Source organism: Dermochelys coriacea, chromosome 6 (genome assembly GCF_009764565.3).
Source record: "Dermochelys coriacea isolate rDerCor1 chromosome 6, rDerCor1.pri.v4, whole genome shotgun sequence".
NCBI classification, from domain to species: domain Eukaryota; kingdom Metazoa; phylum Chordata; order Testudines; family Dermochelyidae; genus Dermochelys; species Dermochelys coriacea.
This window is the reverse complement of record NC_050073.1, coordinates 21,444,899-22,553,287: the sequence shown is the minus strand read 5'-3', so window position 1 is coordinate 22,553,287 and position 1,108,389 is coordinate 21,444,899. Positions and strand designations below refer to the sequence as shown.

At 42.1% G+C, this 1,108,389-nt stretch overlaps 8 protein-coding genes, 3 long non-coding RNA genes and 1 other non-coding gene across 24 annotated transcripts; 5 read left to right on the top strand and 7 right to left on the bottom strand.

Annotated features, from left to right (window-relative positions):
* The first annotated feature begins 28,106 nt into the window (after nucleotides 1–28,106).
* PHLDA2 (pleckstrin homology like domain family A member 2) lies at nucleotides 28,107–30,718 on the top strand. Of its 2 annotated transcripts, XM_043515865.1 has the most exons (4): nucleotides 28,107–28,111; nucleotides 28,340–28,401; nucleotides 28,459–28,891; nucleotides 30,292–30,718. In XM_043515865.1, the coding sequence occupies exon 3, from the start codon at nucleotides 28,459–28,461 to the stop codon at nucleotides 28,855–28,857; it is 399 nt and encodes a 132-aa protein (XP_043371800.1). In that variant the 5' UTR covers nucleotides 28,107–28,111; nucleotides 28,340–28,401; the 3' UTR covers nucleotides 28,858–28,891; nucleotides 30,292–30,718. The 2 variants fall into 2 exon arrangements, with proteins under 2 accessions (XP_043371800.1, XP_038264024.1); XM_038408096.2 differs by lacking the exons at nucleotides 28,107–28,111; nucleotides 28,340–28,401 and having other exon boundaries at nucleotides 28,413–28,891.
* A 1,833-nt stretch (nucleotides 30,719–32,551) lies between these two features.
* Nucleotides 32,552–145,329, bottom strand: SLC22A18 (solute carrier family 22 member 18). 4 transcript variants are annotated; one of them, XM_038408085.2, is made up of 12 exons: nucleotides 145,247–145,296; nucleotides 145,063–145,121; nucleotides 142,255–142,457; nucleotides 138,476–138,573; nucleotides 136,065–136,210; nucleotides 132,807–132,939; nucleotides 77,089–77,204; nucleotides 73,927–74,037; nucleotides 69,263–69,363; nucleotides 44,051–44,152; nucleotides 38,692–38,812; nucleotides 32,552–32,869 (listed from the first exon to the last, which is right to left on the bottom strand). In XM_038408085.2, the coding sequence occupies exons 1-12, from the start codon at nucleotides 145,279–145,281 to the stop codon at nucleotides 32,682–32,684; spliced, it is 1,413 nt and encodes a 470-aa protein (XP_038264013.1). In that variant the 5' UTR covers nucleotides 145,282–145,296; the 3' UTR covers nucleotides 32,552–32,681. The 4 variants fall into 4 exon arrangements, 3 of the variants coding, with proteins under 3 accessions (XP_038264013.1, XP_038264015.1, XP_038264019.1); XR_006281875.1 differs by lacking the exon at nucleotides 32,552–32,869 and adding an exon at nucleotides 40,885–41,047; XM_038408087.2 differs by lacking the exon at nucleotides 145,063–145,121 and having other exon boundaries at nucleotides 145,247–145,329.
* A 27,345-nt stretch (nucleotides 145,330–172,674) lies between these two features.
* Nucleotides 172,675–175,314, top strand: CDKN1C (cyclin dependent kinase inhibitor 1C). The gene is made up of 3 exons (XM_038408094.2): nucleotides 172,675–173,613; nucleotides 173,990–174,116; nucleotides 174,629–175,314. Exons 1-2 carry the CDS (start codon nucleotides 173,019–173,021, stop codon nucleotides 174,109–174,111), a joined length of 717 nt encoding a protein of 238 aa, XP_038264022.1. The 5' UTR covers nucleotides 172,675–173,018; the 3' UTR covers nucleotides 174,112–174,116; nucleotides 174,629–175,314.
* A 62,585-nt stretch (nucleotides 175,315–237,899) lies between these two features.
* Nucleotides 237,900–790,999, bottom strand: KCNQ1 (potassium voltage-gated channel subfamily Q member 1). 2 transcript variants are annotated; one of them, XM_038406492.2, is made up of 17 exons: nucleotides 790,290–790,999; nucleotides 692,543–692,633; nucleotides 632,769–632,895; nucleotides 630,009–630,087; nucleotides 628,827–628,923; nucleotides 627,623–627,763; nucleotides 612,279–612,389; nucleotides 610,288–610,383; nucleotides 609,034–609,162; nucleotides 604,813–604,951; nucleotides 600,227–600,292; nucleotides 593,064–593,184; nucleotides 393,042–393,117; nucleotides 381,814–381,908; nucleotides 381,134–381,180; nucleotides 379,975–380,036; nucleotides 237,900–239,598 (listed from the first exon to the last, which is right to left on the bottom strand). In XM_038406492.2, exons 1-17 carry the CDS (start codon nucleotides 790,997–790,999, stop codon nucleotides 239,398–239,400), a joined length of 2,388 nt encoding a protein of 795 aa, XP_038262420.2. In that variant the 3' UTR covers nucleotides 237,900–239,397. The 2 variants fall into 2 exon arrangements, with proteins under 2 accessions (XP_038262420.2, XP_038262421.2); XM_038406493.2 differs by lacking the exon at nucleotides 600,227–600,292.
* LOC122460637 lies at nucleotides 452,031–463,545 on the bottom strand. The gene is made up of 3 exons (XR_006282076.1): nucleotides 463,530–463,545; nucleotides 463,184–463,194; nucleotides 452,031–452,172 (listed from the first exon to the last, which is right to left on the bottom strand). It is a non-coding gene; the product is annotated as an uncharacterized LOC122460637 (long non-coding RNA).
* Nucleotides 791,000–791,076: 77 nt separating the features above from the next.
* On the top strand, nucleotides 791,077–802,896 carry LOC119857480. The gene is made up of 3 exons (XR_006282075.1): nucleotides 791,077–791,213; nucleotides 794,399–794,515; nucleotides 802,331–802,896. It is a non-coding gene; the product is annotated as an uncharacterized LOC119857480 (long non-coding RNA).
* A 15,278-nt stretch (nucleotides 802,897–818,174) lies between these two features.
* On the top strand, nucleotides 818,175–888,996 carry TRPM5 (transient receptor potential cation channel subfamily M member 5). Its single transcript, XM_043516574.1, is given in 29 exon segments — nucleotides 818,175–818,320; nucleotides 831,282–831,412; nucleotides 833,854–834,007; nucleotides 836,085–836,265; nucleotides 838,139–838,305; nucleotides 840,596–840,776; nucleotides 844,141–844,205; nucleotides 847,305–847,496; nucleotides 848,866–848,968; nucleotides 851,209–851,327; nucleotides 851,965–852,315; nucleotides 853,417–853,548; nucleotides 854,384–854,507; nucleotides 857,151–857,296; nucleotide 857,970; nucleotides 858,468–858,579; nucleotides 859,459–859,554; nucleotides 862,526–862,724; nucleotides 863,920–863,928; nucleotides 864,990–865,040; nucleotides 866,591–866,709; nucleotides 867,517–867,653; nucleotides 872,001–872,176; nucleotides 874,709–874,854; nucleotides 875,671–875,849; nucleotides 878,630–878,762; nucleotides 884,316–884,388; nucleotides 885,888–885,978; nucleotides 887,271–888,996. Coding segments are annotated over 27 exon segments (3,504 nt in total). The 5' UTR covers nucleotides 818,175–818,320; nucleotides 831,282–831,412; nucleotides 833,854–833,890; the 3' UTR covers nucleotides 887,375–888,996.
* Nucleotides 888,997–891,777: 2,781 nt separating this feature from the next.
* Nucleotides 891,778–897,599, bottom strand: TSSC4 (tumor suppressing subtransferable candidate 4). 3 transcript variants are annotated; one of them, XM_038407233.1, is made up of 4 exons: nucleotides 897,339–897,599; nucleotides 896,556–896,685; nucleotides 894,603–894,675; nucleotides 891,778–893,941 (listed from the first exon to the last, which is right to left on the bottom strand). In XM_038407233.1, exon 4 carries the CDS (start codon nucleotides 893,854–893,856, stop codon nucleotides 892,813–892,815), a length of 1,044 nt encoding a protein of 347 aa, XP_038263161.1. In that variant the 5' UTR covers nucleotides 893,857–893,941; nucleotides 894,603–894,675; nucleotides 896,556–896,685; nucleotides 897,339–897,599; the 3' UTR covers nucleotides 891,778–892,812. The 3 variants fall into 3 exon arrangements, with proteins under 3 accessions (XP_038263161.1, XP_043372508.1, XP_038263163.1); XM_043516573.1 differs by having other exon boundaries at nucleotides 896,793–897,345; XM_038407235.2 differs by lacking the exon at nucleotides 894,603–894,675 and having other exon boundaries at nucleotides 897,339–897,567.
* A 12,961-nt stretch (nucleotides 897,600–910,560) lies between these two features.
* CD81 (CD81 molecule) lies at nucleotides 910,561–997,536 on the bottom strand. 2 transcript variants are annotated; one of them, XM_038404882.2, is made up of 8 exons: nucleotides 997,339–997,536; nucleotides 963,206–963,320; nucleotides 927,828–927,925; nucleotides 922,535–922,609; nucleotides 917,686–917,802; nucleotides 916,647–916,748; nucleotides 915,929–916,027; nucleotides 910,561–914,454 (listed from the first exon to the last, which is right to left on the bottom strand). In XM_038404882.2, exons 3-8 carry the CDS (start codon nucleotides 927,891–927,893, stop codon nucleotides 914,392–914,394), a joined length of 522 nt encoding a protein of 173 aa, XP_038260810.1. In that variant the 5' UTR covers nucleotides 927,894–927,925; nucleotides 963,206–963,320; nucleotides 997,339–997,536; the 3' UTR covers nucleotides 910,561–914,391. The 2 variants fall into 2 exon arrangements, with proteins under 2 accessions (XP_038260810.1, XP_038260809.1); XM_038404881.2 differs by lacking the exon at nucleotides 997,339–997,536 and adding an exon at nucleotides 995,784–996,242.
* On the bottom strand, nucleotides 968,843–969,052 carry LOC119858125. The gene has a single exon (XR_005293787.1). It is a non-coding gene; the product is annotated as a small nucleolar RNA U3 (small nucleolar RNA).
* Nucleotides 996,099–1,013,451, top strand: LOC122460635. Its single transcript, XR_006282074.1, has 3 exons — nucleotides 996,099–996,455; nucleotides 1,005,040–1,005,144; nucleotides 1,012,859–1,013,451. It is a non-coding gene; the product is annotated as an uncharacterized LOC122460635 (long non-coding RNA).
* Nucleotides 1,013,452–1,021,569: 8,118 nt separating this feature from the next.
* TSPAN32 (tetraspanin 32) lies at nucleotides 1,021,570–1,099,336 on the bottom strand. Of its 5 annotated transcripts, XR_006282073.1 has the most exons (9): nucleotides 1,099,189–1,099,336; nucleotides 1,093,654–1,093,768; nucleotides 1,091,337–1,091,434; nucleotides 1,074,703–1,074,777; nucleotides 1,046,657–1,046,758; nucleotides 1,031,464–1,031,556; nucleotides 1,029,941–1,029,969; nucleotides 1,028,695–1,028,778; nucleotides 1,021,570–1,025,269 (listed from the first exon to the last, which is right to left on the bottom strand). XR_006282073.1 is itself a non-coding variant. In XM_038405291.2 (8 exons), the coding sequence occupies exons 1-8, from the start codon at nucleotides 1,099,252–1,099,254 to the stop codon at nucleotides 1,025,174–1,025,176; spliced, it is 729 nt and encodes a 242-aa protein (XP_038261219.1). In that variant the 5' UTR covers nucleotides 1,099,255–1,099,336; the 3' UTR covers nucleotides 1,021,570–1,025,173. The 5 variants fall into 5 exon arrangements, 4 of the variants coding, with proteins under 4 accessions (XP_038261219.1, XP_043372506.1, XP_043372507.1 ...); XM_038405291.2 differs by lacking the exon at nucleotides 1,029,941–1,029,969; XM_043516571.1 differs by lacking the exon at nucleotides 1,021,570–1,025,269 and having other exon boundaries at nucleotides 1,028,012–1,028,778.
* Nucleotides 1,099,337–1,108,389: the final 9,053 nt, after the last annotated feature.

Here is a 1,108,389-nt window from a genome sequence, read left to right as displayed (position 1 = left end):
TCAGGGTGAAGAATGGCTGACCCTGCTCAATCAGAAGGTTGTGTTGCTTGAGGACAAGAAGCCTAAAAACTACATTTAATCGGGAGTCGAATTTCAAAGCCAACACTGATTAAAAGGTTGGACTAAGGCAAAGCAAACCGACACCTTAATTGCGATGAGCTTTCTCATCTTTCCTGGAAGCTGAACAAGGTGCTGCCTCTTCCCATGTCAGCTTCACTCTAGTTTGCTTTAATTAAGCGAGACAATGAAATAATTTCATAGGGGAGAGGGAAGCCCCACCTTTAAACTGTGTTCCTAGCCCAACAGGGAATTTTGTGTGTGCAGGCTGTGGTCAGGCCTTTTGGGGCTGGGAACTGTTCACTTTCAAGAAGAAGAAAGCTTTACAGGATCTCCAGCCTCCCCCAGCACAGAGCCCCTGAGTCCTCACCACTTATACTTGGCTGAGCTGGTGTCATCGCTATTGACCAAGTTGGTCAAAAGTGACTAGTGATTTTGGGTGGCCACCCTGCGTCTCCTTAGAAGGGCCAAATTTCAGAGCGTGGATGCTCAGCACTTTCTGAAAATCAGCTCCCCTCCCCCCGATGGCTCAAATTGGACATACCTAGTCACTCTTGAATATCTTGGCTTCAGTATCAGCCAATCTCACTGTTCATAATGATGGTGCCAGTTACTCTGATACAAACTGGCACCTTTATGGCAGGTGTCACCAGGTGGTGCTGTTACACATAATCTGCCATGTTTCAGAGTAGCAGCCCTGTTAGTCTGTATTCGCAAAAAGAAAAGGAGTACTTGTGGCACCTTAGAGACTAACAAATTTATTTGAGCATAAGCTTTCGTGAGCTACAGCTCACTTCATCGGATGCATCTGCTATGTTCTTTTTTCTTAGGGCTGTTCTACACTAGGTCAGCCGAGCTACCTCACTCAGATGTGAAAACGTCACTCCCCTGAGAAATGTAGTTAAGCAGAGGGGTGACAGTAGTACCAGAACAGGATAATAGGTGCAACCTTCTAGTTTTCCCCGGGGTGCTCCACCCCCGCTCTGCCCCAAGGCCCCACCCCCATTCTGGCCCTTCTCCGGAGGCTCCACCTTTGCTTCGCTTCTTCCTGCCCCCCCCCACTCCACCCCAGCTCAAATAGTTGTGAAGACACAGGATAGTGAGTATTTGTGATCAACCCATGATTTAACAAATAAAAAGTGAAAAGGCACTTGCATAACAAATATATTTCAGGCAATTGTTTTTGCCTGACAGACACTCCATGAGTGAAAAAGAGAGCACATTCATTAAAAATATGGCGCATTGTGCATATATTCACTCAGCAATAATTAGCCTTAAAAAAATCATGGCTTTCTACTCATGCCTAACTTGGGCAAGGAAAGTCAAGCCCTGTCCTGATATTTTATCACAAGCTTTCTTAAAAAGGCAATGTTCAGTAACAAGCACAAACAGGTTTCCACACAGCATGCAGCCCAGCTTTGTCTCCATTGGTTCCATTTGCCATGCCCCGGCTGGAATGCTCTACGACTGACAGCTCTAGTGTCTGAAAAATGAACTTCAAGTAATCACAGCTACTATTAATGAGGCTGGGCGTTTTGCCTAGCTACTCCATGTGGATTACACTCATGGCCACCTGAGTAGTTCCCTTACTGTGCATTTATCCCAGGGCAGAATCTGGCCCTTCGTAACAAAGATTTTCCTTGGATCACATGTACCTATTGGCTTAAAACGTATATGACCCTGACGCTATTCTGACAGCACAGTCCCCAGAGATATCCTCATCCAGTGAATAGGACACTGGACAGAATCAGGGGATCTAGGTTCTGTTCCCCAGGTCTGCCACTCAGCTGTTCGTGACCTTGGGGGAGTAACTTGGCCTCGCGTACTTCTGTTTCCCCATCTGTCCTTAGTGTGCCAGGTCTATCTAGGCTGTAAGAGTTCTTTGAGCTAAAACCTGGCTCTTACAATGTGTTTGTACAGGGTCTAGCGCAGTGGAGCTCTGATGAAAGTCCGGGTCTCAGTAATTTGATTCCCACTTCATGCAGATGCATATCTCTGGGTCTCAGTAAATCATCCTTGAAACAGATTGCACATAAAACAAGTATTACATTGCCAATATGAGCCATAGATTAGCATGAGAACAGAGCCAGAAAAATCAGGTACAAGGTTCTTTGCTTGAAATAACTGATTCACATGCTATACAAACACATCTTCAGTAATATCAGAAGCTGTTCTGTGGGTGGGCTGAGTCATACAGATCCTGCCACTTGGACTTTGAGCTTTGTGCCAGATGGAGAAGCAGGGTTTCTTTTAAATCAGCTTCATAAAATCAAACCTGCTTTTCATATCTGATTGGAAGCAAATTCAGAGCTGAGCTAGATGCAATAGCTGAAATCCCAAACCCTCCCAACCTCGAAACCTCTGGAGTTTGATCCTGTTTCAGGCTTTACAACCGTCCCTGGCTGAAATCCTGATCCCATCAAAGTCAATGCAAAACGCCCACTGACCTCACTGGGGCCAGGACTTCAAGCCTAGCTAGAATGGGTCAAATTAAAGCAACTGTCATGGCTATACAAATAATGATGCCTACAAATCCGATAAACTTTGACGGAGTTCAGATCTGAATCTTTATAGCTGAGGCCCATCTTTAATTGTAAAATGCCAGCCACAAGAAGGGTTAATATATTAATTTTTTAAACAGGACTAATGGAAGGGGCGCCAGAGAAGAGAGAGGGGCTGAGGCTGCAATGAAAGTTTCAGTGGGTGGGATTATTTTACTGGAACTGATTTGCCCCTGTGTTGAACAAATTCCATGTGGTTGCCTGCAGGGCCATCCTGAGCTATTTTGGTGCCCTATGGAGCCCCTCCTTGGGGGGGGGCTGTGTGGGGCCCCAGGCCTCCACAGGGAGGAGTGTGGGGAAGGACTGGCCCCAGGCCTCCGTGGGGGGGCTGTGTGGGGCCTCGCCCCAGGCCTCCATGGGGGGGGGCCCACAGAGGGATGGGGAGGAAGGGGGGCTAGCCACTTCCTGTGGGAAGTGGAGTGACCCCGCCCCAGCCTGCTCCGCTCCCCTGGCTCCCAGGCTTGGGGGGAACCACGCCCAGCACGCGTCGGCAGCGCGGCTGGGAGCCAGGGAAGTGGAGCAGGCTGGGGCTAGGTCGCTCCACTTACCGGTGAGCGCAGGGAGCCCGACCGCTTCTGGAGTCCTCAGAGGAATCGGGGATGTGGCTGGGGCGGAGCAGGGGCAGGGCCTGGGGAAGAGCCGGAGCAGGGGCTGGAGCAGCACCAGGAGCTGCCCTATGCAGCTGCGTACTTTGGGTATGCGTAAGGACGGCCCTGGTTGCCTGCCAGGGAGAGGTTGAAGGAGGGGGAAGACATTGGTGGAACAAAAACTCAGTTCAAGGAGACTGTCGGCACTGCATGCCATTTACATGTTCCCTTAAAAATGCACCCCTCAGCTGTCTGTGAGCAGTAGATACTATCTGCTCAGTATGGGGCTACCTGCTGCTTGGGGTTTGAGCAGCACCATCCAGTCCTAAACCAGTTGCAGATTCATTGCTACATAGCATGCTGTCATATAGCTCTCTCCTTTCGCCAAGGGTTAGGCTCATTTATTTCCTCTTTGCTCTTTGATGAAATATCTTTTATGATTCAAGATAATTTGAGGAAATAGCTTTCTCATAATCCTTTGCCTATCAGTATGAAGTTCTTCTTAATCACGGTTACTCTACTGCCTTTCTCTGGGTCTGGACTGTGCTTTGTTCCGCCCAGTTTCCACCTTTTATTTATGGCCAATGATTTCATATTTGGTGAGCATCTGTCTTAGTTCTGCACATTGTGTTGTGGTGAGGTGGTCTGCTGGGGCAGGGGATAATTCTGTGCAGGGATCTGAAACCATCTAGCTTGTTGTTGCTTTTGGTTTGTGGCACGTTTGTTGCTGTTTTAATTGCTGCGCTAGCATCTTGAAACTGTAGCATCATAGTTTATCTTTCAGATTCTGCTGTGTGGGTGAGATGCTGAATTTTGAATAGATGGATGATCATTTTATTTTACAAAGTCCAGAAGCGAGCAGGGCATCTCTCATTACAAATAAATAGCATAGAGTCCCTGCCTGAAAAGGTTACAATCCAAATGAAACATGGACAACAACACATCAGTTTGGGGGAGACGAGACAGTGGACACGGTAACAAGATTGTGTGGTCTCTCCGCAAAGCCATGCACACAGCATTGATGGAGCTGGGAGGGTGGGGGCGGGAAGTCCTCAGCTGGTGTAAACTGTGTGTGTGTGTGTGTGTTTGTGTGTGTGATCTATAAAATAAATAGATGTCTTAGAAAAGAGGAGGAAACATTCTTGGCATTAACTCAACTGTGGTCATTTTGCAGAGGTGGCCACCACCTAATGGCTATTAGGCAGGCGAGAGCACTCGCTGTGGCTGCTCTCCAGCTGTGGAGAGCATCTGCTTCCTTTGGGTGAGATACCTGGTGGTGAGTTAGGAAGGAAAGGTGGCTTGGCTCCTGGAATTACATGATGGTCTGTGCACAGGAAACCAAAGGGACTGTCACCACCTGGCAAAACTGCCCTGTGCCAGTACATGGTAAAATCCTGAGACCATCTCCTGGAGTTCTGGTGGCTTTCCATGACTAACCCCTAGCCCAAGGGCAAGAACTGCACTGAACGGTTGTGCAAATGGTACGAATCATCAAGCATTCTCTGGTGTGGGTATTACTTCTCTTGGCAACCCAACAGTGCATGTGTTCTCCACCCAGGGCTTGAGACTTGACCTTTGATGGGTTTTCATTCTGCCTAGTTTTACAATGGGATGTGTGTGTGTGTGTGTGTGTGTGTGTGTGTGTGTGTGTGTGTGAGAGAGAGAGAGAGAGAGAGAGAGAGAGAGAGAGGAGATCTGAGGCAGAGAGGAGCAGAGAGTCAGCAATGCAGTGTGAGATGCATGAGGAAAAATGGCTGTAGAGAACTCACCTAACTCATTCCAGGAAAAGTTCACCCAATGCCTGGAGTTTCATTCAGCAATGGAGCAACACTGATTTACAGCAGTTGAGGATGTTTGATCCATTGAGTCTAAAGATTGCTACAGGTAAACTCTTTTCCTTTTAAGGAAGAGTACCGCTTGCTGCTCAAGAGAAACCATTTTAGGTTATGGGTTCTCATGCAAGGGATGCTTTGGCACTATTGCATATCTAAGGGTATGTCTTCTCTTGCAACATTAAAGCGTTATCGCGGCAGCGCTTTTAACTCTCTCCCAGCGCTGTAAAAAAACCCACCCACGAAGGAAGTAGCTCCCAGTGCTGGGAGTTGCACTGTCTACACTGGCACATTACAGCGCTGAAACTTGCAGCATTCAGGGGGGTGTTTTTTCATACCCCTGAGCGAGGAAGTTGCAGCGCTGTGAAGTGGCAGTGTAGACAAGGCCTAAGGCTCAAGCACCTGATGCATTGAAGTGAGCCTTGCAATTCAAAGATATACTAGTGTTTGTAATAAGTGAATAGTGTCACATTGTCTGTGTGTAAATTCTGGATGGACATGCCATTGTTATGGATGCTGTACAGAGCTTCCAGGAAAGCAACATATTAATCAGTCTCAGATTTGCAATGTTTGAGCTTATGCTCAAATAAATTTGTTAGTCTCTAAGGTGCCACAAGTACTCCTTTTCTTTTTGCGAATACAGACTAACACGGCTGCTACTCTGAAACCTGAGATTTGCAATGATCTTTCTTCCCAGATTTCAACTACAGTAGAGCCCAGCACAAGATGTATTTTTCCCTGATCGACCTGGAAATATTTCATTACACCTGAAAGTGTCCTGCTGCTGACATTTCCAATGTTGTTGATTTTTATTTATTATTGTTGGTATTATGGTAATGGCTATGGTAAAGACCCCAACCAAGATCAGACTCCTGTTGTTCTAGGCACTGAACATCCACAAAGAGACAGCCCATGCCTCTACAGCTAGCAACTCATTCATTATTGCCTATGAAGATACTATACCCATCCTTAACACACCTCATTGTGCCTGTGTGACCCAGCTTACCTTGTTCAAAAGACTACACTGGAACTGCCAGATTGGAATAACAGGGATGTTGCAGGACAGGACTGAAATGCATTGGAAGATCTGTGTGGGGAAAATGTGAATGCTGCCTGCCTATAGCAAGCCTAGCTCCAGCCATTGCCATGAATATCTCATATAACCTAGCCCAGTTTAAATGCCATTAGACCAAACTGTTTCATATATCAGCTCTTAGCAGGCAAAGTCCATTTTGTACTGGACAGGTCCATACACCCCCCACCCCCACCCCATCGCTGCCTCGGCAGAGAAGGCAAAGGCAGAATTAGCCAGCAGACAGAATGACCCTTTCCCCAGCAGAGGTGGAGCCCCTCCAGCACACAGGGTATGTGGGGCAGTGGGAGAAGCTTGCACTTGCCATGTACACTTCATTGTCTAAGGGTGTCCATCTGGCATCTTTCATCAGCACTAAAAATAGCATTTAAATAATGCCAAAAAATGCACAAAGGAATGGTTTAACACAAGGGCTCCCTGTGAGTAGAGTGCCAACTGAGCAGCATCTTATTCAAGCAGAGGGACCACAGAAGAGTCAGAGAGAGATTTCCTGAAAGTCATTTCGAAGTGACTAGAAATAACAATACTGACTAAGGCACTTCGAACCAGATTCTGCCACCCTTACTCACACTGAATGGCACCTTGTTCTGCAGTTAGTCCCATTGACTTCTGGTCTGTGCTATTCAGGTTCTCACACTGTGCCCATTACCATGGTATCCAAGGATCTTCCAATAGTATTCTAAACAACATGAATCTGTTACTTATGGTTCCTTCCTTTGTTGCTAATGGGACTACTTGTGGCATTAGATGGTACTCATTATAAGGACATCGAAATTTGCCTGCTACAAACTAGAGTAGATGCCATGGAAACAGGTTAGTAAGGCTTTATTTGTACTGCAGGGGTTCCTGGAGTCCCGGGTTTGGCAATTCTTCCTTCTTAGCCCGAGTGATAGGAAATGCAATCTGGGTCCATTCTTTCAGTCACCTTCCCCCCTCTCCTAACCCCCTGTTGAGAACAACCATAAATGCCTGGGGAAACCTGCCTGCTAATCACAGCACCCGGCTGTATTTCCTAGTGCTAGACGCAGAGTGCGGATGGGCAAGCCCTGATGAAGTACCCTGATATTTGGACACCTAATTGTGATGCATCAGGCTGCTCCTCAGGCAAGAGGACCGGCCTCTGAGTTTTCATCATTGGAATTGCTGCCTTAGGCCTTGGCTACATGGAAGCATTTATTTCTGTACAACTTAAGAGGCAAATTTAAACCAACAATTATACTCGTATAGCCCCCACTTCCCATGTGGGTTTTCTTATTCTGGTATAAGGTGGCCATTTTCCAGTTATCTTATATCATTTGGTGAGGGGTTTAACTTTAAGCTAAAGCACACAAAACCATTCTAATACCTAAATATGAGTGTCCACACAGGGTGTTATACTGATATAAAGGTCTCAATATAACTATATCAGCATTACTGGTAAAATGTTCCAGACAAGGCCTTCCCTTCTAATAGGGACAGATGAAGCTGTCCAGAATAAATAAACAACTCATTAAATGAGTGATTTGTGTCTGCTGAAGAGAGATCTGCTTTATCTTTGCGTGGGGAGGGATCTGTGGAAGGTGGTGGGGTTTTGAGCCCCCACTACTCAAATCTTCCTTCTTGTGTTTACTAGTTAGAGCATTTAAATGGATTCAGCAAAGGACAACCAGGGGGAACTTGAGTTTAAAGCATATGAGAAGCAGAGGAATTAATGAGTCACCAGAGATAAGAGGTCAGCATCCTTCTCTTATCAGCTTGCATAGTGCTAAGATATGTAAAAAGGTGAGGGCCACAAGGTGATGTGCCTTTAAAATTCCAGGGGCATGAGATCAGTGGGGAACTGAGCCACACCCCACTGAAATCAATGAAAAGACTCCCATTAACTTCAGTGGGCTTTGGATCAGGCCTTGGGAGTCACATCTTGAACTGCTATAGTAAATGTCTAGCCTTCTCTTATCCATTCAGTGACACTTTTTTGCCAGTATCTGACCAAGCCAACGCCCATTGAGAACTTCCAGTTACACTACAAGTCAGTTCAGAAAGTTAGCATAGTTAAATAAACTGCAGGTGATAAAACAGCTGTGCGGCCACATGAAAAGCATTTGGGTGTTGCCACATATTCTGCATTACTGATATAACTGTAGAGAAATCACCTCCAGAAAGGGTAAGTTGAACTGTACTGAGCAACTTATCTTGACTCTCCGAAGGTCTTTTGAGGTGCAATTAAGTGATACAGTAATGTGTGTATATACATGTACCCCAGTGCATGTTCCCCTACTATTACAGCTACCTCTAACCCTCTCAATAAAATGAATCTCTTCAGTGATACATAAACTGCTCAAGGATCAAAAGGATTCGGCATTTCCTGAGCACTGTAACACTTGAATCACATGGACCCAGCTTTCTTAGCTGGCCCAGTACCTCTTCCACCCAGACTTCATACCCACCCCACCCACAGCACACAGCTTCCTTAATTCCTGCTGGAACAGCAGGTTTAGGTACAGATTATTAGCTTCCCACAGGTATTTCCCAATGTGGCCTTCCCTTCCGTTTTATGACTGATCATTTTTACAATAAGGATTACCGAATGAGAATGCTACTTAGTCATTCTAGCCACATACCACAGGTGCTTAACTCATTCCGCTCTTCTTGGAGGTTCTTTGTTCCACCATCCAGTAATGATAACTGAGCAGCTAAGCAGAGAACCATTTATTAATGCTTTCTGATCCTCAGGGATCTACAATGGTTCAAGCACCCCAATAAACAAGTAGTTGGGAGTTTCAAGGCTTTATTCTAGTAAGGATTTTGATACAATATCACATTTCCCTCCAAATTAACCTCTCTGGTTATTGTCTTTCCAACATAAACCTGATTCCTTCCCTGGATAATCCTGTCAGAGTCACTCAGGTACATACTGCTTAGAGTTTTATATTAGGTTTCCACCAGTGACAGAAATTATTATTATTGGTATTACCATAGCATCTAGGGTCCTTAGTCCTGGACCAGGGCTCAGTTGTGCTAGGCGCTGTACAAATACAGAACAAAAAGACAGCCCTACCCCAAAGAGCTTATAGACTAAGTACATTATTCCTCTTTTTAAAAAAATCCATTGCTTTTGGGTTATTAATCTGCAATTTTGTGACATGAAGGGAAAACTGTTGGAGTATTCACAGATTAAAGAGCAAGGGGATGTCCTTCTACATTTTTGTATTATACTTTCAATAAGATCAATTAGAAGAAAAGGTTCATTGTATGTACATTTTATGTGTTTACTGATTTGAGGCCCAATCCTGCATTTCTGACTTCCAAACTCCCACTGAAGTCAATGGAATGCCCAATAATAAATAAATAACATCAGTAGATCTGAAAGCAAAGGATTGTGTTCTTGATTTGTATCACTTCAGTGCCGCAAGATCACCTTTTCCCCTCTTCCTTGTGAACAATTAGTCACCACTGAGGAATAATTTTTTCATACGGTCTAATCCATAGAACTGTATGGTTTTAGGCCATATGCACATTTCCTGACTAGATATAGTGTGAGTCAGGTTTAAATGAGTAGTGTTTGAAAGAGGTCAAGGTTAAAACTAAAAACTTTTTTCTGTAGGAGAAAACTGTTAACACATCAGCCCCAATGACACCGCCAGAGATGGGAGGTTTTTACTATGGAGCGAAAGAATTCGTGAGAAAATCACCCACACATAAAGCTGCAGCTCAGGTTAAGTGTGACCTTCGAAACCAGAAAAGGATAATGTTGAGACTCAGTACTTTAGTGCATGCAGTTGATGTTTTCATCACCCACTCACAGCCTTAAATGATGGACATTGAAAAATGACTTTTGCTTAGATCCCCATGAATATAAGGGACCAGATGTTGCTGCCAGTCACAGCAGTGTAAACCTGGAGTAATTGCACTGGCTTCAGTCGGATTATTCTTGATTTACACCAGGGTATCTGAGCAGAACCTGACCTAAGGTTATTTTTCTAACATGCCCATTTCCTCTATGTTTATTGCCTTCCTGCTTTATCACTGATTAAAGGACACAATCTTTTTCCATTCATAAAAATGCCTTGCAGGCTTTATACACCTCAGAGTAGATTTCCTAGACATCCTAACTAGAAGGTGATTTTTCCTGGGACATTTCTCACTGTCTCAGAGAATACTTTCTCAAGTGTCTCACTGGTGGGTCTTGCCCACATGCTCAGGGTCTAACTAATTGCCATATTTGGGGTCATGAAGGAATTTCCCCCCATATCAGATTGGCAGAGACCCTGGAGATTTTTTGCCTTCCTCTGCAGTATGGGGCACGGGTCTCTTCCAGGTTTAAACTAGTGTAAATGGTAGATTCTCTGTAACTTGAAGTCTTTAAATCATGATTTGAGGACTTCAGTAATTTAGCGAGAGGTTAGGGGTCTATTACAGGAAAGGCGGGGTGAGGTTTTGCGGCCTGCGATGTGCAGGAGGTCAGACTAGATCAGTGGGTCTCAAATGTATTTGATCGGGCCTCCTGTCCATAGTCATTTACACCTCCCCCAAACCCCAAGTATATATACCGCCACCTAGCTCTGAAGGCAGAGTGGAGAGCAGCGGCTGCTGGCTGGGCTCCCAGCTCTGAAGGCGGCACCACACCAGCAGCAGCACAGAAGTAAGGTTGGGTGGTGATGTGAAAACTAGAAAAAGAGGACTTGTGGCACCTTAGAGACTAACAAATTTATTTGAGCATAGGCTTTCGTGAGCTACAGCTACAGCTCACGAAAACCTATGATCAAATAAATTTGTTAGTCTCTAAGGTGCCACAAGTCCTCCTTTTCTTTTTTGCGAATACAGACTAAGACAGCTGCTACTCGGAAAGATGCGAAAACTGATATTTGTCAGTATTGCTTTTCACAGCAGACTTAGCGCACCATTGCCACCCTTACTTCTGTGCTGCTGCTGCCACCCCGGGGCTGACAACTGGAGCCCAGCCACCTCCTGGTGAGGGATGGGGGGGTGGGGGGAGGAGAGCCTGAGTGGTGGGGCTCTCTGGCTGTCAGCCCCAGGGCGGTGGGGTTCCCGCTGTCTCCTTTATCCCTGCCTCCCGGGAGTGCACAGCCCTTCTGTACAAGCCCCAGCCACCTGGGGCTGACAGCCAGAGCAGTTCTCAACCAAAAAGAAAAAGAAAAAAAAAAGCACACAGCTCACACCTCCCTTGACACATTCCCATGCCTCCATTGAGAGGCCCACCCCATAGTTTGAGAAGCACGGGACAAGATGATCATGATGGTCCCTTCTGACCTTAAAGTCTATGAGACTTTCCTAGAGTGAGAAATTGTTATTTTGTTAGGACTGGGTGGTTATGCTCCATATTGTTTCCCAGGCAGTCTCAGTTCCCAAAGTGGCCAGGAAAGGACCTTGAGCCACAAAGTTCAGATCTGGACCAGAACTTTTTGAAAGCTTAGAGGTGTTTGGTACTAGGGTTTTGGTGTGGGGTAAGCCAGCCTGCCAGCCACCAAATTTGAATTCAGATGAGAAGTTCCCCAATATTTGTTTTGAGAATGGGAAATAGGGAGGTATCTGTTCTGGGGTTTGGAGATGGGTCTGTCTCTAAATGCAGCATGATGGTGCTACATAAGAATTACACAAGCAGAAAGTCGGTCTTGATTTTTTTTTACATACATGCCTTTTTGGATCTCGAACCATTCACATTAAATCATCAAGTTGCTGTGGCCTTCTAACGGTTATTTCCCCTTTCTTACAAAAAAAAGTGACCTCTGCCTTTTATGACTTGTTCCCACTGTCCCTTCCTCACCTTAGATGATTCAGCCCTTAGATGATTCAGCCCATATATAGTAAAGTCCTGCTGAGACATATCCCGTGGACTGTGAGAAAGTGAATAACCTCAGCACTGACGATAACTACATTTTTCAGCCCTTAAGTTACGAAAGATTACATCAGAACAATTAGAATCACCCAGCAGAACTTAAGCCAGTGACATGCTTAGAGATGCTTTTTGTATTATTTGCCAAGGTGGGGCCAGGTGTTCAGAAAGAATCCAAATAACTGACAGAGGAAAAAAAAGGGGCTAACCTGTTTGAGTTGCAATATCAGTAAATATTAACATAGTAATGCAAAGCAGCCAAACCTGCATTACCCACCTACAGTCTGAAACAAAAGACAATGGATAAGAGCAATCATATGGCACCTGGGCCTTGTAAATGCCAGATATCAGAGCTACTGCTCAAACGTATTAAGTTCACCTGTGGGGGAAAAGTTCACCTGGGGGGGATTCAAATTTGGGAGGGATGGGGGAAACAAACAGAAAAATGGTAGATTTACCTCTCGTCCCACCTCAATCAGTTCCATTCCTGAGCTTCTCCATCATCTTAGAATCTGGTTTGAAATGTATACTTTCTGCCACTGGTTGGGCAGCTGCTGCAGTTGATCCACTGGATGCAACTGCTGTTCTGCATAGCAGCAAATATGTTTATTACCCCAGCATGACTTGAGAAACTAACAGCTTCACTCCATCATTCCCTTTGTGTTGCCAGTTAGTTTGATTGACATCTATAGCTGTCCCTTCTACTAATGGAGACTTCAGTTGCTTTATTTTTTAGTTAAAATGACTGGTTTGGGGATTATAACTATTACGATTAAAATGTTACTTAAAGCAGCTTGGAAACTGTAGCCAGCTAATGGGCATGAAGATTGTACATTAAAGTAAGGGGAAAGCATCAAACTTTGGAGACGAGAGGGGATAGAGGAATTTGAAATCTTGTCTTTAAACATGGCATACCACCATATCCTGTACATAAAAGAGAACTACAGTGGTAGCAGCAAAATGAAAATTAAATATGGTACCAGCCCCATGGCCTGTCATCTTGCAACATCTGGTCTATGTAGACAAAGGAAACAGAGAAAGAATATACCTCTGCACTTCCTGGTTCTGGCCACAACTGGAAGTATACATTTGAGAAATTTTTCTTTTGCTATCTCTAGCCAGAAGCAAAAAATCCTGGAAATCTCACAGGATCACCAGATCCTGTGAGATATCCACCTAGTTCTGCAGAATCCAAGAAGCTGGAATAGTTTTTCAAGGGGTTGGGTAAGTGCTCAGTCTTTGAGGCATTTATTTGAGCTTATTTTGAAATTCACCCATGGCTAATAAAAACTGATAGCTAACTTTATAACTTTCACAGAATCATAGAAGATTAGGGTTGGAAAAGACTTCAGGAGGTCATCTAGTCCAATCCCCTGCTCAAAGCAAGACCAACACCAACTAAATCATCCTAGCCAGGGCTTTGTCAAGCCAGGCCTTAAAAACCTCTAGGTATGGAGATTCCATCACCTCTCTAGGTAACCCATTCCAGTGCTTCACCACCCTTCTAGTGAAACAGTTTTTCCTAATATCCAACCTAGACCTCCCCCACTGCAACTTGAGACCATTGCTTCTTGTTCTGTCATCTGCTGCTGCCACCACTGAGAACAGCCGAGCTCCATCCTCTTTGGAACCTCCCTTCAAGTAGTTGAAGGCTGCTATCAATTCCCCCCCTTGCTCTTCTCTTCTGCAGACTAAATATGCCCAGTTCCCTCAGCCTTTCCTCATAAGTCATGTGCCCCAGTCCCCTAATCATTTTCGTTGCCCTCCACTGGACTCTCCAATATGTCCACATCCTTTCTGTAGTAGGGGGCCCAAAACTGGACGCAATACTCCAGGTGTGGCCTCGCCAGTGTCGAATAGTGGGGAATAATCACTTCCCTCAATCTGCTGGCAATGCTCCTACTAATGCAGCCCAATATGCCATTAGCCTTCTTGGCAACAAGGGCAAACTGTTGACTCATATTCAGCTTCTCATCCACTGTAATCCCCAGGTCCTTTTCTGCAGAACTGCTACTTCATCAGTCAGTTCTCACCCCGTAGCAGTGCATGGGATTCTTCTGTCCTAAGTGCAGGACTCTTCATTTGTCCTTGTGGGACCTCATCAAATTTCTTTTGGCCCAATCCTCCAATTTGTCTAGGTCACTCTGGACCCTATCCCTACCCTCCAGTGTGTCTACCTCTCCTCCCAGCTTAGTGTCACCCACAAACTTGCTGAGGATACAATCCATCCCATCATCCAGATCATTAATGAAGATGTTGAACAAAACCAGCCCCAGGACCAACCCCTGGGGCACTCCACTTGATACTGGCTGCCAACTAGACATCGAGCCATCTATCACTACATGTTGAGCCCAACAATCTAGCCGGCTTTTTATCCACCATATAGTCCATTCATCCAATCCATACTTTAACTTGCTGGCAAGAATACTGTGGGCAGACTGTTTGGGGTCTTTAATTCAGCATGTGCGGTCGACTTATTACTACATTGCCCAGCTTTTACAGTAATTTCTAGCAAATGCTGTAGCTGTAACCCTGAACAGCACACCACTGTCATAAACGGTTAGCAGTCTGGAGAAAAACAATTGGCATGATTTTTAACCAACGTGAACTAATTATGCATTCAAGGGCAGAGCCAGCACTGAAGTCAAAGATGTTTATTACTGTTCCTGTAAAATAAATGTACCCAAATATTTATACTGAACAAACATGGCCTTGGAGACTAAACATATTGGGATGTCACTTTAAAATGGAGAGCTACAGTTAAATCATTTTCTGATCTCATTAAACAAGAGTACGTTTTCAATGTATTCTGTGGGACTGCAAAAAAACCAATACTTTGTTCATCTCAGGAAAGCATTAGTAAGCCTATGGGGTTTGTATGGCATGTTCCAAGCAGAAGGAAAGTCAGGTTTTTTGTTTTTTTTAGGATAAATAGGGAGTCAGTGGCCCATCCTATGGGGAAGCATTATAATCCAGCTCTGTCATCTCTGAGGGCTGTGGTTGTGGTCAGGTTGAAAAACTGAATCAAAAGCTGTAGCCGGATGTCAAAATTATTAAGCAACATCACAAAGAAGATCTAGCTATAAGCCTAAGAAAGGAAAAGCTTATTGGAAATGGCTCATTTCTTCCCAGCCCTACCTCACTGTTGAATTACAGTGTAGCAGTTTACAGTATATAATAGTGACACCTCTGGTTAGCATCGATGAGACATTTAAAAAACTGTTTAGGAACAACGAATCTACATCAGGTAAATATTAATAAATTAAGCAATAAAATCTACTTTATATTGTTGATTAATGCATTGATGTGTATGGAGTGAGAACTTTTCATAGACTGGGCAAATAAACTGCTGTCATTTCCCTTGTTTTCATGATGCCAAAAATCAAATTTTTGCAGTGTATAAATCCAAAAAGATTCAGTCTATGGGTATTTAAATCACTGTATTCATTAAATAAATATTAAGTATCTCCTACCTCGCCCGCTAGCAGTCTTTCAGATCAGTTGTGAAGGGGAAGACCTATGAGAAAAATATAATTGAACACTATTTAGATATATTCTGGAATGGGTTTTTCCTTAATTAATTTGAAATTAAAAAAAAAAAGACATTTACTAAAAACATTCACAACTCTCACAGAAATCATCATGTCTATATTACATCTACTTATATTATTTTGAACACAAAAGCCCTAGGAGGTCAGCCATTACACTCTGATCTGCATTTCTATCTCTTTGTGTGTATATACAGAGAGACAAGGTGGGTGAGAATCTTTTATAGGACCAGCTTCTGTTGAGGAAAAGACAGCCTTTCTAGCTACACAGAGCTTTTCTTCAGGCCTGGGAAAGGCACTCAGTTTCACAGCGACATAGAAGGTGGAACAAATTGTTTAGCATAAGTAGTTAAAACATATTGTAAGAGACCATTCAAGGTGAAGAGGCCAGTTAATAGCTCAATGCAGTTGTGATGTAGCTGGCTGGTTCCAGGATTTTAGAGAGACAAGATGGGTGAGGTAACATCTTTTATTGGACCAACTTCTGTTTGTGAGAGAGAAAAGCTTTCGACCTTGCACAGAGCTCTTCAGAAGAAGTTGGTCCAATAATAGATATTACCTCACCCACCTTGTCTTGCTAATTAATAGCTTGGCAGTCATAAGACAAAAAGGGCAGTTAGGGGTTTACAGCTGGTTGTAATAAGCCATAAATCCAGTATCTGTATTAAGACCATGACTTTTGGTGTCTAGCAAAATTATGCATTTAAGCTTCCAGGCCTGACCCATCTGAGGGGTCAGACATGGAGTGATCATTTTGGGAAAAATGGTCATCCAGGGGTGATATGGTGTCTTTGTCTTTTATCATTTTTCTGTGAAAGTTCACTCAAGAGTGTACTGAGTGGCTTGTTATTGAGGCATCTAGTGCACTGGATGAGGTGTGTACACACACTAATTTATTTATGCTACACTGGCCATGTGAACCAGGGAATAAAACCTTTGTTTCTCCAAGAATGGAATAAACTGAAAAGCAGGGAATAAACTGCATTCACTCTTCACCTTAAACTTTCTCGCTTGCACTGTGCCCACTAACATAACTCAGATGAGACTTCCGTAATTCCAATCCCGTGAGCAATTCCCTCCTGCCCCCCCCCGTCCACAACTGCCCTTTAAAAAAAAAATGGGGATGAGGGATCAGCTGGGCCCGATTCTCCATTTACTTACACCAATGACAATCAGGAGTAACTCCAGTGCAATGAATGGTGTTTCACCAGGTACAAAACTAATGTGAGAGGAAATTCAGGTCCTTAAATAGGCAGAAGATGAGGTGAAAGCAAGGATTAAAAATTACCCTGGTAGAAACTGCAGGGCCCTGAGGAATGTGAGTAATTTTCTAAATGCATCCAATGAAGTGAGCTGTAGCTCACGAAAGCTTATGCTCTAATAAATGTGTTAGTCTCTAAGGTGCCACAAGTACTCCTTTTCTTTTTGCGAATACAGACTAACACGGCTGCTACTCTGAAACCAGTAATTTCTAGAGCAGTCAGTGGGGGTTATTTGTATCCCCTGGGATGGGAAGGAGAGACAGGGCCATTGAAGGCATTTAGGTGCCTAATTCCCATTAAAATCAGTGGCTAAATACTGAGTTTGATGTTCTTGGCCAAAATATTTTTAGTGAGGTGGTGGACCAGAAATCCCTACAAATCCATGCAATGCTGTATCCCATTGGAGAGTTGGAAATCATAGCTGAATGGTATGTAGCCTGTGGGAAGATCTGGAGCTGTTGCAAATTGTTATAGCTCCATAGACAACGTATACCAGCGGAAGATCTGCCTCTTAGGGATAAAAACTATCAGGTTACAAAATAGCAGCCTTGAACTTATATTACGGTCAGCAGAAAAATCTATTTTTTGTGCTATTTCCCCACCCCCCTCACAACACCACCCGTATAGCTGGTTTGCTTTACTTACTGTGACTCCTGGTAACTAAGGGTAGGTCTACACTACCCGCCGGATCGGTGGGCAGCGATCAATCCGGCGGGGATCGATTTATCGTGTCTAGTCTAGTCATGATAAATTGACCCCCGAGCGCTCTCCCGCTGACTCCTGTACTCCAGCTCCACAAGAGGGGCAGGCGGAGTTGATGGAGGAGCAGCAGCAGTCAACTCACCATGGTGAAGACACCACGGTAAGTCGATTTAAGTATGTCAACTTCAGCAACGTTATTCATGTAGCTGAAGTTGCGTAACTTAGATCGATCCCCCCCAGTGTAGACCAGGGCTAAGACAACCAGGTTGTGCAGGCAGAAGGATGCAAAAAGGAGTATCAACGTAAGTGTTTAAAACTGTAAAACTATTACAAAAATACCTTTCCTCTAATATCCATTAAATAAAAAATATGTGATAGAGAGGGGAGTAAAAGATTTTATGGGCAGTTGTATGGGATGAGCTACATAACACACTTTTGCTTTCATCGTTCAGGAATAATGCATCCACACCAAATTCACAACAGTAAAAGCAAACTACACTCCCATGCATTTCAATGGGATTTTCCCCATTGACTTCAATAGAAGATGGTTTGGGTCCCAGTATATAACCAACTTTTTAAAATCCTGCTGTTCTGCAGAACAAAAATTGCTTTAGAAGATAGTTTCAGGGAATTCTGAAAATGTGTGAGGGTCAAAGACAATGGTGACTTGCTATTTAATTTATGAGATAACAGAGAATTTTTTTTTTAAAGTGTGTGTTAAACTAGGGGAAGCACACATGGAAACAAAATTATATATTATTGAATGAATGTCTGTATGTTTCACAATGCCTTCTGCTGAAAAGTAAACTTTTGCCAACAGTTAAAATGCTTCTAACTTGTTACCAGTTATTTCCTAATCTCAGTATAGGGACAAACTGCTATAGTTCAGATCGCATTTGCCAAGAGTTCTCAGACATTGTATCTAAAATACAGCAGTTTTCCACTATACTTGGAATACAGAATAATGCTGAATGTGGCTAATGCTGTCTATTTAATGGCAATTACTGTACTTACATTATAGTACTCTATAGACTGTAGACATAGAGGCTTGATAGGATGGATGGTTGAAGATATAAGACTAATAAACCCAGTTCAGTCTTGTAAAGAAACAAATTCCCATATCAAGTTTACAGGCCCTGAATGATGAGTAGAAAAGTGGGAAACAATGGGCTTCTTTCTCAGCCAAAAAGTAGCCTTGCATTTCCCGTATCCAGTCCAGCAGTGATGATCTGAACTGCAGTTATCCCAAATTTACTGTTATCTGAAATAGGGTCATGTCCTCCAACATGAAAATTCCCTCTATTAGCCAAATCTATTTAAATCCCCCATGACATTTGGAAAAATCCAGATTGTACTGTACCAGTTAATGATAAGTAGTTGCATTGTATTTGCTACCCCAAGCACTGAAAATGAAATTAACATTACGTTGTTATAAACAAAAGCCTTTTGATAAAAAAAAAGCTCACACAGCCTGATATTTTAACCTCTGATTAAAATAGATTATAGTAAGTAGCAATGACATGTTTTTTTCATTATTCAATAATTTAAATCTATGCCACACAGGTATTACACCTATTAATGTTACGTGAAAGCAAAGCCATATAGCAGGGTTAAGGCTGTTATTTATTTTGAAATAATTGATTATTGTTTCCCATATCCTTTCAAATAGTTGATTTCCCTGTTGCTCTTGCTGAGGCTTGTATCTTTAAGATTTATTCAGACTGGGTTAAACTATACAACCTGTTGTGGTTCTAATACAGTCCATGCCATCAGGAATGCCTTTTTCTTTTTTAAAAGCTAGTCTTAAGAAATAATACAAAAGTTTTTATACCCATTTTATGAAACGTTTTTCAATGCCAAAAACACACTGATATTTTAGGAACAATAATTTCCAATATGCCCTCTCATGTGTGCCTGTTACTTCTGCCTAAAAGCTTTGTGTTAATTGACATGACAATATTACATAAAAATAAGAGTTCTTGTAATTTACATTGATCGCAAGCTAGGACCCCAGTCCTGCAAAGACTTGTGTGTAACTTTATGCACTGTGAGTAATCCCACTGGAGTCTCATTTCATGATCAGCGGCTAGCACATTTTCTATTGAGCAGATCTGTCCATTCAGAGCCAAAACCTGCTATGGTTAGTGCTGCAAAAGGCCACACTTTCTATTGAACAAGCACACGGAGGCCTGGTCTACACTAGAAAATTAAGTTGGCATAACTACGCCGCTCAGGGGTGAGAAAAATCCACACCCCAATTGGTGTAGTTAAGACAACCTAAGTCCACGGGTAGCCAGTGCTAGGCTGATGGAAGAATTCTTCTGTCGTCTTAGCTACTGCCTCCCAGGGAGGTGGAATATCTATGCCAACGGAGAATCTCTCCGGCAAAGGTAGGGTCTACACTGAAGGGCCACACTGGTGCAGCAGAGCAGCTGTGCGGCCATAGTATTTTAAGTATAGAGTAGCATTTACATAGACACAAAACTCATATATTTAAAAAAGCGTGTAAGTTCCTGTTACTAAATCACTTCTAATCCAAGAATCTCAAAGCACTTCACATGTAACTAATTATATACATCACAACACCCTTGTGAGTTAAATAAAGTATTACTTTACTGTTGTCTACTTCACACACTGAGGCACAGAGAAGTTAAGTGACTTATCCAAATTCACAAAGAGATGGGATAGACCAGGGGTCTCAAACACGCAGACCGCTGGGTTATTTTCTGCGGCCCACCATCTCCCTGCGGCACCCCCGCCCCCCCCCTCCAGCATTTACCTAGAGCGGCTCCAGCCCGGCGCACACCGGGGGCAGGGCAGGATCCCTGCCTGCCTGCCTTGCCCCCACGCCGCTCCAGGAAGCAGCCGGGACCTGGGGGGGGGACAGGTTCCCCGTTCCCGGCCAATGGGAGATTAGGGGAGGTACCTGGAGGAGCGGCCAGGGCAACATACAGAGACCCCTGTGCCCCCCCACCCCCAGGTTCTGTCCGTTTCCTGGAGCAGCGCGGGGGCAGGGCAGGCAGGGAGCCTTCCCTGCCCCCAGTGCACGCCAGGTCGGATCCGCCCCCCAAACACCTCCTGCAGCCAAACCCCCTGCCCTAAGCTGCCTGCCGCACCCCTCCTGCACCCCAACCCCCTGCCCTGAGCCCCCGATGCACCCTGCACCCCTCCTGCACCCCAATTCCCTGCCCTGAGCCCCTTGCCACACCCTGCACCCCTCCGGGGGCAGGAGGGGGTGGAGTTGGGGTGGGGATTTCAGGGAGGGGGTTGGAATGGGAGCAGGGAAGGGGTGGGAAGAGGCAAGGCAGGGGCGGGGCCTCACAGAAGGGGTGGAGTGGGGGAGGAGCTGGAGCAGCGGAGGGGGGTAGTCAGTGGTGCGGCCTTTGGGCAGATGTACTAATCCTCATGTGGCCCTGGTGATCATTTGAGTTTGAGACCCCTGGGCTAGACTGACTAGTCCTATGCTTGGACTTCTGAATGTTAAGCAAGAGTCAAATAATCTTGGACAAATTGAGTAGGGCTCCTTTTTAGCTCAGGTGCCTGTCATGTCTGTCCTAACAGCTTTTATTGTTCACTTTTCATTTTAGCAGTGCCAACAAGATGACAACATGCTGCTTGTATATGTTTCATTATATATACACACATTTCCAGTTGGGCAAGGCCCTGCCTTTTTAAAATGACAAACCCGTGGGAAACAACTCCATTAAGAAAACAGAAAGGCAGTACTGAGTGTGTATCTGCAGAAGTGAGTTTCACTGATGGAGTGAGCTGTAGCTCATGAAAGCTTATGTTCAAATAAATTTGTTAGTCTCTAAGGTGCCACAAATCCTCCTTTTCTTTTTGCGGATACAGACTAACACTGCTGCTACTCTGAAACCTGTCATTGAAAACCAAGTACATGTTCTATTTTTAGAAATCTGAAGTAGGGTACTTGCAAACATGTACCTTCCTGCAGGCCTGATGTTATTTGAACCTCCTCCCAGGTGCTCCTTTTCCCACTGCTGACTTGATGTCTTTTTCAGGTTGCTCTTCTCTTCCTGGAGCATGTCGCATTTCCTGTATGCAAGGCTAATTCCCTCTCCTACTTCACAGCCATTCTTAAAACTGCTTTGTGCTTAGCTGTCCAGCTTTGATTTCCTCCCACTTGGAGTCAGCCCGCCCTCCATCCTCCTTATTAGTCTGTGTTGTAGTTTTACGAAGTAGTCTATGAACTCTTGTTGGACAGAAGCCTGGCCATTTTATGGGTTTTGATAATGCCTTGTACAATTAGTGTTGCTCCATGAGTTACGTTACGTTTACATAGGACACAGCTTTCTATTGTGGCACAGAGGTTAGTTAGTAGAGCATTATTCTCAGCACTGAAACAAAGGAACAACAATAAACTTGCATACTGTGTTTCCTCCTGAATCTTCGATAGTAGAAGAGTATTCTGGATCTTTCATCCATGAAAGAAGTATCGCCTTTGAAGCCAGAAACACTAACATTTGATTTCAGGGACAGAATGAATATCTGCTAAAATGTGTATTGATGTGCAGCAGACATGTATTCTGTATTGTGGGTCTGATTGTGCTGCCCTTACTGATGTTTAAAATCAGTGGAACTATTTGCGTAGTAAGGGACTACTCACTATGAGCAAAGGTAGAAGAATCGGCACCGATGGGGTGAAATTCACCCCTGTGCAGAGGGGACAGTACAAGCATCACTTAATTCCCGCTAGGCTATTGTGAGGCCTTAGAAGTCACATTGTGTCAGGGACCAGCACAACAGCAGAGGTGAATTTTACTACAGACATCAAAAAGAAACTGGTATTCACTTTGGGGAGTTCACTTGCATAGGAAAGGGTTTGGTAGCTGCAACAAGTGGATGCTTAAGGTGAAATCCTGGCCCCACTAGAGTTTTGCTGTATTCAGTGGAACAAGGAGTCACACAGAACACGTTCACTTTAACTAACCCTGAAAGCATTTACTTTAAAAATGTAAAGAAATATAGTTCATTCAAAAAGCTAGGGGGTATGTGTGGAAAGAAAAGCTGTGCAGGCTGCACAATTGATTAAACGTGATTTTTGAAATGGCATATCTGAAGCAACTATAAAGTGCTTGTTACAAATTTTCACCTTGATCCTGGCCCCACTTCAGAGAAGCAAAAAGAAAAGGAGTACTTGTGGCACCTTAGAGACTAACAAATTTATTTGAGCATAAGCTTTCGTGAGCTACAGCTTACTTCATCGGATGCAATAGTCTCTAAGGTGCCACAAGTATTCCTTTTTTTTTTTTTTGCAAATACAGACTAACACGGCTGCTACTCTGAAACCTGTCTTCAGAGAAGCAGTGATACTTGGTACACCCCATTGTCTTTAGTGGAACTTAAGCAAATGTGTTACAGTTAAGCATGTGCTTAAGTGCTTTCCTGAAATGAAGCCTTTTCAAGGTGCTGAGCATCCCAAATGGGAATTCCCTCCCTAAGGAAAATCCTACGCTTAACTTTGATACACTGTTTATGGCGTTGTTTAAAATGTAAAGGTGAAGCAGGCAACAAAACCAAAGCACGTTCCTATTTTGTGAAAAGTCTTTTGGTAAGCAGTCCCATGCAGCCAGTGATCGATTGTGTGCAGTAGAACCCAGTTATCTGTAGAATTGATTTGATTTCAGCAGAATTTGGGGAATGCAACTGGTCCAGACATTGTCTGATATTGGCCCATTCAAATGTTATGATAGCTACAGCATTAATACAGTGCATTGTATGCTTTTATTTTAACATGCAAAATCTTTTACATTTAATTTAAAACAGACACTGATCAAGTGACAAACTGTACCATGACCTATGGATCAAAGGCCATGGAAGCCTATTGTGTAATGGAGGACTACTGGCATGCCGTTTGACGTTCTATTAATGTTAAGAAAAGGGAGCAGTTAGGTAGGATAAATAATACTAACAATTAAGGAATTTAAATAAATATTACATTAAGGAAAACAAATAAGCGAACACTAAAGTAATGCTAGGTGTCTAAACAAAAAAAACTTACCAGCCAAACAAACGGAGGAAAGTCAGGACTGCAATTGCTAGCGCATCACTTGTTATCACTCACACACTGCCATTTGTGCCTTAGGTTTTTATGTAAGTGTTTGTTCCCTCTGTTAGAATAACTGGTCCCAATGGGTGAGAGGAGGATAAGGATCATGGGTCAGTTTAAAACTTCCTCTACTTTCCATTGGTAGCACATGCACACTTACTCATTGCTATGCTTGCGTGCTCTACTTTTTTGTACTGGAAATAAAAGAAATGTTGACAAGAATCATAGTACCACGTAAAGTGATGAAGGTGGTCAACATAGTGGGAAAGAAAAATACAGGTCTGTTCATGAAGTCAGAGAAAAATTATGTATATTCCCTATTGCAATGACTGAACCAAGAGCTATGTTTTAGTTTTTGATGGGGTGGGAGGAGAGAGTTTGCTGTGTAAAACCCTCCAATCCTTCTCACCATGACCTATATAATATGAAAGAAAAATTGTTACATATTTTACTGCCATTTAACATTAGCTATGTCAAATTTCAGTCAGGGCTTGAAAACAGCCATGACAGGCCCATAAGCCATGTTGTTGCATCAATGGATCTATGATCTTTTTCTCTATTGCTAGCTTTCATTTAAAAAACAACAACAAAAACCTAAATCTCTAGAGCAGTGGTTCTCAACTCTAGTCCACTGCTTGTTCAGGGAAAGCCCCTGGTTTGCCAGGCTGGTATGTTTTCCTGCCGCGTCCGCAGGTTTGGCCAATAGTAGCTCCCACTGGCAGCAGTTCTCCGCTCCAGGCTAATGGGGGCTGCGGGAAGGGTGGCCAGCACATCCCTCGACCCACACCGCTTTCTGCGGCCCCCATTGGCCTGGAGAGGCGAACCACGCGTGACCAGTGGGAGCCATGATCAGCCAAACCTGCGCACGCGGCAGGTAAACAAACCAGCCTGGCCCGCCAGGGGCTTTCCCTGAACAAGCAGTGGACCAGAGTTGAGAACCACTGCTCTAGATTTTAGGATTGCAAAGAAGACTCAGAAGAGCTGGTATGTTGGCAGAGAGTCTGAAATGCTAGCTCTCAGAGGTCTGAACTGCCCCATTCATCAACCAGGAATTAATTCAGGCAGGCCCTGTCCTGTGTTATATAGCAGGTCAGACTAGATAACCACAAAGTCCTTTCTGACTTTATAATCTAGGAATCTCAGTGAGGTGGTGTTAACTCACATCCCCAGTGATAGTAATACACTCTCCACATTGTTAACAAATTTCATTCTCATTTAAGGGTTTATCCAGATGCAAAAGATATACCGGTTTAACTATATTAAAGTGTTACAACCCACCCTCCTCACAGCACAGACATAATTATATCAGTATAAAAGGTGCTTTATACTGCTATCGCTATACATGTAGAGCAGGGGTTCTCAAACTGGGGTCGGGACCCCTCAGGGGGTCATGAGGTTATTACATGGGGGAGAGTCACGAGCTGTCAGCCTCCATCCCAAACCCCACTTTGCCTTCTGTGTTTATAATGGTGTTAAATATTAAAACAATTTTAATTTATAAGGGGGGGTTGCACTCAGAGGCTTGGTATGTGAAAGGGGTCACCAGTACAAAAGTTTGAGAACCACGGCTGTATAGCCACACAGGCAGGAGAATAAGCTGTACTGTGTAAGGCACCTTTATCCCAATATAACTATGTCCACACGAGGGGTGGTAATGATAGAACTCTGTTGATTTAAAAAATAAAAATAAAAAAAAAAATCACACCCCAACCAACATAGTTGTACTGGTATAAAATCTGTACCTAGACCATGCCTAAGAAAGAAGAGGGAAGATCACAGACTTGCACAATTTACTGTTAGTGATTTCTCATTCGGGTGCTATACCACCACGTAGTTTGTTTCCCCAGTTGAGAAGGATCCAAGCTCAAAGGGCCTAGCAGAGCTCTGGGGCGAGGTACATTCCAGTCCCACCGAGGGAAAGCCCTACTCACGGAGCACAGTGGAACCAAGTAGCAGCACAATCATATTTTGAACATTTGCATATTCAGGAGCAGCATGAGTTATACGGGCCTGTGGTGCCTGTGCTCCAGGAATATTCAGGGCCCAGGGTCCCAGCTCCACCTATGTTCATGGCCAGTTCTCTCCTCCAGCCCTGCCTGACGCCCTTGTGCGCCTCCCTTGAGGCATCTCCAGGCCCTGCCTGCTGCTCCTGGGCGATTTAAAAGGGCCCCGGGGCTCCCGGCCACTGCCGCCAGTGCAGTGGGGCTAAGGCAGTTTCCTGCCCAGCCTTGCTCCATGCCACTCTCGGAAGCGGCTGGAATGGCCCTATGGCCCTGGGGGGGCGGGTGTCTCCGTGTGCTGCCCTCGACCCGAGCGCCAACTCTGCAGCTCCCATTGGCCAGGAACTGCGGGTCCATGGGAACTGCAGGGGCGGTGCCTGCAGCAACAGCATGCGGAGACCCTCCAGCCCCACTGCCTAGGAGCTGCTGCCAGAGGGGTGTGCGGGTCACTTTCAGGAGCCACCTGAGGTAGCGCTGTACCTCTCACCCTCTCCCGCACCACAACCCCCTTGCCCCAGCCCAGAGCCCACACCCAAACTCCCTCCCAGAGCCCGCACCCCTCTCGCACCCAGCCCCCCTCCCAGAGCCTTAGGCAAGTGTGTGGGGGAGGGCAGGCCTTGGACCCGGTGTGGGCACCACCAAAAATTATACAAACATGCCACCCCTGTGCATATTCTACTGTAGCAGCATCTCATTCACAGGGGTGTAGCATATTTTGTAAGTGGTGTGTGGGAGAGTACTGCTCCCTTCCCTCCTGCCTCCATCTAACCCCTAGATTTGAGCCTTGACAATAGCCCTTTTAATCAGGCCTCTCAGAATACCGTAATAAGTAATAATAATAACTAATACCTGGCATTTACACAACAACTGTTCACGTTCAAGGTGTTTTACCAACTTCTGCCTGCTAGAGGATGGAAAATTTCCAAAGGATGGAAATTTCAATAGGAAATGGACAATTTCATTGGGGGGGTGTCAAAATAAACAAAACATTTCCTTTTTTGGATCCCCTCTACTCTGCATTTCTGATGCACCCATCACTCTATCATTTAGGTACTAAATCTTAACTAACCTTCCTAATTGTTTCAATTTCTTTAGTTTTTATAGTTTAAAATGCAATTTGTTCTGCAAGCTGCTGAATCTGCCCTCAGAAACGCCTGCCAAAAGCAAATTTCACATGAAACAGAAAATAAAACCCTCTCTCCAAACTACCAGGTGAAAATGGAGCTTTTTGCACAAAAGCTGATCTATAACTATCCTTCATCCTGCCATTCGTTGTGCGTGGACTGGGTGGGTTTCATACAGAGTTCTTCCCTGGGCAGCAGTTCTTCCCTTTTCCAGTATGATGAATTATACGATCTGGGCCTTGGATGATGAAAGTGCTATAGTAGAAGATAAGAGCTTCCAATGTGAGAAAGTGTTGTGCACTCTTTAATGTAGCTTAATAGAGAAAGCCTAGATAGCGCGGTGATGGGCACTTCAGAAATGCGGAAAGATGAAATAGGTTAGGTAGGTTTCAGAGTAGCAGCCGTGTTAGTCTGTATTTGCAAAAAGAAAAGGAGTACTTGTGGCACCTTAGAGACTAACACATTTATTTGAGCATAAGCTTTCGTGAGCTACAGCTCACTTCATCGGAATGCATTCCAATGAAGTGAGCTGTAGCTCACGAAAGCTTATGCTCAAATAAATGTGTTAGTCTCTAAGGTGCCACAAGTACTCCTTTTCTTTTTAGGTTAGGTAGGTGAGTGGAGGGATGCCCTGGACATATTGGGGGTGGCGGGTTGCACATTTCGTGGCCAGGAAAGGCAGAAGTAGCCTAGAGCCCTTCTCCTTTTGTCCCTCCTGGCATGTGAGCTGGCGAGGATCCCAGACACCTGGCTGTCAGGAGGACAAAAATCAGGAACCTCAGCCCACAGGTTTCCAGGACAGAGAGCCAGTCTGGTGACTTTTAGGGTTAAGGTGCCTCCCCATCCCCCAACATCCGGCCTGAGCGCTCAGCCCAGCCTGGAAGAGGCTTGAAGCCGTGAGAGTTCCAAAGGCCGCTGCAGGGCTGAGTCACGCTCTGGGCTGGGCAGCAGCCGCGTTCCTGAGCGGAGTCACTGCTTGGGGGCAGGCCAGGGGAATAGTGGGAGAGAAAGGAGCCAGGTGAGGGGCTAGGCAGATAGAGGGGACGGGGAGGGGTAGAGGGAAGGAGAGACACACACGAAGAGAGAAGAGGCTTGGGGAGGGATGCCCATTTTGGTTGGATGTATTCCTGGAGGTTTCATCACATGACAGTCTTGAATTAAAGATTAATCTTTAATTCCAGGAGCCTCCAGGACTATCCTGGAGGGCTGGCAACTCGGGGGGTGGGGGGGGGGGCAGAGGGAATGGGGGGGACTCGCCACAGGTGGGAGGCTGGGGGAAGGGGACGAGCAGAAGGAAGGGGGAAGAGGCGAGGGAGTGGCGCAGAAGGGGAGCTGTAGCGAGGCAGGCTGGGGGTTGATGGAGGCCAGGCAGGGAACGGGGTGGAAAGGAAGGGGGGGCATGAAAGAGGCTGAAGAGGGAGGGGGCGGGGATGCAGGAGGCGGTGGGAGATGAACCGGCTTGGAGCTGCAAGGCCGGCTGCCGGCGGGGCCCGGGGCCAGCGGGGGAGGAGGTGCCGGATACTCAGGCGGGGCTCGGGGAGGGACAGGGCCGGGCTCGGGAGGCCGGGGGTGGGTGGCAGCAGAGCTGGGGAGGGAGTGGCACCGGAAGAGCGAGGCGCTGACTCACCGCAATAAATTGCGCCCCATCCAGCGCCCTTGGCTTGTGGCAGCCGGAGCCGGAGCCGAAGCCGAGTTCGCCGCGCGCTGCCCAGGGAAGAAGCCGCCGCCGAGGGAGCCCGCGCTGCCTTGGGGGGCCGGGGCGCGCCCGGAGCGGAGGATGAAGATGCAGATGCAGATGCCGGGCGAGGTGATCCGGGAGGGCGAGCTGGAGAAGCGCAGCGACAGCCTCTTCCAGTTCTGGAAGAAGAAGCTGGTGGTGCTGACCAAGGACAGCCTGAGCCTCTTCCCGGACGGGCACAAGCGCGCCCGGGGCAAGGAGCTGGGCTTCCACTCCATCCTCAAGGTGGACTGCGTGGAGCGCACGGGCAAGTACATCTACTTCACCATCGTCACCACGGACCGCAAGGAGATCGACTTCCGCTGCCCGGACCAGAGCTGCTGGAACGCCTCCATCACCATGGCGCTCATCGACTTCCAGAACAAGCGGGCCATCCAGGACTTCAAGAGCCGCCAAGAGCTGGAGCCGGCGGCGGGCCGCCAGGAGCGGGGCCTGGCCCGGGCGCCCTGAGCAGCCCGCGGGGCGGCAGGAGGCGCGGCGGAAGGTGAGCCGCTGGGGGGGGGGGGGAGAGGAGGGTCCGACCGGCGCCCCTGAGCCTGCCCGCAAAAGGCTCGGGCGGGCTCCGTTTCCAGAGCTCGGGCTGCAGCGCTGCGCCTTAGTCTGTCTCGTGGAGCTGCCCGGGGTGCAGGGCCAGCGGCGGGGAGGCCAGAGCTCCCCGGCCGGCGGGCTGGCCACGTGCTTGGCGTCTGGGTCGTGTGGCGGGAGGCATTCCCCCACCCCGGGTCCAGACTAGCGCTGCTCCCGGCCTTTAAACAGCGGCTGCCGGCCCCTGAGAGCACGCGGGCGCCTCCCGCCTTTGCAAGGGGACTCCCACCGCACCCGCCTGGGCTCGGCCCGTAGCACTCGGACGGAACCGGCGGCACCACCCGGCCTTAGGCTTAAAGACCCTTGTCTTGGCCAGAAGCGTAGCCCGGGCGCCTGCACGCGGGTTGGATTAGCCGAGCCGGTCGGCCCCGGAGGGGTTGAATGGACTTGGCCCCACAGCGGCCCCTGCTGGGCAGTGCAATGTAATGATTCCCACAAGCCTGTGGCTTCTCATGAAAATCCCTGGGATTGTTTGCAAGTCACTTCAGCATCTGGCAGCCTGGGATAAGAAGTGACTTTCTAGTAGCTAGTGTGGCAAATATCTCCGTTCCTGGAGAGGAGAGAGGCCGCAATAACGGGGATGGGAGAATCGCTGTTGGGATCCTGCCTGCCTCTACTCTCTCCCTTGGGCGGGGGATCTCCTTCTGTGGGTCTGACACTGGCTGGGTCTCCTGGGAAGACTCTCCCAGCCTGTGCTTGCGGCGCTCAGCAGCACCTGACTTGGGTTTTAATGCTTGAACTGGGGAGGCCAGGCCCTCTTACTACTTTGAGGGGCTACCTCACGTCTGTCTTATTCAAAGCACCGGGTGGGCTGTGTTAAGTAGGTTTGCCTGTTTCAGGCTTTCATTAATCACCCCCATATCCTTCCTTCCCCCCCCCCCCCCCATAATTCAAGCAGTGGACACTGACTTTTCATGCTGCAGCTTTTGACTGGAAAGTAATACTAGCCTTTTAGACCAGCACCAATGCTGCTCCTTAAGCCACTTTGGCCAGCAGAAGAACGCTGAAGAGTTGTAGACTTGGCACTCCATTTTGGAGGCTGAGCTTTTTGTGAGTGTTGCCTATCGGGGATCTCTGGGTGATACTGTGCATGGTTACTAACTAGCAAGAGCAATTTCATAATTATGCCATTTAGTTGAGGAAACGTGGAGGGACACTTAACAGGGGCTGCTTTAAGGAGCTCTGTATATAGGTTGGGATTTTTAAATATGGGTGCCAAACTCCCTTAGGCTCTTACCCCACAAGAATACTGCTGTATTGTTGCACTTCTGACTTATTTTCTGTTTTCTCTTTTTTTAGAATATACCGCTGGATGATAAACCAGATTGAATGTCTTGGACTGAAATTGGACAGGGTACCGATGAAGGAAAGCAAAGAAGATGGCTGGGAACAGTTGAGTTTCCTCCAAGTTTGAGGCTGCTGAGCAAAGAGCCCTGATCTTCGCCCTGAGATGCATTTTAAAAACCAAAGACTCTTTCAAAAGGACTTCTGGTGAAGCTTCAAGTTTTTAAGTGGCACAGCTTTGCAAACTCCTTTTATCTATTTATGAGATGCAAAGAATATTCAGCACCCATTGGTGCAAAACAAACCCAATTTAAATTATTTGTGGTATCTATATTTGTATTTATTTTGATGAATGTGTTTAAGCAGCTGTCTTAATATTGCTTTTGCATTAATGTGTCCATTCCAAATAAATTACTTGAAATGTTCACATTTTATTACTATACACTGTGGTGCAGTATGTTTATTGGTGCAGGTTGCCAAATAATAGTTCATAGACACCATCTGGAAACAGGGCTACACTAATGTATCCAGACACTTCTGTTAATAATACTAATCTGCTTTAATAACAGAAAACTGACGTGTCTCCAGGAAAGGGCCTGCTTCAGTTGGTCTCCAAGCAGAAAATCTGTTGCATCTAAACTAGGAATTGCTATACTGTATCAGCTCACTGGCCCGTCTAATCCAGAATTCAATGGTCAGGATTAGTTGTCTGAGAAAGGTGCAAGAACTCCTGCAGTCACCAGTTACACAATAAAAGTGCCTTCCAGAATGCTTCCTCTAATACCCCCTGCTTGCTTAGTCCAGAAGAAGAGGGATAGCTGAACTGGTTCAGGAGAAAATAAAGACCAACCTATAGAATCTCAGGGGTTTGGAAAGTTCCCTGTTATTTCACATCTTTATATGCATCTTTGCAGTTTCTAGATCCAGCCAGGATCAGTCATGCTGAATGGAAGAGGCTGTTCTCAAGGGATTTCCAGCCTAACCAGAGGCAGGAAGTGCTGTTTTATCAGCTTCTTCTTAGGACACTTTGAAGAGCCCAGGGGTTGGAGAAATAGCTGAACTTCTTGGTACTGTGCTTATGAAAATCGGGTCTTATGAGACTTGTCACTAACTAATCTACATTTTCTTGAGAGTAATTCTGTTAACATACTGCTATCCCTTCTCTACAGCTAGAAAGGGGAAGTGCAAGGGAAAATGCATTTGGCACTGAAACTGAGTTGCAAGACTTTACCTGTGTAGTGTTTCTTACTAATGGTCTGAAACTGAAATCCTTAATCGGGTAAAGTTCCCACTCACTTCCACAGAGTCTTGCTTGAAGGAGACCAGAGAGTATTGGTGGAAACTACAAAGATTATCCTGTGAACGGCATGTAGGAGGGTTAATTAGGGGCCGATTAAAGCATAGTTCTAATAAGGAGCTAGTGGAGGGTGTGGCTCAAAAGGGAAGTGCTTGCTCATCCAAAAACTGGGAAATGCTATGGCTATAAACTACTTAGGAGGTTTTAAAAGTTATGGACTAGCTGCTTTTTTCCCACTGGATGAAATAGGTTTCAGCTATCTGTTGCTTGGACCAGCTTGAAGAAAGTCTTCATTCTGATTCCCTATGTATGGCTGGTGGGAAGAAATGCTCTGCATTGAGGGGTTTGTGCTTTAAAAGCAGGATACAGTACTTAAGTTTCCTGAATCTACAGGTTTTTCAGTTACCTGTACTGCAGCCTCGAATACCCTCCTAAAGAGGTGTGGGTTTGTTTTTTTTTTTTTCTCCAGGTGGGGTTAAAGCATGACTTAAATATGGATTCAGGTAGCTAACTTTAGGACACCATGTCTGAAAAAATCTGGATGACATGCCTTTATTTCCATTCTACAGTGTAAGAGGTGATACCACCCACACCTGTAAGTGGGGGGTGGCTGAAATGCAGTTGCTGGGACTTCTGTAACTATTCACACTTGATATTATTGTATTGCTCAGAGGCCTAAATGAGGATCTGAGCCTCATTGTGCTAGGCACTGTAAAAACAACCTGACCTAGTCAGTGCCTCCACATTACTCTTAAAAAGAGAGGGCTGCATCCTCATTGGGTTAATTGACTTCAATGGAACGAGGCTGATTTACATCAGCCAAGGATAGGGTCCAACCTCTTGTAATCGTGTAGCACACACTTATGTGTGGAGCCCAGAAGAGTCTGCAAACTATCAACTGTGTGGAATGTCATTTACTAAGGCTTTGTAAACTGCTCCAATAGCAAAAGTTACTGTATACTCTGCTTAAATACAAACTGCTGGTTTAAGGCTGCTTTTATTTTCAATCTGGGTTGATGTAGGCAAAAGTCCTGGTATATAATCTATTTAGAAACATTGCACATTTTAGTTTTTGTAGATAAAGTAGTAGACTTAGATGTAGCCTGGATTACTGAACTTTCTCCTCTTTCTGGGGTACTTTATTCTTAAAAATATACAAAAACAGAGCTATATTGACAACCAGTTGCAAATAACCAAAGGCTGAGACTCCAAACATCTTGTACAAAATTCCACCTAGGGTTGGGCCCACTGTCCGTGTCAGGGGAGGAACAGATGCACATATCCCAAGCATGGCACCTACAAAAGATGGGAGAGAAAAAGGGCATACATAAACTACAGATTAATTCTAATTACAAAGCTTTAATGACAGTTTGTTGAACAGACATAATTTACATGGACTCTTTGTCTCCAGAGGTGTGTAACTTCCACTGTGAGCCATCTCAACTCTCCACTGCAGTGTTCACACAACAGGAATACTGTAGTAAAGGGCAATCAGATTCTGCACTCTTCTTCAAGAAAGAATTCAGTGCTCAATACTGGCAGCTAGGCTCTGATTCCAGAAGTAGGCCTCTTAGTTAGGCTTGCAACTGGGAACATTTATTTCATTAAGGGTGTGGTAATTTACACTTTAGTACTCTGTCTCTTGTAAACCTTGGAAGATCAGACTTTTCTAATACAATAATTAGATGAGGCAGCTACCAGTGCATCTCCACCTTACTAAAACAATTTGTCCTCTTGCTCAGGATGTTAAGAATTTGCAATATAGCAACTTGGCTCTGGGAGGCTGGGTTCTAACTAGTCTGTTCAAAAGATGATGCCCTAAAAAAGCCTCCTCACAAATAAAGATTGCTTCAGTATGAATGAACACATGCATTGTATCCAGATTCTAGTGCCATGCTGGGAGCTTAAAGGGAGCAGGAGCCACAGGCTATGAGAAAGCACTTACTACTTTGCAAAGTAAGGCCACTTGCACATGCGCATGCAGATGAATGGACATGGAATATTATAGCATGTGTGGTAGGGTGCAGGCACGTTATTCTGCTATTCATATAGGAAAACCAGTATAGCACCAAAATGAAAAGCCTTAGAACAGGACATCAGGGAAGGAGAAGGGAGGCAGCTTGTGAGCTAAGCTTAGACTTTGGTCACATTTTGACCATTTTAAATATTGGTATGTTTGTTTTGCTGCTTGCACAGCTGAGAGAGAACTCTGGATTTAGGCATTTTGACTTTACATAAAGATCCTGCTGTCAGGTGTGGCACTGTGCATTTGTGCTCCCATTTAGCTAGGCAGGGCTTCCATGCACAGTGCCACACACTACCCTTCCCCCAAAACTCTTGCATCTTTGCACCTTTTGCTAGTCTCCCTTCACCACAAGTGGCCCACTCTCATTCTCCCTTCCTTTATTCCCCTCCCTGTCACCCATCATTCCTTGTCCTATGCAGTTACCTGCCTTGCCTACGATTGCTGATTCAGCCATCTTCCTACCTCAGTCTTCCCAACCTCTCTTCTTCTGTAAACTTCAGGGTTTGGGCCCAGAGGCCTCTGTAAGTGAAAGGTGTTGGGGCCAGTGGTCTCTCAATCCCTCTTTTAGCTTAGCTAATGCACCTCTGTGCTGCATTGGACTGCCCCAACTCCCTTCTTTTTGATGTATGTCATGTTACAATGCTATGGTTATGGGGTTGTCCTACAGCTGGCCTCAGACCACAATGCGGCCTAATTCAATGAACAATCAGGGAGGTGGCACATTTTGGACCAGTCAACTGATAGCTGAGTCTGAGCAATGGAGGAAGAAGGTTGGTTACGAAAGGAGAGGAGGTAGGCTCTGTAGCAGGAGGGGAGCCAGACAAGGCTAGGAAAGATTAAGCAGGGCTCCCCTACTTAGCACAAGAGCAGGGTTACCCCAGCACAACACACAGTGCAACAGTAGAAGTTGGTTGCCAAAAGATTGGGGATGCCACAGTGCTGGAGACTGGCTCTGGATTTAAGGATCAATTTGTTTAATCTCCATGGTGAGCTTTACTTCTGAATATACAAGTCGATCCATAAACCAGTGAGCCTCCTAAACTGGACCTGTACACAGAAACAACATTTCCGTTCTAGGAAGCGAGACTGAGTTCCACCAGGCATTTTAATGCTGACTGGTCACAATCGGGGCTAGCCTGTACTCCCACCCAGCTCTCCCATGCCAATGATGTTACTCCAGCATGCTGCAAAATCCCTTTCTACTTTGAAAAAAAAAATAACAAAACAAAAAACCCCACAGGAAAATGAAAAATCATTTCCAGTCCGCTCTTTCAACAGAAAGCCCTAGTGACTGGTAAAAAATGAGTGGCAAACACATCAGCCCCCATTAGGAAATGACTTTGGGAAAGCAAGATTTGATGTAGAGATCTGAATGATCTCAGCAAGTGGTAATCCGTACCCATGCCTATTTGGGAAGGGCAGGGACGCTTTAATGTTTTGTGACAGTGGAGAAGAAAATCCTCACTCAACGATCGGCTTCCACTAACTTCTATCCAGTCTTCCAGCTCTTCGATAAGAGGAGCACTCTAATCTGGGGCGAGTCCCCTCTTTATCATAAAGGCCTGACCCAGTGCTTATTAAGATCAATGGAAAGACAACAACTGATTTTAGACAATATTGGATAGGCCTCTTAATGAAAAGATCTTCAGAAGATTCCTTCAGCGAGACTCAAGACAGACACAATTCCAAAGGGAGTTCCTCAAGGTGAACTGGCGAATAGAACAATCTTGCAAATATGAGTTCTTTAAATTAACTGAAAATCTTCAAAGCTAACTTCACTTCCTGTGTTTTTGATGTGAAAAGCTTTAATGTCACAATATCACATCAAGCTTAAGAGCTATTAAAAGGCAGAGATTTATTAACAAATGCAAGTATAAATGACTAATTTGTAGCATAAATTTAACATTTGTACAGTTGGGACAATAGTTTTATCTGGAATGTGGGTGGAACGGCTACTGTATGGTATCACCCCTGATCAGAAATGGGTAGCAGGCATTTTATTAGCATTGTTTCTCTGGGAGACACCCATACTACATTAGACAGGTACTCCAAAGAAACATATTATACATTGAAATTGCTCTGCTAGGTCAGTTACTCTTGAATTCACTGTTGCCTCTGCCTTGAGACAAAGTTTAAAAAAAAAAATCCTACTTGAGAAAGTGAATGACTCTCAGGACCTGTCTTTTAACCCAACCTCCTCATGCTTTTGCTAAAGAACTACAATCCTGACCTGCAGCAGCACCTCCTGCCAATCTAGTTTTGAGCCCAAACACAACTCTGCCAATGCACCTCAATCCTGACCTACTAAATCCCCTGCCATTGCAGTTCTGGGCCCATGCACAGCTCTCCAAATGCACCCAATCTTTTCTTGCAACACTTCCCAGTGGGCTAGTTCTGGGCTCCATACAACCTCTGCAAGTGCACCTTTGTCCTAAGTTGCAGTACCATTCCTTCCACTGTCCTTCAGCAGAGAGTGCCAATTTTGCTGAATTGTGGGTGGGGTGTGACCTGATAATGTACGCAAACAAACGAAGACTACGAAGAGGCCACTAAACTCATGCTCACTTGCGACTGAAGTTAGCCTCTGGGATTTGAAAGAGCCGCATGCTCCATTTTTCCTCACAAAAGGCTTTTGAGAGCAATCTGGATGCTTTCCAGATTTGCTCTATGTTTAAATGCCATTTACTGCCCCTCCTCCGCTGCTCTCCCTCAAACATTTCTTGAAGACTTGAAACTTCTGATTTTCATTCACACAGAATCAAGTCCTGGAAAGTTCTGTCCTTAGGTCAGTGTGAACTAAATACATTTTAGCAAACAAATTAAACTCTAACCAAGATTCAATGGCTCAAAGTGCTCGCAATGTATGCGAGGTAGATTTCAGCCTTAAATAAATCAGGGTAACAATGGGACATTCTCATCCAGAAAAATCCCAAAGTGCTTTACAACCTTTGACAGACTGCACAAACTATGAGTTAAATTTCAACTGGGCTCTGTATAGACACCTGCCCATAAAGCTGCAGCCAGAATGGGGAATGCAGGATAGAATCTGACTGGACCAGTTATGGATCTCCCAAAAGAGTACAACCCCACAGATATTTGTGGAGTGGGGCCATGGAGGCAGGGCTTAAGAGAGCAGAATCATCACCTGCAGATAGGCACTAACTCATCTTAATATGCCCCATTCCACACAAAAGGACCCTCTACTTCTAGCAAGAATAATTTGGACAGAGATGATGGGGGCCAGGGAAGGCTCACCAGAGCATTGCTGTGGCAGCACAGATGTGTGCATACATTTTCTGGCCACATCTGAAGGAAATAAATATACATGTCCACCACTGAACCACAGCCTCTTCTTTGGCAAAATGCAACAACTCTTTTAACAACGCAAGGAAACATCACAAAATAGTTTAAGTGAATGTATTATACCCAGCTGCAACCAAAGCTGTAGCTGGTCCTCTGAGGGATGTATGGATTAGGGTGGCTGGCTCTGTGGGTGACCATCAGCAGTTTCACTGTGTCTTCACATAGAACAGCGAGGGTGTTAGGCAGGAGTCTTAGTTTTGTCCATGGTAGATAGGACAATAAGGTTGCTTGGCAAAACCCAGGAGTCTGCTGGGCTTAGCAGCCTCTCAGTTGCCCGCTACCATAGTGGAAAGGGAGGTTCAGAGTGTCATGCTAATGTTGGTACAATATGTATGGCCCTGCATCCCGGGAGAACTCTTTCATTGAGGGAAGGCATGGACATTCAGATGATGAAGACTTTTTCTGGACCTTGACCCTTCCTCTCCAATAGGGTGGTGGCCAGACCCTTCCTTTATTATAATACACAGAAATCATGACTCCTTTTAAGATTCATATCTATGGTGACTCTCTGTCTGAACAGGGCCCCTCATTTACAAGAATATGCTACCATGTTTCCATTCTGAGCATTTATTGTTTATTATGGTGTCCCATAGCCTGGTTTTGCATGAAAAGAAGCACCTGAGTGACAGGAAAGCTGTGTGGACCTTTCCTTACTGGATCCAGACATATGCCTGGGTATTTGAAAGTGGAAGTGCAGGCAGCAAGAGCCTGAATGACTACGAGGAACATACAGTCACAAATGGAGTGTTTGGTCAATACTGTACAAGCTAGTCCTTTATTCATCCTGTACCTGCTCATCCTCATTTCTGACATAAATTACATGCAGTTGTTTGAACAGGATTTCTCAGGGAATGGCATATTTCTCAGAAATGTGCCTTAATGTAAAACAAAAGCTGCACAACCACACTACAGCAGTGTGGCAAGGGTGCTATGAAGTGTGACAACCTTACGATATGACTCAAGCGAACTAGCTGTCCAATACTGTAGCTCTTCCTTTTATCCTAGCCCCTTCAAGGGCCAAATCTATTAATCTTAATCCTAAATCAGTGGGCCAAACTGTGGGGTGCACCCACCTGGGGCGGGGCAGAGGAAAGTTCAGGGGACTCCTGGCCCTGCCCCCAGCTGTGACCCCAGCCTCAGCCCCCTTACTCCTGTCCATATCCCCCCCTCCCAGAGCCGTGACCCCACTCTGGGGGAGGGGGTCACGGACATGGGGAAGGGGGGAAATGAGGTAAAAAGTTTTGGGACCACTGTCCTAAGTGCAGAGGGCTGACACCAGGCCTTGTGATTCACCTAAGCCTTAAGCATAAGTAAAGCTTTGCACATATCCTCTGCAGCAAGGTGGATTTCAGTACAAGTAAAAGCTGCAGGATTCTGCCTCTTGTTATGCTGTTGTCAATTGATGCCGGTCGCTGGCCCCCTGCAGGCCTCCTTGTAACTCTAGTCCTGCTCCTTCTGACCAGCGTTCATTGGCTGGCAGAGATGCAGGACTAATACAGGTTACGCTTTGTTCTTAGTCAAATTATGCCTGACGGGATGTGCCGGGAACTCGGCCTTCTTCCCACAACGCTCTAAGTCGTGGTTGGCAGCACAGCACCGGCATAGCAGCATTTATGCACACGCCAGCTCACAGCTTGAAACCTCAGGCTTTAAAAGTCACGAGGCCCAGAATCTGAGCGGGCAGATTGTCTAATTAAAAAAAAAAATCTAGTCTTTTAACAAGTCTTACCAGTGTCAGAAGGAGGGACGGACTTGGTGAGAATGGTGTCCGTAATGATGCCCATAGTGCAGAGTGCCAATACCATGGGGAAAGCAATGATGCAATAATGGAACACGTTGGTCATCAGCGCCTGAGTGACAGAACAAAATATACCCCGTCTATTAGAAAGCCAGCTCCTGCGCAGCACGGAGGACAACGTCACAGTGAGGAGATACAATCCTACTTGGATTTTCGTAAGTACATAGTGCACTAGACTCCTGGTTGGTATACAGTGATGAAGCTCTGATGCAGCAAAACAGATTTGCACCTATTGAAGATCCAGCCCATTCAAATGACTTGTGTTAAATTTGTGTTTAATACAGTATTATAAACATTCAGTATATATAAGAAACTATAACCTATACGCAAAAAGAAAAGGAGTACTTGTGGCACCTTAGAGACTAACAAATTTATTTGAGCATAAGCTTTCATGAGCAACAGCTCACTTGTAGCTCACGAAAGTTTATGCTCAAATAAATTTGTTAGTCTCTAAGGGGCCACAAGTCCTCCTTTTCTTTTTGCGAATACAGACTAACACGGCTGCTATTCTGAAACCTATAACCTATACATTAAGGTAGAACCTCATCTAGTTTTGCTTTGCTAATTCACAAAGCGTGATAATTCCCACAATCCCCCCTTCTTCCCCCAGGCTGTCTGCTCTACCTTTCAGGAAAAATTTAATAGCAGGGGCCTGTAGTGCAGTCTCATTAAGTTCTCATTACTTATACAAAACAGGCTTCTACAGCACCCATTATAATGCATCATCATAAATAATTAAAACTAAACTTTGCTTGTCAAAATAAATGAACACAGTACATTATGTAATACTGTACCCTTGGGATCACTAATCCTGTTTGTCAGTATACTTACTAATGAATTCACTGAATTCACTAATCTGGAATGGGTCTCCCAGTCATAAGGACACGTTAATGAGCATAATTAGTAAATGTAACAATTTTCTTATTGCACATGTTCTGAGCAGAGACGTCATTTCAGCAGTTTATTACTTAAACAAAAGTACAAGAATAAACTTCTTATGCAGTGGGGCTAAACCAGCTCTGAATTCATTCACAATCCCTACTGGTCAAATGAATGGATTTCTCTGGAGCACGGAAAGGAAATTAATGCCCTTCCTCCCTCGCTCTGTACTGGAAGTCTCTTATACTATATTTATTTTCAAGGCGTATTTCTTTTACTGTCATCTGGAGATCATTTACATCCTTTGCTAAGCTGGAAGTTTTACTCATTGGATCATCCTGCATGGGTTTCCCTTTCATAAAATCCAGTCAGCGTCTCTTGGTTACAGAGGGAAAACAAGCCCAGAAACATACCTAACTCATGACCTGCTCATGCTGAGGTTTAAAATATTGTCCTGACTGGAGTAAAAGGTATGTATATATTCAACCCCTGTCTGGAGGCAAAGGTAGATAGGTGCCTTAATTCCCATGGGACCTTTGCCTAAGTTTTGGGTCAGGGCTACAGAATATAGCCTTGGTGCACAAAATATTCAGACCAGTGGATGGATGATAAGAGCTCCTTTGCTAGAGCAAATGCTTCCAGAGCTCATGCAGGGATCTCAGGAGAGAGTGCAGCTTTAACACTCCCCAGACCCATAAGAATTGTCTGCCACTTGGGCAATGTGGAGGCAGCAGGGAGTGGATGGAACAGAACCATGGCTCCCTGAATTAGATGATAAATGCTGGACGAGCCCTTCAATAACAAACAACAAAAGTGGGGCATGACCGTTAAAAGTAGAGGGAGTGCTGGGGAGAGTGCTTTCCCCCACTGAGGCCCTATAGGAATCAGGGTTGGAAGGCCCCAGTATGAACATAACTGCCAAACCTGGGATTTATTTTTCAGATAGGAAGGGTTGTGCCTGGGGTCCCCGGAGTGGGGTTCAAAGGCAAATGGATGGGAAAAAGGAGAGAAGGGGCAGGACAAGACAAAACCATGCACCCCCTAGAGGAAAACATCCCTCATGTGACTGACAAACCTTTCTGCATCGCCACCCAGACCCCCTGTTAACTCGTAAGCCTACCCACACCTGCAAATGGGAAGCATCATCTCCTCTGACCACTGAATGCCCATCCCAGCTGTTCAAACTCCCCACGTATCCCAGCTGGCCCACCCCTGCCCCATCTTCAACCCCTGGGTAATAAGCACCCGTCATCTAGACTCCTTTCAAGCTGCAAAATTATCCTCTGAGGCCATGAAAAGGCCCACAGGGCACCTCCTGTGCTAGATGCCAAAACCTTTCCAGGGAGGTGTTTAGGTTTCTTTTTCAAACATCTGCTCTCTCTACTTGCTTCCACTCTTGAGGAAAAAGAAAAGGAGTACTTGTGGCACCTTAGAGACTAACAAATTTATTTGAGCATAAGCTTTCGTGAGCTACCGCTCACTTCATAGGATGCTCAAAGCTTATGCTCAAATAAATTTGTCAGTCTCTAAGGTGCCACAAGTACTCCTTTTCTTTTTGCGAATACAGACTAACATGGCTGCTACTCTGACTCTTGAGGAAAAGGCTTTGTTTTGCAGACGTGGCATCCATTGGCAGGCCAACAATAGCAAGTACATAGTAGGAGGAAAAAATTAAGTTGAACTATCTTTAATGCTCATTCTTGGAAGGGAGGGAGGGGGAATTAAAGTCATAAACATTTTATGATCCCAGATCTGTAATCTGAGTGCTGGGGTCAGCCAACACTGCGACAAGCTGCCTCAACAAGGCTCATCCCTGTTGGGACCTCCATTATGAAAAGCCGCCCCACACGCAGATGTTGTCTTGGCAGCCCCTTGAACAGAGCACTTTTTAATAAGCTCTCCTGAGTGGAAAGGACTGCAGCTGTATTTTCCTATGAATAGTTGTCATAGGAAGTCATTCCTGAGCCTTGTCTCTCAGGCCCTTCAGGATGTCTCAAGCCCCCTGGGCATGTCCTAACTGCCAGCTCTGAAGTGAATTCACAGCACAGTTCCCCCACAAAGTTAGCAAGAACTTCTCTGGGCTGGATTTCTGCCATCCATGGATTATTAATCCACAGTAAGTGGGGCAGTTATGCGCACTGTCCTGCAACAACACTGTGATCTGTCCAGAGGACATTTAAATTATGCTCTTTAAACTACTCCCTTTTTTAGTCTTCCTCATTATTATTATTCAAAACGTGCCCAGTAAGCTCATGCATCCCACTCCTACTGCTTTGGATGGGTTTCAAGTCTCTTAAATGACACCTCATCTAACAAATTCACTAAACAAAGAGTCTGAATGAGAGATGCCGTCTTGCTTGGCTCATGATGTTCTCATTACTGCCTTCGTTCATTTCTCAATCTTCTGAGGTAATTAAAGTCTGGGGCATGGACAGGAATGTTAAAATGTTTCCGTCAACCTGCTCCATCACTCCTGAAACAGCAAGACTAAGGAGGGTAATTGGGCTCCACTCAGGTTCTGCATCTCTGGCGGTGCCATTGAAGTTCATCCATTAGGCTTGTTTCAGGCCAGCCGTGTGTGATGATGTTGATGATGATGAATGGCATGCTGGACTTACGGCAGCACAGAATGCAACCCCATGTAAGATTTTGTGCTCATGATTTTGATTCCTCAGTTCTCTGGCTGGTAGGGTTTAGGAAGCCTTGCTAAGACAGGCCATTTTACTGGGTTGAGCAGGGAAAGGGTGATTTGCACCCCTTTTGTGTGACCCAATTTGGTGCTTATGCAGTCTCTGGGTGGAAGGACAGATCAGCACAAAGCAATCAGGTGACTTGCCACAAGGCCACCCAGTGAAACGATGGTTTACTTTCTCAGATTAAAGCTCCAGACCTTCCTGGCTCCTAGCTCTGGTTCTAATTTGTATAGGGGACACAGTGTTGCCTAGTAGCTCGAGTATGGGTCTGGATGTCAGGAGACCTGGATTCTATTCCTTACTCTGGCATGGATTTGATATGATCTCTTGGAAAAGTCACTTAACCTCTGTGTGCCTACATACAAGGTTACAGTGTAACAGGTATGTGAATGAGACTTGTCATTTTTGCCACCGTAACACAGCCATTTCATTGCAACATACACAATAATCAGATGCTAGTTAGAGGGTTCAAGGCCAAACCATTCAGTGAATTTCTAAAGGCTGACAGCTGAATCTATTGTCATTTTTCTCTGTTATCCTCGTCCAAGACCATGCACCCTGGAGTCTTGGCAGTTCAAGACTGAGGTACACAAAAATTGTTCTATGTTTCATTCCGAAAAGGCACTAAACTTGATTGTTAAAAACAACCAACCAAAACGACCAACCCCTAATTTCACCAGCAAACTTTTGTCAAAGTGTGGATTTTTTTGCCTGTAACTTTTGCTTACTTTCAGAGACGTTCAAAAAACATAACCAAGCAAAAACTGAGGGTAAGATTTTCAAAAGCATCAAGTTACTCAGGCCCGTTCTCAACATGGTTTGTACTGGTATGACTCTTTGGGTTAGGTGTGTGGGGAATGTGTTGTGGGGTTTTGTTATTGTTGTTTTTGTTTACCAAAAGAATTATACCAGTACAACCCCTAGCGTGGTCACAGTTAGGGCTTATCTACATTACAATGCCTTGGTTGGTATTCCTATGCTGGCATAGTCTCCTAGTGTAGACACAGCATAAGACAACAGTAGTTCTGACAGCATGGTAATGTCCCTGTATTAGTTAAATGGACGGAAGCACACTTCTGTCAGCCCAGTTGTTTTTACACTGGGGATTTTGCTGGCATAGTTGTATGGAACAGCAGGGATGGGTGGGTGCGTGTGATGCCAGCAAACTCTGTTGGGTAGATGAGGCCTTCCAGCAGGATAAAATTTTCTTATATTAATACAGCTTATTCCTTTTCCCATATAGGAAGCACCTTTATACCACTACAACTGCATCCACTAAGGGCTGTACTGAGTTAACAGCACCAGTATAGGTTGAGAGTATAACGTATGTGTAGACAAGCCCTTTAGGAATACAAGTTTCACTGAAAGTCAATGAGCCTTTTGACCCTAAGTCACTATGGGCCTATCTATGCTACAAAGCCATATTGCTTTACTTCATTAAAGCAGTACAACCTCTCTAATGTGGGCATGGCTATATTGGTAAAAAGGTGCTTCATGTCAAAACAGCCATGCATGTATGGGAAGGGGGATAATTATGCTGGTAAGTCATACTAATCATACTAATATAACTGCATCCACAAGAGAGCTGTTACCGGTATAACTATATTGGTTAAAAAACTCCAAAAACCCACACCCCTCACCAATATATTTATGCCCGCGTAACTTTTAAATGTAGGCCAGGCCTAAGAATCTCTTAAAAATCCCACCTCTTGTCTTACCATAGCAAGCCCCACTCCACTGAAGACTAAAACACTCAACATGATCAGGTTCCTCTCTGTAAAGCGACTCGTTAGTCTTCCAATTACCAGACCCTGGACAACCTAGAAAAAGAGCAAACACACAAATATGTTAAGTACTATATGAAATATCTTATAGGGCAAGCTATAGGGGTGGAGCTGTTGCCAGTGTTTCAAGCAAGGATCTGGTAGTCAGGACTTCTGTATTGTATTCCCAGCCATCAATGATGGGTTGGGTGACCGCAAGTGAGCTATTGACTGCCTATGCCTTAGTTTTCCCATCTGTAAAATGGGAATAAGTGTAGGTCACTATCTCAGTGGGTGGTTGCAAGACACAATTCATTAGTGTATGTAAAGCACTTGAACCTGGAAGGCACTTGGGATTCAAAGTGCTGTATTATGAAATGCATTCTAGATTAAATTTACCCTGCACAGAGGACCAGCACAAAACCTGTGTGTCACTTAAGACCTCTATGTAAGGTTTAAAAGTTTTGTATTCCAATGATAAAGCTACACAAATCTGCCAGAAAGATACATGATATCCCCTAGGGTGTGGGTTTTCCCATTAAACTGTGTTATTACTAGAACTGATCAAAACTTTCAAATGAAGTTTTGGGGGGGGGGGATGTAAAATGCCTTTTATACCAACATGAACATTTTTACGAAATATAATTCATTTTGGTTTAAATTTTTCATTTTGACAAATGTTGCAATTTTTTTCCTGAAATTTTCACTTTGATGGGGGGATGAGGAACACACTTGCCTTTCTTTCTCTTCCTGTGTTTTTTATAAGCATAAAAAAGTGTTGCTATGGGTTTTAAAATTGGAAAAGAGTAAGTTATTCTCCACCCCGAGTGGGAGGGAAAAAATTTAAACAATTTTTTTCATAAAAAAAATTAAAACTCTCATGAAAAATTTCAAACACAATGAAAAACCATGTCTTTTGACACTTTTCATGATATACTCACCTTTTGCCATCCAGCTCTAGTAACTATGATTTTGTTTTGCATTCCCCCCTCCCCTCACTCAAGAGTGAGTAAATACTATAAATATAAATTAGAAATACCAAATAGATCATCTTCCTGATACAGTGATTCTGAGTGCTCAGTACACTCCTCAGACAGTGTAATAAAGGTTTTCATTTAGGGACAGGCATGATAGAAACATCTGTGGAATACTGGAAAAAGTAATGAATTTTTAACAAAAAACTGAAGGGACAAAAAACAGTGGTGCAGCTTTGCTGCTGTAGCCTTTTAAGTGTAGACATGCCCATACTAAAATGCCTAGAACTATGAGGCCTTGATCTTGGCTGAGACCACAAAGCACTACTGGAAGGTAAAGACTGCAACATTCAGTAACCACATTATGAGAATGTTGAGGTTGCCAAGTCAAACACTCTAAAGTGAGGAAACACTAAAACTAAGGTTGCCCATGTAACCTTAATTCAGCCCCCTCGTATGTATGCATTACGATACAAGCTTTAATTACATGATCATATGCTATTTTTTTCATAGGGCACCTGTTTCACTGGGTGCATACGATGACCCTTTGCTGGGGATTAATCAGCGTTGGAGACTGTCTGATCCCTGATTCATTTGTTCAGAAGTGAAGAAGGCCAGGACTAACAGGAAGGGAAAAGATGATATCATGGTGAAGGCAGCTGAATGCCTCCTTGGAGAATCTGGTTCTCTCTGCTTCTATCTCTGTGATGCTGGGCAAATCACTTAAACCAAAATTTTCAAAAGTAGCCACTAACTGTATGTTCCTCAATTTCTGGGTGCCCAACATGAGACACCTGGGGATGGATTTGCAAAATTGCTGAGCACTCACAGCTACAATCGAACCTGAGCTCGGAACATAAAATCCTATACAAATGCTAAATACTCTGAAAATTCAGGCTCTTGGGCCCAGCCCCACAAAGGTATTTATGGAAGTTAGGAGCCTACATACCTTTCTGGCTCAGAGCTGTGGTGCACCAAAACTAGTGGACATTTTTGGTCTTAATCTCTCTATACTTCAGTTCCTCACCTGTAAAGTGGTGATAACAACAGCGTCTATTTTCACGAGGGTGTTGAGAAGATAAATTCACTGATGCTTGTGAAGCACTCAGATACTATGCTGAGTGCACCTCAGGTATGACTATGAGAAGATTAATTATTGTGTATTCAGTGCTGGGCTTGTTGATATGCAGTAAATGAAAACTGGACCACCCACTGAATGTGAAAGAGAAAAAAAAATATTGAATAACTGGGCTTCACTGAACGAGGCAGGGATCCCATGGACAAATAGTATGTGATCATGTAATTAATGACCTGACACATTTTGGATGATACTAGGTCAACTAAAGTGTGTCATGTGAGGTCTCAAATAAAAGCCAGTGTCACACTAGTCATCAGTATTATTGCAAAATGCATGTACGGATGTTGTGTAAAGATTTATGTATAGAAACAGAAAATTACATTCTTAAAGTCATTGTCTAGGGACCGGTCACCAGCAAAGGTGAAAACAGGTTTTCTGTCAGACAAGAAATGTTAATCTATCCGGCTGTTTACATGTATATTAAGTATTGTATGATTCACAATGGGTCTCCTCTCACAAGGCTAAACTGGATGATAATACAGACTGTAAAAACTTCAGAGAGAGAATAGTAACAGGAAGAACCAAACTGTGTGGGGGTATGGGTGGCACGTGAACCACTGGCTTGCGGAGGCTAGCCTCCAGCCCCATCCCTTCCACCTGAGGCCCTGCCCCTTCTGTGCCCTTCACCCCCCCGGAGCCAAGAGGCCCCCCCCCGCCTTCACTGCAACTGCTGGCCCCCACCCCAGGCTAGTGCTCCCAGCCCCGGAGCGCTGGGGGGAGCGGGCAGTGCGATCCTAGCCTCTCCAGCCCCGGAGTGCGGGTGTTGCAGCCACAGCCCAAGCCGGGGCCACCGCACAGGGGGAGCAGCAGAGCTGGAAGCAGGAGTGGGCCTGGGCACAAAGCATGGACGGGGCCACACCTGGCTATTTGGGGAGGCACAGCCTCCCCCAGACTATGATACTCGCTGTCCATAGTGGGGGGGAGGAGGGAGACCCCCCCATCTTGAGGTGCACATCAAACGTTTCCTCTAGTGTATTTGGAGGACAAAGACGACACCCTGGCATCCTTCACTGAAGAAGTAAATTGCATCCACTTCATGGAAGAGGGGTCTCAGGCAGGCCTGGTTGAAAACACTGGAGAGAACTTTGGGTGAGATAAGCTTCTTTGGACAGGAGGGTAACTTGTTAGTAAATTTTAGTCTCTAGGAAACATGTATGTAACCATGTGTTTCCAATCTTCTTACTCTCTTGAATATATGTTTATTGATAATGACCTTATTCTTGCTTTCACTAGAAACATATCTAAGTGCTGTGGTGTTAAGTAAAGTGGTGATCCTGAGTGGAATCTTACAAGCTGGCATGTCCTGTTCCTCTGGGAGCAGCAGGCCTGGTAATTCTGAGAACGTTCAGTGGGTAAGAGGCTGGGCACTACAGGGAATGCTCCCGAGGACTCTGGGGGTGTTGTGTGCCTATTGCCAATGTGTACAGACAGAGGGAGGCCTGGAAGGCAAGGCTTGTGTTGCCTGAGGCTTGGGGTTTCAGGGAGCTGATCCACAGCAGGCACAGACAAGACTTCCTCACGCCATGGGCAGGTGATGGTGAAGTGCTTCACAACCTGGGCTACCCCTGGGGAGCGTCACAGCATTAACTGGCACCCTCAAGCCCAAGGCAGAGCATCAAAAAACTGAAAAGCAGAGAAAACAACAATGGGGGGGGAGGGAATAAAAAAGCACATTTATGATCAGACCCTCAGTTCAGGTAAATCAACGCCTGCACAACTACTTCAATTTACATCAGCTAAGGACCTAGGGTGCTCACACTTTCTCTATCTCACTCTAAAATACAGTATAAAATTTTCTCACTAAAAGTTGTCTGGGGCTACTGCAGTCTCTGTCCTCTGTCCTTTCTCTATCTCACTCTAAAATACAGTATAAAATTTTCTCACTAAAAGTTGTCTGGGGCTACTGCAGTCTCTGTCCCTGCTCTGGAGCAGCCAGGAACAGGTTTAAGCCGGAGGGAGTGAGCAGAAATACTTATCATACCCTCGCCCTCTCAGCAATGGGAGGATGGGAAAAGTGGTGAAGTAGCCACATCCATTAGAGTTATCAGTAGGAGGAAGGAGAGGGAGAGGCTGATGAGAATATTGTATTGGAGCTGCAGTGAGCCACAGAATAAATACTGTGTGGCACCCTAACATTGGCCTGCAATGCTGTGTCAATAGATGGGGTGATTGTCAGAATAGCTGGGTGGGCCAGCTGAGGTGGGAGCAGTCTGTCAGAGCTACCAGGCAACTGGGAATTCTCCCAACAAGGCAGCACCACCGAGCAGACTAAAGTTGCAGCTTTGATTAGGAACCTTCTTTAGGGTCATCTGGTTAGGCCCTTGCTTGGGGACTCTAGTTGATTGGCCTGGGCCTATCACAGGACTTTCAGGGAATGACCTCAGTGCTCACCAGCTCAGGCATAGGGATGACTCACTAGAAAGAGGCTGAGCGAGACCAACTGCAAAGCATGCTGTGCAATGGCAGGAGGTGGTTAGTGGGGTGATCATAGTGCTGCAAGCCATTTGTGGCACCATTCAATGGAGGGAGGAGAAGTGGTTGAGTAATGCTTCTCTAGGCGTACCTTTTTAAAAGTGTGCAGTCATTTGCCTTTTGCAACATTCCAGTCTAACTAATCAAATATCAAGGAGATGCATGCCACGAAGGCCTGTTACTGCTGGATTGGACCTGCAGCTTTGCTGAGTCACAGCTGCTCACCCAACAGGTATTGTAATGAGATCTGGAGTTTGATCTCCGGGTGACTGACTCAGCCACAGTGAGTTTCTAATACCCATTAGAAATTTGAGCTACTCACTTTTTCACATTGATCAATGCAAGTCTGAATTTTCTCAGACGTGAACCTAGAGTGCACCTTTATTTAATTGGGTTACACCATACAAATTCAGCCCATTCCCTGCCTCAGTTTGTCTCTTCCTTATCTCTCTCCTGCTGTGGTGACTGGAGCTAAATGCATAGCAAGAATTAAAAGGCTGTCCTGTCCCAAAGTCTTCCACTAGTAAATGGAACCTGGGACATCCCTCACAATGCAAATATGCTACAGGAACTCCTCACTTAAAGTCGTCCCGGTTAACATTATTTCGTTGTTACGTTGCTGATCAATTAGGGAACATGCTCATTTAAAGTTGCACAATGCTCCCTTACAATGTTGTTTGGCAGCACCTACTTTGTCCACTGCTTGCAGGAAGAGCAGCCCATAGGAACTAGCTGGTGGGGGCTTGGAACCAGGGTGGACCAGCAGCCCCCCATCCGCTCCCCTAAGTTCCCTGTGCAGCAACCGCCCAGCAGACTACCAACTGTGAGCAGTTCAGCTGTCCCTCCCCCCACTGTCCTGTGCTGCTCCTGCCCTCTGCCTTGGAGCTGCTCCCGGGAGCCTCCTGCTAGCTGGTGGGGGGGGGGCAGGAAGAGAGAGGCTAATGTCAGGGTGTCCCCCTCCCCCCTGCTCTATGGAGATGGGGTAAGCAAGGGTCAGGAGCAGGGTTCAGGATGGAGGGAGCGTGCTGGCAGCAGGGATTGTCTCAACTTGATGATCTACTTAAAAAGGCAAAAAGAAAAGGAGTACTTGTGGCACCTTAGCGACTAACAAATTTATTTGAGCATAAGCTTTTGTGAGCTACAGCTCACTTCATTGGATGCATTCAGTGGAAAATACAGTGGAGAGATTTATATACACAGAGAACATGAAACGATGGGTGTTACCATACACATTGTAAGAAGAGTGATCATGTAAGGTGAGCTATTACCAACAGGAGAGCAGGGGGAGGAGGAGGGAACCTTTATTGTGATAATCAAGGTGGGCCATTTCCAGCAGTTGACAAGAACATCTGAGGAACAGGCGGGGGGGGGGGAGGGGAATAAACATGGGGAAATAGTTTTTCTTTGTGTAATGACCCATCCACTCCCAATCTTTATTCAAGCCTAAATTTATTGTATCCAGTTTGCAAATTAATTCCAATTCAGCGGTCTCTCGTTGGAGTCCGTTTCTGAAGTTTTTTTTGTTGAAGATTTGCCACTTTTAGATCTGTAATCAAGGGACCAAAGAGATTGAAGTGTTCTCCAACTGGTTTTTGGAAAACCAAGCCCCAGACTGTCAAAGCCGCATACTTTGGATGACTTATGCAAACTTGACACCATTCCACTTCAGTACAAAACAGATGTCACGAGGCAATCCTCAGATTACTTACCCTGCAAACTTCACCCATTTAATGTCCTTATAGGTTTTCCCCCCCTCTGACCTTGCTTATGTGCTCTTTGCCATGCCAGTCTCGCCTGTGCCCACTTCCAATCCATCTCTTGGGTCAGGTTACACAGTTCACAGCTGGGGAGTGGGAGAGTGTTTCCAGTCATTGGCGAGGGAACTGTTTCCACTGAGAATTCTGATTTGATCTGCCTTACAGCTGGAGGAAACCTGTCCTGATTTGCAAACTAATGCAGCCTCTCAATCTCTAAAATTAGTGGGTTAGACCTGAGCTGGTGGAAATAGGAATAGCTCCCTTTACTTCAATGGCAGCTACACCAATTTATATCAGCTAAGAATTTGGCTTAGTGACATCCACATGTCAGCCAGCAGGGAACTCTCCTGTTCTCTAAAGTTCAGCATTATCACTACATATTTGTTGCCAATTTCTAGGTAAATTCATGCCTGCAATTGTCTTGTGCACACAGCAGTTATCTGATTTATGTGTGCAGCAGTTACTTGCACAGGCAGGCTTTTTGGGGGGAGAAGTCTTGTGTTTATCTACACCCATAATTTTGCAAACATAGTCGCTCTGCAAAAACAGTTGGTGCAGCTTTAGAGGCTGAGCTGAAGCTCCTTGAAAACGTGGCCCTTATTGCACCCATAAGTCTCCATGAAAAAGAGTGCTTTATGGCACTGAAAAAGCAGCAGTTGAACGTCAGTATTATTTCAGTCTTTGTGTTCTGAGCTCCTTCCTTGCATGTAGCCTCTGTTTTAAAGAGCATGCCTTGGGCTGTTTCTCTTGGGCTTATTCTCACCCATATGGTGCTGACCTTGTCCTTTGAAGTACTGTGAAAAGAGACCTTGCAGAAATCTGGTCTGTCATCAGTGAACAAAAGAGGAAGGAAATAGTTTGCAAGTGAAATTACAAGAGCCGCCCAGGGCTGTGTACACATGCCATAGGTGAAACAGCTTTATCTTTTCTTCTTGAAAGACAGATAAGCCGCTGAACCGCCAGTGGAAATACTGATCTGGAAACTCCCAGCAAATACTTTTAAGCAGTGACATCTCCTTCTAACTTCCATGCTCCATTTGCAATTTAAGTATTTATCCACAGTACAACAGTCATTGGGTGAGAGAAGGAACAATTCTTTAGTTCAGTGGTTAGGGCACCCAGCTGGGAGGTGGGAGACCCAAGGTAGGTTCGCAAAAAGAAAAGGAGTACTTGTGGCACCTTAGAGACTAACAAATTTATTTGAGCATAAGTTTTCGCGAGCCACAGCTCACCTCATTGGATGCATCTCTAAGGTGTCTCTAAGGTGCCACAAGTACTCCTTTTCTTTTTGCGAATACAGACTAACACCGCTGCTACTCTGAAACCAAGGTAGGTTGACACAGCAAGCAGCTGCCCAAAGCAGCATGTCTCAGCGCAGGGCTACAGACTTGGGCTTGCAGTGCTACAGGCCAGTGCCAAAAATAGCTGTGTAGATGAGAATTGCCTAGTGAAAGCCATCGCACCGTGCCTGGGGGAGGTCACCGTGAACTCCACCATCCCTGGGACGGACATCCAGTTGCGACCTGACGTGGTAGTCACCGAAGAGGATCAGAAAAAGATCATCCTCATCGACATCACGGTCTCTTTTGAGAACAGGACCCCGGCCTTCCGCAAATCCCGAGCTCGTAAGCTGGAAAAATATGCCCCCTTGGCCGACACCCTGAGAGCGAAGGGCTACGAGGTGCAGATGGATGCCCTGATTGTTGGAGCCCTGGGCGCTTGGGACCCCTGCAACAAGCGTGTGCTGCAGACCTGCGGGGTTGGTCAACAGTACGCACAGCTCATGTGGCGCCTCAAGGTCTAGGACACAATCCGATGGTCCAGGGACATCTACATCGAACACATCACCGGCCACTGACGGTACCAGGAGGTGTGAGCCGGTACAACATCATGCATCAACCATGGGAAAGGGACTGAGAGACTTTTTTTTTTTTTCCATTGGACCATATTAACTGGAACCATAAACTTACTGAACATTAAATCCCACCAAATGAGGGTAGATCCATCCTCATCATCGTATCCGCTCATTATACTCCACACCTGAACATAGCCATTATATGGACAGCATACTCCCATATCTCAATGTCTGTACTTGGACCCGTTAAATTGGGGAGATTGCAGATTATGTATTTCTTATGCCACCCGCTCCTAAACTGAACTTTGCACCCTTTGATAATCTGTAGCTTATTCCCTGATAATCAAAAACTTCTATGCCTAAACTCTGAACCATTTTCTTTTTACTTCAACATTATCTTAATAAAATTATTCAGACTCTGCCCCGCTCCATAAACTTCAGAGCCTGAACCTGAATGTCTACCTAGCTTTTATTTTCTTCCATAGCACAAGCCTCAGGAGCCCGAGGCTGTAGCTCCAGGACTCAGTGCTGCTCGCTGTGTAGATGAACCCCCAGAGTCCAGTGCAGAGGTGGGCAAACTACGGCCCGCGGGACCATCCTGTCCAGCCCTTGAGCTCCTGGCCTGGGAAGCTTGCCCCTGGCCCCTCCCCTGCTGTCTCCCCTCCTCCGCAGCCGTGCTGCCTTGTGGTCAGCACGGCTGTGAGCTCCTGCCGCTCTGAGTGGCCTGCTAAGGGGGTGGCAGCAGCACACGGGTGGCAGTGAAAAAATGGGTAGGAGGTCCCAGGGGGCAGTCAGGGGAAGGGAGTGGTTGGATGGGGTGGAGGTTCTGGGGCAATCAGGGGACAGGGAATAGTGGGGGTTGGATAAGGCGTGGGAGTCTTGGGGGGCCTGTCAGGAGGTGGGGGGCACTCAGGGGACAGGAAGCAGGGGGCGTTGGAGAGGGGATGGGATCCCGGGAGTGCGTTTTGGGGTGGGGGGCCCTGGGAGGGGTGGTCAGGGGACAAGGGAGCAGGGAGGTTGGATGGATCAGGGGTTCTGAGGAGGGCAGTCAGGGGGCGGTAAGTGGGACGGGGTAAATGGGGGGGTCCAGGCTGTTTGGGGAGCACAGCCTTCCTTACCTGGCCCTCCATACAGTTTTGCACCCCAATGTGGCCCTCGGGCCATAAAGTTTGTCCACCCCTGGTCCAGTCCCTCTGCTCCAATCACTCTTCTGTTATCTATCCATGGTGGAACAGCTGGGGGAGCCCTGCATCAGAATATCCCATAGCCCAGTGGTTGGGGTCATGGATCAGCGTTCACGTTGCACGCCCTGTCAGTACCCGGCCTAGGCCAGGGATGCGAATGATCCAACCAGGAGCCCAAATTCAGTGATGAATCCTGGTCATGTGCCACCTGAGGCACATTGTGTATGCGCTAAGAAGAAGTGCTTAGAGCACTCCCCTGGCGGGGGGCGACCCTTGATCAAATCCTTTTTGCCCTTCTGACAGAGAGGCAAGGAATAGAACTTGGGTCTCCCACATCCCGGGTGAGTGCTCCAATTCCTGCGCCAAAAGGTTAAGGAGCGCACCACCATCACCACCTCCTGTGGCCATTTAGTGTGGAGCAAGGCAGGCGCCCAAATGCATTCTCACAAGAAATACCTTGGGCACCTGACTGCAGGAGAGGGGTTCCCATTCATGGATCACTATGCAGAGATAAGAAAAGGAGGACTTGTGGCAACTTAGAGACTAACAAATTTATTTGAGCATAAGCTTTCGTGAGCTACAGTTCACTTCATCGGATGCATTCAGTGGAAAATACAGAGGGGGGATTTATATACATAGAGAACATGAAACAATGGGTGTTACCATACACACTGTAAGGAGAGTGATCACTTAAGGGGAGCTATTACCAGCAGAAGAGACTGTCCAGTTTGACCAATGTGCATGGCAGAGGGGCATTGCTGGCACATGATGGCATATATCACATTGGTAGATGTGCAGGTGAACGAGCCTCTGATAGTGTGACTGTTATTCCTACCTACATGTCTCCAGCTTTCATCCGGACCACACCACATGGTCCATTGTCTACAGCCAAGCTCTACGATACAACTGCATTTGCTCCGACCCCTCAGACAGAGACAAACATCTACAAGATCTCTATCAAGCATTCTTACAACTACAATACCCACCTACTGAAGTGAAGAAACAGGTTTACAGAGCCAGAAGAGTACCCAGAAGTTACCTACTACAGGACAGGCCCAACAAAGAAAATAACAGAACGCCACTAGCCATCACCTTCAGCCCCCAACTAAAACCTCTCCAATGCATCATCAAGGATCTACAACCTATCCTGAAGAACAACCCATCACTCTCACTGATCTTGGGAGACAGGCCAGTCCTTGCTTACAGACAGCCCTGCAACCTGAAGCAAATACTCACCAGCAACCACACACCACACAACAGAACCACTAACCCAGGAACCTATCCTTGCAACAAAGCCCGTTGCCAACTGTGTCCACATGTCTATTCAGGGGACAACATCATAGGGCCTAATCACATCAGCCACGCTATCAGAGGCTCGTTCACTTGCACATCTACCAATGTGATATATGCCATCATGTGCCAGCAATGCCCCTCTGCCATGTACATTGGTCAAACTGGACAGTCTCTACGTAAAAGAATAAATGTACACAAATCAGACGTCAAGAATTATAACATTCAAAAACCAGTCGGAGAACCACTTCAATCTCTTTGGTCACTTGATTAGCAATTGGAGAATTGCTAATATAATTTCTATTTTTAAGAAAGGAAAAAAAAGTGATCCGGGTAACTACAGGCCAGTTAGTTTGACATCTGTAGTATGCAAGATCCTGGAAAAAATTTTGAAGGAGAAATTAGTTAAGGACATTGAAGTCAATGGTAAATGGGACAAAACACAACATGGTTTTACAAAAGGTAGATCGTGCCAAACCAACCTGATCTCCTTTTTTGAAAAAGTAACAGATTTTTTAGATAAAGGAAATGCAGTGGATCTAATTTACCTAGATTTCAGTAAGGCATCTGATACCGTGCCACATGGGGAATTATTAGTTAAATTGGAGAAGATGGGGATCAATATGAACATCAAAAGATGGAGAAGGAATTGGTTAAAGGGGAGACTGCAACGGGTCCTACTGAAAGGCGAACTGTCAGGTTGGAGGGAGGTTACTAGTGGAGTTCCTCAGGGATCGGTTTTGGGACCAATCTTATTTAATCTTTTTATTACTGACCTCGGCACAAAAAGTGGGAGTGTGCTAATAAAGTTTGCAGATGATACAAAGCTGGGAGGTATTGCCAATTCAGAGAAGGATCAGGATATTATACAGGAGGATCTGGATGACCTTGTAAACTGGAGTAATAATAATAGGATGAAATTTAATAATGAGAAGTGTAAGGTTATGCATTTAGGGATTAATAACAAGAATTTTAGTTATAAGTTGGGGACGCATCAATTAGAAGTAACAGAAGAGGAGAAGGACCTTGGAGTATTGGTTGATCATAGGATGACTATGAGCTGCCAATGTGATATGGCTGTGAAAAAAGCTAATGCGGTTTTGGGATGCATCAGGAGAGGCATTTCCAGTAGGGATAAGGAGGTTTTAGTACCATTATACAAGGCACTGGTGAGACCTCACCTAGAATATTGTGTGCAGTTCTGGTCTCCCATGTTTAAAAAGGATGAATTCAAACTGGAGCAGGTACAGAGAAGGGCTACCAGGATGATCCGAGGAATGGAAAACTTGTCTTATGAAAGGAGACTTAAGGAGCTTGGCTTGTTTAGCCTAACAAAAAGAAAGTTGAGGGGAGATATGATTGCTCTCTATAAATATATATGAGGGATAAATACAGGAGAGGGAGAGGAATTATTTCAGCTCAGTACCAATGTGGACACAAGAACAAATGGGTATAAACTGGCCACCAGGAAGTTTAGATTTGAAATTAGACGAAGGTTTCTAACCATCAGAGGAGTGAAGTTTTGGAATAGCCTTCCAAGGGAAGCAGTGGGGGCAAAAGATCTATCCGGTTTTAAGATTCTACTCTACATTTCCGGGAGCCATCTGAGGTATGTCCAGCAGCGGTTCCTAGGCTCAAGGTAGCCAGGTGGCACTGCGTGCTGCCTCTGCCGGCAGGCACCTCCCCTGCAGTTCCCATTGGCCATGGTTCCCCATTCCTGGCTAATGGGAGCTGCGGAATTGGAGCTCAGGGCAGGGGAGCAGGCGGAGACCCCCTGGCCACAACTGCATCGAGGAGCCGCTGCCACCGCCAGACATGTCAGCTGCTACCGAGAGCGGCGCGGAGCCAGGGCAGGTAGGAAGCCTGCCTTAGCCCCGCTGCTCTGCTGGACTTTTTAGCAGCCTAAAATCTCCCGGAGTGGCGTCAGTAGTCTCCAGGAGATCGAGCCCAATTCCAGGAGACTCCTGGCCAAACTGGGAGGGTTGGCAACCCTAACTATGATGCTCACTGTTGCAACACCTAAGTCTCTTTGTGGATGCCATCCAGAGCATTTAGAGAAAAAGCATTTTAAAACAACAGTCTAAGTATACGTCTACCTTTCCTAAAGACTCACTATCCCCATAGTAACCTGGGCAGGCCTAGCTTCTTCAGACAGTTTGGTGGTTGCCTACATCTTAGTCTGGTTCCTCTGAACAAATTCTCCTTATTAACTAAATCACTATGCTCAAACAGTAGACATCCCAATAAACAAGTCAACATACAGTATACAGAAGTTATTCCAGAACAGCTCTAATTCTGTCAGCGGATCAAGGGGAGAACTGTACAATCACAGATTTCATCCATCTGCACTCTAGAGAAGATCAGCAGGTACCATGTAATCTATAAAACACTGAACATCATTCACAACTCATCATGCGACTCATTCACAAACCAGATCAGCAGCCGCAGGACAACAACAACAAAAAGAGGAAAATGTGGCTTTGGAAAGCCCTCTGCCCCTTGAATTTCAGGGCCTGTACAAAGCCCTTGGAATGTAGGTAGGTAAAGCCTACTTTTTTATTTTATCAGCTGGTCACAACTTTCTGTCACAAACACCTTTTGATTTGAACTCGCTACTTAATGTTTGTGAGATTGAGAGAAGCATATCATGATGCTGGGTGCTGGTGGGAAGGTACACATATTGAGGGTCAAACTGCTGACCATAGCATCTTGCCTGAAAGAATACAGAATATTTTATATTCTGCAAGCTCCAGGGTGTCATTCATCTTTTCTATTGGCTTAAATTCTTCAGATCAGGGAAAGTGAAGAACTTCATGTTTGTTTTCTTAAAGCCTCTTTCATCAGGTAGATTTTCCGCAGGCTTACCTGGCTATAATTAAAAACCCAATCCTTTAATCATCTGTTTGTTGCCCAGAAGAGAAAGCTAGAGGGACAGACAGAGTATATATAATGTAAATCTTTCCTCCCAGAGGAAGTCTCTCGAATAATCCAGTAACAACTTGTTGCTTCCTGAAGCTGTGCAGTTGGAGATGCAATTTGTTTGAGAAGAAGAGATAAATTTAGTCAAGGGACCAGTTTGTCTGTGTGTGTAAATGTTCCCCCCCCTTTAATTTTAAAATCACATCTGGTGCTTAGATATCAGTTACTCGCCAGCAACTCCAGGTGCTTCATTTACCTAATCCTCATGCAGCATGTTCAGAGCAGATACAGTACTGTGCTACAAGCTTTCCAGCATCATGCCCTAGACCAGGGGTTCTCAACCTTTTTCTTTCTTTTTAACCCCCCCCCCCACCAACGTACTATAAAAACTCCACAGCCCACCTGTACCACAATAACTGATTTTCTGCATATAAAAGCCAGGGACAGCATTAGGGGTAGCAAGCATGGCAATTGCCCGGGGTCTCATGCCACAGGGGTCACCACAAAGCTACATTGCTCAGGCTTCGGCTTCAGCCCCAAGTGGCAGGGCTCTGAGCCCGGGCTTCAACCCCATGTGGCCGGACTTTGGTTTCTGCCCTGGGCCCCAGCAAGTCTAATGTTGGCCCTGCTTGGCGGCCCCCCTGAAACCTACTCATGGCCCCCAAGGGGGCCTCAGACCCCTGGTTGAGAACCACTGCCTAGACTTTCTCCATATACTGATATTTACAACTCTATAGAAAACTGGAGCCTAATAGCTTTCCTATCAGGCCAGCTGCAATCAATGGTGCAGTGTAAAATGACTCTCTGGAGAGAAAGGGGATAAAATTTACATCTCCAAGCAAAAATTCTCATAGAAGCCAGGTCTACACTACAAATTTGTGTTGGCATAGTTGTGTCGGTCAGGCACATGACTCATGATAGACATAGCGTACCAGCAAAAGCTCCTGCTGTAGATGTAGTTATACCAGCAAAAAAGTGTGCTTTTACTAGTAAAGCTTAATTTGCTCGGCGGGAGGGGGGAGAGAGGGGTGGAATATTCTATGCCAGCAAAAGCAGCTTTGCTGGTATAAACTGCATCCCCCCCAGAAGCACTTTGCCGGTATAGTATAAAGCACTCCTAGTGTAGATGTGCGCTCAGTAAATGTACTTTGAAGGAGGTTTTGTTCACATCTTTTCTGTGACGAGACCACTCTGAAATCAGAACCATTTTACATAGTCCTGGCTGAGAATGTTTGTGTGTTACTGAAGGCACTCCAAGCCCTTAACTAAATAGCCTACAGTGATCAGCTCTCTATGCCTACTGTAACATATTGTAGGTTTTAGGGAGTCTCCCTGACACTAGCTGAGTAGCGTGGAGGTAGCTGCTTGCAAAACTCTTGACCTCATTTCATTATCTTTGATCAGAAGTTCCTGTTTGGATTTATATTGGCATAACCACAAGTAATTACACATCATCAGGATATCACAACTTCCGTATTACTCTAGACCCCTGGATTTCTTCCATTAAGCTACCCGCGCTATTTTCACCTAATTGCCAGACCTCAGCAATTCCAGTTTTGGTCATATCTAGTTCCTGAGGGGCTGCTTCATCTCCCAGTCAAATAATTCTTTGTTTTCATTGTCTTTAAGACACTGCATTCCAGAACCCTCTTCTCATTTTCTGATCTGATTTCACTCTTCCTTTTCCCAGGCCTCAGCTTTCTCCCCCTTTCCTCTGTCACTTAGCTTTATTTTTCAGCTGCACAGCACTTTCCAATATCCTGTGCTATTAACCTGTGATCTTTGCTTAACTGGGAACAGATGTAGCTGAAAATAAGTTCTAAGCTGCCTTTAAAAAAAAAAAGTTAAAAAAACCCAAATTACCCTAGCTGTTAGAAACCATGATCCAAAGCCCAGTGAAGCCAGTGGAAAGACTTCTTCAATGAGAGATTGAGCAGGCCTACATAATGCTCTTTATTTGTAGATGTCAAAATTCTTCAGAAAAGAGGGTAAATATCATTACCTTCATTTCACAGGTGGGGCGACTGAAACACAGAACATTTAAGCAGCTTGCCCAAGGTCAAAATGTGGGCCAGTGGCAGAGCTTGGAACAGGACGAAGGTTTCCTTTCGTCCAGTGCCCTATCCACTACTCCACATTACTGAGGTTTTCTGGAGAGGACATTCCTGGGCCAGATCCTCAACTGGTGGAGCATCAAGTTACACCAGCTGAGGTTCTGGCTCTTGTAGCTGGACACCAGGGAAAAGTGGATGAGATAATTTGATACCTTAACTTATTCGTTGAGCCAATTAATGATATACAAGCTTCATGCCAAAGAGGTCTCTCTGATGGGTGTTGCTCTATGAGACATGGAACGTTTCTTTTGATCAGATTGCAAGTACTGGATTGGGGCACATTCCCTCATTAAGTTTTAGAAGATGCCTTTTTAAAATAAATCTATTTTGTTAACATTTTAAAGAAAAACTCGGAATAAAGATGCACCAGAGCCCTGGGCTATGGATTAAGAAAAGAGGGCCAATACATTAGAGATAATTTAAGGTACTATTGTATAGCGAGACAGTTGGATTTAAAAACATGGCCTGGAAGTGTGGCTTCTTAATAAGGCAAGAGAATCAGTAGTCCTCACAATAGCGCATCACTGAAGACAATGCTGGAATGAGACTTGTTGACCCTAGCCATTTGGCATGTGACTGGCTGTGTTTGTGTAACACTCATCTGACCCATTTGCAACAAACACAGTTTGAGTTCAGACTGCTGCCTTTCTGCTTTGCAACCAGGGCTGAACTGTACTTGCCTAAGTAGTTTATATCAGTGCATTGTGGGAAAATCATGACAGCTATCCTATAGTGTGGGAGAGAGTGCCCAGAGAACATTCACCAGCACAACCTGGGCCCATGCACTCTTTGATATTCTACAGCAGAGAGAGAGGGGGAAGGAAGGAAGTCTAGCCAAACTGGTTACACAGACTCACACGGTGTTGGGAGGGAATTCCCTTCTATATGGCAAAACAAAAGATGTGCCAAAGCAATTACAAGATGACAGCAGCGTACCAGACAATGGTTACTAACCAAGTATGAACCACATGGGACTGTGAGGACACAATCTGTGGTCGGAGCCAATCATGCCACCAACTGGATACAAGCTGCATTAAAACTTACAGTGTAAGGCCTCTGCTGAAGTTTTGTTCATTGGTAAAACCAATATGAGTGACGCTAAGGGGCAAAGTGAGTCAGACCACCACAGGCGAGGGAGGCTCCCTGGCTGCAGTTATGCTGCACAAGTTGTGTGTTTGGGGAGCCTGGACTCACAGGACTGTTGAAGGGATGCACCGCTCTTGCATAGCAGAGAAAATCTGGCACTACAGAGGCTCCCTGTGAACCAAGGAGCAGTTGAAGATATGACAAGATTCTGATCAAGGCTTTAAATCTACTTACTAAGTGGCAGGGATGGAAAGGGGCTAGTACAGTCCTCCCACTGCCACAGGAGTGCTGCAGGTCTCCATCAGGCTCCAAGGAATAGCTCTGCATCTGCTCTACAACCTTGGAAGGAGAATTCTGTTCTCCCCTGGGCTAGGCACTGGGTCCCTGGATGTGGCCCTATGGGTATGTCTACACACTGTTTTCAAACCTGTGGCAGTGAGTCTGAGAGCCTGGGTCCACAGACTTGGGCTTGTGCTATGGCTCTACAAACTGCTGTGCAAAGATACGGGCTCAGAGTTGGAAACTGGGGTAGGGGATGGCTTTCAGAACCCAAGCTCCAGCCTGACCCGTGACTTCAGAGTGCTGGTTACACAGCTATTTTTAGAGCATTAGACCAAACCCCGGTAGCCCAACTCTGTAGACCTGGGCTCTGAGACTAGCTGCGGCAGGTTTTGAAATACAGTGTCAGCATACCCTAAGTGGCCATGCTGTGATTCAGTGGCACTAAATCCAGTTTGGATCTTTGGATCTGTTCTTTGAAGCAGCATTACAGTATTCAGGGAGGCTCTCATTCATACTGACTAGTCAGCTGTTCACTAACTGCTCTGTAACATTCACTTTCATGGCTTGAACAATCTACCTACACTGAGGTGATATACGTATTACTTACCAGCTGGTCAGCTTTGTGCTTGTCTAGGAGAACTGGGAATCACACTGTCCAATTCAAATGCAGATGTACCCTGAGTGGCTCTGCATTGCTCTTTTAGAGGTAGGCAGCAAGAGAAATATTTTCTGTAAAATATCCTCCCCCCAGATTGACATAAGGCTATTTTTGACAGGTTTCAGAGTAGCAGCCGTGTTAGTCTGTATTCGCAAAAAGAAAAGGAGTACTTGTGCCACCTTAGAGACGAACAAATTTATTTGAGCATAAGCTTTCGTGAGCTACAGCTCACTTCATCGGATCCGATGAAGCGAGCTGTAGCTCATGAAAGCTTATGCTCAAATAAATGTGTTTGTCTCTAAGGCTATTTTAAAATCTCCTTTCCTAATGCTTTAGGCCAGTGCTTGAACTGGATGAGTGATGCCAAGATGGGGTATTTATTTATGCCTCCACTTCTCACTTGCTGCAGGCTAAAAAAGGGAGAAATGTTTGAAGAAAAAAAAAAAGACAGCATAAACAGTTGGAATATAATATCTTGAGGTAGGGGGAGGGGAAGGAAGAGGACCCTATCAGTTTTTGAAAGGATTGGTGGCAATAACCATCACTCCCTGTGGGAGGTGATGCGGGGGCAGAACCATCATTTTTTGTGTGGAAGAAAAATATCAGTATTGCCAACCAAAAGGATTAAAAAACCAGGGGTCAAGACCTCTAAAGTCATGGGATTTGCTTAAAAACCTTGAGTTTAACATTAATTCTTTTTATTTGCCTTCCAGATTTTGAGTCGTGATCATGGGAGACTTTAACTTCCCAGATATAGACTGGAGGACCAGTGCTAGTAATAATAATAGGGCTCAGATTTTCCTAGATGCGATAGCTGATGGATTCCTTCATCAAGTAGTTGCTGAACCAACTAGAGGGGATGCCATTTTAGATTTAATTTTGGTGAGTAGCGAGGACATCATAGAACAAATGGTTGTAGGGGACTATCTTGGCTCAAGTGATCATGAGCTAATTCAGTTCAAACTAAATGGAAGGATTAACAAAAATAAATCTGCAACTAGAGTTTTTGATTTCAAAAGGGCTGACTTTCAAAAATTAAGGAAATTAGTTAGGGAAGTGGATTGGACTGAAGAATTTATGGATCTAAAGGTAGAGGAGGTCTGGGATTACTTTAAATCAAAGCTGCAGAAGCTATCGGAAGTCTGTATCCCCAGAAAGGGGAAAAAATTCATAGGAAGGAGTTGTACACCAAGCTGGATGAGCAAGCATCTTAGAGAGGTGATTAAGAAGAAGCAGAAAGCATACAGGGAGTGGAAGATGGGAGGGATCAGCAAGGAAAGCTACCTAATTGAGGTCAGAACATGTAGGGATAAAGTGAGACAGGCTACAAGTCGAGTAGAGTTGGACTTTGCAAAGGGAATTAAAACCAATAGTAAAAGGTTCTATAGCCATATAAATAAGAAGAAAACTAAGAAAGAAGAAGTGGGGCCGCTTAACACTGAGGATGGAGTGGAGGTTAAAGATAATCTAGGCATGGCCCAATATCTAAACAAATACTTTGCCTCAGTCTTTAATAAGGCTAAAGAGGATCTTAGGGATAATGGTAGCACGACAAATGGGAATGAGGATATGGAGGTAGATATTACCATATCTGAGGTAGAAGCGAAACTGAAACAGCTTAATGGGACTAAATCGGAGGGCCCAGATAATCTTCATCCAAGAATATTAAAGGAATTGGCACCTGAAATTGCAAGCGCATTAGCAAGAATTTTTAATGAATCTGTAAACTCAGGAGTAGTACCAAATAATTGGAGAATTGATAATATAGTTCCTATTTTTAAGAAAGGAAAAAAAAGTGATCCGGGTAACTACAGGCCAGTTAGTTTGACATCTGTAGTATGCAAGATCCTGGAAAAAATTTTGAAGGAGAAATTAGTTAAGGACATTGAAGTCAATGGTAAATGGGACAAAATACAACATGGTTTTACAAAAGGTAGATCATGCCAAACCAACCTAATCTCCTTTTTTGAAAAAGTAACAGATTTTTTAGATAAAGGAAATGCAGTGGATCTAATTTACCTAGATTTCAGTAAGGCATCTGATACCGTGCCACATGGGGAATTATTAGTTAAATTGGAGAGGATGGGGATCAATATGAACATCAAAAGATGGAGAAGGAATTGGTTAAAGGGGAGACTGCAACGGGTCCTACTGAAAGGAGAACTGTCAAGTTGGAGGGAGGTTACCAGTGGAGTTCCTCAGGGATCGGTTTTGGGACCAATCTTATTTAATCTTTTTATTACTGACCTCGGCACAAAAAGTGGGAGTGTGCTAATAAAGTTTGCAGATGATACAAAGCTGGGAGGTATTGCCAATTCAGAGAAGGATCAGGATATTATACAGGAGGATCTGGATGACCTTGTAAACTGGAGTAATAGTAATAGGATGAAATTTAATAGTGAGAAGTGTAAGGTTATGCATTTAGGGATTAATAACAAGAATTTTAGTTATAAGTTGGGGACGCATCAATTAGAAGTAACAGAAGAGGAGAAGGACCTTGGAGTATTGGTTGATCATAGGATGACTATGAGCTGCCAATGTGATATGGCTGTGAAAAAAGCTAATGCGGTTTTGGGATGCATCAGGAGAGGCATTTCCAGTAGGGATAAGGAGGTTTTAGTACCATTATACAAGGCACTGGTGAGACCTCACCTAGAATATTGTGTGCAGTTCTGGTCTCCCATGTTTAAAAAGGATGAATTCAAACTGGAGCAGGTACAGAGAAGGGCTACCAGGATGATCCGAGGAATGGAAAACTTGTCTTATGAAAGGAGACTTAAGGAGCTTGGCTTGTTTAGCCTAACTAAAAGAAGGTTGAGGGGAGATATGATTGCTCTCTATAAATATATCAGAGGGATAAATACAGGAGAGGGAGAGGAATTATTTCAGCTCAGCTCCAATGTGGACACAAGAACAAATGGGTATAAACTGGCCACCAGGAAGTTTAGACTTGAAATCAGACGAAGGTTTTTAACCATCAGAGGAGTGAAGTTTTGAAATAGCCTTCCAAGGGAAGCAATGGGGGCAAAAGATCTATCTGGTTTTAAGATTCTACTTGATAAGTTTATGGAGGAGATGGTATGATGGGATAATTTTGGTAAAGTAATTGATCTTTAAATATTCAGGGTAAATAGACCAAATCCCCTGAGATGGGATATTAGATGGATGGGATCTGAGTTACCCAGGAAAGAATTTTCTGTAGTATCTGGCTGGTGAATCTTGCCCATATGCTCAGGGTTTAGGTGATCGCCATATTTGGGGTCGGGAAGGAATTTTCCTCCAGGGCACATTGGAGAGGCCCTGGAAGTTTTTCGCCTTCCTCTGTAGCATGGGGCATGGTTGACTTGAGGGAGGCTTCTCTGCTCCTTGATGTCTTTGAACCATGATTTAAGGACTTCAATAGCTCAGACATAGGTGAGGTTTTTCATAGGAGTGGGTGGTTGAGATTCTGTGGCCTGCTCTGTGCAGGGGGCCGGACTAGATGATCAGAATGGTCCCTTCTGACCTTGGTATCTATGAATCTATGAATCATATTTTGAAACTTTTCACTGCAGCCAGGGTATTCTGGTGGCATTGTGGGAATATTGGCTACCGCAGGCTCTGCAGACCCAGGTTCTAGGCACCAGGTCCTTACAGGACTATATTTTAGGGACCGAGCAGCTAAGCAGCAGTTCTGCAGAAAAGGACCTAGGGGTTACAGTGGATGAGAAGCTGGATATGAGTCAACAGTGCGCCAAGAAGGCTAACAGCATTTTGGGCTGTATCAGTAGGAACATTGCCAGCAGATCAAGGGACGTGATCTTTCCCCTCTATTCGGCATTGGAGAGGCCTCATCTGGAGTACTGTGTCCAGTTTTGGGCTCCACATTACAAGAAGGATGTGGAAAAATCGGAAAGAATCCAGTGGTGTGCAACAAAAATGATTAGGGGGTTGGAGAACATGACTTATGAGGAGAGGCTGAGGAAACTGGGATTATTTAGTCTGCAGAAGAGAAGAATGAGGCGGGATTTGATAGCTGCTTTCAACTACCTGAAGGGGGGTTCCAAAGAGGATGGATCTAGATTGTTCTCAATGGTACCAGATGATGGAAGAAGGAGTAATGGTCTCAAGTTGCAGTGGGGGAGGTTTAGATTGGATATTAGGAAAAACTTTTTCACTAGGAGCGTGGTGAAGCCCTGGAATGGGTTACCTAGGCAGGTGGTGGAGTCTCCTTTCTTAGGAGTTTTTAAGGACAAAGCCCTGGCTGGGATGATTTAGTTGGGGATTGGTCCTGCTTTGAGCAGGGGGTTGGACTAGATGACCTCCTGAAGTCCCTTCCAACCCTGATGTTCTATGAAAGCTAGAAACTACTTAAAAAAACCCTGTAACCCTGAGATTCTCCTGCAGTCACAAGACTCCAGGAGCCGAGGCTTTAAGAAAGACCTCAGATATCACGAGGCTCACAATAAAATTACAAGAACTGGTATTGCTGCATCTGATTGCATTTTGGGGGCTGGCTGGATGGATAAGGGCCATACCATCACTTGCTTCCCTCCCGCAAATCTGCACCCTTCTCTCGCCCCTGCGTGTGTGTGGAATGTGTGCTAAGAACATAGCAAACCACAAATGCTGTTCTCTTCCCAGTAAACCAGATGCTTTATTGTTTCTGAGACACAATGGGGTGTGTGTGTTTGGCTTTCCTTATAACTAAACCATTTTGTTTTGAATATACACAGAGAGATTTAAAGTAAACACGGCTTGATTTCCGTCCCACCCGCCATTCATTTCTGTGATATCAACATCTACCTTTCTACTCCATCCCTTGAAAATGAACAAAGCACAGGTCCATAGATCCTACATATGGATAAAAGGGAGTCTCCTGTATCATCTTTAATCTGCAGAGCTCATCAAAGCAAGTTAGATGACATTTTATAGAGAGCAAAATAAGGAATCTAATCTGCAGCTGAGGATCAAACCAATGTGGTTTACTGAAAAGTACATTACATTTGTTATGAATAAAGCTTTAATTTACTCAATGAAGTAGGGAGTCCATTCAGCAGTTATTCATCAGCATTCATTCATTTAGAGAGGTGGAATTCACTTGCACCTTAATAACACACATATGCCTATAGTATCAACCAGCATTATACCACAGAAACAAATATATCTGAAATGCCAATCTAAAGAAAGGTGTAAGTACACAAACAAAAGGGCTCTGCTGGACAGACATCACACCTGCAATAAACTCAATAGAAAGTAATTAAAAAAAATAACTCCATTATGGCCACTGTCTACATCAGATACCTTTGGACTGTTTTATTTAAAGACCTGATCTGAACAGAAAACACAATTCTTGCTAAATATCAGCATATTTTAGGCCAGATTCTCAGGTGGTAGAGCTACACAGGTTTATATCAGCTTAAGATTTGGTCCCGCTTACCTAAAACTTGTAAAAGTAAGCTACAAAGTAAAAAAATAAAACATGAGTTGTTCCTAGATTTATGAACAGGATTCTTCTACTAATCAGGCTGGTGGAGGGGTGGGTTGGGAAAGCACAGGAATCAGTTTTAACATGATTTTCTTGCTTCCCTAGAGAATTTTCCTGGTGCTTTTGGCTCAATGCCAATATCCCACAACGGGACATCACAAAAAAATGAAGTCTCACTGCAGCCCACAAAACCCATGGTATTTGTGATGTACAGAAGGATGCATTCAAGGATACATTCAATGAAGCAGCATAGTTCCATTTCATGGATGGGAAAATAATTACCAAAAAGGAGGATTAAACATAATTTCAGTTAAAAAATTAATGTCTGCAAATACTTATTGGGTATAGCGTTTACTAATAGACATGGTCTTATTGGCTTTGGTGGGACTATGCCTGATTATTAAGCACTATAGCCAGCAGTAATTATTTGCAGGACCAGATCCTTGGTTAGCATAAAAATCCAATTATTATCAGGATTAGAAATACAGTGGCACCTAAAGACCCCAACCAAGACTGAAGCCCAATTATCATAAGCACCATGAAGACACACAGTGATAGACAGTCCCCGCTGCCAAAGGACTTGCAATCTAAATAGACAAAAGAACTATCATGGCTATTTTACACTACCACCATTTTACAGATAGGGAAACTGAGGCACAGAGCAATTAAGTTACTTCTCCGAAGTTCCACACGAATGGTGTGGCAGAGCCAGGAATTGAACTCTGATTTCCTAAGCCCCAGTTCAATGCTTTAAACCCAAGATGATAATTTAGGGTAGAACTTAACTCTCATTTTTACCTATAAACTAACTGCTGATATTTCTGCAGTTGCTTAAGTCTCTTCCTCTTTTCTGAGAAAACTTTGGTACAGTACACTATCGTTCGATTTTGTCCCCTTTACCAACTAGCATAGCTGAATCTTCCCATTTCTTCACTCTCCTCTCCTACTGGCTTTATTCCGTTAACAAGTTCTCCCTTATTACAGGGTTTGTAATGCACTAGTCAGTCATGCTCATTTTCACAGAGTAGATAGGGTTCCTCTCTCAGTATTCAAGGCCCCTATAAAAATACTGGGTCAGATCATCCACTGGCGTAAGCTGGCAGAGCTCTGCTGAAGTAAATGGAGCTCCACCAATTTATACAAACTAAGGGTGTGGCCCATTGAGTTTAGAACAAGAGCTACACTTTTGCTGTAGGACAATGTGTCAGTTCAACACTGGACTGTGTCCGTGGCCTAAAACTCAATGACAAAAGTTGTCAAGTGGAAGAATGTTTTCCAGAGACACTCCATTCTCGACAACTATCGGAAAGTGCGGAAGAAATGCTTATTTATAATTATTTTCTAGGTTCCAGACAAATGATCTAGTCAGTGCCCTCCACAGCCGAGAATTACATTTCACAAGTATTACCCAAAATGGTTTTAATGGTAATCCTCTGCCTGAAGCAATCTGAATGTACTGCAGCAGAAAAGGTGATGAAGTGCATGATTAGATACTAGCTTGGAAGCAGGTGAGACTTTCTTCAGTTTACCTGGTGGATCAGTTTTCTGGAGGTTTTGCAGGTCTTGGCAAAGTCTTGCCTGCTATGGGCTGTGTGTCTTAGGGCTAGCCTACACTAGAAGCGCTATATCTGCGCAGCTGCACCAATGACGCTCTATGCCGATGGGAGAGCGCTCTCCCGTCAGCATCAGTACTCCACGTCCACTAGAGGTGCATGCTATGTTGGCAGGAAAGCATCTCCCACCAACATAGCACCAGTGTGGACAGCGCTTAGGCCGCTGTAACTGGCGTTGCTCAGGGGGGTGTCTTTTTCCACACCCCTGATTGACATAGGTTATATCAACATAAGTGATAGCATAGACCTGCCTGTATGCGCTAATTGAATCTAGCTAAAAACTGGAGATTCTTCTGAGAGCACTTGGCTGCTACATGACAGATACAGCAGGTCTGATTATATTGTCACGTCCACTTACCATTTGAAGGATACCAAAATATGACATGAGATATCCAGTCTGTGCTGCCTCCAGCCCAAAGAAATTCATAGAGATGATGGAAAACATAATCAGGAACAAACCTACAGAGTGTATTAAAAAGAAAATATCTTCAAGGGGTTTCAAAATATATTTACAGGGCAAGTAAAGGGCCAGACCCTGCTTAGTCACCATTGATGTAAGGACAGTGGAGTTGCTCTGCATTAATGCTGAATGCAGACAAGCAGACAAATATACTTTGGGTTTTTAAAAAAAAAATCTTTAACCATTTCAACTATTACCTTTAAAAATGTAACACTGAGGAAGTTAGATACAACCATGCTGATTAGTGGAAGCAGTTTGCATGGTTTTATTAGGCCAGACATGCTAACCTTTAGGATAGCACAAGAAACAAATTTTTTGTTCAGGCAAGATTGTAACCAGGGGATAATTCCTTATTCCTTTTGCCTAACTTCAGATTTTCACCATTGGATTTGGGGTCCCAGAAAGCGTCTAGGGACAAGAGATTAAATACAGTGGTTTCACTGTGCACAGGGTGAATGACTTAATTGGCATGGGGAGTTTATGTCTCTCATGCATCTCTAATGTTGTCAGCACAGAGAGGCAGTCAAAGAAGCATGGATGGCCTCAGGCCACAGTGGCCTGCTTTTCAATTACTGTATTTTATATATATATATACACACACACACACACACACACCCCCTACCTATCTACAGACCATTGACCAACAGCTACAGCAGATCCCAGCTATAGCAGAAGGATTTTGCCCACATTTCCTGTGACGCTGAGAAGGATTATAATTATCTGTCTATAATGCTGTATACTCACAGGGGTTCATTTTGTCCACCTGTTACAAGCATACAACTAGATTATTTTCACTTGTAGCTTTAGAGGCATTTAGACAGGGAAATATATTTTTCAATGGAAGTCCACAAAAAGGAGATGTTAACTAAAGGCTATTTTGTACAGAGCATACTGTCACACATATTAGACCAGTTCCTCAGTGGGTGTAAATCAGTGGAACTACACCAATTCACTCCAAATGAACATCTGGCCTATTGGCCACATCAGATCATAACTTTTCCAGTGCTCTGTCTTGGCCGACCAACAGAACTAAGATGGCTGCTGAAGTTCCATCCACTGTCCACCTTGCACTGCTTGCGATGTAAAGCTAGACAGTATATTTAACAGCTATTGGCTAGCATTATTGGTGGGGAGAGAGGTGTGTTCACTATGGCCAGAATTTTCAGTGGAGCTGAGCACTCACAGTCAGGGCCAGACTTCCAGAAGACATTTTTTAAAACTTAAAAAACTGATCTTTATTTAGGTGCCTACTTGGGAGCTGAACTGCTTTGAAAATCTGGACCAAACTGTGGCTACTGAGCCCTTGAAAATCTGTCTGTGACCTCTTTTGAAAATCTGGTCCAAGCAGGACAAGTGATGAGTCTTGCACAGTGGAAAGTGTACACATGGCTTGAGACACTCAATAAAAACTGGGAAATTTGGGATAACATTTTAAAAAGCAACTAAGTGACTTAGGTTCCTAAGTCCCATTTTCAAATGTGATTTGGGCACTTAGGAAACTAAGTCCCATTGACTTTCCATGAGATTTAGGCCTATGATGTGGTTTGGGGTGTCTCAATTTTGGGGTTCCTAACACACCTTAAAGGGGCCTAGATTTCAGAAAGTGCTGAGCATCCATCCTCTGAAAATCGGGCTTTTCTAAAGGGTCTCAAGTTGGGCACCCAAAAACTGAAGCACCAAAAATCACTAGTCACTTTTTAAAATCTTGGCCTAAGTTCATAAATCCATTTTGGAAATGTGATTTAGACTCTTACGTAATGACCTAGAGCTAAATTTTCAAAGGTATTTAGGTGCCTAAACATGCAGATAGGCAAACAGTGGGATTTTCAATAAGTGCTGTAGTCCCTTTGATTTTAAATGGGAGTTAGGTGCCCAGGTGCTTTGCAAAATCCTACTGGAGCCTATCCGCATGCTTAGGCACCAAAATATCTTTGAAAATCTGGACCGTAAGACACTTTTGAACATTTTACCCTTGGTCTGTTTTGCTTTCTCTCTCTTTTACATACTCCATTTTAATGGGGCATTCTCTCCCCCCTTACCCCTCCCTGCTTAAATTGAGAATGAAGCAGTGAAATACCCCACCTTGTTCTTAGACTGGCAGATAGGCTGATATAGTTTGGGTACCTCTAATAGTGGGACTATCTGTCCATCACCACCCAGCCTTAAATTTACCTCACTTAGGAAGGTACTTATTATCCCACACAAGTTAATTTTAGTGAGTAACCACTGCTGACTTGCCTCTATATACATTAGAAACTTGTTTACAATGTAAATAGAAGCAGGTCTGTAATTTAGATGAATTAACTAATAAAATTATAAAAAGAAAAGGAGCACTTGTGGCACCTTAGAGACTAACAAATTTATTTGAACATAAGCTTTCGTGAACTACATGAAGTGAGCTGTAGCTCACGAAAGCTTATGCTCAAATAAATTTGTTAGTCTCTAAGGTGCCACCTAATATAATTATATGGTTGCAGTAGTGAGATGAAGATAAATGAGAGTTTAGCCTCAAGCAGTGAGGTGTGAATAAGTGGACAACAGCCAAATCGCCTCAGGCTGTAATCACCTGGTCAGTAACTTGATGCGAGACCTGAAAAGTGAAGTCACGTGTTGCTAGAGATTTAATAGGTAGAGCTCTTCTGTGTTATCCAGCTACTTTCCCAGTGTGGCACTGTGCTTCTGGAGGGACAGTCTTTCCGATGAAACATAAGATGAGACCCTGGCCACTCAGGATTGTTAAAAGTTTCCATGATATTTTTTTTAAGTGTTAGAATATTAGCCACTGTGTCCTGTCCAAATCCCATCTTAATTAATTGTATTTTGCCTACCTAACATTTCCCCTTTAGTTTTTGAATAGCATTGTTATTCTTTGTTTTCCCCTGTAAACATGGTACATTGCTGCTTGTTCCATCCCATAGGATGATGCATGTTGGCCGTGGGTGACTAATACTGAGATATAAAGTGCATCTTGGGATTCTTTTGGAAAAAAACTGCTAAATGTGGTACATATGAGCCATTATGTTGCAGATTGTACAGAATTATAGCCTCAGGGTTACAGAGTGACATTTTAAGGAATCTCCTTAAAAATATTACTTTACAATCCTGCTTGTTTTGTAAAACAGACTAATTCTATGAATTTTCCATTAGGCGAGTGTAGTTAAAGGCAAATAATATTTTTGGAAGAGTTAAGGGAATTGCATTTTTCCTTTGGCCTTACTTGCATACTGTTCTTTTCTCCAGTGGGTTTTCTTTGGACAGGGGTGTTAGGTTGCACAGAACTCAGCATCTCCAGTCAATGCCAAGTGCATGCAAAAAGAGAAATGTAGAAATCCCTTACTTAGAAATCCTTCACAGATTCCCATACAAGACAGTGAGTCTTGTTTCTTATGTTACCAGGACACTTTCCAGGGAATAGTAAAAACATTTTATCAAGCCCAGACAGGCTGAAATGCCATCTTTGTCTTTCAGCCACTCCTAGTAATTCTGCTTTGACATGCAAGTTAAGTTTAATGTTACTTAGACATCAAGAATCATTTTTAAAAGGGCCTCCTCCTTTTTTGAGAGTTTGCAAAAGTTGTGCACACATCCACCTAACACAGTTCCTGTATCCATAAATTGGCACTTTCCCAATGTCTTTAGGCACACAAAAGTGAAGCCTTGAAATTGCGTGGTCCAGAGGGATGGTACCGATCATTTGCACACTTAGCAAAAAGAACCCTCAAGAGTCTCCAAGTGAAAAAAGCACACCAGATTATTCCTGAGTTCCGGGCCTGTCCCCTACACAAGATTGTGACCACTGCATTAAATTCTGACCCTCTCCTTATGTCTCAAGTAGTAGGGTGAGCAGATTCTTTGTACATGCACAGGGGGGCCAGCAGCTTCCTGACACAACATATGGGAGGAGAAAGGGTTGTACCATTCCGCCAGGAGGGGGAATATACATTAATAAGCAGCACAGTCAATAGTAGGGGAAGTCATAAGAGCTGTCAGTTCCCCTATACATATGTATAAATGAATGCAGCCAGTAATGAATGAATTCTGCTGGTCCAGCAATCTCTCTTCTCATTGTTGAAAATGTATCTTTATTTTCTTATTATTTTATTTGTATTGCAGCAATGTCTAGAGGCCCCAACTGAGGTCAGATTCCCATTGTGCTAGGTACTGCACAAACAGTCTAGCCCAGTCTCTGAGCTGAAGAACTTACAGACTAAATAGACAAGACAAACAAAGGATAGAAGAGATAAAGTTTCCTTATCCCCATTTTACAGATGGGGAACTGAGGTAGAGATAATACATGATTTGCCCAGGGTCACTCAGAAAACCCGTGGCAGGAAATTTGTTATAAATTCAACTTCAGATTTGGACCCTATATAACTGTGAGTGGCCTGTGTTGGAATATGCAATGCTGAATATGGAATAGCTTCAGAAGAAAAAAAAATAGTCCTGCTTCCTTTCTCCTTCATCAATGACCAAATATAAAGGGCTTTCAGATACACATGAAAAGCAAATCTACTGGATTTATACTTGTCATTTTAAATACTGCGATGATCACAGAGAATTACCTGTAGGGAGTCCGGAAAGGACCTTGATTAAGAACACTTCCTTTACTCCCGGAAGCTTCAGCAGGTGTAGGATTTCTTTGAGACTAAACACACTGCTGGACTGCGATGTGCCTATGAAAATGACGGACAGAATAATAGTCTATTTACAAGGACTAGAAGAAGGAAACAATAAACGATATATTATCTTATTACACTCACAACCAACTCTCTACAGGGAAAATTTCTTCCTTCTTCTCTGCATCATGGTTCTCCATTGCCTGTTTGGGTTTGGTTCTATGTGCATGGAACCCCACTAGTCAGGGCGACGTTGATGTGCAGAGCAAAAGCAGAATATCCAATAGACATGTGCAGTGTGGGTCAGTGACAGGCAGAGCTGATTGGAGAGGACAATGCTGCATATGATTCAAAAACCTATAGCCCTTTCCCTTTTAGCATTCCCTCCAGCCTTTATAATTGGTCACATGGTGGGACATTCTCATGACATTTCCACCTTCTCACCTGTCCCAAATCTTTTTTTATTTTAGCTTCACATAGATTTTCCAAGTTGTATCACAATTAATACAACTTGGAAAATGTGTGTGAAGATTGCACATAGAACCAAAGTCTGAAAGACGGTGCACCATAAAATACCACACAGAAATACATGACAAGGTCTGACACGTTTAAAGAAAAGATAACCCAGGCCAGATCTTCAGCTCATATAAATCAGCCTTAAGCCATCAAAGTCACTGATGTATAGCAACTGAAACTCCACCCTTGACACTACTGGCCAAGATGCTGTCCACTCTATAATCCACCATGCACAGAACTCCCATTCCAGCCAAGGGGAATTTCGAGTGTGGAGGTCTTGCACACTGGGCCTTTTATGCACAATAATCCCCTTGCTAGAGTCACCTATGTACAGTAGGGAATCGGTGCTCAGGATGGAGCTTCAGGCTGAGCTGTAAATATTCTTGGTTTTGTGGCCTTCATGTTATCTGAAGAGTTTACTGGAACGTAATCCATGTGGTTGAAATTATTGTTTTTGCATTAGTAGGTTTTAAAAAAAATCCTCTGAAGAGAGTTTCTGTGATTTGGCACAGCGGACTAGTGAAGGTATAGGACTGAGCATTAAGTAGAGAAAACTAAGTTTAACGGGGTAGTAGAGGCTGGGTGAATGTCAGTGGACAATTGAGCACTTCTGCAAACAAACTGGGTTGCAGCTGTTACAGCGATGGCAATTTCCTGCAATATCCTGGACAAACCTTACTGGATTAAGTGAAACCTTATTCAATTACGTTTAAGTATCTTAGAAGTTCATTGCAGTCACAAGTGCAAATGTTTATGTATAATTGTGGGATTGTATGCCATATCTCTAGGGGGGAAACATGAATACTGTAAACCCTAAGAAGTGTTATGAGCTTCAAAGGACTCTTTAAAACAGGGGTAGGCAAAATTTTTGGCCTGAGGGCCACATCTGGGTATGAAAATTGTATGGCGGGCCATGAATGTTTACAAAATTGGGGTTGGGGTGCAGGAGGGGGTGAGGGCTCTGGTTATGGATGTGGGCTCTGGGATTGGGCCAGAAATGAGGCGTTCAGGGTGGGGGAGGGGGTTGGAGTGTGGGAGGGGGACTGAGGGTTCCGGCTCGTGGTGAGGGCTCTGGGGTGAAACTGGGGATGACGTGTTTGGGGTGTAGGAAGGTGCTCCAGGCTAGGACTGAGGGTTTGGAGTCTGGGAGAGGGCTCCAGGCTTGGACAGGAGATTGGGGGATGGGCATGGGGGGCAGTGTGTGGGCTCCGGCTGGGGGTGCAGGCTCTGGGGTGCAGGAGGGTGCTCCGGGCTGGGATCGAGGGGCTTGGAGGGCGGGAGGGAAATCAAGGCTGGGGCAGGAGTTTGGGGCATGGGAGGGGCTGAGAGGTCAGGCTCCGGGAGGCGCTTACCTCAAGCAACTCCTGGAAGCAGTGGCATGTCCCCCCTCCAGCTCCTAAGCGGAGGCACAGTCAGGTGGCTCTGCGCACTGCCCCCTCTGCAGGTGTTGCCACAGTTCCCAGCCAATGGGAGCTGCGGGGGCAGCGCTTGGGATGGGGGCAGTGTGCGGAGCCCCCTGGCTGCCCCATGCATAGGAAGCTGGAGGGGGAAAATGCTGCTGATTCCAGGAGCTGTGGCACATGCGCGAGGAGCGGCCCCTAACTCCTGGCAGGAGTGTGCGAGTGGGGAAGCCCCAGACCCCGTTCCTCAACAGGAGCTTGAGGGCCAGATTAAATTGGCTGGCGGGCTGGATGTGGTCTGCGGGCCATAGTTTGCCCACACCTGCTTTAAAACAATCTGCCAGATAAGAATGAACTTCTAGTCGAGTGGGTTTCCTATGAAATACATAGGAGGAGTGGAATGCAAATTACCACAACTGAACCCAACCTTTCGAAGCTACGCCCTGAGGAGAAATCTATTGTCTGCTGATTCCGTTTCCAGGGTCCCAAGGATACAGGCCCAAACTGTATAAAGGAGCGAATCACAGATTCATAAGGGTTCTTGTTCTGCTTTTGTAGCTACAGGAAAACCCACGTTGGGTTTGAGGGACAGACTCCTACCACAGTCCTTGTTGGGGTGAACTCATTAGTACGCGTGTAGAGTGTTGTTATTTTAAGAATAAATGTGCTTACTTAGTGCCCTCATGACTGTGGGCAACTGCACAGTTTATAGCCACTGAAGAGAAAGCAAAGCAGACTGCTTAGGGAGCCTGCATGCTGGGGAATAGTCAGACAACAGTTCAGCTTGGAAAAACCCCAGTCAGGAGAGAGAGAGAGACATAGGTCTCCGCCCAAGCAGAGGGTGACAACTAAGAAGTCGGGACTCTAAAAGTGGGTGCCCTTGCTGGCTTATGAGAGAGAAATCCCAGGTGCAATTGCCCCGAACTGTTTGAGCAGCCAAGTTGCACAGCAGATGATAATGGCACAAGCGTAGGTCTCTAGAAATCTGCGTTCAAGCAGTGAATTGGTCCCAAGTGAACACCAGTTTGATGGTTTCGTCATCATTGCCAGAAAAACCCTTCTCATTTGATACATGCTTCGCACCATGGCCATGTCTTTTCAGATGAGGGTGAGGGATCAGCACTCAGCATTTAAAACTGCCTAGCTACATTCCTATAGCGCTGAAAAGTTGCCAGAAAAAGTAAACACTCACGCTGCTGCGTAGCTTGTTCCTCCAACTTTGGTTTGGTGTGAGCAGGGATACAGGTCATTACTATCACTGCACTTATGAGACTTGCCACTACCGCAAGATACGACGGAAAGTACATGCTGTGAACAGAAAGAGCAATTAAGATATACATATCATGGACTGAATTGCACAGGACTAACGCTGTGATCCTACAAGCACTTAGGCATGTGCCTAACTTTACCCATATGAATAATAGTAATAGTCCCAATGAAGTCATGGTGAGTAAGGCTATGCATGTGCTTAAGTGTTTTCGGGACTGAGGCCTTATTTGAGTGCTCATGATCTGACCATGTAATTCCTTCAAAGATGGATTTTAGTGTAAACCATGTTACAGCAGTGTATTAATAATTGGCATTAACACAGTGCTTTTTTAATTTGTAAAGCTCAGAAAAAATTGCTTTCTTGGCAAAGCTGCTTAGAGATCCTCAAATGAAACAACTGAATTGTTAATTATGATCAATCCAATCCCACAGTGGGCCAAATTCTGTCACCTTTATTAACATCGAGTAGTGCCTTATTCTGCAAGGACCCCACCTGATTACAGTGGGAATCCTCCAGGAGGAAGATCCTACTCAACAAGAGTAATGGTGGCAGAATCTAGTCCAATGAGTACACCAAAGCTAGGACACTACATATGCAAAACCACTAGATAGGATCCATGTAAGATGACAAACATCATTTTAAAAAAACCAACCCTCTATTTATCTTAGGGTAACCATTTTGTCACATACTGACCAGAAACGGGTATCCACCTTTGATTGATACCCTATCTCATCTCTTAAGATACCCACAACTAAAAGGCTCCCAGCGAGTGAAATAAAGCAAAACTATTTTCCACTCAACCACCAATGGCCTAAGTTATTGTTATTTTGGATCTGCCCGTATATTGCTGGGATGTGGGATGTTGTTAATAGATCAGGGACTACTCCCCAGCGGTTCTCACAACAAATGTTTTGGTGGTCTCAGAGTGTGGCTACCAACTCTTGCTGGAGGCCACTCTGACATTTTCCCCTAAAATACTTAATTAACTTTTGGCAAAACAAATAAATATGCACATGTACATGTCCAACTCATTGGAATTGTATGTAGGGTTTTTTGCAGACTCAAAAATAAAAATAATGTATAGTTGTCTCTATTCTTTACTGGACCTAAACAGAATAGAAACACAAATCAGGTGCTTTGCATGTTCTTGTCTTGTTTCTTTTGATTTTTTGGTGCCTTTTTTTTTTTAAAAGACTTTCTAGCTACTAAGTTTGTACATTAATATCACTTTTCACAGCAGATTTACTCACTCCCGGCAAGCCTGGGGACAAATTAAATCCTAAATGGAGAGGTTAGTATGCAGGCAGTGGGGGCCAGGGGCGATGGGGCACTGGGGGAGACAGTGGGATCCAGGGGTGATGGTGGGAGTTGGTGAGCTCAGGGCCGGAGCCCACCACCACGCAGCTGGGGAACGGAGCCTGAAGCCCTGTGGCTGGAGCTTGCCACCCACCACTCCAGGGCTGAAGCCCGACCTCACTGCTTCCGAAAAGGTGGCAAACTCATTGGCTGTCTGCTCCTCCAGCTTTTGTATCTCCATGGGGGGGGGGGACAACCACTACTGGCGGCCCCAGGGGAGGGGCCGTTGCTTTGCTTCCCACCCCCAATCATCGGCCAGGAGACTGTAGCCACAAGAAAAGGCCCTAGTGGCCACACCCAGCCACCGTGGCCGCATTTGAGAAATGCTTTAGACAGCTTTGTGTGGCTGGGGAAGGACAGTGTTGATTATTATCATTTTGAAGTCAACAATACTTGCTTAAGCACCACTTAAGCTCTCAGAAGAGAAGATGAAGAGGTGACTTGAGATTGATCTTTAAGTAACTGTGACGGGTTGGATCACAGAGACCCCCTTGGGACTGCCACCTGATGTGCTGAGACTACCTCTGAGCCTGTTTTCCCTGGCAGCTTGGGACTTCAGTACCCTGCCTTGTTGAGCCAGACACACTAGCCTGCTGCAAACACAGACCCAGGTCTGAATCATGTCCCCCAAAAGCTGTCGACTTAACAGAAAATGGCTTAGAAAGTGCTCCTCTCTCTAGCACCCAGATACCCAGTTCCCAATGGGGTCCAAACCCTGAATAAATCTGTTTTACTCTGTATAAAGCTTATACAGGGTAAACTCATAAATTGTCTACCCTGTATAACACTGATAGAGAGATATGCACAGCTGTTTGATCCCCGAGGTATTAATTACTTGCTCTTAATTACTTAATAAGCAAAAAGTGATTTTATTAAGTAGGATTTAAGTGGTTCCAAGTAATAACAGACAGAACAAAGTAAATTACCAAGCAAAATAAAATAAAACATGCAAGTCTAAGCCTAATACAGTAGGAAACTAAATAGAGGTAAATCTCACCCTCAGAGATGTTCCAATAAGCTTCTTTCACAGACTAGATTCCTTCCTAGTCTGGGCCCAATCCTTTCCCCGGTACAGTCCTTGTTTCAGCTCAGGTGGTAGCTAGGGGATTTCTTATGACTGCAGCCTCCTTTGTTTTGTTCCACCCCCTTATATACCTTTGGCACAAGGCAGGAATCTTTTGTCTCTTTGCCCCCACCTCTTTTGCCCTCTTTGCTCTTTTTGTCTCTTTTGTCCCCACCCCTCCTTCTAAATGGGAAAGCACCAGGTTTAAGATGGATTCCAGTACCAGGTGACATGGTCATATGTCCTGTGGGACCGCAAGACTTCGTTCTTCATGGCCTGACTCACAGGAAGGCTTGCAAGTAAACAGAGCCATCTATAGTCAATTGTCCTTGTTGATGGGAGCCATCAAGATTCTAAACCACTATTAATGACCCACACTTTGCATAACTACAGTAGGACCTCAGAGTTACATTTTATATTCCTAATTTCAGATACAAGAATGATACATTCATACAAATGCATCCGATGAAGTGAGCTGTAGCTCACGAAAGCTTATGCTCTAATAAATTTGTTAGTCTCTAAGGTGCCAAAAGTACTCCTTTTCTTTTTGCGAATACAGACTAACACGGCTGCTACTCTGAAACAAATAGGATGAACATACTAAGTAGATTATAAGATTTGTAATGATTCCTTACAAGAAGCCTTTTGCACGAAGCATATTCCAGTTATATTATATTCACAAAAAGAAAAGAAAGACTTGTGGCACCTTAGAGACGAACAAATTTATTTGAGCATAAGCTTTCGTGAGCTACAGCTCACTTCATCGGATGCATTCGATGAAGTGAGCTGTAGCTCATGAAAGCTTATGCTCTAATAAATTTGTTAGTCTCTAAGGTGCCACAAGTACTCCTTTTCTTTTTGCAAATACGGACTAACATGCTGCTACTCTGAAACCTGTCATTATATTCACACACATTAGTACATTTTCATAGAATCATATGGAGTATAACGTCACAGTAACTTCATAGGGAGAAGATTTCTGATACTAGAGGGCTCCTTAATCTATCAGACAAAGGCATAATAAGTGACTGGAAGCTGAATCTAGATTAATTCAGGTTAGAAACAAGGTGCTAAATTTTTAACAGTAAGAGTAATTAACCTCTGCAACAATTTACCAAGGGATATGGTGGATTCTCCATGATTTGAAGTCTAAGTCAAAACTGGATGTCTAAAACATATGCTCTAACCCAACCACGAGATGTAGGCTTGATGCAAGATTTTCATCCAGTAATTCCATGGCCTGTGTCATACAGGTGGTCAGTGTCACTAGATGATCACCAGGATCCCTTCTGGCCTTGGAAACTAGGAAAACAGAGATTAACTGATGCAATGGCATTGCGCTGGCCCTCTGAACAGGAGTGACTGTCACCCTAGATCACTTTTCAGGTTCTGTAATAGTCTACATAGACTTACACATGAATTGTACGAAGCGAGACTCATCCATAATAACTGGAATATTCTGCAAACGAGAGCCAAAAAGACATGAAGTAGCCGTAATTTGCAAAGCATGCCTTTTTATGATGGTGTAGATAGCCACCCTAATGCCTAGTTATTGCTGATGTCATGAGATATCAGCAATAACCATGAGCTCCTTCACAGAATAATGAGCTGTACTAATTGTATAAGTCTCAGGTCTTTTCCTAGACAGACAAAAGTGTGGCCTGAATAATTCTGAGAGCTTGCATTGTTATTATTAAAATTAAAAAATGGGACAGCTCAATGTATTCATTTGAATCCTTGAAATATCATCAAAGAACAAATTCTACATAGGCATTACTGTAGATAGCAACTGCACAAATAAAAGAAATCTTTTAGTTCAGTATTTATTAATTATATCAAGCTTAAATAATATCTTCATGTAAACAGACATACCGCAGAGAGTTACACTGACTTTATTATGTCAACCAGTTCTCCTGGACCACAAAATCAAACATTTGCTGTGTTAAGATTTTAGCAAGAGATTTTATAAGATCCTGTTTGCCAGTGTTTCATTTTCAAGTTCCAAACAAGATTCAAGGCAGGTACCAGTCAGTAAAAATGGAGGATTTCCCTCTGAAAATCAAGTAAACAAAGTACTAAACCAACTCAAGCACCAAATCTACCCACCAATTCTTTGCCATGATGATGGGGTGACCCCCCCAAAACAAAAACAAACCCCTAGAGATTTTACACACCAGCATCCCCCACCCCTCAAAAAGTGACTTGCCTTAAGGAAACGAGTAAATGGAATTGTACAAGGCTAAACTCAATGATTTCAGAGTTCTGTAGCAAAAACTGAAAACTCATTCAGGAAAATATAAAGCTCGGGAGTAAAATTATCCAAAAGTACCTAAGTCACTTAGATGCTTCTGAAAATATCACCCTCAAATCATAACTTCTTTCTGGCACTTTATTATTTAATTTTCCAAGTATCTTTTCCCTTTTTTAAAAAAAATGGCGAAGATACACCATTCTTGTTGATAGCTACATTATTTTTTCTCATGTGGAGGGAATGGATTCCATAATCGTAGCTAACATATTTCTTTAGCGCATTATAATGCATCTCACATTATTTTCCTTATACAAAGTAAGATTTTTTTTTAAAAGAGAAAGTGAGTTCAGTGCCCATGAAGACTGGCAGATCGACAGATCAAGAGATTGAACTCTTTATGTAGTTATATTGATTTTAATTAATAAATCAATAGATTTCTAAATTTTCAGAAAATTCATTTGATAAGCACTTTAATTTTGGGGAGGATAGGCCGCATTCTTCATACATAACATAACATGAACTCAACTTTGACTACGGAGCCATGACTGGCATCTCCAACATAAGATATACTGAAAGACATTAGCTTTGAAAGCTTCCCCTACCCACACCATTAACTCAACCCTGACCAAGAGGAACCTGGTGATGTCTTCTAGAGGAGAAAAGAGCAGAGCAGTTTCAGAGCCCATTCAACCCTTACCTTCTCCAATGAAACCAACAACAGTGATGCCAGTTGTAGTGATTGGGCATTAGAAGCCAGGCTGAGATCCACAAACTCATTTCACATAAGTCACAAAACAGCCATCAGATGATAACTACCTACAGTTTTTACCAATCTGAGTGGTCTTTAAACTGGTGACCCAGAGATGAAAGACTTAAATATCTTGTTACCTAATTCCTAAGTGCCTAAATTTAAGCATTTAAATAAGTGGGCTAATTTTTTGATGTACTATGAATCTATTGATCTCACTAGGAACTGCAGCTGCTCCATTCTACTGAAAAATTAGGCCCCTTATTTAGGTGCCTCGATAGGGATTTGGGTGCCGAAATCCACACATTTGAAAAAGTTGGGCATAGTTCCTTTCACCAGTGTTTTGTACCCTCAGAATCAGAGTTGACATTTCAGCTCCAAAGAGCTTATTCTCTAGAGTTCTGATCCTGCTCCACAAAAGTCAATGGAAGTTTTGCCACTGACTTCAGTGTAGCTGGATCGGGTTATTTCTATATGAGAACATTCCAGTGAGCACACTGTAAATATGTGGACTGATAAAGTAGATAGTTTAGACCAGGGATCAGCAAGCTTTTTCAGAACTGGACCTCATTTTAATAGAGCAATTGTCGGCCAGGCCACTTCCCCTTCCATTCCATGATCTCACAGTCTGTCTCCCCTTCCCATTCACAATCCAACCATATACCTGTATCAACTTCCACAATTGGTTTAATGGAAAAGTGAGACAAGGAACATAATGTATTTATAGCTGCGTTTTGTTGCAATTTAGCAACTGGAGATAAATTTGAAAACAGCACCATGGGACATGCCAGCACTCCATGGACCATGCAGAGCCCATTTTGGGTACCTCTGGATCAAAAAGATAAACATGAGTGACAGCTCTCTTTGTGGAGAGAACACAGGGTCTGCTCAGAATTATGAAAATAAGAAACAAAACACAAGGGAAAGTTCTGGCTGTAGCCTTAGATTTTTCCAGAATGAATTTTTCGGCTTGCTGGTAAATTCAGCACTTGGTGGGTGTTCTTCATTTCAATCAAGCCTTTGACTTGAAAGGGAAATGGTCACAGGGTGGCATTTTGCTGTGTACTCAGGGAAGTAAATATTGACACCCATCTCAGCTTCCCCAGTCACCTGGCAAAGTTTTCATCCCCATGAAAGGTTCCATTCTCTTTTAGCAGTGCAAGGGTAATGACTGCTATTTCATTGTGCTTGAATATTTTTTGATGATTGCTCTGTGGGTCATGTAGGTGAAGACTGGAGGCAGCCGAGCAGATTATGGAAATACCAGGCTACCAAGACATACCCAACTATTTACACTACTAGGTGACAAGGTAGAGAGTGCAACAGCCCAGGCATATTGGGTGTGTGCACTTATTCCTGGAAGCATTGTACATAAAACCCATGGGACTGAACTGACAAATAGTCTTTACAAACATACCAGGACTGAAGTCCTGCAGTCAAATTGTCTGTTGGCAGAAATGGGCAAAATTCCACTGAGCTGTGCCCAGTTATGCCCAGTTACACCAGCAGAGAATTTGGCCCCTGGAATTAAACAACACATGTTAGGTAAGTAACTAAAATGCAATTACTATTATTTGTAGACTAAGACTATGCTTCATAATTTTTCTGTTGGGCTATGACCAGATCCTCACCCTGTGAGGGTAAAAATGTTGTAGAAAATACTCTTATATTAGTAGAGGATGGACTAGATGTTCTTTTCCATCTCTGTTTTCTGTAATTTTATGAAGTTTCTAGCTGCCTTTGGAGACTTGATTCCTCCTGGCCATTTGCAAACAACCCAGTGAAAGTCTCAGCGCCTGTCTCTGCACCCTGGATCTTTTTGTGGGTCACCTATCAGAAGCTTTGGGGACAGGCTGTTTTAGCAAGCTCCTTGAGGAATGGTGATTGAGTCAGGGAAGCCTTTTCCCTCCACTTTAGCTACATCATGTTGTGAAAAACTCAGACGGATATTACAAACCCTATTGTCCTACCACTTTGAAGTGTTCTGGACTTGAAGACTGGAGCTGAGTCTGTGAGGAAGAGAGGACATGTTATTCTCTCCTTCATGAACCTCCTCAGGAGAAGGTGGGAGGCCTACAGCCATTGGAATCTCTGTCCAGTGGCTGGACTCATTGAACATTTACCCCTTATGTTACTGCTGCCTACATTTGAACCAGGAGGATTCTTGGGATTTGCATGATGAATTCTACCAGGTCAGCTCAAAAGATGCCTCACCCTGGTTGAGCCAATAGGAGCAGCGCTGAGCTGGTCTCAACTGGAACAATGCTTAGTGAGGGGACTTGAAGGCCAACAGTCCATAAAACAATGGTTATAGCGCAACAAAACTGGTCTTCTTCCTTGCCTGAGACAGGTAGGCATTTTGATCTTGAATATGCTATTTTCCCTCCTCTGCTGTATCTGCGACTGCAAGAGGAGGAGGAGGATGGAAAGGAGAACCTTCTGGAAGGAGACCCCCCAAAATGTCTGAATACATCCCCACCAGTTCCTCCTCCATCTGAAGCAGCGCTCTGTGTTTAGAAACCAGATCCATCAAGTCCTATCCTGTCTTCGCAGTGTCCTACGTGGATTCTGGGTGGAAATCCTACATCGCAACCTGGGATGACGTCTTTTAATAAACTTCAGTGCCTGATTCATAATACTTTCAACATGTGGTAAGAGGTGTGCGTGAGGTACAAGGCATATGCTGAGCGGCCATGCAGTAACTAACCGGGGGGAAAGCGCCTTTATAAGGCACGTACGACACACTGTTTATATTTTGTGTAAACTGCTGAAGCTAAGTCAGCCTGCTGTAAACATTTATATTACATGACTAGTTTTGCAGCCTGGGGCAGTTCATAATGGGCCATTGGTGGGAGGAAATGGTTTTCTGTCTGGAAGCCCCCGTCCTTATACAAGCTCAAAAACAGAACTGATGACTGTATTTACTATCAAGGAATAATGTCATGGTAAAAGAATTAAACCCAAAAGAAAATATTATCAATCAAAGCTGTATGAAAATGGTTGAATTCCTTCCCATGTAATGCCTCAGCAGCATCTGTAAACATTTTAAGATAACAGTAAATCCTAAAATACACCGAGTTTCCGGGATGATGCAGTGAAGGACATGTACTGTACGCTATCCCTCAAGGAAATCAAATGGATTGTAGACTAAAGTTTAGTCTTTCCCTTTCAGTAGCTTCAACATCAAAAATATGTCAATGAGGAAAGCATGCATGTGGCTCATTGAAGTCTGGGTCCATGTAAAGTAAGGTAAGTTCAGTCACTTTCTGCTTAGCATTCCAACAGCTGCTCCTGGCTCTGAATGCAAAGTGCGGTGTATAATCTGTGTATTACTGCAAATTTAAATTTTACAGCCATAGTTCATTTCTTTGTAGAAGGTTGCTGTTTCCATTTATCGTTTCAGGATTCAGGGATCAAGGCATGTCTCTCCAGAAAATGGATTTTTTTTCCCTTTCCTTTTTTCTTAATAAAGTCAAAGCCGAGTGTGGAAAAAGTACAAATTGTTTTTTAGTGACTCACTCCTACTTCAAAACAATGCTGCATAAAGCTCTCATTCATGACAGCTCCAAATTCGTTGAAGTGCTCTAAGAAGACTTAACTACTCCTTTGATTGTGTTCCAGCACTATCTGCTCAAACACTTAAGCCTTGAGCGAGGGGACAGCTGTAGGTGAAAGAGGTTCACTGAACACAAATCCACTCTGCTAAAAGCCAAGAGAAAAAAAAAGCACTGTAATAATGTCACAATTTCATCATTCTCCAAGTAATATGTCCGTGTTCTTTACAAAACAGAGGGGACAGACCAGCCCTTCATTAATGGAAGACCAAGCATATACCTAATGACTCCATGATCAGTGAAAACTACAGTAACTAGCATGTGTGGAGGATGAGAAACTAAGGTTTAATTCAAGAGGATGTTAATTTAGTTACTCTGCCAATCTTTGGTCCATGTAGCTCAACTTTAACCTCAAAGATCAGCCCAGAATTGCTAAGATTCCTGTGACAAACAAATGAACTGACACAAAGAGTCACCCAAAGCCTGAACCTAAAGCCCCAATTTTTTGTTAAGGGTAAAAAAAAAAAATGCAGATGGCCTCTTTTTGTTTTTAAAAATGTCACCCAATGTCTGGGACTATCATGTACATATATTGTTACAATGTATCTTCTCCACACAGGGATGGTGGCGGCAGGAGAAAAACCAGGCTGGCTGCCAGATTCATGCTAATGTGTCAGTACAGGCCAGCCAGTTGCACTCACACCACTTTTATTCATGCTTCTCTAATGGCCAATTTTCCCCCTTAGGTGGGATTATGCAGTGGAAATTCTGCCATTCTGACTTGGCTGTCCCCACGGTGAGAATTTCACACAACACCAAGACTAGAAAATGGCATGTGTTCTCCTCCTGACGTCCCCGCCTAAACAAATGCTCCTGTTAGAACGGCATGCAGACAGAGTGGGGATTAATGCTAGTTAAAGCAGCATTAAGTGCCATGCAGAGCTTTGCGGGGAGGGTGGGGGCTTGCTACCGAAAGGGATCTCCCTTCTAACTCACATCATAAAGTTGTGGTGGTGGACCTGTCACAAGGGCAGGGGGCATTTAACTGCCCCCTTCCAATGGCCTTACCCCCGTTGCATTATTGCAGCCCACTTTTCAGATGCTGTCCAAGAGTAGGGTTCCTTTGATTTTTCATCACAACTCCTCCATAGACATGTCCCCATTAGCTCTCTCAGCCACATGTGCTATATTTGAACTCCAATTCAGAGTTACAATGCATAGCTCTGCCCAGTTATCAGAAGCAGGAGGGAGTGATGAGATTTGTTAATTCCTCCTCACCTGATGTGACTAGAAAATATTTCAGCATGTCGATTTGGCACATTTGTTCTTCTGTTGAAGAACAAAACAAAAACAAAAAACCAGAAGCCAGCTGTTGGCTTGGGCTTTCACCTTGAGTGAATGAAGTAAAAGCCTTTTCATCGCACATGAAGAGAACTAGATCACATCCAAGACTGGCTCTTATGAAATCTAGAACCCACACATACACCACGAGCTACTCACAGTCCTCAGGTGAATATCTACATAATTGGTTATTTCTGGTGGCAGCCGTATTCTAGCTTACTCAGGATATTTATTTGACTGAAAGATGGCCTGGGTCATTTTGCAGTCGCCATTTGTTCATAATCTTAGGCAATCTGACACTATTATAATTCAATATTGATTTTACAGTAGCGTCCAAAGGCCCAGATCAGGATCAAGGCCACATTATGCTAGGCACTGAACAAACACAGAGGTAGACATGAGCCTTGCCCAAAAGTCTTAAAAATCTAAGATTGGCGGCCTCTGTTCATAAGAAGCCTAGACCTGGAACAGGATGGGTGTTACAGATCAGCACAGTAGTGCACTGGTGTGGTACGTGTAGGGGAAGAGACAGGATTCAAACACTAGATGCTGCAAGTTAGAACTGAAGTGGAGTGGCAGAACTGGGGCAGGAATGGAACAACACAGGGTACTAGATCACAACGAAGGTGTATTAACAGGGCTGTATCCTTAAAGGGCAGCTTTAAGTGTCCTTTGTGCTGTCAGCACAAAAAGATCCTAGCACAGGATATTAAATTAATACACTGGTGCTCGCATAGGGCCTTTTATCAGAGGCTCTCTCTATGTGAAAGATAGTCTGTATGAATTGATATGAATGGCTGAGTATCTTAGGGGTGGCGTGGTAGCGAGGCTGCATGCCTTCCACAAGCATTTGCTAGAAAAGAAATCAAAACAATAAAAAGAGGTTGAGATAATTGGTTTCTTCTGTAGCAAAAAGCCTGAGTATAACACATCCTCTGCTTTTTTGCCAAATGAATGAAATATTTGTGGCATGCTTGGGAGAATGCTATTCCCCAAGGCAGCTGAGAGCGGCATGTCTTTGCCAACCCATTTACTGCTTGAATCCAAGCAGGGCTCTTCAAAGGAACTCTGCTAATTGCAGGAAGAGGCATATCAGTTACACTTGAATAAAATGAGGGTGGATTGCACATTTCGCCCATAATCCAGTGTCATTAATCTTGAGTGTCAATTATTTTCATGCATGCGGCGCTGGTAAAAGACCACATTTCAAAAAATGATACTTTGCTAATTCAAAGCTGGCACTTGCCTGTGTTATTACTGCTTTTCCCGCTGGTGTGTCTTAGGCAGTTCTGCTTGTTTCTTTATCTGTGCATAGAACAACACCTGCACATCTAAATTCATTTACAACAAACAAAAGAATAAACTTCCCTCCCTAAGAAATTTTACCCAGCTGGCTAACTGAAGACCTCCCTCTGCTCTCAGTTATATCTGCTTGCTTCATCCTCCATGTATGGAAGAGAGAGAGATCAAGCAAGGACCAAGACAGGCTGGTCTTGTGGTTAAGACACTGAACGGGAGACTCAACATCTGGGTTCAATTCCTAAGTCTGCCACAGGCTTCCTGTGTCACTTTAGGCAAGTCACTCAGTCTCTCTGGATATGTCTCCATGGGGATAAAAGACCAGCCACAGCTGACTCAGACTTGCGGGTACTTGGGCTGTGGGACTAAAAAAAAAAATCTGTGTAAAGATCCAAGGGTCCCAGAACTCAGGGTCCAGCAGAAGCCCGAATATCAGTACCAGAGGTGGCCAACCTGAGCCCAAGAAGGAGCCACAATTTACCAATGTACATTGCCAAAGAGCCACAGTAATATATCAGCAGCTCCGCATCAGCTCCCCAACCCCACTCCCAGCACCTCCCACCCACCAGCAGCCCCACTGATCAGTGCCTTCCCCCTCCCTCCCCGCACCTCCCGATCAGCTGTTTCATGGCGTGCAGGAGGCTAGGGAGTGGGAGGAGCGAGGGCCTGGCAGGCTCAGGGGAGGGAGTGGGAAGGGGTGGAGTGGGGGCAGGGCCTGTGGCAGAGCCAGGGGTTGAGCAGTGGGCAGCCAGCGGCATATTAGAAAGTTGAAGCCTGTAGCTCCAGCCCCGGAGTTGGTGCCTATACAAGGAGCCATACATTAACTTCTGAAGAGCCACATGTGGCTCCTGAGCCACAGGTTGGCCACCCCGGTCTACACAGTGATTTTTCAGCCCCATGAGTCTGAGTCAGCTGACCTGGGCTAACCATGGGTTTAGCATCGCTGTGTAGATGTAGCTTCTTTGTTTCAGTTCCCCATCAGTAAAATGGAGATAATAGTGTTTCTATACTCCCACCTTTTGTCTGTCTTGCCTATTCGCACTGTAGGCTTCTGGGGGATGGTCTCTTAAGTGTTTATACAGTGCCTAGCACAATGGGTCCCTATGCTTGGTGGTTCTATAGGTGCTAAAATTAACAATAATAATGTTGATGTCTAAATAAGACCTGACACATTCCAAGGTAAAATATATTGATCTGGAATTCTGATTATTTTTACTCTCCAACTATTACAATTATTAAAATTCAAATTCCTGGTGCATCTTTCCCTGCAGACATTTTATTTGTATTAATAAAGTGTACCTGTGTGCAACCAGAAAATCCAACACAGTTGTTGTGTCACCTCAGGTGACGCTTTTGGCTCAATTCATAGGGAGATTGCAAGGCTTAACTGATCAGTATTTGTAACATCTTTGAGATCGTTAGATGCTATAGAAATGCAAATCATTATTACTATTTAGCTATACATATTTTATATGCAAGAACATTTCTGACTAGAATGGTTTGTCATATTATCTGTGTGATGTCAGTTTCATAGTGAATGGTACAACTTGCAAATATGGAGTTTTTTAATTAATTAATTATTGTTGTTATTATTATTATTATTATTATTATTAATCTCACAAACTACTCTCACAAGTTAGCCATATGGCACATTATTCAGATAGTCTGGGTGTGCCATTGTGTAAGCACTCCCACGTACTGCCTGGTTAGAAGGTAAGCTATGGCTTATCCAGTGACTCATAACCGAACACATAATGATTAATTATGTTACAACATGTCTGATTTCATAAAATGCTGTAAATGGTAAAAGATCGACTAATGAGGTCAAATTTTTGTTAACCATCACAGACCTCGTAAAAGTAATGTGCTTCAGAGAAAGGTTCTTACTGACTACGCAATATCAGCAGGGCAGGAATATGGTTGAGTCTTTGCTATATTCAGTTCAAAGCAAGATCCAGCTCACAACAAGGGTATGGATGGGATGCAAATTTTATACCAGCTAAATCAATCTGAGACACAGATTATCCTACATCTACCTACTGCAGGATTTCTTGACCTTTACTCTGCAGTATCTGATATTGGTCCCTTTTGTTAACAAGATACCAGACTAGATGGACCCCAAGTCTGATTCAGTATGGCAGTTTTTATGTAAAATTAGGTGCTCTTAAAATCATAGAATCTCAGGGTTGGAAGGGACCTCAGGAGGTCATCTAGTCCAACCCCCTGCTCAAAGCAGGACCAATCCCCAACTAAATCGTCCCAGCCAGGGCTTTGTCAAGCCTGACCTTAAAAACTTCTAAGGAAGGAGATTCCACCACCTCCCTAGGTAACACATTCCAGTATTTCACCACCCTCCTAGTAAAAAAGCTTTTCCTAATATCCAACCTAAACCTCCCACACTGCAACTTGAGACCATTACTCCTCATTCTGTCATCTGCTACCACTGAGAACATCTTTGGAACCCCCTTTCAGGTAGCTGAAAGCAGTTATCAAATCCCCCCTCATTCTTCTCTTCCACAGACTAAACAAGCCCAGTTCCCTCAGCCTCTCCTAAGTCATGTGTTCCAGTCCCCTAATCATTTTTGTTGTCCTCCGTTGGCCTTTTTCCAATTTTTCCACATCCTCCTTATAGTGTGGGGCCCAAAACTGGACACACTACTCCAGATGACGCCTCAACAATGTTGAATAGAGGGGAACGATCATGTCCCTTGATCTGCTGGCAATGCCCCTACTAATACATTGGCACACTGTTGACTCATATCCAGCTTCTTGTCCACTGTAACCCCTAGGTCCTTTTCTACAGAACTGCTGCCTAGCCATTCGGTCCCTAATCTGTAGTGGTGCATGGGATTCTTCCGTCCTAAGTGCAGGACTCTGCACTTGTCCTTGTTGAACCTCATCAGATTTCTTTTGGCCCAATCCTCTAATTTGTGTAGAGCCCTCTGTATCCTATTCCTACCCTCCAGCGAATCTACCTCTCCTCCCAGTTTAGTGTCATCTGCAAACTTGCTGAGGGTGCAATCCACACCAACCTCCAGATCATTAATGAAGATACTGAACAAAACCGGCCCGAGGACCAACCCTTGGGGCACTCCGCTTGATACCGTCTGCCAACTAGATACGGAGCCATTAATCACTACCCATTGAGCCTGACAATCTAGCCAGCTTTCTATCCACCTTATCGTCCATTCATCCAGCCCATACTTCTTTAACTTACTGGCAAGAATTCTGTGGGAGACCGTATCAAAAGCTTTGCTAAAGTCAAGGAACAACATGTCCACTGCTTTCCCTGCATCCACAAAGCCAGTTATCTCGTCATAGAAGGCAATTAGATTAGTCAGGCATGACTTGCCCTTGATGAATCCATGCTGACTGTTTCTGATCACTTTCCTCTCCTCTAAGTGCTTCAGAATTCAGAGTAGCAGCCGTGTTAGTCTGTATTCGCAAAAAGAAAAGGAGTACTTGTGGCACCTTAGAGACTAACAAATTTATTAGAGCATAAGCTTTCGTGAGCTACATCCGATGAAGTGAGCTGTAGCTCACGAAAGCTTATGCTCTAATAAATTTGTTAGTCTCTAAGGTGCCACAAGTACTCCTTTTCTTTTTGCTTCAGAATTGATTCCTTGAGGACCTGCTCCATGATTTTTCCAGGGACTGAGGTCAGGCAGACTGGCCTGTAGTTCCCAGGATCCTCCTCCTTCCCTTTTTTAAAGATGGGCACTACATTAACCTTTTTCCAGTCGTCCAGGACCTCTCCCGATCGCCATGAGTTTTCAAAGATAATGGCCAATGGCTCTTCCCCTACCATAGGTCCCCAAGGTTAAAAGATACATTGTGAAGCCATTGAATGTCCCTCTTTGAAATCTGAATTTTCTTTCTCAACCGGACTCCAATCAAGTGAATAAAATTTCCAAACTATGTTTTCTCTTTTTAAAAACAAAACAAATAAACAAAACCAGTGTACTTTACACTAAGATAGCAATCTGAATATAAAATGCTAGTGGAGACAAGGCACAGGTAGTTCTACCTTGATTAGTTAGTTGAGGTCATTCTTATACCCCCCACACTTAGGGATGATCTCAATTAGCTACATCACGATAAAACTACCTGTGCCTTGTCTCCATTAGGATTTGGCAGTGAGAGTGTTAACTTGTTATAAAAAAACCTTTTCTGCGGCAAAAACATAGCCTTAGAAGTGTTTTCAGCAGGCGATGCCATTTCAGTTTTACCTCAGAAGCAGGCATTTGCATAAAAGGAGTGAGTCATTTTAACTTAAACAAGCAGAAGAGTGCAACCATTAATTACGGTGTAAGATTTGCCTGCTTGGACAGGTCCTTTATGTTCTAGCCATAAGGGTCCCTTCTGTTACTATATTTACAGAGCGTTTCCAATTAGGTATTTTGTTTGTCTGATTCCATAGTGATGATGGCTACTGCATGTGAAATGCATTCAAAAAGCAGATTGCTCTGCATTTGATATTTGTGAGTTTAGCCAACTGGCAATTCAGCATTACTTTTTCCCCAGTTGGTAGCATAAACACTCTCTATTTAATGAAAGACTAAGAACCTCAAACAGAATCTTTTCCTTTTGGCCATCTTATTACAGTAAATAATAATAATATCTAGTACAACAATGAAATAAGATAGATAGATAGATAGGCTGTCAATGAAGCGCAGTTAATGCATGCAATTAACGCAAAAACAAATTACCGTATATATTCGTTCATAAGCCAAATATTTTTGGTAAAAAAGTGACCATCAAAGAGCGGGGGTCGTCTTATAAATGGGTCTACATCAAAATTTGATTATTTTAAACACTATGAAATCATTGAATTGAATAGCTAATATATTCTTGTTTTGTTTACCTGGTGCGTCTGCAGTATGGAGCCCCTCAGTTCCCTGTGGCCGCAGTCGCTGTTCCCAGCCAATAGGAGCTGCGGGAAGTGGCACGCTGCTTCCTGCAGCTCCCATTGGCTGGGAACGGCGAACCGCGGCCACAAGGAACTGAGGGCCTCCGTGCCTATGAATGCTCCAGGTAAACAAAACATCCCGACACGCCAGCAGCTTACCCTGACGGACAGAGAGCCAAAGTTTACCAACCTGAAATATAGGGTCGGCTTATGAAGGGTCATACAGTTTTTACTATTTTTACCTATCATCTTGGGGTCGGCTTATAAACGAACGGGCTAATGAACGAGTATATTCGGTAACTAGATTTAAAAAATCATCATGATTAATCACAGTTTTAATCACCTAATAAAAGTCCACTCAGTCCTATTTCGTCTTAGTGATGGACTGAACAAAATTTATTTACATTTACGGGAGATAATGCTGCCTGCTTCTTATTTACAACGTCACCTGGAAAATGCGAGATGCTGTTGTAGCCGACGTTGCAAAGTATTTATGTGCCAGATAAGCTAAACTTCATAGGCTTCTCATGCTTTGACCTAGAGTCTCCACAGTTTACACTGTTTTGTTTTTGAGTGCAGCTATGTAAAAAAAAAAAAAAATTCTCCATTTGTGTGACTAAGTGGGAATGTTCTTAACGTTTTCTCTGAATACTGTATGTGTGCCTCAGTTTCCTCTATGCAGTGTTTAAGTATCTAGGCAGTGGAATAAGCTGTGTGATTGTTGCAGAGCCTTAGAGGACCAGTGTGATGCTGTCTGCACAGAGAATGGCCAACAACCTGTCTCCTGGCAACTGATGGTATGGGCCCCTCCTCTGCAAAGATGCCAACTGAAGGTGGTGGAGAACAAAGAGATCAGGTGGCCTCCTGACCCGGGAAAGAAAAGGCCAGAGGAAGGCTGAAGAATCAGTGTGGAGCTGGCTGGGAAATGGAGAGGGGCCCAGACGGGGGGCTCTGGGCCTCCCTGGCCCCAAGATGGACCTGACTTAGGGGTCCTGTTTCCTGTACCTACAACTCTGTTTGGACTGTGTCCTGTCGTCTAATAAACCTTCTGTTTACTGCTGGCTGAGAGTCAAGTCTGACTGTGAATTGGGGTGCAGGATCCCTGGCTTCCCAGGAGCCTGCTTGTGCGGACTCGCTGTGGGAAGCGACATGGTGTGGAAGGGGATGCTGAATGCTCCGAGGTCAACTCAGGAAGGTTGAAGCTGAGCATACTTGCCCTGGAGACAGTATGCTCAGAGATTGGGCATGCTCCCCCAGAGTCCTGACTGCTTCATATGGAGTAGTTTCCAAAGCATCGCCCAGAGTGACAATTTGTAAGTTGCACTTTCCCAATAAAGAGATTGCATTACAATACTTGTATGAGGTGAATTGTCTGAAAAATACTATTTCTTTTGTTTATCTTTTTTATAGTGCAAATATTTGTAATAAAAATAATCATATAAAGTGAGCACTGTACACTTTGTATTATGTGTTGTAATTGAATCAATATATTGAAAAATGTAGAAAAAACATCAAATATATTATAATAAATTAAAATTGTTATTCTTTATGGTTTAAACAGTGCAATTAAAACTGCGATTATGAGACTTTTTTTTATCTTGTGATTAATTGAGATTTTTTAATTGTTTGACAGCCCTGAGACAGACAGACAGACAGACACACACACACACGTTAAAGTCCTTGTACACCTTGTAGGGGTCAGCTGAGAAGAGATTAGCAAAGTCCACAGCAATCAAAGGTGTGATTGCAGAGTTGCTGCATGTTGTTGCTGTATGTTTAAGTGGATTTCAGTGCTGCCATGGAACTAAAATCCTCTAGGCACAGAACAGACACAAAGTGACACAGAGTGGGCTAATGGCATTACAATCCTTTCTTCAACCATATCACCATGCACCTTAACTCTAAGCTGGAGGTACAATTTCTTGGGGGAAAGAGGCTCACTCATTCTCTGTAGCCTATTCAGTCCTTGACCTTCTACTGAACAACCCATCAAGGACACCACTTAGTGTAATTTGCATTATGCTGTAGTAGTGTAATATACACTAGGACTTGTCAGTCTCTTTCACCTTAATAGTGAGACCGCCTCATGGACAACCTCCCCTCCCATTCTGAGGGGCCTACTTCTTATCCTGTCATGTTCAAATGACTTTCCTGTGGCAACAATTGCTGATATGGAAAATGTTCGCAAAGTATTTTTGTTGTTTTTAACTGTAATTTAGCAGCTGGAAAAAAAGAGGGGTGAGCACTATGCTCCACCCAGCACAGTTTGGAAACCTCTAATGGACATATCTATGGGGTCCACGATCAAAGAAATCAGCCTCAGGTACAACTGGCTTTCACTGTATTTATCACATTTGCATTTCAATCAATCAATCTGTTGTTTCAAGAGCCAGAGACCCAACATGTCCACTTTGGAATTATATTTCTTTACCACACATCTATCACATGGTTGTACTTTACAAGGTAGAATCTAGAACTATACCATATAAGCCAGTGACTGGCCATTCTTTTTGAATCTAGGGCCAGAATGATGAGAACAGATTGATGCTTGTGAATGGTGATATCCTGCGAACTCTCCAATTTCAGCCATTTTTAGGGATTTTTTTTTAAAAGGTTGGTGCACCAACTGTGCCTGAAAAATGCAAATGGGCTGATCGGGCACTTACATACCTGTTTGCCCACACATTCACTACAGTTATTACACACGTTTTTTCTGGCACGTGAGTGAAATTGCTCTTTTGTCAGCATGCATTTATTTGAAAATCTGGACTCTTCCAAGTGCTTCCAAGAGCTTGGAATAAGTTACAGCTGTACAGAATGGAAGAGAAGGGGTAGCTAATACAAGGATGTCAAGGCCAATGTTCTCTCTAAATTTTTATGTCCATGTGCAGAATTAATTTTGTTATGTGCACCAATATGGAAGTGATGTGTGGTGGGGATGGGGTCGAGGGGTTCAGAGTGTGAGAGGGGGCTCAGGGCTTGGGCAGGGGGTTGGAGTGTAGGGGGGTGAGGGCTCTGGAGTGAGGGGTTTGGGGTGTGGAAGAGGGCTCAGGACTGGGGCAGAGAGTTGGGGTGTGGGGGGGTGAGGGCTCTGGCTTGAGGTACACGCTCTGGGGTGTGAATGAAGATGATGGTTTGGGGGTGCAGGCTGCCCTGGGGATGCAGTGGGGAGAAAGGATGCCCTCAGCCTTCTCTCTCCAGCTGTGGCAGCTCCGATGCCGGTGCCAGTGGAGAGATGCCTCTCTCCCGCCGGGGCAGCTCTGGGGCCGGGGTAGAGGCGCCTCTCCGCACCGGTCCGGCCCTTGATAGCCTGCTGCACGGCCAAGCATCTTAAAGTGAACTAAGGTCAGGGCTCTCCAGGCCTGCTTCCCCACACTAATTTAATGTGATAAGATCTAGGAAGAACATGTGATGGAGCCCACACTATCCGATCCTATATTGCTATTTTCCAGGGAAACAACTGTTCTCCAAGCAATAAACACAAAATCCTTGTACAACGTTTTTCTTTTTTGAGCTCTATTAGGTACTTATACAGCCCCCATTACTGTAGTAGAATCATAGAAATGTAGGGCTGAAAGGAACTGGATGGGTCATTTAGTCCAGCCCCTGCATTGAGGCAGGACCAAGGAAACCTAGACGATCCTTGACAGGTCTCAGGGGTTTATCCAACCTGTTATTAAAACCTCCAACAACGGGATTCCACAACCTCTCTGGAGCCTATTCCGGAGCTTAACTACCTTCTAGTTAGAAAGTTTCTTCCTAATATCTAACCTAAATCTCCGTTGCTGAAGATTAAGGCTGCAACTACTTGTCTTACTTGGGCAGACAGAGAGAACAATTGATGATCATCCTCCTATAATAGCTTGTAACATATTTGAAGTACCTGAGCACATCTCAACCTTCATGTCTTTATCCTCACACCAGTCCTGTGAAGTAGAAAGTGCTATTATTCCCATTTTACAGATAGGGAATTGAAGCACAAAGAGGGCTAAGTGATTTGCCCAAGGTCACACAGGAAGCCTGTATATCTACTAAGTCCAGGTTAGTGCCCTACCTGCCTTCCTCTCTATTCCTTTCTTCCTCATTAAAATCCATTTTAGATTTTGACCCAGCCACAAAGCTAATGAGATAACAGCATGCATGCATTTAATGGTTAAAGCCTTGTAACACATTGTAATGTAAAGATCTGCAGGAGGCAGTTAAGGGGAGTCCTTCTTAATAAGGCTCCCCTTGCAGAGTTCCTCATTCATCCTCTTAGGGGTGGGGTTGAAGAAAGAGCTTTGAGGCCTGCTCACAAATCTAAAATGATCCCAAGGAAACCATAAGGACCCCTGGAATCAGTTGGAGGCTGTGTGCCCCTGCATTTCACAATTCTCTGCTTCCTGCCTGAGCCAGTCCTACAAATATTAAGAGGATGCGCTAAAAATGCCTTAGGACCCTCTCCAGTCCTGATGAACACTGCTCCTCCCACGCATTTTTGGGAGACAAGGAGTCACCACGGTCAGAAGACACTCTGTGTGCGAGAAGCTCAGCACCTTGAAGGACTGGGCCTGAAATCAAATGGAGTTGAGGGTGCTCAAGTACTTAACAAGATCTGGTACAGTGTCAGCAGACTAGACGTCCTACTGGGAAGGAGCTAGAAAATGGCAGCTCCCCATGGCGGACACCGGAGTCATAGTACAGTGGGTGTGATATTAATCAGTGTCAGGAAGGTACTAGAACTTATCAAAGCAGTTCCTCTTTAATACATCTCAGTTAGCAGCAGGAGTCGAGGTGTCCAGGAGAAAGGTACAATGGTGTAAATTAATATCAATGATTTATCTCTACATTTAATCATAGCTAGTATTTAAACCGGCTTCAGACAAAGGCAGTTTGTACAAACGAAACATCAATTAAATGAAAACAAACAAGCATTTCCAGATACGGGGAACAAGCTCTATATTTTAGATTGCCTTAAAGCAAATGCCATAGCAATTTGGAGCAACAGTTATACAATAGGCTATTTTCTGTTGCTTTAAGTTAGTAGGATGTTTGTATTTAACTCATTTCATAGATCTATAGGTTGTTAAGTGGAAACACTATAAAAATGAGCCTTACAGAAAAATCACCACCTGGCAACAAACTTATCCAGAGGAATATGGAAAAAACAGTTTGCCTACAGGTTCAAACCTGCCAGCGGGCCGAATGCCATACATGGAAACATAGCAAAGTTACAAAGGTATGTCGTGGGACAAGCAAGCTAAGATGGAACCTGTCAGTGCACAGCAGACTGATCTTGTATGAACCAAAAGAAAAAAGCACCTCCTGAAGGTCAGAGCTAATGTGACTAAGAGACTTGCACAATTCGAAGGCATAATGTGGCTGTGGTGTACTGGCGGGTGGGGTAGGAATATGGGACAGCTAATCCCCATTCTTCATTGCTCTGGCCAGCTATGTTGGCACAAAGGTGCTGTAAGGCGATGAAAGGCCCACCTCAGGGATATGCACAGCACAGGTGACTCCTAACACCTGGCACACAGCCAGCTTTGCAGTGCCTCCAGGGCAGTCCTGGGTGCAAGACGCAGCTCAGGGAGCTTGGAGGAACAAGCAGCATGTCAGGGGCAGGAGGTGGCATAGCCGGGGCAGATCTGTACCTTGGCAATTCTGTACCTCAGCAAGGCCCCATAGGGGCTACTGAAGCAGGGTCACAACTTAAGCTACCCTAGCTTGTGCCAGGGGCTTCATTGGCCTCCACAACCCCTGAATAGGAGAGGTGCAAGCTGCCTCCCGCTCTGTCCCTGCATGGCACATGAATCTGTCTTCCCATCATTGAGAAACTTCACCCCCCCTCCCCCCCGACTCAGGGGCTACATCCACTAGACAGCCCAGTCATTGCTGCTGGTTGCAAGGAAAGGAACCAAGCCGGAGTGACTGGTCAGGATATGCCTCGACATGTCTAGCTCCCTTTCTCTGATTGGTCCAGACTCCCCAGCAACATTACAATTATATCCTCATTCCTCAGACCAAGATAAAGTTCAAAGAGACAAGAAAACCCATTTTAGTCTGTTGCACAACAATGTCCTTGAAACGGAAATGAAACAATTCCAAGAGATAAGGCGACAGAGGAAATTAAATGCTCCACTGCAGCTATTCTTTAGTAATATATCGCCACAGGAATAAAAGCTCTGTTTTGGACATTTCATACTGCATTAAAGAAAAGGTGTTATCCCTCTCAACTGGAAGGCATATTTAATTTATGGCTCCCCATCAAAGTTTGTAGCTACTTTCTCCCACTGTAGTACCCACCGTAATATTGTCCCCTAAGGCTACAGAATATTACCCTACGGCTAGGCGGTAGAGTTGCAAGATCCAATTCAGTTTTGATATCTAATTTAACAATGAAGTTTAGGTATCAGTAATCTTGATCTGAGATACTATGGAGACGAGCACCACAGAAATACCCATAAATAAAATGTGAATTATTAATAAAACGTATACCAAAAAATGGGTTAAGATTTTTTGTCTTTTAGTCAGTTCAGTCCCATTCTAAGGTGCTGGTTTATTTGACTTCTGTGGAGGGGGGCAGGCCCAGCACCTAAACAACAACCTCCTCTGCAGATGGAGAGGGGAAGGGACAAAAAGACACAGATCCACTAATGGAGAAATAAAACATAGACTGGGACGAGGTCAGACATGTAATACAAGCCTGACAGTGGGGGACACCACGCAGAGAACCCCTTGAAAGATACTAAGCACCTTTGTAATGGAGGATGGAGGCCCACCATAAGGGAAGGGGAAACAAAACAAAACAACCCCTCCCCACCCAAGGAGCAACTAATAATAGGTGACAAATAATAATTTAAAAAAAACAACCAGGAATAGGAGCGAGGTCACGTGTTCCAAACAGGGATCCAGGGGAGACACTAAGCAGAGTCCCTTGCAAGTTATTTGCCTTTTTCAATCCCAGAATGGTGGGTGGAGCTCACCAGCAAAAGAGAAGCTTACCCTCTCAAATGAGGGAGAAGCCAGAATACCCTGGAGTTAACCGATTATGGGCGACTAAATGACAGAACCTACCAGGCTAGGGTGCAAGTCACAGGATCAAAACAAGTGATCTAGAGGGAGACACCAAGCAGAGAACCCGTTGAAAAGCACTTGCTTTGCAGCCTTGCAGAGCGAGGCCCTTGGTTTCTCCACCAAGTAGTATAGAGGTTAGTGACTGCGTACATTTCTCCACATTGCCTCGTTAATACTGGGCCTCTTTCCGCTGAGACTGCCAACAAGGATGCCAGTTGGTGCCAGCTGTGGTAACGGCTTTGTGCTATGGATACTTGGCCAGTAGGAAGTGGACTGAAACCTTCATGGCACAGGTCACTGAACAGTCTATGGACAATTAAATCTTCTCACAGCTATTCACCTAGCAGGCCAGATTTGAAGTGGGCGTCTAGAAGTGAGAGGTGAATAAACAATTTCTTTTCTTATCCTTAATTAAACTACTATTTGAAATAGCAGGCCCATCTCAATATTTGGAGTGGTTTTTGATGATCTAGGGGTTGTTTTAATTATTGTCTGAGATTGCAAAATGGTACAAACTTAAACAACTAGAGAGAGAAACCAATTCTCACTCCAGTAATGTAAAACTGACAATGTTTCTAATTATAGTCTGGTTCTATGAGGTCTGAATTATCCAACTAGAAGACAGTAAATACTTTAGACGACTCGTGTTATTTTTTTTCCTCTTCACAGCGTCAGTGAATTTCTCACTCTCTCTCCATTATACGGCAGTTAGGAAGCGGACATACAGATGAAGTCGTCCCTGGTCATGAATAATGAGAGGGAGAATTTTCTAGAACAAGGCAGAAATGTGAAAGGTCTTTCTTCTTATGGGGTGACATTTGCATCCCTAAGTGATGACATAATAAGACAGCAAACAAAAAAAGCTTTATATCCTTATGCTGCTTTTGAAATCTCTCAGAGCTGACTCAGTTCCTCACTTGTAATTCGGTGAAAGGAGTTTAAAACCTATTTGCATCAGGCTGATTGACTTCTCGTTGTGTGTTCTAGTTGTTCTTGTTTTTAAACATCCAATGCAAATAAAAAGGCAGCCTACATCAATATTAATAATGCTATTTTACAGTGCCTTCTGTTCCGACGTATCCCTAAACACTTTACAGACCAACAGAATCACTTCACTAGCCACTGAAATGCAGCCACCCCACTACAGGCCCTGATACAACCCAGTGTTTAAGTACATCTAGCCTGTTGGGACTACTCATGAGCTTAAAGTTAGGCACATGCCCAGGGGTATGTCTATACTACGAAATTGGGTCGAATTTATAGAAGTCGGTTTAGTAGAAAGCGTTTTTATACAGTCGAGGGTATAAATGTGTAAACAAATGCTCTAAGTGCATGTAGTCGACGGACTGTGTCCACAGTACCGAGGCAACCGTCGACTTCCAGAGCTCTACACTGTGAGTAGCTATCCCACAGTTCCCGCAGTCTCCAACGCCCATTTGAATTCTGTGTAGAAATCCCAGTGCCTGATGGGGCTAAAACATTGTCGCGGGTGACACTGGGTACATATCGTCAGGCCCCCATTCCCTCCCTCCCTCCCTCCCTCCCTCCCTCCATAAGGCAAGGGCAGACAATCATTTTGTGCCTTTTTTCTTGAGTTACCTGTGCAGACGTCATGCCACGGCAAGCATGGAGCCCGCTCAGCTAACTGTCACCGTATGTCTCCTGGGTGCTGGCGGACGTGGTACTGCATTGCTACACAGCAGCAGTTTATTGCCTTTTGGCAGCAGACAGTGCAGTATGACTGGTAGCCGTCGTCAACATAGTCCTGGGTGCTTCTTTAACCGGGCGCCTGGGCAAACATGGGAGTGACTCAGACAGGTCATTTTCCTTGTTTCGTCTCATGGCGATTGAGTCCTACCGGCAGTGCACTGTCTTTTAATCTGCAGCTAGCAGAAGACGATGGCCAGTAGTCATACTGCACCGTCTTCTGCCGAGCACCCAGGAGGTGACGATGGCTAGCGGTCATACTGCACAGTCTGCTGCCAGCATGATGTATAAAGATAGATGACGTGGCTCAAAACAAGAAATAGACCAGATTTGTTTTGTATTCATTTTCTCCTCCCTCCCTCTGTGAAATCGACGGCCTGCTAAACCCAGTTTTGAGTTCTATCCTTGAGGCGGCCATTCAGTTTCTTGCAAAGCCACCCCCTTTGTTGATTTTAATTCCCTGTAAGCCATGTTGTCAGTCGCCCCTCCCTCCATCAGGGCAACAGCAGACAATCGTTCTGCGCCTTTTTTCTGTGCAGACGCCATACCACGACAAGCATGGAGCCCGCTCAGATCACTTTGGCAATTAGGAGCACATTAAACATCACACGCACTATCCAGCAGTATATGCGGCACCAGAACCTGGCAAAGCGAAACCGGGTGAGTAGGTGACATCAGCACGGTGACGAGAGTGATGAGTACATGGACACAGGCTTCTCTCAAAGCACGGGCCCTGCCAATGTGGGCATCGTGATGCTAATGGGGCAGGTTCATGTGGTGGAACGCCGATTCTGGGCTCGGGAAACAAGCACAGAGTGGTGGGACCGCATAGTGTTGCAGGTCTGGGAAGATTCCCAGTGGCTGCGAAACTTTTGCATGCGTAAGGGCACTTTCATGGAACTTTGTGACTTGCTTTCTCCTGCCCTGAGGCACAAGAATACCAAGATGAGAGCAGCCTTCACAGTTGAGAAGCGAGTGGCAATAGCCATGTGGAAACTTGCAACTCCAGACAGCTACCGGTCAGTCGGGAATCAATTTGGAGTGGGCAAATCTACTGTGGGGGCTGCTGTGATTCAAGTAGTCAACGCAATCAAAGATCTGCTGATATCAAGGGTAGTGACCCTGGGAAATGTGCAGATCATAGTAGATGGCTTTGCTGCAATGGGATTCCCTAACTGTGGTGGGGCCATAGACGGAACCCATATCCCTATCTTGGCACCGGAGCACCAAGCCAGCGAGTACATAAACCGCAAGGGGTACTTTTCAATAGTGCTGCAAGCACTGGTGGATCACAAGGGACGTTTCACCAACATCAACGTGGGATGGCCGGGAAAGGTACATGACGCTCGCATCTTCAGGAACTCTGGTCTGTTTCAAAAGCTGCAGGAAGGGACTTTCTTCCCAGACCAGAAAATAACCGTTGGGGATGTTGAAATGCCTATAGTTATCCTTGGGGACCCAGCCTACCCCTTAATGCCATGGCTCATGAAACCATACATAGGCAGCCTGGAGAGTAGTCAGGAGCTGTTCAACTACAGGCTGAGCAAATGCAGAATGGTGGTAGAATGTGCATTTGGACGTTTAAAAGCGCACTGGCGCAGTTTACTGACTCGGTTAGACCTCAGCAAAACCAATATTCCCACTGTTATTACTGCTTGTTGTGCGCCCCACAATATCTGTGAGAGTAAGGGGGAGACGTTTATGGCGGGGTGGGAGGTTGAGGCAAATCGCCTGGCTGCTGGTTACGCACAGCCAGACACCAGTGCGATTAGAAGAGCACAGGAGGGTGCGGTGCGCATCAGAGAAGCTTTGAAAACCAGTTTCATGACTAGCCAGGCTACGGTGTGAAAGTTCTGTTAGTTTATCCTTGATGAAACCCCCCGCCCCTTGGTTCACTCTACTTCCCTGTAAGCTAACCACCCTCCCCATCTCCCTTCAATCACCACTTGCAGAGGCAATAAAGTCATTGTTGCTTCACATTCATGCATTCTTTATTAATTCATCACACAAATAGGGGGATAATTACCAAGGTAGCCTAGGAGGGGTGGTGGAGGAGGGAAGGACAAGGCCACACAGCACTTTAAAAGTTTAAAACTTATTGAATGCCAGCCTTCTGTTACTTGGGCAATCCTCTGGGGTGGAGTGGCTGGGTGGCCAAAGGCCCCCCCACTGCGTTCTTGGGCATCTGGGTGAGGAGGCTATGGAATTTGGGGAGGAGGGCGGTTGGTTACACAGGGGCTGTAGCAGCGGTCTGTGCTCCTGCTGACTTTCCTGCAGCTCAGCCATACGCTGGAGCATATTAGTTTGATCCTCCAGCAGCCTCAGCATTGAATCCTGCCTCCTCTCATCACGCTGCTGCCACCTTTCAGCTTCAGCCCTCTCTTCAGCCCGCCACCTCTCCTCCCGGTCATTTTGTGCTTTCCTGCACTCTGACATTGTCTGCCTCCATGCATTTGTCTGTGCTCTGTCAGAGTGGGAGGACAGCATGAGCTCAGAGAACGTTTCATCGCAAGTGTGTTTTTTTCGCCTTCTAATCTTCACTAGCCTCTGGGAAGGAGAAGATCCTGTGATCCTTGAAACATATGCAGCTGGTGGAGGAAAAAAAAAAAGGGGACAGTGGTATTTAAAAAGACACATTTTTATAGAACAATGGGTACACTCTGTTTCACGGTAAACCTTGCTGTTAACATTACATACATAGCACATGTGCTTTCGTTACAAGGTCGCATTTTGCCTCCCCCCTCGCCCCGAATGGCTAACAGCAGGGAACGTTTCTATTCAGCCATAGGCAAACAGCCCAGCAGGAACGGGCACCTCTGAATGTCCCCTTAAGAAAAGCACCCTATTTCAACCAGGTGACCATGAATGATATCACTCTCCTGAGGATAACACAGAGAGATAAAGAACGGATGTTGTTTGAACGCCAGCAAACGTACATTGCAATGCTTTGTTCTACAATGATTCCCGAGTACGTGCTAATGGCCTGGAGTGGTAAAGTATCCTACCATGGTGGATGGAATAAGGCTGATCTCCCCAGAAACCTTTTGCAAAGGCTTTGGGAGTATATCCAGGAGAGCCACGAATGTCAGGGCAAATTCATCATTAAACATGCTGGCTTTTAAACCTTGTATAGTATTTTAAAAAGTACACTCACCAGAGGTCCCTTCTCCGCCTGCTGGGTCCGGGAGGCAGCCTTGGGTGGGCTCGGGGGGTACTGGCTCCAGGTCCAGGGTGAGAAACAGTTCCTGGCTGTCGGGAAAACCGGTTTCTCCACTTGTTTGCTGTGAGCTATCTACAACCTCATCATCATTGTCTTCCTCGTCCCCAAAACCTGCTTCCGTGTTGCCTCCATCTCCATTGAAGGAGTCAAACAACACGGCTGGGGTAGTGGTGGCTGAACCCCCTAAAATGGCATGCAGCTCATCATAGAAGCGGCATGTTTGGGGCTCTGACCCAGAGCGGCCGTTCGCCTCTCTGGTTTTCTGGTAGGCTTGCCTCAGCTCCTTAAGTTTCACACGGCACTGCTTCGGGTCCTTGTTATGGCCTCTGTCCTTCATGCCCTGGGAGATTTTCACAATGTTTTGGCATTTCGAAAACTGGAACGTAGTTCTGATAGCACGGATTCCTCTCCCCATACAGCGATCAGATCCCATACCTCCCGTTCGGTCCATGCTAGAGCTCTTTTGCAATTCTGGGACTCCATCATGGTCACCTCTGCTGATGAGCTCTGCTTGGTCACCTGCAGCTTGCCACACTGGCCAAACAGGAAACTGAAATTCAAAAGTTCACAGGCCTTTTCCTGTCTACCTGGTCAGTGCATCTGAGTTGAGAGTGCTGTCCAGAGCGGTCATAATGGGGCACTCTGCGATAGCTCCCGGAGGCCAATACCATCTAATTGCGTCCACAGTATCCCAAATTTGACCCAGCAAAACCGATTTCAACGCTAATCCCATTGTCGGGGGTGGAGCAAAGAAATCAATTTTAAGAGCCCTTTAAGTTGAAAAAAAGGGCTTCGTCATATGGACGGTGCAGGGTTACATCGATTTAACGCTGCTAAATTTGACCTCAACGCCTAGTGTAGACCAGGGCTAGGTACCATAATGAATTGCGACCAGGGTAGAAAGTAGTAGTTTAAGAACTAATAGAACACAACAGTGTAGAGCAAGGATCAAAGGACATAGAAGATAATGGGAACTATGTAAAAAGAAAAGGAGTACTTTTGGCACCTTAGAGACTAACAAATTTATTAGAGCATAAGCTTTTGTGAGCTCTAATAAATTTGTTAGTCTCTAAGGTGCCACAAGTCCTCCTTTTCTTTTTACGGATACAGACTAACATGGCTGCTACTCAAACCGGGAACTATATAGTAGTACACAGATCCCCAACGTTATATTATGCTGAGCTAGCGTTTTCTGAGGCTCTTAGGGGTTGATCTCCTGCCCACTCAAGTCAATGGAAAGACTCCCATGGGCTAAGTGGATTTTGGATCAGGCCCTTATTCTGCACAAGCTAAGCCCAGTTGTATTTTATTCCACTTAATCATAGAATCATAGAGTATCAGGGTTGGAAGGGACCTCAGGAGATCATCTAGTCCAAACCCCTGGTCAAAGGCAGACCAATCCCCAACTAAATCACTTGGCTGTTATTTCCTTTAATTTTTCTGTTTTCTAACTTTGCTTTATTTAGGCCACCGTGGATTTAATTGGCTGTTAGCTCTGGCTTGCAGCACCAATTCCATCTTGCTAAAAAAGGAAAACCAGACTAAGGATTCAAACAAGTCTGTGCAGAGACAGAGGTACTCATGTGTCACAGGTTTCAGAGTAGCAGCCGTGTTAGTCTGTATTCGCAAAAAGAAAAGGAGTACTTGTGGCACCTTAGAGACTAACAAATTTATTAGAGCATAAGCTTTCGTGAGCTACAGCTCACTTCATCGGATGCATTTCGAATGCATCCGATGAAGTGAGCTGTAGCTCACGAAAGCTTATGCTCTAATAAATTTGTTAGTCTCTAAGGTGCCACAAGTACTCCTTTTCTTCATGTGTCACAGCAGATGCTAAGATGCTGCCTGTGCATGACTGGGGCACAACAAGGAAAAAGTAAAGACCTAGAGGCACTGCAGACAGCACCCAAACACAACTGCACAGCAAGAGGAGGTCAAGTTTCCTTTGGAGCACGTTTTCCTCTCCCCACATCCAGTGGAGGCAACAAACTGATGTGGGAAAAGTAAACCTTCCCCAAGGAATTTTAAATATTGCTGCGTGATTCACTCAGCTTCTACTGGTCTGCAAGCAAAGCAGATACCAAACTGGGATGCAACCACATCCACACGAAACAAGTTGTGCTACTGCTAGAGGGCCAGGCAACCGGATGCAACCAACACATTGGCTGCTACTTTGACTCTCGTTATAGCGATTAAAGCTGTTGGTGTAAAATTACGATGATTCATTGTTATGATGAGACATTTCAACCATATAAAAATACAGCATACCCCTTTAGCTTTTAATATACATGTATCTCACAGCCAGGAGAGCTTGTGGCACCTTAGAGACTAACAAATTTATTTGAGCATAAGCTTTCGTGAGCTACAGCTCACTTCATCGGAGAGACAGCTTACGGAATAAAGCCTCCTTTCAGGTTGACCTTCTCAAAATAGTATTTGAAATCGTGTATAGCATATGTGTATTGCTGACCATTATTTAAAATAACAAAACAAAAGAGAGAGTTTAGCACAGACTTAAAGGGGCACAAGCAGGTAGTTTGGCCTCCAATTTTACAAAAGAAAGTGGCCAGGGAGTTGTGCAGCTCTGAAACAGACATCATAAAGGCAATGGCCTCTGAGTCAAAACTGGCCACCTAAGTCGATGGGTATTTGCTCATTTCTGTGGGAATTGGGAAGCCATGTCTCACTGGTGTAGGAAGTTAAGAGCTTGGCAGCAATAGAGATTGAAGTCTCCCGAAACCATGGTTACATGGTAAGCATCTGCTGGATTTCAACATGCGTTGCTGATCCAGAAATAATTTCCTGTTTGATTTGATAGTACTAGTAGGAATCAAGAGCATAGCAGGAACAATTGTGCCACTTCATGCTGCATCCAGCTAGTCATCAGCTTTCAAGGGAAAAAAAGAAAAGGAGTACTTGTGGCACCTTAGAGACTAACAAATTTATTTGAGCATAAGCTTTCGTGAGCTACAGCTACAGCTCACTTCATCCGATGAAGTGAGCTGTAGCTCACAAAAGCTTATGCTCAAATAAATTTGTTAGTCTCTAAGATGCCACGAGTACTCCTTTTCTTTTTTGCGAATACAGACTAACACGGCTGCTACTCTGAAACAAGGGAAAAAAGATAGTCATTTCTTTTTGGCAGGTAGGCACGACTCTCTGGGAGGAAAAGGGAACTAGAATGATGCTGTAAGTCCTCTCCTGCCCCCTCAGAGAAAATCTCTGTAATAAGCCTGGCAGAGAGCACCTATTGCCTGTAGTTTTCATCCTTTGGGGTCCCTCCTTTCATTGAATGGCTTCCACTAACCCACACACTTGTATTGTTGCCTATGGCATATAAGCAAGAGCTAGATGACTAAACAGGATGCAAAGCCAGCATATAAAGGTCTGAGATCAAATCAGCTCTTCACCCTGCCAGCATTCAGGGGGCTTTAAAGGAGCTGGGAGGAGAACGCCCCTCCTGCACAAGCAGTGGAGGGCTGCCATAAGTGGCTTTTTGCTGTCACGCTCACATCCCCCGGCATAAAGACCATGCTGGGATTGGAGGGCGAGCCTCCATAGTGCTCACTGGGGTGGGTCCAGGCAGCCTAAGTAAGGTTGCTGTAAATTTGAACTTCCCCTGGGACTCTTGATTTATACCAGGGGGTGCTTTCAGTCCCCAGCTGGCTCAGAATCGGTGCAGCACAAGCCTGGTTACAAACTCTTTTGCCCCACCGCCCCCTGGGCTCTGCCCAGGCCCCTTCCAGGAGGCACAGCCCAGACTCTATCTCAGAGAGAATTTACGAGGTTCACTTACAAACTGAAGATTTACTGGAGTTCACTCTGGAAACCTCACCTGAAGTACAATGGGGATTTAACTTCTGCCCACTCCATAACCTGGCACAACAATATCCTTTTGAGCAAGAAAAGAAGACAGGAATCTCCTTCATGAAACAAAAGTAATCACAGTACTTAACACTCCTCATCTGTGGATCTCAGAGCAGTTTGCAGAGGTGGGTGAACATTTTCCAGATGAAACGGAAGTGCAGAGAACTGACTTTCTGCAAGTCTCACCGTTAGACACTGGCGGAGAACCCAGCCCTCTGACTTGAGGATAGCGCCCTTTGCATTACACCAGTGGTTCTCAACCAGAGCCCCCGGGGGGCTGCGAGCAGGTTTCAGGGGGGCCACAAAGCAGGGCCAGTGTTAGACTCGCTGGGGCCCAGGGCAGAAAGCCAAAGCCCTACTGCATGGGGCTGAAACCCCCGGAGCTGCAGCTGAAGCCTGAGCAACATAGCTTTGCGGGGACCCCTATGGCATGGGGCCCCAAGCAATTGCCCTGTTTGCTACCCTCTAACACCACCCCTGGCTTTTATAAACAGGAAAACAGTTGTGGCACAGCTGGGCCAGGGAGTTTTTAATAGCATATTGCGGGGGCCTCAGAAAGAAAGCTTGAGAACCCTGCACTACACAACATTTCCTGAAGATATTCCAGTGACCTACAGAAGAGGTCCAGAAGAGGGTGTACTCCTCCGAGGAGACTTGCTGCTCAGGTATACCCCAGAAACAGAGACAGTCACACTTCTGCGATGCTCCCTGCATCAGCTGGCTCAGAAGCAGAGATCCAACCTAGCACCAGGCAAGAAAAATGTTGCTACTCTTCTGTCTGTCCCTCTTTTCTTGCCAAACCCAAGACTACCCTTTAAAATTAAAGATGTACAGATCTTAAATTCATAGATTTTTAAGGCCAGAAGGGACCATTATGACTATCTAGTCTGACCTCCTTCATAAAGTAGGTCAAAGAACCTCACTCAATAATTTCTGTACCAAGCCTATAAGTTCTGTTTGAGCTACACCATCTCTTTTAGAAAGACATCCTGTCTCGATTTAAAGACAGTAAGCGATGGAGAATCCACCATGTCCTGTAGGGAACTCAGACAGAGTGAAATGCTGCCAACAGGGAAGTGAAAAGGTAAGTCCCAAATTGCTACAATCCACATCAAAGGACATTCATTCTGCTCAGAGCGAAGTTTCATTCCACTCCAAATGGGCTCCAAAGTTAATAGGCTTATAATGCAACGGCATCATCCACTTGGCAGATGTGGAGTAATGTGTTTCCAACCGGGTTACTGCACCTTCCTCCTTCAGCCAGAAGAGAGGATGAAAGGAGTCAGCTGCTGTGGCTCTGGGACAATGAAGAGATGCAGGGGATAAAAAGAAGCCCCCTTTCTCCTGACTCTGAGCTCCCTTCCATAGCTTCGGGGGGAGAAGAGAAGTCCCACAGGCTGTCAGAGCTGCAGCCTGGCTCCCACAACATGCATATTTTATAAGCGAGGCAAAATGGACAGCGTGAAAGGTGCATAAATGCCAGTTTTAGGAGAAGAGATGCAATTCTTGCCCTTCTAATGGCTCTATGGCTCTTCTTGGATCTATGCAGCTGCAGACAGCAGCATCACCCTTCCCAGCTTCATGGGGGGCTAAGGTGGGGGAATTAAAAGGAGGTGGTGGTTGCTGTTGCTCAGTTGACCTAACTTGGTAGCTGCTGCTGCTGCTCCCAGAGCCTAGCAGAGTGAAGACAGGTAGCTACTCCAGATACAGTGCAACTCTGCATACAAGGTATATTTTCAAAAGCACAAATGGGAGTTCAGTGCCCAAATCCCACTGAGTTTCAGTACTGCTGGTTGTGCTTTTCAAATCAACCCATCTATTTCTTTCAGGAAAACCAGTTGTTTGGACACCGTTCAAATAAGGTGCCTAGTAAACTATGCTCTAGTGCAGCATAGAGGCCTACTGTAGGCAGGGCTAACACATAGGAGCCTAGGGAAAAAAATAGCTTCTAAGAGTATGTCTAACTAGAGATGATCCAAAGTATCTGTACACCCAGGAATGCTTTGGTGAGCAGGTCATAAACTGAACCCAGAACCAAATTTTGTAACTGGTGCTTATCTAAAATGAGCTGAACCAGAACTCTGGATTCAAACATTAAAAACTTGGCTGTTCAAAATCTGGATCCAAGTTTTGAGCTTTGGGCTTTAATCTACTTTCAGCAGTCAAAGCGGGGCCTTAGGGGAAGAGGTGGAGCAGGGAAAGAGATCTGGTTACCGGCCATTAGAAAGGTGGCAAGCCTATGAGTCAGTGGATACACCAGCTGAGGATCTGGTGCTGTGACTAAGTATTTCACCTTTGAAATACCTTCCTTTGAAATTAGATATTTGCTATGTGCACCCACTTTCCTATGGTGTAAGGTGTTCTTTAATACATATTTTTAGAAAACTTTCATGAAAGAAACATGTCACATAATACACAACCCAGGAAGAGGCAGCTGAACCTTACAGGAGGGATAGTGCCCTACAGTAACAAACAATGGGCTTGCACCTATAGAAAGTGCCATAACACCGACGAGTCTGAGCTACAGATACAGGTGGCCCTAATGTGTCCTATAAAAGTTGCCATGTGCCATTCAATCTGGCTGTGTCCTTGTCTGAAAGGGCCATTTGCTCAAATGCAGCTACCTCAAAGATGTGGATGAACCATTAACTGATGGATAAGGCCTTCTCGGCATATTGTTTTTTTAGGATTTAAATGGGAGACCTAGGGATATATAGCTCTTGGATGTGCTGATGTGGCAAACTAGAGCTTTAGCTTCAAATCTGCATCAAAGAAAAATACCCTGCCTCAAGCAAAAGGCAAAACTCTGCTCTCAGGTCTGCCTGTTGGACCTTGACTCCACGATTCAGCTCTGTATCAGAGCCACAATACCCACCAGATGTGAAACGCTCGCTATTTGGGTACAAACTAATAGCAGGGATGCGATATCAGTACATTGACCTCTTCCTTTTGTACCATTCTGCATGTTTAATAAGGCAAACAATCTGGTGCCTGCTGTTAAACTTCACCCACAGCACATTTGTTCTCCTTTCTTCTGCATTTTAGATTTTTCTCAAACAAGAAAGTCACATTGAGCAAATAAAAGTTAGCCTAACTGCCATAAAACCGCTCCTGTCAGGAGACAGGCAGGTATTCCAGAGAGCTTGCAGTGCCTGACTAAATATTTACATTTGAACAGCTCATTTCCAAAGTCTAAAAATAGATAATGATACAGGACTAAAAAATGTCCAGGTTTGTCATCTCTTTGTTTCACCACCCATTTAGTGTTACATTTTAAATCCTTAGTAGTGTACTATTCACACAGCACTGCTCCTGGCTGGCAGGCAAAATGCTGTCATGTATCTATGTAAAAGCAGACTTGTAGGCATTTAGTGGTGGATTTATTGGCAATCTGGTTTATGTTATTGGACCTTGGGTCCTGATACACTAATTAAGTTAGGGCTCTCTAGTGACTGGACTGCTGAATTCAGTTTTCTATTGTTCTTTTAGTTTCATGTTTCTCAGCGCACTCAACTGGGCATCATGACTCCCCTCTGATCTAGAATTAGTACATATTGGCACAAGTTTCTGAATGTAACCTCTCAATGGGGCATTTGCAAATGCATGTATTTGCATGCACCAGGCTGTGTGACTGCAAATTTTGCAGATGCATTTGCTGAAGCCCTTTGGCCATTTTAGCTCCATGACTACCTGGTCCATTCATCATGTGCCAAATGTTCTGAGACCAAGGACTATTTCTAGTTATTGTATTAGATAACGATCTTCAATGGACCACTGTACAGGAAAATCCAAGCTCTCTGCAAATGTACAGGAAAGTCTTCACGGAGTCTTTGAGACCTGCAGACTGCAAATGGAAAAGTTTGTTGTGCAATACAGAGGTGAAAAATGTAAGTGATACGACTTTTGGAAATATAGACAAATTACACTTGAGCAATTAGACACAAAAGTTCACATAGAATTATGCAATAAGAACACACCTGGGAATGGTGTCAGGCATGAGACTGAGCGTCATCAATCATGAGACAGGGTACATCTACACAGCAAAAAAAAATGCCATGGCAGTGAGTCTCAGAGTCCAGGTCAACTGACTCAGGTTGCACTGCAGGGCTTGCACTGAGGGGCTAAAAAGAGCAGTGTAGACATTTGGGATCAGATGAGCCCAGGCTCTGGGAACCTCCACCTCGGTGGGTTTCAGAGCTTGGGCTCAAGCCTGAGCAGAAACACCTACCCTGCTATTTTTAGCTCCGCAGGGCAAGCCTAAGTCAGTTGACCCAGGCTGAGACTCCTTGCTGAGCATCTTATTTTGCTGTGGATAGATGTACTCTACATGTCATCAACCAACAAGGTCTGGACATATTAATAGTACAAACTCCTTCAAATGTATTGAAGGTTTCCCCCAAATGGTTTCAATTTTTCTTTTCAACCAACAACTGCTTTTAGAAGTAAGTATCCTTCTACCAGGAAAAGTAAGTCCTGGTAGATTGGGGATATTTCTAGCATCTTATTAGGAAGGATTTGCCATAAAGGATCAGCCCATCCATTATCTTGCATCATCTGATGGTGGTCAGTACATGATATTTCAGAGGTTAGCACAAAAAAGGAAGAACCCCCCCCCCAAACAACAACTTAATCTGTTGCACAATTCTGCATGTTGGGAAGATTCCTTCCTGACCCCTCCAAAAAATAAGGTTCAGCTCTGAAGCATGAGACTCTTTTTCTCTTACTGGCTCAGCTTTTAAAGACACAAATGTTTTTAGCGGCACAACTCTTTTTTAAATCCAGAGACAGTATTTGACTCTCATCTCCCATAGCATGGAATTCCACAGTATTTTTGTTGTTGCTATTGTTTCTTTAAAAATACACTGCAAGTTTTTCTAAAGCTTATGGATTGTTTCATCCCGACACCACACATTTGTTTACCTAGGGCTTGATATGAAGTGCAATGAAGTCAAAATAACACGCCCATTGACTTCAATGAGCTTTGGATCAGGCCTGTAGGTAACAAGAAAAAATAGTCAAATCTAGTAAAAATGAAATGGAGCACACGCAAAAGGCCTGAAAGCCACATTCCGTATTGACACAATCTCAATCCAAATGTTTTCGTCTAGGTCAGAGGTTCTCAAACTGTGGTCTGCGGACCACCAGTGGTCCGCAAGCTCCATTCAGGTGATCCGTGGATAGTTCCCTCTAAGGTGCGTGCCTGGGTGGCCGCACAGGAGAAAATGAAGGGCCACCCACCTAATTAGTGGAGCCGCGCAGGCCTGGCTCCACTAATTAGGTGCCTGCACCCTGGAGAAGACTCTTATGTAAAGTGAGATGGTGGCCTTGGGGGGAATAGGGGATAGATGGGAGGGGGCAGTGGGGTGAGAAGAGGGAGTGGGGGGAATTTGGGACGTGCAGGGCTGCGGTGACCAGAGAAAGAGGCGACTTTCCCCAGCTCCAGGGCTGCGGCTGCCAGGGAGAGAAGGTCCTCCTACCCAGCCCCAGCTCGCGGGCTACTGTGGCAGGGGAGAGAGAGAGGTGGGGCAATTTGCCCCAGGCCCCGCAGGGGCCCCCACGAGAGTTTTCAGACCCGGAGCGGAAGAAGCAGCGGCGGCAATTCAGCGGCTCCTTCAGTGCCGCCAAACACACCCAGAGTGAAAGACCCACCCCTGAAGATCCGCCGCCGCTCCGGGTCTTCAGCGACAATTGGGCAGCGAGGGGACCTTCCGCTCCATGTCTTCAGCGAAGTGCCCCGAAGACCCGGAGCGGAAGGACCCACGCCGCCGAAGACCCCAGACCCCCTGAATCCTCTGGGAGGCCCTGCAGCAAACCTGGTATTTGTGTGAGTGTTCAGTGTATAAGAGGTTGGACGCCACAAGGAATGCCTCAAAGCAGTGGTTTTCAAACTTTTTAAGCCGTGTGCCCATTCCAAATAATGTAGTCTACTGTGAACCCCCATCTGAGATAGGGTCATAATACACCTATGGTTAGGTTGCAAAGTCTTACTAAATAAAGTGCGTTGTGTGCCATTACAGGATTTTTCTTGCATACCCCCAATGAGAGCTCGCATACCCCAGTCTGAAAACCACTGCCTCAAAGGAACTCCGGGACTGGGGTACACCTATTATTAGTCTGCAAGGCAAAGTCAGGTCTGGCAAAGCCCAGAGGAGAGTGCTTGTGAGGCTCACAGGTGGGCGGTGTCAGGAAGCAGATATCCAGTTATGCACAAACAAGTCTTCCTCATATGGAAGGGAGGGGGGACGAGAAGGTGACTCAGTCCAGTGACCCAAGAACCATCACTGATGCACACATTGACAGAGAGGAGAGAACACGAGTATAAAGCTACTGTGTTTATCCAAAATGGAAAGACTGGCGAAGGAAGTTTTCACAGAGAAGCGGGTTTTGCAGAGAGATGCGGAGGAGGGAGGGGATGCTTGCAGCACTGAAGTGGACAGCAATTCCAAATGTGGGAGAGCCTTACAGAAAGTTGGGATTTGCTGCCTTCATAGTCACTCCATACCCATCCTTCGACCAAGCCACTGCCAGCAACTCAGGCAATCCCTTCTTTGTGCCAGTTCCTTCCCCAGTGTCCCTGTCCCTTCCATCTCAGGCAGGTGCATTTAAATTCCCAGTTGTGTCCGGAAGCCTGTATACTGGCTCAAAGGAGGGAGAGAATGAGAATAACCTCACTGCTATCCAAGGGCTTTGCTTGAATATGTGGCTTCTTAGGCAGCCACCCCCTTAGACCAGTGGTTCTCAGACTTTTTGTATTGGCAAACCCTTTCATACAACAAGCCTCTGAGTGCAACCCCCCTTATAAATTACATTTAAAAATATTTAACCCTATTTTAAATGCTGGAGGCAAAGGGGGATTGGGAATGCAGCTGGGGAGGGGATTCCAAGTTGACAGCCCCGTGCGTGGTGGGGCTCCAGCTGGCAGCCCACTAGGTGTGGGGCTGACAGCTCACAACCCCCACGTAATAATCTCGCCACCCCTCTGAGGGCGGGTCACGACCCCTAGTTTGAGAACCCTTGCCTTAGACTATGCTAAACCCAAATCTACACAAGCCAGGAAACAAAATTGAACCTGAAATTGCACTCTACTCCATTGTGCCTTTTCCCACATTCATGAGATATCAAGTCGCTTGTAGTTTGAAGACCCCTCTGCACAGTGGGGTAATGCTCAGTGCTAAAACACCAGCCATTCCCAATACGCTAGAGGACAGAGGGTAAGGAGTGATATCCTGCCCTTACTTTCAGCAGCACAGGGAAGAGTGGTGAGGTTTAATGTATAGTTCAAGAGCCTCCTTCCTTAGGCAGGGCAGAATAGCTCAGGGCAAGTCAGGGAGCACTGGAAACAGAACAGTATGCTCCTGCAAGGGAGCATGGCACAGTAGCAGGTCTGCTAGCCAGCTGAGAGCATGGTCACACACACTACCTGGATCCCACTTCCTTGGCGCCATGATGTGCCTGAGACCACAGTAGCTGACGGGGCGGTAGGTTTGTATAATTTTTGGTGGGCCCAGAATGAGTCCAAGTCCCATTCCCCAGCCCCACCTGCCTAAGGCTCTGCGAGGGAGTTTGGGTGCTGGGGCAGAGGGTTGAGGTTCAGGCCCTGGGAGGGAGTTTGGGTGCAAGCTCTGGGCTGGGGAAGGGATTTGGGGTGCAGGAGGTGGGCTCTGGGAGGAAGTTTGGGTGCGGGGTGCAGGCTCTGGGCTGGGGCAGGGGTGCACAAGAGGGTGAGTGGTGAGACATTTACCTCGGGCAGCTCCCGAAAGCAACCCGCACACCCCTCTGGCAGCAGCTGCTAGGTGGGGGGGGAGGGGACGGGAGGTCTTCACATGCCACTGCCTGTAGGCACCGCCCCCACAGCTCCCCTTGGCTGCAGTTCCAATGGCAGAGTTGGCACTCGGGGTGGGGGCAGCGCACGGAGACTCCTCGCACCCCCCCCGGGGCCTCAAGGACGTGCCAGCCACTTCTGGGAGTGGCGCGCCATATGGAGCGAGGCTGGGCAGGAAGCCGCTTTCGCCCCGCTGTGCTGCCAGTGGTGGCGGCAGGGACCCCCGGGCCCTTTTAAATCGCCCGGGAGAGGCAGGCAGGGCCAGGAGACGCTCTGGGGGTGGCGTGTGGGGGCGGCAGGTGGGGCCGGGGGAGAGACCGGGCCCCGAACATTCGTGGAGCCAGTCCCCCATGCTCTGAATATTCCTGGAGCATGGGCACCACAGGCCAATACCACTCACCGCCCCTTGTAGCTGAGTTAGGTGAGAATCCTTTCTTGTTGCTATGTGAATGCACTGTGACTGGGGGAAGAGAGGAGACTTCCTACATCTTCTTCCCCACAGTGCACCAGCTCAGCTTAGGGCAGGATTTGACCACAGCAGGAGTGAGAGGTTTTGCAGTACAAACGCTGCACTGAGCGAGTCTCTCCTGACACCTCCAAGCACTTTTTCCCCCCCTCCTGTTGGTCTGACATGTCATTATTCAGGTAAAAGACAAGCTACAACAGGAACTACACGCTCTGGTGATCATGGAGACAAGCCATTCAGAAACCTCTTTGGCCCCCAACGGCAAAGAAACTATTCACGGTCTGGATGTTTCACATACCTTTGGTATACACAGTTCTTAAAGGCTGTATTGGAGTATTGGCCAACATGAATTTTTCACAAGGGAATTATGATGAAACAAAACCCTGTGCTGAGCCCTTCAAGTTGAATGCAGTTCATACTAAGGGTCACACAGTTCTCATTTTCTTATCCAAATACTACTGTGGCTTTAACCTAGGAACAGAAGTGGACTAAAAGGGAAAGAAGAATTGGATAGCAGTAGGGAGGCATTGCCATTTAACAACCGGGGCTCCAACGTTAAATGTTCAACAAGGAGGACTCCCAATTCAACTTCTCTCCTTCCCTCTCAGGTAGAAATTATTGTATTACAATAGCATGTAGAAGCTCCAACTGAGAAAAAGGTCCCATTTTTCTAGGCACTGCATACATGCATAGTAAAAGGCCGGCCCTGCACCATAAAGTTTACAGTTAAATACACAAAGGAAGTATTATTATCCCCATTTACAGGTGGGGAATGGAAGCAGAGATTAAGTGACTTTCCCAAGGTTACACAGGAAGCCTGTGGCAGAGATGGGCATCGATCCAAGATCTCCCAAGTCCTAGTTCAGTGCCTGATTCACAAGGCCATCCTTCCTCGCTGTTTTGCCTTAACAAAGAAACAGTATTTTCCCCTCCATTTGATCCCTAGCGACACTGCCTGAGTTGTACTCCGGTCATGACATTTTCCATTAGTGAGAAGGCCAAATGTAGCTCTAGTGAGTAATGAGTAGACACTGGGGAATATTGCACAGCCTGCATATCGGGGGTTAAATAGTACTCTCTGATATTTGCATGCTATTCCCATCAACCTCAGTCCAGAATCAAGCCAGGAGTATTTTTGTCTTTCCATATAATCCTCGCTAATTACATTTTTATTATTTCCAGGTTTCTAGCTCTTTCCATCACAACAAGGCTTCACAACTGCTGCCCTATCGACACAGTTTTCTTGAAAGCTATATCCAGATAAATACCTGAATGTGACCCATAACCTTCAAGAGACGCTACATTTTCAAAGCCTATGTGAGGCTGCTTAAATATCATAATTACTCAGCAAAGGAAACCTACGAAACACACTGACTGTTGGCTGGAGTCTAGGGACTAAAACAGGGGTGGGCAAACTTTCTGGCCTGAGGGCCACATCAGGGTGCGAAACTGTATGGAGGGCGGGTAGGGAAGGCTTTGCCTCCCCAAGCAGCCTGGCCCCCACCCCCTATCCGCCCCCCTCCCACTTCCCACCCACTGACTGCCCCCCTCAGAACCCTCCAACCCCCGCCCCGCTCTTGACCCCGACCACCCCCTCCCGGGACCCCCCCATCCAACTCTTCCTGCTCCATGTCCCTATTGCCCTGACCCCTATCCACACCCCCGCCCTCCGATAGGCCCCCCTGGGACTCCATCCCCTATCCAACTCCCCCTGCTCCCTATCCCCTGACTACCCCAACCCCATCCACACACCCCCCAACCCTCCCCAGGATCCCACCCCCTTTCCAACCTCCCCTGCTCCCCATCCCATCCAAGTGCCCCCTACTCCCTGTCCCGACTGCCCCCCCAGAACTCCCTGCCCCTTATCCAACCCCCCCATTCCCTGCCTCCTTACCATGTCACTCAGAGTGGCAGGAGCTCGCAGCCGCCATGCTCCCCCACAGAAATGGCGGGGCAGAGCGCTGGCGCCGCAGCGAGCTGAGGCTGTGGGGGAGAGGGGACAGCAGGGGCAAGCCTCCCCGGCTGGGAGCTCAAGAGCCGGGCAGGATGGTCCCGCAGGCCGGATGTGGCCCACGGGCTGTAGTTTGCCCACCTCTGCACTAAAATAAGGTTGCTACACTCACCGTCCATCCACTCATTTTCTGAATACAAGCATGACACTCCCCATTCTGCAAAGCAGGACTTTCCTGTCCCATGGCCTAGGTTGGAAAAGATTGAGGGTTTTCCTTTCCCTTCTCTCCCTGGTACAATACTCTCCATTTCCTAATCTTCCTTCCCCTGATATAATTACAATGCAGCACCTTTACCCCAGACAGAGGATAGGTCGAGGGTACACAGATCCTTTAACTACACCGAGCGTGTGATGAAGTGAAAAGGACTGCACTCACTGACAACTCAGCCTTTCACTTTCGAGGGGGTGAGAGTCAGGCTGGGGATCTCCCATGTTGCTGACTGCTATTGCATCATTTGAATGATTTCAGATACACTTAGGTAGGTAACATATTCACAGATGTGGAGAGCATTACATACTCTCTGTGCTAGTTTTCAAGCATACTAGGGATGGAAAAACTCGAACTGATCTATATGATGACACCAGTCCAAACATACCCACACTCTGAAGCCTGGGTGGCAGAAGAGAGCCAGCCACATAAGAAAACAGTTGGCCTGCTCTCTTCTCCTTGCCCGCTCCCACCAGACAGCAGACTCTTCTTAGCTAACACCACATCACCATGTTGTGCCCAAAAGAACGCATGCAATATCTGGGTTCAGCTTGACAGACCTGGTTCAGCCAGGTTGGTATTTCCACTCAAACCTGTTACCCAGGCCAAGAGGGGTAGTGCGACCAAAAGACTGGGTACCTAGGACTCCTGAGCTTTAATCACAGTGCTGACACTGGTTCCCTCTGTGGCCCTGGGCTATTAAAAAATCTCAGTTGACGACCTCTTTCCTCCCACCCGAGATAAGCCTACACCAAACCCTGCAACTGAACTTTGGACAGAATGTGGGGGTTTGAAATCCAGAACAACAGCCAAATGTTGCAACTCCATCTCTGCTCTGTCTCCCTTGCCTACACTCTCTTAATTTTTCCTCCCCTCACTGGCTGTTGTCTCAAACTGGATTACTGGATAGCATTTGATACCTCTTCGGGGTGCAGTCTGAAAGACACGGTATGAAATAAAGCTGAATTGTATTGTACAGTATCAAAGACATAGATGGGACTGTAAAAATCACCAGGGTGGGACTGTTAAAGAAATAGGCATAGTGTTGCCGTGATTGTGAGCTCTCTTGCTAGGAAAGGTGCTGTGTTTCTGCAGCCACTGCATGCGGGTTTTTCATTGCATGAACTGAAACAGTCACACAAAGGAGCTAGGTTTCTAATGAATGAATGATGCAGTCTCTTATCTTGCACTTAGCCTCATTCATGCTGAGTAGCTCCCTGAAAAGAGGAAACATTTATCTGAAATGCCAGTTATCAAACAGGGCGGGGGGTGCCTGCCAGCAGGTGTGTGGACTACAGAGGAGAAGGCAGGCAATCCCCTCAGACTCAGCACAGCCAGGCTGGCAATGCTAATGTGTGGCCTGCTCTACACTAGAAAATTAGGTTGGTACAACTACGTAGCTCGGGGTGAAACATCCACACTCGACAGTAACAGTTATACTGACCTTATCCTCAGTGTAGACAGCAGTAGGTTGACAGGAGGCCCCTCTCTGCCCATGACTAAATTCTAAGATGCTTTAATCAGACACAAGTCTTGCCTCATGGTTACAGATGTTGATACTTTAAATCATTACGGTGTACTATTATTCCCATGCTAATTAGCAAAGGCTTCAAAAGCAAGGACATTTACTGCCCCCTAAAGAAGCCGGCCCTCACGTCTCCCTTTCCTAGCCCAGGAGGCCAGAGCTGACGCTACTCATGTTTTCTTCCCCAAAAGGCTAGGACCAATGCTGCCCCCAAAGTCATATTGAGACCACAGCCTCTAAAATTCAAATCACCACCATGCAAAATGAACAGAGAGAGGAGAGAGATTTACACTTTGGTGCAAATTGCTTTAACCCTTAGGATCCTGGTTTGCCCTGATTGCCAGCCAAATAAATGCTGTGGAAGACAGACTGCATGCGTTTGCAGTCTCTGAAGAGTTAACTCAGCTCCAAAGGCGTCTCTATTTCAACTCCCATCATAGTTCCGCTTGACAAAACAGCCCATTATTCACTCCCCCTTTCCTGTGCAGTGGCAAGGAGCAGGAACTACTATGACAAGCCTGCGCTGAGATTCCAGTACAATACCATTTATTGGCAGACTGAACATCAGCCACAAGGAACTCACCCTCCAAAGTTGCTTGACAAAGAACAAAGGAATGTTTGTGCCAGTTGTCACCAACGCAAGCTGCTCGGCTAATCAACATCATCATCCCAGGCTGAGAAATACCAGGGTTCCTATTGGAAGTGAGCAAGAGAGATTCCAACTGCCAGAATGGTCACTATTGTCTAGAAATAGCGTGCAGGCCCATGACCCTTTGCCATGTTCTAATTCTTGGTTCCCATCTTCACCTCTTTAAACCACCCACAGACTTTCCATTCCTCCAGCGCAAGCGAGAAGCAATGAGAAATTCCACAAAATTCCCCACAGGAACATTGTTCAGCTGGGTTACGGGAAAGAAATATGATTCTCTACTGCAGGCAAACAACCTCCTTCTTTCCCCCTTGAGGAAGAAGAAGAATAGCTTGGCAAAAAAAAAAAAAAAAAAAGCCAAAACCCCACTGCAATAACATTTAATAAGAGACCAAGGGGGTTTGGCCAGGAACATCCTGAATTCAACAGAATAATTGTTCCAAGACATTTAGGTCTATAAACAAGTCACTAAGATTAAGAAACCTCTCCCACTCCGTAACAAGCAGACAAATCCAGGGTCATGAAGCAAAGGTTTCATTATGATCTTGTTAAAAGAGAGACTGGTCGCCATGAATTAGTCTCAGAAGAAGGGATGAAGTCCATGTAATTGCACTACCCAGGCTCATCATTCCACCTTTGGAAATCATTCCCACCTCATTCCTTCATACTAACTTAATAGCCCTGATACAAAATATTATGCTATCTAACTGCCCTGTTCCATCTAGGCATTTATATCCTGGTTTAACTCAGTTCTAATCTAGTTGGTGGATGAACAGAAAAAGACTGTAGCAAAAAACAATACACAAAAATGAAACAATTCTGAGGAACGTAAAGCTCGACTGCTCATTGTAATTAAAGATCCCAGCCCAAAGCCTCAGCTGGTGTAAATCTTCCTAGCTCCAAAGAAGCTATGCTGATTTATACCAGCTGAGGATCTGACCTTCCCAAGTCACTGTTTTAAAGACCACTGTCTTTTAGTTAAAGTTTAGTTTGGGTGACTACCTTCTAAAAGGTTTCAGAGTAGCAGCCGTGTTAGTCTGTATTCGCAAAAAGAAAAGGAGTACTTGTGGCACCTTAGAGACTAACAAATTTATTAGAGCATAAGCTTTTGTGAGCTACAGCTCACTTCATCGGATGCATTTGGTGGAAAAAAAAACTGGTTTTTTTTCCACCAAATGCATCCGATGAAGTGAGCTGTAGCCCACGAAAGCTTATGCTCTAACAAATTTGTTAGTCTCTAAGGTGCCACAAGTACTCCTTTTCTTTTTACCTTCTAAAAGCAACCCCTGTCCTGTCCCATGTTTCCAGTGGTAGAACATTCTTCAGTTCCTGTTGCAAACTGCTGTACAGCATTGTTGGCTGCTGCTAAATGGCAGCCACGCTTCACCTGTTTGTATATTGTTTGTACATAGGTGGGTGGGAAGGGCTATGCTGTGGGGTGAGAATCCCCAGCAAAGTGATACAGTAGTAGATCCCTTCAGTGACAAAAGATTCATCCAGATGACACTGAAAAATCACCACCAGTTCTAACCATCACAGCTCCTTGGCTACAGCTTCATGCAGTTTAGGTGATAAGCAAAGTTTAGCATTTTGCAGAGGAGCAGACACAGGGCTTCTGACTCCAATTTAGGACTTGGGGGGGGGATGTGCAGGGGGTCAGGAAGCGGGACCCTGCCTCAAGCTCCCTGTGAGACTTTGAACAAGTCACTCAGCTTCTCTATGCTACCACTTCCCCATCTGCAAAATGGGGAAAAACTATTCCTTATCTCAGAGGGGTGTTGCGAGGATAAATTGATTAATGTTTTTAAAGTTCTTTGAGAAGCACAGACTGAAATTGCTATAGGAGTATAAAGCATAATGGACTAGATCCTTAGCATTGATTACACTGGACCTACTCCAGATTATATAAGTTGCGGAATAGGGCCAATTATTTCCATTTCCCTCCCTAGCACACAAATATTTAACCACAAAAATATGAATAATATTGTAAACAGCAAAAAGAGAACATTGGCAAGCTTTGGGGAGGGAAATGCAGAAAACTCCAGTTACATTCTTCTTCTGTGATATCACAACAAAGCACTTTCCTTAATGGCAAGGGGACTGTGTTCATTTTTCTCTAAAAAATGAAGCTTCTGAAAGCTTAAGTGATTATGCCAATAAAAATACAACTGGAGCCTTCTCTTACCAACGCGGAATGTTAGGAGGACACAGTGTACTAGAACTGCTTAGCATATGTCACAGCCTCACTGCCAGAGCAAGGCGTGAAGAGGTTCAGGGTATGGTTAGGAACCAGTTGGTGGGATTTAATTGTACTGATGTATTTCCATGGTAATGGATGGCTGTGTTATTTGTAATGGGACATGGAGCCTTGCACCTCAAAGCTGATGGTTGAAATACAGCCGAGGTCTGTAGCGATTTTTAGAAGGCTGTTTGGTGGTCTTCGTTCAGTTGCTACTGGACAAGTGTTCACATTGCAAAATTTACCACCACAGTTAGCAATTGTCGTCTACCTCAGCTGCAGGGACAATGATTGAATTAGCATAGAGGCAGGACTACTCTCTCATCTTTAGAGCACAAATCTGGGTCAGGATTGAGGCACAGGGTGGGAAAGTTTATACTTCATGCTTATAGCCTGTGATGTAGCTAGCCTATGAATAAATAAGAGGGCAGTCTCTCAGCACATTTCTCCGGCACTAAACCTGTTGTTTAAAAATCAGACTATTATTCCTAGTGTCACGGACCATATGGCCTTGGATAAGGTTCTTGCTAGTATGTTTCCCACATAGATGCAGAGGAGCAGCCAGCTACCAAGACAGACTTATTAGCCAAAGCTGCCCTCCATAGGATAGAGGTGAAACAACAACTTCAAGAGATTTCCTTAAGAGTTGAAATCAAAGAGGAGTGATTTTACCAGAACTGGCTCTAGTTCACCTTTGCTAGTGTAAGGGCTTGTCTACACATGGAATTATTCCTTATTAACTTCTTCTAGATTCATATATTCTAAGGCCAGAAGGGACCATTGTGATCATCCAGTCTGACCTCCTGTATAACACAGAATTTAGGACTTCCCCAAAATAATTCCTGTTTGAACTACAGCATCTCTTTTAGAAAAACACCCAGTCTTGATTTAAAAATTGCCAGTGATGGAGAATCCACTACAACTCTTACTAAATTGTTCTAATGGTTAAATTACCCTCACGGTTACAAATGTATACCTTATTTCCAGTCTGAACTTGTTTCACTTCAACTTCCAGACATTGAATCTTGTTAAACCCCAAACTCCTAGGCTGAAGGGCCCATTATTGAATATTTGTTCCTCATGTAGGTACTGTAATCAAGTCAACCCTTAACATTCTCTTTGTTATGATACATAGAGATTGAGCACTTTGCGTCTATCACTATAAAGCATGTTTTCCAACCTTTTAATTATTCTTGTGGCTCTTCTTGGAACGTTCTCCAATTTTTCAATATATTTCTTAAACTGTGGACATCAGAACTGGAGACAGTATTCAGCAGCAGTCACACCCGTGCCAAATATAGAGATAAAATAACCCCTCCACTCCTACTCAAGAGACAAGAGTCCCTTGTTTATACATCCAAGGATTACTTTAGCCCTTTTGGCCACTGTGTTGCTCTGGGAGCACTTGTATTCCTGAATAAGAGGAACCCATGGAGTTAATCAGAGGAAGTTAATCAGATATAACCATTTGTAGATAAGTCCAAAGTTTTCAAAAAATAAGGGCCAAGGATTTTCCAAAGTGACTAGTGATTCTGGGTGACCAACATGAGACACATTTCAGAGGCCTGCTATTCAGACAGTGCTGAGCACCTGTCCGCTGCACACCAGGCCCCTTTAAAGTGTCTCAAGTTGGGCACCCAAGACCCGAAAAAAGTTGCTTTTTAAAGTCTTGCCCTTGAAGATTCAAATCTTCGAATTATGAGCAAAATGAGCAGAGAAGACAGTCTAACTCAGGCAACACACGACAGCAAATAGTAGGGACAGGCATCACAGAATTTTCCTTTCAGAAACCAAAAGGGATGAGGAGTCTGAAGTCAGAGCAGAGAACCCTGGAAGTCAGCCCTTTCGGGACATCCCATATTGGCAAGAGAGCAGAGCATTCCAACAATCTTTTCAAAACATTGGTGCCCTCTAGTGTGCATTACCGGCAAGACATTGTATGGCAAAAGTGTGTTCTAATCCCTTCCCTTTTAAAGTACACCTCTTCTGCACTGTAATATGTGGACTAGTAGCTGGTATATTGTTAGGGGACATTTTCAAACCAGGGCTGACAGTGCTTAATGAAAAGCATCGTAGATATGAAAACTTCTTTTGACAAACAGACAAAAAGTGGCATTGAAGCACAAGATGGAAAGGTGCTTGTATAGTAATTGCTGGGAGCCACAAAGGTATTTAGTTAAACAAGTCCAGTAATGTCCCCCGACATACACTTGCAATGACATGAAAACAATGGGCTGAAAGATACCCAAAGGAAAATGAAAAACCCACAACCCTGCCCATTTCCCCTAAAGGAAGGTTCCATACAAATTTGGTATTCTGTTTATACAAGTGCACATGACCTACAATCATGATTAAAGCAGAGAATCTATAACAATTTTTGCTTTTTGGCAATTAATGCTTGTGAAAAGACAAATTGACCACACTGCATAAGAAAATCCACTTATCAGTATCACACATCCATATTCAGTGACAACTATTTGCCCTTTCAGATCTAGACAACCCCTGAATGAGAGGTTTTCCCAATTTTCATTTAATTGAACTGTATAACTGCTGAACAATGGATCATACTAAATCATAGCTTCAAATACGTAGAACTGAATTATAGGCAAAGACCACAAAGAATTAAGAAGTTGAAGGGTTGAAGTTGTAAGGATGCAAAAGCCACAACTGAGGTTCTTTTCAAAGCCATTTAACATAAGAACGGCCATACTGGGTCAGACCCTCCATGTAGCCCAGTATCCTGTCTTCTGACAGTGGCTGTCAGATGCTTCAGAGTGAACAAACAGAACAGGGCAATTACTGAGTGATCCATCCCCTGTTGTCCAGTCCAAGTATCTGGCAGTCAGAGGCTTAGGGACATTCAGACCATGGGGTTGTATCCCTGACCATCTTGGCTAATTCCCATTGATGGACATATCCTTCATGAACTTATCCAATTCTGTTTTGAGCGCAGTTATAATTTTGGCCTTCACAACATCCCCTAGCCATGAGTTCCACTGATTGACTGTGCCATTTAAATGAAATGAATGCTACCAATATGTAGATACAGAACAGAGATTTTAGCAGCAGTTTCACTGTACCATAGCATATTAAACGTGATGTTTTCTACTGCTTTGTCATCCGACATATATTATCAAGGTCAAAAGTCATTCATAGTACTGTGCCAACTGCAGACAAATGGAAGCGTAACACAAACCAAAGGAAGGTAGACAAAAAATAGGATTTTCAATACCAGAACTCCTCATGGCCCATGTAGAGTATCCTGTCTTTGACATTGGGAAGCATATTAGAATGCACATTGTTTTGCAGTGCTATACCACTGGGAAAAGATTTTCCTGACTTCAGATGTTGATTATTAAGGGCCTGATCCAATGCCTATTGAAATCAGTGGCCATCCTACCATTGGCTTCAGTGAGAATTTAATCAGCCCCTCGGTGCTCTGAAGAAAAGGGATTTCTAACCCTCATAGTGGATTTAGTGTAACTATAGATATGGCTTCTACTCAAATCAATGTCAAACCTTTTGTGCATCTTTCTAAGCTATTTGCCTCAGTAATATCCTGAAGAAACACAAAGTTCATGAAAATGGAATTTTTAATTAAGTAAATGGTGCCCAAATTCATCAAAATAAAACCAAACAATATGAACAGAGATAATAACTGTCATGTATGGAACCCAACTACTACAGCATGAGAAGAATGACTGCAGGTCAACAGTGGCATCAAGTGGACAAAGACTTACAATCTACATACCACACAGACTATGCTGACAGCTTGTGCCACACGCTCTCAAAGAAACTGCGGAACCATCTGATCAATATCCTCTATAGCAAACAGGGAAAGATTAAGAACGAGCTCTCAAAACTGGATACTCTCATAAAAAACTAACCTTTCACACAAACTTCCTCGTGGCTGGACTTTACAAAAACTAGACAAGCCATTTACAACACACACTTTGCTTCTCTACAAAAGAAAAAGGACACTAAACTATCTAAACTACTACATGCCACAAGGGGCCACAACAATGGCTCCCTTAACCCACCCAGCAATATTGTTAATTTATCCAACTATACTCTTAGCCCAGCAGAAGCATCTGTCCTATCTCGGGGCCTCTCCTTCTGCCCTCCACCCACAAGAATATGATACAGTTCTGTGGTGACCTAGAATCCTATTTTCGACATTTCCGATTCAAGGAATATTTCCAACACACCTCTGAACAACATACTAACCCATAGAGATCTTCCTACCAAGACTACAAAAAGAAGGATTCGGGGTGGACTCCTCCTGAAGGTCGAAACAACAGACTGGACTTCTACATAGAGTGCTTCCGCCGATGTGCAAGGGCTGAAATTGTGGAAAAGCAGCATCACTTGCCCCATAACCTCAGCCGTGCAGAATACAATGCCATCCACAGCCTCAGAAACAACTCTGACATCATAATCAAAAGACTGACAAAGGAGGTGCTGTCGTCATCATGAATAGGTCTGAATATGAACAAGAGGCTGCTAGGCAGCTCTCCAACACCACTTTCTACAAGCCATTACCCTCTGATCCCACTGAGGGTTACCAAAAGAAACTACATCATTTGCTCAAGCAACTCCCTGAAAAAGCACAAGAACAAATCCGCACAGACACACCCCTGGAACCCCAACCTGGGGTATTCTATCTGCTACCCAAGATCCATAAACCAGGAAATCCTGGACGCCTCATCATCTCAGGCATTGGCACCCTGACAGCTGGATTGTCTGGCTATGTAGACTCCCTCCTCAGGCCCTATGCTACCAGCACTCCCAACTATCTTCGAGACACCACTGATTTCCGGAGGAAACTACAATCCATCGGTGATCTTCCTGAAAACACCATCCTGGCCACTATGGATGTAGAAGCCCTCTACATCAATATTCCACACAGAGATGGACTACAAGCCGTCAGGAACAGTATCCCCGATAATATCACGGCAAACCTGGTGGCTGAACTTTGTGACTTTGTCCTCACCCGTAACTATTTCACATTTGGGGACAATGTATACCTTCAAGTCAGCGGCACTGCTATGGGTACCCGCATGGCCCCACAGTATGCCAACATTTTTATGGCTGACTTAGAACAACACTTCCTCAGCTCTTGTCCCCCAATGCCCCTATTCTACTTGCGCTACATTGATGACATCTTCATCATCTGGACCCATGGAAAAGAAGCCCTTGAGGAATTCCACCATGATTTCAACAATTTCCATCCCACCATCAACCTCAGCCTGGACCAGTCCACACAAAAGATCCACTTCCTGGACACTATGGTGCTAATAAGCGATGGTCACAGAAACACCACCCTCTACCAGAAACCTACTGAACGCTATGCCTACCTACCTGCCTCCAGCTTTCATCCAGACCACACCACACGATCCATTCTCTACAGAAAAGCTCTATGATACAACTGCATTCGCTCCAACCCCTCAGACAGAGACAAACACCTACAAGATCTCTATCAAGCATTCTTACAACTACAATACCCACCTGCTGAAGTGAAGAAACAGATTGACAGAGCCAGAAGAGTACCCAGAAGTCACCTACTGCAGGACAGGCCCAACAAAGAAAATAACAGAACGCCACTAGCCATCACCGTCAGCCCCCAACTAAAACCTCTCCAGCGCATCATCAAGGATCTACAACCTATCCTGAAGGACGACCCATCACTCTCACTGATCTTGGGAGACAGGCCAGTCCTTGCTTATAGACAGCCCCCCAACCTGAAGCAAATACTCACCAGCAACCACACACCACACAACAGAACCACTAACCCAGGAACCTATCCTTGCAACAAAACCCATTGCCAACTGTGTCCACATATCGATTCAGGGGACACCATCATAGGGCCTAATCACATCTGCCACACTATCAGAGGCTCGTTCACCTGCACATCTACCAATGTGATATATGCCATCACATGCCAGCAATGCCCCTCTGCCACGTACATTGGTCAAACTGGACAGTCTCTACGTAAAAGAATAAATGGACACAAATCAGACGTCAAGAATTATAACATTCAAAAACCAGTTGGAGAACACTTCAATCTCGTTGGTCATTCTATTACAGACCTTAAAGTTGCAATTCAACAAAAAACTTCAAAAACAGACTCCTATGAGAGACTGCTGAATTGGAATTAATTTGAAAACTGGATACAATTAATTTAGGCTTGAATAGAGACTGGGAGTGAATTGGTCATTACACAAAGTAAAACTATTTCCCCATGTTATTTCTCCCCCCCACCCCCCACTGTTCCTCAGACGTTCTTGTCAACTGCTGGAAATGGCCCACCTTGATTATCACTACAAAAGGTTAGCAGCTTTCCCCCTGGCCCCGCTCTCCTGTTGGTAATAGCTCATCTTAAGTGATCACTCTTATTACAGTGTGTATGGTAACACCCATTGTTTCATGTTCTCTATGTATATAAATCTCCCCACTGTATTTTCCACTGAATGCATCCGATGAAGTGAGCTGTAGCTCATAAAAGCTTATGCTCAAATAAATTTGTTAGTCTCTAAGATGCCACAAGTACTCCTTTTCTTTTTGCGAAAGACTTATTATCAATTTTGATTTCTTCTAGTAGCAAGAATTCTCAACTACTGTTAACTCTTTCGCCACATAAAATATTTAAGAATACATTTGGAAGAATCATGGGAACTTGAGTCATTCTTCCTCCTGAGAGAAAGATGAGTCGCCTCTCACCTCCCTGGTGTTATCAGTCTAGAGCAGTCTGTTCTGTGGAAAAGATCAAGAAGTTCGTTCTTATCTAGGGATTGAACTCACACCACTGGTGCACAGATAATTTGCTCCAATGAAAGAGTGGGAGAAGGGAGGCCTGCCTGTCAACCTCTTTTAACAAAGCATGATGTGAAGGGTAAGAGTCTGAGGCCTTATCTAATACAGGCCTTTTTCTTTTTTGTGACTGTGGAGGAAGACAATGCTGAGGAAAAACGGTGTTGGCTGCTATACCGGGAGGAGAATCCAAGTATGGGTCCAGAAGGATTTTCCCACTTGGAAGACTATCTAGCTATCTTTGGTACTTATATGGCTCCCATTATCATATCATTTGAGTATCTCACAATCACTGGTGTATTTATCCTCACAACACCCCTGTGAAACAGGGAGGGACTATGAACCCCATTTTACAGATGCAGGAACTGAGGCCCAGAGAGACCAAGGCCCAGATCTTCAAACATATTTAGGTGCTTAATTCCGAAGGACATACGGGGATCCATTACAGAAGTGGGTGGGCAAGGTTCTGTTGCCTGCGATGTGCAGGAGGTCAGACTAGATGATCATGATGGTCCCGACTGAAGGGAGACTATCAAACTTGTTAAAAAAAAAAATCAAGGTTTTCGATAGCAGCAAGTGCAGACACGCTTTTAAAGATGTCTAGTGGGTTTACCCGAAGCTCTAGAAGGAGCCCTGGGAATGATCAGACTTGACAAGTTTGGGTTACACTCACTCATCCTTGTTTTGGAGTGGGGAGACTGTCTCATTTGTCACCCTCCCCCTCTCCAAGCCCTCTTAAGCTCTGCTCTCCTCCCTAAGGTCCCACATTACATTAAGTGTTCCTCTAAGAATGTTGTGATTTTGTGAGACTCACCCTGCTTGAGATTTAAAGCTATACCAACACCGTTTTTAAATAGCACTTAATACACTGGTAAAGTAGCTCCACAACGCACACAGCCCACAATGCTTAGGGAATTACGGGGACAAGCCAAGAGCCTGGACTAGGATTGCTTGTAGCTTTTAACTAACTTTTTAATAATTGCTGCTTCTAAAGCAACTGAGACATGGATATTAGCCCAGCTTGCAGAAATGGGGATTTACAACTAGGCTTATTTAAAACAAGAAATAGTGACACACAGTGGCACGGATGACAAAAGTGATTGATCCTTGGCCCTTAAGATATTTTGTGCCACCAGGGCTGCACAAAGGGGCTGAGTATTTCCCCAGCACAGAGTTATCCTGGAGTGGTGTAGAGCTGCCAGCCCTTCCTGACCCTTGGGGCCATTGAGCATGGAAAGCATTCTAGGACAGGGAGCAGGCAGATTTGGAGTGTACTGCCTTCTGCTGATCCCTGACCAGTGAAATATGGGACCATTCTGGCCAGTGCAAGTTAGATAAACCCTGTGGCTGCTCTAACTGGTGCCAGGGGCTGATTTGGCCCCAAGATCAGGCAGCGGCAGCTGAAAATCACACCCAAAGAATAAGGAAAGAGTTATATGTTTTTACATTATCAAATGAGGGGAGAACAAAATACCCCTCAGCAGCTGAATGAATTGTTATAACTGCATGACAGAAGTAAAAAACAACTCGACCACTCACCCAAATTTTGTGCTGAGTGTCCCACCCAGAGATGATCCAATGATTATTCCTATTCCAAAGCAAAGTCCAAGCTTCCCTAATGCATCTGCACGCTCAGCATGAGTAGTCAGATCTGTAATGACCATCTGAGCACCTACACAGATATTTGAAGAAACTTAATAAGAAACATTGAACTAAAAGAAACATATTCTGGTGTCTGAATGATAAATCTATTCCTTGAGGTGACCATGCACAAATGCAAATGACAGAGCTTTCCCAGAGGTCAGGCCTTGGAACACTGAGCCAGATCCTCATGCAATGCCCCACTGAATGGGAACTGACCCCAGGACGTCTTCATCTAAAAGCACAAACTTCTACTATTTGTGCTAAAGGCCTGATGGCCAGATCAACAAAGAGACTTAGGATGTGTCTACACTGCAGTTAAACAGCTGTGGCTGGCCCATGCTGGCTGACTTGGGCTCACAGGCTGTTTAACTGCAGTGTAAAAATTCTGGCTCAGAGCCTGAGCTTTGGGACCCTCCCACATCGCAGGGTCCTAGAGCCCAGACTCCAGCCCGAGCCTGGACATCTATCCTTCAATTAAATAGCCCCGCAGCCCGAGTCAGCTGGCACGGGCCAGCCTTGGGTTTTTAATTGTAGTGTAGACATACCCTTAAGCACTTAAAACCCTTTGTCGGTTCAGCCCAGAGTCCAGTAGTCAGGAGAAGGAAAAGACTCAGAACCTCTTATGTGGACCAACTGCTAATGGGGGTGAAGACCTCCGTTGATTTAAACCAGCTGTGTGTAATCCACACTAATACGGTGTGGGTCTTCGTTACCCCCACTGGCGATACTCCATCAGCAACGCAGATTTACACCAGCTGAGCATCTGGCCTGATGGTTTTTACTGGACACAAATGGCTAGAGCAAAACAGAATGGAATGATGCAAATGAAAGCCACTGTAACGCAGCTTGCCATGTCTAAGGTACTCACTAATGCTGACATGCAATTTGCTAGGCCGTGTGTGACTGCATGTTGCTAAAAATTATTCTGGGACAGTTCTTGCTTCAGTGAATGCAGCTGAGAAATTTGAAATAGCTGCACTGCAGTGAAGGACATGTGCAGTTTATTTTATTGATACGGTTTATTCCATTGGAATGAATTCTGGTCTGCTAAACAGACACAGCTCTTAACTCTGTAATAAAATCAGGGCATGGAAAAACCCACTCACCCACTGCAAGTTGCAATGAGTGGGGCCAGGGAGCTTTTGACCTCAGATCTGGGGTAGAGGGGGAGGAAAGGAACAGAGCTGCTCAAGTGCTGCTGTTCCTTTAACAGGAAGGCTGGGAGGGAGCAGAGAAGCTCAGGCATCTAGTTCTTTTTCTAAGAGGGTGTGAGCTGGAGGAGCGATGCTTTTAACAGAATTAGTGGTGGGCATGGAGCAAAATAGCCTGTGAGCCATGGCTCCTTAAAAAGCATGGGGTGGGGAAGGAAATCTAAAAGAATAGGGCCCAGATGGATGAAAATGCTGGGAAGCAGAGAGCTTTACGTCCATTCAGGAAAGCAGCAGAAATGGCGGCTGCACAAGGAGAGGTGCGTTCATTGATGGGGGTGAATTGGTTTATTCGGAGGAATGAAGATCCATGGCTTTGGGAGGAGGGGCATAGTAAAGTAGCGTAGTGCTCAAGCAAGTGGAGATCAATGAAACTTTTCAAGCCCAAGTAAAAATAATAAACTATGTTTTGCACTTCTAGAGCACCTTTCATATGAGGGCCTCAGAACACTTCACAGATGTGAACAAATTAAGCTTCACAACACCGTGGTGTGGTGTGGCCAGGCCAGGAGGTTAGCATTGTCATCTTCCATTTTACAAACGGGAAAGCTGAAGCACAGAGACACTAAGCTTGATGCTATGTGTACAAAAGATGACCATTTGTATCATTGTTGTTACCACTGTTAGACAATTGCAACAAATCTTGCACCAAGTATGGGGTTAGGAAAAAGTTAGGATAATCGTACTTAGTAAATCATGTTTATATGCATGTATCATCTTTGTATCTAAAGCTATGGCTATTGGCTATATATGTGTATCTCCAACATGTGTGTTGTTCCTGGGTGACACTCTCCAAATAGATTTGCATCAGGACTAGACAGCTATGTGTTGATAGCCCATTAAAGACACACAGCTCACAAAGGACCATTGAAGAAATTTATCCTGCCCAGTAAGCCTTTCCAGAAAGAAATGCCTCAGAAAGAATATGGGCAATGGCTGCCCCTGTGAGTCAGCAAAGCACGTAAGGACATATGACCCTGGACTCCATCTTGGGCCAGTAACTTTCTGTGAACTTGGCTGTAGGCTTTCTTTGGGACAGTAAATTTCCATGCACTTGGCAAAGGATATAATTGACCTCTGAGAGACCTCCATTTTGCCTCTTTCCTGCTCTAATTCTCTGGACTGTGGATTTACAACTAAAAAGAGCATCTTGAACTATGGTCTGAGGACCTTCCAATCATTTGGACGTTACCAGAGAGACTTTACAAACCAGCAGCCTATTCCATCACAGCTACAAACCTGATATAAGGACTTCGTAATCATTTGTATGTATGTGATCTATTAACCATTTATAACTCTTTTCTTTTATGAATAAATCTTTAATTAGTTTACTGACAATGTGATATTTGGATAAGATCTGAGATTCAGAATGACCTGGGGATATGTCTCTCATCCTTTGGGATGAGTAAGAACCTCATACATGGTGAAATTCATTTTCGATAACCTTTCATAATATTTGACTGGGTTGTCTGGACAGGAGCCAAGGACTGCAATGCCTAAAGGGAACTGTGTTTGGCTTCTGGTTAACCAGTGTGGTACTGCAGAAGCTCTTTTGTTACTGGCTTGGAGAATCTAATTATAGAATAAACCACCAGTTTTGAGGATTGTCTGCCCTATTTCTTGCAGTTTACCCCGAGTGTGGCATTCTCAGTGTGGTCTATCCCAGGCACCCGATCACATAAGTGACTTGCTCTAGCTCACACAGCTAATCAGTGGCAGAGCTGGGAATAGAATTTCATTGTCAGGCAGCCCAACAACCTCCTCTAACTGTTAAACATAGTGCTTCATGTTGTTAAAACCCAACTACTCAGAGACTGATTCTGCAACCCTTATTAGTCCTACTGACTTTAACCTACTCATGTGAGGAAGAATTGCAGGGTCAGGCTCTACAAATGGATTGGAAAATACTGAGCCCAATATTCGGGTCATCTTATCATGACATTACCTGGTAGCCCATGCATGAACACGGATGGAATTCTGGACAGGAAGAGAAGTGGGACGCTGGTGGAGACTGACAGTAGCAGAAAGAAGGCAGATCCAGAGAGATATGAAAGAGTTAATGCAGCTCGGGTGCCAAACTGGTCAGCAAACCTAGCATATAAATTATACAGCATTTTAGAAATGGAACTTTTTAGCAATTGTAAATACAGTATATCCAGGCTGGCAATGCTATACTGTCATCCCACCCACCCATATTGATCAGATTTTTCACTTTTGAAAACCTGGCCCCAATTGTAGGTGCTGAGCACTTGAAAATGTGGCCCTGTGAGAAGTCTGAAGCTTTGTCTGGACTAGGATTTAGCAGTGTGGTGTTATGTCCTTTCAGCTAACATAGTGCCTAATGCATTCTAAAATTTGGTGCTAGCGTGTTCAAACATGTGGGTTTAAAAATGTTTAAATCTAACCACACCCCTTTAAATCCTGGTCTAGACAAAGCCCGAGAGTGCAGTAGAAACAGTTATTGGTGACTAGACACAAGTCACCACAAGCTAGGGTCCTACGAGGCTGTCTGTTTAAAGATTCTATTATCTTCATTTTTGTTTGGGTTTTCTACTATGGTTATCAAAAAATTGTGATCTGGCATAAAAATTAGTTATGTTAAACTAAGGAAGCAGAGAAATAAGAGTAAGGCATGGCCTAAAAAAAAAGACACATCAATTTCACTAAGAGATGATTTTTAAACTGATTTACATTAAACCAGTGGCAACTTGTGTGTGTAGACAAGCCCTCAGTAAATTGGGGTTTTTGCTGTTAGTAATCCCAGGAGACCAGTTCATGAGATGATCTGGAGTTTTTTTTTTAAAGAAAAAAAATCTAGCAGCTTCAGTGCTTGCAACTTCACATTAGTTTTTAGCAAAGTCATCCAGATACAAGGAAAACTGACTCATTCTCATACTCTGAGGTTTGAAAAAAATGCAGTTAGTGGATTTGTTGTGAATCTCTATTTCCTCATTTTTGCATTTTAGCTAAGATATGGCATTCCCCTTTATATATCTACTTCCCCATTGGGACAAACAGTTCTCACAGTACCACCCTGGGTGAAGTTTCAATCTCAGATTTGCACAGCAAATTTTGCTTTCAGCACAGCTACTTTGATTTACAACAGTTAAGGATCTGATTCTAATTAGACCCCTGTATTCTGTTCCCCTCATCCCTGCATGCATCTCTCATTGCTATCAGTGGGTATTCCACCCACAGAGAAAGAACAGAGCTTCAGAAGTAAGATTTGCTTTTCACAGATCCAGATCAGAATTATTTTTATAAATTTGTACATTTATAGAACAAAAATCACTTGAATTATGCCCACTAACACCACCTCAGATTTGTGGACAAGAAGGAATTCATTTTTGGGCTGTATTGGTAGGGAAACTGATTATTATTATTAATAATAATTATTTCTCTCCTGTTAGCACCTGTTAGCCCTAGTGTGCCAAGCAAGAGTTAGTCGATGCCCTGGAGAGCTGGCACAGGAAACAGAGGCACAGAAAAGCAACCTTCCCAAGGTCACTGAACAGACCAGTGGCAGAGACAGAAATGTAACCCAGTGGCCTGCAATCCCTGTCCGGTGCCCTACCATTGGACTACTTTGCCTCTCCTTTTGTGCATCTCTGAACAGGGGATAAGTCTATTATCTTGCTGTATATTCTCCATATCTCTTAGATTTTTCAAGGCCATCTCCTCTTCTATTTGGAGCAGGAGTACATATCCCATATCAGCAATTTCTTGCAACTGCTCAGAGACAGAAACACAGGAGATCCTCAAGTCTTTCCCCTGCCTTCCTTTTGCTAGGGCTGTTTGAACTGTAAATATAGAGTCCTCCTGATTCTAACCTCACTGACACCAGTGTAAATCAGGAGCAACTGCACTGAAGTCATTTGCTGTGACATAGTGCAATGCCTGTATAAATAAGATCCGAATCAGGCACAGAAATTCTATGATTTCCACTAGAACTATTTATTAATAACATTGGTTAATAACCAAAAAAAAAAAAGCCAAGTTACACTCATCTTCTGGGTTTCCCAGTCCTGCTCATGTTCATAAAGTTACTTATAAAGTAAATGATTGCAAGATTAAGGCATTAGATTGCAAGCTCTGCAGGGTCTAAATGTTTTGGCTAAGCACACTGTCTGGATCCAAATAATCAAATTTAGAGAAATAACTAATACAAAAGCCATTTATTTGTTACAATAATTTTAATTAATATTTATTTCTCTGTAGCCTGTTTAGTAAATCCAAATGGCTTCTTAAAATATTTCCCAAGATTCAGAACTAGGAATGAAGTAGATTTATTTAAAAAAATAAATAACTCTGATCTTCCCCAGGAATGGAAGGTTCACAAGATTGGTTCTTATTTACCTTCCAAAAATAGGACCTCCAGAAGTGTGCAGAACGCCAAAGGTTGTCTGGAGGTAGCCAAATCCAACTGAATCCAATCCCAGGCTCTTTGCCAAGTACTAAATAAAGCGGAGAAAAAGTGAAGTATGTTACATTTCTGAATGTTAAAGAGCTTAGTAAGTACAGGGCTACTATAGTAATAAGTGATCATGTGCATCCGTTCAAAATAAAATCACATTGCTTGCCCATAGATACAATATAGCATGAGGAATATAAAGGTTATTTGATAAAAATCAAAAGTCTCTGGCCCGGATCATCAGCCAGCTTACATCAACGGGGCTCTGCTGAAGTCACCAATTTACATCAACTGTGGACCTGGCTCTCTATTTTTACACTATTGCATGTAGTGTCGTTGTAGCTGCGTGGGGCCCAGGATATTAGAGAGATAAGGTGAGTGAGGTGATATCTTTATTGACCAACTTCGGTTGGGGAAGAGAGAAAAGCTCTTCTTCAGGTCTGGGAAAGCTACTCAGAGTGTGACAGCTAAACACAGGATCCAACAGATAGTTTAGCGCAGGGGTTCTCAAACTGGGGGTTATTACTGGTAGGGGGTCGTGAGCTGTCAGCCTCCACCCCAAACCCCGCTTTGCCTCCAGCATTTATAATGGTGTTAAATATATAAAAAGTGTTTTTAATTTATAAGGGGGGGTCACACTCAGAGGCTTGCTATGTGAAAGGGGTCACCAGTACAAAAGTTTGAGAACCACTGGTTTAGCTTTCAGAGTAGCAGCCGTGTTAGTCTAGTAGCTAGCACATATTTTAATGGACCATTCAAGGTGAAGTGGCTGGTTAACATCCCTATAGTCACAGGACAAAAAGGGAGCGGGGATCAGTTGTAAGAAGCCATAAATCCAGTGGCTGTATTAAGATCATGATTTTTAGTGTCTAGCACAGAGTTATATATTTAAGCTCCCAGTGTTGTGCAAGGTTTCCTTTGAGGATGAGGATGTTCCCCCATGGCGGATATGGGTGTTTTTGTCTTTTATCATTTTTCAGTGTGTAGTGATTGCCTGGTTTCACCCACATTGCCATAAAAAGCCATAAACGAAGTGCACCCAGTGCCCCAATAATAACGATCTGTAACCCACGAACTCTCTGGACTACAGGGGCGTTAACGGGTCACTTCACCTTGAATAGTCCCTTGAAATATGTGTTAACTACTTATGCTAAACAATCTGTTCAGCTTGTTTCAGAGTAGCAGCTGTGTTAGTCTGTATCTGCAAAAAGAAAAGGAGTACTTGTGGCACCTTAGAGACTAACAAATTTATTTGAGCATAAGCTTTCGTGAGCTACATCCGATGAAGTGAGCTGTAGCTCACGAAAGCTTATGCTCAAATAGATTTGTTAGTCTCTAAGGTGCCACAAGTACTCCTTTTCTTTTTGTTCACCTTATATTTAGCGGTGACACTCCTGAGTACCTTTCCCATACCTGCAGAAGAGCTCTGTGTAGCTGGAAAGCTTGTCTTTCTCACCAACAGATGTTGGTCCAATAAAAAAATATTACCTCACCCACCTTGTCTCTCTGTTTTCACACTGGCATTTTGAGGCAGACAAGGAAGTTCTTAACAACTCAGCTAATGCTGAAGGGGATGATTTAACTTTACCCCTCGTATGCCTTTGGGTATGAAGTGCACATCACTGTGAGCACCACCCAGGAGGATCTTGTGGATCATGTCATCGTGACACCCTATTTAATCAAGCAAGCTGCATTAACAGCAAATAGCACAAACAAAATGGTATCTGTACTCCCAGTCCCCTCCACATCCCGAAGCTGGAAGCACCCTAAAAAACCTTGTGCCCAAGGGACAGATGCCTCAGACTCAGGCTTTTGCTTTGTAATGTTTAATGCAAACATAACATTTTGAAGCTTCCAAAGCACTTAATACCACCTGTGCACAGAGTCACCAGCCCTGTAAATCTGACACTTTCACCACCACTAAATACACTAATCATATTTTGTAAATGAGAGAGCCACCTTGCATTGTCATATGGTGTACCCTCGGATTGTTCATGCTGTGATACTGTGCACTGCATAAAATTAATTTGCCTAAAAATGTACATATGTAGAAAATCACTCAAACTACAGCAAATAGCTTCTTTCTTGTAGCCCAGCCTATACACTTGTAGCCAGCCAACACTTAATACTCCAATGTTAGTTCACCATCCTTGGGTATTTAGAGGGACATTATAAATGCAAGACATTTTACTGTCTGGACAGTTTTACAAACTATTATTACAACCAGTATTTGAGAATACTGCCGCTGAAAGAGTAAAGCAAATAATATATCTAGCGCAGATATTTCTGTGGGTTTAATCTTTGTATTGGAGACAGCTTGGTGAATAGTCAGAATTCCTTCTGTGTGGAAAGTTAGTTTTACTTAGTCTCATAGCCCAGCGTGATTACATCAGTCACCCACAGACAAGCACTAAGAGACCATGCAACAGAGCAGCCACTGTTGGATTGGTTTATGAAAGGGGGGCACAGAGTGGATTGTCTCTGGAGACACAGAGATGGGAGAGAACTCTCATAGCAGGCGAGAGAAGAAAAAATGAGGACACGAAAAATAAGAGGAAAAGCTCAGAGCTGTGAGTGGAGTAGGAACTACATTTTTACTTGATAATAGCCGTTTAAAATGATAGCCCCTGCAACTTGATTACTGCAGCATCATCCAGTCTGGCTTTGGCACCTGCAACTCTGTGCCCTCCAGGCCATTGAAATTACAGAGATCATCTTCTTGACTCATTGTTCTGATCACACCAACACCACTTTTGAGACCCGCCCTTGACTCCCCCTCCTCCACTGCATCAAAAACAGATTTCTTGGCCTTCCATGCAGACACCTTCACAATTCAGCCCCGCCATAACTAATCCATCCTATTATCTTAATGCAACCTCAATCCCCACCTCTACTTGGACAACAGGGCCAGTTGCAATCTCCCACAAACACTTTTGCTCTCTCTACCATGTAGCCTCTTACATGTGGGGAAAGTGCCCTGCCAAAATCTGTAAAGCCACTATTTTATCAACCTTCAAATCCCTCCTTAAAACTCACCTCTTGCATGGTGACTACAGAAAGCTGCCACCCGAGAACCACTAGAAAAGTGGCACATTGTGATTTCAGGCTCCTGATTGGCTTATTACACATACGTAATGTGCACAAAGCAGTCTATGCTAATATATTCTATTACTGTTACCATATGCTCCCTCCCCATGACTGCTTGTTAGTTCATCTACCTACTACAGCTTGTGTTTTAGATTATAAACTCTTTGGAGCAGGGACTGCACTTTGTGTTTGCACAGGACCCAGCATAATGCAGCACACGTCTGGCAGAGGCCTCTAGTCACTACTGCAATATAAATAATAATCATCTGCCTGCCGTGCTTAATTGATAATGAAAAAAGTGCCAGGGCTCAAGCAATTTCATTATTGACGCGGCAAGCCCAAAGGTCCCAGGGATATGAACTGCCAAGCCTAGAGGTGCCAGGGCTCAGCCTGACAAGCCCTGGTACAAACTAAGTACTGTCTGCCTGTCATTAGTTATGTGCATCTATTCACCAAAAGTACATGGAGTGCCATGTGAAAGGCCACTACATTCACTTACATCTGACTTTCTAGTCAGATCTAAAGTTTCTCCCTTCTTTCCTGGTAGAAAGTCTCTTCTAATGTTGTTGAAAAACTGAATAGTCTGTGTTGAAAGAAAGTGGTCTGTTCTATTAAAGCAGGCTCAAATGGTACTCACTGGAATGATCCCAATCTGCATAAACAAGCAGGTCAGGTCCACGGCTGTGATCAGATAGGTGAGCCGGATCACGTGCTGCTTTTGGATCATATTTTCTGACTTGTTCTGGTCCTGCAAGATCGCTCTCTTGAATTTCAGTTCCTGTTTCTCTCCTCCAGAGCTGGCCCCTTCATTCATGCACACTGCCCGAGTTGAAATGTAACCTGAAAGGGAACTTTTAGCTAGGCACATAAGCTCATTCACATGCAAGGTGCAAAAGTCACATTTGCAATTGGAGGCTTAAGGGCATGAAAGCTGCTGAGTCACTGAGTTTTGCTGAGTCTTTTTTTTTTTTTATTATTATTTCGTTTTTACAAATGTGTTATCTTTGATCCAGGCATTAGAGTGGACCACTTTAATGACAAGGAATCTCATTCATGTTTCTTGTTCTAGACTTAACCATTGGATTAAACAGAACTGTTGTAGTGTTAAAGAAGAAGGCCATCTTTAGAATCCCAGCAGAGCTGCAGTTGAACTCAGTACCAAAGGGCTAAAATTATAGAGCACAACAATCTCTCACTTTGTAATTTTTACTACGTCAACACCTTAAGGGTATGTTGCAGGGGTGGGCAAACTACAGCCTGTGGGCTGAATCCAGCCCGTCAGGTCTTTGGATCTGGCCCGCGGGATTGCCACTCCCATAGTGCCATGGGCCCCGCGCCGCTCCTGGAAGTGGCCAACACTACGTCCCTGCGGCCCCTGGAAGGGGGAGGGGGCAGAGCGCTCCACGCGCTGCCCTTCCTGTGGGTACCTCCCCCCGCAGCTCCCATTGGCTGGGAACAGGGAACTACGGCCAATGGGAGCTTTGGGGGAAGTACTCACAGGCGAGGGCAGTGCACGGAGCCCTCTGCCCTCCCTCCTCCAGGGGCCGCAGGGACGTGGTGCCGGCCGCTTCCGGGAGTGGCGCAGGGACAGGGCAGGCAGGCAGGCAGGGAACCTGCCCTGGCTCCGGTGCGCACCACTGCCACCCTGCAGCCGTTCCAGGTAAGCGGCGCCAAGCCAGAGCCTGCACCCTGAACCCTTCCTGCACCCCAACCCCCTGCTGCACCCCTCCTGCACCTCTACTCCCTGCCCTGAGCCCCCCTGTGCATTCCTCCCTGCACCCCTGCCCTGAGCCCCCTCCCACACTCCGCACCCCTTCCTGCACCCCAACCCCCTTCCCTGAGCCCCCTCATACACCCCGCACCCCTCCTCTGCCCCAACCCCTTGCCCTGAGCCCCTTCTTGCACACACACACACCCCTGCCCCAGACCTACATTCATGGCCCTGCATGCAATTTCCCCTCCCAGATGTGGCCCTTTGGACAAAAACTTGCCCACCCCTGGTATGTTGAGTCACCACTTTTTTTCAGCTGACTGTTTTGGCTTTTCTAAGTGCTGCCTTTTTAAAAAACAAAAAATGGCAAGCCAAAATAAACATGGTTAGTATTGATTTTAAAAAGTGGAAAATGAAACATGATGTGGAATCACATTCAAGCCCTGAGTCTTTGTGCTATTTTTAATTGATCTGTGCAGACACTGGACCAATCCTTGCTCTCTCACTCATAGACATGGAAGGTAATCTGTAGCTACACCTAAAGCGGAACTGGACTCTAGAGCTCTAAAAGGGAACGTAAAGGGCAACCTGTGATCTTGAGGGAAGACAGAGAGCCAACAACTCAGAGCTTTGACTCCAATGAGAAAGTGCATTTACTCTATGCTTTTAAGGTTTCAATGCTCTCTTACTAACTTAGTCATGGCTGTGCCCATTTATGGTAGTTAGTAGACTGACATATGCCATGTGTGCTTGTTATTATTTAATATTTATATTACCATGGGGTCCAGAGGCCCAGATTTGGGATCAGTGATGTATTCATAAATGTTAAGGCCAGAAGGGATCACTATGATCTACTAGTCCAGCCTTAATGAGGGGTGCAGCCCTCTGGTGGGGCATAAAGGACTGGCTGAAGGGGCCAGGTGGAAGTCACGTAGATTGAGATAAAAGAAAAGGAGCACTTGAGGCACCTTAGAGACTAACAAATTTGAGATGAGGACTAACAACACACGAGGAGATTGCAAGGCAGGTAATGGTTTCATTTTCCTGATGGTGGTTCAAGTTTTCCAAAGTTCAAGAAATACTGGTCTAGTCTGACCTTCTACAGAACAGAGGCCATAGAACTTCAGCTGGTGATCCTGCAGCAAGCCAGGTCCCTGCTGTGATAGGAGCTGCACAAACACACAGCCTGCAAACACTCACATGTGACTTCACTGACACCGAAGTCAGTGAAACTAGTCCAGGATTGCCAACCCCAAGTGTTCAAAATTCATCCGTCAAGTCCCCAAAAGCCCAGAAGACTGGCTTTAAAAAAATCCATGTAATTTAAAAAACAATAAGATTTTAGCCTCTTTTTATTTACCTGCTGATTTCTGAACCTGTAGGGTCACACTTTGTAGCTTTTTTCCTACAATAAAGGCTGGAAATTGACCTCATTTTCCTAACTCCAGGAGATGAGGCTCTAAGAAAAATACCAAATTTTGCAAGACTCATGATAAACGGTGACAATGCCACATCTGTAAAATGACCTGTGTGTGTTTGCAGGGTTGGCTCCATAGGGGGTGTAACTCTGTTGGGGAGGCAGATTGTAAACACTTTGGAGCAGGGACCATCCTTTTGTTCTGTTTTTGTACAGAGCCTCGCACAATGGGGCCCTGGCCCATGACAGGGGTCTTAGCCAACACTACCACAACATAAATAAATAGGGAGGTTTCATGCTACACAGGAAGGTGTTACCGTAGTCAGAGAGTTCAGAGCAACACCATATTTTGCCAAATGAGCTGCAGCAAGAAGAGCTGAAAGCAACACAGAGAAGAGACATGGTTATCGACTCTGATATTGTAAACGCTGTGCTCAAGTAGAGTCAAACCCCTATACAACCAGGGTCACATTTGTCACTGAAGAAGAGGAAATTACTTACAGGCTGACAGTTTTGTGGAAGATTGGTGCTAACATTCAACTCGTCTCAGCATGAAAGAATGGGTTCTTCAGCAGCTGAATTTCCTGGAAGAGAGCAGCAAACAGTGTAAAACAAACTTCCTGGTTGAGAGTATGATGGGACAGGGGACTGTGAACAAATTATAACACTCAATATAAGAGTAAAATTAACAACAAAAGTCTGTCTTAGAGATTTTGAGACCATCAGAAATCCAGTCCAGACAAAGAACATGTAATTACTTACCGCTGACAGGAAAAGTTGCCGACCTGCACTTAAAAATCTTCAGTGAGTTGATTGATCAGCATGTCTAAATTGGAGCTGAAAACAGCCTACGTAAAGGCTACCAAAGAAATTTGGTCACACACCCCACTACTCCTCCCACAACTGTGCTCTATACTGCACTGCCAAAAGGAGTCTGTATGCAGTCTCCCTATGTGCACTTTGGATTGACCTGATGTTTACTGGCACTAAGAAAGGAACTGAGATGAGAGGCCAGTTTTCGTGTCTAGCCTGTGGATCAAAGTACCGAAGGGACAAGACTCTGAAAAGGTTACGCCTAAAGTTAAGCTCTGAGGCCAAGATTTTCAATATTCAAAACTGCTAATTTTGGATGAATCAATTAATTGAGGAGCAAGCCGCTCTGTCTGGCTTGTTCCTCTTTGAAGTCAGAGTAAGTTACAATGCAAAATGCATCAAAAGCTACTACTTATCAGTATGATTTCAGACCTCCGCTAGGAGGCCCTGTGGGTTCAGCTTTTTGAGAGGTATCAGAATGGCTTCAGTTCCATGGGATCTTCACGGATATCTCCCACAGATCTCCATATAACGCAGTTCATTGCAATCATTCCCACTTTACCAATGTGAAGCCTCCAGCCCCACAAGGAGGCGTGACTAGATGGTCCGTGTTCTCTTTCTACACAGCTTTACAAGGGAAGGGAGCATCCTGCCCTGTAGAAGCCCTTGAGGAATTCCACCATGATTTCAACAATTTCCATCCCACCATCAACCTCAGCCTGGACCAGTCCACACAAGAGATCCACTTCCTGGACACTACAGTGCTAATAAGCGATGGTCACAGAAACACCACCCTCTACCAGAAACCTACTGAATGCTATGCCTACCTACCTGCCTCCAGCTTTCATCCAGACCACACCACACGATCCATTCTCTACAGAAAAGCTCTATGATATAACCGCATTTGATCCAACCCCTCAGACAGAGACAAACACCTACAAGATCTCTATCAAGCGTTCTTACAACTACAATACCCACCTGCTGAAGTGAAGAAACAGATTGACAGAGCCAGAAGAGTACCCAGAAGTTACCTACTACAGGACAGGGCCAACAAAGAAAATAACAGAACGCCACTAGCCATCACCTTCAGCCCCCAATTAAAACCTCTCCAGCGCATCATCAAGGATCTACAACCTATCCTGAAGGACGACTCATCACTCTCACTGATCTTGGGAGACAGGCCAGTCCTTGCTTATAGACAGCCCCCCAACCTGAAGCAAATACTCACCAGCAACCACACACCACACAACAGAACCACTAACCCAGGAACCTATCTGCAACAAAGCCCGTTGCCAACTGTGTCCACATATCTATTCAGGGGACACCATCATAGGGCCTAATCACATCAGCCACACTATCAGAGGCTCGTTCACCTGCGCATCTACCAATGTGATATATGCCATCATGTGCCAGGAATGCCTCTCTGCCATGTACATTGGTCAAACTGGACAGTCTCTACGTAAAAGAATAAATGGACACAAATCAGACGTCAAGAATTATAACATTCAAAAACCAGTCGGAGAACACTTCAATCTCTTTGGTCACTCGATTACAGACCTAAAAGTGGCAATTCTTTAACAAAAAAACTTCAAAAACAGACTCCAACAAGAGACTGCTGAATTGGAATTAATTTGCAAACTGGATACAATTAATTTAGGCTTGAATAGAGACTGGGAGTGGATGGGTCATTATACAAAGTAAAACTATTTCCCCATGTTTATTCCCCCCTCCCCCCACTGTTCCTCAGACGTTCTTGTCAACTGCTGGAAATGGCCCATCTTGATTATCACTACAAAAGGCCCCCCCCACCCCACCCCACCCCCCCGCCACTCTCCTGCTGGTAATAGCTCACCTTATCTGATCACTCTTGTTACAGTGTGTATGGTAAGATCCATTGTTTCATGTTCTCTGTGTATATAAATCTCCCCACTGTATTTTCCACTGAATGCATCTGATGAAGTCAGCTGTAGCTCACGAAAGCTTATGCTCAAATAAATTTGTTAGTCTCTAAGGTGCCACAAGTAGTCCTCTTCTTTTTGCGAATACAGACTAACACTGCTGCTACTCTGAAACCTATTGGAGTCAGTGTTTGCAAGATTGCCTTACATTTCATTAACCTATCCTTGACATTTCCAACTTCCTACATGTTACATCCTATACATGAATTTTTAAAATGCTACCCCTTTGAAATCAGATGCCCTGCTAATAGGCCACACTGCATGATTACTAACTTGTTTCCAGGGCAAAATTCTTCTTACCAAGGCTGGAATGATGGGTATGCATCATCCAAAACCAGTGGCCATCTATTGTGTATGCTAACTTGATCCAGTATATAGCTCAAGTCAGCAGAATCTCTGTTATATTTAACTCAGACTTCCTTACACACGATAATATTCAAACATCAAAAAATTAATTGTATTAATTTAAAAAGATGAAGTGAGGGAGGGAGATTAAATTAAATCAGTTTTTTGTCAGAGACAAAAAAGTCTCAGCATCTCTCTTCCCATTCTCTATATGGCTGTAATCCAGACCCTGGAACTGCTACCTTTCGGTGGAATTTATGGGCAAAGGGTAAACTTCACCACTTGCATCAGAAAGCCCCACTCCACTTAAGTCCAAGTAGCCTGGCACACGCTTATGCCAGTGGTGAATTTGGTTCCACAACGTAGCTGAGAGTCAACAGCAGTTTGAAAAAAATATGTTTGGCTGAAATTTACAGAATCAGATTTACCACTAGGCCAAATTCTACTCTTGGTTACCCAGTTATAAACTTCCACTGAAGCCAATGACACTATAAAATGGAAATCTTGTTAATTAACTCTTTGATCCTTTGTAGTAGTAATGTTAGTGAAGAATTGGCATTGGAGTAGCATAGCAGTTTTATCTGAAAGCACCTTACTAGAGTTAGTAGGCTACATAATTGTTGATAGCATGTGATAACTAATTTGTCACACTTTAAAAAAAATAGGGCTGTCAAGCAATTAAACAAATTGATTGCTATTAAATAAATTCATCACATGATTAATCACACAGTTAAACAATAATAGAATAACATTTACAAATGTCAAATTATGCACAAAAAAACCTGCATTCAAAAATAAAACAATATAAAACTTTAGAGCCTACAAGTCCACTCAGTCTTACTTCAGCCAATCACTCAAACAAGTTTGGTTACATTTGTAGGAGATAATGCTGCCCACTTCTTGTTTTCAATGTCACCTGAAAGTGAGAGCAGATGTTCACATGGTACTGTTGTAACCAGTGTAGCAAGATATTTATATGCCAGATGCACTAAATATTCATATGTCCCTTCATGCTTCAACTACCATTCCAGAGGACACGCATCCATGCTGATGATGGATTCTGCTCAATAACGATCCAAAGCAGAGTAGACCAATGCATGTTCATTTTCATCATCTGAGTAAGATGCCACCAGCAGAAGGCTGATTTTCTTTTTTGGTGGTTCAGGTTCTGTAGTTTCCGCATCTGAGTGTTGCTCTTCTAAGACTTCTGAAAGCATGCTCCACACCTTGTCCCTTTCAGATTTTGGACAGAACTTCAGATTCTTAAACCTTGGGTCAAGTGCTGTAGCTATCTTTAGAAATCTCACATTGGTACCTTCTTTGCATTTTATCAAATCTGCAGTGACAGTGTTCATAAATCAAACAACATGTGCTGGGTCATTATCAGAGACTGCAGGTAAAACAGAGCAGGTGACATACAATTCTCCCCAGTGGAGTTCAGTCACAAATTTAATTAACACACTATTTTTTTTTAATGATAATCAGCAGCATGGAACTATGTCCTCCAGAATGGTGGCTGAAGGGGCATACGAATGTTTAGCATATCTGGCTAAATACCTTGCAATGCTGGCTACAAAAGTGCCATGCAAACACCTGTTCTCACTTTCAGGTGGCATTGAAAAGAAGCAGGCAGCAGTATCTCCCGTAAATGTAAACAAACTTATTTGTCTTAGCAATTGGCTGAACAAGAAATAGGACCGAGTGGACTTGTAGGCTCTAAAGTTTTACACTGTTTTGTTTTTGAGTGCAGTTATGTAACCAAAAAAATCTACACTTATAAGTGACACATTCATGATAGATTTCAGAGTAGCAGCCGTGTTAGTCTGTATTCGCAAAAAGAAAAGGAGTACTTGTGGCACCTTAGAGACTAACAAATTTATTAGAGCATAAGCTTTCGTGAGCGACAGCTCACTACAGTACTTGTACAAGATGAATTGAAAAATACTATTTCTTTTGTTTGTCATTTTTACAGTGCAAATATTTGTAATAAAAATAATATAAAGTGAGCATTGTACACTTTGTATTCTGTGTTATAAATGAAATTAATATATTTAAAAATGTAGAAAACATCCAAAATTATTTAAATAAATGGTATTCTATTATTAACAGTACGATTAATTCAGGAATAAATGGACTGCTAGAGCAAATGGAAAAGGATTTACTATTGCCGAACAGATACACTCAGAGGGGTGGGATGGGTTGAGAAGGTGAAGATGGAGGGAAGGAAAAGACAGAAGACAAATCTGTTGTGAATACTATGCTGATTGTGCTGACTGCTATCCCTCATTGTATGCACTGATGAAAGCTATCTGAGATGCATTTTACAGTGTTGATGAATGACTTGTCTATCTAACACCGCCTTCCTGATGTTTGTTTACCTGGCAATTGCTGGAAGAACAAAAGAGTGGGAAAGCAGAGCACATCTTCAAAACAAGGGTTTTCACAGCTTAATGACTCTTTTTATTATTCAGGCAGAATTCCCACTGAAGTCTCTTGTTGTGAGAATCAAGGTTTTCTAAAAGAGTGTATTGGGGATATGGGAATCTGTCCACAGCAAAGCTACTGCTTGAAAATCAAATGTTAGCTTAAAAAGGGTTGGTGGGGGGGAGAGTTCTTTAGATTCTTAAATAAATTAATTGTGAGGAATCTGTAAACAGTCTCCTCTGTTCAGCAGTAGATAGCAATTTTTATTAAGCAGTTTAAGTTTCCTTTTTCAATTTAACATGTATGGGAACTACTCAGCCTTATCTCTAGCATCACTGAGGAGGTTGGGTGCAATCCACCCACTATGCAGAGGGCCAGAAAAAAGTCTGATGGACCACTAAATACAGGGAATACATGGAACGTGAAAGTAGCTTAAAGCTGCTTTCCCTTCTGGCTGTCCCATCCCTGTACCATTTAAGACCTCAAAATAGAGCAAGGACCAATAGTCAAGGAACTATTATATTAGTATATTGCTTAAACACTGTCAAATATACAGTTTAGATGTAAAAAGATTCAATGAAGACAATTATATTGTTACTTATCCTCAAAGTTCTACCTCCTTAAATCCCTTGTGATAGCATCCAGGAAGGGACAAGAGGGAGAAATATCCCAAAACAAAACTCAAAGTGTATGCTAAACTGCTTTAATGATGTTAACTACTAAAAGGAGGTTTTTGACTCTGGGGTCCTTCAAAGTCATGGGCTCTCCTCTGGTCTGATAAACATCCTAAGAATAGCACCAGAAAGGAAACGATCCTCTGCATTTCTCTCTGGGGACAGAGTACAGGCAGCTTCCTCATCAAGAAACATTCTCCTAATAAGCATCCAAGAATGCTGTGAGAGTGAGCTCTTGTTACTCAACACTTTAAATTAGTCCCCCCATCTTTGACTGATATGGTCTCATTTGTAATATGGTGAAAGATTTATATAGTAAAACAAACAAGCGGGTATATGGTCCGATATTGCCAGAATTATGTCCCATGTTTGTTGACTGATTTATTCCTTTGTCTAATTGTGTTTAAAAAAAAAAAAGGCAGCTCACTAATGAATGGAAAAAGAACTCACATGGCCAGCAGAAAAGCCATGTTTAGTTTACAAAAAGCACAGGCTTCAGGGATTTTCATAAAAACTACAGAGACAGTCCTCATCGACAATTAAATCAGACTCCCAGTGGCTGCAGATTTCTTTTGGCTCTTTCTATGTGGGTATTCAATTGCAAAGAGCAATTATTTATAATTTGTTCTTACACAATACTGGTGTGCTTATTCTGCCTTGTACATTTTTTGTAAAATGGAAACGACTATTGTTCATTCTTTCGGTAAGTCCTTTGTTACATTGCATATTAAACTACAAATCCCATTGTGTCTCAGCTATGACTGATTATTATTAACGTTTTAATGGGAGAGCCCAAAAGCTCAATCTGAGACTGGGGCTCCATTGGGGACTGAACAAAACACATCATAAGAGAGAGTCCCCAGCCCAAAGGGTTTACAATCTGGACAAGACCAAAGGGTGGGAGAAAGGAAGGATTATCTTCCTCATTTTACAGATGGGGAACTAAGGATTTTGTGACTTGCCCAAGCTCACACAGGAAGTCTGTAGCTGAGCTAGGAAGTGAACTCAGATCTTCTTCCAAGTCCCAGTCCAAAGCTTAACCCAGGGATTGGCAACCTTTGGCACGTGGCCCACCAGGGTAAGTGGGTGGTGGGCCGGGCCCGTCTGTTTACCTGCCGTGTCCGCAGGTTCGGCCGATCGCGGCTTCCACTGGCGGTGGCTCACTGCTCCAGGCCAATGGGGGCTGTGGGAAGGGCGGTCAGCACATCCCTCAGCCCACGCTGCTTCCGAGTGGGAGCTGCGATTGGCCGAACCTGCGGACGCAGCAGGTAAACAAACTTATAATTTACTCTGTGCATAGTTCAATTGTAATCAATGGGACAACTCTCTAGGTAAAGGAACAACTCAGCAGGAGGAAATGTGGCAGGGCCTCTGGCCCTAGTGCTGCATTGGCATATATGACAACTGTGCTGGGCCTGATGTATCTTTGCAACAACAAGATACTTTGGAACCCATTTTCAGTAATGACATTTGGTAAAAATCTCAACTGCAGCGAGAAACAAAAATCACCAAGCATGGTTGTTGTCATATTCAACAATGATATCATGGCATCATGTGTGTTCTCATGTGGCTGTATAGTCCAATCTGTGAGGAGCAAGATGGTGAACAATTGTCACATAGGAATGTGCAGGCTCCCACTGAAGACTTGGGATGGCGCTTGGTCCTTTTTTCAATCAGTTCTTTGCGTCTGTCTTCCTCAAAGCGTTTACAGCCTTTACTGATAGTTGCTCTCCATTCAGGCCTGTCCTTGGCTGTATCTTCAAAGTTATCAATATTTGTACCATAATAGATGCAATTCAGCTTGTGGTATCTGATTTGTTTCCGTTGACCATCCCCTAGTGCTTTCTGATCGTCATAGACAACTTTTTTCAGGAATCTATCACCACCCATTCTGATAACATGACCTGTCCATCTAAGTTGATCACTGAAGATTATTGCCTCGATGCTGGGTAGTTTTGTTAATATGTGAGATTTTTGTCTTGCCAATGGACCTTTAGAACAGAGCAGTGACAATGCATGGGAAAAATTTCAAGTTACTTAATGTGTCTATGGTAAACCGTCCATGTTTCACACCATATAAAAGGGATGCTATCACTGCTGCCTAGTACATGATCGTTTTGTTAACTGTTGGTAGTGTGCTGATTGAGTAGCCTATGGTGAAGACTTCCAAAAGCTGACTTACCTCTCATATTCAATTTGATATTTCTTGAGCCAGGGTCAGGGAACTAGCACTTTAGATGGTACTGCCAAGATACGTTAAGGGATTGATGCTCTTTAGTTCCATACCATCAATGGTGATGTTTGGCTCAGTAGTAAAGGTTGATGGACCTGGTTGAAAAAAGGCTTTAGGTTTTTTAAAGGCTGATGGTGAGAGTCCAAACTGTTTAGTTGTCTCTGAGATTCTGTCAAAGACAAGCTGTGGGTCACTTTCACTATGAACACAATCATCTGCAAAAAAGGGTTTTTCATACGAGTTCCTAACATTTTTTTGTCTTTGCAATAAGCCTTTGGAGACTGAAGAGCTTTCCATCAGTTCTGTACCTTATGTAGATGCCCTTTAGAAGATTGTCCATTGCATAATTCAAATAGCTGCAAAGAAGAGACCAAAAAGGTCCGGTGCCAGTCCACAGCCTTGTTTCACCCCATTAGGTATGAGAAATGGTTTAACAAGGGCATCATCTGAGAGTACTTTACCAGTCATATCTTTGTGGAATTAACATATGACGTTAACAAATTTGGTGGGGCAGCTTAACTTTTCAAGAATTTTCCAGAGGCCATTTCTTAGCACAATGCTAAACTTTTTTTTTTTTTTAGACTAACAAAAACAGGATACGGTTCCACGTTTCGTTCAATACATTTTTCCTGAATCTGTCTCACAATAAAAATCATATTTGTGTGGCTCTGACCTGATCTAAATCCACACTGGATTTCTGGTAGAAATTGCTCCAATACCGTTTTGACAAGCCAACTGAGCAAAATATGGGCAAGGATTTTACCACCTACAGATAGCAGGGAGATACCTTGGTAGGTACCCCAGTCAGATTTGTTGCCTTTATTTTTCTATAGTGTAACTATGATTGCATCTTTGAAGACCTGTGGAATTTCCTTGGCTTCCCAGACATCCTTAATGATTTCATGTAGATAGCGGAGAGTTTTGGGACTTGCGAGTTTAAAGATTTCAGCTGGTGTGCTCTCTTTGCCAGGTAATTTACCTGACAATTTGTTTGACAGCTTTTTGCACTTCCTCAGTGATAGTTGGCTAAGTGATTTCTTCATATATGGGGTGCTGGGTCCATTCGTCTAGCACCTGTGGGTTGGCAATAGAGGAGTGGTTGAGTAGCTCAGTAAAGTGCTTTCAGAGGTGCCTCTCTTGTCATTGATTAAGATAGATGCACCTGAACTCTTCAGTGGAGCTGGTCCCAATTTTGGTTGACCATAAACCTACAGGGAATCATAAAACATCTTTGTATTGTTAGCAGTGTGATGCTGTATTTCTTCTTCTGCTTTCGTTTCCCACCAATTATCCTGTAGGACACAAAGCCATCTCTGAGCCTGTGCTTGCAGGGTAGTTGGATTCATCTTCGATGTTGATTCTTTGTCATTTTGCCAAGACAAATACATCATTCTTTTCCTTGAGGAATTTTTTTATTTCATCGTCATTTTCATCAAAGCAGTCCTGGTGCTATCTTTGATTTTTGCCTAACATTTCTACTGAGGCTTGAAGGATGGCTGATTTGAATATATTCCACTTTTTGAGTATGTTACTGGGTGACGATATAAATGCTGTCCAATTTTCCTCTATGTTTTCCCTTCAGTTTTATTGAAGAAATGGATGACTCAGCTTTACTATATTCAATTTTAATTTAATCTGTTCAGCACTGTTTCACTAAGGGGCAACAGCATGAAAATTAAAAATGGCTCTGATCATCCTGTGATCAATCCAACAGTTTGCTCCTCACATTGCTTAGCTCACGAAAGCTTATGCTCTAATAAATTTGTTAGTCTTTAAGGTGCCACAAGTACTCCTTTTCTTTTTGCGAATACAGACTAACACGGCTGCTACTCTGAAACACATTGCTTTTGTGATCTTCATGTCCCTTTGCTGTGACTATGCTGGATCTCGGATACATCCAAGAGATTTGATATTTGTTGGCTTGCCCAAAGCTTGGGTTGGTAAAAGTGAGCTTGTGCTCAGCACACTTGCTGAGTAGGAGGAGATCATTGCTGATCATTCTTCTTACTCCACTGGTCATTATTACATCACTCCATGCCTCATGGTCTTTTCCAATTCTGCTGTTAAAGTCTCCCAGAAGTATGAGCTTGTCTTTACTGGGTATAGATTTGATTATGTCATCCAGTCAGAACAGAACCATTCTTTGGTTCTTCCATACTGTTCATGGTTGAAGCATAAGAACTGATAGAGTCACAAATCGTAATTTTCCAATGGGAAGTTGTAAAGACGTTAGGTATTCATTTTGCTCACAGATAAGTCTTTCAGTGATTTCAGGAAGCTGTTTCCAATAGCAAAACCACTGCCATAAATCTTGTCTTCCTATGCTGGTTTCCTTTTCCAAAAGGCAGGTATAGCCATCTCCTAAGTTCCTTTATGGAGCCTTCATGTGCAAGTCTGGTTTTGCTGGAGGGAGCTATATTGATGCTGTATCTCGCACATTCCCCTGCAATTAATGCTGTGCATCTTTCAGAACTTGATGTGTTGTTATCTGTGTCCCCTAGAGTCCATATGTTCCATGTCACCACATTGAGACTCATTTTCTTAGAAAGACAACGTGTGAATGATTTAACACCAAGGTAAACTGGCCAGATTATAGTTGGGATGGCAATATTTTGGGCACCTTTTCTAGCCCATTTCTTTTAAGAGGTGAATGGTGCTGTTCTGAAACAGGGCTGATCAGTCACTTGGGGTGTTGCTGAATATCCTTGCTACCCAGGAGTCAAGATGAATGACCAGAATCCCAAGTCATCTGCATGTAGGTTTGTGACTTTGAGTGAGTGTTCATCTACACCAGACACTTCACCACACATGCCCTCCATTGCCACTGGACTTCCTTTCTATGATGCATGAATGCCAGTGTACAAAGATTTTTAAGCGAGAAGACCATTGCATGGAGGCAATCTCACTCTCTCAGCTGCTGAAGTCAAAGAGGGAGTGGCATGAAGGGTCATGACACCTGGGAACTTCATTAGCTGCAGTGGCTAGCCATTGATGTGTTTGTGTCCCGCCAAGCCTTACATATTCCATGTAACATTGTTTTGCAGAGAGAAACAAACAAAAAAAATAAATCACATAAACAAGTAGTATGAGATGAAACTACTTAAATAGCTTTGAAAGAGGTCTGAATCTAAGATGCATGCATCTTTTAATAGGAGGAGTAAGTAGCTTTAATTAGATGCCAACAAAATAATTAGCTCAGTGTTTGTTTTGCATATAGTGCCAGATATTGTTCTCATTTGCTCTGGTATGAAATGGTGTTACTTCATTTTCTTACTCCAGATTTAAATGAGTTGGTCCCTTTTCTCTCTTCTATTTATAGTCCTGATCTTGTACATGCTTATGTATGTGTGTAAATTTACATGGGTCTACTCATGTGTGTAGTGTCATACAGAAGCATTTGCATGTACAGTCTCAGGTAGGTTGATCCTAGGCCATTTAGGGCTTTATAGATCATAAACTCCACCACGAGTCTGATAGGAAGTCAGTGCAAATCCTGGAGCAATGGGTCTTACATACGCTCAATGAAATGCCTCATTCAATAAATGACCCACTGTGGTCTGCACCACTTTCGGTGTCCGAATGGTTTCAAGACGTAGCCCCTTGTAGATCACATTGTCATAGTCTAATCAAGAGTTAACAAAAGCATGGATAACAGTGGCAAAGTACTCATTTGAAAGGGAAGGTTGCAGCCTTCTAGCTAGTCATTGATGGCAAAAAGCTGACTGAGTTACTGCTGAATGTGGTCAAACAGCAGCTGGGCAGAGAGGTCTAAAATCCCCAATAAACTGCAAACACTAGTAACTAATGGCAGATGTACTCTTTCAATCAATGGGACTGATATTTCCTTGGCTATCTCCTCTGGCCGCTTTCCCCAGCCCCTCAGTCTTCCTGGGTTGAGCTTCAGTCAGTTCACTCTCATCCATAACCCAATCTCAACTAGAGACTGGTTGAAGACATGGGGTCCAGAATACACACACAACGTATTGAAAGCCCAGGTTTTATGATCGAAGTCTAAAGAAGTGTAAGATGTATGTATTTTGTGACTAAAGCTGATCTATAATAAAAATAAAACCTAAAAACTTTCCTTCAATATACGAATATTTCATTGGACTAGTATTATAGAGCCCCTCTCTGGAACTGCAGCAATGTCTGGAATGCAAAAGCTGTTTATCATTTAAATAACATTTAAGCCATTATGATCATTTATAAGAGAACTGTAAATGATGTGGGCTGTATGAAGCCCCTTGTTGTGGTTTGCTGCAGGAATGCTGTAGATTTTCTCTGCACACACTTCATTTTGCAAACAATGGGAGTTTGAGACATTTTCTGCCAGTTTTGAGGCTCCTGTGTTCACCAAAATATTTTCCTGCATTAGAATGAAACAATTGCTTGATTTCATAACACTTATCCATTCAAGAAACCACCAGCAAAACAATATAAACAAGAATTTCTCTGTCAGTTAGTGGTCCCAATACTCTATGTACAGCACAAACTCTGGAAGTATCCTCAATGTTTCTGATCATATGTTTCTGCAAAAAATCATTAAAGGACTGCAAAATGTGTTGCTGTAAAACCTTGTACATCCAAGGTCACTTTTGGGTGAAATTAACTCCCCTGCATAAAAACCCTAATAAATGGGCCCTGTGTAAGGGAGCTAGTCAGGGGCTGGGCACAATGGAACCCAGTCCTTCAACCCACAGCCAGGGGTCAGCTATGCAATCCTGCTGTGGTCACCACCCTTAGTCCAGCTCAGGGGCTGGAAAAGTCAATTCTACATGCCCTGAAACAGGGATGCCTGTGGCCTGACTTATGCAAGTTCCACTACAGAGTTCCCCTACATGTTAGATCCACAGCACATAATCCATCCGTACTGCAGAACAGCCAGTGGAGCCCTCCATGAACCCTTTTATGATGGGTGAATTTTGCCTCTTTCTCCACTCTTTTGAGCTAAAGGATGAATTCTCTTACCTAGAAGAGAGAGAAGTAGACTCATTAACTGCTTATGTGGACCAGCCTCTAAAGCAGGGGTGGGCAAACCCTTTGGCCCAAGGGCCACATCTGGGTATGGAAATTGTGTGGCAGGCCATGAATGCTCAAGAAATTGGGGTTGGGGTACAGGAGGGGGTAAGGGCTCTGGCTGGGGATATGGGTTCTGGGGTGGGGCCAGAAATGAGGAGTTCAGGGTGCAAGAGGGAGCTCCGGGCTGGGGCAGGGGATTGGGGTACTGGAGGGCATGAGGTTTTAGCTGGGGGTGCATGCTCTGGGGTGGGGCTGGGGAGTTTAGGGTGCAGGAAGGTGCTCCAGGCTGGGATCGAGGGGTTCAGAGAGTAGGAGGGGGATCAGGGCTGGGGCAGCGGGTTGGGGCATGTGAGAGGCTTAGGGGTGCAGGCTCCAGGTGGCGCTTAAGCAGCTCCCGGAAGCAGCAGCATGTCCCTGCTCCGGCTCCTACATGGAGGTATGGCCAGGTGGCTCTGTGTGCTGCCCCATCCACATGCGCCGACCCTGCAGCTTCCATTGGCCACAGTTCCCGGACAATGGGAACTGCAGGGGCAGCGCTTAGGGCAGGGGTAGTGTACGGGGGCAGTGTGCGAAGCCCCCCGGCTGCCCCTACGCATAGGAGCCAGAGAGGGGACATGCCACTGCTTCCTGGAGCCATGCAGAGCAGCAGCATGTGCACACGGAGCGGCCCACCCCCACCCCGCTCCCCGGCTGGAGTGCGGGAGTGGGGCAAGCCCTAGACCACGCTCCCCAGCAGGAGTTCAAGGGCCAGATTAAATTGGCTGGCGGGATGGATGTGGCCCACAGGCTGTAGTTTGCTCACCCCTGCTCTAGAGGGTGAAAAAGATCCACATTCACTTACTGTGGGTTATAAAAGTATTCAAACATTTGTGTTGTAGGAACAACACACACAAAATAGGACTTTCAAATAGATCTGAGCAAAAGAATTTGTTAGCCCCAAACAAAGTTGTCTACAGCAACTGGAAGGGCTTGTAATTCAGAATATTGAGTTATATCTGAGATGTACCAATTGCTTTTTGCTATGATATTTGTTTACAGAAGGTTTTTACTGTTATTAATGCCTAATTCAAGGAAACTCTCAGGGCCACATTCTAGGCTGGTATAATGGAGTGGTGCATACATATGCTAGGGCTGAACTTGCCAGTTTCAGTACATCTTGGCATTCATTTACTTTCTTACACCATCGACTGGGTGGAAATAACACAAATACAGCAAAGTTGTCATTTAAATATGCAATTCCGTCATTCGTCTTCTGGCACTAACACAAATCTTTATATCAAAGACATAAAAATCAAAATGTAGTGTACTATATATAGTGTAGTGTACTATATATACTTTCCCAGAAATTAAACAAGTCTGGCAAAGTCCAGTCCAAATTGTGCTAGCTTTTTACAAATAACCCATAAACGCCAGGTCTGGACCTACATCTTTTGCAAATACCTTAGCTACAAAAAGAGTGCTGCATGTGAAAAGCGCTGTGCAAGAAGTATTAACGTAGCTCACTTTCCTGACAGCCTTCAGGATAGCCTTAGAATTGGCTTCATTAAGCTGCCTAAAAGAGGGAGCTCAAATGCAAACACTACCAACCTTTTAAAGAATGACTCTGGTCTGAACAGCTACACTGCAAAAATGACACCACCTTACTCAGAGGCTTCTTGCATCTGTTCAGATTCTCAGCTGCTCAGTTTAAAGACAAAAATAAAGTTTTAGTAATTCTCACTCCTGTTAGCCCAGCAAAATCAGCACAACCATGAAAATGAGCTGGATTCTTTTCCCAAATGTGCATTATCTATAAAATTGTTTGCTAAATTCCAATCAGTAACATGACATTGGGGCATAGTATGAAGACAGCAGGGCTGCACAGATATCTCTGAGACTCTTAATTTGGCCTGCAGAACCTTTGCTTACTGTTGATGATGCAATAAAAGGAAAGAATCCAGCCTACATTTGCAGGGCTGGGGCAGTTAGAAAAATATTTAGTTATATTTTCAAACTGAGCACATTTGATCCGGAAATCACAATAAACATAGAATCTCAGGATGTTATTTTTTACACAATCATTTTCAAACTAGAACTCACTTTGAGTAGGCAACTATCAGTTTAAATTACCTCAGCTGTTTTATATTATGGCTCCAGCATACCAAGAATGACCAGTTGTCTCACTTTTATTTAAAGAAGAGCCCAATCTGAAAGATCTGGATTCAGACCCACTATTTTCTAAAGATCCTAGGGTGGAGTCCTGGCCCCATTGAAGTTATGGGAGTTTTGCCATTGACCTCAATAGGGTCAACTTTGCTTTTATTTTTATTTAAAAAACATTCAGTGCAGTAATGCTGAATGTTGAAATAAAGGATCCAGTTTGTGCTAAAGGTCTTTCTGCTACATCATCTTAAAACGTCTTAATCTGCTATTGCGTGTGTGTGTGTGTGTGTGTGTGTGTGTGTGTGTGTGTGTGTGAAAGTGTGAGTATCAGTGGGAGGTGTGTTTCTCTTTATAAATGACTATTGTGGGTGTTACAATCCACTCTAGGCCAGATTCTGACACCCTTATTCACACAGAGTTGTGCCGTTCTCTTCAAACTGCCTCAAGTGAATCAGTGGGACTACTTGCAGAAGAGGTACAATGAATAAAGGTTCTTTCTGTAAGTTTGTGTGGGGAAAACTGCTCTGTGGAACAGAAGGGCTTCTGCAGTCTTGTATAAGAGAGTGGCAAGAATGTGTGCCTTTCATCTCATGTTTGCATGAAGCAATGATTACATCTTTGTGTCTTATCCTGTAGTTCTTACTCTGGCAAAAACCCCATTTGAAGTCCAGGGGCTAAAAGCCTGGAGTTAGCCTTCCATGAAATTTACACTGGCAATAGGTTGTGCAGAAAATGGCACAACAGCTCGGGAAATGTGTAATATGGGCCACTGTAGAAGAAAACATACATTTGTCTAACATTTTCCCAGTGCAGACAAAGCCTTAGGTTTCTCCTGGATTCCACTGCCTACTTGAGAGGCATTACATATACATGCCTTATCAGGGTTACACTCACCAGCACTTCTTAATAGGGCCCAAGGACTTCAAAACTGAGTCCTTTACATCTTAGCCTAATCTCAGATGTGTGACAGACAGACAGAAATAATATTTGTGGGTTTAAAACAGTGACTCATCGCATTAGTTTAATGTAGTATTATTTGTGGCTTCATAGTATCCTCTCTGTTTTAACTAGGAATATGGCAATTTCACTTTTCTTAGAACCAGTTGGAAACCATTTGAACTGGCTTATTAAAAAATTGTTGTTGTTTTAGATGGCAGGTAATAATTGGTCAACTTACATAATGTCTCACATACACAGCAAGGTTTCTGTTCCCAGAATAGACAGATACTCAGAGTTTGTAGTGTATAACAGACCAATGCATGTACAGTATATATTACAGAATATATTGTGAAGAAGCGATAACTTATCCTAGATAAGGTTTAAACTAGATTTCATTATAAAACCCTATTTTACCACCCCACAGCCCAAACTTTAGCTTGGTAAATGGCTTGGCCTGAAAATTGCCAGACTTGCTTTGCAGGCAAAAGGGAATGTGCTTGCAGAGTCCGAAGAAAATTCAAACTGCTTTTGAAGCACAAGTCATTAAAATATTATCTTGCTTCTTTGTCTCCCTCTAGCTTAGAAAGGGCTAATTGTTACGTGCTTAAGAGGTGACCCTTCCAACTCCAACAGGACCATGGAAATACAATTTTACCTTTTCAATACATACAGTGTATCCATGTACTCCTCTGATGAGATCTAAGGACATCCTCTAGTAGTTACATGCTGACACCGGTGGGAATTGTACAAGAGATTGGAAGAGGAGTATAAGCCAAGGAGATGCTCCAGAATTCTAATATGCAGGAGGAACACTGACTGTGAATGAATAGGGATGGGAAATACACTGGAAGGAAGCCTGCCAAGTCTCTGAGACGAACTTTTGGCATGCGTTACAAATATTGCGAAGCAAATGTATCCCTTTGCTGGTCTTGACAACCAGCTGATACGGTGCCACTGTTGCATTGGGAAAGGGTAACTTATTGCAGCACAGCTAATATAACTTGCACCCAGAACTCCACCTCTAAGTCATCTCTTGCTTTCTAGATGTGCTGGTCAAATAAAAATGGCTGCATTTAAATGTGTTCAAAGACAAATCTGGTGTCACCCGACACAGAGAGGAAAGTGAAACTGATTGTGCCCAGGTGGGGTCTGAAGAGAAAGTCAGGATTGTAATAGAGACTTGGAGGTGAGTTATTACAGTGTCCTCTCTCTACTCTGCACAGCTACTCAGAGCAGTATATGAGGAGAATCCCCTTTAAAGGTTCTTTGGACATCAGAGGGCGCCATCGCCCCACAGATACATAACATCATCCACCGGCTCTAAAAAATCTGTGCCCTGGAGGAGCAGTCCCTTCTCTTTTCTGCTTCAGAAACCGACTGGAACCAGTCCAGGTGCTCAAAGTGGCTTTGTGATCAGAGATGTCTCAGCCTCAGTGTGGGGGATTCAAGCAGGAGAAGCTCTCCGATCCCCCGGTCGACATGCAGCTTCTGTAAGCCCTAGATGCTAGAACAGGGGTTCTCAAACTTCACTGCACGGCAACCCCCTTCTGACGACAAAAATTACTACAGGTCACCAAGAGGGGGGACTGATGCCTGAGCCCACCTGAGACCTGCTGCCCTGGGCAGGGGGTAGGGGTTATCAATTCCAAAGCCTGGAGGGGGGCCAAAACTGAAGGCCAAGGGCTTCTGCCCCAGGCAGGGGGTGGAGTGGGGCTGTAATCTGAGCCTTGCCACCCAGGGCTGAAACCCTTGGGCTTTGTCTTTGATCCCATGTAGTGGGGCTTGGACTGTGGCCCCGGGCCCCAGCAAGTCTAATACTAGCTCTGGTGACCCCATTAAAACAGGGTTGCGACCCACTTTGGGGTCCCAACTGACAGTTTGAGAACCGCTGAGCTAGAACAAACAGAGCAGGGTGGAAGGTGATCACTTGCTCCCTGTCTTTCCTACTTGTAGCAATCACAACTGGAACATAATCCTTGGAGGCTCCTTGTACCAATTCATAGCACAAATTCTTTGATAGGAATGATAAACAATAATAATGAATAAATAATATTAATATTGTAATAAAGGAAAGCTACATAATTTGTGTTAGAACTACTTAAAAACAAAGGCTATGAAGCACATCCTGACACTTACCATCACAGCCCAGTTAACCATAATCCTTCACACAGAATGTTCCCCCTCCTATCCTGGCACCAAATTTTGTCACCACCTGTGTAATATAACCCATCTAAACCACCTGACCAGGATAGAAGGTGACACCGATAGATGCTGTTTGACAAGGGAAATAAACAGCTCGTGGCTATAATTCTATCCTTGCATGCAAACTGCACATAGCTTACACTTTTTTATTAATTTTGTGACTAAACAAAGGACTTCAGACTCCAGGCACTAAAATAAAATGGATCTTTTGTGATATCTGATTTAAGTTCTTGCATATCTCTGTCCTCCAGAATATTTATCAAGATTCCTCTTCACACCATTCCCTTCAGGAAGCTTCATACCCCTCTCTCTCTCTTTTGGGGGGGAGTGTAGGGGGGTTGGGGAAGGTAGGCCAAAATTTTGTTTTCCTTGAGTGTGGCAGTTAGAGTGCTGGAATCCAGGCTGAGATTTTACTCCTGCATTTGACAGTATTTTTGTCAGCAGCAAATCCCTTTTAAACAAGGTCAAGTGCAGGATATCTCTAAAAGTTGACAGTATGTCAGAACCCACTATAAGCCTGGGATGGAACAGAGCCAAAGCACATCATGTGTGCTCAGTTTACAAGCCCTGCTCTGAGCTCACACTTCTGGTCAAAATATAATGTAAAACCAGAAGCAGCAGCCATTTGCTGAGTCTAATCTCCAAGAACAAGATCCCCCACCTCCTAGTAAATACTGGCACTGGGAGCCATGATGTCTGAAAAGGTAGGCAGGAAAAGCTATCAGATATTAATCTATGTTAATCAACTGTATGGACAACACGCTGAATTGGCAGGAGTATAATTTAAAGGCAGGCAGCATAGTCCAATGGGAAGGGCACTGCATTAGCAACCAGGAGCCCTGGAGTCTATTCCTAGCTCTGCCACTGACTTGCTGTGAGTGCTTTGGCATGTCTCTTCGCCTATGTTTCCCACTCCTACCCTTTGCTTGTGTTGTCTATTTGCTCTGTAAGCAGGCACTGTCTCTCACTATAAGAATTTATGAGTAGCAAAATGGGGCCCTGATCTCAGTTAGAGCTTCTAAATACACCTGAAATATAAGAAGAAGAAGCTTAATTGACACAATAGATTACATGAAAAGTTTCCAGCAGAACTGGCACAAGACTTTGAATTACTAGCACATCTGGCATAAACATGGTGTTTTACTTAAACTTTAGAATATGCTTCCAAACAAGAAATGATCATCCTACAATTCTGCCAAAAAAAGAACACCTTCTTGGTACAAGAAAAGTAGAGGGCCAAAGTGAACATTAAAAATCAGAATTTGAAAATAGATTAGTGCGAGGAATGACAAAGATCAGTAACGGTTAGAGTCAATTATTTTCACCCCAGAAGATAGTAGGAAAAAAGCAACAAATCCACTTTGAACAGAATTCAAAAAATTATATATGTATATTTTAAAGTGACATCTTGGCGAGGAAGGACACAAATGGAGGACTGAACCAAAATTAATAATTAATGGAGTATTTCATCTCCAGTCAAAGATGACTGCATAGGAAGTCAACAAAAAGTGCAGTCTTCCATAGTAAATGTACCACAAGTCTGAGGCATTGCTTATAAATTATTACTTTCTATCATGCTTTCTAATTCACAACATATACCAGTAAGGTTTGCTGAATATACAGAAAAAAAACAAGCTACACAGAGAATCCTGGAACTTATTAAAGATTCTAAGGTAATGGCTGCAGGCCAGGTTGCAAGAGCATTATTGGACTTAACAATCACTCCTATCTATTAAAAGTCATGTATCTAACAGAAAAGGTATTACTAAGAAGGGAGAGCCTACTAAGGCCAAAGCTGCATTAGTGGACTGTGCAACAGACTAGGCTAGATTCATTAAATGCTTTGTTGTCCACTAATGATGTAAACCAGCTTAACTAACCAGTTAACAATAAAGAGCAAAGAGATTTCTTAATGGGTTCGAATAGGATTAAATATCAGGGCTGATCTTAAAAGGAAATCATTTGCCATACTTTTTTTTTTTTTTAATAAAATGAAAAACTTCATCAGGCTTGATTTTTTCCATGAAATTTTCCAATTTTTCAACAAAGCAATCTGAAACAAACAAAATGGGTCAATTCAAATCTAATGGCATCAAAAAGGAAAGGTGGTTTTTCCTCATCCCCCACTTTAAAACCAAACTAAAATGTTTTTGTTTTGATTCCATATAACTCAAATCAAAATAATTCAATTTTTAATTGTTTCATCACAAAATCAGAAAATTTTGAGTATGAAAGGTTCTGTAAAATTCCAAATGCATCTTTTTGTTGAAAAAACCTTTGTTGAAAAGTTTTTGACCATTTCTACTATATCTTTTCCTTGTATGTGAACTTTGGTTGTGCCTGGTTTCTTTAAGCAGGAGAAGAAAGACAGAGGGGTACAATGAAATGTTACTGATGTAAAGGTATAACTGCAAATTATTCCTGCACATATGCATAGTGCTAAACAAGTATATGATAGACAAACAACTAATATTTATTATTCCATTAGCTGATGTAATTATTTTAAATTAAAGTATTGTGTGTCGGGTTATTTCATATTTGGAGTTTTCGTATACAATGCATTTTGGATAAATACAGTAACTTTACACGTAATAGGGACCCTTGACAAGTAGCTTGAAGCATAAGCATTTTAGGGTATGTCTACATGGCAAGGAAAAACAGCCGACTCAGGTTCATGCTGAGTGTTTCATTGCTGTGTAGGCTTCTGGGCTTGGACTGGAGCCCAAGCTCTGGGACCCTCCCACCCTATAGGCTGCATCCTGAGTCAAGAAGTCTACACAGCAATGAAACAGCCCTGCAGCCTGTACCCCACAACCCCAGCTCGGCTGGCACATGCCAGCCCTGGATTTTTCTTTGCTGCGTAGACATACTGTTAAACTTGACAGTCTAAAGACTTGCTTGTTTATTTGACTGTACCTCCAGGACTAGACCAGACATGCCTAGAGATGACTACTTTTGGAATCTCCACAAGGAGGAAGACTGTTTAGTTGTTTTGTGACATTATATCATAGAGATCTGTTCATCTTACTTATACAAATATACTGTCAAAATGGCCATTGAGGAGGTTAAAGTGCAGTTTAGTAACAAAAAGTGACTGTTAAAATAACAGGGTCTGGGGTTCTATATTTGTTGTCTCAATGACTTCTCACCAATTTTCTTTGATTTACAATGTAAAGAGGTTTTTTTCCTCTAACTGCCAGCGCAGAAAACTCAACATGGGTTCTGACAAACTGGGTTCTCTCTCACTCAGAAATAGTCATAAGTAACAAAAGTTATGTATTCACAACTGTTTTGATGCATGAGGCAGAAAAGAGTCTAGCTCTCTCTCCCATAGCCTTCCAGAGCCAACACAGCTAACAGAAGTAAAACCCAGCTTAAAAAAGTATTTTTGTCCCCATAAATACACAGTTTATGACTCTGAATACACCCAGGGTGCAGGTCTTTGTGGTAAAAATGTGCCATTCCTACCTAGATGTTGTTCAGACCATCACTGCACTTTAATTATTCTAAGTATTATGAATACTTTCTTCTCCTGAAACAGAGAGACTAGAAATTTCTAAATGAGATGCTGTGGTTCAACCAGAATTGAAGGGCTTAATGGCAGGAAATTTCAGGGTAAAATTCTATGGCCTATGTAATACAAACAATTAAACTAGATCAACCTTTCCAGACTACCATACCCCTTTCAGGAGTCTGATTTGTCTTGTGTACCACCAAGTTTCACCTCACTTAAAAACTACTTGCTTACAAAAATCAGACATAAAAATACAAAAGTGTCAGAGCCCACAATTACCGAAAAATTGATGACTTTCTCATTTTTACCATATAATTATAAAATAAATCAATTGGAATATAAATATTGTACTGTACTGACATTTCAGTGTATCGTATAAAGAGCAGTACAAACAAGTCATTGTCTATATGAAATTTTAGTTTGTACTGACTTTGCTAGTGCCTTTTGTGTAGCCTGTTGTAAAACTAGGCAACTATCTAGATGAGTGATGTACCCCAGGAAGACCTCTGCATTACCCCCAGGGATATGTGTATCCCACTTTGAGAATCACTGGGCTAGATGATCATAATCATGCTTTCTGGCTTACAGTCTATGAATTCAGTAAACTAAATTTACTTTCATGAGAAAAACATGGGTGTGTCAGGTCATGCCAGGATGTTCTCCATCTCCTGGAGGAGGAGAAGGATGGATACGATTAGTGCCAGCAGAGCTGGGTGCCATGGGCTGAGCGAAGTCACTGATATGTGCATTAAGACCTGGGTAACGAGAGTGTCACAATGCAAGACAACATGACAAAGGGATGTGAGGAGTGGGGTTAGGGAAGGTAATTGTCTTATTGCAGGTGTGCATCCACCACCAGAGCCACTAGATCTGGACTCCAGCCATACAATTGTTTCAGCCGACAGGTGAGATGGAAGGTGAAGAGACTGCCCCCACAGGCCCAAACATTGGGCAATCGATGAATACGCTTTCCCTTCATGGGTGTAAATATCAGCATCCCCGAAGTAACATGTAAATCACTACTGTGTTAGATAACCCTGGAACATTTCCTATGTTGGCTGAAATTTGTGTTTTGAGAGAAAATTCCCAGATCTTCTAAATGCTATGAATGGTTGTCTGCATAGTGTGTGGTGATTCCTTCAGCTGTTTGAAACCTTGGGCACAGAAAACAACAATGGAGTTACAGCCCTCTCCCATCACACTGTTGAATGAATCTGCTAGGAGTTCTAGCACGGTCCTGTGGCTTCCCTCCAAGATCCCCATCTTGGACTGACTGGAATATCACCTCCTTATTCCAAGTCTGAATATGTAGTTGTCAGCACTGCTCGAGTTCTTCTCTGGTCTGAAGAAATGGAGCAGTGGTTCTCAAACTAGGGCCACTGCTTGTTCAAGGAAAGCTCCAGGCCAATGGGGGCTGCAGGAAGGGTGGCCAGCACATCCCTTGGCCTGCACCGCTTCCCGCAGCCCCCACTGGCCTGGAGCAGCGAACCGCGGCCAGTGGGAGCCACGATCAGCCAAACCTGCGGATGTGGCAGGTAAACAAACCGGCCCATCCCTCCAGGGGCTTTTCCTGAACAAGCGGCGGCCCTAGTTTGAGAACCACTGAAATAGAGGTATTTTTCTCCCTGTACTTTATCCAATTGAACCAAACACCCCTTTCCAACTTCAAGATGGTACAGGCAGCCTGGGAAGATTGGACAGAAGCAGAGAAAGGCCTAGGAATCTGGTAATCTCTCTCTCTGACACCAAATCCATATGCAACACCCTTCTCATTGTTTCCTTATTTTTCACACCTTGGAAGACAGAAGTATAAGCAGTCCTTGGGAGGAATCAACAAGCCCAGAAATGTTAACTCCAGTGTTGTCTTTTGCTCTTCACACAACAAAGTAATGTGTAGAATCATACAGACACAGTGGGGTTCCAAATATCGTGTTTACTAAATATACAGACGGTCTAGTTACTTGTACACCGTGTTGCTGTGGCTGGTTTTTAAAATATAGAACACAGAGTCCTCTAGAGGTTTCAAAAACTATTTAAAGGGATACTATCCCATTCCTATACACTACATTCTGGAAATGCGTAAGGAGAGACTGCTTGTAAATTATAGCTAAGCCTCTAGTACTTGGGTAACTTACAACACCACTTATAATGTTCCTTATCTGTGCAAATACACTGTGCAACCCCAGGCTACCATCATCACTTTTATGATTTTTTTTTTTTTTGGTGAAGCACCAAAAGGCTAATATTGGAAAGAATTATAGCAAGTGAACTGATTGCCTTTGTTGTCTCTGCTGGACTGTAAAAACTTCAGAGCGTACTTCACTCAGAAATACCAGGTATAGGTCTTTTAGAATGAAGCACACCATCTAATTTCCTTGGAAAAGAATTGTTTTGAGAATCCTTGGGAAAGAATCCTTATCCTTGACATAAGCCAGTATATGACAGGTTTCAGAGTAGCAGCCGTGTTAGGCTTTATCTGCAAAAACATCCGATGAAGTGAGCTGTAGCTCACGAAAGCTTATGCTCAAATAAATTTGTTAGTCTCTAAGGTGCCACCAGTATATGTTATTCTGTCAGATGATCCTGTTTTCTTTCCAAGCAGAAACACGTTGCTGAAAAAAGTTTATAATGGAGGCAGCACCTGTTGAATGTACCTCTCTCGCTGTAGAGCAAACTAGCCTCTGCCTTACTGAAACTAATTGCAAGGAAAAATTCTGGTGCAGGGTTTCTGAGAACAAGATCTGCAGATTGGTTACTGTCTGCAGGGCTCATAAATCACTGATACGGTTTTTTTCAAGTCTTGGGGGTGCAGGAGAAGGAGGGGGAGAATGAATCCTGCCCCCTTTGCCAGTGGACTAATTATGAAAAGGATACCCATATAATGCTCATCTGTAGGCTGAGGCTGAATTGGCTTCAATCAACCCATTCATGAAGCTCCTCTGAAAGGTTGCTAAGGAAAGGGAAATAATATTGGGTTCATCCGTTGCCACTGAAGGCCTTGCTGGTGAGCAACCTCTGCTTCTTTCTTCCCTACCAAAAACCTTTCTGACGCTTCGATGTTGTCTAATGAGGTGTACTGTTCGTGCCAATGAACCAAGATAGCCTTTGTATGAACTGTTTACTGAACAGCTTCTCTTTGGCCTACAGACCATCTTCCAAATAGAATATGGTCTTCTTGGGGTCTACTTCAATGAGGAAAACCCATGAAGTAACATTTCCTCCAATACTACTGCTAGCTGGTTTCACTCATTTACTTAAGCATTCAAGCATATCTGACAAGACCATAACATCTTCAGACATCTTTTAAAAATTACCTTTGTATCCCTTATGGGAACTATCCTACCCTTCCTGTGATCCTTACAAGACTGATCCATATGTACCATGAGTTGGTCATGTTCCTATGTGATTCCTATATTGTCCTGGAAAGGTCATCTGTGTCTTCATATGACAACCTACTAGCACAACCAAATAGTAAAGAAAGTTGCTACATGGATATTGGGGTCTTCAGTCTGAAGACTTTAATTGTTTTAGCTTCTTTATGTTAAACTGCTGACTTTTATCACTAAAGCAGGGTTGACAGTCCCTTGGTTATCAGAAAATGCTGAATTCAAGGGGTCAAAATTGCCTTTAGCCTCCTTTTTCTCCTCAGCCTGAGGAGGAGCATTGCATTCGTCTTTGGCAGGCTCTGTGCTGCTCGAATCACATCTGTGACCCTTACTGGACTTGAATGTTGAATATTTCGCTTTACATAGGAGTCTAGGGACTTGAGTGAGGCCAACAGACATTTCCAGCCTCTCCTTATGGATGCAGATATCATGTAACACTAGAGATATGGCAGTGAGTGGCCTCTATGTCTTGCCTTGCCATCTCACAACTTGAGAACTGTCTCCACATTCAAAGTGACACTAGAGGCCTTACCCACCAATGACCTCACTGTCTGCTCACACTCCATGTGACCAACGTCCTCATTGCTAAGGCTTTGGAACCCAGCGGCCTCAATGGCTGATCTGAGGCCTGCTGCTTCAGAGGAGTGGGGATTAAAGGGTAGAAAAATGTTTAAAAGAAAAGGCTTTCCTTCTGCTCAAGGGCATTGCCTGGCTCTTGGAACTGGTAATGAGATGCAGAGCCTTTCACCTCTAGTTTTCCATTTCCAATCTGGCCCAACTCAGTACTGATCATCAGCTTTCCAATGGTCTAGGACACATGGAAACTGAATCATCTTCTGCCACATTAAGAAGAATGCTCCCTGTTATCAGGCTTGAGAGGCAACAGTTAACTGCTTCTTGCTCTGTACCTATTTGTTGGAATGAGACAGGACTTCAAGCCTCCATTACTCAGTCAAATGGACACTTTTCACAAACACCACATTCACATGCAATTAAACATTCATCCTCCTCACTCTTTTTTATGAAAGCAGCAAAAAAAGATGAGCCAGTCCAGGGGTGGCCAACCTGTGGCTCTGGAGCCACATGCGGCTCTTCAGAAGTAAATATGCGGCTCTTTGCCTAGGCATCGACTCCGGGGCTGGAGTTACAGGCGCCAACTTTCCGATGTGCCGGCGGGGGGGGGGGGGGTGCTCACTGCTCAACCCCTGGCTCTGCCTCAACTCCACCCCCTCCCCTGAGCCTCCTGCAGGCCACGAAACAGCTGATCGGGAGGTGCAGGGAGGGAGGGGGAGGTGCTGATCAGCAGGGCTGCTGGTGGGTGGGTGGCTGGCGCTGGGAGCGGGGATGGGGGAATTGATGGGGTGGGCTGCTGATGTATTACTGTGGCTCTTTGGCAATGTACATTGGTAAATTCCAGCTCCTTCTCAGGCTCAGGTTGGCCACCCCTGAGCCAGTCAAAGGCACAGGTTTCACAGAGGCAGTAGCAATGTGCAGGAGTGAGAAGAGTGCTCCCTAACCTGCAAAACCACTGTAAAGTTGATCTTTTCTCCTTTGCTTCTGTGCAGAGAAGCATTAAAGAAAGCCCCTTATGGTAGGATCACCTTGTAAGATTCTCTTCCCCACCCCCATCACAACAAAAAGCAATGATTACAATGATCGGCAGAAAATGTAAAGAACAAGTCAGCTGATTCCTGGCAACACAATAGTAAGATTAGGTCATCTACAGCAGACAAACATGTATGTATTATATGGGTTTTAAAGTTAAGACAGGCAAAAAAGCTGTGGTTTTCATATGCAATGTTTCTACTCTGTAATGCAAAAACATATCTAGTAACTTATTACTTCCAAGTGACTATAAAAAGAGCCTTTTAAAAAACATCCTTTCCCTTGTTTTGAAATCTACATACATCTAGCTTTGTTTTGCACTAGTTTTTCCTGATAACTTTTTGTCCATCATACTGCCATATAGATTTCTTCAAACCCTTTTCTTTTAAACCCACTTGCCTTTTTAAAAAGTCCAAATTAAACAAATCTAAGCGTCTCCCCCCGGAAACCCAGCGACTCCATTCTGTGACTGGCTCCTAAATATTTAAAAAAAAAAAAAAAGCAATCACACAGCAGTAGCAGCAGCAGCACCAGCCACCGCTGCCTGCAAACAAAGGGGGCAGGGAACTGTTTGCAGGCTGGGTGTCACGTTACTCAACCTCCTTCTCTTTAAATCTCAACCCCCGCCCCCCACAATCGCCGCTATATAACTCAGACTGACAGGTCCTGCTTACCAATGGCAGGGATCTTGCTACTTTTGGCGCCCGGCCACCGCTTCTGCTTCAGCCAATGGGGAGCGGAGATCGAGGTATTACACCCAAGGGGCCAGCGGCGCCTCCGCCAATGGCAGCAGTGTTATTAAAGAGAAATACTATTATGCTAATAGATGTTTTGCTCTAACTTGGTGAGGGCTTTAAAAGCGAGGCAGCCCCAGGCTCACCAGCAGACTGCAGAGCTTCTAGGCTGGTTGTGTTGGCTGCCCATCGAGCGGGGACGGGTGGAAATCACAGCCCTTTTCTCCCCAGGAGCACCACGTTTGGGTCCCTGCCTCCCCTGGGCAAAGCAGCAGCAGGACCATCATGTCCAACGTGCACCTCTCCAGCGCCTCGGCTCTGGAGCGCTTGGCCGCCCGCAGGACTTTCCCCTTGCACGCCCGCACGGGGGTCTGCCGGAACCTCTTTGGCCCCGTGGATCACGAAGAGCTGAGCCGGGAGCTGAAGAGCAAACTACGGGAGATCAGCGAGGATGACCAGAGGCGGTGGGACTACAACTTCCAGACCGACACCCCGCTGGACGGCCCGGGCAGGCTGCAGTGGGAAGAGGTGGAGGGAGGCTCGGTGCCCGCTTTCTACCGGGAGACACTGCAGGTCGGGAGGTGCCGCTTCCCGGTGCTGCTGGTCAGGTCCAAGCCGCCTTTGGGGGGCATGGACACTCCCCCGGGGGTTAACCCCAGGGACCCTCACCAGGAGCTGGTGGTGTCCGCGTCCTCCTCCCCCAGCCCCCAAGGTAAGACGGCCGCCTTGGAAAGCACTATCGCGGGGGGTAAAGAGCGGCTCAACCAGGAGAACCGATCCGATCAGCTCAACAACTACTCAGGGATTACAATCAAACCCGCCCCCTGCGCGCCAGCGGCGCTCAAAAGGGTCTCGTCCTCCAGCGCAGCCCACATCACAGGTAAGGCTGGGGCATGCCCCGCGCCCCCCCCCCCCTCCATCCCCGGGCTCTCTGCGCTTAAATCCCCCTGCCTGCCCCGGGCGCTTTAAAGGGCCCCGGGCATTGCTCGCTCGGCGAAGAGGCTCGCGGCGCAGCTCGCTGGGGCCGGGGAAACGCTTACACAGCACATTGCGGGCCGGCGAAGTAAACAAACCCGACCCAGCTGCAACCCTCCCCCGAGGCGGAGAGGGGGAGTCGAGAGCCGCCAGGCCTCCCGTGGGCGCTGTTACGCGGGGCGGGGCGGGGCGGGGCGGGGCGCACACTCGTGTGTCCGCCCCTGGGGTGGGCGGCTGTGTGCGTGCGTGTGTAACGCCCCGCTCCTGGCTTGGGTCCCTAGATTTCTTTGTCAAGCGGAAAAGGCTGGGGGACTCCAAAGCGGCCTGCGACCATCCCGGCGGGTGTCCCGCCTCTGCGCCCGCCGTGCCCGCCGAGCAGACTCCCCGGAAGCGGCTGCGGTGAACCAGGTGAGCGCCCTCCCCGCAGACAAGAGCGAGCCCCGGGCGGGCGGGCGGGTGGGCGGCCTCCCTCCGAGTCACAAAACCCAGCCGCGGGAGGGGCGGGCGTGGGGCGAGGGCCGCGTCCGGCCTGGCGCTGCGCAGCGGGGACCCACGGAACGTCTCTCCGCGGGGCGTGCGCGCCGCAAAGCCGGGAGCTGGGGCGGGGTCCCCTTGGAAGGCGGGCCAGGCTGCCGCCCCGCTCTGCCAACGCACACGGGAAGCCACTGCCTCCCCCCCCGGGGGGGGGGGCGCCCAGCCCTCGTGCAAGCCCCTCCCCGCTGGTGGGTGAGCTCAGGCCTCGGAAGGAGCTGCTTTCGCTGACTCATTCGCCCAGATGGAGGGGCAGATGGGGCGGGGCCGGCCGCCGGGGGCTCTGTCTGTGGCTGCTGGGAGCAGCAGTCGCGGTTACTTTCAGTGGCTGTTCCTGAAATTCACGGGGCTGCTTCGCTTCCTTCCCCCCCCCCCCTTTTTCTCCTCAGATTTTTGCACTATGACACCCGAAGGGAGATTTTGCTTCGTCTCTGGAGGCGCGGAGCCCAGCGGCTGTTCTGCCCACGCTTCGGCAAGGGGCAACTCAAGGGAGCCGGAGCAAGGAGGATTAAGATCTGGGCTCCCTACACCTTCTCCCACCCAAGGACCTTCCTGTAGTGAGAGTAGCTCTGACTACAGCCACGGACGGAGCAGTGTTAATTTACAACTGTGCAATGTATTGCGTTTTATATATAAATGTATTGTGCCTAATGTGAGTACACTGGCCAGAAGTGTAAAGCTTTAAAGTCATTTATATGAAATGTTTAACCTTTGCTGATCTCTCAGTGCAAAAAAAAAAAAAAATGTATATTTGTACAATTTTTTTAAGAGTTATACTAACTTATATTTTCTATTTATGTCAAATGTGGATAACGTTGGTTGATACCCAATAGGCTGTTGTTTTTTTTTTTCTTTTGGTTAAGCCAAAGGGCACTATATTTGCTTTTATTTACAAAGTGTAAATTTATTTTTATAGTGGGGTTTTTTGTTTTTTTTTTGCATTCACAAAATGTAGCTATAAATCAAAAATTTTTTAGTTTTTACTTGAAGACATCTGTTTCAATGGTTCCTGAGCCGGTCTGTACCACTGCCATTGCAAATAATGCCACAACGTTCAAATAAACAAGAAAGAGTCCAAAATCTATTGATGTTAATTAATATTAAGGAAACATTTAGTGGAACACAAGTGACAGAAAATGCCGAAGTTTGCAAACATTAGAAAACGCCTGTGTAAGCTTAAATTTACTCCTTAGAACTCAAACTGTCTTTCCGTTCCACTAACTCATTCATTCTCACACTCCACAGCTGCTGGGGCAGAGGGACGCTACAAAACAAGGACAGTTTCCACTTTTGTAAAGTAAGGTGCTCAAAGAACATGAGGATTGTGGTACAAAGAATCTCAGGATAAAAATGTGCAACACCCCATGAGCAACTATAAATATTTTAAAAACACTCATCATGTACGTATAGCATAGCATCATCGATTTTTCTAGTGGTGAAGATGGTTAGAGGGACAATTCTATTCCCCCATATACTGTAAGTAGTACACAATTGATTAGCTGTCCATGGTATAGAGGAGTTTAACTTTCTCTAAACCAGTAGGGTTGTAGCCACTGCTGGAGTTAGCATGAACCAATTATCTGATTCCCAGAATCTAAAATACACTACATTAACAAAGTTACAATCCCTCAAGCCTTGCTTTTATAATTCATGTAGATAATATTTACTTATAGGTCTAGACAAAGCTCTGGCCCATTTAGTCCAGGAGAAGACTGAATTTATGTTCAATACAATCCCTTTTAGCATTGTTTCATGCTCCCTCTTTGTGGGGAGGGATATTTATTTTGTAAAGCATCTTGCCATCCATATAAAATTAGCTCTAATGGCTACTGTTTTTTAAACCCACTTACTCTGCAGTTAAATCTGCCCAAAGTGAAACTAGGATGACACTGTCAGGTACTTCAAGTACCACTAAGATGTGCCAAGCTTTGACACACCCACACACCATTTGCAAGGATTTGAATGGTCTGATTCAAAAATCTTCCAGGTGACCTATTATTTACAGATCAGTGGCATGATAAACCATCGTGGCTCCTCTGCTGTGTCAATGCATTTAGGGAGCTCTTAATCCTTGACACAATAGATGGAGCTTTTCTGCTCTTGTTCAGAAAAGTTTATATATTTAAAAAATTTTACACAGCATTATCTGGCATCAAAGTATTATGTGCATCAAAAGACCACATGCAAAACTGCTTAATGCCCAGCAATAGGTTTGTAAACTACAAAAACAAAAAACCCTTAACTTGTATTTGATTCACTGTTATATTGGAACACAATATCTTAATTGCAAGAAACTGCTTCCTGGTATGGCAATTTAAATAGAGATGGTGCTTATGAGTCAGCTATAAATCCTGAAAAATATAGTTTGTAATAGAAATGGTAACATACAATCGTGCTTGTTAACTATAACATAGGGTCTAGTTATTAAAAAAAAAGCCATAAATCAACATTTTAGTATTAACATTTTACTGCCTATTTTGTCACAAAAATGGACAAATATCACAACCTATTGTCAGTTAAGTACACTACCTCTGCAGCCCTGATGAGGTTGAAAACATGGGGGACTATTACCAAAATAACCCCCCTTTAAAATCTATACATGGAAATTATTCACAATCGAGGCTGCATTAGCATTCTCTCGCTTTCTAGATGTAACTCTCTCTCTCTGTATGGGGTGAGAAGGAAGGTTGTAAAGCAGGTCTTAAAAGCGTTCCATGCATAGTATTCTGTAAATAGATATATATATATATATATAAATTGTCACTAATTTTTCTTTACATCTGATTTACCAGTTTTGAATGGCTGGATATTATTTTCAGGATTTTCTGCACTTACATAACTTGAAAACATATACCCACAAGTTGCAGCTCAGTGTAATTAGGTAAACAATACAAAAAATTAGTTTGAAAGTGGGTTAGTGGGTGTGTGTGCGGTCAGTAGGTTTTCCTAGTAAACGTTTGATAATTTTTTTTTTAAACTGTCAATATCGGTGCAACCAAACACGATAGCATAGAAGAGGCTGCAAAGGCAGCGTTTGAACGTTGTAAACTATCAGGGACCTGACAGAGTTGACGGCCAAATGCCAGCCAGGTTTCCAACAGTTTCACTCACACGTAGGGATGAGGAGTCAACCCACGTTTCCCATCTGAAATCTCTTGCCCCTGTGGTTTAATGCAGGCTCTTAAGGTAACGCTTACATGGAGTTTTAACAGCTGAATTTCCTTGGGTTTTTACGGTAATTTCTGAGGTTGGATAATATTAGCCTTTGTGTACCTATAAAATACTCATAAGTGGTTTAGTGACCCTTTTGACTCCTCCCATCTAAACATCGCTGTAGTTTAATCTGGCGAATTGAAATCTCTGTCCTCCCCCTCTCCCCAAATTAAATCCAGCTGCTGATTTATACCGCTGAGCTGAAACTTGCGGTTCCCCAATTAATGTATCAGCGCTAGCTGAGAGGGGCGCAGTTTTAAATTCTGGGCTAACTTTAGGCAGGGAGAAAAGTGGCTGGCGGTGAGGGAAGCTTTAGCTGAGCCGATCCACTGTGTGGTTTCAGAGTAGCAGCCGTGTTAGTCTGTATTCACAAAAAGAAAAGGAGAACTTGTGGCACCTTAGAGACTAACACATTTATTAGCGCATAAGCTTTCGTGAGCTACAGCTCACTTCATCGGATGCATTTGTGATCTGAGGAAGCACAGGGCACAGACCCGGGAAAGGAGCAAGAGATCCAGGGGTCGAGGACGGAGAGAATCCGGGACTGGGACAGAAGGATCCGGGTTGCCCAGTCAGGATAAGGAGACGTTCCCGATTCATTCTTTCCCCCAGCCCCCGTTTAGTCCTGGCTTCCGTTCAAACACTCCTCCTTTCCCCCTACAAAATCCCCAAATAGCACAAGCGCCGCGGTCCGTCTGGCTGAGGACTGCGGTTTCACATGCTTTGCAGCCTCCTGCCATGCACTCCTGCAGCGGTTGTGCAGACGAGTCCCTGAGTCCTATGAGCAATCAAAACCACTATTTCACGATGTCAGGGAGGAGGAATAAAGCTTCCAGCGGCCAGCACGTTTTGCCCGAAAGGCAATCACCTTTATGTCAAAAGCAATCACGTGAGCCCCGTGCGTAACATTGATTACATCAAAACGAGATGATCACTTAATCAGAACTAGGTTTTATGGTGCCTGCATCAATGGGCCCTGATTCAAAACGATCTTCCCCTTTGAAAAGAAAAGAAAAAAAAAAAAAAGCTTTTCCCTTTCTTATGAAAAGCCAACAATACACGGAGGGAGGCAGCTGGATCCTCCAGGATTTATGGGCTTTTCTCTTGCTTTCATGGAAGCAGGTGCCTTTGGGACTTCCATTGTCTCAGCGTCTTACTAATAATAGGACCTTCTGAAATGAAAGATCCATACTCTCTGTAGCCTTCAAAGACCTCGTATGGCGGAGCCACAGATTGCACAAAGGTGCAAAAACCCACCCCCAGGCAGAAAGCGTTGGAGGTTTCAAGGCAGTGTATTTATTTGTATTAAACGCTCATTTGCTTTACCCCAAAGCAATTGTTTCGAAGGACTGCTAGCAGGAAGCGCTGGGAAAAGCTTGGAGCGCTCGAATGGGAGCGGCACAATGAGCGTGTCCGCTCACTTGCACAGAATCCACCGCAGAGCGTTTCTCTGCGCACACAGAATTGAGTCTAGTCAGTCTTTGTTTTTATGAATCTTCTCCCCGACTTTTTCTCTCCCCCCCCCACCATGCAATTTTAATTTCCCGGCAGGGCCTGTAACCAACCAGTGATAGTGGCCCTTTGGTTGAATGACTTGGTCTTGCGTTTGTGGTAAAAGAGAAAATATTTTTTATATTTATTTTTGCTCCCCCCAGTCCTTATCTTTTGGAAGGTGTGCAGCCCTGCTTCTCCTTTAGAATCCCCTGCTCCACCCAGCTTGGCACTGCCTTCTTCTTATTCCCATCACAAAGCACACTGCCCCTATTCTTCTGGCCTTTGTAGCCATATGGCAAATCCATGTAGACACAGCCAACATCCATTTATTCAGGCACATAATGTCCCGCAACAGGGAACAATTGGAACTTTGTTTGCTTCTATTATTGATGCGAATGGGCAGAGAGAGAGAGAGAGAAAAAAAATCATTTAACTATAAGAGATATCCAGCTAATTATGAGCCATATGTGCCTATAGTTTCAAAGCAATCCAATGAAGTTCATTTTAAATCTAGACTACTTTATTAGGTACAGAAGACAGATGTCCCAACAGTACATGCATCAGAGGAAACCATGTAAAGAAGTTCTTGAAATATTTAACTGGAGCTCATTCACTGTGAGAGGGACTTTAAAGTGTCCTTTATCACGAGGATACGTAGGGGAAATTCAGGGGAGATTTCTAATCCCCATTGCCAAACAGTTACCCTAAAAACCATTCCAGCTTGGATTCTAGGATAGAGATTTTTTTTGGAACAAACATCAGGCGCTTCATAAAATTGCGTCTGCAGTGCAAATCCTGGCCGAAGTCAGATGCTTATTTGAGCTGTATTGAACCTAGAACGAAGAGCAAAGCAACCAAAAGAAATCGCTCAGTTTTCCAATGCAGAGGGCTACGTGCTTCCTAAAAGTGGTGCACTTTTACTACTATGCGAACTGGGAGAAGGGGTTTATTATTTTCAGACCTCAGCGATTGGATCATTGAGAGTACCCTTAAGTGAGAATCCTGCAGTGCAATTCGAAAGGGAAACGGCACTGCAGGAAAATTAAAGAGAAACTCGTTAGAGGAAATTCTTTATGAAATGCAATTATTGGCAGGCTCTCTACCCCTGGACACCGCTCTTTCACCCGTAAAGCCAACTATCTAGGTTAAAGGATTAGCGTTATCTTTAGCAGTGATTGCAACATCTATTAGTAATTAAAATATTTCAGTTAGAGGAACTCACAATATGGTTGGCTCTAGAAAGCTTTCTTTTACATCAAAACTATTGAAGAGGTTTAATTGTTTTCCCCCAAACCTTGTTGTATTTATATCACTTTTTAAAAAAAAAACCATTTCCCCACCTTTAAGCAAATAATCATCTCTCTTCAATGAGCAGGAAACAAATATATAAATAACATAAATAAAATATCAGTATAAATAACAAAAAAAATTTCAATTTTTTAAAGAATAAATTTCTTACATTCAAGAATCAAGATAGAAAATTTCTTTGTAAGCATCCAGTTCACACCAAATGTATCATCTGCCTTGGTGACAGATTTCTTGGCATGCTGATTGCATTTAAAAAAAACTGAGGCAAGAGGGAAATTTAATGATCAGGTAAAGAAAAAGAAATAGGTATAGAAAACCGTTCTGCTGCCTACATGTAAAGAAGTAATTAGATGAGCGCAGCTGGATTTGCTTGAATGAAGTAGCCAGCTTTTGCTCCATTTCCACAGAATATAGGGTAAACACCAGATGTTTCTTCACTGGCCCCATTCCTACAAAATTGAGGTTGTGTTTCTTTCCCAAAATTTAAATATAAATTCAAAATGACAATAAAGATGATCCCTAAGGCTAGGGTAATACCTATGTTACTTTCTACTCTTCCACTGTGTGAGCATATATCAAAGTGGCTTCTCCACTCACAGACACAAATAGTAATATGTAAAGGCCTGATCTACCCCCTACTGAGATAATTGGAGAGATTCCCAATGAAGAGTCTCCCATACAGAAAACAACGAATAGGTAGGTAACTGCTGTTTAGACTTAGGAGAACTCTGTTCTATTCCACACCCTGCCAGTGACAAGCTGACATACCTCAGGCAAGTCACCCTACCTATTTTCCCTCCTATTGTCTATTTAGATTGTCAGCTCTCTTTGGGTCAGGGTCCGTCTCTTTCAGTTCCTAGCAAAATGGAGCCCCAATCTCAGTTTGAGGGGGCATAGGCACTACTATAATACAAATAAATAGTACTAATTACTTCAGTGGACATTTGCTTTTAGGGCCTGAGCCAATGAGTTAATACAAAACAATGGTGTTTAGTGTGGGCATGGCAGAAAGCATCACCTATTTTTAAGGTTGCCTGACACTTCCCATAATAAGACCCTGTTTTCTGTTGCTTTTGACTTCATCAAACTAACAGTTTGAGCTGAAATTTTCCATGCTATTTGTCTTGTCTGAGTCTGAATATTTTTGGGAAAGTTCAACCAAAACAGATTAGCCATTTCCAAGAATGAGACTTGGGGGAAAAAATTGTTTTGCTCATCTTAAATTCTGTTTAACTGTTCTTTGAAAAGTTCTACCAGCCTCATGCTTTGAGGAAGGGTCTTGAAATTTGGTAGGTGGATGGCCTTTGTGGCAGGAATGTGCCTTTTGCTGGTGAAAATCCACCCAATTTGGTCAAGTTATAAGCCTTTGAAAGATCACATTTTTCATATGTTCAACAGACTTAGATTTTAGTAGCTAAATTCCCTAAAGATTCCATCTACACCAAGCATGCTCCAGCCCCGGGATGAACCGAGTTTTCCTGCAATTGCAGCTCTGAGCTGTTATAAATTGTGCCATGTCTGGGCACCAGAACTGAAAGCAGGGAGATTGTCTCTCCTGTGCTTTCAATTAGGCCCAGGCCACATTAGAGGAAGAAACTGCCTGATTCAAATGCATAGGGGACAAAAGCTGAACCTGAGAGGCAGGAGTCGAAGATCTGGACAAGGAGCCTGGTGGGGGAGGCTGGAAACCAGGACGAGAGAGCGGGGGATGTAGGCAGAAACTGGGACTGGGAATTGGGATCTGGGAGGAGACTGCAACTGGCTGGATAAGTAGACTGGGCCAGGACTGCAGAAGAGGGAGGGAAATGAGGTAGGGGGACTGGGAGCCTATAGGTTGAGGAAAAACAGATTGGATAAGGAGCCGGGGGGAGCCTGGGTCATAGACAGGTCATTTCATCTCTTTATGCCTCTGTTTCTCCTCCCACTCTCTTTTCTACTTCAATTGTAAGCTCTTTGGGAGAGGGAACTGTCTCCCAAACACATGCAAGGACAGGATCTAGCACATTGGGGCCCTGATTTTGTTTGGGCCTCTGAGTGCTACCATAATACAAATAATAAACAACCCTTAACATGTGGGGGCAATGAGGAGAGACAGAGGAAAAGGGTTGGGCCCAGGGCCAAGCATGAAGAAGCTAAGCAGATTTTGGACATTAAAGAAACTATAGAGTATTGCTCACATGTTTGGTATGTGTGTGGGTAGCTCCATTCTCTGCATGGGTGACTGGATGATGCATCTACAAGCCATTCATTTTATTATATATTATATAAACACCCCCCTAAAATTTAGAGCCATATGCCAGTGCCCGGTTTGACTGACTGGGTGTGGGAATAATGCCTTTTGGATCATGCCGGGATCTTTATACATATTAACATGAACTGGATGCTTTACTTGGTTTCTTCAACAAAGCAGCCACCTTTTTCAGAACACAATGCACAGAAACTAGTTGGTTTAATGCAGCACAAGGCAGTATAGGCACGGTTCTACTTGGAGCACTAAACAGAAACAAGCTAGTATTCAAATCTGACTATGGCTAGCGTATTTTTAGGATTGCTTAGCCTTACATCATGGACAGGGATTTATTCCCCCCCTCAAGTAACTTTGGTAGCCAAAATGGTGGTATAGATTGTCCCTACCCCCATCAGAGTTATAACATGTATCCCGATTCTGAAAACCCTCTCTCACACAAGTAGCCCCAGGGCTATTTTTTCTAAATTGACTAGATTTCTAATAGCAGAATCCCCTTTAAATGGTTTTAACATTTTGGCCAGCCGTTGTGGAGTGGGACAAACTATATCTGAGACTACTACTGGTGCACAGACCTAGTCTCAAATACAGTTTAAGCATATTGTAAAATAATTGAAAAAAAAGTTTGAATATCTTCCCCGCCTCCCCATCTATACTGGAGTCCTTTCTGCTCAAGGAAGTTGATCCAGATTTCAACTGTAGGCCTCTCAAGTATGGCTGAAAATGGTTTGGCCATTAACAGAGCCAAAGCCAAATTAGAGCTGGTCAGTAAAATTCTGATGAAAGTTGTTTGTTTGTTTTTTTGGTTGGAATTTACCGATTTGTCAAAATCCAAATGTTCCACAAAGACCGTTAGATTTTGATGAATTTCCTATGAAACCTGCCTAGTTTCTTGCCAGCTCATCCACCCAGCTTCTTGGCAATCCACTGGAGGTGCTTCTGGGGAGTCCGGTGTTCTAAGGCCCACCTCCCCAGGGCTTCCAGGAGGATTGCCCCTAAATCGGGGACCTCAGAGCTGTCCTTATCACTGAGAATTTCAAAAATTTTGGTCTTCCTTCCTAATCAGAACTCAACCAAATGTCCAAATACTGAAATCTTCCTTGAAACAGAATTACTATTATCCACAAACTCTAAGCCAAACTGTTTTCAACACCCACTGCATAACCCTGCTCGATCCCACATTCCACAAGGGATCTAGCCTTTTTGTGTCAGGAGCAAAACTACTTGCAGCACCTGTTAAACATTAGTGGCCAGACTTTTCAACCCTGACAGCTGGCAGAGAGGGTGCAATAGGACCTGTATTTGACACCTGTTGCCAAACATGAGTCATTTTCCTTGTCTGGCCAGCTTAGCAGTGTTGCAATCATTTTAACCCACATCAGGAAACATGTTTCAGGGCATATTATCTCTATCTCGATTTAAAATCTCATTATTTGTATTACAATGTCGGTAGCAACTACAGAGCCAAACTGAGATTAGCTACACATAGTAAGAGACAATCCCTGCTCTAAATAGACAAGGCAAGCAAAGAGTGGGGAAAAAGGAAGCATCATTATCCCTATTTTAGAGATGGGGAACTGAGGCATGAAAGTTGAGTAACTTGCCCCTGGTCACACAGTGAGACTCTGGCAAATGCAGGAATTGAACCTAAATCTCCTGAATCTCAGTCGAGTTCTTAAACACAACACCATCCGTCCTCTCTGTTGAGGTAATTGTATAGTCCCAGCAGTGAGGTATGCTAACAAACATGCTGCTCCCTGGCAATAGAGAATGATGTCCCTCATCTAAACAAGTGAGGATCCAAAGTACATTGCAAAAGGTTACTGAGCATTATGGCAGCTCTTGACACTGGAGTCCTGAACCATGGAACACGTTCCTGCAAGAAGGGTGCAGCTAAAGAACTCAGACATCATTAAAAGTTGGGTTTTCACGACATTTGTCCAAGAAAATGCATGCCTGATGCTGATGGAAGCTCTGCTTTGGCTGAATTCATTGGGAAAATGATTAAAGAATGGTTCATTTTTTAATAAAAATTATGCTACAAAATGCTACATGATGCCTTGTGTTGTTTCTTAAATAAGATGTATCTGCTTCTGACAAGCCAGAGCTACTTACATCAGCTGAGGATCTGACCCCCTATGTCTACATATTGGTTCCATAATAAATAATTGCTCTTAGTTCAGCTGTGTGAGAGGGGAGGGGGGAGGATTATTTCTTTTTATCTAGGCTTTTTGGATTTGAAAAAGTCCTCTCAGTTGTGCAAGATTATAATGAGAAAGACTTTCTAATTGTACATGTACTGTGTGTTAAAGCAAAACTAAGGCGGGAGAGATGATACATTGAGGGTGAGATTGTGAAATATTAGGGCAGCTTTCAAAAGATCTGATTCTATAGCATTTGGGCTGGAGCTGCTGCTTTGCAGCTCCAATTCTGCTGGTACAATTCCACAGCATTCGAACAGCCTGTCTTGAGTGTGATGCTCCTCTGCAAGTCTGATTCTGCAACATGAGCTACTTTCCATAGCTCTGATGTTTTAGCTGTTTTGTGTGTGATTCAGCAGCTCTTTCAGTTGGTGTGCCGTATTGTCCAAAGATCCAGAGAAAAGGAAGGTAACTAAAATGATGGTGGAAAAATGTGTAAGTTCGAGCAGGCAACCAACACTTTCTGGCTCAGCAGAACTGAAGTTACACTAGTGGATGTTGCACTCACATTGGAAAATGGGTGTAAGTAGATTTAAAGGAGTCTATCTGGTATGAAAGGCCTAATTCGGATCTCTCTGATAAATCAGGAGTATTTCCATTGAAATCTTATGACAGTGGTGTCATGGGATCAAAATCAAGTCAACTGATTAGAGCACGACTTGGAGGCGAGAGACTGGGGACCAAATCCTCACCTCCGTTCACTGGAAATCTAGAATAAATCTGAAGTCAATCATTTACACTGGCATAATAAAGAGTGGAATTTAGTCCCTGGATTCTAACTAGAGCTACACAGCTAACTGATTTTTGGGTCAACCTGAAATTGGAATTTTTCAAAATTTTCAGCAAGTCAAAACAGTACGGCTGTAGATTAATAGCAATTAATCACACTGTTAAACAATAGAATACCAATTGAAATGTATTAAATATTTTTGGATGTTTTTCTACATTTTCAAACATATTGATTTCTATTATAACACAATACAAAGTACATGGTACTCACTTTTTATTATTTTTTATTACAAATATTTGCACTGCAAAAATGAAACAAAAGAAATAATATTTTTCAATTTACCTCATACAAGTACTGTAGTGCAATCTCTTTATTGTGAAAGTGTAACTTACAAATGTAGATTTTTTTTTTTACATAACTGCACTCAAAAACAAAACAATGTAAAACTTTAGAGGCTATAAATCCCCTCAGTCCTACTTCTTGTTCAGCAAATTGCTAAGACAAACACGTTTGTTTACATTTAGGGGAGAGACTGCTGCCTGCTTCTTATTTACAATGTCACCTGAAAGTGAGAACAGGCATTCGCATATCACATTTGTAGCCAGTATTGCAATGTATTTATGTGCCAGATATGCTAAACATTCATACACCCCTTTATGCTCCGGTCACCATTCCAGAGGACATGCTTCCATGCTGATGATGCTTGTTAAAAAAATAATGCGTTAATTAAATGTGTGACTGAACGCCTTGGTGGGAGACTTGTAGGTCTCCTGTTCTGTTTTACCCACATTCTGAAATATATTTCATGTTATAGCAGTGTTGGAAGATGACCCAGAACATAGAATCGTAGGACTGGAAGGGACTTCGAGAGGTCAGCTAGTCCAGTCCTCTGCACTCATGGCAGGACAAAATATTATCTAGACCATCCTTGACAGGTGTTTGTCTAACCTGCTCTTAAAAATCTCCAATGATGGAGATTCCACAACCTCCTTAGGCAATTTATTCCAGTGCTTAACCACCCTGACAGTTAGAAAGCTTTTTCTGATGTCCAACCTAGACCTCCCTTGCTGCAATTTAAGCCCATTGCTTCTTGTCCTATCCTCAGTGGTTAAGAACAATTGTTCTCTCTTCTCCTTGTAACAACCTTTCACGTACGTGTTAATTTTAAGAACACTTTCACAGCAGATTTGACAAAACGCAAAGAAGGTACCAATGTGAGATTTCAAAAAATAAATACAGCACTCGACCCAAGGTTTCAGAATCTGAAGGCCGTCCAAAATCAGAGAGGGAGGAGGTGTGGAGCATGCTTTCAGAAGTTTTAAAAGAGCAACACTCAGATACAGAAACAACAGAATTCGAATCACCAAAAAAGAAAAATCAACCTTCTGCTGGTGGCCTCTGACTCAGAGGATGAAAATGAACATGCATCAGTTCACTATGCTTTGGATTGTTAACAAGCAGAACCCACCATCAACATGGATTCATGTCCTCGGGAATGGTGGTTGAAGCATGAAGGGACATATGAACCTTTACGTGTCTGGCACATAAATATCTTGTGATGCCAGCTACAACAGTGCCATGTGAACGTCTGTTCTCACTTTCAGGTGATATTGTAAATACGAAGTAGACGGCACCCTGCAAATTGTAATCAAACTTGCTTGTCTGAGCAATTGGCTGAAGTAGGACTGTGTGGACTTGTAGGCTCTACAGTTTTACACTGTTTTATTTTTGAATGCAGGTTTTTTTTTGGGTACATAATTCTACATTTGTAAGTTCAACTTTCATGATAAAGAGATTGCACTATAGTACTTGTATTAGGTGAATTGAAAAATACTATTTCTTTTGTTTTTTTACAGTGCAAATATTTGTAATAAAAATATATAGTGAGCACTGTACACTTTGTATTCCGTGTTGTAATTGAAATCAATATATTTGAAAATGTAGAAAACAGCCAAAATATTTAAATAAATGATATTCTATTATTGTTTAACAGCGCATTTTTTTAATTGCACGATTAATCAGGATTCTTTTAATCGCTTGACAGCCCTTCAAAATAGTAAAAAAAAATTGTTCAACCCAAGCCCAAATATTTCATTTAGATTTCAAGCAATTTAACACCAAAATACAAATGAATAGAATGAAAGGAAATTTTTAAACAAAAATAATAAAAATAATTTTTTTTAATAAAAAAATTGAAATGTTTAGTTTTGAAAAAGTCAATATAAAATATTTTGACTTCTGTTAATAAAGTTTCTTTTCAGTACAGCAAAAACCATTTTAGTGTTGCCACATCTGCATTTTTCACTAAAAAAAGCTTTGGTCAATGAATTTAACTCAGCTCTAGTTCTAACCCCAGCTCTGACTTTCTGTATGATCTTGGGCATGTGACTTCTCAGTGCCAGGGGCTACATTCAGAGGAACTTTTCAAAATAAATAGATATACCCCAGATTTTTACTGCTGGAAGTACCCTTTGTGCCTCAATTTCCCAGTCTGTAAAATAGAGGTAATAATACTTAATGACTTTATATGGGTATTGTGAGGATTAATTCATTAATATTTGCAAAGTATTTTGAGATTCTCAGATGGAAGGTACTGCAGTAAGTAAAGTGTCAAGTATTTTTCTACAGTGCTGTGTTGCTCTTTGCAGATGTGTTTTTGAGCTATTCCTTGTGGGGGTGATTCTGCAGCATTTGAATTGAAGACCTTGGTCAGAGATAACCACACCACTTCACCCATATGCAAACCCAAAAGAGAATGTTTATATGTAGGCTTGGAAGAATTAGATATTTATCTGTCAATGTCTATTTCATTGTACACACACAAGCCAAAAAAATATTTCCATCAATAATCATCAACATTTACAGAGAAGAAAAGACAGAAAAATGCTGCTTGAGAACTTATCAGCATTTGATTTAATGCTATTTACTTTGTATATTTTGACCTATGATGTTGACAATTTGTGTTTTAACATTTATAATGTTTTAACTTTTTTGCATTTCAGTGTCTGGTCATTTTATTATTGGCACCCTGCATAAGTTCCCACAACTGTGAAAATTTAACATAAAGAAAAACAAATTAAAGCTTAAAACTGATAATTTTGTGCATTTAAAAAGATAGAAAAATGCTTAAAATAAACACTGATATTTTCCATTGAAGTTATAAAAATTGATTTTTCTGCCAACCCTATTTGCATGATATAGTGCACATGCACAAACAGGCAACATTAAAAGAATATTAAGGTTGCAAAGTCAAGCACTTGAAAGTTAGGAAATGCCAGAATTAAGGTTGTCCATGCAACCTTAATTTCTCCCCTTGTGCATATGCATTATGATACAGTCTTTCATTTTCATGGGGACAGCAAAATGTACATCCTTGACACAAAGGCCACCACCAAATTTCAAGTCTCTGCTCCAAAGCAAATTTATAAGCAGCTGAAAACAGGGTCTTCTAATGCAAAATGTTGGGCAGCCTTCATGGTAGGCAGCCCCACCTACAGTAGAAAGAGAGACAGTGCTATGGCAAAGGTATCTTGTCAAACAACATTTGTTGCAACTTAAATTAAGTGCAAATAACAGGGTGGGGTTTGTTTTTGTTTAGTGTTTTGGAGTTTGTCTGTGGCAGCTCTGAAAATGTACTATGAAAATCCCTTTAACCACCACATCAAATACACAAATCTTTTCATGGATTCAATAGAAGTTGGTGAGGGGGAAAAGAAGAAAAAAATGATTAAAAATAAAAGCACAGTCCATATTCTGTGAAATATCCTGCCAGGGAAGGAGGAAGCCCAATAGGAAAAAATAATAAACATTTCTAGTTATTTCTCTATGACAAATAAATACCGAGCTGGAAGATGATTATTGGCTGAAGGGAACTATTCTGAAATGGCAGAGAATGGAAAGAGTTTTCCCCAACCCTAGGAAATATAATGGCAGATAAAGAGATTGACCATTTTGGGAGGAGGATGCCTTCATTTCTCTACGTGACTGTAGATTATTTCGGCTTCAGAAGACAAGAATGTCCCTTTAACATCTGACCTGGCCTTTATTTTAGAGAAGCACTTCACGGTTCAGAAAAGACAGACAATTTTCTAATTCCCAGCTCTGCTGGAGGCTGAGGCAGCAACTTCCAGACAGGACACCTGCTAACACTAGAGAAAATGGCATTATTATGTCTACAAGTTTACAAATCTGAGGATCAAAAAGCCTTTGCTGTTGCCGCTACTACACAGGCCAAGGACAACGACTTCTTCACAACAGAGTTTCAGAGGGTTTTTTCCCCCTTCTCCCCCTTCCCGCAATGGTCTCTTTTCACTTTCAGTCGCAGTAGATTGACTTCTTCACGTGGAAACCAATCGTCAAAGAGTTTGCTAAGTTTCATTGGTGTGTAGCAGAAAAGGGATTAGACTTGGGGCCTTTTTACCGGCCAGCCTTTAAGCAAATAAATGGTCTTGAATTCTTAGAGAGAACTGTAACCTAAAATAAGGAGTATTCTCCCAAACCCCAAATGAAATAGTAAACAAATCAATGCAAAATATTTCAGTAAAGAATTGGGGGAACATAGGGTTAAATCTTTGTTTGCTGTACTTCTCTGCTTTTTCATTATTTCTGTTAATTATTCCTGGTATAAAGAGATTAAAACATACATATACATAGCACTAATATTGAATGACATTTGAACATTCATTTTTAACATATCTAGTCAATGAAGACCTGAACCACTAGCAGCAATGAGGATGATGACGGGGGAGGGAGGGGAGTTAGACTCAAGGGCAACATATTTTAGTACTATGATTCAAAATCTTATTACACAGTAAGACCCTCACTAAACAGACCCTTTGGGCCAAATCCTTACCCCAATGAAGTAAAAGTACATTTTTTCCCCTCTTAGTGGATGATGGAATCACTGGCATTTTTCTTAAATCCAACCCATTGCCATAAATCACTGCAGCAGGAGTTTTAGTACCAATAGGCTGATAGTAGAACCAAATAACATTTTGCACTTTTGTTAGACCTTGAATCCAAAGCGCTTTACAAACTAACTAGCCCTGGTTCTGCAAACATGTGCACAGGTGTTTAGTAGTCATTGGGACTACTCATACTCAAACACCTGTGTATGTATTTTGAGGCTGAGGATTTAATTAAGTCAATGCCCATGTGAAACGGATAAGTATTAGCCCATTTTCAGATTGGCGAATTTGGAGAAGTTAAGGTTTGGATCCACTAAACAACTTAAGCATTGGAAAACTGAATGTCACAGTGCCTAACTTTTAAGAGCCTAAAAATTCACAAAAAGAAAAGGAGTACTTGTGGCACCTTAGAGACTAATGCATTCGATGCACCCGATAAAGTGAGCTGTAGCTCACGAAAGCTTATGCTCTAATAAATTTGTTAGTCTCTAAGATGCCACAAGTACTCCTTTTCTTTTTGCGAATACAGACTAACACGGCTGCTACTCTGAAACCCGTCATTCTAAAAATTCACAGGAACAACCCTGTGATCCGCAAAGCCTAGTTAGGTACCTACACTCCCTCTACAATTAATGGGGAGAGATAGGTACCTAAGAAAGTATTTCATTGGGTGAAAAATCACTTTATAGCTCAGTGGTTAGGCCACCCACCTAGGAGATAGGAGACCCGAGGTCTGGTCCCCCTGCTTCATTTCTTTATTCACAATGGAACAGCCTCAACAGGAGAGATTCAGGGAGCCCTACAGGAGAACATCTCAGTGCTTAAAGCACTCTCCTGAGAGGTGAGAGACCCCTGCTTAAATCCTTTCTCCCCTTTGCCTGAGGGGATCGTTGAACATGGGTTTCCCACATTCCAGATGAGTGCTCTGATCATTGAGCTAAGAGTGGTAAGATGGGCACCATCACCACCTTCTCCTCCCCACCCCAGATTTTGAATGGGGTGCAATTAGTTGGGTAGCCTCCAAACAGGTCTACCAGATTGGGCTGCACACACAATTTAGGCAGGTGAAGGCCAGTCTTCCCCTAGTTCATGAATTGCTCTGGGGCTTAGACAGGAGATGGGCATCTTTCTAGAGAGAATCAGCACTGTGCATGCCCAGAGGCAGGAACATAGGCTCCTAGAGAAATTTTACTCTGACAACGTAGGCTCTGAGAAAGTTTAGGCATCTGTTGGTTTCACAGGAGTTTTGTGGCTCCTGGTGTAGCCCAAACTGGGATTTAGGCACCTAAACTGGAGAGTTAGGGCTTGCCTATGACCTACAGCACTCAGTGAAGATGCTACTTACACTGATAGGAGAGCTTCTCCCATCAGCCTAGCATACCTATCTACATTGGGGTTAAGTCAGTATGACTATGTAGTTATACTGACATAAGTTGGTAGTATAGACCAAGCCTTAGTCTCTGCGATAATTTAGCCTTTTTCCACTGGCATCTTTGGACCAGTTCTCTTCTCATTTAGGGCCTGATTCAAAGCCTCCTGAAGTCAACTGAAAGACTTAAAGGTTTTGGATCAGGCCCTTCTACTAGTATAAATTAAGCACAACTCTATTGAAGCCAGTGCATTTACACTGGCATAAAAGGAGGACCTGACCCTTCTCTTTCTAATCTAGTGGACAAGGCTGGCTGAGATTCTCCAAGACAGAAAGGCTCAGATCCTCAAAGATATTTAGGTGCCTAACTCCCATTGATTTCAATATAAGTTAGGTGCCTAAATTCCTTTGAAGACCTGGGCCTAAGTGATTTTGGGAGCCCAAACTGAGATTCTGAAAATTTTCACCCCTTTTAAAAGTACGTGCTGAACACCCACCCTCTACGAAGCACACTGCTTTAAAGTGTCTCACATTGAGCACTCAAAAATGGAAGCACCCCAAATCTTGAAAATCTCAGCTATGTATCCAAAGCAGCGGTTATCAAATTCGCTGGTTATCTTTCCCTTTTCTCAGCAAGAGGAAAGAAACAATCCTATTTCTTGGAAGAATATTTTTAAAGAGCCAGATCATTTATTTTCATTCAGAACCTAATTTTGTAGAATAATAATAATAATAATAATAATAATAAACAAATTAAGCAAAAAAAGTTTCACTTTCCCCATCCCAGGAAGGTGAATTCTTCACGGACGTTTGCCTTACTTTGAAGGGTCGGCTGGGTTCTCTTTGGTTCCCAACCACAACCATCCGCACCAATTCAGGGAGAGGATTTTTTGGGGGGGGAGGGGGCAGTGGGGGGAGCTAAAAAGGGAAGGGGGAGGGAATAAGCAGATCTCATGTGCTGATTTTAATCTGGTCACTTCCCTGTCAAACTAATCCCTGCCTGACTCAGATCGGACTTTAAGAAATGTGCCTGGAAACCAAAAAGCAAACTTCATTTGAATGAAGCACACACTCCGGAGCCCCCATCTGCAAAAGGCCGCAATTAAATGCAAAGGGGGGGGGAGAAGAGAAAAAATTAGCATTTTCCGCGGCCATCTGGCATGAGGAGCAGGCGATGGGGAACAAAAGGAGATTTAGGCAAAGGGGAGAGGCGAGTGTGCCATGGCATTGACCTGCAAATGAGCCTTTGTGAGCGAATTAAAGCTTCCCGGACCCCCCGGGACACCCCAAAACAGGCACCATTACAAACCATCCGGACAAAAACCCACTCATCAAAATTGTCTGCGATTGGGGGGAGGGAGGAAATGCCAACCATTTAATTATGCACTAACTCTCACCCCCCCCAACTAAACTTCTCTGTAATAGGCGATTAATAGTGGGTGGCTGAAATGAGCTCTAAGGTTCTGATGAACCTGCTACAATTTCTAGCTTGGGGCCTTCCCCTCTCCCCCAGGGAAATGCTCTGGGATACTGCCGGGTTTTAGGAATTAATTTCATTTTTACAAGAAGAAAAATATAACCCATCCGAGGCCTAATTTATAGCCCCACCACCAAACAATACAAACGGGGGGAGACAGAGGGGAAGTGGGAGGGCAGTTGGTGATATATTAGCCTCCAGATGCAGTTTATTAAAGTTTTGATCTGTTGTGGGGTTAGTGGTGGCTTGAAAGTGTATTTCTAAAGCAAACAAGAATCGTTTCCCTAGGACAATGCCTGGACGTTGGTAAAAGCAACTGGAGCTAGGGGGGAAAAAAGGGGGTCGAGGAGTTTTCATGTTCTAAAGAGAAGGTCTGAAACCCTCAGGGCTGGCAAACAACTGCCCCACCGCCATGGCTCCTGCCTGCAAGCTAGAGAAACCTCGAAGGATTTCAAAAGTTAAATCAAAGCCCCTGACACTGACAACTTGGTAAGGTGCAAGGGAGAAACATCATTTCAAAACAGACCCTCTCCCCAGAGATGAAGGGGGCCAGAAGAGGGAAACTTGTAAATACAACGTGTTTCTTTATTACCCTCCTCTCCCCGGGGAATAGCCCCATTATAACCCATCAGCTATATATACTCAGCTGCTGTTACTCCGGGGCTGCAGCAGGTAGATTAAAGAACAGGAGGGGGGAGGGGAGGCAGAAGCGCTGTCTGTCTCCAGATCGGGCCGAGAAACAAAAGCAAATGGCAATAGCAGGCAATTTACTCCTGCAAGCAACTCAAGAGGAGCTGTCCATAGAAATCATCAATCAATCGGAGGGGCCTTGAGCCTCAGCTACCAGCACTGATTCGAGCACACAGAGGAAATAAAAAGTGACAGCTCTCGGCTCCCCCACTCCGCCATTCATCGATAAAATAAAGATCTCGAGCAAGCCAGAAATGTGCAGGGCAGGAGCAAGCAGCCTCCGTAAAACGGGATAGACCGTAAGCAGGCCGCCTCCACGTGTGAAGCAAGAGGTTTGGATTTGGACGATCCCAATCCCCTGCCTTATTGCAGTTCACAGCCTCATGGAAATGCTCCACGCTGATTAGTCAGGCAGGGCTCCTCACCCAGAGCACCGAGCTTGCTTACACCCAAGAAGCCCCAGGCAGCTTGCCGCAGCCCATGGGGAGTCCCCCACCCCCCCGACAGAGATGGGTCTGGGATCCGCATGTCTCTGTCCCCTTGGCTCGCCCTGCAGGTGGGAGCGCTCAGTCCCTGCCTCTCCGGCTCTCTCCGCCCCCCGGGGCCGTGTTTGGAGCTCCCAGGTGCCGCTCTCCCTGGGTTTGTTTGCAGTCAATATTCATGTGTTTCTGTCACCGGGGTGGCTCTTTTCACAGTGATCAGCCGGGCAGAAGGCTGAATGACAGGAGACTCGTGGCTCAGCCGCTCTGGGAGGGAGAAAGGCAAGGGGATGGAGGCGAGTCCCCAAACTCCTCTGTCTTGGGGGGGCGGTGTGTACACACTGCCCTACAGAGGTGGGGTAAGGAACTACTCCAGGCAGCAGTTCAGACAAATTGCAGGTTGATCGGAGTTGGGCTTTGCTTGTGCTTAAACTCCAGGGCCACACTCCTCTGCCCCAAGTTTTCTAATAGGATGGACCAAGAAACATAAAAAAGAGAATCTCAGCTTTCATTTAAAAACAGATTTCTAGCCCCTATAAAAAGCCTCCAAAACATAACTGGTACAAACCCATCCGCAAGGCTTAAAGCCTGGCTCTGATTTTTCCTAAGAGGTCACATTGTACCTTCCCCTGCTCCCCCCAGGGCTGGACTTAGGGGTACAGAAAAAAAATTGCTAGAGGTTTCTTTTTAGGAAGACCTCAGATCTAATTTTACAGCTCACATTTCTCATTCCCCCATAAATAAACATGTCCCCCAACTTAGCTAATTGCTCATAGACACATTAGAAGTAGGTCTGGAGGAAGCATTTGAAGCAGAGGATAGTGATCTTATGGGATCAACACAAAGAGGGTATTTCAGGTATCCCTACTGGTGTGGAAGAAAGCAGAGAGATAGTTCAGAGAGAAATGGATAAATCTGAAGTGGAGGCTGATGACCCTGCTGGAGTGGAGAGGGTGAGTAGCAAAATATTTCAAAGGCTTATCTGGCAAAAACTGCTAAGGCCAGCCATGAGAGTAATAAATAACCACCTGAATTTATCTAGCGCCTTTCATCCCTATTAGTTAAACCTCATGACACTCCTATTTCACAGATGGGGAGACTGAAGCATGAATAGGTTAAGGCACACAGTAGCAATGTGGAAAACTTTTATGCTTCAGGTTATTCCAATTCATTCTGGCAGCAAGTTGCAAGCTAAAAAGTAATTCTTTCAGTTACAGACGCTGATAAACATGGTTGAATATGCAAATCAAGCTATTTCCCATTTCCTTCTTTATAAGCGTACAATCTAAAACTAAAGGCCCATCCCAGTGCTCCAGATACCTCCTTCTTATGCTGCAACTTTGTTTTGTTGTTTACATTTTAAAAAAACCCTCCATACTTGTGATTTTCAGTCTAAATAGAATTATAAATCACAAACACGCTTTATGCGGAGGTGAATAAATTATAAACAAGAACAAAGAGGATACAAATGAACAATGTCTCCAAGCCAGTGTTTGCTAGGGAATTACTATTCCAGTCTTTGAAATCAATTAATACATAATTAGATTCCTCAAGAAAGGACAAACAAGAACTGCCATTCACTCCCTCCTTCTCCCACATGCATCCCAAAGAGAGACCGGGTCTTTAGCACAAACCAGACAGACAGCATTCTCCAGCAGTAAAAACATATTCTGGCTTTGGGTGTTCATTTAACAAACAGATCCTTGAACCTTGCTTCTGTTTTCAGTTTATTTCAAACATGTTTCTTTGTCTTCAGTTCATTAAAACATGTCTCTTTTGAGATCTATTTTTACATTTCAAGAATCCAGTATTGTACTTTTGTGGTGGCAGATGGCTCTAGACACCCAAGCATAAGCTCTCTTTTCTGCTTTTCCTTTCTGAGTCCCTTTCTGTACTACACTTGAAACCATGTTAGTAGCGCCCTTGTTTGCAATGTCCAAGACTAGAGCCCAATTCAGGAACATGGTAAATGTATGGCTTGGTCCTTTCTAGACACTAAAGTCGAAATATTTTAACCACAGTAAGCACCACCACTTGTTGTGTAAGTGAGTCCCACAACCTCGTAGCTTTTTATAATGAGGATGGGATCTTAATTGTCTTTTCACCATGTCCTTGCGTTTATTTCATGTTAATGTAAAATAGGTCTAAGATGGTTTGGTTAGCTGTTAGGCTGACAGTCCCTCAAGAGAAAAGCTAGGTAACCTTGCTGGGCTATAGCAAGGGGAAAGAAGTAGTCTCTTTGTAAGAGGGTGCAGCAAGGTCTATGGTATGTCTGATGGGATTTTGACTATGTTGGACACAGGATAATTTTCTTGTGTAAAAACCCCGATTCTAAGGGCATGAGAAAATATACTATCTGTACAAGACAAATGTTAAGGGTTGTTAAACACAGCAGTAGCCACTCACTTATTGGATCGCCTTATTGAAGCCATTGGCTTAGATGCCCTGTCGTCCATGCTAGTGGTTGATGAACTAGCAACAGACACTTCAAAGATCAGTTATCAAGCATGGATCTGAGAGGACTATTTGCCAGCATGGTTGTTAGCATAATTTATCTGTCAAATATGTACCAGATTTTTTTTCCCCACAACAGTTGTGCGAAATGTTATAGACTAACCCACTGGGTAATCGGGTTTGTAACACAGTCTGTAACCAGTTAGTTGACTGCATCTTATTAAATAGCAAGTACTATACAATAGGGCAAGAATTATAGTAAAACTGACAAAGAAGTGACTTAGAGACTTTAGACAGAGGTGAATCTGGATCCTTTATAACAACAATAAGGAAATGTTCAAAGATGTGTACGTGTGGTTGAATAATAATTGAAGCAGAAGGGGGAGAACAGATATAGCAGTCTATTTGAATTCCAGTGTTCCAAGATTCTGTATAGTTATATCGAGTTTAACATGGTTCATTGTTTATCCTGTGTTACTTGTAGTATTAAACAGGAGCTGAACAGCAAACTCTAAAGATAAACTGTACAGGTGGAAGTGTGCTTCAAAGCTTTTCTTTTTACTTCTGTTCCCAATACAGATTGGAAATCTGAACCCAGCCTGCTTGCACTCCTGCCCAGAGTAAATACAGGTGACAGAATGGTCCCATCTTCGCTGTAAATACCATCAGTAACAACCTGATAGTGTTTACCTGTTCAGTCTTGCAGGGTAGATGGGCCCAAACCCTGGTTGAACCATGCTTCCAGCTCTACATTTCTAGGATTCTAGGCTCCTGAACTGTGGAATAGTGTAAACTGTGTTTTAGCTACATCAGGAGAACAGTATTATAAACAAGACCCACACCATAGTAGGAATTACAGTATCAATGGGATCTGTGGTAGGAGACCATCTCCAAAGGAATTAAATTTCTGTCTCACTCTGTGTTGGACACCAGGATATCCTGGAGACAGAAGATATCTGTTTAGCCACAGGACAGGACAAGAGAGCAACAGTACAAGCTAATGAAATCTCCATGTTCATTCACTCCTTGGCCTCCAATGTCAGAAATTATTCCCATCTCAGAAATCATAGCGGAGTCATGGCATCACCACTTTCTTTTCTAATATGAGAGTGAGCAGGATAGACTGAGGAGGCTGGCTGAGGAATAAATTATGGTAGGATCCATGGGTCTGAAGCCTGGGTTAGAAAGGGCCCTTGAATCCACAAAGGAAGATTTGGAGAGGTGGGGAAGAGGGTGAGGAGTTACATGAGAGAACTAGAGAGCAGGAATTAGCATTGACAGGGCAGGCAGAGTCTTTGGTTTGTTTGTTGAGGGGGAAGAGAAAGAGGACTCTGGCTGGATCTAAAACCCATTAGTCTTAATCCACCACTAAGAATGCCCACTCCCTTCCCCAGAGCTCTTGCCCTCCTCCCTCTTTTATTTCTTTCCTTATTCCTTTTAAAATGTTTATTTACACTTACCTGCTTCTAGCTCTTTCACTGTTGCAAGCTGCAGTTGCTTGGAGAAAAGAGTGTCAGAATGGAGGCAGGCAATTTATACATTAAGACACTTGTACACTCATAATTAATTAGGGGGAACACCTGGAGCCTTCTACAGAGAGCAGCCAGAAAATCTGAGTTGTATTCTGGAGAGAAAAAAAGAAAAGGAGTACTTGTGGCACCTTAGAGACTAACAGATTTATTTGAGCATAAGCTTTCGTGAGCTACAGCTCACTACTCCTTTTCTTTTTTACGAATACAGACTAACATGGCTGCTACTCTGAATTCTGGAGAGAGAGACCCCAACTAACACTTTTTAATTGCATATAGAAAATAAAGAATAGATAAGGGCTGGATAGAACATAATAGAGGAAAACAGACAAGTGCGATAGATATGATAGGTTTCAGAGTAGCAGCCATGTTAGTCTGTATTCGCAAAAAGAAAAGGAGTACTTGTGGCACCTTAGAGACTAACAAATTTATTTGAGCATAAGCTTTCGTGAGCTACAGCTCACTTCATCGGATGCAGTGAGCTGTATCTCTCGAAAGCTTATGCTCAAATAAATTTGTTAGTTTCTAAGGTGCCACAAATAGAAATGATGTCACCTGTATTGTTTTTTTTAGGCCTTAATCCTGCAAGATGGATTTGTGCAGAGTCCCACTAATGTCAGTGGGGCTCTGTGCAGATAGAGGGGTTTGCCAACATGGAGCAGCTTGCAGGTCTGGGGCCTCGGATCATAAACTGTTTGGGGCAGGTCTTATTTTGTGTCTGTAAAAGTACCTACCCCACTTTGACTGCTAGATGTATAGATAATAGCCAGGTCTATAGTAATAACTTTTAATTGTATTATCCGGTCTGGTTTTATTTTGATCACTCTCACTTGCATGCAATAGCCACAATTTATAATAAGAGCACACAAGAACTGGACACAAGATTGTTATTTAGCACTCCCCATTCCCCATCACTCAAGGCAGTTTGATAGACTTCCTAGAGTGTTACTATACATGCCAAGTAGGGACAATGGTGATGTCATCTATCGCATTCTAAGTCAAATATGTAAATGTAAACCTATCTACAAAAAACGAGATTCAAACCTCCATAATAATATTCTTAGAAAGGAGAGTCTATTTAAAGCAACATGTTTATTTACAAATATTTTCAATGCAGTTAAAGAAAACAAAGAAATCCCTTTTTCAATTCTTAGCTAAAATACAAAAGATGAATCCTGTTATATGAGTGATCATCATAATTATGTCACAAGGTAAGACATCACGGAAAATTAAACAAAGATAAAATATATAGATTAAGGTTTATAGGGCCAAATGTGACCCCTACAAAAACTGTTACAGACTAATGTTCTTCAGATTAAAAATATTTCACTTCTATTTTAAATTTAAATCTACCAGATTCATCACGGAGATGGGAAATGCCAGTGCTGTTCTGGGGTCACAAAAACACAATGTTGTATGTGCTCCCTCTACTGGCTCTGCAACAGCAGCTGTCTAAAAATATACATGGAGTCACACTGACATCTGATGATGTAGAAGCCCAGTGTTTGGAGATAAGACAATAATGCCATCTGAATTTGAAAGCAAACACCCCGTCCCCAAATGCTAACATGAGCTTTGTTCAGAAGATAAGGGGAAATAGAACATTTGCAGCATGGAAGAGCACAAACTCAGTATGGAAAACATTGCAATTTCTGCTGGTTTTACAAACAAAGAAAAGAAAAACAATATTATACCTCCCCACAATCCTGTGTTCAGACAGCTGCTCCTGCACAGAGCTCCAAGCAGTTATTTATTTAATATTATTTGTTTTGAAGTAGCACCTAGAGGCTACAATCAAGATCGGAGCCTCGTTATGTTTGGCACTGTATATACACAGAGTGAGAGACAGTCTCTGCCCCTAAGAACTTGCAGTTTAAACAGACAAGATTGGCAAAGCGTCTGACGGGAAACAGAAGAACAGAGAGAGAGACAAAGTGACTTTGTTAAGATCACAGAGCAGCTCAGTGCCAGGAACAATAATAGAACCCAAGTCTCCTGCTTCTCAATCTAGTGCCCTCTCCACTAACTAGACCATGCTGCTCTCAATGAGTTCTATGCATAACCCTGCAGTCTGTGCATGAACTGTCAATTGCAGAACTAGGGACCTTAATGTCTGAGAAAAAAGTTTAAGTGCTGTTGTTACCAGTGGCCATTTTAGACTTGACTCCCCAGTCAGTCCACCCTACCTTTGATTATGAGCAATTCAAAAAAGTAACTGATCTGCAAATAGAACAGTTATTTTATTAAGGATCTTCCAATGATCATCCAGTATAAGTTGTGCATCAGGCAAAAACATAGAAAAAGAAAAAATTAGTCAGTCTCTCAACTGAGCCACAATGCCTAAAAACACCTACATAATAGTCTACATAATAGTCTCTAAGGTGCCACCGGTACTCCTTTTCTTTCTACATAATACTACAAGTTAAGTGATCCTTTCGGTGCTGGAAAGATATAGTTTTTATTTCAATGTTGAGCTGAACACGGTGGATTTTAATAACAGTTACAAAATGCTGAAGGGAATGGCTGGTGCCATTAGAATGGGAAAAATAAAAGTACTTGTGCTGTCTATGTTCTCACAATAGCTGGATTTTTCTGCTGAAATGATCAGCAGTGAAATGGTTAATGTTAACACTACATTTTCACCACTGCTCTTCAGAATTAACTCACCATTGAGATAAGGGGGCAAGTCTGCATTAATATTAAAACCACTGCTTGAGATTTTCAAAGCAGTCTAGTGGACTTAGCCACATTGTACCATTAGTAAATGATGTGTGGTTAAGACCCCTGGACTACTTTTAAAATTCAACCATTTCTTTCTGTCTGCCTTCAGAAGACTCAAGACAGTGCTGCATTGGTTCACACTCATTTCAAATTTGGAATGTCACGTTCAAATTACAGGGCTAGAAATACTCTCACCCTCTTTTTTTAATGGATTATTGGAAGCCTAAATTTTGCAGAAACTACTGGTACCACCAGACAAGTTCAAGAGTACAGAAAAAATAATTGGGCATCTCACATTGGGATAGAAACCACAGAGGTATCTGAGGACTTTAATTTGCCATAGATCAAGTAGAATATTTATGCACCTGCTAATTAAAAGAGAAAGGAATTAGTAACCCTTATGGAGGATCCATTTTTACATAAATATGTGTCGAAGGCAACTCATAGACTTTAAGGCCAGAAGAGACCATTATGATCATCTAGTCTGACCTCCTGCACATTGTAGGTCACAGAAGCTCACCCACCTACTCATATAATAGACCCCTAACCTCTGGCTGAGTTACTTTTAAACCTGCAAGTGACCCATACAGGCCCCATGTTGCAGAAGAAGGCAAAAACTCCAGGGTCTCTGCCAGTCTGACCTGGGGGAAAAATTCCTCCTGACCCCAAATATGGTGATCAGTTAGACCCTGAGCATGTGGGCAAGACCCACCAGCCAGACACCTGGGAAAGAATCTGCTATAGTAACTCAGAGCCCTTCCCATCTAGTGTCCCATCACTGGCCGTTGGAGATATTTGCTGCTAGCAGTTGCAGATAGGCTACACGCCATTATAGCGAGGGAGTCTCGTCATACCTAAACTACAGAATTTAAATTTAATTTAGTCATTTAGAGAAGATACGTGAACTTAGAAATGAATGTAGTGCTAATACTATGATGGATATATGGGAAATAATTATCACAATTTAATAAGACTCCACATTTTGATCTTTGGATGGATTTTGATAGAAATACAGGAATTTTAAACTTTTAAGACCCATTTTGTTAAAATGAAGGCTATATTAGACAATACTTATTAGTAAAAGGTGTTACAGATGAAATCTGGCTAAAGTTTAAGACAGGTAGCAGAATTGATCCAGGGAGAGTATATACCATTTTGTAAAATGAAACAATTTTTTTTTAAAACTAGCGTGGATCCGTGATCACTTAAGTGAATTATGAATGAAAAGAAAACAATAACACAACAGAGAGTAAAAAACAGTGACACTGATAATAAAAGAGAATAAAAAGAGAGGATATCAAAAGGATTTTCAAAGAACAAAGAAGAAAAATAAAGCAGAAATAATTGTAAAATCTATTAAGATAAAAAATAAGAGATTCTTTAAACATATTAGAGGACTGAAAAATACCAGAGAATGAGTGAGGCCAACAGCAGGATTGCTGAGGACTAAGGGTATGTCTACACTACGAAATTAGGTTGAATTTATAGAAGTCGGTTTTGTAGAAAGCATTTTTATATAGTCGAGTGTGTGTGTCCCCACACAAATGCTCTAAGTGCATGTAGTCAGCGGACCGTGTCAACCATCGACTTCCGGAGCTTTGTACTGTGGGTAGCTATCCCACAGTTCCCGCAGTCTCCACCGCCCATTTGAATTCTGGGTAGAAATCCCAGTGCCTGATGGAGCTAAAACATTGTAGCGGGTGGTTCTGGGTACATATCGTCAGGCCCCCATTCCCTCCCTCCCTCCATAAAAGCAACGGAAGACAATCGTTTTGCGCCTTTTTTCTTGAGTTATCTGTGCAGACGCCATACATGGAGCATGGAGCCCGCTCAGCTAACCGTCACTGTATGTCTCCTGGGTGCTGGCAGACCTGGTACTGCATTGCTACACAGCAGCAGTTTATTGCCTTTTGGCAGCAGACAGTGCAGTATGACTGGTAGCCGTCGTCGACATAGTCCTGGGTGCTCTTTTAACCGGGCGCCTGGGCAGACATGGGAGTGACTCAGACAGGTCATTTTCCTTATTTCGTCTCATGGCAATTGAGTCCTACCGGCAGTGCACTGTCTTTTAATCTGCAGCTAGCATAAGACGATTGCCAGTAGTCATACTGCACCATCTTCTGCCGAGCACCCAGGAGGTGATGATCGCTAGCGGTCGTACTTCACAGTCTGCTGCCAGCATGATGTATAAAGATAGATGAAGTGGCTCAAAACAAGAAATAGACCAGATTTGTTTTGTATTCATTTTCTCCTCCCTCCCTCTGTGAAATCGACGGCCTGCTAAACCCAGTTTTGAGTTCTATCCTTGAGGTTTTGAGTTCTATCCTTGAGGTGGCCATTCAGTTTCTCACAAACCCACCCCCTTTGTTGATTTTAATTCCCTGTAAACCAACCCTGTAATCCCATGTCGTCAGTCGCCCCTCCCTCCGTCAGGGCAACAGCAGACAATCGTTCCGCGCCTTTTTTCTGTGCAGATGCCATACCACAGCAAGCAGGGAGCCCGCTCAGATCACTTTGGCAGTTAGAAGCACATTAAACACCACACGCATTATTCAGCAGTATATGCAGCACCAGAACCTGGCAAAGCGAAACTGGGCGAGTAGGCGACGTCAGCGTGGTGACGAGAGTGATGAGGACATGGACACAGACTTGTCTCAAAGCACGGGCCCTGCCAATGTGGGCATCATGGTGCTAATGGGGCAGGTTCATGCGGTGGAACGCCTATTCTGGGCTCGGGAAACAAGCACAGAGTGGTGGGACCGCATAGTGTTGCACGTCTGGGATGATTCCCAGTGGCTGCGAAACTTTCACATGCGTAAGGGCACTTTCATGGAACTTTGTGACTTGCTTTCCCCTGCCCTGAGGCGCAAGAATACCAAGATGAGAGCAACCCTCACAGTTGAGAAGTGAGTGGCAATAGCCCTGTGGAAACTTGCAATGCCAGACAGCTACCGGTCAGTCGGGAATCAATTTGGAGTGGGCAAATATACTGTGGGGGCTGCTGTGATGGAAGTAGCCAACGCAATCAAAGATCTGCTGATATCAAGGGTAGTGACCCTGGGAAATGTGCAGGTCATAGTGGATGGCTTTGCTGAAATGGGATTCTCTAACTGTGGTGGGGCCATAGATGGAACCCATATCCCTATCTTGGCACCGGAGCACTAAGCCAGCGAGTACATAAACTGCAAGGAGTACTTTTCAGTAGTGCTGCAAGCACTGGTGGATCACAAGGGATATTTCACCAACATCAACATGGGATGGCCGGGAAAGGTACATGATGCTCGCATCTTCAGGAACTCTGGTCTGTTTCAAAAGCTGCAGGAAGGGACTTTCTTCCCAGACCAGAAAATAACTGTTGGGGACGTTGAAATGCCTATAGTTATCCTTGGGGACCCAGCCTACCCCTTAATGCCATGGCTCATGAAACCATACATAGGCAGCCTGGAGAGTAGTCAGGAGCTGTTCAACTACAGGCTGAGCAAGTGCAGAATGGTGGTAGAATGTGCATTTGGACGTTTAAAAGCACGCTGGTGCAGTTTACTGACTCAGTTAGACCTCAGCAAAACCAATATTCCCACTGTTATTACTGCTTGCTGTGCGCTCCACAATATCTGTGAGAATAAGGGGGAGATGTTTATGGAGGGGTGGGAGGTTGAGGCAAATCGCCTGGCTGCTGGTTACGCACAGCCAGACACCAGGGCGGTTAGAAGAGCACAGGAGGGTGTGGTGCGCATCTGAGAAGCTTTGAAAACCAGTTTCATGACTGGCCAGACTACGGTGTGAAAGTTCTGTTTGTTTCTCCTTGATGAAACCCCCCGCCCCTTGGTTCACTCTACTTCCCTGTAAGCTAACCACCCTCCCCACCTCCCTTCTATCACCGCTTGCAGAGACAATAAAGTCATTGTTGCTTCACATTCATGCATTCTTTATTAATTCATCACACAAATAGGGGGATAATTACCAAGGTAGCCTAGGAGGGGTGGTGGAGGAGGGAAGGACAAGGCCACACAGCACTTTAAAAGTTTAAAACTTATTGAATGCCAGTCTTCTGTTACTTGGGCAATCCTCTGCGGTGGAGTGGCTGGGTGGCCGGAGGCCCCCCCACCACATTCTTGGGCGTCTGGGTGAGGAGGCTATGGAACTTGGGGAGGAGGGCGGTTGGTTACACAGAGGCTGTAGCGGCGGTCTGTGCTCCTGCTGCCTTTCCTACAGCTCAACCTACGCTGGAGCATATTAGTTTGATCCTCCAGCAGCCTCAGCATTGAATCCTGCCTCCTCTCATCACGCTGCTGCCACCTTTCAGCTTCAGCCCTCTCTTCAGCCCACCACCTCTCCTCCCGGACATTTTGTGCTTTCCTGCACTCTGACATTGTCTGCCTCCATGCATTCGTCTGTGCTCTGTCAGTGTGGGAGGACAGCATGAGCTCAGAGAACATTTCATCGCAAGTGCGTTTTTTTTCGCCTTCTAATCTTCGCTAGCCTCTGGGAAGGAGAAGATCCTGTGATCCTTGAAACACATGCAGCTGGTGGAGAAAAAAAAAAAGGGACAGTGGTATTTGAAAAGACACATTTTATAGAACAATGGGTACACTCTTTCACGGTAAACCTTGCTGTTAACATTACATACATAGCACATGTGCTTTTGTTACAAGGTCGCATTTTGCCTCCCCTCCCCCACCCCCGTGTGGCTAACAGCGGGGAACATTTCTGTTCAGCCATAGGCAAACAGCTCAGCAGGAATGGGCACCTCTGAATGTCCCCTTAAGAAAAGCACCCTATTTCAACCAGGTGACCATGAATGATATCACTCTCCTGAAGATAATACAGAGAGATAATGAACGGATGTTGTTTGAATGCCAGCAAACATACACCGCAATGCTTTGTTCTACAATGATTCCCGAGTATGTGCTACTGACCTGGAGTGGTAAAGTGTCCTACCATGGTGGACGGAATAAGGCTGCGCCCCCCCAGAAACCTTTTGCAAAGGCTTTGGGAGTATATCCAGGAGAGCCACGAATGCCAGGGCAAATTAATCATTAAACATGCTGGCTTTTAAACCTTGTATAGTATTTTAAAAGGTATGCTCACCAGCGGTCCCTTCTCTGCCTGGTGGGTCCGGGAGGCAGCCTTGGGTGGGTTCAGGGGGTACTGGCTCCAGGTCCAGGGTGAGAAACAGTTCCTGGCTGTCGGGAAAACCGGTTTCTTCGCTTGTTTGCTGTGAGCTATCTACAACCTCATCATCATCATCTTCCTCGTCCCCAAAACCTGCTTCCGTGTTGCCTCCATCTCCATTGAAGGAGTCAAACAACACGAGTGGGGTAGTGGTGGCTGAACCCCCTAAAATGGCATGCAGCTCATCATAGAAGCGGCATGTTTGGGGCTCTGATCTGGAGTGGCTGTTCGCCTCTCTGGTTTTCTGGTAGGCTTGCCTCAGCTCCTTAAGTTTCATGCGGCACTGCTTCAGGTCCCTGTTTTGGCCTCTGTCCTTCATGCCCTGGGAGATTTTCACAAATGTCTTGGCATTTCGAAAACTGGAATGTAGTTCTGATAGCATGGATTCCTCTCCCCATACAGCGATCAGATCCCGTACCTCCCGTTCGATCCATGCTGGAGCTCTTTTGCGATTCTGGGACTCCATCATGGTCACCTCTGCTGATGAGCTCTGCATGGTCATCTGCAGCTTGCCACACTGGCCAAACAGGAAATTGAAATTCAAAAATTCGCGGGCCTTTTCCTGTCTACCTGGTCAGTGTATCTGAGTTGAGAGTGCTGTCCAGAGCGGTCACAATGGAGCACTCTGGGATAGCTCCCGGAGGCCAATACCATCTAATTGCATCTGCAGTACCCCCAAATTCGACCCAACAAAACCGATTTCAGCACTAATCCCCTTGTTGGGGGTGGAGTAAGGAAATCGATTTTAAGAGCCCTTTAAGTCAAAAAAGGGCTTCATCATGTGGACGGGTGCAGGGTTAAATCGATTTAATGCTGCTAAATTCAACCTCAACGCCTAGTGTAGACCAGGGCTAATTGGTTATTTACAAAGAAATGGAGGAAAAATGAAGGCCTAGATTTTTAGAAGTGACCAGTGATTTTGGTTGCCTCATTTGGAACTTCTCAAATTGGCCTGCTTTTCAGAGGGTACATGCTCAGCACTTTCTAAAAATCAGTTGTTTCATGCTGGGCTCCCAAATATTGAAACACCCCAAATCACTAGTCACTTCTGAAAATCTTGACCTAAATTGTATCTGTGCATCTGGATATGAAAAGGAGAAATATTAATAATATGTTTATGACGACAGTGTTTCTGTGTCCTAATGACAGTAACTTGGAGGAACCTTCAGTTACTGAACCAATGGGAAGCAAGTTTCTGGAGATGGTAAAGCACCAGGTAGTGATGGATTATATACTCATTGTGATACGAGATTAAGGATCAAATAGTTGCACCATTAACTACAATACTGTTCCAATATTTAGAAAGACAGAAGTTCTATGAAAAAGACCAAACTATCACACTGCTCCTGTCCTGCAGCCTGGCCTAGTTTTGCTCTGCAGTTGCTGAGACATAATCTAATCCTCACCAACAGTCTCACCCTCAGCAACAGCTTGTATTGCATTTATGGGACCGCCAAACCCTTGCCTAAGGGCAAAGTGTGTGATTCTACCAGATAGTACAGTAGGTTACTGGGGGATGACATCAGGGATAGCAGTGCTTCTTTAACATCCCAGAGTGTGGCTTTCTCCTAAGGAAACTGAATGAGCTGCACTGCCTGGGGCAAACATCCCTGGCTGACAGTTCCCAAGGACCACTGAGATGAGAAAACTGCCTTAGTGAACAACGCTGCATTTTCATAAATTAAATGAACCCCCTGCCCCATTGCACTGACACTGAAAGGTGTATTCTATTTCTCCCCTTTCATACGAAGTTACCTGTGACTGGCAAACAGATGTTCCTCCTTCAGACAAGTGCTAAACTAGCAGCAGCAGGAAAGGTCACTTATTTTATTTTGCTGACAATGCATTATCTCTGGTGCACTAATGTGTTTATTACCTTTTCCATGGTAGTACTTGAGGCAGCATACAGATGATCTGGCCAATGAAACTGTAACTAAGCACAAAGGTTAATAGGGGGTCATTGTCTATACATGTCAGGCATCAGCATTTTCTCTGTATGTTTAGTTAGAGGCAAGTGATTTTAATGTAAACACAGGCCCACATTCCAGAGAAGCCTATTACATAGAAGCTATTTATTACATAGGTTTACAAAATAGAGCACATCCAAAGCAAAGACTTCAGTGAGCAAAATAACCATGGAAAATTTGCTGTCAGTTTTCCTGATGAAAGTGTCCCAAAGTTCCCTCACTCCTACAATTCTTACCTTTGTCAAAACTCCCACTTAATGCAGGGAATCCAGAACTAAGATCTAGCTGACTGTGTGATTTAGAATGTCACAGAGGTTCAAATCACTCTGCTACTATCCCTGACAGTCCCACCACAGTGGGTTTTGGCCAGTGGATCTAAGTAGCTATTGATCCATTGGCTACGCTTCTACTGTACCCCACCACTATCACATAGCTGCACAGAGACTTCTGCTGCAAATTCCCCCCGCCCCCGCCACTTTTTTTTTTTTTAACACAACATAAATTAGCCTGTGAAACTTAATGCTACATTACGCTACTGAGGCCAAGAGTTTAGCAGGAGTCCAAAAGGCACTGGATATGGATAATGAGAACATTTGCTGTTACAGGACATGAGATAGAAGTATTAAACAAAAAGTATGGAAGAAACATAAGCCAACCTCTAACAGAGAGAGAATCATCACAAAAATCCTCTATGGGCAGTTTATTCCATAATCTCATACCGTGGGGCTTCTTGCACCTGCTGCTGAAGCATCCGGCACTGATCACTATCTGAGCCAGGATACTGGAGTTGATGGACCACTGGTCTGAACCAACATGGCAACTCCTATATTCCTACATACAGCATGTCCATGACAGGAAACTGTCCCACACACCAGAACTGAAGAGTTCTGTTGACCTTTCATAGGTGGCAGGACATGGACATAAGGCATTGTAATTGTTCATGTTAAGAAGCCTGTCAGTGCAACAGAGTTTTAACTGTTAAATATTGTCAGCAGTTTTAGATTTTATCCAGCATTAGGGCCCAGTCCTTCAACACCCTTACTTGCACGAACAAAATCATTGGGTTCAGCAGGATCACTTCTAGTAGGTAACATTAGCAGGATTGGTACCTTTCATGGTCTGTGTTGGTTTGAAAGAACAGTATACTACAGTGACCCTATGACTTCTGGATACTGGGAACCCCTGGAAAATGAGGAGCCAAATTCATCACTGGTGTAAGCCCATGAACTCACACTAAAGACTAAGCCAGTGTATTCATCTCATGATGGTATCCCAACCAGTATGATACACATAAGTGCATGCTATACATAAATCCATGTCACACAATCGCTGTCTATGCTTTTTTGGGAGTGCAATCTACCCAAGTGCTTCCATATGCTTTGAGGTGACCTATTTTTGTTCAGTAGTATAGATTACCTCTACATTTTGATAGTACAATTTTTTTACTCGGTCTTGAAGATTTATTTGGCTCCCTCCCACTGCAGATAATTTATTTCATTTTGGTTCTTAAGCTAATTTTGTTGCCACAAAACAAATACGCCCAAAGCTTTTTTTCAGTTGGCTTTATACATAACCCATTGACGATGATAACTAGTCACAGCAGATGTAAAGGCAAAGCCCTACCCTTTATTCTGAATTTCCTGACTTTTATAAATTTAAGCCAGGCCCGTGATGTTATTTTAATGCAGAATGAAGAGTTTAACTGTCTTGTTTTCATGTGTGTGCACATGAATTATATTTCAGTATATAATTGGTTTGCAGGGTAGGAAATTCCTTGTTGGTCAATAATGAGAGAGTCCAGAGTGGGAGGGTAGGGAAAGTCTTCAGTAATTTCATTATGGGCATTAGCTTCATCTAAAGATAAAATCTGTTAGAAAGTGCATCTGAAACTTCATTAATGAATATATATATATATATTTCTCCATGGAACACAAAAGACTAAGTTAAACTAACATGAAAGTTCATGCAATTCATAACAGATTTTATCTTTTATAATTATAATGCAATATAATTTACAGCTTTGACTGCATACTTTCTAAAACAACTAAAGACACTTGCTCTGGCTCTCTAGTTTTCAGATCAGCTTTCTCTTTGCTTGGACCAGTCATCTAGAATTGTGTGATGACTCACATTTCCATCCCTAAGGATGTCCTACAGGGGCAGTTATTTTTAAGGGAAATGCCCTGATTTGTTTCAGTTTCCATACAAGTCATTGCTTCTCAGTATGTTGTAATCAAGGCTCTGCACACTTTACAGCAAGCTGGTCTTTAATTCTGCAGCAGGTTTTCAATGAATTAGAGATGAAAAAAATAAAATAATTTACAATAGTGCTTTTATTATATTAAATTCAGTGTCCTACCCTGTCCACCCCCATTTCCAGTTTTCCACATACCATATATTTTTATATTATCAGTACCTAACTAGATTTGCAGACATTGCCAGATAGAGGTTGGAGGCATTTGGCAGCTGGGAAGCCATGGCAGGCCATTTAGATTTGTGGCATCAACACATTATTTCTGCTATGTGATCAGCAGTGAAATAGTTAATGTTGATACTTACATTGATTCACTGATATTGCTGATATGAAGAGTAAATCAATACCATAGGCCTTTCACCAATAACAAAACAGAGTACCAATTCAGTCTTTGAGGTGGGGGGCTGCTGAATGAGTCAGGGGAGTCAGGGGGGTGGGGGTGGGGGGAAAGGCCAAGACCTAAGGATGCACAACAGTATTAACAAATAAAATTGTTTTATTTTCCATTCCCCCCCACCACCATTTTAAAAAAACAATGTTGTATGGCATTGGCATTAACAGTAAAGTTATATCCTTACCACAGACGTGCGTTGGGTAACAAATACATTGGTAATTGTTGTACAGTGTAATGGGTGGCCGGTAACCCAGCCACTGGGGGAGGCTAGCCCCCCGGCACCCCCCCCATCAGAGCATCCCCCCCACTGTGATCCCGGTGCCCGTCCCCAGTGCACCGGGTGGCCCTGGCCCCAGTGTGCTGGGCACCCATGCCCCCAGCGGCCCAGCCGCAGAGTCCCCAGCCCCTGTGCACCGGGTGGCCAGCCCCAGAGCACTGGGCAGCACGGTCAGAGCACCTGGTGGGTAGCGCAGTCCCAGCACCAGCTGCCCTGAGTCCGTGTGGGAGGCAAGCTGGCCAGCCCGAGCCAGCCAGGGCAGAGCCCAGGGAACTGCAGGAGGGGCCTGGCTTGGGGGAGGAGCATGGGTGGGGGCCCCGCTAAGCCTTCCCCTGCCTATGATATCTGACGCCCATATACAGCGTCGTTGTAGCCGTGTCGGTTCCAGGATATTAGAGAGACAAGATGGGTGAGGTAACATTTTTATTGGACCATCTGCTGTTGGTGAAAAAGACAAGCTTTGAAGCTTACACAGAGCTGTATTGCCTTCATCTCAAAGTGTCTTTTTTTCTTTCTTACCCAGTCCAGTCTGCACTTGAAAGTGATTCCTACTGGATGGGATACCAGTTCAGAGTGCATCCTGACAGTCCACCTAGAGTTGGACTCTAACTTTAGACAGGAATATATAGCAGTGAAAGAAGAAGATTAGTGGCTGCCGTGGGAGTTGAATCGAGTGCAGCAGTGTAACACCAACAGATCTCCGGTCGTCGGCAGATGAGATTGAACCTGGGACCTTTGGAGCTAAATGCATGAGCCTTTACGGCATGAGCTAAAAGCCATGTGCCCCTTAGCTAAAGCTGTAGAGCAGACTCATTAATCTCTCTCTCAGTGCCACTAGATGGGACACCCAGGAGGTGTGTGGGTTACATACTCAACCTAGCTGAGGAAGGGCGACCCGAGCTTCATGGACTCTGCAGAATATGCCAATGTGCTTCGGAACTTTGCTATTATTAGCTAAAGTGCAGTGCAATGCAACAAAAACTGGTGATAGAAATCAAAATACTTAATAATTAAGCACAATGCACAGCTGGAAAATGTGCCAATGGTATTTCAATGCAATTTCTCAGGCTACAGATTTTTGTTGTTGCAGATTCTAACTGTAGTAACACAATTATATATGGTTCATACTTCGCTGGATTTGAAAGTTTTCTTAAGAAGCAATGAAAGTTTTGCAAATCCAGAAAGAACATTGTTGAGACTTGTTGAGCTGCTCAGCATAAACTGTAGTACACAAGCCATTCAAATAAAGATATCGTCTGTAACATACAGTACCCATATGGATCTTTCAAAACCAATCTCCGGCTCGGGAGCTCCTATGAAACATGAAAGTTGGTCATCTGAGTTTGTTTTATATGTTTTTGGAAGATCCTTTTGTGAGGTTTGCTTTTTGTTTGTTTTTATTTCTTGAATTTGTTGCCAGTGAACCGGAAAAGAAATCTGATTAGGGACCTGCACTTTGCTTAATAAAATTAAGAATCTTCTAAAGACGAATACAGTGGCAATTACCTTTAAAAATCCCAAGTGATATCTGTGCTTTCTTTGTGTGCTCATGACTTTTAGTTTGGTCACTTACAGATGTGTAGATCTCAAACAGACCTTTAGAAGCACCAGCCAGCCAGGATATGCACAAACAAAATGACAAAGCTGTCCACCACTGTGGACATATTCTGTGCCAATAAGCAACTCCTTCTATGAGTGGCCAAACTGATCCATCTCTCTCTGACAGTCCCATTGTCTAACCTGACTGTTGATTGAAGCTTTAAAGCTATGCAGTGGATAAAAACTTACAATCAACCATGTCCAATGACTGACTCAATCATGTGACGTTTCCTCCATGTACATAAAGGCATAATTGACACTTTGGACCTTGCAGATGTTTTGAAATTCATTTGGTTCCCACAATGATATCAGAAAATAAGTCTTGTGAACTGGCAATACCTGTTTTTCCTCTGAACACGTTCTCATCTCTAAAACATATTTAGATGCAAATTGCATCCTGCCTCATGTCATTGCTTGGCCCTCCACTTCCCATTAAACAGACTATGCTCTTGACTTTTTGGTGTAAATATGAAAACAGGAACATTCAGGCTTTGTAAAAAATAAAATTGTGTATCTGGCTTTTAAAAAGGGAGTCTGTCCCCTATGTATGTATCTCAATGCCTTCTCCTGCCTTCTGTGCATGGCAGTCTGTTTTATTCTCTCTAATTTAATTTGACTTTCCCATCCTTCAGTGATCCAAGTCGCAGAGATGGTCGTGAGTAACGTCTGTGCAGCACTTTGAAGGTGGAGTGTGCTAAGAATTGTGCTATCTTCACAGGCAGCTTATGAGGGTTCTTATGGCCTTGATTGAGAGAGAAAGAGTGCGCACACAGAAACACTCTTTGGAATTGGATTTACAGCAGAAATGGTTGGGCTTGATTTTTGCAAGGGTAGCCTTGAATCTGGACTACACCATTATTCCTTCTCTCAAAGGTTCCAGCTTGGGGCAGTCTACTCCTCCAGCCAGAAGAGCTAACTCAGTGGCTCTCAACCTTTGCAGACTACTGTACTCCTTTCCAGGAGTCTGATTTGTCTTGCGTACCCCCAAGTTACACATCACTTAAAAACTTATAAAATCAGACATAAAAATACAAAAGTGTCACAGCATACTATTACTGAAAAATTGCTTACTTTCATTTTTATCATAATTATAAAATAAATCAACTGGAATATAAATATTGCACTTACATTTCAGTGTATAGTGTATATAGAGCAGTATAAATAAGCCATTGTCTATATGAAATTTTAGTTTGTACAGACTTTTCTAGTGCTTTTTATGTAGCCTATTGTAAAACTAAGCAAATATCTAGATGAGTTGATGTACCCCCTGGAAGACCTCTGCGTACTCACAGGGGTACACGTACCCTGGTTGAGAACCACTGAACTAGAGGCCAGCAATACCACTCCTGGGCTGACTAGATGGGGCCACTCAAGAGCAAAGCAAAGCACTCCACTAAAGATGAGCATCCTGCCTGGAGTCTAGGGATGGAGACCACCCTCAAACTCAGATGTCCCACAATGCAGTACTGACAGACTGAAAACTCAGCCCATTGGATTAAGAGTTTTGCAATAAATAGCACTTGCTTCCTCAGATTGTGATTTCTTGTTCTTTGCCTGATGCACCTGGCTCTCATCTCTGTCACTTTCTCAACAGCTGATCTGAAGCTGTTAGGATGATAAATGTAGAAATAAGAATGACAGACCTGTAACATACTGTTAAAGCCCCCACAGTTTACCTGTGAGATTCAGGATTTGTCTGACTCAGGAAAATAGCTGATCTCTCCTTTCCCACAGGAGAAATAAAAATGTTTCCATTGGCAATAGATATTTTTGGACTCTGAACCTAGATGAGAATTTGTACTAAAGATGAGGTCAATTTTAAATGATTTCTTTAGAGAGATTCCCTTCCACACTGATGTCTGAGTCTTCTTTTTTTGGCTCTCAAATTCCTCTTGCTAAAAATCACAAAAACCTTACTTAGATCAGCAGTTGCCTTCTTTGGAAGTAGCTGATATACATGACCCTCCGCACTATCTTAGGTGCCAAAGTTTAAGTCAAGTTGATTGACACTCTCCGTAAGCATACTTGGCGTAAAAGTGGACCAGGGGACTCTTGATAACATTACACAAAACAAAAGAGCAGGGCAAGTGTTGTGCTCTTAGCATCCTCCTCCTCTGGTCAGTGAACAGGGACAACAGCCATTCCAGTCTTGTTTTTCTTTAAGCAGAGCAAAGAGACTCATTCTAATGCAGAAATCCCATGGTGTGTCTTGTTAGATAGCTGATTGCTCGACACCCTTTTTTATATATTTTTTTAAGTGAATTTAGGGCTAGCAAAAGGTGCTCGATTGACAGCCCTGGTCACTGGAATCCTTTGTGCACTGCATGTATAGAACATAGGCAGCTGCGCTGCAGTGTAAGCTCCCCTTTTGTCCACCCCACCCTACCCTCAATACATATGGAGAAAGTTTAAGGACCACAATGCCTTATCAGGAATGCTTGAACCCCCTCCCTTCCCCCACCAAAAAAAAAATTACCAATGCAAGTTCCTTGTGAGAAACTCCTACCTGATTCTGCAACAACAAGGCCTAGGGCTAATGTTACAATTAAACTTGTATCTTCCTGTATCACATCATGTGTCTACCTTAGCCTTTTTCTCACCACAAGGAATTTTTTGCAGACAGAACAATGCCCTTATTAGGTTATATGATCCATATTCTTGCTAGTACAGGATTATTACCACTAAAGGGCTCTTTAACTTAGTGGAGAAAGGCATAACCAGAATCAGAATCAATGGCTGGGGGTTAAAGACAGTCAAATTAGAAATAAGGCACAATTTTTTAGCAGGAAGAGTGTAACTGATGGATTCTCAGTCTCTTGTAGTCCTCAAATCAAGACTGAATGCCTTTCTGGAGAATATGCTTTAGACGAACGCAAGTTATGTGTTAGTCAATCACAAATTATTGGTCTCAATACAGAGTTAACTGAAAGAAGTTCTATGGCCTACATTATACAGGAAGATCAGATTAAATAGGCCCTTCTGGTCTTGGAATCTATTGAACTGTGAAACAAGTTCAACTAGAGTCGGACCAGATTGATATAGCATCCTCACCATGGCAATTCTTTATCTGGAGGGGACAAATGGAACATCTACTCTAGGTCACTTTTAGTCACTTTCATGCACTGAAGTTCTAGAGGTGCTGAGGGAGCTTTGATCTGTGGTTTGCAAGTCAGACCCATGCTCCTCATGGCTAGTAAAATCAAATGGGGGGAGGTGCTTGGTCTGGCGGTGGTGGAGATTGCTAATATCTTCCTTTCAGATAAAGGGAGAGTGTGCCAGTTCCCCACAAAGCAGCATACGTTAGGTTCATGGTAAAAAATTTAGTGATCTTGCCAGTTATCATCTTTTCTCTAATCCTAGAGATAATTATGGGCAAAGCATCTTGGGTGATGTACGAAGTTCTCTGATATTCTTCACCTCCCCTCAATCTGGCATTCATTCTGGGATTACCCTGATCTTGCTGGGTGATCATCTCTTCCTAGTGACGGACACAGTTCAGATGTCCATACTAATTTGATACTGGATGGTTTATTGCTGTCTCCTTTATATTCATGGAAGAGGAAGAATGCAGCAGATTTCCAATCAAAGGAGCTTCCTTCTCTGTTGAACTGACACCAAAACAGACCTTCTTTTATAATCTCACCCAACCACATTGTGTGCCAAACACAAAGGTCCATGTTGAGGGCAGTGCAGAGCCGCACTGCCACAGGGGAACTAGGGGGAGGGATTGTGCCTCAGGAAGATTGTCCCGTATGCACGCCTCTGCCATGTTAATTATATGGGAAAGTGCTAAGGGAAGAGGGGCAGGATCATATCTCTGTCCCTGACTGGGCAAGTTGCTTCCTGCTTGTGCACAGAAGTGGCAGTCCCTGTGCACTCCTGAGTAAAGGACTACAATTGTTCTTGGCCCTTGAACAAGGCACACAGGAGGCAGGAAAGGCTGCTTGTTCCTTTCCCTACATTGATCATCTGCCCCAGTGCCTGGGAAGAGTGAGGAAGGTTGGTCTTTGGGTTAAGGCATTAGACTAGTCTTTGGGAGAGCTGGCTTCTATCCCTGGCTGTGCCACAAGGTTTACTGTGTGATTTTGGGCAAGCCACGTAATCTCTCTGTGACTCAGTTCCCCACTCATAAAATGGGATAATGATAATTCCTTTGTCTACCTTTTCTGTTTAGACTGTAAAGTTATAGAGGTCAGGACTGTCTCTTATTATGTGTGCCTATCACAATGGAGTCTTCATTCTTAGCTGGGACTGATCAGTGCAACTGTGTTATTAATAATTAATAATAATGATAATAGCCCCTCTCCGTTTTGTTAAGATTGCAGTAACTGGGAGTTGGGAAGAACAAAAAATGAGTCTGTAGGTTACAGAAAACTTTTACAGTTTAAAGAACAGCAGCAATTTGAGGTACAGTGTTAAAAAACCTCTTTGGCAGATACATTCATCATATGCTGGTTTAAGTGAGATCAGTATCAGTCTCTCAGACACTGGTATGGTTCAGAGAGATCAGGGCAGTAAAGAGTGGCAAAAGCACTGCAGTCATTTACAAATGTGAAGTATTGCAATTAAGAATCACAGTGATTAACTAATACTAGAGCTAGGGGAAAAAACATTTACAAAAATCCTGACATTTTCTTCTTGTTCTTCATTGAAATTTCAATAAAATGTTCCATTAAAAATCAAAATTTGGAAAATTTCAACCAGTTTTAAACTATGGTAAAACACAATAACGGGCCTGATCAGCAACATTTATGTTGGGAACTGGATTCTGAACCTTCCAGTGTTTGAGGGTGATTGGAACCAGGGTTTGGTTCAGCCCATTGTATTTCACTTGGCACAGGTTCCATCAGAGTCAAGGTTGACTCTGCTCCTACCAATTTGATCAAAAAAGGCTCTGTTTTGACTCACCTTTCATCACTTATGCACCACCAGGTCCCCAGCTCAAACTGGAACTGTGATAATGTACGGAACCCTCTTTCATGCGCGCACACACCCAGAAAGTCAAGGCAGTGGGAAGGACAACTCCAACCTCCGAGAAGTCAGGGCAGTAGGAAGGACACACTCACACATGCACGAAGTCAAGGCAGTGAGAAGGAGAAGACTCTGCTAACTAATTAATTCCTTTCTAGTATCTGTCTACCATCCAGCAGACATCATGTACTTATGTAACCCAATGGTGAGTTTGTTTTCCAGGTTCCCTGCTGTGCCCAGTCCACAGAGGATACACATTTGTTACAGTCCCAGCTACAGAGTCTTCGCTCTTTAGCTGAAGTGGTAGCAGCAGGTCCCCTGTTGAATCCCTGGTGTGCTGGCCAATATGGAAGCCATCACCCCTACATGGACATTTCCAAATCTCCCTTTATCAACACAAATGCTAAACACATTTTGCAATTAGCCAAAAAAAAAAAATTCTGTCCAACGCTATAGAAGCCTGATATATTTCCAGCCCTTTCTTTCCTCCATTGAATATCTCTGATCAACTCATAAACAAAGATCCTGTCCCAACTTATCTCTACCCCCTCCTGCGTATGCATTCTGATACAGTCTTTACTTTCAGGATCACATGCCATTTCTCAGTTGCCACAATATTTCCCTAGCTGTTTATTTTGTGAGCCTAGCAAAAATAAAATAAAACAAAAGGAGTGAAAAAGGTATTGCATCTGTGCAACATGCAATGTCCAAAAGATTCCTAACTCAATCAAATTAAAACCAGATCTCACTGGAATACTCAAAGGCACTTCCCTTCAAAGAAGACTAACCCCAAACCATAGTCTAACTTTCTGCCTCCCAAGTCTCATGGCTGTAGAGTTGTTCTAAACAAGATTGCAAAGATTTTTTCTTAACAGGAAAATTATTTTATTTTTTTGCCCGCCTCATATTAAGAATTTGTCTGAAACATTTTGGCCCAAACTTTAAAAAAATAAAATTAAGTAAAGCCTTTACGCAAGTAAACAAGTGTGAATATCTCACTTTGAAAGGCAAAAGCTTTAGAAATTTATGAATGACTGAAAATAGGGAATTAAAATGGAACCAGTATGCACACAGCTGCCACTCTTGCTGTACTATCCATAGAGAGGATGGAGATAACTATCCTTTAACACCAGTGTAGAGAACTTCTCTCTTCCATTGTTAGATTTCTAATAATATTTCCCTGACTTTGTCACTTTGCTTTAATATGCACTGTCTTAAACTGAGACAGATTGTATAGAGTATTTTTTTAAAGTCACTCAGGCCCTGATTCAGGAAAGCACGTAATTTCATATGCTTAATTTTAAGATTGGCTTAGGCTCCATTGACATCAAGTTAAACATGAGGTTAAGTGCTTTCTTGAATCAAGGCCTCATCTCCAGTGTTTTAATTTTTTAATAACAACTACATTCAGTTTGCCATATGAAATAAGTAGTGGAGTCTATCTGGATTTAAGAACTTACTTGGAGTCTACTTAATTGGGGCAAGTTAGGGATAGCCGATGATGGTAATGCAACTAATCTGCAGCAATATAAAGGAAAGTGTGGGACACCGGGCTCTTATTGACAGCAAAAGCTTTTATTTGCTATTGCTAATGTTGTTGGCAAACCTTTCTGGAGTACTTTGCTAAAACTGGATTTTCATAGGGCAGGGTCATGTATTATTTATGGTGTTTGCATTTGATGATAACCTAGAGGTTGGTTATTTAAGCAACCGAAGGATAACAGCGTTAAAAAAAAGTTATTGTGAAGAAGCTAAAAAAACTGAACGAAAGGGGGAAAAAATCTGTATCAAACAAAGTCACGAATAATTAGAAATCTGGGGACCTCAATGGTTTCCACAGGAAACTTATGAAAATACATCATCTGCTTTTATTTTTGTTCTGGATAAAAAGTGCAAGTCCCTAAAAAATACAGCAAATAAACAAATAACAGTTTTTAAAATAAGCCACGTGAGCGTTTCATGGAAATGCTGCCTTTCGCAAAGGCTTGTCCAACCACAGCCTAAATAATTCAAAGCATTGTCATTAGGCAGCAGCAAAGTCCTTGTTCTAAAAAGGCACTTGCCTTATCACTCTCCAGCAGATGCTTCAGCCAACCATTGGATATTGAAAACATAAATAATGAAACAAAATTTGGAGACAATAGTATCTGGGCTGGGGACAAAATACTCACGGATATTGTCAGTCTCTGAGTAACCAAGCAGCAAAAGCCCCAGTGACAACAATAGCAAGGAAAAGAATAGAGACAAGTGAGGAGGCCTGAATCTGAATAAGGCCTAGAGCTGCACATGCTGCTGTTACCGTAGAAACTAACCTCTCCCCTGAAGAGGTTTGCTGGGGCATTGTTTGTGGGACACAAGATGTGTCATACACCAGATGGTCGTGTGCTGTATAACTCAGTTATCTGAGAGGACAGAGTAAAGGAATGTGCACTACAGATCACTTCAGAAGGCAGAGCAGGGCACCATCTGTTCTTTCAGACTGAAGGCACTTCCTCCCCCCCTCCAAGAAAGGGGGGAGACCAAATTTAAAATGATTCACTATTCAGAAAAAAAAAATTCCTGATACAGTCACCATATTTGACTTTCATTTAGCTAATTTTATCCTTGGGTTTTATGTCAGGTGAATTGCATTTTTACGCATGGGAGAGCAGCAATTATTTCTCTCTCAGGAGTCTATCATTTATAAATAAAACCCTCTGGAGACCTCATCACTCCTTTACTATCTGAAGCCCTCAAAACAATTTTAGCCATATGTTCTTTAAAGTCTCTCTCCTCCTCTCTTTAGTTATGTACCAATGTTTATACAACATGCGGGCTTGGGGTCAGGGGGGGAATTCTTCCTTTCCAGGAATTGTTCTATATTTCAGCCAGGAGCAGGCAGGGTGGGGGAGGGAGGAGGCACACAAAAAAATCAGAATCGTAGTTTGGGTGACTGATGGAGGAAGGAAATTTTAATTAGAGTTTGTGTAATACCAAGCAGCGATGATTAACATGTCCGGTAGGTAAGGTGCAAATAGGCGTGGGCAGAGGAATAATCCCACATGGGCCTGCTCCAAAGCCCACTGAAGCCAAGGGAAAGAATCACTGACTTCAATGGGCTAAGGATCAGGCCCCTGTGAACTCATGGGAGTGGGGAAACCTGAAGGAAAATTAAGATTCAGTACTTAAAATGTGCTTTAATGTTACAGTAAGGCTGAGAGCTTCAGTGCAAAGAAGTCAGGTCAGTGGAAAGTTGTAGGAAACCTGAATTTGGCTCCATATTCACATAATACGGGGCATTTTTGCCCTCTGTGGGAGTTAGTCACACACAAGTCATGCTAGAATGAAATTTAGCTCTCAGTGTTTTGTAATACTCTTAAAAATCCTATGCAGCAGATCCTGCTCTCTTCTCTGTGGGCCAGATTCTGTGTTCTTCTGGTTCTGTGTTGAGTGGAGGAAGAGGGCAGGGAAAAGGGACTTAAAACCACCTTTCTTCCTCCCAGTTCCGACCCCAGTCCCTGGGCTGCTGTAAATTACACCATTTAACAAAGTCCTCCAGAGCTGTTGTGCCAGTTGTAGTGCAGTTCTGAAGATGAGGTCGCAACCACAGAGAGGATCCTGTGGAATCCTGGAAGGAGAGGATCCCTTTTCCTCAGTCCCCAAAGGGATCCCCAGCACACAGCTTCGCCAAGCTATGATTGTGCTGGTGGGTAGGACCTTTAACTTACAAAAAGTGAATTATATTTTCTCCTTGACATTCTCTGCCTTAAGGCTGCAATAACTTACATTTTAGGTGTTTCTGGTGGGTGTATCTAATCTAATCTATCTAGCTATATCTCGAATAAAATGCCTGCTGGATATATATAAAAGCAACCCATCCATAAACCGCCCTCCCCCCAAATATGGAAAAAATTGGGAGAATAAAATGCCTGCTGGATTGCACATTGAAATAACAGACACACATTTGAAACCACTGAAATAAATGTGTTTAAAATCTTTGAAATAATGGTTGCAGGTGCACACAGGCTGGGGCAGTTATGAGTCTGGAGCTGCATGCAGGCCCTTATGGAAGGACTTCTGGGTTTGAATAAATGTACATTCGGTTGATTTGGATTTTAAAAGACAGCAACTATGATTAATAATCCAGCAGAATATAATCAGGGCTCAGGAGAGAAAAATGCAGCTTCCTACATCTGGATAACTGCCACATGTCCTCTCCCTGGACACTGCCTGAGCAGCTCGGTTGTGTACACTTGAGATCTCCAGGGGTGGAAGAGGAAGGAATCCATAGCTAGCCTCAAGACTACAGTAGTGTCTATAAAACTTCCTACTCCTCTCACTCTGAACAGGGAAAGAGCCACTGGATCCACACAGAAGTGGATCCATTGGTCATACCCACATGCTTCTTCTGGGCTGTCCCCATATCCCGGCTGCATGGTAGTGAGCAGGGAAGCCTGACAGAGGTAGGTCTCATGGTGGACAAGGGATGTACAACTCCTATATTCTGTTTCCTCCTGAACTGCTTGATCACACTGGCTCCATTGCAGGCAAAGCCTCTGGGGACAGGGTTTGCTCCTCATGGCATGCTTGTTTAATTACCAACGAGGAATGTACTGTGCATGACAAAATGGATCTGAACATCAAGATTCACTGAAATCAATTGGAGTCTTTCCAATGGGCTTTTGATACCCTTGTGATACCAAGCCCAATATGTGCTAGTGGCCCAAAACGTCTTTATTTCTCAGCTATATTTTTTTAAACAAATGCTCCTCATGGAGGACTATGCACATGTGAAGTTTTAAAACACAACCATTCTTGTGTTATTCAAGCATCAAAAACAACAACAAAAATAGTGTGAACAATTTTTAAATCATGGAAGTCTCCTCTTGCATGCCCCAAACTCAGTAGATTAAAAAAAATAAATAAATCTGGATGTATTTTTACCAAACATCAAAAAACAAAAGCACCTTTGGTCTGAGAACATGAGCCTGAAAAACTGCAGCCCCAAAGGAAATGTACTAAGAACATTCCAAGCACTTGAAAGTCAGATTTACTATGGAAAGACCATCTCATCCCTACCTATAATATTCCCTACAGAAGTGAGATATCTCAGTTTAGGAAAACGGTAAAGTTCATGCTTAAACCATCTGTGTTCAGCAAAGCACTTATGCATGTGCTTAACTTCAACTCGAAAGGCCTAGTTCACCGCAAGTTTCATGTGCTGCTAATGCTTGAAAGTTGTGGAACTGACCTCAATACTGCAGTAGTATCAACTCATGATTTCTACTAACTTCTTTTTCACTAACCACTAACTTACAATAATTAATATCCTCAACCTCTGCTTTGCTTATGTCTTGGAAATGTGGGCATTTCAGTATCTAAAATTTCTATATACTCACTATCGGCCAAATCCTGGACCCTGGATACACAGGCTGGCTGGGTTGCATGCTGGGGATCTCCACAGGAGCTAAAGGGGGAAGAGCCCTCTTTTTAGGTTGTAGAGAGATAGAGGAGACACTGCATGGTTGCAACTGCCCCTGTGGCATTCTGCTGCTCCTTTCCATGAGAGTGATTGACCCTGAAGTTCTGTAGGTAGTGAAAAATGCCTGAGATTTATCTACCCGGTAGTTTCTACCAGTTACCACTACATGATTTATCTACACTGCAGCTTCCATCAACTACCGCAATACTACAGCCACGCTACACTACCTATCTCCACTACAGTTATACCTGCTACCATTACGTCGCAGCCACATTACGCTGCCTATCTACACTACCGCTTCCATTAGCTACCACTGGTGGAGAATTACAGCTACGAGGTTTACAGCTACAGCAGAGGTGGCCTAGGTGTGTACTTCAGAGCTGCTGCTGTCTGCTCTACTTTGTGCTCCATCTAATGCCCGTGAAGCTTCCATATTCCTGAGGGCAGGGGAGCATCCTGCACAATTATTTGATTTCCATGCACGCTTTTATGCATGTGCCATTTCTATGCATGGCTGCTGTGCTCACCTGGACCCATACAGCTTGGCAAGTCTTCATCCAGCTATTTATGATTACTGTACACATATGTAGGTTAAGCATTTCCTTCTACTTATATACTATGCATTACACTACTCAGATAAGCCAGAACGAGAAGGAATATTTTGAATTAACACTTAAAAAAGTCACCATGGGGAAACAACATCTATGAGGTGATAAAAAAAAAAAAAAGAGAGAAATGGGATGAAATCATCATTTACTGTAGTGCCAGTCATAGACCAGGACACAGGCACCCACTTTCCATTGTGCAAGGGGGTGCTCAACCCCTGGCTCTGCCGCAGACCCCACCCCCACTCCACCCTTCCCCCAAGGCCCACCCCCACGCTGCCTCTTCCCGCTCCCACCCCTTTCCTGCCCAGTTCTGCCCCCTTCCCCGAGCGCACTGCATCCTCGCTCCTTCCCCCCTACCACAGCCTCCTGCACACTGCGAAACAGCTGATTGCGGCGGGAGGGAGGGGGGGAAGCACTGAATGGCGGGGCTCGTCAGCAGGCAGGAAGTGCTGGAGGGAGGGGGAGGTGCCTATAGAGGGCCTGCCGGTGGGTACTCAGCACCCACCATTTTTTCCCTGCAGGTGCTGCAGCCCCAGAGCACCCACAGAGCTGGCACCTATGGACCAGGACTTCGTTGTGCTGCTGCATAGGCACAGAACAAAAAGAGGGCCCTTGCCCCACAGGGTTTGCAGTCTAAGTATAGGACATGAGACAACAGAAGGATACAGACAGACAGGGAGTACAAGAAAACAATTGGTCAGCATGATGGGCAGTGGTCTCTGCACACCAGCAACCTAACTGCTGTCAAGTTTTTTGTAGGCATCACAGGAGAGTTTTAAGGAGGGCAATGGTTGGATGTGTAGCATAAGGGCAACAAGAAAAAACTGGGTCACACTTTCTATGGAGAATACATTTATAGATATCATTTATTAAACTTTTAGAAACTAACAGATTTCTTAATAAACAGCTAATCTATAGTAATTGATGGTAGAATCCTACAAATTGCTCTTAATCATGGTTTATAACCATCTATAGAACATTCTACTCAGGTGCTTAGGGACAACTATAACACTGCTCATGTCTATAGTATGTTTAAATCATCTATTTCTTATTTAGTAACTCTTTCTAAATCATTTATCCATGTACCCTTAATATAAATAGGCTTAGCAGAATTCAATTTTTACTTTCGTATAATTTTGATAGATACTGTTGATGTTTATATGTCAGCACTTTTTGTTATCAATTAAAATGTTCACAACTGTGTAAAATTATGGATTTTAAGCTTTTTTGATTTTTATTTATTTAAATGTTCAGTTATGGGAAATTGTGAAGAAATTGTGGGGGAAAGAGTAAGAATAATTATTAAATGACAGTAAATGTTGAGATTCAAAAAGTTTAAGCATTATAACTGTTAAAACAAAATTGTCAACATCACATGTCAAAATATATAAAGAAAATATCCTCATATCAAACTCTAATAAGTTCTCAAGCAGCATTTTGCTTACTTTGCCTATCTGTCAATTTCAGTGATCACTGATGGAAATATTTTGTCGGTTTGCATGTGTATGGTGAAATTTACTCACATTTACCAATAAAAATATATTTTCAAGCCTAAATGTAAAGTGGAACTAAACTGAATGGCTTTTCCCCCCCAGCAACGTCTTTGTAACACTATCCACAAGATGGTCAGTGTCCAACTCCCCTCCCAAATGAAAACAACGTGCAGAGGAGTTGTTAAGTTGGTTTGAATAGAATAGTTAATAATAATAAAACTTGTTCCATTATAATTAATAAAATGGACAAATAACATCCAGGGGAATGATAGAGAGTTTGTTTTCAGAGCAAAACCCAAAAGATAGATGTCAACATTTCTGGTTCTGGAAGCTAGACCAAGGAAATGAATGTACAAAAAAACCCTGCTGAATAGCAGAAGCTTTTAGAGCTGCCACATATTGACATGATAAGCTATTAGGAATAGAAAACATCTACAAAATATTTCAGCACAAGTGGCTTTTAAAAAAACTAGGCAAAACGTGGAAACAATAGACCATTAGTTATATTTATGCATATGATAAATTATGGCAAGGAAATTACTAAAGACTCTTATTATTCACCCCTAAAAGATTTGCTGCTCTCTGTCCCAAGCAAAGCCTGTGGAAGATTGCAGATCCTACTTCTGCACCTGGCCAAGTGATTTACCAGAAACTTGACAGGGTCGTGGAAGCTTTATTTTCTTTGTTCCATGGGTGCCTGCCATGGAGAGCCAAGGCTGGATTAACTGATTCTAAATCCCTGGGCAGTTTGCCAGAGCAATGCTTACGCTGAAGAAAATGGAACTTCCCGGAATGATTTCAGGACCAGCTCTATGTATTCGTTCTTCCTACGTTCAAAAATCATGGGAAGAGAGTATAATGCCTCATGTCAAGCTGATAAGCTTTTTCCCCATAGGGTTTGCCAGTGTGAGAGTTATGTGAGCATTCTGCCTACCTTGGACAATGCTTTTTCTTTGGGACAATTCTTCTTCTCTGGCAGCACTCCATCACTAGTAATGTAGGTGTCTTCACACTGAAGAACGTACTGTATTAGGATAATGTGCATGGACAAGTGTAACATGCCTATCCAGTGCCTCCATTTTCTTTCTTGCTAGCATAGCCATTTTGATTTGGGAACTCCTAGCACTGCCATGTCCACTTTTAGCACACTGTCATTCATAGTGCTCCAAGCTGGGTTAAACCTTGTTGTCGGTTGAGTGAAACCTTGTTAAAACTGGTGTGTGAACAGACCTTTCACTTAAGATAGTTGTAAGAGACAGTTGAGGGTCACAGCTAAAAAAAGGCATAATAGAGTCTGCCCAGAAACTAGCACCATATAGGCAGGGGGTTCCACTGGGTATTGTTTGCCCAGGTGGGCAGGGATGTCTATGGGTGTAGAAAAGTCTAGTGGGGGAGGGCAGACTACAAACAGAGAGACTGAGGGAGAGCAAGAAAGCTAAGCAGGAGCTTGTAATCATAGGCTGACCTTGGGAGAAGCCTAAAGAGAGCTTTTGGCTAAAGAAGCTTGGGGCTGTAAGCAAAGCAGCTATCCTGATTTTGGAATCTCTTGCATTTGGAGAATCAGGATGTCATACATTCCTTGTAAATAAACAAGATTGCAACAAAGAAAATGCCAGATTCCACCATAAATTTCTACTCCCAACTGGAACATCCCTAGGGCCCTGGACTGTGCCTAGCCACTTGTGTCAAAAACGGGTAAGAATCACCATACTGGATCAGACCTATCGGCCATCTAGATGACACACAGTCTGAACACAGGACTGGGAGCCAAATACAGTAACTCCTCACTTAAAGTCGTCCTGGTTAACATTGTTTCGTTATTAGGTTGCTGATCTATTAGAGAACATACTTGTTTAAAGTTGTGCAATGTTCCGTTATGAGGTTGTTTGGCTTGCCCCGCTCCATCTGCCCACCCGGCGCTCCTGCCAGGGAGCGGGGTCAGGGCATGGGGGCTTGCCCTGCTCCTCTCGCCTGGCATTTCAGCCAGGGAGCAGGCAAACCCCCAGCCCCGCTCCCCAGCAGGAGCGCCGGGCGGGCGAGCATGGTAAGACTTTGCCCCAACTTTGCTATGCCCCTGCCTCAACCAAGCTTCACAATCATCATTGGTGAGTATAGTATTAAATTGTTTGTTTAACATTATTTAGAACTTATACTGTATATGTACATAATGTCTTTTGTCTGGCAAAAACAAATTTTTTTTTTTTTGGAACCTATCCCCTCCCCTATTTACATTAATTCTTATGGGGAAATTGGATTAGCTTCACATCGTTTCACTTAAAGTAGCATTTTTCAGGAACATAACTACAATGTTAAATGAGGAGTTACTGTACTTATGAGTTCACATCTCTCTGTTGCCTTGGGGAAGTCATGTAGGGCCAGATCCAATTTCAATTAAATCTATGGAAAGATACTTATCGTCATAGGCATAGGCCCTGACTCAGTGGGTGCTCCAGCCCTGGAGCACCCATGGAGAAAAATTAGTGGGTGCTTAGCACTCACTGGCAACCAAACTCCCCTTCCTCCCCCCCACTTCTGTCTGCTGCTGACCCCTGCTGATCAACTCCTCCCTCTCCCTCCCAGTGACTCCTGCATGCTGTGGAACAGCTGTTCAGTGGCATGCAGGAGGCACTGGAAGGGAGATGGAGGATCGGGGATGGGGTGCACTTGGGGGAGGGGGTGAAAAGAGGTGGGGTGGAGGATAGGGCAGGCCTGGGAGGGTGGAGTGAGGGTGGGAAGAGGCAGCGGTGGGGACTTGGGGAAGGGGTGAAATGGAGGAAGAGCCTGGGGCTGAGCGAGGGGTGAGCATCCCCAGGGAAAATCAGAAGCCGGTGCCTGTGGTCATAGGCCTTGAAACTGTGAAGATTTACACACATGCTTAATTTATGCTTGTGTATAATCTCACTGAAGTCAGTGGGACTACTCAAGTGTAATAAATTAAGCACATGTTTAAATTTTTGCAGATTTGGGGCCACAGACAGGAATTGGATCAGTCCCTTAGTCTCTCTGCATCTTTTTTTCTCCCCTCACACCGCCCTCATCAGTAAACTGGAAAGAATATACTTATCTACTTCAGCAAGGGGATATGAGCATTAGTTATTTTAAAACTACTTTCAGTTTTACTCTTAAAATTCCTGAAAAAATTCTTCCTTTGTTCTACCTTTTTTTTTGTTTGTTTTTAAGAAGCAATTTGCTTGCCCAAAACTTTCCAGCAAGGTGGGGTGGGAGTGGAGGCCTTGGAATATCTCCATCTTCCTCAGAACTGATGATAAAACAACAGTAGGTGCCTGCTAGGAACAATAGGTGTTAACTTGCTGCAGTAAAATGGCTATTTAATCTGTTGACTAATACATCAAGTTATTTCTGCTGTTTCTAGTATTTGAACAGTGCATTTGCCCATTAATTTATCTGAAATGGGCCCAGTTTATAACAGGGAAAACTTTTCAGGTGAAAATGTCCAGATTTTGTTCTTTTTTGTGATACTTCTGTCAAAGGGAAGGGGAAAAAATGGTCATCTTGGCAGAAGCACTTCTAACTCTGCAACTACCAAATCTCAAAATAATAGGGACTTTGCATGGAGCAAGGCCCTGAATTGCCTTTTGCTTTATTATTTGTCTTACAATAGTGCCTAAAAGCCCCCAAATCAGGAACTCATTTTACTAAACACTGAATAACCATATAGTAAGAAACAATCTCTGATCTGAAGGGTTTGCAATCTAAGCAGACGAGATAAAGGATGGGAAGGGCAACAAAGGTAAACAACAAAATGACTTGCCCCAAAAATCACAGTGACCAAACCAAGAATAGAACCCAGGTGTCCTGAGTCAAAGTATAGTCCCCCATCTGCTAGATTATACTGTTACCTTTCCAAGGGAAACAAAACCAAAACCACTCCTTTCTGTCATGTATGAACTTTCTGTTGAGTTTCTTTAAAAAATGGATAAGAACAGTATACAACCAAGGCCTAGTCTACACTAGAGCAGCTTTCCATGTAACATTTACTTCCCCAAACTATTTTAAAACATATTGTGTCCACTTACAAAAAGTGCTCCAAATAGTTTACAAAGGCACTAATTACCATTCTGATAATGCTTCAACGGGACTTAATAATGATTGAACCGCCATTGTTTCAGTGCCAGCATGGAGACAGATTAGCTGCCACAGTTCAACTAGTACTCTACTAAGTCCAAAGCTGATTGCGAAGAGTTACAAAAGGATCTCTCAAACTGGCTGACTGGGCAACAAAATGGCCGATGAAATTCAATGTTGATAAATGCGAAGTAATGCACATTGGACAACATAATCCCAACTACACATGCAAAATGATGGGGTCTAAATTAGCTATTACCACTCAAGAATGAGATCTTGGAGTCATTGTGGATAGTTCTCTGAAAACATCTGCTCAATATGCAGCAGCAGTCAAAATAGCTAACAGAGTGTTTGGAACCATTAGGAAAGGGATAGATAATATGACAGAAAATATCATAATGCCACTATATACATCCGTGAAATGCCCACACCTTGAATACTGCATGCAGTTCTGGTCATCCTTCTTAAAAAAGATACATCAGAAATCGAAAAGGTAGATCAGGGCAACAAAAATGATTCAGGGTATGGAACAGCGTCCATTTGAGGAGAGATTAAAAAAACTGGGACTATTGAGCTGGAAAAGAGACAACTAAGCGGGGGCAGGATATAGAGATTCATAAAAAATCATGACTGGTATGGAGAAAGCCAATAAGGAAGTGTTATTTACCCCTTCACATAACACAAGAGCCAGGGGTCACCCAATGAAATTAATGGCCACCAGGTTTAAAACAAATAAAAGAAAGTACAACATAGTCAACATGTGCAATTCATTGCCAGGGGATGTTGTGAAGGCCAAAACTATAACTGGATTCAAAAAAGAATTAGATACATTCATGGAGAATAGACCATCAATGGCTATTAGCCAAGATAGTCAAGGATGCAACCCCATGCTCAGGATGTTCTTAAGTCTCTGATTGCCAGATGCTGGGACTGGATGACAGGGGATTGATCACTTAATGATTGCCCTGTTCCGTTCATTCCCTTTGAAGCATTTGGCATTAGCCACTGTCGGAAGACAGGATACTGGGCTAGCTGGACCATTGGTGTGACCCAGTCTGGCTATTCTTATGTACTACTGTCCCACAATGCACCAGTGATCTTGAAAATCTTCCAGCATGCATTGCTTCTTGAAACGGAGCTGGAAATGTGGGATAAGAACCCACAGGGCATTTTAGCTAAAATGGTTTAAGACAGAGCTAGTGTAGCTATCAGGCAAATCTGCAAGCATTCTTAACACAATTCACTTTGGCTAGCATGAATGCAATGAACAATTTTTGTTTAAACCAACTTTATACAATTAGTTCAACCACAGTCATTACTGCTCGCTAGTTGTAGATAAGGACCCAGAGTCCCCTACAACCGCAAGCTGTTCAGCCCCATCTATTATGGGACTCGGTTACAACAAGACAGCAGACCAAAAGAGTTCAAACATAGGGCAGAAGACTATGCAATGCCTCTATACTCATTCCCCTCTTATTTTTAAAAACTACTCTTTGGAAATACTTTTAAAAAATCAAGCGAACAGAGAGCAGGAAAGATATATGAGCAAGGGAAGTAGTGGATTGTCCAGTTCTTCATGTCTTCAGATTAAGACTGAATGCCTTTCTGGAAGACAACCTTTAGTCAAACATATTATTGGGCTCAATGCAGGGTAACTGTGTGAAATGTAATGGTCTGTGATATACAAGAGGTCAGACAAGCTGATATGATGGTCTCTTCTGGCCTTAAACTCTATGAATTTATGAAACATGGTTCGGTTTTGTAGTATATGAAGGATCAAACCATGTTTTAATCACATTGAGTGCTACTTCCTTGTAATTGAATCTGCAAAAAGTGCATTTTTCTATAGCATATTTAAGATTATATCAACAAATTAACTGATGAGGAATATGGCATGCCTTGGCAGCCAGAAATACAAGAGGAAAGTGTGATATAGTGTTACAGATCTAAACCTGCTTTTTCTTGTAACAAAAGGTCTCTTATAGGTAGCATAGATTATATATATATAACCCTTCAGCCAGGTGGAGTCGGCAGAACCAGGGCCGGGTTCAATATCTAAGGGTTCCTTTTCAACAATACAACACAGAACCAGCTCGAGCCCCAACCCAGTAACCTGGGAAAATTATACACCACCCCTGGGCGCCTCTCAGAGGCAATACTTCCCCACTCGCAAGCCAGAGTCCGAGTCTAGAAAAGAAACTTTTAATGAAAGAAGGGAAGTCACCCAACATTAATTAGGGAAATGCCACAAGCAGGATTCATAATCATTAAACTATGAGCAGGACACCCACCCCAGACTACGTGTGTGGGGCAGTGTCTTCTGCCTCGTGTTCTTGAGTTCTACAACCAAAAGTTCCTTTTCTGTGCCCCCCTCTGCTCCCTCACCATACCCCACTCATGGTGGTTGTCCTTGGTCAGTGAGGACCCAGGGTTCAGAGGTGCAGTTGTGAGAGTTCACTTCCGACCCGGGGAAGAAGGCATCTTGCTTGCTCTGCCATCTGAGCACTTACTCTGGCTGACCACTGCACCAGCCATGGTTCTTCTTTGCTGGCCACCGCACCAGCCGCTGTTCAACTCGCTGGTTCCCTTCTGCCACCTGTCTCTCTGCTGTGACCTCTGCAGGTCAGTCTCTTCGTGATTTTCAGCTCTGAGGCTGGGCAGAGACACTGTCCCACCACAAGTGATTATCAAGTCTTTTGAGCACTTAAAATAACAAAAGACTCCTAATGGAGCCTATTTATCTCTATCTTTGATTAGTGGGGAAGAACAGGTTAAACCAGACTGGGAACCCTTAGGGAGAGTCCACTCCTCCTGGCTGTTATATCTGTTCCCACCCCTCTCTACTTTCACAAGGGTCTGGCATTCAAGCCCCTGGCTTAATGAGGTCCTTTTAGCTGAGAGTGACCTCCTCATTTGAGACAGCACAGTTCTGCTTTCCTTTACTCAGACAATAAAGACAACAACACTGATAAAAACATTTCACTACCCCTGCATTCAGTTCTAAAGTGATTTGTTACCCAACACCAGCCAAAGTTGATTACTAGGAGCTGTGCAGCTCCTGTCTGCTAGATACCTATGCAGAGTAGGTGTGCACGTAAATACAGTTTGCTCCAGAAGTCTTTCCCCCTCCCCAACCTGCTGTCAGGGGGAGGGGGAGGGGAGTTCATTCAGATCCTGCTTACATATATATTGGTAGCACAGATTAAACTGGAGTTTACAGAGCTGGTTAAGATTTTCTCTTATGCCCCCGCATTAAGTCCAGGACCAAAGATAAAGGCAGATTCAGTGTTGGGAGATAGGTGTGTTTTTCAACTAATATCCATGGTCCTTTCAAAATCTGTCACTATTTGCTCAGAAACAAATAAATCACATTGAACAATAGTCATGTCAGATAGGGAAGATTATGCTGGAAATCTTCCCAATTAGAATCAGTCCTGAATTTTGGCCAGTTGAACACAAAGTGACAAAGAGGCTTTCTGAAAAGAGAAAGGTTGGGGCAGAGCCATGGCTAAGGTGAAGAACTCTTACAAGACCTAAAAACCAAGGGTAAATTTTAATTTGTATGCACCTCAAACACCTATAAATTAAATAGTGGCGGAACCCTCTGACATAATGCATTTGTATTCTGCTCAAGTGGTGCTATTTCCCTGAATATGTAGAAACCAATGTGGATAGTACAGGAATTTCCACACACTCACATTCTTCCTGCTTTGCCACTTACCTATCTGTTTCAGCTGGAGATCTAAGGCAGATGTCTCAGTAACGGAGAGAGCACTCCAAAGATTGTGGCCCAACTACTGAAGGCCATGCCTCCTCCACTTGCATTCTTCAACCATACCATGAATAACATTGGTGACAAGTACTCATCTGGTGATCCATTTTTGCTGTCAGGATGCTCACTTCTTTATTCCAAACTGCAGCTAGAATAAGTTATGCATGGCAAGTGAAAAGAGGTTCCCATCCAAAATGTGTACGGCTGGCCAGTGGGCATAAAAATCACGTTTATTGTGGCTCTGAATTAAGAATAATGGGTGGATCTGGGCAACTGTATATACTTCAGTAAGATCTACAGTGCCTATTTTTGGGATCACAAGTCCTGTAAATATGCCCTTTCAGACAACTTGTCACAATTTTGACCATCTTTACAAAAGGGGATTCTGACTGGTCAGAATGTGGCCCATTCCTGAGGAGAAACTCATCTTCGACTTTGAAAAAACATAAGGTCCTATACAATTCTAAGCAATCTGAGTGTATTTTTTGTTATCCAGAACAGTTTGTAATACTGATCTTGGGGACTTATCAGAAAATGTATGAACTATGGCAAATGAAGAAGTCACTTCAACTTATCAAATCATTAATAAAAACAGTTCAGATGTCTCAATGGTTATATGCAATTATATGATTATAGTACTGCCTGTAATTTTCCTTATTATTACTAAAGATATCAATAAATTGTTTCATAAAAGTTCATCTGCTTCTGCTACTCACTTTCAACATGAAGACAATCTTCCAAAATACTTGGTCTATACGAAGTTCAATGATGAGTTTGAACCTTTGTTTTTGGCCCAAGAACCAAGATAGACGGTTTAAATCATAAAGAGATCCAAATTATCCTGAACTGTCAGGCTACACTTTCCTGTCAGTTACAGCAGTGTAAATCCAAAGTAACTTCACTGAAAAGGAGTTGCTCTGGATTTACATTGGCGTAACAGACAGCAAAATCTGATCTCTTCTTTCTTGGGTGGTTTTTCTGAAGGAATAAAAAAAAAATCAGATGTGGGGGAAAACTGGAGAGAGAAATGGACATGCTCCTCTTTTACACTATATCCCTTTACTTGCCTCCAGCTTTAAGGCCTCTTATACCACTGGCAGAGCAATCTTCAAGAATGACTAGGACCCTAAATGTCAATGGTTATTTGACCCCATGCTTCCTTTGGAAAGATATCAGTCTTCCTCCTTGAAGGACACACTCTCCTGCATACGAAGAGTTATGTCAGAAAGGATTTAGGAGCTGGTACCATGTTTATGAAAGGAATGACTGGATCCAGATCTGGAATAGCTAGTTGTAGACCTGAGAAATAACCACTACAGGTTTGAATCTTTTAGAGTAGCAGCCGTGTTAGTCTGTATTCGCAAAAAGAAAAGCAGGTACTTGTGGCACCTTAGAGACTAACAAATTTATTAGAGCATAAGGTTTCGTGAGCTACAGCTCACTTCATCGGATGCATTTGGTGGAAAAAACAGAGGAGAGATTATATACACACACAGAGAACATGAAACAATGGGTTTATCATACACACTGTAAGGAGAGTGATCACTTAAGATAAGCCATCACCAGCAGCAGGGGGGGGAAAGGAGGAAAACCTTTCATGGTGACAAGCAAGGTAGGCTAATTCCAGCAGTTAACAAGATATCAGAGGAACAGTAGGGGGGGGGGGGGGGGAGAGAAATAACATGGGGAAATAGTTTTACTTTGTGTAATGACTCATCCATTCCCAGTCTCTATTCAAGCCTAAGTTAATTGTATCCAGTTTGCAAATTAATTCCAATTCAGCAGTCTCTCTTTGTCCTCACCCATAACTATTTCACATTGGGGACAATGTATACCTTCAAATCAGCGGCACTGCAATGGGTACCCGCATGGCCCCACAGTATGCCAACATTTTTATGGCTGACTTAGAACAACGCTTCCTCAGCTCTCGTCCCCTAATGCCCCTACTCTACTTGCGCTACATTGATGACATCTTCATCATCTGGACCCATGGAAAAGAAGCCCTTGAGGAATTCCACCATGATTTCAACAATTCCATCCCACCATCAACCTCAGCCTGGACCAGTCCACACAAGAGATCCACTTCCTGGACACTACGGTGCTAATAAGCGATGTCACATAAACACCACCCTAATATCGGAAACCAAACTGACCGCTATTCCTACCTACATGCCTCTAGCTTTCCATCCAGATCATACCACCGATCCACTGTCCTACAGCCAGCTCTACGATATAACGCATTGCTCCAACCCCTCACAGGGGCAAACACCTACAAGATCTCTATCATGCATTCCTACAACTACAATACCACCTGCTGAAAGTGAAGAAACAGATTGACAGAGCCAGAAGAGTACCCAGAAGTCACCTACACAGGTACAGGCCCAACAAAGAAAATAACAGAACGCCACTACCATCACCTTCAGCCCCCAACTAAAACCTCTCCACGCATCATCAAGGATCTACAAACCTATCCTGAGAGGATGACCCATCCTCTCACAGATCTTGGGAGACAGGCCAGTCCTTGCTTGGAGACAGCCCCCCAATCTGAAGCAAATACTCACCAGCAACCACACACCACACAACAGAACCACTAACCCAGAACCTATCCTTGCAACAAAGCCCGTTGCCAACTCTGTCCACATATCTATTCAGGGGATACCATCATAGGGCCTAATCACATAAGCCACACTATCAGAGGCTCGTTCACCTGCATATCTACCAATGTGATATATGCCATCATGTGCCAGCAATGCCCCTCTGCCATGTACATTGGCCAAACTGGACAGTCTCTACGTAAAAATAATGAATGGACACCAAATCACGTCAAGATTATAACATTCAAAAACTAGTTGGAGAACACTTCAATCTCTCTGTCCTCGATCACAGACCTAAGAGTGCTATACTTCAACAAAACAGCTTCAAAAAACAGAGTCCAACGAGAGCTGCTGAATTGGAATTAATTGCCAAACTGGATCAATTATTTAGGCTTGAATAGAGACTGGGAATGGATGAGTCATTACACAAAGTAAAACTATTTCCCCATGTTATTTCTCCCCCCCCCCCATCCCCTGCTGTTCCTCTGATATTCTTGTTAACTGCTGGAATTAGCCTACCTTGCTTGTCACCATGAAAGGTTTTCCTCCTTCCCCCCGCCTGCTGCTGGTGATGGCTTATCTTAAGTGATCACTCTCCTTACAGTTTTCAGAGTAGCAGCCGTGTTAGTCTGTATTCGCAAAAAGAAAAGGAGTACTTGTGGCACCTTAGAGACTAAGGTGCCACAAGTACTCCTTTTCTTTCTCCTTACAGTGTGTATGATAAACCCATTGTTTCATGTTCTCTGTGTGTGTATAAATCTCTCCTCTGTTTTTTACACCAAATGCAACCGATGAAGTGAGCTGTAGCTCACGAAAGCTTATGCTCTAAAATTTGTTAGTCTCTAAGGTGCCACAAGTACTGCTTTTCTTTTTGTGAATCTTTTAGGAAGAGTTTAGAACAGGATTTTGTTGAAGGTGGTTTCTGAATGTATACAATATCACACATCAATGTGTAAAGTGATGGCTTGTAGATCCTTTGGCATGAAAATGTGTTGTGTTCAATGTTATTAGTACTGAGGTTACCTGCCAGAAAGAAAATGAAGATATGATTCTTGGAAGATTTGGGGTGCTGGTGGCAGAGCTTTCTTGGTAGCAGCCCTGTGCCTCTGGAATATTTGTAAGCACAAACCTGGTTCTTTAGAAAGAGCTACAGTACACATCTTTTTGCCTTTCTTCTCCACAGATTAAATCCGTTTCACAGCTCTCTACTTAAGAGGCAGGCAGAACAGGTGGATGGAGGTTGGTCCTCTTACTGAGATCTTGTGTTTCAAATAAGGCATGCACACACCACGGTGAACGGACCCAGAAAAAATACCAGTCTTTCTGGAATGTACCAGTCTGTGAAGTTCAGAAACAAATCAAAGGCATAGCATCTCTGTCCTGTATTTTATTAGGAAATTAACAGTCAGATTAATAACCTGAAATTACACAGTGAACCTCATTAAAAAAACAAATTCAAAATCATCGCAATTATTTTTGATTTCTATAAAACATAATGCCCAGAAATAGTCCCTGTTTACATCTGTAAATTTCTAAACCCTTAAAATGATCTACTGTATAGCAGCAAGACTGAATAATTTTAACAATCGGTATAAGGAGATACAGTATGCTTTGCTCTATAATCAATTGAGATAAAACATGTTAGAAGATGAAATGTTTAAAACAAAGCCCAGACCTATTACCTATACTACCCTGTGAGCTCAATTCAATCAATATGCACAAGTATTTCATATTACTCATATGTTAAGTGTGGTGAGGTTAACTATGTAATATTAAGTGGAGCATCAGTTTTGCAATCAGTTCAATTCCTTTCAATGTACAGGACTAAATATTCAGATCTTTGATTTTTATATCTATTGCTAAACAGTAGAAGAGTTTGTGAACCCATCTACTCTCCTCTTCAATTTACCTGCAATAACCTAGTCATTAATTTGGCCTAATATTTGTTTTGTAATCACCAATTTTCGGTCACTCTCTCAACCAGGGTGAACTTCATCCATGTTTAGAGAGCCAATAGCAGACTTTCAGAGTAGCAGCTGTGTTAGTCTGTATTCGCAAAAAGAAAAGGAGTACTTGTGGCACCTTAGAGACTAACAAAATTTATTAGAGCATAAGCTATTCGTGAGCTACAGCTCACTGCTCACGAAAGCGTATGCTCTAATAAATTTGTTAGTCTCTAAGGTGCCACAAATACAAGGACTTGTGCACCATTTAAGTCCCACTGAAGCCTTCAAAGTGATAGGCTTTGTGCTGGCTTTCTGCACGGGGGTGAATTTCACTCTAAGTCACCTAAGTCCAAATCCTGCTCACCTCACTCATGTGAGTAGTCACACTGGGCCCAAATTCTGCTTTCATTAATACAAAAATAAATGTGGAGGAACTCCATTAACTTCAGTGGAGTTACTCCAGATTTACACTGGCATAAATGATGGCAGAATTTGGCCCACTGACTTCAGCAGGGGACTACTTGTATGAGTGTGACAAGCGGGATTTGAGCCTGAATGACCAAGTCGATGTGAGTCTTTGGTTTAATGCGTGGTCCCCTAAATTATGGCCTAAGGCTTGGGGTGTTGAGGTATTTCCTGTTGAGAACTGAGTGTTTTTGAGTCCCTGATTCAGGAAAGCACTTAGGCATGTGCTTAAGTCTATCCCAGTCAGGAAAAAACATTAAGGACTTAATGTATCCTGCTAACATGCTGTACCGACTAGAGATGCATTTCTGATTGGGGCCTTGGTTCCTATGGGAGCTGTGGATGCTCAATAACTGGCGGATTCAAGCACTTGACCAGCAAGATCCAGTTGCTTTAGACTTTTGCATGTATTTACTTGTAACATTTTTTGGAAATAATGGTACAGAAATTAGATATAAAAAATATAAAAGCAGTGAACACTGGTTTTTAAAAGATCTTTCTGGACAAGCACATTTAGATAGTTGTGTTAACATTTATATATAAACTCTTTGGCAGCAGTTTTCTAGAAAGCAGAATTATTTTTTTTCATTGCAATATTTTATCCTTCTGCCATGAAAACTTCATATCTTAAAAAATCTATAGCACTTTCCTCTATAAATAGTATTGTTTCAGATTAACCACTACTTCTTCCCTGAAGAAAAACAGATTAAAAAGAAAATCTAGTCATTATCTGATAAGTATTTATGTAACAGAAAAAAGAAAATAGTTAACTGTGCCGTTTGTCATTCTCTAGAATGTCAGTGGTATGTTTATACAATAAAATCAACATGTTACCCCATTTTGCTTTAAAATCTAACTAGTAAACTTATATTGCTATCAGTAGATTCATAAACAGAATGCACACATTGCTATCTAAGTTCAAGTATTACTAATTTTCCTTTAAAAGGAGCCATAAATTCCTTGCAATTTTGCCTGTCTTTTATATTGTTTGGTCTTGCAGTGCCATGATGAATTGCACTCGACTGTTCTTGAACAAAATAAAAATGGAACTTAAGAATGTACTGTGCTGTACAACACAGCACAGAGGCCTTGAGATGTGTTAGCTTGATAAACCTTCATCTGATATGAGTGACTGTCATTGGAAGGAGTGTTTCGGAGGCTAGAAATATTGATTCAGTAGTCATGTGTGTTCCATATGGCTGATAAATTTAACTCTTTCCAGATTCACAACCTTCAGTTCCATTTAAAAAGGGAAAAAACAACCACCTGTATTTCTACCATATCAGGATATCTCATCTTGGATTCTTCTTGGTATTGTCAGTTGTTCATAAGTGGGAAGGGTGTTGTTAGGGAGGAAGCGATCTGAGCTAACAGGGTTGCTTCTCTGAGATGATCCGTTACTGCTTTGGCCAGCCTGCTGATTGGAAACCAGGTGATGCAGCATATCTGTAATGAGGTTCAATTTCTGGTCCATTTGCATTACCTACAAAAACAAAGCAAAACATTGTTCAGTGTCAGAATTTGAGAAAGTAATAAGAAGACATGGCATAAGTATGACATATTATAAATAGTTTTTTCATAAATAGCACTGGCACAACTCCCTCCTATTCATGTAAACTTCTGTTACTAAAAGAAAACCAAGATACTGAATCCATTCATTATGATAGGAGCATATCTAAGCGTTGGTCTGAGAGAGGCTTGTTAATATTCTAGCTAGGAATGTACAAGTGCTAGAGGAATCAGGTTGTTAAAGAGCAAGATCCACATGTCAAAAGGGAACTGGGAAGCAGAACTTAGTGCTGAAGAGCATAATTAAAAGTGTTTTTTTTTAAAAGAGCATAAAGACAAACTTCTAAAATGTCTATCTGTGCTAACTGCTTTAATATGCAAATTCCTGCTCTACTTGGAATGATCTTTTTGTCAGACACAACTTGTGACTGAAACTTGTATTGTGTTCTTTGGGCCAGATTCCCAATGGCATAACAACCCCTTGATGTGACCCCAGGCCACAAAATGCCAAGCAGACCCCTGTCTGAGGGGAAATCCCTGCTGGTGCAAATGCATGGCAGCCAGGTCCTGTGTCTGTGCCCACTCCCAGTCCAACTTAGTAGGTTTACTGGGGCGGGAGAGAGGGGGGTGCACAGGGTGTTGTGGAACTCTGTTTTGACAAACCAATCCTCCATTGGCATTGGGTCCATTAAAGGCCCTTTGTCAATGGTGCATTTTAGAGCAGCGCTGTAGCTGCTCTAGGTTGCACTGGGGCCAGGGCTAGCCTCAGAATCAGGGAGAAATAACTAGCTCCCTACTGCCCCTCCCCCACCCCATATCTCCACTGTACATAAATTTCTTCTACTTTTATTTCAAAAATTATTTAAAAAAGAGAATCTGCTGTTTCAAGAAATATAATGGCTGGCCCATGCCAGGTGACTTGGGCTCGCAGGGCTTGGGCTAACAGGCTGTTTATTTGTGATGTAGACATTTGGGCTCAGGGTGAAGCCCAGTCTCTAGGACTCTGCAAGGTGAAAGGATCCCAGAGTCCCTTAAACAGCCCCTTATCCCAAGCCCCATGATTGCGAGTCAGCTGGCCTGGGCTGGCCGCAGGTGTCTAATTGCAGTACAGACGTACCCTCACAAGGCTACAATTTGAGAGTCTGGTTTCCCCCTTTCTTCAGTAAGAAAGTAATCCGTAGCAACCCTTTATGTGGATAAAACTTCCCCCTGTTTCATGACAGCTGTACTGGCTGTGCATTGAGGGGGCAGATTCAGAGCTACACCTGCCCCCTGCCCACCTACATAAGAAGTAGAGTAATAGTCCTATAGAGGCGGCTGTCCTGCAACAGAAGTAGCCTGCTTAGGGCAGCAAGAAACAAACCACAATATTGCCCTATTTGGATCTAGAGATCATTGCAGTCCTAAGATACTAAGAAGAGATACTATTATACACAAAGATGTAGCAGATTTTACAAAAAGAAAAAATAACCTGATGAATGATGACAGAAAAATTGTTGCTCAGAATATCTGCTGGAAAGTAGTGGAAGGTATTTAAAGCAGCACAAGGTGAAGCAATCTATGTATGTCTGGCTATCATCCAAGTAACAAACAGGATGGTAAACAACAATAAGACTGAGTAATACCTGGATAATTTCAAAAGACACTACAATGTTTTTCCACTGTAGAGAAAGTGCTGTTTTTAATCAAATGCTTTGTACAATGAGTGGGGAAGCAGATATAGAAAATTCAAAAATATGAGGTGCCAGGGATTTATACTTTGCAGCTGTTTTTGAAAACATTAGTCAACGCATCCTAGTTGGTATAGAAAACACTGGAAAGACTGGATGGAAATGGCAGTTGAAAGATGAGATCCTTAAAATGAAGAAGTTCAAGAACATATTATGAAAAACTTCTAAAAGGAAGCAGAGATGGAAAATGGTGGAATTTTACTAAACTTTGGTTTCAATCTATTAAACACTGGTACATTCCCTCAGAGAAAGGTGTATCTTCTCCGAAATGCATCCACTGTGGACGGTCCATTGAGGATGCTTCTGGGCATGATAGAAAGCACAGAGTTGGTGTGCAGAATATCTCAATCTCGCATCCCCCACTGCCTGAATATCACTTGTAGAATATTTCTATCACTTTCCCTGGCCCATTTGATTAAACTTTGAAGAAGTCATCACCGAAAGCTACAGTCTAATAGCAGTCTTAAGATGCTAAGGGATAACTATTTCTATAAACAGAAATGTCATTTATTTACTTATCCTAATACTTTCTGAGAAGAACTGTGCACAGACTTCTTCCCTCTCTCTCTCTCTTCTCCCCCATACTCCCTCCCTTCAAACAGGGATCTCAGCAGAGGAAACTCTGACCAAAAATGTACAGAACAGTATATATTGATGGTGCTCTTGCAATGGTGAGCTATTCAGCACAACAGTGGATTGGACTGAGGTTCTTCAACAGCTGTGCATCCCAGGACGAAATACGGAAGAGTAAGTGAGATATGAATACCCTTGCTCGGAAATCAAATTCCCGGAGTAATTTTCTCTAAGAACCAAGTTAGCTGCTGCAGCTGTGCAGTGCGAGGCCCACAGAAAGCAGAAGAAAGGCTAATTATTATTGAGCTGAGTCATATGAGATTAAAAATAAAGGCCTTACTCCATGCCCCTGCTTATCTGTGTAAACCTTTAGAACCACAGGAGAGAGTTTGTACAATGAGGTGGGGCTAGTTGGTTTTATTTATTGGCCTTTAATCTGTTCTCTTTTTAAATAAAGAAAAACATTTCCTAAGTGAATTTAGTGCCCGTGAAGGGCTTGATCCAAAGTCCATTGAAGTCAATGGAAGACTTTGGAAGTCATAACTTTCCACCGACTTCAGTGGGCTTTGGATCAGACTCATAAACAGCTGGATTGACCGCTCCAGAGGCTAACCCCTTCCTTCAGATACTGCAGGGAATGGGGCGATTTAAGTTTCCCTATGCTACTCCACTCATGTGGCTCATCCCTCTCAACCTTTACCCTCTGTTGAGTCTGCCAATGGGTGTCTTCCATTAGGAACTTGGCTAAGACCAACAATATATTTCATGAAAGCTAAAGAACACCCATCAGAAGGCGAAAGTTTTGTGTTGCCACTAGCCTTTGATGTATTGGAACCAGCGGCCCTGTGGCGAAAGACTTGCATGCTAGCATTCCTCAGACTTCCTGTTTTCATCCAAATATTAATCCATAACGTATCTCCGCAAACTACTATTCATTTGCTTCCATCAAAGATAATTGCACTAGTTACAAAACTATTACAGTTAAGTAGTAGTAACAGTGCCTTACTTATGAAACGGATTTCAATATATTTAACATATCTTGTATAGAAATGTAAGATTTCCCCTTGAACCATGCTTTCAAACACATTTACTTGATTAGAAATTAACTATGGTGCCAAAAAGTGTAATAAAAGCAAAGCAAACAGAAAAACTGCTGATGTTAGTATAATCTCAACTCCTCTGGACAACTCTGATCCTTTTACTTAAAACAGCAAACTGTGCTAGTAAAACTGAAAAATAACTCGCACTGATTTTGTTTCTTTTATGTAAACACCAAAGAAAGTGCTATTGGCATGCTTGAGCTTTATAGAAAAAGAATATGCAAAGTGTATGTGATCAGATGCTCTAGATGCAACTCATTTTCACTGTTTGTATGTTTGCATTCTGGAGAGTCGCTGGGAGCAGGCAAGCAGTGGTTTGAAATCTTTTTTGGAAATTATACACCAACATTATTCTGAAGTCACACACAGGAGTTTCTATGGATGAAAGCAGCATTCCCCCACAAAAGAATAAATGCCCTCTCCTTAAAAAAGGCGTGTGACCAAGATTCATAAATTGACTTCAATCAAGTTAAGCAGATTTATACCATTTTAGGATCTAGCTCATAGAAACCAATCTAAATCTTCATGAAGATACATTAAACTGAAATCATACTAAAATAGCTTTGCTCAAAGACCTGATGGTTCAGAGAGCAAATCTGGGATCACTCATCATGAGTAAATGTTACAACTATATTTACTCTCTCATTCTGAAGAAGTTATAGGGGTGTGTGATTCACCATGAATCACAGAGTACTTTTCACCATGAACCACAAGGTACTCTTATGGCATGTTTTCAGAAAAAGCTGTTTAGTTCTACATAGTCAGAAATAAAATGACATGCCAACTTTCAAAAAGGTTCCAAAAAGCATTCCAGGAGGTGTTAGTGAACAAGACAGAAATTATTCTTGTTGGGGGGGAGAGGGGAGAGAAAAAAGTCAAGAGTAATTTGTCTTAAAATTCAATAGACCTTTATACTCTTTGCATTTTAAAGATTCTGTAATTTTAAGCATCCATGACAAACTTACAGTCAAATTCAGAAAATGAATTATAACAATTAAGCAGATAATAGTCTAGCGTGAAAGCCTCACTCCAACTCTGGCTCCTTGACACCAGATAAAAAGGTTGCAGTGACAAAACGGGGGCTGTAATAGCCCCAGTTGCAGCCAGATGAGGATTTCCTGATGCAGCCACCATGGAAGGCTGCCTTCTGAGGACCCAGCTGCAAACCCTGATGTAGGGAATGAGCTTGGGGAGGGGCTGGGGCAGGAGAAATGTTTCAGGGAGCAGCGCTGTAAGCTGTGGAGAGTTAGGGCAGTGCTGTGGCTCACAGGGATAACTTAGACAACCCCCCAGGTTTCCTATATTATGCTAAGGGTCCTGTAACAGCTCAGGATCGGGAGGGTGAAAATGAATTAAAGCTGCTTTAGCTCCTCCTACCCTTTGCTCTGAATTCTGTCTCTCTTAGAGGCAGAGCTTAGAATCACCCCTCAAGTTTTTATTTAAAGCAATTACTTTAGCAAAAAATTAAAGAGATCTTCCTCTGTAGGAGTTAGGACAAAAATGCTGAGGCATAATTATCTATGTTCTTAACACAGTTGAATGATGCAACAGACACCTTGGATTGACACAACAGAAATGTTCAGCATACACGGTATCTGCATAATGCTATTCAGTTAAATCTAGTGACTGCATTTGTGCTTAGAACAGGAACACAGGAAAAGTGTAAACAGACATACAGTAGTAGCAGAATGTAAGCTACACAATAATAAATGAACACTTGGATCTTAATACCAAATATCTGATGGTTTCTAAAGACCAGTGTCCTGATTCTGCAACCCTTACTTATCTTGAGTAGTAATTATTTTGTGAGAATAATCACTGAGGGCTTATCTACACCACGCAGTTTTTAGAGACAAGGCTGTGTCAACACAGCCTTGTCGCTAAAAGTCAGGGAATGTAAATGCTCTTTTTCAGTACTTTGTTGGCACTTTTGCCAACAATATACTTCCAGCCCCGTGAGCGACGTTAGCTTTGTTGGTAGGAGAGCACTTCTGCCGACAATACACGCGTTCATACATATGTCGGCAAAACTTTTGTCTTTCGCAGGTGTGGGGCGGGGGAGCTTTTTAAAGTACCCATGAAAGATAAAAGTTTTTTCTACAACTTCACAGTGTAGACAAGCCCTGAGTTTAATGGGACTATAGATTACCCATGTAAGTACTAGTCAATGTGTTTAAGGGTTCTGGGAGAAGTTGGTAGATGCTTATACTCCCTTATGGCTTCCTATTGAAAAATACCTCACTGTTTTTTATTGTGCTGTATCTCTCAGCCATGATTTACTCCTAACTCTTTGGTCCTCTGAAGAGAAACTCCACTTTTAGTTGCTCCTGTGCCTTTCTGTGTCACTGCAGAATCCTCTCTCCATTCTTCACTCAATACCAAATTCTGGAATAAGCCAACATTTTCTCTGACAAAAACCAAACTTTTCTGTTCACTTTGGGAATCGCACAATCGTCTTCAGATGGGCAAGATTCTCAATTGAAGGGACGATCGCAACAGCAAGACTCACAGGATTCCTTAAATTAGTTTATGCAAGCACATGTGGAAAGGATCCTGCATCAAACTGTGAAGCTTTCTATACTGCTCTGTGGAAAAGGAATGGTATATCTGGAGCTAAACTTCCTTTTGCCAGCCATTGTTCTAACTGGCTAAATTATTTTGTGGTATCAGATGTCTAGTCTGTTACATATTTTACGTAGGTTTCTTGATAATACATGGAGAAGTTCCAGAGACCCAGTTCTCTAGTTCCTTTCTTATCAATTTCGCTGTTTGTAGTATCTGAGCACATAAAGAAGCTTGTGTTTAATTCTGCATTTGCTCCCATCCAAATGACCATGGAAACATGGATTTCCAGAACAGTTTTTTGGTTATATCAGGGGTAGGAAATGGAAAAAATAGAAATCTTGGTAGCACATTAATTTCATTGCTTCTATTCTACCTGTGGCAGCTAGTGGTAGAAATCTGACTTAATTTGTTTAATGGTTTCAGTATTATTATAGAGGTTCTTATTGATCAGTTGTGGTTCCAAGACACCAGAAACCTTCTTTATTCCAGTTACAGGACTCAAGATTCCTGAGAATTGGTGCCCTCTTATCAGAGCTCCTAATTTAGATTTGTTTACTTTGTAGTCAGAGATTAGGTTGAATGCTTGCAGTAGGCTAAGGCCAGTCACTGAAGCGTTTATAGGAGAATATCATCTGCATGAAGAGAGATTTTCTTCTCCAGACCATCTATACTTTCCCCCGAGAGTTGTTGTCCAAAGAAGGGTGGTCTGTGCGGGGTGGGTGAGGGACAGGGGAAGTCAGACCAAAGCAGAAACCCTCTCCCTTGATACACAAATCCCTGGCCTTAGAAAAAGAAACACCTGAACATTTAAGCAAAAATTAGAAAGTTTTATGTGCTTTACGTAACATGTTTCTTTGCTATTCAATAAAAATAATAGTCACCATAGCAACTGCCACATAAAAATGCTACCTTCGAAAAAGAAAGCACCTTCAGAAATAAAGACACTTGCTACATACCATGTTGGATTTTATAAAACTCACAAGGCCTAAAGGTAACTCTCCTGCACAAAGCTGTCAGTGTTAATCTCTCCCTCACTTTGAGGATACTAACAGTTTTGTCAGTAAAGGGAGACTGGTGTTGCTCCAGTCTTGCTCCACAATTTTATAGCTCTAAAATAGGAACGCCTGAATGCAGGGTTTTTTTTATTTGTAACTGTTAAATCACTGCTACCAAGTCTCCATTAATCAGTGCGTGACAACGTGTGTTTTCAAGTGTGCAATGGTGACTGTGGAGTGGAAAGAAACTTCCAACTCACCAGGTGTGGATCAGAGCTCAAACACAACTTGGATTACCGTGAGGTATTTTCTGTACATATAAGACAAGCATTGGCTCTGGTTCCTAGGGACTTATCTGGATAACAGGCTGAACTGCTGAGCTGTTAAAAAAGACTTGACTTGATACTATAAATTCCTCACACGCTCTAAGGAAATTAAGTTTTGTCACATACTTTTCTTAACTTTGGCACAAAGTTAACAAATTGATAAACCAGTTTCTGAGAACCAACACCCGATTTTCTTGGATGGTACCACACACTATATCCAACACCAACATCTGTCCATTTGATCAATGGCTGTAGGGCTCTTAGCATTTTAAAATAAATGTTTTCTTGACTCAGATGTACTGTTCAGCTTCTCCAGTAAAATCTTCAAGGCTCCTGATATTCAAGCTATGGGTAATGAGCAAATAGGGTAATATTTTAAAATGAGATGTTTAGTTTTATTAAAATTTAGGGAGGAGTAGGAAAAAGGAAATCTTAGTAAGATGGGTTTTAGTCATAAGAAAGGCTATTGAAAAATAAGAGTCACTGATTGTGATCTCACTTACTAAAGCGTAAATATATTTAAGGTACTTTACATGGCCCCCATCACCACAGTATTGGAGTGCTTCACAATCTTTAATAGAAAAGGAGTACTTGTGGCACCTTAGAGACTAACAACTTTATTTGAGTATAAGCTTTCGTGAGCTACAGCTCACTTCATCCGATGCCACAAGTACTCTTTTTCTTTTTGCAAATACAGACTAACACGGCTGCTACTCTGAAACAATCTTTAATGTGTTTATCCTCAACTCTTCTGAGAGGTAGGTAAGCACTGTCCTCTCCATTTTACACATGGGAAACTGAGGCACAGAGAGACTAATTAAAAACTTGCCCACAGTCACACAGGAAGTCTGTGGCAAAGCAGGGTCTTGAACCAAGGTCTCCCAGAGGTCCCCCAACCTAGGCTTATGCCCTAACCACAATTCCTACTCTCCCAAATGCTGAACTGAATGAGACCAATGGAGTTAGCCCTGTGTCTAACACTGATATGATCTCTTACACTTACATTTCTTTACTAAATAAAAATGCCTCATAGCTTTGACCTTGCAGGTTTTATGTGAACAAAAATCACAACTGCTTGAGGCCTTTATTCAGAAACCCCAAGGGAAAAACAAACTCCACAAGTTTATGCTAAATAATCCAATTCTTATTTGTTACACAGTAGTAATTTAGCACAGTTTATTTAATGTGGACATATTTGTGCAATATTTTTGGGAGAGGATAGAGAGCTATTTTAATCCTATTTTTCAGAGAGCCATATGAGATTCCTCTTTAATTTTGTTCAGCTACGTGACAAATAATAAAATACTTGCTCTGACAAATTAAACACACAAAATCACTTTGAAAAAAACATTAAATGTTGCACTCTAAGAATCTGTGACTTGCATGGAAACCAGCACTGAACACGTGTAGCATGTTTGAATGACTGCACCTTTTAAACACTGATCTCTGCAATTTCCATGAGGTAAATAACTCATCAGGAAAGCTAGAGGAATGACATGTGCTCTTCCCCATGATGCACAATCAGATAAAGCACTTTATATAGTACGAGAATAAGGAATATTGTACAATGGAATTGAAGACCTTCATAGACTATCTTTGATCCTTTCTGGCCACTCACACAAATTCATCTACGCTCCTTTATGTGTGCATGTTTCTGACAATGGTTAGAATGGCAAGCACAACATGTAACTGTTAAAAGAGACTGTGATGCTGTACTACATATTCTTTATGGAAATATGCTTATGATATAGATATGGCATAACAGATATATTTTATGCAAGATGTGTCATGTAAGGTATCATTGGAAAGGTTATGATTTACTGAATGTGATTATCCAATATGTATGCTTGTATCATTTCTGTATCTGACGTTAGGAATATTGACCATGTAGCTGCAATTTCAGATGTGTTACTTTGGGTGACACCCACAACTAGCCCTTCAGGTACAACAACGAAAAGCTAGACAGGGCTGATGCAAAGACAATGGACTGTGAAAGAGTTTAGTTTTCCTGTGGACGCTCCACACAGCCTACGAGTAATGGCTGATATGACCCTGCAGAGACATGTGACTGAGCCACCTAGTACTAGACCCTTCCACCCTGCCCCCCACCCCCATGTTGGAATGCCAGTGTTTTTCCACTGGCAGACAAAGAGGTCCTGCCACACATAAAAGCTATATAAGGCAAGGGATGGACATCATCATGGTTCTCCTCTGACTCCCCGCCCAAAGAGACACGGGGAAACACCTGGAAGCAAGAACTGAACTGGGGGGAGAAGAGTTGAGCCCAGGCTGGAAGGGTATCTAGCCTGTGAGTAATAATACCTGAAGTTTCAAGCTGCAGGCCAGTGCAGCTGGCTTTCAAGACTCTCTGTAAGCTGCCTGTGACAATATTTAGGATGAGAAATTGCTATTTGTAACCAATTTCTTTCATGAATCAAGCTTAGTTTGTGTGTTTTGTTTTATTTGCTTAGTAATCTGCTTGCTATCCCTTTAACAAATTAAAATCTGGCTTTTATAGTTAATAACATTTGTTTTGTTTATTATTAAACCCAGTTTGTGCAACTTATAACTGGAGGGGACAAGAAGATGTGCATATTTCTCTTCACATTGAGGAGGAGGGCAAATTTTTATGAGCTTGTGCTGTGCAGATTTTTCTATACAGCGCAATGCAATATACATTTGGGTTTATCTCCCAAAAGTGGTGTGCACGCGAGTGCAGGGTGATTCTTCTCACACAGAGCTGACTTCAGCCCTACCTGTGTGCATGTGTGTGCTGCAAGAGACCAGAGATCCTAATTCAGAAAAACAGGAAGAGGGAATCCAGGCTAGTGGAGCAGGAGAGGCTCAGTAGAACCCCACTATATCAGGTAGCATCCCAGACGGGGAGAGTAACTGTCACAGAGAACTGCAAAGAAATCTGTCTTTTTGTATACGTGTTTGTGGCTTCTTGATCATGTAGAAAAAAGGCCCCAAAGCCTGGATGACAAACTGGCAGGGCTATGGCATGACATATACAGAAGAGGAAAACGTGGTTAACTGAGATGGGATGTGATTTTTAATAAGGTTTAGTTTTATGTTTGGCTTTGTTAAGGATGTTATGTTAAGGATCTAAAAATCTCTGTCTTGTTAATGACTGAGCAAAACTCTCAGTTCACATGTCTAGGTCATTTAAGAAGGGTTCCAATAAAACCAGGGAAAAACTGATAGTCCGTAGAAACTTTTTTTTCCTTATTGAGGACTGTGAATGAGTGTGTGTGTGTTAGTGTAAGAGATTCCTTTAAGACCTTCTTCATACATTGTAAAAAAAATAAAAATAAAAATTAGGGTTGTCAAGCAATTAAAAAAATTAATTGCAATTAATCGCGCTGTTAAACAATAGAATGCCATTTATTTTAAATATTTTTGGATGCTTACTACATTTTCAAATATATTCATTTCAATTACAACACAGAATACAAAGTGGGCAGTGCTCACTTTATATTTATTTTTGATTACAAATATTTGCACTGTAAAACCAAAAAAAAGTATTTTTCAATTCACTTCATATAAGTACTCTAGTGCAATCTCTTTATCATGAAAGTTAAACTTACAAATGTAGAATTATGTACAAAAAAACCTGAAATCAAAAATAAAACAATGTGAAACTTTAGCGTCTACACGTCCATTCAGTCCTACTTCTTGATCAGCCATTCACTCAGACAAACAAGGTTGGTTACAATTTGGAGGAGATAATGCTGCCTGTTTATTGTTTACAATGTCATCTGAAAGTGAGAACAGGCGTTCACATGGCATTGTTGTAGCTGGCTTTGCAAGATATTTACATGCCAGATACGCTAAAGATTCATATGTCCCCTTCATGCTTCAACCACCATTCCAGAGGACATGCTTCCATGCTGATGATGCGTTCTACTTGATAACGATCCAAAGTAGTGCGGACTGACCCGTGTTCATTTTCATCATCTGAGTCAGAAGCCACCAGCAAAAGGTTGATTTTCTTTTTTGGTGGTTTGGGTTCTGTAGTTTCCACATCAGAGTATTGCTCTTTTAAGACTTCTAAAATTCCACATCTCATCCCTTTCAGATTTTGGATGGCACTTCAGATTCTTAAACCTTGGGTCGAGTGCTGTAGCTATTTTTAGAAATCTCACATCCGTACCTTTTTTGCATTTTGTCAAATCTGCTGTGAAAGTGTTCTTAAAATGAACATGCGCTGGGTCATCATTTGAGTCTGCTATAACATGAAATGTATGTAGAATGCGGGTAAAACAGATCAGGAGACATACAATTCTCCCCCCAAGGAGTACAGTCACAAAATTAATTGACGCATTATTTTTTTTAACGAGCATCATCAGCATGGAAGCATGTCCTCTGGAATGGTGGCTGAAGCACGAAGGGGCATATCTGGCACATAAATACCTTGCAACGCCGGCTACAAAAGTGCCATGTGAATGCCTGTTCTCACTTTCAGGTAATGTAAATAAGAAGCAGGCAGCAGTATTTCCTGTCAATGTAAACAAACTTGTTTGTCTTAGAGATTGGCAGAAGAAGAGGTAGGACTGAGTGGACTTGTAGGCTCTAAAGTTTTACACTGTTTTGTTTTTGAGTGCAGTTATGTAACCAAAAAAAAATCTGCATTTGCAAGTTACACTTTCAAGGTAAAGAGATTGCACTTCAGTACTTGTATGAGGTGAATTGAAAAATACTATATTTTTGTTTATCATTTTTAGAGTGCAAATACTTGTAATAAAAATAATAATATAAAGTGACCACTGTGCACTTTGTATTCTGCATTGAATTGAAATCAACATCCAAAAATATTTAATAAATTTCAATTCGTATTCTATTGTTATAAGTGCAATGAATTGCAAATAATTTTTTAAATCACGATTAATTTTTTGAGTTAATCGCTTGAGTTAACTGCGATGAATTGACAGCCCTAATAAAAATTTTAAAAGGTACAAACTCACAATTTGCAGGTTGCTTTTATAAGAGTCTCTGAAAATATGACACAATGAAAATGATTTAACATATTGCAGCATCTTAATCATCTTTAAATTGAACTGATTCTAAGAAGAACCTGATGTGCTTTAGGAATTATTGCTCCCACCTATAGCTATTGCAAATGTGCAGAACCATTTTCAGACTAAAGTGATTTTACAGCCTAAAATGGCCCATAATTTCAAGCCCCAACATCAGTGGGCTGATTTTTAAAGCTGTGCCCCTCACACATTTATTTCTCAAGCATAGCCTCACAGATAGAACCACTTTGGCAGCCCAAGACGATGGCAGTTTGCTTTTCCTCCCCAATTCCTATCAAGGGGTTGGTGGATGGATTCTCTCATGCGAATAGGAAGGGTACCCAAACGGGGCCAGCACTAAGAACTCCCTCTTGGCTACTGGTGGATCACATGCAGCCTCTCCATTGCATGCAAAGGGCTATTAAAGCTTCCTGCCCTAATAAAAGCAGAAGATTCAAAAGCTAGCACACAGTGCTCAGTATGAGGAATGGGGCTCTTTCACAAGACAAGGGGTCCTCTTGGTCCAGAGAAGCAGAAGAAGGGACTATCCTGTGCCAGAGACCTGTTCTCACAGTCACAGGGACAGGGGAGGTAAAAGATAGTGGTGTCCTGGCTCAGAAGAAACCCCCAATCAAAATGCCATAACAGCAGCAGAAGCCATCTGGGCTCCAAAAGTACCTTCTATCCAACTGAGGGCAAGCAAGATAAGAAGGTCTCCTGGTGTAAAGAGTCCCCTTCTAATGAGCAGGTCAGTGGGACATTACTGGGGAAAGAGGGACAGTCATGGGAGGGTGAAATACATTTGGGGCTGGGATTGCTAGAGTGAAAGTGATCTTGGGGGCGTTTTTATCCGGGTGTTTTTATCAGGGATAGGAAGGGACTCAGGAGGCCAAACGGATAAAAAGGATGAGAAGTGGATGAATGTAGGGAGACCCAAAGGACCAAAAGGCTGATATAAGAATGAGGACTGGGAGGGAAATGGAAGGAGGAGATGGGCATGATGGGGATCTGGGTACCAAGTGATATCAGTAAGCAGGAGAGGGATGGGAGAACCTCAGGAAAGACAGAAGTGGTGGGAGAAAAGCGAGCTGGAGGATTAGTGAAGACATTAAAGTTCTGTTTGGAATGAAAGAGACATGGAGAAAAATAAGGAATAATGACAGGATAGCCAGGGTGGGAGTAAGAACAGAAATAATAAAAATGGGGGAAAGAAAGCAGGTAGAAAAGTGAGAAGAGAAAAAAAAACAGAATGGAGAAAAGGGAAAATAAGAAAAACAGAGGACAGAAGGAGAAAAAGAAGGAAATTAAGGAATGGGAAATGGAAAGAAAAAGCAAGACTAAAATCAGTAGTATGGTTAATAGGTTCCTATGTATCTGATGTATCCCTTTGGCAGAGATAAGGATGGGAAAGGCTGAGCATGCTGTGGCAATAAAAGGACACAGCTCTGCACTGGGGAGGAGACAGGCATAGGTTGAACTAGTATAGGTTGGGAATCCTGATGAAAAATGGGTGGGGGAACCAGGAGACCTCAGGAATTGTGAAGGCAATGCATCACCATGCACCAATGTAGGGCCCTGGCATAGAGATGCAAATATTGCAACCATGCCTCACAGCACAATTCGGTAAAGTAGGTTGGAAAAAGGGCATTTCCTTGCCTATTCCTCAAAAATTTCAACAAAAGCTAACAAAAATGTGTTTTTGCTGACATTTAAATTTCAACTTTGTTGAAAAGCTGGAAGTTGTCTGGTTTTGACAAAAAGTTTAAATTCCAATTTTTTGTGAAAACATTTGGCTTATGGAAAACCCAATTTTCTGTTGAAAAACAATTTAGATAGAATTTTTTGACTATCCCTAAATTGGAGTTTGGGGGAGGGAATCCCTCTGACACCAGCCGATACTGGTCTCACAGCTCCTAACAAATGCCCAAACGCTCACAAAGTTAATGGGCAATCAGAGGATTACAATCATACAATTAAAATTTGTGATTGAGTTTTGTTGTAGATGAATCAGACATGAATTAAAATACATGGAAATTCTCAGGCTAGGACACTGTCCCAAATCTGCAGTCTTTGGACTGAGCACAAGCCTCAAGATGCAGCCTACTCTACTGAGAAATTAAAAAAATCTCTGACCTTTGTAACCCTTTCTTCTGACACACGTCATAACCAGAAGATTGAAAACAGATAGACTGTAGATAGAAAGTAGAGCTAGGCTTTAAAGTGCTGCTTTTCTTGCTCATGAAGTCAGGGATTATTAAAAGCTCAGAGTATGGGATTTTTAATGGAACTTGCTCTCCTAAATTACTTAGATACTTTTGAAAACCCCACCTTTTGTCTACAGAGATATAGCAATTGTCATGCTGAAATGGTTCACTGAATGTAGAGTCCTGTTTCCAACAGCAGCCTTTATCAGACCCTACCAAGGAAGATAAAATTCCCCTCCACTGCCAATAGAAAATCTAGGATTTTTCTGTAATTTACTGTGACAGAATGTACCCCTGTATTCACACCCTACACACTACTGTAATAATCTTTGTACAAAGTATACCTTGTAAGGTATCATCTGAAAGCTCATAATTTGCTGATTGATATCATCCTGATAAAATACGAGTGGCAACACTGTATGTGAAGTTAAAAGATGGTGGTAGGGTGGTGTTAACACATTCTAAACTGACGTCAGCAGACAGGTCTGGCTCAAACAAAGGAATGTGTGCTATACTTAATTTGCATTTAAGCAATAAACAGAGTCATTAAGCAGGAAGGGAAACAAAGAAAGCTCAAACAGGTGAGGAAAAAGTAGCAGGGAACATCCTTCACATAGATTCTGTCTCCTGAATCTCAGCTGCAGATGTTTTTCAAGAGGGGCACTGACTCTATAAAAAGGAGGGACAAATACACCAAAGCACCCCCCCCCCACACACACACTCCCTGCCCATCGCACTGATGGCACCTGAAGTGACAAAGAAAGCAGTCATTGCGTACTGGGGGAAGGGGTCCCGACCTAAAAAGTTTGGTCAGTAAAATATCAAGGAATAGTCTCTCCTTGACCAATCACATCTTCCCTTCCAAATGTGGACCTTACCTTTATAACTGAGAGATCATCATCTTTATGATAAAGGAATGACAACAAAACCACTACCAATTTATAGACAATATCATCTTGCATCTATCAAGAGTCTTTAATTTCAAAGTGCTTTACAAACTATATATCACTGAAAAGCAGCTGTGCATAGGGTGACAGCCAGGGCTTGGCATAACAGGATAGGAGAAAGGAAATACTGGCCAGGGAAACTGGAAGCCTCTTCTTTGGAGAAATGCACCACGGGACCCTCAGTGTCTACAGACAGCGAGTAGATACTCAGTTTTTAAAGACCTGATTTGAATGACTGGCTCACAGCTAATTGCATGGAACTCAATGTAGATAGCTCTCATGAAGGGCAGAGTCAACCCTGCTGTGATTTAACACACATGTATAGGCACGTACATCTCTGAACGGGAAGGAATATACAATGGGCTGGGTCTAGCTATGACATTTATTTCCACTGGTTATGAATTGGCCCCTAATTCATGAGAGATGGAAAAAATAATAATCGATAGCACTTTTCATCTTCAAAGCAATGAAGTAACATTAACTAATTGATTCTCACACTGCCACTGTGAGGTAGCTGAGTATTGTTATTCCTGTCTCAAAGACAGGAACATTTAGCAAAGCAATTAATGGCATTTTCAGGAGTGCTGAGCTCTTAACTCCCAGTGAACTACTCAAATGAGACCTTAAAAATAGGTCTTCTCTGTTCTGGGTTGACCTCAAAGATCCCAAGGGCACTTTCCATAGGAGCAGGGTGGGGAGTTATGCCCTGGTTTCCTTGGGCAGTATTTCTGCTCCACTGCCTGTATGCAAAGCATTATGCACTGGCTGTCACATTTGAATAGGAGTTGTGTGTGCTCAGCACATGTGAGAAGTCATATTATAAATAACTAGCTCAAGGCCACAGAATCGGTCAGTGACAGAGGAAAGATTAGAATTTAGCAATTCTTGGTTCCCAGTCATATGCTCAGATCACTGGACCACATCTCTCTCACATGTTTTGCTGACTTTGGATATTAGACAGCAGCATTTTCCCAGTTGCTGATTTCCATTGTGAATGTGAAACAGAGGACTATGTAGATATTTTAGATTTAAACAAGCAAAAGACTTGAATTAGAATAAAGAAACCTCCAAAAACTCCCCAACTTAAAAAAAAAATTGACTTCTTTCCAAAGTGGACTGCTACGCTTCTTGCATCCTTGGCTCTTAGCCCAGTGTGATACTAGCACTATGACTAATAACCCCCTGCCTGAATACTGCTGATAATTTCACAGTTGAGTAGCTGTCCTGGTTCACCATAGCATGCACTGAAGTTGCCAAGATTTTATTAAAAAAAAACAAAGAATGAGATACACACTCACAGGTCCCTAGTGTTATAAATACATTTTTCAGTCAATGCATTTAGCTTCTATGCTGTTACAAGACATTTCCCACCCTACCCCCCAATAGTTATTTTTCAGATGCCTACAAAGACTGTGGCTCTCTCTTTCTGTCTCTGACGCACACACATTTCTTAATTCAAAACAGGTTTGAAACTGCTTCTATTTATTTTAAGCAAACATGCCATGTATCACATTGGGTTAGGTCAGCTTTGCTTATGTTATGTTTCACGCTTTGCCCAGATGAGGCAGCCATATTCCTTTTGAAAGGAGAGAAAACCAGACTTGGTTTTCTAATTGGAGGGGAAGGTGAGGGACACCGACATTTTGTGCATTTCATAAGAGGCCCCAAATCTGGCTTACAATGGAAATTCAGTTGCAGCATTTACTATGATACCACCAGCACCACTCCATAAAACAAAATAAAACGGAGGGGAAAAAAGAACAAACTAAGCTAATCAATAAGCAATTATTTTGTTGCACAAACACTCTCCATAGCTTTAGACCAGGGATGGGCAAACTTTTTGGCCCAGGGCCACATCGGGGTTACAAAACTGTACAGAGGGCTGGGTAGGGAAGGCTGTGCCCCCCAAACAGCCTGGCCCCTACCCCCTATCTGCCCTCTCCCACTTCCTGCCCCGTGACTGCCCCCCTCAGAACCACCAACCCATCCAACCCCCTCTGCTCCTTGTCCCCTGACCACCCCCTCCAGGGACCCCCGCCCCTAACTGCCCCCCGAGACCCCTCCCCCTTATCCAACCGCTCCTTCTCCCTGTCCCCTGACTGCCCTGACCCCTATGCACACCCTGCCCCCTGACAGCCTGCCTAGGACTCCCACTCCCTATCCAACGGCCTTCTGCTCCCCCTTCCCCGACCGCCCTCTCCCAGGACCCCCCACCCCCAACTGCTCCCCTGGGATCCCACCCCCTTATCCAACCCCCCCTGCTCCTTGTCCCCTGACTGCCCCGCTGACTCCTGTCCACACCCCCTCCCCCTGACAGGCCCTCCGGGACTCCCACCCCATATCGAATCCCCCCTGCTCCCTGTCCCCTGATTGCCCTGACCCCTATCCACACCCCCGCCTCCTGACAGCCCCCCGCGACTCCCAGTTCCCCGTCCCCTGACTGCCCCTCCAGAACCTCCGCCCCATCCTACCACCCTCTGCTCCCTGACTGCCCCCTGGGACCTCCTGCCCCCTTACCATGCTGCTCAGAGCAGCAGGAGTGCGCCACCTGGACGGAGCCAGCTGCGCTCCCTGCGCTGCCCTGTAGGAGCGGCGGAACAGAGCTGCAGGGGAGGGGCTGGGGGCGAGCTTCCCTGGCTGGGAGCTCAGGGGCCAGGTAGGACGGTCCCGCAGGCCGGTTGTGGCTTGCGGGCCATAGTTTGCCCACCTCTGCTTTAGACACTTTTTGCTTTCATAGATTCCTGGATTCCAAGGCCAGAAGAGACCACTGTGATCATCTAGTCTGACCTCCTGAATAACACAGGTCATAGAACTTCCCCACAATAATTCCTAGACCATCCTTTAAAAAAATATCCAATCTTGATTTCAAAATTGCCAGTGATGCAACTCCTGATAAATTGTTCCAACAGCGAATTACCCTCATTGTTAAAAATGTATGCCTTATTTCCAGTCTGAATTTGTTTAGCTGCAACTTCCAGCCATTTGTTCTGCAAACTCAAAGAAAGGTAGAATTTAAAAATCTCAATCTATGTAAATCTGGAAGGAGCTCTCCTGGAAAGAAGTGTCCATTCTCACTGTGCAGGGTTGTAGCAGGCCTCCCCAATGCTATCCCTTGGGAAGTTGCAAGAAGAGTGTGGCAGGGTGTACTACCAATCTGAACCTTACAGTCAAAACAGCCTGGGTGCAATCAAGGAGCACCCTGCCTGTCCTGTGCCTGGGGACAAATATATAAACAAGAAAAGGAAGCTGAGCAAGAGAAAGTTTCTTAAAGGCTCCCTTAGCCTCCAGGAGACTAGCCTGACCTGACCCTTAAAGACTTTGTTTTTAAGTTTGGCTGCTCTGACTCAAGGCTCTAAGGAAGGGCATTATGAATTGATTAAGTCGCTTCTTTTCTGACCTGAAGCCTGGAGAGAGAGAGAGAACAATAGGAGCGCTAGAAACTCTCGCAGAGTCTGTTTGATGACCTTTTTAAAGGAGACTTTTTTTTTTAAACTCCTTAGCTTCCCTCCCCCCTTTTCAGATCTGAATCAGGGAGACACCCCTAATCTTCCAGTTCCCTTCTCACCTGCAGGAAATGTCATGGGTTGGAAGAAATGCATAGTGGACAAGATTTTCAAAAGTGACTAGTGATTTTGAGCGCTTGGGGTGCTCAGCTTGAGACACCGTGAAGGGGCCTGGTTTTCAGAAAGTGTTGAGCTCCTGTTCTCAGGAAATCAGGACCCTTTAAGATGTCTCAAGTTGGGCACCCAAAAATCACTAGCCACTTTTCACAGCTTTGGCTGCTGCCACCGTGATGGTAACAAGAGGAACAACACTCAGTTCTTTTCCATATGTTTTGTCAGGCTGAACACATGTCTTGAGGCTGAGGGTGGGTGACACCAAAATGCTGGGCAGGGGGAGAGGATGGGTGTTATGTAGCATGGGAGCAAGTACTGCTGGTACAGGATGAGAGGGAGAGGACCGGATCTCCTGGTGTGGAACCCTGACCCTATAGTTGGGGGAAAAGGGCTGTGAGGATAAATCCATTAAATATTTGTAAGGTGCACTGAGTTCTCTGTGTAGGAGGTGCTCTAGGAGTACAGAGTATAATCATTAGATTATTGTGGGGGAGAAAGCCCATTGACTTTTAACATTTTTTTTTTCAGCATAAACGTCAAGGATGACTTCAGTTAATTTTTCAAAAAGACTTTCTGCCAGTTCATTTTTTAGCATCTGTGATCTACTCATTATTTGCAATTTGATAGTTATTAAATGGGTAAAAAAGACAAAAGCTCTTTTATACCTTAAATCAGCACACAAAATTAATAACTATACGATGACTTCTGAGCAATCAAAAGAGAGAGAGAGAGAGAGAGAGAGAGAAAAGCAATTAGAATAACAGCTAGTTTTGAGATTCCCTGAGGGTCACTGGTGATTAAACTAACACCAACATAGAATCTATGTTTGATGTGGTCACAAATTTGTTTTCAAAAGAAAATTTTTGAAAAGGGTTCTTTCAAGAGAAATTTTTGCAGAGCAAGCTCAGCGACATAATTGGACCAGAAATACTTTGATAAATATTATGACGATGAAGGGGTCATTTATGAGCTCGTGGCATAGGCAGGTTAGCAATCCCAGTGACAAAGTGACAAGCACACACTCCTTTTGAACACACAAAAATTGCATTGTACGTAAAGAGGCTGCCTGTATTTTTTCCTATTGCATTCACTTTTACAAACAAACAGATGCAAGACAAAAAACTGCAGTGGGAAATCTCAGTGCAATTAAAGGAAACCACATAGAACTCCAAAGGCACATTTTTTCTTACCAGGGGCTTGCACAAAGTTCAGAGGAGAAATTTGTGATAAAATGTCTGAAAGGAAGGTCTACTCCACTGCCTCCTAACTGCTAACACCTTTAATGAAATGGTATTGCTGGAAGTACTACCTCCAGAAGGCTCCAGATCTGAAAATAATGGCCTCATTTTTCAGATGTTCTGAGCCCCACAACCCACTGAAGTCAATGGGAGATGCAGGTGCTTAACACCTTTGAAATTCTGACCATCATAGTTACTTGCTGAACATTTCAAGTGGCATCATGGCTGAGGCAGGTAAGACCAGAGCAAGTAGCAGAATCATTCTGATGGGCTCTCTCACAGGGGAGACGCAGAGAAACTTATGCAGACCAGTAGAAAAGTTACAACAGAGGCAGTGGATTGTCTACTGAGGAGAGTTTTTGAGCCCATTTCCCTGACACATGCAAAGACATTAGATTAGCCACACCAGCAGTCAGTCACAAAAGCAGCACTAAAATTCACTTGTGGAATTTGGGTTGAACAGCAGCAATAATAATAAAAAATTGCCGGATTGCCAATCCTCATGAATTTATCATGAGTATCATGATATTATACTCCCCCCCTCAAAGTCCCAGCTCCTGGAGTCAACTGATTACATAAGAATCTCAGGTTCCATTATTAAAAAAGTAAAATTATAGCCCACATTGTTGCAAAGAAAAGTGTTTTTAAAAAGTTTTAAAATATGGTGCCATTCTCTGAAATGCTTTCAGTTGTACATGCAGGCCAGTTAGCTGGGCAGAACTACAGGATCTCAATGCATGGATGAGACAACGAGGCCGGGAGGAAGGATTTAGGTTTATTAGGAACTGGGGAACTTTTTGAGAAAGAAGGAGTCTGTATAGGAAGAATGGGCTCCATCTAAACCAAAATGGAACTGGACTGCTGGCATGTAAAATTAAAAAGGTCGTAAAGGAGTTTTTAAAGTAAGGGCTGGAGGAAAGCCAATAGGTGTGAAGGAGCACATGATTTGGACAGACAAATCCCTCAGGAGAGGATTTATTAAAGGGTATGTTCTATATTCTAGTAAAAAGGAGAGAATAAAACTTGATAAAGTACAAGTAAGAACTTAAGGGAAACAGTCAAATGAAAGAGTCCCATTCAATTATATCACATGAAGGGAGACAACTAAATACATTTTATAAGTGCTTGTGTACAAATGCAAGAAGTCTAAATACTAAGATAGGTGAACTTGAGTGCCAGATATTAAATGAGGATATTGATATAATAGGCATCACAGAAACTTGGTAAAACAATGATAATCAATGGAACATAGTAATACCAGAGTACAAAATATATAGGAATGACAGAGCAGGTTGCTCTGTGTGGGAGTGTCACTATATGTGAAAGCAAGCATAGAGTCAAATACAGTAAAAAAAAAAAAAGGAACAAACTGTACCACTGAATCATTATGGATAGAAATTCCATGCTTGAATAATAATAGCAATATGAATAGTCTACCAATCACCTGAGCAGGATGGTGGTGATGACTGTGAAATACTAAGGGAGATTAAGGGAGGCTATAAAAATAGAAAACCCAGTAATAATGGGGGATTTCAACTATCCCCATATTGACTGGGAACATGTCACCTCAGAATGGGATGGAGAGAGAAAATTTCTAGACACCATTAATGACTGCTTCTTGGAGCAGCTAGCCTGGAACCCACAAGAGGACTAAATCAAGAATTTTCTCTCCCAAGTGGCACATAGGATCTGGCCCCAGAGCTGACTAGAGTTGAATCGCTCAGTAATAGGAACCATAATGTAATTGCATTTATCATCCTTGTAGAGGGAAAAATACCACAGATACTCACCACAGTAGCATTTAACTTCAAAAAGGGGAATGACACAAAAATGAGGAAGCTAGTTAAACGAAAATTAAAAGGAACAGTCACAAGAGGGAAATAGCTGCAAGCTGCATGGAAACTTTTTAAAATCATCATAATAGAGGCTCAAACTAAATTTATACCCCAAAATAAAAAAAATTAAGAGGTCCAAAATATGCCATCACGGCTAAACAGAGTAAAAGAGGCTGTTAGAGACAAAAATGCATCCTTTAAAAACTGGAAGTCAAATCCTGCGGAAGAAAATAGAAAGGAGCATAAACTCTGGCAAGTCAAGTTTAAACATCATATTTGGCAGAAGATTCTGCTCTATTTTACATCTCATCCAAAATATGGCACCTTCTCCAAAACAGTGTCCCTTAACTCCGTGCTGGGCATTGGTTCATTACTGACTTGAGGGTAAGGTACCACTTACTGAATCAATGCCACCCACTTTCTACAGCAAGCAGCAGCCTGAACTTCCTGGAAGTGTCACTTTCATGTTCTCACACAGCTGAACTGCCTTAGCTTGTAAGATTGGAGAGGGTCACAGAACAAAACTGGTTGAGCTGCAGGCAGTTCTTATTTTTCCCTCACGTGTTTTTCTTGAAAAATTGAAAGGGGTTACTATGGAGTTAATCATTTCGTTCCCTTTCCATCTCTGCTTCTGCACATTTATGTAGGCATTAAAAAAGTAACGTCAAGTAAGCTTAAAGCTGAAGAAGAGGCTGAAACAAATGGAAGTTTGATTTAAATCATAGTACTGTAGTCCCTTTCTTAATTTGAAAAATTGACATGGTCTGTGAGTGAGTGTCATTTTCCAGGCTAGCATTTTTATATGAATGCTTCATATAGATAAAACTTTGACTTCTACATATTTGGGGTCCAATATTGCAATGTGCAGAACACTTCCTCGAAGGTGTCCTCCACTCTCACTGAATTGAATTATTAAGATGTATGCATTCAAGAAAAACTAACTATGTGTGAAAACACACAGTGGGTCTTGAACGTGATTTGACCTCTCAACTGTATCATCACTTGGGATGCGTTACTTCCCTACACAGCCCTCTCCTTTCAGTGCAGGTTTCTTTTTTTGAACAACAGTCCTTGATTTTCAGCTTGTTATTAGCTAATATCTGTTGCCTATTTCTTCAGGATGTTTTAGACCATCTGCAGGCTAAATTACCAGTAACAGTCCATGAACTGCCAATCAAAGCTGAGTCTATACCTTCTGTGCACAGCGGTGATTGAACAATAGTAAAGGTCAAAACAAGGTTTCTCTCCTGGTGTATTGTAACCACGGCCTATTTACGATTCTATGGATAATTTCATTATTGCAAGAGGCTTGTATATCAAAGCTGGACAAAGAAGCTTTCCATGTGTAGAAAATTACTTGAACTTGACCTTTGCCAACAGTCCCACAGTCTGCAAGGACTTTTGTTTGTACAGTGAGCACCTGTACTAATTACGCACTTCACTAACTTGAGGTCACTGCTTATGACAAAGGTTTATATCAGCTACCACAGGGGACAGACATTATAATATTACTACAGCAGCCCTTCCAAAACCGCCAAAAATAAAAAATAAACCATCCTAACCTCAAACCAAGCAAACTCAACAATGTACCAAACAACAAAGTATCTATAGCTAAAGTTTGCCTATTGAAAGACTGAAATATCCCACTGCAAGGCAGGTTGAGACTGTGTCTTTCGAGAATCTAAGGCCATGTCTACACTACACAGTTTTTAGCGACACAGCTGTGCTGCTACAGCCATGCTGCTAAAAGGAGGGCAGTGTAGCCACTGTTTGTCCTCAGGAGAGAGCTCTCCTGCCAGCAAATACCTTCCATCCCCAAAGAGCAGCATTAGCTTTGTTGGCAGGAGAGCGCTCCTGCTGACAAAGCACTGTTCACACTGGCGCTTGTCATCGGCAGAACTTTTGTCTTTCAGGGTTGTGCATTTTTTTTTAACGACAAAAGTTTTGTCTTTCACTTGTCAGAGTACACAAAGCCTAAATAATGGGTGAAGATTAAAGGAGTAATTAGAAGTTATTGTCAAAATCTAAAATTTAAAATCTAAAATTTAGTATTATTTTTGGATTAAAAAAATCAAATAATCCTTTAAACTTTCATGTTGACTACTTTTTTCATAACATTGTGTGATTCACGGGGACCCCTCATGCACCTATTGTTACTTATGTGCTTCATGCTTAAGAGTCAACTCTGACCCCATGACTGAGGCTCCCAGGCACTCCGATAAAACAAATAATAAATAATAATAAACTTATGACTATTGCCTATATGGAGTTCCATTTTTGAAGTCCTCTACAGCCATTGCAACATTCTTCAATTTTCCCCATTAGTCTCTCTCCTTTTCAGGTGACACTAGTCAACACCATAACTCCCCTTAGCTAACCAAGCCATTGTTAGTTCTTGGCCTCTCCCTTGCCTATTGCTTGCACCTATCCTCAGCCATTACTCTGCAACTGCTTCTGCTTCCTAGGCCCTATGTGACTTTCTTCAATATTCTTCCCCCAGCTATTTCTGGTGCAGAGGGGTTGAGCTACCATCACACAATATGCAGGTGTCAGTTTGTATGTCTCTAGTACCCTATATACTCCCAGGCTTTTCAACTCATGGTTATTTACAAGAATGATTCCATTCCACAACTTTGACAAATAAGCCTTGTCCTATACTGTATTGATGCTCTGTTATCAAAAGCTATTATATTCTGGAAATAATGGCATACAAACAATGGTGTACCAAGTCTGGAGATAGACGGCAAAGCAGGTCCATGGTATTTAATCTGAAAACCAGCCTCTAAGGATATCATAGAATCATAGAATCATAGAATATCAGGGTTGGAAGGGACCCCAGAAGGTCATCTAGTCCAACCCCCTGCTCAAAGCAGGACCAAGTCCCAGTTAAATCATCCTAGCCAGGGCTTTGTCAAGCCTGACCTTAAAAACCTCTAAGGAAGGAGATTCTACCACCTCCCTAGGTAATGCATTCCAGTGTTTCACCACCCTCTTAGTGAAAAAGTTTTTCCTAATATCCTAACATCCAATATGTCTACCCAGCTCAGGACAGGGAGTCTTCAGCTGTCGGTTGACAAACTCAGGCTCGTGGGGTTTGCGCTACTGCACTAAAAATAGCTGTGTAGATGTTACGGCTCAGACTAGAGCTTGGGCTCTGCTGTCTAGGGAAGGGGGGTGGGGTTCAGAGTTTGAGTCGCAACAGCTACACAGCTATTTTTAGCACTGTAGCATGAGACCAAGTCTGTTGGGCTCAGAGACTCGCTGCCACACACTATATAGACATACCCTAAAAGATGTGAGTGAGGTTCAGAGATACCTGTATTCTACCAATTTCTCTCACCATCACTCTGTCAGTCAGGGATCAAAGTTTAACAGCGGATCTCTGAACTAGCAATTCATACACATAGTTGAATGGTTACTTCAGGTTCATGCTTGCTCCAGTTTAATACACCTCAAAACATTTGTTTTCCTTAATATAGTAATTACATAATTCCTGTCACCTAGAGAGAATCCAAAGTGACTGACACAGGGATCTCTACGGAAATGCAGGAGCCATCTTGCACCAGCAGCATCATACAAGGGATAGAATGTGGAGAATAATTTCTCCAACTGAAACTGAAAGCAGGGGGTAGGGAGGCAGAATGATTGACAGGGGGAACCACTCTCAGCCACCCACCCAAAATGTGAATGCTAAAAATCCAAAAGGACCCAAACCCCCAGAATCACAAAAATTTACACAGTAGACCCAGAAATGCTGCTAACACCTTTCCAGCAAGACCTAGAAAATTACGTTTTATAGCAAATTACCTCTAAATCCTTTAATCTGTACTATACTTGATTCTGTGAAATATTTATAGTTTATAAGCAGATGGTTTAAAATTTTAATGAAAAATGTGGATACACAATTCTCATACTATTTATATGACCTTTCTCAATCAGATTAATTAAACGGCATTAGAAGAAAGTTCCTTCATAGCTCAATGTATCCTGCTTTCTGGAGTGCCATGAAACAGCTCATCATTACTCATCAACGAAATGAGCTTCCCAACCATGTATCCAAAACACACAATGGGCCTGCTCCATTTGCTTTTACACTGGATTGAATCAAGAGTAAATCCATTGATGTCAATGGAGTTAAACTAGTTTAAGTGAGCTGAAAATTAGGCCCATTTTTAGTACTTCCCAGAACGGTCCATTCCGAAGACACACCATAGCCCCCAACAGTAATGACAATTTCATATTGCTGCCACTGATATTTGTTAAGCAATTCTTTCATCAGGGGTACAAGGAGAACAGTGATCCCTTTTTACACTATTAGAAAAATTGCAATGTACAGAAAAGCACAACCACTTTATATGACATTTTTATTTCATTCTTTTGTTATTTAAAATTGCAGATTTCATTTTTTATAAAAGCACATGGTCCATAAATATGCTGTAAAAGAGCAAAACAAACCTAGCTGAATAACTTCTAAGCTACTAAAGTTTCAGATAGAATATTACAAGGACTTTAGAATGTACTGTAAAATTAATAAGTGTAAAGTTATTTGAAGTATAATTTTCAAAATTTGTTTGCGATATGTTTAAACACACACTCCTGAGACTATATGTAAAAGCTCCAAACTGCAGAACAATAATTGGCTTGTGAATTAGGATTGTAACTTGCCTATTTTCAGAATGTGACAGACATCAGGAGTATACATGATTGAGTCAGCAGTTACTAAGATACATTCATACAGTACAGGCCTCTCATGACTCAAAACCGCCATTTATCACTTCCCGAGAGAACAGTTTCTTGGCAAAGCTCCTTTGAAAACAAAATTTTTTCCAAAACAACTGACCATTCCAGCAGGCTATGAATACCACTATAATTCGGACTTTTTTCATATCAAGCAGACTGTGTGTGCTAGTTTTCAGTTAATTAAAGAAGCCTTTTTTTCAGATTTTTAAGCTCTGTTTGCAGCAGGGTAGGTACTACAATGAACCAGTTCTAAAAGAGTGCCAATCATGGACTGAACTGTACAAAGACAGAAAAAAATAACGCAGATATGTAAATAAAAACAAAATCTGGAGTAATGTTGTAAGTCTAGCTTACGTAACACCATGTTCAGCTGCTCTGCCAAACTACTAGCTTTTGTTTGTAACAACAACAACTATCTTGGGTTCAATTTCCTTTTATACTCAAGAATCTGCAATAGCTCAGAGCTGTCTATTAGAACTCCAACTTGATGTATTATTGTCAAATATTATAGGTATTACAGCAGAAGCTAGAAGGTGCATCTGTGATCAGGGCCCTATTGTGCTGGGTACTGTACATACACACAGTAAGAGACCATCTCTGCCTGGATAAAACTTACAATAGATCAGACAGACAAGGGATGTAAGAAAGGTAGTATTTTATTCCCCATTTTACAGATGGGGAACTGATGCACACACAACTTGCCCACAGTCACATAGGAAATCTGTAGCAGAACTGACAGTTGAACCCAGATCTCTTAAATCCAAGTTCAGTGCCCTTAACCATCAAGACAATCTTTCCTCTCTAACCTTACAGTCACTTACTGTAAGAGATGGACTCCGTAAACACTATTAGTTATAAGTGAAATACTCAGGGGCCAAATTCTGCCCTAGGATATGCGCACAATGGGCCTGGACACAGCAAGGGAAGAACCTGGCAATAGCTCTATCAAAACATCCAAGTTAATATACAAATAGACGATTGTGGGTCACAGCTCAAGGTTTTAGAAAAACCAAAACTGAAAAAACTTTGCCTCTGTTCATTTTTTTTGCTTCCTTCTTTAGCAAATGAAATCTAGATTCCAGCATTTCTCACGAGAATTTGTGCTGCAAACAGCCACAGCAACTATGGACTATGTCATACTTAGGAAAAAATCTACATTGAAGTAATCTCATAATGGATTTCTCCAAACAACCGTCATGTCCATCAACACCGTTTAGATGTCCCTTGTTATTTGGGAAACATCAGTGTAAAATGTCTCTTGCTCTGGGCAGAAATAGTCTGGATCCCAAACTAAATAGTCATACCCTTCCAAAAAACCTGAAAAGTCGTTAGAGAGGGAAAAAAAGGTTAAATTATACAGCAGAAGTTGGAGAGAGAGGGGAAAGAGAAAAATAACAAGAAATTCATACTAGTTGTTAAACCAATTCTCACTCCATTTCCTCCCATCTCTCTCTTCCACCCACCAGTCATATCACTTAGTATGAAGTATAAGTGCATGTGTGTGTTTCTCAATGAGCATGTACATATCATAGGGGAAACTGGTTGCACTACCTACACTTGGAGTTGCCCAGTGCTTCTCATTATAAGATCCTGTTTCAGTTGCTTTTAACTTTGCTTAGCTTTACCTGTTCTGGCTGATACTTTTCCATTCTGGCTGTCTGCCTCAGGCTGTTGGTGGTGATTTTTTTTAAAAGTTTAATCTAAAATGGTTCAGCGATTTCTGAGAATGAAGTTAAGGAAAAATACATCATTTTGCCTATGTTAAAAGAATTCTTATAGCCATAGTTTTCAGAGTGGTAGCCGTGTTAGTCTGTATCAGCAAAAAGAACGAGGAATACTTGTGTTAGAGACTAACAAATTTAGTCTCTAAGGTACCACAACTACTCCTCATTCTTATAACCATCGTGATTTTCTAATGGAGCATATGAGAACTGCAATTTGTCAGAGGCTTACAATTTGATCAAATATGGATATTTTTTCAGGAGAACAGGAAAAGACACTCCTGATGTCAGGGTGACTCTCTGTCACATTTCAAGTCTCTGCTATAGAGCATGGACTCAATAGAGCTTCTCTATGAAACAGTTGTAAATTTTTTTTTAAACTTGGGCAAAACGTTTTCTTTTAGCCATATTCTCAGAATTGACTGAACTGTTTTAGCTGAAACTTTCAAAAAAATTTCAGCTTTAAGCAGACACCCAGCATGGAAAAATTCAGGTCAAACAACTAAAGTTATAAGCAACTAAAAATAGGGTCTTATAGTGGGAAGTGTTGGGCAACCTTAACTACAGGTTTCACCATATGGGCTACCTATAATGCACGTACACACACATACACTCCATGTACACACATGCATACACTCTCCATGCATTTACACAGACACATATACTATATGATACAAGGGATGAGGGGAATCCAATTTAGTGTGAATCGGATTAACTTCCAGTTACATACAGTCACACTTCATGTACTGATCATGCATTACATTGGTGCAGCTGAGGCTGAGCAGCAGAGAGTGTTACTTGGGGGTAGGGAGTGAAAAATGATGGCCCCAAAGGTTTGTTATGGCAGCCACATATCACTGGGGTACTGGGAAGGCCCAGCCATGTTCTTTATGCAGGCTTTAGGGGGAGTGGCACATGGGCTCTGTATTACTTGGGGATACCGCCACACAGAGATGATACTCTACTGGCTTTGGGGCTGCTTTGTGTTGGCAGTGTGGAAAAGGTGACCCAAACATGGCAGAGAATGTGTATCCCCTTTATATTTTACATCATTTGGATCAAGAGAATGCACATTTCCTCTAAACACACAGAACATCATTCTCTATATCATTCTCAGCACCTATATGGAGGTGCAATCATGCAGCTCTGCGTGCTGTCCTGTCTGCAGGTGCCGTCCCTGCCATCCCATTGGCTGCAGTTCCCGGCACTTGGGACGGGGGCAGCATGAGGAGCCCCCTGGCTGCCCCTATGCATAGGAGCTTGAACGGGGACATGCTGCTTTCTAGGAGCCATGCTGAGTAGGGCAAGACACCGACCCTGCTCCCCGGCTGGAGCGCCGGAGCAAGGCAAGCCACGGACCCCGCTTCTTGGTGTAAGTTTGAGGCCTGGATTAAAATGTATGGAGGGCTATATGTGACCCCTGGGCCACAGTTTGCCCAGCCCTGTTATATACACACACATACACTCAAACATATCATGTTACATCAGTGGTAGTGATAGGCCTGTAATAAATTGCAAAACACATCTGTAATATGCCTTTGGCCACATCACTTGCCCTCTGCCCACTAACCCACGTTCCCAAGTTCAACTCCTAACATTCCAAACCACTGTCCTGCTTTAAAAAGCTGCCAGTTTGCTTTTTAAGTCTCCTGCCTCAGAAATGTCATCATTCTCCCACTGTGTTGCTGGTCTGATGCCCTGGAGTAATGACTAGTTTAAGGTAAAATATCTTGTGAACCTGCAGAACTAGAAATGGGAGCTTTACATATTACTGGAAAGAGAAGCAATCCCAGCTTTCCAATGGGGGTGGGGGTGACGGAAGGTCACAGTACTTGCTTCTAGCCCTAGAAGGTATCAGGATATTTGACTTTAAAAGTGGTGATGTGTGTGTGTACAGGAAAGGTATTTTAATTATTTTTTATAGAGTTTTAAAAATTAGTCAGTTTTCCCATTAATTATGGGACCATGAAGAATATATGATGCCACGGCATAAAGATTTTATTGGCACTCATTTGGGATAGCCTGCAAAACTCATTTGTGGTTTAATCACTTGTCAGTCAAATAGACATCCTAATCACATGCTGAGAAAACACTTTGATCATTCATAAGGCTGCTACAAAGATGACCGACCTGGCTTGTCACTTTGACCAAGCCAATCTTCTCTTTGCATCCCTCCACTGGCTCATCTTCCTCCATCGCAGCAAACACAAACTACTCATCTTAACTTCCAAGGCCCTTCCCCGCCTGTTTCTACCCTCCCTGTCATCTCAAAGGCTATGTCTACACCAGCACTTTCGTTGCTAAAACTTTTGTCGCTCAGGGGTGTGAAAGAACACCCCTCTGAACGATAAAAGTTTTGGCGATGTAAAGCACCGGTGTGGATAGCGCTTCAGCGGTGAAAGATGAACTCCCATTGATGAAGCTCATTCGGGGTGGTTTTATTTTATTTTGTTTTATTTAATAATAAATTTATTATTAAAGTGCGGCCACACAGCGCACCTTACAACGGCATGGCTGCAGCGGCACAGACATTGCCTATGGCCTGCGATTGGTCCATGATGCCAACCTTCGTTGCCCACTTGTGAAACTTTCAAACAAGCACCTCCATTGTTTTTCCCAATCTGCCCCTCTCTCACACCCATAACACACCTGTAAAGCCACCACCTTGTCCTCCTTCAAATCACTCCTTAAAACTCTCTCTGCTGCGATGCCTACAAAAATCTTGACAATGAATAGGCTGGTATGCTGAGTCCACTGATGATCTTACAGACCATTATTATCGCATGGCTTCCTTGTGCTCCGCTGTGTGTTTGTCTCCATCTGTAGTCATTTGTCTTATATCTGGACTGTAAGTTCTTTGTGGCAGGGACTTTTTGTCCTGTGTTCATACATTGCCTAGCAATGGGGTTCTATTCCATGACTGTGGCTTCTAGATACTACTGCAAAACAAGTAATAAATAATATAGAATGATAATAGTTACATATATTTTATTTTCGATAATCACAGTCTGCTGCAGTCTTCTATATTCAGTTCTACATATCAGATCAGCATCCTGAATTAACAGATTTGGGGCATAGAAAATGATCAATAATTGATGAAAATGCTTTGGTAATGCTTCTCAACACTCAATAACAATCAAGTGAGTAAACATAACAAATCCTCAAACATATTTCCATAGAAGACAACATGTTTCATTATTTGCCTTCAATATATCATCATTGGTTAGCTCCACAGATGATACCATGGTTATTACCAGAGCTGGCTGGAAAATGGAACTTCCATCTCCAGGAAATGTCAACATTTTGAAATTTCTTTTCATCTTGTCAAAATCTCAAAAGATTCTGTGGAGTGGAAATTCCCCAGTCTTTTGATTCAGAAGCATCTAAATTATATCAAAACATTTCATTTGGATAATGCTGAAATGTTGTGTTTCACTAATGTCAGATTATTAAAGACTAAATGAAATGAAATGAAACAAAACAAAGTCTACATTAAATATTTTGGCATTAGTGAAATGAAATGAGAAACTCAACACAAATTATTTTGAAAATTTGCTAACAATGTTTGAAAATCTACACATTCCCATGAAATGTTTTGATTTTGAGAAAATAGCATTCTCCAATGGAAAATGGTTGTGTTGATAGTTTTTCAACCAGCTGTGGTTATGATGGTTGAACAATTAGGACTCTTTTAGTTTTTTTAAATAAAGTCATCCCATGAAATCTAAAATGACCAATTCTTATTCCTGTCTTGCCATCAGGGCATCTCGTCTATGATTTTGACATTACAAGAGTCTGCTCATTTGGAAAAAGAAAAGGAGTACTTGTGGTACCTTAGAGACTAACAAATTTATTTGAGCATAAGCTTTCATGAGCTACAGCTCACTTCATAGCTCACCAAAGCTTATGCTCAAATAAATTTGTTAGTCTCTAAGGTGCCACAAGTACTCCTTTTCTTTTTGCGAATACAGACTAACACGGCTGCTACTCTGAAACCTGCTCATTTGGGAATCACTATCTGAGGGAGTTGGCCTGTGAAGAAATGCCTGCCACAGGGCTATCAGTTTTAAAATCTTTTACAAAGCTGGAGAATTTCCTGTTTCTGTCATTTCGTCCAGCTGGCTCTTTCTAGCAGGAATCCCTGGAGAGGGATTTGTTTCACCCTGCACAGAATTGTAACTACTGATGCTGTGAATAATGTGACTGGAAATAAAATAGGAGTAATCCCTGAGCAGAGAAATATACCTCTCCACTCTGAATTCCACCGTGGGTAATGAAGTAACATGACCTGCCTGGGGTTCCCCCAAAGCATACTGTGCTTTGGATCAGCTGTCTGGGTGTATGTCTACACTGAAAATGCTACAATGGCACAGCTGCAGCAGCGCTGCTGAAGTGCTTCAGTGTAGACACTACCTCCACTGAGTGGAGGGGTTGGACCATCAGGGCAGAAAATCCACCTCCCTGACAGGTGATAGCTATGTGAACAGAAAAATTCTTCCATTGACCTAGCACCGTTTACACCAGGAGCTAAGTCAGCATAGCGACATCTCTCAGAACCATGGATTCTTCATACCCCTGAGAGATGTAGCTATTCTGATGTAAGTTCCCAGTGTAGACAGCCCTGAGGATGTTATTAACTAGGATGGATGATACTTTGCTCCATATTTGATACATATTCTGCATCAGTAAAGTCAGTGAAATCTATGGCAAAACTCCCAAAGGGAGCAGGATCAGGTCCAAAAGTGCTCTCTTTTATCCAAAAAATAGTTACCCTTGGGGCCAATCCTAAGGGTCGGCAACTCAGGTCAGAGCTGACCGTTGAGGTCTTTGATCCTGGGAGTCTATTAATGTCAATGCTAAATTCAGTTTTCTTTTTTTTTTTTTTTGGTTAAAAAAGGGGGTCTCTCCAGGCCTTTTAGTAGGGAAATGTAAATCAGTGTGAAGCAATTATTAGGACTGAAAGTTTTCCATGTTTGATTTGGGGGATGCAAAGATCATCTTGAAGACCACCTCAAAATCTTAAGGACAATATGCATATATTGGTCTGATCACAGGGGAATACAGGGGCAGAGAAAAGTCCTGCAGGCCCACCCCAAATGGTAAGGGCAATGCTTTGTAGGGAGAGCGGGAACTATAGCTGAACACTTATCCCTAATTGTCTTTGTGGGGGATGTGGCAAATTCTGGCTCAGTCAGGGTATCACTGGACAAAAGGTCAAGCTTGCTTAATCTCCACCACCCTATGATGTGGAAATCTCAAAGGTAACCTTGACCCTTTTATGGTATGCGCTCCTCAGGGACAACGTATTCTTGATAACACTGATCTTCAATGCTTAACCATCATCATCAGCAAGAGTCTCATCCATAACTGCATCCTGATGAGACTAACACATGACCAGCAAGACCATGCAAAGGGCTGTTTTAATTTAAAGAAACATTTTCAGATGTTCATTACATAAAAAGCATGGCTGTGTGGTGAGATTTTCAGAAGCACGAGGAGAACTGACTTTCAAGGGGAGTTGGGCATCTACTTCCCATTTGTGCCTTTGAAAGTCTCCCCCCACAGATTCCAGTGTGTTTTATATATTTTAAATATCTGTTTATAATTTAATGCATCTTTAGGGAGTTGTTACAGCTCAGAAACCCAGTGTCATGTCAGTGATAGATATAACTTCAAGTCACAGAGTTAGGATTGGCACACAGACCTAAATTGCATCTTCCCCCACATTCACAAGCCTTCGTGTTCAGGATTCTGGTTTAATCCCATTGGCCTGACCTGGGAAGTGATCTGGACCAGGATCTGAAATATACTGAAGTCTAGGGAGACTCCAATTGATTTTCCGGTTTAGTTTGGGTCCATCTCTAGTTTGTTCCACATGGTTGCTAGAAGCTCCCAGTCCTTCCAAACTCACAAGCCATTTGTCATGCTTCACATTCCATTAGGTAGCTTTGGAAAGGCCAAGGCTGGATCTAAAATGGTAAACACTGGAGCTGTAATTCTCTACTAGCGAGGCACCACCAGCGGATAGCAGCATGGTAGAAGCTGTAGTGTCAACAAGACTCAGGCATTTTTACCACCTTGTCATCAAACCATAGTTGGAGCTCTGGTAAAGGTGGTTAAAAGACCCATGCTCTCTCTTCACTAGTGGAGCTGAACTGGTGGTGAATTATATGTCTTAATTTCCCAAAATGTGTAAATGTTTTGCCTCCTCCCTAAGCATTCAAACAAGGCTCACTGACCACTTCTTTGCTCTCCATTACTCTTCTCCATGTGGCAGTCACCCTGAGCCCCACAAGCCTGAGTCAGCTGACCCAGGCCAGCTGCAGATATGCCATGGGTCTTATCACCGGAGAATACCTTTCCTCAATCCCAGGATTTGCTGCCTAATTTTTCCTACAGCCTCCCTGCATTAAGGCTTCTATCCCCGTTTCCTGGAAGGTATCTCCTCAACAGACCTTCCCACCTGGCTGATGCAGTGAGTTCCTCCTGCATCCATTCCCTGCCCCTACATCTCCCTCTCTAGTCTCAGATCTCTGTATATCATGGTTAAGTTCTGGATTCTAGACTAGCTAATTGTTTACCCATGGAAATTATGCAATTGCTTCTGACATTGTCTGATTTTTTCCACAAAAGTTCCTGGTTGAAAACAAAACAAATAGTAAATTTTCATCATATACAATTTGTAACTAATATTTTCCTTGCAATAGTTCCCATGGCTGTTTTTATACTAAAATAAAGGCCCAAACGTTTACAGCCAGCGCTCAAAGCCAACTAATAATTTATTTGAACCATATTGCAAAGCTCAGGAGGATTTCTGAATGAAACATTTAGTGAATAGACTGATAGCCAAATACTGCCTTGGAGCCCTGCCACTGTAATACTGAAGATGCAGGGAGCTCTCTCAGTGACCAAGACATAAACTGAAAAACAGTCAATCAGATGATAGTAAAGTTTTTTAAATCTAAGCTAGGAAGGATACAGTAGGTTAGGAAACTGCTAGTCTTAATATTTCCTGAACTTGTCAATGGTTCCTTGCTATGACTGAATATTTAACATTTACCACTTGAAAAGAAGAAAAGTCCAGACTTTATTTTTTATCCATATTACAGATAAGGCAAAATTTTACTTTTCTGTACAGCATGGGAATCTCCATTTTCTGCCTGTAGCCTTTAGCGTATACAAACTCCTATGGGTTCATTTAGAGTTACAGTATGTGCATGTGTAGACTGAAAGATCAAGCTCTGAATGGTAAATCAAAAGAGGAAAGCATGCAAAAAATTTCAGAATTTTATTTGAAAAAATTACATTTGGGAAGCTAAATGAACAAGACACATTTCAGGGCTGAGCACGATGCCTTGCCAAATGTAAGATAGAATATATATCACATTTTAAATCCCTTTTCAGAAGCAAACAGACCTAAAGTGTACAGAGAAACAATCTCAGAAGCTAGCTTTTACTTGGTTAATGAAAAAAAAATAATCCAGAATGTTGCAAAAAATTGAACTTTTCTGTGATTGAAAAGAAAAATCCCTAACACCATTTTGTAGCTAAAAGAAAGTGAATTCAAATAGGAGTACAATGTGAAAATACAAACCTTCCCACTTACTCATCCCCTCGTGGTGCAGAGCAATTTGCTTCCAATATTGCAATAGAGTGGAGTTTCTAGCACCCTGTGGCTTTGGCTGGACTGAGAGCACTGGGTTAGCCTTGATTTGAACTTGCTGTTTACAATACCCTGTAAACTCTTCCCTTTCAGCAGACTTACAATGAGGACTGAGTGAAAAAATTCTCACATCTAGCCAAAATCAGCAAAAAGCAATGCACTTTCATTTTTCCATTTCTTTATACAATATCTTTTTCCAGTGCAAAAGGGGAGAATTTAATTTTCAACAAATATGTAGAAGTTTGCAATTTTTACCCAAACAATAGATTTTTTTGCCACTTTTGCCATAAAATGTTGATTATTATGAAATTTTGCCCTGGATAAAATTTCCAAAAAATGGCGAGATTTCATTTTTCATATATGAACAGATTGGATGATGGAATTGTTAGTTTTTCAGGCAGCCCTAATTACCATATTCAGCTGAATCCTCTCATCTCTTCAGAACCTTGAAAAATTCTACATGATCAGCCAACCTGGGAATGTGGGGTTTTTTTTTTTTAAGCTTTTAGTTTTGTAATTGACTGTTTCAGCTTGTGAATGTCAAAAGGTTGGAAGCTGGGTTCAATAAGCAAGCAAACAGAATCTTTTCTGGAGCTTATCTGAACCTCCTGAGCCTGCAAAATTGGGCTCAATATATCAGGAAGTCTGGCTTTCTTATGGCATTTCAGCACTTCTAGATTCTACTTAGAAACAGAAGCATAGATAGAAGTTAAAACAAAATTAAAAAAAAAGTTCTATTTTTTTTTAAACCTCTAAAAAGTTTCTAGGCAAGGGTTGACTAAAATTACAACTGACTGATCCATCCCTATATTATTTTGCACATTTAGGCCTCCCATCCGGCAAAGACTTATCTATATGCTTAACTCACATGCACTGTGAGAAGTCCCCATTGACTTCAATGGGACTTCTTATAGTCATGCAGAAGTTATTGCAGGATCTGGGCTTTAGTGCATATTCTATCTCAGGGTCTGAAAACAGCTTTACACCTATGAAGCTCTTGTGGATAAGATACTGGACTATGATTCAGAGGATCTCAGTTCAGTTCCTGACTGTGACATAGACTTCAGTGGGACCTTGGACTTATCACCTGGAAGGAGATTTTCAAAAGCATGTAAAGGATTTAGGAGTACAAGGCCTATCTATCTAAACAGTCATAAACATTAAAGGAGCTAAGCCCCACAAATATAGATGATGAACTTGAAACAAACTTGAAGAAGTTCAATTCTGTTTCCAGACTGTATGTTTCTGCCGCATCTCTACTTTTACTATTTATTATTTTTACTGTAGTGGCACCTACGAGCCCCAAGAACCCTTGGTGCAAAGTGCTATACAAACACAGAACAAAAAGATGGTCCCTGCTCCAAAAAAATGTACAATCTACTCACGACACTTTTATGAGATAGGGAATATTATTCATACACTACAGATGGGCTAACTGAAGCACTACAAAGTTTAATGATTTAGCCAGAGTCACATAGCGTGTGTAAGTGGAAATACAACTCTAGCTGGATGGACTCCCAGTGTACTACACTGGGCACTACACAATGTAGTACAAGACAATCTTAGCATTTGATTATTTACAGTCATTGGAATTCCTTAGATCTGTCACCTCAAGTCCCTTTACCATGATAAAATTATTGATTAACTAGTTGTCCAGGAATGTGTGGAAGGAAATTTCGTTTCCTTTGTTTAAGCACACCAGTGGAGAGATTCTGTAAGAAGATGCAGACACTTAGGGTATGTCTATACTGCAATTTAACACCTGTGGCTGGGCTGCCTCAGGTGACTCAGGCTCAAGGAGCTCAGGCTCAGTGTAGACGTTTAGGCTCGGACTCGAGCCTGGGTTTGGGACCTGCCCTTCCTGCAGGGTCCCAGAGCTTAGACTCCAGCCTGAACCCAAACGTCTACACTGCAATTTTACAGTAGCCTGAGCCCCATAAGCCCAAGTCAGCTGACCCAGGCCAGCTGTGGGTGTTTAATTGCAGTGCCTTTAGGGTATGTCATCACTGTAAAAAAATAAAAGTCTTCTCAACTCAGATTAGCTAACCTGCATTAGCTAACTTGGCTTAAAATGGCGGTGAAGACATGGTAACTTGGCTTTCAAATCAGGTTGACAGCTCAAGTTAAAGCCAGTAGGACAGTAGCTTTGACACTTTTTGTATTGGTGACCCCTTTCACATCACAAGCCTCTGAGTGTGACCCCCCTTATAAATTAAAAATGGCGGGGGGGTTAATATATTGTAATGGGGGCTGCCCCACAGAGCTGACAGCTCGCAACCCCCATGTAACCACCTTGCGACCCCCACAATGGTCACGACTCCCCATTTGAGAACCCCCGGGGAGAACCTGGGGTTGAACTAAAGCTGCTAACCTGAGTTAATAGCTGAGTTGCCATGTCTTCACTGCTATTTTAACTGGATGTTAGCAAGTAAAGAATGAACTTTTTCCCCCCTGCAGTGAAGACATACCCGCGGAGAAAAAATTCTGCCCTCATTTCCACGGTTGCAACCCAAATGAAATTAGCTGAATGCAGAATTTAGCGGTTAATGTCTTCATGTTGTTTAGCCGAAGCCTAATAAAATATCATGAGGTCAATGCTTGTTCTGGCATATTTCTGTTAGCATATCATCTCTTCAAGTATCAGTGAATAAACAATTAAGGTAGCACAGTAATGTTTTCACTGTATGACTCTGTTGTCTAAACAAATATGAAAGAATTGGATCTCAGCTCAGGTTGTTGTATAACAGGAACACTGGTGAAGCATTTTCCAAACTCGAGTTATTTATTAGCCCAGAGAACTCTCTTTATTTTTTCTCTCTGTACACACTTACAAACCTGACCCAACTTGTTTCCAGAGAATCTGGGTCTGTTGTTGCCAAGGAATGATTGCAGTCATTTTTTAAAGCCCCACACTGAAATGGGGGAGAGGGAGAAGCTCTTTGTTTGCAAGTGAGAACAACTGTGTCCAAACATGTCTTTTCAGAATATTTTTAAGTTACAAAAGTGACGAGAGAAAACTGTACAGTGATTTCCTTTGCTTGCACTGCCCTCTTCTCTAGGAACTTTCTTTGCTCCCGGTCCCATTATGGATGAGTTAACTCTTCAGAAAAGAGCTGTCCCAAATCTCAATCCAGATCAGCAAACTGAACACATAGCTTTTCTTTGGTGTTATAACATTTCGTGAATTCCCCCCACCCTTGGCTTCCAAAAGACCTTCTGTCTTCACATTAAATCGATGGGGTGACTCCATGTATATGACAATCTTTGCTGGCTTGGCTGCTGTCTTCAAATTTTATGGATTGCATGGCTTCCCAGGAAAAGGGGAAGGACAATACTTTTTTGGGGGCCTCTCCTATCCAGAGAGATTCTGAAAGTCATGAGCTGTGAGAACTGCAGCTGGCTAAAAGCCAGCACAGAGACTGTTAGATCTAAAAGCCTCTTAATGGACGATCACCAAAGCTCTGAATCAGAGTGAGCGAACTAGGAAGCTAAAAAGATTTGGCTGGGTTGACAGTGGAGAGGGAAAGATGGGATGTATTAAAAAAGAAAGGGAGGGGGGAATCTCAAAAGCAATAGATAAGCATCAGAGAGTATGCATCATCCAATATGCAAAGGCTTTTCCAACCCAAGAAAAAAGAGATAAAACAAACCTCATCATTCTTTTACACACAAACTAAAAAAATTAAAAACCTCTTGCCAAAACCTTGCCGCTAACTTTAAGTCTGGGTGTAACATGTTCATACTGGATCAACCCAGGAATGTGGTTCCTGTCCATTCTTGTTTACCTTTAAGAAAAACCTAAAACATCGCGTGAGTGAATTTTCAAGCTTGCGACCATTGTAACACATGATACAAATGCACACATCTGGATCAATCTTTTTAGAAGCGACAGAGAGAAGAGAGGGTGGGGGGGGGGGGAGGAGGGGGAAGCGATTGGTTTTGTCCATGCATGTTCTGTGAATGATCTTGACTTAACCCTCCTGTGACAGATACTGGATCAGTTCATACAGGTATGCTGGCCACTTCTCAGAAAAAGAAAATGTGCATAAACTGTATAGGTCCCTTGCGGCTAAGCCCAGCAATGAAGCTGATCATGTGTCTTGCTATGTTACTCTAATTTTTAAGCCAAAACCCCAGATTTTATTCTTCCTTAGGAATGTACCAGAAGGTCAATATTTCAAGAAGAAACACTCTGAAAGAAGCAATTGGAACATACACTGTAGTAAGTTCTGGGTACAAAGCTGGGGAGCCACCGATTTTTGTAGCATTTTGCTACTTATTATGGCCCACATCAAACAAATACCCAGGATTTATTTACGTAATGAGAGCACCAGGGTTTTTTCCAGGGTTCTGTTAAGCTGTATTATTAGACCTGTTAGATTGGGAATTAACTGGATACACAAGCTGTATTATGCCTCTATTTTAGTGCAACAGTAATTTCCTGAGAGCTGAATGGCTCAGGAAATTGGTAATGGGTGGGTGAAACTTTTCAGTTCTAAGGTGCTTGTTTCAATCTAGCCCAGGTAAGTACATCTAAAAATTATCCTCATCTGATGGTTGTTCAGTGGCTTATCTATGTAATGAGTTTGGTGGTCTCAGTCCAGTATCCAGTGGACAGGTGCCAACATCACAATTTGCACTAATTAGAACCTTAGACATGGAGGGTGAACTATCCTCTTAGCCTTATAGTTGGTCCCTCCAACTTTGGATTGAAGAACATTGGTAGGATATGGAGAGGAAGCTTGAATTAACAGAATAACATAAGATTTTAGTCTCTAGTCCAGTCAAATCCACCAACACTAAATTCATGTGAAAAGAAAAAAGAACTGTTTTAGAAAGCTGTTTGTGCAAAGGACAGAAGCATTGCCTCTTCACTTGGTTACAAGTGGGTATCATGTGTTCCAAGGGTTACTGAAACTTCTAGCATAGAGAAATTGTCTCAAGGATACCTTCCCTGCCATTCATGACCACATTGACCAGTTGTTTTCATGGACCAGTAATATACAGAAAGTAGATAGGCCAAGCCCTTTTTCAAAAGTGACTAGTTATTTTGGATGCCTTCAGTTTTGAATACCCAACCTGAGACATTTTAAGGAAGCCTGATTTTCAGAAGGTGCTGAGCACTCACCTTGGAAAAATCAAGCCCCTTTAAAGTATCTCAAGTTGAAAACCCCAAAATGGAGGCACTCAAAATCACTAGCCATTTTTCAAAATATTGACCATAATGTTCTTACTTTATTTTAATGCAATATAGCATTTGTAAACAAGCAAGACAGCCCACTCAAAGGACCAGCTATCTGTCTGCAGTGAGTGCTTCACAAACTACAGGTAGCCATAAGAACATAAGAATGGCCATACTGGGTCAGACCAAAGGTCCATCCAGCCCAGAATCCTGTCTACCGACAGTGGCCAGTTGCAGGTGCCCCAGAGGGAGTGAACCTAACAGGTAATGATCAAGTGATCTCCCTCCTGCCATCCATCTCCACCCTCTGACAAACAGAGGCTAGGGACACAATTCCTTACCCATCCTGGCTAATAGCCATTAATGGACTTAACCTCCATGAATGTATCCCGTTCTCTTTTAAACCCTGTTATAGTCCTAGCCTTCACAACCTCCTCAGGCAAGGAGTTCCACAGGTTGACTTTGTGCTGTGTGAAGAAGAACTTCCTTTTATTTGTTTTAAACCTGCTGCCCATTAATTTCATTTGGTGGCCCCTAGTTCTTATATTATGGGAACAAATAAATAACTTTTCCTTATTCACTTTCTCCACCCCACTCATGATTTTATATACTTCTATCATATCCCCCCTTAGTCTCCTTTTTCCAAGCTGAAAAGTCCTAGCCTCTTTAATCTCTCCTCATATGGGACCCTTCCAAACCCCCAATCATTTTAGTTGCCCTTCTCTGAAACTTTTCTAATGCCAGTATATCTTTTTTTTAGTTGAGGGGACCACATCTGTATGAGGTATTCAAGATGTGGAGGTACCATGGATTTATATAAGGGCAATAAGATATTCTCTGTCTTATTCTCTATCCCTTTTTAATGATTCCTAACATCCCATTTGCTTTTTTGACTGTCGCTGCATACTGCGTGGACATCTTCTGAGAACTATCCATGATGACTCCAAGATTTTTCTCCTGATTAGTTGTAGCTAAATTAGCCCCCATCATATTATATGTATAGTTGAGGTTATTTTTTCCAATGTGCATTACTTTACATTTATCCACATTAAATTTCATTTGCCATTTTGTTGCCCAATCACTTAGTTTTGTGAGATCTTTTTGAAGTTCTTCACAGTCTGCTTTGGTCTTAACTATCTTGAGCAGTTTAGTATCATCTGCAAACTTTGCCACCTCACTGTTTACCCCTTTCTCCAGATCATTTATGAATAAGTTAAATAGGATTGATCCTAGGACTGACCCTTGGGGAACACCACTAATTACCCCTCTCCATTCTGAAAATTTACCATTTATTCCTACCCTTTGCTCCCTGTCTTTTAACCAGTTCTCAATCCGTAAAAGAATCTTCCCTCTTATCCCATGACCCACTTAATTTACGTAAGATTCTTTGGTGTGGGACCTTGTCAAAAGCTTTCTGGAAATCTAAGTACACTATGTCCACTGGATCCCCCTCATCTACATGTTTGTTGACCACCTCAAAGAACTCTAATAGATTAGTAAGACATGATCTCCCTTTACAGAAACCATCTTGACTTTTGCGCAACAATTTATGTTCTTCTAGGTGTCTGACAATTTTATTCTTTACTATTGTTTCAACTAATTTGCCTGGTACTGACGTTAGACTTACCAGTCTGTAATTGACGGGATCACCTCTACAGCCCTTCTTAAATATTGGCGTTACATTAGCTATCTTCCAGTCATCGGGTACAGTAGCTAATTTAAAGGACAGGTTACAAAACATAATTAATAGTTCCGCAATTTCACATTTGAGTTCTTTCAGAACTCTTGGATGAATGCCATTTGGTCCCGGTGACCTATTACTATTACATTTCTCAATTAATTCCAAAACCTCCTCTAGTGACACTTCAATCTGTGGCAATTCCTCAGATTTGTCACCTACAAAAGACGGTTCAGGTTTGGGAATCTCCCTAACATCCTCAGCCGTGAAGACTGAAGCAAAGAATTCATTTAGTTTCTCTGTGATGACTTTATCATCTTTAAGTGCTCCTTTTGTATCTCAGTCATCCGGGGTCCCCACTGGTTGTTTAGCAGGCTTTCTGCTTCTGATGTAAGTAAAAAACATTTTGGTATTACCTTTTGAGTATTTGGCTAGCTGTTCTTCAAAATTGTTTTTTCCTTTTCTTATTACATTTTTACATTTAATTTGGCAGTGTTTATGTTCCTTTCTACTTACCTCACTAGGATTTGACTTCCACTTTTTAAAAGATGCCTTTTTATCTCTCACTGCTTCTTTTACATGGTTGTTAAGCCACGGTGGCTCTTTTTTAGTTCTTTTACTGTATTTTTTAATTTGGGATATACATTTAAGTTGAGCCTCTATTATGGTGTCTTTGAAAAGTGTCTATGCAGCTTGCAGGGATTTCACTCTAGTCGCTGTACCTTTTAATTTCTGTTTAACTAATCTCCTCATTTTTGCATAGTTCCCCTTTCTGAAATTAAATGCCACAGTGTTGGGCTGTTGAGGTGTTTTTCCCACCGCAGGAATGTTAAATGTTATTATATTATGGTCACTATTTCCAAGCGGTCCTGTTATAGTTACCTCTTGGACCAGATCCTGCGCTCCACTCAGGGCTAGACTGAGAGTTGCCTGTACCTTGTGGGTTCCTGTACCAGCTGCTCCAAGAAGCAGTCATTTAAAGTATCGAGAAATTTTGTCTCTGCATTTCATCCTGAGGTGACATGTACCCAGTCAATCTGGGGATAGTTGAAATCCCCCACTATTACTGAGTTCTTTATTTTGATAGCCTCTCTAATCTCTCTTAGCATTTCATAGTCACTATCACTGTCCTGGTCAGGTGGTCGATCATAAGTCCCTACTGTTATATTTTTATTAGAGCATGGAATTACTATCCATAGAGATTCTATGGAACATGTGGATTCATTTAAGATTTTTATTTCATTTGATTCTACATTTTCTTTCACATATAGTGCCACTCCCCCCACCCCTCGCACAACCTGTTCAGTCCTTCTGATATATTTTGTACCCCAGAATGATTGGGTCCCATTGATTGTCCTCACTCCACCAGGTTTCTGCGATGCCTATTATATCAATATCCTCCTTTAACATGAGGCAACTCTAGTTCACCCATCTTATTATTTAGACTTCTAGCATTTGTGTACAAGCACTTTAAAAACTTGTCACTGTTTATTTGTCTGCCCTTTTGTGATGTGTCAGATTCTTTATGTGAATGTTTCTCGTCTGATCTGGCCCATACTTTATCCTCTTCCATCCTCTCCTCCTGACTAAAACCTAGAGAATCTCTATCAATAGACTCTCCTCTAAGAGAAGTCTCTGTCCCATCCACGTGCGCCTCTGCAGCAATCGGCTTCCCCCCATCTCTCAGTTTAAAAGCTTCTCTGCAATCTTTTTAATGTCCACAGACCACAGTTTGGGCTCCAGCGCCATATTCCCTCAATAGTGGACTGTGGGTATTAAGAAATCCCTTTTCTGGATGCATGACTCCCCCTCTCTTCTTCTCACAAGGACGCTTCATCTTTTAGTCAACAAAAGAAAAAAAAGGAAGAAGAAAAATAGATGCTGTATATTTTGAGGAGTAATCGTAACTGCACATAGATTATTTTTCTTAAAAAAAAAATTCAGAGGCCCAGAGAAGGGAGACAGTTATTTTTATATGTAAAAAGAAACCTTAAAAAAGGTTTTAACATTTTGCTGGCAAACCTAATGTGAGCTAAGTTAGAGTTCAAAACTATGTATGAATAAGTCCAGACTTAATCGAAGGTAGGCATATGAAAGCTTGCACAACACTAGATATCCTTTCAATATGCCTCAGACAGTTGCCAACATTTTTATATAAACATTAGATATTAAATAGTGTAAAAGAACAGTCAGGTATTTCAAAATGTACCAAATGTTTCCTGAAGTAGTGCTCCTCATATAGATAAAAATAGCTACCTCATCATCGAGGAACCTGATACAGTATTCCTTTGACAATGTATGTCTCAGTACTTGGGGAGATTCAGAGTGTTGGGAAGTGTTAAGAGCACACTCTTAAACAACAAAACAAAACCCTGTGTCCTGCTTCCATTTGCTTCAGCATTTCTAAATCAGTTAAATACAATTTTTCATTTGCATTTATTTTCTTTACTAATAAATAAAACAAACAAACAAATATGGAACATTTTCTCCGGGGTGCATGTAATAGATATTCCTTTGGCGCCTTTCATATTTAGGGCAAGATTGCACCTGGCCTCTGCAAGCCTTCTCTACAAGCACAGGAGGTGGGGCTAATAGTAATGCCCACATTTAAAGAGCACAAAAAATGCTGAAGATTACTGTTGTCCAAAACACTAGTCTGTCCAAAGGAGCTGGTATGAGAGTATTGGACTGGCCCCCTCTACAGTGGTCAACAGAATTTACCGGGACGGTAAGTGGATAGTAAACCCACCCCAATGACTGTCCTTCCCACGTGCAGCCCAGAGCTTTGGGGGATGCCATGCTAATGTAAGACACGATGCTAATGGAGCACCTCTTTGGACAGTGCATCTCCATATTGCCCAAACATAGTTCCTTGAATAAAAAGGCTCAAAAGGGCCCAGAACCTTCCTTAATTTTGCGTTTGCTGAAACAAGTCATACAATATCTCCAAATTAACAGATGTGGCCAGTATGGTGCTAGTTTTACAGATGATAAATCGCTGATCCCAAAACTAACTTCTGTCTTTTGTGGTGATTTCCAGTTCTGAAAGCCTGTCTATGGCCTCTTGACAAGTTTGTCAGATGCAGGAGTGGTGGTGAAAGCTTTAAAACCTTTTCAGATTTTTTTTACATTGATTTTATTAATGATGTGTTGTTCATTTTCCGGCATGTGCTTTATGTTTAATTTCATAACTATGGAAACTCTTCAATAAACAAATTATTATACACTCATGGCTTGTTACAAGAGGATCCAGAATTTATTGTGATTCAAAGACTAAGGGAGGTAATTTCCAACACTTGAAATGGCATTTGTTTGTTGAGGTTTATTTAACACACATGATTCAGAGAAATGTTCACATATTTCACCAAGCAAGATGTCCTACATATTTATACTTAGTGAACATACTGCTGTGTAGACTGGGACTTGGTGAGTATTTTTGCATTAAATAATATAAATACTTGGAAATAGCCCCCTAAGTTCCCTTCTCACATAGTTAAGGGCTGGAATTTATGAAGGGAATTATTCAGATAAATAGTAGCCTCTAGCTAATCTTTTCCCAAAGCCTAAAGAAGGTGATAGCCACATACAAGCATGGCCAGCTGTCACTTCCATTTACAAGTTCAATTTGGCTAGCAGTAAATTCATTTTCCTTTTTATAAGGACTTTTTAACTGACCAGTTTAGGGCCTGATAAAGCTTCCATTGATTTTGAAGGGAGTTGGATTGGGCCGTTAGGTCTTGGAAGGAAAAGAAAATACCTCTGAAAGAAAAACAAAACCACTTGGCAGTTATCATTAGAAAGGTGGGAAAATGTGCTATTACACTGCTTAAAATAATGTGTATTCAGTAACAGGTACTAACATTCACATTACATCAGCGTATGTAATTTCTGAAGGAAGCAGCCTATTGCTCAGAAATCACTCAGGTGCCACAATAGTCAAATGCAAGGATACTTTAATTTCTTGTTAATTAATAGGTACCACCTTCCCCCCCCCCCATCCCCTAAATCATGATTCATAAGTGGAGTTACAAAATCTCCTGGGCCCACAGAAATGCATATTTTTCCCTTTCAACCCTTTTTTAATGTTTGATTTTGTACGTGTGCACATCAGATGTGTTAGTATCTGGTCTAGCCCTCTTCTGGATAAGTTCATTTCCTATGGAGACAATGAGCCAAACTCTTCTTATGGAGATAGTAATTCTATTCCCAGTAGGAGTGAAGCTAAAGAGGTTTAACAAGCCTATGGAAAAAAAATGGCATGAAGATGCTGTATGAGTGTAAGTTACACGAAATTATTATAGTGTGATTTCATTTGCATCAGCCAGCACCATTAATGTGCAATACAACTAAAAATAAAATTCTGGGTTGGATTCTCAGCTAATGTAAATCCCTGTGACTCAGCTGAGTAAATGGAATTATGTCAATTTACACTAGTTGAGGATTTGAGCCCCTATTGTTTAGTAAGATCAGTAACTTTCAAAGGAGTCATCTAGTGTCAGTTTCAATTAATAGAAGTCACAGTGGTTTGCCTTGTGTCACTCAAAATATTACTATACTGATTTTTTTTATACAAAAATGTTACACTGTTCAAGAAACAAACAAATCCTTTGTAAATGCTGGCATCGCATATCCAGAACTCATGTGACAATGGTTTACAGTTACTTCTATTTACTTTACAATTCTTACAAAGAATGGATTTATACCAACAATGCCAGTAAAAAGCAGCAAGATAAATAGCGTTTTCATCATCTTTAACTTATCCAATGTCTGACAGTTATTTCAAATGAGGGTTAGTTACTTGAAAACTAGCAAGACAACATGAAAATGTAAAGATTTATTACTTCCACAAAATGCTTCTCAAGTCATAACGACTTGGTTTTCAGTGGGAAAAGTTCAGACGTAATCCCTGACAACTTGGAAGTTTAATTGCTGACTTTACCAGACTCTTCAAATGTCTTTTGGTTTGTGCCAAGCAATGAAAATTATTTATGAATTATCAAGTTTCAAGAATATGTTGTCTTCCTGTCTCAGTACAGTATGTGCAATGTGAAATCCTCGTATTATAACCACATGAATCAAGTTTTAGCTTTTATAGATATATATTAATGGTATATATTATAATTTAAACTTAAAACTTACTGAATGACAAAGATCTGTTTTAAAACAAAAACTGATTAAAATCTTTAAGTGATATAAAACTTAGAAAAAAATTAAACCGATTCGGTAAGATGGTTATTCAGTACTTTGAGAACCAAATTAAAAATTTTATTACCAAACAAAAATTATGCTTAGTGACTGTTAGAGTTATGGCAGGACACACCCCATCCATCTAAACTTTTAAAACAGGGAAATAAGACATTACGGGGAAAGATTTACGCATTCCTTTCCACAACATAAACACTGTTGATAACACACTCCAATATTCCACAAGACTGTCACTTTCATCTCTAACAGATCCCAAAAGCAATATGTATCCCAACTTAATCAGACTTTTACTCTAATGAAAACTCTTAACAATAACCTTTATATGATATAGATCCGCACTGACCGTCTCACACTCCAACTGTTAGGAAAAGTTAAAAATAACTTATATTATATTATTTTACTTATATTTCTGAAGACACTGTTAAGGTTTTGTTGTCAAATAAAATTTGGCAACTTGAGTTTGGTGCACAAATTTGCCATTGAGGTGAAATAATTCAATACACTTTATAGGCAAACAGTACAAATGTATGACTGATATTCTAGGACTCAAGTACATGAGAAGCAACAATGTAGCCAAATGACAGTTCCAAGTGCATTTTACCTTTCTTGTAAAAGGGTTACAAAGAAAAGTCAGACACTACCCAGCAAAATTTGCAAATATGCCTATTTTTCAATACTTATTATGAACTTTACAGAATTTAAAACTGTACAAACAATAGAATCATAGGACCATAGGGTTAGCAGGGACCACAAAGGTCATCTAGTCTAATCCCCTGCCAAGATGCAGGATTTGTTGCGTCTTAACCCTCCAAGACAGGTGGCTATCCAGCAACCTTTTGAAAACCTCCACTGAAGGAACTTCCATGACCTCCCTAAACAGTCTGTTCTATTGTCCTACTGTTCTTGCAGGTAAGAAGTTTTTCCTGAGATTTTATCTAAATCTGCTGTGCTGTGGTTTGAACCCATTGCCTCTTGTCCTGCCCTCAGTGGCAAGAGAGAACAACTTTTCTCCATCTTTTTTGTAGTAGCCTTTCAAGTATTTGAAGATCACTATCATGTCCCCTCTTAATCTCCTCTTTTCCAAACTAAACATACCCAGTTTCTTCAGCCTTTGCTCCTATGGCTTGCATTACATCTCTTTGATCATCTTTGACACTCACCTCTGGATCGTTTCCAGTTTCTCTACATTCTTTCTATACATTAGTAACCAAAATTGTACACAGTACTCCAGCTGAGTCTTAACCAGGGCCGAATAGAGTGGTACTATCGCCTCCCGTGACTTGCATGATATGCCTCTGCTAATGCAACCTAAAATTGCATTTGCAATAAACACAAGTTCCATAATTAGCCAAGGATTACAATCCAAATTTCATTTTACTAAAACTCAGACACCATTCTTTCCATTGCCAAACAGAAACTCTGTAATGCAAACTCACCCATGGTATAGTTACTGCTGTACCATAATATTAAAAAATTGAACTTGTAAGTGGAAGTGACAGCTGGCCATGCTTGTATGTGGCTATCACCTTCTTCACCTTCATAATATTAAAAAATAGTAAGTGAAAATAATTGTCATTACCAGAGGACCCTAAATTCATTTTCAAGGTACACCATCAACTTGAAATTCTGCAGTTTAGACACATAGAAATGGTTTCCACCTCTATCACTGCCCCTAAATCTTGCTGAAAATTCTGTGATTTTATAACCACATTATCCTATTTTTAAAATGTTTTTCTCTCCTTTTTGCTGAGATCCATGCAAACAACAGGGGATACTAACTAATTGACTATATTCCATGGAAACAATGAAACAGACTATAGACAAAGTTCTGACAAATAATGCACAAGTTAAAAGGATAGACAAAATAATGTTTTAGTCTGATCTTTCAGTTATAACAGGAATTCTCAAACATTTCATTTTGTGGACCATGTCCTAATAGAGAGATTGTCTTGTGAACAACCTTGGCTCCAGTTGCATGATCACATTTCAATCCTGTGTCAGCAACAACAATTGCTCACATGGAAAATTAACATTAGGAAAGTAACGTGCTCTTTTACTGAAATTTAGCAGCAGCAAACAAGGAGGCCAGCCAGCACTATGTGACTAGCCAGCTCTGTAGACAACCAGTTAGTTGTATAGGACTATAGCTTTACAGACCAGCAATGGTGTGCTCCAGCCTTAGCTCAGATGTCTACACTGCAGTTTTATAGACAGCTGCAAGCCTGAGTCAGCTGACGTGGGCCAGCTGTGGGTGTTTTATTGAAGTGTAGACATACCTTTAGATGTTACTTGTAACAATAGTTGGCTGATGGACTGAAGTGTGATTTTTAAATTGATACAGTATACATAAATCTGCACACAAAATAAATGTAACAATGCATGTATTTTCATATTGCTTTTCATCAAGTGCTCTCACGTTGTGGAATCTCCATTACTGGAGATTCTTAAGAGCAGGTTAGACAAATACCAGCCAGGGATGGTCTAGATAATACTTGATACTGCAGGGAATCCTTGCTTGCAGGGGACTGGACCAGATGACCTCTCAAGGTCCCTTCCAGTCCCAGGATTCTATGAACCACGCTGAATCAGAAATATAACCTACATACAGTATGCATATTACTTCACTCTTTTAGAGGGAAAGTCGCCCCATTCCCTCTTTAAGTCCCACTTAAGCCCTTAAAATGCATAGTAATAAAACACTACATTCTGTACATTCCTGTATAAAACAAAATAAAGAGAGATTTTTCAAAAATAAAGTGCTTTTAAGAGGGAGAACTTCAAAATGTTCTATGGCTATGAGAAAAAGGAACATACTGGGCTTGATTCTCCATTGCCCTGCATATGTAGTCATTACATCAATGCAAACTGAGTGCAAAGTGGGTTGAAATGCTATTGAAACAGAATAGCATTTTACACCCACTTTTTTTTTTTTACCAGTGTAAATGGCTGTGCAAGGTGTAGGGCAATGGAGAATCAGTCCTACTGCATCTAGTTTTACCCTCGCACGCACCAGTGAGAGTAACAACACAGCTGAAATCAATGGCGGTTAATCCTGGGTAAAGCTGATTTAATTGAGATAAAAATCAGGCCCTTCGTCCTTAACTAGGAAAATTGTTTTTGAGGTGGAATGGTTTTCATTTATTTTCTAAAACAGTGTGTTCATAATGACTTAGCATTGTACGTTCCTACTGTTTTAATACAAGAAATGGCTCTGAACCAAACCCTGGAGCTCAACAGCTCCGAAAGTGGGTAAAGTTCAGATAAAGAATCAAACTCTGCTGCTAGCTCTTGCCTATAATGGGCCAGACCAAACAGCCAGCTCTGAATACCCCCAAATTCTGGAAAAGTTCAGTTCGAAATTGTGTGTCTCAGTGTCATCTTTAATTTATGAAGTTTGTTTTAAAATTATATTTAACATGCTACAGAGTCTCAGACAGGGCCTGATCCAAAGCCTGACTGAAGTCAATGGGAGTCTTTCTCCTGACTTAAGTGGGTTTTGGATCAGACCCATTGAGCGGTTAGATTGATTATTCTGCCTGGGCATCAATCCCTGATCTTTCTGCTGGGCCTGACAATAATGCTGGTGTTGGGTTTTTGTGGGGACTGGATCGAAAACATCAAGTTCATCTTATATGGGGACTCTTGTCTCCTTACTAAAACTTAGTCGGGGTGTTTTGGTTGGCTAGCTCCCAGTACCAAAAGAAAGGGGAAGGGAAATCAGATGGGGAATCAGAACCCTGAGACTGACAGTCCCTAGGGGAAATGGGGAGAGGCCAATGCTCCAGGTCAGCCTGAATGACAGGGCGGGCAGGCTCATCAGGGAGTAACGAGGCCGGGGGGGGGGGGGTGTCCTGACCTCTGCGTGAGCTGGAATTGCCTGGGTCAGACAGAGTGGGGCCAAGCTAAGGAGAAAGCAGGAGCCCAAGCTGAGCTGGGGAGCAGAGCTGTGCCAGATCCAGAAGGGCCAGAAAAGTGGCCCAGGAAGCAGGTCAGTGCTGGGAGCAGAGTCACAAAAGCAGCCCTGAGAGCAGATCTGTCCTGGGAGTAAAGCTGCAGCAAAAAGAGCCAGAGGAGCAGCCCATGGAGCTGGAGGCAGAGCAGCAGCCGTGCTGAGGCAAAGTGGTGGAGCTGGAGCTGGGGCAGTCCGGAGCTGGGTGTGGTGAGCCGCTGGGGAGAGTGAGAGGGACCCTGGGCAGTGGCTCAGCGCAGGGAAATGCCCCCCAGCCAAGATACCTGGCATGCCAGACTTGGAGGGGGATCGTAACCCCAACAGAGCAAGGGCGACGCTGGGAAAAAGGGTCCTGCCACCAAGAGCCTGAGGGCGTGTGGCCACCGCCAGAGCTAGTGTCTGATCCGCAGCATAGCTGCAGCACAGCCAGGGCCTGAGACTTGTAAGGAACAGACTGAAGTGCCCTGACATTCCAGAGATGCTGGCTGTGACATTCCCATGCCACAGAGCTGGGTGACGGGTTTTCCTTTAACCTTTCCTATGTTTTCCTTATTTTTTTAAATTGGTTGCTGTTTAATAAATTGTATTTGCTTTGAACTGTATGTGATGATCAGTGGGTCAGGGAAGCATCCAGTGCAGAGAGAGCACCCCAGAGCGGGGACACCCTAGCTTCTGCCCTAAGTGACCACGACAAGGTTGGGAGTCAAGCCCCCCAGGAATCCTGGGCCCAGCCTTGTTGGGGTTATGAGGACTCTGCCACACAGGAGAGTGGAAGGGGAGTCCTCTGGGTGTGGCAGGGCTCTGGGTAAAGGAAGTAGGCGCGAGGACTTGGATCCTGTCACTAGCCCATTCACCGGGGTAGTGTATAAACCAGGAAAGTTCCCCACAATAGTGAGACCATTCCACCGGTTATATATAGGCCAGTGGTTCTCAAACTTTTCCATACTTTCACCCTATGTTACAAGAGAAAATATTTCAGGATCCCCATACCATCTAGCCATAAAGATGGGGGGAGGGGAGGGAGGGAAAGGGAGCAGCCATGACCCCTAGTTTAAGCCCCCATGACATATATCAAAAACTGATATACTGTTAGATTGCCTAACACCACCTTGCATATTAGACCGTGTGAGCAATCAAGGGGAAAAAAGCCCAAATAGCCTGAAACATATGAGAGAGTGCCGTCATATAGAGTAAAATAATTAGTGATGACCCTTTACATAAATGTACTGGGATATTCTTGAGATCAAGAACTCAGCAGGATTGAAGAAAGCATTGGTGCATTTCATTTGGTTCTTTTTTTGCAATCTATAGCAATCTGGGTTTGGCAATGAATCAATACAATTGAATTAAAGTTGTGATGTCATGATGAATGACCCAGATCAGTAATGAATCACTGCTCTGTAACAAACCACTATCAGAAATATCACGTTAGATGTCACATACCAAAAACCTAACCATAACTCCCAGCAAACATTGCATAAAACTGTTTTCTCTTAGGTTCCAGCAGCTGTAATGTTTAGGAAGGTTTACTTTTTTCTCCATTTAGGGATTCAGTTAAGCCTTATAAACATAAAAGAATAAAATAATTGTATTAATTAATAGAAAAAAAGAGGAGGATCTAAATCGTTTATTATTTTATTAGAGAATAGATTCTAAATGTCATCTGACAGTTCATATGAATATGTAGCATGTGTCTTGGAAATAAAAAGGCAAGTTTATGTATTCTGAAGGATTTCTTTCTTTCCTTCCTACAGTATCCAAGAATCCTGGGCTGCGATTGGAGACACAGTTCTGCTAGCTTCATATAACTTGACAAAAATTTCTTTACTTCTCCTATTTCTTCCTGGAATTACTGCTTCATTCTGACAAAACTGCCTTGAATCTGTATGTGTGAAACTTCCATGATGTCTATTTGTTTACTTCCATGATATTTCTGTTTGATAACAATGCAGATCCAGGGCAGCATATGACTAAAATTCCTTTCCCTGTAACTCTCCCCTGAGAATTTGCAGTGTCAGCAGGATTCACTGAGCTGCATCTTGCAAACTCAGAGGAGTGATCTGATCTTTGCTGGGCACTATTGCAGTTTAAGATTTCTGGGCCCTTTATTTTGTAGTAGTTAATACACTTTCACTTCCCCCAGACCAGAAGGAACAGATGAAAATCCTCTTCCTTCTTCTGTAGAAGAAATGACAGCTATGACTTTAGGAAATGAACACTTCACTTCAGACACTAACCTTCTTTGTGATCGCGACACCTGAAGTTGCAAAGCTTCTATTCGATTTATACAGTAGTTATGCCAGTTATTGTAAAGCAAAGTGCAATGATTCACACAAGCTAATAAGCAACCAGTAGCGGTTCCATGTGGCAACATATGGCTCTTAGTTTTGGAAAGCAAGCTCTACATTATAATCCTCATGAGAGAAATCAATCTGGCAGTCCAGAGTACCATTTCATATCATTACAGGGTTAAGGACATACTAAGTGGGTCTCATGATCTACAGAAATCTGACTAAGTGGATGTAGACATAAACATAATGGTAACAAAATACTTTTGGTGGAAATGTCACAGCTTCAAGCTACCCGTGTTTCTACATGATTATGATCTTAGAAGGAAACATCTGCTTGTCAAGTGAGCCTTTTCCAGGAAAAGTAGTTTTTTCCAGATATATGGAAGTAATATGGTAATTCAGTGGTGTAATTAATATAATCAGCATTCATTGAAGTAAATCAGGCTTCTGGTTACATTCATAAATGCAGGAGTTTCACTTCTAAATATGGATTTCCTTTATATAGTTTTATGAATTCATTTGTTTCATCTCATTAAACAAAGCTGTTTCCAGTGAATAAGAGAGAATTAGCTAAAACAAGTGAAGGACGATGACTTAAAGCAGAGCACATTTTAAAAAGTCAATGTGGAAAGACTTTATCTAAATTCATAATATTTAATAATATTTTACTTTTACAATGCCAGATTTCTGGGCTCTCAGGTAGCAGCACATCACTGGCTTGTCACCTGCATCAACCAACTAGGTGGGCATTCCTTTGGTGTAGGGGAATCATCAGGGGATATAGAGTTGGCAGAGCTGATTGTACATAGAGCTGATCCTACAAAAACTCTGTTTCGTTGGAATTTGCTGATTCAGGTGACATCAAAATGTTTCACGGAGCTGGTTCTATTTTGCCAAAGTTCTCATGCAAACCTGCCTGGTTTCCTCCCAGCTTGCCTGATCAACTTTGGTAGGCTATCTGGCAGGCTGCTGGACAGCCTGGGGTCTCCCGGGTCACATCTCAGGGGCAGCCTCCCAGGCAGACTACCTCAAGTAACAACAGGGACATCAGGTCTTTCAGTGTCCATGGTTCTGCGGAAGCCCACTGGGTGGACTGTCCTGGTTCTGGGGCTCCATTCCCTTTCACTGAGAATTTCAAAATTTTTCGTTTTCACTCCTAAGTGGAATGCAACTAAATTCCAAAATCCTCCACAAAATGAAATTACCGTTCTCCTCCAAACTCTAGCTGTATTCCACCAGACATTGGTACCAGGAGCATGTCAGTGGGGTGAAAGTGTGGCCAGAACCAAGTGAGTCCCTGTTGTGCAAAAGATCCTTGGACGCCTTTTGCAGCCAGACATAATTTAGAACAGCTCTGAGCCTGCTCTAAATAATTCCAGAGCTGACCTAGGCCAAGAGAAAGGGGGAGAGCAAAGGTGGCTTAAACCTACTTTTCCCTCACTCCTAACTATGCTAAGTGAAGTTCTGGCACTGGTGAAGAACTGGTTCATATGGTATAACCTTTTTTTCAAGTGAGGATCTCAATGCGCTTTACAAATGTTAGTTAACTGACAGGTTTCAGAGTAGCAGCCGTGTTAGTCTGTATTCGCAAAAAGAAAAGGAGTACTTGTGGCACCTTAGAGACTAACAAATTTATTTGAGCATAAAGCTTTCGTGAGCTATAGTTCACTTCATCGGATGCATGTAGCTCACGAAAGCTTATGCTCAAATAAATTTGTTAGTCTCTAAGGTGCCAAAAGTCCTCCTTTTCTTTTTAGTTAACTGAGCTTCACATAATTCCTGTGAGGTGTGTATTAGTACATCATTTACCAGTGTATATACCAAGACACAGATTAAGCTGACTTGCTGAAAGTTACAAGGTATGTCAGTGACATAACCAGGAACAGAACCTAGGAATTCTGATAAATGCTCCCACCTCTTATCATTTGGCCATGTTTCTTCATTATAACATTGTGCCATAGAAAAACAGTGCGATACTGGTGAGCTGGGTCTGATTCTTCCACATTATTATTATTAGCATTACAGTAGCAACTACAGAAACCAAGCAAGATCGGGGTCCCACTACACTAGATGCTGTATAAGCACATTGTAAGAGATGGTCCCTGCTCTTAAACCTACATAGACAAGACAGACAAAGGAGGGAGGTGAAACAGAACAGAGAGGTGAAGTGACTTGCCCAAGGTCACACATCAGGTCCCTGGCAGAGCTAGGAATAGAACCCAGGTCCCAGTACAGTACTTTTCCACTAGCTAGAGGATGCCCTCTCTCCAAATAAACAGCTGCACCTGTTAATTCACTTGCTGGGACATTAAGAAATGTAAGAGCAACTCACCATTTTGTAATCGGAGTGCACATTTTCCTACAATGATAGCTACTGAGCCAAATTCACTATCAGCACAGATGCAAGCAGAATGCCTTATTATGGTTTATGCTAGTGTAATTAGTGGTGAAAGTCCCTTGGGACACAAACTGAGCCTGGGGATCCAAGGTGTGCTGGAGGAAAGCAGCAACATTTGCACTTGTGGGAGATGGAGCACTGTCATGGTCAAAGCAACAGGAAATGTGGGCAAAGCTAATACAAAAGGGGATTTGACCAAAGAGGCCCTGTGGCTTTGTGAGGAAGCTCCTATTGATAGGTGTGTCAGACTAAGTTAAAGCTCTTCTGCCCACAATACCTAGCCCAGTGTAACTCAACTGGGCAAGCTAGAAGCACCTCCTCTCTCCAGTTTTTGTGACTGCAAGGTTCACTGCAGAGGTGGGAAGTGCACTTTATACCCTCTTCACCAATTGTTCTGAATTTGAACTGCCATATGTAGCATTTAGTATTAAGCTGAATCTGAATATTTGACCTGTATGCTCTTCCTTCCCTTCCAGTCCTGGTATCTATATCATGTTTTTCATAAAAATTTCAGCAGATGCAGGCATATGTGTGTAAAATCTAGTCCTTTAAGGTTTAGAAAAAAAAATCTTAACAATTAAAGTATTATTTTTAGGGCTGTTGATTAATCAGTACTCATGTGATTAACTCAAAAAAATTTAATCGTGATTAATTGTAGTTTTAATTGCACTGCTAAACAATAGAATACCAACTGAAATTATTAAATATTTTTGGATTTTTTTTAATTTTCAAATAATTGATTTAAGTTACAACACAGATACAAAGTGTACAATCCTCACTTTATATTACCTTTGATTACAATATTTGCACCATAAAAATGACAAGCAAAAGAAACAGTATTTTTCAATTCACCTCATACAAGTACTGTAGTGCAATCTCTTTATCATGAAAGTGCAATTTACAAATGTAGATTTTTTGTTACATAACTGCACTCAAAACCAAAACAATGTAAAACTTTAGAGCTTACAAGTCCATTCAGTCCTATTTCTTGTTCAGCCAATCACTAAGAGAAACAAGTTATTTACATTTTTGGGAGACAATGTTGCCCACTTCTTATTTATGTACCTGAAAAGTATGAACAGCATTCGCATGGCACTGTGTACCGACGTTGCAAGGTATTTAGCCAGATATGCTAAACATTTGTATGCTTCTTCATGCTTTGACTACCAATTCCAGAGGACATGCTTCCATGCTGATGATGCTTGTGAAAAATAAAAGCATTAATTAAATTTGTGATAGAACTCCTTGGAGGAGAATTGTAATGTCTCCTGTTCCATGGTTTTAACCCGCATTCTGCCATATATTTTGTATTATGGTAGTCTCGGGTGACGACCCAGCATATGCTGTTTGATTTAAGAACACTTTCACTGCAGATTTGACAAAACACAAAGAAGGTTCCAATATCAGATTCCCAAAGATAGCTACAGCACTTGACCCAAGGTTTAAGAATCTGAAGTGTTTTCCAAATCTGAGAGGGGACGAGGTGTGAAGCATGCTTTCAGAAGTCTTAAAAGAGCAACTCTCTGATGCAGAAACTTCAGAACTCGAATCACTCGAAAAGAAAACCAACCTTCTGCTGGTGGCATCTGACTCAGAAGATGAAAATGAACATGCATTGGGTCCGCACTGCTTTGGATCGAGCAGAATCAGTCATCAGAATGGACACATGTCCTCTGGAATGGTGGCTGAAGCATGAAGGGATATATGAATTTTTAGCACATATGCAAGTAAATATCTTGTGACGCCCATTACAACAATGCCATGCAAATGCCTGCAGGAAGGATAATTTCACCATAAACAATTGCCAAGTTGATTCTCCAACTGAGGCAACGGGAACAAAGTTAAACAGGATCCATAATGTTGCTTTTCAAAATACTTTATTAACCAAATGTGTTATTACTTAACTATGCTGATAATGTTTTTATAGAATTATTTTTTATCCTGACTGTGGTCCCTTTAATAACTCTTGGACATAACTCTTTCAAAGAAGCACACACGTCCAGGATACTTGCACTAGCTGTCTCTGCTAGTACTAGTAAAACGTCTGCATCTTTACTTCATCAGATGCTGATAGTGAGCTTATTGCTTTTTCTTATATCCCACTGAGAGTGATTCGTAGAACGAGTTACAAGACTTTGCAGAAGAGTTACTGGCTATCTTACCTGAGAGGATTTTTCTTCCCTTTGTTACTCAGGTTTGCTATCTGGGTATCATCATGTTAGATCCCTGGATATTCTTATAGGAGAAGCAATTAAAGGCACTTTCTTCTGTCTGCACCTGTTTGGAAGAGTGTAGCTATACTTTTTGCATGAGGACCATGCCACAGGCAATATAACCATTGCTATCTCCAGGGTGTATAGGTGCAATGTGTTCTAATCGTGATTACACCTTTAGACCACTTGGAAGCTTTTACTAGTGCTGGAAACAGCTGCATGCTTACTGAGAAGCATTTTGTGGATGCATTTTAAGGTATTGACTTTGATTTATGCAGTTCTGAATGGCTACATGTTTCAGAGTGGTAGCCATGTTAGTACCTCAGAGCAATGAGCAGTTCTTTGCTTTTTTTGGCCTGTGATTAAAAATAATAGGACAAAAATTGTCCTTTGACCTCCCTGTCTCTCAGTCCTTTGCAGCCACAAAGGTAGTTGACATCTCAGTCATGGCAAGAAACTTGGGTAATCTGTGGATGTTGGATCGGAGATTTAGTGCTGCAATGGCTCATGTTGAAGTGTGGGGCTAGGTGCTAGTTGAAGGGCTCTAGAGGCCACCGAAGCATGGCGGGGGTGGGGGGATGGCTGTCCCCTGAGGCATTGGGTTCTCTGTGTGGGCTGGGGGAGGACAGTTTTTGATAATTAATGTTGTTGGCAGCAAGGGTCAGAGAATGGATATTTTGCACAAAAGCCACTTTACTTCCCTTCTCCTGAGTTACGCTGACTCTCCTCAGCCAGAGCAGAAGATCAGGGCCTTAAAGTTCTCTTGTGGTGTAGTGAAATTTTGTTAGCTGTATAAGAAAACTGCACTGGATTAAAAAAACCCAACAAACCAGTATCGGAAAATTTCCCTCCAGGTCTGCAAAAGTTAAACCTGCAGCTGCTCTTGGGTGAGCATTAAGTCATGTCAGAAGGGCTTTTCTCCCAGGTGAAAACTGGCTTTTCTGCCCGAAATCCAACTAATTTTATCCAGCAGAAAATACACAAGCCCCAGGGAGTTTTAGGATCAGAAAAAAACCAAAGTTTTCAAAAAAACAAAACAACAAAAAAACCCCTTTACTCTGAGGTGATCTTGGGCTTCGTGTAATTCTTTTGGGGGTCCCAAATTCCACGGTGACCTAGCAGGATATTCTGTGGAACTCTACTAGGCAGAGGTCTTTAAGGGATGGAGGTACAATGTGTGGAACTAAATCCCGCCAGCCACAAAACTTGCCCTGAGGTCCAGTTGACTATTTCAGTGACGCTTCATGGAAGCAAAAGAAGCCTTATTGGCTGTTGTGTGTATTTTCAGTCACTGCGACTTGCATTTTAGATTCAAAGGAACTCTATGAAATAAAGAGAAAAAATCCTTCAAACTCTCTCTCACTGAAGCAACCTTCTATTGTCTTATAGGGAGTGCCCTGTGGGCAGATCAAGGGGACTGTTTTAAAGGTGCAGCATATAAAGAATAACCAAACATCTACACGTGCCACATAAGGAACTGCATTTCTCTCCCGTTCAGATCTCCCCTAGGAAAACAGCCTGCTGAAGGATCCTGAAAGGGAGCTTCTGAAACAGCAGAGTAGAACCCAAGAGGATGGGCCAGGTGGTGAAATGCCACCCAGGAGAGAGGGAGCAATAGATACCAAGAAGAAGAAGATTTATTTTATTTTCTTCCCATCTTGTGTAATATTTTTCTCCTTTCCAGGTGTGTTTGGGGTGAGGGAGGAAGAGAAACCAAATGGGAGATTTGTGCTCAGGTGCAAAATTTCACTATATTTTGCTGAATCGTCTCCCTAGGCCTAATGCAAATTTCACAGATACTAGTGTTTGAATAAAAATAAACAAAACCCAGTGAAGTGTAAAAGGGGAAATCCATTAGCACTGTGCCACACTCAGCACACCAGGACCCCGGGGTTTGTGTGAATATTTTCTTTGGGTTGGCTTTATGGGGGCTACTTTGGACCCGTGTGTTATCTGGGAGCTGAGCTTCACTTTGTGTCCATGCAAAACCAGAAACCAGCCCAAGTTTGAGTGAAACTGGGCACAGGTTTGCTTGGCAGACTGGAGAACTGTAACAAAACTTTCCATGCACCTGGACTGGGCTTTGAGTTTGTAATGAAACTGAAAACGAGCCAAGTTTCTCCTGGCATTGTTGCCAGGCTTTTGCCCAGATCTACAATTAGGTGCATTGTAAGACACCACATTTGTTTCCTTTAAAATGAGCAATTAGAAAAAAAAGTTTGTTTGATTTTTGAGGGGAGGGGTAAATGTAAAAAAAAAAAAAGGAACAATACTGGTTTCCATCCAAGAGTAAGATGCAAAATTGCAGCATATGAGTAAATATCACCACAACGGGCCCAGTAGTTATAAGGATAGACTGATAGCTTCAAATGTAGGACATTCTTAAAAAAAAAAAAAAAGATAGAAGACAGAATGATTACTGTTTGTCTTGGCTGGCTAGCACAAACTCCCCACCTGCATTTGATTCTACTCAGTCTCTGACTCCTCCCTCACTTTGGAGCCATGGAAATACAGGAAGTCAGGAGGGGAAGAGAGACAGAACACTTTGTACTAGCAGCCAGACCACTGTTTAACTTTTTCAGCCAAAAAACCAATATGAATATGGAAAGACTTTATGGCTAGATACATCAACATTCTCAGCTATTCTGAAAACCCTTTTACTGTCGCTCATTTGAGGTTTTCAACCTGTGGACTCCTGCAATTATTAATCCTGTATTTATTTTCTAGTGCAATTATTGACAATTTAGCAAATTACATAAAAAGCTCCATTGTTAAAGGGATCTATGTACTTTGCATCTGCAGGACTCTGTAGTATTCACTTGTATATTATCCATCCTAATTATCTCTTCATTTTCACTACTTATTAATAATGAAACACATAAGAATTCTATGCTTTTCTTAGCAATAGAACCTGGGTCCAATCCAGTAGAAATACACTGACTCTGAGCTTCCAAACACACAGGAAAGGACGGACATACAATAGCCAGCAAAACTCCTATGGAAAAGGTAGCTAGGGTTGTGCAGAATGTTTCAGATGCAAAGTGAAACCACTGAATTTTGTCCAACTGGCAAAACACAGAAAGGGAAAAATAAACCTTTCATGCCAGTCTGCTTTTGCGCATTCCCTTCCCTCTAAGCGCCAAGCAGCTTTCAGCAGCACAACCGCTTTGCACAGAAGTTAGGTCCACAACAGGGGAAGAGGTCAAAGGGTAAATTCCACTTGTTGCAAAAAGTCTTTGCGAGCTTAGGCTTCTCTACATGACCAGGGTGATTCAGCTTTGCGGGGGAAGAGGGGATCACACAGTCAATGCAGGAGAAAAAGGTAAAGAAAGCAAGTGAAGGGATGAGAGATCTACTATAAAGCTTTAAAGTTTTCAGCTGCAGTACTGTACCCTGTGAGCCCAACAGCTTGATGTGTCTTCCATACTTACTGTCCAGAAAGGCCTGCAACAAAATCCTAAAGATGAACATTTCTGGGCTTTGTGGACAGGGAAAAGTCTCAATCTGAATTTCATGGCCAGTTCCTCCATCTATACCAGACTGAACTACTGAGCCTGAAGACTCCAACTCTGGTTGTTCACAATCTGGATTTAGCTCAGAATTTTACAGTTTGAGGCCAAATGGATAGAGAGATTTCCTACGAGGGGAATCTTCCAAGACAACAAGGGTTATTACACAGGAATAGCAAGGAAACAGGAAAGGTTTATTCTCAGCGAGTTAAGTAGTAATGTGTTTGGGGAGGGAAGGGAGGGAGAACAGGAAAAAGAAGTTCTCACCGTTTTGTGTGTGTTTGAGTGGGAGAGACAGAATGATTGGGGACTGTCTACTACTTTTTCAAAACCTATTTTTATCCTTGTTTTGGAAACAAATCCAAAAATGAGAGGAGAAGAATGCTAGTAAAAGTAAGTCATGCAAATAAAGACTCAACAGCAGAAGCTAAGCCTAAGTGTATTGGGTCTGGCAGTACCCCAAAAACAATGCTGCGAGGAACAGACAGGGCAGCAGCAACTATTCCTTCAGGTCTTACAAAACCTCAAATACAAAAATACATCCTCTTATTGAGATTTATCACATAATGAGACATCAGAAACTTTAGAGGCAAAACATGCAGTGCAGCTAATGGTGCTAAAGCTGTTGGAGAAAGCAGGAGTGATGAAACAGAAGACATTAAAGAGCCAGGCATCATGGCTTACTTAAACAATAGGAAAACATCTCTTTGCCTTCATAAGCAGACCATCACAGAGATTCACACTAATATTCTGCTCTCACTTAAGGCTTGGGGCTGGCAGGAGAAAGAGACAGTTATATAGACAGCAAAACCTGTCTTCTAGTTTTGGCAAGGCCACTGGAAAAATCAGGTTGTGCCAGGTTCCCTCTGTGGTGCCACCTGGAACTGGGGTACTACTGACCCCTCTGATTCCCCAGCAAGGGCTCCCTCTCAGCCCTGTGATTTTATGATAAGTGGCATACCGCTCCCGGTCCTACACTCCCACCAGCATTCGCACAGGCAGGGACACACCCAGCTGCAGTTACATGCAGGCTGACCAACCACTGCATGAACCAATAATAGAGAGCCTATAGCCAAGATACCCCCAGGTTCCCAGTCTAGGACCCTAGAATTGTCCTGTCCTGTCCTGGTCAGAATCCTGACCAGTATGAATTCATTACACAGTTTGCCTCTCCCTCAATGTGGAGAGGAATATGCAGCAAGCCTGTGTTAATCAAGCTGAGATTTTTTCTAGACACTTCACTTAAAGGCACACTGGTTTAGATAAAGCAAAAACTAACTTTATTAACTACAAAAAGATATTAGTGAAAATAAACAGGGAGGCAACCCCATGCTCCTGGTGTTCCTAAACCTATGACTGCCAGAAGCTTGGACTGGACAACAGGGGATGGATCACTCAATGATTGCTCTGTTCTGTTCATTCTCTTTTAAGCATATATCACTGGCCACCGTCGAAAAACAGGATACTGGGCTAGATGGACCATTGGTTTGACCCAGTATGGCTGTTCTTATGTTCTTAAATACACAACACAGATGTTTCCAATCCCACCTCCCTTCATTCCAGCAACTGGAAAATTAGCAACCCTTGTAACACCTCTTACTATCTACAAGGATCTGGCTTCCAGAGCTGTGAACATCTTAAACCCTTTGGTGAACAGAACAAATGTGGAAGTTCAAGTTCAAACAGACATTTTTGAGATAAGTTGTTTAAAAAAAGAAAAGGTGGGGTAAAAAAAAAAAGGGAAAGGCGTCTCCTGTTTTCTCAAACTCCCTAAAACATCTCGTCTGATTCACAGCAAGTTTGAAAAAAAAAAAAAAAGGTCTTATGGCAAGGGGCTGCATATGCAAAATGTCATATGGATTGATTTCTGAGGGAGAAATTTAAAGGGAGTTGGGGGAGGATTGGATGGGGAAAATTGGGTTTATAATGGAAAATGTTGCACAGCCTTCACTGTGGAGAGACTATGGCCTCCCCATAATAGGGCATTTCCAATTTAAATTCCATTGCCTCTCAACCTGCTAATTGTGTTTCAAATTGCCCTACATGGTGCCAGAGGCAGTAATAAAAGTAAACAAAATTATGATAATAATACAAGTTTGGTTTTGTGGGGGTCTCCATAGTTGGGTGGCACTAAATAAAACCATCTAAAGTACCAGCAGTCAATCTGAGGTTTGGTTTTGGATCCATTTTTTGTTTGGGTTGGCTTTGAAGCAACTCTAAAAATGTGTGGGGTGGGGTATAACAACACAGAACCCTCTTATTCCTGTGGGATGGCCATGTTTTATGGTGCTCTCCCTTTCCATTTGTGGTTAGTTTCTCCGTTGGGCTATTAACTATGATCAAGAGAGCAGACACTCACCTCACCCACTTTGAAACTCTTCAGTGTGCGTGTGGCAGGGAGGGGCCTTGGCTTAGGAATTAGAGCGGGAGTGAAAAAAATAAGGATTCTCTTCCCAGTTGGTGAATTTGCTAGTGAATTGCTGTGTGACTGGGGACAAGTCATTTCCCTATCTGTAAAACAGAAACTTTTATATCTTACAGGGGTACTGTGAGGCATAAAGTTTGTTGCGATCTTCTTATGAATGGTATGATATTAAGTTAGAGTATAAAAGCATCTCCTTCATGCCCTATTTACACCAAAGATCATTCCAACAAATAAACCTACTGCCTCTGAAGAGCCCAATATCTTGGTTTACACAGCAAGTAATAGCAACTGCAAACAACCAAAGATATTAATTTGAATCACCAATATGCTGAGAGTTGCAGTATTCTTGCTCAAATAGATAGGGTCATACAGGAATTTCAGGAATATTGTAGTATTCTTACGACAGGCGAACTCAAAAAGGGTGTTCTGTTTTGTGCTTTTCCCTCGCTGCAAATAAACACTGTGCACAGTCATGCCCAAACCTTTCAGTTAGCGGTGTTCAGAACTCTTGGATAAAATGTTTTTCTAACCGCACCTATGTGACTTAAGTGTCCAAGTCCCATAGACTTTCAATGGGACTCAGGTGTTTGACAATTTTACCCTCTTGTCTATTTTGCACAAAGATTGTGCAAGGGTTTCCCCTACTCCTTGAACTTCTCTACATTTGGAATTTTTCCCTGAAAGTTTCCACTGTTGCCACCACCAGTTCAGCTCCACCGATGGCAGCAATGGTTGCAAGTCAATGGAGACAAGGTGCCTGCAGCTGCCAGCATTTTAAGCACCCTGCCATATACACCTGTTCTGGGCAGGTTTGGATGACACAGTGCTTGAAATGCCTGTCAACTTTCCTGAAGCCCTGTCTATATTAATGCTGTCAACAGTGGAGCTATCCTGGTGTGAGTAATAGTGGAATGATTTTTTTTTTGAAGAGAAAACAGGTTAGTGTAGGCAGCTCTTCAAGGGATGTCAATTGGCATAGCTCCATGATGATCAGGCCTACAGTTTCCAGATTTTTATTGGGGATGAATATTTGTTTAACTCATTTCTCCTCCCTACACTGTTGTGGATTTGGCTGTGCACCAGTTTGATGCTGGCCTCCATCCCAGAGCTGGCTGTCATCAGTGTTGTACATATCTAGGCCCCAGTCCTACCATCAGATCCATGAAGGCAGACCCTTGTGCCTGTACAGAGCCCCACTGAAGTCGATAGCGCTCTGCATGGGCGTAAGGCTATATCTGGGGTTATTGTTTGCAAAGCACACAGGGATATCTCAGGATGAAGAAACAGTTAAGTTACCATTATATTTTAACATCTATGTTTGATTGCCTTAACAAGACAACCTGTGAAATGAAATCCATGGCTTCCAGATATTTTAGGACGGGAATGGGGAGGGGTGAATTCAGATGGAACACCTTGGGCACAGACTGTTAATGGACTGGGTAAACAGGAGTAGTGAGGCAGTTGCGAGGTTTATACCTGACTTTATTAATTTGCCCTAAATATCATATTTTGTGATTTGTGCTGATTCTTCAGTTTGTGGGATTAGTTACAGTTCACTGTAAGTTCTAACTGTATTTCCAAGTAGTGTGTTAAGGCCTGATTCAGAAGTAGTTATATTTGATAAAAAACAGATGTTCTTAAAAGAGACTCTCTCCTTCGCAGTACAAAACATTATTCTTATAAATTTTGTAAGGTACATACAATTTCTAAGCACAGCATCTCCCTGCACGACATACGACATTATTATATTTTTCCCTGTTGAGGGACTTTTAAGTCCTGGGGTCATCACCTCTCTGCCTTATGAGAAACGGAGAAGCACATGGTTCTAATTTTATCTTCAACCCTGCCCTCATGCTGACATGTATGTTTACAATACGGTTCATCTGTTGACCCTTCACTCACATTTAAAATATTAGCTAACATTTTTCAATCCCAATCAGGGTTGTACATGGTGATTGGCTTTTAGACCGGTTGTTTTCCTTACTGAATTTCGACATGTGCAGCTTAGCCAAAAGCCCTTTACTGGTTTTCTAGTTTGGAAACAGCAACAAACACGACCCCATTTTGCACTGATACTTCTGCTCTTGCTATGACACTGTGAACTTCACAGCCTTCCATACAAAATATCACCAGACTTTTAGGGAGATGGGAAGTATTATTTAGTGGTTATAGATGCACACAGGGAACCAGCAGATCTAGACTCTATTCCTGGCTGCTGCTGAATCACTGAGAGACTACAGGCAAGTCAATGGGGGAAAGGAGGGGGTCAGATTACACCTTGGGCGTGGTGCAGAGCAACACAGCCCACTGGAAATGTTTCAAGAACTTTGGCTGAGGGAGACACTATCTCAGAGAGAAAAGTGCATGCTCCTGCATCAGGATGGTGGTGTGTTCCCCTTTCAACGTTCACTCCCAGTGGGAGGGGACATGTCCACACAGAGATGAAAGTAAGCTGGTCTGGTCCGGCGTACCGGCAAGAGCCAGTACGCTGTGCTGGACTGGACTGGCTTCCCCAGGCTGGCAATTTAAAGGGCCTGGGGCTTCCCGCGGCGGCCAGAGCGCCGAGCCCCGCTGCCGGAGCCCTGGAGTAGCAGCAGGGCTCGGGAGGCAATCCCCTCCCTTTTTCCATTAGAAAAGGGGGAGGGAGGGAGTTTTTTTTAAAAAAGGTTAAGTGAGAGAAAGACAACTACTTTCAGAGAACAAAGCACTTTCATTTTTAAGTGGTAAGCATAAAAAGAACACTTTATCTCACTTTTTAGCCCTCTTTCTCTTTAAACACAGGAAAGTAACACTGACATTTTTCCAGTTGAAAAAATAATTAAAAAGTGAGCGAAAGAGGCTTATTTAAACCACCCTTTTCTTTATGTTTTAATCTCCCTATCCCCCATTATGCTTTAATCCCCCCTGAAAAAAACGGGGATAGGAAGAAAAGTAAAAAGGTGGGAGAAAGTATCTTTTCCATCCCACTTTTGTTTCACTTTTTATTTTATTTCCCCCCCCCCATTTTTCCAGTGGCAAAGAAGAGAAAACATTTTAAGGAAGGTAACGTGTATTTTTTCCTACCAAATTAAATAAAAAATACAAAAACTGAAAACCAATCTTTTAGGTTTAAAAAATATTTCATGAAAAAACAACCCAAATCCCAACAACAATCAACAGCTTGACCAATCTATTTGCAAGATTTCAAGAGATGTTGGAGAACACTTTTCATCTTAATAAAATGAACTTCAGTTATTGAATTATTTGCATTATTTCATATTTCAGTGATGAAGAATAAATAATATGGTTACCTCAAATTGCATGATGTAGTATCACATTGCAGCTCATCTGGCACAAATATTTGCTATACTTCATAGTACTATAGCACAGGACTGTGAATTAGATACTATACAGTCTACTGTCTAATTAGATATTTTTAATGTATCTGTCGTTGTCATATTTGGTTCCCACCAAAATTACATCAATCAACAAACAATTTGCAGGGCCTGTATTTTCCAACACTGTCACATTGCTAGAGCAAGCCCGTGTAAAGATACTATGGGCCAGTTTTGTATGTGTATTTAGGTGAGGTCTCATTGAGGTCTCATGTTGGGGAAGCAGTGGTGGACTATTTGAGTGTTATTGTGTGAAGATTTTATTAAAGCTCTGAAAGTAGTGAGATCCAGGATCATCCTGATCTATGGTGGACAGGAATGCCACAGCCAAGAAAAAGCCTGACTCTTGCAGGCCTCACTTTGGCACAGTGAGCTTCAGAGTCCCGAATGAAGACAGGTCACAGAGAGAGAAAGTGAGAGAGAGAGAGTTCCTGGGATAAGCCAGACCCAGTCCACTTAGGGCTTTGCAAATCCAGACTAGGCCCTTGAACTTCCTCCATATTGGATGGGGGACTAGTACAGAGCACTGTAGTAATGTGCTCTCTTCATCCTGACATAATATATACACACGTATACTAGAAACCATAGAAAAGTCGCTATTTACCAACCATTACCACAAACTAATTGGAGATCCGTATGTTCCAAGTGCTGTGGGCATCACAGATACAACCATGTTATAACCTGGCAAATAATTTTGTTTTAATAACATCCCCTCTACTCTCAAACTAATTTATAAGGGTCCAATTCTGCAAACTTTGTCGATCTGAGTAGTCATAATGAAGTTAATGGGATTACTCATATGAGCTGGTGTTAGAGGACCAGACCCTAAAATCTGAATTATTTCTGTATTCACAGAATTCATTTAATTTAATTGTTTACCTTTCTTCTCTTGCCTGCAATTGCCAAAAACATCCACATCTTGCCAAAATGCTTGGCAATCTTGTGTTTGAGGAGTTGATGCCAATGAAACTGCTACTGGAGTAGCACTGATGTTCAGCATAGCTGGCTCCTTTCCTTAAAGCAATTAAGACATCATGCCATCTCTGCCTTCCACCATCTCTGACTTTATGATCCTGAACATGGAGTCTCTCAGTGAGGTATAAAATCAGTCAAAGCCATTGTCAACAAGGAGGCTACCAGTTGCCATGTTTGCAAGTTACTAATCACGTGGCCTTACTACGACTTCATGTGAAGAATAGATGTATATATCATCCCTGAGATAGCTACAAACTGGAACACATTAACAACCTCCATATGAAACTATTTCCAAAATCCTCTAATACGACATTTTACATTGTTTATTTTGCGGTTTGTACACAATTTTAAGATGCATCAGTTCACTGGAGTTGTGCCATTTAGTCATACATGATAAAGCTGCATTTTTCTCTTCAATTGCTGGGTAAAAAACTAGCCATAGAAGCAAAAGAAGATGCGTAGGTTTACCGGTACAAAAATCAAATTCTGATAGATTAGTCTGATGCTAGAAGATGTGGGATTTCCTGCCTCTCATTTTCACCAATACATAGCAATACAAGCTTATTACTGGAAGCTTTTGTTTAGTGCCTGCATTGCTTTTTATTCCGATATTTCTTGCGACAGTGAAGAGCAGATACATTTGGTATTCCATCTATAGACTGTCCTGAATGAGAAAAATTGTACTAGCTGTATCTGATTTAGAAAAAGGGAAGATTCAAATATGGGCATACAAATTCCTTTCTTTTAACTATTGAAAGAAACAGTATAATAACAATGCATTGAATTTACACAGCACCTTGTATCTATGTCTCACAAAATGCTTTACAAACATAAATGTAAAACATAAAAATGTGCCTCATAACACATTGGGGCAGAGGGGGAGGAAAGGAGGGTGGTATTACTGTATTACAGATGGGGAAACTGAGGCAGAAACTGTCCCAAGATCACATACAGTCAGTTACAGTGCAAGGAGAAGATCCCAGGTCTCCTGACTCCTAATTATGTGTTTTATCCATACCAGTATCCTTTCTTCTCATGGATCATAAATTAACACACAGTTTATACTTCACACAATATTTTTCAGTTGAGGGTAGTGTACAGGAAGGGCTCTGAGCTATGGAAAGTGGTTGGGAAAACTACACCAAATTCTATTCATATCAAGGCCTCTTTTTATGCCCAAAGAGCTTTCTGCCTTCTGCTGCTGGTGCCAATCTACTCTTGACAGCTGGAAGAATGCCAAGCTCTTGAGTGTCTCATGCCAATCTAAGGGATAACATTTCTTGCACAGGAGAACACAAGGCAACACATTGCTTTTGTGGATGATTAAATGCTGGAGTGAAGAGGAATATCTTGTGAATATACTTCCATAGCCATGAAAATTACTGCCACAGTGAACTGCAGCAGGCCCAGTGTTTTGACTTCATAAGGGTAATGGGTTAAATCAGTACCATGGTTTCAGGAAATCTATGGACCAAGTTCACTGGTGACACACAAAGGAGTCAAAAGGATGGAGCCTTGTTATCACGATGACTGGTGCACAACAGATAAAAAGTGTAAGATCTAGTAGAGGGTGAGGCTGGTTTATTTTACAGGCTCCTGTTGGTTGCTTTTCCTACCTTTTTGCCCCTTTGTTGTATAAATTACTCCAGCTTACACTCATGCAGACTTACTCACATATAACACCATCATTTACATCTGCTCTGAATTCGACACCAGGTGTTTCAAACCAGATCCCTATAATTGTAAAACCAAACCAGACCTGTAGGGATTTCTTTGGATTAGCCCTAGAAACAGAGTGCTTCCTAAGGGATGGGCAGTCAGGAGCAGGTGTACATTTGTTGGTATGACTAAGATCCAGGGGAGAAAATAGGATTTGGAGGCAGTTCAAATAGGATATAGCAAGAGGCTCTTACGGGGGGAGGGGAAGCTGTGTTTGTTTTGAGGCTGTGTAGGGAAGAAACTACAGTATCAGCAGTGTGGGTCAGATCAGCCTCTTGTTGGGAAGGCAGGGCAGGTATCGCTGCAGAGATGAGAACATGAGTGCAGATTACTTGAATTTGTTTATGCTATGATCAAGAACTCTGGGTCAAAACCTAAGCTGGTGTAAATTGATCTAACTCCATTAAATCAAAAGAGCTACACCAGTTTACACCAGCTGAGGTTCTTTCCCTTTGTTTTAATATCCTCCTGGTTTCATCTACTCTAGTTTACCTCTTAGCTCTAGAACACCTCACCTCTGTTCCTAAACTCTGGCAAGTGGAGAAAGTGCACGAGTCTAGAGAACTTTAGGACTACTTCATTGTTTCTTAGTGGTGGCAGGAAAGCATGGGTAGGAAGATGAGTTCAATATAACGTCAATAGTAGCTCCTTTAAGGATCCATCCACTTTGCTACTATATGCAGCTGGATAGATTCAGATGTATTTTTATTTTCAAATGAACTACATTTTAGACAAGGCAGTATAGATAGGGAACTGGACTAGGGCTCAGGGACCAGGTTCTTTGACTAGTTCTTTCACTGACATGCTGTGTAACTTTGGACATGTTTTCACCTCTCTGTGCCTGCTTCCCCTCCCGCCTTTTGTCTGTTTTGTCTATTTCATTGATGAGCTCTTCTCTACAGGAGCTGTCTCTTACTCTGTGTTTGTAATGAGCTTACTGTGACGAGGATTGGGCCTTTGGGTGCTACCATAATACAAATTACATTAACAAATAAAAAGCATCAATATGTGTTTCACTTTAAAATAAGAAGCACTTTGCTGACCATCTCACTTAAGCAGAGAAAAATAATTTTTATGTATTTAAAAATCAATGAGAATATCATGCCTAAACTAACTTAGAAGGATCTGGTTTGAACTTTCAGACTACTGTATTAGACATAAGAAATGGTTAAGTACCATCTCTCTCTCTCTCTCTCTCTCTCTCACACACACACACACACAAAATCCATTGCTGAACTTCAGAAAACAAGATAGCTGGCCATTCACTCAGTTAAAATGGTTTGAAAATATTAACTCTATTGAGGGTGATTTATTTGTATCTGATCTGGGGAAGGAAAGGAACTTGACAAAGTGAAAATGTACTTTCAAACTCTAAATGTAGCAGATGTTGTTTTGGTCACTTCCAGCTGGCTGTGAATTTAGAGCCCCAGAACTGTGGTTTAGTATATGGTACAAGTGTTGGCTGAATTTATGTTGGAAAAAAAGGAGAAGAAGCTTGCATGCAGAACCTGGCATGCACTGTTAAAAAAAAAAACAACAAACCATGTCTGTCTTCAATTATTTTCCATTACAGCATTGTCTGTATATAATTGTTCCATGTTTTCCATTATAGAGTGCCAAATGAACCAGTATGTTAGAGTATAGAATGTACAAATTCTATTGGTAATGCTGCCCTGTCTCAGTAAACAACATGTAACACAAATCTCACATGACCTGTATGACGTTCACATAGAATTAATCTGGATTTTTCAAATGTACAACATTATTTACCATAACTTTCAACAACTGAGACTAATGGCCAAGCAACATATCCAGTCAATGGAAGCTTTGACACTGATTTTAATAGGAGCAGGACTGGGCCATAACTTGTCACTCAAGCAGCTCGGGTACATTTGGAACCTGAACTTGTACATGCAAACAGACACTTGCTTATGTAAAACAGACAACAGCATACCTAACTGCTCCTTTTTGTGCATGAAAATAGGCATTCTGCACAGTCAGTCAGTGAATGTGCATCTTTTGCAGGTGCCATATTTGAAGACTTGGCCCTAAATATAATTTCAAACTCAGCTGAAATCATAGGCAGAGTCTCCAAAATACACAGGAATTGGAGCATAAACAGCCCCCCCGGCCCTTGCCATAAGGCATCCCCTTACTCGCTTGTGTTAGCTACTTGAATCACAGACAGCAGTGTGGGGAGGAGAGCAGTCTCTGTCGGGCTGTTATGTTCCCTCGCACAAGCGGGCAGGATGGTGCAGGGAATGGGTAGAGCCTTGGGCACATAGCTATGCCAGTGGACCAACGGAAGTACACTATGCCAGGAATGGACTTGACACAGGATATTTTTCTCCTTGGAGCAAGGGGGAATCTGGAAGTCAGATATCAACTCTGTCAGCTACATGCTGCTCCTTGCTTGGGGCTCATGGCAAAGCTAAGGTAATTGCAGAACAATTTCATTTTTGAAATCTGTAATTAACCAACTAATTCATTTAATCAGAAAGTTAAATACATGACCAAGAACAATTACAGTGTACATACAAAGTAGTTAATGTACCTGGATTCTAATAAAATGTATATTAACATCACTGCCTAAGGGGTAACAGTAAGTAAACCGGGCATGTAGTTAACTATTTGGGTTTGTGAATTAGTGGTACCCACACTGGAAACAGTGTGATTATACTATATCTGCAATGTAACTATGCTATAATTATGATCCCCTTATTATATGACCAAACTATCAAGATGTGCATGTCTAGACAAAGCAAACCTATGATTTTAGTGTTATAAACCTTGTTCTACCTTATCCCTTCTCTTTTTTTAGCCACGTTACTCTCATAAGTCTAAATTCTAGATTGTAAGCTCTTTGGTACTGCCAGCTCATTTCAAGATGTTGATGTTTGAATGTATTCACACACTGAAACATGATATGAACTAGTAACAGAAACTAAACCAAAGTTATTACCAGAAAGGTATGGTCAGGGCACTTAACCTTAATGAGGTGAACACAGACTGACACCAGTCAGATAAGTAATTTTAGGAAGAAGTTTCAAAAAGATCAGGGAGTTGTGATTTTCTATGGAAAATACTCAGCTCATATCAGAGCCATTTGTTAATTGGATTTGGCAGAAGTTACATGTTTCTTTACATTATCACCACATTCAGAAACTAAAGTTGGATCAGCTAATGGTCATGGAGCAAAATGGTCATATATAATTCTTTCAGTGGGATTTGTTTTTAAAGCTGCTGTTGTACGGAACAAGAGCAATAGCAGCACATTTCTCTGGTAAACACACATTTTCAGAACAGCTGTTGCTACTTGTTTATTCTGAAAAAAATGCAGTGAATAATGGAACACAGGAACTGTAACATACTGTACAGTTATAGCTGAATGTTCTGTATAAAGTTGGTTATTTCATCAGAGCAGTTCCAAAAACGCATGCTTGTTCTGAAATCACGTCTCATTAGAGATAGGAGAGCAGGTTTTATATTCACACACCAAACAATTTTATATGTTATATGCAAGTGAAGAAGCTACTCACAGCAAGAGATCAACCAATATTGTAAGCTCTTTGTGTGTGCATTTGTACAACATCTAGCACAACGGGGCCCCGATCCTGACTGGGGAGTCTGGGTGCTATTGCAATAATTAAACTGGGACCATTTATCCAAATATATTTGATTTTAGGAATCTGACTCCAAATCATACCCACTGCTGCTACCATATTGCAAAGTCAAATCAAAACGCTCCACTGGGCTTTGCCCATCTCCACTACTCATTAAAGGGCCAAATTTGCCACCCTTACTTGTGTTGAGTAGCACTGTAAGGTGGTGGGCTCTCTCACCAACCCACGAAAGAAGCAGTGCCACATCTGAGTTCATTTCAGAACCTTGTCTCAGAATACAATTTATTATTCAAACACAAAAAACCAAAACTTTCCTCGGCCAACATGGGCTTCTCTTTGCCTCTCCTGGTCTCTAGAAAGAGGATCTGACCTTACCTTAAATCCCTTGCTGCATTATATGACTGTCCTTAAGCCTTGACCCTAAGCCAGCCTGTCCTGGCTGTTAAACAATATCACAAGCACCTTTCTCTGTGAGCAGGTCCACTGACTTCAAGTGAAGCTGCCAATGAGTGCTCAGCACCTCTAAAGATTAGGACATTTTATTTGGATTGAGGCGCCTAATCTTAGGCACCCAAGTTTGAACAGTTTGGCCTTGCTGTAGATTTTTCCATATAAAATTTTTTTCAAAGCATTAGTTATTCAGAAAAAGTAAGAACTCAATGGAAATGTACTAAATTCTCTCCTTGCATGTCTGTGTCCATAAAAACATAGTTTGGGCCACAACAGAAGTTTATGGTTCGGCCTCAGTGCTGCAAAAGGAACTATATAGACGGACCCCTATGCTTGGGCATAGACTCATTGTCTTTACTGGGGCTCCACTCAGGGATCTGTCCACAAAGATCTCCACAGGATCAAAGCACAGGTGGCAGCATGCAAGACTTCCAGAATCTTGAGGTCTCCTCCAGGACTCCAAGTATAAGATAGCTGTTAAAATATACTCAGTAGTTTAACATCTTTTCTTAGCTACAAGACAATATGACCCATTGGGAAGACCTTATATACCAAAATAAAGCCATTGTCATGGCTTACTGCACTGAAAATAAGCTCAAGGGCGAATTGCAGACAATGGGGGTTTTGCCATTGACTTGAGTTGGGGGGGTCAGGATTTTACTCCAGATGTTTATACATACTCCAAAACCACCACCACACCATTTGTGCCCTTTAGTGATGTGTGAAGTGGGAAGAAGAAAAATGAATAGCTTATGAAATGCCCCAATGAACTTCTCAGCATGGAGGCTTTGATATTGTAGAGGAAAGCCCCTAACTCCTCACAGGATCTTGAGCACAAACTCTCCACTTCTTCCACAAGGCCAGTCACCCCTCCCGCCTGAAGGGGAGCATATCGCCAAAGAACTGTAAATATTTTAATTTGATTTTTTCCATCCCCATCTGTGTATTTTTCCAGTGTTGCATAGGGCCCAGAGGATTAGAAAAAAGTCAGTTCTGAGTCTTCTGAACTGCGATTGTATTTTCAATGGTGACATATACTGTTTTCTACCTCTGTATTGAATTAATACTACAATACAAATCCTCTCACTTGTTACTGTATTTGTGTAATGTGCAAATTCAACATGAATGGTTATTTGAGAGAATCTAATAGAATCCATTTCCAAGGAACATCAGGTTTTAATCGAAACCCCCCCCCAAACCTCTCTCTCTAATATAGAGCCCAGATGAGTAAGGCCTGGTCTACACTAAAAAGTGAGGTTGACCCATCTATGTTGCTCAGGGGCGTGAAAAATCCTAACCTCCGGTGTAGATAGTGCTAGGTCGATGGAAGAATTCTTCTGTTCACCTAGCTACTGCCTCTCTGGGAGGTGGAGTACCTACCCATCAGCTTAGGTAGTGTCTACACTGAAGTGCTACAGCGGCGCAGCCGTAGGGTTGCCAACTTTCTAATTCCGGAAAACCGAACACCCTTGCCCTGCCCGCTGCCTTGTCCACATCTAGCATGCACTAACACATATACTTCCACATTATTTATTATTACAATAGTTGTTTAATGCCTAGAGACCCCAACTAAGATCAGGGCTCCAGGGTGGTAGGTGCTGCATATACATATGAAAAGAGAGTTTGTAATGTAGCTAGACAAAGGTGGGGAGAAATGTATGATACATTGGCTCTTCTGCAATTACTAGTCAACAACATTCACTTTTTTAAGAAATAATACATTTGCGTTTTAGAGTTCCCGTCCCTTTAAAAACTTGTTATGAAATGAATACACACATATTTTATGTCATCAATTTTTTTGTGCGTAAGCCAGAAAATGGAATAAAAGTCAAAGAGTTAGGCTGAAAATTTTATTCACACGGGTATACATGCACTTCCCTACACAAAAAGAGACAGCCTCTTACACACATACAATGCATGCATGCACACACTTGCCTACACAGAAACACTTTTTCATACACTTTTCTAGGGGCTGCCTAAATCACCCAGCTGGCAAGGGAGCAGGGTGGGCTGAAGGGGAAAAGACGGGGTGGGGGTGGAGGAGAGAGGATGGGGAGGAAAAGAGGCCAAGGATGAGAGCAGGATGGGGGTGAGACAGGGCAGTGAAGGAGAGAGGAGGAGGTATGTGGAGTGGATGGGGATGCAGGGGGAAGCAGAAGGCTACAGATGCATGAGGATGTGGGGGGCACAGGGGTGTATAGAGACATAATGGGAGTGCAGCAGTGTATGGAGGTGAATGGGGTGCAGGGGTGTGGGACATGCGGGTGGCGGCGAGGATGGGTGGGAGAGCGCTGTAAGGAGTATAGGGCTGGGATGGGATGGGGAGGGATGCAGTGGGGGGCAGGGGATGCCACCCCATTGCCAGCACTCGGAGACGGGGATACACATACCTCCAACTCCTGGGTGCCAGCAATGGGGCAACAGATCGTGATTCGCCACAGGGCACGAGCTGCAGCTCAAGCCCAGCTACATGAGGAGAAGGCGACTGGCCGGGCAACAATGGGAGAGGCGTGTGCCACGTGACCCCTCTCAACAGCCACCTGCTGAGCACTGGAGTGGTGCTAGTTCCTCTCCTGCCCTGACCCAGCCAATAGGAGCTGGACCTTAGGGTGCAGAGTGGAGCATCACGCAGACCCCCCCTAAGGCTAGGAGCTGGAGATGCTGGCTGCTTCGCAACCTGGGAGGCGCATGGGCCACGGCATGGCATGAGCAGGGAGCCTGTCAGCCCCGCTGCGGCACCCTACGAGGCGGACGGTCAGTGGCCTGGTCAGTGGTCCTGACGGGAGCTGCTAGGATCCCTTTTGGACTTGGTGCTCCAGTCTCAAACTGGACACCTGGTCACCCTATACAGCAGCAGCACAGCAGGTTTGCCACTGTAGCATTTCAAGTGTAGACAAGCCCAGAGACAACACATGTGAGTCAGTCTTTCTGAGATTTAGAGTGAAGAGTTGCAGAATCAGGCCCAGGTTCACACTTTTCTTTTCCTATGGCCAGGATACAAAGTGGTTCAGAAGAAATACACAATTGGAAAATCTTCTATCTAAATGATAGGACAACTTCCTTAAATATAGTTAGAGAGAGAAAGGAAGCTTTATGGACTGTTCTGATAGCTAAGAGGAATGGGTAGCAGGTGATTGGACAAAAGTCAGGTTATGGTATTTGTTACTGGAGGTGGGGAGTTCTGGAGCATTTGACATCTAGGAGAGAGATCCTGTTAAGTTAACGAGATATTGGAGTACAAACTGGCAGGTGAGTGAGGGATCAAGCTGGGGTTTTTTCAGGGGCATGCAGAATAGTTTGTTAGCGATATTTTGGCAGCTGGAGTCACTGAACAACATGTGAGATTTGGTAGCTGGTGTTTGGATTGGGGCTCCTGTCCTGAGTACATTTTGATGCCATTAGTGATGCTGACAGTGGGGGAAACCTAAAGCTAGGCTTTGTAAGCCAGTTTCCAAGTGTCTTGAAGAAGAACTAATCATATTTAAATGCAATAATTGAATACAGCTTTTCAAACCCAAGGTGCATGTGAAATGCCTCCTTCAATCTCTCTTTCTCTCCTCCCCCACCCCCAGACTTGAACTGCACTCACAGAAGTCAGGTATGTGTTTGTAAAGAACTAGGCCTTAATGTTTAAATATTAACCATAAACATTTCCCCCCTCTACTTTTAAACCAGCATGAAAGCAGCCTTTCATCAAGAAGCCAGGAGATCAGAAATAATAATTGTAACTGAAAGCTAAAGGGGGCATGGGACCACTCCACAAAATTCAAATCTGTAACCAAACTTCAAAGATCGGGAAGGTTCAGAACCTCAATTTTGGTTTGGTTAATTAAACAGCTAGACAAGCAGTTTGGGGGTGTTCAGATTTTTGGGTTGTGATTTGAGCTCCTCAGGGGGCTTTGCTACAACCCATCCAGCTGTGAAGTACAGATCCGAATATCAAAGTGTGGAGAGAAAGGTTTCAATTCTGGGGTAATGCTTTAGGCCCATGTCTATCAAAACCCAAAACATATACAGCTGTACATGATGATGAAGATTTCTTACCATAACAGCCTTTTGGATTGAGCAAAATGAGTGCAGTTTTCTTTGCAGAAGGAGAGAACAGAGTCATGTAAGTTATGGCTATAACTCTGCCCTGTGCTGAAGCTCTGGTTTAATTCATTTTTAACATTATGTGGTTTATCAGGAAGTAGTATCTTATCCCATGGAAGAATTTGCTAAATTAACAAGGCAAACAGAACAGATTGTATTAAAATTTGGTGTTCCTGGGAAAACTAGCTACAGAATATTTACACTGCTCAGGCCCAAATTCACTGTGAATTTACACTAGTGCAAATAAGAGAATTCGGCTCCCTGACCTTATTGAAACGGTAATTATAGTTGAAATATTAACTGATCTTAGAATAATATTTTTGCTGCTAGGGATTTATTTCTGTATAAAAGTTTATGGAACATCATATTCTTTGCCCTTTAAGACTGATACCGACATATGTAAACACCATTGGGGTTGGTGTGCCATAGCTTAATCCACTCTCTCTAAAACTGGCTAAAACAATGGAAATATCTTTCTGAAACCATTGTGGGTTACATCCAATATAGTTAAAAACATCTGACTGCAACCACAAATATGCTGGTATTTAGCTGTGCTATAAAAACATTTTTATGTCAAATATAACTGGGACTAATACAGTAAACTGCTAGTACAGTTAACCCTTGGAATGAATTACTTTTAGAAGCTTGAATGTTAAGATACTCTGATTGTTTTTATTTTTTTATGAATAGCACAAAACGTACCTAAGGTATAAAATATTAATTACCACTACTATTTCTATGACATCTTTCAGCCAAAATACCATAAACACTCAGACTTTATAAAGTACTGTAACTACCAGCTATGGCCCTCACCCTTCACTCTTTATACAGGCAATCCCCCAGTAGCTTCAAAGGGAATTTTGCCTGAGCTGAGTGTGTAGAATTGTACCCTATCTGAACAGAGATCTTTTGGTCCATCACTGAAATGCAGCTGAATCTGGGGTGGATGGAAAAAGCTTTTAAACAACATAAACCAAATAGGAGAGAAGGAGAAGGCTGTCTTATCTAGCTGAGAAACAGGGGCATTTTTACGTTGCAGAATATAAATATCCTGGAATGTAGCCAGAACACTACTGGGTTTTTACTGTACTAATTAAAATTAAAAATTAAAATAGCTTATTGAGAAAATTCATCTAGCAAATTATTCAATCAGCTTTAGCTTTACTAGCTCTCCTCTAGCTGAAAAGTGCTCTGGTGTTTTGAATCTCAAATGGTCAAAAGCTTGGCTTGGCCTCCACCAACACAGTACACCTGAGCACTGTCCTCGGGCTCTGGTTCAGTACTGACTCAGAAGAAAGAGTACCACTTGCTGTAATTCAGTCCAGGACAACATTTTTAGTAAACAGAGTGCATATAATTTCTATGCAATGTGTATAATTTTTAATATATATATTTTATATAAAGATGGTGTCGGAGTGGAATTTACTTCAATATGTATATAAAAACCTAGGGTAAACATTTCAGGTGTCTAGGTGATGTAGGGGCCAAAATTCCATCATCAAAAGTGACTTAGAGATCTGGATTCTCAAGTCTCACTGAAAGTCAAAATTGCTTTGGAAAATAGGCCTTATACTGCTAAATACTTAGGTGTGAAAGTGTTGCCCCTAGTTTTTATTTTTTTTCAGAGTAAAGGAAAATCTAAGAGGGAGATTGTCGAACTCTTAGTCTGAACACAACAGTTTATTTTGCAAATAAATTAATACTCAATGTTTAGCAGCACTTACATCCATCTTCAAACTCTACTCAGCTATTGAGGGATTGGAAAAGGTCAATTATATAACCTGGAAAAATAGCAGTTTATCATAAGTAGTAGTATGGTTTCGTTAGTGGCTTGAGTATGGAGTGGGAAGTTACACTGTTCATGAGCATCAGTCGCAGAATAGCCACTGACTGGCTGTGTGACCTTGAGCAAAGCACTTAACTTCATTTCTCTGTGAATCAGTTCCTCTGTGCATCAGTATAAAACAGGACTAGTCATACTAACAAACAGAGGTGTTGTGAAGATTAATTAGTTAATGTCTATAGCGTCTTGAAGTTGTAACATGCTATATAGGTGCATGCCAAATATCACCAACTGTAAATGAGTCGAGATACTTGTCATGCTCTCAGTATCAAAGCTTGCTGGGCATCTGAGTTTCTCCTCAGAAAGAAGAGGAAACTGTTGAACATATCATTGGAAACAGAAACGGAATAGCTTTGTCTAAATAAGATTTCCTGGTTTTGGCCTTTCAGTAATAGAGTCTTTGTGTTTGTAAATTGATTTAAAATCAGCCGCTACAGCATGCAGTATTTGCAGAAGTATGTACTGTTATAATATTTCTTGGTAGGAAAGTGATTAAAATTCTGTCCACTACCATAAAATAAATGTCAATTTCACATTTCTAAAGTGAATCAAGAGGAGTGCTACAGACTGAAGCAGTAGTCAATTTAACAGTTATATATGTGCAGAAACAGTGCAAATCAGATAACCTTCTCCATCTGCTTGAAAATCCAAGCTTTCCAAGTTTTTTTGGACCTTCACTATTAATACATCAATAACTTAATCCACTGAATGCTTACATTAATTTATAAATAGCAGTGGCATCTGTTTCTGTACTATTAAAAAGTAGCTAGCGGTTTTTAAAAAATGTGTTTATTTGCACATATGCTCCACTTGTCTTCATGTCCGTAGTTAAACGCCGTTTTAATTTTTTTATATGATCATATATAGGACTCAGTCATGCAAGGTCTTGAGCACTCTGGCACTGATCCAGCAAAGTCCTTACATAAGCATGGCTCCGATTCAACAAACCACCATCTATGCAAGCACTTAAGCACATTTTAAAGTCCCACTGACTTTAATGGGAATTAATTTCATGCATAAGTACTTTGCTGAATCAGGGGCCATGGGCTTGATCATGCACTATACAAATCAATGGGAGCTTTCCCACTGATTTGAATAGGAGCAGGATCAAGCCCCATGTGCTTAAATTTAAACATCTGAGTGGTCTAATTCAAGACCGTTGTTGACTGGGCCAGAGTGAGGCAGGATTGAATCTATGGGACCTTGGTTCATGACTGATGCTATGGTAATACAAATAATAAGAAGTAGGCCATTTACAAGGGTGTCTCATTGAAATAACCTAGAATATTGTCAAGTTGAAAAATATATTAATAACAAAAATAGAAGGAATTGTTGATTTTTCATTGTTGTATCAAAATATTTTCAACCATTTCCTTGGCTGATGAGTTTGTAATTAAGAGATCAGTCTTGGCAACGGCGTTTTAGTTGTGTGGACAATATTCTGTATGCATTTAGCATTTGTGAAATAAACAATAATTGAGGTCTTTCAGTTTTCTAATCCCTTTATGTCCTTTCTGCATGTGTTTTGTGATGGGCAGCTAATACTTCAGAATGCTGTTTGTATATGTCAGTTTTTGCATAAATAAACTATTCCCAATCCTTACCCTTTCCACTTATACGAGGCTCGCAGGTCCTCTTATTTCACAGTTACAGTTTCATTATAAATTGTATTCATTATTATACATCCAGAGTATGTGGTTTTGTTACAAACTCAGCCTCAGCTTATCAACAGTTTCACTAAGTCCCATTGGCTTTTCAGGAAAACTTGGGCTGTAATACTATTTCTCACTTAAAACTCTTGAAACTTCACAAGGGTTTGATGTGAAACCAGCTGAAACTTGGAGGTTTCCTCTGACTTTTGCTCAATATGAAACTCTGTGTGTGTGTGGGGGGGGCATGTGTGACTTCCTTGGAAATTAAATCTACTGAATTTCACATAATTTCAGTCATGAGTAGCTGTTCAATTTTTATATAAAAGCAGTAACAATTCATGGTGATCTGAATTTACAGTCAAGGTACAATAAGATAAATAAATGTTGATTGTTAACAATGGAGCGACTTGTTTGCCACGTTACTTCAAAAATCAATAAAGAAAGATATCTGGGGAAGGTATACATCTTTTAACTCCCTTTAAATGTAGGAGAAGGAGAACTTTAAGTAGACTAGAAAGAAAAATATGTATTTTACTTAAAAAAAATAGGAACTGAAATTGAAAAATAGCAGCTAAACTAGTGTGAGATCACAATCAGGCCCACATGTACTCCGTGTACAGAGTACTATTCTCTTGGCGAAAGTAAATGGAAGGGAGGTGAATGAGTGATGATATGAGTTTGTCTGATTTTCAAAGTTATATCAGTAGTGTACCAGCAATCTCTGGCCCCATTCTGCCTTGTCAGAGGTGCTTAGCACCTGGGAGGGTCAAACCTTTTATTTCCAGATATTTGGGGAGTAGTTCAAGAGGACACTCCAGAGGTTCCCTCTGGACGGCAGTGCTGACTGGTGATCAGTCAATGGACCATAATGATTTATAATTCTAATCAGACCACTAAAGAACATCAAGTGGGAAATACGAATACTTCCTTTATGCAGTGCACATTTAACCTATTTATTCCATTTTAAACAATAAAGAAAGTTATCTTATATCAAAATGAAAATCCTGTCAAGCTCTTCTGAGAACTCTATCCTCTTTCCTACTTCTCTTTTCTCCCTAAAATGAACATTGCTAGCTTGCCAGTGTGAAATTACTGGTTAGGATAAGGCTGGAGAAAAAAATCAGTCTTGTAAACAACATGGTTAGGGCCAAGTGTTGTCCTCAGTTATTTATCTCTCCCTTATTTAAAACTCTGATTTTGCAAAGTACTTCAGCACACATTCTTCTGTAGTCAGTAAAGAACTTAAGCTCATGTTTTACCTTAAGGATATTCAAGTACTTTGCTGAATTGGGGCTACAAGTAGGAGCCGTTTTCCACATTTTACTTTTACTGCAAGGTTTCTTTGTGTGTGTGTGTGTGTGTGTGTGTGTGTGTGTGTATTTTAAGTTTTCCCCAGTTCCTTGGTTCCATAAAATCCATAGCCCTCTGCTGGCTCTGCAGAGAATTTTATAAGCAGAGTGGAATTTTAAAAGTTGAAGACCACTTGCCCAGTATTATATCTAAATCTCCCTTCTTGGACACCATGTAGACAAAGTAAGCTGCAGGCCGAAGAAATACTTTTCATGCTTTTGTTACTGGAGCACACAAAGATTCCAAGATTTTATTAATTCAGTTACATCCATGTTCTCAAACCTTTAGGCAGTAGGGCGTGAGCTATTTATCTTTTGGTTTCTTGTAAGGAATTCACACTAGACTCACTGATAAATCATTTCCCCTGTACTACTAGTACAGGAAATTAACTATAAATGAGCTATGAAAACAAATCATTCTATTACAATTTTCCATTGATATTACTTTACAATTTTAGTATATTCAGGCAAAGCAATATAGCTAAAAACAAGCTTACATCACATTAACATACTGATCCTTCAATTATGCGCTTTCCTGTTTTAACAGACACCAATCGTAAGACATTTCTTGTTTGTTTTGCATAGCATAGCACACATTTTAGCTGAAAACATCCTTACAATTACAGCACTGCTAGCAACATTATAGTTAAGACTATAAAGACAATTTCATTTTGAGAATGCTGTTTGCTGGTGCTTGCAGCTTCAAGAAAAGACAAAACAAAATAAAAAAATCCCTTTTATCATATTTTTATCCAAAAGGTGAATTGATTTTGAAAGTTTGTAAGATTCTAGTTGGCCATTTTTGATGGCCAACCAGGATATCTTTCACTAGGTAGGGATGTTTTCATAATTTCTTCCCTGCACAAAAAACTACGTAATTTAAAAAAAAACAAAAAAAACCCCCAAAAAACATTGAAACTTGTCAAGGACTTAAGTCCTCAGGGAGGACTAGTCCTTAGTAATTGGTTAAAACACATACTCTAAATGTGGAATACGTATTTGCCTCAAAAATATTTTTAAACAACACAGAAAGGTACTTATAGATGCCTTTTCCATGTCTACTAAGCTACTTCAGTAAGCTTGTGAAAACTGAAGGTCAGTTTACATGACGTGGAGTTACTGAATGAACATTCATATTACATATTTGCAACTGAGTGTGTGTTTTTTGTTTATATATAAAAATCCCAGATATAGTGCTAGGATCGGAATACAATAAAGAGAACAAACACACACACAACTATCTGTATGTAGGCACACATTATGGGTTAGACTTTCCCCTGGTGTAATGCAGCCATGCCCAAGAGTAGGGGGGAGTTAGGCTAATATACCACTTGTGCATTCACATGAGAGCTTCCTAGATTGAGGCATCAGGCCCAGGGGGTCAGAGCAGAGATTGTGCCTCAGATGCTCCCACACTGAGCAAGTAGGGAAGGTTGGAGCCATAGCTCCATTGCCTGCGCAAAGCTGCTGATGCCATGGGATGGTGTTGAGGAACTTGTGGGTGGAGAGAGAATATGGTGAACCAAAAAAAGAGATGATGCAAAGTACTTCCCGCCCAGTCAGTACAAATATGGAACCTTGAAGGTCATAGTGCCTGTGAAGTACAATGCCTCCATTGGCTTCACCTGAGGGAGGTGCTACTCTGTATCACACCTTGCTACAGGCTGGGACTTAGCACTCATAATCTAGCCCTTATATGTGTATTTATCTCTTTCTGTATCACAATACAGCTTGTTAGTTAAATGCTCTGGGTCTAATTCTGTGCTGAGATTGCATGGGTGTAAGTCAGAACAGAATTTAGCCCTCTGAATTTTTCTGGCATTGTGATTGTTAACAAATAGAACTGGTTGAGAAACCAACATTATTCCCATGAAAAATTCTGCAGGGAAAATGCCGCTCAAAATCTTTCAATTGAAATTCTTTTGGTTTTTCATGGGAAATTTTGAAATGAAATTTTCTGGGTCAAATACTGACCCTTAAAAGTTTGTGGCAAAGCTCCCATTGACTTCAGTGGGGCCAGGGTTGCACCCTTTATTTCATTCTAAAATGTTTCATTCAGGTATTTTCCATTTTCAATTTCTGGATTCCTTCTTCTTCCTGACACCCACACCCCTTTAGATACCCTTTTTACTTCCCACCCCTCTTTTTTCACTGAAAAGGGGTGGGGTTTAAAAACTATGAGAAAGTGGAGAAAAACTCATTTTTCAAATTTTCTTATTGTTTCCCAACTTTTTGGAGGAGTGTAAAAGAAGTGAGGGGTGGGGGTGGTGGAGGAAGGGGGCAGGAGGGGGAGGTAAAGAGGTTTAAAAAAATAGAAAGGGGAAGAGACCCAAAAATCTAAAACTCAATTTTTTTGTTTCCAAAAACTGAAATGAAATGGCCTTTTAAGTCAAAACAAAATAAATTTTTCATTTCATTCTGAAATGAACTATTTCAGTTTGGAATTTTCCTGTTGGAAAAATCACAATATTTTGTTGAAACTATCATTTCTCCACAGAAAATTTCAATGAAATCTCATGTTCCAATAAGCAAATATTTTGGTTGGAAAATTTTGATCAGCTCTACTAATAAGGACCTTTCGTGCTTAGCAGACAGAGTTACCTGCCAGTAGATCAAATTCTTCTATTAGGTATGACTGTAACTTCGTGAGGAGCTGCAAAATCACATTCAAACAGAATTTGTCCCAATGGGAGGATAATTCTCCTGCTACTAATGAGTAATAAGTACAGAACTTGTAGTAAACAAGACCCAATATCAAGGTGGTAGTACGCTATTTCTGTGTTACAACTCACAACAAGCAAAAGCTCCAATGGATTATTTTTCTCATCAAAAGAGCCTGGTGTCTGTTTTTTGACTATGTAATCTTCTCAACATACAATATTAGGATGAAATACAATGTAATTTACCAACCAAACAAACAAAACAAAAAACCTAATGCAAGTATGAGATTTCTTGGATAGAATTCTAGTATCATTTCTTAGATTTTGTTTTTAAACACAACAAATCATTATTCAATAAATACCTTTGTAACAAACCCTATTTGTAACTGTTTTCATTCAAACAGGTTTAAAATGAAATTCTTACCTATTTATTTTGTCAGATACACGGAAAACTCAAACTGTATGTACTGTTCCAAAAAGAGCTTATTAGTGAAACAAAACCCTATTTTTTTTCCAGTCAGTACTGTTTGTGCAGTTACCTCATGACATCTATTTGGATTCAATTCAAGGGGAAAAAGGCCAAATACCCAGTTTTAGCATTTGCCAGCTACAGCATAAACATAGTTATTAGTTAACAGATCTTTCCTGGAAATCTTTATCTAATCCACAACATCAAAGTGTATGATATTCATGAAATAATTAAAACAAGCACTCTACACATTGAGAATTTTGTGTACATTTTTTCTAGCAGCCTAGGAGTTTTCAAGAAATAGAATGTTCTCTTTTAGGCCCTGATGCAAAGCCCCTGGAAATCAATGGAATTCAGCTAGAGTGGCACATAGGGAAAAGCTGCATATTAGATGTAGCACTTAGGGCTTGTCTAGATGAACAATTAGTGCACTGGGTTGTAAAGCTACACAGAATTAATGTGCTGTGCACTAACTGTCCATGTGGACCTTGCTGCTCAGGATTAAAAGTTCCCTAGAGCAGCGGTTCTCAAAGCCAGTCCGCCGCTTGTTCAGGGAAAGCCCCTGGCGCGCTGGACCGGTTTGTTTACCTGCTGCATCCACAGGTTCAGCAGATCGCGGCTCCCACTGGCTGCAGTTCACCGCTCCAGGCCAATGGGGGCTGCGGGAAGCAGCGCAGCCCAGGGACATGCTGGCTGCCCTTCCTGCATCCCCCATTGGCTTGGAGTGGCGAACTGCAGCCAGTGGCACCCATGATCGGCTGAACCTGCGGACGCGGCAGGTAAACAAACTGGTCCGGCGAGCCAGGGGTTTTCCCTGAACAAGCGGCGGACCGGCTTTGAGAACCACTGTACTAGAGCATATTGATCTACTCCCATATCAAAGCATTACAAAGTAGGTCAATCTGCATTAGGAAACTTTTAGTGCATGGTGGCAGGGTCCACACAGACAGGTAGTGCAAAACATGCTGTGTGCGACAGCTATACACCCAGTTTGCTTTGCACTAAATGTTCATCTAGACAAGCCTTGAGACTTGGTAGGAGATAATGGATGTTGTTGGGTTAAGATTTTAAAAGTTTTATGTTAATGGAGGAGGAAGAAAGCATCAACACCACTTGATAAAGAACTGCTATAGTAGCCACAGATTTTAATCGGATACAGATCATTTGCAATATAAGGGTATAAGGTGAGGATTTATCCTACACGCATCTGCTCTGTGACCTAGGGCACTCTTCATTTCTCTGTGCCTCTGTTTCCTCTCTCACTCTTTGGCTGCCTTGTCTGTTTAGATTGTAAGCTCTTTGGGGCAGAAACTGGCTCTTATGTGTTTGTACAGTACCTAGAACAATGGGGCACTGATCACAGAAATGCAGGGCTGGACGGGACCTAGAGCGGTCATCAATTCTAGCCCCTACACTGAGGCAGGAGTAAACCTACACCATCCCTGACAGGTGTTTGTCCAACCTGTTCTCAAAAACCTCCTATGATGGGGATTCGACACCCTCCCTTAGAAGCTTATTTCAGAACTTAACTATCCTTGTAGTTACTTAGGAAGTTTTTCCTAATATCTAACCTAAATCTCCTTGCTGCAGATTAAGACCATTATTTCTTATCCTACCACAGTGGACATGGGGAACAATTGATCACTATCTGTTTTTAACAGCCCTTAACATATTTGAAGGCAGTTATCAGGTCTCCCCTCGGTCTTCTTTTCTCAAGACTAAACATGCCCAGTTTTTTTTTTAACCTTTCCTCATAGGTCAGGTTTTCTAAACCTTTTATCATTTTTGTTACTTTCCTCCGCACACTCTCCAATTTGTCTACATCTTTTGTAAAGTGTGGCTCCCAGAACGGAGCACAGTACTCCAGATGAGGCCCACTAGTGCTGAGTAGTATGGGACAATTACCATTTTTGTCTTACATACAACATGCCTGTTAATACATCCCAGAACGATATTAGCCTTTTTTGCAACTGCCACATTGTTGATTCACGTTCAACTTATGATCCATTATAATCCCCAAATCCTTTTCAGCAGTAGCTAGTTATTCCCCATTTTGTAGTTATGCATTTGATTTTTCCTTCCTAAGTAAACTACTTTGCATCTGTCTTTATTGAATTTAATCTTGTTGATTTCAGACCAATTTTCCAATTTGTCCAGGTCATCATGAATTCTAATCCTGTCCTCCAAAGTGCATGCGTTGCCTCCCAACTTGGAATCATCCACAGATTTTATAAATACACTCTCAACTGTGTTATCCAAGTCATTAAGGAAAATATTGACTAGTAATGGACACAGAACTGAACCCTGTGTGACCAAACTAGGGACCTCCTCCCAGTTTGACAGTGAGCCATTGATAACAACTCTCTCTCAAATATTTGTGCATTCTCCTTATAGTTATCTCATCTAGATCACATTTCCCTCGTTTGCATGAGTGTGTCATGTTGGACTGTATCAAAAGCCTTACTAAAATCAAGATACATCATGTCTACTTCTTCCTCCCCATCCACTAGGCCAGTAACCTTGTCAAAGAAGAAAATTAGGTTGTTTTAGCATCAATTATTCTTGACACATCCATGCTGGCTATTCCTCATAATCTTGTTATCCTCTAGGTGCTTACAAATGGATTGTTTAATAATTTTTTCCAGTATCTTTCCAGGTATCAAAGTTAGTCTGACAGGCCTATAACTCCCCAAGTTCTTTTTGTTTCCCTTTTTAAAGATAGGTATTATTTTTACCCTTCTCCAGGCAGTGGGACCTTACTCATCCTTCAAAAGGGCTCAAAGATAATTGCTAACAGCTCTGATCTGAGGCCTCTTCATGCTATGGCAGTACAAAACATAAACACCACCAAGTGAGGTGACCGTTAAGGATAGTTTGTGACAAGCGATCACTATTTAATAAGGTTTCACATTTCAAGCACTGGAAGTATTCTGGATACAAATAAAGGAAAATTCAACTTGTAAAACGCTCAATTTGATAAAAATAGGAACACATGAAGTGAAATAGCGTGGCAATGTTTATTAGCAAGTGGTGTCGTAGTTGGCTCAGGCGGAGTACATACCATTATGCAGAATGAAATATAAAACATAAAAACCAGTGCAGATCATTGATAAGTTGTTTAATTTAATTGTAAGTGAAAATAGAGTTCTAAAAAGTTAGAGGGAGCAAAAAGCTGCAGTATTGTTAGAATTTTATCAGAAGCAGCAAAGGGAATGTAAAGAGGGTAGTCAAAGAGAAAAAAGAAAATGAAGCACAAGTAGCCAAGTATACTTAGACAAAAACAAAAACCTTAAAACATATTGGAAGACTGCAAAATAAAATTAATTCAGTGGGGCTATTAAGGGCCAGATCCAAAGCACTCTGAAGCCAGTGACAAGACTCCTATTGACTTCAGCAGGCTTTGGATCAGACCCTAACAGAGCAATGAAGGAATAGCTGGTTACTGAAAAAGGAACAGAAGAAAACCTAAATGATTTCTTTACATCTGTATTTGATATAGGGGATATGGATTACATCCATGAAGGTTATGTTTGTAGGTACTAATAAGAACAAACTGGAGGAGCCTGTGATTACTGAAAACAGTTATAACGAAATATTTGGATAAAAGGAAGGACGATAATGAGTAGTGATTTACAGCTAGAGGCAATGCGTACAATTGTGTGTGTTCACCTGCTCATTGTGAGGTTTATTTGTAATGATACTTTAAAGTTCAAAGTTTGCATGTGTAACTTCAATGCATACTTTGCGTATTACCGAATAAGCATCTTTAGACAAAAATTAAATAGAGACTTAATGTATTAAAACACAAATATCTTCTAAAACAAAAAAATAGGATCTTGGGATCCAGCTGATCACCAGATTTAAAGTTGGGAAGGAATTTTTCCCCAAGTCAGATTGGCTGGGACTATGTTTCCCCCCCACACCTTCCTCTCCAGCATGGGGCATAGGTTGCCTCCTAGGACCATCTGGGTATATCCCACCTAATCAATTTCCTGCCATTGCTGGACCTTGGGCACTGGGGGCACTTTGGTCTCTCTTGTTCTCCAAACTGTGGCATACAGCTTAAGTCTCTTGGGGACTGAAATGCTTGAGTCTAAATAAAGTCTTTGGGTTTAATATAGAGGTAGCCAGATAAAATGTAATAGTCTGTGATATACAAACTGGCCAGGAGATCAGTCTAATGACTCCTTTTGGTCTTAAATTCTAAGAAATTATGAAATCTTACTGGAAAGATTCTGCAAAAGTAAATGGCACTTTTAGCTGTTACTTTAAGAAATACTTTTATTGTACATTTCTAGCTTGTAAAGAAACTGAGATCTCATACTTCATAAAGCAAGCCAGGGCAGGTTTTGTAATGAGATAGGAAGTAACTGGAGTGAAGCTTTTCTTTTGCTTGTTTTGGTCGCTCTCTCTCTCTTAACTAGTCATGTGAACAATAGTCAAACTGAGACATTTCTGAATACGAAGTATCATGTATAGATCTAGTCCAGGTCAGATTATTGGTTTAGACACTTCATAATATTAGGCAGGAAAGAATCCTGTGGCACCTTGTAGACCAACAGACGTATTGGAGCATAAGCTTTCTTGGGTGAATACCCACTTCTTTGGATGCATGTCACCCACGTATTCACCCACGAAAGCTTATGCTCCAATACGTCTGTTAGTCTATAAAGTGCCACAGGACTCTGCCACTTTTACAGATCCAGACTAACACGGCTACCCCTCTGATTCATAATATTAACAAGTAGAGGCATGTCTGAACAAAATTCTCTAAATCTTTAAATGTGAGCTTACTCCTTGGGTCTATAGTAATTATCCTCCAATACACTGGCAATCTACACTTCCTTGCCTTAGGCAACAGATCTTTAGGAATTATAAAGTCTATTTTCAGTGTGTCATTTCATAGATTGCCATTTTACAGCCCTTCCCCGCACACTATGCCATTCCTTTGGTCTATCAGGATATTGTCATAAACCAGATTAAGTTTTGGACTGGTGAGTACTTGTGTGTAGTACAGAAGGGAACTGGGGTTAATTTTTTGTGAGTAATTTCCCTTGAACATCTAAACAAGTGTCCCTCTCCCATTTGAAGGGGTTGTGGAGGAGGGCTGGCCTCCATCCAGATGTTTATATTTTGTACAGCCAAGTGAATAAATGGCATTCTCTGTGATGGATGCTAATGCTGCTCTTTGGAAAAGCCACCTGGATATTCTCTTTTGTTTTCCTCAAGTCAACAACTGACTATTCAGACACCGTGAACAACCCAAGAGATATTTTAATCCATGATTCCAAGTTGATAACTATTATTAAAAGTCTTCCATCAGAGAATGCCAAAACCCCCATGACTCGGACACAGGGCACTGTCTTAAAAAAATCAATCCTCCTAGGCACTGGATTAGACATAAGGACGGTACCAGAGCCAGCATTTTAGGTGCTACTGAAAATACAAATAATTATTTTCCTTCCCCTTGGCCAGGGAACACACACCTCAACTATTCCCAATGCAGATCAAGTACAGAAAAATGTTATGCTCTAAAGCCACTGAGACCCAGCTTATTCCTTAGGTCTACAATAATTATCCTCCTACACATTTCCAATTACAGAATCATAGAAATTTGAGTCTGACAAAAGACATATTTGGTCATCTAATTCACCCACTAGCAAGTGCATGATTGTGCCCTACAGTACATTCTCCAGTGCTTTGTTCAGTGTCATTTTAAACATCTGAAGAGATTGAGCTTCTGGGTTTCCACCATTTCCTCTGGAAGACTAGTTCTAATATTTCACAGCTTTTTTCCTATTCTGCAACATGTAGCCCCTACCAAAATGTGACTATATAAACCAAAGTAAACGACTGGATGAGCATTATGCCCAAATAATAGCAACACTTGGGTGGATTGAGCAGCTTTCAGAACCTTAGAAGAATTGTCACACCATGCACAGGTATGGATTATTGCTAATAAATGGAACTACTGAGACTTATTATCCCTCCATCCTTTAAATATTTTTGTCCCACTTAAAATCTTCTATTCTTTCTTTAGGTGACATTTTGCATAAATCCAGTCAACACAACATAGGTTATTATAAAATAATATTCTAGTAATTGAGAAACAAAGTTCAAGTGACAGTCAATTTAAAATAAATGACACTTCCATATGAAAATTTTTTCCTGCTACTGTTACAAACAATACTTAAGTTTGTACAAAACAAAGAGATTTGAGAAAAATACATCTTTCCATTTATCAGTTGAGTTCTTTTGTACATCTGGCAGCACTTTGTCTCTGATTCAGCAAAAACACTCATGCATACACTTAAACGTGACAAGTATGATTATGCTTAAACACTTTGCTGAATAAGGCCTTTGTGTACAAACAGTTTCAGTGTTACCTCTGCAGAGTCAGTTAGGCTTGGACACCTGATTGCAGGATTGGGGCCTTTCTCTTGAAATCTGTGCAAGTCTTTCACACAGTATCAAACAGGAACATTTATTGAAAAACCCCAAAATTGGTAGGGGAGCTCTGGGGCAAGTATAGTCCCTGAAAACACATATATTATCTCATAATGCAAAGCACTATAGAATCACATCACAATGGACTGTAAACAAAATACACAGGAGTCATTGGCCAGCAATCTTCCTCCACATTTCACAGTCTTCACACAGCTTTGAGAAATTCACTTACTGCATCCCATCCAGTCAACCATATCATCATACCACAGTCATCCCTGGCACCAATCCCTGCAAAACTTGCTTTAGCAATCTTCCGCCACTTGTCCAACCCACAAGTTCCGCAAACACCCAAGTTTTTTGTCTGATCATCTTGCTATCCTGAATTCCTCCAGTTATTCAGTGTTGCCTGCAGCATTTCAGTTCAAAGGCAGAAAAGCCTCTTAATGTTCTGGTCTCAAATACAGCAAGATGCTGAAGGCAATAAATGCAGCTATTTCATTTTACACTTCATGGTAATACCTGTCCTTCTCCAAATGTAACTGAATGTTGCTAGAGCAGCAGTTAGGAGTTCAATTCTATGTCGGATCTCTAAGGGGTGTTTAGCATACCTTGTAGTCATACCAGCCAGGTATCTGAAGTTCTCACGCACTCCAATGCCTCCTCAGATTTAGGTTGAAATATCTTTGCTTTTTCAACTGACTTAGAGATGTCACCATTTTCTTTGTCTTTTCATGGGATATCTTTAGATCTAACTTCTCTGCTTCCACCACTACTCTTTCTAGCACCTTTTTTTTGCACCTTGTCTTACAAAGAGCCAATCAGATATTTCAGACCCTGAAAATACTTTTGACTTTAGGAAAAAAAAAAACCCTGATTAATTTCAAGCTGATAGTGTCCCTTCAATATCTCTCTGTGGGGAGGAAAAAAGAAGGCATTTAGCAAGCTGGGAGTCAGAAGCAAGAAAAAGAATATATACTGGGTTTTCTTCATACTGTCACTCTTTGATTTGTAATGATTTTGGGACTGAAATTAACTTTCCCCAACAAACACCTGGTATCTGATACTAGAGGGCTCCCCAATTTACAAATTTACAGACAAAGGCATAACAAAAGTCAATGGCTGTAAGTTGAACTGAAGAAAGTTCAAATGGGAAATAAATGCACAGACAGGGTAATTAACCACTGGAACAGATTACTAAAATGTGAGGATTTGAAGCCGCTCTGTAATAATTGATGAATACAGTCTACTGACCTGATGATTGTCAGAAAAACAAGTAGACAAGAAAGAATGGCACAAGATAAGACATTTCTCAGCAAACACTTGAGAGTTGTTACGAGACAATGTTAGGAAAGAAAAAGGCCTGTGAACACAGGAGATCAAAAGAATGGTGGCAGGTTTAAGAAATTACACTCTCTCGAGAGGGGTGTACTTGTTCTGGGGAATTAGGTTGAGAGTAACCACTGAGGGTGACTGAGGAAGTTAGGCCTGCTTAGGCTGCCATCAGGGGATGGTAAGCCTTTAGGTAAGACAAATACGCAGCTGGACCCTCTTTGTTGTTTTAAAATCCTTTTTCTCTAAACACACGGTTCCTACTGTTAAAATAAATCGTATTTGGTTTTAAGAAGGCTGTTTTGTCATTGTACACAACTGGTCACAGACGCCTCAAGGGAAGAACCCAGGTGTCTGAACGCAAATGGACTTGCGGGTTGAGAATGATCAATACACAGGGTACTGTAGCCCAGGGCTAAAAGTGGGAGAATTGTGGAATTTCACCCAAGGAGACATAAGGGCATGAGGTCTGACACTCAGAGAGATCAAATGGGGGACAAAGGTGCAGCTAGCTTTGCAACTGTGACACAAGGGAGATGATAAATTCTCCATCACTTGCAGATGTTAAATCAAAGTGGGATGTCTTTTTAAAAGATATGGTTGAACAACAGAGTAAGTTGTTAGGCTTAGGGTTCATAATGGATCTTTCTGGCCTTAAAGTCTATGAAACACCTGTTTTGAATTCTTATGGAAGATTTAATTTATATATATATTTTTTAAAACCTAAAAAACATTTGTCACCTTTCCTTCTCCTTCCACCCAGCCTCTATGTGCTTACCCATCCAAAACAGGCATTTGCCTTCTCTAGTCCAAAGCCTCCAAAAATCAAGAAATAGCATTTAAAAATCCTTTTATATTTTGCCATTCGCATTTTACTGGTTTGGAAATGGGACAATGATGTAGTATGTGCTTAGGCTAGCAAGACCCATAGCATGCTGTTACAATCCCATATGGCCTGGCCAATCATCCACCAAAATACTGTCAGCTCAATCAATTTTATAAAATGTTACTCCATTTCTACAAGGAAAAACAAACAACAATTCCAGCAAGCTGCACGCCAACCCCCAACAGTTAAGCTGGCAAAACTAACAACACTGAAACCCAAGCCACGAGAATGAGAGACTGAAAGTTTTTGTCATAACTTCTCCAGACCCCATTCTACTACAGAACTGCTGATTTCTTAGAAATAGAGTGTATAAAATAGACCTTTGTAGCTTTAAAGGCAGGGAGGGGGTCTCTCCAGTGAGATTTTAATGAACAGACATTAAGGCTTGGACTATAAATAAGTCACTTGGAGAACTGGTATGTATGCACAGTAGTGTAACATTCCTGTTGATTTTATTTCCTGTGATTACAGTCCCTCAGTGGAATGACAGTTAATATTTACTAGGCTGGGGCTAGCTTGGTAACAAACCCCAAGCAAGGTAAAGGCTCTCTATGTTCACTTCACTCACAAGCTTAATGCATAGAAACAAGGCAGAGCTGAACTAGAGTGGCATGAGGTTAAAATGTAAGCACTTAAATAGTTTTTAGAAGAAGTCTAACAAAAGTTTAATAATAAGTCAAAATATGAAATGCTCACTTATGTGCGGTTCAGTTATATACGGCTAGATTTGTTTTGTAAATAAAAACTCCCTCCCGCTCAGCCCTCCTCTCCATGTGTTAGATTTCAGAGTAGCAGCCGTGTTAGTCTGTATTCGCAAAAAGAAAAGGAGTACTTGTGGCACCTTAGAGACTGACAAATTTATTTGAGCATAAGCTTTCGTGAGCTACAGCTCACTTCATCAGATGCATTCAGTGGAAAATACAGTGAGGAGATTTATATACACACACAGAGAACATGAAACAATGGGTTTTATCATACACACTGTAAGGAGAGTGATCACTTAAGATGAGCTATTACCAGCAGGAAAGGAGTGGGGAGGAGGAGAAAAACCTTTTGTGGTGATAATCAAGGTGGGCCATTTCCATGTGTTAGGTGTTAGTTTTTCTTTCAGTGCTTCAACATGCTGGCTTGGTGCTCAGCACAACTCTCTCTGGTAACAGGACTAACTCTTTGCACATGGGGGTTGAACGAATTTGTCTACAGAGGCTGAGAACTTCCTCCCACAGGATTTTTTTTTTAAATTAAAATTTCAGAAAAGTGACAAATGTTATTATATAGGAATCTAGTTCTTAGGCCCAAGCCAGTGGATCAAAGTCGTTGAAAGACCTGTGGGTCTGGGCCCTACAGTATTCCCTCAGGTCACCTCCTGCACTCCTGTTGTATGGTGTCAAGTGGTGCAGATGGGAGCATGACCAATATATCTTTATGTTTTGGCGATCCTTGGTTGCTGCAGTTGCATCTTGGGCTTGTTGGAACCCAGGTATAAGCTACAGCAACATAAAGCTGTTCTAATTTACTTTGGTGAGTGGCCGCACAATCAGGCAAACACCCAACGGCAGCATAAAAACCACCTTTGCTCTCCTCCCCCCTATCCTGTGCCAGATGCCAAAATATCTGGACCACGCTGCCTACAGAAACACCCAAATCAAACAGCAAACTACAGTTGCAGAGATCTATGTATCATCATGCAAGGGGGCGACGGCACAGCCCCAGCGCATTTGGCAGTTGCTTTTCCAATTAATTGCTATTCTTGGGGAAGTTAAAAAAAAAAAAGAATTTGGGAAAACAAGGGTAAAATGGACAGAGAAGCGGATCCATGTTTACTAAAGGACACTACAGGTCCCTTTGCAAAACATGTCCTCCAATTTTGTGCATTCAGTCCTGTGTCCTCTGTTATTAATGCCAACAGTGGGGTAAGTCTTGGATTTAGCACTTTATCACCTGTTGAATTACTACTGTACATTAACGATGAAGACACCTAACCACTGTGCAAACAAGTGCAGCATATTCTGCTGTGTTATGGCTGCTATTGATATGGTAAGTTACACCACAGTTGGGAAGTGGCCTTCAGTGCACATAGTACATACATACCCTTAATTCCTATGTCCTCAGTAGGAATAGAGGGTGATTAGCACTTTGCAGAAAGCACTTACAAAACTTCACCCTTTACACAACCCCAAAACAAATCCTATTCCAAGTGATGTTGGGATACTTTTCACCATTCCTTTGGCATACAATAGTCTTGACTTCAAAAGTGTGAATTGCTTGCCAGACTGGGTTTGTAAACTTTTTAAAGAAAGAATTAACAGCAACAACATTTCCCTGATGCATAGCTCTTTTCATCCATAGATCTCAAAGCACTTTATAAAAAAGACACTACATCACTATCGTGATTTTACAGATTGGGGCACAGAGAAGGGAAGTGACTTTCCCAATGCCAAACAGCAGGTCAGAGCAAGGCCAGAAATGGATCAACGTCTAATGTCTTTAGCCATCAGTTTCTGCCACAGCCAAACAAGCTTCTTTGGGAGCAAGGCGATAAGCTCTGAGGGTCTCATTCATTAGTACTGCACACACTTGGCTAGAATTTTGTTTGCATCTTCTGCTATTAAATCTGTTTATATTTATTCATTGCTTATGATCCTGAGCCAGTCGGATAATGGATGCCCCTTGCTGCCATTAACATCAATGGGACTTGAAGGCACTGATCAAATTCACAGGAGATGCTGATCTCTTGGCAGAACAGGAAATGGTTTTCCCATCCCACAATGGAAACCTTTCTAAGTTTTTTAAAAAAAGAGATCACCCCAGAATTCACAAGGCAAATAAAAAGAACCCCAAAATGTAGTTTTCTTAAATATCATAATTTTTAAGCTAATGTCATGATTTGTTGGGGCCTGACTCAAAGGTTTTGACTATCTAGAATTGGCAATATGGATGTTTATATTTATTTATTTCTATTTCCCTGCAGACCCTAGCCTAATCTCTAGACGCTTTAGAGTAGTTAGGACTAGACTGTGATGAGCCATGCCTAGCCTGCTGGAGGGGGGCTGGAGAAGGAACTGGGGTAGGAAGCCACCACTCAAGGCTTCCCACGATAGCAATCCGTGAGCTCTGGAAGTACAGAGACAGCTCATTACTTTCCCCCCTTCCCCTGGGAAAAAAATTACCTGACGCAGGAAGTGGAAGGCAGGACCATCACTGTTGCCACACTCCTTCTAGGCTCAAGGAGCTGGGTTGGAGCAGCGGGGGAGGAAGAATCCATGCCACATGAATGGCTAGTGCAAAAGGCACAGCGACCTTTATGCCTGCTTGAGTTACAGTCTCTCCAACTGTTCATTCTGAGGTGGTTCAGCCCTGCACTGCACCTTATGCAGGGCTGTGGAATAAGTACCCCAAATTTAGCCCATATAATATAACTAGATACCCACTATTTGCTAATTGATCTGCCATATAATATAAAAATAACCCTGGCCACAGAAACATGAGAGATAAAGGACCATAACTGGAGAAAACTGAAAGTCATTACACAAAACCAGATTTAATTCACAATAAAACAATCTTTTCATCTGACTAAAAGTGCCTGCCTTGGTTTCTTTATTGGTCTCTTTGATGTCAGTAAATGTGCACTCTATTAAAAGAATTCAGAACAAAATAGACATTTTCTTTTTGATGAAACCATGACTCATAAATAACAGGGGAGGTCAGCATGGGGACATGATGGTGTTGAGGTTACACTTATTGGTTAAAAGAAAAGGAGTACTTGTGGCACCTTAGAGACTAAAATTTATTTGAGCATAAGCTTTCGTGAGCTACAGCTCACTTCATCGGATGCATCCGATGAAGTGAGCTGAAGCTCACGAAAGCTTATGCTCAAATAAATTTGTTCGTCTCTAAGGTGCCATAAGTACTCCTTTTCTTTTTGCGAATACAGACTAACACGGCTGCTACTCTGAAACTTATTGGTTACTATACTGAAAATTAGCCTGATGTTCTGACTCAGTTTAGCAAGAAATCTTAAGGCTGGCAACAAAAATAAGCTTGAGAAATACTGCTTTCTACTGACCCCTCAAAAATGTTACATCACAGTAGCACCCGATGGGATGTGTGCGTGTGTCTCTCTCTCTCTCTTTCAGGCAAATGCTCCTTTTAAAATTAAATTACTTGTAGATAAAATGTTGTTGCCTTACCCCATGAATGAAGGCCAAGAATATAAGGGGCAGATTCCTGCCTGCAAATACATTCTGACAAACCCAGAGCACACCCGCACTATTCAGTAGTTGACTGTGTGCCACTCTGGTGGTGCTAAGGGGTTGCTCAGGATGTCTCTAGCATGGCTGGCTCTACATCTTTCTTTGCCAGCCCAACCCTAGGGTACAGAGCATACTAAGGGGTAGGCGGGGGATGGTCAGACATAATGGTGATCTCTAGCTGGAGCAACACACAAAAGTTAGAGCAGACGCCAAGTGTCTCTAACTTATGAAAGGGCTGAACCAACCCATGACTGACCTGGGGTTGGATAGCACAGCAGTGGCGTACTGCAGCCTTTGCCCCCTCATTGGGTCTTGACACAACATCTAGCAGAGCTTGGCTGACCCCAGGATCAGGGCCTTAGAGTACATTGCCCCTGCTCTTTCGCCGCTGTGTAACTGTTAAAAGCAAAGCCAGGTCTTATGAAAGATTTTGTTGTTACACCATGAAGAAGTGTCCTTCTGAGTTGACCTCTCAACTGTCAGGCAATGTTTGCATGTGGTAGTTTATTGCACACCTCGCTATACTTGCTGCTGATTGCACCTTACTGACTGAAGAAACAGAGTTTGGACTTCACACCCTTTCTAGTGTAAACATTACCTGTCTACTCCTAAAGTAAACATTCTTTATATTATAATAATGGTATCTTGGCCCTCATCTCTTAGGTCAGGAATTTTAAAAGAACTATAAGATGAGGAAGGATTTTTCTCACCAGAAGGCCTCACAGAATGTAGACTCCTGCTGTTTCCAGGCTCCTGCTTATATGTTCTGTTCCATTTCTTTCCCAGAGCTGTTTTTGGGCTTTGCAAAAAGACTTTCTCCCACAAACATCCAAAGCATTCAATATCCCCCTAGGACTTTGAAAATAGCTTATCTACATAAGGAGATGAGCTAACAGTTTATCAAACACTTCAAGCTAGGCTGGACCAAGGGTTTTTAGAGGCAAAATATTCACTTTCTTTAGAGTTGTTTTTTTCCAAAAGCACATTAGAAGGTTAACATTACAGCAAAGAGAAAACAAAAATCGATTTCTTTTCACATCTCTCCACTGAATAAAATAAAATGCTACACACTGTTACATTCCTGCACTATTCCCATGCAATCGTTTTAAATGCGACTTGACTGAGATGTGTTGATTTTATTCTTGATATGATGTTTTTGTTATACATTAAACCTTGGGAAGCCCATATGGTTTTAGGCACAGGGCTTGCTTCCAAGTTCAATATATAAGCATTTAACACCATGAATTAGCTACTGTGCCTTTTGGAACATTACTAAATCAAGTTCCCTAAAAATGAGGGTTCTGGGGTCCAATGACAGATGAGCCTCTGACTCCCTGTGCCATTTGGGCAAGTCACTTCATCTCATTATAGCTGAGGAGGGATGAAAAACAGGTAAAAGGCAGGATATGTTACTGAAATTCTGTTGCTGAATCTGAGCTACCGTTTCCTGAGTAAATATGTTTCAAAATAAGAAGCTGAGGTTTTGCTAAAATGACTAGACTATCCATACCATTGGCTTATTTATTTATTTTTAGTAAGAGAGAGAGTCGAGCCATTTTCTCGTGTGAAATTGGTCTGGTAACGTGAAATTGGTCAATTAACTCTGGCTCGCTAAAAATAGCAGGGTAGATATTTGGGCTCAGGCAGGAGTCTGGGCTCTGAGGCTCTCCTCTCTCACCAGGTTTCAGAGCCCAGGCTCCAGACTGAGCATCTATACTGCAATTTTAAACCCAGCAGCCCGAGCCCTGTAAGCCGCAGTCAAGTGACCTGGGCTCAGACTCAGGACCACAGGTTTTTCTTTGCAGTGTAGACATAACCTAAGTGGTTAGAGTGCTAGCCTAAAAGTCAGGATACCTGGATTCAGCTCCCTGCTCCAGTATAGATTTCCTGTGGGATGTTGGGCAAGTCACTTGGTCTCTCTGCCTCCATTTCCAGTGTTGTGAGGATAATTATATCAAAGGTTGTGAGGAGCTCAGTTACTATGGTAACGGGGGCCATAGAAGTACCTTAGATAGATAGGAGCTGGGTGCCCAGTTTCCAGTGGGATTTATGCATCTAAGTCTGTTCGACCCCTTTGCAAATCCCAGCCCTAATGCATAGGAATATTTATGGCCTTCCTATTTCTTATTTTATATATTTTCTACCATTGTGTGACTTGCTTCTGGTCTAGAAACACCTACATTAAAATCCCTTCTTCCCCACAATTCAGAAGCTGTATGTGAAAGGCCATTGTCCAATAGTCTTTGTAGATAAAAAAAAAAAAGTATACTCTGCAAAACGCTGGTAAAACTGGTTAAGTTTTCCTCCATCTGACCAGCTGTTATCCTGCTGGTGAGCATATTTGATTTTCCTGGCATGAAGAAATATGAATGCTCTAAGCACAGAATCAGTGTTCTGCTTCCCCAAAGACAAAATAATACAAACCTTTCCACGTATGCATCCTTTCTGGATTCTGTTGTATAGATTATAACAGGTATTGAAAAAAAAAGTGACTAAAAGAAGGTAGCTATCCATCACAAGAAGGGAACTTTTACATCTCAGCATTGGTTTATGTCTCTCTTTTACGAGAAATTATTTTAATCCCATATCAAGGCTGCATACACTTTGATATAATTGGAAACATATTCGATACCTTATAATTTACTGAACAGCAGAAACCAAAATTCACATAAATAACACTGCTAAATAATGCACTGCTTTCCCATGTTGTGAAACACCAAGTTACATGGGATTACAGAATCTAACCTTTAAACTCTAAAGAAGTGTCAGCAACTTTTAATACCCATCTTATAGAGCACCCAAAAAACCTAATTCCAGGACTCTGGAAACACAAAAAGCTTCTGTCTTTAAATAATTTGTCAGCATCTGATAGATGTTAAGTTAAAGAGAAAAATACAGTAGTCTTTGGTCACAGAGACAGTTCTTGTACATTTACTGTGTTTTCATTTGCTGTGGCAAAGAACGCAGTGCTACATAACCATTTACCACAAGAGAGATGCACCTGTAGCAACTCAGAACCTGGAAACCAATCCTTTAAAAATCAACTTCAATTAACATGCCTCTATGTCACCTGAGGCACCTCTGAGGAGAAAGAAGTGGATATGAAAGTGTGTTTGTTTTACTTTGACATGCCATGCTATAAGAAATTTCATTCAATATTTATTTAAGGATTTCAGTAGTAAGTCCAGAGTTTGTGGCAGATGAATGAATGTTTTCACAGTGCTGTTGTTACTGAAGTTGTAAAGTTTCACTTATGATTGAATGTTCAAGCTGGTAAAACCCCATGTCTCTTTACTGCTCACAGATGTGTCAGAAATAAATTTACTATAATGTCTGTTTTTTATTACTGTTCTGCTGATCTCTTCTGTTGACCTTCCAAATGCAAGTTAGAGCTATCAGGGAATGCATCTTCCAGATATTCACATTAAAGCACATAATTAATGTAACATAAAACATACTACAACAAAGTGTAATAAAACAGTCTAAAAAGTAAAAAGAAAGGGAAAAGTACTTTTGAAACGAAAGCTTGATTTTCTCTCTCTCAAATTTTATTGATCCAGTTTTGGAAAGAAATATGTGTAAGCATACAAAATACGTTCAGAGAAATATCACCCCAGGTGTTCAGATTCAGTTAGTAGAAATCATTCTGGTTTGAAATTAAGAGATTTTATCCAAAGAATTTAAAAACAAAAACTACTAAGTCTTCAAAGAATAAGATGTATATAACATGCCTACATTTTATATATATGGAAATCACCAATATCTCATGGCATCAAGGTCAAATCCAAGACCTAATTGTACATCTAGGATAAATAACCTTTCTACTGCACAACCGTTAAATCCTAATAATTTTCTAGGAGTTCAAGATCATTCATTCAAACAGAATGTCCAAGGTTATGTTTTTATAAATCTCTGCAATTAATGGCTACTGTACTCCTGCTACCCCCCAAATATTCTAGGTTGTTTGTATGCATCTTTCTATAATATAACATTTAGGCCAACTTTATATACTTTACATGAGGATTCAAAAAAGAAGCATCATGCACACTTATGACATTATATACAATACAAAAAATGTACTTGTTTTTTAAGTCCTTCATGTCCTTCACCAATAAACTATCAGATTAATCCTAGAGGACCTAATCCTGCAAACACTTATGCACACAAGCAGACACAGTGAAAGGTAGTGTGGTTTGGAGGAATGAGTGCTGGGCTAGGAATCAGGGTGTCCTGAATTTGTACTCTGGGGCTCTGCCAATGACTTGCTGTGTGGTCTTGGGCAAGTAAAATAGAGATAAATAATGCTTACTCACTAATGTTGTGTGGATTAAATAGTTCAAAGCACTGTACAGACATGAATATGGAAAGCACTGTAGAAATTATTATTATTCTATTGAGGATTATTATTCTATTCAGGATTATTATTCCTATTGACATGAATAGGACTATTAGTATAAATAAGGATTAAAGGGTCAGATCCTTAATTTTTGGCTTTTTTTAATATTTTTTTTTATTTTTTACAAAAAATACTAACCCTTCTCTTTTTACCAGTTCTTCTTCATAATTCCTCCACTCATTTGTCAATATCAGAGTGTCATCTTAATTTCTGAGGCAATCATGAGCTTTGATTGTAAACTGCTCAGGGCAGGGATTGCATCATAATATGTATTTGTACAGCACAATGTGGGCCTCTGTTCCTGATTGGAACAACTGTGTGGGCAATACCATAATGTATTATTGCACATTACTATTAATTATTAATTATTATTATTATTATTATTATGTATTTATTAGTTTACATACTGGCACTGAGTTTAGTGGGACCAGGATTTCACCCATTAATTTTAACATGTGAATCTCCTCTGGAATAGGGAAGACAAAAACATTTCTATTTGGGCGATGTTACAGGTGCCAAGACACATTCATTTTCTCCATTGCCTGAAGGCAGTTTGTTTTGCCTATTTTAGGGTGTTTTTATTTTTTGAGTAACTTCTTTAGCTGTTGCAATGAGGATATTTAATTTGCTGGTTTTAGCTGCTGACGTACTAAGCAGTGAAAAGGCCCTTTTTCTGATAAACTCTATGTAACAAAGATTCATATTTAATGTGATTAAGGAGCTGAGAGATCAAACAGATGGCATCTTTCAGAACCCATTTTAATCAAAGTCACTAGAATCTATCCTCTATCCAATGAAACTGGCAAAGTACTTTATATAAAGCAGCCCTATACAATATAACATTTTACTCTTGTATATACAGTAGTTGAGAATATGCCCCTTTGTAGAGGAGTTTGGATTGATAAATTATATACAAGATTGAATATAAAATATTATGTGGGTTTGTTCAGCATGGAAGGTATTCTAGATTCACCACATAGTACTTACATATTCAATGCCTTGTTTTCATAATACATCTTGTTCAGATTCTGGTGAACCCAAATTAATTATTGATGTAACCAAAGTGGGCTTTTCTGTGACCTAACATAGTGATGTTTAAACACCTGCAAAAGAAAAACTCTTGTTTTGTATTCTCTAAAGCCATGAACATTTCTCTCTTTATCATCTGAAAGGAGTTTAATTTCTTATCAAAGCAGTTGCTATTAAGGGATGTAATCTGCTTTAATATATTAAATGTGTTATAACATAACTTTTTCCTTTGACATGAATGAGATTTCTTGGCTCAAAAGGGTTGAGGCCATGTAATGTATATTGTCCCCCTTATGAAACTTCTGCCCCAAACACATTCAACATATGTTTTTGCGTTTGTTATGGTTCACTTTACTCTAAAATTATTTCTTGAACTGGATTACTTCTCATGTTATCAAATTAAATAGATGACTAACAAACAGTGAAAACGTGTATTTCATTACTTGTGTTCTTCAACTGAAACAAACCCCTTTTATTCACATGCTGTTTACTGCAGATGCTATAAATCTGTTTGTTTTTTAAAATCACTTACCAGCTCTTAGTAAAGTTATCTATATTGGTCCAACAGAAAGAATTCAATGTTAACCATATCTAGGTCAAATAGTATTTGTATACAGATAGTATACGATTATAGCTGACTTATTTAATGGTATATCTGCTCCCTTACTCCAAGTGCACTTACTATCCTTTAAATAAAACAGCTGTGAAATGCATCAACTGTTATAAGATGATCATAAAAAAAATCGTGAAGCAGTTCAGCATTAACTGGTTTTGACATAAATTGCATGTGGCATGTACCATCTGGCTTGCTCAAGAAACCTAAGTAAAGCCAGGACTGTGCTGGGAGACTCCACCCCCTTCCGTGACTTGAGTATAATCAGATGGACGTAAGATCGAGCAACAGAGATTTGCTGCAGGTAATGGTATCGGGACATAAAAAATGGCAGCTGTCAGAAGGATTCAGAACTTGTTTCAAAGGCACAGTAACATGACCATGGCTAATGAAACATTTTGTAAGGCAAAGGAAGGTATAGGACAAACAGTAAATCAATGGTCTTCTGAGCAGCAACTGTCCATTGGAAAAAATGTAATTTCAAACAGAGGAAAAAAAGAAGTAAATAAGTATTCCATATAAATCCATATCTAAAGAGCACACTGCTTTGGTAGAAACTTTTTTCTTTATTGTTCTGTGCTTTTAGTATCCAATCCTGCCCCACTGAACTCCTTAAGAGAACCAGAGCAAGCCCTTATTTGCCGTAGTAAGTTGCTTTCTGATCCTAGCATTGTACAGCATCATAGCTGCCAGTACTTTCAAATGCTCTTATACTTTCTTGTATAAAACATATCATTGCTTTGATAAATGTAGCTTGCTAAAGTCACTTCATAAAGGTTTCAAAATGGAAAAAGAAACTAATGTTATTTTTACACCTTCCAAACAAATGTCCAAGAATCCACTGCACAGAATCCATTTTAAGTTGACAACTACTATATTTATTTAAATGTTAAAAATACTTCCACATATATATATATATATATATATATATATATATATATATATATATATATATATATATATATATATATATATATATATATGAATGATGTAAAGATCTTGTCTATGAACACACACCTCTCTCCACCCCCAGTTTTGGCAGGCCATGTGGCTGGTTATGATTCTTCATTAATGATTGTGAGAGGAAGTTCATAGTTTTCCTAGATTCTTGCACAACACAGGCCATAGAATTTCACTTATTGATTTCCTGCCCCTCAAACTCTTTCCAGAGGGTTTCTCCACAGTAGTGGGTAATCTGGGCTCATATTATTTCTGAATCTTTTGATTCTAGACTTTTTCCAGTAAACAAATATTGAACAATTTGCATGTTTGCTTTTTTAAAAATTTCCTCCTAGTGCAAAATTCAGCCAAAAAATAGATCAACAAAAATATACTTGGAAATAGAGGTGATTGAAAATCAGAATTTCCACCCTGTAAGAAATTCTGATATTTCAACATGGGTTTTCCCCTCAAATTGGGGTGAAAAGTTGAAATATTGAAACTTTTTGTGGAATGAAAAATTCCAAAAAAATTTACTTTAAAATGTCAAAATATTACATTTTATGTCAGTATGATATTAAACTGTGTCCACCTAAACACCACCAGTGCCTCACAGGAATAGAAGTTCAGGTGCCTCAGGCCCCCATGATCTCAAATAGGACAGGCATCCCAGCTGGACTACATGTCCCGGGATGCAATGAGGTCTCCTCCTCTCTGGCTGAGCCACTACTGTGCATCACATGAGTTCCCCGATCATAGAGCCTCATGGAAGATGTAGTCCAGTCAGGGAGCCTGGCCCATAGGTGAGAACAGGGACTTGATGAGCCTAAACTACAACAAGGCACCACAATAAACTCAGGCACACAAATTAATGTCAAACCAATTCAAAATGAAAAGTTTCAATTTGATTTGATCACAGATATTTTGATTCAACCTGACCCAAAACCGACATTCTGTTTCAATTTTTCTGATGGAATAATCTTAACATTTCTGCACAACTGATGTTCTCCTGTAGAAAATTTGGATTTTGCAGAAACCACATTTTATGCCAAGCTCCCCGCTCCCCCCCAAAAAAACCCTGTTGCAACAGAAAATTCCCAACCAGCTCTACTTTGCAATAATCAACATCAACTAGATATGTGCAAAATAAAAATTGAACCATTCCAGGCCTAAAAAAAAAAAAGCCCATTTCTTATCATCATTCAATTCTGTCCACCAGTGCAGGATTCAGATTGCTAAAAATTACTGTTGTATAGATGACATAGGTGCTACAGCATGTGATCATAATACTGTCTGGTCCCCCATGTCTTCATTGCTATTGTTAACTGCAATAGCTAGATTCGAGCTATGGAAGACAGGCATTTCCACACTACAATTACACCTTAATTTGTGGTGTAGACATACCGTAAGGCTGTCAGTGGCCTTCAGAGTAACTTTCTATATTAGGGATCCAGTCTCCTGACTAGGCTCAACTAGTAAAGATTTGGGACATTTTTCATAGCAGCAAATGAGAAAATAAAACTTGCCTACTTTGCAGGCTTCTCAAAAGCATTTACAGCTCTAATCATACCCTGTTTCCCCTAATCTGCACTGCCATATGAGATTTATCAGTGACTTCCTAAACACTATACAACAGTGCCGACTGCTGAAAAGGAGTAAAGGGCTGGAAGGAAACCTCGGGAGTCCTGTGTAAATGAATGGGACACATGGGACTTCACTACTTTTCAGCAGTCAGCACCATAATATGTAACTTATTGGCACATAAAGAAAACTCTGGAAGTTCTTAGCCCTGTTTTCTCTGTGGTGCTCTGAATCTCTGGGAATCTGAAGTTTTCATACTGGCAAATTGTCTATCCTCACCCTGGAGATAAGGCAGCTGAAATTTTCTAGTGTTACATGGATTTCAAGACACGTGGTTGGAGTCCTTCACTTTCATACACCCAATAGCATTTATACACTAACTCACAAAATGGGATATTAATTGCGATCCAAATTTCCCCATAAAAATGGAAGCTTCCTCAAAATACTATAGTCACATTTGTCTTTAGGCCAAAAAAGGAGATAATAAAATTCAGATCAGAGCATTGATTCAGCAAGATACTTAAGCACATAGCTAACTTGAAGCAAGAGAACAGTCCCGTTGCAGGAGTCAGCATTCACTTGTGTTTAAAGTTAAGCATGTGCTTAAGTAGGGTTACCAAATAGCAACTGTGAAAAAAATGGGACAGAAGGTGGGGGGTAATACGCTCCTATATAAGAAAAAGTCCCCCAAAACGGGACTGTCCCTTTAAAAACGAGACATCTGGTCACCCTGTACTTAAGTAACTTACTGATATAGGGCCAAGTGTGTAATATTCAACTTGTAAACAGCCATTTTCTAACAATGCATTACACAATAAGCAAGTGACCCAAAATGTGCTACGGTTCCAGACAGTGCTTTCAGAGGAACACAAAATGGGTATGTAGTCTGCTGCGCTGAAGGTTGGAGCAGAACCCAGCATGCTAAAGCAGCATAATTAAGAAGGTGTGAAATGTTGCAGAGTAGTTCCGTGTAGACTCTCAAATAAATATTCAACAATTCTGTTATATGCTAGTTTCTTGTCCTCCTTCATTGTCAGTTTTGTCCTTTGTGTGTGTTTTATTTTTCCCTATTTCAGGAAAGTTTTTAAAGAGAAAATGGTGTTTGTCAGTTTTAAATTAAGGGTTAAAAACAACTCCTGATGCTCAGTTGCTCAGATGCTCAGATGCTGCCTTACAGAGCAGATTCAAAGAACTTAATGCCTTTTCCCCCCACATGCATGTAACTCCTATTGCCATTAATGAGAGTTATACACATGAAGACAAAGAGAAATCAATCTCCTAAATGGATGACTGGTTTTTAAGGGCTAGTGCACTGGGCCATAATCATTAATAAAGAGGAAAAAACCTAGCAATTTTACTTAACTGGATTGTTCTAAAGGTACCTAAAACCACAGAACATGGTAAGTTTCTTTTTATCTCTATGCTTTTTCATTTAATTTCAGCTCACTATTCTTTGAAGATACTATCTGGCTGGTTATAATGAGGCACAAGGACTCTGAATCATGATGTGTATAGTCTACAGCACTTACTAAGGAAATGTGCTGCCTGACACAGTCCAAGAGGACCATGACAGGTTCAAGGCATTTCCAACTATAGCATTCTTTGTCCCCCTGCTTACTTTTTAAAATCTCCAAAGAAGAAAAAAAGATATCACCCCTACTCGCCTTTCCCTTTCCCCCCCCGCATTTCTGGTGCTGGAACGTTTCCTTCTTTATCTCACTCAGCTTTCACAGGCTATGTTACAAAAACATAGGAATTGCCACATCTGATCAGGCCAATGATCTATCCAGTCCAGTATCCTTTCTTTGACAGTATCCAGTATTACATGCCTCAGACCACAATATAAGAAACCCCATAACGTACAATTATAGAATCACCTCGTTATAGCATCTAGGAAGAAATATCCCCTATCTGTTAGTGATTAGCATATGCCTTAATATAAAATTATATATGTAGAATTCTAGGCAGGGTTGGTAGTGTTGCCTATTATCAAGGTTGCTGAATGTTTCCTATTATAAGATACTGTTTTCAGATGTGTCTAAAACTTGGCCAAACTTCTACCACTTGGGCTGAACTTTTCCATGCCTGATATCTGTCTCAGGTTGACTTGATCTGGAAAACTTCAGCTGTTTCCGAGAACAAGGCTTGGGAAAATCATATTTTTTGCCATATTAAAAAATTCTGGTGACCTTTAGTGGCTTGCTTTTTGGAGCAGGGACTTGAAATTTGGCAGGGAGATGGCTGTGTGTCAGGGATGTGACTTTTGCCATCTCCATGAAAATGAACTGAAATTTGGCCAAATTATAAGCCTTCAAAACTTTGCAGTTCACACATGCTCAGTAAAGACTTCTTAGATTTTAGCAGCTAGATTCCCAGAAGAGTCTGTCTGCACTAAGCATGCTTCAGCCTGGAGCCAAGCAGAACTCTCCCTGCAACCACACCTCTTTGCCACCACAGACCATACCGACCCAAGGCACCTGAACTGAGAGCAGGGGGCCTGTTTCTCTTGTGCTCTTAACGACTCCCATGTTGAATCCAAGCAGCCTGGAGGAGAAAGTTGCCTTATTTGAATCCAGCAGGGTCAAGAGATGGACATGTAGAGGAGATGGAAGATGTAGACTGGGACTAGGAGCCTGGGACTGGAGGCTGGCGGGAATAAAGAGGAGGGAAGCTGGGACAGGGAGTTGGAGTAGGTGGAAGACTGGCACTGGCTGGACAAGAACACTTGGACTGGGATGAGAAGTCTGAGGAGTGGAGACTTGGACTAGCTAGGTGAGAAGAATGGGGCTGGGAAGAGACAGTCAGATTGGAGGGGATGGGGAAGAAGGGTCAAGTTTGGGGAAGAACAGGCAGAAGACTCTGTGCCCACTAGAGCACATACCCCTCCAGTGCATGGAAAGGAACCCAACATTCCTGAGTCTCACCATTGCTCTATTTTCACCAAATACCTGTGAAACCTAAAGGCAAGATGTCCCATTCCCTGTAGTGCTGGGCCGCATAGAGAATGACAACATATTACAGCTATCAGTTACTTCATTAGCACAAGTGACAGATTTGTGCAGGGGATCTAAAGATCCCAACCCTGATGATGACCATGGGGATGTCAATATAATGCCACAGGATCAATTTTTGTTGATTCAGTTTGACTTATTAAAAAACCTAGGAAATAAAACACTAAAGAACTAGGTTAAAGGAACATTACCAAGGTTACAAAGTCAAGTACTCAAAAGTTAGGAAATGCCAGAATTAGTGTTGCCTTTGCAACCTTAAAATGGCTCCTTTGTGTGTATGCATTATAATATGGTCTTCAATTGCATACTATTTTTCCCCATAGGATCAATGCCTTTTCTAGTGTACAGAATGGACCTGCTCTGGGAGTGAATCAGGACGGTGTAGTGAAGCAAACTGCTGTGTGTCACACACCAGTTCATTTCTACTGAAGTCAGAAGGTGTGTAGTAAGTGAGGCAGGGAATTGCAGTAAGAGAAAAGATGCTATAATGATTAAGTCAGTAGAATGCTTCCCTGGAGAACTGGAGTCTATCCCTGCCTCTGCCACAGAGTTTCTATGTGACACTTGTTAAGTCACTTAAATCAAACTTTTCACAGGTGATCATTAATTATGTGTTCCTCATTTTCTGAGTGCCTGACTTGAAATTCGGGGTTCAGATTTGCCGAAATGCTGAGCACTCACAACTGCAATTGAAGTCAATGTGACCTGTGCTTTGAATATATAAACTGCTGTATAATGTTATGTACTCTGAAAAATCAATTCCTAGGTGTTTCAAACTGGGAACCCCAAAATAATGAATACTTTTCACCCAAATCTGTGTGTGTCTCAGTTTCTCACAACTAAAATGGGGATAATAATACTCTCTCTTCTCACAGGGATATTATAAAAATAAATGTGTTAGTATCTGTGAATCACTCACATACTACAGAGATGTGTGCCATAGAAAAGCTAGTAAGGAAATTAATAATTCTATCATCAGAGCAGGGTTTGAATAGTATGCAGTAAATAAAGTATGGGGCCACACATTGAACAATGAAGAGAAAAAAAAACAGCTGCTCATTAAGTGAGAACAATCCATTCTGTGCACTGAATTAGGCTAGCGTCCTGTGGGAAAAAATAATACATAGTCATTTAACTTGAGACTCTAAGATAACACATACTCACAAGAAAGCTGAATGAAGATTACACAGACAACCTTAATTCTGGTGTTTTTTAACTTTTACATAGTTGATTTTACAGCCTTCATAATGTTCTTTTAAGGTAGGTGGTATGTGTGCAATATAAAATATCTATATATAGCTACATGAATATATATAAATAAAAGAGTCTAACATATTACATCTAATATTCTGGTGGATACCTTCATTATCTAAATAAATGTCTAGCCCTTTTAAAATCCTTCTTGGTTGCAATAATATAGTTGGCAATGAGTTCCACAGGTTAATTATGAGTTCTGTAAAAAGAAAGAATTTTCCTTTTAACCTTTTTATATTTATTGCCTGTGAGTTTCATTGGCTGTTACTGTCTTCTTGTATTAGGAGAGAGGATAAATAAGTGCATCCAATTCATTTTCTCTATGCCATTCATTATTTTGTGTAACTGTATCATGTTCCATCTTTATCGCTTCTGTAAACTAAATAGTCCTAAGTTTTACAGTTACTGCTCAAATGGAAGGTTTTCCTTGCATTAAGTTATATTTGTAGCCCATTTCTGTTACACTCTCTATTGCTGCTATATCTATCGTGAAATAGAGTGAGAGTATTCCAAAAGAGGGATATTATAGATTTATACAAGAACATCGTCATATTTTCATTATTATTCTTTATCCCTTCATTAAGCATCCCAAGATTTTGTTAGCGTTTATGACCACTGCAGGGTACTGAGCAGAGGTTCTCATTGGGCTCTACACGAGGATATCCCAGGTTAATTAATTCAGAAGCCAGCAATGTATACAAGTAGTTCAAATTAATCCTTCTAACATGCTTAGTTGCTACATTGTATTTATATTTGGTGGATCAAGAATATTTGACTTTATTCTACAAAAGACATGAAAGGAATAGCTTTTTAAGTTCCACCAAAATGTGAAGTTTCTTTTTTTAAGGAAGTGAAGATGCAAAACTCTACAGTGTAAAGTTATTTTTCCCTTCCAAAATAAACCCTAAACCTGTAACAAATAAAAGGGAGGTGGAGTGATATAATGCAATTATTCAAATGCTTTTCTTCTCTAAAGTAACAGATATTTTATTAATAACTCATAAGCTATAAAATCATCTTAACAAAACACACACCCACCCACCACAACAGCTTAGCTTCTGGGTATTAACTGTAATCCACTTTGCAAAATTAAGAAGGAAATGTTCTTTCAACAGGTAATACCAAGTTCTTTTACTCAATATTGTTTAAACAAGTCTATTGAGCCTGGAGGCAGCACTGTAGCACCTGGGAGTAGCACTGTAAGAACCAAATTTTTCTCTTTGCTGCCTATGTTATTCCCTTTGGCATGTGCATCCAAAGGCAGAATTTGGCCCTAAATGCAATACAGTCCAGGCATTTTCAAATGTTAACAGAAGAATTGTCTTGCAGACACTTTCCCTCTCATTTATAATCATGTGGACTATCTACCTTTCTGCTGGTGAGCGCTTACCATTCCTGTTGTAACTGCTCCAATTGCAGGTGTAGATCAATATAATTTTAGGAAAGTATTTAATGTACTTTTAGCTTCTTTGAATGCAGTTTACTGAGAAGTAGGGTTCCAGTACAATGTGACCACTTAGCTCTCTAGAGACCCACAGACCACTATATAGGAACTATTGTGTTAAATCATGCAGAACAAGGCTGCACAAAAGATGCAAACCAATGGCTGAAATGACTCTACCTGAGAAAAGTGTCAGAATCACTGTCTAAATACAGAGTCTTGTTTGGACCTATGAGTCTCATAAATTCTAGGTCTTGTGTCATTTTTGTTTGGTTTGGTTTTTGTCCAGCAAGAGAAGAAGACTAAGAGCCATCATTAGTACACAGAATTAGGAATATACTGTGTTAAAAGCAGCACTGAGCAGTTTTTCTTTGAGGCCAACATGTTTCCATGTAGCTCTGTTAAATGTAGGCACGAGGCAGTTTTCACCTGAAAAAAACCCCTGCCTTTTCCAGAGCAGAAAAATGCAAAAAAAAAAAAAAAAAAAAACCTGGTGAAAATTCCACTTACTTTTTATTGCTATTGTTTGTGAATTCAGACAATCTTTTCTACCTCTGTGGCAAGAGCTTTATGTAAGACAAGTGTAGCTTGCCCCAGAAACTAAATAACTGCTTTTTCCTCCCACACAGGAAGTCCGAGCAACAAAGTTTGTAATATTAGGTCAAATAATTAATTCTTTCATCCTGTTCTGACCAGCATAGTTTTATATGCTAGAATTGTAACCAAAATATTAAACTGAGATACAAATAGTTGCAAAACAGCACTCGAGATGTGGTGCATAGAAGAACATGATGAAAATCAGAATCAGAACAGAGTTCTTTGCAGTAAAAATATTTTTTTAAACTGCTGACAATGCGCACTGCAAAATACTTTAGAGAACTTTCATTGTTGCTAGCAATGTCGTCATAAATCAGAAAGATTCTTAGAAACAACTCTGTGGTTACCCTAGGTGAGAATATTGAACAATAGCCTATTGTTTCTAGAGGAGGATTATTTTACACCTCTTAACATCACCTCATATATTTAGCAACCGAGACTCTACATTTAATTTCATATTTCTTGCTTAGTTTCAGAGGACAAAACTAGTTTCTCTCTCTCTCACACACACACACACACACACACACACAGACACACACACACACACACACAGAGCACCTGAATAAATGCAATAGTCATTCACGTTGACGGTTAGCATAACATGTAAAGGCAGGTAACATCTTCCTAACATATTATTGGGAAAGCAAGAAACACTGAGAGAAAGAGAGCCTTATTTCATCATCTCTTGAGAAAGTTTCATGACGACCCTCAACCTCTGGCAATTGCTGTGCAAAACACAGATCAGAACTGGCCAATCACCTCTCATCAGCTGTAACATGAACAAAAGCAAACACTTTAAGGCCCCTGCAATGTTACCTGGCAGAGCAACTAAACACCCAGTTCCACTCTAGAAATAACTAGAGTCTCATTGTTTTTACCAAAATCATCATCATGAAATTGCCCAATCACTACTGGTTTTAGCTTTCTAAATGAGCCATCATTGTTAAAAATGTTTTCTATATGGCCACTGAACAGTATGAGGATTGTGGGTGCGCTGCACCTCTGAAAATCAGGCCATTCATTTAACGCAGGTGTCGGCAACCTTTCATAAGTGCTGTGCCGAGTCTTCATTTATTCACTCTAATTTAAGGTTTTGCATGTCAGTAATACATTTTAACATTTTTAGAAGGTCTCTTTTTATAAATCTATAATATAGAACTAAACTATTGTTGTATAAAGTAAATAAGGTTTTTAAAATGTTTAAGAAGCTTCATTTTAAATTAAATTAAAATGCAGAGCCCCCCCCGCCTGGTGGCCAGGACCTGGGCAGTGTGAGTGACACTGAAAATCAGCTCCCGTGCCGCCTTTGGCACACATGCCATAGGTTGTCTACCCCTGATTTAACGTATGTTCATTGTTATGGATTTAGGTGACTAACTTTAAGGCACACAGGTTTTACGCTCTTGGCCTAATTTACATAGGGTTTGTCTACACATGAAAATCGATCTGGAATAAAACAGGGTTTGAATTTTAAATAGATTAACTATTCCTAATTAACTCCATGTGTAGACACTCTTATTCTACAATACGAGCATCTGTTTATTCTGAATTAGCTTAATCTCAGGAATAATTCATCAGGCAGTGTTATTCCAGAATAACTGTCTGTGTAGACAAGTCCTTTGTGGAGTACAACAAATCTATGGGACATTTGGAAAGAGGTCCCAAGACTCCCGACTGCCAGCTCCTTGCTCAAATCACTACCGAGCACACCCTTTATGCCTATGTGCAGATCTAGGAATAACCAAATGGAATAGCAATCATTTATCACTGTTTTCCTCACACAGGTTCTAATTGCATAGACTAATGTTGTCAGAACAGGGCTTATGCCTTCCAAGCTCCCTTGAACATTTTTATTACTCTATGATATATCACCATGCAACATGAGACTTATTTTCTAGCAACATCTTTAGTTTCACACAGAAGAGAGCAAGGTTGATATTATATTTACAGGAAAAACCATTTGAAATCCCTTAGCTATCAGAATTACCCCAACTGGCTGTCACAGAGCTATATTGTATCAAGATATTTTTCATGCATAGACTTTCTCATCATGTACCTGTGGAAATTCAAAGCTCAAATGTAATCAGCTTGACTAAGTGAAGACATAAGTGGTCCAGTAGGAAGGAAGCAGTTGGCATGTATGGCCCTGGCTTCTTGCAGATTCCCTGATATCCACGTGGACACATGGAGATCTTCAGGGTTTGTGGGATATTTCCATCCCTTTTCCAAGATATTTACAATATGAGGGAGGGTATTCTGGCCTCCAGAGCCTCTCCCTCCATTGATTTCTATGGAGATTTTTCCTGCATCAGGATTTTCTCTGAGACTGGGAATGCGTGGGACCTGAGAGACAAAAAATTGATTTCATTGTTGAAAGAGCTATTCACCCTCTCCTGCAGACTTCATGCACCTAGCCTGGTTACCTTCTGACTGAATACAGATCACTCATTATATAAGAAACCTGAAACATCTTGGCACTGTTCCAAATGCTAAACAAAAAGGGGCTGTAAACTTTAACCAACCTGCCTTCCTAAAGCTGGCTACAGAGCCTGATTTTCTGAAATTCAATCTTCTTGCCCCTCCCACCTCACAAGAAAACAGTACATTCCTGGAAGGTCTCTAGGCTTAAAGACTTGCATGAGCCAACAAGGTTCTCGTCTTCCTCTCCCCTGGTCCCCTTGGCAGAAAAGGGTAACATCAGAGGGCATCAGACAGAAGTTTAAACCCTCAGCAAGCAATCAACTTGTCTTAGGCAAGAAGGAAAAAATAAACTTGAGAAGGAGAAGAGGAAGAGAAAAAGAAAACACATGGAAAGATACATGTTATATTTTTGAAAATACCACTAACCGCTCCCCTCCTCAAAGAAAGAAGGAAAAAAGTCACTAGGAAAGTCAGTGGTAGGCCATTTGATCATAGCTCTATGTGAGCATGCTCAATACTTAATTGTTATATACCACAGTGTTAGATACCATGGTAATATGTGTTTTAGTAGTCTTGAGACATGCAGATTGATATTATATATATATATATATATATATATATATATATATATATATATATATATATATATAAATCTGCATATATATACACACACACACACATCAATTAATCACAGTTAACTCACACGATTAACTCAAAAAAATTAACTGATTAAAAAAATTAATCGGTGTTAAGCGCACTGTTAAACAATAGAATACCAATTGCAATTTATTAAATATTTTTGGATGTTTTTCTACATTTTTAAATATAATGATTTCTATTACAACACAGAATACAGAGTGTAGAGTGCTCACTTTATATTTTTATTACAAATATTTGCACTATAAAAATGACAAACAAAAGAAATAGTATTTTCAGTTCATCTCATACAAGTACTATAGTGCAATCTCTATCCTGAAAGTGTAACTTAAAATGTAGATTTTTGTTACATAATTGCACTCAAAAACAAAACAAAGTCCACTCAGTCCTACTTCTTGTTCAGCCAATCGCAAAGACAAACAAGTTTGTTTACATTTGTGGGAGATAATGCTGACTGCTTCTTATTTACGTCACCTGAAAGTGAGAACAAGTGTTCGCATGGCATTTTTGTAGCAGGTGTTGCAAGGTATTACGTGCCAGATATGGTAAACTTTCATATGCCCCTTCAGGCTTCAGCCACCATTCTGGAGGACACGGTTCCATGTTGATGATGCTCATTAAAAAAATAGTGCATTAATTAAATTTGTAACTGAACTTCTTGGGGAAGAATTGTATGTCCCCTGATCTGTTTTACTCGCATTCTGCCATATTTCATGTTATAGCAGTGTCGGATGATGACCGAGCACATGTTGTTTGATTTACAAACACTGTCACTGCAGATTTGAGAAAATGCAAAGAAGGTACCAATGTGAGATTTCTAAAAATAGCTACAGCACTTGACTTAAGGTTTAAGAATCTGAAGTGCCTTCCAAAATCTCAGAGGGACAAGGCGTGGCGCATGCTTTCAGAAGTTTTAAAAGAGCAACACTCCGATGCGGAAACTACAGAACCCAAACCACCAAAAAAGAAAATCAACCTTCTGCTGGTGGTATCTGACTCAGATGATGAAAATGAACATGCGTCAGTCTGCCCTGCTTTGGATCATTATCGAGCAGAACCTGTCATCAGCATGGACACGTGTCCCCTGGAATGGTGATTGAAGCATGAAGGGATGTACGATTCTTTTGCATCTGGCACATAAATATCTTGCAATGCTGGTTACAACAGAGACATGAGAACGCCTGTTCTCACTTTCAGGTGACATTGTAAACAGGAAGCGGGCAGCGTTATCTTCTGCAAATGTAAAGAAACTTGTTTGTCTGAGCGACTGGCTGAAGTAGGACTGAGTAGACTTGTAGTCTCTAAAGTTTTACATTGTTTTATTTTTTGTACATAATTTGACATTTGTAAGTTCAACTTTCATGATAAAGAGATTGCATTATAGTAATTATATTAGGTGAATTGCAAATACCATTTCTTTTGTTCTTTACAGTGCAAAAATTTGTAATCAAAAATAAATATAAAGCGAGCACTGTACACTTTATAGTCTGTCTTGTGATTGAAATCAATATATTTGAAAATGTAGAAAACATCCAAAATATTTAAATAAATGGTATTCTATTAACAGTGAAATTAATTGTGATTAATTTTTTAATCATGTGACAGCCCATATATATATAAAAATTAATCATGATTAATTGCACTATTAAACAAATAATAGAATACCATTTATTTAAATATTTTTCGATGTTTTTTTACACACACACACACAAATATATATACACCCATACACACACACACACAAGTTCTCCATTTATGATGCTCAAATATTATGGTGATGACACCTTATAAATACTTGTAATAAGCAAGTTAAAAATTGTTAGCCAAAGTATTCCTTTGTGCAGGTGTAAACCATGTACTCTGCTTGCCCATGAAAGAAATAATACTGCAGTACTAGGAGCAATATTAGATTTCTCCTCTGCTTCAGTCCTTAAAATGTGGCTAGCATCATTGACCTCACATGTTAAAGAAGGGAGGGTCAGAATGAAGGAAAAAACTAGGTCTTTTTTTTTTTTAGTTTAAAAATATAAGAAGCTGTCTCTTTGTGTTTGTAGAGCACCTAACACAATGGGGTCCTAAGTCTGATCCCATGGCATTACCATAATATATTTAGTACTACTACTAACTATAGATAGTTTTTGGCACTTGTCTAAGTCTGCTCTTCTTCCTGCTTCTACAGAAATAAAGCTGCGGTGCTTTTAACATAGTTTTTCAGAAGACTGGCTTTTTTAAGATCACACAATAGCCATGGCAAGATCTACTGGTGTGTGTGTGTGTGTGTGTGTGTGTGTGTGTGTGTGTGTGTGTGTGTGTGTGTGTGTGTGTGTGTGTGTGTGAGAGAGCGCGCATGCACCCATGTATGTAGGAGTTGTGACACTCTCCTTCTCATCATACGCACACAGCCCAATTTTCAGTGGTGCTGAGCATCCAGAGGTCCCATGGAGATAAATGGGAATTGCAGGGACTCAGCAACTCTGAAAATCAGGTAAACAGTGAAAGGGAAGGGAAGGAAAGAGAAAGGAAGGGGCGTGGTGGAGCCAGCGTCTCATCTCTCTTCCCCGTCCTTTGGCAGCACTACAGACTGACAAAGAATGGAGGAAGCTGAGATAGGTGGAGCAAGGCACATCAGCAGAACAATATGACTTCGTTTAAATGGCTTTTTGCTCTCTCCACAAAGGACAGTCTCCTGCTCCCATCTCAATCTGCAACATAGTAGCTGGAGCAGGTTATCATGAGATGTGAAAGCAAAACTAGCCAGTCTTTTTCACTGTCCAAATGCCAAAGATAATTGCAAAAAGTAAATGAAGATTTTAAAACTCCTTTTGGTTTTAATTATCTACTATATAGGCTGTAATATAAGTAACCATGTTTGTTTTTAAACATGCACATTACTTTTAACTTGACAGTATCCCTTTAACCATTTTTTTAAAAAGTTTGGTTATATTTTGCTTAACTTTTGGGTGGAGTTTCTTGATCCTGTGCCCAGTTACATACAGTACAAAATGTTAGACTAAATTATAGGTATATAGTATGCCAAGAAAAATCAACACAGTATACTTTGCCTAGGCTCCCTCAAAGAAAACATGTGCATTGTGCCATTATTAAGGTTTAGAATAGCTGGCTCTCCAAGTCATAACACTACTGTACTCTGGCACAAGGTGACTGAGTACCCTTAGTAGCAAAGGCACCAACTAGCTCATGGACTCTAAATGCCATTATGTTCTCTGTATAACATGTGCAACTAACAGCATCTTTTTGGTACAAAGTAATAGAAGAGGTAGGGAAAGGAAAGAAGCACAGAAGGGAAGGTGAAAACAAACTGGGTATCTGAAAATGACCCTCATTATTATTCAACAGACTGCTCACAGAGTCCTGATGTTAAATTGCAAAGTGGGTGGAAGAGGAAACCCCTTGTCAGTAGCAGAGACAACATCTTGAGCATTGGCAGAAGCTGCTTATCAGCACTAGTAGCTACTTAGTTTTGAGCTCCTGTATTTATCTCTGCTATTCTATCTGGTTAGCCTTTTCTGGACAGTTAGAATCCCTTTATCACATGGACTGGAACATCTAACACTGTTCTGTTACCAAGACATTGACTCTACCATAAGGACAAGATACTTCAGGGCAGGAAAAGACCACTTGGCCCAACCAAGTAGTCTTCTTTGATTTTATCTCCACACCTTCATTTATATCAGCTTTCTTCACTCATTTCAAGGAAATATTTATCTGTCTCAAACTACTATGTACTAAAAATCCTTCCAGTAAATTTCTATGTCAATAAACTGTGTCCCATATCTTCAGAGTAAAATATTCACATTGTTCCTATAATTTTCTAATTATTATACTATGTTCCCTGGGTTTTAAATCTTTCACAAGTGTGAACAGTATAAATCTTGTACCATAGAACTTGGCTTACTTCTCTTACACATTTTTGAAGAGATCATATGAATTACTCTGATGTCTGAATGTTGTCAGGAGAATAAGACTGACCTCTAAGACTTTTCCACCCAAAACAATTTGAATTTAAAATGATCCTGGCTGCCAAAAGTTCCACTCCTTCCATGGCAATAATTTCCTACAGAAGAAACAGTGATCAAAACATTACATAGTACTTTTTGAAAGTATTACCACATGTGCAGTATGGTACTTCTTTGGATATACATTCAGTCTCATTTACCTCTATCAATACATTTTGGTAAGCTCGTTTCCTTCTTTAAAAAATATTGCAGTCACACTAGAAGTTGACGACACCATGGAATTTTCTATAACAAGTCCTGAATCCCTTTCCCTTGTTGATAATTTTCTTGTTCTTTAGAACCATTTGGAGATTGTGAATTAATTGTATGTCCTACCAGGTATTTATCTGGTATGGCAGTCTGGAAAATACCCATGTTTCAAGCGCTAGTGTGTCTGTTTTGATTTGTTGCTGCTGGTCATATATTGTGTTATTTTATGTTTAATAGTCTAGGCACCCACAGAATCCAGATCCTTCTGGGCTGGAGGCACAACTTTTTCTTATTTGCTGTACAGAATGTCCAAATTGTGGCAACACCAGGAAACTTTCTAGGCACATATGAGACAGTCCCTGCTTACAGGGAAGAGTGTGAAGAGTTTACAGTCTAAATGGATAAGAGAAAGGGTGGAAATGGAAACAGAAGCACAGAGAGGTGAAGTGACTTGCTTAAGGTCACATAGGTAGGGCCCTACCAAATTTATGGCCATGAAAAATGTGTCACGGACTGTGAAATCTGGTCTCTCCCAGTGAAATCTGGTCTTTTGGTGGGCTTTTACCCTATAGTATACAAATTTCACCGGGGAAGATCAGTGTTTCTCAAATTGGGGTTCCAGATCCAAAAAAGAGTTGCAGGGGGAGGGAAGGGGGGGTCACAAGGTCATTTTAGAGTGGTTGCAGTATTGCCACCCCTACTTCTGCACTGCCTTCAGAGTTGGGCAGCCAGAGAGCAGTGGCTGTTGGCCGGGTGTCCAGCTCTGAAGGCAGTGCCTCACCAGCAGCAGAACAGAAATAAGGGTAGCAATACCATACCATGCCATCCTTACTTCTGGGCTGGTGCTGGCAGCGGCTCTGCCTTCGGAGCTGGGCTCCCAGCCATCAGCTGCCTCTCTCCAGCCGCCCTGCTCTGAAGGCAGCGCTGACGCCAGCAGCAGTGCAGAAGTAAGGGTAGCAGCAGTACCGCAGCCCCCCCTACAATAATCTTGTGACCCCTCAACTCCTTTTTGAGTCTGAAATTTCAGATTTAAATAGCTGAAATCATGAAATTTATGATTTTTACAATCCTATGACCAAACTATGAAATTAACCAAAATGGTCCGTGAATTTGGTAGTGCTCTACACACAGCCAGTCAGTGGCAGAGCCAGGAAAAGAACCCAGGCTCTGTTAGAGTATATTCCCTGTTTCCACGTCCTTATAAATGGGTTGAAACTTTCCATTGTGGGGGACAGATTCTCCATTACATCCCCGTTACACAGTTGCAGAGGCAGAAAGGAGCCATAGAGCTAGAAGATCTGGCCATCAGGAGTACCATTGGGATAGAGGGATAGAGGTGAAAATTGCCAAAATGGTTCTATGCAATACCTCTCTCAGGCTCTGGCACAGAAGGCAAGGCCATGGGAAGGGAGCATGGCTAGAGAGGCTCTGTGTTCAGGCTCTTCATGGCTTCTGGCATAGCCCCTGAGGGCCATAGACAAATGAGTAAATTAGGGCAGCTGGGGGGGGGTGCATACCATAACACATGGAAGTACTTACAGTCTGGATACTTTGAAAGCTGCTCTCTCTCACCAACAGAAAATGGTCCAAAAAGAAAAAGGAGTACTTGTGCCATCTTAGAGACTAACAAATTTATTTCAGCATAAGCTTTCGTGAGCTATAGCTCACTTCATCGGATGCATTGGCTGTAGCTCACGAAAGCTTATGCTCAAATAAATTTGTTAGTCTCCAAGGTGCCACAAGTACTCCTTTTCTTTTTGCGAATACAGACTAACACGGCTGCTACTCTGAAACCAGAAAATGGTCCAGTAAATGATATTACCTCACCCACCTTCTCTCTCTAAATCCCTTAGGCAGCTTTGAAAATCTCAACCCTAATGTTTATAGAGTGCTTGGAAAAAAGAGAGCTAAATATTATTCTCCTCCTCCTCCTCCCTCCCCCTTTCCTGTTCAGTGCTGAGGTAATTACCCTCAATCAGGTGCCTCAACAGGCTTAGCAGAGGAGTGCAGGGACAGACAAACCAGGCTTATGATAAGTGGTGCTGGTAGCACCTATTATTATTATGGTTGCCTGATACTTCCCATTAAGTTGTTGTTTAAAAATTACTTATAATTTTGCCAAATGTTAACTGTCTACAGTGAACATCTGTACGCCAGTTATCTGCCTCAGGCCGCTTTTGCCCCCTGGAAAATTTCAGATTAAACAGTCCAGCTCTTCCTGAGAATGAAGCTAGGGAAAAAATACATTGTTTTGTCACATTAAAGAATTCTTGGTAACTTTTTCTTTAACAAGATCTTATGCACCCATAGTTTGGAGACTTGAAATTTGGCAGGGGAGAAACTTGTGTGTCAGGGATATGCCTTGTTAGGTCTCTGAAAATCCACTCAAATTCGGCCAAGTTATATGTTTTTGGGGGGTAAAATCACAATGTGCACATGCTCAGTACAGAATTGCTAAACCTTAGCAGTTAAAAATCTTTGAGGATTCCATCTGTACTGGGCATGCTCCAGCCTAGAGTTGAGCAGGACTTTCCCTGCAATTGGAGCTCTGAGCTGCTGGGGGCTGGGCCAGGTCCAGGTCCAGCATCTGGAAGAGGGGGGAAAAAAAAAGCTGTGCTCTCAGCATGGCGGAGGAAACTACATGAGTAGAATGCAAAGGGGACAAGAACTGGTCTGACAAGGAGCCCAGATGCAGGAGAAGAGCTGGGACTGGCTGAGCAAAGAAAATGGGAAGAGGAGCCACGGATGGGGGGAGATTAGGACAAGGAACTGGGGACAGGATGGAGAGGAGAGACTGAGCTCAGAGAAGGAGGCTGGAGAGGGAGACTAGGACTCGGAGCCAGTGCACAGAATGGGCAATGAATGCTTACTTAAAGAGCAACCATTCAATATTTTGTTTTCTCCTCATTGTTCAATATGTGGCCACATGCCCCAGCTTCATTAACTATACACCTTCCAGGTTCTGTAACAACTGAACCAAGGTTCCTCAGACAGCAGTCTATTTCCCTATTCAACCCAGATTCACTCCCAGAGCAGGTCCATTCTGCACACTACAAGAGGCATGGATCCTGTGGGGAAAAAAATTGTTTGTGCTCATGTAATTAAAGACGATCATCATGCACATGCACAAGTTTACCAAATTAAGGTTGCCTGGCATTAATACTGGCATTTCCTAACTTCTGAGTGTTTAACTTTGCAACCTCAATAATATTTGCTTAACATAGTTTGTGTGTATGTAATAATATATATCTAGGCAGTCAGTAGACTACATACACCGAATTTGCTTGAAACCTTATTTATTTACAGTTATCATGGCACTATGCAGTAATATGCAGTGTCAAGAGTTTCTCCTCCCACCCCCATCCACCCATAAAGGCGGGGTGGGGGAACAAGTCAATCCTTTAGTCATCAAAATCAGTGAAGCATGTGTTAACAACAGCTATGCATGTGTAGTAAATGGGTGGGTTTTTATTATTGCAGCAGTCTCATGACTAACTGACAGATGGCCTGTGTTCCTCATTGATAATACATATGAAAGGGATCAAGAAAAAAAGAAGTTATTTGTTTTGGGTTTAACACAAAATAATATATACCAGGCTGAGCCACATACAAGTTTTCCTGGATTTATCCCAACTTCTTTTCTTTTTTTTTAAAAAAGCCACGATAAAGGTCTCTATTTCAAAGCCTAACTTGTTGATCCTTGCTTTAGTTGTACCTACAATTTAAACCTAAATTGTACAGCCAGCACATGCACACAGAAATTATGGTGACCAGCTGTAGAGGAGTCACTGCTTTTTTGTTCTTTAACGTAGCTCCTTTAATTTAACTCAGCATTTCCCCCTTCATCTAGATTAAATGAAACTAATTTACTCTATCCTGCCTCTAGCACCTGATCACAAACCCCCAAAATTCAAGCGTTCCATCCTTCAGTCAGATTCAGGATGTTTGAGATATCAGGATTTATAAGTCAATACCTTGGATCTGTCCACCAACTCTCTGTCCAGCCAGACTGAGTATCTCTGCTTCTTCCCACTTTTCTATGCTACCCATATTTAGTTTACTTTTTTAACAGGGCTGGGTACCATTTGATCTTAGCAAAAACAATGCAGTCTGAGGTGAGCATGAAAGAGGAGAGTCACTGGCAAAGGGCCAGCGTCATTGTGAAATCTCTGCTCCGAACAAAGGGACTGATTATTGTTGACCATCCATCCCCAAGGTGTTTTCCTGTAAATTTCCTCTGTTTAGAACTTTGCAGAAACTATAATGGAGGGAAAGAATCACCTCTTCACCTTCCTCACACACAAGGCCTGGGATTACAAAAATCCCTGTCTCCACAATTGATTGACAAAAAATTTCAAACATGGTAAAGCCAAAAAGAAAAGGAGTACTTGTGGCACCTTAGAGACTAACAAATTTATTTGAGCATAAGCTTTCGTGAGCTACAGCTCACTTCGGATGCATCGTGTAGCTCACGAAAGCTTATGCTCAAATAAATTTGTTAGTCTCTAAGGTGCCACAAGTACTCCTTTTCTTTTTTGTGAATACAGACTAACACGGCTGCTACTCTGAAACATGGTAAAGCAAGAAGCTCTACCTCACTGCAAGTTGACTTCTCTGTTGCTTTTTACTTGTCCAGTATACCTTATTTGGGGGTGTGTATCACACATGACCATTGCTGCCCATTTGCGTCTGGAGCCTTTCTACACTAGGATTTTACAGGGTCATAATTCCCAATAGGTGCAGCTCCACCAGTGGCAGCTGTTGGGTTTAGACATTTTTACATTGGTACCAGCAGTAGAACTGCACCCATTGGGAATTACAGCTCCAAATATCCAAGAGCAGACAAGACCTGTGAGGTCTACGGTGACTGGAGAGAAAATGCCACTAAAGAACTGTATATGCTGGAAGGTGCAGTGAAGAGTGGGAGGGGTGGGGGCTGGAATGAATGGTGGCTCCATAATGAAAGGATAAATGAAAACCAAAAAAACTTTTCAAGAATAGTCTTTGTTCCCATCCATGCAGGGCTAAAGGCTAGCCCCATCTTCAGATGTTCATGGAAAAGGTCTATACACACATTCATGTGCACGCACACACAAATATTTCTATTATTGCTCAACAACTTTTTTTTTGTAGGTCAGCATTTTAGAGTATTTATCTTGCTTGGGGCATTTTCACTTTGGAGAGACAATGTATTTATTCACTCCTTTTGCAGTACTGGACAAGGGGCAATATTTATTAGGTGTAGCTTCTGACAAAGCCTTCAGTATTGTTAATCACACCAGCTTCCTTGATATATTAAAGCTATTAGAATTTAATTGGGTTAAGATGCAGATGTTACTAAGTGAATTACCGCCTATCTGTTTAATGGAAATCAAGTGTTGCATTAAGTGGAGTCATTTGTTGAGAGAGAGAGAGAAACCAAAGCAAACCCAAGAGTAACAGATGGTCCAAGACTTGTTAATAGTAACTCCCTTACTGTCTCTTTAAATATATAAATAGCATTTTCCAAAACGCATATATAACATCTCTTCTAGCCACCTCCTCTACATGAGAGTGGGGGAACTATGTTTGGAGGTCAGTTCCAAGATGGCTTAAAAGTTTCTGTATAACATAGTTTCAGTATGTTTATATCGGCTGGATTGGATTGTTATAGGTTTTTATAAACTCTTCTCGGGTATTGAATGTTTTTTAAAATTAATGCCCCAGTCTACACTGATCAATACCATCAGGTGAGGCTGAAGTGGCTTTAAGAGGAAGGATGGGACTAAGTGAGAGGAAGGATGGTTTGTAGTTAAGGCACTGGATTGGGATTCAGGTGATTCAAGGTAAATTCCTGGCTCTGCCAGTCTTCCTGTGTGACCTGGGGCAAGCCACTTGATCTCTCTGTACCTTAGTTTTCTCTCAGTACAATTTCAGTCTTATATATTTAGACTGTAAGACTTTCTCCTGCTACGAATTCATACAGCACTAAGCACAGTGGACCCTGACTTTGGGTGAGTCCTTTAGCCACTATTGTATCACAAATAATGAGCAACAAGAAATCACCTCTCCTCACATAGTTCCATCAAGCCCAGTAATATAATACGTAATAGACAGAAACTAGTATCTTAGTGTGTAAAATAAAGGAGTTTGCAAAGCAATTCTGATTATGTCTGTGTCATATTTTTAATAAATGAATACAGGTCTTTGATTTGCACATATGACGATAAGCTGTGGTTGTGGCACAAGCTCTGTGAAAGGGGCAGTGTGTTGTTATGCTGACTCAGGAGCAGTGATGGAAGCAGTTTATGATTCTCTCTTGCCCTCCTCTTCCCTAGGTGGAATACACCATACAACAGCCCTATTCCTGGCATTAAGGCTAAACCCATTCCCCACCTCTGCCTGAATGGGAGAGCAGTTGCACTACAGAGGTTGCATCCCCGTGTTTTTCTAATCATAATGTAGTTACTCTCCTGTGGTGGCTAAAGTGGGGAGGAGAGAAGATATATTTTCCTTTTGCCTGTACTTTTCATGCAGCCAAAAAGACTCCAAACTAAAATGTTTCCTCTTGACTTTAATGCATGTTCCTCCCTGATACCAATTTCAAATTAATATAAGGATCAATTATTTTAATTCTAATGAGATTATTCTGTCAACAAACAAGGACATTGGGCCAAACTCAGTCCAGATGCATCTGATTTCACTGCAATTGCACCTTCTTACATCAGAGTTGAATTTAGCCCACTGTGTTAAAATATTTATTGATTTTTTTTATCTACAACAATTTAGTGCTACAAACAAATTAAACAAAGCTGGAAGAGGGTCTTATCTAGCTTTGAGGGAAAAAGCCCTTCTTGTAATTTTTTTTAGTAAAACTTTTTTCTATTTTCTTTTCTGTAGGGTATCTACTCCAGACAACTGCACTACATGCTCTGTATGCGAAGTCACTGTGCATTTCCATTCCACATCAGATGTAAACAGCCTACACACTAGAATGGTGTGGGCTGAATTTCAAGTCTTGCTTTCATCATAAGTTTATCTTTGAAACGCTAGACAAAACAGGATTTTTTGTGGTTTAACGGAAGATCAGTCATCTCGATTTGCTGACCTTGTATCCACTCACATCTCTACTCAAAATATAAACACAAAAACAGATTCCTAGAATAGTAGCTAATTTGAAGACTGTTTATTGGATTATTTGTTTGATCAGCTGATAAATTCCTGATGGTTCCTCCTTCAAACCTTGCTGTTCATGAGTTACCCAACAGGGATATTTTTTAAAAAAATAAACACACACAGAGCTTGTTATATAATTTTTTTCCTGAATTTCTACTTACTTTAAGTAAGTATACAGGTATTTGAATCACAAGTGACAGAACTTTAAGCCTGTATATAACAACTCATTCATTATTGCTAGTCCCAAACATTCAAAAAACATGAGTCAGGCCCCCCAAAATCACAGAGTTGGCTTAAAACCAGGATTTTTAAAAATACATTTTGTATTTTTTTATTTACCTTCTGGTTTTTGAGGCTTCAGGATAGATTTGAATCATGTTTTCCATCTTTTCTCTGCAACCATGAGAGCTAGAAACTTGGATAAAAACCTGGCACCTCACTGAAATGACAAAACTCCCATTAACGTCAATGAGGTTAGGATTTCACCTTTGCTTTTTTTATTTTAAAACATGAAAACCGAGGCTCTCACATAATCTCATGACTCTCAGAGCCAAGGCTTTAAGAAAAAACACCAAATATTTTGAGACTTGGCAACACTGCTCACTTCTTTTGTGACCCATCATTGTAGTACTTAGGCACACAACGTTTAATGAAGTATTAGTGAAAATAACATTTATTTAATAAAAATAAAATTCAATTATTCATCTTATTTATTTGTACTGCAGCAGGACCTACAAGCCTCACTCACTTATTGGATGCTCATTGTGCAAGGCATGGAAAACAACGTATCTCCTCATAACTAAACATATCCAGTTTTTTTTAACCTTTCCTTATAAAAAACTTAGAAATCTGAATTTATCATGTTTGTTGCTCTCCTCTGCATTCTCAAATTTATCCACATCTTTCTTAAAGTCAGAACTGGACACAGTACTCCAGCTGAGACCTCACCAATGCTGAGTAGAGTGGGGCAATTACCTCCCATGTCTTACATTACACATTCCTGTTAATACATGCCAGAACAATATTAGCTTTTTTTGCATCAGATTGTTGACTCATATTTAATTTATGATCCACTATAACCCCCACATCCTTTTCAGCAATACTACCTACTACCTAGCCAGTTATGTCCCATTTTGTAGTTGTGCGTTTGATTTTTCCTTCTGAAGTGTAATATTTTGCACTTGTACTTTTCACTTGCACTTGTTGTCTTTGCACTTATTGTCTTTGCACTTGTCTTTGTTAATTTCAGACCAATTCTCCAATTTATTGAGGTAATTTTGAATTCTAATCCTGTCCTCCAAATTTGGTGTCATCTGCAAATTTTATGTGAAAGGGAGATGTGATTTTAGTCCTGTTTATAGAAGACAGGTATCTCACATCACATAATACAGCACCAAAACTACTACCCTACTCTTGTACCTCAGTCTCTGGACAGAAGCCAAAGATTGAAGGGGTAGTGATTAATCTCTTATACAGCTATTTTTTTAAAAAAATCGTCCTGTGTGTGGTTGCAAAAAAATTGTATAGTGGATCAGTCAATACTTGCTAGTAGCTGTATCTGCATTATTGATTTGATAGGTCTTTCTAAATTAAGGTTCCAAACAGATCATTTTTAACTAGATTTCTGGATAGCTAGAAGATAAATTGTCAGATTTATATCTGCCTTCTGCAGGATGCCAATATTTAATAGCTGCCTGAACTGGATAGTACAAACATAGATTCAACCTGCAAATTGCTGAACATTTCCTTCTGTGCCTTTTTTTTGCGGCCCAGGAAAATAGAAGCCATGGCACTTTCAAAAAAAAATTAATTACAGTATAACACCAACTTTTCTGCATTAATAGTCAATTAAAAATAACTTCAACATTTGCTCTATTGCTGCTGCATACCAGTGTGAAAGACAGCCATCGTCTGCCTGGCAGGTTCAAAGACTTGCCTTTCAAGGGTGTGCTGCTTTTCATGGTACAGCAGGAAGTAGAGTAAACATTCCCAAAAGGAGTACAGGGTGGTGTGTTGCTGCACATTTAAAAGGCACTATGAATGGCTGTGTGTTAAGGAAAGCAGACATTTCAAGGAAAACGGAAAGGTGAGCATGTGAAGGATTCTTTTCAGGTGTACAGCTGTCAACATTAACACCAGCATTTGCCAATAGCTTGAGGAGTATCTGAGATACCACAGTTTTCTCCTGTATTTAAAATGGGAAATTACTGTGTTAGGTGCATGATATAGTACCTTTTGGGAAATGTGGTCTTTTTTAATGATGATCATTGTCAGAACATATTGGCGTAGAAAAATGACAGCTCAATTAATATTGCAGCTTCTCTCTCAGACAAGCACCCAACATGAAAAAAAATTATGCATATCACTTCCTTACATGCTAGCCCTACAAGCCTTATTATTTCCTATGCCTCTACACCACAGACTCTGAAGGCATGAATCATACCCACACAGGAGCATATGGGAATCAATATCAAATGCTGCCAACTTTTGTCTGTGAACTGGCATTACAAAGAATGGAGACAAAGGTATTAATGGCAAGAATCTTGTTCAGATGAATACGGGAACATCTATGGTTTCTTGCCACAAATGTGTCCGATAAAAACAAAGAAGAAAGAGACTCTTCTATACCCATGGCATTAGTGGTATTAGCTTACCTAGTAACACTAAAAATAAAATAAACAGTGCAAGTTCTGCTCTGGTTGATCTCATCACATACACTAAAGGAAGCCGTTTTCCAATTCTGGACTTTTTTTTTTTCCTTTTGCTATTTACACACATTGACTGGCCGCTTTCAATGTCCAACATCAATGTGCACAGCCAGAGGCTCTAACACTGAGAGAAAGACACATAGGCTCAGTGAAGTACTTTCATGGATAATTATCACAACACATATATTACTGAGTAAGCTGGAATCACACAATACAGTGGAAAAATGAATTTCAATATTATATGACTATAAAAGGGTTCAGGGATTCAGCCCTTCCTGATCAGGGAAGATTCAAATTTTGGATCATCGTGACTGTATTATGTGGTGATTAAAGGCCTGCTTCAAAGTCCACCAAGTCAAGGGAAAGACTCTGATTGACTTTAATGGACTTTGGCACAGGTCCTAAATCTTTTTGCACCGGATGTATACTTGGATTTTGTATTACTAGTGGCATGATTTATCATTTACCTTATGATACTATAAAACTTCAACTTTAATAAATGCCCACTGGATGGGCTGCTTAGGGGAATTTGGTGCAAGCGCAGTTGGAATTGAATAAAACTATATAGAAATTTGAGCATAAGCCTATTAAGCATAGTATCAAAACAAACTATTCAATAATAAGAGAGTCTGGAAAAGAAACTGTGTTATGTATTGGGCGGGATGTGTTTTAGTGGGGAAGCTTTCATCTTTAGAAAATAGGAGGGGACAGATGGGGGATGTTGACTCTGCTGATTTCAGTTCAGTGTCTAATTTCTATCCATTGATGCCAGAGAGGAATGAAACACTCTAAACATAAAAAAGGCAAACAAAAATATACCCCACCTTTTGAATTAAGTATGATGGATGATCTGAACCTAAAGCAAGCTTTAGATGGGAAAATTAGAGTTTAGCAAAGAATGACAGTTCTAGGGGTTTCCTCAGCACTGGATTGTTTCACATGATGCTAAATGTTTGCAGTGATGAAGCACAGGAAAAAAAAGTTGTTCATTTTGAATTTATTTTAAGAGTGGGGAATGATGGAATATGTTCTTGGAATTATATTATTTAACATTTAAAATTGTATAGATGCCATGTGTTTGGGAGTAAGAAAATGTCAGCATTTGGGCCTGATTCTTTGACATGCTGCATATTCACAACCTCCGACTGACTACAATGAAACTAACAGAAGGTGCTCAGCACCTCACAGGATTGGCTGCTCGATGTGCAAGAGATGCTTCATGAAGAAATTTTTTTTTTTTTTTAAAAGTGCAACTACTGTAAGTGCATAGTAGCAGCATGGGATAATGATTATGTTGATAATCCTATAGACTTCTATAGTGTGTTTTTTACAAGCATCCAAAAGTATCTTCCAAACATTCAATAATTAAATCTTGTAGCACCCCTGTGAGGTAGATATAGGATAACCTGTCATTTACCACTGAAAAGCAGCTACCACTGTGGTAACACCCAGCAGCTAATTATCAGTGCACAGCAAAATTATAAAACAGTTTAGGGCAGGAAGTGAGGGAAAAATTGCATAAATTTCAAACACAGTGAAATTTGGTAGGAAGACTAATATACCAGAGTTCAAATTTACCCAGGACATGAGGTACACCTGTATTATTATGAAAGGGCACATACATTCTATGATAATGTAAAGTGGCCAGGAATTCAATTTTACATCCTGTGCAAAGAGGCATTAAGAGGATTTTTTAAAAAAAAGCATGTTGTGTCTTAAATATGTAATCAAATCCTTGCAGATTACATATTTGATCAGTTAGATACCTCTCACAGTATGCAACTATAGAAAATCATATTCCTTATCCAGTCTAGCAGGCTTTTAAACAGTAACAGATGTAAAAACCCAAAGTTAAGTATGAAATCTGCATAACAGGGAACTATTTGATGAGGGGCCAAACAGCAAAATCCACACAAAGGAAAAATAGTAGCAGTCAGCATCTGAATCTTAGGTTCCATCCATATTAAATCTCAAACTGAGTGAAGGAACCAGGCTTAAAGACAGAAACTGGTTTAGCTGGAACTAATACATCTAGTATGGATAATTTCTAAACTAGTGGTAGAAACCAATTTAGCCAGAACAGCGTTTAGACAAATTTTATATACGATTTTCAGACTCAGTTTAAAGCCCAGTGCACGGAAGGCCGTTGAAGTGCCACTGCTCTTGTTGAATATAAGTAAATTCCATACTTAGCTAACGTATTTAAAGCAGGTCATGTATTTACAATAGATTATTTATAGGGAATCTATACATTTAACTATCAAACACCTTTTTAGAGAACTAGGCATTATAAAATGAAGAAGAAAGGGGGAATTGGTTCTAATTTGTACAGAAATGCATAAGACTACCACCAAAGGGTCAAAATACCGCTGCATGTTTGTCCATTGGGTAGTAACAACTTCTCAAAGAATTTTACCTTTAAGGAACAGTTCTGTTTTCCATCATACCAATGGGCAACTGAATAAACCACTATATGATTCTTTTTATTCAGAGAATTTATAAATATTTCAAGAATTATAAACTACTTTCCACAACAAAATTTTTTTCAGTTTGACTTGTGCATCTACATTTTCAAAAATACTTGTGCAAACAGTCTGCACACTTAGGAAGCATACTCACTTGCACGACTAGCATGCCCACTTTTGAATGTGTTGTGTGGTTCCCTACAACAAGGCTTCCACTTATTTACAGCAGTTCCAATTTAAGTCTTTACAATTTTATTTTTAGAAATAGATAACAGTACCATGTTATTCACAGTATTCTTTATAGTTATAAAAGGTGTTGTAAAGATTTTAATAGTGACCATGCTAACTACTCAACGGTATTGATGATTTCAGTGAAATCAGTTATTCATGTTTGCACAGATAAGTGTACATCCAGAAAACTGCTTTGGATTATAGTAGTGATTCTTAAGAAAGCAGAATCTAATTTTACTATAGCAATGATTACAGCAAAGATCTTATGTGGGAGAAGTCTATTTTAATTTCTCATGAACATGGATTGTGATATTCTGCTCTTCACACATAGACAGAACTTTTATTGACCTCAGTGGGAGTTTTGGCGCACAGGTAGAGTAGAATATCAGAATCCAGGACTGCTAAATTTTGCCCAAGCCATATGATCCAGCTGATCTCCCAGGATAACATGTTTTGACATCAAAATATCTATGGGAAGTTAAGTAATGTGTCCACCTGTAACCAAAATAAATAAATAAATGAAGATTAGGCATACCATACCTAAAATAATTATTAGAAAGTGGTTGGATATGGTTATATTAATTTTAGTATCAGCAATTATCATGACAGTCACAAGACAAAAATGTCACATTGGGGAGAGAAGAAAGGATCTGTGACAAATAAAAGTTTGATAGCAGCCTACAACTACCTGAAGGGGGGCTCCAAAGAGGATGGAGCTGGGCTATTCTCAGTGGTGGCAGATGACAGAACAAGGAGCAATGGTCTCAATTTGCAGCAGGGGAGGTCTAGGTTAGAGATTAGAGAACACTATTTCAGTAGGAGGGTGGTGAAGCACTGGAATGGGTTACGTAGGGAGATAGTGGAATCTCCATCCTTAGAGGTTTTTAAGGCCTGGCTTGACAAAGCCTTGGCTGGGATAATCTAGTTGGTGTTGGTCCTGCTTTGAGCCGGGGATTGGACTAGATGACCTTGTGAGGTCTCCTCTAACCCTAATCTTCATTGATTCTAAAGGTTCCTGAGCATGCTGTAGACTTTCTCCTGGATCAGACTCAACATACTCAGAGTTAAACCACTGGCATGTGGTGTGTTCTGCAGTTCGATCAACAGTGGCACATAAAACAGCTGTGCAGATCTGGAAAACTGCTTTTGATTTTGCATTTGGTAGCCAGCCAGCAGCAGCCAGATTTCGTGGGTTGGATGTCAGGGGGGCTGGACATTCACAGATGTTACAGGATGAAAAGAAAGATCTGGGCATTGCAAATAAATTGATTTGTTCTTGCTACATTCCTGCTCAGCCACATCCTCTGAGGTGCAAGTTAGAGGAACAGATGGGCAGGGTGTGGTTCTTGATTTAGCTTCATCTTTCAAAGAACAAGGCACACAACGCTGACTCTTACACAGCAGAGAACCATGGAAGAACTAAAATGTGTTCTGAATACATACTAGATAGTGAGTGTTGTAGCTCTTATTATAGGCCACTCAGGTAGTGACGCCTATAGTTAAGGTTGCTCGACGTTATTATAAAAGACTGTGTTTTCAGTTGCCTGTAACTGACAAATTTAAAGTGTTTGGAGTGAATTTTTTTTTTACCTTTTCTTCTTTAATTTGGCCCCCTTGTGCACATGCATTATGCCACATATGATCACATACTATATTTTCCACAGGACCCTTCCTCATTCAGTACACAGATATCTGGGTGATATTTTATACAGAAATATTAAGGGGCATTTGTTTTCCCCTTCAAGATCTAATGAGAGGTGCCAAATTCTACCACAGGAAGAAAAAATGTTCCTCTTTTAGTGGAAACAAAGGTGTTTCATGTGAAAATTAAAAGGTAGTTTTTGCTGGCAGAAACCACCGTCCTCCCCCAGACTGTTCCTAATTTCTAGAAAATAGTGTATTGGGGGGTGGGGGGCAAATGCATGAAAATTCAGAAATTTTCCGAGAGGGCAGAATTTTTCTATAACACACCATGATTGCTGGGAAAAATAGTGACGTTTAACTCTGGATAAAAAACACTTATTAATAAAAACAGAAAATTTTCTCTTTCACATACCATTGTTTGTGAAGTGGCCACTGCTAGCCATGATATATGTAGCTGTAGAATAGATTTGCTTCTCTCACTATTACAGACAAGTGTAAATGCTTTGCCAACAGTGATGGGAAGGCCTAGAAAGATCCAATAATGAAGGACGTGGTTCACACGGTGAGGAGAAGCTTTGAAAAAAGCAAGCTACCTGGAGTGAAATCCTGGTCCTGCTGAAGTCTATGGGAATTTTGCCATTGATTTCAATGGGGCAATGATTTCACCCTGATCCTTTGGCTATTGTTATGCCGTGTGCAAGTAGTAACTTTGAATAACTGTTCTGCTGGCAGAGACTGATAAATGGATGCATCTGAAATGCCTTGGTCCCTTCCTGCTGGTGCAAAGAAGCTGGAAACTAGCCACTAAGAATTTGCTTGGCATGGGGAATCCTCATTTGGGGTAGAGCCAATTTATATGCCACTCCCTGTTTGTGGCCAGACTAAGAGTGTGTAAGCAAGCTATATTGGAGGGAATAGCCAGTTTATATGTCCAGCTGGACAGCCTATAGGACCATTGGAACAACCGGAGAATCAGAGAGCCCCCCATAACAAGCTTCGCGACAGCCCTACACCAGCCATTGCCTCCACTGTGCTTGGGTACAGCAGAGCCTGGGTCTGAATCTTTTTATAAAAGCATTTTAGTTACCTATGAAACAGATGTATTAGATGGAGTATTTATCTGTCCTACGTAGGAGGTATCACATTTCCCATCATACTGTTTAAATATGAATATTAGTACAATAGGAAATGAAACAATGAATTCACACTACTGGAGCTCTTTTGGGTAATGTTGATCCACCAGTTTGACTCCTGAACCTCTGAGGTTTGAGTATCACTGTTTAAATAATTAATTACTATTTGTCCTTCCTTACAAATCAGTATACCTTGAATTTATGACTGTTATATCAAGTCACAGAAGTATAAAAATACTGCCCATTTAATTTTGGTATATCTGGGTTAAATTTTAGCCTTGTTTTTAAGTATCAGATGCTAATTTCTTTGTAGTTTATTAGGTCATCTGTGGTTTCAGAGATGCACATTATCTAATCAATACAGCTAGTCCTATGTACAAAAACTTTATCTGAAAGTAGCTGTGAGACAAAAAAAACAAGGAAATTTCATTTGGACAGTACAAATATTCTGTTGAATACAGTAGTATCTATGTCAATACCTTGACTATGGTGAAATCAATTTTTTTTACTGCAGCTGCAGAAGGTCTAAAGTTACTTTGCTATTCTAGCCTTTGAGATTGTCTTCTGCCTTTCTCTTAAGCAAATGCTAAATAACATACTGAAGACAGATTTCAAAACAAAATGGAATCCTTATAGAATGCTGTCTAAAAAAATAAAGATCCAGGGTAAAATTTTCAAAAGCATCTAAGGAGCCTAAGTCACTTTTGAAAATGGGACAAAGGTTCAGAAGTCCTACTGACTTTCAGTGAAACAGAACAAAGGCACAACTGGTAACTTTAATTTTCAACAAGAGTTAGGCATCTGCCATTTGTGCCTTTGATAATCTCCCCTTATGTGCCTAAGTCACTTTTGAAAATGGCACTTAGTCTTCTACATTATTTAGGTGCTTTTGAAAATTTTATTCTAAAGTGTAACATGAGACCAATATATTTAGGTTTTGATTGGTTAATAACAGTGCAAGTCAGTAACTTAATTAGTTAATTACGTAGTAAAACCATCCAGATTGGTTAACTTAGATTGGTTAATAATTAAATCACACAGTGTTTTAATATCATGTGCTGCAAAGAGCTGCCGGGGACATTTTTAAGAGTCACTTGTGGTTTGCAAGCCTTAGTCTGAGTATCACTGATTTAGAAAGTGGATTTCTGTTCCCTGAACCAGCTACAACTCAAAATCTTTTTATTGTACATTTCCAAACACCACCACACAGAATCTACTTTATCTTTTGGTCAAAAGCTAGTTGCCAAGGTGAGAAATGTTCAACGTTTGTCATGTTCAACATTTTTAATCCACCTCAAGGATACAACAGAAGTAGAATGCCAGCTTTTTGAGAAATGAGCTCCATTTGCATGTATAATTTCCAAGTACGGATCCTTGAATGAGCACTGCACAGCATGTAAATGTGCAAAACCTGTTTGGGTGCCTTACACTCCCTTATCATTGCATAGTACACACCTTGTCATGCATCATCTCCAAATCCAACCCCTAACTCTTCAATGCATATATTTTCTTTAAAACACCATATACTAACACTATGCAGAAGTAAATCTCTGAGCACGATCATTTACATTTATGTATTGCATGATGGAGAACCATGTGAGAAACAAACAAGTCATTGGTGACTCTCCACAGATTAGGTGTTGCCTAAGCAACCCGGAAGTTTGGATGCCGTGACCAAAACACTTTGGTCTGCAAAAGTGGATTGGAGATTAAAGCAAAACCAAGTTCTCTCATGAGATAATTAGTCTATCTTGTTTCCAATTGTGCTAGAAGTACCATGAGAGCTTCTTTGCTCAAGATACTTCACAAATTGTACTTCTAGTCTTAACCAAACCAGAAAACTGAACAAGTGAGTGAAAATGATCATAAAATTAAAAACCCTTTCAAAACCTCAAACAGATTTATTATGAGAGACAGGTGAAGGCTCCAATCAGTGATTCTCTTAACTCTGTGTCTATCCTTAAAACAAACATAGGCAATTCTATATTTCTGAATTTGACATAAATCTCTACCTTTCTGTCTAGCTCATCAAGCGCAGCTAGCATTGAAATAAAGAGCTGCAGCAAAGCACTTAACTGTTAATTTGTGATTATAGAACAGCTTTTTCTCCGCTGGCTTGACATCTCTTGAAAGGAAAAACTCCATTTGTCATAAAGAATGAAAACCAGGACAGAACAACATTTGCTCCCTCTCTCTCTCTCTAAGGAATAGTAGGTGGAGTTATATAAACAACAGAGCAGTGATCAAAGAGAAATCTTGGGACTGTAATATCCTAGAGTATTAAAGGAACAGAGCCTTTTATCTATCATGGAGGAAGGAAGGAAATAGAGCATTGAGACATGTGTAATACATACCATTAAAAATCAAAAACCAAGTGAGTAACAAAAGAGACTGAGATCAATTAAAAAGCCTGATTTCTTCATCTGTGCTGCTAAAACAATCATGAAGAAAATACAACTTTCAGTGTTAAAATTATTTTCCATCACTTGGAAAAGCCAGGCATGTTACTCCAATTTAAGCCATACGTTTTTCCTGAATACTATGAAACACAGCACTGTTCAGTAATGGACCATCTCCATCCACTACCACTACTAACTCAGGCCTACCTTGTCTTCCACTCTGTTCAGCCTTGCACCAATCGTGTTAGTCCCTCGGTCTTTGCTTTTTTCTGTGGAGCAAGGCATATTTTCAAATGAATTCACAGTGTTATAACAATATAGCATTAAGCCACAACACAGGGTATCTAACTAGCCCACCAGCGCAGACTAATTGAACACCTTTGCTAGGATGATCGTTTTATTTCATAAAAGTAGCATTAGTCCAAGCCAAGATTTTTAATAGCTCTTTAGTCTAGAGCACTTTCAACCTTAATTTTATGCTTTTAACCGAGAGAATTAAACTGCTCCTAATTTAGTGTATGTTTCTAATTACAGTTGAAAAAACAACCTGGCACAATGTAAAGCTCTACAGCCATGTTGATAATGTTCATGGAGGATGTTTTATCTGCATTTTTTCTAGACATTTAACACTGGAAATGACATTAACAAATAGCTCTCAGCAGCCAAGCACATGATATCTATGTATGTGAACCACATCTCAAAACAAACAAATACTATTAATACTTTGCACTTCTATTATGAGTTCCAGTCAAAGCTCTGTACGACTATGGTCAATTTTAGCTTCATAACACCCCTCTGGATACAATCCCCATTTTAAGGCTGAAGTAATTGAGGCAGAGAGAGATTAAAAACCAACATTTTCAAAAACTGGATGTCTAATATTAGGTGCCTAAATAAAAATCACCCAGTTTTCAGAGGTGCTAGTGGCTACATATGAATTCAGGTGCCTAACTTTAGGCTGGAACTGGCTGGCAATTTTTGAAACTTTGACAAATAATGAAAAGTATTTTTCATCGATATTTTCACAAAAATATGTTCTAATCAGCTTTATTCCAGGCATCTCTCTTACATTTTGAGGTTTAATTGTAGCCTGTTATTTAGTGTAGTCTAATGATTAAAGCAGGGGGCGAGGAGTCAGGGCTCCTGATTTATGGTGCTGCCTTGGGCAAGTCCACTAAACCTTTCTATGCTTCAGCTCCCACATGTGTAAAATAAAGAAAAATATATCACACATCACCATAGTACCTGAGCACCTTACAAATTCTTGTGGTTCTTAGTCATATACTTATGCAGCAGACATTTTTTAATTCAAGCATGTCACTGATAGTCTACATATAATTACAGGAATTAAAATGTATTATCTTACCCGAGACAGAAATAAAAAGAGATGGCTTCCCTATAGATTGGTCCAATCTGTAAACAGAAAGAAATTATATTGTTCGTAACAGAAGATGACTCTTCCTCAGATTTAAACAGAATATTCACTTTCTTTGGTTGAAAAACCTCTTCTCCAAATAATAGGTTGCAATGTTCAAGTAATTCTGCTTTGCAGTACAAATGAACAACTTCATTTGATCCAAAGTTGGCCTTGGAAGTTAAGAAAATATCATCATTCTAGCAATGACCACTGCTTTTCATGATGATCAGTATTGTCTCATAGTTTCCTGATGCTTGTTTTGTTGTATCCATCTGTAGTATCTTTTATTAGATTATAAGATCATTGGGGCAGGCACTGTCTTTTTATTCTGTGTTTGTATAGTGGCTAGCACAGTGGGGATACTGGTCTATAATTGGGGTCTGTAGCCACTACAGAAATACAAATAACTAGGTTCTGATCAATGGTTCTTAATGATTTAAGCTTTTTTTTTTTAATTCTCAAAATAGAAACCTTTACTGTGAATTATGTCAAACAATATTTCTCTAATTTTGCTATCCTACTTGCCATTTACAATCCTTTAAATTGTCTCATCCCCGCCCGACTGCCCTGCTTATTAGAATCCTCTTCACAGACATTTACCATTTAGGATAGTGAACTTCATGCCATACCTTCTTTGCAACTCTTTGATTCGTACCATCAAGTTGAGATGACCCTGAGAATACTGTTCAATAACATCTCGTACATCATAAGGTTTTCTGGCTTGCTGCAAAATAAAACCAAAAAATGAAGAACCTGACAAATACCACAGCGAAGACATGCCAGTGATTTGCCTCAATAACAGATTTTTCAGACAACTCACACAGATGATTTTCTACCCTATTATATGCATGAGAGAATATTAAGACTTTCCAGGTGTGGGGTTTTTTTTAAACCATGCCCAGGACCTTACACATTTATTGCGGTTCATGAAAGTCTCTGTTTCTCGTGCCTTCCCTCTCCATACTGTAGGGATATGTAATTTTGGACATGTTAATGAGGAATTGAGAGGTCAAAGAAGAGAGTTTGCATTTTGCTCTGAGGTTTGTGGTTATCTTGGGCTCTTCTGGAAGTTAGCTTCATGGTCACAGGCCAGTTGCCATAAACTCTCTCTCTCTCTCTCTCTCTAACACACACACAGATTTCACTCTTCTGAGCCAGTAACCAGGCGGCCAGCAATTTCACGTCAGCCCATGCTAAAAGTACAGAGCCACTGGTGTCACTGAGTCCAGTCCCTTGACATGTGACAAGTAACTTCAACATCAGCCCAGTGCGTTAATGTTGCTGTACTAGTGACCTTACGGAGCACTGTGCCTTGACATCAGCCCAGCGAGCAATGTGTCGAACTAGAGACCTCCCTGAAATCTGGGCCTTTGCATCAACCCAGTATTCTAGATTAGCTGTTGCATAAAAGCTCCTTTAGGCCTGTAAGCAGACAAACACAGAAAACAAGATGTGCTGTGCAAGCAATTTTGACACAAGTCCAGTAATATATATTCATAGATTCCAAGACCAGATGGGACCACTGTGATCATCTTGCCTCTTCTCTGAACCCTCTCAAATTTATCAACAATCTTCTTGAATTCTTGACACCAAAATGGACACAGTATTTCAGCACCCATCACACCAGTTCCAAATACAGAGGTGAAATAACCTCTCTACCCCTACTCAGGATTCCCCTGTTTATACAGCCAAGAATTGCACTAGCCCTTTTGGCCACAGTGTCACACTGGGAGCTCATGTTCAGCTGATTATCTACCACAATCACTAAATCTTTTTCAGAGTCACTGCTTCCCAGGATAGAGTCCCCCAGTGTGCAAGTATGATCGGCATTCTTTGTTCCTAGATGTATACATTTACATTTAGCTGTCTTAAAACACATTGTTTGCTTGCGCCCTGTTTACCAAGTGATCCAGATCGCTCTGTATCAGTGAAGTGCCCTATTCATTACTTACCACTCCCCCAATTTGTGCATCATCTGCAAACTTTATCAGTGATGATTTTATGTTTTCTTCCAGGTCATTGGCAAAAATGTTAAACGGGGTAGGCCCAAGAACCAACCTATGCAGGACCTTAATAGAAACATACCCACTTGATGGTGATTGCCCATTTATGATTACATGTTGAGACCTATCAGTTAGCCAACTTTAAAACCATTGAATGTCTGCCATGTTAATTTTATATCTTTTTAGTTTTTTAATCAAAAATGTCATGCGGTACCAGAAGTCAAAATATTTTACATCAACACTATCATCTTTATCATGCAAACTTATAATGTACCAAAAAAAACAAAACCAAAAACAAAAAAAAACAGACATCAAGTTAATTTGACAGGATTTATTTTCCTTAAACCCATTTTGATTGGCATTAATTATATTACCCTCCCTTGATTTTTATTAATCGAGTCCTGTATCAGTCGCTCCATTATCTTGCCTAGGATCGATGTCAGACTGATAGGCCTATGATTACCTGAATCATCCTGTCTACCCTTTTTAAATATTGGCACAACTTCAGCTTTCTTCCAGTCTTCTGGAACTTCCCCAGTGTTCCAAGACTTAATGAAAATTAAATGGATGCTGTCTCAACACATATGGAGGTGATACCCATGGAATACATTCATTTATTCTGCTCCTTTTGGGCACTTCATCTGCCTTCTAACCACTAATTCTTTCCCCCTGGGGTTTATTCCAAACCTCTGTTCCCCTTTACACCGCTGCCATTTGACTACCCATATCAAAAGCCTGCTAATTTAAATTTCTATCATTCTGCACAGTTCCAGTACTTTCAGTATGAAGAGATGGGCTCTCATGATTCAGCAATATAACCCCAAATTGTCATAAAGTCATTCTCCTTAAAAGTATTAGTAACTTGGCCTAGGCTTGTGTGAAATGTTTCTATTCCAAATACACATTAGGCAGTTCTTGTTTTCAAGCTTGTTTACCATGTATACATTTTCTATTAGGCTGCATAACACAGCCCATACTGTTTCTATAAAGCAAGAATCCAACAAGCTTACCCTTGGGAATCAGACCCAAGGCATGTGCATGGAATAGGGAAACAACGGTAGAGTTTATTCTTTTAAAAGTTGCAGTTTAAATAACATCCATTTTCAAAGCTTCTGGTAAGATTTATTAGTAATGGTGAAGTTCAGCAACTCTTAAATAGTTCTCAAAAGTTCCAGTCTGCTGAGACACAATGAACAAATCCTCTGGAAAAGAAATGTCGTTGCACTAAAGAGTTACTACAGTGATGAATGCTGGAGGAATGCCTATAAATAAATAATTCAATAAAATACAATAAACCCTCACTGATATGTTTCTTACTCCAATTCAGTGTTTCCCAAACTTTTGAAAGCTGATCCTCTTTCAGAAAAATGAAATCAGTTGTGCTCTCCCTGCCAACACACACACACACACACACACTTTCCATATGCTGTTAAAGCCGACACCTCTTAATGTACAAAACTGCCACACGCCTCCAGTTAATCCTCCATACTCTCCCTTCTGATGAAATAGTGGCATAGATCTTCCTCTCCTTTCTTATATGCTTTGATCAGCAAGGAAATATTTTACAATGTTGACTTTTAAAGTACCATTGCTAGCATCTGAGTTAACACCCATTCAAATGAATGGGGCAATACACACTTTAGAGCTATTGTTTCAGGCTCTCTGCAAACTCAGGCTGACACCTCTACTTTGGTTATGTTCATTTCACATTCTGAAAGCTTTCCTCACACCCTAACATCAAATACTTCAGTTTTAAACCACAGGAAAGCTTAAGACAATTTGCAGGCCCCCAGCTGGTACTTTGGGTCCTCTTAGAGGAGTACAAAGCACATTTGGGGATACACTACTCTAATTACTACCCATCTGTTTTGGAGAAAAGTGACTCAGCTTGTTCTCAGCCATCAAATAAGAAGATAGTATTTTAATACAATGGCACGCCCAATGTGTACAGCCTTCTTGAGGACTATCATAACAGCCTTCTTAAAGAAAAAATACAAACAGCTGAAGTTTTTAAGAGCTGATGTTGGAAACAGAATGACCTTTTCTGGAGAGAGAACTGATTTTCAGACTTCTCAAGTGTCTCTCAGTTGCAGGTTTCGCTACCGAGCAGTTCTTAGGTTTTCTCTGCTGCAGTTCACCCCTGTATGCAGAGGGACAGCACAACCTATGCACTGATTCAGTTCCACTTAAGCTCTAGTTGGAGGGTTTAAGTGAGACTTAAGTGCTCTATAGGCTTGGGCTGGACTGCTAGTCAGCGGCAGAAGTTCACGCTTAAGTGCTTTTAGCTGTCTTCAAAGTCAGACACCGTCAGCAGACTCATGTTCTGCTTCTAACAGGTTTAGCAGTTTCCCATACCATCCTGAGTGTTTTCTCTTAGTCCATAAACTAATCAAATTACTACAGTTAAAATCTCTCTCAACATATTTACTTTTTTTCAGTTCAATCACATCATTAAGGGAATTGTAGTTCAGTCCATCAGATACCCCCAAAGCAAATCACAAACTCATGTAGCTGGGTCACTTCAGAACTGTGGAAGTAGCAGGGATGAGTATATTGACATCTACATATGGGCATGGACAGAGGGATGGAAGAAATCACAGCAAACCTGACTCTTTAAAAAAAAAATCCTTTAGTTAGGATACATCTATATTGCAATAAAAGACCCCCCAGCATAGCTGTGACTGGCCCAGGTCAGCTGACTCGGGCTGCAGGACTAAAATTTGCAGTGTAGATGTTTGGACTCAGGCTGGAGGGAGATGGTCTCAGAGCCTGGACTCTAGTCTGAGCTTGAGCATCTACACGGCAATTTTCAGCCCAGCAGGCCAAGCCCTGCAGGCCCGAGTCAATTGACCTGGATTCAGACTTGGTGCCAAAGGCTTTTTATTGCAATGTAGATGTACCCTTAGATTCCACAAAGAAAGGGGCAAGTTCCTCAGTTGGTATAAATTCACGTACCACCAATTTGCACTAGCCAATAAGCTTGCCCGTGGACTGATATTGTGAACACGATACTATCAAAAAATGTGAATACACGACTATGACCTTACACAATAGAGTCTTGTAAAATAAGGCTGAAAACTCTAAACTCAGAACTGCTTAGGCTACAGACAAGTCTAATTTAACAGAAATGAAAATAATAGGCCCGGTCTTGGGTTCCTTGCACTCACAGGGATGGAATGTGGAGGCCTGACAATAAAATGAGTAGGTATGTTATCGCCTGCTTTTTAAGTTACCCTGCTGCTTCTCTCAGCTAAGGAATAGTAAAGTTGGAGGCTTGGAGAGCTTAGATTGTGTGCAATAAAGTTAAGTTGCATTTCTAGGAATAAGAAAGGAGTACTTGTGGGCACCTTAGAGACTAACAAATTTATTTGAGCATAAGCTTTTGTGAACTATAGCTCACTTCATCGGATGCATTCAGTGGAAATGCATCCACTAAATGGTGTGTTAATTTTTCCACTGAATGCATCCGATGAAGTGAGCTTGTAGCTCACGAAAGCTTATGCTCAAATACATTTGTTAGTCTCTAAGGTTCCACAAGTACTCCTTTCTTTTTGCAAATACAGACTAATACGGCTGCTACTCTGAAACCTTTCATTTCTAGGAATGGGTATTTAAGAGTCAGAGCTGATTATCTTGCACTTGCTTTATCTAATTAGGATGGGAATCTGAAAAATTTACACAGTAAATGATCTTTCAGGAGGAAATACTTATGATTATAACTTAATACTCGGAAGGTTTATTAGCTTGGTTAAAAAAAGAGAATTTACAAGTTGGAAACAGAATAACCAGGCCCTACAGTATTGGAAAAGCAAATATATAAGCCAGTTCCATAGCTTTCAAAACATAGCCTGTTTCATCCCTTTGCTAATTAGGAGCATTACTGATGATGATGATAATCTAAATGGGTTAGTGTGACAGAATACACCATGTATTCACACCCAACACAGTACTGTAATAATCTTTGTACAAAGTATGCTTTGTTAGGTATCATCTAAAAACTCAATTTGCTGGTCAGCACTGTCCTGGGAAAATGTGTGTGGCAACATTGTGAAGTTATAAGATTTCCCTGTATGATATTATTAACACATGTTCCACAGTCCTGTCCGAACAGAAGTTGGCAAACAGGTCTGTCCTAAACAAAGGGATGTGTGCTCTTCTTAATTTGCATTTGAGCAGTAAAGAGAGTCATCCAGAAGGAAAGGAAGACAAAGCAAGTTTAAACAGATGAAATAAAACAGCAGAAAATATCCTTCCACATAAACACTTTGCATCCTGGGTCTCAGCTGGAAATGTTTTTCAAGAAGGGGACTGAAGCTATAAAAAAAAAAAGAGGCGGAAAACCCCCCAAGGCACCTCCCTTTATCTCCCTGCCTATCACATTCACTGCACCTGAAGAGACAACGGAAGCAGGCACTGGACTCTTGGGAAAGGGTCCTGACCTGAGAGTTTGGTCAGTAATCTGCTGGAGCATGTGGGTGAGAAATTTTGCTTCAATCTAATAGGTTGTTAAGTTAGGCATTAGTGAACATCTTTATTTTTCCTGTAACCATTTCTAAACTTTTATGCCTCATTACTTGTACTGACTTAAAATCTCTCTCTTTGTAGTAATAAAACTTGTTTTCCTGTTTTATCTATCAGGCGTGTTCAAGTTGAAGTGTCTGAATAACTGCATTTGGGGTAACAAGTTGTATGCCTATTATTCCCTTAAAAAAGTAACAGACTGAATGTATTTGTACTGCCCAGGAGAGGGTTTGGCAGTACAGGACATACATTTCTGGGGGAAAATCTAAGAGTGGAAGTGTATTGGGGTCACCCTGTGGTCATTTTTGAGGCTGGTAAGAGCCAAATTGTGGCTAGCCAGCTGCAGCACACACACAGACATAGCTGGGAGTAATTTACATGCCGGAGACTGTGAGCAGCAAGGTACTGCAAAGGGTGCCCCAGGTTACAGGGCAGGGGTGACAGAGCTACTCACTAGTCTGGATTGTACCCTGGAATGCCACAGTCAGGAAGGATTTTTGCATCAAATTCAAGAGAGTTTTCAGAAGTCACAAGAGTGAATGACAAACATTCAATATGGGCACAGCTGCATACTGTTGTTCCTTATTAGCTGAATGTGCAGCAGCTGCACGCACCCAGCAGTTCTCCAGGAGTCAGACTAGGGAAAGGGAGAGGGAAGCCAATGCTAAGGACATTTCTGGGAAACACAACCAAACTGTACAAATGTGTGCAACATCCTTTGAAGTACAAGTTGCTTTGAACTATTTTGTTTTCTGGAGACCTCTGCAGTGATTATAGAAGATTACACACACAATTCCTGATTGATAGCAAGGTAACTGAATTACATATAAAATACAGTCCAGTAAGTAGTAAGACTTTGAATTATAAGGCTATAAATACATCAAGAGCTTCTGGTGACATAACTATAAACCACAACAGAGACACTAGTTCCTCATGTCATCACTGCGACCCCAAGCAGTATTTTTAGCTTTGTACACCATGTACCGCAGATTTTTCATTTTAGATACTACAGTGCATGAATGAAATATTTTTGCAGACAACTAATGTAGTCAACAGAAAATTTACTTGGAATGAAATATATATATTTAAATTAGATTGAAGACTCAGGGATCATGTCCTGCTCTCCTGTACTGTTTGTGTGCATGAGATTTGTACCAGTGCACATAAATTTTGAGTCCAAGAGTTTAAAAGCATTCACAATTGTAAGAGAATGTAAAAATGTTGTTATGCTAGTGAATTAATTAAACAGGACATTCAAGAATGGTACTCTGCTTTGAAAGTAAATTATAGGGTGGATAAACTAGGCTATACTAGAAGTGATTTATTCCTGATGCATGAAATTCACTCTTGTGCAGAGGGGTAAAGTAAGACTTAAGGCACCACCCACGATCCTTTTAATCTCTCAAAATACCATTGTTTATTAGATTCTATAGAACCTTTCCTCAACAGTGATGTATTCACCCCTGTGCAAACAATACAGCACCTAAGCTATGCACAGGACTTGTACTGGTCCTCTGCTAAGAGGTGAAAAAATTTCTAAACAATTTTAAACAATCCTACAGACTTTATTAGTGAATAATATCCTTATAGATTCATAGATACTAAGGTCAGAAGGGACCATTCTGATCATCTAGTCCGACCTCTTGCACAGCGCAGGCCACAGAATCTCACCCACCCACTCCTATGAAAAACCTCACCTATGTCTGAGCTATTGAAGTCCTTAAATCATGGCTTAAAGACTTCAAGGAGCAGAGAAGCCTCCCTCAAGTCAACCATGCCCCATGCTACAGAGGAAGGCGAAAAACCTCCAGGGCCTCTCCAATCTGCCCTGGAGGAAAATTCCTTCCCGACCCCAAATATGACAATCAGCTAAACCCTGAGCATATGGGCAAGATTCACCAGCCAGATACTACAGAAAATTCTTTCCTGGGTAACTCAGATCCCATCCATCTAATATCCCATCTCAGGGGATTAGTCCTATTTACCCTGAATATTTAAAGATCAATTACTTACTAAAATCCCATTATCCCATCATACCATCTCCTCCATAAACTTATCAAGTAGAATCTTAAAACCAGAGAGAGTTCTACAGAATGGTTTAAAAAAGTCCATGGAAAGAGTATTACTCTCTGTGGTGGTGCCTAATGATGCCATTATGTTTAAAGGATTGTGTTATAAAATGGCCTCAGAATTGTGCGTACGTTTCTGCTTTACTCAAAAAGGAAGAGGTCTTTTAGCGTAGTATTTCACACTGTTACTTTTCATGCCATTAGAAATGTCTGTGTAGTCTCCATTAGGTTTCTCATTATAACTTTTTAACAAGAAGTCTTTGAAACTGGGCTCTGGTTGACATTTGTCTTTGGCAGTCCAACCATCCATTGCTGACTGATACTTTTTTCAAAAACAACATGTAGCTAGACAGAATTTGATAAACAGGTGTATCCTGAATACATCTGGTGCAGTTTAAGAACCTTGCTGCATTGAGACCTATTTTGGATAAATTTGGGACATTCTTTATTCTTCCAACATCATACTTATGGATGCACCCTTAAAAAAAAAAATATTTAGGCACTGATCTTGCAGGCACTTAACTTTAAGCACAAGTAGACCTATTGACCTGAGCTGATTTTTTTTGATTTTCTAACATTTTTATTTTCAACAGCAAAAAAACATACATTTTCCACAGAAAGCAGACACTTTTGGCAGAAAAATTTCACAAAAACTGTTTCTATGACATTTTTTGCCAGCCCTAATTCTAAACATGCTTACCATGTTTGCCTTCAAGAGTGCCATCATTCAATGTTGGATTAATTTAAACATTGGGTTGGACTGGCTAATAGAAACTGGAGAGTCAATAGCTAGTATATCTTAACTCTAAACATTTTATTCCCTTAGGGATCCACTTTGTGGGCATACAATAGAACAAAGTAGATTTGCAATATACTGCACATTCAAAGGAAGAATGTCTGATTTCTCCCAATTCGGTGGGAGGTTTTCAAAAGCACTTGATAAATTTAGGAGCATAAATCCCATTGAAATTCAATGATATTTGTGGTCTTTAAGTCACGTTGGCTTTTTTGAAAATTTTACCTTAAATCCTTAGAACTTTTTTGAAAATCGACTCCTAACTTTGTAATCAGAGATTATTGGGAAGTTTTGGATAACTGCAAATAGAACTTTATTGGAAGATTCTGCAGCATATCATTAGTATATAGGATGGCCTTGTGGTATATTTCATTTAGATGTAAACTTACAACTTTTGGTTCATTTTGAATGGCTAAGACTAATTGTTCAAGAATAATTACAAATGCTGGGAAAGACAGAGAACATCCTTATGGGATTTAGATAGACGGCCTGGAACACGTTTTCTTGCAGATGGGAAAACATACAGCAGAATTGGGAGCCAGTTTAGCAAATTGAGTACCAAGCACAAACCGTTTTAAGTATGAAGGGAATAGTCCCATTCTGTTCAGTCCAATGGTTTTTCAGCTTCTATCTATCAAATGATCTGCTGCAAGGGACTTTATTTTAGTAGCTAGGTGAATAATGTTGTACAAGATATTCAGGCATTTTCAAAATCTGTTTTTGACAAATCCCAGGTGGAAAGTAGATACAAGGTGTGGAAGTATTGTTTCCAAGTCTTTTAGTTAATACCATGACTAATCTTTGACACCAGTACGAACACCCTTCAAATTTCAAGTCCCTGCCCCAAAACATGGAGGAACTAGATTTTCTCAACTAAATGGTTGTAAGAATTATTTTTAATATGGCAAAACACTGGATATTTCCTTAATCTTGTTCTCAGAAACAGCTATACGATTTAAGTTGAAACTTTCCATAAAAATGTGACCTGTGGCAAAGATCCAGCATAGAAAATTTCAGCTTGAACAGTTAAGGTTTGATAATGTTATAAGCAACTGGAGACAGGGCCTTATAGTGGGAAGTATCAGGTAAGTCTAACTATAAGTGGCATTACCAGCTACACCAATAATAAAAAATATTCCAGATGAGATTTTGTTTTCAAAATAATTAAACAGTATCAAAGTAGTAAAATATCTTTATAATGTTTATAAATTTCAGTGGTGAAATGAGGGCCCAGGTTTTGTGGGTGCAGGAAATAAATGTCTCATTTTATTTCTTATTAACAAATGGTGCTTTTAAGGATTGCTAATAACTGTTGACCAACTATTTTTCACTTTGGTAGTCTCCATCCCCTTTAAATATTTAAAGGGAAGGGAAAACAAACTCATTTTAGACGAAGTGGATTGAAGGTGGGAATGTATTATGATTATTAATAACGGTGCCTAACTCACTTTTGAAAATGGAACTTAGGCTCCTAAGCCACTTAAGCACTTTTGAAAATTTTACGTATTATGCCTATTGCGCAAGGATTTTCAAATGTATTAATTGAATGTATTACCATATATTTATTAATTAGAGTAGCAAGTACAATGAATGGAGCTAAGCTCATTTACAGCATTTCAGGCCCTACATTTTTAAATGTAAAACTAAATCCTATAGGGGGAGATTTGCAAAAGGGTCAAAGGAATATAAAGGCACAAAGCCCACTGACTTCCATTAGTGAATTACTGATGTAAGCTATTCTAAATCAAACAGAGTGTTGATACAGGGGTTTCTATTGGGTTAACTAAATTGGTTTAAAAAAACCCACAGTTTTGACAGACAGGTTTAACTTTTTATGTTGACCAGGCCAAAGTAGCTACTGTTAAATGTCTATGTATCCAAAATACCAGCAACTGAAATGAGACAGAAATGTCAATGTAGGCTATAGGCGTAGAGATAACTGATTATCTTATGAACTTTGAAGGGGGTTTCTTACCTCTCTAGGAGGGGCAAGAGAAATGAAGCAGAGACCTTCCAGTATGCTAACAAATTTCCATCCCTGCCCCTTATCAGGACTTCATTAACATTAAGTATGAGATAGAAAACAAGGTTAAAGTAGTATTTTAATCTCTAAGCCTACTGAGTCAGCATGACAATAACATACAACTCAGAATTAATGAAGACATATGAGAATGTTTGCATTGCAAGAAGGAGATGAAGATAACAGCAGGTGAAAGGTCAAGTCCATTAGCAGAAAACAACATTTTAATTCAGGCTGCATTTCAGCAGCTTAGCCTATTCCCAGTGTGTCCACAGTGGACTAACCTGCTGCTAAACAACCACCCTATTCAAGGAGGGAGAGAATAGTGGGTGTGACTCACCATTACTGATATGAATTGTGCTAGTCTGTTTCTTACATTTATAAAAGAAACAATAAGCCAAGAGTATAAAAGGGCTTATTTAGAAAACTAGTCCTGTTCAAAACTTGCCTGAAATTTTTTCTTTGCCACAAAGTACTGCATCCGTCGTATCACCTTAATGGCAGCACGGTGGTGTTCTCGCAGCCTGTAGGAAAAATGAGAGGAATGAGTTGGGTGAAAGAGATCATCTCCAGCCATATAATAAGGATAATAACCTTCAGTAAGTGCTTCAGTGACAAGTGAATGTTTATGCAAGAAGCGACAATTCCTTCTGTGGACACAACACACCATTACTGGGACCACACATACCAAAAAAAAAGAAAAAGCTTTTAAAATCTGAAACTTTATCTCTATGGTTTATGCTAGGACGTAATGTATTGCACAATGTTAAGTGGTGACCATATGAATCTATCCCTGTGTCAGGTGAGCCCCCTCCCATCTCTCCTGCTTTCTCGTTCTCTCAAAAGCCCCAGACATGAGCATTTAGAACATTAGCTCTCAGGTTTCTTTTTTATAAAGAAGCACCCTAGTATTGTAGCCTATAGTATAGCTTTTTCTTTCCAGATCTTTTGCAAGTTTTCCTCCACTTGCACTAATTAGTTCTTTTAGGAAAACCATCGCTGAAAAATATCTTTGAGTGGTCAACTGCATGAATGGTACTATAGCAGAATATGAAACATTAACAATAAGTAACATATGGAAGATCAAAAAACAAAACAAGTCCCCTATAAACTACAAATAGAATTGAGAAATACTAAGTACTTTATAATAAACTATTACCATAAAGCTTTTGCTTTTCACAACACAGTGTTAAACATTATACTTTATTTAAAATAGATTATAAAAATGAAAGATTTTTCTTTATACTTTTAATTATATTTTAAAATATTTTAAATATGATATATATTTTCTTAAAATTATAATCAGATAAAGCTGTGTTTATGATTTATTCCAATTATTTATTCTTAATGGTCATTCTTCAGCTATAACAAATGAAAAACTCTTAGTGTTATATAGAGACACATTTGAGTGAATTTAATATACAAAGGTTCTTACCCACTATAAATACATAATTTAAAACTGGTCTACTTTGACTCTTATTCCAGTACTAGTCAATGCTTCTACTAACTACTAAAGGGCACAAGCAGTAGAGCAGTTCTGACCTTACTTAGATTTTCCAAATGTATTTTCTTTGTAACTTATTATCAGTAATGGTTGTTTACAAAGCCATATTTACACACATGAAGACTTCATTTCCTGCTAAATAGTGCATTCTGTTTGTATTGAACTGAGCACCTTCGTATCCTCCCTGGGATGGGAATCTCTCACAACAAGGTTCTTTATATGTTTAGGTCTCATGCAGAACACAGCTCGGCAGTATTGTCAGCCCTTCACATAATCAGATTTTTTTCCTAAGTAACCACACATTTCCTCCAGCAAACAGTTTTTCCAAAGCGTAATTGGTGAAATTCCACCTTCTGGGCAGTTGGAGGGTTACAGACACCCGAAGCACAGGGTTGCATTCTGACCATCTTGGCTAATAGCTATTGATGGATCTATCCTCCAGGGAATTATCTAATTCTTTTTTGAACCCAGTTATATTTCTGGCCATCACAACATCCCATGGCAATGAGTAACATAGGTTGACAATGCATTGTGTGAAGTACTTCCTTATGTTTGTTTTAAATATGCCACCTATTAATTTCATTGGGTGACCTCTCGATCTTGTGTGAAGGGGTGAATAACACTTCCCTATTCACTTTCTCCACATCATTCATAGTTTTATAGACCTCTGTCATAGTCCCCCTACTCATCTCTTTTCTAAGCAGGACAGTCTGTCTTTTTGATCTAGCCTCATATGGAAGCTTTTCTATACCTAATCATTTTTGTTGCCTTACTCTGCACCTTTTCCAATTCATATATATGTTTTTTGAGTGGGGCAACCAGAACTGCACATTGTATTCAAGGTGTGGGTGCATCATAGATTTATACAGTGGCATTATATTTTTTGTCTTATTTACCACTTTCCTAATGGTTCCTAATATTCTGTTAGCTTTTTTTTTTAACTACAGTTGCAAATTGAACACACGTTTTCAGGGAAACTATCCACAATGACTCCAAGATCTCTCTTGAGTGGTAACAGCTAATTTTGACCCCATTATTTTGTATGTATAATTTTGATCGTTTTCCAATGTGCTTTATTTTTCACTTAACAACATTGAATTTCATCTGCCATTTTGTTGCCCAGTCACTCAGTTTAGTGAGATCCCTTTGTATCTCTTTGCCATCTGCTTTGGACTTAACTATTTTAAGTAATTTTGGATCATCTGCAAATTTTGCCACCTCACACTTCACCCCTTTTTCCAAATCATTTATGACTATTTTCAACAGCACTGGTCCCAGTACAGATTCTTGGGGGGCTCTGCTATTTACCTCTCTCTTCATTGTGAAGACTGACCATTTATTCCTACCTTTTGTTTTCTGTTTTCTAATCAGTTACTGATCCATGGGAGGACCTTCCTCTTATCTCAGGCCTGCTTATTTTGCTTAAGAGTCTTTGGTGAGGGACCTTGTCAAAGGCTTTTTTAAAGTCCAAGTACACTATAATAAATTGATCACCATTGTCCACATTAGTTGACCCCTTCAAAGAATTCTAATAGATAGGCGAAGCATGATTTCCCTTTACAAAAGTGGTGTTGATTCTTCCCCAACTTACTGTGTTTATTTAGGAATCTGATAACTCTGTTCTTTACTATAGTTTCAACCAATTTGCCTGGTAGTGAAGTTAGGCTTACTGGCCTGTAATTGCCAGGATTGTCTCTGGAAACTTTTTTAAAAAAAATAGGTGTTATATTAATTACCCTCAGGTCATCTGGTACAGAGGTAGAATAAAGCGACAGGTTACATAGCAAAGTTAGTAGTTCTGCAATTTCATATTTGAGTTCCTTCAGAACTCTTGGGTGAATACCATCTGGTCCTGGTGATGTATTACTGTTCAATTTATCAGTTAAAATAGCTTTCCCCAGAAAAATGCTAGTTTTTAATCTGGTAAAAATTGCCTCTTGTTTTCATAACCCCTTCTCCATCCCATCACATAAGGTTTTCCAATGCATCTGTTTTTAATCACTCTTTGTTTAATGCTAATGTTTACTTCTATGAAAGGAAAAACAGAAAATTGACACATTTCTTTTATTCTTCTATACCACAACCCCTTTAGAAACTCCCACATAACACTTGTTATTTTGCTAACACTGAAAAAAAAAAGTCCCTGCATACAAGGTTCTCCTACTTCCCAGAGATTAAATGTTTTTGGAGGGAAAGAAAGGAATAAGATTTTAATTAGTAGCCAAGGTTATGGTTCTTGGTTGTTTGATATCTTCTGCAAACTGGTAACAAATGCTTTAGTAAATGTAGAGTTTAAACATTAACTCGCAATATTTGATTGTATGACCATTTGTGACACACCTGTAGTCTCTAGGCAGACAGTGGATGTATTAACAAATCTATAATTTCAGGGATTTCATCCTAAGTGCATATTTGCCAACCAGCTGTACAGTACATTTTCATTCTCTAAGCAATATTTTCATGACTAGCTGCACACTCCTGAAAAACTGACCATTTTTAACTGGGAGCTGAGCACTCTTGAAATCTAGCCCTTAAATTTCACAGGTTTGGACTTGCTTAACTTTGGCAAAAGTTTTATAAATATTTCATGGGTTGGGTCAGGGGGAGGGAGAGCTGAGTTATAAAAAAAACCCCACACACATTTTCCTTTTGTAAGTATATTTATTTACATAAAACCATGCCTTAGACTCTATGGTATACTGTTATGAACTTGACGGATATCTCTGAGGTGACCTGCAAGTAAATATCTGAGTGCTCATGATAATCAAGAGAAGTAGTCAACACATCATCATCTTCTTAAAATTAAGCTTAAACATATCTATGCCAGTAAAATCTAGAACCACAGAGAATCACTGACTGTGGCATCCCAGCATGTATTTTGCTGGATAGAAGCCATGTAAGGCTTTTTTTTTCTTTCCCAGCAATGTTTCACAGTTATTTCACTCTCTGTCTCTGAACTCTCCCCCCTTCTTTATTTAAGTGCATTTAATGTTGGTGAAAGACAACCCTAATAGCTCAAGTGTTCTTTCCACATGGAAAGCTTGCAATGAACCTTAGGCTTGTTGTCACAATCATCTCAGGAGATGGGAAGGATATCATAGTTCTAATGTCCGTTTAGTTTTCAGCCATGATATTGGGACTGGCCATTGGTATCAGTTGTGACAATTGTCTTGGATCTGAACCAAGAATTTATTTCACATAGCTGACTGAGCAACCATCAGCAAGCTAATGAAGTCACTGTCAATCTAGTTTGAAATGAATTGGTTTCGTGCTTTAGAGATGAAAGACTCTGTATCCCTTTAACCACCTTTGTAAATAAGTTTAATGTTCCTAATTTAAAAGGCTACAATAAAAAAACCCAACCACACATCTTAGAAAAAAGTACAATAGTCTCAGTATTGTCCACCGCAGGGGTCAAAAATTGAGTCCATCCCCCCAGAATACTTAGATTGGTCTTAAAAATCATTAGATTAAAATAAAAAAGTAAAATAAATGTTGGTTCCTTCTAACTTTCTGAGTCTTTCAGGGTGCACTTCATGTTTTCAAGCCTCTCTGCAACCATGAGGGCCAGGAATTTTTTTTTTTTTTTTTAAAATGAAAATTGAGATTCTCATGCAGTGTCATGATTTCAGCAACTGGGGCTTTAAGGAAATTGCAAGAGTTGGCAACAAAAAGGAATGTCATTGGCAACTACAAACAGATCTGTTTAACATAGTCCCCAATATTGCAAACTTTTATTCACATGCTTTATTTTACAGATGTGAATAATCCCATTGACTGTAGCTGACTAACTTGAACTTCAGTGGAACTGCTCACCTCTGTAAAGTTAAGCATGTGCCTAAATGTTTGCAGGATTTGGGTTTTAGATTGCATGCCGCTTACACAGATGGACATTCTTCTCTCTCTGTGCTTTGTACATCTAGGGGCATGTTATCAGTGCTCAGTTAAAATTAAAAAAAAAATCAGTGTTATCTGTCCCATACCAGACACTAATGTTTTTTTTCATTATAAAAAGCACATAAAAAGACGGGACATTTAAAAACCAAAACAAATGAAAATGTCACCCATGTTTCAACAGAGCTGACAATTGTGTACAAGGTCCACAAGCACAGATTATGATAGTGGAAAGCAAGTGCATAGCAATGACAGGCACACTTGGTATTCTTTAAAGGATTTATGCTTATCAGTGAAAACCATGTGTGCATTTTGCTGAGATAGATCAGAATCAGTTTACCCTTGACAAATAGTTGATGAACAATATGTTACACCACATTCAGTCATGTCAATTTGACTGTAATCCTTTAAATGTAATGGAAGCACAGCTGCATTCAATAATATATATTCTGACACTCACAAACACTGTACACAGATCACTTGAGATTTTCAGTGGGTTTTAATACATGGAATGGATCTCTGGAACAACAAATATAACATTGGAATTGTTAATGTCATGGGAATTATGCTTCTGAATTGACAGGGGTATATCTCCTTAGAGAGGCAGTTTTAATAATCTCTTGAGAGCTGACAGCAATACTAGGCCAGTAGGGCCAATGGAGTAACACAAATCAAGAGCATTTATATTCTGGCATTTACAGACAAGGCTTTGGATTTGCACTCTAACATCAAGTAATAATACAAGGCTGTTGGAGGCACTCCTCATAATATCAGAGTCAGGGGCGAGAAAAACCTAAAACTAAACTTTGAGTCAAGCATCCGTATCACACAAGATGAAATTCATACCATACAATCTCTGCTGTTGGGCTTTCTTAATTATTTCTTTCTTTTCCTCTTTTGCAATTAGTTTACTCAGCTATAATGGAAAGTTCCACTTGGAGGAACAATAAACTCTTCACCAGCCAATCAGAATTCTGAATCTGAAATGATATCCTTACCCCTTTAGTAAAATATCAGAGCTGCAGTTCTTCAGATAATCCTACAGCATATGCTGATTCACTAGTGAGACATTTATAATGCTCAGCAAATACTGTGGTGGAGCCATTTGCTCAGAGATTGATCAATCATGTATTTGACCAAATGATCTTTTTTATAAACTTAGTTCCCTAGAATTTCAGTGCATTTACAAAGGTATGTCCCCATCATGTAATCCTAAATTTACACAGACCAACAGTGAAGTTTATGGGATTCTGCACAGATGCAAGAGTCCACACCAGCAATTCAGATTGCACATCTGGGGACTGCAGCCCCAGTACTGCAAATGAGCAAGTGGAACTCCCCATAAGATGTTGCTTTGCAGGATCAAGGTCTAAAAAAGAATCTCCATGAAGATGTCTTTTTGAATGCAATCTCTAAATGGGTTTCTTAAATGCAGGAAGAAAGCAAGCTAAATGATTTGCCTATTTTTGTAGTCCAAGATAAATTGCAACTATTTTTCTGGAAAAAAGGAAAATTTCAAAAGGTTGTTAGTCCATAACAGAGTAGACAATACTGGCATTAAAAATGAACAATTAGAGAATTATTCAATGCTATGGAATTGGCCACTGCATATGTGCAGTGTTCTACTAATTTAATAATATGCATCATAATTGAGATACAGAAAATTATCTACATAATTAATTTAAACAGCAACAATTCATTTAGTACCTGCTGTAATATGTTCTTAGAAATGGTGACTAAATATGTAGTAAACTGGTAAAATATATACAACTTTCAAGTTTCTCAAGAGATTTTTCCCTTTTTTGTTCCTATTTAAAATAGGTTGTCAGAAAAAAAAGCTACTCAGAAAAAAAGCCAGGAAATTCCAAATTTAAAGCTGTCACTCCATTCCGAGTGCACGTCAATGTGGTTTCCTTGTTTGTTTGTTTTTCATAATAACATGGGCTCAGAGATGGATTGGCAGCCTAAACTTTGAATTTCCTGCCTTTTGTTGATTTGTGTCACTGTCTTCATGACATACATGTTTGGAACACATTCTCTGAATTTGCATTTTGCTTGTCTGTTTATTTTTTAAAAGTTACATAATTCACTAAGAGGCAGCATTATATTTAAAAAATCTTCCTCAATTTCATATACATTCTTTAAGTAATTGCATTAAACACTGGCTCATATGCTTTTTTCAGGAAAATGCTTCACATACTGATTTAGTACTAATGTAAATATTATAGCAATGAGGCAAAGGAAAGGTGGTGCTTATTTCCTATTGATACTGTTTGTATTTTTTGTTCACTTGCACAATATATCATCATCAGGATCATCATGTTTGCCACAGTACTTCCAAGGTACACTGATATTATCTGAGGTTAAAGCTCAACATTTTCTATTCTGAATGAGTTCTATGAGAACTCTGAAGCTTAGCAGGAGAGAGTCACAGATTTATATCTAGTGCAAAATGCCCGTTTTTCTATAAATCTATCACTGAGTTGAAGCTGAGCTCAGTTTTCAAGCATGTTTAAATTCTCTGCAGTCTTCTTGGATTTTTGACCTTAGACAGAAATAAAAAACATTAAGAACGAAGGTTGAAGTGGGTTGGCTTGAAGTTTTTGGCACTAATCTTTATTTAGACTTGAACTTTATCTTTAACACATCAGATTTTAATAATACACTTTGCAAGTGAACTGGCCATTTTCCACACAGGCACAGAAAATTGTTCCCTGTAACAAAATCTGGTGGAAGAGATTCCGAATACCTACATTAAGCCATTTCATTAGTGCATTAAGTCTAATGAAATCTTTCATCATTTGTTCTCTAGAGGCTTTCAGTATAGAATTTGCTATGGGCCAAGGTTATTCTTGTCTTTTCACACATTCTGTCATTCCTTGAACATTATGCTTGAAGGAGCTGCTCATTATTGAGCAATGTTTAAATGCGATGGGTTGAAATGGATTAAGTTGCATCTTCATACATTATATAACAGGAAATGCTTGACCACAGTACTAGAGACTGAAATCAGAGTAACTGGCTATTGAAAACAATGTGTCCTACCCGGCTTTCTTTTATTAATTATATTATTATTATTATTATTAATAGTTGTTGGAACTTGGCAACCATTATTTACTTCAGATATTTAAGAAAGTAGACTTTTGTAAGAAACTTTATGATTTACTGAGTGCTCAGGAAAAGAACCTCACCCATAAATGATTCATTAAAACATCTTGAAGATGTATTACTGAAAGCTGCCCCTAAGTGTTGGAAAAGTACAATGACATTGTCTGGACAATATGGGTCCAAAATTTAGATTCAGTGAAAATAGCTTGACCAAAGCTTAACATTAAATTAAATGTTTCTATAGTCTTTTCAAACATATAGAATCTGCTTATTTTTAAAGGAACAATTTCCCTCTAGTGTTTGCAACCCAAACATTCCAGTCTCCTGCTAATATGTGATTAGAAACTGACTGCAAACACAAATGAAATTGATTAGTTTATTTTTTCAATGACCACACTGGGTTAAATGCACTGTTTATTTTTTGCGTAAGTGGTGACAAGATTTTTAAAATTCTTTCAGTTTTAATAATCAACCGTGTTATTAGTAATTAGATCCAGGCAAGTAATTTTGTCATGAATAAAGTATTTATTTAACTTAGCCTTTTTCTCTTTGCAAATTGCCCATGAACAACTTACGATTTCCTTAAATGTATTCATTATTCCAAATACTGAATCATTCAGTTCACCATTAAATAATTTCTGTGATGAATTCCTGGTTTGTTGTTTGCACATGAGTTGTTTGTTGCACATACCTAATGTTAGAAATATGACCAGACATATAGATTGCATAACATTATTTCTGTTCCCTGATTATGGAAAAGTAATGGTTTGGCTTTCCACGTGAATACTACAGATTACAAATTCAAAATTCAAGCATACTCCAAGAATACTCCGCCATATTCATTTCAAACTCAATCTTTTGGTTATCATTTCCACCAATAAATTATTTGGCTATAATATTCACTGAATGTGAACACAGCCAAAGGATATTAGTTAAAATTTGAATTAATATTTGTCGGATTTTTCCCAATATTCTCCAAGTTCCATTGGTAACAGATAAGGAAATCTGTTTTTTTTAAATATATGAATTTTAAACCCAACAGTGTCTCTTCAATGAACTCCTACTTCTGTTTAAACCAGTTGGAGAACACTTCAATCTCTCCGGTCACTCGATTACAGAGCTGAGGATGGCTATCCTTCAACAAAAACAACTTCAAAAACAGACTCCAACGAGAGACTGCTGAATTGGAATTAATTTGCAAACTGGATACAATTAACTTAGGCTTGAATAGAGACTGGGAATGGATGAGTCATTACACAAAGTAAAACTATTTCCCCATATTATTTCTCCCCCCCACCCCACCCCACTGTTCCTCAGATGTTTTTGTTAACTGCTGGAAATAGCCTACCTGCTTGTCACCATGAAAGGTTTTCCTCCCCCCCCCCCCGCTGGTGATGGCTCATCTTAAGTGATCACTCTCCTTACAGTGTGTATGATAAAACCCATTGTTTCATGTTCTCTGTGTGTGTATATCAATCTCCCCTCTATTTTCCACCAAATGCATCCGATGAAGTGAGCTGTAGCTCACGAAAGCTTATGCTCTAATAAATTTGTTAGTCTCTAAGGTGCCACAAGTACTCCTTTTCTTTTTGCGAATACAGACTAACACGGCTGCTACTCTGAATACTTCTGTTTGACACCAACCTTCACTTCTGCTCCCTTAAAAACCAAACCAAACCTAACATGGATTTAAATCAGAAATCACCTACGTAATTTATCAATCTCCATCCCCCTTTGCTTTAGAGACAAAATCGTTAGCTTGATTTGTGGTTTCTTAACAGATGTGGAGACAAAGCAGCACCACATACATGAAATGTACAGTATAATGTCTTTTGAAACCTAATAAAGAAATGTGTTTGGTTAATAGTAAAAACAGAGTACTTGCTAATAAAAAGCATTTTCAGAAGAGAACAAAAAAATGTGTAGAGCATCTTTCACAATAAAGGTTATAAAATGATTTATATGGTATTAATGATAGTTGGTGACTATGACAGTGATTCAGGAGAACATAACTATTTAGAACAGAATTGAAGATTTACTTAACTCAATGCCACTTAAGCATATGCCTGACTTCTGTCTAGAACAGGGATGGTAAAGCACATGCGGAAGTGCTTTTCTGAATCTACGCTTAGATATGATTTAGCTGGGGATCAGTCCTGCTTTAAGCAGGGGACTGAACTAGATGACCTCCTGAGGTCTCTTCCAACCCTAATCTTCTATGAGTCTATGCAAATGTAATAGCCAGTATGAGCTCAGCAACAGGTAACACAGAAGCACAAAAGATATTTGTAAGGAAATGCTGGCTAGGACACTGGGGACCTCGGTTTAATGTCTCAAGACAGAAGCATAATCTCTCTTTACAATGCAGCATCTCATTTATACCGCATAACGCTGACAGAATTGGGTAAAGAACTCAAGTCCTGGTCATTTTACAGTTGGATCTTCCAAGAACAAAGTTCTGAGAAATATTTTCATGGCACTGAGAGGTTGGGCAATGGCTTGCACACTATAAACCCACTTGATGACTATTCTCAACTATAGTGTTCTGTGGACGTCTTCTGCCTCTTCCCAGGTCCTTGTGGATCCCACTCAGCTGTCCCTCTATTATTACAGACACCCTCAAAGTCCTGTATTACAATCACCATCTCCTAGCTAAAAGAGAACAGAAGAGGAATCCTATCAGATCTCACTGTTTAACTGGTCAGTGGGGGACACATTTATAAAGAATGCAAAATATTTTAACACCAACTAGAAAGCACAAGCTCTGTTGTATTTTACTGAAGATTCTTCATATCATATGGGGCTTTAAAACAGACTAAAATAGGGTGCATTTTAAAATTAGCCTTAATTTATCTGCTCTGCCTTCATTAGTTCTTGTATATTTAATGAAGGACAGCTGACTATTTTAAGTGCTGATGAGGTGCAAACACCATAGTTAAGGTCATATACAGTCTTTCAGGGCCAAAGCCTCGGCTGGATACAGCTTCAGTGATTTTCATTGGAGTTCCACCCAATTACACCAGGAGAGAACAGTGGCCCTCTCTGTGAACACTTTGGCTGGAAATCTGGTGAGAGCAGACTCTCTCATGAGATTTCTTGTACTTCCTGAACAGTCTCTGGTATATACTTTGACACTGCTGCTTCCACTCCTGGCACCAGGATTTGCAAAGTTGCATAAAAACTAAAAGTCGAAAAGAAAATAATCAATTTTTTTTTAACGCCACAGAGTTAGAGTTTGGGGTAAAGACATCAACCAGATCTTATTTTATCAGAGAGAATAGTTCACTCATTCCTATTCAGGTAAGTTTCCTGATATCAAATCACACCGTGCCCTCATGTCTTCTCTGTCTCTAACATGTTAAGTCAGAAGAAAGCCTTTTTTTTTTTTAAACATTGTTTCAAGGTCAAAAAGTTCTATACTAACTGGACATGAGTGCAATTATAGATAAATAAATAGTTCATGGCACTCTTATAACCTTGGTCTGACAAAATTAAGCTCCTTTTCTCCAGACACATAGGATATATTGCAACATGGCTGTAATTTCCTTTACATAAGAACTTTCTGACTACACACATTATTTTGCATCTACTGGCTAAGAGTACATTTCACTTCCTCCTCCAGCAGAAATGGTGACTCCTAGATTTTACTTATATGGGAACACAATAGGCCAAAATCAGTGGTGATAAAAAAGATTGCAGATGTTGGTCAGAAAAAAAGGGTATATATAAGTGGCAAAGCAATACAACTTGCACCTATCTGGCATCCAGTGATTGTGCAAAATGAGTGCAACTTCCATATCAAGGGAATAGAAGGTATGTAGCAGAAAAACTAATAGGAAGGTACAAGCATAAAAGAAAGCAGCCCTCCATTTCGTATTGTGTTATACCCCCTGGTTTGATGCTCCACCTATGGCCTTGGCCCACTTGTATTGAATATCCTTTGAATGCCAAATTAGTGCAAGTGACACAACTTTACTATACAATATGTAGCTTATATGACAACCTAGCTCTCAGTTGAATTTGTCCCTGAGCTTTCCATGAGTGTTTTACCCACTTACCCCAAATCTGAATTTGGCCCATTGTATTTAATCTTAAATTGGATGGTCTAGAACCCTACCATACACTGACCACATTATTAGAGCCGGGCAAATCTGTGGATACTCACTTTATATCCATGAACCATGTTTGTGGACCATGAATTGGATAGAAATTTTACATCTGTGCAGGGCTCGACACATTACATAAACTATTTAACTGAAACCTGTAATACATAGTCAATGTAGACCTTATCGTACCCAAGATCTTGAACCAAACTCATCAAAAGGGCTTTGGATGTTTGCTTTTGCTGCATATTGTAGTTTATTTTAATAGTTTTTTTTCCCAAAAATACACTGCATCCCACATCTTAAGACTTGCCATGTAATGCTACTTCCAGTTAAAATCTTATTTAATCTTTCTTGCTTTGCAACAAAAGGAGGAATTTTTTATTGTATCAGCAGTGAAAGTAGTTCACTGGGGAGTTGTGCTAGGTCAAAATAATACTGTGTTGTTGCTTCTTATTAAATTACACATAATGGCTACAGTCAGAGCCTCTTTCAATTTTGTTCCTCCTGCCCCAATATTTTTTTTTCCTTTTAGTTGTGGTGAATAGTGAATAGAGGCAAAGGGATTTCCTACTTCATACAAAGAAATGACAGGCAAGGGGCCTGATTCATTGGTACCTCTAGCTTCTTTGTGCTGCTTCAGAAAGACACAGCAGTTGAAGGTTTGACTATACCCAGCAGTTCTAGACAAATGAAACGACTCATAAAATTATGATTGACTATGGTCTCGCCCCCGTTCCTCCTGACACCACCCTGCCCCACAGCCAGATTTGCTGTTATAATGAGAGGAGAGGAGTCAGAGGAAAAACATCAGAAAGGAAACGACCATCGCCTTAAATGGTCACCGTCACCTTAAAAAAATGGAAAGGGACATGGATAATACTATTTCAGGGGTTCTCAACCTTCCCCACACACACAATGAAGCATTGAGATCCCTTCTTCCATTTAGCCATAAAACAGGGAAGGTGGTTGCAACCCCATTGAAGCCTCTCTGAAACCCCTAGACTGAGAACCCATGTGCTATTTCATGGCTGTGAAATGTGTCCTGTGGTTTGTTTTTTTTGTTTTTTTTAAAAAAAAAACCCCCACCACACAAGGCCAAAATCTGCACTGATTTACATCTTGTGCAATGTCAGAATTCAGTGGGATTGCATGGGTTATTAGGTAAGCACAGATTTTGGCACACTCTCTCTATGGGAATTTGGGTATAGCTTACACAGAATGGATGATAAATGTGTCGCCTTGCAGCTACACTTTTTGGTGGGTGTATCCACTGGGGGGAAAAAAGTGATAGAGGACAATAAAATAAATTTCTTGCAAACAAATCGTTTAGTTTGTGAAAGCTGAAACAAGTACCTTAAAAGCCAGGTTAGATGGGACTGTGATATCGGGGCTTTGTTTTCCATTTTAATACCATCATAAGAGCAAAAGATAGTTAGAATCATAGCTCAAAACTGAAACTTTTAAAACTGGAAGCACTTTCAAAGATTTGTTGCTTTATAATGGTGGAGAAACACATGGGATTTCAACTTGTGGAGAACAGCCTTTCCCTATAAATCACAGAGTAATCTGAAACCTAGAAACAGTACAGGGGCTCACATTTATGGATTTAAAACAGATGAAGAAAAAACTCTTAACCCTTTCCTTATAATTTCTTCCATGTACAAAATGAACACTAATACACAAGGTCTGAATGAAAATTAACATGGTCAAAAATAAGATCAATACAATCCTGACAATGTCTAAAACCTCAGCTGTTTGACTAGCTTCCCTTAGGGTACAAGCAAAGAATTGTCCTAAAGCAGAGTATTGTAAAATAGTTAGAGCATAATCCACTATTCGGACTGTTCTTTCATCAACTTTTATTTAAGCAGTTTATCTTGTGGAGATTAGGATCTCTCTTATAAAGAATGAACAGCAAATGCAAGCCTCTGGTTTTGAATGTCAGGCCATATTTCACTGGGAAAGCTCTAACTAGAAGCCTGTCGTCTCACCATAAGGTTATAAGCTACTTAATCAGGCAAAAGGAGAACTAATACCAACACATTAGCAATAATTTCTCCAAAGAAATTTGTAATAGCACTTGCACAGTATAAGGAGGGCTTATTTATTGTCTTTTAGGTCCTCCACCTAGTACCCTGGTGTTTATTTTGGCTTTTCATTCGGTCCTTCCCCATAGTATATTTGATGAAAGAATAGAACGCTGCTTATTGGAAATAAGTACTTAAATGGATGAAATTCACATAAGGAAAAACATAACAAAATTAACTTAATTGAAATATCAGCACTGCAAAGAAACTTCAGTTTAAATGGTGTCGGGAAGAGTTTTAGCACCACACTCACTCAGATTCAGTGCCCGAGTCCTTAAAAAAAAAAGTGCTGGAATAGAGGGGCATGATGTAAGATTTTTGAAAATGGGCTCTTATTAAAATGCCAATATTTTTAGCATGAATAATCATTGGTTTACTTTACAATGATCAGAAGTGCTGGGATGTTGTTCCAGCTCCCTCTACCCACCAAAGTGCTGGAATGGCGTTCTGTAGTGTTTCAACATGACTTGAGCTCTGCTTATATTCGTTTTTAGGTACAATCACATGCTGAAATGTAGAAATGGACCAGGACTAAAATAAAGCATGATACTATGTCAAGACAAGCCTCTGTACCGACAAAGCATCCTCCAGGGTATGAGGAAACCCTAAACAACCAACCTAGTGCCTAAGACAGGGCAGCTGAAGAGAAGGATAAGAAAGACCAAAGAGAATTTTTTTGGCTAGCTCTAACATAACTCCCTCCATGTACACATACTGACAGTGCTCATCAGTTGTAATCAAACCTTCGTCCCTTTATTAGCCTTGATTTAAGGAAAGCTTAATGTGCTTTTTAATCCATCTCTGTTGATGAAGCAGATGAGCACATGTTTGTGTGCTTTCCTGATAAGGGATGTTTTTCTGAACTGAAGCCTTGAACACAGAATGATGTTCACATGTCTAAATGTCTCTGATATTACATATATAATACCTGATCATATCAAAAGTGTACAGTGGGATAAATTGATTAGTGTGTGTGTTATAGTAGCACCCAAAGGTCCCAGTTGTGATTGAGATGGTGCCCTGTGAGACAGACATATAGGCAGACATAGTCCTCGATCCCAAGACTACACAGTCTGAAGTCTTTTGAGACAGTTCTGTAAAATTTGCACTTCCTTTGCAAGTGCTAATTTAGCAAACTGGGGGTGAGGAGAAAGGTTGAAATAAAGTAGCACAAAAATATAACTTTTGCCACACCAAATAACGCTTCAGCAGGTTTTTCAACTAGTACAAAAATCATCATGTACTTTATCAGAGAAGAACTCAAACCTAAACTCTGGATTTGAACACACCCATACTTTAGGGAAGTTTGGATCCAGATCCAAAAAGTCAAGGGGAGTACCCATGTACTCAAAGTTCTGCGCGTGCTGAGGTCATTGCATGATCAGGGTCTAAATTTGTATTCATGAAGCTTTTAGGGCAGCAAAGCTGAATATTCACTTGAGCAAAATTTCAGGCATAAACTTACAGACTGGGTCGAAACTTTTTTTTTTTTTAAATTGACCCCAAATGTCTAATTTTGCCTGTGCAATCTAATGGTTGAAGAAAATGCTGTGTTAATGCTATTGCAAAAAGAGAGGGGAAACTTCGTGAGCTGATATGCCTGAGACAGAAGCTGGCTGGGGTTAACTATTCTGGTATGTGACTATTTCATTCTATGGCTTTAAAGCACATGTTTAGTTCAAACAATGTATTTTAGGACTACAAGTTGTTCTCTAGTAAGTTTTATATGGAAACCAGCATCATTTTAATGACTCTCTCTTCTGTAATCACTCTCCCTCTCGAATCAGATGATCCCAGAACTGAATTTATAAAAACCCTATATAAAACTTAGGCTGTAAGTGTCTCTGACAGGAAAAGTGTTGTACTCAATGTTTGAAAGGGGCTGTGTAACTATGTGATCTGTATACAATAAATCATCATTAATACCAATGATAATTAACTTGTAACAGGGCTACACAGTGAAATATTTCTTTAAAATTGGTATACTTAATGACTTTACAGTTGCACAATCAGCATTACTACAAAACCTAATTCAGTGCTCATTAAGGCCCTATCCAATACCCACAGTAGTCAATGGGAGTCTTTCTATTGACTCTTGTGGTCAATGTGGGATGGGGCTTTTCATCTTGAGACAATGTACTTGTAATATTATTTTCCAGTGGTATATATACACATCTGAGGAAAGCTGATGTTCAAAGAAATAATTCAACTAACATTTTTCTTGGCAGTCTCAGTTTCTGGGTATGAAGATTAAACCACCTCTTGTGCCTAAAGAAAGTCACTTGAGCTCAGGATGGAGGCAAATCAGCTGAGAAACATGGGGCTTGCACTGGTACTGTCCATGCTACACTTGTTGTATGAATCAATAGAAGACTTCTTACTCAGGATTATCAACATGCACTTTTCATTGACACAAAATGTACTGCAAAATATTACACAGACCCGGACTGACACCTTAGCTAGCATTTTGTTTTACTCTTTTCATGTGCCAAGTAGACATATCCATGACTACAACCAGGTTTGCCCAAGTTGCCTTAACCAAAAATAGCAAGACCCTGACACAAATAACTATAATCTTTTGAGATATAGCTGTAGGTCTAAATGTAAGGGGACTGTTGCCTCCTTGCTAACATTCAATGAGGGTGTTTTAGTTGCTAGCTCCCAGTACTAAAAGGGTAAGGATCGATGGGGAATCAGGACCCTGAGATTGACAGCCCCCAGGAACAATGGGGAGAGGCCAATGCTCAGGTCAGCCTGAATGACAGGGCGGGCAGGCTCATCAGGGAGTCAGGAGGCCAGGGAGGTCCCATCCTCCGTATGAGCTGGAATTGCCTGGGTCAGACAGAGTGGGGACGAGCTAAGGAGAAAGCAGGGTGCAAGCTGAGCTGGGGAGCAGAGCTGGGCCAGACCCAGAGAGAGCAGACCCTGTCCTGGGAGCAGAGCTGCAGCCCCGAAGCCAGAGGGGCCAGAAAAGCAGCCCACGAAGCAGGTCAGTGCTGGGAGCAGAGTCACAGAAGCAGCCTGCAGAGCAGACCTGTCCTGGGAGCAGAGCTGTAGCAACCAGAGCCAGAGGGGCCAGAGAAGCAGCACAGGGAGCTGGAGGCAGAGCAGCAGCCGTGTTGAGGTAGAGTGGAGCTGGAGCTAAGACAGAGTGGAGCTGGGGCTGGAGCAGTCCAGAGCTGGGTTTCGTGAGCAGCTGGGAAGAGTGAGGGGGGACCCTGGGCAGTGGGCCCAGCACAGGGAGATGCCTCAGCCAGGAGGTTCTGCAGGCCAGACTCAAAGGGGGATTGGTAACCCCAACTGGGTGGGGGCAATGCTGGGAAGAAGGGCCCTGCCACCTAGAGCCTGTGGCCACCACCAGAGCGAGTGTCCAACCCACAGCATCCCTGCAGCACTGCCAGGGCCTGAGAAGGCGGCCTGGGACTTACAAGGAGCAGACTGAACTGCCCGGACGTTCCAGAGACACTGTTTGTGATGTTCCCTGCCACAGAGCAGGATGATGTGTTTCCTTTAATCTTTTCCCATTTCCCCTTATTCTTTTTAAAATTAATTGATTAAATAACTTGCATTTGCTTCAAATTGTATGTAATAATCAGTGGGTCAGAGAAGTGCAGAGAGAGTACCCCGGAGTGGGGACACCCTAGCCCCTTTCCTAGGTGACCACAGCAGGGTTGGGGGTCAAGCCCCCCAGGAATCCTGGGCCCAGCCTTGTGGGACTCTGCCAGACAGGAGAGTGGAAGGGGAGTCCTCAAGGGCAGGGAGGCCACTGGGTAAAGGACGTGGGAGTGAGGACTCAGATCCTTTTGCTAGCCCACTTCACCACGGTAGTGCAGAAGCCAGGAAAGTTCCCCACAATAGTGGGACTATTCCCCCACTTACATAAATACCCAGCTGTTACAAATTGGCATAGCTCATTTGACTTCAATAGGCAGGCCAAGATGGCAGATAACATCTCCTTTCTTTTGAGCAACACTGCATCTGACTCTTTTCTCCTCTGCCCCTCCATGTTGCTGTTACTCATTACCCAGCGTCTCCCAATCAGCCTTCCTCTCTGATTTTGACTCTAGGCTCTTTCTCTCTTCAGTCTCTCAGACTCAACCTCAGTGACCTCAACTTGCTAGTAAATATTTAAATAAATAGTAAATATACAGAGTTTTGATATTGGTATCTGATTTTAAATTTAGTTTCTGTGACAAGTATTTTATTTGAATCCTTATTATTGTAGCACTATTATCCTTCAGCATTAGAGCCAAAGGGAGAGGTTCCAGTAAGGCTGAAAAATATAGGCTTGGAATATAATTGGCTTTACCCTGCCAGGCTATGGGTTCACAGTACAGGTCAAACGTGCATTTCTTTTCCCAGGAGTGGGATGATATATCTGGAGAGCGCGAGAAAGCAAGCAGAATGTTCATAAGCCATGGATGAAATGGCTTCAGAAGATTGAGACACATAGGGGACGTTTGCCTTTCCCTGCATACCCCTTTAATTTGCATTACTCTTCCACCTGGTTTCTTAAACTTATTGTCAACTCAGTTAATTTATTGAGGCCATTAGTCAGGGTATGCATAATGCTATAGATATTTCTTGCACATTAGTAATTATCAATGACTCACCTTCCCATGTTGGAAAGTGGTATTATTCTTCCTAGAGTGGATTGTTTTTTTTCTTGATTATTCAGGTTTCATATAATGTACATTTATGAACTGAAGGAGGAGTATTAAAGGAAAACTGTGGTTTCCATCTGTCCTACTGTTTGTAAGATTGTCCTACTTTTTGGGGGAAGTGCTTATGAGCATTCAGGGACCATGAAATTTTCTTTTGAGGCCCATAAAATGTTCTCATGTTGAGACTATGTGAAGAGCCATGAACATGTCATAATATTTTGATGCAATTTCATCAAGTTGTGAGCAAATGAATTATGTTACCAGTGGTTTAAATACAAATGGGCAAACCAGTTAGAATAAAAGAAGAGCCAATCTGAAACATCATCTAGCTTTCAAACCAAAAGTTGACCAAATGCCTTAGGAAACTGGGTAATGGCTTTTCACCTTGAGGCTGCTGTAGGAGTTTGGATGCCATCCAGACACATAGTAACAAAGTTGCTACAAACCGATGGTTGGTAGATACCTTATGCAAAATGAACTGTCTGAGTTCTTAATGGACAGAAAAAAAACACACCACCACAAAGGGTGCTAATTGGCAACTTGGTTGGCCGTCTCAGAAATCAAAGACTAAATGATAATGTCCTTAGGTCAGAGTTATATGAGCCTTACAGGCAAGCTTACTCGGCTGCTCATTTTGGGTGCAATTCATCCTTGTGCCAAGAGCCAACACAAGGTCAATGCATTAATTACATCCTGTTCAAAACAGGTCTTAATGTGAGGGTGAATTGCTCCCTCTGTGGATAAATAGAGAACTTCAGCCTCTAGCACCTCTCAGGAGTGCTAGAGGCCAGACTTTTAAAGGTATTTAAGCACCTAACAACGCAGACAGGCACCTAGGGGGATTCTGAAAAGCTCGTCTGTAAATCCCACTAGGTGCCTAAACATCGGACCCTACATTCATACAGAAATAATTTGAAATAACCTCAAACCAAACCAGAAATGAACACATTTTTAGTTTGAGAAGTTTCAGATAACTTTCTTCAAGCTAATTTTTTGTGTGTGTGCAAGCCAAGACTTGAAGTTCAAGTGCTGAAATGCCACAAGAAAGACTGTTCCTATGGAATTTCCAGCCCTAGTCAAAGGCAGGAAGAACCAGAAAATTCATGTGAAACCCTGTTCGCACAAGACTCCCAGCCCAAGTTTGCAAACTCAAGAGGTTTGGATGATTCTGAAAGACTCTATACCTTAGGATGTTTACCTGAAGCTTTGAATGTTTGCCTATCACTAGTCCCAGGTTTAAAGGTTAGTAAATGGCATGGTTCGGTATATCCTGCAATTGGCCTGCCTACACCATATCTGATTTTTCATTTATTTATATAATTTATTAAGAGTGCAAGTTTGAATATGCCTCAGCTTATTTCCCCCCCCTTTCCTTTTCCCCTAGTTTCACCATGCTCATCTCTCAGAATGTAGGTGTATAAAAATAAAGTAACAGTAAAGATGGGCAAAAGATGACTTGTGTAATTATGTGGTTAAGCTATATCTGTGTTTCTGTGTGAATTTATTTTACTAGTCTAACAGGAGAAAAGTTCTTGAAGTGCTCTCTCCCCTCACTGCAGACTGGACTGAAAAACTTCTAAACTGCTGTCTTACCAAACAAAGATACCGAGCCCTGAGGAGGATGGCTTGTGCGCAGACAGGTCTGGAATCAGGAACGCACTTAAGCACATGCTTAAATGCTTTCCTGTATCTGGGGCCAACTGGATGCCATGGTGTCGCATATATTGGACAAGTACGGCTGTGGAACAGACATAGTCAATTGTGTAAGGTTCAGCTTAAGATATTGTACGTTGATAAGTGACAGCATTAAAGTGCCATACATTAATAATAAGTATTCCAGGCAACTATTGCACAACTGAAGCCAGCTATTTAGAGTACAAAGAACTGTTTGAGAACTGCATTTTTATTCTCTTCAATATGCAGGATAGTTAAAATAAAGCCTTGCAAAAGTTCAGTTCTGATCACAACAGTTGGTATTTCCATATGGTACACAGAGTTAGCAGCATATGTAGACTACTTACAGACCAGATTTTCCCCCCTCCCTTCTTACTAGCCTCATGGCCACTAATTTCCTACCCAATTATGGCCTGTTCCATAAAAGTTAATCAAACTTTATAAATATGCTTTTACCATGTTAGTTTTCTGCAGTGTAAATAAAATCAAGACAAGACTTTGGTTTTCAGTATAAAATATATTATTTTTACCAAAATGAGACATGCAGACCTTCCAAATAAAAGTGGACTTTTTTCTTTCATATAAAAAGTTAGTTAATATTTCACTGTTCACAATTTTAACTGGAAATCAATTGATTTCCCATCATTGTGCATATACCTTGCTTGATTTGTATATGGTTGCTTGCCCTGAGCTGTTGATTATTTTGTTTGTTTTTAACAACAGTACATTGGGCTATTTGTTTTGAAGAGAAAAAGCAGACAAGTAATAGATGAAATTTTGCATTTTGTAAATGAGGAGACAAAATTAGGCCAAATTCTGGGCTAATTTTGTACTCTTTTTAAAGTCTGAAATGCTTATAAAGTGTGTGTGTAAAACCACTGCATAAATATTCTGTACCCTTTCAGTTTAAAAATATTCTATAACATCTGCTATATTACATCCCCAGTTACAAAGAGAGCCTTAAATTAAGGCACTGAGATTTCATACTGAAGTATAAACATTATTCCTCATGTCTTTGTAACACAACCCCCCAATCCCCAAGTGGATGACTGGCAGCAAGGATGGAAAACCTGGGACTTTTGGATCTAAAAGCATGATCCTGTATTGCCTGAGCTAAAGGATACAGCAGGTCTGTTAGCCCAAGCCAGTAGCTGACTTATAAATCTCTAAGTGGTCCAGCCACTAGAGAGGGAGGAAGAGTCATACTGTGTAAGTGTGGATGATGCCTGCATTACAATAAGTCTATTTACCCAGAACCAATGAAACTTCTAAAGTCCTGACCCAGCATGCCCTGGGCTGAAAAGAAAACTTGGGATGGATTCCCTAGGGGTAGTCTCTTTAATGGTTTTATAGAATTTTCTATGGGACTCCTCACAACAACTTCAACAAATTTTACTTCCCGGCATGTCTGTGGGCTAGGGAAGTATTGTTATTCCCATTTTACAGATGAAGATCTAAGGTGCTGAGAAATTAATTTACTCATGCAAGGTCCCATAGGAAGTCTGCGACAGAGCCAAGATAAGAATCCAGATTCCCATAAAATTATCTAAACAGATTTGGTTGTTTCAAAGTCCTAGTCAAGCATCTGGAGGGTTGTCCACAAGATACTGTGTCCAGTACTCTAAATGGGGAGGGATTTGCTGGTATTAAATTCAATAAGAACTCTTCCCTCTCTTAAGACTTTTATGTAAACATTTACAGTGGTAATGAATTTTTGACAAAACAATTATTCTGATCAGTGTGATCAAGACATGGTTAAGGAAGTTCTTGGAATTATATCGGTCTTTAGAGAAGAGATCCGAGTTGTCTGAGGTGGTGTTAGTTGAACATTAACTGAACGGCTGGTGTGGCCGAGGAGGAAAACAAATCCTTTGAAATATATCAATAATACAAACCACCTTCCAGTCAGAAAATGAATTTATAGGATGCTTGGAATGCGCTTGCATTTTGTTTTTCCACACATCTTGAAGCAAGTGCTTAACCACTTGTGCTAGCCAGCTCTTAAAAAAAAAGAGTAGAAAGGCAGGGAAATCCTGGCAAAAAGAAGACATTCTAAAATGATTTCTCACTTTAACCCATTCAGTGAAGAACTCTTCCACGTGATTCAGAGTAGCAGCCGTGTTAGTCTGTATTCGCAAAAAGAAAAGGAGTACTTGTGGCACCTTAGAGACTAACAAATTTATTAGAGCATAAGCTTTCGTGAGCTACAGCTCACTTCATCGGATGCATTTGGTGGAAAAAACAGATAAATCTCTCCTCTGTTTTTTCCACCAAATGCATCCGATGAAGTGAGCTGTAGCTCACGAAAGCTTATGCTCTAATAAATTTGTTAGTCTCTAAGGTGCCACAAGTACTCCTTTTCTTCCACGTGAGTTAGTGTTCTCTCCGAATCCTGATCTTACTGAAGTTAACAGGAGTTTTGCCATTAACTTAAACGGGTTAGAATATCACCTATTATCTTCAGGTACCTGGATGATTGTCTCAACTTCTGCAGAGTGTGTCTAACAACAAAATCTGAGTATTTCACAAAAAAATCCTAACTGCTGGTGAAGATACTTACAGTGCATCCCATCCCGAAAATTAAGCATCATTAAATGTGGTTGTCCCTAGCTTTGTTCGGTACATTGTCTAAATTTTTTTTAAACAAAGTTTGTATTTAAATCTGTATTTGTAAAAAAGTTATAATATCCTTGAATACTTTTCCCACATAACAGGCAATTTTTCCTGGGTCTCTCTCTCATAATAAGAGCCTCATTAGTCTGGAACAGACTGTTAGGAATGGAGAAGGCTATTTCAGACTAATGGATTGACTATGCATGCAAAAATGTTTTTCCATTTATACGCCTTAAGTTTTCCCCTGAAGAAACACATGGCCTGAAGGATGACACTTGAAGACTAATCAGTAGGAAAAAGAACATGAGTATTTCCTGACCACGTATCATATGGTCACATTGCTGCTAAGGTCAAAGAAAGTATATTCTGAAACAAAGACAAAAAACTATACCTTCCCCAGTATACAATCAACTGCCGACTCAAATGAGCCACCACATATTTATGCATTTTCTGCTCATAGCGGTATTTCAGGAGCTGAGCAATTTTCTTCCTTGAAGACTAGAAAAAGAGAGAATTGCATTATAAGGGAAGAAAATGCTATTTAGTGGGAGCCAGTGACTAGGAGTCAGGAGGCACAGGCTCTATTTCTAACTCTGCCAACAAAATTTCCAGAACACTTTTAGATATACAGACTGTCTACTCCCTCCCACCCCCGTCACACCAATGATCTGCTGAGATGTGAATTGTTAACCTTTTAATGATAATTCCTAGCATGAGCTCCAAAATGATGAGGCAGAGAATGCAAAATCTATTTAAAAATTAGTTCAGACAGAAGCTTTCTATACATTTGCTAATTTGTCTTTTCATAATTTCTACAGATTCATCTCTTATGATAGTCACTCAGTATTTTACTTTAGTGACTTACTCTTTGTATTTAATGTAGTTACTTTAGTCTCCTATGAGCTCATGAAATTATATGGATTTTTTTCCTGTAATTATAGTGTTCCCATGCAAACAATTAGCAACTTTTCCTAACAAGATTCTGCTTTTTTAAAAATGAACGAGATTGTAATTGGCAGGAGAACAGCATTGTTAGGCTCACCAAGATGTAAAAATAAATAAATAATGGGTGCAGACTATGTTCATTATCCCAAAGGTGAACTAATATATAGCTGACACTGAATGAAAGTAACAATGGTTCAGCCACGTGTTTTTCTTCTGTAGATGTTCACACAGAATTTACTGTACCCACTCTTCTCAAACATTAGTAGCTTGAAGATTCTGTCGAACAATTTACTTCACTTATCATCATTGTATACAATTTGTATTGAATTAAGATTACCTGAACGAGTAGTTTGACAGAACTTCATATTTTCACAAATGCACAATTGATGGAATACAACCTTGCTACAAAAACCCTTGTCCAATTCTTTAACAGGCTACAAATATGCGGTTGGAATGTATAACTATTCTGCTACTAAGGCTATGAAGGATAACAATGGTAACAAAAGACACTGTTAATTCCTAACATTCAGCATTACCTTGCTTTTATAAAAAGCTCTTCCTTTAAGACTTTATTGCCAAGACTAAAAATGTGATGATGTGCACATAGAAAAATTTTATAGGTTGAGTAACTATTTTAGACCACTAAACAGGACTAAACTTTTGAAAGTTTACCAACCCCAAATGTACAAAAATCATGAATCAGGCCCTCCCCACCCCATGAGATTGTCTTAAAAACCATGCGATTTAAAAATATATATTTATGGGGGACGGGGGAGGAATGGTGGTAGTATTTGCTTTCTGGCTTTTAAGACATTAGGGTACACTCTGGTTACATTTGCAGGCTTTTCTCCACAATCATTTTTTTTAAAATGAAAGCTGAAATTTTCACATAAGTACTTGTCTGTAGGAAATGGGGCTTTAATTGAACTATCAAATATCATAAGATTTGTGATAAATCATAAGAGTTGGCAACACTGATTAGTTGGAAACAGAGGGCCAGCTCCAGTCATCTGTCACATGGGTGTGATTGGTTAGGAGAAAGGGTACAGGGTACCTCTTCCTTCCTTCCCTACCACTTAGTGGACCAAAGTAGCAGCAAGGCAGGATATACCCACACTGCTTCACTGGGTCCTTCTATTGCACCATCACTACAAGGGTGCAAAGTCTGCCATTTAGCAAGTATAGCTTGTTGTGGTTTGCAGCCACATGTGGCCAGCATTACATACACTCCTTCACAAAGTAACTACCTGATACACCTCCGGGCACCCTATGTCATCTGGTCCAGGGCCAGCAGGATGACTTTGGGCCCCGGCATATAGCTGACACCACTGTTCTCTCCTGTAAAGCATGGCTCTGAATATAGGGCAGGATTCTGCCCACATTCAATTGGCTCATGTTGTAATGTTCTTCTCACTAACCAGGGCTTTTAGTTCTGTAACACATTTCATAGGCTAGAGTTTTACCTGTATTCCTTAGAACTAACTTTTTACCTCAAATTACCATGCCAACTTCTGTTGACTTTGAGCTAAATAAAGTTTGCTGTATTTAAATTAGGAGAGTTCATATCAGATTCAGAAACAGTCTGTTTCACAATTTAACCACTAAAGCCCTGATCTTGCAAACACAAAATCTTAACTTTAAGCATCTGACTAGTCCCAGCTGACAATATTTCAAGTGAGTAAAGTGAAGCACATGCATAAATGGTTGCAGGATTGGGACCTAAACTTCTTCTTTCTTCCCAGTTACTCAAATAGCAGGAAATCAGCTTATTAAAGCAAAGCTTTAGAAGAATGTTGATATTTAAAACTAAATGCAGGGCTAGTACCCTAATTATTAGTTGAATGGCACATTAGCAAATGGATGATCAAAGTCTGACCACTGATCTTGACTCCCCAAAACAATTTTTTTTTTTTTTTAAGAACTATCCACATTCCACCAAACCCAGCCAAACTGAGGTTAGTTTGTCACTGATTAGATGAAAGCATACAAGCTTTCAGCATATTGCAATTTAAATTTTCAAGGATATACAAAGCCAATGCCAAGAAGACATCCTTCCCAATCAAGGCAGTATCAAGAACTGCTCTACTTTTCCTGGGAGTTACTTTGTTTAAGAAAAAGTTTGCCGAAATAGCTTTTCAAAATGAACATCTCTCTCACACACACACACACACACACACTTTACATCCATCTGTCCATCAAAGTGTCAGAAAGGCCTGAACCAAAGTGCTACACAGGAAACTGCTCAGCCATGAGACTATTTCTCATGTGAATCCAGACTTCACAGATGAATCTTTAATAGGTTGAAACCAAATATTCCTGAACACTGGCAAGTCTGGATTGAAATCAGAACATTGTGTTTCAAACCCATTTTTAAACAACCTATAGTAAGTCTCTACATTTAGCAAATGTTGATTTTAACCCAATCCAGTTTTCTTTGGAATACCAGGATGTGAGAATATGTTTTTATCAGAATTCCTGCACTCTGCATATAGAAAAATAATTTTTCATTTTTATTGCAGTAAATACTATTCTATTTTATTCCAGTTGTCATGTTGATTGCCTTCTGCATAATACTCTCAATTGGGAAGAGGTGTCCTTTCAGGAAGTTTATAGAGTTGAATTGATAAAGTACTGGTTCTCTGTAGTTCAGTTTTAGTATTATATACAGCTACTGGTACAATACAGAGCAAGTTTCAGAGTAGCAGCCGTGTTAGTCTGTATTCGCAAAAAAGAAAAGGAGTACTTGTGGCACCTTAGAGACTAACAAATTTATTTGAGCATAAGCTTAGTCTCTAAGGTGCCACAAGTACTCCTTTTCTTTTTTGCGAATACAGAGCAAGACTCTGTACTGGGGAAGAGGAGGGGTAAAAGAAAAGATTCTAATTTTGACTGCACTTGGGGCTTTACCTCTTTCTACCAAATCTAAATTATTCTGCAGTTTGTAGGACATAGTCTTGCTAAGCCTTGACCAAGGGACCTCTATGTTGGTGGTTTCATGCAAATTTAGTGTCATAACAAAGACTTTAATGACCAGAAGTCATTGAATATATCAGAAAACAGGGGCTAAGGATTAATCTTTCATTAAAACTACTGTTGACCTTATGAGAACAATTATTAGTCAATGAAAAACTTGTGCAAGCCTCACAGTTCATATAATTATTTATGTTCATTAGCAAACAAAAATATCATCAGGGGTTAATATTATTAAAATCACTCAGTACTTTAATACTGATGCTTTAAAGGGTGACACAAATATGTTAGCTAAGAGGCCAAGATTAAAAAGTATATTAAATTTTTCGATAGATCCAATATTACTGGTCACTGACCAAAGACTCAACAAGGCATCTTTGTTTTGTTAGTGGAGTTGGAAATTTTGTTTAGAACACACAGTTAAAAAGTAACCACTAGGTCTTACTTGGATGATTGTGGCGCACCAAAATTTAAATCCAAGAGAGATTATGAGAAAATTTGCTGCAGGCTGTCAGACTTCATTAAGTTAATGGAACTGGTAAATTGGCTCATTTCCAGCACATTGTAGAAAGAAAAGTGTTTTCAGCCAAAGAGCGAAGGTGATCCAGTTTCGCTTTGGCAGCTCAGGGAGATTATTAGCTATAAATAATGGCTGCACTGAAATGACTTATATGGGATTGCTTGATTAAACTGAAGGGGGGGATACAAAACCCAAAAGTTTTAAAATGAATTAGGCAGGCTCCTTGTTGATTTTAGCTGAGAAAAGTTATTTATACATTTTTCTTTAAAAGCACTACTAATTAAAAAATAATATCTTCATAAAAAGCTTTACTACTATTTAATTTACCCATAGAAATGAGAAAACCCCCAACCTGATACGGACATAGACTTCCAGAGAGAAAATGGATTTGAATATTGATTATTAAACCTATATGTTGAGACATCTAGTCGTATACCCTAGAGATAATCTTTTTCTAGTATTGGTGATACCCGCTTCTGGAATATTGCAGAGAGTTCTAAATGCCTCAATAGCAGAAGGATGTCAATAAACTGGAGAGAATCCAGAAAGAAACAATTATTAAATGTGTTGGAGGAACTGTTTATGAGCAACATTTAATCTTTAAATCTTACATGCATCTTTAACAACTGGTCTGTGTTTGAGAATGAGGAAAAATGAATGATTTAGTTGATTCAAGGGGATATAATTAAGAAGACTAATATAAAAAGCAAGGAAATTTTAGACCGAATAGGCCTATGAAAAAATTCCTAACAGTGAGAACTATTAGACAGTGGAATAGTTTCCCAGAGGAAAATGTGGAAGCTCCATTGCTTGAGTGATTAATACTAGACAAAACACTCAAGATTATCCTGCAGAGAACTTCCTGCTTTGGCAGAGAGATGGACAGGATAGCTTAATAGGGCTTTTACATTTCCAGTTTCTGAGTCTAAAAACTGCCTTCAGGTGAACAGTACACTGGGTATTTTTACTTCACTTAATTTATATGAATAGATTCAGTAAACCTTACTTGTGCAAGCAGTCTTTGGGAGTAACATAAGTGTCTGCACAAATAAAAGTTTAAGGAGTATGCTCTCAACTGTCATTAAAAGGGACAAAACCAAAATACTTTTCATTTGATAATAGTACATCAACTCACTTCACCTTCCACATTTTCAAGTTCCTTATGTCAGAAGAACTCACCACAAAAAGGGCATGAGCCTTGCCCATGTCAGTAATCCTATCAGAAATGGGTGTTTCCACACTACCAACATAGCTTTTAAATTGAGATTTAGCAAATTTAGCAGCAGTCCATGTGTCAGAATTTCAACACACCAAAGTTTCTGGAGAGATCTACAGAATTCAGATCCAGATCTGGGTTTGCATTTCAAACATCCTCTGGGTTTTGGATTTGGAGCTGAGGGTTTTTTTTAATTCAAACTTATCTTGACTTTCAAGATGGGGAAGTATTCTTTTAAGCGCTTGTGAAAGGTGCTGACTCACAGGACTGCAAAATGAAGTCCTAATTATAATGTCTAACATTGGCAACAACAGTTCAATATTTTGCCTCAGTCTTAGTCCAGGAGGCATCCCTATCATTTTGTTTGTCTGTCTTGTTTTCTGAAGCTACCAGCAATGATGATACTTTGGTGCAGTGGCTGTCACCTTTCCATACTACCGTACCCCTGGCAGGAGTCTGATTTGTCTTGCGTATCCCAAGTTTTACCTCACTTACTAACTACATGGTTACAAAATCAGACATAAAAATACAAAAAAGTGTCACAGCACACTATTACTGGAAAATTGCTTACTTTCATTTTTATCATATAATTGTAAATTAAAGCAATTGGAATATAAATATTGTACTTACATTTCAGTGTATAGTATATAGAGCAGTATAAAAAGTCATTGTCTGTTTGAAATTTTAGTTTGTACTGACTTTGCTAGTGCTTTTTATGTAGCCTGTTGTAAAAGTAGGCAAATATCTTGGTGATTTGATGTACCCCCTGAAAGACCTCTGTGTACCCGCAGCGGAACGTGTACTCCTGGTTCAGAACCACTGCTTTAGCATGCGAGTAGGTGTGAATGACCGAGGCAGAGTGAAAGATGCAGACACCTGTAATCTTAAAACAAGAATAAAATCACCAACTCATTTCCCATAGGCCACTTGTCAGCTGACTGATAGTAGTGACTTTTGCTTCATACTGATCTGGGCTACATTCAAACCAGTTACCTACATATTACCAATTCCCCCAGGCATCCAGCCCTACTGGGTATGTAGGCATTTCAATATCTGTGCATGTCTGGTTTTACTTTAGGTTTACTGGTGACTGATTTGTGAATTCTGCCAAAAAAAGTAAATATCAGGTCCCCTGCTTATGAATGGAACCTTTATTGTGCTATAGGATTTCTGCAAATGAGAGGCTGCCTCCAGTAACCAGCTGAGCTAAATGTGAAAAAAGATACACAAGTGCACTAACATGTAACACTTTCAACAGAGTCCTGGAAGAGCAATTTATCCAAGACACTAAGAATGCCATTCATGTTCTGATGCTGCTGAGGTACCACATTGAAGAGTTAAGTCAGGTATTTAAGCATGCCTAATACAGTGTTCTGGAAATGCGACAACTGACACGGTTGTCAAGAAAGAGTGAAAAAGAAAGTTAAAAGACAAAAAAATCCTTCAAGCATACTTTATCTCCAGCAATATGCAATGTGGAAATGTCTCCAGAGGAATAATCACTAGGAAAGATCTGAACTTCGCTACTCTGAAACATGAACCATGAAAATGACACCAAATTATGCTGTTTATAGTATACACAATATACTCAGGTAGAAAAATAGTCCTCTGTGTCCTTAAGGAAAACGTACACGATCATACTAAAACACGATTTTCCGAAACAGCTGTTTAGAAGGGAAAAATAATCCGTGTTGCTTAATCCCCATTGAGGAGAGAAGCAAAAATAAATAAATAAAATAAAAATCCAACCACAATCAACCACCCCACAACATTGTAATACCTATAATTAATTTGTCACAGATTGAAAAGTATAATTAAAATTGTGTATTCACTGTCAAACCATTTGACTCTTTCTTTTCTTAATCTTTCAGGCCCTTTCACTTGCTAACCAATACAGAGAAGACAGACTGGTAATATTTTACTTTAATAGTTATAATCTTTAGTTAAGCATGCAAAAAAAGATAGGTGTTGTGCAAAGAGATTCGATTTCTTGGTTCCTATCTCTAGTTCCTACAGAACAATGCAAGAAAATAATTTTTCTTATCACCTCCCACTTGTCCTTTTTCAAGTATGATAGTTCATTAATTCTCTCCCTATGCAAACTTATATCCTTAACAATAGATTTGGAGTTCATACAGCCATATCACTGAGATCTCCCAAAGTAATTAAGAGAGGGTCCTATTCAGGAAAATACACATGCTTCCTGAGGCAAGAAAGCCCCAGTACAGCACAGATGGCACTGAGTTATCTCAGAGTCCTGAAATTATTCCCTGAATGGACTACCTGCAAAAGTGCTCTGTGTAAGCTCCAAAGCTTGTGTCTCACCAACACAAGTTGGTCCAATAAAAGATATCACCTCTTTAATAATTCCCTAAAACAAAAATAGTAGTTGGATGAAGCAGAGTCTGCCAACCCTGGCCAGAGGAAGAAAGGGCATGCTTTAGGATGGTATGTAAACCCAACATTAGTTTTTCATGGCACTTTCAAAAGGAGATGCAAATCACTCAGATTAAGGAGCAGTCTTTGCTCTCTCTAACTCAAATTCATAATTCAAAAGGATAATTTTAGTTGTCAGGAGCTTTTGGTTTTTTTGTTTTAAACACATGTAATTTTAGTTAGAAAATGTGACTGTAGAAGAGTGCCCCAGTTATGAGCTACGCTGAAATCCTAGCTAGTGGCAAAACTCATTGACTTCAGTAGGACTAGCATTTCACTTATGGACTTTCAATAACTGTCCTTGTGTGTGAAACTCTCTCCCGATAATTGTATTATTATTAAAGCTAATAAAAAAAACCCAGAATTTCCATTGCATGGGAAATTCTGATATTTTTGACATTTCTTTTCATCCAGAATTGGGATGAAAAGCCAAAATATTGAAACTTTTCATGGAATGAAGTGTTCTCAAAAATTGTAATTCATTTAAAATTTTAATTGTTTTAATGTAAAAACAATTTATTTGTGGGTCAGTTACTATGGTGCCTCATGCTCCCCTGTGGGCTGGGCTCCCTGGACGATCTACATCTGTAATGAAGCACTGTGGCTCATCCAGTGGGTATACGACAATATATCATGAGAGATGTAGTCCAGCCAAGCAATCAAGCCTGTTGTAAAACTTAGATTGCTCTAGCTATGCCGCTCAGGGACATGAATAATTCACACCTCTGAGAGATGTAGGTAAGCCCACCTAAGGCCCAGTGTAGACACTGCTAAGGCCATGTCTACACTACCACTTATGTCAGCAAAACTTATGTTGGTCTGGAGTGTGAAAAACACACCCGAGTGACATAGCTTCGCCCGCATAAGTGATAGTGCTATGCACACTACGTTGGCAGGACAGCTCCTGCCAACATAACTCCTGATGCTTGGCAGAGGTGGTTTAATTAAGAGCTGTCTCCCATTGGCATAGATCGCCTACATGAGAGATCTGACAGTGGCACAGCTCTGCCACTCTAAGGTCTCTAGTGTGGACATAGCCTTAGTTGACAGAAGAATTCTTCCATTGACCTAGCTACTGTCTCTCAACTACAACTCCCAAAGTGGCTCAAATGGACAGTTTTTTGTCAAACCAACGCAAAATGTTTTGTTTAGATTTTCCCAATGGAAAATTTAAAAATGTTGGTGAAAAAGGTTGTTTTTCCTATGGAAAGTTCTGATTTTGTGGATATCACATTTTCATTACAAACTGCTCCAGTCAATTTCCATATATCCTTTAATTCCATTCACAACTTTTATTTTTAAGACACAACACTGAACAAGAATATGAAACTTTAACAAACTATGCCTGGTGGTAAATAACTTGTCTGCTTTACTAATTGCATTTTAAATAAAACCACACAGATTCAGAGTCCATTAAAGATCAAGGGAGATGCATTTTGAAAGTGGTGCATACACTCTTCCGTACAAGATTGGAAATTTGGAGGAGACTTTCCATGAGACTTAAAGCAGACTCAATTCTTTTCTAGGATTATAAATAGAGAACCTTTCACAGAATTGAGTACTTTGATGTGCATGTAGCTAAAGATACTTACAATTAAAGGGGAAACACAAGATGGTAAGAAATGTATATTTTATGGTGGACTTTTTCCAAAACCATTTGCTATTATTAAACAGAAAAAAACCCACTCTAACAATATATAGAAACATGTCAATCATATCAAGAAAATTGTTTTCATGCTGCCAGGGAATTTTGCAGCACTGTAACACCTATCTTCAAGAAAATTATAGTGCACACATGGGGCTTAAATATTTTTACTAACATTCCACTACAACATTTAGTATTCAGCATTTTTTTAAGGAACCATACAGGACTAAAAAGAGGTTAATAAACCAATTACTTTGGGCAACGGTGAAAAATAAGTACTAGTAAAGTAATTAATATGCTTTTTATGGTTTCCACATCATAGTGTTTTAATAAACTGGGCCTTTGTCACTATCCAGTAATTTCTTTACAACCAGTTTCTTCGTCCAAATCCAACATCTTTCTTATGGGTCCCTGTTAACACTTTTTTTTTTAAAAAAGGCTCAATGCCAGTCTAATTAGATTTGCATTTCAACTGTAAAGTCACAAACTCTATTTTCATCTCAGTTCAGAAGCCCTGTTTTCTGATATTCTTAATGAGCAATACTTTTATTTAAAGGGTGTGATCCTTTCAGGAATTTCTGGTTGCTTACTAGTTATGTGAAGAGGGTCTTCCATGAGTTCCCACGTATAGCATTTAAATGTTGTGCAGTTACGCACACGCACACCCACACACTAATGATGAACAATACCATTCGGTTAAACCCAGGATTGCTATAACCTAGAACTCGTCTCCCTTCCATACTTTTCAGTTTTTTATTGCAGCATGCTAGCTAGTTCTCCCCCCCCCACTTTAATATTTTTCTTAATTTAGTGCTTTTGAAGTGTGCTGGTTTGACTGTTTCATATTTCCACTGAATTCCTGGCCTTCCTTTAGGGATGGTAAATAAGGGTGTCAGTCAATGACAACTCTTTTGGACAGTTGTGCAAATGATACTAATATTTATATGGAATATAACCATTCAAGTCCTTTTATGCCATCCAACCAGAAAAAAAAAGAAAGGCTATTTTCCAGTAGTTAATATGTTTTAGAGGAAAAAAACCTTATGGCATCTTTTTTGCCCCAAGGTAAGTGAAAATATTTTGCTAGTGATATGGTAGATAAGTGGGGTAGGAAAAGAAGACACCCTTCCCCTCACTTACAATGATGGATAAACGCATCTTCTCTGTGAAGGAGAATAAGGTTAATAGTAAAAAGAAAAGGAGTACCCGTGGCACCTTAGAGACTAACAAATTTATTAGAGCATAAGCTTTCGTGAGCTACAGCTCACTTCATCGGATGCATTAGTGTGAACATTTTCCTGTGAGAAGGAAATCACAGCAATAGGAAGAGCTCTTTAACTGAGAACACTTCAAGCAAAGTTAAAATCTTTTAAAAGGAAAACTTATTCCATGACAATAACCAGGCTCCCCCACCTCAGTTGCGACAGAGGAGGCTTGCATACTACAGCTTTAACCAAGGTCACTGTTAATGAGGCACCATCGTAATCGGCAGTTAGGAGGCACTGACCCAGTAGTGTAACTACAGTAATGAGAAACCTTCCCACCTCATGCTAATCAAGCAAACAAAACCACAACATGCCTGGTTTCCTCCAGCCCAAATAAGGGAAACTCAAGGTTTCCCTGCAATCCATGTCTCCTGCACTGCACAATAATCTCTGTGGAAATAGAATCTGAACCAAATCAACGATGCACACCAATAAATCCCCCACCTGTTCCTCACTGACTCAGATGTACAGTCAGAATTCTATTGTTTGATGACCCACATAGATGTACACTTAAGTTACAGTAACTGACTAAGATGGGTTATTATACAGGTAGTCCTGAGTTGTGTGCACACATCTCCAGTGCTCTTCAAGTCAACAGGAGTTGCTTCAGCATCTCAGGGCAGATTATGACCCATTAAATTTTCTAGTTTCTTTTCCCTGTCACCATTAGATCCCCCTTCCCCCATATTTCAACTGTTTCAAAGCAACTCCAGGTGAAGAGAATCAAGGGTGAAGTGCCAAACATGCTAAGCCTGTGCCATAACTCCACCCCTGCTCAGCGGCCAATAACGCCATTAGCTGGGGAACCTGGATCAGGAAGAAGCTCTGAAACCACACACAGCTTCCACAGTTCCACCTGGGAGATGATTTGCCAACATATTAAGAGCAGACAGATCCAAAGTTCTTTGTTCAGCAAACCCAGCTGCAGGGCAGGAACCTCTTGCCAATAATGTGGAGGTAGCGAATTGCAAAGTCAGATGTAAGGCTGCACTATATTCCCAAAATCATACCTCTAATTCAAATCTCCGATTTAATGTTTGTAAAAAGCCTTGAAGAGGAAAAGTGCTATATACATAAAGTTCTTAGTACAATTATTAAAACCAACACTTCATGAAGAGATTAATTATGCTATTACTGTACTCTTCACACATGTGAGTTTTCAATAAAAACAGAAATTTCAGCCCCAAATGAGCCAAGCAGTTAAACACATGCCAAACATTTAAGTATACGAGTAGTCCCACTGAAGTTAGAGAGATCATTTACTTGCTTAAAGTTAGGCTCAATAGGCCCAGATCCATGAAGGTACATAGGTGCCTAAATCCCAGACTTAGATGCCTATATCCCCGTTTCAGGCGCCACAGCAATCCACAAAACCCCTGTTCCACTGCCACAGAACCCTATAGGTGCCTAGACTCACTTGGTGTCTAAATTTTCAGGGTGAATGTTTCCTAGGTGCCTATGTCTCTGAACATACATACTGTTGTCTCACTCTAGGCATCCAGATACTTATCTCCCACCAAAGCCCCAGTGTGATCCGTGAACCAGGGGAAGATTAAGTGAATGCCTATCTTTCCCTACATGGCCCAATCCAGTAGGTGCCATCAGAGGCCACTTCCTGGATCAGATCCCATTTGAAATCTGAGAGGGTGGCGGCCATCTGATAACCTTTAGCCCACATGGTTAGAGCACTGAGCTGGGATGTGAGAGAACAAGGTTCAATTCCCCACTTCAAGCAGAGAGGGAGAAAGAATTTGAACACACCTTTCTTCCACACCTTTCAAGAGAGTGCTTTAACCACTTGGCTAAAAGTTATAAGATGTTCACCACCACCTTCACCTTTTCCTCCTCCTCCTCCTCCACCCCTTTGCATGAAGGGAATCAGCTGTCTAATTCATTCTCAGAAAAGATGGCTTAGGTACCTAAGCTGTCTGATTCCTGAACAGGGGTTCCCAGCTGTGGAGTGCTAGCAGAGATAGGCACCTCTTTGCAACCCGGACTTGAATTAGGCACTATAACTGGGCACAGACTCACTGGCGGCGCCTCCTGCTGGTCATCTCAGGGAATTAGCTCACCAGCCTCCAGAGCACCCTCTTCAGGCTGGTGTCTCGCCTTGCTGCTGGCTCCCATGTCCCTTTCACTGGGTGCTGCCACCTGGCAGTACCCCACAGTTCTGGGTCTCACCCTCCCAGGGGAACCCCCCCCACACTATCCGTACCTCACCTCAGTCGTAGGCTCCTGCCAGTCACCAACTAGCCCCCGCGCCCTGGGGCAGACTGCAGTATGAGCCACTCGTCACCGGCAAGGTTGGGTTTGGATCTGCTGCCTCTGCCTACCCGTGGCTGCCCCTGCACCTAATAGATTTTACCAGGCCCGCAGCCTGGGGCTTTCCTAGGCCAGGAGCTCCCAGGATCCCTTGGCCTTTTCCCAGCCCTGCTCCAAACAAGGTCCTTGGTTAAGGCCCTGCAGCCAGGCCCTTCTCGCTCTCTAGGCAGAGAGACTGAGTCTCTCTGGGCCTGTGGCTCACAGCCTTTATAGAGGCAGCTGAGCCCCCAGCTGAGGCTGCTTCCCCAATCAGCCCCACTGCCTTTTTTCTGCAGCAGCCCTCTCTCAGGGCTGTTTTAAACCCTTCAGGGCCCAAGTGTCCACCCCACCACAGGCACCCATTTCTGTGACAGGGGCAGGGCTGTGTTTTGCTTAGGTGGCTCCTTGCCCAACATGCTGGCTTTTGTGGATCCCATTCTCAGGATTTGTGGATCATGTTATAGTGATAATCAGGATGGCTCATTTCCAACAGTTGACAAGAAGGTGAGAGTAACAGTGTGCAGGGGGGAGGAAATAAACATGGGAAAATAGTTTTACTTTTTTTAATGGCACATCCACTCCCAGTCTTTATTTAAGCCTAATTTAATGGTGTCCAGTTTGCAAATTAATTCCAATTCAGCAGTCTCTCGTTGGAGTCGATTTTTGAAGTTTTTTTGTTGTAATATTATGACTTTTAGGTCTGTAATAGAGTGACCACTGGATACTGAAGTATTCTCTGACTGGTTTTTGAATGTTATAATTCTTGATGTCTGATTTGTGTCCATTTATTCTTTTACATAGAGACTGTCCAGTTTGGCCAATGTACATGGCAGAGGGGCATTGCTGGCACATGACGGCATATATCACATTGGTAGATGTGCAGGTGAACGAGCTTCTGATAGCGTGGCTGATGTGATTAGGTCCTATGATGGTGTCCCCTGAATAGATATATGGACAGAGTTGGCATCGGGCTTTGTTGCAAGGATAGGTTCCTGGGTTAGTGTTTTTGTTGTGTGGCGTGTGGTTGCTGGTGAGTATTTACTTTAGGTTGGAGGGCTGTCTGTAAGCAAGGACTGGCCTATCTCCCAAGATCTGTGAGAGTGATGGGTCGTCCTTCAGGATAGATTATAGATCCTTGATGATGTGCTGGAGAGGTTTTAGTTGGGGGCTGAAGGTGATGGCTAGTGGCGTTCTGTTATTTTATTTGTTGGGCCTGTCCTGTAGTAGGTGACTTCTGGGTACTCTTCTGGCTCTGTCAATCTGTTTTGTCACTTCAGCAGGTGAGTACTGTAGTTGTAAGAACACTTGATAGAGATCTATTAGGTGTTTGTCTCTGTCTGAGGGGTTGGAGCAAATGTGGTTGTATCATAGAGCTTGGCTGTAGACAATGGATTGTGTGGTGTGGTCTCAATGAAAGTGTGAGGCATGTAGGTAAGTATAACGGTCAGTAGGTTTCTGGTATAGGGTGGTGTTTATGTGACCATTGCTTATTAGCACCGTAGTGTCCAGGAGGTGGATCTCTTGTGTGGACTGTCAAGGCTGAGGTTGATGGTGGGATGGAAATTGTTGACATCATGGTGGAATTCCTCAAGAGTTTCCTTTCCATGGGTCCAGATGATGAAGATGTCATCAATGTAGCGCAAGTAGAGTAGGGGCATTAGGGGACGAGAGCTGAGGAAGCGTTGTTCTAAGTCAGCCATAAAAAAGTTGGCATACTGTGAGGCCATGCGGGTACCCATAGCAGTGCCCCTGACTTGAAGGTATACATTGTCCCCAAATGTGAAATAGTTATGGGTGAGGACAAAGTCAAAGTTCAGCCACCAGGTTTGCTGTGACATTATCGGAGATACGATTCCTGATGGCTTATAGTCCATCTTTGTGTGGAAAGTTGGTGTAGAGGGCTTCTATATCCATAGAGGCCAGGATGGTGTTTTCAGGAAGATAACCAATGGATTGTAGTTTCCTCAGGAAGTCAGTGGTGTCTTGAAGATAGCTAGGAGTGCTGGTAGCGTAGGGCCTGAGGAGGGAGTCTACATAGTCAGACAATCCTGCTGTCAGGGTGCCAATGCCTGAGATGAGGGGGCGTCCAGGATTTCCAGGTTTATGGATCTTGGTAGCAGACAGAATACCCCTGGTCGGGGTTCTAGAGGTGCGTCTGTGCAGATTTGTTCTTGTGCTTCTTCAGGGAGTTTAGATTCATAGATACTAAGGTCAGAAGGGACCATTCTGATCTAGTCCAACCTCCTGCACAGCGCAGGCCACAGAATCTCACCCACCCACTCCTATGAAAAACCTCACCTATGTCTGAGCTATTGAAGTCCTTAAATCATGGTTCAAAGACTTCAAGGAGCAGAGAAGCCTCCCTCAAGTCAACTATGCCCCATGCTACAGAGGAAAGTGAAAAATCTCCAGGGCCTCTCCAATCTGCCCTGCAGGAAAATTCCTTCCCGACCCCAAATATGGCAATCAGCTAAACCCTGAGCATATGGGCAAGATTGACCAGCCAGATACTACAGAAAATTCTTTCCTAGGTAACTCAGATCCCATCCATCTAATATCCCATTTTAGGGGATTAGGCCTATTTACCCTGAATATTTAAAGATCAATCACTTACCAAAATCCCATTATCCCATCATACCATCTCCTCCATAAACTTATCGAGTAGAATCTTAAAACCAGATAGATCTTTTGCCCCGCACTGCTTCCCTTGGAAGGCTATTCCAAAACTTCACTCCTCTGATGGTTAAAAACCTTCGTCTGATTTCAAGTCTAAACTTCCTGGTGGCCAGTTTATACCCATTTGTTCTTGTGTCCACATTGGTGCTGAGCTGAAATAATTCCTCTCCCTCTCCTGTATTTATCCCTCTGATATATTTATAGAGAGCAATCATATCTCCCTTCAACCTTCTTTTAGTTAGGTTAAACAAGCCAAGCTCCTTAAGTCTCCTTTCATAAAACAAGTTTTCCATTCCTCGGATCATCCTAGTAGCCCTTCTCTGTACCTGCTCCAGTTTGAATTCATCTTTTTTAAACATGGGAGACCAGAACTGCACACAGTATTCTAGGTGAGGTCTCACCAGTGCCTTGTATAATGGTACTAAAACCTCCTTATCCCTACTGGAAATGCCTCTCCTGATGCATCCCAAAACCGCATTAGCTTTTTTCACAGCCATATCACATTGGCAGCTCATAGTCATCCTATGAGCAACCAATACTCCAAGGTCCTTCTCCTCTTCCGTTACTTCTAACTGATGTGTCCCCAGTTTATAACTAAAATTCTTGTTATTAATCCCTAAATGCATAACCTTACACTTCTCACTATTAAATTTCATCCTATTACTATTACTCCAGTTTACAAGGTCATCCAGATCCTCCTGTATAATATCCTGATCCTTCTCTGAATTGGCAATACCTCCCAGCTTTGTATCATCTGCAGACTTTATTAGCACACTCCCACTTTTTGTGCCAAGGTCAGTAATAAAAAGATTTAATTAGATTGGTCCCAAAACCGATCCCTGAGGAACTCCACTGGTAACCTCCCTCCAACCTGACAGTTCGCCTTTCAGTAGGACCCGTTGCAGTCTCCCCTTTAACCAATTCCTTATCCACCTTTTGATGTTCATATTGATCCCCATCTTCTCCAATTTAACTAATAATTCCCCATGTGGCACGGTATCAAACGCCTTACTGAAATCTAGGTAAATTAGATCCACTGCATTTCCTTTGTCTAAAAAATCTGTTACTTTTTCAAAAAAGGAGATTAGGTTGGTTTGGCACAATCTGCCTTTTGTAAAACCATGTTGTATTTTGTCCCATTTACCATTGACTTCAATGTCCTTAACTAATTTCTCCTTCAAAATTTTTTTCCAGAACCTTGCATACTACAGATGTCAAACTAACTGGCCTGTATTTACCCGGATCACTTTTTTTTCCTCTCTTAAAAATAGGAACTATATTAGCAATTCTCCAATCATTCGGTACTACTCCTGAGTTTACAGATTCATTAAAAATTCTTGCTAATGGACTTGCAATTTCAGGTGCCAATTCCTTTAATATTCTTGGATGAAGATTATCTGGGCCCCCCGATTTAGTCCCATTAAGCTGTTTCAGTTTCGCTTCTACCTCAGATATGGTAATATTTACCTCCATATCCTCATTCCCATTTGTCGTGCTACCATTATCCCTAAGATCCTCTTTAGCCTTATTAAAGACTGAGGCAAAGTATTTGTTTAGATATTGGACCATGCCTAGATTATCTTTAACCTCCACTCCATCCTCAGTGTTAAGCGGCCCCACTTCTTTCTTAGTTTTCTTATTTATATGGCTATACAACCTTTTACTATTGGTTTTAATTCCCTTTGCAAGGTCCAACTCTACTCGACTTTTAGCCTGTCTCACTTTATCCCTACATATTCTGACCTCAATTAGGTAGCTTTCCTTGCTGATCCCTCCCATCTTCCACTCCCTGTATGCTTTCTGCTTCTTCTTAATCACCTCTCTAAGATGCTTGCTCATCCAGCTTGGACTACAACTCCTTCCTATGAATTTTTTCCCCTTTCTTGGGATACAAGCTTCCGATAGCTTCTGCAGCTTTGATTTAAAGTAATCCCAGGCCTCCTCTACCTTTAGATCCATAAGGTCTTCAGTCCAATCCACTTGCCTAACTAATTTCCTTAATTTTTGAAAGTCAGCCCTTTTGAAATCAAAAACCCTAGTTGCAGATTTGTTAATCCTTCCATTTAGTTTGAACTCAATTAGCTCATGATCACTTGAGCCAAGATAGTCCCCTACAACCATTTCTTCTATGACATCCTCGCTACTCACCAAAATTAAATCTAAAATGGCATCCCCTCTAGTCGGTTCAGCAACTACTTGATGAAGGAATCCATCAGCTATCGCATCTAGGAAAATCTGAGCCCTATTATTATTACTAGCACTGGTCCTCCAGTCTATATCTGGGAAGTTAAAGTCTCCCATGATCACGCAGTTTCCATTAGTATTTACTTTATTAAAAACATTAAAAAGACCTCTATCCATATCCAAATTAGATCCCGGAGGTCTATAGCACACCCCAAGCACTATCGTAGGAGAGGCTTTACTAGTTTTCTTCCCCAATGTAATTTTTGCCCAGACAGACTCTGTCTTATCCATTGCATCACTTCTTATTTCTTTACATTCTACCTCATCATTGATATACAATGCTACTCTACCATCTTTACCTTTATTTCTGTCTTTCCTAAACAGCACATACCCTTCAATACCTGTAGTCCAGTCATGACTACTATTCCACCATGTTTCTGTTATCCCTATAATATCTGGTTTCACTTCCTGCACCAGTAGCTCTAGTTCCTCCATTTTGTTACCTAGGCTCCTCGCATTGGTGTACAAACATCTTAATTTTTGCTGTTTGGCCTCGCTCACATTTTGTACCCTATTAGGCACAGTCATTCTACAGCCAGTATAACCTATTAGACAAGTATCCACACTGCCCTCGCTCCTTATGTACATTCTCCTACCCACAGCTGTATCCTTTCTTACTTAGTCTTCTTCCCTCTCAATGCTAAAATCTGTTGTGGAGATTACCTGGACATCTCCCAACCATCTCCCCCTAATTCCTAGTTTAAAGCTCTCTATCAGTTGTGCCAGCCTCCATCCTAGAAGTCTATTTCCTTCCCTATTCAGATGAAGTCCATCCCGAGAGAACTGTCCTCTGTCCGTGAATGCCTCCCAGTGGCCATACATCCCAAAGCCCTCCTTATAGCACCACTGCCTAAGCCATCTGTTGACAGTCATAATCTTGTCACACCTTTGTTGCCCTTCTCTAGGAACAAGAAGGATCCCACTAAAGATCACCTAAGCCTCAATTTCCTTAAGTGTCTTCCCCAGCCTAGCATAGTCTCCCTTAACACTTTCCAGCGAGAATCTAGCCATATCATTTGTTCCCACATGAAGGATAATTAGGGGATTCTTTCCCGCTCCCTTTAGGATCCTTTTCAACCTCAGGTCTACATCCCGTATCTTAGCACCCGGAAGACAGCACACCCTTCTATTCTCTGGATCAGCTCTAGTTACAGGCCTGTCTATTCTTCTCAATAAAGAGTCCCCGATCACATAGACCTGCCTTTTCCTGGTGACAGTGCTATTCCCCAGTCTCTCCCCTGTTCCCTCTGGCTGAAAGTTCTTTCCATTCCTATTTTCCCTTATAATCCTCTTCAACCCATCCTGTATCCTCCTGGGGCTCATATTTGGTGTAGTCTCCCTTGACTCTTCCGCTTTTCCTATAGGACTAGCCTCTCTTCTCTTCTTCCTTACCCTTCCTCCTTCAAGAAGTTTGAGAAAATGCTGTAGTTTCTTTTGGTAACCCTCAGTGGGATCAGATGGTAATGGCTTGTAGAATGTCATGTTGGAGAGCTGCCTAGCAGCCCCTTGTTGATATTCAGAGCTATTCATGATGATGACAGCACCTCCTTTGTCAGCCTTTTTGATTATGACGTCAGAGTTGTCTCTGAGGCTGTGGATGGCATTGTGTTCTGCATGTCTGAGGTTATGGGACAAGCGATGCTGCTTTTCCACAATTTTAGCCCGTGCGTGTCGGCGGAAGCACTCTATGTAGAAGTCCAGTCTGTTGTTTCGACCTTCAGGAGGAGTCCACCCAGAATCCTTTTTGTAGTCTTGGTAGGAAGGTCTCTGTGGGTTAGTGTGCTGTTCAGAGGTGTGTTGGAAGTATTCCTTGAGTCGGAAACATCAAAAATAGGATTCTAGGTCACCACAGAACTGTATCATGTTTTTGGGGGTGGAGGAGCAGAAGGAGAGGTCCCGAGATAGGACAGATTCTTCTGCTGGGCTAAGAGTATAGCTGGATAGATTAACAATATTGCTGGGTTGGTTAAGGGAACCACTATTGTAGCCCCTTATGGCATGTAGTAGTTTAGATAGTTTAGTGTCCTTTTTCCTTTGTAGAGAAGCAAAGTGTGTGTTGTAGATGGCTTGCTTAATTTTTGTAAAGTCCAGCCACAAGGAAGTTTGTGTGGAAGGTTGGGCCATCCTGATTATCACTACAAAAGTTTTCTCCTCCTGCTGGTAATAGCTCACCTTAATTGATCACTCTCATTATAGTGTGTACGGCAACACCCATTTTTTTCATGTTCTCTGTGTATATCTGTATCTATATCTATCTATCTTCCTACTGTATTTTCTACTGCATGCATCCGATGAAGTGGGTTTTAACCCACGAAACTTATGCTCAAATAAATTTGTTAGTCTAAGGTGGCATAAGTACTCCTCATTCTTTTTGCTGATACAGACTAACACGGCTACCACTCTGAAACCTATCAGAATTTAAAGAAATATAAAGTTCTCCAGACTGAATCCTGCAGTAATTCAGATAATAAGTACAATTTCTGATGTCAAGTAATTGTACATATTTTATCACTGGTTTGAAGCCACAGATAACTCAAACAACACTTACCCTGGTTGCTTTGATTAAACATGAAATGTAAAATCAATCTGCACTTGATAATATGTTCTGTATTCCATGTTTTTCCAGGAGATATTTCCTGTTGCTCAATTTCATTTCTTACTTTTGTACTCTTCCTTCTATATAGAAGGACTTAGATTCATCTTAGGCTATACAGTTTATATTCAAGACAGAAAACAAATCAGAAGCCAAAAAGAACTCAAGGTAAGACCTTTCACTAAACAATGCAAAGAAGCTGCCTTTCTCCCGTAACAAGGACCATAACAGAAGAAAAAAAGGAGGAGGTTCTTTTTAATAATTTATATTTAATTTCCGTCTCTAGAAATAGACCAACTGAACTTTCTTTTCTGGAATGGGTTACAATGTAATGTATGGCCAAACGGATTCATTACAACAGGGGGAAGGGAAAACTTCTCAAAACACTCCCCTCCTTGTTATGAGCATGCATACATTATATCAAGATACACAGTTCTCTCTCTCTCTCTCTCTCTCTCACACACACACACACACACACACACACACAGGCACTAATTAGTGCTAGTAGTTAATTTCTATACCTCAGAGTTTGAAAGTTTCCGTATTTCCACATAAGTAAAGTTAGAACTTTTTTAACACCCATATAGCCTGCAAATTAGCGACTACACAACTGGTGGCTTTTTGGCAGCCAAAGGATCCTTATCATTTGTGTACAATCGGTTCTGCTTTATAGGCTTCTGCTGATTAGCCCAGCAATAAGTCTTTTAAAAATAATTATGGGGAAAGGCACCGATTTTAGTGGCAATAGAGTGTCATTTTAGATAAGTAAACCCTGACATGGTTCTTTGCTTCATATAGCAGCAAACCTTTAAAAAAAAAGAAATTATCTGGAAATTTGATACTTTGAAAGAAAAAATCCAGATAAAAGGAACATTTCAAAGCAAGTAAATCACAGGTTTTGTTGGAATAAAAGCTGAAACTGATATTTATTAATATTATTTTAAATGATAGACCACATAACTAACGCTGTTTAATTAAAACAACCAAGTACATTATGATGTTAGTAGACGACTTGTGCATAAAGCACCTTTACAACTTCATACTCATTTGTGTACAAGCCAGTGGTACATTTTCCTTAAATTTAATAATATTCACTTGCCACTTTCTTATTCCAATTTGACATTCTCTTACACACATCTATATGTACGTTCCTTATAGTCAGTGCTGTGAGAACTCCCCATCTGGTCTGCAAACTGTAGAATTTCCTTTCCCATCTATCTCAGAAATATAGTCCCATGACCCAAGGGTCACCATCTGCTCAGTTACACTGGCACAATGCCTAGTATGCTCGAGGTAATGCCACCGTCCTTTCCTCCAATTGTAAACTCCCAACAAGGCAGACATCTACCAGAGTGTTTGCACACAATGAGGCAGCTCCCAGTGAGATTATAGTTAAGACACCACAGAAATTCCCTTCATCTACAGTAGCCTAGGATGTGGGAATGACCAAAGACACACGCAGTCTCTCTTGATCAAAGGTCATTCTTAGGAACAAAGCAGTCAGTGCCGATGTGTCCAAGATAGCATAATATAACATACACACATACAATTGTGTCCAGCATGTGTGGTTCCCCGATTCCTCTCTTAATGATCTTTGCTTCACTCAGTATTCATTTGCGTACAATCTGCTATTCTCAGGATGCCCTAGAGCAGAACAAATTATACTAAACATAAGTGAAATCAAACAAAGTTTTCATTGAGAACTATTCATAACGTTTACAAACAAGCCTCTTGTGTTAAGTTTCTCAGCTATAATTGGCAGGTCCAATTTTACACGAGAGATTTTTTTTCAGTATACCTATGCAATGCAATAATGAAAAAATCTCATCCCAATTTAAGATTTTACTAAGACTAAAAGAAGTACAGGGACGAACTAAACTTTTTGTATTGTAAAAGGAGAAATATACTTCATAGAAATAAATACAAAATCCCACCAAATTAAACATGACTTAAGTGCTGTCAACTCTACAAATATTTTAATATTGTAATTTCTTCAGATGAGTTTTTCTGCATATTAAAAAAATTCTCTGTTAATGAATGTTTCTGAGTTTCTACAATGTTTATTACTAATGATGCTATATTCCAAATTCTTCTCTAGCATTTTAAATCTGGAGTTACTTAACTCGTGTAAATGGAATTACTCCAGACTTATGCTACTGCATCTAAGAGTAAAATTTGTCCTTAAGCTTATTGCAGCAAAAATAAGCAATATTTTCCCTTGGTTTCAGTTAATGCTTTTGAATTGGACTTTCAACTTTTCAAAGTATATCTGGATTATTCTTTAATTTAAGTTGTGGTGCCTAGTACGTATATGCTACCCAGGACCGAGGAAAGGGGGGACACACTTTGTAAATACCTGGCTGTAGGGAAGGAAGACTCAATGAAAGATATATAATATGATGCATAGTAGCAACACTAAGCATGCCAACAGATCATGTGAACAATATTTAAACGGATACAGGAATTCTGTAGCATGGCTGTTAACGAGATAAGAAGTATGCCTGTACACAATGACATCCCCATCACATTATGCCATTCTTCCCCACCATTCAGAAATATCGAATATGGTTCTTGTTTCTGCATTGGTCTGTAGCTCACTTGTTAGATAAACAAGTGTTATGAGATAGCAGTGAGTTGAAGACTATTAGTAGGACCACGTTGAAATGGACCTTCTTGTATAATATTATGTATTTCATAGAAATTTTAAATAACAAAATATACATATCCTTTTCCTGACGTCTTAGAAGCAGAATCATTATACAACCACACAAAACACTTTGTTCAGGTGAAGATAAAGTTGCAGGCACATTTCAGTGGCTTGAATACATACTACCTCTCAAAGTTAGAGCTAAACCCACCTTCCCCAAATGTTATTAGAATCCAGGAAATGCAGAATTAAGGTAGCATTTCTCAATCAAGGCATCAAAATTTCATTAAGGAAATTTCCTGAAAAGGATGGAGTTATGTTTTTGTTGCTGTTTTTTTAATGGTCCTAAGGTCTGTTGGAGAGGAGGCTTGTTCTCAGATCCCAAAAGACACGCAAGAGAGGAAGTCAGAGCCAGAAGATGTTAGTGGAGCTTGTTGTCTTAGGGGGAAAATGGAGAATGCCCCCTTCATCCTACATTTTCCATAAACGCAACCAGTGAAGTCACAATGCCTAGAAGAGATTAGCTTCTCGATGAAGAACATTTAGCTTAACTTCATGCCAGGCAAGGCTAAAATGATGCTAGTTAGAAGGAAAGATGCTTTGAGGAGACAGCCAGGATACAGTCCTCCCTTCTCATCGAGGTTGTCTCTCCTCTGTTAATCAAATTGGAGCCTCAGGGCCTTGTTTGACTCTTCAACACTAAATGGTTGCACCAATGGCTAAAAACTCTCAACATTCTTCTACCTTCAACTTTGTAGGAAACTCCATTCCTTCCTCACTGATGAGGATTTGGCCACAGTGATTCATGTGTTTGAAACCTCCAGACTAGATTACTGTAGCTCACCACATGTGGAGTTGAATGCGTAAGAAACATGGAGACTCCAACTTGCATTGTATACTGCTGCCTGCATTTCAGTGATTTCAACAGAAATTAAGCCTCCAACTGCCAGAAGTTGGGAGTGGAGGAGAGAGGTTAGATTACTCAAATTTGCCCTGTTCCACTCATTCACTCTAAATCATCTGGCACTGGCCACTGATATTGCGTTAGATGGACCATTGGTCTGACCAAGTATGGCAATTCTTATGTTATGTAAGCACCTAACCTGCTAAAGTGGGAAAATTTTGAAAATCCCACTTGGTGTGTATCTTCAGTTTTAGATGCCTAACTACTTTTGAAAATCTAGTCAAAAGGGTCTATATTCAGGGAACTGAAGAATTGCTACCTGGGTTGGAATGTGGATTACCAACCAGAGATTCAGAAATGGAATAGAGGAGACAGTTGAAGAATATGTATTTGCGCATGCAAGTTTCTAAAAAGCAAGGAAGCATACCGATTAAAGTGTGATTCTCACCTGGAAAACCACTGTGAAAATGGCATCTCTATACTCATCAGATCTTTCTTTTGTATATTTGGAGTCACATCTGCTGAGCTTGCTGACTAAAGTACATTTTTTACAAATTTTTTTTTTTAACTCCTGTTCCCAGTGCTAGAGGTGTGTAAACTGCATTTCTTTTTCTTTCTTTCTTTTTTTTGGTGCAGCATCACTGCCATCAAGAAAATTATTTGTTAATTAGAACTTTAGTAAACAAATTTAAGGAGTAAAATTATTGAAGGAGAGGGGTTAAGAATATAAGAACTGCAACACTGCATCAGACCAATGGTCTATCTAAACCCACTCCACTGTCACTGATAGTGGTCAGCACCAGAGCATCAGGGGGAGCATACAGAATATGGAAATTTTGGAGAGCTCCACCCATCTTCCCCTCCCAGCTTCTGGCAGGCAATGGTTTAGGGTCACTCCAAGCATGGAGTTCCATCCCTGGCTATCTTAGCTAATAGCCATCGATGGACCTATACTCCATAAACTTATCTAGTTCTTTTTTGAACCCAGTTATGCTTTTGGCCATCACAACGTCCCATAGCAGCGAGTTCCATAAGTTAATTGTGCACTGCGTGAAAAAATACTTCCTCGTTTGCATTAAACCTGCTGCATATTAATTTCCTCAGGTGACCTCTGGCCTTTGTATTGGAAAGGGTAAATAACGCTTCTCTATTCACTTTTTTCACACCATTCATGATTTTTAGACCTCTATCATATTCCCCCCCCCCATCATCTCTTTTCTAAGATGAACAGCCCTAATCTTTTTAATCTCATTATATGGAAGCCATTATCCTTCTCTGAACCTTTTCCAGTTCCACTATATCATTTTTGAGATGGGGCAACCAGAACTGGACACAGAATTCAAGGTGCAGGAACACCATGGATTTATATAGGGGCATTATGATATTTTCTGACTTATTTTCTGTCCCTTTCCTAATAGTTTCTAATATTGTTAAACTTTTTGACTCCTGATGCTCGTTGTGCTGAAGTTTTCAAAGAATTATCCACAACGACTCCTGGATCTCTTTCTAGAGTGGTAACAGCTAATTTAGACTATCATCATATACGTGTAGTTATTTTTCCCAATGTGCATTACTTTGCACTTATCAGTGTGAAATTTCATCTGCTATTTTGTCGGCCAGTCACCCACTTTTGTGAGATCCCCCTGTAACACTTGCAACCTTCTTCATTAATTTCTGCATTATTACTTCATAACGGGCAATCTTCAGACTTACGACACAACTGGTTCCTGAAAATCGCATCTTAAGTCAAAAATATTGTAACTCGAATTTCCCATAGGAACGATATCAGAATGAGAGTCAAAGTTGAAACCGGAATCATAAAATCAAAACAAGATGACAATTTATAAATGTCATAAGTGCAGTTTGTTGTAAATGTTGTAAAGTCAAGGACTGCCTGTATTAATTTCCAGGTGTCATTTTGGGCATAAATGGAAAACAATGGGGCTGTATGACAATAAATAAAGGTCTAATCTGGCTTCCTGAATATTTTTTTATACTTAACAGTTTTAGGAGGGAAACATCTGAGATTTTCATACAAAGCTGGATTGGATGAATATTAACATTGTGAAGATATTTGAAGAAAATGAAAGGGGAAGCTTCAAATTTACTTTGAAAGATTTAAATTCCATGGAATGCTTAGGATCAACACACTGAATAGAATTTATGAAGAGAGGCCATGAAGGTTTACTTTATACAATGCCATTAATTAACATTCTGTAAATGTGTGCTGGTTCCATGCCACCTTCCATTGCTCAGATGTGGGATAATGACTGCTCTCTACTGTATGTTTCTCTTGAAAATTTGTTAAGGGATTAACACATTAAAAGATGCCCACACTGCATAGAAGTTGACTACCAAGTTTATTTTTTGTTTGGCGTAGTATGACTGTAGATTAGCCCAGCAGTACTTGTTGGATAATACATCTAATCTAGGAGCATGAGAATAGACTAATTGCTGATGAATACAAATGTCCTAAATCTGAAGCTTCACATATTAAATAATGGTCAGAAATGCCATATTAAATAATGGTACAATTCTTAAAAAATAACTAGTGATTTAAAAAAATCTCTAAGGAATCAGTGGAACAGATGAAAACCAGCCCGTAGCAGTGTATCCATCAAATGAGTCGCTCCTCCTAAATCAAACCTGATGGTAAAATTAATTTTGCCAATTAATTTTAAAACTTCAGGAAATTAATTTTTTATTTACGACAGGCATTAAATTACATTCTAAAATGTCTAAAAATAGACACTGGAAAATAAAACAGACAAACGCAGCTTTCCAAAGTGCTTTACTAACATCTGAGTCTTACTCAGACTGTACTTGTACATAAATGGACAAAATTATTGTGTTTATGTTTGGTATTTTGTTCTTCAAAAATGTGAGGAAAATCACTTTGCTTTTTCCTTTGCAATGTTTATTTAATGCAATTTTCCCAAGGAGCATTCTGGAAGAATTTCTAAAGGATTTTGGGAAGATTACAAAATAATCCTGGAAAGGGTTGCTTCTGAAGCAGTACTTAGATCCAGATTACGGCTGAAGAAGGGCAGGAAGAGACCCTAGTTATCTAGTGTTGGCTCAGAGTCTGATTTCTTAGGAACTAAAGCTGAACATTTTGAAATTTTACCAGAAATTCCAGGAATTGTAAGGAAATAAAAGACTATTGCCCAGATTTTGCAATCAGTTAAACAATAGCAGAATTTGGCCAATTCCTTCTATCCAATCAAAATTCCATGTAGCAAATTGTAAATTTTTGTGAATTAAAAGTGTGAGCAGAGAGATAAAAGGTGATGTTTGAAATAAAGGTTTTAAGTGGAAGCGTTCCCTGCTGCTGATGGGGTTCATTAAGCTATGCCCTATTGGGGATGAATTTTATCCCAGGCGAATAGAAAATTTTGAGGGATACAATTAGAAACACTCTAAATAAGTAACAGGTTTCAGAGTGATAGCAGTGTTAGTCTGTATCAGCAAAAAACCGAGGGGTACTTGTGGTACCTTATGGTGCCACAAGTACTCCTCGTTTTTTTTCTAAATAAGTAAACAAATATACTTCTCAAGAGCTTGTGCATGTACCAAGTAGAAGAGATTAAAGAAAACACAGGATAGCATATCTGCCAAGCACTATGTAACATCTTTATCTCCACATGTGCTTCTGTCATTTTTATTAAGCCTATATAGCATCAAGATTATATTGGCATATTTTAATGATTATAGCCCTGATACAAAGCCCACCGAAGTCACTGGGGATCCTTCAATAGGTTTGGATTCAGCCCTAACTTCTGTTCACATTCCATTAGGATAATGGACGGAGGAAAAAGTTTATTTATTCTAAACTGAATGAAAAGATTTGATAACGTAAAATTGTGAAAGAAAATATTGCTTTTTCTTTAGCTGTTTAAATCTTTCCCCATACTCATTCACTTTAATCATATGTAGGAGGGAAAAAAAACCTGAGCCACATTCTCAGTTGGCATAAGCTGGTATGACTCCATCGTAGTTGATAGAGCTATGTCCTTTTATCCTAGCTGAAGATCTGGCCCATTGCAATGAAATGAGTGATGGAAAAGTGAAGCTATTACCATGCAGATATGACAGCAATGTAATATATTGCAAAGTATCCAATTTTTTGACGATTAGCTAAATTCTTCCCCTTTTCCTCCAATACTGAAATCTTTTTCTAACTCATGACGGGAAAATGCTAATTATGTTTGCTTAAAATAAAAAGTTATTCAGTTGTTAGGGAATAAGAGGTTCTCCAGTGCTGCATTTTTCCAATATTGCATTGAAAAGGAGACTTTCTACACAATTTTTCCTCCAATTATCCTGTGTTATAAGAATAGAAGAAATATTGTAAATTACAGTCATAGGCTTTGCAGCTTAATTTATTACTGAGTAACGATGAGCACTGCTTTGGAAATGGCAGCCTGTGAAACTGTAAAACTAGGCAACTATGAATTAATCCAGTTTCTTCTCCCTGAAGGCAATTAGAGATAACACCAGCAGACTTCTTCGTGACCTAGTGAGATTTATAGCCTACCATGTTAGGAGTCTGGTTGAGCCAGCAAGATTAAGATCAACAAAGCACCTGGTAGACTGCCATCAGTTAAGACAGACTTGACCAGTGGCTCCAGGCTAAAATGTGCACAAGAAGAAAGAGTATTATGACACTGTAGTCTTCATTTTTATCACAGATGGAATACATTTGCAATGTACCCTTCTGTAACCAAACACCACTAGTGTTTATAGATCTAATCTATGGACAATCCTGTAACCAGAATAGAGGCTGTTCCCAAACTGTCAGAATAGTATTTTTGTTAACATATAATGGGTGGTCTCCAATGTATTCTCCAGTTGATGAGGCCTCATGCAATTTGTAAGTCTTTGTTTTGTGCTATCTTTTACAAGAGCAATCATTAGCAACAGAATGAGTCATTGAAATACATCATGAACCCTCACAATTCAGGGTAAAATCTCTGCCAATTTACTACACTATGAGGACTTTGTGACAAAACAAAAAGCCTATGTCTCTTAGCCACTCAAATATTTTATAATTTTTAAGGACAACAGCCTACAAGGTGAAAGTTCAGGTCCCTAGTAGGCAATGAGACATTTGTCAGACAAAAAAAACGGTAAGCTATCTTTTGTTTTACAACACGAAGACAACTAAACTAGATTGTTGGAAGCGTGAGGGTTTGACAATGTTCCACTGTACTGAAATTATTTATGCAAGTTAGTCAAGCTTTGGCATATAACACATACATGATAGTCTACAGGCACATACTTTATGGCACAATATTACTGTTTGGAAAGTGAAACTTATTTTCCAAAATGAACACCTTTCACACTTAAGAAATATTTATTTCATCCTCTCCCACTGCAGGAAAGCATTGTGGCCTACTGATCAGAGCAAGGGACTGGGAACCCAAACTACTGCCTTCTATGACCAACTCTGTCACTGAATTACTTACCTTTGGCAAATCATTTTACTTGCTGTGCCTGTGATTCACCATTTAATAAAATAGGCATAACTACAATTGACTACTACACAAGAGTATTGAGGTTTAATTAATGTGTAACTCACTTTAGAATCTTTGGATAAAGAGATCAGATGAACAAAGTATTATAGCCCACACTTACCATCCCACTGTGTCCAATGTAACTTATGGATAAGTAAATGATTTGTCACAATTTTGTACCTTCCAGCCACTATTTTTCATTTTGCAGAATATGAAATTGAACCCACTGATACATTTAGCAATATTTAGTTATAGATTTAGGCTTTTAATTTTTTTAATTATTAAAAGCCATCTTATTTCTCATTTCACTAATAACTCAAATATTTTTCTCAGTGAAATCAATATCCTATAGATTCAAGTGTCATATTTTCTCCTGCAAAATGAAGTGCAAAATGAAGTTCCCCAGCGTGCATCTTTTGCATGAAAGTTCAGAATCAATGTGTGCTCCTGTCCCTTAAATACTCAATGATATTTGCACCAAACTGCTAAGGGCAAGAATTTTCAAAAGCAGGCGCGTAAGGTCAGGCTCCTAGGCTCAAATTTTCAGTCACTCAGATAAATGGACTGATTTTCGAAAGTGCTGAGCATGACCCACTAGCTCCTAATGTCCTGGCAGAGAAAAAAAAATTGCACTAAAATTATAGTCAGCATCCTGGACAGAGACAGAGAGAGAGAGAGAGAGGCGTCAGAATGTCAGGCACCTGCAACATTAATGCATGGCTGATTCCTCCACAGCACTTGATTGAATAAAGCATCTGACAGTATTCCATGAGCAACAGATATTAGTGCAGAGTGTAACACTTTCGGGACTGCTTACATGCCTCCATTTTGAATCTTCATTAAGCCTCAATTGCCTATCCTTATGGTGATCTTTTCAACATGGAGTAAATTCTAGTTAGAACATTACCTTTTCCTGGAACTCTGATCTTACTCCCATCATATCAAACATCTCCAATGTAACTACAACTCACGATGAAATTTAAAAAGGTCTCTAAACATTTCAAGCTTTTGTAACCCACACACCTTCTGGGTATGATGTTCTGTCCCATTTAGGAGGCACCAAGACCACTTGGAGAGAGTTAAATGAGTCTGCTCTACAACATAAGGTAACAGCCAGTTAGCTTTTAGCTTATGCTGTAGAGGTTTATACACTAAACCAGGGTCTGTCAGCGTTCCACTGTCACATCTACATCCTCCAGGAGGCCAGCTGAAGAATGAAACAAACAGCTCTTCTGCTGAGGCAACTTTCCCCAAATCCTATGGTCCAGAAACTATCTTGCTGGCATTTGCTACTTTTACTAGTGCTTTACAATTGCTGAAAAGACAGTATACTTCTTAGCCCATTTTTAAGCAGGTCAAGTACATTTTCCAATTCTCTGACAGGAAACAAGTGCATATTTTGTTACACATTTTCAAGAACAGGGTGGAAGTGCTCAAACTTTATTCCCTTATTACAAACTCTAATTCCATCCACTTGGACACCCTCTTAACTGTTTCTTGAATGACCCCAGTGTTTCAGTCTTAATAACCTTCATGGCAGTCCGTTCCAAACATTTACTATTCCTGGGTTAAAAAATACTGCTAAGTTCCCTCTGCTCTTAATTTGCTTTTTAAAAAGTTCTCACACACCATTGTCCTCTGACCTTTGTTGGTGAAAAAAATAATGAGAGCTCTTTTTGGTGTCAATTTTGCTTAGGTTTACACAGTGAGAGGGTGTGGTAGACTGGCCCCAAAGCATATCTTCCCAGCCAGAAAGCCTAATTAATGGAAAATTAGCTGATATGGAAAGCTTGTGGGATTTCCTGGAGGAAAAATGTGTGTATTTTCTGTGTGTCCCCTTCATTAGGAAACTGGACTATATACACATCAAAAATAAATGCATGCTGAGAAACCTACAATTTCTCTTCTCTACCAGAGGTGTGCCTAGAATTAGATATCCTGGACCAATTCTAGTGTTATCTTCTGCCTCTCTACACGTTATAAATGGTGTGCAGGGGGCAGGGCCGGGAGTGGAAGGAGGCACAGCAGGGGAAGTTTTGCAGCCCACAGGCAGCCCTGGGGAGGCTGCTGTAAAACTTGTATTTTGCCCTCCACAGAGGCCAGAACTTACGCCCACTCCCACAGGCTGTATCTTTTGTGCTGTGCGCTCCTTGGAACATGCCTCTGCATTCTAACTAACCCCAGCTGGTGCAGCCAACCCTTTCAGAAGTTCCTTGCTCTAATGTATGCTGGATACTAGTCCAATCTTTGACCAGATCCAGGAATCAGGAGGCTGCCGAGGTGGCATTAAGCTGCCTTTGCACTCCCCCCTTTCTCACATACTCCTCATCATGTGCCAAGCACACTTTACTGACATTTTCAATAGAGCAGACTACGCATGTCCAAAGGCAATATAGGTGCTGTGCCACACAATATATGCTCTATGTTGAACTTCCATTCTCCGTCAGAGGGTTACCTTGTCCAAGCTTAAATACAACAAAAACTGCAGCTAGATCACTAGGCAAAGCCAACATGACAATCACTCATTTATTTCCTTTTCTGTTTTTTCATATATAATGTTAAGAAATGGCCCCTCTCTTCCTATAACTCACTCTTTGAATACATAAACACACACTTCTCATCAGGGAAAGAGTCTCCTAGCCCACTGGGAAAGAAATTTATGAAAGTAATGTCAAACAACAACAACAGAAAAGGAAACCGTGTTCAATCTTGCTTCAGTGACTTGTTGGCACTACGCTCTGATTGCAGCACCGACAGTAAACAGCAGCATGTTTGTGTGCAAATAGCATTCTACTGAATTATGTCTGCACCTGTGTAAACTGACATCAATATCTTTTTATATGGTTTATTTAAGGAGTTCACAAGAAACACCTGCACCAGGTCAGGCACAGATGACACTTCTTATTGATTTGAAAGAAAGCAGGAGGAAGTGGAGGGGTGAGAGTTCCTTGGATGCTTTATTCAGCTTCACGTATTTCTCATGGGTCTAAAAGAAGCTGAGGTGCTTTAATTCTGACCCTCATTTTGTAAGCTAGTAACCATAAATAAAATGCAATTAAATAGAATTTAGAACACTGTAAAAAAATTAAGTAATACATTTCTGGGGGGTGACCTTGAGAAAACAGGAATTAACCTTGCCCCCTGCCATAATCTCGGAGAGGGTGCCCCCTACAGCTCTCTCGTGGCAGCCACAGAGGGGAGACAACCTGAGGCTGCTGGGATGAAACAGTTGACAGGAAGACCTAGAGGAGGGCTCCCTATTCCTTCCTGACACCCACTCTGATCTTTCCTCCTCCTTCTCATTGCAATCAGGGTTACACTGACTTTTCAGTAGCCAGCTGCAGGGAGCCCTGGAGAGGCTGCCCTCTTTTGCTCACCTCTTGCTGCTATCCTCAGAGAGTGCTGTCTTGGACATCATAGTGAGATGCTTTTAATGCCCTTATTAAACTTAAAACAAAAAAAATACAGATATTAGATAATTACTGTGTTTTGTTTTGTTTTTTGTTCAAAAAGCAAAATGATGAAGGCTTCTTTTAAAGGGTTTTGGGAGTATCTGAATGTCAGGAGCTTGCTCTTTCAACGGCAGTAGAAGTGGAAATGTGGGATTCAGTCATTAACAACATTAGGAAGAGGAAAAAATAATTTCTGTACTCATTAACAAGTGACATGCAGACTAACAGCTGACTTATAGTGACTAGGTTATTCATGCTACCTCCCAGCTTAGCAAGTTAAGGAGCTGAAGACATTATAATTTAATTCCTCATGAAACAATAGTTTTTATTTTCATACAGTGTCGATAAGATACAGAACCACAAGATGATTTACATAGTCAACTAGAAGCCAAAGTAGGGAGAAAAAACAGAAAATTTAATGCAAGGCAAGATTTAATACAAGGAAAGTGTTTTTGAGGGAACTCGGGGTTGAAGGAGAGTGTTCCAGATGGATGAGGCAAGCCAAAGTGAATGATTTACCACCTATGGAGAGTTCCTGGGGAGGAGACAGGGAAGAGACCAGAACTGGAGGAACAAAATGAGCTGGCAGTGGAGAAAGTGAAGGAAGCCAGACAGTTGCTCAGATGCTACACTGATGAGCATATGAGAATTAGAACAGAAAACAAGCAGGATGCAGCAAGCTCATGGAGACTTCTGACAATAAGGAGGGAAATTTGGAAATTGAAAATTAATAGGAAAAAAAAGGCGACAGAATGAAGCCTGTTCACTATGCCTGAGGGAATAGCATTGTAGGAAATTATGGATGGAGTCTTTAAATTAAAAAAAAAAAAAATCTTCCTGGTACATGAATGACCTTGTTTCATTGCAATGAAACAATTGTTAGGTTAGTAAGCAACATAGCAGGGATATAAACTCTTCAGGTGCTCATCACAAACTGTTCCAAATGTGCTGTCTCATGTTAAAATTTTATGATTTCTGAGAATTCATGGAGAGAGTCCAGTAAGTCAAGGCAGGCAAAACACAACAAAAAGCAATTGGAACCCCCCCCCCCTTTCGGCAAACTCAATAATGGGCCCATTTTGCTGAAATGTGTGTCACATTTAACAACTGATTGGCCTACACAGTGTCTCTTTTCTAGTGATAATGATCCTTTTCTTGAGTAAAAGGTGGCTGACATTCAAATACCAAATTTTACTTGTGTGAAATATGATTTTTCTTCTTGTTTTTTACAATACAAAAATAACCATTTCAGAACATTAAGCAGGTACTTAAGTCCTACTGAAGTCAATGGGGCCACTGTTACAACTACTGTATTCTCCTGTTTACAATTTATAGATTCATAGAATTTAAGGCCAGGAGGGGGCATGGTGAGCATCTAGTCAGACCTCCTATATAGCACAAACCACAGAATTTCACTTAGTGATTCCAGCATCAAGCCCAGTAACTTACAGGTGAACTGGAGTGTCTTTTAGAAAGATGTCTAATCTTGTTTTAAAGACTTCCAGTGATTGAAAATCCACCCCAAGCCTCGGTAAAGTGTTTTAATGGTTAATTTCTCTTAGTGTTCAAAATAAGCAAACATTATTTCCAGTTTGATTTTGTCTAAATTCAGCTTCCAGACTTTGGTCCTTTTTGAAATCTGGACACCAGAACTAGGCACAATATTCCAACAGTGGCCTCACCAGCGAGGTATACAAAGATCATACAACTTCCCTGCTTATACTTAATATTCCCCTGATTATACATCCAAGGATCACATTAGCACTCTTGGCAACAGCACTGCAGTGGGAGCCCATACTCAGTTAGCCAACATGGCCTCTATATCTTTTACATTCATTGCTTTCCAGAATACAAATCATTTTACTTGTAAGTACGGGCTACATTTTTTTTCTAGACTCATAACTTAGTTCTTATAGTCCGTAAAACTGGAGTCCTTTGTCACCATTACAAAATCAGAAAAAACAGTGGAAAATGCCCAAGCAACTGCCTCCTAAATCATTGAGAAAAACCATGCGACATTCTAATGATCTATTTTTGGAGAAGGAAATGGCATAAGGAAGTCAAATGGAGAAGGTTCTTATTTAACCTTAGGCTACTTGTGAAATGCTAGAAAAAAATGCTACTATTCTATCTATCAGACATTCTTGTTAACTGCTGGAAATGGCCCATCTTGCTTGTCACCATGAAAGGTTTTCCTCCTTCCCCCACCTCCCTGCTGGTGATGGCTCATCTTAAGTGATTACTCTCCTTACAGTGTACATGATAAAACCCATTGTTTCATGTTCTGTGTGTGTATATAAATCTCCCCACTGTATTTTCCACTGAATGCATCCGATGAAGTGAGCTGTAGCTCACGAAAGCTTATGCTCAAATAAATTTGTTAGTCTCAAAAGTGCCACAAGTACTCCTTTTCTTTTTGTGAATACAGACTAACACGGCTGCTACTCTGAAACCTGTCATTATGCAAGGCACTGAATTTAGCCATAAAGAGTGGAAATCTATCAACTTCATGAAAAAACTCATACACATACAGACAGACATCATCTTCCTCTCTAAATGCAAACAGATGGACATCATATCAAAAGGACTGAAGATAAGACTATAGACTATAGGTATAGACTAACACAGATTATGCTGACAGCTTGTGCCACACACTCTCAAAGAAACTGCGGAACCACCTGATCAACATCCTCTACAGCAAACAGGGAAAGATTAAGAATGAGCTCTCAAAACTGGATACTCTCATAAAGAACCAACCTTCCACACAAACTTCCTTGTGCCTGGACTTTACAAAAACTAGACAAGCGATCTACAACACACACTTTGCTTCTCTACAAAAGAAAAAGGACACTAAACTATCTAAACTACTACATGCCACAAGGGGCCACAACAGTGGTTCCCGTAACCCACCCAGCAATATTGTTAATCCATCCAACTATATTCTTAGCCCAGCAGAAGAATCTGTCCTATCTCAGGGCCTCTCCTTTTGCCCCTCCACCCACACGAACATGATACAGTTCTGTGGTGACCTAGAATCCTATTTTCGATGTCTCCAACTCAAGGAATATTTCCAACACACCTCTGACCAACATATTAACCCACAGAGACCTTCCTACCAACACTACAAAAAGAAGGATTCTGCATGGACTCCTCCCGAAGGTTGAAACAGCAGACTGGACTTCTACATAGAGTGCTTCCGCTGACGTGCAAGCGCTGAAATTGTGGAAAAGCAGCATCACTTGCCCCATAACCTCAGCCGTACAGAACACAATGCATCCACAGCCTCAAACAACTCTGACATCATAATCAAAAAGGCTGACAAAGGAGGTGCTGTCGTCATCATGAATAGGTCCGATTATGAACAAGAGACTACTAGGCAGCTCTCCAACATCACTTTCTACAAGCCATTACCCTCTGATCCCACTGAGGGTTACCAAAAGAAAACTACAGCATTTGCTCAAGAAACTCCCTGAAAAAGCACAAGAACAAATCCACACAGACACACCCCTGGAACCTCGACCTGGGGTATTCTATCTGCTACCCAAGATCCATAAACCTGGAAATCCTGGATGCCCCATCATCTCAGGCATTGGCACCCTGACAGCAGGATTGTCTGGCTATGTAGACTCCCTCCTCAGACCCTACGTTACCAGCACTCCCAGCTATCTTTGAGACAGCACCGACTTCCTGAGGAAACTACAATCCATCGGGATCTTCCTAAAAACACCATCCTAGCCACTATGGATGTAGAAGCCCTCTACATCAACATTCCACAAAAAGATGGACTACAAGCCGTCAGGAACAGTATCCCCGATAATGTCACGGCTAACCTGGTGGCTGAACTTTGTGACTTTGTCCTCACCCATAACTATTTCACATTTGGGGACAATGTACACCTTCAAATCAGCGGCACTGCGATGGGTACCCGCATGGCCCCACAGTATGCCAAATTTTTTATGGCTTAGAACAACGCTTCCTCAGCTCTCGTCCCCTAATGCCCCTACTCTACTTGCGCTACGTTGATGACATCATCATCATCTGGACCCATGGAAGAGAAGCCCTTGAGGAATTCCACCATGATTTCAACCATTTCCATCCCACCATCAACCTCAGCCTGGAGCAGTTCACACAAGAGATCCACTTCCTGGACACTACGGTGCTAATAAGCGATGGTCACATAAACACCATCCTATATCGGAAACCTACTGACCGCTATTCCTACCTACATGCCTCTAGCATTCATCCAGATCACACTACACGATCCATTGTCTGCAGCCAAGCTCTACAATACAACCGTATTTGCTCCAACCCCTCACACAGAGACAAACACCTACAAGATCTCTATCATGCATTCTTACAACTACAGTACCCACCTGCTGAAGTGAAGAAACAGATTGACAGAGCCAGAAGAGTACCCAGAAGTCATCTACTACAGGACAGGCCCAACAAAGAAAATAACAGCACGCCACTAGCCGTCACCTTCAGCCCCCAACTAAAACCTCTCCAATGCATCATCAAGGATCTACAACCTATCCTGCAGGATGACCCATCACTCTCACAGATCTTGGGAGACAGGCCAGTCCTTGCTTACAGACAGCCCACAAACCTGAAGCAAATACTCACCAGCAACCACACACCACACAACAGAACCACTAACACAGGAACCTATCCTTTCAACAAAGTCCATTGCCAACTCTATCCACATATCTATTCAGGGGACACCATCATAGGGCCTAATCACATCATCCGTAATATCAGAGGCTCGTTCACCTGCGCATCTACCAATGTGATATATGCCATCATGTGCCAGCAATGCCCCTCTGCCCTGTACATTGGTCAAACTGGACAGTCTCTATGTAAAAGAATAAATGGACACAAATCAGACATCAAGAATTATAACGTTCAAAAACCAGTCGGAGAACACTTCAATCTCTTTGGTCACTCGATTACAGACCTGAGAGTGGCTATCCTTCAACAAAAAAAACTTCAAAAACAGACTCCAGCAAGAGACTGCTGAATTGGAATTAATTTGCAAACTGGATACAATTAACTTAGGCTTGAATAGACACTGGGAGTGGATGAGTCATTCCACAAAGAAACTATTTCCCCATGTTATTTCTCCCCCCTACCCCACCCTCCACTGTTCCTCAAACATTCTTGTTAACTGCTGGAAATGGCGCACCTTGCTTGTCACCATGAAAGGTTTTCCTCCTTCCCCCTCTCCTGCTGGTGATGGCTCATCTTAAGTGATCACTCTCCTTACAGTGTGTATGATAAAACCCATTGTTTCATGTTCTCTGTGTATGTGTATATAAATCTCCCCACTGTATTTTCCACCAAATGCATCCAATGAAGTGAGCTGTAGCTCACGAAAGCTTATGCTCAAATAAATTTGTTAGTCTCTAAGGTGCCACAAGTACTCCTTTTCTTTTTGTGAATACAGACTAACACGGCTGCTACTCTGAAACCTATTCTATTTAGATTACCCTTTGTATGAACAAAACATTTGGAATGCTATGGATCCTTGTTTAACTCAAAGACATGGTCCTTTTCCATGAGCTGACACATTTGGAGTGGTTTGATGTTCTTTAAAAACATTTTTGTGGAAGCGGGTGGCCATTCAGAATGCCAGGGCTGAGCCCAGTTCCACATAATTAAACCATCTCCCTGTTGAGGAAATGTTAATTAGCTGAGATGACAATCTGAAGAACATCACAATTAAAAGCTCTCTTCTCAAGTTTTCACATACAAATCCTTTTACTCCTTTGTCAGTTTTAACACATTTTATTGTAAAGTTCAATCTAACCCAGATGTTTGCTGACAGAAATTTTACAGGTGATGACAGGATTCCACTAACTCAATACATATGATTTTAGTTAATGTGAATTTCTGAAAATTTTTATTCTATGCTCCTAGACCTATATTCTAAAGTACAGCTGTGAAAATCCTCTCCATTGAAGAATAGGAATGAAACAGCAGTATGTGCATTCAGGATTATGCTAGACATTATATTCCCTCAAAGTTTTTAACAAACATTAGTTTCACTGAAAGCTACTGAAGCATTACCTGATGGTATGTGAAATAAACTGGAAGTCCAAGGGATACCATAAAGGTGTTTAGGTGCCTAAAAATACAGATAAGGTGTCTAGTGGGATTTTCAAAAGCATCTTAACAAGTTAGGTGCTTAACTCCCATTGGAAGTCAATGGCAGTTAGGTGACTAACTCACTTAGGTACAGTTTTGTAAATCCTTTATTCCTAGAGGATATGAGTTTAGATCACATAGAGCACCACGGCTGGCACACTTACTTGTACTCTCAGGAGACAGGCTAAGGGCTGAATGGGTGTAGAATGAACTACCTTCTCACTCCTAGAGATGGTTCCTGTAGATGAGGGCTGAAGTATGGTCAGTTTGGCAAAGCTGGCAATGATATATCTGTTCTATGGATAAACAGAGGGCTACATCCTCCATGGTAGTTACTTTCATGAGCATTAAATTCCCCATCAATTTTCTTTTTAAAGGTCACTAATATACTTATTGCAACAACACCAGATAGCAGTGAATATAGAGATCTGCTCTGTAAGAAGATGAAGAAACTCTATTCAAGAGCCAGACAATATTATAAAGCAGGGTTCCAAGAGACCTTGGGCTGCTTGTCTCAAGCAAGTCAAACTGGTGAGTGGTCTAGTGCAATCCTTCATGGTGGTTTGATGCTCCATTCTATGCTCTCTCTCTAGCCTGCAGGATGAGTGGGGAGCAAAACAACAGTGTCCTTCAGTCAGAGTACAGATGTGTCACATGGGGCTACACTCACCTAGATACCAGACCTCTGTGCAAAGAGAAAGTGGGAAGAGCAGGAAGAGCTTCTGAAAACAAAAGGGTCCTTATGCCCTTCTCTTAGCCATTTCTAATTCAACTTTATAAAATAAATCATTTGATTTTTTAATTACCTTTTAAAATGTTTCTCATTACATCTTTTAAACTACTATGGATTACTTTTGCCACATTTAAAAGGTGATTTCTTCATTTTACAAGTATTTTCTTGCACACTGCATGTGTTTCCCCCTTTAGAAATAAATGTTTTCTCATCACAGTAAGACGTGATGGGTTGTGTATCATGACCCAGTAATGACCCACTTTGGTTGTGAATGGCACAAGGTCAGAATACCCAGGCATATCATTATTAGACCATAATACACTCCCGGTCAAGTCTCATTGCTTAAATGCATGATGGAAACACGAGTAAAAAGCCAATTTAAACATGTTACTTAAACAAGCAAGGAAAGTTAAATATGAAAGTAAACATGCTGCAAAATATCAGAGAACTCTTAACTTCACGTGTGATAGACCAGAAGAGATCCTGGAGGATTATTCTTATGTAAAGTGATTTTTTGTTGCCTGCTTTTAAAAATACTATATGTTAACCACAAAAAATCACCCTAAGGAAATTTTGTACAAAAATATCGACATTGAAATAGCATTAACATTTTGGCTTGATTCAGAAAAAGAAACAGGAAATTCAGAACTGAGTTTGAAATTCTATCCTTAACCAGCCTTATTGTGTCTTTGGGCTGCTGTAAATCTGATATCCAAAATGACAAACCACATAGGGTTGGCTAATGATTCAGTTCTACTTTTCAGTCACAATTTCCTTGCTTCTCTCAGTTTAACATTGTTTTTCTGTCATTTATTTTAGATTTCATTTTTCTCCAATTGTGCCTACCTTCTGGACCATACACTCTCTCATAGTCATTAAAATTTAGCAGTCTCACTCCTTTACAACAATCCTTTGATTTACAGAGAACAGCGCTTCAATACAAAACAATCTCAGAGAAATGGAGGGTGATTTGAAAAGTAACAATTTCATAACCCCAGAAGTTTTTGATATTTGCTTGTGCCAACACTGTTCAATCTGTTTTCTGAGGAGTCTCTTCAAATGCATGGAAACTATATGCTTGTCCACACTTTGGGGCAATGAGCATTATGAGGGTGTGATTTCTAAAGAGCACTAATGTGTTGTGCATTAATTGGTCCATGTAGACCATGCTGGTGCGCTTTAATATAGTATTGTTTCAAATAGCATTACATTAAAGCGCACTAGGGAACATTTAGTGTGCACCAGCAATGTCTACATGGACCAATTCATGAAAACTCTTCAGAGCACTTTAGAAATCATACTCCCTTAGTACGTAATACTACGTTGTGCAGACAAACCCTACAGGCAACTATCCAACAAATACTATCCTCAGAGTAATCTCTCTTTCACTCCTTGTAATCAACTGCAACTCAGTTAAATGTGGGGGTAAAGTTCTCAGGTGAAGAAAATGTATCCTTCCCCTTTCTGCATATAGTCTTGCTAAGTCTTGGGATTTTATATTGCTATCTTGCAGTATTTGGAATTTTTAGTAATGCCTCAGTTTTTGGAGTCATGGGATGATGTGAGAACCTCAACAATTCACAAAGTAAGTTTCTAACTTGGCTAGCTTGTCTCCAAAACCATATAGGCTAAAAAAGTTACCTTTTTTAAATATAAAAGCTAGGAGGTCATGTAATCACCTGAGTCCAGGAGCTGGGACTCTGAGAAAAACAACTAACTTTGCAAGATTTGCAATAAAAACTTGAGAGTTAGCAACACTGGTTTGCAAGTTATGATCTAGAACCATAGCATTCTGGATATTCTGCCCCAGACATTACGTAGAAATTAGGAGAACTGAAGTTGTTTGTAGATTACATTGAGAGATCTGTTCAATAATAACAGAAAATTATATTATTTGTCCACAAGCTCAGTTCTCCAAACAATTAACAATCTAGATCTACAACCTGAATACATAACTTACTGTACAAACAAAAGAAAGGGAGGAAGGAGGGAATTGGAATCAATAAATTCAATGTGATCAAGCAGTGAAGTGTCGTACGAGTCTTAGTTGTTCTACTTTTTTACAAAAAGAAAAGGAGTACTTGTGGCACCTTGGAGACTAACACATTTATTAGATCATAAGCTTTCGTGAGCTACAGCTCACTTCATCGGATGCATTTGGTGGAAAAAACAGAGGAGAGATTTATCTGTTTTTTCCACCAAATGTGTCCGATGAAGTGAGCTGTAGCTCACGAAAGCTTATGCTCTAATAAATTTGTTAGTCTGTAAGGTGCCACAAGTACTCCTTTTCTTTTTGCAAATACAGACTAACACGGCTGCTACTCTGAAACCTACTTTTTTACAGTTTTGTTTAAGAATAAATTTTTTCACGCTTCTAGCTGAACGCTGATTGGAAGAGAGGACTAAGGAGGAAAGTGAGATTTAAGGAGAGACTTGGAGGATTTTCAGAAGTGACTGTTTAGTCACTTAAAACTCATTTGTTTTAAAATAATTTTACCTCAAACAATAGAAACATTAGACCTCAACGACGAGTATATCTTCACAGCACAGTTTGTCTAACTCAGGTGCAAGGGTCGCACAGCACAACCCTACCCGCGGAACTGTGTCATCACTGATTCCACACTTGCACGTGTGTCTCGGGCCATATCCCATGGTTCTTTGTGCTGAGAAGCTCTATGATTCCTTCCCAGTTAATTGTGACAGTTGCAGGAGAACTTGTCTGTCCTTCGAGGTTAATTGTGTGGAGGGCATTGCCTGCAACCCCTCTGCAGAGTTGGTGGTTTCCAGCCTGAGTTAAAGTGCAGCATGGGCTCTAACCCATACCCCCAGCCGGGTAAGCTAGCCCAGACCTACAGCATCTCCAAAGCTGAGTCACAAGGTTTCCTGTGTGTATAGTAGGGAAGGCCAGGCTAAAACCCATGTAGGAGCCTGGGTTAACTGTGCAGTGAAGACATATCCTATATGTGCCAAGTTTCAAACGCCACACTTTCCCATTGTTAGAGAAACTACTCAAATTTTTAAACAGTAACTTTTGGACAGAGACAAAACTTCAGCTCCAAAAAAGTCTGTTTCAAAATACGTAGAGACTGATTTGTAAGTGTAACTGTAGTGGACATCATCACACGTCACTAGAAAAATATTTCCAGCCAGGAATACTTCACAAATCAAGTAACAATTTCTCACTTCTTTAGCATTAAACATATTGCTCTTCTCACAATGCATTAGAGCAGCCTAATCTAAATTAAAAATATCCCTATTCCTGCCTCAGGAAATAAATTGCTTGTTCAGTTAGTTTCTGCACAGTTTAAATATATCATTAGTATGAAAATGATCCCTTTTTATGAGGTGGTATTATTTCATGGGATATACTTAATGTTTAGGAATGTGTATATCATATACTGAAATTATATATAACATATAATGAAACACATATGAAATTACAGTGCCACTGCAATTAAGGTTCTGACAGACTCTCCTTTATAAACTTACATTTTTAAGGGATTATAACTCTAGGATGAATCCTGGAAAAGGCATTTGGATTCTAAGGATTTTGTTTGGAACAAATGCTCCCCCCCCATACAGAAAAACAAACAAAAAACTAAACAACTTTATGAAGCTTTGTGCTCCTAGATTTGAAAAGATAGTTTTGTTTTTAAAATTAGCTTTTTCTTGTCCTTGTTTTCATTGGCAGTTAAGGCTAGATGGCTAATTTACAATCTGCAAGAAGGAAGGGGGAAGCATGTAACTGCACTGCTCCAGGAGAAGACCAGGGAGGGAGCTCTGCGACTGTGGCTTAAGCTCCTTGCTTACTCCAGAGGAAAAGTAATCGAACATTGCGCTATACAAGTAGCAGTTTATGTCAGTCTCTCCTCCAGCTCAGCTGGAACAGCTAGCTGACTGGGAGAGGAGAGGGTGGAGTCAAGGCTCTGAGCATTCCCAACCACTGCCTGTCAACATCTCCCCAACATCTATGGGGTGGGGGGAGTAGTGGACTCCAGAGACTGGTCTCCCTTACCCCACCCTACTGTCTTCCATGATGCCAGTAGTCCATGCTAAAGGGTCAGGAGATGCCTTATGCCCCCTTTACCTCCCTACTCAGGCATGTAGGGCAGACCACGATCTTGCACTGAATTTATAAAGAGAATAAATTATTCTCTAATTGTTTAAAACAATATGATTGGATGACTTGAATAATACCTCAAATACTATTGATATGCACATGTACTTCTAAATACATGTTTTAATGTGAAAAACTGAGATATGAAGTAGAGAGAACAACATGCAGACGTAGGTGCTGGAAGTAAGGGTGCTGCTATACTCCCTGGCTTGAAGTGGTTTCCATCATACACAGGGTTTACAGTTTGGTTCAATGGCTCTCAGCACCCTCACTATACAAATTGATCCAGTACTCTTGCATGCAGATGAAGTGTTTAAGGATCTTAAGTAGTGTAGTCCTGATTTTTGGGCATAGATTTTTCCCCATTTTGTGCGATCACCCAGAATGTACAGATTGCTCCATTGCTGGAAACGAGACAGTTCTACCAACAGTATGTAGATCTTGTAGAAGCTACAACTTTATATGTCTCTTTCAGTGTTCAGGTAAAAATTAATACTCAAATCAACAGGCTATCCTGGGACTACTGCAAGTAAGTTCTTAGGGGAAAGGATACATAATAGTAAATTGTGAGACAGATTTCTGTGCATTGTCTACAACAAACATATTTGTTCAAGAAATATATAATTGGAACAAACCCTGCAAGCCTGATGCCAAAGAAAAGACTATTTATGCCTTAGTACACTGGAGAACTTGTTCATGCTTACGTAAAGATTGCCTCCATAATGCTGCCAAGGTCAGTGTCTGCATGGATTTATTTGTATCAGAAGTGAATGATGCCTGGGGGCAGTTTAAACTTGTCCAAAAGCCATTCAATTTTTTCCTCCTTATTTTATAGTGAAGTTCAACATTTAAATGTGGTTTCCAAGTTTGTCGTATTTCAGAATAGCATACTCCAAGAACCAAAAACATCCTATAGCATCTCCTTTCAGATAAGAGTAGGATATCTCAAATGTATAAAAAGGTGCTCAGATAATACTGTGATGGGTACATGACTGATAGACACATAACTACACATGATCCCTTGCAAAGTGGATAATAAGATAGAGCCTTGTTCCAGGTATTCTAATGTATTTTAAGGAGTCAATCCTGTGTTCCTCATTCAAGCAAAGCCTCACAAGCTGAAGTTAATATTTTTGCCAGCAATCAGATCAATCTGATCTGCTACTTGATCAATTAAGGGCTGATCCTGGAAACATACACCAAGGATAACCAGGGAACTGTAGGGAAGGAAGTACAGCTTGCAGACACTGCAGGGAGTAGTAAAAAGGCTCCTGCATGGCTGTGAGTCAGCAGGGGGAAGGCACCAACTGAGACCACCTGAGGAAAGGGCAAACTCCAGGCAGGAGGGACTGGGAAGCAGAAAGACAGTCCCTCTGGGGGCAGGTCTGTGCCCAGCTGAAACTGGGGGCTTGTATGCACTATCACTTAGGTAGGTATAACTTATGTCACTCAGGAATGTGAAATAAGCCACCCCCCTGAGTGATGTAAATTACATTGACCTAAGCGCTGGTGTGGATGGTGTTATGTCGACGGGAGGTAGTTTTATTATGCTGATGGGAGAGAGCTTTCCCGCTAGAACACAGGGTCTGCACCAGCTGTAGCGCTTCTAGTGTAGACTAGCCCTTGGATGAAGACTGTAGAAGTCTGTTTTATTTGAAAAACATTATTTTATTTCAGAGTAGCAGCCATGTTAGTCTGTATTCGCAAAAAGAAAAGGAGTACTTGTGGCACCTTAGAGACTAAAATTTATTTGAGCATAAGCTTTCGTGAACTATAGCTCACTTCATCAGATGCATTTGGTGGAAAATACAGTGGGGAGATTTATATACACACACAGAAAACATGAAACAATGGGTTTTATCATACACACTGTAAGGAGAGTGATCACTTAAGATGAGCCATCACCAGCAGTGGGTGGGGGGTGGAGGGGGAGGAGGAAAACCTTTCATGGTGACAAGCAAGGTAGGTCATTTCCAGCAGTGAACAAGAACATCTGAGGAACAGTGTGGGGGGAGAAATAACATGGGAAACACACTCTTTGCTTCTCTACAAAAGAAAAAGGACACTAAACTATCTAAACTACTATATGCCACAAGGGGCCACAACAGTGGTTCCCGTAACCCACCCAGCAATATTGTTAATCCATCCAACTATACTCTGAGCCCAGCAGAAGAATCTGTCCTATCTCAGAGCCTCTCCTTCTGCCCCTCCACCCACACGAACATGATACAGTTCTGTGGTGACCTAGAATCCTATTTTCGATGTCTCCAACTCAAGGAATATTTCCAACACACCTCTGACCAACATATTAACCCACAGAGACCTTCCTACCAACACTACAAAAAGAAGGATTCTGGGTGGACTCCTCCTGAAGATTGAAACAGCCGACTGGACTTCTACATAGAGTGCTTCCGCCGATGTGCACGGGCTGAAATTGTGGAAAAGCAGCATCATTTGCCCCATAACCTCAGCCATGCAGAACACAATGCATCCACAGCCTCAAACAACTCTGACATCATAATCAAAAAGGCTGACAAAGGAGGTGCTGTCGTCATCATGAATAGGTCCGATTATGAACAAGAGACTACTAGGCAGCTCTCCAACATCACTTTCTACAAGCCATTACCCTCTGATCCCACTGAGGGTTACCAAAAGAAAACTACAGCATTTGCTCAAGAAACTCCCTGAAAAAGCATAAGAACAAATCCGCACAGACACACCCCTAGAACCCTGACCTGGGGTATTCTATCTGCTACCCAAGATCCATAAACCTGGAAATCCTGGATGCCCCATCATCTCAGGCATTGGCACCCTGACAGCAGGATTGTCTGGCTATGTAGACTCCCTCCTCAGACCCTACGTTACCAGCACTCCCAGCTATCTTCAAGACACCACTGACTTCCTGAGGAAACTACAATCCATCGGTGATCTTCCTAAAAACACCATCCTAGAAGCCCTCTACATCTACATTCCACACAAAGATGGACTACAAGCCGTCAGGAACACTATCCCCGATAATGTCACGGCTAACCTGGTGGCTGAACTTTGTGACTTTGTCCTCACCCATAACTATTTCACATTTGGGGACAATGTATACCTTCAAATCAGCGGCACTGCGATGGGTACCCGCATAGCCCCACAGCATGCCAACATTTTTATGGCTGACTTAGAGCAACGCTTCCTCAGCTCTCGTCCTCTAATGCCCCTACTCTACTTGCGCTACATTGACGACATCTTCATCATCTGGACCCATGGAAAAGAAGCCCTTGAGGAATTCCACCATGATTTCAACAATTTCCATCCCACCATCAACCTCAGCCTGGACCAGTCCACACAAGAGATCCACTTCCTAGACACTCCGGTGCCAATACGCAATGGTTACATAAACACCACCCTATATCGGAAACCTACTGACCACTATTCCTACCTACATGCCTCTAGCTTTCATCCAGATCATACCACACAATCCATTGTCTACAGCCAAGCTCTACGATACAACCACATTTGCTCCAACCCCTCAGACAGAGACAAACACCTACAAGATCTCTATCATGCATTCTTACAACTACAATACCCACCTGCTGAAGTGAAGAAACAGACTGACAGAGCGTGAAGTTACTCTCGTGCTTCAGTGTTTGCAGGAGGGGGCTTTAAATGGTGAGGTACAAGGTAACAGTAATTTAGGTGTCCTTGATTCTTGTATGGCTCTAGCAGAGAAATGATCAGAGTAGGAACCCTCTGCACGTCTATCTCCCTGATCCCTTCTCACCCAATCTAAAATTCCCCTTGAATACCTTCCATGTAGAAGCATTTAAACATTTTCAGATTAAAACTGAAAGATTTCAAAGACAAAATAATTCCACAAAAATTGCTATTTTGTTAAAGAATTCATTGAAAGCATATTTCAACAGAAATTTTTCTACTAGTTCTACTGAACAGGCAAGGGCTGTTGCTAATCTAGCATCTATGGCCTTCCAGAGCTTGGAAAGGCCATATGATTGCTTTGATTTCAGATATTTAGTGCTGGATATGACCCCTAAATTTTAATTGGGAATTGGTGTATTTTTCCTACTAAGCCGATATAATGAAATGAAAATTAGAAATACAGAGACACTCCCTCAGGTTTTCCTTGCCTGTATCATTTCTCAAAGCATGTACGGAAGAAAATCCACTTGGAAATTGAAAATTACAAATGAAAATTTGCAAATCATTTGGATTAAAAAAATAATAAACTTGGTCTGCAGACAACTTAAATAGCTCTGAAAGAATATTAGATTGTTAAAGTTTCAGCCAACTTTTTAATTTTCAAACAAGTTTATGTTGATAAAGCAGCATTTAAATGATATACTGATTAGGTTTCATTAAATCTCATTTTACACAGAAAATAAAAGTTACGTATAGAAAACATAGGGGCAGATTTCCAAATAGGCTGTGCAAAAGCATACACACGTTTGCACATGCTCAGCCTCGTCACAGAAGAATCCTGGTGCACAGTCACAAATCAAGATCTGTGAGAGCACAGAGCTGTGCATGCTTACAAGAGCACCTGATTCTCTTAGATTGGATGAGGGTACTTTTATGCTCTGTTGAAAACCTGGCCCATAAATAACCAACCCATAAAGCCAGGTAATTTTGTCCTTGGTGAGGACTGTAATAAAGACAGAAGGTACTTGGGGCAGATCTTCAGCTGCTATAAAATGCAGAGCTGTGAGAAAAAAAAAAAAAGTTTCCCATCCCACAAAAGTTTGAGATTTTGAATGCCCCCCCCGCCCCATCTTGATACTTGTTGAAAAGTCAAAATCTCCAAAGTTATTGTGAACCAATAATCCAAAAATTTTTTGGATCACGTCAATCAAACTTTTCATTTTAATAATTTCAAAAGTGTTGCATTTAGACTTTTACCTTTTAATTTTTTTAACCCTTTTCAAAGTATAAATTAAACTAAAATTTTGAACTCAAAGGTCATTTCAAATAAAAAAATGAAACTTTTTGTTTAGAAAATGTCAAAATGGGGCATTTTAACAATTTTGAAATGTTTTTTCAAATATTTTGACTCAGGAGATTCGTCAAAATGACACGTTCTAATGAACAGCTTCAGTTTCAAAGAACTGATGTTTTTCAAAGAAAAACATTTCAAAGAAAAAATATTTTGTCAGAAAATTCTTGACCAGCTCTAGTAAATTAGAATTGCTTGATTTATACCAGGCTCACGATCTGGCCTTAGGTTTTCTATGTTCCAGAATACTCCTGCATATCAGATTCTGCCAAGGCTTCAATTTCATAGTTTTGTAAAAATCAATAGAACCTGACAGGTAATTCACTTTTCAAAATTCTTCATATATCACAGATATTCCTGCAGCTGATGTCATTTGTGATTCTCAGCTAGTAAATACACATTCATACTCTATTTCATAAGAACAAGACCTTCTGCCAGAATATGAAGCAAAGGGGAAAAAACGGGATTTCAGACAAGTTGAAAATATGACCAAAAGATGTCAGGGCAAAACAAAGTACAAATTAAAACATTTTAGGTAAGAAAACTTCAACTAAATTTAAAAAGTTAATCTAAACAAATAAATCAACCAGCTACCATCAAAGAACAGATCTAATTTCAGAATGAAATTAACAAAAGAACCAATTCAAAGTGATTATAGGTGGTACAATTTCATGGTGGTTTTTGTTTGTTTTCATTCTCTGGCTACTGAACAAACACACCATTTCAACATCAAAATGCAAAATCCAATCTTTTTAATGATTTTTTTTCCCTAATCTCTTCATTGTCTGCAGAGCATCCTGGAAAAGGACCAACAGCAGTGTTTGCCCGTATTGCTGTACTTTGATATCTTGTGCACTCTGCAATTATTTAGATTGTTTAAAAAAAAAAGAAAAAAAAAAGGACTGTGAAATGCATTGTGCAACCACAGATGACATCATGTTAACCCCCTGTTACTAGGTTCCACCCTCAGGTCAAATGCCTATGAGTCAGTGTCTAGCGGAGATGAATGATGTCATCCGCACACCACCTCTTTAGCAAAAAAAATGTGACAGTGCCTTTCACTGTCTGGTCTTAACAGACCCTATGTTACTAACTGAAGTTCCTAAGATTAAAAAAAAGAATGAACCTGATCATAAAAAAAGACAGGAAATGAGCACATCACACTAACACCGCTGAAATATGTTCTAAGAAAAAGATGAAGGTGGATCATGTACAAGCAAGCATGTGTTGCAATCGAGAGTGATTTACATTTTATAAAACAAACCAACACATACAATATACCAGAGCAACCAATCCAGCAGCCAATCAACCAACAATCTAATAGAACAATACTTTAGCCAACACATGAATATACCAGGCGAGAGGGTGTACTGTCTCTCAGAGGTTTATGAAAGATTAGATAGATATGCGAGATTGATTTGTGCAAGTGAAAATTTTTGCATAGTGAAACCCAACTATAGTGAAAATCTGTGTATAGCTTAAGAGAAGGAAAGTCCCATGTTACCTCAATACATTGCAATGTGCAAATAATCATTTTGATTACAGTGAATTTCTTCTGTGGGGAAAAAAATTCTCCCTAAGGAGAGTTCACTGTAATTTACATAATCAACTAATTAATCATTTTCTCTAAATTTATCTGAGATAGAAAGGTGAAATTCACTCCAGGATCCAGAATATGCAGGCAGGCCCTGATTCAGCAAAAACACTTAAGGATGTGCTTAAGGCATAAAAAAAATGAGGGATCATAATACATATTTGGTGCTGGTGTGGTCCAGGTGTGGAGGGCTGACAAGAGTCCCTCCACCTCTTTTCAACTCCACTGGAGGAGTCTTCACATGGGGAGGCTGTGCAGGGGAATCTCTGCACCTTCCACATGTCCAGAGGAAGCACAATGCAAATCCTGAATGGGCCAGCATATAAACAAGGTTTTGAACAGGCTGGGGTCACATGATCCCCATTACCCAGATCCAGGGATGCCCGACTGGAGATGCAAAAGTGGCAGCAGCTGCTATTCCAACCTGCAAGATTTTGTGTGGTGTGGTGGGGGAACTGAATGCTAAGTGCTGAATCTTCTTTCTCCTCATGCCAAGGGTTTCATCCATTTTATTTCCCATTATAAAGATATAATTTTTGACTTTCTGGCTCGTTTTTTTTTTTAAATATTTACACATTATTTCTGAGGGTTTAAAAAACCCCAACCCTTTAAATCACTTTAAACCATAATCTGACAATAATCAAATGTTACTGTGAGGAAACAGGAATCATTGTTATAACATGGTTTACAGAGACTTCTAAGCTGCTCTCTCTCTCTCTCTCTCTCTCTCTCTCTCTCTCTCTCATCACCCAAAAAGTATTTCCCTCCTTGTTGTTACTCTATATTCAGATTACAAAAAAATACCATTAAAACAAACCCTCTCTCAAAGGAGTTTCAGTAGGAGTAAAATATTTACAACCAGGAATATAAAGTATCAAATTCCACTTTTGTCTGACAATGTGGGCAGCTAATAAATTCAAATAAATACATAAATGTCTGGTTTCATTTACATTTTTCTTTTCTTTTCAGTCCAGCTGCATTTTTTGGCATACAGAAAACAAGCCTCCTCTTTTGGGTTCCATTTACATTATAACAATCCTTTTTCTTGATATTTCTCCCCCCACCACCTCACACTAAAGTACAAAGCAATATGGAAGTCAATTTAAAATGCGAGTAAGCACAAATCCATGGTCTTTATTTTTCCACTGTTACCTTTCTCCTCACACCATCAAATTATTTTCTTTTGCTCAGGTCCTTACCAATCACCTCAAAAAACCAAACCAAACAAAAAAACCCAAAGAAGGCAATCTGTCTCAACCTGTCATCCCATTTTCACTTTCTCTGCCATCCTCATCATGCCCTTCCTCCTATGTTACCCTCTCCATCTTCATTACAGTCTCTGGCTCAGTGGTATCTCTCCATCTCTTTACCTCTGATCCTATCTCTTCTCAACTCAAGTTTCAATCTCTCACAGTGAGGGCCTTTCCCTCAGTCTTCAAATGTGCAACCATTTACCCTGACATCTCTAGATCTTATCCATTTCCAAATTTGATAAGCAAGCTTTCACACCACCTGCCTTGACTGCTTCCACATTCTGTCCTGGAGTCCCTCCAATCAGGCACCTGTCCACTTTGGTTGTCAGTGTGTGTGTGAGACAGAACTCTAGGGACTTACTACTGTGAACTAGAGAAAAGCTTCTTTAACTGCTGCAGTAGAAATCTGTATTTTTATTACAACTAAAGGACCCTGTTTGTATTTCCACCACCAAAAGTGTGTGTGGGTATATTTAGCTAGCAATTTTGCCTGCTGTTTATAGCACATGGATTCATTACAGATTATTTATGTTCATAATACACATTTAATAAAGCACCTATCTTAGGTTGTAGGAGCCTGTGCCTTTGCCATAAATTGCAAAGTTATATAAAAATAATGGGACCAGTGATTGCACCTCATCCCCAAACCCCAAAATAATTAACTAGAGATTAAACATAAACCCAAACAATACACTCCCACCTTACCACAAGTACTAGGCTTTGAAGTGCTGGCTCCCTGCTATAAAGCCCGGGTAAATAGATGGGCCCTGCAGCTCAACACACCAGGGCTACTGAAGGGGAGGAATAGGCTCCAGTAACTTCCTGGCAGCTCCCTCTCTTCAGTAGCAAGTGAGCTCCAGGCAGCTCAAGTTCTTGTCACGACCACAGCTGGGCAATATGGTATGAGAAGTTTTTGCCTGGCTGTTGGATTTGAACTCCTGTGAACCTGAGGTGCTCAGGATAAGAATGTATGGGAGGGTAAAGACTACTGTATCGGCTCTCTTTGTATGCGCATGCATGTGCAGATGATCCAGAGAGAGGGTGCCCTGTAGGAGCTGACCAAGAAGAGGATAAATAGCTTACTACGTGCTACCAAAACAAATTCTCTGTTAGTTTAAGTGGTAGAGACTGAATGATGAGTGTTCTAGTCCCAGTGCCCCAAGTGTGAGTTATGCATGATTTACTAGTATTCTGTCTTTTGTCTGTACCCAGAGGTGCATTACACCCACCACTCATTGGAAGACATCCTTGATAAGGTTATCAATGACTTCCTCCTGGCTTAGGTGCAAGGCTGCTTCTTTATTTAAGAAGTCCTGCACCTTCTATGATAAATGCACCATCTGCACTTCACACACTTGGTGTCTGGCTGTTGCAATCAACTGTAAACTATTTGGGGCTGTTTGTGGTAAGGCGGGAGTGTCTTTATGCGCTATATGGCACCAAAGACACTGTCGACACTTAAACAGAGTGACAATAATGTAAAACTACTTTCCCAAGTTTGTGACGTCTGTGATCCCAGATCCAAATTCTCCCCTGTGGGAGTTCATAAGATGGGTTACTTATTACAAGGCTCTTCTCACTACTACATTTGATCTTCTCAAAATCCTACTGGCCAGAACTGAGAAACACTGGCTGCAGCTCTTGTCTACATTAAAGTTCCCACCACTAGTAACAAACTTCAAGGGAAGAAAGGATAATACAGGCAAGGTCAAAAAAAAAAAAAAAAAGATTTAGCACACTTAATATCTCAAATCTTAATATTAAGAATAATGTGATATATTTCAAACTATGGGCTAGCTCTTCTATAATCTTGTTTGTTGTTTTTTTATGGTAAACAACATTGTGATATTCAGGCCTAAAAATGCCAGTTATGTTTTTCTGCAAATGAGCATAGACCTGAACTATGCAAGCCCTGAAAATTCTACTGTGCACTTTGAACCTAATTGCTAGCCAGGAACTTTAATGCTGGTTTAGAAGCAGACAGGGATGTATAAATAAGACTATTGTTCCTAAAGACTAAAGCTTAAATATTGCTATATGGTAGTTAAAGTGGAGTATAATAGACTATTGTTTCTATGAATAGGTTCTCCCAAGCACCAATCAACACCTTATCGTTAACATTAATCACTAGGATATCTTCCCCAAGATCAAACACACACTTCTGGAGAGTTCAAACTTTGACTTCAGAAAAGTTTCGGTGTAATAACAGATTAGATTTAAACATGTGCAACTGTATCCACGTACAATGGAATTCATTTTAATGATTAAATCTTTAAATAGCTTTATGTAACATTTAGAGACTTCCTTGAAACAAATGTGATAAAATGACAATGAAAAACCATATCAGGCAATAAAGGAGTACTTGTGGCACCTTAGAGACTAACAAATTTATTAGAGCATAAGCTTTCGTATGCTACAGCTCACTTCATCGGATGCTTATGCTCTAATAAATTTGTTAGTCTCTAAGGTGCCACAAGTACTCCTTTTCTTTTTGCGAATACAGACTAACACGGCTGCTACTCTGAAACATATCAGGCAATGTATCAATGGCCCTATTCTTATCATAGGTTACAGAGAATCATAATGCCATTTCCATAACAATTAATTCTTAGAAGTGTTTTGTTTACCAGTAAGAAGCTGGCAATATTATTGTAGAAATATAGTTAACTCTTTCCTTAGGAAGTATTTGTAATAAACATCTTAAACTACTGTTTGTGGTGTTGTTGTAGCCAACTGGTTCCAGGATATGAGACACACAAGGTGGATGAAGTAATATTTTTTATTGGACCAACTTCTGTTGGTGAAAGAGAGAAGCTTTTTCTCTGACATTCTGAGTACCTTTCCCAGACCTAAAGAAGAGCTCTGTGTAAGATCAAAAGCTTGTGTCACTAACAGAAGTTTCCTTGCCCACCTTGTCTCATCTTAAACTATTAAAAGATAGAAGGTTGTGATTTGTTTTTCTGTTTTAGAAAGATGGGAATTGCCCTACTGGATCAGACTAGTATCCGGTCTCTGACAGCAGACATTACTAGATGCTTCAGAGGAAGAAACGCTGCAGTAGGCAGTTATGGGATAGCTTGCTCCAAAGAACAATCTCCTCCTAACCCCCAAAAGTTAAAAGTTGACTTATGCCCTAAAGCATGAAGTTTTATATCCCTTTCAAAGTTCTTGGTTTGTTTCTTCTTTAAAAATTTCCTATTACAACTGTTTAATTTTGTTCTCCATACAAATGTTCAACTCATTTTTTTAATCTGGCTAAACTCTTTTCTCAAATACCTTGTAACAAATCAGTTCCTGAGTCTAATTCTGTATTGTGTGATCAGCTTTGCATTTTGTAATATACTCGTATGCAATAGTTATTCTCTGAAGTCTCCAGCAGCAAATTCTCTGGTCTAATTTCCATTACTTGTGAACACTGTAAATTATGTCACATTTTGATTTTTGCCTTAGGGGTGATGTTTTCAAAAATGGACAGTGTCAGCCCATCTGAAGTCAGTGGCTGTTTTAGGGCAATGCTGAGCACCTTTAAAAATACCACCCTAAGAGAGAAAGAGAGAGTGTGAGTGAGAGAGAGTGTTTTCTCCCCTCCCCCCGTATTAAAGTTTTTGGACCAGATTGTTCTGTGCATTTATGTGGTGCAAAAGTAAAGTACATAGCCAATAGGGAGGATCATCCCAATGCACAGAGGATTTGCCAGTACAGAAGAGTTCCTATGCTATGCCCCACTCACTGTGGCCAGGTAATGGAGTTACGGCCGGGGATCCCCTATGCCCTGCCAATACCTGGCTGCTGTAACAGCCTCTCAGAACCTTGGCAGCTGGCATGTATGACAGCAACCCAACCCTGTCCCGCCCGCTGTGTTAAAAAGTGTCTCATCTCATAGAAAAGATTCTAACTGTCTTGTCTGGTCACACTTTGAAGAGAAATAGTCACAGCAGGAGTGTACATAGAAATCTGCCAGCCAACAGACATGTTTAGCTGCTGGGCCAAAGCAAGGGGCCAGCCCTAGCAGTGGCACTAGCAGAGTTTCCTTATCCCAAGGCGAATCTCTGCAAATGTCTGAAGAGTGCAAGCTTAAATCACATCCTGCATTCATGCCAATACTTCTGGCTGCAAGTGATCACAAACCAGGTGTGGATACACCCCAAGTGAATTCATTATTAAATTAAACAAAATACAGAATCCCCCACCCTCTCACTATTCACACAACTCTATCGGTTGCCCATATTCGTGAGAGCATAATAGCTTCTGGCTGGCTGTACTGGCTCCCTCAGCCTCTTGTTCTTAATTGCATCCTCACTGCTGCAGCAGCCATTTGGAAAGGGACACAGCTGCAAGCCCCTAGCAGGCATTAGCCATAAGGGATATTATCTCCCTGCAGGTTCAGACATCTGCAGACTTGGAGCAGTACCTCAATATCTTCAATTATTAACAAAAGAGGAAAGATGGCTAGTGGTTCAGGCACAGAACCAGAAGTCAGGCTGGGATTCTATTTCTGTCTAATAATAACTGGGCAAGTGACTTTACCTCTCCATGATGCATGGGAAATAAAGCTTACCTACCTCTGTCACTGTAAAGATCTGAGATGTGCAGATGAAAGAGTGCTATATTAGTGCAAAATATGGTTATAAATGGAAAATGCTTCCCCGTGGGAAGGTATTCTATAAGGACAGAAAGTTAGTAGTAGCTCTAACCAGTACTCTACATTTTGCAGGGCATCAAGTCCCCAATATTTTGTCCAACCAACTTCAAAACATCTTTGGTACATCTCTTCCTCCAGCAGTCTGTTCCAGCAGCAACAAGAGCAGGTTAAAACTAATGTCAGAGCAAGAATGTCTTGAAGTTATGTACGTCAGCACTACAGCAGAACTCACTGGGATTCACTCACTGTGTTGAAAAGGGAGAGGTAGACAGACACCGACTGGTGAAATAAGAGTTTAAGTTGTAAAACCACTCTGGAGGAATCTCCTGCAAATCCACTACGGTAGCTTGTGCTGGGAGCACAAGCAATGACCCTCCTGAAAGCTGAGACTTTTGCTTAAAGTAGATAATTAAAGATCTTCCAGCTCTGGTAGCTGCTTAAATTTACTGGAAAAAATTGCTCTAGATCCTCAATAAAACATTGCTAGAACGAGGACCATAGAGGGTTTTTTTAAAAGAAAAATAGAGCTACTTTTGTTCCTGAATTTATCCTGAAGCAAACTGAACAGGAGAATTATCTTAATCTTCTCTCAAAAATACACAGCTCCCTTCTCTGAGATAACTGTGGTAAATTATCATGGATAAAGCGGGCCTCAATCCATCTGTCAGGCACAATAGAACATAAAGCTGTTTGCAGTTCTGGGCATTTTCCCCTGTAAATGAAAGAGTCTGGAGAAACTACTGAAGACCTGCAACTGCAATGAGATATAATCCTGGGGAGGCCAAACTTCTGGCTATAGCACGTATCTGATAAAGCAGTTAATATTTTCAGGGCATAGGATACGATCTCTTTGCATGATCGAATTACTCTGATGACAAAATTAGGTCATTTTCTGGAATTCAAGCACAAGGCAGGGCTGGGCATTATTTTAAAGTCCAGTGTTGTTATCTCAAAGTAGTGGCAAAATCTTAACGGTTGAACTTTCCGTTTGTTCAGCAGAATCTGCTATGGAATGGGCTAAACTGGACTGCACTCCTCCTGATGAATTTCCATATCAGAGGTGTATATATTTTTTTTAATAAAGGTCTTGAAACAATTAACTGGCCAAGTGACCAGGGCACCGTGTCTCGGTGAAGGTAATTAGTTCAGTACTAACACTATTACTTGCTTTGAAAATCCTATCTAGAAGATAGTAAGTTGTCTTGCCCTTTAGATCCTGTGGGCTGAATTTTCTGGCCAGCTACATTCATGGTGCACTGCTCGAGTGGTACAAAGTGGGTGGGAAATCTCTGCTGGCATACAGCTGGTAAAATCAGCTTAACTGACTCCTGTGCCAGTTGTTCTCGCCCCAGTGCGGAGGATGGGTTAGGGAAGGAGGCGGCAGGATGGAGCACTGATCCTCCATTAGCATGAGGTAATTTGGGAACCTTATACCAGCGGCGTACGGAAGAGCTGCTCCTTGGCAGCTCCAAATTATGTGGGGACTAGGCAGTTCAGGATCAGGAAGCCACAATTGACTCCCTGTGCCTCTCCTCACCAGTTTCTGAATGAAATTCAGCTGAAAGCTGAATTTGGTCCTATGGATTTAAGGTCAGATTCCCTACTGGCATAAATTGGCCAGATGCGCCCATTTACACCAGCTGAAAAATTGGCTGCAAGGTTTGCCAAATTTTAGTTTGGAGAAGCAATGAAACCAGGCTGAACTGGGAAGCCACTAACAAAAATGAAATAACCATGCACAAATTGCACATTGCAGGGAAACAACCTAGGTACAAAAGGCATGAAGTTGATAGCTGACAATGTTAACTGTGCTTAAACCTTTGATTAAACTTTGATTTAACCTAGCCTCTGTTTGCCAGAAGCTGGGAATGGGGGACAGATCATTGGATGTTTACCTGTTCTGTTCATTTCCTGTAGGGCACCTGGCACTGGTGGCTGCTGTCAGAAGACAGATACTGGGCAAGATGGACCTTTGGTCTGACCTAGTATGGCTGTTCTTATGTACTCTTCTTTGTCAATAATAGTTTTTATTGGTGAAAGCATTATCAAATGATGTTCTGTAACCAACAGGAGGTAAACTCTGGTAGGCAAATTATAAGGACAAACTGTTGCTATGGTGGAAAGAAAATTAGGCTGTGTAACTGAATATTCTGTAAAGGAAAAGCCTCTTTTAATAATATGGTTGGCATGATTTTGGTCTAAGCAGCTTCTGTGTTTGATTCAGACTAAGACACAATAGAGAGAACTGCTCAACAGACAAACACAACTTGCTTTAAAAATCTTACTAGGGAAAGCTCTGTAAGCTTCATAAAAAGAAAAAAAAATCTTTCTTTCCTTGACTCCCATTTCACAAGAGGTCTTCCAAATCCAACTCTATATATCCCCATTATTCTTTCCTTTGTTCCCCAAAAGGCAAAGGCAATAAACAATTTTCTGGCTAAGTGCCGGCCACGACTCTGGATCCCATCAAGCAGTTGGCAAAAGGAGTTGTACAAACATGACACGAATAGCTCCTTCTTTCAAAGGAAAGAGAGCGTGATGCTGATGCAGCTAACCCATCTTCGCCTATGCCCAGGACCAAGCATGTCTTTGTTATATATTTTTTCTTTGCAGGGGGTCTCGATCAAAGCCATAAACAGTTTGGGTCCTAATGCAGCACTGCTATTATACTTGTTGTTAAGGAAATCTGGGTTGAATGAATACAACTACTGTGTAACGAGGCACAGACTCACCAGCGGCACGTCCAGCTGGTCATCTCTGGGAATTAGCTCACCAGCCTTTGGAGCGCTCTCTTCAGGCCGGCATCTCGCCTTGCTGCTGGCTACCATGTCTCTCCCAGGACCCCGGTGCCCCTTGCACTGGGTGCTGCCCCCTGGCAGTACCCCACAGTTCTGGGTCTCCCCCTTCCAGGGGAACCCCCCCACCCACTATCCCTACCTCACCTCAGTCATAGGCTCCTGTCAGTCACCAGCTAGCCCCCACACCCTGGGGCAGACTGCAGTATGAGCCGCTTATGACAGGCAAGGTTGGGTTTGGATCTGCTGCCTCTGCCGACCCATGGCTGCCCCTGCAACCCCTGTACCTAATAGACCTTCCTAAGCCTGCAGCTTTCCTAGGCCAGAGCTCCCCAGCTGCTTGGCCTTTCCCCAGCCCTGCTCCAAACTAGGTCCTCTAGTCAAGTCTCTGCAGCCAGATCCATCCCTCTCAGAGCTAGAGAGAATATGCTCTGGGCTTCTGGCTCACAGCCTTTATAGAGCCAGCTGGGCCCTGATTGGGGTGTGGCCCTCCCCAGGGCTGAGGCTGCTTCCTCAATCAGCCCTGCTGCCTTTCTTCTGCAACAGCCCTCTCTCAGGGCTGTTTTAACCCCTCTGGGCTCAAGCGGGTGTCCATGCTGCTACATACTGCTTATACAACCACTACAGTCAGATTGTGATCCCTTTATTCACATTGGTGAGAAGCTGCTCACATGAGTAGTACCACTGACTCCAGTGGGATTACTTGTGCGAGTAACTTTTCACGAGTATGAGTAAGGGGTTTACAATCTGGCCGTGTGTGTTTGCACAGTGCCTAGGCACAACCAGCCCCACCACAGTACAAAGTAAATAACTACATAATAATAATTTAATTGGCTCTGCGGCTAGCAGGAGTACATTGTTTTATTTTTTGTTAGAAAACACACAGTGAACAGAGATGAAACCTAAGTTACAAAGTCACTATTCTGGGCATTCTCTTTACCTCAGCATCTCTTGAAAAAAAGCCTTGGGACACTTTTAAGGACAACAAATGGTCAGAACTTCACTTTCAAGTCTCATCCACAAGATAACACCTTCAATAGCACAGTACCCTTTAATACCATGTCGGAGCACTGATTTAATAGTGACTCACAGAGAGAAGTGCCTCCTACTGAACCATAGCAGTTTTCCATCTAGGTCTCCACTCAGCATGACTCTGTTTAGCTTGTCAAATCTGTCAAGATCACTGTCTGAAGAAAGTTTGGGTGTAGCCCATGAAAGTGGTTTCCATATATCTGCAAACCAGAAAAAAGTGGCTATTTTTCAAGGCACTTTGCCACTGCCTGCAAGGTGAATCCAAAACAGAACAACAGCGTGTCATAATTCTACATTGCTTTAACAATGACACTCTCCAGTGACCTTATCACAATTAGCTAAGTCTGTTAATAGAGGTTTTCTGTTTTTTTTTTTAAAAAAAAGATTACTGTGCATATAAAGGGAGAGTATGAGATGAGGCTTGCCTGCTGCCAGAATTTGGAGCCATTTATGCTGTGAGAAAATGGAGTGGCTATGTTATCTTCTCTGTCCTTGGCAGCACATAGAGATGAAAAAGGGAGTGGGGGCTGGCAACAAAGACTGGTGTTGAAAGGAGCCTGATGCCAGGAGGGTGAAAGGTCCTGGCAACTGAGAGGTGGAAGTAGAGTGACTACCTACATTTCAAGAAAATAAAGGAGCAGTGTATGAAAAATATGGGACCAAGTTTATTCTTAAGGGACCCCAGTCCACAAGATTTTATTCATGATGCAAAGTCACACACTGGTATCAGTAAATAATCCTTTGCATAAGTATGTTTTCAAATAGCACTTTTAAATCTTTTCCTCACCGGGCTAGGATTGCAGGATATTAGGCACCAAATAGGAGAGGTCCCTTCACATACTGGACAGTTGGCCTTCCTCAGTGGGAAAGGGTTATGAGATAATGGTGGGTTCTGGCATAAGACAGAAGAGGAGATTTGGTGAAAGGGGGACTAGAAGCATCACAAGATACACAAAGGGAGCCCACTGACAGCATGCATTGTATCTGGGTCTACCCTTTCCTTACAGTTATTATTGGCAGACTATCTGCTTACCTTTAATCTTGCCAAGTTCTGGCTGAGCTTTTTATTTCCCTCTCCTAATTATGCACCATTGCCCTGTTAGGAATTGAGCAGTTTTTATTAAGTTCTTCTTTATCTGTTCGGGTAAGTTAGTGCTTGTTTCATTGAAAAAATAAACTCTTACCGTTTTGTGCACGCACACATTTTCCCATCCTACTTAATCTTTCTGTTCCTTGCCGTAATTTAGATACTGATTTTCAGCCCAGAATAAGCTCAAAATCTCTTTCTTGTGCCTACTATTTTACAGGCACAAACGATAAATGAGCAATTCTACACTCACAAGGAGTCACAGATGTCATTTAGACCTCTAACTACTGGAATATGCGCACATAACAGCATGAACTGCATCCACATAAATGGCATCAGTTGCATCCACAGCTATTTATGACTACACTTTGTGGGAACAAAAAGTGGGCTTTTTAAAAAAAAATTGGCCCCAAGTCCCTTTAAATCTGTTGGCATTTCTCCATTCCACTTGAGCAGCCAGAACACATGGAAACTGGCTTTCCTGAGATTTCACAATATCCTTTATGAAATTAAATTTAAATATGAACATTTTAGTCTAGGGGATTGCTATTCTAATGGCAACCATGTCTGTATTCATTTGTCTAGTGATTTTCTCTCAGAAAGCTTCGGGATTTGGATGTAAATACTTAAAAGGGGTTTTGAGAAAAAGCAAAGTACTTTTATTCATCCTTAGTACTATGGGTACTCATGCATAGCCTTGCATTATTTTTCATGTGGCTGTAGCAGCTTGTATCACATGAACTGTCCTGGTAATGTACACACACATCTTGTTCCTCTGTATTTGTTGCAAGCAAGACTGCACTTTGCTAGAATGCCTTGAACAAGCACATATCCTTTTAGTTACACAAGTGGGAGCTTCTATTTCACTGTTTATTCTCAATGAAAGGGTGAGCAGTCAAGTCAAGCAGTAGGCAAGGCAGCAGATGTGCACAAAGCACCCATCTGACAATGGCCAGGATTCCCACTGAGACTTCTGAGTAGAGAATAATTGTACTTTCTTTTGCCACGAACCAAGGGCACAAAATCACATTTACGTGTGCAAGCCTTTGTCCCTCAACATGTGCATGAGAGTGACTGATGAAGGTCGGCTTGACATTTGGTTCCAAAAATAAAGGGTGATGGTTGAAATTTTGAATGTAATAAAACTAAAAAGTAATATTTGTTTGCAAGTAGTCTCATTAGTGTAATTAGATTTGTGATTTAGAGAAATAAGAAAAAACAGATTATTTCAGAATCTGATTTAAGAATACAGGAATCATACCTTGAATATTTCTAAATGTTGGTTTTTAAAATGCTCTACATGTGGAAAAAGCACTCAAATGAATATAAAATGTTAATACGTAGTTTCAAACTATGTGCTGTTTCCATGTAGTGATCCTTTCTGAGTTCTTTCTCATGTTGCTCCTTCTGCCTCTCTCAATTGCTTACAGACAGCCCCCAACATGAAGCAAATACTCATCAGCAATCACACAACAGAACCACTAACCCAGGAAGCTATCCTTGCAACAAAGCCCGTTGCCAACTCTGTCCACATATCTATTCAGGGGACACCATCATAGGGCCTAATCACATCAGGCACACTATCAGGGACTCGTTCACCTGCACATCTACTAATGTGATATATGCCATCATGTGCCAGCAATGCCCCTCTGCCATGTACATTGGCCAAACTGGACAGTCTCTACGTAAAAGAATAAATGGACACAAATCAGACGTCAAGAATTATAACATTCAAAAACCAGTCGGACAACAATTCAATCTCTTTGGTCACTTGCTTACAGACCTAAAAGTGGCAATTCTTCAACAAAAAAACTTCAAAAACAGACTCCAATGAGAGACTGCTGAATTGGAATTAATTTGCAAACTGGATACAATTAACTTAGGCTTGAATAAAGACTGGGAGTGGATGGGTCATTACACAAAGTAAAACTATTTCCCCATGTTTATTCCCCTTCCCCCACTGTTCCTCAGATGTTCTTGTCAACTGCTGGAAATGGCCCACCTTGATTATCACTACAAAAGGTCCTCCCCTCTTTCCCCCCCACCCCACCCTGCTCTCCTGCTGGTAATAGCTCACCTTACCTGATCACTCTCCTTACAGTGTGTATGGTAACACCCATTGTTCATGTTCTCTGTGTATATAAATCTCCTCACTGTATTTTTCACTGAATGCATCCGATGAAGTGAGCTCACGAAGGCTTATGCTCAAATAAATGTGTTAGTCTCTAAGGTGCCACAAGTACTCCTTTTCTTTTTGCAAACACATTTATGTGATTCAAATACTGTTGAATGGGAGCATAGATAATCCTTTTTGATACCTTAGTTTATCAGTAACTATAAGACAGACTGAATCTAGACTTTAAGATAAGCATATATAATGCTTGCTGCACTTCTCAAGTTGGTTATGGAAGATCAGTAAGCAAGTACTATATTTCAAGGAAAATGGAATGTTTATGTAGCTATCTCCGCTTCCGTGATATCTGATATGAAACAGTTCAAGTACTTACTATCAATAAACAAAGAATATTCTGCATTTCTATAGCACCTTCTCAAAGCACTTGAGAAACATTAATGAAGCATCAGCTCCTCTCTGAGGTATGTAAGCATTATTATCCCCATCTCACAGATGGGGAAAAATCAAGGCCAGGAGAGGTGAAAAGTGACTTGCCCAGAGGCATGCAGCAAGTCAGTGGCAAGATCAGGAACCGATCCCAGAATTCCTGACTCCCAGTCTTGTGACCCAACAATTAGACCATGCTTCCTTTAAAAATAGATATACATATACAAAGGTAACTTGCTGGGTAGGGTAAGCAAAGGCAAGGGTGTTTTCTGTTTTAAAAATCCACTTGCTCATTTCACAATTTTGCAGGATGGCAAGAGGAAAACGGATGACCTCTGCTGTTGTGACTTTGACCCTATCAAAACCTAACTCCTCAGAACACTGGAGATGGGTACACTCCATAATTAGTTATGTGCACTGACATATAGAGAATGGGTATATTTTTTGGGCAGCAGGAGAGAAAAGCAGCAATGAACAAGTCCCCTGATGCTAGCCAGCTGCCAAGCCATCCCCAAAGTCTTCCTGAAAGAACCCCTAAACCAGACATCCAGACCCAGCTGCTAGTTCTCCACACTGTTCTCCCAACAAATATTATCACGTACCATGCTGTTCCTTTCCTGACACACGCTCGCCCCAAACCCAAAGCACTGCTATGTTGCTGCTTCCCTCCTGCTCCACCCAGCCTGACATATAAGATCTCCTATATGCTGGCTCCTTTCCTTGCCCCTTCCCAAACAAAATCTCTACCCCATGCTGCCAACAGGTAGTTCCTTTCTGCTCCCTGTTGCCCTGGAGATGTGTCTGTACCACACTTACCCAACACTCAGCTGAAATTGCCAAATGGATGGATTTCCCATGGTTTGCAATGGAAACATCAATCTGCTCAGGCTCACTTGAACAGTGAACATGGCCTGAATTTCACCTTGGTAACAAAACCCTAAACGAAATGTTTTGGACAGCTAGATCCTTCCCTATTGGTATTTTCCTTGCAGCTGCCAGGAATGGGACATGCTCCTCCGTTCCACCAACTCACAGGTCTCAGTAAGATGACCAGATGTCCAGATTTTATAGGGACAGTCCCGATATTTGGGGCTGTGTTTTATATAGGTGCCTATTACCATCCACCCTCTGTCCCGATTTTTCACACTTCCTATCTGGTCACCCTACGTCTCAGAGTACTTGTCATCCTGCTGGGAAGTAGAGTGTTCTACAGGTTAAGCAATGGAGAATATGTAACAATGCCAGGTAAAGTGATTTAAAAAACATAAATCATATCTTTCCAAGGTGTACTGTACACAAATGTAAATAGTTTGGCCCTAAAAGTCCAGGTACTACACTGTAATCTCTTAAGGAGAAGTAACACACACTTTGGATAGCAAAGCAACAAAATATGTAATTAAGAAATTGGCTGAATATTTGGGATTATTTTTATTTTGTTTTTTGGCTAGATCTCATGTTGCACAGAATAAAATGCATCCTCATAAAAATCCTCAGACGAATCAAAGCAGTGGCTGACCCAATGGAGATTCACAGGGATGTCTGGATTGATGCCCTTAAATGTTTGACGACCCCCTCCGCTCCCAATAAAATAAATAAATAAAAATATACCACCACCAGGGCCTCAGACACTGAAATGCTATAAATAGCTCCATATGCTTTTATAAAAATTGCTAATTCAGTATGTCATGAAGCTGGCACATTTGGAAACTTGTGCAATGAATGAAAAAGCTAAAATATGAATTTGATATAGAGTATACACTCCCACTCTCTCCACCCTGCAAACCCAGGGAAACCAAAGCTGATGGAAGCTTGACTGAAGCTGAATTAAGAGCGAACTCAAAGCTTCACAGCATGGGATGGTTTATTAGCAGCCTCAAGACAAAGACCACAAAGCAGTTTACTCACTAAGAGTGAGGAGGCCTATCATGGAGTCTTTCAACTCCCCAAGTATTGCCTTTTAACTCTCCCTCCACAGTGGAATAAACAGGAGAAAGAATTATTCTTAGAAGATGTTAGATATTTGGTAACTTGTAGTGTTAGTCCCAGTGGACTTGTTATGACTCCCGTTCAATTTATCCTCTTGGCAATCAGTATAGATTAACCTGAAGTATCTTTTATTAAAAATATATATAACATTTAACCCCTCCCAAATAAATACAGTATTATTAGATGGCCAAATGATCGTTCCTGGATTTAGTGGTAATCTCTCCCTACATGCTAATGCTGAACCTACCCAATCAACTGTTATCTTCCTACAGTCTGGGAGCACAAAAATAATTAAAAGCTCCTTCAGGTTACTAAAGGTTCCCAGCTCTCTAAGTTAGTAAGCCAGAAAAGCAGTCTCCCCTGCTAGATCATTCAGTGAATTAATATTCACTGCTCAACTTCAATTACCATCTTTCTAGTAGGGGGAAAGAAAGGGTTAATTTTTTTTTTAACTGATCAAAGGTAATTGGAGAACTTCCCCCAAAGGGCAAGTTACTAAACATTCCTCAGGCAGCCTGGTGCCCTTATTGGACAAAATGGCATTTAGATATGTCCACAATCCTTACACATTAATGGGAGTTCTGACTGTGTGCGGCTGCAGAATTTGATCTCAAACTGTGTACAAGGACTTTCTTCTCTGGCCTTGAGACAAATCACTCCCCACTTACTGCGCCACCATCTTTCTGTGGCACTATAATATGGCCATCAGTGACACGGTGGGATAAAAAATAAATAACTCACTTTGGTTATAAAATGCTTTAGTTGTAATCAGTGGCTCCCCAGAAGTTGAAGTAGTCTTAACACTCCTATGGAGCTACAGAAACTCTACAACTCCTTGCAAAATCAGTCTGAAGAGATTGTTACATTTAAATGACAAAATGTCATAACAAATAACAAAATTATCCAATGGACCCTCCCCTCACTTTTTTATGCCTGAAAACTTCTCATGCTTCTATGGTATTAAAAATTCTTTAGAGGGAACTGAGATCTCTCGCTCCAGGTGATGGATAACATACAGCAAAATTCCCTTATGAAATCCTGATACATTAAAATGTTATTACAGGAATGTTGGACATAAAAAAAAATAGCACAGTACTTCATGTAATAAGTAATATACCTATACATACACACATTCCTTCTTGCTATATGAAATAGGTACAGATACAAAATATGGACATACCAATGGAATATAACTTGCTATAACAAGAGCAGAATTTGGCACACAATATATAAAAAAGTACATATGTATGTTTTACACCTCTGTTTATTAAAGAAAGAAAACAAAAGGAACAAAACAGTGTTTGGTTTTATGCTGCTCACATTGTATTGCCATACAATGACTCCTATCTTGTGATAATCAAGGTCAGGGAACTTCAACCCACATTCACATGAGGGACTTTAGGTACTTGGCCTACCCAGTAGAACTAGCTATATAATGCTACATTGTCAAGTGTCACACAGTCCTAGGAGTATTTTTGCATTTAGTCCTCGAACTGTCTTTTCAATTCATTTTTCACCTGCAAAGCACCAGATAAATGTGTCAAGACTAGCTCTTTACTTTGTTCCAATAGATTTCCACTGGCCCAACGTGGTGAAAAAATAACCTAAAATAGTGGAAATCCTGTGACTATCTGATGATCTGTTTCCCCCTCGATCCTGCTCAAGTTCTTACACCATTCACCTCTCCAGAGTATCAGAGTTATCTCAAGCAAATAACTATTCAAAGTGGTAAACAGGGATTTGTGAGACTAACATCAAAAGGCAGCATGTGACTAAACCTGATACAGTGCGCTGAATGTCAAAATGTATCATACCAAAAAAATAAAATAAATAACTTGTTTCTTCAATACAGGACCATAAAAGGAAGGTAAATGCAGATGTATACTTTTGGATTTTTGTATACTGGGAAAGTTATTGAACAAATACAGGTGGAATTATACATTGATACAGCATATACTATACCCCAAGCACCCAGAGTTAATGTGGTTGAGGAAGGAGGTCTCTCACCCCATGGTGCTTTATCCTAGTGTCGATGGGAGTTAATTGGCAGCCTTGTTGGCACTCTCAGAAAGAGAGACTCAAAGCTGAATAGGATTGAGACTGAAATACTAGGGGTAGCTCCTCCAACTCAGAAATGAGGCGCAAGTTGTGGAGAATGGGTGCAGAGATAAACTGACGCTGCCTCTGGGCAAATGGTGGCAAAGAAAGGACCATCCAGCACCTTTTACTTGTGCCTAATTATTCCCATGAAAAATTGTGTCAACAAACAAAAGGGGAGGGGAAAATATTTTTTTCAATTGTGTCTGAGTGTGGAGTAGGGGGGCTCCTGCTCCACACATCTAGATATATATTAATGTGCACACGCATGTGCACACACACTCTTTGTAAACAAAGAGATCACTTGAGAGAAACATCCATAAAAATAGGGATGCTTCTTCCTGACCTTCCAAAGCATCAGTTAAAATTATACTGGAACCCATGAACTTTTAGGTCAAGAACATCAGAGTGGCAAAGATTCATCACTGGGAGAAGAGAATTAAGAAATAATAGAATGAACAGGCTAAACTAGCCCCATACTGTAGTCTATAGGAGCCTTTACCACTCCAAAGCTATCACTCCTTTTTTGTTTGTTTTTTCCCTATGAAGACATGGAATTTATTTTCCAGCAGCATCACCTCACTATCTCATTTGTTGTTCCCAGCACTTCATTTGTTCATGCACTTATTTTCCAGCAGTCACACTGCCCATCTTTCTCCCATACACACACACACCACCCACCTTCAATTTTGAAGAATTGAGGTCCTCCAATTAGAGTTACTCCAAGACTCACATTAAAGTGATTGTGCAAGTCTGCTGCCTGCAGTCCACATCACCACTAAACTTTAATTACCATTGCAGGCTTTTAATTCAATTAGCTTTTAATTATTGCAAGAACCTTTTACATTTAGTCCATGTTATTACTTCAAGGCATTTAGAAGACCAATTTTAAACAGTGTCTGCTGAAAAGTTAGCACGTTTCTAAGTTTCGAGTAACAGATTACCTAGGATATGACAAAGCAATAGAAAGTGTATTACTCACATGGTCAAATGCAATCCTCCCCCCTCCTCCCCCCGCAAGAAAGACAAAAAAAGCAGAGTTCATAAATTGAATTTCATTTCTTGAGATGTGTGGTCTTCCATTTTTATGACTCACTGTAATTGCTTCTCTCTCCAAACTCTGATTTCTTCTGGTAACGTAGAGTGGAACTGATCAGTTAAATGAAGCATGAACTGCAGCCTGCAGAGAGCTGGATTAAAAACTGCTGAGTTTTCAACATGATCCTTAATCAGAAAAGTTTTTTGTGGGGGAGAGGGAGGGTTGGGGTGGAAAATGTAAAATTAAGGTGGAAAAAAGGTAATTTTTTAAATAGTGATATTTTCTTCTTTTTTATATTTCTATTCTATAAATCATAGCATCACAATGCAGCAAACTTATGGCTCTTAAAGATAAGTGCCTACAATGAGGGACCAATACTAATTTTTCATGATTCATGCAGGAATGTGTCACAAAGGTTGCCTAGAACAGTGGTTCTCAAAGCCAGTCCGCCGCTTGTTCAGGGAAAGCCCCTGGCGCGCTGGACCAATTTGTTTACCTGCCGCGTCCACAGGTTCGGCCGATCACGGCTCCCAGTGGCCGTGGTTCGCTGCTCCAGGCCAATGGGAGCTGCTGGAAGCGGTGTGGGCCAAGGGACGTGCTGGCTGCTGCTTCCCGCAGCCCCCATTGGCCTGGAGCATGAACTGCGGCCACTGGGAGCCGTGATCAGACAAACCTGCCAACGTGGCAGGTAAACAAACCGGTCCGACGCGCCAGGGGCTTTTCCTGAACAAGTGGCAGACCGGCTTTGAGAACCACTGGCCTAGAAAACTTCTGCAAGGAAATCATGCAAGAACAACCACCACCACCTGTTTTTGTCTCCCTTTCTTTTGCAACCGTCATCACATACATTCTCAGACAAGCCAGAGATGCTAAACTCCCATTATTTGATTTTTTGCTTTGTATAGTCCTGGAATGAATATTTAAAAAGAACAAGGAGATATCCTTAAACTCTGCCTTTGAGACATTGGAATAAAGTCAGTTTCTTAAATGGCTGGTAGGGTGAGAAGAATGAGTACAAGGAAAAAAATGAAGAAAAAATAGGAAATATTATGTTGCTGCTCTTATATGCTGTCAAATTGACCTCCTTTGGGTAGTTACACATTTCCCCAGTTCATGTAGAGAAGCCATTTCACTATGCTTTAAAGTCTCTTTTAAAAATTAATCCTGTGCTCTGCAAGGTTCATTAACCCTGTTTACACAGAAAAGTTGGGTCAGTCTGACATGCCAGTACATATGTTTCATTTTCTTCTGGAGCCATAATACTGCATGCAAGTGTTTTTCAGATAACTTCCTGTTCTCCCCTCTGTCCAGGAGCATTCATTAATATTATAAAGGGTTGGACTCTGAGGATTGTTTTTTTTTCTCCACACACAACTGACTGTGGTTAGTTTTACTATTACACAAAACCCCAAATCCTATTGAAATGCTGCATGTCTATTTCTTTCCCTGCATCTAGATTAGTTTTACAAACCACAAACTTTCATCCAAGAGGTGAGCTTCTCAAAACATTTTTTAAAAAACATTTTTCAGTGAAAACCAACAAAATCGTCATAGAAAATTGTCATATTTTTCCAATGAATACACAGGACTTAATAGCCAAAAAAAATTAGTAAAAAGTTTTCAGTTTCCAGTAAATATTTTTTTGATTTGATTTTTAATAATAGAAAATTTCAACTGAAAACCAAAACATTTCACCAAAAACAATTATTGGCAATTTTTTATGGGAAATTAAAAAACAAACAAACCAAATTTCCCCCCAAAACTGCCAGAAAAATAAACAAAAGTTCATAACAAGTAACTCTTGTTGTTCTGCAAGAGTTCTTCTGTGCATTCCCAGCTGTAGAATATGGTGCCCCGGTGTCGAAATCCAGAAGTGATATGAAAAAGCCATGTTCGATGTGGGATGCACGAGAAATCTAGTGTGAGGGTGACATCATTACTCCTCGCTATATGAGAGAGTGCACTTCCACAACCACCTCATTTCCTGCTCCCTAACTACAGAGTCCTGATGTTATACAACACTGCAACATATAGAGGAAGGTTGTGGGTAGTTTAAATATACAGAGGTGGCTCTCAAAGAACAACAGTTACTGGTAAGTAACCTCTTTTTCTTTTTTGAAGGTCTCTCTGTGTTCCCACCTGTGGAAGATCAGTAAGCAGTGTTTCACCAGGTGGAAGATGGGTTGGAGTTCTTAGTTAAATATGGACTATTGCAGTGCTTTCCCAAACTAGGCATTGGAGCATGGTACTAAATACAAAAAGTAGTGCGTGGTGAAAGTGTTCAATGAACTCCAAATTATTGGTTTGCCTAAGGCAAGGCACTAATGCTGTGGAAGCTCTCAAGGAGTGGGTCTATACACCCAGGAGAACTGGTTTCCTAGCTAAATGTAACAATGTTTTATACACCTAACCCAATCTCTCTCTCTTTTGGGAATGGGTTTCTGGTGGCATCTCTCCTCACATGCTACAAATAATCTACAGGATTTTCTAAAGGGTTTGGTCTTCTCCAGGTAGAAACAAAGTGCATACAACCTCTTTACATCTAGGGTTTGTACACAAGTTTCCCGTAGAGGGGAACGAGGTGTGAAGAAAACCACATTGAGGCAGGTGGAAATCTGAGACTATCATAAGCATGAAGCTAGGTTAGGGCCTCATGGTGACTTTCTCCTTGTGGACCACAGTATAAGGTAGAGTAACCATCAAAACATGAAGCTCACTCACCCTTCTAGCAGATGAAATTGCTGTCAGGAAATATATTGAAAAATGCTTGTGACATTCGTGACATTGCAGTACAGCTCAATGTCTTGATCTTGCCAAAGTTCACTGAAGTTTATGGGTGGGAAATGAGACAGTCAATCTCTCTTCATAGACAACTTGATTGTGATAATCAGAGTCTTGCAAAAAGGGCCCTCCAGCTTTGTTAAGACAAGACTCAGGGCCAATGAGTCTGGAAGCTCCCTAATGAGTATGCACGTGGGGGTTAGTGGAGGGGGGATATATTTAACATACCCTTAGGGAACCTGGAGACTGGTAGATGAGAAAACATGGTGAGAAAAGTTTTGTCTTTAAAATAATTGTTCTGAGCAAATATTGCTGCCACATAGACTTGACGAGGCTTAAGCTAAGCCTTTTGACTTAGATGTACAAGGTTCTTTATCAATGTAGGGATCCCATCTTGAGACAGAATGAGTTCTTTGCTAGTGACCCAGACAGAAAACCATTTCCAATTCTGTTTATAGCATTTCAGGGTGAAGCCCTTACTGGATTGCAAGAAGATGGCTTTGACTCTGTAAGAGCAAAAACAATCAATACTAGCCAATAGATAATCCTCCACACTGCAAAATGGAGTGTTTCTGGGTTATGATGTGACTGAGCTGGGGGAACCCCTCCAAAGTCATCGCTGAAGGAGCTCTGAAGTGGTGCTGAGTTGGACTGGAAGAGTTGGTACTGGTGCAGAGTCTAGCATGGGTACAGCATGTAGTGAGGTGTCTAGACTTGACAGTGGACCCCCATTCAGGCATGGAGAGATAGAACAGGTTATGGGGATTTAAACTGGTGAGGAGTCAAAGTTAGTTAGAGAAGGGTGATGATGTCAGCCTTGTGTGAGATCTCTCATGCTCCTCACAACAGACATGGCTTTTCAAGGTGGCTCTGCAGCTGGATGTCAGGGTGCCATACCCCACAAATGGGAATGTACGGAGGCCACAAAGAATGGCACATATTTTTCAGCCCACTCACCTCAATAGGTTGCGATTGTAAAAGTATAAATAATTAAGATACAAAAATTAATTCTGTTTAAATGTTAGCATAGCAGCAATTTTGCTGTTCATTCAAGTCCTTATGTTAAAGTTCCTTAGCAAAGTAAAGAGCCCAACTGTAATCTGAAAAAGGGCATTTAAAGAATCTAGAAAAATCCCATTTGTGACATTGCAGTACAGCTCAATGTCTTGATCTTGCCAAAGTTCACTGAAGTTTATGGGTGGGAAATGGGACAGTCAATCTCTCTTCATAGACAACTTGATTGTGATAATCAGAGAAAAGAGTAGGATATGGGTAAACAAATCAGGTACAATTCTGCTCCACATTAGACTTGTTTTAATTAAGTCAGCTATGATCTCATAGCAGTATAATTTGAGGTTGTTGTTGAGGAGAAAGACTTATATTGAAGGCTAGTTTGGCTGCCCTCTGTGAAGAATGTGACTCATGTGAGTGGGAGAAACTAATGTAGTGAGATCTACATTTTTCTGTGTGCACACAAAATAGAAGATTTGTATATGTGTGTGTGAGAGAGAGAGAGAAAGAAAAAAAGCACACACTTTTTATTTTACTTACAATTGCCAGGAAATGCTTAACAGGAAATGACCAACATCTCCATCCCTTTTGATACAATCCCAGATGCCACCCACCCAACAAGTGGAGTGAATTGATGGGGCAGGTGGTGAAAGGGGGACAGTCCCAGTAGCATGGGAGGGAGACACTTGCCAAGGAACAATAGGTAACTCCTTCCCTGGGAGTTTCTGGCACCCATTGGCCAGCTAGGAGAGATGAGTGCTGATTGGCCAGCATTCCCCAGCTCCCAGGATTTAGTCCAGTGCAGCAGCCATGTGGAGCCTCTTTCAGCTCTGTTCCAGCAGCCCCACCCTACCCACCTGAACTAGGAATGGGAACCTGGCCTGACAGATGCAGGTCTAGACGATTGCCTGTTTAGGGGGGTCAGGAAGTAATTTTTTCTCTCATGGGCCAATTGGCAGGGGACCAGGGAGTTTTTTGCCTTTCTTGCAGCACCTTCAAGCCACGATGGGTTAAGTGGTACCTAACTAAAGTATTGGGGGCCTGATATTTATTCAGTGCAACTTGCAGCCAGTTTCCAGTGCAGTTGTGAGAATAAAATGAATGGTTCCCAGAGACTCGGGCTTTTGGTGACGGGCCTTGGGCTCAGGTGATAGAGTGAGACATTGTGGCATTCGCGGGCCATGCTCTGACCTTGTGGCCCTTGAGGCCGAGGTCCCCACTCTGGTGCACCCTCTGTCCCCCCCTCCTGCAGGACTCAGAGAGGGCAGAGTGCTGGGGGGCAGGCTGAGAGCCACTACGCATTCTGGATTATAAGGTAAGGAGCCCTGTAACCATGGTGCTAGTTACAGGTTATATGGTAAGGATCCCTGGCACCAGTTAATGGGTTATATGGTAAGGAGCCCTGTACCCCCTGCTCTGGAACCTGTTAAATTTCTGGTATAGGAGAGTATGGGTGATGGTTGGGTAACGTCCCTCCCCTGTGTTAAAGTTTAATAAAAGTTGCTGCCTGCCTCTTAATTCCATGCATGTGTCAGCTCTCATTTTGCCACTGTGTTCACACTAATTCCATGTTTCATCTCTGTATGCATCACTCCTCCTCTGTTCATAAATGTCTAGCTGTCCCTTTAATCGAGTGGATGTACTGTAATTGCTTCATTGACCTGACTTGATAATGTATAGTACATCATGCTGTATGTTTACTGTGGTGTATACAAAATCATTCAGACTCAGTTCATTATTTACATATTCTGCCCCAGGACAGTATAAATTATTCAGCTTACTCTATTGCACAGCAGACCCCTGAAAACAGAAATTCTGAATATTACTCTGTGCTTATTTCAGATCATTCAGCTCTGACAAGAATAGATAATCTACTGAGCCTTCCTCAAAACATACTGACTCTTCCTAGATAGTCCATTTTCAAGGCAATGTATCTTTTTCAATACCCAAACGGAACACAGTGTTCTAAGTAGTTAGGCAGACTTGTACTAGTGCCTTGTACAAGTCCACTGGCTCAAGGTGAATTCAGATACATCAGAATATAGTTATAGCAAAGTAGAACATAATTCCTGAATTGTTTAATTGGACTGCGAAGGGGGACTGCAACTCTGGTTGTAATGAATTTCCATGTACCTGTTTAATATGAAAAAATTCCATCATTATAAGAAGTTTCTACTGTAGAGTGAAACTGTATCATTTGGAATTTTATTCTGTCATTGACAGAACTCAGTATTTCTTGCCCTCTACATCTGCCTCTATTTTTAAATGTAAATATTCATCAGTCTCTAGCTTCAGTGTTTATTGCTTACAATAACCCCTTGAGGGTCCCTTTCTTAACAAACATGCTACATAACTATTTCATTGGGAATATATACTTCATTTTGCACCAAGAGTAGTTATTTTTCTGCACATTTATTCACTCTACATCAAACTGCTTTTGTTTCAAAAAATTACTTATATAGGTTAAAATTTTCAAAAATGCTCTGAAGTTCCTAAGTCACTTGAAAATGTGATGAAGGCTCTTAAATCATGTATGGTAAAAATTTCAAAACTGCCTAAGTGACTTAAGAGCCTTCATCCCATTTTCAAAAGTGACTTAGGAGTAGAGCTGGTTAAAAATTGGAATTTCCCATTCCACAGGACATTCCAAAATTCTGAAACAAAAATTGTTCGGTTTTGGAACAAAAAATGGAAATTTTGAAATTTCCGGCAGAAGGAAGAATCTAGAGGAAAAAGTCAAAATAATCAAAATATTTTGATTTGAAACTTTCACAATGAAATTGAGCCTGGGAGACAAAGCTCCGAGGCTCCCAGATGGACTGTGGCTCCTGGGGCTTCAAGGATCCTGACTCCCCTATCAACCCTAGTGGACTGATGGGGAACTGGAAGCCTAAAAGCTGTAAGGAGCTGAGCTGGGACCTTGAGAGCTTGGGAACTGACAGGGAGGCTGTACGCCCTGAGCACCTCAACGTGTCCAGGAGCTGCAGACGCTGGAAGTCCTGAGGTCCCTAACTCCAAGGTAGCCCCCACATACAGAGGCTCCCGCAGTGCTGCAGACTCTGGAAGCCTATACTCCCCACTAGCCCAACAAGTAAGCTGGCAGGAAACCAGGCAAGATTCTAATGGAACCCTACCTGTATTTCATCAGAAGTTCATCTAAACTGATACATTTCCATCAAAAACCCATTTTATTGGAAAATTCCCAACCAGCTCTACTTAGGAATCTGAAAGCTTGTTTATACATGGGGCTATTCAGGAATAACTGTTCCGATTAACTTCATGTGTGGGCACTCTTATTTTGGAATAAGTTTGTCCACAAATAGAGCTGGCCAGGAACAATTAGTAAGGAACAACTCCATGTGTACGCAATCCCAAAGTGTGCTAAACTAATCAGGAACAAGGCATTCTTATTCCAGAATACATAGAGTTATTCAGGAATAGCTGTTCTTGAATAGCTGGCATTGGATAACTCCATGTCTAGACAAGACCTAATAAAAACTATACAGGAACATGTTACCTCAACCTAGTCATCTCCTGATAATGCAGTGAATAACACAAAGCACATACTAGTGAACTGGCTATATTTGTTCTTCTGCTATTTTTGCTTCAATTTAAGGAAGATAACAGACAAATTGCTTTCTTTTTTGAAATGTGAGAATCATTAAAAGCAAAAAACTGTAAACTGATCAAAATCACATTTATATAGTCACTGAAATATAGCTCTCAGAAACTAGGTAAACAATTATTACTTTGGTATCTTTGGTCTTAGGAAGAAATATATCTTTTTTGACAACATTTATTGTTATAAACTCATAGTGCGTTAAAAAAAGACAAGTTGTAATGAGTCCATAGGGATTACTTAACCTATCTGAAATTTGGTTTTCCTGAGGTAGAATTAATACTGGCAGCTGCTGCATTAACATTTAGGTAGAAGCTCTGTTCTTTTTTCAGGTAATAAAATAAGGAATTTGTTCATCTTGTTAGTGAGACTCACTACTGGGTAATCAATCATAGAACATGCTGAAAATTGTGTTTTCAGCAAGGTGAAAATCTGTCAGAGTCCATAATCATTATTTAATGATTTTCACTAATATCTATAAGTATTGAATTTAAATGTAATATGTCAGGGCTGGTTGCTGCAGTGGGTTTAGTGACGTCTTTGGCTTCTACCTCTAGAGACCTAGGTTCAAATCCTGACAGGACAGAAATTACTATGGGTTTCTGAGAGTGTTACGTTACCCTGTGGATCTTTGTCCAAAACCAGAACACTATTTGGCATGACTGGAAGCGTGTGCGCAGGACCTATGGCTGGAATATCAGAGATAAAGCAGATGCGCATTGATGTGTGAGGGAAACTTGCCCAAACCACACCTGTCTCAAGCCATTGTTTTCGGTTTTTCATGAGCAGATGAAAACGTGATCTGGTAAATTATCTTCAGCTGGTGTCCTTTAATTTAAAAGGACTGTACCTAACTGAATGATAAAAGGACAATTTAACTCTTACTGACAGGAAAATGTTCTTATCACATAGATCTTGGATCCAAGCTGGCTTATTACATTTTTTATGGAAGTTGCAAACATTTTTTTAAGACTGTAAATTTGTTTTTAAGTATTTTTTGTTTGTTTTATTTTTAAATTATGGGACTACTTACATGCTTAAAGTTAAGCATCTAAGTGTTTGCAGGGTTGGGCCTAAATATATGTTAATGAGGTGTAATATTAATAGAAAGAAAAGGAGTACTTGTGGCACCTTAGAGACTAACAAATTTATTGGAGCATAAGCTTTCATGAGCTACAGCTCACTTCATCGGATGCATTCAGTGGAAAATACAGTGGGGAGATTTATATACATAGAGAACATGAAACAATGGGTGTTACCATACACACTATAAGGATCACTTAAGGTGAGCTATTACCAGCAGGAGAGCAGGGGTCGGGGGGGGACCTTTTGTAGTGATAATCAAGGTGGGCCATTTCCAGAAGTTGACAAGAACATCTGAGGAACAGTAAGGGTGTGGGGGGGGAATAAACATGGGGAAATAGTTTTACTTTGTGTAATGACCCATCCACTCCCAGTCTCTATTCAAGCCTAAATTAATTGTATCCAGTTTGCAAATTAATTCCAATTCAGCAGTCTCTCATTGGAGTTGGTTTTTGAAGTTTTTTTTGTTGAAGAATTGCAACTTTTAGGTCTGTAATCGAGTGACCAGAGAGACTGAAGTGTTCTCCAACTGGTTTTTGAATGTTATAATTCTTGACGTCTGATTTGTGTCCATTTATTCTTTTACGTAGAGACTGTCCAGTTTGACCAATGTACATGGCAGAGGGGCACTGCTGGCACATATCACATTGGTAGATGCGCAGGTGAACGAGCCTCTGATAATGTGGCTGATGTGATTAGGCCCTATGATGGTGTCCCCTGAATAGATATGTGGACAGAGTTGGCAACCGGCTTTGTTGCAAGGATAGGTTCCTGGGTTAGTGGTTCTGTTGTGTGGTTGCTGGTGAATATTTGCTTCAGGTTGGGGGCCTATCTGTAAGCAAGGACTGGCCTGTCTCCCAAGATCTGTGAGAGTGATGAGTCGTCCTTCAGGATAGGTTGTAGATCCTTGATGATGCATTGGAGAGGTTTTAGTTGGGGGCTGAAGGTGACGGCTAGTGGCGTTCTGTTATTTTCTTTGTTGGGCCTGTCCTGTAGTGACTTCTGGGTACTCTTCTGGCTCTGTCAATCTGTTTCGTCACTTCATCAGTTGGGTATTGTAGTTGTAAGAATGCTTGATAGAGATCTTGTAGGTGTTAGTATCTGTGTGAGGGGTTGGAGCAAATGCGGTTGTATCGTACAGCTTGGCTGTAGACAGTGAATCGTGTGGTGTGGTCTGGATGAAAGCTGGAGGCATGTAGGTAGGAATAGCGGTCAGTAAGTTTCCAGTATAGGGTGGTGTTTATGTGACCCTCGCTTATTAGCACCGTAGTGTCCAGGAAGTGGATCTCTTGTGTGGACTGCTCCAGGCTGAGGTTGATGGTGGGATGGAAATTGTTGAAATCATGGTGGAATTCCTCAAGGGCTTCTTTTCCATGGGTCCAGATGATGATGATGTCATCAACGTAGCGCAAGTAGAGTAGGGGCATTAGGGGACGAGAGCTGAGGAAGCGTTGTTCTAAGTCAGCCATAAAAATGTTGGCATACTGTGGAGCCATGTGGGTACCCATAGCAATGCCACTGATTTGAAAGTATACATTGTCCCCAAATGTGAAATAGTTATGGGTGGGGACAAAGTCACAAAGTTTAGCCACCAGGTTTGCCGTGTTATTATTGGGGATACTGTCCCTGACAGCTTGTAGTCCATCTTTGTGTGGAATGTTGGTGTAGAGGGCTTCTACATCCATAGTGACCAGGATGGTGTTTTCAGGAAGATCACCGATGGACTGTAGTTTCCTCAGGAAGTCAGAGGTGTCTCGAAGATAGCTGGAAGTGCTGGTAGCGTAGGGCCTAAAGAGGGAGTCTATATAGCCAGACAATCCTGCTGTCAGGGTGCCAATGCCTGAGATGATGGGGCATCCAGGATTTCCAGGTTTATGGATCTTGGGTAGCAGACAGAATACCCCAGGTTGGGGTTCCAGGGGCGTGTCTGTGTGGATTTGTTCTTGTGCTATTTCAGGGAGTTTCTTGAGCAAATGCTGTAGTTCTTTTGGTAACCCTCAGTGGGATCAGAGGGTAATGGCTTGTAGAAAGTGGTGTTGGAGAGCTGCCTAGCAGCCTCTTGTTCATATTCAGACCTATTCATGATGACGACAGCACCTCCTTTCTCAGCCTTTTTGATTATCATGTCAGAGTTGTTTCTGAGGCTGTGGATGGCATTGTGTTCTGCATGGCTGAGGTTATGGGGCAAGTGATACTGCTTTTCCACAATTTCAGCCCGTGCACGTCAGCAGAAGCACTCTGTGTAGAAGTCCAGTTTGTTGTTTCGTCCTTCAGGAGGAGTCCACCCAGAATCCTTCTTTTTGTAGTGTTGGTAGGAAGGTCTCTGTGGGTTAGTATGTTGTTCAGAGGTGTCTTGGAAATATTCCTTCAGTCAGAGACATCAAAAATAGGATACTAGGTCACCACAGAACTGTATCATGTTCATGTGGGTGGAGGGGCAGAAGGAGAGGCCCTGAGATAGGACAGATTCTTCTGCTGGGCTAAGAGTATAGATGGATAGATTAACAATATTGCTGGGTGGGTTAAGGGAACCATTGTTGTGGCCCCTTGTGGCATGTAGTAGTTTAGATAGTTTAGTGTCCTTTTTCTTTTGTAGAGAAGCAAAGTGTGTGTTGTAAATGGCTTGTCTAGTTTTTGTAAAGTCCAGCCATGAGGAAGTTTGTGTGGAAGGTTGTTTTTTTTATGAGAGTATCCAGTTTTGAGAGCTCATTCTTAATCTTTCCCTGTTTGCTGTAGAGGATGTTGATCAGGTGGTTCCGCAGTTTCTTTGAGAGCGTGTGGCACAAGCTGTCAGCATAGTCTGTGTGGTATGTAGACTGTAATGGATTTTTTACCTTCAGTCCTTTTGGTATGATGTCCATCTGTTTGCATTTAGAGAGGAAGATGATGTCTGTCTGTATGTGTACGAGTTTTTTCATGAAGTTGATAGATTTCCACTCTTTACGGCTAAATTCAGTGTCTTGCATAATGACAGGTTTCACAGTAGCAACCGTTTTAGTCTGTATTCGCAAAAAGAAAAGGAGTACTTATGGCACCGTAGAGACTAACAAATTTATTTGAGCATAAGCTTTCGCAAGCTACAGATCACTTCATGGGATGCAACAGACTCCAACAAGAGACTGCTATATTGGAATTAATTTGCAAACTGGATACAATTAATTTAGGCTTGAATAGAGACTGGGAGTGGATGGGTCATTACACAAAGTAAAACTATTTCCCAATGTTTATTCTCCCTCTCCATCCCCCACTGTTCCTCAGACATTCTTGTCAACTGCTGGAAATGGCCCACCTTGATTATCACTACAAAAGGTTTCTCTTCCTCCCCGCGCCCCGCTCTCCTGCTGGTAATAGCTCACCTCCTTAAGTGATCACTCTCTTTACAGTGTGTATGGTAATACCCATTGTTTCATGTTTTCTATGTATATAAATCTCCCCACTGTATTTTCCACTGAATGCATCCGATGAAGTGAGCTGTAGCTCACGAAAGCTTATGCTCAAATAAATTTGTTCATCTCTAAGGTGCCACAAGTCTTCCTTTTCTTTTTGCGAATACAGACTAACACGGCTGCTACTCTGAAACCTGTCATTAATAGAAATGTGGATTTCATAGTGTAAATGCTTAGAAAAACACCAAATTGTTTTTGTTAAAATAAAAATTTCAGCTAAGATTGCTAAGTTAAGTGCAACTAAATATTTTTGTTAGAGCCTTTGATTTAAGGCAAAGGATACTATATTATATGCAACCTCATATAGTATTACACACAAAAATCTACATTAAGATAAAGCTAAGGTTGCAAAGTAAACATTCAAAAGTTAGGAAATGTTTGTGCAACCTTCATTCATCTTCTCTGTGCACATGCATTATGATATAATCATTAATTACATGATCACATACTATTTTTTCACAGGATCCCTGCCTCATTCTGTGCTCAGGGTGGATGATACTTAGTATTTTGTTTTACCCTCATCATTCAGTGTGGGCCACCCTCCCTTACTTACTGCACACTATTCAGACTATGCTCTGAAGACAGAATTATTCATTTCCTCATGGGCTTTTCTATGGCACTCACCACAATAGTATCAGAATGCTTCAAAAGCATGAATGAATATTTTTAAAATACCCCGGTGAGGTGAGCTGGTATCATTATCCCCATTTTCGAGATGGTGAATGGAGGGACAGGGATTAAGGTCAAACTCATCTATTAATTTTGGATGCGCAAGTCAAAATGCATAGGGCATAATTTTTTTTTAGAGTTCTTAGCATTCTATAACCATTTATATGTTTAAAGCCCAGCTTCCACTGGTTTTAAACACAGCTGAAAGTGCTCAGCATTTCTGCAAATCAGACACCAGCGTCTCAAGCCTCAGACACCAGCGTCTCAACACCCAGAAAATGGGTAACATGCAATTAGCAGCCACCTGTGGAAAACTAAATTTAAGTGACTTACCCAGCATCACATAAGAATCTGTGGCACAGGCAAGGATAGAATACAGTTCTCCGGAGCTGGACATAGGAGTGCTGGGGGTGCAACAGCACCCCCTGGCTTGAAGAGGTTTCCATCATATACAGGGTTTACAGTTTTGTTCAATGGCTTTCAGCACCCCCACTATAAAAATTGTTCCAACGCCTATATCCAACTTGTTTTGAGTACTTGACTTTGTAACCGTAACGTACTTTTAACGTTTTGTGTGTGTACTATCCTGAAGCATATGCTTGTTCAAATGGAAACAGTATACTGTAGTAGTAATTTTATGTTATATTATATGAATAAATGTACCCCTACCATCTAAGAATTTAGATTTGAATAATTTTATCAAACAAAATAAACCCAAGTTCTATTTAATGCACTATGGCACTCTAAAAATTCTCTTTTTAAAAGCATAAAATAAATAAAGGAGTATATTTTCAGGTCAATAATATTTCAAATAATATGACAAAAGAGATCAAAGGACTCTTGATAACTGTATTGAAAATACAGATTGTTCTTTACCATACTCAGATTTCTTTAATATGAAAATCTGGTTTAAAAAAAAAATCTAATAAAAGCCACATCTGCAATATTTTGTTCAGGAATTTGAAAGCACTTCTCTATTTCTATATTGGTTAATATAGTTTAAGTCATAAAATATGAGCAAAGATGTGATTGCATTATAGGCAATACTTTAAGAGGAATTACACAAAAATGATAAATAATCATTAGAGGCAATCATTTGGCTGCCTAACAATAGGATTTATTGAAAGCTTTCTAAAGGGGGTTAGGAATGTAGTGCTGACCAAACAGAATATGAGGAACTAAGTAATGGGTGGGGGATTTTCACAAAATGCAGGCCTGTATTTAGTCATTTAATCTAAAATAGGTTTATGCTGTGCAGAATCCTGGCAATTAATTCACTGCTAATTTCAAAATCTCATTAATCCTTGCTTACTATGAAAATCCTCTAAAGACTAAATTCTTTATTCAGTCATTAGTTTCATTGTGTTAAATTAGCATGCAACCTCATGGGCACTCTGTACATGTGCAATTTAAAAAAACCCAAACCTTTAAGCAGATTAATGAAATCTATTCACTAGTGATAATGCCTAAATTTTGATACTTCCAGTGTAATTGCTATTTCTGTGTTCTTTAAAAGCATATTTTTGGCTCTCCATTTCTCTTAGCGAGGTCTGGATTTCACATTTATGATTTGATTTTTTTCCAGTCCATACTACTTACTCTCAACGAATGCCTATAAAAACAGTGATGAATTTAGATTACCCTCCTCATTATTATAAACCAGAACTACCTCCTCAACTTAGTCCTTGAATAATTTCCAATAGATAATATCTGCAGAAACTGCCAAGATTCTCTTAAGGCAATATTCAGAAAAATGTCAGTGTTAAGCAATTTTGACTTCAGAACTTCCACAGGCAACTATGGTTCAACTATGACTGAGCCAACAGTTTCTCTTCACAGCACCTGAAAAAATTGGACACACTCTTTTTGCAACACCTCAAATAAGGCTGAGGTCCGAAGGAAGGTAGAAGTCTTCCTACACTTACTATCATGCCCAGTCTACAAAAGTTAGCTCACTTGACATGAAAATAAACCATGCTAATAGTACTCAAAGGGAAGACTTTCTAATGTTAACACCACCTTCCTCAAATGAATTGATCTCAAAGGCAAATAAATAATCTCAGGGTACATCTACACTGCAACCAGAGGTGTGATTGTGGCTCGTGTAGGCTTAGCTAGCTTTAACCTAGCTAAAAAGAGCAGTGAAGATGCAGTGGCACAGTTCCCAGTGCAGGTTGTACAAGCCAGTCTGGAACCCTGGGTATGTACTCATGTTGCTAGACCGCACCAGAATCTGTGCTACCACGTCTTGACTGCTATTTTTAGCGATGCAAGCTAAATTAAAGCTAGTACGGGCATGCCTACATAAACTGCAATCACACCTCTGACTGCCATGCAGGCATACCCTGAGCAGGACCACCAATTCAGATACTTGTGGGGGTGGGGGCAGACAGCTAAATTATGGTCCTCCTCCATCCTCCCACCAGCAGGGACCGTGTTCCCATTCCCACTTATCCCTTCCCCTCCTCCTAGAAGGACACCAGGTCTTCTTTAGCCAGGGAGTCTCCCTGCTCTTTTATCTATATAATACATGAGGCAGTGCCAACAGGAGCTGAGTTCTTGATGGACTTTCCTATGCTTCTCTGCACAAGAACAGACTCCCCGTGCACCAGATCACAACACTATTTGGCCCAGCTATCCCTCCATCTGAACAGAGGGGCAGTTGGGCCAAATTTGGGTGGCGCTGCAACCCCACGCTCCAGATCATAACACCACTCACTGAAATTTCATCCGAATGCCCCTGCAGCTGAACAAGGGGGTGGCTGAGTCAAATTTCAGTGGTTTTGCGACAATGCAGCAAGAGCGATGCTCCGGACTGCTCTGTCAGCAGTCATACTAATTTAGTGCGGGACCACTTCTTTAACGCAGTCAAGTCATGGCTCCACAACCAATAGAATTTTAAGCAACATCACGGGGGGTGGGGCATTCACTCTTACTAGCCCCTGCCCCTAATTTTTGCCACTGACTCTGAATCAAGGTTTTCAAACCTGGGTGTTTAAAAATAAGCTCTTAAATTCAGATATAGGCACCTAGAAGAAGTGGTCTCATTTTCAGAAATGCTGGGCATATGTAAATCCCAATGAGGTCAATAGGAAATGCACCTTTGAAAATCAGGGTAAGTATCTAAATATGGATTTACTAAGCTAATTTTAGGCAACCAGGTTTGAAAATGGTGGTTCTGTTGCTTATATTATGAGCTGCTCTAATAGTCATTTCCAAGTACTATTGTTTCAGGGGCGTGGCCCAGCTGTATCATTCTCCTTCAGCCAATGAACCAACTGCAGCGGCTTGAAACCACACAATGAATTCATTTTCTCTGCTCTCTCCTGTGCCGTCTTCATTAAAATGAGAGGCACCTATCACTCTACGGGGTCCACGCAAAATCTCATTTTCCACTTTGTTGTATATGAAGAAGCTCTGCACACCCTGATCCCAAAAAAACAAAAAACACAACCCACTTTGTTTTAAAAGCTTTAGGAGGGTTAGGGTCAACTGTACAGCTTATGTCTTGGATTGTGTCTTCTGCACTGACATTTACGGTGTCCAAACTTCCCTATCATCCTCAGGCAAACAAAGAAATTAAGACAAAGTTAAGCTTGAGAGGATTTAACAGTTTAAGAGTAAAAAATGCTTACAAAAACACTGCAGTGAAGATAAAACAATATAGTTTAAAAGCCAGGAAATCAGAGTTAAGGTTAACTACACAGGAAATACAAAACTGTGGAAATTGTTTAAAAAGCTATTTACATTTTAAATAGGAGCTTCAGAAAGGGAAGCCAGGCACTAAAGAGCTAATTTGATGCTCTTCCTACTCCCCACATGCCTTCACAACTTCCAAGACCCTAATGACTGGGGGATCCACTCATGTGAGCTTTAATTTTTTTTACAGGAAAGGAAGGGGTAACATTCCCCGACAGATGCCCTGAGCCAATCCTGACATCCCATCCTATTTCAATTCTTAATATCTTTTGAATATAGGTAATCAACTTAACTAGATGATGAATGCAAACTTTCCTTCTCTTTTTATATTTTGCTACATAGTGGCTAAAAACAAAACAAAACAAAAACAAAAAAAACCCTCCAATAATAATAAAAAAAAGACTGATAGGTGAAAACCTCCACTATCATAAATTAGGAACCCCTTAATCTGATTTTATTTAAATTGGGCAGAGTGTTTACCTCACAACAGACTTCACCTCCCAGTTTCGAAGTAGACCTTTCAGCATTTTTAAAGAGTGAAAGATGAAATCAGACTTATAAGGGAAACATTCTCTTTCACTTTCCTATAAATTAATCTCTTCATTTCAGATCTCTTCTTGGACTCCCAGATTCTTAACTTCTGTATTTGTTTTAATGACTTCCAGTCACGCTTTCAGACTTTTTTTTTTAAATTTTTTTTTAAACTACTCACTCAGATTGCCTCCCAGTATGCCATGCAAATAGTGGTCCTCATCTGAGTCTGTTTGCTTTCTTTCCCACCTCACCATCCAATGAAATACAGAAGCAAAATGCACACACCCTTCCCAGCTCTCTGAAAAACTGCTTATTTTTTATCTATTTAATAGGACTTATCATAGAATCATAGAATCATAGAATATCAGGGTTGGAAGGGACCCCAGAAGGTCATCTAGTCCAACCCCCTGCTCAAAGCAGGACCAAGTCCCAGTTAAATCATCCCAGCCAGGGCTTTGTCAAGCCTGACCTTAAAAACCTCTAAGGAAGGAGATTCTACCACCTCCCTAGGTAACGCATTCCAGTGTTTCACCACCCTCTTAGTGAAAAAGTTTTTCCTAATATCCAATCTAAACCTCCCCCATTGCAACTTGAGACCATTACTCCTCGTTCTGTCATCTGCTACCATTGAGAACAGTCTAGAGCCATCCTCTTTGAAACCCCCTTTCAGGTAGTTGAAAGCAGCTATCAAATCCCCCCTCATTCTTCTCTTCTGCAGACTAAACAATCCCAGCTCCCTCAGCCTCTCCTCATAAGTCATGTGCTCTAGACCCCTAATCATTTTCGTTGCCCTTCGTTGTACTCTTTCCAATTTATCCACATCCTTCCTGTAGTGTGGGGCCCAAAACTGGACACAGTACTCCAGATGAGGCCTCACCAGTGTCGAATAGAGGGGAACGATCACGTCCCTCGATCTGCTCGCTATGCCCCTACTTATACAACCCAAAATGCCATTGGCCTTCTTGGCAACAAGGGCACACTGCTGACTCATATCCAGCTTCTCGTCCACTGTCACCCCTAGGTCCTTTTCCGCAGAACTGCTGCCGAGCCATTCGGTCCCTAGTCTGTAGCGGTGCATTGGATTCTTCCATCCTAAGTGCAGGACCCTGCATTTATCCTTATTGAACCTCATTAGATTTCTTTTGGCCCAATCCTCCAATTTGTCTAGGTCCTTCTGTATCCTATCCCTCCCCTCCAGCGTATCTACCACTCCTCCCAGTTTAGTATCATCCGCAAATTTGCTGAGAGTGCAATCCACACCATCCTCCAGATCATTTATGAAGATATTGAACAAAACGGGCCCCAGGACCGACCCCTGGGGCACTCCACTTGACACCGGCTGCCAACTAGACATGGAGCCATTGATCACTACCCGTTGAGCCCGACAATCTAGCCGGCTTTCTACCCACCTTATAGTGCATTCATCCAGCCCATACTTCCTTAACTTGCTGACAAGAATGCTGTGGGAGACCGTGTCAAAAGCTTTGCTAAAGTCAAGAAACAATACATCCACTGCTTTCCCTTCATCCACAGAACCAGTAATCTCATCATAAAAGGCGATTAGATTAGTCAGGCATGACCTTCCCTTGGTGAATCCATGCTGACTGTTCCTGATCACTTTCCTCTCCTCTAAGTGCTTCAGGATTGATTCTTTGAGGACCTGCTCCATGATTTTTCCAGGGACTGAGGTGAGGCTGACCGGCCTGTAGTTCCCAGGATCCTCCTTCTTCCCTTTTTTAAAGATGGGCACTACATTAGCCTTTTTCCAGTCATCCGGGACTTCCCCCGTTCGCCACGAGTTTTCAAAGATAATGGCCAAGGGCTCTGCAATCACAGCCGCCAATTCCTTCAGCACTCTCGGATGCAATTCGTCCGGCCCCATGGACTTGTGCACGTCCAGCTTTTCTAAATAGTCCCTAACCACCTCTATCTCTACAGAGGGCTGGCCATCTCTTCCCCATTTTGTGTTGCCCAGCACAGCAGTCTGGGAGCTGACCTTGTTAGTGAAAACAGAGGCAAAAAAAGCATTGAGTACATTAGCTTTTTCCACATCCTCTGTCACTAGCTTGCCTCCCTCATTCAGTAAGGGGCCCACACCTTCCTTGGCTTTCTTCTTGTTGCCAACATACCTGAAGAAACCCTTCTTGTTACTCTTGACATCTCTTGCTAGCTGCAGCTCCAGGTGCGATTTGGCCCTCCTGATATCTTTCCTACATGCCCGAGCAATATTTTTATACTCTTCCCTGGTCATATGTCCAACCTTCCACTTCTTGTAAGCTTCTTTTTTATGTTTAAGATCCGCTAGGATTTCACCATTAAGCCAAGCTGGTCGCCTGCCATATTTACTATTCTTTCGACTCATCGGGATGGTTTGTCCCTGTAACCTCAACAGGGATTCCTTGAAATACAGCCAGCTCTCCTGGACTCCCTTCCCTTTCATGTTAGTCCCCCAGGGGATCCTGGCCATCTGTTCCCTGAGGGAGTCAAAGTCTGCTTTCCTGAAGTCCAGGGTCCGTATCCTGCTGCTTACCTTTCTTCCCTGCGTCAGGACTTCTGTCAGGAATTCATAGATTCCAAGGTCAGACAGGACCATTGCAATAATTTAGTCTGACTTCCTGTATAACACAGGCCATAGAACTTCCCCCAAATAATTCTTAGAGCAAATCTTTTAGAAAAACATCCAATCTTGATTTAAAAATTGCCAGTGATGGAGAATCCACCATGATCTGTGGTGAACTGTTCCAATGGTTAATTACCCTCACTATTAAAAATGTACACCTTATTTCCAGTCTGAACTTGTTTAGCTTCAACTTCCAGCCATTGGATCATATTATACCTTTCTCTGACAGACTGAAGAGCCCTTCATTTCTCTGTCACAATCCCACTTTCATTCTTTGTGAGTAGATCATGCTATATTAATTTTTAAGAGCAAGTTTCTTATTTTAATGTACTACAGTATATATAAAACATACCAACAAACCAAACGGAAGCTGAAATATGGGAGAGTTTATTTAAATCACAACTATTTTCTGGCCATTTTTTTCTTTAAGTACAATAAAAACTGGACTTAGAGGCAGTTACTTGACCTATCACTGTAAGTAAGTTCTATGGCCAAATTCCAAAAATTATCTTTGTAGTCGATGAAGTCTGCAGCTGCTGGAATCTGGAATGGAATACATCTTTTCATTAGACTGGTGCCAAATTAGAAATGCCTGCTCATCCAAATGAACCATGATTGCAGTACTTTAAAAATATCTGCTGCTTATGTGTTCTCAGTGTTCTCAGCATGCCAGGGGATGTGACAAGCCTAGTCACGCTACATCTTCCGCAGTTTTGTGAGAGAGTGAAATCACAGGAGTCCAAGATCTGTAACCTGATGTGCAAACCCTTATCCCACTCCTGAGGTCAGACTTGAGGTTTTCTTCTCCAAAAGGTCCAACATAGTCCCCAGTTACCCTTTAAAAGAGATTTATTGGTAAATTATTGAGGTAGAAAGAGGAACCCAAAGCCAAAGATAATTGGAAATAAAGAGATGGAGTTGGATACTACACTAAACACCAATAGGCTGGCACAATATTTGCTTTAAGAAACATGGAAATATTACCTACAGTATGTCATATTGTAATCAAATCTCTATCTCAGATAAACGCTGCCTTGTTATCAAGTCAGTCCCTTTCTCCATTTGTTAACCCAGAATCTCATGTTCAGGAAGGGCTCAGGGTCCCCAATTTACATTCTGTATTCAAGCTTAGCCTTATATACTTGCTGGATGTAATTCTAGCCCTATTGAAGACAGTGGGAATTCTGCTACTGACTTCAATGCGGTTAGAATTTCTCACACAGTATTAAATCATAAAAAGAATGTGTGGGTGCTGTACCACCCTAGATCAAACACAGGATAGCAGAAACTCATTTCAGTCTTGCTGGCATGGCTCCTGTTTTTTTTCTAGTCCCCCAATATGCATGGACACTAGGCAATGTCCTGTACAAGTACCTCCTGCATACTGCATGCACAGCCATGATACTCAAACATTCTGAAATAATTTAGAGATGGATCTTCATTTGTTTGTTATTGGGCCATCTCTTAAAGACAAAAGGGAAACAGAAGTGTCTATTTCCTTACCAGCAAGTATCTTGTACACACAGAAATTCCATACAGCCGGATTATGGAACTTCATTCCCACTAAGTAGTTTGCTCCTTTCAATTAATTTCAGTGAGCTTGCTAGAGGTAAAAGGATTTACTGCTTTGGGGTATCAGAATCTGGCTTTTTTAGGTCTGAGATCAAATTAGTGCCTAAGTTTAGATCAACGTTAAAATCATGCATATACGAGTAATTAATATTAGACAGGCTATACATAAATATATAATATGGGAAATAATTGAATCAGAAATTAGAGATGGAAAATATCTGTTAAGCCATTATGTGGCTGCCAGTGCTGAATTCCCCTGTATAGAATATTTGTCAGCATGTTATCCTGTTCAGTTTTAAATTACTCAAGTTATAGGAGTTCCACGGCTTGCTTTGATGGGGACTACACTCTAGTGCCCTGGTCTACACTATGGGGTTAGGTTGAATTTAGCCACGTTAGGTCGATTTTAAAATGAATGCATCTACAAAACCAACCCTGTTCCATCGACCTAAAAGGCTCTTAAATTCGACTTCTGTACTCCTCCCCGGTGGGGGGAGTAGCGCTAAAATCGACCTTGCTGGGTCGAATTTGGGGTAGTACAGACACAATTCAACGGTATTGGCCTCCGGGAGCTATCCCAGAGTGCTCCAATGTGACCGCTCTGGACAGCACTTTGAACTCCAATGCACTAGCCAGGTACACAGGAAAAGCCCTGGGAAATTTTGAATTTCATTTCCTGTTTGGTCGGTGTGGTGAGCTCAGCAGTACAGGTGACCATGCAGTCCCTCCAGAATCGCAAATGAGCTCCAGCATGGACCGAAAGGGAGACACTGGATCTGATTGCTGTATGGGGAGAAGAATCTGGGTAGGCCGAACTCCAATCAAAAAGAAGAAATGCTAATATACATGCCAGAATCGCAGAGGGCATGGTGGACAGAGGCTACAGCAGGGACACACAGCAGTGCCGTGTGAAAGTTAAGGAGCTCAGGCAAGCCTATCAAAAGACAAAGGAGGCAAATGGTCCCTCCGGGTTAGAGCCCCATACATGCCGCTTCTATGATCAGCTGCATGCCATTCTAGTGGGGGACCCTACCACTACCCCACCACTGTCTGTGAACACCTGCAAGGGGGAGTCTCATGCAACAGGGAGGAGGATTTTGTGGAGGAGGAGGAAGAGGAGAATGCGCAGCAGGCAAGCGGTGAAATCAAGTCTCCCTGGCAGCCAAGACCTATTCATCACCCTGGACCCAATATCCTCTGAAGGCAGGATCCCCAACCCTGAAGCCGGAGAAGGCAGCTCTGGTGAGTGCACATTTGTAACTACAGTACAGGGTTTAAAAGCAATAGTGTTTAATGTTTGATTTGCCCTGAAGAATTGGGATGCATTCGCGGCCAGTACAGCTACTGGAAAAGTCTGTTCACATGTCTGGGGATGGAGCGGGAATCCTCCTGGGACATCTCCATGAAGCTCTCCTGGAGGTACTTTGAAAGCCTTTGCAGAAGGTTTCTGGGGAGGGCTGCCTTATTTCATCCTCCACGGTAGGACACTTTACCATGCCAAGGCAGTAGCAAGTAGTCTGGAATCATTGCAGCACAAAGCATGACAGCGAATGGTCCTGGGTTTTGGTCACATTCAAGCAACATTCGGTCTATATCTGTCTGTGTTAGCCTCAGGAGAGTGATATCATTCATGGTTACCTGGTTGAAATAGGGGAATTTTTGTAAGGGAACAGTAAAAGGACCCCGTTCATGCTGGGCTGTTTGCGCTTGTCTAAAAGGGATCATCCCGGAGAATAGCCATGCGGCAGAGGGAGGGGTGAAGGGAACATCCCAGAGAATAGCCATGTGGTGGGGTGGGGGGAGGTGTGTGCTGCACATCCATCCGAAAACCGCAGCCCCTCCTTTTAAATGTGATACTCAACCGTCATTGCTTGCTATGGGAAAGGAGGACGTTACAGTTTGAAACCATTTCCACATGTTATGAAGGCGTAAGAAGCCGACCCCACATACTCTTCGGCTTACCATGACTGCCTGGAAACTGAATTCTGTTGCCAAGCCATGTGTGATGTGTCACCATACCGACAGGCGCTCAATGTAAAAGGCAAAATGCGACCTTGTACCTAAAACACATGTGCTGTCTGCTGTGAATTGCTTGATTCACTGTGAAAGAGTCTCCCTTTTGTTCTCAGAAATGTATCATCTCAAATTTTACTCTCCCTTTTTATCCCCCCACAGATGCAAATGTTTCTATGCTCCTCCTATCATCTCTGTCCCTGAGGTTATCACAGATTAGAAGGCAAAAAAACCACACTCACGATGACATGTTTTCCGAGCTAATGCAATCCTCCCACACTGATAGGGCACCACTTAATGCATGGAGGCATTCAGTGGCAGAGGCCCGGAAAGCATTAAGTGACCGCGATGAGCAGAGGCAGAAGGCGATGCTGAGGCTAATGGGGGAGCAAACGGACATGATGAGGCATCTGGTGGAGCTGCAGGAAAGCCAACAAGAGCAGAAACCCCCGTTGCATCCATTGTATTACCGCCTGCCCTCCTCCCCAAGTTCCATATCCTCCTCACCCAGATGCCCAAGAACGTGGGGCGGGGGGGGGGAGGAAGGGGTAGAGGCTCCGGGCACCCAGCTACTCCCCCCCACCGGGGAGGAGTACAGAAGTCGAATTTAAGAGCCTTTTAGGTCAATGGAACAGGGTTGGTTTTGAAGATGCATTCATTTTAAAACCCAGACAGCGGAGACTGCAGGAACTGTGGGATAGCTACCCACAGTGCACCGCTCCGTGAGTCGATGCTAGCCATGGTATTGAGGACGCACTCTGCCAACTTAATGCATTTAGTGGGGACATAACAATCGACTGTATAAAATCACTTTCTAAAGATCGACTTCTATAAAATTGGCCTAATTTCGTAATGTAGACATAAAGAGACCTCAACGTTACAAAATATTTTTTCCTAACTCAAATTCCACCATTCCTGAATTTTGTCAGTTTCATCCCAGTGTATTTAGACCTGCAGTTATAGTTCTTCAAGACACCCTTGTAGGAACAGGTCCCTTTACACTGCTCACACGAATAAGTGCTGTTTATCATGAAAAAGAATTACAGAACTGGCCCCTCAATATTTACACCCTTCTAATGCTTGCAGACAATTGTATTGCATGTTTGATTGTGTAACTTGTGGTACAATAAAGTAATATCAATCTGTTCTTCTTATCAAAGATCACAGAGTGCTATTAAATTTATGTAACACTGTATAAATGTGTTAAGCGATATTTTCTGGACCAAAGAGCTTAGACAGTAAGGGCCTGATCATGCAAACATTTACTACTGGGCACAGGGCTCACTACCATGAGTGATCTCACTGAAGTCACTATGCCTGACAAAACTTGGAGGATGGCTCTCTAAGGTAATTATCACTGTAATTTGTTTGACAGCTCTGATTTCCAACAAGCAGTCAGTTACGGAATGCCCCTCTCTGTGCATCTCATGCACAATTCAGACCCTGTCTTTATTTTCCATCTTTTTTTGGTAGATATGCCCTTCTAACTTATTTAGTGAAATGACTCTGAACAGGGTAGCTGGCCCATTAAATGAAATTGGGCTCAGCTCTCCTGTTCCAGTCCAGGTGCACACTAATTTGGTGTAATGAGGAGGATGGGGCTGTCTCTGGGAGATATAAATGAGTCCAGAATCCTGAGATGGGAGGCCAGAACTCAGAGAGAGCTTAGGGGTAAGCTCAGAGAGAGTTTAGCTTAGCTCAGAACCCAGAGTTTAGAGAAGAAGAGATTAAAGAGAATAAAGAGAGCTCAGAGGAAGAGCAGAGTAGGGCTGAGAGCTTCAGGGAGGAGAAGCCCTGAAGGAGAGAGCAGTGAGAGTTACTTGGTTAACCACTGGAGCCAGATCAGGCTGGGGAACGCAGAAGGCAGTTGAGGGGTCACCTACAAACTTCACTTCCCCAGGCCAGGGAGGGCTGAAGATGCCTGCTGGCTCTCTGAGCTGGAGAGCTGAAGCTGGAGGGCCAGAGAGGGCCAAAGGCTGGGAAATGATGGAGTGGGGAGCCTGCTATTGTCTCCAAGAAAGAACTGGAATCCTACCTTGGAAAGAAACAGGGTGGAGAAACAGTCCAGCTAGAGGGGCTGGAACGAGGTATGGTGCCTGGGAGCTGGGACGCGGTGAGAGACATCAGAGCCATACTTGGTGTTGAACTGTTAGGCTTGTTCTGGGGGGATTCTGGTTTAGGGTAGTGGGACTTTTGGCACTAAATGAATCCCACCACCAAAAAAAAAGGGGAGGGGAGCTCTTTACATACTCCTAAAGCTGTCCTGAGTTTATTTGAGGAATCAAGAGGGAAACTAAGGCAAGGGACTACTTGCAGGGCTGCCGTGAGGCGACAAGGGGGCTCCCAGGAAAAGGCCACACGTTAACAGACTCCAAGAACATTCCTAGGATGGCTGAAAATGTGTACAGTGTGGTTTACAGCTAGGGTGATCAGACAGGACCGTCTCAGTATGGGGGGCTCTCTCTTATATACGCAACTATACCTCCCACCACTGTCCTCCCAAAAAACGTGTCCTGATTTTTCACACTTACTATCTGGTCACCGTATTTACAACAGTCTTTAATTACAAGCTTCTCCCACTCTGAGATTTCCCATATGTTTTAGCATATGATCATAGCCAATGCCTGTGCTCATGGGCAGTGGGTAAAATAGGCCAGGGGAGGCTCTGCCTCATCCGGTACTGCCGCAGTTGTTCAACCCCTGGTTGCTGGGTTTGGCAGTGAAGTTTTTGCTTTATTATGCCCCACGCAGGTTCGGGGATGGCTGAGGAGGCACATACTGCCTTCTCAAGCCACTCCGGAACCTGCATGGGGCATATCAAAAGCATCTTCTAACAGACGCTTTTCCCCTGGGCGGGTTGGGTCCGGGGAGGGGAAGTCTCGGGACAGGCAGGGCGGGCTCGGGGCTCCTCCAGCCGAGGGAGGGGGGGTGCTCTGGGCTTCTCAGTGTGTGTGTGTGGGGGGGTCTCAGGGCTCTGGCCGTGGGGAGGGCTCAGGTGGAAGGGGCAGAGCCGGGGGTTAGCCTCCCCAAAGGGGGGCTCCACCCGCCGCTCATGCCTTTGCTGCTTACGTTACATTTCCAAATGGCTTAAATCTGACAGTAGTCTAATAAGCAATTGCAGGAGACTGTAGGTGTTGGAGCTTCTCTCTCTCATAATATGGAGAGATAAAATAATTAAGCAGATACAGACTTCTGCTGAATTCAATTTCAAGTGCTACTGCCCTGGGGCATAAACAGTGAACAAAATAAATATTGAATGTTAATTGTATTTTTCAATCTTTTAATCTCTCTTCCCTTCCATGTTCCAGCAAATGCAGTAGAATGAAAAATACCATGAAAGAGGCTGCTCTTTTGGCAAACCAAAGATGACTAGACTCTGCTACTGCTGCTAACAATACCTCAATCCTATGTAGGATTTTTCATCAGCAGATCTCAAAGCACTTTAACAATAGAGGTCCATATCATTAGTCCCATTTTACAGATCGGGAAAAGGACTGAAAGGTCTGGTTGCATATTCACACTGACCTTCCAAACCTTTTGAAACCTCGCCCATCACTAGCCCTAAGCAATTGTTTGCAGATCAGTGTTACGGCTGATGAAAATATTGCTGCATTTAGAAGATAAAGATAAGTTGTTTTCCAATATCTTAATAATCACTAGATGTCATTGGTGTACAGTAAACACAGCAGTCTAATAGTGAATGTGACCTATGTGATTGTTAAATATGGAGGAGGAAGTTCTGGAGAAATCTGAGCAGTCAAGCATTAAGAACAATCCTTGGATTGCTGCACAATTGGAGTTAACAGGCAATGCACGGAGAGTTCTGCAGCGGCTGAGAAGAAGGCTGACTGGCTGACTGACTGACTCAGGCTTGATCTACATGAGCATTTTTGTTGGTCAGGGGTGTGGGGAAAAATATTACACCCCTAACCGACATAAGTTTCACCAACACAAACACTGGTGTGGACAGCGCTATGTTGATAGAGATGCTTATTGGGGGTGGTTTAATTATGGCAGTGGGAGAGCTCTGTCCTGCCAGCACAGAGTGGCTACACAGGAGACCTTACAGTGGTGCAGCTGCAGCGGTATAGCTGTGCCACTGTAAGGTCCGTAGTGTAGACATAGCCTTAGGGCATGGCTACACAGGAAACTTCAAAGCGCTGTTGAGGGAACGCTTCATGGCAGCGCTTTGAAGTGCGAGTGTGGTCGCGCGCGAGCGCTGGGAGAGAGCTTTCCCAGCGCTCCTGGTAATACACCTCCATGAGGGGATTAGCTCTGAGCGTGGGAGCACGGCTCCCAGTGCTCGGAGCCTGTCTACACTAGCGCTTTAAAGCACTCAGACTTGCTGCGCTCAGGGGGGTGATTTTTTACACTCCTGAGCCACAAGTTAGTGCGCTATAAAATGTAAGTGTAGACAAGCCCTTAGGCTCTCAACTGCTATTGTAGCTGCAGGTTTACAGTAGCCCCAGAAGCTCCTGTACACCTACTCCTTAGGAGGGAATGGCTTGTGGCTTCACACAGTCACAGAAGTACTGCCCTTATCAAACTCCAATCTCCCACTGCGTGCTGAAGTTCAGGGGGTGGTGGTGGGAGCAACAGCATTCATTCCAAAGGTGCAGATTCCTGGCATCTTTCTGTCCCCATATGTGGTGGAACCATTCCAGTTCTGATGTATCAAGGCCCTGTTGCAAATGAATATTCTAATACTGACTAGAAAAAAAGCCAGGCACTTTTGAATATGCTACAGAAAACATGTGGCACAAGAGTAACATGACAAAGAAAATTGACAAAAGTTACCAATTCACTTTCTATTTTGGTATTTAGGGCCTTTCTAACCCAGCTATTTAATTATTATGTAACTGATAAAGAAAAGGAACACAGTTTGCCATTTATAGGAAGAGAGAACGCGGACCACATGAGTTATGTAGGCTATTTAATGAACATGTAGACATTATGCCTATTTCCCAACTTTTCTATCGCTGCAAGATCAAACAGGATTCAAGAAATACTAGTTTTATAAATGTTCAGTCAATTTTGCATTTTTGCCCAAAATTATTATAATAAACTTCACTCCAATAAACCATGCACAAAAAAGACATTAAGGACAAGAAGCTACAGTCTATACAAATACATAACAGCTCTATTAGGCATGATTAGATCCACATGTATACTAAATGTTTCAAAGGTTACATCACTAATTATGTGATAGTGTCACTTCTGGTAAACCACAGATGTAACGTGAAAAATATTCAGCTTGGTCCTATGTAGATCTTATCTCAGCGTGCAAGGTTAAAAAACAAAAAAAAAAAAAACAAAAAAAAACCCCCTGAACCAACCCATTTGATCTTTGCACTGTATTAGCTGTTAGCTTAAGAGTGAGCCTGCTGAGCAGAGGAATTTTTGCTAGACTTACTTGCAAATCTCCACATGATATAAATCTCCACATGATATAGCCAAGAGGTTGAGCCTAAAATATGAAATGCTATCTTTCATTTATATGACATGTTGTAGCATTTATGTAAATCATCAAAGTTAGCTTATGTTTTTGATATTAGATACAATGCCCTTTAGAAAAGGCCTTGCCTAGCTCTTTTCTTCTCGCTTTGTAGAAATAAATCTAAAATTCACTTCAAGATTATGCTGCCACGTAACCACCTGAAATTAAGATTTTTCCAAATGCTTAAAAATTCAATTGACATTTAAAAGCTCTATGTTAAAAAAATGTTCGTTGGAAAATAGCAGGTACAGTCAACAACAAATTAGTTTCACCACCTTTAAATTACAGGGGCAAGAATTTCATCTAGGTACCTGGGTTACAGCCATTGACCCCCTGAGGCTGCAGTTGCAGCACACATGAGTGGTCTTTCAAAGTGACCTGCCAGCACAGCTGTTTGCAGCACTATCAAATGCTTTCATATAAACAAGGCCTGAAGCAGACAGCAATCTGTCATGTGGAACGTGGCCACTGGAGAGAGAAAGGGATGGAGCAAGTCTAAAAAGCGGTAGAACAGGATTGTAGGGAAAAGAATCAAGGCTAAAGGGAAAGCGAACAAATTTAATTAAGGGCTAGGGAGAGAGAGGAGGGGAAGGGGAAAGGAGATGAGAAATAGAAATAAAACTGAAATGGAAGGGAAGAGAAGCCAAAAATCCCATTTTGTAGAGGTGATAAGAGGAGAATAAGGCAGTTTCTGACAACTCTAAGGATACAATTCTTTTGACAGGTTTCAGAGTAGCAGCCGTGTTAGTCTGTATTCGCAAAAAGGCAAGGAGGACTTGTGGCACCTTAGAGACTAACAAATTTATTTGAGCATAAGCTTTCGTGAGCTACGTGAGCTGTAGCTCACGAAAGCTTATGCTCAAATTCTTTTGAGCAATGCCTTGTTTTATGATTATGGCAATGCTGTAGATGGTATCTGGTACCAAGTTTTTGTTATTCTCTGAATTACGACAAAGTTTTCTGCACAGATCCACTGGCAGTGCATATAGAATAAAAAGTAAATGGTGGTGGATTGCTCTATCTTTTTTCATCTGAATGCTGACAAATTTGTGATGAGTTCCTGTCATAGGATGACAATAGAATGTGTTGACCTGGTTATAGGGATTTGAGTGTTTGTAGTTTACTATTTACTATTTGAGTGTTTGTAGTTAGTTTAATAGGGGGAAAACCAAGCTGCAGTGGCTCAAGATAAGCCATTTCTCTGCAAATACTTGAGGGTTTTTACAAGACAACGCAGGGAGAGGAACAGGCCCAGCCACACTGGAGAATGAAATGCGTATTGCAGTTTTAAAGGAAAACCCCTTTTGGTGGAATGAGAGTGGGGGAGTTATTCAGAGGAACCAGGATGAGGCCCAGACACCTGCTGGGGCATCTGAAGAAGTTAAGCCTGCCTACGGCCTTTAGGTAAGATAGACATGAGTCTACTGTAGACTATTGTTTTAAAACCCTTTTTCTCTAAATGGCTTGTTCCTACTGTTAAAACAAACATTAGTTTTGTTTTATGAAGGCTGTCTGGTCACTGTATACACTACTGATCACAGACTCCCAAAAGGAAGAACTGCCAGGTCTGAACTCATTTGGACCAGCTGCATAAGCACAATTGACAAAGGGTTCTTTAACCCAGGGCCCATCTGAAAGTGGGATAATCATGTGATTCCACCCCATAAGAAGTAAAGGCATGAACAAGTAACACCTGACACCTGAGAGGTGTTATGAATTATGCAGAGAAAGATATGGATAACCTTTTAACCATGACAATCCCAGTGATGTCAACATGAGCTGCAGGTGCTCCTCACTTCTGAAAAGCAAGTCTCTCCTTTATGGTCATAACATTGCACCCTTAGATTTGAAAAATTTCACCAGAATCCGCCCATAAGTGATCTGCAGTACAATCTATTTTGTACAATAATGTATTGAGACAGTAGACCTGGAGGAAAGTAAAACATACTCAACTTGTCCAAAACATAGCTACCCACAAATTAAAAATTTCCAGGCAAAAAATCTAACAGCTGGAATGTTGTTTATGCATTTTTGTGTATTTTCAGTTTGTACTTGGATATTGTAATAACCAGGACCTCAAAACTCATACAATTTTCAGGTAGTTCTTAAAGATCATGTCTCCTATCATAGAAAGAACCCCATTAGATCTTACATTCCTTGTCCTATAGACGCAGAAGTTGTGATAGTCCCTCACATGTGATGTTTTTACATAACACAACTTTGCAAAAAGTGCAAGAGCACACACAACTCCACTCGTGACGTTGAACTTGTTCCTTAGGAACAGTGGACCTGATTCTCATGTACACCACCACTTTACAATGAAGGCTGCTTTACACTGCCAATTATTTTAAAGTCTCTTTTTACATTATCAGAATGGTGTGAAGGGGTTTTAATGTAAATGAAAATCAGGCCCAGTGCAGGGAAAATGCAAAAGGTTTAAAAAAGTTCAGGACCAGTTCAAAAAATAATCTAAAAAGCTAGGCATTTATTTGACCATATGGAGGCTATAAGCAGGCCCCATGATCTTCTATTTTTCAGTCCAACAGACCTTGGCTAGTTTTCATCATTTTTAGGGAGTCCTGGTGAACTTCTGTTCTCCTGTCTGATATTTTTGATGATGAGCAATACGCCTATCTCCTCAGAACATCGAGAGTCAGATGACAGCAGTATTTGCAACCCCAGACACTCAAATATCATGAGTCAGACCCCAAAAGGACAAGATTAGTTTAAGAACCGTAAGATTTTTTTAAAAAATACATTTTGAGTCTTATTTGCCTTTTGGTTTTTGAGCCTTTAGGGTTCCATTTTCCAGCTTTTCTCTGCAACCGGGAGGACTAGAAACTTACTTTTTTTTAAAATGAAAGCTGAGATCCTGACATAATTACATGATTGCTGCAGCTGGAGCTTTAAGAAAAAACACTAAATATTGCAAGATCTGCATGCAATAAAATTGTGAGAGTCAGCAATAAAACTGCTTCCCCTTGGATTCCTCATGGAGCATATCCCCTTCCCAAGATTCCCTGAACATGAAATAGTGGACTCAGTGAAGTAAAATGCCAGTTCGGCCTGTTGGATAATGGAGTCTGAGCCTGAATTAACATATTTTCTCAGCATCTCCATGCATTCTAAGCAGGTTCTCAAATTGTCTGATCTTTAGTTCAACACTTCCAGTGACATATTTGGATTTTGGCATTGCAACATCTGGTGGGAAGGAACCCACAATCCAATCTCAGGACATAGCATCACAACACTTTTGTATATCTCTGCAACTCCATTGATTTTTGGTCACTTTCTAGCTGCTAGAAGGGGCCCTGGTGACTGGTCTGTTTCCTCAGTTTTTTCACCCAGCCATTATTGTTGTGAGTATGCCAAGCAGTGATGACTGCAGCTTTCTGATCAGTATTCTATTCACTTTGCCTTAGAGCAGGCAGAGTGGAAGATGCTCCAGCCAACCACATGGATTGCAGGAGAGAACCTGAAGAGCCACATCGGGTTGGTTATTATTATAATGGTATTAGACAAAAATTGCCCAAAGCAGCATTTTATTACAGCTTTTAAATAAAGCATTAACTTACGAAAAGAAATAGTCATAAACTAGCTTTCTCTCTATGTTAAATACAATATCTACACACACAATACATATACAAGGCACAGCTGAGTGATTCTGGTGGTACCTCAGTGCATAAAATAATTAGCATTGCTTACTAACTATACCTGCAGCCACGCAAGTAATGCATTTTATATATGCTAAGTAATAATGGCGGAAATATTCATCTTGATTAATAAATCATAATAAATAAATAAATAAGCTGATACAGACCTATAATTTTTACATTAGTTTAGTTATAACTCTGTGTGTGCACATATGTATACACATTTAAAATTTTAACATAAGCCTACCTAATTAGTGTCACTTGATATTTAAGTGTGCAAATGCAGCAGGTTTGACAAGGGATCAATGCCGTTAAATTTATAGAACTCAAATTCTGCATGTTTACATGCAAATGAAAGAACAATAGAGAAACATGTCAGGAATTGGCATCTTCCATACAAATTATGTGTTATGCATATTAACAAATGAACAGCACACTGCCTGGGGAATGAAGCACAGGGATCAGAAGTTCACTTCCTTGCCAATTTTTTTCTTGACAATTTCAAATGTTTCATTAGTTCTTGTTTTTGAAGAAGGAGCAGAAATGTGCTTAGATAACAAATGTATCTTTTAAAAATTATTATTGCTGAAGTTGTAGTCTATTTTTAGAAAAAACTCACTAGGGAAATAAACAGGGCATTAAAGTTAATTATTCCATGGTCTGTGGCAGCATAGCATACATCTGCCTTTGATTAGGTGATGTAAGTAAAGTTAAATGTATCAAAAGGCTATATCATGGTTGTAATTAATTCATAACAATGCAATGGCAGCCACAACTGTATGTAATAAACCAATTCCAAAGGTAATTTGCACGCATAGTTTATAAAGGCCCTGTAGCTCTTTAAACATGTTTCTTTGATTGTAAACAGCTGATGTACTACAGTAGATTCAATTTTTCCAGCTATGCTTCCAAAAAAAGATTACATTCAAAGCATAATAAGGTGAACTAAATCATACTATAAACTGAAGCTTTGTGCATGGTTTTAACATACCACTGTCAATCTAATTTAAAGAAACCTAAATATATCAAAAAGCTTGAAAAAACTTGACATTCAAAAAATCATCATAAAATTCCCTAAAATGAGTTAAATGATGCAAACTTTTCACACATAGCGAGTTTACTGGATTTTAGCAGATTTTTGCAAGTTGGTGACCAGCAAGTGACCAGCAAAATATACACACAGTGTGCCAGGGAGACATTTGTGTACTAATCATGACCTGCTCTCCAAGGAGTCTGCACAAGTGCACCAGTCTCCTAGCACCCTGCACTATCAACCATAACTAGAAGTCAAAGTATCCTTCAAAATTCAGAAGTTTCTTTAATGAGTCTACTAAACTCCAGAATACATAACACTGTCAGTGATGCTAAAAGATTGTGACCTATTTTCAGTACAATTAAAATCAGTTTGATCTTAATCCACAGGTAAATTTAACACTTCAAATCTACCTTTTCAATGTCAGGTTTGCCTCCTTTTAAAGGCACTAATCATATATCAATGGGGGTGGCGGAGGGAAAGTAGAGCTCTAACTTCTCTTGCCATTTTTGATTGTTAAAATAAAAACAAACCATCAATGACCTCTTAGACTTTTTGTTCCAGTGTGAGCTATGTAGCAAATCACACAAGGATTTACATCACCAAGGGCTAGATTCCAGTACTCTTTTCCATGGTGATTAAAACCTTATGCCATGAATAGTTCCAATGAAATCAACGGAATACCTTTGTAGAGTAAGGTACTACTCATTGTAAGTATGCGTATCACACTATAGCCCTAGATCTCCTTGTTTCCTTTGAAATTGATAAGGCTAAATCACTCTTCAACACAGTGAGGCTTATAGGGACTAAGAACTCTCATGGAGCCATGACCATTTATACCAGCTAAGGATCTGCCCTCTCAATCAGACAAGAGAATTAATGAGGCCAGTTCAGTTGCCATATACAAATAACTGAAGTAGTCAGATTATTATTTGCATGGGAATAAAAAGGGATTAGATACACTTGGCTACCAGCATTCATTTTCCCAATAATAATAGTGGAGTTGATTATTTGGTGTTTTATTTATGGCCTATACCTAATATGATTTATGGTATGAAGGAAAATAAATATTCTCTCTCTCTCTCTCTCTCTCTTTTTAAACAATGTATGGTAGAGAAACAGTATTTCTACAGAGTAAATTTTCTGGTTTATTTTAGGACAAAAGTACTAAATCTAAAATAAATTACAATTTGAGTCTCAAACACCTCACCGCAAACCAATCAATTTTGTAACTGAGAAAAATCTCCAGAAACATACTCAGTTGAAAGACCAATGGCCAACAAGACATTTACATGATTATATACTATGACCAGAAGGAGATAATTTTCTTTTCTGTACAAAAGGAGAGATGTCATATCCTGGAAATGCATGTCCCAGGGTAACATTTGAAAAAGCACCTAAATGACTTAGAAGCCAAAGCAGTGCTTAATTTGTGCCAGGACTGAGCTCTGTCACCTTTATGCTTGGGAGTTCATAGCCCCGGCACCCCTGGGCTTTCCGTGTCAGTTATAAAAGTAAAAAACATTGATTGAGCCCCAGCACCTCCTTCATTACAAATTAAGTTCTGAGCCAAAGTCCCATTTTCAAAAGTCAATGGGATTTGGGTTCCTAAGTGCCTTTTGAAAGGGTACTTAAACGTCACATCAAGTAGGCATTTTTGCAAATTTTACCCCAACATTTTAAAAACAATCAAAGAAGAGAATCCCCTTCCTCTCCCCAAAGGGAGTGTAGATTTCACACAGATTGCATAGTGCATACTGGGACATGGCTATGGGAATTTACTTATGACTATGCAGGTGTCCATGTGATTCAAATATGGTCAACAGAACTGGTCGAAAAAATTTTGGCTGAAGAGTTTTCTGTTCGAAAATTCAATTTTGTCAAAATCTAAATGTTTTGCAAAATTTGATGGAAAAACTCAAAACAAATCATTTTGTTTCGATAACATCAAAACATTTAATTTTGATATGTCAAAACCCTGTTTTGATAAGGCTAAAGTGTTTTGTTTCTAATTTTTTTTATTCATTTTGTTCTGACTTTTCTATTATTAAAAGACTATTTTATATTATACGTATATTATATTTAATATTCTATTACAACATTTTGACATTATGGAAGCAAATTGATTCAATGGTTCTGAATTGATTTTTTTCAGAATTTACATTCTGCAGGAAATTTCATATGAAACAGAAATTCTATTTTCCGACCTCCTTTATTGTTCAATAAAGCTGATAGTTTACTATTTGAACAACAACGGTCTGATTCTCATTTACACTAAGGCTGCTTTGCACTGCTCTGGCAGTGCTGGCAAAAAGCTTCTTGTTAACCTAAAACACTACATTGGGAGAACTGCCTGATAGTTCACTCAAGGAACAAGAGTCATTGAAAAACCCCACACAGATAAAACAGATCAGAAAGATATCAGAGCATAAGGCACGGAATCAGGAGACCAGAGCTCTAGTCCTAAACTCTGCCACTGATTTGCCATGTGACCTAAAACAGACATTAATCAAGTAACTTGGTCTCTCTTGCTTTAGTTTCCCTATCTGTAAAATGGGGACAATAATGCCTACCTTAGCATAGTATGAGGATTGATTATTTAATAATTTTAAAGCACTTGCAGAGACCTTAGGTGAAAAAGTAATAATAATACTGTACTTTTAATGTATGTGTAATTTATTAACTCATGTAGGCCCTTACTCAGGAAAGCAACCCTATTTAGGAAGGGACATAGGCACCTGTTTCAGTGCTTTCCTGAACTTAGGCCTTAATCGTTAACAATGGAAGCAAGTATTCACATGGTAGTTGTTGTTTTCTTGTTGTTCTTGCAAATTTTGTAACTCAATTTTAAACCCAGATACAAAATTAATGCTCTCTCATACTTATTAAACAAACATCTTATGGCCCAGTACTAAAGCATGCCATACTGAAAAATCCCCTAATTTTTTTGTTTTGTTTTGTTAAACTGTAGGTTGCAAATCAAGAACTTAGAAGTTAGGAAATGCCAAAATTAAGATTATCTATACAACCTTATTCCAGTCCCCTTGGGAGTGTGCTATGATAATGACTTTAATACTCACATACTATTATTTTCTACAGGACTCCGGCCTCATTCACTGCACAGAATGGGTGGTGTTCAGGGAATGCATCAGGACTGTGCAGTGAATGAGGCTGTTTGCAGGATTCCTGCTTCATTCGCTGTAGGGTGCATACAGAATAAAGCAGAGGACTGCAGGAAGAGAAAGGATGGTCTTATGGGTCAAGGTAGGCGTATATCATGCTGGATAACTCCATTGTACCCCACTTGTGCCATGGTCTCTCTATGTGATACTGATTAAGAAACAAAAAATTCAGCTTGCCTCACCCATTATGTGTTCCTCGTTTTCTGCATACCCAACTTGAAACATCTGGAGTCTGATATGCAGAAATACCAAGAACTTACAACTCCAACAGAAACTAATATGATTTGTGAATGCTCAGCACTTCTGGTAGAAAACCAGTATAGTCTGTAGGAAAGAGCACAGGGCTGGGAGTTTGCCCATCTTGAGTTCTAATCCTTGCTCTGCTACTGATTCACTGGGTAGCCTCTCTCTCTCTCTCCTACCTGTACAAAGGGGATAATAAATCTCTCATCTTCTGATGGAGATAAATTCATTAATGTGTGTGAGGCACTCCAATACTAGAATGATGAGCACTGTATAAAAAACTATGGGGAAATTAATAATTGTAGTCTGCATTAAATAAGAGAAGGGCCACCTCATAAATGATGAGGATAAAAATGTTGAACTAATAGCCTCATTCCCTGATTTCCATCTATCCAGGTCACTCTGAGTCCCGTGTGTACATCAGAATGGTAGCATACATAGATATAAGTATCTAAGCAAGGTGCAAGCCAGTGGAGAATCGGATCCCATCTATTCAACTGCACATGAGAAGCTACTATTAGGGCCTTAGTAATATCCCTTACACTGGTTAAGCCAGAATAGTGTATTTCTCAAACTCAGCATTTAGAACAAAGGCCTGTATTCAGAGAGGCTCCCTGTGGGTCTGACAAAGCTCATAATGAAACAACAACAGTCACCATTCACTGTAGAGATGAGCCACACAGATGAGTTCATGGCTGGCATTGGCAGGCCTCTTCTATAAACATCCTTGACATGCTGTTGAATGTCAAGCTAATATCCAAGGGTGACAGAATGGGAGTGTGGCCTGGAATTCTTGATTAGTATGTGCTGAAGCAGAAGGGGAGATATTTTTGACCTAACCAAATTGTTCTAAAAACCACATACATAATGAACTCTTGTCATGAATGATGCTGTATTTTACAGGCTCCTTTTAGAACTGTTTGGCAGAGCTGACTTTTGCTCCACCACAAAAACAAAGTGATGTCTAAAATGGACAATGCCAAGGTTGGCAGGTCAAAAAAAAAATCAGACCAGCTTTCCCCCTGAGCTCCCATACATTTAATTAAAACATTAACGTAATGATTCCATATTTGTGAGAAGGGGGAGTTTGAAGTGTGCTGAATTTCTCCTTTTAAAAAAAAATCGTAGACACTTATGAACAATCCTGTAGAAAAAAACCACTTGAAACAGGGGAATGGAAGGCAAAATGGATTACTGGATTGGAGAGGAGATATAGTGACCCACCTCTAGGCCACCAATTCAAATACTGGACAGTTCAGTAGTGACCAAAATCATTAGTCCCAAGGGATGATCCAGGATGCACTATCCTAGTGATGTCCAACCTACAACCACTGAGCCCTTCTGAAACATAAGGATTAGGCAATTTTAAAATAACAGTATATAATGCAGATTTACAAAGTTTTTCTATTTTACAGTCCAAAAGATATGAAATAATATGTAGTTTGTTAATTTTGCAAAATAGTGAACATATAGTGAAAAAACTCTCCTGTCTCTTCTAAGGGTGGGATTATGTTTCAGTCGGGTACTGTGGTTGATGAGCCATCTGCACCAGTATAGTGCAGAGTGCAGGAGGCAAGAATCCAGGCTGGTCTGGATGCAGTGGAAGCTAAAAAGAAAGGAGTGAGTTTTAGACAGCATGCTGACTGCTCCTCTTAGCAGGATGAGTTCATGACTCCTGAGACCCTTCCCTCTCTCTCTTCCTTCAAATTAATTTTGCCAGAAACTGTTCTTATTCCTCCTAAATAAATCTTTCCACACTCTCTCATGTAAATAATTGTCCATACTTTGTCTTGCTTTTGTTCATCTTATCTTATTTCTTTTAGGGGCAAAGAGTAGTAACTCTTTGTAGACTAAGTCCTACACAGAGTCCCACGGAGTAATTGCACAGCATTGTAACTGCAGAACTGGGTCCTGACTTTGTAAGATATCCGAAACAGGGAAGTTATCTTACTGTGTGTGTGCACAGCATCATGCAACTTTATATAAATAATCAACAATAATATACTATTTGATTTATTTATTAACATTCCTGTTGCAGATTAAAGTTTTTGTTTTTTTTAAAAAAAGTTTGAAGGTATATTGGGTATTTTGTTTCATATGTCAACACAAATGTAACAATTTGAAATGGTTTACATTCTGGAACATATGTGAACAGAGAGAACTGGGCCTTGGTGGAGAAGATCTCTGGCTAACAGGAAGGCCAGGGATTGCATACAAACATTTCCAACCAATTCTAGGGCAGCACTGCCTCTGGAGCTAACCATTGGAAAATTCCCACATCCTGTGCCTGTCTTTCAGACCTTTAGATCCTGACTCTAACAGTTCATCAGGAGATTGCGAATGGAGAGGGACATGAAGAGAGGGCACATATTTGGCAAACTCCTGTTGCACAACTATGATACTGAGCTCCCAACCCTTTGCAGCCACATTCTCCTCTGGAATAAGTCTGCCTGTTGATTTGGTTTGCCATAGACATACCGAGTCCACCTTATGAGGTGGATCTTTTTGAGTGCTGGAGAAAATACAAATTGTCCTGCCCAGATGGAGGGAGCTGTTAGTTCCACACTGGTGATCCATATACATTATCACAGTCCCGTTAACCAGTCTTGCCATGGCTGGTGGGATTTGGAGATGAAGAAGGACCGCCTGATTTCCCAGTTCCAATGCCCTGAATTCTGGAAAGTTGATGCATTTTCATGTTCCAAACTTGGGTCACAGGTGCTCTGAAATCTTATGGACCATGTAGGTTTCCTAACTTTTGAGACTGGCATTAGCATTTAAGCAGAAGGAAGAAGGATGTGTGACAGCTTTCAGGATTCTTCGTGACTAGCCAACACTGTTGGGATCTGAGGACCCAGTCAGGTGTGTGTGTACGCGTGCACGGGTGCCTATGTAGCATCCCTACCCAGCTGACTACTTTTAATGCCAATCTCCTTACAGGTTTGATGGACAGGGTTCATCTGGATCTCGGCTCTCGTTCAGCAGGGTGTAACTTCCTTATTCTCTTTCCATAAGAATTTCCTTGGAGGTCCCTCTGTCCCCTCGCTCCTTCCTGGCAGAATCACCAGGGCAGTTTGGAAGGAAAATTTTAATAATAGGATAACCCCCAATTTCTTGCTAGATAACTCGAGACTCCCAAGGAATAACACAAACACCCACAATATATTCAAAAGAGTAACTGTTATACAGGAAGTAAATATAGCATAGCAGGATAAAACAATCCTCTCAGCCTCACCAGTGCCCTCCCCATGAATTTTCCAAGTCAAATAACCTGATAGAACAGGAGTAAAGTTTAGTGTCTTGTTAGTAGGCATACTTCGTAGGGGCCCTTGATGACCTGTGACAATATCTTCTGTCCAGCAATTAGCAACTTTGTTGACTTGGTTAAGTACAACCCACAAGACTCACAAGTGGCAAAAGAGGGTTAGTCCATCCACATGTTTAATAGTCAGTAGATAATAAAATCCCGAAACCCTTAGCCCCTGGCTTGAGGTCACAGTTCTGGGAACTAGTGGTCTCCCAAACAATTTCTCAGACTAGCTAAACTAAAAGATGGTGCACTCTCAACTCCACGAATGATCTACAGGTTCCAAGATGAATCTGCACCCCTTAGCACCTGCAGAGACGCTGACAATCTTAGTTGGCGGGCAACCTCTTCATTCAAGAATCAGGCTGCTTCTGTTCCCAGGTTTTCCTCTCACCATCAAGGGATGCAGGGACGGAGTGCAAATTACAACAACTATATCAAAAATCCTAGCTCCTAATCTCCTACCCTAGAGCTCAGATATAATTACAGCAGGCAGGCAACCCTGAACTAGCAGCAAGAGTAGTACTTGCCACTTGGTACCTGACTTTATCTAGAGAGCTGAAGGACTAACTCAGCCTGACAGTGTAGGGAGTTTTCCCAACAAAACTCTATAAACTGGGAGTTCCCAAGTTCCCTTGAACAGGGAAAAGAACAAGTTAGGGGCTTTAGCTTCCAGGTACCCAGAGGCCAGTTCTCAGGGGGAACCCTGCATGCAGGCCTGGGACTCTCAAGCTCACCGAACAGCAAGTCCCACCCTTTCAGTGGCTGGCTCCAGATTCCTCCAGAGCAGGAACGCTGGTGGCCACCCAGGCATACCGGCTTTCACTCCCCTGAGCTGACAGGGGCATCCTTTCGTTCTAAATAGTGCTTCTTCTCTCAGTTGCCTAGTAGACTCTGAATCTGCTGTTGGCCCCCTCTCCTCACAGGGACAGTGTGCCTCTCCCTGAGTTACCAGCACAGATACATCCAAGAACCAAGGTGAGCTCGTTGGGGGTTACATGTGTTTGAGGGCAGAGTGATGATTCTTTCCCATATTACTAAGCACTTATATAGCATTTCACACCTACATACTGTAAAAATGTTAATCTAATTCAGCTAATAAGGTTGCAAGGATTCCTTTCTCTATACCACTGATGTATACGTATGGTTTCCAGTCAATATATAAGGTACTGATATATCTTGGCAGTGACAGAACCTCAGTACAAAGCAATTCAGATTTCAATGGGGAAGAGGTCAGAAGCTAAACTGCATCTTTAGGCTCAGTTTGGAGATTCTAAACATTCCTTTGTTTTACAATTTTCAATTTGCAAGAATTATATAATAAACAAACTGAATGATAAAGAAAAGCAAAAATGTAAGTCAAACAATGCAGCCCCTGTGCATTGTTGCCTATTATTGCCAACTTGGTTTCTGTTGCAGATGATCTGTGATGTTCCTTTATTATAAAGCTGATAAATGGCTTGCCAGAAACATGGTGAAAGCTTTTTGAATTCACTGTGCTATGGAAAACAAATTAGAAACTCAACTTGTTGCATGAGGGATCATCCTTCACAGCGTGGCCTTTACAATGTGAAACTAATTACTGCAAAGAAGATTTATGGTGTTTACAGTCAAGAATTCAGGGTCAGTTTGACCAAATTCATGTAACTTTAGACCTCAGGCTTGTCTGACACTAAATAGAAGGAAAACTGCAACAAATGTAAAGATAAAAATTATATATTTTTTTCTACTGAATTGTTTTGCTAGAGGATGGAAATTAAGGGTTAAACAGATCTAGATTCAAGCATTTTCTCTGAAGGATTTTTTGTTTTCTTATTCTTTAATAGACAAGGCAGACAATGCTGAGTCCTATAAAAATGTATTTTAATTTTTGCAGTCAAATTCATATTAATCCCACTAGATATTCAAACCCTTGAATATCCAATTATTTGTATGCAACTATGCAAATTACAATCAAAATATGAAGGACTGATCTAAAAACATTGCTAGTATGTAACCAAGAGGTTGGCATTTTATCCATCAGGACCTGAATAAACATTAGTACAAATAAAATGCTAATATTTTACTCATAAGATTTGACAATTACTATACATTTTTTTTCTCAAATATACACAGAAAGCAAATAATTTCATTAACATTGCGTTGAAATAGATCTTTTAAAATCAAGCATTTGCTTTCTGGCAATGAAATGTCACCCTACTTTTAAACTTCTACCTCGTTAACATGCCTACAAACATTTACCACCCTATTTACTGCATATTTGGAAATGGTCATTGTCACCTGCCAACACCAGAAGAGTTGTTTTACAGCACAATTTAGGCAGGTTTGCCCAGCTTAACAAGTGGGATATACAAATTGAAGTCTCCTATTATAGGAAGAAAATAGACTGGAGCTGGTCTTTCAATAATTGGAAAGACAAGTTTCGTGATATTTTTCAAATAAATTAGACAGTTTTCATTAGTTACCCAGTTCAAAATTATATACAGAATGGGTGTTTCTATTTGTCTTTCAGATCTGATTCAGCCAAGCATTTAAGGACTGCATAGGAACACACTGAAGTGGTTTGCTGAATTGGGGTTCATGTGCCTGAAGGTGAAAGATGTTGAGTATCGTCAGCTCCCATAAACACAAAGAAAGCACTAAGCACTTTGCACAAAATATAATTATCATCACAGTTAACTGTGGTTGCAATTCTGCATTCAACAGTTCTGTGGAGACAACAAGAAAGTACTTAGTGTTTGCTGGTAAAAGCAGATACCCCCTAAAGTATAGCATATGCAATACTGACAAATCAATGCTGTCATTTCCAGATATAATGCCTTAGCCTACTACTCTTGGTACAAAGATATAGCAATGTGTCTGGGATAGTGTGAATTTTGTCAAACCAGTCTGGTTTATCTCGACCCAACAGCAGTGCAAACATGGTGAATCTGTTGGAGAGTGAGGAGCTGCTGCATAGCCAATCCAGTTTAATTAACTGCATGTCTAATAACATTTCCCTTTAAAAATACAATTCACAATGTTTTTCTTGGAAAACACTAGCTCATAGGTTCAGCAATGGCCTGCCCATGACCTGAGCTTTTGCAGTAGCCATGCCAGGAAATGATACCCAATAAGTAAAGAGAATATTTTGGGAACTGTTTCCTCAAGGTTGTTTTAAAAAACTCTAAAACAACCTTATGGATGGGGAGTTTCAACAGGGTTTGTCCCTGTATCTGTTAGATGCTCTTGATGATCTCCCCCTCAGTCTAGAAATGAACATATATTAAAGGTTCATAGAGGTCAGGTTGTAGAACAGGTTTAATTTCTCCAAGGCCAGCTCTAGTCTGTGGGATCTGGTTTTCAGACTCTTTTTTTCTCTCACCATATAATACTTTTCACAATGTTCCTGAGCACTCCCGACAAGTCAATGGACAGTTGGGTGCAGAAAGATGAGAAAGTTGGTGCTAAGACATTGGGGCTGCTGGGTGCCAGCCCAAAAGCTGCTCTACCTTGAGCCAGCTGAAGAGGAACAGCAGAACACAGGGACACCCAGGCCAAGTTCCCTTTTCCTGGCCTCAGCCTGTGAGTTTTCAGGAGGGGTTGGGGTGGTGTAAAAGCCACTCTACCACCTCCCTTACCTAACGGGAATTCTCCTGAGGCCAGTTAAACAGCTGAAACATATTGGTGAATTGAACCCAAAGAGCCACATTTTCATTAGAGTTCATCTAGTGAGCTGTAGCTCACGAAAGCTTATGCTCAAATAAATTTGTTAGTCTATAAGGTGCCACAAGTACTCCTTTTCTTTTTGCGAATACAGACTAACACGGCTGCTACTCTGAAATCTCCCCTTCAGACTCTTAAGTAAAGGGGCCAGATTTCCAGTGCTAGTGAATCTGGCTGGGCATGAAGGTACCATCCTGCATCCCTTGAAGGAATGCACGCTCTGTACACTAGACTGCTCCACAGGGCAGGATGCTCCTTAATGTTCCCTCTGGGATGTGCTTTCCCTTAGTACAAACTATGTGCAATTTGCAGTCTAGCTCAGGGGTGGCCAACCTGTGGCTCGGGAGCCACATGGGGCTCTTTAGAAGTTAATACGCGGCTCCTCATATAGGCACCGACTATATGAGCTACAGGCGCCAACTTTCCAATGTGCCGGAGGGTGCTCACTGCTCAACCCCTGGCTTTGCCACAGGCCCTGCCCCCACTCCACCCCTTCCCGCCCCCTCCCCTGAGCCTGCCATGTCCTCACTCCTCCCCCCCACCCCCGTAGAGCCTCCTAAAAGCCATGAAACAATGGATCGGGAGGTGCGGGGAGGGAGGGGGAGGCGCTGTCGGTGGAGCTCCTGGTGGGCAGGAGGCACTGGGAGCGGGGGGAAGCTGATGCGGGACTGCTGATATATTACTGTGGCTCTTTGGCAATGTAGAATCATAGAATCATAGAATCATAGAATATCAGGGTTGGAAGGGACCCCAGAAGGTCATCTAGTCCAACCCCCTGCTCAAAGCAGGACCAAGTCCCAGTTAAATCATCCCAGCCAGGGCTTTGTCAAGCCTGACCTTAAAAACCTCTAAGGAAGGAGATTCTACCACCTCCCTAGGTAACGCATTCCAGTGTTTCACCACCCTCTTAGTGAAAAAGTTTTTCCTAATATCCAATCTAAACCTCCCCCATTGCAACTTGAGACCATTACTCCTCGTTCTGTCATCTGCTACCATTGAGAACAGTCTAGAGCCATCCTCTTTGAAACCCCCTTTCAGGTAGTTGAAAGCAGCTATCAAATCCCCCCTCATTCTTCTCTTCTGCAGACTAAACAATCCCAGCTCCCTCAGCCTCTCCTCATAAGTCATGTGCTCTAGACCCCTAATCATTTTTGTTGCCCTTCGTTGTACTCTTTCCAATTTATCCACATCCTTCCTGTAGTGTGGGGCCCAAAACTGGACACAGTACTCCAGATGAGGCCTCACCAGTGTCGAATAGAGGGGAACGATCACGTCCCTCGATCTGCTCGCTATGCCCCTACTTATACATCCCAAAATGCCATTGGCCTTCTTGGCAACAAGGGCACACTGCTGACTCATATCCAGCTTCTCGTCCACTGTCACCCCTAGGTCCTTTTCCGCAGAACTGCTGCCGAGCCATTCGGTCCCTAGTCTGTAGCGGTGCATTGGATTCTTCCATCCTAAGTGCAGGACCCTGCACTTATCCTTATTGAACCTCATTAGATTTCTTTTGGCCCAATCCTCCAATTTGTCTAGGTCCTTCTGTATCCTATCCCTCCCCTCCAGCGTATCTACCACTCCTCCCAGTTTAGTATCATCCGCAAATTTGCTGAGAGTGCAATCCACACCATCCTCCAGATCATTTATGAAGATATTGAACAAAACGGGCCCCAGGACCGACCCCTGGGGCACTCCACTTGACACCGGCTGCCAACTAGACATGGAGCCATTGATCACTACCCGTTGAGCCCGACAATCTAGCCAGCTTTCTACCCACCTTATAGTGCATTCATCCAGCCCATACTTCCTTAACTTGCTGACAAGAATGCTGTGGGAGACCGTGTCAAAAGCTTTGCTAAAGTCAAGAAACAATACATCCACTGCTTTCCCTTCATCCACAGAACCAGTAATCTCATCATAAAAGGCGATTAGATTAGTCAGGCATGACCTTCCCTTGGTGAATCCATGCTGACTGTTCCTGATCACTTTCCTCTCCTCTAAGTGCTTCAGGATTGATTCTTTGAGGACCTGCTCCATGATTTTTCCAGGGACTGAGGTGAGGCTGACCGGCCTGTAGTTCCCAGGATCCTCCTTCTTCCCTTTTTTAAAGATGGGCACTACATTAGCCTTTTTCCAGTCATCCGGGACTTCCCCCGTTCGCCACGAGTTTTCAAAGATAATGGCCAAGGGCTCTGCAATCACAGCCGCCAATTCCTTCAGCACTCTCGGATGCAATTCGTCCGGCCCCATGGACTTGTGCACGTCCAGCTTTTCTAAATAGTCCCTAACCACCTCTATCTCTACAGAGGGCTGGCCATCTCTTCCCCATTTTGTGTTGCCCAGCACAGCAGTCTGGGAGCTGACCTTGTTAGTGAAAACAGAGGCAAAAAAAGCATTGAGTACATTAGCTTTTTCCACATCCTCTGTCACTAGCTTGCCTCCCTCATTCAGTAAGGGGCCCACACTTTCCTTGGCTTTCTTCTTGTTGCCAACATACCTGAAGAAACCCTTCTTGTTACTCTTGACATCTCTTGCTAGCTGCAGCTCCAGGTGCGATTTGGCCCTCCTGATATCTTTCCTACATGCCCGAGCAATATTTTTATACTCTTCCCTGGTCATATGTCCAACCTTCCACTTCTTGTAAGCTTCTTTTTTATGTTTAAGATCCGCTAGGATTTCACCATTAAGCCAAGCTGGTCGCCTGCCATATTTACTATTCTTTCGACTCATCGGGATGGTTTGTCCCTGTAACCTCAACAGGGATTCCTTGAAATACAGCCAGCTCTCCTGGACTCCCTTCCCTTTCATGTTACATTGCCAAATTCTGGCTCCTTCTCAGTTTCAGGTTGGTCACCCCTGGTCTAGCCCTTTGTATATTCAGTGTCCTATCTCCTAGCTTTAATGATGAAAAGAAGTGTTTACAACCTTTTACTCTGGCTAGTGATGTGGAGCAGGGGCACTGGAACCAGCAGGGGGGACCAGACGGCATGGCCCCATCACTTTTAAAAATGGGAGTGCTATGCCCTCCCACATTTTATTGGCCATAAAGGCAAGCGATAGGGGCGGAGAGGAGCGAGCAGGGGGTGAGGTCTTGGGTTGGGTGGAGAAGCGGCATGGGAGTGGAGCCTCTAGGGGCCGGGTGGCAGAAGGGCAGAGGCTCGGGGACAAGGGGCTGCATGGGGGCAGGGCCACAATTTGGGCGCCGGTTGCCCCTGCATTTTTAGGGACCTTCCGCCACTCCTGGTGCAGAGCCAACAGAGCTGTGGGAGTTTGAACTGGATTCTATTCTGGTATATATACCCTCACCAGAACTTTTAATTAAGACCCCAACTCTTATGTATTACTAGCGATGAAGTGTGAGCCAGACATAACATAGCTTGATTCCAGTCTGCGTTTGCAGTGTTGACAGAGTAAACATCATTTGATTGTAAACCAAGCAAATTCTTACAAACACAGAGCCTCATAATGCTATTTTTACAGTTACTTTTCATTGTGCAATGCATTTTAATTAATTTAGTCTCAACAAAACGCCTGAGTGGAAGGTACGTATCATCTCCTTTTAGCTAACAAGACATAGAAGTTAAAGGGGATATTTTCAAAGGCACAAACAGGAGTTAGGCACTTAAACCCCATTATTTTTTAATGGAAATTTGGCATCCAGCTGCCCTTTGTGCCTTGAAAATCTCTCCCCTCCCAAGCAACTTCCTCAAGAATACCTGGAACAGCCCGCATCTCTTGACTACAGTACCGTACCTTAATCACAATCTCCACCCATAACACCAGCACCTTTAGCAAAGCAGGAAAAAATTTTGTTACTATATATGTTGCTAGAACTGTGCTTTGTGTTTGCGTGTCTCAGGCACTTAGTTAATATCACTGGCATCCTAATTCAACTAATTTTAATCCTGCCTTTGTAATGAATGAAAAGAATTATTGTTTCTACCACATAATACTAAAGTCATAATCAATTGTTGGATAGGTTATCAGATCAGTTGCTGGCAGCTTTTGGCACAAACTAAAAATACCCCACCACATGGCATAACTTCAGCAAAGCTGTCAGATCATGGTCCATGAGCAGCTCACACATGATTTATTCAAGTCTGAGTTCAAGCATACTTCTACTAAATAGTAGTCACCAAGTCCTGAGTGGAAAAGCTTATTATACTTTAAATATTTCCATAAGGGAGTAGCATTATCCAGTCCTATTTGTTTCCCCAATATTGTCAGAACTAAATCATTTAATAGAGTCAGTAAAAAGGATTCCAGATTAAATTAAACTGTGGCCATAAAAGGAATATGTTCAATACATGTTACATAAGTGAATCTCTAATTAAAAATGCAACACATCTGGCAAAAGCAAACTCAAACTTTTCTGCTCTATTCTGAAGTGATTTCCTAAAGGAATACACTGTGTTTAACTATAGCATTCTTAAATGTCTCTCACGATACAGGAGCTTTCTTTCATGGAATAAAATGACGCAACATACATTTAAAAATCACTAATTTCAAAAGAGGTGAATTTCACCTCCCAATATGTATGACTATTTCCTAGATTATTCAATAATGCTTGGGAGCTAACCAAAACGCTTGGGAACTAACCAAAATAACATTTCGGATATCTGCCATAATGCTTTCAAGTTGAAAACGCTGTAAGACCTATCTGCCATTTAATTAAGGCAAGGATTCGGTTTTGTAGCTTGTTATTAATTGAACTTTGGCAAGCAATACAAAATCTAACACTTCAAAGCTTATTGAGCTCCATTTAAAGTTATCTTTCCCAGAATGAAGTTGTATTTAATAATACAGTGTCAGTAAACACAGGGGGCCAGATCTTGGGTCTGCAGCTAGCAGGTTGGGGGGAGGGTGTACAAAGGAGACTTAAAACTCACCTTTGCACTTTCTTCCTTCTGGTGCTGCTCTATGGGGGCTGTTTTCCCAATGCTGATTTAGAGCAACCTGAGGACTGCTTTAACTTATGCTGGACTGCAATGCCCCAAGGGCCCATGACACAGCCCTGAATTGACTGACCACAAGAGTGGTATTTCTGGCACAAACACTTTCCTCTGGTATGCCAGCAGCAAGGAGATGGATTGGTGTAAGAACCTATGTATTAGCTCTATGCCAGAGGACAACCCTTGCCCTGGAGTCATCTTCCTTGGGTTGATTAAATAGACTTCATGGCCATATTGAACCAGCAGCATAGCAGAAAGCAGCTGGCTACACTGTATCAGAGAATCAGGTTATGACTCACCAACTAAACTCAGGTTGAAGAACTAATTTCAGTACCATCCAAAAGAGAACCAGACCCCTCTCTGAGAACTTCCTATTTGGCTGAAAAGTAATAATATTGGCAAGAGTCCCGGAACTGCTTATACCATGGAAGGGACAATGTGATGATATGGCAGTTTTATAATAAATACTATTACAATGTGTCTTTCAATGACACAAGATTAATTTAGGCCTCTAGGTATAAAAATGTTCCTGTTAATAGCTGGTTGGCATATTTGTCATACTAAAAAAAATATTGCATAAGGTAGTTTCTATGTTTAGTTAATTCAACCTCACTTCCATTAAAAACAAAAATAAAGTGCAATTAATTTTACAATTCTTCCCTGGGAAAATCTGAGGTAAGAAAATCATGACATTTAAATTATTTTTCTAAAGGGCACACTATTTCCAAAAACTCATCTGAGTGTTCATTTCCAGAACTTTTTGTGAGCAATTAGTGTCACTGAGCTGTAGTGGGAAACACCCTGATAGAGTATGAGTTGAACTATTAACCATCATTCTTCCCATGACTTTATTTCAGAATGTGACTTTAGAGTTTGCACTTTACAAGGAAAGGGTTTTATATCCAAAACACTAATAAACAAAGGAACCTTGCAACAAACCTAAATGGAACTCCATTCAAGTTTGTTTTGCTAGTCACCATCATGAACTCCTGTCCCCAAATTACTCAATAAAACAACATCTAAAAGAATATTTACAACTTTCAGGTACAGTAGTGAATTACGATCCAAACAGTTAATGCTTCTGTGTGTGCAAAGGCAACTGTGCTAAATGCAAGTTCCATTTCTGTCCAACTGTTAAGCATATGAGCGTGTACTATTTGGCTGTACATCAAGAACAGCTGTCTGAAAAGTAAAAACAACACAAAATATATCTAGTTACAATCTGGAGGAGGACACAATACAGATTTTTTCCTTTTACCGAATAGAAGCGTTGTACTGCCAACTTGAGGCTCACAGTGGCTTGAAAATTCACTAACATCTTTGCTAGCATCTTTAATGAATTATCTGAGAAGTCCCAGCCTAATAAAAGGTGTCCTTCACAATTAAGTTATACTTGAAACAGAGACACATTTTCCTGTATTGTCTTCTTGCCCCATTTTCCTGCAGTGTTCACAATCATTCTAGGTTAGCAATATGAAAACATTTCGGGAAGAGTGTTTGTGAGTGGGTGGGGAGGGGAGGATGAATTCTAATAGAAATTTCAGTATCTTGATAATCAATATATTTAGGCTCTAGAGTCATGAGAGCAATATGTTTGATAATAATTAAACCACTGAAAGGTGCCCTGTAATTTACATTTTTGTACATAGGATTTTACATAAATGTTTGTGGCAGAGTTTATGTGGCTTAAATTCCACAGGTGGAGATTTTTTTTTTCCCCAGAGAAAAGGTCTTTTAGGGAAAGAAATAGCAAATATTACACACTGTGCTATTTCATGTAGGTCTTTGTTATCTGGGAGGGTTCAATCACAGGTAGCGGACATGACACTGATTATTATATATCCTGGTCTACACTGACCGCTCTGTCGTATTCAAACATGACAGAATTCTGCAATGTAAACCATGTGTTTTGGCCAGTTTCACCTCTTATACCCGGAGGTTTCCTCTCTTCTGGTTTTTTTGTCTGTTACACCTACAGCCCTTTCAGAGCACAATAAAAACTAGCCTTTGTGCAGCAAGAGATGGAATTTAACTCCATGAAAAATAGGCCAAGTTTACAAGCATGAGTGCATTCCAAACTTATTTTGAAGTTGAACCGAAAAATACTAGACACTAAGTATTTGTGGTGATGTTGACAACTCCTTTAATTTTTCCGCAGGTGATAAGATTTTGGCCCAAACTGGAGCTCGTCTTGTGTCTCCCTGAGAAGCTCCAAACCCCTCACAAAGTTCAGCCTTGCGGCTGCCAGAAGCTAGCAAAGTCTCTCCTTTGTTCTCACAAGAGCGAAAGGAAGGGGGCAGGGGAGGGAGCAAAGTTCTATGTGGGCCCAGAATCTCTAAAACTCCCTCGTCACCACCAAGGGAAATAGAGGAAGCAGCATGTCATTAATCCTGTGAGGTCAGGTGCCACAGGAAGTCCTACCCAAGGCATGTGGTTGTCTGACTGGCTTGCACCTCACTACCTAAGCCAGGAAGTGAGTCGGGTAGGTTGTCTGAGCAACTGCACAGACTCTGTGTTGCTGTTGTATCAGACTCCACTCTTGCCTGTCTCCTGTGATCTGCCTTCAGCCCCTTTCCCATTTCCTGCTCTACTCCCATCCTTTTCTTAGTTCCTGCCTTGCTCCTTCTTAGTGTCTGACCCTTGCCTTGCCTCTGGCTCCTGCCTCTCCACTCCTGACCATTGGCAAATAGTCCCAGCTCCAGTCCCAGCTACTGAATCCGACTTGACTCCCAATCACTTATCCCAGACCCACCCATTAGGCAAGACTACCTACACACTGGTTCCTAACAGATAGCTCTCACTCATGTCTCAATCTCAACTAGTCTCGGGATAGGGCATTCAGCCACACCTGCTGAATCAGTCAAAATGGCTGCATAAATGACTATAGGTGAATAACAGCACTACAGTTTCTTGCTCCGTTAAGCTACTTATACAAAAAAAAGTAAAGAAAACAACCTGACTGATAGCCAAGGGAAGAAAAAGTTGCTTATAATGTTCATAAAAATACATATTAGCAATGGACACCCACAGAGTGGAGCACTGCACAAACAAAACCTCATTAACCCTAGCGACCACATGTTATTGAAGCAAGGGCTGAAACAATAAGAGTAAGTCATTAACTACTTCAATCTGACTAATGTTCCAAAAACAACATTTTGCAACCAACCACTGTAAGTCACAGATGTCTGTAACAAATAAAGTATTATCACTTAATTCATGCACTAGCTGATAACCTCCAACAAAAATAGGGAAAAATTTTGATCTTCTTTACCTTAGTGTAAACCTGGAGCAACTCTCCTGGCTTTAAGTGAGTTATTCTGGATATATGTCATTATAATTAAGAGGAAAATTTAGATCTTACTTTGCTGTGCAGAACATTAGTACTCTCCTAATCACCATCTGGATATGTCATGCAACACTGATATAGTTTAAAAATCCTGAAATGAGAGAATAAGGATTTCTTTCAAGGGTACAAGAGTGATGTTTAGATAGTGCCTGCAGTTTGATCCATTGATAGCTGGCATACTTATGATATGACTTGACTTGTGGTTAATCCTGGCAGTTTGCTAGTTGATTGCTAAAGCATATCTAAGTGTTATTATATTAATTGTGAATGTACCAAGTACAATTCTTTTGCTGGTTAGAAGTTAGTGGAATAAAAAAGCCCAAGTTCAGCTATATGTTACTTGGCTTTATTAATTAGAATATATAACCTATGCCCAGGACACAGATCATATATGTGTAAATTGTGTTTTGGGTGTTACTCTTACATATTTTCTTAGTTAGGTTAAGTCATCATCTCTGAAATTTTGTTTTGGGAAATGTCTCTGAAACTCAGAGGTGAAAGGAAGCTGGTTCTCTCCGGTAATGCATACCAGCTTCCCCAGGCTGGCAATTTAAAGGGCACGGGGCTCCTGGCAGTGGCCGGAGCCCCGGGCCCTTTAAATCATCGCCTGAGCCTCGCTGCTGGAGCCCCAGAGTAGTAGCGGCAGCCGGGAGCCCGCAGGGCTCCATCAATGATGTAAAGGGTCTGGGACTCCAAAGGCCCCGCCCCTTCCAGTTGAGGCCCCACCCTCTGCTCAGGTCTCAGGCATATTGGTAAGTCCTTTAAATTACTTTCACCCCTGCTGAAACTCCTCAATAGTAAAAGGGCAGCCGAGGCCTCAGAAAAACAGAAAATTTTCTTTTAGAAACAACTTGGCTCAGACACATTTTAGTGTATTTTTTTCTTCATTAATATTAACGACAGCTACCTTCATCTTACAGCTTTCCCCCTCACTTAAAAAAAATCCTCCAAGCTCATAATCACATCAGCAAACCAACCAGTTGTGATGACCTAAAAGCAGGAGTAGAAATTCAAGGAAGGAATAAGCTGCAATACTAAAACTGTTCTGATCAATCATGTTTTTATGTAAATATCCTTAGTACAGTAATTAAGGATGTAAGAAGAGAAATACATAATACACCTGTTATTGTCGGAATATGTCTGATTTATTTTTAAATTCTTTCATGAAGCTATAGCAGCCTTTTAAATATAGTATTTGCACTGATATGATGTAAAGCTAGGGGGAAAAATCAAAGAAAGTCCTTATCGTTACCTAAAGCACAGGATCATTATGTGTGTCCCCCATCTCTTTAAACTACTCACCTATACCTCCAAGGTAAACTGGGCTAACGACAACAGGACTTCATTGAATAAAGAACCCATACAATGAAGACACATTTGAGCAGGTAGTAGGGAAGGCATATACATTTTGGGCCAGAAATCGGTAGTGAAGTCAACAGAGCTATGCTGATGAAGATCTGGCCTATTTGTGATTATCGGTCTCTCTTTAACAATACCACTGCCATACTCTGTATATTCAGCCTGCCAGGATTCTTGAATAAAGGACATAAAAAAGACTCCCTTTGATTTTAATCACAACTGTTAACATTTTGATATTAAAATAAATAAGTTAAAATAGGGAAATACTGTGTGGCCTATGAAGTTCCACGAGTTCCTCAAAAAGATGCGTGTAATTATCTAACCCTGCATGACCAGAGTGATAACCAAACATATTGATAATAAGACCCAGCACCTTGTTCCCTATGCAAGCAGCAGATGGAGAGCTGGAGAGGGAGCCCGACCATCCCAAAGAAGGAAGGTGAACTGCATACTCTTTGAAGATGTGAGATCAGTGTTCTGGTAAGTAACAGTCCTGAGATCAAGTGTATACATTTTCAAAAAGATTTTTTTTTTAAAAAAGAGGGGGAGACATTGTGGATACTCTCATCTTTGAGTACGGGAGGTAAATCCTCAAGCTCAAGTCATCTATTCGAGTCTCTCTGGGAGCACCATGCTGTGCACCAGTCATCTCAAAATAAAACATGTTGTCATGAAAATGCTAATTTTATAGCTTGGAGCTATCTAGTCAGGTCAGAGTGCTATGAGGCACAAAGCTGACCCGGGGTAACTCGATGCTCATCTCATCCTAGTCAGTGTGCTCCCTGTTCACTAGCTACAAGCCAACCAAATGGAAAGGACTGTCACCCCAAAGTGCAACAAGTCAACTTCTGTGAGTCTTAGAGGATACTGTCTACAAGGATGGGCAGTCATATCCATAGATGAAAAGGAACAAATGTAAAGCATAGGGCTGTCAAGCGATTAAAAAAATTAATCATGATTGTGTGATTAAAAAAATTAATTGCACTGTTAAACAATAATAGAATGCCATTTATTTAAATATTTTTGATGTTTTCTACATTTTCAAATATATTGATTTCAATTACAGTACGGAATACAAAGTGTACAGTGGTCACTTTATATTATTTTTAATTATAAAGATTTGTGCTGTAAAAAACAAAAGAAATAATATTTTTCAATTCACCTCATACAAGTACTCTAATGCAATCTCTTTATCATGAAAGTTAATTCTACATTTGTAAGTTTATGTAAAAAAAACTGCATTCAAAAATAAAACAATGTAAAACTTTAGAACCTACAAGTCCATTCAGTCCTACTTCTTGTTCAGCCAGTCACTCAGACAGACAAGTTTGTTTATATGCAGGACATAATACTGCCCGCTTCTTGTTTACAATGTCAAAGTGAGAACAGACCTTCTCATGACAGTTATGTAACAAAACAAATTTCTACTTTGTAAGTTGTACTTTGACAATAAAGAGATTGCATTATGGTACTTGTATGAGGTGAATTGAAAAATACTATTTCTTTTGTTTATCATTTACAGTGCAAATATTTGTAATAAAAATAATAATATTAAGTGAACACTGTACACTTCATATTTTGTGTTGTAATTTAAATAAACATATCTAAAAATGTAGAAAAACATCCAAAATATTTAACAAATTTCAATTGGTATTCTATTGTTTAATAGTGCAATTAAAACTGTGATTAATCAAGATTATTTTTTTAATCATGATTAATTTTTTTGAGTTAATTGCATGAGTTAACTGCAATTAATCGACAGCCCTAGTAAAGAATAAGAGCAGTTTGCCGGCGAGCAATTAGAGAGGAGAAGGCAGTCCACCTAAAGGAAGAAAGAAGTTTCTTTTTCCTTATTTATGCAAGTTCTGAACTCGATTATAGGTAGGGGTGAAGTACTAGGGGAGGAAACAGCCCCAATGAGTGGTCAAAAATGGAAGGAAGAAATCAATTCTGTGACTCCATTCTTATAAACCCTTAGACAGTAACAATTCAGTTTTCTACCCAGAGAAAAAAATAATAAAAATTCTTTCTCTCATATTTTCTGAACTACTTCCCCCCTTTTTCAGACAAGACAAACACACACAAACACTTTACAGGATGGTTGCTCAACTGACCTTACAATTGGCCAATCAATCACATACTGTCACCAAATATCCCTGCCACTTGAGTTTAGAGAAACATTTCAAGTGTTCCATAGGGAATTCAGCCCAAACTTCCAAAGTAGAGGAGAAAGGGAGCACAGCTTAATCCTAACTAAAGATTTTAAAATAGAGGCTGGAGATAGGTGGGGAGGGAAGTAAAGTTCTTATGAAAGAATGTGATAAATCTTCAGGTACCTGCTTCACATTCTGAATTCTATGCAGCCAATTGGGTTGGTTACCTGGAAAGCCCTGCTGCAGGAGATAAAGAAGTTGTTCAAACCTTTGCCAAAACTTGAACATGAACTGAATCCCTTCAAAGGTTAAAAAAAATCAGTTTAAAAATAAAAGACAATTATGTTTGCAATCTGGTTCCAGTCACTAGGGGAAGGACTATCAATACCCAGTTCTCTATATCTATCTAACTACTGGGTGGAGACAAACTCGTACCTACATTTTGCAAGTGCCAACATCCTTTAAATAGCCTAACACTTGCAGGCATTTGCATTTACCGGATCCAGGAGTCATGACTTGTGTTCTGAGACTCCATTGATAGTCACCATATGAATAAGTAAATTAGATAAGTTAGATACAGCTACACAGAATGCTTGCAACTGATACCTTCAAAGTGCAGGCTTGAGTTAATGCTTACACAATTTTGCACATCCACAAGTAGAAGATGGGGGCTGAAAATGTGGGACCAATTCTAGGTATTTTCTGCCTTACTGGACATCTGGCAAGAAAGCAGTTCTTTAAATCCTTCTGGATAAATTCAGAAAGAGAGCTAAATTCTGGCTGACCATAGCTCCAAAAATGAGTCTATGCATCTGGTAGAAAAGCAGCATTACTGTGTATCTGTATTCTGGTTAGCAATGGTCCTCTGTGCAGATTACACTTGCCAAAAGGAGGAATAATTTACATGGGAGTAGATGAGCAAGCCTCAGACATCTCTTCTAAAACTCTTGGATGCAAGTTATCTGGACCTGCTGATTTAAAAATGTCTGTATTTAGCAGCTACTGTTTATGTTCACCTGAGATATTAGTAGAATGAAAAGAGCATTATATGATATGACATCTGTTTTTTTCCCCCAAATACAGAATAGAAATATTTATCCAACCCTTCTGCCTTTTCAGCATTATTGATAATTTTACCATTTCCATCTAGTAATAGATCAGTATCATTATTAGGATAGTTTTTGTTCCTAAAATATGTGAAAAACTCCTTATTGTTCTTAACTCTGCTTCCCATAAATTTTTCCTTATGATTCTTTGCTATCCATATCAATTTTCTACAATTAGCTTCTGATTTATATTCATTACTATCAACCTCCTCTTTCTTCAATTTGTCCTCTGCCCAAGAACAGCGTTAGACATGGCATCTGCACCAGGGAGTGTGCCGGAGAAAGTCAAAGCTAGGAACAGTGACAAGTCAACGGTTCAGATTCAGGGGATTTAGAAGCATATGGGATCCAGCATTTGGATCCAGTCACAACAGACTGGAGTCCATCCAGAAAACAGGCCTAGGCCTGGTTGTGACTTAAGTATCCCAGCTTTTGAGTCTCATCTAAACAGAATTAAACCTCTGAGCCATTTGATGTTTACCCACAATAAGTCATTTAGAAATAATTAAAAGATTCCTGAAGACATTATTCCATACTGCACTAGGCACAAACTACTTGCAAAATGTTAATGTATTTGAAGGAAAATAGGAAATTTTTGAGTTGTAGAAACATAGAAATGATCAGATGCTCCTATAAGATCACTGCTTAACTAATTGTTACCAACTGAATTTGAATTAAAAGTGGGCCTAAACTAAATGCCATATCTATGCACCCCCCCAAATTTAGGTGTTTTCAAAGTCTGGCTCTGAATTTTGCATCTCAAGCCCATCTCTAAATAAAAGTAATCAAATTTAAGATTAAAAATATAATAAATACATAACTTAAAACATATTCCTCTGTTGAGAGCAGTCCTTGCATGCCAAGATTTTGCCTAAGGCAAATTTCTATGGTTAAGCTATAAAGTTATGAAAATAAGGGTTTATAATGAATATACTAACAGATGCTTAACTAAAACAGTGCTAGCAGGCACCACTATAATAAATGCCATCTTGATAAGACAAAAGTTCATGCACCATCCTCTGTACCTACTATATTTTTTACTGCAATGTTCTTGCTTTTTCAAACAAACGGCCATTTGTAGCACTAATAAAATCCTATCACTATAACCCACAGTGACTTGCACTTCATATTTTCCAGTATACACTCAACCATTCAATCTTGCATTTCTACCGGTAGAAATATTTCCTCTGCAGTCTAATTTCAATTTGGTTTTTTCAATAACTGTTTTTTCCTTCCAGAAATAGTGCTATTAAATATAGACACTAAGAAGTTCCTGCAGAAGTCAAACAGCTAAACCAAGAACAGTAATTCAAGTGAGGAGATTTAACAAACACACACACACACACCATATCATACGCTTCAGCTAGAGACAGTTCAGGATGTGGAGCGCAGACTTTTTATAAGACTAATTCTGGAAGACAAAGCATTTCATTTTATAATGAGACAGATTGTTTACAATGTAGTGGAGAGCCAAAGGTAATAAAAATGAGGCATTGAAACTGTGCAGGTTTATCCACAGCTGCAGAGAAGCTTCTAATTAAGATGAGCCATTTCAGCCAATGCTTAGATAAGAGACAAGGGGGAAATGCTACCATGCTGCCTTTCCATCTCCAGGTCTGTGGTTAGCAAGTCTACAATTTTGTCACGGAGGTCACAGAAGTCACAGAATCTGTGACTTTCAAAGACCTCCGTGACTTCAGCCCTGGTGGCGGCTGGACCCTGCAGCTCCTGCAGCGGCAGGAAGCTGTGAGGTACTCCTGCTGCATGAGGCAGCAGGCCCCCAAGCTGTGAGCTGCCATGGCCGGGGGTGTACCCGGCAGCTCCCTGTGAGCGGAGCTCGGCCCTGAGTGGGGCTCACGGGGACTCTGGAGCTCTGAGGCCCCACATGTGGTGGGGGCCCTGGAGCTCCCAGCCACTCCAGAGCTGCCAGCCCCTTCCCATTTTATCATGGATAATTTTAGTAAAAGTCGTGGACAGGTCATGGGCGGCAAAAAAAAAAAAAATCACGGAAGCCCATGAACTGTCTGTGACTTTTACCAAAAATATCCATGACAAAATCTTAGCCTTAGAGATTAAGCAGATATTCTCCATTCCAACCCCACAATGGTCCTTTCTCTCCTTTTTGTCAGGAGAAATATAATACAATGTGGAAACAACAACTTTACATGTCAGAATTCTGCTCCCATTGAAATCCATGGTAAATTACTCTTCATTGACTTCACTGGAAGCAGCTAGGCCAACACTGAATACTTCTATAAATCTCACCCCTACCGTTTTCTTTCTTTTTTCGGTTTTTCCATTGCATTTTAAAACTTTTCTTTCTTTGTTCCCTTTTCCTAGTCTTCCTCCACCCCTTGATTCCCCTTCTGTGCTCTGAGACCTTGCCCACCTGCAAAGGAGTTTCTTCAAGCCAGAATCTCTACCTTTTGCTGAGGCCTGTGCTACAGAACATGGCCCGTTTTGAGACTGAGTTCTTGAGGCAAGCAGAATCCCCCTTAGATCTGTTGCCTCATGGATCATGGCCCTGCTTTAACTTCCTGGAGAAGCAGTCATTATTAGTGACCAGACAGCAAATGTGAAAAATTGGGACAGGGGGTGGGTGGTAATAGGAGCCTAGATAAGAAAAAGACCCAAAAATCAGGACTGTCCCTATAAAATCGGGACATCTGGTCACCCTAGTCATTATGGAGTTACAAAATAACATCCCCCGCAACAACATTGGCACAGGTGGGTATGTCAGGCTGTCAAAAAGTGCAGCCCTCCTCCAGAGGTCCCTCACCCACTCACAGCCATGGCAGCACAGCCACTCACAGCCTGTCTGCTGGATTAGTGGCAGCAGCACTTCTGCAGAACTTGCACAGTGAGTTGAGGCTACAGGATCAGTGCATACATGAATATCATAATAGGGGCAAAAAGCTGAAATCTCAATATTTTTTGCAAAATGAAAATCTAAAAAATAATAATAATCAGCCTGGGTCCATTGAAACATTTCATTGTGATCATTCGGAAACATTTTGTTTCAATTTAGACATTTCCCTCCCTCCCTCCTGCTTTTTACAGTTTTTTTAAAGAATAAATTTACTAAAATTTGTAAACAAAAAGCTGTTTTGACTCAACCCCCCAAAACTTTGTTTCAACAGTGTCACAACAAGATGTTTCAACAATCGCAAAACTACTTTTTTTGGTAAGACATTTTTTGTTTTAAATCTTGTGTTCTGCTGAATCCAATGAATGCAATGAATCAGCATTTTCCATTGGAAAAATGTTTAGTCAAAAAATTCCTCATCAGGTGCTAGTTGGATCCTTACGCTGGCTTATCTCGCTGCCGCCCTCTATACCTCTATATACAGGTGTGATGCACAGATCCCTTCCATGAAACAAAGGTCTTCCAGTGTAGCCAGTCTGCCTCATTTATGACCCAGTGGAGAATAGACCTAAGTCGTGCGGGGTCTTTAAGCTGGTCTCCTACATCTGGGTGAATCTCACTCCTGTAGATTATATTTGACAAAAGCCCCTCATTTGGAATCAGGGCATCTGCTGTATGCCCCAATAATATATTAATGTAAATGGCTGCATCTATAAAATGTGTAGCTTGAGGCAGAGTAGAAAAATAAAAACGTAAATATGCAAGAATTAAAACAATGATTACAATTCAGATTAGTTTAAACTGTCCCACTGTGCCCTCCTCCCCCAGCCTAATCTACACTGGTGATGGCAAGTAGGGTACAAGTAGCTACACGCTACAGTTAAAAACAGGCTACATCCATAGTGCTGTGTGTAGCTATACAGGCCAGTGAAAGGCTCTGGCAATGGGACATTACATTGCTAAAAATATACTACTATCCTGCTATTTATACCCATGCTAGCAGGGTGTGCAGTGTGTACAGTCTACATCAGCGATTCTCAACCAGGACCCAGCTCTAGGCACCAGCAAAGCAAGCTTGTGCTTGGGGCGGCACAATTCCGCAATTTTTTTTTTTTTTTTTTGCTTGGGAAGTTGCGCTCTTGGAGTGGCAAATTTTTTGCTTGGGGCAGCAAAAAACCTAGAGCCGGCCCTGCCCTTGCAGTTCCTGAGCAGGTTTCAGGGGGCCCAACAAAATAAATCAGCGAGCAGGGCCAGTGTTAGACTCACTGGGGCCCAGGGCAGAAAGCCGAAGCTTGAGCGCTGCTGCCCAGGGCTAAAGTTGAAGACTGAAAAAGTTAGCTTACTGCCTACTGTGGTGTGGGGCCCTGGGCAATTGCCCTTCTTGCCACCCCCTAACACTGGCCCTGGCTTTTAATCTACTGGATATGCAGAAAAGCAGTTGTTGTGGCACAAGTGGGCTGTGGAATTTTTAGAGTGTTGCGGGGCGTAGGGGGGACTCAGAAAGAAACAGGTTGAGAAACCCTGCTCTATATACTATCATAAGTGTAGACATAGACACAGAGATTTTAATGCAGCTTTTCATCCACAGACTGCTCACTGACACTTCACTTGTTATTAAAACAAATATTCATGATGCATAAGATGTTACCTGGAGTTTGATTAGCTGCCTATGTGCACATAGAAATTCACCTCAGAGATACAATCCTGCCATTAACACAACTGTTTTACTGTTTAAAAAATGCTCACTGTAAGCTTTTGAAGACAAAAATTATGTTAGTACAACAACATTAAGGCAATTAAAAAAAAATTACAACGGAAGTAGTTGTTCCAGTCTGGCTGGACAGTGCACTGCTCAGTGAGGAACCAGAAAAGGAGGGTGTAGCAAAAATGGCTTTGTGACATCTTTGCTGCTGCTTGATTCTGAAGCTCATTGGGGACTGGTTTGGTCCCTAGTACAACTCCTCAGAGCTGCTTTAAAGTTGCTCTAAATTGGGCCTGGCTGCCTAGAGCTCCAAGAAGAGCATTCCAGTTGTATCCTCTTTTTTCCCCTCAGCAAGTGGTCAGAGGGATGCTATAGAACCAGTATAAATTCTCTGTACAATGGGAAATCTGCAGGTAGACAGTTAAGATAGCTTCAAAGCCTTTTTGTGTTGCTGATGTGATGTCAAGGGGCTGGAGTGAAGTTGAAGATTTGGCCCCAAGTCAGGAAATTCAAATGCATGGTTCCAAAAACAATCATAATTGGAGCCCCTTGTGCATACTCATTATTTTTTTTTGTTACTGTTGATATTTTTCACTTTAGTGCTTTAATACAAATAGCATGTGCTGTGACTTTTGTGTTGATTCAATGCAAAAAGAGCAGGTCTTTAAAATTATGTTGAGACATAGAAGCATTGGTAGTGTATATTTAATTGTACAATCATTAGATCTACAGATATCTGAATGGTGAAAACACCAAGGAGAGAGAGAGAGAGAGGAATTATTTAGCATGGTTCATGGAGGCTTGCCTAGGAGTAATGGTCTGAAATTAAGCAAAGCAAAATTTAGACTAAATGGACAACAGCAAATTTCTTAACAGTGACATCTATTAAGCTGTTGAACAGTCTCTCAAGAGATCCATCATCACTTGAATCAGATAAAACAGGACAATACAAAGCAGTCGAGAAAATACTGTTGGGTACAATCCTGCATTGGCAAGAGTTTAAAGATGATCTAAGAGGACTTTTCTCTTCCACTTTCTATGAAGTGTGGAATTGTTTTAAAATGGGATTGTAGGGTAGCACATGAAAATAAAATGGTCTGCACCTCCCACACACATTGGCTAGCAATTCCTCCTTTTTAAGATTCCCCCCCATGTTCTCCCTTCCAAACTTAATAGCGCATTTGAAGGGCTCCAGCAGGCGTAGAGGCTTTTTTGCTGGGTGCTAGTACCATCCCTTTCAAAGTCTGTGTACCCTGGCATGGACTGCACCTTAAAGAGTGTGAAAAGTTTGAACTTTTCAACAAGTCTTAACACCAACTCTGTCTCTGTTTGGACCCTTGTACAAGGATTAACACAAGTATGTGCAACAGGAAAAGCAGCTTTGGTTTGCCTGTCTCCTATCCAGCATTCAGTGGACCATTTCTGAACTATGAAGTCTGCAAATCAGCACAATAGTTCAGAACAAACATTTAAAAAGAGAATGAGTTGACAAGGTATAGATGGAGATATTTTTGTAGTATTTTCAAGAAAATATTTAATTTAATCTTGATTTTGTCCAAACAACGAAAAAAGCACAAGACAACAAAACAGGTTTATCTATTGAATTAAGACATATTCTTAATCTCTGTTAAACCAGGTAGTACTATTTATCATTCTCCCATATATGCTAATAAACCTTTCACTTAAAGCTGCTTGCAGAATTTACTGAAAGAATCAACTCTAAAGAATAAGGCCCCACTTCAGCAAGGCACTTAAACTTGTCCTTAAAATTAAGCATATGACCAACCCCATTGACTTCAGTGAGATTTCAGAATGTGCATAAGTAGTTTGCTGAACAGAGATGGATTACTCACATGCTTTAAGTTAAGCACATGCTTGAGTGCTTTGAGGAATGGGGGCCTGAGTCTCACAAATCTCCACTGATGTTGTTAATGAGTCTCAAAGGGTGAAATCCATGTATGCCACTTTGGAAATTTTCCACCAAGGGTACATAGGTTCTTAATCTTAGCAGAATCTGCTTAAGGATCCATGAAATAAATCTCCCTAAAAATACAGTAATGAAAAATGACAAGCACATATTCAGAGAACATTGATTTTTGGCTACACACAGGAAAGTCTTTCCAGAATAGATCGGAAGATTATTTTTATTTCATTTATATTAGGCAACTTAATTTGCTCACAAGAACAGCTTTATAAAAAGTGATAATGCCATAGTGGGCCACAGGTGACTCATCAGCTGTTTCTTACCAGGAAAAAAAAAGTAGTCCAGGTACAGTTCTCTGCCTGCGAGTATAAAACCTGATTCTATTACATAACAAATGGTAAACATCAAACAGTTTTTGTCAAAGCACACAGTAAAATAACCCTGGACGGTTTTTGCTTTTGCCGCCAGCTCTTTCTAAGAGTTTAGGATCTTTTGATGGCTTTGCAATATTTTTCATTATCAAGACATAAAAAGATAATAAAAAAGGGCATTCTCCTTACACTTAGATAGCCAAGGGCTACAGACAATTTCCCACCCCAAGTCTTTCATCCAATAATCTTAAAGACTATATTTTAAATCAAATTTCTATTTAAGGGTCATTCTGTTTTTTTTTAAAAAATCATGTTTAGAAATTGATTTGTAATTAAATGTTAAATATTTTTTAAAAGCTAATTAATTTTCCCCATTTAAACTGTTTATATTTTGCACTGTTTTCAGTGTGGTCAATTTTGTGTCTTGGTTTTCATACAGTAGCAAACCATTGTTCCATATGGCATGCAGAAAGAAAACTGTATGGGGAAATTTCAAATACAAAAATGTTTAAAAAGTGAAAATTTTAAATGTATACGTATTAACAATTATTTTCTACAACAATATTTAACAAAACCAAACATAAATGTCAGGAATAAGATCCAACACATGACACAGTTGTCATGAAAATAAGAAAAATAGAATAATAGACTTGTAGGACTGGAATGGACCTCACGAGTTCTTCTAGTCCAGTCCCCTGCACTCAAGGCAGGACTAAGTATTATTCTAGACCATCCCTGATAGTTATTTGTCTAACCTGCTCTTAAAAATCTCCAATGACAGATTCCACAACCTCCCTAGGCAATTTATTCTAGTGCTTAACTATCCTGACAGGAAGCTTTTCCTAATGTCCAACCTAAACTGCCCTTGCTGCAAATTAAGATCATTGCTTCTTGTCCTATCCTCCAAGGTTAAGAACAACAATCTTCTCCCTTCTCCTTGTAACAACATTTTATGTTCTTGAAAACCATTATGTCCCCAGTCAGTCTTCTCTTTTCCAGATTAAACAAACCCAATCTTTTCTATCTTTCCTCATAGGTAGGGTCCTACCAAATTCACAGTCCATATTAGTCAATTTCACTGTCATAGGATTTTAAAAATAGTAAATTTCATGATTCCAGCTACTTAAATCTGAAATTTCATGGCATTGTAATTGTAGGGGTTCTGACCCAAAAAGGAGTTCTGGGGGGCTCACAAGGTTATTGTAGGAGGGTTGCGATACTGCCACCCTTACTTCTCCGGTGGCTGCTGGCTGGGAGCCCAACTCTGAAGGCAGAGCTGCTGCCAGCATCAGCGCAGAAGTAAGGATGGCATGGTATGATATTGCCACCCTTGCTTCTGCACTGCTGCTGGTGGGGTGCTGCCCAGCTCTGAGGACAATGCAGAGGGTGGCAATACCACAATTCCTCCTAAAATAACCTTGTGACCCCCCTGCAACTCCCTTTTGGGGCAGGACCCCCAATTTGAGAAACCCTGGTCTTCCCTGTGAAATAGGTATAGTAGAGAGTAAAACCAACAAAAGACCAGATTTCACCAGGGGAGACCAGATTTCATGAACCATGATGCGTTTTCCATGGTCGTAAATTTGGTCATGTTTTTCTAGACCTTCAATCATTTTTGTTGCTCTTCTCTGGACTTTCTCCAATTTGTCCATGTCTTTCCTGAAATGTGGTGCCCAGAACTGGAGAGGATACTCCAGTTGAAGCCTAATCAGCGTGGAGTACAGCAGAATTACTTCTTGCTTACAATACTCCTGCTAATACATTCCAGAATGATGTTTGCTTTTGTTGGCAACAGTGTTGTACTGTTAACTCATATTTAGCTTGTGATCCACTATGACCCCCTGGTCTCTTTTCACAGTACTCCTTCCTAGGTAGTCATTTCCCATTTTGTATGTGTGCAACTGACTGTTACTAAGTGGAGTACTTTGCATTTGTCTATATTGAATTTCATCCTGTTTACTTCAGGCCATTTCTCCAGTTCATCTAGATCATTTTGAATTTTAATCCTATCCTCCAAAGCACTTGAAACCCCTCCCAGAATATCATCATCCGCAACTTTATACTCTCTATGCCATTGTCTAAATCCTTGATGAAGATATTGAACAGAATAGGACCCACAATTGATCCCTGTGGGTGGTTTCACTATGAACCACTGATAGCTACTTTGGGAACAATTTTCCCATCAGTTATGCACCCACCTTATAATAGCTCCCTCTAAGTTGCATTTCCCTAGTTTGTTTACGGAGAAGGTTTATGAGACAGTATCAAAAGCCTTACTAAAGTCACATCTACCGCTTTTCTCCTATCCCCAGGGCTTGTTATTCTGTCAAAGAAAGCTATTGGGTTAGTTTGACATGATTTGTTCTTAACAAATCCATGCTGTTATTTAGCACCTTATTATTTTCTAGGTGTCTGCAAACTTATTACTTAATTATTTGCTCCATTATCTTTCCGGGTACAGAAGTTAAGATGACTGGTCTGTAATTCCCTGGGTTGTCCTTAGTCCCCTTTTTATAGATGGGCACTAAATTTGCCCTTTCCCAGTCCTCTGGAATCTCACCTGTCTCACATGGCTTTTTGAAGATAATCGCTAATGGCTCAGATATCCTCTCAGGCAGCTCCTTGGGTATTCTAGGATGCATTTCATCAGGCCCTGGTCACTTGAAGACATCTAACTTGTCTAATTTAGGGTTGATCTAGATTGACAACATAGTTTTGCCACAATTTCCCCACAGACTTACCACAAATAAAGACTTGTAAGAATATTGAAGTTCACTTCACCTAAGGTCCAATTCAGTGAAGCAAATAAGCACATGCTTTACTTAAAATTAAGCATGCGCTGAAGTGCTTTGCTGAACTGGGAACTCAGTCTTTTGAACTGTCCTATTTTGCTGCTTACACAGACTTTAGCATATGCTTCTATGCTGTGGCACATGACAATGTGCCAAGTCCTGATTCAGCAGCATAAATCTATTGGCATTTTAAAATTTCTCTAAGGAGTTTATGTGAAGCTTTTTCTTTTGGACTGGTATCTTCATACCCAGCTTTCTCCAGCCTGGCTTACTGCATCCATCACAATTACCTACCCGTCTTTCCAGCTAATATCAACTGCCTTCTTCTAGCAGCACCATTCATTATTTCACAACAGCGGCTGGACTGGCTTCTGGTATGTTAAATTTCAAAACACAGGCTTGTAAATTAGGGTCCTGGTAATAGGATTTGTGTTCAAGTTACAGTCCTAAAATGTTTTATGTTGCTCTTGAGTCAGTTCACTGTGCCATACCAATACAAGTTCAGTTTCGGTTTAGATTTTTGTCATAATCATTACATATGAAACAGAGCCTGAAACCCCAAATAGGGATTAGGTTCCATTTTTACTAGGTGTTGTACAAACAAACAGCATAAAGACAATCCCTGCCCCAGAGAGTTTGTAGTCTAGGACGAAGCCTAGAAATGAAACAATATAGTGGGATCAAACACTGATCCCCCTGAAGTCAATGGCAAAACTCCCATTGACTTTGGGATGACAGGATTTACTCACCTCCCTTTAGCCCCCATGTAAGGAAATGTTGTAAATAATTTAGTTAAATACTGAAAGAGTGGGAAATAAAACTACCACCAAAATATGGTAACTGCCATTTTTGTGTGGTACACTAAAATACCTTTGCTGCAGCAGCAAGATCATTTCCAGAGCAGTGTATATTCTTCTTGAAATTGGTGATGCTTTTGACAAAAGTCCTGGTTAACAAAATTAGAAAGACCAGGTAGGTGAAGTAATATCTTTTATTGGACCAACTTCTGTCTGTTCAGTATAAGATCAAAAGTAGGGATGTAAATAGCTTTTTTAAAAAAGTAAACATTTAAAGTACTAAAATTTTACCAGTGAAATGTTTAACCGTTAGGCTCTGCTGTCTCCTCACGTGCCAGGGATCCCGGCTGCTGGCCCTGTGCTGGGTCCTGGCTGCCAGCTGGGACCCCATGGTGTGGGGGGGCACTGGGACCTGGGGAGGGGGGCAGCAACCGGGATCCCTGGGGCATGGCAGCAGCAGAATCCTGCAGCCTGAGATTAAATGTTAACCGGAATACCTTATGATAAGACAGATGCTTATCAGTTAACGTTTTACATCCCTACTCAAAAGCTTGTCTCTTTCTCTGACAGAAGTTGGCCCAATAAAAGATATTACCTCACGCATCTTGTCTCTCTAATATCCAGGGACCAATAGGCTACAACAATACTGCAAAACACGATGGTAAACAAACAGGAGTCATGCTTCATCTCCTCCACCCCTTTGCTGTCCCCCCACCCTCCATTAGGAACAAAACCTGGATTATGTTACAAGTGAAAATAAATTTGGTTGGTGTTGTCTCGTCTCCAGCTGTCATTTGTCATCTTCGCAAAACCACAGCACAGTTTGTCACTGTTTGGCACAATTGACTCTGTCTGTTCAGAAGAGGTCAAGGACTAGAATACACAGGTTAGTACTGAGGCACATTAGTGGAGCTATGTGTGGGAGGCTTATGCAGCCTGTGCCTGTAACATGTGCTGTGAGTCTCATGCTTTCCTGAGCATCTGTTTAATTAAATTAGTTTAATGGAACAGAAACAAATGGGGGGGGGGGAGAGGCAGGGAGAGAGAGAAAATATTTGCCAAATGGGAAAGGACAAAATTGGATCCACAAAAGTATTTTATTTTCAAGCTTCTTTTCAGAATGAATCAGTAACAATGGGCTGCTTAATAAACTATGTTACATGCAAAAAGCAAAAAGAAAAGGAGTGCTTGTGGCACATTAGAGACTAACAAATTTATTAGAGCATAAGCTTTTGTGAGCTACAGCTCACTTCATCGGATGCTGTAGCTCACGAAAGCTTATGCTCTAATAAATTTGTTAGTCTCTAAAGTGCCACAAGTACTCCTTTTCTTTTTGCGAATACAGACTAACACGGCTGCTACTCTGAAACATGAAAAAAGCAGTTTGTCACGACACTTGTCCATTATGCTGAAAGATTCTGTACTATCATGCAGTAACCATTATCCTACTCCTTGGATGAGATCACTGATTTACTATCAATGCTTAACATTGGGATTATTGTCCCTAGGAGCTTCAGAGATACTTGTATAATAAATAAGGTCAGTGTATCAGGCATGATTCCCATCACTAGATTATACAGTGTTTTCAAGGCAGTTTTATACACTCACATAACACTGAAGATTAGAAGGTTTAGCAACCAAGTTTAGAAGTGTCATTTGTAATTATGCACATAAGTACTTTGGGATTTTTTAAAAAAAATCTCAGTTATTGCTTTAGTTAACTTTGAATCCCAGACAGTGGAAAGAAATACCAGTCAACTTCTCTCTCTCTGAAATTTAAAAGACTCTTATTTTGTTACTAAACTCCAAAACTGAAGGTTTACTATTTATTTCAAGGCCAACCAAAGAAAGGCACTACAATCTGAGAGTGGCGCAGACTTGCACTTTGTAAGGCGGGCTAGGAAGTTACAACTTCTTTATAGATTTAAGTTATCAGGTGCAAATGCTGGTAGATAAATCCTTCAAGGTCTGATTTCACAGTTAATATTACTATTGCTGGGTTAGTGCTGAGGCAAAAGCTAATGGCACAGGTAAGAGCTACGCGCAATCACAAACACATCATAATACCAAATCATCAACCAATTACCAGTTAATGTTAGTGATGGAAAATGTACAAGCATCATGTCTGAAATGAAGTTCTCTATTTATGTCACCAAGGAATTTTGCTATCATCACTGACCAGTACTAAAGACTAAATGTAGATGAATACCTGGAATTCTTTTTTGTTGTTTTTTTAAAATTGGGTCATTTTAATTAATTAAATAATGTGCACTGCTGTTTTCTGTTTGCTTTGGCTGGTCTGCAACAGTAGGAAGGAGGAGAGAGAAACCAGCCGAATATAAACTGTTTGATTTGAAGGTTTGCATCTGTAAACTTGTGAGACAGCCTGAGGGATGTAGTGATAATTCAGTATCTCATGCTAGCAGACAGCACATAGATCAAAGAGAAAGAAGAGTTGGTTGGAACTAGCTAGGACTGCCCAACTATGTTAGGTACTTGTAAAAAAATAAAATTAAAAAAAAAATCAGAGCTCCTTTTGCTGCCTTAGGAAAAAGACTGGGATTGTCTGAACTGCAGGCTCATCCTCACACTTTTCATGCTGCTTTGTATTTTATTGCAGCTGTAAAAGCCTCTTGCTGGCACATGTGTCTGATAAAACTTCTGAGCAGCAGTGTAGGAAGGGCGTTACTTTATATTTAAATTGAGAAAACTGCTAAACTGAAGAAGTTTTCTTAGCACATAATCAAAAAGGAGAGGGAAGGATTGTGAGTGCTTTGTGGTATGTACCATCTCTGTACGTTTGTACAGAACCTAGCACAACAGGGTCCTGGTCTACAACTGGGGCTCCGTGGCATTACTGCAATACAAACAATAAAGAACCTCCACCACCTTGATTTTCACAGTCTTTTTCACAAGTTATGTAGTCTGTCCTATATTTCTTTAGTCACAGCTCATTCATCTTTGCAGGGGTCTGTAACCTTCAGGCCATAATTTTATGAATGTCTATTGGATATCTATCCAATTTACATGCACAAATGCTGTTTGTGGAAATCTCAAGTACTGAGGGGCACAAAAACTTGCACATCCAAGACTGTGGGTACATATTCAAATGCAAATTTGTTCCATGGTATTTACATTGCATACAATTATCACAGGTGGCCTAAATTACCGCATTCCATCTATGCCTAGCCAGGAAGACTATGCTAAAGCATCAGATGACCCAACATGAAAAAAGTCATCTCTTCAGTGGGACAGATCAATGAAATGGTGATACCCATCCAATTTTGCATCCACTCTCTCGCAAAGCACTCAGTGAGCTAGGGTCTGGTTGCCTCAAGGACCACCTCTCTTTTTTCACATCCAAGAATACTCTTTTTGCACATCCAAGATCAAAAGGAACGTTATGATTGGTAGAGCCCAGGGTTAAACTCTGGAGGAACCACACGACTGTGGAACTCTCTGTTCTGAGGGCTGAAAAAAGGTGTTTAAACTGTTGCCCTATCATTGTCTCGATCAGATCGTTTATCTCCTATCCCTTAGGGGAATTCATCTCTCAAACACTCAGAAAAACACTTACGCATCTGCTAAAGTTCATCCATATTTAGCAAAATTCGTAAACACATGCTTAAGTGCTGTTGAAGCCAAAGGAACTCAAACACGTGCTATGAAATAAATATGTGCTTAAATGCCTTGCTGAATAGGGATGAGACTCCGTTCATGCTTTAAGTTAATCGTGTACTTAAGTGCTTTGTTGAATCAGGTCCTTAGAGAACAATGGAAGGCATACCTGTTTGTGTAGACCTTCCTTCAGTAAAGAAGAATATAAAATGACTAGGGACATTTTTTATTTCTCCATAATATCTTTCCCCTTCAAAAAGAAAAGGAGTACTTGTGGCACCTTAGAGACTAACAAATTTATTAGAGCATAAGCTTTCGTGAGCTACAGCTCACTTCATCACTTATGAAGCTTATGCTCTAATAAATTTGTTAGTCTCTAAGGTGCCACAAGTACTCCTTTTCTTTTTGCGAATACAGATTAACACGGCTGCTACTCTTTCCCCCTACAATAACTAATAGAAATTTGACTTGACAGAGGCAGGAGTTCATAATCATGCAGCTAAGGTAATTATAGCCCAGATACTAACATGATGGGCATATTAAAAATAGAGAGCTGTAAACAGGTGCTATCATATTACATCAACACATGCTAGCACTGAGATAAATAGAAAGAAGGTTTTTTCATTTTGCATCAGAACTTTATTAAAAATTATTAATCACTGGCAATTTTATATAAAAGTAATACCCAGGGGACTCAGCTAGAAGTTCTGGGCTCTGTATAAATACAGTCACTATTCTGGACAGCTTACTAGCTGCCCTGTTTATATTAGTAAAAGTAAGAATGATAAAAGTAGGGTTGTCAGTTGTCCGGTTTTTGACCAGAATATCCAGTTTAAAAGGAACCCTGTCGACTCCGGTTGGCATTGCCAACTGGGCCATTAAAAGTCCGGTTGGCGGCGCAAGGGAAGCCCAGGGCTAAGGCAGCCTCCCTGCTGGTCCTGGCTCTGTGCAGCTCCCAGAAGCAGCGGCATGTCCCCTCTCCAGCTCCTACGCATAGGAGCTGCCAGGGGGCTCCGCATGCTGCCCCCAGCCCAAGCGCTGGCTCCACAGCTCCCATTAGCTGGGAACCAATGTGGGGGCGGCGTCTGCAGATGGGGCAGCATGCAGAGCTGCCTGGCTGCGCTTCCGCGTAGGAACTGGAGGGGGGACATGCCGCTGCTTCCGGGAGCTGCCTGGAGCCTGCACCCAGAATCCCCTCCAACACCCCAACCCCCTACCCCGATCCCCCTCCCACCCTCTGAATTCCTTGATTGAAGCCTGGAGCACCATCCTTCACCCCAAACTCCTCTTTCCCAGCCCCACCCCAGAGCCTGCACCCCCAGCCAGAGCCCTCACCCGCCACACCCCAACACCCTGCCCCAGCTCTGAACCCCCTCCCACCCTCTGAATCCCTCGGTCCCAGCCTGGAGCACCCTCCTGCACCCCAAACCTCTCATCCCAGCTGCACCTCCAGCTGGAGCCCTCACCCCAACCCCTAGCCCTGATCCGCCTCCTCCCCAACATCCTGAGCCAGCCCAGTGAAAATGAGTGAGTGAGTGTGGGAAGAGGAGGATGGAGTGAGCAGGGGCAGGGCTGCAGAGAAGGGGCAGGGCAGGGCGTTCAGTTTTGTGCGAGTAGAAAGTTGGCAACCCTAGATAAAAGCTTGAACTAAACAGCACATCTCTCTCTCTCTCTCTCTCTCTCTCACACACACACACACACAAGCTGATTTTTCAAAATGTATGGAGATATCTAAGACCATGAAGGCTAATACATAGAAATTCAAATACTGCTTTCACTTATTTGCTAAGAATCTACCATAGTTGTGAAAGTCAGTTTCTAAACCAGCACTTTATGTTCATGCTAAAATTACACATGAACTAAATGTAATGTATAACTATATTTTATATATTGCTATATATAATATTTTATAAAAAAGATGGAATACACATCCAGAAGGACATTCTTACTATACATATATACACAGACAATAAAATTTCATGGAAAAACACACACTGTAAACATTGGTGTTTTCCCGTTGAGGGCAGCTGCTGTAATACAATCCATGGTGCCTGCTGCCAGGATTTTCCACATGAGTGCATCTTCTTTTAACTGCTGCTCAAACACTGGCTGAAAGAGGAGCTGCTAGACTGAACATGTGTCTGCACTCTGATGACAAATATATGGAACAGCAATGGAATGCTGAGCAAACCTTAGAGTTTTGGCGGGAAGTGAGCTGTACATTCTACACCTTCAGCTCAAATTCACAAACACTTTTGTTTCAGTCTTTAGTGATAGTTCTTTTACCTGAAACTACAAAAGTGTGCGTAGGTTGTGAGCAGCAGGCATAAACTATCAGTGGACTATTTAAGAAACGAAAAGAGTCATGACAATGACTTTTTTATATTTAATCTACGCTTTACATAACGGGATCTGGGTGTACAGTCAAGAGGTAGTTATTAGGCAAGATGTGGTTAAACCATTTGCTGTGGTTTAGTTAAAAAGAAAAGAAGGGTGTGGGCAGAAATATGTCAGAGACGTACAATCTTGTAAAGGAAGGAATGGATTGCTGGCAAGAAGCTGTTCATAATATCAACTAACTCTAAAACAAGAAGCCACAGATTAGAGAGAACTGAATCAGGTTTCCTTACACAAAGGATGTCTGAACTGCTAAAAGTACAACAGCAATTAAGGAGCACAAATCATCTTAAAAGGAGAGCTGAGTAATGATGTGGAAAAAGTACAGTGCTCCCTTGGATTAATGACTATGTAGATATGTGTATGGACACAAACACATATGTAGGCACCCACATGCAAGTTTTCTGATTTCACTTCTACCGTTTTCAAGATACGTGTATATATAGTTTTCTTATGCACCTATCTTAATAAGTCCTAATAATGTTATCATTTGTCTTGTTGCTGTTTTCCAGTTTTTACATCTGAAAAACCTTGTAGCAGCTAATTGGGAAACACCTACCGATCTTATATGAGAGACCACAACTGCTGTTAAAGGAGTGTGCAAGTGGAGTGGGAGTTGAAGTGGATACAGTGCTATTAGTTAAAGAGAAAATTCTATCTTAAGCACATTCACATTTTTTAGTGATAAGACTGTTGAAAGACTTCCCGCCTTCCCCGTCTGAAAATTTTAAAAAATTGAAATAAAAAGATTATGAAGTGTGGGTAAAATGATGGTATGGAGCAGCAACAGCTTCATTTAAGGACAGAAACAGATTGAGAGCCTCAGACACTGAAGAGTAGAACGGACTGAAAAAATGCATTAAAAAGTAAGAATGCACCTTTTGGGAGGACTGATGTTCGCTGGAAGGAATTAGGTCTGAGATTTGTGAACACTATAAAAAACATACTGTAGTAAAGAAGTCTCACTGGGAATTGCGGAGGGAACAGGGATGTAGGTCTAGAGAAACAAAGAGAGTAGGGAAAAAAATGAAGTTCAAGAAACAGAAATTCAAAAAGGTATTTTAATAAACTTGGGGAGTACGGTATTCTGCCATTTTAACAAAACCTCTATGGAGTGACTGTGCAGCAGTCCTTAGTCAGTCTCAATGTGCACCAATCCTCAGGTGATACTGGCAGCATATATACTGTATAGAAATAACAATATACAGTTGTCACTTCCTCATTTTCTGGGTGGTTATATGGTATTTACTTTACCAGTGTCAGCTTCCTGTAGGTATTGTTTATTGAGTGAAAGTACTTTTGGTATATGATTACTTTCCCAACACTGTATAATATCTCCAGGCAGGATAAAGTATCCCCCCGTGTGCACCTGTGTACTGCAATTACTTTGTGTCTAGACAGATCAGTGAATTGGTCAAACCAGTCAGGGAGAAACTGTGAGAGACCAATCGCTATTTCCTCCTGCAGAGGAGAAAGAACAAAAGAGATGGATGCAGCTACAGAATGTGGATGGCAGGGAGATTCCTGCTCCATCGCTAGTCCCCTGATGATACCAAAACGCATACAGCCCACAGTGTTGCCAGCTCTCATCATTTTATCATGAGTCTTATGTTATTTGGTCTTCTTCTAAAAGTTCCAGTCCTGGAGTCAAGTGATGATATGAAAAAGCAGATTTCATTTCAAAATATGTTTCTAGCCTTCATTGTTGTGAAGAAATGCTTGAAAACATGATTCAAGTGCACCTTAAAATCTCAACAACCAAAAGGTAAAAAAAATAACCCAACATTTATTTATTTTTTAAATCTCATGATTTTGGGGGGAATGACTCATGATTTTTCAACATATGGGATTGGCAATACTATGATTATTCAATCTGGTCCATAACAAACATGCATGGTCCAAATGAGTGAATGAAAGGATCTGTGTTCTACTCCCTGCTCTTTTACATACCCATTCTGGCCAGGAATCAGTAAAGCACTTAAGCACATGCTTAACTTTAAGCAAAAATTTAAGCCCCACTGATGTCAACAGTTGGGACTTTGAAGGAACTTAAAATTAAGCACATACTTAAGCATTTTTTGCCTATGTGGATTAAGAAAGCTACTTCCAAAACTCAGTTATTTGACCTCTCTCCATTACTGAGTCAGCTAATTTTTAGGATGCGGCATTTGGGGAGACAGGTGGTTTGTTCAATTGGTCAATGCCAAGGATTATTGCATCTTGTGTTGTACTATATTATTATTATTATTGATTATATTTTGTTTTAATAGCTAACAATCCTATTATCAATTATGCATTTACAGCACATATACTTGGAAAGCAGAACATGAAGGTACAGAGTGGAAGCCCCAAGTTGACAGTAGAATCCATGTGGGATATGATGACTGAAACGTATAATCATAATGATGCTAATAAGCATCAGTTTAGTTCAGCCATATGGATAACTGTCAGTGAGAAGGGGCCTCCTAAGGCCTACATATTCTGGCCATTGTACCCAGCCTTGTAACCTTTGGCATTGTAGCTTGTGGCTATAACATGGGTAGGGTTCATCACTACCACCTTTTAAGGTTCAATATGAAAAACAGAAAAAAACAAAAGTGAACTGAAGGGCTCCTCACAGAATTTAACATTCCTGTTTATGTTTGACTGTAAATCATGTAAATCAACAGGTTAGCATAACTAGACTATGTCTGATCTGTGACCACCCTTTTATAAAGTAAAAATGTGGAGTTAAATATAACAATGACTTTGCAGAAGTGTATGGTTTGAAAACTTACCACTGTTCAGGGAGTTGGCAGAGAAAGAAGGTTGAAATAGAACAAGTGGAAAATAGGCAGCTGAGATCTCTAGAAGAAAGTGAAGTTCCAAGTTCCAATCCCGCAAGCTACTGAGTACCCCTTAGAGATACTAAGCACCCTCAGTTTGCACTGACTTTAGGGACTTCTGCTTCTTCCAGGAGGCATTCAGAACTGGACTCCTAGGGTACAACTATACTGTACTCTTTCAAAAATCAAATATCTTGGGAGTTAAGTCAACTTTAAAACAAAACATTGCGCGGACATTACATTATAGGAGATAAACATGAGAAAACTGAAAGAGCCCTGGGCACTTTGAAGGTCCTCCTCCGTGATGTGAAAATGGAAGGCAGCAAAGCAGATGCCACATGAACTTTCCCTAAAATGCTGGACCAGCCCAGGTGAAACCTGGCTCGGTATTTTTAATCTTTCCACACAAAACTGTAAACCTTTGTATATAAAGTTCCAAATGATGACTTCATGCTTTACTGGGATGAGGATCAGTAAAGCCTGCACCTCTGTAATGAACATCTATTATGTCAGCTAGAGACAAGAAGGTAGCCTGCAGGGGGAAAGCTCAGCATGAACACCAAGGGTCAGACATGGCTATGCACAATCAGACATTTAATGAATTTCTGCAGACAGCTGCTTACATAACTAACAGCCAAGTTGTATTACGAGGCCTTCAGAAAGTCCTTTCTAAAACATTGAGGCTTTTGCTTGGTGGGGAGGGAGATGTTTAAAAAATAAGAAAAGCAAAATGTTAAAATCCATAAGCTTCAATAGCTGTAATTACTTATAATAGCCTACAACTACATGGATTAAGCTTTAATTATTATACATAGCAATGTGTCTGTTATTGCAAGTAGTGGGAAACCAGTTTTAACCTGTCAAATATGATGGACTCATGTTTTTCTAGTGTTTAAGGAGTTAGAGTTGCCCTTCTCTTTTGCCAACAATATACTTATACAATGAAAGGAAGTTCTTTTATACTATTTTAAAAAAGGCAGAAGAAATTTGTCATTGGAAATTCTTGAGTTTAATTATCCAAAGTCTTAAAATGACTGGCAAGATTCACTTTTAAGTCATATAGGCTAATGGATGACACAGTAATCATGAAGGGTAATACTAGTAAATGCTAGTCTAGTCAGGTATTCTTTCTTCCTGGAAATACAACCCATGACACCCTGAGGGATTCTTCTTGGCACAGATGCAGCGAAAGATGCACAGAAAGAGAGAGGACAGGAACACATTTTTCAAAATGTCTTCTCCCCTTATTCATCTGTCGAACAGAACAAATGCATTGTCCAAACAGGATTATAAATGAGCACATGCCCAACATTAAAACCAAACTTCCAAAAACACACATTCTGGCACTTGGAATTACATCCCTGACAACTTTCATCCAAGAGAAAAGAACTACAAAATAAAAAGTCATTTCCATAATCATATGTAACCATAAAAATAAAGTGTGTAATTTCATATTCTACCATCTAATGAAACAGAAGAGACAACTGACGGAGTCCTTCTCTTGTCCCCTAGAATTACACACTAATTTAACAGCTCTAGCAAAAAGCTGACGCATAAACCAAGGATAATAAAGATTCTGTTCTTTTTAATTTTCTTAATCCCTTTGCTAAAAGTCTGTTAGTACATATAGAAGAGTGCTTAGGCCCTGATTCAGCAAGGTGCATGAGCATGTGCCTACCTGTGAGCATGTGAGTAGCCCCACTGAATTTAATGGGACTACTCCTATATTTAAAGTTAGGTACCTGCTTAAGGATTTTGTTGATTTGGCACCTAACAAGACACTGAAATGAGCTCAAACTGCCAAGTACAACTTAATGTCATCTATTTGATCAAAATAAACAATTAACACTAGTTTTCAGTTTAGGTTGTATTAAAATAAATCTCCAGATAGGCCTTTCCTCTTCCTAATGTTTCTTATATTCATGTAATCTATTTCTCCCCCTGACCTATTGATATATGTACACACACACACACATATATATATATACACATGCACACTGTTTATAAAGATTCTTTTCTCCTTCACTTTTCAACAATGTTTTAAATGGTCTAAATGTCCTCGCCTTGCCTAGACTGTTGCATGAACCATAAGCAGACTGGGGAAGCCAGCTAACATGAAGTGTTAACTAGAGGTAGATTTCAAGTGTTGCCCCTCATCTGACTCCTATAATGCTTTAAACTCAGAGCTAGCTGGCCAGATGGGTGGAGAAAGTGGGGGAGAAAGGGTTTGAAGCTTGAGTACTGCTGACATTGAGGGCAGGTCTACACTACAAGTTTACATCAATGCAGCTGCACCACTGTAGTGCATCTGGTGATGATGCTCTAAGCCAATGGGAGAGAGTTCTCCCATCGGCTCAGTAACTCCACCTCCACGAGAGGCGGTAGCTATGTTGACGGGAGAAGCTCTCTCGCCAACATAGCGCTGTTTATCTGGGAGGGTTACGGTCAGTATCGCTACATTGCTTGTGGGTATGGATTTTTCACACCCCTGAGTGACATGGTTATACTACAGTAAGTACATAGTGTAGACCAAGTTTGAGTGACATACAGCAGAGACTCAGCGACAGCTTGTGTTAGCACAACTCATCAACTGCTCATCCAATCAAACTGTGCTGCTAAGATAATCACTGTGTAGGGGTAGTACTCTTATGCAGTGTGGTTGGTCTCACTGGAGAGAAGCTTGCTCAAGTGGAGTGACTCAAGATAACCGCTGCACTGAAAACAAGACCCTATATAAACTGCAATAAGGTAAAATCCATTCCCCACTGAAAATTTGAAAATCAAGGTGTACAAAGCTGTGCAAGTACATGAGAGATAAATTGCATGCATCAACTATTAAGGAAGGACAAGTAACCCTCCATCCCCAGTGCCCACCCCATGACCTGTACGGGGGGCTGGAAACATTAGCTTTTGATCCCTTCCCCTACAGATTCTCCTTATCTGATAGCACCCAAAGCCACACTAAGGCCATGTCTACACTACCACTTACGTCAGCAACATTTACGTTGCTGAGGGTTGCAGAAAAAACATCCCTGAGTGACGTAAGTTTCACCAGACTAAGTGGCACCGCACTATGTCGGTGGGAGAGCTTCTGCCGCCAACATAGCTACCGTTGCCCACTGAGGTGATTTTATTATATCAACAGGAAAGCTCTCTCTCCTGTTAGAATAGAGCGGCTACAAGAGCTATCTTACAGGAGAGCAGTTGCATAGGTACAGCTGTGCCGCTGTGAGCTCACTAGTGTAGACACAACCTTAATCAGCATGGTCTGAAATCTTGTCTGCTATTGGTCCTTTGCCAGAAGCACTGTCTGCTGCACAAGAATCAATGCAGTGCAGCAGAAACAGGCTCACCTAAAGTATACAAATAATAAAAAGAGGAAAAGGAACGTGTAAGGGTGGGGAAAGGAAAACAGAAGGGTGTGGTTGGGGGTGACAAACAGGAAAGAACTAACAGAGGAGCAAATCCAAAGAGTAGGAGAGACAAAGGAAAAGTGAGAAAAGAAACTAGCAAGAGGATGAAAAAGGCTCTATCTATTGTGAATGATTTCTGCAGTCAGAACCAGATTTTCACTTACCAGCCCTTTCCATCAGAACTGGCAGCATGGAGTAGGCAGTTGCCACAAAGCTACTAATTAAGCTTATAAGTCTAACTTTCAGGGCTCCATGCAATGGGGTCACCTGCAAAACTGTCTGAGCACCTGTTACATGTGCAAAACCTGCATTTGTTTATGCTGACCTATGATTAGATTGCATGTGCAAATGAAGTTGTTGTGTACACAATAGTTGCTCATGGATTTTCCCAGGTGTACCTGTTACTTGGAGTACTTTGTGGCCCTTTACAGCCCACAGTCTTGTTTTCCTCGTGAGTTTACAAATCCTTTCCAGTACTGCTGCTATACACCCCTGAGAAAAGCTATACAAAAACTTGGAAGGTCAATAATATTCATAATGCTTTCCACCTAAAAGATCTCAAAGCACTTTACAAACATTAATGAAGCTTCACCATATGGCTGTGTGGTAGATATTATCATCCACCCTTTACAGGTAGAGAAATTAAATAAACTGAACAAGACAGCCAGCAGTCTTCACAGATTGGGACCACTTTGATTATACAATCTGGACTCCTTTGTGATACAGGCTATAGAATTCCACCAACATGCCTCAGAGCACTTACCTGTCAAGAATATTGGAGGTGCAATAGTTCAATACTACTTAATATTACAAAATAACTGAGAAGGCCAGATCAGGGTCAGAGCTTTGATTTGTGCTAGGGATGCAGTCCATGCCCTGATAAAAAATGGTCTAATGGTTAGGGTGCTAGCCTGGGATTCAGGAGACCTCAATTAAATTCCCTGCTTCATCACAGAGTTGCTCTTTGATTTTGGGCAAGTACCTTGGTCTCTCTGTGATTCAGTTCCCCATCTGTAAAATGGGACTAACAGTCCTTCCTTGTGTCAGAGGGAGGATACATACTTAAAGAGTGTAACTTGCTCAGATACTACAGGTTTCAGAGTAGCAACCGTGTTAGTCTGAATTCGCAAAAAGAAAAGGAGTACTTGTGGCACCTTAGAGACTAACAAATTTATTTGAGCATAAGCTTTCGTGAGCTACAGCTCACTTCATTGGATGCATTCAGTGGAAAATACAGTGGGGAGATTTATATACATAGAGAACATGAAACAATGGGGAAATAGTTTACTTTGTGTAATGATCCATCCACTCCCAGTCTCTATTCAAGCCTAAATTAATTGTATCCAGTTTGCAAATTAATTCCAATTCAGCAGTCTCTTGTTAGAGTCTGTTTTTGAAGTTTTTTTGTTGAAGAATTGCAACTTTTAGGTCTGTAATTGAGTGAGCAAAGAGATTGAAGAGTTCTCCAACTGGTTTTTGAATGTTATAATTCTTGACGTCTGATTTGTGTCCATTTATTCTTTTACATAGAGACTGTCCTCTGCCAGCAATGCCCCTCTGCCATGTACATTGGTCAAATTAACTTAGGCTTGAATAGAGACTGGGAAGTGGATGGGTCATTACACAAAATAAACTATTTCCCCATGTTTATTCCCCCCCTCCACCACCCAATGTTCCTCAAACGTTCTTGTCAACTGCTGGAAATGGCCTTCCTAGATTATCACTACAAAAGGTTTCCCCGCCCCCCCGCCCCCGCTCTCCTGCTGGTAATAGCTCACCTTAAGTGATCACTCTCATTACTGTGTGTATGGTAACACCCATTGTTCTCTCTATATATAAATCTCCCCATGTATTTTCCACTGAATGCATCCAATGAAGTGAGCTGTATCTCACGAAAGCTTATGCTCAAATAAATTTATTAGTCTCTAAGATGCCACAAGTACTCCTTTTCTTTTTACAGTTATGAAGGACATATAAGTTTCAGAGTTCAAACAGTGAGAATGAGGTGTTCATTACTTGCAGCTAGTGTTTACATAAACAGTAATCAAATACTATATGAAATCAATGCAAGATACATGGACAGATACCAAGGAAGAAAGAAAAAATACACACATTGGCAGCCATCAGGAGAAGCTGACAACTGCTCTTTAAATATCATTTTGAACTGGGACAGGTTTCTCTCATTATGCATGTCCAATCTGCCCCACCAGTTTATATTTTCAGAATTCAGAGGCCAAAGGGGACTGTTATGACCATCCTGTATGACTTCACTTTCTTCAGAAGACTAGCCTGGAGCATGGTGCACCATGACCATTCTTGATGATCCAGAGCCCCTTGGGGGCTTCAAGCTCTTTGACCATATAGCAGCCCAGAGGCTACTTTAGTTTACACTATGGACCAGTCAGCTCCAGGGACAATCCTATCATACTGGAGGTGCTTATCTCTCATTCTCGTGGTTGGCAGCAGTGTAGCAAAGCAACTGAGAAAGGGGGCTATTAGCTCTCAGATGTTCTGCCCAATAGGTTGGGATATTAACTCTGAAGTTAATGATAGTAAAAATGCCCAAAATACTAAGCTTATTCACTGCTGATTATCTCTGAAGGAACTTCCTACCATATGCAGACTGCTAGTGGCACATGGGACTGTGAGCAGAGATTGAGTACATTACCCCCCACCCCTGCACCTCCCGCCCAGCCTATTCTTATATTTGCAAAACCTTGTTAAATTATGGTTCAAGCACCACTCCTGTTGTACCATCTTCTAAAGTAGTTTCGTTGGCATCAAATCCCCTACCCTACATCAGAGTTTTGGAAGACTCTTCTCAAGCCTTTTGGCTCCAGCCTCAATCAACAGCCAAACCAAATGAAAAAATGGCTCTGTAGGTGTTGTGTATGAGTTGCGTTTTAATACAGTTTTTAAACACAGCTCTATGCGGGATGCAGATGGCCCTTTTAAATAAGAATAGGAGAGGACTTTAAATTCAGGTAAAATATTATTACACCATCTTGGACATAGCAACTTTAGAATTCTGTTCTTTCCCACCAAGCTTTGTACACCTCCCACAATTATCATACTAGGCATTACCCAACTGGCCTTCTCAAGGATATAATGTGACGTGCTGCCAAACATTGAGGAAAGAAACGGAAATGAGCCTTTCCCAGTGCTATCATACATCCCATCCAAAATAAATAGAGAGAGATCTCTTGCGCAACCCCTTCAGAAGCCTTTCACAAAAATCAACAATCCTTAAACCAAGTTTGCTTTCCAACTAAAATCTTTTGTCTTTAGCATTAAAACTGCACCAAGGATGATTTATGTGCAAGTTTCCTGTCATCTCCCTGCCATGAGGTGCTATAGATATTTTAATGGGATTTTTGAGGGTGACAAGTATGGAACCTGACATATCAGTGATAGGTTCAATAATTTTTTCTTAAAGAACCCATTTTGCCCTCAAGTCAGGTATATAAATCTCCCTTAGCATGGAAGCAACCAAGCATTTCCCAGCTTATTTTGCTCCTCTCTACATCTAACATCAATGAATTTTACAGAAGTATAAGACGAATGTATTTATAAAAATACAGTCCTACTAGGTTCATTTGGTCATCCAGTTGCCTATTAACCTGTGGTCAATAAAATGAAAGCGTAGCTACAGTCTCATATATAACATGACTGCCCTCTTGTGTTAAACTACATCCTTTGCATAAACTGAAAACTTGAAGAGCTCTTTATAGAAAAAATTGGTACATATAGCCCATTTGGTGTACTATCCACTATACCTAAAATTCCTCATTTACCCCTTTCCTATATTAAAAAAAGTCCTGTATGAAATGCGAGAAACTTATAGTATCTGACACAATTACAAACAAAAAAAGTTGGTTTGGATGTTTAAAAGAAACTTTTCAATTCAGCAAATGTCAACACTACTAAAAATGGTGATCACAAAACTGAAAGCACAGAGAGTTTCATTAAGAGTAAAACCAGAAAAGATCCAAAACCAACAAGGAGTCCTTGTGGCACCTTAGAGACTAACCTATAATAGCTGTTATCACTGTGCTGCTTTGCTTGAGCTAACCCTGATAAATCAATGATGTAGCTGATTATACACTCCTTGAGCATATTAAAATTATAATTTAATACACACCTACTTAACAGGTTTAAGTGTGGAAATGTGCATCTAGATACATAACATGTAAGAAAGTACATATTTGTTTCAAATGTATACCTGCACTATGCATGTGACATCATTTGCACAGGCAAAACAACTAATTTGCTAAGCATCTCAGATTTGCAAGTCTACTTTTTTGGGAGATGTATATTTATAGGGTTTTTTTCATTATAGAAAAATGAGGCCCTCTGTATAATTTACCCAAATTTTCATGTTTTAACAAAATGTAGAAATTACTTCAAACGGGTTATGGAATACTGAGATCTGGTCTCAGGTACTATGGGTCCTGTCCCAAGTTGGACATGCAGGACCCAGGCAGGCTTTGGTAACCTTTGTACCACATTTGACGGGGGAGAGAAGAGTCTAGTATCTGGCCAGATAGGAGGGAAATGTCATTAGGGGGATAAAGGAGGATTTCTTCTGCTGGCAAGGTGAAAGTCAATGACCGTCTGTGGAAGGTTGCAGCAGATGGATGGGCCTGGACCAAGAGGTTTGTCACTGACAACCCAGGGAGGCATCAGCCCCCATGTTCATGTTTCACAATGCGAGAAAGGGGAATGGGAAGGGGCACTGCAGGCAAGGGAGATAATACAGTAGCGGAGTGTTGGAAGCTCTAACACATCAGAACCTCCCAAAATGCAAGGACCCTGTGTGATCACACACTTGTGATAAAAATGCCTCTAATTTTCACATAAGTGTTTGTCTAGTCCACATATAGGGCTGCTGCAAGGTTGTCATAGAAAGTAGATCTGGTCAGGGATTTTCCACCAAAAGTGCATTTGCACATAATCAACGTTTTCCATGGGGAATGTTTTGATTTTGCCAAAATGAAATATTTTGTTTTGGGTCAGTTTCACTTGTATCAAAATATTTTGTTTTGTGGGACTGATCCAAAATGTTTCATTTCAAATCACTTCAACAAAACATTGATTTGTATTTCTTTATCAGTGCATTGCCTTGCAGAAGTTGTAGTTTGGTCCCCCATTCCTTCTTATGGGCCAGGCTCCTAGGAAAATATTTCCCATGCTGCAATATGAATTTTCCTCTGACCAAGTTGCATCATGGGAGCCATCTGGATGCATCATGGGAGATGTAGTCCAGTCATGGAGCCTGGCTTGTAGGGAAGAGCAGAAGCATCAGCCTTCCAAGCTATAACTCCCACATGGCAATGTGCCACAATTAGAAAATGCAGTTTAAAGTTGAACTGACTCAAAAGAAAGTTTCTGATCAGTTCATAGAATTATAGGACTGGAAGAGACCTCAAGAGGTCATCTAGTCCAGTCTCCTGAACTCAAGGCAGGTGTTTGTCTAACCTGTTCTTAAAAATCTCCAGTGATTGAGATCCCACAATCTCCTTAGTCAATTTATTCCACTGCTTAACCAACCTGACAGTTAGGAATTTTTTCCTCATGTCCGCCCTTGCTGCAATTTAAGCCCACTGCTTCTTGTCCTATCCTCAATGGTTAAGAACAATAATTTTTCTCCCTCCTCCTCGTAACTTTTATGTACTTGAAAACTGTTATCATATCCCCTCTCAGTCTTCTCTTTTCCAGACCAAACAAATCCAATCTTTAATATCTTGACCTCATAGGTCATGTTTTCTAGACCTTCAATAATTTTTGTTGCTCTTCTCTGGACTCTCTCTAATTTGTCCATATGTTTTCTGAAATGTGGCACCCAGAACTAGACACAATACTCCAGCTGAGGTCTAATCAGCACGGAGTAGAGCAGAAGAATTACTTCTCGTGTCTTGCTTACAATACTCCTGCTATACATCCCAGAATGATATTTGCTTTTCTTGCAGCAGTGTTACACTGTTGATTCATATTTAACTTGTGGTCCACTATCACCCCCAGATCCCTGTCTGTAATACTCGTTCCTAGGCAGTCATTTCCCATTTTGTATGTGTGCAACTGATTGTTCCTTCCTAAGTGGAGTACTTTGCATTTGTCCTTATTGAATTTCACCCTATTTACTTCAGACAATTTCTCCAATTTGCCCAGATCATTTTGAATTTTCATCCTATCCTCCAAGGGCACTTGCAAGCCCTCCTAGCTTGGTATCATCTGCAAACTTTATAAGTGTACTCTCTATGCCATTATCTAAACCACTGATCAAGATATTGAACCGGACCCAGAACTGATCCCTGCGGGACCCCACTCGTTATGCCCTTCCAGCATGATTGTGAATCACTGATAACTACTCTCTGGGAATGGTTTTCCAACCAATTATGCACTCATGTTATAGTAGCTCCATCTAGATTGCATTTCCCTAGTTTGTTTATGGAGAAGATCATGCGAGAAAGTATCAAAAGCTTTACCAAAAAGTCAAGATATACCACCTCGACTGCTTCCCCTGTTATACAGCATGGCCAGAAGGCAGCAAGAGAGTGATATAGGAGAGATATGTAAGTCCCAGAATGAGAAGAAGCCTTATTCCCTGTAAAGGGATGAAAGGTTTCTATAGATTAATTAAAAAGAAAAGGAGTACTTGTGGCACCTTAGAGACTAACAAATTTATTAGAGCATAAGCTTTCGTGAGCTACAGCTCACTTCATCGGATGCTGTAGCTCACGAAAGCTTATGCTCTAATAAATTTGTTAGTCTCTAAGGTGCCACAAGTACTCCTTTTCTTTTTGCGAATACAGACTAAAACGGCTGCTACTCTGAAACCATAGATTAATTAAAAGCACCTGAAGCCAATTCAAGCACCTGAAGCTAGTCACCTGATAAAAACCCCCTGCTTCAATCAGCCAGGGGAAGGAGTTGGAGCAGAGGAGAATTTGGAGAAGTGCCATGGCTGGCTAGAAGACAAAGCGCCGTGGCTGGCTAGGTAAAGAGACACCGGGCTAGTGCAGAGAGAGAGGGCAGGAAGCCCCACAAGCTGAAGAGCAGGAGAGAGAAGTAGCCCAGGGGAAAAAAGCACTAGTTCAAGTGGTTTACCATTATCCCTAGGGCCCCTGGGCTGAGACCTGGAATAGAGGGCGGGCCCGGGTCCTTCCCTCTCCACTATCCTTCTCTAGGTTACTAGTGGGACAGTAGATACCCTAGTTCAGGGGCAGGAAACTGCGACCTGAACCCCCACCCAAGAAGCGTGGGACCCATCATAATCTTACTGGCAATTTGCACACCCCCCATCCACAAGGCTTATTACCATGTTAAAGAAAGCTATCAGATTGGTTTGATGCAATTTATTCTTGACAAATCCATGTTGTTACTTATTACTTTATTATCTTCTAGATGTTTGCAAACTGAATGCCTAATTATTTGCTTCCTTATCTTTCTGGATACAGAAGTTAAGCTGACTGGTCTGTAATTTCCCGGCTTGTCCTTATTTCCCTTTTTATTAATGGGCACTATATTTGCCCTTTTCCAGTCTTCTGCAATCTCTAATGGCTCAGATATCTTCTCAGTCAGCTCCTTGAGTATTCTAGGATGCATTTCATCAGGCCCTGGTGACTTGAAGACATCTAACCAACCAAAAATCAAACATTTTGACTTTGGGAGTATTTAAATGTTTTGTTTAGATGAAGAATTTTGAAATACAATGTTTCAACATTTCTGAATTATTTTTTTAAATTTCCATTCTATTAAAAATTTCAAATTTTCTATTTCTCAGCCTGATTTAGGATGAGAACAAACCTCTGAAATGTCAGACTTTCCCACAGGATGGAAATCCTGAATTTTGCTCAGCCCTAATAGCAAACATACTTTCTCTGCACTGTTATGCAGCATGCAGACAGGCCTAACCTTTACTCTTCAGCAAAGGTTCTGACTTTCTGGTCTCATCTTCAGTTTCCCCTCTAGGTTCTTTGTGGAAAAACTCCCATCATATCCTCTTTGTGCCAGCCAATCACCATACTTCTTGCCCTCAGCTCCTCCCCCTTTGCCAACGAGACACAGGCTACAGCTATGCTACAAGCCAGGGGTGTGATTTCCAGTTCACGCACACATCCTTGCACTAATTTGACAAGAGCTAGTGCAAGTATAAATAGTAGTGTAGCTGCAGTAGCTTGGGTAGCAGCAGTAGGGGCCCAGCTTAACCATGACAAGTACAAACCTGCCTGAAACCCTTGTGTACATACTTGGCATGACTTAGCTGTGCCATCACTGCCCATGCTACTGTGACTATGCTACTAATGTATGGCAAACCCCTCCCCTGGCACTCAAAAGATGTGGACAAATTGGAGAAAGTCCAGAGAAGAGCAACAAAAATGATTAAAGATCTAGAAAACATGACCTGTGAGGGAAGACTGAACAAATTGGGTTTGTTTAGTCAGGAGAAGAGAAGACTGAGAAGGGACATGACAATTTTTATATACATAAAAGGTTGTTATAAGGAGGAGAGAGAAAAATTGTTCTTCTTAACCTCGGATGATAGCACAAGAAGCAATGGGCTTAAATTGCAGCAAGGTCAGTTTAGGTTGGACATTAGGAAAAACTTACTAACTGTCAGAGTGGTTAAGCACTGGAATAAATTGCCTAGGGAGGTTGTGGAATCTCGATCATTAGGGATTTTTAAGAGCAGGTTGGACAAACACCTATCAGGGATGATCTAGATAATACTTAGTCCTGCCTTGAGTGCAGAGGACTGGACTAGACGACCTCTCGAGGTCCCTTCCAGTTCTATGATTCTATGAAAGTATTTGTAATAGCATCTCTTTTCTAAGATGCATTTCGAGCTACAATGGTAATAAACCTAATAGGTATGTTTAATATTGGACTGTTTTATTTATATTCCTGCCTTTAGACTACAAGCTCTTAAAAGGGTGGGACTTCTGAAGTGTGTCATACATCACATCCTTACAGTGCCATGTACGCTAAGAGTGAAATGCCAATTACAAATAATATTTGTCAATATATAATTCCAGAACCCAAGTAAACTGAAATGCAAAAACACTGATAAACTCTGATCATTCAAACTTGCTCTCTATAGTGTATGGTAATTTTAAGATTATTTTTGTGTTTCAAAATGGAAGTGATGTAATATAATTTAGCAAATTTGAGACCTGAATCTAGATACAATATTGAAGAATGGCTGTGTGGAACCTCACACACCTCAACAAAACCTCACATAGCGTGGTGGGAAAGAAAGTGTACTTGAAGCCTGACAGGTGTCCTAATGTGGGTAGCATAAAAGCAAGATAAGGGAAAATTATAAATAGACTTTATTATAACAAAGGGGAAAATAAAACTTAGTTCCAGAGCAAACAACAAAGGGTATAGATTAAGATGCATTCCAATAACGTTAATCAAATGAGTATCTAAAATATCATATATGGATAGGACTGGTTTATATTTCAAAAATAAAAAACGGATGCAGAATTACTGCTAAATCACTAAAGGGCTAGTACACTTTGGTAGCATTTTTCCACTAATTTCACCTGCAGCCATTTTAGGGCTCAAATGTGCAGCTACTTCTTGTGGGGAGTTTCCCACTTCTGTTGAATTCAGTGGGGGTTCCACGTGTATGACGGTCTACACAATAAGACCCTCTGGGAGGAAGTGTGTGTGCTAACCTCTGCCTCTCATTCTGAAAGCAACAGATTCCCCAAAAGCCAAGCATTCTAGTTAAACCAAAATTATCATTGCAGACTGTAGTTTAACTTCTAAGTGTACCACTAGAGCTGGTTAAATAATTTGTATGGCAAATTTCACAAAGTTTTCCTAATTAAACTATTTGCTTGGGTTAAACTCCCCATGGTGTAGAGGACAAGCACAGGGACCCAAAGTACCATTTTCTAAATTATATGCAGTGTCTAAATGCATCTCACTTTTTAAAAAATGCTGTGAGGAAGATGCTGTAATAGCAGAGTTACTCAGAAATTAAACGTAATGGAAAAAAGTTGATAGATGTTTCAGAGCCCAAATTGCCAAAAAGACAGGCTTACTGTCACGTATCTCCCTGCCATATGTAATCGCCACCACAAAGAGACCACTAGACAGTGTATTGTATTCATCTCCCTCCCTACTCTGTGACATAAGCTGATTTTTTGCAGGGATCAGGAAATATTTTCAGCTCACACTCATGTGTGCCTTCATTTTATCATTTTAATGGAGCCTACTTGGACGTCCTAGCCCTGAGGAAAAATATTGCACCCTGGTGAAGAATGCAGTATCATGCCTCCTCAGCAAGATAGGTTACCAAGAACAAGTGCCTGCTCACTTCATTGGCTCCCTGTAGAATACTGCACCAAATTAAGTGCCTCAGTCTTTATTTTCAAGGCTCTAACTGGCCTGGGCTCAAGATTCCTAAAAGATGAACTTCCCTTCTGGGGCCCCAACTACCCCCAACACCACCATTCCAAGGAACAATGAAATGTCTACATCAAGGATTAAACTTGTTTGTACAGGAGAAGGAGCTTTCTTGATGGCAAGCCCCAAACTGCTGAAGTCACTCCCATACAAGCCAAGAACAACCACAAACCTCACCACTTCCTGGTACAAATGCACTTTCCTTCTGAGAAACACAGAGTATCTTCAGTTTAATGAATTAAGAAGTGCACATCCACATTAAACTTTGCCCTCTGCAGGGAGCTGCAGTGAGCAAGTCTAGCAGAACAGAGGTTAGTCTCCTGGTTTATTCTTACTCTGGAAGATGCTTGGATACCACAGAAATAGGCATGGTACAAGAACCTAAATAGAACAAAAACTAACCTACAATATTACACAACTGGTCAAGTGCACTATTGTGACGTTGCACTCTATATGATTTTCTGAAAGTATGCTGATGAGTGTAAATATAATGTAACTAAAACTTGCTTCATGCAAAAGGTCTCTAGTAAGGTATCATTATAAAGCTTATAATCTACTGATTGTGGTCATCCTATTTGTATAAATGTATCACTCTTGTATCTGAAACTAGAAATATGAAATATAACTCTGAGGGCCTATTGTAATTATGCAAAGTGTGAGCTATTAATGGTGGTTTGGAATCTTGATGGCTCCCAACAACCAGGACAATTGACTGTGTTGGCTCTGTTTGCAGGCAGGCCTTCCTGTAAGTCAGGCTGGGAGGAATGAAAACTTGGGGTCTTACAGTAACATATGATCATGTCACCTGAACAGGACTCCATCTTTAACCTTGTGCTTTTCCACTGAGAAGGAGGGGTGGGAACCCAGAGGGACAAAGGATTCCCACCTTATGCAAAAGATATATAAGTAGGTGGAACAGAACAAGGGAGGGCAGCCATCATGAGAAATCCCCTAGCTACCACCTGAGCTGGAACAAGGGCTGTACCAGGGGTAATGATTGTGCCCAGACTAGGAAGGCATCCTGTCTGTGAAAGAAACTTATTGAAAAATCTCTGAGGGTGAGATTTTATCTGTATTCAGTTTTATTACTGTACAAGACTTAGACTTGCATGTTTTATTTTATTTTGCTTGGTAATTCACTTTGTTCCGTCTGTTACTACTTGGAACCACTTAAATCCTACTTTCTGTATTTAATAAAATCACTTTTTACTTATTAATTAACCCAGAGTATGTATTAATACGGGGGGGGGGCAGCAAACAGCTCTGCATATCTCTCTGTCAGTGTTATAGAGGGCAAACAATTTATGAGTTTACTCTGTATAAGCTTTATATAGGGTAAAATGGATTTATTTAGGGTTCGGACCCCATTGGGAGTTGGGCATCTGAGTGGTAAAGACAGGAACACTTCTGTAAGCTGCTTTCAGTTAAGCCTACAGCTGTTAGGGGATGTGGTTCAGACCTGGGTCTGAGTTTGCAGCAGGCTAGCAGGTCTGGCTCAAACCAGGCAGGGCACTGAAGTCCTAAGCTGACAGGGCAGGAAAGCAGGAGCAGAAGTAGTCTTGGCACATCAGTTGGCAGCCTCCAAGGGGTTTCTGTGATCCAACCCATCACAACTATATTTTTGGTCTGTTTTATTTTTTGCTCCTCTTCCAAACATCACCCATCAAAGATAACACACCTGAGCAGGTAGATCTCTTGTTGGTGATTTTTAGCTTCTGTTCTTACCTGATATGGTGGTTGACAGCAAATACAAAAGAGCATATTTAGACAGCAGAGGAAAAGTAGCTCATTATAAATCATCTTATTCAAACATGGGGCTTGAACTTCTTCCCCTCCCCCCCCCCGCGCAAGAAAAGCGTAAAAACATTTAAAGCTGGGGGGCGGGGGAGGAGAGGAGAGACTAGGAAGACTGAAGGCTTCAACTTGCATACATCTGCAAATTTCTCTACATTTAGTTCTCCATTTTTGTAAGGCATGAATCTATCTTTTGAAGAAAAATGTAAAATTCAGACAACATTAGTAGTGAACTAGATGTGATCCAGGATACAATGGCCTCTGCAGAAAAAAGAGAAACTTGAATGTATTGGCTCAATAGAGGAAGTATGATGTATAAAATGCAGCCATAACCAAGTCTCTATACAAGTACAATGTGGTGACCAATGTCAACTAAAGTGAACTTGTTTAATGCCATCTCAGTGTATCTTTCTATTAACCTTCTGAGATTAAAGCTGTGCTCTATGCTGCGCCTGAATGCCAGGGTTGGTTGCCTGTTAGATGGAGGTTAAGCAGTAGATGTGATATATCTTGATTTTAGCAAGGCTTTTGACACAGTCCCACATGACATTCCCATAAGCAAACTAGGAAAATGTGCTCTAGATGAAACGCTGATAAGATGGGTGCATAGCCGTTTGAAAAACTCAAAGAATGTTATCCATGGTTTGCCATCAAACTGGGAGGGCATATCTAGTGGGATCTGGCAGGCATCAATCCTGGGGCCAGTATATCCTACATTTTCATCAATAACTTGGATAATGGAGTGGAGAGTATGCTTATAAAATTTTTGGATGCACCATATTGGGAGGGGTTGCTAGCACTTTAGAGAACAAGATTAGAATTCAAAACAACCTTGACAAATTGGAGAATTGGTCTGAAATTGACATGATTAAAATCAATGAAAACAAGTGCAAATGACTTCATTTAGGAAGGAAAAATTAAATGCACAACTAAGAAATGGGTGATAACTGACGAGTTGGTAGTACTGCTGGAAAGGATCTGGGGGTTACAGTAGATCACCCATTAATTATGAGTCAACAATATGATGCAGAAAAATATGTAATCTCTAATATTCTGGAGTGTTTTAACAAGAGTGTCATATGCAAGACACAAGAAGTAATTGTCCTGCTCTACTCAGCACTGCTGAAGCCTCAGTTGAAGAACTCTGTCCAATTTTCAGTGCCACACTTTAGGAAAGATGCAGACAAATTGGAGAGAGACCAGAGGAGAGCAACAAAAATGATAAAGGGTTTCGAAAACATTACCTGAGGAAAGGTTAAAAAAATGGCTAACAGCCTTCAAATACTTTATAAAGAGGATGATGATCAATTTTCTCCACAGCCAATGAAGGTAGGATAAGAAATAATGGGATTAATCTGCAGCAAGTGAGATTTAGGTTATATATTAGGAAAAATCTTTCTAACTATAAGGGTAGTTAAGCCCTGGAATAGGCTTCCAAAGGAGGAATCTCTGTTATTGGAGGTTTTTAAGAATGGATTGGACAAACACCTGTCAGGAATGGTTTAGGTTTATTTGAGCCCATCTCAGCACAGGGGACTGGACTTGATGACTTATCAAGGTCCCTTCCAACCCTCCATTTCTAGGATATTAAGTTTAGGTTTTGTTGGTCAAGTAGGAAAAAAGAAATGCAAAATCAAAGGCCCTCAATTGAAAATATCTTGCCTCCTTTTTCCATAGTTCAAAGTTACATATGAGTAGTCAAAATGTTCAAAAGATTATATTAGTTGCCCTTATAGTACACTGAAAGAAAGCTGTTGTCTCAGGTAGCCAGGAGCAAAATTACAGAGGGCTTTAGAGATCAAAAATCAATAACTAGAATTGCACCTGGAAGCAATTTGAAAGCCAGCACACAGTTCAGACAACAGGTGTAATATGTTAAATCACATTAACACTGCTAAGTGAGCAGGCAACTATATTCTGCAAAAGCTGATGCTGCCAAGTTTTCTCCAAGAATATCTCCATTACAGCAGCCTAACTGGGAGACCATAAACTATGGAAAACTCTATATTGGAGAGGAAATGTTACAACCCACTTGCCAGAAGATGGGAAAACATTTCTGGAAACTGCCAGCACTAACCTTTGAATCCAGAAGTATTTAAGGGTTCAGAAGCTCTCCCAACATTCAGAACTCCTGGACAAGAAGCGGGCATATCACCTCCAGCTCACCTTCTACAAGCTTTCCATACGTACCCACGTCAGTTTTGTCACGTCGGGACTGAACTTCGGCTCAATCGCTCTTGTCCAAGACCTCATTTTAGCCAAGCATTAGGAAAGAAGAGAAAAATGTCCCATACTAGCTGGGTGTGATGCCAAAGAGGCTTCCATTTGAGTGTCATCAGAAGAGGGATACCATGGCAATCCACATAGTCGCTGTAACTGGTTGGTTAGGACTAGTGACATGACAGAAATGTGCAGAACCTGACACAAGTGTGTCTTCTAGACAGATGAGAAACTGCTTAAAGGCAGCCCCTGGGATCTCTGAGAGAGCAGGGTGGAATGGATTAGTAACCATGATGCTGTTTGAATTCAGAATACTGGAAATTTCAACATTACAAACAATTGAACAAACAACAGCGGAAAAAGGACACTCCGAAAAATGTCAGTATTGTGAGGGGTATGATGCTGGTAAACCACGTGCCAGCTCTGGTCAGGGCTGTAGACATTAGCTAAGAACTGACAAACTCATAGCTCGAAACCAAACCAGCTCACATGTATGTTCGGGTTGTTCAAAATAGGTATTAGTCTTATAAGAATGTATTTAGTGTTTAGACTCTACAAAATGCTTGTAAGTTGCTGCATGCATTAATCTCGCATGTAAAGTCTGTCTTCCATGCTACAAGGTAAAATATAAGTTTGTTTTACAAATTATAAAAATGCCTGCTCTGAACTCAGATAGGAAGAGTGGCTCTCCATGCCCATCCAAGAGGACTATCAAAAATTAAGTGGACCATCAGAAGACAAAAGCTTTTTTGATTGCCCCATCCACCCATGGAGAAGTATGTCCCATCTGTTTGAATGCTGGAAGAGTGAAATAAAAAATAGTTGACATGAAGATTTTTCATCTTTGTCCTTTGGACTCTTGCAAGGGCTGGAGCTAAGAAACAAAACAGAAAAAAAGCAGAGATCCCTAGGCTTGACCTAGGTTAAGCCCTGAAAAGACATTCTATGCTGACTGATCACCACATCTGTCACCTTTTAGAACCATAGATTAAACTCATTTGTGCATATATGTTGCCTGCTTTAACTTGGAAATAACTAACTTATTTCTTTTTCCTAGTTAATAAACCTTTGGTTAGTTTACTATAGGATTGGCTACAGGCATTCTCTTTGGTCAGAGAACTGGGGTAAGCGATGGGTCCCTTGGGACTGGAAGCAACCTGTGTAAGTGATCATTTATCAAGTCCAGCTTGCCTGGGTAGGTGGCAAGATAGACTGGAGAGCCCAAGTGGACTGCCTGTGACTCTATGGTATGACTGTTACAGTGATCTTAGATTTCACATATATTACTGGGGTAGTGAAATATTATAGACCATACAACCAGTTTGGGATGTCTGCCCTGCTTTTGACTGTCTGCCCTGAGAATGGCCCTCTTGGTTGTGAACTACTCCAGACAGCATGACTAGGGGATTTCTGGTGGAGTAGTGCAAGAGGAGGTGTTCAATGTATTCCTTTCTTTATTTCATAGATTTAGCATTATGGCCCCGTCCTATTGGGAACAGTAAAAACATATGAAAAAGATGGCATATTCTGTGGCAGTCCAATGCAACTAAGGGACAGCAAATCAGATAATGCTTGGATGATATTTGGGTAATAAGAAATGCTTGATGCAATAGAGGAAACAAAATTTTGGAGGTGAAATAAAGGAAATTGAAACATTGCTTTCAGGTTTGACAAATATTATTTTACCTCTCTGTCACAGAGACCTATGTTATTTGGCTGTATTTTGGTGTAATACTTATGTACTAGGAAGTAGGCTCTTATGCAATTGTGTTTATCCAAGAAGTAGATTTAGAAAAAAAGGATTTTTTTTGGATGAAGTTTTAACTATCAACTTGTGTTCATATTTCTTCACTCTTGCTGATACCTCTTAAAATACATTTTGGAAGAAAAATGAAAACCTCTGTAATGACAGCATTTATCTCTGTAAAACACAGGGGGATGCAATTTGTAGAAAAGTCACAACAACTTTTATGTAAGATGTTTTAGCCCTGTTCCATTCACAGATTTCACAGTTGGCAATTTCTTTCAAGATTACGCTGTTGTTTACATTAACTTTACCTACAGTAGTATTACTATAGGTAAACTACACCATTTATATCTTTTCAAATTGTTTCCTTGTGGACCAATACTGTTTGTTATTTCTTTAACATTTCTGTTCTATTCATTATACTATTCAGCAATATTTAAATCAGCCATTCCTTTCCATTTTTCAACATATTGCACTTTGCTACAAACTATGCTCTCTGGTAGAATACATTTGAAATGAAATGTAGTCCAAGTATTATAAGATAAAGATCTCTTGGGCCACTCATACTATCACCATTTATTATCACACAGTTTCAAGTCTGGATTTGGTCACTGAATTAGATGATTAGCGCAATAATATATTAAATGTACTATTCTCACTGTATGGTGACATGTTATGCTTTGTTTTCCAGCTATGTCACAAACATGTCTATATTTACACTGTACGAGTTTACAAAGTTATTTGAGCATAAGCTTTTGTGAGCTACAGCTCACTTCATCGATGCATTCTCCCCACTGTATTTTCCACTGAATGCATCCAATGAAGTGAGGTGTAGCTCACGAAAGCTTATGCTCAAATAAATTTGTTAGTCTCTTAGGTGCCACAAATCCTCCTTTTCTTATATTTACACAGTTGCCCACATTCCTCATTCTTCTTGTTTGCTGAGAAGAGACTTTTTAAAATATTTTTTAAAATGTTCAGTACTAGGGGCAAAACTCTCCTCTCCAATCCACATCACGTGTTTTTTATTCAATCAGATTAGACAGATGCAAATTTTTACTCAACAATTTTTGTTACTAACTAGTTCTGTATCTGATAGTAAATGAAAGTGCTGCTGGTCAAGTATATCTTTTGGTTTATATTCTGATTTTGATATTGATTTGGATTCCTACATCTTGTATTGATATCCAAGAGATACTCCTATTACAGAGCCTTGACAGCCATTCCACGTAACTTTGTTACATTATTTTAATTTGGTACTTATAGCATATGCTCATATACACCAATTCATACAACACAGCATTTGTATTAACACTACTTAATTGCTTGTCATTTTGTAACTTCAGAATATGTACATTATGGTCACAAGCTTGGTAAGCTGCTATTTATTGTATAATTAATACAGCATTTTAAAACCTCCTGCTCAATTTATTTGAAGTAACTTTTTATGAACACAGCAAGCACGTTTTTTCAAAAGTGTTTAGCCCCTAACAGATCTTAAAGCTATAAACCATGCAGTATTTTAAATAGTCTGTTGTATCCATCACATCTAAAGGACAAATAAAGTTATCCTTATAACTAAAATGAGAAGTGTCTTTATTTATGCTTTTAATTTTAATTCTGGAGACAGATCAAGACAGTCATAAATTTAACTCAGTAAAATACTAAATAAAAATGAAACACTTTTATTAAGTCCCCACAAAAAGTTTTTGCCCTTATTACTCTGCACGGTGTGAAAAAGAAAATGATAAAAGTTAGTAAGTGTGGAGTTGCTCATTGTTATTACATCACAGGAGCCCTGTGCTTCTGAATCACTAAGCTGCTGGAGTCTAGTTTAATTACTTAACATCAATCAAGATGTATACCAACATGGGGAGACCAGGGAATGTAACATTCAGCTGCAACACAAAAGAAATAGCTAAACTATCTTTACTTCTGCCTAGACTGTTTGTACATACGAAAAAGTGCATATTTTACTAGGTGAGCACAACACAGGGGAACTAATATTCTCTTGTGCTGTTCTTTAATTTATATGTGGCAAATTTCTAGCATTTTTCCACAAAGTTTTGATTTCACAATAGCTTGCATTGTAAAAGACAGAACTATATGCATCCATTGTTTTATTGAGCGTTGGTAAATAATAGCAAGGTACCCAAAGAAAATGGTCTCCATTGCACATGATGGAAAAAGGTACAGTAAGTGTTAGAGTGAGTGACTGGAAGTCATGAATGCTGGATTCTTATCCTGGCTCTTTCCCCTGTAAAGCTTTCTGAAGAAAAGTTCAAGTGCAAGGCATATTTCTTTGATCATAAATGCACTGGGCTCAGTACAGGAATAACTCAATAAAATTCCATGACCTGCTTTATGCACCAGGTCCAACTAGAGTACCTAATGGTTCCTATAGCACAGTGTACGTATAAACCAACCAACCACCACACTGCACATACAATTTTCCCCCTTTGTAGAGGATGAGAGAAAGATCAACCCTCCTGTAACACTTTAGTCATGTTTCTTATTGCTTTATTGGAAGGACCTCAGATACCCCAATGCTGAGGGTGAATATAATAATCTGTAAAAAATAGCATATAAATGCTAACATCTCTATGTCTCAGTTTACCCATCTGTAAACTGGGGATAATTACTACTTACCTCCTAAAAAGCTTAATTAAACAAAGTTTAATAAAATATGTAAAAGATTTTAGATGACAGATCTCAAATAAGTGAAAGCATTAGTAGTAGTAGTAAACTTGGGATAAGACAGAACTCTCTGATACAGCTGTGCAACATGTAGCAGGCTCCAAATATACTTTTGCAGTTCAAGCTACAAAAGTTGGTAAATCTCTTCAACCAACCCCCAGCTCACCCCAACCAACCCTGTTTTCCTGGAAAAGGTTTTCAAACCATGGGGTGAAAGCCTGACCCTACTAAAGTCCATGACAAAACTCCCACTTACCTCAACAGGGCTTAGATTTCAACCTTGATCTTGAACTACATTTCCAGATGGTAATTTCTGATACTGAGGAGCAAACAATTTGCTGTGAATAATACTAGTAGAAAATGCTGACATGTTTTCATTGCACAATTATTTAAAAATTCATATTTTATTATTTAAAGTTTTAGGTCCAGTTTTTGAGCTGCAGACAAGTTGTGCTCAGCGCAGCTCATGGGGAGGACTGACAAGTGGCTTTAAGCCACCAAGGCCAGAGAGCCCCCAGATCAAGGGGATGCAACCAACAGTCTCCAAGTTAAATTAGAGACACCTCAGGTCCACTCTGATTTGGCAGCTGGGGGTCACTAAGATATTGGGGTATTTTCTCCATCTTTTTCCTCCATCACACCCCCTGCACTGAGGGCCAGGAAGGAATGGTGGTGCACGAGCTACTACAGTGGTGCTACTCTGCTCAGAGATCCCCTAATTCAAGGGGAATCCTCAAATGGCTTGTTAGGCCAGCTCTAAGGATACTTCATATCCTGGAATGGCCCCAAAGCAGTTGGAACAGACCAGAGGATCACATCCCTAGTGTGGCTGGAGTCTTACATACATGAGATATTTCTGATTATTTCTAACCAAAGCACAGGCCCATCCAGATTTTTTTCCAGGCAGACAGAATATCTCAAATGAAACGTATCTCCCCCTTTGTGGCTGATTACTCAATACATGGAAGTTGTTAGCAATATTTAGGGCAGAGTCTGAGATTGTGATACAAAGTGATTCTTTGTATCAAACAGCTGAGAAAAAGAAAACTGGCCAACACATACACATAAGCACACAAGATGTGTCTTTAGAAAGGAAATAAAATAGGGGGAGGCATAAAGGCAAAGAATAATTACCAGCCATGCTTATAAGAAAAAACAAAGCCCTGCTCTTACTACTATAGTGTCTATTACGTGCGACAGCTGTGCTTGCTGCTCTTCAGACTGCCCTGCAATTAGTGATAAAACAGGCCCTGTGCAAATCCTGATTTAAATATTGTTAGCTGCATTTCAAACAGAATTCTGGTGACAGAAGAAGTCTGCCATTAGCTCTGACCACTCGAAAGTGAAAAAGCAATATTTGCTCAGACTTCACAAGGACCTTTGGAAATAAAAGAGGAAGATAAAAGCAGGAATCTTTTACAATATGAACTATCAAATCAATGCAAATAGGGTTTCCGTTCACTGATAAACCTATAGAAAAGAGACAGATATAAGACTAAGTTCAGCACTGTTTGTTCTGGACACTATGCACTTACTTCTCAAATGAAGGAGCAGACAAAATACTGGTTGTGAAAACAGAGCCCACTAATAATAAAAAATGGCAAAGATATGAGTACAAAAAATAATATAATGACAGAACAATAGTAATTATGCCACCATCAACATTACAAGCACTATTTTTATTTTTATTTTAATTATATTTTGAAATGTCCAACCCCAGATTTTTTTAACAAATGTATTTTACTGTAATAAAAATGTATTTGGATTATTCACAATTCAATTTTTATTCTTCTTTCATCTTTATTTGATGATGTTTGGTATTAAAAATGATAAAACTACTTTATTAACATATGTAATTATTGTATTTATTGCACTGTTCAGTACACAGGGATTTTAAAAAGTCATGCCTATAGTTGAAGTGTGAACATCAGTTATTTATTTATAAAATTATGTTTACAAGTACACTTTCATATCTGAGACACTGATTATTTAAAGAGGTTATGGCAGGTCACATTTGGTCCAAAGTGTAGCTTTTGTAAAAATAAACTTTTACTAATGCTCAGAACAACAGAAATGTTTCCATAACATTCCTTTTTTTTTTTACATAATTCTAATAGAAGAGTTGTACATTTGCTTTTTAAAATACAAACATTCTCCTATATTACCACCAATCCAGACACTGCAATATTATGTACTAGAATACTTCTAATAAAATACTAGTGCATGAACACCAAAACAGTATGTTGAGTACTCTATCACCAGGAACTAGGAAGTGAAATTGACAAATCATTTTCATTGTCCAAATTGAGAGAAATGCAAAATAGGAGTTAAAAAATTCATGCAGGTTTTTTAGAATCATCACTATTTAATAAAGCAAGGCATTATTAATAACATGGATGGTTAAGTTTGGAAACTGCTTTAAATAACAACTGCAGTAAGCTATTCGTTTATGTCTTCTATGTCTGTGATATTCTTTCCAAAATGAAGATGGAGGGGGAGAAATGTCAAAGAATTATATTAACAACTATATTCACAATTCGGAGACTAAGATTTAAGCAAACTAACCTTATATTAGTGTAGCGTTAGGTCATACATTCTTACGACAGTTGGTGTTCATTTTATGCTCTTTTCTAAAATCCTTACTCATGTTGACTATCACATTACTACTCTAGAAGTCCCACTGAGACCAACAGGAGCTTTGAAAATCAGGCCATTTATTTCAGGTGTCTAAATTAGACTGAGCAGCCTAGGTTTAGGCTCCAACTTTTGAAAATCATGGTCTTTATTAGTGCTAGTATGGAATTTTTTGACAAAAATGTTTCTGCATCAGAAAACGCCGCTTATCCAAAACTGAAATTTTTCATAGGAAAGGACTATTTTTAACAAAAATTTCAGTTAAAAATAAAAGTTTTGAAATCGCTGGAATGTTTCACTCTGATATTTTCAAAACAAAATTTTCTGGTTTTCCAGTTCCAAATGAGTTTTTGCTTTGAAATTTAAGCTATAGTAAAATTAATTATTTTTTAAAAAAATGATAGATATAAAAAACAAAATTATCAAAACAAAACCTCTTAATTGTCCTGAACCAATTATTTATTTATTTTCAGTTTGTGAAAAATTTTGAGTATTTGACTTTTCATCCCAATTTGGGACAGGCACACATTTTTCTAGATCTCAAAAGTTTTCATGGGATTGGAAGACTGTTTCCTGCCTGCATGTAGTCACTATATACTTATACATATAATATTAATACTAGGTTTTACTTCACATTTAAACACAGGATGTTTTCATTAACAAAAATTACTCTTACAGCTATCACATGACTACTAGCTCAGAAATTGACCTTTAAGGATGTTTGAATGTGTCTAGCAATGAGAATTCCACTTGTATTGAATCCATGTGCTGTAGACACATATATAATAGTCATCTGCGCACACACATTAATGAAGGTAGAACCCTGGTCTTTTAGTTTCAATTAAAAGTCCTCACTGTGGCCTAATTAGAGATCTCCATGATCCTGTATAATTTATGGAGCAGCCCTAGAAATAATCTGATCACAGAGAGAGACAGTTATATATAGACCATCCCAAGTATCTGAGGTTCACAGGATTTCAAATCCAGCAATATGTTCTATACACACACAGACACTGGTCATCAGCTAAACTAGGCACATGCACCATCGGGAAAAGAACCCAGGATGTTTGGCTCCAAAAATATAAGCCTACTCTTCTGGATGTAGAAGAGAGAGAGTCAGTAGTACCTCAGCCGTGTACAGACTAGTCACAAAAAGGAGACTGGATCAAGTAATCCAATAGCCTAAATTTCAACAAAAACAGATTAAATTTTCTGCACTTTTTTTCTACTTATCAAACCAAGCTCTATTAGCCAATACATTATATGCTGACTACAGAACTAGCACTCTACAGAAACTAGCATCCAAGTAACATTTATATTTCCTCTTGCAATCAGACAATGTTCTTCACAAGTCATTCAATCTCACCTGCAGTTGCCTGTATATTTAAAGAGTATATAAATCATCCCTTTTCCCCATTAATACAGGCTCTTCTGTGAAAAGACTGAGGACTTATTGTCAGCTACCTAAAGATTATTATTAACAACTGGAAAATCACTGACTATTTACACACTCAGAACTGGGTAAACATGGTCCATTAGCTGATTAGCAGTTGAATGGAGGGTGCAGGGGAGGGAAGCTAGAACAAATAGAAGCATGAAAAAATACATGAGGGAAATGATCTTATTTTTCAGATCATTTGGAATTGAAAACCACTTCAGAGATAACTCACAGCACCACTTTTGTTTGTTTTAACCCTAAATAAGGTCACGAATTATAACTATATCAGGATGGAATTTAATGGAATATGGAATTTAAAAGGGGGGAGAAATACCCAAAACAACCAGTCTCCCTGCTGCCCATCTGTTTTACTCATTTGGGTTATTTTCCTGTGCTTAGTTTTATAAATTTATTTTTATAGTTTCAACTAATGTGATTTGTGAAGGTAAAAAAAGCATTACAATGACATTTACATGTGAAACTGACATGAGAAGAACGAATCCCTTTGTGGGAGAGCCTCAACTATGAGTAACAATGTTTTTGTCATTGTTTTCCCCCTTTTAAAGTACAATTAAAACATAACAAATCACTGGGTACAAAGAGGAGCAGAAGGGGATAGGGAAATGTGCCATTTAGAGAGGAAAAGAAAAGGACAGGTCCAAAGAAGAACTATTTATTACTATTGCTGAGATTTACATTTTTTTAAATAGAAGAACCACTGCCCACAAAGTTCAGTAAACAGTCAAAATATCCAAGAAACACACAATTTTGAACAATATTCTATTTAATACATTGCTATGCTGCTCAGTAGGTTCATTTTAGAGGTGAGATTTTACAGCTACACACACACACACACACAGGGACTGTGGCATCTCAGACTGGATGTTCCTGCTTATGAAGCCTTTCTTGTTCTCAAGGTATGAAAAGATGGAGACAAGCAAAGGAATCACCTTGCAATCATATTGTACATTTCTATGCCTGGTTATAGACTATATTTGCAATTTGTTAACCATGTACTTGGTTGAAGACTGAGGCTCAAACTTAACCTTGTATACCTGTTTTCTCAAGTATTTATGAATTTTTCAATTAGAGTTTTCTAAACAAATAGCCTGATACAGCAGTCCTTCCCCATGCAACATCCCCCGCCCCCCGGAAAGATCATAGAAATGGGCATCAGTAATTAGCTTATTCATCTCCAGAGAACTACTTTTATAATATATATATTTAGGTCTTAATCCCACAAAGATTTACACACAATTAACTTTGTGCACATGAATAGCCCTATTAAGTTCAGTGGGGCTGCTCACTTGCTTAAAGTTAACTAAGTGCATAAATCTTTGCAGGGCTGGGACCGTAGATATTTATGAATTGTAAAGAGATTTTTAAGGATATGCCTAGCATCTTAAAAAATGCAATACTAGAGATTCTGAGGTATCAAAGGTTACAAAATCTTTCTATCCATCCAAAGTAAATGAGACAAATAGAAATGTAGCCATATTCTTTTTAATATGAATGTTGCCAAGTACTTCTGCTAATAGTACAGTAGGTAACCTACATTTTTTGCCACAGGATTTACATTGCCTGTCAAAAGGAAGTATTTTTATACTCTGAGGTAAAATCAATTTCCAGGTATGTTGCCAATCATATGTCTCCAATTAAGAGGGCAAGTCTTACTCATGCTTTTGTGGCTTATAGAATCAAAATCTATTCTGGGGCCCATTTCCAGAGTCTTCTGGAGAAACTAACTTATATGTTATGAGGGGTCTATAATTCAACAGCACATATTCTTACTAATTCCAAATCCATGCATCCCTGGATCAAGAGATGCTATTTGTTATGCACCTGGGCTCTGAAATGGTCTTCACACCACTGTTTCTTCTTCAGAATATGGATTGCTATTAAAATCTAAGCTGCAGTTTCATTTGATCTGACTTTTCCGCACTAATTAGTTTTCATAGTTAGATATTTTTGTAATGTATTCTGGAGTACATAATTGCATGATAGGTGCAGTATCAATACAGACGGTTAAATATGAAGCACTACTTTTTTAATATATGTTAAAAAATGGACTTTAAGGAAGTAAAAGACACATTCACAATCACAGTCACAAATGCATAAAAAAAGCACATCTCTGGATTCCCTGGGAAATAAATCATAATTTTCAACTCTAGCAACTTAAGACATACACATGCCAAAATCTGTGACCTTTTGTTTTTAATTGTATAATGGGTGTGGGGCACTTGTTAGACAGTATGTATACTGCGCAGTCCTAAATTTCATGTCTAATATTATATCTGGGTGCCGAACTTTCAGGTCCTACACATGGAATGGATGAGATGTAACCATTTTATATTCATTTGCTCCTTACAGTCTTTGAAGGGAAGCATGAGAAAGAAGCATGTGTCCAAATAACACAAGGAAAAGTCCAATCAAAAGTTTAGTAGTACCATAACTTGCCTTAGGATCATAGTATCATGTACATACTGAAATGCAACACAGCAGCAGCAGCTTGTTTTTCAATAATCCACATAAGCACACCGCTTGTTTCACTAGCAAAGCCAAGTGTAAATACTTTGGGTGTCCCCCCAAAAATGTTTGATCAGATCCATTACTTGACATACACAACACATTACTTGATAGTACAAAACCGTGAACCTTTCAATGTACAAATCCTCCTCCTGGTCCGATGCCCTCTCATTTTTAGAACTACATTATGTTTTTCAGGACATATATGCATTGCATTATAAGTGATATGCGCAATGTCTAAGTGAAACAGAACTTTAAAGATCTGTTAACATCCATTGTCTATTACCTCCTTGGTACTTTGAAACAAGATTTTTTTTAAAGGAAAAATAAATCCTACCCATTTCTATCTCTCTTTAGAAAACTGTCTTTCATTGTTAACATAATCATATAAAGAGGTGTATTTTGCAAAACTTTGGCACTCACAACTAGAGCATCTGCAGGATTATACCACAGATTCTGATTGAGGAATTAGGAAGTAAAAAATGAGAAACAAGCATGCTGCTAACAAACGAGGATACTGATGTAATGAGAGGATCTTCAGCTGATGAACATATACATGCAAAGGAATTCTGCTGCAAGTTTTCATAAAGTAAAAAAACTTTCTGAAATGTAACACCAGTTAAGTGATCTAATTATAAGCATAGCATTTTATTGCTGAGTGACTCCCAAGTCCAAGGAGGATACTCAGAAGATCTTGACACCAAAGCTTATTTTAAAAGAAACAAGTCCATGACTCAGGTGGTGAATTAAAACAAAATATGCAAAAGAAAATGTCAGATCTGGTTTTGCTCCGCAGTTATTCCTGTCTGAAGACCTATGAAAATTTATTACTTCCTCCTTCTGATTGAGCGAATAAGAAATCTTTCGGCACAAGATTCTCACATTTCTCCTCCTACAAATACATGAGTGTTTAACACTTCAGCTGACAATGTAGACCTTTTGTTTGCAGTAAAATTCTACCATTCTCGCAAAAGAGGCTTACTTAGTGGGGGAAGGGGAGCAGTTAGAGTCTGTTGCGCGACTGTCGGGAGAGGCAGTGCCCGTACCATCAGTGGTTGAATCTCCCAATGATCACCTTTTATTGGTGCCATCATTTCCAGTGTTGCTACCAGAGCACAGTCCGGTTCCGACAAAGCCCTGGATTTGTGGACTTTCTTGTCATGACCCTGAGACTTAAGATATTCTAAATCCTCATGGGCTAAACAGGAAGATCTTCATAGAAGCATAGACTTTAAGGTCAGAAGGGACCATTATGATTGTCTAGTCTGACTTCCTGCACAAAGCAGGCCACAAAATCTCACCCACCCACCCCTGTAATAAACCCCTAACCTATGTCTGAGCTACTGAAGTCCTCAAATCATGGTTTAAAGACTTCAAGGTGCTCAACTTAGGCTGGGTTGGATCAGACCTTTTTGAAGTCAACTTTAGACAAAGGTCTTTCTCTTCCTTATCAGAGCATTCCCTGCCTTCCTGATAAGATCCCAATAGGGGATCTGTGGGAGTAGATTCCCTCGCTCCTAAGTCAAACCTCATGGCACAGGAGTCAGGCCAGGTCCCCCCAACCTGGCTCTGACTGTTCTGACTCAGGCCATGCAGTGGTTAAGATGGAGTTGGAGAGGAGGTCCATCCGCTCTGTCCTTTACCTCCTCAGTTGGAGGCACAAGGAGAACGAAGTCGCAAGTGTAGACCAACGGACACCACTTTCAAGAATACTCCGACTCCAGGCACATGGAGTACACGTGTACACCCACCATGGAATACACAGAGACCAGCAGGCAAAGTAGTAGTTAATAATTTTCTTGTCTGGTTTTGTTGAAGTACTCTGTGAACTGGAGTGGGAGAATCTCTCAGTCCTCTACTGCAAGGATGAAGAAAAAGGCTTCTCCCAAGCATCTGTCAGGAGTTTGAGTTAAATAGGTGCTAATAAAAACAAAAAACAATGTGAAGAGTTTTAAACCCTCTCACTAAAAATCCCTTCCCCTCTCAAACTGCTCAGGTTTCAATCCATTTTCTCTTGTAATATCATAATCCCACTGAATCTCCACTCTTCTGAGGAAACCTCTAGTACAAAATAGGAAGACCGGGACTAATATTTCTAACATAGCCAACAAACAGAACCCTTTAAAAAAGAAACAAACAAAAAGTGCAACCCTTTTTCTGGCTACCTTTACACATCACAAAGCAGCAATAAAAGGCACAAACAATAATTTTCTCTACTGTGTGTCACCTTGAAAGATTCACGTTTACGGGGTTACAGTTGAAAACAAAGGGCCCATATTTCAGGAAAGAAACACTTGAAGACACACATTTTGGGGACATTTCTCTAGATAATGGTGTTGAGTGTAACATAATTCTCAATAGAAGAGCGCTTTACAAAGCATCTTTCTAGGAAAATCTTGAGGCTATCAACCACCAGCTGTCCACGGACATTAGCTAAAAAACAGAACCTCAAGTCACAGAAGAATGAACTATTCTTTAAGTCAACATTAAGATTTATTGGCACTCAGGACAGAATATACCAACTTCAAGGTAAAACAGTTTGACACAAATATCTGAGATAGCCCTATCAGTGCCATATTTCAGCTCCTCCAACTACACTAACCGCACTTGTCTAAAGTCAGTGACTGCATGATTCAATAGTTAGTGACTTACTGTGAGATGTGAGTTATTGGGGTCAGCAATGTTTCACCCTCCAGGTCAAGCTCATCTGCAAAGCTGTTGGTCCTGATGAAGGGTACTGTGTTCACATCTAAAAATGCAGGACTCTTTTTCACTGTGAGGAAATAATCAGATAAGGGTTAGAGCAGTATCATGTAGTTGTTTTTAAAAAGGCTGTACAACAGGTTTACTGCTTGTGAGGACATATTATAATATTTCAAAAGGTACAAACAAGATAGACTTAAAAACAAAATAAGGATACTAGAATAAATCTGTAAACAAGTAAGGGTGCAATGAAAGTAAATTGAGACTTAGAAAGTCTCTTCTTTCACAAGAATTTCAGTATCTGATCATAGAATCATAGAAGATTAGGATTGGTAGAGATCTCAGGAGGTCATCTAGTCCAACCCCCTGCTCAAAGCAGGACCAACACCAACTAAACCATCCTAGCCAGGGCTTTGTTAAGACAGGCCTTAAAAACCTCTAAGGATGGAGATTACATCACCTTCCTAGGTAATCCATTCCAAGAACTTCACCACCCGCCTAGTGAAATAGTTTTTCCTAATATCCAACCAATATCCTCCCGCACTGCAACTTGAGACCATTGCTTCTTGTTCCATCATCTGCCACCACTGAGAACAGCCTAGCTCCATTCTCTTTGGAACTCCCCTTCAGGTAGTTGGGGGCTCCTATCAAATCCTCCATCACTCTTCTCCTCTGCAGACTAAACAAGCCCAGTTCCCTCAGCCTCTCCTCATAAGTCATGTGCCCCAGCCCCCTAATAATTTTCTTTGCCCTCCACTGGACTCTCTCCAATTTGTCCACATCCTTTCCATAGTGGGGTTCCCAAAACTGAATGCAGTACTCCAGAGGTGGTCTCACCAGTGCCGAATAGAGCGGAATAATCACTTCCTTCAATCTGATGGCAATGCTCCTGCTAATGCAGCCCAATATACCATTAGCCTTCTTGGCAACAAGGGCACACTGTTGACTCATATCCAGCTTTTCGTCCAGTGTAATCCCCAGGTCCTTTTCTATAGAACTGTCGCTTAGCTAGTTGGTCCCCAGCCTGTAGCAGTGCATGCGATTCTTCTGTCCTAAGTGCAGAACTCTCTACTGGTCCTTGTTGAACCTCATCAGATTTCTTTTGGCCCAATTCTCTAATTTGACTAGGTCACTCTGGACCCTATCCCTACCTTGCAGCGTATCTACCTCTCCCCCCATCTTAGTGTCATCCGTTAACTTACTGAGGGTGCAATCCATCCCATCATCCAGATATTTAATGAAGATGTTGAACAAAACCAGCCCCAGGACTGATCCCTGGGGGCACTCCACTTGATACCAGCTGCCAACTAGACAATGAGCTGTTGATCACTACCCATTGAGCCCAACGATCTAGCCAGCTTTCTATCCACCTTATAGTCCATTCATCCAATCCATAATTTTTTAACTTGCTTTTTTAACTGTGGAAGACCATATCAAAAGCTTTGCTAAAGTCAAAATATATCATGTCCACGCTTTCCCCATATCCACAGAACCAGTTATCTCATCATCAAAGGCAATCAGGTTGGTCAGGCATGACTTGCCCTTGGTGAATCCATGTTGACTGTTCCTGATCACCTTCCTCTCCTCCAAGTGCTTCAAAATACAGTAACTCCTCGCTTAACGTAAAAATGTGACTTTAAGCGAAACGATGTTAAGTGAATTCAATTTCCCCATAAGAATTAATATAAATGCAGGGTGGGGGGGGGGTTAGGTTCCAGGGAAATTTTTTTCAGCAGACAAAATACTATATACATATATACAGAGACAGAGAGAGAGAGAGATGCGCATTGCCCCTTTAAGTACGCTGACACTTTGTCTGGTGAAAAAAATTTCACCAGACAAAGTGTCAGCATACTTAAAGAGGCAATGCACATCTCTCTCTCTCTCTCTGTCTCCCACACACTGGGTGTGTCTCTGTCTCTGTCTGCCATGCTGTCTCTCCTCCCTCCTTTAGTGCTGCCTTGTAGAGTGTGAGGCTACACTAACAACAATGTGTTAACCTTTGAGGGCTCAGCTGAATGCTAGTTCATTATTTAGCAATAAGGCATCCCCTGGGAAATATCCCACCCTCATTCATCCTCTAACTTCACCATCTCAGCCAAGCTACACATTGCTGTGTAAAGTCTTAAATTGTTTGTTTAAAACTTATACTCTGTGTGTGTATGTATATATATATATGGCAGACAGAGACAGAGAGACACACCCTGTGTGTGGGAGAGAGAGAGAGAGAGAGAGAGATGTGCATTGCCCCTTTAAGTACGCTGACACTATTCTAAGTACATTGCCTTTAAAAAGATCAGGACGTTGAGATAGCAGCTGTGGCCAGCTCTCTCTGTCCTGAGCCCTGTCCTGTCCCCAGGGGTGAAAGTAAGTCGAGTGACTTACCGGTACGCTGGGGCCGGCTCTGGCCCCCGGAAGGGGTGGGGCCTGGGGTGGGGCTGAGGGGGTCAGAGCCAGACCCAGCCCACCCTGTAAGGTAAATGCCTCCCCCTTTTCCTCCTCCTCCCCCTCCACCGGGGTAGCAGCAGCAGCCTGGGGCTCCAGGGGCTATTTAAAGGGCCTAGGGCTCCCCTGCTTCTACTGCCCCATCCTTTAATTAGTCACCAGAGCCCTGGGGAAGTGGCAGGGCTCCAGGAGCTATTTAAAGGACCGAGGTGGCAGAGGCAGCTGGAGCCCCGACCTTTTAAATAGCCCCTGGAGCCCCCGCTACCCCAGGGCTCTGGAGGCTATATAAAGGGCCTGCAGCTCCCCTGCTTCTACCACCCCAGTCCTTTAAATAGCCCCCGGAGCCATGGAGTAGCATGGCTCTGGTAGCAATTTAAAGGGCCTGGGGCTCCAGCCACTGCTGGAAGCCCCAGGCCCTTTAAATTGCCCCCTGGGGACAGGGCCGGCTTTAGGATTTTTGCCGCCCCAAGCAAAAAAATTTATGGCTGCCCCCACCTTTTTTTTGTGCCCCTGGCTCCACCCCAACTCTGCCCCTTCCCCAAATCCATGGCCCCACCTCCTCCCCCTGGCAATGCAGCATTCCCCCCCTACCCCATTGCTTCCTGCGGTTCCCCACCCCTGCAACCCCCTCCGCGCCCTAGCTCACCTCCACTCTGCCTGCTCCCCTGAACACGCCGCCGTTCCACTTCTCCCCCCTCCCTCTCAGGCGAGGGAGAGGCAGCGAATTCAGGGGAGCAGGTGGAGCGGACGTGAGTGAGGATGGGGGGATGCAGGAAGTAACGGGGGGGTAGAGGAACCGTTCCCCGCCTCAGCTCACCTCCGCTCCACTACCGCCGCCTCCCCCGAGTGCACCGCCACTCGGCTTCTTCTCCCTCCCTCCCAGGCTTGCTGTGCCAAACAGCTGTATCGCACGTGGCAAGCCTGGGAGGGAGAGGGGAGAAGCGGAGCGGTGACGGCGCACTCAGGGGAGCAGGCGGAGGTGAGCAGGGGAGGCAGGGGCACATTTCTAGGGGCAGCATGGCCGGCGCCGGAATGCCACCCCTAGAAATGTACCGCCCCAAGCACCTGCTTGTGTTACTGGTGTCTAGAGTGGCCCTGCCTGGGGAAGGCAGGTTGCCCCAGTACGGTGCACCGGCTCTTGCCGGTATGCCGTACCGGGGCATACCGGCTTACTTTCACCTCTGCCTGTCCCCACCTTGCTCTATATGGAGAAAGGGTAAGCGGGAGGTAGGAGTAGGGGGGAGAAGGACACCCTGACATTAGTCCCCTTCTTCTCCCTCCCCTGCACAGCAAGCAGGAGGCTCCCGGGAGCAGCTCCAAAGCAGAGGGCAGGAACAGCACAGGGCAGTGGGGGGAGGGACAGCTGAACTGCCAGCAATTGATAGCCTGCTGGGCGGCTGACGCACAGGGAACTTAGGGGAGCGGGGAGCTGATAGGGGGGCTGCCGGTCCACTCTGATTTCAAGTCCCCACCAGCTAGAAGCAATGGGCTGCTCTTCCTGCAAGCGGTGGACAAAGCAGGCAGCTGCCAAACAACCTTATAAAGGAGCATTGCACAACTTTAAATGAGCATGTTCCCTAATTGATCAGCAACGTAACAATGTTAACAGGGACGACTTTAAGTGAGGAGTTACTGTAGATTCCTTGAGGACCTGCTCCATGATTTTTCCAGGGACTGAGGTGAGGCCAACCAGTCTGTAGTTCGCCGGATTCTCCTTCATATGACACCCTAATGCCAAATCCTATAGCAAAGGAGAAGCTGCTATGCAAGAACCTCCAGTTCAGGTAGCTAATACAAAATTTTCCATTTGGTGGCACTCAAGCCCATTTGTGTTAAAATGATCATTGTTCTGGGAAGGAGGAAGTAGAGACCTACTTCCCATTTGTGTGCATCCCTCATATTTGAGCATTTAAATAAAAAACACTGAGATGCTACAGCAATGGACACTTTAGATGTAATACCAAGAAATATTGTCTGACACACTATGGACCATTTCCCAATCTTATTTATGCTCAGGCAACAATATATGAGCATAATCAATGTCAGAATTTAATTCTCTCAAAGTAATTTCTACCTCACATTTCTTCCTTAAAACAACTTTCTAGAGTATAATTACAATGGCAGACATTACAAAGTGAATGTTTACCCATGGTTAACACTCAGTGATGGAACTTCCTTATATGTCACATTTTATTATTATTATATTTATACAGCACCATAAATGTGCACGATGTTATACAAACAAATAATAGTAAATAACATCAAACAACATTCTTTAATAACTGTATAAATGTTGATAGTGGTGGCCACTTTACAGCAACTGTATCCTGGGCAACTAGCTATATCATTCTATGAAACATTTCTTTATTCATTTACAGAGCATCTCTCATACTTGTCAAGGCACTTAACAGTCGGACAGTAAGCAGCAACATGCAGAAATAAGATTAAAACACAAAGAAAAATGAACAACACAGAAATACATAACTAAACATAAATGCAGTTTTTTTAGAGCATTAACTAAAGGCACAGGTCCGCTATGCCTTGTATCCCAGAATTCATAAACATTTCACAATGCACACAGGCCTTGGAAGATTTATAACCCTGAAATTAATGTATGATGTCAATTTACACCTCCTTCGACGACTGTACAACATCGACTATTGTGCTTTTATCCCAAATCAGGTGGTGTAGGGAGGGATCAACTCATAATTCTTGACCATTTTATTTGTAAGGAGTAGATCAAATGCACAATCCTGCTCCCAATGGACTTAGTGAGGGTTTTGCTTTCAATGACTTCAAGGGGAGTAAGATTGGGAACATCTGGAAAAATTCAAAAATACAGCAAGGTTTTACTAGCTGCCTAAAAGCAGGGTTCCTTGACCACAGTTCTACTCTAGGGCCAATTTTAGCACTAAGGCAATGAGAATTCTATAGCAAATAATAGCAAACTTCAGCATCAGCTTTTTATTCTGAGTAATATCCGTTGGATTAACACAGCCACATTCAGGACAAAGGTTATGAAAAAGAGCAGAAGAATTCCAGCTGAAAATGTACAACTTTACAGGGCCTTAAAGATTTTTTGTTAAACTGACTCCTTTGGCTGTTACTAAATAAATATTGAACATTCGGTGTTCTCCCAGGCGGGAATGAAAACTCACCAGTTTCCTAAGAAGTCTAAAAGACGCTTCACACATTCTGATTACTAACGACAATGCTATCAAATTTAAAGCCACATGCGGTGCTTGCCAAGCACTCATTATACTGTACCCCCATGAGATATTGCTTGCAAGAGGATTTGCAATTGTTGGATTGTTACAATTATTGCTTTTCTGTTAAAGACAGAGAGGGACAGAAATGACAGACGAAAAAGGAAAGAAGAAATTAAGGAGCTCCAACTGATTTGAAAAATATAAGAATATACTCTCTCCTGAGAGTAACAAGAAGATAGTAACATGAGCATTATATTTGCTTTAAAGTGAAGCTATTGCCTGTTTCTTTCCCCTGGAATTTTCTGGAAACTACTTAGGGACAGGTCATGGCCAGTCCTGGTCTGAAGCACCTACTTCTACTCCCTAGACCTGGTGCACTGTACCACTGCTTCCTGTAAGTAGGGAGAAGCAAACCTGATCTAGTGAAAAAACTGTCCTGAATTCCAGACCAAAGAACCCTGGAGAAGGTCAGATAAATTAAAAAAAAATGTTTTTAAAAATCTGTAACAAAACCATGAATTACTGTCTCCCCTGCTCAAACTCCCCCATGGTATGGATACTTACAAGCCTAATGTGAGACTAAATCAGTAAATGGTTGTCTCTTGATCTTCGAACTTGAGGAAATTATGTGGCAATCTCTCACCACTTCACAATCTTTAATGTACTTATTCTCACTGTGAAATAGGTGGTACCCCCATTTTACAAATGAGGAATGGAAGCCCAGAAAGTTTTAAATGACTTGCCCAAGGTCACATAGAAAAATCTATGGAGGAGCAGGGACACCCTTCCTCTCAGGTATTAGATATTACTCTTTACAGATATGTAAAAAAAGAAAAAGGATGTTTTTGTAAAGAAAGGAATCAATGTTCATGAATTAACAAGAGCACAAAATAGACAAGAGAGGCAGCAAGGAACATTTAGTCTATGCTGTAAGGAAAACAATATAACCATTAGAATTGGAAAATTTACAACTTTTCACCACCCTAAATGCCCCAATGATTGGAGAAGCAAGCGCTAGATTTATACAGGAATTTTTCCAACACTCTGTTATTTGCATAGGGATACCTAAGTACTATAGTAAAAATGTTTTAAAATATATTACTAATAGAGGATATTTTAAGCAATCAACTTGGGTTTCATGATTTTACCATCAGCTTACATACAACAGGCAAATAGGTTTACTCTTTTATAGGGCTGTTTGAAAATTTTTCATTTTAACTGTTTTTCAACTAAATTAAAAGTGTCTGCTTTCTGAGTAACATTTCGATTTTTTGGTTTTCAGGTGAAATTTTTCAATATTAAAATTTCCAATGGGGAAAAAAAATCAAAATTTCGGGGGGGAAGAAAGGAAAAAACATAATTTTACCTGAGCTAATAGACAAAGTCCAAACTTTGCAATGCAAAGATTGAATTACTGGCAGTTGCAAAGGAGATGGATCATTGAAATGGGAGCATTACCTGGAGAAGGAGGAGCACTGGAGGACGACTGCTCTGCGGAAAGAGATGCCCAGGATTGCTGACGGTCTGAGTCACAGCAAAGATGCACACAAGAGACAGAAAGAAAGGAGGAGAAAAAAAGAGACAGCTGGAGAGATGGCAACATGTTTGTCTTTAATGCAGAGACTGTGTGGCACCTGTCATCTTTAAAATTAAAAAGGGAAAACCACTGAGGAAAGGAGTTTTAACACAAATCTTTTCATTTACTATTGATTAAATATAAGTAAAATGCTTTGATAAGTATTTTCTGCCTCTTTTTAGTATCATTTGAAACTAAGTCCCCACAAGGGGAGGCATTCTGCCTCCCTTTACCTCCCCATGCACAGTGGAAGAAGATCTACTACTAAACTCTTGCGGGCTGGAGATTAATATTCCTTCATGCACCTAGCCTGTTCTGCAGCATGGTGTGGTCATAGCTATGCCTTCTCCTTGTTCCCTTTGTGGAGCCATTGCCCCAGGGAATAGGGATGGAGCCTCCCTTCTATTCCCCTGAGCACAGGAAGGTAATTCTGCCTGACATTTCTGCAGTCCATACAAGTGCAAGCAAAATAAGTCTCCTTGTGCGCTACCTCTCACAGCTGTATAACCAAATAAGGACCAGACTCAATCTGGCCCTTGGAGGTCATAGTGTAACTTCCTGTCATTTTTTGCCTCTTTAGTAAATTATATTATAGGTGGACATTTCCCATTATAACAACCTGCTCTCAACTGCTTATATCCTTGCCAAACTTTAACCACTTGGGCTGAAATTTCCTATACTAGGTGTCTGCCTCAGGCTGAATTTCTTGGGGAAGTTTCAGCCAAAATGTTGCAGTTGTTTCCAAGAATGAGATTAGCTAAAATATATGTTGTTTTGCCATATTTCAAACCATTCTTACAGTTGTTTTGTTGACAAGCTGTGGCACCTCCCATGCTTTGCAGTGGTGTGTCCTCCTAGTGCTAGGGATGTGTCTTTTGCTGTTCCCTTGAAAAACTGCCCAATTGATAAGATACCACCAAAATCTCAGTCATGCTCACAGTAGAGACGTTTGGCAGCTAAATTCTCCAAAGATTCCGTCTGCCCGGAGCATGCTCCATTCCCTTACTGCTCCTACGTGGTGACTGGACTGCACATGCACCATCCCACAGAACAATTCAGCATGTTGCAGCGTGGTGCTGCAGGGACTGAGTATGCCTATCTGTGCAGTTGCTCCTTGTAGCTGCCAGGGGCTGCTGTGAATGCTGGGCATTGGAACTAAAAGCACTATCTTTCCCATATTCTCAAAGCTCCCCCTGCTGGCACTTGGCAGCGTGGAAGAGGAAGCAGCATGACTCAAATGCAGCAGGAAAAGAGTCAAGACATAGGGGGCTGGAGGGGAGGGGGCAGACTAAGACTGGTTGTGCAAAGAGACTGGGAGCCAAGGACACAGGGTGAAGAATGACATCAGGGAGTGGGAAACCAGGAAGACGACAAGTTGGACAAAGATCAGGCAAGGACTGGCAGGGAGATGAGTACTGTGAGTCAGTGTGGGGTGAAGATTAGGACTCAGGCAAGGAGCCCAGAAGCAGGAATTGGAAGTGGTTGGGCTTGGAAAAATGGTATGTGATCATGTAATGAAAGACTGCACCACAATGCATTCGCACAAGGGGGCTGATTTAAGGTTGCACAGGCAACCTTAATTCTGGCATTTCCTCCCTTTGGAATGCTTCACTTTGCAACCTTAATGTTATTGTAAAGTAGTTTTTTTTCTGTATAATTGTATCCAGGCTAGACTCAGGTACAAAATATATACTTCTCTTCTCTCTTTCTTCCTTTTTTCCCTAAAACCATTTTGAAGACACTGGGGGACAGATTCTCAGGTCTACTGAGTTCACTTTATGCCTGCATAGGAAAAACAAAATGATTTTATATTTGTTGGAGAGCCCTCTCTGACAATTCCCGTGTTGGCGGAATCTCTTTGTGACTTAAAGCAAGCAGAGGTGACTGTCTGTTCCTACTCCTCTTCTCCTCTGCCTATTCCACCACCAGAATTGCACAGTTTGGGATAAAGAGGGAAAAGGTATGGGAGAGGGGCTCTATTATGAGGATTCTTTGTGGGTGCAAATTAAATATACATCTCCATCCCCCCTACATCTTTAAGTTGCACCAGGGCTGGGCAGAGGAAAATCAGGGAGTTACAATTAGCTCCCTGTCATCTCCCCACTGGCCCTGCATCACCACTGTGCCTGAGTTCTGTGTGGGCCAGGTAGAGAATTCAGCCCTGTATATTTTTGGACAGCATAATCCAAGTTCTGGAGTACTTGGACTCAATTCTCTATTACTTAAATTAATGGCTGTTTGCCATTGTCTTCAATGGTTGCAGAGACAGCCCCCACTGTAAGTGGGGCCTCACGGTACTCTCACTAAAGCCTTGATGGTTTGGCACAGCCCTTGCTCTAACCCTAAAAATATGTCGGAATCACTCATTGAAAGGGTATAAGGAAACACTCATAAGAAAGCTCCACCATGAGCATACTTAGAAAAAGCACATGGACATAATGACTTAAAGTGACAAAGAATCCAGACCGCAGCTATTTTCTGTAAAAAAGATAAAGTGGATTATTTAATTATTAAGAGCCCATCCATCTTCGCCAATGCCTAAGTGCATTTTTATAGATGCAACACTCACACATGCATTTTTGTATGAATGCCACAGAAGGTTATGCCTGGAAATTTTGACGGTGCCCTATTATTTTTTAGGAAATAGTTTGGGTGCAATCGCTGGTTGTTTAGTCATCTTTAGAAAGGCAGATAACTTGGTCATGAATGATGCAAAGGAATGGAGGGTGTCTGCTACTTAATAAACAAATATTTTATGAAAGAGCATCATGATATTCTGCCTTTTAATTAAATTGTGATTGTGACCAGATGTGTGAGAATGCATATTTTTGTCTGGCACGGCGTCTTGCGTAATGAAGGGATTATAGCAAGGTACTACACACATACAAGAGCACTGCAAACTATGTTACGTTGTCAAAGTCTGGCATGCTGTATATAAAATTATTTTCCTCAACTTACCAAGCCACTTGAACATTCCTGTTTGTCCTGTATACTTGTAAGAGTTTTGAGAGGACAGAACACAGATAAAAAGGAGAGAAAATAAGTGTCAGAAGAAATAAGAGGAAAACTTTTGATTGACAGCTAAAGAGTTGATATTGAAGGGACTCTAGTATTTGCCTGTAAATCATATGGCCCCTTAGTAGATTTCGGGACTCCAAAAATCTCAAAGATGGGACTTGGCAAATGAAGGCATTCATAAAGCTCTCACACTGTGCTGTTTCGCAGGAAGATATTTCTCAATGGTTGATCCACACAGTCAACTTTATCCTTGTTCACCTGCTAACGACAATAGTGTTTGGCACAACAGAGTTTAAGTGGCAATTGCTACTCAGGAGAAGCCCAGGAAGAATGAAAAAGTAGGAAAGATGCAGATCAGGACTGTAGTGCACCAGAATTACATGAGGAGATTAGACTTCCTGCCTGAACTAAAATATGCCTGGTTTCAATAAACACTGCAATCGCCTCCTCATTTTAATGACCATTAAATTTAAACAAAATCAGCCAACTTTCTGAAGAAAAATGTAAGACCTTAAAAATCTATATGATCTGTAAAACATACCTTTAAAAATTATACCTCATTTGCTTCAGTTAACATTCTTTTGGCCAGAATTAAAACACATAAGTTAACAGCTTTTAATACAATATGCTAGTAACTAAGAAATCATATGTAAAATAACTGATGAATTTACTATGTAACTTTAAAAGCAACAAGATTCTAATTGCAACAGGACTATAAAACAGGTTCCGTTCTCCTTCTGTATGGCTCCATCCCACAAAAGAAACCTACACTGATGAATTACACAGAAGACCATCTGCATTTATGAAAAGTCCTATATATAACAGCTAGATGATATGATAATACTACATTATATGAACTTGAACTAATAGCTTTCTAACTCCAAAACCAACCCCAGGAGGGGAAGAGGGCATACATGGTTTGCAGTGACAAACCAGATTTCAAAGCAGCCATGGGTCATTGTTTAAAGTTTGGGTGTAAGCATACTGGACATGTGGATATGGCTCACTTGAATTTATTCTGGGAAGAGATCATAGAATCGTAGGACTGGAAGGGACCTCAAGAGGTCATCTAGTCCAGTCCCCTGCATGGGGGGATGAGGAGGATGAGTACCTCCTATAGTACCTCCTATTGACTTAAGTACCAGGGTTGCTCTGGCCTCAGTTGCAGAGAATTTAGCTCTCCTGTCAGATAGGCCAAGGTTGAAGGTTTCTCCTATCTGCAGTGGAGCATTTTCATGAGGAGAGCTACTGGGCCTCATCAAGACTAGCCAGTGGACAAAGCCAAACAGAAAATAATCCTTGTTTGGACTCCTAAGAAAGGGGGAGGGAGCAGGTAGTACCACAATCCCCTCTCCTACACATACATGCTTTTAACCATTGTAACTAGGATCCTTTGTATAATTAATACATAGCCCAGTATTTTAATGCATGTTATAAAGGAATTTCTTACCAGAATTTTCATATGCATCAATATTAAAGTCAGACTTTCTATCATCCATCACGTGGTCATAAGTGATATGTGGAACAGTTAACATTTTATCTGGAGAAGAAGGTCCATTGTCCTTCTCTGTTTTAAACTTCTTCTTCACCTAAAAAATATCAACACAAATTAGATCTCTTGTAAGAACACACACTAGAGTGCCTTCTCAATAATGAAATTTACTTGATTAGATTAACCACAGAGGGGAGTCTGACCATTTGTTTTCATTAAAAACTCGCAAGACAATGTACACAAGAGTAGGATAATAACCTTGGTGTCCTGGCCAAATTCTAAGCTGAGTAAATGCAGTCTGCGCACCTGAATTCTCCTTCCAGCTGGATTATAGTACTGTCTTTCATTTCCCATCTGTAGTCTGTCACCTTTAAGGGCAGCGGGGCCTGAATCAGCAAAATCCTGTTCTAATGCATGGCCCTTTAAGGAAAAGTGTTCTATGGGAGAATCAGATGTCAAGCTGGAAATGGAGGCCAGGTGTTTAGTCAGGTGACTAACACTCAGCTCATAGAACAACTGTATGGAGCTCAGTCACGGGATGACTGAAGGGAGGAAGCAATAGTACTCGTGAATCTAGAGTCCAGGAAGACTCTGAGGGAGGCTCCCTGAAGCAGAAATTGAACCCCCATGAGGGTAAGCCAGGAAAGTCAATAAGGATTACAGCACAGCCCCAGGAAGGAGGGCTGTGGTCACCCTGTCTTAGGGGCAAAGCAGGTTGAGCCCAGGGAGGATAAGAGGCCTGGGAAGAAGAAGCAGGGCAGCTTGTGACTACAGGCAGGGCCAGATTTCCAAGTAGACACAGTAGGCACATGCCTAGAGGCGCCGGAGTTCTAGGGGTGCCTAAAAGTTAAAAGTGGGTTAAAAGTTTCATTTTTTAAGGAAAACACAAAAGTCAGCTGTAGGCAGGAGGGAGGCTGAAGATGCTCTGCCTCGCGGCACAGAAGCTGTAAATCAGAGAGCAGAAAGACCTTTTATTTAGGGCTCCCAGAGCCTGGAACCCATTGTAGAAGGTGGGTCTGGATTCCCTCTATGCTGCCACCCTGGTAGAGGGTGCAATGAGTCTTGTTAAGGGGAGGAGGAAAGAACTAACCAGAGCCCAGGAGGGCTGGAAGTTGAGCTTGGGAAAAGAAGGGTTAGAGACTACTGTGTGCCTGGCACAGATCCATGATGGAAGATTAGCACTTTCCTTTGGACTCTGAATGCCCCAGAAGCTGGGCATTCAGAGTGACTTAGCTGGAGGGCCAACTCACCTCAGCAAATGAAACCATGCTGATGTCCAAGGAAGTCACTGAAAACTCAGGAGGGAAACTGTGGCAGGTTGACTGCAGTGCCATGCTACACCATGGGGGACATGCTTCATGGTCCTCAACATTTATGTTACTTTCCATTGTTCAAATGGTGATGACATTTCACTTCTAAAACAGCTGTATTTCAGCTGAGATGTTATTCCTATATATGAAGGCTGCCTAAAATCTCTCCTGTGGGTTTTTTTTTAAAGAGTGTTAAGATAAGATTTTATTGAACTCGAATGCTTCTAGTAGTGTATGGCACAAATTTGAAATTTAGCAGAGGGGTAGTCTGTTTTGATCAACAGAGCTTGCCAGAAGCTTGTTATATCATATCATCCAAGCTTCTATCTTTCTTCAGCATGCCACATAGAATGAAACCATCAAACAGGCAGGACACAGACAAAATGAATTTTCCCATTGCTTTCTCCCAACAAAATTCCCTTTTATCTATGGGAAGGTGCACTGGGCTAGAAGCCAGGAGACGATGCATTGTAGACATATCTCCTTTTACTAACTGGTGTTAAGAATTCTATGCCCTTCACAACTCGTTTGTTGAGCCAAGCCTCATACTCCACACTACACTTCTTAGCCTCTTCATTCATACACAACCCTGGCTGCATTCACTGAGCATTATCCTGTGCACTGAATCAGGCAGGGGTCTATGGAAATAATATTATGTGGTCATAGATTATACAATAATACATATTTGCAAGGGTACAGAATTAAGGTTGCACAAGCACTTTTAATTCTAGCATTTCCTGAGTTTTGAGTGTTTGATTTTGCAACCTTAAATACTTTCTATATTTGCGTGTGTGTGTAGGTGTGGGTGTGTAGTATATATTATTAGAGAAAAATCCAAAACAGAACATCAGATCTGAAACTTCTTGAACTTTCACAACCAAATCCAAACCTGAATCTGAGTTTTTCTACTGGTGTTCACTTTTTATATATTTAGTGGAGATAAGCAGTATTCAGATGCAGTTAAGGTTTAATAAAGGTTTTGGGTTCATATCTAATGGTTTTATCGGTTCTGGTGAGACTTCACTCAGTCACAAATGACAGAAATCACCTTTTTGATTTTGGCTTCATCTGAACCATAGCCTGAAAATAGACCATGTCCAAGTTTAAAATTACCCTGCAGCTAAAACTGTAGAGACAGGAAGTCAGGACTGAAATCCAATCCCTCTCTGAAATCTGAAGGAGCTCTGATTTCAGCTTCTCTCTAGTATGTAGTTTGCAAAATTCCCACAGCAAAAGGATGCAGAGTGGTTTAGGGTTCTTCAAGAAAAGGCACTATAAATATTAGATTAGTATTCTCATTATCATTGCTAGCTCATTTCACAAGATGATTTTTTTTTAAACAGGATAATTCCTAGGATCATGCATATTGGAATAATTACTGAAACACTGATTTGTAGTAAAAAAAAAAAAAAAAACCTCTGCTAATTCAGCAATGAGTTACATATGTTACAAACTTTATTCAATAACACATTTAAAATAAACAGGTACTGGCTTCTGTGCTGAAGAATCATAGTACCCTCCTAATTCAGCTATTATATACTAGACAAAAGTGGCCTGATAAAGGCAAATTAGGAAACGTAATCAAAATAATTTTTCGGAAGGTAAAACAAGATTACCATACTGCCTACATAAATCACTTGCGGTTTCATGGCTACAATGGGCCAGATCCTCAACTGCTACAAACAGACATAGCTCTATTGACATTAATTGACTATGCCTATCTAGTCCAGGTAAGGATCTAGCCCAATATTCTTTTTCACTTCCTCAGCAAGCCTGTTACATACTTCTGCCACATACTGTTAAACAGTTGTAACCGGAAGGGGTGAAGTAATACATAATATAAATTTATATTTGCAAAGTGCCTTTCATAGCAAAATATTCTAAAGTGCTTTACAAGTCATTTACATAGACTAATACTTAGGTATAACTAATTATGGGGTGGAGGGAGAGAAACATACAGCTAACTAGCCCCTTGCATACTCCACAAAGTTGGGGGAAAGGGACATTTTAGCCAAGAAAACAAAGACAAAATTCTTATAAAGTAGTACCCTGGGACCATTAATGCCAATTCCTTAAGAAGAGGAACCCCCCTGTGCCTGTAAGAACAAACATGCAAACTGTGTAGCCGGACACACAAATGGGTATTTGCAGACACAATTACTTGAATGTGGGTGTGTGCACACTTGCATAATGCAAGTTTAGGAGGGCCTCTGGCTCTTTGGAAATTTGATCCTCATGCTTGAGGCAAAGCAAATAGGCCCTCATTTTTTCAGGTTTCATCCAACACAACCAAATCATATAAATTAAGTGGAACTCAATTTTATCTGCCTAGTACAGTTCAGTCTACATATCAGGTATTTATTTTAATTATACTGTATATGCACAGTTGTATTTGTATAACAACATATATTATTTGAAATCATGTGACATGAAATACTACTGAATGTAAACACAATGTGTTATTACCAGAGGGCAGATTGAGCCATAAGAATAAAATTTGAGAGCAGCATAGTATTTTACCATTGCAAGGGCAAGTGCTTGTTTTACCTTCCCATTGCTCATTATTTCGCAGTGTCCTGCATTCAATTACTGGTTGATAGAAATGCGTTATGTCACTGCTGTGTCCCTCAAAACTCTCGTGTCCATCGAAATCAAACCAGTGAATTGCTGCAAAGTAAACTGCAGATATAAATGTTTCTATCTGGAAAATCCCAATGTTCATTTAAAAAGCAAAACTTTAAGACCAAGCAATATCCTGTAATACAAATACAATTTATAGCCTCTGGAGAATGAGCAAATTCCATTCAATCTACCAAGCATATGTATTCACTGAACAATCAAAATGGGAAAGAAAACCAGGGTTACTTACCGATACCATTACTGATTTCTTTGGTTTTGGACTAGGTGACATCAAATGATAATTTTTGGCAGGTTTTCTTATGTATATTTTCCACGTAGAAGAGTCTGGGTTTTCTGCTGCATAGCACCTCCATGCAGTCTAAAATAAATGTTAGCAGTACAATTATTACAATAGATTCATTGTTAAAGCTTCTAAAATGTGATTTTCCTGAAAGTTAAAGAGGATATTAAAAATTATTGATGTGTTCAGGTTCCTTCAGAAATGAAGAATAATTTATCATGTTGCATTATGGAAAATCCTCATTTAGTAAATTCAGTCCATCTAATTTTAAATTGTTTGATAAACAAAAAAGGGGGAGACATGTTCTTTATTTAACCACATGTTTTATTTGCAATAAACAGGGTCAGGACAATATGAAGAGAGAAGGATGGCCTGGTAGGAAGCCCTCTGGGGTGGGACTCAAGAGACCTCAGTTGAATTCCCTGCTATGCATGGACTCCCTCCATGACCTTGGTTGGGCACATCACCTATCTTCTCAGGTCACTATCTGTAAAATGGGACTTCCTGGTCTTCCTGATCTCCCAGGAAGTCAACTTCCTGAGAAGCTGGCTCCCCAACATTCCACTTGGCAAGGCTCTTGTAAGCTGGAGCTCCTAATCTCCATGACAATTTATCTGGTAGGCTGTCTGGATTCCCCAGGTGAGCTGGGTTCCTGAGAGCCCAGAGAGCTCAGACCAGAAATTTTTGAAAAATTCCATTTTAGTTCCTCCAAATTGGAATTTTTTGAAAGTGTTCGTCCCATGGAAAATATTGCATAACTGACCTTTTGTTTGGATTTGTAATAGGTTTTGGTTTGTTCATTTTGTTTTTTTATTGAAAATGCAAAATTTTCGGTAGGATAGAAATTTGGTAACTGCACAGCTCTAATTTGTAGTTGCTGCAAGATGTAATGAGAGTACTGGTGATCAGCTCTAACAACTCTTGTATCAAACAAACCACCATCACAGGATATTCTTCTGCAAGAAATTCAAAACAGATGATCTGAACTGTTTGCACTGTCTTTTGAGAAGAATATTTCCAATTCCTCTGGCCATGATTTTCCCTTTAAGGATGGGATTTTCAGAATCACCTAGGGAGTTCTGGATTCCCAATTAATTTTTAATGGGAATTTGGTGTCCAAATCCTTCAGGCAGCTTTGAAAAAAACACAGCCTGAAATAAAAGGGAGAAAATAAATGCATTTAAAATATAGTAGTCCAGGTACCTGAATGAGAGACGCAGCAGCTGGGATTTGACGGTTAAAGTGTTTCTGTCTTTGTTTCTGTTGTACCTTCAGGGCAAAGCCTGAACCGAGAATTCCCTAAGGGAATTAAAGAAATTAAAGAAAATAAAGATCTAACATTCAGAAAAAAAAATTTCAACACTCTGGCCAAATTACATAATATTAATAAAGTTTTATTCAGCATCATAAACAACTTAGCTAATTATTCAGGGGAAATGACTTAATATGCAGTAGTTTTCAGTCTCGGTTAGTATTTCTTCTTGGAACTAAAAATGTTAGTTCTTTTGTGGCCTGATCCAAAGCCTATACAAGTCAGTGGGAATCTTTCAGCTTTGGATCAACCCTCTAGAGAATAAGTGTAGATGGTATTTCACAGTCTGAAAACCACATAAATCCTTGTGCAGATGAAGAGTCAAATCTGAAAGCGCGTTTTTACCCTGATTTGCCTACCCCTTCAGTGTGATGAGAAGTCCATGTATTATTAAGTCATAAGCAAGCCTCTTTGGATGCATCTATAGTAGGGAAATTGGGGCCTATGATTCTCCACCAGTGGTAGCAATGGTGGACGCTGAAGTGTTTTCAGGACTCAGGTGAGTTTACCACTATGTCATCTGACCTGATTCAAGAGCAATTAATATATGAGGTCTAGTAAACCATTCCAAAAGTAAGCATAGTCCAGTTCACTTGTTTAGTTATCACCTCCTCTGTGGAGACATTTAATGTAAGGTTTATCAACACAGTGGTAAAAACAACTGAGACCTGTTTACACTATGGCTTCTACCACTGTTACACCTGGAACTGCACCACTAGAGAATAGTGGTTTCTAATTAAGCCAATGTAAGACAACAGGGCAGCTGGCTATCTTGGCTTTACTGTACTGAACTCTGCCGCTCATCAAATGTTCCAGTTAGAAATTAATAGGAAATGCATTTTGCTCTCTCTGAAATTCATTTAACGGAGGTCACAGAGGCGATGACGATTAAACAAGTGACCCATGCTACATTTAGTTTTGGAATTATTAAGGGTTTGCACTAGACCCAAAGACCTATTCCAGTTGTGTTTAGCTGCATTAGTATTTCTTTTTGACCACGCTCTTAGGACAATGTAGACGCATACAAAGCTTATTATAAACCAATTATTATTACCGGGAGGACACCACCTAACTTTTGTTAGTTGTCCTATGCAAAAAACAGATTAATTATTTCTCCTTTATACCAAAACAACACTGAAAATAAGTTTATTTTACAGCTACAACTAACTGGAAAAACTGACAGGCAAGTTATAAGCATGTTCGTGGAGATACAGACATCAGAATAATTACTTTAAAAACATCCCTGAAGACATTAAATTCAGAAAAAAATCAGGATCAAAGAAATAGCTATACAAGTCATTTATTTATCAAAGGTCATTTCTGAGTAATAGAAAGGGGGGTGAAGGTAAGAATGGAAAAGAACAGACAAAAACAATGCAAGTTTATACTTGTTAAGACACTTCTATGCATATTCTAATAAAGGTTTAAATTTCCTGATTCAGCAAAGCACATGCTTAAATTCATCCCTATTCAGCAGAGTATTTAAATCCATTGACATCAATGATACTTAAGCAGATGCTGAAGTGCTTATGATGTACTGGGGCTTTACAAAACTAAAACATCAGCATTAGTGCACTCACAAAAATGTGAATGTGAATTTAATGAATTGGTACACCTCTAAAACCTGAAGAGAAAGGTATTCTCATTTAAACTTTCATTTTCAGGCTAAAAAAACCTGTTTAAAAGAGAACTCTAGCAAATGTAGACTGCACGACATAGAACACTATATAAAATTGATAAGGAAGCATAAACATTCTTTTTAGCTACTTTTGATATTTTAAATTTTTTTTGGCAAATTGAAGATATTATTCATAAAAGATGCAGTGGTCCATTAATTCATTTAAGAACAAACTGTCAGAAAACCCCCCACAAGAGAACCTACCGCAGGAAGGGCAAAAAATGAGATAGCAAACACGGAAAAACAAGATGCAATGGTCTTTCCTATCCATGTCTGAGGTACCTTATCCCCATAACCAATAGTTGTAACAGTCACCTGTAAAAAGAAGTACATATGACATTACAGAAAATATTAACATAGCCTTCATTCATTTTTTTGACATGCATAGCCAGTTGGTTACAATCAGAGGTGCAAAATTATGCACAAGTCTATTTTTTGCACAAAGCATTTATTTACATTAAGAACTATACTATGTTGCCATTAAATTATAGCTCTGATCAAAAGTTTTTCCACACACACAAAAATGTAAGAAAGTACACTTTTTTAAAAAAAATGAAAATTTCTGCAAAACTATTTTGGTTTCATTTGAAAATTTTCATTTAAAAAATATGGATGGAAATTTGATGAGAATTTAGTCTGTTCTTCAGTTTTTTCTTCTCTCTCTCTCTCTGCTATTTTTTTGGTATGTGTTTGCTGTTTCGGGGGAGTTGTTTTCATTTTTTCATTTTCAAGGCTTTTTGTTTTGTTTTTTGGGGGAAGGGGAAGAAAGGTTGCATTGCCATGTTTAATTGATTAGCTTAGTCACACATCGTAGGATTTTTCCAAATTGAAGCTCTTCATTTGTGAAAATTCTTGTTTTGGGGGAAAAAGTCTATAAAAAGATAATGCCAACAAAAATTTTGAATGGAAAAACCCAGTCAGCTTGGACAGACAATGGTACAGAAACACTTCTAACACTAACTTCCAATAGCATTTTTTTGTTCCATTTCTTCAACCAAATGTGCTAAATTTTTTCTATCTAGGTGTTTATATAAAACCCTGACTAGGGCATTTTTCAGTGTTATAAATATTTGAAACAAATATTTGGTACTCTTAAATAAAGCATATTTTCAAATTAAGGTCATAATCCTGGGGCTTGTCACACACAGGATATGCAAAGCTCATTGAAACCAATAGGGCTTCATGAGGCTGCAGCTGTCTATCCACATGCAACAAGTTGCAGGATTGGGTTCTAAATTGCTTCTAATATTTTCATTGGGCTTTGACAGGATCTCTCAATAAACTTGTCCTCAGTCATGGGTTCTTATTTTAATATATACTAACAGAGTTGTATATAGAAGCAGTGGAGTGCCCTGAAAGATTCAGATAGTCATTCCAACCTATGGTGGTTGTGATATCAACCTGGTTGAATCATAGAATATCAGGGTTGGAAGGGACCTCAGGAGGCCATGTACTCCAACCCCCTGCTCAAAGCAGGACCAATCCCCAATTTTTTCCCCAGATCCCTAAATGACTCCTTCAAGGATTGAACTCATGACCCTGGGTTTAGCAGGCCAATACTCAAACCACTGAGCTATCCCTCCGCCCTTGAGAAACTGGGATGTCTGATGCTCAGATTTCTTAACCTCTAAGGGAGACTATGTTTCAGCATTTGTAAAATGACATTGCTATTTATTATATATTTTTAGACACAAAGACCCCTTATTTTGGGCAGAGAAAGCAACTGGAAGTCATTAGACATTGGTCCTACTTCCATCTTTCCCACTATGTGTGTGAACTTAGGGAAGTCAATTTACCTCTCTCTGCTTGCTTCCTCATTCACAGAAGAATGAAAAGGTACAGGAAATTGAATTACAACAAAGTACATGTTAACATATTGCAAAATACAAGCATTAATTTAAGTCTTCATGACTTGGAAAATTTTACAGTACATGAAATTGCTGGGCCATGGGCTTGCTCTTCCTTCAGGAAACACTGCCAGCCCAATTCTGCTAAGACTGAATTGCTGATTTTATTTACATGCAGATATTTGCTAAGACTACTTCATGGCTCGTGCATCTAAAGGACACGTGCAGTGAATTTGTACAATACCACACGATGTAATCTTGAGATTTATTAGCACATAGTATTGATGTAAGCAGCAAGGGCCAAACTGGAGTGATTTCTGTACAGCAACAAATCCCTAAAACGCAGCCTAATTCACGTAGTACATCAGTACTAACTACAAACAACACGCAACACAGAGGAAACACCTGGAAGTTAGGTTTTCACAACACTGATGTGAAGATTACCACAATACTGATGTAGCATAGTGAGGCTTATTAAGTCTGTACCAAGTCATTATTTACAGGAAGTCAAGGCTTTCTCCTGTGCGCTGCAGAAATAATGGCATCTAATACAACAACAACAGTACAGTAGGTGTAAATTCAACCTCCAAGAGCAATTAAAATTCTTGCAGGTCACAAACCACTTCCAAGTTTGGAAATTTGGCATTCTGTTGGCTACTTTTATCTGGAGGCTACATGTTCTCATGATATGTCACTTGACTGGAAAACTGGGGATGTGGGTCCTAATCCAAGCTATACCATTAACTTGGGCAACGACCTTCAACAAGTTACTTCACCTCCCCCTGCCTTGCTTCCCCTCCCATCCTTTGTCTGTCCTGTCATCTTTAAGACAAATAATGATAAGTAATAAACTCCAAATGGAAATGTGTTGTATTTTTATGTCAGTGGTTGCCAGCTATTAACTGTACTTTATGCCAACGATCATATATGCTCCCCGAAATGAATTCAATTATGAACTGAATTATGAAACATCTGAGAATGCAATTTCTTAATGTTTTTACCTATATAAAAGATGCATTATAGAAATAAGCATTTAGCAACTCACTTATGCTTCAGATTCACTGCAGGTCACAGCTAGACAATACCTAAAATATACTTATTTAAAAAAAATTTATAAAAACCCACAAAATACCCAATATTTAACTAAACAGAAATATAGCATATTTCCAAACTTGCTCCCACCTCTGCAAAAATACATTAAGGGGTTGTCCCTGAACAATGCAACGTGTATGAATAAATGCAAGGTAAAAGGTGGTGTGCTGGACAGAACTCAGGGGAACCTGATCTTGCATTAATGACATTGCAGTTATGCATTCATCAGGTTACTACTGTCTTGTAACAGGAGTAACATCAAAGACGGGAAAGGACCTTGGCCAGATAAGTATTTAGTTGCTTAATAATGCAGATAGGGTCTCAGTGAGATTTTCAAAAGGACCTAAGCAGGTTAGATGCTGTTGTGTTAATTTTGATGGAATAAATGGGTATAGAGAGTTAAAGATGTTAGCATAACCCTCTAACTGTCCAACATTACACAGTTAAACAAAGTTCAGAGTAGTATCTGCATAATTATTACATTGTACTGTATTAATATATAAAAATGCTAGAATGAAATTTATACTAAGCATAAATTGCTTGATTTTAAAAAGTTCTGAGCACTCTAGCTCCTCTTGCTGAGCACTCACAAACTTTGTTGAAATCAACTATGGGAATCAGGCTTGGTTTCCATGTAAGGCAAAGTATATTCTTCTAGATATTTCAAGTGTATCTTTTTGTTTTTAAAAACTCATTGTAAAAATACAAATGAGCACATTTTTCAACTGCAGAAAATATTTATATCCACCTCCTGGTAGTGTGTGAATTAGACTTTGTTCACTCAAAATTGGTATTGTAATATGATACTAAAAGTGAAGGCAATGTTTTAATAACTGTCAGCTTATTAGTTTTACAGCACTGTTATAGGTAGAATGACTGAGACCTGCTCTGCTGCTAACTTAGGGCCTGAGGATCTGGCTTTATCTCAGGCTTAATTACATTGCTTCACAGGAAAGACTGACTTAATTAAGTTCAGTTGATAAGTTCCTAATATCCAATTGGTTAAAGCCACTATAGAGATTTATGCTAACGAGAGGAACTGATCAATGTTAAAACACTGACTAAAGTGTCTCTCTCTGAGCAAGGATGTATAAACAGATAATTCTTCTCTTTATTAAAAAGTGTTTTCAAGCACATTTGCAGTCTCAGAGAAAAATCCTCAGGTAAGAAATGTAGCAAAGTAATTTTAATAGGTACAAAACAAGTTAATAGTAGACTTTTTCTAGTGTCTCCCTCAGGAACACATATCAGTCTGCCATCATCACCCTTTGGAAAACAGTGTGAGACTCAGAGCCAAAATGAAGCTAACATTCACGGAGTAATCTCAGAATTGAGACAAGGCTGCTATCGCTGTGGTGGTACAGGAAAGGACACTGAGTCAGCTCCTGTTGCCATTTTTCATGGCCATGCCTCTCCCTAGGAGCTCCTCTTGTAGTGAAGTTCCATGAATAAGGTACTTCCCACCAGAGTTATAAGTAGGGTTGCCAACCCTCCTGGATTGGCCGGGAGTCTACTGCAATCGGCATCGATCTCCCAGTGGCTATTGAAAGCGATCTGGGAGCTATTAGGCTGCTAAAAGTCCGGTTGGTGGCACAGGCTCCCTGCATGCCCTGGCTCTGCACAGCTCCCGGAAGTGACCGGCGTGTCCCTCTGGCTCCTAGGTGCAGGGGAGGCCAGGGGGGCTCTTCACACTGCCCCCACCCTCTCCTGAACCCCAACCTTCTGTCCTAGCCCTGAGCCCCCTCCAGCATCCAAACCCCCTGCCAGAGCCCACACTCATTTCTGCACCCCCTCCCTCACTCCAAACCTCTTAGCCTCAGCCCAGAACCTCCTCCTGTACCCCAAATCCCTCATCCCTGGCCCACCCCAAAGCCCACACCCCCCCTGGCAGAGCCCTCACCTCCAGCCCTGAGCCCCCTCCCGCACTCAAACTCCCTCCCAGAGCCTGAACCCCAACCCCCTGCCCCAGCCTGGATCCCTCTCCCACACTCCAAGCCCCTCAGCCCCACCTCTCAGCTCAGAACGGGCACCCTCACCCCAACCCCCTATCTCATCCCAGTGAAAGTGGGAGTGAGGGTGGGGGAGAGCGAGAGGCAGGGCCTCAGAGAAGGGGAGGCACAGGGGCATGGCAAGGGTGTTCGGGTTTGTGCAATTAGAAAGTTGGCAACCCTTGCTAGGCCTTTAACCTAATTGGGCTTGATTAGATAATCTCTTATGAAAATCAGGGGTTTTATCCCAACTCAGCAGAAGTCATGAAGAAAAAAAATTCTCCAGACTCAGCAGATCTATAACCCAGCATAGCTGATTGTCAGCGATCTGTGTAGCAGTTCCAAAATATCAAATGGTCTACATGAATTTCCATCCCACCATCAACCTCAGCCCGGACCAGTCCACACAAGACTTCCACTTCCTGGACACTACAGTGCTAATAAGTGATAGTCACATAAACACCACCCTATACCGGAAACCTACTGACCGCTATACTTACCTATATGCCTCCAGCTTTCATCCAGACCACACCACACGATCCATTGTCTACAGCCAAGCTCTACAATACAACCGCATTTGCTCCAACCCCTCAGACAGAGACAAACACCTACAAGATCTCTATCAATCGTTCTTACAACTACAATATCCACCTGCTGAAGTGAAGAAACAGATTGACAGAGCCAGAAGAGTACCCAGAAGTCACCTACTACAGGACAGGCCCAACAAATAAAATAACAGAATGCCACTAGCCATCACCTTCAGCCCCCAACTAAAACCTCTCCAACGCATCATCAAGGATCTATAATCTATCCTGAAGGACGACCCATCACTCTCACAGATCTTGGGAGATAGACCAGTCCTTGCTTACAGACAGCCCTCCAACCTGAAGCAAATACTCACCAGCAACCACACACCACACAACAAAAACAGTAACCTAGAGGAACCTATCCTTGCAACAAAGCCCGTTGCCAACTCTGTCCACATATCTATTCAGGGGACACCATCACAGGGACTAATCACATCAGCCACACTATCAGAGGCTCGTTCACCTGCACATCTACCAATGTGATATATGCCATCATGTGCCAGCAATGCCTCTCTGCCATGTACATTAGCCAAACCAGACAGTCTCTACGTAAAAGAATAAATGGACACAAATCAGACATCAAGAATTATAACATTCAAAAACCAGTCGAAGAACAATTCAATCTCCCTGGTCACTCTATTACAGACCTAAAAGTCGCAATGTTACAACAAAAAAATTTCAAAAACCGACTCCAATGAGAGACTGCTGAATTGGAATTAATTTGCAAACTGGACACCATTAAATTAGGCTTGAATAAAGACTTGGAGTGGATGTGTTATTACACAAAGTAAAACTATTTCCCCATGTTTATTTCCCCTCCCCCCCACTGTTCCTCATACCTTCTTGTCAGTTGCTGGAAATGGCCCATCTTGATTATCAGTAGAAAAGGGTTTTTTTTCCTCTCCTGCTGGTAATAGCTCACCTTAACTGATCACTCTTGTTATAGTGTGTATGATAATACCCATTGTTTCATGTTCTCTTTGTATATATATATATATATATATATATATATATCTTCCTACTGTATTTTCTGCTGCATGCATCCGATGAAGTGTGTTTTGGCCCACGAAAGCTTATGCTCAAATAAATTTGTTAGTCTCTAAGATGCCACAAGTACTCCTGTTTTTTTTGCGAATACAGACTAACACTGTTGCTACTCTGATACATGAATTATGTCACTTTCATTAAGATGATCACAAGATCCTTTGATCATGAACTGGATCAAAGGCTGAACAATAAAGCCATTGACCATTTCAAAAAGTCCTAATTTAAAAATCCCATAACAAAACAAATAAAAATATTTTTGAACATAGATGTGGAACTGAAGAAGTCTATGGCTTAATTATAAGTACAGAGATTCATGCTTCCCTTCTTACATTTCACAAGCAAACTAGTTCTAACTCTCTAATCTGCAGGCAAGCAAATAAGCAAAAATCTCTGTTCAAACAATAGCTTAATTTCATCAAGCTTATTTTATGTCTCTTCCAAAAGACAGCGCCTCAGTGTCCCCTAACATCAAACTTGACATGAATTCAGAGCTGACTCAGAGGAAAGTGTGTCACATTATCAATTATCTACACCACTTCGTACAAAACCTAGCTGTTGTTTGTAGGTCTCCTAACCAAATAGCGACCAAGTCTGAAACTACTTAGCTTGGGAGATCTGGCAGCACAAAGAGGTATGCTAGAGCCTGAATGCTGGAAACCAGATAAAAGCTTTGGGCTTGTCTGTGCATGCACCAAAGTTATTTTCTCTGCACTGTGAAAGAAAGGCTGGTATAAGGTTTCACCAACTTACTTTCAACAGTCGCAGAGCTTGAGAGAGACCTGATTTTTTTCCTTATTATTTGTAATGAAAGACATCACAGAAAAGTAAGTTGTATTGTACTGTATTAATGATGATGTGAGGAAAGATTCAGGGTATTTTTTTTGTTTATTTCTCCCCCCAGAATATAGGGTGACTAAATTAAAGGAAATTAATCTTGACAAAGATTTTAAAACCTCCCAGCAGGTTCAGATTTATAAATCCATATTCTTTAAAAGAAAATTTTGCAAAAATGCATTGATGATTTATTGCGTGCAGTGTTATGATTATTTTTATTCAGAAGTAAATGGCTTGATTCTAATACAAACACATACAAATGATCTTATGGCTTTGCACACACACAGGCAGTAAAAGCCACAGGGAATACAGGCAGCTTTGTATCCAAGCCTGATAATTAATCCATTGTTACTTGTTTAGCTTTTAATAGTACACAGATATCCACTTTCATTGTTTGAGAGATTACAGCATGCCAACCCACGCTTACTAATCAAATAAATGGGAAACAGTGGATATCTGCTGACCACCATTAATCAGGGTATATGCACAAAGTCAACAGCTAGCACCATATACTGATTTGAATTCTCCAGTGTTGAATTTGAGCACATGATTCTTGAAATCTACAAGTAACTGAGAGTTTCTATTACCTAATTTTGATGATTTTGTGCAAAGCTCAGTTTCTGCATGAAAGACCTGTGAATAACTGCATTTAATCTCTCTCTGGCATGGTTCTACTGGCATGACCCACAAACAGACAGTAAAGCAGCCGATCCTAGTAGCAGTGATGAGCTGCCAAAAGCTTAACAATGGGTTCTCTCCTCACCCCATGAGGGGGTCGTTGCCCACCCCTGCCCCCCAGGACTCCTGCCTCATCCAACCCCCCGCATTCCTTGACGCCCCCCAGGACCCCTGCCCCATCCACCCCCCTCCCCTGTCCCCTGACTGCCCCCAGAACCGGGCAGGAGGGTCTTGTGGGCCACCATAGTGGGTGCCCACCCCACCCCTAAGAGCCAAAGGCACCTGCCAGGGTGGGGAGTCCCGGCGAAGCTCCCAGGAAGCATCTGGCAGGTCCCTCTGGCTCCTAGGGGTGGGGGAGCGTAGCTAAGGGGGGAGCAGCCGCTCCCCCACTGATCACATCAAGAGTGGCGCCTTAGGCCGCTGTCCCTCGCGGAACAACCGATTCTAAAAGGGCTTCTAAATTTAACAACCGGTTCTAGCAAACCGGTGCGAACCAGCTCCAGCTCACCACTGCCTAGTAGTATCTTCTAAATCTCATCTGCATGATCAAAGGAAATGTTTGAGAAAAAGTTCGCTACATATGAATTTGTTAGTCTCTAAGGTGCCACATGTCCTCCTTTTCTTTTTGCGGATACAGACTAACACGGCTGCTACTCTGAAACGTACATATGAAGAGATTCTGATAATAGTTTGTGAAGGGTGTGGGGAAAATTCTACAGATAATTTCTTCCATTCCATATTTTTACTTTACTATACTTAATGATGTAATAATATTTATAGTGAAAAGAAAACACTATATAAATGACTCATAGTTAAGAGAAACAAGAGAAAAGGGCAGTTTTACTTATGCAAGATAGTCAAGTATCATATAGTCATGGACTCATGGATTCCCAAGGCCAAAGGCAAACACTGTGATAAACTAATCTGATCTGTATAACACAGGTCACAGAACTTCTCCAAAATAATTCCTAGAGTAGATCTTTTAGAAAAACATCCATTCTTGATTTAAAAATGGTCTCTGATGGAGAATCCACCACAACACTTGATAAATTGTTTCAGTGGTTAATTACCCTCATTGTTGAAAATATACACTTTATTTCCAGCCTGTATTTGTCTTGCATCAGCTTCCAGTCACTGGATCGAATCATACTTTTTCTCTACTAGACTGAAGAGCCCATTATCAAATATTTGTTCCCCATGTAGATATTTACAGACAGCTCATTTCTAGTCACCCCTTAACCTTCATGTTGTTAAGCTAAATAGACTGATCTCCTTGAATCTGTCAGTATAAAGCATTTTTTCTAATCCTTTAACCATTCTTGTGGCTCTTCTCTGAACCCTCTCCAATTTATCAACATCCTTCATGAATTGTGGGAGCCAGAATTGGACATGGTATTCCAGTAGCAGTCTTACCAGTGCCAAAGAGATAAAATAACTTCTCTACTGCTATTCAAGATTATGATTGCATTAGTCCTTTCGGCCAGTGCATCACATTATCCACGACAATCCTCAAAGCTTTTTTCAGAGTCACTGCTTCTCAGGATAGAGCACCCCAACATGTATGGCCTACATTTTTTGTTTCTAGATGTATACATTTACAATTAGCCCTATTAAAATGCATAGCATATGCTTGTGCCCAGTGTACCAAGTGATTCAGATCACTTTGTATCAGTGAAATGCCCTCTTCATTATTTACCATTCTCCCAATTTTTGTATCATCTGGAAACTTTATCAGTGACGAATTTGTTTTCTTCCAGGGCATTGATAAAAATGTTAAATAAGAGAGCCAAGGATTGAACCCTACCAGACCCCATTAGAACCTGCTCATTGGTGATTTCACGTTTATAGTTATATTTTGAGACCTATCAGTTAGCCAGCTTTTAATCTATGGGACACGTTAATTTTATATCATTCTAATTTTTAATCAAAATGGCACCAAGTCAAATGTCTTACAGAAGGGGAATGGGAGCTATGCCTACAATTCAGGGACCTGCTTGTGAAATATATTAAAACAGCCCCATTAGAATTCTAGCTAGGTCACACTGAAAACTGCAATGTGGTTCATTTTAACCTAGTACAAACATCTAGACCCTACATAGCACCTTGTAAAAACAGTTCATTCAATAGGAAAAGCTAACCATGTACATCCAGATACTCAATTTGTATAAATTGTCTTGGCTCAGCTGAATTCGATGAAGTTATGACAGTTTAAAATCTGGCCTAAAAGGTCATCAATTTCTAGTTATAAAACATTTCTTTATTTTTCATTGAAATGGAAGATCAGTTTCTAAAAACTATTTGAATGTTACTAGCCAGAATTGTCTTCTAGCTCTTTGGTATCTTTTAACACAGTTGTAAAGATCTTGGAAGAAAGGAGATGCTCATTACATACAAAAGTTCCTTTATCGATATTTTGCTCGCAAGAATTTTGAAAGAAACGGAGAAAACCAATCCCACACCACAGGTCTTTACTAAGTGAGGATTAAAGGCCACTTGAACAGCCCATAAAATCAAAGTTCAGAGACAAGATGCATAAATCCCAAGTAAGCAGCATTTTGAAATCTGAACTCATGCTCAAAGAACCTACAACACCCAGAGAAAATTAGAAGGGGGTGGAGGTGAGCTCAGTCTCCTCCCTTAGTAGTCTGCAAAAACAAACGGACTTGTTTTTCCTTACATGTCCAAAAGTGAACTCAAGTTACAGTCTACTCTGGATTTTAAGATTGTATTTAAGAAGGCCCCCAAATGATGTAGGCTCCCTTTTGTGAGGCAATGTATGTGCACCTGCCATTAAATGACTAGAGTGGATGAAACCAGCTTGATCTGTGAAGACCTTATGCCCTGATTCAGCAAACCTTTTATGCATGGCTTAAAGGTAAGTCTAGGAATTCCCACCCTAGTTCAGCAAAAGCACTTAAGCGAGTGCTTAAGTCCAACTGACTTTCAGTGGAATTTATGCAAATGCTTATGCATGTGGCTAAACAGATGGTATTACTTACACAGTTATGCTGAACTGGGCCCTCAGTGTAGAGGAAGACAGTAGGCAGGCAGATATCTAAGAATTTACAGAAAAGGACAGAAACCTTTTGCAACTAAATGAGACCCCTGGCAGACAATTGTTAAGAATGCAGTTCAAAGGAATCTGTGCACTGTATTATCCATGCAGAAGTATGTTCAGTAGTAGAGCAGGGCAAATAGTGTTCATGAGCAGAGGGGGTAGCCAAGGCAATCTGCATCATGGTTTCCCTGAAGGATGTTTGCTCAGATGTGGGGGATGGAAATACTGTATCATGGAACAGATATGAAAAGCAGAGCTCCCTAAATCTGCCCCAGGCTGGGTTCAGTTTAATGGCTAAGGAAGAAATACAGAAACAGGTTTCCTGAAAGTAAGATTTGTGAAAACATTTTTTTTTGGCATTTTCTTGAAGCCATATATTAAATCTTCAAGATTACAAATTGGGATAGGAAGAATAGCTTAGCCACAATAGTTTAGACTTCCCCCTCCTCCTCCATTTTTCTCTTTGTTTTAGATCACAGTATTTGTATTTTATATGTAGAGAATAAATCATTGGTAATACATAAATGACAGTAGTTTTCTGTCAGAACATAAGTTAATTGGCAGAAGGTAACTTAAACAGCATCTGCTTGCCTCCAAAGCTGAACTGACACAAAAATTTTATACAATACTGCACATTACCTTCAGGCTGCTCTAGGGAGGCCACAGACTAACAGGTACAGTATGAAGTGCTAAAATAAATTCAAATTAAGGAAGGTTTTTCAGCAGAAGGCCCAATGAAAAGTATTCACCCTAAAATAGCAACATTCCTTATCCTTTCCTTATTTTTGTCAAAAGAAAAAAAATCCCGGCTGTGATAAAACCAGAGCACCTCTTACCCATCACTCGCCATGAAGAGTCTTCTCAAGTGCATCAGGGTTGCATTTGCATGTGTTCAGAAAGGTGACAGCTACGTGTGGGATGACCCAGATCCTTGATGGCTAGCCAAAGCAAAGACTATTGGCCCATTAGAAACACTGATTGTGAATGCTTCTCTCATGCAGGGGAAGTGCTGCTCTGTTTTAAATAGATGGGGTCAGATTTTCAAAGAAGCTCAGAAGGTTGGGTACTGAACTGCTTTGAAAAACTGGCTGCGAGTGTCCCAGCTGGAGCTGCTGTGTGCTGAGCACTTGGAAATCTGGCCTCACACGCTCAAACTATCATCACTCTTCATCAGCCTCCCTGATCATCATCCTGACTCCACAGGTTTTTTTTTTTTATTGAAGGCATCAAGAACATGGTGATGGAAACCAGGTTTCCCAGATCCCTCTCGGTCTTATTTTTCCCCCCAACCAGGCCATGGAACTATGGGCTTGCCTAGGTGAACGCTTAGTTCACAGCAAGCATTGCCATCTGGAATCCACCCCACTTTGAAATGGGAGTAGATTAAAGCACACTAAGGAGCTTCACATGGACACAATGTGCAGCAGATTAGTATGGGGCAGGTTTACATACCAGCTCACTGTGAACTAAGTGTTTAAGTAGATAAGCCCTAAGCCTGTACCGATACTGTGCCCAGCAATTACCTCCTAACAATTAACCTGAACCAGGTGTCTATAAAATGTATTTAACATATTTTTCTTTCATTGCCTTTATTGGTTTTAAAACAAGGATGTATAGCTGCTGAGATCACATAAACTATAGATAGTGCTTGGGACCGTGCCTGGGACCACTTTTCCACTGGACAATCTTTCCTCTTTGTTGGATCTCCTTCCACTGGGTTGTAGACATCAGCATGGTGATATGACTCAACTCCTTTGCATGCCCTACCCATCAGACCCAGCTTTTATAATTTTATTCTTTTTCCAGTCCCTTGCCTCGCTGGGACAGGGCCTGGGATGAAAGACTGCAATTCAATGTTGACTATATGGAAGTAGATGTATGCATCATACAAGTAGGTGGAAGCATCCAGAGGAGTGGGAAAAAGGGAAGTGTCCTTACCAATTATGCAAGGACTATGCCTCTGCTTTACATTGCCATACTGGTCAGCAGCCTGGGGTCTGCGATGTATTTTTCATATATGGCTGGCCAAGCAATTACAACTGTTCCTCTTTGATTAAGACCTCTTGACTGTTATCCTATTTCTACCATAGTTTATCTAGATTACTACAGCATTCTCCAACTAGAGATTAAGTAGGGTATTAAAACGTATATGTTAAATTAAAATACTTGGACTGGTGAATTCATCTAATCTAGAACCATATCTCCAGCAATGTCCTGCACTTTGATGGGGGTTTCAGCAGAAGAATTTCCCCATTATTAAATGTACCAAATACATAACTTTGTTATAATCGGGGTAATGGGGGAGAAGCAGTATGTATTACTCCCATAGCTGATCATTTTATTCCCTAAAGCAAGGCCTGCCGACATTTTTATAAGCTTATTGGTCTCATTCCAGCTAAAAAAAGCTTTACTCTAATTTTAGTGAACCAGTCATGCCTGGTAGATGTACAACTTTCATTGCTAAGATCAAGGTGAATGTATTGAGATGTCACTGTATCTGACACTGTTAATTTAAGTGTCTTGTGAACTTGGCACTGAAGGAGGAGAAAAACATGCTTTATTGTCAGGAAAGCCCTGAAAAAATTACTTGCCAAATTGCCACTTCCTTGTGCTCAATGGCAAGTTTTCTGATCCTAGCAGAGGCTGTAGTCTTGGTGGACAGGAAGAGAAAAAGCTATAAAGTTTGCAATAGCAGCCTAAATAGCAAAATAAATTGGTGGACTCATGAGAGGGATACACTTCACGGATACTCATGAGAGGGATACACTTCAGCAGCAGGAGACCTGCAGTTGACATGCTCATCAATACATGTTTTAGTGCTGGAAAAGCAAGTGGTACCATGTGCAGAAATTTAGGAGACAAAATGCAAGCAAAAACAATTTTTAAAAAAAATATATCTCAAGAAAGAACATGTCCTCCTGGTCAAGATTACAGGTCAGACAAATACAGTGCTACATTTTTTTCTTCCTGTGACCCCTATTTTCTTAGACTCACTATGGTAAAAAATCTAAGTCTGCCATGTGATTTAAAGCCTCAAAAGATAAGAATCCAAAAATAAAGTGCATTATGAAAATGCATATGCTGAATCGCCGGTGATGTCCATGCAATGTATTCCTTTTAAGGATTTGGAATGCTTAATGAGGATGGTTCCATTTACTAAGAACAGTCATGCAGCAATAGCAAAGACATATCCAGGAAATAATGAGAGAGGGCATGAATAATCTAAAAGGTTATTTCCATCTCTCACTTTTATAGCCTTTTAATAAGTACCACCAGGTAAAAAGGTACTCTTTGACATACAGTGCAACTGCTGTGACAGTCTGCTAATTCAGTCTAGACTCTTATAATTCAGAGAGGAAAAAGAAAGGAAAGAACAAAATAGAACTCTCAGAATATGGCTGATAAACAATTTAATATGTGCATGTGAAAGGACAATAAAAAAAAAGAGAGAGAGAGAGAGAGAGAGAGAGCATCATTAGTAGATGCAACAAAATTAGTGCATTTATTGGAAGAAGCAAATGGACAACTCTGGAGTCAGTAGGCCTAAGTTCAGACTCTTGCCTTAGCTGGGAGGTGCCATGTAATCATTCCATCAATCATACCATAAGGTAGCTGAAAAGAACAAAGTTTCCCATCATTCACAGCCTAATGAATGATGTTTAGAACACAAGAGCAGCAGAACATGTACTTAGGGGTGTTCTAAAATGTTCATACCAATTATGCAGCACCTAGATATTATTTTTAAATAAGGATACCTAGATATTATCACAAGAAGCACCTTATAAATACCATATATTAGACATGAAAGAGGATACTAGATGGTCAAGATCAGGGTATCATTGTGCTAGGCACTGTATAAACACAAAGGAAGAGGGATGTTCACTGCTCCAAAGTGCTTACAGTGCCTGGGCTTGATCCTAAGAGGTGCTGTGCACACTGTCCCCAATACACATGCTTAATTTTCAGCATGTGAGTAGCCTTACTGGCTTCAAAAGGATTACCTAACGTGCTTAAAGCTAAGCTAGGGCTTGAGTGCTCAACACCTAAAAGGAACTAACTCTATGTTAAGAGAAGTTACAACAAATTAATGTAACAAACAATAGGAGGGTACCAGAAGGGTAAAAGTAATGAGAACACATATATAGGTTAGTTATGTGCATGGCTTGATTGTTCCAAATCATTTTAAAGAGTTCACTCCCCTTTACTAATAAAAATAAATAAAATATCCACAATTTACTGTTTCTGCACCATTATCTGCTGGCCTCACATGATATCAAAAGAATGACAGAAGATACTGTAGCAATGAGGCAATTTTAATTTGGCTTCTGTTCTCCCACACATACTGGAACTTTTTTATATTAGTAAACAATGTAGGATGTTAGCTGTCGTTTTATATTGCAAAATATATCATACTTACTACTCCCCACCACAGGGCATCTGCATAGCTGCCAAACTCTGTTTGTCCTGAATCATTCACAGCATCTTTTTCAGCCAAATACACAAAATAAGATGAAAAAATCAGGCCCAGAAACCCAATATACAGGGTAGTTATTAATTCCTGAAAACAGAATAAAAACACTGTTAAAGAGTTTTGAACTATGTGACACTGGAGTTTTTGTGCAAAAATAATTAAAATGGTAAAAAAAACGTTAATTATAGCAGTTTATTCAAATAGATCATCAGACTGTCATCTGGTGCAAATCAGCCTAGATCCAGTGAGCTCAGTAGAACTCAGCTGAGGACCTGGCCCAGTGTTTTACAGTTTTATGTGTGCTTCAGTCACAGATATTGGATTTCAAACTAACTGTTCATGACTTTTGCAAAAAACCTGGTGAGTGCTGGTGGCGTTCCAATTGAAAATTAGCTGTTAGGTAAAAATTTTGAGAGATCGGGGCACTTAGACGCTTAAGTCTCACTGAAAGTCAATGAAATTTAGTGAAACTTAGGCTACCAAGTGCCCAAGTCACTTTTGAAAATGGAACTTCGGTGAAAATTTTACACTTGGGGAATTTACCTATGGTCCTTTAAATACAGTAAAGCAACAGTGTTTGATTAATTGAACCAATTACCACATGTTCCTAAATTCATATATTTAACAACAAGAAGACATCTGCCTACATTCCATGCTTTTATATCATAGCGTTTACATGCTAGGATAATATTTGAAATAAATAAGTTGGTTAAAAACATGTCCCTGTGATTACCTGTGAATTATAATCTATTTCCTCCTGCACAGCAATTGAGCACACAGATGATACAGTATTGGACACAGAAAGGAATCAAAAGAGAAGGGGATCAGGACTAATTCCTGATGCATCAAACCTCTGCAGTTTCTCTCTTTAGAGCCATATCACAAGGAAACTTGAGTTCAATAACGATCAGCAGCTCAAACCCTCCGTTAATTTAGCTTAATATTAAATGCTCCTGGCAAATCACAGACCTCTATTTTGCAAACCTGCAATATGTTTTTTTCCAAGAATAATAGCTGTCTATGCTGTAGCAGTATAATGACCGAATTCAGGTACACTGGTGTGACACAGAAGACCTGAAAATGGTTATAACCGAGAAAAATTGTTTTCTTATTCTGTTCAAGCATTGTCCCTATGTCAGATCTAACTTACTTGTCTGTGTATGAAAACTACTGATCCCAACAGTCTCCATGTGCCACCCTGTCGGTCAACATGTAGCATTCGTAGGATCTGCAGAAAGCGGATACCCCTGGAATACAAATTTTAAATAAGTGAAGCTACAAGGGTCCGAGGATACAAAAGAAGTGATACAGGGGGAGGGGAAGCTTTTTTTAAATGATAAATTAAAAGACATTGATTACATCACTGTCAGGTTACTACGTTAAGCTAACAGGTTCCTCCCTTTCCCCCATCTTTTATTCAGCTCAGCCTATTAGACAAATGTGAACAGCTGTGGGAGAAGGGGAATAGGCTTTCACTTGTATGGTTGGCAGGAATTCCCAATGATTCAGGAATTCTAGAAACAGATTGTGAATATTATGGAGATGGCTGATCTTATGGAGAGGGCTGATCCCTGGCTGATCTTCATATATCTGGTGCTATCTTCTAAGAGTTCCAAAAGGGAAGCAGAATGGGCAGAAACAGATGACTTTCCACAGCTAGAAATTTAGCCACCTTTTCTTTGGTCTTTTCATCTACTGGGCTAGTGAACAATTTGAGTTTGCAGAAACTTTTACATAGTTGATCATGGAAATAATGCTCTAAGCAAGCAACTACAGGATATGCTTTGTAATAGAGAGCCACCACAGTCACAGAGCATCACTGCAACTAAAATTCAACCCATCATTCAGAGAAACCAGCCAGGCTGACCCACCTGAACACATGAGATATGTTCAGTCAATTGTCGGCACATGGAAATTCCCTCAATATCTTTTCCAACAGTCAACCTCTAACTCCAAATATACTACGAAGAACAGCCTAAAAAAGTCAGTAGATATCCAAAAAGCAAAAAAATTGGTAAAAACCATACAACTAGCTGGCAAATATGAACAAAATGTGAGTGTATCATTGCTATTTTGTTGATTAAGTTTTTGTGAAACTCTACTTTTATTATATACAATTTCATTATTATAAGTGGGAAGATGTGAGGGGATTACTCTGATATACTCCGGTGCATGGTAATTGAGATCAAAATATGATCTGTTGTGTCAACAGAGATGCCAAAGCGGTGATCACTTCTAGAATTTAAGAACTGTTACAGGGAGAGGAGAGAGTGGAATAATAAACCTTTATCAAAACAGATAACATTCTCTTCAATTATTGATAAAATATTACCTGATAGCTGAGGTTGCAAAGACTTGACCTTTGGAGCCCACACAAAGAACAATCATTGAAGCAACAACTACAATTAAATCTGGAAAATAAGAATAAGTGAAGATAATGAGTTCAAGGCTTCATGCAATGCTTTGATAAGATTGTGATTTAAATTCAACACTGATATTATTTTAACTGTGAGAAGGGTGACATTTTAGATAGTCATCCAAATAAAGTTTTAGGATTATATATCTCAGCACCTCTGGTGTAACGTAGAAAGAAAATACATAATGGTGTAGTAAAAATGGTTTTATTGTTATGAGTCAGGGATGGCTGCATTTTTAATTAGCAGCAAAACTAGATGTGACAGATCATTCCAATGGTGTGTCAAAAAACCTACGATATGTTCTGTATACCCTACGTATTTTACAGTGTTTTCTAATAGCTGTTTTTAAAATGTACTGGCAGAGTTCACAGTTCACTTCTCTCATCTATAAAATTAGGTGACTTAGTAACATGAATCCAACTGTTGAGACCTGGAAGAGAGTGAAAAGTGTAACTAATAGCTTTTTAGAGGCTTGTAAAATCTAACTAAAATAGCTTTACTATACAGAATATTGTCAGGATGTAAGTTCTGATATCTTGGAGCCTACCTGGGATAGAATCAAGTCCTGCGTACCAATAGCAAGTTGGAAATCACCCCCTTCTGATAGCATAAAGCTCTATCTGGTGTGGCAGATAGACAGTTACCTGTGATATCTTTGTGAGATCTTACTGTATTAAGTTTATGTATCATTGTGGGCCAGAGATTGTATGTAATTCCCTGGGGGAGGATGACCACATCTCCTCCAGGAACTAAGAAAGGAGGGAGGTGATTAGGCAAATTCACTAAGGTTGTAACGCGTCCAGAGAGGAACCACCACCTGGAGAAACTCACATATATTTATATAGTTTAAAATGGATTTTCCAAGGAGCAACAGACAAAAACAATTGTGGATTAACAGCCTGAGTTTAAACTGACTGCGGGCATTCCTTCCGATCCAGCAAATGAACTGGACCTTCTGTCCAAAGAGGGGGGCAATCCTTGGGGAAGGTTTGGAAGGACTGACACCTACCAGAGTCCAAAGTTCGAGTTAGGGTGACCTATGGTAAGCCTTGTAGTATGGGTGTAGGTTCTTTTATTGTTTTCTCTGTAAAACTTTTACTTTAAGAACAAAGGTGCTTGCTTAGAAAGACCTGTGGGGTAACTTGTAATCGTTAGCAATTACACTGTTCATAGCCTTTGGAGAGAAAGCAAAATGCAAGCAGACTGTCTTGCAGGGGATATCACAGTGTAGACTGGGAACTGTACTGCCTGGAAAACCCCAGCTCAGAAAAGAGAGAGACATCGGTCTCTACCCAAGAGAGATGACAGCTGAGAAGCCAGGATCCTAGATTGAGTGCCCTAGTTGGATCACGGAAGGGAGAATACAGGGTCAGTTGCCCTGGATTGCGACAACTGGCATATAAAATCCTCACAGTTTGAGAGATATCTATCCTTAAAGTATCTTAAAAGTGTAATTGCTCTAGGGCAGGACACTGTAAAGCTTGGGCTCAGGCAAGGGTAATTTTGGGAAGAAAGTATACATTTTGGAAAAAGAGGGAAACAACTGTACAGCATGTTTTTTAAAAAATGGCCACCGTTTGAAGCTGCTTAGGGATTTGGAATGCTATTAGTAATTTCAGGAGAGATGAATTAACAGACAGAGCACTGGGGAAGCAGTCAAAGGCGCATGACACTTACAGTCACATATGGAATATAGTTATATAATATAGACAGAGAGGCTAAGCCACCATGGACAAATGAACAATTCTGTGCTCTTATGAATTACTAGGATGCAGCATTTTTGTCCATTGCCTATAAAAATTTTGCAGTCGTCCCCATGAAGATATGGATTCCCACCAGTAAAACTAAACCCCTTTCTCTGTCTTGTCTATTTAGATTGTAAATTCTTCAGGGCAAGCATTGTCTATTACTCTTTGTACAGTGTCTAGCAGAGTGGGACCCTGATTTTCTATGGTTCCTAGGCGCTACCATAAGAAATATGATAAATAATAACAAAAACAACAACTGCAGGGCAAGTATTCTGAAAATCTTTACTAGCTAGAACATTCAAGGAATTAAGAAGGAGATTTTAAAAGCCACATAGGCCAGGTAAACACCCAATTTCCACTGAAAGTCAAAGGCAGCCTAACTTCCATATGTGCCTTTGAAAAAAACCCTCACCCTATGAGCATGAAAATAATAGTTTATAATTACATGTCACCTGCCACACACCAGTGTGCTCTAGGTAGCTCAATCAAAAAGCAGAGTAAACTAACATTAAAATATTAAGAGGGACCAAACATATAGATGTTATTTGGTTTTGTTTAAAAATAATCAGTTGCAGCTATTATGAGATGTGCGCAATGCTGAAGTTATAGAAGCCATTTTGGGAGACAGGCTTGTATGCAAGTCTGTTATTTCTGGCAAAACTTCAGTTCAACTGCAAAAGGAAAGTCTCTCTTTTCTGGAAAAGAGAATCAAGTTGAAAGATTTTTTTTTTTTAAAGAAGGAACTAACAATGCCACAGATTCCTCAGAATGTTAAGTTCTGCCCAGATACTAGAGACAAATGTTCTTATTTTAACTTGGCTGGAATCTCTAGGGAAACTCCATTTCTTTTTAAATGTTCAAGGTGTTTATAGGAATGTGGCTTTTTTTAAAATAATTATGACAATCATTCAAACCATGTATACTTACCAATGATAGAAATAGGCTTCCTAGCAAAACGAAGCCTTCCCCATAATCCAACATATTTACTACGGCATCCTGCTGACCATAAGCGAATAACATACTCCGTTCCAAAAAACACCACTAATACAATTTCCTAGGGGAAACAGATAGGGAACTAGATTAATTTTCTAGTTTACATATTCTCTCTCTTCTTTCAGATGACATTAAGGAACACAGAAAATGAAATGTAAAACTTGGGAAGAAGAAAAATATGCACTGTCCAAGAAGATCCAAACTACAAAACCTCAGGAAAACTGTGTAAGCAATGGGAAATGTATGATAAAGAATAAGTTTAAATACCAGAATGGCATGCTGTTTGGATCTTCTCTATGTGCTAAAACTGAAACCATTCTGCATAAATTTACTTGGCTTCAATAATTCAAACAGAAAGTTGCTTGACTTAGCCAAAGAAAACAAGCAGACTCTGCATTCACAAGACAAATATTTTGCTAGTATATCTCATTTCCAGAAAAAGTAGACTGTACACACCATTTGCAGAATCATCTTAGCCAGCCATTTACCCACTCATTTATAGCCTAAGTGCAACCCACACTTTTAAAAGTAATATTTCTGGTAGCAGGTTACAGCTTGATAGTTTCCAGGCAGTTTTAAAACATGGGGTGAAATCCTGTCCCCATCCCCTAAAGTCAATGGGAGTCTTGAGCAGGGTTAGGTGTTCACCTATGGAACAAAGTGAAATAAGGGTTGATAACCATGGTCCAAAACTGGGCTAAAGTTCTGAGCTTTTGTAAGAAATGTACAAGAATATGATTCAGGAATCTGGTTAAAACACAGTTCTGTGGCAGCTATGCTGCCAGACTGAACATTTAAACGTTTCAGGGGACTGACCCAGGAGTTTCTAAAGTGTACAGTGAATGGAATGGAAGGGTCTAACATCCATCTGCATCTGTCAGAGAAATAACGATACCAAATTGGAACTTAGTGTGATTTTCATTGCACTTTTATCTGTGTTTTAAATCCTCAGACAGTAGCTTTTTGTCAATTAGCAGGTGAAAGAGTTTTGATTATATTTTTTCAAAGTAACAGAATTGCAATCCCATATTTCTTTTATTTAAAAGACGCATTCAATTAGTATCTGGTTTCACTGAATAGCCGATCTTAGCTCTAAGTAGAAATCACCCCCTATTTAGAGCAAAAAGGGAAAATAACCACCTTTAATAGAAGCTATGGCTTCTAAATGAAAATACCCAGGACCTGGCATTAACACATTAAAATGTTTACGAGGTATAACAGTTCTAAAATATAATTAAAAGGCATAGAACAAACTACTTGGTTTGTTTGAGAGACAAGATGGGTGAGGTAATATTTTTTATTGGACCAAATTCTGTTGGTGAGAGAGACAAGCTGAAGTTGGTCCAATAAAAGATAATACCTCACCCACCTTGCCTCTCTAATATCCTGAGACTGACATGGCGACAACAACACTGTACACACCAATGGTTTGTTGGAGTAGTTTGGTGTCTGAGTAAACTAAAATAACCAAAGCCAAGCAGTTCTTCAGCAGCTGAGGATCCCAATTGTTGCTGAAGAGAACAGGGCACGCCACTAATCAACATTTGTCCTCTAAGGCTAAATAATATTACTAGTCTGTGACATCTATGCCTGTATGTCATGATATTGCACCACTGGATGATGATGATGATGATGAGAAAAGCGCTGAAGAAAGTGACGACTTTAGCTTACCCATGAGTGTATTTTTAATTAATTAAAATACTTACGTCGAAATACTGGTCCCACTGACGTGAATCGGAGTATTGCCTTAGAGGTTAAAAGAGCAATATGGCTACTGAATGGAAGTTGGACTGGGCTCTAAAATTCCAGCATTCTGATGGTGCATTAAACTCCTCATGTCTGGTAGCTAAGTTGTGCAGGTGCAAGTTAAAGACACTACGACATCTTTCAGAAGGCAGGAGGACATCAGCCAACATTCCTTCTCTTAATGTGATGGGCTCTAATGTCCCGGGCTTTCTGTAAGTTGTTGCCAGGTGCATCAGGATAGCTATCACAATTGTCTACAAAGTTACTGTGCTCCCGAGAGGTTTCCAGGTTCAAGAAAATTAAATGATATTGGTTGGGTCCTTGGCTGCTACAAAGATGCAAATTGACCAACTTACATCAGCTGAGGATCTAGTCCTTTTTACACATTATAATGTGTAAAAAGGAATAAACAGAAACCTTGGAAGAATTTTATTCAGAAACATTTGTTACCACAACATTTTTTGAAAACCTAATGTGCACTCATTTGTAACATAATAGAAAACAATACAATATACTATGCCTAACACAGTAACTTCATATGCAGTAGGATTCCCCTTTTGTTTAGCTTAATTAAATACATTTAAACCTACACTGAAATGCAAATGAGAACACGAGCCTGTCTATTAAAATAGTGATTAGTACTAAGACAAGACTGTTGTCTATTTTGTTTATGACACTGTACTGATTTATAAAAATATAATCAACAAGCTCTAATATATTAGTACATTTCTATATTGTAGCAGGTTAATATAGCTTCTTTCATCACTAATATGAAGGAAACTCCCTCAGTGAAAGACAATGACAAATCATTAAGCAAGAGCTAAGCTGCTTCTTTCGTACAAAAGAAGTTATCTGAGCAACAAATCAATGGCCTCAACTCATATGTGCTGTGCACACAATAGCGTTCAGACTGCCCAATGGAGATTAGCAAAACAAAAAAGAAAAGATTTTCTTGGAAGGAAAAATGGGAAAGTTAAATTTTATGCACAATAACAAATGCAATTTTTGGATCAAAAACTGTAGGATTATCAAGATTATAGTTTCATTATTATAACAAGAAGGGGGAAACAAAGCCTTGGCTATGTTGGTTTTTTAAAATGTGCGTTTTGTGTGTGCAAAATTTGCATTAGAGTTGTGTGGGGGTTTTTTTTGTTGTTGTTTTTTTTTTTTTAAAGACTCTCCATGGTTCATTGGATAACAGGAACACTGGCAAGTATGCAAATTTGGGCTGTCCCAAAGACAATGAAACAGACATGTAGTCAATGGTTACTGTCATCCAGTTCTTTGCGTGACATACAGACAAGCTTAGAGAACATTGATTGTTCTATAGACTCCTGTGACTGGAGGGAACGACCAGTCGGCTTACACCAAGACACATTTTTCACTCCTGACATTTTGATAAAGGCTTATTGACCTAAATGAGACCCAAGTTATTCAGAGAACATCAGGGGTGAAAGTGCACAAGCTGTTCTTCATGGTCATACACAAAAACTCCAGGTATCCATTAGCAACTGGCAAATTCCCCCTCCCCTACCCGTGGCGGTGTGACAGACAAAAGTGTTTTTAATGTCTTGCCTTGTATAAGCCTAATATGTAATCTAGTGGGGGAGGAGGAGACGGATGAATTTTTGTCACTACATTTATATGTTAGCTGCCAGATAAGTTGCAGACAGGAGTGAGAAAAGTTATTGATGTTTAAAATAACTCAGGACAGTCATTACAAAGACAAATTTAGCTGTCCTCATGAACTACTGGAATAGTCCCTTCACAATCCCTCAGTAACTGAGGTTTTGGTGATTTTTATGGTAATTTTCTAAAATAATATGCGCTATTTTACAAAAGGCAAATGAGCAAATGCTGGGGGCTTGATGCTCATCTCACACTGTTGTCAATCAGGTGTCAAACCAATGAAACAAAGAGTTACACTTGTATGAAACAGGACCATAGGTCACATCTCATATCTGAGACTTTTAATAAATCTGAGTTACACTAGGGATGTATTTGGCCCATTATTTATTGAAAATACTCTTTCTGGCTGCATGGTTAGCACATGTCCACCGAATGCATTGTCTAGAAAAGACCAATGTGTTTCAGCCAATGTGACCCATGGACTAGCAATAATGGAACAAGAATACAAGAAGATCTCAAACAAAACCAGCAGAGTGAAAGAAAAAAAGGGAGGAGAAAGAAAAATGGAAGGGTAAGGGGTAGGGTGATCATGGAAGACGAGAAAGAATGGTTGATTTGGAAGAAGAGACTTTTTGCTGCAAACACAAGGCACTGCATTATAGAATGGAGTTGGGAGGGCCTGCTGAACCATTGCAGCTGTAATTATTATGGCTCTCCTTCCACATAAAGGGGAAACCATTGTAGATTATAGCATATCAGCCTGACCTGACCTGGAGACTTCATTACAGATGTACCATTAAAATGACACAGGCAATGCTTGAAAAATGACTGAGAAAGCACCTGCATGCATTTGGATGTATAGTCTTGGGCAGACCTGGCAACTGTTTCATGTAACTTTTTCCAGCTAGTATAGACAGTCCCTTCATTGTTCCCTTAAGGAATGCAGGTTTTTCCCTTGAAGTTGCACTATGTTAGCTGAAATATACAGAATGCAGCAAGATCAGATAGCCTAGGCAAATAGGTAAGCACACAGACTTGGAGACAAAGTCAACAAGAAGGTAAAAGTCCTGACTTGACTGTAGCAGAGATTTAAAAAAAAAGAAAAAAGAAAATTATGTTTTCCTCATACTGAGAATGCATATTGAGAAACTGAAAGTGCCAAAAACTGCTATATAATGTGTAGGAGGTTTCAATTTAATTCTTGTTTTTTCAAATATCTTACACTAAATCTTTACAAGTTAAAAACAATTCTTTTTGAAAACGTTAAAAGCCAAAATATTTTAGCTTCTCTTGCAGAGCCTTTATCTTTACTTTAGAAAGTTTAGTGTTCTTTGCCAAAGTTCCTTATCTAGCATATTTGGCACTGACTGATGTGGGTTAAACTAAGAGCAATGGAAAACATTAAAAACAGGGTAATCGTATCACGCTTCTATCTTCAGAGTTCCATAAATTAGTCCTAAGTTACTGGACATCAGTAAAGCCTTTTATAAATGTTTTTAATTAGAATGAAATAATATTTACACAGACCTACTCATGTTTTGAATAAGTGAAGCTTATGATGAAAGAGAGTTGGAAAAGTAATTGTTTTGCCTTTCTATTTTCCCTTTAATCACAACTGGGAGCATAGTACAATAACTCTGGGGCCCACGAAGATCCTGCTGGTATGTATTTTTAGACTGGAATTTTCAAAAGGAAACAGACAATCAAATCTTATTGAATTTCAATAGGAGTTGGGTACCTAACTCCCTTAGGCACCTTTGAAAACCTGAGCCTTGATATTCTTAGTTTTCTTCTCACTAGCTTAATCCAAATCCCAGTGAAGGCAATGGGAGTTTCTCCACTGACTTCAAAAGACACTGAATCAGGCCTCAGGTGTGTCAGTTCTGAGGCATAACTTTGCATGTTAAGGCACATTCCCCGAGAACCTGTGTTTCTGACTGGAGTTTTCACATACAGTCATCTTTGGCAAGCCTCTCCTCATAATACAGTATATTCTGCAACAAAATCCAAAAGGTTAAAGATGAGATTCAGCAGGAATTTGCACACACAAATGACACCAAGCCTTCACATTTAGTTTATGGTACTTATTTTAGTTTGGAGTTACTCAGTTATTCATACAGCAACATTGTCCCCCCCCATCCCCTCAGAATGTTCTATTAACTTGTCTTTAAAACTGGAGTATTTGGCAAGCAAGAGAAAGCTTCAACCTCCTCATGTCTGCCAAAATGATAAAATAACTCCTTTCTGTATATTTCAGGAACATGTACTCCAGGGCTTCATAAAAGTCTCTGGAAGAAATTCATACAGGGCTCTATCCTGCAGAAGAGGGTGGAACAGTATGGCTCCAATCCAGGAAAGTACCTAAGGGCGCATACAACTTAAATCCCATTGAATTCAACAGCACTACTCACATACGTAACTTTAAGCACATGTTTAAGTGCTTTTGTTGGATAAATGCCAGTGTGCGCTCAGCACCTTGCAGGTTTCAGTTCACAGTATTTCAAAGACACAGGGGTGAAATCCTGGCCTTAGTGAAATTAATGACAGAGCTCCCATTGACTTCTATTGGGCAAGATTTCAACCCCAGAATGTGTATGTGTATTTTACCCCCTCTCTGTTCTGTACACACATGCACCCCTTTCTTAGTATAGACAATATGCTATTACAGAATCACAGAAATGTAGGGCTGAAAGGGACTTCAAGAAGTCACTTCTGACAAGTGTTTGTCCAACCTGTTTATAAAAACTTCCAATGATGGAGATTCCACCCCCTCCCTTGGAACCATATTCCAGTGCTTAACTATCCTTATAGTTAGAAAGTTTTTCTTAATATCTAACCTAAATCTCCCTTGCTGCAGATCCAGAGTGGAAAGGAAGAGTCAGTCAGAAACAATTAAAGATTCAGGGTAAGCCCTGCAGTCTATATTTTTTCCTATAGGAATCTTTGCACCGTTAACAAGGTTTACACAGAGGCTAACCATTTTCCCATAACTGATTCTTTTTGCCCTATCTGCTGTCTCATCTTATGTTATTTATTCAACAGCCTTCCTCATGCATTTTCACAAAAAGCTGATACACCTCCTCCTCATCCTGCATTATACACTTCATAAATCTTCCCTCTCTTTCACAATGGACATCCAATTTATTAAATGTGCCATTCCTTTCAGAAAGGAAAAAAAACCCCACCATTATCTAGCTTACCCAAACTCCAGCATCACCATTTATAAGGAAGGGTCTGTCCATTATCAGCCTAAATATTATAACTTCCCCTGCAAGAGCTTCATTTTATGCACTAAAAGTGAAATATGAAGATAGATCTTAAAAGTATCAGTTAAGGGCCAAATTCTGCCCCCTACTGTGTACAAACAACTAGTCTGGCAAAAACAGCCAAAAGATCATTAGAAATCAGTAGTTTCAAATATACTAATTAATGTGGAGCTTTTGTGTTTGAAGCCAGGTAAACAGAATTCAGTGCAGGCTTCATTTTAAACAGGGCTGGTTGAAAATTTGTAAAGAGTTTTCAAGAAAAATTTAAAAATATATTTCATTCCATGGGTTTCAAAAAGGAACAATTTTTTGTTTGTGAATTTTTTTTCAAAAACTGTTAATTTTCACTTTTGCCTCTTCTCTGGCCCTTTTTTCTCTTTTCTGGCTGAAAGAGGGGAAAGAAAATAGGAAATACAGAGGAAAAGGGGGAAGAAGAAAAAATGAAATCTTGAATATTTTCATTTTTCACTAGAGCAATGGAAAATTTCAAATACAATGTTTTTTGAAAAAAATGCTATTTTTCAATAGATGAATTTTTCATTTTGCAAATTTTGAAACAGCTCTAATTTTAAATAATTGCTAGGGATTTTTGGTACATTTTGTATATGCACATCTGCTGAATTATCTGCAGATTTAAGGCAGTAAGGGGGGATATTTTGAATGTGCCATGTAGAAAATTTAGGGCCGGATTGCCCCTTCTGTAGAAAACTTGCAAGATGGGGCCCTATAGGGGAAGAAATCTCCATGAAGTTCTTTTCCCTTGAATAGATATCTCCCTGGTTATCCCTTTGAAGAGACAAGGTTGGTCCCCTCCCTCTTCTCCCTATAAAAATGGACTGTGGGAGAGCAGGAACTTCCACACATAAGCTCTGTGGTTCTGCAGCAGACATGATCTCTGCAGCTCAGGTCCTATATCCTGTAAGGACAACTTGACTAGAATGGTGCTGCCAGGAAGTCCCGGGACCTCTGGTGTCTTCAGGACCCTTCTCCAACTTAAAAAAGGAACCCTGCATGGAAGGGGGAGCATGGAAAAGTATTATAGCCACAGGACATCCTTCTTCACCTTGAGCTCCAGAGCAGGAAGTGGAATGTGTATTTCCCACACACTCCCTTAGCCTTACTCCAGGCCTGCTCACTCTAGCCTGTGCACCCTCCACAGAGCTCAAGAAAAGGGTGCTAGCTGAACCTCTCCCTTTAGCATTTTAGGGGATCCTCCACATGTAGATGAATTTGGTTAAGCTGCTAGCCTGGTTCCTAGGAGAACAGGGTTCAATTCCCTCCTCCACTACAGACACCCTGAATGACTTCGGGCAAATCACTTAATCTCTCTGTGCCTCAGATCCCCATCTGTAAAATGTGCATGACAGCAGTTCCCTATCTGAAGGGGGTATTGGGAAATGCTCAGACACTGCTGTAATGAAGGCCATATAGTTACTATGCCTGGATGGATAGATGGATGTAGGGGATACCAACAGGCCCAAAAATACTTGCCTCCCTCCAAATGGGTATGCTAAGCAACTTGGTCCCACAGAACTACCATCCATGCTACAATTAAAAAATTATGCTAACAATGACTATATTGAAGAGTGGTTCTTCCCAGCAAAGTTCTAGCATGATTTCGCTACTTGGTGAGGACAGGGATATTTTCTCCGATAATGGAGGGATAAAGCTGTGCTATAGATGCATCTGGGGAGTTGTCCTCAAGCAGAACAAACCCCTGTCCATGTTGGTCAAACTATTTCATCCACATCTTAGGACTGATTAATACTCAAGTCAAGCAAAACCAATGACTCATGAACATATAAGACAGACATCATGCAGCAGCTGTGCTTGGAATTATTGGTTGTTTGGGATGAAATTAAACAATAACCAAAAAGGAACATTTATCTAGAATTCATTACAATTAATTGTCATTAAGTTTACTGTTTAGATCTCACTCATGGTTTTGTTATAAGCCTCATGCAACACAAGTCACACTGTTTCTCGGTTTACCTCTGTTCACAAAGGGAAGTAGACTTTTCCAGGCCTATGCCTGATACAGTGTACTATCCCTGGCACACTGGCTTAGGTATGCTAGCCAATGCATCGGGATAGTCCCTGTTCACTTGCACAGGGGGAAGGAGGATACATAGCAGGTGCTGCTCTCCTCCCCGCAGTTGGGAGGAGGGGCATAAGGAGGTGCCTTATGCCCTTGCACAGCCACTAAACTGGGCCAAAATCTGACCCTACATTTTTAAATTTAAAGAGGAAAATGTCTACATTTCCCCCTCGCACTAAATTACTGGTTTGTCATGTCAACATTTACCTTTAGTTTGATTAAATTTATGGTACTCTAACATGATGAGCAGCAGGGGTAATTATGGAAGTGTCTGTCACAGCTCCATAGTTAAGGCACTGAATATTACACTTAAAGCATGTTGTGTGTGTGTGTATATATATATATATATATATATATGTACATTCTAGTTAATCAGTTGATAGTCTGCCACAAATTCCCCTCAAAATTAATTTAACAGGGTTTGAATCTGCAGAATACAAAATGGTTTGAAACCTTGCTGAAGGCCTGTAAAAAAAAAAAGGAGTAAAATATTGAGCTGGGGACATGGCTCTCAGCATCTTCCTTAAGTTTTGTACAGCATCATTACAGATGTTAACTAAATCTGCAGATGATACTAAATAGAGAGGAGTTGCAAACACCAATGGGGACTGAAAAATAAGACAAAGAACGAAAAGCTATTAGAAAAATGAGTAGAAAATGAAATTAGACAAATGCAGGTTAATATGTCAAAGGAAAAATCACTATTCAACAGGAGAAAGACGTTTGGGAAGCAGTAGCACAGGAAGAGAATGAAGGGTGATATAGTGGACAGAAAATTAGCCCTTAGTTTGCAGAGCTATAAAGCAGCAAAAAGGTAGATGCAACCTAGTCTTCTTGCATATAGGTAGGGCCCTACCAAATTCACAACTGTGAAAAATGTGTCACGGACCATGAAATCTGGTCTCCCCTGTGAAATCTGGTCTTTTGTATACTTTTACTTTATACTATACAGATTCCACAGGGGAGGCCAGCATTTCTCAAATTGGGGGTTCTGACTCAAAAGTAATTTGCAGGGGGGTTGCAAGGTTATTTTATGAGGGTCGTGGTATTGTCACCCTTACTTCTGCGCTGCATTCAGAGCTGGGTGGCCAGAGAGCAGTGCTGTTGACCAGGCTCCCAGCTTTGAAGGCAGCGCCCCGCCAGCAGCAGCACAGAAGTAAGGGTGGCAATACCGTACCATACATGCCACCCTTACTTCTGCGCTGCTGCCTGCAGAGTTGGGTTAAGACACAACACCACGAAATTTCAGATTTAAATATCTGAAATAATGAAATTTATGGTTTTTAAAATCCTATACCCATGAAATTGACCAAAATGGACCCTGAATTTGGTAGGGCCCTACATATAGGCATCAGGCCACAAGATATGTAGGTATTGTCCCTCTCTACTGTGTAGGGCAGGAGTGCAGATCATGACCAGAGCCTCCTGAGGGTTTGCTAGGAAATGCTGTGGGTCCATGATACTCTTCAGTGTCACATTTCCAGCCCCAATGCAGCCCCTGAAGAAAGTAAACATGGCTTCTGGTTCCTTGTGCTGTGGGGAGCTAGGCCAGGCCCCAGTTCCGTTCTTGCACCTTTTTGCAAGTAGGTGGCAGGAAGAACTGAGATCAAGATAGCTCCTAGTACCCACCACCATTTCTTCTCCAAATGAAAGACAGGAGGGAGCAGTGGGCCTGGAGCTGCTGGAAAGAATGTTGTTGGGGATGAATGAGTTTGAGGGTGGGTAGAAGAGGCAGATGACCAGAGGAGATTTGGGGGATTATGGGTGGGGGAAAAAAACCTAAGGGGGTGGGAAATTAGATAGAGAAAAGAGAAAAGGACACATTGAAAGGGAGGGGAAGGGACTGCTCTTCTATACTTCCTCTAGCACAATGGGGCTACCATGTCAAATGGGGCCTCTAGGCATTAACATAATAAAAAACCCAGCAACAACTTCGGACTTGGCCTGTGAGGCACTGAAAGCCTTCAACTCCTACTGACTTCAATGGGAGCGGAGGGTACTCAGCACCTTGCAGGACTGAGCCCTTAAAACACTGGGGTGCAAAGGAAGAGAACACAGCACTGTATGGGGAGGGGAGAACTAGGCCAAAAGAAGGAGAGACAAGGAAAGAGAAGCACCCCACTGAAAACAGGATGGGAGAGGGAAAAATGAGATACAGCAGAAAGAGAGCATTGCAGCAATGGGAAAGGGGAAATAAGAACAAAAGAAGCAATGGAGTTTCAGTAATTACCCAAGGACCTGGCAGCAGGTGCCTCCAGCCTGCACTGAAGTCTGTGCTGCCACAACTCCACTGCTATTGGTACTTCTGCTAGGTAGATTGAAGCTAGCACCGGTGTATGTGAGGCAATCACAGCTCCAGCTGCAGGGTAGACATACCTCCAGTGTGTGTATGTATACACCTCCACCCCACCCACCCACACACAGGGTTTCCTTTCCTATAGTAAAGTTCATCTGACTTGGCTGCTAACATCCCAGCAAGTTTCTCACCACCATGGAATGAAACAGATTGCACCAGAAATGGCTGATATTAAAATTGATTAGACAGATTTGGTCCTCCATCCCCTGCCCCCAAATCCCACGCAAATAATTCATCCCTTCCCCTGATAATTCTTTGGTATTATTTAGGCTGCTCAGAAGCTCTCACTCAGAGCAATGTGTATCTGCCATTTTTGGCATAAAAAATGCCAAGTAGCACCTCAATTTCTGCAACAGACCCCAGCAAGTTGATGGGGAAGAAAGGGGAAAATCAATCTTTATTTCAGTTACTGAAGAGGACTTGCCTGCATGAATTCTAAGATAGGTATGGAAAGAGGTCTCTAGAGTCTAGACGTTTTAGAGTCACTGATATAAGACTCTGGTGCAACAAGCCAACAAGCTGTACTCAGCTTTGAGCTTCAAACAACAGCAGCATTGACAGATTTGGGGGTGGAGTTCAAAGAACATATATGAAGGAAAATTAAAAGGGTTTACATGAATAATTCACCTAAAGGTTTGTCTACACAGCACAGTAATCCATACTACGGAAGGGATTTCTAAAGCGCACTAGCGTGCTGCCCATTAATTGGTCAGTGTAGACCCTGCTGGAGGGCAAACTAAAAGTTCTCTAGTGTTCTATAATGTAGTGCTGTTTGAAACAATACTATATTAAAATGCACTAGGCAACTTTTAGTTGGTACCAGCAGGATTTATATGGACCAATTAGTATGCACTTTAGAAATCCCTCTCCCTACCCCGTACTGCACATTGCTGCTCAGTGTAGACAAGAAATCTAGAAGACGGCAAGCCCTAAGAGATGGCTAAGATGGACTGACATTATAATAGTCTATGTAGTACTGAAGGCAGTAAACCTGAAGGAGGGAGAGGATTTATTTAGCACACTGTAAGGAAAAATAATATTATTAGCCTGTGGAATGGTCTACCAAGGAAGTGGTGGAAGCTCCATCATTGTGACATTAAAAACTAGACCAGATGTAAAACTAGCAAATGTGCTGTTGGAAACAATCCTACACTGGCAGGGGATAAAATAGGTCACCTACCAGGTCCTTTCCATTTCTATCTTCTGCTTTTAATTGGACAGGAATTTGCACTATTACTGGCCAAAGGATTTTATTTTTTATAGTAGTATTTAATACCTGCACACTTTGGTTGCCAATTTAGATTTTTATACTTCAGCAGCATCTCCTCTCCTCATCATCCGGTATTGTGTGAGGCTAGATGGCAACTCATATTTTGAGGTAAATTTTGAAAATGAGATGATTCCAACAATGAGGTCAGTCACCAATAGCAGGACGTGATTTAAAACAGATTATCAGCTAACCCAGAGCTAGATTTTTATCCCAAGTAATGACAATATTCTTCAATAAAAATTTAGCTACTATTAACTTTCAAATGGATTGATTTTTATTTCAACCATCACCAGATTTCTGCCAAAGGAGAAAGTGAATTTTGAATAGGTTCTTTTTCAGAATCCGCAGAAGGGGAGGTGAGAGAACGCTGTTAAGCTTTTAAACAAAAATGCAATGTGATCAGAAGTCAGGCATTCTTTTTACACATGTGGGCAATCACTGGTCAGTTATTGGTATCACACTCCCTGATGATAAGAGTTCATGCACCATATTTCTATTTGACATTTCCATAAACACAACTTGCTTGTGCCTCAACATACTTGAATTCTCTCCCAGGTCTGCTCCAGGGAATATGCATCATGCTCTTCCACACAGCTGCAATAACAGTCACACACTAAACCTGTAGTCCAGGCACTTAATACACCTCACAGGAAAACACATGTGCTAGTTTAAGCTAATAAAAACCCTCCCAAATGCCATATGTGCAGAGCCCATTCAGTCAACATTTTAATGTTGCTTCTAAAGTTTGTGAAGGAGGAGAGGAGAATTATTTGACATACAAATAAACCTCACTGAAGGCAACAAAGTCAGCATTGCAGCTAAGTGGCAAATAAGCTTCACATACCGAAGGCAAATAGTTTCCTTCTCTCTCTGATTTACCGGGTGAGTTCCAGTCAGTAACAGTAAAATGATTGCGGCTATCATTCAGCGCATCAGGATGGTTAATTTATAACAGTCAAAGCACACGACTTACCCAGTACACATTCTCCCTAGAGCTTTGATAATGTTCCAAACAGATCAAACTACACTTCTATTTCCAAAATGAAGATTTTGGCCAGATCTCTCTGAAGTTATATACCCCATTAACCAAACTACCGTTACGTGCGAAGACTTATATTTTTAGTCAGATTCATGTTTCTATCAGTCTCAGGTCCAACATAAATAAATAGTGCAACAGAGGCAGCTCTTTGCAGAATTCAGAGTTACGGAATGAGTTTGCTAGTTTTGTGGAACTCCCTTAATTCACAATCACATTTTCCCCCTTCCAAACAAAGGACAAATTCACCATTCATTGCTGGAAAAAAAGTTCCCTGAAAACCCTATGGCCTCTCTCAATGACAGTTGGACAGACTTCCAAGATAACATATGCCTCAAGAAAATACCAGGTATTAAATGGAATGAATTTATAATAAATGCCAAGATTCGTCAGAGAGATCAACAACCCCTTATCAACAAAGTTATCCAGAAAATATGATGAAAATACCTGGCACATGTGTTAAGAATGAAGCCAGAGCATCTGCTATGGCAGGCGTGCATTGGGCAGCCGGAGGAATACATAAAAAGGGATGACCAAAAGAACCTATCTGTCAAAAATTATTCGGAGATGGAAAAATTATGGGATTTAGCAGAGGATATGCAAAGAGTGGCCCACTACAGACATGCCTTAAGCGACGTTCAAAGACACCGGAATTATTCAGATTCAGAAGTTTGCATTAGCGTCTCAAAATCACTGCTACTACTCGGATAGCAGAAACAGCAGTGATGTTGTTGAACTATACTAATCTGTTGTGCCATTAAATTATAGCAGTGCAATGGCACCTCTATATTACTGCATTATTATTAAGTTTGAGTTCAGTTTTTCACTTAAAGCAGAGATTCCATCTTTGTTTTAATGTGTATCTTCCCCAAATTTATAGTATGACTTCTGTATGGAATAGCTGAATCCTGTGGGGATTTTAAACTAAATCTGTTACTTAGTTTAGGAGTTAAATTTCAGAAAAGTGGGACCTTTAAGGAATTTCCAATGTCTGACCTTTTTTCAAAATCCTTTTGCAATTAAATGGATGGATTATTAGCCTTCAAACTTTATATCCAGTTAAAACACATTGTCAGTTCCTTTGGAGTGTATATTTAAAAATACTAGTTTATAATTAAGCACATTTATTATTTTTTGCCTCTCTCTGTACATTATATTCACAATTTTCCTTGACTCAAAAACAGTCACTGTTCCCATAATTTACTATTTGTTATTTGTAATGTCTAGGAGCCCCACTCATGGAGCAGGACCTCAGTGTGCCAGGTGATATACAAACACAGAACAAAAAGATAGCCCCTGCCCCAAAGAGCTTACCAATCTAAGTAGGGGGTTGAAGCCATGCATGTTCTCACTAAAGATACTACTACTAGACTATAGGGGAGTGTAGGATTGTGCCCCTACTAAAGATGGTCACTCTTTCCAATTGCTTTGAGTACAACTGAAGCCACAGGCTACCCTCCATCATACTTCTCAACCTTCAAACCAAATTTGTGACAAAAACAATGAAAATGTGAGACAAATGACTGAAATATGGATCTTGAGTATGTTGTATTGTATCATATATGACACATATGTGCAGGTCCCTGTAACTTGAGCTAATTATCCTTTACATAAAGCCACTAGAATTAGGTGGTTGGGCATCAGGACTTCTTGGATTAATTCCCAGGTCTGGGATGAGAATGTAGTCCAGTAGTTAGAACGGGGCAACACAGTCAGAGAGCCCCTGTTTTCCATTCTTGACTCTGGGAGAGGAATACAGTATGTCTAGTGGTTAAAGACAGCATAGCCAAGCACATCGATTTGGCAATTTCTTTCTCAGTGGATAACAGTAGGATCTGACATATTTAGGGCATGGGCTCTATTTTCAACTCTGCTAAAAACAACCTTGTTGAAGGGCCTTAATTACTATTTCTGCTTTCCCACAAACATATAATACACTGCATACTTACCTTGTACATAAATATCAATTGCTATTTTTGCTGAGATTGTAATTGAACAGGTTTTGTATTTTACTAGGAGAGAGATTGATAGTGTGTACTAGGTGTTTCCTTATCAGCTGGATGCAAAATTTCCATGGGTCAATGCGAAGTCTAATTAGTGGAAACATGCTAGGCATGAGGGTATAGTAAAGCAGCGTCCCATAATTTGGCATTTATGTGCTTTTTAGGGTTTGCATGGGGGGGGTATATCACACTTAGTCAACCTTAAACCCTAAATAGAACAATTCAGAGCAGGCAGTATATTTTTTTCCCTAAATGACAAGGGAATAGAAACATTACCCTGTTCAACCTACAGGCTTTCATTAAGATACCATAAGGAAAGGGCTTCATATATACTGAGGACTGATTTACATTAAGGTTCTTTTGCACTGTTCTGACAATGCACAGTGGCTTTAGAGTGGGCATAAGTTACATGTTCACCTATTTTAAGGAAAGTATACATGAGAATCAGGACAGAGTCTTATCTTCCTTCCAATCCTTCAGTTTTATGCCACACAACTGGGTTAGAAGTGCAAAGTGTTTTCCCTTCAAATAATACAGACCTCTAGTGGATGAACTTTGCAATTGCAGTCAACCTAAAAACCTTCAGCCTGCAGTAAATGTGGCCCTAAATATTTATCCAACAGAAATTGCCTACCATGCATTCCAAGTTTTCACTTGTCTGAATCATGTCCAATTGGAACTGAGGTGGAGAAGGCAAATCATCTCACTTTACTTGTCCTGATGTTTAATGTATATAGTCATAAAGCTTGGTGCATGTTTTTGAAATATTGTTGCATGCCCTCGCATCCTTGGAGAGCTGATGGGGGCGGATCCTTAGATGGTATAAACTGTCATAGCGCCATTTATATAATCTGCTCTAACAACATTCCATTATCATGACATCTTATTTTTTTTCCCAATTGACAAATTCCTAAAGCTAGCAATGAAGCATCTTTTTAAATGACAGGGTTTGTAGCACTCAAAAAGTAGTTTATATAGGATAATACTGTCTTGGGGTTTGCAGCCTGTGAGTACTAGCAACAAATACTTTATGCTAGGAAGAAACAAAATTACTTCCTATCAGGTGTTATATCATTTACCATGAAGAAAGCCACAAAAGCCCTGATTTTAAACACATTTTATGCATGAGTTGCAGACTGTTGGAATGATATCTTCTATCAGTTTGTATAATACTCTTTAGTCTATGAGCTAGAAAAGACTGGTGGTTGTATGCTAAGTGTTTAGTTTTCAGTGCAATAGGAACCATTATGGGACTCCTGTTAGTACCAGGAGTCACATGTTGCTGACTAAACCAGCACTGTGCTAGAAGGTAACTCAGAAGGAATGCTCTTATTTAATTCCATGTTGAATAGAGGGAGGGTAATCTTAAAGAAAGAAAGAAAAAAAGAAAGAGGCCATTACAAAACTGGAGATATTCGTACACTCTAGCTGGCTCATACACCCCTGTACTGATGTTTTCCATGGAAATTCTGGCTGTGTTAGCTTTGGCAGCAATTAAAGACTCTTTCTGGAATCTTTAAAAACATCCAGGAGTGCCTTTCAACTTTTATTCATGCCCTGTGACTTTATTTTTATTAATTAAAGCAATAAAAGCAGGCTGGTTATGCCTTACCTTCAACTCACTTTAGTGTTAGAAAAATTAAATAGATAAACCAGCCAAAAGCTGGGCACATAGAAACTCTACACAGGTATGCTATTTCTCTTTATTTTGAGAGCTCAGATGCTTTTCTCGGAATCTCTAACATTTCCAGTAGTTTTATGTACTTGGTCTAAGAAGGGGAGAGAAAAAGTTTACCCTGTTTCAAGGTGTCAGTTTGTACCGTTCAGGTTATTACATTTTACTATTGTTCAGTACAGTGTATATTACTGAATCACAGACAATATGATCATATGACTATGCAGCAGAATTTACTCAATTCTGGTAGGAGGAATATTTCTGGCATTTTGTTTTATCTGGGTCAGAGGGCTAAAATTTGGCTGTAAAACTTCAACACTATATGGTCTATTCTGCAGTCACCACAGCAAGCTAAATTCTGACCTCCTTATTCACACCAACTGTCACCTATTCCATGAACAAGCCCACTGAGGTCAATGGAAATACACTTTAGGTCAGATACTATCAGTCATGAGTAAGTACATCAGAATCAAGCCCTGTATGTGGGGAGGGGATGGTTACACATGTAAATCCCCAAGAATGGATGGGAGAACATACTACTTAATGTGTAGCACTATGAACTTTTTTCATAAGTTTGTATCCATATATCCATTAACACCCTCCCCCTTACTATTCCAAATACTAACTAAAATGTTAAAATTATCACTTACAGCACATGTAATACATTTCATTCACGTTGTGTGGCCAAAAAGAACATGACAGTTATACCACATGACTTAACACTAAATTGTTGGCTAAACAGTGACCAAATACAAAATATGAAAACTGTCTACAAGTAAAAAGAAAAGGAGTACTTGTGGCACCTTAGAGACTAACAAATTTATTAGAGCATAAGCTTTCGTGAGCTACAGCTCACTTCATAGGATGCGAATACAGACTAACACGGCTGCTACTCTGAAACCTGTCTACAAGTACTTGAGTATTGTAAACATCTGGGGTGGCATGGGGTGATTGTTGACAGTTGTCCTATTAACTTGGAGTAGTGGGATAAAATGGAGTAAAAGAAAATATAGGCTATCAGAAGGCATCCCTGGAGAGTGAGGTTTATTGGATAGGGTGATTTTTCCCCCAATAATGGTTAACAGTGAAACTGCCAACATGTTGAAGAATATAATTACAGGGAGCTATTTTGCATTGGCAGGAGGATGAACTAGATGACCCAATAGGATTTTGCCCCCCAGGTGCCTGTGATCTATGTTCCTGTCTTGATAAAAGAAACAAATGAGCATCAACTAGCTGCTAACCCAAATCTACATGTTTGGAACTGTGGAACCAAGAGGCTTCTACTCAGTTTCAATACAGTCTCATATACAAGAGCTCTGCATGTGGAGGTCATAGTGCAGTTACAAGAACAGTAAAACAAGCCAGTTTGTTTTTCCATATTTATAAGCAATATTATGCAGACTCTAAACTGGATGATCAGCCTGATTGGGCAGGAAAGGGATGCAGCTCTGGGAGAAATGTGTAGCAGGTACTACAGGCATAACGCCACATTGGTCTCAATGCTCTATAGTATGGATAGGGCCTTACCAAATTCCCAGCCATGAAAAACATGTCACAGACCGTGAAATCTGGTCCCCACCTGTGAAATCTGGTCTTGTGTGCTTGTACCTTATACGATACATATTTCACGGGGGAGACCAGCGTTTCTCAAATTGGGAGTCCTGACCCAAAAGGGAGTTGGGGGGGGGCGCAAGATTATTTTAGGAGGGTCGTAATATTGCCACCCTTACTTCTGTGCTGCCTTCAGAGCTGGATGGCTGGAGACCAGTGGCTGTTGGCCAGGCTCCCAGCTCTGAAGGCAGCGCCCCATTAGCAGCAGCAGAGAAGTAAGGGTGGCAATACCATACCATGACATCCTTACTTCTGCATTGCTGCTGATGGCAACTCTGCCTTCAGAGCTGGGCTCCCAGCCAGCAGCCACCACTCTCCGGCTGCCCAACTCCAAAGGCAGTGCCACTGCCTGTAGCAGCACAGAAGTACGGGTAGCAGTATCGCCACCCCCACAACTCCTTTTTGGGTCAGGATCCCTACAATTACAATACCGTGAAATTTCAGATTTAAATAGCTGAAATCATTAAATTTATTATTTTAAAAATCCTGTGACCATGAAATTGACCCTGAATTTGGTAGGGCCCTAGGTATGGAGCCTCCAGAAAAGCAAAAAACTGAAAGGTCCTCATGGAGTGGAAAATAAAAGTTCCCAGGAGGATAAAACACTACAGTCCTTCTGAACCTTCCCATGCTGGGTTCATCCTTTCTCTTCCTGAATAATTTCAGATCGATTAAATATCTTTCATTTCCAGATTTCAGCTCTGGTTTGATTTATGGGGGTCTGTTTACAATAACATTTGATTTCCTCATTTTGGGTCCCAGAAATTCTGCAGCATTTATTAAGTTTATTGCAGAAAACTCATACAGTTTCATCATGACTAAGGAAAAAGTTTCAAATATATATTGTAATAGAATCTCAGAACTGCAGCTCTTGGTACTGTCCTCTAAGTACCATGCAGCAAGGGGCCTGTCCTTTCCACATAAACATTTATCAAAGATGTCCTGCCCTGATGATATAAGATGTCTGATTCAACTAAGTATGCTCAAACAGAACTCATGGGGAGGGTTTCTCAAAGGCTGACAACTCAGCTGATCAACCTCAAAGGGAGAGACATACGGTTTGGTCTTTTGCCTGACCAGGCATTTTCATTTTCTGGTTCATGATGGTCACAACAATCCACGGAGTTGAACTATTTACAACCAGTGGCTGGCTGTAGCTGTGAGAAAAATGAACCATGCATTTATCTATACCCCACACATTCAGGATGTTGCTCTGGGGCCCTAGCAGGACACTTACTTGCTTGCTTGCACACATTATAGTTGTACACAGTACATTCCTGTTACACATAGCATATGTCGACACCCACAAAATTGTAATGATTTCCTTGTGTGCAGACTAAAAAAACATGTTCAAATACCAGTTTTGCTAGCAAACTGAAAAGGAGCTAATTTACCCCCAAGGTTTCAAGTGGCATGCTACAATCAAATATCATATCCTGAGCCCACAAGATCTTGTGGAAAAATTAAAGTCACAGCAATAGCAGGAAACCCATCAACTACCATGCACACACTATATTCTCCATCTGCAGTAAAAAGAAGCTTTCAGAATGTGTTCTATAGAAATCAGTCCACTACGTTACTGTGTTGTACATACAATTTGAACTTTAATAGATTTAAACAATATTTAAAAATTCCATAATATTTTATATTTGAAAATTAAAATGTTCTCTTCTGAACTGTTTAGAGCAATTTCTTGCTGAAATAGAATTTTTAAAGGTCACTGACTTCAGATTTTTCTCTGGTCTTTTCTACATAGAGAACAAACACTAGCTGGTTAACACAGACACAACCTCTCTCAGTAAACTTAACCGCCAAGAAATTTAAAGATTAAAAAAAAATCCCAAATGAGTTCAATGGAAAACCATCACAAAAAATAGAAAATTATTTTAGAACTGAACAATCTTATTTGAATTCTTAAAATCCAACAAAGATTATGGAGAGAAAAAGGCATAATTTAGAATAAAATAGATTAAAAACAATAGTCTATCTTTAAAAAAATAGTTTTGTCTAAAAGTAATTAATCTCTCATTTTCCAAACTGCTAAATGAGTCAGTTATTTCTCATGTTTACCATCATAGTATTAAATGCAGTCAAAAGTTTCTGTGGTTACTATCAGATGAAACAAGCTGATTTCCCTTGAGAATTAGCTACACTGACCAGATGTCTTTAGCCAGCTATTCCCCAGAATGAGCAGGAAGAGGCACATGCAATGCCTTCTCTGTTACCATGGAGATACGTTTTCCCATCCACTATGCAGCCCTGCTTATAGTAGCTACCAGCTGTTGTCTAGTCTCACAGTCCATCCGGAGAGACTAAGGAAAAGTGGGAGACCTAGAACTGATCTTCTCCCAGCCTTCCGATGAAGTGAGCTGTAGCTCACGAAAGCTTATGCTCAAATAAATTTGTTAGTCTCTAAGGTGCTACAAGTCCTCCTTTTCTTTTTGCGAATACAGACTAACATGGCTGCTACTCTAAAACCAGCCTTAGACCCATAAACTTTAACCACAGTTTCTAACCTTCAGTCTACTTAACCGCCACTTTGGCTGATTGCTATTGCTTAAAGCTGTTTTACGGGGTACAGTGTTTCCCCTGCACTATTTCACAGATCCATAATTGGTCAGCATCAGCAGACAACTGCTGGGTATAACATGCTCCAGGCTCAGGTTTTCCTGACAAAGGATTCTACCCCAGCATTCCAATCTAAATAGTTTTATAAGCTTAATTCCACGTCTCCGATACTTGTCAATTTCAGGTTGCTGACATTATTCTCACTCCACACTTTCAAACAAAAACTCTGTGGATTAATGACTCCCTATCCTTCCTGCCAGGCTGGTTAATGTCTTAAATTTCCATTGCTTTTTAACCTCTACAGAACACATTAATCCCTCTCTGGGCATGATGATGAGCTACAGAAAACAACATTGATTAGGATTTTCATTCTTGCCTTTTCCTTTTGAATGCAGCCAAGTTCAAATGTCTAATTATAACTTTGCCGAGTTAATGATCAATTTAACAAAGGCTTTAGAGTATCTTTGAAGTCAGAACAACAATCCAAAGGGGGTTTATAATATTAACTGTGCAGGGAGCCTACAGAGAGTTTTCTTAAGATTGTGTTAGCTAAAAGAGACGAAGTCAAGTAATTTCAGAATACCACTTTCATAGACCCCATGGCTCTGTCTGGTTGTTGCATAGCACAAATCTCTAACAAATGTTTATTTTATAGTTCTTAACAAGGCTGATCATTACCCTATTAATTCAAGCATGTTTAATTCAATGCCCTTCACCTACTCAGCAAGGCGTATTTGTAATCTTTAAGTGACTGCAAACAAGTTTAAATGTGGTGACAAGCTTTATGTAACAGGCACTTTGCAAGGCCGGTAATTGTTGATGTTAGGTACACATTCTAAGTGGGATGAGTATCCATATAGTTATTAATGATCACATTCATTGATGCCTAAGATATACAGCCTTCACTCCCTTTGCTGAAGGTGAATTTTTTTCATCATCAGAGTTGAATTCTTCCTTCAGTTGCACGCATGCAGCTCCTGCTGACATCTGTGAGAGCTGCAAATGCACACATTGGAGGGCATTTTTTGACCGGTTTATTTTGTTGATCTGACATATGTAGCATCTCATAAATTTTGTATGTATTATAGGCTGTAGGCCACTGAATCAGTACTGAGGTTTATTAAATAGAGGAGCTATTGGGTTGCCTTGTGTGCTCTGCCTTCTAATCTAAAGGCTTTTGAGTTGTTTCAAAGTTATGGATCTCTTGATGTTTTACTCTTTTCCTCACAAGTGCACAGAAAGCTTGCACCAGAAACAGATGCAAACCAACTTCCCAGATAAAAACATTCCCAGAACTGTTTGGATCCAGAACCAAATCTGAACTTTGCAGCTCCAGCACATTTTAAGCTTTCTATATTGGCCAGGAATTATAACATATGAGGTCGAGTCCTGCCCTAGCCAGTGCACTGAGTGTGCAAAGAAATGCACCACTCTTGTCACAGGAATCCTGCCAGTCAGGCTAAGGGAACACATTCTGCAAAGGATTTTGCATCCCCAGGTGGCATTTGCTGCTGCTGACTAGACAGAAGCTAGCCCAGTGAGTGGGAAATGGGGAGGAACAGGGCTGGAGATGGCCCTTGAACCACAGACAGCATACACATGGAGCTGTGAATGGACTGACATCAACTGGTGGGGCTCATCCTATGTGACGCTCTCTTGGGTGTTATGGAGAAATCTTGCTGTTTGCACAAGATCCAGCTACATCTTTATCCTTCTCTTGTACTTCATTGCAGCATAGGGCTAGATTTTGTCCTCAGGAGCTTCTTGTTTCTCATTAAGTGGACCAACTGGATTAAACTTCAAGTTTATTTCTATGGAAGCTCAGTTGTAAAGCAGAGCAATCATATTTCTGAAAGACGAGCGCTCTTACAGCAGCACAGCTGTATTGGTACAGCTGTGATGCTGTAAGCTTGTAAGTGTAGACATGGCCTAAGTACGTGAATGGTGTACAGCATTCAAAAATTTGAATTTCAGTACTGATTAAATACGTACAGTAGAACCCCCCCCCCCCATTCAGCCCAATATGTTTATGTATATCAAAGATGTAACTATTGGGTCAACCTCTTCCTTTGGCTTAACAAGCACAATTCCCATTGCCTTTAACCGGAATACTGCATGCATATCTAAAGATAGATAGTGGCCTGGTTTCATCTGTAAGCTAGAGTCAGTTGGAATGGAATTTCCCGTATTTCAGGATTTTCACATAGAGCTAAAGTACAAGACATGGTATGCTCATTGCTTCTCTAGCTCTGCTAAAGAAGAGCATTCAGCAGTAAAACCAATGAAATTAATGTTCAAAATTCCATAAAAATCCAGCTTCAGCCTGGCCAGTTGGCTTTGAATCCAACATCCTGACTTTAATGGGAGTTCTGCTCAAGTAAGAACCTCAGAATCTGGCTCAAAATGCAGAATATATTGTGACGTTTGTTATGCTGTACGTTCCTCATGCATGCTCTGCTAGCAAGAGAATATCTGGTGATCAAGGCTTCCATTCAAATCAACAAGACCAAAGACAGTTTCATTATCCAATTTAAAATTTGTGCCATATGTGGAATAATTTGCAGACCAGACCATTCAAAACTGACATACACTTTAAAGCTCTTAAAAAAATTAGCTTATATCACAGAACTTGTAAACAAAGAGTATTTTGATATGAAACATTTGTTAGAAAACTGTAAAACCAGACACAAAACACTGATTTTTGTCTTTGTTTTACTGGTCCTGCAAAATGGCATATGTAGGATACAACAGCCCATTATGATTGAGAGGATACATCCAGACTACTTAGGTAGTGAGACAAATAATGCTAATTAATTTAGACTCATTTGAGAAAATTAATTTTCTTTCCTTAAATAATTTAGAAAGTGCCTTTTAATTTCCTTTCATATCTAGGAGATTACACCTTATTGTTTTATGTTAAATCATAACTTGATTACTTCCTTAGACTTTATCTTAATGCTACATGATTTTTAACTCATGATGCATTTCTTTATGCTTAGAGCTGGGAAATTTTTTTTTGGCAAGAGTTTATTTGCCAAAAAATGCATTTTTCAGTCAAAGAAGACTATTAGCAAATTCAGGTTGAACTCTAATTTCCGAAGTGGATAATTTCAGTCCAACCAAAAATTTATTTATTTATTTAATTTTATAAAAAGTCAAAATTGGTCACTGACATTTTCAGAACATAATGTTCTGACTTTTCATTTTGAAATGACATTTTGTTTATAGAATTAGCTAGTTTTGTAAAAAAAAAACAACAACAACAACGAAACCCTCCCATAAAAGTGTAAAACCTACCCAAAAACATAGCAAAGTGAAACAGAAAAAAATTGTTTGGGATTGGACTCAAAATGAAAATTTTTTCAGTGTAACATTTTCAGTTTCAGTTCAAAGCAGAACAATTATTTGGAGGGATTACTCAGTTCTGCCACCAAAGCAAAATGATCAGTTATTTTCTCAGCTCATGACATTCAGTTCCTTATAACTGCACCTTTTCCATGGCAAAGGCTTGTGGATGCTCAGGTCTACAGGTCAGTATTTTGATAGGTGGCTGAGCACCCCCCTGCCACTCACAGATTATTGTAAATGTCAATCTAGCAGCATGCTGGAGAGGGCTCTTAGGGGATGGATGCCGTGTTAAATTTTGCCACCAAACTGAAGGGAGAGTGAGGTGGTTTCCCATTTCTGATGGAGTTCAGCCCCTCTCCAAGAACGTTGAGCTGTCCCCTTTCAGAGATGAGAGCCTTGGGGTTCATAAAAGCACTCAGGAAGAGTAAGATTTTGCCTTTGGGAAGAACAGATTATTTCAAGGTATATTTAAAAAAATCCTGGAAGAAGATCCACAGAACAAACCTAATGGCCTTTCACCTAGCCATCCCCCTAACTCACCATCATCACCTGTTTCAAATTACACAACCTGAACATCGTGCTATGCCAGCAACAGACTCACTATATTTTTCAAGCACAAAGTATAAACATTTCCAGCAAAATGTACTCAAATATTAAGTTTGTTTGCCAAAGGCCTCCCAGGCCTTGGCTATGATTATAAAAAAGTGTTTTGTTTAAATGGGAAACAAGTGAATAGGTTCCTCGGTCCTGCTCTCTGAAAGCATGTACAACCCCCCTGTACAGCAGGATTATCACAGGTTATGGCAGAACACTTTTGTGAGCATCCCTTGGCAAAAGATTACTGTTAATCCATCCAACAGCTGAATATAAAACATTTTACGATAAAACTGTTATGAGTGCCCAAGTCTCATCGAAAGTCAATGTGCCTACGTCTCCTTTGAAAATGGGACTTTGGAATTTTTAGTGCACTGTAGCAGGGTCCACACTGCCAGTTAGTGTGCCGCAAGCTTGTGTGCTGTAGATTCACACCCTGGCTTGCTGCACGATAACTCAGGTGTAGACAAGCCCAGAGTGCGCTTTGACTAGGGTGAAAATATTGGCTGGGACAGTCCCCTTTTAAAGCCGTCCAGACTGTTTTTGGCAAAACTGGACATTTGTCCTGTTTGCACTTGGCAACTGATGATCAGATGGCAAAACCAAATGGAACAAATGCCCAGTTTTTCCCAAAAAATGGGATATGCCCCCCAGTGGAGGAACATTCTGGGGGCACGGGGTAGGTGGGGGGAAGCAGCAGCAACGCCATGTAGCTCGGGCCAGCCCTGCATGGGGTGGGGGGCGCTCAGGCAAGCCCCGCTCACTAGGAGAAATATGGTCATACTACAAAATAGTTAGTGCATGGTAGCAGGGTTCACACGGCCAGTTAGCATGCAGCAAGTTAGTGCAGTGTAGATTTACACTCTGGCTTGCCACACACAAATTCACCATGTAAACAAGTCCTAACACCAAATGGTTGTATCAGACAGTGACTGCCTCTCATTTGACATGTATTACAACCCAGTAGATTTGAAGGGCAGAGCTCTGGATCAATCCTAACTCCAAGGCAGGTTAGAATGTGCACAGGTAAATGGGACCTTTGCAACAGCTGCAGCATGTCAAGTTTCAAAAGAATGACTTACTATTAAGGATGGAATGGGTTGGGGAGAGAGCATAGAGTCAGAGTTAAAGGCCAGAAGGGATCATTAGTTCATCTAGTTTGACCTTCTGTGCATCACAGGTCACCAGCATCACCCAGTGCCTGCACATGCAGTACTCACCACAAAATCCTTGCGTATACCAGTACTCGTATAAGTGTAGCCCCTAAATGTGCCAATTGATACTTACAAATCAACAATACACAGTTCACACTTTAGAAAGCTAAAAGGCCCAGAAGGTTTGGAGGATATGTTTTATGGGTATTGTGTTTTAGTGTATAATGACCATTTTAATCTAGTAGTGCTGGTTTATCATACATTGTGCCAAAATATGGAGCAGCTTTGTCCAGAAAAATTATTATAACACTTCTTTGGTCTATGAAAGCCATTTAAAAATGTTTGTACAATGATAAAGGCTTCCTCCTGCTCAGTATCAGCAGCTACCTCTCTTCTGCCAGAGAGGAACAGTCTGAAATTCACATTCCGGGTATATGGTATTTGCAAAGAGAGATGGTGTGTAGCCAATGAGTTACTTATATGCAGTATGTGAAAAAACAAGCCCCAACCATGATCACCCTGAAGTGCACATATTGTTACATGCTTAGTTCCACTAAATTAAAATGGGCAGCTGTCCCAGATAGGCCTACTTCTTAACGCGGTGCAAAGAACTTAGAAGTCTAGATCCATATCACAATACATGCCTTGCACTTATCTTTAGAATGTGTATTAGGCAAAATAAGAGTTTTTATAACAACACTTCAGTATAGATGTTATTTCTGAAACTTATGACTGTGAACACATGAAAACAACATTCCTCTTACTCCATCCCTTACATTAATTTATTGGTTATACTAGCTTTAGTAACAGTATTTAAACTATCACAAATATAAACAGAAAAGGAAAAGTATTTTCCTTAGTGATATCATTAACTTATTCAAACTGCTGCTAACATCTTTTGCTGTCAATTTTGTAATCATTTTAAGATGTGCTGACTGCAAAGTGTTGTGGGTTTTGTTTTTTTAATGTCCACCAAAAGAAATGTGGTATTGTGCTATTTTAAGTCAAAACAAGTCAATAACCCCATTACTACTACTACTTACTGGAGAGAGAGAGATGCAGATGTAACACACATCAAAGTCTGCTTGGTTTTGTCCATTACATGGTGATGGATATGAAGTTGGTCTCAGTTTATGCTGCCATTTTTTATTTCTATAGTGCCATAGTGTATAACAATTTATAAGGTTACCCCAAAACTTTTACTCAACTACCAAAGCTTTGAAAAGGTTTTACTTGGACTTTTAATCAAATTCAGCAGCTTATTTTTAGTCAAGGTTAAAAGCTTTGACAAGCCCAAACTGTTTAAGTGGGACAGAAATCATTTGAAAGAGGAAACTCCCTGTTTTTCTAAAAGACTAGGAAAGGTGTCCTGTTTATTCTTTCAGAAATTTAATCTTATTCACTGGGTTTAAAGATTTAAATGGCAGAAACTGCAAATTTAAACATTTTTTCTTAGGAATGTTTTAAGATGGCCTGGTGGAAAATTTCATTGATTTTGCTATTTTAAGGATTCTGGGAACAACTTTAGAAGAGTTTAAGTCTGACATTTATAGAGGAAAAAAAGTTTCACAACTGTTTTCTTGAGACTGAGTCTTCCTGATGATTTTCTGAAAGTTGCACTCAAGACCAATGGTTTGAGGCCAGAGGAAAGCTCCTACACTTCTTTTAAGAAACCTGGTAACTATAGTAGGTAAACTGGTAAGTAGGCAACTATATCAAATAAAAAAGCACCATGAAGAATGGCCACTGGTTGGTAGTGAATTTTAACTGATGCTCAGAGTAAACATCACAGCATTAGAACCCATCTTTTCAATTGCTCCTATCCCAGGTTTTTGGAAATAAGGGTAGGTTGGGTTGTGAATAAGAACACAGCAAAAAAAAAAAATCACATATGCTACAGTGAAGTGTGTACACATGCATGCAGAATGTTTTGTGCTTTTGTACTTAAAGGAAGAACAAAGGTCAAAATTATTAATGGTAAATTATGAGGCAATACGAAAAAATTGTTTATAGCTCTATTGTATAGAAAGATGAGCTCAAATTTTTAAAGCATTTTTCTACTTGTTTCTTTATGTTTCAATTATCAGGAATATTTCTCTTTGGCGAAGGAACGTGGCAAGATCTTTGAGGACATGCACACTGAAGTTATAGGAGGCTGTAACTTGAGCCCAGCTACCCAAAAATATAAATGAGAAGTATCAAATCAAGATTTAAAACTGTCTTGAAAAAAGCGTGCATCTCTCACTCACATTTAAATGATTGTGTTTTACAACCTTAGACCCTGATCCAACAGACACTTATGCATGTTCTTAACTTTAAGAATAGTGAATATTCCCATTTTAGCACATACACAAGCATTTGCAAGACTGGGGCCTTATTTGGGAACAGGATATACACTCAATATTCATATTCTTCCCAAATCCAAACTCTTGACAAGTGGTTTCACTGAGGATTTTATTACAGTAATTGGTCAAATTGTCAGTCTCCACATTGTCTCTCCACTTACATTTCTTTTCAGTTTTTGCTTTTTCTTTCTTTCTACTCTGAACTTTCCTCCTGTTTTTCTCTCAAGTCATTTGATCAGTCACTCTCTTCCTTGAGTGCATGCAAGAGAAGGAATGGAATTAACAAGCACTATGTCACATGGGCTCTCCTCTAAGGAAAAGAATGTTAAAGGAAGACAGATTCTTACCCATTTGGGTATTAATTTTTTTCATTTCAAACTGAATGGGAGGTGCCTGATGCCAAATCAACAGGTGCCTTATAAGTAGCTAGCTAACTAACTAGCTCCAACACCACCAAACATAAAGGCTTGGAAATATTCAAAACCATTGTCATTGTCAGAAGATGGAATCATGAAGAGAAGCTACACTCCCCCACACACACGATAGGTGAAGAAGAGATTATTTTATTGTTATTATTTCCAGTACAGGTGACACAGTGATGATTTTCTCAGTGTACGCTTCGAAGCAAATAAGTCAGACAAGTGATTCTGCATCTACTTCCACTGAAAGCAGTAGATTCAACATTAAGGAAAGTGGTGCTTATAGCAACCATGATAAATATTCAGAGCCTGTGGACCAAGAAAAAATCATCATACATCACCCATATCCTATGAGACTATGAAAGAGGTGACACAAGTAACAACATTGTGGCGAGTGTTTTGTGCACATGTACCAGAGCCTTCCAAAGGAATGTCAGATCTGCTTAACTGTTTGTAGACCAAACACCAAGAAGATAGTCAATAGAACTTAATACTAGTGCTATAAGAAACCTGGCTATTTAGATTTACAAGGGGTTCATGCAAATGTGTTCTTCAGATACAATTTGTGTGGGTTTACAGCATTTTGGGTAAGACTAAATGTAAAAAAAAACAAAGCAAAACTCAGCTGAAACTGCCAAGTTTTACCTAACTACAAGATTTAAATTATGTAAAATTTGGCATATTTTACATGATTTCACCCAAAACCACAAACCGTTCCTTAGCACCTGAAATGCAAAATGAATCCCAGGTTCACCCAAATTCAGTCTACAGCCTCAGAAACCTGACCTAAATTTCAGGTTCACAGCAGAATCCCCAGAAAGGCGAGTTTAAGGGATAGCTGGAGACCTGCAGTAGGGGTTGTTGAATGTTGAGCAGCAATCTCTCTGAATTGTTGCATCCGATGAAGTGAGTTGTAGCTCACGAAAGCTTATGCTCTAATAAATTTGTTAGTCTCTAAGGTGCCACAAGTACTCCTTTTCTTTTTGCGAATCTCTCTGAAGAGTGTTAACATCTTTGCCCCCTCATCACTAGCACCATTCTCAATAGTGGCACTGGAAGGAAGGAAACCATCACACCACAGATCTGATCCATCATTCCTGGAAACAGTAACTGCAGGGAAAAATCATCACGGGGGCTGTTTGAAACAACAGGATTTTGTTGTTGCTACTGCAACAGATCCTTTTAATGGGGCCATCTCTGCTTAGCGGTCAAATTAACAGAATACCTCGTAACATAGAACCCTCTTGTGTTTTCTCTGTAGCATAGAAGGGCTCCGTTAGCAACTAAAGAGTTAAATTCAGGAGAGCAAACATTTCTATTTTTACATCCAGACCAAAATGTCTCCTGGTATCATAGTGCAAAGAGCAAAGGCCTTTGCAAATATAGTAAATTCCTTCGGCTACTTAAAATACAATGTTTATTTTTACATCAAAGATTTGTAGACTGAATTACCTTGAAGCAAAGAGTGTGTCCAAGTGTTTTTTTTTTTAAATATGCTGGTTGGTCTAGACCTACACATTGCAGACTAATATAAATAAGTGCATCTTTCATAAAATTTATTTTACAAATAGGGGCTAGACTGCTGGTTTATATGCAATAATGATATTTTCACTTTTCAGCATTCTTTTTGACCGCAGGTTCCCCTTCACTCCCTCTTTTTTTTCCCATCTGACCCCACCCCATGAATCAATCATCTTCCCATGAGGTGAATATACTGGCATAGCCAGATGTTTCAAGGGAAGTCTCACCCCTCTTCCCCCCCATGTGCTCAAGTAGCTAAAGAGGAGCACAGATCTGAGCTTTACCCACACCAACTCCAAGATGAGGTCTCCAATGCATGTATCAGTAATACAAAGCTCCAATTCACTGAAGAAAGACGGGGACACAAGAACAAAGATATCCTGTTAGTTTGGATATTTGGAGGCATGTGATGGGGCTGATGAGAGTGTTATTACACTATGGAAATATTTCCTTTTGCCCACTGAAGGATTGGGTTATTCCCTTTATTGCTTCTAGCTCTAGATACTTATATAGTCCCCATTACTGTTTGTACAATGTCTAGCACAAATGGGTCCTTGTCCATGATTGAGGCTCCTAGGCACTACAGTTGTACAAATAAAATAGCAACTCAGTAATTTCTGAGCACCTCACAGTCTGTAATGTATTTATCCTCCCACCACCCCTGCAAAGTAGGGAAGTACTTTTATCCCAGCCACATGTGAGAACCAAGGCAGAGAGAGGGAGTCCCACTCCCAAAGTTCAGTGGTTGTAGCACAGTCTTCTATTCATGGCTTTGGCACAAACAGCAGCTAAGTTCCATCATAGACTTGGCATACCACTAACAAAAGTTCTGATGGAGGTGAAGCCTGATAGATTTTTGAGGAGATCGTGTAGCATTTTGGATAAAGACCATATAGGTCAGGGGTATACAGGCCTCATTACTGGTGATGACAGGCAAGACAGAAAGAAGAACAAGCTCTCCCCCAGATTTCCAGCATTTAGCCTATTCTCTCATAAGCCTGGCCACCTTCACAGGCCGGTGTGAATGATCCCACTTCTGTCATTGTGCTTTTTGTATGCAGTATTGTTGTAGCCATGTTGGCACCAGGATATGAGAGAGACAAGGTGAGTGAGGCAATATCTTTTATTGGACCAACTTCTATCGGAGAGAGAGACAAGCTTTCAAGGTTAAACAGAGCAAGCTTGTCTCTATCACCAACAGAAGTTGGTCCAATAAAAGATATCACCTCAATCAGCTTGTCTCTCCAATTGTGCCTTTTGGGGATCTGGCTACCAAGGGGGCAACTCCAAGCCCTTACCACCAGCACAGTAGTGAGAGGAATTCTCACCACCTTTCTGCCATATGCACAAGGGCCAGGGACAATTTGGCATCACACTGAGAAAAACTGGGGTAACCTCTAAATCTAAGTTGTGCTTGGTGTCGTGTGGATGTTTTGTTACCATGGCAAGCAGACTTTTGGACATTATTCCCAGTTATCACCATTTTAAATGCAACTGATCATCAAGAATGAACTGACAGCTTCTGAGGCATCAATCCATTTCTATGACAGCATGCCAGAAAAGCAGCCTTCTGAGAGACTGGGCAAAATTCTGCCAAATAAGGTGCCCAAGTGGGAATAAGAGCAAAATTTGGGGCATGTGCAGGCAGAGCATCTTTTCTGCAACAAATTAACACTCTGCGCTTTGAAGTGTAACTTCAAGTTCTGTTTGGCATTTAAGCACATCCGTGATGTGTTATCTCCCTTTTGCTGTTTTTTCCTTTCCCCAGGGCACATTTGCCAAAAGATTTCCTCAGTAAGGTGAAAACCTGGGGCTATATTTTCCAGAAAAGCTCAACTCCCATTTAGGCACCAAAATAAGATGCCAGATTTTTAAGAGTACTCTGCACTTTTGGTGAGTGTTGCGCCCTTGAAAATCTGGCCCTACATTGAACATACTCTGCAGACAGACCTTACAGTCTTATGGGAGAGTTGCATTTTTAAAAAAGGAAAATGTTGAGACAAATGTTTACAGTATTATAAAAGACAAGGCCACAACGTAATCCCAGAGATACATACCCATATTGTCCCTTAATCTTTCTGCTTTACTGAATATTTTTGTCCTTATTTGGCATGGGAGGGCAGGGTAAATGCATCTACTGGTCTATTACAATTTACAAGTGACACAGTAAGAGACATTTTCTCCTGGGAAAAGGCCTGTCTAATGACATAAGCAGCATTGGTGATCGACCCCTAGGGCAGTTGGATAGTCACTACACAGATGGGAAATAGCTGGGAAGGAACTACAAGGAAGCACTGACACATTAGAGTTTACCTAATGCCAGAAAACTCAAGTCCAGGGTCCAGATGCTATAGTTTGAATGTGGTAGCATCATTGTTCAAGAACTGATACTAAGTGACAGATAGATTATATTATGTAAAGTTCAGCTTCTGGCTGTCTGCAGTGGATCTTAATTCAAACAAAGGCTGGGCAAGCTACTGACAATAAATAAATCAAATTAAAAGCCATGCTGCTTTAAAACTTTAAGCCCTACAACCAGCAATATTATAATAGGTTCATTTGATAAAGGACTGTCTTACTTAGACCTAGTATTACTTTATCACAGCAACAAAAAATATTGATTTCTTGTGTTGATGAACTGAGACGAGGGAAAAAAATGGAGATTACAGACCAAAAGCCCTCTTTGTTGTGTATATCACTTCCGCTGTGCTGGTCATTCTAATGCCATTGTTCTTTCTAGTCCCACTGCACATAAATGTTATCTTGCTGGGAAATAAAACAAATGGAAGTAGAAACAGAAGAGTATTTTCCTGAATTGTTTTGTTTTCACCACTGAATTCAGGTCTAAAAAAATTCAAGAAAAATAAAATAATTTTTAAGGGTTCCTGCTCAGCAGGCTAAAAAAATAATCATTTGTATTTGCATTTTTAAAATGTTCAAGCTGGGGGTTGTTCGTTTTTGGTAGAGGGAGCAGGGTTTTTATATAAAAGCTGGTTATTTGTCCAAGGAACTAAAATAATTAAAAATATATTTCGAACTCAAAAAAGGTGGCATGCACCCTTAATTGCATCTTCCATGTTGCTTCAGTCAGGGTCTGTTCAAATTTTAAACAACAGTATTTACATGCAACCAGCTTTCTGCCAGAGGCACAAGGCCATGTGTCTCTGCACTGACTCCATGGTCACCTAATACCAAAGCTGCCTGGCAGCATGGCTCCAGTGAGGCCATGTCACCAGGGAACGCTATGCTGCCCAAATAGCTGCTCCTGGAACTCCCATTTAAGAGTGTTCCCTAGCTGCTACCACACCAATGATAATACAGGCCCATCCCCATCATGCAACCTCTCCACATGTAGATGCCAGCCAAGTGAAAAAGTGCAACTGAGGCAGATAATCACAACCCCCAACCAGGGATGCGAGCCATGCACAGACCTTAAAGGACTGAACCTGGACAGAGTCCCAAAACAGACGGCAACTTTAATTACATACACTTAAATCATTATTTATTGAAAGTCTCAACTGAGAGTGAACTGGAGTGGTCCTTTATTGTTTCATAGGGAAAATATAGTGGATGGCTCAGTTGGTAACAATTTTGCTTGTGGGCAGGATGGTTGTGCATGATCAGTTCCTCATACCCCAGCACTAACAATTCAGTATAGCACAGTAGAACCCCAGAGTTACAAACTGACCAATCAACCACACACCTCATTTGGAACGGGAAGTACGCAATCAGACAGCAGCAGAAAAAACAAAAAAAAGCAAATGCAGTACAGTTCTGTGTTAAATGTAAACTACTAAAAAAAATAAAGGGAAAACAGCATTTTTCTTCTGCCTAGTGAAGTTTCAAAGCTGTATTAAGTCAACATTCAGTTGTCAACTTTTGAAAGAACAACCATAACATTTTGTTCAGAGTTACAAACAATGTCCCTTCCTGAGCTGTTCACAACTCTAAGGTTCTACTATACTAGGGAGTTCTGTTAGATATGCCACCTCTAGGACCATTAATTGCTTCATAAATCCAAAATGCCTCCATGCCACCCCAGACCATAGCACCTTCACCTGCAAGGAATTGTCTTATTTCACAGAGATCATCCACATCTGGATGGTCTCATATAGAATCACAGAATATCAGGGTTGGAAGGGACCTCAGAAGGTCATCTAGTCCAACCCCCTGCTCAAAGCAGGACCAATCCCCAACTAAATCATCCCAGCCAGGGCTTTGTCAAGCCTGACTTTAAAAACCTCAAAGGAAGGAGATTCCACCACTTCCCTAGGTAACGCATTCCAGTGTTTCACCACCCTCCTAGTGAAAAAGTTTTTCCTAATATCCAACCTAAACCTCCCCCACTGCAACTTGAGACCATCACTCCTTGTTCTGTCATCTGCTACCACTGAGAACAGTCTAGATCCATCCTCTTGGGAACCCCCTTTCAAATCCCCCCTCATTCTTCTCTTCTGCAGACTAAACAATCCCAGCTCCCTCAGCCCCTCCTAATAAGTCATGTGTTCCAGTCCCCTAATCATTTTTTTTGCCCTCCACTGGACGCTTTCCAATTTTTCCACATCCTTCTTGTAGTGTGCGGCCCAAAACTGGACACAGTACTCCAGATGAGGCCTCACCAATGTTGATCTGCTGGCAATGCCTCAACTTATACATCCCAAAATGCCATTAGCCTTCTTGGCAACAAGGGCACACTGTTGACTCATATCCAGCTTCTCGTCCACTGTAACTCCTAGGTTCTTTTCTGCAGAACTGCTGCCTAACCATTCAGTCCCTAGTCTGTAGTGGTGCATGGGATTCTTCTGTCCTAAGTGCAGGACTCTTCACTTGTCCTTGTTGAACCTCATCAGATTTCTTTTGGCCCAATCCTCTAATTTGTCTAGGTCCCTCTGTATCCTATTCCTACACTCCAGCGTATCTACCACTCCTCCCAGTTTAGTGTCATTTGCAAACTTGCTGAGAGTGCAGTCCATGCCATCCTCCAGATCATTAATGAAGATATTGAACAAAACTGGCCCCAGGACCAAACCTTGGGGCATTTTGTTTGATACCAGCTGCCAACTAGACATGGAGCCATTGATCACTACCCGTTGAGCCCGATGATCTAGCCAGCTTTCTATTCACCTTATAGTCCATTCATCCAGCCCATACTTCTTTAACTTGCTGGCAAGAATACTGTGGGAAGCCGTATCAAAAGCTTTGCTAAAGTCAAGGAATAACACGTCCACTGTTTTCCCCTCATCCACAGAGCCAGTTATCTCGTCATAGAAGGCAATTAGATTAGTCAGGCATGCCTTGCCCTTGGTGAATCCATGCTGACTGTTCCTGATCACTTTCCTCTCCTCTAAATGGTTCAGAATTGATTCCATCAAGAATGATCAGCCATAAGTTCTTTCAAGATTTTTTTTTAAAAGGAGTACTTGTGGCACCTTAGATATGAACAATTTTATCTGAGCATAAGCTTTCGTGAGCTACAGTTCACTTCATCGGATGCATGCAATGGAAAATACAGTGGGGGGATTTATATACACAGAGAACATGAAACAATGGGCGTTACCAAACACACTGTAACAAGAGTGATCAATAAATTTGTTAGTCTCTAAGGTGCCACAAGTACTCCTTTTCTTTTTGCAGATACAGACTAACATGGCTGCTACTCTGAAACCAAGAATTTTTAGCCATTCACACAAGAACTACTCATGGAAGCACTTACAGAAATAAGGTTCCACCTATGACTAACTCCTTCCCTCTCTGAATGGGAAGAGAGAGTGGAGAATACCAGAGACAAGTACTAACAGAGTTCCTTTGATGAGTGGAATCTCTAACTCATGGAACATGCAACAGTCTGACCAGTGCTAAAGAAACCCTTGCTCCAAGAAACGACAGGGGTGAAAGGGAAATGCCCTGAAATGGCTCAGATCCTGCCTCTCTGTCCTAGGTCAGAGAGCCATTATAAGCAACTATTTCTTCACCTTTGAAGCCTTCCCCTAAAGGTTCCCACAGGCTCAGTCCTCTCCCTCATTATTATTCCACATGTCTGTGAAGCCATTGGGAGAGCAGGTGAGACAACAGACTGCAGGGCAAGCACTATGAGGGAGACACCCAGTCTACAGCTCCTTTACAGCAACTTTTTTCAATTCCTAGCCAAAATCAGCACCTATATTCTATGCTGATATAACTGCATTTTGGCATAACACTAGAGTAACACCACAGTGAACCAGGTGCATAGAGTAATAGATCAGCACTGTGCATTTACCAACAACTCTCTCTCTCATTCCCAGATAGATGTTAAAAACATATACCATATGTGGAGTTATGAGGCGTCAGCTCAAGGTATTGATATTGATCATAAATTTTGGTAAAATGTCAATAAAAATCCTGGTTTGTTTCCTATATATCTGGAAGTCTCTCTCCCATGAGCTGTCATAACAGATATGATCAGCTGGGTGCTAAACCTAATGGCTCCTTACGTTTAAACATGGGGCCAGAGGTTGGTTGCTTTTAGCAGAGTTATTAGCTCTTAAGTTGCTTTCCCCTTCTACTGGTCTAAAAGCCATTTCAGGACCCAAGTGTGCTGACCTCTGGGACTGGTAAAAGCTGTTTAACTGGTAAAGCCTACCTACTTATTCAGGCTTTTTTCCTTTGAGAGAGATACAACAAGGTGTATTTTTATGTATACCTGGATGTGTAGTCAAGGTTTCTCATCTTTAGATTATATTAGCCATCTAACCTGTTATATAATAATGGACACATTTTTAAAACTAAAAAGGAAATGTTTGTAAGGTGTATTTTATGGTATTGACATACTACCTAGAGTACAGTACCTAAGAAATCACTTTTCTCTAGTATCAAAAGTCACGTTGACCATTTTGTACAACAACATGCTAACAAAGTGCAAACCAAGGGCCCAACTCTCTTACTCAGCATTGTGCTTATTATCAAGTACATTGGGTGAACTTAATTTCATTTTGGTGTAAGGGATAGTAAATGTTCCAGGATCTATTCCCTATATTTAAAATGGGAAATACTACTAGAACAAGTAATACCTCTATAATTGCAACAAATTTAAGTGTATCCACCCTAATCTCCTTTAAGTGTAGCAGCACACTCAGTGTTTGGGCCTAACTGTGTATACTAATAAGAAAAGGAATACTTGCAGCACCTTAAAGACTAACAAATTTATTTGAGCATAAGCTTTCGTGAGCTACAGCTCACTTCATTGGATGCATCTGATGAAGTGAGCTGTAGCTCACGAAAGCTTATGCTCAAATAAATTTGTTAGTCTCTAAGGTGCCACAAGTACTCCTTTTCTTTCTGCGAATACAGACTAACACAACTGCTACTCTGAAACCTGTGTATACTAATAGTAGTGGAAGATACACATGCATATATTGTATGTATAGGATCTTTAACTGCTTATGTATTAGTTTTAAGGGCTAACATCTTGTTAGTGAATTTCCAAAAGCAAAAGGTGGTATCTGAAAATGTGGATGTGTGTGTTCACTTCAAAAGGCAAGGGGTCTGAGAATCCTTGCTATGTCCACTATAGACGCATTGTGCTCTGCTAATTCTTGAGGCTGGTTTCTGTGGGATTTCTCTTTTTACAGTGCATTTTTTGAGCATGGATGAAATCCTGGCCACACTGAAGTTAGGGGAGTTTTAACATTGACTTCAATGGAGCCAGAATATAACTGCATGTTTTCCTAATGGAACAGACAGCATACTACACAGCAACTTACCTCTGTTTTACAAATATTGTTTTTATAATTCATTTTCAGCTCATTCCACCCTTTTCTTTTCCCTGCAAAAGGGGAACATATGGCTCAAACTGTTTAAATGTTTTACTAACACCTTGGATCCTAAAATTCAGGAGCGCCCAAGTGAGACACATGACAATCTGAAATCAAACTCATGTACAAGCAGCCTCTTATATTTGCATCTACATTAGGTGATTTACAAGGCAAATTGGGTGCACATTTAAAAAAAATAGTTATAGCAGTACAACTTCTAGTATGGATGCAGTTAAACTGGGTCAAAAGTGATTTATGCCAGTATTCTCTCAGAGGAATAACATATACTGGTATAAGCAATTGTAAGTACTGGTAGCACTTATACCAGTATAGTTAAAGCAATACAACTTGTGTGTGGAGATAAGCCCTGCATGCCTATTCAAGTTCAATAACTTGCCCTGGGCTACAATCAAAGTGTTCAGGACTTGCAGCATGAAGATTATTTCAATTTAAATTTACGAGCCCATAGGGCTGACTCTGTTGCCCCTTGTAAAATTAGTGTAAAATGTTGCCAAATCAGAATTAAGTTAAATCAATATGACACAAACAGATTTTAAAATGGCTTAAAAATAAACAGCACTGTCTTAAAAACCAAGTATGTGTTTTAATTAAACCAATTCAACTTGTGTGTTTAGACAACGCTTTGGTTAAAAACAAACCTGCTGCTTTACCAGCAGGGAAGTAATATGGTGGTAAAATCACCAGAAGCTGAAGGAGCCTTGTCTAGATTAGGGCTCCCAGTGGCTCAGAAGTTTGTTTCCTGGAGTACACAATGCCAGAGAAGATGCCATGAACAACATGCAGTTGGACTAGGATCCAACCACATATGCAGAAGCTGTTCTATTACCCTACTTATTTTCTTTAAATCTTCTAGTTGCCAAATAAGATACTGTGTGCCAGATCCTTCAGCCAGTGTGAATCAGCAAAAATCAATTTATAGTTCAGTGGAGCTACTCTGATTTACAGCCTCTGAAGAATCATGGCCTGTAGATTTTTCTAACAAAGCAATAAATTGTGGGCCACATACTAGATGGTGCAAATGGAAGCAAAAAAAAAAAAAAGGAGTTGGGAAACTACTGAACTAATCAAAAGGGAGCAAAGTGTGCCTTAGTGACATGCTTTTCCTCTCCCTCAAGAGACCACACAGACTGCCAAGGTCCAGTGCTCCACAGTTGGGGAGGAAAGTGGAGGTCATTGCAGGGGTGGGAGGTAGCGGAGCTGGAGAGTAGCCACTCAGGGCCATATGGAGATCTACACAGAGGCCTGTAGAGGAATTGCTGTTGCACCAGCAGCTCTTTGCCCACCACAGAAGCAGCACCAGGCCTGAAGAACACAATACTTGGCAGTTCAGCTCCTAAAGGAAAAGCATGGAAGGGTAGCCCTGACAACCACACAGAATGAGCGGCTCTCTATGGGGCTAGTACAAGGTGCATGCGGTTTGGCACAGGTTTTATTAGACATGCTGCCTACTCTCTTTGTGGTGGTATAGTCTGATGATTATTTAGCATGTGGAATTTGAGGCACATGTTTTAGAAAGGAAAGATGGTTGTGTAGTTAAAGGTACTGGACTAGAACTCCGGAGGTCTGCGTCTACTTCTCAGCTCTGCCACAAGCTCCCACTTTGGTAAGTCATTTACTCTTTCTGCCTCAGTTCCCCATCTGTAAAATGGGGATACTACGATTTTTTTTCTCCCAACCTTTACCTATCTTGTCTATTTAGATTGTAAGCTCTTCAAGGCAGTTGCTGTCTCTCATTACATGTGTGTGCAGTATGTAGCACAACAGGGCGCCGATCTCACAGTTGGGCCTACTGTAATGTAAATAACATTAATACCCTCCCTCAGCAGGGCAGCATGCAGCTCTACTTGTAAATCATAGTGAAGGGAAAATCTGCTAGTTGAAATTTTGTGTGGTAAAACCTAAGAATTCCAAGTTTCCTTGAAGGCTGGAATTGTCTCACCATCCTGCTGTGTGGCATTGGGCAAATCAACTGTGTTGGGAGGTTAAACACATGCATGTTCGCAAAGAACTACAGAGGCAGGATTAGTAAGTATTTTATTTCCCCACCACCACAACCACCACAATATATACTCCATTCAGAGTTTCTTCTGCTAAAGCTAGGAGTTCAAACACCACCTGGAATACAGGCATCCAAGCTCCCTGCCTGTTAGCCAGGTGCAATGCAATCACCACATACATCTGGCCCATTTTAAAACTGCACTGCAATTTTGCAATCAAAATAGCACTCTAATACGTTACATGGAGATTTTGCTGTGATGAGAAACCATCGAGGATTATGCTAGTGAGCTTCCCTTTGCAGCAGATCCCCCCTCTCACCTTTACACATGGAATGGCTACAGGGATAAGTAAATCAATTTCTCCTGTACCCCTTCCAGGAGTAAAGCACTTCTACCAAGCTGAGACAAAAACAAAAATCAGGAAGGATTTGGGAAAAGGCTCATAAATGGGAACATTGACTATGAGCTGGAGAAAAAAGGAAGATGGGTCATCTAAAATGAGGGCCCAGGCAGGAACAAAGAACAAAATACAGAAGATAAACAAGTCTAAGGAAAGGGCTCTCCACTGCCAGAATTTCCCCAGCACACAGCTGCATTCAAGGTCTTTTGCACGACTTATGTGCTGCTACATTTGTTACAGAAAATATTTCTCAAATCTATTACTTCAGTACATAGAACTAGGACTAGCACTGAAAGTACAGAGCCACTGAATCAACAACTGCCTACGGCTTGTTTTTAAGCACCGGTAACTTTTCTCAGTTTCTCATTAAGTCCACCTGAAAATTCAAATGCTACACGGACCTGCTGACAGCTGCTAGACATTCTCTGTGTACTTTAGCGTTGTAAGTTAGACAGCCTCAAAGTCATTAGCATAGAGGAAACCATCAAAGTGAAGAAATACATAACTTTCTTTCACAGATTTTGTGTGATCAGGCTGTGTGTTTATTTTTTGTAATAGTTACTCTTTAAAGTCCTGCAGTTTCTGGGACCTAGTCAGAATTCTTAAGTTTCCATGATCCTAAAAATATTCTGGTGTTCAATGGACTATGTGGAAATACCGGACATTTATTTGTATGTGCTGTAGCCGAGGAGCACTCAGCTCAGCAGGCGGAGTGCAAAGGAGTCTGAGTCATTTGGCCTCCAGGAGCAACTTACAGAGTCCTACACAGGTCATTCTAAATCAGGACTTCTGGGCCTGTCACAGCAGCCCAGTGATCTCCAGGACATAGGTATACACTGGTCATACCTCTTCTCTTTGCCATGCCCCCTGCACTGGTTGCAAAAAGAGGATGGAATAGGTACTCTCTCTAAACTATCTGGGTTCCTCCAGTGGCTGGGTAAGCCAGACTTAGGGCAGCTTGGTGCTGCTGGAGCAAGCGGATCTGGTCGTAAACATTTGAGTTCAGAGTACTACATATTTATACCAAATATTTTGTCATAGGATCTGATCCTGCTAGAGCTATCTGCTCAAAACTCGCAGGGAGTTCTGCAAAAGAAGGGCTCAAAGGATTGTTGCTTTAGTGGCTGTTAAAAAATGGCTTAGGCAAGCATATATTGTCTTTAATGGTCCAGAATAAAAGTGAAGTAGTTGAAAAATAGATTCAACATGTAAGGTATTTATGGCCAAAGGTCAGATTTTTTAGACCAAGCAGAAGTTATCAGGAGGAGAAATTTAGGAATCTGGTTGTTTCCTTGATGCCGTCTTGTTTATAACAAGGAATGTACGTAGTCCTGCTGCTCTGAACGCAGAAGTTTCTTTGCTTATACCCCCAAGCCTCTTTAGCCAGCATCAGATCCAGAAGCCCCCTTTCTAGGTTCTTTCAGGGTCATGCACGATGCTTATCCAGGCTGTTCCCTTCTCTCCCCCACATTCTGTCCTGTTCCAGCTTGTACACATCCTCCCTCTCTCTCTCTCTGGCCTGGTCTACACTTAAAACTTCGGTTCATAGCAGTGTTTTAGATGGGGTTCCTAAACTGTCTCTTACAGCTATCTTAAATGAAGTGCATTCACACTCCTCAGTTTCTTCAATGAGGGTTTAACCCAACCCATAACAACACACTGTCCCCCCCACATCCACCCCCATTTTGCGGGTGGGGGAGGATTATAATCACACAATGTTCATGAAAATGCACTTTTCTTTGTTAATTATGAACTTGGGCCCTGATCCTGTTAATACTTATGCACCTGAGTAATCCCACTGAAATAAATTGGACTACTCACATACGTAAAGTTAAACACGCGTGTTTGCAGGTTTGGGGTCTTAAAAATGACAATTAAAATGTAGGGCCTGATCCTTTGCCCTTATTCACCTAGGTAAAGGCTGTACATTGGGACTTTCAAAAATGGTTTCTATGTTATCTTTTAGCCTGTGGAATAAACTCTCAGTGGAGAAGCTGAAGGCCCTATCTGACACATCCAAAACTAGGCTGCAATGATCTTCACTAATAAGGCCTTTTTGATCTTTGACTTAAGTACCTATAGATCCTATGTTTGATCCATTCTTATGTATAGGCAGCAAAATGAAATGTACAAGATCCTGTAGGGCCCAGATCTTCTGCAAAGATGCAGGCGCCTTACAGTTGCGAGATTTAGACAAGTGTCTAGTAGAATTCTCACAATTTGAATTTTCTCTATGCATTTTCCCTCCAAGTTAATTAGGTATCCAATGTTAGATATGCTCTTCTAGCATGAAAATAGGAAATCAAGACATGAAAATAAATTACTATTTACAAAATAGTCTGCAATCTATTTTATCAGTGCCAGAAGGAAAGCCACCAAGAAATCCAGTCATTTCATTTTTAGCAAGTTAATTGAAACCACTTTACTTAATCCAGTATTAGTTGCAAAATAAAATTCTCTCTCTCTCTCTCTCTACTAACTCATGGATTCGCCTTTCTTATAAATCATTGGCACTCACTGCAGTTATGCAATTATACCACACCTGCAGAGTCTACCCAGCTATCCACACCAAGGGCCACTTAAAGCAATTCAACAGCCACCAGCTAGTGACAGCTGGCAAACCCAAACCTGTCTCCGGTAGTCTATCATATGTAATCAAGTGCAAATAGAGCTTCAACAGACTCATCCTATTATTTCCTGGCTAATTCCCTCAGGGAAAACAAGCCAGCAACCCTCCACTTTGAATCATGATGCTAGTAATACCCACCTTCTCCCATCCCCTCCCTTCGCATCAGTTCACTACACTGCTTTGGCTTTTCAGCTTGATATCCGTTATGTTATGTCAGCTGTTACATTACGCTTAAAACAATAGACTCCAGCTGGTGAGGTCAGATGTAAAAACAAGGACCTAACAAAGCCACAGGCCCTCCAGTTATACTGAAATTGAGATACATACTCAATGTAGCACTTAATGACAAACTACTTTCCAGACATTTGGGCAAGGCATAAAGGAAACACCTGTCACTGCAAACATTACACACTAATCCTGATAAATCCTAAATTTAAAAATTTTTCTTTTCATTGCTTGCTCTACTGTATGCCAGCATTTCACAGACAGATTTTTTTTCCAAGGTGGTACTTTTATTTCTTCTTCTTCTTCTTCTTCTATTTATTAAAAATGTTATACATTTTATGGCATTTGTAATTATATGGAAAACATGTTTACTATTCTGGGCTTTGGTTTTGAGTCACTGGTCAGAGCTATGCTGATTGAAACCAGTTGAGGATTAACAGCAGCTGGCTCAACATGAGCTCTCTGGTAGAGTACATCCCAAAAAACAAGATACAACAGAAAATAAATTATACAATTCTTAGGTTGATTTTCTTAGACTGACCATAACAAAAGTTGCTGACTCACTAAAGTTCAGCTGCACCAAACAAATGAAAAAAAACCAAACCGAACCAAACACATGGCATATATGGATTTATAAAAGCAAATATCAATGAGAAAAGTGTTGGACTGAAAGCACTGGAAACTGAAGTCCTCCATTTTTCTACAGAAAAGGTGCAATATAGACAGTCCAACCCTGTCCTTCCAGTATGCCTCGTTTATAAATAATTGAAGGAGCTTGCTCTAAGAGTGAGAAGATAATTCAATCTTCATGCCCATCCAGTCCTTTCTTTGTGCCAAGATTGCCAACAAGAGCACTGGTGGTGGCAGCATGTATATAACATGAATCCTCCATCACAGTCCATGTTGAGATCACCATGTCATAACACATCACCCACCAAACAGCCAGCAGATGTATCACAACAATGTATCACTATTGACCTGTTCTGGATTGCAATCAGTCACCAACTCAACAGCATTACTAGAAAGGCCTTTCTTCCATGAGTCATTCAATCTTAGTCCTCAAATCTCAGTCTCACTAAATCCCAGTTACTTTACAATCATTCAGTTCCATGTTAACAGAAATATAAAGGCCAAATTCTGCCACCCTTATTCAAGTTGGCAAGTACCTTACTCCAGGAGTAGCCCTGCTGAAATCAGTGGAACTAGAGGCAGAGTAAACTACCCTCACTGTACATAAAGAGTAGCAGAATCTGGCCTATGAATTTATCAGACAGTATACAAATCATGCAGAACAAAGATGCAAAATTATTTTGAACAGGCATAGGCAAGCTGGCTCAGAAATATTAAAAGCCTCTCCCCATTTCTAGAACTGAACTTGAACCAAATTTTTTTGTGGGGTTTGGATACATAATTTTCTATCATTAGCCAAGACAAGAACCACAGATACAGCAATACTAGAGGAAAGGCTCTTCTGTCTGTAATTCCTCTGTGAGCAGAAATAGACGTGCCAGAATTTTCTCAAGGAACCTTCTTCTCTTCAGATTGCCAGTCCAACGCTCCAGACTAAAATTAGCATCCAAACCTACAACCATCTGCACCTAACAAGCAGACACAGACACACACTCCACAGCAAATGAATGCACTGTTAGCAAGCTAGAGATATATGATTAACAAGCAAGTGAAAATATCTGTGTGAGAAGCAAGCTGGTGACTCAGTGTTGCCTACTCTAGCAATTTTATCGCAGGTCTTCTGATACTTGGTGTTTTTCTTAAAGCCCCAACTTCCAGAGTCAGGTAAGTAGATGAATCTCAGCTTTCATTAAAAAAAAATCCTGTCCCTTATTTCTGAAGGGAAAAGCTTGAAAACACAAATCCTAACGGCTTAAAAACCAGAATGCAATTTATTATTTTTTCAGTCTCGCCTCTTAATGCTTGGGGTTGGCAATACCAATAACTATAACATTGCAACAAGGATCTGCCCGTCCTAAGGTGTATAACACATTAGGGCTGCCTATCTGGTGGTAGGAGGAGTGATTATTTTTTTCTTATTTAAGCAAAAGATATAGTACTCTTTCTTACAACCTCTCTCTGTGTTCTGAAGTGTGGCTATTGAGAGTTAAAGCAGTGAGTGTCCATATTTCTTTCTACTACTGTCCCTATTACAATACTAACCTTCATAACGTTGGTATCTATGAAGCTGCTGCTTAGCAGTTACCTCATATTCCTAGAAGTCATTTTTTTGAAGTAACATTAGACCAAATTTAACCACGTGAGCTTGTTTTCCCATTAAAGGTTTTAGAGGGGGAGTAGATATTTGGGAGTGTTGAGGTGACATGTGCCCAGTTCATTTTAATGGCAGGTTTCTTTTTGAAGGGAGGAGGATTGGAGAAATTAAGTACCAAAATACACAGGGTCAAGGAATCAAGCAGGATGAGTTGCAAGGATTTTGTGGTAATAACCACAGTGTGGCTATAGCAGTCTCTGACAGCTACCTTTACATCCCCCTCAGAAATAATTGGGTTGTGGGTTTTTGTTTACCAACAATATTACAAAAAACTGATCTAGTCTGAAAGTTTTAATCTTGTTTGAAAGAGCATCTATTTATTAATATCTAGATCATTCTTTGATCATATTTTATCTACTTGAGAATTCAGTGATATCAGATTCAATTATGTGCTGAATTTATTCACCCCAATGAAATTCTCCTCACATCATAGTTCAATGCTGCCCACTATAGATTGCAGATCAGAACTATCCTCCCTACCACACATGTTTATTTTAAACATAACCTTAATTAACCAAAAGGACCAATGGCCCTTCTTTTCTCTGCAGTTTGACTCTGGGCACATAAGTGGTGCAAAAGACCTTTAATACAGCTACATTTTCTTGTGTAGCTACTGGTCTGGACACATTTTCTCTCTATTACTCCTCCGGACCTTGCTCCCATCTCTCCAATTCTTTCCCTCATCAGTTTCCCCTGCACCACTTCCATGTGTCAAGCACTTCTACTGAACAAAGTATAAAAAACAAAAACCAGGAGGGGGTTGGGAAACACTCATAATCAGGACCCCATCTTATTCACTAAACCAGATTAAATAATTTTCAACCCAATTTAATTATACTAGTGCAACCCCCTCTGTGGGCTCTCTTATTTCCGTTTAAAAGTGGCTTATTTTGGTTTAGCTTAAACCTATTTGTAATTGGCTTGGTATAAACTGAAATAATAGTATTCTCACAGACTTTGGCACTGGTTTAACTAAATCCATTTAAAATCCATCCAAAGTTAAATGGTACATCTTTCTAATGTAGACAAGTGCTCTCTCTTTTCCTTCCTTTCTCCCTCCCTTTTTTGGACTTTTTATTTCTCTTGCCATGACTGAGTGTATGTCTATACAGTAGTCGTGGAGCATGATTGCAGCTTCTATAGGTATATCTGAGCTAGCTTTAATCTAGTTGGCTGGAGTCCCAGAGCAGTGAAGCTATGGGAGCTCAAGCTTCAGCATAGGCTATGCCCATGTGTAATTACCCATGATTCCAGACAAGCTTGTACAGCCCACGTTGAAGTGCACACTGCCATAGTTTCACCAATACAGACCCCAGAGCTAGCTAGATGACTGCTAGCTTGGGTACACCTAAACGCGCTACAGTCATACCCTGCGATTGCAGTACAGACATACACTGATCCACTGGTCTGGGCTACAAATAACATTGTGACGCAGAAGTGGGGCTGGCTGTGAATGGCTGCTGAGGTTCCTTGTGCAGTGCTTATCCTCAGGGTCCTACACAGGAGAGAATGAACATTTTCCTCCCCAGCATAGAGATGGTAAGAAACAGGCAGCTGACAGGGGGGAAGCAGCTGGTGGAGCAGCTATCACCAGAAGAACTACACAGCAGAAAAGTGTTTGTTTGATTTACACATCCAAAGGGCTGGATTTAAAACAGGCTCTTGGTAGCAGCAAGGCATGGAGAAGTGGGGACAGCTGGAGCCTGTGCAGAATTTTTAGCCCTCTCTGCAGTGTGATGTCCTATGAGGATACAAGCCAGATATATTCCTGAAATCACCGCCAGATGGCTCGCTGGTATTCGAAACAGGAAACTAGATCTTTCACTTCTAGTATCAGGGGTAAATTCTTATTATACTGGTTCAAATCCATATTATGTGAATAATGGATGAAAGTCATTAACCTGATGGTTGTTTGGTGGCCTACATGAAATTAAGAACAATATAACTTGAATTTAAATAGTGATTTGATCAACAGCACTCAAAGTGCTTTATTCCGATTTTGCAGATGGCGGACTAAAGCATAAAAGAATAGAAATTATTTTTGTCCAAGGCCACACAGCAAGTCAGTGGATTTTGTTAATAGAACCCAACTCTCCCTTGAATCACAGCTGTCCCAGTGAGTTGTTGGTCTTATTCAAATTCTTGGGAAAATCTGTCCACATTGTAAATCTGTTCCCCCAACACAGTTAGCATGAATTGACACAGTACTGCCAACCCCCAAAACATTCAAAATCAGGTCCCTCAAATCACAAGATTTTTTAAAAAAAATTTATTTGGGGCTCTTTTAATTTGCCTTCTTGGTTTCTGCGACTTCAGATTACACTCAGTTCATAATTTTCCCCACAATCATGAGGGACAATTTTTTTCCCTCCCCCAAATGAAAGCTGAGATTCTAAGCTCCAAGAGCTGGGCTTTAAGAGAAGCATTCAATACCATGAAAGTTAGAACATCTTCGTTGGCAGTCCCAGCAGAGGGAAAGGTTTGAATGGGCATGGAGGCTGAACTACCCTAGCCCTGGCCCTTTTGGATCAAGACAGAAGTCTGCTGTTGGGACAACACATAGCCGGTATTGTATCTGGTTTTTTGAGTGAGTACATTGATCCCTAGGGCTTCTGGCCCCTTCACTCTGTCACCTTTCACATACAAGAAGTTCAACATTTATATATAAAAATAACAATAAAAGTTCATCTCCCAAGTCCCCACCCACCCCCATATAAATACTGGGATAAACTCTCTCGATGCTATTCTTTTCCTCTTACTGACAGCAGATGCAACAAGATAGCATTGTGAAAACTGTCTTCACAGTGAAAAGATTTAGATATTTCCCTCTCTCCCTCTTTTTTTTTTTAAAAAACATAAATACGTAAAAGCTGGAGAATAAAGCCTAGACTTCACTTAGGCCTTGATGCCAACCCAGTTTCTCTTAAAAAATTGAGAATAAATTCCCCTGCCAGCAATATTAATATTAAAAAAATCTAATGTGTAGGGTCTTTTAAATATATATAAATACAACTATTTGTATGAGTAATATTTAAGAAGAGTAGGAAAAAGAACCCAGAACATACAAAGTTGAAAATGACATACACTCCCCATAAAAGTGTGCATTAAAAAAAATTCTGGGGTGGAAGCAATATTGAAGTGAGATTCCTCCATGAAAATAGCTTTTTCAGGCACACTGAATAACCTCCAGTTCAGCAGAATATTTAATCCTCCTGGATCAGGCACTTGGATTTTCTTAGATCATGCTGACAGCATTTTGCTGCGTTCTGGCAACATAAAATCCTTGCTTATGAAAGTAAAAGAAAAAATATGGTCTCTCTGGGAACATATTCTCTGAATTACTTTCCCCCTCTCCCCCTACCCCCACCCAGTTTAAATATTGCACTCTCAAAATCAATTTTTACACAAATACACCACATTCTCTTCATGAGTCATGGCAAAAACTCTCCCACACCAGTACTTTAAACAGGCCAAGTGTACGTGTACCCTTCAAAATGATGATCCTTTTAGAGGCTTGGCTCTGACCTGAGCTCATGTTGGCTAATTGCCAATGTGCAACCAGGGAGTCAAAACCCTACAAGAGCACCATCTAGTGAGGTAAAGTGAAAATAGCAGGCTGAAAATTGTGATTGTTTTGAAACTGAGAAAAAACTACTTCTCCCCTAATCACTCATCACAACTATACTCAGGGCATGTCTACACAGCAAAAGCTGTGCTTGGGCTAGTCTTCCCAAGCTAGCTGGAATCTAGCTAGTGTGGGTAACAACAGTGAAGACTGCGCAGCATGGGTTTCACGGTGGGTACTACATGCTTGGCATGGATCCTGGGTATGAATTTGGCTTGCTAGCCTGCTCTGAAGCCCATGGTGCAATCTCTTCACTACTACTGTTACCTGCATTAGCTGGATTCACGTTTTCTCGGGTAGGCTAGTCCGTGTACACCTACTTCTGTGTAGACATATCCTTAGACATGGCTTCCCTCAGCCCTCTTCACAGCTATGGGTAGTGATAAAGCACAGGAATCAGAGTAGCAGCCGTGTTAGTCTGTATTCGCAAAAAGAAAAGGAGTACTTGTGGCACCTTAGAGACTAACAAATTTATTTGAGCATAAGCTTTCGTGAGCTACAGCTCACTTCATCAGATGCATTTGGTGGAAAATACAGAGGGGAGATTGATATACACACACAGAGAACATGAAACAATGGGTTTTATCATACACACTGTAAGGAGAGTGATCACTTAAGATGAGCCATCACCAGCAGCAGGGGGGGAAAGGAGGAAAACCTTTCATGGTGACAAGCAAGGTAGGCTATTTCCAGCAGTTAACAAGAACATCTGAAAAACAGTGGTGGGTGGGGTGGGGGAGGAGAAATAACATGGGGAAATAGTTTTACTTTGTTTAATGACTCATCCATTCCCAGTCTCTATTCAAGCCTAAGTTAATTGTATCCAGTTTGCAAATTAATTCCAATTCAGCAGTCTCTCGTTGGAGTCTGTTTTTGAAGTTTTTTTGTTGAAGGATAGCCACCCTCAGATCTGTAATCGAGTGACCGGAGAGACTGAAGTGTTCTCCAACTGGTTTTTGAATGTTATAATTCTTGACGTCTGATTTGTGTCCATTTATTCTTTTACGTAGAGACTGTCCAGTTTGACCAATGTACATGGCAGAGGGGCATTGCTGGCACATGATGGCATATATCACATTGGTAGATGCACAGGTGAACGAGCCTCTGATAGTGTGGCTGATGTGATTAGGCCCTATGATGATGTCCCCTGAATAGATATGTGGACAGAGTTGGCAACGGGCTTTGTTGCAAGGATAGATTCCTGGGTTAGTGGTTCTGTTGTGTGGTGTGTGGTTGCTGGTGAGTATTTGCTTCAGGTTGGGGGGCTGTCTGTAAGCAAGGACTGGCCTGTCTTCCAAGATCTGAGAGAGTGATGGGTCGTCCTTCGGGATAGGTTGTAGATCCTTGATGATGCATTGGAGAGGTTTTAATTGGGGGCTGAAGGTGATGGCTAGTGGCGTTCTGTTATTTTCTTTGTTGGGCCTGTCCTGTAGTAGGTGACTTCTGGGTACTCTTCTGGCTCTGTCAATCTGTTTCTTCACTTCAGCAGGTGGGTATTGTAGTTGTAAGAATGCATGATAGAGATCTTGTAGGTGTTTGTCTCTGTCTGAGGGGTTGGAGCAAATGCGGTTATATCGTAGCGCTTGGCTGTAGACAATGGATCGAGTGGTATGATCTGGATGAAAGCTAGAGGCATGTAGGTAGGAATAGCGGTCAGTAGGTTTCCGATATAGGGTGGTGTTTATGTGACCATCGCTTATTAGCACCGTAGTGTCCAGGAAGTGGATCTCTTGTGTGGACTGGTCCAGGCTGAGGTTGATGGTGGGATGGATATGACTCAGCTAATTAGAGTTTTCTTGTTTAACATTGCAGGCTGGAAAACACTTCAGGGATATGTTTATATTTCATGTAGAATAGTTTCTCCTCATTTATTCTTGTAATGAAAAGGTAGTTTTAGAATCATAGAGTATCAGGGTTGGAAGGGACCTTAGGAGGTCATCTAGTCTAACCCCCTGCTCAAAGGAAAATATTTAGGAAAATATTAGAATTTGTAAATGCTTCTTGGTAAGTCACCATCTATGATGCAAGAATCCTCTATTCCTTAGTCTATAGTGGAAAAGCTATACTATTCCAGAAATGCTATGACTCCTCTGCCTAGAGACACTGATCTAGAATAAAATAGATTTCTTTTCACTTTGTGAGCAGAGTAAGGGCTTGTTTACACATGGAACTACTCTGGAATAGCTATTTAAAGTACAAACCTGTTCTTTAATAACTCTGTAGACTCTCTTATTCTACATACTCATTGTGTAGAATAAGAGTCCAGAGACAAGAGTTATTCAAGAACAGTTTTGTGCTTTAAATTCACACCCCGCCTTAAACTGAATTAACTTTCAAGTGTAGACAAACTTTAATTATTCCACAATTAAGTCACTTTTATTTTAGTATAGATTGGGCAGACAGGGAACTATTTTAGAATAGCTACTGGGAAACAGTTAGTCCAGAATAGCTATGCTGGGCAATTTCCTCATGCACACAAGCTCTGAGATTGTAAGATCCTATGGGAAGAACCATTGTCTTCTTATTTGCCTTCAAAGTGTCCTGCACACCTACAGTGTTATAGGAGCTGATTGAAAAATGCAATATGTTTTCTGCAAAAGTTTTGGAATGAAATGAAATTGTGTGTTTTATTCAGGTGTTGTTGTTTTTTGCAAAATTTTTCAGTTTTTTTTAATTCCCTCTCACTCCATCTTTTCCCATTTTCCCAACTTTTTACACTAGAAAAGAAGGGTGGAAAGAGAAAAAGGTGACCAATCACCCCCCCCCGCAAAAAAAAGTTTGGATTTCAGTAAAAAAAACAGCCAAACAAACCTGAACATTTTAACCAAAATAGCAATTTTTGAAAAGCCAATCATTTTCTGGAAAAAAAATGTCTGGGTGAAAATATTTTCAACCAGCTCTAGGTGTTACTCATTCATAATGTGCCAGATCACGAGCTTTCACTCAGTAACCATCTCAAACACGACAGCATTTGCAGACTATATACACACTCGTAAGAAAAACAACAACTTTAAAAATATTTCTGCCAACAAAGATAGAAAAGAACTTTTTGAATTTCCTTCTTGTGGAAGGTGCTCAGACATGCGGCGATTGGTGACCTTATCAAAACCTAGATAGTTACATAGGTAGATAGATAGATCATCCCTTTTAAGAGCAGCCCAGAAGTAAGGGACAATACAGATGTGTGCCACTTCCGGGGTAGTTATGGGAGGCATAAGGCAGAGATATGGATCAGATGCAAGGATGGTGCAATATATTCCCCTTGTGTGCTGGTCCCACTCTGCAGGCTTGGGATCGGGGGAGGGCCCTAATTCCCCACTCCCTTTGAGTGGCTGTATACCCCAGGGGAGTAGAGTCCCTGTGCTCTCCTGAACATAGGGACTGCAATTTTAGGTGGCCTTTATATAGGCAATACAAGGTGAAAGGAAGGCTTCTTGTGCCTTTTCCCCACATTTCACATGCAAGGGTCAGACAGTATCTGGCTCGGTATCAGTTAGCCAACACTACTTCTACATAAATCACTTTGGAAATGTGAGAGTTGCTATATACATAACTCAATTTTGCAAAAGTTCTGTTGATTAGCTCATTAGCGGACAGTCTCATATTTACTTGGGTACAAGCTGAGGGACTGTCTTTGCCTCCAAATCCACCACATGGCACGTTGGATTTATGGAGAACTCTATCCTAAATGAAGGACCCCACTGTCCAAGGTCAAGGGAAAAGCTGTCTTGGGCAACGCACTGGTAATTGCCCTCTTGGGAAAAAGAAATGGATATGGGGACCCAATTTTATTGAGTTCAAATGAGGATGAGACACTTATTTAAATTTTGGGCTCACAAAACACGCTTCTATTGTGAAACCCAACATTTTATACAATAGTTTGAGAGGCCTCATGAACCTCAGACTCCACAAGGTTCACTCAGGTCTAATTTTAACTCTTCCTGTTATCCCAGCTATATCCAGACAGCAGCAACTTCCTTCAGCATCTGATAGACTGTTTCTACATAGCTGTCCTTTGAGGCCTCTCTTTTATTAATACTAGTTTGTAAGTTAACTTGTCTGCCCTTCTTATTATGTACCTAGTTTTTCTTCCTTCATCCATGCTAGGCACATGGTGGCAACAGCAATGTCACCTGTATTCATTGTTTTCCCCCAAATCAGTATTATTCATTTGCATTGCAATACTCCTACAAGTCCTAGACCTGGACCGGGCCTCCATTATACTAGGTGCTGTACTGACACAGAACAAAAAGATATACTCCTTTGGGTCAGGGAATGACAGAAGTTTACATTTAAAATATGTGTATAAGCACTGCCACCCAGATCTGTCTGAACTCTCCCCTTGCCTGCACTTGCCCTTATCAGCCTTCTTACATCTTTGTTTGGGGCAGTGGCTTGCACTCCTATTTTTGCACTCCTTGACCTTTGAATGTATTCATTTCTATTTCTTCCATCCTTGAAGTCATACTGCAGTTTCTGTCTGGGGAGCTCTTCCATTACTTCTCATCTAAGAGTGCCCCAAGTCCAGTTCCCATGGTCCTACAAACATATTACATAAAAATATCACAAAAGGATCAGCAGAGAAAGCTTTACTAGGCAGATACTAATAGGAGTCACATTCTCATGCCTTTAGTTATAACGTTTAATGGCACCTTAACTCCATGAATAGTTCCATTGCAGTCAGATAAACTCTCTAGAGCCAATGCAAGTCAGACAGCATGGAGGGGATTGTTCAATAACCAGCTCCTTAATCATAGCCCGTGGAGACACACATTTGATCATTTAATGTAAAATTGTTCCATGTTTACAGTCAAGTCAATCATTGATGAAGATGCTCTCAAGAAGAGTCTCCCATATAAAATATATAAATAAGGAACAATTTCTCATTTATTTACTGTAGAGATTTCATTAAACATCTGCCAGCTGACTCAGCCCTTCCCTGCAAACTGAAATATAAACTCAGATTAATATTTGCTTTTGCATCACATGCATGGGTGCACCTAAACCTCCATATAAAAGTTTCTGTGCAAACAACTTCAATGAATGCAGAATACATTTCTTTATTGAACTGACTGACTGCCAGTACACAGTCTTTTGTTTTAAACAGGCACTTGACCCTATTTTATATATCACGTGAACTTCCAAAATTAACCCTTTAGGAAAAGAAAGTCAGGATTTACTATTGCTAGATATTGATTCATATTGTAGTGGGAATTCCCAATGCAGGATTAACTGCTTATAAATTAACCATAGCTTTTGTCATCAGATACAAGAGAAATGCAGATTTGTTCTAGCAGGCAAGTAAGGTAATCCAATGCCAGTGATGATCAGTTTTATGTTCCAAGATAGCATGAAACAAACGTATCAAATACAACTGGTTATGTTAACATAAGGGGTTTCACTGAATTTGGTACCACGCACCCAATATGAAATATTACACTTACTTATCATACTAACTGCACTATAATTTTGAAGGAGATATTATAAAAAGTGAATGTTATTGTTATTGCAGAAATGTCTACAACTAATACAAAATTCCATTTATTGAAAAGGAGGATTGTAGAATTGTAGATGGACTCAAACCCCTCTCTCTTCCCCCCCTCACAGAAGCAGCCTACTAAGCATGAAATTAAACTTATAAATGGTGTCATATACATAGTGGTTGCCATTAAAATCTAGTTTAGGAATATATCATATGCCCATTATTGTAATACTAACACTAGTCTTAGTATATGAAAAATTGATCTCTCAGATACTACTTGGCCATTTTTTACTTTTTAAGTGATCACTGTATATAGAAGCAGTATATTTTTTAAACAACTGGTATTCATCTGTAAACTGTTGAGGAGCTTTTTTAATATTAATTTTAAAGTCACTATAGAGAATATTTTTACGCACTGAGAAGAATTTTAAATTTCCCATTTTTTAAAGATCATATTGAGATTGCACTTGAGTGCTGTATTGGTTGAAGCATAAGTCTACAGAGATTCTGTAGTGAGTATTAGCAGAAGAGTATACACCTCCCAAATTTCCGTACAGCAGCTATCAATATTCAATATCATATCCAGCTTCTGTGGTTGCAAACAATTAAACATGCTGGGAAAACCGGTGCTGTAAAATATAGACCATTTCTTGTTAATAGTTTTCTGCACATAGACAGTTGAATAAGGTGTACAGAAACATATAGCAAATGCATAAGTGTTATTTGTTTTTGAGTCAAGTGGGCAATTTAAGTTTTAATTTCTTTTCTGTGATTCAACAACTTGAATAATTCTTTAAAAAAGGTTTTCTTGCTACAGTTTGAAGACAGAGATTTCTGTCAAAGATCCTGAAAATGCTTCCTCAGGCATTAGAGGTGATAATAGGTAGAGAGAGAGAGAGAGAGACATTAGCAAATAACATTAAAAGGGGAAGAATTAACTTCACTGTCTTACTATTGGTTTAAAACACATTCCAGATTAGAAACATCATGGAAAGATACACTTTTACTAGACATAGAATCATAGAATATCAGGGTTGGAAGGGACCTCAGGAGGTCATCTAGTCCAACCCCTTGCTCAAAGCAGGACCAATCCCCAACAAAATCATCCCAGCCAGGGCTTTGTCAAGCCCGACCTTAAAAACTTCTAAGGAAGGAGATTCCACCACGTCCCAAGGTAACGCATTCCAGTGTTTCACCGCCCTCCTAGTAAAAAAAGTTTTTCCTAATATCCAACCTAAACCTCCCCCACTGCAATTTGAGACCATCACTCCTTGTTCTGTCATCTGCTACCACTGAGAACAGTCTAGATCCATCCTCTTTGGAACCCCCTTTCAGGTAGCTGAAAGCAGCTGTCAAATCCCCCCCTCATTCTTCTCTTCCGCAGACTAAACAATCCCAGTTCCCTCAGCCTCTCCTCATAAGTCATGTGTTCCAGTCCCCTAATCATTTTTGTTGCCCTCCGCTGGACGTTTTCCAATTTTTCCACATCCTTCTTGTAGTACACAGTACTCCAGATGAGGCCTCACCAATGTCAAATAGAGGGGAACGATCACATCCCTCAATCTGTTGGCAATGTCCCTACTTATACATCCCAAAATGCCATTGGCCTTCTTGGCAACAAGGGCACACTCATAACCAGCTTCTCGTCCACTGTAACCTCTAGGTCCTTTTCTGCAGAACTGCTGCCTAGCCATTCGGTCCCTAGTCTGTAGCGGTGCATCCCACATTGCTCCAGAGTACAAATATGTATGAATAGAAGAGGGGGTCCTTTTCCTGCCTATAGGAAGGTAAATGTTCTATATAACATAATGGTTATACACTTAAATCAATGGGCACACCCTTAAAGCAAGGGCATTTGGAAGCTTAATAGCACAAGTGAGGTTTAAGAGATAACAGTGTGTACTAACAGGTTTCAGAGTAGCAGCCGTGTTAGTCTGTATTCGCAAAAAGAAAAGGAGGACTTGTGGCACCTTAGAGACTAACAAATTTATTTGAGCATAAGCTTTCGTGAGCTACAGCTCACTTCATCGGATGAATTTGGTGGAAAATACAGAGGGGATATTTATATACACACACAGAGAACATTAAACAATGTGTTTTATCATACACACTGTAAGGAGAGTGATCACTTAAGATGAGCTAAAATATCTTATCAAGGGAAACTCCACTTACCTAACAAAAAAGGAACATGAACTTGCAGGACAGTTAAATATATTCATTTATATACCCAGAAATATGCAAGGATGCAGTATGGCTAGTGGTGAAAGGAAGAGTTTGGGTGTCAGGAGATCCACATTCACTCTGGACTCTAGCTCAGCATGTAATCTTGGACAAATAATATTTCTGTCTCTGATTTTCCCCAGCTATAGGTGGGGATAATGTTATGCGCCCCCATTAACTTTGTAAAATGCTTTGAGATCTTTGACAAAAGGCACTACATAAATATGAAGTACAGTGTTATCATGATATAGTAAATGATGACTGGTTCTGAGCCAAATACCAGTAAAATACTAGCAGATGAATACAGAAGAATTAGAGATTATAACATAGGGCCCAATTATCTCATGTACACAAATGCACAGTGAACTCAGAAATAACTCCATTGATATCTCTAGGTTTATACTAGTGTAATATTTATGGAAGTGAGAATGGACTGAAGTCCATAGTGTTGAAAACGGATCATCATATTTTCTGTCCTGAATGCAATGCTTTAACTAGTTACTGCTCAAATGGGGGACAAAAATCACAATTTGTCTTATTACACATCTATCATAAGGCCCATTATGGCAGCTTTTTCCTTAAGTAGCCAACCACAGAGCGACAGGTAAATCCTACCTTAGTTTCCCTTTCTTTAGTCGACCAACTTGCCCATCCTTTCCACAGACCAGACCAGCAGCCATCTCATGTGCCCAAGAATGGAATCCTGTCCCTCTCAGAGTTCAATAAAATCCCAATTTCCAGGAATCATTTATTACTTTAAGTGCAGCCATTCGCAGATCCCACCAAGTGAAACAGCTCACAAACCCCAAAGTAAAACAAGATAAAAGACAGTAATTCACCAGCTCTGCCATCCCTATCTTGGGATCTCCACTCTCCAAGTCCCGTATCTAGGAGGTCACAATCCCTGTTCCATGATTCCTGTGTGTGTCCCTATTCCAGAGTCTACACTGCACTGGCCTTTTCGATTTCTTGCAACTCTTCTGCCATAATCCTCATCTCTGGTCTTCTCCAAGTGGGCTCCCCACAGCCTTGTGCTCCCCATGCCTATGACTGCTGAGTTCCTGCAGAGTCACCCTCTTCTCTTGGGTTTGGCCTGCCCTGGATCTTTCCTTTTACCTAAAGACTGCCATATGAGTCTTCAACCCGGTAGGGTTTCCCCTGCTCCAGTCAGTCCTGTCCCACCAACTCTCTACAGTTCTTCCTCTGCACCAGCTCATCCCCTCCCCACTCCTGTTCTCTGAGGGGGCTCATGCAGCTCACTTCAGGGAACCCTCACCATCTCGCTGCCGCTTGCTTCTTCTTTCTACTTCCTGGCTTTTTATCAGTGCTCATGTCCTGCCAGAACACTCTGGGATGCTATTATGGCACTTTCTGGGGGAGCTGGAATGGTGTCTTATGGCATTTCCAGTCCTTTTGGCACTGGCAATCCAGCACTTCTCAAGCACAGCACTCACCCTCTGTATTTTATAGATGCTGCTAGGTGTTGTCTATCTGATCCTGCTGGGAGGCAGCTACTGTAGTTAGGTACAGGAGAATTGGACTTGTTCCCTTTTAAAGGGACCAGTCACCCTATGACAGCACACCTACACTTATTTTTGAAGAAGCTTGGCAATATTGTGACAACAAATGAATTGCCTCCCTGAGAATTAGAATCTAGGCCTTGAATATGGACCCACAAGTTCAAGACAACAGGTGCTTAGAGTGTGGTGGAGATATTGCCCTGAGCTTTGCATTTGTCTTTAGCCATCCCCTTGGCAAACACAGGTAGCAGCTTTGATGAGCCCTAGAGAAAGCGGGGTATCTATTGAAGAGAAAGCCCCAGGCAGATCCTCAGCTGGACCTGTTCCCTTTTAAAGGGACCAGTCACCTATGGCAGTACACCTACACTTATTTTTGAAGAAGCTTGGCAGTATTGTGACAACAAATGAATGATCCCCCTGTGAAGATTCATCTCCCATTGAAGTCAATGGAAGTCCTTCCATTGTTTTCAGTGGACTTTGGTTTAGGTCCTGAGAGATTAAAGAAAGGACAAACTCCAGGAAGAGAAGTGGTGCAGTCTTATTTGAAACAGTCTCAAATGGTTCAGACATGCTGCATCAGAAATTCTGGGTGTTCAGAATACAGGGTCTGATTGCCCTCTCATCCTGAATTTGCACCTGTGTGGCTTCATTCATTTCTACAGGGTTATTCTGGATGTACACTGGTGTAAGGGAAAGAAGAAACACATGCATAATGAATAAGCATGTACAGGAATTGAATGTTTTAAATTCCAGGTAACAGGGCAGAATTTTAACAAGTCACAAAAATACAGATTCAGCAAATGAGAATTAAGAAAGAATAGGAGAAAACACATACGCAGAGACATATTAATCCAATGAACATAATGTACATACCATCCAAAATAATGTCCCTGTGGCCAGAGTTGCATATTGTTCAATTGTAGAAAGCACACTGAATATGAGGCAGATCAGCACTATAAGGAAACTGAAAAAAAAATTGTAAACATTACTAAATATCTTATCCTATATTAGTAAAAAAAAATAGTTGGGGGGAGGAAGGGCAGGCAAAATAAGCTAAATTTTAATTTAATTATTTCTTTAATTTCTTTTGTACCTACGGAAATAATTTCTTTTAAACATAATTGTAACAATTAGGGAGCCATTTTTATTTTTTTGGAACTATTTATTTATTTATTTTCAAACATGGAGTAAATTTGTTTTGTTTAGTTGAAACTTGTCTGGGGAAGTTTTCTTCTTACAAGAATGCCACTGGATAAGAAAAAAGAATGTTTGGACATTTTTATCAGGAAGACCCGGAAATTCCATGTAGTAAGTCAAACCTCTTCAAACCCTAACCTGTTTTGGACACTGAATTTGTGTTATAGTCCTGTTTTTGGCATACCTTTTGAATTACTTAAAACTGATTTCCAGTGGGAGTCACAGGAATATTTCAATCTGTATTTTACATGAGTTTTTGGTCTTTCAACAATTATTTTAAGAAACTCATTTTTTGAGAACTATTATTCCATTTACATCTGTTTTGTTTTTTTAAAATTGTGACATTTAAATATTGTCATAGGATTATATACATTGCTACCAGATTGTCATTTTATACATTTTGCAAGTCATTTGGCATATATCTTTTGACATACAAGGAGTAAGGTTACAATGACTCATCAGCCTTTTTTGGTCTATAGATCAAAACCTATGAGGTAATTTATTTATTTTATATAGGTTTATAGTGTCCCTCTTGACTATATTTGAATAAATAATTTTATTTTTAAAAACTTTGTTTAATTAATTAATTAGATTTCCCAGTGACTGACAAATATATATCTGATTCATAGAGGAAAGAAGTCACAAGCGTAGCTCTGAATTCAAAGAGTCCCTCTAGAATTTTATCAAGTTGTGGAAAAGAATTAATCTCTAATTCTAATAATGGTTTTAGTTGACATCTAATGGGAGAGTTAATAGGGCAGTCAAATTTCTGTTTAAGTAAACCAAGTGGATTACACTAAACATCTTCAGCATTAGGTTAGAAGGTGTCAGAGAGTTGGAAAATGGGCATTCAGAGAATTGGGATTCTATTATAAATTGTATGTCATTTTTGAATCCCAAAGAACTGATCAAATTACAAATGTTCCATGGCAGCTACAGTTTCATACTATCCATCTGCATATTTTCTGTTGCTCAACTAACTGCTAGGGCTTGTCTGCACAGGGGTGGGACGTAAATTCTAGTCTGCCCTAGAGTGTTGCACGCTAACTGGCCTCGGTAGACCCTGCTGGCAGGCACAAGAAGTTCCCTAGCATGCTTCAATGTATTACTGTTATAGAAATTATAAATAAAGTAGATTTAGATTATATATAATCTGTTAAGAATACAAGGCAATACAGCATTCAATGGTATGTGACGAGATCAGTGGTTCTATATTTATTTTAATTAATATAAAATTTTAATTAGGTTACTTAGTACATAATAATGGCCCAGATGGTCCTCCACAAAACCAAGCACAGAGAAGACCATCACACACAAAAGGGACCAAGCACCACATCCCCATCACCCTCGTTCCCACCATTAGACCAAGTGGAAGCCTCTCCATGCATTCCGGGTCCACTCTGGAGGTGAGAGAGAGTTGAGACTACACAGATCAGGAATAAGGCACTAAAACTGTGTGTGTGTTGGTGTGGGGTGGGGGTGACGTGGGGGCTAGTTAGATGCAGGTTGCAATTTGATCCCATGCAGAACTTCCAGAGCAGATAACACAGCTTGGGGGAACTGATGCTGGGAAACAGAGGGGTAGCTTGGTCCAGGGAAGCCAGTCCACTGGAAAACAGACCTGGTGTAAAACCATAGGGCCACTATCTAGATAGCCCTGGCTCTCACATAGACTGGGAGACCCACCAAGTTTGTGGGGCAGATCCTACAGCGTTTGCCATGGGGCTGAGCTGTGTGCATGCGCACACTGATTATACCCATCCAATGGGATAATATGGGGACGTTCCTTGGAGATTTCCTCCCACTTTTAGTAGGAAGGGATGGACTTGGATCAATACATTCAGAGGAAGACGCTGGCTAAATATCTTAATCAAAAATAATCTCACTAGTTATCACAAGTAGATAAGTTATAAAATATTAAAGTGTAAACAAATGAGGACTGGCAACATAAAACATATTTGAGATATTAGTAGTTATAGTATAAGTATTTCTAATTTATCTAGAGTACTATAAGACCCTCATTACAATAATATCTGAGCACCCCACACTCTTTAATATATTTATCCTCATGACACCCCTGCGAGGTAAGGCAGTTGTATTATCCCCATTTTACAGATGAAGAACCAAGACAGAGAGGCTAAAACTCTGATCCACAAAGACTGAGGTAGCCCAGGCTCCCTATACAATGAATGGAAGAGATGGGCACCTTAGAATGCCATCCACAAAAGCCAGCACAGTAGGCAGGGAGCAACCAAAGCTAGCCAATGGAAGATGCCAGTGAGAGGGGTATGTTCTAAACCCCTTCCCCTTATGGAAATAGGCACCTAAATCAGGGCTGGAGGGAAGTGCCTATTTCTGCTGGCAATTCATGAATGGGAACCCGTCTCCTGGAGTCAAGCTGCTTAGGCACTTAAGTTGTTTTTTTGTGAGAGTGAGTTAGGCGTGTACCTCACTCCACAAAAAATGGCTGAGTGTGAAGGAGGAAGAAGTAGTGGTGGTGCTGGTGCCCACCTTTAACTTTTAGTCCAGTGGGCAGAGCACTTACCTTGGATGTGCGAGAGCAGGCTTAAATCCCCCCACCCTCTTCTGCCTGATGGGGAGAAAGGATTTCTCCTGCCACCTCTCAGGCATTATGGATACTATTATGAAACTCTTCTAAGGGCATGGGGAGGGATGTTTGTGTTTAGACTTTTCTTTCTTGTTTCACACAGATTAGGCTAATAAGCAGAGAAAAAGGAATTTGAACTTCTCTGTTTAAAAGAAAAAAAATCACAATTCAGATGTATGCAGAGAGCAGTTTGCATTTCATCACCATATATACCCAGTGTTGATTGCAGGTTTTAAGATATATATCAGACATGTGGTAATGGAGAACATATGGTTATGGATGAAATATAAGTTCACCTAGGATTCTTGCAGAAGAATCACACATCTTGCTCAACCAGTCTCATTCAAGTTTTTCTTTTCCCTCACTGCTGTTATTTATCTTCCTGCTGGCATCACAATACCTTTGATATAACAGATTTATTTACTTCCTCCAAGCAACCCTAACCCTCTGGTTTTCCTTTTGGTTTCTTCAAATTTGCAAATGAAATTCATGGTATTGAAAATGAAGGATTTACAGCACTGGCTTGAGCCAAATGGAATCACAAATCATAAAAACTTTCCCACGTAGTTGTGTCAATATATATGAGACACATATACATGGTGAGGAGTTGTAAAGGCAAAGAGGTTAATACTGCCAGTATTTTAAACAAAGGTCTCCCACAGAAGTGATGAAAATTTACCAGTTCAGGCAGAAAATCTGCTCACCTGTTGCTTGTCGTAACAATGGATGATAAAGAAAAACTAATGATATTTTACTTGTCTACCAAAAAAAAATGTTCTTTGCGATAGCTATATGTTTTGTCCCTCCTAACTAGAAATAACAGATGCACAGAGAAGATAGTTTGGCACCAGGATGTAGCTAATAGTTTGAAATCTGTACACACATTACCCAAGCAACTGTTCACCCCATTTGTACTCTCTAAAGTCTCCCAGGGAAGACATGCCATGAGAAATAGCACAGTCACTAGCTAATACAAGTGGGTGCAGATGCATATAAATATCTAATGGTGTCTTAGTAAAAAGCCTGACAAATGCTAAGAGTTGCCTTCAAGAAAACTGAAGTTGAATGCAGTGTTGTATATGGCATATGCCTTCCAGCATCCATGACTGAGAATAACAAGAACGACAACCACTGGTTGACTCACCTGTTACAAGATTTACTCAGTTAATAAATTTGACCACCAGATGGCAACACATCACTTTCCTCTTTCAGAAAAGGTTATTATTTGACTTTTTCCAAACAGCAATAAACACCAGCAAAATCTAGTCAATGAGAAATGGTGCAAATCTGCATCTATTGCATACAGTCGGTGAAAAGAAAACTCCTACCTGAGGAGAATTTTTTCCATACAATAGCTCATGGTAGTCAGCAAGGAGTTAATTTTGGATTATGTCTGAGCACACCCTTGCAAGAAAGGGTAGAAAATAGGTGTTGCTTCATATTGCTGTGAAGCAGAACACATCAGGGTTAAGGCAGTTATGCATGAGAAATAATACTCCCTGTGGGTCATTGTCTCAATTAATTGCACAGCACAGAAGCACTTTTTCTGCATTTGCCTGATGTACCCGTTTCTCTCCAGGGTCAGCCCTAGGCATAGACTAAAGGGCCCAATCCAGTGCCCATTGGAGTCTTTTGATTGACTTTAATGAGCACTGTATCAGGGCCTACGATTCTACATCCAGGTGGGCATCCCAGGGGAACACTGTGGTCGGTCCCAACCATGGCAGTCCTGAATCACTCTGATGCCTGAAGAATCTTTGCTGATCTAAGTCTTCTTCTGTCGTGGTACAGAACTGAGCACAAACCTTTTTGAACCCGGAAATGATACAAATAGAAGACTAAATAGGTTACTGCTCGGGAGGGACCAGGGAGTGATGAGGAGGCACAACATTCTTGTAGGTGCTTAGGCCATAAGTGCACAGAAGTTTGACCCTTTTTCTCTTCATTCATATTGTATTAAATGCACTAGAGATATATTAAACAAGCATGGAAGTTACAGTTTTCCAGTGCCTAAAAGTCAAGGTGTTCAGACCGCACATCTACACTGCATCAGATTGTGCTTCCCAGCTCAGGTAGACAACCAGGCACTAGCTCTGCTCAAGCTACTGTGCTAAAAATAGCAGTGTAGCCAGGGATAGCAGTAGCTTGGGCTAGCTTCCCAAGAACAAACCCATCCGGACCCCCTGTGTATGCCCTTGGGTAGCTAGCCTGAGCTGCCGCCAGTGCCACCCCCAGCTATATTGCTATTTTTAGCATGCTAGCTCAAGCAGAGTGAATATGAGTTTGTCTATCCAAGCTGGGAAGCTCTCTCCCAGCTGCAGTGCAGATGTATACAGAGTAATGGATGCAATCACCACTGTGATTCTTCTCCCCTTGCACTATTTCCAAAAAAGGAAAGACAAAAGAAAACTGATCAGACAAAATAGGGGGGTTCAGTTTGACATTTAAAAGAATGCCTAACTGCCAGTCTGTGTTAAAAACAACAGATGATCAGCTTGTTTAGCACCCATGTTTAAAAACGGGGCAGAGAGGGCATTCGTGCTTATTATGCATGAGATATCAGAATGCATATTGAATGGACATACAGAATGTACCAACTGCTTTGATGGGAATGCATTCACATTTCTATGGGATTACAGGTGCAAAAATAAAATGCAAATGCATTATTTGTATATGGAAAACTGGATGCATGATTCACGAGCATGGTGCTAACAAAAATTCACACACCTGCGCAGTATGAAAGTTTCAAATACTTATAAATTAAGTCCTTTGTGAAACAAAAAGCAAATTTCTTCAAACATATCAGAATTTGAGATGGCTGGGAATTTGCCATTGGGATGATTAAAGAAGCAGAAGGAACCCTGTGAGTTATATCAGCAAAGAAAAAACTAAAAGTATCTTTATTTCAAATCTGGTGTAACACAGAGCTTCTCTCACATTCGGACAGCTCACACATGATCGAATGGAATGTTATCCAACTTCTCCCTGCACCCCCAAAGAAAATTCACCACGAGGCTGAGAAGCAATAAAAGAAATTGCAGACTAAAGGATAATTTAATAGGAAAGATAAAAGCTCCTGAAAATACAGGCCTCTCATGGCAATGCCTGCTCAACCACCAATTAAGTGGTGGTAGTGGGATACTAGAATATGCACTAATGGTCTACAATAACCAGCAAGAGCAAGTTCTAAGCCCTCCTCTTGAGTGGTGGCTTGAATTAATTTTGTGGTTTTTTAAAACATGCTTTTCTAATGTTTAAAACTATTTTTAAAAGGAGATTTAAAATGAAGGTGGTTTTAACTGTATAAAGAATGCTTTCCTTCTGATAATTGAGTCCTTTGAGACTCAAGGAAGAGTATCCCAAACATCATTTGAAGGGCTTTGATCTATGTAAAAGTTCTTTGTAAGTTACAAGGGGGGGCTGGAAGATCCCACTATCCACCTGTAAACTATTTTATATTATTATTATTACCACCACCTACCTGTCATATATTGCTTTTTATCAGCAGATATCAAAGAAGGTCAGTAGCCTTATCCCCACTTTACAGACAGGGCAACCGAGGCACAAATAAATGTGACTTACCGAAGTCACCCAGCAGGCCCAGTGGCAGAGTCATGACTAGAACCCATGTTTCCCAAATCCTAGTCCAATGCTCTTCCACCAGGCCATACAATCTTGTTTCTGCATTTGTCTTGTGTAAATTATACAACCATGGCATTCAAGGAAGATTTTTTGATGCCTTCGTGTGGGAGATTTATCTGGTACTCAGAGAACGGAGAGAGGTGCACAGAACTGGCATAAACAAGCACAAAATGCTGATTCAGAGTCCCAGGGCAGGTCTCGCTGAAGCAACACAAAACCCAAGTCATCTTGGCAGCATTACAAGGGCAGTGAAAGACAAACTGTTCTTAAACAAGAGGTTTTCTTTCAACACCAGGAATGTATGAGGTTAAAAATGAATAAATAAATAAAGATTTAGTCATCACCTCAAGTTCCATATCTTAGGGATGAAAATAAATTTCTCTCAGGTTGGCATGGAAAGATACTTGTAAAGGTGCCACCTGTTTTTGAAGTGGCAAGAGCAAATGCTAATGCATTGGCAGGAAAATCCCTATATTGGCAAGTCTGCTTTAAAATCAATGCCTATATGTAAAATATGTACTGACATTCAGTCAAACCCTGTTCAGATAACAGTGCATTTCCAACTATCTAAAATTTTTATTTTTAAAATAAACATTAACAAGCACTTATTCTGCTTCCTGGAAGAGGAACTTTTGTAAGTTATTGCTATACAAAGCACTGACTGAAATAACTACTGTATATTGGATATTTACACATGCAAGAGAGCTTGAGATGTACCTATCTTTTCAGTTACATACTGCTTTCCCACAAACATACCCATGCAGCACCAGTCTCTTGTGCAAGCAGTGTCCTGAATGTCAGATGAAAGGATGGGATCCTTAGAGAAAAAAAATGAGGAGTACTTGTGGTACCTTAGAGACTAACAAATTTATTTGGGCATAAGCTTTCGTCGGCTAAAACCCACTTCATTGGATGCATGCAGTGGAAAATACAGTAGGAAAATATATATACACGGAGAACAAGAAAAAATGGGTGTTGCCATACCAACTATAATGAGACCAATCAATTAAGGTGGGCTATTATCAGTAGAAGAAAAAAAAAACCTGAAAACAATCTGAAACCTGCAATCTTAGAGAAAGTCATCTATGCTATCCAGGAATTTATCTGAGGGGAAACTTATTCCCCAGTTCTCCCTGTTAATATTAACACACAACTCCATTAATAAGGAAAGGGACTCCTACCATCACAGCTAGAATAGCAATTCAGTCCTGGCAGCAGCACATTGTACAATCACGGTCTAGTGCAGTGCAAAAAAATTAGAGGTTGAAGAAATCTCTTAGGTCATCGTGTCTATTGCCTTTCAAATGCAAGAAGGCTCACTGCTGAAGATAATGTTTTGCCACCATATCATTAACTACCATTATGCTGCCAAATGATCAACATCTGTATTTCAATGACAACTTTGGTCTGTGCCCTCTGATGACTGTCAGACATTTTCTAAGTTTGCTAACAATTTCCATAACATGTTTAAGAAAATATTTTAGGGTGTTTCTTGCGCTGTCTCTCACCCCCCCCCCATTCTTTTAATGCATCATTTCAGTCAGAAATGAAGGGCCATATTCTCTGGCATGTTCTCTTTCCTGCGTGCCACTCAAAGAGCACAAAGGGAATGAAATCTATTCAGCTGAGGATTTCTCTGGTGTGGAGGAATCCCCTGCAGGCATAAAGATGGCTTAACCAGCTCCTCCACCACCACCCCAACACAACAAAACAAGGAGGGGAGTGGCCAGAGGATGCTTTGCTTTGGCAATTCCCAGATGTTGGTGAGCTCCTTGTAAACTGTATTAGCTGCTGGGGTTTAGAGCAGCCTTCAAGCTGCTCTAAACTCCGATGGAGTTGTGGCCAGTATAAAACCAGACAGAGAACCTAGGCCATCATTTTATCAGGTAACAAATGTAAGAAAAATGTACAGGGACTAGAATTGTGGGCATGGCTCTACACAGACATTGTTTGCAAGAAAGTGTTCTTAATGAAAAGATACAAACAATAGGAAACAAAGATATAGTCAATCACAGTTTGGACGCAAGCCTGACGTTTATTTACATCTCAGCACACATGCTGTACACATTCAGATCAAAGGATTGTTTTAAATCTAGTTTCTGTTCTGGAATACACAATATTATTAACAACTTTGCCCTATTGAGAGAGTTTGGGTAGGAGGGTAGGTCACTTGGCAGCATTGGATGCATTCAGAGCATAGCTGGGTGGAAAAACATCAGTGTTAATGAAAATTAGTATTCATGGTTGTTTTTTTTAATTGCTTCATTCTCCATTTAAATTTTTCATAAGAAGGGAAACGCTTGCCACCATTTTTTGTCATGCAAATCAGTTTTTGCTTTGAGAACATTGTACCTGAATTTCCTCTGATAATGAAGAGCAAATTTTTTCCATGAAAAAAATGTCATTATCAGAGAAGCACGTTTCCATGTTCACTGCAAAAGTTGTGCTTGCTAATAGATAAGACGAAAATAATGCCCTGAATCTAATTCTGTAATACTCCAGAAACATCTATTTCCATATGCAAATTCCTGCTACGTTTTGCACTTCTCCAATCCTTGGAGCAAGACTACTGAGTGATGCTTTGTAGGAAAATAAAATATCCACAAAGCCATTTGATCCTGTAATGAAAGTCTGCAATGTTTTCACAAAATAAGGGAAAGTCTTCATTACAAATTTTTTCCTGCCTTTCTGTGACTGAAGTGTCAACATGACATTAACATAGCTCTTTGCATGCCAATTCCAAGTAGTTTATATTCTAAGGCTCTCACCCTGTAACAGCCTCTAATAGATCACTGGATCCATACAAAGCTCCATTGAACTGGCTCTGCAGAGCCACATCTGTCTGCTCACACGGAGCTCAGGGCTAATAAATACAAGGATTTATTCTTTGATCTAAAGGAGATTCTCCAACAACGTACATAACTACAGTGTTCACTTAATTAACTTTTTCCAAAGCTTCTTCCTGTGTATAGCATGCTGTCTGGATTTGTAACTGGATCTAATGTACAGTTCAACAAAGATATCAAAATGTTCTCCTGACCTCCAGACAGACATAATTTATGGGTTACACCCCAGTTGAGTAATTCAGCAACATTTTTAAATAACTTGAATAAATGCATCCTGCCAAATTGTTTTTTCATAAATCAGTACTGAATGCCAGTTATTTATGGAGCATCCCTGGAACAATGTCCAAATGCTAATGGCTAGTGTTATGATGTAACGCAAATTACCACCACCTTTTCCAAAAAGCAGTTCATGGCCCATTTCAGACTTGCTAAATCACATTTTTGGTGATACAAAATTACTACTTCCTTTAAAGGTAGAAGAAAAAAAAATACTAGAGCCAGATTCCTCTGGGAGCAAGGAGTATATTCTTTACAGTAACAAAGTATAAATTCAGAAAAGAAATTAATCATCTGGACTATGCCTTTGTCCTCAAAGTCAACTAACTTCTAATACTCAACTTCAAATAACTAATCCTAGGAAAGCCTCAATAGTGTTCTGAAGGGTAAACACATTTTTTTACATGCCCCACTTATAGGATCAATCTTCAAGTTTGGCCAAGCCATACTTAATGCAGGACCAGAGAGCTGGGGACAAAGATGTCACTTACACCATAAACCCCTGGGGGAGAGGGGGGTCATCTAAGAGTCCCTGGCACAAGTTAGAGCAGCTTCAGGACTATGCATCAGCTAGGGATTCCCAGTCAGAAGGACTACCCCTACACTGAAAGGAAGGCATACCCTTAAGTGCATTTCTGGATGGGGGCCAAAGCACTCTTTGCAGGCTCAAGTTCTTTGACTGCTGCTTTATAACTACAATACTTAGTTTTTATATAGCACTTTACATGTTCAAAGTGCTATCAAAATACTAACAAATGAATTCCTATAAATCATGTGCCTTAATCTGTGCATGCAGCCAGTATCACTGGAAATGTTACAAGTAATAAACAAGGCCAAAGGGAAAATACCACCTAGCTCTGACAAGCTATTGGTGCATGATCATAAGGATTGAGATGTTCTTCAACATTCTGTCAAGAATCAGGCTGCTTTAGCAATTCTGCACACAAAGGACCTGATCCAAGGCCCCGTCAATAAAAGTCCTTTAGATTTCATTGGGCTTTGGTTGAGACCTGGAAAGACTACTGCCATGCCAATGGCAAAACCCACATCTACCTATCATTAAGGATAGAAGACATATAAGGAAAGCATCTAATGACAAGTACATACAGCAATTTAAATAATAATTTGACAAAGGTTCTTGGGACAAATTCTTAGAAATTGAAAAGCTCAAATATAAAAAAAATGAAGTTAGTGGTTTTGAGTACAAAAGGGGAACATCTCAGATACCCATTCTTTTCTGCATTGCTTCTTTTTCCTTTCCGGATATTTTTCAGTAAGTCTCCTCATCACAAGGATGAATGATAGTATGAAATAAATATATTACTCTCTCACACACAGTCCCACATATATAAATATATTACACTCAAAAAACCTGTGTTAAAAGATCATTAACACTGCTAAGTCAAGCACTCAGAAGTAAAGAAATGCCAAAATTAAGGTTGCTTGTGCAACTGTAATTTGACACCCTTTGTGTACATGCATTACGATACAGTCTTTAATTACATGATCACAAGCTATTTTGTTCCATAGGACCCTGCCTCATTCACTGCACATGATGGATGGATTTCAGTTAACGAGCAGCTATTCAATATTGTTTTCTCCTCATAGTTCGGTGTGACCCCCATGCTTTATTTACCAAACACTATTCAAACCCTGCTCTGAAACCAGAATAAATTAATTTTATCATAGGCTTTTCTATGGTGCTCATTATTATAGTACCTAAGGTTTTTTGGCAAACAATTTATTTATTTTCACAACATCCTTGTGAGATGAAGAAGTATTATCCCTATTTTACGAACTGAGGCAGAGAGAAATTAAGGTCAAAAGTACCCAAAATGAGTGGGTACCCAATTTGAAATACCTAGAAACTAATTTTTCAGAGTACTTAGCATTATACAGCACTTAATATGTTCAAAGCACAACTCACAATTATTTCAGCTGCATATTGAGTGCTCAGCACTTCTGCAAATCAGGTTCCAGGGTCTCAAGTGGTTTTCAGAAAACGAGAACGCACTATTAGTAACCACCTGCAAAAAGTTTGGTTCAAGTGCCTTGCTCAACACCACACAGGAACACTGTGATGGAGACAGGGATAGAATCCAGTTTTCCAAGGCAGCATTCAATTGCCTTAAGCATGAGACCATCCTTTCTCTTCCTACAATCTCCCACCTCATTCACTATACACATTCCAACATCTGAGCAAATGAAGCAGGGGACCTATAGACAAGTCTCTTTCACTACCCAACTTTAATTCACTCCCAGAGCAAGTCGATTCTGTATACTGAATGAGGCAGAGGTCCTGTGGAGAAAATAGTATGTGAGCATGTAATTAAATACTATCATAACACATACACACAAGGAGGCAGACAAAGTTGCACAGGCTATTTTAACTCTGGCATTTCCTAACTTTTGAGTGTTTGACTTTGTAATCTTAATATTATTTTATTGTCGTTTGTGTGTGAATATATAGATACATATATAATAGATACTGTATTTATAATTTCCTATATTTTTTAAAAAAGCAAATTGAAAAAAAGAGACTTGCTATCATATGGACACTCACATATGTCAGCAGCAAGATTAGAACCTTTAGAGCCGCAGCACAGACTTTTGCTGCTTGGAGGTAATCGGCACACAGATCTTGAAGCCATGCCTGTTGAGTTTGAGTGACAGCCTTATGCTCTGTACCACTGCACTGGAAGACCAGGCAGGGGAACTACAGCTGAAACCCCACAAACAGGGACTACACCTACTGACTTGATGGGATCACCTGACTAGCAATAGATTGCCAATTGGTCACTTATCATAAAGCTTCCTATTCCTGCTATGCCCCTTTTCTGAGCAACTAGTCACTAGGTCTGCTGCTGATCACACCCCTGAGACCAAATTCCTGCCTCCTCAGTTGGTTCCCACTCCCTCACCCTAACTCCAGTTATTGACTCTGGCTTGACCATTGGTGCGACTGACTCTGATTTGATCCTTGGCATAACCCCGACCAGTAGCCTAACTCTACTCTGGGTTCTGACCAAAACTTGATTCTCTCATATGGGAGTCTTTCCATTGACTTGAATGAGCTTTGGGTCATTTTTTTCATGGTGATTTTGCTCAAACTTTACAGACCATGGTGGGCAAAGGAAATCCAAAATTCATAATATTATGAAACACAAATGGGCTCAAGCTGTCAAACAGATAACTAGTTTTTCTGTGTGTGAATGAAGCATAAGCGATAATGCATAAATGATACTTTCAGGTAGGTCTGCTCTGTATTTTCACAACAGCTTCTGATTAATGTGTTATAAAGTTGGAGGTGTCAGACTTTCAGGAAGTGTTATATCACATACCAGCAGCTCCCTTTGTTTTAACCAAGAACAACATTTGACTTGTGCTTTCTTGTGGTAGCAAATGAACTCGTTAACCCTTTCTGCCTGCTGGAGAAATAGGCTCTCCAAAAAAGTCTTCTAAATGTGTGTGTTAAATAAAATAAACCCTCATCTCTGCTGGGCTTCGTACCTTCTCCCCCAAGTGCCATTCCCCCAAACCCTCACCATTGGATTCTGTTTGTCTGCAACTCACCGGTGGGCAAGTATATGTAAAGTTTTCCGAGTAGCAGCCTGTGTTAGTCTGTATTTGCAAAAAGAAAAAGGAGTACTTGTGGCACCTTAGAGACTAACAAATTTATTAGAGCATAAGCTTTTGTGAGTTACAGCTCACTTCATCGGATGCATTTGGTGGAAAATACAGAGGGGAGATTGATATACACACTCCCCTGTGTATTTTCCACCAAATGCATCCGATGAAGTGAGCTGTAGCTCACGAAAGCTTATGCTCAAATAAATTTGTTAGTCTCTAAGGTGCCACAAATACTCCTTTTCTTTTTGTAAAGTTTTCTGAGTCACCAGTCTGTCCAATATGCAGCTGTATAATGCAAATACTAGTGCTGTAGCCTCAAACTTTTGATGAAATCATGTTTTGCTAAACAGCTTTTTAGTAGTCAATTTTGTTAAAGCAAAGTTTAACCTCTACTAAGGATACAGCTTTGATAGCTGTGAAAGGGTGACACAAATTGGAAGTACATTGTACTGCTCAGATTAAATGCTGGCAGATTCCTATCACATTAATCAACATCCATGATTCATAAGGTATTTACATATACAGAGTATGTTAGTTCATTAAAAATGCATGACAGCATCATTATTTAATCTCATATATCTTTGTGGTTTTAATGTCTTAAAGTTTCCATAAACTAACATTTAGTTTTCAGATTTTATTAGATAGTGGGATATAAAAAGGTATTCTCAGTTTGCAGACAGTAAAAAAGATTATACTGAATATCACAAGCTATAATAAAGTAGATCTCTAATTAAAAATACATTGCATTGCAAAGTGTACGGGAAAAATGGGATATTGTTTGCCTAACAAGTTATTTCATACTCTTCCCCACACTTTGCTGGGTTTCCACACTGGTTTCATTACTATGCTAGTGCACAGCAAAGTCTGTGGTATAATTTAGCTTGGGTGTCTAATTAACATTACATCAACACATCTTTTCCTGGACTGTCAATCTCTTTCTGGCTAATATTTTTGGATTGTTCCGCGGATGAAAATTCAGGTACATAGCAATACCTGGGAGAGAGAAAAAGGTAGAGTTTCTGTGGATGGAGGTAGCAGCCACTGGGAGCAAGGAGGAAGGGGGCCCAAAGCACAGATAGAAAGATTGGTAGCAAGCTAGAGCAGGAACTAAAGAGGATGACATGCTGGGAGAAGTGGATGATAGAGTAAGAGAGTCTGAGGGACGGACAGGTCTGTGTAAGCTACGCGTCAAAGGACGACATGAGCTCTGCAATCCTGTGTTTATAGAGCTATTCGCAATGTGTCATTGAAGTGGAATGTCAAGGATATAGGATTAAGTGCATATATTCTGGATATACCAACCAGTGGTTTGAAAAGTGGGGTGGGTGAGGAACTTTGCCTTGTTAAAAGCAGTGCAGACAAAACATAGATAAAATCTAATATGTTGTAATTTTTTAATTTAGTTATTTAAATTGTAGTAAGTTTTTCTTTTTTAAAAATAAATATCTTTAAAATGAAATCTGATTTGAATACAAAATATATTAAAGCCTAAACTTATATTATAATCTTAAAACATTTAAATAAAAATGAATATGCTAAATCCAAACATGAATTAAAGGGGCTACTTTTCTGTATAAAGAATAAGGGGGAAAACATTTAACTTTTCAGATCAAGCTTTATAAATATGGCATAATAGGTCAGGTACAATATTAAGGGCTTGATCCTTGGGGAGCAGCGGGGGCTGACTATGGGTGCAAGAGACTAACAGGCATCACAGGTGTTGCGACTCAGTCTCTGACTCCACAAAAAGAAAAGGAGTCTTCCTTTTCTTTTTGCGGATACAGACTAACACGGCTGCTACTCTGAAACCTCTGACTCCAGGAGACACCATCATGCATCTCATCATGATCATCATGTAGTCCACTTGGGTGGTCCCTTACTCCTACTTTATATCTTCTCCCTACCTGAGCTCTGATTGGCTCAGTTCTCAAAATTATGAATATTTATGACTCCACCCATTATGGAAACTTGCTCTCCAGCTCATGGAAAAAGACAGATGTGCCCAGCAACTACCAGCCCTTGCTTCTGGATGGTTCTGGGCACTTCAAGTAAATGGCCTTACTCTGTCTCCATGCATGTGTACATAGACACATAAAAACAAAAACAAACAAAAAAACAAACAGAAAACCGTTAATTTCTCAACTGCCTCCCTCTCGGTTTCTAAACAAATAAAATACTGCAGAGCAAAAGGCATGTGGATTACATAAGCAGAAGTCTTGAATTGTTTGTTCTTTTTTTTTTCTGGGGGGTAGGGTGGGGGTGGCTACCAAGTCTCATGTAAAGGCTCAATTTAGCTGTAAATCAGCATGTTTGAATGGTTCTATCAACTAATGAAAATTCATCTTTCTTTAGAAAATAAGAAGGAAAAAAATAGGAAAGCTGATTAAAATCTAGGCTTTCCCCTTGAATTTAATCATGATTTAAATCAATTCACCCTCTTAAAAAGAAACATTTTTCTGTGTTCTAAGAAAATTTTAACTTTTAATAAGACAGCAATATGCACTTAAAAGACCACATTGTGCTGTATTCCTTATCTGACCTGGGGCATGCATTGGAAAACTTGTCCTATGATCAGTGTGGGATCAATGGGACATTATACAGTCTATATACATAACAGAAAATGAGTACTCAGTTATGGAAGTGATGGATATCAGAGGTTCTCCAGAACTTTAATGTGCTTCTTTATTAAAAGGATTTCTTTTTAAAATAGAATTGGGCTGGGGTGAAAACAAAGGACTGCAAGAAAAGACTCCTATGTTTTACCTTTGGACTGTTTTTGGGACCTTTATCAGTTTAGTTACGCCTATTAAGCTCATTGTAGCCATTCAGCTTTGAAATCCTTGAATAAAAAGTGCTAGCTAATTGCAGATACCATAATATACTGCTTAACAAACTCACCGAACAGATTCAGCGGAGAACCAATTAATTTGAGGGTTGTTAAAATGCTGCAAATTAAACAGAACGTACAGTAGATGACTGCAGAAGTGGCAAAGCATGAATTACTCTAGCAAGGGCTTAGAGACGAGCAATCACTTGCAAAGATCTGCAGCCAAAGGCAGCTTCAGCAGGAAGTCTCCAAGGCTAAATTGCTAATGCTTAGTAAATAGGTTAGTCTTTACAAAAAAGGAGACAAGTTAAGCATCAGACAGCGCTAATTCTTCCACTGATTTTACCTGTGGCTCTGCCATGTGTTTTATTGGGAAATGTATGTGTGGAGTCAGGGTGGGGAAACATGCTGCTTAATGTCACTCCTCCCCCTTCACCAACATAGTTAGGGGCACAATTGGTATTTATTAGAGGCAAAAGTAGCCTTGTAGTCAGGTGAAGCAGCATCTTACTTAGCCACCATCCTGTCTGTAGGGACATACCAGAGCTCTTTTTCATGGATTTGCTCTCCCTCTCCACTGTGCAGTGTGGAGGAGTATAGTGTCCAAAATGTCCAATGGAGGTCAAGCTAGCAGAGATTACTGTACCAGTCACTTGATGTCACTTTCATCAAGAAGCCTTAACCAGATAAACAAAGTGAGAATATCCTCTGCTTGTGTGTGTTATCTTAAGACTGGCAGATGGAGCTTCCTGTTAATTTGTATTTGTTCCAATTGTAAAGCAAACTACAGTTTCTGCTTCCTGAAGGAAACAATGGCACTCTTAAACTATCTGCTGCATTTTTAGGCAGAGAAGCTCCTTCTTCTAGATTCTGTATATGAAAGCAGAGAGATTTGATCAGATATGAAGGATCTGAATGAGAATATCCAGCAGATGAGGTCATCCACTGCCAACACTGAAATAAGACATGCAGAAAATGATAAGCAATACTAGCACCAGATTTAGGATTATTTGGATCTTCTGGAAGATTAGAACAGTGACTGTAAAAATATTTAAGTCTGGGAGAAACACCAAAACACAGAGCACACAATGAATCCAAGTCATCCATTATACAGAGTTGCAATTATTACAGGAAAGGCCTTAGCTGAGTGTATGACTGGAGTAGAAATGCAAACCAGATATCAAGATGCTTTATTTTATTTAAAAATAAAAAGGTATTGCATACCGTAAGGATGACATCAATGCCCTGGGGAGAAGGCAAGATAGGGCAGCAAGTTGATTACAAAGTAGTGTTGTGCAGTGAAGTCAAAATACGTACATGGAATATTAAAAGATGACCCAGGAAAGGTTAAATATCAAATTACAGAAACTTCACCAGTATGAATTGAGTGCCTTCAGAAGCTAGGTCATTTGGGAAATTCTTAATATGATAAACCAAAAGCTCTGTTTTTTTTTCTTTTCTCTCACTCTGATTCGACATCCCAATATGTACTATGTTATTATAGCACAGCCAGCATGGAACCACACTGGAAAATGGAGACAGTCACAAAAACTGAATAGGAGGGGGGAAAATACATTTTTTCAGCATTTCTTTGTATAAATGTTTCAGGCTTACCCAGGTGGAAATATAGCTGATATATCCTAACTTAATGGCTAAGGAAGCACAGCAGATGCAGTGATAGGTTTCACACACTAATTCTCTCATTAGCCCCTGTGTCCATAAAGCAGTGCAAGATATACAGAAAACAGCTTTTTACTAGTATTTTTTATTTTACCTAATACAGATCTTCCCTGGATTGCTTGAGGATGCATGGGGAGGGATAGCTCAGTGGTTTGAGCATTGGCCTGCTAAACCCAGGGTTGTGAGCTCAATCCTTGAGGGGGCCATTTAAAGATCTGGGGCAAAAATTGGGGATTGGTCCTGCTTTAAGCAGGGAGTTGGACTAGATGACCTCCTGAGGTCCCTTCCAACCCTGATATTCTATGAGGATCCAAACACACAACTATGAGCGCTGTGATCGCTTATTTTCTTCTCTCCCTCTGAATGTCAAACTCATATTTGATTAGGTTTTCCTTGAACAATACAAAGCAAAACTCAGCATTCATACTACTATAGTAGTCTGTGTATGATGATCAGCAGAACTGGAGTCAGAAGGCCCATATTCCCTGGTTATTGAGGGAACACCACGGAACATGGAGTGGGCAGAGTTAGTCTAGAAGCAACTCAGCCACATGGACAGAGAAGTATACAGGGTTTAATACAGTTACACTTGTTCAGCACTTAGCAAAGAGTGAGGTGGAATGCATGTTAATAAAACAGGCTGTGTCAATGCTAGAATTAACTCAGTGGTATATCTCCCACCTTACACAGCTCAGATATAGGCCCTTCAGTTCAGTAAAGCAGTTAAACACATGACAAAATTTCAGCACTTGCTTAAGTCCCACTGACTTCAAATGAGACTTAAGCACATGCTTAGGAATCATGCATGTGCTTAAGTACATTGCTGAAGTGGGAACACGAGGAAAGAATGCACATGGTTAATTATGCACACCTCTTTCCCCTATTTACAAGGGAATTGAGGCAGAAGGATAATGCCCATTCTGGGAAGCCACACTTCTAACACTACCAAGCTTCTCCTAGTCCTTGGACATAACCAATGGGCTAAAAAGTCTGAGTCAGCAGCAAATTTGCAAAATGTTGCGAAGTCTATGGGAACATCTGTCTGCCCCGTTTATCACAACAAGCAGAACTAGGTTTGAACAAACATGATAGATGGAAACAGGGGCATAAAAATGTATGTTAAATTGCACAACCCAGGAGAAAGCCTACACTTTGTTCTTACTGCAAGACACAAAACAGAACTTACACAATAACAGACTAAGAGAAGGTTAGTTTTCCGAGGGGCAGGGAGGAGGGAAAGGTGTTTCCTAGAAATCCAGTGCTGCAGTACTTGTAAAACTGGTTTTCCAGCAGTGACATAGTATGGTTGATTTCAGGGCTCCTTAGTCAACTCCTCTCCTCCTCTTTTTAAAGTAAGTTCAAGGTAACGGAGTTCAAAATGTTTTAGCATCTGAATATTAAACAAATATTCCATCTTCTTTATGTCTGTTTGGAACCAGCTTCTGAAAAACTGCCAAGCTTAGTCTACTGTTCTGTTTTGTTTTAAAATAAAATAAAGTATCTTAACTTATAAAACCTAATAGGACCTGATTTTTTAAAAATGAAAATTAAGGGTTTCCACTCTACACACACACACACACACACCCACACACCCTTTTTTGGCACGTTAGACATAATTTAGGTAACAATTTTAGGAAGTAATTTTAGTAATAAAGTGTACTACAGTTCTCTGATATTTTTGTTTTGGTTGGTGCAAGAGGTGGCTATTACAAAGTGTTTTCTCTCTTTGATTACAAATTCAAGGACACTGGATCATGACTAAATAAATACTCCAGAGAGGGGCTGTTGAAATGTACAATACATTTTGCTGTATTTGTACAGCACCTAGCACAATAGGGTCCTTGTCCATGACTGGGTTTCTTGGGTGCTACCCTAATACAAACAACAAAGATTATATTATATGCTCCTAGATACACCAAAAAGTAACTGTTCCGTAAAATGATATAGTTCCAGTAACGGATATGTGGTGGGTTGCTTGCTTGCTTTTTATTTTATTATGATAGGCACCTAGAGGCTGGGTGCTCCTTGTGCACATGGCAAGAATAAGTTCCTGTTTAAAACACCTTTGACAAGGCAGAAAAAAGTCAGAAAAAGGAAATATTATTCCCATGTTACAGGTGTAGAACTGAAGCACAGAGGTACCTAGCAAAGGTGCCTAGGCTCCTCAAGGTGCAAACGGGTACTTAGGTGCTTTTGAAAATCCCATTAAGCAGGTTAGGTGCCTCACTCCCATTGAAATGAATTGGAATTAGGTGCCTAACACTGTTCAGATGCTTTTCAAAATCTTAGCAGGCAACTATCTGTAACATTAGGCACCTAAATACCTTTGAAAATCTGGCCCAGAAATACAAAATCACTTGCCTGGATCACACAGGAAGTCTGCATTAAACCCAGAAATTGAACCGAGATCTCTTTCAGTCCAGTGCCTTAATCATAAGACCATCTTCCTCCTTTCAAGATCATTCTAGTTTGAATGGATCATGTAGCCCCAAAACAGAAAGACAGCCCCACAATTCAAGTTTTTAATTGAACCCCAGGTAACACAGATACTAATCTCCCAATGTTGCCCCACCCACATATTACTGCACTTTCATTACAGCTGGAGAATTTTTCACCTCTCACCCTAGTGGGTCGATATTCAACGCTCCCATGGCACTGCCTGTTGCAGATACAGTGACTGGTTAAATCTCTCTCATTATACCTACCAATTGCAAGGAACTTTGTAGCATGCTATGTGTTTAGCACTGCAATCCAACCATTAAAATGCTATGGCGGGCTTAAGTGAGCAAATGATGTTGGGAGGCAACAACTGGTATCCACTGCAATCCCCCTCTTGCAGCACTACAAGAAATCAGGAAAGGAAGATAACACTCTGTCCCATTCTTCAAATTACAAGTAATATCCTCTAATAGACTTATCTCCAAATGTGTGTCTTTCTTCATTAAAATAAACTTTGAGGTAATAACTGTAACTATTAAAATGCAGATTTTCCTAATAACTTCAAAAATAAATACCTCTATGCACCAAAATATTATGTACATACACCTTTAAGAAACAAACTCAACTAATACTCATATAATTCTGCTCTGTTGCAGAGTCTTTCCCCTGAAGTTGTTCGGAGGTAAACGTTCATTGAATTATCTATGCCAGAAGGCCTGGCTGCTGGAAGAATAGCATGATATAGGGTTAGAGCAAGGGACTAGAAGAGCAGACTTCAAAGCTTTATAGCTCAGCTCCTCTTGTTCAGCAGAGCTGCATTTAATGCAGGAATAGAGGGGTGGCACAGGGGAGTCTATGTTACAAGAATGCTCTCTATATGTAAATAGTTAATAGATAAAGGGCCAGTAGATGGCACTCAAGAATATGTAGCATTATTGGTTTTACATAATCCAGGAACAATCAGTCACCACCTTTACACTGCCCTGAGCCTTGGACTTAGCTATGCACTCAGTCAGTCCTCGGTGGTAGGGCACCCTGAATGCCACTCCGATACTCAGCTGCCCACAGCCCTAAGGGTCTGTTTCAGAAGCCAGGAATTAACATAATGGGGTGCAGAGATGATTTCGGATTCCCTCTGCCACATTCTTTACATCAGAGGCTGACATGGACGAGGTCGGGGTAGGAGCTGCTGTAGTTGCTGTACACCACCCAAGGGTTCTCCTGTCTTCAAGGTGCCTGCTTTATGATTGCTTTGTATTGGCAGAGTAGCTAAAAGCAACTTGAGCAGGACAGAGGATCTAGCCCTTTATTTCAGTTTTTTCCACTTTTTCCACTGTACAACATGAGGACAAGTCTTCAGTACATGCTCTACTCCTGAGGGCATTCTGTGACAAAAAATTAAAAATTCTGCACACAATATTTTAAAATTCTGCAGTTTTATTTGTCAATAAATAAATACAGAGGCTCCAGCATGGCAGTGGGGAGCACAGGCCACTGATTGCATGAAGGTGGGAGATCCTCCCCACCCCCTGCCCTGGGGACACAGACTCAGTGGTGAGGTTGCACCCGATCCTGACACAGCACAAGGCTTGGGCCTGCCACAGAAGCTGGTGTCCTGCACCTCTGCACCAGGCACACCAGGTATGGGGCAGGCAGGCTCAACCAGGCAGGCCCCAAGTGTGGTGGGGCTTAGTGTGGGGGGATCCAGGTGTGGGGTGAGAGGAGTCTGTGTGGAACAATCTGGGTGCAGGCAGCTCAGTGCGGGATCTGGATGCACAAAGGCTCATTTGAGGGGGTTCCAGGTGCAATGGGACTCTGCAGGGGCTTCCAGGTGAAAGTAGTTGGGGTTCAGCAGAGGGGTGTGGAGTTCTTAGCAGGGAGGGGCTGGGGGAGTGGGGCTTGGTGGGGTGGATTTCTGGGTGCAGCTAATTGGGGGTTAGTGGCATGGGGGTCTGGTTGTGGAGGCTCAGGGTGGTGCAGGGGAATTGGGCTTTTCCGGGTGGAGGTGTGTGTGCAGGGAGTTCAGTGGGGGGTGGTCTAGGGGTAGAGGTGTGTGTCCAGAGGCATGGGGCTCCTGATGCAGGGGTTGAAGTTCAATAAGATGGGGCTCAGGTATGGAGGGCTAGGGGGGTTCTGGGTGTATGGGGTGAGACTTGGTGGGTGTATCTGGGAGGTCCAGATGCATGGAAGTTGGGTGGATGGGGGAACAGCTCCTCATACTGTGAACTCTCCCTCCACATCTGAGGAGCAATGGGAGCAGGAAGCAGGGGAGGGTGCTGAGCTTCCTGCAGCTGCGGGAGGTTTCTGTCAGTACGTTTGACACAGTTCTAGCCACTCTTTGCATGGGAAGAGAAGTCCCGTCCTCTCGGCCTCCAGCCCAACTGGGACTAGCAGCTGATCCTGGCTCAGGGTAGGAACAACTGGTTGGGGTGTCCCCAGCCCTGCAGTGATTTACCTCTCTGCTGGCTGCTCTGGGTGCGTGAAATGATGTACCTGCGCAGCTAGGGAGTTGTGCGTGACTGCTCTTGCAGCTTTTCCTTGCTATCCTGTCAGAAAGTCATTTTTCTGCAGGGAAGCAAAGAAATCTGTGGGGGACATGAATTCTGCACACAGAGTAGCAATGCTCAATTCATCCACTGCTGTAAAATAGCTAGACTGAAGCACCAAGAAGCGTGATAAGTATCTGAGAAGTGCTTTGAGAGCCTTCACTCTTATGTACCATCCTTCATCTAAGCATTGCTGGTTTTATTAAATCTAGAAACTGAGGTAAATTCAGATTTCGCCACTTGGAGAAGGAAGCATGATCTACTCCTGTGATTATTCATTTGGACTATATGTTGCAATGTTGTACAAGTGGCTTGTTTATGCATGAGAGCAGGTTGATTGGGAACTAGTTTTGTATTACAATAAAAAGCTTTTCAAAGCAGGGATTACATTTGTCTATGTTTTATAAAGCACCATGTACATGTACAGCTCTATAAAATGCTTAATAGTAAGGCAGCTACAGACTTTTCAGAAGGTATTTGTTGTCTACAGAACAAAGTGTGCCAATTCAGTACATTCAAAACGATTACCCACTGCCTCTGCTGAGCTTTAACAGCAGCCTATTTCTAATACAAAGACTAAAATAGCAGGAAAGCACTAGTTTTCCCAGACAGAACTAGGTTTACAGACTTTTGGCCATGGGAGGATGGAAAATACAAACTGGATTGCTTCTTTAAAAATAAAGCCTAGATCTATAATGAAAAGGATTGTGAAAGAGACCACAGATAAACACACACTTCACTAAGGGAATATAAATATATCAAATGGGCTAGAAAGTGAGTTACAGAATTCTGGCACTGAGTATGACCTGGGTAGACTCCACAGCCTAGACAAGGAACAGAAATGAGGATATCCTCAATTTCACCTGTCCAGATACAGAATATATGTATCTCTGTGTTCACAAATCTGAGAGCTCTACATTCCCAAAGCAAGCAGGTGAACACACAGCCCATAACAAAGTTTGGAGTCCTCAACATCGGTTTAACATAATGTATGTTAAACTAGATACAGCTCCCGGATTCTCTGTCCCAACTTCAGTCCAGAGAAGCCTGGGGGCTGATCTACCTTGCACCAACTGGATATTGTCCTCTAGGAACCATACTCCAGCAGGGGAATGGCTGCAACACACTGGGTTCCAATCACTCTTCATCCCCAAAATGTTTACTGCACTGGGGGCTACACAGAGGGAGGCGTCAAAGCCACCTATGCTAGCTCTACACTTTTTGGGAACTCCCCCAAGCCAGAGGAGGTTTCCAGTTTCCAATGTGAAGGGTGTCACTTCACAAATGAGGCTCCAACTTTTGGATCTGCCGCGCAGATGACGGGTACATTTTTCAAGCTTTGTATATTTCTAAGGTTCAGATCCACGTAGTTGTGGTGCAATAGCACCTCAAAAAAAGGGGGTTGGGGTTCTGAATCATTTTTCAACGTCTGCACATTTTTACAAAGGCACAAAAAACTCAGGGTCCTTAAAGCAATCCCTGTTTAGTAACGAGGAAGTGTTGTTATGCCACAGGTTAAAATTCATGATGCAAAACGCAGGAGGCGGCTAGCACAGATTGCTAAAGGAAAAGGAAGTGTATCTAACGCTTTTTCTCCTCTCTAGAGAGAAACAGGGATAGGAAACTATGACAATTTAACCATGGGAGAGGTTTTTGCTTGTTTGTTTCTCAAAACTGAGATTTTAAGTATCTCAGGGAAGAAAGTGGAAAGAATCCTTTGTCTTTAGAGAGAGCTAGGCAGTTTTTAAATCTAAAATGATGGCGTCTCCTCCCAAATGAAGGAATCTTGACAGATTTGAGGACAAATCTGGAAAACTGAAATTTTTTCTTCTTTTGTGTAACTAAAAGCCTAAATTGCACAAGTCTCCTAACATCCCTTCTCCCTATAATAGTTTTTAATCTTTGTAAAACCATACAATAAATGGTTTTCCTCGATCGTTTTTCAACCTAAAAGTGTTTGAGTACATTCATTTTATTATTCTAATGCTACCTTTTGTCACTCTCAAAGAAGTTCCATTTGTGTAATACTGTGCTAGCAGTTATCACATTTAAAAATATTTCCAAATAATTCAAGCCTCTGGTCTAAAATTGAGTCTACCCATTAACAAAACCTACCACATCCGCACAATGTCCTGTGCCCTATTAATAGCTTAGGTCACCTTGTTCATTTGTTTACTTCTTGCTATGGTAATAAAAATGTGCAGATTAAATTAAACCAAATTGGTTTGATTGCATCAAGAGAAGGAAAGGGACTTCCTGTACGGGTGTGAATTGTATAACCTGGATAAGTTGTTCTTTATTAGTAAATATCACTAGTTCAAGACTAAAGATCTCACTAACAATGACCGTGTATGGGAAAATCTCTATGGATTCCCCTAAGAGCCTATTGTCCTCCACTTGGTTTATTAAAATTATTGTCTGAAAATCATACCAAAATAGGAAAAATTAAAAAAAAAGAAGAACTTCTGTAAGCAGTAATGTTAAACCAAGGCCCAATGGAGTAATTACAGTACTCTTTTTTTTTTTTCCTTATGAACCAAAAGAGACATTGTGCCTGCACAAGTTTGGTGTGGACACAGTTGAGGAAGTGCCAAATATAGAAGGAGCAAAACATTCAGTATAAAATATTTGAATCTTAATTTGAAACACTGAGCATTTCAATAGTACTTTATCATCTTGAGAGTCATGCACAACATTAATATCGGTTTACAATGAGGAACCTGTGTCAGTAAAACACTGATTTAACTGCTTATATTTATGTATTAGTTACAAAAATAAAATTAGGTAAAAATAAATGGAACTAATAGGAGGTAGGAAAATTTCAAGCAAGGAAAACTTTAACTACTAGACTCTCCTCTAAATGATAACAGACTAGGGGTAAAATATTCAAGAGAGTCTTGGGTGGCTACTTTCATTCAGAATTAAAGTGACCTTTAAGGAAGATAAAGTTATGGTGAATTTAGGCCACTTTACTTCTGACTGTGAGCATCCATACTGGGGTTTAATGCACTTCACACCTTTAGTTAAGTCACCTTAGCTTTCCCGAACGTCCCTATGCAGACAAGACCTTAGGCTCTTTTGAAAATTTTACACTTCATGGGAAAACCAGTTTTAAAACAGAAACTTTATGTTTGAAAATCTGGTCTATTTAAAAAAAATGGAGTTAAAAGTATTAGCCCTCATGCCAATTTGTGTTGTTTTACATCCACCACATTTTCCTACTTTGTTAAAAACATTTCTTTTTCCTTGTTCCTTTTTCCTTGTTGCTGTGTGAAAAACCCACCCAACGCTACAGGGAAACTGACAAACTAGTGATTCAGCATAAGCAGTGAAACCGTACCTAATGGTCTCAAGGCAAAAAATGAAAAGGAGTACTTGTGGCACCTTAGAGACTAACAAATTTATTAGAGCATAAGCTTTCGTGAGCTACAGCTCACTTTTCGTGAGCTACAGCTCACTTCATCGGATGCATTACTCTGTAGCTCACGAAAGCTTATGCTCTAATAAATTTGTTAGTCTCTAAGGTGCCACAAGTACTCCTTTTCTTTTTGCGAATACAGACTAACACGGCTGCTACTCTGAAAGGCAAAAAATAGAACAAACTGGAAAAAGATCTTTCGCTAAACAGTTATAGTAATTTTAGGTATTGGAGGAAGTCAAATATTTTTGGTCAATGTGATTTTTAGGACCTTAAAAATCAAAAAGCCATTAGCAACTTCTCAAACTAACAGTTAATAAATCTTTCTTCCAGACAGTCATTTGTGACTTATAAAGGCTTTTATGTGTCATTGTCATCATCTTTTGTAAATATTGTATATTTTATTTTGGGGAAGAGAAAGATCCACTTCAGCCATCCCATAAAGAGAATAAAGGAAAATAACTGAACTAGTTGCCTTTCATCCTCTCCCCCTTAGTCCACTGGATTTTCTCTGCAATATCTGCTATAAGGTTCCTAAAAAAAGAAGTCTTAAAATACTAATTTCCATTATTCTTTCACTTAACTCAAAACTAGCCTACTCTGTGGATTCTAGCCCTGCACCTAACATTCACCAAGATGAAATAGCTGGCCTGAAAGACTGCTACTTCCTTGTCTACACTACCATTGTAAGTCAATCTCAGTTACGCTACTCCAGTTATATAATATAATCTACATCTATTCCAGTTACTTTATTCACGTAACTGGAGCAAAGCAACTTAGGTCGACTTACCGCGGTGCTACACCATGCTGCGTCGATGGGAAATGATCTCCTGTCAACTTACCTTCCTCTTCTCATTCTGGTGAAGTACTGGAGGGCACTCTGCCGTCGATTTAGCCGGTCTTCACTACACTGATTTATACCAGCTGGGATCTGGGTTTCAGGTTCTACTTTCTCTGGGGCTGTATTTACTCTAGTTTTTTCTTTAAATTTCCAACCATTGTTGCCATTGGATTATCTCCTTTAGTTAGTAGCAAAAGTCAGAGCACTGGTGGTGGAATTGTTGCCAGGATTTTATCCACCTGGAGCTAAAAGCAACTGTGGGGAATTGAGCAAAGAAATGTCTAGTGTAGACAGTATCTGTGATCAAACCTACACCACTCTGACTCCACTAACTTAAATGTAGTTACTGCTGATTTATAACATGGTTAAGTGGATTGCTGAACTGTGGCTTAAACATGTGCCTGAATTTAACTGACTTCAAAGGAGCTTAAGTGCTTTTCTGAATTGGGGCCTTAATGATAGGAGAATTGGGCCCAAAGTAACCAAAGAAGATAATGGAAGATTAGTTTAGCAGTCAAATTAAGTCCAGGGTGCTAAAATCCTTCAACATTGTCCATGCTTTTTTTGAGATTAGTTTTAATTGTGATGAATAGTTTAGTTGTTGTGGGGTGGTGGGGGCAGGAGGATTTCAGAGGAGAGATAGGGGTCTGTGGTAAGTACCCAGTATAGTCAAGGTATCCTATTACTACCTTCCATATGCAGGGGGTGCGGAAAATCTTATAGCTCTTATAACTACAGTAGCCTAGAAATCTCCAGGCTCATTAAGGCTTTCAGACTAAAATTAGTATGTACTTGTTGAAAGAACGAAGTGAATTTCTGATAACAGAATGATACAAGACAAGAAAAAAGGAATACAATAATTCAATTATCTTAGCACACTAATGAACTAGAATAATAAATGAAATCCTCATCCATTGTAAAAGATCTCATCTCTAAGGCTTCCAAAGAAACTCTGTCTTACGTGAAAGTTATCATTTGGAGTATCTATATGCAAGGACTGTCTTTAATTTTTCATATAGGACAACATGGAGTACATTTTCAACTCTAAACAAGTAAATAAATAATGAGGAGGAACTTAAGTAAATCATTTAAGAACTGACTAAAAACAAAATCCACCTTATTTAGGTATTTTAAATAAAATAGTCTCAATGTGTCCCAGTCCTTACAGTATGTCAGTACATAATGACTTTAAATACACTTTTATTCTTTGAAGACCCAACCTTGTCAAGATTTATGCATGTGCTTAATTTTATACATTGCAAATAGCCCCATTTACTTCAGAGGCACTACTACCCATCCACAATGTTAAACAGATGCATAAGTCTTTGCAGGATCAAGACCTTACAGATCTGACCCTAGGAAATTGCGTTGTCATGGCTATATTATCAGGAAATATAAAATGTTGAATTTGTGTTGCAGTTCAAAGCCCCTGAGGTTAAACAGCTACTTCAGGATGTATATTTAGAAAGTGTTAGTAGAATGTATTGAAATGATCTGCCAACATACCAAGAACATCTGTTTGAGCAACACGTCTTCAATGTAAGCTAATTATGCTTTAAGATATAAATTTCCAAGCTATTCTTGGAGGGTCCTGAAATACTAGACATACTAATCAGTACCAAGTTCTTAAAATAATAGAGCATACAGGCAATATAGTGAACTGCTGTCACAAAGAGCATAATTCATTCAAACTTCATCATGGAGAAATTAAGAAAAAACAGTCAGCACTGGGAAAGGAAACCAAATCTGCAGACTGCACCACTGGAAAGTCCACCAACGTTTCATATTTAGTGTTTGCAATGGGATTATGACATGTCTGATAACTCATTCAAAATAAAGGAAGTCCCTAGACCTAATTTGCAAAATTTGCAATTTTCAAAAGGCTCAGCATTGGCCTGTGTTCACTCCAACTGTTGTTACAGAGTTAGGCCAATGCTGAGCACTTTTGAAAATTTCATTGGTTTCAAAGTCCAACTCTATATCTTCACTTCAAGAAAGTGAGGATTTTTTAAACAGATAGCTATCCTGCGGTAAAATCCGAGTGGAGATGAGGCACTGGTAAATTTTATCTCTATGGAGTTAGTCAAGGTCAACTTTACACCTCCCATGTGGAGTTTCTCTCAAATAACTGCATCAAGATAAAAACTACGCAATCTTTTGAAAATCCTGCACTTCTAATAGCATCTGCAATTAAAATCTCAAAGAATTTTGAAGACATTAAATCATTTCTGCCTCTCAACACCTCAGAAGCAAGCAAGCAAGCATAATTATCCATCTGGAAAAACTGAGACAGGTAGAATGGGTATGTCTACAGTGCAGCTGGAAGCAAACCTCACACCCTGTATCAGAGGGGCAGTCGTGTTAGTCTGTATCCACAAAAACAATGAGGAGTCCGGTGGCACCTTAAAGACTAAACAGATTTATCTGGGCATAAGCTTTCATCGGTAAAAAACCCACTTCTTCAGATGCATGGAGTGAAAATTACAGATGCAGGAATTATTATACTGACACATGAAGAGAAGACAGTTACCTTACAAGTGGAGAACCAGTGCTGACAGGGCCAATTCAATCAGGGTGGACTGAAGTGTTCTCCTACTGGTTTTTGTGTTACTATTCCTGATGTCTGATTTCTATCCATTTATTCTTTTATGTAGAGTAGGCTGTCTCACAGCCTGGGCAGGCAGGCTCGCACTGGCAGGGCTCGATCTAGTGCACTGAAAAGCAGTGTGGACACTGTAGCTCAGGCTGCAACTTGGCCTCTCAAGCGTAGGAGATTGGGTGCGCTTGAGAGCCCAAGCCTCAACTTCCATTCTGCTATTTATGGCCCAGATTAACTATAGTTTGCTAGCCTTAAAGTGCCTTGCATCCACATACCATCTTTTTTAAAAAGCAAATTATCTGGCATCTTAGGTCTCAGTAAGTAATCCTCACTGGAACAGGAGCAACTCCCCTTCGCAGTGAGTTTGTTCGCTTTAAGGTTCACATGGATGCATTCCTAACTACTCTGCTTCCTCAGCTCTCGTCTCCTAATGCCCCTACTCTACTTGTGCTACATTGATGACATCTTCATCATCTGGACCCATGGAAAAGAAGCCCTTGAGGAATTCCACCATGATTTCAACAATTTCCATCCCACCATCAACCTCAGCCTGGACCAGTCCACACAAGAGATCCACTTCCTGGACACTACGGTGCTAATAAGCGATGGTCACATAAACACCACCCTATATCGGAAACCTACTGACCGCTATTCCTACCTACATGCCTCTAGCTTTCATCCAGATCATACCACAGGATCCATTGTCTACAGCCAAGCTCTACGATATAACCGCATTTGCTCCAACCCCTCAGACAGAGACAAACACCTACAAGATCTCTACCATGCATTCATATCAAGCGTTCTTACAACTACAATACCCACCTGCTGAAGTGAAGAAACAGATTGACAGAGCCAGAAGAGTACCCAGAAGTCACCTACTACAGGACAGGCGCAACAAAGAAAATAACAGAACGCCAGTAGCCATCACCTTCAGCCCCCAACTAAAACCTCTCCAACGCATCATCAAGGATCTACAACCTATCCTGAAGGGCAACCCATCACTCTCACAGATCTTGGGAGACAGGCCAGTCCTTGCTTACAGACAGCCCCCCAATCTGAAGCAAATACTCACCAGCAACCACACACCACACAACAGAACCACTAACCCAGGAACCTATCCTTGCAACAAAGCCTGTTGCCAACTCTGCCCACATATCTATTCAGGGGACACCATCATAGGGCCTAATCACATCAGCCACACTATCAGAGGCTCATTCACCTGCGCATCTACCAATGTGATATATGCCATCATGTGCCAGCAATGCCCCTCTGCCATGTACATTGGTCAAACTGGACAGTCTCTACGTAAAAGAATGAATGGACACAAATCAGATGTCAAGAATTATAACATTCAAAAACCAGTTGGACAACACTTCAATCTCTCTGGTCACTCGACAGCAGAGCAGCTCACAGCAGGAGTTTGCCTGGGACTGGTAAGTATCCGAGTGTGTGTGTTTGCTTGCTGAGGAAGTATCCGAGCGTGTGTTTGCTGGGAGGGCAGGGAGAGAGCCTGAGTGAGTGTCTGATTGGCTGCTAGCCTGCAGGGGGCGGGCATTAGGGTGTCTGTGTGTTTGCGTCAGGGAAGCCTGGCTGTTTAAAAATAGCCAGAGCCTCGCGAACCAGCTGAGCAGCGGGGACAGCAGAGCAGCTCACAGCAGGAGTTTGCCTGGGAGTTCGCCTGGAGTGAGCCCAGTGAGGCTTACATCTTGCCAACGTCTCTGAGGAAGCTCATAGTAGGTAGGTGATATGGAAGGGGGGGATTCAGCTGTTGTGACCTGCACTGGATGTGCCATGTTCGTCTTTCTTCCACAGGACAGAAGCGACTTTGTCTGTACAAAGTGCAAGCTGGTCTCCATGTTGGAAGAGAAGATTGAAGGTCTGGAGCAACAGGTAATGACCCTGCGTTGTATACGAGAGACTGAGGATTTTCTGGACCAAACTCAGGATAGCCTTCTAGGGGCACAAAGCTCTAAAGATATAGAGCAGGTTGCACAGAGGAGCCAAGAGGCCAGTGAAGAAGCTTGGCAACATGTGACCTCCAGAAGAGGTAAGCGGAATGTCCGGGTTCCAGTAACACAGACACAGGTAACTAACCGCTTTCATGTTCTCTCCACAGGTACCAATGCGGAGAGTGGACCAGATGATATGTCTGGGGGGAGAAAGCGGAAGGAGACTCCGCTGGTTGGGAGACATGAGATGCGATGTCCTGAGGTTGGGGGTTCCACGACCACCACTCCCAAGAGGAGAAGGCGGGTGGTGGTGGTCGGGGACTCTCTCCTCCGGGGGACTGAGTCATCTATCTGCCGCCCTGACCGGGAAAACCGAGAAGTCTGCTGCTTGCCAGGGGCTAAGATTCGTGATGTGACGGAGAGACTGCCGAGACTCATCAAGCCCTCGGATCGCTACCCCTTCCTGCTTCTCCACGTGGGCACCAATGATACTGCCAAGAATGACCTTGAGCGGATCACTGCGGACTACGTGGCTCTGGGAAGAAGGATAAAGGAGTTGGAGGCGCAAGTGGTGTTCTCGTCCATCCTCCCCGTGGAAGGAAAAGGCCTGGGTAGGGACCGTCGAATCGTGGAGGTCAACGAATGGCTACGCAGGTGGTGTCGGAGAGAAGGCTTTGGATTCTTTGACCATGGGATGGTGTTCCATGAAGGAGGAGTGCTGGGCAGAGACGGGCTCCATCTTACGAAGAGAGGGAAGAACATCTTTGCCAGCAGGCTGGCTAACCTAGTGAGGAGGGCTTTAAACTAGGTTCACCGGGGGAAGGAGACCAAAGCCCTGAGGTAAGTGGGAAAGCGGGATACCGGGAGGAAGCACAGGCAGGAATGTCTGTGAGGGGAGGGCTCCTGCCTCATACTGGGAATGAGGGGCGATCAACAGGTTATCTCAAGTGCTTATATACAAATGCACAAAGCCTTGGAAACAAGCAGGGAGAACTGGAGGTCCTGGTGATGTCAAGGAATTATGACGTGATTGGAATAACAGAGACTTGGTGGGATAACTCACATGACTGGAGTACAGTCATGGATGGTTATAAACTGTTCAGGAAGGACAGGCAGGGCAGAAAAGGTGGGGGAGTAGCACTGTATGTAAGGGAGCAGTATGACTGCTCAGAGCTCCGGTACGAAACTGTGGAAAAACCTGAGTGTCTCTGGATTAAGTTTAGAAGTGTGTGCAACAAGAGTGATGTCATGATGGGAGTCTGCTATAGACCACCGGACCAGGGGGATGAGGTGGATGAGGCTTTCTTCCGGCAACTCACGGAAGCTACTAGATCGCATGCCCTGATTCTCATGGGTGACTTTAATTTTCCTGATATCTGCTGGGAGAGCAATACAGCGGTGCATAGACAATCCAGGAAGTTTTTGGAAAGCGTAGGGGACAATTTCCTGGTGCAAGTGCTAGGGGAGCCAACTAGGGGGAGCGCTTTTCTTGACCTGCTGCTCACAAACCGGGTAGAATTAGTGGGGGAAGCAAAAGTGGATGGGAATCTGGGAGGCAGTGACCATGAGTTGGTTGAGTTCAGGATCCTGACGCAGGGAAGAAAGGTAAGCAGCAGGATACGGACCCTGGACTTCAGGAAAGCAGACTTTGACTCCCTCAGGGAACAGATGGCCAGGATCCCCTGGGGGACTAACATGAAAGGGAAGGGAGTCCAGGAGAGCTGGCTGTATTTCAAGGAATCCCTGTTGAGGTTACAGGGACAAACCATCCCGATGAGTCGAAAGAATAGTAAATATGGCAGGCGACCAGCTTGGCTTAATGGTGAAATCTTAGCGGATCTTAAACATAAAAAAGAAGCTTACAAGAAGTGGAAGGTTGGACATATGACCAGGGAAGAGTATAAAAATATTGCTCGGGCATGTAGGAAAGATATCAGGAGGGCCAAATCGCACCTGGAGCTGCAGCTAGCAAGAGATGTCAAGAGTAACAAGAAGGGTTTCTTCAGGTATGTTGGCAACAAGAAGAAAGCCAAGGAAAGTGTGGGCCCCTTACTGAATGAGGGAGGCAAGCTAGTGACAGAGGATGTGGAAAAAGCTAATGTACTCAATGCTTTTTTTGCCTCCGTTTTCACTAACAAGGTCAGCTCCCAGACTGCTGTGCTGGGCATCACAAAATGGGGAAGAGATAGCCAGCCCTCTGTAGAGATAGAGGTGGTTAGGGACTATTTAGAAAAGCTGGACGTGCACAAGTCCATGGGGCCGGACGAATTGCATCCGAGAGTGCTGAGGGAATTGGCGGCTGTGATTGCAGAGCCCTTGGCCATTATCTTTGAAAACTCGTGGCGAACGGGGGAAGTCCCGGATGACTGGAAAAAGGCTAATGTAGTGCCCATCTTTAAAAAAGGGAAGAAGGAGGATCCTGGGAACTACAGGCCGGTCAGCCTCACCTCAGTCCCTGGAAAAATCATGGAGAAGGTCCTCAAAGAATCAATCCTGAAGCACTTAGAGGAGAGGAAAGTGATCAGGAACAGTCAGCATGGATTCACCAAGGGAAGGTCATGCCTGACTAATCTAATCGCCTTTTATGATGAGATTACTGGTTCTGTGGATGAAGGGAAAGCAGTGGATGTATTGTTTCTTGACTTTAGCAAAGCTTTTGACACGGTCTCCCACAGCATTCTTGTCAGCAAGTTAAGGAAGTATGGGCTGGATGAATGCACTATAAGGTGGGTAGAAAGCTGGCTAGATTGTCGGGCTCAACGGGTAGTGATCAATGGCTCCATGTCTAGTTGGCAGCCGGTGTCAAGTGGAGTGCCCCAGGGGTCGGTCCTGGGGCCCGTTTTGTTCAATATCTTCATAAATGATCTGGAGGATGGTGTGGATTGCACTCTCAGCAAATTTGCGGATGATACTAAACTGGGAGGAGTGGTAGATACGCTGGAGGGGAGGGATAGGATACAGAAGGACCTAGACAAATTGGAGGATTGGGCCAAAAGAAATCTAATGAGGTTCAATAAGGATAAGTGCAGGGTCCTGCACTTAGGATGGAAGAATCCAATGCACCGCTACAGACTAGGGACCGAATGGCTCGGCAGCAGTTCTGCGGAAAAGGACCTAGGGGTGACAGTGGACGAGAAGCTGGATATGAGTCAGCAGTGTGCCCTTGTTGCCAAGAAGGCCAATGGCATTTTGGGATGTATAAGTAGGGGCATAGCGAGCAGATCGAGGGACGTGATCGTTCCCCTCTATTCGACACTGGTGAGGCCTCATCTGGAGTACTGTGTCCAGTTTTGGGCCCCACACTACAAGAAGGATGTGGATAAATTGGAAAGAGTACAGCGAAGGGCAACAAAAATGATTAGGGGTCTGGAGCACATGACTTACGAGGAGAGGCTGAGGGAGCTGGGATTGTTTAGTCTGCAGAAGAGAAGAATGAGGGGGGATTTGATAGCTGCTTTCAACTACCTGAAAGGGGGTTTCAAAGAGGATGGCTCTAGACTGTTCTCAATGGTAGCAGATGACAGAACGAGGAGTAATGGTCTCAAGTTGCAATGGGGGAGGTTTAGATTGGATATTAGGAAAAACTTTTTCACTAAGAGGGTGGTGAAACACTGGAATGCGTTACCTAGGGAGGTGGTAGAATCTCCTTCCTTAGAGGTTTTTAAGGTCAGGCTTGACAAAGCCCTGGCTAGGATGATTTAACTGGGACTTGGTCCTGCTTTGAGCAGGGGGTTGGACTAGATGACCTTCTGGGGTCCCTTCCAACCCTGATATTCTATGATTCTATGATTCTATGATTACAGACCTAAGAGTGGCTATCCTTCAAAAAAAAGCTTCAAAAACACTCCAACGAGAGACTGCTGAATTGGAATTAATTTGCAAACTGGATACAATTAATTTAGGCTTGAATAGAGACTGGGAATGGATGAGTTATTACACAAAGTAAAACTATTTCCCCATGTTATTTCTCCACCCCACCCCACCCCCCACTGTTCCTCAGATATTCTTGTTAACTGCTGGAAATAGCCTACCTTGCTTGTCACCATGAAAGGTTTTCCTCCTTCCCTCCCCCCGCTGCTGGTGATGGCTTATTTTAAGTGATCACTCTCCTTACAGTGTGTATGATAAACCCATTGTTTCATGTTCTCTGTGTGTGTATATCAATCTCCCCTCTGTATTTTCCACCAAATGCATCCGATGAAGTGAGCTGTAGCTCACGAAAGCTTATGCTCTAATAAATTTGTTAGTCTCTAAGGTGCCACAAGTACTCCTTTTCTTTTTACTCTGCTTCTGGCAGTGTTCGCATTACTGTCGCTATGCTGTATTGCTTCACACCTGGGTCTTTGTTCCTGTGGATCCTCTACTGCTCTGGAATTATTTTGACTGGATGTGACCTCTTCATCTAAGTGCCGAGGACAACCAAGAGTGTCCCTTTATGATACCAAGTAGTAGTGAGCTCACACATTCAAAGTCACATTATGGCAACCACACTTAGCACCTCCATACCCTACTTCATGAACTACTCCATATGCCCTCATCTACCCACTGTGACCCCTCTCACCCACTGCTCAAGATGTAGGCACCATAGGGTTTTTTTTAAAAAAAAAGTCAAACAATTTGCATGGTAGATACAGAAAGGGGAAAAATCAATAGAAAATGTACGTTGGTTCAGTTAAATTAATGTACTCAGCTTTTAGCTAAATTGAGATTTTTATGAGCTAAATGGCCCAAATCAGGCTACAGAGACATTTAAAAGGGCATAGAGGTTTTAGGGCATTATAAAGGCATTCATGGATATCTGAATGCCTGTGTGGTTCAGAAAGGTTAGTGTGGAATTCTATTAAATTTACAGTGTACTTTATGCTGAGCTGTAGGTGTCATACAAGAGAACTTAAAACAAAGATAGTGCTCTATTTTGGCATGCACACAGCAAGGCAAAGAAACTCCCTCGGGGCTTTCCATATAACTAGTGTTCACCTTCCACTCCTGTAACAACTGGGGGAATAACATCCTGCTAAATAGCAGTGCTGCATATCTTCCTGCTTTGCCCACTGCCTTTTTGAACAAGACCTTTTTGCATGAGGGTAACATTCTCCAACATAAGGAGAGTCTGCAGGGGTGTACATGCGATTACTAACTTGTCCCTGCAGCCTCCCTGAAAACCACGACAGTTTCCCAACTACCCAGTCTTTGTTAAAAGGGTCTTATATGGGGGGGAAATAATTTGGAAAATGTCTTACCATCTTGATGTGAACAACAAAGTGGAAAGAGAAGATGGGAATGGCATTTCAAAATTCCAGGGGGAAAGTATTTTATCATTCTTGGCATGGAGACTAGGATTAAGGTAACAAGTACTCTCCTTTCGATTTTGTTTAGCACCTGCAATGTCATGGCCTGTGCAAAGAGGAGCGTTATCTCCTGCAGAAAAGCTGACTGAGGATGGGACAGAAAGATAAGATGATACGCTGCAGGAACTAGCAAATGCATCTCACCAGATAGTCAAAGGCAGAAGTGTGGAAGGATGGTTTCCTGGAGTGCATGGCCCTGGAAAGGCCAACAGCTGTGATGGAGAACCTTTTGTTACAAAGGTTAGCCTGAGACCTCAATGTCCTGCAGACTATAAAGAATACACTATAGTAAGATCACCATTTCAACCATCCTAATTACAGACCCTTCCTAGAACAATCAACCCCACCGAAGACAGAGAAAGAGAATCCTTTCTACTGCATCACATAAAGTTTGTGAGCACTCCTTATTTTGGCCATGCATCAGTTCCATGGGTCTTAAGTTCACATTACATTCTTGGTGAATTGGTTTTGATTTTATTCACCCAATAATATTGTTCCCTATGTTATGTGTTAACTTCACACATTTATTTTGAAATCTAGGATGAAAAATTTCACTGAGGTACAACTCAACTCATTCACGGTAGAGTATCCCCTGCATTATAGTGTCATTTCCTAACAAAATCAACATATTTCATTCAATTCCTTGAGTACAGTATAGTCATTTCCCACAACTTCCCCCTGGCCTCAAAGTAAGAGCACAACACAAATTGCACCCTGTTTTCCTGACCAGTTGGGGACATTTTGCAGAGACACCCCCTTCATCTTTCCATAACATTCAGAAAGTCTCTCCATCCCCCGATCCATCTATTGTCCAGGATCCTTCCCTGGCACTCAAAGATTTCATGCAAAATACAGCAGGCACTTATTGCATGAGGTACATAATGATAAGAAGAATCTAGCCTTGACATTGGGCCCCTCCAGTCATCCAAAATATTTGCACATTCCACTGACATTCTACAGATACTTGCAGTATAATTACATAGGTCCTTTCTCTGGTCCAATGTCCAGAGTAAGGTTTCATAAATCAGAGAAGCAGACAGTAAACTGTGTGTTCCAAAATGAGAGGAGGAATCGTAACTACATTGTCCATAGTGGGCTTGGGAACAAAGATCCCTTTACTTATTCCAGCAAACAGGTTTGAGTTTCTTGGGATTCTGACCTCCAAATGTCTTTGGTTCAGTGATATAAATACACCTCAAAGACATCATGTGAGCCTAGCCACCACAGCAATTGTCAGTTTCTTATTTGAAGCTGTGTGTGCATGCAGTATCACTGATGCTGAAACAACTGGTTATATGTTACAACTAAAGGTCTTATCTAGTTGTCACTTTAGTATCCAGGGTGAGTCTATGTGAAAGCAGAAGATCTCAGATTGTCAGAAATCCCAATCCCTGTACATATTTTGTGACGTTTAAATTATATTATATCAGGGGTTAGGCCCTGTGTTATATTCTTCATTTTAAAAGAAAACAACAAATCTTCAGTTGGAAATGTTGGTCTAGCTAGGGTGCTTCTAACTGCCGTACTGTGACAATTTATCTTTTGAGTGTTATTCATAAAAATAATTTTGAAAATGCTAAATGTGTAACTATGGTCTAGACTGTTACTGGATTCTGAATAAGAAAAGTGAATCCTATTATAAATTTCCACTTTCAGTATTTAGAGGGTTCCTATAGAAAATCCAGCTGTAGTCTCTTGCAAATACCTTAAGTAATACAGTCTGTGAAAATACCTTAAGTCAGACAGAGGAGTTGTGGGGCACAGAATTGGTAAGTATAGTAGAACCTCAGGGTTACGAACTGAGCAGTCAACCACACATCTCATATGGAACCGGAAATATGCAATCAGGCAACAGCAGAGGCAAAAGAAATGTAAATACGGTAGAGTACTGTGTTAAATGTCAGGTTTCAGAGTAGCAGCCGTGTTAGTCTGTATTCGCAAAAAGAAAAGGAGTACTTGTGGCACCTTAGAGACTAACAAATTTATTAGAGCATAAGCTTTCGTGAGCTACAGCTCACTTCATCGGATGCATTTGGTGGAAAAAACAGAGGAGAGATTTATATACCCACACACAGAGAACATGAAACAATGGGTTTATCATACACACTGTAAGGAGAGTGATCACTTAAGATAAGCCATCACCAGCAGCAGGGGGGGGAAAAGGAGGAAAACCTTTCATGGTGACAAGCAAGGTAGGCTAATTCCAGCAGTTAACAAGAATATCAGAGGAATAGTGGGGGGTGGGGTGGGAGGGAGAAATAACATGGGGAAATAGTTTTACTTTGTGTAATGACTCATCCATTCCCAGTCTCTATTCAAGCCTAAGTTAATTGTATCCAGTTTGCAAATTAATTCCAATTCAGCAGTCTCTCGTTGGAGTCTGCTTTTGAAGCTTTTTTGTTGAAGTATAGCCACTCTTAGGTCTGTGATCGAGTGACCAGAGAGATTGAAGTGTTCTCCAACTGGTTTTTGAATGTTATAATTCTTGACGTCTGATTTGTGTCCATTCATTCTTTTACGTAGAGACTGTCCAGTCTGGCCAATGTACATGGCAGAGGGGCATTGCTGGCACATGATGGCATATATCACATTGGTAGATGCGCAGGTGAACGAGCCTCTGATAGTGTGGCTGATGTGATTAGGTCCTATGATGGTATCCCCTGAATAGATATGTGGACAGAGTTGGCAACGGGCTTTGTTGCAAGGATAGGTTCCTGGGTTAGTGGTTCTGTTGTGTGGTGTGTGGTTGCTGGTGAGTATTTGCTTCAGCAGTCCATTGGTGATCTTCCTAAAAACACCATCCTAGCCACTATGGATGTAGAAGCCCTCTACACCAACATTCCACACAAAGATGGACTACAAGCCGTCAGGAACAGTATCCCCGATAATGTCACGGCTAACCTGGTGGCTGAACTTTGTGACTTTCTCCTGACCCATAACTATTTCACATTTGATGACAATGTATACCTTCAAATCAGCGGCACTGCGATGGGTACCTGCATGGCCCCACAGTATGCCAACATTTTTATGGCTGACTTAGAACAACGCTTCCTCAGCTCTCGTCCCCTAATGCCCCTACTCTACTTGCGCTACATTGATGACATCTTCATCATCTGGACCCATGGAAAAGAAGCTCTTGAGGAATTCCACCATGATTTCAACAATTTCCATCCCACCATCAACCTCAGCCTGGACCAGTCCACACAAGAGATCCACTTCCTGGACACTACGGTGCTAATAAGCAATGGTCACATAAACACCACCCTATATCGGAAACCTACTGACCGCTATTCCTACCTACATGCCTCTAGCTTTCATCCAGATCATACCACTCGATCCATTGTCTACAGCCAAGCGCTACGATATAACCGCATTTGCTCCAACCCCTCAGACAGAGACAAACACCTACAAGATCTCTATCATGCATTCCTACAACTACAATACCCACCTGCTGAAGTGAAGAAACAGATTGACAGAGCCAGAAGAGTACCCAGAAGTCACCTACTACAGGACAGGCCCAACAAAGAAAACAACAGAACGCCACTAGCCATCACCTTCAGCCCCCAACTAAAACCTCTCCAACACATCATCAAGGATCTACAACCTATCCTGAAGGACGAGCCATCACTCTCACAGATCTTGGGAGACAGACCAGTCCTTGCTTACAGACAGCCCCCCTATCTGAAGCAAATACTCACCAGCAACCACACACCACACAACAGAACCACTAACCCAGGAACCTATCCTTGCAACAAAGCCTGTTGCCAACTCTGTCCACATATCTATTCAGGGGATACCATCATAGGACCTAATCACATCAGCCACACTATCAGAGGCTCGTTCACCTGCGCATCTACCAATGTGATATATGCCATCATGTGCCAGCAATGCCCCTCTGCCATGTACATTGGCCAAACTGGACAGTCTCTACGTAAAAGAATGAATGGACACAAATCAGACGTCAAGAATTATAACATTCAAAAACCAGTTGGAGAACACTTCAATCTCTCTGGTCACTCGATCACAGACCTAAGAGTGGCTATCCTTCAAAAAAAAGCTTCAAAAACACTCCAACGAGAGACTGCTGAATTGGAATTAATTTGCAAACTGGATACAATTAATTTAGGCTTGAATAGAGACTGGGAATTGATGAGTTATTACACAAAGTAAAACTATTTCCCCATGTTATTTCTCCCTCCCACCCCACCCCCCACTATTTCTCTGATATTCTTGTTAACTGCTGGAATTAGCCTACCTTGCTTGTCACCATGAAAGGTTTTCCTCCTTCCCCCCCCTGCTGTTGGTGATGGCTTATCTTAAGTGATCACTCTCCTTACAGTGTGTATGATAAACCCATTGTTTCATGTTCTCTGTGTGTGTGTATATAAATCTCTCCTCTGTTTTTTCCACCAAATGCATCCGATGAAGTGAGCTGTAGTTCACGAAAGCTTATGCTCTAATAAATTTGTTAGTCTCTAAGGTGCCACAAGTACTCCTTTTCTTTTTGTGTTAAATGTAAACTTCTAAAAAAAATAAAGGGAAATTTGAAAAAAGATTTGACAAGCACAAACTGCTTTTTTCATGTAAATTAAGATGGTTAACAGCAGCATTTTTCTTCTGCCTACTAAAGTTTTAAAGCTTTATTAGTCAATGTTCAGTTGTAAACTTTTGAAAGAACAATCATGTTTTGTTCAGTGTTACGAACATTTCAGAGTTATGAACTACCTCCATTCCAGGTGTCAGTAACTCTGAGGTTCTACTGTATATGGTCTTACCTCTCCTCCTGGTAGATTACAACTGCATGATAGCACCATCTTAATAGCATCAGAAACATCCATAACAACATCCCTGACAGCTGATCTATCAGCACCAAACTGATTAGCTATTGGCCAGTAGCAGCTAGGGTGGCAAGCTTCCACATAGTGATGACATCACATTTCTCCATGCAGATGGGAACACTCTCACGTCAGTTTTCTGCTCCCGCAACTCTAGGGTGAGCTCTGTGCAGATTTCTAGAAAAATATCCTTTTGTCATCCTGAAGTTTGATCACCACTGTTGGTCATCCCAGTTCTGCTTCACTATCCTGGCCCACCAGTCACTATGAGTTGACCAAGCCCAGAAATGGGACTCCACCAAGTAAAGCTGTTCCAGAAAAGTGAAAAACTATCTATCTAATTTCACCCTCCTGCTCTTCCTTCCTCTGTAGTCCAATTGCTCCAGCAGGAATGGTCTACTATTATGTTTGTACAGTGCCTAGCACAATGGGGCCTCATGCTTGGTTGGCACTTGGTATTACTCTAACATGATAAATAATAAATCCATCTGCCTGCCTTCATTCCTGTCAATGCATGTGCATCATCCTGTTCATATTAACCATTGTCATGATCAAGGCGCTCAGCAGTGTGACCTCTATGCTACTCAACATCAGTTTGAAAATGGCACTGGCAAAATGAATGAATGCCAGGAAAGAAATCAAGGGAGTTTGTTAGTTTGACCCCACCCCCTGCCACACTCAGAATTCCTGTAGATTCTGGTAAGCATCTCACAACGTACAAGAAAAAAAAAGGGTCATGGAGCAAAGAGCTGGATGGCGGACCATTGCACCATGGGATATCCTCCCAGAAATCTAACAGTTAATTCAAACAAGCACATAGTTGTGTGGATACAATGATTAACAAGGAAAATACCTTAACCCGAAATAAAGCAATGTGGCTGCACTTCTGTTTGATAAAGTTAAAATCACTCTATCTGGAGTGAACAAAGTAATTTGATGTAACATCCCTGTGTACTCAAACCCTAAATGAGGGCTGGATTCTCAGGCACCAGCACCTCCCCTTTGGACCAGGTTTTCCATCAAAGTGCTGAGCTCTTTGGAAAATCTGCCCTGGGGGAAGATGCTGAGCATGTTTGAAAATCTGGCCCTTAGTGACTTGCACCAGACCACACAGTAAGGATTTTAGTTCCACTACTGGCATCTGTTCTAATCAATTAACTCCTTCTATGTTAACTAAAATGGGTAAAGGTTGTCATGATATTAGACCGCCAGTCACCTTACAAGCTTCATAATAGAAAATAATGGTCTTGACAACACTATTTGAGCCATACTTTTTGGGTAGTGATTTTAAAGAACGATTAACATTTAATTTCCAAGTTTTAGAAACAAGCTTTTTAAATTACAGGGAATTTGTTTCTTTTACATATTTCTACAACATATCTTAAAGAGGCTTTGGGAGTTCCAAATGTAGGGTCAGATTGTGATCTCTCTCCTTGCCTTGAATATACTTTACACTATGCCCTTGAAGTCAATGGGCCTACTTATAGAGGAAGGTGCTACTCATTGTGAGTAAGGGTATTACAGTCTAGTTTTTAACTAGTAGCTTCCTCGGGTTAGCAAATCTTTCTTAAAGATGTATTGTAATGTGCTGAAAGCTGGAGAACACCCGTAATACCGAACATACAGTAAATAGTAGCAGAGTCAGCAGCATATCACTTAGGGAATCTGCTTTGGGTGACATTACTTAATCCATGGGCACCGTTGAAATGGCACCGTATCAGTGGGTAATAATATCCTTCAACGTGACTGCACCTTTTCCATTACAAGTGAAGGCTTTGTTCTCCCTCTGGAAACCTTTGGCAGCTGTCTTGGAAAATGACAAAGTGAGGAACTCTCAGATGCACAGCATACAAAATGACAGAACTGTTGATCATCTGAAGTAGCAAAATTTAAGTTCTTGCCTGCAGTTTCTCGTTGGAGTCTGTAACCACACACCACACAACAAAAATACTAACCCAGGAACCTATCCTTGCAACAAAGCCCGTTGCCAACTCTGTCCACATATCTATTCAAGGGACACCCTCATAGGACCTAATCACATCAGTCACACCATCAGAGGCTCGTTCACCTGCACATCTACCAATGTGATATATGCCATCATGTGCCAGCAATGCCCCTCTGCCATGTACATTGGCCAAACCGGACAGTCTCTACGTCTCTACGTAAAAGAATAAATGGACACAAATCAGACGTCAAGAATTATAACATTCAAAAACCAGACGGAGAACACTTCAACCTCCCTGGTCACTCAATTACAGACGTAAAAGTCGCAATTCTTCAACAAAAAACTTCAAAAACAGACTCCAACGAGAAACTGCAGAACTGGAATTAATTTGCAAACTGGACACCATGAAATTAGGCTTGACTAAAGACTGGGAGTGGATGGGTCATTACACAAAGTAAAAACTATTTCCCCATGCTAATTTTTTCCCCTACTGTTACTCACACCTTCTTGTCAACTGTTTGAAATAAGCCATCCTGATTATCACTACAAAAGGTTTTTTTTTCTCCTGCTGCTAATAGCCCACCTTAATTGATTAGTCTCATTAGAGTTGGTATGGCAACACCCATTTTTTCATGTTCTCTGTGTATATATATCTTCCTACTGTATTTTCCAGTGCATGCATCTGATGAAGTGGGTTTTAGTCCCACGAAAGCTTATGCCCAAATAAATTTGTTAGTCTCTAAGATGCCACAAGTATCCTGTTTCTGTGCTTGTTTCATTTAAATTAAGATGGTTAAAAGCAGCATTTTTCTTCTGTATAGTAAAATTTTAAAGCTGTAGTAAGTCAATGTTCAGTTGTAAACTTTTGAAAGAATTACTATAATGTTTTGTTCAGACTTATGAACAACCTCTATTCCCTGAGGTGTTTGTAAATCTGAGGTTCTATTGTATAGCACACTTAGCAGCACTGAAAGAGCCAAGAGTTCTAAGAGGATGAAAATGATTGGAACCTTTGAGCAGCAACAGATCTATCACCTGGGACAGATCCCACCATTCATAAAAAGCATAAAAAAATAAAACAGTAAATTTACTTTCATCCCATGCCCACATAACATTTACAACTGTTAAAACAAAAACAAAAAAATATGGCAACTCCTCCAGATGAAAGTTCCCTATGGATGAGAACTGCTCCAGTGGAAATACTCCAGTAGAGGGCTCCAAAGCAACAGCAAGTTTTCTTTGAAAAGTTTAACAGCACAGCAGGAGACGGAGCGTCAATTTTTTTTAAAAAAAGTTAACATACATATATACAGCCAAGGTGAGTTAGAATCTCAACTAAAGTTTTGACCTTCAGCCATGAGAGCCTTTGAGAAGGTATCCTAGCTATAGTAAAGTGAACAAAAGCTTTTGGTTGTGTAAGAATATTCAAAAACTAGAGCTGGTCAAAAAACAGTCAGGCTTTACATTCCAAATAAAGATTATATTTTAGAATTTTGCAATTTCCTGTAAAAAATTAAAATTCCAACCAAATCTACTCAAAATGTTGGATAGTGTATATATGTTGACTACAATGCTGCACATCTTTTTTAATTCTTAGCCCTTAGTAACTGACGAGCAGTCTCTGTAGATCATGTTTTGGGCTATAATGAGAAAAGCACACATTATCCAGGAACAATGAGTTGGACAAGGGACTGCATATATTGCAGTATACATCATTCACTCAGTGCTGTTGTAAAATTATTCATGTCAAAATTTGTAATAGGGCACTAACAAAGATAACTTGTCGCCCTCTAAACAAGCAAAATTTTTTTAAAAATCATCATTTTTTCTAATGGTTTCTGTTGCACTCAGACCCGAATAGGTTTGTAACTCTGTTATGAATAGGCTTTCCCTGTATTTATTTCTTTAGAGAAACCATCCCATTAATCGACATAGCTGACAACTGCACCAAACTGGCCTTCCTCAGCTTTCAGGAAGGCCTGTTTGGACAAACATCAGCTATGCTGATTAATGAAATGTCTGCCTAAGGAAATAAATAGAAGAAAGTCTTTTCATAACAACGTTTGAAATTTTCTAATTTAAAAAAAATGAAAATGGGATGGAGAACAGCAGACATTAAACAGAATTGTTTATTTCCATATAACCCTACTGCAGGCAAGTGTGTCACACACAGGGTGACCAGATAGCAAGTGTGAAAAATCGTGACGGGGGTCCCTGTCACTCAAAATATCACAAGAAAAAAAAACTAACATCCAATAAGCTAGTTGGAATGCATACCTTTCTATCTAGTTCCCAGGGTTCAGATAATGTCCTTTGTTTTAACAGTCTGCAAGATTATTGAAAGGTTACTATTATATACTGGATAATGCAAGTCTATAGTCACAGACCTTAAGTGTCATAGCTTATGATCAACTAAAATCAAAAAATATTTGGAGGCTAAAAGTCAAATCTCAAATGCACAAGATCTTTTCAACTGATCAGGGTAATTTTTATCATCGTACTTCAGTCATAAAATAGGGATATTAACCAATTCAAAAAGTTAATTAATTCCATAAATGGAAGCTAATAATAAAACAAAAACATGTTGCAGTTCTACAATTACACACAAGCATTATTTTACATTAACACATGTAGTTTGAGGACATTCCAATAGGCAGGCAAAAATGATCTTCCTCATTTTACAGGTGAGGAAAGCTGAGATGCAGCAAGGTTAAATGACTTGCCCAAAGTCACACAGGAAATTTGTCACAGAGCTCAGAACCCAGGGATCCTGACTAAAGCTGGGTGAAATTTTTTGGACACAAATGCAGATTCGGGTCAACCAAAACATTTAATGAATTCATTTCTGATATCCCAAATTATTTCAGTAGAAAGGACAAAAAAGGTTACAAAAAATTTGAAACATTTCATTTTGATATTTTCAAAGTGAATGATTTGGATTCAAAATGACTTTTCATTTTGAATGTTACTTCGTTTTAATTTCTAAAAAAGTAAAAATCCCTCAAAAATGAAATGTTTTGGGTTGGCCTGAACTAAGCATTTCATTGGATTCAAAATATTTTTCCCCTGACTTTTTCAGGTCAGCCACCAAAATAAAAATCAGTAATTCACACAACTCTAGTCCTGACTCTCGATGCCGAGATTCACACGAGACAACCCTTCCTCACAGAATTCCCAGCAATGTAGCAACTCCTAGCTGGCAGGAAGTTATCTTAACCGTATTTCTCAAGTTACCTTATGTAAGCTCTAAGGAACCCGAACAGAATGTACATCATCCAAGGTATGATGCACATTGGGAGTGGTTGTCTAGCATTCCTGCTTCTTCCTTGAGCCATGGTATTTAAGACAGAGTCTGCAGTCCTATGCCCTTCAACGTGCTTCTATCACGTGCTAGGGGAACAGGCAAGACTGCTGTCTCTCCTCCTCTGTAGGCAGCAGGAACAAAATGTATTGATTCTATTTTCCCCAAGTGAAGAAGAGGTTTTGGGGGCATAAATAAATAATTGGTATTTTCAGGACTGTATCTGCACAATAGTTTATTTGAACAGAATTTTGATAAGGAAGGTGAAGAGAAAGCCTTACTCCATCTTTCCTTTTTATGACCCCTGGAAACCTATATCAGAAGTAGAGCTGGTTCGTTGGAATTTAAAAAAAAATTGTTTGGGGTCAAGCTAAACATTTTATTTCAATTTTGACCATTTCTTACCTTTTTTAAAAAAATTAGGAAAATAAATTTTGAAACAAAGTCATCACAAAATTAGAAATAAAAAATGTTGCATATGGAAAATGTTGAAAAGAAACAATTTGCTTTTTTTCAGAATTTTGGGGTTCCCCCCATAAAATGAACAACATTTCAGGGTCAGCAAATCTGCATTTTTCACCCAAAAAAGCTTTGGCTTAAAAAATTCACCCAGCTCTAATTAGAAGATGTGGAATAAGCACAGGAAGTACCACAAAGCAAAAGCTTCTGGGGACAATGCCGGAAAATGAGCACTTTAGATGACAGCATAAAAAAAGACTTCTAGCGAAACCCTGGAAAAAAAAAAACATTATTTGGAAGACCGCTTTTATCTGTATGTGGAGAGTGCAGGTAAGCAGCCTAGGATATTTGATTAAAGGTGGGTGGGTGAGTGAGAGAGAGAGAGAGAGAGAGAGGCACCATTAGCTACCATGTTTCTACAATATCCTTGCTGACCACAGATCTCACCTGCACTCTTATTAGTCCAACTTCCCCACAATTATTTCTAATAATTTTGGCCAATTCAGGGGCGCAATTCCAAAGGTTAACCTTGATCTTTAAGGCCTGAATGGAAATGGTTTGCATTCCAGATACCTGAATGACAGCCTCTTTTCCTGGTCTTTTGTTGTGACAGTTAAGGTCAGTTCATGATTTCTTACTAACAGTCCCTTGCTTGAACTAGATAAAAGCTGGAGGCAGGGTTATCTCAACAGAGGACCCTCAAATCTGGAGTCCTCTTATCCTGCAGGTATAAAACAGATCCAGAGTGAAAGTCATCTCAGCACACAGGGTATGCACAGAACCATATGCGCCACTTAGGTTCTTGAGTAGAATAGGGCCCAGCATGAGCATTCAGCACTAAAGCGAATTTCACCTCTTATGGGTATTTCACTGAACCAAGATCTGTATTATTAATTGTATATTGTTTTTATCTATGAGCTCCAAGATCTTGAGATGGATAAATTGTTTACCTCAATCTTTATAAGAGGGTGGCAGATTCTAGGACACTGTATGGACTCTTCTGCTAAATTAGTCTAGTGCTTGAACTCTCCAGAGAGATGCACAGTGCTGAGTCACTCTAAAGCTAGGTCAGGTACACCCAATTAGCTCTAATCTTAGAGTATATGTGAAGCAGGAAATGAATTTAAAAAAATACAGCTGGAAATAGAACCAGCATCCGAGAGGTCATGAAAGTTCAGTTATTGGTATTTGAGTCACTAATAAAACCAAACCACAGAAATGGGTAAGTGTGAATTTTCACACAACACGAGTACACTCTGTACAGAGCAGGGTGGGAGCACTTCCAGCTCAGCCCATGAAAAGGATTGTATCATATAGCATTCTGCTTCTTTAAAACACCGTGTAGTACAAACACTGACTAATTAGCCACAATCTTATCTTAACTCTGGATTGGTGTGTAGTGGCTAGTCTAACTGGGGACAAGTCTATGCTACAAAATTAAGTCAACCTAAGTCAGGTCGATGTACAGCCGCCACAGTAATTACTGTATTTTTTCATGTCCACACTATGCCCCCGCATCAGTGGTATGCATCCCCGCCTGGAGCGCTTCCATCGATTTAACTGAGAGTGTGGGGCATTGTGGGACACTGACCGCCCATAGCCCCGCCTGCTATAAGGTAAGTGTGAGAGGCAATGGAGACAGTAAAGACTTTGACAAGACTTACCTCCACTATCACAGATTAAACCTCATACAAAATAACTATGTCCCCCTGGAACCGTTGGCTCAAATCCTGTTATGGTCAACTTGACTTTGTCCCATGCAGTTAGTGTGGGGAGCTGGGAGGTGTCTTACAATTTTAAGATGTTGTGTGTAAGTCTTGTCTGCCCTCCTACATGGACATTAAAGATCTCAAGTCATTTTTGTAAGATTAGTCATTTGCCTTAGCCAAAATTTACTTTTCCTCATTCACTGGGCCTTAGACCGAGCCAATTGGTTGCTGCCCTCCGTCCTAGAGGGACATTTAATTGGTGAGACCTGTTTATCATTTGAAGAGCACTCTGAAAAGCAAGGTATCGGGTAAATATATATTATAAAGAGATGCTTTCTGAAGCTGCTTAGGACGAGGTATTATTCTATCCTCTGAGGTTGAAGACTTGAAATTATTATTGTTTGGAGTTGTAATATAGTATATCCTTTTCCCCCTTTCTTACCACTTTATAAATATTATCTTAGGGCCAGATTCGGATACCCTTATGTATGTGGAATGGTCCCTTATGCAACCAGTTGTCTTAATGAAGCCAGTGAGAGTATTTGAAGAGTACAGTGCTATTCAGTCCGAATATCCAAATCTACTTGCATAACTCATTTTTGTATAGACTTTCTCAAATTTATTTTTTTAAGGAAATCTGTATATGGCTATGGTATTTTTGGGAAAAAAAACTTCTAAAGTATAAGGTGCTTTTCACCAAGTGTGTGATTGTAAACTTAGTTAATCTACAACTTTGAGTGTGGGATGGGACAGACCTTTTAAAGTTGAACAGGCTTCTTTCTAAATAGAAATTTGCTGCTAGTGATATTGACTTTCAGCACTTCAGAACCTGTTCTTTTCAGCACTAGGACTGCATCACAGCAGTCCATAACCACTCAGCCCCACAATTACACCCATCAAATGTCAGCCTGCATTTACCCATCCACCTGTGGTTTTATTAAAAAAAAAAAGTCTCAGCTAGTAAATGTTTTCCTATATACCTTTAACAATGTGCTTATTGTGACAGAACAAAGTGTGTTCTGTGCAACCTTTCAATATACTGTACCGCTTTACTTTAAAGGTGTGGATGCTTCTTAACTCCAAAGCCCAACGTTATATTTACTGATGAATGGGCTGGTAATTCTTTTTCCTCCATATAAATCCTAAAGTGAAGTTTGTCATCCATGTTGGCATCAGAATTAATATTCTGTAGGGCATTTATCTTTTCCTATCCATATACAATCCAAAATGACAAACTACTTGGCTAAATATGGAGTTACAGATTGACTTAAGGTATAAAGTCAAGTTGTCTTTTGAGACTTTCAGTGTCTCCTGGTTTTATCTAGATCAAAAATACTACAATAAAGGTTTATTCTCATGATAGTGTTGTACATTCACTTTTGATCAAAACTGACAAGTCAAGGTACTGTACAAAATTTGGCCTGGTTCATGCTTTGCCCAGATAGATTTTCCAACCAAAGTTTTACTCCTTCAGCCAGTTATGCACTTGTCTTCACTGCCGGGGTAAGTTGACCTAAGTTACGCTACTCCAGCTACCTGAACAATATAGCTGGAATCTACATTGCTTAGGTCGACTTACCCCAGTCGACATCTTACATCTTCACTGCAATCTGTCAATGGAAGACACTCTCCGATCGACTTACCTTACTCTTCTCAGGGATCTGGAATACCAGAGCCGACGAGAAAGCGCTCTGCCATTGATTTAGCAGGTCTTCACTAGACCTGCTAAAATTGACACCCACTGAATCGATCTCCTCGGTGGTGAAGACAAGCCCTGAGACTCTTAGACTTTAAGACCAGAAGGGATCTTCATGATCATCTAGTCTGACCTCCTGTACATCACCGACCACAGAACCTCACTCACCCACTCCTGTAATAGGCCCATAACCTCTGGCTGAGTTACTGAAGTCCTCAAATCTTGATTTAAGACTTCAAGTTACAGAGAATCCACCATTCATTCTAGTTCAATTGAGCAACTAACCTGTGCCCCATCATGTGGAGAAAGGTGAAAAACCTCCAGGGTTTTCTCCAGGCTCATCTGACCTAGAGGAAATTGCCATATTTTGGATTGGAAAGGAATCAATCAGACCGTGAGCGAGACCCACCAGACACACACCGAGGAAAGAATTCTCTGTAGTAACTCAGACCCTTCCCATCTAGTGTCCCATCTCCAGAAATAGGAAATATTTGCAAATCTCTCCCCTCAGCCCTGCTTGACACCAACTCTCACCTCAGAGTCCCTCCCACGCCCCTGTTGATACCAACTCTCACCTCAGAGCAACCTCCAAAATTATACACTTGGGCTCAATCAGAATAAGTGCCTCAACCTCTATCCCATTCACTGTCTCGTTGTTGAGATTCTTCCTGGTGCAATACCATTGTCAAATACAAGATTGCCTGCAGGCCTCCGCATGATTATGATTGCAAACAGTTAAGAGGTCACGTATAAGCATTAAATAAGGGCACCGGAGGCATGATTTCCATCTGAGAATAATTAAAAAGAAATTTTGTTCTAAGTGTCTGTATTCGTTGTGAAGAAAATGTGACAATCCAGTTGTGGGCTGAACCAACTTTCAGCAGTAAAAAAAAAAAAAAGTTGTCCTAGCTATATAAACCAAGGTTTTCAAAGTGAATTCTCCCTCCTCATACCTCTTTACAAAGACCCCATGGATATGGAACAAAAGAAACATCTAGTTGCCACAATATCTTAGATTATCTGATGACTTTGTATGATTTTTTAAAAGCAAAATTTAGGTTGTCTTGTTTAGATCTGAGAATTGCAACACTTGGTTCATACCTGAAGCTCATGAAATCCTTTCACAAAAAAGTACAAAAGTGGCTAGCCTCTTTAGATTTTAAACTCCTCTAGGCAGGGACCTTGTCTTTGTAACCTGTTAGCAAAGTACCCAGCACTTTGTGCTATATAAGTAACAATCACAATATTTGAATTCTCAATGGGCTTTAAGAATCCTGCTTCCCCAGAGCTAGCAAAAACCAGTTGTACCAGGCATGGCCATGCAAAGAGAAAGAACTTCTCGAGTCCTGATCCATAGCACAAATAAAGCCATTCGGAAAGAAAAGGTCATTGAAAAACAGTAACAAATGGAACACCACATGAAACAAAGGACATCAAATATATGGGTATTAACTCGGTCTGGGTATCTAGGAGCCAGGTAGATGAATATCATGCCTATTGTACAAGGCCACAAGGGGGAGAGCAATAAGTGACAAGCCAGGAATTGTTAGCAGCAATTATCGGTATATTTTCTGAAGCGGAAAGTTTGAGTGATTAGCAATTGTTCTAGTAAGCAACTTTCAGAGAAGTACTAGTCAGAGGGTAACAGACAGGTAGTTCAGCACCCTGGCTCTGCAGAAAGAACAGTCTTTTTACTAAGCCTTAATGACAAAAAAGGCTTACAATTAGTCCAACCCACGCTTTTTACATTCAAGGCTAAGCTGGGGAGTCAACAGCTCCTGCCTCCACTTCCTGTTTTAGGCAGAACTTCTGACCTGGGAGGCAGCACTCCCAATGCAACCAGGACAGTGATCATCAATCTCTACCCAATGAGATAAGGTTTCTCTCCCAGATTGTTCTCAATACATAGTATTTAAAAATCTTGAATCATCACCACCCCCTATTAAATTTTTAAGATAACAAGTATTGGGCCATTTACATTTGCTTTCTGGCTTTTGAGTCTTTTATGTGCAGTCCAGTTACCGTTTAAAGCTCTTCTTTGCAACCACAAGGGCTAGGAACTTATGTCTTAAAAAATGAAAACAGATTCTCACCTATTCACAAACCTTCAGGAGCTGGAACTTTAAGAAACACATTAAATACTGAGAGACTCATGATAAAATTGTGAGAGTTGGCAATACTGTTGAGACCTATATATATATAGGTCTCTCTATATACAAAATAAAATATTGCATCTAGTACTCTGGTATAGATTACTTTTGACTCAGATTCTTCAGGTATAATATAAGCAGAGCTCTGCAGCCTTCACTGTGTAGGCGTAGGTGCTGGGGGTGCAGCAGCTTCAAATAGTTTCCATCATATACAGGGTTTACAGTTTGCTTCAATAACTCGCAGCACTCCCACAATACAAATTGTTCCAGCACCATGTGTAGGAGAGAGATTTGTAGAAGGTGCTGCTGTGGAGAGGAGCCAAAGGAACCAGATAGAACTGCTGAGAGCCATGTTGCTGGTTGGGAGAGGAGGTGGCAGCTGTGGTCTCACCTGCCAGATGTTTATGTTGCATAGGAAACTACCATGAGATTTGTCTGGCTGGCTCAAGTCTTTGATGCATGAGTGAGAGGTAGACTTAGAGAAATAGTTTGCAAGGATTCGTCTGAAGTGTGGGCCCACTGGACTGTTCAGACTGACTAACTGAAACCAAAGCAAGAGAATTCTTATTTGTAGCAAACCCCCTCATCTATTTTACTGCAGTTTCTGCTCTTCCACCTCCCTTTATTAGGTTCTCCCATTTTATTTATTTATATTCCCTCCAGTTCATGCCTTAAGTGAGACAGTGCAGAAAGGATTCAGTTCCAGTATCAGAATCTATAAAATCTTATATGTCACTAAATATATGGCATCATTTGGAGTATATTATTTATTCATATAACATTGTTAAAAGTACTTTACAAAACACAATTATAGGAAAGAGTGCCTGTCTGAGTTTACAATCTAATTCAAACATAAAAAGAGAGTAACTGTTCAGGGACAGGAGGACATGGAGACAGTAAGAACAATGACATACGAAGGATTCATAGGAGAAGTGGGCTTTAAGGGCAGTGTGATGCATCAGCTGCCTCCTTCTGGAAGCCACAATGCCTTGGCACACCCTGCCTTAAAAAGGTATCCTGATGGAAGAGAAGAGTAGTGAGTTCAGACCTCCAGGGCATGCTTACCAGCTTATCATGATCAACTGCAGACAGAACCAACAACAGTTAGTCTTCTAGCACTTCAAAAGGGCCAGGAGCAGGCAGATACCAATCAGGGACCAGCAGGCCAGATTAAAAAAGGACAGGCAACTTTTACTAGGGGTCGGTGCTAAGCGAAGTCAGGACAGGTAAGGAAAGCTCTCCTTGTTCTAACCAAGTGACCTGGCCTAGTCAGGGGCCCAATCTTGACATCACGGGCCTTGGATACCTATGAAGGGCTGGTGTTTATATTATGGGCTTTAATGCCCAGGACTATTCTGAGTTGAGATTTTGTTTTCTGTAAACCCCAGAAGGGGTCTGGATTGAGTGCTGACCTCGCTGGAGGACTAGGCCACAGAAACAGTACACCTTTGTGGTGCTAGAGTGAAAGACTCTTGCAATACATGTCCTGCCATGAAGGGGGCACTCTGGTGGTGAGTGCATGCCAAACAAAGATTTGAAGAAAGTGAAACAAGGAAATTAAACATGAAGTGGAAGAGTCTTCCATGATGAAAATGGGAGAAAAGACGAGAAGGAACCAGGGGAGGTATAAAAGGAAACAAGGAGAAATGCAAGAAACACTTGCAGGTTAACTTGATTCAGAGAGATTATGGGCTGGTCCATCCTCAGTACAACCATATCAGGGAATCTGGTTACAACACCCGGTTACAATCAGGCTTTTAATTTGTGAAATGGGCTCAATGCTACCCATATTTCATAGCTTTAGCCTGGTTAGGGTACACAGTGCAAAACCACAGCCTACTACAAGGGACCATAGGAACAACTGAGCTCCAGTTCAAGAAGACAGCAGCATATTTCATATGCTCCTGGCTTCACCTTGTCAATCTAAGAGACCTTAGCATGCCAATCAGTCAAATCAGAGATATTTTAAAGGAGTGCTTAGGTTATGAACATCAAAACCTAGCTGTTGTATAGCCTATTTAAATGCTGAAAGGAGTAACTTTACAACAAAGACTGTTTTTTTCCACTTACCAACTAGGTTTGGAAGACTGAAGATTTGTGTCAACTCATTTTAAACTTTCTGCTGGGGTAGCCATGTGGTCCAGCCATCATACACATCTTACATAACAATATGAAAGCAAACCCCACCCACCCCCCACTAACCTCTATTGGATACTCGTCCCCCACAGCTATATCCACGAAGCCAAAATGCTCTAGGGCAAGAAGCCAATCCTCAAGCAAATCAGGAAAAAGGAAATCCCTTGCATCATAAGATTCATTTGCCTTAAACTGTCTGCAAGTAGTGTTCTTCAGAATATAAAGTTCACAGTCTACTTCACTTAAAAAAAATACAAGCAAAACTTCCTGGGCTTTGACGACCCAGAATAGACTTGAATATCCTCCTTGTGTCTGGTACAAAACAGGAGAAGAGTTAAGTGACAGCCAGAAGTTTCCAGGCACAGACAGTACCTACAACTCTTGCATTCACTTGGGCCTGGTCTACACTACAAGGTTAAGTCGATGTAAGCCATCTTGTGTCAACTTTCAGTTTAGACCTATGAACAATTAGGTTCTCACCCACCCATGGCCGGATTTACACCTTACGTGGTCTTAGGCACAGCATCTTCACACACACACACACACACACCTCTCCATATGGCCCTGCCTGGAGCTCCCCATCTCTTCCCTACATGACCCTGCCTGGAGCCCCACTCCCACATCCCCGTGTGGCCATGTGACACCGCAGCAACCCTGTGTAGCCTGCTCTGCCTTCTAGCCTGGCTCCAAGAAGGCTGCTTTTCACTTGAGGGGAAAAAATGCACCCACCACCCGCATGATAGCTGTTTGCTACCGCCCGCCAAAGGACCAGTCAGCCACAGCCAGCCCAAACTGTTCTGGCACCACAGCGGCCTCTGGTGGGCAAAAGGTGGAACTGCAACACATTTTCTGCAGGAAAAAAAAATTCTGCCTCCCTCAAACAAGAATTCTACGCATGCTGCAAATGTCACCTAAGGGGAGGGGACACGACATGAGTCAAGCAGCATGTGGGCCGTCTCGGCAGGGGGTGGGCCAGACCAGGAGGCTCCCTCCATGCTGAGAACTCCCGAGCAGTGCTGCCAGTGGCAGCAGGGCAGCAAAATAGCCCAAAATACCACAACTCCTAAAAAAAACCCTGGCAAAAATAGCTAAAAATAGCCCAATTGGGCTAGAAAAATGGCATAATTGGCAACCTTAGGCCTGCCTCTAGACCACCAGCACCCCTAGGCATGTGCCTACTGTGCCTAACTGGAAATCCAGCCCTGCTTCCACCACCGTGAATGCCCTCCCACCAACATAGTCACACCTCCGCGAGCAGCGTTGAGCCACAGTGAATGTATATAGGTCAATGGAGAGCAAATGTAGACACTGCGTTACCCATGTCAACCCAAACAGTCCTCCAGCTGCTGTCCCACAATGCCTGACACCAACTGCTCTGGTCACAGTTGTGACTTCTACTGCCCAGGGGTCATGCAGAGTGGAAGCACCCCGGCGCCCCTTTAAGATGCTGAAAAATTTGAAATGCTTTTTCCTGATTGTCCAGCTGAGTGAGTACACCTAGCGGTTCTCCACTGTTGTGGGCCATTGCCCAGACAACCATGCTGGCTACACACTCCAGACGCACTCCTGCCTGGAGTAGACCGGAGATATTGGACCTCCTGGGCCTGTTACTCCTGAGGGAATTCTGTGCCAAAAAATAAAAATTCTGTGCACAGTGTTTTAAATTCTGCATATTTTTCTTGTCAATAAATGAATGTGGTGGCTCCAGCCTGGCAGCGGGGAGCACAAGCTACTGGTGGCATGGAAGATCACCCTGCAGCTTCACATACACTGACCTCCGAGAGCCACAGTTGATGCATGTGTTGCAACTATGGACATCAGTGTTCCTTTCCCTTATTTATTTATTAAGATTCCAGAAAAGTTTAAAGTGAAAATGCGTTTACTATTATGTTCTTCAGATTGCTTGTTCGTTGGCTGTTTTCGAAATTGAATAAAAAAAAACTTTTATTTTGAAAGTGATTAATCTTTATTAGTTTAAAATGCATGGTTTAAAATGCATGGTTTATAATGCCTGCTGGCAGTGAAAGTAATGGTGTTGTCCACTCACAACCCACAGGATCAGTGCCAAACAGCACAGTCATCATAAACATACAACAAGCACCCCAACATGAATAGGTGCACTGCCTGTGATATAGGCACAGATGTATACCAAGCACCACACAATTCCTAACAGGCCCCAAACTGCAGCGCCAGGTTGACCACACAACACCACAGCACTTTACTGTGGCTCACTGTTACAGTGACCTTTCAATGCCTCCTCTAAGCCATTGAGCTTGTCTGACAGCCCTTGTGCTTGGCTGTTGAAACTCAGCCGCTCCACCTCCACCCTCCATCCCTGTGGCAAGTTTTTCCCCCTTTGCTTAACAAATATTATGCAGGACACAACAGGCAACTGTAACACTGAGATACTTTTCACACTGAGTTCTGATCTGGTGAATAAACAATGCCAGCACCCTTTCAGTCTACCAAAAGCACATTTAACAGTCATTCTGTATCTGTGGAGCCTGTAGTTGAATCTCTCCTTCGTGTCAAGATGGCTAACGTACGGCTTCATTAGCCAGAAGAGTAATGGGTAGGCAGGATCCCCCAGTAACACTATTAGCATTTCAACATTGCCAATGGTAATCCACCTGTCAGGAAAGAAAATCCCTGCCTGTTGCTTTTTGAACAGTCCTGTGATCTTAAAGATGCAAGTGACATGCACCTTCCCGGACCAGACAAATTAGTGAAGAGCCCCCAGTGATCTACCAGTACTTGCATAACCATTGAAAAGTAGCCCTTCCTGTTGATATACTCTGTGGCAAGGTGCTCAGGGGCAAAAATAGGGATGCACATGCCATCTACTGCTCCTCTGCTGTTTGGGATCCTCATAGCTTCAAAGCCATCCACTATGTCTTGCACATTGCTGAGAGTCACAGCTCTGCATAGCAGGAGACAATAAATGGCTCTGCACACTTGCATGACTACAGCCCCCACTGTGGATTTTTCCAACTCCAAAATGACTTCCTACTGACTGATAGTAATCTGTCAATGCAAATTTCCACAGTGTGATTGCCACTCACTTCTCCACTGTCAGTGCAGCTCTCGGTCTGGTGTCCCTGTGTTGGAGGGCTGGGGTGAGCTCCGCACACAGATCCAGGGATGTGGCCTTCTGGATCTGAAAGTTCTGCAGTCACTGCTTGTCATCCCAAACCTGCATTACAATGTGATCCCACCAGTCAGTGCTTTGGGCATAAAACCAAAGCAACTAATAGCAGAAAGTCATATTTGCTCCTCTTGGATTCTGAAGTAATATTTGGGAGCCCTCATAGGACCCAGAAAAATCCTGCATAAATTCCCAAGGAAGTGCTTTGGCTTTTCAAATGATGGCATCATTCAATAGTAGGAGATCATCGCAATCTGGGTGCATTTTTAATTTAAAAACAATAGAAATAACAATATGCGTAAAATTTAACACCCCCCCGCAAAAACCAGTCAACCCACTCGAGGTAATTGAGCTCTGGTAAAGCCTGTGTCCACAAACAAGCTTTGCAATATGCCCTGTAAGTCAACAATCTCTGGCTCTGTCAAGTAACGGGAGAACAAATTCCAAAATCAAGCATGCCTAACTTCCAGCTCACACACCCTGAAAAGTCCCAACCTGCCACACCACAGACCTCAAATCTAGGGACTGTTAGCAAGACAGTGTTCCATCTATAAAGCAAAGGTCTGATACTCCACAAGTACACCATTGATCATGCATGCCTCTGCAGCAGAGAAGTTTCCAAGGGGTCTTGAAAAGTAGCCCTGTGCTGTTAACAGTCAAAGAATCATAGAAATGGTAGGGCTGGAAGGGACCTTGAGATAGGACCAAGTAAACCTAGACAGGTATTTGTCCAACCTGTTCTTAGAAACCTCTAATGACTGTGATTCTACCACCTCTCTTAGAAGCCTATTCCAGAGCTTCACTACCCTCATAGTTAGAAAGATGTTCCTAATATCTAACCTGAAACTCCCTTGCTCCAGATTAAGCCTATTACTTCTTGTCCTACCTCCAATTGTTTTCCATGTCCACTGATCACAGCCCACTTTATAACAGCCCTTAACATATTTGAAGACTTATCAAGTCCTCGGCACCACACCTCAATATGCCCACTTTTTTCAGTCTTTCCTCCTAGGTCAGATTTTCTAAACCCATTTTTCATTCTTGTTGCTTTCCTCTACACTCTGTCCAATTTATACACATCTTGCCAAAAGTATGGCACCCAGAACTCCAGCTGAGGCCTCACCATTGCTGAGTAGAGTGGGATAGTTGCCTCCTGTGTCTTACATATGACACTCCTGTTAATAAGCCCCAAAATATTAGCCTTTTTCACAACTGCTTTACATTGCTGACTCATTCAATCTGTGATCCACTATAACCCCCAGAAGGATCCTTTTCAGCCATATTATCACCTAGCCTGTTATTCCCCGTTTTACAGTTATGCATTTGATTTTTCCTTCCTTATGAAGCTTGTACCAGGTTGACTACACCACTATTCAATGTATCAAATTAGAAATGAGAATCACTATCATATGATAACTATGGGCTTCTCTTCAGCAGACTGACACTGGTACCAAAGTTAATTCTATTATATGGGCAAGAAAGTCATATTCTAGTGGCAGGAAACCTAAGTGCTTCAGAATACTAGGGCTGATTGAAAATGTAAAATCCTTTTGGGAAAAAATTTATAACATTTCTAAAGTCATTTTGGTCAGCAGATTCTGAAAAAGAATTGATTTTGTTTCTTTAAAAAAAATCATTTCCCAATATTCTTCTTATTCCTATTTTTCCCCTTCCCCCACTTTTATCCTCATTTTGCCACTGTAAAAGGAATGAGTAAGAAAAGAGGATAAACTGAAAATACTTCCCCCACCCTCCTTTTCTAGTTTAGTCAACAAAAGTGGAAAGTTTTCCAGAAAACCCAACTTTTTCATGAACATTTCCAATTTTGAAAAAAGGCCACTTTTTCCTGCAACAGAAAAATTGTTCAAAAATTTGAACCAACTCTTCTGCTATTGCTACCTTTAAAAATGCTATTATAGATTTCACAAATTTTTAGCACAGAGTACGATAAATTTCATAAAGGTCTTCCAGGCCTTTTTGAATGTTTAATCTTTGGCATCAGCTATAAACATATCCCACAGATATAGAAGTCTAATGAAGTCCATAGATAAAACATGTATAAAACATTTTTTTTAATGGATTTGGTTTGGCCCTGCCTTTAAGGTAGGGATGTTTGACCTTTATGTGAAGGCAGCTTCTGAGGCTTCATTGAACCCTTTATTGAGGATAAAAAAGGCACCAAAAATACCAAGAACAACTAATCTATTTTAAAAAACTGCTCAGTTCTAAATGAGAGCTGCCCTTACATTTAAAGGTATGCAGTATCGATTTCATAGAAACTCCACACTTCATGGTTCAAATAAGATCAGGCTCAAAGCATCCCCTGAAATTTCACACTTTGGAATACAAAAAGACATTCACAATGGATTACCCCACTAAATCTAAGAAACTATGGTAAGCTCTTAGCTTTGCAGATACAAATGAAAAATACGTTTCAGAGTAGCAGCCATTTTAATCTGTATTCACAAAAAGAAAAGGAGGACTTGTGGCAATCCGATGCATCCGATGAAGTGAGCTGTAGCTCACGAAAGCTTATGCTCAAATAAATTTGTTAGTCTCTAAAGTGCCACAAGTCCTCCTGTTCTTTTTTAAATAGTAAAGTACATACTGTCCTTAAAGACATAAAATCTAAAATACAAAAACATAACTCTCTAGGATGTCCATTTGCCATACATATAGACTGCTCAGGTATGCTGTTGGCACTCAACTATCCAGCTCAGGTGAGCGTACAGCAGATGAACACCTATACTGTCATCGTGTGCTATAGTTCACATGTAAGAGTTCTTCCTAGTGCTGTTTAAATACACAACAGTGAAAACTCTGATGCAAGCAACCTTTGTTTCTTTTACAACAGATTTGTAACATGAACTCATTGACCTATAAATATTTAATGCACAACTCCCAACATTGTTTTTCCCAAACCAATGCACGCCTCCTTTTATTGAGATACAGCTTCAAAAATTGTGCTGTGTCGGAGTGACTTTTCACTAGGAGTTCCAAAAATAGGCAAGGAAACAGACAGAACATATTCAGGTCCACTGCAAATGTGTGGGTTTGCATCACTGTTTGTAACTCCTGGAGTTTTTCCACCTTGAGGGAGGGAAACCGAGCATCTTCCATGTGATTTATCCATAGAAGTGAATACCAGGTCTATTCAGTACGGCCAATATTTTCAGAAATGGACTTGAATTTTAGGTGCTCAATCTCAGACACATTTTCCTTGATTTTCAGTGCTCCAGGGACGAAAGTTATCAGCACCTCTGGAAATCTGGCACAAGATGTTTCAAGCAGGCATCCCCAAAATAGCAAACACTTCGGAAAATTTTGCAGTGTGACTACTAGGTGTGTTCATTCGGTGTGTAACTATTGAAGAATGTAGCCTTCAACACAGAATAGGTTAGATAATGAAGGCACCTCTCCGTTGTTGCATGTTTCAAGCTATTGGTAACTATATATACAAACCAATATATGGCAGATAAAAAAAGCCAGGGTGGCAGTAAAAGAACATTTAAAACAATACAGAAACAGGTTTGAGTATCTAAGTGGAAGAAACAAGCTTGGAGATGGTTATGGATTTATTACAGGCTTGCTTTTAAAACTACACCATCTAGTTATTTGTCATGATTTTCCAGATTATTATTTATTTATATTACCATATTGCCTAGAAACTAGGACCTCATTGTGCTAAGTGCTATATCAAGACAAAACAAAAATACGGACCCTGTCTCAAAGAGCTTACAATCTCAGAATAAAACAAGACACAACAGAGAGATAAAGACAAGACAGGGGAGAATAAGGAAACAATGTGACAGTACTTGTCAGTATGATAGGCAGTGGACTCAATGCATCTTCAGCCTAACCATTGTCAATTTTTTTCTAGGCATCGCAGCAAAGGAGAGTTTTAAGAAGCGATTTGAAGGGGGATAATCAGGTAGTTTTGTGGATGATTAATATATTTTACTCCCCATGAACCTATGGATGACTGAAAATGAAATGTATTTTCTTACAAAATATCTTTATCTGAAACAATAAAAGCCCCAGAGTCAAATATAAAACCACTGGCTTTCTGTCGCTGAATGGCTGAAAGATGCAAAAGATTAACTGTAAGGTATAAGGGTACCCTAGGACCTTCAACAAATGTGGGACTTGTATACATGTACATTAAAGTACATTCTCCCAAATTAGAATGTTAATTGCTAATTAATTGTTCATTTGGACAGTTTGACTTTGCTGAATTTGACAAAATGGGGAGTCTTGGGATATGTCCCTGTTAGTTTGTAAATTTTTTAGTCATTCAGCAAAATGGTTAGGGGGGTGTTTATGTTTTTAAAGCCTTCCATTGCGCATATACTCTGCTTTGTTACTCAGGAGTGCTGGGGCTGAGATCAGTAGTTTGTCCCTATAGGCAATAACTAGTTGTTTTGTTGTGATTTTTTTAAAATTAGGAGTTAATTCTAATTCTCTCCCTCCTCCAACTTTGTCACCTGAACATTGTAGACTCTGTAACTGGAGATAAATCTACTTGCTTACCATCACCTACAAACAAATGAAAGCAATAAGTTACTGCTGCAGGCTTAAGCGACGACAGGTAGCCACCAACATCTTAATTGTGTGGCTTTAAATTAATAACTTTAACAATTAGTTTTAACCCTGCAGCAGCTTGACAACTAAAATCAACACTCAGTAATATTAGAGCACACTGAATTATTTAGGATATACTAGAGATGTTGTTAGTAATGCTAGCACTTAAAAGAGTGTTGCCATATCAGCTGTAATGCGAAACAATGTCTGAAGTGTCTTATTTTTAATGATTCGGGATGAAATTTCCAAAACCACCTGAGGTTTTTAGGATGACAGTCCCATTAACTTTCAAGGAGATTTATGCTCACAAGTCAGAGGCATTTTTGAAAATTTCACCTTTGGTTAGCAGAAATCTATTAAAACCTCGTTCCCTGCAAATAGTAACAGCAATGAATTGCTTACAACCTGCATGTTCAGACTCAGCTTCTTTATGGTGTGCAAAGGAACAACTTAGGGCTCAATGGTGGAGTTATCATAAGCCTGGAATTTGAGGCAGCACAGCCAAGCTGCTCCTGGAGCAGACCAAGGACCAGACTACAGTGAATAAGTTCTGATACAATTTGGTCCTGTTCTTTCCTTGCTTCAGGGGCTGTGGGGTGTAATCTGTAGCAGTCCTTTACCTGGCTCAGATTGCCTTCCCCTGCATACTGGTCCAGCTGTGCTGGACAGGACATTTGGGGAAAGAGGAGTTTGTGCGTGTGCATGCATGCTTCAAAATTTGAATCAAGTCCCAATTGAATCAAAGTTGCCATCAGATGCATCCAGCTAGCTATACTGAAGCGTTTCCTTGTAAATAGCTGAAAGGTCACTATGCACATATTTAAATATGTTTGTTGTTCAGTAAATTTTTTTTCCAAGGAATAGAATTCAGTGTTGCGTGGTACTCAGCACCATCCAGGAGGGAGTCAGTAATACATCTTGCAGGATTGGGCATTAACTATGCAATAGAGCCATACAAGAAAGTTATACTACACATACAAAATACACCAAGTTGGGACCAAGGATATAGATGACTATAGGAGATTTTGGGAACAGGGCTGCTCCTTGGTATGGATGTTGTATACGTGTCTGGTCTTTAAGGAGGTCTGGGACACTGTACATGCAAAACATTCACTACAGTTACTATTCTGCTTAAACCTAGCTGGAGGTTTTTTGGTAAATTGGAAACAATTTCCTTAGCTACTGAACCTTCAGACTCAGAGAGATGGCTCCTGCTGGCTGCTGGGAAAAGGTATTGACATACTACTGCAACAAGAGCTATAGCTATACACTGGTGAAGCAACGAAGCTCTGGAGAAGGTGGCTTATAAAAAGACTTAATAAACTGGAGGACTATGAAAGAATATGGACACAGAACCTCAGGCGTGCCAGACGTCCATTCAGTCCACATTAGAGCAACCTCAAGGGAGCCCGTAGGGGCTGATACACTAGCCAAGGTTCTTAGAATGTAGTGCCTTCAAGCCACACCTCCTCTCACGCCTGACATGCCTTCTACACTGACTGGGAGTGTTGGGTGGTGTAAACTCAAACATGCAGGGGAATCCCCAGCTAGCCTCTTAAGGCAGCTTTCTGGCCCCTTTGCACAACAGTCCTTACTTCAAAGAGCTTCCAGTCGAAGGATAGCATCAATCGATTTGCTTTTGGAGGAGGCTGCCCAACACAAATCCATCACATGTGAGGCAGCATTATTGTATTTGGGGGTGAAGAGGGAGCTCACTATAAAATCATCACTGAGTGGCTCATCATTAACGGAATGGAGAAGCAACATGAATGGACATTTGTTTTTTGTACAGTAGACTCAGAATTCAGCTGTGGAAGACTAGGTTCTTCAAACTGAAGCAGTGAGGGCATAGGACCAGCAGGGGACTAGGCAAGAGATGGAGGGGTCACGGCTTATATTTTAGCCTGGGGAGTAGGATTACTCCTTGGGCCAGTAGGTGATAGTAAATTTTCCAAATGCTGTGTACTTCTGCACAATAGGTGCATAGAGAAATATGGCCAATACATCCTGCAGACTTCTTGCAACAGACCGAGCATGTGGTATGGGGAAAGAGGTCAGCCTTCATGTGGAGGCATGGGAGCCTTAGAAAAGACAGGATTATAGAGGAAGGATTGCCAAATGGTTTGAATGCTAGCTTGGGACTTGGAAGACAACAGTTCAATTCATTTCCAAAGTGTGCCATAGGCTTGCAGTATAACCTTGGGCAAGTCACAGTCTCCTGCTGCCTCAGTTCCTATCTGTAAAATGAAGATAACAGCACTTCCATACCTCATAGGGTATAGAGTGTAACAGAACTACAGATCCTTTGGCTCTTGGCAGGCTGAGCATAGGCCTGAAATAGTTCGGTTTCCTCTAGTTCAGGGCTGAATTGCCTGAGTAGGGACAGCGCACAAGCATATATTTTTGCTCTATTACAGGTCCTCTCCATTGTTTTCACAGGATGGACCACATCCTAATTCAAAGATGGTCTCTCTCTCTCTCTCTCTCACACACACACACACACACACACACACACACACACACCCCATTTTACCTTTGCAGTCATGCACGTTACCTAACCTCACACTCTCAACTGCATAATATTCCTGTCACAACTACAGCAAGTGCCTACACAAAAATGTTGTATAGGAAAGTATGTGTGGATTATGTTTACTGTCTTTTCCATGATAAAGTGTTTTGTCCTTTGGAGAATTAGGTTAATCAGAGTGTCTACAACTTCTGCTCTTCATTTCATTGCTCCCCCACCCCCCTTCATCTGTTCCATTTCCCGCAGCTAGATACATAGAGAGCCAAATCCTCGTGACCAACCTGCTTTCTCCTTTTACCCTGCTGGTGCTGCACTGGTAACAAGTTCTCTATACACCACAGTTTGGGACCCCTTGCTTTATTTCATTTTTGAAGCGTTCTTCAGAACTGCATCACACTTTAAACCCCACTCTTTCACTTTAGACAAAACCTGAACAAAAAGTCAGAAGAGAACAACATAAAAAGCTTTCTAGTTGAAAACTATTACAAAAAACTAAATAAAAACCAAGAGTGGTATGCTTGAAAACCAAAAGGACAGCAACTCTAGTAAAGCGGTCTCATGACTAGATCAGTCATATTCAGAACATATTAATGTTAATCTACTCATTTAGCACAGTGCAGAAAAAGTTAAGACCTTGTGGCTTTTAAAAGGGACAGCTTCCCTTTCAACAAGTTAATTCGCAATATTACTGTCTAATGTTACAGTTAGACACTTGTAATTAAGTCTATCATTGCTTCTCTATAGCACAAATAACTAGCACTCTCAGTTATTTACCCCAGGAGTAAAAAGATTGGCTACACTGATGCGTTTTCATAGCATGTTCTGTTGTGGAAAAATCCTCTAACTTGTCTATCAACAGATACAGAATCTCCAGAGGAGATTGTGTTAATAAAGAACTGGTGGGCGCCACAGAGTTCAACTGATCACAAATTGTGTGCGCAATCCACAGATTATTTGGTTGTTAATAGTTTGACACTGCAGAAGAGCTGTGTTGGTTATCTTATTGGTACTACCTATGGTTTTATGTAATTGCACTATTTACTTAATGTAGGTAGTGTGCCTTTATAAAGAACTGCTCCTGTTCTATGATTAATTGAACTACTCATTTAAAAACCAAACCAAAATATAGATCAGTTCCTTCCACTAGAAGTGTGAAATCTTGACAAGAATTTGCAGTACAGTGTGAATGTATGCTTATTTAAAAATCAGAAAAATTAAGTTAGAAAAGTTAAGGGCACAATAAAGAAAGAGATAAAGGGGGCACAGTGAAAGATACCCCATTCTTTCCCTCCTCCTAAATTAGTTTAAGCAAAGAAATTGGCATAGCAAGGTTGCCTCTCAAAACACTCAGGCATAGCAGTTCTAAATTGTTGGACATGTATATTGCCTGATCTATCTTCTGCCATCTGCCTACGTTCACCTATAGTGGTAGTAGGGGCAACAACAGCTGTCTACATAGTGTTCCAATAGAGAAGTGCTTTTCACCACAGGACAGCTGAAAAAGGGAAATGGTTTAGGATTGTGTAATCCCAGGCAGCTTCCCTCTGCAGTCAGCTCCATGTGTAAAATTCTTGATTGCAGAAAAATAACTGATTAATCCCAGGCAGGAAAAGTCCTTCTGCATCAAGGACAGACACAAGGACTGGAGAGTGAAATCAAATAGCTACTCTAGCTTCCCACGGCTGCTTTTCCATACATAACATGCTATTACACCTGCAAAGAAAGGAAGAGACAGAGAAAGTAGAAAGAGATGCTAAAGGGGAAAAAAGGTTAAGAGAAATGCAGAAAAACAAAGGAGAAGAAACAGACCAAGATAGGGCAGAGACAGATAGTGATTAGTATTTGGAGATGTTTCAGAGTAGCAGCCGTGTTAGTCTGTATTCGCAAAAAGAAAAGGAGTACTTGTGGCACCTTAGAGACTAACAAATTTATTAGAGCATAAGCTTTCGTGAGCTACAGCTCACTTCATCGGATGTTGCATCCGATGAAGTGAGCTGTAGCTCACGAAAGCTTATGCTCTAATAAATTTGTTAGTCTCTAAGGTGCCACAAGTACTCCTTTAGTATTTGGAGAGTGCTTTCAGAATGCCCATTGCTATATATGTACTAGTAGTAGAAGTAACAATAGTATCCCAGAAATTTCTTCTACCAAGTATTAAGTGGGATGCCAAAGTTAAGGATGTTCTGGTTATCTCCTCTTTTGGAAGCCAACAACTCATCTGTAAAGTTTTAGGATATAGACTATTATATTTAAATATTGAAAATCTTATCCTAAAACACTAGTGGGAACTAGGCATCCAACTTCTATTTAAAGTCAATGGGAGCAGAGCACTTACCTCCCCTAGGTATGTTTGATAAATCATATCCTTACATCATACGCATGACAACTCTGGTTCCCACATACTGCCTGAGGCACACTGGTGGGTGCAAGGGGGAAATTTGGAGTGCAACTGCCCATGCCCTACCTTTAATATAAACAGATCACTATGGTACTTTTCAAGACCGCTATAAATGAGTCCACTCACTGCTAGACACTTCATCATGTCTAGGTTTGCCATAGCAGCTGTCTCACTGGGCTAGCACTCCCTACCAATGGTCACTCCTGCACTGTGGCTGTTTCTCCAGAAGTAACTCATCCCTCTGGCCAGGTCACCATTTTCAGTCTACCCCTTCTGGGGATCACAGGCATCCAAACTGAAAGTCCAAAAGTGTCTAACTGGAATAAAAACCTTCTGCCTTCTGTGGGCACTTCCTCACTCTGTCTTACTGCAGTATACAGTCCCCACAGCTGGGCTTGACAACCCTTAGGACAGGCTTCTATGCCCCCTTCTTTGGGGGCAGTAGGGGAACCCAGTCCCACCATCTACCCTGGGTTCTGGCCCAGAGCCCTGTACTAACCAATTAGGTCTGCTTCTTTACATGTGCTGCAGTACCCAGCCTCTTAAGTTCCCCTCTGAGTTTCCCAGTCTCTTCCCTGATTAGTCAGGGTTTACACTAGTCCCCCCTGTCTAGAGAGCTTTCTTTATTGCAGGCAACTCAGAGCCTCTCCCTCCAGCTCTTTCCCCAGATGGGCTTTAATACCACTGAAGCCAGGCTCTCCCTCTTTATTTCACCTTCGGCTTCTTATTGGGAATTGCCTGACTTACCTCAGGTAAGGCTTATTCTGTAATCAGGTTGGCTTAGGCCCAGGCCCACAGGGTAAGCCTTTCTGTTACAAGCACTCAGTTTGCAGACAAAAATACTTTAAAAATAAAATGGATTGGATGGGGTAAAAATGAGAGCAGGAGGAGCAGGCACAACAAATTTAGCAAAATGTCAAACCTGTGCAGGTATCCAAATATGCAGTGCACAGGCCAGGGGTAAAAAGCAATAAAAAGTAATATGTAGGCAAGATATTTTTAAAAATAATTTATTCTGTACATCTTTCCCCCCTCCTTTTCTTCCTCATGTTTATTTGCATATTGTCTAGACTACAAGATCTTTGGGCAGCAATCTCTCTTATAGGTCTATAAACCAACTAGAACATTTAGGGGTACTGTATAAGCAACATAATATTATAATACTCATATAGTTGAGGAAATTTGTTAATTCCTACTCTGTTTATTCCAAGGAAGGGCTGGGGAATTATACAGAAGCCACATTTTGTGTGGCAAATGCATGTCAAGACCTGAGGTAAGGTAGAAATACCCACATTGAGCGGCAGAAGAAATTTACCTCTTTGGATTCAAAAGACCTAATACATATTGTTATTTTGGGTACAATTTCACTTGCTTGTCATGTCATACTGATTCCATCTGTGTGGATAGACACACATATGATTACAGTCATTTTAATAGTTTCAGTCAAACCCAAATAGCTTCTCCATCACTGTAAATTTTGTAATCAATATTGGATGTTTTTCAAAAAGTTATGTTCTAGTCCAAACAGGAATTAATTCAGGGAAGCTCTAAGGCCTGTGTTATGATTACAGTGGTCCCTTCTGGCTTTATAAGCTACGAATTTTTGAAAGGTGCAAACTTCTCTAGTCAATGACATACGGATCAGATTCAGAATTAGTTTCAGTGCGCACAACTTTTATAAAATTGGGCTACTTCAGCCATGTTTAGGCACCTGCCTAGTATTCCAAAAAGTGCTGAGTACCCGCTCAGCAGCTCCCACTGAAGTCAATGGGGCTCTTTGTGGACATAGGGGTCTTCCCACAAGCAGCAAATTGCAGGAACAGGGTCTACAACCATAGAAAACTGTCTCCCAGCCAAAAGATGCACCAACAAACATGGAAAATTACTCTAACTCCACCCCACTCAGCTAAATGAGGCGTGAATTTCAATTATTGACATATGATGTATACAGATGGGATCATCTATTAAACACAAGCCATTTCTTTTTGTTTTCCTTTTCTTTAAAAGAAAGTGGGGAAATTATATTTAAATATCTACACATTAATTCAATGCTAGAGATGTGCAACTACAAATCACAAAAATCAAGAAATGCAAACGTTAAGGTTCTCACAGAAACACTAATGTGGTTACTGTGACAGATATGGAAGCTTCCTGCAATATCCTTGGAAGACCATACTGTAGTAAGTTCAGAGGTGAAAGTACGCCGGTGTGCCGTACTGGGACTGACTTTCTCAGACAGCAATTTAAAGCCCTGGGGTAGCGGCGGCAGGGCTCCGGCATGGATTTAAAGGGCCCCAGAGCTCCAGCTGCTGCTTCCACCCAGGCCCTTTAAATCCCCGCTGAAGCCCTGTGGCCAGAGCCCTAGGGTAGCGGCGACGGGGCTCCAGAGGGGATTTAAAGAGCCAGGGTGATAGCAGCAGCTGGAGCCCCGGGGCTCTTTAAATTCCTGACAGAGCCCAGCCTCTGGGGCTCGGGCAGCAGGGCTCAGGCAGGGATGTAAAGGGCTTGGGGCTCCGGAAGCCACTACCACAGCGGAGCCCCAGGCCCTTTAAAGCTCTGCCAGAGCCCCGGGATAGCGGTGGCAACTGGGAGCCTCCAGGTCTCCTCAGTGATTTAAAGGGCCCAGGGCTCTGCTGTGGTAGCAGGAGCTGGAGCCCTGGGCCCTTTAAATTGCCCCCGAGCCCTGGGGCTCCCAGCTGCCTCTGCAGCTGGTAGCTCAGGGGTGATTTAAAGGGCCCGGGGCTCCCAGCCGCCACTTCTGCAGCTGGAGCCCCAGGCCCTTTAAATCAAGATTTAAAGGGCCTGGGGATTTAAGGCCCTACCTCTTCCAGTTGAGGCCATGCCCCCTGCTCAGGACTCTGGCATACTGGTAAGTCCTTTAACTTACTTTCACCCCTGAGTAAGTTTATGCATTATTGTGGTCTTGGATTGTATGTAACCTCTCTGAGGGAGAGGTGCGACAGATAAAGTCCATATTGTAAACATGCTAGACAAGTAAAGAATTTTGGGATAATATGTGTTAAGTGGATTTCTTGGGGAATTCCTAGGTAGAGGTTAATGCCAATATCCCAACTCCCAGCCTTTTGAAGCTTTTCCCTGAGGATAGGGTCACTGTATGCAGATTAACTGTTACAGAAGGCCAAGATCAATGGCCTAAGCCATATAAAGGAAGGGCTGATCAGCCATATCTCAGTTCTGGCTCTAGATCTAAGAGGATGAACTTGTACCCTTGGGAAGAACTCAGCTGTGGGTTTTGAGGATGTAAAACCTACCAGAGCCTTAGGTTGGAGAGGGGGATGACCTCTGATAAACTTTTTAGCATGTGTGTAAGTTTTTTTTTATTGTTTTAGTATGTTGTCTCTGTAATGCCTTTACCTTAAGAACAGTATACTTGTTTGAAAGAGCTGTGTGGTAACTTATAACTGCAGGCAATATACTAGTCATAGCCCTCAAGAAACAAATCAATGCATTCCCCTAGGATATCTGTCAAGCACCCTAGTTACACACACTTCTTTAGGGGAAAGATGTGACAGGTATGACAGTTTACTGAAATATCCTTAGAAGGCCTTATTGTATTAAACATATATACTATTGTGGGCCGGGAATCGGGATTGTAAGTAACCTCTCTAGAGGGAAGACACAACAGATGTGAGATCTGAGAGTTCAAGAGACCATGTTGAAAATGGGCCAGACAACTAAGGACGTTTGGGACAAGTGTTAAGTGGGAACTCCTAGGGGGAGGTTAATACAAATACCCAACTCTGGTTATGCAAAAAAAAAAACTAGCCTTTCTAACCTAGGCCCTGAGAGAGGGTCATTATTTGCTGATTACCTGTTGCAGAAAGCAGAGATCGAAGGCCCAAGCAATATAAAGGAATGGTTGATCTGTCCAGTCTTGGTTCTGGGTCTTAGACTGATTTGTAACCATAGGGAAAACCCAGTTGTGGGGTTTGAAAGACTAAGGTTGGAGTTGGGGTGATCTCTAATAAGCCTTTTAGCATGCATGTAGGTTCTTTTTTTGTTTTAATGTTTTCTCTGTAACACATTCACCTTAAGAATAAATGTGCTTGCTCAAAAGGAGCTGTGCGGTCATAGCCCTCAGAGAGAAAGGAAAGCGCAAGAGCTGACCTTTTAGGCAGTATGGTTTGCTGGGGATAATCACAGTGTAAGGTAGAGAGCTGTGCAGCCTTAAATTCCCCATGAAGGAGGGAGTGAGATGTGGATCTCTGCCCATGAAAAGTGATGGGAGCCAGAAGCCTTAGAAGCCAGAAGCCTTAGAAGCCAGAAGGTGGACCATGGAGGGGGAAAAACAGGTGCAGCTGCCCTGAAACTGTGATATTTCACAAATTCAGTAATACCTATTCCCAGTGATGAGCTGCCAAAATCTTAACAACGGGTTCTCTCCTCACCCCACGAGGAGGTCGTTGCCCACCCCTGCCCCGTAGGACTCCTGCCCCATCCACCCCTCTCCTCTGTCCCGACTGCCCCCAGAACTGGGCAGGAGGGTCTCATGGGGTACTGTAGTGGGTGCCCACCCCACCCCTAAGAGCCAAAGGCACCTGCCGGGGGACTAGGTGGGAAGTCCTTGTGGTGCTTACCTGGGGCAGCTCCCAGGAAGCATCTGGCAGGTCCCTCTGGCTCCTAGGGGCGGGGGAGCGTAGCTGGGGGGGAGCAGGGGGAGCAGCCGCTCCTCCACTGATAACAACATCAAGAGTGGCGCCTTAGGCGCCGACTCCCTGGGTGCTCCAGGGCTGAAGCACCCACGGGGAAAATTGGTGGGTGCAGAACACCCACCGGCAGCTCCCCGCCCCATGCCTGGCCCCAGCTCACCTCTGCTCCACCTCCTCCCCTGAACGTGCTGCCCTGCTCTGCTTCTCCGCATCCCGCCCCCACGGCTCCCTGCGAATCAGCTGTTTGGCGGGAAGCCGGGGAGGGCTGAGAAGCAGGCCACGGCTTCACACTCAGGCCAAGGGTGGCGGAGGGGAGCTGGGGTGAGGAGCGGTTCCCCTGCGCACCCCCTCCCGGGTTACCTGCTGCGGCGCGGGCGGCCCTCCTCGCACCAACCCCCCCGCCCCCCCGCCCGAGCTCACCTCCGCCTCCCTGGGCCTGAGCGGGAAGCCATCACTTGCTTCTCAGCCCGCCCTGCTTCCCATGCGAACAGCTGATTCGCGGGAAGCCTGGGGGTTGGGGGCGGAGAAGCAGAGCGGGGCAGTGCATTCAAGGGAGGAGGCAGAGGCAGAGTGGAGGTGAACTGGGGCCTGGGGTGGGGCGTGGACCTGCCGGTGGGTGCTCTGCACCCACCAAATTTTCCCCTTGGGTGCTCCAGCCCTGGAGCACCCATGGAGTCGGCGCCTAAGGCGCCACTTTTGGCCGGTTAAATTTATAAGCCCTTTTAGAACTGGTTGTCCCTCGCGGAACAACTGGTTCTAAAAGGGCTTCTAAATTTAACAACCAGTTCTAGTGAACCAGTGTGAACCAGCTCCAGCTCACCACTGCCTATTCCTCCTCTTCTAGTTGAATATGTAGTTTAATGTTGACTTCCTGTCCAAGATCGTATGCCATAAAATTGAGCAATAGAGCCCAGTCAACATCTTCCCGGAAACCACAATTTCTGTATTTCTCTACCATCAGTCTCAATCTCAGCTATGCCTGAACACATTTTTTTACATCTAATTCTATATCCCGTGGAAACACTGCTTGCCAGAAACAATATCTATAAAGCACAGCACAGAGCAGAGTTGCCAACACCAGATGACGTTAAACAAACAGCAACTCTCCACTGCCTAGCAATTAAAATTGATAAGAGCCCTGTGTTCTTCTGGAATTCTTTTCAACTAACAGTGAGCTCTGGAATTGCCAACCACTGAAGGTTTTTATGACATTGCTTCTTATGAACGCACAGTCTTATGGGAGCTGATAAGCGCTTGTGTACATTTTACTGGTGTTTGCGAATGGCCAAGACTGTTGACAGGGGGTTTATTGTTGTGAAAGACACCAACAGCACCCCAAGGACAGCCTGGGACATTCCAACACTTGTCATAGAGGTGGCAATTTCCCACTAAATCACACAACACCATGACTTCACAGATCCTCAGCTGAGCTGATAATGACTTTAGAATTTGATTCTTGGCGGTTGGGAGAAAGAGATTGTTTTACTCATTCTAGAACTCTAACAACATACTAGAACTCCTGATCAACTGGGGAAAAAATGAGGCTGAAAGTACACTGGAGATTTCAGCCGTTGCTGGCCAGCCACTGATATTACTGCACCAGCAGAGGCTGCTTTAGAAAAGACAGCTGCCAAAAGCAACAGATTTCTGAGAGTGACAGATTGGCAGCAGGGGGATCAGTGTCCCCAGGCTGGGTTGCTTCATGCCTGGCAGGGAGTCATGCAGCCTGTTAACTGGGGCTCTACAGGCTGACAGCTTCACCCTGCCAGTGCCCAGGTATTGGACTGTTCCCATCTTGCAGGATCTATCACTGGGGTCCAGCTGCCTCTGCAGCCCCAAGCTGGAATCTATGCGGTCAGCCTAGAATTGGCTTGAATGGCCTCTGTGCAAACTATTGTGTACACAGAATAAACTGCCATTATCCATGATTTGTACTAGTGCCACTTAATCAAAATGGGTACATGGCACTGATGCAAGTTATTATTATTATATATTAGTTCTGTGGTATCACCTAAGAGCCCTGGTCATGGACCAGGACCTCATTGTGCTAGGCGATGTACAAACTGCAAAGATGATACTGATCCCAAAGAGTTATATTGCCATTTACAGTACCTATCAATAGGAGTTTGCACCACTGACTTTGCTGTACCCATGACAGGCCCTGGATGGTTGAAAATCACAGCAAACCCCCAGTTTAGCCAAGGCTTTTTAAAATAAATAAATACATAAATAAATCTCTTCTCCCTATGTAATTTCTGTTTTATAGTGCAGTCATACATTCCACTTACTGTGCTCCAAGCAAGCAAGAATGCTGTAACATCCCATAGCCACCATTGCTCAAAAATTCCTTCTGCTCCAGTCTTGCAATAGGAAAGCTGGTTGGAGATTTATGTCAGAAATGCCAATTTATCAAAACCAAAATGTTTTTTGGGTACATTTCAGTTTCAACAAGCTTCCGATGAAATGCAGGCAGGTATCCATCAGAACTGTAAATCTGCACTCCCTACTTTTGCCTATGTGCTGGCGGTCCAACAGATGCATGGAGGTGACCTTGTTGGACATATTACTAGGAAAGTGCATTTGCTATAATACTGAATATTAAAATTAGCACCATCAGACTACTTCTATTCTGAAAGCAATTCTGTTCTTCAAAGAGATATTTTACTTACTCAGTGCCCATTGCAGTCAATAGAAAGACAGGGATTGGATCAGGCTCTGTATTATTAGTCAAAAGCACCATTAAACAATTTTAAATTAAAAAAAATACCGACTATATTTGTTCCAATAGATATAGGAATTTACAAAGCCAGTTTTGTTGTTGTTGTTGTTGTTTTTTACTTTTTCTTTTTTTAACAGCTCTAGTGCCCCAGAAGTTTTGGAGTAGGAAGTTCAAAATTTGGTAGAGTATTGTTACTGAGGTCAAAAAAGGTGTCTTTTGCTGTCCCCAGAGAAATCTGTCCATTTGACAGAGCTAAAACCAAAAAAGTCACCATTCGTGTATTTGCAGGAGAGTTTCATAGCTACATATTTTACAAAGTTCATACACCTGTCATAATGCATCATGCATTCTTCCACACCATGCTGAGTCTCTTGCATCAGTTTAAAATGAATGTATGGAGTTATGGCTACATATGAGCCACATACAAAATGGACCATCCTCTGAGTTGTTGCGAAGATAATTTCCATAAAGTTTGTGAGGCACTCAGATATTAAGGTGATAAGTGCCACAGAAATCATCCTCCATCCTATGTACTGGATGAGTAATGCCTACGCACCGGGGGGAGAAAATTAAGGTTGGGAGGCTACCTTCATTACACCATTTGCTAAATCTGAGGACGGCTTTATGCAACCTCATCATTCCTTTTAACATGATTTTAGCATGAAATACTAAATAGAATTATGATTAAATAATAATTATCCAAGCTAAAAGATGTCACAGTTCATAACAGGCAGAGAAAATAAGAGCCGTGAAAGGCTGTAATCCCTAATGCACATGAATCTGACGAGAACTGTGCAGTCATCATGTGTTTAATTTGAATATTTATGCTCTGTGTAGTGGGGCTGTCCCACCCCAAGGTAAAAGGGGTTAAGAGCAGCTGAGGGAGGCTGGTGAGGTAGTTGGCCCCAGGTGTGGCTGGCTTAATCAGGACACAGCTGGCCTGGATAAAAGGGCTGCGGGGGCAGGAGATAGAGAAGTCTCACTTTAGCCCTGGAGTGGGAAGGGCTAGCTACCTGGGAGTAAAGTACCCAGTGCAGTGCAGTGCAGTGCAGGGGAAGGGCAAAGGCAAAGCGGGAGCTCTAGCTTGGTAAAACCCCAGGCTGCAGGCCTTGTATGAAGGTACTGGGGATACAGAGGTACAGCCTGGAGTTAGGCAGAGGCAGCTGATCCAACCCCCTTGCCAATGATGCAGTCTGCCACAGTGAAAGGGGGCTAGAGGATGAGTGGCAGTAGCCACTGAGGCAAGATGGGCTTAGAAGGTTGGGGTTCCCTTGGGAGGGGAGACCCAGAGTGTGTGTGTGGGGGGAAGGTACTGCTAGGGCAGCATCCTGAGATAAAGGGCACCGGGATCTGGGAGGGACACGGGGAGCCTGAGGCAGGTGAGCCACCGGACAGCAGAGGGTGCCTCAAGGCTGGAAAAGAGCTAATTCCCAGCAGGAGGCGCCACACCGGTGAGTCATACACACATGTGCCTTCCATATGTAAAACAAAGTCAAAAAAGAAAAACTCAAAGAGATTGTTGAGCAGTAGATGTCAGATGCCCTGATATCTTAGAAATTGCTGAGCCAACAGGTTTACTCCATGAAAAGTGTTGAGAGATCATCTTGTACTTTCTGGACCACTGATAAGATAACAGCATATGATCACATGGAATTTATTCTCACGACTGTTATACAAATATACACTTTTTTTATATCCTTGTGACATTTACCTATATTTCTGCATCTTCTAGGACACGGTGAATGAGCAACAAGTGAAATAACCCTGAAAGATCCTATGAAACAGTCTGTGGAAGAGAGGATTTGCTTAAATTTGTGAAGGTCAGGGAAAGCTTCTCTCTACAGGGCACAAACCAAGCACTGGTTCGGCATATGGATCCATCTGGGATGGTCAGATTATCCTTTCCCTGAGGAAGTGTGGAGAAAGTGTCACCTCCACAATGCTGTCTCCTACCTCCATTGAACTGCACGGTAAAGTGGTCACAGGGGCTTCGTTGACTTAAGGGAATGGGATCAGGGGATTCGGCCACTTCTTGCAGCACTGTCCCTTATTCTGCTCCTGACAGAAGGAGAGACAACTTTACTTCCAATTATAGTTATACTAGGGTACCTCGCCTTTGGTCCCCTCCATGGCTGCTACTGAACAGGAGGATCCACTGGGCAGTGTGACTTGTGCTGAGATTATACTGCCAAGAAGGAGGGGTGAGGCTGGAGGAGCTGCAGCCATCCTTTGGAACCAGCTCCCATCTGAGCAGAATGGGGTTCCCTTTCTCACAGGACCCTGATATCTGTTGGACTGGAAAGGAGCAGAGTGTCCATAAGCTGACTCACCCTCTCCAACCTATCTCCTACCAAAGGAGGTATAGCCAAGGAAAGTCCATGAGAGGAGCCTCCTGGAGGTTTCCGTTCTTGGTACATCCAACTGAGGAAGGAGTGCTTCATGCTTTTGAGAACAATTCAGTCTGTAGAACTAAACAATAGAACATATTGAGAGGGGTAAAGGATTCATCAAGGAACAAAAAGTAACAGAACTGAAGTAGAGGTGTGTAGACAAGCAACAATGCTAGGAGTGTGTGAAACAGATTTTAAAACTGTTCCTAAATTACATAATAATGGACACTGCAGCACATCCAGCTTCTGGAAACATAAGTAGGCAACTCAAAATTCTCTCCTATACTTTTTCATATTGCAACAGAAATTCTCCTGTGGAAGTGTAGCCACGTATAAAGGCTGGGAGTACAACATTCAGCCCCCGAACAATTACCTGATTACTATTATTTCTTGTGCTTTTCATATGAAATAATTTCTTCTAGTTTTGTTTTATAGGATTCCTGTTCTTCAGATTTATTTCACTAAAAAGTGAACTGATTTAACAAAAGCTAGAAAACCAACCAGTTTTGCTCAGAGTTTTGCTCAGAATTTGCTATTCAGTTTGTTTACAATTGCGACATAGCATTAAGAATGCAATAAAAGTATCTACTGAAAAGTGAAGTCAGCTACTTTTATACCCAACGCTTAAAGGCCTAAATTTTCAAGAGACTAGTGATTTTGGGTACCTCAGTGTTGGGGTGCCCAACTTGAGACAGAGCTTTCTCAGGGGCTGGCCCAAGACTATGGAATGAACTCCCACAGGAAGTAAGGACCACACACATCACCACCTTTCCCTCTAAGTGCAAGGTACATTACTTTATTCTTGCCTTCTCTAACATATAGCTACATATGTTTGTTTGTATATATACACAAACACACACAAGAATTTCAGAACAAAACACTCCACACACTTCTATTTCTGGGTGAGAGATGAGAGAACAGATATGTGACAAATGTTAGTCACAGTGCTTACTGCATTACTGGAAGGCACTCATATGGCACTCATCACCATAGTATCTAAGATCCTATACAGAATGGAAATCTTAATGGCTCAGCACTTTCTGAAAAATCAGGCCTCTTTTAAATGTCTCAAATTAGGGGCCCTAAACACTAATCGTAGTTGAAAGGACAAGTGTTGTTGAAAAGAATTCTTCTAAATATAATACAAACAGCAATGTTCATGATATGTTTAAGGCCCTGATCCTGGAAATATTTATGCATGTACTTAAGTTTATTAACACACACAGTCCGATAGAAATCAATGGGGGTACTCAAGTAGTAAAGTATATGCATAAGCATTTGTAGGATTAGGGCCTAAGGTATTAATGAAAACATAGTTAACCATTCCCCTGTACTATTGGGAACCTAATCACCTTTATTGTAACAGTGTATGAGAAACAGAATGAGAAAATTAACTACAGCAAAAGCTATTTTATCTGGCACTTCACCAACCAGAAAGCTCTATAAACCGACATTTCTGATCTTCATTGGAAGTCCAGTTTATAGTCCCATTTGCATGGGGCTAGCAGAGGGTTGGGGCATGAGAGCGGGTGCAGGGTGCAGGCTCTGGGAGTTTCGGTGCAGGAGGGGAGTTGGGGCGCAGGAGTGGGTATGGGGTCCCAGAACCAGGGACACTCATCTTGGGTGGCTCCCCACAAGTAGCAACCTGTCCCGACTGCTCCTAGGCAGAGGCGTGGTTGGCAGCTTGCGCCCTGCCTCTGCCTGCAGGCACTCCCCTCGCAGCTCCTATTGGCCACTGTTCCCTGCCAGTGCGAGCTGCGGAGACAGCACGCAGGTCACCACTTGTGGGGAGCTGTCTGAGGTGAACGCCCCCTGCATCTGGTGCCCTGCACCTGCTCCCGTGCCCCAACTCTTCTCCCACATCCAAACTCCCTCCTTCTTAGTTAACCAGCATTTTTCATTTACCAGCACCCCCCATTTCTCCAACGTGCCAGATAAAACAGCTTTTACTGTAGAAACAAGACCGTTCAGCAACAGTTTACCATGCAAACAGAATAAGTATGTTATATTTATGGTGCCTAGTGATGCTAGGTATAAAAATTCCCTTTAAAAATGTATATATATTGAGAGTTGCTCTTTCAATTAAGCAATTCACCAGAAGAATATTTAAGAAAAGAATAACTGTATGACATTTTTTTGATTTTTCAGCAAGTTGTCTCAAAAGAAGACAAGCAGGGGAAACCAATAATGGCAGGTGCCTTCTCCTCTTCATTTGGTCTTGGAGACAGTGAGCCAGTTTGGGGCAGTTTTGTTACACAGTCATCTGATGCTATGTGTAAGCATGAAGGCCAAAAACCACGTTGTCTAAAATGAACCTGGAAACATTAAGGTCTCTCCTCCACTCAGTATACACGTTAATTCCAAAAAGTGCTAGTAGGAGTTATCCATACATAAAAAAGAGAAACTAGACACCTAGACATTCCATTTCAGTCATTGAATTCCACTAGTAATGAGATAGCAGCTTTCCATTTCATATTATCAGTGTTACGGAACTGAATTATCAAATGGCACATTTATATCATAACAACTCAATAGATAATAGTGAGAAGAATGAGACTCGTATTGATAATTTTAATGGCAATAGGAAACATAAAAAGATCTGAATCAATATATGTGGAAGCAAGAGAAAATACAATGGAAGAGATGCAGATATTCAGCATGATACGTCTATTTTGGTTTTGTTCAAAATTTTGAAGTTTTATAAAAAAAACCTCACTTTGATAAGCAGGAATATATAAAACAGATACTTAAATTATGTAATTAATTACATAAAACTGCATAGTACAGGCACAACAGTAGCAATGCCTATTATTAAAGCTGCAGACAATTTCCCTGTAATTCTGTTTTCAGTTCCTTACAACTTTTGCAAACTTTAATTTTTTGGGCTGTGGTTTTCCATGCTTCAACTGGTGTGTGCCTCAGGCTGAGGTTTTTCTAAAAGTTTAATCAAAAAGGATTCAGCCATTTTTAAGAAAGTGGTAAATCAAAAATAGATAGTTTTGCTATGTGAACAGCTTTATTATTTAGGAGTTTGGAGAAGGAACTTGAAATTTGGTGGAGGGGTACCCTTGAGGTCAAAGTAGTGGCTCTCACTATCCCTTTGAATATTGATATCCAGATTGTCCAAGTTATACGATTTGGGGGGCAGTGGGAGAAGGAAATCACCATTTCACCAACTTGCTTTTCACTTGCTTAATTCTGAAAGATCAGATTATGACCTGCACTGCATACGCTCCCAGGCCCCACTGAGTCCCCTGTATAGTTTCTCAACAACCTCTGGGCTAAAATGCCTTCAGATCCTTGGATGAAAGGAGCTGGTGAAGGATTATTATAACATGAGCAAAGCAGAGAATGTGATTTCTTTACCTTGGTTATTAAACACCCTTGGTTCCTATTTGAATTTTTTAAGCAAGAGAAAGGGAGACTTTAACAAGAAACCCACATCATCCCTGGTAACTTTTCAAGTAGCCATGTCAAACCACCAGAGGACAAAATACCACATTGCTAGTAAGATGGCAGTGAGTGAAGGCTTGTGAATACATCTGCCTTTCCAATTATCATAATTATCTGTATTACAGTGAAGGCACATTGTGCTAGGCACTGCACAAATGTATAGGAAGATCCTGTTTTTCTGTATGAAGGGTACAGTCTAATCAAGAGACTTCTATTCATTTTTCTGTGGTTCAACAAGCCCCATGAGCCTATACTGCAACTGTCAGCATTCCAGTGTATCTGAATCTCCCATTTAACCTCTTGATGGGGCAAGATGTTTTCTTCCTGCAGCTGAGACAGTGTTTTTCTATCTGGAACTGAATAGCGAAGCATCCACAGGCTTTACATCAAGCCACTAATGTACTTTCAATTGTCCATTATCACAAAAGTCAGTTACTACATAGTTTAAATTGTCTGCAAAGCACAGTGCATGTCTTCTATTGCATACGTTGGCACTGTTTGCCACAACAAATCCAGGGCTCAGATACCTGGAACTAAGCCACATTGTTTAATTACAACTGAATCCCAATTTTTGCTGTGATTCGATTGCAATGAAGGTTTTCAAAGAGGCCTATCTATAGAGCACTGCCTATTTTTTACTAGTTCTTGTGGAGCTGCATAGAGTAAAGCTGCCAGATTTGCCCAAGCAACCATTTGACATACCTGGGGCAACGTCTACATGATGTCCATTGGTTTTCTTAAGATTATTCATGTTTGACTCTTTGGAAGACTGGCAGAATAATTTTTCTGGAGCAGAATACTTAACAAATATAACACCACTATGTGCACGCTTTGTAGTGATGATAATGTTCATCGGCAGCTCCTAGGAATTAGAGGACAGGTATTCCAAAAACCACACTCACACACAAAAGAGACAAGTGTAGACTATTTTTTTCAAGTTCTTATGCGAAGCCCAGAAAACTGATATATGAACTGTGATAATAGGCAGACTCTGAGACACTATAATCATCCTACACTTTTCCAGCCACTTTCAGTTTGAAGGACCTTGTTACAGGTGAGATTGGTCAAGCCGTCTATTAATAAGGTTGCCCAACACTTCCCAACATAAGATCTAGTTTTTCATTGCGTAAAAGTACACCAAACTTGAATGGTTTGGGCTGAAATTGTCCATGCTGGGTGTCTGTCTCAGGCTGATATTTTTTGTGGGGGGGAATTTCAGCCAAACAGTGCAGCCATTTCCAAGAATGAGGTTAGTGGAAAATACATTTTTGCCCATTTTTAAAAATTCAAGGGACTTTTTCTTTGAGAAGTTCTAGCTCTGCTTTTGAATGGGGACTTGAAATTTGGCAAAGAGTTGCCTATGTGTGAGGTATGTTCCTATCCCTGTGAAAATCTGCTCTAATTTGCTTGTTAGATACCTTATACAAATTTCTGTTCCCTCATGGTCAGTAGAGACTTGCTAGAGCTTTGCAGCTAAGTTGCAGACAGAATTCAGCATGCTCCAGACTGGGGCCAAGCAGGACCTTCCTTTTGATTGCAGTTCCTGGGTGCTCAGTTCCAGGCACTGCAATGAAAATCAGAAGCCTGCCCCTCCTGTGCTCTCAATGACCCCACTGCTGGGCCCAGGTGCAATGGAGGAGAAATCTGCCTGATTCGAATGCAGCAGGAACAAGAGCTGGATCTGGGGAGGAAGGTTGGTGGGAGGAGACTGGGACTGCAGGCTCAGAGGGAGGGGGAATGGAGGGAGAGCTGGACTGGGAGTTGGGGTAAGAAGGAACCTGGAACTGGATGGACAAGATGATTGGGACTCCCAGCCAGAGAGAGAAACAGTGGTGCGACTGGGGGAGCCAGCGTGTATGGAGACGAAGACTGGATTAGTTGCTGGGGGGAGACTGAACAAGAAGATTAGCATTGTGGGGTCCCGCAGGGATCAGTTCTGGATCTGGTTCTGTTCAATATCTTCAAGTTTGCAGGCGATACCAAGCTGGGAGGGGTTGTAAGTGCTTTGAAGGATAGGATTAAAATTCAAAATGATCTGACAAACTGGAGAAATGGTCTGAAGTAAATAGGATAAAATTCAATAAGGACAAATGCAAAATACTTCATTTAGGAAGCAACAATCAGTTGCACACATACAAAATGGGAAATGACTGCCTCAGGAGTACTGTGGAAAGAGATCTGGGGGTCATGGTGGACCACAAGCTAAATATGAGCCAACAGTGTAACAAAAGCAAAACGTCATTCTGGGATGTATAGCAGGAGTGTTGTAAGCAAGACACGAGAAGTAATTCTTCTGCTCTACTCCGTGCTGATTAGACCTCAGCTGGAGTATTGTGTCCAGTTCTCGGTGCCACATTTCAGAAAAGATATGGACAAACTGGAAAGAGTCCAGAGAAGAGCAACAAAATGATTAAAGGTCTAGAATACATGACCTATGAGGGAAGATTTTAAAAATTGGGTTTGTTTAGTCTGGAAAAGGGAAGACTGAGAGGGGACATAACAGTTTTCAGGTACATAAAAGGTTGTTACAAGGAGGAGGGAGAAGAATTGTTCTTCTTAACCTCGGAGGATAGGACAGGACAAGAAACAATGGGCTTAAATTGCAGCAAGGGAGGTTTAGGTTGGACATTAGGAAAAACTTCCTACCTGTCAGTATGGTTAAGCACTGGAATAAATTGCCTAGGGAGGTTGTGAAATCTCCATCATTGGAGATTTTTAAGAGCAGGTTAGACCCTGTCGGGAATGGTCTAGATAATATGTAGTCCTTCCATGAGTGCAGGAGACTGGACTAGAGGACCTCTTGAGTTCCCTTCTAGCCCTATGATTCTATGAGTGTGAACGAGTCAGGGGAGGAGTGGTAGATCTGACAAGGAGCATGGCTGCAGGGGTAGACCTAGCATTGGCTGGGCAAATAAACTGGGACAAGACGTGGGGGAGGGGGAAAATGAACAAGGAGAATGGGGACGGAGGATGAGACAGTGAGGTGTGGGCACGGGGGATTAGAAAGGAAGAGACCGATCAAATGAGGAGCTGGGGGGGGGGTGCGGCAGGGACTGGGAATGGCTTGGCATAGAGATTGAGCCGGGGGGCAGGAGTAAGACTGGGAGTGGCGAGCCTAGGGTTCAGACTACTTCTTGCTGAGCAAGGAGGCTGGGAGCTTCAGGAGTGGACACTAGGTCTGGCTAGATGAGGAAAATAGGAGGAGGAGCCAGGGGTTGGGAAGAGACAAGATGGAGGGAATGAGGCAGAAGGGTCAAGCCGGGGAGAGAATGGACTGAAGAGCCTTTGCCCACTAGACCACACATTCCTCATGAGCCTAGAATGGAACCCAGGGTTCCTGAGTCTCACCATTCCTCTGCTGTTGGCAAACATCTGTGAAACCCATCAAAAAAGCGTCCCATCCCCCTCTTGCGCTGGTCCACACAGAGGATGACAAGCTACTACTGCTTCCAGTTACTCACAGAACAACCTTGTTAAAAGAACATTATTAAGGTTGCAAAGTCCAGTATTGAACAATTAGGAAATGCCAGAATGAATTTGATCTGCTTGTGCATATCCCTTATGACACAGTCTTTAATTAGACTATTATTTTTCCACAGAACCCCCACCACCACATACACCCCATTTCTGATGCAGTATGGCCCTCCTTAGCTTGTCAGAGCCAAGAAATCACAGCACAAGATGGCAGGGTGTGGGTTTTTCCATGTGACTGCTTCAGGCAGATGTCTTAAAGCATGAATTCAGTCAGTTCTGACATTGCTCCTTTAATCTTCACAACTACTACTAAAGCTGGAGTTTCCTCTCAAAAAGCATTTTTATTACAAAACCTCCAGGCTTCCACCTTCCTTCCCTGGACTGTCATTTGTGCAAAAACTATTTCCAGGGCTTCCTCATTTAATACAATAGAAACTGGTAGTATAACTGCCATTGGCACAATGGCACCAGCCAATGTTGAGCAAGACTAAAGCATGTTTTGTGGCAACAGGGAGCGATCTCAATACCTCACTGTACAATATCTAATGGCTTGTTGTTGTTCTCCCTGAGAGCATTCTTTTAATAATTAGCTAACAAAGGAGAAGGTAGTAGTAAAATCAAGCCTATTTACATGGCTTAGTAGTGTCTCCCATTTTCCCATCCTGGTTCCTGCCAGTGTCTTATTCAGTACCATTTGGAAAGAAGAATTGGAACACCCTTGACATTGTAATAAATCTGTTATTTCTGAACTTCCAGGAGGCCAGAGTTCAGTTTTTCTCTTAGTCACTGGAAATCATTGGTTTCTGCTGAATTAAGAGTCTGGTTATCTTAAATGAAAGCAGATGTTATTAAAAATGAGAAATTAATGAAAGAAAGAAAGAAAAAGAAAAATAGAACAAGGAGATAAAGGCAAAAATCACCCATATGCCTTGTTAAATCCTATGGAAATTTTTGTGAGGGAGGATCTAAACTTGAATTACACCATATTGTAGTTGAGAGCAAAGTCTTTATTCTATCTAACACAGGAGCAACAAAAACCTCTCTCTGTCAGAGCTTAATAGATTAGATGTTCCCTCAAAGTGTCTCCAATTTGTGTTGGTTTTATAGTCCCCATCTTGTTTGCCAAGTGTTAACATATTGCATTATTCATTCCCCAATACCTGATCAGAAGAATTAAAAGCTGTTTAAATCTGGTTTGGATGCTTCTTGTTTCTTTCTACTTACCCACACAGTGGCCATGTCTAACACAGGAAATCTGCTCTCATTAACAAAATGAAACAGTTTAGGTCTGGGATATGAGTTTAGGATAAACAATGCATTTTCCTTCTCCGAAACATACATTAACATCTAAGCAGCATAAGTACACACTTCCTTAGCGCACATAATCATTATAGCCTTTTGTTCAGTTTCACACCTTCTTGTAAACATGTCTAAGGCCTTTTTGGATTGGTTCCTGCTCAGACTGGGTTTGAGTTTACAGCAGTAATAAGAATTAGTGAGAAAACATGTATCCAACAAATTTTAAAATCATGTTAGTTGCAACCACGCAAGTCACGTGCTCAGACACTGCCATTGCAAGAAGTATAACTGGTTGTTTTCACATAGCAAATGGCCCTGACCCCATAGTACTCGCTCTTCAAGTGGTATTCTTTTGCTGGACTGTTTCTCCTCTATCTCATCCACAATGCTGGATACAGAACAAGAGGAAGTATCAGCAACTTCACATTGCTGTAACAGCAGTCTGGACGATGTTACAGTATAGCAGAGTCTGGGAGAGTGCAAACCAAACAGCAGTGGCTAGGGCCCATTAACTTGGTATGAAGAGGTATTCTTGTCACTATGTAAACAATGAGAGACTGAGCTGCATTCAGACCTAGTTGACTAGGGCATTGGGCCAAGCACGGAAGACTTATTTGGGAGCAGTGAGTAAGGTTTGCTTTTAATGCCCTCTATTCTAGACAATACAGTCAGGGTAAGGTGCTCCTGTACATTAGACAGGGACCCTCTGTTGAGCCATCTTCATCACACAGCCAACAAATTAGACTGTAGACTAGGGAGAGAGCAAAAAGGGGAGGGAAGGCATGAGCCAACATGGAACCAAGAGACAATACCACTTTGTCTCCCCTTCATCCTCAACCTTCCACACACGTACCCCTTCTCATTTGTGCTGTCCAAAATATAAATGTGTGGCCACTGGACAAGGATAACCCCCTGATGGGAAAGATGTGACGTGAAAAACAAATTCTCTGTACTGGTAGGAAAGACAAGTATCAGTTTGCTACTGGAGGGTATTACAGCAGCATGTAGCATAATAGGGTCCTGGTCTATGACCAGGTCTCCCAGGCACTACTGTGACACAATTACATACCCATTACAACTAGTGCTTAAAACCAGCATCTACCCACCCAGACATATAGGGAGAAAAGAAACAGACCTATCCACTCCATCCCCTGCTTGACAGCAAGAATAACCTGCCTCTCAGTAGATACTTGCACATACACAGGGTATGCTCCAAAAGAATAAACAACCTTACCTATACTCCAAACAAACACAAAATTTGAATGTGGTACTAGCCACACCTATTGGCAACATTTTTTTAAATGACATGGTGATTTACAAGCCTATAAGTATGTAAAAACACTACTCATCTCCAAGATAAGCATGCTTACAAAAAATACTATAATTAACAGAAGGCTTCATGGTGTATTTATGGATTCATATTATATTACAAAGTGGAAGGTCCTGCTTTGTTAATCTTCTTGACTTCATCCATAGGTACAGACAAAGTTCATAAGAATAATTCATTTCATTTGGCTCCTGCAAAAGCCTTCGATAATATCTCACCTGATAAGTTCCTTTTTAAAATACAACCTGTGTTGAGTGCTGGTTGAAACTGAAGAAAACTCTGTTGCAAAGGAGTTTTAAAAAACAATTAACTAACGCAACAATGGTTTCCCACAGAGGTTTGTACACAGAACTCTGTTTTCAATTCTACATAATTGACCTAAGCAAAGAAACTAATAGTATTTCTTTCAAATTGCAGGCAGCATAATGTAACAGGTGTACACTATAAATAAATGTGGGAGAGACAGTTCATCTTTAAGAGCAAGACAATTTAGCAATTAAAATTTCTTACAGATATTAAAGCATTAGAACTGAGACTCAAGATCATGAATGGAAAGGAAAGTAAATATAGGTTTCAGCTTTAAATATTAGGTTTACTGAAATGCAGTGGAGCCCAGTGATAGCATATATTTTTTAAAATAAAGAACACTGGAGACATAGTACAGTGCAAATTGTATTATTATGTAGTACATAATTCTGTATTATTATTACAGTTCTGTTAAAATTACACCCAACCCCACCTGTACCAACTAAGAATCCATCAGAATTTCTCTTAAACCATTTTTTAATCAGAAAGTTGTAACATGTCAACAGAAAAACGTACTCAAGCCTGAACCAAGAGCTCCCTTCACTAGGTGATATGGAGTTATTTTTTAAAACAAAATATCTATTAGTTTCACTGCTTGCAAATTCACAGTAATTTTAAGCAAAGTCATCTGGATAAAGGAAAAACTGACCCAATCTCATACTCAACCCAAACGTTTCTGAGGTTTAAAAAAGGGTGGCTATGGGAAGTTTTGACTTATGTTTTTATTCCAAACTTTTAGAAAAGGGTATAAGCATAAGAGCAAGTGTGTGGAGTTCTGTTTGTTTTGAACCACACTCCATGTTTTGTTTAACTCAGTGCTGTTGTTTTTATTTTTCCTCCATGCATTTCTATCATTTGTTATAAGCAAAAGAAACACACAGAAGTGTGGTCAAAAAGCAAGCCTTTTCTTAAAATTGGTGACAAAATCTCGAGGTGGAGAGACTGGAGGGAGAGAGGAATTTTGACTATGTCCCAGCTAACTGACAATGATAATTTAGAGCAACAAGGTGGGTGAGGTAATATCTTTTATTGGACCAACTTCGGTTGGTGAAAGAGACAAGCTTTCAGGCTGCACAGAGCTCTTTTTCAGGTCTGTGGAGCTCAAAAGTTTCTCTCTTTCACTAACAGAAGTTAGTCCAATAAAAGATATTATCTCAGCCACCTGTCTCTCATATCCTGGGACCAATATGGCTACAACAACATGGCAAATAACAGAAATTTTTGGCAGACAAAGAAAAAAAACTTCATTCCTGGACACCTTTTGCCTCCCATCACCAAGTTTCCAGAGAAAAGCTATATTTGCTGGCAAAAATTAAAATAAAATTGCCTCTTTACAAATAGTCTCAGAGCAAAACTGAATTCTTTCACACAGCTCTACTGTGGCCTAGATATATCAATCAATCCTTTTTTGTTTGCTTATTTCTGTTTCTTGATTTGTTCGGTTTTGGTGGGGTTCTTTCTTTTTTTATTTTTTTTTTTATAATTTTTTACATTTAAAAAATTTGAATGTATCACTTATTATATGGCTTTCCTTTTTAATATAAAAGTGTTAAAATGTTAAGGAACTGACTTCAAACCACAAAATCCAAAGACACTAGTAGTGAAGTCCAGAATGCTGTCTGTCTCTCACCTCCTTTGATTTACAAACCCAGATTCACACTTATGGGAAACAAACATATTGGTCAAGAGCATGGGGGGAGTATATGTGCTGCATATGCATGAGAGAAATAAACAAATGGATGGGTTCTTTCTTTGAAAATGTGTTTTCACCATCTGTGCTGCATACACAGGCCAGCATTCCGGAAATACACTTGGAAGCAGTAATTTCAATATTGGGTTGGTTTGTGGTTACATGTCTTTCTTCATAGTACTGTGTGAAAACACTACACCTTTAATAATTAATTATTAAAAGGTTTGACCCACAATGTAATAAGAATACCCTATCTGCCATTGTTTCTTATCTGTTATGCATACACACATCCACACTGCTATGAAAAATTAGCAAACAGTGAATCTGCATGCAGAGTTTTAAAACTAGCCTCTTGGTTCATATCAAGTCCGTATAAGCATCTTAGATTTCAAATAAACTAAGTCATAATCATGACTGATTGAACCTGAAGTATACAAAGGCAAAGTAAATTGAGCCAGGTACATGCAACAGAATGAAGATAAGATAGGAGCTGGTTATCGTACACAGGAACACAAGAGTTGCCATACCATAGCAGGCCAGTGTTCCAACTATTCTAGATTGTTGTCTCAGGTAATGGCCAATACACTGTGCCTCAGAGGAAAATGCAAACTAAAAATGCAATTCACCTAGCCACAAAAAAGTACTTACAACATATAATACTAAAAGCACCTGAAATTACCCCCCAAAAAAACCAACAGTAAAAACCCCACAGCAACAAAAGTTTCTTAATTCCAGGGGGTTATCGGATTTTAAATTACTAAAGTAAAAAGGGGTTCTCTCCTCATGTATTTTCAATAGATTTAATTCATTCATTCTTTGCCTCACATGGTTCTGCAACTTTTTGTTGGTTATGAAAAGTCAGCTCCAACATAGGGGCAAAGATAGTGATAGGACTTCAGAGGCCCTCTGCAAAGAATCCATTTAAGCCCTTCCAGTTCCTTTTCCTCATAGGGAGCACAAACAATTACTGCCACACACATCCATCTTACCTCTTGAAACTGATGTTTAGGAAGCGGGTGTCTTTGACAACAGATGCAGATGCTGGGAGGCCCATGGGACCACACCAACTCTACGAAATGTTGGGAAGTTTCTCTATAGCATTGTCTTCCTTTTCTCAGTTGTGGCAGGTGCTACAGCCATGGGTTTGGTATTAATGGGAGGATCTTCCCTAACATATACCAAAGCTACTGGGTATGTTCTCATACGGATATGTGAGAACTGATTCCCCAAATAATCTCCACCTGTATTCATAGAAGCCGTATATCTTAATCTTCAATTATTGAGCTAAGTTTTATTTGCATTAGTAGTGTTTAGAGTATGCACTCTAACCAACTTACCTGCCAAGCAAAGAACCAGGGATAAATTAAAACAATTAAACTTAAAACACTGTGGGAACAATTCACCTAGCAGAAATAACATTTTTTGTCACCGCTGGCTCATGATTCAGCATTTTTATGTAAACGTACAGCTTACTTGGTGGTAAATGAATAGTTGATTCCCAGTTCAACTCTCCTGACAAACTGTGCCCATCACCTATGACTAATGAATACAAAATACAATATTGCTTGGGCACAAAGTCTTGTTGCTCATTCTGTCTCCTTTGAGATGGTTCCCTTCCTTGGCCTGGGTGAAATAAGACATGGATCCTTCAAATGGCCTGGACAGAGTCCAATTGTCTTAACCAGCGGCTGCCACTTCTGCTTATCCTGGATGATAAGAAAGAAAGAAAGAAAGAAAGAAAGAAAGAAAGAAAGAAAGAAAGAAAGAAAGAAAGAAAGAAAGAAAGAAAGAAAACACCTGGAACCTCTAAAAACAGAAACTGTCAACACCTCTTTTCATGAAGGGAATCTGCCACATTATAAAACATGCAGTAGTCTGATCAATACTAAAGAAACAAATTACTCAGTGCTGGAGACCTTGCAAACTACTGTCTAGTATCTAACAACCCTTTTCTAAACAAGCTAATTGAGAAGTTAGTGACAAATAGTCTCGAATGCCAACTGTCAGCTGCCAGCATCCCTCTCAATCAGGCTTCGGGCCAATCCATCAATGCAACAGGTGCAGTCTCTGATCTCCTTCTGTTCACAGGAAAGCCAAGCACATCCACAGTCATCCTGCTGCAGCTCTTCACAGCACTTGACACCACTGAGCACCAAATACTCCTGTCCTACCTTCAAGAGGCTGTAGGTCAGGGGTGAAAGTAAGATAGAGGACTTACCGGTACGCTGGAGTCCTGAGCAGGGGCGTGGCCTCAACTGGAAGAGGCAGGGCCTTAAATCCCCGGGGCCTTTAAATCTACATTTAAAGGGCCAGGGCTCCAGCTGCAGTAGTGCTGGCTGGGAGCCTGGGGCCCTTTACATCACCCCCAAGCTACCAGCTGCAGAGGTGGCTGGGAGCCTTGGGGCTCAGGGGCAATTTAAAGGGCCCAGGGTTCCAGCTGTCACTACCGCAGTGGAGCCCCGGGCCCTTTAAATCACTGAGGAGCCCTGGGGGCTCCCAGCTGCCACCGCTACCCCGGGGCTCTGGGCTCTGGCAGAGCTTTAAAGGGAATGGGGCTCTTCTGTGGTAGCAGCTGCTGGAGCTCCGGGGCCCTTTAAATCCCCGCCTGAGCCCTGCTGCCTGAGCCCTGGGGTAGCAGTGGCCGGGCTCCATCGGGGATTTAAAGGGCCCCGGGGCTCCAGCCACCACTACCGCCCTGGCCCTTTAAATGCCCGCTGGAGCCCCACCGCCACTACCCCAGGGCTTTAAATTGTCCTCTCTGAAAGCCGGTCCTGGTACGGTGCACCGGCTCTTACCGGTACTCTGTACCGGGGCGTACCGGCTTACTTCCACCTCTGCTGTAAGTATGAATGGAAATGCCCTGAAATGCCTCATGTTTTTCCTTTCAAACTGGACCCAGAGGGTCATTATGGAAGCTATTCCTTCACCTCCACAGCCCTCACCTGTGCAGTTTTACAGGGCTCAAACCTCTCCTGATGTATTCAACATCTCTAAGAAGCCATTGGAAGCTGGTGAAGCAACACAGGCTGAAGTGCCAGCAGTATGCAGACAACATCCAGCTCTACATTTCCTTTATGTCAAATGTAAATAGCACCATATAAAGAGGCCACTCTAGCTAGAGGCAACCTAGGCAGCTTCCTCCAGGGACAGATGTGGCCTGACAATCAATGTTCCCTCTAATCTTTGACAGGTCATGTGCGCAAAAAATTTCTTCTGTGCAAATTTTTGTGCACGCGGTGTTTCACCATGTGCGCGGGGTTTAGGATCTGTGTGCGTACGCACACGCGCACAGCTTAGAGGGAACAGTGCTGACAACCCTTCCATCATGACATCCTTCTGTAACATCCTTCACCTGCCCTCAGCCTTGGGATCCTTTCCAACATCTCAGTGCTATTGCATACCCAAATAGCCATGACAGCAAAAAATACTCTCTATCTGTGATTGGCCCGAAGATTGATCCATTGGTATTTTCCACCGAATGCATCCGATGAAGTGAGCTGTAGCTCACGAAAGCTTATGCTCAAATAAATTTGTTAGTCTCTAAGGTGCCACAAGTACTCCTTTTCTTTTTGCGAATACAGACTAACACAGCTGCTACTCTAAAGTCCCTGACCAACAATAGCTCTGCAGCTCACCCACAATACATCCAATTCTATCAAAGAACCTCAGCTTGTCTATTCAGTGTCACACTTCCTCCAGTGTAGAAACTAGGGTTGCCACCCATCCAGTTTTTACCCGTACAGTCCAGTTTTTGGCTTCTGTGTCTGGGTGATTTAGGTTGCCAGGTGCCCAGTTTTCGGGGACAGGGGAACCCTAAATGGCACCCGAACCAAAAATCCCGGTTACCACGGGGTGGGGAGAGGCACGAGGTAAATGATCTGGAGGATGGTGTGGATTGCACCCTCAGCAAGTTTGCAGAAGACACTAAACTGGGAGGAGAGGTAGATACACTGGAGAGTAGGGATAGGATACAGAGGGACGTAGACAAATTAGAGGATTGGGCCAAAAGAAATCTGATGAGGTTCAACAAGGATAAGTGCAGAGTCCTGCACTTAGGACAGAAGAATCCCATGCACCGCTACAGACTAAGGACCGAATGGCTAGGCAGTAGTTCTGCAGAAAAGGACTTAGGGGTTACCGTGGATGAGAAGCTGGATATGAGTCAACAGTGTGCCCTTGTTGCCAAGAAGGCCAATGGCATATAAGTAGGGGCATTGCCAGCAGATCGAGGGACGTGATCGTTCGACATTGGTGAGGCCTCATCTGGAGTACTGAGTCCAGTTTTGGGACCCACGCTACAAGGACGTGGAAAAATTGGAAAACGTCCAGCGGAGGGCAACAAAAATGACTAGGGGTCTGGAACACATGACTTATGAAGAGAGGCTGAGGGAACTGGGATTGTTTAGTCTGCGGAAGAGAAGAATGAGGGGGGATTTGATAGCTGCTTTCAACTACCTGAAAGGGGGTTCCAAAGAGGATGGATCTAGACTGTTCTCAGTGGTAGCAGATGACAGAACAAGGAGTAATGGTCTCAAATTGCAGTGGGGGAGGTTTAGGTTGGATATTAGGAAAAACTGTTTCACTAGGAGGGTGGTGAAACACTGGAATGCGTTACCTAGGGAGGTGGTGGAATCTCCTTCCTTAGAAGTTTTTAAGGTCAGGCTTGACAAAGCCCTGGCTGGGATGGTTTAGTTGGTGTGGGTCCTGCTTTGAGCAGGGGGTTGGACTACATGATCTCCTGAGGTCCCTTCCAACCCTGATATTCTGTGATTCTAGGTCATAAACAAGTGAGCAACAGGGGTAACAGGGGAGAGGAGCAAGCAAAGGGGGCTGGGTCTAGGGGGGAAGAGATGTAATAGGGCGGGGCCTCAAGGGAAGAAATGGAGCTCGGGTGGGACTTTGAGGAGAGGTGGGGCAGGGATGGAGCTTCAGGGGTCTGGTTACCAGCAATTAGAAAGGTGGCAACCCTAGTTTCTAGAAACTGGAACAGAGCAATGGCCATACTCGATCAGGCCAAAAGTCCACATAGTCCATTATCCAACACCCCTAACAGAACTGCCTAAAAACCTCTGGCTTTTGGTCAGAGATACTGGCCTTCTGCTCTTTTCTCCAGCTCAATGGCAACTCACTGCTGCTTCCAGCTATTCTAGCTCCTAGCCAGGTTTTTTGCTCTGTGGAGTCATGGGAGACTTTTTTCCTCTCAGCCACTGATAGAAGGTGCTGTCTCCTCCAGCTGCTGGAGGTAGTCATCTAAAAAAACCCTATCCTTGGCCAAGCCGCTCAGTGGAGAACTAGCACACTAGGGGTTTGGTTTGGGAAGGATGAGAGCCTCAAGGACTCCAAGGAATCACAGGGAGAGAGGCAAGAGAGCTACAGATCCCGCAAAGAGAGTAAAGTTTGCTGGCCACAGCATACAGAAGAAAAGATAAGTGCAGCTCCCCCTGCTGGTAGAAGGCAGCAAGTGGCAGGTTTCTAAAAAAAGCAAAACCAAAAAACCTTTACTTCCGAATGCCAGTCTGGAGAGGCAATGGAAGTGCACTGGGGAGGTAGCACTCTGTTCTTGTTTCCTTACAGCCATGCACCAGATATTTAGCCATGCACACTGAGGTGTTTGAGAATATTTAGTATCACTGTCACTCATCAATTCACCTGAACAGTTCTTTTGGAGCAGTGGATGCTCACTGGGGTCAATGCTAATGCCATGCATTTGTGTGCTCACGGTCCTTTGAAAAAAAATAAAAAGTTTTCTGTGCACCCCCTATAATTCCATTCCTAAAACAGAATTACAGGATCTTAATTTATCTGTCCCACCCCTCAAAAAATAACCCAGCAAACAAGACCAGCACATACTACCTACTAGCATACCTGCAAAATTCTATTTGAAAAATTAGGGCCAGATCTTTAACTAGACTATATCAGCATAGCTCCATTAAAGTCAATGGAGTTATACCAATGTATACCTACTGAGGATCTGGCCATAAGGTTTAAATTAAGGAAGCACAGAAACTATCTTCATTTCTTTCTTCCGTTGTATAACTCCTAAAGTGCCAAATTGTTCTCCCCAAGAACAGAAGTGTTCCATTTTTCACTGAGGAGAGAACTGAAGTGGCCCAACTACTATTTAAACCCCTGGATGTAGGTTTACAATCTGAAAATGGACATGCCCATAAAACGGTAGCATGAATGTTACTGGCGTGTTTTCTATTGAGGACACACTTGGCCGTGGCTTCTATTCTTCACCTGTATCTTTCCTACACCCAGCATTAAGGTAAAACTCCTAATAATTTTAGAAGATATTAACGAAGATTTTCAAAAAAGTTATTTTGGGTGCCTCAATTTTGGGCACGTACAGCAATTATTTCTACAGATGAAAGATTCTGTTTTTACTGTATAATACTATTTATATCCTTATTCTTTATTTCAAATAATTGCTTTGATCATCAGAATTTAAAAAAAAAGTCACCAGAATGACCTGGGTCCTGTTCCTAGGACTGGGCCCTTAAAATGCCAAAACTGCCAGGTCAGATAGAACCGGCCTGATCAGTCAGAGAAACCTCTGTATTATTCAGCTTTCAAAAGTGATTTTATGACATGCTAACATCAATTTTGCCTCAACCACTGGATCATGTTTTTACCTAAATAAACTGATCCACGTCATCCATAACATTTCTTCTGGATCTTATTACCTGGAAGTAATATTGCAAATTGCTCAAAGGCGGTGTAAACCCTTTATAACATAGAGATTAAAAAGCATTAATTTTTCATGCATACATTTGTAAGCTGCTGATGAACAACAGCACTGATCTGCCACTGTGCTGGTTCAGGACTGGCACATTGCTCCATGTGAAAGGACACTATAGACATTGTACATAATTCAGCACCTGAACACAGCTACAGCACAGAAGCTCTAGCATACTCCAGAACTCATCTTCTCTCTTGCCTACAATCACCAGAAGTATTATCAGCTTGAAGGAATGTAGTAAAGGACTGTCTCCACAATAGAATCAGGCCTGGTAAAGCTACAGTTGCCACTACAACATAACCATCATCTATCTTCCTCCAGTGGAGCTGCAACAGCAGAATAATGGAGTTGCCTAATGTGAAGGGGATGACGAAAGAAATAATATACTGTAACTGAATAATTAAGAATTAATGATTTAAAATCCTTATTTGCGTCAAAGAACGAACCATTTAAGATGTAACCTACTTTATCTCTTTCTATACCAACAAGAAGAAACAAATAATTTGTGTCCACCGTAAGAGAATGCCTTGTTATGAAAGGCACCTGATTCTATGTTCTTATTCTAGTAAATATGTAAGATGTCTTCAGGTTCTTGGATTTTTTTTGTTTTTAATAAAAGCCCACTCTGACACATCTATAGGGCTGCTTTGGTTTCCTTATACATAATCTGGAATGAGATACATATGGGCAAAAGTTTGATGTTCAATGCTCATTATGCCTACCAGAAAACCATAAGTCAACTGTTGCAATACTTCATAATTAAAAAAATTCAGTAAACCTCCTGCCAATATGTAGGTTCTGGGGAAAGAGGTAAAGGCCATGTAAAGTGAGGAGATGGGCTAACAAGCTAGACTTTCAATACAGGCGTTGTTAGTGCTCATTTCAGTCATTAGTAAGATGTTTGATGCAATATTTAAAGGTACTGAGGACCTAATTCTACCGCCCTTACTCACTTTGAACCAGATTCTGATGCCCTTACCTACACTAACATTTTCCTCCTCCTCCCCCTGCAGGCCATGAGTCAATTAGTTAATTAACAGTCCCACTGATTTCAGTGGGACTACTTGCAGAGTGAGGTACTATGTAATGTGAGAAAGGATAAGAGAATCAGGCCCAGAATAATTTTTCAAACAAACATTAACAGACAGTTAGATTAAACTGCCCTCTGAAAAACAAAATTTATTTGCTCTGGTAACATGGCTGGAATGAGGAGTTCTCAACACTTCATGCCTTGCTCACCAAGAACAGGAATGAATGAATGGAACACACATAGGTCAAACACATTCATTAAAAATAGATACAGGCCAGACTAGATAAGAAGATTTACATTTACTTGGCTAGGTAGATTTTGTTTGTAAAATCTTAAATAAGAGCTGTTTAGAATCTGCATAAGACCTACATGGGCGCATATATAGCTGACCCAGCAAAGCAAATGTTTGCTCTGACAGAGGGAGAGCAACAACAAACTATTAACCAACACCACAAGGAGGGATGTGAAATTTACCACAGATTGCTCTGTAAATCAGTCTGCCTGGAGTCTGGAAGGCACCTTAGCTCAGTGCAGTTAGTCCTTTCCAAGAATAAGTCAGATCCTTCCACAACTGACTGTAATCACAGTGTCAAAGCCTAGGACGCAGGCAACCCCCTGCTCCCCCTCCCTCCAGAGTGGTGCCTTATGGCAGCAGCATTTGACCCCAAGCCGCTGTCAGGACATCAGGGAAGAAGGACATTGGAGGGCAGAGGGCGGGCTGCACGAAGCGGTGGCTGATAGCCCCACTGCCAGCAGCGGAGACCCCAGGGGGAAGCGAAGTTTACTACTCACACAGTGAAGTGATACACGAAGCACTTCCAGCCGGTGGGTCTCTCTAGGAAGTTATAGACCCTGCCTTGGATGTTGGTCCTGCTCAGCAGCGGTCTGCGGATGCTGTAGATGGAGACCCGAGGGTCCAAGTTGAGGTGTGGCCGGGGGCAGTCCGTGTTCACCACCACCATCTCCCTCTTGTAGGGCGGCTCGCCCCGATCCGGATCCGCCGGCTGGCTGGAGCCCTGCTGCATCTGCTCCTGGGCGGGGGCCATTGGGGCGTAGTGGGCATTGGGGGTGTTTTCGGCCAGCTCCAGGGCGGAGGGCTTCTTGCCGGGAGTCATGCTCCCTCTCCGGGACCCAGGCAGCCGCCCCAAGCTCCAGCGTCTCTTCTCAGGCTTGGGGGAGGAGGTCATGGCCGGAGGGGCGTCGGGGGAAGGCGGCGGAGGAGGAGCGCGCGCGATGAAGGAGGGAAAGGGGCAGCCGCTGCGGGGGCAGGAGGCAGGGATGCCACCCCGGCGCTGCCCCGGGGAAGGAAGGCGGGAGAGGGACAGCCAGCCACCGCTGGGGCGTCTCTCGCATACTCCCTCCGCCGCTCCCGGAGCGCTCCTAGCCCGGCCCACCCCGGGGGACGGCCCCCGCCGGGAAAGGTACGAGGTCTCCGCCTCCCTGCCCGGCTGCCACCCGAGCCCGGGGGACAGCGGGAGCTGCCTGGTCCCCGCCCGGGGCATTCCCCGGACAGTTGGCACGGTCGGCTCGTTCCTCTTGGCGCGCGTCCGAGCTCGCGCCAGGCTCGCTCGGTTGGAGGAAGCGCGCCCTGGGCACTGCCCGCTCCAGGGGCCGGGGCAGGTCGGACAATGGCCCGCCGCGCGCAGCCTCGCCCGCCTGCCTGCCGGCCGGGGGCAGCGGAGATGGGGCCCGGGTGCTGCCTTGGGCTTGGACCAGGTAATGGGGACCTGCTTGTCTCTGGGGGACGGATGAGCCATACGCCAACCCTGGGAAGGGAAAGGAAAGAGCCACTCTTGGGGTTGGCTTTCTTTTTTTTTTTTTTTTTTTTTTTTTTTTTTTTTAAAATGGATGATTGCTGGGGCAGTTTTCAGAGGGGTCGCGCTTGTGTCCTTGTTTCGACCAAGCAGGGGAGAAAAGGCCCTCGCCCACCTCTGTTCAGGTGACTGTCCCTTCTGTGGAGATTGGGTCCAAGGCTGGGTGCAGAGAGCAGCCTCTTCTCTCTGGAGCAAAGGAGGGTTGGGAAGAGAGGACAGCACCATGGCTCACTGGCCAGCCACCAGGGGAGAAAGCAGCTGCATCCTTTCAAGCCTGCAGTAACTTTCTCCAAGGTGCATGTAAGAGCAGGCGAGGGGCTTTACCTCCGAAGGCTCTTTCTAAGGAACAATCCCTTTGCAGGGCCTTATTCATATGTTGGTGACGCTGGTGCAGGGCTGTGTCTACAGACACAATGTCCCCGACTAGATCTCTAGGTGTAAATAATAATGTGTGTCTTAGACTTTGGTATTAAACTGTTCTTTTTATTATCACACTCTCTCTCTCTCTCTCTCTCTCTCTCTCCATCTGTCCATTTCCTCCCCTGGTTGCACCCTATCTGACATGCAGACTTGGAGTAGGACTTGTCAGAAATTCTCCCCCAGAAGGTTTGGGGGCAGAAATTCTCCCCCAACTCTTTGGCAGCCTAACCTGGCAGGCTGAGGGAGAGCTGAGAGTGTGGAAGCTCTGGGAAAGCCAGCCCCCAAGTTCCCAGGCTGTCAGCTCTTCAGCAAGCCAGGCTCCCAAGGTCCACAGCTCCAGGGCAGCCCACTAGGCAGACTGCCCATAAGCCAGAGATCCCAGGGGGTACAAGGTCAGAGACGGGGCCGTTTGCTTTCCCACGGTAATTAAAAAAGTTTGATTTTCATTCCAAAGCAGAATCAAACCATATTTTGAAATATTGAAATCCTCTGTGAAATGGAATTACCTTTCTCCCCACAGCTCTAATGGTGAGGTTACTGGCGCAGAGACTGTCTTCCTTGTTATTTCTCTATAACAGCGCCTTTCACAATGGGGCCCTAGTTTTTCATTGCAGGTTCTAGGTGCTACCATGAGATAAATAAATGATGAATCGGTGATTGAACTAGAGAGTAATAAGTTTTGCCCCTCAGCTTTCAGACTATAGTTGACTCTCTCATCACTATCTTTAAAATATGTTTGCTTTTGTGGAGGCTGCTGCTATATGTGTTTGGCCATTACTGTTAGGTTATATGAGGGCTTGGCCTAGTTTTTCTGTCTACTGCTTTAAGCAATGACTTACTTTACTATGACAAATTGTTTCACGCCACAGTCACAAGAGCCTATGCTGCAGCAATTAGCTAACCATTTCTATTCCCAGACCTAAAAGGGAGATTATCTTTGGTCTGGAGAGCTGTCTTTTTCCCCCTTCTAGCCCAGAATAGAATAGAACTAGTTAACAAGCATAGCTATGCTGAGTTCATGGGCGATACTTGTGCTTAAACAAAAATGTTGTGGTAAGATAAGGGGCTATATAAAGTTAAACAAAAACAGCCTTACTAATTGCAGCTCCATTCAAACCAGAGAGAGCTATAGAGAGGGATTGCGCCAGGTCCTCAGGTGGCGTAAATGAGCATGATTTTATGATCTGGCCCCTTGTCTATTAAATGAAGAAAAGTAAAACATTGGTCTTACAAATAATAAAGACTACATACATCTGTTTGAAAAATAAGCTGGCAGTGATTGTTTTTCATGAGAAAAAACAAATATAATTAGCAAAACAGCATGCCAGAAGAGGGGAGGTCAGCCTTTCACCTAATCTACAGCCAGCCAGATTGTGCCTAATTGGCACTGCCCCATGTTGGGTGTGGTATGAAATCACTATCTGTCAAGAGCTTTCTGTGCCAGGTAGGGAGAATTCACATGCTGCACTGTGGTGTAGCATACCACCCTTTCTGTACCCAGCCAGCTCCGCTGACCAGTTCATGGGTGTTGGAGGTCATGGCCGTGCCTCCTTACTGTCCCCTTTGTGGTACCTTCACAGCTGCCAACTTTCACGCAGTAAATAAGCACCCCAACTTTCACAATAAGCCAAAAATCAAGCTAATCCCATTTCAAAACAAGGCCAAACCCAAAGAATCCCAACACTCTGTGTGACTAGATCCCCCCGGCGTGCAGTCTGGGCCTGCGGTGGGCCTGCTGGGCACCCCTGACTTCCCCCCCTTGCCCCTGCTTGCCCCTTACCCCTGTTATCTCCCCCTTGCCCCTGCATGCTGGGAGCCAATAAAAAAAAAAAGCAACAAGCTACAAGCCAAACAAGCAACAAGCCAAAAACTAGCCAACAAACAACTCACAAGCCAATTAAGCCAAAAACAAGCCCAATTTCTGCCCCCCCTTTTTTTGGTGGGTTTGGCATGTCTGGGTACCTTGTGCCTCTGGGTTTGCTAGGAGAGAATAGACCTTGTGCTCCCTCAAGTACACAGACTGTAATTGTGCCCGGTCCTTGTGCATAGGATGTAAGGGGGAAGAGAGTACCTCTCCAGACCCTGTGCACCTGTACAAAGGCCATGAAAAATCTGCCCCTTATTCTAACTAATTGTATGATTTAATAACAAGGTTTTTGTGTCTAATCTAGTCAAAATTATCATTTGGTTTTTGGATTAGCCAATGGAAGTGCTGATAATGCAAAGAGGAAAGTTTTGAATTTCAGTAGAAATAAAATGATGCCTTCTCTCTGGCCACCAGTACCAACTTCCTGGGCTCTGAATTAGCAGGGATTTTAGTAATGTCTCATTGTGGTGTGTTTGGCAGCCAGCAAGATCATCCATGTGACTCTTAGGGGCAGATTGCAAGGGTCCCCCACCTTTATTTACATGAGATGAGCAGTTACCCATATGAGAAGTGTACTCACAAACTAACTTTTTGTATATTGCCAATCTCTTTTGTTATGGGGTTTCACACGTAAGCCCAGTGTGAAAAATGAACAAATTCTATTATTATTATCCTCCTTTGATTGAGGCCTACCACATTGGGGTTCTGGTCCTTGACTGGGACTCCTGGGCCCTATGATGATAATATTAATAACGTTTTGATATGGAAAAGCTAATCTATTTGTTTTTTAAATAAAATAGGACATTTCTATAAAAGCAAGGAATTTTTTTTGGACAATACAATAACCGATCCCTGGAGATACAGAGAAGAAGATTGAAGAATCAAGAAAAATAAGGGACAACAAAGATGGCTGAAAGGTAAACTTTAAATTTGATTAGGATGTTCTTGGAAACCTGAGTAATTGTTTTACGGATACTGTGACATGGTTTTATATTTTCTTAATTAAAACATGAGATGATGACAAAAGAGATGGTAGGAATTCTGAGACAGCTTTTAGACTTGAAGAGAGGAAACTTTTACATAACTCAAATAAATTACTTCCAGCATACAAAACAAGACAGAAGATGGAGTCATCCAGTTAAAGAAGTTAAAAGAATATTAAAGGTTAAAAAAATTAAGGAATATATTTGTACCTAAGTGTCTATAAACAAATACAGCAAGGTGAACAAATAAGAAGAATTAAAAGTGATCTAAATGATGGAGAGTATGACATAGCGTCATAATTGAAAGCTAGTGGGATGATTCTCTCAAATGAAATGTCAAAATTGAGTTCTTAGCACCTGAATCCAGAGAATAATTACTTTAATTATTATGCAGAAGAGTCATTAAGTACCCGGTATTTTATGTACAGCATGCAACATCTTCAAATATAAACAATTATATAATATGTATGCACCAATTCCAGTTTCTCATCATACAAGTTATTCTTGTCGCTCTATTCATTTATATATAAACTTTTTGTATTTTGTTTCTATTTTACAAAAGAAAAAAATAATTTAAAACAGAAGAAAACAAAAAAACTCTGAGGAGCACTGTATAGATAAAAGAACTAGGAATAGAAAGAAGAGGGGGAAGAGTGTCAAAAATGCATACCAAGTCAGGCAGCAATGCTTTGATACTGAAGACAGTAGTGAAATGCTTTGGATAAGGAGGATACAGGGAATTAAAAATTAAGGAGGAACTGTAATACAGTCAACATTGTCACTGCTGCTCAGTAGTAATTACAATTTACAATCTATGAAGGACATAGTAAATATTTAAGAATCAGAAAGGAAAGGTTAATAAGATATGATATTGTTAACTTATTACAACAAGGTACCATGTTATACATTTGCATATGGAGGAAGATGGTACATTTGGAATTGGATTTTAAAAGGTGAGCAGCATTGGCCTAATTCTGCTCCCATTAAAGTCTATGGCAAAATTCTCAGCTCCATTGACATTGATAGGAGCAGAGTGAGTCCATCATTCAGCATTCTTAAAAATCACACCCTGAGACTATGGTAGATCACAATTTTTTGTCCCACCTTGGGGCTGCTTTTATATTCATCACCCATGTATACAGTTGAATGTGACATGTATTTTAAGATCTTTCTGATCTTTTGAGTTTTATATATTATATAGAATAAAAATGCAGAGTCATGTCTTTCATCATTACTGAACATTTATAAGGCAGAGTTGGTGCAGTGAGTTACAGAAGAGGAACACCCTTTCTATGTGTAATTAGTTCCCTGTATCTAATGTAAGAGTCTTGCAGTTTGAAAGCATATGGGTGCTCTGTGTGTCCTGAAAACCAAAGCACTTACACTGGCAATTACAGACTTCCGTGTCAGACAGTTTTTCAACATAACTAAGTTTGACTTTGATATCTGCATTCTAACTGTTGCTGCTAAGGGTTTTTTCCGTTTTCTTCTCTCTTCTTTTTTTTTTTTGGTGCTACTTCCTGTTTAATGAAAACTTCTGTGCAGCTGTGGAGTGGGGGGTGGGGAGAGAAGTTTTTGATGTAAACAAACTTTCCATGGAGAAACAGCAAAATATGTTTTAACAACAACAACTCCTCACTTAAAAGCAGTGATAGTGCCTACCTGAATTCCACTCACTGTAGAGTCCCTTGGTTAATCATTCTGTAAGAAGTCTGTTTAAAAAGCCAACCAAAGAAATAGATAACTGTGACTCAGTAAGGAACTGAGAAGTATTGTCCGTAGTGAACTATGGTTCAGTGAAATACAGAATGTTTCAGACACTTTCATACATTAACATATGCACAGTTTTGCAAACTCTCACAATAGTCACCGTTTTTCTTAATGCCCCAACTCCTGGAGGCATGTAATTACATGAGAATCTCAGCGTTCAGGGGAAAAAAAGTTTCTAGCCATCACAGTTGCAAAGTAAAGCTTGAGAACAAGACTCTAAAGGATCAAAAACCAGAAAGCAAATAAAAAGAATCCTAAATTTCTTTATTTACTGTTTTTAACTCTCATTAGTTTTAAGTCAGTATCATGATTTTTGAGGAATTGACTCATTTTTAAATGCTTAGGGTGTGCAAAAGTATATACAGGCTGCTGTTTGGAGTTTTCTGTGCACATGTGAATGAATTAGACATGGTTTTAAATTGTTAATAAATCACAATCTGCCCTCATACCACACTACTAGAATCAAAAGCTGAGATTTTTAAAGCTACCTACAAAATTGGGTCACTCAAATCCCATTAAAACTAATGAGGACTGAGTGTCCAGATCCCCTAGGTGATTTAGAATTTGTCCCAGTCTTCACTGTATTTTAAACTGTGCAGCACCTGAGGATCTCAGCAGTGGGGTGCATCGTAAATACAGGTTTCAGAGTAGCAGCCGTGTTAGTCTGTATTCGCAAAAAGAAAAGGAGTACTTGTGGCACCTTAGAGACTAACAAATTTATTAGAGCATAAGCTTTCGTGAGCTACACGAAAGCTTATGCTCTAATAAATTTGTTAGTCTCTAAGGTGCCACAAGTACTCCTTTTCTTTTATCGTAAATACAGTTATTATAATACTGAATAATTAAAATAAAATGTATCAGAATGAACTATTTTAACTAAGGCCTCGAAAGTTTTACCAGCATAGCTATGGCAGTTAGGAATGGGAGGGTGGGGGATGTGGAAATCACACTCCTAACTAACAGCTCTGTCAGCAAAGCCCAAGTGTGGACGCCATTATACTGGCCCCCCAAAAAAACAAAAAACATCCTTTTGCTGACATAGATCATTCCGTTCAGGGAGCTAGTTTAACCTACAAACAAAAAGCAGGGAAAAAAGAAGCTTTTGCTGATATAAGCTGTGTTTCCCAAAGGGAGGGGGCTGTTGCTGGTATAGCTCTACCAGCAAACTTTTTAAGTGCAGAAAAGGCCTAAATTTGATAATGAAGAGGAGTTGAGGTATTAGGTTTCTTTTTCTTCTTCTTTTCTTTCTGTCATAGTTTAGCACAGAGGCCCTGCTTTTACTTGGTATTCAGCAAACAGCTGGTGTAGCTCAGACTCATAGACTTTAATGTCAGAAGGGACCACCATGATCATCTCCTACTCATCATGATTCCCTCCTACACATTGCAGGCCTGCATCATCGCCACTCCGAAGATGACAAAGAAAGACTCAATTTATACCAGTTGAATTTACTCTGGTTTCAATCATGGATAACTGCTACCTGTGTATACTATGGCGTCCTTTGTCGAGCCATGAAATTTGTACCAGTACAGCTACACTTGTTGCTGGCCTCTGATGGCTGAATTGGAACTAAGCCCAAATATAGACCAGGCCTTATACATTTCTCCCCTTTATATGCACCTATAATTGTTGTTATTGCACCTATCAATTTAAGAACAGTCCTCATTGGTATGTATTCTATTCCATTCAAGAATCCAATAACTTACTTTACTGTTCTTGGAATATTAGGATTTGGGCTCCCTGCTACTGTTTCAGAATTTTAGGCTATGGTCCTGCAGAAACTTATGCATATGCTTTACTTTAAGCATGAAAGTTATTCCACTGACTTCCCATTGAAGTCAATGGAATGACTTGCATGCGTACATGTGTGCTTAATTTTAAGTATTTTCTGGACTGGGACTTATTTTGTTACACATGCTTGAGGAAGCAGGTTAAAGAAATTCCTGCTTCTTTCTGTCTTGTCTACCCACTGGGTATTTGCCCTGATTTCAGCCACTGCTGGCCAGCTATTGCCGTAGCTGTACCAATGCAAACTTCAAGTTTAGACAAGGAAACCAGTATTAGCTGTCATTTATATCAGTGTAGTTTATCCCAGTATCAAGTGTTTGGCTCCACTGGCGCAAAATAGTGGCTTTATCCATGTACACTAAAGTTTTGTTTTAGCATAGTTACACAGGTGGCTGGAATCTTAGGGCAAACCTCTGTTTTTACCTTTTAGTCAGTTTATTGTAACTAGGCTTTCCTGGTCTATGCTAAGTGATGGCAGCATCACACTACTAGTATCTTACTCATATTATTGTCAGGAAAAGAATGACTCACATTACATGGATTATAACATGGATGTTGTGACTAGCAACCCCAGTTACAGATACAAGGTAGCTACTTGCCCTGAAACATATTCATGTGCACTCAATACATAACACCACAAGAGTGTGCTATCAGTTTCTTTTTAATAGCACTCCTAGGCCTAATCTACACTGTTACTGTTTTACTAACTCTTCCCACCAGTTCAGCTCCACTGGTAGGGGTGCTAGTGGAGAGAAGGCAACACCAGCCACCAGAATTTTAACCACTGTAACGTCTAGCACTTCTCTCAGTAGAATCAGTGATAGCAACACTGGGAAATATTTGGGTGAAATGGCCAATGTAGACCACAGTCCTAGAGCATATTATCACTGCTGGTCTTCAACCCTGGATATACAACAATAGAACGCGGATAGGCAAACAACATATATCTGCCTGTTCTGAAACATCACCTTCTTGTGGCTGCTTAAAGGTTTAACAACTGTATTAGAGAGAACAGTTCCTGACATGACTGAGCAAAGTGTGAGCAGGCCAAGCATGCATGTGTCAGTACTTGAAGTTCACATCAACTGCTCACCAGACTCATAAATAGACATTGTCCAAAAAGAATGGAACAGTTTTTAAATGTTTGTTAGTATGATCTTTTGTTAATTTATTTAAAGAAAAATGACAGAAAATAGCTTACAATTTAGAGGGTTGAAATTGGTTTGAGCAAATATCATTTTTGCTAAGAGTTAATTTATCTGCAGCTATAGCGGTGAGGTTGGGACTATGATTGGTAGAGATAAGTAGGTCAGTTACAGGAAACAAAGAGAAAAGGAGTACTTGTGGCACCTTAGAGACTAACAAATTTATTAGAGCATAAGCTTTCGTGAGCTACAGCTCACTTCATCGGATGCATCCGATGCATCCGATGCATCCGATGAAGTGAGCTGTAGCTCACGAAAGCTTATGCTCTAATAAATTTGTTAGTCTCTAAGGTGCCACAAGTACTCCTTTTCTTTTTGCGAATACAGACTAACACGGCTGCTACTCTGAAACCAGGAAACAAAGAAAAACATATTATTTAGCACGTACCAGAGATGGCCGATAAACCTGACTTTGGAGGCTGTTTGTATAAGGAACCAGAAGATTGACCTACTACGATTATCAATTTTTAAGAGCTTCTTGCCCACACCCCCTAACATTTCCTACCTAAACACATGAAGAACACATCTACCTTTATATACATTTCATCCTTGAGACCAGCTCTTACTCTTTCTGATTCTTCACTGGGTTACACGTATTGGGGGATGCACGCAATTCTTTTTTTTTTTTTTTCAGGAATTCTAGGGCTTACAAAGTGCCCAGGTTTTAGGCCAACAAAGCATTTAAGCATATGAGTATTCCCACTGGCTTCATGTGCTTCCAGTTAAGTATATGCCAAAAAGCTTTGTTAGATTGGAGCCTGTATTTTTATGATGAAAAGCATTTTAATATTTGCTATTTGTGCTGTCTGCTTAGTCCCCTCATTCACATATGAATTAATGCTTCAGTTCCCTGACTGAATGACTGAAATGGTTATCAACAGGAGAATATAGCAAACAAGTCACTTCCAGTTCAAACTTTCGATCAAGTGAGTCTTGCAAACATCTCTGCAAATAAAGGATAGCTCAGTGGTCTGAGCACTGACCTGCTAACCCCAGGGTTGTGAGTTCAATCCTTGAGGGGACCATTTAGGGATCTGCGGCAAAAATTGGGGACTGGTCCTACTTTGAGCGGGGATTGGACTAGATGACCTCCTGAGGTCCCTTCCAATCCTGATATTCTATGAATACATTATGAATTTATGTCAGATTTAGCAGCATTAAATCGAATTAACCCTGCACCCATCCACACAATGAAGCCATTTTTTTCGGGCTCTTAAAACCGATTTCTGTATTCCTTCCCAACGAGGGGATTAGCACTGAAATCGACATTGCCGTTTCAAATTAGGGTTAGTGTGGATCCAATTTGAAGGTATTGGCCTCCGGGAGCTATCCCACAGTGCACCATTGTGACCGCTCTGGACAGCACTCTGAACTCAGATGCACTGGCCAGGTGTACAGGAAAAGCCCCAGGAACTTTTGAATCTCATTTCCTGTTTGGCCAGGCGAGCTCATCAGCACAGGTGACCATGCAGAGCTCATCAGCACAGGTGACCATGCAGTCCCAGAATTGAAAAAGAGCTCCAGCATGGACCAAACAGGAGGTACTGGATCTGATCACTGTATGGGGAGAGGAATCCGTGCTATCAGAACTACATTCCAAAAGACGAAATGCCAAAACATTTAAAAAAATCTCCGAGGCCATGAGGGACAGAGTCTACAGCAGGGACAGAACACAGTGCCGCGTGAAACTTAAGGAGCTCAGACAAGCATACCAGAAAACCAAAGAATCAAACGGATGCTCCGGGACAGAGCCCCAGACATGCCGCTTCTATGCTGAACTGCATGCAATTCTAGAGGGGGCCGCCACCACCCCACCCCGTCCGTGGACTCCGATGATGGGGTACTCTCCACCATGCCTGAGGATTTTGCGGACAGGGAAGAGGAAGAAGAGGAGGATGAGCTTGAGGAGAGCACACAGCACACCATTCTCCCCGACAGCCAGGATCTTTTTATCACCCCGACTGAAATACCCTCCCAACCCAACAAAGCCAGAGAAGGGACCTCTCGTGAGTGTACCTTTTAAAATATAATACATGTTATAAAAGCAAGAATTTTTTAATGATTAATTAGCCCTGAGGACTTGGGGTGCATTCGTGGCCATTATAGCTATTGGAAAAGTCTGTTAACGTATCTGGGGATGGAGCGGAAATCCTCCAGGGACATCTCCGTGAAGCTCTCCTGGAGGTACTCTAAAAGCCTTTGCAGAAGGTTTCTGGGAAGAGCAGCCTTATTCTGTCCTCCATGGTAGGACACTTTACCACGCCATGCTAGTAGCAAGTAATCTGGTATCATTGCATGACAAAGCCTGGCAGCGTATGGTCCCGGTGTTTACTGGCATTCACGCAATGTCCGTTCTTTATCTTTCTGTGTTATCCTCAGGAGAGTGATATCGTTCATGGTAACCTGGTTGAAATAGGGGAATTTAATTAAGGGGACAGTCAGAGGTGGCCATTCCTACTGGGCTGTTTGCCTGTGGCTGAAAAGAAATCCTCCCCGCAGTTAGCCACGCGGTGGTGATGGGGGCATTGGCGCTGAGCTGTTCACATTTGGCTAGCAGGGATCTTCCCTGATACCAGCAATGCGGTGGGGAGAGGGGTAAAGCGATCATCCCAGAGAATTGGATGGGACAGGGAGTTAGTTTGGTTTCTGCTGCTGCACGTTAACAGGAAAACCACAGCACTAAATGGCCAACTCAATGTGCTTTACTTGGTATGGGAGAGGAGGGCGCTGCTGTTATGAAGGTTGCAGAAGCCAAAAGACTATGGCTTACCATGGCCCCCTGCAAGCCAAATTCTGTTGCCAGGCACTGCGTTTGTGATCTCTTACACCAAAGCCACAGGCACTCAATATAAGATGCAAAATGCGACCTTGTACCAAAATCAAATGGGCTATGTAATGTGAATAGTATTGTTCACCATGAAAGAGTATAGCCATTGTTCTGTAAAATGTATCTTTTAAAATACTATACTCTCTTTTTTTCCTCCAGCAGCTGCAAATGTTTCAAGCCTCCCTCCTCCGTCCAAAACGCCATGTCAGATAAGGCGGCGAAAAAAACGTACGCGCGATGAAATGTTCTCTGAGCTCATGCAGTCGTCCAGCACTAACAGAGCTCAGCAGAATGTGTGGAGGGGCACAATAGCAGAGTACAGGAAAGTGGCCGATGAATGTGAGGAGAGGTGGCGGCAGGAAGATCAGAGGAGGCATGAGGCAACGCAGGGGCTACTGCGGGATCAAACGGACATGCTCCGGCGTCTGGTGGAGGTTCATGAACAGCAGCAGGATCACAGACTGCCACTGCAGCCCCTACTTAACCGCCCTCCCTCCTTCCCAAGTTCCATAACCTCCTCACCCAGACGCCCAAGAACGCAGGGGCGGGGAGGAGGCTCCAGGCACCCAACCACTCCACCCCAGTGGACAGCTCAAGCAACAGAAGTAGGTCATTCAACAAGTTTTAAAGTGGCCTTTTCCTTCCCTCCTACCATACCCCACCCGGGCTACCTTGTGAGTTATCTCCCTATTTTTATAATCAATTAATAAAGAATACATGTTTTTTAAACAATAGTGACTTTATTTCCTTTGCAAGCAAGCTGTGATCGAAGTGGGGAGGGTGGGTGGCTTACAGAGAATTTAGAGTCAACCAAGGGGGCGGGTTTTCATCAAGGAGAAAAACAGAAGTGTCACACAGTACCCTGGCCAGTCATGAAACTGGTTTTCAAAGCTTCTTTGATGCACAATGCTTCCTGCTGTGCTCGTCTAACCGCCTTGGTGTCTGGCTGCACATATTCAGCGGCCAGACGATTTGCCTCAACCTCCCACCCCGCCATGCATCTCCCCCTTACTCTCACAGAGATTGTGGAGCACACAGCAAGCAGCAATAACAATGGGAATATTGGTTTCGCTGAGGTCTGAGTGAGTCAGTAAACTGTGCCAGCGACCCTTTAAACATCCAAATGCACACGCTACCACCATTCTGCACTTGCTCAGCCTATAGTTGAACAGCTCCTTACTACTGTCCAGGGTGCCTGTGTGAGGCTTCATGAGCCAGGGCATTAAGAGATAGGCTGGGTCCCCAAGGATAACTATAGGAATTTCAACATCCCCAACAGTTATTTTCTGGTCTGGAAAGTAAATCCTTTCCTGCAGCCATTTAAACAGACCAGAGTTCCTGAAGACGCGAGTGTCATGAACCTTTCCCAGCCATCCCACGTTGATGTTGGTGAAACGTCCCTTGTGAACCACCAGTGCTTGCAGCACCATTGAGAAGTACCCCTTGCAGTTTATGTACGGGCTGCTCTGGTGGTCTGGTCCCAAGATAGGGATATGCGTTCTGTCTATAGCCCCACCACAGTTAGGGAATCCCATTGCAGCAAAGCCATCTAGTATGACCTGCACATTTCCCAGACTCACTACCTTTGATAGCAGCAGCTCAATGATTGCGTTGGCTATTTGGATCACAGCAACCCCCACAGTAGATTTGCCCACTCCAAATTGATTCCCGACTGACCGGTAACTGTCTGGCATTGCAAGCTTCCACAGAGCTATTGCCACTCACTTGTGAACTGTGAGGGCTGCTCTCATCTTGGTATTCTTGCGCTTCAGGGCAGGGGAAAGCAAGTCACAAAGTTCCATAAAAATGCCCTTTCGCATGCGAAAGTTTTGGAGCCACTGGGAATCATCCCAAACCTGCAACACTATGCAGTCCCACCACTCTGTGCTTTTTCCTGGGTCCAAAATCGGCGTTCCACGGCATGAGCCTGCCCCAGTAACACCATGATCTCCAAATTGCTGGGGACCATGGTTTTAGAGAAATGTATGTTCATGTCCTCATCACCGCGCTACCATTGCTTCCTCACCTAGTTTTTCAGGTGCTGGTTCTGCATAAACTGCACGATAATGCATGAGGTGTTTACAAGGGTCATAACTGCTGCGGTGAGCTGAACGGGCTCCATGCTTGCTATGCTATGGCGTCTGCTCGGGCAATCCAGGGAAAAGGGCACAAAACAATTGTCTGCCATTGCTCTGAAGGAGGGAGGAGCAACTAACATGTAGCAACATGGCTTACAGGGTTGGCTTGCAGGGAATTAAAATCAACAAAGGGGGTGGCTTTGCATCAAGGAGAAACAGAATGGCCGTCTCAAGGATAGAACTTAAAACCCTAGGTTTAGCAGACCGTTGATTTCATGGAGGGAGGGAGGAAGGGAGGAGAAAATGAATACAAACAAATCTGGTCTATTTCTTGTTCTGATCCACTTCATCTATCTTTATACATCTTGCTGGCAGCAAATGGTGCCATCGTCATCTTCTGGCTGCTCATTAGAAGACGGTGCAGTAGGACTGCCGGCAGGACTGAATTGCCATGAGACAAAACTTAAAAGGGAAATGACCTGGTGGAGTCACTCCCATGTTTTCCCAGGCACCCCTGACCGACCTCACCAAGGTCGGCTAAAAGAGCAACCTGGAGTATGGTGACGATGGCTACCAGTCATACTGCACTGTCTGCTGCCAAAAGGCAATGAGCTGCTGCTGTGTAGCAATGCAGTACCACATCTGCCAGCACCCAGGAGACATATGGTGACGGTGAGCTGAGAGGGCTCCATGCTTGCCTTGGTATGGCATCTGCATGGGTTACCCAGGAAAAAAGGCACAAAACAATTGTCTGCCGTTGCTTTCACAGAGGGAGGGAGGGATGATGATATGTACCCAGAACCACCCGCGACAATGTTTTTGCCCCATCAGGCATTGGGATTTCTACCCAGAATTCAAATGGGTGGTGGAGACTGCGGGAATTGTGGGACAGCTATTGTGGTACAGTGCAACGCTCCGGAAGTCGACGGTTGCCTCGGTACTGTGGATGCACTCCACCGACTAAATGCACTTAGAGCATTTGTGTGGGGTACACACACACAATCGACTGTATAAAAACGCTTTCTACAAAACTGAATTCTATAAATTCAACCTAATTTCATAGCGTAGACATGGCCTTGCTTTCTAGGTCTGTTCTTGGAAATGAACATTTACTTGTACAAATGTTAATGGAAAATCCACACAGAAGGCTGTGGATATCATCCAGGCAACATTCTGAATTATATTCAACAAAGTTTCGCAAATGGTTTCTACATTGTTTGCCCAGTACTAGTTGCTGTTGTTATCAGTGTGACTGAGAGCTTCTATTTAATTTTTAAAAAATGCCTGATGACTTCCAATAGGTCTTCCTAAAACCGCAGCTCTAGGAATTCTTTCTGCCTCAAACCTTCCGATTCAATAACATACATGCAAATTATGATATTATACAAGTAACTTGTTATGTTGTGTGTGAGTCTTACTGTCCTATACTAATACTGTATGTACCTTAGTTTCCCTGTGTACTGCACCAATACTTGGGTGGTGGGAATTGGGTGTGTGATTTTGCTGAGGCCCTCAGGGCAGGTGAGACTGCCCAGTTATTTTCACCTATGTAATCTGAGACCCAGGAGGGGGGTGTGACCAGGTGACACCTTTGGCCCAGGAAGTGAGACAAAGAGAAGGAGAAGGGGCATGAAGGGGGGTGTCGGAGGTCGGGTGGCTGGAGGCTGGCAGTCTGCAAGGGGGGGACTGGAAGAGGGGGAATCCAGGGCATCTGGCCCAGGATTCCCAAGATGGACTTGGCTGAAAGTCATTGATGTCTGTAATAGCAAGCTCGGTTTCACGCTGTGGTCCTGTCGACGAATAAACCTTCTGTTTTATGCTGGCTGAGAGTCACGTCCGACTGCAGAGTTGGAATGCAGGGCCCTCTGGCTTCTCCAGGAGCCCTGCCTGTGCAGACTCGCTGTGGGAAGCACACGGTGTGAAAAGGGGATGCTGAATGCTCCGAGGTCAGACCCAGGAAGGTCAAAGCTGTGTAAGCTTCTTGCCCTGGAGACATTATGCTCAGAGAGACGAGGCATACTCCCCCAGAGTCCTGACTGGCTTCATATGGAGTAGTTCCAGAGCATCACTCAGTGACTCCATGACAACTGGTGGTAGAAGTAGGATCAAACTGTACCCCATGGACAGAGCATCCTGCAGTAAGTGACTGGGGAGCAGTAAAACAAAGGGGGATTAGCGAGAGACGGGTGTGCTGGAGGCTCCAAGAGGTGTGATTCCAGGAGGCAGAGGAGCCTACAGTTTAACCCCCAAGTGAGAATGGACCCCCGGGAAGGGCTGTAGCACTGAAGGGGTTTCTCCCAGAGATCATGGGGAACTGAGAGAACACAGGCCTGTGAGTCTGTGACCACTTGGGAACAGCATGGAGATGGCGTATAACCATCTCCTGAAAAAGGATATTGTAAAGCTGTGCAGAGAGAGAAGGCTGCGCATTGGAAGATTCGCCAAGGCACAGCTGATTGCTCGGTTGAAAGAATGATTGCTCTAAGAAGCCAGTTCCTCACCCAGCTGGGGCTGTGCGAGAGGCTGGGAGCAGCCAGGCAGCCCCAGGGGTGATCCCAGCCACTGATCCAACCGGGCATGTGGGAGGGGCTGAAAGCAGCCCGGCAGCCCCAGGATCCACCTACCCGACCAGCAGGGGATCTTCCCGACTGAGTTCCCCATTGGTGGAGCTGAGATGGTTGGAGTTGGAAATGGAACTGAAATTGAAAGAGCTGGAGGACTGTGAGAAGGAACAGGAGGACTGTGAGAGACAGAGACATCATGAACTGGCGATGGTGGAGCTGAGAAGCAAAGAGACCCCTACTGTGGTATGTGGGGCTGGGCCCAGGGTGGCTAAGCCCACAGGGAACTCCAATATAAAAGTGCTGCCTCAGTTTAAGGAAGGGGATGATAGAGATGCCTTCCTCACTGCCTTTGAGAAGGCCTGCAATGTACACCAGGGATCTGCTTCGGTATCTCACCCCTTTACTGGTCCCAAAGCCATAGAGATGTTCAGCCAGATGGATGAGGTAGAAGCAGGGGACTATGAACTATTCAAATAAGCCCTGCTGCACAAGTTTGAGCTGACCCCTGAGACGTACAGGAAAAGGTTCCGGAGTATGCAGAAGACCCAGGGGATGACCTATCTGGAACTGGTCATGCTGATGGGGGAATACACCTGCAAGTGGGTGAAAGGTACCGGGGCCCAGACCAAGGAGGATGTGATTGAACTGATGGGCCTGGAGCGACTATATGAACTCTGTCCCCCTGACCTGAGGATGTGGCTGGTGGACAAGAGGCCGAAGGACCTGCACCACACTGAGCTGCTGGCTAACGAGTTTGTAAACAGCAGCTCGGGACATGGAATGGAATCCCAGGGGGACAGGCCCACATCAGTGCAGAAGCGGGGTCACCCAGGGGTTTCCCTGAGGGGAGCCTCGGATAAATCCCTCCAGAGAGGCACAGCCAATACCAGAGCTGACCGACTGGCCCCGTGGACCAACGGGACCTGAGGTGTAATTATTGTAGGCAGAGGGGCCACAGGTGAGCCCGCTGCCAAAAGCTCAGGGACAGGACGAGCAAACCAAGTTAAGTTGGTGGGAGCCCAGCCGGAGGAGGGGCTGGCTCCCTAGGCAGGAGGGGCTGGCAGTTTAGCAGTGGCCCAAGAGGGAGGAGTCTTTCAGGCCAGCTCCTTGGGGAGGTTTGATGCTCCGTGTGACGTTGCACTCCATATGATTTTATGAAAATATACTAGTGAGTGTGATTATAATGTAACTGAAATATGCTTCATGCAAAAGGTCTCTTGTAAGGTATTATTACAAAGCTTATAATCTACTGAGTGTGGTCATACTAGTTGTATAAATGTATAATTCTTGCATCTAAAACTAGAAATATAAAATATAACTCTAAGGTCCAACTTGAATCAGTGTCATTCAAAGCACTTTACAAATATGAATGAATGAAGCTTCACAACGGTTCTTTGAGATAGGACAATATTGTTATCCCCATTATGCTGATGAGAAAAATGAGGCACAGAAAGGGCTTGACTTTTAATAGTTCTCAGCATGTACATTTCTCATAGAGATCTATAGGAGCTGCAAGTGTTCTGTAGTACTGAAAAAAATCAGACTTTTTAGGACTTTCTATAGACAAACTGATAGAACACAAACTATGAGGAGTCATAATTAATACAATGTTAAACACACATTGTAGAAGGGACTCATGTTCAACTTCATGTCAGCTGGTTGTAGTTATCCCTAACGTCCACGCACAACCAGCTGACAAGGAGTTGAACATGAGAGCCCCTGTTCATACTGAGTGCTAAATGATGCACCTAATAGGTAGCTGAAATTGTTGCTTTGGCTGGACCACTGATATGCCAGTAGGTCTTATCACACACGTTGGGTGGACCACTTATGGGCACAAGGAATAAGATTCTTTTCCTCACAGTTAAATCTATATGGAACAGAGAAGGAGGCACAATTTTTCAAGTCCATGTTTTTTTTAAATGTATTTTTGATATTTAAAGAGCCTGTTTACTAGACCGGCATGTTAAAAAATATCCAATCATTTGGGAAACAATGAACATTCATCATAGAGTAAAGTCTATCATCTGGTCAAATGCAGTATCATTTTTCCATCAGTAAACAAGTTAGTAAAGTAGGCCTTCTCTTTCTCTACCAGTGTCAATCATAAAAACTCTAGTAACCGAAGTGGGGAGAAAAAATAAGCAATTGATAATGGTTAGGCGGCTAGTGTGCTCTGACTGCTGCTTATTACACTATGCTGTGGAGTTGTAGCCATGTCAGTCCCAGGATATCAGAGGGACAAGATGAGTGAGGTAATATCAGAGTACCTTTCCCAGACCTGAAGAAGAACTCTCTATGGCTCAAAACCTTGTCTCTCTCACCAACAGAAGTTGGTCCGGTAAAAGATATTCCCTTACCCACCTTGTCTCGCTTATTACACTAATTTTAACAGTCTTATTATTACCCGTGTGCTCCCCTGACCTGTGTGTTTTACCCACCTGTTGCCTCATCTTATATTTAGATGATAAAACCTGTGGAATAGGAATAGTCTCTGAGTGTGTACATAGTGATTAGCGTAGTAGGGCCTTGATCCTGAACTATCACATGCTACTGCAATACAAATAAATAATAAAGTTGAACCAAGGTATTTGGGACCTTTGACTCTCATACTTAAATTTAGTAGTGAATGCTATTACCCCGCATATATATTTATACCAATAGTAATCTTACATTGTTCGAGCACATTTCATCCTGAGAGATCCCAAAGCAATTTTGTAGAATGTGTACAGTACACACGGATTGTTTGCCCACCACTGAAATGCAGCCCCCAGTTGGGGTGAAATGCAGCAGCTGCTAAGGCCTTGTCTACATGACAAATGCTTTGCTAGTATAGCTACACCAGCAGAGCCCCCTAGTGTAGATGCAGCAGATACCAACAAGGAGTTTTACTGTTGACATAGCAACACCACTTCTCAAAAAATCTTAGTCCTGCTCAAAGAAGCATTCTTCTGCCGGCATAGCTGCATCTACACTGGGGTTTTGTCATCAGAACTATGTCGCTAGGGTTTTTCTTATCCCTGACTGACATAGCTATGCCAACAAAGCTTTGTAGAATAGACCTGGCCTAACAGTGCACTGCAACACTGCAGACCAATCCAGAACAAAAACTGAAGAAGAATGATAGCTCAAAGTGAATGTGCTGAGAGAATTTTAGGCAGGGAGAATGTAGTTACCTGATCACTGGCACAATATGGACACAGAATAGTAGCTACTGAATCACTGACTGTTCTGCATACCCTCAAACAATCCAGTTTCCTTGATACTGTGAAATAAAAAGAAAGTAAACACTGTTGACAGGCCTTTGAATTACCAAATACAATGGCTCTTCCACTGATCATGAAGCCCCTCATCCAATTCCTCCAAAGTAAAGATAGGGAAGGATGATTTCCCCTTCCTCAGACCATTTAGCAACCCACTGTCAAACCCAGGGGCAATCAGACCCCATGTCAGTATAGAATACTCAGTGGTTTATTCGCTCTTTGAAATGTATGTGGCTGTCCAGTTAACTGTAATGGGAATTATGCACAGGTACTGAGAGGAGGCACATGCCTCTAACTCTCTTTGCTGTATACCAGCACTTCAAAAAGAGACTTTTAAATCCAGCTTTAACAAGAGAACCTGTGAGAAAGCTATACTAAAAATCAAAACAAACAAAACAGGTAAGTCAGAGCTGACCTATAACAATGGCCAGCTCCACCAAGCTGGAATTTCTGGTTAGTTTAAATACAATAAGATTTGATTTTCTATGATGCCTTTTAGACAGGTATTCTAAAGAACTTTGCCAAGAAATGAGATGTAATATGACAACAGAGGTAATATTGGGGTTGAATACATTCTCTGCATTCACGGTGTATTTGTATTTTTACATAAATTCCTGCTCCTGCCTTCTTTGTGGGGAAAAGAGGTTCAAACACAATGGAAATGTCCATTCTAATTCTTCTCTCATTACACTGGAGAAAATCAAATCTGGGATATCTCTACTGAGTCAGTGTGGTTACACCACTGTAAAACATGTATATGTGAGATCAGAATCAGGCCTATCATGTTAGTCTTCTGCACTTAGTCTTCTGCATGTGAAGCTTTTTGCTGGGGGAACTCCCCAACCTCTTGTGTGGTTCTGTGCAGCAATGTGAAGGGGAATTTATGAGTACTCTTGTCACTGCCCTTGCCCATTGCCAGTGGGTCCTTTGCCACACACAGTACAGATTACTGGCCCAGAGTGCCATAGGAGAGCTGTTCTGTGGGTGTCTTCTATCTCTAGGATAAGGGAAGGACTCTGTGCACCTATTATGCATACATTTCTCTCCTGCAAAGCCCTTTCACTCTGGCCTTTGACTCACTTTGTGAAAGGACCACACAGTTTCACCTTCAGAAATGCTCATTTAAAGCTATCTGTAATTTTAAAAGGTGGGGCCTTGAGCAGACCAAAGATATTGGTACTAGGCCCCAAGATATAATTGTGGGTCTGTGAAAGGTTGCATTAACTATGTCAAAGAGTTTCTGACCCAAAAAAGGAGACAAGGAGCTTCAATTACAATACTCTGAGTTCCCTAAACCACTTCTACATTCCACAGCTGTATTAAAAGTTAAAAGTGTATCCCAAATTGATGCTGCTATTATTTATCTGTACTGTGATAGCACCTACACAGCCCAGTAAGGAATTCAAGCCTCATTACATGTACAGCTTCTAGCACATTTAGCAAGGAGATGGCCCCTGCGGCAAAAGAGCTTACAATCATCTCAGTTTCTTTTTGACTGAAGAACACAGCAGATTCTGCTGTCTACTACACTGGTGTGAATCAGGAGTGACTACGCTGATGTTACACTGACTGGTGTGAGGTCAGAATCAGGTTCATAGTCTTTCCCCATCTATTCTGTGTGTTGATAGAGAACTGAAAAGGCAGAGAACTCGGAAGTCAAAGCTCTCAAGATGTATACTGGTAATACTGAAATGACATTCACAGTAATTGGCAGGGCATGTAACAACGACAAATTTGAAATCAATTTTGGCAAGCATATCACAGTATCTATGATTGCTTTGGTCTCCTAGGCTTGTGAAGAGCTATTAAAATTCAAATGAAATTGAGGGCCATGGTAATTATTCTAGTTAATTAAAAAAAATTTAAAAAAAAAATCCTCACTATCTTATTAATTGCCTGCACAGAAGTCAGCTTGATGGGTAACACGGAGTATTGCCCTCAACACCTCCAAACACTAGGGGTGAAATCCTGACCCTGTTGGAGATACAATGGAAGTCTTGCCATTGATTTCAATGGATCTTGGATTTCACCCTAGAATTTTATTATATTATATTTAACCACTCACTTCACATTAAAAAACAAAACACTTTTTAAAATAGGCTTTGTAGTTTACTGGGATATCCAAACAGCATGGAAATTTCATTTCCACTGAAGCAGCAAAACATGGAGCCAGTTAATTTTGATTTTCCTGCTATTTCAGAGCTCACTGTAAACTAAAGAAAACATGTTTTGTTTGAACTATGCAGTTCTTTTGTTGAATGTCTAAAATTTAAAAATTGCCATTGTCAATACAGTTGCATATTATATTCTTAGGGGTCCCTCTAGTGGCTAAAGCAGCAGGCTAATTTAGCATAGCCAAGTAGACCATAGTGTGGGCTGCTGGTGGGTTTACTATCTTCTGTCTCATCGTGTTTTCACCCAGAGAGAAACTGCTGAAGTTTTTCTCAGAGTAGGACATGAATGAATAAATTCTTAGCACTTAGTTCCCTGCCTCCCAAATGAACCAAAGACTAGGCAAAAATCTCAGAAATCAATCCTCTATAAGGGGTCTAGAGTCATCTTTTGTTAAAAGTGGGTAACAACTTTTTCTAACATAATTTGAACCTTCTGATTTCGAAAAGAGTTGTTACCAAGCTGAATTTTGATGTTTAGATCCTCAAACTTGCAAACCAATATGGCCACCAAAATTCACCAGAAACGTTTGACATACCAACAGCATGTGCGTGAATTTGTCAGCATCAGACTATTTGGCTTAATTCCTTTTCAGTCTATTAAGAACAGAAAATGAGAACATATCATTGCTTTACCACCTATAGTACCCTAATATGCAACTTCTTATGGCATTTAGTCATCCATGTATCAGAATATTAGAAATAAGTTACAATAACATATAGTTTTCTCCTTTTCTTGCATACTTAGTATTTGTTTTATGGTACATAATGCTTTGTAATTAGAATAGAATTAACATAGAAGTAATAGTGATACAAAGAGAGAGCACAACAGTAGTTAGATGAGACAGTGATTTAGGACACTCATATTGGTTAGAGTTTCAGAGTAGCAGCCGTGTTAGTCTGTATCCGCAAAAAGAAAAGGGGTACTTGTGGCATCTTAGAGACTAACAAATTTATTTGAGCATACGCTTTCATGAGCTACAGCTCACTTCATCGGATGCATGCATCGGATCCTTTTCTTTTTATATTGGTTAGAGTGTAGCTAAATCATGGAATTAGTAGTAGTTCCAAAGTCTCAAGAAAGTCACACCAGTTTCCTACAGTGTCTGCATTATTTGCCCAGAATCAAGTAAAGAAAATGTGAGTGAAGCAGGTGAACAAGGATTGCTCAGAGTAAGAGAGGCAATGGTCACCAGAGAAATACAGCAAGCCATCAAATACAGAGAGGCAATTGACAGAATTGAGCCATCTTTCATTCAGAACAGACAGTATCAGTTGTGTGGCACAGAAATTGCTATGCCCAATACACTAACAAAGGCAAAATGCAGACGTAAACATCTTTAACTGATGTCTCGTGTGGCAAGCTGTAGAGATCCCAATAAAGACACCAGTGTCCATAATGCAAGACAGCACAGTACTGTGAAGATAGACTGGAGATGATACATGTTTTGTGAAGAAGTGCATCCTAAACAGAGACTCATCTCTTTAACTACAATCAACATGAGTTAACAGTTAATGAAGGCAACTGTATTGCACCACAAAATTAGTGTTTGTGTATCTGGAGTAAATGACCTCAGAGCTGCTGAAGACAAGTATCACCTGACTTGTTAAATCCCAATTATGAGGTCTGTGATGAAAAAGAGTGAGGGCACCAAAATTACTGACACAGCAATGCTTTGGCTTCAAAATGAGCTATCTGATGTTTGGCATCATTACTGCGATCTTGCAAAGGAAGCTGGAATTGAAATTCCACACTCTGGCAATCAATCAAAGATCATCATTCAAGGAAAAACTCCAAACTCATATTAGGGATTTAGTTCATTTCATTGCCTGATGGGTCTCCTGCTGAGAGATAAACACTCTTAGTTCTAGCCAAGTATAAATATGTACCTATCTCACAAATAACAGATTCTCGCCAACATGAGGAGATGGCCATCCCCATTTACCACCGCCAGGAAGACATATTTCTGTCACTGGTATATGTTTGCATTGAAAATTCAGGGACATACTTTGCTATAGAGCTTTCAGTGTCAGTGAGGATAATGTAGCTGCTTTCATTCCAAATAGCATGTACATGTTTCCACTGCCTTAACTTATGTCAGGGATGAGCTCCAGTACCTCAAGGCTTGGCAGTTTATAGCCCTGGCATGTCTGGGCTTGCCACATCAGTTATGAATGTAAAATAATCACTAGAGCCCCAGCACCCAATTGCTTGAGCCCTAGGACCTCTTTCATTACAAATTAAGCCCTGCATGTTCCTCCTCCCACTGTATGAGGTGTAGACTCTTCTTGAGAACAATGTGATGAAGAGAACTTTGAGAAACAAGAATCAGTGAAATGGTAGTATGGCTCAAGATAATATATATATGGTGTGAGTGGTGCAAAGGAATGGCCATTAAAGCATATAGGTCTTGAGTGCACCCTTCATTAGCCAACAAAGTCAAAGCAACTTGTTTAACTTTTAACTTTCCATAAGGGTGGCCACTGCATTAGTTTTGAAGGAATCCTAAAGGTGGGGACAGCCCTAGCACAGAAAATCCTATAAACTATGGATGGTAGAAACAGTGCTGTAATTCCTCCCAACCTGACTCCCAGCTGACAATATTGACGTATGTGATGCTTCTCTGGATGGCAAGCGCCTATTCCATGAAACCCAAATCGCTGCTTGGCAAAGAGGACCTGCCTCTGATCTGATGCTGAATGATCTAAAGACAACAAACAGCAGTACAGCATTCCAGATGCAATTGACACAATCATACTACCCAATGTAAGAAATAGTAAGGCAGAATCAGTATTCAGGGACTGTATTTGCAGAGAGTGGTAGTCTGAATCTGAAGAAAACTGCAAAGCTGCAGTGCGGGCAAGAGTTTCTGTTATGGCCTTTATCATTAAACATCAAAATGAGAACCCAAAATGTGGATGGACACATTTCAACCAATTGCACATGACAACAGAAGCAGAAACAACAACCATTGGATACTTGCCAATCATTCAAACCCCTGCCCATGAGCTATACACCCGTAATACTCTTGCAAACATATTATCATTCTTGGGCAGAAGTATGTGGTTCTAATATTGGTGAAGCTCTGATGGAATTAAAATGGGCCACATCAGAGTAGAGAGAGTGGCCTATTCCACAATAAGGCTCCATATCTCAATGAACTTTCAAAAATGTATAGGCCAGCACACACAGGCTTCAGGGCTAGCAGATGCCTGTACTGAAAGTGGAGCTCATGGACCAAACCCAACAGAACAAGATATGAATGGTCAATCATATGCCAGGGTGATGCGGATCCACACACTGACATTTCAAGCATGATGGAGGCCGCTTCTTCTATAACTCTTGGACTTTATAGCAGCTTATGATCAAGAGCTCAAAGAGGATATCATCAAAGCTGATCAGTCACATTCTTATGGTGAGCTCACTTCAGTTCATACCTCACAAAGATTTTGAAATCTCACCCTCCGCGTTTGTGAACAGCAAAGGTGAAGGTCGTGTAAACCTCAGGTTTTGGTGGCAGTACATGGAAAAGTAACCCTACGGCTCACATTCAACCGAGCCAAGAGAGAAGGAAATTGGGAGCTGCATCTCTTCACCTTCAAGTGTCTGCGGCCAATTTTCATGAGCCATGACCACACAAATGCTGCAAGGTGGGGTGCCATCTACAATTGCAGAAATGCATCCGTTTCTATCTGAAGTGCTCAAGGAGTTCCAGCAAGAGAACTTTGTTGCCAAGAGATCATGTCAGAAGTTCAACTAAATGCATTAAACTTTAGAATGCCTCATTTAAAGATTCTGATGCTTGTTATCCAAGGGAAAGGGATATACATTTCATACCCTATTACACTGGCAGGTTTGTTGTGCCAGCATGTGAGCACAGCAAAGCATAAGCCACAATCAGAACTTTGACAGGTATAATAGGCAAATCATGCTTTTCTTCAAACATAGGAGACCCAGTCCTTCGTCCTGCTGCTGTTGCAAAATGCTCTCCTGTGTGCAGCAAAATGACTTGAAACTTTCCTTACAAGTTCAGCTGATGATTCCCCTATTGTGAGGGGAAACCTCAGCTACCATAAAGCTGGCGTGTTCAGCTACATGCCATCCCCTCCCAACTCCCCATAGACAGAGAGTACATTGGGGCTGAAAGGCACATTCCTTTCATAAGCAACTCCCTAGTTTAAGCGACTATTGTGATGCACGGTAACCAAGCTCTTCAAGTGACTAGTGATTTCATCTGTCTCTACTTTTGGGAGCCCAGGTTGAGATGTTAAAGCCTTCTTCTAGGTGCCTCAAGCAGGGGCCCCCAAAGTGGAAGAACACAAAATCTCTAGGCATTTTTGAAAAAAAATGACCAGTATCTTCAAAATTGCATAACAATTTAGTTCAGCTTTTCGGGCTTGTCTAGATGGTGATTTAGTGCATGGCAAGCAAGGGTGTAAATTTACAGCAAACCACATGGACCCTGGAACCATGCACGAAGAGAGCTCTAGTATGCTGTCTAGACAAGCTGTTAGAGCACAGCTGTAGGTGACCATATTTTTCCACTAATCCCTTGGTTGGTTGATTACTTGCTTAAAGCAAGTTTTACTGTAGTTATAACAGAGAAAAAATAAATAACTTTCTATTATGACATAATGAAATTCAACACGATTCCTGATATGGAAATTTAAACATTAACAGAAACAGGATTACAGTCAAAATAGTCAGAGGAAGAAAAACAGACAAGCGTGCGTGTGCGTGCGCGCGCGCGCGCGCATGCACACACACACACACACACAATTTTAAAGCAATCCAGAAGAATTATGCAGGCCCCCATGAGAGAAACAAAACCTGCTGTTCTCCTCAACAGACAGGGTGTGGATGTCTTCCTGCTTTCATATTCATTTTTGACCTGGTGTGACACAGGGGAATTCATTCTCCAAAATTACTCCCCCTTGCCCCACCCAAATAAAGGAAAGGAATCCAGTCTGGCAGAGGCAAGACAGGTGAATTTAGAGCCTAAGGAAAATAGCAAGATCTATATCAAGGACACCGGGTATTTAGAACATAAATTATCTTAACCCTGAAAGGCCTGAAGCCCACCAAAGAAAAAAAAAATACAAACCATGGCAGTTAATGCCATCTCAGAAGGCAGAAAACAATTGAGAGGATGCGTCATAGAAAACAGCCACCTGAAAGAGTTCAATGTTCACATCAAGCTTTATTGGGCCAGATCCTTCTCAGCTGGTGTAAATTGGAATAACTCCATGGAAGTCAATGTAGCTATGCTGATTTGCACCAACTGAGGCTCTGTCCCTAGGTATCCAACAACCCCATTCAGAAAGGGGCTTAAGGAGGCAGCAGCATTTTGACTCTAAAAGGAAGGATTTTGATGCAACATATAATCTGTTGGTGGTAAAAGAAATGCAAAATAACACCAGCCATAATATTGCATTTATGTAGGGAAGGTCTATGCATTACTTATTGAAGTTACTTATCTTGAGGGAAAGTCAGGAGAGTTTCTGCAGCTTGAAGAGGTTTTGATTGGGAATCTAATGAGCAGAGAGTTAAGAGAGGACTTGGATTGTGCATATATGCCCTGGGGAGGGTGTACCAGGGTTTCTGCAGCTGGGGAGAGGTCCAGGTAGGGCACTTGGCTCTTGGCAAGTGCATTCAGAGGGTTAACTAGCTTCACTGATACATTTATTCCGCATCCACTCTGGTGCGTTTAGTTGAACACATCACCTAGAAAATGTATAAATATTTAAAGTGTGATCCTTTTAGATGTCAGATTCTGATTGTCATTTATCCCTTACTGGTGCAGAGACATTCATATCTACTATTTGCATACAGATTTGCTTGACTAGGCTCCTATTCATTCCCTGAGTACAGTGATTGGTTTCAGCAGGTGCTACTGCTGTTTTCTTTTCTTTTTATAGGTTTAACAGGAAGGGTGCATTGGCTATACCAGAAACATCTCCTTTCACAATAGGAAAAGGAAGCAGCATTCAATGCCTTTTAACCTGACACACTGCATAGGAACTTCAATAGTGCAGGTGGCCAGTCATGCCCATTGCAAAGGATAGCCAGCAGGTAAGTTCATTTGTAATATATAAATTTTCACATGCACAATAAACCTTTTGCAGACTCTGCAGAAGTCATTCAGATTGTTAAATGAATTAATCTCTGGCCTTTAAAACTTTTCCTTTTCTGGAAAATGAAAGGGGGTTCCCTTTTATTACCCTCTTGGCAAGCCTTTGGAAGTGACATTGGTGCTCAAGTTGAGGAGAAAACCAATGGCATGCTCCATCATTTTTTCTCCTTTCTTCACTGGGCAGTAATGAGTAGAGAAGATGTAGAATAACCACTACTGCCCTCCTCTCCGTTTGAGCACTGGGTGTGTGTGCAGTACTTCCTGGGAATATTTCTGGGACATGAGCTTTTACAGGTATAATGTTCTTTGTCTATGCACCAAATTCCCTTCCATACAATGCAGGGTTATATTCATCACTGTTTTGTTCAGCTGTTGAAACAAACCATGGGACATTTCTGCTTCAGTGTTGTTGTTTTATGAATTAAGGATTGTTTACTATGATTGTTTGAGCTGCTTTAGACCTCAACAGACGTCTACTATTGCACTCCCCACTGCATATGTGAACTCTATATTAGATGTGGGTCAAAATCAAAATCTTGGATCTGAACATCTCAAAATTTATCTTTGTAATGGGACAAATCGAAACTCTGGATGGGGCCCACATCTTCTCCAGGGCCCAGATTCTGTGTTGTGATGCAGCTGCTTTGTGCTGGCAGTGTGGTACAACACACCTCTAAAGCCAGTTTACCTGACCATGAGAAAATCCCCCTATTGCAGGGAGAATCCAACAAATCCAAACAAAAATTTTCTAGACTATGCACTGTGGCTGTTTACTGTACTTTTAAATGCTCCTGAAATCATGGAAATTAAGAAGTGATAGACTTGCATGGCAATTTCATATTTGATAAGACTCAGCATTTTAGGTTAGGTATATTTTATGTACACTGAAATCAAAAATTTAGATGGAACATACAATGTAACAGCAATAATTAATATACCAATAATAATAAAACTTTGTATTTCTACAGCTCTATTGAACTTTGCATTTTCATTGCTAACATTCCAGGACCCAAAAAAGCTTTGCAAAAATTAATAAGTGATAAGCTTCGCAACACTTTTGTGATGGGTGAAGCATGACTTTCAAATTTTTCTAGATTTTGCACTACATAATTGATAAAAGTCACTTTTTCTTATCTGAATATTTTTCAAGAAAGGGGTCCAGGTCATCAGCTTTGTAAATTGACATAGCTCTGCTGAAGTTAAGGGAGAAATTAGTTGTAGCTAAATTAGCCCCCATCATATTGTATGTATAGCTGGGGTTATTTTTTCCAATGTGCATTATTTACATTTATCCACATGAAATTTCATTTGCCAGTTTGTTGCCCAATCACTTAGTTTTGTGAGATCTTTTTGAAGTTCTTCACAGTTTGCTTTGGTCTTAACTATCTTGAGCAGGTTAGTATCGTCTGCAAACTTTGCCATCTCACTGTTTACCCCTTTCTCCAGATCACTTATGAATAAGTTGAATAGGATTGGTCCTAGGACTGACCCTTGGGGAACACCACTAGTTACCCCTCTCCATTCTGAAAATTTACTATTTATTCCTCCCCTTTGTTCCCTGTCTTTTAACCAGTTCTCAATCCATGAAAGGATCTTCCCTCTTATACCATGACAACTTAATTTATGTAAGAGCCTTTGGTGAGGGACCATGTCAAAGGCTTCTGGAAATCTAAGTACACTATGTCCACTGGATCCCCCTCGTCCACATGTTTGTTGATCCCTTCAAAGAACTCTAATAGATTAGTAAGATATGATCTCCCTTTACAGAAACCATGTTGACTTTTGCGCAACAATTTATGTTCTTCTAGGTGTCTGACAATTTTATTCTTTACTATTGTTTCAGCTAATTTGTCTGGTACTGACTTTAGCCCATGTTGGTATAACTGAAGCTCCAACAGTGTCCCTATTCTTGCATCTTTCTGCCTGCACAATGCAAAACCACCTCCACAGAGGAGATGGCTTAGTTGAAATATTTTGACCCCTGAAATCAGAGGCTCAAATGGCAGCAGGGTCAACTTAACCTTTCTTCCCTCTATAAGGATAACACAACTATTGTAGCAGTTACTGACATCTTCAAAGGCAGAAAACAATTGATAGGTTTTGTTACGGAAAACAGCCACCTGAAAGAGTTCAGAGATCATACCAAGCTTTATTGGGCCAGATTCTCCTCAGCTGGTGTAAATTAGCATATCTCCATGGAATTCAATGGAGCTTTGGTGATTGGCACCAACTGAGGATGGGTGGGTATACTCAAGATTAGACTAACAGCAGTTTCCATTTGTTCTGCACGAATGTTAAGATTCCACAGAACTACTTGTAGCAGCAGGGATTTGAAGCTGTATCCTTGGCCAAAAAAAAATAAATAAAAAAAATCCTTCCCATCATTTTTCTATTACAATGTGCTATGTACAGCTTGCCTGCCTAACAGCTTGTCTGTACTGGGAATATTTGTACTATTGTTGCACCAATGCAACTCCCCAGTATTGTTGCAATGCAATATGGGGCTTGCACTGATGCAGCACATCCACAGTGGGGATTGCAGCTGCGTAGCTACAATTGTACAAATATTCCCAATGCAAATATCTCCCACACTCCACCCAAGAAATGGATGCATTTCTTTCCTGAAGCAGGGTGTGTGGATTATATAATCCATTTTCTGCCAGGTTTCACCCATGGAAACTAGACCTGTGCATCCCCCCTAATATAAAGTGCTCCCCATAATTGGTCACCATGGCACAAGGTGCCCACCACATCATCTCTGTGGGCAGACCAGGAGCCAGGTACCACAGCCCAGAAAGTGGGCAAGCTAGGCTGTAGAGGGAACATAGCCAGGCTACCCAGAAAACATGCTGCTTCTAAGTGTACTATCTTGGCAGTCCCTACTGGCAGCCTCTACAGCAGCCCAGCCATACATTTAAACACCCTCCCTCAGTGGAACCCCTGAACTGTAAGAATACAAACCCCCCCCCCCCCCAAAAAATCCCAAATCCTTGCCTACCTCTCAGCAGGGGGGAATCTTCTGTTGCACACAGCTGATTTTCACCCCCTGCAAATGGGGCTGATTCTAGCCCATAGTTTGTAAAACACTTCAGTGGGTTTGGGATCAGGCCTTAAGGGATGACAGATTCTAAACAGGTGTTTTCCTCCCTCACACCCCAAAAATCCCACCCTCAATAAAACCCAGTTAAAGGTTGCTGGCATGAGAAACCAAGTGAGGCTGGCTCTTTAAAGCAAAGAAATGTCAAATTAGCGGAAGTTTCTGTAACGTTCTTTCACCCTTACACATCACCTTAACCAGTTCCTCTAAGTCATACTACCACAGAACCTGCATTCTGACCATTGCGTTAGTTGGGATATGGATGCCTTGGTGAATTGGACAGTGTATTGAGTGGACATGGGGACAGTATGAGGTCAATGATAAGGTTTTCCATTACTTGCAGTATGGAGTTAGAGGAATTTGGTGAGTCCTTGCATGACTTCCTCTGCCAGAACCGGACCTCTAGTCTGCTTTCGGGAAGTCCTGATCTGACACACCAAAGAATGATCAGTAGACCAGTGCTGTAAAGTGTGGAGGAGAAACATGTTCCCCAATTCCAGGGGGCATTAATAATAGTGGTATTTCAGATGGATGTTATGACTATGGGTAAAAGATGACTCTCAGACCAGTTCTCTCCCTCTGTTCCCCAAATATTTAAGTATCCATCTGCACCCCTAAAACTGATCATTCACCTTTATGCTGGCTACAGACAGACTCTTACTCCCAGACCCCACTGTTACCCAATGTTCTTCCCTGGTTCACCTGGTTGTGTGCTCAGCCCACCTGGTGAGTCAAGGATGCTGAGAGGCAGTGCCAGAGAACAGCAGTAACTGAGTGTAGGTGTGCTGGCAGCTGCTGTTAGAAGAACTACTTGCTGTGCTCATGGGCAAAGTTAGAAAAATATTACATGTAGAACAGTGCAAACTTCATTGTAGTGCACCTGTGACGGACAGGTGTATCTCTGAGTTTAAGGCTTGCACAGATGGCTGTTTATTTGCAAATGAGATCTGGACAAAGGTGAGACTCACCAGCCCAAATTTTAGAAAAGAAGAACTTTGGGATGTTTATATAATTATTCCAGGAACACTTTTTAGTGCATTCAATGGCTCTGACTTTTAAAGGGGCTGAGTGCACAAAGTACCAACTGAAGTCAATGGGAGCTGCACATACTCAAGTCCAACCTTCAGAAAAACTCAGACATCCTCTTCCAACTTGTGCTAGAGGTCTGAGCTACAGTGTGGCTTTAAAGTCTCAAAGGCAAAAGCTTAACATAAAACTAATTATGGAGTCATTACCATGCCTGCATAATAAAATATTTCAATATCAAGGAGTGCATAAAACCAGATCAACGTTTCTGAAGTCTTGCTTTATTTTAGAAACAAAACAGATTATTTTCCTGAGGTCTGGCATTTTAAAGCCCACAGTGTCTCTGCTTTATGCAAAAGGGATACTCACTTTTGCATAGGTTTCAGAGTAGCAGCCGTGTTAGTCTGTATTCGCAAAAAGAAAAGGAGTACTTGTGGCACCTTAGAGACTAACAAATTTATTTGAGCATAAAGCTTTCATGAGAAGTGAGCTGTAGCTCACGAAAGCTTTATGCTCAAATAAATTTGTTAGTCTCTAAGGTGCCACAAGTACTCCTTTTCTTTTCACTTTTGCATATACTTCCTCTTTGAACTGCACATAAAATTTGCTTAGTTTAGTAAACAAGTTAATGCTATAAAATAAGGGAAGTTGTAGAAAAAAAAATCAGTCTAATAGTAGAGGCAAAGTGAATGGTTTTTGTGATAATTGCCCTGACAAGAGACCTATACGTAAGGAAAGATTTTGTGGGAGTAAAGAGTTTAGGCAAAATTATTTTATCCATTTTAAATGTAAAACAAGGTATTTTTAAAAGATGGATTTAGCATCACTTTTAGGGTGGGGTTTTTCTAAATTCCTTTGCCTTGGCTTAAGTCTGTTTCCATTGAAGTCAATAGTTGGTTTCAATTGGAACAGAGTTTGGCCAGTGCTGGGAACTTTTGAAAATTCTACCCTTAAGTTCTGGAAGTATAAAGATCTAATAGATTAACAACAAAAGACAGATCTGAGCATAGCCACAGCAGACCACTTCAGGCCTTTCCTAATTCTGAATTGTTGTTTTCAGAATATTGGCCCTTCCTCCAATATTCTGTCCATATGACAGTGCTCAGATACAAGTCAACTTCAACTAAATTTTTCCGCTAAGATTTTGTATGACATCTAACCGCACTCCACCCCATATTGGTGATTCTGTGTGGAGCTGAAGAACCCACCACTGAAAGGGGTAAAATAAAAGTTCCCACAGCGTACTAAGGCAAATGTAACACTTCTCCTCCCACACCTCAACATGACAAATGGCTTCACTTTACCAACAATATTATGGTTTGGCTGTGCCTCTCTGTCATTCTCTTCCTCTGACCTCCTACTTCCTCCACTTCTTCCATTCTTTACTACCCTGCCCTTTCTTCTTTCCATTTTCTCTTTCCAGCTTTTCCCCCAGCATTGATTCACATGTGAAACAAGCTAGTTAAAATGTTTGTCGACTCACTAAAATTACAATATTCAAATATCCATGGGTTTTGTTTACTGCTTTCAGCAGATAATGTTGAAAATGAAAAGGCAAAGTATATGTATTTGCTTTAGCATTTTGCACACTAATTTGTTCAAAAGGAAGGGAACTTTTAAAGGGATGATGTCAACCTGTTTAAGAATCCAATCGAAAGCTCCCTGAAATCAAGAGGAAGACTTTAGTGAATGCTGGATCTGGCCTTAAACCTCAAAATTTACTTACAAAACGGAAGCAAAATGCCATGCAACATGTTCTGTATCAAAAATTTAAAAACCTGATTTGGTTCAATAACAAACCTCTCAGCTTCTATATCTTTATCTGTTCTTGGGTTATTTCCTGTTGATCTTCCCCTTTCTTCCCTCCCCCCTATTTTTGGGTGCTCTCTGTAGTAACTATCTACACATATACAAACACTACAGCTATCTTTTACACAAATTCCATAATATCAATCTTCCTATAACGGAGACTGAATAATTTCAATTAACAACATAAGTTAAAATTTTCAAAGATATGTAGTGACTCCAAATCACTTAGGCATGTTTGAAAATGTTAACCATGGTTTCTGAATTTGCTACTTTATTGATCAGCCACTTCATGTAGTTTTGTTTTGAGTCTCTTGCTTCAGCTGATGTTTGCCATCAGAAGATTTCTGGGCTTGGTCTATTTTCTGGAACTGTCTTTGTCAACTTCCCTAGTTAGAGACTGTATTTTCACAGTCATTGCCAGTTTAAACCATAGCCTTTTTATCTATGATTTGAACCCAGATCTATAGGGCTGCAGTTATGTCAGCTGAGCTCAGCAACTGTTGCACTACATTTATGGTATAATTAGAACAGGATTTAAATTGGATTTTTAGATGACGCAGAGGAGCTGACTAAAATAGCTACACTTTTTCATATTTATTATTTTTTCCAAATACAACAAATGTACTAACATACCAGATTCATCATAATACACAAAGTAAGTAAAGAGGGTTATGCTGAAGTGAGGGGAGGGGAAGTGCATATCTATCTTCAGGATCTACATTAATCAGAGTCTTCTAAAAAGTCAAATTCAAAGCGATTTGGACTTTCAGGCATTCCCTTTCTGTCATAGCTCTACTCTCCCGTCTCAACAAAGTTTCCTTCACCCCCCATCTATTGGCACATTATCACTGCTCTCAGCAGATTTAAGTGAAACACTATTAAAAAGAGCTGCAGCCATAGGAGCTTTGTTTACAGAAGCTGCACCAGTGTTAGTACTGGCAAGCAAGGTTTAGAAAATGTGTATAAGGCAGACAAGACCATAGGAGCTATCCATTCTTCTGGTTCATCAACCAAAATGAGGTTTAGGGGAGCCACCTCCGCTATATTTTCAGCAATATCCTACCACACAGAATACTTTCTGAACAAAAGTAAAGGGTCAGGGTTGGCTGGCCTTGCTGCCAAAACCTAAACCAATGGGGACATGGCTTACTTATCTATCCATCTTGCTCCTCATGGCCTGGAAAGCTGTTAATTAAAAGCTATGACCCAATGAAACTATGAGCCAAATAAAACTGATGGAATAGCTCCTGCTCTCATTGAAGTCATGGCAAAACTTCCATTAACTTCAGTGCAACAGGATTGGGTCTAAGGTATTTGTACACACTTACATGTCCAATTAATTCTGCTTCTGAGAAGGGCGGGGAATCTAACAGTGACTGAGTCAGAGTGGAGGTGTAGGTGAGAGCAGTGTCCTACGCACTCACTCTACACTGGTATATGGAAGGAGTTAATACTACAATTAGACACTGAACTAATGACCAGCACACTCCCACTCTTTCAGTCAAGCAACTCCAGACAATTCCCTTGTGGGCAGCTAACAAACACCAAGGGGAAAGACTGTATAATAAAAAGGATACAGCTTTCAGGTGACATCTGCAGGTCTTGTTGTGAATATTGCCTGGCTGAGTCCATCTTCATTAAAGTTCAGACTAAGGATTTGTTTCCATGAACATTTCATGTGCGGCAAGCTTGGGTGTAAATTTGCCAGGCAATAGCTGTCCATGTGGCCCCTGCTGGAGAGCCCTAACCTAAAGAAAGGTTAGTGCTCGTCAGCAGGCTCCACCCAGAGAATTGGTCTGAGGCAGGCTAATGTGGGGTAGATTCATATGCTAACTTATCGCGAACTAGATGTTCATGTAGACAAGCCCAAAGTTACCTAGGACCATGTGTAAAAATGGTTCATGCTCAAATGACTCCAACACATGCTCAAATCCCACCATGGAGATAACCCAACCATGGGGTACATCGTCCACTCCTGTAGTAAAACCCACAAAAAGGAATCTTTGTAGGCATCCCCATCATAGATCCCACACACACACACATTGTTCCTTTGAGGGAGCAGGGCATTCCCTCTACAGAATGAAGCTGGATTGATCCCCAAATCCCATAGGATTTGCAGAAGGTCAGAACCATCTACATTCAGGCCCAAGCCTCTGTGCCAGCTCTGGAGTCCCAGGACCCACACTGCTCCCCAACTGCCAACTCCCTGTTGCTGGGGCTCCAGTGGAGCTGTTCTATCTAGGACTCCTTACTCCTAGGACTCCCTTCAGAGGAGGATCCCCAGTATGAAGCGGGCTCTCTGGGAAAGCTATTGCAGCCTGATGCCTAGGGAATCCCAATGATGCCAGCAGGGGAAGGATGCTAACTACCCACTCCCCATCTCCCACTTGCTGGTGAGGATCACAACTTGCATGGAGCACCTTCTGCAGGAAGTGGACACATACAAAATGGGGAACAAACAGGATAGGCATTAGTACTGCTGAAAAGTATCTGGGGGTTATAGCGGGTTCACAAACTGAATGGTGAGTCAACAAGTGTGATGCTGTTGCAAAGACGACAAATGTCATCCAGGGATGTGTTAACATGAATGTTACATGTAAGACATGGGAGCTAATTGTTCTACTCGGAACTGATGAGGCCTCAGCTGGAGTACTCTGTCCAGTTTTGGATGCCACACTTCAAGAAAGATGTTAACAAATTGAGGAGTCCAGAGAAGAGCAACAAAAATAAGAGATTTAGAAAACATGGCCTCTGAGGAAAGGTGGAATTAATTGGACGTGTTTAGTCTAGAGAGAAGACGACTGGAGGGGGACATGGTAATATTCTTCAAGTATGTAAAAAGTGATCAGTTGTTATCCTTGTCCACCTAAGGTAAGACAGGAAATTATCAGCTTAATATGAAGCAATGGAGATTTAGGTTGGATATTAGGCTTCTAATTATAAGGATAGTTAAGCACTGGAACATGTTACCTGGGATGGTTATATCATCTTTGTCCTTGGAGACTTTTAAGAACAGGTTATACAAATACCTATCAGGGATGGCCTAGATGTACTTAATCCTGCCTCAGCACAGGGCAATGGACTGGATGACCTCTTGAGGTGTCTTCCATCTCTACATTTCTATGATTCTATAATAGGAGGGAAGGTGCATTTGAATCCTCCCCACTTCCTACCCCCTTTCCATGTGGGAGCGGGACCCCTTTCCACCTGGATTTAGGCCTTATTTTAACAAGCATATGCATAAGTGCTGTACTGAATCAGGGCTTAAATGGGCACCGTCTTAACCCATATTAAGAAATGGCTTATACAACCCTGTGACAGCCTGGGTTCTACCAGTAAATCCAACTGGCTTGGACTATTACATGATTGTATACACCATTATATAACAATCTGGCCCTGCCTACACACAAATACATTATAATGACACCTAAAAGTGTGCTATAGCCCAGGTATGCTGGGTGTGCTGGTAGTTCTTATGGTATCACATGATGATGTAAATTATTCCATAACATGTCTGGGCCTTGTCTACACTGGCCACCGGTGCCATTCAGAAACATAGTTCCGGCCAACAGTTTGCTTGGACCAAGCCAGATCTAGTTTGGGTCCTGTCTGAGCTTCAGTGTCAGTTGTGGTAGGGACCAGTCACAACGTGGAAGCCCCCAACACAGGTAAATCATGGTTCAGGACTGGCAGTCTGGGTGGTAACAAATTGTGCTATAGTATTAGGCCATGATATTACAGGCCCCCATCTTATAATGGTCCAGTCCTGACAGCATGCCTTTAAAAAACTACTCCACTCAAACTTTTCACAGAGATAGTGACTCATGAGACTGGATCACACAGTGAATCATTCACACTTAGGCCATCACTAGGTATAAATGATGTTGATTTATGTGTAGGTGGCACTGACAATTGTCGGGTTTTTTTTTAAATTGTATTAACTTGCTAGGCTAGTTTGAAATAGTTTTCTGGGTTATTGTGTTTCGGTTACAGTATAATTAGTCACATTCTTTCCATGGACATTGGAAACTAAAGGCAATGGGAGTATCCAGGTCAGGATTTGATCCACTAATATTAATACCACCTATATTTTATATAGATAGTAAAGTTATAAAAAGATTTATTTACCTAGACTTGATCCATACCTAAAGTAAGGCTGTCAAATACAGTGTGTTTGGGCTTTGGGGTTGATTGGTTTTTAAATTACACACACACACACACAGGTTGGTGGGAAAGTCTCATTTCACTTTTTCCCCCTACTGCTCACCTTTTAAAATCAGTTATTTTTGTTTAGATTTGGGCATCTGTTGGCCTCACAGAGAGTAGAAAAACTCAGAATTAGAGCTCATTGAAATTTTCTGAAAATTTGATTTTACAATGAAATTTTCATTGAAATTTTAGGAGGGGGAAAAAAGCAAAATATTTCCCCCCAGGTTTTTCAATCAGTTCTGTTTATGGCAAATTCCTTTCTCCTTCTTGGAAGGACATGTTTTTAATTTGCCCCATCAGTACATGGGCTAATCTCCCGTTTGCCACTGTCTACCTTTTCTGATTAATACTTTTCCAGGATCCTTACAATCAAACAATGGACCTCGTCCTCAGCTGATGTAAATCAACAAAGCTCAGCTAACTTCTATGGAATATGCTGACTTATACCATGTGAAGATCTGGCCCAAAAGCGGTAATATGGTGCACCTGGAATCCAGTGCAGTTTTAGGGCTGGATCCAATGCCTATTGAAACCAATGAGAGTCTTTCCACTGACTTCAAAGGGAAGCATTTCAAGAAGATCCAAGAATAAGAGGAGCCCAATAAAATTACAATTAGTTGTAATAGATCATTAATCAATACATTGTCAATGCGAGGTTTGTTTTGTAAAGAACAAACATTGACCAATCCAGGAGGAAATAACAGAATTAATTTTTGTTTCTCCTCTTCATTGCTGCCTGGCATATTAAATACCTAGGCAAAAATGCAACTCATTTGCTGCTCTATGTTCAATACCTGCTAGAGTCCCATTGCAGTACATAGTTTCAAATAAAAAGCAGGCACTTAAAAGAACAATGTTATGTTCTAGCTCAGCACAGTGATGGCTGACCATGACTATGGAAATGTTAAAATAAAGATAATCTGTACTCATTTAGAAAACTTTAGGGAAGGTGAAGAAAACCTGTAGCTTCTGGTAGATATTTCAGTGTAAAGGCAATCTCCATTTTGAAAATGGAAACAAGTGCAGGTGATCTGGATGCTAGGATGTTTGCATTGTACTGTGAATCACATGGATTCCATTCCATAGCTGCCTGGAACAACAAATGCAAAACAGCAGTGGCACAAAACCAGGGTTTGACATTTGCATTTGAAGGCAAAATCTGCAAATCGTTTGGATATGATCTTTATGGCAAATGAGTCATGCTATTTTCATGGAGTTTGTTTTCATGTTTTTGCTGAATGCACAGAGTGCCCCTTACAATGTTGAAGTTCTATGGCCTCTGTTATATAGGACTAGATGATCATAATGCTCCTTTCTGGCCTTAGAATCTATGAATGTCCCCTCCAAAAAGCATTAAATACAAAAGCAACATTTACTAGTTTCATCAGTTACTGCTTGTCACAGTGCTATGCCAGACACGCAACAGAATCAGCATTTAAGTGCAACCATATTAAGAGTCCAACTGACTATTTATTCCTGGGTGATTAGAGAATAGATACAAGGGGAATAAGTAAACACTGGAACTAGAGTCAATTCTTACTAAGAAATGCGGTGCCATCTGTTGGAATTATCTGCAATATCACCTGGACAAGATGCACAGGAAGCTAAGACATTCTATACCAGAATAGCTCAATGTCTCATCTAATCTGATTGCCCACTCTATATATGACTGTAGGAGATACTTGCATGGATGCCATCCTGAATTGTGCCCAATTTCAGGGTGGATGTTTTGCCACTCTGCTGTCAGAACCACCTTTCCTGCTTTGTATAATGCAAGCATGCCTTCCTGGATCACAACCGTATCTGCTGGGCAGCTGTACTGGTTATTACTAACATTGGCTCCAGAATTATCAAAAAACAGGCCAGTGATTGAAGCCCCCATGTCTTGATCACTATATGAATGTCCTTTATTATTGCCCCACTGTTGCCTATCTAGTGTCCAGAAGAGCAGGTCAGATGTAGGGTCACAGAATTAGTGTCAGTTTAGACATTGTACCTGTAAAAATAACTATCCAAGTGCCAGACAGAAACTTCTGTAAATAACCAGAGGTTGTTAATAGGGTTAATCAGTGGATACCCAGAAAGTATACCTCTCACCCTCTGAGCATCTTTGTCCTGAAAAAAAATCCTGGATAGAACATGCCCAGAGTTTGGATACATTTAGATCTGGTTCCAGACCTGAAATTTTTGATGTAGGCCCATCTCTAAGGCCCAAACCAACCCTCCAGATTGAAATATCCCCAAACTTTGATTAAGTTTGAATTCAGATTCAAACTTTGAAGATGAGTCCAAGCAGGAGTCTTACTACAATGCCATAAAATATAGCAGATACTTTTGATTAACAGATTTCCATCTAGCCTTGGGGCTATATCCTGCCTTACTTCCTAGCCTGCATCTACTATGGACACTAGTAAGACTTTGTCCATGGGTAAAGGGTTGTAGATGAGCTTTTAACAATAAAATTTCTCATAATCAGGTTTTGCTTCCTTGTTTATATAAAATTTATTAGGCTCAATCTACCCATGCAATTTTGCACCAATGCAAAATGAATGTCACACATTACCCTTTCTGATTTGGTAGTACTTTGCCCAGGTGTCAATAACTGTCTAGGGCCATAGTGAATGGGGCCTTAAATTCACATTATTAGTTCAAACCTGTATTCTCATCAGAATCTTTTGTTCAGTGAATAAATTCCATTGTAAAAGGATAATTGCCAAAAGCAAATTAGAGTATTCTAAACCAAATGTATTCTTTTCCAGAATATTGTCCTCAAAGTTAGAAGAGAGAGCAGAATCTCCAATAACAAAATGGACTTAAATAAAATGGGAGTTTTTTGGTAATATGGTGATGATCTAAGAAAGGGAGTGAATCTGAAATCCCATTATTTAAGGTAAATATAATTTGTCTACAATGGAGATTTTATAACTTCACAAGTAGCGATGGACCTGAACCAAAACCCTCAGAACCAGACACCTCCACACTTGAGGAAAGTCCATATGCATGTGGCCAGACATAGTTTTCATATTCCTCCCCCATCCACAACTCTCTCCTGTTAATTCATTATATAGCCTGAATTTTACCACTATTTGTCTGGCAATCAGTTACTGTGATTATTTATTATTTGTCTAGAGCCAACAGAGTGCTAGGAGCTTGACAGAAGGGCATGAAGACAAGGCCCATTCTTCAAAAATCTCATCATCTAAACAGATAACATATAGATGATTGAGAAAATTTGGAAAGTGACCAAGAGCAGCAGGATTGAAGAATGAAGAAGAGCATATAGCTTGTAGGTCCCATGCTTTTTTAAAAATGAGTTATGTATCAGCAAACACTTCACTGTGTGGGATGAAGGGCTTCACAGAGAAGGTAGAAGCATGGCAATCTGTATGAAGGAAGGGTTACAAAGCTGTTTAGAAGTCAAGAGTGGGAGCAGCCTGCAGAAAGGACAGTTACTAAAGGTGGAGAGAATAGAAAGAGGGAATGTAAAAGGAGAGAGCAGAGAAATAGATATCATGCAGGGTGTGCAGGGGACTTGAAGAGGAGGACAGCATGCTTACATATGATGTGGTAAGGCATGTCACCCGCTATCTTCCTCCAGTGGATCTCTGAAATATAATTTTAGGAGACTCACTATTGTTTGTGTTTCGATCCTTGAAACAGAATCTGTTCATTTACAGGATTTTTACTCTCTAACCACTCTAGCCTGTTATTCTAGAGATACTCATGAGTGCTGATTTGCTGGCTAAGACCTCATTTTTTAAAAGGATGAAGAATGTGGAAACATTTGTTTAGTAAAAAAAAATAATCCACATTCCATATAAAAAAGAAGACCTGGATTTTTCAGTCAGTTTTTGGGGCTTGTGGACTCTGGCAAAGTCTTGTTAAAAGCACTGGGGGAGTTGTTTGTTTTTGTCATGGATATATGCACAAGATTTGGGCATATTCACTTTTAATAACTGATAGTTTGACTGCTTGTTTCTTGAAGTCACTCACAGATGGGCTGGCAAGTGTTTCATTGGAATAAGCAGTAGTTGTGAGGAAAATGCTCATTCACAAACAGAAACTTCCAAGGGGATGACAATACAAAAAGGGAGGACAGGTTGAGACGTGCCTAGGTATTTGAGGGATACAGTTAGACACAATTTCCACACAGGTTTAGGATGGTTTTGCTTTTTTCAACCCTAGCATGATAGATTATTAATCATCTTTAGCCAGTCTGTGGGAGAGTAGCAGACACATGACAAACAAATTGCACTGATTGCATTGTTGGTTTAAACTCCACTACATAGCATGGTTCCATTAGATTCACACGGGTTAATGCATTTAGGGACGTCTCATGGATTTTGGTTATAGGTGAGTTTCTGCAGCGTTGGGAGCATGCTGTCTTGGTGTGCTTTCCCTCTTCTGCAGATGCATATCTACATCCACGTATGGATGGGAGCGTGGGACTTTTATGTTGTGCCCAACAACTATAGACCATTCAAGTCTCACACACTGCAAATGAGACACATGCAATCAGTGAGTCATTCCCATGAACAGCAGGGCTGAACCTCCCCCCAAATAGCTTCAGGCCAGTACAAAAGCATCAACTCTGTTATTTTGGGTTGCTACACAACAGTGTAGCATCAGAGTAGCACAATGAGGTGATAACACCAAGAAGTTGCAACACAAACATTGCTAGTTGCTGCCACCACCACAGCTGTTGTTTCATGCCAAGCCCCCTCTTTTCAGCTTGTGAGACCTTGGTTCAATTCCTGGCTCTGCCATAGATTTCCCATGTGACCTTGGGCAACTCACTTCAAATCTTTGTGCTTTGGTTCCCTATCTGCAAGATGAGTATAATAGTACTTCCTTTGTCTCATCTAATTCGATCCTAAACTCTGCTGTATGTATGCATAATATGAGGCAGCCCTCACACTAGTTAGCAAATCGGACTCCAGTCTTAGCTGTAATATGATGTTATGCTACTACTGTAACGTATTAACATTAAGACAAAATGCTAAAGCCGGGGTAGTCAATAGGCGGACAGCGGGCCAAATCCAGACGGCCAGATGCTTTTGAACAGACCCCAAAATCTTTTTATTTATTTCTTATAATTATTGTTATTAATTTTTTTAATTATTTTCTCTGGTCTGGACCTTGACCAAGAAATTTCGACCTCAACAAAAAAATAACTGATTACTCCTGTGCTAAAGGGTAAAATAGGGGAATACATATGAACACTTTGAATGAAGATTAATTGTTATTTATTAACTTTGGTAAATTTTGTGACTTTCCCAATCTAACATGAATATTTTTGAACTCTCATCTTTAAGTGCTCCATTATTTCAGAGAATCTATCTATACTAATTATCATACCACTGCTCCAATGGAAGACACAGAAGCCAAACTTTGCAGTAATGTCAAAGAAGAAGCATTCAGAAGGAAATTGCCATACTGTACAGGAGAAATTGACTTCATGGCTTCCAGAAAGAAACGTGGGAAGGTATGATACTTTTCCAATTAAGGAACTTCAGGCTCTTGACTTCTATTCCTATTGTCAAATTATTTGGTTTGCATTACAGTAGTGTGCAAAGGTCAAAAACAGGAACAGGGCATCAGTGTAGGGTGACCAGATGTCCCAATTTTGTAGGTACAGTCCCGATATTCAGGGCTTTTTCTTATATAGAGACCTATTACCCCGCCCCCATCCCGATTTTTCACACTTTCTAGCTGGTCACCCTACATCAGTGCTATGTGCTGTACAAGCCCGTATGAAGTCATGGTTCATGCCCCAAAGAGCTTACAATCTAATTTAAAATAAGACACAAATAAATGCAACAAACCAGAAGAAGGGGGGGGGTGACCGTAATAAGATCACTTAGCTACATAAACAAGCATCGTGCACAACTGGATGGGAAGGAAACTCTGCCTTTCAGACTGTAGGCTGTTGCAGGACCAAAACAAACAGTCTCTGGTGTTATTTAGGCAGCCATAGGAGCTGTTCTCAGTTATAGCAGCCTCCACAGCATTACCAGACCAGCCACTGTGGTTTGATTTGTTTCCCCATCCTTGGTTCTATTCCCAGCATGCAATAGTATGCCAACAGACCATCACAAGGTAAGGACAGGTGGTCCAATACAAAGTGCCCTCTCAAGCCTAAATTGACCAGCCACAGGCACATTAACCTCTTCCTTCTAAAGGTACGTCTACACTGGAATAAAAGACCCGTGGCCTGGCTGCAGCTGGCCTGGGTCAGCAGGGTTGAACTCACAATAATTGGGCTGCAGGGCTAAAAATAAAATAAAATAAATAAAATCGCTGTGTAGACATTCAGGCTCAGGCTGGAACCTGGGTTCTGGGGCCCTCTCCTCTCACAGGGTCCTAGAGCTCGGGCACCAGTCTGATCCTGAACATTTATACTGCAGTTTTATGGCCCTGCTGCCCGAGCCTGACTCAGGTGACCCAGGCCAGCCACGGGTATTTAATCGCTGTGTAGACGTACCCTTAAAGGGCCAATGTTACTGTTACTTTGTGACACAGGGTGTCTAAACTCAAGGGAACAAAATGTCTTCTGCCCTCCCCAGACACAATTCTCTGCAGTCTCTTTCCCCCTCTCCGAGTGTCTGCAGAGTTCTTCCTTCCTCTTTTACAGAGCACCACCTCACAGGGCTTTCTCCCTGGATGCCTGGCTCCTCTCGAGCTGCTGACCCTCAGGGCCTCTCTCCTGGAATCTCTCAGGCCTGCTTCTGAAGTCTCTTTCTCCCCAACTGCCTTCTCCCTTCAAGGAGAGTCCCAGGGTACAAACTCCTTCCTACAGACCCCTCTGTGGTTCCTTTCCCAGAGAGCACAAACTCACAACTACCTCTCTCTGGGGTCACCTCTCTCTTGCCCAAGTTTACAGGAAACCTCCAGTCTGGTTCTCCCCAGCTGAGTCTAGTCCTTAATGACCTGTCTCCCCTGCAGGTGACACAGATTGGGCTAATTGGGTTGTCGAGCTCCCCTTAAACTTTGTCAATGCCAGTGTGGGGTTTGTACACCCCAGCACAGGCTTCCTGTCCACAAAAGGTTTTACATCCTACACCCCTTTACCTGACATGCCAAGTCTCGCTCTTCTTGGAGACAAACTCCTTCTTTTTTTAATATTAAGGTCTATCAGTAAAGTATTTCACGGTTATGGTGAAGGATTTTTCCTGTCTGTTCCAATTATATACATAACATCTCTGACCCATCCTCTACAGTAAAACTGTAATTTGCTTAACACCAATCTTGCTAAGATCAGGTATATGAACCATTTCCACTAATGGGAGGACAGAGGGGAGAGAGAGGGAAATCACATAAAAATGATGTTGATGAAGAACAAGTCTGCATCTCTTCATGTTCTGATGCTTCCAATGCATTGGAAATCACTTTAAGGTGGCTTGAAGGACAAGAAGAAAGAAATGCAGTGTACCACACTGCAACTTACGCTCTGTATTTGCTATTTGTAATTTTAAGAGGTATCATTTTACCAATTAGTTTGTAAAGATAGCAGTACAGTATAACCCCTATCTTGTTACTCAGTGCCCTTTTGTTTATTACAGTTTGTTAAAGTTTCATGTGCCATCCATCCTGGAGTTATATTTGATATTATGATCAACAAATGGAACCTACCTGCTCCCAACTTGGTAGTCTCTTTAGTTGGAGAAGAAGAAAACTTCCAAATGAAACCTTGGTTACGGGACACCTTAAGAAAAGGACTTGTAAAGGCCGCAGAAAGCACTGGTTGGTTCAACTTCTAAAATTGGGAACTTAATTTCTTCTACCTCCGCCCTAAAGATTCCCCATCCAGCATTTGCCAATCTTTCATCATTAATTTCAGTGAACAGCTCATATGCATAACAATTAAACACATGCTTAAGGGCTTTGCTGGATGGTGGCCTACACCTGTATTAAGATATTTATTAATGATACAAGTTACTGCAGTATAACTATCTCAGTTATTTACTGCTTCATCCAAATTACTTCAGACAGTGGTTCTTGCAACTGATAAACATTTGAAGTGCAGTTATGGGGAAAAAAGTGGCACAGTGGGATCCAGATCAATTTTCTCTCTCCAGCTCCCTAGTAGTGGTAGGATTTTCAAAAGCACTCAGCATTGGCCTAACTATACTTCCATTGAAGTCAGTCTTGGCTGCAGTGGGAACAGAGTTGAGACAAGAGAGCACTTCTGAAAAATACCACCTGAATCTCTTCACCTTATGATTAAAAGTGTGTGTGTGTGTGTGTCTCTCTCTCTCTCTCTCTCTCAACTGGCTGCCCATCAAACTCAACCTGGAATCTGAAAGTCAAACTGACCTATTGTGGGTATCACATCCTCACTATTCAAAGAATTTTTTATTGGAACTGAGTTGACAATTTTGTTAAGTGATGCAGAAACCAGAAGAGAATCTGGCTCACTTTACTTGGTGTTCACTGCAGGGCTAACAGGAATGAAAAGTATTTGAAACATTGACATTATAATTGGCAAATAGGACTCTGAATACACATCTTTCAGTTAAGAGGCCATTTTTTCTTGGCCCCTATGAGCATAACTGCATTTTGAAGTTTATAAAGTGCTTAAAGCATACTTTAGTGCTCAATATAGTATGTACTTGGTTCATAGTGCTTTGCTGGTTCAGGGAGAAAAAAAAAGTCACAGTGCCGTTTTGCTTTTCATTACTAAAAAATGCCAAGTACTAAGGTAGTATCAAAAGTACCATATCATATCAGTACCAAAAGTATCATAAACAGAAATAGTTACTGAGATCATTGCAGCTGCTATTTATGCTTAGTGTACACTTCCTATGCTGCAAGTCATCTCAGTACCTACAAGTGGACATTGCTAAGGACTCTGGCTTATTTTTATTTTACTTTCCTTTTTGTCTACTGACACAGTTTGGGGAATATGCTAAATCATTTAGTGAGGGGGACCTCAAGTGGTTTGTTTATCTCTACAGCATCCAGATCTGGTAATCACCGTGGCTTGCCCTAGTCACATGAAGAATGAACAGAGCCCAGCTCTTTTGCGGCGTCCGCTCTCCAGTACACCAGAGAGCAAGGCGAAGAGAGTGTCAGATACTTTCCCATAGAGCTAAATGGAAAACCCCTAACCCAGCAACTCATCAACCAGCCATTTCCAACATCCCATGATCTGTCCTCCCAATTTAGTTCTTCATCCCAACTGCAAGATGCCACCTCCCCAGTTCCCACCCTCCACCCCTTGCCCCAAGAACTAGTACTGCCTCAGATATGCAGACTATCATATCTTTACTTCCAGTAATATCATTCCGCCACTAGATGATTCTCTGTACTCCGTTGAGAATCCCAGATGGGAGTATGGTCCCTGCTAAACCAAGATGACAAAGCTGGAACATGTTTGTTTGTGCCTATCGTTTTCATTGCTTTCTTTAACAAAAGTGTCCTGTTTAGTACAGACTGTGATTCTATATGTAATGACACAAATTATCGATATCCGCTAGAGGCCTCAAAGATCTGACTTCTCAGAGGCCCCAAGAATATCTAGAGCAAGCCTGGACAGACACATAGTTAGAGGTACTTATATACCAAAAACGGTAAAGCAACTAACTCCATAATGTTCTTACTGAATTAATTTCAGGTGCCTGGATCTTTACCAGCGCTCTACATGTTGGAATAACGAGGCATATGGGGCAAGCAGTCCAAGATCACATGCTGGCTAGTACTTCAGCCAGAGTAAGAGTGATTGCAATAGGAATAACTTCACTGGGAAAAATTCAGCACAGAGAGATTCTGGACAATGTGAAGGTATTTTTCTCATAACACTTATAGTATGGGGTCATTTAAATATGAACTGCCTCTCCAAAAATAATTACTAATGGTAGGCAGCAAAACAATTGAGCTGCCCTAGATGACAAACCCAAGGAGCAAAATGAGAATGAACAGGAAAGATCTGAAATTATATTAGGATCATAATGATTTTGCACCATGTGCAGGCAATCTATAGATATCTCCCCCTGCTTAACAAGCAATGCTTCAAATATACGACAGGTGTTGGTATTACACATTTCATTAGTACAGAGTCCAGGAGAAAAGTGTTGACTTAAGAAGAGCTTGGAGGAAGAACTTTTTTTATATATTAATAGGATACCACTAATACTTTTTGCTTGTCACCTTTTATCTGAAGATCTCAAAAAAAAATTTCCCCTTGTGAAGTTTGTTAAGCAAACAATTCTATATGATAGGGAACCTGAGCCAGGCAGGTTTAAAGCTGAAGTTGTCATTAAGTGGCCGTTGAATTTGAATGCCTGTGATTTTTGGTGCCCCGCTTAACATACTTTGGATCTGAATTTCAGAAGTACTGAGCAACTCTTGTTTTATCAGCAGTCAGTGGGAGCTCTGGGTGCAAAGCTCTTCCACAATTAGGTCCAAATGGTCCCAATTTGAGCCTATAAAGTCAGTGACCTCTTTTGAAAACGTTGGCCCAAGTTACTTGCCCAAGATCATAAGTGACCCAAAAGCAGAGTCCAGAATTTAATCAGGGTTCCAGTTCTGTTGTTCTGACCATACTACTGTCGTATCTATTATAGTTTGAGTGTAACAATAACACGGTAGATGTGTTTATGATAATTAGCAACAATCTAGATCTGCACAGTTATGTTTCTGTGTATACACAGAAGACAGCACAAGAGAGCCAGTTGCAGATCCTTGATCCTGGGGCTAATTCTTCATGTTTTTATTTATCAGTTAGTGTCACAGATGTGCTCAGTGCCTCATTCTTGGCCCCAGAGAACAAGGATCTGGGCCCTTCAGGATTACACCTCGACAGTTCCTTGTTACCTCTGGCCAAACTGTGTCATTAGAGAGCTTGGTGTTGCAGAGGGCCCCTGGGCCTAGGATTTGGCCCTTGGCTACTGAAATGTGCTCCTCACCCTCAGGCCCCAGTCATTAAATTATTTATATGGTACCAGTGCTGTGCACAGAACTGTCCAGACACATAACATGACATCCCTACCCAGAGGATCTTACAGTCTAAACATACAAAACAAAAAGACAGCAGGAGGGAAGGGAAAAAAAAAGCAACACACAAGCAAAACAATTGAGCAGACGAATTGGCTGTATCTTGCTAGAGCCCAGTGTTAAGTGTCAGTGGGGAGGAAGGGGAAAGTGAGGCGTGTGTTTGTTTATTTATGAAAACCATCCTATTGCAATGTGAGCTAAATGAAAGGATCATGATGAGAAAAGACAAGAGAGGTGGGCAATCCTAGTTTGAGCTGCCACTGACAATACACCCAAATAATAAACAGATGAACACCAGGAGGAAGGGATTTATTGCCGGAATGGGGCAAATTATATACGTGTATATAAAGCCTTTGTGCCTAGAAAGTGGTTCTCAACCTTTTCTGGGCAGTGACTCCATGTTGCAACAAAAAAAACTAACAAACAAAAAAAAAGTTTCAGGACATCCCACCCATCTGGTCATGGAAGAGGGAGAAAGAGGAAGGGTTACACCCTCGCCAAACACACACACTTTTTGTGACCCACTCCTCAGAGAGTGCAACTCCTAGGTTCAGAACTGATCAATTAGACCATGCATAGTCTTGCCAACAAAGTAATGCTGCATAGTTTGAATTAGTATGTACATATAGTGCACTAAATTAACTCCTGGTGTAAAGACAGACCTAATGCAATGGAAGTCAATGGAAATACCCCCATTTACATGAGCAGAGACTTTGGTCCTCGGAACCCTTCAGGCTCTATTCCCCAGACATCAGGGTTTGTAGCCCTTGTCATTTTTCTAAGACCAGAAAAACATATTTCCAGGAGTTCTGAACTGATGCCCCCATCACAAACAAGATGTCTGGTGTCAATATATTTTGCAGAATCCAAAAGGGAGACTCAGAAGACTTCATTTTTCTACCGGTGCCCAATCTAGCATCTTTGACAAAGATGCCATTGTCTTTCTCCCAACTTATAAAAGAGACTTTATTGGAAGTGTCTGAATATTTATTTTCTTCTCTGACATAGTGCAAAACCAGACAAAATCAGACAAAAATAGAAAATCTATTTTATAAAGATTAACCTCTCTCTTTTCTAGAATGAAAATCTTGTATGCTACAAGTCAGATAATAACAGCCAAGGGCCACTGTACTCCCTTGACAACAATCACTCCCATTTTATTTTGGTGGATCAGATAAATCCAGATGAACCAGATGGAACTACTAAACTATGGCTCACCTTGGAGAAACACATTTCAGAACAGCGCACTGGGTATGGAGGTAGGTAGATGCAAAAGAAATTAATCAAGTTGTTAGCCAATATGTATATGTTATACAAATTGCACACCATATCAATATGCATTAAATATTAGCAAAGTTTTATATTTGAATGATATTATGCTCATGTTTGTTCATTCATGCTAAGTATCCCATAACTCTTTGTAAAGCTAAGTCAGCTTTGGTATTAGCAAATACAAAATCTGTCAGAATCAAAATACATTCAATCTATGTCCTACTATAGGTATCTTCATGGGAAACTGGTTTGGAATGTAGTATCCAAAACAGAGATAAGAAAAGTACAGAACAAAAGTAACTGTTAAAAACTGGTGGGTTGGATTTTAGTGATGTGCAAAGAATTTTGTAATTCGTAAAAACATACTATAGATACTAGCTGAAATGCATATCTTTGATGCACACCTTCTGCGTAAGGTGACCATGCTGGTTCTTGGATGGAGGGTACTTATGTCTCCTCTTCATTTTGTACTGCTTTGACTTTAGACAATACATTTGCTTAAGTTCGGTTATTTGGTCTCTTGAACTTTTTTAGGAACAAACCACAAGTGTAGTCAAACAACTGGCTACACCTTTTAGTCAATCAAGTTTTCACAATATTCATACTCTAGTAATACCTAGAACCTCCAGCTGAATTCAGGGCCCATTGTGCCAAGCACTATACATACAGACATATAGTAAGAGATGGTAAACTCCTAGGGGCAGGGACTGTCTAAACAGACAAGACATAAAGGAAGTATTATTATCCACTTTTAATTGTTGGGAAATTGAGGCCAAAATGGGATTAAGTGACTTACTCAAGGTGACACACAGAGCTGGGAACTGAACTCCCACATCCCAGTCTAGCTCCTTAAGCATAAGGCTATCCTGAAATGCTCAAAGCTGACATGCAAGGAGCTTTAAAGAACTGAAAATAAATGTAGAGTAGGTGCCCCCAAATAACAGCTATAAGAGAGGGGCATTCAGCATACTGTACTAATGTTTTAGTTCTCCCTCAAATTCATGGGTTGCTGGCTCTCACTCCAGGAGACATGACATCCATCATGAAACGAGGGGCTCACTGAAATGCTCAGTCATGTCCATTTACTTGAGGGAGAAATTCAACCCTCTAAAGACAGTGCAAGGTCTATGCACCACTTAAAACTACTTAAGCCCTGTTTAAAATGGGACTTAAGTGTTACATAAGGCCCCGTACCAATCATCCGCACAGGGGGAATTCCATCCATAGTTGAAAGTGTTTTCACTTCTTGCTTCTATATCTGCAGAGCTAACGTAGCTAGCAGAAAGTGAGCTAGATAATCTCTCTTCTCACTCATCAGAATTGTTAACTAAACTCCAAATTGCATCCGACGAAGTGGGCTGTAGCCCACAAAAGCTTATGCTCAAACAAATTTGTTAGTCTCTAAGGTGCCACAAGTACTCCTTTTCTTTTTGCGGATACAGACTAACACAGCTGCTACTCTGAAACCTAACAGGGAATGCGAATGAGCCTAAAGAATGTTTGTTAAGGTGATGACATTCACATAGAAAAGAACCCAGTTTGACTCAAATCTCAGGCTGACTTTGCAGGGCTGGCATTTAGAAATAACCTCTTTTTACTTGTAAACTAAGCAAGAGTCACTTTGCAGACTAGAATTTTATTTTAAAAGACAAATAGCAAAAACATGTCACACAGTACAAGACAAAGTCACAACTGACCCCACTACATGTCATCTTCACGCTCCAGCTGAGTTCTATGTTAGTTCTGTCACCACCTGCACCGGTTATTCTGGGATATCTCATGGAGTGGGAATTGGTGATCTATACATTACTTCAGGCAACCTAATAATAAAAAAAAGATAAATAAATAAAAAATGTTTAAAAATCGCTTGACCCAAATGCTCCTCTTCCCCTTGCTATTTATTGGTGCATTCATCACTTGACTCTACAGGGTTGTTGGTTTTTGGGTTTTTTTTGGTGGGAGCCACTTTTTTTAGACATACTTGCAGGCCCATTTGAAATGCACTTAGTAGATTTTACAGTATGAACTACAGTTGTGCTATCTCTAGAAATAAATGCAGCAGCTGTTGGGGAACTGTGAAGGATGACTGTACTTCAGCTTTTTTGCATGCTGCTGTTAAAATGGTTAAAGATTCATGTCTGCAGACTTTTAAATGGTCAAAGTTATTGCATCATGTAAAGTTGCATCATGCTGTAGGCGGATGTGAAGCAACCTAACAGAACATTAAGAAAGAAATGTATGGTTAATTCTGGCTCAGATCTGGGTCATCTATCCTTAACAGAACTACATAGTCCTCTCATTCATATCACTTTTCCATTTATCCTCCCTTTTCCTGCATTCTGTCTTCACACTTTCCTGCATAGTTTAGTCCCAGATCCGGCAATCATATATTGACATGATTAACTTGATGCACATGACTTATCCGATGGCTCCACATCGGGAGAGATGGTCAAAATTTTAATTTTTCAATGAAAAAAAATTTCTCAAAAATTCAGCGTTTTTTAACAACAATACCACTCATCAAAACTTCCCACTATAAAAAGTTTTAGTTGAAAGTTTGAAGTACATTTTTTAAAAATTAAAACCAAAAAACAGCTTTATGTATCTGTAATGGTAAGCGTGTGCATAGATGCAGTGAGGAGTCTGGCTACAGAGAGCTCTCTTCAGGATTGGGGGCCCAACATCTGCTCAGAGGCTATGGATCAGAAAGTTAAAGAGGATCACCCTAATTCCATATGAAGCATTCATGATCCTATTGGAAACAGAGGAACAGCCACCACCATCTTGTTTTTCTAGCATCTAGGACACTGACAGCTTTTTAAGTCAGGACAAGTGGACAATAGTTAGAATCTATTTGCTGTGTATGTTCTAATTGTATTCAACCTAGCATTCCAAATACTGGTTCTCCCAGGGCCTCGCCATCCATCCTAAGTACTTAGGTGGCACTCATCACAGTAGTATGAGTGCCACCTCAGAGTCATTAACACCTCACAGTCATTCATTTATTTATCCTCACAATACGCCTGTGAGGTGAGCAGGGCTATTATTCCTGTTTTACAGACAGGTGCACAAAGACATTAACTGATTGTCCAAGGTCACACAGGAAGTCTGTGGCACAGCAAGGAATTGAACCCTTGTCCCAAGCCCGTGACTAACACGCTAACCACTGGACTATAGTGCTTTTCACAGCCTTTGCTGTCAACCATCCTATTACCTGTGTTCTCAGGGTCCATTGCTCTTGTTTCAGCCCATGGACAATATGATGGCACAATACTTTCCAGAAGATGGCAGCAACACAACATCATCTTTATGAATGTTAGGAATGTAAATGTTTTTTCATCTATTTCACAGGAACAGGTAGCATTGAAATCCCTGTGCTTTGTTTACTGGTAAATGGAGGACCAAAAACACTTGAGGTAAGAAGCAACTTGTGATAAAAATACCCCAAGGAGGTAAACAAATCCATGTTTTGCAATTGTCAAATATTAAATAAATACTTAGCAGAACGTTTTGCTGGGTGCCAGCTACAAATCCGAGTAATAAGATATTATACAATTTGTATAACAGTTAATTTTTTAGTACAAAAAAATTTAAAATTCAACTTATATTCATTAGCTTTACCAGTACATCCTTTGCTGCAAGAAATAGTACAGTTTGAACAAATTCAACAGAAATATTGCTTAGTTTTCAAAGTATCCTCAGATCACTTAAGTTTCCTATCTGACTACACATCTAGCTAACACTGTAAAAAGTGAGCAGTGGAAATCTGAAAAAAAATCTGGTAAATTAGAAATACTAGCCATTACTTACAAAGCAAGTAAAAACCAGATTATCCAGGCATAGGTGCTGGAACTAGAGGTGCTGCCACACCCGTGGGCTTGAAGTGGTTTCCATCATATACAGGGTCTACAGTTTGGTTCAGTAGCTCTCAGCATCCCCACTATACAAATTGTTCCAACACCCCTGTAGCCAGGCAGCTTTTCCTGGCAATGATCAGACATTGTATATTCAATGCTGCCTCTCAGAACTCAGGGAAACACAATGGCAGATTTGCAGTGCTATGAGACCAGTATGCGCTGGTCTCATAGCATCATATTTCCACCAGATCTTCTCTTTATGGAACAGTGGGCTCAGTGCGGTACACTGCCAACTCTGTCTTAGCAGCATTTGTAAATTGACCTGAAGATTCAGCTTTGATCTTTTCCCCAGCAGCTCCACACATTATGTTTGGAAACAGACTTTCTAGCTGTGTGACACTCTTTTTCTTCAATTCCATTTTATCTTCACTGACTTCCTGCATAACAGACATAGAATTTCACCCAGTGATTCCTACATTGAGCCCAACAGACAGTTTGAACTAGAGCATCTCACTTTAATAAGATAGCCAGCCTTGATTTAAAGATTCCAAGTGATGGAGGATCTACCAGACACTTTGTAAATCTGTTGCAGTGGTGAATGACCCTCACTTTTTTTTTTGAAAGCAAAAAGCCAGCCAGTTAGCTATAAAATCCCTCTTAGTAGTTGTTCTCTACCTGTAAAGGGTTAAAAAGTCTCTCTGGATAGGTAAAAGGAAGGGAGCGGGCACCTAACCAAAAGGGACAATGGGAAGGCTAGAACTTTTTAAAATTGGAGGGGAAAAAGCTTCCCCTTTGTTTGTCTGTGTTGTTCTCCTGGAGGAGAGACCCGGCTGGAACTATGCTGTAAGAAGCTTTGGGCCAGGTATGAAAAATCATTAGATCATACCTAGAAACTTCTCATTTAAAACCCCAGAAATGTAAGTAAATCAGGAAATGTCTAGGAAGACACGATTAGGTTTAATTCTTTATGACTTGTGGATTCCTCTGTGGTAATCCCAGGTGCTTTTGTTTTGCTTGTAACCTTTAAGCTGGATCTCAAAAAAGCTACTCTTGATTCTTAATTTTTGTATTTGCTCTTTTTAAATCTAGCAATAGCCTGAGTTGTCAGATGTTTTTTTTTCTTTTTTTTTTTTTTAAATAAAAATTTACCTTTTTTAAGGACAGGATTGGAGTTCTGTGTCCTAAGAGGTTTGTGCATATGTTGTTTAATTAGCTGGTAGCAACAGCTGATTTCCTTTGTTTTTCTTTCTCAGCTGTTCCCGGGGGATGGGGGGGAAGAAAGGGCTTGAGGGTACCCCATAGGAAGGAATTCTGAGGGGAACATTCCTGGGTCCTCAAAGGGGTTTTTGCACTTGGATGGGTAGATGCTGCCACCACCCAAGGTCAGAGAAAAGCTGTAAGCTTGGAAGTTTAATATAAGCCTGGAGTATTATGGACAGTATTAATTTTTAAAAATCATTGTGAGCCCCCACCTTCTGCACTCAAAGTGCCAAAGTGGGGAATCAACCTTGACTGTGTCTTTGCCTGGTTTCCTGTTTGAATTTTTCTTGTTTCAATTTCTAGCCACTGGATTTTGTTAAGCCCTTATCTGCTACATTAAAGTACCCTCAAGTATCCAAGATCTTCACTCCATATATACTGATCAAGTCACCTCTTAACCTTCTCTGTTATAAGCTAAATATGTCAGCATTTCCTGCATGGTTGCTGTTGCTGTTGAAAGCCTTGCAGCGCAAACCTATTGATCTTCTTTTGAAATCTTTAGAGAACAAGACTGGGAGACCAAGGAAAGACTGGATGGTGTTGCTCTGGGCTCACCTATGTGCTGGGAATGAATAGCTGATTGTTGTTTTTAACATCACTATCACTTGTAGATAATCATGTATGTCAGGGATTCTCATGGTTTTTTGTTTTTTTTGGGTTTTTTTTCCTCTAAGTGCAGGAGGCACTGAGGTCTTAACATCTAATGAGATCGTCACATACCCCACAATATAAAATGGCTGGTAATGAATTACCATTATTTCAACTAGGATAATATGGTTATAAACCTCTGAAGGATACAACTTCCATGGCCTCCCCTGCACCTCATTGTGATTACATGGCTCTTCCCATCTACTGATATTGTGAAACTTGGCATAAAGGCCACTCTTGATGGATGTTTTCAGCAGCCTTCTTAAAAACGTCCATTTGCCAGGTTTCATAGCTGATGCTGAGTAGCCAGATGTAGTGTTCCCTCAAGGAATGTCTGCTTTACAGAACTTGCAGTCAACCTCAGCAGGATTACTGTGCCTCACTGAGGAGTTCCCATGGAATGCTTCTCTTTTTCTTGAGAATTCCGGCCCCAAGATTCAAAAATGGGGATTTTACATCAAGCTACCAGAAAGTGAATGTTTTTAAATTTTGGTTACCCAAATCAGGACGCTTAGCTAGCTGGGAAGAGAATGGTGGAACAGGATATAGTTAAGTGGCTATCTGCAAGCCATCCCCTTACAGAAGTCAGTATCGTGGTGATCCCGAATATTCTTACTGATGCTGAGTGGAGTATGAAGTGAATCTGGTTCAGGTATTCAATCACAATCCTAGCTGCAAGATATTAATATATGAATGCACTGTAGTTTGTCTTTCCATAACTGCATTCTAAAATGTATTTTAAAACCACAGAGAATTTGCAGGGGCTTGGAAAACTCTGCTCCCTGGCTTATCTTAGCAGGATCTGGGGGTACAGCTGACATCTTAGCTGCAGTAGTGAATGAGCCACAGCTTATTGTGCCACAAGTTATTGAAAAGCAACTTCAAGAGAAATTCCCTACAGAAAACTTTTTATGGAAGGACATTCTCCAGTGGACAGCAACAGTAAGTGAAATGGTTTAATATATTAAATGTATCACACTCACAAACTCTGATTTTCTACTTTAGGTAGTTCATCTGGTACCCACTGCCCATATTCAGAATGGCTGGGAGGCTGCTCAAAAATATGCTAGAGATACAAATGCTCTGAGATTAATGGCACACAAAAAGGTATCTGAGATCAGAATCAGGCATTCAATTGAGAGCATACTTATTTTGGCTTAGTAATTCATTTGAACACTTAGGGCTCTATCCTCCACTAAATAGTTTCTGCAAGTAACAGCCAGTGCATGGGACCCCCACTGTCCTTCTGGAGGATGTGACACATGATTCAAGCTCTGCAGCTGCAGAAGACGAGACCCAATTCATGACCTGCAGCTGCAGAGTGGAAGTCTGATTCTGGATGTGTGTGAATAGACAATTTCTTCTCACCATTCCTTTTTACTCCCACAATCCCCATTCTTTTCCAACAGCAACAATGACATTTACTCTTAAAAATAAATTTTAAAAAAAGACTAAAACCCACAAGGCATATAAATTCATAGATCAGAGGGCCAATTTCATTGTTCTGCTTGAAGGGACAGTGAGCTTTGCAATCAAGATGTGGGGGATAGTATGTACTTCAATGTTCTTTCCCAAATAAACTAGTAAGTGTATAATTCAGCTGAATCTGATCTTCAGATCACCTACTCTACTGTAATCCATGGTTTTAAAGTTCTGCATATCTGTCCTGTCAGGCAGAAGCTTGCTAGGACATCATCACCATAGGATGCATGCAGTAGCATAATGTCTTAAAGTCTTGAAAGCAGCACTGTAGGAAACTCGAGAGGCAAAGAAGCTCAGGGGAGGAGGAAAAGAAAGCATTTTGTTGACCCACTGATTGCATATCAACGTGTGATAGCTTTTCCACAGAGCAATTTTAGAGATTGTGGCCTTAAAAAAAGGAAAGAGCTAATGGGAGGAAAGATGGCAAGTCATGGAATAGAAGGGTGGAATGGTTAAAACCCACTGCACTATATGTACTAGCTACAGAACTGCTGTCATCAATCAAGAGTGGGAGAGAAGAAGGGTCTTGTACTTACTGCACTGGGACTCAGAGTTGGGAACAGAACCAGCTTTCCTGTCCCAGACTTGCTGTGGGACCTTTTAGGCAAGACACTTATTCTCTCTGTGCCTCCATTCCCCCATCTGTAAAATTGGGATAAAAATTTCTCCCTTCCTTCCACACGATCTGCCTTTTCTATTTAAAATGTGAGCTCTTTGGGGCAAGGAATGTATGCATGTATGTATGTCAACTCAGCTGGGGCCTCTAGGCCTAACTGTAATAACAGTAATGATAGGATGAAGAATAAAACCATTTTTTTCAACCCCATAGATTCAGAACATTGTTTCCCAGCAGCATCTTTTAACAGTGCACAGTTTTGAGCAAGAAGGTTCAGATGAATTAGACACAGTCATTTTGAAAGCTTTGGTCAAAGGTAAGAATCTCTTTTGGCTGGTCTTTATAGTTGCTAGATCTGTTAACTCTATATTTGAGATCTGCTCACATTTTGTTTTCTAACCTGAGATTATCTGCATGACAATTTTCAGTGTTTATCCCTGAGAGCTAAGTGTGTCTGTGTTATTGCTCCATCAAGTGCACTTTGTATGTACTAAGAGGTCAGGAGACTACAATGTTAAGACTAGAGTGAGAGGGAGCATTTTTAGAATACATTTTAAATTTGAAATGAAAAAATTTGGCCAGAAAGTGAATTATGAAAATGTCAAGCTTCCAATGTGAAACAGTAAAATCCCTAAGTGTCTGATCCAAAACCCACTGAAATATATGCAAAGGCTCTCTCTTATTTACTTCAGTAGGCTTTAGGTCAGACCTTCAATGCTAATAATAGCATGATAAAAAAAATCTCCCACTCAACAAAAAAAAATTTATTAAAAAAATAAAACTTTATATTTCAGTTTTTTCAAAATACTATAATGGAAGAAATAGACAAGCCAACTCTCTCACTCATAAAACAATCTGTTCAGATGAATTTGTATCAAATGATGGGGGTTATTTTGGTAGCTACATATTTTAAATGGAAGGGTTTTTCATTTAAATTTAGATGGACAAGGAGTTACAGTTTGAGGGAGGTAAAATTATATAAGAAGTTAAGAGAAAGATGGTGACGTTACCACAAGCCTTAAATAAGGGGCAGTTCATAGTGGCACTGCTCCAGGAACAGGCCAGAGATCAACCTGTGCCTCAGGCTCACAACTGGGTCTCCAGTGGAAAGTAGTATAGTAGTCTGCACCCTCCTCCCCATTTCCATAGCACAGTTTACCAACTCCCCTTCCTTACCTGCTTCGAAACACTCGCAGGCACATGGCAGGCAATTGAGTCAAGGAGGCTCTACCCACTCTCAGCCTACCTGGAGGGGAAGGGACAGCTCAATGGAAGCTGCTTTCCCTCCCATGGGGCAAGCTGTGATGTGGGTAGTCTAAGTCTACACAAGGGAGCAGGGCATTTTACATACCCGTGCCTCTTTGCATGAGCATTTAAAAGCAAACCACAATCTCATTCTAAATTAGCTATACAGTTTAGTTTGAACAAAGTCTTCCTACAAACTCTAAGCAATCAGGATGCTCTGCACGATGGCTGAATAGCACGAACATCCAAAAAGCTGGGATGTGGTTTTCACACCAATGTTCAAATGGAGGGAAAAAAATACAAATCAAAAATTCACTTATAAACATGCTATTGCCTCCATTCGGAGCCAAAAGCACTCTTCCAATAAGGAAACAGTTACACAAAATTAATGTGATAATCCAGTGGCACAAATAACAGCTTTCATCAAAGTAAAGCCTGATCAATTTTCACATGCAGGACTTGGGTTCCATATTTACAAAAATCTCGTTTCCACTAACTCAGACCAATAGTAAAATGGCAACAATGGCCAGGAAAACAGAGAACTAATATCAAGTGTATCTTATTCTTGAAGATAGGAGCAAGCAAAATGGGCTGCTTGATCAGTGTTCCTGTTTGATGTACAGTCTTCTGCTTGCTTGTAGATGATGCAACAGGGATAATTGGGTATAGGTTTTATCAGATCACACTAGATGTGATGGAATTTTTTTAAGTAATGCTTGCTATCATATTGTATAGTATATTAACTGATCCATGGCTGTTGTTCGCGCCTCTTAGAAATAATAGAATATGGAGGAACTGAAACGTGTTGGCGATTGTATATTCTGATTAAAGACATTTTAAGGAGCCACACATCAAACTCAGCTTCCATAGTGAAGCTTCCAGTTTTACGACAAGAAGACTGCACTCTCTCTTCTGAAAGAGTTCTATGGTAGCATTGCCATCCATTGCAATTTGTGTTGGATCATCCCAGATTCAACATGGGGAGGGAGGGGTTCCACATCCTGTGAGTTAATATATTAAAAAATTCCCAAACATACCCTCTTCTGAAGAACATGATTCAGTTTAAAGGCCCAAGAACATGTGTGAGAGATTTTTGGCTAGAAAACAACATTCAAAATGTGAGGTGGATGTAAACTTTTAGACCACTGTCTGTCAGTTAAGGGGGAAAAATAAAAGTGCGAGGTAACTCGCAAATCTGATATAACTGAACAAGAGGTCTCATTATAGTCACACTTCGATTAAACTTTATGTAACGTCCAATTTAACGTAGAGTCAACTACTGAATGTATGTGTGTTTCCTGTTTTTGTCAGCCTGTAAAAGTCATAGTCAGGAAGCTCAGGAATACCTGGATGAACTGAAGCTGGCAGTGGCCTGGAATAGAGTGGACATAGCTAAAAGTGAAATATTCAATGGAGACGTGGAATGGAAGGTACCAGACTCTACTTGCTCAGATTGTAGTTGCATAAATCCTATCATGGACAGACAAGATTTTCATGTAGCTTGTGAAACATACCCGATCAGTAGTACTAGAAACTAAAGCCCTCTCTTATTCCCCATGTAAGCACAGGAAGTGAGAGTGCGCATTGTCCTCACACTGCCTCCGTCTTTCGTGACCACAGAGGATTATATCTAAAGAGCCAAGGAAAGTTCAGCTGGCGTACCCCTTCTGTCCTTGGCCACCGCACCGAAACTGCCAACAGCATCCTTCTGTTTTGTGTTTGTCTAGCAACTAGCAGAATGGAGTCCTGGTCCATGATGGGCTCTTACACACTGTGGCATTACAAATATGTGTACAATAGTAACAGGGTGCCCATAAATTGTGATGGAGTTTTTCCATTATGCACACACTTATGCTCAAAGACCTGATATGAGGCCATTTGTTCATTTCACATCAGCCTGCCCCTCCTACCCATAATCAGTCAGGTGGTAGCAAATTTCAGTGAGTGCTGATCTGGTCTGGATTTAAACAGGGGGTGAAAGTCTAATTTCCCAACCCTAATCCCCCATGGCTTTCAGCAGTACTCATAAAATAGAAATATTCCCTTTTGTGTTTCATGGAAATCTAGTCCTATGACCTAGAGGAAGTGATGATGGAGGCCCTGGTGAATGATAAGACAGAATTTGTAAAGTTATTTATTGACAATGGGGCCAACATGTACGACTTCCTGACGTACAGCCGGCTTCAGAGGCTCTACTGCTCCATCTCTCGGAAATGCCTCCTCTATGCACTCCTGCTGAAGAAACATGAGGAAAGCAGGCTGACACTAGCAGGGATCACAGGTCAACAACATAAGGAAATGATGGACGTCTGCCCGCTCGTTAGCCTCCATGAAGTTTCTAGAGTTCTCAAGGATTTTCTTCGTGATGCATGTAAAGGTTTCTATCAAGAGGTCAAGCCAGGAAGCAAGAAGAAAGCTGTGAGGTACAGTTAAGATTCACATATTAAACCACTGTTCTCTCTGTTTTCTGATTATATTTACAGCTGTCCTGCATTTTGAAAATGAGGGCAGGGCAGAGAATTGGAGAAACTAGACAATTTTCTCTTTTCTTCAACCAGCTATAAAATTTGTTAAAATGTTTTAAAACTTCCAATTTTTAATTTTTGACTAAAAAAAGAGAGATTTTTTGCAAAACATTTTGTGATTCCTCTTTATGCCCCCATCCCTCCTTCCCACCCACTACAAGGTATTGTATCTTGAATTAAGTTCAAAGTGTGGGGGTGGATTCATAGAAGGGAATGCAGGGATTCAAAAAATATGATCAGTAATTCTGTAGGACTCAGATCGCTAAACTACAAATTCTAGCAGAATTTCAAGTAGATATGCCAACAACTTTCCAGTTCTTTTATGGATGCGGGACAAAAATAACAGACCTTGTCCACCCCAATTTCAGCATGATTATTTATATAGACTAAATCCTCAAAATATTTGAAGAATAAACTGCGTTTTATTTTAAGCTATTCTTCATGTGCGGTAAAAAGCAGTGAGGCTGAGCAGCTGGTGCTTGGACCAAAAAAAAAAAGAAGGGGCACTCCAGTGCTCATTCTTGTTTGTACAGGGCCGTGTTGAGACTGATTTTATGTTTAAATAAAAATACCTTTTGTTGGTTTACCCTGAAGCTGAGTTCTTTGCCCCAGTTATGTAGATCCTGGTATAATTCAAGTCCAGTTTAGAAGAGCTAATCACAGCGGGTTTTTTGGATGATATTACACACAGAGGGTGAAATCCTTGCTTCAGTGAAATCAATGGGAGTTTTGCCATTGACTTCAGTGTGGCCAGGATTTCACCCCAAATGTTCTCACACATATTAGGTTGTATCCTGGATACAAGACCCCTTTGATTCAGTATATAGAATGAATGAATTACTTCTTGATCCTAAGGAAAATCAAAAGGATTTGCTCACACTGCTGATTTGCTGCTTGGATCATGTAGTTGGCACAGACATATCTGACAATATATTAAAAATATAAAATGAAATTATAAAATCAGATTTTAAGTTTTTCTAAAAATGTATTTTAGGATAAAACAAATGCAAAACGATTACCTGGGCTCCTGGATATGTACCAGAAGAGTGAGAATCCCTAGAGAGATTTATTTTTATGGGAAGTACTTCAAAACTGGCACAAGATGGCAAACTATTTCTGGGCTATGGTAAGCTTCAAAATATAACTACTTTAGGCCACTTATTGGCCATTTGTTTTAGATCTGAAATATTAGTATATTCAGTCTTGTAGTTATGAAGTTAAGATATATATGTTTGTCCTTCAAGACATGAGATATGACTTTTATGGAGTCTTTCACCTCTGAATAGCTTTAGTATGAATGTAGCTCAGGCTGGTAGTGGCCAAAAGTTACATAAACATGGTGTGAGCCACAGCTGGTATAAATCAATGCAGCTTCATGGGCTTCCATTAAGCTCTGCTGATTAACACAATATGAGCATCTGGCCCTTGATTTTAATCACTGTCTTCTGGGCAGTCAGTGACCCTTTGCCTCTGACCTCAGATTTTGTTCCTTTTCCAGTGGGTTAATTGTGTGTTCGTTTTTCGCACCATGGGGGAGGTAGAGGCACATTACACATTACTCATGCTCTGCATCTGTGAGGAAATGTGTTTCTCTGTTTCCACCAGTCACTCTTCTCCTCTTGGCCCTTCCCTGCTGTCTGAAAGTCAGAGCCCTTTAAAGGGTCTCCAGCTGGGTTCCCAACCATGGAGATGACCCCAAAAATCATGAGTCTGAAAGAGGTACTAGAACTACAACTCCCATGAGGCACTGCAACAGCATTTCCAAACCAAGTATTTCAGTCCATGTTTTTTGTTGCTTGTATTTCTGCCCCCTACCCAAACAAACCAAACAAGCAAACAAAAAAACAAAGTTTTCCACAGAAACCCCTCCCCATTTTCAACCAGCTGTAATGGTGATATTCTCATCATTCAGAATCATTAATATTTATCATAGGCTGCTCCCATCTCCTTTCCATTTTTAGGGACAAGAAGATGTAGTTGCAGCTCTGGCAGCTTGTAAGATTCTCAAGGACATGTCCCGACTGGAGACGGAGGCTGAAGTAGCCCGTGGGACGAAAGAAGCCAAGTATGATCAGCTCGCTTTGGGTAAGCAACCGCAGTCTTTAAGATCATTTTCAAATATTTAAGATGTGAATGGCACGGGAAGACCAGCTAGCAAAAAACATCTTAAAGTAATAACAGATATGCTCCTATGAGTATCCCAACCTTTTGGAAGCTTTGCCAATCCCAAGCATTCAGATATCACAAGTCAGAACCACCTCCCTCCCCACCAAAGTCACAAGAGGAATGTATAAATTATAAGAGTTTAAAATAAACCACTATTTTTGCTCTACCCTGTGATTTTTAAGGCTTTAGAGGAAACTGGCCAGTCCCAATTTAAGTGGGACCATTTCAGGTTCAAAATGCTATCTGAAATACACACACAAAAATGCAGGACCCCTGCTGGGCACTTGAAGTGAGTACACCCACTAGCCCTTCCTAATCTCCGGGATGGGGAAACTGCCACTCCCTTCTAACTCTGGCTTTATCATTGTGTCTCTGTCCCTCTAAATCATGCTCCCAAGGCCCTCACAAAATTAAACTCTCAAGATTTCCAGTGCTTGCTGGTATTGCCCAAGCGGAAAATACTGTAAGAACATCCTCTCTCACTGCATTTTGATAACTTAAAGCTCCTGATCCTAGACTAAAGCAGGAAGTGCAGAGGTGTGTGGAAGTGGCAGATGAAATAAAGAAGTAGCTGAAACACTTTCAAACCTCAAAAAAGCTTTAAGTATGGGTTTGGAAGTCTATTTGATAGCTTGGGTCAGTTCATTATTCAAACCAGTTCAAGCGCCCTGTAAATTTACTCCCCAGCCTTGTGGCAGCTGCATAGATGCCAAGGCTAAGATTTTGAACATGTGAAACCAAGTAGCTTGCTAGATTTTAATTTAACATTCCAAATGGCAGCCAGAATTAAAATAATCACCATCAAGGATACACGACAGATCCCAGCAAAAGCCAGGACCGGATTAAGCAATCCAGGGCCCTAGGCACACAATACTCCCCATGGCTTTGACCTTCTAGTTGCAGCACTGATGGCAAGGGCACCGCCTGCCAGAGAGGCAGTGCCATAGGGAGACATCTCCCTTCCTTCAGCAGCATCTGTGGTGGCAGCAGGGAAAAGATAAGGGTTGCATCACATGGGTCCCCTGGAACTTCTGCCAGCAGCTGGGTTTGTCTGACCGGGGGGGGGGGGGGGTGAGCCAGGTCTGCTGCACTCTTCTCCTCCACAGAGTTCTCTGTTAGGTGGTGTTGGCAGGGCCTTAGAGCAACAAGGCTTTGGCTGCATCTACACTTGGAGCTGGGGGTATGATTCGCAGCTTTCGTAGACGTACTGGCACTAGCTCGGCTTGAGCTAGCACAACAAAAATAGCACCATAACCCCGGTAGCCTGAGCAGTGGTGGTGGCATGGGCTAGCCATGCTAAGTGAAAACCTGCCCACACCCCTTTGGTACATACTGCGGGCTGCTAGTCTTTGAGGCCACTGCCTGTGCTAACATAGTTACACTATTGTTTTTAGTGTGTTCAGTTGAGTGCTAGCGTGAGCATGGTCAGGCAAACATCACTGTATCCATTTACACAAGGGTCTCATTTTCAAGGTTGCCTTTGCAACCATGAGGTCTAGATATTTTTGTGTTTCTAAAATCAGAACAGAGACTCTGGCATAATCACATGAATGCTGGAGTCCTAGACAAAGGACTGTAGGGCCATTGAAATCAATGGAAGTCTTTCGATTAACTTCATTAGCCTGGGATCAGACCAACAGTGCCTAGAAGTCTTAATCTGGTCCTAACAACAATATGTACTTCCGTGAGCATATTCAAGGGATGCTGCAAAATAAACTCATATCAAACTATAGAAAGGCAACTTCAAAAAACAGTGACATTGCAAAGCCAAAGTGATTGAGGTGATGAAGGATGAGATAGGAAATGCTCTAATGTGGTGAGGGGGGCGGAGAGAGATCAGTAGAGTGACAGACACAGTAACCAACCCAGACACAATGAGCACGCTGTGACTTATTTCTGCTGGTGCACCCATTACCATAGCAACCAAGCACTAAGACCAAAGGCCAGCTCCTGTTAAAGAATTTTGCCCTAAAAGGGCCAATGTTGGTGTGCAACATGTCTGTGGCTTGAAACCATGGTTAGTTGGGTAAGGCCTGATATTGAGCACCCTCATTTCCCTTGGATTACCCATGGGAGTGGAGGGCACTTGACACCTTGAAGAATCAGGTTCTTCAGTGTGTAAGAAAACCTACCAGAGTTTGGTTTGTGCTGGATACTGCATTAAATTCTGCATATGAAGTGGCTTCACAGTTGGCCTTTAATGTGTATTTGTGTGCTTGTAAAAGGGACTTTTATGTCATCTGTGGAAGAACTGAGGGACAATATATCAATAAAAAGTAAAATAGGTGAGAAAAAAATTAAATAGACTAAAGGCTGAGAAGAAATCGTGTAGTCAAGAAAGGGGCAATGAATGGGCACCTAAGGGGGATGAAGGATTTCTGCAATAGCTTTTTGTAAACACTTAAATTTAAGGAGACATTTTCAAAAGCATTTTTACCCCAATTCCCTGAATTTTGAGTTTTCCCAAGAGAAATATACAAGTTCTCTCTCCTGCCCCAGTGTGTATGCCCAGATGTATTTTTCATGACAGACCCACAGCTCTACATTTCCTTCACTTGGCAGAGCTGTTCAGTGAATGCTATCACAACAGCGAGGAACAAGCTTTTGCTTTACTGGTGAGGAAAAACCAATACTGGAGCAAAACCACCTGTCTCCACTTGGCTACAGAAGCAGACGCTAAGTCTTTCTTTGCACATGATGGTGTCCAGGTGAGCAAAATGCAAGGAGATTCCCTTGTGACTTTCTAGGGGCAGGATTGTACTTTTAGGCACAGCACCGAACAAAGGAGGAATTCATGGATAAACTGCAACCTCCCAGGAAACATCTCACTGAGGCACAATTCCTCCAGTGCTCCCCTGAAGCAACAGGAGATGGGAGTATTCTACTGCAGTGCATTACTCACCTCCTTATGTCCAGTCAGGCCATCAGTGGTGAAGAGGTCAAAGCTCTGGCTCCACCTACTCCCTGCTTTCTCCCACCCAGTTGCTCCCACCCAGCTGCTCACAGAAGGAATGCATCTGCTATTCTCCATTTCACAACTGAAGCCAGGATCTGAGCGCATTGAATGAAGCTGTACAGAGGTGTGGGGTGACTCCATCACGTGGCTGAGTTAGGCCCAACAAAGTTTCTTCATGACAAAGTTAACTCGAATTATAAGTAAGGATGCCGATTTTGGTTGGACATATTCCTGGAGGTTTCATCACATGATATAATCTTTAATGAAAGATTATTTTTTAATTCCTAGAGACTCCAGGGCAATGCTAGAGTGTTGATAACCCTAATTATAATTTAAGTGTTACCCTTAACTTGAGGTCCTGTCCACCCACAAAACCAATAAGTGAAGTGTGGTGATGCTTTTATCTCAAGTTTGCTGCCCATCAGGGTTTGTCGGCTACAACTCATCAGCAGCTGTCACAATAACTCTGTAGCACGGACACAGGCTAGCTCCGCTCCAGTGCTGCTAAGTCCTCCAATGTCTTCCTACAATCCCCCATCCTGTCCCTTCCCCACATGTGCCCAGAAAGGAGATACATTCTCCTGCAATTTGCTGTGAAAGAATTCATAGATCAGCTCATCTTACTGCCTCGCAAAGAACCATGGGATATGTCCCCCGAAGTCTTAGTGCCATACATGAACAAGAGCCGTGCCAGCATGATCACGGCTGCTTTCCCTTGGGCTAGGTTATCTTGAGAGGAGTAAGAGAGTGTCGACAACTGGAGTTAACTCTGCAGTGAAGACATGCCCACAATCTAGTTTTAGATAGTGTTTCTTGTCCCACCCTTCAAGATTCCATAGAAGAAAAACATGATTTAGCTGCACGTTCACTTGCTTTGTGTCAATGCCAGGCTTACTTTCTGTTCTTTTTCTTTGACTTTCAAGCCTTCTTGACAAAAATCTGGTGGGGAGACATGTCAACAAGCATGCCAATCCTGAAATTAATCTGCGGATTCTGGTGTCCTTTTCTAATCTATACTAATCTAATAGCATTCAGGTATAAACAAAACGTGTGTGTGTGTGTGTGTGTGTGTGTGTGTGTGTGTGTGTGTGTGTGTGTAAAAGCTGCCTCGGAGGGTGGGAAAATAATCAGTAAGAGACAAATGAAAAATATAGTTCACACACAGAAATAATCACAGAAAGAAATGAGGGTGAAATTACCTCTGGGCAAAGGAGCCAGCCATTAAGCCCATGTCTGCACTGCTGCTGTGAGATGTCATTCCCAGCGTGGGTAAAGAGACTTGTGTTAGTTCTGCTCATGCTAGTGTGCTAAAAGTAGTGTAGATGTTGCAGCACAGATAGGAGCTCAGAGCAGGGGGGCAGGCAAACTTGAACTCAGGCAACTAGCTCAAGCCACCACCTGTGCTGCAATCTCCAGCGAAGCTAGCATGAGTCTGGGAATCACACCTCCCAGCTGCAGTGTAGACATAACCTAAGAAGCCTTAAGTGGTATTTAATGGTTGGATGGGCCTCGTGCAGCCCCCTACTATGCTTAAAACGTGAATGTATTCTCCACTTGTAAGGTAACTCCCTTCTCTTTATGTATAATAATGCCTGCATCTGTAATTTTTACTCCATGCATCTGAAGAAGTGGGTTTTTTTACTCACAAAAGCTTATGCCTAAATAAATCTGTTAGTCTTTAAGGTGCCACTGGACTCCTCACCATTTCTGTAGGTTCCCTTCTGTGCTGGATCTTCAGCTTGCCCCCTACAGGGTGTGAAATACACAGCCTGGCAAGTTTTCTCTAGCCACATAAGAGTCTCTTACTGGGGAGAGATCCCAGGTCAGGCCGCTGTAATATAGCTGCAAGCCCTCAGTTCAGCAGTGAAGAGCTGCTTTCCATCATCTTTCAATAATAATTATATTTTCTTACAGTGAGCAAGTACAATCAAAGAATGAGCCAGAGACATTTAGAGAGCTAGACAGCCTAGACACAGAAAGGACTTTGCTTTTTTCCAAGGAGGGGGATAGGTAAGTCTGAATCAATCTGTTAACGTCGTTTGGAAGTTGAATTAAAACAGTCAAAGCACAGGACATTTCTCAGGGATTAATGACTAGCTGATAACCCAAAGGGCAGCTGAGGTGCCCTTGTCAGTCATTAATCCTCAGGAAATGCCCTGCGCAAAGGTCGTTATTGTTATTACTGAATAAATGGAAATTGGGAGATAAATAGGAGCATGGAGTTATTTTTAAATAAACAAATCAACTTCAGTAAGTCTATACAGCTCATACTCACAGAGCTGATGGCTGGCGTATTAGCCAGATTCTCTCAAGTCTCCTCTTAGCATTTCATTCAGAGAATGACAGCTGCTGTGTATTGGATTTAAGGCCTAAAACTGCGCAGGTCTGAGTAGCGGGCTGCTGAAAGACATGCAGAAAGCAGACTCTGAACTCATTCAACTTTGGGATCTGAACTTTCTGATACTTTATCCCTCTCTACCCAGGTCTTCACAGCCAAATCCACAATAATTATGTTTAGTATAGTAGCACCTAGCCATTTCTATCCCAATCAGAATCCTCTCAGGCTAGGTGATAGATATACATATCATCAGAGACAGGCTTTGCTGTGAGATGCTGAGGGTATAGCTATACTGCAAGGGAAGGCTGTGATTGATTGTTAGCCCATGCTGAACTCATGCCACCATTTCTACCCTGCTGTTGTTGCCCATGCTAGCTAGATTAAACCTAGGACAAGTACGCCTACCTGTGCTACAATCACACCTGCCCTTATAGAATAGGCATATCCTTTATTTATAAATAGACAAGATGGAGGACTGGAGAAAGCAAGTATTATCATCCCCATTCTGCAAATGGGATCCAGGCAGAGGGAGATTATTTAACTTAGCCACAGACACACACAAATTCCACAGCAGAGCCAGTGATTGAACCCAGGTCTCCCAAGTCCCAGTCTAGTGTCTTAATCACAAAGCTATCTATCTGTTTTAGATCTGAAGGTGGCCAAGAAGTTTTCACCATACATCAGGAAAGAGATATTCTCCCTGTGATAAGTACACAACTCCCACTGATGCTAAAGGGAGCTGAATGCCTGGATCAGACACATGCAATTCAACAAACATGATTAAATCATCCATATATTTGATTTTGTTTCACTAGCATTCTTTGAAAGGTCTGAACAACTGAAGTTGAGGGAATGTCATATAGTGGACAGAGTCAGAACTCTTTGTTTCTATTCTTAGGTTTGACATTGAATTGATGACACTTTGGGAAAAAGTCACTAGTTTCTCTGCTTCATCATCCATAAAATGGGTATAATAGCACCTCTATCTCTCTCAAGAAAGCAGTTATTAATTCATGTCTATGAAATGTTTTGATGTCCTCATATTAAAGGGAGGGATATTGTTCTTGGCCAGAATGTTTTCTGTCCATGTGTTATTGTCTCAAGAGTTTATGTTAATATGGGATTTCTCTCCCTCCCAGGTCTGTTTCTTTTTCTGAATCCCAAGTCATAATTATTTGTGTACGACATCTGTCTGTTGCCATGGGAATGGCTGTGCTCATGTAATAAATTTAGTGTTATGACAACTGCTCCCTAGAGAATCAAGCAGGGAGAACAGGCTGGCTATGAATTAAAATATTTTGAAGTTAGAAATAGTACCAGGAGAAATAAAAACCTCACGTAGAATCAGTTGTTTTGTAATTTGTTTGAGATGCAGAGGAAGCTTTCCCCTAGTGTGCACATCCCTTATTAAAGAGTGATCTCCTTCACATTAAGGAACACAAACTTAAAGGTGCAATAACATCCTTAGTCTATAGATCACAATTTAGATGGAAACAAGTACAGCCAGGGGAGACACTAAAAGAGAGAGATATTTTACTGAATCAGATTGCTGCCAAATATGAGCGTTTGCATTATATGCATGGAATAACTTACATTTACACTGTATAACACTTTATATACACTAAAGAACTGCGGCATGTTTTGCAGGTATATGGCCAGATTTTCCATCAGTTATCATAACACTCAGGCAACCACAATACAGTCAGCGCTTACATTAATAACTTACAAGCCTGACTTCTTTACTGAGAACTCCTGTCATACTTTTTAGTGATTCACTATAACTTTAAGCTTAGGACCAGACTGAAATACTCTTACTCGTATCGAGTAGTATCTCACTTCTTGAATAGTTCCAATGATTTCAGCAGCACTACTTAAGAAATAAGGTACTATTCAATGTGAATAAGGGTATTTCAGTCTGGTCCTAAAGGAACACACATGTTTAAAATCATATATTTTAAGTCCTCACCTATGTGAAAAATAGTATCTTGGTTTATCAGAAACAAAATAATTTTTAGAACATACATTTACTTGTCAGCATTTATGGTGCCTGTTCACTTTTCACATCTCGCTCTCATTTTGAACAATGAATAGTAACTAATCCGTTTCCCTTTTGGTCCTCATGCACTAGTATGATGCTGCAGTGTTTGTGTTGCAAATGCTCAAGGGGTATGTTTAAATCCTAGCCCTCTTCCAAAAAACAAAAACAAAACCCAAACACACACACACACACACACACACACACACACACACAAAACCAAAAAACCAAACAAACACTAAGCAAACTTATTGCACTGTACTGAAAAGGAAATACCAAGCTAAAGGAATGAAAACATGTAATAGGTTGGTACAGTTTTGTTTTAAAACATACAAAGCATAAATGCTGCCTGGCAGTGTTTCTACTATGACAAGGTGCTTCCAGTGACTTCAAGGAGAACTTAGACTATTCAGAGCCAGATCCTCAGCTGGCATTAATCAGTATCATTCCACGGGTTTCAATGGAGCTCCTCTAACACGCACCAGCTGCAGATCTGGCCCTCACTAGCTCTGGGGAGACCCTCGGCACTGCACAAGATCAGGATCAGTGTTCTTTTACAAACAGATTTTAAGAAACTGTGACTATAATTTGCTCTCTTTGTTTTACAGGGTAGATGTCACAGTAGAGAAGCAGAGGTCTGCTGAAAACATAGCATGGGCAACATTCATGTTTACTCGCTGGAAAAAGTTTTGGAGTGCCCCTGTAACAGTGTTTATGGGGAACTTTATCATGTATTTTGCTTTTCTGTTTCTATTTACCTATGTCTTGTTACTGGATTTTAAACCTGCACCACCGGAGGGTCCTTCTGTTAAGGAGAAAAGGAGTACTGGTGGCACCTTAGAGACTAACAAATTTATTAGAGCATAAGCTTTCGTGAGCTACAGCTCACTTCATCGGATGCATTTGGTGGAAAAAACAGAGGAGAGATTTATATACACACACACACAGAGAACATGAAACAATGGGTTTATCATACACACTGTAAGGAGAGTGATCACTTAAGATAAGCCATCACCAGCAGCAGGGGGGGGAAAGGAGGAAAACCTTTCATGGTGACAAGCAAGGTAGGCTAATTCCAGCAGTTAACAAGAATATCAGAGGAACAGTGGGGGGTGGGGTGGGAGGGAGAAATACCATGGGGAAATAGTTTTACTTTGTGTAATGACTCATCCATTCCCAGTCTCTATTCAAGCCTAAGTTAATTGTATCCAGTTTGCAAATTAATTCCAATTCAGCAGTCTCTCGTTGGAGTCTGTTTTTGAAGCTTTTTTGTTGAAGTATAGCCACTCTAAGATCTGTGATCGAGTGACCAGAGAGATTGAAGTGTTCTCCAACTGGTTTTTGAATGTTATAATTCTTGACGTCTGATTTGTGTGATTTGTGTCCATCAGTATCCCCGATACTGTCACGGCTAACCTGGTGGCTGAACTTTGTGACTTTGTCCTGACCCATAACTATTTCACATTTGGTGACAATGTATACCTTCAAATCAGCGGCACTGCGATGGGTACCCGCATGGCCCCACAGTATGCCAACATTTTTATGGCTGACTTAGAACAACGCTTCCTCAGCTCTCGTCCCCTAATGCCCCTACTCTACTTGCGCTACATTGATGACATCTTCATCATCTGGACCCATGGAAAAGAAGCTCTTGAGGAATTCCACCATGATTTCAACAATTTCCATCCCACCATCAACCTCAGCCTGGACCAGTCCACACAAGAGATCCACTTCCTGGACACTACGGTGCTAATAAGCGATGGTCACATAAACACCACCCTATATCGGAAACCTACTGACCGCTATTCCTACCTACATGCCTCTAGCTTTCATCCAGATCATACCACTCGATCCATTGTCTACAGCCAAGCGCTACGATATAACCGCATTTGCTCCAACCCCTCAGACAGAGACAAACACCTACAAGATCTCTATCATGCATTCCTACAACTACAATACCCACCTGCTGAAGTGAAGAAACAGATTGACAGAGCCAGAAGAGTACCCAGAAGTCACCTACTACAGGACAGGCCCAACAAAGAAAACAACAGAACGCCACTAGCCATCACCTTCAGCCCCCAACTAAAACCCCTCCAACGCATCATCAAGGATCTACAACCTATCCTGAAGGACGAGCCATCACTCTCACAGATCTTGGGAGACAGACCAGTCCTTGCTTACAGACAGCCCCCCAATCTGAAGCAAATACTCACCAGCAACCACACACCACACAACAGAACCACTAACCCAGGAACCTATCCTTGCAACAAAGCCCGTTGCCAACTCTGTCCACATATCTATTCAGGGGATACCATCATAGGGCCTAATCACATCAGCCACACTATCAGAGGCTCGTTCACCTGCGCATCTACCAATGTGATATATGCCATCATGTGCCAGCAATGCCCCTCTGCCATGTACATTGGCCAAACTGGACAGTCTCTACGTAAAAGAATGAATGGACACAAATCAGACGTCAAGAATTATAACATTCAAAAACCAGTTGGAGAACACTTCAATCTCTCTGGTCACTCGATCACAGATCTTAGAGTGGCTATACTTCAACAAAAAAGCTTCAAAAACAGACTCCAACGAGAGACTGCTGAATTGGAATTAATTTGCAAACTGGATACAATTAACTTAGGCTTGAATAGAGACTGGGAATGGATGAGTCATTACACAAAGTAAAACTATTTCCCCATGGTATTTCTCCCTCCCACCCCACCCCCCACTGTTCCTCTGATATTCTTGTTAACTGCTGGAATTAGCCTACCTTGCTTGTCACCATGAAAGGTTTTCCTCCTTTCCCCCCCCCTGCTGCTGGTGATGGCTTATCTTAAGTGATCACTCTCCTTACAGTGTGTATGATAAACCCATTGTTTCATGTTCTCTGTGTGTGTGTATATAAATCTCTCCTCTGTTTTTTCCACCAAATGCATCCGATGAAGTGAGCTGTAGCTCACGAAAGCTTATGCTCTAATAAATTTGTTAGTCTCTAAGGTGCCACCAGTACTCCTTTTCTTTTTGCGAATACAGACTAACACGGCTGCTACTCTGAAATCTGTTAGGGAGATTATACTTTACTTTTGGGTTTTTACATTGGTCTTGGAAGAAATCCGACAGGTCAGTAACCTCGTACATACCTTCACAACAGTGTGCTAAATTCAGGTAGTAAGATTCAGAGTTGATTTACAGGCTATGTAATCCCATTGTCTTCAAGAGGTGGAATGTCAAGGATAGCTTCATGTAGGAAAGCACTGAAATTTTCTCATTGCTCTGCACCTTTTCATTACCCAGAGCAGCCTGTGTATTTCCTCCTCACATACACCCACCTGACATGCTGGTCCTCCATCACACACAGCTGCAGCTCTACCCTTGTTCATCCAGGAGAAGCTCCAGCTGCTACCAATATTCTAGGTAGTTTGCTGATGCTCTGGGATTGCTGAGTCCTTCCTCTGGTCTAACAGCTATCTGTTTACCTATCCAGCTCCACTCACCACAACCAAGCTCCGTTCCCCCCGAATTGCTAATCCACCCTACTTCCTCCTCATGGAGCGATCCATCTGCCACTGTTTTGCCTCCCACTTCCTGCAGAATTTTATATATATTTATATTCAGGAGTGAAGAGGTTAATGAGTTTGCCTCTTAAACAGTTAAACTTTTGTTTTTCTACAATGCTTTTCAGTTCAGTCCCTTAGGCTATGTTTAGATTTTTTAAAGATTTCTCCATTAATCTTGCAATTGTTTTTAGAATATCTTCAGTTGCCTGGTTTAGCAGCTGAAATGGTGTGTCGACAATACTGTAGGGAACTGCCTAGTTTATATATACACAAATGGCCTCTCTCGGGGGGTACCTGGACTGCTTACCTTGTTGTCATAGACCCTGACGCAAAAAGAATTAGTGGGCCTTCTCCTTTAGCTCGAGAAGTAGGGGGCCAGTGCTCCTGAAGTTTGAGGATAAGCGTTATAGCCCCATGTTTACTAGGAAGTTCTGAACAGCCAGGGCTTGCAACATGGTGAAAGCTCAGAGGGTGTCACAAATCAGATGAGCATATTTTATAGAGATTATGTCAGACTGTTGTATCCTGTCACACTGAGGTGATCACAGAGGATGTTTGGGCTGAGGATTGTTTGTAATACATCCATAAAGCATCAAGAGCCCAATGTTGTAGACATGGACACCTAAGTAAGAGAGCCAACTGCTGTCTGGATGCTCAAAGCTAGTTAGTGGCAGTTTAAGCATCCAGGGTTTAAATACGCTGTTTAGGCACCAATACCTGGAAATTGAGATCAGTCTGATTGAAAAGATTTTTATAAAACAGAAACAGATATGGCCAACCCCCAGTGAAAAAAAATTATGAGTCAGCCTCCAAAAAACTAATGAGATTAAATATCATGAAATTTTTTAAGCCTAATATATGTTGGGTTATTTTGATTTGCTTTCTGCGGCTAGAGCTTCTAGTGTGCAGTTGGGTCATGTTTTCAAGCTTTTCTCTATTACCATGGGAGTCAGAAACATACTTTCTTTTTTAAAAAAAGAAAAAGCTGAGATGCTCATGTAATCACTTGACTTGAGGAGCTGGGGCTTGCAGAAAAACAGCAAACATCACAGGACTCACACTAAAATCACAAGAGCTGGCAAGCTAACATGGACAATTGTTGCTCCCTTGCAGAGTTTCTTTACAGATGAAGACATGAATTTAATTAAGAAATTTAAACTGTATGTGGAGGATAACTGGAATAAGTGTGATATGGTGGCCATCTTTCTGTTTATAATTGGAGTTACCTGCAGGTTGGTATCTTTCAAGAGTCTTGCCCTGTATCTTTTTCATGCGACATGGTCAGATATCTCTAATACGAAGCCAGGTAAGCATGTACTATAACAAGGGATCATAGAATATCAGGGTTGGACGGAACCTCAGGAGATCATCTAGTCCAACCCCCTGCTCAAAGCAGGACCAATCCCCAATTTTTGCCCCAGATCCTTAAATGGCCCCCTCAAGGATTGAACTCACAACCCTGGGTTTAGCAGGCCAATGCTCAAATCACTGAGCTATTCCTCCCCCCTGAACTATTCTTGCCACAGTCCACGGGAGGCTCATGCATGCATCTGAGGGAAGGCTCTGGTGGCTTTTATTTTTCATCAGTTTTGAGACAGTAGAGTCTATATTGGTGGTAAGTTGGGCTGAAAGCACCCCTCAGTGAGCTCTAAACTTCCACTGGGCTAAAGAGGGTGTCACACAGACTACAGAAAAACATATCTAACACATAGAAACACCTGCACAGGGAAACATCATTTCCTCTTTGAGACGACATCAAATCGATGTGCTCACTTGTCTCACCTCTCTGTAGTCCTAGTGGTTTATATGGCCTCACACAGTGACGTGGGGAGGCTGGTGTTCCTGCAGTGGCTGGGTGCTTCTCATTGGCAGATGTTACATTCTTTTTAAAGTGTGATGGTTGTGGCTCATGTGAGATACAAACCCTAAGCACACATCCTTTCCTTGCCTGGATTCTACACATTGAATCAACATGTGTAACTCTATAAACAAGGTATCTGGGTGGTGTCTGAGGCGGTTTCATTTGGTCTGTTTTGCAGAATGCTGAACTCAACATTTCAAGCCGGCCGTACAATACTTGCCATTGATTTCATGGTGTTCACTCTGAGACTGATACATATTTTTGCCATTCACAAGCAACTAGGGCCAAAGATCATAATTGTGGAAAGAATGGTGAGTATGAGCTCTCCCAAAGAGAAATACTTGAGGATTCTGCAATGAAACAAACAAAACAAAAATTTGAGCATTATAATTTTAAGGAAGTCAGTGTATAGCTCTTCTTTTTTAAAGTGCTCTAGTTTCGCTTATATTGTAGCATCATTGTTAAGAGTTATCAGCCAGATGTGGCTCCTCTCAGAGAGGTCTGTAGCACATACATTTTGGATCCAATTCAGCATTGCCTTGCACCTTGTATAGTCGTTTAACCCAATGCATTTTACACCCAGTTAGCACAGCAGTAAGCGATTATACAAAAGTGCAGGGCAACTGTTAATTGAGCACTTTGTTTCTTTCTTCTACCCTGCTTTACTCCTTTACAATTTGGGAGGATGTGCAGTGAGATTGCCATTTATTTCTCCTTCCCCACTGTCCTGGTCTCTCTTTTCCTGTTCCCTTTAGGTTTAAACATAACTGCTTGTCTGGTTCAGGAGTTGGGGCTCCAATCCTTAGAGGTATTTTGGCTTCTGTGTCCTGTTGATTTCCATGAGAGTTAGGTGTTTATATACTTTTGAGGAGCTGGGCCTGTGTTCTTTTGGAGCAAAGAATCTGAAATGGGAGACAAGCCAGTTACAGAAGAACTCTACCATTATGTCAGTGGCAGGGAGGCACATAGCCCTGTAGAGATAATCTGGGTTAGTGCCTGGTGGAGGTAGGAGCTGCTTTCTAACCATAATTTATAATGAAAATGTGTTTATAAGGCAGAAGTGTTGATACAGTGTTTTCATTTACTACCCTACAGCTGCAGGAAATGTACAAGAGTTCCAGTTACCACACGTGGGTACAGACCTGAACAGTTTGGTGATTTTTATTTGGGTATGTTAATCATATAGGTCAAACAGCACATGTTAATAATTAACATGGAATTAATCTGACTGTAAATACTAATATAGCCATGTACAAACATTTGTTTCCCATCCTAGCTCACCCTAGGGCTCAGCAGAAACTCTATTCTAGACAAGGCTTAAGATTAATAAATTTAAAAGCTACCAGACTGTTCACATTTGTGCACCAGTGGAATAATTGGAACACTTATGTCCCATTGCTTGAAGTACCAAGAAGATAAATGAAAACCATGTATTCATGCTTGTGTAGTGTCACATACACAGTACTCGTAGGTTTTTATTGCAAATTATGCTTACAGAATGCGAGTAACTTACAGCTGCAGCTCCCACCTCCTCCAGGCTGAGCACTAGGCTAAACCATCACTATGAACAGTGTTTGTGCAGGGTCTACTACATTTATAATAGTGCTGTCAAGCAATTAAAAAAAATGAATCGTGATTTACCACACTGTAAAACAATAATAGAATACCATTTATTTAAATATTTGTGGATGTTTTCTATATTTTCAAATATATTGATTTCAATTACAACACAGAATACAAAGTGTACAATGCTCACTTTATATTTATTTTTATTACAAATATTTGCACTGTAAAAAAACCCCAAAAGAAATAGTATTTTTCAATTCACCTTATACAAGTATTGTAGTGCAATCTCTTTATCATGGAAAGTTGAACTTACAAATGTAGAATTATGTACAAAAAATAACTGCATTCAAAAATAAAACAACGTAAAACTTTTGAGCCTACAAGTCCACTCAGTCCTATTTCTTGTTCAGCCAATCGCTCAGACGAACAATTTTGGTTATATTTGCAGGAGATAATGCTGCCCACTTCTTCTTCACAATGTCACCTGAAAGTGAGAACAGGTGTTCTCATGGCACTGTTGTGGCCGGCATCACAAGATATATATGTGCCAGATGTGCTAAAGATACATATGTCCCTTCATACTTCCTCCATATTGATGGGTTCTGCTCGATAACAATCCAAAGCTGTGCAGCCCGACACATGTTCATTTTTATGTTCTGAGTCAGATGCCACCAGCAGAAGGTTGATTTTCTCTTTTGGTGGTTCGGGTTCTGTAGTTTCCACATTGGAGTGTTGCTTTTTTAAGACTTCTGAAAGCATGCTCCACACTTTGTCCCTCTCAGACTTTGGAAGGCACTTCAGATTCTTAAACCTTGGGTTGAGTGCTGTAATTATCTTTAGAAATCTCACATTGGTACCTTTTTTGCATTTTGTCAAATCTGCAGTGAAAGTGTTCTTAAAATGAACAATATGTGCTGAGTCATCATCCGAGACTACTATAACATGATATATATGGCAGAATGCGGGTAAAAGAGCTGGAGACATAAAATTCTCTCCCAAGGAATTCAGTCACAAATTGAATTAATGAATTATTTTATAACGAGCATCATCAGCATGGAAGCATGTCCTCTGGAATGGTTGCCGAAGCTTGAAGGGGCATATGAATGTTTAGCATATCTGTCACATAAATACCTTGCAATGCTGACTACAAAAGTCCCATGTGAATGCCTCTCACTTTCAGGTAACATTGTAAATAAAAAGCGGGCAGCATTATCTCCCAGAAATGTAAATAAACTAGTTTCTCTTAGCAGTTGGCTGAACAAGAAGTAGGACTGAGTGGCTTATAGGCTCTAAAGTTTTGCATTGTTTTGTTTGAGTGCAGTTATGTAACCAAAAAAAATTCTACATTTGTAAGTTACACTTTCACAATAAAGAGATTGCACTCTAGTACTTGTATGAGGTGAATTGAAAAATAATATTTCTTATTTTTACAGTGCAAATATTTGTAATAAAAAATATAAATTAAGCAGTGTGCACTTTGTATTATGTTGTAATTGAAATCAATATATTTGAAAATGTAGAAAAACATCCAAAATATTTAATAAATTTCAATTGGTATTCTATTGTTTAACAATGCAGTTTAAACTGTGATTAATTACAATTTTTGTAATTGCAATTCATTTTTTTGAGTTAACTGTGATTAATCAACAGCCCTAATTTATAATTGTGTTAAGTCACACAATCAATTAACATTTTACAAAGTGAACAAAAGCTCTAGTCTAGAGAAGGCCATAAAATATGAACTTGATCCTGCTCCCAATCCAAATCAGTGCGAAAAACTCCCATTATTTTCAGTGGTACAGGATTGAGCCCTACATCAAAGAAAGAGAACCGTATTTCACTAAATGATATTGGCTACAAAGGTACATCAAATGGGATAACATCAGACTTTTCCCCTTGAATAGAAAGGCAAGCCAAAACTGCCTATTAACTCCTTTTTCATCTTGCTGTATCACTTGTGGTTTCTAAAATAGGGCAAATCCAGTTATTTAATGAAATTCAAATAGCAAATGAAGATCACAAAGAAATATTTCCAGATCATCAATTGCTCCTTTTTAACAATTTCAACATCACAGTCCCCATGTATAGACAAATTTGGAATTATCTCAGACCACAAAGTAAATTGGCAAAAGTCTGAGATACTCCCACTACCTCTTGTCTGTTTTACTAACTGGAATTTCAAATGATCTCCTGCAGGATTAAAATACCTAGGCTTTCAGCTAGCTGTCCAATCATAAAATCTAATTAAAATGAATCTACAGTCACCAAATGAAATTAATAGGCAGCAGGTTTAAACAACAAACAAAAGGAAGTAGTTTTTCAAACAACACACAGTCAACCTGTGGAACTCTTTGCCAGAGGATGTTGTGAAGGCCAAGACTATAATAGGATTCAAAAAAGAATGAGATAAATTCATGGAGGATAGGTTCATCAATAGCTATTAGCCAGGATAGGCAGGGATGGTGTCCCTAGCCTCTGTTTGCCAGAAGCTGGGAATGGGCGACAGAAGATGGATCACTTGATAAGTGCTTGTTCTGTTCATTCCCTCTGGGGCACCTGGAATTGGCCACTGTCGGAAGGCAGGATACTGGGCTAGCTAGACCTTTGGTGGTGGTGGAATCTCCTTCCTTTGAGGTTTTTAAGATCAGCCTTGACAAAGCCCTGGCTGGGATGATTTAGTTGGGGATTGATCCTGCTTTGAGCAGAGGGTTGGACTAGATGACCTCCTGAGGTCCCTTCCAACCCTGATATTCTATGATTCAGGTTACCCTGTTTTCAGCAAGGCCGTCAATCCTACTGCAAAATCTCACAGAGAACCTGTGTTTGAAAACCCCAATAAGGCACATTTTTAATCACGTAAGGGTAAGAGTCTGAATTAAAACATGCCCTTAGCTCGAATGGTCAGCAAAGAGGTCACAAAGGGGAATCTTGATCACAAAACAAGAATAGTATGATGGCAGAGGGTTAAAAAGGAAAGTGTGCACAAGAATTTCTCTCATTCCACCTTAAAAAATAGGCTCTTAAGGAAACGAGCGAAACCTTCTGCCTGCTCTGTATATTAATTTGTCAACATTTTTTTCTCTCCTTTAAATGAAGGATGTTTTCTTCTCTTTTTCCTGAGTGTGTGGCTCATTGCTTATGGTGTGACGACTCAAGCCTTACTCCATCCTGATGACAGCCGAGTGGAATGGATATTCAGAAGGGTGCTTTATCGTCCCTACCTTCAGATATTTGGGCAGATTCCACTGGATGAAATAGACAGTGAGAAATTGGTTTTTAACTGATCAGACTACCATAGAATAAGTACCGTTAATCAGAGCACAGGTATGGTACTGGGGTTGTTACTTTCTTATCTTTGTCCTGTAAGGAAAAGTCTGCATGTTATGATGTAATGACATTTTGCACTGCAATATCTGGATGTTATAATGTATATTGTCAAGTTGTGCTGCAGTATCAATGCAGTCTACACAGTTAAACTGAGTTAGGCCTGGTCTACACTGGGCGGGGGGGAATCAATCTAAGTTATGCAACTTCAGCTACGTGAATAACGTTACTGAAGTCGACGTACTTAGACCTACTCACTGTGGTGTCTTCACTGCAGTGAGTTGACTGCTACTGCTCCCCCATTGGCTCTGCTTGCGCCTCTCACGGCAGTGGAGTACAGGAGTTGACAGGAGAGCACTCGGGGGTCAATTTATCGCATCTAGACGTGATAAATTGACCTCTGATGGATCGATCGCTGCCTGCCGATCCAGTGGGTAGCATAGACATACCCTTAGTTAAACTGGTGCAAACCCTTGGGTTGATACCTTATTTCAATGACTTATTTCATTAAACCTGTTCCTAATTGACTTAACCTAAACCCAAATAAGCCTAGTGTAAACTGAAATCAGAGCATTTACACAAACTTTTGCACCAGTTTAACTAAATCAACTTTAAGAAAAATCACAGCTTTAGTTAAACCAGTGCAACTTTGCATGTAGACAAGTCCTTGTACTTCAAGGTCACAATCAGGAGGCAGCACCACCTTACGTTCAGAGTGAATTATCCAAAATTGAATGAGGCTGGTAGCTATATGATCAGGCATTTCAAACAATATACAAAAACAAACCAATTGACCTACCAGAAATAGAAGTACATGAACATAAGAGCACTATTGTGGCATTACCCATGGAGAAACAGTAAATCCAGAGTAGGCCATATTTTAAGGAAGTCTGATAGAATGCTACAGAATCCTCATTCTCAGCAGTGCCAAACATTAACAATATTTAAATCCAAATCAAGCATGAGGAAATAGAGAGTGATCCAAGAAGTACAATGGAATAAATAAAGCAAGCCAGCCTTCCCTCACTTTCACTCTGTTTATTAGCAGATGAAATGATGTCTTGGAGAAGCCGTCAGAGATAGCATGAAAGTCGAGACGGCAGGTTCCTGTGGAGAGTTTTCTCTTGTTAAATGCATACCCAAGAGGTGCCAGCTAGGAGGCAAGAGTGTGGGAGATCACAGCTGCTAAAACTAACTCAAAACTAATTGATAAGAGATCAGAAGATTTACAGGACAGGCTGGGGATGATAGAAAAGACAATTGCAAGTATCTATTTGCAGGATTCCTGAAAGAAAATTGAAGTTTGAAAACTTGCTTAGATGTTCAATAAATAACAAAAGGTTTAAAGGAGCTTCAAGCACATTTTCCTGAAAGGCGAAATTCCAAGGTGGTAAACATTGCTGAGGCACTCAGAGGGGGTTTGTTTAAGATGAAGAGAATAGTCAATAGGCCTCAGTAGACTCTGAAAACCTCTTTTTGGACATCTCCTAATGGCCAGTTGTGAAGGCCACCTTGGCACTGGAGGAGCAGCAAAGATCTGTAGCTCTGACAATTAAGTCCTGCTGCAGCTGCATATCCCTCACATTTCTAAAGTAAAGGCACATTATGGATTTGTATATTGAACCCACACTAGAAACGTTGGCTCTTTGTTACCCTCTAGTCCACCTAAAAAGTTGAGTCATCTGCTGCTTTCAGATGAAGGAATTATTCCTGTAGCTCAAGCAGTAGAGAGTCATTCTTCTAAGAGCTGAAGCTACAAACGTGGCGTTTGATGTAAGCACCCTCTGTGGGGCTTGAAGTCTAGTAAACCTGATACATTCAGAATGAGTTTCCCCAGGTGGTTACATCTAGTAGAGATTATATCTTATATTAAGTAATCAGTAGTCACTACTTTTGATTTGTATCTTAACAGAAAATGCATTGTTTGTTCTCTGAGTTTCTCGTTCTTAAAAGAAGACAGGTTAAGGGATGCTAATACAGTCGTTGTTCACACTCTACTTATCTATGACCTCGAACTTCAGGCATAATGTTAAATTCTTGAGCAAAATCCATCATCTTGATGGCAAACAAACTGAGAGGCTGTCATGACCATTTAATGATTAAACATGGCAGCAGAACACATTGAGTATGTCCACCCTTGCATTTAAGGTATAGAAAGAAAACCCATGCTAGCTTTAATCCATCTTGCACAGGTGACAATTATAGTGAAGATCTGGTGGCATAAACTAAATCTGCATGGGATGAACAAGCCCACCAGGGATGCTGGATACGTAACCCAAGTTCCTAGCTTGCACAAGTTTGCACAACTTTGTGCCACAGTATCTTCACTGCTTCTGCTATTTGTACTAGCTCAGTTAAAACTAGTGTGGGTATACCTACCCACGCTACAATTACAGCTTAAATTGCAATGTAGACGTATAAAACTATTGTTTTATTTCCCCCTACCTCATGCCATTGAAGCATCTTGCATGCGTCTTCAGAACTGTACCTCTACCCTGAAGAGTCCACAAGAAAATTCACCATTATGTTCTAATACCTATGCCAATTGGCTTGTCATACTTCTGTTGGTCATTTTCTTATTGGTCACCAATGTGCTACTTATGAATCTCCTGATTGCAATGTTCAGGCAAGTGTCAATTAATTAATTCTGAGATGGAGATTGTGGGTGGGAAGAGAAGGGTTATTAAGAATGCATGCATACATATACATAAATGCTCAGCTAATCATTTTAGATTTATTAGCAATTTTACTAATTAGTGGTAATCTTCAGTTTGTCCTTTTATGATCACACAGGTTTTAATTTCCCCTCCCCCTTTCACTATCTCCCTCAAAGGAAAAAAACAAAAGAAACGTTCTCCTTTTTACCAAAAAAAATCAGCTAAAATCTACATATATACAAATCTGTAGGTGAAAGCAGCTGTAAACCTGGCAGACTTGTCCATAGAGGATCCTCTCATAGGGGAATCCCTTGACTGGTTTAGGGGCCGACATAGCCCCTTGAAGTCAATGGATCTGTGCTGATTTACACCAGCTGAAGATCTGGCTCAGTATGGTTGCCTGATATAGGTTTGGTCTACCCTTAAAAGTTAGGTTGGCATAGCTATGGGATGTGAATTTTTCACGGCCCTGACCGACATAATTATACCAAGCTAACTTTTAAGTGTAGACCAGGCCACAGCCTTACTCTGGCAAACTGCAGTTACCATCTTTAAAAGGCTTGTGTCTTATTGTCTACTGTCTGAAGGCAATTACTGCAAGTAATGTAATCTCTAATGAGGTGCACATACTTTATCTTTTATTTTAAAGAGGAACAACGAGAGAGTGATGGCAGTGGGGTGGCATTCACTCAAACTGAAGGGAAAATGATACTTTTGATTTTTTAGTAATGAATTTTAGGATTATGGGGGGAAAAGTTTAACATACTGTTTTTGTTTGGTTAAAGTTATACTTTTCAAGTTGTTCAGGGCAACGCAGACATCTTCTGGAAATTTCAGTGTTACAACCTGATTGTGGAATACCATGGCCGTCCAGCCTTGGCACCACCATTTATCATTATTAGCCACATGCAACTGTTTCTCAGAAGAATCTTTAAAAAGATGGAGCACAAAAAGGAACATCTGGGTGAGTTGTTAACAAACAGCTAGCAACCAGGTGATTCAGAGGAGCCTGACCACAGGTGGTGAATAAGAAACAGAGGAGAGCAAATAAACGTTCAAAAAACAAAAGCTTGTTTTCATTGATATGTCTTTAGTCATAAACAGTGTGAGAATACATATGTAAAAATATGATTTATAATCTCGCTTCTAAAATAAGAGGGTTTAGAGTTTTCCACAAGGCATCAACTTTGCTTTGTACAATATAATTAAATGGCCACATTTGTACTTTTAAAGATGAATAAATAGGCTTGTAATAATGTTTTTAAATTGGAGAATTTTAATGAATAAGCTGATATTTCTGTTATTAATCAGCTTCTGAATTTTAGCAAATAGTGTAAAGGTGGCATCCTTAAAACCATGTATGGGTTCTACTGTCTACAGTGGAATTTCCCATTAGAGAGCGAGAGAGGGAACATTGCCAGAAATGGTAGCATCTTTATTATTTTTAAAGGTAGATATTTTTATATGCACTCACTATACTTCAGCTTCTAATGCTCATTTTGCAGTGTCCTCTATTATAAAGAGTGCATACAATTTAATAATATCAGAATGTTTCTCCTGTAGTAGACCCCCCTCATTCCATTTGTGCAGATTGCCAATATGCTTTGGAGTAGAATTCCAGGTGTTGGGTTTGATCTATTATGCTCTAAATTGTTTTGGGACCTGGCTCCCTGAGAGACCACCTCTCCCATCCTTTGGCGTACTGCTGTAGTCAAGGTCAGTAGTGCCACTGTAGCTGTAGCTCTGTCAAACAGGAGAGGGCTGCTTGCAGAGCATTCTCTGCAAGAATTCTCTTTTGAATTCACTCCTTCCCCTGGTGGGCCAGAGCCCAGATAAGTGAGCCCTCAAGGCAGACTGCAAGGTCTATTTTTTACCCAGGCATTTGTGGAAGTTGTGTGAGCTGTCCACTGCATTTCAAATATTATTATGAAATTAAAGGATGTCCAGTTGCCCAGAGGTTTCCATGGCCATCCATTTGTTTTTATAAATCAAATAAATAAATGCATTTATATTTGAGTATTAAGAGGCTGAACTTATGATGTTTTATTTGCAGTGCTTGAATACTGCTTATTAATTTATTATTATTATTATAGCCTAGACAATAAAGTGCATTTGAACCCAGATCTCCACAGGTTAAATCCCATTTAGATCATGGAAGGAAATGTTCATTGTATAAAAAGACTAAACATTTAACAACTGGCTGCATGCAAAATTCCACTGTTGAAATAGCAATACTATATATTAAACAAGTCTGAAAAAACAGATTCCTCCTCCTTTTCTGTTGCTGTTAATGTAACTGAAACATTGTTTCTTTACTTTAAAACAATGCTCAAACCATACAAGAGAGACTAGTACCCATTGTTTCACTGCCAAGTGGTTATATGGCTAAAATTGCAATGGAGGGTTCGGGGGTTGTGATAGAAAACTTGACATAAATTTCAGCTAAAGTGATCAGCACTCACACATAAAGAGCAGGGTGTCGAGTTTGTAAAGGATATTAGAAGCTGGGGAAGTACCTAAGTTCAATAGTACAGGATAATGGCAGTATAAACAGAACAGGAAACGCATGGACCAAATGGAGAGAAGTGAGCAGAGTTATCTGCAATAGGAGAACGTCTATCAAAATGAAGATCCACAAGATGGTAATTAGGCCTGTGCCTTTGTATGGCAATGAATGCTGCACACTGAGGAACAGACAGGAGCAAATCTTGAATACAGTGGAAATGAAAATGTTGAGATGGATGCCTGGAGTTACAAGGATGGACCATGTTTGGAGCAAATGAATTATGGAAAGTGTAAAGGTGGTACCAAATACAGAAAAGCTGAGGGAAATCATGCTTAGATGGTTTGCGCATGTGAAAACAAGATCATATAAGACTATATAGGAAACAAGGTGTTAAACTTACAAATGGAGGGGAACGGAAGGGTTGAAAGATCTGTAACTAGAGGCTTGGATGTTATACAAAAGGATTTGATTACCTGCAGACTTTGAGGAAGTGCTTCAAGACAGACTGGAGTGGAGATGGAATCAGAGTCAACCCCTTATAGATGGGTTTAGAGCTAGACGAAGAGGAGTTAGGAACTAAGGGAAGGCATTTAGACTTTCTTTTTGTAGAAGCTTCATCCCAATTCTTTTGATCCTTTCTGCTCTTTCTCCCTAACACCTTTGAGCCTCTGTGTATTTCTGGACTTCCTGCCTTTAAAGTAAAACCTCAAATAAGTAAATGAAGGACTGGGCTTCTGACTGTCCTGCCTCTAGCTATTTCTAACTGCCAGTCAGCTCACTCCTCTCTTGGTTGGAGTCTTTCTTTTTCCTTCACTGCTATTTGGGGAGCATTGGTAAGGTCTGACAGTCAATGAGTAACCAACCTATAATATTTGTAAATAGCTTAGAACTGCAGTATTTGTGCATCAGTAAACCTGGGGCATTCATAAAAGCAGTCTTGAATGAGGTCACATCTGGGCTAAGGAAAGACAGTTTTTTAGAAAGGTCAACACCCTTACAATGAAGAAATTACTCTAAACTTTGCATTTAAAGGAAAACTGGTAAGGCACAATTCTTTACACTATATCCTGATGCTTCTGCCATAGTAAATCCACAATTTAACCCCCAAATTTTAGCATAGCAAACCTGCAACTCACTGACCTTCCTTCCTGTACACACATGCCGTCCCGTCTCCCCCACTCCCCCGCCCAACACACACATGTGTTTTGATAAAGGTGTGTTTATGTCTTTTTCCACAGAAAGAGATCTGCCGGACAGCCTGGATCAAAAAATCATAACATGGGAGGTGGTCCGAAAGGAAAATTATCTTGCAAACCTGGAACAAAAGGAAAAAGAAAGTAACGAAGAGAGACTAAAGAAAACATTTAAAAAGTACATTTCTATTCATCTTTCAACATTTCTGAACCTGCTTTTTGATGCAGTGATTGGTGAACCTTGTTGCTCTGCAGGTTTGGATTAGGGTTGCCAATTTTCTAATTGCACTAAACCGAAGACCCTTGCCCCACCCCTGCCCCGCCTCATAGAATCATAGAATACTAGAGTTGGAAGAATCCTCAGGAGGTCAATCTAATCCAATCCCCTGCTCGAAGCAGGACCAACACCAACAAATCATCCCTGCCAAGGCTTTGTCAAGCTGGGCCTTAAAAACCTCTAAAGGGCAGGTCTTCACTACCTGCCGGATCGGTGGGTAGTGATCAACCTATCAGGGATCGATTTATCGTGTCTCATCTAGACGTGATAAATTAATCCTCGAACGCACTCACGTAGCTGAAGTTGTGAATCTTAGGTTGACCCCCCCACAAAGTGTAGACCAGGGCAAAGGATGGAGATTCCACTACCTCCCTAGGTAACCCATTCCAGTACTTCACCACTCTCCTTGTGAAATAGTGCAATATTCCAGGTGTGGCCTCACCAATGCCGAATAGAGGGGAATAATCACTTCCCTCAATCTGCTGGCAATGCTCCTACTAATACAGCCCAATATGCCATTGGCCTTCTTGGCAACGAGGGCCCACTGTTAACTCATATCCATAATCTGGAAATGCTAAAAGAACAGCCTTTTACATGGTACTTTAACCCGGGTTCTTCTGATTTTGGCCATGTTCACAGCTGGGGGGAAGGTGAACCCTGGGCTCAGGGAGGCTAGCCCCAATCCAGCCCACCCCTTTTGCCCGAGGTCCCGCCAGAGCCCAGAGGCCCCCCCCCCAGGTCGCCAGCCCGCCCCTTCCCCAGCCCCTGGCTGCCCAAGCTCCACCAGCCCTGGAGCCCTGGGTGGGCGGCATGGCCCACCCGCCTCAGTCCCAGAGGGTGGGCAGCACAGCCCCCCCTCGCAGTCTTTGACTCATCTCTGATGAATACCACTGTGGCCTAGTGGTCTGAGGATATGATTTGAAGTCAGGAACTCCTGATCCTGACTTTCACACCGGCTCCCCATTGTTATTACAAGGGAATTATTAATCACATTTATTGCAGTAGTGCATAAGGACCAGTCAAGAAAGGGGCCTCAGTGCACTAGGTATGGTACAAACAGAGTAACAGAGACCCTCTACCCCAAAGATCTTACAATCAAAACAGACCTGGGGTGGGGGAAGCTGTATAACAAACAAGGGCTGAACAATGTGATTGCAGCAAATGTCATGTTAGTTCCACAATGTTTTTTAAACCTAGCTGAGTCTCCATTTACACCACATGAAAGGAGGAGGAAAACATTATCTGACAGGACTATTGTAAGGATGAGTTGATTTTTATATAGCATTCTGAAGATGGGAAGTACTAAGTTAATACCCAAAAGCATACCACATTATTTTAAGGGAGCAGTAAGATATACATGTAAAGCAACACCCAAGACAACCGTGAGTAAGCCTTCTTTGGGGAGGCATTTAATAACATGACTCAAATGAGGTATCTTGTGAAACTTTCATATTATTCGCAAAAAGAAAAGGAGTACTTGTGGCATCTTAGAGACTAACAAATTTATTAGAGCATAAGCTTTCGTGAGCTACAGCTCACTTCATCGGATGCATTTGGTGGAAAAAACAGAGGAGAGATTTATATACACACACACAGAGAACATGAAACAATGGGTTTATCATACACACTGTAAGGAGAGTGATCACTTAAGATAAGCCATCACCAACAGCAGGGGGGGGAAGGAGGAAAACCTTTCATGGTGACAAGCAGGTAGGCTAATTCCAGCAGTTAACAAGAATATCAGAGGGACAGTGGGGGGTGGGGTGGGAGGGAGAAATACCATGGGGAAATAGTTTTACTTTGTGTAATGACTCATCCATTCCCAGTCTCTATTCAAGCCTAAGTTAATTGTATCCAGTTTGCAAATTAATTCCAATTCAGCAGTCTCTCGTTGGAGTCTGTTTTTGAAGCTTTTTTGTTGAAGTATAGCCACTCTTAGGTCTGTGATCGAGTGACCAGAGAGATTGAAGTGTTCTCCAACTGGTTTTTGAATGTTATAATTCTTGACGTCTGATTTGTGTCCATTCATTCTTTTACGTAGAGACTGTCCAGTTTGGCCAATGTACATGGCAGAGGGGCATTGCTGGCACATGATCACATTCCACACAAAGATGGACTACAAGCCGTCAGGAACAGTATCCCCGATACTGTCATGGCTAACCTGGTGGCAGAACTTTGTGACTTTGTCCTGACCCATAACTATTTCACATTTGGTGACAATGTATACCTTCAAATCAGCGGCACTGCGATGGGTACCCGCATGGCCCCACAGTATGCCAACATTTTTATGGCTGACTTAGAACAACGCTTCCTCAGCTCTCGTCCCCTAATGCCCCTACTCTACTTGCGCTACATTGATGACATCTTCATCATCTGGACCCATGGAAAAGAAGCTCTTGAGGAATTCCACCATGATTTCAACAATTTCCATCCCACCATCAACCTCAGCCTGGACCAGTCCACACAAGAGATCCACTTCCTGGACACTACGGTGCTAATAAGCGATGGTCACATAAACACCACCCTATATCGGAAACCTACTGACCGCTATTCCTACCTACATGCCTCTAGCTTTCATCCAGATCATACCACTCGATCCATTGTCTACAGCCAAGCGCTACGATATAACCGCATTTGCTCCAACCCCTCAGACAGAGACAAACACCTACAAGATCTCTATCATGCATTCCTACAACTACAATACCCACCTGCTGAAGTGAAGAAACAGATTGACAGAGCCAGAAGAGTACCCAGAAGTCACCTACTACAGGACAGGCCCAACAAAGAAAACAACAGAACGCCACTAGCCATCACCTTCAGCCCCCAACTAAAACCCCTCCAACGCATCATCAAGGATCTACAACCTATTCTGAAGGACGAGCCATCGCTCTCTCAGATCTTGGGAGACAGGCCAGTCCTTGCTTACAGACAGCCCCCCAATCTGAAGCAAATACTCACCAGCAACCACACACCACACAACAGAACCATTAACCCAGGAACCTATCCTTGCAACAAAGCCCGTTGCCAACTCTGTCCACATATCTATTCAGGGGATACCATCATAGGGCCTAATCACATCAGCCACACTATCAGAGGCTCGTTCACCTGCGCATCTACCAATGTGATATATGCCATCATGTGCCAGCAATGCCCCTCTGCCATGTACATTGGCCAAACTGGACAGTCTCTACGTAAAAGAATGAATGGACACAAATCAGACGTCAAGAATTATAACATTCAAAAACCAGTTGGAGAACACTTCAATCTCTCTGGTCATCGATCACAGACCTAAGAGTGGCTATACTTCAACAAAAAAGCTTCAAAAACAGACTCCAACGAGAGACTGCTGAATTGGAATTAATTTGCAAACTGGATACAATTAATTTAGGCTTGAATAGAGACTGGGAATGGATGAGTCATTACACAAAGTAAAACTATTTCCCCATGGTATTTCTCCCTCCCACCCCACCCCCCACTGTCCCTCTGATATTCTTGTTAACTGCTGGAATTAGCCTACCTGCTTGTCACCATGAAAGGTTTTCCTCCTTCCCCCCCCTGCTGTTGGTGATGGCTTATCTTAAGTGATCACTCTCCTTACAGTGTGTATGATAAACCCATTGTTTCATGTTCTCTGTGTGTGTGTATATAAATCTCTCCTCTGTTTTTTCCACCAAATGCATCCGATGAAGTGAGCTGTAGCTCACGAAAGCTTATGCTCTAATAAATTTGTTAGTCTCTAAGGTGCCACAAGTACTCATTTTCTTTTTGCGAATACAGACTAACACGGCTGCTACTCTGAAACCTGTTTCATATTATTGTGAAAGATAGCCAGCATATTGCAAAAGTTTCATTCAAACTTCAGTTTTGGCATAAGCAGACCGCACTGAAATCAATTAGCTATGCTGTCTAATGGTTTTGCTTTGAGTGCTCTTTCCAAACAAGCCTTTGCCTTTCTAATTTATATCATAGCCAGAGCCTAGAACAGCCTACTTGAATATGCAGGGAAAATATCTTCCCCTCCACCTAATCTATACCAAAAAACTGCCTGATTTGATTGTTTATTCATAATAATTTAGAACAATTAGATTATTTTTACTTTAGAGTCATCAAAGAATCACAGACTTACTTTAGAACTGTGGCCCTGGGAATAAGCAAGATAGACAAGCAGAGCCAAATAGCTCTTATAGCAAACAATAAAAATGCATCTAATTGGCTCCTAAAAGAGCCTTTTTTGATAATGACATTGTTAGTTTTACACATTGTAAGTTAGGGATAAAGTTACTGGTTTATGGGGTCGGGGTTGTCCGGGGGGGGGGGGGGGATGCAGAAGAGAGAATAAGTAAGAACCAGTTTTAACTTCTCAGCTCCTGATCTGAAACAGAACCAGAAACTTTATGAAGTTGGTAAAGGTTCAGATAAATACCACATTTTCAGCTTTCTACCCTTGTTGGTGGCTGGCAGTAATTCTGGCTGTACTGAAAGGGCCATTGTCCTGTCTCCAAAAATCTCATCAAATCCATAGCCTCCCAAGAGGCATAGACCAGCAACATATTTCTGGACCCCTGAGCGGTAGAAGCCCCAGGCCAGAACACATTAGAGCCAAACCCAGCAGTCAGTAAGAACCTCCCACGTAGAAACTCAAGGAATATCAGCAATGAAGGAAGAGATTTGAAAGAGCTGAATTCAGAAGAGGGATTTAGAAGTCAGGGGACCCTTTAGGGATTGCATTGAAGCGTGTGTGTGTATAGGGTGAAAGAGAGGAAGAAGCTGCCTGGAGAAAGGGCCATCGGGTGAAGTGGGTACAGACGGGGAGGCCTAAAATAGTTTGGATACATTCAGGTGAGCTCAGAAGAAGCTTTTGGACTTCGTGGGGAAGGAAGAGCTAGCATGGATATTTTGTGGTTTATTATTACTAAATTAAAAGTATGAAACTAGTTTCTGGAAACAGAACACTTTGAAAAAGTTCCAAGAAATAGCTAATACTTCTTAGCTGGTGATAAAAATATTATAGGTGCAATCTTTCCAAGTTCTGAACTCACATTGGGTGCTGCTGTGGAAAGAGGGATAAGGAATTACAGCTGGCTTTACACCTTCCTGGATTCCTGAAGCAGTTGGAAACTTAATGGGTCATGACACAAGTCCTAGTAACCCAACGACCGCTTTAACTCATGCCGTATATGATGATTCCCTAGGGGCAATTAGCCCAGTGAGGATAGGCCAGAATGCAGGGTACTCCAGCCCTACCACCTGCATTCTCAATATACCCTCTCTCTATGCCACAGGGAATTCCCAAATGACTCTTTAGGGCAGGCTTCTGGGTGCTTGTTCCTACCTCAGCAGTGCAAAGCAGGCAGAAGTGGGGCTGTGCATCTAGCTCTATGTCTGTTAAGAGTTACGTAGCTGTAATTTGCAGATGTCTTTGCTCAGTACGTGTCTCTGCTTTATTTGTAATAGGGTGGACAATCTGTCTAAATATTTTAGTGGAATGAAAGAGCAAGAGAAATGGCTTAGATCTCTAGAATCACAAGTAACACTTTTTATATACTTTGTTGAGCTTTTGCTAATATTCTCTTCATTTTTTGTTTGGACTGGACCTTGACCTTCTCTACAAGGAGGGGGTGGTGTTGACATGTAGGCCTTAGCTGGTTCACTTTACATTACAAGGAATGGAAAAGGAAAGAGGATTCTGTTGCCATTAGGGCCCCTGGTGGCCTTATTGTTTGTTTCTGTGGAAAAAGAGAGAGAGAGAGAGAGAGAATCTTCACTGGCCTGCCAAATGTTAGAGACAAGGGGGAGGGTAACTGCATTTCTCTCTCATTCTGCTGGTCCTGCCACACCAACCTCTCCCTCCAGTGGACTGTTCTCTTGAGGTAAATGCTGGTTCAATTCTCTTCAAGTAGCTTTCTGCCTAAACCTAACCCTTGAAGCCCTCCATTGTTAAATCTCTTACGGCAGTCAAGTGACATTCAAAAACCCATGAAACTATTTTCCCGTCTTTGAAAATACAGAAACTGAAATCACTTCCATGCAATCAAAAACCCTATGGACCAGTTTAAGCAAGGGGACAACACATGGGCACCAGCTTTCGGAAGGTAAGATTTGATCCACGGATCTCAATGGTCACTCAAAGTGCATATTGATAAATCCAAATTCTACTGTATATAAAGCAAGCAAAGCATAAATGCCATTTCCAGCTAGTTTAAAAAAAAAAAAAGTCTCACGCCTGCAGTGTTGTTCTAAGGCTGAATGTCATGGCTCTGACAGAGATAAAAATTAACTATTTAGATATGACACTGGCTGGCAGTTGGATTTTTTTTATATGGTAAAATTATACATAGTTTATGAAAATGCCTACAGCTGCTGACATAAGTTATATTTTCACTGATATGATCTACACTGACTTGTTAGCATATTAAATGCAGACATTTCAAAGAGATATTCTAACCTACAAATATGCCACACTAATAATACAAGGAAATTCCATCTTAAGTTTCTGATGACAAGCGGCTGGTGTTTTAAATAAACATTAACATTTGTAAAACAGCTTTAAAATGTTAAGCACTATCCAAGTACTAAGTAGTACATTTATTGTTTTCCACGTCACTAGAGCTCCACAGTTGACTTTTGGCCTTGTGGCTTATCTTACTACTTTTATTGCAGAACTTTTTTTCAATACATTTTTCACTGCTCCTTAAAAATACTTTGTATTCAATAAATAATGTTGACACCACATGTAAAGCTAGATGGCCAAATTCAACAGCAACACTCAAGAAATATTTTAAACTAGATACATTCAGCCACCTGTTTTTCTGGTTGAAAGTTTGTGCCACTTATAGATATCTGTGTATATATACAGAATAGAAATGTAGATATTTATGGCTCAGTCTATTTGATTTAATAGAAATGCTATTTATGAAATTTAATTATAACTACTGCTTAGATTTTCAATTTTAGACTTGCAAAGGATAATTAATCTGAAGGATTACAGAAACTGAATTAACATAGCAATCACTGCTTGTTTTGTAGGTTAACTACTGTTCAGCTGTTATTTCTTCCATGGCAGATACTTTAAGCAAAAATAACCTCTTGTGCAATAGACCAGTTCCAAAATATACAAGTGAGTATTTGAAATGATAATTGCAAAGCAAAATAGTGCAAGTGAACAATTCAATAAAAGGCTGTAAATGGCAAAGAGGAAGAGGAATTATGTAGGGAGGTAATGAGGATGAAACTATGAAAAGGAGCATTTTGACTGCAGATCTGCAAAAACTTCCCAACAGCAAGACATATTGCAACACGGACTCTTTGGGGCTGGGATTTTCATTTATTACAGGTTTATCCAGTACCTAGGACAATGGGCCCCGAACCTGGCTGAACCCTAGGCATTACCACAATGTATTTAATAATTGTAATAGGAGAATAGTAATTGTCCAGATTATCAAAGGATGTAAATAAGTGTCACTCCATTGACTTCAATGAAGTTATACCTGCTTACACCAATTTTAGGATCTGACCTCGTATCACTGGAAGGGGAAGCCTCACTGTTGGAGGCATTTAAATTTTGTCTAGACTAAGAAATAGGCGATACACATTAACAATCTTGCACTGTGGCTGAGGACAGTCTGACCTAATAGCTGTTTTCCATGTCTAATCTTTGTCTGTCAATAAATAAAAGCGATACTATCAGGGGAGGTAACTAAGAACTCCACAAGGTCTTGACATGGAAAGGTCTCAAAACATTACAGATTACTCATTTAACAGCTGTCTGGGCCTGGGCCTCTATCAATGACTTGCGACTTTATTGCCATCTCTCCTCCCTGATTTTTCACAAAGTTTACCATGACAAACTCCACAATCCTAGCTAATATAAACACAACTGACTGAAATTTTCCCAGTCATGGAAGAGGTAATATGGAACACACAAGAGTATCTGCATAGTAAAGCATAAGATTCCCCAAACATTAAAAGTAGTTTTCAGTTCTGGAGTAAAGCACAGATCACTCGACACAAAGTCATGAGATGGTTGAGTCTAAGTCCATATACCTCTATTTCTCTCAACAAAGTTTGCAATAATGGACTGTTGTTAAAAGTGGCAGTAATAGCAAATTTCCCCCCACCCCAAGATTAATTATGTAAAAATATTTCCATTCTTTTTCAAGAATTCCCTTGCAGCATTTTCTGCCCAACCATTGTAGTACTATCACTGCATGAGACTCAGAAATTGACTAGAAACTAAAACAAAGGTTTTTATTGTCTGAAGCGGAAAATGCAAAAATGGTGCAGTCTAGTGTAGCTTTTCACCGACTGCTTACATTTTGTAGAGCTCCCCAAAGACCCCAAAAGTTATTGTAAGAGCTTATTTTCAGAATACTTTTAAACTAATGATTTTTTTTTAATAAATCCTGTTAGGTTTTATGAATACCAGCACAAATCAAACAATCCTACCAGAAAGGAGCAAAGGCAAAGAGAATATAGAAGAGTCTGAAAATGACATGATGTACATTGATAATTAAATTAAGTTCTCATTTCCTCAGATTAATTTGCCATTTTGAAGTACTTCTGGGGTGAAATCCCAACTCCACTGAAGTCTGTGGCAAAACTGCCATTAAGTTGTGGGGCCAGGATTTCACCACTGATGTATTTGTGTAGCAGATGTCTTCTATTTCCTTCTCACTGTATTTATATATGTAGTTAACAGGGCAGTGAGATTTTTTTTCCCCACTTCATCCCCTGCCCTTCTGCACAGAGTGCCTACCATATTTCTCTTAACCTATTTACCAACATTAAGGAAAAGCAGATCACTTGCTAGAGGCAATCACCTGTGATATATAAAATTCTTCTGTGTCCATGTCAGACTTCCATCCTCCTTTGCCCTGCAACTGTGTCTTGCATGATTCTCTGGATCCTCAAAAAACCTGCCATGTTGCCAGACAGGGCCCACAATACACTCCAGAACCACCTCATCTCCTGTAATATCTGCGCTGCACGCTCTCTTTGTTGCATCCTCCTTTCCTAGTTTCTCCTCCACCTCCCATTTCCTGGTTTTTATCCTCCCATCTAATCCATACTGGCAGCTCCTGTTTTAGCCAAATAAACCTCTCTCCTCTACTCTACTCTTGTAGCCTGTGTACTTCCTCCAAGCTTTCACTTCATCAGTCATGATAATAAACATATTCACTGCCCCCGGTACATTCTTTGATGCTCTCCAGACTGATAGCATCACTATATTTTCTAAAACACTTCTGTGCCTTTCACTCCCTTCCAGATACCATCCCCATCTCAAATTTCCTTTTTTCTACTGAGGACTTCATTTCTTGATTGTTATTCCCTGTATTCTTCCCAGAGGAATTACTCTGACAAAAAGCGTGATACTTACCACAGTAAAATTAGTCATTTCGTCTGTTTGCTGAAGAAAGCTCAGTTTCATGGCTCTTTACTTCCCTAGAGATTGTTAATCAAAAGCTAATCAGGAAATAACCCAGGACTTCAACAGCATAGAGGCCAGATTTTTGCACTGATATAGTTTTTCTCATCCCCAAATGGTTATACTTTCCAGCATCTCCTCCTTATCTTGACTACAGTAATTTCCTCCTTTATGGCCTTTCCTTAATCCTAACTTCTCCCATAACATTTTCCCTGAAACATCTTTTGTCCTCAAGTCTTCACTGGCTTGCTGTCCATTTCAAAACCCAAAGTACATAATTGTTCTACTACCCTCACCTCCTTGATTCTATCCACTATGCTCCCTGAGTGCCAGACTTCCGCCTGCTGTGTTGCTTTAGTAGTGGGCAACAGAAACTCTCCCAACGCAGCCCCAGAAGTTGGAACAGCTCCCTTACCTCCAAGAAATCTTCTGACTTTTCTCATCTTCTTGTCTGTCTCTGAAAAATCAAATCCTACCCCACAATCATTTTTCCTAGAAACTAGACCTATGAACATTTCACCGTTTGTCTTTTCATTACAGTAGCTACAAATATTACACTTGTATATTTGACATTGACTTTATTTGTACATATAGGCTGTAAAACCTTGTTATACTTTTGTATGAGACAGCATACACAAATAAACCAAATTTTACTACTTAAAAGGTTCTCTTCCTGTAATTTTATAGGGATAGTGCCCAACCTTTTGGATTAATGTAAATATATTACTATTGGCAAAATGTACTGACTTCTGGCTTTCTTGGATGGACAGGCCTCAATTAAATTCGGAGAAGGATCGGGATATTATACAGGAGGATCTGGATTACCTTGTAAACTGGAGTAATAGGATGAAAATTAATAGTGAGAAGTGTAAGGTTATGCATTTAGGGATTAATAACAAGAATTTTAGTTATAAATTGGGGACGCATCAATTAGAAGTAACGGAAGAGAAGAAGGACCTTGGAGTATTGGTTGATCATAGGATGACTATGAGCTGCCAAAGTGATATGGCTGTGAAAAAAGCTAATGCAGTTTTGGGATGCATCAGGAGAGGCATTTCCAGTAGGGATAAGGAGGTTTTAGTACCCTTATACAAGGCACTGGTGAGCCCTCACCTGGAATACTGTGTGCAGTTCTAGTCTCCCATGTTTAAAAAGGATGAATTCAAACTGGAGCAGGTACAGAGAAGGGCTACTAGGATGATCCGAGGAATGGAAAACTTGTCTTATGAAAGGAGACTTAAGGAGCTTGGCTTGTTTAGCCTAACTAAAAGAAGGTTGAGGGGAGATATGATTGCTCTCTATAAATATATCAGAGGGATAAATATAGGAGAGGGAGAGGAATTATTTAAGCTCAGCACCAATGTGGACACAAGAACAAATGGGTATAAACTGGCCACCAGGAAGTTTAGACTTGAAATCAGACGAAGGTTTTTAACCATCAGAGGAGTGAAGTTTTGGAATAACCTTCCAAGGGAAGCAGTGGGGGCAAAAGATCTATCTGGTTTTAAGATTCTACTCGATAAGTTTATGGAGGAGATGGTATGATGGGATAATGGGATTTTGGTAAGTAATTGATCTTGAAATATTCAGGGTAAATAGGCCAAATCCCCTGAGATGGGATATTAGATGGATGGGATCTGAGTTACTATGGAAAATTCTTTCCTGGGTATCTGGCTGGTGAATCTTGCCCATATGCTCAGGGTTTAGCTGATTTCCATATTTGGGGTCGGGAAGGAATTTTCCTCCAGGGCAGATTGGAGAGGCCCTGGAGGTTTTTCGCCTTCCTCTGTAGCATGGGGCATGGTTGAATTGAGGGAGGCTTCTCTGCTCCTTGAAGTCTTTGAACCATGATTTAAGGACTTCAATAGCTCAGACATGGGTGAGATTTTTCATAGGAGTGGGTGGGTGAGATTCTGTGGCCTGCGCTGTGCAGGAGGTCGGACTAGATGATCAGAATGGTCCCTTCAGACCTTAGTATCTATGAATCTATAAATTGGATTTCCTTGAAAATATTATACCTGTAGGCTCCTATGTATCACAAATACTGATTCTGGTAAGTTACACACCTTCCCAGTCAGGTTTATTGATCTCAGAAAACCACCATAAAAAAAAAGGAAGATCGGGTCATAATGCCTTTTATGCTCAGAAGCAAGAGGTTCTTGATAATGGAAAGAAAGCTGTTAAGGACTTCCTCCTACTATAGGAATTTGCTCATCTTATTTTCAAGGCAGCTGTGCCACATCACTGTGGCCTATACAGGGGAGTAGTTTTGGCATCCATGCTACAAGTTCATTCACCTTTAGGGATAGAGAGGTGGAACCAATGGCTACTGCTTTAGGACCATTGTGTGTTTAAGTAGTAGTCAGTTTGTCAAACCAAAACACTTCCTGCCATTACTGATGTCATCAGTGAATTCAGATCCTTATTTGAAAGCAAAATATATGGTGACAACTCGGGAAGTTATACCTCATCTGAATTTTTGTATGTCCCCTTCAAACCAGCAGGATTTATGTATTTAGGTATGTCCTATGAATATCCATAGACTAATTGTTCCTCATTGTTGCACTCAAAGCCAATCTGTCCTGGACAAGGTCGGTTTCACAAGACTGGCACTATTGCCCCCATCCTCTACCCATTGTACATTATAGGTTTCTGGAAGCAACAACCAGGTGCTCTCGACTGCACAAGCAAAAAAGCAGCCATAGTTCCTGTCCTGCAGCCAATAATTTTCTCTCTAGAGATTTCAAGCACCCTATCAGTAATGTCCCCAAATTTGCATGAGGGTTTAAGCAATGGATCTCTAGCTACAATGAATGAATGAATTTAGTGAAGTTGCAGATTCCAAGGAAAGAAGAGATGGCCTTTTACTGTCCAGTTACAAATATTACAATTTGGCTGATTAATACTTTATACTGATTAATTTGGCTGATTAATTGTATATTAAATTTTTAATCTAGAACACTGGCCATGATAAATCAAGCCAAAAGGCCTAAGCAATATGCTGTCTTTTATAGCAGTGTTTCTCAGTCTTTTTGATACCAGGGATTGGCTTGCTGCCTTCCTGTCAGGGAGATCTCAGGGACTGGTGCTGGTCCATGGACCAGTCGCTAAGAAACATAGTATGGATATCCATTCTAAGAACGTAACCTTTCAACCTCAGTTTTCCTTCATCTAACCAAAGGCAATGTCAGTACTTACTAACCTGCCTCACAAGAATGTTTGTAAAGTGCTATGTAAAAGTTCAACATTCATTGTAGTTGTGTTAATGATTCCATTTGCACTTGTAAACTATTCCAGTGTTACAAAAAAAACAAAGCGGTAAGACCAAGAGGGGGGGAAAAAGCTGCTCTCTGCATATTTAGAGTAAAATCCTCTCAGATTCGTACCTGAAATCCCACCTTGCCAAATGAAACTGTGTCTATACTTCTCTGCTAATATTCAGTTATTTGATGCTAATACACCTACAGGTGGAACACAGACCCAGAAACCAAATTACAACTAAATGTTTTTATTGACATCTAAAGTATAAAGAGAATCTCTTAGTACAAGTCCTTCCCTTCCAATTAGTTCACTTAAGAGTCAAAATGGAAGCACGGCATCTTATGGAGGTGAGACATCAGCACAGCACATCACATGCACACAGGGGGAAGCTTGTAGCTGCTTGACCAATCAGTAGGCTGTCACACACATTTCAGTTGTACGCACAGCATGCTGAGAAGCGGCTGAGGCTCTCACACAGGACTTTGCTAAATGTTTCCAAAGATGTTTTGTCTCAACAGGCCTCAATTTTCTTTTAAACTTTTACCAAATAAGATACATTAGAAAGTAACCAAGGGAAAATACTCAGACTACCTTAAAACCCATTTAATTGGCCACTCCTGACTGTGTCCTCTCAGCTCATGGCCAGTTACTTACTGTGTTTTTATTTTCAATGGCAGTGCAGGAAGCGTGGCTCAATCCTTGTCCCATCTGTTCCCAATTAGGGACATGCACATTAAGGGGAATCAGGATATCGACTTAATCCTACTGGGTTTGGTTTTTAATACTTTAAAACTCTACCTTATATACTCCTCTTCAATCCAGATCCCTTTTGACCCCAGACTGCTACAGCACTGGCCAAGGGGTTCTAATTTTTTTTAAGAGGGTGGAAGAGTAGGGAAAGGCAGGGGGTCCCCCTGGATCCCTCGTTCTCCCTGCTGAAGTACTTGTGTTAGGATAGCCTATCACTGTGGTCAAGGCCTTGATGCTGTGCCAGCGTCAGTCAGAGGGGCTTGCTCAAGAAAACAAACCCCACTCCCTACCCCTCCAGGTGCTGTGTCAACACTGTTCCCTGCTGGCATAGGGTTTTTGTACCTTAATTTCTGACAAACGTACTAAAAATAGTGTATTTGGAGACCATAAAACCGAGTGCTAGACAAAAAGCCTGCCGCCTGCCCGGCTAGTGAGATCTGAGCTGAGAGAGAGCAAACAAAGGTAGCCTTCTGGAATAACACTGAAGCCTCTGGATGTGTATAATTAGTTTCTCTCTTAAGACTCTTCAGCCTCTTCATAGTCTGCTTTGAGACGGAAATGCTTCCTACTCCTTTTCTTACTACTGTGAAACCCTACGGTTTCCACCAAAGCATCTTCACCTGTGTGAGTGGAACCTGTGCCAAGTTCTCTTTTTGTACCCAGGTCCTCCAACTTCAGCCGCTCCTCTTCCTCCACTGTCTTGTTCCCGTCAGTGTCTAAATGGCCCAGCTCAACTTCATCCTCTTCACACAGGTCATTGCCCTTCTTGGGAGATTGCTCATTCAGACCTTGCTTTGTGTTCATGAGCTTCTTACCATCTTCCTCAGCTGGTCTTTTCCTTTCCGAACTACGCATGCCTATCTTCGTGGGTTTGGTAAATATTATCCTTCCAGCACCATGGCTGGAGGGGTCCTGGTTGAAATAGGGGGTGTAGCTGTCTTGGGTAGCTGAGCTTTGTTCTCCTTTCTTCTTCAAGCCCTCTAGGAACTCCATGGCAGCCATCCTGTTGGTCTTATCACTGGACTCTGAAACTCCCTCCAGGCTGTACTTTGTCCAGCGTTCTGGGTGTGCCACATAGTCCGGGACTCCTGGAGAGCTTTTGGGAGCTGGGGATGGCTTGCTTTGCCTTCCAAGGCTTTCTGCAGCCATCTTGCTTACAGGAGTGGGTGGGGGCAGAGGGCGCTTAAACCTCCCATCAATAATGTTATCTTCAGCCATAGAGGGTACCGCTAATTTGGCTGCCCCTTCCAGGCCATCAAATATGCTCTGGCTCCGCAGTGAGAAGGTAGAGCTCATGCCTCTCAGATGGAATGGCTGGACAGGAGACTTAAGGTTGTTGTTTGAAGAATCAGGGATCTCATCTGATCCATAACCTACGTCATCCAAAGATGGTGGTTCCTCTGGAGAAATCGTATCAACTTCTGCTTCATCCACTAAGCCAAAGTCTTCAGAGTCTGAATCACTGAGCGACACTGTGTCAGAAGGTAGGGTGCCCTCATAATCTTTGTCTCTGCCAGCCACTACACCCATAAAGGGCTCACCAGCACCTTCATCTCCCATGTTTGGGCTGTTACTCAACTGTGCTCTCTGGCTTAGGCCCAGCTACAGCAAATAAGGTCTTCCAAATATCCAGCGACTTTAAAGCCTGGAATGAGAAAGAACAAAAATAAATTCATCTGTGAAATGAGAATCACATCAGAACAGGATGTCCTGAGAGACTCTTCTGTTCACATCACAGCAATTCAAGGCCATGGAAAACTGTGTGACTTAAGAAGTTCTGCAAATGAAACAGAAAAGAGCTAGCATGAGGAGACTACCCCTACTATATTCTGAGTTCAACATTCTCAGGGCTCACTGAGGAAGGGGTTGCAGCATCCACTGTGCTATTTAAAACACACAAACAAAAAAAAAAAAAAACCTGTGATTGTCCTTATTTCAACTGATGATGTACATGACTGACATTGTGCACTGTGTCAAGTCATATTACTACAAATCTCAGGTACATGTACCTCATTCTGTCACTTGATAAATTTTTGTTTGAAATAAAACCATTCTTTTGTGAATGAATGTGAGCAATTAATGCACATATACAGGGCTTATTTCAGAATACAGGACTAGTTAAAATAGGTTTTTGCTATTACCAGTACACTAATTTTAATTAACAATTCAGGATTTTTCCCCCTAATATATAAATATATGAATACACTGCAAAATGTTAAGGTAGAAAAAATATGAGCCTAAACTATATAAATATAGGTTTTCAATAAAGACTGTAAATAGGCATGGAAAGTGTGCTAGTCACTCACTGTCTCTTGAGACTGAAACAATTTCCCTTCCTCTGGGTCAGTTAAAGCCACCAAGGATCTCAGCTCCTGCACCCTAGAAAACAAATATCTACATCACAAGGTAGGAAAATTCATTAATTTTTTTTTTAAAAGGTATTTTAAAAGGAACTGTTAGCACATTTCTCAGTCATCTCCAACTGTGGCACTGATTCCTACTTTTTGACAGGAGCCTGTGCTAATAAAAACTCTGCAGACATTTCTGGGATTTAGGCTGGAAAAAGAACTCTGCACTTTCCACTGAAACACACACCAATGAAGCCGCTCAGGACATGATGCCAATGCCAAAATTCATGGTCCCAGCCTGAGTTCAATGGGAAAGAAAAACAACAGATGTTTTAAAAATTTTCTCTTTAGTTTCCAGTGGCTACAAAATACCCCATCGAGAACTGAATTTGACGAAATGAAAAGAGAATTTTAGCAGAGGAGTGTCAAAATCAGTGTGGTCAACAAGAATAACTGATAAATAATAGTAATCATGAACAGCATTACACACTACACCCATGGCAGTAAAATTTGCAGGACAGAGAGGGGAGAAAACTATGGGCCAGATTTCAAAAGAGCTGAGCACTCACAGTTGGGGCCAAATTTTGAAAACCTGCAACCAGCTAGGCACCAAAATAAGAGAACAAGATTTTTTACATTGGGTCCTGAACTCCTTTAAAAATCTTACTCCTGGGGACACAGGCGCCAACTTTCCGAAGTGCCAGGGGGTGCTCGACCCCACAGCACTGTCCCAGGCCCCACCCCACTCCACCCCTTCCCCCAAGGCACCACTCCCCTGCCACCTCATCCCTCCCCTGCTCCACCCCTGCCCCACCTCTTCCCGCCCCGCTCAGTTCCCCCCATCCCCGCTCCTCCCCCTCCCTCCCAGCCTCCTGCACACTGCAAAACAGCTGTTTCATGGCAGGCAGGAGAAGGAAGCACCGGGGGAGGCACTGATCCTCAGGGCCCCAGATCACCCACGGAGTTGATGCCTATGCTTGAAGAAATTCTGCACCACTGTGCAATGCAGAATTTTCAGAAATTAATGTTGTGTGCGCAGAATTTCCTTTCCCCCACAAAAATGGGCTCCAGTGCTGCTAGCTGCCAGTAGGGTCCTGGACCTGGCAAAGCCCAGCTCATACATTGAATATACAGCTGAGAGGAGGGAGAGGGAGCTAGAGGGTTCCTGGCAGCTGCAGTCCCAGCATGCCCAGAGGGAAGGAGTGGCAGCATGCAGAAAACTCTGTGAAAGCCTGGAACTGAGCATCAGGCTGTTTCTCCCCCTGGATCCCTGGGTTTTCAGGGGCCACAGCTGGGCTGGGGGGGAGGGGAGAGGTGTATTGACTGGGGGACCCCCAAGGCTGGGCTCAGAGGGGGTGTGGGGGGGAAGGTGGCAGAGAAACAGGAACTGGGTTGTTAAGAGGTTTCTTTAACTCCCTACTCCTGGGGGAATTTTTGTGTCTGTATTGTTAGACATACTTGCTGACAGATATTTTGAAATCAATTACCAAAATAACAAACTGGTGTGATTATGTAGCGTTATTTTGACAAAATCTGCAGAATAGTGCGTGCAGCATTTTTAATTGTTTGGCACAGAACAGCCCCAGAAGTAAAATCTGGACATACCTCACAATGGGCACATTTGAAAATATGGCCTTTAGTTGGGTGAAGTGAAAGATGAGCACTTGAAATTCTAGCCCTATGACACTTTACAGTCATAGTACATGGTTCAGTAGCTTTTGCAGAACTGCAATCCTCCAAACTAAATGAAGGAGAAAGAAGCAAATGCACCTGCATAAGGTCTGCTTTCAAACTGGCAATTCACTACAGCTGGGAACGGCAGAAAGAAAAAGTTCCCAAGCTTTGAAAAACCTCTTCCACCTTGACAACAAAGGCCAAGAGCAGGGACCCCTACATCCCAAGGAGACTCACAGTTTCTTGGTGGTGATCTGAATATGGTACAACTCAGACAGGATGGCATCTCTCTGAATGGACAGGTCCCCAGGAGAATCTTCCATTCTGCTCTCCGTCAGTCAGGCTCTCCTGCTCCTGCTGCAGCTGCCTGTGAGAGAGACAGAGCGCACAGTCACCCCAGACAGCTGTTACCACACCCACGCCTCCAGGGCCAGGCTTTAGAGGAGACAGCTGTTGGTGATGGATCTCAGCTACCCTAGCACTAGGGGGTCACGTCAGTATTTTAGACGGACAGACAGCCGTGTCCGACAGCTTCACAGCATCTCATGGGCTGAGCTCACAGCTCCCCAGGGCAAGGCAGTGACCCACAACACAGAGGGGGGCTGGGGCCCCCAGGCGGGGCAATGGTAAGGAGGGTCAGGGGGCTGGCGACCCCTCCCTCCCACCCAGGCAGGGTTATGATGCAGGGGAGGGGCTGTGGCCCCCCCCCGCCCCGGCAAGGTTGTAAGGGGGGGAGGGGCGGTGACCCACAGGCAGAGCTGAGACGGTGGAGCGGGAAGGAGGCTCTGGGCCTGGGACGCTGGGGGGGGGCGGGGCGGGGCTCGGGGACCTATGACCCCGGGGGGTGGGGCTCGGTTCAGGGGGGCTGTGACCCCGAGGCGGGAGGGGAAGCCGCGGGGGCTGCGACCACGGAGGTAGCCAGGGGGCAATTCCCCCGGGCCGACGAGCAGCCCCCGGCCGACCAGGGAACCGACCCGCCCAGGCCCCGCGGGCAGGGCGGGAGCACGCGCGGCCCCGTACCTCACGGAGCGCGGCCCAACCGCTCCTCCTCGCAGCGCGCGGACCAGGCGGGTACCTCCGGCCGCTCCCCGCGGCGCGCGCACAGGAAAGGAACCGTCCACCACGGCGGCCCGCGCGGAGCACGCTGGGAAGCCGAGTCCCCACCGCCCGCTGAGCCGCGCCTAAGCGACAGCTCCCAGCCCCTGGAGCTGCTATTCCCATGAGGCAAAGCGAGAGGGGGGGGGAAGAAACACCCACCCGCTTTGCCTCCTGGGAGTTGTAGTCCCTAGTGCGCCGGGCTGGGGCCCTCTTGAGAGGCCAGGCCAAGCCGGAGCAGCGGGAGGGGGCAGGGCGGTCGTTAGCGACAGGCGGGGGCTGACCCGGGCATAAGGCTCCAGCCCCAGGCCTGGGAGAGCGGGCGCCAGCTTGCACGCTGCCTTCTGCTGGCCGGCACTGGTACTGCACCGCCCCGTGTTACAGGGCCCGAGGAGCCAGCTGGGGTACGGTGAATGCCATGTGCCCGTTGCTGCTCCCCACACTGCTCCTGCAGCCAGCGGGGCCGGCGCTGCCCCTGGGCAAAGTGCCACGTGCCCAACCACCGTAGCCACTCTTCACGTCTATGAGAGTAACCACCAGAGGCCCAGCCTGAGGGTGGGGCCCCTTCTAGTCTGCTCTTACGCCTACCCCCATCAGTCTGCTATCTGAGCCTCCATCCTAGTGAGTTTCAGAGTAGCAGCCCTGTTAGTCTGTATTCGCAAAAAGAAAAGGAGGACTTGTGGCACCTTAGAGACTAACAAATTTATTAGAGCATAAGCTTTCGTGAGCTACAGCTCACTTCATCGGATGCATTTGGTGGAAAAAACAGAGGAGAGATTTATATACACACACACACAGAGAACATGAAACAATGGGTTTATCATACACACTGTAAGGAGAGTGATCACTTAAGATAAGCCATCACCAGCAGCGGGGGGGGGGGGGGGGGGGGGGGGGAAGGAGGAAAACCTTTCATGGTGACAAGCAAGGTAGGCTAATTCCAGCAGTTAACAAGAATATCAGAGGAACAGTGGGGGGTGGGGTGGGGGGGAGAAATACCATGGGGAAATAGTTTTACTTTGTGTAATGACTCATCCATTCCCAGTCTCTATTCAAGCCTAAGTTAATTGTATCCAGTTTGCAAATTAATTCCAATTCAGCAGTCTCTCGTTGGAGTCTGTTTTTGAAGCTTTTTTGTTGAAGTATAGCCACTCTTAGGTCTGTGAAGGACATACAGAGCAGTTTTCATCCATACTTCTCAAAGCTCTTACATGGGTGGTTGGTACCAACTATCCCCAGTTTACAGATGAGAAAACTGAGGTACAGGGAGGTGAAGATCACTCCGAAGTTTGGTGGTAGCACTGGGTCCAGAACACAGATAACCCAGAATCTATTCATGAGCTTATTATCTAAAATGAATATTCCTTCCTAGTGCTTCTTTCATCCAAAGAACCGTTTACAAACTAACTAATGTTTGCAATGCCACCTTGTGAAGTGAGCAATAATTCATAGTAGGGCTGGTAGGGGGAAAAAATCACAATTCCAAACCACAAGTCCATAATTTCTGCCTAAGAGCAATTTCGAGTGAGCCCAACGGGAACATTTAGAATGGAGCTCTAGTCTCACACAGTAGCTTTGCTTTTGCTTAGCAGGACACGCAAAGGCCTTTAGGCCTGATGTTTAACATCGCTCTATGACAGGGGTAGTTAATAGGCGGACCGTGTGCCAAATCCGAACAGCCACATATTTTTGAACAGATCCAGAAATATTTTTATTTACTTATTATCATTTATTGTTACTAGTTTTTTTAAAAAATATTTTCTCTGGAGTCTGGATCTTGACTATACCTTAACCAAGAAATTTGGACCTTGACAAAAAATAATTGACTACCCCTGCTCTATGAGCTTGATCCAAAGCCAGTTGAAGTCAATGGAAGTCTTTCATTAGGACGAGTCTGTAAGGGAATAGGGCCTTTATTTTGACTGAGGGTATGGCTACACTGCACACTCCTTACAGAAGTGTGTAGCGTACATGCACTACATACCCACTTAGTACAGGTATGAATAGCTGTGTGGACAGTGAGGCACTGCTTGGTTGAGTAAAGACGTGCTTGAACCATGTGGGTGTAATGGAATGTTAAACTGTATTATACTATTCAGTCATGAGGGGCAGCATGTGTAAATACCTTCTTTAAACTAAATTGAGCATTACTGGATCTTATGATGAACACATCTGGTGTCTATAAACAAGCTCTGAGCCCATATCTAGACTACAAAAGGTTCTCCTCCCCCCCCCCTCGCTCTCCTGCTGGTAATAGCTCACCTTACCTGATCATTCTCCTTACAGTGTGTATGGTAACACCCATTGTTTTATGTTCTCTGTGTATATAAATCTCCCCACTGTATTTTCCACTGAATGCATCCGATGAAGTGAGCTGTAGCTCACAAAAGCTTATGCTCAAATAAATTTGTTAATCTCTAAGGTGCCACAAGTCCTTCTTTTCTTTTTGCAGATACAGACTAACACGGCTGCTACTCTGAAACATATCTGGATATGGTGTCAGGAGTAAACTAAGAACAGAAGCAGAAGTGAAACAGCAACGAAGGTTGCAGATAGAAAGAAATAGGAAAAATGGTTGTGGGATTTCATCAGCATGCCACTCAAGATTTCACATTGCAAACAAACTCCACAAAGAAACTGGTGTAGGAGGAGGGGCATATGTGGCTGCTGGCTATAGGGTCCCTTGGCTTGTACCCAGAGTAGTGGTGGGTGTGGGTCCCCTCTTTGCACCCCCCCGCCACTTGCCACCTAGGGGAGTGGCCAGTGCATAGACTGCAGTTTGCCACTGAGGGGAGGGCTAGACCAGAAACCGCAGTTTGCCAACAAGGCAAATGACTGGACTGAGATCTGTCGGGTCCCTCCGGAATGGGGGAGAGAACTGAATGAGGCACAGCTGTGTCCAGAAGAGGCTGCTGCCGTCCAGGAAACAACCTGAATCCTAGAGGTGGAGACGAGAGTGATGACGGGCCAGACACTGCTAGATGAGAGTGCTTTGGTGAAACGAGAGCTAATTCCAAGGACGGCCAGCAAGAGGCGCTGCGGTGGTGAGTCCTGCCCCCTTAAAGAGAAATTCCAGCTAGCATGCATGAGGTGTGGAAAAGGTCATGTCCCAAGAGATAATGCATGTCCAGCTAAAGGCATATGGTGTAATAAATGCATGAGATATGGACATTTTGCATCTGTGTCACACCAAAGCAGTCAGGAAATTTGCTCATATTACAATCAAAAGCCATTGTTTCTGGGATCTATCACTTGTGATGCCAGAGCCTGCCTGGAGAGTGAAACTGAATATTCACGGCAAGACTATTAACTTTAAAATTGGCTCAGGAGCTGACATCACAGTCATCTCAGCAGGGACTTACAATCACCTCCAACCCCTCCCAGAGATGAAGTCACCTGACAGCTCTAGCTCGCCCTACAGGTATTCAGAACTGCACGGGCCAGTTGACCACAGAAACAACTTACAAAGACAAAAGCTATGCATTGAGTGCACGTGATCAAAGGATCAAAGACGAACAATCTTCTCAGCTGCAGTATGGCAGCCATGATGGGCCTATTGAGAAACAGTACAATAGTTTGTAGAACAACAACAGTACAAATCAATTTAAGAGACAATGCTGCATCATGCAATGTACAAACACCTTTACCAGACAGATCTTAGAAGAGAGTAGCTGCAGATTTACATAAATTCAGAGGACATCATTACCTGGTCCTTGTGGATTATTTTTCCAGGTATATAGAAATAATGTACTTGAAAGACATAACATGTTGCAGTATTATTGAGAAACTGAAAAGCATTCTTGCTCATTTTGGTATTCCAGAATAACTAATGATGGACAACAGACCACAATTCACTGTAGCAGAATTTGTAATTCTGAACAAAATATAGTTTTGATCATATTACTTGCAGCCCATATTACACGCACACAAAATGAGAGCTGTACAGACAACCAAGAAAATCCTTTCCTTACTCTTCTGAGTTACAGATCAACACCAATAACAGCTACTTGATATAGTCTAGCACAACACCTGAGGGGAGGACAACTCAGAACAACTGTTCCAGCTTTGGAAAATACCCTATTTCCAAAGTGGCTAGATATGAAGAGAGGAGCCAAATCAGCTAAAAAGGCTAATAGACCTATGTACACTTTTACAACAGGCGTCACTCAGAGAATTACCAGGTGTAGAACCTGATGACCATGTTTGTGTCAAATTGGATGGAGAAAAAGGATGGACAACTCCAGCTGTTGTAAAGAAAAAGTATTCAGTGCCCAGATTGTATGTGATCAAGACCAACAGTGGAGAGTTCAACAGAAACCATCAACATTTACAGTTTGTTCCTCAGAAAGAACAATGCACAGCAATGTTTCTCAACAACCAGTTTGTGGGCTGGCCACTCCCTGAGATCTCCCTGACATATTTTAGGAAGGCAGCAGGCCAGTCCCTGGTGTCAAAAAAGTTGAGAAACACTCAACAGAATAACTCTACAGATGGTGGATGCAGAACAAGATGACAAGAGCCAAGGATTCCAAACTGACCATAGCTTGTCACTGCAACTAATGAACAGCTAGATGACCATGTTGTTACGTGTTCAGATAATGTAATTACAAAACCCGTACGATTCAGAGACACTTAACAGACTGACGCATACTGAACTTCAAAGACCGTATGATAGTGTAAATGGTAGGAATGTAGAACTTAAATGGGGACATGTAATGGAATGTTAAACTGCATTATATGTATCAGCCACTAGGTAGCACTGTATGTAAAATACTTTAAGCTAATCTGGAGCCATACCTGGCAGAGCGTTAAAGGATCTTATGATGAACACATCTGGTATGTATAAGCAGGCTCTCTGACCAGTCCATATTTGGTACAGAAGAACATGACTGTGGGTATGTATCCTACATGGCGCTCTACTTCCCCAACCAGTGTCTCCCCTGTCTATACTATCTTTAGCAGTGTAGCATCCTGCTGTTTTCCTGCTGCTGGAGCCTTCCTCCCCACACCCTGCAAGGAAAGGCTCCAGCAGCAGGAAAAGGCTCCACCAGGGGGAGGCCTGCCAGAGCTTTTCACTGATGTGTGTAGCTATGCACCACAGTGTGGACGTGGTCTGCCTTTCACTGTGGTGTGCAGCTACGCGTACCCTACATGCCATTGAAAGTGGTGTACAGTGTGGACATAGCCTTAGAAGAATTTATTTAATCAGTCCTCCCAATCCTGAATAATTAAGAAACAAACATTGCACATTCTAGGTTCCACATATAAACAAAGCTGCTGTCATATTCTCAATGGATATGTGCACCATCTGCTATCATAGCCAAATGGAATAAGGACTGTGCTGTAATCCTTGTTCCTCTGTCTCTGGTCACTTGGAGATGTCTTTCTTCAGGGCCTCCAGCACTGTGGCTGCTATAGCTCCTATGAGAACATGCAGTGTTAAAGATCAGTTATGTTTGTGGTCTAAAATACTTCACTGAATCCCTTTAAGAGGGGCCTCACAGTGAGTCATCTGTAATATAAACTGCTGCTATTTCATTTGCACTGTCAGTTTTTTAATATGCATCTCTGCCTTCTGGAGTGTTGCTAACGACAGTAATTTATGACAAGGGAGCTGTGTTTGGAATACATTTGGCAGCAATAGCGGGCAAGGTTAGAACAAAATGTCTTTCATCTGGCTGGGCTTGGGTTGGAGTTTTAAAACACAACAGGCTTTCCTGTTCGGGGATCTTTATAACATTCCCATGGAAACACACCTAGGGCAGCGTTTCCTGGCCAGTGGGCTTATGTGTGAAGTCTCCCCTAGAGGTCGCCAAAGGTATCGGTGCTGAATACAGAGGGGAGAGTGGGGAAAAGGAAGCATTGGAAAGGAGAGAGAACAACAAACCAACCTAGCGGAACAGGGTGAATAATATTACACTAAAAGGTATGTGTGGGTGGGTGACAATGGGGGCAAAGCAGGTGATATACTAAACGGTGGGTGGGAGATGGCAAAAAAAAAAAGCAGCAATGAGGAGAAAGCAGCAGCTCATCCCATTTTGCAAGGATGGGCACTAGGGGTTGCCAACTTTCTACTCTCACAAAACTGAACACTCTTGCCCCACCCCTTTCTCAACCCTTCTCCGAGGCCCTGCCCCTGCTCACTCCACCCCCCCCTTTGCTCGCTTTCCCCACCCTCACTCACTCACTCACTCACTCATTTTCACCGGGTTGGCTCAGGGGGCTGGGGTGCGGGAGGGGGTGAGGGCTCCAGCTGGGGGTGTAGGCTCTGGGGTGGGGCCAGGGATGAGAGGTTTGGCATGCAGGAGGATGCTCTGGGCTGGGACTGAGGAGTTCGGAGGCCAGGAGGGGGATCAGGGCTGGGGCAGGAGGTTAGGGTGTGATGTGGAGTGAGGGCTCTGGCTGAGGGTGCAGGCTCTGGGGTGGGGCTGGAGATGAGGGGTTTGGGGTGCAGGAGGATGCTCCAGGCTGGGAGCAAGGGGATCAGAGGAAGGGAGGGGGATCAGGGCTGGGGCAGGGGGTTGGGGTGCGTGGGGGGGCTCAGGGGTTCAAGCTTTGGGCAGTGCTTACCTCAAGCACTGCCTGGGAAGCAGCGGGCATGTCCTACCTCCGGCTTCTACGCAGAAGCGCAGCCAGGCGGCTCTGCACGCTGCCCCGTCCGCAGGTGCCACCCCCACTGCTCCCATTGGCCACGGTTCTCGGTCAATGGGAGCTTCGGGGGCAGTGTTTGGAGCCCCCTGGCTGCACCTACGCGTAGGAACCAGAGGAGGACATGCCCGCAGCTTCCCAGGAGCTGTGTGGCATGGAGGCTAGCAGGGAGTTTGTCAGCCCCGCTGCGCAATGCCACTGACCGGACAGTCAATGGCTCGGTCAGCGGTGCTGGCCAGAGCTGCCAGGATCCCTTTTTGACCAGGTGTTCCTGTTGACTGGATTTTATACCATGTATGTTACAGCCAAGCCAGATAATAAACAGGGCAAACAAAAACAAAAGGGAGTCCTGCCGTAGTCACCAAACTGTTGACTGGATTTTATACCTTGGCCGGGGGAACCAGTCTGAGGTTTCGCAAAAAGAAAAGGAGTACTTGTGGCACCTTAGAGACAAACAAATTTATTAGACCTGTCATTATGCAAGGCACTGAATTTAGCCGTATAGAGTGGACAGTAGCTCACGAAAGCTTATGCTCTAATAAATTTGTTAGTCTCTAAGGTGCCACAAGTGACTCCTTTTCTTTTTGCGAATACCGACTAACACGGCTGCTACTCTGAAGTCTGAGGTTTGTTTCCCTACCCTGTGTGTATCAACGGGTATCAAAAGGAAAGCTGACAAATGGATAAGGTGCAAAAGGAACAGTTTTATTAACAGGGAAAAGTTAAACAAGTAGGTAAAACAAGGTAAGTAACACAGGTAAGTACAGCTATGTAAACACTAAGGGACTCCCAATTGTAACAGAAAAGGGGACCAGAATATGACAAGCTTTGGCTGTAAGAAGGTAGAGGGCTTGAAGCTCTGACCCAAGGATAAACCCAGATCAATCCTAGTAAAGAACAAGATGTTGCTTCCTTGCCATCTCTTGCAGCTTGAGAAGCAGCTCGCACCATCACAACGGACTAGATTCCGGATCCAGATGACACTGGTAGGTATGGGAAGCAGGACCTCCGACAGGGAGATGATCACTCTGTCTCCTTCTTTTACCGATCTTCCTCCTGGCACCGTCGTGGGTGGATGGGAGTTGAAGAATCAGGACAGTGGATGACAGCTATTCTCGCATGCCAGGTGAGTTACACTCCCTACATCCCTAGTGTGGTACTAGGCCTACCTATCCTGCAGACAGCAGCACTAACTATTCCCTAGAACAGCAGCACACTCTGCCTTTAGGATGGGCAACCCCGCCTGACTGGTGAACTGATCTTATATACTGTCCCAGTTGCTGGGCAGACTCTGTCAGGTGACCTGCCAGTTTCCCACGGTTGGATGGAAAAAGGCACCAAAATCAAAAGTGGTGGGGGAAGAAGGGTACCCAACATGGATTCCAGGTTGTTGTTGAATCCAAGACGGCGTATAGGGGCAAATGCGAGGTAGACAAAGATCTCCCTATTTTCCAGTCAAAAACTGGACAACTGGTCACCCTATTGGGCACAACTGGGTGGATGTGGAGGTTTAGTGGAAATGGACTGTGCAATGCTTTTTTAATGAGACTACTGCTGGCTTTGGTTGCCAGCATGACAGGAAGGGCTAGCCCATCTCTACCTCTGGCCCAGCGTGCTTTCTAAATCAAGCACTGCTGACAGATGGCTTCTTGCCTATTGAATGTGCTGCTGTTGTTCCATCTTTTGCAGCATGTTTCATGCCTGTCTGATGGCTGAGGCCACTGTCCCCATTCCTCTCCTCTTCCTCCCTCTTTGCAGATACTTTAGTCCACATGCCATGGAGAACTAGGGCTGGGCATGCTTTCCAAATCACTGATGGTGGAACAATTTGTACTGGCTGCTGCATCGGGGTGTTGGAACTCTATTTATTGCTTGGCGACACAAATAAAAATAGAAAAGCATGACTCAAGCATGAACAGTTGGTAAAGCAGTTTCCTCCAGCCCATTCAGGCTGAGACGGCTGGCGAGGAAACACAGAGCTAGGCAGTCATGCAGGAAACCATCAAACCAAGAAGGCAGTGTTGTTAGATCACAGCCATGGGGACTCTGGAGAGAGAGAGAGAGAGAGAGAGAGAGAGAGGGAGCCTTACACAGCTGCAGAGGAAGGGCATGTGCACGCAGGTCCCAGCCCTACCCTGCTCATACTGGAGCCCACAATAACCTCTCTCTTTCACACATACACCCTTCTCATACTCCCCATCCACAGGAAGCCCAACTGAAATAAATCAGCCAGTGGTTCTTTCCTCCCCACAACTGAGGCTGTTCACAGATAGGCTTCTATTCTGTTTATAGCTGCTGAAGGATCCTTGTCCTGCTCCTCCCAGAAATGACAGCCACAGGAGCCTCAACAGTAGGCTGCCAGTGAACTACTGCAGGTCCCCCAGGGGACAGCAGGTCCAACAATGAGGTTGGTCCATTCCTGGGCAGCATGGAAAAACTCCTTCATGGAGTACCGGACTCTAGCAAAATAAAAATGACAACAAGGCTTTAAAGATTGGGTTTTTTAAAGGTTGAGATGGTCTAAGAAAGAACCTTTAAAAAGCCACAGAAATAAAAGGCTTGTTTTTAAAGTTGTGCCTAAATTACTTGCCCCGCATGCAAACCCCAAAAACTTCTCTAAATGAGAATGACTTTTAGTAAAATAGTTTTGTATCCATTCTTTGATGATTGTCATGCTTTAGCATTAGTAAGTGCTTGTCCCATAGTCGCTCTCCCCAGTGTCGTCAGGCACGATTTCCTCCCATTGTTTCGGCAAGCTTTCAAATAATTTTTCATGGTGCATCAGAAATAGTAAGTAACATTAACAAAAGCACTGGAAGGGTTATGTAGTTGTGATAGTTACTTGCAGTACCTGCAAAGCAACAATTATAGGGTTCTGTTTGTTTGTTTCATTTATCAGCTCTAAACAAAGTTTGTCCCTGCCAGGCACCCTCCTATAGCCAACCATAGCAAGTCTGCTACAGTTGCCCCTTCATCTGCTCAGGAAGGATTGTGTTAACCTTTCTTCTCCACCACAGATCACATGAACAGCCATCTCATTTGCCTGGGCAAGGAAGGTTGTTCCTCTGAGTTCAAATCAAGCCCTGCTGCTGGGCATATTTTATTAATATAATTTCAACCTTCAGGAAATCCCTCAGACTCAGAGAACTCAACACCCCCCCCCCCCCAAGCACAATGCAAGGTTAAAATGCAGCTGTCCTCCAGCTCCACGGACCATTCCCCAGGCCACAAGAGTTCCAAGAGTCAACCACCGCTGTGTTCTCAGTTCCTCTGCTCCTATTCCAGGGCCTCCACCTCTGGCAATACTTCATGATGTCTACATCTCTCTTCTTGCGGCCCTTGACTCAGGCCTCCTGTGAGAGGGCTCCCTGCAGCTTTCCATGCCCCAGGCACCTTTGGCTGCACAGCCTACCCCTGTTCATGGGAACCTTCCTCCAGAATCCACCCTCTTGTTTCTAGGCTTAGCCAGCATTGGCTGATTTACCTCTGTCCCTTACCTAGGGGCCTCTGCACAGCCCTCTGTCCAGCTGGGTTCCCCAGCTCTGGCCAATTCTCTCCAACCGTTCCTACCCACAGCCGTCACCTAACAGTGCACCAATTCTCCCTCTTCGCCAGCAGCTCTCAACTACTGCTCTCTTCGGTGTCACACGGTGGTCTACAGACAATGCTCACCAGCTTCTTCCTGCTCCCCTTTTTCCAACTGCTGCCTTTATGGGGTAGGTCTATACCGCAACTGGGAGTCCCCCAGCTCAGGTAGACTTGAGCTAGTGGGGCTCAAGCTAATGTGCTTAAAAAAACAAAACACCCTCAATGTAGATGTTCCAGCTCCAGCTGGAGCTCGGGCTTGCAAGCCTAGGAAGTCAGGTGGGTGTGAGAGACCTAAACTTCTCCTTGAGCCAGAACATCCACACAGCTATTTTTAAACATGATATCTTGAACCCTGCTAGAGCAAGCATGCTCCCAGATCCAGTTTAGGTATATCTATAGAGGTCAGGCACCCCCAATTAGGGCCCATTGGGAGGTAACTAACTCGTCACAGGTGAACTGGGTGCATTCCCTTTTAAAAGGGCCATGCAGCCTGTGCCATCACAATGAAGAGGCCCTAAAAAAATGATTTTTCCTGTTCGTATACAAGACTTTGCATTTTACACCTACAGCAGCTGTAACCCTAGATCCTTTACAACCCTAAATAAAACAAGATGATAGTGAGAAATTATTGAAAACAGATGTTATGGTGACTGAAGGCCTAATGCAGAAGGGACATTTAAAAGGCACAGTTGAGTGGACAAGGGTCTGATTTAAGAGGAGAGCTGTGTAACGCTGAGGTACTTGGTGCTGGTGTAGATGCCCCAACATCCATATACCCACCACACATGAACAGGCCATATACCTTTATTTTTGCTAAACCTAGTTACATGTAAAATATAAAAATGTGCTCAAATGTCTTCACCCTACCTCCTTCCCTTTCAAAATCTGCTTCTATTCAGCTGCAACCCAAACCAGAAGGTCCTTCCTAGCTTGGGAGAGAGAAAAATTAGCTTTTGCAGCATTGCCCCTGAATAGTTGGCGAAGAAAGTATTGCACAACCATTATATAAAGGAGAATATGACATTCAAAAAGGCCTGTTGATTAACGATGGAAGCGCCTCAAAGTTCCTTGAATCAGGCCTCACCGCCACCCCCTATAATCATGTGGTTCATGAAGAGACATTACACAAAGCCTTGGGAATCGAAGAAACAAATATGCCATTGGCACAACACCAGAACCATGGCAGGAGAGTGGGACAATGGGGATAGCTACTGATGAATGTGATCAGAACCATAGTGCAAAAGAGGAGCATGAGGCCAGACCACTCACCCAACTTTTGTTTGAGACTCTAGAACCCTAACAGGACACTTCAAATGATTCAAAACACCGGGGTGGGGGCGGGGGAAGAGTGGAGAGAAGGAGGACAGAGATAAGTTGTGTGGTTAACTGTTTAAGAGGCTGGAGTAGAACTGGTAGAAGGGAATGGTACTAAGAACTAACCATGGTAGCTCAGCTGGCATGTGTGTTTAAGGTCAATTAATTGAGACTATCCCAAGGCAACCTTTTTCCTTTCAATGCAATGAGCTGAAAGTGCCTCTTGATGCACAGAATAAAGGTATTAAGGTATGCCTTATGCGTACTTCCTATTTTACATTTCTCAGCAGCTGAGTGATGGTTCTTCAGAGGCTTTGGAGAATCTGGACACCAATAGCCCTGAAGGAACAAATGCATTAGGCCCAGTCTGTTTTTGCCCAGATATGAAACCAGATCTCAACAATGCAACAGAGAGAGAGAAAGAGAGAGAGAGAGAGAGGTGCTAATTCTATAGACATTTACTATCTAACTTTGAGGATAGAATTTAGTATTGAGCCCATTCCAGTCCACTTGTGGACTGACATAAAACAATTATGTGCATGATTGAGTGATCTGCCATGCATGGAATTATTAAGCACCATCTGAGCCAGAAGCTGATGGAGGACTCCTAAAGTTGTGACACAGATTATCTACACCAGAGGAGCCATATCTGTATGAACTGAACTGGGAAAAAAAACAAAGAAATTTGTGTGAATTTGTACCTGGAGAGTGTTTTAAAATCACCACACTGGGATATGCACTGCAGTGCTTCTGATTAATCCAGGGAAAAGGCATGGCATTGATATGTATTCATTTATTTGTAATGCTTCCAATAAGGATTAAAAAAAACAAAAAACAACCCACCCACATCCCCCACCCCCAAAAAAAGTGGCCAACAACACCAACATGCACATGTCTAAAAGGATAGCTAGGGGCCCTGGAAAGTGTGGAAGTGGGAGTGGAAACTTGAGTCAAAAATATGACTCTAAATATAGTCTTATTAATACTCAGGGAAGTTAAGGAGACAGTGTTCATCCAAGCTTGAATTCAGAGTCCCCTGTTTCTCTTTGAAGAGGCAGCTGGGATCTCATCCTTGGAAAGAGACAAAAGCTGACAGCACTTTTTTTTGGTAAGTTTATTGTTTTTAAATATCCATTTTGTAAAGTAAAGAAATTGTTGGACTCCATTAACATTCAGCTAAACAAGTGAAAAGACAATGGATGGGCATGATGTCTTAGCACAGGCACAGCCAAAGGGAGCAGGGAATGGAGGCTGCTTGTGTTTTGGGGACAGTCACACAGAACATCTCTCCCTCCCGTTCCTGTTTCAGCAGAAGCAATAATGGGAGCCTGGAGCCAACCTGGAATGCCTGAACTGCCGGTCATGAAAGGTACAGGGGATGGGTAGGGAAGGGCAGTTGTGGGATCACAGCACTGTACTTGCCCCTCTGGCTCAGTGCAGGAGCTTTGTCTGATGGGGCGGATGGCAGCAGTCAGTTATCCCATGGCTGGACCATCTGACACATCAGAAAGCCATTCAGTTAGGTCGGGGAACAATGAGCTCTTTGGGATATTCTCAGTGGCTTTTTGCCACCACAGGCCTTTCTGAATTTTAACTCTCTCGTCATTTTGGAATACATACTAGCTCCCCCACTGCTGCCCCTCCCAAAGGAGGGCACCTGCGGCAGCAACTGCTATTGGCAAGAGCCATTTGCCTTTACTTAGCTTGATTCTGGATGTCCCTCTCCAGCTTGCCCATTTCTCCTCCTTCATCATTCCAGAGGCCTGGCTCTGCCCATGCTGCCACAGCCTGGCTCATGAAGCATCCTGGTGTTAAGGTGAACTGGTTGTAAATCGAAGAGCATGGTCACACTATACACACTATGATTAACATTAGATTTTTTTTTCTTAAAAACAAACAAAACAAAAAAACAAGGCAGCTGGAGGAAGAAGTTAAACACACAGCTTTGTGGCATGCTCCACAATATAAAAGAATCCCAAGCATTCAGTTCAGCTGGCAGCAGCTCTGTTTGACTTTCTAGCATGGGTCTTCAAACCCAGCCCTGGTTAGTTCCCTGCTCCTGGCCTCCCGCAGTGAGATGGGGCTCTCCTCTTCTTCCCTTGCCTTATGACTGTTTTCTCAATGACTGGTCGTTTCCTCTGGTTTCTGTTCAGAAGCAGTGTTTGTGTGTATTTATAGCCCACAGTCCTGATCCTGCAAAGCCCTATGCAGTGGACACCAATCCTGTCCGTATGGGGGTCTCCAGGATCAGGACCTGGGTCTGTATGCTTGCATGTGTGTACACATACATAGGCAGGATAGTCACTTGGCAGGAACATGAGGCCTGCATTCTGCTTCTCTTCCTCCTCATCTAGCTTTAGGACTGGTTATTCAGACACAGGGCAATGTCCCTTTGGATACTGAGCAGTTCTCAGGGATAACTTGAAGGGGAGTCTGCTCTCAAATTTTCACACACACCCCTGCCTCCATTCTGCTTAGGCCTCCCCTTCTCAGGAGTTTAGGACAGAGAAGACCAAAGAGGGTTGTTTTTCCTCAGCTGTTCCTCAACTCCTCAGTCCATTCTTAAGCATGGCAGCTCCTTCTCTCCCTCCCTTGGCCTGGCGGGCTGACAAACAAGCAATGGGACATGGGAATACTCCTGTAATAACCCTGAAGAGAAATGGACAGGGCATTAATGCCACCCAGTGAAACCCATCTTTCAGCTTCCTTCAGTACCACTCTATGTCCTCAGGACTCTGTTCCCTCTAACCTAGTCCCAAATCACTGTCGCCACCACATTTAAAAGCCACTTCCCCAACCTTTAGAGCTCTGAGTTCCACCAGCATCTCTTCCATGCAGGCTTCTTCTCCAGGGCGGGAGGCTGCATAGGTAGCTGACAACTACAAGGGCACCACCAGAGTTCGAAGTGAATAGTTACTTTCTATAATGTAGTTCAGGGGCGGATGGCAAATTCCAGCAATCCCAGAGCACTTTTTGACCAAAGATTTTGCTTTTCCTCCCACACTTATCAGGTTTCAGCCCAGCATGCTTCTCAATAATCACTTCTTTCCACTTGCTACTGCAAAGGGCAAGTCTAGTACCTTAAAGCTACATCTAAGAACGTGCCTGACCTGCACTTGCTTCTTTGGAGACCCAGCAAATCTTCAAACAGAGCTCTGGCTACTGACACAATATCAACTGAATACTGAACAATATCAAATATACGGTATAGGAAAAAATAAAACTGAAATGCTTAATGGCATATTTATACATATTTATCAACAGTCGACAAAGAGGTGGCGAGTTACACATCCATTCTGTATTCTAACAACCCTGATGCACATATATGTAAACACACATGCTCAGCTGATGCATCACATTTTACATTTAGCCACATATCAGAGGAGGTGACCCTAAAAAATGTACAGTGGAGGAGGCACCTGGTGCACAATCGGTTCTTGTTTCCAATGCATGCAAAATGGACATTCAGAGCAATGTTACTTTAAGGCTGCTTCTCTGATTAAATTACTTCCCGCCCAATCCCCAATCAATCTAGGTTGTGTTGATACACCTCTTCCTTAGGTTACTTTTTTTTTTTTTTTAAAAAGCCCTTATGTGTTTAAAGAGGCAAGAAAGGGAAACAAAATAAGCCTCTGGACTGATCCATTTGCCCACTTGTGGGAATCCCTCATTCAGTGTGTAGCAATGGCTGTGGTATCCAACGCACAGTGGTGAAGGGACATGTATAGCCTAGAAAGAACACAGGATCCCCCTCACCCCAAACCGGATTTGGAACACTCTTCCTTTTGAAAGTTACAAAAGAAACACTTCAGGGAAACAGAAACATCCCTTAAAGGCGTGGGCAGGGGGAAGAGAGAGAATGCAAGAGGAACCTCAAATCTTAACTGGGCTGAGAATAAAAACGTCCTGCTTCTGCTCAGCCAACAGCTGCAAGATGCTGCAGTCCCCAGCTCAAGTGCCCATAAGGGGTAGGGAAAAGTGAAATAGTCTTGTTTAAAATATATCTATCTATTCATATAGAACATCTTTGAGAGAGACAGAAAGACGTTTTATTACATAGGATTTGATGCACACAGTATCCTCTATGTACAGGGCAATAGCGATTCTGTTAGTCCAATGGAGTGGCATATAGTTAAAGCCACACATATTTAGTTGGTAACATCTAGCTTGGATTTTAACCCACACAAAAAAGTATGTTCAAACCGGTGCCTTCTTAAATCCTGAATTTCCCAGCTTGAGCGAGTTGGTTTCCAACTCTTAATGTAGGTTTTAAATTAAGGGCTTTTAAAAAACAATGTTTCTTTAATAGGTTACAGGATTTTTGGCATAATTACAGCACATAAGACAATATGCCATGAGCAAGCAAAACTGTATCAAAGAGAACTATGATGCAAAGACAACATTAATTTGAAATAACATGAGAAAACACCCAACAGTCATCCTGCATTTGTTTTGTGGAGGATTCTGAGTGTTCCAGATCTCAGCGCTTATCTACCCGCCCCCTTTTTAATATATCATTTATACAGAAGTATTAGTTCAAATTAGGAACTAACAAAACCAGACTGGACAGTAAGCCCCCAGGAACATAAAGCAGATTTTTTTTTCAGTCATTTGTAGAATTTGGGGTGGAAAAATCAGGGTAAGAATTCACTCCCAGGCTATGAACCCGTGAGACAGCTTCAGTTCTAAATGAATGGGTCAATTTGGTTTTTTTGTTTTTAAATGAGTTACAAACTCCATGGAAAAAAAATCAAAAGTTAGAATTTAAAATTGTCACTATTCAACTCTCATGTTTATTTAACAACATAAAGGGGTCTGATTGGAACAGGCCATCTCCTCCAGATTCCTCTGGGCTGCATCTCCGCTTGTGTCCCCGGCCTCTCATTTCTACCAGGCTTTGCACACCAAGTCAAACTTTCCTATAAGCAGCTAGGGAATGCCCTGGAGTCAGGGCCTTAGGGAAAAGAGAGGAAAACAAAAAATCCTGCTTCAGTTTCCAGTTATAAACTTAAAACAAACAAACAAAACCAAGGCAAAGGTGTTCATTGTCCTCACAAGAGGCTGTAGCCTGCTGCTCTCTACCTCTGTGTTTCTGCACCATAAACATCATCACTGAAATAATGGGGAGGACCAAAAAAAAAAAAAAAAAAAAAAGGAGGGGGGAGAAGTCAGAATTTCTGGTACAGTAGCTTTCCCTACCACACAAAACTGATGTGTAACTAACTCAGCCACAAGATCATGGGAAAGTTTTACTTTTTAAAAAAAAGTAGTTTAAAGTAAAAATGATAAGTACTGTATGGTAATATTGGAAGTATTTATATACATAGTTTTCTTTGTCTTTTGTTGAAACGTCTCCTGGTCACTTGGTGGCACTTGGGGTCCCTTTTGCACGGTCATCTCCAACCTTCCCCCTGCAACTCTCCACTTCTCAATACACGGTGCTATTCCTTATGCCACAGCACAGGATCATGCTCAGGATCATTTCGAAGATCTGTAAGGAGACAAAGCTACCAGTGAAATTCTCATTTGTAAGCCCCAATTACCTAAGACAGCCCCATCCATTATCTTCTCCTGGGCAGAGCTCAAGGACACAGAGTTTGATTCCCTGGTCTGCTGTGTTAATCAAGACCCCATCATTCTTCCTCCACTTCTGGCACAAGAGGCAGTGGGGGTCATGTCATGGGCAGAGCCATGCTATACCTATCCTCCACTGACTGTAAGCCAGTTAGGCTCTCAGCTGCTCTAACTTCATGAGGTGTTGGGTACAAGAGGATCAGGGCACTGCAACTGGTTGTTTCCTGAGGTCACTCTACCTCCACTGTGTCAGAGCAGAGCCTGGACATTGTTGAGAATTCAGCTCATGATTTACAATGCAAGAACAGGACAATGGCCCATCTAGTCCTGGTATATTGCCTCTGAAAGTAGCCAATGGATGCTTTGGAGGAAGGAATTAACTGAAGAAGTTCTGAAATGTAGGGGGGGAATAAAATTGCTTGCTTCCTCCTTCTGGGAGACCCACTTGCACCCTGAAGAACAGGACAGAGCACTCTTGTAACTTCATTTCAGTTAGAGTGGTTTTAAAAATTCGTAAGTGTCTAATCCCTTCATAAAATTTAAAATTATATACCTCAGTAATACCCTGCAGCAGAGAGCACTATAGGTTAATTGTATTTTGAGTAAAAACATTGCCATAGTTTCTAAAAGGGGCACCTGGCAAAATTCATAACCACCGCTCGTTCTGCTGTGGACCTCACAAGTTAGAACTCAGAGCACAGCAGCCAGCCTGGAGACTGTTACTGTGGTATTCAGTGTCTGGGTTGCAGGACAGGGGGAAACAGAAGACAGCACTGATGGGAATGAGAATTGGAATGGACAAGGAAAGGGGCACCGTGCTCCTGGCTAGTTCTCTAGTCCATCTACACTGAGGTGGGAAGCGAATGCATCATGGGAAGGAAAACAAATTCCTTCCAGCACGAAGCCTTGAAAGGCAGGCTGGAATTAAAATGGTTTTCAAGGGAGATGAGGTGGGGCAGCAGATGAAGTCATTTTGCCTTACACTCCAGAGACTTGCCCCTAAATATGACTCTGGTTACAATACTCCTAGTCTGGTGTCTCCCACCGGACTCTCTAGTGAGTCTCCGTCTGTGTCACGGAGCCAACACTCAACTTGGCACAGTTGGGATCTGTCAGGATCGAGGTGCACTGGTACAGCTGGAGAGGCTGGGGAAGAGCTTTCTTGGCAAACAGGCAGGAGAGGTCAGTTTTGTGGGGGACGCCAGTAAGAGTTTCAGATCAGAATTAGCAGTAGAGCTACATGGAGTAACACAGCCCATGCCGTGTTACTGAGTCAGTGGTAGCCACGTGCTTTCACAAGCACTAGATTTATGGTTCCACTTTAAAAATCCAGATGAAATTCAGAGTTTAAACCATACACCCTCATGTGCTGCACCAATATTCACACTTACCATGATCACAGCCACCACAATGGCTGCAACACCGATCAGGTACAACTTCTCTGAGAACAGCTCATCAATCTTCTTATGACAATCCTGGGGTAGGCGACCCTAAGTGGAGGAGAACGCATGTCAGACAGCTTGGTCTCTCTCTCTAGCTGTACACCAAGGCACAGTTGTTCATGAAGAAGTGGAGTTCAATGTTTGTACTATCCCTCTCCCTTCCCATGCAACTTCATGGCATAATTTCCTGGGCCCAATGAAATCAATGGCAAAAAAGTCTGATTTCACCCCATCTCCTAACCATAGCATGCAAGAGTAGCACCATGCCCTGGACTGACTTCCTGTGGAGGATTTGCTTGGTGCTGAATAGCCAATCCATTTCCAGTGGGGCTGTCAATGCTGAGGAGATGAGTTTCTTATCCTTATTCCTTAACTATCCCCACTTATTCCCCCTGCCTCCACACCTTTGCCAGCTAGCAGAGAGGACTGGCTCCTGAGCAGAAATTAAGACAGAAGATGGATTGATTATTTCTGATGCATTGCTTTCTTCCCCTTCTTGATGGGAGAGCGATGGGGAAGTCAACTCCAATTCAAGAATTGGGACTGAGCAACCCGTTACCCTGTCAGGGCAAGGACAAGTTTCCTGGGTGTATCAAGATTGTAGTAGGGCTCCATGGACTTACTCCCTCACTCAACACTGTACGGTAGAAACAGCAGCCATCCCTACCTGGGCAAGAGTTTCCAGCAAGGTTTGTTCCTTTGGACAGAGATCACTCTGGATGGACGAGGTGCTTATGGTCATTATGGTATTTGCACCGCAGCAATCCAGCTATATGTGGAGAGAAAACAGGGTTAGCAGGCTGCATTTCCAGGTCACAGCTTGGCTTGTATGGAGAGTAGCAAACCTCCAAATTCAAGTTCTGATTTCTATGTAGTGCAGTGGCTGGATAAGACGATCCTACGAGATGTGTACTCCTGGCCCCTGGAGATTCCAGAAGATCTAGCTAGAGCCAGAGGAAATGTTGGATGAATTAATTGGATCTGAGCTCCTCTTCCATTGCATTCTATTTAATGGAGGTATGGGATAGTTTCAGGGTAAACAAAAGGGCTTTTATTTAAACTCGGACCTGACTTAATGGACTCCATGTTAGACAGAATACTATGTGGGCACCTCCGTCATCCTACCTTCTCAGGTAGCTATACAACATGCCTAAGCATCCAGGGCAAAATATTAAGATCTGGATGTAATTTCGTCTCCAGTGGGCCTTGCTCTTGCCATCCCTTGGTTCAAATACTCAGACCTGGCATCTCCCTGTCATCATTCCTTCAGCTCCTCATTGCCTGTTCTTTGACAAGCCTTCTGAAAAAAAGAGATGTTTTTTGCACCAAGCTCTGACAATAGCTAGGGTTGAGCTAACTCGGATCTTCACAGCAAAGATCCTGTGCTGAGAAAGCCTTGATCCCAGCTTCTGATCATGCTAATGCCTTCGCTACACTAAGTCCAAGGCACCAGCTGTTCACTGCCTCTTCCTTCACAGGAGGAGCAGTTCATGCACAACAATGCTTATTCCTGACCACTTCCGTAAAGTCCCACAAACTGAAGGAGGGCTCATCACACATGGGTCAGTCAAATTACTCTGAGGTGCATATCCCCTGTGGATAGCTGGGGACCTTTTATTTGGAGGTACTACTGCAATTGGGTAGATTATTTTTATGCCCTATGGAGAGCCCCCCCAGCCCCCTCATAGTTATCCCAGGCACCTTACCGTTTCATGGAAGGTCTTCACCACGGTTTTCGCATTAGTTGCATCAGAATTCGACAGGTCTTGTTGCAACGCTTGTTGCAACGCTTGGTCATAGAACTGCTTCACGTCTTTGGCAACCTGCAGAGCAGAGGGAGAACAAGAAAATCCCTCTTACAGCCACAGAAGATAAACCTAAACAGATCCTTCCAACTGCTTTGCAAGGCAGTGACAAAATGGCACAGATGCCAGGCAGCCCAGCTAGTCCCCAGTCACTGTCATTCCCAGATGAGTAAGAAGAGCTGGGCTGTATTTGTGACAATTATGGCAATATCCTAGAATATCCTGGATAAACCTTACTGACCTAACTTAAACTTAATTCAAATACGCTTGGAGTTCATTAGATTAAAAATGAGGGGGATCATATGTAACTTCTTTAGAATCATAGGACTGGAAGGGACCTCAAGAGGTCCTCTAGTCCAGTCCCCTGCACTCATGGAAGGTCTACATATTATCTAGACCATCCCTGACAGATGTTTGTCTAACCTGCTCTTAAAAATCTCCAATGATGGGGATTCCACAACCTCCCTAGGCAATTTATTCCAGTGCTTAACCACCCTGACAGTTAGGAAGTTTTTCCTAATGTCCAACCTAAACCTCCCTTGCTGAAATTTAAGCCCATTGCTTCTTGTCCTATTCTCAGAGGTTAAGAACAATTGTTTTCCCTCTTCCTTGTAACAACCTTTTATGTACTTGAAAACTGTTATGTCCTCTCTGTCTTCTCTTTTCCAGACTAAACAAACCCAATTTTTTTTTTCAATCTTCCCTCATAGGTCATGTTTTCTAGACCTCTAATCATTTTTGTCGCTCTTCTCTGGACTCTCTCCAATTTGTCCACATCCTTCCTGAAATGTGGCGCCCAGAACAGGACACAATACTCCAGCTGAGGACTAATCAGCCCAGAGTAGAGCGGAAGAATGACTTCTAGCAGGAAGACCGGATTAATGCAATCTCTAGGAGATATTAGGAACTTCAAAGGACTTTTTAGGACAATATATGTAAAGTGGATTTCCTAGGAAATACTCAGGGGTGAGGGCAATGCAAATGACCCACTCTGAATCCATTCTTTTGAAGCTACCCCTTGGAGTAGAGATACCTATTGTCTACTGAATACCTGCTCCTGAATACTCCAGTTCAAAGAGCTCCAAACCATATAAAAGGATGGACACTTTCATGACTGCTCTCATTCTGAGGAAAGAGTGTGATGAATTTGAAACCACAAACCAAGGGAGGTGTTTTAAAGGATTAGTCCTGCCAGAGATCACATTGGAGGGGGTGATCTCTGGTAAGTTTATTAGCATGCATGCAGGTACTTTTATTGTTTTTAATATTTTGGCTGCAATGGTTTTACCTTAAGAATAAAATATGCTTGTTTAGAAGAACTGTGTGGTAATTTAATTGTGGGCAGTTATACTTGGTCTCTGAAGAGAACACAAACAGACTTATTTAGGCCAACTATGTTTATTTATAGAGGTAAGTAGTAGGGACCACTTCCCCTCAGCCTCACAGAGCTCAAAGTACTTCAAGCTACTGTTTGTTTATTTGAAGGGCAAAAAGTATAAGCATTCATTACACACTGCCTTTCAGCCAATGATATCCAAGTATTTTACAAATGATCTCTCTATACTAGAGGTGGATTATGGTTTTGTGGGTCCCTGGGCCAGAGCAAGTGGGGGGCCCTTCCCCACCTCTTCCGCCTGCAGTCCACCCTCTCCCCGCCCAGTGATCCTGCCAGGGCGCGGGGTCGGGGGCACGGGGGCTTGCCCCACTCCCCAGCAGGAGCACTGGGCGGGCAGAGCAGGACAGGGCATGCCCATTTGTCTGGGGCCACCCCAATTGGCTGGGGCCCTTGGGCATGTGCTCCGTTGGCCCAATGGCTAATCCGCCATTGCTCTATACAGAGACTGATGTTTTCAAAGCTGCCTAAGGGGTATGGACGTTATAGCTAATAGGAACTGGGTGCCCAAATCTGCTAGGGGGCTTTGAAAAACATCCACCATATTGTATAAATCACCCATGTGCCCACTAAAATGCAGCCACCTCTGAGGAAGAACAATCAACAGTGGCAACAATCAACAGTGCAAAGCAATGCTATGCAGTGGCAGAGGTAAATGGGGAAGCTTGCCCAGCTGTTGCCTGCACTGTACGTTAATAGAAGACCTCAGGATCCAGGAAGGTTGGCCTGGCACCCCTCACAAGCGTTAAAACTCACTTTAAACACAATATCTCCTCTTGCAAGAAAAGCAGTTTTTCCTGAACAGAAAGAGGGAGGTTAAGAGGAGCAGAGGGAAAAGGTTAGAGAGCAGAAACAAGAGGGACAGAGTTCTTAAACTAAATCTGCAGCAACCCAGCCCTCTTGGTGCTGAAAGGGGTGGCCAAATCACAGAAACCCCAGATTAGTTGCCCTTTTGCCCCCTCCCTTCTGCCCAAGGTATTGGATTTGAGTGTGACATCATCAGGCCAAGTCATTCACTAGTAGAGTCAGGGGGAAATTAACGCTTCCCCCCTCTCTCCCCATTGCCAACCTAAGCATCTCAGCCAAATCAGAAATCAAGGAGTGCCTCCGATGCCATAATGAAGCAGGCGTGGGATGCTGGTTTTATTACTTTATTTATTATTTTATTATTCCCCAGGGTGATGTCAATAAGGGTTGTAAAATGAGGCAAAATGCAGCAATTCCATTTACTCTGCACCATCTGGACTTGACTGGTGGACAAATGCTGCTAACATTTCCTCTCACTGAACATGGTTCAGTACTCCAATGTGCTCCAATGCCACTGGCACCAATTAATGCAAGTGACCTTTAGTCAGAGCCATTCAGCAGAGAGGTTTACAGAGAATAGCCTCTCCTTTGATCAGAACAGCCCCATCAGCCCCAGCTCCTCCCATGTTAGTTAGGAAGTGCATCGGCAGGGTGGATGGGGAGGAGGGTAGAAACAGACTGTCAGCATTATTAGCCAAGATCCCCAGCCATTACACCCCTGAGCGCAGGGAGAACAGACACTAAAAGTGTGATCAAGCAAGAGCCTGAATTACCCCCATTCATATTCAAATGTTAAATTAAATCACAAGTTGCGGACACCACTGATCTCATCAGGTTGGCAAATCCTTGTCCTCTTTTAGGGTTTTATACTGCCACCCATCCCCTTGGTATCAGAGCATCTTCCACATAAAAATCAAATTCTTAACTGGATTTTATTCTGTCACCTCTTGGCCTCTCACCAACAATACCCAGATAAAAGTAACATTTTACATAGTCCACAACCATCCTGAAAGGGTTCTTATCCTTAGCCACAGAGTTTTTTTCTAATGAAGTAACGCTTCTCTCCTATGAATCATTGGTTGAATGTTTCCATCCACAGCTGAGTGAGTGAGGTCTCTCAAATGGAACTGACAACCACCTGCTTGTGTAGTGTAATTAAACTTCTTAATAAAGCAATTGACTTTCCAACTGTCACCTCCACCCCACCCGATGCTGTTTCTCTAAGCACAGTAAATCCCCTTCTCTTCTTGAGCCCCCCTGATGGTGAAGGGACCAGAATATTAATGCCCAATTCCCGCCTCACTGCGGGATTTCCAAAGTTCTCATGCAGAGACCGTAGATCCTTGGAGGACAGAGCATGCATGCATGTTACACCAGTTTCTGAGGAGTGCTGTGCCAGAGGAAAGATAGGGGCAGGTATGGACTCAAAAGGTGGAGCCAGCGCTATCCTGCCACCCCTCTTTAGGGAACACTACTCTGGGTCCCTGATGAGATGAGACATCTTCCCTCCAGCATTTCTCAATCCAGAAGACAGGGAGAAATCAACATGGAGATCCTGTTGACATTATGTTGGGAAGTGAATTGGTGCTTGGTCGATGGATATCAGCACAAGGCAGCTGCTGTGTGTGTCTTCATGGAGGGGCGGGGGAAGAGGGCAGAAAGGGAAGTGGTGCTTCTGTGGGGAGGCGAAAGGAGGAAGTTTACTTAGGTCCTGTCCTTCATTTCTGGCTCCTCAGAACACATATACTCATCCTGAGGCGCCAAGGGTTAGACATCGAATACTGAGATTTCAGGCTGAAAAGTCCACATAGGCTTGCCAGGGAGTAGGTCCATCTTTCCCACCTCATGTGTGAGTGATCAGTACACAGTGCCTGGCCTGTATACTGTCTCTGCATCTTGTGCATGCATGTAATCTAAGGCAGCAGCACTCTGCTCCTGGCATGATGAAAATTCACCGTATGTATACTGCACTTTCAAGGAATAATAATTTCCAAGAGATCCCTTCTTACAATGTAACCTGGTCCCTGAGCCAGAATGGGGTTTGATGCTGTGAGAGTCCAGAGATTCCCTTTGTGCTATGCAGCCAGGTTTGCGCTATATTTTTTTTTTCAGCATATATCTATGCACACCCACATTATACTCCAGGACTCTATGCAAGGGTCCACTTGTGTTATTTGTATTGCTATAGCACCTAGAGAACCAAACTGAGATCAGGGCCCCATTTTTCTAGGCACTCTACATACATACATACAGTGTGTATGTGTGTGTGTGTAAGGAGGAGTCTGCCACAAAATGCTTACTGCACTAAAGAAAGAAAGTATTATCCCTATTTTATGGATGGGGAAGTGAGGCACAGAAAGGTTAAGTGACTTACCCAAGATCACATAGTGAGTCTGTGGTAGAACCAGGAACTGAACCCACAACTCCTGAGTCTCAGTCTATGCCTCAAGCACAAGACCATCTTTCTACCAGCTGGGACAGAACCATAGCAGACTCTTGCAAAACCGCATGATTGCAGAGGAACAAGGGTTTCAGGGATATTTTTCTTACCAGATCTTTATTGACGAATCCCCAGATTCCAGCAGCCACTTCACAAGCAAACAGGATCACCAGGCAAGTGAAGAACTGTGAAGACAAATTAGGAGAGGGACATTAAGAGGCTTGACTAAAGGGCAGAGAAAGGGGTTTTGGGGAGGGCAGCTCACAGTTCCACTGGAGGAAGAATGGGGCAGAATTGTCCCACCAGGGAAAAAATATGGTTCAGCTGATGGGAATAGCAACATGGCTTCAATGGCTCAAGGATTTTGTCGCAAAAACATTCTACATGCATGGTACCTGGAGAGACGCTTGAGCAATTCCACTCTGGGAACAATTCAGGCTGGTTTGGGTTGGGGAGAGATTATCAGAGACCTGTCCATCAATCAGAACAAGAGAGAAGGGGGGCTCTATGGAAAAAAAGATAACCTTACTGGGCTTACAGGGAACGTTGTGCGAGCTTCCTGCTTTGACACAAGACATTCTAGATTTGTCAGCATGGGGATAACAGCATGTACCAGCTGTTGAGGAGTGGCAGTGCATCAGGCTATGATTTATGGAGGGTTCTCTTGGCAGTTGCAGCCTGCAAAGCTACTGCAGTTTTTTGCATAAATATGAACACACATGGTTCTCTCAGCCTTACCTTATTAGCACTTAACCCGAATACTTCATGTCTGCCAAGCCAGAACCTCCTTCTACAAAATGAATAGATTCCAATGCCAGAAGGGACCCACTGTGATCATCTAGTCTGACCTGCACAACACAGCCCATAGAACTTCCCCAAAATTATTCCTAGAATACATCTTTTAAAAAGACTTTCAGACTTGATTGAAAAATTGCCAGTGGTGGAGAATCCACCCCGACCCTCGGTTAATGTATGCCTTCTTTCCACTCTGAATTTCGTCTCACTTCAAGTTCCAGCCATTGAATTGTGTTGTACCTTTCTGTATCTGACTGAAGAGCCCATTATCGAAGATTTGTTTCCCATGCAGGTATTTAGAGACTGTAATCAAGTCACCCTTTAAGCTTCTCTTTGTTAAGATAAATAGTGATAGGCTCCAGGAGCTCAATCTATGAGGCATATTTTCTAATCCTTTAAATCATTCTCTTAAATCTCTTCTCTGAACTCTCTCCAATTTAGCAACATCCTTCTTCATTGTTGACAACAGAACTGGACACAATATTCCAGCAGTGGTTGCACCAGTGCCAAACACAGACATAAAAACCAACCTACTCCTAATCGAGATTCCTCTGTTTATGCATCCAAAGATAGCATTAGCCCTTTTGACCATAATGTTTCCCTGGGAACTCCTGTTCCACCATTGCGAGGGACAGACCTTTGGGTTTCCAGGAGGACCAGAGAGTTAATTTTCTATTCTGGCTTTGGGAGACTAATGAAAGAAGAAAGAGAAGCTAAATCACACTGGTCCAAGTCAAGTGCCATCTAAGTGTTCCTACACCAGTCCTCTGGGGAAAGCATGGGGTGGAGAGTCCTCTGAGCATTTCCCACAGCCAGTCCTGCTACACCATTCCCTAGACCAACTCTCTGCTGGGAAAGGCTGATGTCCTAGTTGTTTGGCAGCTAACTTCATGGAAGCTGAAAGGGAAGAAGTGGATGTGCAGATGAAAGAATACATCACAAAAGGGAGCACCATATTATTGGCAATTGGGATATCTTTCCCAGTTTCACTCACTCACACACATGCCCAATGATCCCAGGAAGAGAGGAAAAATGAGTTTTTAAACTGTACTTGTAACAAAATTATTCTGTTTTTGTGGCCTCTGATCTGGAACTTCAGAGCCTAGACTCCAATGTGTAAAACGAAAGGGATTACAAGAAGTAGAAGTGGTGCTCTATACAAGAGAGAACTTTAGGCATTTGTAGCCAGTGCGTGCAGTTTCAATTGTAACTTAATCCAAAAGCTGGGGCAAGGCTGCTGTAATTCCCAGACTGGACACTAGGTTTCACTCTTGTAGTTATAATGCATCCGATGAAGTGAGCTGTAGCTCACGAAAGCTTATGCTCTAATCAATTTGTTAGTCTCTAAGGTGCCACAAGTACTCCTACTCTTGTAGTTGGTATCCTTGGTGAGAAAAGGATGTTTATTTACATGTTCTTGAAAAGCTGCACTTTTAATCATTTTTGCAAGTAAGTTATGAAACTCTTCCTATATAAAGTTAATGTTCTGAGACACCCCCTCCAGATTCCTGACCAGGCACTTGGTACTTCCAAAGGAGCTTCCTCCCAAAGAGAACCCAGGCCAGATTTCACAGACCCCAGTACAAGCAGGGGTAGAATTTAGGGAGTTTGGTCAGTGCTGCCATACTGAAAACATGAGCAAAAAAGCTCCAGTCAGGCTCAGTGCTATCAAAGCTCAGTGTCTTGACTTAAAGTGCTCCCTAGTAACATGGAATTCACAGAATCTATTCCTTACCCTTCTCCAGAACGGAGATCCTTACTACATCTTCCCTTATAACAAACACCACATTCCCAGGGTCCAGCTAGAAAGCTGGCCCTTCCATTTCAGAGGCTCCTGTTAATCTTTGAAGGTCACATTACTGCAAAACCAGGAGTGCTTTATTTCTTAAAGTCCAAAAAGCTATCCAGCATCCCTCGAAGCAAATGGTGCATATGGTGTACGCATTTAGTACCAACACCTCCTCTTTGTGTTATTCTCTTCCTGAGTCTCCATTCAAATAGTCATTTCCTTATGCATCTTCCTACGCTCCCCAAAGTGACATCCGTGGAGATGGCAGCAGCACAGAACTTTCAAGGTGTGCTAGGGGACGAAAACCTTCCTCCTACCATCCACATAGTGAGAATAGTGTCTGTGGCATTAGAACATATTCTCAATAGATCACTTCCGTGGTTCCTAGTCTTTAGCGCTTCTATCTCCAGTCTGGTTTTTGTGGACAATTTAAATGCCATGGACTGCCTTGTATTACTCCTTTGTGATGAATATTTCCCCATGAACACCCATTATCCTCTGCCACATGGGGAGTGAGGTCACAGAGGGGAAATAAATACCTGGTGGGTTAAAACACTTTGCCTTGAAAGCTCCATGCCTCAATGCACAGTAGCATCAGTTTCCTCATGTAACCACAGCTTATCAAGTGTCATTCAAAAGGTGCTCCAGCTTCCCTTGGCAAGCAAAAGTGGGAGGGAGGGATGCAGTCAAACACTGCTAATCTCAGCCATAGCAGTCAGTTTCACTATGAGGTCTCACATAGATTCTATCATCTGCCCATTAAATCTCCTTCCAGACTTCAAAGGGAGGCAGGGTATTCAATTACTGTAGTTTCTTGGTTTTACAAGAACTTGCTGACAGAATATTACCAAGGTCCTCAGGATCTCATGCAGATAACCCCTGCCATATTTGCCAGTCAGTTCCTCTCACCTTCGACTGTTATTAGTAATTATATCTAGCTCTTAGATAGCACTTTTCATCAGGAGAGCTCAAAATGTTCTAGAAAGGAGATCAGGATCATTATCACCCTTTTATAGATGGGAAACTGAGGGACGGGGAACAGAAATGACTTGTTCATCAGGCTGGTGGCAGAAAACCTGAGTTCTGTTCCTGGCTCTGAGTCCCGGTGCGGTGCTCAATCCCCTAACTGGAGAGTGCTGTGAAACATTTTCCCTTGGAAAGCCAAATAGACTGGAGTCTAGTCTAAGATTACAACCCAGCCTAGGACTAATTTTAAACAAATAAACTCCCCCACAAGTAGAGGCTTTTGGGGTGCTGTGTTTTCTTTCAGGACATACACAAAGAGATGGCAGCAGGAAGCTGGCTCATAAGGATAGATTTCTTTCCCAGAATACACAGGATGTACCATTGCAATGTGTCTTAATTCCAGGCAGCCCATGAACACACTTGAGTGCTGGAACTTCTCCAGCCAGAGTCCTTTACAGCACTGGGATTCAATGTGAACATGAACTTTCACCGAAAGCTCAGACCGAAACTTGCAAGAGTCAAAGAAAGTTCAGAAATTGATCGTTCCCTCATTCACTTCCTATTTTTCAAATTTTTATGGCTCTGTAGTTCTGGATTCTGAAAGTACCAAAATGTCACAAGAATGAGCTGGAAATATCATGGAATAGTCTATTCTGAAAACTCAGGAAGCTGGACATATGATTAATCCAAACGTACTTCTCACTCTGAACACTAAGGCTGGCGAAGATTCCCTCTCTTTACCAGCATCACAATCATCTCCATTCTCCAATGGTTTAGTTTACCGGACGTCCATTATTCAGGTTCCCCTGTTGATAGATATATACTGGACCTTATAAACTGAGGAACTGGCAACTGTTTACCACATATCTAAAGCACCTAGCCCAGTTTTAGGTGCTGAGTGTCCCTTCTGGAATGCCATGATTAATAAACACGTAGAGATACGGTGGAGGTCAAGGTGAATGGGGACAACAGCATTGTGTGGGCTTGGTGTTTGTGCAAATGTTAATAGAACAGAACCTGCCCAGTGTCCTGAACTGTTGGAGCACACTGATAATACTTTCTTGCTTGAATAACAAAATGTCCCAGCATTTACCATGAAGGCCTCCCTGTGGTACGGTAGGAAGCTTAAGCCAAGCACCTACTCTGGGCCACAGCACAGTCAGTTAACCCTTAAAGAACTGGGTTATCCACCTGAGGCAGAAACTGATTTCCAGGGTTTGGGCAGTTTGTAGAGGACACTAGGTAAGAAAGAAGGGGGTGGGGGGGGGGGCGCTGTGTCTCTGTCACTGCTTATAGGCCCTGTGTCCAGAGTGGGACAAATAAATACAGAGTACCAACTGGCCTCATTCCCCAGTGACTGCTGGAATCAATCTCAGTGTGCCCTGCTTCCTACACCCTCCCATTCTACTGGTGGCTCCTGCCCCCCATCCTAAGGCCAGGAATCAGCAAGAGGCTGGTGACGTTCACTAGCAGCACAAACTTTCTGAGCAAGGGAGACTGCTCCTCTCCTGACACGCACAGGGAATCTCACGTCCAAAAGAGCAGGGGGTGGTAGAGAAAAAGCGATACCTAGGGAGACTATACTCATCCTCCAAGAACACTGAAGCTATTTATACCTTTAGTCAGTGTCTGAAAGATTAGTTCCCATCATCATCATCGACTATTAAAGATGGGAGAGAACTAGTCTTATCCAGTAGCCAATGCAACATTCTTCCCCTACGTGCTGCTCTCCAGTACTCCATTCAGTCCAGATTTAAACAACTCCCACTACTTCCTGCACACAAAATTTGGCTAGGTGACTGTTAAAAGATCTGCCTGATACCATGTAGTGTTCAAGCATTTGTCTCTCTTACCGTTCCCAGAAGGCACTGGGACTCCTGGATAGCACCGTAGCATCCCAGGAACCCCACAAACATCATCACTGCACCAACAGCAATCAGGATGTAGATCCCTGCAAAAGGGGAGAGACACAGGTAAGGCAAACATGTTACTGAAGAATCTTCACCAGAAACATTCTAGCATTTAACTAGACATTAGCGCTCTGAAAAGCTAATTACAAAGTTTGGATAACTATGGCCCAGGAGAAGCATAGCAGGAGGTGCTGCAAGCCCAGATTGTGCTATATGAGCAATGACTGTAGAGAAGGTACTATGGCTGGCTCCATTCACTCTTACAAATACTTTACTTTAAAAAAAACCCCAAAAAACAACAAAACAATAAAAAACCCACCCCTCACTAAAATTCAACAGACATAATAAAAATATAGTAGAAGATAAATGTAAGCAACTGCTAGTACGGTTGAGTTCCAATGTCTGCTTCAAGCCATTCCTAATACCCATCCTTTACAAAAATAAGAAGTTGCATATTATTGCCTCAGACAGATCTCTTTTTCAGATGAAAATGCCCATAGCCGATCTCTCAGTTTGAGCCAATGTCTGCTTGATCATTGGCGTATGAAAATGAAGTGCATGTGAACAAACACCTCAGAATCTGGAAGTGCCTGAAGTTAGTAATTTCAAACTGGTCTTATTTAAAAAAAAAAAAAATCTAAGAGATCGAAGAAGCCCGTGATCTCTGTAAGCACCTCAAGCCAACTCAGTCTTTATTGAAAATAAAAGAAATAAATAAATTCAAAGTCAGTGAAACCAAAGGCAAAACAGGCAAACAAAATCAATCAAGCAAACAAATAGTTACTCCTCCAAATAACTAAGGCAATACTGAGGTTGGGAAGTCGAGCACTCAAAAGTCAGAAGACCCTAAAAGTGAAGGTAGCTTCCACAATGTAGTGGTTTAGATTCCTTTTATCCTTGTAAACCTTAAAATGTATTGTTTGGTTTTAAGAGGGGGTTTTTCAGAAGTGCACATCATTGGCTTAACTCTGTTCCTACTAAAAAGAGTACCACTGATTTCAATGGGAGCAACATTAGGTCAGTGTGGAGCACTTTGGAAAAATCCAACCCTCTCTGCAGTATTTATTTATTTCACTTTTTTTGAGAACAAAAAAGGTGGACATCCCAAGCTCTAGGCACCCTAAGACGTTACTTAAACAAATCAGCAGCAACTATGCAATATAGAGCAGTAACTAAACTATGCTTCAGTAAGACACATGGTGCAGCCACCAGCATAGGTTTGTTAAGAACAAGTCATGCCAAACCAACCTAATTTCTTTCTTTGACAGGGTTACTGGCCTAGTGGATAGGGGGAAGCAGTACACATGATGCAGCTTTATTTTAGTAATGCTTTTGAGATAGTCCCACAGGACATTGTTGTCTGCATGAAATTACTATAAAGGTGAATGCACAACTGGTTGAAAATCCTACTCAAAGAGCAGTTATCAATGGTTCACTGGGAGGACATACCTAGTGAGGACTCTCAGAGGTCTGTCCTGGTCTGGTACTATTAAATATTTTAATTAATTACTTAGATAATGGAGTGGAGAGTTTGCTTATAAAATCTGCTGATTACACCAATCTGGGAGGGCTTGCAAGCACTTTGGAGGACATTATTAGAATTAAAACAACCTTGACAAAGAGAATTGGTCTGAAATCAACAAGATGAAATTAAATAAAGACGTATGCAAAATACTTCACTTAGGAAAGAAAAAAAATCAAATGCACAGCTAGAAAATGGAGAATAACTGTCTAGGTGGTAGTATTGCTGAAAAGGATATGGGGGTTACAGTGGGTCACAAACTGAATGAATCAACAGTGTAATGCAGTTGCAAAAAAGGCTTATATTCTGGGGTATATTAACAGGAGTGTCATATGTAAGACACAGGAGACAATTGTCCTGCTTTATTCAGTGCTGGTGAGGCCTCAGCTGGAGCACTGTGTCCAGTTCTGGGTGTCACGCTTTACGAAAGATTTGGACAAATTGGAGAGAGAGTTCAGAGGAGAGCAACGAAAATGATAAAAAGTTTAGGAAACCTGACCAATGAGAAAAGGTTAACAAAACAGGGCATGTTTAGTCTTGGGAGGTGGGGGGGGAGGGAAGGAGAAGAGACTACGACTGAAGGGGGACCTGATAACAGTCTTCAAACATGTCAAGGGCTGTTATGATGAGGATGATGATTAATATTCTCTGTGTCCACTGAAGGCAGGACAAGTAATCTGCTTCATCAGCAGTAAGGGAGATTTAGGTTAGGAATTAGGAAAAAGCTTTCTAACGATAAGGATAGTTAAATACTGGAATATATTACTGAGGTAGGCTATGGAATCCCTGTCACTGGAGGTTTAAGAACAGGTCAGACAAACACCTGTCAAGGATGGTCTAGGTATACTTGGTCCTGCCTCATCACAGGGGATATGGACTAGATCAGTGGTTCTCCAACTTATTTGATTGAGACCCTCCCCCCTCCAGTTTGTGTCTGTAGTAGTTTACACACACAGCCAGCAGCCACTGCTCTCCAGCTGGCCAGCTCTAAAAGTAGAGTGGTGGCTGCTGGCCAGGTGCCCAGCTCTGAAGGCAGCCCTGCCCGCTAGTAGCAGCGCTGAGTACGGGTGGCAATATCACACCATCCTTAATTCTCCACTGCTGCTGGTGACGATACTGCCTTGAGAGCTGGGTGCCTGACCAGCAGCTGCTGCTCTCCGGCCACCCAGCTCTGAATGTGCGCAGTACATTTCCCTTCCCATCCCCCCAAATACAATCCACACACCGCAGTTTGAGAACCTCTGGACAAGATGACCTCTTGGGACCTGGTGCAGTCTTACATTTCTATCATTCTATGGCAGAGATAATACTGTGGGAGCAGCCTGAGTGTTTGGACTCACCTAACTTTAGGAGTGTTTAATGTCTCATGGTTAATGCTGCAATTATGCAACAGATGTTGTTGCTATGTACAACCACCAGCAACTGGAGGAAACCAGCTGCAAGGGAAACAAAGACAACAAGCGTTGCACTGAGGCAGTCTGGCGCAGAAGGAAGTTCCACTCCATGAAACCCAGTGGGATTTGCAGTCAGTGACACTGACTTCCTCTTGCCCATTACTGGCAAATGGGCTGGTAATGGTAATTGAAAGACAAAGTTATTAATTGTGGGAGGAAGCCAACTTTCTTTCTGCACTCTCCCCAGCCGCAACCTCTGAGCGTCAAGTATTCTGGTTACCATCCGAATCCACAGTGCTCAGGGAACCCTTCTATGGTGTCAGCTTTGTAGTTCTTGGAGGATGCGGCTTTTAAGTTCTTTGATGTATTTATATAGCACCTAGCACAATGGGATCCTGGTCCATGACCGGGGCTCTTAGATGCTACTGCAATAGAAAAACACTCTTTTGGTATCCCCTCCATCCTCTTTCCTCCATACCAGAGTACCCCTGCATCCATCCACTCTCAGGCTGGTTGGAGCGGTCACGCAGCTCCCATTGCGAACTACTCCATTCCCCCACAACCAGGAAAACTTAGTGTGTTGTCGCTGAAGCGCTTCAAGGACCTGCCAACCCTGGTGACAGTCTGCTTTACACTCTAACACAGGGACACACAGAAAAACTAGGTGGTCACAGAGACTTGTCAACTGGACCAGGAGTCAGGAAGGGGCAAGAGCAACTCCTGGTGGCAATGAAGCTCGTGGCAATTATAAACCGTGGAAGATTTGGGGCCACAGGAATGTGCCAATAGTTAGAATTTTGTGAGCCTGAGAGTTTGTTCCAATTCAGACATCAGCTCAGCTGCCACAGGTCAAGTGGTGAATGATTGTTGCAAAGGGAGTAACAGACAGAGGGGATTGCTAGTTCTAGGAAAGAGCCATGGCAGATTGGTAGGAGGCCAATGAGATGGGGAAGTAGTGTTTTGGTGTGTGCATGGGGAGGAGGGCAGAGAGGGGCAAGAGATGATGGGAAGGCATTAACACGATCTTGTCAGATGAAGATTGGCAGGAGGCCAGCATACAACTCCACACAGACACAGATTGATGACAGACTACCATCAAATTAAGAGAAGAGAGCCATCATGACAAATGGATATGAGATAAAGTTACACACGGCAGACTGTAACTACCTGTGACAAAATGGAGGGTTCTGGACTCCCCCTCATCTCTTTGCATGTGCTATGACAACTCAAGTATTATTGAGCTGGACTAATCAAAAGGGACAGAGGGAAGGTTTTTAAAGACAGCCAAGCTGACTGGAGAAATTCCTTTCTGTAATGGATCAAACCCTGTCTTGCTGCCCTCGGAGTCAAAACGTCAATTGGAAAAAAAAACAAAAACGAAAAAAAAACCCCGAGCTTGTAGACTTTGTGGAAAAAGTAACGAAGATGGGAGAGCACCTTGTGCTGTAGGGGATGTTAGAGGCCAGAACACCATGCATTTGTGGAGACACACTCCGCTAAATCCTTATATTGAGAGAATTGGAAATAAAGGTGGATTAGAGGAGGAAGACGTGCCAATGAGGGGAGAAGGAAGGGAAGAGGGTAACTCCCCCATTAACAAAAATCCTAGCAAGTGTTGTGGGCGTGTTGGGAGGGAATAAAAGGGTCGGGGGGGGAGAGGCAGAGGTTTGTATTTAGTCAAGGCAGCTTGTATTCAGGACTAGAACAAAGTACTTTTTTTGACTAATAGATTTGTTTTTGTCAAAAGAATGCAATTTTTGGTGCTCGGCAACTTTTTACAAGTTTGTGTTGAATTCAATGCATCGTTTTGGCTGAGGGGAAAACCCCACTTTTAAAAGCCAACATGCTGCATTTTGACACATTTCCTCCAGAAATGGCGTTTCAAAATTTGGCCAATTTTAAAAAAATAAGGGTGAAACACACCCGAACGTGGTCAAATCAAAACATGGGGGGGAGGGGGAGAAAAAAATGCTTAAAAATTTGGCTTTGAGTTGTCAAATATTTTAGCCAGTTTGAAATTATGTTTTTCAGGATTTTTGTTTGACAAACTGTTTGGCTTGAAGCAAACTGGATTCCTCCCTCCACCTGCCACATGTTTCAGAATCAGTTCTGTCCCCAAACAAACAAAAGTCCATTAAACTTGCTCAGCTCTGTTCTGGACAGAATGCAGATGCAAAGCCAGGAGGAGAGTTCTCCCATTTTCAGTGGGAACAGGAGGGAGACTTTTTTTTTTTTTTTTTGCACTCATGGAGATTTAAGGACTGGCCAGGCCAAACTCCTGGGTCTCTGCCAGAAGAAGCTGGTTGTGTTGCTGCTTCTCTAGTACTCTCAGTCCTGCCCTGAAGTATGGGCAGACAGACAGCCAGCAGGGAGAGAACCCCTGCTTTCCCTTCCACTCTCCCTAATGAGCTGTCTGTAGGTAATGAAGTTGCCACAAGTGTAGGAGCTTCCCTTTAGCATGCAGATTATTTTCTTGAATGAAAAGGACAATCTGAGCAGGATACCAGAGTCTGCCTATAATGTACTCTAGGCCCAGTCCCTGAAAAAAGAAATACTTGAACTGGATTCTAGCCCACTGGAAATGGCTCTGGAATCGGATGCAGTCCCACTTCCAAGCTCTGTATCAATTCATGGTAGGGGAGAAAATTCAGGCGCCGGAGAAGATGGATTTTCAATACAACAGACCCCATGTCCTACTTGGAGTTTCCTAACTGAAGTCCAGAGGATGGAAATTGTTCCTCAGGGGAAGTGAGGGTGGATAGCCTTGCGGGGAAAGCACTGGGATGGCTGGACTGCACTCGGAAAGCGACACAAAGACTGAAAGGCTTTTGGGACTCAAGCCAGTTTCTTTCTAAGACACAAACAAATGGCCTTTATGAGAGCCAAAGCAATGGAAGCTACTGGAAGCCAACAGAGTGGGATGCTTCTCTAGAGTTTATTTAAACCAAACAAAAAAAAATCATCAGACAATACTCTCTTGTACACTGGAGACACCATAGTGACCAAATTAGCAGTTTTCCTGAGGGAAAGGCAGTGCCAAAAGTTCAAGAATCAAGCTACTGAGTCACTTGGGGGGAAGGGGGGCATATTTTCCTCAAGCCCAATCTGAAGCTCTGAAGCCCCTTCAAAGTGGCCGGGGAAGAAAGGGTGGCCCTCTCTCCAAACCAGGAGCTATGCAGTCAAGATAATTCCCTTTGCATTGTGCTCTGCAGCCTGACCTGGAATGAGCAGCCTTTCCCAAGGAAAGGGCTGACACACTAACAGTGTACCTATCCTGGCAGAGAATAGAGATAAAGTGGACACACTTAACCCTGGCCTCTCGGAGAGTGAAACACATGTACATTTTAAGCAGCACACTTCAAAATCAGGCAAAACACCCTTGTTCTACCAGGGAACTCCCATTACTTTCAGGTCCCCTTCCCATATTTATTCTAGTCTTCCCATTCAGATATGGCAGAGACTGGGTTCTCATGTTTTGTCTTGCTGGTTTCAGGTTGTGAATGTTTCATAACAGGGTTTGTATCCTATTGGAAGTTGTATAAAGCCCCACACACCTTTATAGCATTATACAGTACTGCAATACCAATAGTTACCGTTCCGTGTAAGCTACCTTTAGATAATGGTTTTGCCTGCTTTTCACATTTAACTTATCAGTTTGGGTTCTGACTTTTCCATGATTAAAAATTAAGGACCCTTTCTTTAATTTAAAAAAAAAAGTTTCTGATTAGAGATGTTTAGAACAAACAGAACCCCAGTGCCCAGAGCATTTTTTCCAACTAAAGAATATAACCCTGTGAGAAGCCAGAGCTGCATGAATAACAATAGCCAGTAAATAGCTCATTGTTGTTTGCAATTTCAACCGATTCCCTACCCTCCGCTTCTAGGCATTATTCTGGCCATTGCTAGCAGTAGCGTTGGATCCTAGGGCATGGTTCTCAGACAATATAGCAATTAGGACAGGGCAAAGAACCTAGACTGATTAGGATACCAGCAGGATTTCCTCTCTGAAAGGAGGTTGGAGGGAGGGGGGGAGGTTGGGTGGGGAGAGATCACAGAACAGAATGGGAACCCAAACCAGCATTATCCATATAATGGTTTGTTTGCACCACTTAGGGAATCAAAGCCACACAGATCTAGTTTCTCTTTTCAGCTGCAGAAATGATACTGAGAAATTCAGAATCTACTCTCTAGGCAAGCAAAGAGTATAGAATCAAAACCTGGGCCTGATGCAGAGGTGAAAGTAAGCTGGTACGCCCCGATACGGCGTACTGGCAAGAGCCGGTGCACCGTACTAGGTCAGCTCGGCTTCCCCAGGGGGCAATTTAAAGGGCCTGGGGTTCCCAGCAGTGGCTGGAGCCCCAGATCCTTTAAATTGCCTCCAGAGCCCTGCTGCTGGAACCCTTGGGTAGCGGCTGCAGGGCTCCGATGGCTATTTAAAGAGCCCGAGGCTCCCCTGCTTCTACTGTCCCGGTCCTTTAAATAGCTGCCAGAGCCCCGCCGCTTCCACAGGGCTCAGATGGCTATTTAAAGGGCCAGGGCAGTAGAAGAGGGGAGCCCCGGGCCCTTTAAATAGCTCCCGGAGCCCTGGGCTGCTGCTGCTACCCCGGGGGAGGCACTCACCTTACAGGGTGGGCTGGGGCTGGCTCTGACCCCCTCAACCCCACCCCTTCCACCCTAGCCCCGCCCCTTCCGGGGACCAGAGCAGGCCCCAGCGTACCGGTAAGTCACTCGACTTACTTTCACCCCTGGCCTGATGTGACTCTCCCGGACCGAGTTCCTGTAAGATTCCTGGGGCAGATGTGGCGAGACATACCCAGGTATCTGAAGAATGTCTGAGAGGAAGTCATTCCAGATGTTGTTCTGGACAAGTTATCTCCCTTTCCTCCCCCACCAGTGCTGGGTGTTGTAGAGGCACAGAAAGCTGTACCTCTTGCTCTCAGTGCAGTCTCTGCTAGATTCAGCTTTGCGATACACTCATGTCAGAGGGAAGAGATCTGCGTCTCCCCAGGAGAGGCAGGATGACAGGCATGACTCTCTTCTCATGTTTGAACACGGGACTCCTCTAACCTTACATGAGGGGATAACACAAAACACATAGTCTTCCCTTTTCTATGCCCCCACCATCTGGTGAGGATTTTCAGATGCTTGCAAAGGCGTCTTCAGGCAAACAGCTGCACGATGTGAGACACACGACACACAGTGCTTGGTGCGTGCAGGGAACAAGCTAGTTTCAAGCCACAGAGACCACCCAAGGTTGCAAGCATGTGAAAAAGCAGAGGCAGAACAGACTGGATAAGGCTCTGGAAATTGGTAATGGAATAGGAGCCCTTCACTCTCGACAGTGCTATATTCAAGAAAGAATTTGGGGGGAGGGTGTGTGCATGTGTGTCAGTCTAGCTTCTACTACGCCCTTATGAGAAAGCACAGCATATCTACAATGAAGCTGGGAGTGTAATTTCTAGCCCTGGTAGACTCATGCCAGCTCTGATCTAGAAGTTAGAGCACTGAAAACAGAAGCGTAGCTGTGGCAGCGCGAGTAGATAGCTGCTTGGGTAAATACCTTAGGTCTCGCACAGTGTTACACTCTGGGCTGCAAACCTGTCCCCCTGCTCACACTGCTGCAACTAGACTTCTATATTTAGTGCACGAGCTTGAGTGGAGCTAGCATGGGTATGTCTCCTCAAGATGGAAGTTACACCTCCTGCTCCAGCGTAAATGTACCTTAAAAGGTTGTCTCGCCAGCTCAGATATGAGGCATGATACTAGTTGTTTGAGGACACCCACGCCAGTGCTTGGTCTATGGTTAAACAGACAACTCCGGTCTGCTGGGCTGTCAGTCAATCCAGCATCTTTTGTCTGCACTAAGCTCACTTTAAAAATAAAAAACAAAACAAAACAAAAACAAGCATCACTTTTTAAAGTGGCCTTAATGAAGCACAGAGGAATGGGGCCAATGCATTCCTCATGCACCCAGAGATCCTAGAACTCAAGGACCCTCCTTCCCCCCACCCAATAGCTCAGTCTTGCTCACACAAGCAAGCGCTACAATGTGCAACATACGATGCAGCTCCAGGCATGGGGCTCTCTCTGTCAATGTCCTCTGCTCCCCTCCCCCACTCCCCCTTTTGATTCTCTCTCTCAGCAGCTTTAACTTGTTTAGCTAATGGAATACAGTCTCTTCCACCCAGGTTGCCATGGCAATGTTTCCAAAAAAACCCAGCACCAAGGCATTCTTCACAGGAAGCCTGGGACACAGTCCAAGTCCTGTCTGCCTGAGTGCTCGCCCCCTCCCCTTGGGATGCCCTTTAAAAAGAGGACAAGAACAGAGGCATGCCAGCATGGGAATTCCTGGCCAGGGCCCACATTTATTTACTCCCAAAGGAAAAAGGGAGTTCTAACCAGTCCTCACTCCTTCCTCAGGATCAGCTCCCAGGGACCATTTGTCCAAGTCTTTTAGACATCTGCAATACCCTGAGACGGTGGATGGTGGTGCACATCCTGCCTTGGCCGCTGCCACAGGATTGCCTAGACTAGGGAGACCCGTTTCGGGAAAGAGGCCAGGGAGGAGTCGTCTCTACTTGTGGAGTGTTGTATAAGTATTGTGGAGGAGCTGCACAACCAAGAGGTGCTGGGGTGAAGGCACTCCCCCATGTACAGAGGGAGGAAGAGAGCCCCATAGCACTGGGCTAGGAGGAGTTTTGTTTGGAAAAGCAAGAGGGCAACAGCAGTGTTTCCTTTAAAGCTTTGGGGAAGGCAGGAGAGGGAGTAGGAACTCTCTTCATACACAAGGGAGGGGGAGCAGTACCAGTTTAGACAGAGGAAAAGACAGGGAGGGAGAGTCTCCATGTTATTTTTGTTGAGCTTCCCAGTGGAATTAGCCAAGCCAGCCTCCAGGTTATTTATGATTCATGTTCCTCCATGGTGGCGGCGGCTGGTTTGCCACGCCCAGTTCTTTTTTTTTTTTGCACTGGTGGTGATGGAATTGGATAGAAAAGTCCATGTCTGGCCCCTCCTCCCTCTCTTTTCCCTTTCCTGAGAGCAGAACTGCTGCTGAGGGGTCACTAATGACTTCCAGATGCAGCAGCAGCCCAAGACCATGAGCAAAGCCCCAGGAACACTCCCAGGGATCCGGCTTCAGAGGATGTGCAGGGAGAGATCAAAACAGAGCATACAGCGGGTTTGTGGGGAGGGATGAAGGGAGTGGGATGCAAGTTATCCACCTTCCTCATGAAAGGAAGAACAAAGTACCCACCCCAATCACTTCCCGAGCTCCCAACATGACAGATTCCACACTCAGATTTTTTCCATCCTGCCTCTTGGGGAGTGCAGGAAATGGAGGAGGGTTTAAGCTTATACCGTGAAGTGCATGCGTAACAAAGAGGAGCCAGGAACATGGCCTGCAGCAGCAGGACTAATGCGCTGGCTGTACACCTCTATAATCAGCACAGATCATCATCCGAGCTGCACAGATAGGAGATCCAGTCTGAAAACACTCATTGGACCATTCTCTGCTGGCCAGAACTGCAAAGCAGGTGGGTGTTGGTACATATTCTGAGGCTGTCCCCATTGTGGAGGATGCCCAGACCCAGTCTGGAGGCTTAGCTGTGCCTGAATACACAGCAGGTTCTGAAATAAACAAACCAACAGCTTAAAAACAATGGGAACTTTACATTAAGCAGCTGGCAGCCTCACAAAGTAGAAAGGACACAAATGACCCGTGCAGCATCCCCAAGAGCAGACACAACTGGTGAGAAAGGATCAGAGAAAAATAAAAGTGGTTTGAGAGGAATTAATGCAGGGCTGCTCTTAAACAAAATAGATAAAAGAGCTGTTTAGGACTCCTCACTTTTGGAGAGCCTCGGTTACCTGTGCCTCCAATTTGAGGGCCTGAATTACTGCAGCTGTGAAGGGGATTCTAAAAGCAGCTACTAGTCTGATTGTACCTCCCCTACCGCCCTTCCGGCAGCGGGATGAGGGGGGGGGAGCGGGGAGACACTCCCAGCAGGATTCCATGCTCCTTCCTCCCTTAGCAGTTGGAGCACTGAATGCCTGGTTCATCTTCAGACTGCCTGTGTAGTTATGCCATCCCTGAGAAAAAAGCCCTAACTTCCTTCCCACCCATCCCCTTTTCCTGAAGTGACCAGCAGCTGTACAAATGCAAAAATAAAACATAAGAATGGCCACAATGGGTCAGACCAATGGTCCATCTAGCCCAGTATTACATCTTCTGACAGGGTCAGATACTTCTCGCTGTCAGAGGTTTCGGGGCACCCGGAGCATGGGATGGTGTCCCTGATCATCTTGGCTAGTAGCCACTGATGGACCTATGCTCCAGGAAGTCATCTAATTCTTTCCTGAACCCAGATACACCCCCGGCAATGAGTTTCACAGGTTTACTGTATGTTGTGTGAAGAAATTCTTCCTTGTATTTGTTTTAAACCTGCTGCCTATTAATTTCAGCAGGTGACACCTGGTTCTTGTATTATGTGAAGGGGTAAATAACACTCCCTATTCATTTTCTCCATTCTATTCACAGTTTAATAGGTCTTCATCATAGCCCCACTTAGTAACCTCTTTTCTAAGATGAGCAGTCCCAGTCTTTTTAACTTCTCCTCATATGGAAGCTGTTCCATACCCCTCATTTTTGTTGCCCTTCTCCATACCTTTTCTAATTCAAATATATATATTTTTTGAGATGGGGCAACCAGAACTGCATGCAGTATTCAAGGGGTGGTCATACTATGGATTCATATTGTGGAGTTATATTTTCTCTTATTATCTATCCCTTTCCTAACGGTTCCTAACATTCTGTTCTCTTTTTTGACTGCCACTGCATATTGAGTGAATGTTTTCAGAGACCTATCCCTGATGACTCCAAGATCTCTTTCTTGACTGGTAACTGTTAATTTAGACTCCATCATTTTATATGTATAGTTGGGATTATGTTTTCTGAGTTGTATTACTTTGCAATTATCAACATTGAATTTCATCTACCATTTTGGTGCCCAGTCACCGAGTTTAGTAAGATCCCTTTGTGACTCTTCAGTGTCAGCTTTGGACTTAACTCTCGAGTAATTTTGCATCATGTGCAGGTTCTGCCACCTTGCAGTTCACCCCCTTTTTCAGATAATTTATCAATACATTGAACAGCACAAGTCCCAGTTCACAGTGGGATCCCCAAGGACATTTACCTCTCTCCACTTTGAAAACTGACCATTTATTCCTACCCTTTAACCAGTTACTGATCCATGAAAGGACCTTCCCTCTTATATCATGACTGCTTACTTTCCTTGAGAGCGTTTGATGAGAGACCTTGTCAAAGGGTTTTTGAAAGTCCAAGTATACTATATCCACTGGAACACTGTTGTCCGCATATTTGTTGACTCTCTCAAAGATGTCTAATAGATTAGGGAGGCACGATTTCCCCTAACAAGAGCTGTGTCTCTCTTCCCCAATATATCTGTTCTTTACTATAGTTTCAACCAATTTGCCCAGAATTGAAGTCAGGCTTACCAGCCTGTAATTGCCATGGTTGACTCTGCAGCCTTATTTAAAAGGCTGTCTGCCAACAGGTTTCCTTTTATAGATTCATAGATTCATAGATACTAAGGTCAGAAGGGACCATTCTGATCATCTAGTCCGACCTCCTGCACAGCACAGGCCACAGAATCTCACCCACCCACTCCTACAAAAAACCTCACCTATGTCTGAGCTATTGAAGTCCTTAAATCATGGTTTAAAGACTTCAAGGAGCAGAGGAGCCTCCCTCAAGTCACCCATTCCCCATGCTACAGGGGAAGGTGAAAAACCTCCAGGGCCTCTCCAATCTGCCTTGGAGGAAAATTCCTTCCCAACCCCAAATATTGCAATCAGCTAAACCCTGAGCATATGGGCAAGATTCACCAGCCAGATACTACAGAAAATTCTTTCCTGGGTAACTCAGATCCCATCCATCTAATATCCCATCTCAGGGGATTAGTCCTATTTACCCTGAATATTTAAAGATCAATTACTTACCAAAATCCCATTATCCCATCATACCATCTCCTCCATAAACTTATTGAGTAGAATCTTAAAACCAGATAGATCTTTTGCCCCCACTGCTTCCCTTGGAAGGCTATTCCAAAACTTCACTCCTCTGATGGTTAGAAACCTTCGTCTGATTTCAAGTCTAAACTTCCTGGTGGACAGTTTATACCCATTTGTTCTTGTGTCCACATTGATGCTGAGCTGAAATAATTCCTCTCCCTCTCCTGTATTTATCCCTCTGATATATTTATAGAGAGCAATCATATCTCCCCTCAACCTTCTTTTAGTTAGGCTAAACAAGCCAAGCTCCTTAAGTCTCCTTTCATAAGACAAGTTTTCCATTCCTCGGATCATCCTAGTAGCCCTTCTCTGTACCTGCTCCAGTTTGAATTCATCCTTTTTAAACATGGGAGACTAGAACTGCACACAGTATTCCAGGTGAGGTCTCACCAGTGCCTTGTATAATGGTACTAAAACCTCCTTATCCTCATATAGTTAACATAAATGTAAATATATGCATAATATACTTTGGTTTAAAATGGGATGTACTGTGCTCTTTATATCCAAAAGTGCTGTGTTTTTTTCTGATTATTTTGTTTAGTAAATTATTTTTGTTTTTTAAAAATTTTAAAAATGATTAAAAACTCATAAAATTATGAAGCACTGAGCTCGACTTCATAGTTAACAGCCTGAATCTGAGATGTGTTCTGTGTGCATGACTCCATATTTCTAGCCCTGACCAGATTCAGCCAGATGAGTAATCAGAGAAATAGCTTGTCAGGATTCCCGATTCCTCTTCTACAAGAATGAGAAGTACAGAGAGACTATAATACAAAGTCTTGACACTCAGGAGTTTGAGCTGCTTGATTTGGTCTGCCTGTCCCTCCTATACTACCGGAAATATCCCTATAGGCCTTCAGGCTGTAGCACTACTTCTATTAATACTTTATGCTGACACTCAGGAGATACAAGTTGGCCTGGGGAGTGTTAATTGGATACATATCTAAGAGTCTAGGTTGCAAGTCTGAATCTAGCCCAGGTCAGTCTTCACAGAGGTATGTAGTGGCCAATGTGAAATTACTTCTGTGGTTTCTGATCAGTATGCCCTGTGTTCATTAGCATCCTTACTGTGAGATTGTACAGAAAAGCCAAGGACTGAACTGGTGAGGGAGGAAACATGCCCAGCTGCTTAACAGGGCAAACTTTAGGCTAACTTTTTCAAAAGGTGACTACTGATTTCTGGGTGCCCAACTTGACACACCTTAAAAGGAGCCTGATTTTTCAGGCCCTTTTAAGGTGTCGAGTTGGGCACTCAAAAAAAATCAAGTGTCACTTTTGAAAATGGCAGTCATCATCTTCAACAAAATTCCAGAAGGTTGTTCTGGAACAAAATCAGAGTACTGCAATATCTTGAAAGTTGCTGGTGTATGAGAAACCCATGGAAGGATTAATCTGGAAAAGCAGCTTTCATTGATGCTAGAACCTGTGTCAGGCCCCTGAGAAATAATCAGCCAATGAGACTCTGTTCTGATGATGTAATATGTCTAATATGTGGTTTCAGCGGATGCTCTGTCACTTTATAAACTTGGAACGTCTTGGTATGGAGTTCTATGGAAGGTAGTGGAAATTTCTCTCCGCCCTTTGAAGTCTATGTAAACTCTTCTGAAGTTCAGTTATTTTATTTCGTTGCCTCTAGACTCTTACTGCAAACGGTGCAATTATGTGATCACATCACCACAAAAGTGTGATCTTGTGAGGACACTTCTTTGGTTCTGAAGACAGTCTTTGAAACTTGCAGATTGATGGACAGCAAAACGCCCCTACATGAAACTAGAGCCACAATGGTGATTGTAATCACCCAAGTTTGTCCTTAAAGTGTTGTGTCTCTGGGCTGGTGTAGAAAGCCTTTAAGTGATGCCGGTAACAGGGGCTTGGTTCCGCTTTCTTTTTGACCTGGTGTTTTAGGGTTCAGTCACGAAAGAGAAAAAGCACATACTTTGACTGCCTAGCAATAAGTATGTGTTATTCTTAGCAATACTTGGCCGGAAGCCGTATTATATTCTGAAAAGGGTTTCTAAGCAGTATGACTAGAGGGGTGTGTGCAATTTGCCTAGGCATATCTAGTACATCTCATGCCAGACAGTCTCGCATGGTATTTTACAGGGAGAGCATCCTTAGATTCACATACTGAGGAACCCCAGCCTAACACAGCAACAGTCTAGAGCAAGGGTCTCAAACACGCGGCCCGTGGGGTTATTTTCTGCGGCCCGCCAGCTGCCTGCGGCCCCCGCAGCATTTACCTAGAGCAGCTCCGGCCCAGCCCGGCGTGCACCAGGGGCAGGGTGGGGCGGGGCAAGGTAGGCTCCCCACCTGCCTGTCCTGCCCCCACACCACTCCAGGAAGCAGCTGGGACCTGGGGGGGAGGGGCGGAAAGAGGGGTGTGCACGCACAGGTGTCTGTGTAGTGCCCTGGCCGCGCCTTCAGGTACCTCCCCCAAAGCTCTCATTGGCCATGGTTCCCTGTTCCCAGCCAATGAGAGCTGCAGGGGGCAGTGCCTGGAGGTGCAGCCAGGGCAACACACAGACCCCGCCCCCCCCCTCAGGTTCCGGCCGCTTCCTGGAGTGGCACGGGGGCAGGACAGGCAGGTGGGGAGCCTGCCCCGCCCCTGGAGCTTGCCTCCCAAACCCTCCTGCACCCCAATCCCCTGCCCTGAGCCCTCTGCCACACCCCACCTGCACCCTGACCCCCTGCCCTGAGCCCCCTGCACCCCTCGGGGTAGGGAGGGGGTAGAGTTGGGGTGGGGATTTCGGGGAAGGGGTTGGAATAGGGGCAGGGTCTCATAGAAGGGGTGGAGCTAGGGCAGCAGGTCAGTGGTGCAGCCCTCAGGCCAATGTACTAGTCCTCATGTGGCCTTTGTGGTCATTTGAGTTTGGAGACCCCTGGTCTAGAGTATACTGGCCAATGGGGTGAGGGAAGAACACCACAATTTTCATGCCAGAAAATTTTATCCTTTTCACTAGCCCAGCCCCCAGTGAAGAATTCATCAGAGCACAGGCAGGGTGTTATTCGATCACTTGCTATTAACAGGTGCATACAGATTTCCTATTTAGGATCTGCTGAGTTAGTGTGTTTCAGGAGCCATATGACTGCAGCATTCAATGGCAGTCTGATGAGAAACAGAAAAAATAAACCCAGGAGGAGGTGATGCAGTGCGCTCCCTGTTTTTCACGTGAAGGATAAAATGGCAAATACTGCGGGTCGTAGACAAGCACTGTAAAAGCAACATTACTAACTACCCCTTCAGAAGTCTGAAAGTGAGAAAATTAAAAACCACGAGGGAGAGGGTGGTACAGTAAGCCAAAAGCTTGGAGTCGAGCTAAAATCCAAATCTTAGCTTTCCTTCATCCTGCCAAAGCAGGGACAGGATGTCTGTGCCTCAGACACAGATGTTTGCATCCAATCAGCAGGACTAAAACATAGAGTGTTGCTGGGATCTGGGACTCCCTGCTGTCAGTGCTCTTTCAGCAGAACCAGCACGCCACTGGTAACGGATTAGTAATGTGAGGCTAGATAAGTTGCTATCATTCTTATGCCATCCACCTCTCCCATCCCAGCCCCTACCTTGGAATATCCCGCACCCAAACATGTGCTGACAGCATGCCTAAAGTTACTGTGCTCAGCTGCTAAATGTCTCAGCCAGCTCCACCGATGCAACCTACGGCCAAGACTGCTCCTGTGGGAATCACAGGGCAAGCAGGACGTCAGCACCCAGCAAACGGCCACAATGGAGGTCTTTCCTTTTACACTGTGAGCTGCCTCTCCCCAGACTAGGGAGAAGGTCAGGCAAGCCTGTAGTCAAAGTGTTTGGACTGTCTCACAGGTAGGAAGTATCAAAACAAATATGTAGGTGCTCAATACACATTTCCTATTAGAATTTAAGAGGTTAAGGAGCAATATGGCACCCTTCCTAACCCTGTTTTCCAGGGGAAATGGCAATCAAAGATGACAAATGGCCAAATTCTACCCTCCGCTTCATCGGTACAATCCCCATTGACTATCTACAATAGGGCTGCTCGCATGGGACCTAGAGCAGAATCTGAACCAGAGGGTTGAGAAGGAAAATTAGCAGCTCCTCCCCTCCTCTCAAAATGCTTGGGATGATTGGAGTAAGGAGATATATTGGGGAAAGTGCTGATTGGGAGAAAGAGAGAAACACAGGGAGGAGAGGTATCAGACAGACAACAGAATGAAACTTAGTGAGGTTATACAGCTAGCCTTTCCAGAAATGCTTCCACTTTACTGGAAGAAGGCGACAAAAGAGAGTGTCCTATGGCACCTTATAGACTAACAGACGTATTGGAGCATAAGCTTTCGTGGGTGAATACCCACTTCGTCAGATGCATGTAGTGGAAATTTCCAGAGGCAGGTATAAATATGCAAGCAAGAATCAGGCTAGGAATAACAAGGTTAGTTCAATCAGGGCGGATGAGGCCCTCTTCTAGCAGTTGAGGTGTGCACACCAAGGGAGGAGAAACTGCTTTTGTAGCTGGCTAGCCATTCACAGTCTTTGTTTAATCCTGAGCTGATGGTGTCAAATTTGCAAATGAACTGAAGCTCAGCAGTTTCTCTTTGAAGTCTGGTCCTGAAGTTTTTTTTGCTGCAGGATGGCTACCTTTAAATCTGCTATTGTGTGTCCAGAGAGGTTGAACTATTCTCCTACAGGTTTTTGTATATTGCCATTCCTAAGATCTGATGTGTCCATTTATCCTTTTATGTAGGAACTGTCCAGTTTGGCCGATGTACATAGCAGACAGGCATTGCTGGCACATGATGGCGTATATTACATTGGTGGACATGCAGGTGAATGAACCGGTGAAGGTGTGACTGATCTGGTTAGTATTCACCCATGAAAGCTTATGCTCCAATACATCTGTTAGTCTATTAAGGGGCCACAGGACTCTCTGCCGCTTTTATAGATCCAGACTAACACAGCTACCCCTCTGATAAAAGAGAGAGTGACTCTTTACATTAAAAACAAAACATTATCTGCCAAGATCCCGATAGCCTCTTACAAGCTAGCCAACAGTGCAGGAGAGCCAACTCTAGCAGTGCCGCAGCCAGCCCAGCCCGACGCAGCACGTGGGAATAGCAAGCAGCCCATGCCAAATGCCATCGGTGTCTCAGCCCATCCACAGCACTTAACCAGAGCAAAGCCCCTAAGGGGTCACCAAACATCTAGTTCCCTCCTCCCGCCCTCTGAAGGTGTACTGGATGCTTGAGGTAGCTCAGTCTCCCACAGCAGCACAACCGCTGGCCTGCCTTCTGCTTCCTTGAGTTTTCCCCACAGCCCACACAAGCTATTCCTCTCCTGAAGGCGGGACTCATCCTCTGTACTTCGAGCCTCTTGCCTCTACCCCCACAAGTCTGCCAAAAGATGGCTAAAGGCTCACAGCCTCTGCGGACTGCTCTTCTCCAGAAACAAGCCCCTCGCTTTCCCTTCCCCTGCAAACTCCTAGCAGCTTCGCTTCACACACTGCAGCATCCCATTCCCTGGTGGGCTTGGAAGAGGAGAGGAAATGTGTGCGCCTTGGCAGCCAGGGTCACAAGATTACAACCTGGGAGCCCAACCCTACAAACCCTTCCTCCTGCGAGTAGTCCCATTGCCCTCAGTGGAACTACTGGTACAGCATACAATGAAATATTTGCAGGATAGGGCTTCTAGCTTTACTCAGCTGGATTAAGTCAGGCAAGTAGGACAGAGCTCCCATTAATCTCATTTGGGACTAAACAACAATGAGCCCTTTGTCAGCTAACCCCTCAAGAGCCCCAGCAGCAGTCTAGTGTGCCTCTGGTCCTATCCCTGCACTGCTGCCTCTCTAAAGTTTAGAAGAGGGAGCGTTGGAGCAGCAGCAGCTGGAACATGCAGTCACTCTAGTACTTACAGCGTATGCAACTTGGGACACGTTAACACCATTACACATAGGCCCTGGAACTAGGGGTGCAGCTGAACTCCCTGGCTTGAAGTGTTTTCCATCATATACATGGTTTAAAGTTTAGTTCAGCACCCCCACTACACAAATTGTTCCAGCACCCCTGCCACTACATTACCATTCACAGTCTCTAGGCCAAAGTGAAGAGATGAAAGTGTCTCTCAACAAAGTTCTTTATCCAGAAGCATTGGTAACTAGCTTGGTCACACTTTGAATTAAGGGTTAATAGATATTTTAATCAATGGTTAATCCATTGTTAGAGAGTCTGACAGGTAAACAGGTTACTTCTAAAAACTATGCATCTCTACTAGGGCTGTTGATTAATCACAGCTAACACACAATTAACAAAAAATTAATCATGATTTAAAAAAATTAGTCATGATTAATCAATTTTAATCGCACTGTTAAACAATAGAATGCCAATTGAAATTTATTAAATATTTTGGATGTTATTCTACATTTTCAAATATTTTGATTTCAAAATATTTACAAACACAGAATACAGTGCTCTTTATATTATTTTTATTACAAATATTTGCACTGTAAAAATGATAAAATAGTTTTTCAATTAACCTCATACAAGTACTGTAGCGTGATCTCTATCATGAAAGTGCAACTTACAAATGTAGATGATTTGTTTGTGACATAACTGCACTCTAAACAAACCAATGTAAAACTTTAGCGCCTACAGGTCCACTCAGTCCTACTTGTTCAACCAATCACTCAGACAAACAAGTTTGTTTACTTTCACAGGAGATAATGGTGCCCGCTTATTATTTACAATGTCACCTGAAAGTGAGAACAGGTGTTCACGTGACACTTTTGTAGCCAGCATTGCAAGTGTTTACATGCCAGATATGCTAAACATCCACATGCCCCTTCATGCTTTGGCCACCATTCCAGAGGACATGCTTCCATCACAATGATGCTCGTTAAAAAAAGTTTTATATACACACACACACACAAATATACACACACACACACACACACACACACACACATTTATATACTGTGACAAAGCTCTGTCCTTGCCTCCGTGGGTCCCGCGTTTCCTGCCAGATTTCGCTAACCTCGGAGGCTCACTGTGACCCTCCATGTAATCCTTCTTTCTCTAGAGACAAGGGTCACAGTCTACTGAGCCATTTTCATCATAAGCCAGCGAGGGACGTGAGGAGAAGTTATCCTTCCTTGCACAGTCTCTCTTGTCTCCCAGTCTCAGTGATTAATCAGCGGCAAAGGGGGGTGTGTGTGTGGGGGGGGGGCTCCAGCCCAGAGACTCTAATAGTATCAGCTATGGTAGCTGACCTTTTAGAAACATGACATGTACAATTCCCTGGGCTACTTTCCCCACAGCAGCCCTCACTTCCTCAAGCTCCACTTCACCCTTACCTCAGGGCCTCCTTTCTTGTGTCTGATATGGTGTGTACTACTCAGTCTCTCCAACAGCGCAACTTCCTCCCACAGCTCCTGACATACACCCCCACCTGACTAACTGGGAGGCTTTTAACTAGTTTCATCCAGCCCCTGATTGGCTTCACGTGTCCCAATCAACCTAGCCTTCTCCCTGCCTTCTGGAAAGTTCTTAATTGGCCCCAGGTGTCTTAATTGACCTGGAGCAGCTGCCATTTCACTTATCCTGGTCTTATTGGGATTTGTTTAGCCTGGAGCGAATCTCTCTCTCCCACGACTCTTCCATAGCCTTCTAGCTTGGAGGGAGGTGGGAAGCTGCTATTCCTGCTGCTAGGCCCTAAGCTCTCCTTGCTGCTCCAGCTGCTCCCCTGGCTGGGCCAGACACCCCCCGTTCTCTGCTACCTGATTGCTGGACCCCCCCACTCTCGGCTGCTGCTACTGCTGCAACTGCAGCCCCGGGGGGGGGGCTGCTAGCCGACTCCCCAGAGAGGAGAAATGAGGGACCCCAGCCACTGCTGTTGTGGATACCACCACCACCACTTGAGAGGGGTCCTTTCTGCCTGCCTGGACCATCACCTGGAGTTCCTGGAGCTGCTGCTGCGGAGTCTGCTGCCTGGAGCTGCTGATGCCCGAGGAGGAGAAGAGGACCATCTACCAGTTGAGGAGCAGCTGGAGACTTTGCAAACCACCGTGGAGGGGGCCCTAAGACTGAGTAACTTTCAAACTGTGCTCTTGTGGTGGGGGTTTTGACTGTGTTTCCAGGGACACAGGGGGTGTGGCGTGAAGCTGCCCCCCAATCCATCTGTGTGTCCCCCCCAACCCCCACCACTACTACCACCACCGCTGCCCCCTCCACCACCCCCACTGGCTGTATACCATCTGCCTCAGCTCCTGCCTCGGGACTCAGCTGCTTCCTTGGCTTGCCACACCCTCTTTTCACCCTTTGGACCAGAAGCAGCCTAAACAGACATTGTGCAAGCGCACGTGGGTGCATGTGCCCCCCCCCCCGGACTGCCCACCCCGAGCTTTGCCCTTGCAACCTGCCCATTTGCTACTTGCGGCTTTGCCCCCCCCCTTTTGCCCCAGCCCCTGCTTACTACCTTCAGTTTGTTTGCCTGCCCCGCCCATTTCCTCCTGCAGCCTTTGTTTGTTTGCCCTGCCCCAGCCTCTGAGGCTAGCCCCTTGGTTTCCCTGCCCTACCTCCAGCCTGCTTAGCCCCTTGCTCCGTGTGCCCATGTCCCCTCCCATGCGCTTGCGCAATTCCCCATTTTAGTTTGAACCCTCTTCACTGCACCCCCAATGTTGTTGTATCCCCCCCTCCTCCAGTGCACCAAGAGGAGCCAGAATTCCACCCTGTGTCGGTGACTGACCCAACCCCCGATTGCCCCCCGTCCAGCCCACCCCTTTTGGCGCCCTCCTCCCCTGCCTGCAGCCTAGCGGGGAGGAGTGGTCGACCTGCTTCCCCTTTCCCCTCCTCCTTCTGGTGTCTCTCCTTCCCTCCCTGCTCATGATGGAGGGGGATGAGATGGGTGGGGCTCCTCCAGCAGCCCCAGCTACTACTCCCCCACCTGCCCCTCTGTCACCCCCCCAAGCCTCTACCTCTGCCGCCGAACTATCTGCCATCGCCCCCGCTGGGGCACCAGCAGCGACAAGCACCGGGGTGACCTCCACTGCTGCCACGTCTCACCCCCTCAGATTTGGGGGGAGTCCCCCCAGCCAGCAGGAAGGGCCAGAGGAAGAAGAGGGGGAAAGGCCCCACTAAGAAGACCAGGCCCTCCATGGCAGGGGCTGCCCCCAATGCCCCGGCCCCATCTCCACCTGGGGCGCCCCTCCCTGCTGTTCCCTCCACCAGCTCTGCGGGTGTCCCTCCCCCGACGCCCAGAGCATACGCCCAGGTGGCGGCATCCCCCTCGCCTGCCGCTACGTCATTTCTCCAGCCCACCGCCTCCACTACCATCTATAGCGGCCGGGGCCCCTTTCCCACCATGACCAGGAAGCACGGCGTCCGTTGCCTCCTGGTGCCCGCCTCACCCCACGTGGAGACCTATGTGCGGGCGTTGGCGAGGATGGTGTGGGCCCACGGCCATTTTGGTGGCCTCCAAAATGTATGGCAAGGTCGTCTTCTTCTTAACATTGGAGGCTGCCGCCCAGGAGGCGGTGGAGAAGGGCCTGGCGGTGGGGGGCGTGTTCGTCCCCTTAGAGCCGCTAGAGGACCTGGGCGTGCGCCTGGTCCTGACCTCCGTCCCTCCCTTTCTCCCCAATGCCGCCCTGTTACCCGCCCTTTCTACCTTGGGAAAGCCCATCTCTGTCATCAGCCTCTCCCGTTGGGCTGCAAAGACCCCGCCCTCCGTCACATCCTCTCGTTCCGCCGGCAAGTGCAGCTTCAACTGCCGCCGGCGGCACGCGACGGAGAGGCGCTGGAGGGGTCCTTCCTAGTCCCCTACCAGGGGACCCATTACAGGGTGCATTATTCCACGGGGGAGGCCCGGTGCTACCTCTGCCGGGCGATGGGGCTCTGCCGGAGGGACTGCCCCCTGGCCCGGGAAGGAGGGGCATCCAGGACCCCCGAGCCCCAGCAGGGCACTGGCCCCGTCATCGCCGACGCCCCTGGCTGCCCGGCGCCTGAAACCGCCCCTCCTCCTTCCCAGTCCACCATTGCTCCCGCTCGGGCCCAAGGGGCACCTCCCCCACTACGCCCAGACGAGCGGGAGAACCCCGCCCCCACTGTTTGCAATCTGGCGGGGCCTGTGGAGGAGGGTGCGGCAGGGACACCGCCAAGCATGGGAGAGGGCCTGCCCCAAGGTGAATCTTCCCTCCCTTGTGCTGCCCCACCGTTACCCCCTCGAGTCCCTGAGCCATCGCCTCTGCCCCCTGACACAACCCCTACTAGCCAGCCCCCGGATGATGCCATGGAGGGCTGGGCCCTAGTCCAGGGGAAGCGGGGCAAGCGGAAGGCTCGAGCTCCGCTCCTCCCATCTGACGCGGAGGCCCCCCGGAAGAGGGGCACCGATGCCGAGCCTTCCGCTCTACCCACGGGTGTGTTCCATCCACCAGAGCCGGCTGGGGAAGACGTGGCAGCACTGGAAGGCGGTATCTCCCCTCCACGGGAGTCCCTCCCCTCCAAGACCCCCGAGGCACCATCTGAAACTCCAGTGTGCCCCGAAGTAACCATCGCGTCAGGTGCCGGCGGGGAGAATCCCGGGGTAGCAGAAAACAATTTCCCTTCTATATATGAGGAGATCGAGGCCCTGGGTCTGACCCCGGTCACCCAGGGGGAGGACGATCCTATGCCAGCGGGCCTCGATCTGGGCGACTTCACTCCAGCCCCCCTTTGCCCATGTTCCCTCCCCCTAACCGTTGCTTCTGCTCCCACCTCCGAGGAGCCCCTGGACTCCTCCATCAACCCGGCTGCAGAGGGCACCCCGCTGAGAGCCGCCGAGCCAGTTGAGGCGACGGCCAGTGCCACACGGCTGGAACCTGAGCCACCAGGGGCATCCCTCGCTGGTGAGGAGCATTCGACCTCCTTTCCGGGAGAGGACCCTACAGAAGAAAGTCCATCTCCTGATGCCGTGGCTGCCAAATCCACCAGAGAGCTTGCGCCCGGCGTCAGTGAGAGCCCTCTCCCGACCCAGACTCTCACCTCTACCCCTGCCCCTGCCCTTATCCCGCCCACCTCCCGAGATATTATTGCCACCCCTGGGACTGTCTCCTTCCCCTTTCCAACAGATGACTCCCAGGGAGCGGCCTTTGTGTTTGCCCGTCCCGACCCACCAGGGGCTGCTATCCTCCCTCCGCCGCCCCCTATCGCCCCAGCATTCAGGTCAACCCGTCAAGAGCCCTGTCGGGGGTCCGCACCCTGTCTGCCCATCTCGCTGGGCCAAGGGGCTGTACCAAGGGCCCCGTCGGGGAGTAACCAGACCATAACCCCAGCCCCCCCATGCGCTGCGAGAGGAGTTGCGGGAGTTTTTAGAAAACGTCCGTGGCTCCCGCAACAAAGTACAGCTTGCTCTCCAGCGAGGAGGGGACTTCAATCAAATCCTCCGGGCTGCAAGGGCCCTCATCGGGGAGGGTAAAAGGACTGGGAGGCAGGGCGCCGCGGCCTACCAGCGGGTCCGCCTCTTCAGTGACTCCTTACTCACGTACGGGGTGGGTCACGGACTGCTGCGTGGCCCGCCGGAAGCCGCGAGCGTCCCTGCCGGTGAGGATCCCCCCCAGCCCTCCTCATAGCACCTTTTACCATCACAACATTGAACAGCTGCAGCTGTAGGATGGGTCTCCGCAGGTCACAGGTGCTCTCCTTCCTTCGGGAGGGGAGGTACTCTGTGGTTTTCCTGCAGGAGACCCATACGGATCCGACCGCCGAAGACAGCTGGCGGCTGGATTGGGGGGACAGGGTCTACTTTAGCCACCTCACAGTTCGTACGGCTGGAGTGGCGACCCTGTTCTCCCCCGACCTACGGCCCGAGGTGCTGGGGGTCACCGAGGCTGTGCCGGGCCGCCTGCTGCACCTCCGGGTCCACATGCAGGGGCTGGTAGTCAACCTCGTCAACATCTATGCTCCAGCAGCGAGCCCGGAGTGGCTGCAATTCTATCAGCAGGCATCCGCCTTCCTCGGCACCTTGGATCCTCAGGAGTGCCTGGTCCTGGGAGGGGACTTTAACATCACCCTTGAGGAGCGGGACCGCTCGGGGACCGCGCGGAGGCTGTCACCGTCCTCCAGGAGATAGTCGAACACCACCCCCTGGTGGACATCTGGCACGACCACCACCCAGATGACACTTCCATGTTCACCTTTGTCTGGGTAGCAGCCCATCCGTTGCGCCACTCCCGGTTGGACCGCATTTATTTATCACGCTTTCATCTTTCACGAGCCCACTCCTCCAGCATCCGGCCGGCCCCATTTTCTGACCATCATATAGCCACCGTGACAGCCTCCGTCAGCGCGGAGAGGCCGGGGCCGGCCTATTGGCATTTTAACAACAGCTTGCTGGAGGATGCAGGCTTCGTGGCGTCCTTCCGGGAGTTCTGGTTGGCCTGGCAAGGGCAGCGGCGTGCGTTTCCCTCGGCGCGGCGGTGGTGGGATCTAGGGAAGGTGCGCACACGGCTCTTCTGCCGTGACTACACCCGGGGCACCAGCCGACAGAGGGATGCAGTGATAGAGCTGGAGAGGCGTCTGGCCGCCAGCCCCGAAAATCCGCCCCTCTGCGGAGCGTGCCGGGAGAAGCGGGAGCAGCTCTGGACCCTCGAGGACCATTGGGCCCGGGGTGCCTTTGTTCAATCCCGCGTCCGTCTCCTTCGGGAGATGGATTGTGGCTCCCGCTTCTTCTATGCCCTGGAGAAAAAGAGGGGGGCTAAAAAACATGTCATCTGCCTACTGGCAGAAGATGGCACCCCCCTCATGGATCTGGTGGAGATGTGAAGGAGGGCGACTGCCTTCTACGGAAGCCTTTTCTCCCCAGATCCGACCGATCCTAACGCTTGCAGAGTACTCTGGGAGGAGCTCCCGACGGTCAGCGCGGGCGACCGAGACCGGCTAGAGCTGCCTCTCACTCTGGCAGAGTTCTCAGAAGCCCTCCGTCGCATGCCCACCAATAAATCTCCGGGCATGGACGGGCTGACCGTGGAGTTCTACTGCGTGTTCTGGGACGTCCTGGGCCCAGATCTAGTCACCTTCTGGGCCGAGTCTTTGCAGAGCGGGGTCCTCCCTCTTTCGTGCAGGCGAGCCGTGCTCGCCTTATTGCCGAAGAAGGGGGACCTCCGCGATTTACGAAATTGGCGTCCCGTCTCGCTCCTCAGCACTGACTACAAAGTCGTGGCAAAAGCAATCTCGCTGCGGCTAGGATCCATGCTGGCGGACGTGGTCCACCCAGACCAGACCTACACCGTCCCGGGCCGCAGCATCTTCAACAATCTATATCTGGTCCGGGACCTATTGGAACTTGGGTGTAGGGATGGTCTGCCATTCGTCCTCCTGTCCTTAGATCAGGAGAAGGTGTTCGACAGGGTGGATCACGGGTATCTCCTGAGCACTCTGCAAGCGTCTGGCTTCGGACCCCACTTTGTGGGTTTTCTCAGGGCACTGTACGCCTCCGCAGAGTGTTTGGTCAGGCTCAACTGGACCCTGACCGAACTGGTCAGCTTCGGGCGAGGAGTATGGCAGGGGTGCCCCCTCTCGGGCCAGCTATACGCTCTGGCGATCGAGCCCTTCCTCTGTCTCCTCCGAAGGAGGTTGACAGGGTTGGTGCTGCGGGAGCCGGAGCTGCGGCTGGTCCTGTCGGCGTACGCTGATGACGTGCTCCTCGTGGTCCAGGACCCGGGTGATTTGGCGCGGGTGGAGGCTTGCCAGGCCATCTATTCGGCAGCCTCCTCCACGCAGGTCAATTGGGTCAAGAGCTCTGGTTTGGTGGTAGGGGACTGGTGGCAGGCGAGCTCCCTCCCACCCGTGCTTCAGGCCATCCGGTGGAGCACGGGTCTGCTACTCTATCTCAGCGTTTACCTTTCTGCCACGTATCCCTCTCTGCCAGAGAACTGGCAGAATTTAGAGGGCGGGGTGATAGAGCGGCTCCGGAAATGGACAGGACTACTCCGGTGCCTCTCCCTTCAAGGGAGAGCGCTAGTGCTTAATCAACTAGTTCTGTCCATGCTCTGGTACCGGCTCAAAACCCTGGTCCCGGCGCCGGGTTTCTTGGCCAACCTCCAGACATTGATTCTGGAGTTCTTTTGGTCAGGACTGCACTGGGTCCCTGCAGGGGTTCTCCATCTACCTCTGGCGGAAGGAGGGCAGGGCCTAAAATGTCTGCTTACTCAGGTCCATGTCTTCCGCCTTCAGACCCTGCAGAGGCTCCTTTATGGTGCAGGTAGTCCGGCGTGGAGCATACTGGCGCACGCCTTCCTGCGCCGCTTCTGAGGGCTCAGATACAACCGGCAGCTCCTTTATCTCCATCCGAGAGGTCTTCCGGTCTTCCACCAGGACCTCCTCCGGACCTGAAAACTCTTTTCAAACAACCAGGTCCGTGGCAGCCATCGAGGGGGCAGATCTCCTCACGGAGCCCCTGCTACACAACCCCCAACTCCATGTGCAGGTGGCGGAGTCCCGCTCGGTGTGCCAGAGGTTGGTCCTGGCAGAGGTCACAAGAGTCGGAGACCTCCTGGACTATGACTGGGGAGACTGGCTGGATCCCCTGACGTTCGCTCAGCGCATGGGGCTTTCCAAACCTAGTACTCCCCGGCGCATACTTCAGGAGGTGAAGGCCGCTTTGCCGCCCGCTGCTCGGGTTTATCGCGACCGGGTCCTGCACGAGGGCACGCCCCACCTACCCGCTACCCCAGGCCCACCGGACCTTTTAATTGGACCCCTGCCCCGTGGACCCAACCAACCCCTTCATCGGAAGCCGGCTGCACGAGATGCAGCCGGTCTGCTTTCAAACCGCGCCAAGGAAACATCTCTACACGCTCATGCTCCGCACCCTCGTGTCCCACCCCGATACAAAATGGCGGGAACCTCCTGCCACTTTTGGAGGGTGAGGAGCCCCGGTGGGCTAGCCTATATTCCACCTTAGTCCCAAGGCCCGCCTGGGATGTCAGTTGCAGCTCATAGAATATCAGGGTTAGAAGGGACCTCAGGACGTCATCTAGTCCAACCCCCTGCTCAAAGCAAGACCAATCCCCAATTTTTGCCCCAGATCCCTAAATGGCCCCCTCAGGGATTGAACTCACAACCCTGGGTTTAGCAGGCCAATGCTCAAACCACTGAGCTATCCTTCACGGAGCCATGAGCATAGGCGTGTACTTGGCGCCTTCAGACCTTGAAGTTCACCTCAGTCCCAGACACCTGCCCCTTTTGCGGTGTGAGGAATACCCTGGCACGTATATACTTGGAGCGTGCCAGGCTGCAGCCCCTATTCCGGCTCCTCACCAATATTTTATTACATTTTTGCTTGCACTTCTCCCCTCACCTTCTCATTTATGCACTCCCTATCCGTGGCCCCACAAAGGCACGGGATCTCCTGGTCAACCTCCTCCTGGCCCTAGCCAGAATGGCCATCTATAAAACCAGAGTGAGGAGGTTGGCCGATGGAGTCTCCTATGGGGCCTATTTCCGATCCTCGGTCTGTTCACGCATCCGGGCAGAGTTCCTCTGGGTGGCGTCCTCTGACTCCCTTGACGCCTTTGAGGAGCAGTGGGCGCTGTCCAGGGTTCTCTGCTCGGTGTCCCCGGACGGTTCCCTTCGTTTGACCCTTTGACCACACTCCTGTCCCTGTTATTTCATTAGTTGTCCCCTGGAATTTTTTGGGTATCTAGGTCCTGTGGATTCCCCTTTTAGGCTGGGGGGGATTGTTTAGCGGTGAATGGGCTTTGCCCGCCCACTTCCCGGATCCCAATAAGACTACACTTCCATAGCCATCTGGCCTTGCCCCGTCACAATACACATTAATGTGCATATATGCACATTAAATTTGTGACTTAACTCCTTGGGGGAGAATTGTACGTCTCCGGCTCTGTTTTGCCTGCATTCTGCCATATATTTCATGTTATGGCAATCTCGGATGATGAACCAGCACACGTTGTTCATTTTAAGAACATTTTCACTGCAGATTTCACAAAATGCAAAGAAGGTACTAATGTGAGATTTCTAAAGATAGCTACAACACTCGACCCAAGGTTTAAGAATCTGAAGTGCCTTCCAAAGTCTGAGGGGGACAAAGTTTGGAGCATGCTTACAGAAGTCTTAAAAAAACAACACTCCAATGTGAAAACTACAGAACCCGAACTGCCAAAAAGGAAAATCAACTTTGTGTTAGTGGCATCTGACTCAGATGATGAAAATGAACATGTGTTGATCCACACTGCTTTGGATTGTTATCGAGCAGAGACCATCATCAGCATGGATACATGTCCTCTGGAATGGTGGTTGAAACACGAAGGGACATATGAATCTTTAACATATCTGGCACATAAATATCTTGCGATGCCAGCTGTAATGGTGCAATACGAATGCCTGTTCTCACTTTCAAATGACATTGTAAATGCTGCCCGCTTCCTGTTATCTCCTGCAAATGTAAGCAAACTTGTTTGTCTGAGCGATTGGCCATACAAGTAGGACTGAGTGGACTTTCTAGGTGCTGAAGTTTTACATGTTTTTATTTTTGAATGCAGTTATTTTCTGTACATAATTCTACACTTGTAAGTTCAACTTTCATTATAAAAAGAGATTGCACTGCAATTCCTGTATTAGGTGAATTGAAAAAAATACTGGTTTTTTTTACAATGCAAATATTTGTAATAAAAATATAAAGTACTGTACACTTCATATTGTGTTAACTGAAAATGTAGAAAACATCCAAAAATATTTAAATAAATGGTTTTCTATTATTGTTTAACAGCGTGATTGAGATTAATTTTTTTAAATTGCTTGACAGCCCTAATCTGTACTATCTTCTACCAATATGTTTCTAACCATCTATGAACGCATACTATATCTGCAGTGCAGAGTGGGGCATTTCAGATGCAACAGTGGCATGCAGCAGTGTTTCTGGTTTTGCAGCTATCAATAAGGGGGGCAGGATGCATTTGGAAGCAAGCCAATTGCTCCTTCAAGATACAGGGGGAGATTTTCAAAAGGCAGAGAAAGCAATCAAGGCACCCAACTCCTATCGAACGAAAAAAAAAAATCTCACTGCTAGGAGATATTTGTGAAAGTGCATGCACCTGTAAAAGTCTCCCTATTAGAGAATATAATTATGAACTGGGTGGGTAGGTGCTCATTGAAACATTTCCCTGCTAGAGGATGAGAGAGAGAAAGATCACCTTAACCTCCCACACCATTTTTATTCTTCAGAGAGATGGTATGAGTCAACCACCCTCTTTAAAAACAGCACCAGGTAAGGGAGAAACAGGCCTGGCATGCACATTTATATGATGCATGGACAGACTGCGTGCCCAGCTCTAATGCAAAGAAAGCATGCCTATGCATACTGCCTTACTGCTCCACAACAGAGGTATCAAACTGCTACCCAGGAAGTGCTCCCCTGCCTTATTAAGCTGCTGAAAGACAACCCTGTCATCTTTCTTAAGAGCTGAAAGTGTTAAATACTATTTTCTGGATGGTCATGTCCACAATCAGAACAAAGGCTCAAAATGAAGAAGGTTGCAGAAAGCAGCCACAATTAGATAGATTTAAAGCAACAAACCAAAAGAGACAACAAATAAAAGCTCACATCATGTCCTGGGAAGCCAGTTCAAAACAAGCAGATAAATTGAACTGGTTAGAGACAGTGGGAAGCTAAAGCACATCAAAAGGGATATTTCCTTTGGAAAACCCCAGCTTCAAGTGGCTTTCAACAAGGAATGGAAACATGAATGGGGACAGCAGCTGCCCACTGGCACATGAATTTGTCGCAACAGGTGCATCCAACGCTCAAGGTCCAGGGCCTTCCTCATGTGATCATCTCCCCCTCCTTCCACTGTGCTTCCCTGCAGGCTCCTCCCCTCCCCACAGCAGCACCCCAGGGAGCTCTTTTCTGAACTGATGTTTAACAGGCACTCTGAAGCTTTGGCCTCACTACTGAATCAAAGCAGCAACTGAAGGGCGGGAGACCCAACCAAAACTCTCCCCTCTCCTAACATTAAAACAACATCCAGCTTTTCCACTCCTTCTGCCAACACGGAATGGAGAAACTTGAAGAACATAAACACTGGGAATGAGCATGCACGCTAGCCTGGTCATGGGGAAAGCAGCTTCATTTCTGGGAAGGAAGATGGAGTCTTCTGGCATACCACACCCAGAGAGCAAAGATGTCTAGTGCTACACCCCCCCCCCATTTCCCTTACAGCTTCCCATACAGTCTCTCCTTGCTGGTTTCAGCACTCTCCCCACCTTTGGTAAAACTGATCGAGTTGGTTGTCACTTTACCTCCTTCACATATATTCCCCTGCATAATGGCTTCTGCAGAACAGATCTCCATAGGCAGACAAAATGGCCAATCTGTCTCCTACCAATTCCTGCAGCCTAAACAAATCTACCAACTAAGCAGGGCTTCATCCCCAGATAGCTCTACGGTTTCCTGCAATCCCACAGTCATGCCAACATTTGTTAAAAATACCCTAGTAAATTTTGGGAATAAACCCTCACACTATACACTAAAATATTCTGCAAGGGAAAGAACACAGCAGGCCAGTCTAAGGCATATTACAGAAGCTCTTGACTGTGAAATGGAAATGTTGTGGGGGAAGGGTGAGGGAGAAAGAGAAGGGAATGTCTTAATTATAAAAGTCATCCCAGGCTCCAGACTCTGGGAGTGGCAGGGAACAGCTGAAGGAAATGCTCCGCTACTATACTGAATGGGAATTACAGTTATCACAGGGAAGCTAGGCAGATCTGTTTCTGAATATAATTCATGAAATTTTAAATAAAAAGAGATCACATCCATTCTTGAGTGTCAGGAAGGCCAGTGGTAAGGTGCTCCTACTTTAAAGTCCGATAGGCCCAAGCTGAATTGCTGATTCTGTCACTTTAAAACATTACAAGCACCTGCTATTGGAGCCAATCCTGAGCATATGCATCCTTGCAGAAAGGCTCAAAAGAGGGAGGCAAAACCCTGGAGGAAACAGTTTAGCTGTCCAATTGCTCGATTCTCTCCCATTTTGGAGGAAGATGAACAGCTCCTCCCAGTTTCCTTGTCCTCTGGGTCCTCACCTCAGGCAGAAGTGCAGAGGAGAGACTCACTTTTTGCCTTGAGAAGGAAGTTGATCTTTGGGCCAATCCCTGGGGTAATTAGAGACCTGGGCTCTCTGCCTCTTCGGTCTCACCATGATGGAGTTTACATTGAAAGAGGGGATGCTCTGAATAAGGCCAATGGTGTCCACGTGCAGAAGTCTACAGAAGGCCCTGGTGGAAGACTAGGGCTCTTTGTAGATTCAGGAATTAACACCTCCCACCCCTATGTACACCAATAGCAAACTGACTAAGTGTTTCATTTTGGTGGGGGAGTGGAAGTTGAACTGGGACACTTTCCTATGAAGCAGATCATATTGGCTACCGCTGGTAGCAGGATATCTGACTAAATGGACCACTGGGTCCAGCCTGGCATGGCAAGTTCTGCCTTTTTAATACTCCCCCAACATGCAGTAGAAACAAAAAGGATCCAAGTACACTGAAGCTATTGTTACATGCATTTACAACCAATCCACCTCTGCAGTCTCTGGGCACGCAAGGCCAGATTTTCAAGAGAGCTCAGCACCCAATGTGAATGTTATGTCAGTTGCGGAGCTCTATGAAAAGGCTGGCACACTGAGAGCACATGTATTGCATATATCCAGGTGCATGGATCCATTTATGAACTCTAGCACAAGTCTGAGCAGCTGTTATCACAATCCAGGCATCCCCCATTGTTCCAGTGCACTCCAGTTATCCAGATGGCTGTAGTGCGATTGTATGACCCATTGTTTCGACAAGGAAGAGTCGTGTGCTGGTGTTATGGAAGTTCTATCAACACAACCAGAGACTGTTTTTAGTATTCACTGAATCAATACAGATCAACAGCCTGCCATTATACTGGGGTTGTCACATGCAGTCTACTGAAGGCCTTATGAGAGAAATGGATGGCGGTTCTAGAAGCAATTCTCCACCTACAGGGGGACAGCGTTCTTATTTCCAAGTCTCTTCTCATTCTCAAAACGGGAGGGAATTATCTCCATACCTCTAAACCCCAGAGCTCTACGAGTATCCCATACTAGTGATAGCCACCTCACCCTTCCCTTTCTCCAGCATTTGGAAGGGGACTGCACCTTAAAATGTCTCCACCTGGTGGAGAAGTGTACATGCAGCTATTGAAGACATCTTGTCCAAGTGGATAGTGGTGCGGAAGAAGCTATGGGGCTCATCCTCCTTTCACACCAGTGGGAGGCAGAAATCAGGTAAACCTTCATTAAAATCAACAGAGTTAAACTGGAGCAGATCTGAGGAAAATCAGACTCGTATACAGTTTTGTCTTGAACAGGAATGGAGGATAATTTTTCCAGATGATCTCCTCCCCTAGGTCCCCATCCATGACAGCATTTCTTTTCCTGTGTGTCTACCCCTGAGAATGCAGGAATTCTTGGTCCACACCCAGTACCCTGCAATCGTCACCTCCCCCGCACACAGCATCCTCAGCATTCCCCTTGCAGAGAGACAGCTGGTTTCAGATACACAGTGCAGAGGTCAAACCTCATAAGAAAAGGGGACCTTGGAAAGCAGACGTCCTGCTCAAGCCAATGCTCTAAGGCTTGAGCTGCTGCTCGAGCACAGAGGAGCACAGTCAAATAAGGGTCTTCCCTTTCCAACAAGTCAGAATGCTGACCAATTACTGAAATCACATTAAACCTCACACGCCTGGAAAACATGAGTCATGCTGGTCTCCACAATTTATTTTCCATTGCCGACTGTTCCTTCAGTTGCTCCATATCCCTGCAGCAGAGAACCAACAATCCCAAAAAAACAGCTACAACAAGCAATCCCTCCTCCCACTTATGTCCAAACCCATCACACAACTCCCTCCTGAATTAAAAGTTTTTAAAGGAGACTAGTGGAAATGGGACAGGGGAAATTCTCTTTACTCCTTGCACAGAAAAGCTGGATATTTTTTAAAGATGCTTTTCATTTTAACCCCTTTGACTCTAGGATTGGAGATACATGCAACACAGGTTACATTTAAGCAAACAGGATTTGCACATGCAGGTCATATCTTGCAGTATGAGATATTTTAGTCTACACTTTATTCCATATATTGCCATAATGAGCATACATGATGTTTTTAGGACACCTGCTGTGACACATGGCTAGAAAGGGTTAAACATCCTGCAAAATAAATAACCCACAGAAGACACATGGGAAGATAATGTTTGTGTTTTTGTGTATTTACATATGTATGAGTAGGGTGGACAATGTAATAAACAGTCCCTGTCTGTTCTGTATTCTTATACTTCAGAGGTCAAAAGAACATCTATCATGTAAATGAATTGTAAGCACCGGATATCTTGGTATTCATCTCTCTTTGAAATGTACTGTGAATGGTGGAGGAACGAGCAAATGGCCTTATGTTAACCCATATAGCTAAGTGCTAGTGATGGACCTCCTTCAAAATCATCCTGATTACCTTTTGTTCCCTGAGGAATTCCAACTTGTCAAAAGACATGAAATTGTATAAAAGATCCTTGGGTCCTGATTCTGTCATCTCAGATTTCCTTAGACTTCATCGGGGAAGTTTGAGTAGCAAGACTGAGGTCCCAGTTATGCTGGTACACCATGAATATGAGATTTCGTCATTAGACTATGACCTATGAACTGAATTCAAAAGGAACACTTTGCAACTAGGAAGCTCACCATCTCTGCTGTGAATCTGCACCTCAATGAATTGAGCTCATGTCTGTATGTATATTGATATTTTAACCATACTCTTGGTTTTAGAAAAATTTAGTTTCGTTAATAAGAATTGGCTGTAGCACGTATTTGGATAAGATCTGAAACACTCATTAACCTGGGAGGTAATGTGCCCGATCCTTTGTGATTGATAGAACCTTTTCTTTTATATGATTAAATAAGATTTACAGAAATTTTCATCATATTCGGTGTGGGTACCTGGATGGAAGCCTGAGGCTGGATCACTTTAAGGGAACTGTGTTGTTTGGACTTCTGAGTAACCAGTAAGGTAATAAAGAAGCTGGCTTGGTAAATCTAAGTATTGGAATACCCACCAGCTTTTTGTGGGGTTTGGCTGCCCCATTCTTGCAGTTCACCCTAATTGAGTGACCATAGCTGGCTCCCCACCAGGACCCCGGTCACACCTGCATATAAACAATGCTTTCTGTTTGCATTTCTGGGTGTGTCATGCTTCACTGGAACAGGACAAGTTGTGCAGGTACCACCACCAATGGAGATGCATACAAACCTCACTCCCTCTACACCCACCCACCTCCTCCTCTCACGGCACTACTTACCAATGTAGAACGTGTTAGGGGCTTGCTTGTCACCTAGATGTAAGTACAGGATATTTGTGGTCTGTGAATCATGACGGAGCCAGAGTGCCACACCAAGAATGATTCCTCCTGCAAGCTGGGTAGAAACCAGAGAGATGGGAACACAATTAACAACACTCATCCCATCACACAGTCTATTTACATATAAGACAAGTCCTTCCAGAGGCCTTACCCAATATGCAGGGCACTGGCAAATCATATACAGAGACATCTCGCTCTCTACTAAGCTTGTCCTATATATGGCTCATATACACAGAGGCACAGGATGCATCAAAACAGCTCACACTAGGTGCCCTTTGTCCAATATATTGACCATACCCTCTCCGCCTAATGGCCTTGTCTGTTTCCAATGAGGAGTTCTCCCATTGATTCTGCAGCCTCTCTGCACATAGATCTTCCCTCAGATCCCCCAAGAGTTACACATGAGGGGTTGCAGAATAAGGCCTTTCATCTCCAATAGGCTTCATTACTAGGCTATCCAGGCTGAGTTTAAAGAGCAGAGTGACAGATTTCAAGGCTGAATGACAGGTCTGTTCCAGGCACAGGAGTGGCTCCAGAATACCTATCCCAGTCCATCTCGCAACTAGTAGCTGCTCGAGAGCCATGCATTTCTTTTTATATTTGTCGAAATACTTTTCAAAACCTGTGGGCTAAGTCCTGCTCTCTGTTTTGCTGGAGGTTGGAAGAAAAAGGAGGAGCGAGTTTCCCACCCCAGCAGCACATGGGTAGTATTTCAATGTAATGATTCCCCAAGTGCTAGGCCAGAGAATGACAAACACGCCTTCTGGCTCTCCAAAGCCACAAAGGCCAGGATCTGTCATAATGGGGTGTCTGGCATCATGCCCCAAGGGAGAGCATCTCTCTGGATCCTGTTAGGAACAGGGGCAGAGTGCACTGCACAGCACATTTCCCCAACAGTCCTGAGCCATCCTGCTCTTGATAGGAAGATTCGGGAGATTTGTTACACCATCAGCTCTGGTTCTTTCACTCTCTGCCTCGCTAACTCCTGCTCAGTGCAGCTGAAGCAACTTGCCTCCGATTACTTTGTTCCCAGTGCTGTCCTTACATTTATCCTGGATGTTAGCTATTTGGCATAAGAAATCCCCAACAGCACCAAGCCTCTAAGTTAGAGGTGCGTCCTATGGGTTTGGCCCTATACAATCCTCTGGAGCCCCTTCAGAATGTTGTACGCCAACCTAACATTTTTCCAACCTCTGAATAATTTAGCTCCTTACATTCCTGGATGTTTAAACTAGAAAATGCACCAATCTCAGTCTCTATAAAGTTGACCAGACCAGATGCGTGCGCACTATTGCAGGTGTAATTGTTTTGACCTTTCATTTATATTTTATACGGTACCTTTCATCCTGAAGATTTCCACAGTGCTTTACAACCTGTCTGCAGGGACCACTTTCCTTTTAGCGAACGGCTGATGATTCTAGGGTCAAATATTGCTAATGTACAGTGGTTGCTGTTACAAAATTATTTTTTAGGAGGGGGAAGAGAGCAACATCTGCAACTGAAGCTTTAAAAGGTAGCTTTTAGACAGGTACCATTTAAGTTTTGTCTCATTGGAAGTGGAGGTAGTAAGTCTGAAGACACATGGTATTGCTCATCTACGACGTAGGGACAGAAACCAGTCTCTTCTGGTTTGTTTTAAGATCTCTTTAGCTACACATCCCAGGATTCGCTATTTTTAAACATTGTGCTTATATAGTGAAATTATCCTACACTGGGATGTGTTATGCTTTCACACGTCACCTTTGGTTGTGTACCTGTTGTGACAGGGTAGGTATGAAAAAACAGTTTCTAAGGTTTGTCAATTTCTCCTTCAGACCTGCATTCTTTTCCTACTCCCAATGCACAGTTGCATTTATCTAGTTTTATGGCATCTAGAATTTGACCAAACACAGCGTAGCAAGTTTTCTAGAATTCCCAAAAAACACTTGCCACAGGAAAAAGCTTTGATGACAGTCAGCCTCATAGAAGCATGCTTAACCGGTGCATATTGATGCTAGGTAACAACAAAAAAATTGGAAAAAAAAAGTTTTTTTTCCCCACCAAACGAATCCAATGAAGTGAGCTGTAGCTCACGAAAGCTTATGCTCTAATAAATTTGTTAGTCTCTAAGGTGCCACAAGTACTCCTTTTCTTTTAACTTCAACATCCTGCACATGTGTAGCACATGCTATCAGAAGATCCATATGAATTTGGCAAAAAGCATATTCCCCTTCACAATTCCCCTGTAAGCTCCCCTCTAGGAATTTAAGGTAGAATTTTGAAGAGTGCCTAAAGTGACTTAGGCAATTCTGAAAATCTCTCTTCCCCCCGCCCCCAGGCTTTTCCTGTGCATCGATCTGACTGTAGCCAGACTAAACAGCAGACATTGTTTTCTTCAAGAGATTTTTGGGATATCTGATCTCCAGCAGGGATAGCCAGAGTCCTGTTTACTCCTCACCTTCCCACTCCCTTGTGGAATGTTTTTGTTAAGAACCATAGCCATTTCTCTAGCAACTAGTTTTCCAAAGTAATTTAAAAAACAAAAACAAAACAAAAAACAACCCACGCATCAGGTATTCCTTCAGCCCATTCCAAACACATAATGGTTAACAACTCCATTTCTCCACAGAGATGGCGATTACCTCAACACATACAAGATCATCTTGTTCAGCAGGCAACCTGAGGACCCATAACCCATTGATGAATGTTATTCATAGAGGAAGTATATAGAGAATTGCACGAGTATCAGAAACAAAACATTTCTTAGCTTGCATCTTTAACAAATATGGCACTTGGCTGACAATAACTTAGGCCACCTCCCTGCTTATTCAGAAAAACTGTTCTGATTTAATTCGTAGTAGCATCAAAACATGACTCAGCATCAATTGTTCCTTGAGAATTTCAGTAAAATATATTTTAAAAGAATCAGCGGTAACTAATTGGACAGGGCAAGACATGGGATGACAGTCCAATGCTCACCTTCATTGAAGAAAATCTTATGGGATGATGAAGCCACCTTGCAGGGAAGGGCAGTACGCACATCTCCCAGTTAAGAGAGGAAGAGAGCTTTTTTATGTACCCGTGAAAGAAAAGTTTTTGTTGACAACTTCACAGTCTCAACAAGCTCTAAAAATGCCTAAATATAGATTTAGGCAACTAATCTGAGGGATCCTTTTTTAAAAGTCATTAAATCTACAAAAAGAAAAGGAGTACTTGTGGCACCTTAGAGACTAACAAATTTATTAGAGCATAAGCTTTCGTGAGCTACAGCTCACTTCATGCATCCGATGAAGTGAGCTGTAGCTCACGAAAGCTTATGCTCTAATAAATTTGTTAGTCTCTAAGGTGCCACAAGTACTCCTTTTCTTTTTGCGAATACAGACTAACACGGCTGCTACTCTGAAACCTGTCATTAAATCTACAGTGCTTCTATGAATACCACCACATAGTGCATACTAAGAGGAACATAAGAACTGCCATAGTGGGTCAGACCAAAGGTCCATCTAGCCCAGTATCCTGTCTTCCAACAGAGGCCAATGCCAGGTGCCCCTGAGGGAAATGAACAGAACAGGTAATCAAGTGATCCATCCCCTGTTGCCCATTCCCAGTTTCTGGTAAACAGAGGCTAGATAGGGACCCCATCCCTGGAACAGCACAACTAGCTGATTAGGCAGAAAGGGCAGCCCTACCTAAAAAGGTCTACTATACAGCAGCAGAGTAGAGGGACTAGAGCACGCATGTGCATGCACACACACGTGTTCCAGCTATGAAATCTTTATTAGCAGCCAACAGGCAGAGTCACTTTCCTGTACGCACAATAATGCACTCAGTCCTATCAAACTGTCACCAAGGGTTTCTGTTTGGTCTCTGAGGATGAACTATGAAATTCTCTGGATTAAAGTTGAATCCAAGAGTGGATTGCAAAACTAGACTCGCTGTATTGGGTTTAAAGGTGTAATATAAACACGCCTCCATAAAATAAACATGCACATGATTGGATTAGAATTGAGGCACCATTTGTAGTCACTTTGTGCTAACAGGGAAGCTGATGTCCTGATGCCACTATAGCACCAACAATTCTCTGAACAAAACCTTCTTGGATAAGAGTATTATTGGGGGTAAGAGGAAAAAATAAATAAATAAACAAAAAACAAAAAACAACACAACATGCTTCCTTGAAAAGGTGGCAGCCAAGACTGAAATACAGTAGAATTGAAATACTCATACCCCAAAACTGGGGGATTACTTCAATGACTCCTTTTCAAACCTCTCTTTTTGGGAGCGACTTATTCAAGCTAAATCTTTCCTAGTAGGACTTTTCTCTGACCCATTTGACACAGTCATACTCATTCTACTTTAACAAATGGGATCTTATTTAAATAAGAGATTGGTTTCTGAAGCAAGAAAATCTAATATTGAAAGGGAGATTTCCAAGGCACTTTCACTGGTGAGGCCTACTCAAACTCCATTTTATTTTAAAGGTCCTAGCCTTCATACCAACTCATTTTAAAGGATACATGTGAAAGGAGGATGACTTAAAAAAAAACCCCAACAATAACTCTTAAAAAGAGGGCTGATTTTTGACAGGAGTTAGTCATAAGTACATGAGGGATTGACTACAGGTTATATCAGTCCCATAAAGAGATTCTTTAGTAATAGTTCAAAAAGACTGTAGTTATACATTTGCATGCAGAGTCCAATGCTTGGGACCATTGCATAAGCAAATGTCAGCTGGGCTTTTCCAAGTTATTCAGCACTGGCCTAATTTGGCTCCCACTGAAATCAATAGGAGTTTTACCATTCACTTCAATGGGAAAGTTAGACCAACATGGAGTAGTTTTGAAAAGCTCAGCCATTATGGTTCTTAAGGAACTAGCCACTTATTCTTAGACTCAAACATATAGGGAGAGCGTATAGCACAAAAGTACTCTAGACTAAAGAAAGCCTGACTTGTCCACTTACTGGTACCAGCATCCCCAGTAATGTCAATTGTCCTTGCTGCCTCTGCAGTTCTCTTTGCCTGGTCCCTTAAATCACTGCTTCTCCCCAGCTCCTTTAATAACTGCAGAATTTATGATTTTACTTGGAACATTTTGGCCAGTTTTAGTGGAATGCTTGCTTATAACAGGACAAGATTAAAAAACCCACACAAAAGAACAAAATAATTTTATTACATTACAAGAACACAGACCAAGTTTTCAATGAGATTGGAGTCAGCTTGAATGCACAATGAAGTGCACAGAGCCACAGGTGTGCAATGGCAAACCCCATTACGAATGCAAACTGTATGACTGCACATGTAAATTGCTAGTTAGGAGCCTATGTCCACACATGCACAATCACTCAATCTGTGCATACAATTAAAGTAACTATGCAAGCATGGAAGTAGGTCCTCTGAAAATTTAGCCCAGTACAGGTCTAGAGATTTTGCCCAAGTCAATTTCCTGCTCTTCTTCCCCTTCAGCCAAGTTTTCAGTGCTTATTATGGATAGGGAAAAACATTTAGCTAAGCCCCTCTCAGAACTTGCTTCAGGCAGGCCAACACTCGCTATGGAAAAAGTGATTGTGGGGAAAAAAAAGAAAAGAAAAAAAAAAAAAGCCAGTCAGTGTTCTCTCCCTTCCAGCTTCCCAAAAGGAAAGAAGGAACAGTCATCAATAACAGACAGCAGCTGCATTAAAGCAACACTGTCTTCTCGCTTCACGCTCAGAAAAGAACACTTTAACTCCTTGTGGTTAGAGAGGTCAGACACTTTCGGCTACACTTCTCTAGTTACAAACTATAGAAATGATCCCTGAAAGTATAGTCTTTCAATTCAGCTCCAAGTAAAGTAGCTAGGAGCTGCCTTTTTTTTTTTTTTTTTTTTAAAAGAAAAAATAAACCAGAATCCAGTCTGGAGTTTCTCATTAGTTGTCTAGGATGATAATAAAATCCACATTTGTTTATTCACTCGGAAAAAAGAGAAGGGCCCATAATTAATCAATGCCACTCCTAAAGCAGGAATCTGTGTGCAGCCCATAGGAGGAGAACCATCCAAAGGGGATTTCTGTGCTCATTTTGACTGGACTGTTGAATTTCTGTGCCTCTTTTGGCTGGCTCAGTCCCTGCCTTCACCCATCTCACCATGGTTATGAACCAGCAAATGAGATCACATCTGGGAGGAGTCCAGGAGCAAGTTGTCTCAAAGCTTTGAAGAACAGACAGGGAAGTATTTAAAGTGTTCTCTTATGCGAGAGAGAGGATTCTAAACACTTTTTTCCCCATTATAAAGTTAAAGACAGAACTATGGATCATCATTTCCCTGAAAAACATCCTTCATAACCACCAAAAATATATTAAACATAGTTGAGGAATCTGGTCACTTGTGGTTCCAAAGGGAAGGAAGCGGGAGGGAGAAAACTCATTGGATTGCCATAGTAACCCTGGCTTCCACTGGAAGAACCTTTTTTTTTTAAAAAAAAAAAAAAAAGTTTTAAAAGAACAGCCCAGCGACAGCTCATAAAACCTGAAAGGAGAGCTAGACACTTCCACAGACAGCAATTTCTCCATTTGCTTTTTCCTTCAGGATTAGTGGAATTTTGGCAGAGTGAAAAACAAAAAAAACACTGCACTGCTCCTGCCAGTCTCACCACTTTCCCTGATGGCCATCTCTTGCTCTCAATTCCTCAGCACTCTGATTTAACGCAGTATGGTAAACAATCCTCCACCACCACAATAGCACCTTCACTCACATACCGTAAGCTGGCTGCAAGTGGTAACTGTCACTCTCTCAGAGATGACCTAGAAGCAGCACATGAACCTGGATGAGGTTTGGATTGACTGGTACTGATTTCAGTAACACCTGGCAAGCTGTTCTCACAAAGTTTCCACCATCTTGTTCCCTGTGTGTGCTATGTTCCAAGTCCCCTCTGATCGTCAACCGCAATTTGGATCTAGGGATGAAAGTTACACCATCCTAAAATGTAAGAGGTTCAAGAAGGTTTGGGTCTTAGCCTGGCCCCCTCAGTACTTCTTCTGCAGACCACCTGCTTGTCTTTACCTTTCCACTAGAACAAAGAGGGCCTTCAGATATGAACTTCAGTCCAACAGTGCCCAAGATGACATACGCCAATGTGAGCCAGCTGCTATCTATTATTTATATTACAATAATGCCTGGAGTCCCCAGTCAAGATCAGAGTCTCATTGTGCTAGTCACTATATAGGAGACATAGTAAAAGACACATTGTAAGTTGGGGGTGGGGGGGAGGCAGGGAAGAATCTAAGCTGTGTCTAGCACTTCCTAATTCACAGTTAAAATGGGCAAATAATGAGGACAAGAAAGTGCTTTCACACCCCTTCTGAAACTGAATCTTTAAAGGTATTAATTTGTGGTCTGTAAAGCAGTAAATACCACGTGTCATTTCCTGGGGTACTGAATGAATGGCTTTTAGATTGGAGATGCAGAATGCAATTTGGCTAATCAACTTTAGAGAGGAAGTTCCCCCCGCTTTAACTTGCTGCCAGTACAAGTGTCAACCTTAAAAGGCCAGGTTTCATGAGAGTTTGAGATGGGGGGGCTGGGAGGCATGAGTACAATTCCTTTAATTTGGTTAGCAGCAGGGAAACAGCCTTCATTTCACTTCCTGGGGGGCAAGCAATCCACCACTGGGGTTAAACTAGTTCATACATAAGAACAGCCATATTGGGTCAGACCAAAGGTCCATCTAGCCCAGTATCCTGTCTTCTGACAGTGAAGGTTCTTTCCAGGTTCTGTATTGCATTAAGAATACTTTCTTAGTGGCACTTCAATGCAAGCACTTGTTAGATTGATGTTCTGCAAACCACAAACACTGCACTAGACTACACACTTTATTTCAGCTTAATAGGAGAGCTATTTTACGTTAGCAGCCAATTTCTAAAAGCGTATTTACAGACTTTAATCTCTCTGTAATGAGAGACTACAATTCGGCCTCAAAATATGTTTTTAATCATTAACTGGAACGTAACATATTACAGCACTTATGAAAGCTAAACTGAATCCTTATTTCAGATACTTAAAATGGAGACTAAGGCTGCAATTAGCCATTTGAGGGGACAAGGACTGTACAAACAATTCATTTCTCTTATGTCCTGCACCAAAAATTTTAGGGGTGGCCAGTTTTGCTGATCTACCTGGATTGTGATAGTACCTGAAAATGGGTGGAGTAACAGAACAGGTGTTTCAGATGAGTTAGCTAGATGGCACTAGACTATACCTGAAAGTTGCTCCTTTATAAGGACTGTTTGTTTGTTAGATAGAAGTTATAGCAATGCGACTTACCCAAACTTCACCTCTCTGTGCATCTGTTTTCCCTCCCACCTTTTGTCTATTTTGTTTCGACTGTAAACTCTTCAGGCAGGGACTGTCTCTTACTATGTGTATTCACAGCACCTAGCATTATGGGGACCTGATCTCAGCTGAGACCTCCAGGCACTACTGTAATACAAATAAAAATGCTAATGGACATTAGGAGTTGTACAAAGCTGGTGCTTGGTTTCCTCCTAGATCCAACTGCCTATATATTCAGTTGAACATAACTTGTAAAAGCTATTTGTAACAGCACCATGTGATCACTCCAGGTCATATGCACAAATGTTTGCAAACTAGTCGTGGACATAACTGAACTGAATGACTGTTCAAAATTAGAACAAGGGTTCACAGAATGATTTGTTGTAGTCAGATTTTTTTCTTCTATTTTTAAAGTACAATTCTTATTGTTACTTAAATAACCTTGAGCTTTCCCCACTACAAGCCAAACAGCTTTCAAAGTTACCCTTCCCTACACTCGCCCTTTTATAAATTCAGAGGGAAATCCAGTCTACTTTACAACATTCCATTCTACACTGCTGCGCTCCCCCCGCGTTTACATTATTAGTGCAGGGCTATCCAGGACAAGGAAGTGCCTGATCCTAGAAAACATGCCCCATCTATGCCTTTCCCCAGCATACACAAGAGGCTCACAGTTGGGATTCGGTAAGAGGAACTCCTCTTGTGTTAGTTCAGAACTGTTCTAATTTTAAACTAAACTACAGTTTGCCTGTTACCATACTGGTATACAGGAGATCAAGACAAGTTTTTTCCATAGATTTTCAAGACAGAAGAGATGATGACAATCTAGCCCGTCTTCCTGCATAGCAATGATCCCTGCATTGTGCCCAACAGCTGGTGGTTGAGCTGCAGCACATCTTTTACAAAGATGCCTGGAGTCATTGAATCAAGATATGGTAATTCTCCATCACCCAATTGTTTGGTAATCTGTTCCAATGGTTAGCTCCTTCATGGTTAAGAAGTTTTCATCTTATTTCCAACGTCTGGAAGTTGGCACTAGAAGTCGTCATACTGGATCTTTTAATGCCTTTGCCTTCTAGAGTAAATATCCCTCTAACTCTTGCTCCTGTGTGGATACTGCTAGACCAATCGAGTCATCTCACCCTTCTCTTCAATAATCTCTGCACATTGAGCTCCTCAAAATTCCTCATTTAAGGCATCCCTCAGCTTCTCTGAGCTCTCTCTCCAATTTTTCAACATCCTTTAGCTCCAGAACTCCCCAGAAGACTGAAGCCAATTGCTCAAGATGATTTCCATGTCACATTCTGAGGGATGCACAGATATATGGGGGGGGAAGGAGGAAAGGGGAGATGAGGAAGGAGGAAGAGACAATGGCCTGAACTTGGGTCTTTGTCCTGTTCCAGAAATTAAGAGTAGGCACTGATTTTGGGTGCTCAACAGCTGAAGTCTGACAGTAGCTGGGGCTGAGAGTCTCAAAGTTAGGCCCATGGCTGGAGATCCATGAGGAGAAGCCCCTCAAAATCAGGGGCCCCTTTTGAAAAAATGTATGTATAAGCCTTTTCTTAGATTTAGGTAAGAACTCCCAGTTTCTCCCTCCAAAAGGAGCTGCCTAGTGCCTTCGGAAACCTCTGTGGTGGTTGTTATTCCTGTCTTTATTCAGTGGGCTCCATCTCTGGGGCCCACTGCTCACTTACCATACCCCAGAGGCTCTGTCTAGTGCAAGCAACAACATTCATACAGGACTATTGCTAATATGGTTTACCTGGCCAGCATGGACAGAGATTGCTACTCCCAGACAGAGTCAAACTATGTTAGAGATTATCGTTCTATGCTCTGTGCTGTTCAGAATTTTCAGTTTCCCCCACCATTTCTCTAGCATCAGTGGAGCTGCCGTGGTGCTCGGAGTGGTAGGACAACGTTGAAGTTGCAGACTTTTCTTTTTGAACACCATGAACGAGGCTCAAAGTAGGTTTATAACCACGTTAGAAAACATGTTTTCTAGAAACTGAAGTCCCTGTCCACACTGGTAAGGGAAGCCATGTTGGAACCCTGCTAGCAGCAGTCCTGTTTAGACACATTTGTGGCTAGCACGTTTCAGCCACAGAGTAAACATGGTTGATAAGCTATTACCGTACCGCAATACTTGCCAGTGTGCAATCTCATGCACTCCAGGGTGCATAGTCCTGAAAGTCAGGAAATTAGAGTTCAGTGACATTGCCGCCCTTGGCAGGGAGAGGTTGTCAGGGTTGCCATGCCCTGGGATGATAACTACAAAACCATGTGTCCATGCATATGGCAAGAGGGAGGCAGCTTCCAAGTGTCCTGGCAGGGAAGCTCTTGATACTTACCTGAAGAGAGTCTTTTTAAGGTTAGCTACTGGTAGTGCTCAGCACATTCACCACAAAATAAGGACGGAATGCAGCCCTTTCAACGCTTTAGTCTTTGGCCCGGTCTACAATTAAAATTTATGATTGCTTATCTATGGTGCTCAGGGGTGACCTAACCATTAGTGCAGATTCAGCTGGTGGACGGAAGAATGCTTCCATCGACCTAGCTCACCGTCACTTTGAATGGTGGATTTTCTACAGCAATGGAAACAATCCTTCTGCCAATGTAGGATGCATCTACAATGCCATAGCTATGCCAGTATAGTCCCTGAAGTGTAGACAGGGCCTTTGTGCAAGAAGAGCTAATGTGAGGCACTGCCAGAGAAAGTTAGTTCTCTGAGCAAGGGCTGATCTCATGCACAAGAAACTGAGGAGTGTTTCTAAAAATACAGTATTGTAAAACTTTGCTGGCACCTTTGCAACCCTCCGTCTTTTGATTTAACAGCAGGATGACTCATTTGCAAGTGACATACAAGTCAGTCAGCACTGTAACTAGTGAGCTGCTTGTACCTTTAGCTCTCCCCCTGTTCAAAAAAGGCAGACAAATACATGGTGCATATCCTGGCAAGTACACAGACCAGGAAGCAGGCGCCAAACCAAAAGCTATTCTAGATAAAAAACAGCTACCTAAGTGCCAGCTGCTTCAGTGGAAATTGAAAAGATAGGGGTTGTCCAGTGAGGTTACTTCAAATCAGCTGTGATCCAATTATTAAAGAAAAAGGGTGTGGTGTATTCTTTGGCCTATTTCATGAAATCCAAGTAGACTGTTTGGGATACGTCAGACACAGATTCCTGGGGGTGGGGATTTGACGGTAATGTCCTAGTGCTCATTAGAGAAACTTGGTCCATATGCTGTAAAGATTAAAGTTACTCATTCAATTATACCCAGACACATAACCCTGGGAGATAGGACACTTCAAGTGTCCTACGTGGATGCCTACCATTAAGGCTCAAACCAGCTGAGATTCAAGCTGCATGCAAAATTGCAAGACTTATTATGGATGACCCTGGGCAGTTAGGCTAAGCAGATTCCCCATCATTATTCTGGAACAGCTAGTCAGACAGCAACAGCCACAGACCATTGGTAGGACCTGGACTGGATATGTTCACCCGCTGACGGGTTGCTGTTAATTGACTGTTTCAGTGACCCATCCAAAATTCAACCAGTTTACATGGGCTGGATAGGCCAAGAAAATGCAGAAGTTGCCCAGCGACATTTCTTCTGAGGGCAAGCAATTAACAGAGCCCTTGAGATCACACATGGAATGAGGTATTGAATTCCCCACCCTGAGGCTGAAACTCTGAGAGGGCAAATGTCTTCCAGGAAAAGCAGCAAGACGTTCCCTTAATGACATCGGCACTTGCCAGAGAGTTGAAGTCCATTCACCTCATAGCAGAGAAAGAATCCAGTAAGAACAATAAAATATCCTCTGACTGCGAGATATATTTTAACACGATGATCACCACTACTACTCCCCTGACATTTAACTTCAGTTGAAGTGATCTGGCATCTCTCAGGATCAGACCCTCAATTATGCTCTTTGCATGCATGCATGCATGCACACTCTCTCTCTCTTCCCCCCCCCCCCACACCCTTGTAAGCAGCTCAAGAATCACTATGAAAAGCAAACATGGTGGAAGTGAAGGGGATAGACTAGCTATTTATTACCTTGTGTACTAGACTAGTAACTTAAGACTAGTGGGGGCCCCCAACAACAGTGCAAGGTTCCCACTATAGGGATTTGCAAGTGCTTCATGGGCAGAGAGCTTTTTTCATAGTGTACATGCGCCTCTGTCATGAGACTTGGACACCAAGGGCCATTTTCTGGGTCAGCTATTTTCATAAGCTGCTTTACATCCCTGGCAGACACATCAAGCCTGTGGATCTGCTTGCTTTAAAGAACAGGTGGATTACAACATTCCACTGCTATTTCAGTGGACCATCAATGAAATGCTACAGCACCAGGGAAGATGCCTGTGCCAAGTAAAACTATTTCCCCATGTTTAATTTTTCCCCCTACTGTTCCTCACATGATCTTTTCAATTGCTGGAAATGGCCCATCTTGATCATCACTACAAAAGGTTTCCCCCACCTCCGCTCCTGCTGGTAATAGCTCACCTTAACTAATCACTCTCGTTATAGCGTGTATGGCAACACCCATTGTTTCATGTTCTCTGTGTATATAAATCTTCCTACTGTATTTTCCACTGCATGCATCCGCTGAAAGTGAGCTGTAGCCCACAAAAGCTTATGCTCAAAATTTGTTAGTCTCTAAGGTGCCACAAGTCCTCTCCTGTTCTTTCTGCACGATTCCAGAGTGAAGCCTGATTTTCAGAGGGTGCTTGCTCAGTACTGTCAGGGTGCACCCAGAGCCATCCGATTTCTCCTAAGCAAAGAAAAGCCTGTATTTTAAGGTCTGAGAACCCAGACCAAAAAATAAAGAGCCTCCTGCCATAGCCAGTGCAGATGCAGAAGGGAGTATTAATGTCACCAGGACCATTCTAGTTCAAGTATTATGATACATCAATTTCAAAGTCGTGAATTGGACACCCAAACCTGCATTTGGGCCTTTGTAAAAAAAAAAAAGTCTCCCCCCACCCACCAAGTGATAAAACTCCCATTATATTAAGCCATCTCCATTAATGCTACCACAGAAGCACCAGAGACCACAACCACATATTGAACTACATTATTGGGCCTGTCAGTTGACAGCTATCTGCTTATCACTGTACAAAGTAACTCCCTCATGTACACACAGAGAAAACACTACTCCCAAGATACACAGAAAAAAGTGGACGGAGTTATGCAAGGCCTTGATTCTGCAATGATCTCCATGCAGGTGCACCCACATGGAGCCTCTATGGGTAAACATATATGGTAATGGTAAACCACAGAAGCCATTCAAAAGCTAGGACACCGACACATAGCTGTGGGCTTTATAGTAGTTTAGGATAACCCAAGCACTGTCAAGAGATGTTTGTAGAAGATTAGAATTTAGAGATACTCCCTCATACAGGACAGTATTATGAACATAGGAATTTGGAGATGTGCTCTGAAGGCAGGGGTTGGGAACACCATCTGGCTGCATGCAGCAGCTCACTACAGAAGCTCTGCAGTTTGTTTTATTCCTTACTCATTCAATGGTTTGTTATTTAATGAACCCCAAGATTACTACATGCATGACAGATCTATTTTCAATACTGGATAGACTGTTCAAGTGTAATCTATGTTTATCCCAGGAGAAAAAGTGATTTATCCACACTGAACCATACTGAAAAGCAAATGCAATTTACCGGGAAATCAAATACAGAGAACATCTACAATTTAAAAGCATAAAGATCTCAGAAATGACAGTACACTATTTGTATATTAAAATACAATAAAAAGATAGAGATCCTGTTATTTCTGCCAAAACAGATAAAACAAAACAAGCTGAAAGCAGAATTGAGAAGCCTCCCAGTAAAGAATGAATGGGAAGAGATCTTAGGCCACAATATAGGCTATTGAGCATTAACACGTTGAATGCTTTGGCACCAAAACAAATCTCGATTTATGCACACTGAATAAAAAAACAAAACAAGGCACTAAAAATATTGGCAAAAAACCCAAAGGAAGAAACTAAGTAGTACACTAACTACTACCTTTATGTTGGTAAACTTTTCTATTTGTTATGGGAAAGAATACACATCTGAAATTATTTGATACAGATTCTAGACACACTGGGCCAGACATCATAGATTTGAAGTCCATGGAGCTATACTGATTTATAACAGCTGAGGAACTTGCTCATTATTATTATTGATCAGAATATTGGCGCGAGACATACCCAGGGTACATCTAGACTAGCCTTTTTCAACCTGGGGGTCTGGAGACAACGCCTAAGGCGGAGGTGGGCAAACTGCAGCTCGCAGGCTGGACCGTTCTGCCTGGCCCTTAAGCCCCTGGTCCCTCCCCTTCTGTCCCTCCTCCCCCACAACCTCAACTCACCATGCCGCCTGCACTCTGGGTGGCGGGGCTGCGAGCTCCTGCCGGGCAGCATGGCTGCAAGAGCCGCCGGCCTTCCCCAGTGCTCTAGACTGTAGGGTCGTGTGGCTGGCTCTGGCCAGGTGGCATGGTGGTCAATCCTGGTGCTCTGAGCGGCATGGTAAGGGGGCAGGGGTGTGGATAGGGGTCAAAGCAGTCGGGGGACAGGGAGCAGGGAGGGTTGGATGGGGGTGGGGTCCCGGGAGGGGGTGGTCAGGGGACAAGGAGCAGAGGGGTTGGATGGATCAGGGGTTTGAGGGGGGCAAGAAGTGGGCGGGTGCAGGGCCCAAGCTGTTTGGGGAGCAGCGCCTTCCCTACCCAGCCCTCCATACCATTTCGGAACCCCGATGTGGCCCTCGGGCCAAAAAAAAAAAAAGTTTGCTCACCCCTGGTCTAAGGGGTCCGTGAAAGGTGACAATGAAAATAAAGTTTCAGATCCCAGAAAAGGCATTCCCTTTTGCTGATCAAAAGTATGAATACCCCCACCTACAGGCCAAAACCCAGAAGTGTTGTCATTAGAAGCCCACAGTTTAGCACCTTTTCTCACGCTACGTCAAATACCGTGCCAAGCACATGAAACATTTAAAGTTAAATTCTGTTCAGCCAGTTTTCTATCCAAGACTTCTATGGTAGGGGTCCGTGGACCACTGGTTGAATTTCCAAAGGGGTCCACATCTGCATTCAACATTTTTTTAGAGAACCACCAATAAAATAAATAAATAAATAAAAAGTTGAAAACCATTTATTTAGACCAGTGGTGAGCAACCTGCTGAACGCCACTTTCCGCAGCTCCCATTGGCCAGGAACGGCGAACCGTGGCCACTGGGAGATGCGGGCAGCTGTGCTTGCTGACAGTCAATGCAAACAAATGGTCTTGCAGCCCTCCAACAGATTACTCTAACAGGCCACATGCAGCTCATTGGCCACAGGTTGCCCACCACTGATTTAGACTAATGAGTAACAGTGTCAACCCTGCCCTCTAACCTGAGGTGCCCTTTACACTGCTTTACTGTTGTTGCCTCCACTCCTGGACAGCTCACAAACAGCCTCCAGCACTTAAGTTGCTCCCAGCTGTATCTGTGTGCACTTGAAACCTGCCAGTCACACTTAGGTGTTTACGAGCCTGAATTACACTGCAGGGAGACCCTAGCACACTCCCACTCCCAAACTTTGCCCAGAAATGTACATCTCTTACTTCTCAACCCTCTCCTGGACAATACAAGCTCGTATAAAGTCTGTCATTTTATTAATAGACATTAGAAGCACAAATCTTATTATCTCAAATGGAGTTTCCCCAAACAAACTGGTTTAGATAAAACAAAGGAAGATTTTAAGTGAATACAGGTAATAACTATTTTTGGCTTTTATGCCTTAAAAGCAAAATGCATCCGATGAAGTGAGCTGTAGCTCACGAAAGCTTATGCTCAAATAAATTTGTTAGTCTCTAAGGTGCCACAAGTCCTCCTGTTATTTTTGCGGATAACACGGCTGCTACTCTGAAAGAAAAATAAAGTGCCTAACTTAACACACTATGTTAAATTCAAAGCAAAGTTTCTCTCACCCCATGTTCTCAACTGTCTTACCGGCCAAACTCCTTAGACTAGGACCCCTTCTTCTGTGTAATGGCTGCTTCCTCTGTTCCTTCTTGTTCAGTGAATCGATGGACAGAAGGAGAAGGAGGGGTACATGGGGGTGACTAGCCCTTCTTTTCATAGTCTTTTTGAGAAGTATTTCCATCTGGGAGCATGGTGGCAAGCAGACTGTGTGGACGGGAAGCCCAAGCTGTCTCTTTGCTAAAAGGTAGATGGTCTGCCCATGCCCTTTTTCCTGCTCAGTGGCTACTCACTGGCCGGCAATGTCCCATTGATCTTGTTTACACCTGGCTGAGGCGTCAGCTTGCCTTTTGTCTCTGAGGAACTGCTTTGGTCACTCCCCAGACTTGCAAAAAGAAAAGGAGTACTTGTGGCACCTTAGAGACTAACAAATTTATTAGAGAATAAGCTTTCGTGAGCTACAGCTCACTTCGATGAAGTTCCAGACTTGGAACATGTTTTAGGCTATGTCTATACTGTGCACCTTCCAGCAGCACAGCTGTGCCACTACAGCCAGACTGCTGAAAGGCAAGTAGTGTAGCTGCTCTTTGTTGGCAAGAGAGCTCTCCCGCAGACAAAATAAAACCACCACCACCGAGGGGTGCACCCAGAGTGGAAAGCAGAGGGAATGCATAGGGTTTTAAGACTGAAGGACAAAGCCAAGAGTCCTAGCTACTATTGTTGGCTCTGCCAGACTTGCTTGGAGGACATGGGCAAATGCTTTACACCATACCGCCTTGCTGTGCCACACTTTATCCACATGTAAATGGGAATGGATAATTCTTACCTGCTTCAAAGGAGTTTGGAGGCTTATACCATGTTTGTATAGGGATTTGAGAGCTTTTGAAGAAAGGTGCTAAATAAATATTAGCACACATCACATCACATGACTAAAGGAACTCCATAATTTGTTCTCAGATACTTATGGTGAAGCATCATGATTGGGGGGGGGGGGGGGAGAATGCAGTGAGAAAATGCGTGTTTTTCATACTTGCCTATTGTGTTCTTAGATCATTACTGTCCCAGGTTGCAAGATTAATCTCTTTTGTACAGTCTCCTTTTCTAAGTAGCTCTCTTAATGCTTACTCCACGTTGGGCATTATGTGCATCCTTCCAGAGCAAAAAAAACAGTGAATGGATCCCTATTCTTGTTCTTCAGAGCTGCTACATCAAGTTCTCCCCCGCCCCCACCGTAGATAAAGGGAAGGAAGTCAATCTCAGCTGAGCAGTTTGAAATTTTAAATCACAGAAAGACATGCACAGGGCTGGCCACTCCCAGGTTTTTTAAAAAAAACCAACGAAAAAAACAACCACCACACACACACACACACACACACACCCAACCCAAACGCGGGATGGGCCTATAAATATCTCCTGGGTAAAAGAATCTGGCAATGGAAATGAAAGGACAATGCTCAGAGAGAGATGTACCAGACAGGAAATGCCAGGAAACCATAACAGTTTCTGAATGACAGGTTTCAGAGTGGTAGCTGTGTTTGTTTTTGCTGACAGACTATGAGGAGCCCTTGTGGCAAGGCTAACAAATTTGGGCATAAGCTTTGGTGGGCTAAAACCCACTTCATCAGATGCATGGAGTGAAAAACGCAGTAAGGTGTGTGTGTGTGTGTGTGTGTGTGTGTGTGTGTGTGTGTGTGTATATATATATATATACATACACACATATATATATACACACACACATATACACACACACACACAAACAATCACAGCACATGAAAAGATGAGAGTTGCCTTACCAAGTGGAGGGTCAGTGCTAACGAGGCCAATTCAATTAAGGTGGAAGTGGCCTATTCTCAACAGTTGTCAAGAAGGGGTGACTATCAAGAGGGAAAATTTACTTTTGTAGTGCTAATGAGGCCAGTGCAACCAAGGAGGCCTCGTTAGCACTACAAAAGTAAATTTTCCCTCTCTTGATAGTCACCCCTTCTTGACAACTGTTGAGAATAGGCCACTTCCACCTTAACTGAATTGGCCTCGTTAGCACTGACCCACCACTTGGTAAGGCAACTCTCATCTTTTCATGTGCTGTGATTGTGTATATTATATATATATATATATATATATATATATATATATATATATATATATATATATATATATATACACACACACACACACACACACACACACACACACACACACACACACCTTACTGTGTTTTTCACTCCATGCATCTAATGAAGTGGGTTTTAGCCCACAAAAAGCTTATGCCCAAATAAATTGGTTAGGCTCTCAGGTGCCACAAGGACTCCTCCTTGTTTTTAGCGTCTGAATGGACCTTAGTGAACATTTTCATGGAGGAAAAGTATTTTATGCCAACAAAGTTCACTTGTTATATCAAGATAAGCTACAGCCTCTTTCAAATAGGAGTTCTCCCAGGTCTGTATCACTCTGACAGGTTCGAAATAAGACTAAACAAGTTCACAAGGTTACATCCCAAGCTCTCGTGGATTGCTCCCACAGCCATCACTCCCATGGCCTCAGAGGTCTCCCTTCAGTCTGTCCCTGTTTTTCACCTAACCATGATTTAGGTCCTCTTTGTTATAATAGGAAGTCTAACCTCTTCAATAGTCCATCAGGAGTCATGCAAGGCTTTGAGAACCATCAGGAAATTACACTTAAAATAAGAGTCCTTTAGATGAACAAAGAAATCAGGATATTGATTGGCTGGTGAAGACACTGTGCTATATAATGATTCCTCTTCAGGAGTGGAGCTGAGTATTTGAAAACAGAAATAAATTTTCTTAAAAGGGTGTGTGGATATTTCCCATCTGCTTTTTACGAACAAGACTGCCTTTGCACAGATATTTTAGAACATCCGGGGGACAGGAAAAAGGCTTTACAGTTATGCAAGTGAACATGTATTCAAATGCAAGTACTTGTGCAGGTGTGCAGTCACATGAGTATTTGCATGGCCATCCTGAAAGCTCTTTTCAGATTTCAGAGTCATCCCTTCAGAGAGCAGAAATAAGGAAGTTTAGATGAGACCAACGGCCGCATATGTAGTGCATTGCAAATACTTAATGCAGTATTTGCAGTGAACAGCTTACAAGAACCTGTAGGATAAAAGGTCTGCAGACACTATTGGTGAAGAAAAAAAAAGAATGAATATTTGTGGGAGGGAAAAAAAAAATCAGTCTATTCAGAAACAAAAAATTCGGCTAAACTTAGCAAATAATTGGCATGCTTTTAGAGTGGGGTGAGCTGTTTTCATTATAACCACATTCCAGGGCTGATGGCTGCTATTTGAGCATCAAGAGGATCTGTCAAGATGACTACAAGAGTCACAGGTCAGGAGTTTTAGGTGGAACCTGTACTCACGAAGCACACAATATTTAACTAGTTTGGAAAACAGTTTAAAAGGAAAACTAGTATTATATGGAGGGATATTCAACCTCATACTTCAGAGTTTGGCTTAAATCCCAACTATTAAAAACCAGGATAAGACTGAACCGGGGGGGGGCGGGGGAGGGAGGAGGAAGGGAGATCATCCTCCTACATCTGCCTATTGCAAAAAAACTTACACACCTTCCTCTGATGCATCTGCTGCTGGCCACTCTTTTGAGATAGGACCTGGACTAGATGGACCTTGGATCTGACCCAGTATGGCAATTTCTATGCAAGTCCCCTATTCTCCCATGCATTCAAATAGGAGTTGCACTCCCTAGGTCTCACACCTGCTTTGCAGATTTGCTCTGCAGGGAAGCATCAATATAATTAAGACCTATCACTGAGACATAAAGAGCTGCACCAGACATATAGTGAAAACCGTGATCAGTAATCCCAGAGACTGCTTTAAAATTTCATTTAACTGTATTTATTTAACTAGGGACAGATAATTGTGATTACTTTTAAACACACACAAAATACTTGGCACTTATAATAGCACCTTTCATCACAGGGTCAAGTCTCTTTACAAAAATAATACACCAAATCTTAACACTAAGATAAGTGTTTCAGAAAGATAATTTTAGGCATGAAGGTCACATGACTTCCTTTGACTCACAATGATTCAGTGCCAGAGGCAGAAACAGAGATCCATTCTCCTCTTCCAGATGCTAAATGACATTCCCTACTTGTGACCATGTTCACTAGAGATAGGCCCCAGAAACTGAATTCAGAGCTGGATGCAAACACCAAACTTCAGGGGTACCTGGAACTGGGTTTTGGTTTCAGCTGTTTATACGGATCATCTGCTATGGGAATTTCCCTCCCTCCCCCACCCTCCCCTCAAAAATGAGCATTAAATGACTGCTCGTTCTAATACATAGGCAAGTATGAATGTACAATTATTCAAATATCCATACCTACAGCTATTGGCATCTGATCACACAAAGCCTTTTTATTACCTGGTGTTAACCTTTTTATTACGGCCGTGCACTGTGGAATTTCTCAGGGAGAATGACACACCCCCTCTCTGAAAATCCTGTAAATCAATCAATACTGCAACTAAACCAATTTAAACCAAACTGTTTCCAAAAGGTGCATGCACAACACTGCAACCTGAGCTGTTTTGCATTATCTACAAAGCCATTTCAAAAAGGCATACAGATGCAGACCACATTAAAGCAATTTTAACCTTGTTTCTATAACATGGTGTAGAAGTAGAAACACAGGGCTTGTCTACACTACACAGCTTTTAGCTACAGCCGTGCCACTAAAAGTTGGGTAGCGTAGCTGCCGTTTGTTGGCTCTCCTGCCAACAAAAAACTTCCATCCCCAATGAGCAGCGTTTGCTTTGTCAGTAGGAGAGCGCTCCTGCCAACAAGGCGCTGTTCACACTGGCACTTGAGGCAAAACTTGTGTCTTTGTTAACACCTCTGAAAGGCAAAAGTTATGTCATTCAATTGACAGCGTAGACATAACCATAGCCACTGTTACATTTTCTACCTTCCTGTGTCATGCCAAACTACAAAGCCCTCTTAACTGTAATGGATGCCACCATGACAAGAATAGAAACACACAGGGCTCACTAATGAAGTATTAGTACACCAGCTGAGTATTAAATATAGCCCCCTCTGCACTAAAATCCAAGAGCATCTTAGAGCATGTTTCTAATGTATATTCCTTGGGGCAAAGGATAATGAAAAAAAAAAAAAAAGATCAAAAAAAGCCTAAAGGGTTAAGAGACACAACTCTCATTAATCTGAGGGGTAGTCATACATCTACATCTCCGAGACTGCTTTGAAAGAAAAAAGAAAAAAAACAAAAAAAAAAAACAAACAAAAAAAAAAAAACACACCACAACTCAGCATTTGCCTTTCTGAATGAGTGCAAAACTACTCCCATTGAAGCTCAGGGAACAATACCGACCATTATATCTGTAGAGAGAGAGAAGGAGGGTGAGGTAATATCTTTAATTGGACCAATTTCTGCTAGTGAGAGAGAAGCTCCTAAGCTTACATGGAGCTCTTCTTCAGGTCAAGATATTACCTCACCCTCCTTCTCTCTCTGTAATATTCTGGGACCAACGTTGCTACACCACCACTATATGCCATCAGCACACAAATAAAATAGAAAAGGAGTACTTGTGGCACCTTAGAGACTAACAAATTTATTTGAGCATAAGCTTTTGTGAGCGACAGCTCACTTCATCGGATGCATTCAGTGGAAAATACAGTGGGGAGATTTATATACACACACAGAACATGAAACAATGGGTTTTATCATCACGCTCCTTACAGTGTGTATGATAAAACCCATTGTTTCATGTTCTCTCTCTCCCTCTCTCTCTGTGTGCGTGTGAAAGTCTCCTCACTGTATTTTCCACTGAATGCATCCGATGAAGTGAGCTGTAGCTCACGAAAGCTTATGCTCAAATAAATTTGTTAGTCTCTAAGGTGCCACAAGTACTCCTTTTCTTTTTGCGAATACAGACTAACACGGCTGCTACTCTGAAACAAATAAAATCGTATTTCTCTGCCTTTTAAGCCAGCTCTTCTTCCGCTTTACTAGACTGCCATGGTTCATGTCACTTGTTTGAAAGGAAGGGCATGAGGGTAGACAGGCAGCTTGTTATGGGAGGCTTACTTCACTTCACTTTGTTTGTTTTAAACTAGATCCTTTCCATGCCAGGTAGTTTCTCATTTTACTCCAAGTCTCCTAAAACAGGAATAAATAAGGAATCTAAACCACGTCTGGAGGGGAAATGACCAAAGGAAGGAGGAAAGTCCAGAAGCATCCAAGGAAACAAAACAAAAAAAAAATCCCCCAACCTATTAGAGACAAGAATCTAAAGTGCTACTAACCCAAGACAGAGAAGTGATCTTTCATATAATACATTCACCATGCTGTCCCCTACCTCTAACCATACTATATATGCCCACCACAGGCAAGAGAAAATAGCTATCTGCTGTGTGGAAAATGGAATTAAAAAGGAACTCTTATGCCTTCTAATTAGACACTTCCCTAGTAATGCAGTCAGTACATGCTCTAGATCTGGAAGGCTGCCATAGGCTGCATTAGATACTAAGTTGGTTGATCCTTTTCAGAGCAAGTCAATTTCTTCTTCGTTATGTTTAATTATATTTTAAACGAAGCTATCTGGCTTCTGGCTTCCTGTAGTCTCTCCAGGGACACTTCTTGGTGTGGGCCAATCCAGTTCTGGATGAAGGCAGCACAGCTCCAAAACACTGGACAGGGTTTAGAGTTGTATCTTTTAAGAAAAGAAAAGGAGCTGTGGATTCTAAAATCCTTTCTGAAGCATAGTGAGAACTGAATATGCGGACACTTATCCCTTCCAAAACTGGTATCCCCATAAGAAGCCCCATGTATGATACCTACAAACTATAAATGTTTTCAGTGTTGTAGCTATGCTGGTTCAGGATATGAAACATACAAGGTGGAACAGATGTGTTAACTCCTTATGCTTAACAATCTTGCAAGAAACAATTCAAAATGGACAATTAACACCTCTGCAGTTATAGGACAAAGGAGAGTTAGTGGATTGTTGTAGAAGACACACTAGTTGTGTGTCTCATTGAGTCCATGATTTTTGGTGACTAGCAGAATCGTGAATTTAAACTCCTCTTTTGAAGGTGTTGGTCAGGTTTCCTTTGAGGATGGGGACTGAGAGGTCAGATATAGAATGGTCACTTTGTGGAAAATGTTCACCCGCAGAGCTAGACCAACTTCTGTTGGTCCAAGAAGAGAGAACCTCACCCACCTTTTACAAACTATAAATGGTATATAGCCATTTGACTGTGTGTACATGGCATACACAATGCATATATAAACTAGGACTATAATTTATAGTACCCATCCATCATAATTAGGAAGACTAACACTATGCCAAACCTGTTAGTCTACTCTATCGGATAACTAGCTGGTCTGGCATCTTCTACATGATGTCTTGAGCTAAAGGACCTAAAATAAGAAAGGATGAGGAAGAGGAGACTTTTTGGTATGACACCCTCCGGTAAGTTGGCAGAAAAGGAAGGTCTCTCCATCCACTTCCTCAGCATAGCTGCTTTATGAGACTCCAACATGTACTGATGGCTGGAGGGTCAAGAAGGTAGTCATTTGTTTACACTGCAGCAGAACAAACATTAAGGGGGGGGGAGGGAGATACCAGAGTTTTTCCCCTTGTTTGGTGAATTAAGTTAAAGCTTAAACTGCTTCCTTTCTTCTTCTTAAGCCTCAGAACAAGCTTCTCTTTAACATGCAATGACGTGCAGAGTTCTGCCAAGCTTTTTGTTCTCCCTCACACTTTTGTGCCAACAACTCCGACCTGGATTCAGGACAGATATGCAAGTGAGTCTAGTGAGCTACGGAAGGGCAAGAACCGAGCAGTTCTGCATACTAACAAGCTAGTCCAGTGTCAGCCCTGGTGCCTCCCACAGCTTAACAAATCCTAAAAACTACAATACATACTGAGCTAGATTTTCAAGGCTTCCACACCCCCGTCTGGAGCTGGATTTTCAAGAGAAAACAGTATATTGGTATGGAGCACATCTGAGAATCTGGCCCCAACTTAGGTTCTAAAAAGTCATTTGAAAAATCTAGCCCAGTGTTCACTGAGAATGGACACCCTCAAGGGGGTAGCAACTTAGACTGAGTGGCAGAACTTCAAATACAAATGTAAAGACACCTTACATTAAGACACTGCTAACTATCTCCTGCCTAGGCTCAAATGTCAACTGGTAAGTAAAGATTTCCCAGTAATCCCATATCAAGCCTGAGTGTTACAATAAAACACAGCTATGAAAGCCACACGATACCTTTTAGTCACTTTCCCCTAAGGGTATGTCTATACAGGAAATTAAAAAAAAACAAAAAACAAAAAAAAACTCAAAAATCCACGCACCCACGGCAGTGCATCTCAGTGCCTCAGTCAGTTAACCCAGCCACGGGCTAAAAATAACCAGGTAGATGTTTAGGCTCCAGCTGGAGTCCAGGCTCTGTGATCCTCCCCAGAGCTCAGAGCCAGCCCAAGCCTGAACATCTACATGGCTGTTTTTAGCCCCGCAAGCCTGTGTCAATTGACAGGGGCTGTGAGATTTGGTCCTACTGGGGTATTTTCCTGGCTGAGTAGAGACATCCTAAAAGGCCTCCCAACTTTTGAGCCTCTAAGCAAGCTCATCTGGGACAAAACTGCTTGATAACAAGGGTCACTAGTGGAGTCCAACATGGCTGATGGGCTGATCCTAGCCACAACTGGCTAGCTGTGGAAAGATGCCTGCCAAAACCTTCAGAATGATGGAGTAGGAGTAGTACTCAAATCTTAGGCCTGAGCTGGAACAGGGGTGGCAGAGATGGATGGATGCACAGCAGTCCCAAAGAAGTCTATCATCTGCACTGGGTTAGAAACAGCTGATACGGTGAAGCTTCTGCCACCTACGAGGCTCCCATGCTGTTGCGGTCATCATTCTACTAAAGAATTACCAGGGACCCTTTGAACCCTTCATGCCACTCCTCAAATCAGCCAGAAGAATCGCCGTTGGACACTTGTGCAGATCAGTTTGCTCTGCCCCTTTACACACAAGAGTGTTCTCTTCATGGCAGAAATTCCAGCTCTAAGACTAGACATCCCATATTTCGGGCAGAGATCACTGCCCTCATGACCGCCTTTGATAGTCTGAACATTGTTATTCATGGAACAAACAGGATGGCTTCTTATTCCTTCTCTTAAGCAGTCTTCCTCCTTTTTAGTCACTGCCTATGTTTTCAGGCGTGACCAGGATCTCTTAAGGTAGGCACCCCCCAAAAAAATAAAATCAATCAACGGTCCTTTCTGAAAATGTAGGTCATGGCTTTTAATAGTAGATACAAAATGCATCTATTAAATGGCCCTCCTAGTGATCTTAGAGCACAACTCCAGCTTTACGAGTCCTTGACTTCCTACTGTCAAAATGACGAAGTAACTCTGTGGGAGAGAGAGTGAGGTATGGGGGCGACACCCTCTGTCCCTCTCCTGATTGAAGCTGGAAAGGATCTCTTCATTAAGGACATTTTCCTTGAGTTATCATCAAATACAAAAATGCTTCCAAGCAAGGAGGTGGCAAGAGCAGAACTCTGAATGGGGAAAGCGAAAAAGGAGAGTGCACTTGCCTCTGAGACAAAGCAACATTGCAACAGATAGGAAAACAGGTTTCAGAGGGGTAGCCGTGTTGTTTTTGCTGATACAGATTAACAAGGAGTCCTTGTGGCACTTAGAGATCAACAAATTTATTTGGGCATAAGCTTTTGTAGGCTATAATCTACTTCATCAGATGCATGGCGTGGAACATGTAGTAGGGAGGTATAAATACACAGCATATGAAAAGATGGGAGTTGCCTTACCGGGGGTGGGGGGGAGGAGGATCAGTGCTAATGAGCCAATTAAATTAAGGTGGAAGTGGGCTAGTCTCAACAGTTGACAAGAAGGGGTGGAAATCACTTTTGTAGTGCTAATGAGGCCAATGTAAACAAGATGGCCCATTTCAAACAGTTGACAAGAAGGTCTGAGTATCAGCAGCAGGAAATTGTTTTTGTAGTGACCCATCCACTCCCAGTCTTTATTCAAGCTTAATTTGATGGTGTCCAGTTTGCAAATTAATTTTAGTTCTGCAGTTTCTCATTGGAGTCTGTTTGGTTTTTTTGGTTGTCAAATTGCCACTTTTAAGTCTGTTATTGGGCGTCCAGGGAGATTGAAGTGTCCTCCTACTGATTTTTGAATGTTATAATTCCTGAAGTCAAATTTGTGTCCATTTATTCTTTGAGAGAATAGAGACTGTCTGGCTTGGCCAATGTACACAGCAGAGGGGCATTGCTGGCACATGATGGCATATATAAGATTGGTGTGGTTGATGTGGTTAGGTTCTATGATTGTGTCCCTTGAATAGATACAGAGTTGGCACTGGGGTTCATTGCAGGGTTTGGTTCCTGGGTTAGTGTTTTTTGTTGTGTGGTGTGTAGTTGCTGGTGAGCATTTGCTTCAGGTTGCAGCGGCTGACTGTAAGCAAGGACTGGCCTGTCTCTCAAGGTCTGTGAGAGTGAAGGATCGTCCTTCAGGATAAGTTGTAGATCCTTGATGATGCTCTGGAGAGGTTTTAGTTGGGGGCTGAAGGTGATGGCTAGTGGCGTTCTGTTACTTTCTTTGTTGGGCCTTTCCTGTAGTAGGCGACTTCTGGGTACCCTTCTGGCTCTGTCAGTCAATCTCTTTCTTCACTTCACCAGGTGGGTAATGTAGTTTTAAGAATGCTTGATAGAGATCCTGTAGGTGTTTGTCTCTGTCTGAGGGATTGGAGCAAATGCAGTTGTATCTTAGAGCTTGGCTGTAGACAACGGATTGTGTGGTGTGGTCTGGATGAAAGCTGGAGGTATGTATAGTGGTCAGTAGGTTTCCGGTATAGGGTGGTGTTTTGTGACTATCGCTTAATAGCACTGTAGTGTCTAGGAAGTGGACCTCGTGTGGACTGGTCTTGGCTGAGGTTGATGGCGTGGTGGAAATTGTTGAAATCCTGGTGGAATTCCTCAACAGCCTCCTTCCAATTGGTCCAGATGATGAAGGTGTCATCAATGTAGCACAAGCAGAGTAGGGTGTTAAGGGACAAGAGCTGAGGAAGCATTGTTCTAAGTCAGCCATAAAAATGTTGGCATACTGTGGGGCCATGAGGATACCCATAGCAGTCCTGCTGACTTGAAGGTATAAATGGTCCCCAAATTTGAAATAGTTGTGGATGAGGACAAAGTCACAAAGTTCAGCCACCAGGTTTGCTTGTGACATTATCGGGAATACCGTTCCTGACGGCTAGTAGTCCATCTTTGTGGAATGTTAGCATAGTGTAGAGGGCTTCTACATCCATTAGTGGCCAGGATGGGGTTTTCTGGAAGATCACTAAAAGGACTGTAGTTTCCTCAGGAAGTCAGTGGTGTCTTGAAGATAGCTAGGAGTGCTGATAGCACAGGACCCGAGGAGAGCATCTACATAACCAGATAATCCTGCTGTCAGGGTGCCAATGCCCGAGATAAGACAACCTAGGATTCCCAGGTTTATGGATCTTGGGTAACAGATAGAATACCCTTGGTCAGGGCTCTAGGAGTGTCTCTGTGTAGATTTGTTCCTGTGCTTCTTCAGGGAGTTTCTTCAGCAGATAGTGTAGTTTCTTTTGGTAACCCTCAGTGGGATCAGAAGGTAATGGCCTGTAGAATGTGGTGTCAGAGAGTTGCCCAACAGCCTCTGGTTCATATTCCAACCTATTCATGACGACGATAGCACCTCCTTTGTCAGCCTTTTTGATTATGATAGAGTCGTTTCTGAGGCTGCGGATGGCATTGTTGCACAGCTGAGGTTATGGGGCAAGTGATGCTGCTTTTTCACAATTTCAGCCCGTGCACGTCAGTGGAAGCACCCGTGTAGAAGTCCAGTCTGTTTCAATCTTCAGGAGGAGTCCATGCAGAATCCTTCTTTTTGTAGTGTTGGTAGGACCGTTTCTGTGGGTTAGTGAGCTGTTCAGTGGGGTTTTGGAAATATTCCGTGAATCTGAGACATTGAAAGTAGGATTCTAGGTCACCGCAGAACTGTTCGTGGGGGTGGTGGGGCAGAAGGAGAGGCCCCGAGATAGCCCAGCAGAAGAGTCTGTCCTAAGAGTATAGCTGGATAGATTAACAATATGGTTGGGTGAGTTAAGGCCATTGTTGTGGCCCCTTGAGGCATGTAGGAGTTTAGCCCACTTCCACCTTAATTGAACTGGCTCATTAGCACTGACCCCCCAACTTGGGAAGGCAACTCCCATCTTTTCATATGCTGTGTATTTATACCTCCCTACTGTATGTTCTACTCCATGCATCTTATGAAGTGGGTTTTAGCCCACGAAAGCTTATGCCCAAATAAATTCGTTAGTCGTTAAGGTGCCACAAGGACTCCTCGTTGTTTTTGCAGATAGGAAATGACTGTTTTCCTACCAGGGAGACAGGGGTGGATGTGAACAGGCAGGCTTGCTCTGCAACTGCGTAAGTATAGTTCCCATATATCCTTCCTGCTAGATCCTAGTGTCGCCACAAAGAACCACTTCCCCCCCTCAAAAAAAGTCAGGAAACTAGGACAAAAAGGAAAGAAAGAGCTCCTGGATGAACTAGATAACTGGGAAGGAACAAAGAGGAGGAAAGTGCAGTGACCCTGAAGTAAGGAGGTTAGATGGAGATGCTACAGTTTTCTAGCATCTGCTTGTTATTTTGAGGGAGGAGTTGGTAACGAGAACATTAAAAATCCTGTGTGGAGCTCATTCTTTAAACATGAATTTACACCAGGAATGAACCTGGCCCACTGTCCTCAGTTCAAGGGTCATGTTTTCATAGGGAAATATCATCACACTGGAGAAGGGGCAGTGCAGCAAGGGTGATTAAAATAAGTTCAACTGCAAATTGGAATCAAGAACACCCCAAGGTGACCAGACAGAAGTACTGAATATGTGGGGGTGGATAGCAGAGGGCAGGCTCATGGTCCAGCAGTTGGAGCAGCCACCACTCTGGAGTTCCACTCCTAGATTGATGACCAACTCCCTGGATGCCCTTGGGTGTCACTTTACCTGTCTGTAAAATGGCACTAATATTTACATGACCAGGGCGGGTGTTGTGAGGTTTAAGCAATCCATGCTTGTAAATGCTTGAGATCTTTTGAGGAAAGGTGCTAGAGAAGCTCACAGAATTGCAAAAATGAGATCACGTCTACACTACAGACATCTGCCGGTGTCATCGTCAGTCAGCGGCGTGATCCCTGACAGACATGGCTATGCCAGCAGAAGCCCCTACTACAGATGCAGTTACACCAGCAAAACTGTACTTCTACTGGTATAGTGTTTTGTTCGGGTAGTGCGGAATTAGCTAGACTGATAAAAGTAGAGCTTTTCCACTATAGCTGCATGCACATTAGGAGTGCTTTGGCAGTGTAGCTATGCAAGCACTCTTAGTGTAGACATGGCCTGAGTTAAAAGTGCTGCCTGCTCAGTGAGGTGAGAGAATTAGAGCCCAGGAAAGAAAATATATAGGAAATTCCCAGGAATCAGAATCAGCTATTGGTTGAAGCTATTGGTATTTCCTGTTTATATCACCAGCAAATCAGTAAACACCACATTCTTAGATAATCATCTGTCACTAGCTGGGGTGGGATGGGGGTTCATTCATGTAAACAGATTCTCTGCCATCAGTGCGTTCATGACCAAGAAATGAGTGTTGCAAAAATATTCCCTTCATCAGACTTCACCCTCACTGAGCGCCTCCTTCACTGTCACTAGCACTGCTCTTTCTAGCAGTCAGCAGGGACCATGACCTAGAATTCCAAGGAAATGGAAAGGAGTTCAAGGCCATGAGCATGGCAGGCTCCCTGCTACCCCATCTAAAACCACCTCTCTGAAATGGTGCTAATCTGGTGTCTGATCAGTGTAAATACATATTGTCAACTCAGTTTAAAAGTAGGGTGAAGAGAACGCCCGAAGGCTACATCAATCAACTGCCAGCAAAACATTAACTCTAACCAAAGCAGGGCAGGGAAGTGGTGTTCAGCTACTACTCTGGTCTGTAAAAAAGCTGCAAGAACCACATATCACCTGAGACAGCCCCAGCCAACCCAACACCAAAATGCCCCTAAAATGTCTGCCTCTAACATGTCCAGCAAGATAACTAGCCACACCAGCTCCATGTCAGGAGGAAAAGGCATGAGAAATAAGCAGCCAAACAGACCAAAGGGCACTGCCTTTTACCCACAAACCCCCAGTCACCCTGGGGGGACTCATAACTGGGACAAACACGCTGACCTTATTACACACACAGGGGGAAGCTAGCCTATACAACCTACTGTTAAAATTAACACAGCTATACATCTGATTAACTATTCATTGCAGACAGCTGCTAGAAGACCTTCTTACTACATACAGGGTTTGATTTGCTTCTTAAATAGTATGGAAGCAACAGTGCTCAAATTGTACAGTCAGGAAGTCCAAGCTCTACAGAAGGTTACTTAAAAAAATTAAAATCAAATCTCTTCTAAAATCCAGAGCTGTAGAAACTAAGGCACAGACTTTTCAGAGATTCAGGGTGTGGTCCTTGCAAAATTCTCCAAGCAGGGAGGGAGTATGAGACGATGGGAGGGGTGTGAAAAACCATGCACATTGCCCATCTTTTAAGTGTCCTCATTTGTCTAGTGCATCTACTAAGCAAGTATGTTTTAACTCCCCCTTCCTCCCCATGTACATTCCTTCTCCAAGCAATCAGATCATCTTTCTTAACACCACCACCAAGTTTCCAATTCATATCCCAAGGCTGGGAAACATAACATTTCCCCTCAAACTCCCCCTGTTCTACAAGCGGGGAATCTGGGCGAAGCAGGAGCACTAGACAAAATAATAAATAAAGTGAATAAATTGAAAAAAAAATCCAGTTTTACATATCTCCTCATTCTAACTATTGTTGTTTTTCGGACATAGGTGCTGGAAGTAGGGGTGCTGCAGCACTCCCTGGCTTGAAGTGGGGTCTATCATATATAGGGTTTACAGTTTGATTCAATTGACAGGTTTCATAGTAGCAGCCGTGTTAGTCTGTATTCGCAAAAAGAAAAGGAGGATTTGTGGCACCTTAGAGACTAACACATTTATTTGAGCATAAGCTTTCGTGAGCTACAGCTCACTTCAGCAGATGCATTCGATGTAGCTCACAAAAGCTTATGCTCTAATAAATTTGTTAGTCTCTAAGGTGCCACAAGTCCTCCTTTTCAGTTTGATTCAATGACTCTCAGCACCCCCACTATACAAATTGTTTCAGCCGCCATTTGCAGAGCCAACTTCGCTGCACACATTAGAAAAGCTGGCATCAAGACTAATTTCAAAGATAAAAACGTATATTTACAGAAGCGTTATTTTTAAGAAAGGGGGGTCGGGGGGGGGGGGAGAGAATACGTCGCGCTCCCATTTCCAGCCTCTAACCACAGGATTGACATGTTTTAGGAATCCTCTAGTTCCCACCTGCAAGAACCCCAGAACACACTTTCACCGCCTGCAGGAGCCTGGGCAGCGGACCACCTGGGCTATGATATACCCACGCACCAGCAGCTCAACCCCGCAGACAGACAGACAGACAGCGAGCCTCACTCCACGCCTCCCAAGCGTTTTTTCAATTCGGTTTACAGGTGGTTTATGAACTCTGGCGAGCGCCTGTACATTTCAACCCTGGAGCGACGAGATCCTTCGGAATTTAAAAGCCACGTCACATTTAGGGGGCTTTTTTTTTTTTAAATAAAAGTCAATACATTAAAGACTGGGGGGGGGGGGGGGGGAGACACACAGCTCGCAGCCTGGGCTCGCGGATCAGCTCACGGCTCAGGCCCGCCAGCTCTTTCAATGCCACAGTGGTTTGAGCATTAGCTTGCTAAGCCCAGGGTTGTGAGTTCAATCCCTGAGGGGGCCATTTGGGGCAAAAATTGGGGATTGGTCCTGCTTTGAGCAGGGGGTTGGACTAGATGATCTCCCGAGGTCCCTTCCAACCCTGATATTCTATGATTCTAAGTACAACCGTTTCATGCTGGGCCAAACCGCCCGCAGATCCCCAAGCCGATCGCTCTTCCCGGCCCTCCCAGCTGCTCGGAGCGGGAGGTTTCGCTCCTCTCACGCAGGCAGGAAGCCCAAGAGTCTCCGCTCGCTTCCGAGCCGGGGGCGCTGTTTTGGGTCGGAATCCCTCCGGGGAGGGGGGGGGGGGAAGGAGGGGAGAGAAATGGGGGGGGGGGGGGGAAGCGCAACTCACCCAAAAGACAAAATTAAAGACAAAAAGCAGGTATTTGATGCACTTGGTGCAGCCTTCCACGCCCATTGCTGCGGCTGTCTGCGGGCAGAGCTGCCTGCGAGGGGCGGCCTGTTTCCAGCCGCGCGTGGGAACGAGGAGCCGCAGCTCTTGCGGAGGGCAGCCGCTGCGTTTCCCCTTTGGGATTGCCGCTGACGGGCGAGGTGCTAGGCGGCTTCTCTGCTCTATCTCCTCCCTCATTCAATTACAGGCCCCCCCCCCGCAGCGAAGCCGGGATCCTCCCCCTCCGCCGCAGCCGGTCATTTTAACAGAGGCGGCGGCGGCGGCGGCGGCTGCCTCCTGGGGGCAGCCAGCCCCAGCGACCCCGCTGCCTTTTATACCATCTCTGCACTAGCCCAGAAGCTGGCAGAATCCTACTGGGCACAGCCTGTTCTCAAGCCACTCGGCAAATATTAACGGATGAGAGTGATGGAGAAGTCGCCCTTGCTAAACGGTCTCTGCGCCCCGGTTCACAAACCACAAGTGACTGCTGGAAAAAAAAAATATATATATATATATATTGCTCTTTTAAAGGATCAAGTGTACGCGGCCATTGAATCCCCCAGCGGAGCAGCTGCATGCCTGGGGATTCTTCTGGGGGCCTACTGGAAGTTTGAGGGCTGCACCCAGTTTTGGGTAAGAGGGTTGGATTCAGGTTACAGGTGGCAGTTTTAAATCTGGAAACCCCGATGTCCCCATCCCTCATCTAATATATAATGTATAATATAATATAATATACAATAATGTATAATTTGTATTAGGCCCTGATGCTGCAAACACTTACTATTCACGCTAAACTATACTGTCTGGAATAATCCTATTGAAAGCAATGGGACTACTCATGGGAGTAAAGTTAAGCACTTGCATAAACCTTTGCAGGATTCTGGGCCTTCATGCATCCAAGGAAGAGATCCAGTTCAGCTGTGTTTGAATTGCAAAGACACTTGATCTGAATTACAATTATATTTGACCTTTCAGCACAGGAAATTCAGAAAAAAAAAAAGATAAAAACAGGCAACATACATATTTTTAAATTTAATAAAATTTTGTCAAAAACCGAGCTCTGCTGACTTGCTCATCTCTAACAAAATGTATTTCTTGCTCTGGTGCTGATCCTACCACTCTTACTCATGCTGAGGAATACCATACTCTGCAAACAGGTTTGTGAATTCCATTGGGGCTACACAGGGAGGATAGTAATTCTCAAAGTGAAGGTGTCAGAATAATTATTTATTAAAGGGGCATTACAGGTGCCAACCAAGATCAAGGTCCCAGTGTTCTAGGCATACACATAGTAAGGGAGATCCAGAGCCTCAAAAATATTTGGACACGTACCTCCCACTGATTCCTAGGCTAGAGAGTCTTTGCTCCAAAGAGCTTACAGTTTATTTAGACAAGATGTAGAAAGGCAATATTATCCCTGTTTTACAGATGGGGAAGTGAGGCACAGAGAGATCAAGTGACTATCCTCTTCTCACCCACAGATTCTGTCTCAAAGCCAGGAATTGTACTCACGCACCTCTGATCCTAGTCCAGTTCTTTAACTGCAACAACATTCTTCATCTGGTCTTCTGATACTGCCTTTACTGGAATTAAATATTGCCTTATGAACATTTCAGACATTATATTCTGGAACTGCAATGTAGAGCCTTCCACAGGTTTAGCCTGATATCAGTTTGGTTCACTGTGAATGCATCCAGAATGTCCATACTCTTATACAGGAGTTTTTTTCCAGCAGTTAGGCAGCAAGTGACAGAAGCTTCATTTTTCTATCTTTGCTGTTCTTTTCTTTCTCCATCTCGTGTCTGCTCATCTTGTCTTGTCCTTTGGGAAATGGGACTGGACTCTAACAACAACTCCAGCCCATCTCCATTAACTTCTCTTCCCTAAAAAAAAGGACAGTTATACATCTACAGTTTCAAGGCCTTTGGATGCCCCTATACCTGCATCTCACAAAGTAGCATTATTTACACCATCCTAATATTGGGGACATCGGGCATGGCCACTAGGTAACTCAAGGGGATGGAAGACCACGAGTGTCAATGAAGCCCCCTTTCTCTAGGCCCAGATGTCCCCCCCTTTCCTTATCTTCCTGGAGACACTCACAGCAGTCACGCTGAGAAGTTTGCAACAGTGTATTGCAGATGCAGACTGGCTGGAGCAAGATTAGGTCAAGCAGGACAGGAATGTTAGATAATGCTGAACAAACAACTCCATATATGGGGGAATAGATGATAAGAGGAAAAAGGGGAACTGGCTGGTATACCAGATTGGCTATATGGATACTCAGGGCAGCTTGCTATTGAATAAGTATGCTAAAGAATGAATGTATAAAATATGTGTAACTGCTTGCACTGGTGTGCAGGATTTGAGACTGTTGTCTCCCTGTATCGCTTGAAGCTTCAAATAAACTTTTCTACTTCTCCACCCCGTTGTGATGATTGGGCGACACACACCGGGCAACGAATCCAGCTGTTGCCTGCCTCGGGCTTTTGTGCCAGCAACACTAATACGTCGTGATGTAGCCCTATTTACCCCCACCTGCACCCCTGAGACCTTTGTGGATTCTACCTCCCCATGCACGTGGTTCACAGCCTTTGGATCTTAGTGTGGATTCTTGTCACCCATCTGTTCAGCTGATATAAGGCCTTTCATAGTATAGTTCATTCACCTTAGCATTGGATGAAAGACTATAGTGCTATTTACCCCAGACCATACTTTTAAGATCTTTGTGTGTATTTTCCCCCTCATCCAGCATGGACTGAGGTGGCACTGTTTACACTGGTCCACAGCTTCCAGACCCAACTGACTCAACTATGGATTTCACAAATGAAATATGAATGTACTTAACAAAGATGGTCAGTGGAATCAACTATTGTCATGGACTAACAGTGGTCAGTTGCTATGTGACTGCCAGAACCAAGCCAGGTAGGGGGATAAAATGTAAAGGACAAACCCAGATAATTATAGAAGTGGGAGAAATTTATCTTGTGAGGACCTTCAGTTCCAATGACTTTTTCCTCTCCATTACACTGATGATGAGGTACTGGTATAATGGGGTGATGAATATTTTCTCTCTGCAGTATTATTAGAAAAAACTATTCTCTCACTGGCTTAGTAATGACTGAACATCCTGTTGTGTGCTCTGGCTATTCAGAACCTGGCCTATTCTTAGAAGTGTGATTTAATGTATATCTATAAGATAGTTTCTGATTAGGGGAAATAGTTAGTCCTAAAACTTAACTGATAAAATGTAAACTTTCTTGTGATTTGACATGAATTGCCTTTGGCAGAAAGTGAAAGGAGTTACTTTGGCACACATCAGATTCTTTCAACATTTTTTCATAGCTTATGTGATCAGTTGCAAACTTTGTTTTAAGCCAGTTCTCAACATTGGCAGAAACTTAAAGTTCTTAATAATAGAGTAATTTAACCTCATTTTAAGATTATTTCTTTTAATTCTTACTTTCTGGAATTATAGCTGTTGTCTTTCAGACAGTTTTACTTCCACAGTAGAAAAACTGGACTTTGTAAGAGGTTTAATAGGTGGGGAAAAAGCTGTAATGGTCAGGGTTAAGAAAACTGGGGAGATGAAAGAACTACTTGTTGACCTGTGAAACACTGATTCTTGTAACATCAGTGCTGTCCAGATTTACCTTTGTGTAATGGCATGGATAATATCTAGCAATATTAATTTCTATGTGGAAAAATTGAACAGTTAATTTACGCATAATGAACTGTAATATGATTTGCTTTATTATTAACACAGTGTGTAAATGTTGAATAGAGTCTTTGTACTAATGCATTTTTGATACACTTGTGTTTTTAATGGGGTGACCCAAATGTTCTTTGTGCCCAGGGCCCCAGTAAATCTTAATCTGCCTCCAGCCAGAATGTACAGAATAAAAGCCTGGTACAGATGACAAAAATGGTTTCCCAGAATTACATTTAGTTTGTGATGTGTTGAATTCATGAGTTATGTCAGGGAACTTGCTGTATAGTACATGGCGGCTCCCACCTACGTGCAACTATCTAATCCCATCAGATGTGATTTAAAATTTCTTTTGCAGCTTTATGGATTCACAGCAAAATACTTTGGAATTAATAAGTAAAATGAATGTATACAAATTTACTCCAGCAATTTGTGTCACATGCTATTATTCACCCAATGTACATAAAAATGGCCATACTGGGTCAAACCAAAGGTCCATCTAGCCCAGTATCCTGTCTTCTGACAATGGCCAATGCCAGGTGCTTCAGAGGGAATGAACAGAACAGGTAACCATCAAGTGATCCATCCCTTGTTGCCTATTCCCAGCTTCTGGCAAACGGAGACTAGGGACACCATCCCTGTCCATCCTGGCTAATAGCCATTGATGGACCTATCCTCCATGAATTGATCTAATTTTTTTTAAATCCAGTTATAGTGTTAGCCTTCTCAGCATCCCCTGGCAATGAGTTCCCCAGGTTGACTGTGTGTTATGTGAAGAAATACTTCCTTTTGTTTGTTTTAAACCTGCTGCCCATTAATTTCATTTGGTGACCCCCAGTTCTTGTGTTATGAGAAGGAATAAATAAAACTTCCTTAATTATTTTCTCCACACCAGTCATGATTTTATAGACCTCTATCATATCTTCCCTTAGTCGTCTCTTTGCCAAGCTGAAAACTCCCAGTCTTATTAAACTCTTCTCACATGGAAGCTGTTCTATACCCCTAATCATTTTTAAATGTGTTAGTCTCTAAGGTGCCACAAGTCCTCCTTTTCTTTTTGCGGCTACAGACTAACACGGCTGCTACTCTGAAACCTAATAATTTTTGTTGCCCCCTTTCTGAACCTTTTTTCAATTGCAATAATTACGTCTGTAGGAAGATAAGGGACTGTCATCTCTGATTAGTTTGGTTAAAGATTTCAGCTTGGGTTCTCTTTTCTGAAATAACAACTACTAAACTAAGTTTTTTCGAACAGGCGGATGTAGAAAGAATGTCAGAAACCTCTTTGAGACATATGTATGCCACTAATGTCAGACCAAATTTACCACTACCTTCCCCAACATGCAGGCTACAGAACAGGGGTAGGGAAACTATAGCCTGGGTGCCGCATCCAGCCCTCCAGAAGTTTTAATCTGGCTCTTGAGCTCCCACTGGGAGCAGGGTCTGAGGCTTGCTTCGCTCCTGTGCTCCAGCCAAGGAGCAGGGTCGGGGGCTTGCCCTGCTCTGTGTGACTCCTGGAAGCAGTGACGTGTTCCCGCTCTGGCTCCTACGCATAGGGGTAGCCATGGGACTCTACACGCTACCTCCACCCCAAGTGCCGCCCCTGCAGCTCCCATTGGCCAGAAACTGTGGCCAATGGGAGCTGCAGGGGTGGCACCTGTGGACGGGGTAGTGCACAGAGCTGCCTGGCCACGCCACTGCATAGGAGCCATAGGGGACGGTGGTGATATCGGTGAAGGGATACTTCGGGTGAAGTGCCACTACTTCTGGGAGCTGCTTGAGGTAAGTGTGCCTGGAGCCTGCACCCCTGACCCCCTCCTGCACCCCAATCTCCTACCCCAGTCCTGATCCCCCTCCTACCCTCCAAACCCCTCGGTCCCTGCCCAGAGCACCCTCCTGCACCCCAAACCCCTCATCCTCAGCCCTACCCCAGAGCCTGCACTCCCAGCCAGAGCCCTCACCCCTCCCACACCCCAACTCCCAATTTCATGAGCATTAATGGCCCACCATACAATTTCCATACCCCAATGTGGCCCCACGGCCAAAAAGTTTGCCCACCCCTGCTCTAGAACATACATTTACAATTAAGGCACATTCTGGCAATACTGTACACAAAGGCTTTGTAACAGAGGCCCGGCTCCGCCACTGGCCTCTTCCCTGCAGAAACTGCGCATACTTCACAAGGTGTGTGCTTAGTGACACTTTATTTCTATTTCCCTTCATTGATATCACCACCGTCCCCCATGCTCCCACCTATTTACAACCTTTGCCAAGCTTTAAGCCCTCTCAGCAGGACTTGAGGGGCACAGAGGGCTCCCTGCTCTGAGGTCTCGCTATAGCAAGGCTCAGCTCCTCGCCCTCTCTCTCTCCTTCTTGTATTTCCTTCCTGTGCCTCTTTTATCAGCACTGGGCTGATGGGGCCAATTAAGCTTTCCCCCACACCCAGCCCACCAGCCTGATTAGATCATTACCCCCAAATAGTTTCCACTGGAGCACTAATTAGCCTCGAAGTAATCAGCGTGCAGGCTGCTCAGTCTATGCCCCCTTCTTCAATGTGAGGGAGATCCTGGTGCACATCTTACTTGAGTGCACCAGGTTTCAGGACCTTTTCTGGCTCCTCCAGAACCTTCTCCTTAAGTTCTGGATGCACTTTTCCCCACACCTCCTGATTGATGCACACCGCATCCGTGGCCCCACGAAGTTGCGAGACCTCCTCGTCAACCTCCTCCTCGCACTGGCCATGGTGGCCGTCCATCATACCAGGAGGAGGATGTTGGACGGGGAGGTGCTCTGCGACTGTGGGACCTATTTCCGCTCCTCGCTTTGCTCACACATCCAGGCAGAACTCCTCTGGGCAGCGTCCGCTGGCTCCCTACACATCTTCGAAGAGCAGCAGATGCTGTCTGGGGTTCGCTGCTCAGTGTCCCCCTCTGGCTCCCTGCTTATGACTCTGTGACCCTCACTCCTGTCCCTGCTTTAGCATTTGTTGCCCCCTGAACCTGCTTGAGCCCTGTAGTTACAGTAGTTACTCCTCTTAGGCTGAGGGAGGGGCTTTCAGATGTGGGCAGGTGCAAGACCCTCCTGGGACTTCAATCATTCCCTGCACTCTGTCAGAAGCTTACATATAAGACATACCCCTACACTCATTCCTGCAGTATAAAAATACTATTTCCATTGAGGCCCTCTAAATCAGAGTCTAAACGTTTAAGATGTACAATTAATGGCAGTTGAAAGTGTGCTTCTGATGCTTTTTCAACACTGTAAAGAAGTGAAGCCTAAGACCTTTCAAATATCCCTCCCCTCTGCCATTGTTTTTGGGCCTCTATGCTAGAGTTCAAAAGGCAGTCTCACGTTTGTGGGCCTTCGAATGAATATGATGGCTCATTAGTGTCTGTTAAAACAAACACTGAGTTTAGCAGTCTTTCCACCCCATTTTTTATGAAGGGTTGCCAACAGTCCCGTATTATAAGGGACATTTCTTATTTAAATAAAATATAATCTGTCCCATACTAAATCAGCATAGGACACCTTTTATCAATATTTTTCAACCAGGATAGTGCCACTGGTTGCAACTTGGCTTGGTGCATAGGGTCACAATGCCACTAAAATTTGGCCCAGCCATCTCTCCATCATGCCTATGCAGCCCCTGGACCTCTGGGTTTCTCCCGTATTTCTGATCAGTATTGGAAATAACTGGGTTAAAATTGCTAAAAGAGACTAATGATTTTGGATGCAATTTGAGATGCCTTAAGGGACCTGATTTTCAGGGCGTGTCCTCACCACTTTCTGAAAATCAGACCTCTTTAAGATGTCTCAAATTGGGTGCCCAAAATCACTAGTCATTCTGAAAATCTTGATGATTTTTGGATGGTAACATAATTTTGCCTGCTAGTCAACACCAAAAATATCAGTAAAAATTATTGACTATTACAAATATGCAAGAACATAGATGGACAAGATGGACAGGCCTTCTTCCCTTCCCCTCTCATGTGTATATATATATATATATATATATATATATATATATACACACACACACACACACACGTATATATCTGAAGAGTGGGCTAAGAGAGAGTGAAACTGGATGTGACCAGCTATTATCAAGCCGCTCAAAGATCAGGCTATAAACACAAAACATTGAAAACTTGCCTATATAATGTGGTGATCTGCGCGATCAGGTGGAAATTCTTTTCCATGGCTGGTATAGATTACAGGATTCTAATTCAATGCAATACATTATGATTATTCATTGTTTGTTCAGATGGTAGTCTCATTGTTTACTGTCTCCTTCCTTCTCTCATTAATCTGCACAGAAAAAACATATTCTGGGTTGCAAAATTTCTGAATAAAATTTGTGATGATTTTTTGGTTAAATTCCTAATCAACTAGCTTGACTGTCGCATTTTCTTTGCTATGGGAAATTTGAATGAAATAACCTGGATTTCCAATTTACCTTCAATCTTACGAAAAGCACACAGAAAAGCTTTAAACAAGCCATCTTGGAATCACATCAGAAGAGTGTGTACTGGAATACTCAGAAATTCACATTGCACTAAATGGATCTAAATCCCACAGCAAGTCTAATGAACCTAGGCAGAGAATACTAAAATGTTGGAATCTGGACAGAGTAAGTAGGCTTGAGATTAATATCAAGGAGCAAACTGTACATGATACACACTGGACATTAAAGGTAGAATGAGGGTGACTTACTGTTTACTTGAAATATATTATTCAGACTCCAGGGGTTCCTGTGTGCCAGATAATCTTTGGTCATTGGCAAACAAAGGAGACAAAGCTGGAGCTTGAGTCAGGGGGAACTTATTTGCTTGTCTGAAGTTGTAGCGATTTTCTTTAATAAATGCCTCCGCTTTAAAACAGACTGTGATTTCATAAATCATAACATCTAGGAAGCATCACAAATCCCACAATGGGCAGATACACAGGTTATTTTATTTGCAATAAATGACTCAGTAAACAGGCAGAATTATAGGAAAGAGAACTTTATGAGCATGCATGGAGGTCAATGTTACATGCAGAGAGGCCAGTGGTTCTCTGGTAGCAGCTTTGCCTTAGTTTACATTCCCAAATCCCTCCTGAAATCTGATGCTCTTTCTCCAGTTCCACTCATCACACCCACACCTAAAGAGCATGCCTGATGCACCACCACAGCGCACTCTTTCAGTAGGTCTGCACAGCCATCGTGTCTGTTCAGAGGATCAGGAACCTATAGTCTACCTCACCCCATCTGTGGCTGCCTCCTTTTGTGGGGAGTTGGCTGCTCCTGGGGTGCTGGCAGGGAGTAGACCCTGTTCCAATTATGCCTGGTCCCTGTGCAGAAAAGTAGACAGGTTGGAGGTGTGGGGGAGGAGAGAAGCCTTGAACCTTTCCTCCTGCACACACATGTAAGTGCCAGGCAAATTTGTTAGTTACACTGTTACACTGAAGAGAAAGCCAAGAGAGAAAAACAAAACAAAAAAACTAACTGCCCTTTGCTTGATGACCTAGGAAATAACATTCCGTCAAAATTACATCCAACCTCACCCAAGCAACAAAGCCGGGGTGAGTGAAGACATCACTAACAACAACAAGGGGACCAGAGACTTAGCACAGGTAATGTTTTACATGCATGTGTCAGCTGTCATGATTCAGCTGACACTTTTCCGTCAAGTGGAAAATCTCCTTTTGTGTCTAATGGGAAGGAGTTTCCAGAGTTTGTTTTCTGTGAACTGTAGGGAGCAGCTGGTTCCTCCCTCAGCACAAGCTGAGCTTGGAAACCCCTTTTTGTTCTTCTTCTGCACATTCAGCTCACTCCCCATTTGATCTTCAGCATTGTTTTTTGGAAGAAAAAAGCCCATCGCTCTGCCTAATTTTTTCTGTTTCTAATAAACACAACAACTAGATGCCATCTGTGCAATCTGTCTCTCTAGTTATATTTAAATATTTATATCCATGTCTCTATGGTGACCAGTCGAGTTATATAATGAGTAGTGGGAGAGTGTTGGAGAAGAACAACCCGAGGAAGGTGGAGGAGGCTTCTTTTTAAGGTATAATTACTGTCACAAACTGCATCTGATAGTTTTGAAATGGATGGAGAACTGCTTTCAGTAAGCAGTAGCCATTGGGGAAAGCCGTGGTTTGCCATACTGGGAGAAATGAACCCCCAGAGGGTCAGGTGAGTCTCTAAAGCTACCTGAACTGCTTGAGTCTGGCAAAAACCAACAAATCAAGCTGGAAATCACAGGAGCACAAGCTTTCTCATGAGATCTTGGGCACTTCTAGTTCCAGCTGCAATTGAAAGGAGAAGTGGTGGGGGGAAGGGAAGGGGGAGGGGAACACTTACATCACTATTTCAGCAAAGGTTTGGATCCAATGTGGGTTTCTTAAATTATCCAAACTGGTTCACTCTTCTCTACTCAAAACACTAGTGTTCTCCAGATGGGAGAGAACCCAGTTGTATAATCAGTAGGAGTTAAGGGCTACAGGGGATGTCATCATTGCTGATGTCAGAACCGTAAAGAGGTTGTGGCTGAAAAGGGGATTAGTATGCCCACAAACAACTAGGGATAATTTAGGAGTTAAACGAGAACACTCCTGATATGCTTTGGAGGGAAGGAGGGGATTTCTCCTTATTGTAATATAAATAATTTAAATGAAGGTTAAAGTGAGAGTCAGCATGGAGGCAGGGAAATGTGCCAAGAGCACAGTCCATTATTCCTACTAGCTGACCTGAGGAGGCGTGTCATGATGTTATCCCATATGAGGATTTCTGGGAGTCAAAGTGACCGAAAGCACGCCAATGTCACACCCTGCACGTTATTGTAATAATCTTTGTGCAAAATATGCCTCGTGAGGATTATTTAAAAACTAACACCACACTGATAATCAATATTCTTGTTTAATGTATGTACTAAACACATATTAAGAATTATGAACATAAGCTGAAATTATGACAACAATGTTTACCAGACAAATCTGTGGAGGGAGTAAACCGGTTTCTCAAAGACAAAGGACAAGCTGACTCCTCTAGCTAGGTGTCATCAAAGTCGATTGGCAATCATCTGCCAAGAGGCTATTCGCAGGAACAGAGCCAACTGCATTTTAGCTAACAACATGGAACCACTTTCACCAGGGGACTCCACATCCCCGTCCCCACAGCTGGAATGAACTTTATCTAGGGGGGAACCTTTAGGAAAATGTGTTTCAAAAGGTGACTGGACTATAACAGTGAGGGGCAAAACCACCCCAAACTATAGTGCTCTCTCTCGCTCTCTCTTTCACCTACGATGACAAAGGAACCAGCCCTTTGACTTTGGGGAGGATCCTGACCTGAAAATTTTCTGTTGCTGGGACTCTATGGTGAGGATTTTACCTTGAACCAAGTTTAGCTTGTTAAGTTTTAGCTACTAGGAAGGTTTAATCTTTATTTTTCTTGTGACCATTTCTGACTTGAATACCTTATACTTGTACTCACTTAAAACCTCTCTCCCTTTGTAGTTAGATAAACTTATTTTATTTTTAATCTAAACTAATCCAGTATTGTGTTTAAACCGAACTCTTCGGTAACTCCAGTCAAAATAGCAAACTGTTAAATATTGACCCTTTACAGGGGCAACACACCTTTTATATCTGAACTGCCCAGGAAAAGGCTGGACAGTGTAGAACGCAGTTTTTGGGGAAAATTCAGGACTGAGAGAGTGTTGGAGTCACCCTACAAGTAAAAAGAAAAGGAGGACTTGTCGCATCTTAGAGACTAACAAATTTATTTGAGCATAAGCTTTCATGAGCTACAGCTCACTATCTGATCACTCTCATTACAGTGTGTATGGTAACACCCATTGTTTCATGTTTTCTGTGTATATAAAATCCCCCTACTGTATTTTCCTCTGCATGCATCCGATGAAGTGAGCGGTAGCTCATGAAAGCTTATGCTCAAATAAATTTGTTAGTCTCTAAGGTGCCACAAGTACTCCTTTTCTTTTTGCGGATACAGACTAACATGGCTGCTACTCTGAAACCCTACAAGTAGCAACCAAGCCTGCTTTGTTCCTGTCAGGCAGCGGCACAGACAGCTGCAGTGGCACAGGAGCCAGCAAACAGAGCTGTAAACAGGGGAGTTTGAGGGGGAGTTTGTAAGGGGAGTTTGTATTGTGGTGCTTGTTTGGGGTTTGTGTTTTGCTGTGGGGGATGGTCTTTTGGTGTGGCTTGTGTTTCCCAGATTAACAGGATTTAGGTGGGAAGGCTATGACAGATACGGAGGCAGCAGTGGGAGTGACTCATGTCGTGGAAGACACAAAGTTGGAAAATGAAGAAGGGGCTCAGCAGGTAGTCGCTGAAGGTGGAAGGGCAAGGAAGAAGAGAAGAGAGGCTAGTCCTATAGGAAAAGGGGAAGAGTCAAGGGAGACTACACCAAATATGAGCCCCAGGAGGATACAGGATAGGTTGAAGAGGATTATAAGGGAAAATAGGAATGGAGGGAACAGGGAAGAGACTGGAGAAGAGCACCGTCACCAGGAAAAGGCAGGTCTATGTGATCGGGGACTCTTTATTGAGAAGAATAGACAGGCCTGTAACTAGAGCTGATCCAGAGAATAGAAGGGTGTGCTGTCTCCCAGGTGCTAAGATACGGGATGTAGACCTGAGGTTGAAAAGGATCCTAAAGGGAGCGGGAAAGAATCCCCTAATTATCCTTCATGTGGGAACAAATGATATGGCTAGATTCTCGCTGGAAAGTATTAAGGGAGACTATGCTAGGCTGGGGAAGATGCTTAAGGAAATCGAGGCTCAGGTGATCTTTAGTGGGATTCTGCCTGTTCCAAGAGAAGGGCAACAAATGAAGTGAGCTGTAGCTCACGAAAGCTTATGATCTAATAAATTTGTTAGTCTCTAAGGTGCCACAAGTACTCCTTTTCTTTTTGCGAATACAGACTAACACGGCTGTTACTCTGAAACCTAAGATTATGACTGTCAACAGATGGCTTAGGCAGTGGTGCTATAAGGAGGGCTTTGGGATGTATGGCCACTGGGAGGCATTCATGGACAGAGGACAGTTCTCTCGGGATGGACTTCATCTGAGCAGGGAAGGAAATAGACTTCTAGGATGGAGGCTGGCACAACTGATAAAGAGAGTTTTAAACTAGGAATTTGGGGGAGATGGTTGGGAGATGTCCAGGTAATCTCCATGCTAGATTTTAGCATTGAGAGGGAAGAAGACGAAGTAAGAAAGGATACAGCCATGGGTAGGAGAATGTATATAAAAAGCAAGGGCAGTGTGGATACCAGTCTAATAGGTTATACTGGCTGTAGAATGACTGTGCCTAATAGGGTACAAAATGTGAGCGAGGCCAAACAGCAAAAATTAAGATGTTTGTACACCAATGCGAGGAGCCTAGGTAACAAAATGGAGGAACTAGAGCTACTGGTGCAGGAATTGAAACCAGATATTATAGGGATAACAGAAACATGGTGGAATAGTAGTCATGACTGGACTACAGGTATTGAAGGGAATGATTTGTTTAGGAAAGACAGAAATAAAGGTAAAGATGGTAGAGTAGCATTGTATATCAATGATGAGGTAGAATGTAAAGAAATAAGAAGCGATGCAATAAGACAGTCTGTCAGGGCAAAAATTACATTGGGGAAGATAACTAGTAGAGCCTCTCCTACGATAGTGCTTGGGGTGTGCTATAGACCTCCGGGATCTAATTTGGATATCGATAGAGCCCTTTTTAGTGTTTTTAATAAAGTAAATACTAATGGAAACTGCGTGATCATGGGAGACTTTAACTTGCCAGATGGAGGACCAGTGCTAGTACTAATAATAGGGCTCAGATTTTCCTAGATGCAATAGCTGATGGATTCCTTCATCAAGTAGTTGCTGAACCGACTAGAGGGGATGCCATTTTAGATTTGGTTTTGGTCAGTAGTGAGGATCTTATAGAAGAAATGGTTGTAGGGGATAATCTTGGTTTAAGTGATCATGAGCTAATTCAGTTCAAACTGAACAGAAGGATTAACAAAAATAAATCTGCAACTAGAGTTTTTGATTTCAAAAGGGCTGACTTTCAAAAAATAAGGAAATTAGTTAGGGAAGTGGATTGGACCGAAGAACTTATGGATCTAAAGGTGGAGGAGGCCTGGGATTACTTTAAATCAAAACTGAAGAAGCTATCGGAAGCCTGTATCTCAAGAAAAGGGAAAAAATTCATAGGCAGGAGTTGTAGACCAAGCTGGATGAGCAAGCATCTCAGAGAGGTGATTAAGAAGAAGCAAAAAGCATACAGGGAGTGGAAGATGGGAGGGATCAGCAAGAAAAGCTACCTAATTGAGGTCAGAACATGTAGGAATAAAGTGAGACAGGCTAAAAATCAAGTAGAGTTGGAACTTGCAAAGGGAATTAAAACCAATAGTAAAAGGTTCTATAGCCATATAAATAAGAAGAAAACTAAGAAAGAAGAAGTGGGGCCGCTAAACACTGAGGATGGAGTGGAGGTTAAAGATAATCTAGGCATGGCCCAATATCTAAACAAATACTTTGCTTCAGTCTTTAATAAGGCTAAAGAGAATCTTAGGGATAATAGTAGCATGACAAATGGGAATGAGGATATGGAAGTAGATATTACCATATCTGAGGTAGAAGCGAAACTCAAACAGCTTAATGGGACTAAATCAAGGGGCCCAGATAATCTTCATCCAAGAATATTAAAGGAATTGGCACCTGAAATTGCAAGCCCATAAGCAAGAATTTTTAATGAATCTGTAAACTCAGGAGTTGTACCGAATGATTGGAGAATTGCTAATATAGTTCCTATTTTTCAGAAAGGAAGAAAAAGTGATCTGGGTAACTATAGGCCAGTTAGTTTGACATCTGTAGTATGCAAGGTCCTGGAAAAAATTTTGAAGGAGAAATTAGTTAAGGACATTGAAGTCAATGGTAAATGGGACAAAATACAACATGGTTTTACAAAAGGTAGATCGTGCCAAACCAACCTGGTCTCCTTCTTTGAGAAAATAACAGATTTTTTAGACAAAGGAATCGCAGTGGATCTAATTTACCTAGATTTCAGTAAGGCGTTTGATACTGTGCCACATGGGGAATTATTAGTTAAATTGGAAAAGATGGGGATCAATATGAACATCAAAAGGTGGATAAGGAATTGGTTAAAGGGAAGACTACAACGGGTCCTACTGAAAGGCAAACTATCAGGCTGGAGGGAGTTACCAGTGGAGTTCCTCAGGGATCAGTTTTGGGACCAATCTTATTTAATCTTTTTATTGCTGACCTTGGCACAAAAAGTGGGAGTGTGCTAATAAAATTTTCAGATGATACAAAGCTGGGAGGTATTGCTAATTCAGAGAAGGATCGGGATATTATACAGGAGGATCTGGATGATCTTGTAAACTGGAGTAATAGTAATAGGATGAAATTTAATAGTGAGAAGTGTAAGGTTATGCATTTAGGGATTAATAACAAGAATTTTAGTTATAAGCTGGGGACACATCAATTAGAAGTAACGGAAGAGGAGAAGGACCTTGGAGTATTGGTTGATCATAGGATGACTACAAGCTGTCAATGTGATATGGCTGTGAAAAAAGCTAATGCGGTTTTGGGATGCATCAGGAGAGGCATTTCCAGTAGGGATAAGGAGGTTTTAGTACCATTATACAAGGCATTAGTGAGACCTCACCTGGAATACTGTGTGCAGTTCTGGTCTCCCATGTTTAAAAAGGATGAATTCAAACTGGAGCAGGTACAGAGAAGGGCTACTAGGATGATCCGAGGAATGGAAAACTTGTCTTATGAAAGGAGAATTAAGGAGCTTGGCTTGTTTAGCCTAACTAAAAGAAGGTTGAGGGGAGATATGATTGCTCTCTATAAATATATCAGAGGGATAAATACTGGAGAGGGAGAGGAATTATTTAAGCTCAGCACCAATGTGGACACAAGAACAAATGGGTATAAACTGGCCATCAAGAAGTTTAGACTTGAAATTAGACAAAGGTTTCTAACCATCAGAGGAGTGAAGTTTTGGAATAGCATTCCAAGGGAAGCAGTGGGGGCAAAAGATCTATCTGGCTTTAAGATTCTACTAGAAGATGGTATGATGGGATAATGTGATTTTGGTAATTAACTGATCTTTAAATATTCAGGGTAAATAGCCCTAATCCCCTGAGATGGGATATTAGACGGATGGGATCTGAGTTACCCAGGAAAGAATTTTCTGTAGTATCTGGCTGGTGAATCTTGCCCATATGCTCAGGGGTTAGCTGATCGCCATATTTGGGGTCGGGAAGGAATTTTCCTCCAGGGCAGATTGGAGAGGCCCAGGAGGTTTTTCGCCTTCCTCTGTAGCATGGTGCATGGGTCACTTGAGGGAGGATTCTTTGCTCCTTGAAGTCTTTAAACCACGATTTGAGGACTTCAATAGCTCAGACATAGGTGAGGTTTTTCGTAGGAGTGGGTGGGTGAGATTCTGTGGCCTGTGCTGTGCAGGAGGTCGGACTAGATGATCAGAATGGTCCCTTCTGACCTTAGTATCTATGAATCTATGAATAAGGCTGGTAGAAGCCAAAGTGTGACTGGTGTGTTGCTGACAGGCTGCTGGGCCAGAGTTGCTAGACCAGGGCTGCTCCTTTACCCAGACTCTCAGGGTGTGAGCTGCATGCTGTTAGGCTGTTTGTGTGCAACCCAGGTTGGGAGCTACAACAGCAAAGCACTGTGAAGCCTCCTAGGTTGTGGGGCAGGCAGCGACACCACTGCTGACTGGTCTGGATTGCACCCTGGAATTTGACACACAGCAGATGTCAAGAATATAAGTTTATTCCTTGGCAAGCACAAGCAGTATGTTCAGCCTTGTCCAAGAAAAAGAAACAGTCCCTGTGCTAAGGAGTTTGCAGTTGATATAAAAGGCTAGCATAAAGTGCACTGGTAGTTCAAGAGGAAGATCGTATCTTAAAATCTCTTCCTTTCCTTTCTTTTTTAAATATCTAGTATAATTTTTGGACCTAAGCTTTATTAACAGTAGGCTTCCCAAACAAACTGTGATTTTCACTAATATGTTCACCATTTACAACTGTTCAAAAACTCTTGTGCAAATAAAGCCATCTGCCTTTTCAAAGTGGCTGTGAAGACACACCTGCTCCAAATACTCATACAAATATTTGAGCTTGGATTGGTGATGCTTTTGCTTTCCATGAACATGACTGCAAATAAAAATCTCACTCGGATATCTGCAAATAAAGAGAATCACAAGCAAACAGTGAAACAAGAATATTCATTTTATTGGTAAGAATAATCATTAACACTTTTCCCATTATATTTACCCAGGTCTCAAAGAGATAGCACCTTTTATACAAGAAAAGATATCTGACGGGTGGACAGGTCTGTGGTCAGTTTAAAACATTCCTTCAGGAGCATTCTACTCCAGAACTGTCACAGACTGATCAACGGTCTTATATGTCTACCATATAAAGAGAATTGCTCTTATGTTTAACTCTTTTGATGCTGGATATATCAAGCTCTCCCTAGGCATACATTTGTTTGGCAGTCTGGAGGATGTCGGCAGACTAAAGATTAGTGAGCTAAAGATAGCACAGAATTGGAACGTAAGTCTGCCCTGAGTATTTTTTTCCCAAAATCTGATCTTCATTGTGTAAAGCATTTCCTATCCCCATACGTGGTAAATGAGACCAAGCTATCCAAAGGTCTGTTCTCCTTGAGACCTTCCCAGGAGCTCAGTGCATTTGTAGTATCTCCCAAATTTTGTAGCTAGGAGAGGGAAGAAGACACTCTAAAGAGCATGCTGTCCTGCGGTACAGTCAATAATGTCTCCCCAATAGGCCTGTTACCTACAACTAATTGAGGATTTGGATAGCCAATTCTTAAAGCTACACGTATTTTTCCAAAGGGGACTCTCTCTCTTCAAAAAAAGAAAAGGAGAACTTGTGGCACCTTAGAGACTAACAAATTTATACATACCACACAGACTATGCTGACAGCTTGTGTCACACACTTAATAAATTTGTTAGTCTCTAAGGTGCCACAAGTATTCCTTTTCTTTTTGCGAATACAGACTAACACGGCTGCTACTCTGAAATCTCTCTCTTCAAACTTCTTCATCACACCACCATTTTCCCCAGCACTCTTCTCCACTGTTCTACCTGATGTAACAATCTGATTGGCAGATATATTTACTTCTAGTTGCTAATCCTTCCAGAGGAGGTTGTCTTTTAAACCCTTTCTTGTCCCAAAAGGGAAATAAATACAATTATTAATGATGGAGTTGGTAGTACTGCCAGTTATTAAAGTTGCCCAACATTTCCCTTTACAAGACCATTTTCAGCTGCTTATAACTTTGCCAAACTTTACTTGTTAGGGCTTAAATTTCCTATTCCTGGTGTCTGCCTCAGGCTGACTTCTTCTGGAATATTTCAGCCAAAACAGTGCAGCTGTTTCCAAGAACAAGGCTGGGGAAAACTATGTTGTTTTACAATTTTAAAAATACTCTGGCAGCCTTTTCTTTGAAGCTCCCCTTACTTCGAAGCAGGGACTTCAACTTTGGCAGGGGTGGCCGATGTCATCCCACTGAAAATCCGCCCAAATATAGCCAATTTATAAGCCTTTTAAAAATCACAGTTCACACATGTTCAGCAGAGATATTTTTAGAGGCCTTACTCTAGGAATTAATATAGGAGCATAGAGAAGGAGGCTGTGGTGTGTAGAACCCTGCTTCATTCATTGCAGAAATTGGAAAGTATATAGTGAATGAGATAGGAGATTGCAGAAAGAGAAAGGATAGGCTCATTGTTAAGACAGCTGAATTGGATTCTATCCCTGTCCTTGCCACAGAGTTACTGTGTGATGCTTGGCCAGTCACCAAACCTTTCACAAGCGGTCACTAATTATGTGTTTCTCCTTTTCTGGGTGCCTGATTTGAAACCCCGGAATCAGACGTGCAGAATCACTGAGAGCTCATAGCTGTCTCTAAAGTCAATGGAAGCTGTGCTTTGAACATCTAAAGTGCTATATAATGCAAAATACTCTGAAAAATCAGATCCTAAGCATCTCTATTAGGCACCTTAATCTTGTTATACCTCAGTTCCTTCTCTGGAAAACAGAGAAAATAACATCCTGTGACCTCACAGGGGTGTGTGAAAATAAACACATTAACATTTGCCATGCACTCAGATATGCTGGTGAGGAAACACCATAGGACATTAATTATTCTGTATTCAGAGCAGGGTTTGAATAACATGCAGCTAATAAGGCCTAAAGCCACACACTGAAAAACAAAAAGAAAACAAATTATTGACTAGCTACACTTTACCCTATGCACTGAAAGAGGCAGGGGTCTTGTGGAAAAAAACAGCATGTGATCATGTAATTGAAGATTGAATACACACAAGAGGACCAGATTAAGATTACACAGGCAACCTTCATTCTGGCATTTCCTAACTTGGAATGCTTGGCTTTGCAACCTTGATAATATTTTTATTTTTTAAACCAGTATTTGGTTTTGCATGGGTGAAATATAGCATAAAAGCCCAAACTCACAGAAAGGGGAAGTCCTTTCTCCCAGCAGTTTAGAGATTGATCCAGTCCTAGTAGCTGACTTCCTTTGACTTACAGGCTTGAGGAAGCCTAACAGGCCACAGCTGTTTCCGGGCCTTGCTGGTTAACCCTTGCCTTTCCATTATTGAGCTCCACAGCTTTGTGACCCAGTCATGTCCAGCAGCTGCAATCTGCCATACTCCACATCCATCTAACCCTCCTGCTTTCCCTTGTTGGTTGTCCTCTTCAGCCACAGAAAGCTCTAATCCCCATCTCCACATTGGGGCATGCTCTTTCTGGTGCTCCCAACAACACTGAGTCTGTTTCTGCAGCACTTGCAAATGGGTCAGAACTCCCCAGGCCTTGCTGACTGGCAAAAATGGGAGCTGTAATTCACAACTAGTGACTAGTAGCAGCAAGGGTGGAGGCTCTAATGCAGATGGAGCTGATGAACGTTGATGACCGGTAGAGGTCAAAAGATCTAGACTCTGTCCACACTATAGCTTGTACTGTCGTCACCATTAGAGCTGCTCTGTTTGGCACCAGTAACTCTGGGTCCCATTTTTGCTAGTGCAGACATGGCCCTAGTGACAAGTGTGACAGATATTGCAACCCCATGCAGTATTTTTGAGGAGCACTGTATTAAACTAATGAATGGTTATGTGTGATTGCGTTCTACTCTCGGGGGGAGGGTTACCACAGCTCTTACAGGAATTAAAACAGAAGGGGGTGACTGCCCCTGACATTGTATTCCTCCCTGGGGTGATTTGCATATACTGGTTCAGGCTGAGTTTTCCAGATACTAGGAAGCAATATATAAAATGCTGAGCTTGGCCTGACTAGTGGTCTTCATTTTGATTCAGCAAATGGACACGACTGTCCATCAAATGGAAAGCTCCAACTCTTGATGAAGGGTTGGAAGGGATGGTGGTCTATCAGACTTCCCAAGTGGATCATGGGTGATTTCTGGTATGTTTAATATGGGTCTAAATCTGTTTATTGTTTTTCTATGTTTTCTCTGTAATGCTTTTGCCCTGTTAATAAAGGCGCTTGCTTCGAAAGAGCTGTGGGATAACGTGTGATTGCAGGCAATACACTGCTCATAGCCAGGGCCGGCTCTATGTTCTTTGCCGCCCCAAGCTCTGAGAGCGCAACTGCCCAAGCAAAAAAAAAAAAAAAAGCCACCCTTGGAATTGTGCCACCCCAAGCATGTGCTTGCTTTGCTGGTGCCTAGAGCCGGTCCTGGTCATAGCCCTTGGAGAAAAAGCAATTCACAGCTGCTAGCTATTAGGCAGACTGGCTTGCTGTGAATATCACAGTGTAAGGCTGGGGGCTGTGCAGCATTATAATCCCCTGGTCAGAAGGGAGGAGAATAGGAGTTCCTATCCAGAGACAGGTGACATGAGACTGGACTCGACACTCCTGGAGTAGGTTTCAGAGTAGCAGCTGTGTTAGTTTGTATTCGCAAAAAGAAAAGGAGGTCTTGTGGCACCTTAGAGACTAACAAATTTATTTGAGCATAAGCTTTCGTGAGCTACAGCTCACTTCATCGGATGCATTTGGTGGAACATACAGTGGGGAGATTTATATACACACACAGAGAACATGAAACAATGGGTTTTATCATACACACTGTAAGGAGAGTGATCACTTAAGATGAGCTATTACCAGCAGGAAGGGGTGGGGGAAGGAGGAAAACCTTTCCTGGAGTAGAATTCAGAGGGGGAAATACACATACTGTACCCCTGAAACTGTGAAGACAAATACTGGAGCACTGCCTTTGCTCTACTCTTTCTTATTCACAACACAGGACAGATATATTTAACCGCACATCCTTTTAGGCTGATGGGAGCAGACTCGCAGCTCCTAAGATCTGATTTCATTTCTCTCCTTCTATGCCTAGGGCTCCTGCATTTATATCTAAAATCAACCTTAAATAGGCTCTCTGATTTCATGTGCCTAAAATAAAAATGCTATTTTAATAATTAACAATGATTAAATTAATTGGTGCTTTGTATCTTGCTTTCTTTTATCACTAGCTACCATTTCCTGGGTTCTCAAACTGACTCTGTCCCTTGGGATGCTAAACAAAGTGATTATAATCACAGCATCACTTTCTTTCATAATGCTGCCTTCCCGTTTTTCATCACCACTCATAAAAATAAAATTGATTCTGTTATGTGCACAGCCAGTTCATAGTACAAAGCTTTTTAATAAATGATAATAATGGGCTGTTCTGTAGTGTCTTTCAGCCAAGGATATAAAAGCCTTTTCTAGTCGTTAATCAATCAGGATTTCCCAGTTGACAGTTTTGGGAGGTAGGCGTTATTTATCTCTATTGTACTAATGTGTAAACTGAGGCACACAGGGGTTGCATCACATGACTTGCCCAACCTTACCCAGCAAGTCAATGGTAAACAGGACCAGGAATAGAATCTTTAGTAGGTACAATCGAGGGACAAGGGGAGATTATAAACTACTCTGGGGGCCAAAACAGCCTCTGGCATAAGTTAGAGCAGTCACGGTTGCTGTAAGTTACAGTAGCCCATCATAGGCTTCCTATGTGCTGCAGTGTAGGCATGTCCATAATGGTGCCATTCCAAGCCCTCTTGTGCTGTGGAGGAAACATAGGGCCATTTAGGGACTAAGGAATATGTCCCTGGCCCCTTGTAGTGCCTTTACAGTCTGTGTGTTGCCAGAATAGCATCCAGAGGCCACGGTGGGAGAACAGAATGGGTGTTTAGGAGCCCTTAATCCCAGTCACCTGCTTAGACCACTAGCAGACATTGCCTTTTAAAAACACCTTGTCCAGCATTAACCCCAACATGCTGAATGAAGAGCAGCAGCAAAGGGAGTTACTGTCAGTCTTCTGGGTATAGAAGACTGTGACTGCAAAGTAGGGGGTATTTAAAGCTGGGTAAAAGCTGGGAACAGGGGAAATCACTTGATCAGCACTGGTAGTGCTGTGATGAAGATCCCCAAAGTGTATTTTTGATGTATTTAAGGGGTGCTGGGATGTTCCTTTTTTGGTTGTCCAGGCTGTTGGTGTGATGTGTATCTAAAATATTGTTCTTTTCATACTAGATTTTGGGCAAACTCAGTGAGGACTCATGGCTGAATGTCACAACCTCAGAAAGGAGGGGAGAACTGGCCACCTCATTGCAAGAAAGTCTATATGCTAAGTCTGCTTCTTGACCGGACGAATAACTGGCTGGACTCCAGATGCACTAGCCTGCTGTACAAAGGATGCATTTCAGGTTCCCACTCCTACCACCACAACAATGAAAAAGCTTAACATGCACTGTTCAGGAGGAAAAAAACCCCAATCCTCTCCCCTGCCCCAACGAAGTCCAAAACACAGACAACTCCTCTTCCCCACCTTCCAGGCACAGGTGTCACAGCAGTTGCAGATGTGACAAATACTGGATACCTGCCTGTTTCCCCCGATGTAGATCTAGTGAGCAGTAAAAGACTTCTAACAAATGTTGACAGGTTTCAGAATAGCAGCTGTGTTAGTCTGTATTCGCAAAAAGAAAAGGAGTACTTGTGGCACCTTAGAGACTAACAAATTTATTAGAGCATAAGCTTTCGTGAGCTACAGCTCACTTCATCAGATGCATTCGGTGGAAAATACAGTGGGGAGATTTATATACACACACAGAGAACATGAAACAATGGGTTTTATCATACACACTGTAAGGAGAGTGATCACTTAAGATGAGCTATTACCAGCAGGAAGGGGTGGGGGAAGGAGGAAAACCTTTTATAATGTTAATCAAGGTGGGCCATTTCCAGCAGTTAACAAGAACATCTGAGAAACAGTGGGGGTGGGGTGGGGGGGGGAGAAATAACATGGGGAAATAGTTTTACTTTGTGTAATGACCCATCCACTCTGAGAGTGGCTATCCTTCAACAAAAAAACTTCAAAAACAGACTCCAAAGAGAGACTGCTGAATTGGAATTAATTTGCAAACTGGATACAATTAACTTAGGCTTGAATAGAGACTGGGGGTGGATGGGTCATTACACAAAGTAAAACTATTTCCCCATGTTATTTCTCCCCCCCACCCCACCCTCCACTGTTCCTCAGACGTTCTTGTTAACTGCTGGAAATGGCCCACCTTGATTATCACCATAAAAGGTTTTCCTCCCTCCCCACCCCCGCTGGTAATAGCTCATCTTAAGTGATCACTCCCTTACAGTGTGTATGATAAAACCCATTGTTTCATGTTCTCTGTGTATGTGTATATAAATCTCCCCACTGTATTTTCCACCGAATGCATCCAATGAAGTGAGCTATAGCTCATGAAAACTTATACTCAAATAAATTTGTTAGTCTCTAAGGTGCCACAAGTACTCCTTTTCTTCTAACAAACATTGGGTCTGAGCCCTTTTTTGCTTTTTTATGGTATATAAAGAAGGCCTGAAATGATTTCACCCTCAGCCCCTTACATTAGAAATACCAGACTGGTCTCCCCTGGGTAGGCAGGAGGACTTCTCAGGGCTCTCAGAGATGTTCATTATCTACTCTCCCACCTTAATGGACAGAGATTAGGGGCAGTGCTGAATCTAATAATGCCATCCTTACATGCAAATGTTCATTAAATATGGGAGTTAAATAGATGTGAAAAAACAAGTAATGAATTAATCGCGCTCATTACACGAATAGGCTAATCAAAAATCTCTTCCCCTTGCAGTTGCTCAGCCTCTTGTGAGGTCAGAATTTCACTAGTTCTCCAGTCACCATAGAGTCTTGCAGCCAAAATTAAACAGACCCCCAGAAACCTTCCTTTCAGGCATTCTGTTAAATGTTGGTTATTTCTTTTACCTAAACACCATGTTCTTTATATGTAGATTAGATGCTTACTTGTTCTTTCCTACCTTGTTTTATTTCTTGCAAACTATGCTCCTGATCTAACCCTAGTTGGTTACTGGGTGAGGGGAGGCTGTTACTGACCTTGGCACAAAAAGTGGGAGTGTGCTAATAAAGTTTGCAGATGATACAAAGCTGGGAGGTATTGCCAATTCGGAGAAGGATCGGGATATTATACAGGAGGATCTGGATTACCTTGTAAACTGGAGTAATAGTAATAGGATGAAATTTAATAGTGAGAAGTGTAAGGTTATGCATTTAGGGATTAATAACAAGAATTTTAGTTATAAGTTGGGGACGCATCAATTAGAAGTAACGGAAGAGGAGAAGGACCTTGGAGTATTGGTTGATCATAGGATGACTATGAGCTGCCAATGTGATATGGCTGTGAAAAAAGCTAATGCGGTTTTGGGATGCATCAGGAGAGGCATTTCCAGTAGGGATAAGGAGGTTTTAGTACCGTTATACAAGGCACTGGTGAGACCTCACCTAGAATACTGTGTGCAGTTCTGGTCTCCCATGTTTAAAAAGGATGAATTCAAACTGGAGCAGGTACAGAGAAAGGCTACTAGGATGATCCGAGGAATGGAAAACTTGTCTTATGAAAGGAGAATTAAGGAGCTTGGCTTGTTTAGCCTAACTAAAAGAAGGTTGAGGGGAGATATGATTGCTCTCTATAAATATATCAGAGGGATAAATATAGGAGAGGGAGAGGAATTATTTAAGCTCAGCACCAATGTGGACACAAGAACAAATGGGTATAAACTGGCCACCAGGAAGTTTAGACTTAAAATCAGACGAAGGTTTTTAACCATCAGAGGAGTGAAGTTTTGGAATAACCTTCCAAGGGAAGCAGTGGGGGCAAAAGATCTATCTGGTTTTAAGATTCTACTCGATAAGTTTATGGAGGAGATGGTATGATGGGATAATGGGATTTTGGTAAGTAATTGATCTTTAAATATTCAGGGTAAATAGGCCAAATCCCCTGAGATGGGATATTAGATGGATGGGATCTGATTTACTATAGAAAACTCTTTCCTGGGTATCTGGCTGGTGAATCTTGCCCATGTGCTCAGGGTTTGGCTGATTGCCATGTTTGGGGTCGGGAGGGAAGTTTCCTCCAGGGCAGATTGGAGAGGCCCTGGAGGTTTTTTTTGCCTACCTCTGTAGCATGGGGCATGGTTGACTGGAGGGAGGCTCCTCTGCTCCTTGAAGTTCTGAACCATGATTTGAGGACTTCAATAGCTCAGACATGGGTGAGGTTTTTCATAGGAGTGGTGGGTGACATTCTGTGGCCTGCGCTGTGCAGGAGGTCAGACTAGATGATCAGAGTGGTCCCTTCTGACCTTAGTATCTATGAATCTGTGAATCTATGATGATGGCAGCAACAAGGAACAGAAGCTGAGCAGGTTGGTAGGTTCCCCTTCTTCAAAGCTTGATTCAGTCATATCTGCCCTTCACTGCTAGAATATGCTTGTATGCCAGAGAGACTGCCAGCTGTATGTATAATACATCTTCCCAGCGCTAAAAGAATTACTGCCAAACTTCATTATACAAACACCACAGCCACCCAAACAGCCTTGTGTACACACAGAAAGAGTGGGGGAAGATAGCATTTTGCCATGACATAAATTTTTATTGAAGTAGTCAAGAGTCATATGACTTTCCAGCTGGCCTTTGGGATAACCATAGCATTAGCTTTGACAGTGACACATACAGTACATCAGTTTATGTTTAAATTTGGTAGTATAGTATTATAATTGTCTGTCATACAGATCAGAGGTTGACTGAAAAACAATGGGGCAAATCCTCAGCTGAGGATACGCCCCCATCTGTAGCTTTAAAGTAATCTAAAGCATTCTGAAATTGACCCTTGCAGTTTCAGCAAGTTCTTTGCAAAAGGAGCTGTGATCACAGGATATTTCAAATAGTTAGGACAATGCTTCCTTTTAAAATTAGAAATGTAATTAATAAGATATATTTAACTAATCATTTACAAACATACAAATACCTTGTTATTTTATGCGAAAAAAAGATGATACAGTCAATTAGCATACTGATCAGCCACGGTGAAGTGAAAAGCTTTATCGTGACCCTGTCCAAATAGTTATAAGGACTAAATGACCACAAAGTGTGATAAACAGTTTAACAAGTAGATAAACTGAAATGATGTAACGGATCAACTGATCTTACCGACTTTATCACTGATGTGTGGGATATAACCACAAATTGGTACAGAGACATGTACGGCTGTTTTGTCTTACTGTTTCATTACCATCAAAATTATTGGTGTTGAACCAAGAAAATGGGTCAAGTAAGTTTATATTGCTGCATAATGAACAACTAAACAACTACACAATCATCAAAGAATATCATGAGACTCTCTATAAAGACAGGAGTTTGAAAGTGTCCCACTTTCAAACTGTGCAGATTTCTAAATACGCTGTTGGAGAAACTGCAGCCTGGGAAAGAAGGTGGTGCTGTGCAAAGTTGCTCAAGACACACCGCAAGGGGAACCTACAAAAGCCGTTTGTGGAAGCAGATTGCTAACTGGAGCCCGGACTAACAATTGTCTTAAAAGAGAATCACACTAAAGGCACAACTGGTGGCAAAGGATATTGCAAGCTGATATATGTCCTAAAATGTATAGTGCAAACTGGTATGTCCCCTACTTGTCTGGTTGGATGTTTCAGAATGTCATCAGAAATGAGGTTTGCTTTCTAATTAGCCCACATCAACTTTACCTGGAAGAGGAGCCAGGCCACATGGCTCATCAGAAACTGTACAAAACAGCTCTGTTCAGCAATTTGTTCACTGAAACCGAAACATCTGGATGAGATTGCATGAGAGTGGGATTGTCATCAGGTGGCTACTGAGAGTACCCGCTCTCTGCTAACACCTGATGTCTTGGGAAAACAAAAGATGGGAAATTAATGGGCACTCAGCACGCTAGGTGCTTATCTGCATCTTTAGGCTCCTAACTATCTTTAAAAATCTGGCCCTAAGTCAACAAGTAACTGAGAATGTCCTGTCTAGAAGAACTCATTACACTGAGCATAGTATTATTTGTAACAGGAAATCATGCCTGGGTACAGCCTCTCAGATGCCTCTCAGAAAGATTAAGAGCGCGTTAAAGCAATCAGCCTAGGTGCTTGTCCACACAGAGACTGATGGTACGTCTACACTACGCAGACTATAGCACCACAGCCTCGTCACGTAATGCAGCCTACAGCGACAGAAGGGGTTTTTCTGCAGGTGTAGGAACACCTCCCCCCCAACCAATGCTAGCGATGTTGATGGAAGACCTCTTCCATCAACTAGTGGCGTCCACGGGGGGCGGAGGGGGGGATGTTGGCATAGCTATGTCCATCAGGTTTTTTCACTGATATAGCTATGCTGATGTAACTTTTCACTGTAGACCAGGTCTTCATGCATGGCAAGCTGGGGTGTAAATCCACAGGGTACAAGCCTGCTGTGTAGTAACTGGCTGTATGGACCCTGCTACCGTTCATTAAAAGATCTGCAGTGTGCTTTGAACTACTTCTGTTTGAAACACACAGCAAAAAGAGTGCATGGCAGCTGGGTCCACACACCCAGTTGGTGAGCAGCAGGCTAGTGCCATTGTAGATTTACACCCCAGTTTACCGTGCACTAAGTCATCATGTGGAGAAGCCCTAGACCATCTTTTGGGGTCACAAGAAGCTGACAACTTCTTAGAGAAGAGAAAAAGAATTCTGAATTGTCTAGTTAAGCTCAAGACTTTTGCCACCGCTGAATATTTGGTTAAAGGGTTTACAGTATTCGTGAACTTCCAGAGAAATTACAAATAGCTTTAAAATTATTCCATTAAACATATATGTGGGGTTTGGTGCATTATAATATTGAATATGTGCATAATGGAAAGAGTTTAGCTATGAATATCACCAAGGCAAAGCAATTTTGAATCAAATTGACTTTGATATGTAACTTGTTCAAATTTCTACATTCTAACTCTAGAGAGATTTGGTTGAACTGCCATGGGCAGTCCCATAATCCCATTGACACATAAGCATATTGGTGGATTGATAAGGATCTTTACTTAAACATCCATAGTTCCACAGTGGTAGTCACATGGTGAGAATAGTGTAGATTTAAGATAAAGTTTGTCCGTGTAACAAGACTGATAGGATCTTGAGTTAACTGAGTCTCAGAGATTAAAGCCAACATTGTCAGAAGTGTAAACTAATTTTGGGTGCCCTCTTTGAAAGGACTAGTGCCCAGTTTTTCAGAGTACTCTGCATGAATTTATTTATTTGATTGGTTATCTTGTGATACATTGTAACATCCCATGTTGAAGTTCTTTTAAATGCTACCATCTTTATTTTACTTTCCATAATTTCTTATTTGTTTTTTAAATTTTGTTTTGGCAAACACATTTATAAATTTACATTAGTTCTCCAGTTTGTAATTCAGGAACAGAATGGATTGTGGGAAACTTGGTGGATAATTAGTTAGAATTAAGTTACTTATCCTGTGTGTCTCTAATGCATTTCTTTTTTCTTTCTCCCAGGGGCAATTGGCTATGGTGGTGGTGTGGGGATTGTGTGTGTGTGTGTGGGGGGGGGGATTATATAAGTGGCTGTTTTGCCAAGATTTGTGGAGTGATTGATTGACATGGTGCATTTGTTTTGGCTATGGCTGAGAGGACGTTCTCCTGGCTGAGGAGTATTAACTGGACTTCTTTTCCTTCTTGATGGTATTTTAGTTTCTTTGTTGCTGGGGTATGTTTTGGCACTCGGAGTTTTAAGCAGTCAGTTTTCAGGCAGTGGTAGAAGTGATTGGATCAGGGTTTGGATTTTGGCTAGCTGGGATGGATGGTTTTCTGGGTGAGGGACTGGCTGGTTCCTTGCTACCATCCACATCTCACACGAATGCTAAACATGCCTATCTGTGTCTCTACATGGCCCTGATTCCCCAGCTGGCTGCCTGTCACACTCCCTGTCGGTCTTTACAGAAAATGTCACATCTTTCTCTCTTGTGCTGCCCGACGATCATTCCCACTAGTCAGCTGGCAATGCAGAAGAAGCAGGTGATGCAGTAAAGGGAAACATGAAGGTCTAAGGCCCAGCTCCATTCACCTAGCCACAGCTTCTCAGGGAACTCTGTGGATAACTTTCGGATGGTTTCCCAATTCAAGGGTTGAAATCCTTGCTCTTGTGGGGAAGCTGGGCGACTGTTTTCTAGGTCTCTCTGAAAATATATTTGCCTTTCCGGTCCAGATGGTTGCTGAAGCGAATGGAGAACCAAAGGAATGAAGTTAAAATCATCCCATAAACCTAAGGAATCAGAGAGGCAAAGAATTAAATATCAGGACTGATTGTTGGATGTTACTTCACCTGAGTGCAAAGGTATTGATCACACATATCAATACTTAAAATAATTCACAGGTATCAATGAGCTACTGTATCAGGCTGTTGTAGACACAAAGAAGTTACTTTACTGTGAAATACTAAGGTTGAAATTTCAACAGATTGAGAGAGAACAATATCATGGTTGAGGCACTTGACTGGGACTCAGAAGATCTGGATTCAATTACTGCTCTGCCACAGACTTCCTGTGTGACCCTGGGACAAGTCACTATCTGTCTGTGCCTGAATTTTCCATCTGTAAAATGGGGATAATGGTACTTCCTTTCTTCTATCCTCTGTCTGGTCTGCTTAGACTAAGTTATTTGGGGCAGAGACTGCTATATACAGCAACTAGCACAATGGGGCTCTAATTTCAGTTCCAATACCATAACATCAGAAGTGAGAATAAGTCAGGAAATTCAGGATTCAGATTCCCACAACCAAGTTAAGTCTCCTCCTGTGTGTGAACAGTCCGTACTACAATAGTCTTTGACTGAAAAAAATCTCAGTATTTACTGTTTGGAATAATACAACATACATCACATACATATGTGCCTCTGCGTATTCAAAGGAATGAAGTTCCTTTGTTCTGTAGCATACTAATTTGCTGCATGGTACATCACATTGCCCAGAATTGTGTGATCATATAACTGAAGGCTGTATCAGAACCTACATGGGCAACATATCAGAAGCCAGGCTGCTGTGGCAATAATGGTGGCTGTAACAATATGTTCCTTATAAAAGTTTGCCTTAATATGAAAATGCCTCTTTGAACGTATAGTTTGATTTTTGAACATTTATGAACAGCTCATTGGTAGATGGAAGACAGCAACACCTGCAGTAACTAAGGCAGCCACCGTATACTTTTCTTTGCATCCTGCAATCATAATGGTAAAAATATTTTAGAAATAGAATGAGGCTCCTCTCACCATATTCTTCAAAACCAGTCCTAGTTGATAGCTGCCATTTCACAGCTATGAAATAAAAACCACAACTTTCTTTCAGTAGAGTTGGAGTGAGATTTTCCTATACCGAAACTGTGAAAACGTTACCCCAAATATTCCAAGATGTGACACTGTATAATGCATCTGGTATGTCTCATGCATAGTTCCATGGGAGGAGCTAATCTACACTGAGAATCAACATAACCATTGTAATATTAGTGCTAGAATTTTATATACCTATGTAATTCTATGCATCAGGAAATATCCTGGATGGAATTGTTATAAATCAGATTGCTTAGCGGTTGTTCCCAACATAATGATAAAAGTTTAAAATAGGAATGTTGCACACTAACCTTTATGATATGCAATTTTATGGTTATGTTTGTATTCTAATTGGCTGAAGTAGAAGGGTTTTCTAAACCTATCAGAATGCAGCAGGTCAGTCAACATCTGCTCCTGTGCCACAATTACATGTGTCATCTTCCTGCAATAGTATCAGAGTTCTACCCCCTGCTGATCTTCCATCCTCTGACGCAGCAATTCAGAGAATAGCTAAGACTAACATCTTGGGCAAATCAGTAAACTTTAAAAAGGGCAAATATTTATTCCATCATTATTAAAAGACAAACTGATATTCAATGCAGGAGTTGGCAGGCATGAGTGATTCACTCTGTGGACTCTTGCTGCTTTCGTACAGCATTCATGGAGTCCAGGCAACCCCTTGAGTGCATTACAACCATGTATTTAGGTCAGAGTCATCCACTCATGTATAGCAAGTTAGCTATAATAACTCCACATTGCACAGTGAGCCTGGGTAGATTTAAGGGTGATCATGACAAGTCTGAAACCCAACTATACGTACAGACCTGGTCAGAAAAATCTTGCTTCAATAATTGAAGTTAAACTCAAGAGTTATTAGAGCAGGTGGAACTTAATATTCTGTATATGGAACAGGTCTGAAGGCCTGTACTCTCTTCTGGCATGTTTTATTACAAGTGCAGGACCTTTGTGTAAAAGTAATTAATGTATGTTGTGTCTGCCAAGTGGTGACTAGACACTAGAACAGGCTTGTTCTATTAGCAGCATTTTCCAACCATTGGCTAGATGCACCATGTCTGCATATCTGTAAGGCAGTGGGTTATCATCTCACCTGCTCATGCACCAATAACACTCTCCAGCCACAGGATTCCTGCCCCTTCTTCTACAGGACTTCAGTGTTATTCAGAAATAAATAACTGTTCAGCACACCAATCATGTCTTTTCTCCTGACCTGTGGTCTTCTGCAGGGGCCAATCTACTCCGTACAGGATTACACTTCACAGAATGTCTGGGAGCCAAGACAAGTCTCTGGTTCCTTCTTCCTAGCCTGTTCCCCACAGGATTACACAGGCCATCTGCCAGAGTGTCTCATGAACTGGGTTCTGTCATCATCAGCAGCCTTTCTGCTCCCTGCAGCTCTCCAGCTCAACTGAGCTACTTGCTGGCTCACCTAATACCAGATGATCTTCAAATTATCACCTGTTACCTGGCCTCAGCTGATCTCCTGTGTATAACAGGCCTAGCTTCCACTTCTTCCTGCAGGAAGCTGCTGTCTTGCATATCTAACAGGAACATCACAGCTGGCTACAAATGCCAATGATTATTTTTTTGTAGGAAACTTAATTTTGGGAGATTTTTATTTTTTTAAAGACATTTTCCATGATGAGTTTTCAATTTATTTTTTTTAAAACAACAAAAAAAAAATGCAGTTTTTTTTTTAAAAAAAAGACATTTTTGGTAAAAGTATCTGGGTTTTCGTAAAAGTTTTCAAAGAGATCAAACTTTGACCGAAACAATTTTGGTTTTTCCTTTAAAACACTGGAAATTTTTGACCAAGATAAACACTTTCTGTGAAAATGTTTCCTTTGGTTGAAAAGATATTTTTGGTCCAAAAGTGTTTGATGACAATATTTTGACCAGCTCTAAATACCACAAAGTAATGTTAGATCATGTGGTGGTTAGATCATGGCACATCCTCAGCTACAGGACAAAATGCTTAGACTCAACACCCTAGACAATGAGATTCAAATTCTGAGGAAGCCAATTTCCAAACCTATTCCCCAAGCTCAGCACAGAACCTATGGCTGCCAGGAATTTAGCGAGCCTGTTCCAGCAGAGAACTGGCTGAGATTCCTCAGACTGACTGGCAGCCCTATTGGATAGCTCCTCCCCTACTCTCTGTGGTGAATCATATCATCAAGGTTATTTCCTTTGCTACTGAACTCCAGGCTGCTGGCTCATCACTGCCAGATCTAGAAACCTGTCTCTTGCACACAAGGTTTTCAATGTGACCTGCCCTCTCAAGCCACTGAACTGTCCCTGCTCAGCTTGTTCAGAAAATTAGGGTACCAAAGGAAGGATGGTAGCTACCATGAAGCAGATTGTGATGATCAGTAGCACAGAGATGAAGTCCATATGTTTTTTTAGGAAGTCTTGGATCTCTTGGAGGCAATCCTGAAATGACAGAGATATTCTATGAAAGCACAGTGACAATTTGGAGGAGTTCACCTCTTTTATCCCTGCAGAGGCTTCCTCATCTCTCTCTGCTTGACAGGATTTATCATCATCCCTCACAGCAGAAGCAGCTTCCAAGCCCTGTCTCTTACAGACCCTGTATCGTAGAGACAGCCTCTGTCTAAACAATAAACAGGAATCAGAGTTAGGTTTGCTCTATCCTGCTTTCCTCCTCTTCAACCAGCAGAGAGCTGCAGCAATAGTGCAAATCCTCCTTCTTGACTTTACCTGTCACTGTATGCAGCATGAATTCTGGCACCAGTGCACTGCTGCAGATTGTGTTATACTTTGAGACATGGAGCCTTAGCTTGGTAGTGAATGGGGTCTATGTTTCCCTAGTTCTGTTGCCCGACTGTGCTCTCCACAGTCAGTTCTTATAGTACACCTGCCGTTGCGGTGATATTTTTGGAACTGCATATTTCAAGATTTCTGGGGAGCGTGTGTGTGTGAGTATGAGAATTTTGGAAAGGGGAAAAGAAAAAGGAAGATGGAATGAAGGCATGTGAAATGCACAATAATGTTTGTCGCAGGTCTTCTGACATGCTGTGGTTTAAGTCTGCAATGCCATGCTAGTAAAGGGCTCGATCCTGCAAGATGCTGAGCACTCTGGCTGGAACTAGCAAAAGCACTTAAGCTCGTGCTTAATTTTAAGCATATGAACAGTCCTACTGAAGTCTGTGTGTGAGTGTGAGTGAGAGACAGACAGACAGACAGAGAGACAGACAATTCATATGCTTAAGATTAAGCACTTGCTTAAATGCTTTGCTGGATCAGGCCAGAGTACTCAGAACCTTGCAGAATTGAAACCAAAGATAAAATGAGCAGCAGCTGCTACGACACAAGATCAACCTCCATTCCCATAAATTCTACAGAATGCATCACTGCAGTTTAACTCCCTTTACTTTCAGCAGGAGGGAATTCAAAGCATAAATAGCCATGTAAGCACCCTGCTCCTGCACCACCACACAGCAGTCACATTTCTTCCCCTCACTTCTTTTCCTATAGCCATATTATTACCAGTTGCAGTCTGTTTTGAAAGTTACACTTCAGAATTCAGTTTTCAGAAGGCAGATATACCAGAAAGGTTGCTATCCCATAATACCTTGAATCATCATGAAATTGTCCCATGTCCTGCAAATTGACAAGCAGGATAATTAAAAGTTCTGAATTTATACAGTATGTGTTAGGACACTGCACTAATACATCATGTCTTTGCAGAACCATAGCAACACAATCATTTTGTCTCCTAGCACAAATATACATAATAAGAAGGCAACTTTAATTCATACAGCTGGTCAAATAGAGAACAAAATTATACAGTCCAGGCAAATCTATTGAGAAAAATCCAAGTTACAGTCTCGCAGGCGAGATCATCTGGTATTGGTTCTGTTTATTTGCTTTCTCAAAAAACCTGAAGAACTTACTGAAAATTGGTTTATGCCCTTGAATGGAAAAAAATCCCAGGTTTCTGGGTTCCTAGAAGCTGGGTGTTTCCCAGTGAATTCTTAGTAATTCTCTAATACTCTGGAAAAGGGAAGTATGTATAATTTACACATGAAAATCTGCATGTTCAGCTTGTTGCTATCAGCAAGCAAAGTACCTCCCACTTCATAATTTAATAATGCAAATAGAGATGTCTGATTTGACCGATGGGCATCTGACATCACACAGAAGCATGACATCATGTGTCCACTGCAAAGTCAGAGGACAAGAAAAGAAGCTTCTGAGAAATGACAAATTGAAGAGATCCAGCATTTTCAAGGCTCTGTAGAGCGGCAAACGTCAAACCAGGCAAAGGAACAGCTACCGAATTGTATCTGTGGCTCAGGGAACCACCGATCTACTGCAGTTTCTCCTAACTGCTTTCAGTCAGCAAGATGCCAGTTTGTATTTCTAATTAAAAAAAAAAATCAATGCCCTTCTTCTAATGGATACATCTGAGGAGGTGTCTCTTGGCAGCCAGTAAGTAGGAGTAGGCATGATGGCAAGGGACATGGGCAGTAATCCTTCCTCATTTTATCCCTCAAAAGATCACCATTTCTCTCATCCCACCTGGAGTTTCCCTTCAATAGTAGGCAAAAATGCAAGTGAAAATATGGCTCAGAAAGTTCCAAATAGACACAGTCAATGGTGCAATGGAAATGGAGGCCGCTGGTGAGAGTGAGGGGGGACCTGGCTTTGAGCTGGGAGCCTGGAGCCCAGGCGAGATGGAAGAAGGTCTTGTCAGTATCTCCATGGAAAGAATTTGGGAATAATGATCATACTGCTGCTGCATTGGCCCAAAGGGCTATTGGTTGCTGTTTAGACTAAAGACTCAAGTTAATGATCTGTTGATGGAGAGGCCAGTCAATCCATTTATCCAGAGGGAAGGAAACAACATGGGAGCCGCAGCAGTTGTAGGGCTGGATTGGGGTTGAAAATGCTGACCAAGGTAAAGAGTGAGACCCAAATTCACTGCTTCTCTGCACCACATGTAGTCATTTAGGTCTTGTCTAGACTGGGACAAAAGGTGCTTTCCCCCCACACTCGAGTTAGGTCAGTTGAGCTAGTTTAAGTAGTAGCTAAAAAGCTAATGGTCATCCTTGACATCTGACAGTACAAATGGCTCCTGGATGATTCCCTTACCTCTCTGGCTGTGCCCATAGGTTCTGATGGACATGTCTCCTTTTCAATGCCGCCTGTTTCTCCAAAAGGTGACTGCTTTCCACAGCAGAGAAACTGAAACAGAAGAAACAAAAACTACATCACTGCCTGGGTTCCTCTTCCCTTACCAACCTTCTCTCTGGCAGACTGCTGCAGGATGAGTTGCATCTCGGGGAGATGAACATTTTTCTCTGTCTTCCTTACTCTGAGCCCGGATTTCATGACCCCCTGGTTGCAGAGAGCAAGTAGCATTATAAATAAATATATCATTTTAGCAGTTAAGAACATAGGTTAAAACATCTTAACGCCTGATCCATACCCCATTAAACCTGTGGAAATCTTTACATTGACTACCGTCAGCTTTGTATTAGGCCCTAAATTGTCCATTCACAGAGCCATAAATTAATCTGCCATTCCCTCTACTGAGAAATCAGGACAAAAAATACAGAGCTAGAGGGAGGAGTCCAGAAACAAATAAGCAGTGCTGACCTTCCCCTCTAGTCCCATAGCATGACATTAGATCACTATCCAATCAGACCTTGCTGTGCAAGGATATGGCATTTCCTTTACTCAGCTGTCTAGAGAGGACTCCTGTGTTTCTCTCCTGTGACGGGGCAAGGCCAGATGGCTATAGAAAAGTAGTCTTATTGGGATCCGGGAAGTGGGTGGGCGAAGCCCGTCCACTGCTAAAGGATCCCCCCCAGCCTAAAAGGGGGATCCACAGGACCTAGATACCCCAAAAATTCCAGGGGACAACTAATAAAATAACAGGGACAGGAGTGCGGTCAAAGGGTCAAACGAAGGGAACCGGATGGGGACACCGAGCAGAGAACCCCGGACAGCGCCCACTGCTCCTCAAAGGCGTCAAGGGAGTCAGAGGACGCCGCCCAGAGGAACTCTGTCCGGATACGTGAACGGACCGAGGATTGGAAATAGGCCCTACAGTCACAGGAGACTCCATCGGCCAACCTCCTCACTCTGGTTTTGTAGATGGCCATTTTAGCTAGGGCCAGGAGGAGGTTGACCAGGAGATCCCGTGACTTTGTGGGGCCACGGATAGGGAGTGCATAAATGAGAAGGTGAGGGGAGAAGTGCAGCCAAAAACGTAATAAAATATTGGTGAGGAGCCGGAATAGGGGCTGCAGCCTGGCACACTCCAGGTATACATGTGCCAGGGTATCCCTCACGCCGCAAAAGGGGCAGGTGTCTGGGATTGAAGTGAACCATGCCAAGTACACGCCCGTGCTCACGGCTCCATGAAGGAGCCGCCAACTGACATCCCCGGCGGGCCTTGAGACTAAGGTGGAATATAGGCTGGCCCACCGGGGCTCCTCACCCTCCAAAGGTGGCAGGAGGTCCCGCCATTTTGTATCGGGGCAGGACACGAGGGTGCGGGCGTGAAGGATGTGGAGCACGAGCGTGTAGAGATGTTTTCTTGGCACGGTTTGAAAGCAGACCGGCTGCATCTTGTGCAGCCGGCTTCTAGTGAAGGGGTGAAGGGGTCAATTGGGTCCACGGGGCAGGGGTCCAATTAAAAGGTCCGACGGGCCTGGGGTAACGGGTGGGCGGGGCGTGCCCTCGTGCAGGATCCGGTCGAGATGAACCCGAGCAGCGGGCGGCAAAGCGGCCTTCACCTCCTGAAGTATGCGCCGGGGAGTACAAGGTCTGGAAAGCCCCATGCGCTGAGCGAGCGTCAGGGGATCCAGCCAGTCTCCCCAGTCATAGTCCAGGAGGTCTCCGGCTTTTGTGACCTCTGCCAGGACCAAACTCTGGCGCACCGAGCGGGACTCCGCCACCTGCACACGGAGCTGGGGGTTGTGTAGCAGGGGCTCCGCGAGGAGATCTGCCCCCTCGGTGGCCGCCACGGATCTGGTCGTTGTAAAGAGTTTCCAGGTCCGGAGGAGGTCCTGGTAGAAGACCGGCAGCCCGGAGAGGTCTCGCAGAAGACCTCTCAGATGGAGATAAAGGAGCTGCCGGTCGTATCGGAGCCCTCGGAAGCGGCGCAGGAAGGCATGCGCCAGTATGCTCCACGCCGGACTACCTGCACCATAAAGGAGCCTCTGCAGGGTCTGGAGGCGGAAGACATGGACCTGAGGAAGCAGACATTTTAGGCCCTGCCCTCCCTCCGCCAGAGGTAGATGGAGAACCCCTGCAGGGACCCAGTGCAGTCCTGACCAAAAGAACTCTAGAATCGATGTCCGGAGGTTGGTCAGGAAAGCCGGGGCCGGGACCAGGGTGTTGAGCCGGTACCAGAGCATGGACAGGACTAATTGATTAAGCACTAGCTCTCTCCCTCGAAGGGAGAGGCACCGGAGTAGTCCTGTCCATTTCCGGAGCCGCTCTATCACCCCGCCCTCTAAATTTTGCCAGTTCTCCAGCGGAGAGGGATGCGTGGCAGAAAGGTAAACGCCCAGATAGAGCAGTGGACCCGTGCTCCAACGGATGGCCTGAACCGCAGGTGGGAGGGAGCTCGCCTGCCGCCAGTCCCCTACCACCAAGCCAGAGCTCTTGACCCAGTTGACCCGCGCAGAGGAGGCTGCCAAATAGATGGCCTGGCAAGCCTCCACCCGCACCAAGTCGCCCGGGTCCTGGACCACGAGGAGCACGTCATCAGCGTACGCCGACAGGACCAGCCGCAGCTCCGGCTCCTGCAGCACCAACCCTGTCAACCTCCTTCGGAGGAGACAGAGGAAGGGCTCGATCGCCAGAGCGTACAGCTGGCCTGAAAGGGGGCACCCCTGCCGTACTCCTCGCCCGAAGCTGACCGGTTCGGTCAGGGTCCAGTTGAGCCTTACCAGACACTCTGCGGAAGCGTACAGCACCCGGAGAAAATTCACAAACCTGGCTCCGAATCCAAACGCCTGCAGAGTGCTCAGGAGATACCCGTGATCCACCCTGTCGAACGCCTTCTCCTGATCTAAGGACAGGAGGGCGAACGACAGACCATCCCTACACCCAAGTTCCAATAGGTCCCGGACCAGATATAGGTTGTCGAAGATACTGCGGCCCGGGACGGTGTAGGTCTGGTCGGACCACGTCCGCCAGCACGGACCCTAGCCTCAGGGAGATGGCTTTTGCCACGATTTTGTAGTCCGTGCTGAGGAGCGAGACGGGACGCCAATTTCGTAAATCGCGGAGGTCCCCCTTCTTCGGCAATAAGGCGAGCACGGCTCGCCTGCACGAAAGAGGGAGGACCCCGCTCGGCAAAGACTCGGCCCAGAAGGTGACTAGGTCTGGGCCCAGGACGTCCCAGAACACGCGGTAGAACTCCATGGTCAGCCCGTCCATGCCCGGAGATTTATTGGTGGGCATGCGACGGAGGGCTTCCGAGAACTCGGCCAGAGTGAGAGGCAGCTCTAGCCGGTCTCGGTCGCCCACGCTGACCGTCGGGAGCTCCTCCCACAGCACTCTGCAAGCGTTAGGATCGGGGAGAATAGGCTTGCGTAGAAGGCTCTCGCCCTCTCGCACATCTCCACCAGATCCATTAGGGGGGTGCCATCTTCTGCCAGTAGGCAGATGATATGTTTCTTAGCCCCCCTCTTTTTTTCCAGGGCATAGAAGAAGCAGGAGCCGCAATCCATCTCCCGAAGGAGACGGATGAGGGATCGAACAAAGGCACCCCGGGCCCGATGGTCCTCAAGGGTCCGGAGCTCCCCCCGCTTCTCCCAGCACACTCCGCAGAGGGGTGGATCCTCAGGGCTGGCGGCCAGACGCCTCTCCAGCTCTAAGACCTCCCGTTCCAACTGCTCTATCGCTGCATCCCTCCATCGGCTGGCGCCCCGGGTGTAGTCATGGCAGAAGAGCCGGGCGTGCACCTTCCCTAAGTCCCACCACTGCCGTGCCAAGGGAAAGGCACGCCGCTGCCCTCGCCAGGTCAGCCAGAACTCCCAGAAGGACGCCACGAAGCCCGCATCCTCTAGCAAGCTGTTGTTAAAATGCCAATAGGCTGGCCCCGGCCTCTCCGCGCAGAGGGAGGCTGTCACAGTGGCTATGTGATGGTCAGAAAATGGGGCCGGCCAGATGCTGGAGGAGTGGGCTCGTGAAAGATGAAAGCGTGATAAATAAATGCGGTCCAACCGGGAGTGGCGTGACCGATGGGCCTCCACCCGGACAAAGGTGAACGTGGAAGTGTCATCCGGGTGATGGTCGCGCCAGACGTCCACCAGGGAGTGGTGTTCGACTATCTCCTGGAGGACGGCGACGGCGGCCAGGCTCTGCTCGGTCCCCGAGCGGTCCCGCTCCTCAAGGGTGATGTTAAAGTCCCCTCCCAGGACCAGGCACTCCTGAGGATCTAAGGTGCCGAGGAAGGCGGATGCCTGCTGATAGAATTGCAGCCGCTCCGGGCTCGCTGCTGGGGCATAGATGTTGACAAGGTTGACTACGAGCCCCTCCATGCGGACCCGGAGGTGCAGCAGGCGACCCGGCACAGCCTCGGTGACCCCCAGCACCTCGGGCCGTAGGTCGGGGGAGAACAGGGTCGCCACTCCAGCCGTACGAACTGTGAGATGGCTAAAGTAGACCCTGTCCCCCCAATCCAGCCGCCAGCTGTCTTCGGCGGTCGGATCCGTATGGGTCTCCTGCAGGAAAACCACAGAGTACCTCCCCTCCCGAAGGAAGGAGAGCACCTGTGACCTGCGGAGACCCATCCTACAGCTGCGGGTGTTCAATGTTGTGATGGTAAAAGGTGCCATGAAGAGGGCTGGGGGGGATCCTCACCGGCAGGGACGCTCGCGGCTTCCGGCGGGCCACGCAGCAGTCCGTGACCCACCCCATACGTGAGTAAGGAGTCACGGAAGAGGCGGACCCGCTGGTAGGCCGCGGCGCCCTGCCTCCCAGTCCTTTTACCCTCCCCGATGAGGGCCCTTGCAGCCCGGAGGATTTGATTGAAGTCCCCTCCTCGCTGGAGAGCAAGCTGTACTTTGTTGCGGGAGCCACGGACGTTTTCTAAAAACTCCCGCAACTCCTCTCGCAGCGCATGGGGGGCTGGGGTTATGGTCTGGTTACTCCCCGACGGGGCCCTTGGTACAGCCCCCTGGCCCAGCGAGATGGGCAGACAAGGTGCGGACCCCCGACGGGCCTCTTGATGGGTTGACCTGAATGCTGGGGCGATAGGGGGCGGCGGAGGGAGGATAGCAGCCCCTGGTGGGTCGGGACGGGCAAACACAAAGGCCGCTCCCTGGGAGTCATATGTTGGAAAGGGGAAGGAGACAGTCCCAGGGGTGGCAATAATATCTCGGGAGGTGGGCGGGATAGGGGCAGGGGTAGAGGTGAGAGTCTGGGTCGGGAGAGGGCTCTCACTGATGCCGGGCGCAAGCTCTCTGGTGGATTTGGCAGCCACGGCATCAGGAGATGGATTTTCTTCTGTAGGGTCCTCTCCCGGAAAGGAGGTCGAATGCTCCTCACCAGCGAGGGATGCCCCTGGTGGCTCAGGTTCCAGCCGTGTGGCACTGGCCGTCGCCTCAACTGGCTCGGCGGCTCTCAGCGGGGTGCCCTCTGCAGCCGGGTTGATGGAGGAGTCCAGGGGCTCCTCGGAGGTGGGAGCAGAAGCAACGGTTAGGGGGAAGGAACATGGGCAAAGGGGGGCTGGAGTGAAGTCGCCCAGATCGAGGCCCGCTGGCATAGGATCGTCCTCCCCCTGGGTGACCAGGGTCAGACCCAGAGCCTCGATCTCCTCATATATAGAGGGGAAATTGTTTTCTGCTACCCTGGGATTCTCCCCGCCGGCACCTGACGCGACGGTAACTTCGGGGCACACTGGAGTTTCAGATGGTGCCTCGGGGGTCTTGGAGGGGAGGGACTCCCGTGGAGGGGAGATACCGCCTTCCAGTGCTGCCACATCTTCCCCAGCCGGCTCTGGTGGGTGGAACACACCCATGGGTAGAGCGGAAGGCTCGGCATCGGTGCCCCCCTTCCTGGTCTTCCGGGGGGCCTCCGCGTCAGATGGGAGGAGCGGAGCTCGAGCCTTCCGCTTGCCCCGCTTCCCCTGGACTAGGGCCCAGCCCTCCATGGCATCATCCGGGGGCTGGCTAGTAGGGGTTGTGTCAGGGGGCAGAGGCGATGGCTCAGGGACTCGAGGGGGTAACGGTGGGGCAGCACAAGGGAGGGAAGATTCGCCTTGGGGCGGGCCCTCTCCCATGCTTGGCGGTGTCCCTGCCGCACCCTCCTCCACAGGCCCCGCCAGATTGCAAACAGCGGGGGCGGGGTTCTCCCGCTCGTCTGGGCGTAGTGGGGGAGGTGCCCCTTGGGCCCGAGCGGGAGCAATGGTGGACTGGGAAGGAGGAGGGGCGGTTTCGGGCGCCGGGCAGCCAGGGGCATCGGCGATGACGGGGCCGGTGCCCTGCCGGGGCTTGGGGGTCCTGGATGCCCCTCCTTCCCGGGCCAGGGGGCAGTCCCTCCGGAAGTGCCCCATCGCCCGGCAGAGGTAGCACCGGGCCTCCCCCGTGGAATAATGCACCCTGTAATGGGTCCCCTGGTAGGGGACTAGGAAGGACCCCTCCAGCGCCTCTCCGTCGCGTGCCGCTGGCGGCAGTTGAAGCTGCACTTGCCGGCGGAACGAGAGGACGTGACGGAGGGCGAGGTCTTTGCAGCCCAACGGGAGAGGGCTGATGACAGAGATGGGCTTTCCCAAGGTAGAAAGGGCGGGTAACAGGGCGGCATTGGGGAGAAAGGGAGGGACGGAGGTCAGGACCAGGCGCACGCCCAGGTCCTCTAGCGGCTCTAAGGGGACGAACACGCCCCCCACCGCCAGGCCCTTCTCCACCGCCTCCTGGGAGGCGGCCTCCGATGCTAAGAAGAAGACGACCTTGCCATACATTTTGGAGGCCGCCACAATGGCCGTGGGCCCCACCACCCTCGCCAACGCCCGCACATAGGTCTCCACGTGGGGCGAGGCGGGCACCAGGAGGCAACGGACGCCGTGCTTCCTGGTCATGGTGGGAAAGGGGCCCCGGCCGCTATAGATGGTAGCGGAGGCGGTGGGCAGGAGAGATGACGTAGTGGCAAGCGGGGGGGCTGCCGCCACCTGGGCGTATGCTCTGGGGGCCGGGGGAGGGACACCTGCAGAGCTGGTGGAGGGAACAGCGGGGAGGGGCGCCCCAGCTGGAGATGGGGCCGGGGCATTGGGGGCAGCCCCTGCCATGGAGGGCCTGGTCTTTTTAGCGGGGCCCTTCCCCTTCTTTTTCCCCTGGCCCTTCCCGCTGGCTGGGGGGACTCCCCCCAAATCTGAGGGGGTGATAGACGTGGCAGCAGTGGAGGTCACCCCGGTGCCCGTCGCTGCTGGTGCCCCAGCGGGGGCGATGGCAGATGGTTTGGCAGTGGAGGTAGAAGCTTGGGGGGGTGACAGAGGGGCAGGCGGGGGAGGGGGAGCTCGGGCTACTGGAGGGGTCTCACCCGTCTCATCCCCGCCATCATGAGCAAGGAGGAAAGGGGGGACACCAAAAGGAGGAGGGGAGAGGGGAAGCAGGTCGACCACTCCTCCCCGCTAGGCTGCAGGCAGGGGAGGAGGGCGCCAAAAGGGGTGGGCTGGACGGGGGGCAATCAGGAGTTGGGGTCAGTCACCGACACAAGGTGGAAATTCCAGCTCCTCTTGGTGCACTACGGGAGGGGGGATACAACAACATTGAGGGTGCAGTGAAGAGGGTTGCAACTAAAATGGGGAATTGCGCAAGCGCATGGGAGGGGGCATGGGCACACGGAGCGAGGGGCTAAGCGGTCTGGAGGTACAACAGGGAAACCAAGGGGCTAGCTTCAGAGGCTGGGGCGGGGCAAACAAACAAAGGCTGCAGAAGGAAATGGGCGGGGCAGGCAAACAAACTAAAGCTAGTAAGGGGGGCTGGATCAAAAGAGGAGGCAAAGCAAGTGGCAAATGGGGCAGATAGTAAAGGGCAAAGCTGGGGGGTAGGCAGTCTGGGGGGGGGGCACATGTGCCCATGTGCACTTGCACAAGTCTTTTTTAGCTGGCTGCTGCTTCTGGCCCAAAGGGTGGAAATAGGGCGTGGCAAGCCAAGCAAGCAGCTGAGTCCAGAGGCAGGAGCTGAGGCAGATGGTATACAGCCAGTGGGGGTGGTGGAGGGGGCAGTGGGGGTGGTAGTAGTGGTGGGGGTTGGGGGGGGACACACAGATGGATTGGGGGGCAGCTCCACGCCACACCCCGTGTGTCCCTGGTAACACAGTCAAGACCCCCACCACAAGAGCACAGTTTGAAAATTACTCAGTCTTAGGCCCCCTCCATGGTGGTCTGTAAAGTCTCTAGGTGCTCCCCCACTGGCAGATGATCCTCTTCTTCTTCTCCTCGGGCTTCAGCACCTCCAGGCAGCAGACTCCACAGCAGCAGCAGGAGCAGCTCCAGGAACTCCAGGTGGTGATCCAGGCAGGCAGAAAGGACCCCTCTCAGGTGGTGGTGCTGGTGGTGGTATCCACAACAGCAGTGGCTGAGGTCCCTCACTCCTCCTCTCTGGGGAGTGGGATAGCAGCCCCACCCCCGGGGCTGCAGTTGGAGCAGTAGCAGCACCCGAGAGCGGGGGGTCTAGTAACCAGATAGCAGAGAACGGGGGGCGTCTGGCCCAGCCAGAGGAGCAGCTGGAGCAGCAGGGAGAGCTTAGGGCCCAGCAGCAGGAGTAGCAGCTTCCCACCTTCCTCCAAGCTAGAAGGCTATGGGAGAGCAATGGGACAGAGAGAGAGAGATTCGCTCCAGGCTAAACAGATCCCTGGTACCAGGGTAAGTGAAATGGCAGCTGCTCCAGGTCAATGAAGACACCTGGGGCCAATTAAGAACTTTCCAGAAGGCAGGAAGAATGCTATGTTGATTGGGACACCTGAAACCAATCGGGGGCTGGCTGAAACTAGTTAAAAGCCTCCCAGTTAGTCAGGTGGGTGTGCATGTTAGGAGCTGTGGGAGGAAGTTGCGCTGTTGGAAAGACTGAGTAGTACACACCGTATCAGGCACAAGGAAGGAGGCCCTGAGGTAAGGGTGAAGTGGCGCTTGAGGAAGTGAGGGCTGCTGTGGGGGAAGTAGCCCAGGGAATTGTACATGTCATGTTTCTAAAAGGTCAGCTACCATAGCTGATACTATTAGGGTCTCTGGGCTAGAGCCCAGAGTAGAGGGTGGGCCCGGGCTCCCCCCCCACCTTTGCCCCCTGTTTAATCACTGAGACTGGGAGACAACAGAGACTGTGCAAGGAAGGATAACTTCTCCTCACCTCCCTTGCTGGCTTATGATGAAAATGGCTCAGTAGTCTGTGACCCTTGTCTCTAGAGAAAGAAGGGTTATGTGGAGGGTCACAGTGAGCCTCTGAGGCTAGTGAAATCTGTCAGGAAATGCAGGACCTATGGAGGCAAGGACAGAGCTTTGTCAGAACTGGTGTCAAAAATGGGATTTCGTTCACAGCGTGGCGGAAGAAAGAGGTTTAAAAAAAAGTGCATTGGGGTTTTGGATTTTTTTTTGTTTTGGTTTTTGTTTGTTTTATACCACAATGGAGGAGGTGGTAAGAGCTCTGGTACAAGCCACGGCAGCCCAGCAGGAGGCCACCCGGGTTCAGGCAATGGCACAATAGGAGTCTATGTGGCTACAGCAGGAAACCAATCAATTATTGATGAGCCAGGCAACCCAAGATCATGCCCTCTTGAGAGAGGTGGTGGACCAGCTGAAGATCCTCACCACCCAGGCCCGGGGGTCTGATGGGACGCGAACCCTGAGGGCCACTGGTTGTCTGCCAAAGATGACATCAGGAGATGATGTTGAGGCATATCTCCTCTCATTTGAAAGGACTGCTCATCGTGAGGCGTGGCCACAGGAGCAGTGGGCCAGCATTCTCGCCCCTTTTTTGTGTGGAGAGGCCCAGAAGGCCTACTTTGACTTGCCTGCCACGGATGCCACTGCCACGGATGCCACTGACTGTACCCAGCTGAAGGCAGAGATCCTAGCACGATCATGGCTAACGGCAGCGGTAAGGGCCCAGAGGTTCTATGAGTGGAAATACCAGGAGAACAAACCCCCGAGGTCCCAGCTATTCGACCTCATACACCTTGCACAGAAGTGGTTACAGCCCGAGGTGTGTAGGCCGGAGGAGATTTTGGAGACCCTGGTCATAGACCATTACATGTGGGGAATGCCGCCAGATCTCCGCAAATGGGTAGGCCAGAACGATCCGCTGACGTACGACGAGATGATCACACTGATAGAAAGACAGCCAGGGAACTGACCCGACTACCCAAGGAAGGCCCCTTTCGAAGCAAGCACCCGACCCCAACCCTGGAAGGTTGGGCAGCCAAACCCCTGGGGAGTCCTAGGTGGAAGAAGGGGGGGCGAAAACCAGTGGGGACCTCAGAAGGAAGGGATTGGCCTGAGTGGGGGGAACCCTGGGACTAAACCCCCTAACCCTCGGGATAGCAATTATAGATGTTATGCATGTGGGGAGTGGGGACACATAGCAGCAGTTTCCCAGCACCGAGGAGCCTATGCAATGCAACTTGCGGGATTGGGAGGTCCCATGCTCCCTTATCCACCTCATGGGGGTCATATTTGCCCCGCATAATTACACCAGGCCAGTGAGGATAAATGGAGCGGAGACTACAGCGCTTGTGGACTCTGGGAGTGCTATCACCCTCATATCGGGTAAGCTGGTAAAAAATAGTTAGCTGCTACAAGCCAAATGCGTAGCAGTGACGTGCGTGCATGGGGCCAAGAGCCATTACTCCACCATCCCAGTGGAGACAGAGGTTCAGGGAAACCCCATTAAGGTGACCGTGGGCGTAGTTCCTAAACTCCCATATCCTGTAGTCATTGGGAGGGACTATCCAGGGTTTGATAATTTACTCCCCCCCGAGAGGCTGGAGGGAGGTGGGGACCCTGAAAACAGCGACTCATGACCGGGGGAATGTCAACCCCCAATGTTTGCTGAGATTTCTCAGGATCTGTTCTCAGCCCCCCAAAAGACCCTGAAGACAAAAAAAGAGAGGAAGGCCGCGAAGGCCTTGGGAACCCGGATCCTGACCCAGGGCCAGGAACATCCCTTGTAGGCAGATGGACGCGAGCAGCCAACAGAGAAACTTCCACCACAGAAGGTGAGCCAGAAGCTGCCCCCAGACATGATGGCGGCAAGCCATTGGAAGAAGCAGAAGCCGGCCCCTGGGAGTTTGGGCAGGTTAGTCCTGGGAGAGAGACTTTTGGGCGGGACCAGGTGGAGGACTCTAGATCTGATAATGCAAGGAAAGAGGTGGCCGAGATTGATAGGATACCCGTGGATGGGAAGGTCTGGGGTCCCGGACCTTACTTTATAGTGAAGAAAGATCTCCTGTACTGCGTGATGCAAATGCAGGAAAAAGAGATACAACTTCTGGTGCCACGAAAACATCAGAAAGCCATATTGAGTCTCGCCCACAGGCTACCCAAGGAGATATTGACTGATCAAGGGACACCTTTCATGTCCAAATTGATGAAAGATTTCTGTTCCTTGCTCCAGGTACAAGCCCTACGGACCTCTGTATACCATCCGCAAACAGATGGCCTTGTGGAAAGGTACAATAGGACCCTCAAGGCCATGATCAGGAAAGTGGTGAGCTGGGATGGGAAAGATTGGGATACCCTATTCCCTTACCTCATGTTTGCCATCCGGGAGTTTCCGCAAGCCTCCACGGGTTTCTCTCCATTTGAACTACTATATGGGTGCCACCCTCGGGGCATATTGGATATAGCCAGAGAAGCCTGGGAAGAGGAGCCAAATCCCAGAAGGAACATAGTTGAGCATGTACTGCAGATGAGGGATCGGATAGCCCGAGTTATGCCCATTGTACGGGAACACTTGGAGAGAGCACAGGAGACCCAACGAACCCATTATAACCACAAAGCGAAGCTTCGACGGTTCCAACCAGGGGATTGGGTGATGGTATGGTGCCCACAGCAGAAAATAAACTGTTGGCCCAGTGCCAGGGACCCTACGAAATAATCGAAGCCGTGGGAGAGGTGAACTATAAGGTGCGGCAGCCAGGCCGCCGGAAACTGGAGCAAGTTTACCGTATCAATCTTCTAAAACCTTGGCACGATCGAGAGGTATGCTTAGTCATGCAGGAGACCCTTCCCCAGGAGGATAACTTACACGAGCAAGTGAGGATATCATGCGACTTGACGCCGATCCAAAAGATCGAGGAAGCTGACATGATTAATCGCAACAGAGATGTGTTCTCTACAAAAGCAGGGCAGACGATTGAGACCTATCACCATATCCGCACGATCCCTGGAGCCAAGGGAACACTTAGACCCTACCGAATCCCAGCAGCCAAAAGAGAGGAAATCAAGGCCGAAGTAAAGAAAATATTAGAATTAGGGGTTATTGAAGAATCTTACGGTCAGTGATGCAGTCCAATTGTTCTAGTGCCTAAACCTGACGGTACCATGAGATTCTGTAATGACTTCTGCCGATTGAATGAAATATCGCAGTTTGATACATACCCCATACCACGCATCGATGAACTGGTTGACCGACTGGGTAGTGCCCTATTCTTGACTACACTGGATCTGACAAAAGGGTAATGGCAGATTCCTCTGACCAAAGAAGCTAAAGAAAAGACAGCATTCTCCACCCCGGATGGGCTATTCCAGTACACCGTCCTCCCTTTTGGGCTACATGGGGCCCCAGCCACATTCCAGTGCCTCATGGATAAGCTGCTGTGCCCCCATACTAGTTATGCAGCTGCATACCTAGATGATATCATCATCCATACGCCAGACTACGGAACCTACTTGGAGAAAGTTGAGGCAGTACTGCGCACCTTAAGGCGGGCTGGCCTCACTGCTAATCCCGCTAAATGCACCATAGGGCTGGCAGAGGCTAGGTACCTGGGATATATTGTGGAAAGGGGCATAGTGAAGCCCCAAACGAATAAGCTAGAGGCAATTCAAAACTGGCCCCGGCCGACCCAAAAGAAGCAGGTCTGTGCATTCCTAGGCGTGGTAGGCTACTACCGATGGTTTATTCCCCACTTCGCCACTAGGGCAAGTCCCCTAACAGACCTGGTGAAGGCTCAAGGTCCAGACATGGTAAAGTGGACAGACGCATTTACAGACCTTCGGATGGCCCTCTGTAATGACCCCGTACTCATAGCCCCAGACTTTAACAGGGAATTTATTTTACAAACAGATGCTTCTGAGATGGGGTTGAGAGCAGTTCTGTCACAAATGGTGGGAGAAGAGGAACACCCAATCCTCTACCTAAGCAGAAAGCTTCCTCCAAGAGAACAGAAATACGCAGTAGTCGAGAGAGAATGCCTTGCTGTCAAATGGGCTATGGAGACACTGCGTTATTACCTCTTAGGCCGGCAATTTACTCTTGTGATGGACCATGCACCCCTCCAGTGGATGCAGCGGAATAAGGAAAAGAATGCAAGGGTCACCAGGTGGTTCTTATCCCTCCAACCATTCCAGTTCCGCATACGGCACAGGGCTGGATGCCACCATGGCAACGCTGATGGTCTGTCACGAGCATACTGCCTGGCGTCCCAAGTTGCCCAACTCTATGGTGTTGAGCAGAGGGGGGGAATATGTGACGGGGCAAGGCCAGAGGGCTATAGAAAAGTAGTGGAAGATAGATATATTAGCTCCAGGCTAAACAAATCCCTGGTACCAGGTTAAGGGAAATGGAAGCTGCTCCAAGTCAATTAAGACATCTGGGGCCAATTAAGAACTTTCCAGAAGGCAGGGAGAAGGCTAGGTTGATTGGGACACCTGAAGCCAATCAGGGGCTGGCTGAAACTAGTTAAAAGCCTCCCAGTCAGTCAGGTGGGTGTGCATGTCAGGATCTGTGGGAAGAAGTTGCGCTGTTGGAGAGGCTGAGTAGTACACACCATATCAAGCACAAGGAAGGAGACCCTGAGGTAAGGGTGAAGTGGCGCTTGAGGAAGTGAGGGCTGCTGTGGGGGAAGTAGCCCAGGGAATTGTACATGTCATGTTTCTAAAAGGTCAGCTACCATAGCTGATACTATTAGGGTCTCTGGGCTGGAACCCGGAGTAGAGGTTGGGCCCTGGCTCCCCACCCCCTCCCCCACCCCTTTGCCGCTGATTAATCTCTGAGACTGGGAGACAAGAGAGACTGTGCAAGGAAGGATAACTTCTCCTCGCCTCCCTCGCTGGCTTATGATGAAAATGGCTCAGTAGACTGTGACCCTTGTCTCTAGAGAAAGAAGGGTTACATGGAGGGTCACAGTGAGCCTCTGAGGCTAGCGAAAGCCGCCAGGAAAGGCGGGACCCATGGAGGGAAGGACAGAGCTTTGTCACACTCCATAAGAAACATTCTCTCTGCTACTGTGTTCTCATCTTGCACACACTAAGTGAAGCAATCCCTAGGCTCTGTGCCGTCACATTAATCTACCTACTGCACCACAGAATTGGGATGATAGCTCTCCTTTATACCTAGACGCTGCAAGGTAAGGATTCCTAAGAGCTGCATGGCTTGCTTTGTCATGTTAGTGGCTTAAAACTTTGAAAAATAGAAGTAAAACAAAAAACCACACATTGTTTGTCCCTGATGCTTCCACAGTGGGAAATTTACCTTCAGCTGGCCATATTGTTGAAGTTGTGCCTTCAATCATATTTACATTCTGGAGCGCCCCTAGGCTATTGATTCTGGAATGGCAACAACAATGTTGGAGGCGGGCTCCTACCTTTCAGGGATATGGGCTACGATGCAGCCACCATTAAGGAACCAGCATGGAATGGCAAAGGGACTACATGGTGTGTGGTGTGAAATGCTCTCTCAGGGAGGTGAGATCGCCTCTTGGTATTTGGGTGAAAGTGATGCTCAGAAACCCAGTTCTCCTCAGTGAGAACTGGGTGGGGGTGGCAGGTTGAGGGGGGATGTCATAATCACTGCACGATGGTTGGAAGTCTTAATATTTGTAGTACATCATTATCTATAGTCTTATGCAAGTCCTACTAATCCTTTCATCCTGCTGCTAATTCAACCAGACAAACCTGGCAGTGCCAAGATCAGAAAAGAAAAGAAATGGCCACAGGAGAACTGAACAGGAGCTCTGTGTCCTAAGGAACAAAAAAACACTATTGTGTTTAGGAAGTACAGACAATAGAAGAATATAGGCTTGATCCAAATCTAACTGAAGCCAATCTAAAGACACCCTGGAGCAAGATCTCCTGAGCCTGGATATACCAAGACCGGAAGTAACTTACTGTTTCATGGATGGTAGCTAGTTCCTGCCTCCTGAAGCTGGACAAGTTCCTCCTCACTTCCTCATACACAGAATCATACACATCCATCATGGCGTCTTCTACCTACAAAAAAGACATGTCTGGTCAGACCCCTATCCTGGACAAGTCACTCTCCATTTTGCTAGGCACTGTACAAACACAGGAACTCTCCTAGGCAAAGTGGGTTAGCAAATAAAGCCAGATAGATAGAGGGCTACCTCAGGTCTATTAATGAAACTCAAATATAGACAAGAGGAATTTGAACTGCATTTCTTGTTTCACCAGGAATGAATTTTTTCCTACAATTCTAGGGAGGACATTTTTGGAACGCCTTCCATGGAATAGACTGCAGCTATTTCTGGGATTAGTACTAAGAGGTAAATATTCAGTATAATATATGGCACATTACCTGTTCAGTTTCCATTACAATTAATTTTAGTTTCCTAACATGGAACATGGGTACTATAGGAATATTTAATTCCTACATTCCCTTCTATGTGACACCATTAAGCCATATGAACAAAGGCCTTTTTGTTTTTATACACCAACATTTTTATACTCGAAATATTTAACTAGCTCTACTACAAGTCTTTTGACAAAATTATTTCCCCAAAACATTTTGAAAAATGTTCACAATTTTTGACTAGCTCTAAGTTGTTTTGTTTGAGTAAAACAGCCTAATTTACTACCATGTAATCCAGAGAAGAAGGATGGTCCAGTGGTTAAGGCATTTCCCTTCTTTACTCTGACACAGACTTCTTGTTTGACCTTGGACAAGTCACTTAGGGCTAAATCCACACAAGAATGCAATGCCTAACTCCTAACTCCTGCCACCCAGTGGAATTCACAGCCTTTAATTGCCTTCTGCAGCATGAGGATAATAGCACTTCTCCAACTCACAGGGGTGTTGTGAGGATAAACACATTAATGATGGTGAGATACTAAAACACTCTGATAATGGGTGCCATATAAGTACCTTAGGTAGATAGTTACATCAGTATAACACAAAAGTAACTCTATTCTAAATCAATGGACTTTCACTGGTGTAAAACCAGAGTAATGCACTGGGTGAATCAGGCCCTAAATATTCACTGAAAATATGAAATCTCATAGCTTCAGAAATCTCAAGCAACCTTTGTTCAGCTTTCAAAAGAAAAAAAAATCTCAATTGCCCTTTGTTCTAGCAGGCAGCTGGTAAAATTCTATTTCTTTCTTTCATTTTCTCTTTTTCTTCCAATATTGATCTGAATGGGTCTGAGACCAAATCTTAGCACTTAGAACAGAAAATTAATCAGTGAGACAGACAGCAGGGGAAGGGGAGGAACAAGTGCAGTTGGAGCAAACCCATCTCTCAGTAAGGTTTTACATCAAGTCTTAAGGGTTCTGCTTAGAAAGTTACTTAGAAAAAGACAGTGTGTGTTGTTCTTTGCAGCTCAGAGATGAAACAGGGATCAATTGAAAGTGTTAGCCAGCCATTACTGTAACATGATTCCACTTTGCATGGCTGTCCCAACTGCAAAGTCTCTACCAGGGGCTTATAACTAAGGAGGAGGGAGGAGAAGCAAAGATGACTTCATTTTGGCCCTAATTCACAGCAGGTATGGATTTCAGGCTTTTGGTACTGTATCAAAATATTTCTCCAAAAGTATCAAACAGGGAATAGATATAAAGGGAATTTGAGATGTCTTTTTATTGTTACAGGGCCTTTTAAGGAGATTGTTAATTTTGTAACAATGGCTTCATAGACCTTTGAAAGTGAGAAGTGGTAGAATGAGAGAATTTCATGTGAGCATTGCCACAGAATTCAGAGAGTTGCAGAGGGAATAGCTGGCAATTTGTAGTCCAGTTGGTTGATCCATTGATTCTAATCCACAGAATACCTCTAATCTCCTTGGGGTGATGGGACTTTGCTGTTACACACAACATAATCAGTTAACATTAACAGGTGTGATTAGAGAGAGACCTAGCAATGCACTAGTAAATGGTCTGATGAAGATACAAAACTGCCAAATGCAATAAAACAAGCTGCTCCCAGGAAATTAAAAATTGCCACTTGCACCATGTGACACACATTGTGTCTGCCTGTCAAAGACAGAAAAGTAGAGGGAGGTTGGTCATTTTGTGACTTCGGTATTACTACCTTACAGTACTACCACAGTCCTGCTCTTCCTAAGCAAAGTATATATTAGTCCCAGACATGCTACTGTGGAAAGACTAGATTTCAAACAGTGAGCGTAAAGGAAGAGATGACCCACTGGCAGCCTGACATGAGACACTAATTAGTGGCTATATAGACTGTCCTTTACCTGGCCTGCCCTCTAATACTGACTTCTAGAGCTAGTCAAAACGTTTTGTCTACATTCCCCAAATTTAGTGGCCTTTCAACAAAACAAATCATGAAAAGGGTCCTATTTTTGTTGAAAATCAGACATTTTAAAACAAAAATCCTGAAAAAAAAAACTTCCATTCATTTCCTGACTCACTCTATTAATGTCTTACACTTCTGGAAAAGCCAAAGATGTGAATGAGAAGAGAAGGAAGAGCCATATAAGTCAATTGCTTCTCATGCCATGAAGCGTGTTAACTTTTTCTGAACTTTCCCAAACCAAGTGTTAGACACAGATATACAACTGGTCTGGGACTACGGTGACCTCTTATTTTTGAAACCTGGACTTTGACTAGCCCTCTGAAGGACATCTCTATGAACTATATTTTTGGGACAGAAAATATATTTAACTAGATTTGCATAGTCTTGTGTAGGTTTATGCTGCTGTATATGTAATTTGTATTATATACAATAATCATGCTATTTAATATTTATATATAGTTTAACAACTTAGGCCAAGATTTTTTTTTTTTAAAAAAGGAGCCGCAAGTAAGACTTCTAAGAGTGGGATTTTCAAAAGGACCTAATGACTTAAGCACTCAACACCCACCAAAACTCAACTTTAGGTTCCGATATTTTGAAAATCTTGGCTTAATTGTTCTGAAAAGATCCTCTCCATATTACTGACCAGGGAACTTCTGAAAAATCCAGAAGTGTTAATACTAAGATCTAGTAAATATTTGGAGACGATGCTTTGGGAAGTTTAGTTAGTTCTGAGGTTTCCAGTTTGGGTGGATGTAGTCAATCATTGCCTCATGCAAAACCCATTAAAGTCAGTGGAAAGACTCTTAACTTAAATTATTTTTGGATCAGGTTCTAAAGCTGCTAGTTGTTTACCTTAGTGATGAGTCAGTATATCCTGAACCATCAGTGAGGCGAGAAAGCATCAACTGATGCTTAGAATGTATGGATCATTAAAGAACCCCCCAACCCACTCTGCACCTCAGGTGACAATGGAACAATCTGTGACCAGACCATAGTTATTTTCCAAAAGAGTGGCATTATGCAGGCAGCTCAACAGTAACATTGGCTGAACATTCATACACATTCTGTACTGGTGATGAACTTTACTCCTAGAGTCCTTTTCAGAATGTCACGCACTCATGCCGCATGCGAACAATTCTAGCATAGAATAAGTGCAGCAGTCCAGATGTTCACAGCTGTTTGTTGCTGAACACATTGTACAGCTGCTGCCACGTTGGCTGGTACATGATGGTCACAGCTGCATAGAGAACGGATTCATTCTTCCTCTAAAGCACCATGTCATGGTTTGTATCGGAGGCACTACATAAACACCAACAAAAAGGAGCTGTGTTAGGGTAGGAGACTGTTTAGTTATAGACTACACCATTACTGGAAAAGGGGAAATCAATCACTTGACACCTTGCTCCTGTAGCTGGAAAATTTGTTTGCAATTGGTTGTGCAGTTGAGCTCTGAAAAATATCAGTCCTGCGTTTCTGTTCCTATCCAGCTCAAAATGGGATGCAAACTCTTAGATGTGAAACTTTCCCTCTAAGGAAGATATAGTGTAAGAACAAAAATAAAATAAATAAAATGCAACTCAAAGAAAATGTGAGATTGACACACCACACTGAAATTCTGTACCTACTGATGTCAATGAGAATTTACTGATGTAAATGGAGCCAGAGTTTCACCCCTGGATTTTTCTCAAGCAAGGGGCAATGGATGCTGGAGAACTAGTTTGCTTAATTTCCATTGCACTGTTCTCTCTGGATCCCTGGATTCGTGGTAGTGGCACAATTGCAATGAAGGGCAGTAATTGGTCCATTACATTATCTTAAATTTAATGATTAGCCTCCTTGGGTTTCCCACTCCAGGTGCTGAGAAGTCAAGGCAGTCACTCACAGTTCAGCAAACAGGATGCCTTTTAATGTCCTATTTGAGTGGTTATGTTCATATTGTTAGTAATGTGCTTTAAGAAAAACACAAATGTGCTAACCACCTTGACACAGACTGGAGCTACCACAAAATGGATTGATCAGTTTGGACAAGAGGTCCCTGGGATGGATTTGTATCAGCCTTTATTCTAAAGGCTTCAAAAAGCACACACATGAGCATAAGTGGGGTCAGGTCACTTTCTAGATTGCTCACTGCAAAGAGGTACATGTTATTGAGACTTTCTGCACAGTCAGACTTGCCACTCTCCAAGATTCCCTCCCATCCCTGTGTCCCCCAGGCCTGATCAGGCTGTCCCAGTGAGCAATATGTTTAAATACAACTGGGCTTTTACTCTGCCTAGAAATTTTAGAGTTTAAGTTCTTTGTCTCATCTAGAGACTAAATCACATCCTTATCTATTACTTTCTCTAAGTCAAAAATTGCACCTTCCCAGTGTTAAGTTAGTTATAAAGGAGAATTTTATTTTTAGGTAAATTTGGAATATATGCATTAGACAAAACTGTCTACCTTCTTGGTTTACCCACCTCGTCATGCCAAAGATTGTCAAGGGAAACTGCCTCTGAACATCAGTATTTAGGCAACCTAAGCAAGTTGACTTAAGGCTTATTGGAAAGTTAATGTGTTTAGAGCAGCACCAAGAATGGTTCTAGCCTAAATTTAGCTAACACATTCAGCAAAGATTGTTTAGTCAATAATCTGTTAGCAAACCTGGAATTTGAGGACAGTTACAGGACATTTTATTATCAATTGAATGACCATTTTATTGAAAAAGATGATCTTGCACTTATTTTATTTCATCTGAAAAGTTGTGCCAAGGCAGAGTTATGGAAGCATTCTTCTACAAAGTGGTTACTTTTTTGGGGGTCTTTGATATGTCACAACTGAGATCATTCATAGTGGCCTCAACAGATATGCTCATTCCAAGCTCATAGTTGTCTTTAGCACAGTTCTTTTAACCTGCACGTTTATCAGTTTTACTGCATTTTCAAGTCATAAACGGATAACAACTCTATTCCTTCATAACCTGAGTAAGTGAATGATTTTTAGTTTCATTTGACTCAATCTTTTATCTTTTCTGTTTTTTAAGGTGAAAGCCACGTGAGTTCATGATACTTTAGAATCCTGGAATCATTAAAAAAAAGCCAATTCCCTGCTCTGTGGAGTTTACGATCTAATTACAGGAGATTGAAAACATAACAGAACCTGGTGGGAAGGATGGTAGGGAATTTAAGCAGGAGTTAGTGAACGGGAGCATTGTAGTCCTGCACTGATCTTTCAAGCTGATAAACCTGGATAGTCAGAAATGACAGAAATTACTATTGTCATGCATGATAGGTCATGAAGAGAATCTAGGATAATGGATCTTGATCATTCAAGCAGAGCCCTAATTAATAGCGAGGCCATCTGATTGAAAGACCACCAATGTTTCTGACAGTGCTTAAAAGAAGAAAGTAGACAAAGCCCCTTTTGCGATTTCCAGAACTCTGGGTCCACCTGAGGCCCACACAAGAATCATAGCTTCAAGCTCATTGGAAAGTCCCTGCTCCACCTCTGTGAGCAGACTTGATTATAAATTACAGCAGCAGTACAGTTAAACACAAGTTTCCTTGTTTATGAACAGCAGATAACAGACCAGAATCTCATTTAACTAGCCAGCATAGAATTACCCCATTGGAAGGGGACTTATCTCTGGCGTGAACAGAGTTGGCTTCTCGACCCCTCCAGAGGATATGTCAGAGCACAGCAGCTGGGCCAGGGGTCTGGTAGAGCAGTTACACTATGCCAGTCCTCTGCTGCAGTAAGTTAAAGCAGCCTGGGGATCAGGCAGCCTTAACTGATCGACCCCAGCCAAAATCTGCTGAGGAAGCTCTCTCTTTGGAAGGTTTTATATTTATTCAGCCCTAAGTTTTTGTACATAGTATCACTAGTGTACTTCATTTTCAACTGTATGGAAACACAACAGGAATTCTTTATATATGGGGTCTTGAGAATGACCACAATGGTAATCTATAAAAAGAAAAGGAGTACTTGTGGCACCTTAGAGACTAACGAATTTATTTGAGCATAAGCTTTCATGAGCTACAGCTCACTTTATCAGATGCATCCAATGAAGTGAGCTGTAGCTCACAAAAGCTTATGATCAAATAAATTTGTTAGTCTCTAAGGTGCCACAAGTCCTCCTTTTCTTTTTGCGAATACAGACTAACACGGCTGCTACTCTGAAACCTGTCATTGGTAATCTATGTATCTATCCAGGCATCTAGATTAGGCTAGAAGTGTTGAAAATGTTGTTGAAGGTCTTGATCCTGCTCCCATTCAAGTCAGTGGAAAAACTCCTATTGTCCGGAGTGGACAGGGCATTAGGAGTCCGTCAGTGGAGGGCTGTAGGAAAAGAAACAAGGGTGCTCTATTTAAGGAATAGTTCTTTTTTTTCCCCAGGCTCTTGTGCTCTCATGTATAGCAGGCAAGAAAAGATCTTCCAAAAGCTGGGGCTGGGTGGGCGAGAAGAAAGCAGGGAAGGCAGGGAACGGGGAGCACAAAGCGAAGTGAGACAAGAGGAAGGGAGTGGGAAGGCAGAATGGTGCGGGAGAGAAAGGTAGGAATAAGAGACAGTGAGCCGTGGTCTACACTAGGCGTTGAGGTTGAATTTAGCAGCGTTAAATCAATGTAACCCTGCACCCGTCCACATGACGAAGCCCTTTTTTTCGACTTAAAGGGCTCTTAAAAATCGATTTCCTTACTCCACCCCCGACAAGGGGATTAGTGCTGAAATCGGTTTTGCTGGGTCGAATTTGGGGTACTGTGGATGTAATTAGATGGTATTGGCCTCCGGGAGCTATCCCAGACTGCTCCATTGTGACCGCTCTGGACAGCACTCTCAACTCAGATGCACTGACCAGGTAGACAGGAAAAGGCCCGCGAACTTTTGAATTTCAATTTCCTGTTTGGCCAGTGTGGCAAGCTGCAGGTGACCATGCAGAGCTCATCAGCAAAGGTGACCATGATGGAGTCCCAGAATCGTAAAAGAGCTCCAGCATGGACCGAACGGGAGGTACGGGATCTGATCGTGGTATAGGGAAAGGAATCCGTGCTATCAGAACTACGTTCCAGTTTTCAAAATGCCAAAACATTTGTGAAAATCTCCCAGGGCATGAAGGACACAGGCCATAACAGGGACCCGAAGTAGTGCCGTGTGAAACTTAAGGAGCTGAGGCAAGCCTATCAGAAAACCAGAGAGGCAAACGGCCGCTCTGGGTCAGAGCCCCAAATATGCTGCTTCTATGATGAGCTGCATGCCATTTTAGGGGGTTCAGCCACCACTACCCCAGCCGTGTTGTTTGACTCCTTCAATGAAGATGGAGGCAACACCGAAGCAGGTTTTGGGGATGAGGAAGACTATGATGAGCAGGCTGTAGATAGCTCACAGCAAACAAGTGGAGAAACCGTTTTTCCCGTCAGCCAGGAACTGTTTCTCACCCTGGACCTGGAGCCAGTACCCCCCGAACCCACCCAAGGCTGCCTCCCGGACCCACCAGGTGGAGAAGGGACCTCTGGTGAGCATACCTTTTAAAATACTATAAAAGGTTTAAAAGCCAGCATGTTTAATGATTAATTTGCCCTGACATTCGTGGCTCTCCTGGATATACTCCCAAAGCCTTTGCAAAAGGTTTCTGGGGAGGGCAGCCTTATTCCATCCACTATAGTATGACACTTTACCACTCCAGGCCAGTAGCACATATTCGGGAATCACTGTAGAACAAAGCATTGCAGTGTATGTTTGCTGGTGTTCAAACAACATCTGTTCTTTATCTCTCTGTGTTATCCTTAGGAGATTGATATCATTCATGGTCACCTGGTTGAAACAGGGTGCTTTTCTTAAGGGGACATTCAGAGGTGCCCATTCCTGCTGGGCTGTTTGCCTATGGCTGAACAGAAATGTTCCCTGCTGTTAGCCACGTGGAGGGAAGGGGAGGGGAGACAAAATGTGACCTTGTAACGAAAGCACATGTGCTATGTATGTAATGTTAACAGCAAGGTTTACCGTGAAAGTGTACCCATTGTTCTATAAAATGTGTCTTTTCAAATACCACTGTCCCTTTTCTTTTTCTCCACCAGCTGCATGTGTTTCAAAGATCACAGGATCTTCTCCTTCCCAGAGGCTAGCGAACATGAGAAGGCGAAAAAAAATGCACTCGCAATGAAATGTTCTCTGGGCTCATGCTGTCCTCCCACACTGACAGAGCACAGACAAATGCATGGAGGCAGACAATGTCAGAGTGCAGGAAAGCACAAAAAGACCGGGAGGAGAGGTGGCGGGCTGAAGAGAGGGCTGAAGCTGAAAGGTGGCAGCAGCGTGATGAGAGGAGGCAGGATGCAATGCTGAGGCTGCTGGAGGATCAAACTAATATGCTTCAGCGTATGGTTGAGCTGCAGGAAAGGCAGCAGGAGCACAGACCGCCGCTACAGCCCCTGTGTAACCAACCGCCCTCCTCCCCAAATTCCATAGCCTCCTCACCCAGACGCCCAAGAACACGGTGGGGGGGCCTTTGGCCACCCAGCCACTCCACCCCAGAGGATTGCCCAAGTAACAGAAGGCTGGCATTCAATAAGTTTTAAACTTTTAAAGTGCTGTGTGGCCTTGTCCTTCCCTCCTCCACCACCCCTCCTGGGCTACCTTGGAAATTATCCCCCTATTTGTGTGATGAATTAATAAAGAATGCATGAATGTGAAACAACAATGACTTTATTGCCTCTGCAAGTGGTGATCGAAGGGAGGTGAGGAGGGTGGTTAGCTTACAGGGAAGTAGAGTGAACCAAGGGGCAGGGGATTTCATCAAGGAGAAACAAACAGAACTTTCACACCGTAGCCTGGCCAGTCATGAAACTTGTTTTCAAAGCTTCTCTGATGCGCACCACACCCTCCTGTGCTCTTCTAACTGCCCTGGTGTCTGGCTGTGCGTAACCAGCAGACAGGCGATTTGCCTCAACCTCCCACCCCGCCATAAACGTCTCCCCCTTACTTTCACAGATATTGTGGAGCGCACAGCAAGCAGTAATAACAGCAGGAATACTGGTTTTGCTGAGGTCTAACCGAGTCAGTAAACTGCATCAGCGCGCTTTTAAACGTCCAAATGCACATTCTACCACCATTTTGCACTTGCTCAGCCTGTAGATGAACAGCTCCTGACTACTCTCCAGGCTGCCTATGTATGGCTTCATGAGCCATGGCATTAAGGGGTAGGCTGGGTCCCTAAGGATAACTACAGGCATTTCAACATCCCCAACGGTTATTTTCTGGTCTGGGAAGAAAGTCCCTTCCTGCAGCTTTTGAAACTGACCAGAGTTCCTGAAAATGCGAGCGTCATATACCTTTCCCGGCCATCCCACGTTGATGTTGGTGAAACGTCCCTTGTGATCCACCAGTGCTTGCAACACTACTGAAAAGTACCCCTTGCCGTTTATGTACTCGCTGGCTTGGTGCTCCGGTGCCAAGATAGGGATATGGGTTCCGTCTATGGCCACAACACAGTTAGGGAATCCCATTGCAGCAAATCTACTATGACCTGCACATTTCCCAGGGTCACTACCCTTGATATCAGCAGATCTTTGATTGCGTTGGCTACTTGCATCACAGCAGCCCCCATAGTAGATTTGCCCACTCCAAATTGATTCCCGACTGACCGGTAGCTTTCTGGCGTTGCAAGCTTCCACAGGGCTATCGCCACTCGCTTCTCAACTGTGAGGGCTGCTCTCATCTTGGTATTCTTGTGCCTCAGGGCAGGGGAAAGCAAGTCACAAAGTTCCATGAAAGTACCCTTGCGCATGCGAAAGTTTCGCAGCAACTGGGAATTGTCCCAGACCTGCAACGCTATGCGGTTCCACCAGTCTGTGTTTCCTGAGCCCAGAATCGGCGTTCCACCGCATGAACCTGCCCCATTAGCACCATGATGCCCCATTAGCACCATGATGCCCTGCCCCATTAGCACCATGATTAGCAGGGCCCGTGCTTTGAGAGAAGTCTGTGTCCATGTATTCATCACTCTCATCACCGCGCTGATGTTGCCTACTCACCTGGTTTCGCTTTGCCAGGTTCTGGTGCTGCATATACTGCTGGATAATGCGTCTGGTGTTTAATGTGCTCCTAATTGCCAAAGTGATCTGAGCGGGCTCCATGCTTGCCGTGGTATGGCGTCTGCACAGAAAAGAGGCGCGGAACGATTGTCTGCTGTTGCCCTGACAGAGGGAGGGGCGACTGACAACATGGCTTACAGGGAATTAAAATCAACAAAGGGGGTGGCTTTGCGAGAAACTGAATGGCCGCCTCAAGGATAGAACTCAGAACCTCAAGGATAGAACTCAAAACTGGGTTTAGCAGGCCGTCGATTCACAGAGGGAGGGAGGAGAAAATGAATACAAAACAAATCTGGTCTATTTCTTGTTTTGAGCCACTTCATCTATCTTTATACATCATGCTGGCAGCAGACTGTGCAGTATGACCGCTAGCCATCGTCATCTCCTGGGTGCTTGACAGAAGACGATGCAGTATGACTACTGGCCATCGTCTTCTGCTGGCTGCAAATTAAAAGACAGTGCACTGCCGGTAGGACTCAATCACCATGAGACGAAACAAGAGAAATGATCTGGCTAAGTCACTCCCATGTTTGCCGAGGCGCCCAATTAAAAGAGCACCCAGGACTATGTCGACAACGGCTACCAGTCATACTGCACTGTCTGCTGCCAAAAGGCAATAAACTGCTGCTGTGTAGCAATGTAGTACCACGTCCGCCAGCACCCAGGAGACATACGGTGACGGTTAGCTGAGCGGGCTCCATGCTTGCCATGGTATGGCATCTGCACAGGTTACTCAAGAAAAAAGGAGCAAAACGATTGTCTGCCCTTGCTTTTACGGAGGGAGGGAGGGAACGGGGGCCTGATGATATGTACCCAGAACCACCCGAGACAATGGTTTAGCCCCATCAGGCACTGGGATTTCTATCCAGAATTCAAATGGGCGTTGGAGACTGCGGGAACTGTGGGATAGCTACCCACAGTGCAAAGCTCCGGAAGTCGACTGTTGCCTCGGTACTGTGGACACAGTCCGCCGACTACATGCACTTAAAGCATTTGTGTGGGGATACACACACTCGACTGTATAAAAACGCTTTCTACAAAACTGACTTCTATAAATTCAACCTATTTTCGTAGTGTAGACATACTCTGAGATGGAAGTGGACAATAAGAGGAGTTGGTGGAGCAGAAGCAAGGAATTGGAAAGCACAACTGAGGAAGGAGGAAAAGGACTGATCTATAAGCCTGATTCAAAGCCCATTGAAGTCACTGGAATGACTTCAGTGGGCCATAGATCAGGCTCTCAGTTGCTTTTAAAGAGTTCATGCCTCTCCCATTGGTGTGAATAGGTTCTTGCTTTAGAGTTTTGAATGTCTTGGTGCAATTTTCTATTCTATTAATAGCCTGTCAATTCCTCCCTTTAGCTCTCCTCAACAGCAGTCAATAGCAGCAGCAATAGCAATCTGGTCAGCACCACACCCCGTGTGAAAGACTGCAGAAGTCAGTAAGGTGTTGTTTTACCCAGGTTGCCCTGCAATCAATGGAGCCAGCTGATAGGAAGACGAGGGGATCCACTGGTTCCATTATCAAAAACAAATGAGAAACATTAAATAATTTAAAAAACCCACCTTTTGGCACATGACATCACTAATGGGACCACAAAGGGGAACAGGCTAGATGGTGTTCAATCTGCAACAATTGTTTTGAGACTGTCACAGAGGCATCCCATTAAAGAAGGCCCTCAGCTCACCTTCTCTTACACTTACCTTTCTCTCTTGTAACTATACATTGCTTTTTCCAAGAGGTTCCTGCACAAAACTATTAAACCTTCTGCAAGAAAATAAGCAGCAGCCAATTTAACTGTTCACCTTTTTGCCGTCCGTGCCATTTCTGTTGTAGTCTCCCCACATCCCCTCCTTCCAAAAAAATGCACACTGCTCCACCAGGGGGTGAGATACAACTGGAACAACCTAGCTGTCCTAAGTGCTTAAGCAGACACCAAACTCCATGATATAGTTATCTGCATCACTTTCCAGCTGAGACACATCGCTCCATTTTCTGAATGGCGCCGTTTAAGAACGCTACTTGGAATTAAACATCTAGGAAATCACACATGGCTTCTACTCTCACATACTCCTCTTGCCTTCCACTGAGGGAAGAGAGACTTTGCGTAGCACATGATTTTTAACCGTTATTGAACATATCCCCTCCCCACCTCTTATGCCTACTAGATGGCAGTGACATAACCATAGGTGTGGCTATAATATACAGTACTAGGCAGCAGGGAGATGAAAGGTGCATTATATTTCAGGCCCAATCTTGCAATGCTCACCATGCAGGAAGATCCCAGAACCATACCCAGTGGCTTCTGTGGAAGCCAAAAATAAAGTTGAAACAGAAGGAAAAACATTTGAAGATTGAGTAGTGGAAGAATGTTTTTCAGTCACAAGCTTCAGACGCAGCTTGAGCTGTTCAAAAACTGCTACATAAAAAATAAATTAATATACACCTTTTTTGAATATTTAATCAACATTTTTTTTAAACTTTAAAATATTCATTGAAATCTTGAAACAAAAAATTTACAAAAATTTCACCAGTTATAGAGCTGGTTGAAAGAAAATCCAGCAACATTTTTGCAAAAATAAAATTCTGAAGTTTTTCAAAAATTTCAATGAAATTCTCTAAAAAACATTCAGCCCACATTTGAAATAGTTGAGAAAGAGGTAATGCCCCAAAGTATTTGAATGCAAAAATCCAGTCTAGTGACAGAAGATATGGACAATGCCCAGGAATGCAGCAGAGAAAGGCACTATTCTTCTCAAAAATATAGTATAGTATTCTACACTCTGACAGGGGAGATTCAACCTTCATAGTAGCTGGACCAAGAATATAAAGTCCCCAGCCAGAAGGAATCAGAGCAAACCCAAATCTTGCTACATTCAGAGCTAAATGTAAAACCCACATCTTGATGAATATAAGGGAACATGCTTAACTTTGAGAATATGCTTAAGTGCTGTCCTGAATGGGACTGTTTTCCTGATCTGAGCCTTTAAATGGGAATTATAAGAGAGTTCACAGATAATTCAAAGTTACTTCAGTCCCAGCATGTATTCATGCAAGGAGCATTATTTTGTGCATGCAAATCTGGGTTTTACATTTTTGAAACACTTGTTGTTGCATCTTCCTTTGAAAATTTGATCTTTACACTTGAGTTGTGGCTAAAACAAGGCTAATTTCAATCCAATATGAACTGAAGAGGGAACCAATGGTTTTGCTCTTTTCCAGTTAGAACATTTTTGATCAAAAGCCCCAAATTTAAGAAATTATTTGCAAAGTTTATACATAATTGTTAATTTTGCCTTTGCTCTGACATTTGAAACCCCAGGATTTTTCTGTCCTAAAGCTTAAATATGTCTTAAATATGCCACCCTGCTCAATAACAAAGTAATCAGCTGCTGCTCTATTATGAGATGCCTTTAATTGGATTCTGCCCTTTAGAAAAGCTGAGTGGTCCCCTGGGCTACAAAGGAGGATGCAGTAGGCAGAGGGAGTTGGGGAGTGAATGGCAGGCTGACAGATTAAGAGATGGCTGTTAGCTGATTGGAATATTCCTGAGGACAGACATCCAGGTGGCTTATAAATCTTATAAATGGAGGGGAGGACAATCTTACATTATTGGCTATAAGTCCTGGAGTGTAAAAGGTTCAGCATCTCTTGTCATCATGTGGTGAAAAGGAAGCTCACAGTGTGCAAATTCCTGTGAAAAATCTTGTGTGTACTGCATCCACTGCTCTATAAAAGCTAACCTATTAATTTATCCCCTAGATATGCAAAATGCAGTACAGAATGAAGTGGTCTAATCTTTTCACCTACCTGAAGACACTTGGGAAAACTGTTACTTATGGAAACACTTCGCAACTTATTAAATACAGGTCTTGATTTAAACAATGAAAGGAATTTGCCACATAAAGGAGAGGAGGTTCATATTCAAGCAACACACTGATCCAAAGAAAACCAAGACATGTTAAAATAGGCCTTTGGGACTCAAAGATTTTGATCACAGGCCTCTGGAATTTTGAGATGATGTAAGGGTTAATGTTAATCTCAGCTTCCATTTAATGAAAGCCAAATCCAGCTCTTCTCCTACAGAGAGCACCTTCAAATTATACACTGATGGATTGTGGCAGGAGCTGAAAAGTATTGGCTATTCATGGCACACGCTGCAGTCACTCAGGGCCAATCTACAAGAGTTGCTAAGTCCCTGGCAGAAGTTCCTTAATTATTCCATGAATGATTTAATACTTGGGTTTCTGCAGATTATACTGCATGGCCAATAGGAATTCCCTCCTAGCTACCAGCTAGCTCCTAACTGTCAGTGTGGCCTCTGGCCACAAGAAGTCACATCTCAGTGAGGAGCTAGTTCAGATCCTGGTACAGTGAGGTGAGGGGATTTGGGGGTGGGGGTGCAGAGAGAGAGAGAGAGAGAGAGAGAGAGAATGCTGCCTTCCCTAACATCAGTGGCATCAGCTCTCCTGTAGTGAGAGAGAGGAGGTAACAGGCAGAAAAAAAAGGAAGGACTTGGCCCCCTTCTCCCAGGAACAGTGGGTTCTCTCAGGAGGTGGGAGTTAGAAGAAGGTTAGCCTCACAAAGGGAGGAGGATGAGCACACACAGCAATAGCTGGCTTTTGGTGGGGAAGAGAAAGATGTGCGTGAGGGGAGAAACAGGAACCTAGAGTGGAGAGCATGGAAAAATGGGAGGAATAAAGGACACAGAGAAAATAAGAGGAGAGCAAGAGGTGGGTGAAAAGGAGCTAATGGGGAAGAGACAAAGAATGAGAGGAAAGATGCTGCTTTTCTAAAAAAGAAGAGGACAGATGATAGGAGGCAGAAAAGTAGGAAGAGAGAAAATAATCTGGAGAGGGAGAAGATGAAAATAAAAAACAAGGAGAAAGAATTGGAAGATGGGGGCGGGGGGAACAAGTTACCAAAACAACTTTTAAGTTGGAAAACTCTCTTTGTTTCCCTATATTATTTTGTAATTCCCTGGCACACATCCCTGCCCCACTCCCTCCCTAGCCTTGAGAGAAAAGAATGGGATTGTTATTCTGAGTGCTTGTTATGTTAATATCACTAACTACTCTAGATTCTGTGATGAAACAATAGGAGAGAAAAGAAAAGTCCTAAGGATCACCAGAATGCCCGCCCACCCACCAAACCTCAAAGGCTTGTCTCTCTCAGAGCATGTCTTCACGGGCAACGTGGCTGTGTAGTCATGGCACCAGCGCTGGGAGAGAGCTCTCCCAGTGCTGTAAAAAACCCACCCCCACAAGGTTTTTTTTCACACCCGAGCGAGAAAGTTTCAGCGCTGTAAAGTGGTAGTGTAGACAAGACCTCACCCACAGAAGTTAGTCCAATAAAAGAGATTACCCATCCTCACCCACCTTGTCTCACGAGACCCGATAACACATGGGGGTTCTAGAGTCAACAGGAGAATTGTGCACTGGAAAATGACATCAGATGCTGGCCACTATGCAGGCAGAGACCTTGATATGAACAGCTGGACTTCCCTTCTATGGCCAGCTTTTATGGCGGTCTCAAGTTCCTTCCCTACCATCACTATTTTAACCTAAAACCAGTCAGGTAAGTTTAGGGATGTGGGTCAAAAATCTCATGCTGCTGGCTCTCCCGAAAGCCTTAAATCCAACTCTGGGACTGTGTAAATGGCTAGAAAAGTGTAATGAGCAAACATGGTGTGATGTGGGGTCTTTAAAGTCACAGGAAACCAGCACAGCCATAGCAAGTCTCCTCTGAACTTCCAGGCTTTCAAGTGAAGATACAGGGTAGTGAGTTCTGAAAAAACTGGAAATTATCAAGCCGACTTCCCAACACAGTATCAGCATTGAATAGCCAGCAACAACGGAAGCGTAATATACGCATGTACACAAATACAGCCCCTCCCCTTCCACAGACAGTACCACAGAAACACACTCAATATCTACACACAGCACTTATACGCTATTTAGTTTTAGGCTTCCATTTTCAGATGTGACTAGTGATTTTGGATGCCTCTGTTTTTTGGGAGTCTAACCTAAGATACCACAGAAAAGCCTGATTTTCAGAAAGTCCTGAACACCTGCCCTCTGTAAATCAGGCCCCTTTAAAGTATCTCATGTTGGGCAACCAAGAATTTTGGGGCACCCAAAATCACTAGTGACATTTGAAAAGGATTAGGTTTTAATTTTTACAGGCATTTCTATGGTGCTCAGAACACTGGTGCAATTTCTGACCAGCTCACTCACATTAACGAATTAAGCCTCAACACCCTAGTGTGATAGGAAAAATATTGTCACAGTACTCACAAATATCTACACACGTACTTCCCTACAGACTCACCCCCAGATATGGACCTTCTTACATATGCATACATGCAGAATACATACCCATGTAGATACTGTAAGGTGGCCATAGTTCAGAACTGTCTAATATAAGTCAAAAATAGGTTATAACAGACTTAATGTGGTTCTACTATATACATGGTTTTCATGCTCTAACTCAAAGTGCCTACTGATAATGAATTACAGCCTAGCAGAGCAGTTCTTGTATAAGCCAAAACAGCAACCATTATGCACTCAGTAATAGCTCATACTCAGCTACATCAGAACCGGTCACTGAACGAAAAATATTGGGCTGGACAGCAGGGCTTTTCTGAACAGTGCCATGCAATTTTCAACTTCTGTCTGGACAGCCACCAGAAACAAGCAGAGGAGATTTTTAATGCAATGTCTAGTTATTGATTTATGTCATGGTAAAACACCTCGAGGCCCCAGTCAGGGCCTCCATTGTGCTAGTGTTACACATACAGCTCCTTCCACCAACTCAAAGGAGAATTATCTGAAAAAAAGATAGACACTGAAATACCCAGAAAAAATATTATCGACTTGCCAGGGAAGGGACCAAAAAAAATTTCTCGTCTAAATTCTAGAATAATGCCCATCCTGTAAGTGAGTCCCAACAATGGAGCTGCCAAAGTTGAGAACTACCTGTTTCTCCATGATTACCAAGCCTTTTTACTGTCCTCTGACTGATCCCTGCAAGCATGCTGCTACACCTAGAAGCCTCCAAGTGCTGTTTCCACTGAGACAGACAGACAGACTCAAAGCCTTCCAGGGCTCATTAGTACTGAAGCATGTGAGCAAGCAGTAGCTGCACAGCAAAACAGTAGAGAAAAGGTTGCACCCATATAAGGAAAACCCCAGCTCTGCAATACCAATTGCCTATTCCTTAACCCCTAGCAATTAGTGGGGATGGGCTGTAAAGTCCACTAATGACTTGGGATGCTGTGGAGTAGAACCTCTGGGAGTTAATTCTCTATACAAATCAGAATCCCTGGCTATCCAACATCATTGGCTAATGACAGAGCAGTCCTTTGCCAGGTGGAAGACCTCAAAAGTCACAAGTATGAAAAGCTGCAGCTTCAGCACATGATATTATAGTCTAGATGACATTATGCAGGATACCACCACTCATCCACTCGCTTGTTAACCAAATCCTGGTCATGTCCCTCAAAAGTAGTATGGAGTATGCATGGCATCCATGCTCACTAAAAGCCTTATTTCCACCCAGATATTTCAGAGCTCCTTTGAAGTTGTTTGGAAAAAATGGGTCTGTATTGTACTAACATGTATGAGTTAATCTAGATAATGGGTCTACACACTGAACTTTAATTCGTAGAGATCTCAGAAAGATAGCTGTTTTCTATGAGGTTCAGATTAGGAGTTCATCCCCATTTCCTGGCCCTCCTTCCCTTGCCTTGTATAGCATAGACAGAAAAACAGCCACATACCATCGACAGTAGTGTTGCAGACATATACATCTTTATCTCGCTTACAGATCTCCACCTAATTGGATCAACTTTTGCTGTTTTACTATTTCAGTCATAATTAGGATTTCCTAGTCTACAACCTCGCAGAGCTGGGATTTATTAGGCTCCCATTTTCCAACAATCTTCAGGATTGCTTGCCAATGGTTTAATTACTACTGATTATGCAACCATGGAACAGGAAATTTACAATAAGTGCACAAGCAGCAAGGTAAAGATTTTAGTATTTGAGGGTCCATCATGAGGATTTCTATGGCGATTGGTTACTTTGGTTTTCTTCTCTCACACTACTTTTTTCCTTCTTAGAAGTACCCGAATGTAAACAGGTTAGAGACCTCAGTCCGGAAAGGCTCTAAGGCAACCCAAATGTAGGAAAGAAGTTTAAAATACTGAGGGATTCGTCCCTTTAGTATAAATCATTATAATCTCAGATTCATGATTCTACATTACCCTTGTAAATGATTTAACTCTAAAAGCAGAGGGAACATCAAATCTGTGTGGAATTTATGTAACTTTGGGACAAAATAAGGGACATTTCAGAGGCATGGGTCATCCTTTTGTAGAAAAAATATAAAGCCAAGCAGATATGGAAGAGATAGGTTCATCAAACTGAGTTACTGTGGTGATACAATACTCCCTGATCACATGTGAATCATTTCCATTTTCTGTAGATGGATCTATAAGATGCACAGGGAGAAACTGCATCCTCTTTTTATAGTCTTTGAAAGAGGCTTCTGTCTAGGACTGCTTCAAAATTTTCTGTTGAAACTATGTTTCAATGGAAATGGGGTTTTCTATTAAATGAAAATGTTCACGGAAAGTGTCTGCTTTCTGCAGAAAATTTTAATTTTTTGTCAAAAATCAACATGCCTAAAAACTGAAAAGTTTTTGGCCCCAAACCCAAAATATTTAGATTCGACTATGGAGTCACCGTGCCTCATGTGAATTGTAATTCAGTTCTCTATGCATGGGGTACCCCTTTTGAAGTACCTGTCTATCTCTCATGATGTACGGCCTCCCCTCTCGCAGAGGAGAGACCAATGTGCATCACAGCAAATGTAGTGGAGAATGTAGAATGTAGAAGGAGAATAGGAGGGTGAGGTACCTCAACTGCAACTTCCATGAGACACTGCTGTGGATTTTCCAAATTGAACTATTTTGACTTTCTATCAAAATGTTTTGGTTTTTGCTGAAAAGTTGATGTATTTTGTGGATAATCCCCACTTTCCAGCCAGCTCTACTTTTATCCACTAAAATAGTCTGCCATCCATTTGTTGATGTTGAACGGTAGCACCAACTTATCTAATATCCAAAGCACATAAAAACTGGGCAAGGATAAAATGTTAGCACCCAACCTTGAAGAAAGTGCTTTTAATATAGCTCTAAATAGTTGTGCAACTTTTTACAAATGGACGTAGTATCTGGGTTTGGCATTTTTTTTGGTCTGCACCTCCAAAATCTGCTCTGTTTGATAAGATCAGCTTAGACTAGGCTCTTAGGAAACAAATAGTACCCATTTAAAATTTTGTTTTGAGAATATCTGAAAGAGAATGAGCCCAAAGTATCTTCTGTGTTCAGTCTGTCATTGAAATAGGCAGACTCAGCTCTTTTCTCCATTTTTCTCAGACTCATCACAAACAAGCTACTGCAGGAAGTTCAGCCCATTTAGGAGATTTTCTATAAAGTGGATTGTGTTACCATATTTCTTAATAAGTCCTCTTATAGAGTGTGTTAAGGCAAAGTCTCTACTTACCTGTAACTATATCTGTGGGGGTAACTGTTGGAAGAGAGCGAGTGCTATTTGACCATGTATTCGTTACAAATACATTCAAAGGATGCTCTTCTATCATGTGTCATGCCCTTTATCCTGAATATCCCTTTTACCAACTCCACATTTTTAACAGCTGCTTTACCTATCTTTAGCTTTAAGGCACAGGTTATCCCATAGTGATGCATAAACTGCTAGCAAGATTGGATCTTGGAAATGTTGAAATTTACCATAGATTACTCCATGTTGCTGAGAAAATTGGATTCTCTCTTAATGGTGTAGGAAGCTATGTATGATGGGAAAGGCAAGGAGCACAGTAAATGGTGCTGCCACCTACTTTTCAATATTAAACCAAATCCAGTGCAGTTGAACTATTTTACAATGTGTCTTGTGTGAAAGGCCATGTTATAAAGATAAAGAGTCTGGTAAATCCAGGTTTCAGCTCTCCAAGCTTTTTAAAGGATGTTGTGTGATAAGCAGGATTGTTTCCTTTTCTCACAGATACTGTGCGATTAGCAGATAAAGCAGAGAACTTCACTAGTAGCAGACTCAATACATTATCCTAGGACACATGTTCATTTTGACAAATTCAGTTCGGCCCATTGAGGAAAGAGAAGAAGCTGCTACCTCACAATGTGATTATAACAGACCGAAGGAGGAGGGGGCACACTCACTACATTAGACAAGGAATCGGGGGAGCTGTGGGGGAGTGTGCTGACCAAGCTAGGAAGAGTAGGGGTAGATCCTCACTGCTTTTAGTAGAGGAGAAAGAGCTATGCTTTCTTTCTGCTCTTACTTGCCAATTAGATAAACTTACCTGGCAACAACTATGCCTAGCTGTCTCAGCGATGGAGAAGATATTAGATTGATAAGAAGGAACTGATCCTTTCTTTCACACCACTGAAAAGACAACTTAGAGCTGGTCAAACTATGAGAGGAAGAGGGGAGAATTTCAGAAAATTTGAGGTAGTTTTCAGTCTGCATGTTTTCCACATTTGAGATTTTTTTTGTTTCATTTCATCCCTCCACTCCCCCTTCTATTCCTTTTCTCACTGAAAATGGGACAGAGGAAAAGTGAAAATGGGGGGTGGGGACGGGGACAAGGGAATGGTGGACTAAATTCTTCATTTTCCAATTTGATCAAAAATACTGAAAATTCCTGAAAACATGTATTACCTATTTTGAAAAAAATAGGCCATTTCATCCAATGAAAACATTTTTGGTTCACAATCCTCACTGAGCAGACATCAGAGCAGAAGCCTGGCAATTCCTATTGAAAGGGTGGTTTGGGGCAAAAAAAAGATAAGTATGTCAGAGCAGTCTGGCCTGGCATGCATCCTTCACCACACTGCAGCATGACATGCACACCTATCTCAATTTCCTGTTGCAAAATCCCCAGTAAATCCACTTCAGGCTGAATAATACCCCTCCCTGGGGTCAGTGTATCACCAAAATACAGTTCATTAAATTCCTGACAGAAGTTCCAAACATAGTCCATTTCCCACATCCAGCATATATAGTCCTTAAACCCCTTCCCAGAGTGCACCACCACCACCTTCTCTGCCGGGAGTTCTTCCATATCACACTCCAGTATCTTCCACTACACCTAGGCTCCTCATCTGTCCTCTTCTTTTGTCGCTCTGCCAGGGCAGACACTTCAGCCCATTCAGCTGGAGTGCAATTCCACTCTTCCCAGTGGGAATCCCCTCTGCCTCTCTGCTGGGAGATCATCTTTACTAGTTTCAGAGTAGCAGCCGTGTTAGTCTGTATTCGCAAAAAGAAAAGGAGTACTTGTGGCACCTTAGAGACTAACAAATTTATAAGCTTTCGTGCATCCGATGAAGTGAGCTGTAGCTCACGAAAGCTTATACTCTAATAAATTTGTTAGTCTCTAAGGTGCCATCTTTACTAGGGAGCATTCCTCACTCCCTCTGGCCCTCTCTCTGTTCCTCTGAGTCCAGCTCTCTGGTGTGGCGATGTCCATGGGTAAGGCCCCGCTGCTGCTTCCCTGCTTTCAGCACTCTCATGTCCTCCAGCCCCTGGCTCTCTGGCTTGAGGAAATCAGCCAACAAACCCTTTTGCTGCTCTCTGTGCCTTCAACCTTCCTCAAAGGAACACCTTCGGCTTCCTTCTGGGACTTTCCACAGACCCCTGGTTCCTGGCAGCTCTCACCTACCCTGATTCCCAATCAGGTAGCTCTGATTCAGCAGGTCCCTCTCTCTCTCTCACTGAGTCTCGCCCCTCAGATTCTCTCCAGTCCTGTATAGCCCCATGTGCTGCCAGGACCTCTTAAATAGCCAAATGGGAGCTCCTGTTCTAGCACAGGGGAGCTGGACCTACTTAATTTATTTCATGTCATCCTGTGACAGAGTGACATGAAAATATGCAGGAAAAATCCCCCCCCCCATCACAACACTCATCAAAACAATTTGGGTTTTTTGGTGTGGCAAATATCTATATTAATTTGATATACTATTTTTCTTGTAAATCTAAATTTTCCCCTCCCATTATGTCTGAAATAAAAAATATCTTTAAAATACCCTATTTATGTAGTGGAATTACTCAAGGCCAACAGTATGCATCTCTGAATGATTTCTTGTCTTGTAACTCTGGTTTTTTTTTAAAAAAAATCTCTTATCACAAGCACATTTTGCAAAGGAATCCAAGCTGGGATGTTGTGATCTTGGCCTCCTTACTGCGTTGATTAATGCTAAACATTTTCTTACGGAAAAAGTCACTGTGTGGCAATGTTAATGGCTTTAGCTAGAGCTACGGAAAATATAAAGACTATGCAAAAATCCTTTTTACAGCTTTCTCAGTGCACTCAGTACTGATGGGCAACACATTCACGATTGCAGGCAATGGCCTCTCAAATACAGGCTGACAAATGGGTGGTGATTATGTGATATTAATAGATCGTCTTTTAAATGACCCATCCAGGTGACCCTTACAGGAATTTGAACTGCTGCAGACTTGGGATGCTCAGAACACATTTCACAGGCCAGTTGTAACCTACATTAACCTAGCGTGGGTCTTTTTTTCCCTCTAGTCTAATCCTGCCAAAAAGGGTAGTTTTTCAGTCCTATTTTGAGGTTTGAAGAAAACAACCATGCAGTCACATGCCAGGATTTAAAGAAATTGTTCTGTCTGTCACATCAGAAGGGTAACAATTTCTTCCAATACCATATGAGTTCTCTAAAAGATTGCTCACAGGATTATTCTAATCATTCATCTCTAACATGGAACTAACCTAAAGGCTTTGATGATTACTCTGTATACCCAGGTTCTGGGAAATTATTAATTGGAGTCTTATTCCATTTGATTTCTTCAGAGCTCATGTTACAGGTAGCAATAACTCTTAATGAAGCTTCTGCATTTCATGGTAAAGAGGCTATTGGTTGGCTTTAATTACTAAGGAAATAAAGGCTGGTTCCAAATAGAGTTACTGACATTTTAAAATCATAGTAATTAAGCTATCTGGATTGTTTGGCAAGCTAGGTTCAAGCAAACGATATCTATTTGAATATGGCCAAATGTAAATTCATGCATCCGGGAACAAAGTATGTAGGGTGCACATACAGGATGGGGGGCTTTGAAAAGGACTTGGGAGTCACGGTGGATAATTAAAAGCTCCCAGTGCAATATTAGGAGCAAAAGGGCTAATTAAATTCTTGGATATATGAACAAGGGAACATCAAGTAAGAGGAGGGAGGTTACATTACCTCTGGTGATGTCAAGGAATTATGACGTGATTGGAATAACAGAGACTTGGTGGGATAACTCACATGACTGGAGTACAGTCATGGATGGTTATAAACTGTTCAGGAAGGACAGGCAGGGCAGAAAAGGTGGGGGAGTAGCACTGTATGTAAGGGAGCAGTATGACTGCTCAGAGCTCCGGTACGAAACTGTGGAAAAACCTGAGTGTCTCTGGATTAAGTTTAGAAGTGTGTGCAACAAGAGTGATGTCATGGTGGGAGTCTGCTATAGACCACCGGACCAGGGGGATGAGGTGGATGAGGCTTTCTTCCGGCAACTCACGGAAGCTACTAGATCGCATGCCCTGATTCTCATGGGTGACTTTAATTTTCCTGATATCTGCTGGGAGAGCAATACAGCGGTGCATAGACAATCCAGGAAGTTTTTGGAAAGCGTAGGGGACAATTTCCTGGTGCAAGTGCTAGGGGAGCCAACTAGGGGGAGCGCTTTTCTTGACCTGCTGCTCACAAACCGGGTAGAATTAGTGGGGGAAGCAAAAGTGGATGGGAATCTGGGAGGCAGTGACCATGAGTTGGTTGAGTTCAGGATCCTGACGCAGGGAAGAAAGGTAAGCAGCAGGATACGGACCCTGGACTTCAGGAAAGCAGACTTTGACTCCCTCAGGGAACAGATGGCCAGGATCCCCTGGGGGACTAACATGAAAGGGAAGGGAGTCCAGGAGAGCTGGCTGTATTTCAAGGAATCCCTGTTGAGGTTACAGGGACAAACCATCCCGATGAGTCGAAAGAATAGTAAATATGGCAGGCGACCAGCTTGGCTTAATGGTGAAATCCTAGCGGATCTTAAACATAAAAAAGAAGCTTACAAGAAGTGGAAGGTTGGACATATGACCAGGGAAGAGTATAAAAATATTGCTCGGGCATGTAGGAAAGATATCAGGAGGGCCAAATCGCACCTGGAGCTGCAGCTAGCAAGAGATGTCAAGAGTAACAAGAAGGGTTTCTTCAGGTATGTTGGCAACAAGAAGAAAGCCAAGGAAAGTGTGGGCCCCTTACTGAATGAGGGAGGCAAGCTAGTGACAGAGGATGTGGAAAAAGCTAATGTACTCAATGCTTTTTTTGCTTCTGTTTTCACTAACAAGGTCAGCTCCCAGACTGCTGTGCTGGGCAACACAAAATGGGGAAGAGATGGCCAGCCCTCTGTAGAGATAGAGGTGGTTAGGGACTATTTAGAAAAGCTGGACGTGCACAAGTCCATGGGGCCGGACGAATTGCATCCGAGAGTGCTGAAGGAATTGGCGGCTGTGATTGCAGAGCCCTTGGCCATTATCTTTGAAAACTCGTGGCGAACGGGGGAAGTCCCGGATGACTGGAAAAAGGCTAATGTAGTGCCCATCTTTAAAAAAGGGAAGAAGGAGGATCCTGGGAACTACAGGCCGGTCAGCCTCACCTCAGTCCCTGGAAAAATCATGGAGCAGGTCCTCAAAGAATCAATCCAGAAGCACTTAGAGGAGAGGAAAGTGATCAGGAACAGTCAGCATGGATTCACCAAGGGAAGGTCATGCCTGACTAATCTAATCGCCTTTTATGATGAGATTACTGGTTCTGTGGATGAAGGGAAAGCAGTGGATGTATTGTTTCTTGACTTTAGCAAAGCTTTTGACACGGTCTCCCACAGCATTCTTGTCAGCAAGTTAAGGAAGTATGGGCTGGATGAATGCACTATAAGGTGGGTAGAAAGCTGGCTAGATTGTCGGGCTCAACGGGTAGTGATCAATGGCTCCATGTCTAGTTGGCAGCCGGTGTCAAGTGGAGTGCCCCAGGGGTCGGTCCTGGGGCCCGTTTTGTTCAATATCTTCATAAATGATCTGGAGGATGGTGTGGATTGCACTCTCAGCAAATTTGCGGATGATACTAAACTGGGAGGAGTGGTAGATACGCTGGAGGGGAGGGATAGGATACAGAAGGACCTAGACAGATTGGAGGATTGGGCCAAAAGAAATCTAATGAGGTTCAATAAGGATAAGTGCAGGGTCCTGCACTTAGGATGGAAGAATCCAATGCACCGCTACAGACTAGGGACCGAATGGCTCGGCAGCAGTTCTGCGGAAAAGGACCTAGGGGTGACAGTGGACGAGAAGCTGGATATGAGTCAGCAGTGTGCCCTTGTTGCCAAGAAGGCCAATGGCATTTTGGGATGTATAAGTAGGGGCATAGCGAGCAGATCGAGGGACGTGATCGTTCCCCTCTATTCGACACTGGTGAGGCCTCATCTGGAGTACTGTGTCCAGTTTTGGGCCCCACACTACAGGAAGGATGTGGATAAATTGGAAAGAGTACAACGAAGGGCAACGAAAATGATTAGGGGTCTAGAGCACATGACTTATGAGGAGAGGCTGAGGGAGCTGGGATTGTTTAGTCTGCAGAAGAGAAGAATGAGGGGGGATTTGATAGCTGCTTTCAACTACCTGAAAGGGGGTTTCAAAGAGGATGGCTCTAGACTGTTCTCAATGGTAGCAGATGACAGAACGAGGAGTAATGGTCTCAAGTTGCAATGGGGGAGGTTTAGATTGGATATTAGGAAAAACTTTTTCACTAAGAGGGTGGTGAAACACTGGAATGCGTTACCTAGGGAGGTGGTAGAATCTCCTTCCTTAGAGGTTTTTAAGGTCAGGCTTGACAAAGCCCTGGCTGGGATGATTTAACTGGGACTTGGTCCTGCTTTGAGCAGGGGGTTGGACTAGATGACCTTCTGGGGTCCCTTCCAACCCTGATATTCTATGATTCTATGATTCTATGATTCTGTAAATGGCACTGAAGTGACCACTGCTGGAATATTGTGTCCAGTTCTCGTATCCACAATTCAAGAAGGATGTTGATAAATTAGAGAAAGTTCACAGAAGAGTGACGAGATCCATTAAAGGATTAAGAAAGCATACACTCGAGTAGCTCAATCTGTTTAGCTTAACAAAGAGAAGGTTAAGGGGTGATTTGGTCACAGTCTGTAAATACCTACTTGGGGAATGAAATTTGATAGAGGACTCCTCAGTCTAGCAGACTAATGTATAAGATGATTCAATGGCTGCAAATTGAAGTTAGACAAATAAGGAATGGAAATAAGGTGCAAATTTTTAACAGTGAGGGACCATAGGAACAATTTACCAAGGGTCATGGTGAATCCTCCATCCCTAGACATTTTAAAATCAAGATTTAGAAAAAAATCAAAAAGATATACTTCAATGAAATCCTGTGGTGCAGTTTACAGATGGTCAGGCTAGATGAATATCACAATAGTCCCTCATGCCTTTATAATCTATCAAAAAGTGTTCTGTTGCTTTAAGAGTGAATTGTGCTTTCTCATGACAGGAAAAAGTCTCATGGTCATTCATCCTGTGTTGTTCTCCTGGCAAACTAGTTTTAAACCACCCACCATGATTATCGCCTTAAAGGGAAGAACTAGTAGAATCAACCAGATCATAATCCACAAAACGTAATGTTTAATATCAACCACTTTCAACTCATTGACCAGGTGCTACTGCAGTCTAGGGCACTTCAGGATTACAAGGATTAAGCAGAGGTGAAAGGTACCATGGGGAGCTAAGCATCAAACTCTGACTTGTCAGCTTCTTCAGTCAGTAGACCACTTTGCAAGGGAAAGATGATCTCATTCTCCCCTCTGACAATCCCACTCCTTGATTCTCAAAATGGTACGTTACACATAGACCACTGTGGGTTCATAGTCCACAGTCTGAGAACAACTGTTCTTGTAAAGATGGTCTTCCAAATGAGACCCAGTGCAATATCTTCCTAAGTTTACAGACAACAGGAAATGACAACTCCAAGAGCTGTGAACTGACCCTGATTCATTCATTTCAATGTGGTGCTGACCCAAGAATGATATTCAAGCTGATAGTTTCACTATTTCATTGCTGACAGTTTTAACAAACACATTAGCTGGATGTTTCCATCTCCTGACTATCATTGCAGATAAAGGAAAATTCAGAGTGGCCAGAACCTATCCTCAATCTTTTTGCAAAGCTCCCAATTGACATTAGTGGGAAGTAGAACTGGCTGAAATTGAGAAGTTTTTGAGACAAAAGATGGCTTTTGAAAGGAGCAAACATTTTGGCAAAATGTTTATGTTCTTCTATGTTTTTTAAAGAAATTATTTGAAAAAATATCTCCCCCCACCCCGCCCCCAAAGTTTTTCTTTGTTGGTAGCAGTCATTGCTATAGGATCACCATCTGATGACTGATTCTTGGTATTTCTTAGTAAGAAACACTTACCTCACTGTTGTTGGTGTATCTCCAGAATGCAGCCTGTATCAGTGCACAGAAAACAATGGCAAAACAGAAGAATCCCTGAGGATAAAGAGAAAGCACTGTTACTTGCAGCATTTCCTCTTAGGGGCTGAAAATGTTTATGTGAAAACACAGCAGGAGAATAGTTAAATACATTGGCTTTGGCAGGTTTAATGCAAGTCACAGTTAAAAGTTAACTTCTTTTAAACAACCCTCAAAATCTCAGGTTTCAGAGTAGCAGCCGTGCTAGTCTGTATTCGCAAAAAGAAAAGGAGTACTTGTGGCACCTTAGAGACAAACAAATTTATTAGAGCATAAGCTTTCGTGAGCTACAGCTCACTTCATCGGATGCATTCATTCAAATGCATCCGATGAAGTGAGTTGTAGCTCACGAAAGCTTATGCTCTAATAAATTTGTTAGTCTCTAAGGTGCCACAAGTACTCCTTTTCTTTTTTCTCAAAATCTCAGTCACTTAAAGGAAGCCAGCCTCACAATAGTTTTAAAATTCCCTGGCAGGGACTATAACTACACAAGGGCCTTTAAAAGATGTTCAGTAGAAGAGCATGTTGTGTACTATAAAGTTGCTAACCTATTGCTTCAGGTTCTACCAAAAAAAAAATGTGAAATTAAGAAATTAGATTTAAAACATTGTTCTATTCTGAATTGAGACTATGTGAAAAACTGCACCTTCCTACTCAAGAGATCCAAACTCCCCGTGTGTGTTCAGAGCCTGTCTGCTCAGTAAAAAGAAAAGGAGTACTTGTGGCACCTTAGAAACTAACAAATTTATTAGAGCATAAGCTTTCGTGAGCTACAGCTCACTTCATCGGATGCATTTGGTGGAAAAAACAGAGGGGAGATTGATATACACACACAGAGAACATGAAACAATGAGTTTTATCATATACACTGAAGGAAAGTGATCACTTAAGATGAGCCATCACCAGCAGCGGGGGGGAGGAGGAAAACCTTTCATGGTGACAAGCAAGGTAGGCTATTTCCAGCAGTTAATAAGAACATCTGAGGAACAGTGGGGGGTGGGGTAGGGGGGAGAAATAACATGGGGAAATAGTTTTACTTTGTGTAATGACTCATCCATTCCCAGTCTCTATTCAAGCCTAAGTTAATTGTATCCAGTTTGCAAATTAATTCCAATTCCGCAGTCTCTCGTTGGAGTCTGTTTTTGAAGTTCTTTTGTTGAAGAATAGCCACCCTCAGGTCTGTAATCGAGTGACCAGAGAGATTGAAGTGTTCTCCAATTGGTTTTTGAATGTTATAATTCTTGACGTCTGATTTGTGTCCATTGATTCTTTTACGTAGAGACTATCCAGTTTGGCCAATGTACATGGCAGAGGGGCATTGCTGGCACATGATGGCATATATCACATTGGTAGATGTGCAGGTGAACGAGCCTCTGATAGTGTGGCTGATGTGATTAGGCCCTATGATGGTGTCCCCTGAATAGATATGTGGGCAGAGTTGGCAACGGGCTTTGTTGCAAGGATAGGTTCCTAGGTTAGTGGTTCTGTTGTGTGGTGTGTGGTTGCTGGTGAGTATTTGCTTCAGATTGGGGGGCTGTAGGTAAGCAAGGACTGGCCTGTAGAAGCCCTCTACACCAACATTCCACACAAAGATGGACTACAAGCCGTCAGGAACACTATCCCCGATAATGTCACGGCTAACCTGGTGGCTGAACTTTGTGACTTTGTCCTCACCCATAACTATTTCACATTTGGGGACAATTTATACCTTCAAATCAGCGGCACTGCGATGGGTACCCGCATGGCCCCACAGTATGCCAACATTTTTATGGCTGACTTAGAACAACGCTTCCTCAGCTCTCGTCCCCTAATGCCCCTACTCTACTTGCGCTACATTGATGACATCTTCATCATCTGGACCCATGGAAAAGAAGCCCTTGAAGAATTCCACCATGATTTCAACAATTTCCATCCCACCATCAACCTCAGCCTGGACCAGTCCACACAAGAGATCCACTTCCTGGACACTACGGTGCTAATAAGCGATGGTCACATAAACACCACCCTATATCGGAAACCTACTGACCGCTATTCCAGATCATACTACACGATCCATTGTCTACAGCCAAGCTCTACAATATAACCGCATTTGCTCCAACCCCTCAGACAGAGACAAACACCTACAAGATCTCTATCATGCATTCCTACAACTATAATACCCACCAGCTGAAGTGAAGAAACAGATTGATAGAGCCAGAAGAGTACCCAGAAGTTACCTACTATAGGACAGGCCCAACAAAGAAAATAACAAAACGCCAGTAGCCATCACCTTCAGCCCCCAACTAAAACCTCTCCAACGCATCATCAAGGATCTACAACCCATCCTGAAGGACGACCCATCACTCTCACAGATCTTGGGAGACAGGCCAGTCCTTGCTTACAGACAGCCCCCCAGTCTGAAGCAAATACTCACCAGCAACCACACACCACACAACAGAACCACTAACCCAGGAACCTATCCTTGCAACAAAGCCCATTGCCAACTCTGCCCATATATCTATTCAGGGGACACCATCATAGGGCCTAATCACATCAGACACACTATCAGAGGCTCGTTCACCGCACATCTACCAATGTGATATATGCCATCATGTGCCAGCAATGCCCCTCTGCCATGTACATTGGTCAAACTGGACAGTCTCTACGTAAAAGAATCAACGGACACAAATCAGACGTCAAGAATTATAACATTCAAAAACCAATTAGAGAACACTTCAATCTCTCTGGTCACTCGATTACAGACCTGAGGGTGGCTATTCTTCAACAAAAAAACTTCAAAAACAGACTCCAATGAGAGACTGCGGAATTGGAATTAATTTGCAAACTGGATACAATTAACTTAGGCTTGAATAGAGACTGGGAATGGATGAGTCATTACACAAAGTAAAACTATTTCCCCATGTTATTTCTCCCCCCCACCCCACCCCACCCCCCACTGTTCCTCAGATGTTCTTGTTAACTGCTGGAAATAGCCTACCTTGCTTGTTACCATGAAAGGTTTTCCTCCCTCCCCCCCGCTGCTGGTGATGGCTCATCTTAAGTGATCACTCTTCTTACAGTGTGTATGATAAAACCCATTGTTTCATGTTCTCTGTGTGTGTATATCAAAGTGAGCTGTAGCTCACGAAAGCTTATGCTCTAATAAATTTGTTAGTCTCTAAGGTGCCACAAGTACTCCTTTTCTTTTTGCGAATACAAAATAACACGGCTGCTACTCTGAAACCTGTCAAGGTCAGAAACTGACCCTGAATAGTATGGCTAGTGATAATGATACAGCCAGAAAGAATGCAGGCTGGCTTTCCTATTCTTGATGAAGTTTACAGGGCTGGCTGTTAGAAAAGCCATCTCTTTAGTTGCAGAAACCAAGCCAAACCAAAACAAACATTATCTGGAGATTGAGTGAAACGTGGGATGCCTGTTATAAGGATGAGACCAATGGATCCTGCTTACCTAAAAAGAACATGACAGTAAAATGTTTAAAGGCCAATGGATCCTGAAGCTGAATCCAGAATTTCATTGAAAACTAACAATTTGTGAAAAATTGTCAACATTTTAAATATTTCTTTTCTTATTTGGAAATTTTTCTATGGCTTCATTAAATGGATGTTTTAATTGAAATGTTATAAAATATATCTAAAAAATGTTGAAATTTTTAGTTTACCAAAACCCAGCTTTCAGGAAGAAACAAAAAAAGTCGATGCTATCTATACAATGTGATAAAAAATATTGATTAAAAATGTTGCAAACTTTTGCAAAAAATGGGAAATATTTCCATTTTGAACCCTGAAAAATGAAAACACTGACATTTTCTGTAAAATCATTTTCATTTTCACTTTCTAGCCTGAAGTACTTCACACTATAACACTGAGAAAGCACCAATACATTCTCAGGGTTTTGTTCCGAGAACAGGACTTCTGTGCATGTGTTTCTGGACTCAAGATTTCCCTGTTTACAAACTAGGCCTGTTTGGGTATGAGAGACTCCAGAAAAACATTGGCGTAGATTATTAAGAAACAGCTTGCATTTTTCTATGTACAAAGTCATACAAAAATGACTATGTGGGCTGTCTTTACACGGTCCATGTGTTTAGTGCATGCCCAGTCTCCTCTTTCTGTATTCAAAACTGATCAAAATGTTTTCTTTGATGATAAGTGCCCTTTATGTAAAATAAATGAAAAAATTCTGGTTTTTGATAAAAGCCAAAAAACTAATTAAGTTTCCTGCTTATTTATATGTGGTATGCATTGGTGCTAACAACTTGATATTAATGACCTACACCTTAGAGCTTGCCAGATTCCCCCAAAATACCTTCACTATGGGACAACTCCATACAGCAATTGAATATTGTCCTCCTAGTCCAGCTTTTTAGTTCAATTCATTCTGGACCATGAGTATCTACTCTTCCAAGCCACTCCTGTCTAAATTAATAAAAGCTCAAACCAACAGAGACATAAAGGAACAGGTTTCTTCCTTTCTTTCCTCCCCTGTTGACATAAGTCTGTTTTTCTATATTGTGGGAAATGAACTGAACTAAAGGTTTGTGAACCAGTTCATATGTTTGTTATTGTGACCAAGGGCAGGTCTATACTACGGCAGGGATCAATGCTCTGAGATCGATCCACTGGCAGTCAATTTAGCGGGTCTAGTAAAGACCTGCCAAATCAACTGCAGATCGCTCTCCAGTCGACCCCTGTACTCTACCCACGACGAGAAAAGTAAGGTAAGTCGACAGGAGATTTTCTCCCATTGACCCCCCGCGATGGAGACCCTGCTGTAAGGCGACCTAAGGTACGTCGACGCCAGCTATGTTATTCATGAAGCTGGAGTTGTGTAGCATAGGTTGACTTACCATGGTAGCGAAGACACAGCCTAAGTCAAGGTCCCCCCGCCTCAGTTGAATACTGACAAATACATAATTGAAATCACACTGGCTCACCTGTCTGTTAGTATTGTTAAAATAGGTATTAGAATTATAAGAATGTGTTTAGACTTCATGGAATGCTTGTAAATTGCTGACTGCATGCATTAATTTCACTTAACATCTGTATCCCATATTATATAAGGTAATATTTGAGTGTTGCATTGTAAGCCCTGCAACTGTATCAATCAGCAGACAGGAGAGAGACATCAACTAGTGTAAAGTGCTGATCTCTAACAGAATGTGCACATAAATTGCTACAGCGGCACCTCTACAGCTGCACCACTGTAGTGTTTCAGTGAAGAGTTTCCCATCAGCGTAGGTAATCACCTCCTAAAGAGGTGATAGCTATATTGATGGGAGAATTCTCCTGTCGACCTAGCGCTGTCTACACCGGGGGTTAGGTCTGTTAAAGGTATGAAAAATCCATCCCTGAGTGACACAGTTAGAGTGACAGTTATGCTGACCTAATTTCCTAATGTAGATGAGGCCTGTATCTTTATGCTGCTTGGACTCAGGGCAGCGGGGGGCGCAAGGATTACTAGGTAGAAGCAAAACATCTCCAGTGTTTAGCCTCGGTTAGCCCTAAAGGACTATATAGAGCAGGGGTCAGCAACCTTTCAGAAGTGGGGTATGCCAGGTTTCACTCTAATTTAAGGTTTTGCGTGCCAGTAATACATTTTAACGTTTTTAGAAGGTCTCTCTCTAAAAGTCTATAATATAGAATGTAAACGTTTTTAGAAGGTCTCTCTCTAAAAGTCTATAATATAGAACTAAACTATTGTTGTATGTAAAGTAAATAAGGTTTTTAAAATGTTTCAGAAATTTCCTTTAAAATTAAATTCAAATGCAGTTCTTATCAGTTTAGCGTGATCCTTGCCCTTGCTTTTCCTTGCTGAGTTTTCCAATGTCTGGCACGTATTTGGATACTTTAAGTTGCACACAGGCATCTGAGTGATCAGTTGTTAACCGGTTCCGCGAGGGACAGAGGACAGATTTCATGTGTGAAAATATCTGTTCACACAGGTATGTGGATTCAAATGCTGAAAGCATTGCAAATGCAATTTTCTTCAAACAGTTACATTTCACTGGCAAGGACATCCAGCAGGTCAGAATAGAGGCCCCATGATCTCTCTCAGTAGCTTTAAGTGCAGTCTGCAGATCTCCAAACTTTGATGCCCACAATTCTGACCTTTTTAACTGAATGAGCTGCATTTCAAAATCTTCAACACTCATCCACTCAAATACAGACAAATCCAAGTGGCTTTCATTGAACTTTTCAGGTTTAATTAGAAAAGAAAGAATTGGGCCACATCACTGGAAATCTTGAAATCTATCAAAAAAATTCCGATTCTAGTTCTTGCATGTACATTCCAATCTCATCGACACTGACGGTGCAACGTGTCGATAGCTCTTTTATGCGTTGGAAGTAGCAGAAAGTCGAAGTTCGAATATCCCGAGAAAAAAACTGCTAGTTTTACAACAAATGCCTTCCAGGTTTCATAAAGATCCAGAACTGTTTGCCCTGAACTCTGGAAACGGAGGTTGACTTCATTTAGGTGAGCGGTGATGTCAGTTAGAAAGATGAGCTTACACAGCCATTTGTCATCATCCAATTTGGGGTAGTTTTGTCCTTTTTCTGACAAAAAGGCCTTGATTGCATCAAAACAGTTTACAAAGTGCACCAAAACCTTGCCCACAACTTAGCCACTAAATGTTGCTGTGAAGTGAAATGAACGGACATCTAACTTTGCTTTCTTAGGAGCTGACATTTTGTCAAATGTACCCCTCAACTTATAGTGGGGAAAAAAATCACGACAGACGGCACACACAACATCAAACGCAACGTGCTGTTCCACGTGACGTGATAGTGATGTAAGCAGCAAATCAGGACTTAAAAATATCCCAGTACAGTGGCACTGCAACAATTTTTAAGATGGAGGTGCTGAGCTGCGCCCCCTCATGCCCGTCTGCACCCCTCACTGCCCCAGGCTGGGGCCAGTGGGCCATAGCTGGGGGCAGCTGCAGAGCCCCAGGCCGGGGGTCAGGACCTGGGGCCAGCAGCGGAGTGCCCGGGACCAGTGGCTGGGACCTGGGGCTGGCAGTGGGCTGAGTGGGGGCCGGTGGACGGGACCCCGGGTGCCAGGGGGCCAGCAGTAGGACCCCAGGCCGGGAGCAGAGCCCCTGGGACCAGTGGCCGGGACCCAGGCAGTGTGAGTGCCACTCAAAATCATCTTGAGTGCTGCCTTTGGCCACATGCCATAGGTTGCTGACCCCTGATATTGAGTTTGCTTTTCATAGACGCTTCTATTTCTTTTTGAAATTTAAGATTGGAACTCATTTCTGTGTATATATGTTTACCTGCTTTAACACTGTCTATAACTCTCATTTCCTTTTCCTATATAGTAAATCTTTAGATAGCTTATTACAGGATTGACTACAAGCATTGTCTCTGGTGTGAGATCTAAAGTGCAATTGACTTGGGGTAAGTGGCTGGTCATTTGGGATTGGGAGTAACCTGACTATTGGTGTGATACTTGGGTGTAAGTGACCATCTATCACAAATATAAGCTTCTTACCTGAGTGACAAGACAGTTAAGAATACTGTAGGGAACTGTCTGTGTCATGTTTAGGCTGTTATAGCACCTGAGGAGTTTACACATGATCACTGGTTGGTGAAATCTAAGTATAGAACTTACAATCAAATTTGGGGTTTGTGCCCTGGTTTGTAAGAGTCTGCCCTGAGGTTGGCACTCATGCTCTTGAATTACTGCAGGCCAGCTTGACAGTTATAACCCCAGGAATGTTTTTCACAAGATTATGTTTCCTGACTTGCAACTCTTCTCTGCCTGTTCAAGTTCAGACACATCAGGCTGGATTCTCTGGCTTACTCCATTAGCTTTGTGCTGCAGGGATGGAATCCGATCACAACACAACAGATTCCCTTTAACTGTAGGGGAGCCCTCAGTACGTACAGAGCTGGTGTAACTGTTCCTGTGCCAGTGACCACACTGTGAGCAGGGAAGGCTGTGGCCAGAGCATCGTTGGGGACCCTTACCAGCTGCTAGTAGAAAGCGCAGCCTTCCATAATTAGTTCCATTGTGGCTTCCTCCACTCTTCTGCACTGAACGAAAATTCAGTACAGCAGAGAATCTGGGCCACCATTTTTTTTTTAGGAATTAAACAATAATCATGGGGGAGGAGGGGGGAAAGATATCCAGCCTTTCTAAACGTCAGCCATGCAGTGCATTTAGCAATAGCTAGTCAGTTGACTACAAGGACCCTCAACGCAGTTTTTACAGCAGGGCTCAAGCACTAAAAAAGAAGAGCCAGAACTCATGATTTCAACAAGAATATGTTATAACAGTACCTGAAAGAGACTTTTAGGAAAATTCCAATATTTTTAGCATGAATAATCATTGGTTTACTTTACAGTTATCCGAGGTACTGGAATGCTGCTTTGGCTCCCCCCAAAAGTGCCAGAATCACTCGTGCAGTTTTATGGTCAGTTTTCAGGGAACAAGCACCTTTGAACTGGCCAGATGAGGCTTGATTTTGTTATTAATAAGGCTTCCAAGAAACAGGTACACACCTTTGTTCAGGTAGGACTATGCACCTCTGTAAATCAATCCAGTGCTCTACTGACCTGGATGAATATGGCAGAAGATGATGAAGGGGGTGGACTTTGAAAGAATTTGATATAGGACAAATGCAATCTATATGTTTCACTTTGATCAAGTTAGAGTCAGTCTGGACAGTGGATATTGCACAAATCACTTGCATTTCTCCTTCAGGCCTAGAGATGGCAGATTCTCTGTAACTTGAAGACTTTAAATCAGGGGTGGACAAACTTTCTGGCCTGAGGGCCACATCTGGGTATGGAAATTGTATGGCGGGCCATGAATGCTCACAAAATTGGGGGTTGGGGTGCGGGAGGGGGTGAGGGCTCTAGCTGGGGGTGAGGGCTCTGGGGTGGGGCTAGAAAGGAGGAGTTCAGAGTGTGGGAGGATACTCCGGGCTGAGACCGAAGGGTTCAGAGGGCAGAAAGGGGATCAGGGCTGGGGCAAGGGCGTGGAAGGGTGTCAGGGGTGCAGGCTCCGGGTGGTGCTTACCTCAAGCAACTCCCAGAAGCAGCGGCATGTCCCTCCTCCGGCTCCTATGCAGAGGCACGGCCAGGCGGCTCTGCACTCTGCCCCATCTGTAGGCTCCTCCCCTGCAGCTCCCATTGGCTGCAGTTCCTGGCCAATGGGAGCTGCGGGGGCAGTGCTTGGGATGGGGGCAGCATGCAGAGCCCCCTAGCTGCCCCTATGCATAGGAGCCAGAGGGGGAACATGCTGCTGCTTCGGGGAGCCGCGCAGAGTGGGACAATCCCCTGACCCTGGTCCCTGGCTGGAGCGCCAGAGCGGGGCAAACCCCGGACCCCGCTCCCCGGCAGGAGCTCAAGGGCAAAATTAAAACATCTGGAGGGCTGGATGTGACCCCCCAGACCATAGTTTGCCCACCCCTGCTTTAAATCATGATTTGAGGATGTCAGTAACTCAGTCAGAGTTATGGGTCTATTACAAGAATGGGTGGGTGAGTTTCTGTGGCCTGCGATGTTCAAGAGGTCAGACTAGAGATGATCATGATGGTCCCTTCTGACCTTAGAGTTTATGAGTCTATGAGAAAAGGTTGAAAATGCACTGTATTACTGACAATATTTCAGGCTCTCCAGGGCAACTATCTGACACCATGGATTGTGAAGTCACACAGTGTCCAATAAGCCGCTGAAATATTATAACACACCACACTTTCAAAGCCTAAAACTATAAGTAGACAGAAATGCTGTCATGTGTCAATACAAAAAGCTATACAATGTGATAGCTTGGAGAAGGAGGCTCAGCTATAACAGTTAAACTTCCCTATGGACTAGCCCCCACTAGTTCTTGATTTTTTTGTAGGCTTTAACAGAGGAGCCAAGAGAACCTGCGCGGGGAAGGTGACCCACGCATGTCCCTTTGCTAGTGGAAACAAAGCTGGGAATCACAGCAGCGACTGAACTATCTGTTGACAGCTGCTGCAAGGAACTGCAACAATGTGCAGAATATCTGGATAGATAGAGCCCCGGAGGAGTGATGTCATGGCTCTGAGACAGAGCCAAAGACAACACTGCCCTCCTATGCTCTCCTTTCTGAAGGGACAATTCTCCACAACTCCCCACAACTGGTTCATAGCAACAAACCGACTGTACAGTGGTGAAATTTTAACACTTGAAAGCATAAGAGAACCGAAGTCAGGAATGAAATTTAGAGGAGAGGTAAAGAGTACCAGGCTGTTCCAAGACCTGTTCCGATTACTATTCACTAGAGCTGGTCACATTTTCCACATTTTTTTTCACAATGAAAAAAGGACGCTTTTTTTTTTTAAACAACCTACCAATACTTTTTGTGAAAGATTATCAGCATTATTGAAGTTTCCTGTTTTTGATGACATTTTCCAAGGTATTTTAACTCAAATTTTTACTCGGTACCAATATGAAAATATGGTTTTCAGAAAATGAAAAAAAAAAAGATTATGAAAAAGGTTTCATGAAAAATTTAAATAAAGATACTGCAAAAAATTCATAATCTCCCCACCCTTGCCAAAATTGGTTCATTTTCAATGCTGCCAAATGGAAATAATTTCAAAATGTGGCACAAAATCAGTTTCTGCTTTCCCCCCAACCTATTCTACTACTCATAAAAATCTCTCAAATGTATCAGATTATTATGTAGTTTAAGACCCTTCTCCACATCTTCCCACCATGTCTGCCCACTCCTTTGCCTGTCTCTGTCTGCTCTACCAGTCTTTATTTTATGTAATTTGTTGCCAGTACTGAAATTCGTACACTGTTGGGAGATCTCCCTCCAACCAGGCTATGATATATAATTACATGACTCCTAGAAGTACTCATAAATGAATTACAGGCTGCTTGTTCATTTCCTAGCCAGAGGGTTTGAGGGTTTATAATTATATTAGAAGGTATTCTTAAAAACAAGTAGCTGTATTTAAATACAAACAGCCAAGGTTGCCTCTTCTTAACACCCCCCAGAATCTAAGACTGCTATGAGCTTGTTGCAAGATGATGCAGTACATTTTCTTGTATAAGATGTAGCACATTCAGCCCCGTCAAATGCTGTCACTGAGCTAATAATCAATTACTCCTTTATGAATTACCTTGTTTTCATTCTTGCTGCAAGGAACAATTTGTCTTCTGTAGACTTGGCAGAATCCATAGAAATGTTTTCCAGTCCCCTGACTGGCCTATCTTTTTATCTACCTTTCTCACGTTCACCCTTTAAATAAAAAGCTTCCTGGACTTCACCTTCCCTTCTCATTCAGCGCAGTCCAACTCAGATCTTATGCTTCATACAATGAGTGGCCCTATCCTCAGTTGTGGTGGGGCTGCTTTGCACCACTCAACTAACGCAAAACACCACCAGAACTGGCAGAACCAGCCTCGGGAGGGTCACTCTGGATTAAGGAGAATCCTCTGGCGGCAGAGACTGCGTTCAACTTCCTACAACCCACTCCTGTAGCCAGAAGAGGGGCTGCCCCATGCCCTAGCAATCCCCAAGAGCTGTAACAGCCTCTTGGGGATATTGGAAGTTATAGTAAGTTAGACGTGAAGGCTGCTCTTATGCCAGGTGACTCGGCCCAACACATTGGCCCAGGATCAGGGGAGTGGGTAGGCTGGCTTCAAACTATCCTTGCACTCTTCCTCCTGAGCTGTGGTTGAACACTCCTTGATCACAGTCAATATATTTACGGTACAGTTACATTAACTGGACTTTTATTTCATCTCTTGTTTAAACTGTGCAAAAAAAAATTACTCCCCCATTCTTCCACTGACAGGAAGCAGTATTCTGTTTTTCTCTTTCTCCATATCTACTAAGAAGCTGATGAGCTCTGTCTGCACGAGAAATCAATGTAGTGCTCTCTGACTGAATGCAGCAAGAATTTTGTGTAGTGCTGGCTCTACCTGTGTCAGTTTCTTCGGTAGACTGATTTCTTATTGATGACTGGTGCATAATTGATGTAAATACAGGCTCAGCCTAGGAAGCAGATGACTGCTAAAGCAAGGCATCGAAGTGCACTGCTGTCCTGTTATGAATCCCTAACACACTTGCCTACAATTACACATCTGGGAGCAGTAAAGCAAACAGCTTATTCTAAATGCCTGCCATAGTGGTACGTCACTCTGAACTACACCGAAAAGCTGAGCTGGATCAGACAGGGACTGAGGATTTTTCTTCTTGATCACTGGGCTGGAACCAGTCTTTGGAATAGAGTTTACTGGTCCTGAAAACATTCTGTTCTGGTCTAGCAGTGTTTCTAACCCTAGAACGTTCAGTTATTGGATTTTTAAGATGCACTGTTCTGATTGCCATATTACTTTCTTTATTTTTCTCTCCCTTCCTCTGCACTTCTGACAAAACTTCAATACCCAGTATCTCGAACTGCTAGAGTCTGCTAGAGAGACTGCTATTTCCTTTCCTCCTTCATTTCAATTCTGACATGGCTTCAGACGCTACCAGAATGACAGGACATTTAGATTCACTGATCTGCAGTATGCCATTGGAAAGCAATGATTCAAGCTTTGCCAAGGATACTGTATCAGTTCTTATCCCTCACAGCTGATGAGACAGACCATAAAACTGTCACAGGCTGCTCAGTCAAAGAAGATTTTTGGACACTAGTGCAGTACCTCAGACCATTTCTAGTTCCCTGGTATCACAGCAATCTCTGGATATTAACCTAATTACATACACAGCTCCTAGTTGAAGATCTGACCACCACCCTGTGTTGTAGGGTTCACTCACACTATTTGTAAATGTCAGTGGGTATCTTACCTAGGACCTGTCTACAGTGGGGATATTTGTAATGTAAATACAACAGAGAAACCCCTTTTGTAGATGTGCTGCACTAGTATAAAATGAGGCTTCCCTTCAATGTGACTTACCCTGGTTTCAAACCAGGGTAAGCCACACTACTGCAAGCCCTGTATCATTACTTGTATTACACCACAGCCTAGGGTGTGTCTACACTGCAGTAAAACACCTGTAACTGGCCCATGTTGGCTGGGGCTGGGGTGCTATAAAACTACAGTGCAGATATTCAGGCTAGAGCTGGAGTCCAGGCTCTGTCTGGAACCCTCCTGCCTCTCAGGGCCTAAACATCTACCCTGCTGTTTTGTAGCACCAAAGCCCATCCCCTGCAAGCCTGAGTCAGCTAACACAAGTCAGCCGCAGGTGTTTTATGGCAGCATAGACATACCCCGAGAGGCCCCCCGAACCAAGACTGGGGCCCCACATCATGCTAAGTACTGTACCCACACATGCTAACAGACAGCCCATTCTGTACAGGGTTTACAATCTAAATAGAAATGATAGCCAAAGCATAGGAGGGGAAATTGAAGCACAGGGAGGTAAAGTGACTTGCTCATGAGTCTCACACTATCAGAGACAGGAACAGAACTTTGGTCTCTTGGCTCTCAGTCCAGCATGCTATCCAATGGACCACATGTTAATATTCTATCAAAGCAGTTCATCTACAATGGGCACGTGTAGAGCGGTCCCTATTCCTTTTCTTTGCCTTTCACAGATATAAGAACATCAATACTATAGCTTCCTCCTCTATCTGTTTGATTACATAATGAAATACTCTTAACAAGATCCATTTTATACAGAGACCTCTTTACATCAATAATTAATGAAAAAGAAAAGTCCAGTACATCAACAAAAAGCTAAAGAAAAGGGACTTTAGACTTTCTGTGAAACACGTCGTAAAACAGGAGCATGCTGCAGCGCTCTGAAACCATGTCTGGGAGCCAGAGTCTCCTGAGTTCTAATCCCAGTCCTTACAACTCCTCTACTGATACAAGTAAATCATTTAATCTATTTGTTTTAATTGCCTATTGGTAAATTTGGGATCAGTACAGGTATTGTGAGGATTAGTTACCGAAAAGCACTTGCATGGATAAACAAAAAATCAAACACACACACACACATAGAGAATTAACCTGTGGGACTCACTGTCACAAGATATAAAGGCCAAAAGTTGAACAACATTCAAACCAGGATAGGACATTTATACGAACAACAACATCCCTGCTACATTATACATATAGAATAAAAAATGTATAAGGGACACAAACCCTGGAGGGTGTTAGCTAGCTACTAATTTATGGCGATTAGCAAGGAATTCCCCCTTTGGACAGATAATTCCACGGTTGACAATTAGGGGATTTCTTGCACCTTTTTCTGAAAACTCTTCTACTAGCTATTGTCGTAGAGGCTTTCTTCAGTGAGAGGACCTCAAGGCTTAGCTGCTAGTAATGAGCTCCCAAGCTCCGGCAGATTTAGCAGGACTCAGAGATCTCACTAAGAGTTTGGCATTGGCTAGGCTGGTAACCCTCTATGTCTACAAAAACTATTGTGATTTCTAATCCATGCACTCATACCTGTCTCTACTGTTCCCTCGTCGTCACTCCTGTGCTTGCTTCTAGTAGTTTCTGCTTACTGTCTAAATCCAAGATTGTGTGCTTTCTGGGGCAGAGACTGTATTATTAGATTGTACATTAGGGTCCTAACCCTCGTCTGGGATCCTTAGGTACTAACATAATAAAAAAACCAAATAACCTATTTAATGTATGAAATCTGAAGAAGTTGATTGAACATGACATCCCCCTCCCTTCTGTCAGTCAGCAGACATGCTGGCCAGTGCAGCTGGCTCTGGACTCAGACTTTGACAATTAAAACACAGGACAAGTTTAAGTTCCCCACAGAATGAACAGCAGTAAACTGGTTTGCAGAGCGGTGGCTGCGTAAGAGGCTGGGGAGAAGGATGGCAGTACAATCTGACCTGACCTGTCTGATAATGTTCTTCCTGCTAGAATTATGGGGGACAACTAGAGAGAAAGATAGACAAAATGGTGGTGAGAATGTGTATGAAAACACTGCAGCTCATAACAAGATTGCAGGCAGCTTCTCTTTTATTTTGAGAAGTTGACACCCTCTAGTGGTGCAGCAAGGAACAGAGGATTAGTACATAGTTTGTTCAGTTCAAAGGAAACCTGTAGGACTGCTGGAGTTTTTCTTCCTTAGAAGATGCATTTCTAGTTTCTTGTTTGTGTCAACAAGAAGCTTAGATCTTACCTCTTGCCCCCCACTCCAGACACACTCACAGTGGATCTAGGTAAAAAGAGGCACCCTGACCCTGGGCTGTTCTGTCTTCCAAGGAGAGAACGAATAGTGCAAAGGACTCCACCCACACTGCAGGGTTTATAGCAGCAGACACACACACACGCGCGCATGCACGCAATTACTACACACACACACACACACACACACACACGATTACTCCAATTTACTGGTGACTCCCAGCCTTTGCAGTTCACATTCAGGCTTCCCTTGAGTTCACCGACTATATTACTGTACTACAACAGCAGAAAAAGCACATCCCCCTGTCCCTGTACTCTACGAGGCACTTACTCCATTGCTTTCCTCTTCCCTGTCCTAGATGCACACACCCCACTCTCGCCTCCAGGACTGCAGGACTGTCTGATGCCAAGGCAACTCCATGCGTGAGGCTTAAAACAAACAACAAGGGAGGGTCTAAGAATCTGCTGCTGAAACGCACACAGCCTCCATCACCAGGGCAAAAACTGCCTTCTCGTCTCCCTCCCTTCTCCTCGTGCAGAAGTGTTATTTGTTAATATGCTTGGTGCTTTACAAGACTCAAGCCGAATGCCTTGAAGAACTTAATGCCTGAAAGATGAAAGGCAGACAGTGGATGCACTGGGAATCCCAAACGAAGCAAAACAGATGGTTCAAATGTGTCGCCTGATGGGGGTTGTTTTGCTCGAGGAGGTCAGCAGGAATGCCCCAAATGATATGACTAAGTAGTTGACACATTTTGAGGAGAAAATATCCATTTCATGCATATACCAGCTGATGAACTCCAATTAGTTTTCCTTAAAAGTATAAGCTAGGTAGAAAGCTAGTCTCAACAGCATGCCAAAATTGGTAATGCAGTCAAAACTGAGCTGGTGCCACCAAATGTTCTAAGCTCACAATCATCGTGAATATATACGTTTACAAAACACTTCATTAAATTGGAGTTAAGATTGCTATCGTGGGGCAGAACATGGGACTTCAAAATCTCACCCAAGTATCAAAAAAACAAAGAAATGCGTCATTAAGAACACCACAAAGAAGAAAGTTGGCATTACAAAAGCAAACCAACAATAACTGGCATCATCTTGACAGATAAGCACCTCCCCTTGACCCCAATTAAAGGCATATATACATAGCACCTCGAAAAATCAGGGCACATGTAGATAAAATCATCACCTGGAGTCACTTTGAGAGGTTAGGCACAGCCATGCCTTGAAAAGCAGCAGGCAACCTCTACCCCACTGTGGCATGATGTGCATTCAGTTTTGGCTGTCTGTTCTGGGCACAAAGCAAAACAACTAAGCAACACTACAAACACCACATTTAACAGTCGATAAACCAAGTGTGGGGAGCAAGCTGGATCCAGACAAAGGCTCTTCCCTGTATCTCCACATCTTGGTGTTATCACTGAATTTGGAAAAGCTGTTCCCTGCCCACCCATGCCTGTCTAACCAAACACTTACCATTGCCATGAGGCACACCGATTCTCTCACTGTGGCAACAGTACTCAGCAGGGCTGCAAGGACCAGAATCATGCTCAGACATATCCCGCTGTAGAATGCTGGAGGAAAGACACACATCGGAATTTTAACAAGACATGAAGCCCTAGCTGCCTTTTTTTCACCTTAAGCAGGGTTGGGCTCCCTTTGACAAGCAAGCTTTATAAACTAAAGCTCTCAGAAAAGCTTGCCGTTCATGAGGAACTTCTGAATTTTTGCTCCTTAAGCTATGAGGTTGGGAAGTCTGAGAACACCACAGAGCTAAAAATCTTGGCAGGTAGTGCCAGTCCCCTCTCACAGCAAAAGCACAATAACCTTCCCCATCCTGCCCCAAAATCTGCTGAAATCTTAAGGAGGGTGACATCATTTTGTGTCAGGATAGAGATTTAAGATGTAGAAACTGAAGACATTCTACTCTGCTGAACCTGAAAAGAAAGGACTGTGTTAAAGGGGGTACACAAGAACGGCCATACTGGGTCAGACCAATGGTCCATCTAGTCCAGTATCCTGTCTTCCAGCAGTGGCCAATCCCAGGTGCTTCAGAGGGAATGAACAGAACAGGCAACTGTGTGATCCATCCCCTGTTGTCCACTCCCAACTTCTGCAAGTCAGAGGCTAGAGACACCCAGAGCATCGAGTTGCATCCCTGACCATCTTGGGTAATGGAAGTAATCTTGGTAAATTGAGTTAATCTTTTTATTAAAAGTTTCTAATACTAAAATGACAAGAAAAACCAGAAAAATGCCCTCTCTCTGGGCTTGTTTGTATGAACACTTAGTTTGTGGCAATCTGGGGTGTAAATCTACCCAGTACTAGCCTGGTATTGGCCACTGTCAGAAGACAGGATACTGGGCTAGATGGATCTGTGTTCTGACACAATATGGCCATTCTTATGCTGTGCACTTAAAAGCTTTGATCTACGCCACTTTGAAATGGGATAGATCATAGTGCACTAGGAAACTTTTAGTGCACAGCAACAGGATCCACACGGACACTTAGTGCGCAGCAGATTAGTATGGGGTAAGTTTATATCCCAGTTTGCCATGAACTATGTGTTCATATCGATAAGCTCTCTGTGTGGAGAGAAGAATAATCGGAGTTAAACTACTGCAGTATAAAGGAGTCTGCATGCTCATATTGGATGTGGCCGTAATATAGATCATGGAAGACCCTTGCTTTGAAGGGTACAGTACAGACACAAAATAAGGGGTAGTCTCTGCCCCAAAGACCTTACAATCTAAGGCCCTGCTCCCACAAACTCTTGCCTATATGCTTAATTTTATGCACGAGTCGTTCTATTGACTTCAATGTGACTATTTTCGTATGTGAAGCTAAGCACATGCTTAAGTGCATTGCTAGATCAGGGTCTAAAAATGTACAAGATACAAAGGGATTGGATTGCAGGAGAATGCAAGAGACTTTCAACTTATCCAGTGTTCATCTTTATGACTAACTTGTCCCACCACACCAAGTTTATAAACTTTTGCACAGTGTTGTCGAACCCGCCCTTTGCTCCCACAGTTCCAGCAGAACCACATGCCCTGGAAACATGCCAGACCACTTTGTTATTTTTGCCAGAAGATCACAAGTCCCCTTTACAATTATCTCTGTGCTCAGATAAAAATCCTACTGAATCACAGAGTGCTGAACAGGAGCACGTGTTCCAGTACCCACTATCAGGAGCTTACGCATTGCTAATCTTGTGCAACAGTCGCCTCCTATTTCCTGGCCAGAGCAGAGGTCTAGCTGATACCCAATGGGAGAGTTCAGGGAATGCACTGAGGCTGAAAGCTCTTCAACCCAGAGCTCACATCTTACTTTCTGTTCACCTATGTTCCCCCTTCTATCCCACACAAATATAAATGTCCAAAATTTTAAAGGGCCCCATGGCTTGTGTCTTATAATGTGCTCCTTTCTGTTGTCCTACCCAGCCTCTCACTTCCACTGTGAGCTCTTCTTAAGCTCCTCCCATACCTTTGGACCTACTTATAGAATATTTATAACCTTCCCTGCGTTGTCTGTAATAGATGAAGCATGGGGGACAACAGTGGACTCAGCAGTGCTGAAGCCCAATGAACAGTGTTCCCCCACCAAAGGGCCAAGCAAGTGTTTCTCATACAGAAAAGAGGTACCTTGCCTCTGTAGTGGCCACACTACACACCTAATTGGGATCCCACTTCATGTCTCTGAATTTCCTTTCACTGCATCCTAATTTTACATAGTTTCAAAGATGCTGGCCCTCACAGGACATCTCAGTTGGACTAAAAAATGCGGCACTTACCTACGTTGTGGAAGATTCTATAGGGGTTAGCCTCAGGGGAGACCCCACTGATTACACTGAAGTGAGCCCCATAGCGGGTGATAATGGTCAGTATGGTGACTGCCAGCCCCAGCAGCTGAAAAACAGAGATTTTACTGAGGAAGGAAAGTAGCAAGTGCAGGATTCCCAAAAAAACTACTGCAGAACTTATGAAATGCTATCAGGTATACTCAGATACTTCAATCCATGCCTGAAGAAAAACAATCTGTTCCCTGAGAGAGTTAGTTTACAGTATATACCTAAAAGTCACATGTGAAGGGAACCCCTGGGCAGTTTAATAATCTCTTTGGACAGTGCTGTATAATTACTGCATATAAAACCACTCACTCAATCCCTTGGACTCTGCTATCAGAGGAAATTGTAATCATTGGGAAAAACCAGAGGAATCATATTTTCACAGACATCCCTTTCAATGTATTTACATTGATATCCAAATACTACAGGAATTGGTGCAAATTCTGACGTCTGTGCATGAGAGGGATGTTATTAACTTCAAGAATGGTCCTGGGTCAGATTGCATTCTCTGCTCCGGCTCTTGAACAATTTGTAGTGTTTTCTGCGGAGTGGAGGATAGCTTAGGTTTATTGTGATCTCTGCTAAGGAAAAGGTAGTGTAAATAGATGAGTCTTGCACTGTGCTTTAAGGCTTTGTCTGCACTTGCCTTTTTTTCTCTAAAATTTCCCAGTGTTGCTGTCATTTCAGCTCCATCAATGATAGTGCTACTGTAGATGACACACTGAGTGACTACCAACGTTTTAACCACTGTGTTGTCTAACCTGCTCAGAGCCTGTTAGATGGTGGCTGCAGGGCTGGCCTTACCATGAGGCGAACTGAGACGGCTGCCTCAGGTGCCAGAGTACAGGGGGAGGGTCGGGGGGGGGGAGGGCGCCACTAGGACCCAGAGTGTAGAAAATTGTGTCTGCTGCTGGTGCATATGTATTCTTGCTGCTCTAGATGCACAGAGATGGTGGAGTGCTGTGCTGGAGGAAGGAGGGCACAAGAGACATAACAGGCAGGCAGGAGAAAAAGTGAGAGGGAATAACAGAAAGCAGCAGGAGCTGCAGGGAGAGAGAAGAGGAGGAGCCTCTTATGTACCTCTCTGGCACCCTCAGGAGCCTGGTCTGATTAACACCAGCTTCTCAAGGAGCTTACTGTTTCCTGCTGCTTCCCTGAATCCACTTGAGGAGAAAAGGCAGTCAGCTGAAGTAATAGGAGCCAGTTAGGCCCTTAAGACACTGATATCTTCCCTCACTCAGGCCCTGCTACCAGGCTGCTTATTTGTCCCCTTCAACTGAGTGTTGAGAGCCACTATCGCTGGCACAGACCAGCAGTCATGAGTGAAAGAAGAAAACGCCCTTCTGGGGCAGCATTCAGAAAAAGAAAGCAAGCAAATGAAGCTTTTCTATCTAAGCTGGAAGAAGCTCTCCTGAGATACATAGACACAAATGTCCACGGTGAGCTTTCCGACCTCAGTGAGGATGTGAGTGGTGAGGAGATGCCTGATCTTCCAGTTAGTCAGAATGCAGGTGACCTGGCAGATACTACAGCATCCATATCTCCACCTTAAATTGATGTAACCATGCACATTCCTGAAGAAAAGTGTAGATCAGAGAAGAGTGTGGTGGAGGCACAAGAAACAGCTGCTGCTGAGTTTAGTTCCTTAAGTCTAGATGATCCAAGACTGTGGACCCACTTGAGCAGTAGCCTGAGGGACTTCCTTGTACTGCATGGGTCACAGCAAGTGAAAAACTTCATGTTCCCCAAAGACAATGAAAATAGAAGTTTCCATCCAACACATTACTGGCGTGAAATCTCCAATGGTGACAAAGTGGAGAGGCCATGGCTTATGTACTGAAAAACCCAGAATGCTGCATACTGTTTTTGTTGCAAACTCTTCCAGTCTAATATTCCAGCCACATTGGGTTCTATAGGAACAAAGGAATGGAAAAATCTGGCTAGAAATCTGGCATGCCAGGAGAAGGCAGCAAGTCACCAGAGAGCATTCCAAAGGTGGAAAGAGCTTGAGATGAGACTAAGGTTAAAGGCCACCATAGATGATCAGCATCAAGAGAAGATTGCATCAGAGTCTCTTTACTGGCAAAATGTTCTGAAAAGGCTCATTGCCATTGTGAGAATGGTTGCTACCCAAAACCTAGCACTGCTGGCACTTCAGATCAGCTGTATGTGCCAGACAATGGAAACTTCCTTAAAATTGTGGAGCTGATGGCTGAGTTTGATGCTGTACTCTAGCATCTAAGAAGAGTCACCTCCCAAGAAATGTACACACACCACTACCTTGGAAAAACAATTCAAAATGAGATCATAAAGTTACTGGCAACAAAAGTCAAACAGAAGATTGTGGCAGGTCTGAAGTCAGCAAGATATTACTATGTTATTCTAGACTGCACATCTGACAGCCATATGGAACAAATGGCTTTAATGGTGCATTTTGTAACAACGACAGAACCTAGTAAAAATGTCCCTGCAACGGTGACTGTCAAAGAGCATTTTCTAGAATTTATTTACATTGATGATACTACAGGAGCTGATATGACAATGTGCTTCTTAAAAAGCTGGAAGATACAGGAATTGCGATAGCTTACTTGAGAGGTCAGGGTTATAATAATGGTGCCAACATAAGAGGAAAGAACAGAGGAGTGCAGACATGGATCCGAGAGTTAAACTCTCAAGCTTCTTTTGTCCCATGCAGTTCTCATTCATTGAACTTGATGGTTAGGTCAGTGATGGAGCATCAGCTCCTAGTGAGGCTGCTGAATTTTTTAATGTAATTCAAAGCATCTATGTATTTTTCTCTGCAGGAAGAAGGCAGAACTGAGACCTTTCAAAGTTTTGGCCCAAGCGAGGGGGCATGGGGGCGTCATTTGAGCTCCCCGCCTCAGGTGCCAAAATGTTGTGGGCCGGCCCTGGGTGGCTGTCTGAGCTATGCTGGTGCTCCCACCATTGCTACCAAGAGTAGAGCTGAAATAGGCATAGCAACAGTGGGGAAATTTAAAATAAAACAAAACCCTAGTGTAGCAAACCTGAAAGAGGCAAGATATGAGTTCATCCTGATCTCCTGAGATGGGGTCCTCTACGTTCAGGCTTCCCTCAGAATGCCTCCTCTCCAGGTTCAATGAACTTTGTTTTGGGAGGCATCAACAACTGCATTACATGCATACAAAATCTTTAGAATCTGCAATATTTTCCAAATTCACAAGGAGAAGAATCCTCCACTTATAAAAGGACATCCTGGAAACTCAAACTCTACAGTGGAGAATCAGAAGTAACCATGTATGTGTTAAACATTGCACTTAACTATTCTTCTAAGTGTAATCTTATTACCTATTCAGATGATGACCAACAGATTTTTCCTAAGAAGTATATTTTGGTAGATTAAATACACTGTGAGCCTAAGAACCCCTTAATGCCAACTGGTAAAGGGTTCACTCTTCTATAACAACAACTTAGCAATCCTGACACACTCATTACATTTAGTACACTACTTTCTAGTATTTATCTGGAAAGAACATCATGCAAGGTCTTTAATAAAAGCTTATGTCATACTGATCCTCAATCATTGTGAGATGTATGTAGAGATGATAAAGAGTGGTGTATAAATACTGAAAATATGTTTTAAAATCTGTGTCCAAGGCAGAGCTGATAAACAGGTTTTGGAGACACAAACAACAGTAGCTGGTTCCATAAGAGACTACCTTGTCTAATATCCTGGGACCAACATGGTACTACAACACTGCAAAAAGACACCAGAAACTAAACTGAACCATAGAGGGTCATCCTGACTCTGGGGAGGAAACAATGGATTTTGGGGGACTATAAGAAGAAGGCAAAAGGCAGTACACTTTGCATTCATGAAAGAGAGATCCCAGCCACATTGCTTGGAGATGCTGGGAGATTGCTTTAGGTGAGATAAACTACTTTAGTCAAGGGTTTAGTCTGTTAAGTTTAGACTCTAAGAAGTGTGTTACACTTTTTGTTTAATATGTAACCATTTCTGTTTCCATTATTACCCTTACTCGTTATCTTTTAAATCTTAATCTTTGATAATAAACTCATGACTATTTTCACTAGAAATCTATCTCAGTGCTGTGATGTTACAGAAGAGTTGATCCTCAGCTGAATCGAACAAGCTAGTGTGCACACTGTCCCCTTGGCTAGCAAACATGGTATTTCTGTTAGTGTTCACTAGTTAAGGGCTGGACGCTGCAGGAGTATTCCAAGGACTCAGGGGTTGAAGTGTACTTATTACTAACCTGCACAGAGACAGCAAGGCCTGCAAGGCAGTGCTTGGGTTGATAGAAGCTGGTGATTTCAGGGAGCTGAGCTATGTCAGGAACAGACTGATTCACACTAAGGGCAGGTAGCAGTGAGGTGCCTCACAACTCTGGTGCCATTAGGGAGTGCCACATATACAGTAGCAGTTTCGCCCAATTTCAATACAATAGAACTTAAAACACTTATACATAAACAGTAAAAGGTTTGGTCCAGCTTCATTCAGCTCAGACTTCCAGCAGAAATACCAATCTAAACAAATCCTCATGGCCTCACTATTGATGCATGTTATTGTCTGTATCCATATGTAAAGAATGCAAATAAACTAAACTTGAGCTAAGCACCTCCCCCTTCAACAGATTTGAGTGCAATTCTACCTTGAATAAGTCGTATACTTCATAAGCACAATGGCAGCCTCTCTCTGAAGGGAGAACAATGTACTGCAATTAGAGCTAGTCAACTAAGTTTTGAATTTTACATTTTTTTCAATGAAATTTTCCCCATGTTTCCCCCCCTCCAGTCTTTTCAACCAACTACAGAGCTATATTCACTTAAATATTCACTTGTTTTCCCCCCTCTCTCTCTCTTTTTTTTTTTTCTCAAGGGGAGCAAATTGTAGTGCAGTTTTCCCAGAACTCCTTGGAAGAGTTCACCAAATTTCCTCACATTTGCTTCTCCACAGCCACTCAACCAGAACTACAGAGTTTGTAGTACAGAGTCAGAAGATTCCAAAAGTTACATTCCATCCAATAGCTGTATCAGTAGACAGGCTTCTGTCAGACTACAAAGATGCTCTAGCTTATCCAATACATTTAAAACCACACGCACCTCAAGAAATTGTTCATCCAAGAGCAGTAAAAACAATTTTTAAAAAGAGAAGCATGAGAAGATATCCCTGTCCTCATCTTAAAACTACCATGTCTGATGGCAGCAACAAATTTCTTACTTAAAGGCTAGCTCAGAATTGTGAAAGAGTTGCATTACGGTGACACTTGAGAAACCAAAAGCTTATCGGTGACAGAAGGCAATGCTGGGGGGTAGCGATAACAGTTCAGGATGCAGTAATTCATACAGTTTGCTTCTTTCACCCTAGACTTTCTCTGTCCTAAAACTGAAATGAGAGAAACAACTTTTACAGTTCCTTTTTAAGAAAGAATTTTAAGGTGGTCAGTTTACTTATCCCAGGTTTCCACTTCTGGTTGTTACCATGACAAAGAGGCTGGTCACTAGCAGCTGGCATTTGGTGGTCCTGACCCAGTGTCTCCGTCCCATGTTATCCTCTTCTCACTCAGTACAGACAGTCAGTCCCTGGAGAACAGTGCTTCAGCTAAGCTGGGGCAGCTCACAGGAGAAGCTGTCAGTAGTGCATCTTGGGAAATGTAGTTCTACTACAAGTTGACACATCTCCCCCAAAATGGATTATTATTAATAGCACTTTTCATCCAAGGCTCTCCATGTTTATAACAGTTTTATCATTAGCTATGAATATGAGAGCTTGAAATGAATCTTTTAAAAAAAAATCATGAGATTTTAAAGTCAAATTTGTTGAAATACTTATAAAAATGGTGATTGAAATTTGTCATTGACATTTAATGACATACAGTGCTTTGGTAAATTAAAATTTTCAATAGCTATTTTTATAATGTTTTTGGTAAAAATAAGTCACCAGGAAAAGGAAAATTTTGAAAAAATAAAGTTTCACAAAAAGCTTTGGCGTTTTTGAAAAAAAAAATCCATTAATTGAAGAAAATCATTTTGTATGAAAAATGTCAGCCTGCTCTGGATAACAAGATATTACTTCCCTTGCCCCAAAAATACAATCCTCTCTGACTCAAGAACCTATTAACATCCAGATTTCTGGATGAGAGAGAAAAACATTTAAGAGCAATTCTATTCTGAGAAGTGACTGTGTAAAAGTGGTATCGTCTCATGCAAAAGACCTTTTGTCTGTGTATACAGAGTAATATCTGGTTATCTTAGTATCTAATGCAAGTTGACTACTTTCTTTTACTCACATTAGTGCTGCAGACCCATACACAGCTAGGAAAGAACGAGCTGGGTTCTAATCCTTTTTGTGCATTGTCTGGAATTTGGTAAACAATTTTGTAATCAGTTGCACCTGTGCAAACCCTCAGAAGGCAATGGATGTTGCAGAGGTGTCACTGGAAACAGAATATGGAAAAAAAAACAATTATCCACGTATGTCTGAGGGTAGAATTTGAACTCCAGAACCTTTATTGCTGCTGATGATATGGGAGAAGGAAAGAATCCAGGTTGACTCTCAGACCTGTGGTTGTGTTTGCAGGGCTGGCGGAAATAAACAATATCTTTCTAATTGAAAACAGAGCACACTTGATATGGAAATTAGAGACAAACATGGACTCCCCGCTACACACTTCCATCTTCACAGAGTTACCTCTCAGTAGTGCTGCACTTCAAACAGTAAATCCAAGTTTATATTTTCCCTAGCAAATCATAATGAACCGTAAGGACAATCTAGATGGAGTGTGACACCAAAAGAGGATGGAATCAAAGCATTCAGAATGAAATTCACTCATGTGAAGAGAGTCTGAACAGGAATCCTCTTTACTGATTAACATAGACATTCACAATAATCCTTCGCTTCAGGACCAGATTGATGGAAGAGAAGGGAATGTAACAAATATAAAAATCAATGTCTTCCTTTTCTACTCATTAGTTTTACAGGTAGCACAATATCTACATCGGCTGGTAAGGCTGAAAAGGACAGAGAGGAGGAAGCAAAATAGGGAAAGAATAGAAACCACATGATACAAAGAGAAAGAACATCAAAGAGAAAACAGATTGTACAATGATTGCACGGGAAAACAACGTGATGTTACACCATCTCAAGTGCAGCAGTATTTAGTAAAGTGAAAGCTTTCTTGTGGGTTTGCAACCAGGAAATCTTGGTAAATTTAATTCAAATCTTGCATCACCGTTTGTGAGAAAGATTGAGATCTTTAGAGAAAAAAAAGAAAAGGAGTACTGGTGGCACCTTAGAGACTAACAAATTTATTAGAGCATAAGCTTTCGTGAGCTACAGCTCACTTCATCGGATGCATTTGGTGGAAAAAACTTTTTTCCAAATGCATCCGATGAAGTGAGCTGTAGCTCACGAAAGCTTATGCTCTAATAAATTTGTTAGTCTCTAAGGTGCCACCAGTACTCCTTTTCTTTTTGCGAATACAGACTAACACGGCTGCTACTCTGAAACCAGAGAAAAAAAATAAATTGGAGGAAATATGGGCATTCCCTAGATCAGAAGACATTCCTACCACAGCGGTTGCAAGAGGAAGGACAGTCCAGTGGTCAGGCCACTAAACTGAGACGTGGGAGATTGAGTTTAAATCTCTGCTTTGGGCAAGTCACTTGATTTCTCTGTGCCTCATTCCCTATCTATAAAATGGGGATGACACTTCCCCACCAGCAGCGGGGTGAGGATAGATACATTAAGATTGCCTGGTGCTCAGATACAATGCTAGTGGAGGCCAGATAAGTAGAATTGTACAAGTTTTCGGTTTCCTGGCAATTCTGGTTTTGGGTTGAACTGCAAACAAATTTTTTTTGAAATTTATGTTGATCCAAAGAGCAAAAAAAATTGTTTCAGTTTGAATGAAATATTTTGTTTTGACCAAATCAAAAATGTTTCCTTTTGATTATGACCATTTAAAAAACATTTTTAAAATAAAATTAATTTTGAAACAAAGTTGTTTTGAACTGAAAAACCAAAACAGTTCATTTCAAATTTTTTGAAATAAAATGTATTGATTTCCCCCCCTTTTTTATTTTTAATTTCTCCCCCCTCCCCGCCAAAACAGTTTGGCGACGTTGACATCAATTTGTGGAACGTTTAGATATCACCAAATTGCATTTTTTTGCTGAAGAGCTTTGGCTGGAAAATTTTCCCCAACTCTACATATAGCAACTTACAAGATGGAAAAGATTAAGGCAAGATGTGGGTGGTACCCAAATTTAATTTTTTACTGATATTGATTCCTTTTAGTATTGTAGGGCCAAAAGAGAGAGTGTTTTATTCCAGGTTTCAGAGTAGCAGCCATGTTAGTCTGTAAATTCGCAAAAAGAAAAGGAGTACTTGTGGCACCTTAGAGACTAACAAATTTATTTGAGTGTGAAGTGAGCTGTAGCTCACGAAAGCTTATGCTCAAATAAATTTGTTAGTCTCTAAGGTGCCACAAGTACTCCTTTTCTTTTTGTTTTATTCCAATTCCTTCTTGTACATTCTCAAAAGAAATGGCTATTATGATACAACCCCTGCAAAGCCACTGAAGGCAGTTAAACAGATGTCTCTGAGGGCATAACTGGAAGACTTAGTTGCACACAGGTGTAATCTAGCCAGCAGAAGTTTGATTGCAGGTGACAATTAATAAGAAGGATAGAACCCAGTCTGATTGCCACATCCCAAATTGAATTTACAGGCACGGCAGCTAGAGATTAACACATAATGAAATATTTAATGCAGAATAATATGCAGAGACAATAAGGGACCGCACAACCCCATCTTTACACGTTGCATCCGACGAAGTGGGTATTCACCCACGAAAGCTTATGCTCCAATACATCTGTTAGTCTACAAGGTACCACAGGACTCTGCCGCACGGCTACCCCTCTGATACATCTTTACACAGTAACTTTTCAAACCAATTGCACTTTACATGGTAATGAATGTTAGTATTATTCTTTTTAAAAAAGAAAATCCTCTGCTTTTCCTATCTATCCATTAGTTTCCTTCTGTAACCAAAATTCCATAATACATATTAAGTACAGAAAGAGAAAACCAGCAGCAAATTCACATTGCCCACTAGAGGTCCTCACAGGCTAGGAGAATGGGTTGGCATTCTGAAGTAACCAAGGTTTCAAGTTCACTTCTTGACACAGAACTTGCTTGCTTTCCTCCATTATCCGCAGACACTGCTTTTATCTACAAGACATTTCCGAGGCCCTGTCTATCCTATGGCAATTTCTCAAAGCTTTCCCACCATTGCTAACACTGGTTCAGCTCTACTGGTGTTATTAACGCTGGGAGCCCTAATATAGAGAGAGGTTTGCTGGCTGCCACCACAGTTCTGTGCAGCATTTCAATTACAAGATGACAGGGTGGTAAAAATGCTAGAAACCAATGAAGCTTTGTCTTCATTAGGGCTGCCGTGGGGCCACTGCAGCTGAATAATTGGTAGCGTTGGTAGGAATTTTTCCTCAAATATCCTAGTGTAGACAAGGCCTTTGTGTTGCAGATGGGCAGGTGAGAAGAGGCATTAGATTGCTATTATCTTACACTAGGTCACTATGAAACAGCATTTTACTGCAACTGCGCTTAGTTCTGTATGGGGATTCCCCACAATAGCTTGTTTTTGGGAAAGCCTGCCCAACAATAGCTTTTGGGGGCTGCCCTGTCCTAAGAAAGGCTTTTCTTTTGGGGAAAGAGGTGGAGAGTCTCCTGCAATAGCATCTATACTCTATCTACCACACAAGATTTTTTGTTCAAAAGCTTACTGTAAGTTTCCTTTTCTTTTCCCCTGCCCCATCCCACAGCAGTGGGGAAAGTCCTGACCCATCTGATTCTTTCACCTAATCTCACAGGGGAAGAGTATACAGGCCAGTATAGAAATCATACAACTTATTTGAAGACTCCTTATCTGTGGTTTACCCAGCCAGCAGCTCACGTTGTCTCTCTGTGGAAGTCCTGCAAGTGGCAGCATCCCGGGTTAGGAAGCGACACTGCACCTGCATCCTCTCAGGGTCTTTAACAAATGAGCCTGAGATGCTCACCTGCCAAAAGACACATGTCAAAGTTAAAAAATACAGACAATTGGGCAGGCTGCTTGTAGAGCAGTGATTTTAATATATTATATAAAAATAATCCATTTAAACTGGTGGTGTCCCTTTAGAGGAGAGGAAAAAAGTCAAAATCCTGTGTGAAAATCTTACCTTCTATTGTCACAGACCCCCTACAATTACTGTAACTGGAAGAGATGGGGGGGGAGTATACCCTTGTATACTCTGTCATCTGCTATTTTTAATCTTTACTTTCTGCATTTGAGAGCATTTTGTAGATAGTTAGTTTCACCGTTTCCTCTATGTAGACAATTGACTCCAAATCCTGTATGCATTCTGCATGGACAGATCCTTGATCTCGACTCTAGTGGGGCTCTTGCACAAGATAGTTTGCAGATATTTGCCCTTATTCACATCCCCCTGTCCACTAGATTTTCTCACAAGACAGCAAGGGAGAGAGACACTTTCTTACAGGACAGAAAAAATTGGTTGTTTCCCCTGGATTTTGGCTTGCAGAAAGGAAGCCAAAGGCAGAATCTTCCTTTCCCACCAGAGGGAAAGGAAAACAGGAGGTAGAAGGCTCTGCTTCTTTGGGGAGCCAGGGAAAATCATCAGGGGAACAGATCTTCCTGTAGAAGGGAAGCAGAGAGGAGAATCCCAGTTGGACATTTTTCTTGTCTCATCAGGTTCCCAGGCTGCTCTACCTATTGGTGGGAAAGGCTCAGAGATCCATGAACTCCACTGTCAAGAACTGCTATCAAGTACTCCTGCTTCATATTCTCTCACCAGATATATTCTCATTGCACCAGTTAGTAAAGCAGAAGCTGAGCTTCTCTAAGCCTAGGAAAGGGAAAAGGAACTTTTCCTCGGCATTTAACAGAGGAGGAGCAGCAGCACTCCGACTTTCCCCCCTTAATTAACCTCTGTTCAGTATCTCTACCTTGCAAGGTGATGACAAGTCACAAGCCACTGTGAGGTTACTGGCTTAGCATTTCTAGCCTGCTGGATTCACTTCAAGGGAGAGGCCAGCTTGTGTGCTCATTCCATCAGCAACTGTGGCTTGCTGGGAGGATACCAAAGCACAAGCTGTTGTGATGTTAATGGCTCATCTCATCTAACTTGCTAAACTGAAGTCAAGGGACAGCCAGGGACTCATCAGCAAGCTAAAGGTGATGTCAAGGTATAGGATTTTGTGATGCTGCTGATTCAACAGTTTTAGCTTACAGATCCTGTGTGAAGGACCAGAGTTGAGAGCTCCCTGACTCAGACCCCTCCAGTTTACTGGGCTTCATGGGGTTTATTACCTCCCTAGGAACCCAGAAGCCCTGGGGTTCAAGGCTCAGGTTCTATGCTGGGAAGCAAAGGTTAATGGCAAGGAGTGGAAATAGCTGGAACTCACTAGCCCCCAAGGAAGCCAGCCTGGAGCACACAAAATAACAAGGAAGACATGATCAGCTGCCTGGTAAGCTAACAACTCTGAGGAAGATTGCCTGCAAAGGGGCTCTTTCTGGAATAAATGTGAGTTTTGTTTATTTTAAGTCATAGGGAAAAGAGTTTGGTACTTTTGTTTCTCCAGCCTTGGAGAGAAATGAGAGAAATCTGCTTTAAACCCTAGAGAAAAATGAAGACTGGATTAACTATGAAATGAGGGGATTTGTGCACTTTTCTTTCTCTGATTCTGGATACGGAAGCTTAGAGTTGTTGATTTAAAATATATAAATTCTAAAGAGAAAATCCTTTTTGTTTAATTTTCCCCTCTGGCTTGCTGGGGTTCTTGTTTTGGTTGAAGTATTTTCAGAATGAGATGGTTTGATTTTTCATGCTGAAATTACTTTCTTTTGAAAAAAAATTATTTTGCATTATATGTCATAAGATCACAAAAAATAAAAAAGTTGAGATGTTTCAATTGAACCCAAACTATTTTTTTTTTTTTTAGTTTTCCTTGGACGAATTTCAAAATCTTCAGTTTTCATTCCAAATTTGGACTGAAGCCAAAGTTTTGAAATCTTTTGTGAAATGGAACTTCTGACCTCCCATAGTAAAGGGATGGGGGAGGGCTAATCCTGCCAGGTTTAGAAACTAATAAAAACTGTTACCATCAACTGGCTGATTGGTGGCCTATATGAGTTTAGTTGAGGGTTTCAGTTCAGCTCCTGTAAAAGGGCTTTAGGGGATTGAGATGAGATATGACGCCTTTCATTGCTACCAGATCAATTTCAGCAAAACAGAAGGCATGAACACTTGAACATATACCTTCCTAGCTTGTCTACAGTAAATAGTACTTTAACTTCTATTCAAAATGCTGTGTTCAGTTATAACCATGCACAGTCATAATCTGTCCTTAGAGTTTTGATTAAAAAGTCTGGAGTTGCCCTTTTTAGAAAGACAGTAACAAGCACCTTAAGGAACTTCAGCTGAATATCTAGCTAAAATACACAGACATATGCACACACCTATTATACCTTATACTAAATAAAGTATTGTTCCTGTTATCCATCTTGTATACCCTATCACCAAATAAAGTGATACAGTCCAACTGTGCAATGAAATCATAATGAAAATCCCAAGACAGAGATTTTCAAAGCAGAGCAGTTTTCAAACTTTTTTTCTGGCGACCCAGTTGAAGAAACTTGTTGATGCCCATGACCCAACGGAACTAGAGATGAGGGGTTTGGGGCGTTGGAGGCGGCTATAGGCTGGGGCAGGGAGTTGGGGTGCGGGAGAGGGGCAGGGCTCTGGGCTGAGGGTGCAGTCTCAGGGGTGGGGCCGGGGATGTGCGGAAGGAAGTCAGGGCTCTGGGATGGGGTTGGGGATGAGGAGTTTGGGGTGCAAGAGGGGAGTCCAGGTTTCAGGGGGGGCTCAGAGCTGAGGCAGTGGATTGGGGCATGGGGTTGGGGCACAGGGTTACCTTTGGCAGCTCCCAGTCAGCGGCGCAGCCGGGGTGCAGAGGCAGGCTTCCTGCCTGTCCTGGTACTGCAGACCGCACTGCACCCCAGAAGTGCCCAGCAGCAGGTCTAGCTCCTAGGTGGAGGCATGCAAGTGGCTCCATGTGGCTCTCGCCCACAGTCACAGCCCTCCGTTCCCGGCCAATGGAAGTGCGATGTTGGTGCTCGGGCAGAGGCAGCGCACAGAGCCCCGTGGCCCCCCGCCTAGGAGCCAGACCTGCTGCTGGCCGTTTCCAGGGCGCAGCACGGTGTCAGAACAGGTAAGAACTAGCCTGCCTTAGCCGGGCAGCACCACCAACGGGACTTTTAACGGCCCGGTCGGCGGTGCTGATCAGAGCTGCCGTGACCCAGTGCCTTACATTCCACAATCCAGTCATGGGTCACGACCCATAATGACCCACGACCAAAAACCACAGTACTAGAGAAGGCTTGAAATAACGAGTGACTATTTTGTTCACTATATCAGTATGTTTCTGTAACCTTAGCTTATTTTAGGTGTGTTTGGGTCTGAAATGAGTGATGTCCTTTATAACCAGAGGTAGTTAAGAATTCAAGCATTCAATTGATTATGGTATGATGGTTTCCCATAACACATTGCACAGCAGATGTGAAGAGGTAGTGTGTTACTGGATTTGTGCATGGTGATTTAACACATTTCTAACCTGGTCTCTCTTATCACCTGACCTAGCTCACATGGGAATAGTATCCTGAAAATGCTACAGCATTTCTGCTCAGTCACACAGACTACCCCAGACACCCAGACCTGTCCTCCACTCCTGTCAGCAGCTTCAAGGTCTCAGTCCTTATCTTTAAGATGCTCCATGGCCTTGGATCAAGGTATCTAAAAGATCAACTAAAGCTCTGGGATAAAGACCATGATCAACACCTTTGCTCCTGTGGCACAATGGAATTTTCTACCATAAGGTAAAACTCACATGCAGGAGACAGAGCTTTCTCAGGGGCTGGCTCAAGACTGTGGAATGAACTCCCCCAGGAACTAAGGTCCATCATTAACCCTACCACCTTCCACTCCAAATACCAGGTGCACTTCCTTTGACCTGCCTTCTCTAAGAAACATAGTAACATGTGTTTGTGTATTATACAATATCAAAAAACAAAACACCTGACACAATTCTCCCACTGGGGAGAGGATGAGAACACACACAAGACAGATGTTAGCCACATTGCTTAATGCACAACTGGAAGATGCTTAGATACTATAGTGATGAACATGATATAAGAACCTACATAGAACAGATCGGGGTCTCAAACATGCGGGGTTATTTTCTGCAGCCTGCCAGCTCCCCATGGTCCCCCCGCCCCGCCCCCCCAGCATTTACGTAGAGCGACTCCAGCCCGGCATGCACCAGGGGCAGGGCAGGCTTCCTGCCTGCCTGCCTGCCCTGCCCCTGCGCCACTCCAGGAAGTGGCCGGGACCTGGGGGCGGGGGGGGGGGGGGCACAGGGCTCTGTGTATTGCCCTGGCTGCTGCTCCAGGTACCTTTCAGGGAAGGGGTTGGAATGGGGGCAGGGGTGGGAAGAGGCAGGGCAGGGGCGGGGCCTCATGGAAGGGTGCAGTAGGGGCGAGGGGGTGGGGGGTGGTCAGTGGTGCAGCCCTCAGGCCAATGTACTAGTCCTCATGTGGCCCT

Coding starts and splice junctions, on each gene's coding strand:
- PHLDA2 (XM_038408096.2), top strand. CDS start 28,447: ATGAAGATGCAGATGCAGATGCCGGGCGAGGTGATCCGGGAGGGCGAG.
- SLC22A18 (XM_038408085.2), bottom strand. CDS start 145,281: ATGTTAGCACCAATCTTCCACAAAACTGTCAGCCT. Junction 142,458..145,062: donor CTCTGAACTCTCTGACTACG/GTAACACCTTCC, acceptor GTTCCCTTTCAG/GTTACATTTCAACTCGGGCA. Junction 38,813..44,050: donor GTGGAGTGGGGCTTGCTATG/GTAAGACAAGAG, acceptor TCTGTCACTCAG/GCGCTGATGACCAACGTGTT.
- CDKN1C (XM_038408094.2), top strand. CDS start 173,019: ATGTCCAACGTGCACCTCTCCAGCGCCTCGGCTCTGGAGCGCTTGGCC. Junction 173,614..173,989: donor CAGCGCAGCCCACATCACAG/GTAAGGCTGGGG, acceptor TTGGGTCCCTAG/ATTTCTTTGTCAAGCGGAAA.
- KCNQ1 (XM_038406492.2), bottom strand. CDS start 790,999: ATGCCCCGGGCGGGGACCAGGCAGCTCCCGCTGTCCCCCGGGCTCGGG. Junction 628,924..630,008: donor TTTGCAACCTCAGCTATCAG/GTAATATTTTAT, acceptor TTTGTATTCCAG/GGGTATCCGCTTTCTGCAGA. Junction 612,390..627,622: donor ATGCCCTGTGGTGGGGAGTA/GTAAGTATGATA, acceptor TTCTTTTTACAG/GTGACTGTTACAACTATTGG.
- TSSC4 (XM_038407233.1), bottom strand. CDS start 893,856: ATGGGAGATGAAGGTGCTGGTGAGCCCTTTATGGGTGTAGTGGCTGGC.
- CD81 (XM_038404881.2), bottom strand. CDS start 996,020: ATGAGGGAGGAGATAGAGCAGAGAAGCCGCCTAGCACCTCGCCCGTCA. Junction 916,749..917,685: donor TGAAGACCTTCCATGAAACG/GTAAGGTGCCTG, acceptor CTCCACATATAG/CTGGATTGCTGCGGTGCAAA. Junction 916,028..916,646: donor TGCTGGAAACTCTTGCCCAG/GTAGGGATGGCT, acceptor TCCTCCACTTAG/GGTCGCCTACCCCAGGATTG.
- TSPAN32 (XM_038405291.2), bottom strand. CDS start 1,099,254: ATGGGACGGAGACACTGGGTCAGGACCACCAAATGCCAGCTGCTAGTG. Junction 1,091,435..1,093,653: donor TAGAATCTTCCACAACGTAG/GTAAGTGCCGCA, acceptor TCTTTCCTCCAG/CATTCTACAGCGGGATATGT. Junction 1,031,557..1,046,656: donor TAGCTACCATCCATGAAACA/GTAAGTTACTTC, acceptor CTTCTGTTTCAG/TTTCTCTGCTGTGGAAAGCA.